The 1,153,433-nt window shown below is 37.8% G+C and overlaps 4 protein-coding genes, 2 long non-coding RNA genes and 2 pseudogenes across 27 annotated transcripts; 3 read left to right on the top strand and 5 right to left on the bottom strand.

Moving 5' to 3' along the window:
* Positions 1-421,696: 421,696 nt before the first annotated feature.
* On the bottom strand, positions 421,697-702,947 carry KCTD8 (potassium channel tetramerization domain containing 8). Of its 2 annotated transcripts, none has more exons than XM_002709409.5 (2): positions 701,844-702,947; positions 421,697-423,033 (listed from the first exon to the last, which is right to left on the bottom strand). In XM_002709409.5, the coding sequence occupies exons 1-2, from the start codon at positions 702,796-702,798 to the stop codon at positions 422,573-422,575; spliced, it is 1,416 nt and encodes a 471-aa protein (XP_002709455.1). In that variant the 5' UTR covers positions 702,799-702,947; the 3' UTR covers positions 421,697-422,572. The 2 variants fall into 2 exon arrangements, with proteins under 2 accessions (XP_002709455.1, XP_008246606.1); XM_008248384.4 differs by lacking the exon at positions 421,697-423,033 and adding an exon at positions 634,097-634,338.
* On the top strand, positions 701,540-793,634 carry LOC138848442 (uncharacterized). The gene is made up of 3 exons (XR_011386225.1): positions 701,540-701,979; positions 788,730-788,799; positions 793,221-793,634. It is a non-coding gene; the product is annotated as an uncharacterized lncRNA (long non-coding RNA).
* Positions 717,442-720,523, bottom strand: LOC103345114 (uncharacterized). Its single transcript, XR_001795788.3, has 3 exons — positions 720,401-720,523; positions 719,085-719,183; positions 717,442-717,579 (listed from the first exon to the last, which is right to left on the bottom strand). It is a non-coding gene; the product is annotated as an uncharacterized lncRNA (long non-coding RNA).
* Positions 757,023-878,071, bottom strand: YIPF7 (Yip1 domain family member 7). 9 transcript variants are annotated; one of them, XR_011386221.1, is made up of 10 exons: positions 877,935-878,071; positions 876,727-876,831; positions 868,812-868,975; positions 861,947-862,092; positions 855,622-855,803; positions 794,581-794,697; positions 791,510-791,657; positions 789,292-789,394; positions 761,004-761,228; positions 757,023-757,922 (listed from the first exon to the last, which is right to left on the bottom strand). XR_011386221.1 is itself a non-coding variant. In XM_070068178.1 (8 exons), the coding sequence occupies exons 2-8, from the start codon at positions 876,828-876,830 to the stop codon at positions 786,060-786,062; spliced, it is 822 nt and encodes a 273-aa protein (XP_069924279.1). In that variant the 5' UTR covers position 876,831; positions 877,935-878,071; the 3' UTR covers positions 786,043-786,059. The 9 variants fall into 9 exon arrangements, 5 of the variants coding, with proteins under 5 accessions (XP_069924279.1, XP_051698459.2, XP_051698465.2 ...); XR_011386223.1 differs by lacking the exon at positions 789,292-789,394; XR_011386222.1 differs by lacking the exons at positions 757,023-757,922; positions 761,004-761,228 and adding an exon at positions 782,944-786,071.
* Positions 878,072-879,747: 1,676 nt separating this feature from the next.
* LOC100355845 (EF-hand calcium-binding domain-containing protein 14 pseudogene) lies at positions 879,748-886,441 on the top strand (annotated as a pseudogene).
* Positions 886,442-894,016: 7,575 nt separating this feature from the next.
* Positions 894,017-901,267, bottom strand: LOC103346056 (glycosyltransferase 8 domain-containing protein 1 pseudogene; annotated as a pseudogene).
* Positions 901,083-921,242, top strand: GUF1 (GTP binding elongation factor GUF1). Of its 3 annotated transcripts, XM_002709411.5 has the most exons (17): positions 901,083-901,462; positions 903,325-903,436; positions 903,584-903,732; positions 904,008-904,088; positions 905,545-905,622; positions 905,904-905,987; positions 907,954-908,018; positions 908,498-908,701; positions 909,799-909,938; positions 912,076-912,199; positions 912,546-912,678; positions 913,522-913,665; positions 915,395-915,528; positions 917,666-917,767; positions 918,506-918,625; positions 920,128-920,164; positions 921,066-921,242. In XM_002709411.5, exons 1-17 carry the CDS (start codon positions 901,310-901,312, stop codon positions 921,201-921,203), a joined length of 1,998 nt encoding a protein of 665 aa, XP_002709457.2. In that variant the 5' UTR covers positions 901,083-901,309; the 3' UTR covers positions 921,204-921,242. The 3 variants fall into 3 exon arrangements, with proteins under 3 accessions (XP_002709457.2, XP_069924276.1, XP_051698449.2); XM_070068175.1 differs by lacking the exons at positions 901,083-901,462; positions 903,325-903,436; positions 903,584-903,732; positions 904,008-904,088 and adding an exon at positions 904,531-904,640; XM_051842489.2 differs by lacking the exons at positions 901,083-901,462; positions 903,325-903,436; positions 903,584-903,732; ... (3 more) ...; positions 907,954-908,018; positions 908,498-908,701 and adding an exon at positions 909,038-909,108.
* Positions 918,994-947,761, bottom strand: GNPDA2 (glucosamine-6-phosphate deaminase 2). Of its 11 annotated transcripts, none has more exons than XM_051842497.2 (7): positions 947,622-947,757; positions 943,800-943,961; positions 937,973-938,074; positions 936,729-936,911; positions 930,851-931,035; positions 928,249-928,423; positions 918,994-919,117 (listed from the first exon to the last, which is right to left on the bottom strand). In XM_051842497.2, exons 1-7 carry the CDS (start codon positions 947,632-947,634, stop codon positions 919,098-919,100), a joined length of 840 nt encoding a protein of 279 aa, XP_051698457.2. In that variant the 5' UTR covers positions 947,635-947,757; the 3' UTR covers positions 918,994-919,097. The 11 variants fall into 11 exon arrangements, with proteins under 11 accessions (XP_051698457.2, XP_051698456.2, XP_017192996.2 ...); XM_051842496.2 differs by lacking the exon at positions 918,994-919,117 and adding an exon at positions 923,998-925,301 and having other exon boundaries at positions 947,622-947,754; XM_017337507.3 differs by lacking the exons at positions 918,994-919,117; positions 947,622-947,757 and adding exons at positions 923,998-925,301; positions 947,274-947,426.
* Positions 947,762-1,153,433: the final 205,672 nt, after the last annotated feature.

Raw genomic sequence — 1,153,433 nt, forward strand, 5'->3', positions numbered from 1 at the left:
TGTATATATGACTGCCGACCTAAATGTGTCATTACTTCCTTTCCAGCTGAAGTAGTCAGTGACTTTTCCTAGTGCTTCCTTCAGCAAGCTATCATCGTACTATGTGACAACATTTCACTACTTTCACTTCAAGAGCAGGCCTCACAGTAGAACAAATCATTGCTTACACAGTGAACTCAACTCTATGGACAATGACCAATAATAAATACTCTAAAGAAATAAGTGCATCTATAATACTATCAACAGAATTTATATTTACATACATACACATAGAAATGCATGTATAGGGGCCAGAACTGTGGTGCAGCGGGTTAACGCCTTGGCCTGAAGCACCGCCGCCATCCCTTATGGGCGCTGGTTCAAGACCTAGTGCTCCACTTCTGATCCAGCAATCTGCTGTGGCCTGGGAGTGCAGTGGAGGATGGTCCAAGTGCTTGGGCCCTTGTACCCACGTGGGAGACACGGAAGAAGCTCCTGGCTCCTGGCTTTGGATCGGCGTAGCTCTGGCTGTTGTGGGCAGTTGGGGAGTGAACCAGCAGGTGGAGGACCTCTCTTTCTCTCTCTCTGCCTCTCCTCTCTCTGTGTAACTCTGACCTTCAAATAAATAAAAAATCTTAAAAAAAAAAAGAAATGTATGTATAGATCAATATCCTTCCACTGTAATTTTAAAAATGCGCTTAATTTGGCCAGTTTTCATATCTGAGGATAATAGATTTTTCTGCAGTTACTAGTAAATGTCTAACTGCTGTGTATGTTAAAATTTTGAAAATGTATAGGCAGATCAGTGTGTGTCATAGGATGCTGTAACATTCCTGGCTTATTTCCATTATTTGCCATTAGCATCCCTCTCTCAATTCACAACAATCAAAAATAGCCCCATACATTGTCAGAAATGGTGATGATCATGGCAGCACACTTGCCCTCAGGTGCAACCACCAAGATGGATAAAGATTCATTTATATCTACCCTGGCTTCTGATAATATTTGTAAACATAAACTTTTCACCTACATTTACAATGACAATTAATGTAAATAAATATGTAAGATCACCAATAATGCTTTTATAAAATTAATTTTTATCAAATTAATTAAGAAAAATTACAATGAAGAATACAATCTGAAAAATGCTTTTTAAAAAGATTTAATTGTTCACTTGAAAGGCAAAGTTACGCAGAGTGAGAGTGACAGACGGCAAGAGACAGAGAGAGAGCCCTTCTCATAGCTAATTCATTCCCCAAATGGATGCAAGGAGCAGGCTGGGCAAGGCTGAAGTCAGGAGCCACGAACTCCACCTGAGTATCCCATGTGGGTTCAGGGGCCCAAGCACTTGGAACATAAACACTGCTTTCCCAGGCGCATTAACAGGGAGCTGGATCAGAAGGGGAGTAAGTAGCTGGGACTCAATATAGCACTTATACAGGATCTTGATGTTGCAGGCTGTAGCTTAGCCTACTGTGCCACAATGCCAGCTCCTGGAAAATCTTAAAAGATGCTGAAAAACTGTGCACTTGTGGCTGCTCAGCTCTAAAGTGATTTTCTTATGTGTAGTTTAAACATAGATTTAAGACATGTAAACATAACCAAAACTAAACTTTTTTTTCAAATCTCTAAAATTTCCAGGAATTTTCTGCATTTTCTTAATATTTAAAATAGCCAAATATTATTTTAATCAATCATTTACATTTTCAACCATTAAACAATTTTATATTGATTTTATGTCATTTTTCCTTCCTTATTCCCTGCTGAATCGTGACAATCAGTAGCATGAGGCAAACAAATATGACTGACAAAAAGAGGAAGGAACCATGAGTAAGCATCTCGTATGTTCCAATCCGTGTTTAAAAAGCATCCGTTTTTCTAACCATCAATCTAGTCTACAGTTGTAAGAATATTTTTCTTAAGGCTTATTGACTGTATTATTGTTTCTCAAAATGCCCCAATCTGGTATTTTTATAGGCTGAACTTCATAACATTAAGGGGATTTTGTCCTATTTAAAAATGTACATTATCGAGAAGTGATTTTTTAAAAAAATGTTTTATTTGTTTGGAAGGCAGAGTTACAGAGAGAGGAGACACACACACACATGCACACACACACAGATATATATAGAGAGAAAGTGAGAGGGAGAGAATCTTCATATCCCACATGGGATGCTGGCATCACAAGTTGTGGTCCTACCTGCTATGTCACAATGCTGGCCCCTACTCTTTCTTTTTAAGAAGGTAGAAAAATGGGTAATACGTTAAAAAAAAAACTTCATTCCAAAGGGATGGAAAGGTTTTTGGAAATGGCAAGATTCCATTAAATATATAATTATCAATTATCTATTTATCTATCCATCCAATAGCAACATCAAACAAATGAAAACTATAGGAAACTAATTATATAATAATTAATGAGCCTTCCTGTAGTATGGCACATATTAAGTCTTTTATATAATCATCACAAAAATATAGTTGGAAAATACTGTCTCCGTTTTACAGATGAAGAGTCCAAGTCGTGTTTCTCGTACAAGATGCTTGTGCAATATATAACTTGTACAAGATCAGATAGTAATGAATGAGAGCCAATCCAACTATTTCTGTCTTCAAAACTTTATCCAGCTAGCTAATTAGCTGGATAGTTGTTCATCCCTCACAATCTTTCACTTTATACATCATTCTAAAATTATTTGAAAGTAGTAAATTCAATTAACATAGTATCCCTTTCAGTAATAGTAGACACATGCCTTGTACTATGTTTTTTACACTGAATGACACCAAAGACAAATGTCTACATATGTGACTATTTTGATAATATATGTAATAATTTCTATGTAGTATTGCTCATGTAATCATTTACAAATTTTCTAACATCTAATAATTAAAGTTTTTAAGGTCTTTTAATTACATGCTTAAATATTCATTGTAAAGCTTTCTTCACAATATTGGACAATAATTATTTGCCAGTTATGTTTAAGAAGGTGATGATGGAGTAATCCTGTGTAACAGAGACCATGAATGTGTTCTTCAAAATGCACATTTTTTTTTTTGACATACAATATGAAGTCTTGGCTTCCTCTTATTGGTTGTGTGAACATGTAAATGAGCTATGCTTACAAATATAAATTTTCATAATAAATAAATAATTCAGTGTATACCACTTATTTGGAAAAAAAGATATGTTAACTAATTTAGAGTGAAAATCAAATATGGGAAATAGGTTGCTTTTCTTAGCTGGTAAAGATTGTTTGGTTCATTTGTGTGTACTTAGTAGCTTACCTAGAAATTTAGTTTACTGCCTGCATCTGCTGATGAAAATTATCATAGTTCATTACCATTTGCTCATTAAAAAGTGGGATCACAGGCGCCGCGGCTCACTAGGCTAATCCTCCACCTGCAGCGCCGGCACACCGGGTTCTAGTCCCCATTGGGGCACTGGATTCTGCCCCGGTTGCCCCTCTTCCAGGCCAGCTCTCTACTGTGGCCTGGGATTGCAGTGGAGGATGGCCCAAGTGCTTGGGCCCTGCACCCCATGGGAGACCAGGAAAAGCACCTGGCTCCTGGCTTTAGATCAGCGCAGTGCGCTGGCCGCAGCATGCCAGCCAGAGCGGCCATTGGAGGGTGAACCAAAGGCAAAAAGGAAAACCTTTCTCTCTGTCTCTCTCTCTCACTGTCCACTCTGCCTGTCAAAAAATTTTTAAAAAAAAATTAAAAATTTTAAAAAAAGAAAGTGGGATCTATTTTCCCTTAAATTTAGTAGCCAAAGACTTCCTTTGACAAGTAGAATTTCTTGGAAGCGATTTTATGACAATCCAAATCCAGACTCAAAGAAGTCAGATAAATCTTCTGTGCTGGGAACCATGCAGTGTCCACACAAAGAAGCTAAGGCTAATTGGGTGAGGGATGATGCATGGAGGCAGGCACCAGTCACCATGGCTGTCACCACGTACCAGTGACCCCCGAAATGACTCACCCTCAATGCTATTCAATCAAGTCCGGGTGAACCTTGTGCAAATTGCCAGAAATGTAAGCTAAATAAATGTTGTTTTAAGAATCATCCTCTATGAATTAACACAAAGGATTGAGATTCAGGTGTTGTCTAGTGAAAATAAGAAGAAAAATGAGTCTTGGAAATGTTTATTATAAAATTAAATAAAGGAAATCCACAAGTCCAATAATAGCATGAAGAGAGTCTTGGGAGAGCAAACACAGAATTAAGGTATTAAGTTATAAAACCAAATGAGAAACTATTGGCAGAGTGAGGAGAGTAATTAAATAAGCTAAAAGATTTTAAGAACTAAGTAGATCAGCATTTGACCCATAAAAAATCATAGCTGTTATTTACTGATCAGTTACTGTGCACAGGCATATCAATATTTTGTGTGCTTTGATTTCTCATTTTAAATCCTCATATCTAACAAATCTTCAGAGATCTTTTTTCCATAACTCTCCACTACTAATTCTCTTTTAAAGATGATTAAACTGAGAGTTTAATAGTTAAGTTGCCCATTTTCACATAGTTAAGTGGGATGGATCTGAGATTCAAATGTGGGTGGGAACAATAAGTGTTCTGACTCTTGAATGCTTGTTTTGTAGTCACTCCCATTAAGAAAGGATAAATAAAGGAAAGTGCATGACAGGGATAGATTTAAACTGAAGAATAGATTCACTATTATTCTGAAAGAGCCATACATAGCTAAGTCAACTATTTTAACTGATTATAATTACAATCATCCTATTTGCCTAAACTCCTCATTATCCTCTCTAATTTTAACACATTTTACTCAAGGTTTACTTGTGTGTGTGTGCTTGTATGTGTGTGTGCAATGTGTGTGTTAATCAGTTTCTTCTTTGATGGATTTTTAAAAATTTTATAAAGGAAACATATTTCAAATATTTCATATATACAATTTTAAAGATAATGATATTTCCATCATCCCTTCCTTCCCTCTCATCTCCCTTGTCCTGCCTTTTTTTTTTTTTAATTTTTGAAATGACATAGCTTTTAACTTTATAACTTTATAATCACAGGCCTAATCTTCCACTAAATAAATACTTCAACAAGAATAAGTAGAAAGACCACTCTAATTCTCAGGAGTATAGACAGGGCTCCAGGCTGCCAACTACTCTCATATGAAAATTTAAAGCAGGGAATCAAATGCAGTGAGAGAAAAGAATGTTCTTTGGTATTCTATGTGATATTTTAAACACAATGAAATTGTAAATATATATACTCTAACAGTAAGTTACCAGTTCACCCTCAAAAACTATGGCCTTCTAAACAAAGGTTTCTTGTGAAATAGTAGTTTTATATCCATCTGTGTAAATTAAAGAGAGAAATTTATTAAATATAAGTGACAATCAAATATCACATTTGATGCATTACTACCACGACCATATTTAATTTACAAACATATTTCATGGCTGACTCTTGATGGAAAATCTGATACTATAATTTGACAGATCAATTATATTTTCCTAATTCCTTGTGGATGAACCTTTAGCTTTGTTTAAAAAATGTGTAATTTCATGACAGTCTTTAGAATATATTCAAACTGAAATTCAAGTACTTTCTAAATGCTTTTTATAATGTAAACCTCTGTAATATTGCATATTATAAGTCTTTAAATAAATACAGTTTTCTAGTGTAAAAGCAGTAGAAATAATGTCATTCTAAACACTGAAAATAATCAACACAGTTCCTTAATATAAAATTACAAGAGTAATACATGAAGTGAATTTATATAAACCTGTAGAAGTATTTTCAGCGGATTTTCTAAAGTGTATCAAATTACATTTGCATACAGATACAATTTAAGCATACACTTCATTCAATCTCTCTTTATCCTTAGTGAATTAAAAAATAGGATATTTTATTTTTCTCTCAGAAGAATTTGATTACCTAAGTGTGCTTAATTGAATTAATTTGGTTATAATATATAATTCACTACCATGTATACATGTGCTTTTAATGTACATACATTTTCAGCTGACATCTATATATAGCTTTTAAAAGGTATAATATATGTAGACAAAATTCAATTAATCCAATAATCACGATATAAAGCAATGATATTTGGAAGGGATCTACAACTCTGTTTATTTCAATACCCACTGTGTTTCAATCATTGAAAAGTTTAAAGTTACACATTTTTTAAACAAAGCTAAAGGTTCATCCACAAGGAATTAGGAAAATATAATTGATCTGTCAAATTATAGTATCAGATTTTCCATCAAGAGTCAGCCATGAAATATGTTTGTAAATTAAATATGGTCGTGGTAGTAATGCATCAAATGTGATATTTGATTGTCACTTATATTTAATAAATTTCTCTCTTTAATTTACACAGATGGATATAAAACTACTATTTCACAAGAAACCTTTGTTTAGAAGGCCATAGTTTTTGAGGGTGAACTGGTAACTTACTGTTAGAGTATATATATTTACAATTTCATTGTGTTTAAAATATCACATAGAATACCAAAGAACATTCTTTTCTCTCACTGCATTTGATTCCCTGCTTTAAATTTTCATATGAGAGTAGTTGGCAGCCTGGAGCCCTGTCTATACTCCTGAGAATTAGAGTGGTCTTTCTACTTATTCTTGTTGAAGTATTTATTTAGTGGAAGATTAGGCCTGTGATTATAAAGTTATAAAGTTAAAAGCTATGTCATTTCAAAAATTAAAAAAAAAAAAAGGCAGGACAAGGGAGATGAGAGGGAAGGAAGGGATGATGGAAATATCATTATCTTTAAAATTGTATATATGAAATATTTGAAATATGTTTCCTTTATAAAATTTTTAAAAATCCATCAAAGAAGAAACTGATTAACACACACATTGCACACACACATACAAGCACACACACACAAGTAAACCTTGAGTAAAATGTGTTAAAATTAGAGAGGATAATGAGGAGTTTAGGCAAATAGGATGATTGTAATTATAATCAGTTAAAATAGTTGACTTAGCTATGTATGGCTCTTTCAGAATAATAGTGAATCTATTTATTTGAAAGACAGAGTTACAGAGAGGCAGCGGAAGAAGAGAGGGGTCTTCCATTTATTAGTTTACTCCCCAAATGGCCTCCCGTGCAGGAGTGGGGGGCCCAAGGACTTGTGCCGTCTTCCACTGCTTTGCCAGGCCATAGCAGAGAGCTAGAGTGGAAGTGGAGCAGCCAGGACTCGAACCGGCGCCCACATGGAATGTTGGCACTACAGGTGGCAGCTTTACTTGCTATGCCACCACGCCCATCCTCTCATGTTTTAACTTATACTTTGAGAAGTCCATAATAAAAATAGTGTCTAATTCTCTTTGTTCTGTTTTTCAAGCTAATTATTTTTTAATTCCAGCAACATATATACTTATGTAAATGTGATTTCTCTCATGTTAAACAGCTCCATATATACAGTATTATTTTTTCTTTCTTTTTTTTAAATATTCATTTATTTTATTTGAATGGGAAAACAACAGAGAGAGAAGGAAATAAGGAGAGACAGGGAGATCCTCCATCTATTCATTCACTCCCCTAATGGCCACAACAGCCCGTGCTGGGCCAGGTTACAGAAGGTAGAAACTCCATCCTGCCTCCTACTATGGGTAGCAGGGGCCCACGCACTTGGGCCATCTTTGGCTGCCTTCTCAGGTGCATAAGCATGGAGCTGGATTGGAAGCAGAGCTACTGGGTCTCAAACTAACACTCTCACATGAGATGCTGGCATTGCAGGCAATAGCTTAATCTGCTGTTCCAAAATGCTGGCCCCCTGTACTTTAATGTAATTTTATTTTATTATTATTATTATTATTTTACAGGCAGAGTGGACAGTGAGAGAGAGAGAGACAGAGAGAAAGGTCTTCCTTTGCCATTGGTTCACCCTCCAATGGCCACTGTGGCAGGCGCACCGCGCTGATCCAAAGCCAGGAGCCAGGTGCTTCTCCTGGTCTCCCATGGGGTGCAGGGCCCAAGCACTTGGGCCATCCTCCACTGCACTCCCGGGCCACAGTAGAGAGCTGGCCTGGAAGAGGGGCAACCGGGACAGAATCCAGCGCCCCGACCGGGACTAGAACCCGGTGTGCCGGCGCCGCAGGTGGAGGATTAGCCTAGTGAGCCGCGGCGCCGGCTGTACTTTAATGTTTTAAAAACTTCATTTAAAATTTCACAACTATAGTTATACATTAACCGAGATAAAACCTCTTTGGAATATATTTGAACTATTCTCGTAATCTAGGTAATAAAAAAATTAGGTAGGTAGCTACTGAAGGTTCTTTCCTTCTTTTTTTCTCTTCTGTCTCTCTCTGCATCTGTCAGTCCTTTCTTCTTTTATGCCTCTCTTCTTCATTTTTCACTGTACTGTTCCATTCTTTCTTTGTCAATTTCATTATTTTACCTGTTGTTTTATTTGCAGGGATGGATTGGTAGTAACAGTTGTAAAACTCTGTGTACGAAACTTTTCAATCTTTCAGCAAGTATTTCTTGAATGCTATACTAGTTTTTTATTGTAGAGACAAATCAGCACAATCCGGTAGCTTAAGACACCACAGCTTCATTCTCTTACAACTTTATTCTCCTCTTTGGAGGACAGAGGTCTAGCTTGTTTGGCTTTTTAGGGAGTTTCTCCTGGAAGCGTAAGGGGGAATCTATTTTCTTACTTTTTCAGCATCTGGAGGCCACCTGCATTCTTTGTAATGGCTCTTTTTCTGCCATAATTTCCACCTCTTGTTTCATCAACAAGGCTCCTCCTAGTCCCTCTCATCACCCTGCCTCCCTCTTACAAGGCTCCTTTTGATTATGTCACACCACCCAGATAATCCAGGATAAATTCACATCTCAAAATCTTTACATAATCACAATTGCAAAATCTCTGTTCACTGAGTAAACTAATATTCACAGGTTCTGGGCTGTATGATGTGGGTATCTTTGAGAGCAGGACATTATTTAACCTAATACAAGTACCTGATATGGTCTTGCCATGATCAGGAAGCTGGAGAAATATATAGTCTTAAACAAATATTTGATTAACTATCCATGTGCATTATATTCTGAAGGATAAGAAGTATTATGCAGATGACATATAAAAACTTAAAATATGAGAGATATTCAAAAAGTGCATATTATGAAAACAAGAACTACGAATGAATTTCAAATTTTTTCTACACCAAAATAAAAGTATATTTTGATTTCACTTTTCCATGAAAATTTTGCAGTCCCCTCATAGATTTCTAAAGTACTGCTATGTGTAGGGAGCCTCTAACAAGGCCTGAATTATCTCCACCTCCTAGTATTTCTTCTTCCATGGAATTCCCACCAAGTGGGCTTCACCTTCAGAACCCTTCCTGGGAATGGGATAAGGCAGTAATGACAGAATGTCACTTTCTGGATCAGGTTACAAAAAGACTAGACTTCATCTTGCTCACTCACTTTCACACAGTCACTAACTTGCTCTGCCTTTCAAATAAATAAATGCATCTTTAAAACGAAAAAAGTTTATAATAAAAGAAATAAATTTTAAAGCAGGGGGAAATATTAGTCCAATTTAAATAATGTATATTTGATTTGAAACATGGAATTTCAGATGTCAGGGGGAATTTATGATAAGAGATCTGTGGGGAGCAACTCGTACTAGACTAAGTTACTGGAATTAAGACTTATTCTATGCATCTGCTCTCCCACAATATGGCACCGGGAGAGAAGTAAACAGCTTCTACACAGCTGCCTTTCACCAACTTGACAAGCTGCAGGAGCTGCTCCTGATTGGAGGAGAGCAGCGTGCTCGGCGTGTGGGTAGCAGAGTTGGGATTGGTGAAAGAGGACTATAAAGGAGGAGAGAGACAACATGCACCAGGAACATCTAAGGGGAACACCTGGAGGAACATCTGAGCAGCCCCTGAGGGAGCCGGCCGGGCCGGCGGTGTGCTGCTCCCCCGCGGAAGTGGGGAAAGTGGCAGGGGGCACCGCCCTTCCACGGAGGTGGAAGGGACGGTAGCCAACCCGGGAAGAACCAGCAGCAAACCCGGGAAGGGCCAAGCAGACAAAAGAACAGCGCAGGGTCCTTCGCTGTTCCTCCGCAAAGAGGGGGAGCGACAGAGATCAACTTATTTTATTGATTAATTATTTAACAATTATTCACCTGGTGCCAAAGATATGCCATCTCACAAGGGGCTGAGGAATGTAAATTAGAAAACCACCAGCATACTGATGGTGTATCTGTCGCGTGCACTGCCCCTATAAGCAACAGAATGCATGACACACAGTGGTTTAAATAGCAGGAGTTAATTTTCCTTTCATATCGACTGTTGTGAATGGAGAGCCATGCTAGCATTGATTTTGGGACTCAATAACGTCAGGAATCTGTTGATATCAGGATTAGACCTGCAACACTCTGACCTGAGAGCTCACACATTTCAACTTCTCCAGATCTCAGTGATTGAGTGAAGTTCATAGCAAATGTGTAACATAAATTGCCGTTATCATGATTATGTTAATGCATCTTTACAAAATTTGGACAACTTAATCATATCTAAAAATGCAGAAGACAACCAATAGATTTATGTGTACTAAGAACTCAGATCTTTTGGGTTTTGAAGCAGGTTTTAAATGAACAACAATAAAAAATAGGAATCAAACCAATAAATAAGAAGCAGTTTATAACTCATATAATATGATATCAATATTATATTATAATAAGAAATAAGTTTAAATATATTACATTGTCAGTTTATGGATCTTGAAGTTTATGTTGACTTTAAGACATTTTTATCAATACACAAAAGATGAACAACCAGAACCTAGTTTACCCATGCTGTAGTTCTGTGTCTTCAATTACCTCTTTCTTGCCTTGCTTCCACAGTACTAAATCACACTTTAAGCAAACCATATAGCTTGCAGGCCATTTCCAGTTTCAATAATGAAATTGGTATGAAACCATCAGTAATCACAGATGAGGATGAATAATTTATCCAAATGCCACTCCCCCTCTACATGCTACCATTTCTTTCAATCGTTTCTCAAATTGGACAGAAAAACAATTCAGCACTTGCTTTCCCAGACCAGGAGATCCCTTCTTTAACTCAAAAAATATTAAGTACTATTTGCATATACTCAGAATAGAACAGCCAACAAAACTGACAGGATCCCCGCCCTCCTGGCATTTATTACCTAATGGGTGCAAATAGTGTCAGATGGAGATAGTGCTTAGAGGAAAATCTAAAGTTGGGAAGAAGACTGATGTCAATATAAAGCTTTTTTGTGTGTTTATGGGAAAAGCATCCATTAATAACAGTTGTAGAAAAGATTTGCTGATGCATTTAGGCAGATATGGGGAAAAGAACGGTGTCAAGGATTATTTTAAGACATTTATTTTGTGACTTAAGCAATAGAATGAATGGTTGTGCTATTTGCTGTGATAAATAGCAGATTATGGAGGATATCAGTAGTTTTGTTCGAGATATGTAAGTTTGAGATGTATTTTGGATAACCAGATGGAATTATAAAGGTCCATATCATGCTGATGAAAACAAATTGCACTGAAAAATAAAAAAGACACTGTGTTTCAAGTATTACAGGAGAGTCACCTTACTTGTAAAACTTGTTTGATTTTAATAGGCATGAAGTAATTCAAAAGGAAATTTGTTGGTATTAATTTATTAAGATCAGATTTGCAATTATGCTGCTGTATTAAGTGCAGTCACCCTTGTAGTCATGTGCAATTGAATAATATAATGTGCTGTTGGCTAGGTCAACCAACTTAACAGGTTTATAACAGCTAATCTGATTAACAATCAAAAGAACCTTACAATAAATATACATTCAGGAAGAGAACAAATTTTAACTAGTAAAAAAAATGGAGATATTTTCTCAATGTTGCAACAAAATCTACCTTTTCTCTCCACATAAATAATTGAAAGTATGGAGCTCAACTTTGGGCATTAAATATAGTTTATCTATCTATCTATCTATCTAGCTATCCATCTATCTATCATCCACTCATTCATTATTTAATCTATTATTATCCAATTTCATCCAGTCAAAAAGATTTTTTTCTCATGATCAAAGTGAGGTGGGAGGAATGGGTTTAATTTTAATCCAGGTCTTTGCCGTTCACTTGAAAAGCATTTTAAGTACAGGCACACAGATGGTGCACAAAGTGATAAAGTTTATTTAAAATGTAAGAAAGCACACACACACAGGGGCATAGCTGAGGAGTGGAATGGGAGAAAATGGGTGGAGGAGGCTAGAAGTAGGGGAAGCTTAGCACCTCCTTTAGTGGATCCCCAACAGAACAGAGAACAAACACATCCCAGCACCACTTTTTATGAGGTACTGTGATCACCTGGGAAATTTATGATACATCCATAAAATTCCACATGGAGATTGATATACATGCTTACATGGCAACTTTTTCCCAGGTCCTGAATAAAAATAAGGCATCCTGGAAAATGTGGTGATTTGACAGACAAAAAAAGCAATGAATGACCTGGGGCGGGGCCTTGTGGTTTGTGACCTCCAGCTCAGCTAGCTACCTTATCCCATATCAATAGCAAATTTATCTTCTTGTGCATTTTTAAAAAAATTCCTGTCTTTGTATTATGGGGAAAACCTGAAGACAAAGGTGACCTTGGTTCCTGTCTCACACAGAAGAATTTAACTACAGACAGGACAGTGAGTGAGCAAAGCAAAATTTATTTGAATCAGAAACCTCCTGCCTCAGCATCAAGAGGAGGGCCCCAAAACAGGAAAGTCCAAGAAACTGCTCAAAGTGGGAAGGAATTGGTGTTTGAGGCAAGCATCTTGTCCACTCTTATAGTGACTTTCCCTTTCCACCTCCAACAGGGACCTGACCTACCTGCTTGTTAGTCCACCTCTTCACATTTGCTCTGATATACGCAAAATCAGTCACTGTTCAGGAGTCCTTCCCTCTTCATATTTTAAATTCTCTTCCTCCTCATTGATTTTTCACATACAATGAAGTATTTGTTTTGCTAACTTAAAAAAAAAAAAAAAAACCTTGTACAACAATTTGTTTCTTCTGCTATGAAATTCTAGCTAAACAGTCAATGTTTACTCTCTATTTCAAAATAGGAACTCTCACATTCGAGTTACTTCTTACTTTTCTGCCATCAAAAATCTACTTCTAATATTTTACTGAACCTGGTCACAAAAATTTACCAGTAAGGTCTGGTAAGTTACAAGAGATTGTTTTTGAATCTCCTTAACATTTAAGATGTTTTGATCATTCTCTTTGTTTTTTTTTATTCTTTGGAATCTAAGATCCCGATTTTTAGTTTAAAATTCAAATGATTTTTTTTCCCTTTTCTAAACATTATTGTTTGCTTTTGTGGCTATTTTGAAATTGAAGCAGGAGTGGGTCCTTCTTAGCTCTGAGATTCCTGTGAGCTGTGGCCTGACCAGTCACTCCATTTTGCCCCCAAGTGTCCTATTTTCTTCTAACCAGTCCCACAACTACTATCTACTCAAAAACTAATCTTGCAAGAATGCTATCTGTAAGGTTTATTTACATTAAGTGCTGGGAAACATTAGATGCCCCCAGAGATAAGTGTAACCTTGCTTGTCCTAGCTTCTGTAATAAATGCTTGGCTTTGTAATTAACTTCCAACAAGATGTGGTTTTTGCCCCTATAATCTTACCCCTGAGCTCAATCAGGGCTGCATGATTTGGAGAGCACACGCCCCCTCGCAGCCGCTGGCTCTCAGAAATAAAGACTCCATAATTCCACCCTGAGACTTTGGTGCATTCTGTTAATGCGCTGTTCCGAATATAAGAGCTCCTTGGATTTGCTGTCTCATGACAACAAAGTATGAAGGTAGGGAAAGCGGAGGGTGGGTGAAGCCAAGTTTAATGAAAAGAAATACATCTGTTAGACCGGGGGGCACCTCAGGAGAGAACTGAGAGTACAGTCTGCAGCCAGAGTGAGGTTTTCATGGATTTGGCATGGGTCCTCCATGCTGGGACCCACCAACCAGATTATTGAACAAGGAAGAGACGTGATGTGTAAATGCAGGTCTGCTCCTGAGGCTCACTTCTCAATGTCTTCCCTCACTGAAAAGCAGAGATGTTGCTGCAGGAAAAAACACCCTTTTCCTTTGGCCCCTCTTACGTACATAGGCTAACGTCTACCGAGCTATGCTCATATTGTCCTTTGATGGTTGATTTTCACCAAGATTCAATGTGCTAATTCTCCTCTGCTCACCTTTTCTTTTTCTGCTTTCCTCCTTACTCCTCTATTACTTTGCTTTTTACTTCCTATCAAAATGGCCAACTATCCCACAGATCACAACTTCTGCTGGTAACTACCCTATTTAAACTACTGTAATGGACTAGATGTTCCTTAAGGGAAGGTTCATTAATTATTCCACCTGCACACTACTACTACCTACACAATAGGAGATCAATAAATGTTTGTTAAACTACTACCTACACAATAGGAGATCAATAAATATTTGTTACATGAATTTTCCCCTAAACTCTGGACCCATATAGACAGGACTACTTCAAATGCTCATGGGAAGTAGAGTTAAAAGGCATGGTTATTTTCACCCAAATTTTTTTATAAGCCATGCACATGAAAGGTCTTCAAGAACTTCATAGAAAATTCATATTACCAAAAACCTGTGCATGGAATTCACAAACTTGCGCATCAAAAAATCTTACCTTTTAAATCCAGTTTTTTTCACGAACTTTTTGAGTTGTACTTCTCTATAAAGGTATAGAGGATAGATGTAATGGACAACCTCAAAATATTTGAAGAAAAGTGTAACACTGATGTGGAATAAAAAGGTAGGCAGCTTGTTAGGTCTGTGGAGCAGGAAGTAACAAGTCATTGCCCATCCCATGTGCTCTTTCACTTGTCAATCAAACTGCCTCCATTCCCATTATGCATCTGTTGCATCCAGGACCTGGGTGCATAGAAAACAAAAGGAGGTAGAAAACATGAGAGCACCCCCTTTTTTCCACCTTGGACCTTGCTTAGATGCAGTACGCCCATCTTCTCAGCACTCCAGTGGAGTTTCTCCAGCACGCTCCACATTGGACCTCACTCGCAGGTACTGAGCCCTCTTCTCAATGCTTTTCCACTCTTTCATCCTCCTGTTCTTAGACCTTCCCAATGACAGATATCATTTTCAATTTGTCTGCTCTCTCTAGTTTATAGGTTACTCTTTGTTCCACTCATTTTGTGTATTTCTTTGTGTAAAGTGGCCCACATTATTTATGAATGTATGTTTGTTTCCACACTGCCAGATAACTTTTGTCTCTATTTGTGTATATTATCAGCTTCTGCTTGATATTTCTGTATCAACAGGACACAAGAATCTGGATAAAAAATAATAAATTGCCCACATCAGCACTCCCTTCTCTCAGATAACTCACCCAGTTATATAAATTCTTTATCAGAGATATAACTTAGGAAGTCACAGTAGAACAAGTCCTTCACAGTCTACTCCCTTACACATCTCACCTAGCCCCTCCTTCTCTGCTTTCATCACTTGCTGTAGATTTTGTTGTCATCGTCTTTCACCAAGACTTGTGGGTACAACTAGTCTCTCTGTGAATGGTATCCACTCTTCCAATTCATCTTCTACATGCAGACAAAATCTCTATTTGAAATACAAGTCTAATTTCCTGTAGCAGAAATCCATTGTTACAAAAATGATAACATAATTATAATACACTGTGCACATAAATATTGCTAAGAGAATAGATTGTAAGTTTTCTCATCACAGAAAATTTATATGATATTAATTAATTAGCCTGATTTAACCATTACAAAATGTATGTGTATTTCTAAACATGTTGTATACAATAAAATATACATATGTATATGTTAATTTAAATACATAAATAAAATTACAGTGAACTGGTATAATAATATCAATAGCTTATTATTTTCTCATGTTTGAATATTTTCAAGACTGGATTTATGGGAAGATATTCAAGTACAATTGTCACCTAACTTGCTGTAAGAGAAACAATGAACTTTATACATAAAATATGCAAAACAATAATACCTAATATCAATTTTCTTTATAACACAATAACAATAAGTCATAACATCTCTAAGGTCAGCTCTTGAAGGTGTACAACCATAAAGTTCTTGAGAGTGTGCTTAGATTGCTGTCAACTTTCTTATTGTTTAGCACAAAAATAGAAGGTTAATATAGATCATGAGATATAGAAAGGCCCAAATTGAGCTTGATTTTTAATATTTGCCTTGACTGTTTCTTATTAGACAAACAACACAAAGAAGAAAATTCTCTGTGAATCACACAAAATATTATGTATAGAATTTTCTTTAGTTTAGGTACAGACTCAAGTTGAAGTTAAGATGACTCTTTTTCCTGAAGTTTATTTTGTGTTAAATCCTTATGATATTTTAGAGAGATCACTTTTGCCTCAACCAAAGACTATGTTTCTGCAATGGCTGTGTGATTTGAGTAGGAGGAAAAATTAAGAATAGTTTGAGTTTGAAAATTCATTCCACGTACAGAATAAAGGCAAGATAGGCTGATTTTAAGAGAAAAAAAATCTGTCATAAAGGGCAGCATCCAGAGTGATTCCAAAAGCTTTCCTTCAGACCAAACTTAAGGAGAATAAAAGTATATGCATGCAAATACACCCCTCACACAGGTACATACACAGACCTACATACAAGTTCAGAATTTCATTGAAAATTTGGAGAACAGAAACTAAGAATCTACATTAAAATTGTATTTCTGAAGATTCTCCAGAAAATGCCCATAAAATGTCATGTTAATTAGGTAGTAGGCCGGCGCAGCGGCTCAATAGGCTAATCCTCCGCCTTGCGGTGCCAGCACACCCGGTTCTAGTCCCGGTCGGGGCGCTGGATTCTGTCCCGGTTGCCCCTCTTCCAGGCTAGCTCTCTGCTGTGGCCAGGGAGTGCAGTGGAGGATGGCCCAAGTGCTTGGGCCCTGCACCCCATGGGAGACCAGGAGAAGCACCTGGCTCCTGCCTTTGGATCAGTGCAGTGCACTGGCCGCGGTGGCCATTGGAGGGTGAACCAACAGCAAAAGGAAGACCTTTCTCTCTGTCTCTCTCTCTCACTATCCACTCTGCCTGTCAAAAAAAAAAAAAAATAGTTAATTGGATTATCCTTCTAGCGAACCAAAATAAAATTTGATTATTTTTGAAGATCCCTCTTAATAGACAATGGGAGCTCACAAATAAATGCTGTTTTAAAGTTAATTTCAGATAATTCAACATCAGACATATTAAATAATTACTTGTTAAAATAGCTTTTACAATTGTCATCAGAGTTGCTTAGACTCTAAAGCTAGAAGGTCACAGTTCTCATGCAGTTAAAATTCAAAACTCATAATCTGCCAGCATGATTGTATTTACAACTTAGAAATTTATAATTGGAGGCAAACCAATTAAATCTCCTTTTTTCTCCAAAGTATAGCACACTACCTACAACAGTATATTCTTAGGTATGTAATCATTTTAGATATATAATTAATATTTAAAATCATCTTAATATTAATAATGAATATATCCATTAATGGCCATATTAATAAAATATTAATTGAATAATGAACAGATTCATTTGGTTAAATAAGGATGTGAAGAAGGGTGATGCACACTAAAATTTAAATACTGTTTAAATATTTGAAAATCTAAAATAAATATCATTTTCCATTGTCAGTTTGGGCGAACCATACCTTTGGAAAAATTAATTTACAATTCCAGTCAAAATATAATATATATATCACTCTATATCCAATGTATATTTATTGATTCTTCAAAGTCAATTAATGGATTAGAAAGACCAAAGTAATTTTCTAAACAATCAGAGTTTTTTTGAGGTCATTGGAGAAATAAAGTAGAAAATTTTGTTCTTTATTTTTCATATCATGTGACCTTTCAGGCAGAAATCTTTGTGGTAGAGGGATTTGTGTCAGCTGTCTGATTCTTGTAAGTGTTTAAATCACTTTAATTTTCATTTCAGATCTCCGTGTCTGCTCTATTCTTGTTATTGAACGAGGAAGAGAAGTTTTTTAAAAAGTGCAAAGCTCACATTGAATTCAGAGCTCCCTGTTATTTTCTTTGGTGTCCGTCAGTGCTGCTTTTAATGTTCCTCAATCTCTTTTTCTATCTCTGATTTTGCTCATCTTTATTCCCAGAACTCAACTGTGCAATTTCCCCACCACTGATTCTATCCAAAGAGGATCCCAAGGGAGATGTTTCTTCAGATCTTCCAATTTGTGGAGCCATTTCTTTTTTGTCAGTTTCCAACTTTCAGCTAAAGATCAATTCTCTTTCTGCTAGGTTTCCCATTGGCCCATAAAATTCTGTTTCTTGCCAAATAAAATCAACTGACCATCAGCCCAGGCTCATACCCAAGGCGGTTGAATTCATGGAAGGGTGAGAAGGCAGGTTACCCTTGAGCTTATCAGCAGTTCTTGTAGCACCCTTGTGAGACACCTGCTGGGGGGTGAGTGTCCTGCTCTCTTCCCCACAAGTTCTGGCTCCCTCTAGTGACTTTAGAATGACTCTTTCCAGGCTTTCCAGCTGGGCAGGCATTTGGCATCCACATTCCCAATATGATGATTTTTTGTGTTGTTTCTTTTAGTCTCCAGGCAGATTAAAATAACACAAAACTACCTTGTATATGGACCTCTTAGAAAACGCACATCCTCAGGTCTTAAATAACCAGTATTAAAATTTATGTGAAAAAATATGAATAGATATAATTTACTAACAAGCTCCCTAATTTAAAACTGCAATTGATTAACATTAGTCAGATGTTCATTTCATCAAGAGATATGCAACAAAAATTATCTGAATAATTAAGTTCATCTGAATGATGTTTACGGAATTTCAGGCTCTTCAAATGGTATATTTTAAAAATTATCTTAGATAAGCCTAAAAATGCCACTGGTAATACCTATAATTTGACAAGTTAATAGTGTCATAAATACAGGCTTTTGAATAACTGTATAGAAATGTAAAAACAAAAATTAAAGGACAAAGAGAAAGATATTCCTGGATTGGGGAGGAGCATGTGTGCTGCCCATTAATAACTAGAAATCTGTAACAGGACAACAAAATAACTGCTTTTATGTATACTTTTGCACCAACTTGGACATACAGATTATCAGATTTTAAAAGAAAGACACTATAAACAACTTCTCTTATTTGCTTTAAGAATAGTCATAGATTACATATATTTGTTGAAAACATTAATTTTTACTTTAAAGTGATTTGCCTTCCCATGGTTGGGGAGGAACAAAAAACTATTAGACAATTTCTTGACGCTCCAGTCAACATTAGTATAATAAGCTGTCACAGATTAAAAAATGGATTCTTATGTGTGGAGCTCTTGAATAATTCTAAAATGGCAGTAAAGATTATGAATTTTTAAATTAGGTGTATCAATCAATTAGTTGATTACCCCAGCTTTGATTTTTCAAATTTGTGATATAAAAAAAGGAATAAAGTTTTTTTTTTTTTAAGTAGCTTCCTTACACGCTGGGAAAAAATGGACTGAAAGATTCCATAAAATAGAAAAAAAAAGATTTATTTAAATATGTCTATATCATTAATTATATATCATTCTAGATTTTTTTCAGTAGGGAAAGAATTACCTCAGTCAAATTCCTGTGGTTTAGCTTTTAAACAGATATTTCCTCTTACGTTATAAAACCAAGATATTTTACTATAGAAAATTGATAAATATAGGAAACGAAAAATATCAAACTATAAGCCCTTTTACATTTTATTAGTAAGTTGGGTTGTTTCCAACTATACATACAAAAATAAGTATCACAGGAGGAAACTCAATTTTAAAAACTGGTAGCAGAGTGTGGTCAATGAAAATAATTCTCTTTATGAAAATCTCTTATTGGTCTGCGCTGGAGTCATGCTATTCACTGCAGATCCCATCTCCTGGATTCTATTGCTTTTGTGCTTTGCACATTTTGATAACTCTTGGTATTGTTCTTCTTTTGATGAAAGCCATTCTGACAGATGTGAGATAGTATCTCACTGGGGCCTTAATTTGCATTCCCTTAATGAGTAGCAACATTGAACATGTTTTCATATCTCTGTTGGCCTCTGGTATGCCTTCTTCTAAGAAATTCCTACTCAGATCCCTGAATATCTTTTAGCAGATTTTTGTTTTCTTTTTGTTGAGTTGTTCGAACTCTATGTGTTTTGGATATTAATCTCTCATCAGATATATGGCTTGCAAATATTTTCTCCCAAGCTCTATATTGTCTCTACACATTGTTAATTATTCCCTTTATTACGCAGATTAAATATTTTATACTATTATTTTAAAGGCTACAAAAGGATCCATTTGTTATAAGGTAAGATTATGAAATTGAGACCCCATGTAAATATAAAACGTTTGAGGGACAGTCATTGTGATGTAGCAGGTTAAGACACAGTTTACAATGCTGGCATTCACTATCAGAATTTTGGCTGCTCCAATTCCTACCTACTTCACTGTTAATGTGCTTGGATAGGGAATGGAAGGTGACCCAAGTAATGAGGAAACTGAAAATTTTTAAACATTTCATAGTTCTTTCAGATTCAGGTACTATGCATGGAGATAAAATTCCAATTATATTTTTATTACTTTTATGCTATTTTATATTCTAGAATAAACTGAGTGTTAGAGAGTGATTCTTCCTTAATTGGTTGGTAAGGTTAAAACTATTTTCATTATAATTCTAAGATGTTACATATGTAACATATATATCATCACAATACTATGTATTATGTAGCATCTTAGTATTATGTGTATGGAGTTATTGACACATCATTCCTGCTTCCTCATGACTCAAACACAAATGATTTAAAGCTTTCTCAGTTTTATTTTCTAATAAAATAAATATCAATGTTTGTATTCCACATTTGAAAAAAACTTTTGGAATTTTCAAAAAGGTTTAAGAAATTCTAGAAGCAATAAAGTATAAAAACTTCTGCCTTAATACCAAATGTACCCATTATATTTCTCTGTTCTTGCTCTTAGTATAGACTCAACCACTCATATTAATTATAAATTCTTATCAAAAGAACTGATTTCTGTATTCCTAAGAAACCTGGGAAGTGGAAAATTGAGAACTGGCCGTTATATTCAGGCAATTTTACAGACTGGCGGAGCTCATGAATAAATACAGCACAACTTTCTCTAGACATTCACATCCCTTTTCACAATGGCCAAATCAAAGATGCTCATTACCTCAACCCAAAGTAGCCAATCTGTCTTAGAGAAATAATAAATGTATGTAAACTTATGTTTAGTAATGAATGTTGCAGCAGATTTGCTTAGGTGGAAATTCCTTAAGGGTCCAATACGGGTTCCTTTATTCCATTTAAGATCTTATAATCTGTTTCCTAAAGCTGTTGAAAATTATCTTCAAGCTGACATGCTACAACACTGAAGACACACCACAATAATATAACTTCTGCTGAAATCAAGCACTTTGCAGAATAATGATTCAAAAAATCGTATTTTTCATAACAATAAAACTTACACTGGAGCAGTGTTAGCTTGTTTGATCTGTTAAGCTGAAGAAGTATTGGAAAAATAAACTCATAGAATAAAATGTGTACTGCATTGCTCTCAATGCTGATAAATCAGAAAAAAGACTTAACTGTTCCACCTCCCCCCACCCATTCCCTCTGTTTCACTACAGATTAATTTAATCCATATAATGCAATTTGGTGGATGACATGATTTAGAAATACAACCAAAGCTTCTCCCAAATGTTAATTACTAAAATACTGTATATCTCTTCTAACTGTAGATGCTAACTCTACTATATATTTTAATTCTAATAATAATTATGTAAGGTTTATATATTCTAAATTTTATTGAATACTTAGATCTGGTTCCAGATGATAAACTTCTTTTAGCATTTTTTCCATTTTGTTAATTAATTGTTAGCTAACATAAGTTGAATAGGGAAACAAAGAAAAATAGATACCAAAAGAGGAGAAAATGCACAAAATTCTGTACAAACATTTTTTAGAGAACAATTTGAAGCAAGACTGAATTACAAATATAGTAACTTAAGAACTATGGAGATTTTTTCTGTAGTGATTATGTTGTTCAGGTAAATTAAATATTGAAAAATCAATTTCTATCTAAGGATAAACTTATCGTAAATATGCTAAACACTGTATTCCACATCTATCCAAAGGACAAAAGGACTTGTCAAAGAAAAAAGAGCCAATATAAAAGCTACAGCTCATACAGTCACACAATCACTAAAGACTACTAGATTTTGTCTAAAATTTAAAATTTAGAATTTGAACAGAAAACATAATTACTCAATTCATTAATGTAACAAAGCTTCTATTTTACGCCAAGGTTTATATAAGTAGTTTGGAATAAGGAGATGTTAAGACAGAAGCATCTCTTTTCTCTCAACTTACATTCTGCGAAGAGGAGAGGGAATGCACAGGTTATGTCCAATGTACTAAATGTAACAGAGAAGAAATGCACAGAGCTCCAAAATGAAGTTGTAACATAGGTATTGGAAGAGTAAGACAAGAGATATGTAAGAAAAGTTAAGGAGTAGAGAGGAAGGGGAAGTTCAGGGTGGAGAGGTATGAGAAAATATATTTTGTGTAATATATACAAACTGGAACTTGATGTTTTTCTGCATCAGTATGTGAACTGCAGCAGGGTTCAGTATTTGTCTAGATTGTTCCCTGCTGAATCCCTAGTTGTAGAAGGCATTAGCATGTACTGGCTATTCAACAAGTGTATAAAATGAAAGACTGGATAGATAGTTGGGACAAATCAGTTGTATATTTTACCTACTCCTTATTATAAGTGGAACCATTACTTTCCCAAATGTTCTTAGAAGATGTACAAAATATCTTACACTAGTCGTTCCTGGTTCAATTAAATTTAGTGGGCTTTCAAAGTTCAGGTGAAGTACTTCCTCCTGCAGGGAAATTCTCCTGGGAGTTCCCCTGTCTAAGGCAATCAGCACCCAGATGGTCTCCTTTGGACTTCTGCATCCCTGACCCAAAACTTGGTGTCATCCTGCACTTCCCTATGCCATCGCACTTCACACACCTCTTTATGTTTGCCAATGGAGTTTATAAGGTAAGCTTGTGATTATAAAATAAACTGGATATGCCATTGTGTGAGGCGAACGTGATAACCACTACACTGCAGAAACGTGATGAAAGAATGCCATTGTAAAACTTAAAAGAGAAATAAGAAAGGAAGGAAGATGGAGGGTGGGAACATGAACGGAAGAGAGGGCAGCATGTATCTGTATCTATGAAATAGGTGAAATTTGTCCACCTCATGTAAATGTAAAATATTAAAAATATTCCTAATTATAGCTATTGGAAAACAGGAGAGACACTCATTTGTTTTGGAGTCTCAGAAATTTGCATTATGCCAGGGAAATAATAAAATTGAATTGAATAAAATTTTCCTGAGTGAATTAGTGATCGATAACTGTGTCTGAAGCCAACTTTTTATGTTTATTGTTGTTGAACTTCATCTAAGTTACATAAAGGAATAAAAATCCAGTTTTTCCTTATATATTTCAAAACCTTTCTGAGACTTCTGGTTCTCATCCACTCTACTTGTTATTGCAGACCTCCTTGATTTAAAAAAAAATGGATTTCTTCTTAAATTTTTTGTTCCTATCTTACTTTTTTTCTTTTAAAAAAATTTATTCATTTGTTTGGAAGGCAGAGTTACAAAGAGGCAGAGTTAGAGAGAGAGAGAGAGAGATCTTCCATCTGCTGGTTCACTCCCCGAATGGTCTCAATGATTGGAGCTGTGTTGATCTGAAGCCAGGAGCCAAGAGCTTCTTCCAGGTCTCCCACGTGAGTACAGGGTCCCAAGGACTTGGGCCATCTTCTACTGCTTTCCCAAGCCATAGCAGAGAGCTGGATCAGAAGTGGAGTAGCTGGGTCTTAAACCAGTGCCCATATGGGATGCTGGCACTGCATGCAGAGGCTTTACCCACTATACCACAGGGCTGGTCCCTCCTATCTTATTTGTTTAAAATATTTATTTATTTATTTGAAAGTCATTCACAGAGAGAAGCAGAGACAGGGACTTCAATTTGCTGGTTCACTCCCTAGATAACTGCAGCAGCCAGGGCAGGCCAGGCCAAAGCCAGGAGCCAGGGCTTCATACAGGTCTATCACATGGGTGGTAAGGACCCAAATACTTGGGCCATCTTTCATTGCTTTTCCCAGGCACATTAGCAGATAGCTGGATCCTCAGTGTTGCAGCTGAGACACAACTGGTACCCATATAGTATGCCAGAGCCACAGGCTGTGGGTTTACCCCTATGCCACAGTGTTGGCCCTTGTTTCTATCCTAAGTAATCAGCTCTACCCTAACTAAATAAAAAATAAAAAAGTCCTAACCTTTGAAATCTTTACACTAATGGGTAAAGTAAGATCTTTGCAGCATCAAAAAGGAATACTTGACCTCAGAGGGCACCATTTCATTGCTTTTTTTATTTGCTCACTCAATAATTTGCACCATGAAAGGGCTTTCTCTGCCTATATTACATCTTCTTACTTTCTTTACTGACCTTTTGCTGTGTCACTGCATTTATTCTTTATAGGTTCATACTCTTCTTGCTTGTGAAAGTTACCCTGTTTACTGTATTCAGTGGCAGGATATTATTTCCTGAAGTAATTTTTCTCCTGCCTTTACTAATAAAAGTTAAGTAAATCCTCTACTATCTGTTATTTTTTTGTTCCAGAATATATTAGATGAGTAAAACAGTAAAGTCAGTTATCAAGGTGCTTTGGTTATTAATCTTCTGCCCCTCTATTTTTCTTTTTTTGTTAAAAGCTAAAGTAACTTGTGCTTTGTATCAAAACTATTACAATTTATTGCTCAATGTTTCAATGGGTACTCTTATCTGGGAACAACAGAATAAGCCCCGATTTGCATAAGAAAATAAGATTGCATTAAAGGATCTTAGTTTGATTACAAAATTTCGGAAAGGACCTGGAGTTGGGCTTCCATTTTATACAACTAAAATCTCTACATGCATTTGGGGATGCTCTAGCAAGAACCACAAAAACTGTTCCTAATGGGCACCAACACCGTGGCTTATGCAGATTCTCCCTCCTGTACACTTGATGTTGGACCACAACGGCCATCTACACAGGTGAAGCGTGGTAGCTCATTTTCAGCTGTTTGAAGCTGCTTTCCCGAGCCATCACACCTGCTACACCAGGGATTCTTCACATATCCACTTGCTGTTCTCCTTTCAATTTGTGCAGACGCTTGTTTGTGCTGAATTTGCAAGAAAGGCCAAAAAAAGTAAATTTTCTTGTTTGTACCATGGAAAGGTAGCAAATATGGCTTAAGAAATGCCAAAAAGAAATAAGGAGGAGGGTGTCTAAAAATGGTGAGGGGCCACACGTGACCAAAGCAGCCACTCCTTGCCTTCCTAATATCATTATATAACTCCCATCATATTTAAACTCTCAATAATGCATCTTGGTCTATTAACAATAAACAATGTAGGAAAGTAAAAAAAAAATACCTCTACCAGCTTAGGGTTATTTCCCAAGTCTGAGTTAAATTGACTCAGCATATTAACAAAAAATACATATTTATATAAGTTTTATTGGCACAAGAGCCTTTATAAGGGAAAGAATGCTCAAAGAACAGGCAAAAACTGAACACTTTTATAGTAGGTTGAATAAGAGGAACTTTTGGAAAAGTAATTAAACTTTGTGGGGAGACTAAAGGAAGCATTATTTTAACAAAGCCTACCTATACAGAATTCTCTAAGCTATGCCTCTCCATCACAAAATGTTTTATTTTTCCCTAGGATGAGGATGGCATCTTTCACATAAGAGTTTTTATCTCTTATTTTGGGAAAGAAAAGAAGAGATTAGAACACCCTTCTTGAATTGACTGTTCATCAATTGCCTTTAGCTCAAATTTTTTTATGCCAAAATGGCATAATTTGGGGTGGCATATTCTGTCACTTTTCTGAAAATATCTTTTATTCAAAACATACATATCCTGTCCTTCCTGCACCAAGTAGCACAAATCAATGTCTCACCACTGACTGTAAAAAGTTCTGGATCTGATTTGGTTAATTCTACCACAGAGCTATCTTGATTTTGTAACTTATGGTATATATATATGTACCCTACTTAAATAGAGGAACACAATGGAAACCACAAAATCATTCGATGTTCATTGCATTTTCTTCTAGTATTTCATCCAGTCATGATGCTTTATATGGTGGAGCAATTGAATTTTTTTATTTTTAATTTTTTAAATTTTTTTATTTAACAGATAGAGTTAGACGGTGAGAGAGAGAGAGGCAGAGAGAAAGGTTTTCCTTCTGTTGGTTCACCCCAAAATGGCCGCCACGGCTGACACTGCGCAGATCCAAAGCCAGGAGTCAGGTTCTTCCTCCAGGTCTCCCATGCGGGTGCAGGGGCCCAAACATTTGGGTCATCCTCCACTGCACTCCCAGGCCACAGCAGAGAGCTGGACAGGAAGAGGAGCAACCGGGACTAGAACCTTGCGCCCATATGGGATGCCAGCGCTGCAGGTGGAGGATTAACCCAGTGAGCCACGGCACCAGCCCAAACAACTGAATTTTAATTGTAGAGAGATCTGAGTTCTGATGTCTCCACCAGAATAAAGTCATTAAATTAATCCATGTGCTTTAACCATTGGACATAACAATATGAACAAGTGCCAAAAAGAAGGCCCTAACTCCCTGATTTCTTCTTCCTTGTACCTAGAATAGACCATCAACCCCATAGTTAAAACAATGTGAAAAATAGTTTTGCAAATAGGGTGAAAGTCTTATAGTGAAAAGGGCCATTTGGACCTCCACCCCTGAGATTTTGCAATCAAGAATTTTGAAAATAATGGAACTACCTATAGTTGGCCGGTAGCCAAATAATTTAACAGATGCTATTCACAAGAGATGTCCATCAGCTGATGCACCCTTCAGCAAATATTTACATTGTAGTATAGGGCTAATTGTTCCTTGATGATGGGACATGTGAGGAAAGAAGTGATTCCGTGAGTAGAAGCTAAACGCCTTACTTTTTTTGTGAACAAATGACTTCTTTTATGAGAGTTGCATGCAAAGATTGTGAACATGGCAGTGTGACCTTTCTCAAATGGTAGACTATAATAGCCTATTTTATATGGGTAGCATAGGACTAAGTAATAGACCAAAAGATTGTAACTTCTGGCATCAGAGTGAGCTCTGTCTGTGAATAAAGAAACTCATAACTTCAATTTACTGAAGTTGATAATAATGGCAGCTAACAGTCAGTGGGATACATAATTGATATATTTCATTATATAAAAAATACTATGAAAAGAATACAGCTACAGATTCTGACTTACAGAATAGGGTGTCACTTTTCCAAGAACAACCACTTGAAAGAGGTGCATTCTTCATGCCAGAGCCTGTGCCATTAGCTGCAAGAAAAAATTAAAGACACCATGGTAATCTATCACATAATGCCTTGCCCTTCCACTGTGGTAGCATTTTCTGAAAAAAATTTCTATTTTTTCTTGAGAGTTAAATAAATTTTAATCTTTAGTTATAAAAAGTATAAAACTCTGGAAGGTAGTATTTTCAATTTTAGCTTGGATTTATATACAGGAATATTTACAAATGGCAACCTTCCTGGTCAGATATATATCTGACAATTATAGATAGATATAGATACAGATATGGATATGATATAATTGTATATGTATATATGAATATTATTATATGTTTCATGTAATGCATATCATGTGTTCTTGGGTCATAATGTGAGCCATTTGAAATCCTATTTATCAAAAAATATACAAGCTAAAATATCACATACCATTAGGATTCTTTCATAGAGTCTAAGGATCTAAGCAAACCAAATCTTAACTAGTTCTAAAGGAGAGCTCATTTCACTAAGGTGTGAAAGGAGACTCTGGGATGGACTGGCTTGACCCAGGTCACATTGTTCAGCTGAGTGAGCATGGGTGAGCTGCTTAAATGTCTATGGTTTACTTTCCTCACCTGCTCAGTGTAGACGAGAAAGCTATTCCCTCTTGCAGGGAATTTTGAGGCTAAATTAATATATTTAAAGCCCTTACTCTCTTTTTTACACATGCAATGTGTTTTTCCTTATCATTAACACAAATTATAAGCATTTTGGACATTTAAAAGGATTGCAATTATTTTATGATGTGTCCTTTTACTTCAAGTTATAAATATTTTACAAAGAAAATTCACTTGGGGCCAGCGCCATGGCTCATTTGGTTAATCCTCCACCTGTGGCTCCAGCATCCCATATGAGCACCAGTTCTAGTCCCGGTGCTCCTCTTCCAGTCCAGCTCTCTGCTGTGGCCCGGGAGGGCAGTGGAGGATGGCCCAAGTGCTTAGGCCCTTGCACCCGCGTGGGAGACCAGGAGGAAGCACCTGGCTCCTGGCTTCGGATCGGCATAGCTCTGTCCCTAGCAGCCATTTTGGGGGTGAACCAATGGAAGGAAGACCTTTCTCTCTGTCTCTCTCTCACTGTCTAACTCTGCCTGTCAAAAAAAAAAGCAACTTTTGTTACATTTATTAGGAAATATTTTTTAAAATGGAAAGTATTGTTAAAAATTAAACATCAACAGTTAATCATGTTGTCAATACAAACTGGAAATTTGACATTTTTCCTATAAAATGTTTTATTAATTTTGATTGCTTATCAAAGATAATGTAAAGTAATATCTAAACTGAAGACATAAATGCACTCTCACAATTTTAGATACATTGTACTTACATTTTCTTTGTGTACTTAAGAAATCATGTTGACTGAAGGGTCTAGGTAGATCAACTTAAAAAGGAGTATGTTTAAATATGGTTTTCAAAGTAAAATATAATATATAAAATTAATATCATTAAAGTTCACAAGCCCCATCCTGTTTATATTTAACATTTTTAAATGTATTTTATTATGTAATGTCGCTCCCCTTCTTCGTGGAGGAACGACACAGGACCCTGCGCTGTTCTTTCGTCTGCTCGGCCCTCCCCAGGTTTGCTGCTGGTTCTTCCCGGGTTGGCTACCGTCCCTTCCACCTCCGTGGAAGGGCGGTGCCCCCTGCCACATTCCCCACTTCCGCGGGGGAGCGGCACACCGCCGGCCGGCTCTCTCGGGGGCTGCACAGGTGTTCCTCTTAGATGTTCCCCTTAGATGTTCCTGGTGCATGCCGTCTCTCTCCTCCTTTATAGTCCTCTTCCACCAATCCCAACTCTGCTACCCACACGCCGAGTACGCTGCTCTCCTCCAATCAGGAGCAAGTCCCACAGTTTATTGGTTGAACTGGAGGCAGCTGTGTAGAAGCTGTTTCCCTTCTCAGCGCCATATTGTGGGAAAGCAGATGCATAGAATATCTTAATTCCAGTAACTTAGTCTAGTCCGAGTTGCTCCCAGTTGCTCCCCACAATGTAATATACATTGGAATAAAAACACTTGCATTGTATATGTACATATGTACATACTATGTATTTATTGCACCACACTTTACAACTAATGTGAACTGAGAACTGTTATTTTAATCACAATTACAGTCTCCCAGATCACTTACAAAATCAGCATTTTTCCCTGTGCTTTAATTTCCTTGCTGATTGTTTTCTCACTTAGGTGACAAATCAATCTTCTGCTTGCTTCAGGCTATAATTTTCACTGAATTTCCCCCTCACATTAAAAAAAAAACTGGCATTATAGTGAACAAAAATTTAATAATGTTAATACAGTCATTCAAAAGAGCTTTGTTTTCATAAGCAGACTTTCATTACCAGTAGTGGAATGCACCTGTGCATTCATTCATCCACAGAAACCATTCTTTCCCTTCCTTATTTACCCATTCATCCACTTACTCAAAACATACTTAATGTGATTTTTCTGAGAAGATAGCATATTAGTAGACATTGCATCTACATAAAGAATGGGGTTTGTGGCAGGAATAGCTGTGAATCCAGGTAGAATGGACAGTAAATACCCAGACAATGAGGCTGCAATTAGAAGTCATGCTTAAGGAAAGGTATAGAATGCAGCTTGCTGTCATGAATCATGAAACAGGGAAAAAATGATAGAGAGAGAGGTAGAGACAGAGAGAGAGGTCTTCCATCCGCTGGTTCACTCTCCAAATGGCCGCAAAAGCCAGAGATGTGCTGATTCAAAGCCAGGAGCCAGGAGCTTCTTCCAGGTCTCCCACGCGTGTTCAGATGCCCAAGGACTTGGGCCATCCTCCACTGCTTTCCAATGCCATAACAGAGAGCTGGATCAGAAGTGGAGCTACCAGGACATGAACTGGCACCCATGTGGGATGCCAGCACCGCAGGCAAAGCGTTAACCCGCTGCGCCACAGCACGGGCCCTCTGCCCTATATTTTTAAAGGACAGCTTTGAATTTTACATCATTTTGAAAATATATTGAAATATATTGAAAATACACTTTAGGATGCAAGAATAAAGGTGGACATATGTTGGGGATGGAATAGATGCATCTAGAATAGTAATGATCAGGAGACCAGGGAAACACAGGAAATGTGGAGTACAGTGTTTCTAACACAGGAACAAATTAAAGTGCAATTATTTTTTCTAGGCAAAAGACATAAACCCCAAAATAATAATTTTAACAACAAAAGCAAAGTTAAACAGTACTTCCTGCATAACAAGAAAAATTATGCATATTAACTTGCTTATCTCCATGGTTATTCAAATTCAAGGCTAAAGATGTAACCCTCCAGTCTCCTAGCCTGGTCAAAACCTCAAACCAACTGAAGTTGAAGGTCCCAGGACCACCCCCACTTCTGAGCAACTGGCTACAAATTTAGTTTCTCGTAATCACCCTCCTGTTCTATAATTCTCTGGAATAGTTCACAGAACTCAAGGAGGTGTTATACTTGTAAGTTACCGTTTATTGCAGCAAAAGGACACAAACTAAAACCATCCAGAAGAGATGTACTGTCTGGAATTCGGGACTAGAAGCCTTCCAAACATGGAAGTTTCACTTCCTAGGGAGTATGCTGCTTTCCTGTCATTGATGTCTGCCAAAATGTAGATGCAGTATTGTCAGCCCAGGAAGATCCCCCAAACTTCCATGTCCTAAAGATTTGTATGGACTCTCCATTGCCTAGACATGATCAATTGAATCACAGCACATGGATGAACTCCATCTCCAGTTTCCTTTCCTCTCCAGGATTCAAGCTAATTATCTCCTGGCCCAAAATTTCAACTCATGTAACATGGCTAATTTTTTCTCTATTGCCAGCACTCACTGTAGGACTATGTGATGTGACTGGGGCTAGCTCACATCAGCTCATTACTAGGAACCTTGAATAACAAAGACATTTTTCAAGTTTAGAGGTTATGCAACCAGAGTTAGCACAAAGGCCAGGTTTCTCTCACTGAAGAAGGTCAGTTCTTCACTACACTACTAATACCATCAACAGCAAAAATGATGGCATTAACAAATTCTTTAAAAGTACATACTGCGGGGCCAGTGCTGTGTTACAGTGGGCTAATCCTCCGCCTGCCATGCCAGCATCCCATATGGTTGCTGGTTAATGCTCTGGCTGCTGCTCTTAGGATTCAGCTTCTGCTTGTGGCCTGGGAAAGCAGTGGAAGGTGACATGAGGTCATGCAGTGGGGCTGGGAGTCCGTGGGCCCCCTCAGACAGAGGTAGACTAGACTGTCCTTCACAAGCAAGCTGACAGCTATGGCTGAAAAGCCTGTCTCCAGACCAACTGGCATCTCCCCAATAGCTTCTTGTGTTACATAGGTGACCTTGCTGCTTCAAATCACACCTTCAAGGTGGGTGCAATCTTTCACTCAGAGCTGGCAGGGCAAGGGGCTAAGCCCCTGGGGAGAGTCAGACTAGTTCCAGGAGATCCAGGACCTTGTGTGACCTTTGGGCTTTAATTACACCTCCAGGGTGGCTGTAATCTTTCACCCAGAGCTAGCAGAAGAGAGGGAGGCTGAGTTCCTAAAGAGATGGACAGACTCCAGGAGACCCCTGCTATTGCCATGAGCCGAAGCCAATCAACACATGCATGTGAAACCCCCTGGTCAATGGGTACCCCCAATAGGATGGCCCAATTAACAGATGGTAATGCCTTAAAAACCTAGGACAATTCCTCAAAGCCAGTGTCCTGCTGCAGCACTCCGCCTAGTCTCCTCTCAAACCAGACGTTTTATCTGTCTCTTGCCAATCAAATTAAAGTTTCTTTTCTGTTAAATAAAAGTTCCTTCCTCTTAGAAAATTGTTTCCTGGCTTTTTATTTCTATATTAAGCTGAAGAAAAGAACCCACAAGACTTATTCCTGCAACCGTCCTCCCCTCAGAGACCGGTGCTTGGACCCCTGCACCCAAGTGGGAGACCCGAAAGAAACTGTTGGTTCCTGGCTTCAGATCCGCTCAGCTCTAGCCATTGTTGCCATTTGGAGAGTGAACCAATGGATGGATAACTTTTCTCTTTGTCTCTCCCTCTCTCTGTCTATAACTCTGTTTCTCAAATAAATAAAATCTTAAAAATGTACTTACTGCATGCTAAAAAACTAGCATATAGGATCTTATTTATAGCCATCATATGAAGCTTTTATCTCTACATTATGGATGATGACACTGAGATGCAGGATTTTTTTTAATTCAAAATTTATTTTAATTTTCCTTTTTATTTTCATTTTATTTGAAGAGAGAGAGAGAAAGAGAGAAAGAGAGAGAGAGAGAGAGATTTCAATTTGTTGGTTCACTGCCCAGATACAATAGCCAGAGCAGGGTTAAATGAAAGCCAGGATCCTTGTTCTTCCATGTGAGTCTCCAATGTGGGTGGTAGAGAGCCAAGTATTTGAACGATCAACTGCAACTTCCCAGCATGTGCATTAACAAAAAGCTGGATCAGGAGCAGGGACAGGACTTGAACCAGCCACCCTCTTGTGGGATGTTGGTGCCCCAAATGTCTACTTAACCACTGCTCCACATGCCTGCTCCTGCTCACAGATGGACTAGCTTACATCATCAAAGATCATGTAGGATTAGAACACTAAGGAACATTCTTGAATTAATGCCTTTAATGGCAATGTGGAACAGCCAGGAATAACTGAAATTAAATACAGAAACAAGAGGTCAGCATTGCAAGGCAAGGCTAGCTAGGAAATAATGACAATGGTTTTAATGTTTTAAGATCTTGCACCTCTGATCAAAGTGTGAAAGCGGCTAAATACCTGATGATTAATTTCACTTGGAACCTTAACAATACCTTGAAGTGCTGCTATGTTTCTTCGGTCAACTTTCCCATACCTTCTTCTTTATTTTAAGTATTCTTTACATTCTTTTTAATGTACTCAAAATAGCAATCAAAGCTTTTCCTCCTGCTGTAAATTTGAAAGAACAAGATTCCAGGATCTTCAGATTTTTTAAACAATGTATTCTTGTGAAGAGAGCTTGGGATATCATATTGCTGGTTTCATGTAGACGAAATTTCTCAACTACCTAAAGGCAGAATGCGATTAATCTTTCTAGATTACCCTAAGACCTAAAGAACATCTTTAGTTGGTCAGCACTGCGGCTCGCTAGGCTAATCCTCCACCAGCGGTGCTGGCACCCTGGGTTCTAGTGCCGGTCGGGGCGCCGGATTCTGTCCCGGTTGCTCCTCTTCCAGTACAGCTCTCTACTGTGGCCCGGGAAGGCAGTGGAAGATGGCCCAAGAACTTGGGCCCTGCACCCGTCTGGGAGACCAGGAGGAAGCATCTGGCTCTGGCTTCGGATCAGCACAGCACGCCAACCATGACGGCCATTTGGGGGGTGAACCAACGGAAAGAAGACCTTTCTCTCTGTCTCTCTCTCACTGTCTAACTCTGCCTATCAAAAAAAAAAAAAAAAAAAAAAAAAAAAAAAAAAAAAAAAAAAAAAGAAGAACATCTTTAGCTGATGTAGAAATGGTTGAAAAGGAAGGGGTGATAGATATTTCCAAGCACTGATTCTGTTCTTCAGTGCTGACCATATGTTCTCTTCATCTTGCCATCTGTGCAGCCTCCTGGGGCCATCTCCTATATGATCTAGTTTTAAATTGCTACTTTAGTACTGAGAAACCAAAGTACTGCTATCTATGAGTTGATATTTGTCCTCCTATAGCAACTGGAATACAGTGTTCCTTATTTAAAATAAACAATTTCACGGAATACCAATATCAAACAAGGAGTGAGAGAAAAAAAAAGACTTTGGTAATCATGTTTGAGTGCAGACAAAAGACAGAACACTGAAAAACTACAGAAGAATAAAATATTCCCCTCTCAGTGCAAATAGGAGTGCCTGTTGTTGCTCTTCCAGCTGTAGGTGTAGCTCCATTTCATTCTTTCATCTTTTTGCATAAAAATTACTGGGATATTATTGTCATTTATATATGCTACTATGACTAAGTATCTGGAACTGAGTAGTTTATGAACAGAAATTTATGGCTTGACAGTTTTACAGGTTGGAAAGTTCAATATCAAGGCATCATAGATTTTGTGATTCTGATTCCAAGATGGTCTATCCTCCTGAGGGAAGGAGTGTTTTGTTTTGTTTTTATAAACCTCTTTTTGAGTTATCTAGTCTCAAGTATTATGTTTATTTTTCTTTTTTTAAAGATTTTATTTATTTTACTTGAAATAGTTACAGAGAGAGAGAAGGAGAGGAAGAGGGAGAGGGAGAGGCAGAGAGAGAGAGAGAGAGAGAGAGAGAGAGAGAGGAGTCATCCATCCGCTGGTTCACTCCCCAATTGGCCATAATGGCTGGAGCTGCACTGATCCAAAGCCAGGAGCCAGGAGCTTCTTCCAGGTCTCCCGTGTGGGTGCAGGGACCTGAGGGCTTGGGCAAACTTCCAATGCTTTCCCAGGCCACAGCAGAGAGCTGGATAGAAAGTGGAGAAGCTGGGACACAAACTGATACCCATATGGGATGCCGGTGCTGCAGGCTGCAGGCTTACCCACTACGCCACAGCGCTGGCCCCTGGAAGGAGTGGTTTGTCTTCATACAGTGAATGGTAGAAGGATAAAAAGACATAAGGGGGGAAAATGTCATTATGTAGTACCATTTTATAATGATACCAATCCACCCAACATGAGGGTGGAGCCCTTGTTGTCTAATCACCTTTCAAAGGTTCCACCTCTTAATACTGTTACAATGAAATATTAAATTTCAATGTGAGTTTTGGAGATGATAAACATTCAAATTACAGCAGCTTCTCTTTCATAGGATTGCTTTCTGAAAGCGTCCAGTCTAGCATATTTTCCTGGTGCTCTCTCCAAAATCTTTTTTTCATAAAGCCAACTACTCACCTGAGATGTTCCTACCATCCTTTCACTAAAACACCCCACAGTTCCCCATGATACAAGGATTTATGCACTTCAAGAAGTCAATGAACCTAACTGTATTTGAGCACAAGTATGTTCCTTGTGGTCTTTGACAGGTGGACATCGATAATCTATTAACTTCCTGGTATTTATCTCTAATTTCTCATCTGTGTGTGTGTGAAATCCAGAAACATGTATCAGTTGTGTGTTGCTCAGTTCCAAGCACTGTTTATTAGATTCCTCAAAGTTTGTGGATCCCAACAGAAACATACACACACGTGTCTGTGTATAATGGAGATGATAAACCATCTTTCATTTCCATTTATTTCTACATTGTTTATTTAATGCTTCTATTTTCCACTAAGTTTCTAAAGCTAGAAATATTGGAGTAGTTCCACGTAGAGGATACTGTCTACATGTTCTCAGGGAAGCACACTCCCCTGGAATAGGACATGGCTGCAGTCCTGTCTCTGCCTATGTAGGCTGGGCGAGGGCACACCCTCCCAATGGAATGCTGCAGCAGAAGGCAGCAGGGCGGACAATCTGTACTTGGAAATGAACTCTGGTTTCAGGAGCTGGAGACTATGATCAAAGCTCTGGATACCTGTGACACAGGTCAAAATGTACTGCCTGATATGGATCTCTTGTCACAGAACATAAAGCCTGGTTTTCTTTGTTCCTATAATGAACTTTTGTCAGTGTCTTATTATGCCTATGTGCTTGCCTGTGTGTACAGTTGTGTGTACCCCATAACAAAAAGGGCTAGCCAGGGACTGTCTGGCGGAGCTTTTCAGTGGAAGGCTCCCTTGTCCTGTCTCATCACTATCGACTCACCATAATTCCATACATTGGCATTGATAATTATGTGTCCCAGGAAACTGCCCAGTCCAAGGCAAACTGGTACACTTGATTATTCATATCAAACTACACTTCAAAACATCTCTACAACTTACGTGCCACTCTATTTTTGAGTGCTATCACCTGAGTAGAGATTTCATTGTATCCCATCTCTTAACACTTCATTATGCACTGTGATCAAGATAAAAATCAAACTTTATTTTTATTCTAGCACTGTTATACTGATATTGCCTCCAAGACAGTGTTGAAAAGGCATCTTCAGTCTCTGTAACGATAACAAGTATTGACAAAACGCAGCCAAATCTAACCAAGTAAATAAAGTTTTATTAGAATGCAACCATATCCATTCACGTACATATAAACTAAGATTGTTTTCAAAGTACAATGGCAAAGTTAGGTACTTGTAAAAGAAATGTTATAGCACACCAACCTCTTATTGGAAATATTTACTGATTCCTGTTTTATAAAATGTAGTCCACAAAGTCACATCGGTACATCAACTGTGATAAAATAAATACAAAATTTGAAAGGAAAGGTCTAGATAGTTTTATAATCATTTTATAAAGTAGATTTAATGTCTGTTAGATTTAATAACATAAAAATAGTATTAATTTGTTTTGATTTTTAGCATCTATTATTTTTCTTTTAGTTCATTGTTATTGCATTTGAACGTAACCAGTCCCTTACACATTTGTGTGTGCATGTGTGTGTTTGTGTATGTGTGTATGTGAGTATAGAGGGAGGAGGGATAGTCCTTCATGTCAAATATGTTTGAGAAACCAGGTTTTTGCTTTGTCAGTTTTATCTTTATTATCTTCCCTTTGCTTCTGTATTTAGCTCCTCTGAATATAATTTCTACAATGGACCATTCCCTTTTAATTTTAGACCCTGGAATGTGTCACTCACTCTCCCTGGAGCTCTAACTCTCCATCCACCCAAACTTTCCATCAGGCCGCATACTTCTCAATATCAACTGAAATACAGCTTCCTCATCAACAATTTTCTCTTTCCTACTGTTCCATCCAAATTAGGGAAGATTCATTTTGTGCACACATAAGCACCTTAGGCATATTTATAGTAACAATTAGTACTGCAGATATTATGATTACAAATTCCTAGATGAATTCTAGATTATAAATTCATCAAGGTCTCCCATATGGGTGACAGGAACCTAAGTACTTCAGCTATCACAGGCTACCTTCCCGGCATGTTAGGAAGAAGCTGGATCCAAAGAGGGGATGTAGGTATCTAAGTGTGGTTTAATCCACTGGGCCACAATTGGCATTCCTAATATCAAGCATCATAAAATTTAAAAATAATATATATTTTCTTTGGCAGAGAAAGAGATGAAAAACTAAAACAGAGAAAGTTCCCACCTGCTGGTACACTCCCAAAATGCCCTCAATGGCTGTGGCTGAGCCAGATCAAAACCAGGAACTGGAGATTTAATGCTGGTTAACCTGATTAATGTTGGTGGTAGAGATTCAACTACTTGAAACATCACTTGCTACCTTCCAAGGTCTGTATTGTCAGGAGGCTGGAATTGGGAGTCTAAGTAAGTAATTGAACCCAGGTATTCCCATGTGGAACAAGGCACCCTAACTGGTGTCCTCACCACTGTAACAAATGTCTGCACCAATATCAAATATTTCAAATAACAAGCATGATCAGCACACAACGTAGGTAACACAAACATTAAAATGTGTAAGAAACTAAAATTATTAAGAAAACTTCATTTTACAAACTCTTCATCTATCTGCTTGTTTATAATTGGTCACTTGTGGATATCCATGACTTGCTTTATCAAACACTTTGCAAAGAAAAGAGAAACAGAATGTGATGAATAACATAAAATCAATTATCTTATTCATATTCCATAGCCATAAGGAGAACATGATGATTCTTCATTTTGTTAGCAGTTTACAGCCTACACGCAGACTCACACTACCTTTAGAGAGAGAACTTGACAAGTAGTAGTGGCCCAACCTTAAAGACAAGAGTAGAGAGGCCCAGAGAAGAGATTGATCTTCATGCAGGGTACTATGTGACAAAGCCAAGGTATAAAGGAATGCTTTCTCATTGCTGACTCATTGATGTCTTGTGAAAGATTTCATTAATTAATCAGTAGTATACTGCGTACCTACCCCTCACTTTCTGTAAAGTGAAAACAAGGCAAAGCAGCCAGCCCAAAGGTCAGTGCCCAAGTTCCATTCCACCAAACATGCTGTCACCTTCTCCCCTAAAATTGTGAATAAAATTGAGAGTTCCAAGGTCCCTTTTCTCACAAAGCGGTTAAAAAAAAAAAGATATCAAGGCTGTGGAAATGTCTTATTCTTAAGCTTCCAGAGATATATTGCAAAAAGTCTCAGTGACTGTATCTGTGGTTTCTGAACTTTGCTGGGTATTTTGGCAATACAAAATTTTGTTTAAAAAAAAATAAAACTTGCCATTCCCTAGTGGTCCATATTCTAATTAAGATAAAACACGGAAAGCATAGAGGAATCAGCAATTTTTTCTTGTTGGTTTTTATTTTTTTAGAGATTCATAATGAAGTGAAGTTTGGGGATACTTCTTAGTGTCTGTCAAATTTCCCTCACCCTACTAATCACTTGGGAACTTTATTACACTCCTCATCATCCCTAACCCATCTCTTAGAAACCTTGATTCAGAATATCTGTGAGAATGCCTATGAATATATATTTTAGCTAGTACTGCCTAGTGACTTTTAGTTCACTGGAATTTGAGAAACATGGTTAAGGAGTGATTGGTGAGGAGGAAAACAGAAAGTGTCTCTGAATCATGGAGATAATAATACTCAGAAAAATAATGCTTTTAGGAAAAGCCCCCCCCCATTTATTTCCAGCCTACATGAAAGATGAGAGATGAGAGTATTCAGTGGGTGAAATAATAAATATCATTAAAAAATTAGCAGGAGAAAAATCCGTTAGGCTGAGTCCTTTTTGTTAGAAGACTAAGTTGGGTAAAAATAGCAAAACTGGGAGAAATTGAGCATACAAGAATTAGATACTGAGGCCCAGCTCAGTTCTAGTTACTAAGCTAAAGGAGCCAAATACATATTTCAGTTTCTCTATTTGCCAGCTCAGATCACCAAGATATAAAACCAAAATTTAGGTATCTATGATGAGAGACCTAGCCAGAAAATAACAGAGTATATGCAATGTAATGGTGTTTTCAGGAGTAGAGTTTCTCCGCAACTTGAAGACATAGAAATGATCTCTTTAAAAAAAATGATATATTTATTTGAAAGGCAGAACAACAGAGAGGGAGAGAGATTGGGGTCTTCTATTAGATGGCTCACATCTTAAATGCTCACAGCAGTAGGGAATAGTCCAGCCCAAAGCTAGGAGCCTGTAACTCCATACCAATTTTCCCACATGGGTGGCAGTGACACAAGTACTTGAGTCATTATCTACTGCCTTTCCATGTGCATTAGCAGAAGGTGGATTGGAAATGTAGTAGCCAGGACTCAAACTGGAATTCCAATATGAAATGAGGGCATCCCAATCTGTGTCTTGCCTGATGTATCACAATGCTGACCCTCAGAATAGAATTCTAACTAATAATTTGAGATCTGATTTTTTTTAAAACTTTATTTAGTAAATATAAATTTTCAAAGTACAGTTTATGGATTACAATGGCTTCCCCCCCATAACTTCCCTCTCACCTGCACCCTTCCCATCTCCCGTCCCTCTCCCATTCCATTCACATCAAGATTCATTTTCAATTATCTTTATATACAGAAGATTGATTTAGTATATATTAAGTAAAGATTTCATCAGTTTGCACCCACACAGAACATAAAGTGTAAAATATTGTTTGAGTACTAGTGATAGCATTACTTCACATTGAACAACACATTAAGGACAGAGAGCCCACATGAGGAGTAAGTACACAGTGACTCCTGTTGTTGACTTAACAATTTGACACTCTTGTTTATGGAGCCAGTAATCTCCCTAGGCTCTAGTCATGAGTTGCCAAGGCTATGGAAGCCTCTTGAGTTCGCTGACTTCGATCTTATTTAGACAAGGCCTTAGTCAAAGTAGAAGTTCTCTCCTCCCTTCAGAGAAAGATACCTCCTTTGATGACCCATTCTTTCCACTGGGATCTCACACTCAGAGATCTTTCATTTAGGGTTTTTTGCTTGCTTGTTTGGTTGGTTGGTTTTTTGCCAGAGTGTCTTGGCTTTCCATGCCTAGAATATTCTCATGGGCTCTTCAGCCAGATCCAAATGCCTTAAGGGCTGATTCTGAGGCCAGAGTGTTGTTTAGGACATCTGCCATTCATGAGTCTTCTGTGTATCCCACTTCCCATGTTGGATCGTTCTCTCCCTTTTTTGTTCTACGAGATAGTATTTGCAGACACTAGTCTTGTTTGTGTGATCCCTTTGACTCTTAGACCTATCAGTGTGATCAATTGTGAACTGAAATTGATCACTTGGACTAGTGAGATGGCATTGGTACATGCAATCTTGATGGGACTGTATTTGAATCTTTGGGCACATTTCTAACTCCACCATTTGGGGCAAGTCCAATTGAGCATGTCCCAAATTGTACATCTCCTCCCTCTCTTATTCCCACTCTTATATTTAACAGGGATCACTTTTAAATTAATTTCAACACCTAAGAATAACTGTGTGTTAATTACAGAGTTCAACCAATAATATTAACTAGAAAAATACTAAAATGGATAAAGTATTAAATTGTACATCAACAGTCAGGACAAGGGCTGAACAAGTCATTGTTTCTCATAGTGTCCATTTCACTTCAACAGGTTTCCTTTTTTGTGGTTGGTTAGTTTTCACCGATCAGGGAGAACACAGGATATTTGTCCCTTTGGGACTGGCTTAATTCACTCAGCATGATGTTTTCCAGATTCCACCATTTTGTTGCAAATGATGAGATTTCGTTGTTTTTGACTGCTGTGTAGTATTCTATAGAGTACATATCCCATAATTTCTTTATCCAGTCTACTGGCATTTGGGTTGATTCCAGGTCTTAGATATTGTGAATTGAGCTGCAATAAACACTAATGTGCAGACAGCTTTTGTTTGCCAATTTAATTTCCTTTGGGTAAATTCCAAGGAGTGGTATGGCTGGGTTGTATGGTAGGGTTATATTCAGGTTTCTGAGGAATCTCCAGACTGACTTCCATAGTGGCTTGACCAGTTTGCATTCCCACCAACAGTGGGTGAGTGTCCCTTTTTCCTGACATCCTCTACAGCATCTGTTGTTGGTAGATTTCTGTATGTGAGCCATTCTAACCAGGGTGAGGTGAAACTTCAATGTGGTTTTGATTTGCATTTTCCTGATTGGGAGTGATCTTGAACATTTTTTCATGTGCCTGTTGGCCATTTGGAATTCCTCTTTTAAAAAAATGTCTACTAAGGTCCTTGGCCCATCTCTCAAGTGGGTTGTTTGCTTTGTTGTTATAGAGTTTTTGATCTCAGTGTAGATTCTTGTTATTAATCCTTTATCAGTAGTATAATTTGCAAATATTTTTTCCCATTCTGTCAGTTGCCTCTTCACTTACCTGACTGTTTCTTTTGTAGTACAGAAACTTCTCAATTAGATGCAATCCCAATAGTTAATTTTGGCTTTGACTGCCTGTGCCTCCAGGGTCTTTTCCAGGAAGTGTTTGCCAGTGCCGATTTGCAGGGTTTCTCCAATGTTCTCTAATAATTTGATGGTGTCAGGTCGTAGATTTAAGTCTTCAATCCATGTTGAGTGAATTTTTGTTTAAGGTGAAAGGTAGGGGTCTTGCTTCATGCTTATGCACGTGGAAATTCAGTTTTCCCCGCACAATTTATTGAATAGACTGTCCTTGCTCCAGGAATTGGCTTTAGGTCCTTCATCAAATGTAAGTTGGCTGTAGATGTTTGGATTGATTTCTGGTGTTTCTATTCTGTTCCATTGGTCTATCCATCTGTTTCTGTACCAGTAACATGCTGTTTTGATAACAACTGCCCTGTAGTATGTTCTGAAATTTGGTATTGTGATGTCTCCAGCTTTGTTTTTGTGGTACAAGATTGCTTTAGCTATTTGAGGGCACTTGGGTCTCCATATGAATTTCAGCATCATTTTTTCCAGATCTGTGAAGAATGTCTTCGATATCTTTTTTGGTATTGCATTGAATCTATAAATTGCTTTTGGGAGAATGGACATTTTGATGATGTTGATTCTTCCAATCCATAAGCATGGAAGATTTTTCCGTTTTTTGTGTCCTCTTCTATTTCTTTCTTTCAGATTTTGTAATTCTCATTGTAGAGAACTTTAACATCCTTGGTTAAGTTTATTCCAAGGTATTTGATTGTTTTTTTAGCGATTGTGAATGGGATTGATCTTACCAGTTCTTTCTCAGCTGTGGCATTGACTGTGTCCACAAAGGCTGTTGATTTTTGTGCATCGATTTTATATCCCGCTACTTTGCCAACTCTTCTATGAGTTCCAAAAGTCTCTTTGTAGAGTTCTTTGGATCCCCTAAATAAAGAAACATATCATCTTCAAAGAGGGATATTTTGACTTCTTCCTTCCCAACTTCTATCCCTTTAATTTCTTTTTCTTGCCTGATGGCTATGGCTAAAACTTCCAGAACTATATTGAATAGCAGTGGTGAGAGTGGGCATCCCTGTCTGGTACCAGATCTCAGTGGAAATGCTTCCAACTTTTCCCCATTCAACAGGATGCTGGTCGTGGGTTTTTCATAAATTGCTTTGATTATATTGAGGAATGTTCCTTCTATACCCAGTTTGCTTAGGGTTTTCATCATGAAAGGGTGTTGAATTTTATCAGATGCTTTCTCTGCATCTATTGAGAATATCATATGGTTTTTCTTCTGCAGTCTGTTAATGTGGTGTATCACATTGATTGATTTGAGAACATTGAACCATCCTGGCATACCAGGGATAAATCCCACTTGGTCTGGGTGGATGATTTTTCTGATGTGTTGTTGTATTCTATTGGCGAGAATTTTATTTAGGATTTTTGTGTCTATGTTCATCAGGGATATTGTTCTGTAATTCTCTTTCAATGCTGCATCTTTCTCTGGCTTAGGGATTTAGGTGGTGCTGGCTTCATAGAAAGAATTTGGGAGGATTCCCTCTTTTTCAATTGTTGTGAATAGTTTGAGGAGAATTGGAGTTAGTTCTTCTTTAAATGTCTAGTAGAATTCATCAGTGAATTCATCTCGTCCTGGGCTTTGATGGGAGGGCCTGTATTACTGTTTCAATTTCTGTCTCAGTTATGGGTCTGTTTAGGTTTTCGATGTCTTCCTGGTTCAATTTTGGTAGGTTGCGTGTGTCCAGGAATCTATCCATTTCTGATAGATTTCCCTGTTTGCTGACATACAAGTCCTTGTAGTAATTTCTAATGATTCTTTTTATTTCTGTGGTGTCTGTTGTGACATTTCCTTTTTCATCTCTGATTTTGTTGATTTGGTTTTTTTCTCTTCTTTTTTTAGTTAGTTGGGCCAATAGGGTGTCAATTTTGTTTATTTTTCAAAAAACCAGCTCCTCATTTGGCTGATTTTTTGTAATGTTTTTTTTTTTATTCAATCCTGTTGATTCCTTCTCTGATTTTTTTTTAAACTTTTATTTAATGCATATAAATTTCCAAAGTACGACTTATGGATTACAATGGCTTTCCCCCCATACCGTCCCTCCCACCCACAACCCTCCCCTTTTCCACTCCCTCTCCCCTTCCATTCACATCAAGATTCATTTTCGATTATCTTAATATACAGAAGATCAGCTTAGTATACATTAAGTATGGATTTCAACAGTTTGCTCCCACACAGAAACATAAAGTGAAAAATAATAGATGATTTTTTAAAATGATGATGAAATCAGAGCAGACCTATTGTCATGTTTAATCCCAGTGAGAGTCAAGTTGGGAATTGATAATTTCTTTCTTTTTTTTTTTTTTTTTTTTTTTTTTTTTTTTTTTTTTAACAGAGGATCCGTTTAGTATGCATTAAGTAAGGATTTCAACAGTTTGCACCCCCATAGAAACACAAAGTGAAATATATTGTTTGAGTACTCGTTATAGCATTAAATCTCAATGTACAGCACATTAAGGATAGAGATCCTACATGAGGAGTAAGTGCACAGTGACTCCTGTTGTTGACTTTACCAATTGACACTCCTGTCTATGGCATCAGTAATCTCCCTATGCTCCAGTCATGAGTTTCCAAGGCTATGGAAGCCCTCTGAGTTCTCCGATTCTTATCTTGTTTAGACAAGCTCATAGTCAAAGTGGAGGTTCTCTCCTCCCTTCAGAGAAAGGTACCTCCTTCTTTGATGGCCTGTTCTTTCCACTGGGATCTCACTCGCAGAGATCTTTTGCCAGAGTGTCTTGGCTTTCCATGCCTGAAATACTCTCATGAGCTTTTCAGCCAGCTCCGAATGCCTTTAGGGCTGATTCTGAGGCCAGAGTGCTATTTAGGACATCTGCCATTCTATGAGTCTGCTGAGTATCTCACTTCCCATGTTGGATCACTCTCCCCTTTATTTACTCCATCAGTTAGCGTTAGCAGGTACTAGACTTGTCTATGTGCTCCCTTTGACTCCCAGTCCCTTCACCATGACCAACTGTGAACTGAAACTGATCACCTGGAACAGTGAGATGGCATTGGTACATGCCACCTCGATGGGATTGAATTGGAATCCCCTGGTATGCTTCCAACTCCACCACTTGGGGCAAGTCAGCCTGAGCATGTCCCAAATTATACATCTCTTCCCTCTCCCATTCCCACCACCATGTTCAACAGGGATCACATTTCAGTTAATTTTCAACACTTAAGAATAACTGTGCATCAATTACAGATCTAAACCAGTCATATTAAGTAGAACAGATAAAAAAAACTACTAAGAGGGATAATGTATTTAGTTGTTCATTAACAGTCAGGGCTATGCTGATCAAGCCACCATTTCCCATAGTGTCCACCTCACTCCAACAGGTTTCCCTCTTGGTGTTCAGTCAGTCGTCACCGATCAGGGAGAACATATGGTATTTGTCCCTTTGGGACTGGCTTATTTCACTCAGCATGATGTGTTCCAGATTCCTCCATTTTGTTGCAAATGACTGGATTTCGTTGTTTCTTACTGCGGTATAGTATTCTAAAGAGTACATATCCCATAATTTCTTTATCCAGTCTATCGTTGATGGGCATTTAGGTTGGTTCCAGGTCTTCGCTATTGTGAATTGAGCTGCAATAAACATTAGGGTGCAGACCTCTTTTTTGTTTGCCAATTTAAATTCCTTTGGGTAAATTCCAAGGAGTGGGATGGCTGGGTCGAACGGTAGGGTTATCTTCAGGTTTCTGAGGAATCTCCAGACTGACTTCCATAGTGGCTTGACCAGTTTGCATTCCCACCAACAGTGGGTTAGTGTCCCTTTTTCCCCACATCCTCGCCAGCATCTGTTGTTGGTAGATTTCTGAATGTGAGCCATTCTAACCGGGGTGAGGTGAAACCTCATTGTGGTTTTGATTTGCATTTCCCTGATTGCTAATGACCTTGAACATTTTTTCATGTGCCTGTTGGCCATTTGGATTTCCTCTTTTGAAAAATGTCTATTGAGGTCCTTGACCCATCTCTTAAGTGGGTTGTTGGTTTTGTTTTTGTGGAGTTTCTTGATCTCTTTGTAGATTCTGGTTATTAACCCTTTGTCTGTTGCATAGTTTGCAAATATTTTTTCCCATTCTGTCGGTTGTCTTTTCACTCTCCTGACTGTTTCTTTTGCAGTACAGAAACTTCTCAATTTGATGCAATCCCAATAGTTGATTTTGGCTTTGACTGCCTGTGCCTCCCGGGTCTTTTCCAGAAATTCTTTGCCTGTGCCAATATCTTGAAGGGTTTCTCCAATGTTCTCTAGTAACTTGATGGTGTCAGGTCGTAGATTTAGGTCTTTAATCCATGTGGAGTGGATTTTTGTGTAAGGTGTAAGGTAGGGGTCTTGCTTCATGCTTCTGCACGTGGAAATCCAATTTTCCCAGCACCATTTATTGAATAGACTGTCCTTGCTCCAGGAATTAGTTTTAGATCCTTGATCAAATATAAGTTGGCTGTAGATGTTTGGGTTGATTTCTGGTGTTTCAATTCTGTTCCATTGGTCTATCCATCTGTTTCTGTACCAGTACCATGCTGTTTTAATTACAACTGCCCTGTAGTATGTCCTGAAATCTGGTATTGTGATGCCTCCGGCTTTGTTTTTGTTGTACAAGATTGCTTTAGCTATTCGAGGTCTCTTGTGCCTCCATATAAATTTCAGCACCATTTTTTCCAGATCTGAGAAGAAGGTCTTCGGTATCTTGATTGGTATTGCATTGAATCTGTAAATTGCTTTTGGGAGAATGGACATTTTGATGATATTGATTCTTCCAATCCATGAGCATGGAAGATTTTTCCATTTCTTGGTATCCTCTTCTATTTCTTTCTTTAAGGTTTTGTAATTTTCATCGTAGAGATCTTTAACGTCTTTGGTTAAGTTTATTCCAAGGTATTTGATTGTTTTTGTAGCTATTGTGAATGGGATTGATCTTAGAAGTTCTTCCTCAGCCATGGCATTGTCTGTGTATACAAAGGCAGTTGATTTTTGTGCATTGATTTTATACCCTGCTACTTTGCCAAACTCTTCTATGAGTTCCAATAGTCTCTTAGTAGAGTTCTTTGGGTCCCCTAAATACAGAATCATGTCATCTGCAAAGAGGGATAGTTTGAGCTCTTCCTTCCCAATTTGTATCCCTTTAATTTCTTTTTCTTGCCTAATAGCTCTGGCTAGAACCTCCAGAACTATATTGAATAGCAGTGGTGAGAGTGGGCATCCCTGTCTGGTTCCAGATCTCAGTGGAAATGCTTCCAACTTTTCCCCATTCAATAGGATGTTGGCTGTGGGTTTTTCATAAATTGCTTTGATTGTATTGAGGAATGTTCCTTCCAAACCCAGTTTGCTTAGAGTTTTCATCATGAACGGGTGTTGTATTTTATCAAATGCTTTCTCAGCATCTATTGAGATAATCATATGGTTTTTCTTCTGCAGTCTGTTAATGTGGTGTATCACATTGATTGTCTTGCGCACATTAAACCATCCCTGCATACCAGGGATAAATCCCACTTGGTCTGGGTGGATGATCTTTCTGATGTGTTGTTGCATTCTATTGGCCAGAATTTTATTGAGGATTTTTGCATCTATGTTCATCAGGGATATTGGTCTGTAATTCTCTTTCAGTGCTGCATCTTTTTCCGGCTTAGGAATTAAGGTGATGCTGGCTTCATAGAAAGAATTTGGGAGGACTCCCTCTTCTTCGATTGTTCTGAATAGTTTGAGAAGAATTGGAGTTAGTTCTTCTTTAAATGTCTGGTAGAATTCAGCAGTGAATCCATCTGGTCCTGGGCTTTTCTTTGTTGGGAGGGCCTTTATTACTGTTTCAATTTCTGTCTCAGTTATGGGTCTGTTTAGGTTTTCGATGTCTTCCTGGTTCAATTTAGGCAGGTTGCATGTGTCCAGGAATCTATCCATTTCTGATAGGTTTCCCTGTTTGCTGACATACAAGTCCTTGTAGTAATTTATGATGATTCTTTTTATTTCTGTGGTGTCTGTTGTTACATTTCCTTTTTCATCTCTGATTTTATTGATTTGGGTCTTTTCTCTTCTTTTTTTAGTTAGTTGGGCCAATGGGGTGTCAATTTTGTTTATTTTTTCAAAAAACCAGCTCTTCGTTTGGCTGATTTTTTGTAATGTTTTTCTTGATTCAATCCTGTTGATTTCTTCTCTGATTTTAATTATTTCTCTTCTCCTACTAGATTTGGGTCTGATTTGCTGTAGGTTTTCTAGATCCTTGAGGTGAATTGAAAGCTCATCTATTTGGTGTCTTTCCAATTTCTTGATGTAGGCACCTATTGATATAAACTTTCCTCTTAACACTGCTTTTGCTGTGTCCCATAAGTTTTGGTATGTTGTGCTGTTATCCTCATTTACTTCCAGAAAGTTTTTGATTTCTCTTTTGATTTCTTCTATGACCCATTGTTCATTCAGGAGCATGTTGTTCAATCTCCATGTGTTTGCGTATGCTCTAGGGATTCCTGAGTTGGTAATTTCCAACTTCATTCCTTTATGGTCTGAGAAGCTGCATGGTATGATTCTAATTCTTTTGAATTTGCTGAGACTCGCTTTATGGCCTAGTATGTGGTCAATCCTAGAGAAGCTTCCATGTACTGCTGAGAAGAATGTAAAATCTTTAGCTGTAGGATTGAAAGTTCTGTATATATCTGTTAGATCCATTTGGGCTATAGTGTCGTTTAAATCTACTGTATCCTTGTTGATCTTCTGACCGGATGATCTGTCTATTTCTGAGAGTGGAGTATTGAAGTCCCCCAGTACTACTGTATTGGGGTCTAAGTCTCCCTTTAAGTCCGTTAATAAATCTTTTAGATAAACTGGTGCCCTGTAGTTAGGTGCATATACATTGATAATTGTTATATCTTCCTGTTGAATTGATCCCTTAATCATGATATAGTGTCCCTCTTTGTCTCTCTTAACAGTTTTTGTGGTAAAGTTTATGTTGTCCGATATTAAGATGGCTACGCCCGCTCTTTTTTCATTTCTGTTGGCATGGTATATCTTTTCCAGCCTTTCACTTTCAGTCTGTATGGATCTTTGTTGGAAAGATGTGTTTCTTGTAAGCAGCAAATAGATGGGTTTTGTTCCTTAACCCAATCAGCCAATCGGTGTCTTTTAACTGGACAGTTCAGGCCATTCACGTTCAAAGTGACTAATGATAAGTGGTAACTTTGCCCTGCCATTTGCCAAAGATAAGTTCTAATATATGCTTTGAATTCCCTGTGATCTTTTGCTGTGAGGTTTCCTTCCTTGGTTTCCTTCCTTTACCTTCTTTCATATTGATGACCGTGTTTCTGTGTTTCTGTGTGTAACACATCTTTAAGCATCTTTTGCAGGGCTGGACGAGTGGCAACAAATTCTTTCAATTTCTGTTTGCAATGAAAAGTCTTTATTTCACCTTCATTCACAAATGATAGCTTTGCAGGATATAATATTCTGGGCTGGCAGTTGTTCTCTCTTAGTACCTGGGCTATATCTCGCCATTCCCTCCTAGCTTTTAGAGTTTCTGATGAGAAGTCAGCTGTGAGTCTGATTGGAGATCCTCTGAGAGTAATCTGACGTTTCTCTCTTGCACATTTTAGCCAATCTGTGTCTCTTAACTGGACAGTTGAGGCCATTAACGTTCAAAGAGACTATTGATAAGTGGTAACTTTGCCCTGCCATTTTCCAAAGATATTTTCTTTTTATTTATTTATTTATTTTTTTGACAGGCAGAGTGGACAGTGAAAGAGAGAGACAGAGAGAAAGGTCTTCCTTTTGCCGTTGGTTCACCCTCCAATGGCCACTGCGGCCAGCACACTGCGGCAAGCGCGTCGCACTGATCCAAAGCCAGGAACCGGTGCTTCTACTGGTCTCCCATGCGGGTGCAGGGCCCAAGGACTTTGGCCATCCTCCACTGCACTCCTGGGCCATAGCAGAGAGCTGGCCTGGAAGAGAGGCAACCGGGACAGAATCCGGCGCCCCAACTGGAACTAGAACCTGGTGTGCCAGCACCACAGGTGGAGGATTAGCCTATTGAGCCATGGCACCATCCTAGAGTTGCTGTTTTTAACGAACTGTCACAGAATTGAATAAATTGATACTTTAATAACCCTCATCCTTAGCTCTCAGTAGGTCAGAAGTTCACCATACCATGGCTAGGGTCTGTGATCTGGTGTTACTAGCCGCAGGTGGAGGATTAGCCTATTGAGCCACTGCGCCAGCCAACCAAAGATATTTTCAAATATATGCTTTGAACTTCCTGTGATCTTTTGCTGTGAGGTTTCCTTCCTTTACCTTCTTTCATATTGATGATGGTGTTTCTGTGTTTCTGTGTGTAGCACATCTTTAAGCATTTTTTTTGCAGGGCTTGACGAGTGGCGACAAATTATTTCAATTTCTGTTTGCTATGAAAGATCTTTATTTCACCTTCATTCACAAATGAGAGCTTGGCAGGATATAATATTCTGGGCTGGCAGTTTTTCTCTCTTAGTACCCGGGCTATGTCTCGCCATTCCCTCCTGGTATGTAGGGTTTCTGATGAGAAGTCTGCTGTGAGTCTAACTGGAGATCCTCTGAGAGTAATCTGACATTTCTCTCTTGTACATTTTAGGATCTTTTCTTTCTGTTTCACTGTGGTGAGTTTAATTACAACGTGTCGTGGTGAGGATCTCTTTTGGTCATGCTTATTAGGGGTTCTATGAGCTTCCTGTACTAGGATGTCTCTGTCCTTCTCCAAACCTGGGAAGTTCTCTGCTAGTATCTCACTAGAAAGGCCTTCTAATCCTTTTTCTCTCTCCATGGCTTCAGGAACTCCTAGAACCCGAATGTTGGTTTTTTTAATAGTATCCTGTAGATTCCCAACAACATTTTTTAGATTTCTAATTTCCTCTTCTTTTCTTTGGTTTGACTGTATGCTTTCCCGTGCTCTGTCTTCTAAGTCCAATATTCTTTCTTCTGCTTTACTGACTCCGTTTTTAAGGCTCTCTAATGCATTTTTCATTTGATCTATTGAGTTCTTCATTTCATTTTTATTTCTCTTCATTATCACACTTTCCTGTTCTACTAGTTTCTGCGTTTCATTTTGATTCCTCCTTAAGATTTCATTTTCATGATAGAGATTTTCTATCCTGTCCAGTAAGGATTTTTGTAGCTCAAGCATTTGTTTTTGAAAACTTCTAAATGTTCTTATAAATTTTTGAAATCTGTATCTTGCTTTTCTTCCATCTCATCATCTTCATAATCTTGGCTTGGTGTGTCTTGTTCATTCAGGGGTGTCATAGTGTCTTCCTTGTTCTTGTTACCTTGGTTTCTTCATTCGTTGCTTGGCATTGTGGAGATATTCTTTGGATTCTTCTTCCCTTGCTGTGGTGTTTTTTTTTTCTTCTTGTTTTACTATGACTGTATTAAGTGGACTGTCTGCTTTTGATGGAGCCTTAGAGGCTTGAGATGGGTGTGGCCAGAGAGCTCTATTCAGTTCCTCAGGGTTAAGGGTGTGCCAAAGGTGATGCACCCAGGTTAGATGCAGTAAATCTCTCTCTCTCTCTCTCTCTCTCTCTCTCTCTCTCTTTGATTCAGAAGGGACGTAATTCCACACAGCTGAGTGGAATTGAATGTAGTTAGCTTCCGATCTCTGGCTCCTGTGGGTATAACATTCACCTACTCTTTTCCAAGGACCACATAGGGAATCTGTTCTGCCCTCAGTGTGGGCTCAAATTCTCCTGCAGTCTCTCACTGGGTTGCCAAGGTTACCGAATTGTAGCATCTCTGGACAGTACTCATGTGAACTCTATGAGTTCTCTCACCCACTGTCTCTTTTTTAACAGTCTCAGTTCATTAGCTTCACACATTCACTAGGTCCTAATCTCCTGTTATTTCACCCCCCAGAGTCAGGTTTTTCTGCTTGGCTGTGGGTGGGCACAGCCCTGAGGTTGCGCAGCTTTTACATATGACCAAAATGGCGCCTGCTGTTTGTCTTGCTCGCCTTTGAGAGGTGAGCGGAGAGAGAGAAACTCGTGTTTGTAGTGGTCCCTCTTTTTTTTTTTCTCTCTCTCTCTCCTCTAGTTAGCCTGGTGAACTTTCCCCCATGGGGCTTCAAGCCTTGTTCCCTCTAGGCTCCCCCTTCTGCTTTTCCGCCGGTGTCTTGGACTATTGAGGTTGGGCTCACCTCGCTTTCCAGTGCTGCTGTGTAGATTCCGCTGCTGGTGTCCTGAGCTGTGGGCTCCCATACCCTCCACACAGGTCCACCGTGAATCACTAGTTCCAAAAGAGTTTCCTCTGCTGTTTCTTCCCCAATTCTTCCTTGAACCTGCAGTATCTCCACTTTATTAAACTTTCTCTTCCTGGACTATTAGTGTTCCCCTTTCCTATTCTGCCATCTTGCCAGAAATTTGAGATCTGATGTTTTAAAACCTTTTTTACATCACGGAAAACACAAAGTTGTTGGGATATGTAAATTTTCATCAATTAGCATTTTACACATACTGAAATACCTTATAAGTATGTAACGTATTACTTAAATAATTATTTTTGTTTACTGTTTTGAATACAATTCACCACATTTAGAAATTAAAAGTAACATCTGCCATGTCTTTTTATAAAAGCATGTATTGGCACTTTGGGAACTCTGCATTTTCATTTTCATAAAAGAAAAAGCCTGACTTATACTCTGTTTATAATCTTCATTGAATCTGAAATAGTAGATATTCCCCAACAGACATTCTTTGTATAAAGTTTTTAAAATGTCAGTGAGATAGGAAATAAGAAAGAGCTAACATAGATTTCAACTAAAAAATAAATTACTCATTCAAATGCTTTTGCTTCTTTTTTCCCCCTTTTCAAAAGAGATTTTGTTCAGCATCAAAAGATTTCTGTTGGGAAAAGAAATATGGACCCTATCTACATCAGAGATTAGTTCTATATCGATAACAGTATCTAGGTATTTAAATAGATGGGGTATTACATGAGCAAACAAAGTCCTTGGTAAATAAAACTTACTGATATAATAAAAGTAAGATTTTATAATCCATGTATTCTAGACCAAATATCTTCTATAAATATCAACTTGATCCTCTATGAATAAATTTCTACATTTTCCAATTGCTTTCATGGATGTTAAGAAATATTTACTGTTCTTCCCATTATGTTCAGATTTCTGAGTCAGTTTCCTTTCCCAATGGGTAAAATCACAAATATTTGACAGAAGGAATATCTTTAGTTATAAAAGAATAAATCATTCTATGTGAATTGAGCATGAACACAGCTTACATTTGAAATATATGGAGACTTCTTAACTAGAGGAAATCAGATCAATTAATGCTGGATGCAGCAATTGATATCTATCTGGCTGAAGACAGGAAAGAAGGGAGAGGATGACAAAAGAAAAGCAATTAAATAAAGAAGAAAACAAAAGAAATGAAATATTAAAATATGCCTTCTCAAAATACCTAAATGTGTTTTATTCCACAAATATACCATTTGGAGTTTTAGGACATTTTATAGATGACCCCACTACCAATCAGAACGTAAGAGTTCATGGCCTATGAAGCCTCATACAGGGTCAATAATCAATGTGAGGTCTCAATAAAACCATCAATAGCACTTTGGCTATGCAGATGTAGCCAGTCTCCATATAGAACACTCTAGAAGATTTCTTTAACACTTTGAGCTCCTGTCCAGGATTATAAAGATAAACCATGGAAGATATCTATCCCCTGAATTCAGCATAATAAGGCTATGGTTTCCCCATTCCCTGGAGGAGTAAGAGGCATTTTTAAGATCCAGGACAGCTTGCAGTAAAGATATGGAGGAAAAAAGCAACTTTAGTTATTGGGGGCCAACACACAGAGTTTGAATACTTATAATATGGTATTTACAATTTTAAAAAGAGTACAATGGGAAAGGTATTTGGTATAGTGATTAAGACATTAGTTGGTAAACTCTAACACCATACTGGAGTGCCTTGATCTGAGTCTCAGCTCTCCCCTGATTCCAACTTCTTATTAATGTGCTCTCTGGAAGGCAGCAAGTGATGGCTCAAATACTTAATGTCCCTGCCACCCATTGGAGATCTGCTGAATTCCCAGCTCCTGGCTTCAGCCTGGCCCAGCTCCAGCTCTTGCTGGCATTTAAGGCGTGACCTAGTGGTTAGGACATCTCTCTCTCTCTCCCTCTCTTTCTCTCTCTCTCTCACACACACACATACATATATGTGTGTGTGTATATATATATATATATATATATCTGTATATATATATATATATATATATATCTGTATCTCAAATAAATAAATATGTTTAAAGAAAAATGTTTGTTAGTATTTCAATTAGGCACCATTCTAAGAACATTGCATGTCCAGACACCTAATGCATACTAATGATTTCTTTACTACTTTGGAAAGTGAGAAGTAAGCAAAATTCTCTAAAGTCATAGAGCTAGTAAGATTTTGAATCTAGATATGAATGGAGATAGGCTGGGTAAAAGATTTTACTGTTAGTCACTATACTCTACTTTTTCATGAGTGTTTTATGAACAACTAATGAACAATAAACTCAGGTAAAGTCTTCAAATACCAGGAAGTATAGCTGGAAAATTTGATACCTGCAGAAAACAGTGTAAAAAACTGTGTTTGTTTAGGATAGAAGTGATTGAATGGAAACCAAATAGGTAATCTAAAGCAAAACGATTCTTATTAGTATCGTGCTTATAATGTTAACAACCAATTCTACAGATCAAAAATATACACATATATATACATATTTGTTTGGAGTTCAAATGATGAACTGAAACACAGACATCTTCATCTGAAGAGCGCCATCAAAAAGCTCCAGTTGGCACTTTTTATTATTTAGACTAGGGTTCAACCACTAACGTAAACTTAGGAAGTTACAGCCAGACTAATCATTGTAAAAGAATATCAAGCAGGCATAAGCAAGGGAGGTGTCATGTGACACATTTATCATGGGAAGTAAAGGTTCAGGTTACTACTGGCAGTCATGCTGCTCTGGGCTCATCTTCTATGTCCTTGGAGTATGATAAGGAATTTTCCTGAAAGCAGTATCTAATAATAACCCAAACTTTTTGCTTACTGCAGCTGCATTCCACTTGGGAAGATATGCCTTAACAAGTCCTCTTTAGGCAGAAACAGGACCACAGCCATGTCCAATATTCAGGAAGCTATGGTCTCACTATGAATACTTAGGCATTATGCACTACATATCTATATGTAAATATACCCATATACATAAACAGCTTATTTTTAAAATGTTGCTAATGTAAATAGATGCACAGCAAGGCCAGCTCTGTGGCACAGTAGGTTAATCCTCTGCCTGCAGCACCAGAATCCTATATAGCTGCTGGTTCAAGTTCCAGTTTCTCCATTTCCAATCCATCTCTCTGCGATGGCCTGGGAAAGCATGGAAGATGAGCCAAGTGCTTGGGCCCTTGCACTCACATAGGAAACCCAGAAGAAGCTCCTGGATCCTGGCTTCGGATCCGCTCAGCTCCAGCCATTGCGGCCACGTTGGGGAGTGAACCAACAGATGGAAGACCTATCTCTCTGTCTCTGCCTCTCTCTCTTTGTAAATCTACATCTCAAATAAATAAAAGGAGAAAAAAAATGATGCATAGCTTGTGATTTTAAAGTAGTAGTAAATACACATTACTCTAATCTTCGGTTCTATATAGCCCATTGATTCTCAGAAAATGCTTTGGTTGATTTTGTTGAACTCATTTCTCTGTAGATAAATTATGATTGCAATTCAACTATGCTTTGACAAGTGGAATTTTTGTATCTCAATCTGCTAAGTCTTTTCTCAATAATTTAATTGTTATTATATATAATATACTAACCTATGACTGACTTTTCCATAAATTATATTCATTTCACTGAAAATACTTTCATCTCTACACCATGCATGTCACAGTTTCACTTACTTGGTAGTTGTGTGAATTATTGCTAAATCAGATAATAGTCTTCAAATATAGGAAAAAATATTTTCAGAGGGGTCGACGCCGTGGCTCACTTGGCTAATCCTCCACCTGCTCCACCGGCATCCCATATGGGTGCCGGGTTCTAGTCCCGGTTGCTCCTCTTCCAGTCCAGCTCTCTGCTGTGACCCTGGAGGGCAGTGGAGGATGGCCCAAGTCCTTGGGCCCCTGCACCCGCATGGGAGACCAGGAGGAAACACCTGGCTCCTGGCTTCAGATTGGCACAGCACACCAGCTGTAGCGGCCACTTGGGGGGTGAACCAACGGAAGGAGGGAAGACCTTTCTCTTTCTCTCTCTCTCTCTCTCACTGTCTAACTCTGCCTGTCAAAAAATATTTTCAGAAATTTTTGCATTATTTATAATGAAACAAAGAGGCAACACACTTTAAAATAAAATCTACATACTTAATATTTTCTCTATGACTTTGTTAAGTATAATCAACACAACCAATCAAGCCTTGACTAGTAGCTTTGGTTGATTTCTATTGTATAAATTCTCTTCTACCATGGCCAATTTCAAGCTACTAATGAAATGACACTGAACATAGAGTTGGGAAGAGACGAATGGTAACATTTCATCCCAGAGTATCCCAAAAAATGCATATTATAGATTTATATAATATTAAGAACAAAGCAATAGGAAAATGTTGTGAAATAATTAGGAAGTGATAAAGTGGGTATTTGTTAGTTTTACACTTAATGTAATAGATTGATCATAAGTTTATAAAGTTTAATTTTTAATAATTTCTGTGTTTAAAAGCTGGTTCCAAAAGTCCCATAAAGTTGACAATTGACTCCTGTGAGTTAGAAGGAACTGGACCCAGTATGAACCAGAAAGTCCAAAGCATAAGAGAAGCAAATAAGATGAGAACAAGAAACAATGTGCCAGAACCAAGGAAGAAATAAATGTCCACAAAGGGATATGATAAGGATGATTAGAATCCAAACCTTGATCTTGTACATAATAGATGACTGGTCCTTGGGTATTCTCTTCCAGGTTATATTTCTCCTACAGCACTATTTTAGCCCCCCACGTTGTCAAGAACAAAATCAAAACTGAAAACAAAAGACAAAGCCAACTCATACCTTCTGCATCAGAATGTTGCAATCTGTTACAGATGTGCTGTATTAAGTGGCCAAAGCAGTGGTAATTAAGTAGCAATAGTGGATAGGCAGAATGAAAGAAGGTGGATAATTGCCATTGTATTGATAGGCTCAGTTCCTGGCAGTTTCATGCTAGTATCTTATGGAATGAAACAAAACTGGATGGTATATGCCTTATATTTAGCGAAACAAGTATATTCTCTTACCCTCAAGATAAGCATTAGTAGATAAATACTTATTTACTTTGTTCACTGCTGTCTTCCCAGAGCCTACAAACCAAAGGGCACATGGAATTGATATATGAATGAGGGCAAAAATTTCTTGCTATGACCCTGCATCATTTTATAACAACATGCAAGGACTGGTCTTTATGTCTGCATGGTAGACTTTTCTATTGTAAAGTGTTGATGATGGTGGGAAAGTCTCTAGTCTTGAGTTAGACTAAAGCTGAGTTTAATTCCCAAATCTGTCACTTATCATAAATCATTAAACAGGGAAATTCAGTACTTTAAACCTCATGCTCCTCCTTTGTTAATTGGGAATTAAGTATTACTCTCATACTTGCAAGTATAAAAATTGTATTTATAACCATAAAATTATATATACACATTATATAAGGTGCCAAGAACTCTGTAAATGACAATTATTACTATTATTTATGAAACTGGCAACATATTATGTCAGTATGCATGTACCTGTTGTCTATGTAAATGCTTTTTGTTCTTGTTTTCTTATTTTAATATTTGAGCTTGAATATTTTACAGAACTCCAGTCAAACTGAAGTATATGGAACCTGTTACTTCTCTATGCTAGAAGTTCATACATCTAGATAAAATTATATTCTGGTATTCCTTTAGGCAAATATCACAAACACACATGGGATTACCAGTATTTAACTAGGTAACTCATCTTGGAGACCAGGAAATCTGCACCCTCTTGTTTGAGGGCTAGAGCCATGAGTGTATCTCCTTTTCCTTCTAAACTTGATGCTGGGTCCTATGTGCTCTTTGTAAGTTCACATTCTATATGTGTGTGTGTGTGTGTGTGTGTGTAATATCATTCATGCTCTTGATTTCATAATCACCTGTTGACCCAATCAAATCAAATATTATCTCCCTAAACTGCTAACCTGATCCACATAAGTAAAATAATAGCTGTCAGTGACTGAGTTATTTCCCTGCTAAGCACCTTGCCAGAAACTTTGTATATCTTTTTTAATTTTATAATTGCAAGGCTAACAAGCATATATTTATCTGCAAGCACCTCAATATTCTCGGTTTTTAATCTGAATTCTGATTATTCCTTACCAAACTTGATTTTGCCCAAGTGTCCCTGTGTCTGCCTCTTCTTTATCAAACTGGTTTAACATGAAACCCTGAAATCATCCTTGACCCCTAAATTGTCTTCATCCCTACTAATCAACAAATGTTAAGTTCTATTAACTCTATCTCCAAATATCTTCATATTATCTATTCTCTATCCCTAGTCCAGGACATCAAAATCTCTTGCCTGAACTATTTCTATGAATTCCTAATTATGTCTCTAAAAACAAATTTCTGCACACAGTTGGGAAAAATCTGAAAGACACACATTGTGCTCAGTGGGACTGGTAGCTACAGCTTATCTTTATTTTTGAAACACGTGTTATTTCACTACATTCATATGGTTGGCTTCAGCACCCAAACCCCAGCTGCTCAGAGCCTATTCCCAGCAGAAAAACTGAGACTCCACTTCCAAATCCATGTGTGACAACCCATCCTGTATGGGACAGGTAGGCTTGCCCAGAGGCAAAGCCAGCAGCCAGTCAATGGCCTTTGTGCTCCTCTGCCTGGCCTGGCAGCCATCAAACATTGGCACTGTTCCCCCAGAAAGCCTATCCCACAGCTGGCTTATGGTACTTGCCACAGCAAAGTCCAGAACAACAGCTGTCCATGCAACAGCTCCACCCTCCTGCTGAGCTTGCCACTCAGCCGTCGGATCCATACGGCTGGCCCAAGAGTTAGACAGCACTGCCTCTCATCAGAAAGCCCAGTACAAAGTCGCCAATGTTCACACCAACAATCAGCCAGGTGGCAGTCCTGTCCCCAGGAAAACAACACCATGCTTCCACAGTCACAAATTCCCGCATCCTGGGCCACTGTTGCAATCACAATCAACAATAACAAGGAATATAGCTGAAGAAACATCACAGAGACCACATTACTGGGTCCACCTGAAACATGAGCTAACATCACACTCAAGCACCACTCTAGTGTCCATTAACAGAACAGAGCTTCTCCCTATGTGTGTGTCTGGGGGCATGAGGATTACATACCATAAAATTGTAAATGGCAACTCTTGCACTAGATGTGCAGATTGTAGTGTAGGCACACAAAAAACAATAAAAATCAAGGAAATATGACACCCCAAGAGGCACAATACTTTTTCAATAACAGACATTAGAGTGTTTTTCACACACAAAAAGAATAAAATCTGTTGCTTTTGGCAACCTGGTGGAATTTGTGATCATTTTGTTAAGTGAAATAAGTCGGGCACAGAACAACAAATACTCATGTTCCCTCTCATATATGGTTGATTAAAAAAAGATAATTCCATAGAAGTAAAAAGTAAAATAATGATTTTCAGGAGCTGAGATGGATAGGGGAAGGAAAAGATGGAGAGAGGATGGTTAATGTGAAAAATGAGACTATTGGATTAGAGGACTGACATCTAATGTTCCACAGCACAATAGGGTAACTATGGTTGACATATGGTTAATTCCATATTTCAAAATAGCTAGTGAATATTTATGATGTTCCAAGTACAAATAAATAGTCAATATTTGATGTCATGAAAATATTAATTACTCTGATCTGAACATTATTACTCAAATATCATGCTGTATCCCTTAAATACCTATAATCATATATCAATTAAGATTTTAAAATGTTAAAAATGGCACAACTACTTTGAAAAACAATTTGATATTTTGTTAAAAAGTTAAACATACACCTAACATATAATTTAGCATTACTCCTCTATTTAATCGAAAGTAATGAAAACATGCTTACATAAAAGGCTGCAGGTGGAAGCTTATGGCACCTTTATTCATAACTGGATTTTCTTTAACTGCTGAGGGGAAACACAAAAAAGGCATATCCACATAAGTATAGTGCAATGCTATTTAGCAATGACACATACAACCTTAAATCATTATGTTAACTGAAAGAATCTAGGTTCAAAAAATCACATATTGTGTAATTCCATTACATGACTACCTGGAGGAACTAAAACTAAGGAGTCATGGAACAGGTTAGGGGTTGATGGCAACTGCTGGTGAGGGACTAATTGACTACCCAGGGCAACATGACGGAATGTTCCAGGTTGATAGAACACTTCTGAATCTGGATTAGGGTGAAGGTTACACAATTATATGCATTTGACAAAACTCATGGAATTTTACAACAAAGTAAATTCCAAAACCTTTTAAAATATAAATTCTTACAGCGCTTGTAAAATGAGGCCACACTAAGTGACCGACCTATATCACCTATATTTGTGAGAGTACACTCTATGATGTTTATACAATCTTGAAATAATCTAATGATGTACTTCTCAAGACATATACTTGTTGTTATGTAACATGGTTGTATGAACTTTTATAGGATACAATATTTCTCTTTTTTGATATTCCTAGCATTTGTAATTGCTGAATTAGCATCTTCCTTCCATTCTAGTCATAAATTCCTTGTTTGTGGATGCAATGTATCTGATATCCCAGTGTATCTCTAAGAGCCCACATCATCACATCTGTCAGAGAAGGAATTTGGTCAGTAGTGTGTGACTGGACAAGACATGTTCATCAGGCCCACAATTACTACTTACTCGTTCTCAGTTGCTGTACTAAAGTAACATTTTTAAACCTTTTTTATTTTCATTTCTTCATTTTCGCATTAGGAAAACTTTTAATCATAATATTAAATTCTCATGTTTGCTAGCACGTTTCTTTAATCTACAGATTTGCCATTGTATGACTGATACAGCAATTTGATGGAAACAGTATCTCTTCCAATATTCTCATGCTGTGCTTTCCGAAATCCTGAAATTCAAAAGGCTGGAAGGATAGGAATATGTATATCCCAGATCTCTAACAGCCTTTCAATATTAGTTAGACATTTGATTTAACATATGCCAATAAGGTGCATCTCTATATAAGTCCTGAAGAAAAGTAGCCTTCTAGGCATATATTACATAAATATGGATAACAGCAAAGGAGGCATGGAATCGGAGCAGTTAGCCAAAACCTGCTGAGTCTATAGCTTACTGGTGTGGCAGTAACAGCAGAGTCTTTCAAGATTCAGTCTATAATGTCACATGGAACTTCATTAAGCCAAGTCCAGAATCTGTTTGTTCAACTCTCCTAGAAATTCAGTATGTCTTCTATCATCTTCCTATAAAAAGTTTTCTGCTCTAATTAGCTAGAATAGATGCTGGGTTTGCAAATTCACATCGACCAAATTAAGAATTTTCACATCTTTCATGGTTCCTATTGAATCTTCCCTTACACACAGTCTTGAGTACTTGAGGCTTGTGAGCATAGTGTTTCGTAGGAAAATGACAGTATCTGACCATGACTATATGCAATTTTGTTCTCTAGGAAGTATAACTTGGAGGAAGGAACTCAAGTGCCAAAAAAAAAAAAGGTAATCAAAAATAATATATTAAGAAAACAAACAGAATGATAAATAGAATTAAAAGCATTTCAAGGGTCAAAAACATGAGGGTTATTTAATAAATCATCAAGTTGAAAGAATAAATCAGACACAATGCAGGTAGGTCAAAATATGTATTTTCAGAAATTTTACTTACATTGTATTTTTAATGTTCTATGAACTAGAAGCAGATAATTAGAGCTAAAGAGTATAATGGATTTCTTCATGAAAATGACTTCCTAAAGTATTTCTATGATGTTTTTTAATTCACCTAGACCTTGTCTTCATTCCCACCACAACTGCCTTCCTAGTCAGTTGCTGGAGGATCATATTGATCTCACTAGCCATGATCCTTTGCAATCTATTGCACTTCATCCAGTTGCCTCCCACAAATGTAGGACTTAAGCAAATATTTGATTAATCAGTGAACGTGACTTTTTTTTTTAACACTGTTTTTTTTCCTACCAGTATTGTACTGCCCCAAATTACATCATTTTCAAATCTGTTGTAACCCTTCAGTAGAAAAAAATAACATACAGTCTTATTTTCTACACATAAGAGTTCATGAATGGAAAGTTTGTTAAGAAAGGAAACAAAAATGGCCTTTTAAGTGTTGAATTACCATTGTTAATTGCTTTTTTTTTGTTTTCTTAAGATTTATTTATTTATTTGAAAAGTAGACTTACAGAAAGACAGAGGCAGAGAGAGGTAGGTCTTCCATCTGCTAGTTCACTCTCCAAATGGCATCAGTGGCCAGAGCTGGGCTGATCTGAAGCCAGGAGCCTGGAGCTTCCTCCAGGTCTCCCAGGTCGGTGCAGGGTCCCAATGACTTGGGCCATCTTCTACTGTTTTCCCAGGCCATAGCAGAGAGTTGGATTGGAAGTGGAGCAGATGGGACTTGAACCAGCGCCCATTTGGCTTTACCTGCTATGCCACAGTGCCAGCCCCTGTTAATTGTTTTTTAATCAATGAAAAATTACCCTGCAACTTTGATTAATGTCTTGCAACAATGTGGCTTTATATCTGTAAAGTGGAAGTTGTGTTTCCACAAAGCAGTTACTCAGCAACCTACTGTGCTCTGTGATTCTGCATTAAGTACTTGTACTTTGCATATAATGATTTGTCTGGGTATAACAACCTTAATTCACAGCTATTTCCCAGTTCAATTTCATTAAATTCAAAATTGATTTTTAATATTCTCTGTGAACGTACTAAAATTTTTTAAGCACTTTGGAAACTTCAGATGTAATATTCTAAAAAGCCTTTACAGAAGTGAAAGTATATGTCTTCTCATTATCCCTTATTGGTAATCTCACCAGGAAATATACTCTTTTAAAAGATTATTCATTCAGTATTGCTATTTTGTTTTTTAAGATTTATTTATTCATTTTACTTGAAAGGAAGAGTGACAGAGAGAGAGAGAGAAAGAGAGAGAGAGAGAGACAAAGAGATAGAGATCTTCCATCCCTTGTTCATTCTCCAAGTGGCCACAATAGCCAGGGCTGAGCAGAGCTGAAGCCAGGAGCCAGAAACTCCATCCAGATCTCCCACTAGTACCTGTGTCATCATCTGTTGCCTCACAGGTGCACTAGTGGGAAGCTGTATCAGAAGTGGTGATGGAAACAGATCCCAGACTCTCCAGCATGGGATGCAGGCATCACAAGGATACCTTGGCATGCTGTGCACAGTGCCCTTGCTGGTATTGTTATTTTCTTTCTGGTTATATCATGTAGCATATTGCCTACACTAAAAGTAAACTGACCAAAATATTTCTAGAGTGTCTTCTTTTAATAGTGTTTAGTGAAGAAGGCAGACAATTTCAATGGTTTGTGAAAACAATCTCCAACCAGTGCTCAGACAAAAACACCATAAATAACTCAGAAGGAATAGAAAGTGTATAAAAAGCTTGAAAGAAGGGTGACTGGGAGAGAATTTGTGTGATTATTTTTTCAAATAATTACAGTCTTGTTTTGAGTACACATACACATTCAAGGAAAATTGGTGGTGGACAACTTTCTTCCCTCAAAGCCACTGAAAACATCTTCCATGAGGGTGCTTAGATTTGGGCATGTAAGGAAAACACATTTTTTTCTTGTGTTCTAGACAAGAATCTTCCAGAGAGATTGCCACTTGGAGCAGTTTGTTTCCTGTCCATGAGAGCTTTGGGTTGGGACGACATCTAAAATGGAATCTAGATTAAGTTGAAGACTGGAAAAAGGGAGTGGCAGTGAAGGGAGTTGCAGCCAGAGGGAGCCCTTTGAGAAACTGGGAAGCTTTTAATGAAAGAGGCTGATTTCTACCTTAGATACACAAAGCATAAATCTTGCTTCTGATTCATCCAGTCAAGTAAGAGTTTTCTGTTGTTCTATTCTTATTTTCACCCAGTAACCGAGGAGAGGTGTGGTACGCAGCTATGCAGCTGAAGAGTGGGAAGGAAGAAAAGTGAGAAAGAAGAAACTAAACACTTCTTCCCTATGGCAACCACCTGATTTCTGTAGGCCACAGCTGGTGTCCAAGAAGGGAAGTAGAAAGGTTCCTAATTTTCAAATGGCAATTAATATATTAAACTGGATATTCTAACTGTTAATTTTTGATATGTTTTAAAATTGAAGGTGATCATAGAATTTTCTTTCAAGATTTACTTATTGCATTTTATTTGAAAGTTTAAGTAACGGGCCGGGGGTGGGGTGTAAGAAACAGAAAAAGGGAGAGAGGTCTCCCATTAGCTGGTTCACTCTCCACATGGCTGAAATAGCCAGGGATGAATGAGGCTGAAGCCAGGATCTAGATATTCATTTGGATTTCCTACACAGGGTGGCAGCGGCCCAAGAAATTGGGCTGTGATCTTTTGCTTTTCCTAGGCCAACAACAGGGAGCTAGATTGGAAGTGAAACAGTTGGGACATGAACTGGACGCCACATGGGATGCTAGCATCACAGGCAGAGGCTTTACCCACTATGTCAATGCTGGAACTCACAAAATTTTCTTTTACCTAAGTGTCGGCATAAATTCATGGAGTCCAATGAGATTCATCTGATGGCAAAAGAAAACTTCCCAACTGAAAATTTTTACTAGTTTTTAATAGATTTATTTATTTAATTAAAAGACAGGCTGACAGAATCAGAGAGAAAGAGAAGGAAGAGAAAGCTTTCATCAGTTGGTTCACTCCACAAAAAACCAGGGCTAGGCAAAGCCTAAGCCAGGCGCCAGGAACTCCATCTGGGTCTCCCTTGTGCCTGGCAGGAGCCCAAGCTCTTGTACCATCATCTGCTGCCTCCCACGTCCATTAGCAGGAAGCTGGATCAAAAGTCCATAGTAGCTGGGACTCAAATCAGCACTCTACTTTGGAAAGCGCTTGTCCCAAGAAGCAGTTTAACTCCCTGCACCACAATGCCCACCCTGCTATATAAATTTTAAAAGGAGAATTGGATACAAAAATATAGCTTCATTTTCACTCCTATATCACAAATAATTTACATTTTAAAATCAGGAAAGCTAGAAACATGTATTCCAAACAGTTGGTAGGAATTAGGGAGATGAGCACTAATGAAAATTTCTGCTTTCCACATGACATCAGTAGCATTTAGCTTTAGTACAGCTTTGCAATTAGAAAAGTAAGATTTTTTTTTAAAGGAAGACTATTTGAGTAACAGTGGAAATCAAGAGAAAAGCCATGTAGGAGATCTTCAAAAAGTTCATGGAAAACATGTGTTATGAAAAAATCATGAATGGATTTCAAACTATTTTGCACCCAAATAAACTTTTCTTTAAATTCCTTTTTCCTCTTTTTGAAGTACTCCTGTATTTAAGGGATATTTACTGGATTGCTACTTTTGTGTTGGCTCTTTGATTGATAGAACTCATTGATCATCCCCAAGAAACTCCAAATATGCTTGAACTTTTCCTTCACCTCACCCTGCCCGCCTGCATATACCATCAGTCACCGGTGCCTGATGATTTTGCCACTTAAATCTTTCTCCAAAGAGATTGTTTTCTCCTTATTTTTGGTACCTTGGATCCAGTTCAAGCTCAGACCTTCATTGTCTCCTACTTAGAATGTAAAACAAGCTTCTAACTGGTCCACCTGATTATTGCCCTTCTATCCCATAATCCATCCAAATGCAAAGTAGAGATCCATACAATGCAAATGCGACCTTGTCATTCCCCAGGTGAACCCTATCAGTGACTCAGCATGAAAAATCAGAATGCTGATAGTTTATGGCAATCCATTGCTGTATAATTGTTTGCTAAATAAATGAGCAAAGAAATCAATCGATGAGGGACTGTGTTAATCTCTGAGTTATTTGACCCGTATAAAGAAAACATATTTCTCTTCCAATCCTATATGAATTCTGGGAAGCTAAGCATTTTGTGCCTTAAGATGAAGGTGATCCTAATAATCCGTCTGTATGTGGCTCTTTCGTATTAAACAAGCAGAATTTGGTGTCCTTCTGAAGTTCACACACAGTAAATATTCATTATATGGCACAATATTAACAAAATTAAATATCAAATTTTATGATTATTCTGCCGAGGTTTAATCCATTGAATATTCATACTGTAGAATATTGTTTTCTGATTGGCTGATTCTCTAGAGCTACTGGTAAAAATCAAAAAGAAATTTTTCTAGCTAAGGTCATTTATTATCACAATTTAATTATGTTAAGTAGTAATCTTTGGGATAACCCTAGGGGCAGTTTCCCTCACATATTAAATATAGAATTACATTGGTAATTATGTCTTAATTTGTCTATCAAAATGTATCTTTATTCTTGCAATGTAGTTGAACAAAAAAGCTCTGTAAATGTTATACTCATCTCAGAATCATGGTATCTGAATGAAACTAGCTTCACAAATAATTTAAAGAATTGGATTTGTGAAAACTTTTTTAACATATAATGAGGTTCTATTTAATCTATTGAGTATAAACTGCTTATAAATAATAAAATTAAATAGTTTTCATTGCATACTGACCTGTGGAGATGTTTTCCCTTTAAAATATAATAAGCATGACATATTTCATATGCAATTTTAGTGGATTTTGTTCAGTGGAAAGGAACTACTTACATGCAAGAATCAAGGCACCACATTCTCCTCATCTCTGCTTGCTGATCTAGCAATGATCATGGATGAACTGAACATGATGTTATCCTAACCTTTTTAGATCTCATTCAAGAAATAATCAACCTAATTTCTTACTAGTATGCTGAAATTGCACGAATGCATTAAGAGGAAATTGTGTATTTGATTGATTGCAAGTAAATAATCAGCCATTATACATTGTTTAAATTTGTCATGTGTTCTTGGGATCTGTTTTTGGCCTGGGGTAGGAACTTCTAATTCTATTCTCCATGTGTTATTCTTTTTTGATTCTCAAATTTTATTTCCCTTTGTCTCTCTGTGCTGCCTTCTGTGTGATTTTCTTAAAATCTGTCACCCACTTTGCAGTATTTACTTTTTAAAAAATCAGATCTGTCTTATCTGTTTTTCATTTTTAGAAATAATATTTAACTTACCTTCAATTTTGCCTTGTCATTTTGATAGACTCTTTGTTCATATTTTCTTAGTGACATTTATTTTTCTCATGAATACCGAATAGGCTTATTTTAAATTGTTTTGTTGACTATATTATCTGTAGTCTTCACTCACCTGATTTTGCATTCAATTCATCCTGTTTATCCTTATATTTACACCTGTAGGGGCTTTTTTTAAATAAATATTTTAATTTTAACATTATTAGGAGCTTGTCATTTAGAAGTTTTAAATGAGAATTAATCTTTCCTTTTTATAAATGTATTTATTTGAAACAAAGACAGACAGAAATCTGTCATCATCTACTTCACTCCCCAAATGCCCACAACAGCTAGAGATAGGGCCAGGACATAGCCCAGAGCTGAAAATTCAATATAGGTCTTCATTGTGGGTGGCAGACACTCAACCATTTGAACTTACTGCTTCCCAGAGTATACCTTAGCAGGAAGCTGGAAACAGAAGGGGAGCCTGGGCTCAAGCCAAAGCACTTGGATGAGGAGGAGATGTCCCAAGGAGCACCAAACACTTGTACCACATGGGAATCCTTTAAGGATTGAATTTTCAAATCTTCCTTCACAGAACACTTTGGTTATTTCTCCAAGGCTCCTGAGAGTAACAATATTCAATAATTTTCAAATTTCATTGTGGCCACACAAATGATAGGAATTATGGCACCAAATCTTTCTTTCTTCTTTCTTTCTTTTTTTTTTAAGGTTCATTTATTTTACTTGAAAGTCAGAGTTACACTGAGAGAAGGAGAGACGGAGAGAGAAGTCTTCATCTGCTGATTCACTCGCTATTTGGCCCAACAGCTGGAGCTGTGCCGATCTGAAGCCAGGAGTCAAAGCTTCTTCCGGGTCTCCCATGTGAGTACAGGGGCCCATGGGCTTCGGCCATCTTCTACTGCTTTCCCAGGCCATCGCAGAGAGCTGGATCGGAAGAGGAGCAGCCAGGACTCGAACTGGTGCCCATATGGGATGCCAGCACTGTAGACAGCGGCTGTACCCACTGCACCACAGCGCCAGCCACCTCCCCCGCCCCGCGCCGGCAAATCTCTCTAAGTATAAGCTTCCCACTTGTTGAATCAGCAGTGATACTATTATGTATTTCAACCCTTAGTTATCAGAGAGGAATTGTTAATGTCAATTTACAATGACCAAGGCTTTGTGCAGAGGAGGGTTCCAATCCAATCTCTTACTTAACTCAGACTACTGACTCCATGAACATTTTTAAGTATTTATTTGAAAGTCAGAGTTAAAGAGAGAAAGAGAGAGAGAGAGAGAGAGAGAGAGAGAGAGAATTCCATCCCCTGGTTCATTCCACACATAGCCACAATGGCCTGGGCTGGGCCAGGAGCCAGAAGCTTCATCCAAGTCCCCCATATGGGTGGCAGGGACCTTGACACTAGGGACATGTTCTGCTGCTTTCACAGGTGTATTAGCAGGGAACTGGATCAGAAGTAGAGCATCCAGGACACAAACCAGCTCCCATGTGGGAGGCCGACATCGCAGGTGGCAGCTTTACTGCGAATTCGTGTGCTTGGATTAACATTTTTATTATTTTTTTATTGTCCAAGGAAAAAGGAAGTGCCCTTCACTTTGGGATGTGCTATTTGATAGGCCCCTGTAGCACAAAGGCACGTGTTAACTCGCAGATTTTTAAGTAATAAAGAAGATAACATAAAAGATGTTGATTTTTCTTGCCCTGTAAGACTTGAACCAATTTTGTTTCCTCCATAGCAACAAAATCTTGATCCAACTTTTTTAGACAGACCTGCAAATACCCTATTTCACAGTTCTCTAATTATATTCGATTTATAGCATTCATTTGCATTTGCGTGTCATGCTTTTATCCACTTCAAAATTGTATTTTGATACAAGAAAATCATATTTTCAATTTCATTATTCTGGTTTTGAAACATGCACAAGATCACTCATCAAGGAGAGAAAACATACACACATTGATGTAACACGACTTACTCATATTTAGTTTAGTGTAGCATTCTCTGGTAATATTTATTAATCTTATAATAGTTTATTCACTAACATTTTAAATTTTATTGTCTAACAAATAGCCCAGCTCATTACTTCTGCTTTCACTGAAGTGCAATGTTTTTTATTACCTAGGTAATCAGAATTAGAATTAGGTACATTGCACTGATTTTCTGATTTGCATTCAATCACACATGCATTATAAGAGCTTTAAAATCATGATTCTAGATGTAAAAAACTCAGAGGGTTAGCATGTTAAAATTCCAGTAGCCTTTTAATATTATCATTCTCTTCTGTGAAGTTTTATAGCTGCTATGGAGTATCAGCTCCCAATGTGAAGAGCAAAACAGCTAATTTTATTTGAGCAATGTTTGTGTCTTTAGTGGAAAATATTTCATACCATGTCCATTGTAACTGCTGTATATTGGTAGATGCTTTCTGGTTGATGCTTTGTGACATAAAAAAAATAAAATAAACTCCTGTGAGTCAGCTTTCTGTTCTACTAAATGCCAATGTTTTTGGATGTTGAAATGTTTATGACATAAATGGGGTATTTTTCTGCAACTGATGAGATCAATGCATCTGTTCCAAGTTTTCTATCATCCTTTTCATGACAGATTTATTGAATAGCTCAAGAAACTTGGCACAAGGACACTTGAATGGATAAATTCAACTGGAAAGTAAATATATATGTAGTGAGCCTTAATTTTGGTGGCATTTTACACAGAAGCAAATTAAAAATCAAGGGAAGAATAAAAATACATGGGAAGAATAAAACTTTGAAGCTTCTGTAAGCCACTGAATAAAGTTTGTTTTATTTAGGCAAATATAGATGCCATCTAGTCACCCACACAGATGTTACTTGTTAAGTGGTTTTACTTGATCTGTTTTTACATTTCTTTTTCTGTCCTTCATAAAGTTTGTCACATGAAATTTTTCTTATGGTCATTTGCCATTTCAATGCTTCCACATAAATGTTTATCATAGTTTATAAACTTAATTTTTTATTCTTCCAGTTCAACTTCAATTTCTTTATTTTACAAATATTTTTATTTAGTATAACAAATATTTCTGACTTAAGCCCTTCTGATTTCCTTAAATATCCAATTAAATGGCAAAATAGAAAGAAAAATCCGTGCTTATGGAGCTGTCTTATTTGAGCAAAGGAGACCAACTTCATGGGAATAAATGCTCTTCTTCAGAATTAGATGAAAGTGGACAGATGGTGATTACATATAAGTGTGTGATTCTGAAAGAAGCAGCACTTGATACTCACTTTTGGTTCATTATCAAGAAAACAGAGAGCACAGGCATAAACTACACGTGTTGAGAGCTATTTAATGGAACTCAAGTCAAAAAAGCTTTATGAGATTAGTTTCTTAATCATGAAAAGTTTTTTAAAATAGAGTAAAGAGCAGCACATGTGCAATAGCAGTGTAATTGCTATTTGGATTTTAATCTGAGAGAATTTGGAGTTCCTTCTCCACCTTCTTTGCATCATGCTCAGGTACCATAGAGTAATGATAAAAAGCCTGCTTGCAGTGAGCTGGAGGCCTTTCAGTTATGGCCCCACTAACTTCTTACGCAGGACATTGAGCAGATAACTTAATTTCTCTGCTTAGTTTCTTTATCCGTATAAAATAGTACAAATAGGATGACTATATGGCCCGGTGGTTAAGATGCTGCATCCTACATCGGGATACTCAAGTTGAGGACTTGTCCCCAGCTCCTGGCTCCAGCTTCCTCTGCTAACGAGGAAAGTGGCAGGCAGCAGTGAAGGCGCAAGCAATTGAGGTCCTGCCCCACACATGGCAGACTTGGATTGATTCTTGGGGCTCCCAGCTTTGATATTTGAAGAGTCATCAGCGATGACAGATCTCTGTGAGTCTTTCCCCCCAACACAATTTAAAAATTTAAACAATAAATTAAATTTAAAATGAAAATAATTCCATTAATGTGTGGGTTTAAGTGAGAATTAAGTATATATGTTTGGTAGTTATCAATGCTGGTTTTTTTTTTAAGTATTTCTGTTTCTACTAAAACATCTTATGATTGATGGTCTCATGATTATGTGGGGTTTTATGTAGCTTGAGAAACGATGTGCTCACCTCTGGGTCAGACCATTTATTCTATTGCACAAATCCCTCCACAGCTATCTTTTTGTCTGTCATAGCAACTGACAACATTTAAAATGGTTTTTGTCCTGTTATCTTATGTCCCTAAGTGACTATAACAATTGGAGCTCCCTGCCAACCCATAATGAACATGTGCCATAGAGGAATTAGGCTTCTGCTGAATTAAGCACCTAACTTTTTTCTTTCCCTCCTCCTTATTAGCAACATATAAACTTCTATTATGTCTGACACAAAGGTTGATAGTTAGACGCTTATGATGCCATTAAAAAATCCTGAGTATCTGGGGCCAGTGCTGTGGCACAGTGGGTAAAGCCGCCACCTACAGTGTTGGCATCCCATATGGGTGACAGTTTGAGTCCCAGCTGCTCCACTTCCAATCCAACTCTGCTATGGACTGGGACTTGGGCCCCTGCACCCACATGGGAGACCTGGAAGAAGCTCTTAGCTCCTGGCTTAGAATTGGCACAGCTACAGCCCTGGCAGCTACTTGAGGAATGAACCAGGGAATCGAAGACCTCTCTCTCTGTCTCTACCACTTGGTAACTCTTTCAAATAATTAAATAAATATTTAAAAAGAAAAAACCCTATATATGTGACATTAACTTAGGGACTGGTTGGTGGACAGTGAAGGCACTATTATCAACTTCTAGAAGCATGCGGGTGTCTTTTTGCTGTGCAGTAACTCTTAAAATTGTTTCTTGCATTAGGGCCAGTACTGCGGCACAGTGGGTTAAGCCACCATTTGGGACGTTAATATCCTTTATCAGAGTGCTTGATTCAACTCCTGGCTCTTCCATGCTTCAAATCCAACTTCTGTTAACATGCTTGGAAGGCAGCAGATGATAGTCTGAGTATTTGAGTTCCTGCGACCCACAAGAAACCCCCATGGAGTTCCTCACTCACTTCTAGCTCCAGCTTTGCCTAACCCTGCCTGTTGGTGGCATTTGGGGAGTAAACCAGTGGATGGATGATCTTTTTCTTTCTCTTTCCCTCTCCCCCGCCACCACCCCTGCCCCCTCTCACACTCCTCTGCTTTTCAAATAAATAAATAAATCTTTTTTAAAAAGTAGCTCTTGCAATAATATGGAAAGTAGACAACATCCCTAATAACAACATTGCTTTAGAAGAACTTAAGGGGCTGGTGCTGTGGCGCAGCAGGTTAACGCCCTGGCCTGAAGTGCTGGCATCCCATATGGGCGCCGGTTCGAGACCCCGCTGCTCCAATTCCGATCCGGCTCTCTGCTATGGCCTGAGAAAGCAGTAGAAAATGGCCCAAGTCCTTGGGCCCCTGCACCCGTGTGGGAGACCTGGAGGAAGCTCCTGGCTCCTGGCTTTGGATCGGCAAAACTCTGGCCGTTGCGGCCAATTGGGGAGTGAACCATCAGATGGAAGACCTCTCTCTCTCTCTCTCTCTCTCTCTCTCTCTCTCTGCCTCTCCTCTCTGTGTAACTCTGACTTTCAAATAAATCAATCTTAAAAAAGAACTTGAAAAAGACAAAGTTGATAGTATAAGTTAGATGCTATTGGCTACATTTGATAAGGTATTCCAAGAAAGATAAAAGCACAATTTGAAACAGGGACTAAGGAGAAGAAAGGCAGAAAACAGAAATGTGGGGACTTACAATGTTTGAACAGGCAAGACAGGCAACTCATTCTTATCTTCCATTTGTAACTGCAAATGGGGAATGCCTGTGAACAACAGAGACTGATTAGTTATCACCAGTGCTACAGGAATGAAACCCAGGTGTGACTAGTGCACTCATTGTTCAGACCTGTAAATAGATTAAAGCCCTGGCCAAAAAATCCCTCACTTAGACAACATGGCTGAGAGAACAGAAGAAGCTAGGCTCTGAATACCTGCAATTAAGTGGAAAATAACCACAAGCCTGGCTTTGGGCACGAGGACTAGAGTGAGATATATGATTCTTAGCATTTTTTTAGAAATCATGACTCTGGGTTAAAAACCGTTATTTCTCCAAGATGAAAAAATAGCCCTTAGGTTTCCAAATTTTAGGGAAGCAAGATTCAGAAAATTCCTTAGCCATTAAGAATTTAACATATTATTCAACATATAAGATGTGGTAATTAAGAACAGTAAAGGGAGAAACCAATGGGAAATAGGACATTTCCAAAGCCCATCAAAAGTAAAGGCTTGGGCTCTGTAAGTGAGATCCCAGCAGAAAGAACAGGCCATCAAAGAAGGAGGTACCTTTCTCTGAAGGGAGGAGAGAACTTCCACTTTGACTATGGCCTTGTCTAAATAAGATCAGAGTTGGCAAATTCAAGAGGCTTCCATGGCCCTGGCAGCTCATGACAAGAGCCTCGGGTGATTACTGACGTCATAAATAAGAGTGTCAATTGTTAAATCAACAACAGGAATCATTGTGCACTTACTCTCTATGTAGGATCTTTGTCCTTAATGTGTTGTACTATGTGAATTAACGGTATAACTAGTACTCAAACAGTACTCTATACTTCATGTTTCTGTGTGGGTGCAAACTGTTAAAATCTTTACTTAGTATATACTACATTGATCTTCTGTATATAAAGATAATTGAACATGAATCTTGATGAAGAATGGGATGGGAGAGGGAGTGGGAGATGGGATGGTTGTGGGTGGGAGGGAGGTTAGGGGGGGAAAAGCTGCTATAATCCAAAAGTTGTACTTTGGAAATTTATATTTATTAAATAAAAGTTAAAAAAATTAAAAAAAAAATAAAAAATCCTCCACCAAAAAAAAAAGTAAAGGATCGGAAGTATATCCTAGAAATAATATATAGGGTAATTAATGAACAACTGCCACTTAGAAATTCTTTTTTTTATCTTAAAATATCCATTTATTTGAGAGGCAGAGAGACACTGGATCCTCTGGATCACTCACAAAATGCCTTTAGTTTCTGGGACTGGGCTTAGCAGAAGCTGGGAGCCACATGGGTGGAATGGGTTCTACTACCTATGCCATCATCTCCTGTATCCTTGGGTCCACATTAACAGGAAGCTGGAGTCAGGAGCCAGAGCCAGATATTGACTCCAAGCACTCTGATATGGGATACCAGTTTGAAGATTTTGAGCCAAAGAACACGTTTAACGCATGCCCATGTTAAGTTTTCAGCAAATTTTTCACTCAGTAATAAATGTATAATACATATTTTAAGTATTGAGTGGGTAAAGTCAGATTTTTAAAACTTTTTTATTGTTGAAAGGCAGAGTGACAGAAAGGGAAGGGGAGAGAGGGGGTAAGAAAGAGAAATCCTTCATCTACTAGTTCACTCGCTACATAGCCTCAAGGTCTATGACTGAACCAGGCAGAAGCCAGGAACCAGGAACTTTATCTTGGAATCCCACATGGGTGGCAAAGGCTGAAGTCCTTGGGCCATTTCTGTTTCCCCAGGTATCTTAGCAGAGAGCCGGTTCAGAAGTGAAGAAACCAGGACTTGAGTTGGTGCTCATATGGAAGGCCAGCTTGAATCTCTTTCCTTCATTCTCTGTCACTCCTCCTTTCAAATTTTAAAGTTGTTGAGACTTATTTTGTGGCTTAGTATATGGTCTATTCTAGAGGAAGTTCCATGTGCTGATGTGAATTTTGTAATTATGGCTTGGAACATTCTGAAATGTATATTAGGTCCACATGGTCTACAATGCACATTAATTCTGTTTTGTTTCATTGATTTTTTTTGTCTTATTAATATTTTCATTGATGAAAGTCCAGTGTGAAGTTCTCCAGTATTACTGAATTGGAGTTTATGTCTCCCTTTAGAACTATTAATGTTTGTTTTATAAAACTGGGTGCTTTAGTATTAGGTGCAAATACATTGACAATGGTAATGTCTTCTTTTTGGATTGATCCCATGATCTTTACATAATAACTATCTTTGTCTCATTAAACAGTTGTCTTAAACTCAATTTTTACATATCTGTATAGCTATCCCTACCTGTTTTTGATTTGCATTTGCAAAGAATATCTTTTTTCTCCCCTTTCACTTTCTGTCTGTGAGTCTTTACTAGTGAAGTAGATTTCTTGTAGACAGCATATTGTTGGGTCTTCCTTTTATATTCAGTCAATATGTGTCTTCTAATTGAAGAATCTGGTCCATTTACTTCAAAGTTAATATTAATAAGTAATTATTATTAATAAGCGATGATTTGGTCCTGCCATTTTTCCTTTAAATTTCCTTTGTTTATTTTGAATATTTTTGTTCTTTTTGTAGTAGGTTTTATTCTTTCACACAAGTTGATGACAAAGGCTTCCTTTCTTTGTTTCCCTTAAGTATCATTTGTAAGGATGGTTGAGTGATAGTGGATAGCTTCAATTTTTGCTTATCTTTGGAAGGCTTTATTTTTCCTTTACTTATGAAAGACAGTCTCAGTCAATAAAACTTTCTGGAGTGGCAGTTTGCTTTTCTTTCAGAAAGTGGACTATGTTTTGTCACTCCTGCTCCCGCTGACCCTTGAGGAACAGAGTACTGGGTGTGTTAGGGTACTGGGGTCACCCTTGCTCTGTTTGCCCAGAGGCTCAGTCTTCTTCAGTAGAATGTAGGAATATTCATGGGGCTCTAGGGAGGACTTCTGTCTCCTACCACCATTTAGATTCCAATAGTCTCTCCATTCGCAAGATGGTGCCACGCTGTCTACTCTCATCAGGGTAGGGGTGAATTCATTCTCTGAAGCAAAGTGGCTGAGGCTTTTCAAGGAAGCTCTTCTATGAGCTGCTGGACTGTGGTGCCTGGATTACTCTCTAGCAAGTACTGTCCATGAAAGGGACTTGAGAAGATGGGACTCTGCTGAGGTTCTCCAGCTCACCCTTTTCCCTGCTCAGGGAGCCTCCTGGCTGTAGTGTCAGGTTTTCAGTTGCTGGTTGGCTTTTTCCTCTCTGTGTGCTGCTTTGCCCAGCCTGGGTGTCTGACCATGTTCCTACTCTTCCTTACTGATGTTCATGTCCTCTTCCTCTGGCACTGACCTTGAGATGTAGCTGCTCACTTGCTGCTTTGGGTCTTCTCAATGGAGGAGGTGGTAAATCCTGAACTTCTCTATTGACCCATCTGGAAAACCAAGCCCAAGACTTTTCTTAGTAATACACTCTCATCTGCCTCTCTTCCAATTCAATAACTCTTTCCCTCAATTTTCCAACTGTGACAACCTCCTGTTGATTCTTCATAGACGTATCCTAAATAAGCCTCTTGTGTACCTAATCTTATCTTGGTGTTAGCTTTTGAGAAGATTCGAACTGACGCATGTTACTGATGATTTTTTTTTTCATTTTCTTTCTTTGCCTTTAAACCTCCCATCTATTTGCTTGGCCATTCCCTCTTTCCCACTTATGACTAATTAATAAGTATTCTGTGTATAAAAGAAGTATTTCCTCCCTGTATTTGGAAGCTTTCTCCTGATAATGCATCTTATTCTTTTATGTATTGTGACCTCCAATTTTTACCTGATTGCACTTTTGTCCACCAACAAAATGAAACACAACACATTTTTTCAGCTCTCTTTATGTTAGATGTGGCCTTGGCACTATGTGCTAACTAAAAGAGTATTAGGTAGCTGTAACAGAAGAAGTGGTAATAGAAATTATCCTAAATATGACTCAAGAAAACAGTAATAGAAAGAAAATATTGTCATGTAGTGACAGCAATTTGAAATGAACATGGCGCTTTGCAAATTGAAAGGACAAAAATGCCATAATACTTAAAACAACATGTTTAGAATAAATGAAAATCAAAAAAGAAATACATATCTTATGACATGTGACATAGAAAACAAACATGAGAACAAAGGCCATCAAAATTCAGAGGAGTGGTAGATAGAAATTATGAGGTTGAGACGATAGCTATAATGTGGTATTTTTACTTAAAAATTATAAACATGTTCCTAAAGATGAAAAAATAACAACTAGAAAAAACTATTCTAAGTTTTCCAGTAGGATGTTTTGAGCTCAAATATTCAAATAGGAAGGGCTTGTTCATTCTAAAACCATTTAATAATATAACTATTGACTTCCTATCAATATTTTTGCAAATATATAAGAATAAATTGAATTATTTTCAAGATAAATACCAATGTCTGTAATGTCAGATGTTGCAGATGAATTTATATCTAAGTTATTATCATAATTCTAAAATTTGTAATATCAAAATCCATAAGGTATAAGCAGGAGAAAATGCAAGTTTCCTGTTACACCAAAATGTCATTAAATTGACCCTTTCTAATTTTGAGGAAGACATTTTTTGAAAACACTTTTGGAGATCTTAAAGATCAACTATAATTGACACTTTGACAAAATATTCCATTCATCTATTTCAACAAATAATACTAATATATATTTACTATGTTTGTAATAAATACCAAACAATATCTCCTTTCCACAAAGATAAATAAAAAATAATGTGCAACCTATACACCAAAAATATCACAGTTCAATGAAAAAAAAAACTGGCATAAACAACTAATTATAAAATGTCATGAATAAACAGAGTACTGAGGAACCACTGTCAAAGAGAGTAAATCCCTGTTTGAGGATGAGCAGGGGAATTGATTGCAGTGAATGAGATTTTGAAAATCCTTTACAAATAAATATTATTCTGACCAATCTAAGGCCAAGTAAGAAAACCGTTTTTTACATAAAAATACAACAGAAAGTGTAGAGAGAAGAAAGAGCATGATAAAGAAAAGGAAATGAGATTTCTGATGCTACATAGTAACAGTAGGAGTGACTGGCAATTAAAACGGGGAGTCTGCTCAGCAGACGCACTTGCATTCTCAGCCTTTAGTATGGCCCTTCTCACGGTAGAACATATTGTAATGGAAAAAGACATTTCACAAATTAAAACATGTTGCAAAGAACACAGCAAGCCTAGGAGAAGATGGCAGGAGCCTGCCTGATAACATCAATGTAGGAAAAACCATTCAAATACCCTAAAATGTCAAAATGGATTAAAAATAAAATCTGACTGCACACTGTATGCCAGTTATATCTAAAACAAAGCACTACAGATTTGGAAATAGTAAATGAATGGGTAAATAAACAAGGGACCCACAAGCCTGAGTGGCATTGTTTATTCGTGAATAGATAATAAATATAAATAACCTAAGAGGTAGGGAAGATAGAAAAACAAAATACTGAAAGAAAATCTTGATAATCAGTAACATATGAGGATTTAAAAGACAAACCAGTAAGTTATAGAGATGGAAAACAGAATAAGTCTAAAAATTGTATAGACCCCAAAACTATAATAAGAAATTTTCCTTAAATTATAATGATGAAAATAGAGGAAATCCATAGCTTATTTGTAGACAAGAATAAACACACACACATATATATGTCCATTTATCCATATTTGAGAATCAATTATAATTGTGTAATAAGAAATTTGAAAATTTGAATGAGCTGATTGAGTGAACGTTTGTGCTAGGAATCCTGAACTTTAGATTTTATATCTGAAATACTGACCTCACTTCTGAAAAATAAACCCACTTGTCCACTAAGTAATTCCATTTGTATTTCCAGAGGCAATTCATATCCCATTTGTTTACAACTTAGTTAATCAGCCTCTTCTCGCTGAAACCCTGTCCACAGTCCCCTCCCGAGCCTGGGAGGCCGGAAGACTGTTCCTCCTCCCTGTCACCCACGGCTCCTGAGCACACTTTGGTTTTCCCAGCAGGAATTGTGTCTGCCTCAGGACTTTCTCAACAGTAACTGACAAAGTTGATTGGTGCATCATGAAACAAATCTGTAAATTTTGTTCAAAAATGACAATTAAGGAATTTAAATTGGTAAAACTGAAAGGCAAACTGGCAGTAAGTAATATATCTTACATTACATATATCTTTTTTCTAGACTTACATCATAGTGTCTTTACATATAGAGATACAAAAAATGGAAAGATAGAATTTTTTTATGATATTTACTAGTGACAAAATAAGTTTTAACCTAATTGTGTAATATAATAAATTCACTAAATTAAAAATGCCTGATCTTTATATGAAATATTATGCTTCTATCAGGTATCACATATGACGCCTTGAGAAAGGTCCTTTTTATGTATTACTAAGTTAAATAAAAGATATACAGGGATGAGATCTATTTTCATGGTGCTTCTTTAAATTTAATTAACTTTCTAAAAAAATGTGAAGTTAACTTTAAGATGTGATGACTTTGTTTTTTTTTTTTTTTAACTTTTATTTAATGAATATAAATTTCCAAAGTACGACTTATGGATTACAATGGCTTCCCCCCCATAACGTCCCTCCCACCCACAACCCTCCCCTTTCCCACAAGATGTGATGACTTTGAATAGCCCTTGTCTCAAGTGTTGAGGAACAGTTGTGAGTGTGTGTGTGTGTGTGCAACTTGTTGAACTCTTTACTTAGTATAGAGTTGGTCTCCTGTGTATAAAATGGATCTTAGTAGAGAATGGGACTAGGCATGGGAGAGGGAGGAGGTGGAGGGGTGTGAGTGGGTGGGAGGGCGGGGATGGTGGGAAGAATCACTAAATTCCTAAAGTTCTCCTTATGAAATGCATGAAGTTTGTATTCCTTAAATAAAAGTTTTCTTTGGTTAAAAAAAAAAAAGGAAAAAGATATACAGGGGTGGCATTGCACTGCAGTGGTGAAGCAAACCCTTTGAATGCCTTCGTCTCATTATTCGAGTGCCTGGGATCATGTCCTGCCTCCACCTCCAATTCAGTACTTGCGTCCCTGCCACCACGTGGGAGACTCAGATGGAATTCCTGGTCCTGGCCTTGGCCTTGCCCAGCACTGGCTGTTTCAGGCTTTTGTAGATTGAACCAATGGATATATGCTGTCTCACTGTCTCTGCATTTGTATCTGTCTTTGTCTCTGTCTAAAGACAGTTTTCTGACTCTTTTTGTTTAAAATAACAATCTTTGTGATATTATTAGTGGAAGTGTTTATTTTTCCTTTTTTTTTTCTTTGCTAAGTTTCTTTTCTCCTTATTGTCTCCACTTTCCCATTTCTTTCCTCTTTGGCTCAAATTTGCTTTGATTAACCTAAGTAGTTGAAATTAATTAAGTTTCCTTGATTAATCTAGGCCTAAGTAGTAGAAGATACTAATAATTCTCTAGAACCAGGACATGGCAAGGATTTGCAGTTGGAACTTGGAACAATTATTGGGGCAGTGTGCTATTTCTTTGTAGCATGAAGCCTGCCTTCATATACTTACAAGTACAGGCTCCTCAAGTTAAAAATAAGAACATTGTTAGTGTTCCCAGGAAATTTCCCCACTGGGGAGACTTGCCCCATCTTTAACACCTGCAATATTTTAAGGAGAATATTTCCTTTGATGATAAGACTCTCCTTTAAATTAGTTGAAGTCTGCATGCCGCAAGATAAAAGCAGATTGATTCACCTGGTTTATAATGTAGTAGTTTAAATTTAGTCTCAAAAACTCTGTTGGAAACAGAATGTGTGACCCGCTTTCAGCAGCATTACTTAAAAGGCTTAGGTCTTTTCTGCTGGGGTCTTAGAGCTCTTGAAACCTTGGTGTGTGTGTGTCTCCATATTTCATATATACTATGCACCCATACACATGTATATCTAGCAGAATCCAAAAGTAATAATACACAGAAAAGCAGTGGAAAAACAATAGAGGGTAGAAAAATAAATTTATTATATAGAGGGTGGAAAAATAAAATTTCTGAGAATGGGGAAGAGAGACAACCATAGCATTATTATAAGAAAATGTTTAGTTCTGAAATCTGAATGTGGAATATCATGAATGCATATTTTAAATAATATTTTCTGTATTTTTTCAGGTCTTTAAGCCACATACATAACCTTTTATTATTTAATAAGTCATTGTATTTACTAACCTTTGTAAACCTCAATTTTCTCATCTGTAAAATTAGGATTATGTTGGCTGAACACATTATAAGATTTGTGTAAGGATCAATTTAAATATGTGAGGAAGCACCTTCAAAGCTGATGGAAATTCATCTTGGAATCAATGACAGAGAAGGCATTGTGCCAGGTCATGTTTATTGGATTATTTCCAGTCTGATTACCTCAATTTTCACATAAGGTTATTTCAGACATTTTATTACAATTTTGCTCCATAATGTCTTATATTTAAGTTGAATTTAATTCCATTGCCTCTGTGCTAGATGTGCAAACTATTCCTCATCCCTGTTTTGGGCTTTGTATTAATATGTAATGCTTGGGAGCTCAAACCTCTTAGTTATAGAAAGTGATGGGAATCTTTCATTTTATTCTAGACCTTGATGCCAGGGCTGTTTGCTAACCAGCTGTGACAATTATTTCTGCTTAGTTTCCTAATTTCAGTGAAGATCACTTAGCTTTCCACTGGAGTCTGTCAGTGTCAGAAGCCAAGGCAGTTCTTTATAGTCACTAACAGCTTATAATTATTGTTGTAATACTCTGAGGAAAGCAAAGGCCCCTCTGACCTCTTCAGCTATTCATACAGGTTTTCTTACAAATATATCAAAGCAAGAATCACATGGAGCCTGGAAGACTACTTGGCACATGGTAACTCCTAAAATTTTTGTCAACATTATCTAAGCATAAGTAAATAACTGAAAGTTAGTGTGTCTACACATATTATTTTTCCAAATGAGGACACTTTAAAAATCAAACCCAGTTTTTAATGAAAAAGGCTTAACAGGGTCTGTCCTCGGTGAAAAAGGATTTCTATTTATGCTCACAAGCACATACATGCTTTGGCGTATCAGACAGTTCCACTTTATGAAGCCTAAAATTTAGTAATATGAAACATACCCTTTAGTTACTTTGAAAATTGAAAAATCAATGTGTAAGATTATCAGATTTTCAAAGACAGCTCTCAATTTGTCTCTCTAGAGTAATGTGATCATCATTGTAACTGAGTCTCATTGAAAATTTGTTCAGTTGTAATTTAAAAACAATTTATGTGAAATTCAACTTCAAACCTTGAGATAGCATGTGCTTGAGAAGTGAGTTAAAGATGAATTTCTGAAGCCAACAAAAGTTGTTGTATATCCATGATTAGTTAATTCAATTTGAATATATTTTTCTAGGGGCTTTGTAATCAAATTATTTTGAGAAACAACTGCAGCAGATGAAAAGAAAATTTAATGTTCCAATACAGATGTTTCTTTTGGGATCTTTAGCTGTCAATAAATTTTGTTCCAAGAAAAATAACGAATTGCCATCCAGTGCTAATTTTTGTTTTCTTTTAAAATTATTATTCTCATTATAAAACTTACACATTTGGAAGCTAAGTTCTCAAGTGAATTTTGGAAGATTTTATTGATTTTATATTGAGTGGTTTGAGAAATGGACAGGTATGTTTTTGCCCATTTTGATAAACTGCAGTCCTTATATTGCCTAATTACAGAGCAGTCCATAACACTACTCTCTTGGGGGAAAATATGGCATTATATTCCTTTAAATGTAGAAGCTTTAAGTAAAATATTACTACCATTGAAATAGGTATTTGAAATTTCACCTCCTGCTACTTCGTAGTTACAATTTCAAATGATTCCCACATTTTGTTTATGAAAGATAAGCACAAGTAGAATTATCAGTAACATTTAAACTTTATTTTGTAGAATCAACTGTGGTCAGAGTTTGATGATACTTTTCTCTCACAGCAAATATCAGTTTTCTGAGTTTTGTTTCTCAATTCAACAAAATGTTTTCTGTGGTATGTATATTAGTCTTGCTGCTTAAAATTATTCCTTGAGGGACTGGTGCTGTGGCATAGCAGGTAAAGCTGCTGCCTGCAGTGCCAGCATCCCATATGAAAGCTAGTTCGAGTCCCGATCACTCCACTTCTGATCCAGCTCTCTGCTATGGCCTGGGAAAGCAGTAGAAGATGGCCCAAGTCCTTGGGACCCTGCACCTGTGTGGGAGACCTAGAAGAAGCTCCAGGCTCTTGGCTTCAGATCTACCCAGCTATGGTCATTGGGGCCAGTAGGGAGTGAACCAGCAGATGGAAGACTCCCCTTTCTCTCTCTGCCTCTGCTTTCTGTGACTCTGCCTTTCAAAATAAACAAATCAATCTGTAAAAAAATTCATTGAACACCATGTAACATTAAAATTTCTTAAAAAACAAGTTGTGCTCCTTTCCCCACTTTAATGCATTGATCACGCATTCCAGTCTTTTTGAGGGAGGCCTTTCAGTTAACTCATATCGCACTAGAAGAAGTGTCTCCACAAAACAATTCTTAGTAGCATGGCCTTCCATTGCACAGAAAGAAAAACTGAGTTACTCACATAACATTAACATTTCTTCCTGGGTGAATTATGAGTCAATTGAGTTGCTATTTTGATAACTCTAGAGAGCTCTATTCATTTTAAATTAAAATCAACCATAAACATACAGTGCAGTCCATCATAGTTAAAATGTAGCATTTATCCAGTAGTTCTGACTTATGGAGTCAGAAGACTACATTTGATAAACCAAATTTATCCCCACTGTTTGTTTCTGTAAATAAAGTTTTATTCAAACACAGCCACATCTAATAATTTTAATGCTTTCTATGGTTGCTTCATGTTACAAAGAAGAGTGGACTAGTTGCTACAGGGATTGCCTGGCCTATGCAGAATGAAATACTTAATTATTCAATCCTTACAGAAAAGAAAAATTTGAAAACTGTTTAATAAAATTTTTGTCTTAAAAACTGTATAGAATATTATAACAATCTCTTTTATTTTATTTTATTTTTTTTGACAGGCAGAGTGGACAGTGAGAGAGAGAGACAGAGAGAAAGGTCTTCCTTTGCCGTTGGTTCACCCTCCATTGGCCACCGCGGCCAGCGCGCTGAGGCCGGCGCACTGCGCTGATCCGATGGCATGAGCCAGGTACTTATCCTTGTCTCCCATGGGGTGCAGGGCCCAAGCACTTGGGCCATCCTCCACTGCACTCCCAGGCCACAGCAGAGAGCTGGCCTGGAAGAGGGGCAACCGGGACAGAATCCGGCGCCCCGACCAGGACTAGAACCCAGTGTGCCGGTGCCGCAAGGCAGAGGATTAGCCTAGTGAGCCGTGGCGCCAGCCATCTCTTTTATTTTTAAAATATATTTTATTTATTTCAAAACCAAAGTTACAGAGAGAAAGAAAGAAAGAGAGAGAGGAGTGAACCATCTGCTGGTTCACTCCTCAAATGGCCTCAAATGCTTGGACTGGGCCAGGCAAAACCAGGAGCCATGGTGTCCCATATAGGTGCAGGGGCCCAGGCACCTGAACCATTTTCTGCTGCTTTCCTTAGCACATTAGCAGGAAGCTGGATTGGAAGTGGAGCAGCTGGGACACAAGCTGGCACTGATATGGGATGCTGGCATCACAGGCAAAAGCTTTACGGGCTGTGTCACAATGGCATTCCCATAACCTTTGTTTTAAAAATGAAGAAAATGGAACATAGAGAGGGTAAATGTTACCCAAGTTCACACAAGGGCCTTTGCGAACTGGAATTACAAGATAATGTGTTTTTTCCATGAACTTTTTTGAAGCCCCATGTTTTTCCAGTAAATGGGAGACAGAGGATTGAATCAGGTAGCTGCTCCAGCCAGCCATGGTCTCCATTCTTAACCCTGCTGAGCTGCATCTCAAGTGAAGAAATGTTTGCTGCCAATGAAGGAGCAGTGATCTCAAAGGATATTAGTTTCTACTAACAAAAATTGGCTGGGTATTAATAATTTTTCCCAAAATCATAAAATCCTTTCTAATTGTAGACTAAGGTGCAGTCGAAGACTAACTCTCTGGCCACTTGCCATTACTTGCACAGAATTCAGATACCAAAATTCACTGCAATCCTACAAAAAGAAAAATCTTCTGAATTGTTTTCTGTAAATACTACTAAAAGGAAGAATTTTGTATGACTGATATACACATTATACCCTTAATGTATATGATTTAGTTGGCTTAGGACAAATAATAAATGATATTACAAAGGGATTCTGTGTCCTCAAACATTTCCTTGCATCCAAAGCAGTTACAGGAGACATTTAGAAAATGACAGCAGTTAGTGAAGAAAATAGATAACCCTGTCATCAGGATCAAATTTTTAGATAATGGCTGTTGCTTGTTTTGAGAGGCGTTATCACCATTTAAGCCATTCATCCATACCTAAGCCCTTTGGAAAATTAAAATTTTGCACTAATCAGAGCAGGTTTTCTGCAGCTGCCAGCACATGATGGACTTTCCAGTAACGGGCAGGACAAATGCTCTGTTTCACACTTGGAGCAAGGTTCCCATGGCAACCCTTGCTGTATGCATTCAAATGAAACTTCTCCTTTTCCCTTCAAGAACCCTTCCCTTTACTTCTCCCTAGCCTAACTTTTTTCATTAAAAATAAGCCCCTTAATCTTGAAAACTCTAAGACCTACTGGTGGAGTCCAGTTCAGAATTTTCTATAAGTAATGTTCAGAATAAAAGCACACAAACTCATACAAAGATGGATGATATATAAATAGGTAGACAAAAGATAGATAGACAATAGATAGAGATAGATAATAAAATGTTAGATGATAGATATACAGTTATAGAGATATATGTAGATAGAGACATATATGGATAAATTCACCGCATATTGACATTAATTTATTTTGTCATAGGCAGAACACTCATAACAATGTTTTTACCAAGGAAAGTATCCAAACTTAATTCAACATTAGGAGCCTAAGCTTTGCAAATATGGAACTACATATTAGGTTAATACTGGATTGTGCTGGGAACAGACCATTGGCACATTGGCAGCCTTTCAAAATAGTTTTATTTATTTATTTATTTAATTTATTTAAGAGGTATAGAGATGAACAGAGAGCTCCCATCAATAGGTTCACATTCAAATGCTTCCAGCAGCCAGGGCTGGGCCAGGCTGAAGCTAGGAAACTGGTACTCAATCTGGGTCTCCCACGTAGGTGGGAGGGAAGGAAGTACTTGAACCATCACTGGCTTCCTTCCAGGGTGTACATCAGCAGGCTGCTGGAATCGGGAGTAGAACTGGACCTTGAACTCAGGCACTCCTACACAGAATGTAGGTATCCCAGATAGAATCTTAACACTAGGCATAATGCCTACCCTTTTTAAGTTGTCATCTGGTAATTTTGATATTGAACAGGCACAGATTCTACTATCAGTGGATGGCTTTTGATAAAAGCATAATTTATTTCTAGTAAACAGCCTCTTGGGAAAAATCTGGCTTTGGGTGAATGTTTCAGAGGAGTTTTATTACAAAATATCCCATCAAGAGCAGAAAATATAAGGAAAAAAAGGACAGAAGCTAATTATGTGGTGCAGCAGGTTAAGCCAACGTGTTTGATGCAGCATTCCATATTGGAGCTCCAGTTCTGGTACCAACTGCTCTCCAATCTCTCTGCTCCTAGGAAGGCAGCAGGTGATGGCCCAAATACTTGGGTTCCTGCCACTCACATGGGAAACCAGGATGGGGTTACTGGCTCTTGAGTTTTGCCTGGCCCATTCCTGGTTGTCGCAGATGAAAAATTCTCTCCTCCCACCCCAACCTCGTGTTGCTCTACCTCTCAAAAATTAAACAAATATGAAAGAAATAAGAAAGACAGTACGGGTATGGGTAGCTGATATGCAAAGAAACTGCTACTTTCAAATATCCTCAAACAGAATTAGATGCTGCAATCCAGCACTTTTCCATGTGTGGTTGAAGGAGTGATGATGAAGTCACAGCTATTTACTTGTTCTCATCAAGAGAAGTTCAGTCTATATTAGTTACCAATGTACCTTTTTTTTTTTTTTGATTTATTTGAAAGTCAAGCTTACAGACAGAGGAGAGAGAAAGAGAGAGAGAGAGAGAGAGAGAGAATGTTTCATCTGCTGATTTACTCCCAAGGGGCCACAATGGCCAAAACTGAGCCAGGCTGAAGCTAGGAACCAGAAGCGTCATCCAGCCCAAGTACTTCACTTGGTCATCTTCCACTGCCCTTCCTAGACCATTAGCACGGAGCTGGATTAGAAATGGAGCAACAGGGACAAGGACTGGCGCCCATATGTGATGCCGAGTTCGAAGGCATCGGCTTTACATGCTATTCCACAATGCTGGCACAACTAATGCACACTTTCGATAAGTGTGTTCTGTTTGTTTGCATTATGTTTTCTTTATCATGATTACATTTGTTGAATTGTAATTATATATTTTAAGTCTAATAATAAAAATGAATATGTCAATTATCTCATATGACATATGGCATGTGAATATGTCAAATGAATAATACGAATGAATATGTCAATTAGCTTTGTTGAATCTTTCAATAGTGTATATATACATGAAAACATCACAGTGGGGGCTGCAATGTGATGCAGCAGGTTAGGGCAATACTTGTGAGGCCAACATCAATACTGGAATGTCAGTTTGAGTCCCAGCTGCTCAACTTCCAATCTAGTTCCCCCTTGATGTACCTGGGAAAGCAGTGGATGACAGCCCAAGTGTTTTGCCATATGCCACCTACATGGGAAACCTGGATGGAGTTCCAGGCTCCTGGCTTCAGTTTCACCCTGTCCAGGCCATTGCAGCCATTTAGGGAGTGAACCAGAGGATGGAAGATCTCCCTCTTTCTCTGTCACTTTGCCTTTCAAATAAAATAAATTTCAAAATGCCTATCCATCACCTTTAAAAATCGCAGTACATCCCATAAATTAGGGTGTCAATTAAAACAAATGTAGAAATAAAAAATGAATGAAAAAACAAAAATATTGGGCTTGAATCTTGTGCAGTTTTGAATGATAATTTTATTTTTCTAAGATTTCATGAATGTTGTATTAGCTGAAAATATTACTTCAATAGATGTCAATTAAGATATTCAAATACCATATCAGAGTGCTTGGGTTCCCTAATTAACTCCACTCCTCTCTCCATCTTTCTACAAATGCAGACCCTGGGAGGCAGCAGATGGTAGTTCAAGTAATTGAGTCCCTGCCACCCATGTTAGAAATCCAGATTAAGTTCCCAGCTCCCGGCTCTGGCTGGCACAATTCTAGCAGGCACTGGGGAATGAGCTAGTAGGTGGGAATGCCCTCTAAATCTCTATTTCCATTCCTTTCTCTCTCTCTCTCTCTCTCTATATATATATATATATATATATCCATCTCCATCTCCATCTCCATCTTCAGCTCCACCTCCATATAAATTTCAAAAAGCCTATCCACTATCCTATGGGCTATTCAGAGAAAGGATACCATAAGGCCCCAGACACATAGGTGGATAATCTAGCCACTGCCTGTCTGTAGTCTGGCAGGACTGAGGCCAAGAAAACAGCAAAATTGTCTTTCTAGTGAGAATAGGGAGCATATGGAAGAGGAACTCCCCAAGAAAATAAGCAGGGAGGGCACAGACTCTGCCAGAAATCACACCCCACAGCAGAGAGAAATCAAGGTAGAAATATGTCAAAATTTTCCTTTCCCATTTGTTCATGATTTGCCTGGGTTGGATGAACGTCAGACTATTAATAAAGCTCAAATTGTACATCAACAGTCAGGACAAGGGCTGATCAAGTCACTGTTTCTCATAGTGTCCATTTCACTTCAACAGGTTTCCCCTTATGTGCTCAGTTAGTTGTCGCCGATCAGGGAGAACATATGATATTTGTCCCTTTGGGACTGGCTTATTTCACTCAGCATAATGTGTTCCAGATTCCTCCATTTTGTTGCAAATGACCGGATTTCATTTTTTTTTTACTGATATATAGTATGCTATAGAGTACATATCCCATAATTTCTTTATCCAGTCTACTGTTGATGGGCATTTGGGTTGGTTCCAGGTCTTAGCTATTGTGAATTGAGCTGCAATAAACATTAAAGTGCAGACAGCTTTTTGTTTGCCAATTTAAATTCCTTTGGGTAAATTCCAAGGAGTGGGATGGCTGGGTCGAACGGTAGGGTTATCTTCAGGTTTCTGAGGAATCTCCAGACTGACTTCCATAGTGGCTTGACCAGTTTGCATTCCCACCAACAGTGGGTTAGTGTCCCTTTTTCCCCACATCCTCGCCAGCATCCATTGTTGGTAGATTTCTGAATGTGAGCCATTCTAACCGGGGTGAGGTGAAACCTCATTGTGGTTTTGATTTGCATTTCCCTGATTGCTAGTGATCTTGAACATTTTTTCATGTGCCTGTTTGCCATTTGGAATTCCTCATTTGAAAAAAGTCTATTGAGGTCCTTGGCCCATCTCTTGAGTGGGTTGTTTGTTTTGATATTGTGGAGTTTCTTGATCTCTTTGTAGATTCTGGTTATTAACCCTTTACCTGTTGCATAGTTTGCAAATATTTTTTCCCATTCTGTCGGTTGCCTCTTCACTCTCCTGACTGTTTCTTTTGCAGTACAGAAACTTCTCAATTTGATGCAATCCCAATAGTTAATTTTGGCTTTGACTGCCTGTGCCTCCAGGGTCTTTTCCAGGAAGTTTTTGCCGGTGCCAATATCTTGCAGGGTTTCTCCAATGTTCTCTAATAATTTGTGGTGTCGGGTCATAGATTTAGGTCTTTAATCCATGTTGAGTGGATTTTTGTGTAAGGTGTAAGGTAGGGGTCTTGCTTCATGGTTCTACACGTGGAAATCCAATTTTCCCAGCACCATTTATTGAATAGACTGGCCATGATCCAGGAATTGGTTTTAGATCATTGATCAAATGTAAGTTGGCTATAGATGTTTGGATTTATTTCTGGTGTTTCTATACTGTTCCATTGGTCTATCCATCTGTTGCTGTAGCAGTACCATGCTGTTTTGATAACAACTTCCCTGTAGTATGTCCTGAAATCTGGTATTATGATGCCTCCGGCTTTGTTTTTGTTGTACAAAATCACTTTAGCTATTCAATGGCTCTTGCTTCTCCATATGAATTTCAGCTTCATTTTTTCTAGATCCGAGAAGAATGTCTTTGGTATCTTGATTAGTATTGCATTGAATCTGTAAATTGCTTTTGGGAGAATGGACATTTTGATGATATTGAATCTTCCAATCCATGTTCATGGAAGATTTTTCCATTTTTTGGTATCCTCTTCTATTTCATTCTTTAAGATTTTGTAATTCTCATCATAGAGATCTTTAACGTCCTTGATTAAGTTTATTCCAAGGTATTTGATTGTTTTTGTAGCTATTGTGAATGGGATTGATCTTAGAAGTTCTTTCCCAGCTGTGGCATGGCCTGTGTCCACAAAGGCTGTTGATTTTTGTGCATTGATTTTATATCCTGCTACTTTTCCAAACTCTTCTATGAGTCAAAAATCTCTTAGTAGAGTTCTTTGGATCCCGTAAATAAAGAATTATATCATCTTTAAAGAGGGATAGTTTGACTTCTTCCTTCCCAATTTGTATCCCTTTAATTTCTTTTTCTTGCTTGATGGCTCTGGCTAACACTTCCAGAACTATGTTGAATAGCAGTGGTAGGAGTGGGCATCCCTGTCTGGTACCAGATCTCAGTGGAAATGCTTCCAATTTTTCACCATTTAATAGGATGCTGGCCGTGGGTTTTTCATAAATTGCTTTGATTGTATTGAGGAATGTTCCTTCCAAACCCAGTTTGCTTAGGGTTTTCATCATGAAAGGGTGTTGAATTTTATCAAATGCTTTCTCTGCATCTATTGAGATAATCATATGGTTTTTCTTCTGCAGTCTGTTAATGTGGTGTATCACATTGATTGTTTTGTGCACATTGAACCATCCCTGCCTACCAGGGATAAATCCCACTTGGGCTGGGTGGATGATTTTTCTGATGTGTTGTTGAATTCTATTGGCAAGAATTTTATTGAGGATTTTTGCATCTATGTTCATCAGGGATATTGGTCTGTAATTTTCTTTCAATGCTGCATCTTTCTCTGGTTTAGGGATTTAGGTTATGCTGGCTTCATAGAAAGAATTTGGGAGCATTCCATCTTTTTCTGTTGTTCTTAATAGTTTGAGAAGAAATGGAGTTAGTTCTTCTTTAAATGTCTGGTAGAATTCAGCAGTGAATCCATCTGGTGCTGGGCTTTTCTTTGTTGGGAGGGCCTTATTACTGTTTCAATTTATGTCTGAGTTATGGGTCTGTTTAGGCTTTCTATGTCTTCCTGGTTCAATTGAGGTAGATTGCATGTGTCCAGGAATCTATCCATTTCTGATAGGTTTCCCTGTTTGCTGGCATACAAGTCCTTGTAGTAATTTCTGATGATTCTTTTTATTTCTGTGGTGTCTGTTGTTACATTACCTTTTTCATCTTTGATTTTATTGATTTGGGTCTTTTCTCTTCTTTTTTAGTTAGTTGAGCCAATGGTGTGTCAATTTTATTCATTTTTTTTTTCAAAAAACCAGCTCTTTGTTTGGCTGATTTTTTGCAATTTTTTTTTTTGGATTCACTCCTGTTAATTTCTTCTCTGATTTTAATTATTTCTCTTCTCCTCTTAGATTTGGGTCTGGTTTGCTGCACTTTTTCTAGATCCTTAAGATGAAATGAAAGCTCATTTATTTGGTTCCTTTCCAATTTCTTGATGTATGCTATTGCTATAAACTTTCCTATCAACACTGCTTTTGCCGTATCCCATGAGTTTTGATATGTTGTGTTGTTATCCTCATTTACTTCTTGAAAGGTTTTGATTTCTCTTTTGATTTCTTCTAAAATCCAGTGTTCATTCAGGAGCATGTTGTTCAGTCTCCATGTGTTTTCATACTCTCTAAGGATTCCTGAGTTGCTAATTTCCAACTTCATTCCGCTGTGGTCTGTGAAGCTGCATGGTATGATTCTAATTCTTTTGAATTTGCTGAGACTTGCTTAATGGCCTAATATGTGGCCAATCCTAGAGAAGGTTCCATGCACTGCTGAGAAGAATGTAAAATCTTTAGATGTAGGATTGGAAGTTCTGTAGATATCTGTTAGATCCATTTGGGCAATAGTGTTGATTAAATCTGCTGTTTCCTTGTTGATCTTCTGTCCAGATTATCTGTCTATTTCTGAGAGTGGAGTGTTGAAGTCCCCCAGTACTATTGTATTGGAATCTAAGTCTCCCTTTAAGTCCCTTAACATATCTTTTAAATAAACTGGTGCCCTGTTAATAGATACATATACATTTATAATAGTTATATCTTCCTGTTGAATTGAACTCTTAATCATTATATAGTGTCCCTCTTTGTCTCTCTTAACAGCTTCTGTGTTAAAGTTTATTTTGTCTGATATTAATATGGCTACACCTGCTTTTTTTTTGGTTTCTGTTGGCATGGTATATCTTTTTCCAGCCTTTCACTTTCAGTCTGCATGCATCTTTGTTGGAAAGATGTGTTTCTTGTAGACAGCAAATAGATGGGGTTTTGTTCCTTAATCCATTCAGCCAGTCTGTGCCTTTTAACTGGAGAGTTAAGTCCTTTAATGTTCAATGTGACTATTGATAAGTAGTGACTTTGCCCTGCCATTTTCCCAAAGATATTTTCTAGTATATGCTTTGAGCTTCCTTTTACTGGTAGGTTTTCTTCCTTTACCTTCTTTCATATTGATGGCCATGTTTCTGTATTTCTGTGTGTAGCACATCTTTAAGCATCTTTTGCAGGGCTGGATGAGTGGCGACAAATTCTTTCAGTTTCTGTTTGCTATGAAAGATCTTTATTTCACCTTCATTCACAAATGAGAGCTTTGCAGGATATAATATTCTGGCTGGCAGTTTTTCTCTCTTAGTACCTGGGCTATATCTCACCATTCCCTCCTGGTCAGTAGGTTTTCTGATGAGAAGTCAACTGTGAGTCTGATTGGAGATCATCTGAGAGAAATATGACATTTCTCTCTTGCACATTTTAGGATCTTTTCTTTATGTTTCACTGTGGTGAGTTTAATTACAACGTGTCGTGGTGAGGATCTCTTTTGGTCATGTTTATTAGGGGTTCTATGAGCTTCCTGTACTAGGATGTCTCTGTCTTTCTCCAAACCTGGGAAATTTTCTGCTAGTATCTCACTAGAAAGGCCTTCTAATCCTTTCTCCCTCTCCATGCCTTCAGGAACTCCTAGAACCCGAATGTTGGGTTTTTTAATAGTATTCTGTAGATTCCCAACAATATTTTTTAGATTTCTAATTTCCTCTTCTTTTCTTTGGTTTGACCGTATACTTTCCTGTGGTCTGTCTTCTAAGTCCGAAATTCTCTCTTCTGCTTTACTGACTCTGTTTTTAAGGCTCTTTAATGTGTTTGTCATTTGATCTATTGAATTCTTCATTTCCTTATGATTTCTCGCCATTATCATAGTTTCATGTTCTACTAGTTGCTTCATTTCATTTTGGTTCCTCCTTAATATTTCATTTTCATGATAGAGATTTTCTATCCTGTCCAGTCAGGTTTTCTGTAGTTCAAGAATTTGTTTTTGAGAACTTCTTAATGTTCTTATCAATTTTTTGAGATCCGTTTCTTGCATTTCTTCTATCTCATCATCTTCATAATCTTGAATTGGGGTGTCTTTTTCATTTGGGGGCATCATAGTGTCTTCCTTGTTCTTGTTACCTCGGTTTCTGCATTTGTTGTTTGGCATATTGGAGATATTCTTTGGTTTCTTCGCTGTGGTGTTTTTTTCTCATTCTACTATGACTCTAGATTAAGTGGACTGTCTGCTTTTGATGGATCCTTAGAAGCTGTGATGGGTGTGGCCAGAGAGCTCTGTTTGGTTCTTCAGGGTTAAGGGTGTGCCAAAGGTGACTCACCCAGGTTGTTCTCTCTCTCGCTCACTCACTATCTCTCTCTCTCTCTCTTTTTTTTTTTTTATGACTCAGAAGGGAAGTAATTCCTCACAGTTCAGTGGAATTGAGGGTAGTTGATGTATGAAATCTGGCCCCTGTGTGTATTCATCTGCTCTACCCCAGGGACCACACAAAGGGTTTATGCAGCCCTCAGTGTGGTCTCAAATTTCTCTGCAGTCTCTCACCTGGTTGCCAAGGTTACCGAGTTGTGTACTCAGTGAATTCTCTCGCCCACCCTCAGATTTTCACAGTCTCAGTTCGTTAGCTCCACACTTTCACTAGGTCCTAACCTCCTGTTATTTCTCCCCACCAGAGTCAGGTTTTTCTGCTTGGCTGATGGTGGGCGCCGCTTTATGTATGTCCAAAATGGTGCCTGCTCTTTGTCTTGTTCAGCTTTGTAAGGTGTGTGGAGAGAGAGGCTAGTGTCTGTGCGGGTCACCCTTATTTGTTCGTTTTGTTTTTTTTTTTTCTCTCCTCCAGTCAGCCTGGTGAACTTTCCCCAGTGGGGCTTCAAGCCTCCTTCCCTCTAGGCTCTTTCTGCCATTTCCCCACCAATGTCTTGGGTTACGGAGCTTTTTGTCTTACCTCCCCTTCCAGCACTGTCGCGCAGACTCTGCAGCTGATCTTCCATGCCGTGGGCATCTTTACTCTCCCTGTAGGTCCTCCATGTCACATCCATATGAAAGAGTTTCCTCTGCAATTTTTTCCCCGAGCCTTTTCCTGAGACTACAGTAACTCCACTTTTATTGAATTATCTTTTCCCTCACTATTCCGCCATCTTGGCACCCCCCCCCCCCAATTTAAGAACATTATTAACAAGTGATGAGTTATTTGACATGGTCTGTTATTTAAAAAAAAAACAAAACTAGTTTTAAAAACTTTCAGAATAACAGAACAAAGCAAAATAGACTCATCAATTGATTTATTTTTATTCTGCCTTTCCACTGAAGCATATAAAATTATGATACTATCTCTGAATCCAGCTACTTGTAATTTAAATATCCTAAATTCATTCCCTTTAGGGGCCATGAAATCTTGCCTTCAATCATACGTTCTGAAACATGTAAAATATTCCTCTCAAAACAAGACAGAAAAAATACAAACATTTTATTGATACATCTAGCAGTTGTTTTTCTTTACTTGTGGCCTCTTTTTGTAGACAGTGATCTGTATGTATTATAAAAGAAAATCAGAATGGGAGAATCAATGAATGCTGCCAATCTTTCAGCCAAAAGAACATCTGCTAATAGCTAACATGCCTGAACCACTGAATTATACCCATGATAAGGTTCATTACTTTCTGAGAGCTGGGAACTCCCACTTCACCTGAATGGATCTATCTACATTATCAACCCAAGATGTACATACTGCATTTAAAGTTGGCAATCAAGACAAATAATTACAGTATCTCAAATAGTACAGAGATTATGCAGTTCTGAAGGTCATTTGGAAAGAAATTAGACTATTCATGCATCACTGGAGCCCCTTCCAGAGAATCACAAACTCTTCAAACTTTCCTGGAAGCCACCAGACATATTTACTTATAAGCAAGTGCATCACTGATGTTTAGCAGTTCTGGCAATAACTGGTATTTCTGCTCTCATATCCATTCTCTTCTTCTTTCCTTGGTTATAGAAACATTGCATTTAGCTGGACACTTAAATTCCCCAGAACATAACCTAGGCATTTCAGAGAAGTTTGTAGCCATAGATTATGTCTATGTAGATTCTCAGTAGTGAGATGTTGTGGGGAGCAACTCGGACTAGACTAAGTTACTGGAATTAAGACTTATTCTATGCATCTGCTCTCCCACAATATGGTGCTGGGAGAGGAGAAAACAGCTTCTACCCAGCTGCCTCTCACCAACTTGACAAACTGTAGGACCTGCTCCTGATTGGAGGAGAGCAGCGCGCTCGGCGTGTGGGCAGCCGAGTTGGGATTGGCGGAAGAGGACTATAAAGGAGGAGAGAGACAACATGCACCAAGAACATCTATCTGAAGGAACACCTGTGCAGCCCCCGAGAGAGCCGGCCGGTGGTGTGCCGCTCCCCCGCGGAAGTGGGGAAAGTGGCAGGGGGAACCGCCCTTCCACGGAGGTGGAAGGGTCGGTAGCCAACCCGGGAAGAACCAGCAGCAAACCCGGGGAGGGCCGAGCAGACAAAAGAACAGCGCAGGGTCCTGTGTCGTTCCTCCACGAAGAGGGGGAGGGACATAATGGTGCCGTGACTCGGATATGAAGCCTAGGCAGGGTTTAGTGTCGTTCCTCCACGAAGAGGGGGAGCGACAGATGTGAATAGAATTACTTCATGTACTTTCTCAGTCCTGTTTTGTTTTGTTATTTACTTGATTTCTTTGTTCTGAATTTGATAGTAAGCCACTTTAGGTAACATAAACAAGCATAACACATTAATGCCTAAAGAAACTAGGGTGTACTTGGGACATCATCATGTCTTCCTTGGGCCACGTAAATGCAAGCTATGAGATGAGAAGGGAAGAAATGTTCTCAGCATCCCTATTATTTGATGTCTTTAATATACGAGTAGAATCTTTACACTACTTGAAACAAGCTTTCATGATTCCAATTATTTACCTGAAATATTTATTTCCTCAGCACTCAGAAAGGGATTTCGCTTAAAAACTTCATCCCTGCTTAATCAATGATGCTGATTTTCTTGCAATTAAAGCATTGTGTGTCATAGACATCTCTTCAGTTATAAAAATAAAGAAATAATATAACTTAGTAGTTACAGATTGCCTACTAATATTAAGGCAAGGTACTAGTTACTTCAAATAGATAAAAATATGCAGTTCACATATCCATTCCTAGGTATAAAGCTATGATTATCCTCATTGCAAACATTTTAACCAAGATCACAAAGTTCTTCAGCATTTGAACCAACAGTCAAATCCAAGCAGTTGAAGTCTAGAGAGCTTGGTGTCTTGGTGCATATGATTTCTATCTTAATGACTTTAGTTTCTGAATTACACTTGTGTATTCCTTTGGAATTTAAAAGCATTAGTCATCTTATCAGAAGTCAATATATGCAGTTTAGATATTTGTTGACTGTGTTATATATGGAAAGTCTGACACCTAGCACATACTAAGAACTAATGGGTATTATTTCAGTGACTAGTTGAATGCTGGATTCATATCATACAGTCTCTGTAGGAGTCAGCTATTAATTTTTTCCCAACTAAGCATTCAATTTAGTGAAGCCAAGCTGCTCAGTTGAAATGCACCATGGTAGAATATTTGTGCTTCACAGTTTAACAGATACCACAATCAACGTTCTTTGCTTCCTATGGAGAGCCAACTGACCAGTATACTACTTGCTAGGAAAATAGATAAAATTACACAAAGATTTACACACAAAATATCATATTCTGGTTGGGGGTACAAGCATATAGTTCTAATGTGGAAAAGTATAGGAACATATTAAAAATTATGAGTAAAAAATTGACAGAACTAGTTTCAGTATGATAAAAGCAAAAAAAATCAATGAACAAAAACAATGCAACAGCTGAGACATGGCATATGAGTAGACGCCAGTCCACATTTGGATGGAAAATTAGTGTTAATTATTCTATGTGTTTGTCATAAAATGACAAACTATAAAGGGTGACTCCAATTGTTTGCCTTATTCGTATTTTGATACATATAACAGATGCAACTTTACACTTAGGAGAAGTTGATTATCTATACTATATAATAAAGGTATTCAAGAAGTGACATACCTAATAGATCTCTTGATAAGAATTTCCTTCTCATAAATGTCTTCATCATTTCCTGATAGTTCTAACATTAAAGATTGATTTTCTGGGGGTACTGAAGGTTTCTCTTATTAAAATGCAAATTTATATGGAAGTCATTTTCTTGTAGCATCTTATTAGATATTGGTTTTGAAGTTCTGGTTGATTAGTATTCCACATAACTGTTCTTGTTGACCCTGAACTATAAATTCAAGACAATCAGCACTTTGGAAATAATCATGCCCTTGGTTTAGTATACAAGGAGAAATTTCAATCAATACTTCAAATGTCTCACCTTATGGTTAACTTTTACATTATTCCAAATTTTTGACTCATTTATAGTCATTAATATGAGAACTTCAATAGTTCTAGAAATGTTTGTCTCTGTTAAACTTTACATAGAAGATTTTATAAACTCAAGATGAAGTAAATTCTAAAGTAACAATGTGTATTGTAGAATACATAATTTACCTGAGTCACAAGTTAGATTTTAGTGATGGCGCTCACTTCAGACATTTCTGAATATTTGCTTGCAATATGAGGGCACTTCAAAAAATTCATGGAAAAAGGAATTAAAAGATAAGTTTACTTCGGTGTGAAAATGTTTTGAAACCCATTGATATTTTTCATCTACACATTGCCATGAACTTTTTAAAGTATCCTCATACCTGCCTTGTAAGTTATTGTCCTATCTTGCTTTGTCTGATCTAGTTCTAATATTCTCAAGTTTCCTTATTCCCACAATTCCTCTGAATTAAACTCCCCCATTGACATCTACATCTGTGAGTTGGACTCTGTTTCTCAGATCTTTCAAAGTTAATTGGTAGCCTGCTGACCTGCAATTCTGTACAATGCCTACTCTTAGATTTGTCATTCTAGGTTTGATCATGCAACACACAGGCATAATCATTCTTGTTGGAATGTGCAAAGGTTAACTATCTTCTCAGTGTCCATAGTTATCAAGATCTCTGAAAAATTTCACCCACTCACTACCATGTCTTGAAGTCCTCCCATACCCCACACATAGTTCTATGGCTTGAAACTTGTACCTAAGTAGAAATATCAATTTCTGATTCGTAAAAGCCCTCTTGCTCTAGCTTTTCCCATTGCCTACTAAAATCTGAAATTAAAAGTTTAGTAGAACAACCAGAGCAAGTGACTGAAAAGATACAGGTATCAGAAAGTGAAAAAAGAAGATAAATCTTGAAAGAAGAGACTATTCCCTATTTCACATTTTTTTGTAGTCCCTCACCACACCAGGGTTACCTTAGAATAAAGTATGTCATATTCCTTTCTATATGTTGAATAGCTGCTTCTGACTAGTAAGATAGAGGGATGAAATGTTGAACAAACTTGAACAAATGCTTTTTTATAATGGAGTTGTACAGGTGTGAAATTGGCCACCTTGTATACATAGATTTCACAGGTATATACAACCTTTTTATTATTGAGCCTGCACAGACCAAAGGATGCCTAACTTAGAGTTCTTTGTCCAGTGGGTAACATAAATGTATTTAAGAAAACTCACCTAAATGTTTTGTATTTCAGATAAATTATCACAGCATTCAAATATATCTACTTTTTTACTGGCACAAAAAATCAATATGCACTGTTTCTAAATTTGTCTTTTGGTACAGCAGGTTAGCCATCAATATGAATTGAGCGCCTATGAAATCATTTTCAGATTCAATCAAAAAGTAAATTGCATAGCAATAGTATAAATTGCACCTTTGCAAATTTTCTTTTTGATACAGCCAGATATTGAACTTCAAAATATTGGAGGGTACGAGCCACAGTGAAAGGGAATGAAGTTATTTTAATGTTTTCTTTTTTATTTAAATTTAATGTGTCCTTTATGAAATTAAAATTATTTTAAGGAGTAGGCAATATTTTAAGCTCTAAGCAACTTTTAGGCAAAATACTAAATCATATTAATTGTCAAGATTTAAATTTATGTGTATATTTTTCATTCATTGAAAAGGAGACTAGGGGGAGGATTTTCCAACTCCCCAAATGCCTACAAGATCCAGGGCTGGGCTGGGCTTGAGCCAGGAGCCCAGCACTCTGTCTAAGTCTCTAACATGGGTAGCAGGGACCCACCCACTTAATCCTTCATTTTCTGCCTGTGAGGATGCACACTAGCAGGAAGCTCAAGGTAGAATCGGAGCTAGGACTTAAATCCAGGCATTTCAATACGTGATATGTGTGCCTCAAATGGCATTTTAACCATTGTACCAAATGCCTGCCTCAAGTGCTTTATGTTTGACTAATGTAAATAGCTTCCCCTTTGTTCTATTTAGTATTATAGGTATATTAAGCTTCACCCTTACATTTGCCTATTAATAGATGTCTAGATAGATCTAAATCTCAGCTATTGAATTGTCATGATGATGGATAGCTGTGGGGAGCAACTGGGAGCAACTTGGACTAGACTAAGTTACTGGAATTAAGACTTATTCTATGCATCTGCTCTCCCACAATATGGCGCTGGGAGAGGAGGAAACAGCTTCTACGCAGCTGCCTCTTGCCAACTTGAGTGATGACCTCCAGGAGCTGATCCTGCTCCTGATTGGAGGAGAGCAGCGTACTCGGCGTGTGGGCAGCCGAGTTGGGATTGGCGGAAGAGGACTATAAAGGAGAAGAGAGACAACATGCACCAGGAACATCTATCTGAAGGAACACCTGTGCAGCCCCCGAGAGAGCCGGCCGGCGGTGTGCCACTCTCCTGCAGAAGTGGGGAAAGTGGCAGGGGGAACCGCCCTTCCACGGAGGTGGAAGGGTCGGTAGCCAACCCGGGAAGAACCAGCAGCAAACTCGGGGAGGGCCGAGCAGACAAAAGAACAGCGCAGGGTCCTGTGTCGTTCCTCCACGAAGACGGGGAGCGACAGATAGCCCTGTATGAGTTCCCTCTATACCTATACTCCTATCTAAGAATGAGTTAGGTGGGTATTGAATACACACATACATTACTTGATTTTACTAAATACTACAAGTGATCATTTAATTTTGACTTCCTTCTATTTATACTTCTGCTAGAAGTGCATGAAAAGTTCTGTTTTCCCACACACATTCTCACCAATAATTGGTATTATCAACTTTAACAGTATTTATCTTTTTATCAATGTTATGGATAAAGAATTCTATCTAGCTACTATAGTTTTAGTTTCTCTACTTACTAATGAAACTGGTAATTTATGTGTCTCCTTTGATAAATTATGTTAGTTCATTTCTCTTTTATTTTATCTTTTTTGTGTGGTTGCTTGCTGATTTAAAATAGTTGCTTCTAGATCTTAACTGTTATTCCATTATTTATTTAAATATATAATTTCCCAATCTGTCAATCACCTACTATAAGTTCTACCTTCAGAAAATACTACTGCAGAGCTTTGCTTATGTCTGACCTAATCTACCAGGACACAGCAGTTAGGATGAATTTTGGTTGCAGAGAAGTAGAAACTACACAAAACATAGAAAGGGAGAAAGAGAAAGGAGATTTATCGATGAGCAGACTTACACACATGGAACTGTCATAAGAACAGGAAGCATAAATGAGTGACTACATGAGTGCCACACCCCCAGCGACCCTATGTTGGTCCTGTGCATCCGTACCTGATCATTGTGTGTGAATGCCCGTAACAGTTGTTATGCTTCTTTATTACTGCTAAACCATTCTGTTTTGATTGTGTTTTCCCTTTGTTTTATTGCATCATCAACTGAGGTAGCAAACACCTGTCTCTCTTTGTAATTTGAAAGAAGTAAAAAATTCTGCAGCCCAGAAATCTGTTGCCATCAGAACACATAAGGGGTTTTTTTATGTGGTATTGTGTACTAAGTTGTAACAAATTTTGGTAGAATTCAGAGCCAAAGAAAATTTAATTTTATTGGTTCAAAACAATGTGTTATCCAATACCATGATGTTTGTATGCTTCTCAGAATTTAATTATAATCATTAATAAGCCATATAACATCAGACCCAATTAAAATAGAAGATTTTGTTCTCCTCTTTGATATCGTGCTTGAATTTTCTGACAAACAATGCTAATTTTATATTCTTAAATTGAAGTGTTTTGACAAGCATAACAATAGTAAATATATAATTGCAACTGTTAGTTGGAGTCTGTCATGCATCATGGCCTCTCTTAGAAACATTGATTTTTAAAACACTTGACAAAGTAGAAGTTGAAGCATTTTTATATGATTTCTTAATTCATAATTTATCTTCCACTTGCTTTAAAATCTGATAACTATCTTGGAAAGAATTTATTTGTAGCACTAGAAATCACTTTATAAGGGCAGTCTCATTAGGACTATGTGCAGGAAGTTGTCTCAGACTTCCTAAAGTATCTTCTGAAATATCGGAAGTCACAAATTCAATATAAATAGAATTTAGTCATTGAACCAAAACAATTACAAGCAGGAAATAAGCCTTTCATTGTATGGAATATTTCAAGAAGAGTTTATGAATCAAATAAACAATTTGTCTCCTTTTAAATTAATTCTGAAAAGTCAATTGGCTGTACCCATGCTATTGACACAAAAATCTTAGATTCATGAAAATTACTAGCACATCATGAATATAAAATAGCAGCACAATCCAGGACCTGCCTCCACTTACTTATCTTCTTAATATCCTAATTAGTGAGAAGCTCTTTTTACAACTTAGCATTACCCAAGCTAATTGTCAGATGACCATTGATAATGTTACTACAAATGTATAAATTATATTAGTCCACTGAAAACTAATTGAAGTTAATCATATACAATTTCATTCATTCTCCCTCTGGATACTTGGATGAATCCAAGTTGTTTAATATGCTCTAGTGAGGTAACTGAATAATACAAAATGTAAAATATTAACTACTGCTTTTCCAAATTACTTTATTCATTCTTCTTTTATCCTTCTTACTAAGACACTCTTGCCCCATCAGAAAGACAATGGCATAGGATATCATGGTATATTCAAAATATACAATGCAATAGAAAAAAAACACATGATCCAATTTTTAAAATTGGCAAAGGATCTGAATAGACATTTCTCCAAAGAAGATATACAAATTCCAGTAGATATAAGCAGAGGTGCTCAATATTACCACACATCATGTAAATTCACAGTAAGAAAATACTTCACACCTGTTAGAATGGGCATTATCAAAAAACAAAAATAATAAGTATTTGAAAGAATGCAGAGATAAGAGAACCCTGAAATACTTTTTTGAGGAGTGTTAAGTCAGTGTAGCTATTACAGAAAATAGTGGAGGTTCCTCATGGAACTGAAGATGCAGCTGCCATGTAATCCAGAAACCCTATTGTTGAGTATTTGTCCAATGGACTGAAATGAGATTTTGAAAAGGTATCAGGGCTGGCGCCGTGGCTCACTTGGTTAATCCTCTGCCTGTGGTGCCAGCATCCCATATGGGTGCCGGGTTCTACTCCCAGTTGCTCCTCTTCCAGTCCAGCTCTAGGCTGTGGCCAGGGAAGGCAGTGGAGGATGGCCGAAGTGCTTGGGCCCTGTACCTACATGGGAGACCAGGAGGAAGCACCTGGCTCCTGGCTTCAGATTGGCATAGTTCCGGCCATAGCAGCCATTTGGGGGGTGAACCAATGGAAAGAAGCCCTTTATCTCTCTCTCTCTCACTGTCTAACTCTATCTGTCAAATAAATAAATGAATAAAAGTATCTGTATCCCTATGTTCATTGTATAATAGCAAAATAGATGAACAACTTACATGTTCATTGTTGAATGAATGAATGAAGAAAATATTGTCTATACATACAATATGATTTTATTCAGCATTATAAAACAAGGAAATCTTACCATTTGAGCAAGACGGATGGGCCAGAAGGATAATGTGCTAAGAGAAATAAGCCAAACATAGAAAGCAAATATTGTATGATTTCAATTATGTGTAGAAATTAAAATAGTAGGGAATTGTAAACTGGTTATCAGGGTTACAAAGAAAGGAAAACGAGGGAATGATCAAGGGGTACACATTTTCAGTTATGAAAGATGAATGGATTAGGATGATACAATGTACTTCACAGTGACTATAGACTACATTACTGTACTGTATAATTGCACTGGTAGGAGAGTAGACCCTAAGTATATTCACACACACACACACACACACAGTAACTATGTGATGTGATATATCTATCATATATATATATTTCATTATTGTGATTATTTCACAATGTAAACCTATGTCAAATCATTAAATTGCATATTGTAAGCACATATATAAATGAAGAAAAAAATTGGAACGTCATTGTAGGGCTGGATCTTGCTGATCAATGGTCTTCCTTTTGACTTATCTCTTATTCCTGGAGGACCTGGTGCCTTTGGATCCCCCAGGAATCTTCCCTATGCTGGGAAGCCTAGAGTTTCCCCTTTTTCCTAGAGATTCTTTTTATTTATTTGAAAGTCAGAGTTACACACAGAGAGAAGGAGAGACAGGGGAGGGGTGTATGTGTGTATATCTTCCATTCACTGGTTCACTCACCAATTGGCTGTAACAGTTGGAGCTGCACCGACCCAAAGCCAAGAGCCAGAAGCTTCTTCTGAATCTCCCATGTGGGTGCAGGGGCCCAAGGACTTGGGCCATCTTCCATTGCTTCCCAGGCCATATCAGAGAGATGGAGCGGAAGTAGAGCAGCCAGGACTCGGACAGGTGCCCATATGGAATGCCGGCATGGCAGGCTGCGGTTTTACCCGCTACCCCACAGCACCAGCCCCTAGATATTCTTTGAGTCCAGGAACCGCCTTGAACAGCAAGGGATTTTTACAGACTCCTGGTTTATGTATGTGTGCTGCTAACTAAGAAAATTATCTACATTCTTAATAAATGGACAAATGAGAATTTTGTTCATTAATATTTCTTCCTGGATATCTTAACTCCAGGGAACAAAAACAAATTATAACTTAAAAGAAGAAAATACATTTCTGAATTTTTTAGAAGATTTATTTACTTGAAGGGCAGAAAAAGAGAGGAGGAGAGAGAGAAAGTGATAGAGGAGAGGGAGAGAGGGGAGGGAGATAGTAAGAGTGAGAGCGAGAGAGAGAGCTCTCTTTTCTACTGGTTACTCACTAAATGACTGCAATAGCCAAGACTAGACAAAGCTGAAACCAGAATCCAGAAACTCATCCTAGTGTCCCACAGGGGTGCAGAGTCTAAGCACTTCTGGATCAGGAATATCTGCTTTTTCCTAATACGTACAGTGCTAACACTCTACTGTGAGAAGCCCCAACTATAGGAAATACCATTGGTGAGGAACAGCACAAGTTGGTGTTGGACTCCAATAACTTGCTGATATTTTTGACAGCCTTCATTTGCTGAAATGCCAATCTTAAAAAATGTCCTTTAGGAGGACTTTAGCTCTAAACTCCTATTCCTTAAAAAAATTATAGTGTTAAATAAACTCATTCCTTAAAAATTATAGTGTTAAAGTATCTAAACAATTTGAACTCTTATTTTCATATGGGACCCACAGTGTCTTTTTTTTAAATTTGTTTAAATATCCATACATTTATTTGAAAGACATAGTTAGAGAGAGAGTGAGAGAGAGAGAGAGAGATCCTCCATCTGCTGGTTCACTGTCCTAATGGACACAACAGCAACAGCCAGGTTTGGGCAAGACCAAACCCATGAGCCCAGAACTCCATCCAGGTTTCCCACCTGGGTCACAGGGGTTCATGTAGTGGGGCCATCTTCTGCTTCTGTCCCAAACGTATTAGAAGGGAGCTGTACAGGAAGTGGAGCAGCTGGGACTTGAACAAGTGCTCATTTGGGATGCCAGTGTCACAGGCAGCAGCTTAACCCACTATGCCACATCAGCCCTGTTAGGTAGGAAGTTAGATATGAGCTTATGTGTGTGTGTGACAGGACTAAAGAGAAGACATCTATGTCCAGCATATGCATCTTCATCTCAAAGTCATCACAATAATGTTTCAGGGGCAGCCCGGTATTTGCATTCTGCCCTGCCCTCTTCTACCTGATAACCTGCCAGGTGGAAGTCCCCGCCCACCCCTTCTGCCTTCAAATCTTCCACAATCTCCCAGATGCAGCCCCGTATCTGCATTTCAAACACCCTGCTCCAGATCCCCATTCTATAGGGGGTCTTGCTCACCCTTCCTCTATACCCAGGATGGCACCCGCTAGGCTTCCCCTGTCTCATACCTGCAAGGGAAAACTCAGATAGAGCTTCTTAATATTTACATCCATAAAATCCTTTGTTTCAGGAGGAGATGTGTGAGGACAAAGACCCACCTCCTTTAAAACCCCCAGCCTCAACTGGACTGCGCATTCAGCCCTCTGCCTCTATGCTGAGTCACCCGCCTGCCTGGCCAGGTGTAATCTCTCCACTCAAGCATGTAACCTTGCTCCCCCCTGCCACCATCCTAGCGACTGCATTCTCTCTCAGGTCCTGTCCGGAGAGGTGCCCATCCGTTCTTGCGGATGTCCCTACCCTAATAAACTTTGCTACTTCTACTTGCCACTACTCTGTCTCACACCTGAATTCTTTCTTGAACGAAGACAAGAACCCTGCCATTCTCCGGTAACAGCCCCATGTCATTGTCGTTGTCTCCTTCTCCTCCTCCTCCTCTTCCTTCTCCTATTCCTCCTCCTCTTCCTCCTTCTTTCTTTGGTAGGACATTTTAATGGATCGTCTTGCTGCCAGTTCACACAGACACACACACACACACACAATCAAAATTAGCAAATTTAGTCATTCAGAAGTAGGGACTATCATGTGGTACAGCAATTTAAGCTGCCTTGAAATGCAGGCATCCCATATCAGAATTCTGGTTTCAGCTACTTACTGATGTGTCTGAGAAGTCAGCACTTTTTTCCAGGCTTGCAGTTATTAGATTCCACTAAAATCCTCTGGGAATTTATTTAGTTATTTAATTATATTAAACTCCTCCTCTTAATGTTACTGGCATTTAAAAAGCAAAGGTCATTGTAAAAATTCTATTTCTCAATAACTCAGTAAGCTTTATACTAATTTTGATGTATTCAAGTTAAAAATAGCAGGCGTATAAAAAAATGTTAATGTAGTGTCAGTCAATGTGGGAACCCAGGATACAGAAAGCTAACAAATATCAACTTTGAAAGGCACATCTTTGCGCCGACTCTTATCACAATGCCTGCTTCATACAGACATGGAGAAAGTAAGGCCAAGAGAATAAAACTACTGAAGATAATCTAACTTGAAGAGGAATACATTCAAAATTTCTGTCAGTACAAACAGTGAGAGAAAATTTAACTTAAAGTTACATGTGTAATAACATAAATAATATTTGACACAATGAGCTGCCTTAAAAGTCTAATTTCTCTGAGAAAAGTTATGGATGAATAAAATACAGCCACGTAGCTATTTGGACATGGCTATGGTTCAACAGCACTCTAGTTTCAGGCCATGCAAGCTCAATATGCAGCCTGTTCTATTCAATATCTTGTCTCTTATCAGATATGACTGCTAGGAAAGCCTTGGGGATATCCTTGGATAACCTTGGGGATAATACAATCGGTTGCACAAACTGCTTGAAATCTGAAGATTTTGCTCTTTGTTGCTGTTTGATGTGGTTGTTGCTTTTATGGAGTGATTCACTGTTGTCTGACAGGACTCAGTTACTTTGGTGGTAACAACACTCCGTTGTACTACTGACTGTGACAACTATGTTCAAATCATTCTAGTTCATCAGGCTGCTCTTTCTGCACCACACATCCAATCGCTACGATACGTTCTAGAGTAATAAATAAGCAAGACTTCCTAAATTTTAATGCTACCTGAAAATTTAAGAAAAATCAATTTTTTAAGGTTTATTTATTTATTGGAAAGGCTGAGTTACAGACAGAGAGTTAGAGAGACAGAGAGCAAGCAAGATCTTCCATCCACAGGTTCACTCCCCAAAGGGCTGAGTCAGGCTAAGGCCAGGGGTCCGAAACTTCTTCCTGGTTTCCCATGTGGGTGGGTGTAGGGGCCCAAGCACTTGGACCATTTTCTACTGCTTTTCTAGTCACATTAACAGGGAGATGGATTGGAAGTGGAGCAGCCAGGACTTGAGCCAATGCCCATATGGGATTTACCCACTATAATGGCCTTACACACTGCACCATGGCACCCATCCCAAAGGTTTTTAATCAAGAACCAGAATGTGTAAAATACCTTTGTTCCTTCTCACTGGCTCCCAATGAGTATTAAGTGATCAGCCCTTTTGGGCTCCAGGTGTAGGTTTTGAGGAAGCAGGTTTCTGCCTGAGCTGTGCCTTGTAAATCCTCCTCTTGTGTCATCTAATGGTGCCCTTTTTTCAGATTATCACCCATGACCACTGCTTCCCCCACTTTTTATCTCTAACAGGAGAATTTCAACTTGTCATTAAAGGCAGTTCATATGTCTAAGATATTTATCCCACAGCAGATAATATAACAGAAATGGTACTTTATTGGTTAATTAATTTGGCAATAGAAAAACAATTTATTGACTTAATACTTATTATTGACTTAATATTGCAGGTAACAACACACATGATTACACCTTTGAAAAATGCAGAGCGATATATACTGACTTGGTTTTCTTTTCTGTTTCTCTGTATTCCATGAATGTGTTTCCTAATTGAAAAATATAGTTATGTTTTCCTTGTGTCACATGGATATTCTTAGTAAAACTTATAATTAAATATGTCTACAGCTACAAGGTGCTTGAAGCAACATATAGCAATGTATCCAATTTTCATTAAGTTGTCTTGCTCACAGCTTTTAACATAAACAGAGCAACATGTTTTGCTTAAGCGATCTGAATTAGTTTTCTTCAATTTACAAGTTCAAGAAGCGGTATAGAAACTCACATGTGACCTGTTTACCAGTCTACTGTTAATCCAGAGCTTTCTAAGGAATTTGGATATCATTTTACTTGACAATTAAATTTTATTTTAATATAAAATGGTGTTTGTGAGGCTGTTAGACTACTCTTCAAGAAAATATTGAATGCAAAAATTCATTAAGAACCTGCCATAGACTTTGTATCCAATTAAATTTGAAAAACTTTTAAAATTGTCAGTTTTTTCATAAAATAGAGTTCTAAGAAAATAAAATCTAAGGAAGAGCATACATTAAGGTTAAAAATGCATCCATGAATTATTTTAAAGCTATATGTTTAGATATAAATATTTTATTGTCATGTAAAATTGAAAGTTTACTTAACTATATTTTAAAAGCTCTTTGTTTTTTCTTTTTTCATTTGATAGGAAGAAAGACACACAGATCGAAAAAGAGGTATCTTCCATTCACTGGCTCACTCCTCAAAAGCGCACAGCATCTAGCGCTTGATGAGGCTGATCTTAGGAGCCTGGAACTCAGTTCAGGTCTTCCACATGGATGGCAAGACCTAGTATTTGAGACTTCATATACTGCATTAACCAGAAGCTGGAACAGAAGCAGAGGAGCCTGGACTTAAACCAGGCATTCAAAGATGGGATGTGGGTATCCTAAGCAACAGCTTAACCATTGCACAAAATGCTTACTCCTTCCTTACCTCTTACTTTTAACATCACTTGAAGAGGTGTCATCCCAGAGATTCTAAGATGATAGATTAGGGAACAACATATTGCACTAAGCTAGGGATAAACAGTGAAAGAAAGAAAAAGGGGGGGGGGAGAAAGGGAAGAAAGAGAGAGAGGAAGGAAGGAGGGAAGGGAGTAAGGGAGGGAGGGAATTGGAGAGAAAACTGCACTGGGAATCCTACAAGCAGAAGAGGATGTCGTGGACCTGGGGGCAGAGTCTAGAAATGCAGCACAAATAGGAACAAAATGTACAACTGCAGCAGCCGAGAGCTGGAGTGGGAAGCAACTTGGAGATGGAGGTGACTGTACTGCATCAACCGTGGTGATAGAGCTGAAGGGAGAGTGTGGTGTGATTCTGGACTGGAACCCTGGGGGCTAGCAGTTGCTAGTAGTTGCCTGCAGACCCAGTGGAAGTAGAGGGGGCATGTTTAACTCACCCCAACTTCCTCACAATAGCATCTGCTGCCTGGCTGAGAAAGGGCAGGCACCATTGTGGGTTTGGGCAGGAGCTGCGGAAGACTTTGTGCAGGCACTCAGCAACTGGCTGAGACAGAATGCCATGTTCTCGGCAGTACTGAAGGCAGTGGGGGGAGAGAGCAACATTCAGCTGGTGGCTCTTGTGTACACATGTGATCCAGAGATTCTAGGGAAGGAATGAGCTGTAGTCCCCACTGACTTTGAGGCTGGCTAGGAGGTGGTTGGGCAACTATGGAGGAAGGTGAGGTTCCCGCAGCCTCCCAGGATCAAGATGTCTAGGTGGAGCTGTCTTGGGGAACATCTGCCTCTCTGTTGACTGGAGAGGCTGGTAGGGTAGAGATAAACCTCTGCACTCAGCAACTGTGGGAGCCTTGTGTGCTGAGACTGTGGAGACTCAGTAGTTACATGAGAAAGTACAGGTGTAGCTGGGTCTTTGGGCAGTCACTGGGTGTGGTTCCTTATGCTCAGAGCTCCTTGGGAACCATGCTCACAGTGAGGACCATGCAGAACATTTGTGTGGTTCATAGGGTGGCTAGGAACACACTGGGGACACACCGGGGCATTGAGGTATACCTCTCCCAACTTGGGTGTTACCCTGGATACTCACCACATTCTGGTCGCTTACCAGAGCTCCCTGGCCACACCTACAACAAATCTCTTAGTATTCAAGGAAAGTGTAGACTTTCCACTAAGCGACAGAGGCATAGCTCAAAGATAAAAGCCATCAAAGAGGAAAAAAATCAACTCCAAAAACACCTATAAACAAGCACAGAAACTCAACAAACAAGAATAATGAACACACCATGACTTCCCATGCAAAAAGGAACACAACAAAATATTTTTTTTTTTTTTTTTGGACAGGCAGAGTTAGACAGTGAGAGAGAGAGAGAGACAAAAAGGAAAGGTCTTCCTTTTTCTGTTGGTTGACCCCCCCCAAGTGGCTGTTGTGGCTGGCATGCTGAGGCCGGCACGCTGTGCCGATCTGAAGGCAGGAGCCAGGTGCTTCCTCCTGGTCTCCCATGCGGGTGCAGGGCCCAAGCACTTGGGCCATCCTCCACTGCCTTTCCAGGCCACAGCAGAGAGCTGGACTGGAAGAGGAGCAACCAGGACAGAATCCAGTACCCAACTGGGACTAGAACCTAGGGTGCCAGCACTGCAGGTGGAGGATTAGTCAAGGGAGCTGCGGCGCTGGCCAACACAACAACGTTTCCATATTAGAATGTGAAGATGAAGAGATTGAAGAAATGCCAGAAATGGAATTGAAAAAATTAAACGATTACTCAAAAGCAATAAGAAGCAAATCCACAAACTAAAGAAAACCTTAAATGACATGAATGAAAATTTTTTCCTATGAAATTGAGATTTTAAAGAGAAATCAAAATGAAATATTAGAAATGAAGAATTTGATAGATCAAATAAAAGATGTGGTGGAAAGCCTTAACAGCAGATTTGATGAGACAGAAGAAAGAATATCCAAACTAGAAGACAAATTTCAGAAATATTGCAGTCAGAACAAAAAAAGAACAAATCAGAAAATTTAAAAACAGTGTTGGAGATTCCTAGGATACTATTTAACCACCCAACATATGGGTATCAGGAATTCCTGAAGGTGTGTAAATAGAGAAAGGACTAGAAGGCCTATTTAGTTAAATAATTGCAGAAAACTTCCCCAATTTGGAGAAGGAAAGGGACGTCCAAGTAGAAGAAGAACACAGAACTCCTAACAGGCATAATCAGAAAAGATCATCATTATGACACATTATAGTCAAACTTTCCACAGTAAAACATAAAGAAATGATTCTAAAATGTGCACGAAAGAAATGCCAGATTACTTTAAGAGGTTATCTAATTAGACTCAAAGCTAACTTCTCATCAGAAACCCCACAGCTAGAAGATACTGGCAAGATACAATCCAAGTCTTAAAAGAAAAAAAAAACTGTCAAACTCGCATATTGTACCCTGCAAAGCTCTTATTTATGAATAAAGGTGAAATAACGATCTTCCATAACAAACAGAAATTGAAAAACTTTGTTGTCACTCATCATGCCTTACAAAAGATGCTTAAGGAATTGCTACACACTGAAACACAGAACGATAGCCATCATTATGAAAGACTGTGAATGTAGAAAATCCCCCAGTAGATGTACAAAAGAAATCCAAAGTTAACAATAGGAATATTTATGGAAAAATGGCAGGGCCAAGTCATTACTTATCAATAGTCACCTTGAACGTAAATGGCCTCAACCCTCCAGTTAAAAGATACAGACTGGGGGCCTGCACTGTAACATGGTGTTACAGTGCCACCTGTAGTCCCGCATTCCATGTGGGCGCTGATTCCCAGCTGCTCCATTTATGATCCAGCTCTCTGCTATGGAATGGGAAAGCAGTGCAAGATGGCTCAGGTCCTTGGGTCCCTACAACCATGTGGGAGACCCGGAGAAGTTCCTTGCTCTTGGCTTCTGATCAGTGCAGCTCTGGCTGTTGTGACCATCTGGGGAGTGAACCGTCAGATGGAAGACCTCTCTCTCTCTACCTCTACCTCTACCTCTGCCTCTCTGTAACTCTGCCTTTCAAATAAATAAATGAATCTTTAAAAAAAATACAGACTGGCTGAATGTATTAAAAAATAAGACTCAGCTATTTGCTGCCTACAAGAAACACATATCACCACCAACGATACACTCAGATTGAAAGTGAAAGGATGAAAAAGATATTCCATGCTAACCTAAAGCAAAAAAAAAAAAAAAAAAAAAAAAAAAAATGGCAAGGGGGCCGGCACCGTGGCTCACTTGGTTAATCCTTCACCTGTAGCACCGACATCCCATATGAGCACCGGTTCTAGTCCAGGTTGCTCCTCTTCCAGTCCAGCTCTCTGCTGTGGCCCGGGAAGGCAGTGAAGGATGGCCCAAGTGCTTGGGCTCCTGCACCCGCATGGAAGACCAGGAGGAAGCACCTGGCTCTTGCTTTGGATCGGTGTAGCTCCAGCAGTAGCGGCCATTTGGGGGTTGAACCAACCGAAGTAAGACCTTTCTCTCTGTTTCTCTCTCTCACTCACTAACTCTATCTGTCAAATAAATTTAAAAAAATGACAAGTGTTGCCATTCTAATAACGACAAAAATAGACTTTAACATAAAAGCAGTTAAAAGAGACGAGGAAGGGCACTATGTAATGACTTGTTACCATAATAAACGTATATGCATCTAATTACAAGACACCTGACTATTTAAAAGGAAATGCTAATACATCGAAAGCGAGGCTTACACTTCAACAAATAGTAACTGGGGACTTCAACACCCCATTTTCATAAATGAACATACCAACTAGAAAGAAAATCAACAAAGAAACAACAGAGCTAAATTGATACTATGGACCAAATGAACCTAACTATTATCTACAGAACTTTTCACCCCACAGTTGCAGAATGCACATTTTTCTCATCAGTGCATGGAACTTTCTCTAGGATAGACCGTATGCTAGGCCATCAAGAAGTCTCAGCAAATTCAAAAAACTCGAAATCATACCACGCATTTTCTCTGACTAAAATGGAATAAAACTGAAAATCAACAACTCAAAAATCTCTAGATCATATGAAAACATATGGAGACTGAACATGTTCCTGAATAAACAGTCGTTCATAGTAAAAATCGAAAGAGAAATAAAATAATTTCCGGAAATAAATGAAGATAACAATACATCATATCAAAACTTATGGGATGCAGAAAAGCAATGCTAACAGGGATTTTTATAGCAATCAGTGCCTAAATGAAGAAATTAGAAAGGTACCACATAAGTGAATTTCAGTGTATCTCAAACAATTACAAACCAAAACCAAAATCAACAAGAGGAAATCCATAATTAAAATTGGAGAAGAAATAAACAAAAATGAAACAACAACAAAAAAAATCAGTGAAATGAAGAGCTGGTTTTTGAAAAAATAAATAAAATTGATACACCACTGACCCAGCTAACCAAAAAAAAAGGGGGGAGAAGATCCAAATCAATAAAATCAGAGACAAAAAAGGAAATGTAAAAAAGGTTCCACAGCAATAAAAAGAGTCATCAGGAATTACTACAAAGAGCTGTATATCAAAAAATTAGGAGATCTAGAAGAAATGGATAGATTCCTAGACACAATCTACCAAAATTGAGTCATGAAGACAAAGAAAACCTATACAGACAAATAACCAAAAGGGACATTGAATCTGCAATAAAGACCCTTTCAACAAAGAAAAGCCCAGGACTTTTCACTGCTGAACTCTACAAGACATTTAAAGAACTAATTCCAATTTTTTTCAAGCTATTCAAAATAATTGAAAGGAGAGAATCCTACCAAACTACTTCTAAGAAGCCTGCATCACCTTAATTCCTAAGCCAGAAAAAGATACAACAGAAAAAGAGAAATATAGACCATATCCTTGATGGGCATGAGGGAGGGTAGGAGGGGAAGTGTCACTATGTTCCTAAATCTGTATGCATGAAATACTTGAAATCTGTATAGCTTAAATGAAATTAAAAAAAAAAAAACACACACTTGAAATATTTACTGAATAACTTTAGAAATAACCTACTTTGCAAATCATAAAACTTAAAAATCTTACAAGTGTTCTTCTGATAGCTAATGAAAACTGGATGCTTTTTAACAAATTATTTATTTGAAAGGCAGATACAGAGAAAGAATTGGGGAGGGGAAGGAGAGAGAGAGATAGAGAAAGAGAAAGTGAATGAGAAAGAGAGAGAGAAAGAGAGGGAGAAGGAGAAAGAAAGAGAAAGAGAAAGAGAAAGAGAAAGAGAAAGAGAAAGAGAAAGAGAAAGAGAAAGAAAGAGAAAGAGAAAGAGAAAGAGAAAGAGAAAGAGAAAGAGAAAGAGAAAGAGAAAGAGAAAGAGAAAGAGAAAGAGAAAGAAAGATCTTCCTTCTGCTGGTTCACTCCCCAGATGGCTGCAATGGCCAGTGCTGTGCCAGGCTGAAGCCAAGAGCCAGGAGCTTCTTCCAGGTCTCCCATATGGGTGCAGGGCCCAAGCATGTGGATCATCTTTCATTGCTTTCCCAGGAACTTTAACAGGGAGTTGGATGGGAAGTGGAGCTTCTAAGACTTGAACCAGCACCTATATAGGATGCTGGCACTGCAGACAGACGCATAATCTTCTATGCCATAGTGCCAACAGAATTGGATTTTTTAAAACTTTTATTTGCTTTAAAGTGCAAAGCATTAGTGAGAATTGAAATTCAATTTGTAATACATTACTTACACAAGAAATGTTTAATAGTAAGCATTCTCTTTCGCAATAGATATATGGAGAGACAGACAGGTGGTAGAGATAGCTGGTTCAAAGTATTTTATAAATGTATAATTAAATGTTTTGGAAAATATGAAGATGCTATAAAATATAAATCTTATTTGAGTAAATATCCAGTAAATATTCCAGTACATGAAGTAGTTTTATAAATTGATCATCAATGTTTTCATTCTTTAATATTTTACTTTTCCTCAGTAAATTTGCTGCCAATTAAAGCTTGAGAAAAACAACTTCGGAGGATCTCATGTGATTGACATATGTTAATCTTTATTTACAGACTTTAGGAAAGTTCCTCCCTTATCTGTGGACTGATGTAAAAGTCTGGATAAGTTTGAAATCCCCACTGTACTGGTGAAGTTTTCATCATTCCAACAAAATACTTAAGCCAGCTAACTTTAGAAAGAACGAAAGGTTATTAGGTCACAGTTTTGGAGTTCAAGTCCAAGATCAGAGGCTTCATTGAGTTTGGCCTGTGATGTCTATGATGGAAGGCATTGGTAGAGTCTGCGCAGAATAAGGGTTCCATGGTGAACCAGGCAGCAGAGAGGTAGAGGCTGAGCCCCACTGGTGTTACTGCCATTAACATGATTTTGGACTTTAAATATCTGCACAAGTTTGGGAGCCAAATCATGTTCAAACTGTAATGCTCATGATATTACTTTTCTATTCAGCCAACTAAGAATTTTTCTGTTAGATGGCCCAAGTCCTTGGGCCCCTGCACCCGCTTGGACATCCAGAAGCAGCGCCTGGCTCCGCTCCTGGCTTCAGATAAGCACAGCTCTGTCCTTTGCGGCAATTTGGAGAGTGAACCAAAGGAAGGAAGACCTTTCTCTCTGTCTCTCTCTCACACTGTCTGTAACTCTACCTCTCAAATAAATAAATAAAATCTTTTAAAAAAAGAATTCTTCTGATAAAGTTACACACTTCCAGATGTTAGTCTACTTCATAAATATATAAAAATTTTATTCAATTAAAAACAATGTTCCTTGCTTATTATTGAGCATCAAGCGTATAATACACCTCGATGTCTTTTTCTTTTTTCTTTTTTTTTTTTTTGTAGTTAAAGCCTTAAAAGCACAAAAATGCTTAAAGCTATAAGGTTAAAATAGAATCTGAGACAATATAGACAGAGGGCCAATTTGGCATAATAATCTGATCCTCATGGTAAGGTTTCTTCTACTTATGAGTCAAGTTCTTTTCCTTTTTAATTTTCTTTAAATTGTGAAATCATATCAGAATGCAAAGTGGATTTATGAAATATTAAAATTATTATTCTTTAAAATCATCATAACATATTCTAAGTTTCTCTGTCTTAAATATGGCCTCTAAGAAAATTCAGTTTCCATAATTTCTAAGGACTGGTTATTTTATTGCCACCAACACTGGACCTTGAAATAATATTACAGTAACCCCTGTTTATCCACAGAGGATACATTCAAGATGTCTTATGTGTGCCTGAAACTAAAGATAGTACCCAACCCTACATATACTATGTTTCTCCTATATATACATTTCTATAAAAAGATTCCCTTATAAATTATGCACAATAAGTTATTAATAATAACTACAATAAAATAGAACATTTATAACAAAATAGTATAACAGACTTTATTTAAAGTGTATTAACTGCTTATTTCTGGAGTTTTTATTGAATACTTGGGGACTGCAGTTGACTAAGTAAATGAAATCACAGAAAGCAAAATTGCAGATCAGAGACAGTAGTAGCATTATTCTTTAAAAGTGCATCTGGTAAGCATCTATATCATGCTATGAATTTATGACTTACTGTGGTGTCACCATGAATTCCATCCCCCAAACAGTGAAAACTCTGGTGAGGAGGAGGCTGAGTGGGATTTTTCGGAGAGGAGCACATATGAAGGTACAAATGAATATGAGAACAGAAGATTGAAGTTCAGAGAAAGTACATGAAGTATCTTCAGCTTCCTCTCTCTCTTTTTCAAATTTAAACATAAAAAAAAAAAAAAAACTCCTCAAGCATCATCCACTCTTGCTTTTTAACCCCAGTGGGGAAGTTAGTTGCCACAAACTTATCTTTTTACTATTTCTTTAAAATTTAATTTTGACAGAAAGATTTCAGTGGTTAAAGATGTGAGGAAAAAATGTAAAACCTAAGGAGTCAAAGAATTTAAGAACTATATTTTACAAAGTACGCATTTTAATTAACATCATCCCACTCAACTTAGTTCTCTTCTGCTTATAAGAAGTAGTATGAATGTTGTTTTATTCTAAAAAATAAGAAACAGTTGGGAGTTGAATAAATATTAATCTGTCACATTTTACTTTTCATCTTTGGAACTGAGCTGCTTTTCAACTTTGTCACACGATGCATGCAAGTTATTCTTTGTAGTGGAGCTGAGAATGCCAAAAGATAACTAGACTGAGAGAAAACATGTGAAAAAGAACTTCAAGATACAAAGTTATTGCAGGAAAAATCACTTGGTTATTTCTTTTAAGGACAAGAAGAAATAAAATGAAATTATAAATTTAAATATAAGATTAATATAATCTTAAAGGTTTGTATAGATGAATAAAACACTAAGGTAGATTCTAAAGTCCCTTAGGTGTGTTTTTTTTCCAGAGTGAAAAAAAAAAAAGTCAGGCATCTATTTAAGCAATAATTTTTGGCCGAAGTGCAAGAAATAGACTAAATAACCTCTCAAGGTCATCTTGTTCCAATCTTTAAATAACTATTTAAATGAAACCAAGAATTAAATGCTTGCTTGCTATGACTTGCAAAATTTCAGTGTACTGACCTGGGCTTTGTTACATAATATCTGTGAGTACTAATCTACCTTAAGTAGAGGCGGACTGAAAAATGAATTGCAAAATATGTTAGATCAAATGATCGCAAAATACGTTGCATGCTCTGAGACCCAGAGGTCAAAATGTAAAAGAAGGAGAGACATAAAGGAGAAAAAAGGAGCAGTATTCTGAGTTTAGCCATTAAATGTAGAAACTGAGAATTGAGGGGCTGAACTTAATTTCATTTTACTGTATGTGTGATGAGAATATACTTTAGCTGGAAGCACTTTTGTCTTTGAGTCATTATAACTGAAAAAAAATTGCATTTCATCTGAATAATTTTATTCCCTCATTATAACCTAAAAGAAGCTATTTCAAATTATTGATACTAATCTTTTCAAAATAATAAGTACTTTAACTCCATTCCTTCACATTTAATTATCAAGTGCATTTTTATAAGGTAAATATTTCAAGATTATTCTCCTACCATCATCTATATTATATATGGATATAAAAGAAAAAGGGAATGGCCATCTTGTACAACAGTGAAACCACCACTTTGGACACCCACCTATTATATCAGAATGCCTGGGTTCAAGTCCCAGCTCCACTCTGGATCCAGCTTCCTGCTAAGGTGAACCCTGGGATGCAACAAGTGGCAACTCAGGTAGTTACATCCTTGCCACCCGTATGGAAGACAAGGATCATGGATAGAGTCCTGGGCTCCTGGATGCTGCAGGCATTTGGAGAGTCAGTCAGCAGATGGAAGATTTTTTTTCTCTCTCAAAATAAATAAATAAATAATATTTAAAAATTTAAAAAATGAATCTGTAATTCTACACATAAATCTGTAATAAACACATAATTAACTTGGAATTTCACATTAAAATAATGTTGGAAATACTTCATGACTTGATGCCTGCATTCATTTTCTTTAAATCGACTTAATTTCATTGTTTTTACTAAGTGGATATTTATTATGATACGTTATAACATTAAAAAAAAACCAGAACAATTGGAATTTGAGAAGTTGCAGCAAAGGACAGATTATCAAACCACTTGCTTACATCTTGTTCACTAAGCTCAGCTGGGTAGCTTCTGTGTGTGTGTGTGTGTGTGTGTGTGCAGGAACCGCAACCATTTGATCATTCAAAATTATTTCCATAGGATGTTATCTAACATGGCATGGGGTAATGTGTCCCTTAAATGGATTTTTCCCTGCCATCCAAGAACTCTATTTCCCTATAATATTTTTCTCTTTGCTTCCCAAGTTCCCAGGATCCCAAAACTACCTCATTCTACAATTAACTAGAGTCTGGACTCACCACAACTTCACTTCTTTCCTTCATTTCCTCTTGCACAAAAATATACTAGCAGCCGAACTGCAGTCCTCTACTTCTGTTTCATGTAGAAAGTGAATAACTGCTGTCATCAATCGATCACATTCTGTGCCAGACATGGCCTTAACCTTTATGTCTGAATACTTCAGCAATTGTCTTAAGCAGGTGAGTACTATTCTTTTTTAAGTTATACCTGAGAAAACTGAACTACAACAATCTATAGTAACTGGGCCAAGACTACATAGCTAGCAAGATGAGGAGGCAGAAATTTTTTAAAGATTTACTTATATATTTGAGAATTTGAGAGGCAGAATTAGAGAGAGAGAGAGAGAGAGAGAGACTCTTCCATCTGCTGGTTCACTCCCAAAAAGGCTGCATTGGCCAGGACTGGTCAAGGCTGAAGCCAGTAGCCAAAAGCTTCATCTGGGTATCTTATAACAGAGGCTCAAGGATTTGGCTATCCTCCGTGCTTCTTTCCCAGATGCATTGGCAGGGAGTTGGATTGAATATTGAGCAGCCCAGACTCGAAAAGGCACCCATATGGAATGCAGATGCTGCGGCCTTAACTCACTGCACCACGGTGCCAAACCACCACGGAGGTAGAATTTAAACCAAGGCAAAGTTTACTTTCTTGCTTCTACATGTTCCAATGCATTTTTATGAGAAACTGCCTCTTCTGAGGGCACTACAAATACACTTCAGTAGATAAATCTAAAATTCGAATTTAGTAAGTGGTGGGTCATAGTTTCCAGTTGAGAACTTGGAAGAAAATTAATTTCCTACATACAAATCAAAATTATTCCTCTGGTACCTTTAGCATAATGTTTCAGAAATTACACTTTATTATCTTCTTGTTACTCTAAACTCTCCTTTTATTTTGTACTATGTTACGTTCATTATACTATTTCCAATATTTCGCCTATTTTCTATCTACTCCCTAGAATACTTAATCCAATGAATTATTACTTAAAACTCTTGAGAAAAGTAAGGTGATTTTATTATGTGCTTTTAATTTATTTTTATGATTTTTTTTTTTTGCTAGGTCAGTGAGATCTGGAGATTAGAACATTAGGTTTAAAAGGAAAATTCAGGAATTTTAAAATTAAGTCTGCCAGAGTGTGGGGTAACATTAAGTTAATGACTTCTCTGTGACTTAAATGTCCATTTGTAAAGCACAGGCAATGCATAGCCTACTTCTGTTGCAAGTCTAAAATTCAGTAAAACATACAAAAAGCATACCTAGTATCTTTAAATTTTAGAGATTTTCATTGATTCTGTTATCCTAACATAAGTTATCTTTGCATGTGATTAGTTTGATATTAATCTATTTTAACCTTTGTCAAAATTCTACCATCTAGTGAAGGGTGTTTAGTGCAGTGGCTTAAGTTGCTGCTTGCAATGACGGCTTCTCATATTGCGGTGCCTAGTTCAGGTCTTGGCTACTCTGTTTCCAGTGCAGCTTTCTGCTAAAGTGCTTCCTGAGAGGCAGCAGATGATCGCTCAGGTACATGGGTTCCTATCACTCATGTGAGAGTCCTAGCTGGAGTTCCCGGCTCTTGGATTCAGCCTGGCCCAGCATTGGCTGTCACAGGCATTTGGGGTGTGAACCAACAGAAGGAAGATACCTTTCTGTCTCTGCCTCTCTCTCTCTCTCTCCCCCTTTCAGATAAAATGAAATGAAATCTTTTTTGAAAATATTTTATCTGAAAACAGGGGTTTTATGTATGTGCTACATAAGAATACCTAAAATAATTAAATGAAATATAAACATAAAATGTTTTCTGTTTGCTATTTCTTATAATGAAGGTATGATTATTAAGGCCCAGCTACGGGCTTTCTGCATGTATCTTTAACTTATCTAACTCTGATATCTTTAACTTGTCTAGGTGTGGTTTGGCTTAATGTTAGTTGTTTACTAGAAAGCTGTGGAAGAATTGAATTAGTTCAGGGATTTAGTTTGGTTCATGAAAATATGATATAAAGTTGCAAAATGCCAATGTTAAGTGACTTAGCAGACAAATGGTACAATCAGAACACTTTCAACTGTTTGTGCTATTCCAAATGGAACAATTAACTCTCACTCCTAACAGTTTTACAGGTATGTTTATTTATGGGTTATACGCCATCGCAGTTTAGTCACATTTCCTCAATATTCACTACCAATTATCCCTAGAAACACTGTACTTTGTAAACCAAATAAAACCATCTGTTATATGCATAAAAATTTGAAGTTTTTGAAATGTTTTCAACTCAGAAAAAAATGAATGTTCACATTTATTGAAAAATGTTGGTGATTTGCAACAGTCATTTAAAATCTGTTTCCATAAGGCTATAGTGCATATAGAGCTTATGAATTCAGTAGTGTGCTAACTGTTCTCTCAAATTATTTTCTCCAGTGCAAGAGTACTGGAGAACTCCTTAAACAAATTTCAAAGCCAAGATGTCAGTCCAAACAGTTTGGTTGCTAATGAAAGCATTACTATCATAAAATCTCACTGTACAGAGCCGGCGCCGTGGCTCACTAGGCTAATCCTCCACCTTGCGGCGCCGGCACACCGGGTTCTAGTCCCGGTTGGGGCGCCGGATTCTGTCCCGGTTGTCCCTCTTCCAGGCCAGCTCTCTGCTATGGCCAGGGAGTGCAGTGGAGGATGGCCCAGGTGCTTGGGCCCTGCACCCCATGGGAGACCAGGAAAAGCACCTGGATCCTGGCTCCTGCCATCGGATCAGCGCGGTGCACCGGCTGCAGCGGCGGCCATTGGAGGGTGAACCAATGGCAAAGGAAGACCTTTCTCTCTCTGTCTCTCTCTCTCACTGTCCACTCTGCCTGTCAAAAAAAAAAAAAATCTCACTGTACAAACTTAGTGAAGAAAGACATAAATGAACATGATACACTATAACTGTTGGTTGGGGCAGATACGAATGCCACGGGTTCACAGAAGATAATAGGGTTAGGTTTTGATTGGAATGATGAGATAGGAAGTCACTTTTTTGGAACAGACCCAGAAGAAAGCAGTCCAGCAGTTATGCAATGCAGCGAGGTTTACTGTGGAAGGAAAATTAATCCAGTTTAAAGGAGATCGAGCAGCATATTGACAGACAAACCAGGCTTTTACTTTTCTTAGGGTTGATATTCAATTAAGGAATCCGACATACGTCTGGTATATTGACGCTCCTCCTGTTTCAGGCCTTCCTGTATGTATAAAGATCTAATACTTTTGTTTTTTCTTTAGAGTGTGATAATTTCTTTCTTGTTTATCTTCTCAGTGTGCATCCTATCTTCCATAACTGATTTATATCCTCTTGAGCAAATTATTATCTTGACCTAGAAGTTCATTAATGAAAATCCATTCTGCACCACTTTAATCATCACTCATTGGATTCTCTGTTAGCAACAGCTCACCTATTTCCTTCCATCACCAAAAATGACAAAGTTTAAATAGATTCTTGTGGGAAAATAGTACTATTTGCTCTTTGTTCACTATTTTAATTTACTTATTTTATTCTCCATCTTTTTTCAAGTAGAGTTTTCTAAATCTCAAGTTGTCTCAATCTATCATTCATCTTTTTATGTCTTTATATTGTTGTTTGGTCTTGTGCATGAATGTGTGTGTGATGATTATTTACTCAAAGTAATTTTCAATCTGCACAGTTGATAAAATTGAGATCTATCAACCGAATTTAAGTATATCAATAATGTTTCTCAAATCATCAGTTTTACTATTTCTAAAAAATAAGATGTGAGCACAACTTGGTTGTCTTTCTCCTCATCTTTCCTTAAGTTTCTCTAACAATGCAGCCCTTTGTCTAATCTTACATATAATATGATTGCATGCTAACATTGCTAGTCCACTGGAAATACCACATTTTCCATCCACTATAAAATTTTTTTCAATTTCATAGAACTCAATATGCAATTAAAATATTAAACTTAAACTTTGAGAATCAAAAAAGGAGAGAACGGTTATGATTATTTTCATCTTTTCTTTTAGCAAAACAACTTTGACTTTTCTATGACAGATCTCATTGTTCACTGTACATATTCAATGCATAAAATTCATTACATTGCATTTTTGTGTTTTATTTCCTTCTCTACGCATTTACCTTTTCCACGAGACTGTACATACCTTGATCATAAATATTACATATCATCATGTAATTCCACACTGTAGTTCAGTGTGGAATATAAACAGAATTCTCAAAGTGTCAACTGATTCCATAAGCAAATGAGTTCATAAAAGCAAAAATCATCCAATGTTGAAGCCAAAAAGCTTTTATTTCCTGAAGCTTTCCTTAGTTCTGTTCGATTTACCTGAGATGGTAACAACCTGAGAAATGCATGTTAAGTCCTAGAAGGAAATCTCAGCAGCCAGATGTTGGACAAAGATTTTATTTCAAAAGATATACACTGTCTTGGGGCTGGCACTGAGGCGTAGCAGGTAAAGCCGCCACCTGCAGTGCCGGCATCCCATGTGGGCACCGGTTCTTGGGCCCCTGCACCCACGTGGGAGAGCCAGATGAAGCTCCTGGCTCCTGGCTTCCAACTGGCACAGCTCTGGCCGTTGTGGCCAACTGGGGAGTGAACCAGCAGATGGAGGATCTCTCTCTCATTTGTTTTCTCTCTCTCTCTCTCTCTGATACTTTTTCTCTCTGTGTATAACTCTCACTTTCAAATAAATAAATTTACAAAAAAAAAGATACACACAGTCTTAAATCTATCAAATAAACAAAAAGTTCTCACCAGATCTTTTTTTTAAAAAAAATCATTGAAATTAGAAATGAATGGCCCTCAAGTTTACAACACACCTTTGTTTTCTGACCCTAAATAAATTTTCCTGTCTGCTTCTTTCACATGCCTTTTTAGCAACTGCCTTGTTCTAGGCTTTGTTTTTCCTTCTTTGGGAACATTTGTGAACTATCAACTTGTAACATAATTCTTCCCTCAAAAATAACTGTTAAGCAAAAAGCATATGAGAATGCCCTAGTAACAGAAAGATGTGGAAAAGGAAAGTTGGTCACTAACATTAATCAATGTCCTTAACTTTGGAGGTAGATTGCAATAATCTTGGAATCTGTAAAATATCCATGACCATTTCATATCCTAGAACAATTAAATTGAAATATCAGGATGTATAATCCTGTGATCAGAATTTTAAAGCAACCAAGTTATTTTAATGTTTTGAATTTAATAATTCAGAGGTCAGCAAAGGATAAAAATTAACATCTTACGCCCAATATCTTATACCTGGGCATATATACTATGGGTTTCAATGCAAGCCTTGTCTAGCTTTGGGTATATTCTACCCCTTAACAGTAAAGGAAAGGGATATGGAAATAGCTGTAATATAAGATGGCAATAAACATTGTAAGACAGGAACATAAAAATGTTTGAATAGCTGTGCAAGTGCAATTATTTTAGCTGTTTCATGGATAGCTTTATGGCATAGTAAGATTTTATATTGAGAATTCAAAGAAAATCATGTTTCTTACACTCACAGCACTTCTGAGACCAAATGTGTGAGATTTTTCCACACCAAGCAATTCTCTACTTTTCTGCAAACTCTAACTGGGTGTCCTACAATTTAATTCAATTCTGATGCTACCTACCTATTAACATCAGATTCCACAAGCAAAGGGCTCAGTGCCACAACGCTACCCCTTTTCTGATGCTAAATCAGGTCTGAGCTTTGCTTCTGACTTCTGACTCACTGGCCATTAATCAATGTTTCCCATGGCCCCTTGCAGTTTTGATAATTTCCCAGAATATTCACCGAACTCAGGGAAACACTTGATTATCTTTACCAGTTTATAGAGGATACAATTCAGGGACAACCATAGAGAAGAGATGTGCAGGACGGCAGTGGAGGGTGGGGGAAGGTGTTGGATGTCATGGAACTTCCAGGTCATCTTGTAGGCTTGCCATCAGTGATTGAACTCAATCTCCCCTCCCTGCAAGTTGGGGTGGGCTTGGAAGTTCAGGCCTATAACGCTTGGTTTCTCTGGTAGCCATCACTCATCCTAAAGTTATCTAGTGATCCATGGAGAGCTACCTCACTAACATAAACTTAGGTATATTTGAAAGAGGCTTGTTATGAAAAAGAAAATATGCTCCTCTTAAATCTCTGAGGAAATTTCAAGGATTTTAGAAGCTCTTGCCCCAGGAACAGGAGAGCAAGGATCAAATACATATTTCTTGTTATGTTACAGTAAAATAATGGGGTGTGAAAGTAACAATGGTATAAAACAAATAAGGGAGATTGTATACAAATTAAGAAAAATGAAGTTAAATATTTGATGCTTAAAATAGACCAGTTATGGAGATTTGGAAGTTAGTTACAGAGATTAGAGCTTTCCAGTAGGCCAATATTATGGGTTGCAGCAAAGAGAGGTGTCACTTTTATAGAGGGATTGTTGTAACATGTAGAATATTGGATCTGCACTGTGGCATAGCTGGTTAAGCCCCTACCTACAGTGCTGGCATCCCATATGGGTACTGTTCCACTTCTGATCCCACTCTCTGCTATTGCACCTGGGAAAGCAATGAAAGACTGCCGAGGTGCTTGTGTCCTTGCACCCATGTGGGAGACCCAAAGGAAGCTTCTGGCTCCTGGCTTCAGCCTGGCCTACCCCCAGCCATTGAGGTCATCTGGGGAGTGAACCAGCAGCAATCAGCCCTCTATCTTTCTCTTCCTCTATCTTTCTCTATAACTCTGCCTTTAAAAATAAATTAAATAAAGCTTTAAAAAATGTGGAATAAGATAGCTTAAAAGATGAAAGCTTGATGAAAATAAAAGGAATTTGTTAATCAAATAAGAACAGTATAATCAAATCTAAGTGTCTGAGCAAGTGTTTAGCACTGCGGCTTAAGCCACCACTTAGGATGCCCACATCCCATATATTGAATGCCTGATGTAAGTTCTGACTGCTCTGCATCTAAATCAGCTTCCTTCTGGGAAGCAGCAGCAAATCTTTCAAGTAGTTGAGTCCCTGACACCCCTGAGGAGATGCACATGGATTTTCAGACTTTTGTCTTTGACCTGGCCCAGCAGTGTCTGTTGTGAAAATTTGAGGAGTTAACCAGTGGAGGAAAGATCGATCTCTGTCTTTTTTTTCTCTCTAACTTTCAAATAAAATAAAAATAAGCAAATGAGTTTTAAAAAAATCTAAGAGTCATGAATATTCCAAATAAAGGAGAAACTGAAAGTCTTGTGTTATATAAACTGTGACAAAGATGAGTGATTATAGGTTATTATTTGATTTGCTAAAAGGTAATTCCTGCTAATATTTTGAGATAATAGGAATATTGGACATAAGAACCTGAGTGAACATTGCTAATAATCATGAGAAATAATAAGACTTATTAAAAATAGACCATTCTTAACACAAAATTATTGTTAGGTGTTTAAATTTTAACTGAAAAGTGATCCCTGTTAAATATAAGAGTGAGAATAAGAGAGGGAGGAGATGTACAATTTGGGACATGTTCAAGCTGACTTGCCCCAAATGGTGGAGTTAGAAATGTGCCAGGGGATTCCAATACAATCCCATCAAGGTGGCATGTACCAATGCCATCTCACTAGTCCAAGTCATCAATTTCAGTTCACAATTTATCACACTGATAGGTCTAAGAGTCAAAGGGATCACACAAACAAGACTAGTGTCTGCTAATACCAACTGATAGAATCAAAAAGGGAGAGAACGATCCATCATGGGAAGCAGGATACACAGCAGACTCATAGAATGGCAGATGTCCTAAATAGCAATCTGGCCTCAGAATCAGCCCTAAAGGCATTTGGATCTGGCTGAAGAGCCCATGAGAGTATTTTAGGCATGGAAAGCCAAGACACTTTGGGAAAAAGAAGAAAAAAACATAAATGAAAGGTCTCTGCGAGTGAGATCCCAGTGGAAAGAATGGGGCCATCAAAGAAGGAGGTACCTTCCTCTGAAGGGAGGAGAGAACTTCCACTTTGACTATGACCTTGTCTGAATAAGATCGAAGTCAGCGAACTCAAGAGGCTTCCATAGCCTTGGAAACTCATGACTAGAGCCCAGGGAGATTACTGACGCCATAAACAAGAGTGTCAAATTGTTAAGTCAACAACAGGGTCACTGTGTACTTACTTCTCATGTGGGATCTGTCCTTAATGTGTTGTCCAATGTGAAGTAATGCTATAACTAGTACTGAAACTTATTTTATACTTTTTGTTTCTGTGTGGGTGCAAACTGATGAAATCTTTACTTAATATATACTAAATTGATCTTCTGTATATAAAGATAATTGAAAATGAATCTTGATGTGAATGGAATGGGAGAGGGAGCGGGAGATGGGAGGGGTGCGAGTGGGAGGGAAGTTATGGGGGGGAAGGCCATTGTAATCCATAAACTGTACTTTGGAAATTTATATTTACTAAATAAAAAAAGAAAATAGACCATTCTATAAAGAATATTCACTTTCAAAAAATATATAAGCAAGTAAACCAGAAAACAGTATGTTCATAGAATGGTGATTTTAGCCATTAAATAAATCATCTTCATCCTCATATAACTTTTCCCCAAATATAATTGTATTCATCTGTATGCACATACTATAACCATAACTTTCATTCTTGGTTTGTTCATGCTAACAGAAACTCTCATATTAACAGAGCACTTTGCATACACTGAAGTGATGGTCCTGTGTAATTATTTCCTGTGTTTATTCCAGATAAACATTTATGAGAATGATGGCAGAAAACAGGGAAACTGAGATGCTCAGGATTTGATTTTCCATTTAGATGTATAAAATTACTGTGATGACAACTTAGGAGAAGAATGTGGTGCTGATAGTAGTCAACATGCAAAATATTTCTACAAAATATTCATGATTTCTAACCTGCATTTCATTGTTCCCTAGACTATATTATAAATCTAAATTTGAAATTGATTTAGACACTGGAATTGTTGCATTATTTCTCAAGAGACTATGGTTTGTAACAAATAAAAAAAATTTAAATGATGATGAAAATTTTTCATAAACTCTTGAAAACTCCCTTAAAATGCAGACTAATATGATTCAGCATTGATTCCAGAAATAAGTAAATAAAGCACTGATACCTCCTCATGTTGACACAGTAACTTTATCAAGACAATGTAGTTCTGATTATACTAAATTGCTATTACATCCATGGCAAATACAGATATCACTGGGTAGAGACTGATTTAACCAGAAGAACTCACAACCTCCTACCAAATGACAATTTCTTAGATTGATGAAACAATATTGGAAATAAAGCAGCTGAGTCATCGCCATTCACCAACTGCTTCCTTCCATACATGAGAGAATGGATAATAAATGAATTGAGATAACTCCCTTAATATTAAGACTAGAACACTTGTGTGGTCCTTACATTTAAATGATGTTTCTAAGGCAGCAATTGATTCTATGTGGATGTATATTATGCATCCATGGTCCTTGGATAGGATGGACACTATTAATAGAAGTATTCACAAGGAGGAGAAGAATTACATTTAGAGATGAAAGCGATAGTCAACTTTGAAGACATTCTTCCGTGACTGCATGCAGACTGTGTCAGAACATGATAACTCGTTTCTGAGGGTTAATTGAAGAATTACCTTCAAAAGCAAACAAAAGATGAAGAGGTTATTTTTTGTGAGCTAGAGAAAACTGTCCTCATCTTTGTATGCTGCCACATAATTAATGTTCAACAAGTGCATCTATGGATGAATGAACAAATTTAAATTAAAATGTATAGAAAGCGAGTGTAAGTATTTGAACAAGGGAGAATTTGTAATGGCTGGACATGGGAGATTAAAGTCTCTCCCAACTACTTTAACTGCAGAGCATTCTAAAGTAAAGGACAAAGTAGCAAAGGACAAGTGAAAATGTTTGTGAAGATGAAGTTGGTCACAACATATTGATTATACACAGGAAAAAGAAAAGCAGAAAATCAAAGAGAAAGACAGCTTTACTAGTTACAGTAGGTCTCACATGTTACTTAAAAATAACGAGTTGCTCTAATTCGGAAGCAACCACTTACTAAGCTACTTTTTCAGACATAATGTCGTAAATCACAGCAGATATTATCCTATTTGCTGTAAAGTTATGCAGGGCATCTGTTTTCAGGTATCATTGGTTGATATTTTTAAAGTGCAGCTGCTATAATTTCTTCATCTTAGTATTCAAGTTCCCTTTTGTGTCCCCTGACTGTGTATAAAACCAAATTGAGTCAGTAGACTAGATAGATATTTTGTGTATGACTGACCAAGCTAATAATGAAACTTGAATCCAAAAGTGCTAATGACTTCTGAGTCATGCTCTTTCTGAAACTACTAAACTTCACGCTAATGGAATAAATTTTTGATACTTCTTATAATCACATACAGACATAATAAAATAAGAATCATTGTGTCCTCTTACATGTTCTATTAAGCATTTCTAATAAAAAAAAGTTTTCAAATATTACTAGCAGTAGAAATGAATGAATCCAGTTGCCAGGAACTCAGGATAGCATAGAGAAGAAATGTAAGACAATAAAGTGTTATTTTGTTTGTAAAACCTGTGCTCTCTCTCCTAAGATATGCTACATCTGTTATCAATAGGGATTTTGATGCTATGGCTCAGACATAGTTTGAGTGTGTTGCTCCCAAAGTCTCATTGTTGAAATTTAATACCCATTGTGGTCTATTAGGGAATGGAAACCTAATCTGAAGATTTTAGATGTGGCTTTTTGGGAGGTGATTAGGATTAGACAAAGTCAACAAGGTGGAGCCCCTATGTTTGAATATTTGTGGCTATATTAGAAAAAAGAGAGAGACACCATACACATACACACAAACACACACCCACACACCTGCTTCCTCTCTCTGACTATATGATGCCATCCAAAAATGTGAGCTAAGTAAACCACTTTCCTTCATCAAGTAGCCTGTCTGCAGGGTGGCACGGTGGCACAGTGGGTTGGACTGCTGTCTGCAGCTCAGCATCCCATACGAGTGCTGGTTCAAGTCCTGGCTGCTCCAGTTCCCATCCAGCTCCCTGCTATTATGCTTAGGAAAGCAGTGGAAGATGGTCCCCTGCAGCCATGTGGGGAACCCTGAAGAAGCTCCTGGTTCCTTGCTCTAGCTTGGTCCATCTATGGATGCTGTGGCCATTTGGGGAGTGAACTAGAGGATGGAGAATCAATTTCTCTCCTTTTCTCTCTATAACTCTCTCAAATAAATATATAAATCTGAAAAATAGTAAATTAGCCTGTCTCTAGTACTTCTTTATATTATCTAAAAACAGCAACTCAGATCCTAACATGAGTGAGTATAATTTTCATGATTCACCCTAATAAAGTCAACATTTGTATATTATGCATTCTGCCAGGCCACACTTGAATCTACTGTGTTGGGTTAGTACATGTAGAATAGAAAATACAGTTTTGAAGACTTTTCTCACTTTTCTATATTCTCCCCTCATGATACTTTGTGAATGTCTAAGAAGTAGTTAAGTGGCATCATGGAACAATGGATTAAGTCACCACTTACGGCACCCAGATTCCATATTGGAGCACCTGGAATCCAGTTCCATCTCCATTTCTAATTCAACTTCATGCTAATGTACACCCTGGGAGAGAGAAAATGATGGCCCAAGTACTTGGGTCCCTGTTACCAACCAGAGAGACACAGATGTAATTCTTGGCTCCTGGCTTTGGCCTGGCCCAGCCCCAGCTATTGTAGGCATTTGGAGGAGTGAGCCCCCAATGAAAAACACATCTCTCTCTCTCTCACCCTCTCTCTCTCTCTCTCTCCTTCTTTTTCTGTAACTGTTTCAAAAAAAAAAAAAAAAACATAGTTAACAAGTTAGAATAAGTCCTGGAAAGGAGAATTTCTCTGAATATACAGAGGCAATATATTTAACCAAGACAATAAAATTGTTTACATTTGGTTTGCTCAGTCCAGAGTTCAACTCTATGATTTCAACCATGTTACTGAGTCTCCATGATGTTCAATTTCCTCATCTATAAATTGTGGTGAATCTTGCTTCCTTAGATTCTCTGGATTTAGAACTAAATCTAGGGGCTAGTGCTGTGGCATAGCGGGTAAAGCTGCCGCCTGAAGTACCAGCATCCCACATGGGCACCTGTTTGATTCCCAGCCACTCCACTCCTGATCCAGCTCTCTGCTTTGGCCTGGGAAAGCAATGGAAGATGGCCCATGTCCTTGGGCCCCTGCACCCACGTTGGGAACCCAGAGGAAGCTCCTAGCTGACTTTGGATCAGCACAGCTCTGGCCGTTGCAGCCAATTGGGGAAATGAACCAGCGGATGGAAGACCTCTCTCTCTGCCTCTCCTCTCTCTGTGTAACTTTGACTTTCAAATAAATAAATAAATCTTTAAAAAATAAAAAAAAAGAATTAAATCTACCATTTACCACATATGTGATTTTGAGAAAGTTTCCTTATCCTTTTGTTATTGTTGTTAATTTTCCTCGTTTATCAAAAAGGAAATAACAGTCTACCTCCTTTGTTGGCTTGTGAGGATCTAATGTGAAAATGCTTGTAATGATTTTGAGATCTCAAGGTCTCAAAACTTGGAACATGTTCTAATTTTATAGCCAAATTCATTGTGGTGCTACATCCCCTCCATTGTATAACTTTGTCAGTTCTTGAGATTTTATCCTGATCAAAAGCAAACTAAAATTGATTTGGTTCATTCTTTCTGAACTAAAAGTCTTCAGGGGAAGGAAGTCTTAAATCTTCAGCAGTTGTCTTCTGTCTTGTGCTACAGGGTATGAATGTAACTATTTTCATGTTTTAAAATAGACTCCATTTTTTCTGCTGATATGAATGGAATCTTCACTGAGCCCCAATCCTCTCTGGTCCATTGAGCAAAAACTTGAAACCTGTTCAGGCTGCCTGACCTCCATCAGTTCTTGTATATTCATTCTTCTAATAACGCCAGGACAATTGTGGTTTGGAAACCTCATTGAACTATAGTTCTTCTTGATTTAATATCATGTGCAACTGATTGCCTCTCAAAGAATTTTTTAGTCCTTCCAGGTTATCAAACAGAAGTTGAAGTACAAGAAGACACCTTTGCTGCAGAATTTACACAAATTTATTCCACGTGGATCACACATGGGGTTCGTTGGCAGAGACACCTGTGCTTCACCCTACTACTCATGTCTCCATCTCTGGAATTTAAAAAGTCCCTCTTTTCAGGAAAAATTATCTTTAATTCATTGTCCCTTTTTGTTGAGTAAAAACAAAATCTAGCAGACATTCTTCTTCCAATCATATTTTAAGATTTATGTAAAATCTTGCCATGAGTAGGATGTCTACTCAGCCATTAAAAAAAAATGAAATCCTGTCTTTCACAACAAAATGGATGGGGACCTGTCTTCTTCACTTCTCAATAAATGGTTCCTTCAGTTTCCAGTTGTTTGAGCCAAGGGCTTTGGATTTGTCTTTTACTCTTTTCCACTGTTTTCCTTTTGTTTTCTTTCTGACGATATCCAAAATCTAACCAGTTCTCAGTTTTCCACTTCCAATATTGTTATCCAGCCCCTTTTTGTACCACTAAAATATTCTCTGAAGTATTACTGTTTCAACTCTTTCCTGTTTGGTCAATTGCCTATCCTGCAGTCCCAATAATCCATTTTAAAACTTAAGTCAGTGGCAATTGTTAAGATGGTACTTGTGACACCATCATCCTGTACTAGAATGCCAGTTCAAGTCCAAGTTATTCCACTTCTGATCCAGCTCCCTGCTAACATGCCTGGGAAGAAAACAGAAGATAGTCCAAGTACTTGAGCTCCTGCTACTCATGTAGAATACTAAGATGGAGTTCAGGGCTCCTGGCTCCAGCCTGACACAGCCCTAAAGGTTGTTGCTATTTGGGGACAGAACCAATATTTGGAAGATCTCTCTTTCTCTGTCCTCTGAAACAAATAAATCTTTAAAAAACAAACAAACAAACAAAAAACCCATAGGTCTTTCACACTGGCTTCATATTTTGCTATAAGTACCATTGTTTAACAACTCACTTTAAGAAAGTTCCCTTTAACAATTGTCTCTCCCTAGCTGCTTTTGCATCCTCCCTCCTTATTTAACTCTCAAAGGTTTTTTTTTTGCTCCTATTTAAACATGCAAAGCAGATTCCCTGCACTAACCTTCTGCACTTACTGCTGGAGAGTTGTCCCTCAATTATCGGCAAGTTTCTTAGATAAAATGCAAGCTTTTTAGAAAGGCAAAGAGTTTTCTCATATTTTCTTTGTAAAATAGAACTTTATTTTCATATTCCTCTTCATCCATGTATGTGGCTTTATTTGTCTTCATAGCACATATTACAGGATACACTGCTGCAGTCCCCCTTTACCATTGTCTTCTTTTCCACAGTTTCAATGTCCTGTGATCAACCATGATCTGAAAATATTAACTGGGAAATTCAAGAAGTAAACAATTCAAAAAGTTTAAACTGTGCCATTCTGAGTATTGTGATATAATCTTACATGGCCTCACTCTCTCCTGTCTTGTGTAAGAATCATCTATTTGTCCAGTAAATTCAAACTGTGTACATTTCCTATCCATTAGCCACTTTAGCTATCTCAGCTTTAAATCAGCTGCCATGGAGTCTCTGTTTTTGTGTTCAAGCAGCAAGGACATCATAGCCAAACACAAAGTCACAATACTTATGCCATTGTCTTCACTTCATCTCATCACAAAGACGCTGTATCACTTGACAACATCAAAACAAAGGTAAATCCATTAAGATATTTTTAGACAAGGGAAGCAAGGAAGGGAGGGAGGGAGGAAGGGAGGAAGAAAGGAGAAAAAGTCAGATTCACATAACTTATTACACGATATTGTTATAAGTATTCCATTTCATCATTATTGTTACTCTTATTGTATTTAATTAATAAATTACAGTTTATCATAGGTATATATACTATATATAGTGTTCAGTATTAGCCATAATTTCAGGCATCCACCAGGAATCCTGGAATGTGTCCCCTGTGGATAACAGGGGGCTACTATGTGTGATATGTCTTCTTGTTTATTTGTCATGCATCTTCCCTCATACCACTTCCCATAGAAAAGGATCTGTGTCTGTTTGCTGACTGCTGAATCAGTTCACAGAGAAAAGGTACACTGTTAGTTCTTAGGAAATATTTGTTGATGGAATAAAATATACCTTTCAGTCTTTCTTCTTGATTATCAGAACAATTTTTGTGAAACTGTAACCATCAAAACAACTTTTTTCTTATAAAAATGATCACTGAACTCTTTTAGAGTTCCAATTACTTTTATCTTTAGCGTGTATTGAAAGTTTTTACCCAACTTTCCATAACCTGGGCAATCTACTAACTCATTCACAAATGTCCTTTATGATCCCTTTCTTGGGGTGAACAAATGAATTTGAAGCTGGAAATACCCCTAGGTCATTTTGAGGAAGTGTGCAGGGCAGCATGAAAGAAACTGAAAATAAAAAACGTCTATATGCTGAGACAATTACACACACCAAGCAGACTGTTTCCCTATAAACCTGAGGGAATTCCGTTCCTGAGATCAGCTTTCCACTGCCAGAAAGACTGAGAAGTTACAGCTGCCTGGGAACCCAACTACCCAAAGTTGAAGGGGAATGGCTTCCCAACATGGTGGATTTTTGAGATAAAAATGTTTCCATGTGTGTTCTCCCTGAACACCCTCACACTGTATGAAGTTGTAACACCTTTAAGGATAATAACATATGTTTGTCCATGTGGAAGACTGTTAATGATTGGCTGAGAATCAGCATATATTAAACCATCAAAGTGTACCACTTAAAATCTCTAATCAGAAGAAACACTGGCGCTGTCATTTAACTCTCTAATTAACTAACTACTGGACATTTGTGTCTGCAATACATATACAGAGAAGCAACAATTAAATGAAAATATTCTGGGGTTCTGTTCAGCTAACATATCTCACCTTTTGCTTCAAATCCAGCTTGGTTTTATTTTTCGTCTTCTTTGTTAATAAACTGTGGTTGTACCTTGTAATAAATAAGCCCATAAACCATCTGGCAGTTGTCTCACGGCTCATTATTTTCTAGGGACCGCTCGGAGGAGCTGCATCAGGTGGCATTTAAACTGGTGCATGCAGAGAAAACCACTTTTTATTATGGAGATCCAAATGAAGAGAACTCTCTCCCTTCTTCATGTCAATTTATAGAATGAATGTGTTGTTAGAAAAGTAAAGATAATCCATAATTCTTGTTCTGAGTTCACAAATTACACTTCTCTAAATACATGTGTAGGTATATATGTGTGTGTGTGTGTGTGTGTGTTTATAAAAGCTAAGATCATGTGTACATAGAGTTGTTGAGACTTCTAGACTATTTGCTTTTTCTTAATTATTGATGATGTATTTCCATATTGCTACATTGTTTGGTAAAGTGCTGTGACTATTTCATGGGGCCCAGGAGCTGGGAGTCTACAATGGCTCTCTTCCTGAAATGAATTTGTTCCTCTAGAGACCTCATCAATATGGATGTGAGTATTATCACTTCCTTTCCAAGATATGCTACCATGTATTTCATTTTGGTTTCAGATTCTCCACATTTATACAGTGCTGCCTCCTGTGCACTACATTATATTTATTAGAAATAATAACTTCTTGGAAAAATTGCAGCTCGTGTTGTTAATGGTAATCTGCTGTTCTATTGTCAGTTAGTGATAATTTACTGTGGCTGGCATACTGTGTGTAAACAATGTCAAAGAATAAAACGTAAAAGGAAAAGACCACCATCTATCCAGGTTCACAGTGCACAAGTCAGACATTTCAAACTCCCAGTTCCATTCAAAGGCTATGTCATAGTTCTTCTACATAGCCATGAGATAGTCCCATAATCCTGGTAAATGAAAGAATAGAGGGTTCGATAGTACACTTGTATTTCTATAGATAGCTGGCTAACATTCCTTTGTATAATATTTGGTGAAAAAAACAAACAAACAAACAAACAAACAAACCAAAAACCCCTGGCTTAAAGTGCATAAAACTTACCCTGAGCTCTCTGTTCCTTCCTCTGTGGCCTTAGATAAATCAGCAGCCTATTGAGGACTCCACCGAATTCTCCTAATGATGATCGCAGTATACCTGCAGCAGAGGTAGTGATGTCAAACTTCTGGTGTGGTCAATTAAAATAGTTTAAGAGGGGGCCAGTGCTGTGGCACAGCAGGTTAAAGCCCTCTACTGAAATGCAGGCATCCCATATGGGCGTCAGTCCTAGTCCCGCCTGCTCCACTTCTGAACCAGCTCTCTGCTATGGCCTGGGAAAGCAGTAGAAGATGGCCCAAGTTCTTGGGCCCCTGCACCCGCATGGGAGACCCGGACAAAGCTCCTGGATCCTGGCTTTGGATCTGTGCAGCTCCGGCCATTGCGGCCATCTGGGGAGTGAACCAGCAGATGGAAGACCTCTGTCTCTACCTCTCTCTGTCACTCTGTCTTTTAAATAAATAAAATAAATCTTAAAAGAATAGTTTAAGAGGGCTTTCAAAAATGTAAAAAGCAATTTTTCAAAATAAAGCATGGGAATGTGGATCCTTTCATTTGATCCTGTTTCTGCCATTATTTAATCTCTTTTGCTTAATATAAAAAAATTATGTGTCTATAAGAATATGATTATACATTTATTACATTGTCAAGTTAATATTCTTCCCTACATGCAAATCTAAGCATGCCATCTCCACATTTTTCCATTTAAGACAAAATCCATATTAGTATGTTAACACCTTGTTGTTTTTTTAAAAGATTTATTCATTTATTTGAAAGTCAGATTTATGCAGAGAGAGAAGAAGAGGCAGAAAGAGAGAGAGACAGAGACAGAGAGGCCTTCCATCTGATGGTTCATTCCCCAATTGACCACAACGGAGGAGCTGCACCAGTCTGAAACCAGGAGCCAGGAGCTTCTTCCTGGACTCCCACATGGGTGCACAGGCCCAAGGACTTAGGCCATCTTCTACTGCTTTCTCAGGCGGTAGCAGAGAACTGGATCAGAAGCGGAGCAGCTGGGGCCCGAACCGGCATTTATATGGGATGCTGGCACTGCAGCCAGCGGCTTTACCGCTATGTCACAGCGCCAGCCCCAACACCTTGCTCTGGATTCTGTCTACTTTGATAATTTCTCTTGTCAAATTTGATGCTCTATTTACTTGCCTACTTGCTTTTCTTTTTTTTTCTTTTTTTTTCTGAAATTGTCCTTATTTATTTTTAATGTTTATTTATTTATTTTCAACTACTTGAAAGGCAAAGAGAGAGAGAGAGAGAGAGAGAGAGAGAGGGAGGGAGAGGGAGAGATCTTCATCCATTGATTCACTCTCCAAGAGTCCCCAACATTGGAGCTCAAAGCCAGGGGCCAATAACTGCATCAGCACCTGAGTGACCTATGTGAGTGGCAGAGGCCGCGTCAATTGAGGTGTCAAATGTTGCATCCGAGGATGCGTTAGCAGGAAGCTGCACATGAAGCAGTGATGCTCAGACTCCACCCAGCACTGCCCTGTGAGATGGAAGTGCTCCAAGCGTTGGCTTGACAGTCTGTGCCACAACACTGACCCCAGAACTATCTGCTTTACACTGAGATGGCACTCTGCCTTATCTTTGACCTTTTTAAATCTGTGTCCTTGCACAAAGCATTTGCCATTCCTTTTCATATATTTGTCTCCAATGCACTCTATATAATTCTACGTACTAATCACAATCCCAAGTCCCCAAGGTGTCCCTACTGTGTTCCCACAACACAGTAAGCTTAGCCCTGCTATTCGGTAGGTCAAACTATATTGTGATTACCTGTTTGCATTGTCTCTTTAACAGATTCCATGCTTATTTAAGGGGAAATGCATTAATTTTTATTTTTCTTATTTTTCCTTAAATACAATACCAAGAGTGGGCACACAAAGTGCTAAGAAGTTTTTATTCTCATTTTATCTACTCTCCAAAAACGTATTTTAAATATTATTTCCAAAATCTGGTGCTAAATTTGTACAGAAACTCCAGGAGTATGGCACTGCATTGAAGGTATCTTGTTTGCTTATTTGTTCTGATGAACTAAATGGGTATTGCATAATTCACCTTACCACGTCAGGGAGCGAGTGAGCATTAACACCAAGCAATGTAGAGTATGTGAAATGACTGGCTTGGTTTGCAGTTTTAGGTGAATGTTTTGTGTGGATTCTGAAACAGTTTTCTGTTACACTTGATATCACATCTTTTGTTGGTGGAGATTATCAGCTTTCCTGAGTCACAGATGGAGAGTCCTACCCTAACACAGCTGCTGCCAAGGAAGTCCTACAGAGAACAACATTTCAAACCAGTGATTTAGCGAGAGTTTATCAAGGATTGGAGGACACTTGGCTAAGGGTGCGTGGCAGTAAGTTATCAGGTTGCCTAAGTGTAGACCTGTTCATTTGCTTCAACACTATCGAGCAAGTACATTAGCTTACTAACACCTACTGATCCTGAAACATCCAATGGAACTAAGCCAAAGCTGCCTAAGTGAAGTCATCGAAAGTCTATTTCCTATTTAGATGTGAAGAGTCATAAATAAAGGCATTTATAAAAAAGAAATATTCATTTAGTAGCCAGGACATGATGAAAAAATACTGACAACTCTGGGAAGTGGAATGGGAGTCTTTAAGTAATTGCAATAGTAGCGTTGGAGAAATCATGTATCTGATAATTGGAGAATCATCTCCCAATGGAAGATACATTTTTCTCATTTATTTTTTAAAAATATTTGTTTTTTTTTTTTTTTTGAAAGGCAGAAAGACAGAGACAGAGATCTCCCATCCACTGGTTCCGTCTCCAAACGTCCGGCAACATCAAGGACAGGCAAGGCTGAGGCCAGGGTCCAGAAATTCAATCCAGGCCCAGGTACAAAGACTTTAGCTATTGCTTGCTGCTTCCCAGGACGCATATCAGCAGCAAGATGGAATAGGAAGTGAAGTGAGGTTTCAAATCCAGACACTCTGACATGGGATGTGGGCAAACCAAGTGGCATTTTAACGACTGCACTAAATGCTCTCCCCAATCTCTTTATCTTTACCAATTTTTAGTAAATACATAAGCTTATGTGAACAAAATGATTTAAGCATATATAACACATTTCATGAACACACACACAGAAGAAAGTTTTTCATTGGCCCAGGTAAATTTCCATTACAGTAGACATCTTAATGGTTCTTTCCCATCGGCCTCACACAGATGTTTAGAGCTATTATAAATCCTTATTCTCAGAATAAAAGCTAATTACTCTCATAGGTTAGGAATCAATTTCCTCCTTCCGTGCTGTAGTACCAGGGGACATTATATAATTAGCTACACAAAGGAGATGTTATGCTTTGTCACAAGTCATTTATTTCTGTCAACACTGAGAAGCAGTCACGTGTATTGCTGGTTGATTGTATTGTGATAGTTCTTGTATTGAGATCTCTGCACATTATCTATGCATTGAATCAATAAATATGACTGAAAATATTGGAAAGTAAAAAAAAAGATGAAAATATAAAATATCTCATAAAAGTGCTTTAATGGATAGATGGCACATACCTGGAAGAGGTCTAAAATGCACTTTTATTGAGAGCTTCTTCAATCTGTGACTCAATTGCTTATGTCAGTCTGCAAAATTCTAAGATAATATCTCCTTAAATATTGCTGCTACCTTATTCTTGTTCTCTGTTTCTTGTGCTTTAGAACAGACTATGTTTGATCTTTATGTTATTCATCATTCTAATATCTTCTCACTTTAATCCAGATATTTTCTACGGTCCTTCCAAATCAATAATTTTCTCTTAAGCTCTGTTTAAGGAACAGTTAAAACTATCTATCAAGTTCTTCATGTTTTAGTTCTATAATATTTATTTGAAACTATTTACAAATTCTATTGCTCTGATGAAAGTCATGATGTTGTTTTTGTTTACTTGAACATACAAATCGGAGTTAAGCTAATTTTCACATCTGAAAACTCCCATATCCAGATTATGGAAAGAGAAAGTAAATGCATCGTTCATCTGATTTTAAGCCATTTCTGTTCTAAAACTTGGCCACTGAAGTCTTGACTATGTTGGGCATTCCATGCTTCCTTTAGGCAATGGTTTGTTGTTGTTTTGCTTTTGTAAATCATTCATCATTTACAGTTATTGCTTTCAGAGAGAAATCGATCTGGTAAAATGCAGCTTGTTATGGAAGGAATAGAAGTTGTTCAGAAATGAAAGTAGTAAGGGATTCTTTAAATGATCCTAAATAAGGTTTTCTGGAAGAAATATAAACTGGAAAAATTGTAAATAAAAGAGAGCATAAGAAGTTGAAAGATGGCCAAGAGATTTTTGCAAGCAGAGAGAATGAGAATAAATGGAAGCTATTTTATGAAACAAACCAAATTGAGATTATTAGAAGCATGTTGCTTTGGAAAAATAAAAACAGCTAAACCATTAATACTTGTAAGGTATTTTGCAAGTCAGTCAAGTAAAACAGATAGATTTTTATCTGTAAATTGTTATTGACTGTGAAAATCAGCTGGTTTCTGTTGTTAGAAATCAGAACACAGTGCATTAGGCTGAGTAAATGTGCTGCCTAGTAAACTTGCATGGTGCTAAATTACATTCAGCTGGTGAGTAGTTTAATGATTTTCTTTTCTCCTAGGATGTCAACATGTGAGTATGTCTCAAATGGTCTGTTTTACTTGAATTTGTAGGCAAAGCACTTACAAGCCTCACAAAAAGATAAGAGAAGTCATAAAAGTGATGAGGCAAAGCTGATATTCAAATGGCAAAATGATATAATTTATCTATGAACATTTAACTGAAATTAATTATTAAATGATTGATCATGTTTTGTGACAGCAGCTGTAATTTCTTCTATGCATGAGTTAGAATCCTTCATTGTTTGGGGATTATAAAGATGATCAATGAGTTGGTTTTTTGACAAGTCAAATCACAAATATATTAAAATTCCTTGTGCCACTCATGAAATATCTATCCATGAACCCATTAGGCATCCAGAATTGTCAGTTATAATTCATATATTGATTTTAATTTAACTCCCTGGAATATTGTCAACTAATACTTATTAGGTGTCCTCTGCCTATGTGGCCAATTAGCAGTAAGAACAAGTGGAAAATGTACAAATCTGTCAGGGAAGCCTCCCTCCACTCTGGGAAAGAAAGCTGGTGATGTATATACAATCATTTACTGAATAAAATTGACTGTGCATATATAATGTCACTAGCTTTTGGTAGATACTGAGAATATAGATACTCTAATAAACTGCTCAACCGTACTCTCAGGTAGCATATAATATAGTTGGGATGGCAGATAAATAAATCAATATCAGAGGTAGTATGTGATAAAATTTATTAATTTATTTCTCTCAACTAATAATTTTAAAATAATCTTATGTGCAGGTTTAAGGAAATGATATTCAGGAAGTAAATTTAATAATTTATCAATATATAATATATTAAATATTGTGATAGACAATTATAAAAAAATCTCAGAGGACAGATATTTAAGACAAGTTGTGGAGTTAGAAGAGGGTTCTCTACTGGGGAGGAGGTGATGTGATAAAGTTGAGAAAACTGACCTCACCAAAATGATTAGAGAGTAAATAACAGAGTGGCGTGACTTTGTACTATGCCGATTTAGCCACATGGGAACCAAATTTTCCAAAGCCACCTTTCCTCATGGTTAGAGTAGGGCATAAGAAATACAAGTGATATTTGGAGTGTCCAGATATTACTTTACCTACAGAAGTTCAGTGTGAGACTCCATGCATGGCCAGCGTTAGGTTTGTTGCTAATCCACTGGCTTCTCTCACTGGTGTGCTCGAAGACCCATAAATCCTCCACCTCCCACCAGATCTCTTCTCTCTGTTTCTTCAAGTACTGTGCCAGGCACATGCAACTCTGGGGTGAAAGGCACTTTCTACAGATTGACTGCATCATTCAGTTTAGAAGCTAGTTTTGCTTTGTCCTTGTAGATATTTTCAAGGTTTCTAGCTTGGCCTTTTTCTGTTTTACTTGGAGCTGATCTTCCTGACTGCTGATCTAAGACTTAAGTTCACCAACAGATACGGAAGCAGCTGCTTCCACAGACTTCACCAGTTATCCTTAAGGGCCATGGCTTACGGCCCAGGACAAGCAGATTTGGAATCTGACAGGTCAGAGAACAACTCAGAGCTATTTGTGGGTTTTTATCTCCTTTACTCTAGTGGTGGTGAGAAATGCCCTTTGGTCAGATACATCTAGAATTCTTTGGTCTATGAGAACCCACAAAATGGATGTCACCTCATGAAAGACCCAAGTCATAGAGCGCATTTGAAAAGGTAAATCTCATGTGATGAAGAAAGTGACAAGGGCCTTCCGAAATATGCACAGGCCAGTTCTTTTTTTTTTTTTTTTTTTTTTTTTAAACTTTTATTTAATGCATATAATTTTCCAAAGTACGACTTATGGATTACAATGGCTTCCCCCCCATACCGTCCCTCCCACCCACAACCCTCCCCTTTCCCTCTCCCTCTCCCCTTCCATTCACATCAAGATTCATTTTCGATTATCTTAATATACAGAAGATCAGCTTAGTATACATTAAGTATGGATTTCAACAGTTTGCTCCCACACAGAAACATAAAGTGAAAAATAATAGATGATTTTTTTAAATGATGATGAAATCAGAGCAGACCTATTGTCATGTTTAATCCCAGTGAGAGTCAAGTTGGGAATTGATAATTTTTTTTTTTTTTTTTTTTTTTTACAGAGGATCAGTTTAGTATGCATTAAGTAAGGATTTCAACAGTTTGCACCCCCATAGAAACACAAAGTGAAATATATTGTTTGAGTACTCGTTATAGCATTAAATCTCAATGTACAGCACATTAAGGATAGAGATCCTACATGAGGAGTAAGTGCACAGTGACTCCTGTTGTTGACTTTACCAATTGACACTCCTGTCTATGGCATCAGTAATCTCCCTATGCTCCAGTCATGAGTTTCCAAGGCTATGGAAGCCCTCTGAGTTCTCCGACTCTTATCTTGTTTAGACAAGGTCATAGTCAAAGTGGAGGTTCTCTCCTCCCTTCAGAGAAAGGTACCTCCTTCTTTGATGACCTGTTCTTTCCACTGGGATCTCACTCGCAGAGATCTTTTGCCAGAGTGTCTTGGCTTTCCATGCCTGAAATACTCTCATGAGCTTTTCAGCCAGCTCCGAATGCCTTTAGGGCTGATTCTGAGGCCAGAGTGCTATTTAGGACATCTGCCATTCTATGAGTCTGCTGAGTATCTCACTTCCCATGTTGGATCACTCTCCCCTTTATTTACTCCATCGGTTAGCGTTAGCAGGTACTAGACTTGTCTATGTGTTCCCTTTGACTCCCAGTCCCTTCACCATGACCAACTGTGAACTGAAATTGATCACCTGGAACAGTGAGATGGCATTGGTACATGCCACCTCGATGGGATTGAATTGGAATCCCCTGGTCAGTTCTTAAGTCACGCCAAATGCAGGGCTTGGGATTTGGTCATGAGAAAATGAGAAGAACTGAATAGCTGTGAGCTGAGCTTGAAGAGATGATCAGACTGAACCACGTCTGACTAGTTAACCATGAAATAACAGAGTGGACAGCAGATAATCATTTGGAAACCTGCATCAGAGGTTCACCTAAGAGATGATCCCAGTTTGGGTACAATAAAGGAAGTGAAGGAGTTGGGTCCCCTGGACAGTAGTGATGTCCTCTGGGAAAGCAAACCTTGAGGTGGAATTAGCACTCCAAGAACTTATGCAAACGTGAAATGGGAAAGGAGTAATTAATTGTCCTGTTTACTCCTTGCAAAAACCTTACCCCTGAATTTCAGTTACAATTAGTATGTGACTGAACTGGGACATGAATTCAAGTGCTTCAGCCTTCCCGATACACTGTCACTACAACAGTAAGTAGCTTGTTCTTTCCCCTTACTGGTAAAGTAAACATCACAGCATCTGTTTCACCCGGCTCTTAAAAGCCCTTGTCTCTTTCATTGAGGAAGTGTTTTGTTTTTTTCTTTTCTTTTTTTCTTCACACTATTTGTTGAAATCTTTTACTTAGTGTGGGAATAACCATATGATTAAGCAAACTGAGAATACATCTTTGTAAAAATTCAGAATGGGAATGTGAGAGGGAGGAGGATGGGTTGAAGCATAGGTGTGTGGGGGCATAGGGGGAGAAGTGTCGCTATGTTCCTAAATCTGTGTGTATACATGAAACTTGCATAACTGAAATAAAATTTAAAAAGTGTTGATCTCAAATATAGGTGCCATAGTTTGGAGAAAAATATATAAGCAACCTGGAGTAGTGGTTATTCAGATATAGCTTAAGAAAATATAGCAGTAAGACAGGCACTGCAATAAAATTTTATCAATTAGTGAACTTAAGAACACTAATCATTAGATTTTTTGTACTTTTCTTTTCATGATTCTTACTTTCTCAGTTACAGGCCTTTCAGAATTACAATTATTGCAGAAGAAATAATAAGAGCAATAGAATCAACTGCTATTTATTACTTCCAAAATAATCTTTGAATCCAAAGTGTTAGGTAGTCATATTTGAGAACCAAAGTTTTTCATTTTATAAATGCTCTTTATTATTTACTAAAATATGGAGCAGTATATGCTATTTATAAAATGATGATAATAGAATCTGATAAGAGACAGGTTCCTCAGAATTGAATCACTCAACATTAAAGAAAGAAGAATGGATTTGGGCTTAGCCTTGAGGAAGTTTTCAAAGAACACCCAGTACCCAGGAATCTTAGTTATGGGTGAGGATAACATAAATTTGGCACAGAAAATGTTCAGGTTCTGGGGTACTCACAGTTCTCTGGCTAATTTTCCCACTTGAGATATATCTGTGGACCTAAACTTTGGCATTTGTTAGTAACCACAGTACTAACCCTGTCTACAGAAAATAAAGACATAAGATTGGTGGTGGACGTACTTTCCAAGAAAGATACCAAATTTTATATTAGACTTCTAAATGCAAATACATGAAAATTACAACTTATTTAAAGCATAACTTGTGAGCATTATTTTCTTTAATCATTGAACGACTTAAATTACCTATAGTTTCTATATTTTAACTCAATGAGGAAATCTACTACTAGTTTATCAAACCATTCCAAGATAGTTCATACATTTTAGGTACATTTTCCTCAGCATGTATACACTATCCATTAATTCAAATATATAAATGAAATAATTCTATGTAAATCTCTTCTTTCTACCAATAGGTGGCACTAAAATGTGTACATTTCAGTAATAAAGTACGTTCACCACTATGTTTATTTAAGGTGACTTCTTCCTATAATGCAATTTCAGCTGTGGTTTGAGTCAAGAATACCTTTCAACCATAAATTATACTGATAAGAACAAGAACAGTTTCGTTATGCAAATAGAATATAGAGTGATTATAGTGATAGACCATTACATCAAGAATAGTTAACTTCTCTGGTGTTAGAAACTTATGTGGTGATCATCTAAAACTTCACATTATTTAGTAAATTGAATACTGTATTTTTATTTATTATTGCACTATTATCTGGTAATATTTCCATTTCTATTTTAGCCTGAGATATTAACAAGGGATCTTAAAGAATTTTACAGAATCAGGAATCATTTGACTTTGCTTAGACTGTTTATAAATAGATGTTTTGTCTTGTAATGTTCAATAAAACTAACAGTGAATATCTTAGTATTTGTATTTGCATCAGTTTTGTTAATAGCATTCTTCATTTTAACCATGTGTATCTAGTTAAAAGTCTTTAACTTTCAGTACAAAAATATCTAATAGCTCATCCATTAAGAATTATTTTAAGGGCTGGCACTGTGGTGTAATGGGTTAAGCCTCTGCCTACAGCGTTGGCATCCCATATGGGCATAATGGGTATCCCACAAATCCTGGCCATTCCATTTCCCATCCAGCTCCCTGCTAATGCACTTGGGGAAGTAGCAGACAATGGCCTAAGTACTTGGGCTCCTGCACTCACATGGGAGATCAGAAAGAGGCTCCTGGCTCCTGGTTTTAGCCTGGCTCAGCCCTGGCTATTGCAGCCATTTGGGGAGTGAAACAGCAGATGAAAGATCTCTTTCTTTCTGTCTGTCTGTCTCTGTCTCTCTCTCCTTCTCTCTCTGTATCTCTGCCTTTCAAATAAATAAATATTTTTTAAAAAAACAATTCCTTTAAATCTAGTTTATACAAGACATTTACTTCAACAACTTATAGGGGAAAAAGAAAAACTTGTGCTATTCACTGTTGACTTTAGCATCAGGTTTATAAAAATGATTTATTACCATAAGGCCAATCCTAATGATATTTCTATTTTATAATTGTATTTTATTCTTGGCCTAGCTGGTTTGATTTATTTAGTTTTTCTAAGAAAGTCAGAAATACTGTGTATCTGTAGCTATTATACAGCAAATATGTTTTACATTGTAATAATAAACATGTATTTTTCATACTTGAACTTTCCAATAATCAGATATTCTTGAGTAATTTCAGTGCTTTTATTAGATCCCACTGAAGACTTATTATCTTGTACAATTTATCTAAACTATGCAATAATTCTACTTCCAGTGTTTCCTTTTTGATCAGAGATAGCTCAGTACGAAACCCTCTTATAAGTCCTCTTTGCTAGCAGGCTTTCCTTTCCGTTCAGCTTTATTCGGTGTCAGGGTTTCCAAATCACAAATCATGATGCTCTCCACCCCACATTCACAAGTCTTATTCTTTGGTCAGCCTGTTCTCTTCAAACCAGCACATTTAGAGCTTATGCTTTCAGAGTTGACGGGACAACTCAGGCAGAGGACTGACACTGGGCAGGAGGTTATACCACCACTTGTTATACCAGAGTCGTATATTTGGGCTCCTGTTCACATCCCTCTTGTTCTTCTGATCCAGCTTCTTGTTGATGTGCCTGGGGTGGAGTTCCTGGCTCCTGGCTTTATCCGGTTCCAGACCTAGCAGTTACCGCCATTTGAGGAGTGAAGCAGTGGAGAGATCTCTCTCTCTGCCTTTTGAATAAATAAATAAAATCATTTTTAAAGAGACAGTAAAATCATTAATATTTACAGGGTATTAAAAACTTAAAACATATTTGTTACTTTCACTTGAAACTATAGGAAATGATTCACTAGTATTCAATAATGGGTGGATACAGAACCTTAGAGAATCCAGGGTCGAACGTGGCACTCAATGATCCCTGCTTCATAAATTTCACAGTCGTGTAGTCCTCCCTCACCTTGTGCCAGAGTTGTTCTGTGTAGCCAACAGCATACTGAAAAAGTAATGGTATGTCCTTTTTGACATTGCATTATCGGACGTCTATGGCTTCTGTCTTAACACTCTGTTACTCATTGCGGCTCTCATTTTCTCTATGGAAAGTAAGATACTGTGTTAAGAAACTAACACACTGGAAATAAGGGCGATTTCTATTCAACAGACCATAGGGAATTAAAGCCTGCCAGAAAACCAACTGACCGTAGATGTAGATCTTCCAACCCTGGCTGAACCTCATGAGAGGACTTGAGATTGAAACACCAGCTGAACAAATGACAGTCTTCATCTGTTTATCATGTGGATTCTCTAGCAGGAGTTTTCAGATTACAAACCGATGCTCAAATCGGGCCTGCCACTGGATTTTGTAAATTTTTATTATTTTTTACTATACTTTTTGTAAAGCTTTATAGGAACTTGTCACATCAACTTGTTTACATTTTATCTATGACTGATCTTACATTACAAATACATAATGATCATGTGATCATTGTTCTCCTTAAATGTGAAGGAGATCTAGTCAAGCAGGTGAAATTGGTTGTCCATCAGAACAAGGAACGTTATTACTAGAACACGTTTATCTATATCTAACTGAACAAGGGAGCTAGGGATGTGGGGAGCTGAAAAGATTGAGGGATATACTCACATCAAAATGATATAGAACTACACTACAGAAAAAATAATAGCCATTATACTGAAACTGTCAAAGTAATAGGGATCTTTGAGTTCTGGAGATTTATGAGATTTATGATCCATATTTTGAAAGGCTGTCGATTTCCTTTCTTGATGAAGGAAGGCCTCAAATTCTCTGTTCTATTCCTGGAAAGGTGGTCATGATTCTCTCCTGTTCCTGTTCTTATCCTTCTCTTCCCAGGTGAGCTCTTCTGGCATTGCTCTAGAATAGGCTTCAACTCACTACAGGCTGTACAAATGTCATGTAGGTCACACATCAGTTTGGTAAACTTCAGTTACGCTTCCACCATATTATTAAATCATTGAATTCTACTATGATTTTACAGCCATATCTCAAATAAATTTCAGAGAAAAATTCCAAAGTATTTTAAGTATTGCTTATATTTCCATGAGAAGTGTTAAGTGTATTCTCAGAAATATCCAACCATTTATCTAACATCTGGTTCAATTTCTGGCATATAGTTTAGGTACATAGGTAAGTGAGCTCAAAATTTGGTAAAAAAATAAAAATCTCTAATAAATTAGGTAAAACATGAACTATGGAATTAGACCTAAACTGTTCCCTTTTTACTACCTGTTATACCGTAAGTTGATTAGCCTTCTGAATATAATTCTTCTCCTTTGTGAAAATTGGGTATAACATGGTTACTTCATGGAGATATTTAGAGAACACAAATCAAACTGCTTAGTACATAATAAATACAAAATAAACATCAGGTTCCTATAATCTCAATAGTATTGATCTAAATTTTAGCAACAAATGATAATGAATGTTACATTTCTGTATTAAAAGTAATATACAGCTAAGTTTCAGTATAAAAATATGCACCGACTAGAAAAGCATGTTGTTAAGGATTTGATGTGTTTTTTAATTATTCATTTGTTTATGTGAGAAGCAGAGATACAGAGAGAGAGAGTGAGTGAGAGAGACAGACAGAGAGAGAGAGATCCCATCCACTGATTCACTCCTCAAATTTCAAAAAAAGCCCTGGGCTGGGGCCAAAGCTGGAAGCCAGGAGCTTGAGTTTGAAACTAATTGTAGGTCTCCCACATAGATGGCAAGAAGCTAATTATTTGACCATTACCACTGCCTCCCAGGGCCTACATTGGCAAGAAGTTGAAATTAGAACCCCAAGCTGGGAATCAAATCCAGGTACTCTGATACTGGGATTCAAGAACCTTAGTAGCTAGTATAAATGGCCACTAAAGGATATGAGTATCTTATATTACTAGAGTTTTAGTAATTTGTGATTACTTTAAAACTTACGTATATGTGTGAAATGGGCATCTTTCCATTCAATTATTATTTATAACCATTGCCTATATTACCAAAAAACTAGGTGTCTTTTTGCTTTTTTGTTAAACTTTTTGTTTGGTGGCACATTAAGCCCTTGACTATAATGTAAATTTAAAAATATGTTATGTCAAGAAAGAGAGAAAGAGAAAGAAAAAGTGAGGGAGAAAGAGGGAAGGTGGGAAGGCGAGGATGGGGAGAAGAAAGGATGAAGAGAATATCATTACATATTTAGAATTGTATCTGTGAACTATATTGAATCTGTTGAAAATTTTTAAAAAAAAACTAAAAATATTCAGGTTTCTGAAGAATCTCCAGACTGACTTCCATAGTGGCTTAACCAGTTTGCATTCCCACCAACAGTGGGTTAGTGTCCCTTTTTCCCCACATCCTCTCCAGCATCTATTGTTGGTAGACTTCTGAATGTGAGCCATTCTAACCGGGGTGAGGTGAAACCTCATTGTGGTTTTGATTTGCATTTCCCTGATTGCTAGTGATCTTGAACATTTCTTCATGTGCCTGTTGGCCATTTGGATTCCCTCTTTTGAAAAATGTCTGTTGAGGTCCTTGGCCCATCTCTTAAGTGGGTTGTTTGTTTTGTTGTTGTGGAGTTTCTTGATCTCTTTGTAGATTCTGGTTATTAATCCTTTATTTGTAGCATAGTTTGCAAATATTTTTTCCCATTATGTTGGTTGCCTCTTCACTCGCCTGACTGTTTATTTTGCAGTGCAGAGACTTCTCAATTTGATGAAATCCCAATAGTTAATTTTGACTTTGACTGCCTGCGCCTCTAGGGTCTTTTCCAGGAAGTCTTTGCCGGTGCCAATATCTTGCAGGGTTTCTCCATTGTTCTCTAATAATTTGATAGTGTCGGGTCGTAGATTTAGGTCTTTAATCCATGCTGAGTGTTTCCTCAGAAACCTGAATATAACCCTACCATTCAACCCAGCCATTCCACTCCTTGGAATTTACCCAAAGGAAATTAAATGGGCAAACAAAAAAGTGGTCTGTACCTTAATGTTTGCTGCAGCTAAATTCACAATAGCTAAGACTTGGAATCAACCTAAATGCCCATCAACAGTAGACTGGATAAAGAAATTATGGGACATGTACTCTATCGAATACTATACAGCAGTCAAAAACAATGAAATCTGGTCATTTGCAACAAAATGGAGAAATCTGGAAAACATCATGCTGAGTGAAATAAGCCAGTCCCAAAGGGACAAATATCATATGTTCTCCCTGATTGGCAACAACTAACCGAGCACCAAAAAGGAAACCTGTTGAAGTGAAATGGACACTATGGGAAACAGTGACTTGACCAGCCCCTGCCCTGACTGTTGATGAACAACTTAATACTTTATCCCTCCTAGTGTTTTTTTCTGTTTGTTCTACTTAATACTATTGGTTGAATTCTGTAATTAATAAACAGTTATTCTTAAGTGTTGAAACAAAAAAATAAAGAAAAATGAAAAATATAAACATTATTGATTGCATTAATTGAACTCTGTTAGGTGTTCTTCACTGGATTAACTATAATCAGAATGTGAAGTTATCATTCATTAATTCATTGTGGATGTAATCATGATGTGTGTTGTATGCAGTGCAGACATAAAGTGGGTTAGTCACTTTACAGTTAATTGATTTCTATTTTCTTATTTTTAAAAGTGACTACAGTTAACAGTAGATTGATCTCTGCTAATTTATCCTTAATCAAAATTATCAGCTGTCTCTTAATTTATTACATTTTGTAATGGCATGCTGTATCATATGGAAGAGTGTACTTCATAGAAAAAAAAGAAAAAACAATTCTCTGGTGCCAATTATGTAGATTTAGAGACAAATTAGAAGAAATAAAACCACTAGCCCCAGTGTTCAAAACACTTCCTCCTTGGGGCCAGAGCCATGGCTCACTTGGTTAATCCTCCGCCTGCGGCACCAGTATACCATAAGGGTGCCGGATTCTGTCCTGGTTGCTCCTCTTCCAGTCCAGCTCTCTGCTGTGGCCCGGAAGGGCAGTGGAGGATGGCCCAAGTGCTTGGGTGCCTGCATCCGCATGGGAGACCAGGAAGAAGCACCTGGCTCCTGACTTTGGATCTGCGCAGCGCCGGCCATAGCAGCCATTTGGGGAGTGAACCAATGGAAGGAAGACCTTTCTCTCTATCTCTCTCTCTGTGTCTATAACTGTACCTGTTAAATAAATTAAAAAAAAAAAACTTCCCCCATTTTATTTTTATATAATCTTGCTTGTATGTTTGTTTTTTTATTTTTTATTTTTTTAATTTTTTGCCAGGCAGAGTGGACAGCGAGAGAGGGAGAGACAGAGAAAAAGTTCTTCCTTTTGCCATTGGTTCATGCTCCAATGGCTGCTGCGGCCCGTGCATTGCAGCCAGTGCACCGCGCTGATCCGAAACCAGGAGCCAGGTGCTTCTCCTGGTCTCCCATGCAGGTGCAGGGCCCAAGGACTTGGGCCATCCTCCACTGCACTCCCGGGCCACAGCAGAGAGCTGGCCTGGAAGAGGGGCAACCGGGACAGAATCCGGCGCCCTGACCGGGACTAGAACCCGGTGTGCCGGCGCTGCTAGGCGGAGGATTAGCCTAGTGAGCCACAGCGCCGGCCACCAGGTATACTTTCTACATAAACGTGATTTTACTTTTCCACTATCTTCAGCAACATTACTTTTCAAGAAGATTCTTGTATAGGAAGAGAAATGTTTCAAATGTTATTGTTCTTTCCAGGAAAATTCTGAAAGGCCCAGCAACTATTTAATAGAAAGGTAGAAGGTCAGTTTATATTTCAAAATTCTTCAATTCCTTTTTTCAATACCCTCACCTTTCTGTGTCCACAAATCATTAACTATTATATTATGTACCTTACCAAATCCTGTAGAATGCTTTATCCTTGGATTTAAAAATCACTTCTATTTCCTTATGAAATACCACCAAGACTACAGATCTGTTGACCACCCTTAGCACAGTAATAAATCAGCTCAAAGGTATCTTAACATGTTTTGGTGATATTTTGGTAATCCAGCATCCCACATATCTAAGAATAAGTGAATATTTCTCCTTTGAGAAATGCATGTTCTTTTTGTCACAACTTTATCAATGGAGTATTTTACTTCAGCTTTATATTAACTGACTTGTTTTATTGTTTTAAAACAGTGCACTGATTGATATGACTTTTGCAATTTATTTTATTTGAGAGAGAGAGAGAGAGAGAGAGGTTGGGAAAGGGAGAGAGAAGGAGATCTTCCATCCATTGGTTCACTCCCCAAATGACTCCAACAGCCACAGCTGGGTCAATGCAAAGCAAGGAACTTGGAACTCAACCTAAGTCTCCAAACTGGCTAGCAGGACCATTTAGTAATCAATTCTGCCTCTCTTGGTAAATATGGAAGCTGGAATCTGGAGCAAAGCCAGGACTCAAACCCAGAGATTCCATGCAGGGATGTGGGCATCCTAAGCAATGAGTTAACCATTGTACTAAATGTGTGATACATTTATGGATTAAGTGTTTTTTAATCTTAACTTCCTGTATTCTTTTTTGTTTTAGCTGTTTTAGTGATTTTTTAAACTAAATATTAAGTGTATTAAAGGAATGCTTTTTAAACTGAAATACTAGGCAAGAAAAATTAGTTATAATACATATAGAAAATGTAATATTTATTTTCCTAAAAGTTTCTCATCCAGAATTTAATATTAGGAATTGTTCTTCATTCACAGTATATTAAATAGAATTTTTCTTACCTCTTGCCAGGCATAAAACATAACTTTCTTGCTTTTTGTTTTATAAATGTTCTTACAATTTACTTTATAAGTTTGCTTATTTTGAAAAATAATTCTAAATTCCAGATCAATTTCTGCTAGAGTTTCTTTGTCTTAACCACTATTCAATTTAAAATTTACATAAGTTTTACCAACATTTAATTTAAAATGTAGACTACAATACAGTGTACTATTGTTTATATTGGAAACCGTATGTTTCACTACAGTATAATTATACTTAATAATTGCTATAAGATTCTATGCTGAGCATGAAATTAGCTTTTATCTCAAAGGTATAATTTAATAAATGTCTAATATCAAAAAGTCTGAAACCACAAAAAGGAATATACATTTCACACAGGTAATGAAGCAAAATATTTTTGTTTTGGAGAAATTTCTACCTAGAATTTGAATCCCAGTTGTACACTTACTTTAAATTCATAAAATTGCTCTAAATATGTATGAAACTATATTTTAAAAAGGAACAATCAGTATTTTTTTCTCACATCCCTTTTTCTGTCTTTGCATCTTAAACAACAGTATAGTACAATGACAAGTGACACCAGTGGTAGAAGTGAATAAGAATCCTCTCCCGTCCTAGTGTAATATTTTGTTGAGCTCAAACCAATTAATATGTCTGTACTTAATTTTCTTTATCTATAAAATTATGCAATTAGAGCTAATGATAGTTCTCTTCTATATCTAAATTATAACATAAACAGCTTAAAACTAGAAAGTTATCCTTAAAAAAGATGTTTCCAGACACCAATGCCATTCAAACAATGTAATTATTAGGAAAGGCACTTTTAGATCCCAGTCTTCTAAAACAAAAACTAATTTTAACAAACTAAAAATAAATAACAGGTCCAAGTCAGATACTATAAAATGTATATATCTTAAAGTGTTAAGAATGACAGAAGTGGAAAAGTGCATGCACATATACAGGCATCCGCTGACCATTTCCTTCATCCTAAAATATTTGCCAGAGTCCCCTCTCCCATAAGTCACTTTCTTTGTTCCGTACTTCAGAGGTTACCACTTTTTTAGCTATTCTGTTTCCTATTGCCATAAGTTAGTTTTGTCTGCTTATGAACTTCCCTTCCATGAAATCATACAGAATACGCATTTCCCTCTCTCTCCTTAGCTCAGCATAATGTTTCTGGAAATTCTTTTATGTTTATGTGTATCAGTGCATTGTTCTTAGTATTGTGAATGATAGTAAACCTAATTTATGAATATCACACAAATGATTAATCTTAACTACTTGTTGAGAGAGTTGGTTTGTTTCCAGATTTGGCCTATATAGCTGTCATATATATTTGCATATAGTCTTTTGGAAGATGCATGCATTCTTCCCTTGGCTATAGTATGTGATGTATATTTACTTTCAGTAGAAACTATCAAAGAATTTTTACATGGTGGGTAAACAATTTTATGCTCTCACTAGAAGTATATGAAAATTCTTGGGGCTCTATCACCTGACCAATTTTAAATTTTAGCCATTTTGATATTTTAACTTATATGTTTATAGTGACTAATGATATTATGTATCTTCTTATGTATTTTATGGCATTCAGCTATCTTTTTGTGAATTATTTAACTCTTTGTCAAGTTGATAAATTGCACAATTAAAGAAAACTTCTAATAATTAAAGGTGCAATTAAAGAAATGAAACGGCTAACTATTAAAACTGCTAACCATTAAAAATCAATGAAACATACATAACAATGTGTGTGTGTGTTTAAATTTTTATAGAAAAGTATTTGATGCCATGTAGTTAAGCTACCTCTTGGAACACCCACATACCATATTTGAGTGCTTGAGTTCATTTTGAAACTGCTTTCAATTCCAGCCTTCTGCCTATGTACATTCAGTTAGGCAGCAGGTAATGGCTCAAGAAGTTGAATTCCTACAACCCATATGGGAGAGCTAGCTTCAGCCTGGCCCAGCCTTGGTTGTTGTAGGCAGGTGGGAGGTGAACCAGAATTGAGAGCTCTCTGTTTCTAAGTCTCTCTCTCTCTCTCTCTCTTTCTCTCTCTTGAATAAATAAAAAAAAAGCAAATAAGTAAAAAATTAAAAACATACTTTTATCCAGAATATATATACATAAATAATTCATATAAATTCATAACGAAAAGATAAGAAACACAATTTTTAAAATGTGTATTTTCTAGTCTTTGAAAGCATAATTTTGAGAAGGCCTTCAAATGGAGAAAGTATTCAATGTTCCTGTTGATGTGGAGAGGCCAGAATTTTAGGCAGTTTATTAACGTGTGAAAAGATATACATCATCCTCTCTCCTGGGCTTGGCATGGATCTGAAGTCAGTCTCTATACCTTCATTTCCTCCACAGTATTCTTGACATGTTCCTCAAATATTTATTTATTTGAAACTCAGAGAGAGAGAAAGAAAGAGAGAGCTGAGCTCCCAACCGCTGGTTTACTCCTCAAAGCCCCACAAGAACTGGGGCTGGACCAGTATGAAGCTTGGAACTAGAAACAACCTGGTTCTCCACCATGGGTTGTGGGGATTGAAATGCTTGAGCCATTACATGCTTCCTTCCCAGGAATTAGCATTAGCAGGAAGCTAGAATAAAAAGCAGAGCCTGAATTTGAACCCTAGTCTGCTAGCCAGATTTTTGAATCAGAATGTTTATAATCATGTTAACCAACTTTGCTCTCAATGGCACTATTAAGCAATTTGCACGTTATATATCATGCTCATCATAAACTTGTTCATTCAGTCAGGTTTACCAATAATAGCAAACACTTTCATCAGTTTTCTAACAGTTAATGCTATATGGCTGTCTTTCTCTAATATAACTAGAAAGTGAACTGCTGGTTCATGAAGTAATTAATCTGTGTTAAAATTCAAATATCTTCATCATTTTCAATGCCCAGAAATATAGGACAGCCATTGAAATTTATGGAGAGAATTACACCAACACAGACCCAATTTCTAGATATTAATTAATATTGTCTCAGGGCCAGTAGTGCAATGGATAAGGCATCTGTCAACAGATATTAATTAACATTGTAATATGCTATTTTAAATTATACAAAGAAAAACTCAAATATATTTAAGAGAGGGAGAGGACAAGAAGTATCAACAATATACCTTCTTTGCAGACAACTGTACCTTAATATTTGTATGAATACTCAGCTCTTTTATTCTAGAATTCCTTAACCCTGGCAGCCTACTTTGCTCTTCTCAGTAGATCTCTAATTAACTTGCCAAATGTGAATCACTTACCACCATACACACACTGCACACATATAAACAGATGCACATTAAACTTGCAGCTTATAAATAGTTTACACATTGCTTAAAGTTGTCTTATATATTTATTGCAAATCTTTCCTAAAATATATTATTACTGAAGCTTTAGTTTTATTAATGAGATTAAAATTTAGAGGGAGTAGTTATATGCTAATTTGTAAGCAAATAAAATATTCAATTCTTTGCAGAGTTAATTTGTTTTACCTAATAGTTCCATCATGTAATGCTTGATGGAATAACCAGTGATGAATGTTAAGACTATGACACATTTTAATGAATGATACATTTGTAATTGAAGAATTGCAATATTGCAATAATGAAACTCAAGATTCATGATATTAGATTAATTCAGAGCCCATGTTGTAAATACAAAAGAATATTTTCTTATAATCAATTCATTTTCAAGGATATTTTTAGCTTAATTCTATTAAATGGCATGGATTAGTTGAGGCTTTAATTCAAAAGACTGCTTTGATTTTTCTTCATGGAAAACTCAAATGGTAGAACACAAGTGTCATTATTAAACATTTGCTCCAAAAATGAGATTCTCTTAGCACGTGCTTTGGTCACCAAGAGACATATCAAATTAAACATTTTATTATGAATAATCTACTTTATGTGACATCAGTTCAAAATTTCTGTCTTTAGCACCAGATGGGAAGCAAAGTTTTATTGGGGTACTGGTGATTTTTAAAAATTAAAGGTTCTTCTTAAAATTATAATTGTGCCTGCTAGTCAGCTTTCCACATGAGTACACCTGGAAGATTAGTTTTTCAAGTTGAGAAGATGAAGATTTGAGAGTGGCTGTAACTGAACACTTTTAAATTAACAAAAGTTATATTTGGGCAGTGGTTTCCGGGTTTGAGAACAGCTTTCACTATGTTCCCTTAAACTCCAGGGATTATTGTTAAAATGTTAAACCTAAACCAAATATGCAAGGAAAGTCCAATTATACTTTGTAAATTAATACAATGCATTGCTGAAAGTCCGAGATTGAAATCTACGGGAAGCAGAAAATTCAAAGATCAACTTCAGTGCTTTACAACTAATTAAAACAGAAGATATTAGGAAAATCAAACTAGTCTGTACAAAATTTTCCAGATTGTGCATTCACTGTATTTCCTTGAGTTCATTCTTTCATCCTTGACAATCATTATGAAATTATAATCAGCTAATATTTAATTATCTTTATAGAAAAGCTGATAAATTACAACTGTCTTCTTCTTCAAAACCCACTGAACACTTTCAGTCAGGTTTTCAATAATTCTAAAAACTTTCCTATGGAACATTGAAATGTCTGTCCTTGAGCCTAGTTCCATCATCTGAGACCTCAGAGATCAGGAATCCTGCTTTTGCCACAGCATCAATGTAAGACTTGCTGTGCTAAGGTCCTACCTTATATTTGTGTTCAACATGTGGCTGCATAAATCCTGGTACCAAGGAAAGTTGAGTGCTGATTTGGGTATAATATCTTCTATTGATATTAAGGAGAAAAAAATGAATGGTAGATTTTAGTAACAATGTCAGATTGTAAATGTTAAATTGAGTGAATCATTAGTCAGTAAGGCATTTCTGATTTTTTTAAAGAAATATGCTCTATTAAAATATTACTCAAGCGTCGGGCCAAGAATTCAGCCTAAAAGATCTCCCAGTTATATTTTATGAAAAATAGAGTCTTAAACAGTTACATCAGTAATAATTATTACCATAAAAACAAATTTATGTATTCTTCAAATTTTTAAATATTTTCATTTAAAGGTAGATGTTGTAAGAGATTATATACATATCCTAGGGAAATAAACCTCTTATAAACTTCAAAAAGGGAGATTTTATATGTGTTGATTTAGTTCATTATTAGGACAAAAGCTGGCCCATGCTGTGGCATAGCTGGTAAAGCTGCTGCCTGCAGTGCCGGCATCCTATATAGGCACTAGTTCAAGTCCTAGCTGCTCCACTTCTAATCCAGCTCCCTGCTATGGCCTGGGAAAGTAGTAAAAGATGGCCCAAGATGGCCATCTGGGGACTGAACCAGTTGGATGGATCCCTCTCTATCTGCCTCTGCCTCTCTGTAACTTGGTCTTTCAAATAAATAAATAAATCTTAAAAAAAAAAAAAAAAAAAAAGCGAAAGCTTACAGAGCATATTTCAGCTCTTTGTTATATATTCCTTAGTAGTTCATCCCTCAAATTTTCCTAATTTTATGAATATTAATATAATTTAATGTTCATCATTTACAATGCACCAGCATTCTCTCTCAAAGAATGCACTGTGAATGTTTTAAAAAAGAAAAAGAAAACAGAAGCGGTGGTTTCCATTCCCATTTGCTAAAGAACAAAAATCTTTTGTTTGTACTGCTGCTTCTGGCAGACTTTACAATCAATTCCCCAGCTACTTTTCCATCTCCACATTACCATCACAATGTCTTCTTGCACAGGCCATTGTCTCTTCCTGAAGCATACATCGTTCACACAAGAAGACCTTTATTTTAACAAGCACCTTAACCAGAAAGAAATATAATTGGGATTTCCTCTATGGGTTCACTTTTTATAGACCCACAGGCCAATGTTTAAAACACATGTCTCTCTCCCTCTCTCTCTCTCTCTCTCTCTCTCTCCTTTTCTCTCTCTTCCCCTCCCTCTCCTGCCACTCTCTAACAAGACATTATTAGGATAGTTATGTGCTTCTTTTGTTTATAGGGGTTGGAAAATCTAATTGATTTCTTTTTAAAATATATAACTACTTTATGGATCCTAAATCAAGTTTGGTTCTTCTTCTAAAGTCACCAGCAGAGCCTAATGCCTGTTAAAATGATTCTGCCCCAAATGAAGAAAGATTGAGCACTATGAAAAAAGTAGGCTGTAAACACCCATCAATCACAAATTCTCCTTCAAGCTGAAAATTTCACAGTATATAATTTCAATAGAGCAGTGTTACGGTGGCATGCAACTTTGTGATTTCTAAATTGAAAAACACATGAGACACTCAAAGCCGAAATATTTTCTGGAATAAATGAGCATTTCAAGAAAAAAAAAAACAAAACAGTGTTTCTTCTGTCATTCTTTAGCAATTTTCACAGCACACATTCAGTACATTTTGTTAAAGACTTCATATTTATTGCTTTATTGTTCTGTTAACATTCACATAACTTCTAGGCATTGTGAAGTCACTATATATGAATGTTAAAATACCTTAATTTAAAATATTTCATTTGCTACTTTTATCATAGCTCTGATAAATATTACTCAGTACTCTATAATTATTTAGTAAAATTCTGGATTACTGAAATTAAATAGCTTTATTGCACAATCATTTCCTCCAGTAAAGCTGATAGCTAAGTTACACAAACTAGGTCATGTCTTATCTCATTTTCAAAGAGCTTTGAGGGAGAATCTCAGTTTGTGCCTTTGCTTAATAGGTTTTATATACTTTTCTCCAAGGAAAACTACCTAATACTCCTCTCTAAGTTTTCTTATTTTTCCACATGGTAAAATCACATCTTCTTTACATAATCTCAAAAAAGAAATGTATCATGAAAGTAGAGTCTTTTTCAAAAACACATTTTCTCCACCCTCTTTCTATAAAGTACATAGTATTGCTTTCATACAGTATGAAAAATAAAATGAGTAAGGATGGAACTTAAATTAAATTTCAGAAATAATAAGGCTGAAAATCAGATTAGCATAGAAAATTGGAGTATTCATGGCTTGTGATTCTCAACAATTGCTAAAAGTAGATCAGAAATGTGTTCCATACTTCACAGATGCACATTAAGAAAACGTGACTTCATATTTTTCCAGCTTCCAGTTACTCTGGCAATCTTTATGGTATGTGCTAAACAGAAATCTAAAATAGTCTTCCAACTCTACCCTGTTTTACTCAAAGCCTCACCAACTCACTCAAACATTAATCTAGGCATTGCTGTAAAGAGATTTTTGACAATGTATCCAACTTCTAAACTGGTTAAGCCTAACATAGGTGATGATTTTGGTGGGCCTGAGCTAAACATGTGTGTAACTGTATTGAGTCTCAAGGTCAAAGACAGGGATTCAAAATGTGAGACAAAGCTGAGAGATTCTCTAGAGCCAGCTTTGAATGTAGAAGGAACCACATGACAAGGAATGTAGGCAACCAATAAGAGCTGAGAGTGTTCCCTGCCAGAGAATCAGCAAGGAAAAACAAATTTCACTCATACAACTAAAAAGGAATGAATTCTGCTAACAATCTAAGCTCAACAAAAACTCCACTAAGAGACTACTGAAACTCTTAAGAGAGTTTCATAATGTTGCAGGATATAAAATCAACACACAAAAATCTATAGTCTTTGTATACACAGACAATGCCATGGCTAAGAAAGAACTGGTAAGATCGGTACCATTGACAATTGCTATAAAAAATTTAAGTACCTGGGAATAAATTTAACCAAGGAATAAATTTAACTGAGGACTATAAAACATTAAATAAAGAAATAAAATGACATCGAAATTAGAAAAATCTTCCATGTTCATGAAATGGAAGAATTAATATCATCAAAATGCCCATATTAGTCAAAGCTATTTATAGATTTGATGTGATTTCAATAAAAAAAAGATATTCTTCTCAGATATAGAAAATACAAACCTAAAGTTCATATGGAAGCACAAGAGACATCAAACAGCTAAAGCAGTCTTAAACAACAAAAACAAAGCTAGAGGCATCACAATACCAGATTTCAAGACATAGTATAGGGCAGTTGTAATCAAAAAGGGCTGGTAGTGGCAAAAAATAGATGTGGACCAATGTAATAGAATAGAATCTCCAGAAATTAATCCATGCAGCTGTAACCAACTAATCTTTTACAAATGAGCTAAAAATATCCCTGAAGAAAGAACAGTTTCTTCAACATATGATGTTGGGAAAATTGGATGTCCACATAAAACGGTATGAAACAAGATCCTTACCATATACCTTATACAAAAATCAACACAAAATGGATCAAGAATCTAATTCTACCAACTGATAACACTAAAACACTAGGGGAAAACATCAGGGAAACTTTGCAAGACATTGGCATAGGCAAAGACTTCTTGATAAAGACCTTAGAAGCAAAGGCAATCAAACAGAAATAGACAAATGATATTATATCAAGCTGAGAAGCTTCGTCACTGCAAAGGAAACAGTCAACAAAGTGAACAAGCAACTGGCAGAATGTGAGAAAATATTTGCAAACAATGCAACTGATAGAGGATTATATCCAAGATCTATAAAGAACTCAGGAAACTCAGAAATAACGAAATGAACAATCCAGTTAAGAAATGGACAAAAGACGTACACAGGCCTTTTTCAAATGAAGTACAAATGGCTAACAGATACACAAAAAGATGTGCAAGATCACTAATCATTAACAAAATGCTACTAAAAACCTCAACGAGGTTTCACCTCATCCCCACTAGATGGGCTATCATCCAAAGATCAATAAATAATAAATGCTAGTGAGGATGTGGGGGAAAAAGTTACCCTATTCCACTATTGGGGAGAATGTAAACTAGTACAATCATTATGGAAGACAGTATGGAGATTCCTAAGAAATCTGAAAATAGATCTACCATATGATCTAGTCATCCCATTCCTGGGAATTTGCCCAAACTAAATTAAATCAGAATAAGGAAGAGTTATTTGTACTCCCATATCTATTGCATTTGAATTCATCATAGCTAATATGTGGAATGAACCCAGATGCACAACAGCTAATGATTGGATGAAAAAATGCGATATATATAAAATGTTACACACACATACACACACACGCACACACACACACTATGGGGTACTAAGTCATAAAAATAAAGAAATCCTGTCTTTTGGAACAAAATAGACAGAATTGAAAACTATTATGCTTAGTGAAATAAGCCAGTCCCCAAAAGACAAATATCATGTTTTTGAGACTTGTGGTAGCTTACGCAGAATACAAAAAACTGCGTAGGAACAAAACACACATCTTGTGATTTGCTTGTTGTTTTAGCCCTTGCTTATATTCCTGTGGAAGTGTGGTCTTTCTACTTTTTACTTGTTGAATATTATGGTTAGTGGTAGCCTGTAACTGTAGAATGGACTGAAATTATGTTTCTGAAAAAATTAAAGAAAAAAATAAATGAAGGAAGGAGGCAAAAAGATAGGGAGGGAAGTATGTTATCTTCTTAGAATTGTACCTATGAAATACATGAAATATGTTCCTTTGTATTAATAAAAATTTTTAAAATAGCCATATACCATGTGTCTTCAAATAAAAGTACAGATTTTAACTTAAAACATCCACATGTAAATTTGGCACAACAAACCTCTCTTTTCAGGCTAGTGACACCAGAGCACAGACCCTAGCCATGGTATGCTGAACTTCTGACCTACTGAGAGCTAAAGATGAGAGTTATTAAAGTATCAATTTATTAAATTCTGTGACAGTTCGTTAAAAACAGCAACTTTAGGCCAGTGCCACGGCTCAATAGGCTAATCCTCCACCTGCAGCACTGGCACACCAGGTTCTAGTCCTGGTCAGGGCACTGGATTCTGTCCCGGTTGCCCCTCTTCCAGGCCAGCTCTCTGCTGTGGCCAGGGAGTGCAGTGGAGGATGGCCCCAGTCCTTGGGCCCTGCACCCGCATGGGAGACCAGGAGAATCACCTGTCTCCTGCCTTCGGGTCAGTGTGGTACACCGGCCGCAGTGCGCTGGCCGTGGCGTCCATTGGAGGGTGAACCAATGGCAAAGGAAGACCTTTCTCTCTGTCTCTCTCTCTCTCACTGGCCACTCTGCCTGTCAAAACAAACAAACAAACAAACAAAAAATAGCAACTTTAAAAATATATTACACAACTCCACAACCCATATCCTTTAATCATATTTTAGTGTGCATACATAAAATGGTTTTGTAAAAATATGTATCATACCTACCTATGGTTTCCTTTGTCTCATTTGCTTTTCAAGTTGGACATATATTCTCCTTGGGTTCTCTAACTTTCAAAAGTCATGTAAACATAATTTTATATTTAAATAAAACCATAGAATATCTGCTGTGGTATACCCTCTGCCTCCCAACATTCAATCTAAAATGACCATCCATCTCTACTTTGTGGGGAGCAACCCAGACTAGACTAAGTTACTGGAATTAAGACTTATTCTATGCATCTGCTCTCCCACAATATGGCGCTGGGAGAGAAGAAAACAGCTTCTACGCAGCTGCCTCTTGCCAACTTGAGTGATGACCTCCAGGAGCTGATCCTGCTCCTGATTGGAGGAGAGCAGCGTACTCGGCGTGTGGGCAGCCGAGTTAGGATTGGCGGAGGAGGACTATAAAGGAGGAGAGAGACGGCATGCACCAGGAACATCTAAGGGGAACACCTGAGGAACACCTGTGCAGCCCCCGAGAGAGCCGGCCGGCGGTGTGCCGCTCCCCTGCGGAAGTGGGGAAAGTGGCCAGGGGGAACCGCCCTTCCACGAAGGTGGAAGGGACAGTAGCCAACCCAGGAAGAACCAGCAGCAAACCCGGGAAGGGCCGAGCAGACGAAAGAACAGCGCAGGGTCCTGTGTTGCTCCTCCATGAAGAGGGGGAGCGACATAATGGTGCCGTGACTCGGATATGAAGCCTAGGCAGGGTTTAGTGTCATTCCTCCATGAAGAGGGGGAGCGACATAATGGGGCTGTGACTCGGATAGGAAACCTAGGAGGGAAGAAACGGGAAGAAGTGGAAAATACCAGAGAGAGAGACTAGCAAACAGCCTAGGGAAAAGCCAGACGGAAAAGGTGCCGGAAGAAGCTATCAAAAGCCTAGGCATAGACTCAGATACAGACTACGGGGGGAAGCTGGGAGAAATCTCTAAGGTCGAAAGCGAAAGTGAAAGCTAGAACAAACAGACTCGGATACAGACTGTGGGGAGAAGCCAGGAGAAATGAGGGAGGAATATTGTTGGAAGAAAACTTAGGGAAACATACCGGGTAGAGAAAAATGTTAGGGAAATTGAAGCCGTGGGGGTCAGGCCGAGGCGGAGACGTAAGCCAGCTTGGAATTCTTTAAGTCAGCCCGGGGAGCAAAAGGTGAAAAGTTAAACCAGAGGCGGAAACATGGGCCAGGTTGGAATCCATCAGATTAGCCCGGGGAGCAAAAGACGGGAAGCCAAACCATAAGGCAGAGACACGTAAGCTAGGTTGAATTCGCCAGGTTAGCCCGGGGAACTTAGATTGAATACCGGTGGTGGCGGAAACGTAAGCTGTGCTGTGTGACTCGTGGAAGCCGCCGCGTGCAGAGAGAGCACGGGGCGTGAATAGATAGGGAACGTGGGGCTAGTGCGAGGCCATGGTGCAGGCACGCGAAGCCGGGAAGCCGCGCAGATGAGAGAAGCGCGGGCTGAAGCGGCTCAGAGCCGGGAAGCCGCCGAGAAGCAGCCTCAGGGCGGGCGCCGGGAAGCCGCAGGGATAAGAGAAACAGAAGTTTAGAAGTAAAATGAGAGAAATAGGAATGCTGGCAGATAGAAGTAAAATGGGAGAGATAGGAATGCCCGGAGATAGAGAAATAGAGAAAAATAAGGCCTCCCCTCAACATGGCAATGAGAGAGCTTGGATTCGGTCTGCCTGATTAGGGAGGTGGTGAGCACCTGCGGGCGGCTAGCAGCTTATGCGCTGCAGGTTACCGAAGACAGGCACGAATTAACATCAATAAGTCTCCCCACAATACAGCAATGAGAAGGCTTGGATTCGGTTTGCCTGATAGGGCTTGTAAGCACCTGCAGGCAGTTCTAGCAGAGCAGAGCATGCGCTGCAGGGCACCGAACTCAGGCACGCATCAGCACCTAAAAACCTCCTCACAACATGGCGAAGAGAGGACCCGGATTTGGTTTGCCTGATTGATAGGGCTTGTAAGCACCTGTGGGCAACTCTAGCAAGCAGAGCAGAGTGTGTGCCACGGGGCACCGAAGACAGGCGCGTATCAACGCCAAAAATAAAAAGAAAGGGGGATCTGTGGGGAGCAACCCGGACTAGACTAAGTTACTGGAATTAAGACTTATTCTATGCATCTGCTCTCCCACAATATGGCGCTGGGAGAGAAGAAAACAGCTTCTACGCAGCTGCCTCTTGCCAACTTGAGTGATGACCTCCAGGAGCTGATCCTGCTCCTGATTGGAGGAGAGCAGCGTACTCGGCGTGTGGGCAGCCGAGTTAGGATTGGCGGAGGAGGACTATAAAGGAGGAGAGAGATGGCATGCACCAGGAACATCTAAGGGGAACACCTGAGGAACACCTGTGCAGCCCCCGAGAGAGCCGGCCGGCGGTGTGCCGCTCCCCTGCGGAAGTGGGGAAAGTGGCCAGGGGGAACCGCCCTTCCACGAAGGTGGAAGGGACAGTAGCCAACCCAGGAAGAACCAGCAGCAAACCCGGGAAGGGCCGAGCAGACGAAAGAACAGCGCAGGGTCCTGTGTTGCTCCTCCACGAAGAGGGGGAGCGACATACTTCCTGGTACTCTTAAAGGTGTCCTCCAATTAGACCTAGCATATATTCACTAGCACCCAGACTATGTAATTTTGGAGTTTTCATATTCAAAAATCACTTCTGATAAACTATACTTTTACTCTAATTGGTTTATCTTGAACAAATTTAGCACACTTTTTTTCTCCCATCTGTTCTCTGTGCAGCAACCTTCAAGGATCTGCGTAGACAGAAAATTGTCCACCTGCAAACTTGACTTTCAGGATTATTCTGAGCGTGAGCATACAGCCAACCGATTAGGGAAGGGGGACATGAAACATGAGGACTATACCTCACTAATCCTCGTTATTGGTTGGTCAGACCTCAATCTCATGCCCATACATTACATGTACCATAATTGATTAGATTACTATGTGGTCAGGATGCTACAACTTTCCTCCAGGCTACCTATATTCTATGGAAAGCTTTATGAAACATTAAAGTTGTTGTATAAAATGAAGGGAAAAAAGAAAAGGAAATGCTGTGTATTTACAAGCACCTAAAAATCACACTTTAGACAAGTAGAAAAAAATATACTCTCTATATAGAAAGCATTGAGGATAAGCCAAATAATAGCCATGGAAAAATAAATATAATTGCAGTTATAATAAAGAAAATAACAACAACTATCTCTATCATGTGAATTTTGCTGGTTTATATATAATAATTCAATAAATGTCTGTATGGCAACTTTCACATTTTGATATTGAAAAGAGTAGTTATATTACTTAAAGTATATTACATAGCAATAATATCTCTGCATATTGATGCTTTATTGCCTCTTATCAGTAGTTGGGAAGTTGAACCACATAGTAGTTCATCTCTAATGATTCATCTAGATTCTACCAGAGGAGATATTAAAATGTTCTTTCTAAATTACCATACTACTGTGCCATCAGAGAATATTGGTTTTCTTCCTGAGTTTTAAAGTTTATGCCAAGTTTAAACAAACAAGAAAATTAAACACATATTTTTGCTGCTTGAATAACTCATCTTTAAGCATTTTAATTGATTATGAATTATTTGTTATCATGTTTATCACTGTGTAGAAGTAGACATTTTGCATCATAGAGTGATGATGCTTTAGGACAAGAGTTTGGGGGTCACTTTGCCAGAATAGAATTCCACATTCCCTAATAAAGAGCACTGGGGCACAGGGAAGCCATTTGATTTGCTCAAGACATTGCATTATTTTTCTACAGCAGCTATGAACGAAGCTCTATAAATGCTTTAAAAAAACAGAAATGATCATCTCAGCTGTAGAGTCTGAAAGTCTAAAACCAAGTTATTGGCAGGGCCATGTTCCCTGAAACACAGGGTAAAATTCTTCCTTGCTCCATCATGGCTTCTCTTGGAGGCTGTGAATCCTTAGTAGTCCTTGGTTTGCAGCTGTATCTGCCTTTGTTGTCCCAAGTCCTTCTTCTTGGATGTTTCCCTTTTCATAAAAAAATTTTCTTGCTACTAAGGACTCCAGACATACTGCGTTATTGCTCCCCTACTGGTATCTTCTTAACTTCCAAATGAGTTCAAATTCATTGATACCAGAAATTGCATTGTCAACACATAATTTGGGGGAACACAGTTTAACCTGTAATGGTCATATAACTAATAAAAAGCAAAGTGAGAACATTAACCAAAATAGTACAGCTCAAGTCCTTGTTCTTAATTATTTTGCATGCTAGAGTACCAGAAATGGATAGATTCCTGGACACATGAACCATGAAGACATAGAAAACCTAAATAGACCCATAACTGAGAAAGAAATTGAAACAGTAATAAAGGCCCTCCCAACAAAGAAAGTAGGTACCTTTCTCTGAAGGGAGGAGAGAACTTCCACTTTGACTATGACCTTGTCTAAATAAGATCAACTCAAAAGGCCTCCATAGCCTTGGCAACTCATGACAACAGCCTAGGGTGATTACTGACACCATAAACAGGAGTGTCAATTTGTTCAGTCAACAACAGGATTCACTGTGCACTTACTCCTCATGTAGTATCTATGTCCTTAACGTGTTGTACATTGTGAATTAATGCCATAACTAGTACTCAAACAGTATTTTTCACTTTGTGTTTCTGTGTGGGTGCAAACTGTTGAAATCTTTACTTAATGTATGCTAAACTGATCTTCTGTATATAAAGAGAATTGAAAATGAATCTTGATGTGAATGGAAGGGGAGAGGGAGTGGGAGAGGGGAGGGTTGCAGGTGAGAGGGACGTTATGGGGGGGGGGAAGCCATTGTAATCCATAAGCTGTACTTTGAAAATTTATATTCATTAAATAAAAGTTAAAAAAGGAGTATTTAAATATTCATAAAATAGCTCTTTGATTAACATATTTTAAATTGTTTAGAACACTGGTTTGTAAAGTCACCTGTTATTGAATATTAGCTACATAACAATTGCTATTTGTTTTCAATCTGTTAACAGTCTTATCTTTTTTTTCTAGTGTGTTTCAACTGAAAAATGCAAGTGGAAATAACACTGTAATAATTATATTCTTATCATTTATTGGTAAGTATATGAAATCAAAATTGTTTAGTTACCCTCAAAATAATATTCTGTTAAAAATCCATTGAAATTTTTGATGGGATTGAAACAAGATATCACTGCATACCTTTACAGTGGCTAAAGTCAAATACTGTCCACACAGATTGCTGATGAGGAAATGGAATAACAGGAGCTTTGTTCCTAGCTCGTGGGAATGGAACAATGGTACAGTTTGTCAGTTTCTTCCAAGAGTAAACACACTTTTATCATACAATAACTCCATGCTCTGGTATTTACCCAGAGGTGCTGAAAACTTAGATCCAGGCAACAATCTACACATGGATCTTCAGAAAAAGCTTTATTCGTAACTGCCTACACTTTGAAGCAGACAAGAGTTCCTTCATTAGATGATTAGATAAAAAAGAATGTCTGGTAAACCTAGATTGTGGAATATTACTCAGAGCTGAAAAGAAATGAGCTATCAAATCATGAATACAAATGGAAGAATTATAAGTGCATACTATCAAGTAAAGGAAGTAATCTAAAAGGATTCTGTATTGTAGGATTCCAATAATGAGCATTCTGGGAAAGATAAAGCTATGGAAATGGAGAAACCATTGGTGATTGTCACAGTCAGAGGAGCAGAAGGATGAATACTGGCACATCAGAGAATTTTAGGGCAGTGAAACTCTTTTTCATGACAACATTATGGTGCATGCATGTTATTTTATGTTTGTAAAAACACATAAAATGTACAACACCAAACTGAACCCTATTATAATCCATAGATTTGGAATCATAACAATGTGTCAGTGAGGGTTCACCAAATATTAACAAATGTACCACTTTAATGCAGGACTGGGGGGAGTTGTGTTTAGCAGGGAGAAGTTGTGTACGCAAACCTTGTATATCTCACTCAGTTTTACTGTGACCTCAAAACTGATCTCAAAATAGTTTAACCAAAAGTCTATTTCACTCTACTTAAAATTTTGATGGATATTCAAATACTCATATTAGTTATAGTGAAGATACTTATTTCTTCTCAATCATTTGATGACAATCTGAAGGAATCAATGTAGTTTGCAGTAAGTTCCAGGCCAGAACACATTGTATTTGTAATCATCAAATATAATTTTTTAAAAAATAAGTAAATATCTATTATTTCACTTTCTACTTTATTTTCTTTTTAATTTTATAGATATGAAAGCAAAGTGGTATTAGAAGAAGTTGTGACAAGAAAAGAATAATTGAATTGAAATAATTTTCTGGGATTAGCCCCTAATATCAAACAGCATTTCATCAAGTATATTAATGAGTGAGTATACTATAGCGTAATGAAATATTGCTCTCTTCTAATATTCAGGAAATATTAACATAGGAATCTCGTTTGTATGAATGAGTAATGCAGACACAACACATTTCAATGAGTCCTTAAGTTCAGAAAATTCTAATATGTTTTGCCTTTATACTCAATAACAATCCAGAGACACAAACATATATAAACCAGTGATTCTTCTTTTTATGTGTCCTGGTGAGGTACATTTTAGTGCATAATTCACATGCATGTCATTTCAGTCACGTTCTTAAGGGGCAATGAGTTCCACGCAGGGCTGGAGAATTTCCCTCACCACCCTTGTTCCACTGATTCTTATACTCATTGACTTACACAGTTAAGTCGATGAGACAGCCATTGATATTGTACTCTGAAAAATAACTCCTGGATGAAATTAATGTGTTTTGAAATGAAGCTCTGCTCTACTTCAAAACTCTGTAATATTATAATAGAACAAACATCTGTTGAACACTTTTGTCAGACATTTTTCAAATTACTTTGCATGTATTTTACAAACAAATCTTAGCAATAAACCCATAAGATAAATGTTATTATTTTATTCATTTTACAGATAGGGATAGGATTTGAGTAATTTGTTTGAGGTCACCCAGCTTGGGCCCCTGCACTCACCCATTTCTAGGTGTTGCAAATATATGTGACACATCACTTTAACAAACTTAAAAACAAAATCATATGGTTATCTCAATAAATGCAGAGAAAGCATTTGCTAAAACACAAGTTAATTTCATGAATGTATAAAAGGATGTATAGAAGGGATATTCCTCAACATACCAAGGCAATTTATGACAAACCATGGCCAGCATCCTATTGAATGTGGAAAAGCTGGAAGCAATCCCCTTAAGACCCAGAACCAGACAAAGATGCCCACTCTCAATATTGTTATTTAATATAGTCCTTGAAGTTTTAGCCAGAACCATCCTTGCATACCAGGAAAATCCCACCTGATCCAGGTGAGTGATCTTTCTGATGTGTTGTTGGATTTCATTAGCTAATATTTTGTTGAAGATTCTTTGCATGTATGTTCATCAAGGATATTGGTCTAGAGTTTTCTTTCTCTGTTGTATCTTTCTCTGGCTTAGGAATTAAGGGGATGCAGGCTTCATAGAAGGGGTTTAGGAGGATTCCTTCCCATTCTGTTGTGTTGAATAGTTTGAGAAGAATTGGAATTAGTTTTTCTTTAAATATTTGGTAGAATTCAGCAGTGAAGCCATCCAGTTTTGGGATTCTCTTTCTTGGAAGAGTCTTTACTGCTGATTCACTGCCTATCTTGCTTATTAGTCTTTTTATGTTTTCTATATCTTCATGACTCCATTGGTATATTGTATGTGTCTATGAATCTATCCATTTCTTCTAGGTTTCCTGATTTGCGACATATAGCTCTTTGTAGTAATTCTTGATAATTTCTTTTATTTCTGTGTTATATGTTACATTTCCCTTTTCCTCTCTGATTTTATGGATTTAGATTTTCTTCCTCTGTTTTTTGCTTAGTTGGACCAATGCTGTATCATTTTTTTTATTTTTCAAATAACCAGCTATTCATTTTGTTGATAATTTGTGGGTTTTGTTTGTTTCAGTTGTGTTTGTTTATTCTCTAATTTAAATATTTATTTCCTCTTAATAATTTGGGTTTTGGTTTGTTGTTGTTTTTCTAGGTCCTTGAGATACACTGGTAGCTCATTTATTTTGTACCCTTCCAATTTCTTCCTTTAGGCACTCATTGCTATAAGCTTCCTCTTAACACTGCTTTTGCTGTATACCATAAGTTTTGATATGATGTATTGTGATCTTCATTTGTTTCCAGAAATATTTTGATTTGACTTCTGCTATGACCTTTTGCTCACTCATGAATAAGTTTTTCAGTCTCCATATTTTTGCATATGATGTAGTGATTTTTGAATTGCTGATTTCTAGCTTCATCCCATTGTGGTCAGAGAAGATGCATGGTATGATTTCGATTTTTTTGAACTTGCTAAGACTTGCTTCATGGACTAGCATATGGTCTATCTTAGTGAAAGTGTCATGCACAGATGAGAAGAATGTGTATTCTGCAACTGTGGAGTGAAAAGTTCTGTATGTATCTGTCCGGTCTGTTTGGTCCATACTATCAATTAGGTCTATTTTCTCTTGGTAGATTTTCTTTCTAGTTTTCTTTCTAGTTTCTTTCTAGTTTATGTTTCTTCCATTGATGAAAGTGGGGCATTGATATACCCTGTTACTATTGTATTGGAGTATATGTCTCCCTTCTGATATATTAACATTTCTTTTAAATAGCCAGATGTCTTGTGATTTGGTGCATTTACATTTATTATAGGCACATCTTCTGGTTGAATTGATCCATTAATCATTACATAGTGGCCTTGTCTCTTTTAAAGCTTTTATGTTAAGGTCTATTTTTTTCTGATATTAGGATGGCATTATCTGCACTTTTTTGCTTTCTGTTAGCATAGAATATATTTTTCCATCCTTTCACTTTCAATCTGCATATATCTTTCTCAGTGAGATGTGTTTCTTGTGGGAAGCAAATAGATGATTTTGTTTTTTAATCCATTCAGCCAGTCTGTGTCTTTTAACTAGAGACTTGAGACCATTTATATTCAAGGCATCTATTGATAATGGCTTGGCACTGCCATTTTTCCATAAATATTCCTATTGTTTACTTTGGATTTCTTTTGTACTTTTACTGGACAGGTTGTTGCCTTCACATCTTTGCATAATAATGGTTATCTTAGGGACTAATACAGTTAGTAGAAAAAAAGAATGAGAAGAAAACACTAATGTTTGTAAGAAAGAACAGTGAATAGTAAGGCAATTTCATAATCCAGTTTGGAACTAAGATCAAGACTAATGTATTGGGTTAATATTATTCATAAAGCAAGCTAATGATGAAGAATATTACAATAATTTTCATGATATAAATCTACAAACTTAAACTATTATTCTTCCAGGGGCAGTTATCTGATTTTAATATCTTTTCCAAATATGTACAGAAATCCTGTAATTGTATAAATACCTCTCAAAACTGCCTGCCTATTTATGTGAGAAGAATGCGGGTGGGAGAGACGATATGGGGGGGAAGCCATTGTAATCCATAAGCCGTACTTTGGAAATTTATATTCATTAAATAAAAGTTAAAAAAAAGAAGAAGAATGCTTAAAATTTACTATATCCATTACACATGGGGAATTATGGATCATTACCATCTAGCAAATCTAGGCAATTGTTAATACTTGATTCCTTCTTATCTGTTTAGTGATGAGCCTACAACTAAATCAAAATTACCTTTTCCATAGCAAGTTCTTAAACTCCTCCATTGGTAGCAATTTATTGAACAAGCATGTTGCTACTTTACCTTCTACAAAAGTTTTATTTTAAGCAAGCAAGACTCATGGCAGTTTATATTTTGGTTTTATTGTAATGACAAAATTAATGTATATGGCAAAAATGGCAAGATAGCATCTCATCCAAATATTTTATTAATGGTTTAAATATTTTTGTCTGTATTTCAGTACTCTGAATAATACTACTCAATCATAACACCTTACTCCCTTTTTATTCATATAACAAGCACTAAAATCATACCCTTTTTGTCCTACACTGTTTTTTTTATTTCCATTATATATTTCTAATGTAGAAAATAGGATGAGGTATTTATTCATCTACTACTTGTGACATTTCCTAGCCCTTAATACAATTAATATCACACTCTTAAACTACTAATCTTCTATGCTTATTATGAGTATATAGAATTTCAGAAAGGTAAAGAATAGTCATGAGACCATGTCAGGAACAAATTGAAAGCCAATGATTTTATAATCACAAAAATAGCCCAAATTAATAAGAATATTACAAATATAGCTGTACCAAGGAGGTACAAGCAAATAGAAGAATCACTTCTTATACATTGTTTTAAAAAATGATACATATTTAATGTTCATTACAATTTAAAATTTCTTAGTTAAATTATTTCAAGAAATACTTTGATTGGCCTGTCTGTGATCTGATATCTGTTGACATCTCAACTTCATTCCTATCACCTTCTTTGTCTTCAGGACCAGAGATGTGGAAACTAAATTTTTATACTTTCTTCCAGAAAACCTCTATGCTTCATCATCAGAGGACTCAGGTGAGATACAGAAGGAAAACAGAACCCAGTCTTCAGGCAGCATCAAGCAATGAATGAACTCCAGCAGACATGAAGTTTGGTGGCTTTCCTGGGAAATCTCCTGGAAAAAAATCTGCTAGATACACTGGCAGCAGAGCCCTCCCAAATGACTAACATTTCCTGATTATTCAAAAGCTGAAAGCAAAGTTAAAGGCTAGCTAAATTTTTTGCCATTTCCCAATAATTTGTAAGTACTAATATCATTTTTAAACCCATTTCTTTTTTAACTGTCTCATGCTAATTATTTGTCATAACATTAACTGTTGTCAAATAATGTATTTTTTCTTTATATGCCTTCACTTTTTCAAATAAATGATTCATTGATTGGGTACCATCTTGTAACCAGGCTTCCTTTTATGGTCAAAAGATAATTTTTAGCTTTATTCATTTTCATTTATTTGAAAGTCGGGGTGACAGAGACATGGAAAGAGAGAGAGGCAGGACACACACACACACACACACACACACATACACAGAGTGGGAGAGAGATCTTCCATGTACAGGTTCATTCCCCGCAAATACCTGCAACAGCTGGGATGGGCCAGGTTGAACTCCATTCAAGTCTCCCGTGTGTGGCAGGAACACAGGCAGTTGAGTCATCATCTGCTATCTTCCAGGGTGTGCATTAAGGTCTCAGTAAAAATGTTTATTTGAAATTCTTTGTTCTTATTTCTCACTCAAAACCTAAGATGCTGGAAGTATGATACTAATTTCACATCTCTTACCCTAATGATCCAAAGCCCTTAATAGCTGGATGGTGTATAGCACCATGTCACACAATGTCTTTAGTAGATACATATGCACCATCCCGTGGAAAAAATAGCAATGACCTTGAATCTGTCCAATCTGCAACAAACTTTATGTGAAAATGTTTGTGAAAGATATCCAGGATCTCATCAACTGTTCTCAATGAGGTGCAGAGGTAACAATGAATCATCTTAATAGGTTCTAGATATATAGGTTCTGTCATAGAAAGTTGGAGTACCATTTGACTTACTGATCCTGAAAAACTAATGACTATAGATGGCTTTGTAACTTTCCTGAAGTTTATTTCACTGTAGTACAGAGAATAGAAGTCCCCAAACAACTTTTTAGGATATTCTCCTCTAAAAGAAAAAGGAGATATGAATCATTAAAACATCTTCCTTGTAAAAATTAGTTTCTTCTATTGATCTTTCTAAGTGTTTTCAACTAATAAGTGCAAAAAAGTTGAAAATGAGTTCTGGATAAATGTAGTACACCAACAAAAATGTCCCCAAACAGTCATTTCTGTAAAAATGAAACAAACATAACAACAAAAACCCAGCAGTATTAAAAATAAGAAATTTTCCAAATTTTATTCTTCCTGCCAAAGGAGTATATATAGTACTTGATCCATTTTAAAGTGTACTCATTTTCAAGTTCAAATTGTACCTTCCAAGTTAGTGTCTTTTCAATTTAATCACCAATTGAGCCCCATAATTGAGAAAATACTTTATAAAAAATATACTTGCTGCTGTTACCATTACTGCATTTGTTTCAATCTTCCTCTTAAAGTTCAAATTTTTATTATAGTTTTATAATAGCCAAAAGAACTTAAACAAAAAGTAAAGCTTGCTTTAGTTATAAAATTTCAGTTTATTCACTAAAATATCCCGTGGCTATTTGTTATAATGCCAGGTGACATTTCCTGAAACCTGCTGGGTCTTTCACATGGTTCATCTCACGCAATGTTCATGGTAAAATTCTGAAACATTTACAGGATAATGACAACTTCACAGAGAAGAAAATTAACATCTGCAAAAGTAAATTACCTGCTAGGAGTCACATATATTAGAAGAAGCAAGTACGGGAGTTCAACATGGAATCTTAACGAAAGACTCAGTTTTCAGCACTTCCCTATATTGCTCACTACTATAAAAGTCCGTGTTTTATTGATTGATGCTCTTCCCATTTGCAGTTAGTAAAATGGCAGAGGTAAAATGTACCACTATAATAAATATTTATTGAGCATCTACTAAATGCAGAACCATTTACCATTTACCAAAAGTTGATGATAAAATTCAGAAGTTTACAGCCCGATTATATTAAACAACTACATTAGAGGGCTTCTGGGAAGTTATGATTATAAATTCTATATTATGGACTCAGAAAATTTAAGCTTATTTCCTAGACAGATTTAATATTCTAGCCATTGCAGAATACATGTCCCAATCCAACCTGCATTACTTCTTCCTGGCTATATCTAATTGGTTCAGGGTCAGGAAAGCTTATACACTTTGACTAATGAGTGGTCTTAGCTAGCAATGCAAATTTGGAGTTAGTAATTCTCGTTCTTTACTTGAACAGGTTACATATGAACTCAAAAGCTTGGTGCCGGCCATTTTCTGCTATTATTCTAGGAAAGTGCTTGTTATATATGAAAAATGAAGCAGATCAGCAGTGAGAAGCAGATTTGAAAGATGGAGAGACTGTATGGCTTATTCCCAATTGTTTCTGAGACCCAGCTGCATATCTATTCTTGGGTGCTATGAAGCACCCTTGCATCCTATAAAAAATAAAAGATTTTCTTTCTGTTTATGTGAATTCAAGTAGGGCCTCTAGTTCTGTTTATTCAGAATTTCTAAATACAACTACAAAAAAGTTTATAGCATTTTAATATCTGCACAACTGAGAAGTATTTTCCTGGTATTTGTTTCTGGTAGGACATGTTGAAGATGTGAAACTACAGAGCATAACTTGCAAAATTTAAAAATATATTAGCATTACATTTAAGAAGCTAATGACTACTTCTTAGACTTGGCATTTTCTACAAAGCTCTGCAACCATGGAATTCAATCATTTTTCATTTCCTCCATTCTATCACATTCTTCATATCCAGATAAAATAATTTGGGCCAATCATAAGACATCAGTTCTCTCCACTGGGTTAATTAATATTCAGCTGTGCATTGTTGTGGTGATCTGATCAATACTCAGTCTGACTAGTCAGAGGTCATTCTTATCCGTCAGCATTTGTGTCATAATGTTGGATCAATATTTTACATGTCACTCTCAATTTTTTTCTTCAACTTTTTTTTTTTTTTTTTTTTTTTATTTTTGACAGGCAGAGTGGACAGTGAGAGAGAGACAGAGAGAAAGGTCTTCCTTTGCCGTTGGTTCACCCTCCAATGGCCGCCGCGGCCGGCGCACCGCGCTGATCCGATGGCAGGAGCCAGGAGCCAGGTGCTTCTCCTGGTCTCCCATGGGGTGCAGGGCCCAAGCACCTGGGCCATCCTCCACTGCACTCCCGGGCCACAGCAGAGAGCTGGCCTGGAAGAGGGGCAACCGGGACAGAATCCGGCGCCCCGACCGGGACTAGAACCCGGTGTGCCGGCGCCGCTAGGCGGAGGATTAGCCTAGTGAGCCGCGGCGCCGGCTCTTCAACTTTATATGCTGTTTCTCCAGGTGGCTAAGTGACGAGTTCTAATTCACTCATTAATTAATTTATTTAGCAAATATTAAGCTCCTAAAATGAAGGATGCAATATTAATGCATTTTGAAGACTAGTGCCTCACCTAAGTTTTTTTAAATTATTTTTTTTGACAGGCAGAGTGGACAGTGAGAGAGAGAGAGAGAGAGGTCTTCCTTTGCCGTTGGTTCACCCTCCAATGGCCACTGCGGCTGGCATGCTGCGGCCGGTGCACCGCGCTGATCCGATGGCAGGAGCCAGGTACTTATCCTGGTCTTCCATGGGGTGCAGGGCCCAAGCACTTGGGCCATGCTCCACTGCACTCCCTGGGCACAGCAGAGAGCTGGCCTGGAAGAGGGGCAACCAGGACAGATCCCGGTGCCCCGACCAGGACTAGAACCTCGTGTGCTGGCGCCGCAAGGTGGAGGATTAGCCTAGTGAGCCGCGGCGCCAGCCAGTTTTTTTAAATTATTAACTATAATTATACATATGTATCGTCTACATTAGTATATTTCATATGTGCATACAGGTACTGATCAAATCATATTTATCAAAATATTCCCTTTTTTGACAATACTTTATGACTGAAGGCTAGGAGTTCCCTTCTTCTATTTGTTAATAAATATATAGTATATTATTGTGACCTAGTCTCCCTACTATACTCTATAACACCATGAACATATTCCTTCTATCCAAAACTGATTTGGTATTCATTACCCAACTTTCTCTATCCCCCCACCCCTCTTGGCCTCTAGTAATCAGATTGATTTTGTTTTAGCTTCTACATAAAAGCTTTGTCTACATTTATGACTATGATCATATCTTTTTTAAAAATCCTGTCAATGTAACGAATGCAGTAATTGATTTCCACATATTCAACTAGTCTTGCTAGCTAAGTTCCACTTGGTTTTGTGTATAATGTATTTTTAATTAGTTAATATTTTTGAGAATTTTCATATCTATATTCATGAATTATTTTGGCCAAGGAGAGGCAGAGAGAGAGAAAGAGAGAGAGAGAGAGAGAGGTCTCCTATCCACTGATTCACTCCCCAGATGGCCTCAATGACTAGAGCTGCACCAATCTGAAGTCAGGAGCCAGGAGCTTCTTCTGGGTCTCCCACGTGGGTGCAGGGTCCCAAGGATATGAGCCATCTTCTACTGCTTTCCCAGGCCATAGCAGAGAACTGGATTAGAAGTGGAGCAGCAGGGACTTGAACCAGCACCCATATGGGATGCTGGCACTGCAGGTGGCGGCTTTGCCCTCTACGCCACAGTGCCAGCCCCTAAATATCCCATTATCTAGAAATATGATTGACTTACTTGTTACTTATCTCAGCTTTGGACAGTGGAGAAAAATTGGCTCCCTCTGTTCATTGAGGTTATCAAATACAAAGAAAAATAGTCACTAGAAATGATTAAGTTTGGGGTTCAGCTAATCATATAAATATGCCTGCATTACCCCATACATCTCAGATGAAGGTTTGGAGAAAGATGAAGATGGGGCCAGCCATTGTGGAACAGCAATATGCTGTTATCAGAGTGTGTGGTGTTGAGTTCCACCTCTACTTCAGATTCAGCTTTCTGTTCTTGCAATGGAAGGCAGTAGATGATGGTCCAAGTACTTGGATTCTTGCTATCTTTGTGGGAGATTCTGAAGTAGTTCATGGCTCTGGGCTTCTGCCTGGCCCAGCCATGACTATTGTGAGCAAATTAACCACTAGATGGAAGATTGCTGCCTTACTCTCTCTCATGATCTGTAGTTGAAAATAATTCCCCAAAAAGTTGGCATCTTCTAGCAAGATCGTTTTTAGTTTTTCCCATTTAGTACCTAATAAATCTCCAATATCAGGTCAAATTGGTTTATTATTAATCCAGAGGACAACCAATCTGGTTTGTGTTAAACACTTTTCTTGATCTTTTCTTGTTTTCATTCATCTAGACAATTTCTTTCAATTCTTCAATCCCCAAATTGGTGCAAATATGCTAATATGTCAAGTATCAAATCAATATTTGGAAATTACAGTGCGTTTTTGTTGTTGCTTATTTCTACCCGTCGTTCTACCTTCTTCCTTCCTCCTTCCCTCCCTCCCTTCCTTCCTTCCTTAGTTCCTTCCATGTGCTCTTTCGTTTGCATACTTGCTTGCTTTCTTTTTCTTTCTCTCTTTCTGTCATCTCTCTGTCTCCCTCTCTCTCTTATTTAATTAAAAACTAGAGTGACACAGAAAGGGACACACGCACACACACAGACAGAGATGGAAGATCTCTCCCTTAATCTCGCTCGCTTGCTGTCTGTCTCTGTGTGTATGTGTGTTTCTCCCTCTTTGTGCACACAACAAAAGAGAAGCAAAAGAGAAAGATTTCTAGTTTTTCTAATTTTTTTATTATGTTTAAAGTGTAATGCATTTAAAGCCATTTTTAAAAATAGAATCTAGGGATCAGCCTTATGAAGCAGCAGATTAAGCCACCGCCTGCGATGATGCTGGTATCGGTGCCAATTCAATTCCTGGCTGCTCCACTTCTATTCCACCCTGTTGCTAATGGCCTGGGAAAGCAGCAAAAGACGGCCCACATGTTTAGGCCCCTGCACCTATGCGGGAGTCCCAGAAGAAGCTCCTTGTTCCTGGCTTCAGGCAGGCCCAGCTGGGGCCATTGCAGCCATTTGGGGAGTGAACTAGCAAATAGAAGATCTTTCCCTCTGCGTCTCTTTCTCTCTCTCTGTAACTCAGCCTTTCAAATAAATAAATAGATAAATATTTTTAAAACAATTTAAATAAAAAAATAAAATCTGTAATATTCTTATAAATTTTCTTACAGGAAAAGAATGGACAGAATTGATGCATAGAGCCGGCGCCGTGGCTCAATAGGCTAATCCTCCACCTTGCGGCGCCGGCACACCGGGTTCTAGTCCCGGTCGGGGCGCCGAATTCTGTCCCGGTTGCCCCTCTTCCAGGCCAGCTCTCTGCTATGGCCAGGGAGTGCAGTGGAGGATGGCCCAGGTGCTTGGGCCCTGCACCCCATGGGAGACCAGGAAAAGCACCTGGCTCCTGGCTCCTGCCATCGGATCAGCGCGGTGCGACGGCTGCAGCGGCGGCCATTGGAGGGTGAACCAACGGCAAAGGAAGACCTTTCTCTCTCTGTCTCTCTCTCTCACTGTCCACTCTGCCTATCAAAAATAAAAAAAAAAAAAAAGAATTGATGCATAAAATTCAAATGGCTAATTAGCATAAAACAAAGGGTTAAGTGCCATGTCCAGGTTCTCTTCCAAATGTAGTAAACAAAAAGAAATTCCTGAGTCTACAGAGAAATTAAAAAGGTTTCAACTATGCAGCAAACATCTATTCTTCACATGGATCTAATGAATTGTATTCTGCTCCATATCACTTTCTATACATTTCCATAGTCAAAAAACATTTTCATTAAAATCTAAAATGCTCTATAATTTATACGCAAATCTTTGGTGTAATTAGCAAAAGCAAAGATCTTGGAATCACACTTTTAGGCTTTAAAGTAATGTTTTCTCTCATTTATTAGTTGTCTGATTATGGCAAAAAATATAAACTCCTTGTGACTTAGTGTCCTCAGAGGTAAAATGAGAATAATAATATTTAGCTAATTGAGTTATTGCTAGGATTATTAGACTATTCCAGAAGCATTGTAATTTTCAATTCATGTTATCAAATGTATAAATTCAATACACATTTTATTAAAGCTATTATAATAATTCTTTTTGGAAAGGAAATGTGTCAGGAAAATATAGTGTTAAACCTTTTGTGAAATACTGAGAAGGTGACTTTTGTAAGACTGGTAGATGAATTAATTCTGCTTCTGAATTCATTCTGCTGGAGGAGACAAAAAAATCATCACATAAAAGAAGGAGAAAAAAAGAAGCAAGCTCGAAATATGGTAACACTTAACACTCTAAGCTTCTACTCCTTGGGAGTACAGACAGTAAATTCCACTACTTAGATTATGATAGGAAATGCTATGCCTATAACCAAAGTAAAACCTAGAAACTCTACCATATATGTGTGTATATATATATATATATTATTTTTAAATTTCTAGAACAAAAGACAAACATGAGTGATCTTCAAAAAGGTCATGTATTATGAGACAACTATGCATGAATTTCAATTTTTGCAAAAAGTATTTGTTTTAAATCATTTTCCACATATTTCTAAATTTTCTTGTTTACCATACATAATTTATATCAAAGAGAAAACCAAATAATGAGTTTAAAATTCATACCAATTGTCGCTCCCCCTCATCACAGAGGAACGACACAGGACCCTGCGCTGTTCTTTTGTCTGCTCGGCCCTCCCCGGGTTTGCTGCTGGTTCTTCCCGGGTTGGCTACCGTCCTTCCACCTCCGTGGAAGGGCGGATCCCCCTGCCACTTTCCCCACTTCCGCGGGGGAGCGGCACACCGCCGGCCGGCTCTCTCAGGGGCTGCTCAAGTGTTCCCTTTAGATAGATGTTCCTGGTGCATGTTGTCTCTCTCCTCCTTTATAGTCCTCTTCCACCAATCCCAACTCTGCTACCTACACGCCGAGTACGCTGCTCTCCTCCAATCAGGAGCAGGATCAGCTCCTGCAGGTCATCACTCAAGTTGGCGAGAGGCAGCTGCGTAGAAGTTGTTACTCCCTTCTCAGTGCCATATTGTGGGAGAGCAGATGCATAGAATAGATCTTAATTCCAGTAACTTAGCCTTGTCTCAGTTGCTCCCCACAACCAATAAAAATCAAGACTACACATATTTGAAAGTCTAGTTTTAATTTATCTTTATGATATTTTCAAACTAATATGATTGAGATATATCCATCATATTTTTAAAGATTTATTTACTTATTTGAAAGTCAGAGTTACATAGAGAAAGGGAAAAAAAGAGAGAGACAGAGAGATATCTCCCATCCACTGGTTCATTATCTTGATGACTGCAACAGCCAAGCCTGGGCCAAGCCGAAGTCAGGAGCCAGGAGCGTCTTTTAGGTCTCACATGTGGGTTGCAACAGCCCATGTACTTAAGTCATTTTCCACTGCCTTTACCATGTACATTAACAGGAAGCTGGATTGGAAGTGGAGCAGTCAGGACTCAAACCTGTGGCCATATGAGATGCCAGCGTTGCAGGTGGGAGATTTACCTGCTATTCCCCAACAGAATGAATTCATTCCCCAACACAATTGTCGTTTTGAGCCAATAAAATTTTACTGAAGAATTTCTGTGTAAGAAACTTGACATTATTTGAAAAGTTAAATGCAAGTATATATGCTTCTTTTGGACCAGTGAAATAAAACACCCTCAAAAGTTGTGGCTTAAACTACTCTGAGATAATTATCCCTTGTATCACTGTGCCCTCACATGGCAGAAGGGAAGATGGGGCTCTTCTGAGTCTCTGATAAAGACACTAATCTTCTTAACGACTGAATTCATGACCTAATTGTTTAACAAAGATCACAGTTCTTAATACCTATCCTATGAGGGTTAGGCATACAATGTATGAATTTTGGAGGGTTACAAATACTCAATCTATACCAATTATATTTTGCTAGACCCAACATTTAAAAATTTTGAATGATAAATTTTCCAAGATTCTTGGCAGCTTAAAAATGTTGTTACATAAATTTTCTGTCTGTAGTAAACAGCAAGAGGAAGCCACAGTTCCTCCTTTGGAAATACATCAGGCAATCCTGGTGAGCAGCAGGGCAAGAAATGATTCAAACAGATGTTAATAGGAGTGAGATGCACATTTTGCAATGAACTGAGCACAGATGATTCCTCCCACACCAAGTTTTTTAAAAACAGATCAGAGATGCAGTATAGAGGAGGCTGCCTCCTATCAGGAGGAGTGAGTCATGTAATTTTTTTTAACTAATGTAAAAAATCATAAATAAGAGTTAGATCCTATACAAATGTCAGGTCATTTTTATTTATTAACAGCTGTTATTTATCCAAGTAAAAATTTCTGTAAGAAAATATATTTCCCTCTGTGGTTGATCTGAGAAAAAATTAACATGTGTGAAGGGGGAAGAATGAATTATATTTATCAACTTTATCCCATAAAAGCCAATCTTTTAACTCCTTGTCAGCAAAATTTTGGGGTAAACATTCCACTTGACATGTTTGTATTATAATCTAAATGAATAATAACAATACACAAAATCTAAGAGTAGAAAACAACTGGTGAAAAAAGTCAAACACACGAAAATAAATATAGAGCACTAGGTTTCAAATAATATACCATCAAGGGCCAGCATTGTGGTGTAGCAGGTAAAGCCACTGCCTGTAACACAGGCATTCCATGTGGGCACCAGTTCTTAACCCAGTTGCTCCACATCGGATCCAACTCTCTGCTAATTGTCTGGGAAAGCACCAGAAGATGGCCCAAGTGCTTGGGCCCCTGTCACCCAGGTGGGAGACCTAGACCATGAGCCTGGCTCCTGGCTTCTGCTTAGTTCAGCCCTGGCCTTTACGGCCATCCAGGGAGTGAACCAGCAGATGGAAGATAGCTTGCCCTGTCTTTCTCCCTTTATCTCTCTGTAAGTCTGCCCTTAAGATAAATAAAATAAATCTTTGAAATATATTAACTTCTTAAAGATGTACGGTTATCCAGGAGATTCCCATTAAAATGCAGAGTCACCAAGTGAAATAGCTGCACGTCCCAACCCTTTTGTCTCTCTCTCCAACCATTCCTTACTGCACTTCATGTTTTGAATTCCAGCACAGTTTCTGCCTATGGTTAGTAGTAGTGATTCTAGATATCCTAATCCCTATTCTTTGTATGTCCCATACAATAAAAGACTACCCTATTATTTAAATAGTCCCTTAATATTCATGGAGGATGCTAAGTAGAATGCTGATTTCAAAAGCTTATTAGGTCCTTACAGCCAAAACTCTTACATGAGCTTATATATGAAACTCCTGCAGAAACAGAAAGCTAAATTCATTTATGGTTGCTAATTAATTGGCGTAATGTCCTTAAGTATATTATTTATTTACTCCTAAAAATCTAGACATAGATTTACAAAGTCATAATCAGTATCCATTACATTCTAGAATTCACCCAAATTCTGATGATTCAATTCTGAAATTTCTCAAATCTAATAATTCTTTTCTGTCCTAATATGACTGCCTCCTCTCAGTCTTATTTACTTTTCCTCTACACTATTCATTAGTCTATTGCCTTGACAACCAGTCCTTAATAAAACTTTCATTCCCAAATTCCAGTTTAGTGTTCAGACATCTAAGTTATATGAATTTGTTTTAAAATTAACACAAGGACCCTTTTCAATTCCTTATAGCACATACGATAGAATATAAACTGCTTAGCTATGAGACTCTGCCATGCCTTGTTCATTTCTGTAGTTCCATTGCTGCTTCCATGCCTGGCACTGAGAAAATACCCAAACTATATTTGAGAAATAAAACAAATGATCCAAAAGTTATAAGAGATGCCTGCTTGTTGAGGAGGTTGACAGGATTGTAGTAGACTCCTAGATGCATTAATTTTCAGTGTTAGCTTCTAACTGAACCAGCAGTTTCACAGCTCATGAGCAGGTAAAGAAAGCAGATTCCTATTAATATTTCCATTTATGTGAAAAATCAGTACTGGTGGCAAAAGACATACAAGGAATTGCTTGACATTTTCTCAAATGTGAAATTGGGGAGGATCACATCTGTTACAGAATCAAGAAGCTAATGATCACAAAGTCCAAGCACGAGAAGTGACAAGGGTTTTCCCTATAGAAGATAGAGTAGTTCAATCCTTTGAAACTTACTCTTAGTTGGCAGAAAATTGGTCCAATAGACCATATACATTCTGTTGTCTCTTAATGTAACACTTCCCTAATCTTACCTTTTTTACTAATTTCTGAAAGTGTGGCTATTGGCAATAAAATATCAACTCCTATTAAATAGTCCTAAGTTGATGAGTTTTTCTATAAGCAGACAAGACAGACAATATTTTCTGAGGACTGCATTAAGAGTCCCAGGTGTAGGGACTCTTAATAGGTAAAATACCTACTATCATCAGTCATAGAAATGAGTTCAGTAAAATAAGGCTATTTTACAGTTTGACATCTTAGATCCTACAGTGTTTTCACAAAATGAGTGAGTTATGTAAGCCTCTATTTGTTTTCATTAGAGTAAAAGACAGTCAAAAATATAAAGATTACATACTATCCTCTGCTTTAGCTCTTTCCACTGGGTAACTCATGTTTGTATGATTTATCTTCCTATCTAAAACATCTTTTTCATGGCAGGTGAGACACCCACATCCCGTAACAGTGCCTGGATTCCACACCTGGCTCTTCTCCTGACTTCAGGTTCCTGCCAATGTGAACTTTGGGAGACGTGTCAAGTTACTGATATCCTGTCTCTGGTATGGGAGACCTGCATCGCATTCCCACTTTAGCTTTGGTCAGGCCTAGCCCCACTTCAGTCATTAGAGGCATTTGGGAATTTGGGAAATGAGCCACAAGGTAGGACCATTTCTCCCCTCTCTCTCTCTCTCTCTCTCTCTCTCTCTCTTTCTGTGTGTGTGTATGTGTGTATCTCCTTCTCAAAGAAATAAATATAAATTTGAAGTTCATTAATTGTGATAAATACATAATACCAACACGATATGTTAATAATAGGGACAGCAGGGTGTGGGCTATAAGGAAACCCTTTATACCACTACTTGATATTTTTGTATTGTACATTTAACACTGTTCTGAAATCAAATGCTGAAAGATAAATAAATAAGGCCAGCATTGTGGTGCAGTGGGTTAAGGCACCACCTGTAACACCAGTACCACATATAGGAGTGCTGCTGAATCCCTGCTGTTCAGTTTTCCCCTCCTAGTCAATGCTCCTTGGAAAGCAGCTCCTGATGGCCTGAGTACTTGGGCCCCTGCTCTGCAGGTAGAGTTGTGGGCTCCTGGCTTCAGCTGGGTCCTGCCCTAGCTGTTGTGGGCTGCTGGTAAATGAGCCAACAGATAGAAGATCTCTCTCACCCTCCATCACTCTCTCCATCATTTCTCTGTCACTCTGCCTTTAAAATAAATAATCTGGTAAGATGTAAATTTTAAAAAGTGAAAAAGTGTATCTTTTCTCTATGTAGGTAGCGAAAGTGCCTTGTGAAAAATTTGCAGCTCAGAGTGCCCATAAGGTTAAGAGATCATGAACTACATACCAGATAATTTAACTCCTTGTTAGAGAATAATTGAGGAAACACATTAAATGACTTGGATCCAATTCCACTAATTTGACTTTGTGTTCCTGGATAGAGAGAACAACAAAACATGCCCCAATATCCAGGTGTAGGGACTCTTAATAGACCCTTGAGAAACACAAATATAGTAGTAATTGAGTTAAAATTTGACCCCACAGCTGTCAATTTGTCCTGTTCCATAGCCAGGGCCTGACAGAGACTCCTCTGACTGAAAGGGCACATTTCAAACTAAGAAACCTGAAGTGTTTCAATGATTCAATCAGGGAAACAGGCAAACAAATCAAGGACATTTAACTGCAAAGAAACTAAAACTAACACTTCACCTTACAAATGATAAAGCTGCAGAATAAATGGCTGTCCCCTGACACCAGAGCAGCTTGCCTTTTTAATATTACTATGATTTGAATATTTGTGTCCCCTTCAAGTCATGCTAAACTTAATCATCAATGTTACAATAATAAGGGGTGGGTCTTTTAGGAGGATATTACATCATGATGAGGCCACCATCCTAGATGAGATTTGCACCCTTGTTAAAGGACTGGAGGGAATTAGCTAGGCCCCTTTTGCCCTTTGGTCCTTTCTCCTTCGATGTGAGGGCATGCCATTTGTTTCCCCGGAGGATACAGCAGCAAGGTGTCATCTGAGAAGTCAAGACCAAATCTGCACCAGACACCAAGACCGCCAGCACCTTGTTCTTAGATTTCCAGCTTCTGGAATTGTGAGAAATAAGTTTCCATTATTTATAAACTCCAAAATCTAAGATATTTGTATGATAGTGTGGACAGATTAAGACAAGTATATAATGATATCTTCCTTGACATTTAATTTTAAAACTTCTGAAAACATTAATTTGGAGAAAGATTCCATACAACTCAATTTTTGGTCCCTTAAAATATGAGAAAAATCTAAATAATTTTTAGTAGTTCTTTGAAGTGCTGAGATGAGAACAATTACAATATCTCACCAGTGAAAAGAATGTGAATGTGCAGCAGAGGCATCATTCCCATACTTCTCTTCCCAAGAGCTCTTGCACAGAGTTTCAGAGGAAACTCCTCAGGCTGCCAGACAGACATTTGAGCTAGGAATAGAAAATTAGGCCAATAATTATGGAGGAAGAGAAACTCTTAATTCATGTGCTTATTCATGGCATTAGCATTGTAATTTTAAATATATAAATTAGTATCCAATAGTATTCTGGACAAAAAAGATTCATTAATTCTTGGAACATATTTTATTTCCCCATTATGCTTAAAGGTCTCAGAAAAGCAGCGGTTCCTGACAACAAAGAATAAACAAGAGGCAGTAAAAGATGATTCAAATGCTTGGATCTTTCTACCCATGTGTGAGACCCACATATAGTTCTTTGTTCCTGACTTCAGCCTGTCCCAGCCTTGGCTGTTGCAAGAATTTGAGGAATGAAACAACGAATGGAAGATACTTTCTCTTTCTCTCTCTCTCTCTCTTTCTCTCTCTCTCTCTCCCCAAGCAAATGAAAATGAAAATTAAACATCAAAAGAAAGAGTAAGCTAGTAAGTCTGCCATCACAGAGCCTGAAATCTGGTAATCTGAAGACAAATTCAAACTCCAGTGAGCTGACATTAATGCCATTGTTTGGGGATGCATTTTTTCCATATTTTCCCTTGAGCTTATGCATAACCTTATATTTACCTGATATGGCAGTGTTAGCAGTTGGGAAAGAGAGCAAATATTTATTTTGCATATTCCTCAGGGATTTTGTTAGATGGCCTATAAAGCTGTCATCTTGAATTCTCTCAACTATCATTCTGTATGATGGGTATATTATCTCTATTTTCCTGATAAGGATTGTTATATGTCCCATGCAATAAATGGTTCACATCAGAAAGGAAGTCAAAAAAATCTAAATTTTCAATTTATGGTAAATAGAATTGTTTAGGGAGAAGGCATGAGGCATATCATTTGTATTGGTTATGAGGGGTATTTTCCCAAACTGTATTCCAGAGGATTTAATTCCTTTATTAGTTGTACATAAGAATTGGCAAAGTATCAATTCTTTTTTCAGTAAGAAATACCTTTTTGCTAAGCATGAAAAATGGAGTTTCCAATCTCTCTACCATGTATTTTGAACATTGTAGAAACAGACATTTTTTTTATTTAAATTGCATACACTAAAATAAGGTACATTAAAAAGCCAATATCTGTAAATGCAGCCATAGTATCTACTTCTCTCTTTCCCTCTCCCTCCTTCTCTCCCTCTCTCTGTAAAAAGCAAATAAAATGTGAATGCATACCTTGAAACCGTCTATCCTGACAGACTCTGATATTGTACAGAACACTAAAGCTGCAGCTGAGCTACGTACAGTTCGGGCTGGCAGCGATAATGAAGCTACATCTGACACAGGATTTAGTCTACCTCAGCTGCCAAATGGAAAGTGTCAGCATTCACTTTACCAACGGTCACCAACGAGGTCCAGGAGAGCAGGATGTAGTTTCATAGAGAGAGAAAACAATAAAATAAAATCAGTATCAGAAGCTGAACTCTATGTAAAAACTAAAAAGACCAAATTGATGATGTGACAATCAAAACAAACAATAAATAATGTAGAAATTATTGTGTATACTTAACATTGATTGGCAGAGAAGAAATAAACAAAAACACCACTGAGGACCTATCATTGCTCATGATGGCATCATTTCTTTTGTTTATAAACTCTAATACATTTGTATCCATTTTGAAAATATAGCTTAGAATGCAAATTCATTTCTTTACTAAAGAAATACACATGGAACAGGTGGAAATGCTCACATTTTATATCTTGTGGCACGTTGATTCTCATCCAGCTTCCTAGTAATGCGCCTGGGAGACAAATAATAGCTGAAGTACTTGGCTCCCTGATGCCCATGTGGGAGACCTGGAAGCAACTCTTGGTGTCTGGTTTTGGCCTGGTCTAGCCCTTGCTGTTATATGCATTTAGGGAGTGAACAAGCAGATGCAGGATGGATATCAATCTATCAGTTTATCTAACTATATCATCTATCTATTTCTCCATCTATGTCACTCTACTTTTCAAATGAAAATAAATCTTTTAACAATATTTTTTAAATTTTTAAAGATTTAAGAAAATGTTAAAATGTCTCAACACTATGAGAAACAGTGACTTGATCAGCCCTCACCCTGACTGTTGATGAGCAACTTAATATGTTATCCCTCTTAGTATTTTTTTTTTGTTTGTTGTACTTAATACTTTTGGTTGAATACTGTAATCAATACACAATTCTTCTTAAGTGCTGAAACTTAACTGAAAAGTGATCGCTGTTAAATATAAGAGTGGGAATTAGAGAGGGAAGAGATGTGCAATTCAAGACATGCTCAAGCTGACTTACCTCAAACAGTAGAGTTAGAAACATACCAGGGGATTCCAATTCAATCCCATCAAGGTGGCATGTACCAATGCCATCTCACTAGTCCTAGTGATCAATTTCTGTTCACAATTGATCCTAATGATAGGACTAAGAACCAAAGGGATCACATAAACAAGAATAGTGTCTGCAAATACTAGCTGATAGAATCAAAAAGGGAGAGAATGATCCAACATGGGAAGCGAGATACACAGCAGACCCATAGAATGGCAGATGTCCTAAACAGCACTCTGGCCTCAGAATCAGCCCTTAAGGCATGTGGATCCGGCTGAAAAGCCCATGAGAGTATTTCAGGCATGGAAAGCCAAGACACTCTGGGGAAAAAAAAAAAAAAAAAAAAAAAAAAAAACCTAAATGAAAGATCTCCGCGAATGAGATCCCAGTGGAAAGAACGGGTCATCAAAGAAGGAGGTACCTTTCTCTGAAGGGAGGAGAGAACTTCCACTTTGACCATGGCCTTGTCTAAATATGATCAGAGTTGGTGAACTCAGGGGGCTTCCATAGCCTTGGCAGCTCGTGACAAGAGCCTAGGGTGATTACTGATGCCATAAACAAGAGTGTCAATTTGTTAAGTCAACAACAGGAGTCACTGTGCACTTACTCCTCATGTAGGATCTCTGTCCTTAGTGTGCTGTACATTGAGATTTAATGCTATAACTAGTACTCAAACAGTATTTTTCACTTTATGTTTCTGTGTGGGAGCAAACTGTTGAAATCTTTACTTAATGTATGCTAAACTGATCTTCTGTATATAAAGAGAATTGAAAATGAATCTTGATGTGAATGGAAGGGGAGAGGGAGTGGGAAAGGGGAGGGTTGTGGGTGGGAGGGACGTTATGGGGGGGCAAGCCATTGCAATCCATAGCTGTACTTTGAAAATTTATATTCATTAAATAAAAGTTAAAAAATTAAAAAAAAAAGAAACCAAAAACAAAGTCTCATATTTACATGCTTTAAAATAGCAAACATCATTAGCAAAGGAACTATAGTTTTTATTTTATTTATTTATTTATTTATTTTTATTCTTGACAGGCAGAGTGGACAGTGAGAGAGAGAGACAGAAAGAAAGGTCTTCCTTTGCCGTTGGTTCACCCTCCAATGGCTGCCACGGCCGGCGCATGGTGGTGATCCGAAGGCAGGAGCCAGGTGCTTCTCCTGGTCTCCCATGCAGGTGCAGGGCCCAAGCACTTGGGCCATCCTCAACTGCACTCCCTGGCCACAGCATAGGGCTGGCCTGGAAGAGGGGCAACTGGGACAGAATCCGGCGCCCCGACCACGACTAGAACCCAGTGTGCTGGTGCCGCAAGGCAGAGGATTAGCCTATTGAGTCGCGGAGCTGGCCAACTTTTTAAAAACAGTTTTTAAATAAAAACTATCATTCCCAGGCTTGTGCTGCCAACTTTTTAAAAGCTATAGTTGTTAAATAAAAACTATAGTTCCCAGGCCGGCGCCACGGCTCAATAAGCTAATCCTCTGCCTTGCAGCGCCGGCACACTGGGTTCTATAAAAAAATATTATTCATTTCAAAAATAGAGTTACAGAGAAAGAGGTAGAGATAGAGAGTGAGATCCTCCAACCACTGGTTCATTCCTCAAATGACCATAACAGCCTAGGCTGTTCCAGGCCAATTCCAGGAGACTGAATCTTCTTCCGGGTCTCTCACATGAGTGGCAGTGGCCTAAGTAATTTGGCTGTCCTCTGCTACTTTCACAGAACACTTAGTTAACAGGGAGCTGGATGGGGAATGGAGCAGTCAGGACACTAAATGGCACCCATTTGGGATGCTGGCATTGGAGGCAGCAGCTTAACTACCTATGCCACAATGCTGGGCCCAGGTACACATTTTTTATATTTTTCCTTATTTCCAGTATCAACTCTTGATTCTTATTATGTGTCTGTTGATCATTTGAATATCCTTTTGAAAAATGCCTGTTCCTGTCTTTTGCCCATTTCTTTTTTTTTTCTTTTTAGATTTTAAAAATCAAGATTTATTAGTCAAAGACCTCCAGCCAGAGTGGCATGGAGGAGGGCTTCCAACAGAAGAAAAGACCCAAAGGACCCCATGGCACAGGGTTTTTAAGTACAATCTGACAATCAGATTGGTATTCAGTTACCAGGCATGGATAAAATCCATCAAAAGACCTGATTTACAATCCGTTACTCTATCTGGCTTACCCATGATAAAACAAAAAACCATCCAGAATGGTGGGATAGGTAACTTGCTTTCACAATAAACTGTGAACTCAGGAAGATGTAATCACCAATCCCTTGCTACTCTCATCATAAATTTGGAGATTCCTAAGGAATCTTGCTAAAGATTTTGTTCTTGTTAAGATAACCTTTTGAGGGGAAACAAGACCCCAAATTCCACTGGGGCCACACTGACTGCCTATTAACCATCTGAATCTTCAGATTCCCTCTCAACAAGAATGGACCCTAACATCTGTCTATATATATACATGTATAGATAAATAGATAGATGGATAGATAGATAGATAGATAGATAGATTATATATAGAGATAGATATAGATTGTAATCTATGTATATATCTATAGATATAAAGCCATTTGGGGGTAAACCAGTGGATGGAAGACCTCTGTCTCTTTCTCTCTCTGCCTCTCCTCTCTCTTTGTGTAACTCTGCCTTTCAAATAAATAAATAAATCTTTTTAAAAAATTCATTGGTAACAGTTTTAATTTTCTTTTATACTCAACACCATTATGTATTTTTCTTGGAAGTCTCTGTAATGAATATACAAAGGTACTCCATATAGATTTTTCATTTCTAGATTTTTAGGAGCTTACTATAAACTCTCTTTCTGTTCATGCCTTTTCTCAAAAGTATAGCAGGAAGATGATTTGTATGACTTTCCAAATACTATATAATCATTTAATATTAAGTAACAAAATACTTTTTAGAATCTAACATTATCCAAATATCATTGTGAATTGAAGGAATACAATAGTGACTAAAACTATCAAGATTTTCTACTTTCATAGAACTTACATTATCATGAAAAAAGATAATTATTTACTCAAAATATAGGAGAAAAAAAGAACTAGAAATCTAAATTTAGATAGAATATATTGTCAGTATATGCTGTTTGAAAGTTTGTTGTATTAACTATTATCTCTGTGATAGTGTTAATGATTTTATATTTAATTAGTTCATTGTTTCTGTGTACATTCAATTTAAGATTCACTTCTTTCTGATTTACTTAATTTCATTTTTTATATTATGTAGTTCAGGGGTGGGTGTTTGGCCCAGTGCTTGAGAGACCAGTTAAGATGTTGTGTTCCATGTCAGACGGCCTGGGTTTAATGCCTGGCTTTATTTCTGATTCCAACTTTCTTTTAAAGCAGTGATGGCTCAAGTAGTTGTGTTATTGCCACACACATGAGAGACCTGGATTGGATTCCTGACTCCCAACTTAACATTGGCCCTGTCCTTGCCATTGTGGACATTTGGGGTGAATCAATGAATTTGAGCTCACACTCTCTCTTCAAATGAGAAAAAAAAAAAATGTAGTTCACTTACATATTTGAAAGTAAAAAAAATAAGAAGGTGGAACTCAAATAAGTCTCTTATTGTAATTCTTCACCCTTTTCTCATCAACTCCCTATAGGTGTCATTTTCAAGTAATTCTGGTTTATTACTTCAATGTTTCTTTTTGAGGACAATAGAAAATCTTAAGTTGTATTCACAAAGGTGGCATGCATACACAGACACACACACATCACACATATAAATACATTGTACATCTTCTACATTGCTTTTTTTTTTTAATTTTTTTTTTTTTGACAGGCAGAGTGGACAGTGAGAGAGAGAGAGACAGAGAGAAAGGTCTTCCTTTACTGTCGGTTCACCCTCCAATGGCCGCTGCGGCCGGCGCGCTGTGGCCGGCGCACGGCACTCATCCGAAGCTGGGAGCCAGGTGCTTCTCCTGGTCTCCCATGCAGATGCAGGTCCCAAGCACTTGGGCCATCCTCAACTGCACTCCCTGGCCACAGCAGAGAGCTGGCCTGGAAGGGGGGCAACCGGGACAGAATCCAGTACCCCTACCGGGACTAGAACCCGGTGTGCCGGTGCCGCAAGGCAGAGGATTAGCCTATTGAGCCGCGGCGCCGGACAGACATTGCTTTTTACACTTAAAAACACATCCTGGAAATCAGTCAGTATGAACTGAGAGATCATTGCCATGCCTTCTCAAGCTATAAGGAACTCATTTATAAGAATCTACTTTCATATCCAGTCGTCCTTCTAGTAACCAGAGATAAATTTGCATTGTCTTTTAAGTTTGATTTACACAATTTCAAGTCTTCTTTTTCATAGCAAGACCTCAGAGAAATTTCAACGCTAACAAAGGTAGCTTTTTATATTTCTCCCTACATAAAGAGAAACATGCACATGTGTCCCCCACTCCAGCCCCCACATCTCATTTTCCTCCTTTCCTTGTGGATTCTAATTCTCGTAGTCATCTAACCTCTAATTTTCCTGGCTTCAAAGTAAGTCACTTTAGACTCTTTGCTGGCTCACTCTCTCTATCTCATATTAATGCATCTAAGTTCTGTTTGTTGGTATTTTTCATTGTTGTGAATTCTCCTGCATCTCTTTATATGGGCATTGTCTACTTAGGTTCCTTGCCATCTTTAATTATCGTACCTACAGGCAATGATGATGGATCACTTCTGATTATGACTTTCCAATCTGCTTTGCTTTCTGGTTTCTCTACTTTTCCTTTCAGTCTCCCATGAGAAAATCTGTTTCATCTGCTCATTTGCTTAGAATCCTTATCTGGGCTGGCGCCGCGGCTCAATAGGCTAATCCTCCACCTGTGGTGCCAGTGCACCAGGTTCTAGTCCTGGTCGGGGCACTGGATTCTGTCCCGGTTGCTCCTCTTCCCATCCAGCTCTCTGCTGTGGCCCGGGAGTGCAGTTGAGGATGGCCCAAGTCCTTGGGCCCTACAGCCGCATGGGAGACCAGGAGAAGCACCTGGCTCCTGGCTTCGGATCAGCACGGTGCACCAGCCGCAGCGGCCATTGGAGGGTGAACCAACGGCAAAGGAAGACCTTTCTTTCTGTCTCTCTCACTGTCCACTCTGCCTGTCAAAAAAAAAAAAAAAAAAAAAAGAATCCTTATCTGGATTTAAAAGTCCTCCACTCTTGTTTCTATTTATTTTTTCTAAATCTGCCTCCCAATACTTACCATCATCCTCCCTTTATTTCAGCAAGCCTGCTTTTCTCATTATTCAATATGCTGTCTTAAATCCTACTTCTAAGCCTAGGTTCACACCATTTCACCCTCTACTTTATTCTACTATAGTCATGCCATTTCATTTATTTCTCATTTTCAATTACAGTAGCATAAGACAATTTAAAGAACATTAAAATGAAATTCAGATCGCTGATCATTTTCAAGTCATGGTCAAATAATCCTTCCTAGATGATGACTTAAAATGTTCCTTTTGTTTAGAATATTTTTTTAGTCCCCAAAAGAAAATTTTAGTAGAGTCAAAGATGACTTATGCTTCTTAATAGTAACAAAATTCACATACATGTTACCTTACTAACCATTTCACAAATAATACAATATTGTAGAAATATTCATAATTCAAGATATTTTAAATTAAAGCATTGTTATATTCTATGTACCTGAATATGATTTGGAATACCCTGTGAATAGCAAAAAGAGAATAAAGGAATTAAGCACTAGGATTTGTAATTTTAATGAATTTTTGTGGGTAATATTCAATCTGCTATTTCAGTAGGAAACGGTTGCATATTTGAGAATGAGTATTAATATTCAAGTTTTTTCTATTTTTTAATTGGTTCAAAAATTTCTTCTCATCCACAACTTAAAAAGTAATATTTCACACGTATTCCACCTTAGTTGGAAGGCACACCTTTCTAAAAATCCTTCAGTAAATTGGAGGGATTATCTGCATGATGTGATCTATTACAAACCACCAAAAAATTAAAATAGAAAAATCTCATCTATCAGCAAACTAAACCTTTTCCAGACAATTTTAATAATCTCAATAATCTGTTCCTATGCAGAGAGTAATGAGACAGGTAGGGTCTTCAGTGAGATTCTTTAAAGATTATAAACTATTTTACAAGATTAGAGTTAGTGTTAATGTTGAGTTGAATGGAGACGTATTGATAATGAAGATTTTTTTAAGAGAAAAACTTTTATTGTAATATAAAATGCACCTATAAACAGCCACAAAAAGCATGTAACTCTTCACTGCTACAAACATAGAGTGTTCTTCACCACCTAGTGCCAGATAAAACATACTGTAAACAATGAGTGATACTCACTGGTTTTAGCAAACATTGGTGTAGAATAGTTAAGATAATATAATCACATCTATATTCTGGAGACTTCTGGCTTCCTTTGAAATTATTCTGGCTTGGCTATGCTGCTTGAGATGCACCACTTCTTTTGTAAGAAAGGTTTGTGAGTTTGTGATTCACAATTGCACTCTTCCTCTGGCATAAGACTCGCAGAGGGGAGCAGGTCCATCAACATTGACCTGGGATACAGACACCATGATCCTTTACTAAAGCCTGAAACAGACTGTCAATAGACTTATAGCATAAGAAAGAAACATGTTTTGCAAGATACTGAGATTCTAGAATTGTTTGTCATTACGACAGAAACTAGTCTATCCTGACTAAGCTCTGACTACAATAATATATCTTATTCTTTGAATGTATTTGAAAATATTTTATTAATGATAATGACAAATATTAAGGAGCTACAGTGTGACATTTCAATACATGCGTACAATGAATGTGATCAAACCAGAGTAATCAACATTTCCCTTTCTTTGACGCTACTTCATTATCGGAGACTGAGCGCTCCTTTCTTCTATTTGCTCATCAAATATATGACAGTCATTTCCAACTACAGGCACTCCACTATGCTGTGTGACACTGGGAACTTAATCCTTCAATCTATCTCTCATTTAGAACCTGTTATCCAAACATGCTCTAGTCTCCCTTAACTCTTGCAAACGCTAGTAATTGCTATTCTGTGTTAAAGCTGGGGATTTATTTAGTGAAATAGAACATGTGGTGTTTGTCTTTCCTTGTCTGGTTTATTTCATTTAACATGGTACTCTCCAGTCCTATCTATTTTGCTGTAATTGGCAGGATTTTATTTTTTTAACATTTATTTATTTTATTTGAAAGTCAGAGTTAAAAAGAGAGAGAAGGAGAGGTAGAGAGAGAAAGGAAAAGAGGTCTTCCATCCACTGGTTCACTCCCCAATTGGCTGCAACGGCTAGAGCTGCGCCCATCTGAAGCCAGGAGCCAGGAGCTTCTTCTGGGTGTCCCACGTGGGTGCGGGAGCCCAAGAACTTAAGCCATCCTCTACTGTTTGCCCGGGCTATAGCACAGAGCTGGATTGGAAGTGGAACAGCTGGGACTCGAACCTGCACCCATATGGGATGCCAGCACTGCAGCTGATAGCTTTACCCGCTACGCCACAGCACTGGCACCAGGATTTCGTTTTTATCATAGCTGATAGTATTCCATCATACAGATAGAAAGAGATATAAATATAGATATATTTCACGTTATATTTATTTCTCTATATATATAACATTTTATTTATCTGATAATGAACTTGTAAAACAATTAAAATGTACCATTTTATTGATTATACATATATAAATATTTACATTTGTTGCAGATACAAAAGTTAAATGATTCTGCATTTCTGATTTCACAGGTGCCTGGAACTCCTCATATGTCTCCCACATGGGTAACAGTATCCTTGAACTATCTGCTGCTGCTTCCATGGTGCACAATAGCAAGGAAATGGAGTCAGAGCCAAGGTGAACTTAAGCAATCCAGTTTGAGATGCGAACATCCTAAGTAGTGTCTTAACCACTATGCCACATTCTTGACCCCAATTCTTTTCAATATTTACAAAAAAGTTAGAACATTATAAAATTGTCCTAAACATGATTTTTTTTTTACTTGGAACATATCTTGGAGGACTTTCCATATATCTGCTCTTCACTTTACTTATACATCTTGTATCTATTATTTGGATACCATCATAACTTACTTACACCTCCCCTTTAGATGGACATTTAGGTGATTTTAGTATTTGGCTATCGTACATAATGCTACAATAAATAAACCTGTACATATTACAATTTGTAAATGTTCAACCACATGTATAAATTCCAAGAAGTAGAATTGTTTGTTCAAAAGTACGTGTGTTTAAACTTTTAATAGCTATTGCTAAATTTCTGATCACAGGAACTGTAGTCATTATACTCCCACCAGCAATGTACTAACATATCTGGCTCAGTAACTGCTTTGCTAAATAGAGCATGTTACCAAGCAGGGATTTTTACAAATCTCACAGGGAAAAAAATTTCATCTCAATGCAGCTTCAGTTTACATCATTCTTGCATAACAGAAGTTTCATTTAACTCCCAATGATGTAGTTAATTCTCTTTATTTGCTAGTTTCCTGGAACAGCTGCTTACAAGTCAGCCCTGAATCAGGTTCAGCATCAATCCTTTCTCCTTTCTTTCATTAGCTGTTATTCAGAGTACCTAGCACTGGCTCTAGTTTCTAATTTCCATATCCATCGTTTTCTCCTTTTTGTTGACTTATATGCTACTAATACCTTTACTGCAGAGCCTACTTTACAGTAAATCAGTTTTCAGAAATAAAGTGAATAAACCCATCGAGATGTTTTCTAGGAAGACTGCTGAAAGTGAAAAGCTGAAGGTAGCAGGCTTACACTTGAAGAAAGGGTAGAAAAGGCACCATGGAAAATATGCATGCTGGCCCTGAAAGAAATCATCGCTCAATAAAACTCACTGGCAAGATTGGCATTGTTTTGTATGCTGCTGCTGTCTTACTTACATATAAAATTTATTTGAAATCTTTCCCTGCCCAGAGCCCATCTTTATCCCTCCCCTCTTCCCTCCTTCCACATCTCCTTCTCTATCTCTCCCTACCCCTCTCCCTGTTTTTTCTCCTTCTCTTTCCCTCCTTCTAACTCACAAAACACCGTACCTCACAGTGAATTGGATGGATTGAGACATTCAGTTGAACATAGCCTCTCTAGGTAGCATATCTAGTGTAAACACAATAGAATAGGAAATAGTGCTAATAATCAACAGATTTAAAACTAATTTTTTTTTTCTTTTTTTTGTAGATTATACTAGGCTCCTTATCATGTACTTAGAGATCCTGGTTTCATATTTATTTGTGAACAACTTTAGCTGAAAGTCTTAGATTATATAACAAACTGGTTATTTCAATTGTCTCGAATTGTTGTTCAGCAATTTGAGGGGAACCCGAATTTTCTCTAAAGAAACACAACCCTACATTTTTTGCATAGTTTTCACATAGTCACTGCTTAGGCAACTGAAATCTCACTTGTGCAATCCTCTCTGTTTTCCACATTCTTCATTATCTATGCAAATATTTTACAATTTGTTTTCACTGATAGTTTTTCCAAATCAGTAGAAAATCAGAAGCATCTTATTTCCTTTTTTTGGTGTTAAAATGTGTCTAGATAGTAAATATATTATTTAGAGCAGGATATTTTGATGATTAAAATGAAAAGATAAGGCCATCTGCAAATAAAGCTATGTAAAAAACATTGTGTTTTTTGTACTTTTTATGGTTCATAGAATCAACATGAAATAATCAAGAAAAAGGAGGGAGTGTCATCTGAATAAATTACTCAAAATACAGGAATGTTTGTAGTAGATTTCTAAGAAGTTTCATTTTTTTAATTTTGAAATTTTCTCTGAAAATCTTTTTGAGAATCATCCCAATTTAAATGAAATTTAAATATTCTGTTACGGGGAAAAATGCTTCATCAGTTTAGTTTACACTTAATTGAAAATATTTCACTGAGTTGCTTAATTACACTATGATGCTGTGGCTGCTGCTCGTTTGTCAATTGAATTTAAGTGAGATGAATGATACCTAGATAGCAAGATTTATACCCAGGGATCTTAAAGCTGTAAAATTAGTGAATGCATACAGTTATACATTATGATAATTATACATTAACATATCTACTTTAAATAAAATTTAAACCATTTGTGTTTTGAAATAGATTTTTATTTTTCAGAGCACTTTCACATTTACAGCAAAATTGAGCAGACAGTACAGAGAGCTCTCAAAGGAGTTCTCATGCCTCTCAAATGTTTACCCCACACGAAGCTCCTCTCACTCTCCATGCCCCCACCAGAGTGACATCTTGGTTACATTGGATGAACCCACACCCACACATCATTATCACCCAAAGCCCACAGTTCAGAGTTCGGTTCTGATGTAAATTCTAGGAGTTCTGAAAATGTGTAATGGTGTGGATTCATCCTCGTAGTCTCATATGGAATAGCTTCACTGCCATAAAAACTCTCCTGTGCTCTATTCTGTCCCTCTTACCAAGCTCTGTCAAGCAATGATCCTTCAGCTTCCTCAGTAGTTGAGCCCTTTCCAGAAAGTCGCATGGAATCATATAGTATGTGACATTTTCAGAGTGACTTCTTTTATGTAGTAATATGCATTTTTGTTTCTTCCATGTCTTTTGAAGACATGAGAGCTCATTTATTTATAGCCCTGCATAATATCCAAGCAACTGGATATATTAGAGTCTATTTATCCATTCACCTACAAAGGATGCTTTCTAGATTAATTCTAAGTTTTGGTAACCATGAATACAACTCTCTTGTAAACCCTCTTAAGCTTTTTGTCTGGGGTGGAGGGTGGACTGGTGGAAAGATAATATGTCTTCAGTTTAGGATAAATTTCAAAGGATACCATCACTGGACCATGCCATGAGAAAATGTTCAGTTCTGTAAGAAACTACTGTCTTCCAAAGTAGCTGTATCCATTTAACTCCCCCCAGCAAAGAATGAGTTCCTTGTCGTGGATATCTTCAACAGAATTTGGTGTTGTCAGTGTTCTGTATTTTAACCACTCTTAAAATATGTAGTGATATCTCACTGTTTTATTTATACTTCCCTCTTGGTGTATGATGTGCAGCATGTTTCTATTGCTTATTTGCCATGTGTATTTTTTAGTGAAGTATCTTAAGGTTTTTGATTCATTTCTTATTTGGATTATTTGCTTTCTTTTTGTTGAATTTTGAAAGTTCTTTTTTTTTCCTATTTTGGACAATAGTCTTTCATCTGGTATGTATCTTGCAAATGTTTTCTTCTAGTTTGCAATGTGTTTTTTCATTCGCTGGATACTGTATTTACAGAGTATTTTTATTTTAATGATGTCTAATCTATACATTTTTTTTCTTGATAATAGTGACTTTAGTGTTATATTTAAAAGTCAATACTAAGGGCCAGCATTGTGATACAGGGTAAATTCGCAGCCTGAGATGCCTGTATTCCATAAGCTTGCTTGTTCATATTCCAGTTGCTCCATTTCTGATCCAGCTTCCTGCTAATGTGCCCAGTAAAGCAGCAGCTGATGGCCCAAGTGATTAGGCCCCTGCACCTATGTGAAAGACCTGGAAGAAGCTCCAGGTTCCTGCCTCCTGGCTCCTGTCTTCAGTCCAAGCCAGCCCCAGCTGTTATTGGAAGACTTCTCTCTCTCCTTTCTGTCTGTCTGTCTGTCTCTCTGTCTCTGTCTCTCTCTCTCTCTCTCTCACTCTACCTTTTAAATAAATTAATTAATCTTTTAAAAATATATAAAATCAATGCCAAACTCTAAGTCATCCATATATATTCTCATTTTTTTACTAGGAGTTAACATATTTTTACATTTTACATTTAGGTGTATGAACCATTTTCTGTTAATTTTAGTGAAGGGTATAAATCTGCATGGATTATTTTTTGTTAATGTGGTTATACAAATATTCTAGTAGCATTTGTTAAAGACTATCTTTTCTCTACATTATGGCTATGTTTCTTTGTCAAAGACCATTGTGTGGGCCTTTTAGATAATTTGATTTTTATTTAAATTGTTTATTTAAAGGCCTTATGTTTTTTGTCTCTTTCTTTTAGTTATAGAGGGAATATTTAGCCCTAGAGATTTTCTATGAATCACATTTCATGACCCATGTAAGAATTAACACCCTTGACCTTTAGGCCTATAATTATTTTATTCTTTTTCATTTTGTAATCTTAATACTTTTGATATACTGGCCGGCGCCGTGGCTCAATAGGCTAATCCTCCACCTTGCGGCGCCGGCACACCGGGTTCTAGTCCCGGTCGGGGCGCTGGATTCTGTCCCAGTTGCCCCTCTTCCAGGCCAGCTCTCTGCTGTGGCCAGGGAGTGCAGTGGAGGATGGCCCAAGTGCTTGGGCCCTGCACCCCATGGGAGACCAGGATAAATACCTGGCTCCTGCCATCAGATCAGTGCAGCGCGCTGACCACGGCGGCCATTGGAGGGTGAACCAACGGCAAAGGAAGACCTTTCTCTCTGTCTCTCTCTCTCACTGTCCACTCTGCCTGTAAAAAAAAAATATATATATATACTTTTGATATAAGCTTTATTTAGATTTTGCTGATCTATTAGTATCAGCTACATTTTATTAATTAAAATATGAAGGCCCCAAAAGCGGTGTCCTTTTGTGACGACCCCAGAAACACAGACTCCAGACCTGACGATGCAAAAAGCAGGAGGTAGTTTTATTTCATTTGTGCAAATGGGCCCTCTGCTGTTCACCGCAAGCAGCGGGGGAGAGAGGAGCCCCCGAACAATCATTTTACACAGTTTTTAAAGGGCAAAACCACAAAATTAACGTACTATAGGATGGCGTAAGTTCATTGGATAATTCTCAGCAATTGGCCTTATATGGCACTTTGAAGGCGGTAATGTCAGTGGAAAAGTACTAGGTCAAAGGGGTACACCAGGGGAGGGGGTCGTTGGGGAAGGGAAACGGGTTGCTACGTGCCTTACTTGCCTTGCGGTTTCTTTGTTAAGCTTCAGCAAGCACAGGGGAGGGGGCTTATCTACATAGCAGGATGTTCTGTTGCCCGTATCTCTGGTTAGTAGCTAACTGCTTTCTCTGTGAACCAATTTACTCCCCCATTTCCCAAGGCTGTTTCTGGAACTTTTTGTCTCTGTTTTTTATTTTATCAAGGCCATTTTTATGGTGGCTCTCGGTCGCTCCTTTCAAATATAATACATATTTAAAATTAGACTACAATATTTTGCCCAATGGCCAAAGATTTCTGGAGTGTCAATGGTTTACTGTTAGAGGTTTAGAATGAAGTTCTAATATAGTTAATTCAATAAAATCTCAAAGCAGAAGGAAGTACTGTCACAGGTCTCATTGGAACATAGCAACTATAGCCTAGTTGGTTCCTTAATAGTTGTCATTGTTCAGGCTTCTGCTGCTTTCCGATCATGGTAAGCAAATTTCAACTCTATCTCACTTTACTGTTGTTCAACAGTATCTGTGGTTTTTTTCTGGCTTTAGCCTTGAATTAATAATCATCCCCAAGACATCTACACTTCTACTTTAGTAGAAACGTCATATAGAAAGATGCCTGAAAAAGAGTCATACAGGTCCAATGGTCTACCCACGAATATTCCAGTCCCTCTGGAAACTGGCTTCACCTCAAACTTCTCCACTAATCCAAATCTAAATACGCCGATATCTACCAACACCCTTATGTTTACAGAGAGTCTCACATATACAACTTGTTTGCATTTATTCTGTCTGGTGGTTTGCCTTTTAATTAGAATGTTCAGTAATGTATTTTTTGTTGATATGAATGGTCTACTCTATTATTCTTTTTTTTTGTAATATTTTTGCTTTGTTCTTTGGATTTCCTTTTCCTGACAAGAATAAGCTGGATACATAGCTGACATTCAACTCTTCTTCATTCCTATTCAGCAAATGAATAATTCCTTCCAATAGTCTTTAACAGTTTTAAATTAGAGTTTTCTTGCCATCCTTGTTACCACTTTTTTGTTCATACAATTTCTAGTTCATTTTTGGTTTACATTAGCAGATTTTCTGCACCCATTTTTACCTGAATTCACTATTATATTGGAAACAGAATGATCTTTCTAAAATGTCAACTGAATGTGTCAGCTTCCTATGTAATCATTTGATGGCTATACTACATCAGTTTTGGAAATACTTGAATTACTTAATATCAAAACTCATCTTCTTCCCTAAATCTCCCAGTATCCTATGCAATAATGTTAAAAACACCATGTTATATCTCTGCTTTGAGTCTGCAAATGCCTTCATTTTCTCTATGTAAACAAAATAAAACAAAACTACTCTTATTTAATCTTCCCCAAATTCATTTCAAAAACAAACTTTCACTCCTTTCTTTGTTCAAAAGCCTTTCTTTCCATAGGTATCTAGTATACCCAATAATGTTGTCTCAAAAGAACTTGTCTCCTCTTTTTCTAAACAAAGGAATTCTTCAGGGTTTGGGAATGGATTTTATATGTGAAACACTCAAAATATAAGAAGGGTTATGTGCATGCTAATTGTTGTTATTTCCTGTCTATAACAAAAGCACAGAACCTAGCAGAGAGGAGGGGCCCGTTAACATGTAAAACAGGTGTTTCTGTGCATATTTGCATCAGTAAAGGAAATGTAAGAATGAATAAGCTAAAGCATGAAAATATGGGCTACAAAAAACTGTAATAGATGGTAATATTGTACCTCATTGTTTGGAATCTCAGAAGCTACCTCAATGTCAGAATGTACTCATGCAAATCTTACTTTTCATAGTTCATATTGGGAATGTCTTTTCTTTAGCCAGTATCCAGAGTTAGAAGGCAGCATAGAGCTCAAAATGGATGTAGGGAAAACAATAGTCATTATATTGACACAGCACTGAAGATTATTTTAGAACAAATAATAGTTGAATATAAAAAATGCACTTAACTCAGTTGAGTATATTAAAGAAACATTTTTGTTAGCAAAAATAGATAAAAGTGAAAATTCTAGCTTCTTACTCCTTTAATACATGCATACATGTACATATGTAGATGTACATAATTTACCTATCAACAGTTATTAGTATTTTGCTGGTTTTGGTTGACTTAATTTTATCTTCACAGATTCATGAACAGGTGGAAAATACATTCCATATTTTAAGACTCATTTATTGCAAGTGAGCATGGTTTAAAATCTGTAGAATAGCTAACCAGCCTTTAGCAGTCAGAAATCTTTACTAATTTGAGGTATTTGTCACTGACTTGACTTTACAAAGTCTATCTTTTCTCCAGTGGTCATATGTTCATGATTTTTCAATGTAGACCAATATATGTCTAAAATTCAATCTATCTTCCTCATTTTTATCTTGAATAATTTAATACACCTAGCATTGACTTAACTAGTAGCTTCTTATTTCCCAGGGTAAAATATTCATTGAAAGCCAAAGTTATAGTCACATTTATTTCTCCTTATACTTCAAGGAAATATTTTCTTGTTCAGTATCAAAAAATGTTACAAAGAGAAAAGTTCATACTGAAACAAAAACCTAACTAAGAAAAATCAGAGCAGCTAGACTCTCAAGTTCCCCAAAATACTTTAAATTCCATGTCTTACCTCTGACGCATAATAAATATGTTACAAAACGGAAATTACAAAGTTCTCTAAGCCTTGGCTTCCTTTCTTTGAAAGGCAGCACAACAGTACAGATTTGTTGAGCTACCTGTTTTATCTTGGACAACTGAGACTAGTAGTCTAGAACTAGAACCTCCACAAGATCAGAGATACTGCCTCTCTCACTTACTGCTCTGAATCCATTACTTAGCACAAAAATGCTGCTCAATAAATATTTAGTAATTTGAGGAATTGTAGGGAAAACTGACATGTAAATAACTAGAATATTTTAAGCATGTTAATACTAGTATACATTTTCCACTTAATTTGAATTGACCTGTAGACGAGAAAAAACAATACATTTTTCTCACCCATCATATATTCATGATTGAGAACTCTATAACACAAGACAGATTAACAGGAGAAAAGTATAAACACTTGTTTAACAAATGATTGACACGTAATGGTAACCTTCAGGAACAAAAGCTAAGTGTCAACTATTTGACTGGACTGACCTATTCCTGGAGCTGAGAAACCTGTTCAATCAGTTGTGGGACAATTCATAAAACCTGTTCCTGGACTGTGATGCTTTGGGGAGGAATTTCAGACCCAGGAACATCCTACTCGAAAATACGGCTCCTCAGAATCTGAGGAAACAGCAGACGCCAAGTTCATTCTCACCTTCCCATCTCCTTTCTACACTGAAACAGGCCAAAAGAATTCTCTCCACCTCCTCTAAGTCATAAGGCCATCACTCTAGAAAGAGCCACCAAGAAGAATCTGAACAAGCTTTGCTATGTTTCCCCCAGATTATTATCAGTAGATCATAATTTTTGTTTTTAAAACATACCTTTGCATAACTATTCATAAAACTACAGTTTTCCTTGGTTCTTTCCTGTTTCATTTCCGAAGACTCTCATGTCACATAAGAGTTCTATTAAATTAATTTATATTCTTTCTTTTAATATTCTTTTATTATATGTATCTAAGCCCAAATCTAGTTAGAGACATGTGGAAAAGAAGTCCATTTTGCCACCACAGCCTTCCTCCCATGTTTTTCACTTTTATCATTTTGTTATAAATCTTTTATTTCATTAGTGTGTTATCACTCCAAATTTGTTATCATATTTGGTCATTATTAATAATGTTAATGGATAAGCACATTAATTTATGTTTGAAATTTATTTTAAAGACGTTTATTTTTGCTGTATCTTAACCAATATAAAATGCAATACAGAAGGTAAAATGCATTCACAATAAAAGCACTTTTCATAGCTTTTCTTCAAAATAACTGGGTAGTGGTTCAATGGAAAGCTGCATTTATCATCTTCCGATTTCTGCATCCCATGGGAAGCTCACAGGCCTCCGGACAGATTATAGCTGTGTGTAAATGAAGAAAAGAAAATTAAGCTGAGAGTTTTCCCACCCCATGAGCAGCTCTCTTTAAAGAAAAAGAAAAAGCAAATGGCTTTCCTTACTTGCATGACAGAGAAACAGGTTTAAATCACTAAAGCTGTGTAATGTGAGACAGACTCAGAAATTCAGCAAAGCATGAAAAAAAGCCTTCAGTGGTGAGTAGCAGCATTTGATTGACACAGCTGTCCTTTTCAAGTGTCTAAATGCTGTGCTTACCTTACCATGCAGCTCCTATTACTCAAAAATTCCAAAAACACAGAAAGAAACTTGCTTTGACATCAGCCCACAAGAATTAGTTTTAGATTCAGTTCCTTTGTTTAACATGGTTATTTGCCCTCATTCTTGGTATCTCTCTATTCAAAGCTGTAACTTACTCACATGTGAAAGGAATGAACTTACATCATAATATTCCAGGATAGAAAAGGGCTTTTAAAAATGACTAACAGAGCAGGCATTTGACCAAATGGTTAAGACACCTGTCTTCCCCATTGGACTACCTGGGTTCAATTCTCAGATCCAGCTCTTGCTTCAGCTCTCACATGGAGACAGTTGTTGTGTTCCTGCAGCCCACCTGGGAGACCTAAATTCAGTTCTGATCTCCTGGATTTTACCTGTATTTCTAGTCCTGTATCCTCTGTCTGTTGCATACGTCATTGGGGGTGGGGGGGTGAACCAGCAGATGTGAGCGCTCTCTCTCTCTCTCTCTGTCCCTTAAAGCTTCTGTTTCCAAAAGGAAGATATTTAAAAGACTAACAGCAGTGCTCAAAAACCTGGGGTTTTGTTCCAATTCATTCTAATTATAATGATTCATTGTTTTAAGGATTTTAAATGTATAAGGAATATATTTGAAGAAAAAATTGAAGTTATATTGATTCAGACTCACTATGACACACTGATTAATATGGGTAAATTCTTGCTCAGAATCACAATCACAGGTACTGTAACATCCTCAGTCACTAAGGTTATACTTTAGTGTCCCATGCTTTCTATTTTTGTAGTTAGGGAGAACATAGTGAGAATTGAAATCACAGAAATGCTTGCATAATAGTCACTTTAACAATAAAACACCAAGAAAGTTGTATCAATTCTGAGTAACCCCAATGCTCATTTACACTTAAATCAAAAGGGGAAGGGAAAAATTAATGACTTATTTACCTTTGTCTGAAATTTACGTATCTTGGTAAACTATATCATTAGATTTTCAGTAGTAATGGACACTGGAATTGACATTTTTTGCCCTGAAAATTTAAGACCCACATTTTCAGAATGAGGAAGATTCAGCAGAGTGTTGCTTAGCTCCAACTCAGATAAATCACTTCTCTTCCTGACTGATGGTAACATCTCCTGACTTCCTAATCCTGTCCACCCTTCACTGTTGACTGCCACACCTACCACTAATTCCCAACTCCCTCTTCTATAAGATTAACATTGAGGTCCTGTCACAATCTGTTCAGCTCCAGGATGGGGCAAGCATCCAGGATAACACCCAAGTTGGGCGTGGTAGCTCTCCTCTGGTTAATTGGATGGAGAGGAGTGGTCACCTCTGTTGGTGTGAGCACCCTTTCTCCTCCAAGCTGAGGAATGCCCAGGTGTTGGCCCCCGGCGTGTTCAACACTCATCTGCACCGCCATATGAACCGCACGTATGATCTGTGCAGCTCTTCCTGTGAGCACGGTTCCCTATGCTGTGAGTGCTCTCAGCAGCCAAGGAGCTCTGACAGCCTGCAGCACCACTCTGTGATTGCCCAGGACCCAGCTACACCCTGCCTCCTCTCGGGTTTTCTTAGTCTCAGCTCCCAGGGCTCTCAGGGTCAAGAAGTGCCAGTGGCGCCACTGTCTGCAAGGAGACTGTAGTGTTCCCAGAGCCGCTGTCCGTGTGTGTTCCAGCCTGCTGGATCAAGTCAGATTTTATGTCGGGGGGGTCGGGGGGGGGGGTTTCGCTCTGGTAAGATTTCTGGATCACAGGTGTGCAAAATACCCACCAGCTGTAGCCCCACTCACTTCACAATTGTGCTGGGCGCATAGGCGGCACTTCCCTTCTGTAGGAATGGTGTCCCTCCCCTCCTGTTGCTGGGTGGGTGCATCTGGCCCAGTGGAGACCATCTATGTCAGCTGCTCTTGAACTCTTCTGGTTGCCGCTGCTGACTGGGTGGAGGGCGACCCCAATAATTACTGGGTGCGCACAGGAGTTGCAGCAGCCACTACCTGCTTATGTCCAAAAATGGTGCTAGCCTTCCCACCACTGGCTGCAGGTCGCTGTTGTAGCAGGGAGGAGAGAGATGTGCTGCACTTTCCCCCCACTCTGGGTGAGCAGTCACCAGCGCTGTCCTGAGGGATCCAGGCCGAACTCAGAAAGGTGCAGTTCACTAAACTCTGCCTCCTGCTGTATCAACAGTGGTGCAACGCTCTAAAGCGCAATCTCACCTGGTTTGCCAGGGCGGGCGCCTTCCTCTCTGGATCCCAGCTGCTGGGTCTTTTGCTGTCTGCTTGCAACTTGCTGCGTCTGCACTTTCTGCACAGGTCTGGGCCATTTCTACTGCTTTCCCAGATATCCCAGCACAGTTTCCCCTGCAGCTTTACCCTGAGAATGTACTTTCTCCATTTTTTTTAAATACTAATTTCATCCAGCCTAAATCAGACCACCCTGTCATTATTCTGCCTTGTTGGAATCTCACAACATGTATGAACTACATATTAGTCACAAACATTGTCTCAGGTGGTTCTTGATTTTACAGAACTAATATTAAATGGAAGTTAATAATTACGTTTATGAATTTTTGTTCGAATTAAACCAATGAATAGGAATACTCATAAATGTTTCTAATATTAAATCTTGATGAAAATATGTATCAATGTGATGCACTTGCTCTAACATCATGTATTCTAAATACAGACCTATATGGAATATAAGATTTTGATACAAATATGAAATTTACTACTAGTACTATTTTGTTCTTGCTTCATCACATTGTTTGATGTGCACAAAACCTTGCAGAACAAGCAGATTCTACCAAAATGCTGACTAATTTAGATAACCATTGACTTTCAGTCAGACTTAGAGTTTTAACTGAAAACACCACAAAATTGATAGCATGCAATCAATCAAGAATAGTGACTACAAAGATTTCTATTACATCTTTTACATATTTTCATTTTAAAAAGCATTTATTAATAGTTGTAGCAATCAATAGCCACACTTTTAGGTAACACTTTTGAAATGTATGGTTATACCCATCTTTTAGGAGAGAAATGAATCCAAAAGAACTTGTGGAAAGTTTAAATACAATGAAATTAATGATAAATGAGCCATGATTTTGAAAGATATAATTGCAAAATTTAGTCTCTTTCTAACTATATGACTTGTGTCTAACTTAGAGGAAATAGTTTTGGAGAAGTCAGAATCATTTTAAGCAAATATATACTATATATTATTATGATATATAGCTGTATCATAATTGTGTCTATGTATACATATGTATACATGTAAAAACTGAAGTCTCAGCACTATAACCTGCCTATCTTTTCTAAGCTGCCTTCAGTTTTGCAGACATGGTCATGAAAAGCCAAATTACAATGGGAAAATGGGTGGAAGAGATTAGACCAAAGGTGAAAAGAACTGAAAAATTTAACCTGGTTATGAATACAACCTAATTCCCTTGGGTTCTAAATTTACTAAGATAGATACACGGTCCAAACTGGAAAAGTGGTCCATGACCAGAGAGCTATGCATGCAGCTGTTTATTTCCATTTATAGAAATATCCTTGTAGGAAGTTCATTGTGTAAATAAAACCCACTCATTTCTTATTAGATGGATTTATAGCTATTTAATGATGTCTATTTTGTTTTATCACAAATGATACTATTAACACCATTATTCTACTACTGCTTCTCAGAAGAAAAAGCTTTGTTTTTTTCTGTTCATAGTTGTTTTATCTTTTCACCACTTGATTAATCTATTAATAATTCTAGCATTAGTTTCATTAATTTCCATTGACTTTCTGTAGCACTGCCTGAAATAATGATTATGTAAAAAATATCTAAAAGATTTATTTGTTTATTGCGAAGTCAGTTACAGAGATAGAGGGGGAGAGAGACAACTGTCTTTCACTGGCTGGTTCACTCCGCAGATGGCCGCCACAGCTGGGGCTAGGTCAGGTCGAATTCAGGAGTTTCTTCCAGGCCTCCCACATGGCCAGCAGGGGCTGCTTCTGGTCAGACACTGTTTTATATTCTGTCACATGGGTGCAATATTTTCTCCAGAACTGGGTGTGATCTGGGGAAGAAACTGCTGCTGCTCCCCACATATAAGGTTTTCCCTTTGGCCTCATTAGCATTCATCTTGGAAATAGGTTACCCAGAAGCAGAGCTGTGTTTCCCACACTCCTTGTTGTGAGTACGGCCAAATGATGATGCTGTGGGCAGTGAGAGGAGAGCACAAGCCATCATGTGGCAGATTCAGGACCTTTGTTCAGAGACATGCCATAAATTTTCTTATAATTCAATTCTTCCTCCATACTGTTGCCAGCCACTTGAATGCCTGGACTATAAATGTCACTCTCTTGACTTAAACAATTAAAGCATCATAAAGCAACGAGATGGAAGAAGTTAACTTTCTTGAGGCCTTGGAACATAAAGAGGATGTATACTTATTTTCTGACATATTTTACTTGGAGAATAATAATTTGACATTTTGTTAATTATTTTGTTTTAATTACAAATATATCAAGAAGAAATTCCTTGTATTCTTAAATTTTTTTTGTTTTTGGAAGATGGTACAGAATAAAAATGAATAAAATATATACCCATGGCCGACACTGTGGCTCAATAGGCTAATCTTCCACCTGCAGCCCTGGGTTCTAGTCCCAGTCAGGGTGCCGGATTCTGTCCCAGTTGCTCCTCTTCCAGTCCAGCTCTCTGCTGTGGCCTGAGAGTGCAGTAGAGGATGGCCCAAGTACTTGGGCCCTGCACCCGCATGGGAGACCAGGAGAAGCACCTGGCTCCTGGCTTCGGATCAGTGCCGTGCGCTGGCCACGGCGGCCATTGGAGGGTGAACCAATGGCAAAGGAAGACCTTTCTCTCTGTCTCTCTCTCACTGTCAACTCTGCCTGTCAATATATATATATATATATATATACCCATTATTATTAAACTAAAAAATTATTACAAAAGACTACAAATAAGGGGCTGGCATTGTGATGCACTGAGTTTAGCTGCTGCCTGCAACACCAGCACCCATATCAGAGCACTGGTTTGACTCCCAGCTACTGCAATTCTGATCCAGCTCCCTGTCAGGGTGCGAAGGAAAACTGGAAGATGATTCAAGTGCTGGGGCCTCTGACACCCATATAGGAGACCTGGATGCAGCTGTGGTTCCTGGTTTCAGCCTGAACCAGATCTGTGCTTGTGACCATTTGAGAAATGAAACAGTAGGTGAAACAACTCTCTCTCTCTCCCCTTTCTCTATTTCCCTGTCTTTCAAATAAATAAAAATAAATCATTTTTTAAAAAGACTCTAGATAAGAATCAATGCTGTCCTAGAATCTTATACAATAATATTTAAAAGTTGAGGGTGTCCTTCGGAAGTAAGCTGAGGAATGCTGTCGGTGCTCCATCACTTGGCAGCTCCTTGAACAGAACTTAGTAAAATGATCCTTAGTTAGACAGAATTTGTAATAGTTTGAAAGGAATTTAGCATTATCTGGGGAAAATGATTTTGCCCTAAAATTAATAATATAAACATAGTTAACAAATTTGAATGCGTCATTTTATATGTAAACAAAGATATTCTCATTTCCCTCATCTGCTAAAAGCAGGTCCCCAAACACCTAATTTAGCAATAGTTGTTTATGCTTGAGTTCCTGTGTGGCCTGGGAAAGAAGAATATTCTGCTTCTTATGAGATATCCCCTGATGAAAATGTTGTAATAGTTCAGAAAAGTTTCAGTTTAAACCAGACACAAGGACATAACAGAAAAATATGAGAAGTTTTAGCTACTGTTCAAGAAAAGGTTGGTACTATATATTAGGCCAGTTAAATACAAACTATCAGACTTCCAGCTCCACCCAGAGGGTACCTGCACTACAGAAATGGAGATGCTGGCCAACAGGGATGCCCTTAAGTTTGTGCTACACCTTCAGTTTTTAAACCCTCTTGTTAATATTATCAATAGAGAAAATTAAATTGACCTGTTTTCTATCAAAATAACAAATATATTTGCCCTTTGACTCAATAACTTTCCACTTTTAAGAATGCTTCCTTTAGAGGCCAGAGCGCTGGTGTAGTAGGCTAAGTTTCTGCTTGCAGTGTCAGCATCCCACATGGGAGCTGGTTCGTGTTCTAGCTGCTCCACTTCCCCTCCAGCTCTCTGCTATGGCCTGAGAAAGCAGTGGAAGATGGCTCAAGTGCTTGGGCCCCTGCACCCATGTGGGAGATCCAGAAGAAGCTCCTGGCTCCTGGCTCCGATCAGCCCAGCTCTGGCAGTTGCAGCCATTCATTTGGAGAGTGAACCAGCAGATAGAAGACCTTTCTGTTTCTCCCTCTCCGTAACTCTCTCTCAAATATAATAATAAAAATCTTTTTTTAAAAAAGAATGCTTTCTGTAAATATTATCACATATAACCAATGCATTTGAGAGTTTATATATTGATCCTTTCTTTTTCATAATCCCAAAAGATAACAGTTTTCATTAACTCAGAGAATGGCAGAGGACAGATTGAATAAACTGAAATATCCACACAATGGAATGAGCTGCAACTGCTGAAAACATAAAGAAATAAGAAAAGCTACATATTAACATTAATAGATCTCCAAGGTATTAGGTTGGACCATATGAAACTGGTGAGCTAAGTAAAATTAGAAGCAAACAGAAAAAGACATAGTGCATATGCTATGCTAATTTATGTGTAAGAAAGGAAAATATGATTAAGTAAAGCCACATTTCCTTGGAAACTGAAAATACTAATAAAATTAATTACTTATGGGGACAGAGTAGAAGAGGGTAAAACTCGGTGTTTTCATTGTAAAACTTGGTGTTTTTTTTTTTTTTTTAACCAAGTGACTGCATTCCTTATTTCTTTCAAAAGAAACACTTTATTTTTGTGTATACTATAAGTAATTAATTTTTACTGAGCCCCCTACATTTTTGGGAAAGAATTTGTGATAGGAATCCTAAATAAATAATGCAAAACAAGAACACAGATGTTAACTTGCTTCAAAGTTGTCCTTTAGCTAACCCATTATCCATTTTTACACTGTTTAAAATTACAGATTGTCATATCTTTCAATTGTCTCACTTAAAATGGCATGCTCTTAAAATCATTTTGTGGCTCAAAACTATGTACATGGAAGACAATTTTCGGTATTCATGGTTGAGAAAATAAAGCATTTTACTACAATTTTCATATTCTTTTTCGCAGTCTCATGAGTCTCTCCAGAAAAATACTTAGTGTTATATTTTTCTTTACAACATATATAGATATCATAAGGCGGTAAATGGTTATTAAGACCATGTGTAATGAGCACCTGCTATAAGTTTGGGTCAGTGTTTTTGATGAAAACTTTACCAGCTACTTATAATTATCATTATTAAGCCATTTAAAATACTGTTCTCATAAGAAAGAAAATATTTTCTTAACCCACTTTGTAAGTATTTATGATGCCTGCTGATTTTCAAGTGTGAAAGCATCATTTATTATATTCATACATTTTTATGAAGCAAGGGGTTAGATGAGATTTTTCACTTGCATTCTTTGCATTTGATTATTTCATTCTACACCATATTCATATGGAGAATTTTAATTCAATTGTTCAATTGATAAAAAACCCTCCTTGTATGTCTGTACACATTTTATAAGCCATCTAGGTGCCTAAATTCTTAAATTCAGATAGAAAATAAATGGAAGTAATGAAAAATAGTGTGCAAGGTTTGAAAGACAATGGCTAGTCATACCTGTTGTTTTAATGCCCTGAAAGTAAAACATGATACCATATACAACAACATCAAAATATATGAAATATTTAAGTATATAAAATCTGAAAAGTTGTGTCACTGAAAGCTACGATAAATTCTGGGAGAAGTCAAAGAAGAAATATGCTGCTGGCGTCACAGCTCACTAGGCTAATCCTCCGCCTGCGGCGCAGGTACTCAGGGTTCTAGTCCCACTTGGGGCACAGGTTCTGTCCTGGTTGCTCCTCTTCCAGTCTAGCTCTCTGCTGTGGCCCGGGAAGGCAGTAGAAGATGGCCCAGGAAGGCAGTAGAGGATGGCCCAAATACTTGGGCCCTGCACCCGCACAGGACACCAAGAGGAAGCACCTGGCTCCTGGCTTCAGATCGGCGCAGCACGCCGACTATAGCGGCCATTTGTGGGGGTGAACCAACAGAAGGAAGACTTTTCTCTCTGTCTCTCTCTCTCACTAACTCTGCCTGTCAAAAAAAAAAAATATACTTTGTTCATAAGTAACACTGGAATATTTTAAAATTCATGTCTAAATAGTCAGGGTCTGGAATAACTAAGAACTTTGAAAAAAATAAAGAAAATCAGAAGGAAAGCATTACTTAACTGCAAGATTTCTTATAAATCTGCAATGGTCCAAAGAATTTGGAATCGGGACATTAGTGTAAAAGTGGTCAAATGCATCAAAGAAACAGAATGACAAATCTAAAAAACAGACACAAGCATTTATGGAATACTAATTTTTAACAAAGAGCAAAGGCAAATTGTAGTAGAAATGGTAGCCTTTTTAACAAATGGCATTGAGTTAATTGTACAATTACAAACACAAAAATAAACCTACACACTCACAGTTCACATCAGTAGCAAAAATAACTCAATATATGCCATACACTTAAATACATGATTTCACTCATGTGTGGAATCTGAAAAAGCTGATCTATTAAAACTAGAAAACAGAGCAGTGGTTATCAGAGGCCAGGAAAATTAAGGGGCAGAGGAGGAGGAGGAGAGTTTGGTTAACAGGCACAAAGTCACAGCCATGTAGGAAGAGTAAGTGTTGTATTCCATTACACAGAAGATGATTATAGCTGACAATAATTGTACCTATAATCTAGAACAACTAGAAGAAAGGATTTTGAATGCTCTCATTAAGTAACATAAATGTTTGAGATGATGGATAAATTAGATATCCTGAGTTGATAAATGCATAATGTTTAAATGTACCAAAACATTACCCTATAATTTTTCAAGATGTATAATTATCATGTCAATTAAAATATTTAACCTTAAAACTGCAAAATTTATAGAAGAAATTAAAGTGCTAAAAGACTGACAAGATAAAGTGTACACTTTGTAAAAAAAATTTTGTACAACACATTTCTGAACTCATTTTTTTTTTCTTGTTTTTCTATTCATTGCTATAATACAAGTCTCCTATGGACCAGGATTTTATTTATACATTTTTTTAAAAAAGATTTATTTATTTATTTGAAAGACAGAGTTACAGAGAGGCAGAAGAAGAGAGAAAGAAAGAGAAGGAGAGGTTCAGTCCCCAGGTGGCCACAATGGCTGGAGCTGAGCCCATCTGAAGGCAGGAGCCAGGAGCTTCTTATGGGTCTCTCAGGTGGATGCAGGGGCCAAAGCACTTGGGCCATCTTCCACTGCTTTCCCAGGCCATAGCAGAGAGCTGGATTGGAAGTGGAGCAGCCAGGGCTCAAACTAGCACACATATGGGATGCCTGCACTGCAGGAAGCGGCTTCACCCACTAAGCCACAGCACCAGCCCGTTTATTTATACTTAATACTTTTAAAAGACTTACACTTTTAAGACTACAGTGCTTTGCACATAATAATAGGTACTCAACAAACATCTGTCCAATGAAGACATGATTAAATGATCTAACAAACTGAAAAATTAACATAGAGATAGAAAATGAGGTATAAAAGTCTTGAAAATACCAGAGAAAAAACATAGTATATTGCTTTTCAAACTTCGTGTGGAATCACTTTGGAATCCTGTTAAAATGCAGATTCTGATTAATTAGAGCTGTAATAGAACTTGAAGTTCTGGTTTTCTAGCAAGGTCCAAGTGTTAGCAAAACTTCTGCTCCTGGTAACACTTACTTATACAATGGCATAAAACATGACTCAACTAAAAACAAAAAGAGATAAAAGTGAATATCAAATTATAAATATGGCAATTGACACTGTCTCCATATGAAAGAATTGAAAGTTGCTTCATAAAATTACAAGTTAAGTCACCTGCTGAGGAATAGTATAGAGAGCTAGAGGAGTGTTCAGAGAAGGCCAAGCCAGAAGAGATTAAGAATTGCTTCAGGGCCGGTTCCGTGGCTCACTTGGCTAATCCCCGCCTACAGCACCAGAATCCCATATGGCCTGGGGTTCTAGTCCCAGTATTTCTTCTTCCAGTCCAGCTCTCTGCTATGGCCCAGGAAGGCAGTGGAGGATGGCCCAAGTGCTTGGGCACCTGTACCCGCAAGGGAGACCAGGAGGAAGCACCTGGCTCCTGTCTTCGGATTGGCATAGCTCCGGCCATAGCGGCCATTTGGGGGGTGAACCAACGGAAGGAAGACCTTTCTCTCTGTCTCTCCCTCTCACTGTCTGTAACTCTACCTGTCAAATAAATAAAATAAAAAGTATTTTAAAAAAAGAATTGTTTCAAAGAGAAGAACAGGAAAATAATTTCAATGAAAAGTTGGAACATCTATTAATAGGTGAGGTATGAAAACATGGACTCAATGCAGGGAACAGTCAATATGCAAATGAATTGACTTTAAAAATAATACCCACAAACTTGGTATTTTTATTTTGTTTCCCCCTTCGGTTTTGCACAATCAGATAAATGAAGAAGCTGTCAGATGCAAATTTATTAAGTAGGCCTGCTTGTTAACAACTCCAGGAAGGTTTTGCTACAGGAAGAAGGTTGGGATTTAATTGTTCATATGTGATTTGGGGATTTGATCTAGATGTTATTAATGTGCTATACCTACTCTCGGTTTCTATAGGGAATTCAAAGCTGAGAGTAATGAGCACATATCTGATGCCTGGGACCAAAAGATAAAAAAAAAAAAAATCAAAACTGTCACCAAGGCACACATTTTACACACTGTTAAATTTTATATAACCTACAACATATTCTATTGAAAAGGCAAAACATTTCACTGATGAGACCCTCCCACTCATACAATCAACTCATCATGTTGCTGAATTGCTCTGCCAGGTAGTGCTTGCTCATATTAAAATCAAAATCAGCCTCCATTCAATTGCTCTCTACCCATTCCTGAGTTCTATGGAACATAAACTCCAATTCCTCCTCCAGGTCCCAAATGCCTGAATGCCAAAATCATGCTGCCATTGCCTCTAAAGCTGAATTCTTCAGCACCTGCAAGCATTGTTCAATGACAAGAGTTACAAACACTTTATTATATTGTTTACCCTGCTTTTACTCTATCTTCATTGACTATGCTACACAAAAAATTCTGCCAACAGCAGTAAAATCATTCTCAGTACCTCAGAGCAAGAGAGTTCCTTGATCCAAACACTATGTGCTTTAATACTGTCCATTTTTACAATAATTTTCAAACAAAGAGGCAGCATGAAATGCAAGAATCTGTTTAAATCTGTTTAATACCCTACTTCTCATTCACTTAAATGAAAACTGGGATCACATCCCACATATTCTATCTCTCATTTAAGCCACATGTTATATTGATGGAAAGTGCCAATAAAACAATCAGTTACTGTACAAACTTGGCAAGCTGTGGAATCTGTTCTAGCTACAATTTCCCCATTATGCAAATGAAGTGCACATAGCACTGTTTGCCTGCCCACACATGCACAAAAATATCAAATACATGAAAGCAATTTGCAAGGAAATGTCACAACAGTAATGAAGTGTTTACTATTTATTTCAAGTTTTTAACAAAGTTTACTTATTGTAATTAAACCCACATGTTTTCAAATTAGGAAAATATGGATTTAAAATTTAGTTCTGCTATTTACTCTCTCTGACCCTGAGCAAGCTCCTTAACCTTCCTAATCATTAGCTTCATTACCTATAAATGCATTGCAAATACTTGTACCGTTTTTGAAAGATAATTTAGGCAATGGGTTTAGCATAGGTCATGATGCATAGTAGCCACTAAGAGATATACTTGATAATACATAATTTTTGCTCCTCATTAATGACCTAGTGAAGAATAAGTATTCATTATTTTATTACATATCCTACTTGACTCAGAAAGTATGTCATATATTTTACAAAAATTCCCACTTAATTATATTTTTAAAATTTAATCAAAAAATGCTTAATTATTTAAAAATTAAGCATATTAGCACATTTTTAAGAGCACCAGATCCTTCTATATACACTTTGTTTAAGAACACAAATCTCAAATACTTCACTAAAACCTTGCATTAAAATAATATGGAATTGTTATAGAATACTTTATTTGTGATTGGGACTGTATTGTGTAGCTCTGTGCTATATTAGAACATTAAAAAAATAGAAAAAAGTAAAATGTTATAAAAATGAGGGCCATTACATTTTGTTTTATCAAAAAATGATGACTATGGGTCCTATGCTGTGGGGTAGTAAGCTATGCCTCTGCCTGCAGTGCCAGAATCCCATATAGGTGCCGGTTAGTGTCCCAGCTTCTCCTCTTCCAATCTAGCTCTTTGCTATGGCCTGGGAAAACAGTGGAAGATGGCCCAAGTCCTTGGGCACCTACACCCAGCATAAAAGACCAGGAAGAAGCTCCTAGACCTTGACTTCAGATAGGCTCAGCTCTGGCCATTGCAACCATTTAGGGAGTAGCCAGTGGATGAAAGAACTTTATATTCATCTCTCTCTGTCTGTAGCTCTGCCAAATAAATAAATAAATGACTATGCATTCACTTCAGTGTCTAAAATTCACCCAAAAGGATAAATCAGGACATGGAGAAGCAAAAGGGAAATAATAATCTGTTATATTAAAAATAATGCTTTAATTCACTTTTTATATTAAAAATAATGCTTTAAGTCACTTATTCTTAGAGAATAAGAGCCTTGATACACAGGGACAACAAACAAAACCAATAAATAAGAGCTAAAAATTATGTGAAATTCTAATATGGACATAGCTGTCCAAAATAATCAAGTATAACTTCTGTGATTTCTTATCATACAGAAACCCAACAATATTTTTTTTAAGATTTATTTTATTTATTTGAAAGACAGAGTTACAGAGAGAGGTAGAGACAGAGAGAGAGGTCCTCCATCCTTTGGTTCACTCCCCAGATGGCCACAACGGCTGGAACTACACTGATCCAAAGCCAGGAGCCAGGAGCTTCCTCCAGGTCTCCCATGTGGGTGTAGGGGCTCAAGGACTAAGGCCATCTTCCACTGCTTTCCCAGGCCACAGCAGAGCACTGGATCTGAAGAGGAGCAGCCAGGACTAAAACCATCGCCCAGGGATGCAGGCGCTTCAGGCCAAGGCGTTAAACCGTCGTGCCACAACGCCAGCCCCCCAACGATATCCTTTTTTAGTTCAATACCACAAAAGTATCTTATGCCACAAATACAGGCTTTTTTTTTCCCCCAGATAAGTCATTCCTAAGAAGTACATATTCAAACTTAAGGTTGCTTAATTTCACAAAACAATTACTTAATAAAGTTTTTGTTTGTTTTTAATATTCCTTCTTTTAAAGTGATTGTTTTCACTATTTCTCTAGAATTTATGTAAACATAAGAGAATAATAAATTAAATAAGAATATTTGAATCCAAATATATCCTGGGTGTTTACAAAAATGTCAATGTTGTTGGCAACCAAAATTATGTTTCTGTTCAAAATTAATTTGAATTAAAATAGTAATCCCCTTTCACTGAAGCATAATTTTAACCAGCCTTTCCCTTGTATGTCATCCAAAATTCTTCTAAATGGTTGAATCATTGCTACTGATACACGTCGGTGTCAGTATCCCACAAAATTTAATTTAAAATGTGTAGCAACTTCTTTGCATTGATGATATCTTTCCAAGTCAGGAAATCATGTTTTTATCTCTCATTATATGAAAATTAATCACTTCAGGATTATTAAAATGTTACTTGGCAGGAAGCCAGGTCTATTTCAGGCTTCGAGTTTACCACAATGCTAACGAGAGATATTTGAATGCTTGTGCCATACAAAATCTGAGTTGAGTTTTATCTTAGTCATCTGAAGTTTTCATTTCTTGAGTTTTAATCCTGAAGTTTTATGTGGCACTTGTAATTTCAATAGTATATACACAGTTCTCTACAGAAACATGGATAGCACAGGTAGCATTTAGGGAAAGAAAGGATCTTGATCAAAGAATTTCTCTAAGGCCATAACACATTTCCTCTTGCCAGTTAATCAGTTTAGAGCCTTGCAATAATTTAGATATAATAATTTGAGTGCTTCAAATCAATAGTGACATTAATTTTGGTGAGAAAACAAGTTGTAGTTATTAGCAAGATTTTGTTTAGAGAGTTGTACCTTACATAAACTGCACAGAGATGAGAAATAGCAAAGTAAGAGTGTCCCTAACTGTAGCAAAAATATAATCATAAGTAGCACAATTGTCTCTTGCAAAAACATCAGCTCATATCAGAAGTAACTGATATTGAGTCTCTTGGTAGTATTCTTCCATGTTGCTGTTGAATTTTAAATCAAGTTAAAAACAAGAATCAAGTTAAGAACAAGAATTCAGTGTACTTTTGACTCAATAAATAATAGAGCCATAATTCACCAATGATTTCTTGTATTTTGATGGATAGTTGAGAACTTTTTTAAATGATTTCAAGTTAATAAAAAACACATAATGTGCTATTTCATTTAAAGTTTTTTTTTCCTCTCTTTCTCTCATGCAATATAGGATGCAGGTGTCTTGATCACCAGGCAAAATATCTCTGTCCATAATTTTTAAATTCCTGATAACTGCTTTTACAAAAATAGTATAAGACAGTGATTTAAAAACATATAGAATGAAGAGATTTGGGTAAGGAAAAGATTCACTTATTATTACTGAAATACAGAATACAATTAAAGATAAAATGATAAAATTAGTTGTAAAAACTAATTCAAGACAAAATTATGCAAGCTAAGTAAAAAAAAAAATGACAACTGAGTAAATATTTACATATATGTATATAAGATAAAGAGCTATCCCTAATCTAAAGAGGACTTTTTAAAATGCTAAGATAAGGTTAAAAGTACTACAGAAAAGGGAAAAATACATGAAAACTTACACAAAAAGACATAGCTACTTGAAAAATGTACACAAAACACATAATAATGGCTCTTAAGCTGTGATGTGCTTGTACTAAGTAAAAGAAAGTTAAATTTTAGAGAAGTATTACTTCTTATTTCTTAGAATGGTAAAAATTTTAAAAAATTACAATGCATTATATTGGTGAAATTATAAAAAATAAGCCATCTTACACATTGGTAGTGGAAACTGAAAATAGTCCAATACCCAACGGATGAACATTCATTTCCCCTTGAACCTGGCTCTTCCATTTTGGAGAATTTGCCCTGCTGTTTACCTCAGTTTTACATATGTGCAAATCCTCTATGTTCTTCATGGAAACAGTATCCATAACTGAAAAATATTGTCAGTTTCCTAGAGGACGTTTGAAATAATCTGACGCCTACACAAATACCAAATGCAACTTAGACTATGACGCAGATACACAATGGAGTATTATGCAACTATGAAATGATGGAGACTGTTTACAGGAAACATTAGCAAACTTTAAAAAAAAGTAAAGTTCATACTACTCAAACAGTGCTCTATACTTTCTATGTCTGTGTGGGTGCAGTCTGTTGAAATTTTTACTTAGTATATGCTAAGCTGATCTTCTGTATATAAAGATAACTGAAAATGAGTCTTGAAGAAGAATGGGATGGGAGAGGGAGTGGGAGATGGGATGGTTGCGGGAGGGAGGGAGGTTATGGGGGGAAAGCCGCTATAATTCAAAAGTTTTACTTTGGAAATTTATATTTATTAAAGTTTTAAATTTTTTTTAAAAAGTAAAGTTCAAAAGAGCCTTTTGTTGTCACTTGCATAAGAAAGAAAGAGAAACAAGAAGGCACAGTATATCTGCTAATCTTTGCAAAAGCAAGTGCAGAAATAATAAACCTGAAAATGATGAAACTGATTGCTGACAAAAGGTGAAGAAAATAGTTGTGAGAGGAGGAAGCATATTTTTTTTCTGAGAATATCTTTCATTCAGTTTGATTTAGAAGCAAGCTAATGTTATACATATACAAAAATAAAATAAAATCATGAAAGGTTAGGAAAGAGGAAAACACATAAAATGAAACAAGGTAATACAATTATGTTTCCTGAAGGAGAAATAAAATAAATTATTGAACAGCACTTAACCGTATACTAAGTACCTATATACTATGTACCATCTTGGATGGTAAAGGTATAGTGATAATTTAAAACAACTCCATTTTCTGCTTAATGAGAGCTAACTGCTGATTTTGTGACTAATTATGCTTTTACTTAAGTTGACAGACAAATAATACTTCAGAATTCCAGAGACTGACCTCAGAGAAATCATTAAGATTTCGGGCCAGAGATATGCAATGCGTTTAAATCCACCAGCTATAAGTAGCCAAGCCTGAAGACAAATGGATCACCACCTGGTTGGTTTCAGGATGACCATTAGAAATGATCATGGAAATCTACCCTAAAGCCACTCAATTCTCTTTGCCTCCTTTAAAAAAAGTCCTCCTGATAACTGAAAAGGGAGTGATGTCTTTGTGAAGAGAAAAGTCCCAGTGCATCAAGGTGCCAGCCTCTTGAATAAACCTGGTATCTTGTGTCAATGATTTTATTTCTCACACACTGGCTCTGGAGCAGGCATGGGTTTTTGGTTACAGAGGGAGAGAGATCTGCAAATCTCTCTTTTTTTTAGGTTTGCTTTCTGCAAATTTGAATATTTTGAGATAATATAATCTTTTGAGAACTTCAGAGTACCCTCAATTCTTTCTCTCTAGTGTTAAGTGTTCATTCTGAGATTATTTTGAGCTATAAGATTGTGCAAAATGTGTGTGTGTGTGTGTGTATGGCGTATACTTATGCATGTTTCAGAGGACTTTGAAATGGACAAAAAATGCATAAATGAGTGTCCTGCCTAATTTAGTTCTCCAAGCTATCCCCATCTTCTATCTTTGAAATATTTCACAAATCTCTAAGTTCTTGAAAATTGTTAGTAATGTGAATGATTCTTGTCCATAGAAATGCAAATATGTTATGTTCAGAGGAATACAATTTCTTATTTCTTTATTAATGGATTTATTTTTGCACACATTTGTAGAATGGAATGAAGTCCTTATTTCCTATACACCTATATGTCTCTCCTCTATGATTTATCTTCTGAACCAATGTCACATATTATTTGTTCCTCTATTAATTAAAAAATTGATAAAATCTTGACGTGTTCATTTGCTATTTGAAAGACATGAATATGCATTTTTTTTGACAGACAGAGTGGACAGTGAGAGAGAGAGAGACAGAGAAAGGTCTTCCTTTGCCGTTGGTTCACCCTCCAATGGCCGCCGTGGCCAGTGCGCTGCGGCCAGCGCGCCGCGCTGATCCGATGGCAGGAGCCAGGTACTTATCCTGGTCTGTCATGGGGTGCAGGGCCCAAGTACTTGGGCCATCCTCCACTGCACTCCCTGGCCACAGCAGAGAGCTGGCTTGGAAGAGGGGCAACCGAAATATGCATTTTTGAACAAAGACATTCTTTGGAGCTGGCGCCATGGCTCACTTGGTTAATCCTCCGCCTGTGGTGCCAGCATCCCATATGGGCACGGGGTTCTAGTCCCAGTTGCTCCTCTTCCAGTCCAGCTCTCTGCTCTGGCCCAGGAGGGCAGTGGAGGATGGCCCAAGTACTTGGGCCCCTGTACCTGCGTGGGAAACCAGGAGGAAGCACCTGGCTCCTGGCTTCTCATTGGCGTAGCGCCAGCCGTAGTGGCCATTTGAGGGGTGAACCAACAGAAGGAAGAACTTCCTCTCTGTCTCCCTCTCTCTCACTGTCTGTAACTCTACCTGTCAAATAATTATAAAAAAAGAGATTCTTATCAATGTGCACATTGTATATTTACGGTTTACATTAATATACATGTGTTTATTCCCTTATACTTTCTACTGAGAGGACCAATTCTTGCATTTCTAATGAACAAACTTAGAGCACAGATCTCCAGCTCCTATAGTATTTCCTACTATAAAGAACCAGGGCTTTTTGAAGAAATTTCAAATCTTTGGAAGACTAAGAATAAAAAAGACAGATACATAATACCATACATAATGCCATAAATAAAGGAAGTGCTCAAAAATGGTGGGCATATGTCACATGGATACAGAAAGGAGCTCCTACATCTAAACCAGGGACACCAGATTAAACACCAGAATCATTAAATAGTGAGTGAATCATAAGAAATTGGGAAAATAGGGTTCCATGAATTTATTGTGATAAGTAAATATTTCAATAGATGCAGGTACATGATGCAGATACTGATGACATATAATAAGGGAGAAATGAGACCTCTTGATTAGAGAAAGCCAAGTGAGCACTCTTTAACAAGAAAGGAATAGGATTAGGAAATTATCATTTTGTAATCAAAATATCAAAGATTCAGAAGAGTATTTTGGTGTAATAAATCAAGGGAGAAATTTTGTTAAGAGTGTTTACTGGCCGGCGCCGCGGCTCACTAGGCTAATCCTCCGCCTTGCGGCGCCGGCACACCGGGTTCTAGTCCCGGTCGGGGCGCCGGATTCTGTCCCGGTTGCCCCTCTTCCAGGCCAGCCCTCTGCTGTGGCCAGGGAGTGCAGTGGAGGATGGCCCAGGTGCTTGGGCCCTGCACCCCATGGGAGACCAGGAAAAGCACCTGGCTCCTGGCTCCTGCCATCAGATCAGCGCAGTGCGCCGGCCGCGGCGGCCATTGGAGGGTGAACCAACGGCAAAAGGAAGACCTTTCTCTCTGTCTCTCTCTCTCTCACTGTCCACTCTGCCTGTCAAAAAAAAAATTAAAAAAAAAAAAAAAAAAAAAAAAAAGAGTGTTTACTAACTGATTAGTAGTATCAAAGGAAAAAGCAGTGCTTTTGCATGGTGAAATCAACTAAAACACCTTGATCCATCAGCACCATCAATAAAGGGGTCTCCCACAAAGCCATAGATTTCTGTTATAAAATTTTGGCCAACAATGCATAACCTGAGTTTAATCATGACAAAATACCAGACAATCAAGAATGAGGAAGCAGGCTTCAATTAAAAGCAAATGAAATAATAAGAACTTAATTCTTCAAAAACGTCAATGTCATTAAAGACAAAAAAAGGCCAGGAAAATTTTTTATTACTAAAGGGATCAAAAAGCCATGATAACTATAGGGAACATTTGATCCTGTACTGGGTCATGCAAAAGATATCATTGAGTCAATTGACAGATAGTAATATAAATGGCAATTTAACATATTACCATCATGTTAAATATACTGACACTGATAGCTACAAGTGTATTTCTATATGCAGCACACTTCTGATTAGTTTGAGGGGGAAATCTTATATTTAAAGAGGTAAGAAATAAGAAAGTAAATAGTATATAATATTAAGTAGTGAATGTAGCTAAAGAGTATGTCAATATTTTATTCCTCCAACTTTTACATTTGAATTATTCCCAATAAAAGGCTTTAAAAAACAAATTTCCCTTGACAGAGGTATTATTATTTTATTGTTATTGTTTCCAATGAAAACATATTTCTATTCCAGTTTTCATATAATTAATCCCCTTGGAACCCCCCAACAGTGAGTATAAATATGTGTGGATTCAGTGATATGGCCAAAAGTAAATACAGGAGTTCCTTTTAAGAGTGATTGGATTTGGGGATATATTTCTGAAGTTTCTAATATACACTTACACTTAAATTCACATATCTTAATTACATTTAAAAATAAGAATTCTTTTATTAAATAGAATATTATTAGAAGAAAAATTTAAAACAATGATAAGAAAAGATATCCTCTAGAGGGAGGTGGAGTCATTTTTACAATGTGAATATATATATATATATTCTGGCAGACATTGTACATTTTAAGTACCTACTTAAGCATGCTGTGCTGAATTATAAAAAAGTGATTATATTATTTTATGTAGGAACCCAGAACTGAGTATTATTTCAAAAATAGGCTATTGTAAGTAGACATAATATCACAATTCACATTCACAAACTACTATACATTCCCTAGATCACCATAGTGCTTTACATTGTAGGAAGGTAAGGAAATTGCAAATCTCATGTAGGTATTCAATTGATTAGAGTATATTTAGATACTTACAAGTTGAATCATTTTTATATCCTTCATTAGTTTCTTGGGTTTTGTACTTTTTTATATATCCCATTTGTTCTGGGGTTTATTAAACAGCAATTTCTAAAGTAAAGGAGATATATTTGGAAACAATTTTATTTAGGAAGTAAGATGACTTAATCTTTTGGAAGTTAACAGTAACTCTAAACTTTTTCTTTAATATCTTGATGAAACCAAATGATAAAAGTACACAAAAGGAAGAAGAGAGGACAGATGATGAAGGAGGAGCTGGCCCTAAGTGACCAGCAAAAACAGAACTGCTCAGTATTGGTTGGGCTGCTCATGGATTTGGTAACTGTTTATTAAAAAGAAGAGAAAAAACGTAGCTATGTTACATGCTCCAGGATACCCAACCACCCAAGGAGCCAAAGAGTAGCTCCTGGTGATATCAGAATTTGGGGTGCCATACGATATCACCATATGCTTATTAATAAATCCCCAATATTAATAAGCCTGTGTGGGTTCTTGCCTAATATTCAGAGAAGAATTATGAATACCAGCATAAATGAAGGAAGCAGCATGGTACATTTTAAGCCTTTATTCAGTGCAAAAGATGCATAGGAGAGTAAAGGCTTTATCTACAGAAGAGAGGTAGATCTGGGTTCATACCAAGTACCAGGAACCAGCCATGTGGAAGAGCACCTAAGCCAGGAAGCATGTGGCAGGTGGCCCAAACACCATGCTCCCTGAAGGCCCAGGGCTGCAGCCAGCCCTGTACTGGCAAGAGGCCTGTCCCAGGCTTTTAATCCACTTCCAGAGGGGAGTGGTTAATTAACCTGAGTGGCCAGCGGGTGCTCAGGTGTGGCCAGATAGGGGCATGAGGTCACACGGGGCGTGGCGAAGGCGTGGTCTTCCAGCTTACACACCTAATAAATTTTAACCTGTATGCCTGCCAACTTCACTGGGATATCCCACTTCTTCCATGTAGTTCCTCCTGGTAATCCACCACCAAGCTTGGGGACTCAACAAGATTGTAAGCATGGTTGGTTAGGTTTTTGAGTACGACTTGCTGCAGTGTGGGTAGCTATGATCGATAAGTCAGCCGTACATGGCTACAAGTTACACCAAGACTATAACAGCATTTTTGCTTTCTGTGCAACAGAAAGCTTTGTAAATAAAATCTTAACATTATAAAAGTTAATACATGAAACAGTATTCATGGATTACCAAGGAGAAAATAAATGAAAATAAAATTTAAAAACATGATGTAGAGATAAAATTTAAGTATTATTGTGGTTTTCTAAGAATGTGACAAAGTATGGGAATGATGTTATTACCACAAAATTACTCTTTTCTAAAAGCACCTCCTCTATGTAAAACAGTACATTATTTACTTGGAATGAGTCATGGTGAAACTGATCTGCTCATCAATATTTCTCATATCGATAAGGATGCGGGCTCTTGCCACAAATTCAGAGAATTCTGAATACTGGCTCAAATAGACCAGGCAGCACGGCACATTTTTTAAGCTTTTTTATTTAGTGAGGGAAATGCACAGGAGAGTGAGGGCTCTATCTAAGGGAGAAAGGGAAGTCTGGAAATTAAGTTGGGGCCATACCAAGCAGAGAACAGGCAAGAAGCCACGTGCAGCAAGCACTGGGCTATGAGCAGCTACAAGCAGCTTAGCACAGGGAGTGAAGCAAAGGCAGAGAGCCACGCATCCTGAAGGCATGGGGCAACAAGGGCAAAGAAGAAGGGGAAAAAAGGGCCAGGCCCACTGTGCTTCAGGCCTTTTATCCACCTCCAAAGGGGTGTGGTTTCATAATCTGATGGGCAGACGGGCATACAGATGGGTCAGGTAGGAGGATGAGATCACACAGGAGGCATGGTGAAGATGTGGTCTTCAGCTCACAAATCTCATCAAATTTACCCTCTCAGCCTGCCTACATCAATGGTAAGTATATAGTTAATCCTAGGTCTTTTGCCTAGGATAATTCAGTATCTCCCAAAATGTGTACACATGTGACTAAGAGGCAAATATATTTCTCTAGTCCCAAAATGGATCTTCCCCATACTGCATACAATTCTACCTTACTAATGCTTCAGTTTGATCCATTAGAACCCATTAATATATGCAACTTAGTCCTGCAAAGCCACACTGTGGAGGAAGAGCAGGGTGGCGGTGTCCTTTTCCCACAAAGAGACACCAGGGACAGGCTTGGCTGAACATGTCTAGGTTTACTAACAGCTGCATAGGCTTTTAAAGAGCAGGTAGAAGGGGGTGTAACTAAATCGGGGGAACACTGACTAAAGGACAGAACCGATATTGGCATCAATATGCCTCTCCAATCACCTTGAAGGTCACGTCATTTTCCAGGTAGGCTTAATGGACCTGAGCCACACTGGGAGCAGTTTACCTGATTGGCAGAAGGCAGGGGTGGGGAGAAATGTGACTGGGGCTCCCGCTGCCTGCCAGCCAGTCATGCTGACTGTATGGACTAGGGCTAGGCAGGCAGCCTCACAAGATCACCCACCAATATAAATATGATGCAAAGAAAAATAACCATCTGCCAAAGTGCAGGCATTTGGTGTACTGGATTTGGGTGCCCCTTAGAATGCCTGCAACCCGTATAAGAGTGTCTACTTCAAATCCAGGGTGCTCACTTGAGATCCAGTTTCCTGTTCATGCACACACTGGGAGGCAGAAGACCTAAATTGGAGACCTAAATTGAGTTACAAGCCCCTGGCACAGCCCTAGTTGCTCTCGTAGATATCTAGGGAGTGAACCAGGAATAATATCTGTCTCTCTCTTGCTCTCTACCTCTCACAGAAAAAGAAAATAAATATGTATTTTTTAAAAGTAAATAAATTGAGAGAGTATATTCCAAAGTGAACCACAGAACCCAGTTTCTGTTTTCCATCATCATTTCTTTCCATTCTGTTTAACTTTTGTATAGAGAACAAACGACACTAACCATGATATCTGTACTCTTTTAGCCACAGGTTGGTCCACCATAGATGGCAATTCACCTCTTGTTATCCATCATCGGAATATTGACATAAGAAACAGTTTTGTTAAACACAGATATACTTGATCAACTTGATATTCTTTTTGTTTGTGTTTTAAAATGTTAATATTGTAACAAGTTTCCATGGTTGATAGCTCACTCTGAGACATTTTGATATAGAGCATCATTCTGTTTACAGATATTTTTAGTTAGCTGTTAACTTAATGCTGCTGTTAATTTCATAATTTTACCTGTATTATTTTTTAAGACATTTGAAAATTGTGTGCTAACACACTCCTGATTAAGAAAGCAAGCAATCAATTCATTTGAAGTCGGATCATCTGTTATACCTTCCTATTGCTTTATAAGTAAGCTTTATATCTTTTAAATTAACATCAAATGGTATGTGAGAAACTGGATTCCTGTTTCTAAAGGAAAAATATATTAGTCTTATAATCTACTTCAGGCCTGTTATGTATCTTCAAGCATAAGTGCTGACATCTATTTTCTATTCTTAGATGCCATGACATGTATTTTTAGACAGCTAAATTTAAAAATAGATATTTCAGGTTTCATTTAATCTGTTTGCCCTGCTCTATTTTCTACCCTTTTCTGTGCTCTCTGAAACTGACCTCCAGATATTCCGTCAGCTGGGTCACTTTGACTTCTGACCATGAAGTGGGGCCATTGTTTTCCCTGCTGTTTTAGTGCTGTGATGTAGGTGCTTGTGTTTTCTATCAAAGGGACAATGATATCCCAACCCCCATATGTGTTTTGTAATAAATCCCTGATATTGTTAAACTTGAAATGCTTCGACACCTTTCACTTCCGCTGTCACTCTACCTTTTAAATAAATAAATCTTTAAAAAAAAAAACCAGTAATTTCTTCCAAAGTTTTGTATCAGCCAAGATGCTTATTTATGAATACTTGCGAATTCTCTTAGTGACAATTTGCATGCACAACCTCAGAGCAGGATATTTTTATATCATCAAACCTTCTAGAATAATAATGTTTTAAATAGTGTGAATTTTTATGGATTCTTCAATTCAGAGCCTCAAATCCGAGATTTTGCATTCAAATGAGACTTTGAAAGTAGAGTCCTTTTTAGGTGTTAGGAAAAGAGGTGCAGAATAGAGAGGAGGTAGTGTATGAATTTACAGCCACATCAAATTTATTCAGAGAAAATAAATTCGTAGAGGTGAAGAACAACTGTGCATATGATGAAACAGGAGGCAGAAGGCACGGACTCCTAGAGCCCAGGCCTCTTTGTATTTTAGGAGGCCTGGGATGGGGATAGGGAGCAGCAGGTGGAGGGGAATTCCTGAAACTAGTCTTTCAGGTGTTCCAGTGGCCCTGGGGGGTGGGGTTTGAAAGCAATAGGGTGTGACCCCCTCATTGAGATTTAAGGGCAAAGAATAAATTCCAATGTTTATCTATCTTTTGGGCAATGAAGGAGAATGTCTGAGGCTTATGTCTTTGTTCCATCATTAGGTGTCAAAAGAACAATCAGAAATTGCTCACTAGGCTAATCCTCTAGTCCCGGTCGGGGCGCCGGATTCTGTCCCGGTTGCCCCTCTTCCAGTCCAGCTCTCTGCTGTGGCCAGGGAGTGCAGTGGAGGATGACCCAAGTACTTGGGCCCTGCACCCTATGGGAGACCAGGATAAGTACCTGGCTCCTGCCATCGGATCAGCGCGGTGCACTGGCTGCAGTGCGCTGGCCGCGGCGGCCATTGGAGGGTGAACCAACGGCAAAGGAAGACCTTTCTCTCTGTCTCTCTCTCTCGCTGTCCACTCTGCCTGTCAAAAAAAAAAAAAAAAAAAAAGAAATAAATTGCTTTTATATGCCATTTTAGAGTTCTGTCTGCTCACTGGGAAGCAAAATGTCAGAAAATAATAAATCAACATTACATACACTGAAGTTACAGCATGGGAAATAAGATTCAGATCCAAGGTCACTGAAGGACAAAACTTACAAACAAATGGTTTTTTTACATTGAAGAGTGCATTGCAGGCTCTTTGAATCCCTGTATACCACCACTGGAGCATGCTTATATCCTTTGTTTTTCCAATAGAAATTCTCCTATTTTAAGTAAAACTACTGATAAGTCCATGAGTACTGTGTATTTTTTTGGCTTTGAAGGTAATTAGTAGTAAACAAATCACCACAGACTTAGGTTGTTGAGTAATTAATTTTTTTAAAGATTTATTCATCTATTTGAGAAGCAGAGTCTCAGACAGAGAGAGGGAGACACAGAGAGAACTTTCATCAGCTGGTTCACTCCCAGAAAGGCCTCAGTGACTGGAACTGGACCAACCCACAAACCAGGAGCCAGGTTCGTCCAGGCTGCCTACATGGGTGCAGGGGCCCAAGCACTTGGGCCATCTTCTGCTGCTTTTGAAGTCAGCAGGTGTACAGGCTGGGAAAGCACAGGCACATTATCAGAGAATTTGATCTGAAGTGGAGCAGCCAGGACACAAACCAGCATCCAAATGGGATGCTGGCTCCGTAGACGGTAGCTTAACCTACTACCCAGCATGGGGAAGATAATTTATAATTCCTGGAGGTATAGGGGTAATATAAGCAAATTACTGAGTTCATATATTAGAAGATGGTCAAATTTGAAAGCTATGCCTTATAGCTTCTGTGACAAAAATGGTCAAGACATACAGAACACAAAATTTGAAGAATGTTGTTTGGAGCCAGCCCTGTGGCATAATAGGTTAAGCTTCCGCCTTCTGCTCCAGCATCCCAAATGGGCACCTGTTTGTGTCCCAGCTGTTCCTCTTCTGATCTAACTCTCTGCTACAGCCTGGGAAAGCAGTGGAAGATGGCTCAACTGCTTTGGCCCCTTCACCTGCATGGGAAACCCAAAAGAAGCCCTTGGCTCCTGGCTTCGGATAGGCCCAGCTCTGGCAATTGGGGTCATTTGGGGAATGAACCAGAGGATGGAAGACCTTTCTTTCTGTCTCTCCTTCTCTCTCTCTCTCTCTCTGTCTGTAACTCTACCTCTCAAATGAATAAATAAATAATAATAATAAACGAATGTAGTATCAATTTGACAGAGACCAGAATTAGCCAAGTGAGTTTATTAAGAATCAATTTAGGAGCCAGCACTTTGGTGCAGGGGGTTAGGTGCAGCCTGCAGCACTGGCATCCCATATGGGTGCCAGTTCAGGTCTTGATTGCTCCACTTCTGATCCAGCTCCCTGCTAGCTCCCTGCTAATGCAGCTGGGAAAGCAGTGGAGGATGGCGCACGTCCTTGTGCTACAGCAAGCTAGATTAGGGAAATTCCCTTAACAAACAGGCACCAGAGGCTGAGTGGAGGATCAAAAGTTTATTCAAGTCAATGGGCCCAGTGGAACTGCGTCCACAGACTGAGCATCTAATCTATGTTTTTAGAATATTTAGAGTGCATCAGCATCAAGCCTTAACTACTACCACATTGGTGGATTTGGTTGCAGCTTGCCTGACTCCAGACCACCCATGAGGAACTTGAGACCACACTCATGGAGAACTTGAACAGGGGTTTAAGAAAAAACCAAGATTAGGACGCCTATCCAGACATGTCAACACCCATGGGGAATCGGAACAGGGATTACAGAAAACAGAGATTAGGCTATCTGCCCTCCTTAAGGCTCTTATTCTTCCCTCTTTTCCCTGGTTGCAGCCTAAGTTCCTCTGCTTGGGCCCCTGTACCCACATCGGAGATCCTGAAAAGAATCCTGGTTCCTAGTTTAGGACTAGTCCAGCCCTAGCCATTGTGGCCATTTGGGGAGTGAACAAGTGGATGGAAGACCTCTCCCTCTGTCTCTCTTTCTCTGTCTCTCTGTAACTCTGCCTTTGAAATAAACAAAATAAATCTTTAAAAAAATTAGAGGCCAGCTTTGTGGAACTGTGGATTAAGTCACTGAATGCAATGCCAGCATCTCATATCGGAGTGCCAGTTCAAATCCAGGTTGCTTGTCTTCCAATCCAGCTTCCTGCTAATGTGCCCCGGGAAAGCAGCATAAGATGGTCCAAGTGCTTGTGCCCCTGTACCCATGTGAGAGACCCAGAAGAAGCTCCTGGCCTCAAGTTGGCCCAACGTGGTTGTTATGGGCATTTGGAGAGTGAACCAATAACGACCTCTCTATCCATAACTGTTTTTTTCAAATAAACGAAATATTTTTTTAAAAAAATCAATATTACCCAATTATTATTGGGCAAGACGGCATATTTCCATCTTTGTCTGCTTGTCTTTTTAAAAAAAGATTTATTTATTTATTTGAAAGAGTTAAAGAGAGCAGAGAGAGAGAGAGAAAGAGAGAGAGGAGTCTTCCATCCACTGGTTCACTCTGCAATGGTCAGAGCTGGACCGATCTGAAGCCAGGGGCCAGAAGCTTCTTCTAGGTCTCCCACATGGGTACAGGGGCCCAAAGACTTTGGCCATCTTTTACTGCTTTCCCAGGCCATAGCAGAGAGCTAGATCAGAAGCAGAGCAGCTGGTACTCAAACCAGTACCCATATGGGATGCTGGCACTGCAGACAGCAAGTTCACGTGCTATGCCACAGTGCCGGCCCCCTGTTTGCTTGCCTTTGAAGAGTAATTTTGGTAGTTGTATTTTATGACATAGACATAATTAGAAAAAAAATAACAGGAAAAGTTGTCATAGAAAAGTAATATTTATGGCCAATAGATATAAGCCCGTATTTTATTGCAATTTTTCAAAACCACGTGAACATTTAACAGATGACAAATCAACAGAATATAGAAGACAATTAAAATCTGCCTGAACCCCAGTACAGCTGGAATAATAATTAAAACTAATGTAGAGAAATAAGACAGAAATTAATACCATGTCATACGAGTAAGATAAAAATATAAAAGTAAAAGATGCATGCTATTGTGGTGTGATTAAAAACTTCTTGTGCAACTTTTATAGCCTGACCTACCAGATGTTAGTAAGAATGAAAGCTTATGTGTTATGGATTCATCATAATCTTGGTCTTGATAGGAGCTCTGTGGAAGTCAAAAGATCAAAAATAAATCCAATTTTTTTAAAAAATTCAAACCACTCTTTTAATTAATTTTTGGTTTAATTTTTATTTAATATTTTTGAAAACATATTAGACTAATTAAATAAGTGTGTGCTGAAATTAAAATAAATATACCATAATTAAAATTTTTTTCTCTGTTTATCTATGAATGTTATGTTGTCTGTTTTTATCATCCACATTTTAAATACGAAATGCAATGTCTGGCTATTTTCATGTTGTAACTCTAGTGAGTATGCCAACTATTCATGCATAACAAATTACTTCAGTACTTAGTAGCTTAAAGCAACAATTATTTATTACTTCCAGGACACAGAGGGCCAGAAATCCTGGAGGGACTTGGATGACTGGTCCTAGTCAAGAATGGCCCGTAAGGTTGTAGTCAATCTCTCAACTGTGTGACATCCCTGAAGACTCAACTGCAGTTTGATGTTCTGGTTTCAAGAAGAATCCCTCACATGGCTGTTGTCAGGCATCCTCAGTCACCTGCTGGATTTTGACTGAAAGTTCTTAACTCCTTACCATGTGAGTCTCTTCACAGGGATGCCTGATTGTCCGCAATTTATGGTAGCTGACGTCCCTCGGGAAAGCCATTGGAGACAGTATGAGAAAGAGAGAAATGCTGACTGGGTTTTATTGCCTATATAGGCCTCTGATAATAACCATCATATTTTAACTTCTATGAGATCATCTGTCTTTTAGACTCCACATTTTGTGAGATCACATGATACTTGTCTTTCTGTGCTTGGTCTAGTTCACTTAACGTACAGACCTCTTTACATTGCAAATCACATAATTTAATCCATATTCATGCTTGAGCAATATTGCATTGTGTACATGTACCATTCAATAAGTTCTTGTAATTCTGGAAAATGTAGATTATTCATTCTATTCTTCTGATCAATTGTTTTACTCCAAGACTCAAAGCAAGTTATTTGATTACAGTGGATTTATAAGAAGAGTGAATTCTTGTATTTAGATAAGTTCCTCCTTCATTGCTCTTTTTGAATTATTCTTAGCCTCTGATGTCTATTTTTCCTTATCCACTTTAAGATAATTTTATCAAAAAAATCCTAGTAATATGCCTTTAAGATTATACTTACACTGGGAACACATTCCTGTTAATTTAGGGAAATTGATGCTTTCGTTAGATGAAGTCTTCTTATTCATAACGAAATGTGGCTTTCTATTGTACAGATTACTTAAGATGTACAGCATACAGGTATGATTTAACTACATATAAAATATAAAATATATGAGAGAATACTCTTTAGGCTATATCCCATGGTGTGCATTAACTGGAAGCTGGACCAGAAGCAGAGTAGCTGGAACTCAACTCAGACACTTTGGTATGAGATGTAGTCAGCCAAAGTAGTGGCTTAATCATCGTAAAAAATGCCAACCCCAGAGAATAGTCTTTTTCATGAAGTTCTTGATCCAAGTAATATTTTCTAATTGTGTTAATATTTCTTAAGAATGCTACAGTTTTGTTGATATTCACATGTAATAGTATTTCACATTTCTATTATACTTATTTTTTAAAGATGTAAAAATTCTATTGATTTTTATCAATATTTATATTGATATTTCTATTGAATCTAACTACTAACTAGCCAAATATTAATTTGTAATGTTTGGTTTCTATTTCTTTCAGCATTCTTTTGTTCTTATAATCAGCTATGTATATATATATATATGCTTACATATATATAAAATTTATTTTTCTGGTATTTATACTAGGTATTTATTCTCAATGATAGAAAATAGTATTGTATTTTCTAAACTCTTATTATAAGCATTAAGTAATAATGACAAAGCCCTGCCAAGTGTGTCATTTTGTTTTCTATGGTTTTAGAGTTTTAATAAGTAATATATTATTTGTAATTACTTTGGCATAAATATTAATTACATTATTCAAGAAATGCTTATTACATACAACTTTTAGAGAAGTGATCATTAAATTTGTTTTATCTGAAAAGTATGTATAGATAATGTTTTCTAATTTGCTTCTATGAATTTTTATAGACTTCCTAATATTAAGCTACTTTTATTTCCTAGATTAAACCCTGGTTTTATCACAGCATTTTTTTTATATCTTATGAATTTCCCATGCTAATATTATAATTATGATTCTTGCATTTCCATTAAAAAGAAGCTCTGTTTATTGAATTTTGTTCTTTTAAAAACTACATGATTCAAATTTTCTATCCATCAGAAAAATCGAACATATTGGCACATTCATTCCATTTTTGATATATTTTGGTCAAATTTGGTTAATAAATTTCAGCATTTACATAAATTTTTGACTAGAATTATATATATATATAACATTAGAATCAATGACACTTTGGTATGAAATGATTTTTAATGGTAGGAGTTTAGCAGCTTTTCCACTGTTTTCAGAGACAGACTAATTAGTATTTTTATGCTTTTTCGTTATTTTTGTTAGTGGATTTCTTTAATTTCTTCTAGCATTCTTTCCTTCATTCAATTTTCTCACCAGAAAGTTGAACATAAAATTATTTTAAGTCTCATTTTGATTAATCACGCCAATATCTCTTCTTTAAAATCCTTTCCATTTCCAATTGTGGTTACAAGGGTTTTAAAGATTTCTATGCTACTCAGGCTTGTGTCTTTAAAAATTTTATTTGCCACTTTTAAAAATCCTTACTATAATTTATTGTGGCTCTCCACATCCTCATCAGCATTTGTTTTTTGTTGATTCTGTATGAAAACCATTCTAACTGGAGTGAAGTGAAATCTCATTGTGGTTTTGATTTGAATTTCCCTGATGGCTAGTGATCCTGACATTTTTTTCCTGTTTCTATTGGCCATTTAAATTTCCTCTTTTGAAAAATGTCTATTCAAATCCTTTACCCATTTCTTAACTGGATTGTTTGTTTTGTTTTTGTTGAGTTTTTGAGCTCTTTATAGTGAATGGAATTTCTTTATGATATACTACAAGTTGAACATAAAGCAAGATAGCAAATTCAAAAAAATTAATATCATACCATGCATCTTCTCTGACCACAATGGAAAGAAACGAAATCAACAGCTAAAAATCACTAGACTATATCCAAACATAAGGAGACTGAACAACACGCTCCTGAATGAACAGTGGGTCACAGAAGAAATCAAAAGAGAAATAAAAAAATCTGGAAATAAATGAAAATGACAATACAACATATGAAAACTTACGGGATAGGGGCTGGCACTGTGGTGTAGTGGGAAAAGCCACCACCTGCAGTGTTGGCATCCCATATGGGTGCCAGTTGGAGTCCTGGCTGCTCCACTTCCGATCCAGCACTCTACTGTGGACTAGGAAAACAGTGGAAGATGCCTCAAGTCCTTGGGCCCCTGTACCCTCATGGGAGATCCAGAAGAAGCTCCTGGCTCCTGACTTTGGATCAGCACAGTTCCGGCTGCTGTGGCCCTCTGGGGAGTGAACCAGCAAATAAAAGACCTCCATCTTTATCTCTCTCTTTGTCAATGCTTCTCGGTAACTCTGACTTTCAAATAAAATAAATAAATCTTAAAAAAAAAACCTTATGGGATGTAGCAAAAACAGTGTTAAGAGGGAAGTTTACTGCAATTTTTGCCTACATCAAGAAATTAGAAAGGCACCAAATAAATCAGCTATCAATGCATCTTAAGGATGTGGAAAAACAACAATAAACCAAATTCAAAATTAGTAGGAGAAAAGAAATCATCAAAATAAAAGAAGAAATAAACAAAATAAAATTGAAATAAAAAAGCAATGAAAAGGTCCATGAAACCAAGAGCTAGTTTTTTGAAAAAATAAACAAAATTGATACACCATTGGCCCATGTAACCAAAAAAAAAGGGTGGGGGGAGAAGACCCAAATCAATAAAACCAGAAATGAAAAAGGAAATGTAACAAATAGATACTACAGGCATAAAAAGAATCATCATAAATTACTACAAAGAGCTGTATGTCAACAAATTGGAAAATCTAGATTCCTGGATACATAGAACCTACCTAAATTGAGCTATGAAGACATAGAAAACCTAAACAGATCCATAACCAAGCCAGAAATTGCATCAGTAAAGCCCAGGACCACATGGCTTAGCTGCTGAATTCAAGGATACATTTAAAGGAGAATTAATTACAATTCTTCTCAAGCTATTCAAAACAAGTGAAAAGGAGGAAATACTCCCAAACTCCTTCTATGAAGCCAGCATCACCTTAATTCCTAAACCAGAAAAAGATATAATAGAGAAAGAGAATTATAGACCAGTTTCCTTGATGAACATAGAAGCAAAAATCTTCAACAAAATACCAGATAATTGAATCCAACAGCACATCAGACAGAACATTCCCTCGGAACAAGCAGGATTTATCTCTGGTATGCAGGGATGGTTCAACATTCACAAATCAATAAATGTAATGCATCACATTAACAAATTGAAGAACAAAAAACATATGAGTATCTCAATAATTGCAGAAAAAGCATTTGATAAAATACACCATCCTTTCATGATGAAAACCAATAGGCTATTTCACTTTCTTATCGTTTCTGTGCTCACTGGAGTAGCAATGTTAATTTGCTCTAAGAACTTCTCCTTTGCATTCACAATTTGCTGTTTTGCACAAGAGACCTATCTCAGCATGCAACATGCCTTTCTCACTGAGTTAATCATTTTTAGTTTTAAAACAAAATGAGTGACATGGGAATTTTTCCTTCTACTTGAACACATAGAGGTCATTGTAGGGTTCTTAACTAGCCTAATTCCAATATTTTTATGTCTCCTGGAATGAGGAGACCTAAGGAAAATGCAAAATAGAGAATGACAGTTCAGTGGAGCTGTTAGGACACACTCATTTATAGATTAATCTCACCATTTTATATGGGCATGGCCCATGGCACCCAAAACAAAACAATTTTAACAGTAATATCTAACATCCAAAGTCATGGATCACTGAATATTTGAAAATGTTTAAAATATTATGAGAATTACCAAAATGAGACACAGACACATGAAGTAAGCACATGGTGTTGCAAAGTGGCATCAATAGACTTGTACAAAGCATGGTAAATACCAACCTTCAATTTTCAAATAATGCAATATTTGTAGATCACAACAAAATGAAGCACAATGAAATGAAGCATGACTGTACAAGTCTCCTAAATCTTTTCTGTGAGAGTAGATAATGAAGCTCCCAGTTTTATCACTTACACTGACTCTGTTGCATCCACTCATCAGCTAAAATAGAGTATTACAAAAACCAGTGACAGTCACACATGAATTTTATTGAAAATGAGAAGCAAATGAGAGACAAATGAGGGGCAAGGCAACTAATCGGGACCAGCCACCAATTGGGACCGACACTCCTTACCAGAGTGTGGCCCCCAACAGCGGGTTACACAGTTTTTTATAGTATTCTGACTACTAGGGCTCACAATTTCAAACCGGGTCCCTGGTATGCAGTGAACAATAAAAAGAAAACCAGAATATGGTTGTAAGATAACAGTTGACAATAATAAACCCAGTAACAGATCCAAGATATGGTTGTAAGATAAAAGTGAAGCATCATTTCTGTCAAACTAGTTCCTGGGAATTTGAGCCCACATAGTTTCACAAGATACACTCTTAGCTGTTAGCAAGCAAAGCTAATGTACAGAAGCAAGAGATCTGCAATTAGCTTTTAGCCACACTCACCCCATTTTGATTCTGATTCTACAACTCCACATGTAAAGCCATGGGAAATGCCAAGCAATGTATTCACTTAATAATTTATATTTTATAATTATTGTAAAAATATCTTAACTGAAACCATTTAATAACATTATTACTTTCAACAATACCTTTCCCTACATCATATCTTCCATGATGTTAAGTATTTTTGGAGTGGCCAGGTACATTTTTGGCAATCAGCTTGGGAAAAATTAAGTTGGAAGTATACCTGTGCTTCTGGAAAATATCAATAGGTTTTGCAGTGCCATCTGTGATAGCTTGTGCTGGCCACATGGAAATGAGAATAGCTTCAAAGAATACCATCATGATCTATTTTCACTTCATTTTAAATTTATAATCTTGTTTTTATAATAAGGATACCACATGTTGTTTCAGGCCTTTAGAATCTGCCCAGTATTCTTCCCTCTACTCCATATTAAAAAATCATCAGTGAAATCTTTCTTCTTACCTGCATTTAAATCTAGTAAATAAGATGCTTAAAACAACCCTTTGGCCGGCACCATGGTTCACTTGGCTAATCCTCCGCCTGCGGCATCGGCACCCTGGGTTCTAGTCCCAGTCGGGGCACCAGATTCTGTCCCGGTTGCTCCTCTTCCAGTCCAGCTCTCTGCTGTGGCCCAGGAAGGCAGTGGAGGATGGCCCAAGTGCTTGGACCCTGCACCTGCATGGGAGACCAGGAGGAAGCACCTGGCTCCTGGCTTCGGATCGGCACAGTGCACCGGCCTTAGCAGCCATTTGGGGGGTGAACCAATGGAAGGAGGACCTTTCTCTTTGTCTCTCTCTCTCTAACTCTGCCTGTCAAAAACAAAACAACGCCTTAAAGATAATATGTTGAATAGTCCTATTTGTCCTTTATTGTGCTCCACACTCTGGCTACAAAGATGAATTTGACAGTGTTCCTGCTTTTAAGAAGGCAAATTTAACAGAAAAAAGATTCTTAAGCAAAATTGAAGGGTATAATGAGAGATGCTACAACAGCAGTATCAAATTTCCATAGGAGCAATATGGAATGAAGCAGCAGATCTGTCCCAGGAAGTCGTAGACAGTCAAAGTGAATGTCTCACATAAACTGAAGTGGAATGGAAGCAAAAGTCATTTAAGACAAAAAAACAATATGAACCAAAGATTATAAGAATTATAAGTACGTGTCCCAAGTGCTACATTTAGGGAAATGGCTGAAAGTTTACAAATTTTTTCATGAATTAGCTGGCTTATAATCATTTATGATATTCACTAGACCAGACATTGATTGATTTCTAAAATTACAATAAAATCTTTTACGATCAACAGGGCACCTTAGGTACTTGCATCTGTTTAAAAAAGAAATAACATCTACACAACAATACATAAGGGAAATGAGCTTGTTTTTCAGAACTGTTCCAGCTGAATAATTAAAGGCAATTTCAATAACTGTCTTTGGAGAATCAGCCTCTCTTGAAAAAAGGCTATTGTTTCCTGTAGCATAAAAAATAATTTGTGATGTACAGGAAGTTCATTTGAAATAACTGTGTAGATTCCATGCTTGACTTATTACGAATGGCATATTGAAAAAAGTCATGTATTTCTTTTATAACAAATCCACCTGATGTACTCTGCAAATGATATTATGATTTAATTTTTTTAAAATCACCCTAACTCCTAATAATGTATCTGTTACTTCATACATGGAACCAAACTAATGTTAATGACTATTTTTCAAATTAAGCATTTGAAAAGAAAAGTCCTTTGAAAATTATTTTAATTTTATTTTCATGATTGCATAAAATGATGTTTTACATCAATTATATAATTGTGAACAGATGATGTTTGTAAGTTTTATTTAAAACAGATCATCCTTTTTAGTGCTTAAATATTTGAAATAAAGAACTATCCTTCCAGTGTCTAGCTTACATGAGATTAGATTTCACCAATAGTGGTTATGAACACAGAAACTATTTCTTCTAAAGCATTATCTGAATTCAGATATACTGTAAGAAATAAACATCCAGAATTATATTTTTAGATATATTTATACTTTATGATGACTGTGGCTTTTTTTGCTAGAATTCATTTTATCTATAAAAACTTGAGTTCATACCATCATTAATGTGCAGCTTTTCACAGTAGTGTAGTTGTGATTATTGTATCTCTGTAGAAGTAGCTGCTTTGTAAGTGAGATGCTTGTTACAATAACTTTATTCTCTGACTCATGGATGAATTCATATAAATTCATTTTAAAATCCAAGATGCCAGTAGTTTTGTAATCCATTTTGTAGATATAATACATACAATGTTCTATAAAATTTTAAGAGAGTCAAGCTCTTCCTCTCCGAGAATTTTTTACAGCTGCACATAAACCAGATATTTTATTACTGCATTTATTGGTCCCCATTAATAAGGCAGGTATAATGCTCTATACTGAAATAGAAAGAGTCACTGTTTTGTGGATTCTCATCAGATAATGAATCCAGACATATTTATTTTTCTTGGTTGAATTTAATTTCGTTTTTTAAAATTTCCTTATATCACTGAACTTCTTTGAGTTCCTTTACACTAATAAAATTTCAGGATGGATTAAGAAAAAAAAAACCATTTTCCCCAAAATAGTTGTTAAGATAAAATTGCCTGTTAAAATAATTTCATTTCATTTCTATTCTCATCATCAAAGACTGCCTTTTATTAATCAAGTTATCAATTGTCTCTTGATGGTATTTCCAGAGGACTTAAAACTGGCTCAAAATCTTATCCTGGACCTGCTCCTTTAAAACCTAATACATAAGATGCACAATTAAACAGGAAGAACATGATGGAAATGGAAACATGGAAAATTATTTATGTAATATTGGATTTTTTCACACCTCTATAAATTTAGAAATTGTTTTCATGATTATGATAAAAGGGTTCTGATCAATGAAATCTATTCTGATTGGAGAATAAAGCATATGTACTTCATATTACTATACCCACTTCTGTTTATGTAAAATATTACCCAGAGGACAGTGATGGTGCTGAAACAGTAATCCTGTTCCTCTTGTTCCATTCAAAAATTTTTTCCATTACTTTTATGTATGGTGGGCAGCTCCTACCATAGGAAAAATGTGTGCCAAAGAAGCAAGGGCAAGGACCAAAGGTGGCATAAAGTGAGACAACCAGACTGAAAGACCCAGACACTCTTGGAAGAATTGCCTAAGGAAACGAGCAAGTAAACCTCATCAGGGGTACATTATGGAAGGTTGTAAATAACAGCCTCAAAGTGGAATTCTGAAGGCCAGCCTTCTAGTCTGTGTGAAGGGACTTCAAAAAGTTTGTAGAAAAACCGAATTCAAAGTTACGTTTATTTTGATGCAAAAATGAAATGCTTTGGGGAGATCTTTCATGAATTCCAAATCATATATCCAGTTATTGAGGATTTCTTCTTTTTTTAATTATTTATTTGAAAGTCAGATTTACATAAAGAAGGAAGGGCAGAGAGAGAGCCCTTCCATCTGCTGGTTCACTCCCCAACTGGCCACAATGGCTAGAGCTGCATCGATCCGAAGCCAAGAGCCAGGAGCTTCTTCTGGATTTCCCATGCGAGTGCAGGAGCCCAAGGATTTGGGCCATCTTCAACTGCTTTCCCAGGCCATAGCAGAGAGCTGGATTAGAAGTGGAGCAGCCAGGACTCGAACCTGGTGCCCATATGGGATGCCGGCACCGAAGGCAGCGGCTTTACCCACTACACCACAGCGCCAGCCCCAAGGCTAATTCTCAAAAACTATGTTTGTAGAAATGCTTGAATGTATATTATGTATGCTTATAAAGTGAAGTCAGTTTATATGTACACATATATAGTAGTCAGATGTGTTAGTATTGAATCAAATTAACATATCTATCATCTAACTATTATCTCATATGGAGTTTTATTATAATAAGAATATCCACAAATCCTTGATTTAATATAATTCTATTTATGATTTTCCATATGTTTTACATTAGACCTCTAAATTTATTCATTCTATATAATTGCTACTTTGTATCCTTTCATTGATTTGTTTACATTTAAGCCAATATAACATTGTTGAATAGAGGAGACTATAGGATTACAATAAGTCACCAAATACGTAGTATAAATCCTCCTGATAATATTTTGCAAGTTTGCTTTCTTGTCAATTCTTTCAAATTTCGCTCACACATAAAGTCTCTTGAAATTCTCTCCCCCAATAGAAAACGTATCTGAGTATTTCTCTTCCCTTCTCCTTGTGCAAAGACATACAGAATCATTCTTTTTTCACATTTAAATGGAGTTCAAATCAGAGTTAGCATCTTTGTCCATGTAAATATATAGGTAAGGAAATAATGTCTAGTCACAAGCATATTTCAACAGGTGATTCTGAAGTTACCAGCCCCAAGACTGAGATGAGGAGCGGAAAAACACAAGATTCTTCACTGGGGGTAGGCGCTGTGTTGCACCACATGAAGCCAACGTCACCTGCATCCGATATATGTGCACCGGTGAGTCCTAGCTACTCTGCTTCAGATTCAGATTCCTGCTAATGCATCCTGGAGGGTAGAACATTATAGTCCAAGTATTTTTGTTCCAGCCTCCCATGTGGGAGACTTGGATGGAGTTCCAAGCTCCTGGCTTCATTCCTGCCTAGCCTTTGATGTTGCAGGCATTTGGGATAGTGAGTCATAAGATGAAAGATAACTTTCTTGTTCCTCTTCTGACTTTCAATTAGATAATGTTAAAAAAAAAAATCAAGTATTTCTCTCTGATCTTCAGTCTAACCTTGATTAACCTTGATTTTGTGATGATCTTTTTTTTTTTTTTTTTTTGGTAAGAATCTTGCATAAGCAGTCTCTACTTTCTGCTCCACTAGTGATTAATAATGCAAGACAGTTGTCAGAGACATACGAGGAAAGAGAAGTAAATGGTACCATCAATCCTCTTTTTCCCAATCACTGGAGAATATTTTTTAAACTATAACATAGTTTTTGGAATCATATCATAACAAATTTAACCTAGAAAAGTGTAGAAAAACATTAAAAGCCATAAATGGGAAATAATGCTCACACAAATACTGTGTGATTTTAAATGTTTTGTGACTTCTTGCATAGTTTTATGATAGCATTAATTGAAAAATCTAAATCTACGGCCATACCACCCTGAATGTGCCCGATCTCATCTGATCTCGGAAGCTAAGCAGGGTCAGGCCTGGTTAGTACTTGGATGGGAGAAAAATCTAAATTTAGCGAATTTGTTTTCAGTAGAAAACAAAATGAACTCCTATTGAGACTATCTTAAGCTTTAGTATTTATTCATTTATTTGAAAATGCACAAATAGATTTGAGAATGGCTTTGCAATAGTAAGATGACTATGTTTGACAAATATTAAACTGGAGAATAAAGAATTGAATTTAGCTCAAATTTTCTCCTATTCCAAACAGCTTGATTTTCAATAAATAGAACATTGAACCTATAAAAAAACATTATCATCCATTTGGAATACAACAGGCTGGATCCATCAACAAAATAAAGACATACTTCAAAATCATAATATTGGCGTCATGAAAATTTCTGAATGCAGTACAAATCAGAAGAAATGAATATTCTGTAGCAATTATAGGCAATGTATATGAAGAGCCACCACTAAAGATGGAAGTATATAAAATAGAATGAAAGACAAATGTTTTCTGAGCTTCTAAAATGCTTAGATAGGTATGGTGATTTTTGCGTCTTTTGAATCAGAATGTTGTGTTCACAAAATGATCAAAATAATAGAATATCTTTGATAGAGTAATGTCAAAATTAAAGTAGATTGGAGACAGATAGGAATTCTGTAGATGGCCAGTCTCAAAGGGACAAATACCATGTTTTTTCTGACCTGTGAAAACTAACAGAGCATTTAAAGACAATCTGTAGAAGTGAAATTGACACTTTGAGAAGCAATGACTTGAACATCCCTTGTCTTGACTATTAAGGAACATTTTTTTCATACTATTTGTTGAACTCTTTACATTGAGTTAAACATATGTAAAAAATCAATTGAAAATAGATCTCACTAATAAGAGTAGGAATAAGAGAGGGAGGAGGAAGAGGGGTGAGAATATGGGTGGGTGTGGGGAGCAACTCGGACTAGACTGTTACTGGAATTAAGACTTATTCTATGCATCTGCTCTCCCACAATATGGTGCTGAGAAGGGAGTAACAACTTCTACGCAGCTGCCTCTCGCCAACTTGAGTGATGACCTGCAGGAGCTGATCCTACTCCTGATTGGAGGAGAGCAGCGTACTCGGCGTGTGGGTAGCAGAGTTGGGATTGGTGGAAGAGGACTATAAAGGAGGAGAGAGACAACATGCACCGGGAACATCTACCTGAGGAACATCTGAGCAGCCCCCGAGAGAGCCGGTCGGCGGTGTGCCGCTCCCCTGCGGAAGTGGGGAAAGTGGCAGGGGGAACCGCCCTTCCACGGAGGTGGAAGGGATGGTAGCCAACCCGGGAAGAACCAGCAGCAAACCCAGGGAGGGCCGAGCAGATAAAAGAACAGCACAGGGTCCTGTGTCGTTCCTCCGTGAAGAGGGGGAGCGACATAATGGTGTCGTGACTCGGATATGAAGCCTAGGCAGGGTTTAGTGTCATTCCTCCACGAAGAGGGGGAGCGACATAATGGTGCCGTGACTCAGATAGGAAACCTAGGAGGGAAGAGGAAGGAAGAAGCGGGAAAATATTGGAGAGAGAGACTAGCAAAGAGCCTAGGGAAAAGCCAGACGGAAAAGGTGCTGGAAGAAGCTATCAAAAGCCTAGGCATAGACTCGGATACGGACTACAGGGGGAAGCTGGGAGAAATCTCTAAGGTTGAAAGCGAAAGTGAAACCTAGAAGAAACTTAGACTTGGATACGGACTGTGGGGAGAAGCCAGGAGAAATGAGAGGGGAATATTGTTGGAAGAAAAGTTAGGAAACATACCGGGTAGAGAAAAATGTTAGGGAGGATGAAGCCGCGGGGGCAGGCTGAGGTGGAGACGTAAGCCAGGTTGGAATTCTTCAAGTCAGCCCGGGGAGCAAAAGGCGAAAAGCTAAAACCAGAGGCAGAGACGTGGGTCGCCAGGTTGGAATCCGTCAGATTAGCCTGGGGAGCAAAAGACGGGAAGCCAAATGGGGAGCGGAGACGTAAGCTATAGGTTGCATTTTGTCAGGTTAGCCTGGGGAACTTAGACTGAAAACTAAACCAACCGGTGGCGGAAACGTGAGCTAGGCTGTGTGATTCGCAGAAGCCGCCGCGTGCAGACAGAGCGTGCGGGGCGCAAGTAGATAGGGAACGCGGGGCTGGCGCGAAGGCCTTGGTGCGGGCGCAAAGGGCGCAGAGACTGCGGAGCGCGCAAAGCCGGGAAGCCGCGCAGAGCCGGGAAGCCGCGCAGAGCCGGGAAGCCGTGTACAGTTTAAAAACTTGCTGTGGAACCCCAAGTCCCCTTAAGTTTGGTAGTAAAAATACCATCTTAAGTGTTAAAATGATCATATGGACAGGATTAAATGTCTGGTAATAATATTAGATAGAATTAAAAATGAGTGAATGCTCCAACATGGGAAACAGTCTACACAGCAGACTCATAGAATGACAATTGCTTTAAGTAGCATTCTGACCTCAGAATCAGCACTTAAGGCATTCTGGTCTGGCTGAAAAGCCCATTAGAGCATTTCAGACATGGAAAGCCAAGACACTGTGGCAAAAAAAATGCCCTACATGAAGGACCTCAGTGGGTAAGACCCTAGTGGAAAGAGGTGGTCTTCAAAGGAGGTACTATTCTCTGAAAGGAGGAGAGAACTTCCATTTTGCTTATGGCATTGTCTAAATACTAGTGGAGTTCATGGATTCAAAAGGCTTCCATAGTCTAGGCAGCTCATGTCAAGAGCCTCAGGTGATCACTGACGTCATACATAAGAGTGTTAATTATAAAATTAACAGCAAGAGTCATTGTGCACTCAGTTCCCATGCAGGACTTCTGTCCTCAAAGAGTTGTGCTTGTAAAAGATGTATCATTCTTGAGTGCTTCTTTAAAGTTAATTAAGTTTCTAAAAATAAGTAAAATTAACTTCAAGCTGCAATGACTTTGAACAGCCCTTATCTCGAATGTTGAGGAACAGTTTTTTGTTTTTTTATTTTTTGGATTTTTTTGTGCAAATTGTTGAACTCTTTACTTAGAGTTTGTCTTCTGTGTATAAAGTTAATAAAAAATGGATCTAAGTGGAGAATGGAACTAAGAACGGGAGAGGGAAGAAGAGGAAGGGTGGGAGTGTGGGTGGGAAGAGCATTTGGTGGGAAAAATCACTTTATTCTTAAAGTTGTACTTATGAAATGCATGAAGTTTGTTTGCCTTAAATAAAAGTTTTCTTCAGAAAAAATTAAAAATAAAAAGTACTGAGACTAATTCTATATAATATGTTTAATACCCATCTTCTCCTCTTTTAAATCTATTTCTTTTATAGGTGCTATCAAATTCAATGATTGAAATCCACAAATGTGTCCTGGTTTACCTCATCCTTTTATAGAGGAACGAATAACTAGTAGCTTAGTGAAAAATGTAAGTAGAGGAAATGAAGCTTATTAGAACAAAAGATTATGCTTTGCTTATTATCTTTGCTCTTTCAAAATATTGATGACTTATATTGTCATAATAAATAGTAAGACTTAGAATGCATCTACTCCTGTGTTTTTCATTTGATTTTCACTGATGCATATGACCTAATGAGCTTGCCTCAGTACATGATAAAATATTCCTCCTGTTACTCATTTTCCGTGGTTTCAGTTACCCACAGTCAACAGTGGTCTGAAAATTTAAGTGGAAAATTTCAGAAAAGCCAATTCATAAGTTTTCAATATATTTATTAGAGTACATTGTTATGATTATTCTATTTCTTATTAGTAGTTTTCAAACTCTTTCTGTCTCTAATTTATAAATAAAATTATTATAGATAAGTGTGTGTAGGAAAGCAACAGTATTGTAGAGTTCAGTGCTACTGACAATTTCAGGCATCCATTGACAATCTTAGAATATATCCCCTGCAGATTAGGGAATACTATAACAATGCATACATTTATATAGCCCTAAAATGATGTACGTGTTTTGTTTAATCCTTTGCATGCATTATCTCAATTGATTTTTAACTGACAAAATTATAAAATATAGAAAGGATAGAGCATAAAGTTATGATTAAATCCCATTGTAGAGATAGTTATTTATTAGAGTTCTGTTTAATTTTGAGCAATTTACTTAAACTATTTTATTTTGTTTCCTTATTCATAAAATAAATATAAAATATTTAGCATGTTGCACCATTGTATAATTAAATGCAGTTTCACAAAAAGATTGTTTAGAATATGCCTGATATACAGTAGAACCTTTCAAAAGGTTAACTACAATTTTCAAGTTTTCACAACTTACTGGTCTGTGGAGACAAACCAATAATCAAAAATAGAGTCCACCTTGAATGCATCACCACCTCCCTTCATCAAGTTAAGCATCTAGAAGAATGTATTGGCACACTTCTTTATAGCAAAAGAAAACAAAACTCAGAAATTTCAAGATGCCTTCCAAAAAGGATGATAAGAATGTGAATCAAGTCTTTCATTAACTCCAGTTTTGGTTATTACACCATAGTTCTCTGTTTATTAAGGTTGCATGTTTCTTCTCTGTGATGCCTTTCATCCCTTTCAGTCATTTTTTTCTTTAAAAAATTAGAATTTCAAGTCTATTCATTTTTGTTGTATAAACATTACAGCCAAGAGATTCAAAATCAAATTAAAAAGTTTGTTTTTATCAAGGATAACACTACAGGAATAGATTTTGGTGTAGATCTTGGTCCTATCACTAAGTCAATTGGGTTAAACTGCACAGTTCTCTCCATCTCAATAACTTTATAAAATACTTCTTTCTAAAAATTTTACTTTAATTTTTAATTAGTTTTTAAAAGATTCACTGTTGCTTATAGATATAATTCTAAGAACATAGTAATTTTCTCTTCCTCCCACCCTCCCCCCTCTCTTTTTACCTTCTTTCCAGCTTTCTTTATTTCTGTATGAAACAGCTTTTAACTTCATCTTATTGACCTATAAGAACTAAATGTTAATGTTTGCAGTGTATTTAACATCACTAATAACTCATTGCAATCCCTCAGTAAGTGCTAGTTGACAGTATTATTGTTGTCCTTGTTATTTAAGCATATTCAAATTCAAAATGTTTAAGCATTGTCTTCTTACTAATAGAATTGTTGCCTTGATCACACTATATTTCAAAGTGCTACACAACCAAACAGAACATAAAAAGGACAATCAAATAATACCCTATTATATTCAAAGATATGAAAATAGGAAAATTGTATGTTTGTTTAATTTTCACATATTTTGATAGCCATAGAACTCATTATTCTCATCTGTAACATAAAAGTTATCTTCTAAAAGTGTTTAAAAATTCTAATAAAAATAATTTTAATGCCTTCCGATTTAAGAACCATATTACTACATTAAGACCTAAACAATAATGCAGATATTAGCAAATATGTATGGATTTAAAAATTTACCAGTGAGTGACTGTATTTTTAAAGAAAAAGATACTCCATTCATAAAGATGTAATAACACTGTGTAATAAATTTAAAGTAATTCTAAAAATTATAAAGGAAATTCAAAGAGAGCATTAAAATAACCACAAAATATAGGAAATTGATTAAATTGGATATATAGGATACCAGGACTTATTTTTATAATAAGCTCTCTCCATTATATTCTGATTAAAATGAAGAATCAATGTCCACTATTTTTAAAAACTATACAACAGAAGTATAGCCCCTGTAAATTTTAGATTGCCAAATGAAACTCCAACATTTTTCACTGAGATATGGGTACAAGGAAATAAAAGTGTAACAGAGTAACAATTTGTTAGCTAAATTGCAAAATATTTTTTATATTACTGCTTGTTCTGCAGCTGTGTAATCATCATACTTTCTATACCAATTAGAAAAGTAAGAACAAAATATATCATTGAATCGGTAAATGTCCCACAATTAAGGAAATCTCTGTGATATGAATGTAGCAAAGGATGTTGTAAAGGTATTAGGAGGTTAGCATGATTTCTGCAACACACACACACACACACACAGACATGAGTGCCTAATGTATCATAGTTTTGACAAAGTATTTGATGCCACATTTTTATAGCCCTGAAGAAAATAAATTAACCTTTGCTTCTGAGTCTTCCATGATAGAGGTTTGATGGTACTTTCTCCTTAAAGATTCATTTTGTGCCCACCAGAAACATGTGTCATAAAATGTTCACATAATATTCCAAAACAGGATCCATCTATGTGACTCAATGATACATTTGAAAAAAAATATATATATACACCCTGGGTAATCAGAATAAATGATAGGTATGAATTATTACAATTCTCATAAAAAATAAGTGCTGGCAGAAATACGTTTTCTCAATCCTGGATATAATATTGTTAAATCTTCTCATAATCACAAGGTTTGAAGGGATCTGTGACTGCCCAGCCTACCTAGGATTCCCTGTGCCACCCAGCACTGACAAAATTGCATATATAAACATATTTATCTCCTCACATATTCATGACTTATTGAACATTACACAGGGTATTCTTGTATGGAAAAATCACTTGGTACAAATTTTATACATCCGTTGAAAGTTAAAAAATGCAAATGATTATTACTAAGACCTGATTTATTCAGGGGAACTTATTTTACTGTGTGATAGTCCAGTTCAATGCTGCAAGGAAATGTCCTACAGTTAAGAAGAACCTTAATTAACATTTAAGGAAACACTTTGCTGTCACTTAATTATATGATGATATAAATCTGCAATGATTGATTACTTACTAGCTGTATCAACGTTAGATGCCAACCTTTTCAAAACAATAATGCATAACATTCATAAGAATGTAAATATGGCCCCATTAACTCTTACAAACAGCTAATGTATAACAGACAAAAGACTGACCACCTTTAAAATCCCTATAAGCATCGTTTATTGGTGATAAAATAATAGTTGAAACTCTCTTTTATTTCTTCATGAAATGTAGAAAAAAGCTGTACGATTAATACAATTATAAGCAAGGCTAGTGGTTTAACTGGCAGGTTGTTTATCCTAGAGGATTGAAGTGAACTATGAAACTATCACTGTCTACAGTTGGGACTTGTTGTCTTAGGTATTGTAGCTCATTAGTGTTTGATTAAGTGTACCATGAACAGAATTCGTTTATAATCTTTTCTTTGAGGAATTATGATCCAGAAGAGCACAGATTAATTTCTTAAGCTTTCAGGAGCAGGTTGCAAACTGTTCTTTATTCTCCTGTCTTTGGTGAGCACATGCATCCAGAAATTAGTTCCCCAATTTTTTGTAAAATATTTACAGCAAGTTTGCAACAATTTGATGTCAATCTTAGATTTTAATGAGAATAAAACTGCAAAAAGAAAAAAAAATGGGCAAGGACTAGTTAAATTAAGATGCAGCTTTCCATCTAATTTGTGATTCCTAGGGCTAGAGCTCAAGGGTATATCCAAACACAGGGTGTTTATAGTTGTACTAACAATCTTATTTTGAGGAAAGTTACTTATTTTTGCTCATTTTGAGTAGGAAAGGAAAGACATTTTATAGTAGTGGCTTACCATGATTGCTTCTGTATACTAAACTTTTCTCAGAACCAGCTCAATTATTAGATCTTTGCCTCTTTGCAAAGAATTGCATAGAACTGAACCTAGTGCATCCCACCTGGGGAGCAAGACCTCATTAGGAAGAGATATGTTTAAAGAAGGAGGCACGACCAGATTGGATCCAGTTCTGAGCTTTTGAAAATAATACGTAGCCATTCCAAGTGAACGGTTACAGTGGAAGGTCAAATTTTTCTGTTTAGCCACTTGGGTTTGTGTTAATTAATAAGAAATGTTCTGTAAATACACATTCTTAATTGCAAGTACATTAAATATTCATTTGTAACATTTGCTCTAAAAACATTGATTTCTTAATGAGTATGAAATGAATAGGTCATACTTGTGGTGCACACAGAATTCTTCATAATGCATTAGCAAAAGAGACAAACTGGAGATAGCAATATGGGAGCTTCAGGAGGATATAGGAAGTGCTTTCCATGAATATGATGGTTTTTTGATATTATCTTTTTAAGATACACATTTCTAAAATTCAAGGATTCATTGTTTACTCTTTAAACACTAAATATTGTAGATTTTTCACTTCATACACTGTATTCGATGGTTCAAACTTTCTATGTAATTGAGTTTTGTCTGTATCATGCACACCTATTTTTTATTTTATTAAAAGTGTTTATTTTTAGTATAGAAAATATAAATTTAAGATTATCTAATACTCATTTTTTTTTGACAGGCAGAGTTAGTGAGAGAGAGAGAGAGAGAGAGACAGAGAGAAAGGTCTTCCTTTTTCCGTTGGTTCACCCCGCAAGTGGCCACTATGGCCAGTGCCTTGAGGCCAGCAAGCTGCACCAATCTGAAGCCAGGAGCCAGGCTCCTCCTCCTGGTCTCCCATGCGAGTGCAGGGCCCAAGGACTTGGGCCATCCTCCACTGCACTCCCGGGCCACAGCAGAGAGCTGGACTGAAAGAGGGGAAACCAGGACAGAATCCAGCACCCCAACCAGGACTAGAACTTGGGGTGCTGGCGCCGCAGGCAGAGGATTAGCCTAATAAGCCATGGTGCAGGCCCTCATTTTTCAAATAAGATATCGAGACCTTGGAATTAGAGAGGAAAAAGATGAAAATGGGTGTGAAGGGGGGAAGGTAGTAATGATAATCCAGAAACAATTTGGTTCCATTTTCTTTGAAGTAGATTTTAAAATAAAATCAAGAATATGTCCATGAGAATTTTATATAAGAATAAAACTTCCATTTTGTTACAAAGATTAAGGCAGTCAAAGAATCTGAAAAATACTCATTCTGTTAGGAGCAAGCCTGACTACCATGCATTCTAAACTACAGGTTCCACTTTGTATTTTGATGCAGAGACATCACAATGTTATTATAAAGTCACATCTGATGCTCCATGAAAATTCTGGGTATAGGGAAGTCTTTTAAACTCAGAATCAAACAACTTAGAAGTTCTGTTCAGAACGTGGTCCTCTATATTGGACTATGGAAGAAGTCACTCTGCTCCTTTGACAGCTGTTGTGACAACTATATTGATCGATTCATGTACACCACCATTTAGAAGATGAGCAAAAAATGAATACTTGATAATATAAGCAATTATATTGAATTTTGCCCTTGATGGCATTAATAATGATATAAGTAAATATGATATTTGAGAGTGTTATTAATTTGACTCTCTTCTGCTATGTATTTCATTTGCAGGAAAAATTATTCAGGATTCCAGAATTAAAGAATCAAATCCCTTTGGTTGTTGGGTTTACTACCCACCATCAGCATTCTGAATAGATAAATGTGATGACTTGCAATTTTTTTCTGCATATGCATGTTGAATTCATGTGACAAAATGAAAACACCTGTGTCAACATGCGTATAACTGTCCATTCAAATAAACAAAAATGACATAGCACCTTGTATACTATCACCATGGGTTACTGGGCAACCAGTGTAACAGTCATTTGTAGAACATAAATTAGAGTTTTAAGCTAATATAATACACTCAGATGCCTTGAGAATCAGCCATAAAGTATAGAATGCATTAGATGTAACATTGCAGTAATATCTTTGAAAAGAAAACAAACATGATCAAGGTGCTAAATAGGATTCCATTTTCTTTTATGATCTACAAAGGCAGTTGCTGGTACTTAGGTTTTGATGATGATGATGAGATGCTGTGGACTACATCAGACTAGGGGAGTCCTTTTGCAGAAGCAGGACCGTATAGTTAACATAAGACCATGTTTCTTCTAAGATGTGATTCTGAGGCTTAAGCAGACATTAACTGTAAGTAAATATTCATTCTCACTTTTTAACCTCTTTGGATTTATATATTTTATTTGCAAGTGCCCCCTCTTTCATTTACTCTCCAAGTATCATTTGTACTTGAAAGGTACTTATTACTTCATTTAATCTGTGACTTATTAAAAGAAAGCAAACAAAATGAAGCATATCTATTGGCTAATTAATACTTGAAAATGGTTGAAACTACACTGCAATGCAATGACTTTCTCTGATGAGTAGGAGAAGATATGAATCTATGCAACCTGAAAAGATATTTTGAAAAGCATATTCAGAAAAACATGTAAGAAATGAATTAATAATGCATTTATATTGACAGACCTAAAAGAATTTCATCTAAAGTAATCAACAGAAAGAGGACATTCAAGAAATATTTGTCTCTCTGGTAATTTTTCATGCAAAAAGAATTTGCTGACTAAAGTTTCTGTGCAATTAATCTGCCAGTCCTCAGTGGAACATGAAATTTGTGATGTACAGAAAGTGTCAGACTCAACTAATTATACTGTTTACCTTATGAATAAAGTATTACTATTGATTTTCTGCTAGTCCAAGCTTTTTTCTCAGTGCTTATATAAGCTACGTGCACTGACATTTCTGTTACTTTCCAAAAAACACAAACTCACTCTAAGGAAGATTTTGAGCTGTGGTGATTTTCCGATAGTTTGCTTTATTTTATTTTTTAGATGGTTTATCTTATTTGAATTGAAAGGCAGAGTTGCAAATAGAGAAAAGGAGAGAGAGAGAGAGAGATCTTCCTTCCACTGATTCACTCCCCAAATGACCACAATGGCAGAAGCCAGGAACATAGAACTCTGTCCAGGTCTCCCACGTGGGTGCAGGGGCCCAAGCACTTGGGACATACTCCGATGCTTTCTCAGGCACATTAGTATGGATCTGGATCAGAAATGGACAGCCAGGACGTAACCAGTGGAAATATGGGATGCTGGTGTTGCAGGCGGCAGCTTAACCCGCTACACCACAACATAACTGCAGTTCACTTTATTTTAGATGAAGGATGTCCCATGGTCTATTTGGTCTTCTGTTAAGCATTACCTCTTTTCCAGATTTGTATGAAAGTAAAAGAGTTTGTAAATACTTTGCTCCTTGACTGAAGAGAGAGACCCTTATCTACATATGTGTATGCAAGGGCTATGATGAAAGCTTGCTGAATCCTTATAAAAATAGCTTATAAAATGTAGAAAATAAAAAAATAATAATGCTTGTATTGTAAACTGAGCTAAAAAATGAACTGAAATGTCAAAATACGTGTTTGAAAACCTATTCTCTTACTTGGGATAAAGATATGTTCTAAGTCTAGACTGTGGGAAGATACACACAACTTTTGCCAATTTCCTGAAAATCATTAAGTTGTATGCATAAAACATGTATTTAATAGCATGCAGATTATGCTTTGGTAACCTGTTTGGGAAAATCAGTTAATTTTTTAAAAAGACAAAAAAACCTACCTTAATATGACTTACATTCTTCTAGAGATAAGCACAGATATATAGTATAAAGTAATTTTGTTTGCAGAAAAATAAAGTTGGTTAGTGTATGGACAGTGAGGTGAGATGAGGAAAGGTGCCAATTTGAAATATATTTATAAAAGAGAGTTTTGAGCACACAAGCTATCTTGGTTGATAACCTCTAATTCTAAAAGAGGAAGTCTGAGGCCAGTCAAAATGAGGATAGTTGAGTAATAAATAATGAGGTAAGTGTGGGAGATAAATTCGGAGTGATAATCAGGGGCCATTTCATGTGACATAACAATTTTCAGATTTTAGAATATCTTCTTGCAGTGCATTTTGAAATGCCTTTCAATGGACTACAGGTCACCTTAATTCTTTTATCTCTTTATATAAATTCTATACAATAAGCTCATAAATATTTTTATATATTTTCAGAGAAATAACAGTGGTTTTAAAAATTCCCTTTCACATCTGACATCAAATTTGGAAAGGCTGTGGTTTATTTTAATGTTTTTATCTTGTTATCTATTACTCTTGACTGAATCCAAAATTGGATTTATATTGACCCAATTGAATTTACCTGTTCCTGGCAAGTTGTTTTTATGCTATAAGAAGATGGTGTGCAGATTCAATTGTGCAGGCATGTGTGATAATTTACCATCTTCTCAAAATACAGTGTCATAGTTCATTTGACTGTTTCTCTTAATGGGTTTCTCAGAATGAAATATATTATTCCAATTGTAGTCTTGGTAATAATTTAATCCAAAAGTTTTTAGTATGCATTGTCCCAAAAGAGTGCTTCATTCTTACTAACAGATTTGGTTCATTGTTATTGCAAGCTTAGTTTTTCCATGAAATCATTATGCTTACTTTAAATAGGTCTCTTTATATTTCTTGCTCTAATTGAACATTTAACAGAAGTGTTTGTTGTGTTGTAACATTCTATTTTTTTGGAGATTTTGATTAAGGACCCTAATTTGAAAATTCAGCCATGTTCATTTACTAAATTCTGTATCTCCTTAATATTACTGGTCTCATTAAGGATTCTAATGTCTCCTAATTCATATAGTAATCTTACTGAGTTTATAATCACTTTGTTTTCCAGATAACTAATAGAAATATCCTATAAGTTTTTACACTGATCTCTATAGGATTTCATATCATTACACAATGAGAAAAGCTGTGTTCTTTTTCTCCTTTGAATCTTACTATATAAATTCATATATATTCACATAATCACCAAAGATCATTAGAAACATTCCACCTTACCCTTAGGAATATCTGAGCAGTAAGCATTCAAGGACAACCTGTGAGACACAGAGCGCATGACCTTTGTGCCCAGGTGTTGGCAATTAGCTCTGCCTCAGAACAAATTCAGAATCATTCTTCAGACATAAATTTTATGTAGGTTTAAAACAGAAGTCTTCAGGGAAAGGAGACAGACTTACAACAAACAAGGATTAAAAGAGAAGAACATTTCCATACCATGGGCATGGGAAAGGAGAAGGTAATGGCATTATGACTCCAATAAGCCACCCCCTACACAGCAGGTGTGTGGTGGTGGGCAAGTCACTGGGAACGCAGGGTGGAGAAACTGAAGTCTGTTCCCACATGGACAGTTCTCTTAGGTCAGGGCATCTCAACCATGAAGTCACATTAGAACCATTTGGGAACTTCTAACAATACTGATGCCAGAATCCCAATCCTGGAGATTCTAATTTAAAATATGCTGCTGTGGTCACCAGGATTTTTAAAGCTCTCTCAGTGATCAAATTGTACAGGCAGGGTTAAGCATCACTTCTTTGAGTATAGGATGCAATATTACAGACTTAACACATTTTGCTCAAATTGCTTCAATCTAATAATTAACTTCATATTTTAATATAACTTATGGGATAACTACCAAAGCCAAAGATATTTCTCATTAATTCATTATGACTGTTTTTTTTAATATTCATTCATTTGAAAGTCAGAGTTACAGAGAGAAAGGGAAAGACGGAGAGAGAGAAAGAACTTCCATTCTCTGGTTCACCCCCAAGATGGCCACTATGGCCGAGGCTGTGCCAGGCCAAAGTTAAGAGACAGGAGCTTGTTCAACGTCTCCCACATGGGTCACAGGGGCCTAAATACTCCTGGAATATCTTTCACTGCTTTCCCAGGCTATTAGCAGGGAGCTGGATTGGAAGTAGAACATCCAGGACTCAACTGGGTGCCCAAATGTAATGCCAGAATCTCAGGTGGTGGCTTAATCCACGTCACAACACTGGCCCCTTGACTCATGTACTTAATAGTTACTTATTGATTTTTCAAAGCAAAAATAAGATCACATATGAGATTATATATCATAATTCTCATGAAATGCAAGGGAAATCACTCAACATGAAAATTAGTAAGAACAGGTATAAATTAATAATGCGATGTAGGGGGCAGCACTGTGGCATAGTGGGTAAAGCCACCACTTGCAGTTCTGGCATGCCTTATGGGCACCGGTTCGAGTCCCAGCTGCTCCACTTCCAATCCAACTCTCTACTATGGCCTGGGAAAGCAGTAGAAGATGGCCCAAGTCTTTGGGCCCCTGCACCTGTGTGGGAGACCCCAGTTCCTGGCTTCGGTTCGGCTCAGCTCTGGCTGTTGCGGCCATCTGGGGAGTTAACCAGCAAATGGTAGATATCTCTCTCTCTCTCTGCCTCTCCTCTCTCTGTGTAACTCTGACTTTCAAATAAATAAAATAAATCCTAAAAAAAATGCAGTGTAGATTTGAGCTACTGATAAAAATAGAAGATTGCACTCTTGGGATAACAGCAAGAAACTAGAGAAGTTGTAAACAAATTGATGAAAAGCATATTATAATAAAAATAATTGCTAAATTAAATGATCAAAACAAAGGGAAAATATGTTAAATAAATGCATTTTTATTTAAGTTTCAAGCTAGTTTTCATATTAACAGGTGTTTTAAACATATTCTCCATCAGAGTCCAAATAAAATCCCAATAAAGTAAAAAATGCACAAAAGTTAAATGAGCTAAATATATAAAACTGTTAGTATGGCTTCTGATAAACATCAAACACTCGCAAATGGTACATATTATTTTTGGTGTTATGATAAAAGAGAATCATTCATAACAGAACTAAAAAATGGAAGAGGTGACATTATTTTTTAGGATGTTGATGACTTTCTATAAGATAGAAAATGATGTCATCATATGATATCTGCTGCCCAAAGGCACAAAAAATGTGAAGTCAGCAGTAATTGTGGTGCCACTTTTTCACTGAGTAGGAATATGGCTCCTAATCTGGAGTAAGCAGGAACAGAAGCAGGAAAGGAATCGGGATAAAATTCAAGTCGGTGAACTAACAAACTGTCAACACACCTGCTGTTCAAGTTACACTACATGGTCCTGTGTCTTCCCTGAGCACAGAAGGAGCAGAGACTCCAGATAAACCCATGACAAACTCAAGCATGAAAGAGGAATTTCCAACATGGTAGAGAGAAACCACAAAAAATGTATCAGTAAACTGACTAGAAAGGCACTAGCCATAAAAGGAGTGATACATAAATTCAAACAAATTCACTTTAAGAATTTTCATGCATGGAAATAGTCATTAAGAGAGTAAAAAGGAAAACTACAGAGTGGGAGGAGACATATTTCAAAGACCTAAGCAACAAAGGACTAATACATGAAATATATCCATATTCTTAAATGCAAACTCTTATAAGACAATAATACTCATAATAATCCAATAAAAATGACAGAAAATCCAAAGAGCCAATTAATATGAAAAGGTGTTCTACTACATCAGTAAACAAGCAAGCAAAAAAAGCAATTAAAATCACAACAAAAACGAATGACAACACACCAGAATGACAAAAATATTTTCATTAAGTTTGTCACCATCAGCTTCTACCAAATATATGCAACAATCAAGAGTTTCATATATTTAGAGTGAGGTCTAAATATAATAAATTCAAAAAATAGAATATCTGCATCTATTTGGAGATATTACAGTGAAGACAAAATAAAGAGTCAAAAGAATTAAAAGTATTTGGTAATAATAGTGGTTTTTGAGTCAAAGAGGCAGTTGAAATTTGTCATTTTAAGCTTTCAGTGGTCCTATGACAAAACTCAAAACAAGACCATTATTTTAAGATTGTTGTTACTAGCAATTGGTTTACAACGTGAGTGGACCCTGAAGAATCCTCTTGAAAGGGCCGCCATTGTGGTGCAGCAGGTTAAAGCCGCCACCTGCAGTGCTGGCATCCCATATGGACACAAGTTTGAGTTCTAGCTCTTTCACTTTAGATCCAGCTCCTTGATAATGCACCTGGTAAAGCATCAGAGCATGGCCTAAGTCCTTGGGCCCCTGCAGCCATGTGGGAGATCCAGAAGAAAACCCTGGCTCCTAGCTTCAGCCTAGTCCAGTCCTGCAGGTGCAGCCATTTGGGGAGTGAACCAACAGATCGAAGATCTCGCTCTATTCCTGACTCACCTTCTCCCTCTCTGTAACCCTGCCTTTCATATAAATAAATTAATCTCTAACAAAAATCTTCTTCAAATGTAACTTTCTTAATTATTGAAAATACAAAATAAATTTTCTATAGTAAATTGTAGATTGATAATTTCTCAGAGACATACAAAGAAGAATTTCTGGAAAGTACAAAATGCAGCACCAAATTTCCAGACATGGGTGCATAGAAAGGCATAGAAGGCAGCCATTATCAGTGGTTTCCCTGAGAAAATGAGAGAATAAAACGCACTGAATGTGCCAGTGAAGACTGAAAGATCAACTGCTTTGGGAGTAAGGAGAACATGCAATTGTTAAGATCAGAATGATATATATATATATTTTTTTAATTCACAAGCTTTTTTTTAACTTTTATTTAATGAATATAAATTTCCAAAGTACAGTTTATGGATTACAATGGCTTCCCCCCCATAATGTCCCTCCCACCTGCAACCCTCCCCTTTCCCACTCCCTCTCCCCTTCCATTCACATCAAGATTCATTTTCGATTCTCTTTATATACAGAAGATCAGTTGAGCATACATTAAGTAAAGATTTCAACAGTTTGCTCCCACACAGAAACAGAAAGTGAAAAATACTGTTTGAGTACTAGTTATAGCATTAAATCTCAATGTACAGCACACTAAGGACAGAGATCCTACATGAGGAGTAAGTGCACAGTGACTCCTGTTGTTGACTTAACAAATTGACACTCTTGTTTATGGCATCAGTAATCACCCTAGGCTCTTGTCATGAGCTGCCAAGGCTATGGAAGCCCCCTGAGTTCACCGACTCTGATCATATTTAGACAAGGCCATGGTCAAAGTGGAAGTTCTCTCCTCCCTTCAGAGAAAGGTACCTCCTTCTTTGATGACCCATTCTTTCCACTGGGATCTTTCATTTAGGGTTTTTTTTTTTTTTTTTTTTTTCCCCAGAGTGTCTTGGCCTTCCATGCCTGAAACACTCTCATGGGCTTTTCAACTGATTCCGCATGCCTTAAGGGCTGATTCTGAGGCCAGAGTGCTGTTTAGGACATCTGCCATTCTATGGGTCTGCTGTGTATCTCACTTCCCATGTTGGATCATTCCCTCCCTTTTTTATTCTATTAGCTAGTATTTGCAGACACTATTTTTTTATGTGATCCCTTTGGTTCTTAGTCCTATCATTATGATCAATTGTGAACAGAAATTGATCACTAGGACTAGTGAGATGGCATTGGTACATGCCACCTTGATGGGATTGAATTGGAATCCCCTGGTATGTTTCTAACTCTACCGTTTGAGGTAAGTCAGCTTGAGCATGTCTTGAATTGCACATCTCTTCCCTCTCTAATTCCCACTCTTATATTTAACAGCAATCACTTTTCAGTTAAGTTTCAGCACTTACGAAGAATTGTGTATTGATTACAGTATTCAACCAAAAGTATTAAGTAGAACAAACAAAAAAAAAATACTAAGAGGGATAACATATCAAGTTGCTCATCAACAGTCAGGGTGAGGGCTGATCAAGTCACCGTTTCTCCTAGTGTTCATTTCACTTCAACAGGTTTCCTTTTTGGTGCTCAGTTAGTTGTCACCTATCAGGGAGAACAAGTGGTATTTGTCCCTTTGGGATTGGCTTATTTCACTCAGCATAATGTTTTCCAAATTCCTAATAGGGATCACTTTTCAGTTTAAATTTAAACACCTAAGAATAATTGTGTGTTAATTCAAGCTTTTATTGGGATTCTGCTCCTGGGCGAGGTTCCCCTGTCCCAACAGAACGGGGGGGGGGGGGGGGCAGAGAAGTCGCATGTTGAGATAGGGAGGGCTCCTTTTATAGATACAGGGCTTGGGGTTAAAGGTTGAGGCAGGTCTGTTCCTCATTTGTTGACCTTTAGACACCCACGGGGACCTTGACAAGGACTTCCCTAGAAGTTCGGTTAGGGACTCTCCATTCCCGGAAGTGTAGGCCTTCTCTCCTTGCGGATCCCAAAGCTACCATCCCGACCTTTTGATGTTAGGAAAGGGGGCGATGAGGAGTCTCTCTGGCTACTTCCTGCTCATTGGGGATGATGAGGTACTCTTCACTGGTATGGGGCAATGTCTCAAGCTGCTGTCTCCTGGGTTGGGAGCCAAATATATCCCTGTAGCAGCATTTGGTGCACCTGCTTGCTGAAGGCCTTGGTTCGTTCCATTATCATCTGCTATAAAAATTTAAACAGACACTGTAGTATACAAGTCAGGGTGAGAATAGCAACCAATGATCCTAAGAGTGACATTAACCAGGTAATGAAAGGATTTCATAGAGGAGAGGAAATGAGGGGGGTCTCTGGACCCTTGTGAGGATTTTTTGATGGATGTGGTTTAAATCTGATCCCAGCCAAAATTGGAAGAAAGGCCACTCAACTTTTGCAGGTAAAGGGGTTTGTCTGTAGAGAAATTTAGAATAATCATACAACATTAATTTGAGGAGAGGACCATCAATGCACACAGGTCGGGAGTAGAGCCATTGATGTTAGAGTAGAGGCTATGATTACAAAGGAATGAGGCCCAAGTGGGTTAGACAGGGTCTAGAACAAAGGACAGAGTCATTATTAGAGGATCCAAGAAAGGTGCGCTCTAAGCCACGAATAAGTTCTCCAACTGAGAGACAAATAGAAACTGACAGAAGGGGCTTGATAATAATCTGGTGGGCTTTAGGCCTTGTAAGTTAAGAGGCCCAGACCTGTCTATCTCTTCACATAGGGTACATCCCAAGGGAGGGGTGAACCTCCTTGGGAAGGCACCCTGTTGACTTCCATTACCTACCTGGCCTGGGAGGAGAGCTGCCCAGGTAAAGGCAGGTGGCAACTCTAACAGGAAATTCACAGTTCTGCCTGCAACATTGCTGACCCTACTAGGCTGTCCCCTCAGCTGCGTGGTCACTTTGGAAGCTGGGCTGAGTGAAAGGCTTTTCAGCTTAGAGCCAATAAGATCTGTGGCTCTGACCTGAAGTCCTTCGACTCTAGGGCAGTTCCATTTCCAGTGATCCAACTCCTGGCTGGCAGAGCTGCCAGGGCTCTTCACGAGCTGACTTCTGCTGACGCCCAGGCTTACCTCATTGAAAGCCACAGCAGTGGACTGGCCTGTTGGGTCTCCTTGAAGGCAGATCACTGTACAGAGCTGCCTTTAATAGGCCTGCCACCTATCTTTACATTGTCTCTGATGCCTAGCTTTCTCTTCTTCCTGGTTTTTGTTAAAGCAGACCAGAGGATGCAAGTCAAGGGGGTGCTCAAGTCCCATCTCTAATCTTTGTGGCCTAAACTAGAAGTCTGTAGTCACAGGCAGGTTCTGATAGTGGTTTTTCAGAGGTAGATAATGCCCATGAGGAAAGCTATGTCCTCGCTTTAAAACTTTCTTTACCTTTGGTCTGAAAGGGAGGTGTTGCCTGTTTACTGTGCCCATGGTGAAGTAAATCTAGCTGTGAAATGATAACTTAAGCTCTTATTTTGGCCATGCTATTACAGAAAAATGTTAGTCATCCCTTTTATAAGATCTAAAAATCAAATTGTGCATCTTGGAGAGTCCTTCAGAATAGAATTAGTTTCCTACCTTGAAGAGAGTAGAGAAATGAGAGAACAAGTCAGGCTTAGAATAGAGAAATAAGGGAGCAAAACTGGAACAAGAGAGGGAGGGACAAAAGACCAGCTGGAGGACAGGGGCTGGAGAGTGAACGCATGGAGACACTCATTCCCAAACTGATAAGACAGAAAGAGTAGACTTTGGACCAGGCCTGGTTCTAAGATAAAGTCCAAATTCCTGGGTGAGAGGGGGGGTATAGTGAGCTGAGATAGTGAAAAGTTGGGGCCGCGAATGTGGAAGGCAGAGGTTTTGGCTTAGGCACTTGACCCAGCAGACCGGAGGGGTGGAGTGAAGAAGGGAAAAAAGAGAGAGAAGAAGAGTGTGAGAGAGAGACAAGAGAGGAGAGGAGCTAGTGAGGAGAGAAGAGAGAAGAGAGAGTGAGCAGGAGAGAAGAGAGAAGAGAAAGGAGACCAGAGGAGGAGGCTAGAGAGCCACATGTTCAGGAACAGGTCCTTTTAAAACTTTGCTGGAGGGCAGGCAGGGAAGCAGGAGCAGGGTATTCCATTAGAATGGGGGTGGAGCTTGACACTGGTGGTTGGGCCACGTGGCTACCTGGCTTTCAGCAAAGGCAGCAGGGAGCCAGAGGGAGGGGCAGGACATGGCAGTGGGGTGGAAGAATGCGCCTATGGGAGCAGGAGCTTCCTGGCTAGCTGTGGGGTCCCCAGGAACTCAGGAGGGTCTGAAAAGGTGGAGGGTGGAGAGTTTGGCAGTAATACAGAAGAGGTGTCCTTAGGAGGTGGGGGTCAGATCTTGGCCAGCAAGACATGGGCTGTGGAGCAGGCAGAGAGGAAAGTAGGGGAGAAGGGCATAGGACGGGAGTGAGGTTCCAGAAAGCCTGGACATACAGGGCCTCTGACCATTTTCTCTCCCTGCAGCAGAAATTCTCAAGGTAATTAGGCCATGCCTGGGTGGAGTAGAAGATTAGGCATTTACGCCATAGGTCCTGGGCCAGTCCTAGTTGCTTCAAGTTTATTAGGAGGCAGGCCAGGGGGCATTTTGAGTCCCACCCTCGGGATTGGCCAGATCCCATGGTCTCTCCAGCAGCCCGGGATCTACTGGAATTCGGGCAAGTCATCCCCTGTCCTGGACTTCAGTAGAAAGATAAGAGGTCAGTCCTCTATGGGGCCAAGCCAGTGGTGGGAAGTCTCCACAGCCACTGGGAGGCTAATCAGCGGAGAACAGAGCCCACGTGTGCATGATTTAGAAGTCTCTGTCTGGATGGAGAGCTAGCCAGAGATCTCAGAGACTGGGCCAACCCAGAGGAGGGAGGGAAAGCAGGGGAGGAGTTACAGTTGGTCGAGTGTGGTCCGTAGTCAGCCTGGGGCACCAGACAGATTCAAGGAGTGAGGGGGCCTCGAACCGGAAAGGGTTCCCGGGTTTCAGCACCATCTGCAAGGTGTCCGGCATGTAACAAATCTTCCCAGGCAGACGAATCAATTAATTCACAAGCTTTTAATGGATTCCGCTCCCGGGTGAGGTTCCCCGGTCCCAACAGAGCGGGGGCTGGGGAAGTTGCTGAATGATATCTTTTAAAGCCATGTTGTTCATTAATTCTGACAAAGATACTAATAAAAGATATTAATAAGGGAAATGGGGTGAGGAGTATATGGGGACACCTTGTATTATTACCTTATATTTTTTGTTTCAGAAATTTAAACTATTCTGAAATAAAATGTTAAAATAGCTAATAATAAATCATTAATTATAAAAAGATATTATGAATATGTAATTAATAACATTTACTCACAAATTACTCACTCTTCTCTCTTCTCTCCTCACTAGCTCCTCTCCTCTCTTGTCTCTCTCTCACACTCTCCTTCTCTCTCTTTTTTCCCTTCTTCACTCCACCCCTCCGGTCTGCTGGGTTTTAGATCAAGTGCCTAAGCCAATTTTACTCACAAACAAATAAACAAATAAATAACATTTACTCCACCATTGCCTAGCATGCTGTAAAAGCCATGACAGAGAAGAGTCAATTGGAATAACAAAAGTATGAGACATCACTGCCTATCAGATCCAGGGAGCATCTCTGATGCCTTAGCTGGAAATAGAGAACTGCAAGAGTCAGGCCTGTGTGGGCATGCCATAGACAGCCATTCTATCTAGATTATGAAAGTAGTAGTACTCTCACATGTGCCTCCCAGGGTTTTCAAAACTTTGTATATCATTTATAAATGCATGATCCTTCCCACTTCAGAATACCGATAATAACCATGATTGTAGGTTAAATTTGGTATGTTCTTGTTTAATTTTATTATGTTGTGTGTGCTCTTTGATAAAAGTAGCATAATTTTAGCAACTTTTGCACAATTTAGAATTGGATTCAGTGTACATATTAACTTTGTCATATAGTGTTTTGCCTTTCAGAAGGGAATGTAATCGTTTTTAGAGTATGTAATAGGAGACAGTAAATTATGGGAGTTTGCTGCAATACCGTGACCTTTTCAGTATTCAGTAGTTTGAATATCTGGTCTTTCTATCACACTTGATTAAAGCCCCACTAATCATCAAGCAAGCTAATGCAAGATAAAACTTTTTTTTTAAATGGCACATTAATCCTTTCATATGGCAGAAGTTGGATTGGGATCTGTGAGACATTTGTAACAAATTTCAAGGTCTCTGCTGTAGTTGCAAATCTTTAGACAGAAGCCATTGACTTTGGATGATGAAATTTTGACCTGGTAAAGCCTGGACCCAGCACTTCTTCAAGTTATGGTATATTACAAATGTACTTTCGGTGTTCAGAGACTAGACATGACCTTGGAAAATTATATGAATGTCTCCTTTTCCTCTTGAATTTCACATATTAACTGTATCTCACGAGAGTTCTATTTATAAAGATATCTGGTGACATTAACTTCAGAACACCTTTCAGTAACCCATTGCAAATTATAAACATCAATGAGAGAAAGTTATTTACATTCAATGAATCTATAACTGACTGAAATCATTGCTGATCTGAAAGGTATATTTTATAAAACTATTCTGTAAATACTTATTTATTAAGAAACATCAAATTAATAACAAACTCTGTTTAATAGTTCAAATATAAGAGATTATCAGATATGAAAGTAAAACATCTTTGATTTGTCAGTTTTACAAAAGCTATTCAGTTAACTTTTTTTTCCAAAATAAGATATACGTTATGAGAGATCATAAAGTATTTTTCCTTCTGTGTCGTCTGATTTGTTTTACTTAGCATAATGTCATCCAAATTCATCATGTTGTGAACAGTAGGATTGCCATACTTAGAAATCAAAAGCAAAGAGGTTGCTAGATGTATTGGGAATTAGGGATGAAAAGATGTGTGAAAAAGTACACAAATTTGCAGTTATGTGAGATAAGAAATTATAGCATGAGTTAATGTATTGTATACTGGAAATTTAGTAAAAGAGTACATTTTTGATGCTTCTACCACATATATGCACATATAAACACATGCACACACATGATTACTGTAGGAATCATTTTACTACATATATGAATATCAAAAAAATATGTTGAATAGGTTAAATATGTACAATAAAATACATTAAAACAATTCAGAGTTAAAGTCATTTAATGTATAGTATACTTCAACACATTAGAGAACTTAGTAAATGGATATTATCTGCTTACTACAGAGTATAGTAAGCCTTTTATGATGAGCAACAATAAGTAATAATTATTGTTGTATTGTGATAAATACCAACCAATTATTTTGTTCACAGATGATCTTTCCAAATCTGACACAGTGTGGGTACTCAATAAATGCATGGACAAAAAGACACTGAGTGATGAATGAGAACATGAAGATAACTACGTGTGCTAACATTTACTTCACTGTTTTTATCACACTACCAGATTCTCATGAAATCACTTTAAATTGTGTTATAGATTTGGAAAACAGAATATACTACAAATCTATAGAAACCAAATGAGCACTCTACTGGCATAAAAACTGGCACATTGGCCAGTGCCACAGCTCACTTGGCTAATCCTCCACCTGTGACACTGGCACCCCAGGTTCTAGTCCCAGTTGGGGCACCAGATTCTGTCCCAGTTGCTCCTCTTCCAGTCCGGCTCTTTGCTGTGGTCCAGGAGGGCAGCGGAGGATGGCCCAAGTGCTTGGGCTCTGCACCTGCATGGGAGACCAGGAGGAAGCACCTGGCTCCTGGCTTCGGTTTGGCGTAGCACGCTGGCCATAGCGGCCATTTGGGGGGTGAACCAACGGAAGGAAGACCTTTCTCTCTCTCTCTCTCTCTGTCTAACTCTGCCTGTCAAAAAAAAAAAAAAAAAAAAAAAAAAAAAGTTAAGAAAACACTGACACATAAACCAATCAAATAAAGCAGAGAACCCAGAAATCCATCCATGTACTTAAAATCATGTGATTTTCAACAACAGTGCCAAGAACATACAATAGAGAAAGGACAGTCTCCTTAATAAATAATGGACAGTCTCCTTAATAAATAATGCTAAGAAGTACATATGCAGAATAGTAAAAATAGAAATTAGAAAAACTGTTACTATCAGATAATCTGAGTTGAGGACCTGTATATAGGATAAAGATGATATTTTTATAAGAAAAAACTGTGTTATTATAATGTTTTAAAAGATAAATTAAAAATATTCTTTCTTGGAATGCTAAAATCTCACCAAAAAAGTAAAGCCATGAATTCCAAATTTTAAAAGGCACTAAAATTATTTGACTATATGTCTGCATTAAATAAGTAAAACATAACATACTTAATTTACTTTACTTAAAACTTAAGATTATTTTATTTCTGTAATTTTCTATTCAATATTTTTGGACCATGGTTGACTGGTGAATTGAAACCATTTGTAAAACCCAGAAATTAATTAATACTTTTGTATGTGCCTAAGTAGATGTTATGACCAATAACCAAATGTTAACTACTTTACATTTCTTTTCCTTCTATTGATACTCCAACAGCAGTGATGCTCCCAATTTAACTAATTGAAATATGGATTTAAATAATAGAAAGTTGGTCTTTTATAGATATTCATAATGTAGGTCTAATAATTTGTTTACATTGTCTGGAAAATATGGCTGAAAATATTAAATTCTAATGAAATTGTACAAAATTGGTAGTTAGTAGCATTCATGAATCAAAAGACAAAAAATAGTCACAGTTTAAGGAAAATTCAAACTCCCCAAATTCTTCAAACAGAATCTTTTTTGTTTCAGATAGGAGTTGTAGATAAAGTAAGGTACTCTGAGATCCATTATGTCATAGATACTGCAAAAAGAGGAGAAGACATTCTTGGGCACTATCACTAATGTATTTGTGCAGAATTAAAAACTCACTACTGTTCCAGTAATGCTCCATCATAACCATTATGCATATCAACTCAGAGAGGAGCAACTAATTAAGCCAGAGATAAGGCTCTCATATTTCAAACACAAAATAATGAAATCCACATCATGCAATCATCCTCTTCTTAACAATATTCAAAGATCTCTTAGGTGTTTCCATTTAGGATCACATTTATGAAAGATGACAAAATTTAGAAAGCAATATTTCATAGCTAGTGACAGTAGAGGGAGGAAAAAGAAAACAAGCAGAATAGAGGAAAAGAGAGAAGAATTAATATCATCAAATATCCATGCCTAGTCAGAGCAATTTACATATTCAATGCAAAATCAATCAAAATACCAAAGAGGTTCTTCTAGATCTAGAAAAAAATTACCTACAAATCATATGGGATCACAGAAACCTGGAATAGCTAAAGCAATGTTAAACAATAAAAATTAAGCTGGAAGCATCACAATACCAGGTTTTAAGACATATCACACAGTAGTTATTATCCAAACAGCCTGATACTGGCACAAGAATAAACACAGGGACCAATGGAATGGATTGGACACCCCAGAAATAAATTCATGCATCTACCACCAACTAATTTTTGATAAGCAAGCTAAAATCATTCCTTGGAGAAAGGACAGTCTCTTCAACATCGGTGGTGGAAAAATTGGATCTCTGCATGCAGAAGTATGAAACAAAACCCCTACCTAACATCATACACAAAATCACAGTGAATCAAGGATCTAAACCTCAGGCCTGAAACCATCAAATAACTAAAGGAAAGCATAGGAGAAACACTGTAAAACATTTGCATAAGCAATAACTGGTTGGATAAGATCCCAGAAGCACAGGCAATAAAGACAAAAAATAGATAAATGGTGCTACTTCAAGCTAAGAAGCTTCTAGATAGAAAAGGAAACACTCAACTAGAAAAAGGTGACAGAATGGGAGAAAATATTTTTGAACTATATCTTTGATAAAGGATTAATATCCAGGATATATAAGAAGTCCAAGAAACTCAACAATAAGAAAACAAACAACCCAGTTAAGAAATGTGCGAAGAATATGAATAGGCATTTTTCAAATATGAAATACAAATGGTCAACATACACATGAAAAGATGCTTCAGAACACTATCCATCAGGGAAATGCAAATAAAAATCATAATGAGGTTTCACCTCACTCCAGTTAGAATGGCTCCCATACAAAAAACAGCAAACAACAAATGCTGACAAGGATGTGGGGGAAAAGTCCTCTAAGCCACTGTCGGTGGGAATATAAACTAGTACAACCATTATAGAAGGCAGTATGGAGATTCCTCAGAAACTTTAAAATAGACCTATCATATGACCCAGCCATTCCACTCCTGGAAATTTACCCAAGCTAAATGAAATCAGAAGATTAAAGAGTTATCTGAACCTCGATGTTTACTGCAGCTCAACTCACAGTAGCTAAATATGGAATCATATGGATAAAGAAATTGTGGTGTATATACGTGATAGACTACTACTCACCTATAATAAAAAGTGTGAAATCTTATCTTTTGCATCAAAATGGATGCAATTGGAGACCAATCTGCTTATAATCTCACTAGTCCCAATGATCAATTTCTGTTCACAATTGATCATAATGATAGGACTAAGAACCAAAGAGATCATATAAACAAGAATAGTGACTGCAAATACTAGCTGATAGAAAAAAAAAAGGGGGGAGAGAATGATCCAACATGGGAAGTGAGATACACAGCAGACCCATAGAATGGCAGATGTCCTAAACACAGCACTCTGGCCTCAGAATCAGCCCTTAAGGCATGCGGATCTGGCTGAAGAGCCCATGAGAGTATTTCAGGCATGGAAAGCCAAGACACTCTAGGGGGAAAAAAAAAAAAAAAAAAAAAAACCTAAATGAAAAATCTCTGCGAGTGAGATCCCACTGGAAAGAATGGGTCATCAAAGAAGGAGGTACCTTTCTCTGAAGGGAGGAGAGAACTTCCACTTTGACCATGGCCTTGTCTAAATATGATCAGAGTCGGTGAACTCATAGCCTTGGCAGCTCATGACAAGAGCCTAGGGTGATTACTGAGGCCCTAAACAAGAGTGTCAATTTGTTAAGTCAACAACAGGAGTCACTGTGCACTTACTCCTCATGTAGAATCTCTGTCCTTAGTGTGCTGTACATTGAGATTTAATGCTATAACTAGTACTCAAACAGTATTTTTCACTTTCTGTTTCTGTGTGGGAGCAAACTGTTGAAATCTTTACTTAATGTATGCTAAACTGATCTTCTGTATATAAAGAGAAACGAAAATGAATCTTGATGTGAATGGAAGGGGAGAGGGAGTGGAAAAGGGGAGGGTTGCGGGTGGGAGGGATGTTATGGGGGGGAAGCCATTGTAATCCATAAGCTGTACTTTGGAAATTTATGTTCATTAAATAAAAGTTATAAAAAAGATAATCCATTCACAAAAGACAAATATCATATGTTTTATTGATTTATGGTAACTAATATATATAGTATATATAGAGTACAAAAATGCAATGTATATGAGTGAAATTGATCTTCTGACATTTGATAATTGCTTCTCCACAGGAACAGTGGTTTTTCTACAGACTATTTTTCGAATTCTTTATTTAAAGGTGGGTGATGCTTGTGATTATAAAGTAAATTGGAATTATGTCATCACAAAAAATAAAAGAAAAATAAGGAAGGAGGAGAGGGTGTGGGAGCAAGGGAGGGAAGGAGAGTATGATGGGAAGTATCATTATGTTCTTAAAATGTATATATGAAATACAAGATATTTGTTCCCTTTGTATAAATAAAAATTTTTAAAACGTTCCTTTACATAAAATTAATTCATTATTATCTTACATGTTTATACATTGATCAAGATTGTCCTGACAATATAAAAGGACTTCAAATGTTCATGGAAGATGGCATTAAATCTATGTTTATTTTAGTGCAGAATAATTCGAAGTCCATACACATTTTTTAAGGATTTTATTTATTTATTTGAAAGTCAGTTACAGAAAGAGAGGGAAAGACAGTTTTTTTTTCAAAATATGTTTTTCATGAACTTTTTGAGACAACTTGTACAGTTATTTTCCTGGTTGAGGACTGAGCCCAAGTTACTGTTATTATTTAAAGTTAGAAAGACTGTCATTTAAAAGTTGAAAGGAATTTCTACTTATTAAGCATTAAAACTTGAATTTATCTTTGCACTGTTTCCCTTTGAGCAGTGAAATATAAATCTTGTGGTAGAACCTTGTGATTTAGGCAAGACCTAAATGCACGGAAGCAACTGAAAGGAAGAATTTATGGATTAAACATTTAAGTGTTGTATTTACTAACATAAATTTACTGTTTATTGTAGCAGATTTATATCCCTGCACAAGCTATACTTAGATTAATGCTTGTGTGTTTTTTCTGAAGACTTTAGATCGTCCTACATCTTTAAATCATGCCTCATTCATGCAGAATTTGGCATGATCTGATTGAAACAGTGGCTCCTGGGGGTCGGGAATGTAGATCCTGAAGAGAACAAGGGTTCCAACCTGATAGGTTCTTCATCTCCTCTCATACGATAGTCCCTGAAAACCACCAGGATAAGGGATAGGTTGGCAGAGCACAACCCTGCGTAGAATGACAAGAGAGTAAGCTCAGGGAACACTGGCAATTTACTGCTGACATAATTTTCTTAGATCTTGGGAAAATGTACTAATGTTGAACTATTTTTCTCCTGTGAAACTATGTCCAGGTTTTTATGCATAGTTTTACAACTTGTGCACCGCAAAAGAAGATGATGTCTGAGACAGAAAAAGTCTGAGATCCTGTCTGGCACAAGACTGGTTCACACCAGTAGGAGGAACATTTCTGTTTTTATTTAACTTTTAATATTTTTATGTGAAAGAAAAACAAAGACACATACACATACACACACACACAAACACACACACACACACACACAGAGAGAGAGAGAGAGAGAGAGAGAGATCCCATCCAATGATTCACTCCCAAAATGCCCACAATGGCAGAGGCTGGACCAGAGCCAGAAACTGGGAACAAAATCCATGGTTCCCACGTGGGTGGCAAGAACACAATTACTTGAAACATTACTGCTGCTTCCAAGACCCACATTATTAGGAAGCTGGAGTCAGGAGACAGTGCCAGGAATTGAACCCAGGAGCTAGGATGTGCGATGTAACCATCTTAATATCTGCTCCCCTTCCTTGACGTTTTTTGTTGTTTTTTGGTTTTGGGGTTTTTTGTTGTTCGTTTTTGTTTTTTTTTTTTAAGTGAAATCTACCCAACAAGCCATAAACCCTGTAGATCTGTTACTCTGTAGGAAGTATATTTCTGTCTGCCTAAAAGAGACTGGAGATAACTTTCAAATTCAACATGGAGTCTGAGTATGCTTGGAGAAGTCCCATCTGTAGCCATGTGTATTGGAGTTGAGATTTTCTTATAAGGATGAGATTTATGCATTACAAATTTTTCAGGAAACTACACAGGAAATAAAGACTTGGAAGACCCGGCTTTTGTTAGAATAAGGCATCTTTGTTTCCCCCTAAGTTTGGGGGTCCTTCCCCAACCTCTGCTTTCTAAGCCATGACTATATATAGAACTCTTCCCTCATGCCACTGGGTTGTGGTACAGGAGCAAGGCATGGAGGTGGTGCAATGAAAAGCTCTAAAGGCAGAAACTCTTCAGTAGTTATAAGCTACGTTTTACTTGCCATCTTAAATTCTAAACCTGTACAACATTTTTGCCAGTGACAATAAGAATTGACTGTTCTCTGGAAGATTAGCACAACATCCCATCCTTTCCTGAGACTACAGTTCGAAGGGAAGAAGAGTACTTCCTACCTCCTCCAAAAACTGTGGTGCATCTTCATTTATGGAAGGACAATATATGCAGAGGGAGTAGAACAAGGTCTGGCATGGCAAGAAAGTAGAAATAAATAAGAATAAGAATTCATCCTTGGGCCGGCGCCGCGGCTCACTAGGCTAATCCTCTGCCTTGCGGCGCTGGCACACCAGTTCTAGTCCCCGTCGGGGCGCCGGATTCTGTCCCAGTTGCCCCTCTTCCAGGCCAGCTCTCTGCTGTGGCCCGGCAAGGCAGTGGAGGATGGCCCAGGTCCTTGGGCCCTGCACCCCATGGGAGACCAGGATAAGTACCTGGCTCCTGCCATCGGATCAGCACGGTGCACCGGCCGCAGCGGCCATTTGGGGGGGTGAACCAATGGCAAAGGAAGACCTTTCTCTCTGTCTCTCTCTCTCACTGTCCACTCTACTTGTCAAAAAAAAAAAAAAAAAAAAAAAAAGAATTCATCCTTGCAACATGCAATAATTTTCCTAAAATACTATGGGAATAGTTGGGCCAGGTGGTTACTTTAAAAGTTATATTTCAAGAACAATAGAGTCAACTACTATATTAGTCACCATTTTATTACTAATATAGTTACCTGATGGAAACTAGCTTTATGAAGAAAAGAGGTTTATTAAGCTCAGTTCTGGAGATTTAAAGGAATGGCACTGACATTAGCTCACCCTGGTGAGGAACTCGTGGCAGATGACAATGATACGAACATATGTGGGGGCAAGAGACAACATACAAAACAGGAACCAGAGACTGGAGCCCCACAATCACTTACAAGCCCTCACCCAAATTGATCTAAGGACCTCGCACTAGTCCCCACTTCCTAAATTTCCCATAGCCGCACTGAGGGCCAAGCAAGCCTCCAACAAATGAAACTTCAGAGGACAAATCACATGGACAACAGAGCAACTACTCAGTGTAGTTATTTTTTATAATACTTATTCATTCGTTTGACAGGCAGAATGGGAGAGAGAAAGGGGGAGAGGGAGAGGGAAAGAGTGAGAGAGAGATATCCTCCAACCACTGGTTGACTCCCCAAATAGCCACAATGGCTAGGGCTTGGTCAGGCTGAAGACAGGAGCCCAGAACTCCATCCACGTCTCCCACAAGGGTGGCAGAGGCCCAAGCACTTGGGCCATCTTCTACTGCCTCCCAGGTGCATTAGCAGGAAACTGGATCAGAAAAGGAGTAGCCAGGACTTGAACCAGTGTTCTGCTATAGGAGTTCTAAGTGGCAGCTTAACCTGCTGCACCACAACGTTGGCCTCCATCATAGTTACTAATAAAGCTGTTCTTAAGATTGATTAATATTTATTGATTAAAATTGACTCTTACAGTAGTCTCTGTTGAATAAAAATATTTTATTCCTCTCTTTGAATTATAATGTATATGAGTCTGTTTTCCTTCGGAGATGTAGTTTGGAAAAGATCACCAAGAAAATCTCTGGTAACCCACCACAGGTACCAGAAGCTTTAGATAGAAATAACTGAACTTAGAGCTGATAAATTTTCAGAAATAATTTGAAAAATATTCTACATAAATTGTACATGTGCAAATAATGTATGGATATTAAAAAATAAGTTGTGCCTATGGTAACTATGGATTTTATCTGCCCATTATAAAAGCTTTCTCATTCTCTTAGTTCTCTTAAAAGCATTGTTCTCCTGGACACAAAGATGGGTTTGTAACTATCAGAGCTAGTTACAGTCAATCTGTCTCCCACAGTGATCAGTTCAGAGATACTCATGAACCCCAGCAGAAACCCTCAGAGACTTCGTATGATGCATGTGTCTGTATTCCTTGGTAAAAATGACAGCTACTGAGTAACTAAATTTGAATCTTGTAGATTAGGGTGTGCATGGGCAATATGTTCAAGTGACCTCTTATTTTCCTCTTTCAGTTCTAACAATCTTTCTTTTCATAAAATATTTTCACTGGACTAAATTTTGACAGATGCGGAGTGCTAAATTTGACAGACGAAATTAAAGAAGCAAACTATTTACTATTCCTATAGCACAGTTTTTTAGTTAGATAATTTAAGGAAGTGGTTTTGCTCTGTATGAATGCCGAAAAATTATTTGTGACTGCCAATTAAAAAAAATAGAGCTAAACAGCTTTTCCATTGTTTCGACAATTACTTGGCTACAATGAACAATAGAAAGAGATCTCCATGGGACTTAAATTCTAGTGGAATTTATACAATGAATTGGGAAGTAAGTGAATTAGACAATTTCAAACAAATACAACAAAGGAAGTTAACAAAGGTAATGGAGTTTTGTCACAGATAGGATACAGAGTGAATATGCTTAATTTATCTGAGTCAGTGGAGAAAATGTCTCTACAAAAGGGACATTGATATGAGACTTGAGTGCTTTAGGAAGGCAATGATGTGATGATCTTCGTAAAACATAGAAGAAGTACTTCAGGATTTTGAATGAAGAAAGTCTGCTAGACTCTGTTTAATTACAAGGATGAGAATTCATGGTTCCCTACATTGTAATATTCTGGCTTAATATATCTGAAGATATGAGAATAATTTATTCTTCATTTACATCCTCCTAATATTTTTGGTGGCTCTGCAAAGAGAAGACGAAAGAAAGATTTAAAATGAAGCCGTCTTTCTTATAACCAAGGAAGATCAGCTGAGGAATTCAGGAGGGGGCTATGAAAGCATTTAAAGGTAGACCCACCTTCATATTCCATCTATTCAAAATAAATAACTAAGGTCATAGGTGGAGTTGATCCCCTTAATTCATTCCAAAATAAATGTCACAGCCTTACTACTCTTCACATGTACCAGAGCACATAAAATATTTAGAAAATTCTATCTCAGCAAATTTGGAAAACACCGTCAATCTTAACTATGTTCCTTTACTTACAAAGATTTAGTGTGTTTTGAGAGAGAGCAAAAGCTATAACTATAATTCTAGATCAAGCTAAGACCATTAAAATGTCTGTTACTCTCATGATAAAAACAAAGATGACTATAAACTGTTTATGTAGCTGAGAAACTTTCAATAAGTAAATTGATGGTATTTTTAGATAACTGATATTTCAAAACTCAAAAAGTTTCCAAGAAAAAATATATATTTCCTTTTATAGAATCCAGGATACTTAGATTCTTCTTATAAAAATTTGAATCCTAACCAGTACAACAAACCCAGTAATGTAAATTTCACCAACATTTTGGAAAGTACGTTAACTGACTCATTTATTAAGACAGATATGAATAGTGTTTCTTTTGCATATTCCTTCTCTCAGTTTCCTATCACAATACAAATATAACTAATAGCAGTCACATGGACAGGTCCATGTTGGATCTAGACTATTAACAGGAACCAACCAAACTACAATGATTGAAGCCAGCTGAGTGAGCCAAGAACTTCATGGTGAGAGGACCAAGCATATAACTGAAGGTTGACCTCCACTCCTGACACTTCCAGAAACCAGTTGTCAAGAAGCCATGTGGGATGTGCATGTTGTCCCAGGGAGGGTTTCCTATCAGGAATTCAGGGGCTATTCTGCTATATGGAGTCAGTTGTTGATGGAAGAATACACATGTATTTATCTATGAAGATCCTATGTTTGCCATAAATTAAAAAGCCAAAAATCTAAGAATCATTTATTTAGTCTTCTAGACAAATGTATCCTAGGATTTCAAATGGCAAGCCCTTCCCATGGATACTTCCACTGTAAGAAGGCCAGTTTGCAATTAGCCTGCAACATAGAAAAACACTTACTAGGAAAGAAGATATAAAAATCTGAAATGAAATCACCTGGTTTAATTTTCTGAATAGGATGCCACCTTCACAAGAACCACATTCCAGAAAGGGATCCCGAAGCTAGGGTTCAATGCTTTGCAGTGACTGTCTTGAAATTCTTAGTGTAAGATCACTGAAAATCAAAAGGCAAAACACACTGAAGTGTCCCCAAAACGTTAGGCCTAAAAGACATGGAATATCTGATTCCAGCCACATACAAGTCAGAGCTTTTGACACCGTGCAGCTGGACATTAATTTACCAGCATATGTTGAGGTCCTGCCAGGTCTCTAATTCCTTATATCCCGTTACTTGTGTGCCAAGAGCAATAGTTTGCATTCAAGCAGGACATCCCCCCGCCATAGACAGCCACCAGGATTTTCTCACCCCTCAGACTTCTTCCCTTTCCCAGAGATTTCTTTGTCCGTATCACTTCCTAAGCTCCCTTACTGAGAGCTGCTTTATATGCATCATTAGTTACCCAATCCCTTATTCACTATGCCACTTTGCCTGAATCCATCTAAATTCTTGGCAAACAACTGATGTAATTCCCTACCCACTTACAGTCTATGCCTTTAAAATCTGTTTAAAATCCCTAAGACCTCAGAGCACAAACTCAAGATTGCTTGAGTTCTGTGTTCTCTGGGGCTGCAGCTCTAGACAATCTCAAGGGAAGTCTTTGTTTTGTAACTGACAGTGCCTGTTTCTCTAAGGGCCAATGTGATTGACTTTATTCTTGAGTTTGTGATGGAAGTGGAGTCCGATCAGGCATTAGAGTGTATGTGTGTTGGGTGCTTGTGTTCTGGGCTCAGCATATTCCGTCTTCCACCCAGACCCCACCCTTCTCTTCTGGATAAGTTCTCTGCCACCATTCCCATCTCCACCCAGCAGCTACTGCCACTCTCTGCTAGGTTCTACACACAGGCTTCAGGAGGGTAAGATTGGGCACATGCCCCATTCACAGAGTTGCATGCAGGACTCCATGCACCTGTAAGGGTTTGCACTCAATCCATGAATATCCTCATACCTGAAAGAGCATGTCATTAAATAGAAAATAAAAAAAAAACGTTATGAACATCAGAGACAGAGACTGTGGAAGAAATAAAGAAAATCTTTTTCTTGCTTTTTGATAAGTCCCCACATTGTTATTTTCCTCATGGCACCGCACCCGCGTGGTTGGTACTGATTCTGAGTCTACCATACCAGCTGTATGGTCCTGGAAAAATCAATTGTCACTTTAAATTTGTTTCCTTTATCTGGATATTGAGGGTTTCGTCTTCCATTACACAATGATAACAACTGAAAACACATATCTTGATAGGAACCACGTAGCAGGAGGGAGACATAATGGTTTGTGTTTGAACTGCTGTAGCCATTTTTACTTCTGGCTCTAAATCAGGTTAAACTTGCCAAAGTGTAGATCATCCACTGGAACCACCCTGGCAAAGGGGTGGGCATGTTTCTCAAATATCAGCTCAAAGTGTGACAACACATTCCACTGAACTAATTTCATGAGTCTTAGCCAGCTTCTATAATATCCTGCAGTCCCATAAACTATACAGGTTAAATAAGATTATGTTCCTTGGCTTAGAAAAATAATTATCACTTTTAACATTATCATGTTGTTATTACATTTTCATAGGGAAGCATTTTGTGTTTTACAACCTATGAAAATGAATTTTTGGTAGTCTAACCTGTTTGTATGCTTGAGGCAGCTTGACAGTATTGCATTTTTAGAGATTTTAGTAGTAGCTTCTAGGGATGTAAAAATGCAATAATACCTTCCTCCCTGTAGTCCACCACTGCCCCATACTTGTAATTAAAGATTCACTTGCTACAGAGTCAGATAGATGATAACTCTGAAGTCGTGCACTAAGACCTCTCTCTCTCTTTTCTGTCATTTATACTTGCATGTTTTTCTTAAGCATCTATTTCTCCACCAGCTAACACTGAAAATATACCGAAGAGAAACTAAATATTCATAGGAAAATATTGCAGACCTTTAGGCAGTTTTCCTTCCTTCCACGTTACTAAGGAACACAGTGCTTTAAATACTGTGAATTCAGGAAATATTTCACCCAAGATAAAGAAAAATTATCTTCTTATGTAAAGTCAAAAGTAAGTATATACTAGAATCATGTTTCTAAAGCCTAATTTCACCATGAAGGCAGTTATGAGGAGCACACCTTCCCTGCAAGTTGAATTTAAAATTTATAAATATACCAGATAGCTTGGAGTTTATGGCACAGTGGCAACAAATATATAATTTAGTATTGGGACTCATTCTTGTTGCTGTTTGTACATCAATTATCTTCCCTCCTAGCCTGCATATTGAGTTGACAGGTAGTATTTAAATTCAGGTCTGTGGACACTGTTCCACTCTCACATCACTTGGGGAACTGCAGATATGTCAAGTGCATCAGGAATATTAGAATCCAATTTCTAAGAATATTCTAAATGATGAGTTTTCAAATTCACTGAAGAATATATGCTGTTAACAAGAAAAGAAAAAATGTGTAATTATCTATTATGTGCTATATTACTTCAAGTGAAAAGTAATCAGTTTATATACAGCAAAATATAATTTTGAGATAATACACAAATGAACAAGAGAGCATGTGTTGAAAAGGAAGTAACTGATAAATCTCTTATGTATACTAAGAGAGCCTAAGAGTCTCTAAGGCTCTTAAGCCTTAAAGATAAGGAGATGAGAAGATAAGGAGATGCACATATTTCATTAGGATAAAAATAGACCTTATCTCTCCAATGAGGCTCCATGCTCAGATTCATGAGGTACTCATCTGATTTCAGTTCTTTCATGAAATTTTCCCTAGTCACACATTTCTATGTTCAAAAACACTATAAATCTTACATTTCGGATGACATAAATCAGATCTTTCAATATTCTAATCACTAAAGCTCTTATTTTTTACTCTAGAAACTCTCCAAACATTGTCACATTCAGATACATTTTGTCATAAATTTGCTGAATATCCCTTTTTTCAACTTTCCTTTTCTCTCCTGAATTATCTTTTGATAACTTTCAACTTTACCTAGTCCTTTATAATTAATTTTCATTTTGTGCCATCAAAAGTCCTTTACTACTTTTAAAAAAATTTTCATATTTATGTTAAACTTCATAAACTGAACTCACGGGAATACATGCCCTTAATATATATGCACACAGAATGACATAAAATCTTATTTTGAGTATACATTTCTGTATGCGCACATATACATTCACATTCTGTTTCAACTCTTGTAAAACTACTGGTTTCATATGGTGATTAAGCTTAAACTTTTACTATTGCTACATAATGACTACATAAAAAGCAATATATATATGATTTATATCAATACAGGATGATAGTCCTGAGACGAAGATGACCTTCTAAAATTAGTTCATAAATTTATTAAAGTGTAGAGCATTCAAAACAATATACATTAAAAGATTTTTCAGGTCTACTTACTTACTCTCAATTTAGTTTTAGAAATATTTCACTACCACTAGCCTTCTTTAAGAATAAATATCCAGCCGGTGCCGTGGCTCACTAGGCTAATCCTTCGCCTTGTGGCGCCGGCACACAGGGTTCTGTCCCTGTCGGGGCGCCGGATTCTGTCCCGGTTGCCCCTTTTCCAGGCCAGCTCTCTGCTGTGGCCAGGGAGTGCAGTGGAGGATGCCCCAGGTGCTTGGGCCCTGCACCCCATGGGAGACCAGGAGAAGTACCTGGCTCCTGCCATCGGATCAGTGCGGTGGGCTGGCCGCAGCGCGCTGGCCGCGGTGGCCATTGGAGGGTGAACCAATGGCAAGGAAGTCCTTTCTCTCATTCTCTCTTTCTCACTGTCCACTCTGCCTGTCAAAAAATAATAAAAAAAAAGAATAAATATCCATCAATTTCTTTTTTGTACTGGACATGATATACTGCTAGATAAGCATGTATCTTTTTATAAGATTTATTTACCTATTTGAAAGGCAGAGTTGCAAGGAGAGACAGATATCTTTATATTTTTAAGTTTTTTTTATTAATTTATTTGACAAGTAGAGAGGCCGAGAGAGAGAGAGAGAGAAACAGATAGGGAGAGGTCTTCCACCCACTAGTTCACGCCCCAAAGGCCTCAACCACCAGGGCTGGTCCAGGCTGCTGCCAGGATCCCAGACCTGCATCTGAGACCCCCATGGAGTTGACTGAGACCCGAGTACTTGGGACACCTTCTGCTGTCTTTCCAAGCACAGTACCAGAAGCTGGACAGTTAGCAGAGCAGTCAGATCTCAAATAAGCTCTCCAATATAGGATGCGGCTCCCTAAGTCGACGCTTCATCCACTACACCATAATGCTGGACCCAGCATGTACCCTCTGTCTTCTGTAACTTTATCAATTAAAAAAATTAGATATACCGGCCCTGTGGCATAGCAGGTAAAGCTGTCACCTCCAGCGCTGGCATCCCATATGGGCACTGGTTCCAGTCCCATCTGCTTTACTTCTGATCCTGCTCTCTGTTTTGGTCTGGAAAATCAGTAGAAAATGGTGGAAGTCCCTGGGCTCCTGCACCCACGTGGGATACTGGACATTCCAGGCTTGTGGCTTCAGATCTGTTGAGCTCCAGCCATAGAGGGCATTTGGGGAGTGAACCAGCGGATGGAAGATTTCTCTCTCTTTTCCTATGTCTCTCTGTAACTCTGCCTTTCAAATAAATAAACAAATCTTTAAAAAAACAGATATAGATAGATAGATATGAAGATATTTTAAAAAGCTCATAGAAATACATATAATAGAGTATTCATGGGATTCAAAAATTTTTACATCAAAGTAAACTTATCTTTCAATTTCATTTTCATGAACTTTTATAATTATCTTCACATACCTATTTATTTATTTTTTTTTTTTGACAGGCAGAATTATAGAAAGAGAGAGAAAGGGCTTCCTTCCACTGGTTCACCCCTCAAATGGCTGCTACAGCCGGCGTGCTACTCCTGTCTGAAGCCAGGAGCCAGGTGCTTCCTCCTGGTCTCCAATGCAGGTGCAGGGCCCAAGCACTTGGGCCATCCTCCACTGCCTTCCTGGGCCACAGCAGAGAGCTGGACTGGAAGAGGAGCAACTGGGACAGAATCTGGGCCCCCAACCAGGACTAGAACCCAGTGTGCCAGTGTCGCAGGCAGAGGATTAGCCAAGTGAGCCTCACATACCTATCTATACCGATATCTACTGCCATTTTACCTACATATGAAACCCAGCATGTTTTAGAAGGATAAAAATCACACAAATCACTTAAGACAAAAGTGACTACAGTGGATACAAGAAATTGCCATGAGCAAAACCCAAGTCAAAATAAAATCTAAAACTTTTCAAAACTACTAAGAAAGTGAATTTCAAGTATTCTCACCAAAAAACTTTATAAGTATAAATGGTAACAGGGCTAGTGCCGTGGCTCACTTGGTTAATCATCCGCCTGTGGTGCCCACATCCCATATGGGCGCCAGGTTCTAGTCCTGGTTGCTCCTCTTCCAGTCCAGCTCTCTGCTGTGGCCTGGGAAGGCAGTGGAGGATGGCCTGGGTGCTTGGGCCCCTGCACCCGCATGGGAGACCGAGGAAAGCACCTGGCTCCTGGCTTCGGATCAGCGCAGCGTCAGCCGTGGCGGCCATTTTGGGGGTGAACCAATGGAAGGAAGACCTTTCTCTGTGTCTCTCACTGTCTGTAACTCTACTTGTCAAATAAATAAATAAAAATCCTTTAAAAAAATAAGTGGCAATAGGTATATTCATAAACTTGATTTAATCATTCTACAATGCATACATGCAGCAAAAAATCACATTGTACTTTATAAATATGCACAATTATTATTTGTCAATTAAAATAAAATACATAAATTAAATTAATAAATTTGTTATATAATTAAGATATAAATTACATTAATAAATTAATAACCTTCTAAGAAAGCAATTTTGGTGATTATTGCCATTGTTTTGTTGCTTTCTGATAGAATTACACCTCAGCTAGTAGTGCTAGAAAATAGTTCAGGAAATAATAGCTGGTGGAGATGTCAGAGTGCTTTTGAAGATAACACACATAGGTCCCATCAAGGGAGAAAAATACTGAAGTCAGCATTCAGCATGTAATGAAAATGATAAACTTTTGCAGTATTTTCTCTTTCCATGTAGTGTTCTATGGACCTACAGCCACGTATATCTCTGTCTGTCATTTAAACCTCACAACTACTAAAGAAAAGTGTCCATGTTGTCATTGACTAGTTGAGAGAAGAGTAATGAGGTACAGACACATACGCACTGGGACTGTTCTCCCTAGCAAACTGAAAGCTAGGATTGGATGCATGGTTTTAAGTCAGAATCTCAATTATTAACAGCTATTGTTTAGAAGGCTATTAGATTCTCAAACACACTAAACATACACATACACATATCTGTGTTAATTAATTTGCAACTGCATGTGTTTGTCTTTTATTTCCTACCTCCCTGTGGGATTCTTCTGGACCTCCAGATTGATGATCATGTACAAGATGTAGATGCTCACTAATTTGGACTATCACTCAAATTAAATGAACAGAAAGCCTCTATCTCATTACCCAGGACCATATGTTACCTTTATGAAATGTCGTATAATTTGATGCTTGAAACTTTTGCTGTATAAAATTAATATATTAATCAGAAAAATGTTGATTGTAAGTGACAGAAATTGAGTTCAATCTACAATAAGAAATAAGGAGAATGCATTCATTGAGAGACTATGAGATGAAAGAACAAACAAATCCTAAAGGCAGAAAACAGCTGAGCTTCCTAAACAACCAGAAACAGAACAAGAATGCTAGTAGGACAGCCTCTTCTTCCCTCTCCTCGTGGATCCCCCTCTCCCGGCATCTCTCATCTCTACCACTCTGTTCAAAGTATGTCAAATTCATTTCTCAGAATTTGCTATGGCCCTAGTGATTGTGTCTGTCCCAAATTCACATGTTGAAATCCTGGAGTCCAAGGCAATAGAATCAGGAGGTGATTTGAGAGGTGTTTAGGTCATGGGGGCAGAGCTCTCATAAAAAAGACCCAAGAGCTAGCAAGCCCCGTGCACTCTGTGGAAGGATGTAGCACAACATACATCAAGATGCAGCATTGTATGAACCAGGAAATCGGACTGCACCAGACTAAACTAACCCAAAAGACTTTACATATTTTGTAAATGAAGCAATAAACACACTTTGTATTAAATAAGAAACCAAAGGCAAATTTAAAATACTCAGAAGTGTGAAGCCATCATTGTGGCACAGTGATTAAAGCCACTACCTGCAACACCTATGTGCCATATGGATGTTGGTTCAAGTTCCAGTAGCTATGCTTCCCAACCAGCTCCCTGCCAATGGCCTGGGTAAGGCAGCAGAGGATGTTCCAAGTCCTTGGGCCCCTGCTACCCACCTGGGAGTCCCAGAGGAAGCTCCTGGCTTTGGCCTGGCCCTTTGCTGGCCATTGTACCCATCTGGGGAGTGAACCAGCAGATGAAAAATCTCTCTCTCTCTCTCTCTCTCTCTGTAACTCTGATTTAAAATAAATAAATTAATTAAAAAACCCTCAGAAAAGTATACCAATGAAAATACTCAACTCTAACTTAGGTAGGATAATTTAAATAATAGTTAAAGCTATTTAAATCAGAAGCTGATTAAATAACCAAGAACTTAATATTCAACTTCAGAAAACAAAGAGGGCCAGGTGTTTGATGTAGTGGTAGGGATTAGTTAAGAGGCCCATATCCCAGGTTTGAGTGTCTGGGGTCAGATCAACTCTGGCCCCTGACTCCTTTCCACCTGGTGCAGACCCTGGGCGGCAGCAGTAATAGCTCAGGTGATTGGGTCCTACCACCCACAAGGGAGACTTGATTGAGTTCCTGATTCTTGGTTTCACCTCCAGTCTGAGGATATTGTGGGCATTTGAGAAATGAACCAGCAGATTCTCTCTCTCTCTCGCTCTCGTTCTCACTCTTTTAAAGATAAAAAGACAACAGACAGGAAGAAGGCAACAAAATAAGCCAGTGGAGTACAGAAGGAAGGAAATTATAAATGTGAACAAAAATTAAAGGTATTTTGTAAAGGAGGATAAAAAGTAAACCTTTAGGAATAGCAACACCATAGAACAATTTCTTTTAGGAATAAAAAATAAAAGGGAAGCTGACTATCAGGAAATAATACAGATAACTCAGATTGGATAAATTATGAAATAACATGGTAAAATTACACATCAGTAAATTTCAAACCCGGATGAAAGGAATACATTGCTTGCACATTGTGAAATGCAAAATTTGAAGGAGGGAAAATCTTTAATAGGCCAACATTAATCGGTAAAAAAAAGCTGAAAAGACCATGAAAAAAACTATATTTTATGAGAAAGCATACATATTTGAGAATATATGGTTTATATTTACTTATTTGACATATCAAAGTGTGTGCTTTTGGAGTGAGAAAACATAAGTAAAGATCATGGAGAAAATCAAAACAATGCAAGACAATGTAGAGTAACAGAAAAACAAATACAGCAGCAAAGCTTCTTTCGATAAACTGTTACTAACAATTTTCTAGTTTCTCAAGAAAAATAAAATGAGAAAGAAATGATGTAAGTTAAAAATGCATTTTAAATAGTTTTATATAACAGAGGGAGAGAGTGAACACCAACAGCTGTTTACCAACCCTAGGTACAGTATTCTAGGGATGGTAAATACAGATTCATTGCCCCGTACAGGGACAACAGCCTTAGATATAATGTCAGCATCACATCTCAATAAACAGGTAATTGCCAAAAGTGCATCATTAAGGATGCATTTTATGTCTAATTCATTCTAAAAGTCTTTCAATTTGATCACTTTGAGTTATGAAACCATCATACAGTCACTCATAAATGATATATAATCTCTGTGCATTTTCAGGAAGTAATTCAGAGGAAAAGATTTGCATTTATTCAGCTGCATGAGAAGATGAGTCCAGTTTCCTGCCGTGGATTTCTATGGTTAGATCAGGTACAGTTTCTGACTGCCTCCTTCACACTTATCATAAGCACACATGGCCAAAAATTGAGCCTTACCACCCTAAGCATAAGTCCATGTTTATGCATTTTCCATTATGTGTAAGGGGAATATTCCAAATAAAACAGATATTGTGTTGCAGCAGGGTAAGCCACCATTTGAGATGCCAGCATCCCATATTGAAGTGCCAGTTTGAGTCCCTGCTGCTCTGCTTCTGATCAAGCTCCCTTCTAATGTGCCTAGGAAAGCAGCAGATGATGACTCAAGAACTCTCACATGTGTGAGGTTCCTGGCTGGAGTGCCTGAAAGAATCCCAGCTTCAGCCTGACCTAGCCCTAGACATTTCGGGAGTGAACCACGAATAGATCTCTCCCCGACCCCCACTCCTTCCCTACCTCTCTGTCCCTTCTCTCACTCTGCCTTTGAAACAAATGTCTCAATAAAAGGCTTAATATTGTAAACAGAAGGGATTTCTACTTCACTTTAAGAACTGGGACAGACCTTTCACTCATATGTTTATTATGTTTTGAATTTTGTTCTACATCTGCAGATACAGTATGTAAAGATATCTGCTCTTCATGTTTTTTAGACTGATTTTGGAAGAAGCAAGGATTATACATAAAATGGGTGAATTCCTTGACTAGAAAGTGGAACACCACCTGTGCAATCTCAAAAAGGTCGCATTAAAAAGATGCATAAATGTGACTAAGTATCAGAAGGACCATGGGAATAATTGCTGTTGATTAATTAAAAAGATACTCCTGGGAACATCAGATAGACAACTTTGCACTTGAAATATTACAGAAATTATTCCTAAGTACTGATCTGCCCACCCCCATATTACCACTCACGATAGCTTCTAAAATTTCACTAAATTTCCCTCATCACTTTCCTTGACTCCTGTCCCTCTGTCATGTGCTGCCTATGCTCAGCAAAGCTCCCATCTGTGCTCATCCCTGAAGAGCCTTCATTGCCCTCAGTCCTCAGCTCCTGGTGGTTGGCAGCACTTCCCGTCTAGAGTAGCTCTAGGACCAGACAGCTCCATTCTCCCTCTCTCCTGTTTTTTCTGCTGCCATAAAAAAAGATACTATCAAAAATTAATGGGGAACAAAATTCTCAACCTCATTTTATCAATATGACAATAAAACCTAGCTAATTAAAAGTAAAAGCTTTTATGTGTACATTACTTTCATCTGTTCCCAAAACTCCACTAAAATAACAGTAAAAGGCTTTTTAAAGTTATAAACTCTTAAAATGAAGAGAACAAGAATAATTCAGCAACAATAGGATTTAGAAACAAAGGAAACTGATTGACATGACTGAAAAAGTTGAATTTCAAGTCAGTTTGATGGAAGTGAGAGGGAGAGAAAAATTTAAAAAGCAGCAGTCTCATTTCCAACTCAAAAACTAGCATATGGCTTAGGATTCCAGAAGAAAGATACTTCTGGAAATAGTGAGAAAGATCTAAATAGAGATTGGATTGATATTTGTTTAAGAAATTTTTTTAATCTTAATTTTTTTATTTTTTTTATTTAGTAAATGTAAATTTCCAAAGTAGAGTTTATGGATTACAATGGCCTTCCTTCCCCCCATAACTTCCCTCCCACTCGCAACCCTTCCATCTCCCGCTCCCTCTCCCATTCCATTCACATCAAGATTCATTTTCAATTATCTTTATGTGCAGAAGATTGATTGAGTATATATTAAGTAAAGATTTCATCACTTTGCACCCACACAGAAACACAAAGTGTAAAATACTGTTTCAGTACTAGTTATAGCATTAATTCACATTGGACAACACATTAAGGACAGGTCCCACATGAGAAGTAAGTACACAGTGACTCCTGTTGTTGACTTAACAATTTGACACTCTTGTTTATGGCATCAGTAATCTCCCTAGGCTCTAGTCATGAGTTGCCAAGGCTATGGAAGCCTTTTGAGTTGGCCGACATCGATCTTATTCAGACAGGGTCATAGTCAAAGTGGAAGTTCTCTCCTCCCTTCAGAGAAAGGTACCTCCTTCTTTGATGGCCCCGTTCTTTCCACTGGGATCTCACTCACAGAGATCTTTCATTTAGGTCTTTTTTTTCCCCCAGAGTGTCTTGGCTTTCCATGCCTGAAATACTTTCATGGGCTCTTCAGCCATATCCGAATGCCTTAAGGGCTGATTCTGAGGCCAGAGTGCTATTTAGGACATCTGCCATTCTATGAGTCTGCTGTGTATCCCGCTTCCCATGATGGATCATTCTCTCCCTTAAGAAATTGTTAAAGCCTCCTGCCCCTGACATCCAAAGAAGATGAAGAATAAATGGAAGTGAAAAACTTGACCCCAAGATGGCATTCCCCATTTGGCAAAGCAAGGTTATAGATATCTGTACTAGCACCCCTCTGAATGTTAGGAATGGGATCTTCAGAAGGGTTAATTTAATATCCTTCTTCAGAGTAAAGGCTGACTCCACTCCCAACCATGCAACATGAACTCCACCCCCAACTTTCCTCAGATACACTGGGTGCTGGTGGGAAAGCTTATTCTTACCTCAAGGTAGAAAACTGTAAATGTCTCAGTAACTAAAGAATCCGACAATACCACAGTAACACATAAATTAGCAGAAAAAAAGAGCTAACAACACTGCCAGAAGATTTCTCATTCAGGTGGCCCTAAATATCGACTCCCATAGTCAATAAACTTCATTTATGGACATAAAACTTATATTTTTCATCCAAATCTTCTAATAACCAGACAGCCAAGATATCATATTTAAAATATAAGCCTGCATTAAAAATAACTAACTATAGTACAAAGCATATAGAATGAGATTATTCAAGTTAAAAAAATCATAAAAACTATCCCATGGAAAGGAAGTCCTAATAACTTTTGTAGCTATACTCTTGTGATAACTTGGAGATTAACTCCCTATTTAATGTGTGGGCTGCCACACTGTACACAGTGGCATCCTTCCAGTTAGTACATTGTGGAAAGGGGGAAGAGCAGAATTCCCTGATGAAGAGTATCTCAAGCAAGTGATCAAGGTCAACACCAACAGTAACACATCAAATTGATAGCAGGTACCATTGACATATTAGGGTGAGAATAAAATATTACTTTTTTAATCCTCTTTCCCAAAACACATAACCCCAATGTAACTATGAGAAAAACCTCACACAGTCCCAAAAAAGAGAAACAGTCTAAAATATATCTAACCAGTACCTCAAAATTATCAAGGTCACCAAAAGCAAGGAAAATCTGAGAAACAAACATTCAGAGACAGAAGAGTAATGTCTTTGCTGCACCAAATACCCATTGCTGTTTCCTTATTTTTTTATTAAAAATATTTATTTATTTATTTGAAAGACAGAGTAACACAGAGAGAGAAGGAGCGGCAGAGAGAGAGAGGTCTTTCATCCACTGGTTCACTCCCCAGATGACCTCAATAGCTGGAGCTGAGGGATCCGAAGTCAGGAGCCAGGAGCTTCTTCTGGGTCTCCCATGTGGGTGCAAGGACTTGGGCCATCTTCTACTGCTTTCCCAGGCCATAGCAGAGAGCTGGATCAGAAGTAAAGCAGCTGGGGCCGGCGTCGCGGCTCACTAGGCTAATCCTCCGCCTAGCGGCGCCGGCACACCGGGTTCTAGTCCCGGTCGGGGCGCCGGATTCTGTCCTGGTTGCCCCTCTTCCAGGCCAGCTCTCTGCTGTGGCCAGGGAGTGCAGTGGAGGATGGCCCATGTGCTTGGGCCCTGCACCCCATGGGAGACCAGGAGAAGCACCTGGCTCCTGCCATCGGATCAGCGCGGTGCGCAGGCCGCAGCGCGCCGACCCCGGCAGCCATTGGAGGGTAATCCAATGGCAAAGGAAGACCTTTCTCTCTGTCTCTGTCTCTCACTGTCCACTCTGCCTGTCAAAAAAAAAAAAAAAAAAAAAGAAGTAAAGCAGCTGGGTCCCGAACTGGCACCCATATGGGATGCTGGCACTGCAGGCAGCAGCCCCAACTGCTATGCCACATTGCCAGTCCCTCCATTTTGTTTATGTCATATTTCTTTACTGTATCAATTCTTTTTACTATTTGACATTTTTAAAATATATATATTTTTATTTTCAATATTATACTAAGTAAAAACTGAAAGTGGACATTCTTATCTTACGCCAGATCGAGAAGTGCTTTTAAACTTTTTCCCCTTCAATCTGATTTTGACTGTGGGATCTGTATTATACATACATATAAATGTGTATGTATATATACATTTTTGCAAGAATATTCTGTCAAAATCTTTCAAACAATTCAACCATGTATAAAAGCATTGGCTTGAAATCTTTTCAGAGATTTGTTAAGTTTCAGAAACTCATAATGTGTGAAAAGTTTAAGTCACATTTAGAATTTCTACTATTATGTGTATTTAATAAATCATTACCCCTTCACTAATATTATGTACACTTTGTGAACATAATTTATCTCCATTGTCCTTTTCCTGGTCTGTTTTTGTTGATATATGACACATTCCAAACTGTTTGAAATAAGTTATTACACTGAGCAATCTTTATTTCCTCAGATTGAAGTTCAGATATGTCAAAGAACTTGAACACACAAATGACTACTTGATAGGAGGAACTGCTTAATAATTCATCTCTGCCATTTAAAAATGTATAAATAGGGGTTAACATTAATATCTGTGTAATAATTTTTATTTCTCATTTCTTTCTGATTTATTGAGAGCTCAATTACCATAGCCAGCATATCTTAGAAAAAATAAAGTACTGCTATGATAAATAGGAGTATTAAATGCTTTAGTTTTTCATATAAGAGAGAAGATGGTTAAACATCTTTCAGAAAAATGTATAATTTAACATACAGTAAATTAGCATATTGGGCTTGTCACTCATACTTCTAGATAGAGCTTTTGGCTAAGACACTTCTTTCCAATGTGCAAGGATTTCCATGAGCAGGCATTTGATGGATAGCTCAATTTTAATCATGTTGAAAATTTTTAAAATTAGAATTAATAACCCCTTACAATCTGGCCTAAGCAGAGAAATAATCATGCCCAGAAAATGAGTTAACATTGTTTCTCCTAAAGTAATACTGAAAGACAGTTTAGGATTTTAAATCAGTCGTGTTGCACTCAACCTTTTGATTCTGCCTCCCTTGGGATTCCTTGGGTGCTTTGTTCAACAGAAACTATTTCTTTAGAGATTGTTTTTGTAACATCACTGTCAAGAACTGGATAAATAATTTAACTATTATTTGTAAACTGAAAAACACTATAGAAATCGAGATTATTCTTCAATTTTAGTGAAAATATGCTAATTTTCTATGTATTTAACAGCTCATTTGCCAGAAAACACTTGGTGGAATAATAAACTGTCTAAAGAGAAATTAAAAGTCCAAAGCTCTTTTAGTACTAATTTACATTATTATGAAAATAATTTATTCAGTACAATGAAAGCATCAAAAAGTAAATCTCAAATAAACAGCTTGTGCCATAAGTATAATGGAATTGTAATAAATATTTAAATAGTGATAGTTGAGATTCAATTGACTTGGGAGCAATTCAAATTAATTCAATCAAAAAATATTTAATGCACTATGTTCAGTACTGAGGACTAGTCCTGAGGCTAGCAAACTTTATGCATCAAAAGATGACATTAAAAATATTTTAACTTAAGAATACTGAAAATAAGGGCCGGCACTGCTGCATAGCAGGTAAAGCCACCTGCAGTGCCAGCATCCCATATGGGCGCCATTTAAGACCCAGCTGGTCCACTTCCAATCCAGCTCTGCTATGGCCTGGGAAAGCAGTAAAGCAGTATGAGATGGCCCAAGTGCTTGGACCCCTGCACCCACATGGGAGACCCGCAAGAAACTCCTAGTGCCTGGCTTTAGATTGTCACAGCTCCGACCATTGCGACCATCTGGGGAGTGAGCCAGCAGATGGAAGACCTCTCTCTCTCTCTCCCTCTCTCTCTCTCTCTCTGTAGCTCTTACTTTCAAATAAATAAATATAATTTTAAAAAATACTATTTGTTGAACTCTTTTACTTAGTGTAAGATTAATTTTACAATCATTAAGTAAACTGAAAATAGATCTTTGTAAAAATTAAGAGTGGGAATGGGAGGGAGAAGAGGAAGAAGGGTTGGAGCCTGGGTCAGAGGGAGAATTAGGATGAGAAGTATCATTATGTTCCAAAATCTGTATATATGAAATATATGAAACGTGTATAACTATAATAAAATTTTAAAAATGAAATTCCAAAAAACCAAATATAGTAAATTTTTTCATTGCTTTTGAGCAATAGAATATGATAAAAATAAATGTTACCTTAAATATTAGAAAGATAGCATTTATTTCTTATCAGATATGTGATTTGTTACTATTTTATAAAAATTTAATTTGGTACTTGTTTCTGATGTTTTGTACTGTCACACTGAAAAAATAATTGTTTATTTTAAAATTTCTTCATCTGATCTGCCTCCCACAATGACTTCTTTGGAAAGAAAGAAGTATAATTGCGAGTTTTTTTTAAAAACATGACTTAGGTAGGAACTAACACGTAAATACGAGGATATGGATTATCAGACTGTATGGTGGACCACCAGCCTTCAAGAATAGATTTGTTTAAAAAAGAAAAGTGCCCCCAGTAGACAATCTTCAGCTGAACACCTTCAAGGAGTCACCTTGTACATATCCACTTCCTTCCAAGGGCGCGCCACATACTTTAGACTACTAGAAGTAGAGGTATAAATGCCTGGCCATTTCTCTCCAAACTCTTCATTTCAGCTTTCATGCACTCAACGTCTGTCATAGTTTCCTTTTTGCCACTTCCATTCACTGTGATCCCAAGAGCATTACCAAAAGAAATGAGAAAATTAAAAAAGAAACAAATAAAGAGGGAGGGGAGGTGGAAGGAAGAAAGGAAAGAGGGAAGGGAGGAAGAAAATGAGGGAGGGAGGGATGATGGAATGGAGGAAGGGAGGAAGGAGGAAAGCAGGAAAGGAAGAAGAAAGGAATAGAGGAAGAAAGAGGGAAGCAAGAAGGGGGGAGGGAGAGAGGGAGGGAGGGAGGACAGAAGAAGGGGGAAGGAGGAAGAAGGAAAGAAGGGAGGGAGATAGGAAGAAGGAAGAGCGGGAGGAAGGAAGAAAGGGAGGGAGGGAAGAATGATGAAAGAAGGGAAGGAAGGAGGGATGGCATGAGAGAAAGGAAAGAAGAAAACAAGCCACTAAACTCCCATAGTCAGATTCCCAGAGAAACTTACAGGCACCAGAGGTGAAGCTACTCTACACAATCCACTGTGGGGACTTTGGACATGAAAAAGGAAATTAAGGTCCCTGGGAAATGAAGCACAGAATAGGCTATGGGATCTTAAACTGAAAGAACCCAGAGGGAAACTCCACCCACTTGCAGCTGTCTCAGGGATCCTGGAGAGAGCAACAAGTAGGGGTCACTGAAAATGGTCATCAAGATTCCCTGTTGTCCTACTCCAAAGATAAAAACCATAAAATATGAACTGGATCACATTTTACCTTTAGACACTTTGTGTTGGATTTTAAACGTATAATAATTTCTCACAATTTACTTCTAACTTCTGTAAAATGAAAATAATTTCTTTTCTGGATGAACTGAAAGTTTTGAATTTTGTTACAATAAAATTGGTATTTGTGTGATGTGTGTAAGTTCAAGGTTATTAGGCCCCATTAGCCTGAGAACATAGGGTGCGTTGTAGTGACATCCAATTTTCTCTGTTTTCTGGTGATCCAGCACTAGATTTTGTTAGCAGAGCAGGCTGAGTGTGAAAGCATGAGAACTTATCATCACCGTAGGATCAATAAAACTCATGAATTATTGATGGAAGAACAATAGTATCATCCTCCCTTATTGAGAACAGCAAGTAATGCCCTCTGAACAGATCCATATTAATAGACTAAATTAAAATGACATTATGTACTTCTACTTTCTGTGTAACTTTGAACAAGCTGCTTACCTTCTCTGTTTCTCAGTTTTTTCAGCTAACAAGATAGACATGAAAATAAACCTCTTGTGTACTACTTGAAATTTTTTCTGGCCACCTTATACTCCTACACCACAGCTACATTAACGAGACTTTGACCTGCTTCTTGCCCATACTACCGAATAGCACCATGCCTTGGGTCCAAATTACATCTGTCTTTCTTCCTGCCTAGAGACCTCTCTGATTCAAAGGACAAAACATCAATGGAAGGATTTAAGTTTAATGTAATCTGATGTATATTTTTCAAACTATGTAGAAAATAGATTTGAGGATGTGGCAATGGGAGCCAGGAGGAGGGGAAGCAGTGAGATAAGTTGGGAGATGCTGCATTGGTCCTGGAAGACAAAATGTCACTTTGAACAGAGGAGCATTGATGTGAGAAGACAGCAGATTCTATATATATTCAAAGTATCATAGCAAGGCTTGCTGGTAGATTGGATTTAATTGTGAAGCAAAGAAGTATACATGAGCCTTGAATTTTAGTCTGAGAAACTATTGTAAAAGGTGAGTGTTGTGGCACAGCAGGTTAACACTGCTTAAGACACTCACATCCTGCATAAGTTCTGTCTCTACTTCTGATACAGATACATGCTGGATCAGAATATACTGATATCCTAATATGCATAGGAGACGGGGCTGGTGCTGTGGTGCAATGGGTTAATCCTCCGCCTGCAGCACCATCATCCCATATTGGCGCCGGTTCTAGTCCCGGCTGCTCCTCTTCCAATTCAGCCCTCTGCTGTGGCCTGAGAAAGCAGTAAAAGATGGCCCAAGTGCTTGGGCCCCTGTACCCATGTGGGCGACTGGGAAGAAGCGCCTGGCTCCTGGCTTCAGATCAACTCAGCTCCGGCCATTGTGGCCATTTGGGGAGTAAACCAACGGAAGGAAGACCTTTCTCTGTCTCTCCCTCTCACTGTCTTTAACTCTACATCTCAAAGAAATAAATAAAATATTAAAAAGAAATATGCTTAGGAGGCAGCAGGTGCTTGGATCCCTGCTACCCACATGGAAGACTTGGATAGAGTTCCTGATTCCTGGTTTTGGCCTGGGCCAGACCTGGCTATTTCAGGCATTTGGGGAATGAGCCAGGAGAAAAATTCTCACACGTGTGTTCTCTGTCTCTCTCCCAATCTTTGCTATTTTGCTTTCAAATAAATCAGTAAGTAAGCTTTTTTTTTTTTTAAAAGAAGATAGTGAAAACAGGAAGAAAGCTCACTTGAATAATCAAATTGAAGTTATTTTTCAAACACATTAAAATTAGTTACAGAGACACATCTAGAAGTCTAGAAGCAAGGGAGAGTATAGGTTAGTGATATTAATTTGATGCCTGGATAAAATTACCCAAAGAATGAATGGAGATTATGAGAAAACACAAGATAATAAAAAGTAAAAAATGACAGTAGTTAATTATCAGACAAAAGAGTAAGGAACAAGGGAAAGCAGTTTACAGGGTAGGAAGCAATAGAGATGTGATGGAGAATTCATAGATGAGCCTTGAGAAGCTGGCTCTACCACATGGAGTGTTAGGTGTACAGTGTTAATGTTGGAATATGATGTTTGTGATCTTCTGGCTAAAGATTGTAAAACTAGAGTCACATCGTGGATAAGGTATAAAGGGATTGACAGAAATATTGACAATGTAGACATTTAATTAGAACTACTTACATATGACAGTACTTCAAACATACCTTCAAATTTGTGCAAGTCCATATATGACTTATATCCCCAGAACCTGAACAGTATGTATGAAGGACTCTGTACTTCCATTAAAAACACTGGATTTTTTTCCCCTCTGGTCTTTGAGGAAAACTATTTTTTATGATATCAGAAGTCTCCATTTCTCAGAAGCAAATCAGGATGAACTAATCTTGTCTTTCTTGTAAACAATTCTATATAAAATTACGCTATGCCTTCTCTCAGCAGACAGTTGCAATTGTTGTCAGAGGAAATAAAGACAAACAAAATGTGGTTGCCTGTGCACTGAGGCTGCATGAGAGAATTCCCACAATAGCTGTTTGCTAAAGGCAAATGTTTTATAGTCTTAATTATAACACAACAGAAAATCATGGAAAGTATATACAAATTCATTTACTTCATTTGTTTTTCACCCTTAGGTGCAATATCGGAAACAACTGTATTTGAAATCAGAAACAGAGATTTATTTCACACCATTGTTTATTTATTCCTACTAACATGGACTTCCTTCAAGCAGTATGCTATCACATATAATACGCGGGCAAGCCAGAGTTTTGATTTCATTAAATGGCACCATCCTTTATGGCCCCAAATGCTTTTTTTGGTCACCATTTGTTGCTGAAGAACAGAGTAATAATTGAAAAATGTGAAGTCCTGATAACTGGGAAGGCATTTTGTTAAAGTAAGTACTTCACTAATTACCACCTCCATAAAAATTAATGCAAATGAACAGAAAACAATACACAGGAAAGCCATGACAATGCATGCTTTATCAAGTTTAGTCATCTTTCAGAAGTAGATATTCACTTATTTTGAGTGGAGAAAATAGAGTAAAGCATTTTGCAATGTATATAATTAAGTCCAACTAGAAAATCAGACAGATGGATATATTTATTCCATCTCTGATTTCTATCTCTCTTTGGAAATCTAAAGCAATGCTAGCATTACATATTAGATTTCTTATGTCCATATTTCAAGAGAAGAGATAATAGCAGCAAGGATACAAATGCGTTAGTGAAAGATTAGCTTTCAGGGAGCAGGACTGAAGTTTGCAGAGAGAGGATGATTCTTCCCCTAACCAACCTTCGAGCAAGAGGGATTGTTGCCGGTGCCGAGGCTCACTAGGCTAATCCTCTGCCTAGCGGCGCCAGCACACCAGGTTCTAGTCCCGGTCGGGGCGCCGGATTCTGTCCCGGTTGCCCCTCTTCCAGGCCAGCTCTCTGCTGTGGCCAGGGAGTGCAGTGGAGGATGGCCCAAGTACTTGGGCCCTGCACCCCATGGGAGACCAGGATAAGCACCTGGCTCCTGCCTTCGGATCAGCGCAGTGCGCTGGTCGCAGCGCGCTGGCTGCGGCGGCCATTGGAGGGTGAACCAACAGCAAAGGAAGACCTTTCTCTCTGTCTCTCTCTCTCTCACTGTCCACTCTGCCTGTCAAAAAAGAAAAAAAAAAAGGAGGTATTGTTCACTTCTCAATCCTTTCTATGCCTTGTATCTTTAAGGTGGTCAAAAACTCTTGGGAGTGATCTCAAAAAGGTATCCATCTTCGAATTGAGCTCATTAAACTTCACTGGATTTCATAATTCATTTGGAATATAGATGAAAAGGAAAATTATTATTTATCAATTAAAAAGAGAAACTGCATAAAGTCTCTGTAATTATTTTAAAATGCTTGGAAGGGTTGCATGTTATAGGAGATTTTAGGAATGGCTCTGAAAACCTCAGAAATGACCTGTCAAGGAAGCTACTACCACTGAAATCATCACTGAAACCATTGAGATGATGACCATACCACCACAGTTATATGTGAGATATCAAAAGGCCAGAGTCAGGAGGTCACTGCCATCTCAAATAGCTCTCAACACTCAGAGCTGTTCTCTGGATCCTTTCTACAAAGAGAAACTGGGAAATTGCTGCAGTATTTTTCATGTATTCATGACTTTTCCATCAACAAAAAACAGTCAAAAGGATAATAAGATACCTAGTTCTCACTTGGGTATTCTAAATCTCATTTGGGTGGATAATTCTGATGGGAATTGAGTAGCTTAACTATTAACAAATACTGAAAATGTAGCTTTTTTCAGTATTTGCATTAGAAAGGCCTGCTTGAAAATGTTGGGTACGGGGCCTGTGCTGTGACATAGTAGGCTGGGCCTCTGCCTGTGACACCAGCATCCCAATATGGGTGCCGATTCATGTCTCGGCTGCTCCTCTTCCAATCCAGCTCTTTGCTTATGGCCTGGAAGAGCAGTGGAGGATGGCTGGGGTGTTTAGCAGTGGGCAACCCAGAAGTTCCTGGCTCCTGGCTAGAGCTCCGGCCCCTGCAGCTATTTGGGGAGTGAACCAGCAGATGAACACCTCCGTGTCTCTCTCTCTCTCTCTCTCTTTCTCCCTTTGTTTGTTGCTCTGCCTCTCGAATAAATAGGTAGACTTTTTTAAAGAAATGGAGAGAATGGAGGAGGAGCCAAGCCACTTCCAAAGCCTACCACAAATGCAATTAAAAAACACAATAATATATCAAAAATCTCATAGAAATGGAATTTAAATGTTTTAGTGCAGAAAAATATAGTGAAATCCATGCATTTTTTCTTAATACCAATTTTCTAAGAACTTTTTGAAGGTTCTTTGAACGCATGGATTTCACAGTTTTTATGGGATAAAATGGCATGATACACTGTGTTTCTTTCAGTTCCTAAATCTTTGAAAAGTATTATGTATGCTACATTGGTGACATTATTTCACATTCCTAAGAAGCATAAGACAAGCCATTCAGTCATATGTATTCAAACTTCAATAGAGGGAACAATATAACCATGGAAATGGGCTTGTATTGTGAATTGATAAACATGTTTTTCTGTGGTATTTACAGTGACAACAATAAGCTTGATTTCCTACACAATAGGACATTGGCATAGTTAGGAAATTTATCTTCATCTCTAGTTGTTTTTTAAACTAATTTCTAGTGTTTTGTTTTGAAATCTATCAATATTAATTAATTATAACTTGAAATAATATTATGAATTGACATTTCAAATAACTTTGTTTACTTTTTTAACATCCTTAATTAAGTAAAAGGAATGAGGCTTTGAGTTTCATGAATATGATGTTGTGCTTTAAATAAAAAATTCATTTTAATTAAAATTACTAATTAATCATACAAGTTTAATTTTGACTATGACTCTAAGATATCATGATGCTTAAGTATGGACCTAGAGCTACTGGGAATAATTAAGACAGATAAATATACTATAGCTTCAAGGAAAGATGAAAGGAACTATTGGCTATTCATCTTTTTGTTTTGCTACTAGAAAAATGTGCATTTGATTAACAGAACATAATGTAACTTCTCTCACCTTCTCAGATCAAATTTTGACAGTCTAGGAGGAGTCTGGAACTGGTTTTAAGTATATACAGTACATATGTTGTAGGGTTTGGTTTGCTTTGGTTTGGTTTTACTTTTATTTCCTCTCCTTGCATTTTATATTTCCTTTGTGCCATTGTAAAAATCCATCCTGTGCTTCAACGTTTATATCTATTGGGAGTCTTCTCCCATGTGAGGTCAGATGCTTGCATGCTCAGAATTTGTTTTGTCTTCTGGCAAACAAAGTCACGGAAATGTGACCTGGGGAGACCATTCTCAAAGTACAGCACAGCTCTTTGAATGTGCATCCACCAAGGCAAGAATCAGGGTGGAAGGGCGGCAGTGACTGAAGAAGCCACAGCATGTGGGGGCCAGGGATCAGCGGCTGCAGGGCTGCTAGCATCAGATACGGTGCAAAATGGATCTGTAGTCTGCGCTGTTCTCTGCCTCTGACTGCCTAGACTAGAAATCCATACCTATCTGCTAAACTTCATCCTCAAATCTTAGCAGGGATTCTGTGAGTGGCCCACATCCCTCAATAAATTGTTGCCTTTTCGTAAATCAGAAAAAGCAGTTTGCAGTTTTTCGCTTGCAGCTAAGAATCCTGATTACAGAAGAAGATAAAAATCAGAATAGTGTACAAAACTCTGGCAAATAAAAGCAATCATAATTTTGATTACATTAGTTTCTTACAGTGATAAATTACCACGAATCTGACATACTAAAACAACAGAGATTTATTTCTTCACAGTTCTAAAGTTGGAAGTCTGAAAGCAAGGTGTCAGCAGGGCCATGCTCCCTATGAAGGCTCTGAGAGAGATTCTCTCTTTAAGTCTTCCAGCTTCTGGTGGTTCCTGATATGTCTTGGCTTCTGGCAGAGAAATTTCCCTCTCATCTGCACCTTCACATGCCCTCTGGCCTGACACGTCCTTTTCTGCCTCTCAATAAGGGCACTGTCATTGAATGTAAGGCTCACTCTAATCTGATATGATCTCATCCCTACGCTGATCTTAATTACATCTAATAGGTCCCACTTCCATATAAGTTCACATTTTGACTTTCCACATGGATATCAACTTTGGGGAGATACTATTCAACCAACTAAAAGAATCTTACTTAAATGGACAAAAATACAGTGAAAAATTCATTAGTAGGGAATAGTAGAAAAATTCATTAATAAGCATTCTATGGTACATGGTGATAAAACAGTTAATTAGATTATCTATGCAAAATGAAGGCAAGACTTCAGAGACTCAAATCATGAAGTGCACCAATAAGTCAATGACTGTGGATTTGGGCAGCTATCTTGTCAGCACTGAGTATCTTAAAGGAAGAAAATAACAATGTAAAATCCCCAAAATATAAGGGTTCTTCAAATACATTAATGGAAAAGTAAAATTGAAAAGTAGGGTCATTTGGTATAAAAAGATTCAAATTCACACATTTTTTTCATAATATACATTTTCCACGAACTTTATGAAGATACTGCATATCTGAAATTTTCTCTCAAGATACAGATGGGAGCCTGGAAAGTAAGATTACTTTGCGAGAATTGCCAAACTTTCAACATCACAGCAAGAGGATGACTCAAAACTGAAAAGCACACTCAGCTTTATCCTGCTGATTGACAAAGTATGACATACGAATTCACAGGATTATTTCAGGGTTGTTATATGAAGACTATTGCATTGATCAGAAAAAAGAAATCAAAATTAGAATGACATGTGCCATAAATTTCTTTAATACAGTTACTGCCTCAGCATCTACTTTGAGGCCTGACAAGTTGTTTGAAGCCCAGTCATGCCCTGTCCCTTTTGACCTAATTTAAACTTATTTTCCTCCTGTGGTTGTCTGTAATACAGCCTGCTTGCTCATTATTTATTGATCCCAAACCCCACCCACCCTACACACCCCACATACCTCGCAGCTAGGCAATAAAACCTAAGCAACACCACAATAAAACCTAGGTAACACAAATCAAATAAACATGTTCCCTCTTCATCTGTTTTCTTTACACCAGACAACCCTCAAACTCTACGGAAAAGCCTAAGCGATGGCAACTCTGGACCTTAATAAAGGCAAAGTCCCATTCTCCATTCTCTCTCTCTCTTCCTCTCTACTCCTTTGCCCAGTGATTGAGCTCCCTACCACCTCCTGGCTGCGCATCTTGTTGGTACTCCTAGCCCCTTGAAGACCTGTAAGTAATAACTTTCTTCTGTTTCATGCATTTTGATTTCACTTCTTCATTGTGCCTTTCCTGACTGACACTTTTCCTCTAGTCAAGGCTTTCCCAGAAAGTGATCATCTTCACTTATGACCTCTCTCAAGAAACAATTACAAGACTAAATCAGAAAAAAAATCACACGTAGTGACAAAAGAATCCCAACAACACATGAGGCAGAATTCAGAGACAGGAAACCCTGCACCCACAAACTCTATCAGCCAAAACAGCTCCACTAGAGGGCCCTGTTTTCATGTTCCTGCCACCTATGTAGGAGACCCAACTGGAGTTCCTGGTTCCTACTTGGCCAAGCCCTGGCTGCTGGGACAATTTGGGGAGTGAACCAACAGATAGAAGATCTCTCTCTCTCTCTCTCTCTTTCTCCAAAAAAATTACATTTTTAAATCATCCCTGGGAAGTGAAGAGGTGCAAATATTTTGAACTTTGTTAATTTATAGCCACAAAAATGTAGGTAAACATAAGTCACCTTTATTTAAGCTACTAGAAATAGAGGAGACTGAAATGTTAGATGAGGCTACAATTTTTTTACAGACCTCGGGATTGGTGTATAACGCTGAGCAGTTGAGAATGGTGCTACTAGATTTTTCCATTGGCTAAAAACTTTACTACCAAATACTCCTAGATAAATGGAGGAAGTGCCAGAGAGACAACTTGGTGTAATGTAAAAGAAATCCAAATGGTCTGTGAAACAGAAATGCTAGTGTAGATTTGTCAGTTATGTCCCCTCTCCCCCGATCTGTCTCCTAGCTGTTTCCCAGGAGACAAACCTTGTATTGAGGCCTTGGGAAATGGATCGTTCCTGGGAATACCCTTAAAACCACTTAGATAAAAATGCGATTTTGTTGAGCCAGGAAGCTAAAAGATGTTTTCATGCTGCTGTTGAAGTGAGCTCTCCAATTATGCACAGAAATGCACCAGATGGTTGAGTCAAAAGTGTAGCATAAATTCCTGGGAAAGATCTGCAGTGTTAACCATTTCAGGCAGCCACATAGCAGGACTATCATCATCATTAAATCCCCAATACCTTGTGACAAGGTCCTTAACCATTGAATTAGTACAGAATTTGTGTTGGGACCATAATTTATGCATTATATTTGTAAAGCTTTACATATAACACTGATGCAGCTGAAAAAAATTCCCACAATAATATGTGCAGATTCTCAAGTGAATTACTAGTAGGAAAAGTCATGAATTCTCACTGAATTTCCAGAACTAAATCCTTTACCAGAGATGGTACCCTTGAATTAAGATGAGATCTGGTACACTTGAGGAAAAAATTCTATAGTAAAATTATACATCAATGCTAAGAATGTACCTATTGGTCTTCTTCAAGGGATCTTGTCAAATATGCTATTGACACTCTTAATTGATCCTGATTAAAAACAAACAAAATTGCAATTTTGACCTATGTCCCCTCACAAAATACCCAATAGGACATAGAACTCATCTGATGTTTGACTTTCTCGCTTCCAGAGTGTAGTGTCCAGAAATAATATAAGCAGTTATCAGAAAGTTGAATAAGAATTTTTATAGAAGTAGGAACCAACCTACTCTAGTTTATCTTCTTAAGAAAATAGCAAGGGTCTGGCGCTGTGGCTTAGCAGGTAAAGCCATCACCTGAAGAGCTGGCATCCCATATGGGCCTCAGTTCAGGACCCGGCTGCTCCACTTCTCATCCAGCTCTCTGATATGGCCTGGGAAAGCAGTGGAAGATGGTCCAAATCCTTGGGCCCCTGCACCTGTGTGGGAGACCCGGAAGAAGCTCCTGGCTTCAGATCAATGCAACTCATTCTATTGCACCCAATTGGGGAGTGAACCACGGATGGAAGATCTCTCTTTCTCTCTCTCTACCTCTTCTCTCTTTGTAACTCTGACTTTTAAATAAATAATCTTAAAAAAAAATAGTGAATAAAAAGAAGTGTTGCATCACTAGAAAAATGAAAGAGATAAGAACCACCATCAAAGACTAATGATTCAGAGTAATGATTTATATGATAGCCCATATAACTTCCCAATTTGACCAGTTTCAAAGACAGATGGATCTTTGAGAATGAGTTATTGTAAGCTTAATTAGATGGGGTTTCTGATCACAGCTGTTGTTCCAGATGTGGAACTGTAGCAATCAATAGAGTAGAACAGAGGAGATAAAAGTTGATATTTTCTACCAGGATGGAATTTCAATGGTGTGTCTTTACAAGACAGAAGGATAACCTAAAATAAAGTATACATTAATTTCTTGTCAATAACTAGATTATCTGCAATTTTAGAATAATTAAATACTTCTTAGAATATATAAGAAGATGGGTAGCACAGGAATATGTCTAAAAAAAAACCCAAGTTTTATTTTCTACTTGGAAATGTCCTCTTTTACATGGAAGTTGACCAGAAAGTTATTATTGCAGGCTCTTGATTGTAACCAGTTGTTTGAATATCAATAGCTATAGGATAACTGCACAATCCATTATCTTAGTTTCCAGATCCTGATTATGCTATTATTGCAACAACCATAATCCATGCATGTCAGTGGCTCTGCTTTATAAGTTGAGAAATTGCAATAAGTCCTTTTTTTTTCTTTGAATTTATATGTGTAGTGGGTGTAGCAGAGTTGGAGTTAATTTTATCACCCTTGAAAAAAAAATAACTGAAATTCCCTCTGATACATGATTTTATTTATTTTTTTTCTGACAGGCAGAATTAGACAGTGAGAGAGAGAGACAGAGAGAAAGGTCTTCTTTCCGTTGGTTCACTCCCAAAATGGCCACTACGCTACAGCCGGTGCTGCGCTGATCTGAAGCTAGGAGCCAGGTGCTTTCTCCTGGTCTCCCATGTGGGTGCAGGGCCCAAGCACTTGGGCCATCCTCCACTGCCTTCCCGGGCCACAGCAGAGAGCTGGACTGGAAGAGGAGCAACCGGGACTAGAACCCGGAGTACCGGCGCTGCAGGTGGATTACCTAGTGAGCCGCTGTGCTGACACTGATACATGATTTTGAAGATGGATATGCATTTTCTACATCCTAAAACCCTAGTAAATGATAAAGAATGAATAAACTCATGAAAGCAAATAGAAAAAGTGAGACAAGTAAGGCAGATAATCAAATGGTAACTAATGTACCCGATCGGGTAAAATTGAAACCCAAGGAAGAAATAGAGGAACCAAGAAAGAGACTGATCTCCTTTAGAAATATTGAAAGTAGGAATAGAAGTAAGAATAAAATTATAGCCAAAATTGCATGTCTTTGTAGGGAATTATTGGCTTCCAGGATTCCCATTTTTGAGACATAAATCTGGAAGGAATGGATTTGGGGGACACTCAGTGCAGACGACAGCCGAAGGCACCATCTGGAAGGTCATCAGCATCCAGCCCTGTTTCCTCAGCCAAGTTTGAAAATGTTGGCAGCCAGGTATATACGAAATAGAACGATTTCATTTTCATGAAATCCTGTCCCAAGAGAAGAGTGTAACTATGAGTTCTATGAATCTCCATAGAAATTTTGGGTGTCTGTATTATACTGGTTTGCCAAAGGCAAAGCAAATAGAAACAGACAGAAACCAAACAAATAAAGCAAATAGAAACGGAATAATTGCTTTTGTGAAAAAAAAATTGGAGTCCACTCATAGTAATATGTTACTTCCACAAACTTTGTAAAGGCTCATCACTTCACATCAGCAAAATTGGCTTCTGAGTTCCTCCTTTTCCTATTTTCCTGGCCAAGCAGCACTTGCAAATGATGCAGTCTTCCTTTAGAGACGTTAACATATTAGTTATGTTTCAGCAAATCTTCCAGTTGAGCAAATCATTCTGCATTGAACAAGTGTAATTGTTTTTGCAAGTCTATGATGCAACCACTCTGTGTTGATTCTCATGCTTTCACTTGCTGATTTTATCCACTTACTCTCAAGTCTCTTATGGTGTATGTTTCCCTCATCTTCAAAATTGGAAACAATAGAGGAATCTGATTCAATTATGCCCTTACTTCTCATTACTACTTTTTCTCTAATAACCTTGTTTTGAACATATTAAAACTTGTTTAATGATCGGTACTCTTGAAAGGAATGTGCAATTAATTTCATTTTTATGTTTTCTCTCTCCAACTATGTTATGAGTAAGATGAGTGCAAGAACTTACCATCTGTATTTTTAGGGCGTTTTTACAATGTGCAAGCTCTCTTCACCATAGAATTTAATTTACAAAACATTTCTATGGTTGTTTTCTGAAAGCTTAATAAGTTAAATTCACAGCAAACAGTGCTAAATCATTTTGGAGTTCATTATCTATAAATAACTTTCGTTATATCAAAAAGAGTGTAAAGATTAATAGTTTATGAGCTCTGTTGAAATATAACACTTTAAGAACTAAATTGATTTTTTAAATAATGTGGATAAAAATTTGACCCTCGAGTTCAATTAATTCTTAAACTTATTCCAAGGGTAACAGACATAGCAGTGAAGATACAGGAAGACAGAGCACATTTCCTGCTAGATCAGGCAGTTCTGAAGATACTAACAGGAAGCTGCTTTCAGAAATCAATGATTTCCTCTCTTGTGGAGCTAGACACGCTGTATCTTTCTTCAGTGCTAATGCTCATTCTGTGGAACTCCTCCGCAATTGCTGACCAAGTCTATTATCAGTGGGTCTCTCTATGAGCAAACTTGAAGAAAACCATAAACAACACCCCTGTCCCACCTCGGCCACAATCTAGATATATAGTGTCAATGTTTTTATTGAGATATTAAGAGAGTTTTAAAGATACAAAACAGATATGTTTACTGGACAGAGATGATTTTTTTTAATTTTATTTAATAAATATAAATTTCCAAAGTACAGCTTTTGGAATACAGTGGCTTCCCCACCCCCCCCCCCATAACTTCCCTCCCACCCACTCACATCCCTCCTGTCTCCTGTTCCCTCTCCCATTCCAATCATGACAAGATTCATTTTCAATTATCTTTATATACAGAAGATTAATTTAGTATATATTAAGTAAAGATTTCAACAGTTTGCACCCACAAAGAAACACAAAGTGTAAAGTACTGTTTGAATACTAGTTATGGCATTAATTCACATTGTACAACCCATAAAGTACAGAGATCCTACATGGGGAGTAAGTGCGCAGTGACTCCTGTTGTTGACTTAACAATTAACACTCTTGTTTATGATTTTTTTTTATTTATTTATTTGACAGGTACAGTTATAGACAGTGAGAGAGACAGAGAGAAAGGTCTTCCTTCTGTTGATTCACCCCCTAAATGGCCGCTATGGCGGGCGCTGCACTGATCCAAAGCCAGGAGCCAGGTGCTTCTTCCTCGTCTTCCATGTGGGTGCAGGGGCCCATCCTCCACTGCCCTCCTGGGCCACAGCAGAGAGCTGGACTGGAAGAGGAGCAACCGGGATTAGAACCCGGCGTCCTTATGGAATGCCGGTGCCACAGGCAGAAGATTAACCAAGTGAGCCATCGTGCCGCACCCAGAGCTGATATTTTTAACAATATAAAACTCTCCCTCATGAGAAAATGGTATATTAAATATCCTTTTAATCAATAAACTTAAATATCCATGTAGTGTTTTATTATGCACATTTTGTTTTTGACTGGATGTGCTTTGGATTTTGTGATTATCTTACATCTCCCAAGGTAAACTGAGAAGGTCATATTTTATTTATTTAGATCAAACTGAATTTTAATTTAGTAGATAGAGGTAAAGATTTTTGTTGTGGTGGTTAATAAGCATTATCATAGAAATTCTGGACTACCTTTCAGTGATTGATTGGAAGAAATCAGAAGATAAAAGAAGCCATGGAAATTCTTCAAAAAATAAGAGCCATTAGATATCACCTAATGAAATCTTACCAAAAGGAGAAGTATTCTTGTAATATGATCTTCTAGCCTCCACATAATTAAGTTCAGGAAAAAGCCTCGAATTTATATGCATTTTTATCTAATTAAATCAGTTCTCTTCCTTAAATGGTGCCATAGCTTTCACGCCATGATGCTAGTGCCTCTTTCTGCCTTTCCAATATTTGAAGAATATAGTTAGGATCCTTGCAGGTATTATCTTCCACAGTATAAATAGTCTCAATTCTCATTTGTTTCCATATAAGCCTTAGTCTCTCAATCCCTTGCAAATGGAGTTTTGATTCTGGATGCATTTTCATGGCTGGAAGAGAATATACTAAAACTAAGACCTGACTCATGCATATCAATGATTTTCAATATGTAACGTACCCCTCCTCCAAGAAACATTTGGAACAGCTATTGTAATTCATTTGCCCAGACATTGGTATATCTGCACTTGAATCTCAGAATCTAAATATTTAAACATTCCACAGAATTCTGACATGAATTGTTGCAGACTACACGAAACCCAATCTACGTTCCTGTTGATAAACAAATCATATCACATTATTCCCTTGTCATTGGTTCTTATGAAGCTTTAAAATATATTCAATCTGGATTTTTTTAGCCAAATATCCTATGCTATATTTCTGTAATTGATCTTTTTGTCATAAATTTAGAATTTCAAAGATTATCGTTACAATTCTTATATGCGCCTGCAAGTTAAGATGACAGCAAAACTCTTGAATCTAGATGATCTCACCTAAAATATTAGTTTCCCTTGCCAATATTATATCACTTACAAATTTGATAAATGTCCTTTATCCAAGTGACAGATGAAAATTTATAAGACTAAATAGGAAATCTTATGACATGCCACAAAATACCTCTCTCCAAAGTGATAATCATTTATTAAACAATGTATTTGGGGGTAGTTGTGTATTTATTGAACTACTCTATGTCTTAACACACATTTCTCTATCTTATATACAACCCAAAAGAATCTACCAAATACTTTACTGGATTCTGATAAATTGCATCAATATTTCTCTGCTCTCACAGATCTGTCAGAGGTGGCTGTGGTGGGGAAAGCAATGGACATTTATTGAACATCTTAGCCCTCAAAATGCATAATCTTATTTATCACTATCTTCTGAGATATTTATGTTCCATATATAAGGACACAAAGGCATATGGAATTTATATAGGTATTTGATGTCACGAAACTAGAAGGCAAGAGGTGCCAGTGGTTTTTCATATCTCATCCCATATCAGTCCCTTGACATCACATAAGTCTTCGTATTACCTCTGCAAATCAAATAGCACTTGGGCCATCCTCCACTGCACTCCCGGGCCACAACGGAGAGCTGGACTGGAAGAGGAGCAACCGGGCCAGAATCTGGCGCCCCAACCAGGACTAGAAACCGGGGTGCTGGCATTGCAGGTGAAGGATTAGCCAGGTGAGCTGCGGCGCTGGCACAAATCAAATATTTTAAGATATGTACTCAGTTCTCAATAATCAGTTATATGTTAAATTCTGTCACCTAATTTGCAATAAACATAATAGAGAACAAGAATAAAAATACATTTAAAATAGAAATTTATCTGTCACTTAAAATTTCTGGATAGGCAATCAAAAGCTAGTATGGATGTTATGTTCCATACGGTCTCAATATCCTAGGTTGTTTCTGTCTTGGTTCATCATGTATGGCATCCAGTTTTGAGACCAACTTGTTCATGATGGATGCTCCAACTGCAATTTTGACATCTAGAGTTTTTTACATTCCAGGTATCAGAAAGGAGGAAAGATAAAGAAAGATGCACAGAGCAAATTTGTGTTAGGAAAAGATCCTGGCAAAGCTGCTGTGTGACATGTCCACTTAGATCTCACTGTCTAAAAGTTAGTTACATGGCTATATAATACTGCAAAGAAGAGAGAAAGTACACATTTTAAAATTCAGCTTATTCGTGTACTGAATTAACATTTGAGTATGCCATTATGATAGATGGGTGGATTTGGGGAGACAACTGTGAGTCTGCTACAAATATAAAACAAATATAAAAAGAAATGAGTTCATTTTCATGTATTAATTTTTAAAGAAATTCCATCAATCCTTCAAATGTTAACTTCTTATATTCTTAAAATGCATTCTATAAATATCTTAAGATCTAACATACTCAGTTATTAATTTATTCATTCAATCAATAGACTTTCATAAAATGTCCCAAAGATCATCACAAGCATTGGTGTATCAAGAATGAATACAAGCCATGGTTCCTATCCTTGAAGATTTCAAAGTATTATGAAAGGGAGAACTTTGAACAAATATAAGTTTGATACATAGAATTATATGCAGAATTATCCAGGAGAAGACTAACATTAAATTAAATAATTTGAGAAAGGTTCCAAAAGGACAATATTTTAAACTAAATATTGAAAAAAAAAGCAGTGAATTATCAGATGAAATAAGAAGTGAGAGAAGAGAATTTGTTCTAGCAGCAAAGGTGCCTTTTAGGACGTCTTTGTCTCAGGTGATGGTACGTGGGCTTGAGTTCCCATTCCAGCTCTGACAGTAGGAGCCTGTTAATACAGACCCTGGGAGGCTCCAGTGGTTGAGTCCCTGCCACCCACATGGGATACCTGGATTGAGTTCCCCGTTCCTGACTTTGGCCTGGCCCAGTTGCAGCCATTGCAGGCATTTTGGCAGTGAAATCAGCAAGTAGGAACACCTCTCTCCCTCTCCCCATCCCTTTCCCTCTCCCTCTCCATCAAATAAATAATAATAAGAAATAGTGGGAAAGGCATGCTGGGTAAGGATAACAATACATTAAAGTCCTTTCAAAAGTAGGTGAAAATGGAATTAGAAGATATTTATTATGGAATAAAATAATTTTAAAATCCACACATTTTTTTCAGAAGTATTTTCTATGAACTTTTTGAAGTCCCCTTGTATATATGGTTTCAAACATGCTTGAATCAAAACAAACTTACCTTTTAATTTCATTTTTATCAAATGTTTTGAAATACCCTCATGTTCTAGGACACAAAGAGGAAAAAAAACAAAACAAAAAAAAAATAAAATTACCATGCTGTTAGAGTAACAGTGCACAATGTCACATAACTCCGATGAATAACGGGAAGCAGAGTGGAGGGATAGCAGGCTGCAGTTGGTGAAGGGCCATGAATTAAATTTCAATACTCTAGGGGCACAATATTAAAGATTTAAATTAAGTGTTATATGATCTGTGGACACTTTCTTATCTAGTGCATGAATAGAATATTGAAATCAATAAGGGACTAGAGCCAGGTGGTTATTGCACCAATTAATAATTTCTGTGAGATACCTTGAGCCCCTAAATCAGATAAAGGCAGAAGGTCCCCAAAAGTTACTGAGTTCCTAATTAAGCTCTCATTTATTACTGACTTCAAAATCTTTGTTGTTCATTTTGTATTTTCATTTTTCTGTTTTAGTGTTGACATCACTGTTTGTCATGGTGAAAATAGAGACTAAATAGATGTTACAGAGTTTCTAATTTTCCTATCATTGCATACTCCACTTGCTCTAGAACACAACGTTGCCTTTCTCTCATTTTTATACTTAAAAAAACAATAGTTTCAACAACCAGAAGTTATCAACATAGACTACATTACCAGACAGTATTTCAACAGCCACATGTAGATTATTTCACTTTATCCTCTCTTTACCTATAAATACTTATCTCTATGATTGATACTATTATTAAGAGAGAAAAAATAATTTCTCCAAAGGCACCCAGTTTGAAAATAATGGAATTTAGATTCAAAAATCAGTCTATCCATCTATAAATAGTGGTATCTATAGCTAAAAATTTCTACTTTTTACATACTTCCTATGTGGATAGTTTCTTTATTTACTAACGAATAACAAACCAATGCCAGCACATTCCACTTGTGAATTTTCTTAACATGCTTATCCTTTTTTGCCTTACTCATATTATTGTGTGTGTGTTATTTCTGTTGTTTCAAATATCTCTTTTGTAACACTTCCTTGTATGTCACAAAGATGTAACAGAGAAAAATTCCATTTTTTTCCTTGACGATGAAAACCTATATGAAACAAGATATTAGCATAACTTACAAAGAGGACCGCTTACCTGTATGCAGGCATACAGCCTACTTGAACCAGGACATTTTTAATAACTATCACTTTCTGAATTTGGCAAGATTTGTGGACTTTCACTCACTTGTATCTCTCTGCTTCCTTAATCTTCCTCAAACCAGCTTTCACCTCCACCCTCAAAACATACTGTTTGTATTAACTAACAGATTTGAAGTTATTCTTAGTATCCTTCAACTTTGTTAAATGTAACTCATCTTGCTAAATAAAATAGGATTTTATAGAACATAATTGGATAACTATCAGAATATATAATGGTGTATTATGTATTTATAGCATATAATTCAATTACTAAATACTAACTATAATAGTTTTCACACATTGCTTCTCCAGTTTTCCAAATGGAACCAAGCACTTTACTTAATTTTGTTTTTCCTGATTACTTAAACATTTGATTGAAATACATTATACAAACCAAGAAGTGCACATAATTTGTGCAGATAAATGAAATTTTTGTCCTCAAAGCATACTCATAACCAACACTCAAATTAGGATCAAAACGTCACTAGTACCCAAGAGTCTTCACACTTCCCTGCCCCTCCATTTTTTTTAACATGGGAAAGAGAAGAGTAGAAGGTTTTTTTACATGTATGATTCAATGAAGCAATTTTTATAACTAAATACCAAAAGTTATGACATCCATAAAACTTTTATATTCTCTCTATATATTAATTTCCAGAAATAAGAGGAAACAGGTGATATTTATCATTCTCAAACTAATTTGTATCATTTTAAAGAATGATCTTCAGTTCCATCCATTTGTTATGTATGTTAGGATTTCATTCATTTTATGGTTGAGGAATATTCCATTGTATATATGTAATATATTTTCTTTATCCAACCATCAGTTGATGGACATGTAGGGTGATTTCATATCTTTGCTATTATGAATTGAGCTGCTACAAACATCATAGTGAAAGTATATTTTGTATGCTAATTTTATTTCCTTTGGGATAACTCAGACATATAATAGATCTATGTATCATTTTCTTAGTAATATCCATAGTTTTCATAATGATTGTACCAAATTGTGTTCCCATCAACAGTGTATTAGGGGGCCCAGCACTGTGGCATCCATCCATATGGATGCCAATTCAAGTCCTGGCTGCTCCACTTTAGATCCAGCTCTCTGCTATGGCCTGGGAAAGCAGTGGAAGTGCACCTGCATGGGAGACCAGGAAGATGCTCCTTCCTGGCTTCAGACCAGCTCAGCTCCGGCCATTGCTTCCTCTCTGTCTCTCCCTCTCTCTCTGTCTATAACTCTACCTCTCAAATGAATAAATAAAATATTTAAAAAGAAGAAGAGATGGGGGCTGGCGCTGTGGTGCAGTGGGTTAAAGCCCTGGCCTGAAGTGCTGGCATCCCATATGGGCACCGGTTTGGGACCTGCTTGCTCCTCTTCTAATCCAGCTCTCTGCTGTGGCCTGGGAAGGCAGTAGAAGATGGCACAATACAAGTTTTAATATGTTGTATTTTCATTTTCTTTGGTTTTAGGTTTTTTAATGTCTTCTATTAGCCTTTTTTTAGAAGTATGTTGCTCAGTCTTCATGTATTTGTGTATTTTCTACAGTTTCTTTTGCTGTTAATTTGCAGCTTCATTCCATTCTGATTATACAGAATATATGATATGACTTCCTTTTTTAATTTTATTGGGATTTGTTTTATGGCCTAGTATATGGTCTGTCCTAGAGAATGGTCCATGCAGTGATGAACAGAATGTACATTCTGCGGTTGTGGGATGGAGTGCTCTGTAGATGTCTATTGTATCCATTTGGTCTACAGTGCAGCTCCTTTGCTTGTTATTTCTCTGTGTGTGGTTATCTGTCCATTGATGAAAGTGGGTGTTGAATTTCCCCATTATTCTTGTATTGGAGCTTATGTCTCCCTTTGATTCCTTAACAATCGCTTTTATAAAACTGGGATCCTAGCACTGGGTACATATACATTTACAGTAGTCACATCTTCCTGTTCAATTGATCCCTTAAGCATTACACAATGATCTTCTTGGTCTCTATTAAAAGTTTTTGATTTAAATCTAGTTTGTTTGATATGAGTATAGCTACTCCTGCTAGATTTTCATTTCCGTTTGCGTGGTTCTTCCTAGAGGTATTAATTCTTCCAATCAATGAACATGGAAGATTCTCTCATTTTGTGTCTTCTTTATTACCGTAATTAGGAAACTAATTGAAGTGATTTAAACAATATTACACGATGCTTATGACACAGCAGAGATTAGATCCTACATCACCTAATTTTAGTTTAGCATTTATTTTATTTCATACCATTTCTACCTGAAGAAAAAAATTTAATTCCATTTAAAATCATTGTGGAAAATGTCTTACACCAAGTGGGAAAGGAAAGAATTAAAAGAAACCAGTATAGTAAAATATTCTTACTATATAAATCAAAAGCACTACCATGTTGATAAAAAGTGTTGGAATCTACTTAACTGTTCTAGGCCATGGAGCATAGCTTTCAGAAGGGGAAATGAGAACACGAGAAAAAAATTGATATAAAACAAATTGAACTCAAGCAAATCTACTTATCTCTACCTGATCCATGAAAATAGAAAAATATAAATTTAAAATAGAAAAATGAGGATATTAAAAATAACCTTTTCATGTTTGATGTTCACAGAAGCCACAGTAGACATAAAAAAGAAATAGAATCATTTTATATAACAAATAATTCTAAAGTTAACAATACTATCACGGATTACCCAAATATTATACATTAAATATTGTGTGAATAACTTGTTTGTGATCCAAAAGATAAATATTTTGATATCATTCAGTATGTTTAAACATTAAAAATGTGGCAAGGAATTTCATAAGTGGCAAGTCTAAATGCAAACACCCAGCTCTGAAGCCCATAATCATTTCATCACAAAGTTCTTACTGCAAAATCTAGAACAAATGCTTTCATCCCGATTCTTAACCTGTAAAAGAAAAGAGGAGCAATGTTACAATGTCACATTTGCTTTTTAATATTCACCATCTCTTTGTTGCCCAGAGACTCCCCTAATTTACCTGTCATTCATTCCAAGACAGTCATTGAACCAAGATAGGGACAGCACAGCATGACCAAAAAATAATACCACCACCTTCTTACATTTATACTGGAATGTCTCAATTTATATTAAAGATGAAAAGGGAGGGGCCAGTGCTGTGGTGTAGTTGATTAAGCCACTGCTTGCACTGATGAAATCCCACTTGTCGAGCAAACTGTTGAAATCTTTACTTAATGTATGCTAAACTGATCTTCTGTATATAAAGAGAAACGAAAATGAATCTTGATGTGAATGGAAGGGGAGAGGGAGTGGGAAAGGGGAGGGTTGTGGGTGGGAGGGACGTTATGGGGGGGAAGCCATTGTAATCCATAAGCTGTACTTTGGAAATTTATATTCATTAAATAAAAGTTAAAAAAAAATAAATCCCACTTGTCAAATAAATAAATCTAAAAAAAGGGGAGAATGAGGAGTTTTGCTGTTGTTGTTGGATTTTGTTTTGTTTTGTTTGTTTGCTTTTTTTTTTTTTCGGAAAGGTGGAGTTACAGACAGAAAGAAAAGGAGAGAGAGGGAGAGAGGGATCTTCCATCTACTGATTCATTCTTGAAATGATCGCAATGGCCAGGCTTGATTAGTCCAAAGCCAGGAAACAGTAGCTTCTTCTGGCCTTCCATGCGAGTGCAGAGGCCCAAGGACTTAGGCCATCTTCTGCTTCTCTCCCAGGTACATCAGTAGGGAGCTGGATCTGAAGTGGAGCAGCGGGGACTCACATTGGAGCTCATATGAGATTCAGGCAGCACAAGCAGTGGCTTAACTGATTGTGCTACAACACTGGACCCCAGAAGTACTGGTTTTACTACACTCATGCCCCCTACCTCATTCCCAGACAAAATAGGATTCTTTGAGAAGAAGAGGGATAAAGAAGTTGTGAGGCAGTTGCAAGAAATTTAAGTGTATAGTCCCAGTGATCAATTTCTGTTCACAATTGATCATAATGATAGGACTAAGAACCAAAGGGATCACATAAACAAGAATAGTGTCTGCAAATACTAGCTGATAGAATCAAAAAGGGAGAGAATGATCCAACATGGGAAGTGAGATACACAGCAGACCCATAGAATGGCAGATGTCCTAAACAGCACTCTGGCCTCTGAATCAGCCCTTAAGGCATTTGGATCCAGCTAAAAAGCCCATGAGAGTATTTCAGGCATGGAAAGCCAAGACACTCTGGGGGAAAAAAAAAAAAAAACCTAAATGAAAGATCTCTGCGAGTGAGATCCCACTGGAAAGAACGGGTCATCAAAGAAGGAGGTACCTTTCTCTGAAGGGAGGAGAGAACTTCCACTTTGACCATGGCCTTGTCTACATATGATCAGAGTCAGTGAACTCAGGGGGCTTCCATAGCCTTGGCAGCTCATGACAAGAGCCTAGGGTGATTAGTGATGCCCTAAACAAGGGTGTCAATTTGTTAAGTCAACAACAGAAGTCACTGTGCACTTACTTCTCATGTAGGATCTTTGTCCTTAGTGTGCTGTACATTGAGATTTAATGCTATAACTAGTACTCAAACAGTATTTTTCACTTTATGTTTCTGTGTGGGAGCAAACTGTTGAAATCTTTACTTAATGTATGCTAAACTGATCTTCTGTATATAAAGAGAAACGAAAATGAATCTTGATGTGAATGGAAGGGGAGAGGGAGTGGGAAAGGGGAGGGTTGTGGGTTGGAGGGACGTTATGGGGGGGAAGCCATTGTAATCCATAAGCTGTACTTTGGAAATTTATATTCATTAAATAAAAGTTTGAAAGCCAAAAAAAAGAAATTTAAGTGTAGTTGAGAGCCACACCCTCTCACTCCCATTCCCAAGTAAGACCTAATGTGAAACCCTTTGAAGTTTATGGATGCGCCTGAGAGAACAGTGTACCTTTGCCTAGTTTCCTGAGTTAAGGTCATGGAATATTCAAGATTTATATGAAGGTATTGAGATTGGTGTAGACTACACCCTAGAAAAAACTCCAGGGGTTAGCTACAATGGAATTGTACAGTGAAACCCTGACAGTACCCACAGTCTCATGCTATCCTAATTCTGACATCTGACCCTGAATGGGAAGAAAGAAGTCTATGTGAGATGTGAAAAGCTAAAGAAGGCTTAATAAAAGCTACAAGTTCCTTGAAGGTCCCAAATGAGTGGTATGAAGCAGGTAAAAATTTATCCTGTTTCCCTGGGTGTTCCAGATTTGACTTAGTTTAAACTGAAATGATTTTGAAAATCCAAAACTGACTTATGCAATTTGACATTTACTAGATTACTTTTTCTGCCAGCATGCAGAATGTGATCTTCAGGTATGGAAATGAAGGAAAGTATCCTTTCTTGGTATACATCGGTTTCCTACTTTGAAAATGCTTCTCAATAAATAATGAAATTAAAAACTAATATTTAATAAAATAACCTGATGGTGTTCTTGACTATAGAACTATTTAATTGGCCATTCTTTCTTGTTTTTAAAGGACTGAGTTATCTGCACACTGCAGGTTATCCATATTGAAGATAATATAAAAATTAAATCATATGGAAATTTATAGTATAAGGACCTGAAGGCTATTTGCTTTATGTGTGAAAGAATGAGTCCTTTTTACTAGTCTTTGTCATTATAATGCTTCAAATAATCATTAAACTGAAGTTCTTATTCCACCTCTAAAACAACTGATCGATATCCATTCTGTCCTCTGATGTTTGGAGTCAAGAAGAGATTATATCGTAAATGAGCACAGAAAAGGTATTAATCCTGTTGAATTGATACGTTTAAAGAAATTCCCTGAAGCTTCTAATTTCCTTAAGGGATGGCACAGCTAAAATTATCAACAAAATGGTCCATGTAGGTGAAAAAAAAAACATACTTTCACACTCTCTGTCCCAAGTAATATTATATTAACATTTGAAATAAAATACCAGGAAAAAAATTGTCATATGGAATTACTCTCTGCTACTTTCTCTGGAACTAATTACACTGAGGAAACTGCATTTTAAGTTGAGCAAGCACATGCTCTCTCTAATGAGCCAAATGAGATATTACCTCTGTTAGACTGGCCTGCTGATGGTTTCTGTGTTTTCACTTGCTCTGAAATAGATTTCTTATTACCAATGGCACATAATTACTGAAAAAGTATACATAGAGAGCTTGAGAGTTCTATGCTTAGAAAAAATGTACATAGAAGCTTGGTTATAATAGGATGACAGAAACAGCAATGGATCCTCCGCCTAGCGGCGCCGGCACACCGGGTTCTAGTCCCGGTCGGGGCACCGGATTCTGTCCCGGTTGCCCCTCTTCCAGGCCAGCCCTCTGCTGTGGCCAGGGAGTGCAGTGGAGGATGGCCCAGGTGCTTGGGCCCTGCACCCCATGGGAGACCAGGAAAAGCACCTGGCTCCTGGCTCCTGCCATCGGATCAGCGCGGTGCGCCGGCCGCAGCGCGCCGGCCGCGGCGGCCATTGGAGGGTAAACCAACGGCAAAGGAGGACCTTTCTCTCTGTCTCTCTCTCTCACTGTCCACTCTGCCTGTCAAAAAAAAAAAAAAAAAAAAAAAGAAACAGCAATGGAGAAAGAAAACCTAGATAAAATAGTGGCAAAATATTTTATTATATTTTTAAGACAATATTTTCAATTTACATTATAGTCAAAGTCTTAATGCTTCCACTAAATAAAGGGTCCAACAAATAACAAGTAAAAGGACCATAGTCCAGCAGGAAAATAGGCAAGGTCTATAAACAGTAATCAAATGCAAGATGTTCAAGTTCACTCAATAAAGTAAGTTTACAATAACCATGAAATCTTAAAAACTATAGTGGTATTTAATTTCTAACAATTTGTTTGACAGAGATTTAAAGCAAAGTTTTTTAAAACACTGTATTTGCAGCAAAACTGATTCACACAGGCATTTTTTGTTTTGTTTTGTTTGTTAATTTAGCACTCACATAGAAGAGAGAATGCACAGTGTTTGTCTTTCTCTGTCTGGCTTATTTTACTCAACATGCTGCCTGAGTTCCATCCATTTCTCTGTAAGTGATAGCATTTCATTCTTTTTGATGGTGGCAAGCAGCCACTTGCACATATTTGATTAAATTTGTACAACATATGTTATGTGATTATGTTACATAATATATATAGGAAACTGTACATATGTAATTTCAAGTAAAAAAAAAAAACACCTGAGCCTTTAAGGCATTACTGGCAACACTTTTTGTATTAAATACATGTTAGATAGTTTACACATCAGTGAAAAGAAAGTTGTAAAAGTTAATGAAGTTGCTCACCTTTTCCCAGCCCATATCAAATGGTGAGGCCCATCGTGGGATGAATCATCTTCCTCCATCCTTTCCACATTGAAATCTTAACCTCCAATATTTCTGAATGGGACTGTGTTTGGAGATGGGTCTTTACAGGGATAATTACATCAAAATAGGTCATTACAGGGGTCCCTAATCTAATAGAACTGGTAACCTTATAAGAAGAAAAGACTAGGACACACACAATACACAGCAATAAAATGATGTGAAGACACAGCCATCACACACCAAAAAGAAAGCCTCAGAGGATACAATTCTGACAATATTTTGGTCTTAGAACTCCAACCTAATGAAATGTGAGAAGGGCCCAGTGCTGTGGAATAGCAGGTAAGGCCTTCACCTGTGATGCCAGAATGCCATTTGGGTGCTGGTTCCTGTCCCTGCTGCTCCACTTCCAATCCAGTTCCCTGCTAATGCCCCTGAGAAAGCAGCAGAAGATGGCCCAAGTCCTTGAGCCCCTACCACACACATATGGGAGACCTGATAAAAGCTCTTGACCTCTGGTCTCGTTGCAGTCATTTGAGTAGTGAACCAGCGAATCGAAGATTTCACTTTCTCTGTCTCTGCCTCTCTCTCTAACTCTGCCTGTCAAGTAAATACACAAATAAACCTTAAAAAAAAGAAATATGAGAAAATAAATTTATAATGTACTTTGTTGTGGCAGCCCCAGCAAACAAATGCAGTCCCCATGAACTGTAAGCATTAAGTTGCTAATCTGTCCTGCATGACTCTCCCTTGCCATACTGGCAGTATTCCAGTATGACACAAACACTGCTGGCATCCAGCTGGTGGCTGCTGACTAATCAGCCCAGGAGAGTACAAGACAGGCCATAGTCCCAGTGACATGCAAAGGATACAGTACAAGCAAAAATAAGCCCCTTTTATTCAAGCCTCAGAGATTTGGAGGGTGTTTGCATACAGGATAATCTAATCTATTGTGACTGTTACCCATCTGCGTTCAGAAATTATTGAAAGAGCAGATATTCACAAAAAATACATAATTGTAGTTAAGGCAAGGCTATGGAGGAAAAGTATAGTCTTGTGTTTGCATTTAAAAATTTAAAAACACCTTTACATCCATTCTCTTATTTGGTCTAAGTACCAATCATTTGAGACCCAGATATGGTAAACATTTTCTAGGCTACTGAGATTAACTCTCAGAAAGTTTTTTTTAAATTTTTTTTATTTGTATGTTTCACATAAATACAACATTAGGAACATAGTGATACCTTCCCCTGCACCTGCCCTCTCTCCCCTCTTCTTCATCCCTCTTCTGTTTGGTCCAAGAAAGAAATAGAAATAGAAAGAAAGCAAAAAAAGAAAAAAAGGAGAATATATTTAAAAAATACTGGGAATTGTTCAACAGTCTAAACAAGGGCTGTTGTTTGTTATTGCTTCTTGAAGGTCATTTCACTTTTTTTTTCCCTTCCTCTTTTCCCTTCCTTCCTCCCCCTCCTTTTGTTTAAAAGATACGTTTTATTTATTTGAAAGACAGAGTTACAGAGCGGTAGAGACAGAGAGAGAATCTTCCATCCACTGGTTCACTCCCTAAATGGCTGCAATGGCTGGAGCTGAGAAGATCCAAAGTCAGGAGCAAGAAGCTTCATCTGGGTCTCCCACATGGGTGCAGGGGCCCAAGGACTTGGGCCATCTTCCGCTGCTTTCCCAGGTGCATTAGCACGGAGCTGAATCAGAAGTAGAGCCCGTATGGGATGCCGGCACTTCAGACCAGGACTTTAACCTGCTGTGCCATAGCAATGGCCCCAGCTTAATTGTCTTTAAAGAACCCAAGGATGATACATCTTTTTTGAGCTCAGAAAAGTTATTGACATAGCCAGGCTACTTCACTAAAAGAAAAACACATGCATCAGAATCCTTACTTTCAACCTCTTTTTAATACCTCTTTTACTAAATTCTCATGCCTCTTTAGGAAATCAGGTTCACAATGCAAGAGCTGTGCAAACTAAGCACGACAACCAAAGAAAATACGGTCTTGTATCACTATGAAAGTTTTCCTTTCCCAAAATCTATCAAATAGAATATATGTTTTAATTTTCTTTTTATAAATAGTGTGACATAGTAGTCAAAGTTGGCAACTATAAAACTTGAAAATACTTAAATATGTTTGTCATTGTTTAATCATTGCAAATACCATCTATCTAACCTTTCAAATATGTATCTATTTCTGTTTCTTTGTGATTTTCCCTAAGACTCACAGGGTTCCTAGTAGCATCTGACTGCTTCACTAAATTTTAATTAATTTGATAAACATTCACTAAGCCCCTAGATGTTCTATGTTCTGTATTACACCAGAGGATCCAAATGATGAAAACCAGGCTGGAGAAGATCAAACTTGTTAAGTTAAATTATAAAGCTCTTTGCACTTCTGAACATGAAGCATATATTTAATAAATGAGAATTCATTAATTATTTCCTTCACAGGAGATGTGTCAAACGGTGAAGATTTTAAGATATTCATAACAATGGAAATAATTATATTTCACACTTAAGAGTCACCAGTTTGGTTGAACATACAGTTTAAAATAGATAAAACTACAATGAAGATTTCAATAATGAAGTTCAGCCCATTTTGAAAGTGCTTAAAGATGAAAACTAACTATTGCTTTATCTAGGCTATACCCTGGGGGACTGACAGGATTGTTCTTTGCAATTTAATATCTTTGATTCTGTGCAGTCCAATTCCATGTGCTTCTGGCAGTAGGGTTTCCAGAATGTACCTTGCAAAATTGTCTTGACACAATTGACTTGCTATTAGCATATTATTGAGGTTCTTCAGGAAAACTTCCTTACTCTCTTAGTTAGATACCTGCAATAATTCCCAATTTAGAGTCACATTTTAAATTAAATAATGCTATTTTAAAAGGCTATGTTCTTTTATTAACAGTCAACAGAATAAAACATTACTAAGTGATGCACACACCATAGGTGCCATTTCCTAAATTTACCGACAATGCAGAGAGATTAGCTACAACAGATTGCCTCAATTCCATTGAATTAAGTTTTACTTGTCTTCAAGAAACAAGGAAGTCTCTAGTAGTTCTTTGGGTTATGCTTAAATCTGAATTAATTAAATAATTCCAATGGTGGTAGTTCAACTATTTAGGCCAGCGTTTGAAAATGGCAGTCATAGTTTATATCCACTCCCACATATATGTATGGTTTTCTATTGTTTCTTTTCTTATAACAACTTGGTAGCATTGAAAAGTGGGTGATTACATGGAATCTGGCTTTCTGACTTCCCTGAAAAAATTGAAAAAGAAAAGAGGCAGGAGTTATGATGCTGTGTATTCGGGTGCCACTCAGGACTCCCACAGCCCATATCTGAGTCCTAGTTTGTATCCAAGCTACTCCGCATCCAATACAGCTTCCGTCTGATGCACCTGGGAGGCAGAAGATGATAGCTTAAGTGTATGAGTCCTACCACCTATGTGGGAGACTCAGATGGAGTTTTTGGCACCTGGCTTCTACTTCTATTGTTCTGCCTTTCAAGTAGATAGAAATCATACAATGAAGATGTATGGGAGCAAGTGGGTGTTTGGTGTAGCAGTTAATACACTCTATTCCATTTCTGATTTAGCTCCCTACTCAACACCTGGAAAAGCAGGAAATGATGGTCCTTGGGCCCCTGCTAGCCACAAGGGGTGACCCAAATGGAGTTTCTGGCCCCTGAGTTCAGCCTGGCTCAGCCCCAGCCATTGAAGCAATTTGGAGAATGAATCAACAGATCAAAGATCTCTTCCCCTTCCTCTGTGTTACTCTGCTTTTCAAATATATATATAAATAAATAAATATTTTAAGATGATGTGGTATCTATCCCTAGTTTCCCTTCTAAGCATTGGCATTATTGGTTTGAGAAGTCCATATTGACCATATTTTTTTTCTTTTATCTTACACTTTCATAACACAATTCTGTTGATCTCATCTGGTGCAGCTTAAGAGTATTGATTACTGTCATTAATTTCTTATTAGCAGACTAGGGTTCTTATTTCTGGCTAAAAGACTAAATGTGCTATATAACTGTAAGTGACCAAATGTTTTATAGTAAAGTTTGTAACAAATATTTAATGAAAATTAATTCAACCACTCCCTTCCCATTAAATTCTCACTGTCAACACTGATACCACCCACTCATCTTCCATTCTGACAAATAATGAAAGTGCTTAGAATGCCTCTGGATCACTCTAATATATAAAATAGGGAGAGCATTGGGGCTATATTTTTCTGAAAACTGAGAGATATGATTTTATTTCTCAAAATACTAATCACATCAAAATATGTTCTCTATGGATGGAGAAAATAATCTACATGCTATGTTATTTTAATAACACATTTTGTATGGTAAACTTTACTTATGGTACACATATCTTGAAATATTTGAATGCAAAGTTTCGAGCAATAAGTCTAGCAAGTCTGATAAAGCAAATTGTAGTTAGGAAGAGAATAGGAAAAGTTTGTGTAGCTCCAGAACGGAAGGGTGCTACCCTGGAGAAAGCTAAGTGGAATAGCATCAATGTCTGTGACAGGACTAACAGGCCAACTGGCTTGGCTTTGCCTTTGATGCTGATTTGAGCATGTACTTTTTTCTATGCTGTTTTGATTCCTTATAGGGGATGATAGGGAACAAGTATCCCACTGTTTTCCTATCAAAATGCTAGCTTCAGACCACTTCCATTTTCAAGTTTGGCTCATTCTCCCATCCTTACTTCAAAGAGAACATATGAAATGCCATATGTAGTACTGTATTTGTAGACTCACAACTGTTCACTTCAACAGTAAGAAATATGGATACTCTGTTTCTAAATCCTTTAATGAGCTATTCATTGAAGTATGTTTCCTTAACTATGCATCTACTATCATAGAATAGGGCTAATGTCAAACAAATGTTTACAATTAGTATATGTCTCTCATATTGCTGTTAATTGCTCTCAAATTGCTGTTATATCAATTTAGAGAACAATATAAATATATTATTACCTGCTATATTTAATAGGTTAATATTAATAATTTCTTTTTAAATTTTTATTAGTATGAAGAGAATAGATTTTACACATTCCACAAGTACTATACCAAGAAGACAACCACACTTCCCTGACTCTCCTGATTCCCCCATCCCCCTACACTCCTTCCCATCTCATCATCAGTTTTGCAAAGACATAAATTTAATTCACTCTATATTCACAAGCTTAATTCATCCTAATTATAATATTCAACAAGTAAAAAGTAGAAAGATCACTGTTCCAAAGGAGTATAAACATGAGATAAAAATGAGAATCATATTCCAAAGTGACCATTTCCTTCTTATATATTTTTGTATTCTGAATATTAGCTGCCAAATATCGAATAAAACATATGATACTTGTCTTTTTGAGACTAGTTTATTACACTAAGAATAATGACTTCCAGTTGCACCCATTTTTTTCTTTTTTTTTGCAAAAGGCAGGATTTCATTTTTTATGACTGAATATTATATCTTAGTGTATGTATGCCACATTTCTTTTATTCATTCATTTGTTGATGGACATCTAGGTTGAGTCCGTATCTTAGCTATGTTTATTGAGCTGCAATAAACATAGGAGTACAGATAACTCCTTAATATGATGATTTCACTTCCTTTGGGAAAAGTCCAAGGACTGGAATCGACATTTTGAGCTATGATGATTGTTTTCATCTGTGAACATTTGTTTTTCTTCTTAATATTCGTTGAACTCTTTACTCAATGTAGTGTCACTCTTATGAGTATAAAGTAAGCTGAAAGTGGAGCATTGTAAAAATAATAGAGCGATTAGGAGAGTAAGGAGGAGGAAGAGTGGGAGCATGGGCAGGAAAGAAGGTAGGATGGGTAGCATCACTACATTCCTAAATTTGTATACACAAAATATGTGTAACTTGCATACTTTAAATAAAATTTTTAAAAAGATCTCTGCCCTACACCTTACATAAAAGTCAACTCAAAAAGTAATAGGGATCTAAATCTATGACCTGATACCATCAAATAAAGAAAAGCACTGGCAATTTACCCATATTTATCCCATAAATATTTCATATTTAACTATTATGAGTTGAGCTACAATAAACAAGCAGGGTTCCAATTACTTGTTCATCTGCTGATATCATTTTATTTGGGTAAATTTCCAGGAGTGGAATGGCTGGGTCATAATGTTTCGTCTCTTGTCAAGTTTCTGAGGAATTTCCATACTGTCTTCCTTTATGGTTGCACTAGTTTACACTCCCACCAAGAGTGGATTAGGTATCATATTCCCCACAGCCTTGTCAGCATTTGTTATTTTCTGATTTCTAGATGATAGTCATTCTAACTGAGGTAAGGTGAAACCCCATTGTGCTTTTTATTCACATTTCCCTGATGGCTAGTGATCCTAGTGCCTCTTTAATGTGTGTTGGCCATGTGAATTTCTTCTTTTATAAAATATCTGTTCATTGCCCTTGCCCATTTCTTGACTGGATTGTTTGTTTTGTTGTTGTTGAGTTTCTTATGTTCTTTATAGATTCTGGATATTAATCCTTTATCAGTTGCATAGTTTGCAAATATTTCCTCCATTTTGTTTGTTGCCTTTCTTTTTGTTGAGTGTTTCCATTGCAGTGCTGAAGATTCTTAGCTTGTGAAAAAATCTCATTTGCCTATTTTTTGCTTTAATTGTCTGTGCACACCTCTAGGGTTTTCACGGCAATGTCTTGTAGAGTTTCTCCAATGCTCTCCTCTAGTAATTTGATGGTATCAGGTCATTGGGGGATCATTTATGTGATCCATTTCCAATTTCTTGATGTAGGCACTAATTGCTATAAACTTCCCTCTTAACACTGCTTTTGCTGTATCCCATAAGTTTTGATGTGTTGTTAACCTCATTAGTTTCCTGGAATTTTTTTATTTCCCTTTTTATTTCTTCTGTGACCCTCTGTTGATTCAGGAGTATGTTTTTCAGTCTCCACCTGTTTGCATATTTTCTAGTGTTTCTTAAGTTGTTAATTTCCAACTTAAGATACATGGTATCATTTCAATTATTTTCTGAATTTGCTGAGACCTGCTTTATGGCCTAGCATATGATCTCTCCTATATTTTTTACAAAGAAGAAGGGGAGAAGGAGAAGAAAAATGCATTTTTTAATGTTTACTGAGTCCTTACTCTAAAGCAGGGACTCTTCTGGAAGATTCATTTATTAGCTCATACAGTCATCAAATCAACTGATTTTATAGATGGGAAAACTAAGACACAGAGAGTTTAAATAAATTCACAGGGTCATATTCATAATGAAGATTAGGTTGTATGTCATCTGCACTGAAACAGCTTGCCTGACCCCATCAATTTAGATGCAGCATCTGCTTATTTATTTTCATAGGCAAGTGTTTATTAGGATTCCAACTATCTTTCTAATTAAATTTTGAGTTTCTTGACAGGAAAGATCTATGTATTGATGCTAATATTTTCAACATCTAGCACATTTCTTGGCACATAACATGGATGTTCTCAAGAATATAAATTGAATTGAATTGAATTAAAATGCAATAACATGCAGCAAACAGGATTAAAAACATCAGAAAATGAAGCAAGACTTTCGTGTATAAGCCAGGTGAAGGAAACATGCATTAACTACTTCTGAAAAACTAATTAAATTTATGTTTGGAAAGAAAATATTTATTAGTTTCAGCTCATGAGAAGCGAGAATGTAAAACAGTAAGAGAAAGTGAGATGAAACCAGATGACAGAAAAAAAAAAAAAAAACTAGAGAGGATTTTGTTTTGTTTTAAAGGTGGAAGTCATAGCTTTCCCAAAAGGTATTATAGAATATGGTAAATAAACTGCTTGCTCTATAATTGCTCCCGAGTGTCTAGACTTGGATTCAATTGTTTTATACTAAGCATAAATAACATATGCCCTCAGGCATTTGAGGTTAATGATCTCCAATTTTTGGCTTTCTCAACTGTCAAGGAAGTACACTTTCAAAAACATCTGTGCAGGTATGTAATTAACATATTTTATTATTGAAATCAAGATATTTTGGTGACTTGATTTTTCAAATGTGTTTTAATTCTTGAAAGGTTATTTCCTCCCCAATTTTTTATTTGTTCTTGCATTTGTAAGGTAAATGATAAATTTTTAAATAAAAATGTCATTTTATATGCCTTTGTTAGCACACATGCACTATACTTCTTAAAAATAATGACACTCTATCCCAAAGAAGTATTTCTTTTCCCTTGTCCAAAATAACTTTATTTCACTTTTTCCAAGACTTGTATGTCTCAAAAATGAAAATCATCCTTAATACTCTGTTCTTTTCTACTTTCCCTCTCACTTTTACCTCCCCTACATTCCAGAAGTTTAATTAGAATTTACTAAGTCTAATTCTGCTAAATAAGAAAAATGGCATCAGAAGCTTAAAATATTTTGAGGAAGTGGAAGAATACTCAACTCTGGAGCATCTCCTTTCTTTATGTATTTACTCTTGTGAGCAAACCAGAATCTTTGAGAAATTGCAAAGTAACTCTGAATACTAGGTGTTTGACCATAAAGAAGATCATGGGACAGTGCAACATTGGAGATGGCTTTCCTTTATCCAGTGCTTTCTGGACCTGCATCTTCTCTTCATGAGCCTTTGCTATGAAGCAATACTGTGTTTTATCATATGCAAAGACTTTAAAGTTGATGGAAGGGGCTGGTGTTGTGGCTTAGCTTGGTTAATCCTCCACCTGCAACACTGGCATCCTATACGTGGCCAGGTTCATGTCCTAGCTGCTCCACCTCTGATCCAGCTCCCTGCTAATGCATCTTGGAAAGCAGCAGAAGATGGCCCAAGTGGTTGGGCTCCTACATTCGTGTGGAGACCTGGAAGAAGCTCTGGGCTCTTGTCTTTGGCTTGACCCAGCCCCATGTGTTGCAGCCATTTGGGGAGTGAGTGAACAAACAGATGGAAGATCTCTCTCTCTGTCTCTGTCTCTCTCTCTCTCTCTGACACTCCTTCTCCCTCTGTAACTCTGTCCTTCAAATAAATAAAAAGAGTAAATCTTTTTTAAAATGTTAATGCAAAAATATACCATCAAAAATCTATGCATATATTTCAAAAATTTTTCTACCAAAGAATTCTTATATTTCAATTCTGTTTTTCATAAGCTGCTTGAAATATCCTTGTATAATTCTGTATTGATACTCAAATACCACACAACATACTTTTATGGATCCTTTGTGGAACCCATTTGGAAAATTTAATTTTTCCAACTAACATCAGGTATCCCACTCATAACAATCATCTATGATTTCTGTTTGGGAGAAGAGTTCTTAGAAAAGGAAGATTATGATCTAGAGATGTGTTTTCTATAAGAACAAAGTTCTGTTCAGTGCTGAAGTAGATATACAAGGATTATGCATCTGTATCTATTGGCAAAAGTGTACATTACTTGCTTTTTTATAGGTTTTGCTTCCTTTAAAATATGAGATCTCAGGGAATATGAATGGAACATGATCAAAGAAGGCTTGACCAGTGACTCAGGAATAACTGGAAGAATGAGCCTAGAATCATGAGGACAGAGTTTTGAAATAAACCAGTGGATGGAAGACCTCTCTCACTCTCTTTTCTCTCTCTCTCTCTCTCTCTCTCTCTCTCTGCCTCTCCTCTCTCTCTGTGTAACTCTTTCAAATAAATGAATAGATCTTTAAAAAAAAGAAAGAAATATCCCCAAACTAAGCAATAATCTGAAGCCAAGCTCCATATAAGAATAATACAATTTATTAGGGCAACATCAGGATGGGGTCCCAGATCAGGAAAACACATCAAGGGCACAACAATGGCAAAGCTTATTCTGCACAGAAGAGTGGAAGAAGCAAGGCTTTATACTTTCACAAACCAAAGGGGATCTGGGGGTTGGAATTTGCAACATTCGTTTCCTATTCTTCAGGAATAGTCCCTTGATCTCTTTCCGGGCTGTCCCAACTTATTAGAAATCCATCTGAGTATTTAAACTTATGAGAGAAGTCCCAATTAGACAGATGGTCAGCTTTTTCCTGAGAGGTAGAGAAACACGGATACAAGACCCTAAAGCTGAAAATTGTGCTTTCTCTCTATTTAAAAAGTCTCCTTTTTTCCTCAAAGGTAACAAATATTACTGGAAATGAATAGTTGTCACTGCAACAAAGCCCAATTTTTATTTAGTTATTTAAATTTTCAAGTAATTGAGTGAAAGAATTTATGAGTAATAATTTGCAACAGGCAAAACAAAATTTTCTTAAAATATAAAGTTTTTTTTTTAATTTCCTGAAAAGATATAGTAGATTGCTGTTTCTGAAGGATAATTGTCTTTCAAATAGCAAATTCTCAAAGCAGCCTTAGGAATATTATTATGATGATGGCATGTATATTCACACATACACACACACACATACACACACACACATACACACTCACACACACACATTAGAACAATGTTAAAAAAAGACATAGGGGTGGTCACTGTGGTATAGATGGTAAAGCCATCACCTGCAGTGCTGGCATGCCATGTGGATGGCGTTTCCTGTCGCAGGTGTTCCACTTCCAATCCAGCTCTCTGCTCATGGCCTGGGAAAGCAGCAGAGGATGGCCCAAGCCCTTGGTACCTTACCATCCATGTAGGAGATGCAAATGAAGCTCCTGGCTCCTGGCTTCAGCCTGGACCAGCCCCAGCCTTTGAGGACAATCAGGGAGTGAACCAGCAGAGATCTCTGTCTGTGTCTCTCCCTCTCTCTTTGTAACTTTTTCAAATATTTTTAAAAAGACTTGGAAATTATTTATTTATAATTATACTTCAAATTCATTACAAACTTCCTTCAAAGTAAATGGCCTCCAACAAGCCAAGTCAACAATGTCTCATTTTTAAACATGTTTATTGTGATAGAAAGAAAATCATATATCATAAAATCACCATTAGAAATGCAAAATTCAACGATTTTTTTAGTATATTCAGAGTTGTGCAGCCATCCCTGCTGTCTAAGTTTAGAACCCACCAAAGAAACCCCCTAAATGTTATAGAACACCCCCGAAACTGAGGGATTTGCTCTAGGACACCCAAACTGGGTCTTCTGACCTGAAACATAGCAGGCCAATCACTGACATTGGAGTTGTGGAAAAAAGTGTTTATTGCAAAACACAAAACACAGGGTCCAGGTAAGTAATGCTCAACTTCTGAGCACAACAAGGGATAAAAGATAATTATAATTCAAAGTTGAGAAGAAGCAGTGCATGAGCAGCTTTTGTGGGGGCTACTGGTTGTTCCACAGTGCACATGACATTCTTTTCATTGGCCAGTGATGTTGGCCAGAGATGAGCTGCAGTCTGCCTGAGTCTATAGGTAGATTCAGAATTACTTCATTTGATCAGTGCTGTGATCGCCAGCAAACCTTTCCAAATAGGGGCTAACTTTGAGATGTTAATTTTAGGAGCAATTAGTCTCTATATGAACCAGGGTCTTGGGCTTGGCTTTACCTTTATGCCATTTCCTTAGTTTAATGAAGTAATACTTACAGAGAAACTGTAAGCCAAGTGATATTGGGGCTTGAAAAAGTTTACATCAAAGGCAATAGGGAAGTGACTCCTGTTGTTAATTTAACAATTAATCCTCTTATGTATGTTATCAGTCATCACCCGAGGCTCTTGACATGAGCTGCCTAGGCTATGGAAGCCTTTTGTGACCACAGACTCCATCAGTATTTGGACGAGGCCATAAGCAAAGTGGAAGTTCTCTCCTCCCTTCAGAGAAAAGTACATCCTTCTTTGATGACCCCTTATTTCCACTGGAGTTTCAAAGAGATCCTTCGTGTAGGATATTTTTTGCCAAAACGTCTTCCTGAAACACTCTCACAGGCCTTTCAGCCAGACCAGGAAGCCTTAAGGGTTGATTCTGTGGTCAGAGCGTTACTTACAGTAACAGCTGAGCCACATATCCTTACATTATTCCTACTGCCTAGCTTGCTCTGCTTCCTTCTGGTTTTGTTAATATAGAAGAAGGAGGTAGCCTTTAGGATGACAGCCAATGGGGTGCTTGGTGCCATTCCTCTTTTTAGAATCTTCCTTCTTCTATCACGGGTGGCATGAGGTAGAAATCTATAGTCATAGGTATGTTCTGACAATGTTTGATTTACTTATGAGTTAAGATGGTTCCAGTAAGAGAACTATTTCCTTCCAGGTAAGATCAAACACGGTGACCATCGTATACAAATTTTTTATAAGTTTCTGTGGTCATCAATAAAACTTTCCATTCTCCTTTAATTTGTTTTGAAAAAAGGACTTCTGTGCTCATAGTAGAATAAATCTGACTCCCATTTTCTTGTCATGCTTTTGTGTGCTCTATATTGTGACCAACCAGTATCACAGAAAAAGTTTAGAAATCACCCCCTTTTAAGGCCAGTGGATCAAACCTTATATTCCAGTAAAGTGTTGAGTGGTCTAGACAATTTCCCACCTGGAATAGAATGGAGGACAAAGAGGGCAAACTGTAAGTGAGAACTTCCTGATTGTGTCCCCACTTGGGAAAGAACCAGGGCCTTTTCCCCTGGGTTTTCAGACTTAACCAGTTTTCACCATGTAACCTGCCTTCATGGGCTTTTGCACTTACCAGTGCTCACTGCATAACGCAAACTCAGGTCTCCCAAGTGCATTTGGGACCTCTCTAGGTCTACCAAGTGCATTTCCCTCATGTTGTAGGGGAGAAGGGTCAGCTCTGGAACCTAATACAAAGGCAATAGTTGCTTCTTTTAAAGTACATCTTTAGGGCCGGCCCTGTGGCACAGTGAGTTAACGCCCTAGCCTGAAGCACTGGTATCCCATATGGGCGCTGGTTCTAGTCCTGGCTGCTCCTCTTCCGATCCAGCTCTCTGCTATGGTCTGGGAAAGCAGTACAAGATGGCCCAAGTCCTTGGGCCCCTGCACCTGTGTGGGAGACCCAGAAGAAGCTACTGGCTCCTGGCTTTGGATCGGCACAGCTCCGGCTGTTGTGGCTATCTGGGGAGTGAACCATCAGATGGAAGACCTCGCTCTCTCTGCCTCTCCTCTCTCTGTGTAACTCTTTCAAATAAATAAATAAATCTTTAAAAAAATAAAGTACATATTAAATTCTATGGGGTGATCACTTCTCAGCCTTTTGACTAAGATCAAGTGTGTAGATTCTATGGGTCAAATTGCATAGCTAAAGGCAAAGTAGCTAACGAGTTCTCACTGCACCCATTCTTTTCAGGCTGGCTCTCCAAAATATGTTACCAAAGATGATTTTATCAGAGGTTCTTGTGTTCACACATGAAAACAATTTCAGACATGGGACAGAGAACAGCTGAAATCATACTAGTTGGCCTTAATTAAAAGAATACACCTAAAACACCAGGTAGGTGTCTTCATAAAGAATTGAGATCCCAGTCTGCATTCTGACTGGAGTTTTTATAGATATGGGTCTACAACTTTTTTCTCCCCCTTTTCTTTCTGAGAAATTACAGGACAGAGGGCTTTCTGGTATGGAATTAATGAAATTTCTTCCAGGAATTTATCAGCTTTCTTGGTGCAGATCAACTAAAACAACTCTAAGAGTCTCTGGGAGAACTGGGACTCACCTAACATTATGGAACAAGGGGCAGACCTTTGGTGCACAAAAATTATGGTCTGTTTCCTAGTCTTGCTTCTACATTTCTTCCCTCATTCAACTGCACAGAAAGTCCCATTATTGTTCTACAGCCCCTTAACACACATAGGCGAGTGTCTACCTTGCTACCTAACATAATCACTGACAGTGGGGTATTCACATCACACTCAAATCTCTGAACCCAGTTTTGAACAGGCAGTAACGTACTGCTTCTATGGATTTACCAATACTAGCATTTACATATAAGGAAAATTATGTAAGATGACTTTAAAGATTTTAAGGAAACCTAAAATTAAACAACCTGTATTTTTTTGGATAAAAATTTGAAATCAGAGAATAAATCAACAGCATTGAATCCAAAAAAAAATTACAAAAAATCAGCCAAACAAGGACCTGTTTTTTTAAAAAAATAAACAAAATTGACACCCCATTGGCCCAACTAACTAAAAAAAGAAAAAACCCAAATCAATAAAATCAGAGATGAAAAAGGAAACATAACAACAGACACCACAGAAATAAAAAGAATCATCAGAAATTACTACAAGGACTTGCATGCCAGCAAACAAGGAAACCTATCAGAAATGGATAGATTCCTGGACACATGCAACCTACCTAAATTGAACCAGGAAGACATAGAAAACCGAAACAGACCCATAACTGAGACAGAAATTGAAACAGTAATAAAGGCCCTCCCAACAAAGAAAAGCCCAGGACCGGAAGGATTCACTGCTGAATTCTACCAGATATTTAAAGAAGAACTGAGTCCAATTCTTCTCAAACTATTCAGAACAATCGAAGAAGAGGGAATCCTCCCAAATTCTTTCTATGAAGCCAGCATAACCTTAATTCCTAAGCGGGAAAGAGATGCAGCATTGAAAGAGAATTACAGACCAATATCCCTGATGAACATAGATACAAAAATCCTCAATAAAATTCTGGCCGGTAGAATGCAACAACACATCAGAAAGATCATCCACCCAGACCAAGTGGGATTTATCCCTGGTATGCAGGGATGGTTCAACATGCACAAAACAATCAATGTGATACACCACATTAACAGACTGCAGAAGAAAAACCATATGATTATCTCAATAGATGCTGAGAAAGCATTTGATAAAATACAACACCCTTTCATGATGAAAACTCTAAGGAAACTGGGTTTGGAAGGAACATTCTTCAATAAAAACAAAGCAATTTATGAAAAACCCACGGCCAACATCCTATTGAATGGGGAAAAGTTAGAAGCATTTCCACTGAGTTCTGGTACCACACAGGGATGCCCACTCTCACCACTGCTATTCAATATAGTTCTGGAAGTTCTAGCCAGAGCTATTAGGCAAGAAAAAGAAATTAAAGGGATACAAATTGGGAAGGAAGAACTCAAACTATCCCTCTTTGCAGATGATATGATTCTTTATTTAGGGGACCCAAAGAACTCTACTAAGAGACTATTGAAACGCATAGAAGAGTTTGGCAAAGCAGCAGGATATAAAATCAATGCACAAAAATCAAAAGCCTTTGTATACACAGGCAACGGCATGGCTGAGGAAGAACTTCTAAGATCAATCCCATTCACAATAGCTACAAAAACAATCAAATACCTTGGAATAAACTTAACCAAGGACGTTCAAGATCTCTACGATGAAAATTACAAAACCTTAAAGAAAGAAATAGAAGAGGATTCCAAAAAATGGAAAAATCTTCCATGCTCATGGATTGGAAGAATCAATATCATCAAAATGTCCATTCTCCCAAAGCAATTTATAGATTCAATGCAATACCAATCAAGATACCAAGACATTCTTCTCAGACCTGGAAAAAAGGATGCTGAAATTCATATGGAGACACAGGAGACCTCGAATAGCTAAAGCAATCTTGTACAACAAAAACAAAGCCTGAGGCATCACAATACCAGATTTCAGGACATACTACAGGGCAGTTGTTATCAAAACAGCATGGTACTGGCACAGAAACAGATGGATAGACCAATGGAACAGAATAGAAACACCAGAAAGCAATCCAACCATCTACAGCCAACTTATATTTGATCAAGGATCCAAAACCAATCCCTGGAGTAAGGACAGTCTATTCAATAAATGGTGCTGGGAAAACTGGATTTCAACGTGCAGAATCATGAAGCAAGACCCTTACCTTTCACCTTACACAACAATTCACTCAACATGGAATAAAGACTTAAATCTACAACCTGACACCATCAAATTACTAGAGAGCATTGGAGAAACCCTGCAATATATAGGTACCGTCAAACACTCCCTAGAAAAGACCCTGGAGGCGCAGGCAGTCAAAGCCAAAATTAACTATTGGGATTGCATCAAATTGAGAAGTTTCTGTACTGCAAAAGAAACAGTCAGGAAAGTGAAGAGGCAACTGACAAAATGGAAAAAAATATTTGCAAACTACGCAACAGATAAAGGGTTGATAACCAAAATCTACAAAGAAATCATGAAACTCCACAACATCAAAACAAACAACCCGCTGAAGAGATGGGCCAAGGACCTCAATAGACATTTTCAAAAGAGGAAATCCAAATGGCCAACAGGCACATGAAAAAATGTTCAAGATCACTAGCAATCAGCGAAATGCAAATCAAAACCACAATGAGGTTTCACCTCACCCCAGTTAGAATGGCTTACATTCAGAAATCTACCAACAATAGATGCCAGAGAGGATGTGGGGAAAAAGGGACACTAACCCACTGTTGGTGGGAATGCAAACTGGTTAAGCCACTATGGAAGTCAGTCTGGAGATTCCTCAGAAACCTGAAGATAACCCTACCGTACAACCCAGCCATCCCACTCCTTGGAATTTACCCAAAGGAAATGAAATTGGCAAACAAAAAAGTGGTCTGCACATTAATGTTTATTGCAGCTCAATTCACAATAGCTAAGACCTGGAACCAACCCAAATGCCCATCAACAGTAGACTGGATAAAGAAATTATGGGACATGTACTCTATAGAATACTATACAGCAGTCAAATCCAATGAAACCCGGTCATTTGCAACAAGATGGAGGTATCTGGAAAACATCATGCTGAGTGAATTAAGCCAGTTCCAAAGGGACAAATGTCATATGTTCTCCCTGATTGGTGACAACTAACTGAGCACCAAAGAGGAAACCTGTTGAAGTGAAATGGACACTATGAGAAACAGTGACTTGATCAGCTCTTGTCCTGACTGTTGATGTACAATGTAATACTTTATGCATTTCAGTATTTTTCCTTTGTTTTCTTCTAGTACTATTGGTTGAACTCTGTAATTAACACACAATTATTCTTAAGTGTTTAAATTTTAACTGAAAAGTGATTTCTGTTAAATATTGGAGTGAGAATAAGAGAGGGAGGAGATGTACAATTTGGGACATGCTCAATCGGACTTGCCCCCAATGGTGGAGTTAGAAATGTGCCAGGGGATTCCAATTCAATCCCATCAAGGTGGCATGTACCAATGCAATCTCACTAGTCCAAGTGATCAATTTCAGTTCACAATTCATCACACTGATAGGTCTAAGAGTCAAAGGGATCACACAAACAAGACTAGTGTCTGCTAATACTAACTGATAGAATCAAAAAGGGAGAGAATGATCTAACATGGGAAGCAGGATACACAGCAGGCCCATAGAATGACAGATGTCCTAAACAGCACTCTGGCCTCAGAATCAGCCCTTAAGGCATTCAGATATGGCTGAAGAGCCCATGAGAGTATTTTAGGCATGGAAAGCCAAGACACCCTAAAAAAAAAAAAAAAAGAAGAAGAAGACCTAAATGAAAGATCTCTGCGAGTGAGATCCCAGTGGAAAGAATGGGGCCATCAAAGAAGGAGGTACCTTTCTCTGAAGGGAGGAGAGAACTTCCACTTTGACTATGACCCTGTCGGAATAAGATCGAAGTTGGTGAACTCAAGAGGCTTCCATAGCCTTGGCAACTCATGACTAGAGCCTAGGGAGATTACTAACGCCATAAACAAGAGTGTCAAATTGTTAAATCAACAACAGGAGTCACTGTTGTTACCGACTTCTCATGTGGGATCTGTCCTTAATGTGTTGTCCAATGTGAAGTAATGCTATAACTAGTACTGAAACAGTATTTTACACTTTGTGTTTCTGTGTGGGTGCAAACTGATGGTAAAGTAAATCTTTACTTAATATATACTATATTATAAACAGGAGTGTCAATTTGTAAAGTCAACAACAGGAGTCACTGTGCATTTACTCCTCATGTAGGATCTCTGTCCTTAATGTGCTGTACATTGAGACTTAATGCTATAATGAGTACTCAAACAGTATATTTCACTTTGTGTTTCTATGGGGGTGCAAACTGTTGAAATCTTTACTTAATGTATACTAAACTGATCCTCTGTAAAAAAAAAAAAAAAAAAGAAAGAAAAAGAAATTATCAACTCCCAACTTGACTTTCACTGGGATTAAACATGACAATAGGTCTGATCTGATTTCATCATCATTTAAAAAAAATCATCTATTATTTTTCACTTTATGTTTCTGTTTGGGAGCAAACTGTTGAAATCTTTACTTAATGTATGCTAAACTGATCTTCTGTATATAAAGAGAATCGAAAATGAATCCTCATGTGAATGGAAGGGGAGAGGGAGTGGGAAAAGGGAGGGTTGCGGGTGGGAGGGACGTTATGGGAGGGAAGCCATTGTAATCCATAAGCCGTACTTTGGAAATTTATATTCATTAAATAAAGGTTAAATATATATATATATATATATATACTATATTATATAGTATATTATATATAGTATATTATATATTATATATAATATAGTGTATATTATATATATATATTTATACCCTAAAGCCTTCCAGGAATAAACATACAATCATTTAACATAAAAGAAAATGAATACATATGGTTAAGAAATTATTGCCTGTAGCCCATACCCAAGGGAAAATGAAAGACAATTTTGAATGTTTTAACTTGTACACACCTTAAAAATCCAATTCATTGGATAATTCCTTCAAATCATTTCTTCCACATAATGCTCTGATAGAGGAGAAAACCATCTTTGCAATATATATTTCAGAACAATATGTGTTCATCATTTTTATCCTGGAGAACCAACTCACATTTTAGCATAAAAGAAGCCCACTACAGGAGTTTCAATGTACTCTGGAAATACAAATTAGTTTCATTTTGATAAAAGAGAGGGAATGAATACTTAAGCATAGCAACTTGCATGAGGCTAGGAATTAAAGGTTGAATAAGGCATAGTTCTGTCTTCACACCACTTTGCCAATAGATAGCCACTTAAAGTGGAAAGTTTAGTTTAAATGACAGCCCCCAGCAGGACACTGCAGAGGCAAGAGTCCAGAAGAGACTTCTGTGGTCTGCTTTTCCCTTTTAGCTCCTTACTCAACTGTTTCTTGCCATCAACTTTCTAAAGTCACTTTTCAGCCTGAAAATACATAAATCTATTTATGGAAGATGTTGTCTTTTAAATCCTGTCTATGGTGAACAGGATCAGTTTCAAGGCATAGCCTATCCCTGGAATCTAAAAAAGATGGAAGGTGGAAATATATATAAATACATACATATATATATATATATATATACACATACACACACATATATATGTAGCAAAGAATTGTTATTGCTTTCCATTCTCATAGTAAATGAAGATTCAGTTGAATCATTGAGTTCTAAAAGGTTATACTTTTTGAATATTCCCAAGTTAAAATAATTTTATTAAGCCCAAATTACAACTTTCTATGATGCTTTTTTTCTCATTCATCTCTGCATGTCTTTGGGTAAGTTATTTTCATTTTCTAGTTCTCAGTTACCCCAATTATAAATCGGGTGTAATAATAATATCTACCTCCTAAAGCAATTTCAAAGGTAATATTTGAATAATATGCACAAGAATATTATTGTACAGATTTCATCCTTTTTAGCCTCTATTTATATTCTTCTATTCACAGAAGTTATAATAGTAACTTCCTAAATGAGCTTCCCCATCATTTACTCTATACTCTGAAATTCCACAGATAGTCAGCTTCCTCTGGATTTCTTCCATTAAACTAGCAAAGATTCTGCAGTGACTCTGTCTTAGGCAGAGAATTTGAAGGAAATGATATACTCATTGTGAAACAAAGAAGCTGTTTGAGTTTCCCAGGAAAGCCATATTGAACTAAATGGAAGGAAACACTTTTTAGTGGGATTTGATGCAGAATGTGAGATGGAATATAAAAGAAACCTGAGACAAAATGCAAAGAAATTTACAAAGCTAGCATGGAAAACTTATATTCTTTTTTCTTATCATTTTAGTCAAAAGAGTAATCAAATTTTCAATAATTTCCCTGGTTTAATTTTCTTTTTTTTTATTTTGACTTCTTTCTAAGGTCGGCATCATACATCATAAAATGTTTTCTAATATAACAGATTAAGCTAAAGATTTCCTTCATTCAAATTTGTAGTCAAAGTTTTGTTTTCTTTACTGTCAAATAAAAGTTCTGAATTTCACTCTGATTGAAACAAGATGCACCAATTATTGTGGGCCCAGGTTTGTATTCTGGCACCTGGAACCCAGTACTGTGGCAGTAGGCACTGTGGTTGTGCCTACCGCTCACTCTCATCATTGTGTACCCATCGAGCTAGACATAGAGCTGATTAATTGCATGACTGCCACACAGGAAGAGACAAATGGATTCTCAGAACAACTCTGGGTTTTGCTCAAAGCAGAAAGAAGGAGAATATGGTTACTAAGGAGATAATTAACAAAAGACTGCTCTAGACTCAATAAAAAGTCACTTTTTTTAAATTCAGTTGGCATTTATGGATAATAGTCTGTTCAATTTTATAGGTAACTAGAAAGCAAATTGCAAATTAAAGCAATGAAATACTAACTCTTACCAACCACAGTGCTAAAAATTTTGACAATGACAATTTGTTGTCAAGGATGGGGGAAATTAGCATCGGATCTTATTTGTGGTCATATACACTCTAATTTCCACTTTGGAGAATAATTTTGCATTATTAGTAAAGTGAACATGAGCCCATATTATGACTCAGAATCTTCTAGAAATACAACAAATATACTATCAGTCCGGAGTGGAAAAAGTCACTTTTAGTGCAGCTATTTATTTTAGGAAGTACAAACACAGGATGAATATATATTGATTTTGTCATGTATTCTGTTACTAGTCATTTTCAAAATATCTTCTGTGACTCTTAAAATTTCTTAGCTATGACAGTGAGATTTTAGTTTCCTCATTTTACAGATCACACAATGTGGCTTAGGGAATTTGGGAGAATTTCTCCATGACCAAATTACAGATACAGCAATATAATTTACCAAGTTATTGGCCCAGAATTCAAGCTCAGTTGTTTGACTCCAAAGCTTGTCTACTCTTTCTATGACACTGCATGACTTCATCTCTAACTTGCAAAATCATTGCTACCAAAGAGATAACTTCAAGAGCAGTAAAAACATATTTAAGTGTCTTTGATGGAAGTAGAGATAGAAAGTAAACTGCAGTTTATGATGTAATGAACACCTATAAAATTAGTAGTTACATATTCATATAAATTTTTGGAAGGGAGCTTTCTCATGTATATTAAAAGTTAAATTATATGTTACTTTTTTAAATCTACCAGCTCCACTTTTGTAGAATAAACCCGAAAGACACAAAGGATATTCACAGCAGTAGTTTTTAGAATAAGATAGGAAATAACCAAAATGCCACCAAATTGAGAAATAATTAAATTATCTTGCATTAGTCGATATAAAGTCCTTAAAAGTCTGAAAGAATTATAAGTACCTACATATAAAGCTGGGTGTTATGTAAATGAAAAAAGAAATGTTTGTTAGATTTATAAAATATCACTTCTATATTTTCTTTAAAAACTGAGTACATATTCATTCACTTACCTATTATTATTGAGTATCATCTATGTGCTAAAGACTTCTGAGTGCTTGAGAGACAGCAGTGAGGAAAAACACACACAGATTCCAACTCTTGTGATTTTGCCTTCTGGTAGGAGAATTCAAATAATACGGAGAGGCAGGCAATCACCCAGTGATTAAGGAACTTGTGTCTCACATCAGACTACCTAAGCTTCTGGTCCAGACTCAGCAGTCTTCCTGTTTGGTGAGAGACCACAGTTGAAGTTGGCTAGATGGGCGTTCTCCTTTCCCCAGGTCAGTTAAGCTGTAATAATAACCCCTCAATTTCAGCACTAGTTAAATAGTTTCTCCTGGAGGAAATATTTGTTAAGAAGAAAAGCATGCTTTAATTTTTTGCAAAACAGTTCTTTCTCTTTCTATCAGATTCATGAGAAAATATTTTTCTCTGCTATTTACTATGCAAACCTACCTGATCTCCTGGGGGTAATTCTTACAAGATTGTAGGAGTTTCCAATTACTGAGTTCCTGGATGTTTCAACCCTGGTAGTTGTCCATACTGAGCCTTCTAAATGTGGACTGCTATAGTTCTGTTTTCTCTATCCTTACTTTGGTGCCTGGGGTGATTTCTAAAAGTGAGTCTATGCTCAAGTAAACCTTGACACCCTGATTCACATATTTGTCCTCCAATATTAAGGGCAATGGTGGGCCGGCCCTGTGACTTAGCAAGTGGAGCCACCACCTGCAGTACCAGCATCCCGTGTGGGTGTCAGTTCGAGACTCAGCTGCTTCACTGCTGTGGCTTGGGAAAGTAGTGGAAGATGGTCCGGGTGCTTCGGCTCCTGCATCCAAGTGGGAGACCAGGACGAAGCTCCCGGGCCCTGGCTTCAGATCAGCCCAACTCCAACCATTGCAGCCATTTGGGGAGTGAACCAGCAGATGGAAAATTTTCTCTCTCTCATTCTCCCTCTCTCTCTCTCTCTCTGACTCTGCATCTCTATAATTCTGCCTTTCAAATAAATAAATGTCTTCTGCTCTCATCTCCCTTTTGGATCCTAAGAGTTGTTAATTTTCTCTGTTTATCTTTCCATTTGTTGTTTGGATGGAGTGATGACTTGCAAGCTCCTTACATGAGGAAGTAGAAAGCAGACTCCACACAACATCAATGTATATGAGAGTGTGAGAACAAATAATCTAAGGATTAGGCATTTGAAATAGGAGAGAGATGGATGCTGCTGAGTTATGGATGCTAAGGAAGTACAGCTTTGAGAAGATGAATGCAATAGTTTATTGTATTTATGTATTTCTCTAAGAAAAGACTAATTATGATAAAAGTTGATAGAGATAAAGAGAGAACAATATTGAAAGATCATTTGTTCATTTTTTTTGAAATATGACCTGGAGGCCGGCTTTGTGGCCACCACCTGCTATTCTGGCATCCTATATGCATGTGAGTTTGTGTACTGGCTGCCCTACTTCTGATTTTGCTCCCTGCTAGTGGTAGAGGAAGATGGCCCAAGGGTTGGGCCCCTGCCACCCACATGGGAGTCCTGGATAAAACTCCTGGCTATTGGCTTCAACCTGGCTCGGAGCTGGCCATTGCAGCCATCTGGGGAATGTAACAGCAGTTAGAAGATCTCTATTTCTCCCTCTCTCTGTAACTCTTTCAATAAAAAGAAAGATGATAAAAATAGATGCACATTGTTTAGAGAGTTTGGAATTAAATAAGACTTTAATAACTCAGTTCACAATAATATCTCAGAGGTTTTGAAGAAGCATAACTGGCATAAAAAAGCAAGGATATGCCACCCCCCCAAAAAAAACTGTTATGTACTATAGGAAATACAATTCTCAAATAATTTAGATACTCAAAAAAGTTGTTTTATTCTTTGTGAGATTTTCTTTTCAAAACTAGATTAACTGCTCATATAAGCTATCCTGGGAAAAAGTAAGTATTACAGTTAATTAGCTTTTCTTTCTGCATAAAATCAATGTACTTATTTTCATCTCATTTTAAATTACAGAAATTTCACTGAAATGCAGAAAAATAAATTACTAATAGTGGGATATGGATTTCGTTTTCTAATTTTACTACAACCTATTTAGTGACTTTGAAAAAAGTTGGTTCTTAATTGCTTTAGGTAATTGTCTGTCCTGATTACATTACCAAATAATTTATTATGAAGCGAATTAAGTGGCTATTGATTATAGCTCTATGAATTTCCTAATTAATTTTGACTTAAAACTTTAAGCCTTAGCTAAGTTTGGATTTGCTTTTTTTTAATTCCTTCCAATTGCTTGCATAATAATATTCAGAGCAATAGTATTAATAATAGTCGAAGTAAAACAAGTTCTGTCAAGTGATCCAAGGGTAAAATGAAAGATAACACTGAGTGATATTTAAGACAACATGCACCCAAAGAGTTCCTGGGAGAAGGAAAGAAATTCAAGAGCCCTACAGAAATGGTAAGGGAAGCTTTGATGGTTAGACCCTATCTGCCTTCCAATGCACCAGACTACACCTGCCAGTACAAAACAGACAGACAAATGAGACAGAGAAAACAACCAAAGCTTATCACAACAGAAAACTTCCAAAACATAAAGATCAATAATGATGGAGGAAAAAAGAAATAAAAAATAAAACAATTAGTAAACAATTACAAAATGACATTTGTAGTTCTTAGCTATCAATGCTCACCTTGAATGTAAACAAATTAAGTTCCCCAAAGTATATATGTTAGCCAAATCGTTTAAATAACAAGATTCTACTTTATACTGCTTATAAGAACATCACTTACAGGTAAAAATGTACATAGGCTAGAAGTGAAAAGTTGAGAAAACACATTCCATGCAAATGGAAATGAAAAGTGAACATGAAGAGCCACACTCCTATCAGATAAAACAGATTTTAAAGCAAAAACTGTAAGAAGAGACAAATACTTTATATTTTGATCAAAAAACTGAATCAGAAATAAAATAAAAGAATTACAAATAAATATGCACCCTACACCAAACAACTCAAATATATAAAGCAAATATTATTAGATCTAAATGGAAAGATAGAGTTCAATACAATAAGGCAGGAGGAGACTTTTTCATCCCATTGTGATAGATGGCCAGATCATGCAGGCAGAGAATCGGCAAAGATACATAAGAGTTGAACCATACTATAAAGCAAATGGATGCTAACAAACATTTTTTTTTATTTTTTTTATTTTTTGACAGTCAGAGTTAGACAGTGAGAGAGAAACAGAGAGAAAGGTCTTCCTTCCATTGGTTCACTCCCCTAATGACCGCAATGGCTGGCGCTGCGCCGATCTGAAGCCAGGAGCCAGGGGCTTCCTCCTGGTCTCCCATTGGTGCAGGGGCCCAAGTACCTGGGCCATCCTCCACTGCCCTCCCAGGCCACAGAAGAAAGCTGGACTGGAAGAGGAGCATTTAGGACTAGTACCTGGCGCCCCAACCGGGACTAGAACCCCAGGGTGCCGACGCCACAGGTGGAGGATTAGCTAAGTGAGCCACCACTGGCCACTAACAGACATTTACACAACATTTCAATGGAACTACATATTACAATTCCTCCCATAAGCATGTGAGACATTTTCCAGGATATGTTAGGTCACGTGGATCTTCTTAAATGACAATGTAATAGAAGTAGAAATCAACAAAATATTCAAAACTTAACAATACATGAAAATTGAACAGCATGTTCCCAAATAACCTAAATGATCATTGAAGAAATTAAAAAGGAAATAAAATTTCTTGAAACAAACAAAAGGGGAAACGCAGCATATCTAGGGGATACAGCAAATGTTCTCATGACAAAGAAGCTTATAGCAACTTTATATGCATTTTAAATTTTTTTAAATTATTGAAAACTGTCTAATGATGTATCATAAGGACCCAGAAAAACTAGAACAAATCAATCCCCAAATTATCAGAACATAAGAAATAATAAAGACCAGAGCAGAAATAAATGAAATTGAAATAAAAAATACAAAAGATCAATAAAGTGGAAATCTGCTTTTCTGAAAAAACAAACAAAATTGAGAAACTTTTAGTCAGACTAAAAAAGAAAAAATAAAATATTCAAATAAACTAGACCTAAAAAGGAGACAACTAATAACACAAATGATCCTACGAGCTACTATGAAACTACTAAAAAAATTGGAAAATTTTGAAGAACTGTATAAATTCCTAGACACACAAATCTTACCAAGTTAAATCAAGATGGCATCCAACATCTAAACAGATGGATAACAAGCAATGAGAGTGAAGCACCGGGGCCAGCACTGTGGCGTAGCGGGTAAAGCTGCCGCCAGCAGTGCCAGCATCCCATATGGGTTTCGGTTCAAGTCCCGGCTTCTCCACTTCTGTTCCAGCTCTTTGCTGTGGCCCGGGAAAGTAGTAGAAGATGATCCAAGTCCTTGGGCTCCTGTATCCCTGTGGGAGACCCAGAAGAACCTCCTGGCTCCTGGTTTCAGATCTGCTCAGCTTCGGCAGTTGCAGCCATTGGGGAGTGAACCAGCAGATGGAAGATAGCTAGGCCTTTCAAATAAATAAATTGTTAAAAATAAAAAAAGAAAAAGAAAAAACTTTGTTTAGTGATGATAACAGTATTACTAATATTTAATAGTAAGTGCTTTTGTAGTTAATATGGTGTTCCTGGCACTGTTTTAAGTGATTTTCATATAGTTAGTTCATTTAATCCAGATCATGGGAGATTTAGTGTCATTGTTCCCATTTTATAGATGAGTAAACTAATAAAAAAAGTTAACAGATCATATCTCCAGTAAATTCTGGAGCTAAGTTTTGAACCGAGGTAGTGGGTTCATAGTCTGTGTGCCTACCGACTTGATCATTTTTTCCTTAAGTATTTGCACTTGCCAGAAACTTTGACAAATCCATCCATTTACCTTATAACATTAATGCTTGGGTAGAATCTGTATCTTAATTTCGTGAGTGAATATAGATACTTAATGATTTGAAAGAAAAGCTTCCAGTTGAGAGAGAAACATTTTTGCTGAAGACTCCATGTCCTGTGCTCTATTGCAAGAGTTTTCAGTATTTCAGAAATTAATATTATACTAGGGATATAGGGAGAAAGATATTGAACAAGAAGGCGCTGAGGTGTCCGGCCCTTTTCTGCCACCTCCCCTTCACAGAGCCCTCCCTGCACCACCCAACTCCCTTCTCCCTCCTTCAATAACAGAGAAAACTACACTCCCAAGCAGTGTCAGTGAAAAATACACTGTTGCCTTATAATAACATTACCACAGCGGACACACCTACTTCCATCAAATACCTGATGCTGTGACACCTCCAAGTTTTGAAAAAAGGGGAAAGGAAATGGATATCGTTCAAGCTCCACCCAAACATTCAGCCTTTATGAATATTCATTTAAACTCCTCCACAGACCACACCCCCTTAGCCTCTGGAGGGCAACTCGCAATTGGGCATCCCTGAACTCATTCCTGAGTGCATACTTTCACTTTGAATCCAAATAAACCTTGCTTCTCTGCTGACCTTTACCTGTCTGGTCCTCAAATTCCTTTCCTACCTCAGAGACAAAGACCTGGACCCAGTCAACCCACAATAATGAAAAACATTCCATTTTCTTCACTCAAGTTAATTAGCTTCACGGAATTGTAACTGGAAAGCAACTGAGGTGTAACACCAGCAGCAGTGTATAAACAACCAAATGAACTGTGATTGCAGCTGTAGGTTCTGATTTATAGTCGCTGAAATAGAATTGCACTATTTGAGAGATTGTCAGTTTTCAATTGTGTGGCATCTGGTTATTTCTGTATAATACATAAGTCAAACAATGGCTAATAAAAGATACTGATAACTGAGAACTCCAAATGGAAGCTATAAATTGTCAAGAATGGTAGGGGAAAAATAAAACTTACTGAGTCCACAGTCTTCTACTCTAAGGGTAAAATGTATCCCCCTATAAAGAGAAATGAGCATGAGGGTGTAACTCTAAAGGACTATGATTGATTTCCTTGGTGAATAGTAGTAATCCATCTCTTTTTTGAATTACACCACATATGTCACAACTCAAAGAGCCTTAATGCCAGCTAATGTCTGTACCCAGGAAGAACAAATAATTCAAGGATTGCCTTTCTTTCTACACTCCATTTAAGAAAGCTAATTGTTTAGGGAATAGATGTTCCTTGGCTCATTGGCTTAATAATACAGGAAACTCTTAGAATTTCACACTAGGCAGCCAAAGGCCTAAATGAACAATCTTCCCTTAACTCACACTTGTGACAAAAGCAGAGAGCTTTATTAAAATGTAAACAGATACTGAATGAGTTTACTCACTATTCTCCCCTCCTGGGTTGTTTAGCCCTTGGGTAGTGCAGCTCTAAACTATGCAGAAAGTAAATCCTCATTAATTGAAGCAAAAGGAGATCACAAATGAAACATTTGTTCACCAAAATCTATGTTCTAGCTCAAAGGACTTCTCCCATAGGATGTCAATACAACACTTGTGAGTTACGAAAATGGTGTTTTGTCATATTATATTTTTTATTAATTAGCATGGATTCCAAGTAGTCCTATAATAACATCACTCTCATCATTTGCTGTGTGCTATACAAATTCAGAGTAAAATAGAAGAGGATGAAGTCACAGATACTGTACTCAGAACTGCTTATATTCCTAAGTGTATCCAAAGAGATATCCCTCCTGTGTAAATATCATCAGTTATACATCTTCACAAATATAACACAATGGAAGCCACTGATTTAGTTGGTTAACCTTTTATGTCTGACTTAAAGAAACTTTCAGTTTTCATAGCCAAAAGTATATAAAGTGGAACCAAAGGTAAATTACACCCATCTTTTTCCTGAGCTTTTTATTGTGAAATGAGCAATGGTATCCCAGACTAATAAGTAATGCACTCATATATGACAAAGTAAAATACTGATAACATTAGCACTCTTAATTCCTGGAGATTTTTTAATATAAAACAGGCTATATTGGCTCCTATGTTCAGGATCTCATGTAGTCCTTGCAACAGCCGATGAGGATAATGTTATTATCCCACTTTTAGTGGAGATACATGAAGCTAGAGAAGTTAAATAACTTTTGTAACAAGCCAATAAATAGGGATGACAGGATTTAAACCTAGGGCTCACTGTAAATTATATGTTATGCTTTCCCCATACACCATTGAAATATGTCCATACAAACTATAAATCAAATTTATTTCAAATTTTTAGGCAAGGGAAAAGATGAATGAGACTGGGACAGAGAAATTGAAAGGATTGAGTTGAGTGTTGTGCCAGAATGCTAACACAATTTCGAGTGTTCCATTCCTGTGTAAAATTATCCCCTCTTGGGTGTGGTTGAGGTCTGTGAATACAAAGGAATACCTTACTTTATATGGGAAACGTCAAGAAAATTTTTCAAATATAATTAAAGTCTATAATTTGTTAACTTTGATCTAATCAGAAGTTTCTCTTGAACTCAGAAGGCGAGTTTCCAATAGAAAAATCCATGTTTCCCATATGTACCATGAAAGGGGGAAGGAAATTCTCACTGCCCCCAAGATGTTTCAAGTCTTTAAGTCTGCTGAAAAAAGCTGACAATGGACAGATCGGTGGGAGAAAAAGCATACAAATGTATTAATGTAAATATATGCCCACAAACCACGCAAAATGTGACCCCCAAGAAGGACCAGATGGTTGAGGCTTATACACATTCTTCATAAGGGAGAGGGAAGTAAGAGACTGCAGACAATTTTACAGGGGTATTAAATGATTTTAGGAGACATGAGTGGATACAAAGAACAGACTATGGTCATAGAAAAACTTCGGCCCTCCCGATGTGGTGTTTGATTTTCAGTCTCTTCTCCAGTGGTTACATATCCAGGTTAATAAGATTTCATAATTGCATTTCTTAGAAAAGGGAGATTTAAAGATAGCTTCCCCCAGTGTCTGGAGAGGAAGAGGATCAAAAGCATAGGGGGAAGGAGGCCAGGAGCACTTTGCAGGCTGTCATGTAGGCATGTCAAAGCTGTGAACTATAGGGGTACGGTTTTCTGAATTGAAACAATTATTTTTTAAATATTCGTTTACTATTTATTTGAAACACAGAGTGACAGAGAGAGAAGGACAGAGACAGAAAGAGACACACACACACAGAGAGAGAGAGAGAGAGAGAGAGAGAGATCTTCCATCCACTGTTTCACTCTCCAAATAGCCAGGCCTAAACCAGGAACCTGGAACTCCATCCAAGTCTCCCTCATGGGTGGCAGGGGCCCAAGCACTTGGGCCATCTTCTGGTGCCTTCCAAAGCCCGTTAGTAGGGAGCTGGATTGGAACCAGAGCAGCTAGGTCTCATACCTGTGTTCATATGGGGGCCGGTGTCACAGGCAGCAGCTTAAGCTGCTGTGCTAGAATGCCAACCCTGAGGAATTTTTTTTGACAAATATGGGCTGATATCAGACAGTAGTTATTTTTATTTTTTAAATGTATTTATTTGAAAGGAAGAGTTAGAGAAAGAGAGAAAGAGAGAGAGAGAGAGACATAAAAAGAGAAAGAAAGAGAGAATCTTCCATCTGCTGTTTCACTCTCCAAAAGACCACAGTGGCCAGAGCTATGCCAATCAGAAGCCAGGAGCCCAGAGCTTCTTCCGGGTCTCCCATGTGGGTGCAAGGCCCAAGGACCTGCATCATCTTCTGCTGCTTTCTCAGGCACATTAGCAGGGAGATGGATCAGAAGTGGGGTAGCCGGGACTCGAACTAACATCCATATGGGATGCTGGCACTGCAGGTTGCAGCTTTACCCACTATTCCACAGTGCCAGCCTCACCATGGATAATTACTAAGTAAAAAAACTTATTCTGACTGTTGTTAAAGTGATTAAAAAAACAACTTGTTTTCAGGAAGATTATTGTTATAAGAGAGAAAAACTAGACTCAACTCTGAATACAAGGATAACAGATTTATGCCAATGAGTACAAGAAAGGATGAGAGCATGAAAATTTCTAAGAGGAAACACAAAAGGCAAGGGGATTCCTGCTGAACTGATCTAGAAGTAATTTTAGTAAAGGTAAAACAGAGTCTAGTACCAATGATGGAGGATGAATACCTGATCTGGTATCAAGGGAGAAGGACTTTTGGTACCAAAACTTGACACAGAAGGACAGACATGGAAGCACAAATCAAGGCCTAGTCCAAGAGAGGGCTCAGAAGAGCCTGACAGTTTGGTCAAAGAGAAGTCAAGAGTCATTGTCAGCACAGAGACACTGCCCTGCAGCCTTGCAGAAGTAACGCTGATAGGTTAAGAGAAAATATGTAGGAGGCCTCAGAAAAGGACTTCTAGGCCAGCTCCAAGAGCTGAGAGTGGTCCATGGCCTAGAGCCAGCAACAGGACAAAACACACTCATGTGTTTCTAATCCTGCAGGGAAGTTTTCTAGAGAAAAGTAAAAAGTCTGGGCCGGCGCCGTGGCTCAATAGGCTAATCCTCCACCTTGCGGCGCTGGCACACTGGGTTCTAGTCCCGGTCGGGGCGCCGGATTCTGTCCCGGTTGTCTCTCTTCCAGGCCAGCTCTCTGCTGTGGCCCGGGAGTGCAGTGGAGGATGGCCCAAGTGCTTGGGCCCTGCACCCCATGGGAGACCAGGAGAAGCACCTGGCTCCTGGCTTCGGATCAGTCCGGTGCGCCGGCCGCGGCGGCCATTGGAGAGTGAACCAACGGCAAAAGGAAGACCTTTCTCTCTCTCTCTCTCTCTCTCTCTCTCTCTCTCTCACTGTCCACTCTACCTGGAAAAAAGAAGAAGAAAAGAGAAAAGTAAAAAGTCATCAGTAGGTACTGCTCTGAAATGTGGTAAATGGCAGGCTAGTTTTTAATAGTATTTGGAGAATGCTGCCTGGTAAGTGACACTGATATAATGCCTAAATGATAAAATCATGCTAACAAAGCAAAGAAACAAGTAAGCTTAATTAGTAAATAATAATGATAATAATAACTACAGGCAGGCATTGTGGCACACCTGGTTAGGCTTCCATTTAGGACACATCCGAGGACCTGGATCAAGTGTGTCTGTGCTTCCTTTTCGACCTCCTGCTCACGCATACCTATGAGGCAATAGTGCTCCAAATACATGGGTCCTGACCACCCTTGCAGGATACCAGATGAAGTTCCTGGCTCCTGACTTTGACGTGGCCCAGTCCAGGCTGTTGTGGCTTTTTGGCGATTGAACCAATATAGGGCAGAAGCCTTTTTCTCTCTCTTTCTCTCCTTCTGCCCTTCTCAGTTTCTCTGCCTTTTCAATAAGTAAAAATTCAAAAACACCTTTTTAAAGAAAAAAGAAAGTAGCAGTTAGCATATACAAGACTAAAGCATTCCTCATAGAAAGACTGAAAATATAGATGAAAATATGAAGAAGGTGGTTTGAAATCCACATCTAGCTATGTTCAATATTTTGTTACCTTGATTTCATTTGACATGACAAGTGTACAGAGATCTTGATGAGGCTCTCTTACAGAAAATAACAACTCATTGTGGCCAAAAAATTTACATATTAAAAGGTTATTTTAACTCTAGGCTGAAATGCAAAAACAGCACCTCTTGCTTACCTCCTGTGTATTCCTGAAGCTTCACAAGCTTTCCTTTTCTGATTTCTAGAGGCCTGATGAAGGTGCCCTGAGCAGCATCAAAACAAGATTCAATGGTGACTGTGACACCTGCATCGGCATTAAATTGTAGTGAGAAATAGAACAGCGCACTCAAGCCATGGTCATGGAAAATATACAGCAAGTAGATTCATTAAATGAAGACATTATGTGATGATGCTACATCCACAAAATAAAATATGAGGTAGCCACTACAATTTCACCTTCAACCTATCTGATGATTTCAGAAAACATTACTGATGTTAATCGGAAATCTAGGATCTTCGTTTTGCCTTTATTTATTTATGTATTTTGATTGCACAGATGTATACAAATTTTTAGCGAATTTTATTACTTTTAGAATCTGAAGAATAATCAAGCTGGAGAAATTGAGATTCACAGCAAAAAGAAAAAAGCATTAGCATTTAAATGGCCGAGGTGGTCTATATGAAATGAACAAATTGTAACCACTGCATCCTTCCCAGTCTCCAGATGCCCTGATTCTGAGTTCACGTAGGGACATGTGCAAAAGGGGAACATGCACTGGCATTTAGCCAGTGCCTATAGCTCACAACATGTCATAAATGAAACATTACTCCATTTCCTTAGCTATAAAAAGGAGTACCAAATCGGATGGGCATTATAAGCTTTTTAGCTGAAATGTTCTGTAATTCCATGTTCTGCAATTCACTGGTATTGAATTCTTGCAGATTTTCAGATTTTGATGGTTTATAAAATTCATTTTGTGAAAAAAAAAAAAAACAACACACAGAGGCTTAGGATCTATGACATCAAGAAGGAGCTGAGATGAAAGGAGAGAGAAGATTTTGTTCTATTTTGAGGAGGCCATGGGTACTGGGACAGCATCAGCAATGACTGAATCGTATCTACTGCTCCTTTCAGGTGTGCAACTTGGGGTAAATTACCTAACTGTGCTTCAGTTCCTTCATCTGGAAATAGTAATGATACTAAGTGCCAAATTCTTAGGGTTGGTGTGAAGATTAAATTAATTAATACATGTAGAGTATATAGAGTGTCTAGCACATGCTCAATAAATATTAGCTGTTAGTATTTTCCTGCCCTGTTAAAGCAGGAGGAATAAAATCAGTCAAATGAAAACCTTAGCTCATGGGGATTGAAGCAATTTATCCTGCATTAGAAAAGGGCAAGCCGGGACACCTAAAATGTCTCAGTCAAAGCAACCTTATTAACTTGCATGATTGCTTCCCCTCTAAAACCTGATATTTTACATTTACAAAAGTACAAAGGAAGAATTATGTAGGCATATTGCTAAAGATGGTAAAATGCCTCTGAGATTTTAGCTAGAAACTGGAAGGATTTTACACACAACTTGGCTGGCCAATTCAATTCTGTACCTTTCCTTCAAGACCACACTCAAATGTCATTTTCTCCATGAGTTTTTGTTGTTTGTTTGGCAAAAACAAAAGTGATCCAAATTTTGCTTCAAGTCCTTTGTGTGAGCACCCACAACAAATCTTAAAATCTCATTTCGTAAAAAGTGTAAATGTATTGTCCAGTAAAACATATTAATACTTTATTTAATGAGCACTCGTATATTCTTTACTATGCCTCAAGCTATATTCTGAGCACTTTATGAATATTATCTCATCTCATTAAATCCTCGTAAGATTGTGCAATATAGCCACAATGCTTCCCATCCTTGTTTGCACATCCCTCCTCCATCCATCCCAACCTGCACTGTGATTTATTTGAATAGTAGAATGGATCAGAAGTGACATCTTGTGGTCTTCTAGTTTCTGTTCTCATGCTCTTCTTGCCTAAGATTGTCATGTAAAGTAGCCTCCTCTGGAGGTTTTCTTTCTTGAAGAAAAGAGTCCATGTGGAAAGGCCAGCCAACAACTAGCACCACCTACCTCAAACAGAAATGAATATCTCTGATTATAAATTACCAGTGACATCATCAGACAAGGGTAGTTGCAAGAGAGACTCAACCAAGAGCAGCAGCAGGAATCACCAAAATTATTACAGCCAATAACTTAGGGAAGTTTGTTTTACAGTAAATATTAAATAGTATGTCTTCCATAATATTAATATGAACTGGATATAGCCCATTCCCATATTAAACACACAAAATGCCCCAAGTTACACTTGTAGCAAGATTGTTTGTACACCCATTATCTAATGTGCAGTTGCCAAGCTTTAGTTCAATGTGCACCCATCAGAATGCGTGGTATGTGATAAATGTTTAATAAATATCTGAGGGACCAGCATTGTTGGTTCAGTGGTTTAAGCTGCTGCTTGTGCAACCAGCAGACCATACATGAGCGCTACTTCAAGTCCCTGTTCCTCCACTCCCCATCCAGTTTCCTGCCTTTGCACCTGCGAAGGCAGCAGAAGCTTGGGCAAGTGCTTGGATGCATGTAGGAGACCAGGATGGAACTCCTGAGTTCTGGTTTCATCCTGGCCCGTATCTGTCTATTGTGGCCAGCTGGGGAATGAATCCGATGAAAGATCTTTCTCTGTGTCTCTCCCTTTCTGTCTCTGTAGCTCTGCCTTTCAAATAAATAAATCTTTTTAAATATAAATATTTATCGGAAATATATCCTTGAGGGCACATCGCTTAAAGTTTGTTTGATTTTACCATCCACTTTCTTTTGCAAATTATGTCATTCATGTTTCTTTATTAATTCCTCCATTGCAGATTCCATGTGTCATAAAATTTGACAAAGAACAGCCCTCATAGCCATTAGAAGAGCTGAAAAACTAGTGACACCTAAAGAGAAATGAATCTCTTTTTTGCTGTCTCCTTCACATTTTGATTCAATATCTAGGGACTTTGGTGACAACTATCTTAAAATGTGACAGCTTGTGAAAGGAGAAAATAGGCTGGTAAAAGGTGTATGGACAGAATAATAGGTCATAGATCCAGGGATAACAAGTTTTTGGCACAAATATGTGTCAGGAAAATGAAGGTCATATGATGGGTAACAACTAGGTAAAATCATGTATTTGGTCTCTACAGAGGAAAGTTAAGTGGTTTTTCACTACATTAATACATGCATATAAATATAGGGACACACACACACACATATATATATAAATGATTACATATGTACACATATTCGAGATTACTTGGAAAAGTTCAGAAGAAAATGGAGTTAAAAGATAAGTTTATTCTGGTGTAAAAATTTTTGAAATCCATGCATATGCAACTCTTCAAACAGTACATACAGACACATATTATGAAAAAACTAAGCATAGACTTCAAAATTTTTTGCAACAAATGCTAATCTTTTAATTCCATTCTCCCTGAACTTTTTAAAAAGTATTCTTTATCTCTTGAATAGCACTATGATAGCTATATTATTTAATTGTAGAGAGGAAACTATGAATTGCATGTTAATCCCAAGTGTTGATAAAAATCCAGAGACCTTTGATTTATAATTAAGTGAATAAATATCACAAATCCTTAGCAGACTAAACATCAGGACTCCTGACCTATTCAGATGCTAATGTCTCATTGAAGTCCTCTGTCCATTGCCTTAGGAAAATGAGGCTTGTGGAAGAGTCGAATGCCAGCCCCAGGAGGCTGAACTTTAAGAACCAATGCAAACACCAGGAAGGCAAGTTCTATTTAAGTAGAGAGGATGTACAGAATAGAAAATATAAATATAAATGTTCTGTTCTTGCTTCCTCCCCACTCTCCTCCCACAGCTATTTCTTTGGGGATGTTGGAACCAAAAAAAAGTTTTGTGGACTTAGCAAAATGAGTTCACTGTCAAACTTGAGCAAAGTGGAAAGCAGATTAACAGTTGTTTAAAATATTTTTAGTGGAAAAAGCCTTCACACCCCAAATAGGAACTGGGCTACTCTAGAGTAGCAAGCTTAATTTTAGATGTTTCATGCTACCTCAGGTACCTGTTCATTAATTTCCTTTATAGTCTCTTTTATGCTAGGAAACCGAGAAACCTAAGGGTAGAAGCAGGAAGGTGAGAATGCCAGAAACTCATGCCGTTACTGTGGAAGTTGGAAACAACAGATCGAAGAAGATAGAGGATGAGGTTCGTACTTTTAAATTATTACTTTCCTGTCTTTTTTCTTTTTCTCTTGGTATAGAAAGATCTTAAGGATGAAGATACTTAAATTCTAGTACCTGTAGTTAGAGTTGGAATTAGATTCAATACTGATACAATGAGTAAAAGTAATGTGCTATTACTGTATGAGGGTTCTTCAAAAAATTCATGAAAATGAAATTTAAAGATGAGTTTATTTTGGTGCAAAAATTTTTGAAATCCATACAGAAATTTTTCATATACACATTTGTATGAACATTTGAAGACCCCTTGTATATCCAACTAGAGGTATGAAATGATCTGAATCTAGATGGATGCTGTTAATTCTGAAAAGTATCATCTTGTCTTCTAACTTCTTACCTAGATGATAGTTTTGCTACTCACAAAATTTAAAGATTTATTTCAGATTTCAGGAATCTTACTTAAGATTTCCTTCTTTCCTAAGATTTTTGGAGGATATGTTTTAGTTATTTGTAAGGCAGTGTTACAGAGAGGTAGAGGGGTTGCAGGAAAGAGAGAGAGAGGGGAGAGAGAGAGAGAATTTTCCATATGCTGATTTACTCCCCAAATAACCCCAATGGCTGGAGCCAGGCACCAGGAACTCCACCCAAGTTTCCCATGTGGGTAGCAGGGGTCCAAGTGCTTGCGACATCTTGGGCTGCTTTCTCAGGCACAAAAGCAGGGAGCTGGATCAGAAGTGGAACAGCCGGAAAAAAAAAAATAAAAAAAAAATAAAAAAAAAAAAAAGGCCGGCGCCGTAGCTCAATAGGCTAATCCTCCACCTTGCGGCGCCGGCACACCGGGTTCTAGTCCCGGTCGGGGTGCCGGATTCTGTCCCGGTTGCCCCTCTTCCAGGCCAGCTCTCTGCTATGGCCAGGGAGTGCAGTGGAGGATGGCCCAGGTGCTTGGGCCCTGCACCCCATGGGAGACCAGGAAAAGCACCTGGATCCTGGCTCCTGCCATCGGATCAGCACGGTGCGCCGGCTGCAGCGGCGGCCATTGGAGGGTGAACCAACGGCAAAGGAAGACCTTTCTCTCTCTGTCTCTCTCTCTCACTGTCCACTCTGCCTGTCAAAAAAAAAAAAAAAAAAAAAAAAAAGAAGTGGAACAGCCGGGACTGGATTCAGCCCTCATATGCGATGCTGTCATCACAGGCAGCAGCTTAACCCACTGTAATATAATACCAGCCCCTTTCCCTAAGATTTTTAACACAACAAAAATAAACCTGAGAATTAAAGGGTAATATAAACTTTGTTACTCCCAAATACAATAAGAATGAAGTTTAAGCCTGGATCCAAAGTGGAATCACCTCTAACTTTCCTTCCTCAATCTCCAAAAAATGCCTCAAATCTAGATTCTGGTGTCTGTCTAGGGTAAAGGCTGTATTAGCAGAGCAAACCCTGAACATAAACATAGCTAGCTGCATGCAAGGTCAGGCCAATTTCACACTCCACGTGCATGTTATGAAACAAATGAAGAGAAAAGAGACAAAGCAGCATGACTTTTCAAGCAGCACTCACTTTTAGTTGTCCCATAGCACCAACAGGGTGCGAGACACCTTTTAATGTGACAAGGATTATTGGTGGAGAGGTCAAAAGGGGCTCCAACTACTTTAATACTGCTTCCTCTGAGGAGTGGAATGGAAGCCCCTTAGCAAATATGAGAGATGAGGCAAGAAAAATCTCACTTCTAATAAAGATGTAATAGGAATTCCTACTTCCTACTCAAGGCTGACAATCGGGGCTGGTGTCATGGCATAGCTGGTGAGGCCTCCACCTGCAGCACTGGCATCCCTTGTGGGTGCCATTTCAATTCCCAGCTGTTCCTCTTCCAGTCCAGCTCTCTCCTGTGGCCTGGGAGCCCCTGCACCCACATAGGAGACCTGGAAAAATTTCTTGGTTCCTGGCTTCGGATTGGCTCAGCTCTGGCCATTGCAACCATTTGGGGAGTGAACCACCGGAAATAAGACCGCTTTCTCTCTCTCTGCCTCTGCCTCTCTGTAGCTCTGCCTTTCAAATAAATAAATAAATCTTTCAAAAAACAAAAAAGCTGACAATGAGAATGGCCAATGAAGATTCATAAAAGCTGAGAACTTTATATTCAAGCCAATTACTTCTGTTTTTAAAGATGTATTTATTTATTAGGAAGACAGAGTTACACAAAGGAAGAGGATGAGAAAGGAAGAGATAAAGATCTCCCATTCACTGGTTTACTCCCCAAATGGGGCTGAACCAGGCTAAAGCTAGGAGCCAGAAACTTCATCCGGGTCTCCTACATGGGTGCACAGGCCCAAGCACTTTGGCCATCCTCTGATGTTTTGCCAGGTATATTAGCAGGGAGATGGATGGGAAGTGAAGCAGGCAGGACACAAACCAGCACACATATGGGATGATGACATTATAGGCACAGGTTTAACCCTCTGAGCCACAGCGCTGGTCTAATTACTTCTTTTATAGAACAGTTGTTGAGGTAGAACATTATCAGAATAGGAAAGAGAAAAGGGAGGAGGGAGAGAGGAACGTAAATGATGAAAAATCATGAATTATTATTTCATAATAGAAAAATAGGAATTTCAATGAATAGGTAGAAATCTATTTCATATATATAAGAATGAAATATTAATTTAGTATTAAAAAGAATTAGGGGCCAGCATTGTGGCATAGCAGGTACAAACACCACCTGCAATGTTGGCATCCCATATATATATTAGTTCAAGTCCAGCTGCTTCACTTCCCATCCATCTCCCTGCTAGTGCACCCGTGAAAGCAGCAGCAGATGACCCAATGCTTGGGTTCCTGCACCCAGGTGGGAGACTTGGAAGAAGCTCCTGGCTTCAGTCTGGCCCAGCCCTTGTCACTGGGGTCATTTGGGGAATACACCAGTGCTGAAAAACACTCTCTGTGTCTCTCTGTGTAACTCTGCTTTTCAAATAAATAAAATAAATCTTTAAAAAAATAGGACCATCTTTGTGGCACAGTGGGTTGTACCACTGGGTAGAATGCCAGCATCTCATATCAGAGTGCCAGTTCAAATCATGGCTGCTCCACTTCTGATACCACTTCCTAATGAACCTGGAAAGGCAGCAGAAGATGGTCTAAGTTCTTGGGCCCCTGCCACCATTGCAGGAACCCAGGATGAAATTCCTCCCTCCTGGCTTTGGCCTAGCCCACATTTAGTGGCTGTAGTCATTCGGGGAGTGAACCACTGGATCAAAGATTTCTCTCTCTCTCTCTCTCTCTCTCTCTTTCTCTCTCTCTCTGCCTTTCAAATAAATAAATAAATCTTTAAAAATTAGTAAGATAGTGTCAAAGCAAATATCATACCAGATAAAGTTAAACAGGCAGCAAAGATATTATTAAAGGTTATTGCAACAGAGGAGGAAGACTGTAACTCAATCTGCACTCAATTCCCTAGAAACAAAAAGCTGATCAAAGTTTTAAGACTTAAGCACAGGAGGAGAAAGGGATAGTGAGAGACAGAAGGAGGCCATATGCATTTGTTAATTGCCCCTACTTAGAGAAAGAAGAAACTTCTCTGCTTTAAGACCAGAGGTCTTTTTAGAACTTAAGAGAAATTCTCCCACAGAAGTTAAGCACCAAGCCTTTCACCCTGGGAGACAGGGTCACTATCTTCCTAGACAGTTAATTTTAAAGAGATCATTTGCAGGTCCTTGACAAGAAAGACACTACTGAGTTGAAAACCTACAACAGATTTTCCTCTTTTTCTTTTATTTTTTTTTAAAAATTTATTTATTTATTTGAAAGGCAGTACCACAGAGAGGTAGATGCCGAGAGAGCTGAGAGTCAGTGAACTCAGGGGGCTTCCATAGCCTTGGCAGCTCACGACAAGAGCCTAGGGTGATTACTGATGCCATAAACAAGAGTGTCAATTTGTTAAGTCAACAACAGGAGTCACTGTGCACTTACTCCTCACGTAGGATCTCTGTCCTTAATGTGCTGTACATTGAGATTTAATGCTATAACTAGTACTCAAACAGTATTTTTCACTTGATGTTTCTGTGTGGGAGCAAACTGTTGAAATCTTTACTTAATGTATGCTAAACTGATCTTCTGTATATAAAGAGAATTGAAAATGAATCTTGATGTGAATGGAAGGGGGGAGGGAGAGGGAAAGTGGAGAGTTTCGGGTGGGAGGGAAGTTATGGGGGAGGAAGCCATTGTAATCCATAAGCTGTACTTTGGAAATTTATATTCATTAAATAAAAGTTAAAAAAAAAAGTTCCCTAAAGCAAATGCTGAAGGAAAAAGGGTGGTCAGAGGCCTGGAGGCAGGAAGAGACCTGCCTAACCTTTAACTAACCTGGAAGAGAATGTTAAGGTCCATCTTTGTCAATTACAGAAACAAGACTCTTAGAAAACAGAGGACATTTAAAAAAAATCTGATTAAACAAATGTTACCAATCCAAATTAAGCATAAGAATGTGCTGGTTGGAGGGTAAATGTGGCTCAATGAGCTTTTCTGAAATACATGGGTTACAGAGAACACATGTATGAAGAAAGTGAGAGATTTCTAAGTCAAGACTCATCATTAAAAGGGTAATATCATAGAATAATGTCAAAGATAGGAAAACCAACAGTGTTCCAGTGATTCAGAGAGCCTTGGCTCAGCACTAACATTTTTGACAATCTACATTTATATAACAGTCAAAAGAAAACTCAAGAAATGTTTTTAGAAGGTATGCTATTGTAGTTTATTATATAAAAGAATGCAAGAGAGCAACTGTTGGAGTATTGTACTATTAGAAGAAATAAGGGAAATCCACCTGGCCTCAGAATCCTTAACTAAAGAGATAGATATTAAAACAAGAAATGCTAAAGCAAACATCATTAAGAAGAAATTAAGCCTCCATAAGAAAGATTATAGTCAGAGTGTTCAATCATTGCAAATGAACGTACGGCTCCAGGTCCACATCTCTAGCTGAGCTCTTTAAGCTCAGCTGTTCAAAACACTCAGGAGGACTGAAATCCTGCAGGTGGGGTTGCAAAAGCTGTGTTAATCTTTTGGAAACCATGAAAATAAGGGATATGTCAGAAGGTCAGAATTTTTTATTGTTGTTGTTGTTTTTTTGTTTTTTTGTTTTTTTTTTTGTTTTTTGTTTTTTGTTTTTTTTTTAGAGAGAGAGTACAAAAGGGAAAACTTTCTTTAAATACTGAAAGCCAAACACATATTTAGAGTACAGTTTTCATCTCTGGCTTTGACATTTATTTTAGGTGAGAGACGGAATGACTGCTGTTTACTCATGTTCAAAAAGAATCACCGTTGCTTTTGTTTTTTCAATTTAAGATTTCTAAGGTTGCTAACTGTAAAACTATTTGGAAAGGAGAGAGACGAGCCATACATTTAGCCTGACTGCTCATGGAAAATAAGAAAAAGGCTTATATGTGTGACCAGTCTTCAAAAAGTTCATTAAAGTAACATGTTAGGAAAAACTCTGCATAGATTTCAAAATGTTTTGCATATAAAATAAAATTATTGGGACTGGCCATGCGGCACTTTGGGTTAAGTGACATTTGTGATACCAGCATCTCAAAACAGAGTGCTGGTCCATTTCAGTTGCTCACTTTGCAATCCAGCTTCCTACTAATGCACTTGGAAAGGCAGCTGCAGATGGCCCATGGAGGTCAGTGCTGTGGTGTGGCAGGTAAAGCCACTGCTTGCAGTTCCGGGGCATCCCCTATGGGTGCCGGTTAAAGCCCTGGCTGCTCCAATTCTGATCCAGCTCTCTGCTATGGTCTGGGAAAGCAGTGGAAGATGGCTCAAGTGCTTGGGCTGGGCCCCTGCACACACATGGAAGATTCTGAAAAAGCTCCTGGCTCTGGCTCCTGGTTTCAGATTGGCCCAGCTCCAGCTCTTGTGGCCATTTGGGAAGTGAACCAGCAGATGGAAGACCTCTCTTTCTTTCTATCTCTCTCTCCCGCTCCCTCTGCCTCTCTGTAGCTCTGCCTTTCAAATAAATAAATAAATCTTAAAAAAAAGAAAAAAAAGATGAACCACTTAGTTGAACCCCTATCATCTGTGTGGGATACCGAGATGTAGTTTCAGTTTCAAGCTCCTAGCTTCAGCCTGGCTAACCTCCAGCTTAGCAGGCATTTGGGGAGTGAACCAGTGGATGGATGATCTCTTTCACTTTCTGTTTCTTTCTCTCTCTGTGTCATTCTGCATTTTGAATAAATAAATAAAACTGTTTAAAAAGAAGCAACACAAATAAAATTATCTTTTAATTCCATTTTCCATACTTTTTTGGAATATCTTTGTGTGTGTGTGCATGTATACATATAGGTACATTTTTGCATTTATTATATATTACTAAGTACTACTTTTTTTTTTTTTTTTTTTTTTTTTTTTTTTTGGACAGGCAGAGTGGACAGTGAGAGAGAGAGACAGAGAGAAAGGTCTTCCTTTGCCGTTGGTTCACCCTCCAATGGCTGCCGCGGCCGGCGCGCTGTGGCTGGTGCACTGCGCTGATCCGATGGCAGGAGCCAGGAGCCAGGTATTTATCCTGGTCTCCCATGGGGTGCAGGGCCCAAGTACTTGGGCCATCCTCCACTGCACTCCCGGGCCATAGCAGAGAGCTGGCCTGGAAGAGGGGCAACCGGGACAGAATCCGGCGCCCCGACCGGGACTAGAACCCGGGGTGCCGGCGCCGCAAGGCGGATGATTAGCCTAGTGAGCCACGGCGCCGGCACTAAGTACTACTAAACAGTCATTTCTTTGTGAGATTAAAAATATTATGATAAAATACAACTACATATCAAGTTTTACTTATCAAAATTCCTCTGGTTTTACATATAATACAAGATAAAAGAAAGCATACCCAAATATTTGCTGGCATCTTCGTATTGCTACTATATCTTACATTGCAATCAATCTTGAAATAGGGCTTAATGTCAATGACTTATTAATCATTTTAATTTCTCTCTCACAAACCACAATCTGGAGGTATTAGATAAATGAAGACTGACTTCCAAATCCCATTCTTTTTTTCCTTTTATTTTCCTATTTAAAATGGCAAAAAACCAGAATTTTTTAAATCTGGTAGCTTCTCTTTCATTATAAAAATGGAAGTACCTGTGGTATTATAAATTGACATTTGATCATAAATGTAATGTCTTATCTCCTCCAAAGTAACTGCACTTCAACAACTGATTAACTTACACTGTGTTCTTCAGGTTTTCCTTTCATTCTCTAAGACCATGGGGCAGATTACACATTGCAATACGAATTCTTAAGGTGTAAACTTATTTACTCATATGATTATCAAGTCAGTAGGCAATTCTTCCTAATGTTTGCACGTATCAAGGATTTCTCAAAAACTTTTGTTTCCAATACAATTCCATTCATCCAGCGTAAGAGCATCCCAGCATGATCCTCCTTCAATGTATATTTTCTTACTTTCTCTGTTAAATTAGTTTGCCTGTGATATTTTCATCATAATTTTTTTAGACTATGGTTGGAGTAACTACAAGGGCAGCAGTGCAGGCACAATGAAACCTGCTGTGCATTTTCTTAAATTATCAATTTGTTGTTGAAGTCTTACATTCTTGTAAAGACAAAAAAGCAAGCCTTCTGTGCCTTCTCTTTTTCATCCTGCTCTAATTTTCCATAAGGCTATGATTTGGCCATGCTCTCTAGATTCACTGAGATAACACTTCTTATTTCTCCTAGCTGCACATGATATACTGTCTTCATCCAAGTCAGCAGATTTTTATTCCAATCTATTCTGCTGGAATGAATTTACTCAGCTAGCCTTTAAAAGTATTTCACATAACTAGAAACAATAAGACACATATTCCAGGGGGATGGGTTTTCCAAATGTCCTAGAAAAACTTCGTTTTGGCACCCAGTTTGGTTATATTTTGGTGCACAGCAAAGGGAAAGGAAATCCATGATGTTTTCACAAATCCCTTCCCTTCACTCTTTGTGCAAGTAGTTAGTAAAGTCTCACCATTACTCACCTGTCCTACTGCCACTTCCACGCTTTTTTCCCCTACTCTGCTTGACCTCCATCTCCAGATCCTTTTTTTTCACCAGTACCTACCACCTTCTCCTTGCCTCACATCTTTCCTGAGAGGTTGCTGCCCTTCTCATCAGAAATCCACCAGTCACAAAAAAAAAAAAAAAAAAAAAAAAAAACAAAAAAACAAAAAAAACAGAACCCAGAACCCAAAGGCTATGGTCTTGACAGGAGAAGAGTAGAGGCAGTCAGAGGTAGGCATGGGTGTCCAGGAACCACAACCACCTTAACTAGAATCCCTTCCTTCAATGTTCACTCTACCTACATAATCTTCAGAAGTGATCACTTGGCTTACTTGCTTAAAATATTAAGAAGACTCTCTGTAACCCTTTGTGATTTGTGCTTTATCTCCTCGGGCTTCACCTCTCACCATTTGTGCACTTACACTATGGAAAGTAAATTAACTAAATAGTTTCCAGAACCTTTTTTTTTTTTTTTAACTTTTATTTAATGAATATACGTTTCCAAAGTACGAATAATGGATTACTATGGCTTCCCCCCCATACCGTCCCTCCCACCCACAACCCTCCCCTTTCCCACTCCCTCTCCCCTTCCATTCACATCAAGATTCATTTTCGATTATCTTAATATACAGAAGATCAGCTTAGTATACATTAAGTAAGGATTTCAACAGTTTGCTCCCACACAGAAACATAAAGTGAAAAATAATAGATGATTTTTTTTAATGATGATGAAATCAGATAAGACCTATTGTCATGTTTAATCCCAGTGAGAGTCAAGTTGGGAGTTGATAGTTTCTTTTCTTTTCTTTTCTTTCTTTTTTTTTTTTTTTTTTTTTTTTTTTTTTTTTTTTTTTTTTTACAGAGGATCAGTTTAGTATGCATTAAGTAAAGATTTCAACAGTTTGCACCCCCATAGAAACACAAAGTGAAATATATTATTTGAGTACTCGTTATAGCATTAAATCTCAATGCACAGCACATTAAGGACAGAGATCCTACATGAGGAGTAAGTGCACAGTGACTCCTGTTGTTGACTTTACCAATTGACACTCCTGTCTATGGCATCAGTAATCTCCCTATGCTCCAGTCATGAGTTTCCAAGGCTATGGAAGCCCCTTGAGTTCTCCGACTCTTATCTTGTTTAGACAAGGTCATAGTCAAAGTGGAGGTTCTCTCCTCCCTTCAGAGAAAGGTACCTCCTGCTTTGAAGACCTGTTCTTTCCACTGAGATCTCACTCACAGAGATCTTTTGCCAGAGTGTCTTGGCTTTCCATGCCTGAAATACTCTCATGGGCTTTTCAGCCAGATCTGAATGCCTTTAGGGCTGATTCTGAGGCCAGAGTGCTATTTAGGGCATCTGCCATTCTATGAGTCTGCTGAGTATCTCACTTCCCATGTTGGATCACTCTCCCCTTTATTTATTCTATCGGTTAGTGTTAGCAGGTACTAGACTTGCTTATGTGCTCCCTTTGACTCTTAGTCCTTTCATTATGATCAATTGCGAACTGAAATTGATCACTTGGACTAGTGAGATGGCATTGGTACATGCCACCTTGATGGGATTAAATTGGAGTCCCCTGGTATGTTTCTAACTCTACCATTTGGGGCAAGTCAGCTTGAGCATGTCCCAAATTCTATATCTCTTCCCTCTCTTATTCCTACTCTTATGTTTAACAGGGATCACATTTCAGTTAAATTTCAACACTTAAGAATAACTGTGTATTAATTACAGAATTAAATCAGTCATATTAAGTAGAACAGACAAAAAAACTACTAAGAGGGATAATGTATTAAGTTGTTCATTAACAGTCAGGGCTATGCTGATCAAGTCACCGTTTCCCATAGTGTCCCTTTCACTTCAACAAGTTTCCTTTTTGGTGTTCAGTCAGTTGTCACCGATCAGGGAGAACATAGGGTATTTGTCCCTTTGGGACTGGCTTATTTCACTCAGCATGATGTGTTCCAGATTCCTCCATTTTGTTGCAAATGACTGGATTTCGTTGTTTCTTACTGCAGTATAGTATTCTAAAGAGTACATATCCCATAATTTCTTTATCCAGTCTACCGTTGATGGGCATTTAGGTTGGTTCCAGGTCTTAGCTATTGTGAATTGTGCTGCAATAAACATTAGGCTGCAGACCGCTTTTTTGTTTGCCAATTTAAATTCCTTTGGGTAAATTCCAAGGAGTGGGATGGCTGGGTCGAATGGTAGGGTTATCTTCAGGTTTCTGAGGAATCTCCAGACTGATTTCCATAGTGGCTTGACCAGTTTGCATTCCCACCAACAGTGGGTTAGTGTCCCTTTTTCCCCACATCCTCGCCAGCATCTGTTGTTGGTAGATTTCTGAATGTGAGCCATTCTAACCGGGGTGAGGTGGAACCTCATTGTGGTTTTGATTTGCATTTCTCTGATTGCTAATGACCTTGAACATTTTTTCATGTGCCTGTTGGCCATTTGGATTTCCTCTTTTGAAAAATGTCTATTGAGGTCCTTGGCCCATCTCTTAATTGGGTTGTTGGTTTTGTTTTTGTGGAGTTTCTTGATCTCTTTGTAGATTCTGGTTATTAACCCTTTATCTGTTGCATAGTTTGCAAATATTTTTTCCATTTTGTCAGTTGCCTCTTCACTCTCCTGACTGTTTCTTTTGCAGTACAGAAACTTCTCAATTTGATGCAATCCCAATAGTTAATTTTGGCTTTGACTGCCTGTGCCTCCCGGGTCTTTTCCAGAAACTCTTTGCCTGTGCCAATATCTTGAAGGGTTTCTCCAATGTTCTCTAGTAACTTGATGGTGTCAGGTCGTAGATTTAGGTCTTTAATCCATGTTGAGTGGATTTTTGTGTAAGGTGTAAGGCAGGGGTCTTGCTTCATGATTCTGCACGTGGAAATCCAAATTTCCCAGCACCATTTATTGAATAGACTGTCCTTGCTCAAGGAATTAGTTTTAGATCCTTGATCAAATATAAGTTGGCTGTAGATGTTTGGGTTGATTTCTGGTATTTCAATTCTGTTCCATTGGTCTATCCTTCTGTTTCTGTACCAGTACCATGCTGTTTTGATTACAACTGCCCTGTAGTATGTCCTGAAATCTGGTATTGTGATGCCTCCGGCTTTGTTTTTGTTGTACAAGATTGCTTTAGCTATTCGAGGTCTCTTGTGCCTCCATATAAATTTCAGCACCAATTTTTCCAGATCTGAGAAGAAGGTCTTCGGTATCTTGATTGGTATTGCATTGAATCTATAAATTGCTTTTGGGAGAATGGACATTTTGATGATATTGATTCTTCCAATCCATGAGCATGGAAGATTTTTCCATTTCTTGGTATCCTCTTCTATTTCTTTCTTTAAGGTTTTGTAATTTTCATCGTAGAGATCTTGAACGTCCTTGGTTAAGTTTATTCCAAGGTATTTGATTGTTTTTGTAGCTATTGTGAATGGGATTGATCTTAGAATTTCTTCCTCAGCCATGGCATTGTCTGTGTATACAAAGGCTGTTGATTTTTGTGCATTGATTTTATACCCTGCTACTTTGCCAAACTCTTCTATGAGTTCCAATAGTCTCTTGGTAGAGTTCTTTGGGTCCCCTAAATAAAGAATCATGTCATCTGCAAAGAGGGATAGTTTGAGTTCTTCCTTCCCAATTTGTATCCCTTTAATTTCTTTTTCTTGCCTAATAGCTCTGGCTAGAACCTCCAGAACTATATTGAATAGCAGTGGTGAGAGTGGACATCCCTGTCTGGTCCCAGATCTCAGTGGAAATGCTTCCAACTTTTCCCCATTCAATAGGATGTTGGCTGTGGGTTTTTCATAGATTGCTTTGATTGTATTGAGGAATGTTCCTTCCAAACCCAGTTTGCTTAGAGTTTTCATCATGAACGGGTGTTGTATTTTATCAAATGCTTTCTCGGCATCTATTGAGAGAATCATATGGTTTTTCTTCTGCAGTCTGTTAATGTGATGTATCACATTGATTGTCTTGCGCACATTAAACCATCCCTGCATACCAGGGATAAATCCCACTTGGTCTGGGTGGATGATCTTTCTGATGTGTTGTTGCATTCTATTGGCGAGAATTTTATTGAGGATTTTTGCATCTATGTTCATCAGGGATATTGGTCTGTAATTCTCTTTCAGTGCTGCATCTTTTCCCGGCTTAGGAATTAAGGTGATGCTGGCTTCATAGAAAGAATTTGGGAGGATTCCCTCTTCTTCAATTGTTCTGAATAGTTTGAGAAGAATTGGAGTTAGTTCTTCTTTAAATGTCTGGTAGAATTCAGCAGTGAATCCATCTGGTCCTGGGCTTTTCTTTGTTGGGAGGGCCTTTATTACTGTTTGAATTTCTGTCTCAGTTATGGGTCTGTTTAGGTTTTCGATGTCTTCCTGGTTCAATTTAGGTAGGTTGCATGTGTCCAGGAATCTATCCATTTCTGATAGGTTTCCCTGTTTGCTGGCATACAAGTCCTTGTAGTAATTTCTGATGATTCTTTTTATTTCTGTGGTGTCTGTTGTTACATTTCCTTTTTCATCTCTGATTTTATTGATTTGGGTCTTTTCTCTTCTTTTTTTAGTTAGTTGGGCCAATGGGGTGTCAATTTTGTTTATTTTTTCAAAAAACCAGCTCCTCGTTTGGCTGATTTTTTGTAATGTTTTTCTTGATTCAATCCTGTTGATTTCTTCTCTGATTTTAATTATTTCTCTTCTCCTACTAGATTTGGGTCTGGTTTGCTGTAGGTTTTCTAGATCCTTGAGGTGAATAGAAAGCTCATCTATTTGGTGCCTTTCCAATTTCTTGATGTAGGCACCTATTGATATAAACTTTCCTCTTAACACTGCTTTTGCTGCGTCCCATAAGTTTTGGTATGTTGTGCTGTTATCCTCATTTACTTCCAGAAAGTTTTTGATTTCTCTTTTGATTTCTTCTATGACCCATTGTTCATTCAGGAGCATGTTGTTCAATCTCCATGTGTTTGCGTATGCTCTAGGGATTCCTGAGTTGTTCATTTCCAACTTCATTCCTTTATGGTCTGAGAAGCTGCATGGTATGATTCTAATTCTTTTGAATTTGCTGAGACTTGCTTTATGGCGTAGTATGTGGTCAATCCTAGAGAAGGTTCCATGTACTGCTGAGAAGAATGTTTAATCTTTAGCTGTAGGATTGAAAGTTCTGTATATATCTGTTAGATCCATTTGGGCTATAGTGTCGTTTAAATCTACTGTATCCTTGTTGATCTTCTGTCCTATTGATCTGTCTATTTCTGAGAGTGGAGTATTGAAGTCCCCCAGTACTATTGTATTGGGGTCTAAGTCTCCCTTTAAGTCCGTTAACAAATCTTTTAGATAAACCGGTGCCCTGTAGTTAGGTGCATATACATTGATAATTGTTATATCTTCCTGTTGAATTGATCCCTTAATCATTATGTAGTGTCCCTCTTTGTCTCTCTTAATGGTTTTTGTGGTAAAGTTTATGGTGTCTGATATTAAGATGGCTACGCCTGCTCTTTTTTCATTTCTGTTGGCATGGTATATCTTTTTCCAGCCTTTCACTTTCAGTCTGTATGGATCTTTGTTGGAAAGATGTGTTTCTTGTAAGCAGCAAATAGATGGGTTTTGTTTTTTAACCCAATCAGCCAAACGGTGTCTTTTAACTGGACAGTTCAGGCCATTCACGTTCAATGTGACTAATGATAAGTGGTAACTTTGCCCTGCCATTTGCCAAAGATAAGTTCTAATATATGCTTTGAATTCCCTGTGATCTTTTGCTGTGAGCTTTCCTTCCTTGGTTTCCTTCCTTTACCTTCTTTCATAATGATGACCGTGTTTCTTTGTTTCTGTGTGTAACACATCTTTAAGCATCTTTTGCAGGGCTGGACGAGTGGCAACAAATTCTTTCAATTTCTGTTTGTTATGAAAAGTCTTTATTTCACCTTCATTCACAAATGATAGCTTTGCAGGATATAATATTCTGGGCTGGCAGTTGTTCTCTCTTAGTACCTGGGCTATATCTCGCCATTCCCTCCTAGCTTGTAGAGTTTCTGATGAGAAGTCAGCTGTGAGTCTGATTGGAGATCCTCTGAGAGTAATCTGACGTTTCTCTCTTGCACATTTTAGGATCTTTTCTTTATGTTTCACTGTGGAGAGTTTAATTACAACGTGCCGTGGTGAGGGTCTCTTTTGGTCGTGTTTATTAGGGGTTCTGTGAGCTTCCTGTACTAGGATTTCTCTGTCCTTCTCCAAACCTGGGAAATTTTCTGCTAATATCTCACTAAAAAGGCCTTCTAATCCTTTCTCCCTCTCCATGCCTTCAGGAACTCCTAGAACCCGAATGTTGGGTTTTTTAATAGTATCCTGAAGATTCCCGACAATATGTTTTAGATTCCTAATTTCCTCTTCTTTTCTTTGGTCTGACTGTATCCTTTCCTGTTCTCTGTCTTCTAAGTCCGATATTCTCTCTTCTGCTTCTCCCATTCTGTTTGTAAGGCTCTCTATTGTGTTTTTCATTTGATCTATTGAATTCTTCACTTCAGTCACTATCCCAGTTTCCTGTTGTACTAGTTGTTTCGTTTCATTTTGATTCCTCCTTAATATTTCATTTTCACGAGAGAGATTTTCTATCTTGTCCATTAAGGATTTCTGTAGTTCAAGAATTTGTTTTTGAGAACTTCTTAATGTTCTTATCAATTTTTTGAGATCTGCTTCTTGCATTTCTTCTATGTCATCATCCTCATAATCTTGAATTGGGGTGTCTTTTTCATTTGAGGGCTTCATGGTGACTTCCTTGTTTTTATTACCTTGGTTTTTGCGTTTGTTATTTGTCATATTGGAGATATTTGGTTTCTTCACTGTGGTGCTTTTTCTTGTTATACTATGACTCTAGATTAAGTGGACTATCTGTTTTTGATGGAGCCTTAGGGCTTGAGATGGGTGTGGCCTGAGAGCTCTGTTTGGTGTGCCAAAGGTGACACTCCCAGGTTAGGCGTGGTAAACCTCTCTCTCTCTCTCTCTCTCTCTCTCTTTTTTTTTTTTTTGATTCAATAGGGAAGTTATTCTGCACAGCTGAACAAAGTTGGAGGTAGTTAGCAGGCAAATGATATACCCATAGGAGCCAGAGATCAGAAGCTCTTTCCCAAGGACCACACAGGGAATCTGTTCGGCCCTTAGAGTGGGCTCAAATTCTCCTTCAGTCTCCCACTGGGTTGCCAAAGTTACGGAATTGTAGCGTCTCTGGAGAGTGCTCACGTGAATTCCGTGAGTTCTCTCCCCCACCGTCTCTTTTTTCACAGTCTCAGTTCAGTAGCACCATAAATTTACTAAGTCCTAATCTCCTGTTAATTCGCCCCACCCAGAGTCAGGTTTTACTGCTAGGCTCAGGGCCGGTGCAGACCTGAGGTCGCTCTGCTTATGACGTATGTCCAAGATGGCGCCTGCTCTTTGTCTTGCTCGCCCTTGAGAGGTGAGCGGAGAGAGAGAAACCCATGTCCATACCAGTCACCTTTTTTTTTCCCCTCTCTCTCTCTTCCAGTTAGCTTGGTGAAGTCCCCCCCGCCCTGGGGGCCGTTCCCTCTAGTCTCCTCTCTCCGCTTGCCTGCCAGTGTCTCGGGTTATTGAGGTTCGGCTCACCTCGCGTTCCAGCACTGGTGTGTTGAGTCTGCCGCTGATGTCCCGAACTGTGGGCTCCCACACTCTCCACGCAGGTCTGCTCCCCTTCCAGCGCAGATGTGTGGACTCGGAGCCCTGGACTTCCCAAGTCTCCCCGCTGTTGCACTCCCCTTCGAGCACTTGCGTGCAGACCCTGCAGCTTGCGCAGCTCAGTCCTGCGGCTCGGCTTCCGCGGCTCAGTCCCGCGGCTCGGTCCTGCGGCTCGGCTTTCGCGCGCGGTGGGCGACCTTGTTCTCCCAGTAGGTCCTCCGATTCACGCCCACTGGATCCAGAAGAGTTTTGTCTGCAATATTTTCCTGGTTCTTTTTTCTGAGGCTACCGTAACTCCCCTTTTATTAAACTAAATTTTCCCGGACTATCGGTGCGCGCCCTCACTATTCCGCCATCTTGGCTCCGCCCCGTTTCCAGAACCTTATCACCATCCATGCCTCCTTGCCTTTGTTGTTCCTCCGCCTATTCTCACCCCTCTTCTCCTGGCTGATTCCTGGTGGTTCTTCAAGAATTAAGCTCAGATAATATCTCCCTGGGAAAGCTTTCATGGCCTGCTCACTTCTATGCTGGGCTGTGCTCCTGTACCAGCCTTTGAACAGCTCCATCAGAGCATTTCCACATAGAAAACAAATTTTGTCTATTTCTATGTCTCTTTCACTATGGTAGGAATCCCTTGAAGTTAAAGGCTGGGTTTTTATCTTTAGTGTATATACATTGCTCTCTATGTGTCATTAACATTTCATTGCATGAAATAATGTTAACATTGTATAATAGTTAGCATTTATATGCCTACAAATCAAATGCCCATTAAATGAATATTATTAACCTTGGATAAAAACCATTATTCCTTGGGACTGGCATTGTGCTGTGGTGAGCTAAACTGGCATCTATAACTCAGGCATCTCATATTGGAGTAACCGTTTGAGTTCCAGATATCCTGCTTCTGATCCAGCTCCATGGTACTGCACCTGGCAAAACAGCAGAGAATGATCCAAATACCTGGGCCCTGACACTCCTGTGGGAGACCCAGATGGTGGTCTGGGCTCCTGTATTCAGCCTAATCCAGCCCCAGCTGCTGAGGACATCTGGGAAATGAGTCAGAGGATGGAATATCTATCTACCTGACAGTCTCTCTCAATCTCTTTCTTTAAAATAAATAAAAAAAAATCTTAAAAAAATTATTCCACATCTCTAATGTGTAAAGAAATACTCAAATATTTGTTAAGTAAATGGAAGAATAAGTAAATGAATGAATTAATGAACAGATGAATGAACATTTTTGCCCTAAAATACATTATTATAATTCTCTTGTTGATTTCTAATAAATTATATGTGACTTAGTTGTTTTCTTTCAATTATCTCCAATTAGTACTTAACAAGTAATTATTTTAGACAATGTCAAAGTGACAACTTTTCAAATGATGGTGATTTCATTAATACAACTATATAAATTATGTTGACTTCATTGCCAGATAATTTTTTGGTTAATATAAGAGGTTTTCTGTTAACTTTAAAGCTTAGTCATATACTCACAATTTCAATGACATTCCTTTCAAATAACAGATACTGCATAACTTTAGAGCAGCCATTATTTAAGTATAGTCATTTCAGAAAACGTGACATATGCCAACATTTGTTTCTAGAAGTGTGATTGTAGTTGAAAAGGTATTATAACTTCAAATGTATTCATTCCTAAGATTGGTGAGTATGTATTGTTTTGGCAGTCGAACAGAGATAATGCATTATAAATTAGACTTTTATCAGTGTTTTAGAGTATCAAGACCTTCCTGATTGCATGAAAAATGTACCTTTTATGTGTATAAAAATAGTAGTTGGCTAGTAAGCAGAGAATTATTATTCTATATACCTTACCATAAAAATAAGAAGCTTAGGCATTTTCTGTTTTTTGAAAGAAAAGTGATTTCTATATATGAAAACTGTGGGTAGGCATAGACTAAATCTTCAGGTTTAGCAGGCAAATGACATGAATTTATACATTATCTGATTAATTAATACACATACACATATATGCTTGCCTTGGAAATATAAACTTTACATTTCCTTAATTGCTTTAGAACACAAGCTAAAAAATAATGACAGCTTCAATAAACAATTCTAACTGGCAGGCCAGCAAAAGTGTGATTTAAACTACATCATCCATACTCTACAACTCTGAAGATATTTTGCAATATTTTTCCCAATATCCCCTATACTTTAACCCTACTCACTCAATTCTGTCACATCTTACCACTTCCTTTCCCCAAGTATGCCATTGTCAATGCTGAGACCCCTAGAATGGAAGTGGATTACAATAAAAGATCATGGGATTCAGTAAGAAGATTGGTTCTATGTTTTACTATTTGTGTGATCATTGGACTAATAAGCTAGACTTTTAACTTTTCTGAGTCTCTTCCTTTACCTGTAACATGAGGATAAAAATAACATAATCTTAAAAATTTAGAAAAATTTAGTTACATCCAAATAACCAAACTTGCCTCACATGTTAGGTTGTCATAGGAAAATTTTGCAACTTTGTTCCTTGTTCTCAATATTTTAACACTGAAAGCTGGACCACAGCCCATAATCAAAGTACACCCATGTTGGCTTAGTGGTCCACTAATTAGACCTGGACCACTACCTTCCAGTTTCCTTATTACAAGACAGACAGAGATTGGTACTAGTCAGCTTTTCCCATAGAAACAGAACCAATAATATATACATGGGTACTTCAAAAGGTGTGTGGAAAGTAAAATTGAAAGCTAACTTTCATTTAGTACAAAATTAAAATCCATGTTTTTTACAATATGCACTTCCAGGCAGTTTTTGAAGATCTATCATATGTATGCATTTCAGAATTTTTTGCACTAAAATAAACTTAGCTTTTAATTCCAATTTCCTTTAACTTTTTAAGTACCATGTACATATAAGAGATTTATTATGAAAAATGTACACCCAGACAATGTCATGGCTGAGAAAGAACTTTTAAGATCAGTCCCATTCACAATAGCTCCAAGAAGAATCAAATACTCTGGAATAAATTTAACCAAAGAAGTCAAAGATCTCTATGATGAAAATTACAACATTAAAAAAAGATGACATTAAAAATGGAAAAATCTTCCATATTCATGGATTGGAAGAAATAACATCATCAAAATGTCCATACTACCAAAAAACAATTTACCAAATCAATGTGATCCCAATCAAAATACCAACAACATTCTTTGCAGAGCTAGAAAAAATGATGCTAAAATTCATATGGAAACACAAGAGACCCGGAATAGCTAAAGCAATCTTATACAACAAAAAACAAAGCTGGAGTCTTCACAATACCTGAATTCAAGACATACTACAAGGCAGTAATAATCAAAACAAATTTGTACTGTCATGAAAAACAGAATACAAAACTCCAGAAATCAGTCCATGCATCTACAACCAACTTATCTTTAACAAAGGAGTTAAAATCAATCCTTGGAGCAAGGACAGTCTCTTTAACAAATGGTGCAGGGGAAACTGGTTGTCCACATGCGAAAGTATGAAACTGAACCCCTACCTTACACTTTAACAAAACTCCACTCAAAATGGATTGAAGACCTAAATCTACAACCCAATACCATCAAATCTTAGAGAATGCTGGGGAAACTCTTAAAGACATGGGCATGGGCAAAGACTTCTTGAAAAAGACCCCAGAAGCACGGGCACTGAAAGCCAAAATCGACCAATGGGATTACATCAAGCTGAGAAGCTGCTGCACTGAAAATGAAACACTCAGCAAAGCGAAGAGACAACCAACAGAATGGAAGAAATTTTTCGCAAACTATGCAACTGATAAAGGGTTAACATCCAGAATCAATTAAGAACTCAAGAAATTCAACAACAACAAAACAAATAATCCAGTGCATAAATTGGCAAAAGACTTGAACAGGCATTTTTCAAGAGAGGAAATTCAAATGGCCAACAGACACTTGAAAAAATGTTCAGGATCTAAAGACTTAAATCTATGACCTGACACCATCAAATTATTAGAGAGCATTAGAAAAACCCTACAAGATATAGGTACCGGCAATGATTTCTTGGAAAACACCCTAGAAGCACAGGCAGTCAAAGCCAAAATTAACATTTGGGATTGCATCAAATTGAGAAGTTTCTGTACTGCAAAAGAAACAGTCAGGAAAGTGAAGAGACAACCGACAGAATGGGAAAATATATTTGCAAACTACGCAACAGATAAAGGGTTGATAACCAGAATCTACAAAGAAATCAAGAAACTCCACAACATCAAAACAAACAACCCACTTAAGAGATGGGCCAAGGACCTCAATAGACATTTTTCAAAAGAGGAAATCCAAATGGCCAACAGACACATGAAAAAATGTTCAAGATCACTAGCAATCAGGGAAATGCAAATCAAAACCACAATGAGGTTTCACCTCACCCCAGTTAGAATGGCTCACATTCAGAAATCTACCAACAATAGATGCTGGAGAGGATGTGGGGAAAAAGGGACACTAACCCACTGTTGGTGGGAATGCAAACTGGTTAAGCCACTATGGAAGTCAGTCTGGAGATTCCTCAGAAACCTGAAGATAACCCTACCATACAACCCAGCCATCCCACTCCTTGGAATTTACCCAGAGGAAATTAAATTGGCAAACAAACAAGCAGTCTGCACCTTAATGTTTATTTCAGCTCAAGTCACAATAGCTAAGACCTGGAACCAACCCAAATGCCCATCAACAGTAGACTGGATAAAGAAATTATGGGACATGTACTGTATAGAACACTATACAGCAGTCAAAAACAACGAAACCCGGTCATTTGCAACAAGATGGAGGAATTTGGAAAACATCATGCTGAGTGAATTAAGCCAGTCCCAAAGGGACAAATATCATATGTTCTCCCTGGTCAGTGACAACTAACTGAGCACCAAAAGGAAACCTTTTGAAGTGAAATGGACACTATGTGAGAAACAGTGACTTGATCAGCTCTTGTCCTGACGGTTGATGTACAATGTAATACTTTATGCATTTCAGTATTTTTTTTTGTTCTAGTATCATTGGTTGAACTCTGTAATTAACACACAATTATTCTTAGGTGTTTAAATTTTAACTGAAAAGTGATCCCTGTTAGGAATTTGGAAAACATTATGCTGAGTGAAATAAGCCAGTCCCAAAGGGACAAATATCATATGTTCTCCCTGGTCAGTGACAACTAACTGAGCACCAAAAAGGAAACCTGTTAAAGTGAAATGAACACTATGAGAAACGGTGACTTGATCAGCCCTTGCCCTGACTGTTGATGAACAACTTAATATGTTATCCCTCTTAGTATTTTTTGTTTGTTTGTTCTACTTAATACTTTTGGTTGAATACTGTAATCAATACACAATTATTCTTAAGTGCTGAAACTTAACTGAAAAGTGATTGCTGCTAAATATAAGAGTGGGAATAAGAGAGGGAAGAGATGTGCAATTTGGGACATGCTCAAGATGACTTACCTCAAACGTTAGAGTTAGAAACATACCAGGGGATTCCAATTCAATCCCATCAAGGTGGCATGTACCAATGCCATCTCACTCGTCCCAGTGATCAATTTCTGTTCACAATTGATCATAATGATAGGACTAAGAACCAAAGGGATCACATAAACAAGAATAGTGACTGCAAATACTAGCTGATAGAATAAAAAAGGGAGAGAACGATCTAACATGGGAAGCGAGACACACAGCAGACCCATAGAATGGCAGATGTCCTAAACAGCACTCTGGCCTCAGAATCAGCCCTTAAGGCATGTGGATCTGGTTGGAAAGCCCATGAGAGTATTTCAGGCATGGAAAGTCAAGACACTCTGGAAAAAAACAACAAAACCTAAATGAAAGATCTCCGCGAGTGAGATCCCAGTGGAAAGAACGGGTCATCAAAGAAGGAGGTACCTTTCTCTGAAGGGAGGAGAGAACTTCCACTTTGACCATGGCCTTGTCTAAATATGATCAGAGTCGCTGAACTCAGGAGGCTTCCATAACCTTGGCAGCTCATGACAAGAGCCTAGGGTGATTACTGATGCCATAAACAAGAGTGTCAATTTGTTAAGTCAACAACAGGAGTCACTGTGCACTTACTCCTCACGTAGGATCTCTGTCCTTAGTGTGCTGTACATTGAGATTTAATGCTATAACTAGTACTCAAACAGTATTTTTCACTTGATGTTTCTGTGTGGGAGCAAACTGTTGAAATCTTTACTTAATGTATGCTAAACTGATCTTCTGTATATAAAGAGAATCGAAAATGAATCTTGATGTGAATGGAAGGGGAGAGGGAGTGGGAAAGGGGAGGATTGCGGGTGGGAGGGACGTTATGGGGGCGAAGCCATTGTAATCCATAAGCTGTACTTTGGAAATTTATATTCATTAAATAAAAGTTTTTTTTTTTAAAAGAAAATGTTTATCAGGATCACAAGCCATCAGGAAAATGCAAACCCAAAGTACAATGAGGTTTCATCTCACTGCAGTTAGAATTACTCTCACATAGAAATCAATAAACAACAAATTTTGGTAAGAATGTGGGGAAAAAGGTAACCTGGTCCAATGTTGGTGGGAATGTAAACTGGTGCAGCCACTGTGAAAGACAGTATGGAGGTACCTCCAAAATCTGAATATAGACCTACCATATGATCCAGCCACCCAAGTCTTGGAAATTTACCTAAACCATAAGAAATCAGCATATGAACAAGTTATCTTACCCGCCATGTTCATTGAAGCACCATTCACAATAGCTAAGATATGGAATCAATGATTGAATAAAAAAATTGTGGTATATATATACACTATGGAATATTAATGAGCTGTAAAAAATATGAATCCTGTCTTTTGCAACAAGATGGATGCAACTGGAAACCATTATACTTAGTGAAATAAGCCAGTCCCAAAAAAGACAGATGTATGTTTTCTCTGTTCCATGGTAACTAATAGAGTACCTGAAATGTAAGGTATTGGAGTGAAATAGACATTTTGAGATTCAATGATTATTTATAGTACTTATCTCTTCCATTGAGGAACAGAGTTTTTTGCTTTTTTTTTTCTTTTTCTCTTCATACTGTCTGTTAAACTCTTTTACTTAGACTAGGGTTAACTATATGATCATTAAATACACTGAAAATAGATCTTTGTAAAAATTAGGAGAATCTGAGATGGAGGAAGAGTAAGGCTTGGAGCATGGGTGGAAGAGAGGGTCGAGAGGGAAGTGCCACTATGTCCCAAATCTGCATGTATGAAATATATGAAACATATAACTTAAATAAAATTATTAAAAGGGACATTTATTTTAACTAATTGACTGATGCAATTAGGGAGATTGAGAATCTGTTATCTGTATACTGGAGATCTAGGCATATAATTTGAGTCTGAGTGAATATTTGACAGCCAAGGAAGCATATGGTGTAAATCCCAGTCCAAAGACAGGAAAATAAAAATGTCTCAGTTCCACAGATAGGAAGAAAGCAAAAGAGAGAAATTATTTTTCTACCTTATGGTTCTATTCAGGTACTTTCAATGGCAATCTGTTGCCAAATCCACATATTCAAATTCTAATAATGTCTTCTAGAAACACTCTCACAGACAGAATCAGAAATAATATTTAATCTGGGCAACCCCCATGGTACAGTTAAATCGCGTAGTGAAATTCGGCTCTATTTTGTCAAATAAGTAAATTTTAACACTTGAAAGTCATCTTTATTCAAAAAAAATCATCTTAAGAGTCAGGCAGGCTTTTGGCCTAGAGGTTAGGACACTCAATTCCACACTGGAGTATTCTAGTTTGATTCCCAGCTCTGGCTCCTGATTCCTACTTCCTGCTAACTCAGAGTCTCGGAAGCACCAGTGATGACTCAAGTAACCAGGTTTCTGTCACCAAGTGGGTGACCTGGATTAAGTTCCTGGCTCCTGGCTCCAAGGCACATTGCATGGATCTGGGGCATGGAATAGTGAAAGGGAGCTCTCTCTCTCTCTCTCTCTCTCTCTGCCTCTCAATTAATATTTTAAATGTCACAGTCATCTACTTCCATTTCAATAGGCATTCCAATCTCAGAAAGTATGGTAAAGTCTGGGCTTTGGATATCCCGTTTCATATCAGAGTACCTGGATTCAGGTCCCAGCTCTACTCAATTCCAGTTCCTGCAAGTGCAGACCCTGGAAGGCAGTAGTTGATAGCTTCAGTACTTGGGTTCTACCACCCAAGTGGGAAAACTGGACTGCAGTCCCAGGTTCTGCCTTTGGCTTAGGCCAGCCTCAGCTGCAATAGGCATTTGAGACTAAACCAGCAGATGAAAAATCTCACTGCCAGTCTCTTTTTTTTTCTTCTTACTTCAAAGAAACAAAATTTTATAAAAAGGTAAAGTAATATAAATAATGTGAGCAACACAATGAGTCGTTGAAGGACAAGGAGCAGGGACAAGGAGCTAATGACTGCCAACACCCAAGCCATGTGTACCACCCAAATCCCATCATTTTCCATGTGGATTCAAAATGGATGAAGACTTGCCACAGCCATTCTTCATCCTGAAGCTAATTTTCCATTTTCCATTGTGCTCCAGATGTCACCTTAGAGTCCAGCATGTGTGCTGCAGCCCCAACCCAAATCCTGTATCCTCCAATCAGGCCCTCCCTTGGACAACATTCCTACCTTTAGATAGATGACTCCAGCCTGAGTAGAGGCAATTCTGGAGTATGTTGCCTACACTCATGTCTTCAGTGTATAGTGTTTTTTTCCTTTCAATAAATGTTGCTCTTCTGTTCACCCTATCCCTGTCTCACAGTTGTATTCTTATAGATAACCTGTATTAAATATAGCTGCATGAGGCCAGTGCCATGGCATAGTGGGTAAAAACTGCTGCCTGCAATGCTGGCATCCCTTATGGGTGCCAGTTCTAGTCCCAGCTGCTCCACTTCCAATCCAGATCTCTGCTATGGCCTAGGAAAGCAGTAGAAGATGGCCCAAGTGCTTGGGCTCCTGTACCTGCCTGAGAGACCTGGAAGAATCTCCTTGCTCCTGGCTTTGGATTGGCGCAGCTCTGGCTGTTGTGGCCAATTGGGGAGTGAACCAGTGGATGGAAGACCTCTCTTTCTTTCTACCTCTCCTTCTCTCAATGTGTTAACACTGACTTTCAAATAAATAAATAAATCTTAAAAAAAAAAAAAACCTAGCTGGAAGTCTCTCATAGCTAGGGTCCTTAATCTCCACATCATAATTTGGGGAGCCTCATCCCACAACATAATGGCACAAAATGTTAGACTATTAAGATTCAATATTTTCTAACATTTTTCTTTTTTCTTTTTAAAACATAATTATTTATTTATCTGAGAGGCAGAGTTACAGACAGTGAGAGGGTGAGATGGAGAGAAAGGTCTTCCATCTGCTGTTTCACTCCCCAAATGGCTGCAACGGCTGGAGCTGGGCCATTCCAAAGCCAGGAGCCAGGAGCTTCTTCTGAGTCTCCCATGCAGGTACAAGGGCCCAAGCACTTGGGCCATCTTCTACTGCTTTCCCAGGCTATAGCAGAGAGCTGGATCAGAAGTGGAGCAGCCAGGACTTATACCAGTGCCCATATGGGATGCCAGGTACGCCACAGCATGGGCCCCCCAGGTTTTTCTCAACATCATATCATTCAACTAACTAAAGAACACTTCTGTTTTTTCTATTTGCTAAATTATGTAAAAGATTGTTCCGCCATTAGTTTGACATTGTGCGAAGCATGTGACCCCAGATTTGCTTCTCAACAGACTATTATAGTGTAGCATCAAATTTGCATCAAATATATTTTCTATCAAAATATTATCCTTAAGTTTCAACTTATAAAGTAATATGATATTGAACAAAGTTATGGTTTTTTATATACTTTGTGAAAAAAATAAAAAATAAAACAAAGTGGTTATTTTTATAACTTTGGGTCAGAGCTCTTCTTAATTCACTGTACCTTGAGAGTGAAGCAATTGCATTACATTTCATTGTTCAGTGTGCTGAGGCCATCACAATTTCTTTTGGGGTAAATAATTGTCAGACTTACAGTTTGAACTCTCAGTTGCCTTTCTTTAATTCATTTGCTACAATAGTGCTAGAATTTTTATGTTTTTAATATTTAATAATAGGAAAGCTTCTTTTTTGCCCATTCTCTTCAGATGTCTGTGATACTTTAAGGGAAAAAAAGGGTAATTTAAGGAAACAATATAGTAATTGTGTAAATTGTTGGCTCATACCACCAAATGTATCCTTGAAGATATCAAGTGCATAAGGCATCTTGCAAAAATTTTTCTTTTAAAAGAAAATTGCTGGGGAACTCTGAAAGCTTAAAATGAGTCTCAGTAATGTTTAATACAATATCAATTCACATGATATCTTAGGACATACCCTCTCTTAAAGCAAAAATAAAGAAGCAATGTAAAATGCAAGTATGATTCTACAGCCTTCTTGAAAATTACTGCTCCCATTTAGAGTAACACTGAAAGCGAAACATCCACCTCAATAACAGTGGCCAAAATATTTAGAGAGATAAGGCAGAAGACACATTCTCCTTTACTTTAGAGGTTGATGTTGTTATTCATTTCAAAGTCTCAGAGCTAGTATCACCCCCACCCCACCCCACAGTGTGCAGGTAAAATATAATCTCAGTTAAGATGTGATATAAGAGGCCGGCGCCGCGGCTCACTAGGCTAATCCTCCGCCTTGCGGCGCCGGCACACCGGGTTCTAGTCCTGGTCGGGGCGCCGGATTCTGTCCCGGTTGCCCCTCTTCCAGGCCAGCTCTCTGCTGTGGCCCGGAAGTGCAGTGGAGGATGGCCCAGGTCCTTCGGTCCTGCACCCCATGGGAGACCAGAAGCACCCGGCTCCTGCCATTGGATCGGCGCGGTGCACCGGCCACGGCGGCCATTAGAGGGTGAACCAACGGCAAAAAGGAAGACCTTTCTCTCTGTCTCTCTCTCTCTCACTGTCCACTCTGCCTGTCCAAAAAAAAAAAAAAAAAAAAAAAAAAAAGATGTGATATAAGAAGTGGTAACGCTTTCAGCTTAATTAAGGTTTGAATTCTAGAATAAGACAAACTACCTTGGACAAACAGTCTAACTCTTCTGAGCTTTGATATTTATATCTATCAAATAGGAACAGTAACACATCCTATTTAATTTTTCTTTATTCAGAAGGAAAGGCAGAGAAACAATGAAAAAGACACAGACAGACAGCCTTTCAACTGTTGGCTCACTCCCCAAATGCCTACATCATCCAGGCTAGGCCAGGCTGAAGTCAGAATCTGAGAACTCAATACAGATATTCAGTGTTAGTGGCAGGGACTCAAATATGTGAGCTATCATCTACTGCTGCCCAGGGTGTGCATTTGCAGAAAGCTGGAATCAGAAGTGGAGGCAGGAATGGAACTTGGGCAGCCCAATGTGGGATGCAGGTGTCTCAAGTAACAGCTTAACTGCTCAAGACATCATATTATATCATCACATACATTGCAAGAACTAATTTTAAAACATTTTAAAGATTAATTATTTTATTTTACAGATTGAGTGACAGAAGAGAAATTATGGCAGGGGGTCAGTGATTGTTTTGGGGGAGTTCCTACTGGATCTAGTTGGTACATGAATCTAAGAAGATTGACAAGACCTCACACAAAGTTAGAAGAGAAGCCAAACTTTATTTGAGTAGAAGAATAGAACAATCCCAATTAAGTGTTTGTGTGTATTTGGGGGCGGGGGGCTGGTAGAGAAGGCAATCCTAGAGGGGCTTGTAGCCTAGGGTTGGTTATATGGGTTGGTTTTTACAAGCAGACAGTGCTGTGCTGGCTTTGGTTGCTGGTTAGGGGACCTATGACAAGGGTTGTGGAAGGGATGTTATCTCATTCAGTGGAATCTTCCTGTTTTTAGGCCAGTGGGTGCTGAGACTGTTAATTGCAAGTGAGGAGCCTTGAAATGGAGGATTTTAAACAGAGGCAAACTTGTAAGATTGAGTCCATTTTGTTTCATATTTTTAGGGTCTTGGGCCCCCCCTCAATTGTTCCTGTGCTAGTTCACTTCCCAAATGGTTGCAACACTCAGGTTTGGGCCAAACGAAGGAGCCAGGAACTGCATCCTGTTTTTCCACATGAGTAGCAGGGATGCAGACACTTGAGCCATCTTCCTCCACCTTCACAGGCACGTAGGCAGGAAGCTCCATCAGAAGCAGAGTGGTCAGGACTGGAACTGGTACTCTGATATGAGATGCCATGTTGCCAGTGGCAGCTTAATTGGCTTTGCAACAACTAATGTGTATCATTTTATTTAACTCCTGGTGCAATACCATAAAGTGTGCGTTATAGACAAGGAAACTGAGACCCAGAAAGCTCAAAGTCACACAAGTAGAAAGAAGTAAAACATAGGAGCCTAAGAGTTTCTAAATTCAAAATCTGTGAATTTATCTAAGGGATAGGGTTAAATAAAAGAATCCATATCAAATTTACAGTACAGTTAAGGTCATTGAATAAGTGTTATGTTGGATTTGATATGCCCAGGGCAAGTTCCTGAACTTGGAATTTCTTGGAGGTGGCAGGAAAAAAGAGGGAAGCCCATAGACAAGTCCTTCCTCCTGTAGTGATTCACACTAAAGTCACTCCCAGATAGTTACAGAACTTAGAGGCTCCCAGACAACTAACCAGGATGTGCAAGGGAGAGAAGAAATTAGACTTTACCAAAAATGAACACTGTCTAAGGGAAACATTGCCCTGGAGGCATGACCCAACATCGGGGCTTCAGAGGCGAGTACATGCTTATTTGATGACCACTTCTTTCCATTAAGGTCTCAACCAGAGATCCTTGATGGAGAGACACTTTTTGCATCAGGCTCCTGGATTCCCTTGCTTGAAATGCTCTCGTGAGCTTTTCAGCCAGACCATAATGCCTTATGGGCTGACTCTGCGGTCACTGAGTGTTGCTTAAAGCCAGCTGCCTTCCTATGAGGCTGCTCAATGGACTGTTTCCCACGTTGGAGTGTTCTCTCTTCTTCAGTCCTATCTATATTATCACCAAACACTTAAAATGCTACTTTTACTATCCAGCTCAAGGGGACTTGGAGTCCCACAGCAAGTTTTTGAAGTGTACCCTCCGAAGTAAGTCTGTAGGAATGTATGCAGACCTATACAGCTGAACAATCTCTTTGTAGGATCTGAGAAGATAAAAATAGACATAGTTCTCCATGAGCTATTATCCTTAAGCATGTGACTTGGATATATTGCATTAGCTATAATTTTGATACTTTACAGTCTCCTTTTGTACACAAAATGGAGTCCATTATTGTACCCAGCCGACTGAGGGGGCACCCAACATTTTTTTCTTTTCTTTTAACCATTTTAAAGTCAAAATATTATACCAAAATAAAAAGAAAAACACTGCTCAGTCTGAGAAATGTCATTCCAGACTGCCACACAACTCCTGGGGTACCAAACTCCAGGGAGGCCACAAATATTGGTGAGAAACCAGAAAAATAACAGACCAAAATGAAAAACCAGGAACCTAAGGGACCACTGGCATGAAGCCAAAAACATAACAGACCAAAATAAAAATAAAATTGGGAACCTAAGAGACCATTGGCATGTAACCAAAAAGACAACAGACTAAAATAAAAAACAACAGAAATAAAAAGTCACTTTGCTAACCAGGCATGTAGCATGTGGCCACCTTCGGGAGCTGCCATCTGGGTGTAGCATCTGTTGCCCATCTTTGGGTAAGGGCAGAGATCCCCACAGGGGTCGCCATCTTGGAAGCTGCCAAATTGGGGCAGAAGTTCCAGCCTCCCCAGAAAGAAGTGCCATGTTTGGAGTCTCACCTTCCTGACGCTATCATAGTTACTAGGCAGTGGGGCAAGCTCCCCCACCAGAAAGTAGAAATTGAAAAGTTATCTAGCTTGCCTGATATGAAAATCAAAAACTTGAGGCAAAGCGATTATTGGTAACCTTAAACCATCATGCAAACTTTAAGTTTTAACCTTAGCCAATATATTAGTTATTTGTAAAAACACATTACAAACAATTTGGAAACTTCTATATATTGACAAACACTCACAAACTGGCCTCTCTTATCCCCATCTTTCTGCCCAAATTCCATTAAAGCTAACAGCCTGTATTCGACTTAGCTTTCCAAAAGCTACCAACATCAGAAACACAAAAGACATTAACCTTTGCATTTTAGAAGACCTTCCCCAAAGCACTTGAGAGAAGAGAGGCTGGGGGACAGAGAAGCTTTCAAGATTTAGAAGCTGTGTGATGCTGAGACAGAAACTGTCTGAAGCTACTTACCATGCTGCTGCCTTTGAAAAAATTATCAAGTCCCTCTGTGGTCACCATTATGTTGTGGACTAGGTTAGCTTCAAAATTAACATTTTGGGTTCTTGCCTTTTACTTGGAGAAGAATTCTAAGCACAGGCTCAAACATGGCATACAGCATGGTAAAGTTTAGAATTTATTTAGAAAGTGAGACGAATGCACAGGAACATGAGGGCTTTATTAAGGGAAAGTGGGCCAAGAAGGGTAAATGGGGACCTTCATACCAGTCCTTGCAGGAGTCCAGGAGGAGAGAGAGCAGGCCAGAGAGCACAAGCCAGTGAGCAGGTGGGAGTGTAGGTGACTGAGGGCAGGTGAGCTAGTGAAATCGGAGATGATCCCCTAAAATATATATAAAAATGTGGCGCCTTAAAGTTCCCCAGAAGTGCTATCTGGGGTGCCACATGTGCTACCGGAATTTGGGGTGCCATACAATTTCACCATATGCTTATTAATAAATCTCCAATATTAATAAGCCCAAGAGGGTTCTTGCCTAATATTTAGAGAAGAATTCTAAATACCAGCACAGCATGGTACGTTTTAGGCTTTTATTTAGTGAAAAAGATGCACAGGAGAGTGAGCGCTTTATTTGAGAGAGAGGTAAATATGGGTTTATACCGAGCCCCAGGATCCAGCCACGTGGAGGAGCATCTAGGCCAGGAAGCCTGGGGCAGGTGGGTAGATACCAATGAGATTACTTGGGGGAAAGGTGGTGTGGTCTCCAGTTCATGAACATAACCTATCTCCCTGATCTGCCTCATATCACTAGTGCTAACATAGCAGTCTCACAGACTGGGTGGTTTAACAACAGAAACGTATTTCCTCACAGTTTTGAGTGCTGGAAGTCCAACACCAATAGGTCAGCCTCTCTCTAGCTAACAGTTACTGTCTTCTTGCTATGCCCAGATACATTCTTCCCTCTGTCACTGTGCATCCTATTTTCTTCTTATGAAAACATAAAATAATTTAATTATCTCCTTAAAGAATCTTCAAATCTATCTGTATCTTCAAATGTTACTTTCTTAGATAGTAGAAGTTGGAACTTCAACATGTGAATTTTTGAGCCACAATGCAGGGCCTTTATGCTGCATCTGGGCTCTGATTTCAGAACCAGTGCAAAAGACTTAGACTTGGGGCTGCCCCTCTACCTCTTTTTCTTACTTCCTTTGATCTAGGATTTAGGCAGCCCTCAATATGTCCCCAGGGAGATAGCAACATACCAGGGAAATATAGTGGGCTACTTATCTTATTCTCCTTGGGCTGGGAGCTCCTCATTTTTCAAATATTTGCAAGTGAATAGTATAATTGATGCAAACTAATAGTTTGCTTTATGTTATTAAGTTCCTTTGCCTGGACTTTAAAAGTCTTTGTTGATTCAGTGATATGTTTATAGATAAGCGAAAACTCGGAAAATCAGTGTGGGCCTCAGTGAAGCAGGTCTGTGATGAGCCACCACACATAAACTCATTCTCTGCAAACATCTGAGGGATTAAGATGAAAGAGGAAAACAGAAACTGCATCTCTATTTTCATGAGGTTTCCTCCCACCCTCTAGCCAGCCCTGCTGGCCCAAAGGGAACAGGCAGCTCTGTGGTTGGCTGTGACAGCTGGTTTGGCCAGCAGGCAGAAAGAGATTTGGACAAGCATCCCTTCTCATCTCAAGCCCCATGCTTTAATTCATAGAGAACTCAGGTGTCTGGGAGGCAGGATTTAACTTACATCCCTTTTGCAGAATAAACCTGGTGGTAGAAACAATGCCATTCCACCTGCACCATTCCCACAATCACACCAAAGAAGTCCATCTGGTTTCACGAGCACATTTTTTTTTTTCCCTGGCAAGTGTAAGTCTTTGATTTTTGGTTTGTGTGCTTAACTTCCTTACAAGTTTGGTGCTTAGTTGGAATGGCTGGGATTGTTTTCAGTGACTTTTTATTAAAAGTCTGTCCTGAGGCCTGGGGGATGGGTGCATTGTGTGAATTCAATAATAAACAAACAGATTTAGCAAAGAAGAAAATATCATTTTCTTCTTTTAAAGTACTCCTTGGGGCTCAATTCTGGGCACATTTGACAAATCAGCAGTCTTGGAAGAGCTTTTGTTAAAATAAATGAAAATCTCCAGTGTGAGCAAGCCTTCCTTGTGTTCCTCTCGGAGGCAACATCCAGAAAGAGCATTCGGCTTCTTATGGACTTACTTTGGATGCATGTCAACAGATTTTGCTTTTCTTTGTAAGTCAATGTCCTTGATTTAATTATTTTTCTTACCATTAGGCTTAGTATTTCATCCTACAGCACAGAAAGCAAATTTGCAGAGAGAATGGAACATTAATCACATTGATCCTAAGTCATTAGCAAGTGTTAATTACCTAACAGAAACCTTAAATGCATCTGAAAATTAATCATTAAATCTCTACAGCACTTTCTCTGACCATTTCAACCTTTCTGTCACTATATGAATGTGATATTGCATTTGTAATATAATTTAATCTCTGGGTCACTGCAAACCCCTCTCCTCTAAATAAATGGTTTCTACTTCTCCTGTAGATTATTTGTTCTCATGATTTCCTTTTGTGTTTGGCTATTAGTATCATAGAGGTTGCATATAGCTATTCCCTTACAAAACATTTCCATTTTGGTAGCACAGGTTTCACTCTATTGGAAAGATTTGATTAATCATTTAAAATCAGGCATGTATCTCTATTCAAAACATAAAATTATGGAACTGAAATAAATGTTAAACTCTTTGATTACTTCAAATGTTAACTTCTGGAGAAAATTTCAATAAAGTATATTTTTGTGCACTATAAAGATATACTGAACACTTAGCATTGACTCTGGAAAATACATACACATACTATATACACGCATGATATTCAGGCATTCTGATACAATCAGAAAGGATGAAAAAAAAATTGTTCTTTCCATAAACAGCATAATTTGATTATTTTGCATTTTTACATTTCCCCACACAATAATTTGAACTGTACAGAATTACTTGGCTTTGACACAATTCCAAATAGAAGGTATTGGCTATTACACCATCACTTCATTTGCATCACATTAAAACCTGCCTTGGACTTTGCCATTTCAGTATTTCATCTTCTTTTTCTCCTTCCGACTTTTTGTCTGTGCTTCCCACCATTTGTCCTTTCTGTTCATTATGTTTTTTCACTCTTTGCCCTTTTCTTTGTTTTTCACTTTTGTTCTCTTTATTAACCAATTCTCCTTTGCATTTACCCCTTTTCTTTGGTTTTCCCTGCACAGTGTGCTCCTCTGTACTGCTTTTCTCTAACATAATCTGCTGACTTCCTCTTTCATTCCCTTCTTTCTGATTCCCGTCCTGTGTAAAATGATACCATGACTTTCTTGCTCTCATCCATTGCAATGTCTTATTATTGCCCCGTACATCTCTCTTCTGGCTCTTAAATGATGATCGTTCTACTGAATTTTACAATTCATTGATGTATAATACAGAATTCTATTAAGCAGGGATAACATCATTAATAGTGTCTGTGTAATGTTCAGAATGTCATAAGGATACATTTTAAGCATTTTATCAAAGAAATTCCACACTGTCACTAATCAAAGCAAAGGATACACTTAATAGAAATATTTTTTCTAGGCTTCATTTTAGAATCCATATTAAGTTATGCCTCTTGGGACAGCATCTTTTAAAAGTCTTTTATTTTCAGATTTCTCTTTCCGCTGTTCTACAAAAAAATGCAAAAATAAAATGAAAACCACAAAGCAGCTTCTTACACCTCAGACACCAGGATTTATGGAAACAAGGAAGCCTGTTTTAGGGAAGGAAGGAAGAAGAGGGAGAAGGAAAGAAAGAAAAAATAAATCAGCGCCTGTGAGATAGTGAAGAATTTCTCTCTTTGCTAATATTCAAATGTTTATATTCTGAAGCTTTTTCTTTTTTGACAGGCAGAGTGGACAGTGAGAGAGAGAGAGAGAAAGGTCTTCCTTTGCCGTTGGTTCACCCTCCAATGGCTGCCCCGGCTGGCGCGCTGCTGCCAGGAGCCAGGTGCTTCTCCTGGTCTCCCATGCGGGTGCAGGGCCCAAGGACTTGGGCCATCCTCCACTGCACTCCCGGGCCACAGCAGAGAGCTGGCCTGGAAGAGGGGCAACCAGGACAGAATCCGGCGCCCCGACCGGGACTAGAACCTGGGGTGCCGGCGCCGCAAGGCGGAGGATTAGCCTAGTGAGCCGCGGCGCCAGCCTGTATTCTGAAACTTCTGAATTATTCAGACTGTTAGTGGAGATCATAGTGGGGTTCTTGTCTTCACACAGGAAAGAATTCAGGTGTGAGACAAAGAGCAGTGGTAAGCAAGACAGCATAGTTTATTGGGCTAGGCCATCCATAAGAATGGATGGGCGGATAGTGCCTAGTCACTCAGACTGGGGAAAGCAAGTCTTCCTGGTTAAGTGGAGAGAATACGCCTGTTAGGCCAGGCAGGCGGCTCAGCAGAGCTGAGTGCTGAGCATGCAGTCTTTGTTCAGACTGGGGCTTATGAGGGAAAGGGGTCCAATTCTTCCTACCTCCTCCTCCTTCGCACTAAGGGTCTGCTGGGTATAAATTAGGAAAAATTCCTCCCCAGGTTTTACTACTCAGCTCTGTCAGACTGGGTAGCCCACCTGGTGCCGGGCAGAGGCGCTTCCCCTGGGGTGCCTGCCCTAGGAAGGCTGTGAAGCTTCTATTGCTGCAGGCCAGGTAACCTATCTGGTGCTGAGAGGATTCTCCTGGGAGCCTTCCTTGCGGGAAGGGCTGAGCTCACCTCTAAAGTTATCAGGGTCTGGGCAGGACTTTGCAGTGTAAAATACTGGGCTGCTTCTGACACGGTTGCATTCCTCTACTCACACACCTAGGCTAACTACTAACTTCCAAACTACGAAAACAAGTTCTCAGGGCCAGCGTTGTGGCGTAGTAGGTAAAGCCGCTGCCTGCTAGTACCGGCTTCCCATATGGGCACTGGTGTGGGTCCCAGCTGCTCCACTTCTGATACAGCTCTCGGCTATGGCCTGGGAAAGCGGTAGAAGACATCCCAAGTGCTTGGGCCCCTGCACCCATGTGGGGCACTCAGAAGAAGCTCATGGCCTCTGGCTTTGGATGGGTCCAGCTCTGGCCATTGTGGCCATTTAGGAGTGACCCAGCTAATGGAATACTTTCTCTCTCTCCCTCTCTCTCTCTCCATCTCTCTCTCTCCTTCGTTCTCTTTCTCTCTCCCCCCCTGCCTCATGCCTCTCTGGAACTTTGCCTTTCAAATACATAAATAAATCTTTAAAAAAAAGGAGAAGAAAAGAAAACAAGTTCTCTTCTTATAAATATCTCTAAATGCTAGGTACATTGTGGCCAGCAAGAACCAGATGGGAGCAAAACAATGGTCCCTCCAGAAAAGTGAAGCCTGCATCCTTAGCATCTGTCTGACTCATACCTTAGTCTTCTTAGACAATGTAGATTTCTTTATTCACACCTGACATAAAATAGCAGAAGCCACCCAAGTGCCTGAATCACCCATACTGGACTATAGGTGCTGTGTAAACACACCTGTGACAGCCAGCCATGGCAGTGTAGCTCCACTAAGAAAGTTGTGAGGAGTTACGTGCTTGTGACACTGAGGTTTCTGGACATGCCTGGAAGATGCTGGCCGTTGCCTGTAAAAGGAGTGAAGTGTAATTTTCTTTTTGTACAAAAATTTCAGGGCCAGCCAAAATATGATGCTAAAAGGTTCCAAATACTCCCACATTCTAAGCATTTCAGGGCTTTCTGGGAATTACTGAAAGAAGGAAACTACTTCTCTTTCACTCCTATCCATTCAGTTACACAAAAGCATGGCTACAAGTGAGAGAAAAGCTTAGGTTTGGGAAAAAAAAAAGCACATCATAAAGTCAGCTTGTTTTCTTCCCTCTCTTTCTTGTCTCTAAAGTAAAAAATATGTGATAAGGATATGAATATAATTATAAATATCTGGAATGCTGGTGAGAGAGATCAGGACCAGTTACTTCGGCTCAATATTGAGCTGTTAAACCCATACTTTTCTTATACCTCTATTAAAACAGACTGTAAGGGGATAATTCTTGGAAAACTGATGTGGAAGCCAAGAGGAAAAGTTTGAAGGCATACTTGAAGGAAAGGACTTGTGCGATTCCTTATTAAGATTTTAAAGATAAGAAGCCTGACGGATCCTCATGGAGCTGCCCTTAAGTGCAGGGAAAACACAAGATTTGCTATCATCAGCCTGGAAGGAATATGAGAGCGATCTCAGACCACCACATTCGTAAGAAGTTGTATAGTGCGGAAGAGATTACCAGTGGTTTACTTTGACACATATGAAGCGACATATAGTTTCACGGAAGGATGGAAGCCATGGCACTGTTGTTCTGAGAGGGCAAACTATGAATGTGTAAGGGAGACACTGTGTAAGGGAGACACTATGTGCAGGATGCTGGGAATAAAGAAGAGAGAAAAGTCCAAGAGAAGCAAAAGGTATGGTGGGTAAGATGTAAGTTCTAGATAAGTGTTTGAAAGTTACTTAATTATGAAAATTTGTTTGTGCATATGTTGTATGATTTAGATTTGGAATACACAGTTCTGACATGTAACATTCCATCATTGGGTGTAGAATTATGTTAAATTATGTAGAATTATGTTAAAAATTATTGGGTATAGAATTATGTTAAAATTATTAAAGAGAAGTATCTTTCAATTTTCTCAAAGTTGAAAAGGATATAACATCCTCTGAAATAATCAAATAGATCTATTGATAGTAATATAACATGATATAATATCAAGAATTAATTCACATAAATAGAAACTTTAACAATGTCAGATACAATATATGAGAAATCTCTTGTTTGCGGAAGAAATTAAAATTTAACTTGATTAAAATACAGCCTTTTATTTCTGCCTTACATTTGATATGAAAAGAAAGTTTAGATATTTTGCATGGAAGATAAAACTCTTGAAATAAGGTCAGGTTGAAATAGAAAATCTGCATAAGCCTAAGGGAAAAGGATAGAGAAAGCTTGTGCTTATCAGCTGTCTGTAATTGAAGATTTTCTTCTCCAAGAGGGATTATGTATTTTTTTCTTTTTAAATTCACATACACTGGTCAGAAACATTTGCAATTTTCTTGACATTTCTAACATAATACAGATATTTTAGTAAGATCTTAAGTATAACAGCTCCCAATAGGAGTCTTTTTATTTTCAGTTTCCATATTCACTAAATTTAGTTTCAGGCATTAGTGATTGATGGATAAGCATTTTTTTTGAACTATTATTTAATGAATATAAATTTCCAAAGTATAGCTTATGGAACCCTTCCATTGGTTCACCCTCCAATGGCTGCTGCGGCCGGTGCGCTGTGGCCAGCGTACCGCGCTGATCTGAAGCCAGGAGCCAGGTGCCTCTCCTAGTCTCCCATGCAGGTGCAGGGCCCAAGCACTTGGGCCATCCTCCACTGCACTCCAGGGCCACAGCAGAGAGCTGGCCTGGAAGAGAAGCAACCGGGACAGAATCCGGCGCCCTGACTGGGACTAGAACCCGGGGTGCCGGCGCCGCAGGCGGAGGATTAGCCTAGTGAGCCGCAGCACTGGCCTCAGTGACTATAATTTTAATATTGCATGATGCCGCTGGAGTTCTACACCACCCACAGTATAGTAGTGTCAAAATCCATTCCCATTATGTGAAGAGTAGTTTGCTCTCTTCTCTGAGTGCAACTTTGGCTCTTTTCATAAAGTTTATCCTTTCTTTTTTTTTAACTTTTATTTAATGAATATAAATTTCCAAAGTACAGCTTATGGATTACAATGGCTTCCCCCCCATAACGTCCCTCCCACCCACTACCCTCCCCTTTCCCACTCCCTCTCCCCTTCCATTCACATCAAGATTCATTTTCGATTCTCTATATACAGAAGATCAGTTTAGCATACATTAAGTAAAGATTTCAACAGTTTGCTCCCACACAGAAACATAAAGTGAAAAATACTGTTTGAGTACTAGTTATAGCATTAACTCTCAATGTACAGCACACTAAGGACAGAGATCCTACATGAGGAGTAAGTGCACAGTGACTCCTGTTGTTGACCTCACAAATTGACACTCTTGTTTATGGCATCAGTAATCACCCTAGGCTCTTGTCATGAGCTGCCAAGGCTATGGGAGCCCCCTGAGTTCAGCGACTCTGATCATATTTAGACAAGGCCATGGTCAAAGTGGAAGTTCTCTCCTCCCTTCAGAGAAAGGTACCTCCTTCTTTGATGACCCGTTCTTTCCACAGGGATCTCACTCATGGAGATCTTTCATTTAGGTCCCCCCCCCCCCCCGAGTGTCTTGGCTTTCCATGCTTGAAATACTCTCATGGGCTTTTCAGCCAGATCCACATGCCTTAAGGGCTGATTCTGAGGCCAGAGTGCTGTTTAGGACATCTGCCATTCTATGGGTCTGCTGTGCATCTTACTTCCCATGTTGGATCATTCTCTCCCTTTTTTATTCTATCAGCTAGTACTTGCAGACACTATTCTTGTTTATGTGATCCCTTTGGCTCTTAGTCCTATCATTATGATCAATTGTGAACAGAAATTGATCACTGGGACTAGGGAGATGGCATTGGTACATGCCACCTTGATGGGATTGAATTGGAATCCCCTGGTATGTTTCTAACTCTACCGTTTGAGGTAAGTCAGCTTGAGCATGTCTTGAATTGCACATCTCTTCCCTCTCTTATTCCCACTCTTATATTTAACAGTGATCACTTTTCAGTTAAGTTTCAGCACTTAAGAAGAATTGTGTATTGATTACAGTATTCAACCAAATGTATTAAGTAGAACAAACAAACAAACAAAAAAAACTAAGAGGGATAACATATGAAGTTGCTCATCAACAGTCAGGGTGAGGGCTGATCAAGTCACCGTTTCTCATAGTGTTCATATCCTTTCTACATCATAATCTATAAAAGTTACTATAAAAATTAAGATCTCTTAGCTGTATACCAGAGAAAAGGAAGTATAGTACCAACAGTCTTAGAAATTTTAACTAATTTTTATTTATTTAAAGATATTCATTTATTTGAAAAGTGCAGAGAGAAAGAGAGCAAAAGACTGAAAAAGATCTTCAATCTGCTTTTTCACTCCCCAAATGCCTGAAACAGCCAAGGCTGGGCGAGTCCAAAGCCAAGAGCCAGCACTCCCTCCAGGTCTGCCTCACCTACTTGTACTTGAACGATCATCTGCCACCTCCCAGGGTGTGCATGAGCAGGAAGTGGAGGCCAGACTCAATGGTGGGCACTGCCTTATGGGATTTACGTGACCAAGCAGTGGCTTAACCACTGGCCCACAGTGCCTGCCCCTAGTTAAACAATTTTTTAGAAAAATAAAAGATAGTATAGGCACAATGCTGATTTTCTTAGGTAGTCATTCAAAGGACTTTTCTCTTACTTTGCTCATATGAAATGAAAAATAAGAAGTATTTGGTTGTTGTGGTATATGAGACCAAGCATGTGATGATGATAAATAGGATTTTATTTAAAATTACTCAGACACAAGAAAGGTGACAGGGCATGTGATATGGGAGGAAAGAATTTTGGACTGTGGGACATAGAGCACATAAGACAAATTAAAATAAAATCAAATGAAGAGTATAGTGATATACGATGTGATTGTCTACATTTATTTTTAAATATATACAAGAGATAAAATGGAATTACTACCTAAAATTAGTAATGCTATTAAAATTCTGAATATATTGCAGAACAGATATGTAAATATACAAATAATTACAACACAACTGATAAATGAGCACACAATCATAGTAAATCTGTCATAAAAGATATGGACATTACAAATGCCATATATTAGTATGTCATATATATGTGTATACAGTGCATCTCAGAAATTATATTTTCATCAGCTATTTATCTTCCTCTATCTTTTGAGCAGGTAGGGTGGAATAGTTAGGACAGAAATAATGGTACTCTGAGTGATCTCTACCTGTGCTAGGTAAACAAGCCTTCCATTTTAAAGAAATTGTTCACACGGAAATAGGCTTTTTGTCTAGCATCTCTGAGAAAAAGAAACAGCTTCCCCCATCCCACCACTTTATTGTTAAAATGATGGACAGAATTAAATGCTCATGTCACCAATTAGTTATGAAATGCATTAGTTCTTCATTTATATAGCAAGAATGAGCAAATTAAAATGTCATAGAATATATTTATCTTGAGTTAAAATCTAAAAGATTAGCCTTATCATATGTTGATAAGCAGTGAAAAACAGGTATCATTAGGCATAACTATAGAATGCCTAGAAGTTAGCTTCATATATTTAAATTTTTGTTTATATATTTTTGAGAGAGAGAGAGAGAATATTGAGAGATCTTCTTTCTACTATGTCACAAATACCTGCAATCTAAACTCAGGAGTCCGGAACTCAAGTTGGGTCTTTCACAATGATGGCAGGGACCCAAGTACTTGAATCATCACTGCTGTTTCCCAGGGTGCTCATTAGAAAAAAAAATGGGATTGGAAGAACTAGAATTTGACCCTAATACTCCAATATAAGAAGCATCATGTTAAACTCTGCACCAAATAACTGCCCTTATATATTAAAATTGCAATCATATATCCCTGTTGACAGGAAATCCAACCTTTGATCCCAAGAAATAGAATTTGAAAATATTCTCATATACACTCAAAATTTTTCTATCAGAGTATATGTAACAGAAAACTGAAGGCAGGTTTTTGTCTATCAATAATTTAAGATATATCAGAATTATAGAAAAAGAGCCATTAAGAAGACTAATTCACTCTTCATTTACTCACATGTAGCAAATTTCTTTTGAGTTGCAAAAAGAAGAAAGAAAAAAATCAAGTTGCAAATCAAGGATTATATGTTTTCAATTTAGCAAGCTATAATCATATATGTGTGTATTATGAATCTGAAGATATTTAAGTAAACACAAGAAAAGTTCAGAACTATGAACATACAGTAGGTACTCAATATTGCATTTTTGACTTAATATTTAAATTCCCTTACCCCTAGGTTTCTTCCAGACTTGAGCTAAGTTCTGATAATGTGAACCAAGTCTATGAGTAGCAGTGATTAGTAATTGCTGCTTTACGTTTCATATTTCATTTCTTTTTTTTTTAAGATTTATTTTATTTATTTGAAAGACAGAGTTACAGAGAGAAGTGGAGACAGAGAGAGAGGTCTTCCATCTGCTGGTTTACTCCCCAGATGGCTGCAATGGCCGGAGCTGCACCAATCCAAAGCCAGGAGCCAGGAGCTTCTTCCAGGTCTCCAATGTGGGTGCAGGGGACCAAGGACTTGGGCCATCTCCTACTGCTTTTCCAGGCCATAGCAGAGAGCTGGATTGAAAAAAGGAGCAGGTGGGACTATAACCGGCGCTCATATGGGATACCGGCACTTCAGGCCAGGGCTTTAACCCTCTGCGCCACAGCGCTGGCCCCAATATTTGACTTCTTAAAGTTCTACGTTTTCTCAATTCCATTCTGTTCATTCTGCAGTTAAATTTGTTAACTGTTTTGCTATGTAAAATAATTGTGTATAAGTTTGGATACTTGCAAAAAATGCGTAAGACAGGTATTAGCCTTTTAGAAGTGTTACATACCAGGAGAGATTGGTTAAGGTAAATACAGGAAAGAGTATAAATATAAAGCATTACAAATTTTTATTTACAGAGGTATAAATCCAGTTCTGACACATTCATATTATGGACAGATTAGGTCTCTTTTGCTTTGCATTTCAGAAGATGTTGTTTGAGAAAATTCTGAAGGAACAATTTTCTCTTCATGGATGAAAAATGCAACTCTATGTAAAATTGTGTAAAGCAAACCACTGGATGGTAAGTCTGGGTTTATTTATGAAATGATGATCAAGTCTTTTGATTGTGGCAAGAGGGCTATAAAGATGAAAGCATTGGAGATGAAAAAAAGATAAGGGACCAACCATATGGTGATGCAGAATTGCTAGAGGACAGCTTCAATCAGGAGGCCACAGGGAAGCCATTCCAGGACTTTTTGAAGGAGAACATGTGTTGCTTTACACTGGAGCTGTCCAAGCGATCCCTGAACACTGTTGGCTTGCCGATCTCAAAACTAGTGAAATGTCAGTGGTGTGATTCCACTAGACTAATGGCAATATAACATGCATATATAGAAACATTAATATGTAAAGCCCATAAGGTAGTGATTAATTCACTATCTGTAGCTATTTGGATCTGAATTTCTCCAAAGTGTGCAAAACTAGATAATTTCACAGAGATGCTGAAAAGGTCATTGGCTTTCTTTATGAATGATAATAAAACTCATAAGAGATAATTTGTGACAAAATTACTAATAACTTCCTAGAATAAAACTGTTTATAAACACTTAAAATATGAATTGTGAAATCATGTATTAATTGGGTGAAAATTTGAAAGAAACACAATAGAGATATTCATAGAAATGTGTAGTAATATACTTACCTAGCACACGATAATTGTTTAACACTCCTCACCCTCAAGGTGAGAGAAGACTTCTGCTCTTGACAAGGCCTCCAATGAATCATTTTAAATAAGGCACTAAATGACTGAATGGACCTTTCACTTATGCAAGGCACAGACATCAGTTTAAAAAGTCCCTTTATTTTCTGTTTTTGACAACATTAGGCAATGATCAAAAATCGCTGAACAGCTTTTCAGAACACTGTGAGGAGATTTTGTTTGAAGTAACAATATCCTAAGCAGATGATCAATATACAAGATCAAAGGACATGCCCTTCTCAGTGTTCTGTTCTTTTTGACTTGCTTCCTTCAGTTGTTTCTGAAATTAACCCTAGAATATCTAGTTACAGCTTTTCCTTTTTCATTTGGTGCATGAAGACGTGGGAATCTGTATTTACTATCAGAGGTACTACAGAGTTGCAAGCAAAGAACATGTTACCTTGATTGTGAAAGATGAAAACACTGAAGAAATGTTATGGTTCTCTTTTGTTCTCCATGCCACCCTTCCCCACTCACCCTAACAAATTATATAAATTAGTTTTTCTGGAAATGGAAAAACATAAGCATTATGGTCCCTTGCACTCATGGGGAGAGTCTGCTGAATCCAAGTGTTTATAGTTGAAGGAAACTGTCATGGCAAATGTCCAAGAAGTCCTTTCAACCTGCCCAGGTTGGATCACTTGAGGACCCTCTGGAACAATGATCCAAGCTATAAATATGCCTTGAATTGAAACAGCGCAATACAGAAGATGGTTGTCCTCAATTTTAGCATGAGAGGTTAACTGAAGAAGCTATTACATCCTCTCTGGTAGGTTGGAGCTAACACAAGAAAGACTGAAAAAAAGCTCAGGACCACCTCTGTTAATGGAGATTTATTTTTTCAAACTTTGAGTGGAGATGAAGGCCCCAGCAATTGTCATTGGGACCAAATGATAGCCCCATATTTCATAAAAGATGAGGTGGAATTGAAATTAGTCTGGCAGCAGAAAATACCATTGAGTTGGATCAAGTGCAATTTAGGGGCACCACAACACCTCTTTGTACATTTCTGCCTTCACCCACCAAAGCACATGTCCCTAACACTCTACCTGCTCCTTTCCTGTGAAACAGAAAACTGACTCAGGCCATTCCCATCCTAGTTTAATGCAGTTTAACTTCTTTTGTCTACCCTAGAGTTATTTATATGTTGAAAGAGAAGACTCTAACTGAAGAAAATGAAAATGATTTTCTCCTGGCCACATTTCAGGCACTGGCACCAAAATAGGAGCTTACTGAGATACTGTGGCTGTGAGATCCCCCACATAACCCTCAAACCATGCTATTTTCTGTTGATGTAACAGAATACCTGAGAGTGCATACCAGAGGTCTATTTAGCTCATCATTCTGGAGGCTGGAAAGTGCAAGTAGCATGGTGCCATGGTCTGGCAAGGGTTCCCTGTCTGTGTCACAACATGGTACATGGCATTGTATGGCAGGAGTGTTTTGGAAAGCACAGTGGTTATACAGAAGAAGCCAAACATGTGGGATGGCTTTGCCTGGTAACATCTTGCTCTCATGGTAACCAACACAGTTCTTCATGACATAACCTACTCCAAGGATTCAAGCATTAATTATTTCTCAGGGTCATGTCCACATGACCTGATTACTTCCTTCAAGGTCCCACTTCTTATAGGTTACAATCCCTCTAAATACTATTGTACTTGGGATCAAGCTTCTAGCACATGGACCTTGACCTTCTGGGGACAGGTCCTATCCAAAGCATGGTGCATCGTATAAAAACAAAACAAATGGAAAAAAGGCACTTTTGTTTTTCTCAGCTAACACTTTGAGGTTCATTGTGTGCTTATCACAAAGTGCAAAAATGATAATTATGTAATGGTTTTTGTGGAAACTATAACAACTATAGGAAAAATACATCAAATTAATTATATCTTTTGATATGCATTGGGGGGCACAAGTATGTTTAACTGACTATTCTTAGACTATTGACAGAGATCTATAAAAGTAGCTAAAAATATAAGTGGGTTAAAGCTGAAGCAGGTCCTTACTCATAAAAAAAATGTGTCAATCATATTCTACCACACTGAGAAGGCAGAGAACCAGATTCTTATGATTTCCTTAAAAGCCAAGCCATCACATTATGCAGAGAGCGGTCCTTAAATTTGTTCAGTTATTCAAAATCTCAGATTCCACAAAGACACAGGATAATGAAATGTTGGCATAATCTATGTCCCAAAATTCTTCTTATTTGTGCACATACTACAATATCAAGATTCAGCTTATTGAAAGCATATAAACACTTGTGGTTATCTGAAATTCTGTGGAAAGTTAATAGCCACAGTTACCTGGGAATCAAACGAAAATTCAGAGTGAAGAACAAAGGACAAGTCCAATCAGCACCATGGAGAGCAGATTCCAAGTATGGTGGTCCAGGAAGCTTGTCACCAATACCCAGGAACTCAAGAGCTCAGGAACAGCTCCCATGAGTTGCTTTTTGTGTTAAAGGGTGTTACACAAACATCACCAAGCATGGTGATGATATCACATACATGAAGAGCTTGAAATAAAAAGGAAAGCAAAAAGTACTGCCAGATGGACTAAAGGTGACCATGAATAATTCAGCAAACTCAAGCAGGGAAGAAAACACAAACACAGAGAAACCGTTTACAACAACAAACTCCGACGACTTTAACTGGCACATTTTTAGAATCAAACATATATCTGCCTCTAGCCTATGCTTTTTTTTTTAAATTTCAGAACAAAGCAAATGTACAAATCTTCCTCAAGAAAGCAAGCTTGGGGCAGTAAATAAAGAGTAGCCCTCAACGTACACACTTAAATACTATGCCATTTCTAAACATTCCTACATTGGAAAGCCATCCAACAGATTAATGACTGGAATCCAAAGATACACTACAATAGCTTCATCTTCTAAAACAATCAGATATTTATATGTGGCTACTTACAATTACTCTTGCAGAAAGAGTGATTTAAAAGACTCAAAGTCAATCCTTAATTATTTAAGTTATTTGCTAATTGAGAATTCAGACATGGAATCCTTGCAGGAAGTTACAGTAATTTAATACAGAAGGACTAGTAAATCTTTGCCATTATCAGATATACATCAATGTTTTCAATAAACAAAAATTATGATAGACGTGTGCATTAACTTTGGGACATTTGAGCCACTGGGAATCATTTTGCTAGCTCTGCAGATACATGATGTCAATCACGTACATGATATAGGTACAGCAGCTGGAGACTGCTAGATGAGTCTTCTGGTGGTCCTCAGGGAAACGGAGGGAGATGTGGTGATGGTCACACAATGTGTAAGAGATAGAGAGATGAGCATTGTAGTTGCATAGCCTCCAAACACTCTGTGGAGGCTCACAGGGTTTCAGAAGATGTTTGGTATGAGAAATAAATGAAATAACCAATAGCCTTTTCCATAGAATATGTAACCAAGTATTTAACTTCTCCTTCACAAGTATCTGTGTAAGAATAGTTTATTCTTCTTCCTAACAACTCTGTCTTCCTGTAGGTGCATAGTCAATGCTATTAACTTCTTTGACAATGTTATGCTAAGTTTTGTGATAATTCAATGTTTAATTTTAAAATACTTTGCATATGTGCTATATGCTAGATAGATATCAAGGATCTCTATGACAAGTTTTCAAAAAGTTCATGGAAAATGTGTATTATGAAAAATGTATGCATGGCTTTCAAAAATTTTTGTACCCAAAATAAATGTATGTTTTAATTCCATTTTCCATAAACTTTTAAAGCTACCCTCTTATAACTTAAGAGGATTCCCAAAAGTGATTTCCCAGTAGGTAGTAAGTAATTGATCTGCGCTTCCAATTGCATCCATTACCCTCTTTATTTACGATTTAATTCTTATTAGCAGCTTACCTAGAATAGTTTTAAAAACGTTTATAGAAGGGTTAAGCCCACCAGGTATCAGATATATGGGAATATATTAAGAAAAGAATATATTCCTAAGAGTGTTGGGTCTTTCCACTTATCTCACTTTTCTCCATACTCAGTGTTTATCACATTGTTTAAGTACATAATCTCTCCATCTGATTTACTGCATTTTAATTCCAGTTAGTCATACCTAAACTCACACCATCCCCTGCAACCAAAATGATAAGTCTAACAACTTTTTCTTTAGTATGCTCAAGTGTCTTAACTTTCACTGGGTCCTCATTGTCCTTAAAATAGTCCAATATTTTTGGCATGACATCAAATGTTCACCATTATCAGGTTTCCACTGATCTTTATAGCTTCATCTTTCTTCCTTCTGACATCTGAATTTCTTTATATTTCTCATTTGTGCAGACTTGTCTCTTGAATTTGAAACTACCATTCTCTCATTAGAAGTGTTCAGCCATCCCTTTCACTCCCTTGTCTAGAAAATTCCTTCTAATTATTCAGGTGTCTTTTTGGAGACCTTTCTTTTTTGTCCCAGGTCAAATGAAGGCCACACAGCCCCATAGTCAGATGTGGTTCTATTTTGTTAGCTTTATTTAGGTTGCAGAATATAAAATAATGCACTTATGGCTTACTTCATTTTCTTCATATCCCCATGTAGCAAGGAATAGCATTACCACTGAAAGAGTTATATATTATTTGGAAGATTCTGGTCTAAGATTGGGTCAATTTAAATGTGTTTTATTTATGGACAGTTTCAGAATTTTATGCTAAAATATTGTTAACACTTTTTCCAGGGGAATTCATATATTATGAAATGGTTGTTTTATTCCTGAATTCTTACTATCTTCAGTTCAAATAGGAAAAAGCATGAGATTGTTGAAGTAATGAATGAAAAGGAAGAAAATGGGCCTATAAAATATGCTGAAGATATGGTTGGATGATGAGAACTTTGCTGGGAGTGAAAACTAGGTAAGACTATTTGAAAAAAAAAAAAAAGCAGCACATAAAAAGACATGCCACAGTACTGCCCATGACAAGTCTGTTTAAGTGTAGGTCCCGCTCAAGGACACGCATAAACCAAAGTTTTGAAATATGTTCTTTCAGTGGTTACTGATATTTTTCCCTCAGTAGAACTTTCCAAGTTAAATAAACCTGGCACTAACAAATCTTTTGAAAAAGGCCATATTCTAAGCAGCAAACTTTTTCACTGAAGCTTGACTTAATCACGATTAAAATGTGAGCTCTTCTGAAGTGACAGGATTTATTACGTGGTGTTACAGCTATAAGTTTGGCCTGGATTATGCAAGCGCATGATTTCTAGGTACTGGGGTAAGAGATTATTACAATGTTTAGAAAAGTGAGAAATCTAGTAGAATGGAGGTAGTAATGAAAAACTTTTTCTGAGCACTATCATTGTTTTGTCCAGGAAAAGGAAATACAGATACAAGAGTGTTTTTAATATCATTATATCAGATCAATAGTATTTTCAGTTATGAGATGCAACTTTCAAAATATCACATATTCTTTGATTTATGTTATTCCACTGCAGTCCGATTTTGCATGGTGCATAATTCATCATAATCACAGGATGATAAAATCAAAGAGCAAAATAGAGGAAAATGATTGCTCCTGTGGTCTCTGTTCCATACAAGTAATTTTATGGATAATTTGAATTGGGACTTCTGAGAAGACAATGGAGGAAATAATTTAACCATGTAAGATTGTGTGCATTAAAAATATATAATTTTTTTAGTGAAGCAATTCCCCCAGAAAAGGACAAATATTAAAATTATGTCGATTTCAAAAGCACTGCTATGGCAGAAATGGATTAAAGCCCTCCAAAAATCATCTCCTCCTGTTATGTTGCCTTGACATGATTCTAAACAAATGCATGATTTGCTATGTGAAAGACATATGTTTTGCTATGATAACAAGATGACATATAATTCCCCTCCCTGTGAGATTGCAACATCGCACTGTATCAGACTACACAGGTGATTTATTGCTGTCAGCTATTAGACTTTATAACATATACAGGGACTCTCTCTGCCCTCATCCTTATCTGCAGGGGATACATTCCAAGACCCCAGTGGATGCCTGAAATAGTGGATAGCACCAAACTCTTTATACTTTTTTCCGCTCTACACTGCTGTCAGTTGGAACATGTTTTGTGTTCATATATTCCACCTGAAAACTTAATACCATTTCTATATTAATTAAACACATACATACTATGGTTATAACTGCTGCACTTGAAGGTGCAACAACAAAATTAGCATTTTTTCCTTTATAATTTCACAGATAGATGATTTGTTCTTCTATGCATCTTAGCAACCTTAGCATATGATTTTTTTCTTTATTAAGTAGAGAATTTTCAAATTTTCACTTAGAAGAAGTACTTTTTTGGTTTTTCTTTGGCATATTCAGATTGCCAGCATCACTACTCATGTGCTTTGAACTTTTGGGCTGCTATGGTTTGAAGATTTGAATGCTTGTTCTGCCTCCCACCCCAACTCCCAACCCCCAACTCATATAGGAGCTTAGTTCCTGAAGTCTTATGTTAATGGCACTAACTTAACTCTTTGGGAAGTCATTGGGTGGATTATGTCATGGAGGTAGAGCATCTTTGATTGAATCCTGGTGGTTTATAAGGAAGGGAGAAGAGAGAAAGAGGGAGAGGGAGAGAGAGAGAGGGAGGCAGGGAGTGGGAGGAGAGAGGGAGAGAGATGACGCAGACACACAAGTTCTTTGCTTCCTGCCTTGATGCTCTGCGCTGTCTCAGGACTCTGCCAGCTACAAGGTCACCATGCAATGAGGCCCTAGATCCTGCATCTTTAAAATTATGAGTCAAAATAAGCTTGTTTTCTATATAAAGTTAGACTGCTTCAGGTACTTCATAAAAATAATAAAAAACTAACTGAAATGGGACATTTCAGTCAGTTCTCTGTACCCACAAGTTCTGCATCCAGGCATTTAACCACCTGGTGACTAAAAATATAGTTAAACTATATTGTTTATATGCTACAATGGTAGCATCTCCATGAGTATGGACATTTTTCTTATCATAATTCCATAAACAACTGTGTACACAGCATTTACATTGTATTTGAAGGGACAAGGACATAAACCTAAGTCATTTTAGGTTTTTTGTTACCCCTGCCTTCTTTCAAGAGATCAGTTCCATCTCATATTGTTCCCCACACCTCCACCTTCTGCATTCTTCCTCAGGTTTGGAAGCCAAAGGGCCAAGCCTGAAGAACAAGATGGAGAAGCGCATCCCTACCTACTCCCCACTCCCTAAGACTGATTCTCCTACATCTAGGCCCTTGTCCTCCTCTGAGGTCAACTTTCCTCATTCCAAGCCCTCAGGCAGGAGAAAGACTTGGCCACCTCCGCTGTAACCCTTGGCATTCCCTTCTCTCACTCAGGGGTGCTACTGCCTCTAAAACATGACCCTTTACTCGCCCAACCCCCCTTTTCTGGCTCTTCCCTACCCCCAACTCAATGACAGCCCAAACTGCGTCTTTCCTCTCTTCCTGACGGCCTCCCCAGCTCTGCCACGCTCTCCCCTTGGGTGCAGAAAGATAGTGACAAGGCTCGCAGGTTGTTTGCTGCTCTGGAATTGCACCTGGGACATTCCAAACTGCTGAAACTCACCCAGAAGCCTTTCTCACATTTTCCTACCCACATCATCAGGGTCCCTGTGGTGCTCTGCTCTCCCCCAACAAGCACAAAATAGTTTCAGTTGTTAGTAAAGAGATTTGGCTGCCATTAGACAAGGCAGGGGAAAAGATAGAAGAAAGCTAGGCATGGAGTGTTCTTTGGAACAAAAGTTGCTTAGGACTTACCACTGTTCTGAAGTTTTTTCTTTGCTAGCCTTGCCAAATATATTACTGGAGATGGCTGGAACAGAGGTTAGCTCCGTGCAAAATATTGGCTACATTACGTTAGGTTTTAGGATTTTAGTGTTCGTGGAAGAAGAGGAGGTGGCTAGTTAAAGAAGACTTTATTTTAGGGAAGACAGAATGGGGGAGGGTAAAGAGGGAATAGAGGCTGAGCTCACCCAGACAGAGGGCAGGGGTAGGGGTGGAGGTGTTGAAGTCAGGCTTCATTACATTTGAACAGCAGAGTCCTTTGTCCTCCTCATTTCAGTCATCTTTTCCACCATGGAAAATGCCTCTAATATCTCCTTTTGTCCTCATAATCACAGCGCTCCTATTTCTACCATGTATAATTAACTTATTCCAAAGGTTCTTACAGAAACAAATGACTGCTGTCTCCCATGCCATCATCCAGGAACAACAGAAGACTGTTCTTCCATCAATCCGATCCACAGATCCACAGTATAAATACTCTACCCCACATCAACACTCCATATCAGCAGGAAGTAGCCAGAAAGAAACATGTGCCCCATCTCCTTATCTATACTGAGAGTCAGGATTGATGGAAAAAGGACATAAGCCTCAGCCATTTTAGGTTTGTTGTTACTCCTGCCTTCTCAAGAAGTCAGTTCCATCTCACACCCTATATTGTTGCCCACCCTACCCCCTGGTTCTTCCTGAGGTTTGGAGGGCCAAATGGGCCAAACCTGAAGAACCAGTGTGGATAGGCTCATCTCCTCCTACTGCCCCCACCACCCCTGGCCCACTTAGGATATAAAAGGGCCCAGCCTGCTGGAGTGAAGACCTCTGCCACATGTTTGGTCTATAAGCATGCTAGTAGTTGGTCAACCTCTGTAAATTTATTTTCTCCAAATAAAAAATTTGGTCTGGCTGTGATTTTGTATTTTGTCTCCTCTCTGTTCTGTGCCTCTTTTTCTAATAGTAATAGTTGGCAAAAGTAGTAGATTTCATCACACTACTCAGAATGGCACACAATTTAAGTCTTAGGAATTATTTATTGCTGGAATTATACATTTAATATTTAAAGACTGTGATTGAGCACAGGTAACGAAGACTGTCGAAAAGGAAAACTGCAAAGATGGTACTCCTACATAAGACTTTAAGACACAAGGAAAGCTTTGGCTGTGGCAAGGCTACCTTCTACCATGTCGCTCCCCCTCTTCGTGGAGGAGCGACACTAGACCCTGCGCTGTTCTTTTGTCTGCTCGGCCCTTCCCGGGTTTGCTGCTGGTTCTTCCCGGGTTGGCTACCGTCCCTTCCACCTCTGTGGAAGGGCGGTTCCCCCTGCCACTTTCCCCACTTCCGCGGGGGAGTGGCACACCGCCGGCCGGCTCTCTCGGGGGCTGCTCAGGTGTTCCTTCAGATAGATGTTCCTGGTGCATGTTGTCTCTCTCCTCCTTTATAGTCCTCTTCCACCAATCCCAACTCTGCTACCCACACGCCGAGTATGCTGCTCTCCTCCAATCAGGAGCAGGTCCTACAGTTTATTGGTTGAACTGGAGGCAGCTGTGTAGAAGCTGTTTCCTCCTCTCCCAGCGCCATATTGTGGGAGAGCAGATGCATAGAATAAGTCTTAATTCCAGTAACTTAGTCTAGTCCGAGTTGCTCCCAGTTGCTCCCCACATACCAGCCTCTGGGGTGTTCTCTGATGCCTTGGCTATCCCATACTGACAATTCATAAAAGTCAGAGAATGAGATATTCATAGCAGACATTGGGAAGCTCCAAAGTATTTATGGGAATTTGTCTAGAAATCCACATACATACGTAGGGACCAGGAAAAACCAGGGACCAGGAAAAACCTGAGAAGTCCTTAAGCTTTCACCACTGGCTGATATGTCATATTTACAAAACTCTTCTTACTGTTATTGGTAGTTCTGAATATTAGATATTTTCGCCATGGAGTCAAAAAAGTACCTATGTACAATGATTGCAAATGAAAAAATAGGAGACAAAAATCAAGTGTGTATTTGATTCCATTTTTCTTGTGTGAAATGTAAATATAAATGCAGAAACATAAAACATTAATGCAAATCAAAATGCTTCAGTAAACAAGTTTCAGTTGTCCAATTTTCCAATGAAATAATAATGAATAAACTTAAAGTTTTGTAGATAATGCCAGAATATGGATTTTTACAACAAATTTATTTTGAGGGCAATAAATAAATAAAGTGCTCAGTCATGATACAACATGGATAAACCTTGAAAACATTATGGTAAATGAGGGAAAATGAACATGTAAGACTATACATTGGGTTATTTTGTACAAAAGAACTCCCCAAATGAAGTAAATCTATAGACTCCAAAGTTAGAAGAGAAAGGGTGAGTTTTAATGGCACTGTGGGCTAAGCTACTGTTTGGGATGCCCATAAACCTTGTCAGAGCGATGGTCTGAGTCTTGGCTACTCTGTTTCTGATTCAGCTTCCTGATCATGTGTCTGGGAAGCAGTGGATGAGGCTCAAGTATTTGAATTCCTATCACCCATGTGGGAGACTCAGATGGAGTTCTTGGATACTGCTTAAGCCTTGCCTAACTCTAGCTATTGTGCACGTTTAGGGTCATTTGGGGACAGGATGGAAGATCATTCTCTCCATCAATCTTTCAAACATATCAGTAAATCTTTTTCTTTTTTAAAGTAGATTAGTAGTTGCCAAGAGTTTGTATTTGTTTTCTTCATAACTTGATAAAAATGCTCTGGATAGTGGTGATGGTTGTGTAACTTTGCAAATTTGCTAATGAATTGTATACTTTAAGATGATGAATTATATCTCAAATACAAAAACACTGATGATATTGTTTGCTAAAGAAGATGATAGAAGAAATTCACTTTGAATTTCAATTTTTGCATACATTCAAAATAATTAAATGACATATCATAGTATTTAAAAAAGCTTAGGGAAAATACTTTTGGTGTATTAGTACCCTAAAATGATCTTTTGCAGAATTGCAAAGTCTATTTGCATTCTGATAATTGTTCCCAGTATATTGATAGAGATACATCAGAATCTTAGGTTGTTAAAAAGAATATTTACATCAGTAAGCATCTAAAATATCCATATTTATTTGTGTTAGGATTTATTTTTTGAAATTTTCTTGGTGCATAGCTTAGCTATCTTGTTGATAGTTGTTTAAGATTACATATTTTCTTGAAAGTTGGTGCAGAAAATATACTTCACTAATGAATAAAAGCTAGGTATAATGAGGGAAAATATATATGCTTTGGTTTTCTGAAGCAGAGTAGTGGTGAATATTAATAGGAGGTCATATCTTGGGAGTCTCAGTGGTGAAGCCTGTGTGATAAATTAGCACAGAGCTGCAGTGGAACACACTGGGGATTTGAGATAATTCATTTCCCCTGAAATCTCACTGTGCAAATTTGTGTCATTTTGTTTAACATTTCACTCACTTATTCATTCACAATATATTTATTTGTTCACTCTCTTTGCTTAATTTAGGCTTGATATATGAATAATCATAAGAATCTGCTAGCAACTAATTGTCCAAAATTCTACTTAAATGTGATGAATACAAGGCTAGTAGAGGTTATAACTCTTTTAAATATAAAATTATAGAACAAATGTGGAAACATTGAGACACAGCAATTCTATATCTCTACTAAAGGAAATTAAATATGGAATATAATGGTAAGGAGGTATTTTCACAAGAAGTTGAAAATGTTTTTGAGTAATGTCAAACATTAGTGCCTGTCAAGGTATAAAAACAGCAACAATTTAGTTTACAAATCATATTGGCTTTACTTCTGGATCTAGGATTGGGCAACACTTCATTCCATTAAACACAATCCGTATTCTGTAAGCTGAGGAGGGGAGGTTGATTTTATAGAAAGCAGATTTGAAAAAAAAAAAAAAAAAAAAAAAAACAAGAAAGAAAGAACAAAAAGACGATTGGACGATTGTTGATTCCAAAGTCACTTTCCTTCTAAGGTGGAGACAGTGAGACAGAATAATAGAAAAATAAAGTTAGCATCAAGTTACTTCGGGTTTCTTCTTTTGTGTAAAGATTAAAATAATTTCCAACTGAAATTGGTGTGTTTGAGAAATTTGGCTTTTGTTTTCTCTCATCCTGATTTTTCAGAAGATCAGATAACAGCTTAGTTTTTAGTGTGGCTTTTAGAATGAATGACTCCATTTTGATGTTTAGCTGTTATATTACAGCCTAATAGAAGAATTTAGTCCAAAACAATGTATTTAATTGCTATAGTTGTATTAAATGCTTAGGAAAAGTATTGTTACTATCATCATAGTACGTATGGCACTCTGTGGAGTAGCTAAGATTTGAACCCAACTAGTTTTTGGTATTTTACACTTATTTAGGTTTTCGTGGGAGCATGAAAAAACATTAGAAGGAAGAGCAATTTCAAACTTGGAAAACAAAAACAGAAAAGGAGAAATGGGAAGAGGATGCATCTGACTGGAACTGAGGCTGAGAGGAATTAGCAACAGAGCAGGTGACATGAACAAGATATGGCTGATAGAGAGTTGAGAGGGGGCAGAATGAGAATTTGGATATAATATAGAAGGAAGTGGGGGGGGTAGAGAGAGAGAGAGAGAGAGAACGAGCTGTCTGAGAGCCTTGAGAAGGGAGTATAGGATAAAAGCAGTGCTCCATGAAAATTAATCTTGCTGGCATAGATTATTTGCTTGGGAGGACACAGAAGGAGTAAGGGGGCCAGTAGAGTAATTTCTCATGGAAAATGGCTAGAGTTATGTAAATCATATCCTTAACCCAGAAAGTTACAAAAGATAGTTTCAAGTGACTTTGCCCCTACTAGATTCCTTTTAAAACCCAAACTACTAAGATCACTTGAAAGAAGCCCCTTTTCTAATCTCAATTGCCATTCCTTCAAGATATTGCTTTGATCTTATGTTATTTCCAAGTTAGTATTCCTCCATTCCCTCAACCCCCAATCCTCCACCTCCTTCTTTGTTCACTTCATTTTAAAGAATACACCTGAGTTTAAAGATCTCTCATTTAACTAATACTCTGACTTGCCTCTCTGGATTTCATTACATTTCTCTGATAGATAAAAAAATGAATAGATTATAGTTTTCGTATCTATTCTCTGCGTTCCCACATATATCCTCACCTTCTAACTCCAGGGCTCTTGGGCTGCTCAGAAAATCAAACAATTAGATAAACTGAGATTACTGTAAATTCTTGTTCACCAACATAAAAATGCTCCCAGGTGTCTTAGCTTTGCCAAAAATCCTGGGATATTTCTTGTATTAACATTTCTCAAAGCACTCTTTAAAAAGTTTGCTTTTTAAATTTATGATTTCTTAAAACATATGCGGAAGTAGAAAGAAATCATAAGTATCAGTCACTTGCTTCCATAAGCATGACCAACTTGTTTATCTATTGAATACACTGCATGTTGTGTTATTTTAAATATTTATTTATTTGAAAGTCAGAGAGGGGGAGAGAGAGAGAGAAAATGGAGAGAGAGAGAGAGAGAGAGAGAGAGAGAGATATCTTACATTTGCTGGCTCACTCCCTAAATGGTTGCAATGGTCAGGGCTGGGTCAGGCTGAAACCAGGAGTCAGGAACTTCCTTTGGGTCTCCCGTGTGGGTGACAGGTGCTGAAACACATAGGCATTCTTCTGCTTCTTTTCTCAGGCCATTAGTAAGGAGCAGGATTGGAAGTGGAGTAGACAGGACACAATCAGGCAACCATATGAAATTCCAGCTTCATGGGTGGAGGCTTTACTCACTACGTCTCAGTGCCAGACGCTCCCCATGTATTATTTTAAAACTGGGACATCTTAGTATTTCATCCATCCGTACTTCAGAAAGTGCCTTTAAAATATATCCCCATAGACAACTTTTTCAACACATCCACAATACCATTGTTAAGAAATAAACGCCTTTCTAGTATAAGCAAACTCCGTGATGATGATGATGGTGGTGGTGGTGGTGGTGCTGAGTTCACAGTTGGTTAAGTTGAAACTGGAATACAAATGAGCTCCCCATTCAGCAAGTAGAGGATATGTCTTTGGATTATTCCTTCTATTTTTACCCTTGCCATTTCACTATTGAAGAAATCAGGTAATTCCTCATGTACAATCTCCTTTCTTCTGGAAACTACCAAATGTATCACTTTGTTGTTACTTAAAAAGTGTTTTTAATTCTATCTTTCCAGAAACATGGCAGTTTGGTCGAGACTCATAAGATCCAGTACTCTTTTGGGCAAGAATTAATCATAATACTATGAGCTTCCTGTTGCTTCACATCAAAAGGTAGTAATGGCTGGTTATCTCTCCATGTGTGATGTTAATATGTGGCCTGAGATTAGATACTATTAGCCTAATCTGTCCATGACTAAGTTTCCAACTATTCCTTTGTGTATTAAGTCATGGATGGCTCTTGCTTAGTGGCACTATTGTATTCTTGTTGCATATTCTGCCTAAAGACACAGCTGAGAAAGAGGAAATGGGTGGTAGGGATGAGGTGTATACTGTTTATTGAAATCTCAATCTCTAATTATTATGTATCGCAAAACAGATAAGGACTATCCCAGCAACCCTCATCTTCAGTAGGGTGAGGTAGAGGATGAAAACACACACATGTTAATGAGTTCTTCCTTGTCCTAATATATATTGTGGGGAGCAACTGAGACTAGCCTAAGTTACTGGAATTAAGACATTCTATGCATCTGCTCTCCCACAATATGGCGCTGGGAGAGGAGGAAACAGCTTCTACACAGCTGCCTCCAGTTCAACCAATAAACAGCAGGACCTGCTCCTGATTGGAGGAGAGCAGCGTACTCGGCGTGTGGGTAGCAGAGTTGGGATTGGTGGAAGAGGACTATAAAGGAGGAGAGAGACAACATGCACCAGGAACATCTATCTGAAGGAACACCTGAGCAGCCCCCGAGAGAGCCGGCCGGTGGTGTGCCGCTCCCCCGCGGAAGTGGGGAAAGTGGCAGGGGGAACCGCCCTTCCACGGAGGTGGAAAGGTCAGTAGCCAACCCGGGAAGAACCAGCAGCAAACCCGGGGAGGGCCGAGCAGACAAAAGAACAGCGCAGGGTCCTGTGTTGTTCCTCCACGAAGAGGGGGAGCGACATATATTACATTCATGAAATAAAAAGAATATGATGTTCTACTTTGGGAGGGTAAATAGTTAGAAATATCTGGAAAGGATACATGTATGTATGAAGTGTGATTATACACAGTTACACAGTGATAAAACTAGAGCAGAAAATTGAGAGCTTTCTGAGTTGTATAAAGTGCCTTGGAAGCTTTTTTATGTAATAGTGAGATGAAGAGTTTTAAACAGAATACTTGGAAAAAAAATCTACATTGTTTCTAACAGCAAGAAGCATGCTCTAAGAAGTAACCATCACCTTCATAGAAGGAACAGGATTGAAGGAAGAGATCATCATATTCCTTATTGCTGCAGCTGAGTTGCAACATGATGAAGGTACTGACTTGGAGCTGCAGTCAGAGCAGCCCTTTCATGTGGTGCTAACTTAGAACTTGTTAGATTATACTATTATAAAATCTACATTCTGGACTATCTTTTGCATTGAACTATAATGAATATCAAATACACATGATGTAATCAATTAGCCCTGTATACAAGAATAGGGGTAAATAATTTATTTAACTTTTTTATTATTGCCATACATTAGCTATTAGCTATACAACATCAATGTTAAAACGCTCTCCCTTCTAAAAACACTTTGTTGATCTAAGTCATAAATTCATGTTTTCTTTCTCTTTTTTAAAAGATTTATTTGAAAGTCAGAGTTACAGAGAGAGGGAGAGAGAGAGAGAGAGAGAGAGACTTTCTATTAGCTGGTTCACTCCGTAGATGTCCACAATGACCAGCACTGGGTTAGGCTGAAGCCAGGAGCCAGGAGTTTCATCTGGGTCTCCAACATGGATGGCAGGGCCCCAAACACTTGGGCCATCTTCTGTAGCTTTTCCAAGGCTATTATCAGGGAGCTGGTTTGGAAGTGGGACAGGTGGGACACAAATTGGTGCCCATATGTGATTCTGGAGTTGCAGGTGGCAGCTTTTCTCACTACATCACAGTACTGTCCCATGTTTTCTCTTTTCATTAGTCTTAAATGATCAATTTCTATTTAGTCTTCCTAAAAGCATTTTGAAGAAAATTTAATTTGCCTCTGCTTTAGTTCCATGCTGCTGCATCTGGAGACTGGAGCTTAAAGGAGAGTGGCTGGATGTAAATAAAAGAATGTACTCTTAAGAATATAATCACAAAGACTATTAGTAAAGTGGTCTTGATTAGTATATTCCTTAACCTGAGTGGTATATTCATAAAAACTTTGTAATAAGATACATTCAATAATATGCTGCATTTTTTTTCTGGAATACCTGCATCTATTATTGCTTTCTTATTTATATAAGCTCAAATATAGATCAGTGGTTTTTCCTTGTGCAGTCCGCTTTTCAACATCCTGTAGTACCTGGGTTCAAAATCCAAATTCTAAATCCAGCTTTCTGCCAGTGTACACTCTGGGAGGCAGATGGTGAGGGTTCAAATAGTTGGGTTCCTTCCCCTTACATGGGAGACCTAGATTAAGTTCCTGACGCCCAGCTGAGACCTGGCAGAGCCATGACCATTGCAGGCATTTGGAGAGTGAATTAGCAGAGGCAAACTCTATTTTTCTTTGTCTCTCAAAAAAATAAAAAATTCAAACTCCTTGTATCTACAAAGCCAAAGCCCTTTTCTTTCAAGTCCCAGCTCATACTTAACTTTCACCATAAAGCTGTTTTTCCTTTAAGTCTATGTTGCAGTATTTGGGCTTTCATTAAAGCAAGCCCCCCTGACTACACTGCATCATAGCCATTGTGCATACATCTTAAGGCTGAAATCAAATCTACAGGCTTTTAGGAATTTTTCTTCCTATCATATTTCTGATTTATCTGGAAAGTACCTGTTCATAAGTATGTACTTACAGTTTACTTTGAATCTCTTTATATAGAAAATGAGTATTATTTTTACAATTCTTTCAACTTTGCATTTGTGTATTCTTTTTTTTACCTCTGTATATTATGTGTCTCAGTGATTGCTTCTAGGACTATGGAATGGAATGACCAAGTACATTTTTTAATGATAAAATATTTGATAATAAACAGTTTATTTTGAAATAATTCCAGATTGCATCTTTTTCAAAATAAGCATAACTATTCTTTTGTAGTATTTGTTTAACCCAAATTAAAATAAATTTAAAAACTAACTAAAACTAAAAAGCACTAGTACACCATGTCACAAGTTACATTTACAAAAGGTAAGCACTGTGGGAGAGAAGAAATGATTTTCAGGCCTAATCACCTCAATCTGGAGATGCCAAAATTATACCCACCCAATCTGAGCTGAAATTTTTTTTTTTTTTTTTTTTTACAGGCAGAGTGGACAGTGAGAGAGAGAGACAGAGAGAAAGGTCTTCCTTTGCCGTTGGTTCACCCTCCAATGGCCGCCGCGGCCAGCGCACTGCGGCTGGCGCATTGCGCTGATCCGAAGGCAGAAGCCAGGTGCTTCTCCTGGTCTCCCATGGGGTGCAGGGCCCAAGCACTTGGGCCATCCTCCACTGCACTCCCGGGCCACAGCAGAGAGCTGGCCTGGAAGAGGGGCAACCGGGACAGAATCTGGCACCCCAACCGGGACTAGAACCCGGTGTGCCGGCGCCGCTAGGTGGAGGATTAGCCTATTGAGCCGCGGCGCCGGCCCTGAAATATTTTTAAAAATTTCATGTTAGTAATCTCCCTGTGAGGGATTAGCAATATAAAAATCACTAAGTGGGATTTGGCCTGGAAACCATCGTAAAATGGCTTTTAGCAAGTCCAACAAGACAGGGAGTATTTATGCAGGACTGTTGATCAAGTTCTTGCATTGAAAAATGTATTCATTATTTTGCAGAAGTCATTAACACCAGTTTACTCATTGCTTCTTCTGAAAGTAAGATCTTAACCTACATGAAACATCTCTAAATCTAATGGAAAAGATAATTACCTTTGTATATTATAAAACATAAGTGATAGATACAGCAAGGATGCTTTTAAAGTGTTCTGATGATGGCGTAATTGAAAGTGAAGGATTGGGGTTGGTGCTGTGGCGTAGTGGTTAAAGACGTCACCTGCAGTACCGGCATCCCATATGGGCACCAGTTCATGACCTGGCTGCTCCACTTCCGATCCAACTTTCTGCTATGGCCTAGGAAAGCAATGGAAGATGGGCCAAGTCCTTGGACCCCTGCATCCATGTGGGAGACCCAAAGGAAACTCCTGGCTCCTGGCTTCCTATCGGTCCAGCTCTGCCATTGAGGCAAGTTGGAGAGTGAACGAGTGGGTGGAAGACCTCTCCCTCTCTCTCTCTGCCTCTCCTTTTCTCTCTGTGTAAATAAATAAATAAATCTTTAAAAAAAAGGGAAGGATTGAGGAAAGCTTTGAAGACTATGTGTCAATTCAAAATATGTAGCTTGAGGAGATTTATGTGTTTGGTTTTTTGGGGGTGAGCTATTGCTAATTTTAGGGCTAATTTTAGAGAGTTGGAACAATCGTGACTAATGGGAATGCAAAAAAGTTTGCCTCCGGATGTGAATCTGGAAAGGATGGGCTAAATCTATGATAGGTTGCAATCATAAATTCTTTGTTGCTGTTCCCATAAAGAGATATAGCAGAATTCCATACTCCTTGAATTTGGGCAGACTTGCCTTGACCAACAGATACAGGAAAACTGATGCTGTATGGGTTTGGAGCTACACTTGTGGAGGCTTTGTAATCCCTAGTCTCATGCTTTTGAAACACTTCTGCCATGTGATTAAATCTGAGCAAGACTACTGGAAAAACTTCATGGAGAACTGAGGCACCCCAGTTGAAGCCTGTAAAACATGGAAGAAGAATTTTCTGGATTACTTAGCCCCTGACATATTACCTGTTGATTGGCCAGATGAGAACACATGAGATCACTGCCAAGAACTGTCCAGGTGATCTCAGATTTCAGGCCAAGTTGTGAATATACACATTTGCAGGCTGATAAATGGTTATTGCTTTAAGTTATTAAATTTGGGAAATCGTGTGTGGCCTAAGAAAAGTAAACTGATATAGACCCATTTTTTTAGGGCCAATAATGTGGTATTCAGGTCTCTGGATTTAATCTACAAAAACTGGGGAGTCTTAAAATACCTGACACAATTACGTGACCTTTCCACAACCTGTCATAGAAAAGGTATTATATAAAAATATTCAGCCTCGCTGCCCCTTTCCTGCTCTGCCAAGATAGAGCAGGCTTTTGTTGGGGCTTTCATCAGCACCTGTGGGAGTTTTTGGTTTCCAGCTTCCTTGGCTTTAATTCTGAGATACACAAAGCAAAAAGAAAATTCGGGCAGCCTATCATCATGTTTCTGGGGTCTCAGTATCCCTAACTTGCCTTACTTCTTATCTCAGCCAATCAGTCTTAATAAGTCTGTTTCATAATTTCTACAGTTTTCAGTTGTACTTAGTAGGAAGAATAAGAAAAAATATGTCTATTGCTTTTTTTTTCAGAATAATAAATCTCACACTTTTATTTCTTCTTCTCAATTTAGTAGTCAATATTTCCATAGAGGCTGGCGCTGTGGCTCAATAGGCTACTCCTCTGCTTGTGGCGCTGGCACACTGAGTTCTAGTCCCGGTTGGGGCGCCGGATTCTGCCCCAGTTGTTCCTCTTCCAGGCCAGCTCTCTGCTGTGGCCCAGGAGTGCAGTGGAGAATGTCCCAGGTCTTTGAGCCCTGCGCCCGCATGGGAGACCAGGAGAGGCATCTGGCTCCTGGCTTCGGATCAGCGCAGTGCGCCGGCCACAGCGGGCCGGCGGCAGCAGCCATTGGGGGATAAACCAATGGAAAAGGAGGGCCTTTCTCTCTGTCTCTCTCTCTCACTGTCCACTCTGCCTGTCCAAAGGAAAAACAATATTTCCATAGAATTAGCAACACAAGCAGTAACACATCAGGTCAGTTGAGTGTCTACTTTATATCCAACAGAAGGTAAACCATAAATACTTAACTTCAGTGCCTGCTTCCAGTCTTCTGACAATCTTTGATGATGATCTAATTGCAATACATATTCCCTAGAAAGGGAGTTTCAGATAGCAATTTTAGTTCAACTCATCTTTAAATTTTTGTGTCATCTTTTCCTTCAGGGAAGACAAGCCATTCTAGTTGCCTCCCTTAATCCCCAGGTTACCCTAAATGAGGCTACACACGTTCTAGCCTCTGGTAAAAGCAAAACATTTTGAAGGAATTAGACCATAAGCTTACTCCAAAGGGCAATAGCTGGTAATTTTGTTTCTTGAATATAAGCCAAATAACTGGTATATGGTAAGTGCTCAAGACACTGTTATTAACATGGATTACCTTCAATATCATGATTCAGAACATTTATCATAATTTAATAAGAATTGTAAAGATAAATAGTCTCACTGGTATTGCTTCTGTTAGTGTAGAGAAATGAAGATCTAAAATTTCTCTGTTACCAAATTCTTTCCACTGTGAATCTATTTGAAGTTCTGTGTTGAGAAAAATTAGAGCAGGGTGAAAAGTATTTCTCATATCTATTTCCTGATCTTTGCCTTCGAGCTTTGTATTACAAGAGGATTGCTTGTGTAATTTACTTGGCTAGGATCCTTTGCCAACTTGCCTCTACTTACACTAGGAAAATTACAAGTATTGATGGGAAATCACAATGCAGGAGGAAGTGGGAAGCTAAGGTAATCTTCCCCCTTCTCTCTTTGCTTTAAGATGCATCTATGCAAGTATCTGTGATCCCATAGGGATTACTGCTTTTAGTAGACATTTTGTACCTCTGTATATTAAATTTCCCATTTCTTACTGCTGACTCCTGGACTCTGGTAAGACAATCACCTTTCGCTTTTTCTCCAACTCCATAAGTAGTGGTTATGCTCTACTTCAATAACATCATTTAAATCTTCTCTATGATATTACTGTCTCTTTAAATATTTAATTATTCCAAAGATCACAAATAGTGATATAGGTAAGATTTGAAATCTGGCAACACAACCAACAAGTCCTATCCACTCATCAGCTTGTAGCCATATCAAGCCACATGGAGACTGCCAACTTCCCAAAATGAAATGCAGAACTCAAGAGGTGTTCTTTTCCTAAAGCTTGTATATAATTCAAAGTAAATCATATATCTTAGATTTCTTTAATATTAGATTATAGATGATGTTTTATATAATTGCACAGTGAGAAAGAAAATACATTAAAAAATGAACAGAGAATTTTTAAAATTTTGAATTGATAGTGTTTATGTTCTTGTATTATACCGAAACAACTGATACCACAAGTGCTGCTTCACTTCCATTTCGACTAACCATGGAGGAAATTGATTTCTATAATGCTTGAAGATATTTTTACCCTTTCTCAGCCTGTACTTTAGTGAAATTTCATGCTATGTTTTTCTTTTTCTTTTCTTGTTTTAAAGGATTTATTGATTGATTTGAAAGGCTGAATTGTAGAGAGAAAAGAAGGGATACAAACATCTTCCATCTCCTGGTTCACTCCCCAAATGGTCACAAGGACCAGGCCAAAGCCAGAAGCTTCACCCAGATCTCCCATATGGGTGCTTAAGTGCTTGGGTCATCCTCTGCTGCCTTTCCAGGTATGTTAGCACAAAGCTGGATTGGAAATAGAGCAGCCGGGACATGAACCGGCCCCCAGAGGGATGCTTTACCTGCTATACCACAATGACAGCCCCACGTATTTCTTCTGTGGAGATGGTGAATTGGAAAGGTGAAATTGTGTGGCATTTGAAAATAGAGCTCATTTCTACATATATGGCCAGGAAAAAGTCACTTTTCATAAAGGTTGATCTTTTAGCTTGCTATTGACATTTTTCTCACTTGATTTGTTAGAGGTACTTTCCCAACTATTTTTAGAGAGACTTTCAATCTGGTTGTCAGCAAAAATGAAATTGTGGGCTAAATATTTATTAATATCAGGGCTCTCTTGAATTGACTCTATCTCCACTGTGAATAACATTTAAATTTGTCAACATCACAACTGAACAGATCTCTCCACAGTGTTGGATTAAAGGAACATGCAAGATAATATAACAATTAAATCTTTTAAAAAAACAGTCAATAGAAATCAAGGAACTCTAATAGGGTTTTTCTTTTTTTTTAATAAATACATAAAGCTCTTTACCATTTCCCTTAATTATTTTGATTAACATGATAATAGAATCTTTCAGGATATCATTTTACCAATTTTCACAGCCTTCTGTAAAAGACTCATTTTACAGAAATAATCATGACTAGCATTAATAGATGAATGTTGGTGCCATAACACAACAATATAAGGCATATTTACACCATCTTTACACACAGAAACATCATACACATACACAAAAATCACAGACCCAGAACGAACAAAATTCAATCTCCTAGACAGCTTACATTTACAGGTTTTGTCTGAAACTTTTTTTTGCTTTATTTATTGTAATTTTTCTTTCCAAGCAACAAATAGGTCTTCCTATTTCTTGTGATTTATTTGTAACATTATGCTCATGCAAAAATGATACTTGTTTTATTGCATTAACATTTAAACAGTTTTAGAGTTGAGTTCTAAAACCATCATCTAAAATTTTACTTGATGTTACTTCATCCATATTGTCATTTTCATTGATGTGATATGATGATTTGATTTTGGTGAGTTAAAAAATGACAAACATGTCTAGTTGACCACAGTTCAAAAATCAAGATTCTAAGCTTCTTGATCATGCACATTTTACTTCCATTCTTGCAAAACGGGTTAAATTAGATACACCATTTTGATTCAATATTTATTGGTTTCATTTTTTAAATGTTTCTAAAAACAGCAACAACAAAAAGAATAGAAGAAAATACTGTCCCACATCCACTTTTCACAAAAAAGAAGAGCAGCAAGAATCACACTGACCATTGTTAGGCTATCAGTCAGGTGGTGATACAGTAATAAACACTGGATGCCATCTCAATACTGCAGGAATATGATCATTACTATAACCCGTACTTCTGCAACAGTTCAGACTGCCATTGGCGTTTGCGTTCTGGAAAATAATCTGGAATGTGGATCTTTTTAAAATCCTGAATGCACTTTTTCATTTCTTCTTCCACAGTTAGCTTCTCACAGACTTTCTTTTTGGACAGATTTGTTTCTCGGGACTTGCTGATGAGTGTCTGAAAGAGTTCACTGTTTCTGCGTTTGTCTGGTGGGGGCATCCACTGCACAGGTGCTTTCTTGGAGGGGCGATCCAATGTTAAAGTGTTAGGTTGGTGAGCTGCTGCCTGCTGGGCATTGGGCGGGTTGTCCTGGGGAGTGCTGGCCTCAGAGTGGCTGTCGCAGCTGGAAGTGGAAAGCTCATTACAGGAAGTCCCACTTTCACTTCCTTTATCTGTGACTTTGTCATTTTTCCTATCTTCATGTTCTTGTTTGGGTGACACTATTTTCTGAGGGGGTCCTAAGAAGAAAAAAAAAGTAAAACATAAGAAATGGGAGGGAGAAATGAAATGAATTTCATTTCTATTTTCTATTTTAAAGCAAGATTTGTTTAACTTAAGAAAATGCTGTTGCATTAGCCTATACCTGAGGGATAAATACAACACCTGGGGCCTTTATTGTACATTGAAATATGTAGCATGTTGATTATTTGTAATTATAAAATTGGAGAGTTTGATTATGAGTATTTCTGTAGCTTCACACTGAAAAGAAGGTTTTTGTTCATTTATTTTCGAGTTGCTGAAACTTGAAAATACCATATGTAAATATTTTGATAGGTTTATATCTGTTTGACACTTAGCTCACTTCTGTTTTGGCCATACTCTGTGTCCTTTGTGCATACATTGCCACTGTCAAAGCATGAAAGCAAGATTGCTCTGCGTTACAAAATAGCAGTATTCTCCAGGCCCAGAGGTGCTATGTCATCACTTATATTTCCAAATGGTAGGCTGGTTTAAATTTTATTCGCAATCTCTTAATCTCATTTCCTGTGTATTTCCATGGAAACAATTATGAATGTGCAAATAAGATTTTATATATTTTACACATATATATATATATATAAACACACACCTAATATTATGGTAAGAAAATATAGTTGAAATATAGTATTCTCCTAAAATACAAGGCTTACCATGGAAGTATATTACCTAGGAGGACAATTTTCAGAACATGATAGCTTGCCAAGATAATTATTTCAAATAAGCAAACACTTTATTTTCAGGCGAGAGCATATTTTATTCTCCTTGACTGTGCTGCAGAACTAGGATCTCCATTTAACATTTATTGAATGCCTCCATACACTCAGAGCTATAATAAAACCTCAATTAAATGGAGCCTGAACACTCAGAAGTCTAGGGGACTCAAATCTCATTTTTTTTTCTTGGAGTCCATTTTTGTGAACAAGCTGTATACATAATGGGGGTAAAGGCATCAGTGTCCTTTAAGCAACTGTTCAAGGGATTCTGTTGTGCAGCCAGAATGGAGAACAACCCATCTAATTCAGAGGGTCTCAATCAAGGCTGCTTACTGCAGTCACCTGGAAAGCTTGATTGTTGATGTCTTGGAATTAGTGTAGACATCTGATTTAATGGAGAGCCACCTGGACATTGGGCCATTTAATACATCCAGATGATTGTGATATGCAGTTAAGATTATGAGCCATTGCTCAGTATAATATGCAGGTCCCCAAAATTTCATGGGAAAATGGAACCAAAAGATAAGTTTACTTTGGTGCAAAAAATTAGAAATCTAGACTTTTTTTCAAAATTTGCAATTTCCCTGAACTTTGGGAAGACCTCTCATATAATTAACATAGTTTGAATTTCTCAGACAAATCAACAGAAATACTTTTCCTAAAAACACCTACTATTGCAACACACTACTCTTTGCTCTCACCAGTCTTCCTATTTAAAATCAGAAGAAACAAAAATTGATACCAAATATTAGTACATAAAAACTTAAGAAAGCTTGGAATGGACAACTGGTCTAATGGTTAACATGCTACTTGGGATGTGTGAATCCCATATCAGAGTGCCTGGTTTTTAATTACAGCTCTGCTCCTGATTCCAACTTTCAACTAATGTACATCCTGAAGGGCAATAGGTGATGGCTCAAACAATAGGGTCCCTGCCACCAAAAGGGATGGGAGATCTCTGTATCCCTCTGCCTGTCAAATATAATTAGTAACTAAAATGTTTAACAAATGAAAGTGCTTGAAAAATTCTTGTATAATGGAAATATTCTATATCTTGATTGTGGGTTTGGTTACAGGACTGTATGTCTTTGTGAAAATCGACAGAATTTCACACTTAGGATGAGTACATTTTCTGTACGTAATTGATACTGAAATTAACTGGAACCCTCTTCCCCAAAAAAGTAATAAAATCATATATGCACCTATTTGAGGAAAGGGCTTAATCAATATTTCAAACTTTGTCCACAATATGATAAAACTAGAACAATGCTGATGCATGTGACTGGTAGATTAGAAAGTGCAGTAATACATTCAGAAGTATTTATAGCCAGGGAGGTTTTTTTATTATTTTTTTTTATTTTTTGACAGGCAGAGTGCACAGTGAGAGACAGAGAGAAAGGTCTTCCTTTGCTGTTGGTTCACCCTCCAATGGCTGCCGCAGCCAGCGCGCTGTGGGCTGCGGCCGGCCCACCGCGCTGATCCGATGGCAGGAGCCAGGTACTTATCCTGGTCTCCCATGGGGTGCAGGGCCCAGGTACTTGAGCCATCCTCCACTGCACTCCCTGGCCACAGCAGAGAGCTGGCCTGGAAGAGGGGCAACCGGGACAGAATCCGGCACCCCCACAGGGACTAGAACCCAGTGTGCCAGTGCCGCAAGGTGGAGGATTAGCCTAGTGAGCCGCGGCGCCGGCCTAGCCAGGGAGTTTTTAAAACATGTTGGTTTTGCTATTGTTGATTCCCCTGCAGTTTTTATTTACTATAGAAAGAGTGGGAATGAAGTTCAGGAATGGGGTGGAAAGGAAGCACTGCTGATGCTGCTAGAGTTACTCAGATCCATTCTCTTCTCTCCCCAGTCTTGGTGGCTGCTGGGAACAGACTATGTCCTTAGGCTCCTTGCCTCTGGCTTCCAGCTGGAATCAGCCCGTGAAAAGGCCCTCACTCCCATTCTATCCCACTCCAGGATTGTCATGATCTGGTTGTGCTCCTGGACCAATCAAGAACCTCTTTGCATCTCCCTCTTTGTTGACTGACCCTCCTTCCTCCTCTACCACCTCTTTCCCATTCTCCATTAAATAGAGGGTCATACCTTCAGGTCTATAGGGTTTGACCATGTGCACTGTAATCTGCCATGGAGTACTGACCACACTGTTGTAAACTCGCATACCCCAGAGTACTCTCTCTTTCTTCTAGGCCCATTGACTGATGATCCTCACCAGTCATCAGCTGTCCTTTCCTTTGACCGCAGGAGTGTTGCCTGAAGGACCAGGTTTTAGTGGCAGTCAATTTTAGGGATAATAATATTGAAACATATTAGGTGTAGAGTCCCACTCTTTTGGATTCAAATTCTGCTCTTCAGCAAATACTAGGCTTGCAGCTTTGAGCAATCAGCTTCTCCACGTTTTAATTCATTCATCTATAAAACAGGTTAAACTATTTTCCTCAAGGAGCACCACGTAAAAAGGTTTAGTACAATGAATGTCAACAAGAAGAGTATATCAAGTTACATCTGTGGAAAATTTTTGATGTACATATGCTCATGCCTGTCTCTGGAGATTTTATTTCAGGGTGTTGAAGGTTTGTATGTATATAATTATGCATATGTGGGGGTGCTGGAGATGAAGCATTTACCTAATTATGTTTTTGCATGAATCTGATCCAAGCAAGCTTGCAACTCGCTGCTCTAATACAACAGAAGATATGCATTTTTACACAATCTTCTGCAATTACATTAACAAAAATTTCAATCAACTGAATCTATTGTTTTCTTTCCTGATGATGACTAAAGTATTAAATCGCAAGGACCTGAGCAAACCAATTACATCTCAGGATAGATGAGTGATGAGAAAAATAATTTCCTGTTAGTATGTAAGAGATTGAATGTTAGAGTTATTAAGGCAAGAAAGAAAGACCATCAAAGTAACACAGAAGAGGAAGAGAAAACTAGCTAATGCCAAAGCAAATTCTTCATTCTTTTTCTATTAATCAGAGAAACAAGCTTAATGGAAGACACCAGCAAGGATACAGAGTTCACATATAAAGTCCATATGTCAACAAGATAAGTTGTATTTAGATATTATACCTAATGCATCACAATTTACTGATAAGCAAAAGGTTCCCTCCCAGTGATGTGGGAAAGCTTAGATAGATAATTTTAAGTACATTTTCTGGAAGCCACACCTCCTTCCTCTGTGTTGCCATGTTCACCTACCTGTCAATCAGAGGACCCCTCACCAGGAAGTACTTCCTCTTACCTGGGACCTGGGGCTGGTACCACATAAATACTTCTGTTTTTCTGAGCTCATAAAATGCTAGAAAGAACAGAAGCTCTCTTTCTTGTGGGCTCAGGATGAACAGAGCAGGGAGTGATATTTCCCATTTTTGGCTCCACTTTCCTGAAATAAAGTCCTAATGGGCCTGTGTATTTTTCTCACACTGCATGCCATGCTTAGGTCTGTACTTAGAATTCATCTCTAAGTAAAAAAGCAAGAGTCTGAAAAATTAAGTTAGGCCCAACCTAGCTCACAACACCAATAAACTCAAAGATACTCTAGAATACAGAATATGTGTTGATGGAAACCAACTGCTCTTGTAGTGCAAAATAGATCAAGAAAGACTTCTTTGAAGAAGACACCCATGTGCTAGGATTGGGAGAAGACACATGAAGTATAGGTGAATTCCGTTCTGATGAAGTTCTCAGGATTACTCTGTCACAAAGTTGGTGATGACAAAAATGTGCAGAGAAAAAAGACTGCATATGCATGCCCAAGGATCCTTATCATTTTCTACTAAGATGAGTTGAGACACACTTCATATCATATGTCTTCTAACTGAATTCCTTATAATAGTGTTCCCCCCAATTCAGTCTCCATTTCCTTTGTCACTAATTTTATGATTTCCCTTTTTTTTCCCTTCCCACCACTGATGACAAATAAGATGAATCAGACTATGGTCAGAAAAATAGTCTGTTTAATGTTATTATTAATTATTTAAAATGCATGAGGAATTTTAGAATCTCTCTCAATATAGATGTTTTGATTTATGAAAAGTATGTTGGGGATTGCATTTACTATGATTTTAGGAACTTCTTAACAAAAACTTACAATAATTACACATTAATGAGAATGAATAATTGCATATAATTTTATATTTTACTATTCCTATTTAATAGTAAATCTTTAGGCAAGTTTGGCTCCTACTCAAAACAAAAAGATTTGGGGCCGGAGCCATGGCTCACTTGGTTAATCCCCCACCTGCGGCGCTGGCATCCCATATGGGTGCTGAGTTCTAGTCCTGGTTGCTCCTCTTCCAGTCCAGCTCTCTGCTGTGGCCTGGGAAGGCAATGGAGGATGGCCCAAGTGGTTGGGCTCCTGCACTGGCATGAGAGACCAGGAAGAAGCACCTGGCTCCTGGCTTCTGATCGGTGCAGCACTGGCCATAGTGGCCTTTTGGGGAGTGAACCAATGGAAGGAAGATCTTTCTCTCTCTCTCTCTCTCTCTCACTGTCTATAACTTTACCTGTCAAATAAAAAAAATTCTAAAAAAAAAACAACAAACAAACAGGTAAACAGGTTTATATTATGACTTAGGGGAGAATGCTTCACTTTATTTTGTCCACATTTTAAATGTAATGTATGACAGTTCTCTGGATAAATCATTAGAAATGACTAATAGTCTCCCTTTGATTTATGCAAGCATTCAAAATTGCTACTTGATTAAGCACACCTTAAATCAGGATTGATAAGTTAGTGGATTCAAATTGGAACTAAGATACAATCACTTAAGCTGATTTATGCCTTTTTTATGGTATGAAATTGAGAAAAATAGATCAATTGAGAAGAAATAATGATTTACTCTAGCTGCATAGTTTGCTTGTGGATGCCTGATAATTGTAGACTTGCAAGGATCATTTGCAACCTTAATTTTACATAATTCCACACAATAGTCCAAAGCCAGCTGAAATTCCTTAAGCACAAATGATACTTTAAGTATCTCTAAGTTTTACACATATGGAAACAAGCATGACTGTTGAAAATTCTATTTCTTTCAAATAGTAATAGAATCAAATATACACCTGAATGATCATTGTGAAAGCATTTTGCCCCAGGGCACCAGTGAAACCTAGGTTGAAGAAGGGAATGCAAATGTCCTGTGGTGTCTCATCAGCTAAATTTTTTCCAACATGTAAAGAAACTCATCACTAATTACTAAATTGTAAGCAACAAATCAGTGATTGAGCAAATCTCACATCCATGTAATATTTACTTTCTAAAAAAGAGTTAACTATTTTAAAGTATCCAATACATAGTTACAGATAGAAATTTCAACTATTGAGAAAATGAATAAAGTTTTCATTTGGTGATTTGCCATGAGAGAGTCTACCAACCCAAGAATATTCTATCCACTGAGTATTTTCCAGTGGGACAGACAGCCCTATTTAAGACCTATAAGCCAGCTACCTAGCTCTCCACAATTCCATCTGAAAGAACAGTCAGTACACACACATACACATACACACATGCACACAATTATACTCATTATGTTCGCATTTTCATCATTGTGAAAATTACTATGGAAGATCTGGGTTACAGTGTGGCTCTGAAATTCCAAGTAAGCAAATACTTTTTGTGCTGCTCCTAGAACTTCTCTGATATTTTGTCTTTGATGGTTAATATTTTAGGGATTACCCTTAAGTCTTTTTGTTGTTGTTGTTGTTGTTACAATACTAATTCTAAACGAGGATCTGCATAGGAAGGAATTTTCCAAGCTATAAAGTCCAAGATTTAAAGATTAAATATTAAATGTTTGAAAGTTACCATGAGTCAAAATAACCTCCTAGAATGGGGAAACAAAGTCAATTTTCATTAAAATACTCCAAAGAATTGCAGAGTTCAAGGATGACTTTCTATATACTTACTGACATGTTGTCCTAGAAGACAATATCAACTCATGCCTGTTTAGTGACAGCTATAAAACACCAGTTTTGAGAATAATTAAAGCAGCATAAATCAGACTGTGGATTTATGTCTCAGTTCAATAACTTTAGGTTTGTTTCCTTAGTCAAGTTACTTTCCTTGAGCCTTGGTTTCCTCATGTTTAAATGTCTAAGAATTGTTGACAGGATGGGATCAGCAAACATATATAAAGTACTCTGAATGAGTCTGGCATGTATACATGCTATTTAGCCTTGACATGGCAAATTTACTTACTTGTATATTGAGAGAACTGACTGAAGAATTCAAATACTCCCATTTTAATTATAGCTCTGCACATATTACCTATGCATATACAAGGGATATTCAAAGAGTTTATGGAAAGCACATATGAAAAAGCATAGATTAAAAATTTGCACCAAAATAAACATATTTTAATTTCATTTTCCACACAAATTTTTAATACTCTCATGTGAACTGTAGGCAAATATCTTAGTTTCTTTGGTTCTTCATTTTTTATAAATTAAAATCAGAATAGCAATTGAAATTGAAATCAGAATAGCAATATCTAGTCACATGGTTAGGGTAAGAATCAAATAAGATAATAAATGTGAAAGAACAGTGTAATCTGTAAAGTTTTACATACATAAACATATATTATCAGTTTTGGTCTATAATAATCTTTAGTTATGTTTTGTATATATATATGTGCATATATATATATACAATTTTGGTTTGAGAAGCTAAGTATTAGATTTTAATATCCAAAAATATATATTTAAGAAAATAAAACAAAAGCGTCTGTTATAGGTTACTCAAAATGTATGAACTAACAGCAAAAGTAAAAACATTAGGTAAAATAAAACAAATGGAAGGTACCACAATGGTTTAAATCTAGCAAAATTCAGCAAAACAATGATTTATGTTAATTTCATTGTAGACAGTGAGACAAAAGAAGGAAAATATAGCTTATATTGTGGTTTAGAAACTAAATGTCTGGCCAGCGCTGCGGCTTACTAGGCTAATCCTCTGCCTGCGGTGCTGGCACACTGGGTTCTAGTACTGGTCGGGGCGCCGGATTCTGTCCCAGTTGCCCCTCTTCCAGGCCAGCTCTCTGCTGTGGCCAGGCAGTGCAGTGGAGGATGGCCCAAGTGCTTGGGCCCTGCACCCCATGTGAGACCAGGAGAAGCACCTGGCTCTTTGCTTCAGATCAGCGCGGTGCGCCGGCCGCAGCGCGCCGGCCGCGGCGGCCATTGGAGGGTGAACCAACAGAAAAGGAAGACCTTTCTCTCTGTCTCTCTCTCTCACTGTCCACTTTGCCTGTAAAAACAAAAAAACAAAACAAAACAACAAAAAAAAAACAAACAAAAAAACCTAAATGTCAAAATTTTTTGTCTTTAAAAAGGCTACAATGAAATCTGTACTGTGGTGCAGTGGGTTAAAGCCCCTTACTGTAGTGCTGGCATCCCATATGGGTGCAGGTTCTAATCCCAGCTGCTCTACTTCCAATACAGCCCCTTGCTAATGCACCTGGGAAAGCAGCAGAGGTGACCCAAGTCCTTGGGCTCCTGCACCCACATGGGAGACCCAGATGAAGTTCCTATCTCCTGGCTTCCTATCGACTCAGATCCGACCATTGTAGCCATTTGGGGAGTGAACCAGTGGATGGAAGCCCTCTCTATCTGTGTCTCTACCTCTCTCAGTAATTCTTTCAAATAAATAAAATAAAATCTTTTAAAAAATAAACAAAGTAAGAAAACCACATGATTTCTGAGTAATTCTGTGTATGGGCATATTTATTAAAAGTTGTTATATTTTTCTTTGAATACACAAGCATTTCCAAATGAAATATATGTGTATAACTGCGTACTTGAAAAAACCCTTTATTTTAAAATCTTTATCTGCCTAGTAATGATAAAAAAAAAAAAAAACTCGGTATATAAAATGAGTATGCAACAAGCACAATTGCCAGAGGGAAAATTACTCTTTAATCACATTAAACTCAATGGTGTGTGAATGGGTATATGTAACTTCAACAGAATGAACCAGTCTACCTAAGTATTAGCACCACATATTTCTAAGTTTTAAGTAGCTGTATATCAGGGGGAGACCCTATATTTGGTTCCACGAATATCTGTTTAGTACCTACTGTGTACAAGGATTATTATTAATATTAATTACAAGGGGAGGGGCATATACACATGAGCAAGCATGTGTGTACACACACAAACAACACAAATACAGTCCTGATATCTAGTAGTTCAGGCCTGAGGTGACAAATGCAGATGTAATCAAAGTTTGAATAAGGCATGCAGGAGGAATGTAAAGTGTAATGTGACTGGAGTGAGATAAGGAATGGGAGCACTTTTTAACATCAATAGAATTCCTATACTACATTGAAACTCAGAGGTTACACAGGAGATGTGCTCATCTTAGAAACAGTAATTGAAAGCCGGCGCCGTGGCTCAATAGGCTAATCCTCCACCTTGCGGCGCCGGCATACTGGGTTCTAGTCCCGGTCGGGGCGCCGGATTCTGTCCCGGTTGCCCCTCTTCCAGGCCAGCTCTCTGCTGTGGCCAGGGAGTGCAGTGGAGGATGGCCCAGGTGCTTGGGCCCTGCACCCCATGGGAGACCAGGAAAAGCACCTGGCTCCTGGCTCCTGCCATCGGATCAGCGCGGTGCGCCGGCTGCAGTGGCGGCCATTGGAGGGTGAACCAACGGCAAAGGAAGACCTTTCTCTCTCTGTCTCTCTCTCTCACTGTCCACTCTGCCTATCAAAAATTAAAAAAAAAAAAAGAAACAGTAATTGAATGAATAAAGATTAAATCGTAAATGAAAAAAATGGAACTTATTTATTTATGTTGTCCAGACTTCACTGAAATTATTTATCTACTTTTATGAGTAATGGAAATTCAGTTTTATCACTGAATAAATAATATTAACAAAATTGTAAGTAAATGTAATGCAGCATTAAGAAAAAATGTGAGAAAAAATAATTGTTTACTGAAATATATACTGACGAGGTTTCAAAAATCAATTTTTTATAAAAGATCATTTTACTTATTTATTTGAAAGAGAGGAAGAAGAAGAAAGAAGAAAAAAATGAAGAGGAGGAGGAGGAGGAAGAAAATAAAGAAGGATGAGGAGGAGGAGGAGTAAGAGGAGGAAGAGGGGAGGAAGAAGAAGGGGAGGAGGAGGAAAAAGTGAGAGAGGAAGGTAGGGAGGCAGGGGAGGGGAGGAGAGGAGAGGAAAGAGCATCCAATCACTGTTCACTCCCCAACAGCTGGGCATAGCCAGTCTGAAGCCAGGAGCCAAGAACTCGATCCAGGTCTCCCACATAGAGGTAGTGGTCCAAACACTCAGGCCATCATCCACTGCCTTCCCAGTTGCATTAGCAGGGAGCTGAATTGGAAAAAGAGTAGCTGGGAGTGGAATCTGCATTTTAAGATGAGATGCTGGAGAAGCAATCTGCTGAACCATAATGCCACCTCCTCAAAATATCATCTCAATGCCTTCCTCTCAAAAATTCAAAGCCTGTTTCAAATGTTGCATTCAGCATACAACTTTTAATGCTTGTATTTAGATGTGATTTCTTGGGATTTCTTACTCTCCTAATAACCCATAGCAGTTCGTTTGAATCTATGTCAAAATACTGAGAAAATTTTGTCTTTAACTATCATCCTACTATTCTTATTTAAACATTTCCCCATGTGTTATCCCTGTAAAATACACACACACACACACACACACACACACTCATACATACCACTGTAGTCATGTATGGGGCACAGATTATTTTATATTTTTGAATTTCCTGAAGCATCACCCCATGGCAAGGTCTGTAAAAATTTAGTACCTGTCAAACTGAATTAAATGATATTAGCATCATCTTCAAAGCAATGTCTAAGCACACAGGAGATGTTTTATTTCTAAAGAGGCACTCGTCTTTGTGTGGTGTTTTAACTAGAAAAGATAAATCCCTGTAGAACTCGTGGCTGGCAGTTGGAACACCACTTGGCTTGCCTGTCTCCTGTATCTGAGTACCTCTGTTCATGTCCTCATTCTGCTCTCCATTCCAGCTTCCTGCTAACATACAGGAGGCAGAAAGTGAAGGCTCTGATGGTTGCATCTCTGCCACTGATGCAGGAGACCTGCATTGAGTTCTGGGCTGCTGGCTTTGGCCTGGCCCATCATCAGGTGGCTTGGGTTTGACCTAGGCACTCTGTTATGGGATGTGAGTGTCCCAAGCAGCAGATTAATTGGTGTACCACACACCTGCTCTGTCATTCCTTATTCCTGATGTTAGAGTTTTATTCACTTTCCTAGACATCCACCTTCTAATGACCTCCTTTTTCACAGGCACATAGTATATTAGAAAGGTGATTTATCTGGTTTTCAAACTTGTGGACATAAGCCCCTGCCTGGTTGTTCCATATCTATAAAACATGGATCATAACACCGGCAAGGTGCTTGGCAAGGATTAATGAAATGTTGTCTCTATAACATGCCTGATGGCTCTGGGAGGGAAAAAGAAAAGGTGCTTTGCAAACCTAGGCAGAGGGTTCACTTATGATGTTCTGTGTAAAACAAATTTATATGAACATAAAACATTGCTGGTGGTAAATTATTGTTGCCTGTTGTACACTAATAGCTGTACTAAGCCAGTGAAAACTTTGGTGATAACAGGGAAAGCAGAGGTTGTGAGGAGGCCAGCAAAACAAAACAGGGTAACTTAGGTTCCATAAGCAGAAGCAACTGAAGCAGCAAGTACCTAATTGAGAAGATTTTCCTTTATTGGATCTCTTTAGATGCTGAATGCTTGCTTGCCAATAAATGCTTACAAGTACTCCCAACAATGTGCAGCGAGATACTGCTCCTTGTAGCTGCCAAACCATTCATTGTGAATACTGTCTTTTTCTTCACTTTGAGACTGATAAGAGTGTCCTTTATAGGGGTAGCTCGGTGCAGAAATCACTATGATGAACGGAAAATGGAAGCATACACGTGCATCACAGGAGTTTAATTTCACTTTGTGGTACAATAAAAACAATGCTTAGCCTTTGGAAACACCGAAACTGTACTTGAAGTTCTGACACATACTAATAGGTGTCAAAATAAATCTTTGAGACTAATTATCCTATTCTGCTTATGAAGGAATTAAAAATATGTCTCTTTCCTCTTGGGGTGGTTAAGTCAAAATATGTATGAGAAAGCACTCTGTAGAAGGCTAAGACATGGCTCTAGAAAAGGTTGCAGGTCCTAATCCCTGGAATCTATAAATGCTAACTTAGACAACAAATATCTTCAAAGATGTGAATAGGGGTTTTGAGGTACACTGTCATTCTGCATTATCCAGAGGCATCCTAAGTTCCATCATAGGTATCCTTACAAGGGGGAGGCAGAGAAAGATCTGATGCACACAGAGAAGGAAGGAGCAAGATGACCACAGAGTCAGAGATGCGGCTGATGGAGCTGCAAATATATGGGTGCTGGCAGCCACCAGAACGTGGAAGAAGCAACAGATTTTCAGGAGCCTGTGTAGCCCTGCTGACGCCTCAATTTCAGCTCAGAGAAACTGATTCCAAACTTTGTGCCTCTGGAGCTCTAAAAGAATACACTTCTTCTTTTTTTAAAGTGAACAAGTTTAGGGTAATTTGTTATAACAGTCATTGGACACTGACCCAAGTCCATTCAATCTAAGGCATGGCCCTTGATAGATGTTGAAATGTTATCTTACATAAGTTAACATAATTAATTCTTAGTTTCTCCCTCAAAATAAAATCTTTTTCATGCTCTGCCTCCTGGACATCCTGTCACTGTTTCAGTTCTAATAAAAATATGCCCAGAACATTTTGTATTATAAATCATTCTGTGGTGGGGGTCTGGCCTAGCATTTAAGATACCAACTGGGATGACTCTGTCTCCAAATCAGAGTGCCTAGACTTGAATCCTGGCTTTCTCCTAATTTCAGCTTCCAGCTACTGTGCACCCTATGGGGCAGCAGGTGACAGCTCGAGCAGTTGGTATTCCCATGAGACACTTTGGTTGAGTTCAAAGCTCCTGGTTTTGGCTTGGCCCATCTTTGGCCATTGTGAGCATTTGGTGAGTGAACCTGTGGATGGGAACTTTCCCTTTCTGTTTCTCTAACAAACAAATAAATACAATTACATTTTAAAAATCTAAAAAATGTTATTCTACTTTGAGGTGTCACAATTGTCATAAAACTCCTGAATTCAGCCATAATTTGTTGTTTCAAATTATGTTATCCCCTGGTCCCCTTTTTATCTTCTGAGGCAACACAGAATGAATTGAGCCGCCTCTTTCAACTTAGAGCCCTTAACAATTTGGAAAACTGATTTAAGTTCTTGATTTCTCCCAATAATATAAGTTCAACTATTAGCTGAATGTTTGTAGTCTCATTGTCTCATCTCTGTTCTCACTGTTTTCTCTCTTTCAACAAATCCACAAACATAGCCATGGCTCTACCCATTCTAACACATGGGCGTGCGCGAGTGCACAAACATGCACACACACACACAATCACAGAGCTATCTTCTTATCAATAACTGACTCCACACTCATCTCTAGCACTTAATAATATTTTGAAGCTTCAGCCCCGTGGTTTTTATGGCTTCTGGACATCTCCTAAACTTTATAAAACACGTTTAGAAACTTCACAGAGAGAGGGAGAGACTGAAAGAGACAGAGAGACATCTTCTGTCAGCTGATTCAGTTCCCATTTGGCCACAATGGCTGGGGCTGGCCGAGATCTGGAACCTGGAGCCTGGAGCTCCATCTGTCTCCCATGTGGATGGCAGGGTCCCAAAGACTTTAGTTTTCTGCTGCTGCTTTCCCAGGTGCATTAGTGGGGAGCTGGATTAGAGGTGGGGCAGTCGGGACTCCAGACAACTGTCATTTGATATGCTGGGATCTGAGATGGCAGCTTAACCTGACCTGTCACATCCCTGGTCCCAACAAAACTGATTTTTGTTTGCTGATATTTGTATCTTGCAAATTTGCTGAATTTACTCATACATTCTAACCATTGTATTTTTCTGAGAACTTCAGGATTTTCTCTACTTAAGATCATGCTATGTGTGAACAGAGATAATTTTAAATATCCTTTTCCAATTTGTTTGTCTTTTTATTTTTAAAAATTGTTTTAGCTATGACTTCCAATACTATGTTGCATACAAGTGGTGACAACAGTTATCCTTGCATTTTCATGATCTTAGAAGAAAAGCTTTCAATTTTCATCATTGAGTATGATCCAAAACACCGAAAAGTTCTGTGCTTTAATGCATCCCAGGGGTTTCCTGCTACTGAATCACCCAGACTCTTTGCCTCTCGGCCTCATCCTTATCAGCAGTCATGGAACTGGCATGGTAATGATTAGCCTACTCTAGATTACAAATCTGGAACTGAAACTTGGGGGAGAGGGAGGTGGGGAGGGAGAGGAGGAGAGGGGGAGAGTGGGAGAGGAAGAGATACATCTTCTATCTACTACTTCACTACCTAAATACTCACAATATCCAGGGTTGATACAGGCCAAAGCCAGAAGCTTGGAGTACCAGAAACCTGGAGTCTCTCATGTGGGTGGTAAGGACCCAAGACTTGAGTTATTCTGTGCTGCTTTCCAGGGTGTGCATTAGCAGGAAGCTAGAATTGGGATCAGAGTTAGGACTCAAACACAGGCATTTTGATATGGAATGTGAATGTCATAGTGATGCTTAACCACCCCTGGCAAGCATTGTAGACCAAATAAAAAATAAAAATATTACAAGAAAAATTCCTTTTATAAACCTATTTAAATATCTTATTGGATGGAATATGAAATACAACTGAAACATCTTTTCCAAAGGCCAGTGGTATGATATGTTAGTTCTGTTTGCTGTTGGGGAACTCTAGTATTTAATGCTTATTAATAAATAAATAATATTTTATACTCACTTTAAGCTACTCATCAAAAACAGTTGGGGAAGTTGAAAGAATTATCTAGAAAAGATATAAGCCATTTGATTTAGGAGTGAATCATTGTGATTTTAATATATATATATTTTTTTATATAATTTAAAGATCCCCTACGGTTTATTATTATTCTACTAACAAGGTCAGATATTATTGGCCCTGTTGTTACTATGATTATTGGCTTGGATTGGATTCCTCATCCATTCCTGCATGCTGGGGGGAAAAGATATGTTTCAAGAGCAGGTAGAGGTGCAAGGTAAACACAAAGACATACTACATACTCATGCACGCACACAACCAATACATGCTTCGTTCTGCAAGTGTGGCTAACTACGGAAAGCATTATGTAAACTATAGTTTATAGTGAAATAAGTGTTTTACACCATCACATATTAAAATGTTACTATGTATCACCTTTTCCTATATAGCTACTAATTCAAAAGACATAATGAGCTGAAAGAAACACTTTCAGGAATGGAATCAATACATGTTATTTAGTCTATATTTCACCAGGTTGACAGTTGCAATATTTAACATTTATTGAGTGCTTGCTATGGTTCAGGCTTAGGGCACTATATATACAGCACGTCATTTATAGGTCACAGTTACCTAATAAAGCAGGTGCCTATTATGCCTATTTTACACAAGAGGGAACCAAGGCTTGCAGAGGTTATGAAACTTGACAGGGCACAACTGGAAGTGGCAGTTACAGCATTCTGATTCAGACCTATTTGACCTCAGAGCTTCTGCTGACTTAAACTCTGAGATATGCTGCCTCAAAAATCCTGAAAATTATATTACAATAAGCTCCCTTGAAATAATAAACGGAAACTACAGTTACTCACAATCCTCATAGGATTGAACTGAGATGCATATCTGAAAATTTAGGCATAAAAGGGCTTAACTGTACCTGAGTGTTATCATTTATTTAGATCATGTGCTATACTGTATGATTTCTCACCATATCTAGCTATTTTAACAAAAAGAAATTTAAAAGGCTATACACATGAAAATGTAGACTGTGCTTTCTAACTCAGTTTATTGTGATCATTACTAGATCAAATCACTTTAATCAAGCAATTTCTATTTAGCAAACTCATTTTTTGCCCATTTCAAAACAAATGCTAAGGTTGTAATATCCTCTGCAATGCATATTTTTATTTATTTAAATCAGAAAAAGTAAGGCTATATTACATTAATTAGAGGGGCCTGCCAAAAAAAAACTATAAATAAAAATGAAATTATTTACTGTGAAATTAGGAAAATAGGGATTGATGAAGGAATAATTTTAGAACTTGTGACCTGTCAGACACTTCTAATTTCTAGAATATCAGAGTTACATTTGGACAATGAGGATTCTCTAAACTTAAACCTTCCAACAGTGTGTACCCTCTTGATCAGTCAAGGTTCTGACTTAAAGCCAGACATGTCTACTCAAAACTTTCATAGCCTAATTAAATAATGAGTAGATTCTGTCAGTGGTGAGCTGCCTTGAACTTTTCATGTCACTTCATAGTGTACTTTATTGTAAGCCTAATATTTCAATAGCAGAAGTAATGTCAATCTTTCTGACATTAAAGTCTAATAAATTAAAAGACTGAGAAGTGCCACAAATTAAACCATTACAAGATAAAAAGCTGTAGTGGTAAAACCTATTTATATCAATGGAAATGGTTGTGTCAAGGAAGGACTTGCACTGAAAATACGTTTGGAAATGGTATTTAATTATACAACATGTTAGTGATTATTCATTAAAGCATGAAGATAGCACTGGTAACAGAATATGCCTTGGTATGAAAATACTGAAAAGTTTTCCATAAAGTGCTGATAACAAAGAGTTCACAGAAATGAATATTCTGCTTTGATTCCATGCAGTTCAATGAAAGTGGTCAGACGTGTTTTTTGTTCACCATAGCAATTACTTAAAGATTTATGAGCTTTGTGAATGAAAAAATAAAGTGTATATTTCTTGTGTAATGAAAATTTCTATTACAATAAAGTAAATTGCATGTATAATTACTTAACTACAAGGATTAATAATAAAGATTACTTATTAATTAGTAGTTATTATTTATAATTAAATTGATTTCAATACAATTGTGAAGGTATACTGCATCACAGAAGTGATACACACACACACACACATACTCACACTCACAAACACAGAAAACTTAAACCAAAGGTTAAGGAATCGTTCTTTGCTTCAATAGCTAGCTATAATCTATTTGTTTTTAATATGTTGTGAATGGTTTTCTAAGCAAAAGTTGCTGGGTCAAGGACAAAGACACTATAGAAGACTGAAAAGGTTCTGTTAGTAAAAATCAAAGAAAAAAATAAGAATTTTTAACAGTTGTTTTTATTGGTCTTTTTCTATGAATTTGTCCTTTTTGATTTCAATAGCAAAAATATACTTGTAACCAGGAAAAAAAAATCACAATTAAATCCTCAGTATCATGTATCCAAATCACTCTACCCTTTAGCTACCTTATTAATAATTAAAATTATTTCATAATGTAATCTTTAGTACATGTTTTCCCAAGATGCAGTTCTTTAGCATGGGACATTCTAGGGAAGTCAAAATAATTACAAGGATAAATGAATTAAAAACACACTGCTTTCATTATGAGTGTGTGTTTCTAGAATGTCATCAGGGATTAGGGCATCATGCTCTTGATGGTACCAAGACTACAGAACAAATGAATCTTGATGTGAATGGAAGGGAAGAGGGAGTGGGAAAGGGGAGGGTTGCAGGTGGGAGGGACGTTATGGGGGGGGGAAGCCATTGTAATCCATAAGCTGTACTTTGGAAATTTATATTCATTAAATAAAAGTTAAAAAAAAAAAAGACTACAGAACACATCCTTTCCTAGTGTAACACAGTATATAGGGCAGAGGAAAAAAAATGGAGGTGAGAAGCAAGGTGATGAACCATGTTTCCTATATTTCCTAATCTCTCACAAAATCCTTTAAAATGCTAAGGAAGGAGGAAGGAAAGTTAGAGAGAACAAAGGGAAAGAGGGATGTAAGTCAAGACATGTGAAGCCAGGGATGAGGTAGAGAATGAGACTGGATTTGTGTCTTGCAACAATCTTCCCCTGAGTGAGGAATGTCTTGGGAAGCAACAGATGCAGTTTGGACGTGAAGGGTGGCAGCAGATACAAGCCTGTCACTGTTTTCTAGGTGACAGATGATAAAACATTAGACTAAAATGCTGTTGTTACTGAACATGGAGAGGAATGAAAATACTAGAGCATTTTACAGTGTGCAAACCAACAGGATCTACTGATGACTTGGTTGTAGGCGAAGCAGAGGAACCTGTAAGGGAGATGAACACATCAGGGATGATGCTGAGATTTCTATCTTCACAATGGCTGCACTGTCATGTCATTCAGAAGCAGTAGATACTGGAAGAGAATGAGATTTATGATAAAAAATCATGAGTTAATTTGTTGCAAACCTATTGTATGTAGAAGGATTGCTATGTCTCAGTGGAAATTCATGTATGCTTCTGGACATAGACTTGCCTGGATCTTGAAAAGAAGTTGGTCTTTAAATCCAAGAAAGAAGATAGAAACTATAAGGGGAAATGTTTAAGAAAATAAGTGATTAAGGCCGGCGCCATGGCTCACTTGGCTAATCCACCACTTGCGGTGCTAGCACCCCGGGTTCTAGTCCCGGTTGGGGCACTGGATTCTGTCCCAGTTGCCCCTCTTCCAGGCCAGCTCTCTGCTGTGGCCTGGGAAGGCAGAGGAAGATGGCCCAAGTGCTTGGGCCCTGCACCCGCATGGGAGACCAGGAGAAGCACCTGGCTCCTGGTTTCGGATCAGTACAGCGTGCTGGCCGTAGCGGCCATTTTGGGGGTGAACCAACGGAAGGAAGACTTTTCTCTCTGTCTCTGTCTCACTAACTCTGCCTGTCAAAAAAAAAAAAAAAAAAAAGAATCCATATTGAATCTTGAAATTCAGAATTTTCTTTACTTGCAACAATACAAAATAGCAAATAAAAATACTATGGTATCTGCATACACATACACAAACAGTACGACAAGTTGAGAAGAAGACCCCAGAAAAGAGAGAAAAGCTTTATCTTGTAGTACATTTAGCAGCTCCTTTTTTCTTGCTTTTTCAGCAAGAAATTTCACATTTTCAGTTTGCTTTGGGCCATGGAAACTCTTTCAACAAAAGACCTTACCATTTTTTTTTTTTTTAAACGGAGACTAATGCAGCCAATGAATAGCAAAATCTCTAAGACATATCCAATATGGAAAATTATGTCCTTATAGAAAGAACATTGTAGTCTTAAACATATTTAATTGAAAATGAAAAAAAAAATAAATGAGCTAAGCATTTAACTAAGCATTCAAGGATTGCAAGACAACAAAACAACACAAAATAAGCAAGAGCTTACAGAAGAAAGACAGAAAATAACAAAGAAGGCAAAAAATTGGCATAAATAAAATACAGTGAAAATGTTGCTGAAAAGACAGACACCTTTGTGTTATGTCATAAAGAAGGAAGGCATCATTAAGAGCAAAAAAAGCAGGAATAATTAAGATATAAAAAGTATCAGAATGATAGAAATTCACTAGTAGTAAAATTATATCTACATTCCAAATTAATCATTCTCTAAAGCATATAAATTACCCTATTTTGACTGACTAAAAAATAAAAAACATGAAGAAATACAGTAAAAAAATAAATGGGAAATAATATTAACATCCCATCCTTAAAAGGAAGCATGACGGCTTTACAGAAACAAGTCTCTAGAAAAATAATAAGCTCTTTGTTATATAAACCCATTGAAAAGTTTTGAATCAGTTATGTAGGCATGAATATCACTGATATCAAACCCAAATAGACAGATAACAGTAATGTGGATCTATTGACTTTTTCAGCCTAGATATACATTTTTAAAAAATATTTATTTATTTAATTGAAAGGCAGAGTTAGAGAGAGAGATCAGGAGAGATAGAGAGAGTGAGAGAGACAGAGATAGATATTGAGATCTACTGTCTGCTGGCTCATTCCCCAAATGGTTGCAAAGGCCAAGGTTGGGCCAGGTCAAGGTCAGAAGCTTGGAATTTCATCCGGGTCTGCCATGTGGCTGTCAGGAGCCAAGGCACTAAGGCCATGTTCTGCTGTTTCCCCAGGCACATTAGCTGTATTGGAAGTGGGGAAGATGGGACTCACACCAGCACTCTGCTATGGGATTTTTTTTTAATGTTTACCTGCATTTTTATTTTTATATAGATATTTTTAATTTTATTAACATAAAGAGAACATGTATTTCACATATACAATTCTAAAAAGATAACCATACTTTCCTCCATCTACCCTCCTTCATATGGGATTAACCCACTGTGCCACAACATTGGCCAAAGATATCTTTCTCTGTCTCTCCTCACTTTATCTTTCAAATAAGTATTTAAAAAATCATGTTAAAATTTTACCATGATTATAACAATGTGGAAAATTATGTCAACCAGAATAAAATGGAAAGGGCAACAAACAAACCATGGGCCTATAGAAACCTGCTATTTCAGTTTGGTAGGAAAAAGGATGCACTATTTAATGAGTTGTGTCAAGACAATTAGCTATCCATTTGGAAAATACAGAACTATTTCTACCTCATAATATATTTTCTTGATAAATAAAACAGCCAAATATAAACAGTAAAATTAGAAATGTACTGGAAGAAAATCTGAAGTTCTTTAAAACAATTTTGTGCCATTGTAAAACTCAGAACAAGTGAAAGAATAACAGTTTTGATTTGTAAAGATATAAAATAAAATTACTATAGGAAATATTACCATTGCATTGTCAAAGATAAGTAACTAAGGAAACAACTCAACAAATAAAATCTATTCTGATCCAAAGCATTCAGGCTGATGGAGATCAAAATGTCACATTTGTTAGTGATAAAGTAATAAGAAGACCTGGATTAGGTAAAGATTAGAAAGAAATGATGCTGCTATCACTGTATAACCAATTAATCATATCTTTGGTAGAATTTGACAATTCCAGACCTCTACCTCCTTGGTAGTCTTCTCACTCTAAAGCTCATGACATCGAAGACAAAGGCAAAACAGATATTTTCTGGAGACAAGCAGATCCAGAAGTAAAGAGTAAAAGGTTGAAAGAAAGCTTATGGATCTGATAATGATGGTCTCTTTAGGGAAAGGCACCAGATATTAGGGACAGTGAAGAGGAACTTTATGTGTATTTCTTAATTTTAAAAAGAAATTAAATGTTTTTCTTATTTGGTGATTAAAAAATGCAGGCTCTAGACCCCTGGCTTCAGTCTGGTCCAGTTATGGCTGTAGCAGGCATTTGAGGAGTGAAGCAGTGAATACAAGACCTCTATCTGTCTCTCTGACTCTGCTTTCTGCCTTCCAAATAAAATGAAAATAAATAACTTTTTTATGATGCAGGCAGAGAGACATGACAAGAGGCTTGACTTGACATCCCAGTTCTGCTACTAAATAGGGGAACAATCTTCACGGAGAAACCCAAAAAAACAGTTTGGATCCTCAATCATTGCTGCTTCAGTGAGGGAAACAACAACTACAAGGAACCAAATGATCTCTCTGAGCTCTGAAAGTTTCAAACATCTCAGCAGAAAGTTAGAGAGATTTAGGGCCCAGTGTTTCCATGGGGAAGGCTGGTATCTCACCTCTTCTCAAAATAGCCTCCAGCTACAAACCTGCAGCAGGTTTACAAATGTTCACAGTTATTGGAATCAGACCTGCTTATGGCTCTTATGCTTTCTGGAAGCCAGAAGATTGATTCTCTCATTTAAACTCACATGAGTGTCTACTTTTCACCCACATAGCCTGGGACCTCCAATTGAACAGGAGTTGTATCTTGTGTAGTTGCTAGGAACACAATCTGGAACACAGGGCTGAGTTCAGGTTTCTATTTAGCCTCTTCTTGGCTGGAGGTAACTGTAGGAAAGTTATTAAAACACCTCCTGTAATCAAAGTGTTCTCACCATTGAAGAACTACTGTAAGGATTACATGAGACATGCTAAGTGGGGAAAATATTATTTACAGAATGGAATCACATTTTTTTCAAAGCTGGAAGAACTGTTCCTTTTAAGTTGGTAACTCAGTGTATTTGTGTCCAAGTACCAGATGATAAACCTTACACTTGGAGATGTTAGAGACCTTTGTTCTAGTATTTGGTGTGGCCTTGTACAAGTTACTTGAATTTTCATTATGTGGGATTCCTAACAAGTAAAAGAGAGATTAAAATAGGTCTTTGGGCATTGTGACTTGCTCTCACTGAGTTCTCAACGAATGTTTTAAAATAAACAAACCCTCAAAAGAAATGCAAATTATAATATATGAATGTTGCATCATAATTTATTTCATGTATTTGATCAGTATCTTCTCTGAGTTCTACTCTGATTACTCCATCTAAAACCATAATACATCTCTATTTATTCCTCTTTTATCCCTTCAAAATATAATGAAATTTGCTTTTTATGTCTTCTGTATTTCAACCTCTTCCCCATTAGAGTGTTAGTTCCAGCCCCTGTCTTATTCCATGTACCTGACATAGCATAGACACTTAATAATATTTATCAAATAAACAAATCAATGAATGAATAATTCATTGATAATAATCCTTCCCCTCTATCCTATATCTCTGTAATACAAAATTGGTTTTCACCAAATGTGTGTGTTAACACATAAAGTTGATACATTTAAACAAACATGTATCTCCTTAATTTCATAGCAGGGGAAAAAAACCCACAAGCATATAACACTCACGGCAACTGCTACACAAGCACTGAACATAATATAACAAAAACTTCTTTATAACAGGAAAACACACTGTTTTCTCTGCAGGAAGCCTAGAATAATGCTGAAAGATGAAATTGCTTTGCCTGAGGAGTTTTATTAGGTGCTGCAAGCCTGGGGAATGGCTTGCCGCTGAGTTGCTAGCAGTATCAACACAGGCAGAGGAAGCAGGGATGAGAATCAGAGGCATAAAGATAAGACTGAGATGATCACACTTGACCTGTTTGGTGATATCAGAACTTCTTCTGGAGCTCAAGAAACAGGTATTAAAGAAATCTCAGATTTTTGTGCTAGACTAAGCAATCCTATGTCCATCACAGAGTTTTCATCTTTGGGTATAAAAGGTTAACACAGCTTTTAAGAAGAGAATCCACTTAGCTTTTTTAGAAAACAAATCTCAATTTCCCCAGCAATTATTTCCACGTTTCTTTCTTCTGTTGATGCATAGTTTCTGACTATTATCATAATTGTAATACAATAATTGCATTCAGTGCTGAACCAAAGACATCATTATAATTATTTTTATAATAGTTTTACTGAGTCAATACCAAGCGGTGTCATCTCTCATGTTTGCCCCAAGTCTCCTGGCACGGTGAAGGACCGGCTAGCAGGGGAGGTAATTACCTGGGAGCCATAGCCACCAGGACCTTCACAGAATTGCAGTATCACCACAATGCATCTTAATGAGTAGCCTTTGAATCTTCACCTCCACCTCTTATCGCCACTTCCATAAAATGAAATCTTCCTAATTAGGATCATCACATCAGGCCACCAGATAGAATACAAATTATATATATATATATATATATATATATATATATATATATAAAACACAAAATAGCACCAAATAGGTATGGTATGCTCCAAAAGTACAATGTATGCAAATCTTTCATTCTAAAAGAAAATGATCTTGTCTGGGAGAGAACAGCTGGGCTGCAGATATTTCAATACTGTGCTTTCCATCCTTTTGCTGATGCACTGCCCTACCCCTTCATCCATAAAGCTCAACTGAAATCCAGTCTCCTTCCCCATCATAAATATTATAACTATTACATAAACAAAGGCTTCCTGATCATATCAGGAATTAAGAAATAGAAACTAGACGAGGGAAGACATGTTTGTTTCTATAGTATTTATCAATTCTGACTTGGTAAGTGGTGTCAAGACAGCACTATATGTCCATCTATAATCCAGTCTAAATCTCTTGGCAATGGGAGAAGAATGCCATTTGTTTATTATTAAGAAGTATTTAATTTCCTTGAATGTGGATTTTCTTGAGATCTTTTTATTTTAGGAATGACATGTGATTTCCTATTTAAGTGTCCTAATAGAAAAATTAAAATGAAAAGACTAAAATGTATTTGATCTAAAATCTTGGATTTTTGCCCCCCACAATCAATTACATTCAATGATCTGTTAAAATGTGTTTTCTAAAGGGCTTCTATTATGCGTACACAGCAGGGCTTGCTTTAGAATGGCTTTTGTTACAATGAGGGATAGAGAAAAGAGATGTGATGGGCTGAAGAGCACTTAATAAAAGAATATGAGATTCAGGATTTCTGTTCAAAGGCAAGATGCCCACTAGGGAATATCAGGTTCAAACATGATTTTCATCTCTTTGAGTTCACTCTTCAATCTAAGTAAACATTTTATTTCACAGACTTTAGGATAAAAAGTCTTCTTTCTCCCTTTTTTTGTAATATACTTAATTTGTTCTTTCTCTTGCTCTTTTCAATGCTACAGATGAAGACTAATTTACCTATCATCTATCCATCTAATCTCTATCAACATAGATTCAGATATACAGATAATGTAAGCATAGATACAGACACAGATGTGGATACAGACATACCCAAATTCACTGAGCTGCTTCCATTTGCCAAGCACTGTACTGGTTCCTTCTACAGATTTTCATTTTGCCTGTAATTACTCAGCTTATTTTGTGCTAAAACTGGATGTGAATGTTTTGAGGAATGGTAGGGCTTGAACTGAGAAAAATAAGCCAGTGGGGGGGAAAAAAACGCAGTAAAAATGTAAAGATGCGAATGAAAAGGAAAGGCAAAAATACAGGGACACAAACACACTAAGGAATCTGGACAGACTGAGGCAGTGAAAATGTAAAGTTGTGAGGGCTACAGAAGAGTTATGTTATTAAGAACATGGGAGGGGGCCTGAGCTGTGGCTCACTTGGTTAATCCTCCCCCTACGGCGCTGGCATCCCATATGGGCACCGGGTTCTAGTCCTGGTTGCTCCTCTTCTAGTCCAGTTCTCTGTTGTGGCCCGGGAAGGCAGTGGAGGATGGCCCAAGTGCTTGGGCCCCTGCACCCGCATGGGAGACCAGGAGGAGGCATCTGGCTCTTGGCTTCGGATTGGCGCAGTGCTGGCTGTGGTGGCCATTTGAGAGGTGAACCAGCAGAAGGAAGACCTTTCTCTCTGTCTCTCTCTCTCTCTCTGTCTAACTCTGTCAAATAAATAAATTTAAAAAAAAAAAAAAAGAAAGAAAGAACATGGGAGATTATGGAGTTCTGACTAAACAACTCCATGAGTTGAAAATTGCTGCTTTCTAGAAGGGAGCTATACTAGAGAGACCAGAAGGCAAATTAACCTCTATGAACTCAAGTTTGAGATATTCCTATCTGAATGCCCAATGTGTGCTTTTTTCTATGTGTGTAGATATTTCAGCAGTTAGCCTTATTTTTATCTCTTCACTGCTTTTTCTTTGCAATTCTCTCCCTAGAAGTGTTTGCTCCCTGTTTATGAAATGTTAAATTGTTTTCAATGAATCCATATTTCAAGAGTTTGGGAAGTTAGATAATTATAGCAATGAGCTCTCCCAATTATCTGTGTGTATCTATGGCAATGAAAAAAAATCTTAAAGTATTTTTCTTTTTCATATTATTTGGCACTCCATTGGTAATATTAATTATTGATTTTTTGAAAGCAAGAAGATACCTGGAAAATATTTTTATAAAATAAAAGAAGGATGACAAATCAAATGGTGTTAGCTATAAACAATTAGAAGATTTTAATTATAAACATGATTGGTTTACCTTTATCTCACAATTTTCATCTACTTCAAAGAACATTTATCCACTATGCATTCTGGTAACAACACAGAAAAAATGTTCATTAAAATGTCTTACAAAATGTCAGCTAAATTTTATAAATGAACACTGGAAGAACAATATTATATTTGACAATGAACTTTCCTTTTTACTAGTTTGGTTTACCTTTAAAATATCCTTATAATGAGGAAATTATTAAGCTCATTTATTTAAAAATATTGCTGTGTATAATTTCTTTTTTAAGATTTATTTATTTATTTTAAAGTTGGAGTTACACAGAGAGACAAGGAGAGGCAGAGAGAGAGAAAGAGGTCTTCCATCCGCTGGTTCACTCCCCAACTGGCCACCATGGCTGGAGTTGAGCTGATCCAAAGCCAGGAGCCTAGAGCTTCTTCTGGGTCTCCCACACAGGTGCAAGAGCCTAAGAACTTGGGCCATCTTCTACTGATTTCCCAGGCCATAGCAGAGAGCGGGACTGGAAGTGGAGCAGCTGGGACTTGAACCGGTGCCCATATTGGTTGTCAGCACTGCAGGCAGTGGCTTTACCCACTATGCCACAGCGCCAGCCCCTGTATATACTTTCATACATATAAAACTACAAGTAACATACGTTATGCAACAAAGCATAATATAGCAAATCATGGTGATTATGCCACCAAGAACTTGACCAGTTCTCTTAACGGAATGTGTGGTTTCTCTCTGATGTCAAACCTTTGCATATCCCATAAAGATCACTATCGTTCTTCTTTGTAGAAATTAGTTTTCCCTAGTTTTAAAACTGCTGTAATACACATGAACATGAACACACACACCCTCACACTCACACCCACACACATACACACAGTATAATATCTGGTTTGTGTCTTCTCATTTATGAAAAAGTTGCCATATGTGGATTTAAGAGTGGAATGGTGGTGCCAGCATTGTGGTGCAGCGGCTTACGCCATTGCAGAGTGCCAGTTTGAGTCCTGGCTGCTCTACTTTTGATCTGGCTCCTTGCTAGTGCACTTGGGGAAGCAGTGGATAATGACCAAAATGCTTGGGTCTCTGTCTTCCACACGGGAAATCTACGTGGAGTTCCTGGCTCCTGGGTTAGGCTTGGCGCTGACCTGGCTGTTGTGGCCGTTTGGAGATGAATTAGCAGATACAAGGTCTCTCTCTCTCTCTCTCTTTGTGTGCATATGTGTGTGTGTGTGTGTGTGCTGCACTTTCAAATACCTCTGATTCCCAGGTAACAGGACCTTTCAGTAAACTTTAACTGTGACCACGGAAACGTCTACTGTACCTTAAGGAGTGAGATTTTATATCTTAGGGCCACTACAGGAAGTGTGATTAAAGATCTCATTGTTTGCCTCTCCCTGCTTATAGACAACATTGTGTGGGAATGTAATATAACCCACTTTTATTTGCAATCAAATTCTTTAGCTTTCACTTAGGTATTTGGTTTTAGATGAGATATCCTTTGATTTTTCAATGTGATTGATAATCACACATAAATCTCTATTTTTAAACCTGATTCAATGTATGTACTCACCCGGAACATAACCAAACTAAGGCATCTGAAAGAGCCAACACAGAGAACTGACTGGTTGTTTCCAGGCTTAAATTCTCAGTTTGGTCAGCTGAATAAACTTCAACTTTGATTTTCCAACCAGACTCTGATTATTTGTCAACATATAATTTATTTCTCTGCTTCAGCTCAACATTATATTTCTAAGATTCAGCCTCATGGTTGTGAGTTGCTGAAGTTCATTTACTTTCACAGATGTGTGTTGTACTGTTATGTGATAATACTCTTTTCTCCCATTAGAGCATATTGAGGCAGTTTGTAGGTTTTTTTTTTGTTGTTGTTGTTATGAACAGTGCTTTTACTAACATTCTGACTACTGTTCCTTGGTACATATATATATTGAGTATATCATGGGCAGAAATCACTCAGCCTTATAAAAATGCCAAATAATTTTCTCAACTTACTATTTGTCTGTGTGACACATATAATTAAAAGCAGAAAAGAAGATCTCCTGTCCTGTTAATAAATGGTGGAATTCCCCATGTGTATTAATATACTCTCTGCTATTCGTTATTGCTACTTAATTTTAATTTTTATTATATTTCATTATATTGTTTTATAAATACAAATTTCTATAATTGTGCAGTGCTTCTCATATATATATTACTTTAAAAATCATTCATTATTTGAAATATATAATATTTTGAGATGGGGATAGGGTATCAAAAAGATAGCACAAAGAAAATCTGTGGTAACAGAACAATTTTGTTTCTTGACTTTGGTGATAGTTATACAAATCTACATACATGAGAAAACTTCAGTAAAGCAAATACACACGTTTCCTTTTCCCTTTTTTATTCACGAAATTTTAAATTATATTTTTATTCTTTTTTTCTTAAAAAATTACCTGAAAGGCAGAGTCTCACTCTCTCTCTCTCTCATACACACACACACATAAACACACACACACACACAACAGAGAGATCTTCTATATCTGTTGATTCACTCCCTATTTCAAATTGCCACAACAGCTAGTGTTGGGCCAGGCTGAAGCGAGGAGCCAGGAACTCCATCCTCGTCTTTCAGGTAGGTGGCAGGGTCCCAAATACTTAGACATCTTTTTCTGTCTTCCCAAGTATACTATTAGGAAGCCGGATTGGAAGTGGAACAGCCAGGACTCAAATTGGATCTCTGCTAGGGGATGCTATGGTTTCAAGTTTAACAGTTTAACCTGCTGTTTCTCAATCCTGGCCTCTGTATTTTTATATGTATCTCATATTTTTACTTAACTAATTTGAGATTATAAACTCTAATTTTTTAGTGGGTAGGTCAACATACCATGAATACGTAGTATCTTTTTATTTCAAACCTAAAGTTAATCAATACTTTGGCCACACATTTGAACAATATAAGGGACTATCATATTTGAATATAATTTGAATATTTGGGAGTATCATATTTGAATTCTCACCACCACCTTTTCTACTTAAATGTCATTAAATTGACACCCCTCCCTTTAACAGCCTTAGACCAGTGCAGTCTCGGATTGCCTCCACATTCTTGTGACAGTTGAGGCTTGGTTTTCTCAGCCAGTCTCAGGTATTTCAGCCCCCTCATTGGTATATGTCTCCAAACAAGCCTAGCCTATGTGTTTGCTTATACACACTATTCAAATTTGCTTCTCAATCTGCTAGTGTCCTCTTCTTCTTTAGGTATTTTCTTCAATAAAATGGAAGCCCAGGGCCCTTTAAATATTATATATAGTACTCGATTCACTTGTAGCACAATTATGCTTTAGGATATACCCTAGGCTTTACAGCTATTAAAATAAAGTCCTCTGCAATAAGCCAGAATTTTAAGCAATCTTTCAAAAAACAACAGAGGTAATAAATAGCATAGGTGGAAGACAGGACTAGCTCTGAAAAAGTCCCCTTTTATAAAGAAAAAATTAAAAAGGAAAATTTCATTAGTAAAGGTGTGTATAGCAGAAAGGGTGCTACTTCCAATTTTATCATTTAGAGATTTATTTATTTATTTTTTAGCCTAACAATACCAGCTTCCTCTACCACATAATCGCTCTCCCCATCTTTGCATAATTAGGCTGTACTACTCCAATAAATTGTAAGTTCCAATTCCTTTCTGTAACTCAGGATGATATATATATATATAAGCTTCAATCATCTGATTCTTCTTTCAGTCCCATTTGTTGTGCAACTCTGGTGTGTATGTGTGTAATTAAAATTATTTCCCGCATTTAATGTGTTTTTTATCAATTTAATTTGCAGTCCAGCCAAAAAATAGCAGACTAGAGTTAAGCCATTTATGCTTCCTTTGTACATATAAATGATGCAATTCCTGTTTTCATTGTTTTTTCTTCTCTTTTTGCTTTAGGCAATATCTCAAGCATACAAAAACACAAGTTCCTCTACATCAAAAACCTTCCCTATGCTGCTTAGAAAAAAAAAAAACAGATATATTTCAATGATCTGGACATATGGTAATAAGAGCAATAATATATAGCTTAGTATTTTAGCAGTACAAAGCTAAATAATGACAAACTCATCATTAAGTAAAATAATAAAACATCAACTTTCAAAGACAAAGTGTTTCCCTTTTATGCATTTTTTAACTTAAAAAATACAGAGAAGTGAAATGCAATGGTATTAATCATTCTTTCATATTGTTATAATTTTTTATAGGGAAGAAAACGCTTCCATCAGTTTTAATTGAAGGGTATGGCATTGAAAGATCACCTTTCTGTTTTCTAATTATGATATTTAATTAGGAGGTCTTAAGTAAGTTAAATCCTTAATTTGGAATTCTTCAGAGAATTAACAGGAGAAACTAAATGGACATGATCATGAATTTGGACTAAAGTCAGTTTGGAGATCTGGTTATCTTCCCAATTTTTAGTGCCTCATTAACCTTATATAGAGATTTAATGAATCCAGAATCACAAAAAAGGGGCTTTTGAAAGCTAGCAGACTGAAATTAACTTATCCGGTTCTCCTGAAAGGAAAGAACCTACAGAGAGAAAGGAGCAGGATGTCTGCCCAAATTGCTAAGTCTTTCTTAGATTATAAGACCAGAAACAGGTCCCCTGCGTCTTGTCCTGTCTTATTAGAAACTTAGAAAACACTTAACACCTAATAATATGATGAGGTGCAAAAAGAAGCAACTGCTGACATTCACTGAAGCCAAAAGGCACTTTCCATTTTTGTATCAAGACTTTGAATGAAAGCAAACAGTGCAGGACTGGAAATTAGTATTTGTGAAGACTCTTTGCTACCAAACTTTCCTGAGTAGAAATTCTGGAGTTTATGAAAATTTAGAAAATTAAATATCTTTAGTGACACTCAGTATATGTACCTTAAAATTTCACAACTGAGATTTCCTACTCCTATTAGCTAAAGAGCCTGCTTAATTCATAGAAATGAGTATGTTTGAATGTTGATTTTCCACCTTGTACCACTTCATGCTGTAAACATATATATTAAATCTCATATGAGGGTATTATCAGGCTTTACTGAGACTAAAAGATAGTCCACAATAACAGTCATAAGGTTACCTAAGATCCTATTTCCTGATACACTAAAGTAGAAGGCACCATTATCACAATTAAAGGAGAAATCCCATTTTTTCTGAATGAATCTGAGGTGAAGTACATGATGGTTTGTACAGGCTGTTGGAAGGATGGAAGAGGAAAACATCAGGATGATATAGCTTAAAATAATATTTTCCTCTATTATAAAGAAAATCTCTGAATCACAAACCAGGCCTGATAACATCTAATTTATAAAAAAATTCAGAAACAGAATTTGATAGTATACATTAAAGCTATCACTGGTTTCTAGCAATGATTTCAGCTGTTCTAATTTGTTAAAATTGTGTGAATATGTGTGCATTTGTAAATTTTATAGAGGCAGCATGGCTAGTAACTATACATACATAACTGGCTCAACAAAGATTGTAAGTTATTAATACTTTTCTTTCAAAAGAGTTTCACTCTACTGGTCTTAAGACCAAATCATCTTCCCACTTATCTAGAAATAAATGCCCCGTTTTCCTTTCACTGTGTGCGCCAAGGTACACAAAAGATACTGTGTCTCTCTTCATCATTTCAGGAAGCAAATGCAAAAAAAAAAAAAAAAAAAAATCAAGCCTTCATAACTGAACAAGTCAAAAAGGATTCAAAGAAAGCCAAGCTGGAGTCAAAGGTGACCCTCATATAGAGAAGGAAGTAAATTATCCTCACCAGGGATCTCATTTGTGGAAACCATACTGCGACAGATTTATTTAGTTCTCTGGTTGAAACTAGGAGAAACGTCACCACAGTAAAATACCAGGTCTCCCAGAGCATTATTTTCCCAAGAGTATCTATGAGACCTGGGAGAAAAATAAAAGCAGTCTCTTGGAATGATAGATCACAGGGATTATGATTCTTGATTCAAAATTCAAATGTGGAAACGAGGAATATAATGATAGTCAAATTGGTGTATAGGAAAAATTCACTGGCTAGAAGAGAACATTTGTTGGAGAAACAAAGAAAAAAGAGTAGCAAATCACATGGAAGTATCCAAAAGAAATGTGGAGTGTCATGATATCTGTGTTGGATTAGTGTTGCTGAATCAAAGGCTTTCATAAGCCTCCTTCCTCACCCCACCAGTAGAGTCAGGTGATACAACAATTACAGATACACAGCCTAAAGTGAGGTTCTTAGCTAAATCATTATGAAATCTTTCTATGCTTCATAAAACTGTAACCAAATTCCTTCGGCCACTGACTTATTTCCATAATGCCACCAGGCCTCTAAACAGTGCCTTGAATGCAGACGTTACATACCATCAGGACCCAGTCTCTTGCCAGCCCTTCTCTAGCTTTAAGTGCCCTTGTCCTGCCTTTTGATGACACTAAAATTAACTCACTCAATTGAAGGAGGAGTGCAGCCAGCTCTACAAGGTTCTAATTACCAGACTCATGGAGTCACTTGCTTCTCTGAGAGACAACACCTTGATAGCCAGTACTGTCTTAGCAGGTTTCATTTAGGGAATTCCGAGTCCAAGCAGAAGGGTTCCAGGTTGAGAACAGAGAGTACCAACTGCTTGAAGCCCTCAGACTGACTGAAGCCTATATGGCCATCATAAGCATTGCCTACCGAGCACGGCACTGTCAACCAATTAAAGGAAGGCCATGAGCACCGCAGACCAAGCAGGAACTTGAGCATGAGCTGACCATGTACCTCTCAGCTTCAACTTCAGTTTATCAGAACATTTACCCCTAACTTCCCGGGAAGCCTGCAAATTAATCCATAGCTGTAGGCTCTCTGTTCTGTGCTCTGCAATAAGCCTCCATTTTTCCATACCCAATGTCACAGCTTGACTTTCTGCCTACCTGGCAAGAGGACCCTGGTTTAGGAGTTCTAGAGCAGCTCCTTCAACCAGTTTTTGTTGTTGTTCTGTATTAATAGTATTGGAACTGTGTTTTCCTCAGTATTCCTAGACAAGCATTTTCAGCCTCTTCCATTCAGAACACTGTGGCTTTCACTTTGAAGAGCATTTCTTGATTCATCCTCCATCACCCCTCCCTGAGACCCTAACACATATTTCCTTTAGCCACTTCAAAAAGTATTAGAAAGCAGCCAAATCATAAACTATGCTTGATGAATATAAACATAGAAATTCCAAATTTATTTTGAATTTTATGACCAATCCATGATTTAAGCAATTTATTTATTTGAAGACACTGTCACAATGTTGTAAGTATAGTTTTGATCATGTTAAGGAACTAGAAATGACAGCATGAAGCAAAGAACCAACAAACACATTTTCACTTTTAGTTTTCTAATGTTTCTAATGTTGCTGATTGAGTTGTATACTGCCAAAAGATATTTCCAAATTCTAACTTTCTGTATCTATGGATGTGACCCTGACCTTATTTATTTGACAACAGAATCTTTACTAGTATAATCAAGTTAAGCTATGATAATACTATATGAAGGTGAGCCCTATTCCAATGATTAGTGTCACTAAAAGATGGGATAAATTGGGGGGAGGAGAAACAGAGGTACGAATGTATGGATATGGTTGCAAATGCTGGAATTATTCAGCTGTAAATGAAGGAATTCCAAAGACTGATAGTCACAAGCAGAACTGAGGAACAGTCTAGGCAGGATTCTACCCATAGTCTTGGATGGAGCATGGTCCCTAGATTTCAGACTACTAGCCTTCTGAGCTATGAGAGAACAAATCCTTGTTATTTTCATCCACCCACTTGCAATTTGTTATGATAATCCTAGAAAATTAATGCTGTTAAAATTAAATTAATGCTTGTTAGAATAGTGATTGTTCAATATGATTTTTGGTCTCTACATCTGCATAAAAGTACAACTGTTCCAAAAACTAATCTCTGTCATTTAAAATGAAAGTAGATAGACTAAACATTTTACCAAAGACAAATTTTCTATCAGTTTCAGACCACAACAATTTGTGATTTATTTAAAAATGTTATGTTTTTTATTTCCAGGAAGTGAAAACTACTGATGAACTGATTATGTAGCAAAAATTGATCAGCACAAAATTATATGAGAGTCACAAAAATTCTAAGACACGGTTTCTGCATTCACATTGAAGGAAAACAAAGCTTTTGCATACATAGATCAAAGCAGAACATCTGGTGCATAAAATGTTGCCATAAATGATTCCACTGACATTACTGCTCACATTTTTGATGTTGATCCTTGAACCTTTTGGACTGAAAATGCATTCCTAAGTTTATGCAACATCCATCTGAACTAAAGGATAAATTCTCAGTAGCTTACAGGGTTATTGCAAGAGTTTGAAAGAATGCAGAAAGCCAAAAACAAAAATGCCATGTATTGGTTGTACCTGATTCTCTAAGCCGAACAATGGATTTTCTTGTGGAATTAGATATTCTTTGTAAGGCATGATAAATACAAAAGAGTCTACATCTAGAATTATACTAGTTAAAGGAGTGACTACCTAAGAGCCACTGATAGAAAAAAAAAAAAAGCAGTGGCATCAAAGGGATGGATTTAAACAATTTGCCAACCCAAGGAAAGTGGTATTAAGAGATTGAATGCTCTCATAAATTCAATCAGTAGTGCTCATGACAAGACCTAGAAACTAGCATACCCATTCATTTTTAGGTATAATGGTGGCAATGTAAATAGTAAGACAGGAGAAAAAGGTTAAAAAAACCTTAAAGGAAGGCAGGGTCTCTCTTTTGTAGCTTAATTCCAAAACAGTGGTGTTAGGGGCTAGCATTGTAGTGTAGCAGGTAATGTAGTGTAGCCTACACTGCCAGCATCCCATTTGGGCACCATTCGTTTCCTGGCTGCTTCACTTTTGATTCAGGTCCCTGCTAATAAGCCTGGGAAAACACAGAAAGATGGCCAAGTCCTTGGGTCCCTGCCACCCATGTAAGAGACCTGGAAAAAGCTTGTGACCCCATGCTTTGGTTTGGCCCAGCTACAGCTGTTGCGGCCATTTGGGGAATGAATAAACAGATGAGAGCCTTCCTCTCTCTGTAACTCTACCTTTAAAATAAATAAATAAATAAATCTTTTAAAAAAAATTTAAAAACCCAAACTAATGGTGTTAAAAAGAGCTAACTATAAGGTAGGAACATATAGAAACAAAGGATAGTTTGGAATTCTTTAGAGAAGAAGATAAAGAGGTATTTCCCAATAGACAACAGATAAAGTGAAGATAAAAGATGTATTGGTTTCCTACAATTGGCCAGGGAAGCCTAGGAATGACATACTCAATGTTTCCATAGAACTCTGATGCAATAGTAATAATAAAACAGGTATTGCTAAAGCATCCAAAGGGAATAAAGATATCTAAGAAATATCTCTGGGGCGAAGACACAAGGTGGTGAATAGGGTAGAGCCACATTAACTCAGCTGCTCTGGGATATGAAAAGAACAAAGGAAGGACCATGTTTCCAGGGGACTAATTGATGGAAATTTTTGGCTATTAACCGAAAACAATGAAGTCTCCAAAGGACAAGAGAAAAGACAGAGACAATGCCTCAGTCAGCCATGTGGTACAGCCAGATGCTGGCTGTAAGCCGCCATCATATCACAACAAGGTAGAAAGAAATTCCCATGTGCCCTGCTGCTTCAGTTTTAGTAAGAGGAAATTCCACAGTCACCCACTGGCTTTTACTTTAGCCCATCCCTTGGACAATGGCTCTCAGTGAATGGCAGGGAGAAGCATCAAGAGGATGAGTAAGGCTGCAGCCGCTTGCATGCATATGACTAGAGAATTTTATCTGAAGGATAAATCCACGGTTTTCACTGACTTAGACTCTGGCCTGCAGAGTTGGCAGGGCGTCTTTGCCCACTTAAGCCTGTGAGTCACTCCCCTCCCTTTTATAGCAGTGGTGCCTGTACTCTAACTGCCAGGGTGTAACACTGACAGGAACTGGATCTGGGAATGCCTCAGCTCTCTCCATAGATGGATCCCCTGCTCCCTCTAACTGTGGGAGACTTATACAGTATGACTGTGGGAGTTCTGTGACTGCACCACAGGGCATGGTGTGTAGCTGGGTCTCTGGGCAATCACTGTGTCTGGTTTCAGAGGCTCAGAGTTCTGTAAGTGTCGGGATCAGGTCACTGAGACATTTTAGTGTTCATACTGAAGAAACATGGATACTTCATGTGGCTCTTGCAAATACATGGGTGGGGTATGTAGACACTGTGGGCTCATCCAGGGCATTGGTCAGTTTGACAGAGAGGAGGTGAAGCAGTGATCACACCTGCCAATGACAATAGAACAGATTTACCACGTTCAAGGTAGGTGTCACTCTGGACTCTTGCATCACTGTGGGGAGCAACCGGACTAGACTGAGTTACTGGAATTAAGACTTATTCTATGCATCTGCTCTCCCACAATATGGCGCTGGGAGAGAAGTAAACAGCTTCCGCACAGCTGCCTCCAGTTCAACCAATAAACTGTAGGACTTGCTCCTGATTGGAGGAGAGCAGCGTACTCGGCGTGTGGGCAGCCGAGTTAGGATTGGCGGAGGAGGACTATAAAGGAGGAGAGAGACGGCATGCACCAGGAACATCTAAGGGGAAGATCTAAGGGAACCTGTGCAGCCCCCGAGAGAGCCGGCCGGCAGTGTGCCGCTCCCCTGCGGAAGTGGGGAATGTGGCCAGGGGGAACTGCCCTTCCACGGAGGTGGAAGGGATAGTAGCCAACCCGGGAAGAACCAGCAGCAAACCCGGGGAGGGCCGAGCAGACGAAAGAACAGCGCAGGGTCCTGTGTCGTTCCTCCACGAAGAGGGGGAGCGACATAATGGTGCCGTGACTCGGATATGAAGCCTAGGCAGGGTTCAGTGTCGTTCCTCCACGAAGAGGGGGAGCGACACATCACCTCCTGAGCAATGACCTGAGCTCTCTGGCCCATCCAACACACACCTTTGAATAACCACTGAAGGAGCCACAGAAGCATATTTCAAAGATAAAAGGCATCAGAGGACAAAACCAATAGTATTTCCACAAATGCCTAAAAATAAATATAGAAACATGAACAAGGAAGACAACATGACTCCACAAAAGGAATACAACAACACTCCAATATTAGAATGTGAAGATGATGATGTGAATGGAAGGGGAGAGGGAGTGGGAGAGGGGAGTGTTGTGGGTGGGAGGGAAGTTATGGGGGGGAAGCTATTGTAATCCATAAGCTGTATGTAGGAAATTTATGTTCATTAAATAAAATATAAATGAAAAAAAGAATATGAAGATGAATAGACTGATGAAATGTCTGAAAAGGAATTCAAAAGAAGGATGATCATAAGATTACTCAGAAGCAATGAGAAGCAATTTCATGACTTAAAGAAATCTACACATGACATGGATGAAAAATTCTCCTGTGAGATAAAGATATTGAAGAGAAATCAAACAAATATTAGAAATGAAGAATTCATTATGTCAGATTAAAAATACTGTGGAAAGCCTTAACAGCAGATTTGGTAAGGCACAAGGAAAAACATCCAAGCTAGAAGAAAAAAATCTATAGAAGTATCTCAGTCAGACAAAAAAAAAAAAAAAGATAAAAATGAGAAAAATTGAAAATGGCATTTGAGATTTATGGAATACTATCAAACAACCTAACATATATATCTTAGGAGTTTCTGAAGGTGTGGAAAGAGAGAATGAATTAGAAGGCCTATTCAGTGAAATAATTACAGAAAAGTTTCCTAATTTGGAGAAAGAAAGGGACAATCAGAAAAGAGTTTCACCATGAGACATTATACTCAAATTTTCAACAGTTGAATATAAAGAAAATATTCTGAAATGTGCACTAGAGAAATGCCAGATTACCTTCAGGAGATCTTCAATTAGACTGACAGCTGATTTCTCATCAGAAACCCTATAGGCTTTCAGAGAATCAACAGACATAGTCCAAATCTTAAAAAAAAAAAAAACAAAAAACAAACAAAAAAAAAACTGTCAATTCAGAATAGTGTACCCTGAAAAGCTCTCACTTATGAAGTAAGGTGAAATACGCATCCTCCAAAATAAACAGAAATTGAAAGAATTTTTCACAACTCATTCAGCCTTACAAATGATGCTTAAGGATTTGCTACACACAGAAACACAAAAAGATAGTCGACATTGTGAAAGCAGAATATCTCCTTGCTAAAAGTACAAAGGAAATCTAAAATCCAAAGCAAACAATAGGAATATTTATGAAAAAAAAAATGGCAAGGTCAAGTCATTACTTATCAATAGTAACCTTGAATGTAAACAGCCTAAATTTTCCAATTAAAAGATAAATACTGGTTGAATGGATTAAAAAACAATACTCATCTATTTGCTATCTGCAAGAAACAAACCTCATCAACACAGATATATGCAGACTGAAAGTGAAAGGATGGAAAAGATATTCCATGCTAACAGGAAGCAAAACAGAGGAGTATCCATCCTAACATCAGACAAAACAGACTTTAACAAAAAAATTTGTTAAGAGACAAAGGAGGGCATTATGTAATGATGAAGGAATTAATTCAATGGGACGATATGGCTAAATTAAATGTACATGCACCCAAAGCCTGGGTGCCTGACTATTTAAAAGCACTCTTAATGGATATAAAGGGAGACACAGACTCCAATATGATAACAGTGGGGCTTTCAACACCTCACTTTCACCATTGTACATACCAGCTAGACAAAAAATCTACAAAGAAACAACAGTGCAAATCTACACTATGGAACAAATACACCTAACTGATATCTATTGAACCTTTCATTCCACACATTCTTTTCACCAGTACGTGAAAATTTCTCTAGGATAGACCATATGCGAAGCCATAAAATAGGTCTTAACAAATTCAGAAAAACTGAAATCATACCATGTATCTTTTCTGATCACAATGGAATGAAACTGGAAATTAAGAATGAAAAAATTCCAGAAAACATTCAAACACATGGAGACTGAACAACACGTTTCTGAATGAACAGTGGGTCACAGAAGAAACAAAAATGTTCTGGAAATAAATGAAAATGACAATACAACATATCAAAACCTATGGGATACAGCAAAAGCAGTGTTAAGAGGAAAACCTATAGCAATTAGTGCCTACATCAGGAAATTCTAAAGGTATCAAATAAATAACAATGCATCTCAAGGACCTAGAAAAACAACAACAAATTGGACCCAAAATTAGTGGGAGGAAAAATAATTAAAATTGGAGCAGAAATAAACAAATCAAGACAAAAATAAATATAAAAGATCGGTGATATGAAGAGAATTTTTTGAAAAATTAACAAGATGGATACAAAATTGGCCCAACAACCCCACCCCCAATAGGGAGAAGGCCCAAATCAATCAAATCAAAGATGTAAAAGGAGATGTAACAATGGATACCAACGAAATGAAAAGAATCATCTGGAACTAATACAAAAAGCTATATATAACCAAATTGGAAAATCCAGAAGAAATGGATAGACTTCTGGACACATACAATCTACCAAAATTGAGTCATGAAGATATAGAAAACTTAAATGGACCAATAACCAAGATGGAGATTAAATCAGTAACAAAGACCCTCCCAATGAGGAAAAGCTCAAGACTGGATAAATTGACTGCTGAATTCTACTAAACTTTTAAAGAAGAACTAATTCCAATTCTTTTCAAACTATTCAAAAACAATTGCAAGGGAAGAAATCCTCCAAACTCCTTCTATGAGGCCAGCATAACCTTAATTACAAAACCAGAAAAATATAAAAAGAAGAGCTATAAACCAATAGCACTGATGAATATAGATGCAAAAATCCTCAACAAAGTACTATCTAAACGAATCCAACAACACATCAGAAAGACTATTGACCCAGACCAATTGGGATTTATATCTGCTATGTAGAGATGGTTCAATATATGCAAATTAATAAAGGTAATACATCACATTAACAAACTGAGGAATAAAAACCATATGATTATCTCGACAGATGTACAGAAAGCATTTTATAAAATACAACATCCTTTTATGATAAAAGAAATCCTTAAGTAAATTGCATATAGCAGGAACATTCCTCAATCAAGGCAATACACAACAAACCCACAGCCAGCATCATGTTGAAGGGAGAAAAGTTGGAAGCATTTCCATTAAGATCCAGAACCAGACAAGGATGTCCACTTTCACCACTGCTATTCCATATAGATCTGGAAGTTTTAGCCAGAGTCATTAGGCAAGAAAAATAAATTAAAGGGATACAAATAGAAAAGGAGGAAATCAAATTATCCTTCCTTGCAAATGACAAAATTCCACATATAGGAAAACCAAAAGACTCCACTAAGAGACTATGGAATTCACAAGAGAGCTCAGTAGAGTGGTAGGATATAAAATCAACACACAAAAATCAATAGCCGTTGTATATACAGACAATGTCATGGCTGAGAAACAAATTATGAGATCAGTCCCATTCACAAGAGTTACAAAAAAATTTAAATACCTTGGAATAAATTTTGAAAAGGAACTGAAAGATCTCTACAATTAACATTACAAAACATTCAAGAAAGGAAAAAGGAGAAACAAAAGAAAATTAAGAATCCTCCATGTTTGTGGACTGGGAGAATTAATATCACGAAAATGTCCATACTACCGAAGGGACTTACAGATTCAGGGCAATCACAATCAAAATACCAATGACATTATCAGATTTAGAAAAAAATGATGCCAAAAATTCAGATGGGAACACATGAGACCCCAAATAGCTAAAGCAACCTTAAACAACAAAAACAAAGCTGAAGGCATCATGATACCAAATTTCAGGATATACTACTGGGCAGTTTTAATCAAAAAGCCTGGTATTGGCAGAAAATAAGATACACAGACAAATGAAATAGTATAGAAACACCAGAAATCAATTCACTTGTCTATAACCAATTAATATTTGATAAATAAGATAAAATCAATTCCTAGAGAAAGGACAAAATCTTCAACAAATAAGTTGGGAAAATCGGATATCCATGTACAGAAGTATGAAACAGGACACTTACCTTACACCTTATAAAAAAATCAACTCAAAATAGAACAAGTATTGAAATCTTTGACTTGATACAACCATCAAATTGTTAGAGAAAAATGGGGGGGATCTCTGCAAGACATTTTCAACGGCAAAAACTTCTTGGAAAAGTTCCCAGAAGCTTAACCGTAAAGAAAAACAGAAAATGGGATTTCATCAAGCCAAGAGGCTCTGCACTGCAAAGGAAACACTCAACAAGGAGGCAACCAACAGAATGGGAAAAAATATTTGTAAACTAAACAACTTATAAAAGATTAATATATAGGATCTTTAAGAGCTTAAGAAACTCAGCAGCCGGCACCACGGCTCTCTTGGCTAATCCTTCATCTGCGGTGCCAGCACTCTGGGTTCTAGTCCCAGTTGGGGTGCCGGATTCTGTTCCAGTTGCTCCTCTTCCAGTCCAGCTCTCTGCTGTGGCCCGGGAATTCAGTGGAAGATAGCCCAAGTGCTTGGGCCCTGTACCTGCATGGGAGACCAGGAAGAAGCACCTGGCTCCTGGCTTCGGATTGGCACAGTGCTCCGAAGCGGCCATTTGGGGGATGAACCAATGGAAAGGTTCATCTCTGTCTATCTCTCACTGTCTAACTCTGCCTATCAAAAGAAAGAAAGAAAGAAAGAAAGAAAGAAAGAAAGAAAGAAAGAAAGAAAGAAAGAAAGAAAGAAAGAAAATAAATAAAAGAAACTCAGCTACAACAAAACAAATGATCCAGTTAAGAAATGGGCAAAAGTCATGAAGTCATGAACAAGTCATGAACAGGCATTTCTTTCTTTCTTTTTTTTTTTTTTTCTTTTTTTTGACAGACAGAGTGGACAGTGAGAAAGAGAGATAGAAAGAAAGGTCTTCTGTTTCCATTGGTTCACCCCTAAGTGGCTGCTGCGGCTGGTGCACCACGCTGATCCAAAGCCAGGAGCCAGGTGCTTCTCCTGGTCTCCCATGCGGGTGCAGGGCCCAAGGACTTGGGCCAACCTCCACTGCACTCCCGGGCCACAGCAGAGAGCTGGACTGGAAGTGGAGCAACCGGGACAGAATCCAGCGCCCCGACTGGGACTAGAACCCAGTGTGCCAGTGCTGCAGGCGGAGGATTAGCCTATTGAGCAGCAGTGCTGGCTGGCATTTTTTTCAAAGGATGAAATGCAATGGCCAACAGACACATCAAAAAATGCTCAGGATCAGTACCATCAGGGAAATGCAAATCAAAAACGAATGAGATTTCAACTCACTCCTGTTGGAATGGCTATCATAAGAAATCAAAAAACAAATTCTGGTGAGGATGTGGGGAAAAGAGTACCATAATACACTGTTGGTGGGAATGTAAACTAGTACAAGCATTATGGAAGACAGAATGGAGATTCCTCAGAAATCTGAAAACAGATCTACTATATGATCTAGCCATCCAGCTCCTGTGAATTTACCAAAAGGAAATGAAATCAGTACATGAAACTGTTATCTGTACCCCCATGTTTATTGCAGCTCAATTCACAATAGCTAAGATATGGAATTAACCCACATGTCCATCAAATGATGACTGTATAGAGAAATACTACTCAGCATTTAAAAAAATGAATTCTTCTCTTTCAAACAAAATACATGCAACTGGAAACCATTATGTTTAGTGTAACATGCCAGTTCTGAAAAGACAAATATATTGTTTTTGCTGATTATTTACAGCTGCTGCTTAAACTTTTTTTTTTTTGACAGGAAGAGTGGACAGTGAGAGAGAGAGACAGAGAGAAAGGTCTTCCTTCCATTGGTTCACCCTCCAAATGGCCGCTACGGTGATTTTATCTTCTTACTATTTGTGGAATTCTTTACTTAGTGGATGGTTAATCTTATGATCATGAAATAAACTAAAACTATCATTATAAAAATTAATAGAATAGTGGGTAAATCTGCAGCATAGTGGGTAAATCTGCAGCATAGTGGGTAAATCTGCCTCCTATAGTGCTGGCATCTCATATGGGCACAGGTTCAAGTCTCGGATGCTCCACTTCCAATCCAGCTCTCTGCTATGGCCTGGGAAAGCACTGGAGGACAGCCCAAGTGCTTGGGCCCCTGAACCCACTTTGGAGACCTAGAAGAATCTCCTGGCTTCTGACTGGCACAGCTCTGGCTGTTGCAGCCATTTGGGGAGTGAACCAATGGATGGAAGACCTCTCTCTCTCTCTGCCTCCCCTTCTCTCTCTGTGTAACTCTGACTTTCAAGTAAATAAATAAATAAATCTTTTAAAAATTAAAAGAAAAGATAAGAAAGGGATGAGGAGGTAGGGTGGGAGCATGGGCAGCAGGAAGGTTAGGGTGGTAGTATCACTGTGCTCCTAAATCTGTATATGTGAAATTTGTTCACCCTACATAAATTTTTTAAAATATGTGAAGAAAAATATTTGAAGGTATACTGACATTTGAGTAGGGGACACCACGCTGTACCCATAATTCTTCTTCAAACATAATTTACTGCCAATGTTTTTATTTCTTTAATACAGACATGATCATTTGAAACTAAGTGTTATTAGATATTGTGCTTCTGACACTTATTAAGTAGCATTTTTCTTTTGACCTCTGTACTTCTCTCTCCACAAAGGGATACACCTTGTCACATTTAGTTTTTTTGGAGCTTCTTAATATTGAATAGAGATAAATTCTGTCATGAGGAGAACAGTTATAGGGAGCTGAGACCAAAGGCAGAAAACTTAGGGGTATCTGGCATTAAGAATTAACTACTTTGATATGTGAAGAAAATGAACTTAAGATTTTAAAAAAAATTTTAAGAGGAACTCTATACCTCCCTCCACAATGCTTGTATAATTAACTTCAGTTGAGGAGATTATTCTTTGACCAGGCTACCTTTTTTAGCCTAGACCACAACAGCCCTGGTTTACTAATTGCTATTTTTGAAAGACAAGTAATGGGTTTTAGACTCAAGAATCAGTGGCAGTTACATATTGGAATAAATCCATCATCTTGATGTGAGCCAGCAATGTTTGCCTTCATTACTGCTGAGTGCTGGACTCTAAACATATGAGGTTAAATGAGTGAAATACAATCAGTAGGAACTGTGTAGTCCTTGGAATGCTACTAGAACCAAAAAGGCTCTTTGGCAGCAATCAATTTATGGTCTTTCAGATCCAAATGCTTCCTTACACACCTTCTCTACTAATATAGGCTGGACACCAAGAATATTTCTCCTATGGCTGGCATTCTGGCAATAGTAGGTAAGGCATGGACTACTAAACTGGCATCCTACATGGGCACTGGTTGGTTAACTGGCTGTTCCACTTCTGATCCAGATCCTTGCTAATGGTCTCATAAAAGCAGCAGAAGATTGCCCAATTATCTGGGCCCTGCCACCCATGTGGGAGACACAGATGAAGCTCCTGGTTCCTGGCTTGGCTCAGCCATAGCTGTTGCAGTCACTTGGGGAGTGAATCAGAGGATGGAAGATAGCTCTCTCTCTCTCTGTCTCTCTCATATTTAAAAAAAGAAAAAAAGAAAAATAAAGAAAGAAAAGTATTGCTCCTTTATAACAAGCATTATATTAAGCTGTGATAGTACAAGGTGATGCTGGAATATTACGAGAGGAATTCCTGTTTTATTTTTCTTACTGAATGATCAATCAGAAGCGTGTTTGCTAGTGTGCGAAGAGGGACACCCAGTGGACAAACAAATTACTGCCCTCAGAGAGCTTGCTTTCTAGTGGGGCAGATATACAACACTAAAATTCATCTCTATTTTTTGACAAACACAATAATGGAAATAAATAAAATGAAAATTATCCACATTTTCACTAAAATCTAAGGGTTCACTTAGAGAGGCATAACTGCAGTGGAATTATAGAATAAGAAATTTATGATAGGTGTTTGTTGAATTATAGAATAAGAAATTTATGATAAGAGATAGTACTCAATATAGGAAAGTTTCCATAGCCTCCCACCTCTGTTTGTAGAGTTGAGCCTGGAACAGATAAAGGTCAACAAGACTGGCAATTGTGAAGGAAAGCTAGATGTAAACGAGAGCAAGAATAAACTGGGACCCAAAGGGACTCTTGAAAACAGCATCTGTTGTGGAAGAACACCAATCACGACCCTGTGTGTAACCTGCAGGTACATCTACTCCCTTCACAACAGCTGCACATGTATGCCTAGGAATCAGCAAAGCTGAGGAGGAAATTTGGGGATGGGGTGGGGCTGGAGAAGCTGTGGATCCGGGTGCTGCCAACTGCAAAACTTAAGCCACTGTATCTGTGAAAGACCTCAATATCTGTTGTATATCATCACTCAGAGAGTTAAAAATAAAAGTCAACTGGCATCCACCTTCTAATTCTCATGTAACTGTCCACAAAAGGAATTTTGGGAATAAGAGTCTATCACCCAAAGCATAAAAACACTACACCTGACTACCACGCAGAGAGAGGGGGAAACAAGCCAGACAAAAATGTAAGTGGTCTTCAAAAAGTCTGTGGAAAATTCATATTATAAAAACTATGCATAGCTTTCAAAATCTTCTGCATCAAAATGATTGTCTTTTAATTACATTTTCCATAAACCTTTTGAACTAATCTAATTTTAAGAAGCAAACAATTCTTGAGAATTCTTAGCAAATGATTTTTTTTTTTTTGGACAGGCAGAGTGGACAGTGAGAGAGAGAGACAGAGAGAAAGGTCTTCCTTTTGCTGTTGGTTCACCCTCCAATGGCTGCCGCGGCCAGCGTGCTGTGGCCAGCGCACCACGTTGATCTGATGGCAGGAGCCAGGTGCTTCTCCTGGTCTCCCATGGGGTGCAGGGCCCAAGCACTTGGGCCATCCTCCATTGCACTCCCTGGCCACAGCAGAGAGCTGGCCTGGAAGAGGGGCAACCGGAACAGAATCCGGTGCCCCAACCGGGACTAGAACCCGGTGTGCCAGCGCCACAACATGGAGGATTAGCCTAGTGAGCCGTGGCGCAGGTCCAGCAAATGATCTTAACACTAAACTAGAAATGCAGCTAAGAAACTAATCCTGGGTCATTCTATGTGGTTATGATATGGATTTTTAATTTATTCCAAATTCAACAAGAAATTATTGAACACTTTTATCAGATAAGTATCTGTCTTAATTATGTAGAAAATGTAAGGAGTGTATTGATATTGGATGCAGGGATACTTCGCAGTAATTAGATGAAGAATAATGGTGGTGAGAACAGATGAATTCTTTTAAAAAATCTTTATTTTCACTTTACTTGTAAGGTGGGTGGAGAGAGAAAGAAAAGAAAAAGGAGGTAGGAAGAAGAAGAAAGAGGAACAATGACTGTGAGGAGGATGTAGGGGAAGAGGAGGTGAAGAGAAGGAGAAAGAAAGGGAGAAGGAGGAGGAGGAAGAGAGGGCAGAAGAGAGGGAAATCTTCCATCCACTGATTTACTCCCCAAATGTTTTCAACAGCCAGATATAGCAGAAGCCAGAACACAATTCAGGTCCCCCATGTTGGGTTCAAGGACACAATTACTGGATACATCACTCGCTGCCTCCCAGGGTGTGCATTAGCAGGAACCCAGATCAGAAACTGGGACTTTAACCAGGCACTCCAATATGGAACACATCTTAACTGCTGAGGCAAATGCTTGCCCTAAATGGATAAATTTTTTTGAAAAATATAATTCAGAGGGGCTGGCGCTGTGGCACAGCAGGTTAACGCCCTGGCTTGAAGTGCTGGCATCCCATAGGGGTGCTGGTTCTGGTCCTGGCTGCTCCTCTTCCAGTCCAGCTCTCTGCTATGGCCTGCGATAGCAGTGGAAGATGGCCCAAGTCCTTGGGCCCCTGCACCCATGTGGGAGACCTGGAGGAAGCTCCTGGCTCCTGGCCATTGCGGCCATTTGGGGAGTGAACCAGCGGATGGAAGACCTCTCTCTCTCTGTCTCTCTCTCTCTAACTCTCTCTTTCAAATAAATAAAATAAATTTTTAAAAAGAAAAAGATATAATTCAGAGGTAGGGCCTACAAGAATGTGTCAAGATTTGCATTTACTCATAACATTCCAGAGTAAAACAAAAGAATGGCTCACAGGATTTCCAGTGACTGGACAGTTGGTAAAGACGTTGGTGAAGAGAGAACACTGGATTACCAGATTTGGGGGTGGAAGTGGAAGGGGAAACAAATGTAGCGTTTTATATCTACTACAGAGAGAAGCCTTTGGGAGAGCCAGGTGTGGAAGGGTTAGATAAATTGTTCAAACTTATGGACATTTCTAATAATGGCATGACTATTTCCCACTCACTCAAGCTTAATACACATTCTGCAACATTTTAGGTTTAGTTCTTTCTTACTTTTCATATCAAATCCACCAAAATATATGCAGTTGCTTAAACAAATATTTCACTGACTACTTTGTTCGCAATAAAAAAAATTAACACCACTAACATCTTTTACTTTACTGAAATGGCAGTGAAAAAGTATGGTGATTATTAAGATTCAAGATCAGAAGTGGGATACTAGCATAGCAAATTTTACTTGATTGATTTCCAAGTTTGTGTCACATGTTTTTCTTCCCTTCTCCCATAGTTGAAGTACTGTTACTATTTTATCTGGTTGGCAAAGCTCAAGACCAGGGTTGGACTACTGTTTTTGTAAACAGTTTGTTGAAGCATAGCCATGTCTATTCATTTACAAAAGATCTGACTACTCTGTTGCTATGGAGGCAGAGTTGGGCATAGACTATGGCCTACAACCCCTTATGGCCCTTAAAGAAGCTAGAATAGATATAATTTAAGATAAGATATTCCAATATCTTTTCGTGTAAGTTTCCTGCTTCCTCTTTTCAACCCAATCCTTCCCACACATCACTGATAGATTAATAACTCAAAAGCTGCTCTAAGCCTTTCTTCAATGAGAGCTGGTATACTTAAATAAGCATTAAAAATCATTCTATGAGTGCCTTTGAGTATCTGACACCCATGCTCATAATTTTTCAGCAGCTCTCTCCTGCCTTATGAAATAAACATGAATATCCCGTCTGGCATTCAAAAGCCTCCATTATGTGATCAAGATCTAATTGTTTAGGCTTATCTCCAATTACACCTCAGTAGAGTTGCTTCAGCAAATTGATCTTTCTTTTTAAGTGATTTTCCACTTCTGTGCCTATTCCATATGGCATCTTTGCCAGAAAGCTTTTCATTATGCCATGATCTTCGCAGATACCCATCTGCATTTTCAAGCTAGTATTAGCTTCTAAGACACAAATTCTAAAATTTCAACAACTTAATAGAATAAGATTGTGTTTCTTGTCTACCTAATAGTTCAATGCATGTGTTCTCAGTCAGTGGTGTGGAGTGCAGTAGTGAGTACAGGCAGTCTGCTTCACAAGGACATTCTCATCTTTAACACCAGTCTCTCAAGGTCAAAACGAGCATCTGTGTCCAGTCAGCAGGTAGGGAAGAGGGGACAGAGAAGGGTCACAGCTTCTTAATTTCCTCAATCAAGTAAATCACACATATTCCTTCTGCCAGCATTTGAGTCATGAAAACTAGTGATAACAGCATCACATTATTTCAAGGGAGTTTGAGAAATATGATCCCTAGCTAAAAACTACTCCTCAGTCACAAATCTACACTGTGAATAGAGAATAAATCTTTGGTGGGCAATTAGTAGTCTCTACTAAGACATCTTTCATGGTACATCTCCTAATTAGATTATTCCTAATCAGATAACCTTTGTCCCACATTCATCCCTTTTAACATTTTAAAAATACATTATTAAAATCTCACATAGTACATGAAGTATTTATTATTTTCTTTTTAAAAAGATTTTATTTATTTATTTGAGAGGTAGAGTTACAGATAGACAGAGAGAGAGAGACAGAGAGAAAGGCCTTTCTTCCACTGGTCCATCCCCAAATGGCCACAATGGCAGGAGCTGGGCTGATCCAAAATCAGTAGCTTCTTCCAGGTCTCCCGCACAGGTACAGAGCCCAAGCATTTGGGCCATCTTCACTGCTTTCCCAGGCCTTAAGCAGAGAGCTGGATTGGAAGAGAAACAGCTGGGACTAGAACCAGTACCCATATGGGATGCTTGCACTGCAGGCAGAGGCTTAGCCTACTAGACCATAGCACTGGCCCCTATTTTGTTCATTTTTTACTTGATTTCTCTTTTTACTTTTCCAACATCATTTACTGAGCTTCTGTTGCTCATTGTACCATTTTGTCTCCACTGTGGTGATTACCCAAAAACCCTTGTGCTTGAGTTCATTTTGAATTTGTTGTGTGGGAACTAATGTTTATGGGCAAAGATTACATATTTTTTTCCTGCCCCTACACTATCAAGACGGATATTTGTATGCTTTAGGGGATACACTTAGTGAATTTTTTAAAGAAGCTTTTATTTAATGAAATAAAATTTCATTAGGTAAAATTTTATAGGTACAGGTTTAGGATTATAATGGTTCTTCCCCCCATACCTGCCCTCCTATCCCCAGTCCCATCCCACCACCTACTCCCAATATCCCTGAAATGTAGATGATATTTAGAGATAGTCCCCATTACAAATATGTGGTGTCTTCAAAAATTTCATGGAAACTGTGCATTACTGAAAAACTATACTTGGATAATAAACAGAAAATCTTGCATCAAAAGAAGCTTATATTTGCATTTAATTTTCTTTATTTAAAAGATTTATTTATTGATTTGAAAGTCAGAGTTACACAGAGAGAGGAGAGGCAGAGAGAGAGAGAGAGAGAGAGAGAGAGAGAGAGGTCTTCCATCTGATGGTTCACTCCCCAATTGGCTGCAATGACTGGAGCTGCGCCAATCCAAAGCCAGGAGCCAGGAGCTTCTCCCAAGTCTTTTACATGGGTGCAGGGGCCCAAGGACTTGGGCCATCTTCCACTGCTATGGTGGTGATTTGTTTTCCTAAAAAGATCCATTGAGGAGCAGACATTTGGTGCAGAGATTAACACTCCATATCAGAGTGTTGGTTCCTAATGGAAGTTTCATTTTAGGAAAGAAAACAGACAATAAAAAAGCTGAGCTAGACTGGGATCAGGGAAGAGTGGGTGATGCTGGTGCTTCAGAAGTTAACTGTCCATAAAAGGCTCCTCTGAGAAGGTGGCAATGAGAATAGAAAGGAAAGAGGGAAGGAAGACCCACAAAAGAGCACAGGAAAGCAAGTGAACCCCTGAAGCAAGAACAAAGTTGGCTGTTTGTGCCATCAACAGGAAGTCACACTGTTCACATATTATTTACTAGGAATGTGATGGGCTAATCGTTGTCCATCCTCTTCAACCTAGTATGTTAAAGTCCTAATCCTCAGTACCTGAGGATATTACTGGATTTGGAGATAGAGCATTTAAAGAGGGAATTAAGGTAAAACAAGGGTAATTGTGGTGGATCTGAATCTGACTGGGCTGGTGTCTTTGTAAGAAAAGAAGTTTAGGACAAAGAGATTATAAGAAGACACCAAGAGAAGATGACCATCTACCAGCAAAGGACATTAGTCACAGGAGAAACTCACTGTGCTAACACCTTGAATTAGGAAAATTTAAAGAAAAAAAATTTCTAGTGTTTGAGCCTCCCAGCTGGTGGTACTTTGTGTGGAGCAGTCCTAGGACACTGGTACTGGAATAGTGGTGTGAAGTGGAGTTGGAAAACTGACATGGTCCAGAACATGACAGTGCTGTGGCAGGGATTCTGGATTTCATTTTAAGGAAAATAGGAAACAAATATCAAGTATTAAATATAGTAGAAACCTTGTATGATTTATGGTGTAGGAATATCTTTACTGGCCATTTTGTGAAAAAGTATTTGGGTAGACAAGAGTAGCAGCATTCTCCCTGTATGTTCACATGATCTTCCCACTGCAATTCTTTTTTTTTCTTTTACTTTAAGGTGTATTTTATTTATTTTTTTCTTTTTTTATTTAGTAAATATAAATTTCCAAAGTACAGTTTATGGATTACATTGGCTTCCCCCCCATAATTTCCCTCCCACTCGCAACCCTTCCATCTCCTGCTCCCTCTCCCATTCCATTCACATCAAGATTCATTTTTAACTATCTTTATATACAGAAGATCGATTCAGTATATATGAAGTAAAGATTTCATCAGTTTGCACCCACACAGAAACACAAAGTGTAAAATACCTTTTGAGTACTAGTTATAGCATTACTTCACACTGGACAACACATTAAGGACAGATCCCACATGAGAAGTAAGTACACAGTGACTCCTGTTGTTGATTTAACAATTTGACACTCTTGTTTATGGCGTCAGTAATGTCCCTAGGCTCTAGTCATGAGTTCCCAAGGCTATGGAAGCCTTTTGGGTTCGCAAACTTGGATCTTATTCCAACAGGGTCATGGTCAAAGTGGAAGTTCTCTCCTCCCTTCATAGAAAGGTACCTCCTTCTTTGATGGCCCCATTCTTTCCACTGGGATCTCACTCGCAGAGATCTTTCATTTAGCTGTTTTTTTTTTTTTTTTTTTTTTTTTTTTTTTTTGCCAGTGTCTTGGCTTTCCATGCCTAAAATACTCTTACGGGCTCTTCAGCCATATCCGGATGCCTTAAAGACTGATTGTGAGGCCAGAGTGCTATTTAGGACATCTGCCATTCTATGAGTCTGCTGTGTATCCTGCTGCCCATGTTGGATCTTTCTCTCCCTTTTTGATTCTATCAGTTAGTATTAGCAGACACTAGTCTTGTTTATGTGATCCCTTTGACTCTTACACCTATCAGTGTGATCAATTGTGAACTGAAGTTGATCACTTGGACTAGTGAGATGGCATTGGTACATGCCACCTTGATGGGATTGAATTGGAATCCCCTGGCACATTTCTAACTCCACCATTTGGGGCAAGTCTGATTGAACATGTCCCAAATTGTACATCTCCTCCCTCTCTTATTCCCACTCTAATATTTAACAGGGATCACTTTTCAGTTAAAATTTAAACACCTAAGAATAACTGTGTGTTAATTACAGAGTTCAACCAATAGTACTAGAACAAAAAAATACTAAAATGGATAAAGTATTACATTGTACATCAACAATCAGGACAAGAGCTAATCAAGTCACTGTTTCTCATAGTGTCCATTTCACTTCAACAGGTTTCCCCTTTGGTGCTCAGTTAGCTGTCGCTGATCAGGGAGAACATATGATATTTGTCCCTTTGGGACTGGCTTAATTCACTCAGCATAATGTTTTCCAGAGTCCTCCATCTTGTTGCAAATGACCGGGTTTCATTGTTTTTGACTGCTGTATAGAGTACATGTCCCATAATTTCTTTATCCAGTCTACTGTTGATGGGTTTTTGGGTTGGTTCCAGGTCTTAGCTATTGTGAATTGAGCTGCAATAAACATTAAGGCGCAGACTGCTTTTTTGTTTGCCAATTAAATTTCCTTTGGGTAAATTCCAAAGATTGGGATGGTTGGGTTGTATGGTATGGTTATCTTCAGGTTTCTGAGGAATCTCCAGATTGACTTCCATAGTGGCTTAACCAGTTTGCATTCCCACCAACAGTGCGTTAGTGTCCCTTTTTTTCCCACATCCTCTCCAGCATCCATTGTTGGTAGATTTCTGAATGTGAGCCATTCTAACCTGGGTGAGGTGAAACCTCATTGTGGTTTTGATTTGCATTTCCCTGATTGCTCCCACTGCAATTCTATCTCTATGTCTGAATTTCTCTTTTATAATGCCACCAGTCTTGTTTGATTAGGGAACACCCTAATGACTTTATTTTCATTTTATTACTTTGGTATCAATCCTATTTCCAAATAAGGTCACATTCTGAATTACAGGGGGTTAGTACATCAACCTATCTTTTGTTCTTTGAAAATTATTTATTTGCTTTAGCCTCTCCATGCATATTATATTGACTGAAAATCAAAGGGCTTCATTAAACAATTGGTGAATGAATATTTCTTTTACCTTCCAAAAATATCATCAAATATTGTCTAATAGCTAGTCATATTTTTGGATGTAAAATAAACAGACTCTGAGGCCTAGTTTCCAGGGCTTAAATCCCACCCTTGTCATTTGTAGCTCTAATTTATGTAAAGCTGAATAACCATGATGTTATTCAATTGCCACATCTGCAAAATGGGGGTAATATACTCACCTGTGGCACTGGCTTATTACAACTGAATGTGATATATCTGGAGTACTTAGAACTATACCCAGCACACATATGCATTATGTAAACACTTGATGTTAGTATTATTTAAGATGTATAAGATATAGTGTTGTTGCTATAGTTGATAAAAAGTGATGAAGATCTTATTTTTGGTCCTCAGGGAGTTTACTGTATAGCTGTAAATCAAGTTAATCACATAAATGTTGATTTATCTGTTAAAATGAAGTGATAAAAGTAAAAAAAAAAATGGAGTGATAATTACGAAGAACACAAAGATACTTAATGCTATTATATATCATATAGTTATTCTCAAGCAAATGCTATTGTCTAGTACTGATTTTACCATCTGCCACAAAGTCCTGTTCCAAGAAGTACTATTTATGAGGTACTTCCCTGGAGATCACAAGTTATCTCCTGAAATATTTCTAAAATATGTTCTTTAAGGATGTGAAGTAAGTGAATGACAGGCAAAAATCTACAGTAAAATATGAGATTTTTCTTGAATTCTTAGCTAAGTACTTAAAAATTTAGGACAAATAAGCATCTTACACCTTTGTGTTTTCTTACTTATGGAGGATTCTTGAGTTAAACTTTTAGTTCAGCTTTGCCATAAAATCTCTTTGTATTCAAAGCTTGTCTTCAGGATTTAGAGATCTTATCATAAATGTCATTTTGAACAGCTACTGACTGGGGAATATCCAAACCCTTAAGCATAACAGATGGAAAAGTATGCGATTTCTGAGCCCATTTGGTCATCTGTGCTCAACAGTACCAAGCAAATATTCTGAAAATTGATTTTGCTTGCAAATTTATAGATTTGATCCTAAACTCTTCACGTTTGCTTAGTGTTCTTTCACTGGGCAGCAGAGATGCTAAATGGTAATGACAAACTCAGATATGCTTAGTTAGCCAATTATTTTAGAGTCCAAACACCTGTGCCAACAGTAGGTTGCTGTTGAATAATCCTAGTTGTCCTCCAGATTCCATGTGACTTGTTTCATATGTGAACTATGCAAAGATCATATATCTTACCCCATTCTTTTCCACAAAGGCTCTATCTCTGATTTCCAGGTCTTTCTATAATTGCTTCCATCAATGTTATAACAAACTAAGTGGGCATTTAGGGATAATCTATTCAGAATACTATAATTAGCAAGCTCTGTAAATCTGGAGAGGTTAATGCAAAGCATTCAATTCCAGGAAGGGATTTACATATAAAAAATTTATATAAAATTTTCTTTTTTTTTTTTTGACAGGCAGAGTGGACAGTGAGAGACAGAGAGAAAGGTCTTCCTTTTCCGTTGGTTCACCCTCCAATGGCCACTGCGGCCAGCGCACTGTGCCGAATCGAAGCCTGGAGCCAGGTGCTTCTCCTGGTCTCCCATGGGGTGCAAGGCCCAAGCACTTGGGCCATCCTCCACTGCACTCCTGGGCAATAGCAGAGAGCTGGACTAGAAGAGGGGCAACCGGGAAGAATCCAGCACCCCGACAGGGACTAGAACCCAGTGTGCCGTCGCCGCAGGCGGAGGATTAGCCTATTGAGCCACAGCGCCGGCTATAAAATTTTCTATGACATTTACTAATACTGACTTGGTAGATGCTCATTCTTGGTCTTTAGTTAATTTATTTCAGATTGTATATATATATCACTGCCTTTATCTTATTTTCTGAAATAATTATGATGAATAATCACCGTTATACTTGATCAACATGGAATGTTGTCTTTTAATATGTAGCCTAAACATTTCAGCATTGTATTATGATCACTGAATGCAATTTCACATCACATTTGTGAAATAATTTTAATTCTTTTCATTTATCAGAAAGATATAACACAAAAAATTAACTACACTATTCTTTTAATTTCAACTTTTTATGAAGAAACTTCCCTGGGATTTATGCATCAAAGACATTTCTATCTCTCTCACTCTCTCTCTGTCTCCTCAACCTTTCCCTCCCTCACTCTTTTTTTTTCTCTCTTTCTAGTAATGACTTGTTACCAGTTCATACTGAGTCTAGGTAGTAATTCCAAAAATGAAATCAAAATGGTTGCTCTAAAAGTCAATGGCCAAATTAGAAACCTCGTCATGATATCATTAAGCATTTGTGATGAAATGTACATTTTTAAAATATTTATTTATTTATTTTAAAGGCAGAGTTATAGAGAAGCACAGAGAGAGAGATCGATCTTCCATCTGCTGGCCCACTCTCAAATGGCCACAACATCAGGAGCCGGGCCAATCCAAAGCCAGGAGCCAGGAGCATCCTATGGGTTCTTGACATGGGTGCAGGGGCCCAAGCACTTGGGCCATCTTCTATTGCTCTCTAAGGGCATAGCAGAGGGCTGAATTGGAAATGGAGCAGCTGGGTATCAAACTGGCTCCCATATGGGATGCTGGCACCACAGACAGCAGCTAAAGCCACCACGCCACGGCACTGGCCCCCATGGAATAAACATTTTTAAATTTGATACTACTGTCATTATCACTAGTCCACAAATTGTTTTCTTAGATTTATTTATTTACATGAAAGGCAGAATGATAGAAAGAAGAAGACACACACACACACACACACACACACAAACACACTGGGGGCAGAGGTGGAGAGAGAGACAGAGATTGAGAGAATGAATAAGAGAGAGAGATTGGTCTTACTTTTACTGGTTCACTCCCCAAATGCCTATGCAAGGCTGGTCTAGGCCAAATCCAGGAGCCAGGAATTCCATCCCAATCTCTCACATAGTTAGCAGTAGGATCCCAAGCATTTGGGTTATCTTTTGGTGCCTTCCCAAGCACATTAGCAGGAAACTGGGTTAGAAGCTAACTGGCACACGGCTATGGGATGCCAGCTTTGCAAGTGGAAATTTAACCTACTGTACCAGAAAGCTAGTTCTCAAGTTTTTTGTCTATCTATCTGAATCTTTTGGATAGTAGAGATCTTGTTAATATGAAAACTTCTAATCCCTCGCCAGAGAAATTCTAATTCAATGGATCTGAAGTAGGACCTATTTTTTGGAAATCTCCAGATAAGTCTTAAGTGATAGAGAAACAGCATTTTCAGCAATGATAATTTCTAGACTAAAAGGCTCTTTCACAGTGCTCAAACATTCCTACACTTCATTCTCATTGATATGTTTATTGAAATCCTGAGTTTATTCTTCCCTGGGCTTAATTCTCAGCCTCCTTTGTAAATAATAAAGTGGTTAAAGAAGCTGTCCAAAACTCTAGCTGCAGTGCTGAGTCAAAGCCACTCTTCTGCACTACTCCTTCTGTCACATCATGCTGCCCTTTACCGATACAATCTCCTTAGCTAGATAATTCACAAAGCCTAGCTAATAAGGCTTTTTTAATAGAAAGCTTTTAATGAATACAAATATCATAGGTACAGCTTTAAGAATATAGTGGTTCTAACCCCACAAACCTGCCCTCTCACCCCCACTCCTGTCCCTCCTCTACTACCTCTCCCATTCCATTCTTCATTAAGATTCATTTTTAATTAACTTTATATACAGAAGGCCAATTCTATACTAAGTAAAGATTTCAACAATTTGTACCCCCACACACACAAAATATAAAGTAGTATTTGTGAACAAGTTTTACAGTTAATTCTCGTATTACAACTCATTAAGGACAGAGGTCCTACATGGGGAGTACGTGTACACTGACTCTTGTTGCTAATTTAACAATTAACATTCCTATTTTTGATGTCAGTGATCACCCAAGGCTCTTGACATGAGCTGCCAAGCTATAAAGCCTCAACCAAGTTGCAAGGCAGCATCATAGCTAGAGAATGAAGTGTGCTATGACATTGCACTCAGTTTACAAAATGAAAGGGGATTGAACTGCACTTCAACTTCTATAAGAAGAATCAACTTTGTGCTCATTTTACTCCCAGAAATACAACGAAATAAATAAATTGAGATTACAATGCTAGACTAATAAAAATAATAAACTCAAAAAATGATTTGCTTTGGGGAAAGAACAATTCAATTTTAATAAATTTTACTGATAAATTTTACTTTTAAAGTTGAGATACAGTTTACAACATTATCATACCTATTTTTGATTAAATATTTAATTAAAATGATATTCAATGCTTATTGCCTAGCAATGTGCAATTAAGCAAACATGAAATATACAATGGATATACAGAACATGGTTGCCTCTGAGGAGCTGAAACTGGCTGTGGGAAAGCGAAGGAGATACAGAATAACTTGTTTTTTACTACAAAAATTACTAATTGATGTTTTAAATTATATAATGAACTAGCTGATTAATGTAAAATTTGAATACAAAAAATTAAGAATATTATTTTAGATAATAGTTTCATTTGCTTTTTTTGTTTGTGTTATTTGTCTGTTTTCAACAAGTGAGTTGATTAGTTTAGGTAATCACTTTATGGGCCCTTTTCCAAAGAATGAGTCAAAAATAATGTATTTTCTTTACTGTTCTTTTGAGTGGATTTTTACACTATTATTTCATCTAGGTTTTCTGAGTGCCTTTTGCCTTTTTGGTTCCTTCCAAATATTCAAGATATTATACTAAGGATAAATTATTTTATCATTTATACCTCCCATTTCAGCTTAGAGTGTTTCTATGATCTTAATAATCATAAATATAATTAGTACTTTTTCATGTAGCTTCCTAATTCATTTCAGTGCTGCTTTGCTTTCAAGTTCACCCAGGTTTTTTACCACTTCAATGACCTACACAACCTGTGAATCCCCCAGTCCTTGATTTCACTAAGATTAACTTGCTTCAATGTAACAAGTACAGTGGCTCTCCAGTTCAGATACAATGAACTGAGAACCGAAATCAAGTTACTGTCATATGGAACTGTCAGGTATGTTTTGTTGCTCTGTCCTTGTTTCACTTTTCAACATAATTTCTGTATCATGGGGGTTATCAAAGGCTGCCAAAATTGGATTTAGCATATAATTTATCACAAGAAATCTATTATTTTCAGAGAAAGGTAAAGAATATATTACATTCACAGTCTTTGGGAATCTTAACTATTCTTTCCTGATAGAATTTCTTTAAACTTGAGTATTTTTTTAAGATTTATTTTATTTATTTGAAAGACAGAGTAACAGAGAGAGGTAGAGATAGAGAGGTCCTCCATCTGCTGGTTCACTCCCTAGATGACTACAACGGCTGGAGCTGTGCTGATCTGAAGCCAGGAGCCTGGAGCTTCTTCCATGTCACCCACGTGGGTGCAGGGGCCCAAGGACTTGGGGCATCTTCCACTGCCTTCCCAGACCATAGCAGAGAGCTGGATTGGAAGAGAAGCAGCCAGGACTAGAACCGGCACCGATATGGGATGCTGGTGCCTCAGGCCAGGGCATTAACCTGCTGCGCCACAGCGCAGGCCCTGTAAACTCAATATGTTATTTATATAAGCACAGAACATTCCAATAAAGGAATAAACGGTCTATATATTATGGTTTTAAATAGTTTCCTATTCACTCACATACTGAATATTTCCTGTTAGATGGTTTCTTTTCTGTGCAATGAGACTTGTGATACTATCAACATTGTAAGATTTAATGAGCTAACACATATGTACCTCACTTACCATGTGCTCAGTGCTGTTTTCCATCTTTTGTGTATAATATTTAATTAATACTCAAATGTAGCCATGTATGAGTTACTGTTATCATTAGAAATGTATGGACTACAAAATTGCTGCTGATTCTTTTCTTCAATAGACATGGTTTCTACTCTTAACGGTGCTTATATAGAATAAAGATAAACAAGCAATTAAAATCAAGTAGCAATAGTGTCTGGATATGAGCACAAATGTACAAATGGGGTGCAATGGCAGGAGACCACAGGGAGGCTCTAATCTGCTCCACAGGGTAAAGGAAATTATCACAGAACAGATGAAGCAGTGAAAGTTGAGTTCCATGTGTTCTGATGATGACAACAAAGATGGTTCTGGTAGATGTGCTTTGGCAGACCAAAACAAAGTTGATTAAAGAAAGGCTTTTTGGGATGATTGGAGGAGCTAAAGCGTAAACGCTGCTTTTGCTCTCAACGTATTAATACATGATAATTGGACAGGGAAAAACAGCATAGAGGAGCCTAGCACTGGCCAAGGCCAAACTACTGGCTACAGCGAGGTCATGCAGCATCTCACTACTTGACTGTCAGCTAAAGAGCAGGAACAGAAAGTCATTCCCTTTTGTCTAACCTCCTGCTTCCTTTTAGTCAATGAACATCGAAAACATCACTCAATGTCAGGCCCTACAGGGAAACAGTGGTGAATATTACAGATAAGGTCTGGTCCTCAGGGTTTTTAAATTCCTATGTGAAATTAATGAAAGTCAAGACTTCACTTCTGGAAATATCACTTTTAGATAGGGGCAAAATATTTTTAAAGTAACAGTCCAGAAAATGTAGATCCAGGTTCAGTTAATTGACATCCCTTTAATAACAGGATTGGCAGATGAACATAGTCTTGAATCTTGGTTTAAAGAATTAATAAAATAAGGGCTGGCGCTGTGGTGCAGCAGGTTAAAGCCCTGGCCTGCACTGCTGGCATCCTGTATGGGCACCGCTCCACTTCCAATCCAGCTCTCTGCTATGGCTTGGGAAAGCAGAAGATAGCCCAAGTGCTTGGGCCCCTGCACCCACATGGGAGACCTGGAAGAAGCTCCTGGCTTTGGATCAGCTCAGTGCTGGCTGTTATGGCCATTTGGGGAGTGAACCAGTGGATGGAAGACCTCTCTCTCCCTCTGGCTCTACCTCTCTCTGTAATTCTTTGTTTCAAATAAATAAAATAAATCTTTTAAAATGAATAAAATATATTGAAAAATTACTTGACAGAGGGTGAAGTCCAATCTAACAATAAATAAAATCATTACAACAAAACATATCATTAACCTTTGCTGAGCAGTAATGATGATGATGATGATGATGATACACTAGTAATAAAAGCATAATTGCTCCTTATCTGTGGGAGATAGCTTCTAAGACTCCCAGTGGATGTCTGAAACCCTAGATATTACTGAACCACATAGACTAACTTTTTCCTATATAAACATATGATAAAATTTAATATAGAGAAATAAAATCATGCATATCTCAATTATATGACACTTGTCTGTATATCTGAAGAATGTTGACTTATTCCTTCTGAAAACATGCTGTCAGCACTTTGATTTTACACATGGCTTTCACCTTTATTACAATGATTCTCCCCATTTCATTCAAGGTTGCAGCAGGAAACAGGAAACCAAGAAAGATGTTGGTCGAGTAGAAGGCAACAAATGGACTGACAAAGGGTGAGTGGGGATGAAGGAAACCCACGGGAGATGCTGCAGCACCAGAGGGCTGGCAACACAGAGGCTCCTTCCTGAAGGTTCAGACCTGTAGGACAAGGGGACAGAGCATCCTCCAACAAGTGAAGGGAGGGTCACCCAGAAGGGGTTCCAGCCACAGCACCAGAAACTCAGCCACTGCCCAACTGCCACCCTGAAGATGGAGACAGATAGGAGAACAATCAGACTCCACCATTCTCCCAAGCCTCCATATCCTTCAGCGTCCCCACTACCTGGGCCTTAAGGGAAGTAAGAGGACAAGGGAGCATGGTCAGTGCAGCACAAGAAGGCCAGACTGCTGGAGTCAGGAGGGGGAATGTAGGAATAGGTTTCCAGGTTGGTTCCATTGCTTCTGGCCACTGACAGACTCAGAAAGAAACAGGAAAAAGAGAGAAGACGACTTTGGAACCACTTAAATTCCCTTACTAGTAATTCCATTTTGGGAGAAGTATTTATTTCCTCCCATCTCTTTTATGTTGTTTGATAACTGTGAACAGGTTGCATTCAATTTATGCCTATGTAAACAAATAAGTTTTGAAGCTATATATAGAAAAGGAAAGAAGCTATAACATTTTTCCACCTGTTATACTTTGTGAAATATGCAAGGATTTCAAAAAGCTCATTATTTTTAATTCCATTTTTCTGAACTTTTTGAATCCTGCTTTTATTTATCTGAAATGTACACATTGATACATATTGATATGTGTGTGTGTGCATTTATATAAAAGATCAGTAGGATGAACTCAAACTCCCCAAGAAATACTGAGAAAAAAAAATACAGCTAAAAAGCTATGGGGAGCATTTATTCACCACTGCCCTTGTTTCTAAGCATGGAAGAAATACCCACTGCACAGCTCAGAGGAGCAATGTGGGAGGAATCCATATGCTTCTTTTTCATACCTCTCACCCCTTTCCAGGAAGGAGTGACATCTGGCTGATGAGTAGTTCTAGATAGGCTCTCATTCTCCCTTTGACTCTTTGTTCCCATTTTCCTTTACAAGATACACAGAAATTCCTGCTCTTCTGGATCTTATTAAAACTGACTATGACCCTGTGGGCTGCTCCTGGGGAGGTGAGAGTAATTGGGATGGAGTGGTCTGTGGTTCTGTGTAAGTAAGATTATTCATTCAGGGTACAGTGACAGGATGCCAACTGTGTTCTAAAGTAATTGTAACCACTAGCTCGAGCACACCAGTTATAAAGTCAACATCTCCATCAGTGTATCTCACACATCACTTTAACTGGTTTACAAATGGGGAGGAGAAGGGAGAAGTGATCCTTCTTATTACCTACTCTGAAAAGATGCCCAGCAACAACTATCATGAAACATGAAATCATACAAGAAATCTCTCTTCAGATTCCCCATCTAACCCTGAGTATATACCTTTTTTTAAGGACTCTGCCCACTTGGCTTGCTCAAAGACACCCTAGAAGGACAAAGATGACTCACTGAATAAATCTCAGGTGATGGAGTGCAGAATTACTGCCAAGAAAATAAGTAGAAACCAGAGACAGCTGAAGTCCAAATTTCAGTTTCCACTCATGTGTACATAACACCCAAATCTCCTCCTGTGATTATTCCCTCCCCTAAACTCATATTAGAAACAAGAAGAAATAAAAACAAAAATAAACTTTCCAATATCTTTCACTGCTCTCAGGATGAAATTCTAAATCTCAAGCTTTTTCTTTCACTCTGGATTCATCTTGAGGCACACGATCCTGCACTCTCTCTGTTTGCCAATTCCTCAAACTTAATAGTCTCCCTCCTGTACGTGCTGTTCCTACCACATGGAATGTTTTCCCCACTCTTAGCCTAGTAAAATGCCACTCACGATTTTTATTTCAATATGAGCTTCTCTTCTTTATGGAAGCTTTTTTGACCCTTCAGTTTAAATGATGGATATTGAGGAATTAGCCTAGCATATAATACACTGGGTAAGGTGCCCAAATATCATGTCAGAGTACCTGGGATTGTTACTCTACACTGGCTCCTAACTCAGGTTTCTTATTAATTCAGACCCTGGGAGGAAGTGATGATGGCTCGGTTGTGTTTCTGTCACCCACATGGGAGACCTAGATTGAGTCCTCAACTCTGAGCTTTGGTCCAGCCCCATACTGCTTTGGGGGCATTTGGGAAGGGAACCAACAGACAAGAGTTCATTCTGTCTCTCAAATAAATAAAACTTAAAAAAAAAGGATAATGTGTATGCTAACATAGTTTCACTTCCTCTCTTTACTTCCTTTCTCTCCTTCTACTTGTGATATTTCATTTATTGATGAGATTATTTGGTTAATAACTACTTGAACCCAGACTACAGCTTCATGAAGGTAAAGACTATGTGTAATTCTGCCCACCTACTATTTACAGCAATTTAGCCATTACCTGTAAACAGTGAGTGCAAATTAATGAAAAATGTAGCTGCCTAATTGTTAACATTCATATGTGTATGCAAAAATGCTGACTAAATAGAGTATGGGTCTCAGAATATAGGATCTCAGAATCTCTTAAGAAAATACTACATATTGAAGCATAAGGTGACTTTTAAATTTTACTAGCTAGTTTTCTGTTTCTCAAATTTAAAAAATCATTTTAGTGGCCTCAAGTTAAAAAAAATCACCTCTGTTGAGAGACAATGAAGTTTTTTACTACTCGCTGATTATGTTTTAAATTTATTTAATTCAAACTATTAAGATACTCCAATGAATTTAAAAAATAAAAAAATTTTCTAAAACCATAAATTATTCCCTCCAGATGCTGCATATTCAACAGTCTCATATCAACTTTGCTTATTTTTTATTTTAAATTATTTTATTTGCAAATGGGGAGAGAGGGAAAGAGGGAGAGAAGGAGAAAGGGAGAGGGAGAGAGAGAGAGGAAAAGAAGGAGAGAGAGAGAAAGAGGGGGAGAGAAGGAGGAGAAGGAGAGGGAGAGGGAGACGGGGAGAGGGGGAAAGGGAGAGGGGGAGAGGGAGGGAGGGAGGGACGGAGGGAGAAAGAAAGAAAAAGAGAAAGAAAGAGAAAGAGAAAGAGAAAGAGAAAGAGAAAGAGGGAAAGAGAAAGAGAAAGAGGGAAAGAGAAAGAGAAAAAGAGAAAGTTTGTAAAACTCCAAGCATGATTTGGATCGAAGACAATCACAGTGTACTCCTATACCACAAAATCTCAGAGAGCCTGGATGTTGTTTTAGACTCAGAAGCTACAACATACTTTTCCAAACCAGGAAGTGTTGCAGCTAAGACATGGCTGCTTAAGCCAGAAAACTGGCTCCCATTCCAATATGCCCACTTACTGAGTGTGTGACCTCAGGAAAGTTACTTCACCTATGTTTGCCTCTGTTTCTTCAGCAGTAACATCAAGCTGATGATAGCACAAATCTCATATTATTTTCATATACATGAAATGAAGTAGCACATGGAAGGTCCAAAGAACAGAATAAGCATCAATTAAGTATTGGCAATCATTCATAGAAATGGCTCAGTGAAATAATTCATAGTCTGACATAGCACTTCCTTATATTGTATAGTATGGATGATGATAGTTTATTAAACTATTCATCACTGATTCTGTAGTCTTTTGGTGAGAAAACAAAAGAAGAAAACCTTTGTTCATTTTATACTTCCTAGACATTTTATCAAAGAGAATATAACTTGGCCAATTGTAATTTAATTGACAGATAGTCATTGTTTTGTACTTACTGGTCATCTGTATTGCCACTCTGTCTCACTTTCACTGTGGTCTTCTCTCTTCCTCCCATGAGATGTGTGCTTCCACAAGATGTGTGTTGGTTCTTCCAGTGAGCCTATTTCTTCACCATTCAGACTGGACCTCTGAATTTTCAAAGGTTGGACTTCTAACTTGAATATCTGGTTTCTCTTGGACTTAAGGTTACCTTAATTCAAGTTATGTCAAGCTGTCTTCTACATTTAATGTCAATTACATTACTATATGGATTCAGTAATAAAGAAATTGGAGAAAACTAATACTGACTCCTGCAGAAATGATCAGAAATTTTCATAATGCCATTTATCAGGACCCAGTGCCAGTCTCCATTATGGGAAGCAGCTTTACTTTGAACACTATTTGCATCAATTTGTAAAACCATTTGAGACAGTGGCAGATGATTTACTGATGTTAAGAAATAACTATTGCCTTCTTGGCAGCCACAAAGGTATTCTTGTGTCAAAACAGCAGTAGAATGAGGTTTTTTTTTGGGTTTGTTATTAAGAGAACCATGGACTTCATTGTTCAAATTGGTTTATTCTGTCTACACTGTAAACTCCTTTCCCTATTTTGTTTTTCTGTAGAGAATAAAGGGGGATTCGATTGCCAGCAGCTTGTTTGCAAATACCATACATACTTTCATCACCTTCTTGTATTTCTGCTGAGAGGTTCCTAATGTATGTTTATAACTCTACCCATAAATAAGAACTGTTATCAGCCTAGGATTTTATTCTTGCTTGTGTTCATGAATGATTTTATTGTGTGTATGAGTAACCAGTATCTTCAGGAGTATGCATTCAGGACCTCATAGCCAGTCCCATTTCTGCAACAATTCTTTCAATGCTTTTAAAACTGAAATTGTGACAATTCTAAAACCAGCTGTCCATTGCCAAAATGGTGTATTAAAGGATGTGTTGGGTCTATATAATACCTGTGGCAATTGTTCAATTCTATAAAAATGAACAGGTATTTCTGTTTTACCTAATTCATCAGGAAGCATCTCCATGAAGAGGTTTTCACCCTTTCTTCCCTGTACAGTCTCAGGCAGAACCCTGCTCTGTGTTGAGAACAAAACCCAGACTTCTTGCTTTTTTTTAAAAAATTATTTATTTGAAAGAGTTACAGAGAGAGAGAAGAAGATACACACACACACACACACACACACACACACCTTTCATTTGCTGGCTCACTCCCTAAATGGCTGCAACGACTGGGGCTGGGCTAGGCCAAAGCCAGGAGTCAGGGGCTTCTTCTGGATCTCTGACATGGGTTCAGGTGTCCAAGCATTTCGGTCATCTTCCCCTGCTTTCCCAGGTGCATTAGCAGGGAGCTGGATGGGAAGTGAAGCAGCTGGGTCTCGAACTCGAGACCATTTGGGATATCAGCAACCGAGGGGGAAGCTTAACCTGCTATTCCACAATGTCACCCCTCACACTTGTTTTTTCCACAGTTCTCAAGATACCTATTTTTCTACCCACTCTTCCAAAGCTCAGTGTTGCACTGCCCTCATTTTTTCCAAATACTAAATCCTTAATCTACACTTCAGTGACATTCCACCAAGCACTGGCTACCAAGCACTGGCTATGTGTTTTGCATGCACTTTCTCTTTTCATTCAAAAAAAAAAAAAAGAAAGAAAGAAAGAAAGAAAACTATGCATATCATATTTATAACACTGGTATAAATCATAAAGTTTGAAAATATATAGGGCTATAACATGGCTGAAAGAGGGTTTGTTTTGTGAATGTTGTAATTCTAAAAGAAAATCAGGAGACTTCTCCAGACCATAATACAATATAACTAAGATAGCAAACATATAACATTTTTTGATCACGTCTCTGAGACTAGGTAGTTTTCTAAGAGTACACATTTATACACACATGCATTTATACACTCATGTATGCACACACATACACATTCACAGACTTTAGCTAAATGTAGATTAATTAAATATATGTACATATAAAAGCAAACATATGCATGCTGCTCTAATTCTCAAAAAATCTTCTAAGATTATTCTCATTTCATAAACTGAGGAAATTATAACTTAGAACAATTAAGTAGCTGCCAAACATCAAAAGCCAAATAAATGGGAGAATCAGGTTTGGATTCAGGCAGTCTGCTTCAGAACGAATTCAACAAATACTTAAGGAATATATAATACTTTATGCACCGGGAATGAAACAAATACGGATATTATTTATGTGACCTTATTTCTAAAAAAAACTCATAAAACCAAATAACTATCTGGTATAATATTGAAATATTAGTTCTTTTTAGTAGACTGGAATCACGGATCATAGCTACCAAGTGTCATATCTTTGAATGGCAGGCAGAGTTAACTAGAACCCTGGTAAAATGCACCTAATCCTGAGAGAATAGGTCCGCAAAACCCAGTAACAACCAGTAATAAGGTGATGAACATTGATTCTCAGTTAAACAAAGTAGTGGGTACAAAAGATAAGCCTGCTCTTTATGCTTATAATGAAAGAACTTTAATGATCTTATAGATAGGCTTCTACCAAAGGGGTGTCATGGCACTTCTCTAAGTCAATGCCTTGACTGAAGCCCATGGGCCTTTCTGTTTATTTCAGTTGCTAATCAACACAACATGTCTGTGCAACGTGCAGAAAATGGGAAGCAAAGGGCTTATTTATTCATGAAGCAAACATTTTATTTGATACAACAAAGCCTTACCGTGGGCAAGATACTTTTTAAAAAATATTTTTTCATTTATTTGAAAGGCAGAGTTACAGAGAGGCAGTGACAGAGAAAGAAGGAAAGGTCTTCCATCTGCTAGTTCATGTCCCAAATGGCAGTGTTGGCTGGAGCTGGGCTGACCCAAAGCCAGGAGCCAGGAGCTTCTTCCAGGTCATATGGGATGCCGGCATTGAAGGTGGCAGCTTTACATGCTGAGCCATGGAGTGGGCCCCAAGATGCTATTTTAAATATTTGAAGTATATATTATTTAATTTTAACAACAATCTTATGTGTTAGGCATAATTTGCTTCCCATTTTTCATATAAAGATATCAAAGCAAAGAGAAGTAAAATAGCTTGTCAAATGACATAGGTAGAAATAACAAAAGCTGTTTGATGGTGCTGGGAAAACTGAATCTCCACATGCAGAAGTATGAAATGAGACCCCTACCTCATACCTTACAGAAAAATCCTCTCAAAATGGATCAAAGACCTAAATCTATGACCTGACACAATCAAATTACCACAAAACATTGGAGAAACCCTCCAAGACATTGGCATAGGCAAAGACTTCTTGAAAAAGACCCCATAAGCACAGGCAATCAAAGCTAATATTGACAAATGGGATTACATCAAGCTGAGAAGGTTCCACACTGCAAAAGAAACACTCAGCAAAGTGAAGAGGCAAATGATGGAATGGGAGAAAATGTTTGCAAACTAAGCAACTGATAAAGGGTTAATATCCAGAATATATAAACAGAATGAAATTTAATAACAAGAACACAAATAACAGTTAAGAAACGGGCAAATGGCTTGAACAGGCATTTTTCAAGATAGAAAATTTAAAAAGCCAACAGACATTTGAAAAAATCCCCAGGATCACTAGCCATCAGAGAAATGCAAATAAAAACCACAATGAGGTTTCATCTCGCCCAGTTATAATCGTTTTCATACAGAAATCAACAAACAACAAATGTTGGTGAGGACGTGGGTGAAAAATGTACCCTAATCTGTTTGTGAGAATGTAAACTGATGAAGCCACTGTGGAAGACAGTATGGAGATACCTCAGAAATCTGAATCTAGACCTACCTATGATACAGCCATCCCACACCTGGAAATTTACCCAAATCAAAATGAAATCAGCATATGAAAGAGTTATTTGTACCCCCATGTTCATTGCAGCTCAATTCACAATAGCTAAGATATGGAATAAACCCAGAAGTCCATCAACTGATGACTAGATAAAAAAAATTATGGTATATATACACTATGGAGTACTACTCAGCTGTTAAAAAATGAAATCTTTGCCGGCACCGCAGCTCAATAGGCTAATCCTCCACCTGCGGCACCAGCACCCGGGTTCTAGTCCCAGTCGAGGTGCTGGATTCTGTGCTGGTTGCTCCTCTTCCAGGCCAGCTCTCTGCTGTGGCCCGGGAGTGCAGTGGAGGATGTCCCAGGTCCTTGGGCCCTGCACCCGCATGGGAGACCAGGGGGAAGCACCTGGCTCCTGGCTTCAGATCTGCGTGGTGTGCCAGCCGCAGCATGCTGGCCACAGCGGCCACTGGGGGATGAACCAACGGCAAAAGGAAAACCTTTCTCTCTGTCTCTCTCTCACTGTCCACTTTGCCTGTCAAAAAAAGAAATCCTGTCTTTTACAACAAAATGTATGCAACTGGAAACCATTATACTTAGTGAAATAAGCCAATCCCCAAAAGACAAATACCACATGTTCTCTCTGATTTGTGGTAATTAATAGAGTACCTAAAATGTGATGTATTGGAAAGAAATGGGCATTTTGAGATTCAATGATTGTTTATAGCCCTTGTCTCTTCTGTTGAGGAACAGTTTTTTTCTTCATACTATTTGTTGAACTCTTAGTATAGGGTTAACCTTATGATCATTAAGTAAGCTGAAAATAACGTCTTTGTAAAAATTAAGAGTGGTAATGTGAGGAGGAAGTAGAAGAAGGGTTGGAATGTTGGCAGGAGGGAGGGTAGGGTGGGAAATATCACTATGTTCCTAAGTCAGTATAGATAAAATACATGAAGTTTGTATAACTTAAAGAAAATTAAACTGTTTAAGACACATACACACAGAGAATATGAACTTGGTTGAACCATGAAGACAGAGAACCCAGGGAAATGGAGAAACAAAATATAATGCAAAAGAAGTGACAATTTCAAAGTCAAGAGAAAGAACTTTCTTTGTAGGATCTCATAAAGTTAAAAATGTATGGATGCTAAAGTAACAGTTAAAAATTTGTGTTTTCATTTAATAAATTAAAACCCATGCATCCATGTGTTATGACAAGTTTATCCTGTTGATAGCTGAAGTATGGTAACAAATTTTATATTTAAAAGATAATTTCAGTATTAATACAAATCACATCTTATAGCATACTACAGAGTATAAATTTAATGTTGTATGATTAATATTTGCCATTAATACCTCTAATTTTGTGACTGTACAAATTCTCTTGGAGATACTTCCCAAAATGTTAATGTAGCTGTCTCCATAATGTGAAGTCTGAACAACTGGCACTTCTGGATTCCTAGGCATCAATCCTTTAACCTTGTATGGGAAAGACTTTGATCCAAGTCTTCCTAATAACCCTGTGATATTATAGCTGGGATAAGTATGATTCAGCAATGTTAATTACCCTAAGGACTATCAACTTGTGAGATCTGACACAGCTCCGATTCAAACCTAAATCTGTCCATTCAAAGGCCACACAGCTGCATGGTGTTTAGGCAGCAACAAAACAGGAAGAAGAGAGTGGCTGGTGTTAATAATGATTTTGTGTACTCTCTCCTTTTTATACTTCAGATTACCTTCCCATTAGGTTACTCTTCCTACAAAACAGCACCCTCAACTTCATCACAAACCTCACTACTTCATTTTTCTAACCCAAAGAAACACTGCTTTCACTGCTCTTATCACGCAAGAATATAACAGGCTTTGAAAGATGGCTTGTCTCCACTCATCTGTATTCTGACTATATTCAGGTAGGGATCCCAGATCAAACACAAGATTCCCAAACAAATTTTGACAAATGTAAATTACATATTATTCAAATATGACTGGAATTTCTGTAATTCTATCTGGTAAACATGACAATTCTATTACTAGAAGGTATTAACCTAATCAAAGCACCTTAAGCAGGCTCACTATACTATCCTTTATTTTTCCTTAGGCTACTTCTCCATATTCAAAACCAAGATACTTATAGAGTCTGATAGTTTAACTTTTTGTGATTCTGCTATTTGATTACAGCAAACTGTTTTACATGCCTACTCCATTAGAGTAAAATAAGCTTTCTCAACCTTTCTTTGCTTTAGCAGTTCCTTGGAATGATAAAACAAACACAGTAAAGTGCAAACATTTGGATCTGTGACTTTCAAAACCCTATAATATGTGTCAAAAAGCATTATGGTAAGTGTGGCAATGAAAACAGGGGACATTAAAGGCAAATTATTTTTTTCTGGAGAAGAGAATAGGAAGAATGTGAATGATTAAATAGTCCTCAGCATAAATTGCAATGTCTAAAATATTAATCCCAGTGCATTGAACCTGAAAAAAAAATGCTGGATATAGCATATTCTAAGGAGTCTAAGACTGGCAACTAACTATGTAAGTCACAGAAAATGATCTGACAATAAACAAACCAACCTCCTTTTTCTCAGCTAATAATATATGTAGTATCCAGGTTAACAGACATGTAGGCTCTTACACATGTTATGGCTTCAATAATAAGAACTAATGATGTGGGAATTTTTTCTTTAATTTTATCTGAAAAAAATCCTTTAAAATATAAGTAGAAAAAAAACATAAGATTCATTCATAATCCAATAAAATGATAAGAGACTATCAGGAAAAAAGATTAGGAATGCAGTCTAATCATTGTTAAATATCAATATTCCAACAACCATATGCCAGCAGTAAATTCAACTAAACTAGTAGTTTTCCCATATCAAGCAATAAATCAAGCAGAAGATTGATTTAAAAAGTCAGCTGACTCTTATAAAACATCCTAGAATTGGTTTCCTGAAACAAAGGTGCCTCTACATAGGTCATAAAGTGCTTGAAATAATTTGAAAAATTTAAGGACTTGGACCATAATATATATTATGGAACATAATATACCTTATATACTCCTCCCAACATTTTACACATATGTCGCTCCCCCACTCGCGAAGGAACGACACCGGACCGGATGCTGTTTTCTTTCCCCCGGCCCTTCCCAGATTTGCTGCCGCTCCCCCGCCTCCACGGAGGAGCAGCATCAATGAGCTCTCCAACCGACTCTCTCAGGGGGCTGGCATGTTGTCTCTCTCCCCTTTTATAGTCCTCTCCCACCAATCCGTGCTCTGCTGCCCACGTGCTGAGCACGCCGCTTTCTTCCAAACAGGGGTTGGGTCAGGAATCAGCTAATTAATGAAGCAGCTGTGTAAGATTTGTTTACTCTCTCTCAAAGCCATATGGTGGGAGATCAGATGCATAGAGTTAGTTTCAGTCCACAGTCTCAGTACTTATTTGTCTCCCGGGCGCCCCGCCATGTTGCGGGAGATGGACCCTGCTCCCCACACACATAGGATTCCAGTACTAAAGGTATTCATTGTTTCTTTAAATAGTGACATTAAACACTAAAACTAATCTGTAAAACCACATTTTCCTATTAGCATTATAAAGTAGAACATGATGACTAGCTCCCAAAATTGCTGAGTTAAAATTTTAAGGTTTTCTCAAATGCTTAAATTCCTTGCAAATGATTGTATGTCCTACTTAAGAAAAAACTAAAGGGGCTGGCACCGTGGCTCACTTGGTTAATCCTCTGCCTGCAGCGACAGCATCCCATATGGGTGCCAGGTTCTAATCCTGGTTGCTCCTCTTCCAGTCCAGCTCTCTGCTGTGGCCCAGGAAGGCAGTGGAGGATGGCCCAAGTGCTTGGGTACCTGCACCCACGTCAGAGACCAGGAAGAAGTACCTGGCTCCTGGCTTAGGATCAGTGTAGCTCTGGCTGTTGCGGCCATTTGGGGGGTGAACCAATGGAAGGAAGACCTTTCTCTCTGTCTCTCTCTCTATTTGTCTAACTCTATCTGTCAAATTTAAAAAAATAAATAAATGTCATCAAAATAAAAAAAAATAAAAATCTAAAATCATTGTATTTGAACTACAACAATCCAAACAATCAAACTCATCTATATTTTATCTATATTTTATCATATATTTTTCTCCTCCTCTCAGGATTGGGTATCTCTCTGCTTTTTTAAAGTTAGTCCTTCAACTTTTGATCTTTAAACTTGGTTTTCCATCTTTTTCAAAGAACATGCTCCATTAGTGATATTTAATCTATGGTAGATTTAAGTATTTATTTGAAAGGCAGAGTTACAGAGAGGCAAGGACAGAGAGAGAGAAAAGGAGAGAGAGAGAAAGAGAGAGAGAAAGAGAGAGAGAGGAGAGAGAGGTCTTCCAACTGATAGTTCACTCCCCAGATGGCCGCAATGGCTGGAGCTGTGCTGATCCAAAGTCAGGAGCCAGGAGCTTCCTCTGAGTCTCCAACTCGGGTGCAGGGGCCCAAGGACTTGGGCCAACCTCTACTGCTTTCCCAGGCCATAGCAGAGAGCTGGATCAGAAATGGAGCAGCCAGGACTTGAACCAGCGCCCATATGGGATGCCGGCACTGCAGGTGGCGCGGCCTTACGCACTATGACAGAGTGCTGGCCCCCTCTTGTAGATTTATATCTACAGCCAAACATCTTTTTTTTTTTTTTTAGAGCATGCAGGCTTAATTTTCTTCTTTTTTGAAAATCAAAATGGCTTGGATTCACCTTGTAGCTACTGTTTACTTTTTTCCCAAGTTTATGCTTCTTGGAAGAGCCATCAATCCTCAATGTTTGCAGTTTCTCACTGCACATTTTTTCTCAACTGTATTTTTTATCTTCTCACCTCCCACAGCAACACCTTTCCCTACAAAGGCTTGTAGTGAAATCAACAATAAAGACTGCTGCCAAATCCCAGTGGCCTTTGAGATGTGGAGCACATATTTAGCCTCACTGCCATCTTCTGCTCCTGTTTGTCCTCCTATTCACAGTTATTCCATTGTTGGAAAAGGTTTGTTTATTTATTTATTTGAAATTCACAGGAAGAGAGAGAGATGCACACAGAGAAAGAGATCTTCACTCCCCAAATAGCTGCAACAGCTAGGTCTGAGCCAGCCTAATGCCAGGGGCCAGCAACTCCAGCCTAGTCTCCTACTAGGAAGGGTGGCAGGGGTCCAGTATTTGGGCCACCTACTACTTGCCTTGTCAGGTGCATTAGCAGGAAGTTGGATTAATAGCTGAATGGCCAGAGCTCAAACTACACCTGGTATTTTTTTTTTTTTTTTTTTTGCCAGCATTGCAAGCAGAGGCTTAACCAATTGTGCCACAAGGCTATTCTATTTTCTACTGCTATTCTATTTTTTCTCAGCTGGATCTTCCTGCTCTGCCTACCCTTAAACAACTGCAGTCCACAGATTTGTGTCATTCACACCCCCCCTTTTTAACTTGACAACCCCCAATATATGTATTATTATTTGTAGAGTGAGCATTTTCAAATTACAGCCATCGTCTAGACATCTTACAGGGATTCCAAAACAAAACATGTCTGTCAACTTCTCATCATTGCTACCTGAATGGCTCACAAATCAGGTAACAATGTCCCCAAATTATCATCTTATGCCTACCCCAATGGCTCTATCCCTCACTTCCTTAAGCCTGTCATTTGTTTCTGCATTTTTTATCTGTTGATATCAACTGTTCCAAGTGGAGAAATAAATTAACTTGTATGTATTTTTAGTGATCTGAGCTTCTCCCCATGCAATTAATCACTTATTTCTATTAATTCTAGATTCTAATTTTTTCTTGATTATTTGCTTTTTAAATTTTTTTTATTTAAGGTATCAAACAATGCATTTCATATACACAAATTTAGGAACATAGTAACTTTTCCCACCCACTCTCCTATCCTTCTTCCTCCAGTATCTCCTATCCCCATTCTTATTTTTTACTAAGATCTGTTTTCAATTAACTTTATACACATAAGATTAACATTACACTAAGTATAGAGTTTAAGAAATAGTAGTATGAAAAAAGAACTGTTCCTCAACATTCGAGACAAAGGCTATTCAAAGTCATCACATCTCAAAGCGTCAATTTCACTTTCATAGATTACCTTTCAGGTACTCTAGTATTACCACAGATCAGGGAGAACATATGGTACTTTTCTTTTTGGGACTGGCTTATTTCACTAAGTATAATGTTTTCCAGTTGCATCCATATTCTTGCAAATGACAGGATTTCATTATTTTTTACCATTGTTTAGTATTCCATAATGTACATATCCCATAAAAAAAAAACTGGATAATTTCTTTATCCAGTCAACAGTTGATGAACATTTGGGTTGATTATGTACCTTATCTATTGTGAATTGAGCTGCAATGAACATGGGAGTACTGATAACTTTTTCATAAGCTAATTTCATTTTCTTTGGGTAAATTCCCAGGAGTGGGATAGCTGGGTCATATGGTAGGTCTAGATTCAGATTTCTGAGGTATCTCTAAACTGTCTTGCACAGTAGTTGCTCCAGTTTACACTCCCACCAACAGATTAGGGTATCTTTTTCCCCACATCCTTGCCTGCATTTGTTCTTTGTTGATTTCTAAATCAAAGCCATTCTAACTGGGATGAGGTGAAACCTCATTGTGTTTTTGATTTGCATAGCCCTGATGGCTAGTGATACTGGGGATTTTTTCAAGTGTCTGCTGGCAATTTATATTTCCTCTTTTGAAAAATGCCTGTTCAAGACCTTTGCCTATTTCTTAACTAGATTGTTTGTTTTGTTGTTACTGAGCTTTTTGAGTTGTTTATAGATTCTGTATATTAAATCTTTACCAGTTGCATAGTGCAAACATTTTCTCCCATTCTGTCGCTTGCCTCTTCACTTTGCTGAGTGTTTCTTTTGCAGTGTGGAACCTTCTCAGCTTGATGTAATCCCATTTGTCAATATTAGCTTTAATTGCCTGTGCTTCTGAGGTCTTTTCAATGAAGTCTTTGCCTATGCCAATGTCTTGCAGGGTTTCCCCAATGTTCTCTAATAATTTCACTTCCTGCTTTCCCTTTTGTATCCCTTTGGTTTCCTTTTTTCTTTTTGGTTTCCTTAAAAAAAAAAAAAAAAAAAAAAAAGCTCTGGAAAGAACTTCCACTGAATAACAATGGTGAAAGAGGGCATCCTTGTCTGGTTCTAGATCTTAGTGGAAATGCTTCCAACTTTTCTCCCTTTATGTGATGCTGGCTGTGGTATTATGGTATATTGCCTTGATTGAGAAATATGCCTTGTATACCCAATTTACTTAAGATTATTTTTTATCATGAAATGATGTTGTACTTTATCAAATGCTTTCTCTGCAATCTACAAACTTTCTCTGTTATCTATTAACATAGCATTTTTAACTTTCAATTTGTCAATGTGATGTATCACATTTATGTATTTGCATATATTGAACCATTGTGCATACCAGGGATAAATCCCACTTGGTTAGGGTGAAATATCTTTCTCATGTGTTGTTGGATTTGAATAGCTAGTATTGTGTTGAGGATTTTTGTGTCTATGTTCATCAGGGAAATTGGTCTGTAGTTCTATTTCTCTGTTGTACCTTTTTCAAGTTTAGGAATTAATGCTTGCTTCATAGAAGAAATTTGTAAGGATTCCCTCCTTTTTGCCTTTTTTTTTTTGAATAGCTTGAGAAGAACTGGAATTAGTTCTCCTTTAAATGTATGGTAGAATTCAGCAGTGCAGCCTTCCAGTCCTGGGCTCTTCTTTGTTGGGAGGGTCTTTATTATTGATTCAATTTCTGTCTTGGTTATTGGTCTGTTTAGGCTTTCTATATCTTCATGGCTCAATTTTGGTAGATTGTATGTGTCCAAGAATCTACCCATTTCTTCTAGGTTTCCTGATTTGTTGGCATACAGCTCTTTGTAGTAATTCCTGTTGATTCTTTTTATTTCTGTAGTATCTATTGTTATATTTCCTTTTTATCTCTAATTTTATTGATTTGGGTCTTTTTTGATTAGTTGGGTGAATGGTGTATCAATTTTGTTATTTTTTTTTAAAAAAGCTCTTTTGCTGATCTGATATAATTTTTTATTTCAATTTATTAAATTTTTTTAATTTCAATTATTTCTTTTCTCCTACTAATTTTGGGTTTGGTTTTCTGTTGTTTTTCTAAGTTCTTAAGGTCACTAATAGCTCATTTATTTGGTCCTGTTCTGATTTCTTGATGTAGGCACCAATTGCTATGAACCTTCCTCTTAACACTGTTTTTGCAGTATCCCATAGGTTTTAATGTGTTGTACTGTTGTTTTCATTTGTTTCCAGAAATTTTTTTATTTCTCTTTTGATTTCTCCTATGGCCCACTATTCATTCAGGAGTATGTTGTTCAGTTTCCATGTGTTTGCATATATGCTAAAGATTCCTGATCAACCCTCTTAACAAAATTTTAAGTGCACACTAGAGTTATCATTAAATATAGGCACAGATATCTCAAAGTTACTTTTTCAAAGATTTATTTTATTTATTTGAAAGACAGAGTTACAGAAAGAGATAGAGATAGCGAGAGAGAGAAAGAGAGAGCGAAAGTGAGAGAGAGAGAGAGAGAGAGGGAGAGAAACTTCCATCTGCTGGTTCACTCCCCAAATGGCCTCAAGGGCTGCTGCTGAGTTGAACCAGGAACCAGGTGCTTCTTCTTGGTCAATCACATGGTTGCAGGGGCCCAAGGACTTGCTGCTTTCTCAGATGCATTAGCAGGGAGCTGGATTGGAAGTGGAACAGTTGGGACTCGAACTGGTGTCCATATGGGATGCTGGTGCTGCAGTCTGGGACTTTAACCCACTGTACCACAGGGCCAGCTCCTCTCAAACTTACTCTTGTAAATATAACTTTATATGTGTTAAATGGCAATTCTATTTTCCCTTCTGCCCACCTCAGTTACCAATAATGTTCTCTCTGATTCTATGAGTTTGGATATTTTAGGCATCTGACATAGAATCAAGCAGTATTTCCTCTTTGATTGGTTCACTTCGTTTATTGTCATGTCCTCGATGTTAATACATGCTTTCAAACGAAGGCTGAATAACATTCTATTGTGTATTATGAATAAATTTCAAAAATCTCATGGAAATGCATATTTTTAAAACACTGCATGATTTCAAACATTTTTGCTCTAAAACAAATTCATCATTTAATTTCATTTTCCATGAAAATTACAAAATATTAAAGAAAGAAATAGAAGAAGACTTATAAAAGAAATAGAAAAATCTCCCATATTCGTGGATTGAAATAATTAGTGGTCTAATATGCTCCTCTGTCTTGCAACTTAAAACACTATACTTTCTGCTTATAACACCTTCTTCCTGTCTGTAATAGCTGTCTTATGGCTGCACAGCTAACTTGTATTTCTCAAAAAGAATTGCAGTTAGTTATGGCCATATGATCAAATGATCTCCAATAAAATGGGAGCATATGTACTATGTGTTATAATCCAGTCCTGTTTTGTAAAAGCTCCAGAGTGCCCGTCAACGTTCTCTGGGCCGGTAGCAGAGAGAAGGATCTTAAATTCACATATGCTTGATGATCAAGCTGCCATTAGCCTCAGTTCCTGATAAACTGCACAGAGGAGAGTCCCTCCACGTTCTTGGAGGAGCAGCCTCAGATTGCTTTGTGAGAAAATAAATCTACTGGGCTTGAGCTATTACTTTCAAGATCTAATTAGCCTAATTCACTATCCCTCCTCACATTCAGGTCTCAGCTAAATAAATATTATCTGTTATGAAAATATTGCCTATTATGTTGAATTGCTGAAGGAGGTGCAAAAAAAATGAAGGAGGCGGGATGATTCAGTAGATTAAGAGCTGCAGTGAGAAAACAGAACTACATTGAATTTTATTTGGGACATAGATTATAACATAAGAATACTATATTCTCATTATTTCTTTTTTTCCTCAGGACTACATACAGTTTTCTCTGGCTTTTACCTTTGAAGTAAATTAGAAGTTAATGAGTTACTGTTAACATGTCCTTGCATAAAAATCACTCAAAAATCAATTCTCGTTAACAGTTTTAATGCATACTCTTAAAATCATAAAAAAATTATGGGAAAACTGCACATTGTACAGCATGCCATTTGGAATGTTTTTTCTCTAAAGATTTCATTAAGAAACATTTTAGAATTATAGACCATAAATTCTCTGTCACAGTTATTCAATTCTGTCATTAAAACAGAAAAGTAGCCATGGATGACAAATAAACAAATATGTATGGTTGCTTTCTAATACAGCTTTATTTAAACAAACAGGTGGCAGACAGAATTGGGCCCACAGGATACAGTTTGACAAGCTCATGACCTCTGCACAAACACACAGTATTTGTATAAACACCACCAATTACACTAATTTTTTTATAGTCTCTTCCTCTGTCTCCTCCTCCTCCACATCTTCTTCCTTTTCCTCCTGTTTCTCTCCTCCCCCTCTCTCTCCCTTCCTCCCCTTCCTTTATTTCTCGAATAAATAAAATATTGCAGATATCGTCAAAGCCACACTTCCTACCGTGTCCTCAGAACATTCTCCCAAATTCATCCTTTCTTTCACTATTCTGAAGTTGGAATCTATCATTCCTAAACTTGTATTTAGGCTTCCTCTCCATGTATAAGTATTGATAAGTGATACAAAATTAACATTTTGCTTTTAAATTATCCAAAATGTATGGTATAATTTTTATGCATAATCTTCTGAAACCAGTTGTTTTTCACTCCGAAATGTACTTTATAAAAACTCAGTGTGTTCATCTTGGTGCACATGTACAAAATGCATATGTGTAAGAGCATACACCTACAAAGCGGTGTATAGTCTTAAGTCTCTGAGAAATGGAAATGCTCAGCACTTATGGCGTAAGTACCTTTAATTCTACTAATGCCAAATCACTTTGCATGTATGTGTTCAACAGACATACATTAGTTCCTGCTATATCTGTCTTGCCACACTTGGTGTTACTGAACTTAATAATTATTTTCTATTTTATGAAAGCACAATGAAATCTTGTTGTATTAAGTGGCTTAGGGCTATGGAGTGTTTTTATGTCGAACATGCATCTACACAGTTAGTATGTCCCAAGGTGAAAAATCATGTGAGGAAGGTTTAACTTCACCTCCATTTTACAGCTGAGAGAACAGACTAAGAGATGGAAAATAACTCTCACAGAAGTAGGCTGCTCAGGTTGTCAGGGACAGAACCAGAATGGGAACCCAAGTAATCTCAGCCTGAAGTCCACATTCTTCTTCTTCTTTTTTTTTTTTTTTTTTTTTGGACAGGCAGTTAGACAGTGAGAGAGAGAGACAGAGAGAGAGAAAGGTCTTCCTTTTTCTGTTGGTTCACCCCTCAAATGGCCGCCACGGCCGGCACGCTGCGCAGATCTGAAGCCAGGAGCCAGGTGCCTCCTCCTGGTCTCCCATGCAGGTGCTGGGCCCAAGCACTTGGGCCATCCTCCACTGCCTTCCTGGGCCACAGCAGAGAGCTGGACTGGAAAAGGAGCAACCAGGACAGAATCCAGCATCCCAACCAGAACTAGAACCCGGGGTGCTGGCGCCACAGGCAGAGGATTAGCCTAGTGAGCTGCAACGCTGGCCTTGAAGTCTACATTCTTTACACAAGAAATGAACAGTTCTTCCTCTTGCTTTGATTTTTGCTTTGCTCTGATTGTGAGCAAGTTCTATGGCCACTTTGTATACTGATCAAGCACTGAAACCCACTTTTGTGTATTTCCTGAATATCCTCTTGCTTGAGTCAAAGCTCATTATTATTTAATTGTGCTTTCTTTCCTCATTGGTTTGTAGAGATTTTTTTATATTTTCTGAGAAGTAAATAGTATTTAATTTAAACAAGTTGAAAATATTTTCTCCAACTCAAAAGCTTGGTTTTTTATTCTTTTAAGGTCTCATTCCACTTCAAGTTTTCACTTTTTCTTTATGGTTGTCTTTTAAAATTGTTAAATAAGAATTTCATTTTTTAAGGTTATGAAGATTTCTTTGTGATGTCCTTTTTACATTTCTTTTTTTTTTTTCCACATGGATAGCCAATTTTAACAACATATATGGGAAAATGTATCTTTCATTGTAATGCCAGTGTGGCACTTATTCTTCCTAGATGTGAAGATATTTTGAGGCCTTTTATTTATATCCACTGAGATATAAAATATTTAAATTGTCACGGTGCTTATGCCTTAGTGGAATGAATTTTCTCCTATAAGCATAAAAATATCAGGACTGTGCTCTTTTTATTTCTTTGTCCTTTCATGTACATTTAGGCTCGATCTGGCAAATTCAAACAAATAAAAACCAACAGGTAAACTAGGAATAATTTAAATATATAAATTAGATTATGGAGAACTGGCATCTTTATTTTGTGGAGGCTTTATAAACATGATCATGATAAATTTCTCAATCGATTTGTGTCGTCTGTATGTCTTTATTGGTGATTCAATATATTTTCCATGAAAGTTCTATCTAATATTTGTTAGGTTTATTCTTAGGTATCTTATTTTTTGTTATTATAAATAACGTTTTTAAAGCTACATTTTGTAGTTATCTATTGCTGACATTTATGACAGCTATAGATTTTTGAGACAGTAGTCTTTTTTTTTTTTTCTTTTGACAGGCAGAGTGGACAGTGAGAGAGAGAGACAGAGAGAAAGGTCTTCCTTTGCCATTGGTTCACCCTCCAATGGCCGCCGCGGCCTGCGCACTGCAGCCAGTGCACTGCGCTGATCCGATGGCAGGAGCCAGGAGCCAGGTGCTTTTCCTGGTCTCCCATGGGGTGCAGGGCCCAAGCACTCGGGCCATCCTCCACTGCACTCCCTGGCCACAGCAGAGGGCTGGCCTGGAAGAGGGGCAACCGGGACAGAATCCGGCACCCCGACCGGGACTAGAACCCAGTGTGCCGGCACCGCTAAGCGGAGGATTAGCATAGTGAGCCGCGGCGCCGGCCGACAGTAGTCTTTTTTAATTTGTTCCTCCTTTAAAGAAAATGCCTGTAACATTTCTCTATCATGGATATTGTATATTACAGTTTTTGGAAATAACTTTCTATGAATTAATTTCTACTACTCATTAACTATTCCTTCTTTTAAAACCATGATTATGTATAAAACTTTTCGTATGCTTTTAAAAAATGTGTTAAAAAGTTATTTCCTCCTTATAGTTTACTGTGGGGAATTTCTTAAAGATTTATTTATTAATTTGAAAGTCAGAGTTACACAGAGAGAGGAGAGGCAGAGAGAGAGAGAGAGAGGTCTTCCAGCCGATGGTTCACTCCCCATTTGGCTGCAATGGCCTGGAGCTGCACTGATCTGAAGCCAGGAGCCATGAGATTCTTCCTGCTCTCCTGCATGGGTGCAGGGGCCCAAGGACTTGGGCCATCTCGAACTACTTTCCCAGGCCATAGCAGAGAGCTGGATTGGAAGTAGAGCAGCCAGGTCTCAAACCGGTGCCCATATGGGATGCCGGCACTTCAGGCGAGGACATTAACCCGCTGAGCCACAGCGCCAGCCTCTGTGGGGAATTTCAATAGCAGATTTGTCTAATGTCAAATCACCTTTTCTTTTCTGAAATAACTTCTATCTTGTCTGAATGTGTTTCTTAGGTACACACTCCTGGATTTATATTCCTAATATTTTATTGAATATTCTTACAACACTGGACATAGATGAAATAAATAGGTTGTAGTCTTTCTTTTCACAAATGCTATCTAAAATTTTAACAAGTTGCATGCTAGAATTACAAAGTGAAAACAAGCTCTTTCTATGTTTATGCAATGACTCACATATCATAGGGAGTGACAGTTTGAACATTTATTATAACTTAACCTTTAAGAACCTCCTCAGCCTGTGTTTAGTTTTGTTTCTGAGAGAAGACTTTAATGTATTGATTCTGTTAATTTAATGGCTAAAGGTTGTTACATTTTTCTCCTTAAATCATACTGTCAGTTTCATATACACTGGAATAAAGCTATTCATTTCATGATTTTTAATATCCTTGTATTTTTAAGCAATGACTTTTCTTCTATGTTCTTGTTCAAACTCAGAAGGTTTATAGTTCACCTGACTGTCCCAGATAATGTTTTAGTCCTATTGCTATTCTCTAGTTTTGTTTAATAAAATTTACTAGTGAAATTATCTGGGACTGAGGATTCATTCATGGCAAGATTATTATCATGAAATTAATTTGTAATAGGTATTGACTATTCTGATTTTAATTTTTTCTGTCTTCAGTTTAGATAATTATGATTTTGAAATAATCTGTCCCTGATGGATTAAACATCACCTTAAGTTTCTGTTACTATGTCCATTGATGGTAGAATTTGTGTCTTTTTCTGTAAGACTGGGACGGATTTGGCAAACAGAATCCAGCAGAATATTATAGGAGTGGTGTCTTGGCAATTCTAAGCAGACTCCAAGATGGCTCACAGCTTCCACTTCTCTTATGTTTTTACTCTTGGAATCAGACAAATTATAAGGAAGTTATCTTCATGAAGAACTCCAATAGGTTTGGAGAAAAGTCCACAACTTTCTCCTTTGTTTCTTTCCAGTTCTCTGGACATACATGTGAGGGGAATCATCTTGGCTTTCTATGTCTGAAATGCCTTCTGATCACAGCCCCATGAGATACCCCAAGGAAGATTTGTGGAATAACTATTTGGTTAAACCACATGTTCATGACATACTATGATTGTTTATGTGTCTTGCCACTGAGTTTTGGACATTTTGTTATATAGCAACAAGTAAACAAATTCAGAAATTGGTTATGCAAGTGGGATATTACTGCATCAAACTGTAAAATGTGTGTATATACTAGGCAAAAACTAGAAGGTTTTTTGGGAAACAGTTCATGAACAGTGCAAGGGCAGTGTCAAAACATTACTGGAGCCAATACAAAAACCAACTTGTATTACATAGTGGTGAAAAATCAGGTAACACCATAACCTGTGGTAATATGACAAAATAGAAAAAAAAATTGGCTAATAGATGGATGCATAGTACAAGAGATACTAACTAGCTTCTTTAGTTGTGTATGATATATTATGGAGAGAGAGACAGACAGACACAAATAGATGATAGATATACAGATAAATAATGAATTCTTTAGTATGTTTTATTCACAAATTTGTTATCTTAATAGTTCTACTATATTAAATTGATTACTGCTACTTTTATAAAAATTTTAATTTCTTTTTTAAAAAATTTTTTGAGCAACAGAGCAAGAAAGAGGAGAAAGAGACAGACACAGAGAGATAACACTCCCATAATGGTTCACTTCTCAAATGTAAGCAACCATTAGTACTGAGTAAGACCAAGGTCAGGTACTAGGAACTCAATCAAGTTCTCCTCCTTGGGTGACAGTGTCCAAACTACTTGAGCCATCACAACTGCTTCCTATTTGTTGGCAAGAAGATACAGCCAGGAGTCAGAACCAAGAATTACAATTAGACCTCTGATATGGGATATGAATATCTTAACTCTGAGGCTTATTCCCCAGATATACCATTTAAATAACTTAAATATTTCATAAATCTTTTGTCACATAACAGAATATTACCCCCAACCCTTTCCATGTCCTTTTGTCAGTAATACAATCTCACTACTTAAGAGTTTTTATGCAAGAAAGCATGAATTTTGATCTAGAATTCTTCCCATTTAAAGGAAGTCAATTGGATATCTATATAGAAAAAAACAATAATCTTGTACCTCTGTCTAATACCATACATAAAATCCATTAAGCATGGATTATTGTTCTAACTGAAAGGAAAATAAATCTTTCAGTGGAAACATAACATTATCAACATTATCTTCAAGATAGTATAATAGATGATGATCTCCTAAACATGGCATACAAAACATTTCATCATAAACAGTAAAAATTAATAACTGATATTTAAGAATATTCAAATGAGAGCAGCTGTTCATCTAAAGAAAATAAGTGTGGGATGGTGCCATGGCTCACTTGGTTAATCCTCTGCCTGCGGCACTGGCATCCCATATGAGCACCAGGTTCTAGTCCCAGTGGCTCCTCTTCTAGTCCAGCTCTTTGCTGTGGCCTGGGAGGGAAGTGGAGGATGGCCCAAGTGCTTGGGCCCCTGAACCCGCATTGGAGACCAGGAGGAAGCACCTGGCTCCTGGCTTCAGATCAGCGTAGCTCATGCCATAGCAGCCATTTGGGGGGTGAACCAATGGAAGGGAGAACTTTCTCTGTCTCTCTCTCTCACTGTCTATAACTCTACCTTTCAAATAAATATAAAAAAGAAAAGAAAAGGAAGCCCATAAAATATATACTCTTGGGGCCGGTGCTGTGGTGCAGCTGGTTAATGCCCTGGCCTGAAGTGCTGGCATTGGGCGCTGGTTCTAGTCCTGGCTGCTCCTCTTCCGATCCAGCTCTCTGCTATGGCCTGAGAAAGCAGTAGAAGATGGCCAAAATCCTGGGGCTCCTACACCCACATGGGAGACCTGGAAGAAGCTCCTGGCTCCTGGCTTCAGAACGGTGCAGCTCTGGCTGTTGCAGCCATCTGGGGAGTGAACCAGCGGATGGAAGACCTCTCTCTCTATTTCTACCTCTCTCTGTAACTCTGTCTTTCAAATAAATAAAATAAATCTTTAAAAAATGTATATGTATATGGATATATAAACTCTTAATTCATACATGCAACAAAGTATTTTTCTTCATGGGTACAGAAGAAAAAGCATCAAACTGTCAAGATACAAGTCTTTTCCTTCTGGGAACAAAGATGGTGGCTAAGTAAGATGCTCCAAGTATCACTCCCACAGAGACAATGATTTTAACAGTTATTCATGCAACAAGTCAACTTCAGAAGAGCTACAGAAGACAGAAGACAGGATTTTGGATGATTCACCATAAAGAAATATTAAATGTTTAGAGATAAATATATTTGCCGTGACTTGACATTATATATTGTATATATTCATCAACATATCACATAGTATTCCATAAATACACATAATCTTATACATCTGTTAAAATTATTTTTAAAAATTAATAATAAAAATTATTGAACTATTGACCTGGATTCTTATTTTATAAGTGCCAAATACATAGACAGATGATGATTTCCATGGATAATCTTTAGATTTATAAAACTTAGGTGTATAAAAATATTGTATATATTTAACGTTGTCAAAATATCTCTAGAATCAATAAAATACAAAAGCTTGTAAATGGCACACAATTTGAACAGGTATTTCAGAGGAAAAGATATCAAAGTGAACAGTGAAAAATAAATGAGTTTTTTTTTTAACCCATTCAGCTACTCAGTGTCTTTTAACTTGGGAGTTGAGGCCATTTACATTCAAGATGACTATTGATAAGTAACAACTGTGCCCTACCATTTTTCCAAAAATATTCCTAATTTTTACTTTGAATTTCCTCTGAATTTTACTGAGAGACTTTCATCCTTTATTTTCTTTCATAGCGATTACCAAGTTTCTACATGCAGCACATGCTTAAGCATCTTTTGTAGGGCTTGATGGTTGGTGACAAATTCTTTCAATTTCTGTTTGTTATGGAGGGTCTTTATCTCAACTTCATTCATAAAAGTGAGCTTTTCAGGGTATTATAATCTGGGACGACAGTTTTTTTCTCCTAAGATTTGGACTATATCTCACCATTCTCTTCTAGCCTGTAGGGTTTCTGATGAGAACTCCACTGTGAGTCTAATTGGAGATCCTCTGAAAGTAATATGGCGTTTCTCTTGTGCACATTTTAGAATCTTCTCTTTATGTTTTACTGTGGTAAGTTTGATTACAATGTGTCATAGTGAGGATCTTTTCTGGTCATGCCTATCAGGAGTTCTATGTGCTTCCTGTACTTGGATGTCACGTTCTTTCTCCAAACTAGGAAGCTTCTGTTATTATTTCATTAAAAAGGTCTTCTAATCCTTTCTCTCTTTCCATGCCTTCAGGAACTCCTAGAACCTGTATATTGGGTCTTTTTATAGTATCCTGTAGATTCCCAACAGTGTTTTTTAGTTTTCTAATTTCCTCATCTTGTCTTTGGTTTGACTGTATAATTTCTTGTACTTTGTCTTCTAAATCCGATATTTTTCCTTTTGCTTCACTGATTTTGTTGTGAAGGCTCTCTATTGAATTTTTTATTTATACTATTGAATTCTTCATTGCCTTTTGGTTTCTCTTTAAGATTTCAATTTCATGGGAGAAATTTTCTTTTATGTCCTGTACGGATTTCAGTAGTTTGCGCATTTGCTTCTGATTATTTTCATGTTTATTTTTTTGCTCGGGCAGCTTTTATCTTTGTACTATGACTCTGTAGATAAGTGGAATGTCTGCTTTCAGTGAATATCTGGTGGGTTGTAGTGGGTGAGGCCACTATTCAAAAAACTCTATTAAGAGACTATTGGGGGGACTGGTGCTGTGGCACAGCAGGTAATGCTGCCGTCTGAGGTGCCGGCATCCCATGTGCCAGAATCCCATATCACGTCCTGGCTGCTCCACTTCTGATCCAGCTCTCTGCTATGGTCTGGGAAAGCAGTAGAAGATGGCCCAAATCCTTGGGTACCTGAACCTATGTAGGAGACCCAGAAGAAGCTCCTGGTTCCTGGCTTTAGATCCATGCAGCTCCAGCCATTGCAGCCATCTAGGGCATGAACCAGAGAATGGAAGACCTCTCACTCTCTCTCTCTCTCTCTCTCCCTCTCCCTCTCCCTCTCCCCCTCCCTTTTCTTCTCTCTCTGAGTAACTCAGACTTTCAGGTAAATAAATAAATCTTTAAAAAAAAAAGAGAGAGAGAAATATTGGAACTCATAGAAGAGTTTGGTAAAATAGCAGGATATAAAGTCAATACACAAAAATCAGCAGCCTTTGTATACACAGACAATGCCTTGCTAAGAAAGGACTTCTAAGATCAATCCCATTCACAATAGCCACAAAAAAAAAATGCTTTGCAATAAATTTAACCAAGGGTGTCAAAGATCACTACGATGAGAATTTAAAAAACATTAAAGAAAGAAATAGAAGATGCAAAAAATGGAAAACTCTTCTGTGATCACAGATTGGAAGAATCAATATCAAAATGTCCATTCTTCTTAAAGCAATTTACAGAATCAATGCAATCCCAATCAAAATATCAAAGACATTCTTCTCATATCTAGAAAAAATGAAATTCATATGGAGGCACAGGAGATTTCAAATAGCTAAAGCAATCTTATATAACAAAAAAAAAAGCGAGAGGCATCACAATACCATATTTGAAGACATGTTACAAGGCAGTTATAATCAAAACAGCTTGGTTCTGGCAAAAAAAAAAAAAAAAATAGGTGGGTAGACCAATGGAACTGAATAGAAACACCAGAAATCAATCCAAATATCTACAACCAGCTTATATTTTTTCAAGGAGCTAAAACCAATCCCTGGAGCAAGGACAGTCTCTTCAACATAGGGTGCTGGAGAGACTGGATTTTCACATGCAGAAGTACAAGCAAGACCCCTACCTTACAACATACACAAAAGTCCACTCAACACGGATTAAAGATCTAAATCTATGACCCAACACCATCAAATTATTAGAGAACATTGGAGAAATTAGAGACATTGTCACAGTCAAAGAGTTCTTGGCAAAGACCCCAGAGGCACAGGAAATCAAGCTAAAATTAACAAATGGGATTACTTCAAATTCAGAAGTTTCTGTATGGCAAGAGAAACTCTCAGGAAAGTGAAGAGGCAACTGACAGAATGGGAGAAATTATTTGCAAACTATGCAACTGATAAAGTATTAATAACCATAATCTACAAAGAGATCAAGAAACTCCACAACAACAAAACAACTCAGGTAAGAAATGGGCTAAGGACTTAAACAGACATTTTTCAAAAGAAGAAATCCAAATTCCCAACAGACTCATGAGAAAATGTTCAGGATCACTGTCAGCTGTAAGTGAAATGCAAATTAAAACCATAATGAGTTTTTAGTTCACCCTGGTTAGAATGGCTTTCATACAGAAATCAACTAACAACAGATGCTGGCAAGGATGTGCGGAACAAGGTTCCTTAATCCACTATTGGTGGGAATAAAACCACTATGGAAGACAGTTTGGAGAGACCTCAGAAATCTGAATATGGTCCTACCATACAACTCAGTCATCCCACTCTTTGAAATTTACCCAAGAGAAATGAAATCAGCAAATAAAAGTTATCTGCACCTCAATGATTATTGCAGCTCAATTCACAATAGCTAAACATGTAATCAACCTAAATGCCCATCAACCAAAGTCTGGATAAAGAAATTTTGTGATATGTACTCTATGGAATACTGCACAGCAGTGAAAAAAAAATGAAATCTGGTCATTTGCAACAAAATTTATGAATCTGGAAAACATTAAATTAGTGAAATAATGGGCCGGCGCTGCGGCTCACTAGGCTAATCCTCCGCCTAGCAGCGCTGGCACACCGGGTTCTAGTCCCGGTCGGGGTGCCGGATTCTGTCCCAGTTGCCCCTCTTCCAGGCCAGCTCTCTGCTGTGGCCAGGGAGTGCAGTGGAGGATGGCCCAGGTGCTTGGGCCCTGCACCCCATGGGAGACCAGGAAAAGCACCTGGCTCCTGGCTCCTGCCATTGGATCAGCGCGGTGCGCCGGCCACAGCGCACCGGCCGCGGCGGCCATTGGAGGGTGAACCAATGGCAAAGGAAGACCTTTCTCTCTGTCTCTCTCTCTCACTGTCCACTCTGCCTGTCAAAAAAAAAAATAGTGAAATAAGCCAGTCCCAAAGGGACAAATACCATATGTTCTCCCTGATCTGTGACCACTAACAGAGCACCTAAAATGAAACCTGTAGAAGTGAAATTGACACTTTGAGAAGCAATGACTTGAAGAGCCCTTGTCTTGACTGTCGAGGAAGAGTTTATTATCTTATTTTATTTTTATTATTTTATTTTTGTACTTAATATCATTAGTCAAACTCTTTACTTAACATAGAATTGTTTATAGGTGTATAAATCCAATTGAAAATAGATCCCAGAAAAAATAAAAGGGGGAATAAGAGAGGGAGGAGATGTACAGTTCAGCGCACATTCCCATGGATTCACCCTTAAGCACAAAGCTAAAAATTTGCCATGGGACTCCAAATCTCATTAAGCTGGGTAGTACTAACATCATTTTATGTGTTAAAGTGATCATATTAAGTGTGTAATTGATCATATAGATTGGAGTAAGTATCAAAGGGATCACATAAATAAGACCAAGTGTCTGGTAATATTAATAGATAGAATTAAAAAGGAGAGAATGTTCCAACATGGGAAGCAGTCCACACAGCAGATTCATAGAATGACAAACACCCTAAATAGCACTCTGATCTTGGAATCAGCCCTTAAGGCATTCAGATCTGGCCAAAAAGCCCATGAAAGCATTTCAGGCATGGAAAGCCAAGACACTGTGGCAAAAAATTATCGTAATGAAGGATCTCTGTGAATGAGATCCCAGTGGAAAGAAGGGACCATCAAAGAAGGAGGTACTTATCTCTGAAGGGAGAGAACTTCCACTTTGCTTATGGCCCTGTCTAAATACTGATGGAGTTTGTGAACTCAAAAGGCTTCCATAGCCTTGGCAGCTCATGTCAAGAGCCTTGTGTGATCACTGACATCATAAATAAGAGTGTCAACTGTTAATTCAACAACAAAAGTCACTGTGCACTTACTCCACATGTAGGACTGCTGTCCTTAATGAGTTGTACTATGAGAATTAACAGTAAAACTTATTTTCAAACAGTACTTTATACTTTGTGTGTCTGTGTGGCTGCAAATTGTGGAAATCTTCACAGTATAGAGTTGGTCTTCTGTATAGGTAATTAAAAATGAATCTTAATGAAGAATGGGATGGGAGAGGGAGTAGGAGGAGGGACAGGAGTTGGAGTGGGAGGGCAGGTATGGGGGGAAGAACTGCTATATTCCTAAATCTGTACCTATAAAATTTGTATTCACTAAATAAAAGGTTTCTTAAAAAAAACTGAGAACTATGGAAATAGAAGAAAATGAAAGATAACATTTGTCTAACCTAAAAAAAAAGTGAACATAAAAGTACAAACGGTGGATAACTTTATTAGTCTATCTACCACCAATTGATGAAGATGTGGAGGAAAGAACTTTCATATATTGCTGGTAAAAATGTAAACTGATTCAACTTCTTTGGAAACCTATCTGATAATATATCCTAAAGTTGAACACTGATATAGCCTGTGTAGTATGCAGAATAGGGTCTCCTGAATCTGCATCCTAAACCCTAGAACTTGTGAATATATTACCTCATCTAACAAAAATGATTTATGTTATTAAATTAAGTGTTTTGAAGGCCGGCGCCATGGCTCAATAGGCTAATCCTCTGCCTGCGGTGCCGGCACGCCAGGTTCTAGTCCCGGTCGGGGCTACGGATTCTGTCCTGGTTGCAGCTCTTCCAGGCCAGCTCTCTGCTGTGGCCTGGAAGTGCAGTGGAGGATGGCCCAAGTCCTTGGGCCCTGCACCCCATGGGAGACCAGGAGAAGCACCTGGCTCCTGCCTTCGGATCAGCACGGTACGCCAGCTGCAGCACGCTAGCTGAGGCGGCCTTTGGAGGGTGAACCAACAGCAAAGGAAGACCTTTCTCTCTGTCTCTCTCTCTCTCTCACTGTCCACTCTGCCCGTCCAAAAAAAAGAGTTTTGAGATTAGGTATTTATCCTATGAGGAACCTAATGAAATAAATTACAGAGGTCTTAGTAAGTGGTGGACAGCAGGGACAGTTAGAGAAAATGTGAAGATGGAAGCAGAGGTCAGGGGCAGGAAAATGCCATGACTCAAAGAATACAGATAGCCTCTATAAAAAGGAAAAGGCAAGAACCTTGAGAAGGATGGTATCCCTAAACTCACACTTTAGACTCTGACTTTAAAACTGTCAAGATGTTCAATTTTTATTGTTTTTTGAGACACTAAAACTGTACTAACTTGTTACAGGAGCAAAAGAAAATGACTATGTTATGTGAACCAACAGTTTCTTCAGTATATCCCAACAAAGTATATTCAGCAAAAGAAGTATGGTACCAGAATGTTTATAGCAGTAAAATACAGTGCTGTGAACTTGAAACCAATTGCCTACGGATAATAGAATAAATAAATAAATGGTAATATCTTCCAAAACAAAACTTCTCTTAATGAGAAGGAGACATCTACAAACACAGGCAGTAACAGGGATGGATGTCCATATATTGAAAGAAGAGGGTTTCTTATAAAAAATAAGGTCTATATGACATCATTTACATGAAATTCAAAACAAAATCTACAATTATAGGAAACTTTAATACGGTTACACATGGGGGCAGATCAGAGCCTGCAAAGGAACAAGACAGGGGGTTTCAGGTTCTGTTAATACCTATTACTTAACATGGTTTATGGTTACACAAAGGTGTTCCATTTGTGAAAATCCATCAGTGTTATATATTTTATACTTTAATAAAAAAGTGAAAAAATGAATTAAAAGATGACCCAGAAATTTCTTTTGATTTACTATAGGGAAAAATAAAATCTGCAAATTTTCAAACGTAAAAAAATGATTAAAAAGTCACTTTGGATAAATTCATCAGAAATATTAACCAAGGTCTTTTTGAGGTCTTATTTAAAAATTGAAACATTCTCTGAAGACCTGAGGGCATTGCCTGAGGCCAGAAATGTCCCTAGAGTACTGTCTTGAAACCATGCATATTTAATTGAATAATTAATTGAAATATGCATAGAAAAATATTCTCCCAAAGCTGATATAATGATAATGTTTTCCTCTCCAATTATTTTTTCCATGTGCCTATTGTGATTACAGCCTAAAAAGGGGCTATATTTTTAGCTATAGTCACTTCTAATTAGATATTTTTGTATTTCTGGTAAACTTTCTGTTACTACTGCTATCAGGTACACTGATGCAGTTAAGTGCCCAGAGAATAGAGGAAAGAAGATTCAAGGCAGCCATATGGTAGGTTTTAGAAATGCATTGGGGTTAAATCCAAAGGCCCCTACTTTCTGTCTACCTCTACAGAAAGAAAAAGTGTACCACTGACAAGGTATGAAAGTCTTGATCTAGTGACCTGATTTCCCATTTTGCAAGAATCATGAACCTACAAAGATTGATGATGCCTATGGATAACTTCATCTGGAACAGGAGGAAAGTTACAGCTTCCTAAATTCCTTCTATTCACTAATTCCTTTCAACCTTTATATTAAAGATATTTTCAGTTGCTCACTGTATATGATGTGCTTTTAGGAAACTGAGGGGTTAACAAGAAATGAAAAAGGAAGTCCCTATACTCCAGGAGACCAGATATCAATAGTAAAGGCAAGTCATTATTCATCGACATGAATTACTATGAAATTTCTTCAAACTATTTTGAGGTCTCCAGTTTAAAGAACTGTCTAAATAGTCACACTATGAGGGATCATAGAGGTCTGAGAATGTATTAAATTTAGAATATATATATCATCACATCCTTATCATTTACCATCCATAGTAAAGCAACCTTACATCCTCCATGCTAAATGTCAAAGGCAAGCAATCATCGAGTTGCAGTGTGAGAGAATCAAAGACATTATTCTATGTAGTTTGGTTTAAGAAAAATTTCTCAGTTTTAATTCTGAAACTGGATGTGTGTAAACACTTAATTCCCATTGTCTAGGTGATAAAATAAAGTAAAATAGTTATAACTGGCATTCTATACTTCCAGTTTTATGACTCCTTACTCTATTAAAGCTAGTAAACTTAAGTTCTCCACCATTCCCTTGTTAAGAAAAGTATTCACCTCAGTAGTTTATTCAAGGACCTACTAGGGTAGGCAATTCACAGAAGCCACAAAAGCACCTTAACTACATATTATTTGGCCAGAGAGTGGCCCTTAACCCACAGGGAGTCAATCTTAGAAACCTCCACGAGTCATGAGTGAGACAAAAATGTTTAAGAATTCGATTAGTATCAAAACTTGAATCAAAAGTACACAGAAGACAGGGCATGATGATATGGCAAGTCCATTAAAGACATAAATGGATAGAAGTTATTAAATTATGAGTAATCAGAAGTCAAGTCATTGGGATAAAGCAGCTTGAATGAAACAAAGATAGGCTGTAGCACATTAAAAGAAGGGTCCTACTCCACAATCATAGAGAATATTTTAAAACATGTATCTCATAGAAGACTTATACCTAAAGCATAAGAACTCAAAGGTATAATGCAAAATAACCTAAGAACAAAAACAGCAAAGGATGTCAATGTTTTTCCAAAGTTAATCAAAAGGCCAATAAGTACATGGGAAGAGACTCAACATCATTAGTTATTAGAGAAATACAAAGTAACAAGGAAATGTCCTTGCATATCCAATAGGAGATCTTTAATCAAAAGGTCAGATAATGGGGTGGCACAGAAGGTTAAACTGCTGCCTTGCAGTGCCCACATCAACTACTTCACTTCCAATCCAGCTTCCTGCTAATGCACCTGGGAAAGTAGCGAGGATGGCCCAAGTCCTTGGGAGACCTGTATAAAGCTCCTCCTGGCTTCAACCTGGCCCAGCCCTGACTGATGCGCCCATTTGGGGAGTGAAGCAGTGGATGGAAGATCTTTCTCAGTCTTTGTCTCTCCCTCTCTCTCTCTAGCTGTGCCTTTTGGTTAAAACAATAAATCTTGTTTTTTGTTTTTTAAAGGGGTCAGATAATAACAAGGGTTGGTAAGGATGTGGAGAAAGTACAACTATTACTCATTGCTGGTAGCAATGTAAAATGGTTCAGCCACTTTGAAAAACAGTTAAGTATTTCTTAACTGAAGATTTAGCAAATGACCCAGCAACTTCATCCCTAAGAAAATACTCAAGAGAAATGAAAAATACATCTATAAGAAATGTGTACATAAATGTTCACAGATTTATTCATGATTGCTAACAGTAGAAACCAGCTGAGTGTCCATCAACTGATGAATGCATATGCAAATGTGACATATGTCTCCATACCATGAAACAGCATTCTGACACGAAAAGAAATACTTGCATATGCTACAATCTGGATATACCTTGAAAAAATCAGGTCAAAAAACAGTATTGTCTTGAGATTTGAGAATAGGCAAATGTATAGCGATATAAAGATTAGTGATTACATAGGCTGGGAAGAGAGAGGATGAGTGATTGCCAATAGGTACAGAGATGATTTGGTGAGTGATCAAAACATTCTATACTTAGACTGTGGTGATGGCTGCACAACTCTGTTCATATGCCCAAACAAAAAGGAATCTTTAAATAGGTGAATTTTGTAATGTAGATTATATGAATATAAAGATCTTTTAAAAAAGAGTACTAGAAAATAAAATAATGAATACAAGAATCCAGGAGGAGGGGAGGAAAGGACATGCTGAACTAATCTCATTTCTTTAGCCAAGCTGAAACATTTGTGAGTAACCCTTATTTCTAGTTGTCTAGCTGTTCATATATTTACAGATTAGGGTGATTTTACTCTTTTAAGAAAAAACTTGTATAAGGTGGACAAATTTCATGTGTTTCATAAATACAGATTTAAAAGCATAATATTACTATCATATATGTGTATTATTTTTTAGGTTCATTAGCTAGCCTTTAATTGTCACAAAAATTGCATGCATTTATGGGGTATAGTGTGATATACTGATACATGCATGCAATGTATAACGATAAAAATCAAGGTAATTAGCATTTCCCTCTCTTTAAATATTTGGCATTTCTTTGTGTTGGGAAGCTTCATTTTCCTGCCTTCTAGTTCTTTATAAAATATATAATAGATCATTGTGAACTATAGTTATGTTATAAAACATTAACTTATGATTCCTATGTAAATTTATTTTGGTTTCCAACCTTCCTATATTTCCACTTGCCTCATAATTCATAGCCTGTAGACACCATTCTTTTACTCTCTACTAAACTTTAATCTGAGAATAAATGCATTCGTTAAAACCCAGAGAATATATTTAATACATTTCCCTGGATAACACTTCACTCCTTTCTCTATTACTGGTTCTATTTCCTTTAATCAAAATTGATTATGAGGAAAGTCACTTGGTACCTATATTGGCATATAAATCAAGTGGTTTAAAATGTGACTTCAGGCTGGTGCTGTGGCTCACTAGGCTAGTCCTCTGCCTGCAGCGCCAGCACCCTGGGTTCTAGTCCCGGTTGGGGCACCGGTTCTGTCCTGCTTGCTCCTCTTCCAGTCCGGCTCTCTGCTGTGGCCCAGGACAGCAGTGGAGGATGACTCAGGTCCTTGGGCTCTGCACCTGCATGGGAGACCAGGAGGAAGCACCTGGCTCCTGGCTTCGGATTGGCGCAGCACGGGCCGCAACGCACCGGCCATAGCGGCCACTTGGGGGGTGAGGCAATGGAAAAAGGAAGACCTTTCTCTCTCTCAAACTGTCTAACTCTGCCTGTCCCCCCTCCCCCCAAAAAAAAGTAAAAAAAAAATGTGACTTCACTTAAAAACTGCATGATCTTTAGCTCGCATTTATCCTCCCTGTGTTTCCGTTTCTTTGTAAAATGGGAATAATAATGACTCGACCTTTTAAAATTGGTGTGAAATATCTGATACGGAGTTAATACTGACAAATATCAACTCAATGTATCTTTTGGAGCCAAATTTCTATATATATGAAGGATCTTGATAAGTTCATTGAAAATGCCTTGGCTGGCACCGTTGCTCACTAGGCTAATCCTCCACCTTGCGGCGCTGGCACACCGGGTTCTAGTCCCGGTTGGGGCGCCGGATTCTGTCCCAGTTGCCCCTCTTCCAGGCCAGCTCTCTGCTGTGGCCCGGGAGTGCAGTGGAGGATGGCCCAAGTGCTTGGGCCCTGCACCCCATGGGAGACCAGGAGAAGCACCTGGCTCCTGCCTTCAGATCAGCGCGATGCGCCGGCTGCAGCGGCCATTGGAGGGTGAACCAACGGCAAAAGGAAGACCTTTCTCTCTGTCTCTCTCTCTCTCACTGTCCACTCTGCCTGTCAGAAAAAAAAAATGCCTTTAATGAGAAAACAATCCATGGATTTAAAAAAAGTACCAAAATAAACTTTTTTTTATTCTCATTTCCATGAACTTTAAAAAGTGCTCTATATATGGTTCCCATAAATAATGAACAGAGTTGGGAAGGTTTTGGGGAAGCAAAGTAGAATTTCCTAAGTCCTTAGATGACAGTAGTGGCCTTTAAACTTTCACAGAATACCCCATCCTGGGTCTGAAGTGGTGCTTGAGGAGTTTTTTGTTGTTGCTTGTTTGTTTATTTCAAAAGTAATTATTTGGTTTGTCTTTGTCTTTTTCTTTTCTATTTGCTGATTTTCATGAGTTTGTCCTTCAGACATACTTTGCACTCACATGCATGCAAAACAGATAGAGACATGATAATTACATGTTTCTTCTCTGCACCTTAAGGAAATAATGTATCCTTTAATTACCATCAGCAAGATCCCACTATAAATGAAGTAGGCAACTGCCTCTTTAACACTTTGAATCTGCCAAAAAGCTTATGCTTCCCCCTTTCAAGTAGAAATAGCTATGTGATTATAAAAGCAGAGATGCAAGAGAATAGGAAAAAGCTACAAGATTTATATTTTCATTCTCCTACTTCCAAATTGAAGAGTAGATCTACTTTTTTTTTTAAAAAAAGATTTATTTACTATTTTAAAGTCAGAGTAACACAGAGATTGAAGAGGTAAAGAGAGAGAGAGAGAGAGATCTTCCATCCGCTGGTTCACTCTCCAGTTGGCCACACCATTGCAGCGAGCTGGATCAGAAGTGGAGCAGCCAGGTCTCAAACTAGCGCCTATATGGCATACCAGCGCTTCAGGCCAGGGCGTTAACCCACTGCTCCACAGTGACGGCCCTGAGTATATCTACTTCTTAACATCTTGAAGGAGGAATGAATTTTCCCTGGGTAACTTGATCTAATTGCTTATAATCTATATAATCAAGTATTTCTTTAATAAAAAAAGATTTATTAATTTGAAAGGCAGAGTTAGAGAGAGAGAGAGGAGAGAGAGAGAGGAAGAGAATCTTCCATCCGCTGGTTAACTAACCAAATGGTCACAACTGCTGGGGTGGGGCCAGGCTGAAGCCAGAAACCAAGAGCTGGGAGCTTCTTCCAGATTTCCCACATGGGTGCAAGAGCCCATGTACTTGGGCCATCCTCCTCTGCTACTCTGCTGTGGGATGTAGGCATCTCAACTTCTAGGCTAATCATCCAGTCCCTAAAAAGTGGTTTAGACTGTGGTGTTTGTGGCAGGGATGAAAATTGGTCAAACTTCATCTTTTTACTGAAGGTTGGAGCTAATGGAATTCCTAATGGTTTCTGTAAAAAATTTACAAATAAAGAATGCCAGGACTTAAGAGAGATATGAAGATTTTTCACCTGGAACACAGGTGTACTAGAGGTGGTACTCACTAAGTTAGAGAACACAGGAGGAGGCAGAAGTTTGGCAGGAAAAATCAAGAATTTGACTTTGGACATACCATTTGAAATGCTGATGAGATTCCCATTGAAAATTCCAGGCAAAAGATGAATACACAAAGGTCTGTTTAAGTGTGAAGTCTGAGCTTGGAAATCAAACTTTGGCTGTCATCAGAGTCTAGATGTTATTAGAAACTATGAGAATGTATGAGATCACCTAAGAATGCCGTGTAAATAGAGAAGAGATTTTGGGGCTGGCATTGTGTAATGAGTTGTGCTGCCACTTGTGGTGGTGGCATTCTATATGGGCATGAGTTCAAGTCCTGGCTGCTCCAATTCTGATCCGGTTCCCTGTTAACGTACCTGGAAAAGCAACAGAGTGTGGTCCAAGTGCTTGGGTCCCTGCACCCATATGGGAGTCTTGGAGGAAGCTCCTGGCTTTGGCTTCTGTCTGGTCCATCCCTAGCCATTCTAACCATTTGGGGGTAAACTAGTGAATGGAAAATTTTCTTTCTTTCTATCTATCTATCTATCTATCTATCTATCTATCTATCTATCTATCTCTATACCTTACCCAACATTAACTCAGCCATTCAAATAAATAGTCTTTTTAAAAATGAGAGAGAGGGAAGATATTTCAAGAACTATTCTCTAAAAATTTCAGATAAACAATAAAGTATAATTAACTAAAGTCATCACACTGTATTTTAGATTCCCAGACCTTACTTTTCACAGTAGAAAAGCTGTATCCTTTGCAAGATCCTCATTTCCCACATCTTCAACCACTGGCAGATTCCATTCTACTCTCTGTTTCTATGAATTTGATGATATAGATTCCAAATTGTAAGTGACATCATATGCCAGTACTATTTGTCTTTATGTATCTGGCTCATTTCATTTAGGTCCTTTAGGTGTATCCATGTTGTGGTAGGATTTTCTTCTTTTTCTTCTTTTTCTTCTTTTTCTTCTTTTCTTTTTTTTAAGATTTATTTATTGATTTGAAAAGCAGAGTTAGAGAGAGGTTGTGGGGGCAGGAGGAGAGGGAGTCTTCCATCTGCTGGTCCACTCCCCAGATGCCCACAATGGCCAAAGCTGTGCTGATCTGAAGCCAGGAGCGAGGAGCTTCTTCCAGGTCCTTCCATGTGGTGCAGGGGCCCAAGGACTCGGGCCATCTTCTATTGCTTACCCAGGCTATAGCAGAGAGCTATATTGGAAGTGTAGCAGCCAGGACTAGGACCGGTGCCCATATGGGATGCTGGCACTGCAGGCAGTGGCTTTACCCACTATTCCACAGTGCTGTCCCCAGGATTTTCTTCTTTTATTGTTAGTACCAAATAATATTTCACTACCAAAATTGTAAACGGGCAATAATCTATGTGTTAAGTGATTTGATTATGATAATTATTAAACAATGCATGTGTAAATTAAATCATCACATTGTATACCTTGAATGTGCATAATTAATTGTCAGTTTTAAAAAATACAGTAAGAGGGGCTTGTGCTGTGGTATGTTGGGTAAAACTGCTGCCCACAACACCTGCATCCCAAATGAGCATCAATTGGTGTTCTTTCTGCTCCACTTCCAATCCATCTCCCTGCTGATATACCTGGGAAGGCAGCAGAGAATGCCCAGGTCCTTGGGCCAGGACACCCAGGGGGAAACTTCTTGTAATATGAAATTTTTGTGTAATTGTTTTCACTGTACCCATGACTTCTAAATTTCACTCTGACATGTTCTCTCTTCTGCCAACACAGCAATGAGAAGCATATGATATTTTTTCTTTTTGCTCTATATTTTGATAATCTTTATTTTGTGACATTTTAAGCATGACCCAGTTGAAAATTTACTTTCTTCTCTCTTCTAGTATATATGGATATTTGTGTTAAAAATATAAGTAAGTGCGGGAATGGAGCTCTTTTGCTTCTCAGAGAATACTAAGTCACAACCATATCTCTGGATTCTTTCCAAGAAAGCAAATGGAGCACCACTGTTGTCAATTTATGTAGTCAATACTTAACAAGACTGTCCCTGAAGAAAGTGCTGATGTTTTGGGTCCTAAAAATGGTTACTTGTTAATTATTTACCGTGGATTCAAGACTTTAAAAACCCAGAGAGAAACACACTGCATTTTATTGTCTACAGATGGATTGATATTGTACTGATACACAATTTATTACCTTACTTTGATGTTAGAACAGCGAGTAGTATGAATTGAAAGACAAAAACAAAAGGAAACGAAGGGAGGAGAGGAGAGGAGAGGAGAGGAAAGGAGAGGAGAGGAGAGGAGAGGAGAGGAGAGGAGAGGAGAGGAGAGGAGAGGAGAGGAGAGGAGATGAAATGAGAGTAAAAGGAAGGGTACGATAGCAGAAGGGAGGGGAAAAGTCAGGACAATATTCATATTGGGGGAAATGGTTTAAAATATGTGAAAATGTTATTAAGAACAGTAAAATTCATCCCTAGTTAACGGCACATCAAGTTGAACTTGTAACCAGAATAGGAAGTAGAAACATTCATTCACCAGCATGATGGCTCCCCAATCCAAATGCAGCTGTATTTTCCTTAGCAGACACCTCAAACATTCTAAAGATGTGTCCTCACAATCCTTGAAAGTATACAGTCAACTGGAATCCCTTTTCTTTGCAGGGAACTATCTCTAATCTCTCACTCTTCCCATGTGACTGGAATATGCTGCCACATTTTGACTGTGACCCAATAACTTAATAATTTAGAATAAGTTACTTATCTTCAATTGCCTAAATTTTCTCATCTGCATAATTTGCATAATTCAGCTTCAACCTCAAATAGTTATTATTGCAACTAAATTAATTTAAAAGGGGAAGGTGCTTTAAATTGTGTTGAGAACATTTTAAGGACTCACTAAATATTACTTATTATTAATGTTTTTTTTTTATTTGACAGGTAGAGTTATAGACAGTGAGAGAGAGACAGAGAGAGAGGTCTTCCTTCCATTGGTTCACTCCCCAAATGGCCGCTATGGCCAGTGCTGCACTGATCCGAAACCAGAAGCCAGGTGCCTCTTCCTGGTCTCCTATGTGAGTGCAGGGTCCAAGCACTTGGGCCAACTTCCACTGCCCTCCCGGACCACAGCAGAGAGCTGGACTGGAAGAGGAGCAACCGGGACTAGAATCCGGCGCCCATATGGAATGCCGGTGCCCCAGCCAGAGGACTAACCAAGTGAGCCATGGCGCCAGCCCCTACTTATCATTAATTTTATTATTAATTTAAAATGATGAAGAACTCTCTCTCTCTTCCACAATTGGTTTATTTGTATGGGAGAGAAGATGGAGGGAGACAGACACACTGACCAGTCTCATCTGTTGTTTCACTCTCCAAATGTCCACAATGTCCTGGGCCAAGTTAAAGCTGGGGGGAGAGAGGGAAAAAGGGAGAGACAGGGAAAGGGAGAAATCCCATCCAGAGATCCATTCTCCAAATGCCAGCAACAGTCAAAGCTGGGCCAAAGTGAAACAAGTAATCAGGAAATCAATCTGAGTCTCTTACATGTGTGGCAGGAGCCCAACCACTTAAATAATCATCTGCTTCCTTTCAGCGTGTGAGAGGAAGCTGTAATTGGAAGTGGAGCTGAAACTCAAATCTAGGCACTCCAAAATGGGATGTAGGTATCCCAAGAAGAGGCTTAACTACTGTGCCAAACACCTGCCCTATCTCTCTCAATCTTTAAAGTTCTTCATTGAAACTTACTGTGAATATTAACATTCTCTCTGACATTTTTTAAAATATTAGTTTGCCTTAATATTTGGATTGGAATTTTACTACTACTACTACTACATAACCACCATAACATTTAAGTCATTTTGAGTCAATCTTCTATGTTCTTACTTGCATCACATTAGGAGATTTGACAAGCCCCAGGATTCTGTCTGCATTATATTATAAAGTCTTAGCAGGTAATACTGTAGCTTTTGTTAGAAATTTCCATTGTATAAATAGTGTCAAAATAAGTTGAGTCTGACAAACTGGATAATTCTGTTGGTTCTAAGGAAATATAGGTGAATATTCCACAGAATGAGAAACTGCTAAGTCTAAATAGTAGTTGCCACCCATATTTTCATCTATATAAATTTACTTACAAATGTGTTTTATATATGTTGCTAATACTTATTTGTTCAATGTGACTTTCATGTCAAGATGATTAGAATTTTCTTTTCAAATATGTACCATCTTTGAGAGTTCTTTGACAAGCATTTATCTCAATATATCATTCCCTTCTCTCAGTGTGACTCAAATTTTTTTTTTTTTTATTTCATGGCTTTTTTTTTTGGACAGGCAGAGTTAGACAGTGAGAGAGAGAGACAGAGAGAAAGGTCTTCCTTTTTCTGTTGGTTCACCCCCCAAGTGGCCGCTACGGCTGGCACGTTGCGGCCAGCTCACTGTGCCAATCCAAAGCCAGGAGCCAGGTGCTTCCTCCTGGTCTCCCATGCGGGTGCAGGGCTCAAGCACTTGGGCCATCCTCCACTGCCATCCTGGGACACAGCAGAGAGCGAGACCGGAAGAGGAGCAACCGGGACAGAATCCGGCGCCCCAACCAGGACTAGAACCCAGGATGTCGGCACTGCAGGCAGAGGATTAACCTGGTGAGCTGCGACACCAGCCTTTGCCTATCTTTCTTTCAAATTGAAGAATATTAGAACAGTTATCCCACATGTTGATTATAGGAGTTATAAACAAATTGTTAAGAAGAAAAATTAAGGTACACTCCTCTCTGTGCATCACAAAAAGGCATGAATTTAGGCAGCAGATGAGGTTAAGATTCATAAATAAAGCAAAACTACTAACATGTTAGCCAATGACATGTTTGTACTTATATTATTAATTATATTATAACTGTTCCTATCTGTCAGAAGACATAATTCACTTCGAAATCCTTCCATTTAGGGTTTATGCTCAATCAATATTTATATAGAATGCCAGTCCGCTAGCAGGAATAATCAACCTAATGAATGGTAATCAGTCATAATAGAGATATGCTGGGCATGCCAGATAATTAATTTGGTAATAACTCTTTCATCGTGGGAGACAAAACAGAATAATGATTAAGAGTCTTCAGGCTTTTGACAGAATCTTCTAACACTCAAATATCAATACCATAGTTTACTGAGAGTGCAACCATTTTAATTCCTCTATAAATTAAGAGGATATGAGGACCTGTACTATGGGTTACTATTGTTAGTATGAGACGAGAAGACACATTAAGTACCAGATCATAGTAATGAACCATCAATCAATACCTGTAATATTACTTACATTGATATATACAGAGGGTTAGCTACAAGTAACTGCTATTGACAATGTCTGTCAAATATTGACAGCTTTACATGGGTCAATACAATAAATACACAGACTGAATCTGCATGGGCTCCAAATGATATCTCACAAAAATTAGCAATGGGAGCATTTTCCCATGTAGATCATTTGCAGAAGGACAAATGAGGAAAAACTAAGCTGAAATGAAAATATATTAATGGAGTTCCCAGAATGAAATAATTTGTCCAACTCTCATGCTCAATTCTAAAGTAATACATAAGGGCAGTCTGTTATGAGGCACTTATGAACTTGATAAACTGTAGAATATCATACTCTTAAAAATATGTTGGGGCAGGCATTTGGCACAGTGGTTTTAAGAGGCCACTTCAGGTGCCCACATCCTGTATCAGAAAGCCTGGGTTCCAGTCCTGACTCTGTTCGGTCCAGCTTCCTGTTAATGGGTATCCTGGGAGACAGCAAATGATAGCTCAAGAAACTGGGTCTCTGCCACTTAAATGGGAAACCTGGATGGAGTTCTGGGCTTCTCGCCTTGGCTGATCCAGCTTTGGTTGCTATCAGCATTTTGGGAGTGAACCAGCAGATAGAAGATCCCTCTCAGTCTGTCTCTTTCATCTCTCTTTGTCTATCTTTCAAGTAAAATGAAAAGAAATAAATAAAGCCAAGTGTAGAATGGAGTATTTAAGTTTTATGAAAGTGGTCATCTATACAGAATAATATTTTAGATCATCAGTGTGGAGCATTATTAATAGACTTGTATTACCATAAACTCACATCCTTACATGGAATTTGTGCATATTGATTGCATTAATGGTAACAGAGGCTACACTGTTGTGCACTTTTATTTATTAACACAAATCATTTATTATCATGTCAATTATGCATCAGTTACGGTGTCAGCTGCTAGCAAACATAATGGTGAGAGACAGGCAGTGTCTCTGTTCTCAAGTACAAACAGATCATTGGAACTTCTGAAATCTATTTAATACTACAATGCTCCCAAAACAAAGAACAGAAAATTCTTCAAATACAAAAATACAAACTCCTTTTCTCACTCTATGGAGCATTTATTAATGACAGAGTGGTTAATATTTCCCAAAAGATAATACAAATGGTTCTTATGCAGAAGATAATCCCTCTTCATTTATGAGTTATATAACATATGAAGAGGCACAAAATTTCTTATTTGACTTCAAGAGTTAGATAGCTAACAACAAAATTGGAAAGTGGAAGAATAATAGTCAAATCACAAATCTACTTAAAGAACTCTGAATGTTATATGACAGTTCATTTCTTTGGCAGCTTATTCCCTAAAAAGAAATGTTCCCCAATTTAAAAAAAAATCATGTTCATAAATATTCAGAAGGTGACATTCCTTCCATATGGCACATGTAATTCATTATTTTCCAAGCTAAAGATGAAAAAAAAGTATATTGAAAAGGGCCTGACTCTCCACTTTAATTTAAAAGCTTGCTCTTTTAGTAGTGAATTTATAGGCAAAAAAATATGTGTGTACATTTGTCATATGTAAAGTAACAGATCTCTACATAAATATTTTTCTGTGGGAAAACAACTAAGATATTTTCAATGTTAGCATTGTAAAACCTTAATGAATTTTTCATGACTGAAAAGGAGCAGAGGTTTTCAATACAGATTAGAAGTCTTACAAAAGGTTGAAAATGTCTCAGAAGGCAATCATTAAACAAAGGGTATGGGGAGAGAATGAAGTTGTCTTGGGAAAGTAGTCACTTTTCCTGAACTAAAAGAAAAATATCATAAGCTGAATCATCAGGATACTTCATGGACAGGCATTTCTTAGCTTTTTCCCATTGACAACCTAACAATTATTTAGAAAAGTATGTATTTTATAGGAGAACTTTTTTAAAACTATGACAGGAAGATTAATGTCAGTAGTTAAGCCAAATAATCTGGAGCTTTTTGAAAGGATAATAATACTAAATAATCCAAAAATGCTATAATGATAGTGTACTTTCTAATTATCTTATCAATATGACCAGATAATCAATTTGGGCTCTAAAGTTGTTTATTTAAAAACCATCCTAAGAACTGAGGAGAAAAACATAGATTATTATCCTCTAACAATTTCTGTTGTTTGGAATAAATCTTATTGTTGTTTGAAATCAGGTACTTAAAGTCTCATGATCTTAATTTTTTTATTTTATTTGACAGGTAGAGTTACAGACAGTGAGAGGGAGAGACAGAGAGAAAGGTCTTCCTTCCGTTGGTTCACTCCCCAAATGGCTGCTACGGCCAGTGCTGTGCCAGGAGCCAGGTGCTTCTTCTTGGTCTGCCAAGCAGGTATAGGGTCCAAGCACTTGGGCCAACCTCCACTGCCCTCCCGGGCCACATCAAAGAGCTGGACTGGAAGAGAAGCAGCCAGGACTGGAACCCGGTGCCCATATGGGATGCCAGCGCTGCAGATGGAGGATTAACCAAGTGAGCCTAGGCACCTGCCAATCTTGATTTTTCTAAACTCAAAATGACTATAGTAACCCACTTGATCTGTCAATGCCACCACTCCTTTGTACCCATTAAACTCAATCCCAGAGATTGTTTTAACAAAATTGAACATTCTGCCAAAATTTAGAGAAAGTATCAGAGATTTTACAATACTTAGCTTACAAAGAGATATCCTACCAGCTGAGCAAATCATTAAAAATCCTTACTTTGCTCTTGGAGTAACTGAGAGAGACCTCACCTTCTAGCTTTAGGAAAAACTAAGAATATGTAGTCATTTTTTTCTGAATGATTACAGGTGCTCCTCAAAGGTATCTACACAACTTATCTACATCAAATTCACTTATTATTTTCACTTTTTAATCTCCATAATCACTACCTAAAACTTCAGTTTCCTAGAATTGATACAATTTGAAGCTCCTCCACATCAGAATAATGCTGACCATCAGATTATACTGAAATCATGAATGAATTCTTGTAACTTTTCCACTGACACACCCTATTCCCATCCTATGAGGGGCTCTCAAAATGTTCATTGAAAATGAATACTGTTAAGAGCTATGCATGAGTTTTGTTTTTTTCTTATCAAAATAAACCTCTACTAACTTGTTATAGCAAGTCAGAGCAGGATCTGGTTTGATGTGAGAATTCCAAGAGTCATCTTAGTCACTGCACCAAACTTCCACTCCACGATTTATTTTAACATATAAAGAATCTACAGCAAAGAATCTCTTAATTTAGTTTATTCTTAGATTTCTCTTACCTAGGCCATGTGATCTTTTTTCAGGGGATACATGATCACTTTTCATAGGAAACAGATCCATAAAGTAAATCACTCACTCAACAACAGTTTACTAAGCAACAATCAAAGGAAAATAATTATGTCAGGATTTGGAAAATTCAGAGGAGAACAACAACTTTTGCCCCTAATAATTAATTAGTTAATAATTAGTATGGGACATTGAAAGCATTTACTTCCATGAATTGTCTTAAACATTTACATGCATTATTTCTTATGGTAAACTACGACTTTGATCTTATGCAGGAACCACTATACACTATTATAAAGATAATGAAGCAGAAGTTTATAATCATTCAACTAGTAAACTGTGGAATAGACTTTAGACTGATACGTTTCTGATTACAGAATCTAGGTTCTTACTATACCACTGTATCAGAAAATAAAGTTCCCTAAAGGAATTTACTTTCTGGAAATAGCAATAAGTTTATACAAAAGGTAAAATATTATTCTTCAAATTTTGTCTTGCTGCCTTGCCTTCCAGAAAGCTCAGAACAAAGAAAAGTGATTGGCTGTGATGCTTTGTTGTCAATACCACTGCGTTCTCCCTGTTATTTATTACTTTGGGTTTCCTCTTCTTAGTTTGAATGTTTGACTTTCACCACTGTTTTACAGTTATGAGTGTACTTTAAACAGTTTGTTAAAAATAGGCATAAATGGCAAGTTTATTTAGGGAAAATTTTTGAAATATATGTGTAGTTTTTTCACAATACATATTTTCCATAAACTTTATGAAGACCTCAAATATATCAATTAAGTAAAGTCCATTGAGAACACCAGAAAAAATCCAAATATGTAATAAATATCTGCATCTGCATGAATCACTCAAGAACACTATATGATTAGCCAGATCATTTCCCCATCAATACAATCCAATTAGACATCAGTTTCTTCTTTCCTACATTTTTCCTTTCCTAACTCTTCTGTCTCTCCCTTTTTGAGGCAGGACAAGAAAGATAGCTGCAAAGTGCTGGTAACAGGAAAATATTGCTTATTAAAACTCAGAATATTGACAAGTAGAAGAGTAATTTCTTTCATATTGACTAAAAGGTCAATGATGAAAAATGAAGCAAGGGGCACCTCAAAAAGGTAACGAGGAAACAGTTTAGAAACTGTACAAGAAACAGTGAATAGCCACGGGCTGGCTGGCCTCAAGCTGATACATTATCTAGACTTACTTTGAAATTCTCTTGAATTTGGAAAACATATCACACACTACATTGTTCAACTGTATTCAAGCTGAAACGAAAGGTGTCTGAAATAAGATATGAGAATCCCAGGGACCTGTTTCATAGGCAATCCACGACTCATCCCTGGGCTCATCCTTTCTGACCTCTCAGCCATAACTCATAGAGCAGCCCACTGTTTCTACTGTCCCTCAGCTGTGGAGGAAATGGAAGCCACTGGCTACCAAAACCTTCTGCAGGCCTTTCCCAATATTTTCTTTATTGATAGGCTAAAAGGACCAAAAAAGTAAGGGCCACACAAGTCAGTACACTGCAGGATCTTCATGGTGCAGATACATAACCCACCCTAAATAATTTGTTTTGTGCTTAATCCCCTCCCCCCAAACTTTGATATGGCTTGTATTTCTTAAAATAGATAGAACCACCAAATTAAATTACAATTTATGGGATTTGCAAAGTGATGGGCTGCTCTAGTTCCAATACAGTGCCCTGCTAATGATCTGGGAAAGAAGTGAAAGATGGCCCAAGTACTGGAGCACCCTGTCACTCATGTGGGAAACCAGGATGGAGTTCTTGGGTCTTGGCTTTAGCCTGGGCCAGCTCCTACAGTTGTAGGCATTTGAAGAGTGAACCAATGGATGGAAGATAGATCTCTCTCTCTCTCTCTTTCTCTCTGTTGCCTGCCTTTCAAACAAATAAATAAAGCAAACAAATCTTTTAAAATGCCTATTTCATTCCAGTCTTATTCCCAAAGTTATTAATTAAACTTAAATAAAACAACAATATTTACTTTATTATCAATTTCCTAATTTTTCATGATCAACATGTAGCCTAAACTTTTATCTCCTGCTTTAACCTCAGAATGACTGAGGTCTGGAAATTTTCAGTCACCCTGGAGAAGATGGTATAAAATTTATGCAATTACTACTCTAGAAAATTTCTAATAGAGAAGAACTGTTGGGTAAAAAGATTTCTCTTATCTTTCTGAGAAGTTAAGAATTTCAAAGAGTCTCCCAAGGCTGAAGCATACATAGATTAAACCCTATTAGCCATAGAGAAGCATCTGGATTTTCTCTTCCAAACTAATGATATGCAATAGCAAAGGGGTCCACTGGATTATAAATGACATATACTGCTACACTCTGGGCATTTTTTCACTTGACAGACTCAAGCTGCTACCTTTATCCCCAAATGGTTTTCTGTCACTGTGCGAGCAACAACGTCTCATCAGATTTACCACAATGTATCTACTTGAATTTCAGTGATACCAATGATCAATTCTACCATTAAGGATCAAGGAAATACATAAAATGTTCCAGAACGAAGATGGACTCAGTACCTGCATTGTATGCCCTTTCTCATGGCTACCACAGGGACTATAGTAGGGCATTAAATAATGGGAAGGGACGGCCAGATTTCATGTAGGTAGCTCTTCTACAGGCAGTCAGTATAATCAGAATACTCCTCTTTTTCACACTCTGAAAGTTTCTTTGTGATATATGCATTCCTTCCATTGTGTTCCCATAGCATCTACCAAAACTAAAACAAGTTTTCTGCTTGCTGCCAATGTGGTACCCTTGGTTGTCTGATTGAGTTCCTATAGTTTATGTACATCACTTCAGAATGAGATTCAATTGAGAGAGAAAGGAGGTATGGAGGTAATGTCGCATTAGAAGTAACATAGAAAGTAAGATGATATATATAGAGGTCGTTTAGAGCATGGATGAGAAGTTTTGATCTTATAAAGAAAATTTATTTTTATCAAGATGACAGCATGTTAGAGGTATGAAATTTGAAATTACCAAATCTAACTGACTTTAAAAACTAGTGAACTGAGGCTAAGAGTGGTTATGTAATTAGCCTCAAGAGAAACAGGTTAATCAAGGCCAGTGTAGAGTAGCATAACCGGAGGCCGGTCTGATGCTATTTCCACCATGCTACATGCCCTGTCTCCTTCAAAATTGTGCAATTCCAGTCAGTTTGTGAGTGTGCCCCTTGCTATCTGCACCAAAATTTAAAAATACTGATCACATTCATATGCTGGTTGTTGATTCACTTATTGACTGCATCAGAATTAAATCTGTGGATCACTTTTTCATATAGAATGCACCTCTATGATTTATACTTCATAAAGAGTGCATATTTTCTTACTTATATTTGGAAGGGACAGATGTCCTACTTTTTCCCTTGCACATATTAAAGTATAAATGGCTCAAGTGACAGAGATATTTGCTTCCCATAACTTTTTCCTGGACACTCTTTTGAATAAATTAATGTGTACACTGTTAAACACTGGGGTTTGACTGATAAGATTTCCCCTGGGCCTTCTGCCTAATGATATTAAGACAGAGTTCCCAATTTGTACTTGTGTGATTTACTGTTCTTTTTCTAAACATAATGATGGAAAATGCTTTTCCACTATCATTTAATTAGCCCAGAAATCCTGGTAGAAATTAGTCTTAAAAATGTACCAGCAGAAAAAAGATTGAGAGCAGCTATAAAGAATCTTGCACCACGACTGGACAACTTTAATAGCATAGCATTGGTATTAAGCACTATCAATAACAGGAGTAATCCTTTACCATGAAAGGATTAGACCCAGAGCTCTTCAGCCTTTGGAGGCTTACTCTCCCCATCTGTTTAACAAAGAAGTTGATCTAGCAATTAGAAATATTTCTAGTTCTATGACTCTATGCTTCATACTTCCAAAACGGCCTAACTGAAAAGTGGCCCTGAGAATGAATAGCATGTTGATATATACTAGAAAATGAAATCAGAATTAGACATTAGAATGAAAAGTTATTCTGAAACCATGAAACAAACTGGCTTCTTTATTGAGCTGGTCATACCACAGCTTAATTTCTTGAAGTCCTAGGTGTTCATCAAAGTGTCTAATCCCTTAACAAAAGCAAGAAAAGTGGAGATTGTATATTGCATTTCATACAGGAAATGTGAACTCATCTGGAATGGTAGAGAAGCTTGGCATTGATTTGCTATAATAATCAAACAATAATTAATATTTAAAGAATAAGAGTGGGATAAAATATCAAATATTGAAGCCACAGTAAAGAGACTCAGGTATATGCTTTAGAAATCATAATCATCTTGAGTAATATATATTTTTATAAAACTAAAAATGATAAGCTATGGTTCCTTGAGCTTTCCAGCTATGTAAGTGAAGAAGTCTCTAAGAAAGGAATAATTTCACAGGAATATAAAATAAGATTCGTGGTTTTTATCAGGGAGTCAAAATGTGTAGAATTCCTTTTCAGAAAAAAGAATACATTTCCTTTGCTTTTACAGTCTTTAGTTTTCTTTTCAGCAAAGGCAGAAATTAAAGATAAATACTGCAGATCACACTAATAAAAAAGTTGTACTCTGCTATTACATCTCTCCTCCTCAGGCATGTAAATGCAAAAATATTAATAATTTTTCAATGTCAAATTCGCATATTGCCTCCAGGTTTGATTTTTAACAAACCTGAAAGTCAAAATAGGAGAGATTCTTACAAAATAATGTAAAGTTATATAACTAAGAAGAAGTAGGAAATGTTTCTATCACATTGAAATAGAGGTTTTTATGTTTTTAATTTTTTATTATTTGAATATATGACTCAGGGAACCAAAAAAATCAAAGTGATTACTAATTATTTCTTTTCTTTATCCTTTTCTTTAATCTGCAATAGAAATTCTTTTATTGAAAAAACCTATGAAGATCTAGGAAAGAGTAAAATGTTTTTCTGACTGAACTCCACTTGTATACTGAGACAAATCAATTTTAAAATCTTTATTATAGGAAGAAGTGACCATTCTGCATATGTAGCAAAATAATAATGAAGCATGGTTAGAGATAAGAGTTCCAATGTACCTGTTCTCCCTGATCGGTGACAACTAACTGAACACCAAAAAGGAAACCTGTTAAAGTGAAATGGACACTATGAGTAACGGTGACTTGATCAGCCCTTGCCCTGACTGTTGATGAACAACTTAATACTTTATCCCTTTTAGTATTTTTTGGTTGTTCTACTTAATACTATTGGTTGAATTCTGTAATTAATACACAGTTATTCTTAATTGTTGAAACTTAACTGAAAAGTGATTGCTGTTAAATATAAGAGTGGGAATAAGAGAGGGAAGAGATGTACAATTTGGGACATGCTCAATCGGACTCACCCAAAATGGTAGAGTTAGAAACATACCAGGGGATTCGAATTCAATCCCATCAACGTGGCATATTCCAATACCATCTCACTAGTCCAAGTGATCAATTTCAGTTCACAATTGGTCACACTGATAGGTCTAAGAGTCAAAGGGATTACACAAACAAGAATAGTGTCTGAAAATACTAACCGATAGAATAAAAAAGGGGAGAGAATGATCCAATATGGGAAGTGGGATACACAACAGACTCACAGAATGGCAGATGTCCTAAATAGCACTCTGGCCTCAGAATCAGCCCTTAAGGCATTTGGATCTGGTGAAAAGCCCATGAGAGCATTTTAGGCATGGAAAGCCAAGACACTCTGGCAAAAAAAAAAAAAAAAATGACCTAAATGAAAGATTTCTGAGAGTGAGATCCCAGTGGAAAGAATGGGTCATCAAAGAAGGAGGTACCTTTCTCTAAAGAGAGGAGAGAACTTCCACTTTGACTATGACCTTGTCTAAATATGATAGAGTCAGTGAACTCAAAAGGCTTCCATAGCCTTGGCAGCTCATGACAAGAGCCTAGGGTGATTACTGATGCCATAAACAAGAGTGTCAATTTGTTAAGTCAACAACAGGAGTCACTGTGCACTTACTCCTCATGTAGGATCTCTGTCCTTAATGTGCTGTACATTGTGATTTAATGCTATAACTAGTACTCAAACAGTATTTTTCACTTTATGTTTCTGTGTGGGAGCAAACTGTTGAAATCTTTACTTAATGTATGCCCAACTGATCTCCTGTATATAAAGAGAATTGAAAATGAATCTTGATGTGAATGTAAGTGGAGAGGGTGTGGGAGAGGGGTGGGTTGTGGGTGGGAGAGAAGTTATGGGGGGGGGGGAAGCCATTGTAATCCATAAGCTGTACTTTGGAAATTTATTTTCATTAAATAAAAGTTAAAAAATGTAAAAAGGCTTAATACTTCACTGAATAAGAAGTTTAACAAGTAAAAAGTAAAAAGACACTAGCTTAGTGGGAATATAGACAATAGTTACAAGCAATCATTGAGTGAAAAATGACCATTTCACCCATATACAGTATATTTTAAAGTTTTCACAGATCATTAAAACTACAATAGTATAACATTCTTAATTATTGGTTTGACAAATATACAAATAAAGTTTGATTTCTAATTTTCTGCAAAACCTGAGGGGAAAATATCAGAAAGAACTTCTGTAGTCTGCATCTACCCAACGATGAGTATATGAGTCCACATTCTCTGCCTTTCTCTGAAGCAGTCACCCACACTGCTGGAAGTCCTTCTCTCAAATCCTATTCTTTCTCACAAACTTGGGAACCTCGCTGAAGTATGTTTCATTTCACTTCCATATTACCAACTCTGATTTCTACATATACAATTCAGTCCATAGAGAAACACAATATTTAACTTGACTCCATTTCCTACACCAGTCACAAATGGCATCATTTCTTTACCTGTGAAGCGAAATTCCTCAAAAGGGTGGGTGCTTAGCCTGGCAGCTAAGAAGCCAGTTAAGATGTCTGTGCATCATGTCAGAGTACCTGGGCTCCATATTTGGTTCCAATTGCTAACTCCAGCTTCCTTACTAACACAGACTTTGTGAGGTAACAGTGATGATTCCAACAGATGGGTTCTTTTCATCAACATGGTAAACCGATATTGAGTTCCTGGCTCCTGATTCACGTCAGTCCAGTACCAGATATTGTGGAGCAGTGGATGGAATGGGAGATCTCTCTCTGTGTCTCTGCCTGCCATATAATTTTCTTTTTCTTTTTTTTTCTAAAGAAATATGTTTATATTTACTGTCTCCACTTCTTCTCCAGCTATAATCTCTTAAATTCACTTAAGTTTTCACTTCAACCACTCCCTCAAAATTACTCTTATCAAATACTGAATGGTCAATTCTCAGTGTTCGTCTCATTTGCCCAGTTAGCACAGTTAATCTTGTCCATTTCTTGCTACGTGTTTCTTTTTCAGACTTTTTGAACCCCACACTTTACTGGGTTTTCTCCTACATCCCTGGTCACTTCTTCACTTTTGTAGATTCCTTCCCCCTTTCCAAAAATCTCTTGATATTCTAGTGTTCTTTAGCTCAATTCTTGCCCTTTTCTCATTTTTGTCCACATTCATTCTGCTGGTAAATACAAGTCTCATAATTTTAAATACCAAATATATTCCAACAACTAAGGTTAATATATCTGAATCTTATTTTTTTAAGATTTATTTATTCTGAAATTCAGAGTTACAGAGAGAGAAGGAGAGACAGAGAGAAAGATCTTCCATCCACTGGTTCATTTTACAGATGGCCACAGGGATGGGCCAAGATGAAGCCAGGAGTCAGAAGCTTAATCCAGGTCTCCCATGTTGGTAGCAAGGGCCCAAACACTTGGGGCATCTTTTTCTTTTAAGTTTTTATTTATTTATTTATTTTTTTGTTTTTTTTTTTAACTTTTATTTAATGAATATAAATTTCCAAAGTACAGAATATTGATTACAATGGCTTCCCCCCCATAACGTCCCTCCAACCCGCAACCCTCCCCTTATCCACTCCCTCTACCCTTCCATTCATATCAAGATTCATTTTCGATTCTCTTTATATACAGAAGATCAGTTGGGCATACATTAAGTAAAGATTTCAACAGTTTGCTCCCACACAGAAACATAAAGTGAAAAATACTGTTTGAGTACTAGTTATAGCATTAAATCACAATGTACAGCACATTAAGGACAGAGATCCTACATGAGGAGTAAGTGCACAGTGACTCCTGTTGTTGACTTAACAAATTGACACTCTTGTTTATGGCATCAGTAATCACCCTAGGCTCTTGTCATGATCTGCCAAGGCTATGGAAGCCCCCTGAGTTTACTGACTCTGATAATTTTTAGAGAAAGCCATGGTCAAAGTGGAAGTTCTCTCCTCCCTTCAGAGAAAGGTACCTCCTTCTTTGATGACCCATTCTTTCCACTGGGATCTCACTCGTGGAGATCTTTCATTTAGGTTTTTTTTTTTTTTCTTTTTTTTTTTTTTTCCCCAGAGTGTCTTGGCTTTCCATGCCTGAAATACTCTCATGGGCATTTCAGCCAGATTCGCATGCCTGAAGGGCTGATTATGAGGCCAGAGTGCTGTTAGGACATTTGCCATTCTATGGGTCTGCTGTGTATCTCACTTCCCATGTTGGATCATTCTCTCCCTTTTTGATTCTATCAGGTAGTATTTGCAGACACTATTCTTGTTTATGTGATCCCTTTGGTTCTTAATCCTATCATTACGATCAATTGTGAACAGAAATTGATCACTGGGACTAGTGAGATGGCATTGGCACATGTCACCTCGATGGGATTGAATTCGAATCCCCTGGTATATTTCTAACTCTACCGTTTGAGGTAAGTCAGCTTGAGCATGTTCCGAACTGCACATCTCTTCCCTCTCTTATTCCCACTCTTATATTTAACAGTGATCACTTTTCAGTTAAGTTTCAGCACTTAAGAAGAATTGTGTATTGATTACAGTATTCAACCAAAAGTATTAAGTAGAACAAACAAAAAAAATACTAAGAGGGATAACATATTAAGCTGCTCATCAACAGTCAGTGTGAGGGCTGATCAAGTCACCGTTTCTCATAGTGTTCATTTCACTTTTACAGGTTTCCTTTTTGGTGCTCAGTTAGTTGTCACCTATCAAGGAGAACAAGTGGTATTTGTCCCTTTGGGATTGGCTTATTTCACTCAACATGATGCTTTCCAAATTCCTAATAGGGATCACTTTTCAGTTAAAATTTAAACACCAAATGTCCATTCTCCCAAAAGCAATTTATAGATTCAATGCAATACCAATCAAGATACTGAAGACCTTCTCAGATCTGGAAAAAGTGGTGCTAAAATTTATATGGAGACACAGGAGACCTCGAATAGCTAAAGCAATCTTGTACAACAAAAACAAAGCTGGAGGCATCACAATACCAGATTTCAGGACATACTAAGGGCAGTTGTAATCAAAACAGCATGGTACTGGTACAGAAACAGATGGATAGACCAATGGAACAGAATTGAAACACCAGAAATCAATTCAAACATCTACAGCCAACTCATATTTGATCAAGGATCCAAAACCAATCCCTAGAGTAAGGACAGTCTATTCAATAAATGGTGCTGGGAAAATTGGATTTCCACGTGCAGAATCATGAAGCAAGACCCCTACCTTTCACCTTACACAAAAATCCACTCAACATGGATTAAAGAGTTAAATCTACGACCTGACACCATCAAATTATTAGAGAACATTGGAAAAACCCTGCAAGATATAGGTACCGGCAATGACTTCTTGGAAAACACCCCAGAAGCACAGGCAGTCAAAGCCAAAATTAACATTTGGGATTGCATCAAATTGAGAAGTTTCTGTACTGCAAAAGAAACAGTCAGGAAAGTGAAGAGACAACCGACAGAATGGGAAAATATATTTGCAAACTATGCAACTGATAAAGGGTTGATAACCAGAATCTACAAAGAAATCAAGAAACTCCACAAGATCAAAACAAACAACCCACTTAAGAGATGGGCCAAGGACCTCAACAGACATTTTTCAAAAGAGGAAATCCAAATGGCCAACAGACACATGAAAAAATGTTCAAGGTCACTAGCAATCAGGGAAATGCAAATCAAAACCACAATGAGGTTCCACCTCACCCCAGTTAGAATGGCTCACATTCAGAAATCTACCAACAATAGAAGCTGGAGAGGTTGTGGGGAAAAAGGGACACTAACCCACTGTTGGTGGGAATGCAAACTGGTCAAGCCACTATGGAAGTCAGCCTGGAGATTCCTCAGAAACCTGAATATAACCCTACCATTCACTTGGGGCATCTTCTACTACTTCTCCCATCACATCATCAGAGAGCTGGATTGGAAGCCAAGCAGCTGGAACACAAACTAGTGCCAATATGGATGTTGGTGTCCAAGTTGAAGGCTTTACTCGCTTTACCACAACACCAGCCCCTAAATATCTCTCAGGCATCTCAAATTAAATGTTCTCAAAATTGAATTCCATATCTTCTCTTCCTACTGTACTGCAAATTTAGCCTTTCCCATTTAATTAATGATGAGACCACCTTTCCAATTGCTTAAACCAAAATCTTTGTAGTCTTCTTAAAATTCTCTCAAAAATATATCTATCAGAAATTACTGTCAGCTCTTCTTACAAATGCATCCGTGATTTTTTTTACCATCTCCAATACTCATGTCACTATCTTGTTTTTCATTATAAAATTCAATAGTTTTCTAACTTATCAAAAGTCCAGTAGCTAGGCAAATGGATACAGGATAAAAAATGTGTTATCATAGAAAAAGGCCAGTGGAATATTCCTTTATATCTCTAAAGGTAAAAGTTAAAAGTCTTGGTTTTCATTGTACAGAAATAAGAAACTATTGGAGCGCTTTAAGTAGAGAAGTGACATGATCTGATCTGGGTATTGAAAAAGATAACTGCTGTTGGAAGGAGAATGAATAGTACAGGCATTAGAATAAAAACAGAGGGATCAAATAAGAGGCTCTGTAGTAGACAAGGGAAAGACAATGAGTGAATATGGAGGTCAGATTTCAAATTGAGGTACAGATCACAGGACGTGTTGATGTTAGCTAAGGGAAAGAGAAATGAATGGAACTAGTGTTCTTACCTTAAGCAACGTGGTAGACAGTGTTTTTTTTTTGTTTGTTTACTAATTTAGAAGAGATCCACTTACTACAATTTATTGGTATATACAAAGCTATAGAACAGAATATTCTCATTTATTTCAGAGATATATTTCATAGCTTATTCATAGATATAAACTGACATAAATTCATTAAAATAGAACATCTAACATCACTTTCATATACTCTATGATGCTTCTCTGCTTCAAAATTCATTTCTTAATCATATTTTGGTCATGTTGATAAATTCCAACAAGCTTATAGTCAGAAGTATCTAGAATGCTTAATATTTGGCTAATCTATGAGCTAAAAATGCCAGGAAAAGGAAACTTACCTACCACCGGAACTCTAGCCTCAGATTCAACTGTTTTTAATTAATGAATTACTTATTCATTTTTATTGAAAGGTAGAGTGAAAGACATAGACAGTCATACACACACACACACACACACACACACACAGAGTTTTCCAGCTACTGGGTACTGTTTCTCTACCCAAATGTCTTCAATATCTAGGGTTGGGCTAGGCTGAAGCCAAGGAGCCTGGAGCTTCATCTAAGTATCCCATGTGGGTGGCAGCAACCCAAGTATTTGAGCCACCAACTGCTACCTCCCATGTTACACATTAATAGGAACCTGGAATGGAAGCAGTGACAGAATTTGAAGCCAGGCATTAAGATTTGGGATTTGTTCATCCTAAACAGCACAATGCCCACCCCTTGAACTCAACTTTTAAACCTACTGAACAATTACAGCACATATCTTTATTTTGAATCAAAATCTACCTCTTGTATTTATTTATCTAATACTCTGTCTACCATATGCAGTAAATAAATAACATATAATCTAGGATGAACACTTATTTGTACTGCTTAATTCTGCAACACAGAGCAAACATCACTAACTAATCACTGTACCCTTTGCTGCTGATCCAGCCAGCCTTAGAATCATAGGCAACACACTCTTTCTGAGTAGACAGGAGATAAAACTAATCTCTTAAAATAAAAGTAATATTTAATGAGTCCTTAGTATATTTCTGAATTCAAAGAATTCACAATCTGGCTATATAATAAGAAAATTGCAAAACATTCTCATGGAAATGAGGATAAAAAGAAATACAGAATTCTGTAAAAACAGAGCAAAAGGGTACCTGACACAGATTAGACAGGAATAGGAACAGATATTTCTTGCTAACATCCCCTCAGTTAGATACATATTATATGTCCCAACTTTTTTTTTTTTTTACACTGAAGGCCTTAGGGTCAAAGATATTTTCTTAAAATTTCAGATGTCTTCTCTTTTTACGATAAAATATTGAAGTTCAACAATGCTTTCAGTTATCTGTTCTTACTTGTTACATTAAAGTAAAATTAAATCAGAATTTTCTATGTATATATGCAATCAATCCACTTTCAAAAATAATATCTTTCTCACTAGCCATTTAATTTCCCCTTTGATTTTCTAAAAATATATTGAGACTTCCATATGGAATATAGAGAAGACAAGAAAAGGTTATTGTTGGAGGTCATTGTTTGAGTCTTGTTAGAATTTTTCTCACAGGTCTGTGTAATGTTAATAAAAACAATAAATTCATTATATATTTTTAAAAGATAAAGTTTTAAAATCCATATTTGAATTTTATCCTTGTGTATTTTTTCTTATGTATCCAAGTAGATTCAGAATTCTCATCCGTGAAATAGTGAGACTATCTCTCAGAATTGTGTTTCAAATAAATAGATGTATATTAAATATCTCTAAACTACAAGGTTTTATATTCATATTATATAATATATAAATAGATAACATTAACATAATACATATTAATACAAACACTTTGAAATATCTACAAGGGGCATTCAGAAGGTTATTGAAAATATACTCTCCATGGATTTCGAAATTTTGGCAACAAAGTAAACTTATTTTTTAATTCCATTTTTCCATAAAACTTTTGAAGTAGCCTCATATAAGGACATTTAAATACAAAGCCAAATGCAATGCTGGAATAGCTGCTCTTAGAACAACAGCTATCAAATTTTTCCATCATTAAATACAATTAGTGGTGTATTTTTTTTCTTGTGACTAGTTACTAGAATTAGACATATTAAAGGGGAAAATGTTAAAAACTTCAAGTCAGACTTAACCATTAATAATTCTTCATCTTAAAAGGACTTAAATATTTTAATAGTTACAGAATTTCCTGTGGGAATGTTTTATCTCAGAAAGGACAATGCTTCCCCTCAAAAGTTTTTAAATTATAATTATTAATTCTGAAATGATTCGGTGTACTTTTGTATGTTTAGTAGGGGCTACAGGGAATAATTTTATCCATCTTTTGTAAACACATATCTAACTATTAAAGGCTTATGGCTAGCTATTAAAGATCATTAAGAGATATTGATAAGAGTGGGCAGCCTAACTGTTAAGATGCCTCCATCCCATGTAGTATTGCCTGGGTCCCAGTTCTGGCTCTCCTCCTGACTCCAGCTTCTTGCTTAATGTAGACTCTGGGAGGCAGCATTAATGACACAAGTGACTGGGTCCCTGCCACCCACAAGAGAGTCACAAGCTGCATTTTTAGTTTTGGGCTCTGGCCCTCATGGGCATCTGGGGAGTGAGTCAGCTGATGGGAGCTTTCTCTTACTGTCTATCCCTGTCTGTCTCTTCTCTTTTCCTTTGATTCTGTACCTTTCAAATAAATGAATGAATGAACAAATAAAAGATGTTGATAAAATATTCAAAATAAAATTTAGATAATCATTTTCTTATTTTAAAAAGGGATAGCTAGAATCTGAACAGATGGAAACCTTATATAAGCACAGGATTATGATGGAAACTAACACCTAAAATTTTTATTTGGTATTTTCCCATGCATCTAAAATACAGTTTTCTTCTGAAAACTACTTTAATAAGTTTTTCTTTACCAATTGATGACCCTTTTTCCTTTTCAAGGCAGTTATAAAATATAATCCACCAAATTACTGAGCTCAAATTATTTCAAAAACAAAATGTGTAACTTTCCCAAATTTAAAACCAGATTAATTTATCTCCAATTCTACTGGAAACTGTTAACCTTAACTGCTGCTAGGACTCTAAATTTAATTCCACATCTTGATTTATATTTGATCTTGCAGTGATCCTGAGTAGCTTATAGATTCATGCCTGGAAGTAGTAAAGGTATAACTAATAGAAGAAGCACAGAAGACATAAAGAAATCAGATTTATATAATAAAATGTCATGGAAAAGCAAATGATATTTACTATTTCATTTGCTAGGTTTCTGGCCTTTGATTCTCTACCAACACCCCAGGAATCCACTGAGATACATTAGTTGATAACACTTAATCAGTTGTTTGAGAAAGAAAATCCCCAAAGAAGCGTCTCTGACACTGACCAATAATGGAGCAAATTAAAAGAAATTTCAAAATTAATTTAGAATCTTCTAGTTAGGGTAGAAGATCTTACACGAAACCATTGTCAGACAGCCTGTGGAAAGCAAACCAAAAAAGAGAATTCTTTATCAGAAATATCAAAAGAGGGATATGAATTTGGCATAGTGGTTAAGATGCTCTTTGGGATGCCCACATCCCATACCAGAGTGTGTGGCTCCACTTCTGATTCTAGGTTCCTGCTAACGTGCACCATTCAAGATAGCCCATCACGGCTCAGGTGGCTGGGTCCCTGTCTCATGGCGGGGGTGGGGGGTGTTGGATTGGGTTCCAGGCTCCTGGTTATGGCCTGGCTTAGTCTGGATTACTGCAGGCATTTGGAGAATGAACCAGCAGATTGGGAGATCTCTCTTTGTCCTTCTATCTGTTTGTCTCTTTCTGCCTTTCAATAAGAAAAAATAAATAGAAGAAATATAAAAAAATTATTACATTGAGAATAAGTCCATTTTCTCATTTGTTCAATGATCTTCTTGAAAATTTTGTTAATTTTATGGTATGTCATACCCTTTTAAATTTTTTTTTTAAATTTAAGGTAAACATATGTCATGTATTTCATATATACAGATTTAGGAACATAGTGATACTTTCTACCCCACCTTCCCTCCAGCTCACACTCACCATCCTTCCTCCTTCCTATACTCTTGCTTAAAAACAGGATAGAAAAAGGATAGAGTTCATTGTTGTCAAAGTGTTAATGAAATTGATAATCACAAAACTATGAGTGATGGCACGTTGCTGTGGGGCTAAATCACAGAAATGATTTGACATATACAAGGTTTACATAAATATACAAAAAGGCAAATGAAGTTACATTTCTACCCTTAGGGAATTTCTCCTCTTAGCATGCCTGGGTAACTGGAGTACCATGGTATTGCAGGAGAAACAAGCTCATCTGACACAGAAGCTTAGCAGATTTCATGATTCTCACCTGCCCACTGGCACCAGAAATCTGAAGGCCAGTATATAAGAACACATTCCACCTAAATACCTTACAAAACCAGATATTCACATTGTAACTAGAGAAAACTGTCTCCTAAAAGAATACCTATTCTTTTTCTCATGTCATCAAGTTCAAAACCATTTCACCCTCTAGCACCACAGCAAATGCTGAGATGATCTGGTTTTGATTTATAAAAGCATTGGCTCACTTTGACATAGGGTGCTTATTCATGTATCCTGAAAAATTTCCTGATTTTCTTGGCAACTTGTCCCCTGAGGGCTCTCTTGGATTCTCATCAAAGACCGTCATCAGCAGAAGTGAAAATCATTGACTCTTTTTAACATCCTATATATCAACTTGCGCCTGGGTTTTTAAACTCACATTTCTAAAGGTGGAAGTTTCTTTCCTAAGTGACTCTTACGCAAAGCCCAGTAAAAAGAACAGATGAAAAGTGGAGCTGATTTGTTTAAAGCAGATTGAAAATCCAGTGCCCTCTGGCTTAAGGTCCATCTTTTCTCTGGTGAAGCACTGAGACAAGTTCCTTGGTTTCTAAGGACAGGAGCCCACAGAACCACAGTACGTGGGAGAGGTGACAAAATGTTCTCAGACAAAAGGCAATAAAAGGCTGTCAGAAACACAGAAACTGGAGGGTTACAAACCTGTCCCCTAGCGCAGCCTTCTAGAACTAAGATGCTGGCAATCTTCCTTTTGGCCCTAGGCTCAAGAGTTCCTGAATGCGAGGCCCAGGGGAGCCCCTACCTTCAGGACCTTAAATGCCAACTTCTGGGGAAGGATAGGAAAGCGGGGAGAAACTTAAAATCTTTAAATATCTCAGATAAACATATATTTTATTTGTAAGTGATATTATTTATGTTTCTTTAAATTTTGATGAAAATTTTACCTGTCATTTGTTTCGATATATGTCCTGGTCCAATTTTGCTGCCATAAGAGAATACACAAACCACAGACTATGAAATTTATAAAGAGCATAAATTTCTCACAAGCCTGGAGCCTGGGAAGCATAAGATCAAGGTGCTGGCATCTGATGAGGACTTTCTTGCTGCGTTCTCATATGGAGGCAGGCAGAAGGGGCTAATCCACTCTGCCAAGCTCTTTGTAGAATGCTGTGAATCCATGTGCGAGGGAGGAGTCCTCATGATCTAAACACCTCCCAACACCTCAGTCGGAGAATCAAGTTTCCAACATCTGGGTTTTGGGAGAGCAATTCATATCACAGCAATAGGAAATTAATACTAATAGTGAGTCACTAAAAAATTCAGTTTTAATATTTTGTCCTTTGTAAAATGGTTAGCTGAGTCATTTGGTAGATAAATTCAAAACTGTTTCAATATCTTGAAACTATTCTCAATTTTCTTAACTGCCAAGTCATAAGTAATGGTTTCTCTTAATTTAAATATTTCAAATTATCCAAGTGTGTTTGCTTACTTTTGAAGCAGAATGAAGAAAATGAATATTCTGTTATTTAATATAGTACAAATAGAAATCACAAATGCAGCTTTAGAAATTTAGATGCATACTATTTGAAAGGATTTAATTTTTTTTCTGTTGGGCAAGGAAGAGATAAACCCTCTCTATTTGTGATCTTAGAACTAAGATGAATTTCTCTCTTTCTTTGCATATGAAATACACTTAATTCCCTTCCAGTCACAATATCCCATACAAGAAAAATATAGGAAATTCAGTCTCCAAACAGAAGATCTGTGCTTAACCTTGTAAATGACTCTCCCATAAAACTAATAAGAAAATGAGTGTCAGTCTCAAAAGTATCATAACAGGACTGCATAAGTGAACTCATATTTGTGAGCAGGACTGGGATCCAACAATCATTTTTACTGCTATTCTAGTTTCAAATGAATACATTAATGGCTTGTGAAACAGTAAAATTTCTAAATCATTTTTATAAAAAATAAGAACTTTCTAGATGCCAATATAATCTGCAGAATACTTTTGCTAATCTAGTTCACAAGATTACTATATTCCTATGATAATGCAGAGACAAATGCTATCCTGTGGGTTCCAATAATATTTTTTTCCTGAATTCTCGTAAAGAGACACCAGAGAAGCTGGATGAGTATTTGCTTTATTTTTAAATCTTTCTGTGATTTTCCTGAAAATTTAAAAATATTTTTCTTAGTGACAATTTAAAGTCAAGGAAGATAAACTACTTCTAAAAAAATTCAAGAATGACAGCCCAAAGATGATTTTACTGTTGGTATTACAGAGTCCATGCTATACAAGGCAAAATCTGAAATACTCTATGATACAGAAGAATTGCCCCCTCTCAATTTTGCCTTACATAAACAAGACATATTAAAGTAAGTTCTCTCCATATTTTAAGGAGTACTATATTTAGTGTTACAGAAGCAGAGTACTTTCACATATATTTTTGGTATATCTATGTGCCAACCAGTGGGTTTATATAAAAACATAAATAACACATTCAATAATTAAGACATTAACACATATATAGTATGCTACAAATGCAAAGCACTAAGATAAAAAATTTAAAACAGGATATGAAAAAGGCATCCAACTAAAAGATAAACCAGTAAATGGAAGAAATGAAATAAAAAATACACATGAACAGAAATATTTCTAACAAAGTTAAATTTTAGATAGCTATTCAAAAACTTCATTTACTTTGGACAGTTCCATTTTGGACTGTTTTTCATGAAAATACTCACCCTTCTATAAAAACATAACATAAAATGTTTCTCTATTGGGCCAGCGCTGTGGCATAATGGGCTAAGCCTCTGCCTGTGACACTGGCATTCCATATGGACTCTAGTTTGTGTCCTGGCTGCTTCTCTTCTGATACAGTTCTCTGTTACGGTCTGGAAAACAGTGGAAGATAGCCCAAATGCTTTGGTCCTGGTACCGGCATGGGAGAACCAGAAGAAGCTCCTGGCTCCTAGCTTTGGATCAGACCAGCTCTGGTTGTTGCGGCCATTTGGGGGAGTGATCCTGTGGATGGAAGACTTTTCTCTCTGTCTCCTTCACTTTGTCTGTAACTCTACCTCTTAAATAAACAAATAAAATCTTTAAAAAGTGATTCTCTAAGATTTTCATTTTTATATAATTTCAAAATTAAATATAGACTAATTATATCTTCTTTGGTTAAGTATTCTTTTAAAAGTCTTACAATAAAATATGTATGCATGTTTTCTGTTTTAATGTAAAAATTGACTATTACCTTGTTCTTTAATATAAATCTGTGAAACACAATGTCTCTCCTATATGGCTACCTTAGAGGAACCTTGAGAAAAGACTGTGACTATTAATAATGTTTAAATAAAACATTGTATGCATTTATCTCAAGGCAAAGCTTTCTATGATCCTACATAGAGATATGGTATATCTTACACTGCTTATAATAGTTCAAAGGCATGTTTACCTTTTTATATAAAACATTATATATGTCTTGTTCTCCAAGTTTGAATTTGAAACTTCCTTGGAATACAACACTTGTGCTATGCCTAGCTAACATTTCTGAGTAATTTCTTATGGCAAAAGCTCTGGTTTTCCATGGAATTTTTTACCTCTTATAATTAGAGGTTAGTACTTTCTTCAAAGTGCATAGTAGATAAAACATCCTTTCACTGTACAAATTATAACTAATATATCCATCTCTGATCCTGCCACCAGGCTATGAACTTAGTGGAGTAAAAATCCAAAAGTAGTTATCACTCTGTCCTTCAAAAGAAGAACAAGATTTGATGCAGAGTGTGTCTGTACTCATGAAAACATGTATAGAATGTGAGTTATGATGGAAAATATATATCACAAGCAAATGGAACAGGAACAACAAAGAGATACTTTAATATTTCTTTTTTTTTTTTTTTTACTCTGTACTGATAGGGATTTACAGGTGTCTTCCCAAGCCAACTGAGGCTGAACACTCCTTCCCCAACAAATGGTCAAAGTTGCTTTTGTTTAGAATTATAAGACGATACGTTTCAATACACACATCACCTGAGATGGATCTGCATTCCTAGGGGGAGGTAGGCAAGTATTTGATTTTTCCTAAGAGAACTCGTTCACGCCAATGCCATACACTTTTTTTTTTTTTTTTGACAGGCAGAGTGGACAGTGAGAGAGAGAGAGACAGAGAGAGAAAGGTCTTCCTTTGCCGTTGGTTCACCCTCCAATGGCCGCTGCGGCCGGCGCACTGCGCTGATCCGATGGCAGGAGCCAGGTGCTTCTCCTGGTCTCCCATGGGGTGCAGGGCCCAAGTACTTGGGCCACCCTCCACTGCACTCCCTGGCCACAGCAGAGAGCTGGCCTGGAAGAGGAGCAACCGGGACAGAATCCGGCGCCCCGACTGGGACTAGAACCCGGTGTGCCGGCGCCGCAAGGCGGAGGATTAGCCTAGTGAGCCGCGGCGCCGGCCCCTTTCATTTTTTGAAAAGTAAAATTAATTAAGATGAATCACAGGGAAAGTAGAAAGAGGCACCAGCCCTATCACTGACTGCTCACATTTCCTGTTCTGGCATCAGTGAAGTATAAACATATTAAAGAGCTCATAGCTTCCAGCAGCAATGGAAAGATGCCCCTAAAATGTACTTCTTGATGGTCATCCTGACAGTCTCAACACAAAACACCCTCTTGGCTGGCTGAACTTCCTCTTAGGTATGGAAAATAGCTCTTCATTTAGAGTCACTCCAACTGGCTCTGTACCCAAGTGTCTAAAAGATATCACCATCATAAAGATACTCCGGTTGAAATAAATCTCACTGGATCCAGAAGAAGAGAACACAGTACAGAAGCTGGACATGAAATACAGATCAAACGAAAAAAACCATTTGTCTCATATAAATGAATAAACTGCAAAGGTGAAAATACCTACACAGTTAGTCTTCCAAATCTGCAGGCTCTGCATCCATGGATTAAATCAACTGTGCATCAAAAATATGCCAAAATGAAAAACCACGCATCTGCACCAAATAAGTATAAAGAATTTTTCTAATCATATTCCCAATAAAATAATTATTTACATAGTATTTACACTGTATGAGCCCTAATCAATACTCTAGAAATTATTTAAGCCTACAAGAAGATGTGTGTAGACTATATGCAGATTCTACAGCATTTTATATAAGGGACGGAAACATCATTGATTTTGTTATCCATGGAGGGGAGTGGGGTCCTAGAACCACTGCCCCTGGATATTGAGGGAAGGCTATGATTGTAAAAAAATTAAAATGTGGCCGGTGCTGTGGCACAGCAGGTTAAAGCCCTGGCCTGAAGTGCCGGCATCCCATATGGGCGCTAGTTCTAGTTCTGGATGCTCCTCTTCGGATCCAGCTCTCTGCTACGGCCTGGGAAAGCAGTAGAAGATGGCCCAAATCCTTGGGCTCCTTGCACCCACGTGGGAGACCCGGAGGAGACTCCTGGCTCCTGGCTTCAGATAGGTGCAGCTCCAGCCATTCCAGCCATCTGGGGAGTGAACCAGCAGATGGAAGATCTCTCTCTCTCTGTCTCTACCTCTCTCTCTGTAATTGTCTTTCAAATAAATAAAATAAATCTTTAAAAAATAATAATACGCATTCGGTGTTCTGTGGAGATCCGCCCACCTTTGTGAATTCATCTGTTAAGCCCTCTTCCTCTGAGAGAGCACCAGCGATGGTAGTTAACTCCCATTCATATTCTCTCTCTCTCTCTCTCTCTCTCTCTCTCTCTCTCTCTCATGCTGGTTATTCTTGAATTAAGCACAGACTCATAAGCTCAGTTGCTTTATCATGAATAATGTGTGTGACCCTGCAATTCTTCCACAGTTCAGCAAACAAGTTCTAGCTTCACTGACCAAAAATTACGGAAGGAAAACACAGTTTTTTTTAAACAGTCCATCTTTTAATGGCCGATACTGATGTGTCCATGGTGCTCTTCTTGCTGTGGGATTTCTGAAATCACACCCATTTCTGACTTAGTGTGAGATGCTCACAAGTACCCTTCCTGTTGTTCTGTTAGCATTGAAATCTATTTATTAGGGATCTATACAACAGTGTGGTTCCACTGTATTTCATTTGCAAATGCGGGGAACAGCCATCTCCACCTTTTGCAAATAATTGATACTCCATATTGGATTCTCAAAGACTTTGATATGGCGAACCTATCAAACCTAGAAGCCCTATTCCATCCTCTCATGACTGTGGCCTGAGCTCCCCAGCCCCTTCCGCCTCTCGTTAGATGAACCTTAGCACCCTTTCAGTGATTCAGCATTTCTGGAGTATGTGTCATTGAGACAATCTGAGCTCATGGCTGATGCAGTAACCAGTTTCATGCTGTGTCATCACACTCACTACTTACACTGCCATGGTGAACATGTGGAGGAAGAACAGTCTCTGTGTGTCTGGGAAGCATATACACTTGTACATTTTTTATACTCTGATTCTGTAACATTTCTTGAGTTTTGTTTTTGTTTTACAGAAAAAAAAAAAAAAAAAAAAAAAAAAAAAAAAAAAAAAAAAAAACAGTGATAAAGCAATCAGAAGACCAAGAGGTTTACTCTTGACGTCAGGGTCATCTGACGTTTTCTGGCCAATAGACCTATATGGCCAAATTAATTTACAGGAGTAATAATTTTTCAAAAGCCAATTTTTTTTCTGTATGAAACTGCCAATATCATGAATAGAAAGGGATAACCATAAAGGAGAAAGAACGTGACGTTCATTTGTGTTTGTGTTAACCTAAAGAAGCAGTGTGGAGACAGACGCCATCAGCTGAACCTAGGGACTTGGTGGCGCTGCTTCGGAGGCATCCATACTTGCATCTTGCATTCTTCATGTGTAATCATATTGCCAAAGACAAACTATTTCATCATTTATTGTAAATAACACTTTCCCCCAGACCTACCATAAAGTTTCTGTGATGTATTGTCTTCCAGTTGCAATAAAAATTACTGAGTTGCATCAGTTGAAGAGAAAAAAAAATAATAATTAGAAGTTTTCAGCTGTAATAATATTTAGTTTCCCTGATTATTCTAAATGTCTTTGGATAGAGCAGCCACTTTAAAAACAAATAGCACTAAAATTATTTTTTATTTTTATGTTAACTGATGCAAAAATTGTACATATTTCTGGAATAAATATTTATGTGATGTGTTGATACATGTATATATTGTATAATGTTCATGTCAGGGTAGGCATATCTCTCTCCTCATGTACTATTTAATACAGAACATTAGTTAGCCATCACTAATTCCCATTATAGATGTGAATATATGCTTGTGGAAGTGGATTATGGCTGTATTATCTGGATCCCAGTCACAAACATAAGAGACCCAGATGGAGTTCCTGGCTCTTTGCTTCAGCGTGTCCCAGCCCCGGCTGCAGCGGCCATTTGGAGAATGAACTAGTGGATGGGAGATCTCTCTGTGCCTATATATTACTCTGCCTTTCAAACAAATAAATCTCTAAGAAAACACAAAAGTAAGGTGATCACGAGAATCTCATTACTCAAAGATAATCACTGATAAAACACTTCTAACTTCTTATCTGACACCACAAGAAATGTTTGCAAGGGTTTTTTCTGCATCATTTTTCAAAAGATCACTCTTATTTCTCTCTCTTTAAAAGGAGGATCTGTCATAATCTTTGTTAGACATCAAGTCCTCTTTGTGTAGCAAATTCTCACATGATGAAACCTCAATATTTTCTCTAAAATTACAAAGAGACAGCAAATGGCTGTTTGTTTCTTCCTTCTTGCATAAAAACATGGTGCCTTGGATAATTTAAAAACATATCTGACACGTCTATTTTTCAAATGTAATAGAAATTCAGACTTGTTTAAAAAGACCTATCTGGGTATACAGTAACACACTGTTTTGCTGTAAAATAAAGTCTGTCCAGTTATGATTAAATTAGAATAGATTATAGTCCTCTGAAGGTCTGATGTTTATTAGCTATGTATTTCTGTTTCAGTTTTCTAATCATGATTTTCATTGCTAATAATATAATAATAAATTGAAAATATCTTCCACAGTGTATCTAATTCCGATTCATACATCTGTAAAAATATTATAATTACATATTTTGTGAGAAAATTATTCCAATATCAACTCTTTCTAAATGAAGGTTATTTGAAATATTCTATTAAATATTGCTGAAAAGAACTAACTTTGCCATCTGATTGAAACAAGGGAAAAGACTATCATATCAATAATATAATTCTTATGGTATGCTTTTTAAATGTTCATTTCAAACTAATTCTATGATATTAGGATTATCAACAAGGCTTAAAGAAATCAAGAATTTTTTAAATTAGGAAAGAGTTAGAGGAAAGACTATTGTTTTCCAACATCTCAGCTGCAGGATATATCCAAATTAAACTTTCAGATTAATAAATTAACATGTAAGAAGTTACACTGATAAAACTTTACATCACACTAAGCTTTGAGAGGACACATGATATCCATCCCACCGCCAACATTACCTTGTGTACTGAGGAACAGTTATATCACTTGAGACAATTAAATTTTGACTCTATTAATATCTCCAAATAACCATTTACATTCAGTTTTATAAGAATATACTTTTAGGACCATAGTATGCTCCTAAATCTGATATAAATAAATTTAAAAAATCATTTTTTCATTATTAAAGGCTTAAAAAAACATTAAGTCCAATACGAATAAAACAAAAACAAAGAAAGGTGAGTTATTGGTATATATCTCTTTCCAGGTGACACAAGAATTGACATGGATGACAAAATTACCTGTTGGTTAAATGAAAGCAATGTAACCAGGACCATAGTCACACAGATGTGGTGAAGTTAGAAGGTCTTCATTTAAAAAAAATAGTTTTTTAATCTTTCTACCATTTAAAGGACTGCTTTTGTCGATAAATTCCTTGTCTCAATCTCCTGAATGTACGGTATTGATTATTTGAAGCTCAATAATAAGTTAAGTGATAGTGGCCTAATCCAATCAGGAAATGAAAGGAACCTCAGTGAATAGGAGGTTCAACTGGAAGGGAAGGGAAGTCATTTGTTGGGACCTCAACTGGACCTTAGCTCATAACTGTCTTCCAAACCTTTCTTTATTTCATTTCCTCTTTAAAATGGTTGCTACAGTTAACAGTTAATGATGATAAATGGTTAACAATGATTTCTACACTTGCAAAAACTTCTGGACTCTACTTCCCTGAAAGTATTCAGACTCTTATTCAGAAGTTTCACATAAAATATACTCCCATGAAAGATAACAATACATCACAAAAAAGCATTATAATGTCATTAATACTCTTTGTTCTATTGTAGTAAATGACCTTAGATTAAAATTGTATAATATAGCTTTCCCACCATTATCTTGATAACCAAGGTAATAACAGAATGAAAAATATTAAATCTTTGCTAGGAAAACTTAAACAGGAATTGAAGCATATTCAGTGATCACGCTTTGTTTCTGATAACCCAAAGTGACACAGAGAAGCTTCTAAAAATGTGCATGAGAGAAACACCAGATCACTTTCAGAGGATCTCCAACCAGACTCACAGCTGAATTCTCATCAGAAACCCTACAGGCTAGGAAAGAATATGGAAACATCGACCAAGTCTTAAGAGGAAAACCCAGAATACTGTACTCCCCAAACTCTCATTTATGAATGAAAGTGAAATAATGACCTTCCACAGCAAAGAGAAGTTGGAAGTATTTGTTGCCACTCCTCCAGCCTTACAAAAGATGCTCAAGGATGTGCCACACAAAGAAATGCAGATACATGGTCATCACTATGAAAGAACGTGAAGGGGATCCAAAATGGCAGTGAAGAGTTAAAATTGTATATGTGCAGGTGTAAAAAGTTAAGCTTAAGCTTACAGGTTTAAACTTTCCTGGTGCAGCTGTGAAAATAAGACAGAGTGAAGTAGCACCTTGACAGTAGGGACTCCATTTTGGAGCACTTGAGACTCCATTCTGAGAAAGCACCCCCCCACCGTGAGACTCTGGTCTGAAACTATGATCTCAAATAGTCGGACAATAGCAGTGCACTACATCACCCTTGGCAGAGCACAAAAACCCCCTAGCATGATTGCTCAAGCTTAAAAGTGGAAAGGTTGCACCTGGGTTACCTGGGCTAATAATAAAGATGTGTCTGTGTCTTACATTAATGTCGTCCTAATTCTAATTGTAAGATTGTAACTGGTATTGTCAAGATTATGATAAATATTAATTTCACTTAGGTTTTAGGTTATGTTTACCCCAGTAACCTTATACTCTCTTTTGATTTTATGTACTCTCTTTTGATTTTAGCAACTGTGTATAGCAACCGTGCATAGCAACCATGAATTCCCCCTTCCCGGTTTTGCGGTTTTTGCCTTTATAAACCCTAACCTTTGGTTATTCGGGTCTGCTCTGCTCTTGTATGATCAGACAGCCCCGGCATGCTGGAGAATCAATAAATCTTTAACCCTTTGCTGGTTGCATGAGAGAAAAGTCTCTTGGAGTTGTTCCTCGGGCAGTGGGCTTTTTCAGACTCTAACAGCAGAATAGGCAGGGAGCTCACTGTACTCCAGAAAAAGAGTTTATTAAAAGTGGAGATACTGTAGTCTCAGGGAAGAGTTAGGGAAAAAAACTGCAGATAAAACGCCTCCAGAATTAGAGGGGCACAGTTGACCTCAATGGAGGTCATGGGAACCCACAGCTCAGGACCCCAGCTGCCGATTCTATGCACCAGCGCTGGAAAGGGAGGTGAGGCGAAACCACAGTATCCCAAGACACGGCAGAAAAGTGGCAGGAAGAGCCTAGAGGGAATGAGGCTTGAAGCCCCATGGGGAAAAGTGCACCAGCCTAACTAGAGGTGAGAAAAAAAAAATAAAAGGGATGGTAAGGACACAATTCTCTCTCTCTACTCACCTTACAGAGGCAAGCGAGGCAATAGAGCAGGCGCCATTTTGGACATATGTAACAGCTGTGCCAGCTTGCGGCTGGGCCCGCTCTCAGCCAAGCAGAAAAACCTGATTCTGGTGTGGAGAAATAATAGAAGACTAAAACCTAGTGAATGTGTGGATCTTATGAAACGGGACTATGAAAAAAAAAAAAAAAACTGAGGATGTGTGGAAGAACTCATGGTGTGGCTGAGATGTGAGTAGTCTTGGTGGGAAACACCACAAATTTGGGCTGCTTTGGCTACCCAGTGAGAGACACTGCAGGGGAATCTGAGTTCACACTGAGGACTGCACAGATACTTTGTGTAGTCCTTGGGACAGAGCAAACAATATTATACCCACTGTGGCTAGCACTCAGGCACTGACTGCCATCCGGGAGAAGAGCTCAGCTAAGTGGAATTACTTCCCTTCTGAATTAAAAAAATAAATAAATAAACAGAAGATTTACCACACCAAACCTGGATGTGTCACCATTGGCACACCCTTAACCCTGAAGAACTAAACAGAGCTCTCTGGCCACACCCACCACAATCCACCAAAAGCAGACAGTTCACTTAATCTAGAGTCATAGTATAACAAGAAAAGCCAGAACAGTGAGAAAAAAAAAAAAAAGAAAGAAAGAAACCAAAGAATATCTCCACAATGCCAAACAACAAATGCAGAAACTGAGGAAACAAAAACAAGGAAGAAATCATGATGCTCCCAAATGAACATGACACTCCAATACAGGATTATGAAGATGATGAGAAAGAAAAAATGCAAGATACAGATTTCAAAAAATTTATGATAAGAACATTTATTAGTTATCAGAAACAAATGCATGGCCAGTTCCATGGCTCACTAGGTTAATCCTCCACCTGCGGCGCCAGCACCCCGGGTTCTAATCCTGACTGGGGCACCAGGTACTAGTCCCAGTTGCTCCTCTTCCAGTCCAGCTCTCTGCTATGGCCCAGGAAGGCAGTGGAGGATGGCCCAAGTGCTTGGGTCCCTGCACCTGCATGGGAGACCGGGAGGAAGCACCTGGCTCCTGGCTTCTAATTGGCACAGTGCCAGCCATGGCAACAATTAGGGGAGTGAACCAATGGAAGGAAGACCTTTCTCTCTGTCTCTCTCTCTCTCACCATCTAACTCTGCCTGTCAAAACAAAACAAAACAAAACAAAAAACAAATGCATGAACTACAGAAATCCATACAGGACAGAAACTCTCTCTTGTGAAAATGAAAACTTAAGGAGAAATCAAAATGAAATGAGGAATTTAGTAGAACATGAAATTGAGATATTGAACAGAAATCAAAATGTAATGAAGAATTCAATAGATCAAATGACAAACAAATTTGAGAGCCTTAAAAACAGAATCAGTGATGCAGAAGAGAGATTATCACACTTAGAAGACAGAGCACAGGAAAGTAGACAGTCAAACCAAAGAAAATAAGAGGAAATTAGAAATGTAAAAAAATTGTTGGGCTGGCGCCGCGGCTCACTAGGCTAATCCTCTGCCTTGCGGTGCCGGCATACCAGGTTCTTCTAGTCCCGGTTGGGGTGCCGCATTCTGTCCTGGTTGCCCCTCTTCCAGGCCAGCTCTCTGCTGTGGCCAGGGAGTGAGTGGAGGATGGCCCAAGTATTTGGGCCCTGCACCCGATGGGAGACCAGGATAAGTACCTGGCTCCTGCCATCGGATCAGCGCGGTGCGCTGGCTGCAGCGCGCCAGCCGCAGTAGCCATTGGAGGGTGAAAAGGAAGACCTTTCTCTCTGTCTCTCTCTCTCTCACTGTCCACTCTGCCTGTCAAAAAAAAATTTAAAAACAAAAAAACAAAACCAACATTCAGGTTCTAGGAGTTCCTGAAGGCATGGAGAGAGAAAGGATTAAAAGGCCTTTTTAGTGAGATACTAGTAAAGGAAGACCTTTCTCTCTGTCTCTCTCTCTCTCACTGTCTAAATCTGCCTGTCAAAAAAAAAAAATACCACCTTTACTTTATGTAGCCTTAAATAATAATAATAAAAAAGAGAGATGGGCCAAGGACCTCAATAGACATTTTTCAAAAGTGGAAATCCAAATGGCCAACAGACACTTGTGGCATGTACCAATGCCATCTCACTAGTCCAAGTGATCAATTTCAGTTCATAATTGATCACAATGATAGGATTAAGCATCAAAGGGATCACATAAACAAGACTAGTGTCTGCTAATATTAACTGATAGAATTTAAAAGGAGAGAACAATCCAACGTGGGAAGCGGGATACACAGCAGACTCATAGAATGGCAGATGTCCTAAACAGCACTCTGGCCTCAGAATCAGCCCTTAAGACATTTGGATCCATCTAAAAAGCCCCTGAGAAATTCTCAGGCATGGAAAGCCAAGACACTGAGGCAAAAAAAAAGACCTAAATGAAAGATTTCTGAGAGTGAGATCCCAGTGGAAGGAATGGACCATCAAAAAAGGAGGTACCTTTCTCTGAAAGGAGGAGAGAACTTCCACTTTGAGTATGGCCTTGTCTAAAGAAGATCAGAGTTGACGAACTCAAGAGACTTCCATAGCCTTGGCAGCTCATGACAGGAGCCTCGGTTGATTACTGACATCATAAATAAGAGTATCAATTGTTAAATCAATAACTGGAGTCACTGTGCACTTACTCCCCATGTAGGATCTCTGTCCTTAATGTGTTGTACTATGTGAATTAATAGTATAACCAGTACTCAAACAGTACTTTGCACTTTGTGTTTCTTTGTGGGTGTAAAGTGGTGAAATCTTTACTTAGTATATACTAAATTGATCTTCTGTATATAAAGATAATTGAAAATGAATCTTGATGTGAATGGGATGGGAGATGGAGTGCAAAATGGGATGGTTGCGGGTGGGAGGGAGGTTATGGGGGGGAAAAGATGTAATAATCTAAAAGTTGTACTTTGGAGATTTAAATTTAAAAAAAAAAGTTAAAAAAATAAAAAAGAACTAATGTGAAGGCCAAAAATCTCCCAGTAATGTACAAAATAATACGAAGTAAACAATAGGGATATTTATGGAAAAATAGCAAGGCCATGGCATTACTTATCAACAGGAACCCTGAATGTAAATGGCTTAAACTCTCCAGTTAAAAGTTATAGACTGGCTGAATGGATTTAAAACAGGGCAAATGTATTTGCTTCCTACAAGAAATGTATCTCAGCAACAAAGATACACACAGATTGAAAGTGAAAAGATGGAAAAAGATATTCCATGCTAACAGAAACCAAAAAAGGAGCTGATGTAGCCATTCTAATTTCAGACAAAATAGACTTTAACATGAAAACTGTTAAAAGAGACAAAGAAGGTACTGTTAATGATTAAGGCATCAAATCAACAGGAAGTTGTGACTATAATAAAAGTATATGCACTCAATTACAAGGCACCTGGCTATTTAAAGGAAATGTTAATGGATCTAAAGGGATTCATAGATTCTAATTCAATAGTAATGGAGAATTTCAGCACCCCACTTCAAGCAATATCAACTTAACAGAAAATCAACAAAGAGGTAACAAAGCTAATTGACATTATGGACCAAATGGACCTAACTCATATCTATAGAACTTTTCATCCCACAGTTGCAGAATACATATTGTTTTCATCAGTGCATGGAACTTTCTCTAGGATAGACTACGAAGTAGGCAGTAAGGCAAATCTCAGCAAATTAAAAAAATAGAAGCCATACTGTGCATCTTCTCTGACCACAATGGAATGAAGCTGAAAACTAATAACTCAAGACTCTCTAGAACATACGCAAACACATGGAGACTGAAAAACATGCCCTGAATGAACTGTGGGTCATAGAAGAAATCAACAGAGAGATTAAAAATTCTAGAAATGAATGAAAATAGTTATCTATGAAATAAAAGGAAAAAGAAGTGACCCAATTAGCTGAGCTATTATCTGCTGCCTACTAGGGCACTCATTATCAGGAAGCTGAGGTAGAACTGGGACTCATATTCAGGTACTCTGCATATGGAATACTGGCATCCCCAGTAGTGACTTCACCACCTTGCCAAATGCCTGCTCCAGATGTAGCGACATTAATGTTAAACTTTAAAAGAAAATGTGACATCAGAGATAAAGAAAATTACTTCATTATTATTAAACAATCAAACTTACCAGGATGATATACTATTTCACTTCATATGTATCTAATAACATAGCATCAGAACATATAAAGAAAAACTTTCAACCGAACTAGAAATACATATATATATATATATATATATATACACTTTATTTATTATACTAGGTGATTTTTATGAATCTCTGAATAATAGAGCAAACAGACAAAATTTGAACAGAAATTGGCATTGTGCACAGTAATCAAGTCACTCTTTGGTATGCCCACACCACATATGTATCAGAATTTCTGGTGCAAGTTTCAGCTACTCCATTTCTAATCTAGCTTCCTGATAATGTGTACTCTGGAAGGTAGTTTATTTACTTGGTTTCTGCCATCCATGTGGGAGACCTGACTGGACTTCCTGGTTTTTGGCTTCTTCCTGGAAGCTTGTTCTTTATCTCTCTCTCTCTCTCTCTCTCTAACTTTCAAATGAAAGGAAAATAAATAAAATTAAAAATTCCAAATTTGTAAGCCTGGAGAAAAGCTGAATAATTTAAATAACATGGCTAATCTAATACATGTATGTAAATTTATAATTCTTTTTTTTTAAATTTTTTGACAGGCAGAGTGAACAGTGAGAGAGAGAGAGACAGAGAGAAAGGTCTTTGCCGTTGGTTCACCCTCCAATGGCCGCTGCGCCCAGCACACTGTGGCCGGCGCACCGCACTGATCCGATGGCAGGAGCCAGGTGCTTCTCCTGGTCTCCCATGGGGTGCAGGGCCCAAGGACTTGGACCATCCTCCGCTACACTCCCTGGCCACAGCAGAGAGCTGGCCTGGAAGGGGGGCAACCGGGACAGAATCCAGCGCCCCGACCGGGACTAGAACCCGGTGTGCCGGCACCACAAGGTGGAGGATTAGCCTAGTGAGTTGCGGCGCCAGCCTATAATTCCTTTTACTCTCAAATAAAAAATGTCATTTTTTTCAAGTATAAATTAGATAGTTATGAAAACTGACCATTTACTGGGTCATAAACAGAGTTCCAAAATTTCAAGATTTGCTACCACAATAATTCTATCACATTTTCTATAATGAAGCAATTTTTTTATTGATATAATGATGTAAATAATCTTCTATAGGTTAGAAATTTTAATAAATAAAAGTATTTCCAAATAAATAATTTGTTAGATACCTTTTGAACAACACTGCATGTCAAAAAAGTGTAGAGAGACTGATTTTTCTAATAAAATGCTTACATTAGAAAGAATGAAAAGCTAAAAATTAATGAGATGAGTACTCAACATAAGGAGTAGATAAAGAATCCAAGAATAAATCCAAAGACAGTAGAAGTAATAAAAATAAATGTAAAAACAGTAAATTATAAATAGAAAATCTGTCAGTTAAACAGAGGAAAAGGGATTGTTTGCTAATTCTCTAATATGATACTGGCACTGTGCTGTCAGCTTGTCATTATGACTTCATTAAATTTTTAAATCAGTCAAATACTATCATATTGCCACTTTCCTGCTAAATAACTTGCCAAGGTTTATAGGGTTAGTAAAGTGGACATTAAAATATTTGTCTCCTAGTTCTAAATCCTGTGACATTTTCCAATATACTTTAAACATCTTCACATATACTTAACAAAAAAAGTCACACTCAAATATCAATTCAAAGTTCATGCTTTGCCAGCTACATATTATCAAAATATCCAAAGAAAGCTATTAAAATAGCTCTGTTTTCACAAGCTAGAATATAGAGGACCAGAGCATAAAGTTATTAATATTACTACTTTTTTTGTGTAATTCATGAATCAGTATTACCTAGAAGGTTACTTATAAAGACTAATCACAAACCTAATCTGAACTTGTACTTTGGAATCTGCATTTTAACAAGATGATTAAGTAATTCATAGTCACATGAAAGTCTGAGAAATATTGCTCCCACCAGCCATCAAATCTGCATAAAGGTTCATGTGAAATACTCACATTTAATGCTCAGGGTATACAAACAGTGTTGGGAGAAATGAAGATTGGAGAATAGGATTATAATTCTCAAAGATCTCAGCAGGCTACAACCTGGCTTTACAACAATAAATACCTACTTTCGGTTAAATTCTTTACTATATGTTGCACACAGTGCTGGAATTTTTTCTCATAAACATTGATAATTACTATTAACCACATTCTGCAAATTATAATATTGGCGCATAAAGAATTTAAGAAATACCAGCTCTAATACTCAGATATATTTGACTCCAGAAGCTCTGTGTTCTCACCTATAATGTATCATTGTATTTTAGGTTCTTTATATCACACGCATATTTGAGAAGAGTAAGTTGAGTAGCAGTTCATGTATAAAAGGTACTCTGACCTCAGAATCAGTCCCTAAGGCCTGACTGAAAACACCATGAGAGCATTTCAGGCATGGAAAGCCAAAACATAGTTGCAAAAATCGTTCTTCATGAATGATCTCTGTGAGTGACACCCCAGTGGAAATAAGGGGCCATCAAAGATTGATGTACTTTTCTCTGAAAGGAGGAGAGAACTTCCACTTTGACTATGGCCCTGTCTAAATACTGATGGAGTTTGTGAACTCAAAAGGCTTCCATAGCCTTAGCAGCTCATGTAAGAGCCTCGGGTGATCACTGACATCATAAATAAGAGCGTCAGTTGTTAAATCAACCACTGTGCACTTACTCCCCATGTAGGACTGCTGTCCTTAATGAGTTGTACTATGAGAATTAATGGTAAAACTTGTCTTCAAACAGTACTTTTTACTTTGTGTTTCTGTGTGGGTACAAATCGTTGAAATCTCTCCTTAGCAAAGAGTTGGTCTTCTGTATATAAAGTCAATTAAAAACAAATCTTAATGGAAAATGGAATGGGAGAGGGAGTGGGAGGTGAGATGGGAGTGCAGGTGGGAGGGTGGGAATTGGGGAAGAAGCACTATATCCCTAAAAGCTGTACATATGGAAATTGGTATTCATTAAATAAAAACCTTCAAAAAAAGGCCTTATAATTCTAAAATACCATGAATTCAAACAGTGTAATATAGCACATAAAATCATATATGCACCCTTCAAAGTCCCATATCATATTTTGTCATGGTCATTAGATTGTGTCTTCATCATTCTAGAGCAATATTTAAAGTGCCCATTAGACATCTAATATGGCTATGAAAAAACAATTATAATGGTAGTGTACCAAATTTAATGAATTTTTTAACTCACATTCAGAGTATTTTAGACACAGGCAGTTCAAAAATGGTATGCCAGTTCTACTATATCATCTCAGGCCCACTGTGTTTTCATCATTCTGTTCAGCCATTCTTTGCAAATGCTTGTTGCCTCTTTTGACACATAATGAATGATCCATCTACTGCTTTTGAATTATAGGCAGAAAGATGGGAGTAAAAGGTAAGGTCCATCAATGTAATTCAATCACCTTGTAAAGATATTTCCAGAGAAAATGTATCAAAGATTTTCTGTTTTAATGTGATTGGATAAAAGCTCATCAATGGTCATCCTAGAGAGTTAAGAAATAAGAAACTTTATTGGATCTGTCTCCCATAAAATTGGCCTTCTGTCAGTAAAAAAGAAAATGCACTTAGTTCTCTCTGGCTTAGATCATTTTTAAATGGAAAGGGGGAAAAAAGGTGAAAAAGAAATTTCTAATTAACAAATTATATTATGTTCAGGGAAGACAAGCGGGAGAATGACAAAGGAGTCTTAAAAAGTCAAAAGAATGAACAATAGCTAAATGTTCAAGGGACATTTAAACTTGAGAGAGTGATGTGACAGCTGTCTTCATATATGAAAGGAATTACTTAATTATAGCAGCTGTAAAGGAAGATTAGCAATTAAGAGTTATGAAAGAACAGAACTGAACTGAATGCAAGGCAATATATGTCAGTAAGTGTTATTCAGTCTAAAAACTACTAAAATTTCCAAACTCCAAAAAATTTCATGACAGTCTGGTTGCATGTTTGTTATGGGTACTGTAGAAGGCTTGTTTATTTAGGGAAAAAATGAAATTGGGAGAAACTGAAGAGCTCTTCAAAGTCCATGCTCAGGTTTAGATAACAATCACTTGCTTTCTTTGCTTAATATGACAGGGATTAGTCAAATTTATAGAACCCAAATTAAGCTGCTATATATATATATATATATATATAGTGTCTAAAACTGGTATGTTATGGTCAATTTCCATTCCCATTTTATGAACTCATCCTACATATATGCATTAATAGTTTCAAGAGCAAGCCGGCGCCGTGGCTCAATAGGCTAATCCTCCACCTTGCGGCGCCGGCACACCGGGTTCTAGTCCCAGTTGGGGCGCCGGATTCTGTCCCGGTTGCCCCTCTTCCAGGCCAGCTCTCTGCTATGGCCAGGGAGTGCAGTGGAGGATGGCCCAGGTGCTTGGGCCCTGCACCCCATGGGAGACCAGGAAAAGCACCTGGCTCCTGGCTCCTGCCATCGGATCAGCGCGGTGCGCCGGCTGCAGCGGCGGCCATTGGAGGGTGAACCAACGGCAAAAGGAAGACCTTTCCCTCTCTGTCTCTCTCTCTGTCCACTCCGCCTGTCAAAAAAAAAAAAAATAGTTTCAAGAGCAACATAATTTCTAGAAAATAGTTTAGCACTAGATTCACACATTTTCAATAATTTTGCATTATAAAACAAAGATATTTATGGAAGTTCAATAGACTATGATGTTAGATTACAAGCAAAATATGCATTTTCATTTGAATAAAAGACCACTGGGGTCAAAACATGATTACACTATTATAATTTATTGTCCAAATAATTGCATAAGTAAATCTCAAACTCCCGAAGAAAACATTCTGATTCAAGATCCATATCATTTGATGGTTTTCATTATGTTAACTGACATGAGTGAAGTATAATTATCATGAAATAGGCCACAATATATACATACCTTTCATTCAAATCATGTGGCCTTATAGGTAACAAACTTATGTGCCTAAATAAAATCTCTAGTCACATACTCATGAGATGCATATAGCATATAGGTTCAGTGTATAATATCTTAAAGAGATCCAAGTAGAAGAGAGATTCTTCAACTATAAAATGACATAATTTAAGTAGCCTACAAACATAAGAATATGGCCCACCACTGCACCAAACTCTGCTTATTTCAATATACTAAACTACATTCTTTATCTGGTTCTCACATACTATATTTCTATTATATATAGGAACATTTCTTTCTCAATAATATATATGCACTCTTTTATATATAATCCAGAAATCTGCATTATAAATAATACAAAATATTTCATAAACCAAGATAAAAAAGAGAACCTATAATTACACATGATATCTCACAGCTAGATATGGCAACAGAACTTTCAAACTGATATCGTATATAATCAGTCAATCAATAAGCTCTCTTTAAGCTCCAAATCTATGTCTACAATAGAGACTAAATTACCATGAATCTTTTCCTTCTGTCAAAAAGAATACAAACTGTTTTATTTTCAGCTAGTATGATTATCTAAATCTCATTTTCCTCATATAATAGAGTGTTTCCTAAACATAAGCTAGCATTAAAAGTTATGTGTAAATAGGAAACAAGAAAGGAGGGGCAAACAGTACCTAATGTTTTCTATGTTCAAGGTCTATAACATTTTTGTATTTTAATATTTCATGTTTGTATTTTAGTGTGCTATAAATATACCTTTTTGGTAAGACTGGGATATTTACAATGAGAATACACTATTATGTTCACATCTATGCACACATTTTAATTAATGCTTAAAGAGTTCCCTCTTCCAAAGTACTCTAAAAGATTTTAAAAATGTAGATTTCCTATCAATAACAAAATGAAGATTTGCAAACAGAAATGTTCACTAGGACACTATCACAATTTCAAATGAAATATGAAGAAGTAAATACTGAATCACTAACATATAGCCTCCACACTACAGATATAAATCAGAAACTCCAGGAATTTGTTCCACAATAGCATATTAATTGAATGCTGAACAGGAATGTTGGATATTGGCATACAGGACTTAAAGGATATAACTATACTGAATAATGATCTTAATTATGGAATGCACATCAGGTAAAAACTGCATATTATTTTGATTCATCTCTAACAAATCAAACTGAAGTCTTTTAAGCCCAATATCTAAAAGCAGGTGTCTGAACTGTTAAATTAATATAAAAATTTCAAGACTATCTTAAATATAATAACTGAAAAATATTTTACAGAATTGAAAGACCCATTGGAAGACAGATATACCCTTTAAAAATTGTATATTATTCTGAGCCCCATTGATGTTATTGGAATTCAGTAAAAGCTTTTGGCTATATTTAATTCTATTACTCATAGCAAGTAATTTGGCAACTCACGCAATTGTAATTTTATAGCAGAGGTAAAATGGAGCTAATAACTAATTTCAAAAAGTTACATAATTGAGGCAGGCATTTGGCATAGTGATTAAGACTCTGCTCAGAATGCCTATATTTCATATTTGAGTTGCTAGATTCAGATATTAGCTCTGATTCTGACTCCAGCTTCTTGCTAATGTGGGGCAGCAGGTGATGGCCCAAGTACTTGGTGCTCGCCATCCACGTGTGGGGCCCAGATCGAGTTCCAGGATCCTGGCTTCAGCCTAGCATAGTCCTGGCTCTGGTGGGCATTTGGAGAGTGAACCAATGAATGGGAATCCTGACCCTGCCTCTCAAATTAAAAAAAAAAAAAGTAAATAATTTAATAAAAGTTATGTAATAAGTTTCATAAGACTAGTCTTATAATATTTTGTCAAATCTCAACATTTGATTAATTGAAAATACAGTTTAAATAGTTATATTTATTGGTATAACTTGAAGAACAGTTGTCTAACAGAGTAATGAAACTTTGAAGTCAATCTGATAATAGGATTTACATCATTTTTAGAATTCCAAGCCTTGAAAAGATTCTTCAAAAAGTAAAACAAACAAAATGTTTCATATTCTTTAAAACAGCTTGGTACTGTATTACTAATTTAGAATCAATTGACAGTAATACAGTCTTTTCAGTTCATATAAACCACTTGAATCTTATGGCATTTTTAGAAATCAATTTGGAATTTGGTTAAATGTAGCCTAGTGAGGCAGATATATTAATAGCATAGATGCTAATATCTGTGGCAATACTGGGTACTTTGTGGATAATGATTTTGAACACAGAAATAGCCCTAATTTATAATGTGTAGAGCAAGGCATGATAAGATAATGAAACGTTGTTGAATGCGGTGATTTTAGTGCTATAATAAAAAAGGCAACAGGGAGTTTTATGGAAAAAATATTAAAAATGAAAAGAAAAATTAGAGGTTTTAAGCACAGTTTTAGCAAACTAAGCTTATCTAGTGATACAATAAAATTGCTGTTTAATCATTTTTAAGAGTAAAAATTAACTAGTACTATACTATCATAGGTTTTCTATGTTAGTATAAAAGCTTAAACACTGAAATGTTTCAAAGTTACCAGTCTTGGAAACCTTTTTACACAACCATAGGGAATAGTGATCAGATTCATGAGTAAACCTCAGGGACACAACACAATTAGTTACCACCAATGTGAAGAGACATTGTAGATGCATTGAGAGATCTTTTAATTAAAATTATATTGTAATATCAAAAATATCTTCCTTAAACATTTCATTTATTTATTTTCATTTTATTTGAAATGGAGACATCTGAAGGGGGCGGGGGGAGATGCACAGAGATTTTGCTTTCGTTGGCTTATTTCTCACACATCTACAACAGCCAGGGTCGGGTGAGGTAGAAGTCAGGAGTCCGGAAATCAATCTGAGTACCAGCAGAAAGCTGGAATAAGAAGCACTGTAGGACTCGAACCAGGCATTCCAATATGGCTGAGGGCATCCAAGCTTCATCTTAACTGCTGTGCCAAATATCTGAAAATCTTATGATTTGATTAGCCTGGATGTTGACGGAATTTGTTATCTATGTGTGTGCAAGCCCTTGTGCAAGCATTACATATAAATCAACTCTTTTCCATATTGAATACAACAGATTAGACTTGCAGAACTCATTTCCTTCCCACTGACTGGAATGGTAAGTATAGATCACAATACCAGTTTTCCAATGCAGGTTTGCCCTATTCTAATCTTTCACATGTTTCTACATCTCTATTTTACACTCCTTTGTTATTTGCAAACAGTTCTGAATTTAGTTTTAAGGATTCCTGTTAAGAAAAATAATTTTTATATTGCTCTTTCAAAGACAGTTTAAGCCTTTAAATTATTCTGTAAATAACAGTCCAACAAATCTCTTGTTCCCAGAATCAGAGACAAGAACAGCCCTTAACTCTGATACTCTCATCACTTCTCTAAATTTTCAAAATCATTTTGTATCTACAATTCAAATGATAATAAAGGCAATATCTGCCATAAGCTCTCTTTTCCACCTTTATTTTTCTATTTCAAATGGTGTTGCCTTCATTCTCTACATTATTTTCTCTGATAGTAAGAACTTCAAAACCAGATGGTCTTCATGTCTATTCATTACCTAATTCAGTCAGATAAAAGTGAACATTGCTCATTCACCTCGCATATTTAAATACAGAAAGCGATACTTTCCACTTACATTATATTATTATTATATTATATATACTGTCTATTTTAGTCTTGTTACAGGAGAGATCTGTTTTAAAATTCCAGAGTTAGTACCAGATATCATGGCATATTTTCTGAGATGCTGGAAGGCCTGTCCTCTGTGGCTCTCAGATAGGAAGGCCATTATTACAATGCTGTTACCTAAGAGCAAATACGGGATTTAATATTTAATATAACATGACATTGTAAGACAAATGAGGAAGTTCTTTTATTTTTTCAAAATTAAGTACATAGAGTTTTGGGAGTTCTTCAAAGGTGAAGTAAACACTTTATTTGTCTTTGTCTCTCAAAGCACACTTAGGGCTCAACAGGTATTGGCAGTTGTGCACCAGGTAACTCACTTGAACGGACTATTAAACTGAACTGAACAGATTTCCTAATTGCATCTAAAAATTGAAAGGGCATTCAAGCCATGACCTGAATGTCTGGGAATCAATAATCTTTTATCTTTTTAGGATAACATGAAGACACAATTAACACTAATGTTGGTCTTTTATTATGTTTTCACCACCCAATTACTCACTTGGTTTCCAGAGCAAATATGACTGAAAAATGATTTAAGATATAAAACCAAAAAAAACCTATAAAGTGTAACTTCTGCATGCACACACAGATAACTTTGAACAGTAAAACAGATACCATGCACAGTAAAAAATTTTATGAAAAGTATGGAAAAAGAATTACTTATTATCTCTTCACTATCATGTTTAATAATTAAGTTTAATACATACCTTTCCATAATTTCTTTATGCATAAATGTTTTGACAGTCATATTCATAGAATGACAACTTATTTTGTCTCTTGTTATTTTATATAGGTATTATTCTTTGTGAGAAGACAAAGATTGAACAAACATTCAATTATTAATCAGGATACCTTTTGGAAACAATGAGATATCTTGGGCCAAGATTTTGCTTTTCTTCCAGCAAAGGGTGCTTTGCATGATCTTAACTTCTTCATCTGTCCATCTGGTGGGCAGTGGCATCCTTATCACTCACTCCCTTATTGGCTCATATGCTGGTTCAGACTAATTTTCCAACCCAACCCAAGATTGTTTTCTCTCATTTTAAAAATTTTATTTGAGGAGCAAAGAGATAGAGACAGAGGAAGCAGAGCATCCATCCACTAGTTCACTCCCCAAGTATCCACAGGGGCTCCAGGCCTAGAATCACATTCAGGAACCTGAAATTCAATCCAGGTGTCAACATGGGTGGCAGAGACTCTACCTGAGCCATCAACTCTGCTCTCCAGGATGCACACTAACAGGAAGGAGGATTCAGGAGTGAAGCCAGAACTTAAATATAGGAACTCAGATATGAGACATGGGTGTCTTAACCAGCATTTAAACCTTTAGGCTAGATGCCCACCTCTGGCCATTTTTAAGGTTACTATCACATTTTTCTCTCTTCAAAAGGGAAAAACAGAGTGGTAGGTTACTTTGCTGGAATAGTCCTTTGGAGTCACTCAGCTGTTTCCACTGCAATTTTCCCTACTATTTTTCTGTCCATTCTTCTGTGTGCTATCTGCTAATGATTACCAATCTAAATCATCAACTTCTACATCTTCTGGAATTCTAATCTAATAAATCCAGCTAGATGAATCTCTTATATGTCCCACAGATTCTCAAATACATACTTCCAAGACAGAATTCCTGGTCTCTCTGTTTTCTTTACAGGCCAAAGCAACTTATATCATTATTTTTCTTACTTTCATGAAAGAAATCTCCATAACAGGTGCCTATACTGGACCTTTGAGTTCCATTAAGCTTCCATTTTCAAAACCAACCACACATAATCAATCACTAAGTCCTTTCCATTTAACTTCCTGTAATGTCATGAATCTATCCAAAACGTTTCTTTCTTATACATCATTAGGTCAAAATGCATAAGCTTTTTTTTTTATTTTTTTTCATCATGAGACCACTGATTCGTCAGGATTCAAGCCAAGGAACTCTGACACGTGATGGGGTGTCACAACCCATCATCTTAACCACTGTGGCAAATGTCCACCCTTCAGGGACTCCTATCTCATCCTCTAAAACTCGCTAGAAACAGTGTTTGCATAGATTACTTTCTGTGTTTAGGGAGGAATACTTAGAATTTCTCTTGATGTCAAAACCTCCCAATTTCTAGATAGTTGCTTTATCACAGGAAAAGAAAAGGAACACACCTCTCTCACATATTCTAAATGTGCTTATTTCATAAACAATCTGGGTGATTCACAGCGGTGTTTGCATTCATTGACTCTGTACTTGGATTGTCTCTGAACTTCCTTGGAAAGATCGTTTATCTCTGTTGTCTTGCATTCTACCATCTGCAAAATCCCATGCAGTCTGCTTTCTATATTCCATCTATCATATAAAATTTTTAACCATTACTCAATTGTTTATTATCATCATAATGTATCTTTTGTTTTTATGAAAGTTCTGATACATGAAAATTTTGAAAGATTAAAGATGTGAGCTAGATTTTTGTGCTCAAGTTGTCATTTGGGACTTGAAACTCAAAAAAGAAAAAAAAGTTTTACAAGAAGGAATAATCAATATTGCTAAGTACTTCAGAGACATCAAGTGAGATGTCAGTGGAAAAAGTGGCTCTAAATATAGAAACAAGGATGTCATTTGTTACCTTGGAGATAGTGGATTAAGTGCAATAGTGGAGGAAGAGGGCAGGGAGCAGTAGCTTGGGGAATGACTGAGATTTAAAGAAACATACCAAGTATACACATACAATTTTTAAATACTTGTCTGTGAGGGAATGGAGAAAAATAGCCTGTACATGCCTGGAGATGTGTGAATAAAATCTAGGTTTCTATATACTTTTTTTTTTTTTTTACTGCTGTTGCTTGTTCATTTTAAGACAGGAGAGAATATATCAAATTTAAGAGTGGAAACAATTTGAGACGGGAGAATAAGTAAGAGTTAGCATGAGAGAATAATTTATGAAATCTATCATTGGTAAAACAGAAGAGAATAAACTTGGGACATTCATGGAAGAATTCATTAGAGTTAGATGACACACGGGAGGAGAGGAGGAAAGAATCATGTGGATCAGTGTAGAAATGTGGAAAGCTGTAAAGGTTTTCCTCTTACCGTTTTTGTTTGCTGTGTGAAGTTCAAGCTGAGAGAGACACGTTAGGTGTTAGCTAACGTAGGAAATTCAGAGAATGTTGGAATAACTGCCAAAGATAATGGAAGTCAGTGAGCTTGGATAAAACTGAAGAGTTGAGAGTCTAGTTTGGGGGCAGACATCATTCTTCTGCAGTGACATGGTTTCAGTTTATAATTTTTTTGGAATTGCTTTCCATAGCCTGAGTAAGAATGCAAAAGAGACTCACAGGCCGGCGCCGTGGTTCAATGGGCTAATCCTCTGCCTAGCGGCGCCGGCACTCCAGGTTCTAGTCCCAGTCGGGGCGCCGGATTCTGTCCCAGTTGCCCCTCTTCCAGGCCAGCTCTCTGCTGTGTCCCGGGAATCCAGTGGAGGATGGCCCAAGTACTTGGGCCCTGCACCCCATGGGAGACCAGGAGAAGCACCTGGCTCCTGCCTTCGGATCAGCGCGGTATGCCGGCCGTAGCGCGCCGGCCACGGCGGTCACTGGAGGGTGAACCAACGGCAAAAGGAAGACCTTTCTCTCTGTCTCTCTCACTGTCCACTCTGCCTGTCAAAAAAAAAAAAAAAAAAAAGAGAGAGAGAGAGAGAGAGAGAGACTCACAGCTGGGGTTTTAGCCAGGAGAGGACTGGGAGATTAGCAAGAGACTAACTGAAATGTGACCATGAGGTTTAAAATGAATAGGAAAGAAAGTACAAAGAAAAGAAAAAGTACAGGACTTAGGGACTGAGTTCTTTAGTGATAAATAAAATGCAAGGCAGTGCAAATCATGGAGCAAAAGAGTTTCAGGAAAACAAGCTGCAATGAGAGTAAAATGCTTAAGAACAGAATATATAGGGAGAATTTCTATGCCATGTTCTGTTCCTCATGTTGTTTTGCAAATAAGTTACCTAAATTCTCACATCACGTTGAAGAATGATTAAGGATTTGCTATAAGCGGTGAGAAAAGCATGTTTTAGAAAGGTAAATTCCAAAGTTACGCATGCCAAAATAAATAGAATTCAAAAAGGGTTTCTACAGCCAATACTAAGTTTCTCACATCCCCTCTCCCCACATCTCAATGATTTTTATAATGAGAAGGAAACTGGTAGAAAATGGTATTCTGGGCCTGGGTCCCTTGGGGCTTCAAATCCTGGAGCAAGTCTCTCCTACCCCTTCCTACATTGTCTATTCTTCCTTTCAGACGATTTCACATTAAAAAAAAACAATTCCTACCATGGAAAATTGTGTGCTCTCCACATAGCTAAGGAATTTCTTACTTTAACTAAGGCACTTGGAATTCACTTTAATAGAAATTTCACCGTAGATTCTGGTCTGCATTAAATGACAAGAATGCATGTTATGATTCAGATATATAACCATGCCTAGTCATTGGGACTATTTCCCTGTAAATACTGTGAAATAGGGCTTTATACATTTTGGTGGTTTAGACAAATCACTAAAAAAAAGGTCATCCAATAAAGCATTTTTATTTTGGAGGGCTCTGCTGGAATACATGCTTCAGGGAAGGTTTTGAAATAGAAAGACCAGGATGCACAATACCACAGGTAGTATAATAGAAACAACGTTAATGAATTATAATAAACCCCTATGCTACAGTGACTGGAAGAAATGTAGAGGGGAATGAAAAAATGAAATACCTTTATTCATAATTCTAAAAAAAAAAAAACAAACAGTTCAAAACCTACCAACAAACACATTCTCTTTGTTAATATACTTTGGTTTGTTTGAAGATATTTCAAGAGGCAAGCAAAGGACAAGATTAGAGTGACAGGATAAGCCTAATATTGAAACTACACAGACTCACAAGATAACATTCCCAGATACATTTGCACTTGTTGTTCTACATGCCTAGACTGTTCCATGCAATGCTCAAGTTCTTACTGCCATTGTTCATAGTGACTTTCATCAGTCACACTAAGTAAATGCTTCCTGCCATGTTTGTACTTAGCTCTCTATTCTGTTAATGTCCTGAAGCATATTTATCTTAATACTTGTCTTATTTTTCTTTGCTCTCACTTTGTGTTCTCTTTAATCCCCATTTTAACTACAAGTAACAATTTAAAAATCAAGGTAATTCTTTTTGGTTCACTATTGGCCACCTTGAACTTTGCACAAAATATGTTTCAGATCATTTGCTAACTGAATTAATTTGGCATATTCCTTAACTTTATAGCAACAATTTTGTAAAGCTGGACTGTAACAATTATGATACCAACTATATTTGGGTGCAAGTAACAGACCCTAAGAGTGGCTAATCCAAAGTATGCAATTTCTTTTTCATAAACTAGAGGCAAGTATTTCAGGAAAAAAATAACAACTCCACAATACTACCTCTGACCTGGAATCGTTTATAAATTTCAATTTTTTTTTAATTTTCATTTATCCCAGCCTTAGCATCCTCCATTACAGGCCAGAGCATGTAGTCTGATGCATTTGTTTAAACTAGGAGAATCACAAGATATCAAGAATATGCTAATTAGACAGAGGACAGATATCTCATACATATGCTAGGAGGCTCTAGGATGGATATATAACAATAACAAAGTCTTTATCACATGGTTGTATCACTCTATTAAGACTGGTCAACATAGAAACTAAAATTTTTAGCAGAAGGAGGTCCAGAGAGCACTGAGTTTTGGGAGACAGACAGACACACCACACACAAACACACACAGACACACACAGAGACAGACAGAGAATTAAATATCTAATGGCAGGATATGACACTAAGACTGATATGTATGTTCCCAATTTATGGAAAGCCTTTCCAACGAGATACTCAAAGTTTGTGCAGAAAAACATCCTCTCCACTAAACTAGATCTGAATTGTCAGTCAACCACTAATTCTGAGGTGCTCTCTTTTCTGTAGTTCATTTCCTTACTAACTCCTTTCTTACAGGCACATGCATTCTTTTTATATTTTAGTATGTTCAATTAGATTGGTATTAGCATTACAATTGTGGATGTTAATCTTTCTTTTTAAGGCTACTTTATATGTTCTACCTAGTCTATCACATGTTGACTTCATGGTTCAGAAAGCATTTCATTTTCATATTTTCTATGTTCTCCTGAAACAGTCCAGCAAAATCATTAAATAATAATAGGAATGTATCCAAAAAACTATACTCAGTTTGTGATCTTAAAGTTGACTGATAGATAAATATTTAACATAAAATTTCCTTCAAATTTTGTTTGATTACCTTTTCATTCAATTGTCCCTTAGGCTAGGGAATTGTTGCTAATAGTATTTTAGCAATAAAGATTCTCCTGATAATGTTTTTACATTTATATCAGGTGTCAAAAAGGAGGACAGCACCAAGAATGCAGCTGAGTAAGGAGCTTTGCAAATAAGTCTCCACAGAGCCACCAATGTGAACAGCTATACACACACAAGTCACTTTCCTAAGAGCTATCAAAGATGGACCAATGCTTGTGGACAGAGTCTCTGGAAAGCTAGATTGCTACAGGCTAGGGGGAAACAGTACCAAAAAAGTGGAAAAAAGCATTCTCAGGGGAGAATTGGAGCAAAAACTGCAACAGAAATTCTGTGGAAAAGGAGAGATGCTGTGGATCTGTGTGGAAGTTGCAGTCACACAGCAACAAGCACAGATACAACACATGACTCCAGCAACCCAGAGCTAGAGAAAGCACCAGCTTTGAAGATCAAGGTGAGACCAGAATGCAGCAGTCTGTGCCAAGGATGATATAGCCAAAGGAAGAGCCTAAAGGGCTACACTGTCCTTGAGTCTGGCATGAAGCCCTGAGGGTAACAGGGTGCCTGCTAACCCAGCAAAAAAATTGGCAAGTTTCTCTTTCTCCATCCAAACAATGATGCCTGACTACTGGCTGAGAGAGGGAGGATGCTTTTTGGATGTAAGTAGGTAGCAGCTGAGGCAGCTTCTGTGAATGTGCTGAGCAACTGGAGAGGACAAGATGCCATTTTGCCAGCAGTAGAAACCCCAGCAATTCGGTGTACATGCCCAGCAACAAGTGGGGAAAGAGCCATTCTGACGTCAGTATGAACTACAGAGACTTGTATGCCCCCAGCAACCGGTGGGGAGAAGGTGCGATTGCGAAATGAGTAGGGCGCTATTATGCACGTGTTATCCAGAGGGATAAATCCATGCTTCCAACTGACTTTGAGTCTGACTGGGAGGATTGAAAGGGACTGGGCACCCATGGAGGACTCTGGGATGCCACTAGTCTCTCAACATCACAGGCTCCGGCGCAGAAACCACGTAAGTGGAGCACTCACAGGCAGCTGGCTCTCAGAAGGTCTCAGCCTCTCTGTTGCTGGGACAGGATACCGGGGCAGAGAGGATCCACTGTACTCAGTGACTGTGGGAGTCCTGTGTGCTGAGACTGTGGGAACACTGTGACTGCATGACAGGGCAGAGTACAGCTTAGTCTTTGGGCAATCACTGTGTGGCTCAACGTGCTCACAGCTCCCTGATTGCCTGGGCTGGATCACTGCAGTGAGATAAGTGCTCAAAGTGAGGACTGCATGTAACCTTTGTGCAGTGCATATGGAAGCATGGATGAGTATCACACCCACTGATATCTAACACCCAGGTTTTTATCATCTTGGAAGAGAAGAGGTAAGGGTGTGATTATGCCAACAGAGGTGACCAAACCCCTCTTTAGTTAACAAGAGGAGATCTAAAATGTCCAACCTGGGTGTCACCCTGGATAGCTGCCCCACCCTGGAGCATCCACCAGAGCTCCATAGCCACACTCAGCACATACTTCTAGTATTCACTGAAAGAGCAAACATTCCACTAAGCCACAGAAGCACAAAGATAAAAGCCACCAGAAGAAAACAACAAATATCTAGACAAATACCTAAAAATAAATGCAGAAATTCAAGAATCAAGATTAAGAAGATTGGGGCAGGCACTGTGGCGTAGCGGATAAAGCTGCCGTATCCAGTGCTGACATCCCATATGGGCACCAGTTCGAGTACTGGCTGCTTCATTTCTGATCCAGCTCTCTGCTATGGACTGGGAAAGCATTAGAAGATAGCACAAGTCCTTGGGTCCCTGTTCCCACGTGGGAAGACCTGCAGGAAGCTACTGGCTCCTGGCTTAGGATCCGTGCAGCTCCAGCTGTTGCGGCCAGTTGGGGTGTGAACCAGTAGAAGGAAGACTTCTCTTTCTCTCTGCTCTCTCTTTCTCTCTCTTCAAACTCTGACTTTCAAATAAATAAATCTTTAAAAGAAAGACTAAGAAAGACAACATGACCTCCTTCAAAGGAACACAACACTTCAATATTAGAATGTGAAGTTGAAGAGACTGATGAAATGCCTGAAACAGAATTCAAAAGATTAATCATAGGATTACTCAGGAGCAATGAGAAGCAAATTCACAAATTTACTACATATTGTAGTCAGACTTTCAACAGTAAGACATAAAGAAAATATTCTAAAATATGCAAGAGAGAAACACCAAATTACTTTCAGAGGATCTCCAATTAGACTCACAGCGGAGTGCTCAAAAGAAATGCTACAGGCTAGGAGAAATGGAGAGAAATAGTCCAAGTTTTAAGAGGAAAAAACTCTCAACCCAGAATACTGTAACCTGCAAAACTCTCATTTATGAAATAAATAAATAAAGACTTTCCATAACAAGCAGAAAATCAAATTCATCACCACTTGTCCAGCCTCATAAAGGATGCTTAAGATACACATAAACACAGAAAAATAGTTATCAGAATGACAGAATGCTAAAGCAGAAAATCTCTTAGTAAAAGTACAAAGGAAACCAAAAGTAAATAATAGGAATATTTATTGAAAAATGGCAGAGTCAAGTTGTTACTTATCAATAGTAATCTTGGATAAATATGGCCTAAATTCTTCAATTAGAAGATACAGACTGACTGAATGGATTAAAAAACAAGATCCACCTATGCCGCCTACAAGAAACACACATCACCAACAATGATACATACAGAGTGCAAGTGAAAGGATAGAAAAAGATATTCCATGCCAACAGAAAGCAAAAAAGAGTAGGTGTAGCCATCCTAATGTCAGAAAAATTAGACTTTAACTTAAAACTAGACTTTAACTTAAAAACTGTTAAAAGAGACAAAGAGGGGCATTATGTAATGATTAACGGATCAGTTCAATGGAAACATGTGACTATCATAAATGCATATGCACCCAATCCCAGGGTGCCTATTTAAAACAAATGTCAATAGATCTAAAGGGAGACACAGACTCCAATACAATAATCATGGTAGACTTCAAGACCCCACTTTCATCAATGGACAGATGAGTTAGACAGAAAATCAACAAAAAACAACAGAGCTAATCAACACTATGGACCAAATGGATGCAAATGATATCTACAGAAGTTTTCATACCACAGTTGCAGAATACACATTCTGCTCATAAGTGCATGGAACTTTCTCTAGTGTAGTCCAAATGCTAAACCAGAATGCAAGTTTCAGCGAATCATAAAAACTGAAAATATAAATTGTATCTTCACTGACAACAGTGGAAAGAAGCTGGAAATTAAAAACTCAAGAATTTTTAGACATAAGCAAATACATGGAGACTAAACAACAAGGTCCTGAATGAATAGTGGATCATAGAGGAAATCAAAAAAGACATCAAAAAAATTCTGGAAACAAATGAAGACAATACACCATATCAAACTTATGGAATACAGCAAAGGTAATGTTAAGAGGGAATTTTATAGCAATTGGTGCTTACATCAAGAAATTGGAGGAGCTGGCACTGTGCTGCAGTGGGTTAATGCCCTGGCCTGAAGCACCAGTATCTGATATGGGCACTGTTTTGAGACCCGGCTACTCTACTTCTGATCCAGCTCTCTGCTATGGCCTGGGAAAACAGTACAAGATGGCCCAAGTCCTCAGGCCCCTGCACCCACGTTGGAGACCTGGAAGAAGTTCCTGGCGAATGGCTTTGGATCCCAAACTTTCAAACTACTAAAAGAAAGCACATGGAAAACACTTCTGGTCATTGGAGTGAGCAAGTATTTTCTATATCAGATCCCAAAAAAAGCACAGGAAATAAAAAGCAAAAACAAATAGGATTTTCTCGAACCAAAGAGCTTTTGTTCAGTAAAGGGAACAACCAACAGAGTGAGAACACACATACAGAAGGGGAAAAGATATTTGCAAGCTCTACATCGTACAGGGGATTAATATTAGGACTATAGAAAGAATTCAAACTACTTAATAGCAAAAATACAAACAATAAAACCTCCTACTTGACAAAGGATTAATATCCTGAATATATCAGCAACTTAAAAAACCCAACAACAATACAAAACCAACCAATCTAGTTGAGAAATAGGCAAAGGACTTCAATAAGACAGTTCTCAAAAGAATAAATATAGTTGGTGCTGCGGGTCACTTGGCTAATCCTCTGCCTGTGGCGCTGGTACCCTGGGTTCTAGTCCCGGTTGGGGTGCCGGATTCTGTCCCAGTTGCTCCTCTTCCAGTCCAGTTCTCTGCTGTGGCCCAGGAAGGCAGTGGAGGATGGTCCAAGTGCTTGGGCCCTGCACCTGCATGGGAGACCAGGAGGAAGCACCTGGCTCCTGGCTTCGGATCAGCACAGCACGCCAGCTGTAGTGGCCATTTAAGGGGTGAACCAATGGCAAAGGAAGACCTTTCTCTCTGTCTCTCTCTCTCTCACTGTCTAACTCTGCCTGTCCAAAAAAAAAAAAAAAAAATACAAATGGTCAACAAACATATGAAAAAAAATGCACAGCATCAATAGCCATCAGGGAAATGTAAATCAAAACTCAAAGCTGTACTTTGGAATTTTATATTCATTAAATAAAAGTTAAAAATACAAAAAAAGAAATTTTAAAAGTCCACTACAAAAAAAAAAAAAAAAAAACAAAAAAAAAACAATGAGATATAACCTCATCCCTGTCACAGTAGCTAAAATCCAAAAGACAGAGTTACAAATGCTCAAATGCTGGTGAGGATACGCACAAAGGGGAACACTTTTAATCAGTTGGTGGGAACGTAAATAGATTCAGCCACTGTGGAAAATAGTGTGCAGATTTCTTAAAGAACTAGAAAGACTTGCCATATGAACCAGCAATCCCACTACTGGGTATATACCCAAAAGACTTGAACACAACGTATCAAAGAGATACCTGAGCCACCATGTCTATAGCAGCAGTTCTCACAACAGCCAAAACTTGGAGTGAACCAAGGCACCCATCATCAGATGAATGGATAAAGAAAATGTGGCATATATATACACAATGGAATACTGTTCAACTATAAAAAAAATTGAAATTCTATCATTTGCCACAAAATGGTTACAACTGGGGGGACATCATGTTGAGTGAAATAAGCCAGATCCAGAACTACAAGTACTGCATGTTCTCCCTTATATGTGGGAGTTAAATTAAAAAACAAAAAAAAAAAAAAAAAAAAAAAAAAAAAAACAAAGAAGAAAGCAAAAGGAAAGAAAAAGAAATGTCTGTATATATCAATACTGTGACAAATATAGTTTCATAAAACTTTGTTTTACATTTTTTGTCAAACCAATGGTTAATAGTGTTATACTACTATAGTTTTAGTGCTGTGTTGATTACTTTGAACTTCACTGTATATGGGTAAAATGTTCATATTTTCATTCAACTATTGTTTATAGTTGTTGTCTAAATTCCTAATAAAATAGGGTCTTCTTGCTTTGTACTTGTTAAACTTCTTATTCGCTGAAGTATTAAGCCTTTTTACTTTAATATAATCTTAAAATATGCTATCAGAAAAACTAAAAGAAAAAGTGAAAGGGTGAAGGAAAAATGGAGGGAGTAAGAATTATATCTACAAATCATTGAATCTGTAAAAAACTAATTAAAAATTAAAATTTAAAATAAAAAAATGGGCAACAGATCTAAATAGACACTTCTCAAAGGAAGCCATACAAGTAGCCAATGAGTACTTGCAAAAATGCTCAATAACACTAATCATGGAAATGCAAATTAAAACCACAATGAGGTATCACCTTAACTTTAGTTACACTGATTGTTTTCATACAGCTCTCCTACCTGAGTACAGGGACCCAAACATGTGGGCCAGCCTCTGTTGCTTTCCCAGGTGCATCAGCAGGGAGTTGGATTTGAAATGGAACAGCCAGGATATGAACTGGTACCCATAAGGCAGATTCACTTGCTACACCACAACGTAGGCCCCTTTTTAAAATAAACAATTTTTGAAAGTAAAATACATAAAAATCAAAAAGACTTTGTTGAGTATATTGAATGAGTCTTTTACATACATACACACACACTCCTTTGTATTTTAGGTATTTTTTACCTTCATGAACATTGGCATGGCACCAGTGACATTATGATGGAAAATTACTGTGTGTGTACATCTGTGTTTCTATTTTGGCAGCTATCTCCCCTTTCTGGTTTAATTTTCACTTAAAACTAGGATTTCATTTTATACCATGTGTCTCTAACTTTTATGGTTTCAGAACTGTGACTAGAGCAGTTTGATGTAGTGGAAGTGACTAATTAAAAGAAATGGTATGCCAACATCCCTCAGATCTACTTCTGTATATTTTATTTACTTGCAGGGTTTCAGGTCTGAATTATCAAGATAACTAGTTTCACTCTTTATTGCATTTACCTAAGCATAAGCATCATTTTATTTTTCAGAATTTTGTTCCTCTTTTTGGTATAAACAAGTTACATTTTTTTCTGCATTCCACCCTACTTGTTTATCTAGTTAGCTTTTCCTCTCCTTCTGTTTTTCACTATGTATGTCCATGACTGAAAGTCCTGTCTTCCCAATATATAAACATTTGAAGGCATGATATTCTCCAAAAATGATCTCCATGCATGAGTAACAGGTATTCTCACAGTGAAATTAACCAGCTTCTATTCTTCATTCCTTTGTTCTTCCAAATGAGGAAGCTAATCTTGTTATGTAAGTCATTACTTCATCTACTCATCAGCTGTTTCTGACATGCTCCAGTTGGCTCTCAGTTTGGAAATAAAATTACACAAGGATGAAAATGAAGCCTGTTTCAGAACACTTTCAAGGAAGATTTGTTCCTCTAATGGCTCTTTGCTGAAAGATATGGTTTTTAATTTGTGAGAAAATAAAAATGCAGTTCAAACAAGTGAAGCGTACAAAGTCAGGGGTCAAAAGACTTTCTTATCTTTATAGTAAGAAAATTCAAACTCCATATGAAGTAAAATTGAAAACACATGTTTTTTTGCTGTGATCTAGTTCTAAGGGTTTAGACAATTCATGTAAAAACAAAATAAGTCAAGATTTCAAACGTGAGGTTTTTGTTCTTATTAGTCTCAGAATCCATATTTTCCAAGTAAGTATTAAATATGTTGACTTCATCCTCACCATCTCTACTTCCTTATCATCATAGTTCTGTTTTATAACTTCTAGTAAATAATGTATTTCTCAGATGACACATGGAGTAATATAGAATGTTTGCATAATGTTCATCATTTTAGTCCCAGATGCAAACCATTTTGTAAATATTGGAACTTACAGCAAGTCCTATGGTATATGGAAACAATCAAGGCTCAGAAAGAACCTAAGAGTCTAAGATAAATTACCATTAGTATTATTACTATTACTATTATCATTTTATTTAAATATTTGCAGACTATAAGGATACCTATTATCTGGAAATAAACTTCCTAAATTCACATTTCAGATTTCCTGCTAATCAGCTGTGGGATCTTGGGCAAGTAACTCAACTTTTCTATGCCTCCAGAGCATCATCTGTTGGTTGGCCAAAGGGAGGAAAGAAATTTTAAAAAGCAGCTCATAATTCATAGAATTATAAAGATTGAATGAGTCATTACAAAAAGCAATCATATTGAACACTTTGTGTCAGATATTTTTCTAAGCAATATGTAATAACAACAAATTGTAACTTTAATAAAGTTTTAAAATATTAATTTTCAAAGTACTCTGGGGATTCATATAGTTCTTCAGGGATATTTTATATGGTTTTTCATTAAGAACATGAACCTATTAACCATTCTGCACCAGCCAAGTCCAAGAGTCTGGTTGCTTAAATAATTAGTACTTCCTAGAGAGCTTCCTTTAAGCTTCAACAAATACAGATGAGGCTGAATTGCGCTGGGGAAATGGTCCAAGCTTTCACAGAGTAGAATCTTAACTGCTGGCAAGTTACTTTGGAAAATCCATTAATCATTAAAGAGCCCTGAGATTCCCTTCATTATTGGCTGTCAGTATAGACCGGTTTGCCCCTCGGTCCATGGCAGCTGAGGAGAGGAGCACAAATCAGAGAACTGTTACTCACTAAGGAGACATTGCTCAAGTCACTTCTCTAAGGGCTATTGTTTTTCCATCTATCTAATTCGCAAAATGACATTTCGCTCTTAAGATCTTGCAAAATTTTGAGGTCATTTTTAGGCATCCTAAAGAGCAGAGTACTCCTTTTGTAACATTACATCACAAAAGTAAATATTGCTTCATGATTTTGAAGACATAACAGTTTTCAGTATTTTGTGGATTAATTCTCTGGAGTTTTTTTAAATATGAAAAATTACCTTCTCCTAAAATCTATTCTATTTAAATGTGTTGAGATATCAATGATTTATCATTCACAAATCAATTGCATTTCTGGCAAAGATTAAGTTTCTTTGCCAGAATCCTGGAAACTTTCAAAAACAGAAAAATCCTGTCCCACTTTACATATTTATTAATAAGTTTGAATTACTTTCTCTCTAATTTCTTTCTAGAATGCCTTTTTGTTAAGTGTTACTTTCCATGATATCAAAATAAAGCATTAAAAGAATGAAGTTTAATAAACATGAAAGAGTTTATAAACTGTAAATTCTACATAGATGTAACACCTCCAGCATTCTTGTGATCTTATCCAATTAGAGATATGATTAACTCTTAGCTGGTTTTGTATAACCAGATTAAAAACATGAACTTCAAACCAAATCTTTGACCTGGATTACAAGCAATTAACACAGATTTATTGAATGAAAAGACTAGGTACAGAATATAAGCACCTGTTCTGGATGTAACATTAAAAATACTATATAATTTTAATGTTATTGAGACACAAGGGATTCAAATCACTAGGTTTTCTTTTTCAGCATCTTAAGACTAATATGAATAGGTGATGACAACCAAAGAAGGAAGGTTAAGTCTAAAATGTAATAAAAATCAACAATGTGTTTTGATCAGCTTACACAGGGAACATTTATGAAGTAGGAAACATTGAATAATAAGAAATAAACAGCATTACAAATACTTTGGGATAGGTTTTATGCATATATTTTAAATATTTGTAAACATTTTAAAATAATTTTTATTTATATAAAGTGAATAAATTTTATGTGTTTCATATATACAGATTTAGGAGCATAGTGATGCTGCCACCCTACCCTCCCTCCCTCCCATGTTTTCACCATACTTCCTCCTTCCTTTCTTACTCTTTCTTTTAATTTTTACAAAGACATACTTTCAGTTTAATTATAATCATAAGCTTAACCCGCCACTAAGTAAACAACTCACAAATAAGAAGAAGAAAAGGCCGGCGCCACGGCTCACTAGGCTAATCCTCCGCCTAGCGGCGCCGGCACACCGGGTTCTAGTCCCGGTTGGGGCGCCGGATTCTGTCCCGGTTGCCCCTCTTCCAGGCCAGCTCTCTGCTGTGGCAGGGAGTGCAGTGGAGGATGGCCCAGGTGCTTGGGCCCTGCACCCCATGGGAGACCAGGAAAAGCACCTGGCTCCTGGCTCCTGCCATCGGATCAGCGCGGTGCGCCAGCCGCAGCGTGCCGGCCGCGGCGGCCATTGGAGGGTGAACCAATGGCAAAGGAAGACCTTTCTCTCTGTCTCTCTCTCTCTCACTGTCCACTCTGCCTGTTAAAAATTTAAAAAAAAAAAAAAAGAAGAAGAAGAATAAAAAACACTGTTCCTCAACAGCAAGGGCTGTAAATAGTAAGCAAATCTCAAAATGTCAACTTTGTTCATATACATTACAATTTTTGGAGTCTATTAGTTACCACAGATTAGGGGGAAACATATGGTATTGTCTTTTTTGAATTGCCTTATTTTACTAAGCATAACAGCTTCCAGTTGTATCCACCTTGTTGCAAAACAGGATTTCATCCCTTTTAATGGCTGAGTAGTATGCCATAGTGTATATATACCACATTTTCTTTCTCCAGTCATCAGCTGATGGGAATCTGGGTTCATTCCATATCTTAGCTATTGTGAATTGAGCTGCAATAAACATGGGAGTACAGATAAGTCTTTCATATGCTAATATAATTTGCCTTGGGTAAATTCCCAGAATGGGATGATTGGGACATATGGTCAATCTGTATTTACATTTCTGAGGAATCACTATACTGTCTTCAACAATGTCTACACTAGTTTACATGCTCACCGACAGTATTTTAAGGTATCTTTATTCTCCAGCATTTATTGTTTTTTGATTTCTATAAGATAGCCATTCTAACTGGGGTGAGGTGAAACCTATGATTTTTATTTGCATTTCCCTGATAGCTAGTGATACTGAGCATTTTTTTTCATGTGTCTGCTTGCCATTTGAATTGCTTCTTTGGGAAAAATGCCTATTCATGTCCTTTATCCATTTCTTAACTGGATATTTTGTTTTGTTGTTGTTGAGCTTCTTGAACTCTTTATTGATGCTGGATACTACTCCTTTTTCAGTTGCATAGTTTGCAAATATTTTCTTCCATTCTGTTGATTGCCTCTTCACTTTGTTTAGTGTTTCTGTTGCAGGGCAGAAACTTCTTAGCTTTATGTAATCCCATTTATCTATTTTTGCTTTGATTGCCCATGCTTCTGGGCTTCTACAAGAAGTCTTTGCCTATGCCAATATCTTGAAGTTTCCCCAATGTTGAATTGATTTTTGTATAAGGTATAAAATAGGGGTCTTATTTCATACTTCTCCACACGTAGATCTGATTTTACCAGCACTGTTTGTTGAAGACACTGTCCTTTCTTCAGAGATTGATTTCAGTTCATTTGTCAAAAATTAACTGGTTATAGATGCGTGGAATGATTTGATTTCTAGGGTTTCCAATCTGCTCCATTGCTCTTCGTGTCTATTTTTGTGCCAATACCAGGCTGTTTTGATTATAACTGCCCTGGAAATATGTCTTGAAGTTTTGTATTGTGATACATCTGGCTCTGTTTCTGTTGTTTCAGATTGCTTTAGCTATTTGGGGTCTCGTGTGTTTCTGTATGAATTTTAGAATCTATATTTCTAGATTTGAGAAGAATGTCATTGGTATTTTGATTCGATCACATTGAATTTGTACACTGCTTTCCATAGTATGAACATTTTGATATTTGCCTCACTGGAGACAGATCAAGTGTAGTTGCCCACAGAATCTCCTATCTCCTGGAAATACATTAAAAGCCCTCAGGTCTCAGCACTGCGTAATCTGATCACTGCACTAGTATATGTTCTATTCAGAAAAGTCCTACCAATTTAAGAAAAAAACAAGTAGTAACCTTGTCAGGTTTTTCTATTATCATTTTGTTTTTCACCATAACTACATTTTCACATTTCATATGAAATACATCTGAATCATAGCACTTAGATCTTTCAGTTGGTGTTCAAGCCATTAGTAATATACAGTTAGAAATTCCTGAAAATTTACAAATGTGGGTCATACCTTCGGCAGTATCTCACAGAAATTACAGTCACACTATTTAGCTTCAAACCTCAGGCCAATGCCATCCTAACTTTTTATTAACACTGTCACTAGACAATTCTATTGTTTTATTTAGTTATGTTGATCTCAAATATATCAACTCATCTTCTAAATTCATGACTTCTTTGAAACTTCATATCTCTGGTTTAGTTTCCTATTCCAGTTTTCACTGGACCTTTGTCATTCATGAATGTTACCAGTATCTTAGGATGCTATCAATTTTGCAGAGGCTCCAGGCCAATTTTGTAGTCACTCTTAAAGGTAAAAGTAAAACAGTTAAATATATTATGAACTTGAGAAAAAACTAGAGTATAAAATTAGAGAGATCTGGATATAAATCATAATCTGACAGTTATCGGAGGTATGAACTTGACTAAATTCACCAAACTTACCTGATTTGTAGTGAATACATCTATAAATTATGCATTAAAATGGCTACCAAAAGGTTTCTGTGAAAATCAAATGAGGGACTATATGCAAAGCATAGGTATACAATTATGGTAGGGACTCGGTTTCCCTATGGAGTTGATTAAGATAAAACAGTGATGATGAAGAGTGTATCAGTGAGGCTGTTTCAGAGCTATCTGCTCTTTCTCAGTTTGGCAGTAGATCTTTGATGAAAAGAATAACTCTAATTTTCAGATTTTAAATAGATACTCTTTATTTTCTATCCTCTATTAACTGTCAGCACAAAATTAAAAGTTAGGGTATTAATCACATACTGACATACCCAGTGTTGAAGATCTTTCAGTTCAATGCTGTTAGGAATAAAATTAGTTCATAAACACTTTAACTATTTTAGTACTTTGAGAAAAATATGTCACTCCATGGAATATTTTTATTCTATTATAAAGCATTGAGGAAAGAATTTGAACTTAACAATGGGATATTTTTCTTGCTTTAATGACTGACACAATGTAAATTTAAATTAATCTGTAAACAAAACTCATTCTAATTTTGAGTAAAAATTCACTGCTAACTTTCCTTGCTACTTTTGAGATAATAACAGTTCTTAAGATGTGTATATCTTGATTGATATACTGCATATCCACATGCACACACACACACACACACACACACATACTGGGAGAAAGAGAAAAGCTACAAGGTCCATGTAAATGCCTATATTTTTTTGAAACTAATTTTCACAAATCTGAAATAAGGTGTAAATGATAAGAAATTATAAGCTACTTCATAGAAACTAATGCCATCAATTGAAATCCAGACCAAAGATCAGCATGCCTCTGACAGACATTAAGTTTAATGCAATATGCTGAAAGAAATATTCTAAGGCATCAGAAGATCTAAATTTCAGTGACTATTCAATTACTTTCTAACGATATCATCTTGAGTAAGTCAAGCAGTCTCTAAATTTCACTGTTCATAACTATTCAAGAAGGAATGGAAATATATCAGCTAGTGTTTTCCCTGAATTTTGTAGCAGTTAAATCCTCTTTTTAAAACATAATCTAATCTGAATTCCTCTAGGAATGGACTTTGAATGTTCACGGTTGGAATGTACATGAGAGGATACATAGTGTCAGACATTCAGTCTTATTTGTCACTCAAGGCTGTTATGTAAGACCCCTTAACTTACTATAGTAAGTCACCAGCAAACTAAGGGAAGACTTTCATTGGTAAAAATCTGGGTTACTCTCTTAAAGACATAAGTTAATAATGAAATACTGTGCTTTACTCATGCTTTTCCAAGTCTCAGTGAGCACAAACAGAATTTGAGCCTGAGCTGGGTAGAAAAAACTGAGGCCACGGCTCCCATGATTCCCTAGTAGCAGTATATTACTGAGGGTCCTTCCAGAAATATTGTGATTACTACTTGTGACTGACTACTTTTACTCAAACATTTCTTCACACAGTTAACTGATTGTTTTTATCTAGTACACATAACAGGCTAGAAAGTTAAGATGATACAGGAGCTAAGCTAAGGATCTGAAAGAGATTATATGAGAATAAATGAAGATGTATATTCTTTTGAAAAAAACGTTTAAAAGCATACAGAAAATCTGAAAGTAAAAAAGAATAACGACTATATTATTACCTGCCAAAGAAATTAGTGAAAAGAGGGTGGATCACTTAATATTCATAGAAAGGAGGCCGGCACTGTGGCTTATTTGACTAATCCTCCGCCTGTGGTGCCGGTATCCCATATGGGCACTGGGTATTAGTCCAGGTTGCTCCTTCTCCTGTCCAGCTATCTGCTGTAGCCTGCGAGGGCAGTGGAGGATGGCCCAGGTGCTTGGGCACCTGCACCTGCATGGGGCACCAGGAGGAAGCTCCTGGCTCCTGGCTTTGGATTGGCACAGCGCTGGCCATGGCAGCCATTTGGGAAGTGAATCAACGGAAGGAAGACCTTTCTCTCTGTCTCTCTCTCTCACTGTCTATAACTCTACCTGTAAAATAAAAATTCATAGAAAGATATCATATTCATTCTCCTTTATGCAGTATGAATGATCACCAAAATATATGAAGCAAATACTAAGTATTAAAAAACATGAACAAAATACAATTTTATTACCAAACTATTTCTAATTAAGAAAGATAAAAATTATATCTGTAGAGTATTTGAAGAATAGAATTAATAAAGTTAATATATAGTATATTGAACTCAGCACCCTATAGAGAGAACTATTATACCTCTTATTCCAATTTTTTTTAAAGTCACTTATTGAAAACTGCATGTCTAACTGCATGCTGAACATTCTTCTAGTTACTAAGTGGCAGCAAAGAACAGAATACAAAATTCTCTTCCTTAGCTAGTACACATTTTAGTGAACTAAGTCACCATAAACCCTCACGAAAACCCAAAGCAGAAATTTTTCAAAACATATTTATTAACCACAGCAATATAAAGGAAGAGATAAAATTACACATATTCCAAGAAAATATTCTATAATTTCTTTTACATATTTATCTTAATTTTATGAGGGGACTTAAAGAAAGCCACGTAAAATGGAAATGAAAAAATGTACATTCCCATGAACTTTTTGAAGGGCTCTTTGTTTATAGAGTACTAGTTCTGAGAATTAATTCTAGGACAATAACAAGATTGATCCCTTGGAAGAGATGAGGTGAAGCTGTGATAAGGTCAGCAGATGTGATCATAACCTTCCCACTGCTGACAACATAAGAGATATGCCATGGCCAATCTGGCTGTCACCTGGACTCTTATCAAGCTTTGATCACTGAACAGTGCTCCCTAGATATCCACTTAAGGAGCAGATATCCCACTAAGCCAGAGAGGCATAGTTCAAAGATAAAAGTGATCAGAGGAGATAGCCAATAAGTATTTCCCAAAATGCCTAGAAATTAATGTAGAAATATAAGAAACAAGAACCATGAAAACAACAGACAATATTGACTCTCCAAAAGGAATACAGCACTTCAAAATTAGAAGGTAAAGATGAACAGACTGATGAAATACTTGAAAATGAATTCAAAAGAATGATAAGATTACTCAGAAAAACAGAAATAAATTCATGAGATGAAGAAATCCAGACACAATATGGATGACAAATTTTGCCAGGAGATAGAGATATTGAATAGAAATCAAACTGAAATACTAGAACTGAAGAATTAAATAAGTGAAATAGAAAATACAGTGGAAGGCATCAAAAACAGACTTGGTAAGGAAGAAGAAAGAATACCTGAGCTAGAACACAGATCTTTAGAGATAACTCAATCTGGCAAAGAAAAAAAAAGTAGTAAAAAATAAGAAAAACTCAAAATACCATTAGAGATTTATGAAATACTATCAAATGACCAGACATATCTGTCATTGGAGTTCCTGAAGGTGTCAAAAGAGAGAATGGATTCAAGGCCTATTCTGAATAATAATAGCAGAAAACTCCCCTAATTTGGGAAAAGAAGGGGGCATCCAAATACAGGAAACACATAAAACTCCTATTAGACATGATCAGAAAATATTCTCACCACAACACATTACAAATCTTAAACATGAAAACATAAAGAAAATATTCTAAAATGAGCACAAAATATTTTAAAATTATCCTGCTTTCAGAGGATCTTCAATTAAAATAAGACCTGATTTCTCATCAGAAACCCTACAGGCTAAGAGAGAATGAAGAGACATGGTCCAAGACCTGAAAGAAACAACCCAGAACCATACCCAGCAAAGCTTTCATTTATAAATGAAGGTGAAATAAAGGCATTACAAAACAAATAGCAATTAAAAGAATTTGTCACTATTTGTCCAGCTTTACAAATGAGTCTTAATTATGTGCTACACACAGAAACAGAATGATAGTTATCATTATTAAAGAATGTGAAGGTAGGCCAGTGCCATGGCTCACTTGGCTAATCCTCCACCTGTGGTGCCAGCACCCCGGGTTCTTGTCCAGGTTGGGGTGCTGGATTCTGTCCCGGTTTTTCCTCTTCCAGCCCAGCTCTCTGCGGTGGCCCAGGAAGGCAGTGGAGGATGGCCCAAGTGCTTAGGCCCTGCACCCACATGGGAGACCAGGAGGAAGTACATGGCTCCTGGCTTCAGATTGGTGCAGCACACCAGCCACAGTGCACTGGCCAGAGTGGCCATTGGGGGGTTGAATCAATGGAAAAAAGGAAGATCTTTCTCTCTGTCTCTCTGTCACTGTCTAACTCTGCCTGTCAAAAAAAAAAAAAAAAAAAAAAAAAAAAAAAAAAAAGAATGTGAAGGCAGAACATCTAAGTAAAAGTACAAAGAAACTCCAAAGCAAACAATGGGAATATTAATCGAAAAATTATAGGATAAAGTTGTTATTTATCAATAATAACCTGCAATGTAATTGACCTAAATTCTCCAATTAAAAGATACCGAATGGCTGAATGGATTCAAAAACAAGACCCATCTATTTGCTGCCTATAAGAAACACACCTCACCACTAACAACTCACAGATACTGAAAGTGAAAGGATGGAAAAATATATTCCATGTTAATGGAAAGTAAAAATGAGCAGGTATAGCCATCCTAATATCAGATAAAACAGGCTTTCACACAAAAACTACTAAAAGAAACAAAGAAGTGCATTATGTATTGATTAAGGGATCAATTCAACAGAAAAATGTGACTATTGTAAATGTATATGCACCCAATTCCAGAGCACCTGGCTATTTAAAACAAATGTTAATGGATCTAAAGGGAGATGCAGGTTCCAATAGGATAATAATGTAGGACTTCAAACTCTACTTTAATCAATTAACATAACAATTAGACAAAAATTCAACAAAGAAACAACAGAATTAATCTAGACTACAGACCAAATGTACCTAATTGATATTTATAGAACATTTCATCCCACAGTCGCAGAATGCACATTCTTTTCATAAGTGCATGTAACTTTCTCTAGGATAGATTATATGAAAGGCAAGAAAACAACTCTCTGTAAATTAAAAAAATTAAAATCATACCATGTATCTTTTCTGAACACAATTGAATGAAGCTGGAAATTAACTGAAGAAACTCTCAAAAATATGCAAACTCACGGAGAGTAAAAACACACTCCTCACTTAACAGTAGGTCATAGAAATCAAAGAGGAAATAAAAAAAATTCTTGGAAACAAAGATGATAATACAACATATCAAAGTAATGGGAAACAGCAAAAGAAGTGTTGAGGGAAATTTATAACAATTACTGCCTATATCAAGAAATTGAAAGGCATCAAATATGTGATCTGTCAATGCATCTCAAGGACATAGAAAAACAACAACAAACAAAACCCAAAATTAGTAACAGGAAAGAGATAATTAAAATTAGAGAACAAATCAACCAAATCAAAACAAAAAGAGATACAAAAATTGAGCAAGATGAAGAGCTGTTTTGTTAAAAAAATACTGAATTATTGTACCATTAGACCAACTAAGCAAAAAAAGGGGGAGAAGACCCAAACCAATAAAATCAGAGATGAAAAAAAAAAAAAAAAGATGTAACAATGGATACCACAGAAGTAAAAAGAATCACCTGGAGTTGCTCACCCCAGTTAGAATGACTATCATACAAAAATAGAAAACAAGATAAACAATAAACAAATAAATCTTTGAGAGGATGTGGAGACAAAAGTACCTGAATACACTGTTGGTGGGACTATAAACTAGTACAACCATTATGGAAGACAACATGGGATTCCTCAAAACTCTAACATATGACACAGTCCTTCTATTCCTGGGAATTCAAATGAAATGAAATCAGCATATTAAAGAGTTATCTGTACTACCATTTTTATTGCAACTCAATTCACAATAGCTTATATAAAGTAGCAACCCAGATACCCATCAACTGATGAGTAGATAAAGAAATTATGTTATATAGACACTATTGAATATTACTCAGCCACTAAAAAAATGAAATCCTGTCTTTGGCATTGAAATGGATGCAACTGGAAACTATTACACTTAATGAAATAAGACAGTCTCAAAAAGGCAAATATCATGTTTTCTCTGTTATGTGGCTGTTAGTATAGAATACCAAAAAATGTATAAGAATGAAATGGTCATTTGAGAATAGGATTTGTCATTTTTAGCCCTTCTTAATATTCTGTGGAACAGTGGTCTTCCTATATTTTAGTTGTTGAATATTATAATTAGTGACAAATTAAGCCTATGAATATAGAGTGGATTAAAATTATATCTTTGAAAACTGATGAACAGAGGGGAGGCAGAGAGGGTATTGGGAAGAATAGTGGAGTGAGGGAAGTGTGACTGTCTTTGTGGAATTGTGCCAACAAAATTCATAAATCTGTTCTTTATATTAATAAAGAAATTTTAGAAAAAGAATCCAGTCAAAAAAAAAAAAAAAGAAAGTGAGAACTTTCAAAGAATCAACTGAAAAACTAATGATAAAAACCTCCTTTAAATGGCTGGAAATATGACAAAAGTTTAAAAAGTCAGTATCTTTTCTTATACCAGTAACAGTGATTTTAAGTAATTAAGTACATGAAAAAAATAATTATGTTCAAAATCATTTTAATTAAAATAATTCTATTATTTTAAGTAAAACCCAAAGTATACAGTTATTTTAATTTTCATAGAACATATATAACCATTAATTGGTGCTTCATGAAAAGCTTCAATAATGTGAAAAAGCATCCGCATTGTTGAGGGTAAAATTTTATTTTACTTTTTACTTTTCCTTTTTTCATTTGTAATTCTAAATTTACAGAACAATTTATTTTATTTTTTTAAGGATTCTTTTTTTAAAGATTTATTTATTTATTTGACAGAGTTACACAGAGAAAGAGAGGCAGAGAGAGAGAGAGAAGTCTTCCATTGGATGGTTCACACCCCAACTGGCTGCAATAGCCGGAGCTACGCCAATCCAAAGTCAGGAGCCAGGAGATTCCTTCGGATCTCCCGTGTGGGTGCAGGGGCCCAAGGACTTGGGCTATGATCTACTGCTTTCCTGGGCCATAGCAGAGAGCTGGATCAGAAGTGGAGGAGCCAGGACTTGAATTGCTGCCCATATGGGATGTGGGCACCACAGGTGGCAGCTTTACCTGTTACACCACAGTGCTGGCCACCAGAACAAAAATTTTAAGATACTATTACAAGTTGTTCCCATGTACTTCTCACTTAATTTCCCCCATTAGTGCCTCATCTTAATATATTTGGCAAAATAAGTAATACATACTCAGTTTGCTCTATTTCAGATAATACTCTCTTTTTATCCATTTGACTCCTCCCAGCCTCTGGTAATCCACATTCTGTGTTCAGATTGAGATTTTTTTGGTTTTCTTGTTTGTTCATTTTAATTTTAGCTCCAGAAACCCAGAAAGTGTCAAATCTTTAAAATCCTAACACTGCACAATGGCCTGAACTGAACTATTTAAAATTCTTTTCTATGGGAGGCATATTTTATTTCTACTTGACAATATCCTATATGTTGTCAATTTTTTGATTTATATGTATGCATTATTTATGATAAAATGAATTGGAATGCCTAGGAAAACAATGCACCATGTAGCCAATATAATTATATTATGTCAGATTATTCATGATATTAAATTATCATCCTAGTTAAATTGGGGAAAACAGATTTTATTTAGCATCACACTATCATCTCCTTTTTATAAATAGCACATAGGCACAAGGAAGAGTTGAAAATACCAATAAAATACTAATCACAGAAATACGATGGAATTAAAGATGATATATATATTTATTCTTTATTATACTCATCTAACCTCCAACATATTCCATAATAGGAATAAATTATTTTCATATTAAGAAAACTAGAAGTTATTTTCCAAATTAGCATTAACTAATAAACAAAGTGAAACTATAGCACTGTTGTATAAAATTTCTCTAACACAGAAAATAAAGATGCAAGAATGGCCTTGAAGTATGTCTGATAAAAATCTGTAAAAGGTCAAGTTTCCATCTAGGAAAATTTTTCAGTTAAGATCAGAGAATGGAACAAATCACTTGGAAGCAAGCTATTTGCCTTCTATATGAATATCTTGCTATGTAGTAACCATGTGCATTTTTGTCTGAAACATGTTCTCATGACATTGAGACTACCATGGATGGATGTGTCTGTGTGTATATGTGGTTTCAATTTATGATTTCTTACATATAATGTATAAAGATTTGTACAAATACTCATGGAAAAAGTTCGTGAAAACTGTGAATAGTAAGTAATTTCATAAATGAATGGTTCAATTGGTGAAATGGTTAAATGGCACTTTGTTATTAGATCTAATCAGAAGGGCTTTCCAAAAGTAGACAAATTTCAAATTGGAATTTTTAGAGGAACAAATGAGAGTGGAGACAGTGAGGAAAGTAAGATATACTTATAATTGAAAAACCTCACTTCATAAGCCCCTTCTATAGACTAGGAAATGAGTATACAAAAGAAAGGGCTAGGGCTTTTTTTGAACACAGAGACACATTCTGAATATTAAGAGAGAAAATTTTTTTTCTTATTTTTTAACAACCTTGCACAGCAGGGGAATTGAGATTCTGGAGACAAGAAGATAAAGCAGTTTAAAATCATCAGTCTGGGTGACACTGAGCCTCAATGACTTTATCTCCAAAATGGAAATATTAACTGCTTAATTTACATGCTAGGGTTGTTTTAAAAACAGATACATGGGGCTGGCGCTGTGGCACAGTAGGTTAAGCCTCCGCCTGTGGTGCTAGCATCCCATATCAGCACTGGTTTGAATCCTGGCTGCTCCACTTGCCATCCAGCTCCCTGCTAATGGCCAGGGAAAGCAGAAGATGGTCCAAGTCGTTGGGCTACTGCACCCACATGGAAGACCTGGAAAATGCTCTTGGCTCCTGGATTCAGATCCATCCAGCTCTGCGATGATTTGGGAAGTGAACCATTGGATGGAAGACCTCTCCGTCTCTGTCTCTTCCTCTCTCTGTCTGTAATTCTGCCTCTCAAATAAATAAATCTTTTAAAAAATATTAGAAATGGTATAGAAATTTTTTAAAGAGTTATTTTATCTATTTGAAAGTCAGAGTTACATTGAGAGTGGAGGAAAGGCAGAGAGAGAGAGTTCTTCCATCCGCTGGCTCACTCCCCAAATGGCCGCAACGGCCAGAGCTGTTGCTTTCCCAGGCCACAGCTGAGAGCTGGATCAGAAGTGGAGCAGCCAGGACTTGAACTGGTGCCCATATGGGATGCCAGCACTGCAGGCTGAGGCTTTACCTGGTAAGCCACAGCGCCAGCCCCAGAATTGATAGTTAACAAAGTGATTACTAGTTGCAGTATCATAAAATGACTCAAAATATTTTAACTACTCAGATAATTCATGTTTTCTTTATTGAGTAAAGAGGAAATTCAACCTAATGAGTCATTTATAGCTAAAAGTTTCAGCATTTCTGTTGCTATCCAGCAGAAAAATGCCTTAACTTACAAGGGGAAATTTTATTACAGAGTTGTTATAATCTCTAACAAAATATCTAGACATACCAAGAGTAAGAAAAAATAATGATTTAAGTATACTGTATTTCAACCAAGGGAAAAAGTTTTAAAAAACTGTATGTGTATTATCATTTTGTCCAAATTTATGGAAGGGGATAGAAGAAGTTAAATAGCTAAAGAATGAACGTAAGAAGAGGATTAATGCTTTGAGATTCCTTACATACATCTACCCCTTTTTATTTTGGTAGTTCTATCCCAAGTTTGTTTTCTTCTCTTTCCCACTTTCCTCACACAGTAGCAACTGTTAAGCCAACTCTTGATATAACAGAGAATAGAAAATTACTGGACAGTGTCTAAAAGACACAGGATCTCAATTAGGATTTCAAGCCCTAATAGATTAAAGAGGTAAAATCAATTATCAATCAGATGTTAGGTCCTCCGTGTGGGTCCTGACTGACAGAAATTTCCCAAATTCCTTGTGGAGGACAGAATAGTGTCACCCCAAGATGCCCAAGACCTAAACCTCAGATCCTGTGGCTGTTACTTGAATGACAACACGAGTCTTTGCAGATGTAATTAAAGTTAAGGTCTCGGAAAAGGGAAAATGATCCTAAATTATCGGAGTGGAATTAATCTAACACATGAGTCCTTAAGGTGGTAGTAGTGGAAGAAGAATGATTGGGCATGAGAAGAGATTGTAAACAGGCTGCAGGACTTAGAAAAGAGGGGCATATACCTCTGATTCTGACCTCTGGCACATGTTAAAGGCCAAAGAGCCAACCCTGAGGAATTTCTGTCTGATAAGGGGCATTTTCACAACTGACAGTCCTACCTGGACAGATACTCAAGCCTTAATGATCACCTTTCTGATCCCAGAAGAAAAATCAACTATGTCAGTAAGGGCTAAGTAGGAAGCTGACAAGCTGCCAATCAACCTGACACCCAGATGTGGAGGACAGCTGAGAAATCAGTTCCAGTGATTCAGTTCCAAATTGGGACCCCAGTATACAAAAAGACCTAAAGAGATTAGAGCATTATACCTTGCTGCTAAAAGATATCCTACAAATTGGAGTAAGCTAAGAGAGATATAGCAGAAACCAGAAGAAAATCCCTCTGCCCTCATACAGAGATTAGATAGGGTCTTACACTATACCTGAATTTTTACTGCAGCCCATTACATGAGGTCAGATGTGGAGATTTCCAGTTTGGCATCCTATAGGGACTAAAAGAATTTTAGATTTTGGACCATCTTAGACTTCAGGTTTTTGTAGTAGGATTGCTCAACCAATATCACCATAACTTCACTAAACTAGACAAATTTATAAAGATTGAAAGCATTAAACATGTGAAAGGATATAGAGAAACTGGTACTCACATACTTTGTTCATGGGAGTAAAAAATGGTACAGCTACTTTAGAAATCTGTTTTGTATGTCTATAATAATTAGGAACTTATCTTTTGATACCAACCTATTCCTAGATTTACCTGAGAGAAATAAAATCAGAGGTCCATATAAAGATTGTGCAAGAATGTCTTTATAATACACAAAAGTTAGATGCCACCTGAATGCCTATCTTAAAATCAGTGGATAAATAAATGATGACATATTCAAACAATGGAGTAATATTTAGCAATTAAAAGAGCTGAATTACTGAACTGCAACAAAATGGATGAATTTGTCAAGCAAAATAACATGAATACGTTAAAGCACACACAATAAGATTCCATTTATAAGAATTCCAAGATTTGGCAAAACTAATCTATAGTAACAACAATCAAAAGAGGGCTTTCCTTGCAGGGAGAATTATAGTGAAGAATGAATAGAAAGCACAGGTTAAAATTTGCTGGTGTGAGCAGCTGGCACTGTGGCGCAGAGGGTTAAATCCCTGGCCTGAAGCCCCAGCATCCCATATAGGCACCTGTTCTAGTCCCTGCTATTCCTCTTCCAATCCAGTTCTCTGCTGTGGCCTGGGAAGGCAGCAGAGGATGGCTCAGGTCGTTGGGTCCCTGCACCCATGTGGGAGACCTTGAAGAAGCTCCTGGCTTCAGATCAGCACAGCTCTGGTCATCCTGGCCATTGGGGAGTGAACCAGGGGATGGAAGACCTCTCTCTCTGTCTCTACGTCTCTCTTGTAACCCTTTCAAATAAAATAAAAACAAATCTTTAAAAAAATTGCTGATGTGATAATTTGTTCCAAATGCAAAGACTTCAAAATTAGTGGAAAATTACACTCTCTTAATTCCATTTTCCTATGAACTTTTTGAAGCTTCCTCATATTTTTATGGGGTAATATATTATATGAAATGGTTATCTGTCAGAATTCATTAAGCTGTATATATAAGCTCTATGAATTTTACTATATGTAAATAATACTTTAATAAAGTAAGATTTTAAATCTACAATGTGAAATTAAGTATAAAGCCAATAAGCTTTCAGGGTTTTAGTAACTAAAATTAAAACATAAAAATATAGTTTATATTATAAACTAATAAAGTATGATAATAGAAACATTAGTATAATGCAACAGCTTATATAATGCTGAACTAGAGGTTACTACCTGAAATTTAGCTGACCACTACATTAAAAGATCTTTTTAACATGCCTATATGTTGATTACTGAACATGTCCTATGTTTCTCTATTCAAACTTATTTTATAATGATTTACTTTACTTGAAAGGCAGTGTGACAGAGAGAGAAGTGGGGAGGGGCAGGGAGAGAGAGAAAGAGAGGGAGATCCATCTTCACTCTAATGGTTCACTCCTAAATGGTGGCAATGGTCCCAGACTGGGCCAGGCCAAAGCTAGGAACCTAGAATTCCATCAGGATCTCCCATGTGGATGGCAGAGCCCCAAGCACTTGGACCATTTTCTGCTGCTTTCCCATGTCCATTATGAGAAAGAGATCAGAAGTGGAGCAGCCAGGATTTGAACCAGCATTCTGGTATGGAATGCTGGCATTGCAGCATCCGATGGCAGGAGCCAGGTACTTCTCCTGGTCTCCCATGGGGTGCAGGGCCCAAGCACTTGGGCCATCCTCCACTGCACTCCCTGGCCACAGCAGAGAGCTGGCCTGGAAGAGGGGCAACCGGGACAGAATCCGGCGCCCTGACCGGGACTAGAACCCAGTGTGCCGGCGCCGCAAGGCGGAGGATTAGCCTAGTGAGCCGCAGCGCCGGCCTTATAGATATTTTAAATTCAACTTCCATGTCTCTTTATGGTACTGATTAAAGCAACACTTTCAACCAATCACAGACCTTCTCTGGAACTGAAGTCTAGCCACTAACTTATTTTAGTATCTTCCTTCTGATGGCTTGTCAAACAACCAGAACATCTATATCAAGTGGTAGAGGTAATTACTGAAAAATTGGCCAGAGAATGTTTGTGGTGAAGGACTTCAACTTCTAGAGACAGGATGAAACTGACTCAAACCAAAAATGTATGCAGATAAAAAGTGTCATCCACCTCTTGTCTCCATGAAAGAGGCTGGATACGGGATCAGAGATGACTCTTCATACTGGTACATAAAGAAACAATTCAGGCTGATCCTCCTTAGTTTTAAGCCAGCACAAAGTGACATTCTTTTGCAAAGCATGTGCTTTTCCTAAGAAAACACAGGTTTTTTAGTTAAAGGCAATATACCTGTTCATGTTTAAAGAGAGAAAGATTAGAATTGAAACACTGCTATTATGAACACTTGTACAAAAAATATGATATATTTGGAAGGAGAGGAGAAGACTAGTAGGGATGCACTGAATCTCTCACGAGTTCAGCAGTAAACAGAGAAGTCAGTCTGATGTACAGATGGCTTGCTGGTGTTCTTAGGATATAGATTCTCTAGACACATCATGTTGGGTGATATTATAGCAGATACTAACAGATATAGCCATGTCTTGGTTGAGGGCATCAAAGTGGAGTCTGCTGTCCCAAGGCTATGAAAAGGGATGTAATTGCAGCCCTTCTTAAAGTATGCAATATGCAAAATTTTGGAAATGAGCAATTGGTCACATTATTTTGAAGCTTTGAATATACCTTGTTAAACACAGCAATATCAGCAGTAGGTCTGTCTAATGAGGGAAAGGGTCTTTCAAGTTCTCTGGTCAAGGTCTGTGGGAATCAAAGATGGCTCACAGCCTTTGTTTTGTTTTGTTTTGTTTTGACAGGCAGAGTGGACAGTGAGAGAGAGAGAGAGAGAGAGAGAGAGACAGAGAGAAAGGTCTTCCTTTTGCCATTGGTTCACCCTCCAATGGCCGCCATGGCCAGCATGCTGCGGCCGGCGCACCGCACTGATTCGATGGCAGGAGCCAGGTACTTCTCCTGGTCTCCCATGGGGTGCAGGGCCCAAGCACTTGGGCCATCCTCCACTGCACTCCCGGGCCACAGCAGAGAGCTGGCCTGGAAGAGAGGCAACCGGGACAGAATCCGGCGCCCCGACCGGGACTAGAACCCAGTGTGCCGGCGCCGCAAGGCGGAGGATTAGCCTAGTTAGCCGCGGCGCCGGCCAGCTCACAGTCTTTGGACCAGGGCTGATGCTGCTCAGTTCTTTAACACAAGTAGTGGCTGCATAAAGCAAAAAGAATGGCAAATGACTCAGCTTTCAATGGCCACTACAGCACTAGGATCAGCATGCATTCTGGAAGACACCAGGAGCAGATGGCTACAGGTCTGCAGGGTGTTTCCAACCTCCATCCTTAACATTTGATCCACAGAGAGATCCTTCTGTTAGTCCCATTAGTTACATATTACTTACTTGGTATTCCTGAGTTTTTTCAACTAAACATGCTTAGTTGACACCGAAACCCAGCAAACTAATAACAAGTAAGATATTTTATGTCTACTAGATTTTTATCTTGTGTGCATATATATATGTATATATATCTTCAGTAGAAATAATGAGAAGATTGCACTAAATAAAAATATCAGCATTAAGAATATCTGGACAGTTAAGATCAGTAACAGAAGTTCATATAAAGCTTTTTAGCAAAAAGATTTTAAAATTAGTTTTAAATACTATTTATATATATATATGAGCCATTCAAATATGTATACATGTGTAAATATATATCATGATGATGCTAATGGTAATGTAGGCAGCCATATGTTTATATTCTTACAATTAAAGAAATACTTAGATCAATAATTTTGTACAAGAAAACAACTGCCATCATTATCCCTGTATGGCATAATCCTGGTCTTTTACTTGAAGTAAGTCAACAACTTACATTCATGATAAATAATGTAATGTTAACATCACAGTTGGAGGACAGTTCTCTGAATATACACAGCAGGTGCAGAAATTATAGCCCAATTTTACTTGAAAATGTACTATTCCTTCGTAATGATTATGTCTAGCTTCAAATAACACAGAAGGACAGGGGTAGGACCATAATTGAAATTACTGTATTACATAAAAAAGATCATGTAGCTTTGCACGATAAAAACTGTAGGTCAGCTATGCAAATCATTAAAGAAAATGGCACTATTAATTGGGTTGAATATTAGAAAAGTGAAGCATCATTAAAACCAATTTTTCTACTTCTTTCTTATCTCAGTTTTAAATAACTGAAATAAGGCAGATGGCATGTGTAACATCAACCTGAAATTCCCACTTGACTCTAGAAAATACAGATGTAAACCAATTTAAGGGACTATTATGTTTAGTCCATTTGTTTAAACAAGAGGAAAATCAGTGCAAACTAGCAAGAATCCCAAAGAAGAATGTAAGTTATTTTGAAGTTAAGTACATACACGCCTGCGTGTAGGTGTGTGGGTGTGTCTTTGGTTTCTAGTCTTTCAATTAATGTATTCATTCTAACAAGAGATAGCTGTGAATGTTCACTGTTGTCAGTAATCTCTATATTAATTCCTCATCAAAACTATGTATAAAGTTTTATCTATTGCTACGGAGGGTAAGTGACAACACCTCAGATGTTCTGATATCATTAAGTTCTAGACCTGTTATTCTAGGAAACTAATGACTCCTCTGAGTTTGCGAACAGTCATTTATGTTCAAATTTCTGACCAAAATTGTGGTTCAGAAATACACACTCATAAAGAACAACAACAGGTTTCAGCAGGTTAAGTTGTTACTTTTAATGCAGATGTCCCAAATCAGAGTGCTGGTTCCAATCTGAGTGCTCCGATTCCAATAGGAGTGGAACTAGGGCACAAATCCATGCACTCAGATATGGGATGTGGGCATCTTAACTGCTATGTCAAACTCTTATCACAAAATTCAAATTCTTTAAGTTGGCACACAGGGCCACACAGGGCTCACCAAAGTCTGGGCCCAATCTTTCTTTTATCTGAAAAATAGTAAAGTCATGTAAAAAAAGACACTGCAGAGCTAGAGATAAGCTTTATAATGCTGATTCTACCCATTACTTAAAATGTTGCAAGATTTTTCACTTTAATTTCATCACTAATAAAATAATATCTGAGTGGATTTTGTAAAGCTAAAATTTTAGGTCACAAAAAGCACTTAACACATATTAACTCCCTTCTACTATAATTTCTGTTCTGCATGTATACAATAAAATTTTAAAAATATAGTTATTTGAAAGTCAGAGAGAGAGAGAGAGACAGAGATCTTTCATCTGCTGGTTCACTCCCCAAATGGCTACAATAACCAGTTCTGGGCCAGGCCAAAGCAAGGTGACAGGAACTCCATTTGGGTCTCCTACACACATGGCAGGAGCCCAAGTTATTCGGCAATCCTCTTTTGCCTTCCCAGGCAGATTTGCAGGAAATTGGATCAGAAAACAAGTAGCCAAAAGTGTATAAACATGGGATGCTGGCATCACAGGCAGAGCTTAACTCACTTTGTCACAACACTGGCCCAAATCAGATAATTTTTATGTTGTGAATATGTCTCATTTTTTCTTGTGTTTTTACTCTTTTTTTTTTTTTTTTTTTTTTGACAGGCAGAGTGGACAGTGAGAGAGACAGAGAGAAAGGTCTTCCTTTGCGGTTGGTTCACCCTCCAATGGCCGCCACGCTGATCTGAAGGCAGGAGCCAGGTGCTTCTCCTGGTCTCCCATGGGGTGCAGGGCCCAAGCACTTGGGCCATCCTCCACTGCACTCCCTGGCCACAGCAGAGAGCTGGCCTGGAAGAGGGGCAACCGGGACAGAATCCAGTGCTCCGACCAGGACTAGAATCCGGTGTGCCAGCGCCGCAGGCAGAGGATTAGCCTATTGAGCTGCAGTGCCGGCCTACTCTATTTCTTTTAAATTTTCTTTTTCTGTACCATACTGATATCCAAACATTTTCTCAGAGATTAAAATGCTACCCATTGAGACAGGCATTTGTCATAGCAAATAAGACATCTCTTGGAATTCCTGTATCTGACATCAGAGAACCGGAGTTCTAGAATAAGTGGACAAAGAATTCAAGATCACCATATGCATGTGTGTGTATGTGTAAAATATATACATATATACATGTATATGTGTATAAACTATATCACAGCATTTGTCATAGCAAATCCTAAAAGAAATTTCTGAATAACATCATCTGACAATATGTGAACCAATAATTTCAAAAAATTATTGTTTGAAGGACATCTATTTATGTATGACAGCTTCACAAAAGATATACTTAGCAATGTGAATTTTAAAAACTTTCATTGCTTCGAAAAACATTTTATAACCGCACTTCTATGAAATGTCATTAATTTAAAATGGCATGATAATGAATCTGTAAAGCTAGACTATCTTTTCCATCATTTATTTAACAAATATTGATTTTCTGCCCCATTTCAGCTTAAGTCTTTGAAAGACCTGTCAATAGCTGCTCTCTTCCTCATTTCTTCTCTTTTTTTTTTTTTTTGAAGTTTTCACAAATTTACTAATTTCTTTTTTTTTTTTAAACTTTTATTTAATGCATATAAATTTCCAAAGTACGACTTATGGATTACAATGGTTTTCCCCCCATACCGTCCCTCCCACCCACAACCCTCCCCTTTCCCACTCCCTCTCCCCTTCCATTCACATCAAGATTCATTTTCGATTATCTTAATATACAGAAGATCAGCTTAGTATACATTAAGTATGGATTTCAACAGTTTGCTCCCACACAGAAACATAAAGTGAAAAATAATAGATGATTTTTTAAAATGATGATGAAATCAGAGCAAACCTATTGTCATGTTTAATCCCAGTGAGAGTCAAGTTGGGAATTGATAATTTCTTTTTCTTTTCTTTTTTTTTTTTTTACAGAGGATCAGTTTAGTATGCATTAAGTAAGGATTTCAACAGTTTGCACCCCCATAGAAACACAAAGTGAAATATATTGTTTGAGTACTCGTTATAGCATTAAATCTCAATGTACAGCACATTAAGGATAGAGATCCTACATGAGGAGTAAGTGCACAGTGACTCCTGTTGTTGACTTTACCAATTGACACTCCTGTCTATGGCATCAGTAATCTCCCTATGCTCCAGTCATGAGTTTCCAAGGCTATGGAAGCCCTCTGAGTTCTCCGATTCTTATCTTGTTTAGACAAGCTCATAGTCAAAGTGGAGGTTCTCTCCTCCCTTCAGAGAAAGGTACCTCCTTCTTTGATGGCCTGTTCTTTCCACTGGGATCTCACTCGCAGAGATCTTTTGCCAGAGTGTCTTGGCTTTCCATGCCTGAAATACTCTCATGAGCTTTTCAGCCAGCTCCGAATGCCTTTAGGGCTGATTCTGAGGCCAGAGTGCTATTTAGGACATCTGCCATTCTATGAGTCTGCTGAGATTCTCACTTCCCATGTTGGATCACTCTCCCCTTTATTTACTCCATCAGTTAGCGTTAGCAGGTACTAGACTTGTCTATGTGCTCCCTTTGACTCCCAGTCCCTTCACCATGACCAACTGTGAACTGAAACTGATCACCTGGAACAGTGAGATGGCATTGGTACATGCCACCTCGATGGGATTGAATTGGAATCCCCTGGTATGCTTTCAACTCCACCACTTGGGGCAAGTCAGCCTGAGCATGTCCCAAAGATGTATAATTTGGGACATTTCTTCTCTTATACACCTCACCAACTCCAATCAGACACCTGTCCCAGTCACCTGAAGGCAACCATTATTGCAAACACCAATGAATCAATGTTGGCTGCCTGGAACAATCTTAGGGAAAATTCTAATTCACTCAATATTTCAATTTCATTCAGATGCCTGTCCAAATATATATTCCCACTTCTATAACCCCCATCAAAAAATGAATTCCTCCCATTAATTCTATTCTTTGTCTGGTCATATCTGTAATTACATGACATTATTTACATAGCAATTTTTAAATTGATTGATTTTTGTCTTCTTCCCTAAGACACAAATTTAATGAGGACATGGACTTTTGTTTACTCACTGCTTTAGCAGCACCTAGAACACCTCTAGCTGTCAGGAAATGATTGTGGAATGCATGAATAAATGATGTGCTGAGGATAACATTATGGGTTAGACAATCTGACATTTTCACCACAGGACTAAAATTAGTTCAGCTTTTAATCATTCAAAGAATTTTATACATCAAAAGTAACCAAACAAACCCATTTGGTTGATACTGAAGCCAAGTTAGATTTCCCTATCATATTACCTACATTTAGTCCCACCAAAAAGGTATAGAATTAATTATATATTATATAATAACTATATACTGTTTATATGTTGTGTATAATGTATAATGCACAGTATCTGTGAGGTTTAACATTATAAACCTAAACCATTTACTTTAAGGTTACTATTCTTATCATTATTTGGTGTTCACAATTACTGTCATGCTTTAGTTTCAGTTGAAAAACGTGTTAGGCTCTGCTCACTGTTGTGCTTACAAACAGCATGATAATAAACCAGAGATAAATACACACAAGTGTTTCTCTGAAAATCCCTTTTCAGTTTCTTGCAGTATCAAGGGACCATTTTTTAAATTTTTATTTATTTTATTTTATTTTATTTTTTGACAGGCAGAGTTAAACAGTGAGAGAGAGAGAGAAAGAGACAGAGAGAAAGGTCTTCCTTTGCCGTTGGTTCACCCTCCAATGGCTGCCACGGCCAGAGCGATGCAGCTGGTGCGCTGCGCCAATCTGAAGCCAGGAGCCAGGTGCTTTCTCCTGGTCTCCCATGCAGGTGCAGGGCCCAAGCACTTGGGCCATCCTCCACTGAACTCCCGGGCCATAACAGAGAGCTGGACTGGAAGAGGAGCACCCGGGACAGAATCTGGCACCCCGACCAGGACTAGAACCTGGGGTGCCGGCGCCGCAGGTGGAGGATTAGCCTATGCGCCGCGGTGCCAGGCTTGAATTCCATTTTTAAGGTAATTTTTAAGTACCCTCATAATGTGAAAACAGTTGTAAGATCCTTTATATATTTTTAATAAAGTTTCTTGTCAGAGATATGTTTTGTAAACATTTTCTTCAAGACTATGTCTTGACTTTTAATATTTACATCTTTTATTTGTAAATTGATTATAAAAGATGATTAAGCACATTATAAATCATGGTTAAGTAACAGAAATGTCCACAATAAGCTTAAATATGATAAAGTGGAATAATATTAAATTCATCCAAATTAGGAACACAAAGAGAAATAAAATGAAAAAGTTATTGATTTCCATGAAATCAAATGTGTTAATTTTCTTCTTTTATATTTCATGATCTTTGAATTCTATAATAAATCTTTGCCAAATCTAATATAACTTAACTAAGATCTTTTCCAACTTCTAGAAATATATAATTTCTCTTTTATATTTAGGTTTATGATCCATTTGGAGTTAAGTTTTTTATGAAGTGTGAAATAGGGATTATGATTCAATTTTTCCATATGTCCTTCCAATTTTTTTCATACATAATTTTTCGATTATTTAAATACTAGTAAGTACCATGTTGCACTGCTTAACTTGCAGTTCCTAACAGTCTCATGGATATATTATAAATTCCATGAGGGAAAAACTTTGTAAAATATTTAGCAAAAATGTTGGAAACAATAGGCTTGATACTGCACATAATTGTTTCTGGTTCTGATGGGAGAAAAGTGAAAAAATAGTAGTCATGAAATGCTATTTTTTTAAGGTTGATATTACTGAGGGAAATGAATAATAGCACAAGAATCAGGAGGTAGGCCGTAAGTAACAAAATAACTTTCGTGCTCTCAACATTTTAGCTTGCATAACTATTGTATTAAAACTAAAATTTCTTTATTCAACAAAGCATTAATGCTTAAAATACTGATTATCAGTGAAGAAAGAATTCTCCAAACAATCTGTCTCTTAAAACAGAGAATGCCAAAATATACTTTGCCCTTCTCTTGGTAATATAGTCATTGGGAATATTGATTACTAAACTATACAGTGATAAGGTCATTCTCTCAGGAGTTACTGAGATCGATGAAGACATTTGCTTTATAGCTGAGCATGTTGCTTCTTTTGTCTTATACCTCATTAGAAATCTTGTTACAGTGTTTTAGTTTTTAGTAACTCTAATATACACTATTAACATTTGGTTATCTCAAAATTACTAAATTATCTAATTCAGTTTTACAATTACAAATATTCTCTACCATTATGAGTAGTTCTAATCTCATTAAAATTGTATACAGATTTTGCAATATGTTTGCCATGATGAAAGTATTCTTATTTATTTCTGAGTTAATTTGTTTTGATAGCTAAGGTTATCAGAATATGATTTCTGTCTAAACAGAGTACTTACACAGAATAAACTGCCATCCAGTGTCTTGACAAAAATTACTTGAACTCCATGTTGACAGTGTGGGCATGATTGAGAAATGCAGATACACTTACTTCTCCAATTGACAGCATCAATCTCAAACTATGAAGGTGATTGATTCATCTTTGCAATTCCATATGGTGCAGCATAATTGAACTGTTGAATGCACAAAGCTACTAAAAGAGTTAAGCACAATCATAAATACTTAAGAAACTGAATACTTTTACACATAGCAGTTAAGCAGTCACTCAATATGACTGAATCCCATACTGGAGTGCCTGGGTTCAAGTCCTGGCTCTGCTCCCAATTCCAGCTTTCTGCTAATGTACACTTGGGAGACAACCAGTGTTGACTCAAGTACTTGGGTCTATGCCACCCGTGGGTAAACCCTGGATTGAGTTCTGAGCTTATGGCTTTGGTGTGGCCCAGCCTCAGGCTGTTGAAGGCCTTTGGAAAGTGAAGTATCAGAAAGAAGCATATCTATGTCTCAGTCCTTCTGTTCTTTTATCTATCAAAAAAAATAATAACAAACAACATGAAAATATTTCCATAAAATATAGAAAATAATATATTCCTACAGCAAAAATTAAATCTAGTATTTTCATCAACAATCATTTGCAAAATGATCATTATCTAAATTAAGAATATGGTTGCACTGAAGCACATTCACACATACTCCATCTTAAATCTATATACACTGTAGTAATTTCTTCCAATTATGGATTTGCCCCTCAGATTTGCATTGTATATTCTTCATTAGTCTCTAATGTACTCTGAATCTTACATAATTTTCAGAATATGGTTAAGTTGAAAAGGATCTAACTTTTCATCAAGACTTCTGAAGTGCTTCTCAATTAACTATAGTCCTTTACATACTTTTACCAAAAGTTTAGTAAGAATTCTAAAGATCACAGTAGTTTAGTGTGAATTATGACTGATGTTGTCTCTATGTACATTTTTTTGAATCATTCTTTTACAGCAAAATATAAGTGAAAGGATATAATGAATATAGGTTCATTATTGGGAAATGGTAATTAATCCTATTAAAATGTGTTTATATTTTCATTTTCTATACCTTCTATAAGCTGCCCAGGAGATGGTATATCAAAGTCAAAGAACAGTTTACTACACTTCATGTCATCCACATTTCATTTTCACACTAGATATTTTTTGTTTATGTAACTTGTAATAAGAGGTTTAGCAAATGAGGACATTAACGTCCATCATGACTATGACATAAATTGTCTTGACTGAAATTATTCTGTGCTTACAACAGTATTTTTGAAAACTCTTAAATTGCTGTGAAATTATAGGAAATTACTTCTGTTGACTATTCTGTAGGATGTTATTCCATTGTTCAAAACACCCAATGGTAATGGCATTTATTTCAAAGAAAGTTATTTATGCAAAATAATAATAATCCAACACAATGATATGAAAATAGTTAACATATTTATTACATGAATTAAACCATACCTCTTTCTGTACCACAGCATTTAGTCCTCATTTTCAATATTGAGAAACTGAGAAGTGAAGATGTTAAGTCACTTGGCAAAGGCAGCACATCTAGAAAAGTGGTAGAATGTGTATAGCCTATCACACAGGGCTCTGGAGTGAGCTTGTGCCTTCTTTCATCAGTCTATGCTTCACTCCTTCTCTCCCTTCTCCAGAATTACCAAGCCAGTAATACAGATAAAGACAAGATGGATACCTGAATGTATGAATGAATAAATGGAGCACTGTTCTTATCTTGATGAAGGAACAGGTAATTCCATAAAATACTGATGCTGGCTCTCAAAAGAAAAGACAAAAACAGGTGAGGTGTGTTAGAAGACTAGTTCTGACCACCCTGGGGTCAGTTAGCATCTTTCCCAAAAGCCAATTCTCTGAAAAAAAATAGTTCATAAATATTAAGACAAAGCCCTTGGGGGAACTCTGCTTAAAAGAATCATCAGAATTGGAAATATTGTCCAGAGGATGTGAATGAGGATAGTACATATAATTACTGAACACCCTTCTGAAATTAATCTAAAATTTAAAAACAAAAAAGTCTACTGCTGTATATATTTATAAGCAAAGACTTTTGTTTTATACATTGTACTTTCTTTTTGAACAAATGTTCTGCTCTGGTATCATCAAAATTAAAGGAAATGTGAGAGTTAAGGAATAATTATATCTGGTATGATAGTTAAGTTCCTCTCTAAGCACATAAATATTCTTTAATTAGAAGTTCTGGATTTCATCTGTTCTGTTTGCTTTTTTATATCACAATGTAGCAAAAACAACATGTGAGGGGAAAGAAATACTGCCAGCAATATTTTTTATGGTAACCTTGAATGCTATTAAAGCATCTAAATATAGAAGATGAAACTGAGTTGGAAATTTCTACCAAATCCATATAGGAAGGACTTAACAAGGTCAGGATTCTTCTCTCCTCTTGAAGCTATATACTTCTTGTAATTTAATAAGAGCATAAACATGTTTCTTTAAATGTCAAGGACGGGGCATGGCTTAATTAGTAGTTTGAAAGTTATTTCACTCAAGCCCATAGTATAAAGAACTTACAGTAACCAAACAGGCTGGTGGAAAGTACACTAAGGCAGGAGCTAGCAACTTGAGTTGCAGCCTCATAATCACTACCCAGTGCCATTGATACATCACTCTCCTCTCTGATTCTCATTTTCTTTCTTGGTAAAATAAAGTGATTATATCAAGTGATCTGTAGGTGCCTTTCTGTATTATATTGAATTACTGTATTTTTTCTTGCTTGAGAAGAATATTTTTTCCAATCAGAAATACACTGATCATTGCTCCTCCAAAATTCCTAATATATTCAGCATATTATTAATGTCAGAGAACAGTAAGGAGGACTGCCACAACCAAAGCTTTCTTACTATATCATCTAGGAATTTTGTCACTACAATCTTCTCATTTCTGAAGTCTAAAATTTATTTTTCTGAGGATTTGATATAAAAGCTTGCTTTCCTGTGTGTTTCAAGTTACTACACAACTTTTTTAGTTCTGCTTTTCACATGAAAGAAAGAAGCATTTAAATTTCTGCAACATTCCCAACAGCATGCAAAGCCCTGTGGGAAACAAAGAAACATTCAAATAGCATTCCTTAGGTTTCCTTAAGTAAACCTATTTGTATTAGTGAGGGATGAATTATGGTTTACTAAGCAAGGTTCAAGAGCCAGACCACAGGGATTCAGTTCCTGATTCAACACCTGCTTATTAAGTGACCTCTAGAAAATTTCTTAATCTCTCTGTGCTACACTGTAATTTTGTAACAAATTGAGGATAATGAATGTCACCAGGTTTTTTTGATGATTAAACAAATTGGCGTTTGTAAAGAAATCAGAGAAATCACCTGTCACACAGTAAGCACTTCACAGTATATAGCAGCATTTATTACATTTTTTCAAATGACATCCAATTAAAAAAGAAATATTATCAATGAAAGAAACACAGAATAAGAGTTTATAATTGTGGGCAGAAAAAGCTGCCCTAATTGATAGGCAACCATAAACTATAAAAGGTTGACAGATCATTTTTAAAAATCTGTAAGACATATCCCTAAGTAAATATAAGGTAAATGTGACACTAGAATAATATGCGTAGGTATGTGCATTGTGGTGGAGTGTGGGGAATCCCACAGGAGTCCCAAAAATAGTCACAGATCACCACTTACCTGACGAGCAGAAGGAGGTGAACTGTGAAAATGCCACAGAAAAACCTAGAGTCAAAAACTACCACTAACCACAAAGTGAAAGTAAAGAAAAATGGAGTCACTCACGTCAAGCCAGAGACTAATGGCATCACTTAAGTCAAGCTCATGGCTTGCCAGAAAGATGTTCCTCATCAGACTGAACAGACATCCCCGGGAGGTCTGATAACATGTGTGCTATGGACGATAACCTTGAGTTACCTTCCTACTTGTATGATGATTGGACGCACCCCAAGAATGAGCTGGAGACACCCTGTCCTAGGCATTGGATTGGTGTCACCCTGGGAAACTCTGGGGAGGAGCACAACTGATTGCTGACACCCGGACCCCTACTGGAGACTCCCCCTTCAGAGTGACAAGGATAAAAGGAGAGCCTTTTCACTGCTCTCCACCCTCTCGAGCATCATGGCCTGGTGTGTGTGAACCTCTGGATCTCGATCTCCACACACCTGAAGCTGAAGGGGCAGCCCATTACTCTGCACGGAGCAGGTAGCAGCACAAGCCGACAATGAATAAAGGGTCCAGTGTGTGAACCTCTGGGTCTCCACACATTTGGAGCTAAAGAGCCAGCTCGCTAGCCCCCTTGCTAAGCAACACAAGGCGACTATAGGATCAAAACTCCAGCGGAGATGCTACCTCGCCTGGACCCCTTATCAGCCCGCTGCCAGACCTGATCACAGAGCTTGACCAGGCCTCTCAGTAGGGGACCTCTCCAGCTCCTCCCTGTCCAACTTGCAACTTCAAGCCCACTGCCCAGAGTGACAGCCTTCCCACAACTTCCTGCCTGTAAGTGACTGATCTGAGATCCGTCACTGTATACTGTGATCTGTGGTTTAATGAATATAATGGGTGAGTAGTAAGAAAATAGTATTATTGTTAAGATTTGATTCCAGTAGTTCTTTAGTCATTAAGGAAATAGTGTTATTATAATAGTTAAGTGTTATTGTAGTAAGTTAAGTAGTAGTTAAGCTATAGATTGGACTAAGTATATTGATAAGTATGGATTGATAAGTATATTGATACTGATAAGTGTATTGACCTTAATGAGCATGCTGATAAGTAGTATGACAAAAACCCCTGGTGTGTAAGCAATAAAATCTTCATTGTGAAGGCAGTCTTGTGTCCTTGTGTTCCTTCTTCCCTGTGCTCTGACACGTTGCCCTTAAGCCCTGTTGAGTTGCATGACAGCAGGCACTCGCGACATGGAGAGAAATGAGCTACCCCCTGGGGCGCCCTCATTCCATACTAGAGTACCTGGGTTCAAGTACCTGTTCTCTCTGTGCTTTTGATCCAACATCCTGCTAATAAACCGGGGAGACAGAAGATGACAGCCCAAGTACTTGGGTTTCCTCCATCCAAGTGCGAGACCCAGATGGAGTTCCTGGCTCCTGGTATCAGTCTGATCCAGCCTGGTTATTGCAGGTGTTTGGGAGAATGAACCAGCAGATAGAAGAGCTCTTATCCTCTCTCTGTCTCACTGTGTGTGTGTGTGTGTGTCATTTGGTCTTTCAAATAAATAAATCTTTAAAAAAAATTGCATCATGACAAACAATATATGAAAACCCTCATTTTAAAAGGGCTCCAGTGAGTCAATAAAGTAGTCAATTGAAAAAAAAGCAAAACCTATTCCCATGAAATTATCAAATAGTCACAAATAAACAACTTTATTAACCAAAGAAAGAGAAAGAAAATTAAAATTGGATGTTTCTCTCCACCAAGACAATGCAGTTATTGCTTAGCACTAGAGAGAATAAAAGGGAGCTAGAACCCCATCACAGTGCAATCCATATGTGGACATTTCACAATGTCATTAGAGATTAAGTAATACATAAAACTTAAATCACACATTTCATTTTGAACCTCATAATCTCAGTTCAAAAAGTCTGTTATAGAAATCTTCACATATATTTGCAAATAAGTTATTTGCAACATTATAATAACAAATAATCAAGGGGCATATATTCTCATTATAAAGGAAATGAATCTTCACATATATTTGCAAATAAGTTATTTGCAACATTATAATAACAAATAATCAAGGGGCATATATTCTCATTATAAAGGAAATGGAGCTATTAATTTTTTAAAACAGGCAACCCACAGGTTAAAGCAACTATTTTTTTTTTCAGAGGAGATAACAGTGATACCAATTTACATACTGCACAGGAAAATACATTGCTAAATAATTACATAGAGTGACATATTGCTTAACAATGTGGATACGTTTGGAAAAATGCACCAATAGGTGATGCAATTTTATCATGGTGCAAATATCATTTGCAAGATTTAATCAAGCACAAGTGAAAATGCAAACAAGATGTTAAACATCACATGCATGAGGCTGCTGCCGAGGTAACAGAGCATATTGTTTTGTAATGATCTATTTTTAGGAATACACTCTAAAATAATAAGCCGTTTAGTATGATAAATATATAAATCAAGAGCATAGTCATTTATTACCATAATCAAGTGTTATGTACTGTACATAATTGAATGTGCCATTGTTTCCTACAGCTGGAATCACAGTAGGTTTGTTCACACACTAGCATCATCACAAACATGTGGGTAATGTATTGTCTCTGACATTAGAATGACTGCGACCTCACCAGGCAATAGGGATTTTTAAGCTCTATTATCTTCTGTATATGTGCCACATATGTTATTGGTCACTGATGGAACATTGTTATGTGTGGTACATGACTGCATTCTGACCAGGTTCTTTTAAAGACAAAAGTTACAGGGACAAGATAAAGAAATATATCTTAATGACACAATCACAGGCCCAACTCAGTTTTCTTCTTCGTTCTATTGCTGTGTTAAAATTTCTCAAAAAGAACGTCTTTCTTATTTAGAGTTGATAATGTTTGTTACTGTGTGCATAAGAACTAAAATATGTGCACATGACCTCAAGTCATGCCTTATTGATAAGGAGATGATGCATATACTGACTTGGGCATTTTAAAAGCTCTTTCAATGCAGTTATGTCTTTCAATGCAGTTACATTATAAATTAGAGTCATGCTTTCTTTGCCTTTTGTGTAATCAAAAGGAGACTTGCTATTGCCAGTCCCATTAGAAACTTTTTACAATAGACACATAACATTTAAATGACAAAATGATATTCCTTTTTATTGAATCAGTGTCCAAAATAAAAATACCATTTCTATATCCATACTCTACTGACAGTACTGTTCTGAATTTCAGTAATAAAATTCATAAATATTGCACAAACACATTAAACAATACCATTCTCTTCTTTAAAGATATCCACACCTAAAACATTCATTTTAATGACAAAAAATATACAGCACCATTAGAAAGGGAAAAACATATACAAAACTTGATGAGGTCATGACAGCTGTCTTCAAACACCTGCAGTATGTTCAGGTAAAGAAAGCATAAACATCTTCTCTTGCTCCACATCTGATCATATGGAAATGGCACATAAATAGAAGAAACTTCTAAGGTTTCAGCTTTTTTTTTCACACAACTCTCTATTACTTACATGATTTTTTAAAGATGCATATTATTTGGAGAATGGAGAAAACCACACCCAGAAAAAAAAAAAAAGTAGACACAAAGTTAGTAAAGCCATGAACTCTTAAAGAATTGATATAGATCCAAGATGGCTGAACAGAGAGGCCCTGCAAAGGGAAGATCTAGAACAACAAGAGAAGAATTGCAGGAGATTGACTGAGGGAATTTTTTGGTAAAGAAGGAAGAGGAACTGTAAATAGCACAGACACCTGGACAGACAGCAAGAAGAGAGGAACAAAGCACACTGCAGCTACTCCCCTGGCATCCAACCACAGGTATGCCATCTTGCCAGAGAAAGGTGAGCTGAAAGCACCACATCCCAGACCAGTGAGACTATCACAGTTCTGTGCAGCTTTAAGGCCAATCTAGAAAATCGAGCGGGATCAGAGGAACAGCTTTGCTCCAAAAATGCAACCCACATTGCTTCTACCCCTCCATCCCGTATTAAGTGGCTGCACGCAGTCCCACTGCAACCAGATGCAACCCCATCTCTGGATCTGGAGCACTTGCCAGAGCTGATAGCAGGTCCCCCCTCTTTCTGTAGCTGCAGGATTGCTGGACACAAGCCCTGGAGCCATGTTTACTGACTCTACACCATCTGGGGAAGTTCCCCTCTTGTTCCTGAGGCCTGGCACCAGCAGTGGCTGATACACAAGCTCGGAGGACCAAACCTGGGGAAGTGTCCTTTTGCATCTCTGAGCACAAGGGGCTGTGGAGGTGGGACACAAGCCCAGGAGGACTCTCACATTGCCTGCGGAAAGTGACTTAGTGTGCTAGAATATCTGGAGTACCTCACATGCATCAGTGGTTCCTGAAAGAGACTGATCTGCATTACCCTGCTTCAGGGTGGTGTCTGTCAGTCCACAATTTCCAGAAAAACTGCACTTGCTCTGGTAGCTTAAGGAACCCACTATATTCTGCAGCTCTGAGACTATGAAGTTGGCTCTGTAAGTCCCAGAGACACTTGCACTCATGCATTGGGCCTGAGGAAGGCTTTATCCGCATCCTGCTCCTCCAGATCTGAAAGTATGAAATCGTAAAAGAAAATACAGAGGAAATATTTCAAGGCATTAGTGTAAGCATTTATTTTTGTTTTTTGGTTTTTTGGTTAACACATAATAAGTGTAGGCAACAACAGCAAATCTAGACAGATGGCATTATTTCAAACTCAGAAGCTGCTTCACAGCAAAGGAAAAACCAGATTTAAGAGACATCTGACCGAATGAGATAAAATATTTACAAGCTACTTATCCAACAAGGAATTAATATTCAGAATATATCAGGAACTCAAAAAATTAAACAATAACAATCAAAATCAACCAATCCAGTTCAGAAATGAGCAAAGAATCTAAATAGACAGTTCTCAAAAGAAGAAATGCAAATGGTCAACAAATGTATGAAAAGATTCTCAATATTGCTAGCAATCAGGAAAATGAAAATCAAACCTACAATAAGGTATCACCACATTTCTGTTAGAATGGCTATTATCAAAAACATAGAAAGTAATAGATGCTGGTTAGGATGTGAGGAAAGGGGAACTCTTATACACTGTTGGTGGCAATGTGAATTAGTATACCCATTATGGAAAAGAGTACAAAGATTTCTTTAAAATTTAGAAATAGAAGAGCTTTTTGGTCAAGTAATCCCACTACTGGGTATATATCCAAAAGACATGAAATAATTGCATTAAAGAGATAACTGCGCTACCATGTTTATTGCAGAACTTTCCATAATAGCCAAGATACAGAATCAACTAAAGTTTATGGCTAAAGAAACTGTGGGAAACACACACATACATACAAACACACACACAGTGGGAAATTATTCAGAGATAAACAAATATGAAATCATTTCATTTGCTGCAAAATGGATGGAATTGAAAGAAATCACGATAGGAGAATTAAGACAGAAAAGAAACTGCATGTTCTCTCATATGTGGGAGCTATAAATAAATAACATAACAACACAACAACAACAAAACCTAAGTCTCAACACAGAATGGTGATTGCCAGAGACTGGAAGGTGTAGGAGGAGATAGAGGGAGTTTGGAAAATGGGTATCAAATCAGAGTCATATTGAAGGAATAATTTCCTAAAATTATACAGCACAGTGGAGAGACTACAGTCTACAATAAACTAGTCTACATTATATGAACAAACAGAAGGAAGAAGCTCCAAACTTCCAATCATAAAGCAATGCCAAAGAAGCGGAAATGCTGATTACCCTGTTTTAGTAAATATTGCAATGTCACATTTTAGCACAAAAATACATATAATGCTTATTGATATAAATTTTAAAAATGACTTGATATGGAAAGCAGAGAAGGTTGTCTTAGAAAATATTACAACTCCAAACCCCTAAAAGCCCTTTAAATGGATGACCTGGCAATTATGTTCCAGGGATATACAAAGGGCTTCAAAAAGTTTGAGAAAAAAAATGGAATTAAAATATAATGTGCCTTTTCAATGAATTTTTGAAGCCCTCTCACATAGGTGAAATTCCCACATTAGGTAGATTTTGAACTTGGGTATTTTTCAGTTCTCTTTAAAGCTCAAGACTTGCACATCAGTATGATATTTAGTTCTGCATATATACAAATATTACCCTAAATATAATTAATCATATGCCTTACACACCAGAAAACACCTGTATAGCAAATTACTCTTTTTGTATGCAACATAGTTGAATTTGGAGCCATTTCAGGGGATAAGATAAAGGTAAAATACACCTAAAATGAACTTCATTGCTGCACAAGTAAAAACAAAAAAGGTCTACCATATTTTAACATATAGAGAAACTAACTTAAATGATAGGCTCCACTTAGTTCCCTTAATGCTGCAGATTTCTATGAAAAAAACAATTATATTGAGACTTAGTTTCCTAAATTCACTAAGCTTCTCTTCACTAAAGCATTTTTTTTTTTTTGACAGGCAGCGTAGACAGTGAGAGAGAGAGACAGAGAGAAAGGTCTTCCTTTGCCATTGGTTCACCCTCCAATGGCCGCCGCGGCCAGCGCACCACGCTGATCCGATGGCAGGAGCCAGGTACTTCTCCTGGTCTCCCATGGGGTGCAGGGCCCAAGGACTTGGGCCACCCTCCACTGCACTCCCTGGCCACAGCAGAGAGCTGGCCTGGAAGAGGGGAAACCTGGACAGAATCCGGCCCCCCAACCGGGACTAGAACCCGGTGTGCCGGCGCCGCAAGGCTGAGGATTAGCCTAGTGAGCCGTGGCGCCGGCCAAAGCATTTTTCTTGGAAATTACTATGTAGTGACAGTTTCAAATTCATAAGTTATAATGGTGGTATATATGTTATATACACATACACACACACACTGAGTAAAGAATGTGGTGGGTAACAAATCCCATTATAGTATTTTCTCACCTTTGGCAAAGCATTTACTATTAAACTCCATGAAGAATTCTCTGATGGGCACCAAACTCTCTTCTGTTATCTTTGTTTAAGGAGGAATGGTGATTTGTTGGTTCTGCTCTCCAACATCCAAATCTTTTTCTAAGCAATCTGGTTTTCTGTGGAGGAATGAGTCTCCTCTTTCCCATTGTGTTTCATTAGTAAGAAGATCATTTTAACTAATGGGTTTGACATTAGTTAAACATTAGTTTAACTAAAGGATTTGACATCCTCCTTAAAGACATCAAATGCAAACCCTTCATCGCCTAAGCAGGAATTATTGGGGATATAGGCCTTCCTATTGGAATCACAAAAAAGGGACATATCACTGACCTATTTCCACCCTACATATAGAATATGGACATGTGATACATGAATGCATTATAAAAAAATTAAGCTCTACCTACCACTAAAGAAGCCCAAAGGTCAAAATTTCCCATTGTTTATCTTGTAAGATAATATGGCCAGGTAAATGCTCTTTGTTGTGAGAGTCCAACTGAGGAAATGTAGCAAGTAGAAGCAAGCACAGTTACAGGTAAGACATCACAGAGGCACCATCCTTCCAAACTACCTAGTGCTTTGGGGCTGCTGTAATTTCTGCTTGTTTTCAAAGAAGGAAACTCAGAAACCTAGAAATCTTTGATCTCATCTATATCCTTCTTATAAATTCTCCCTTGAGAAGGTTTGCCAAAGTTTCTATTGCTGGCAACCAAAATCCATAGATTACCATAGGGCAATAACAAAATATATAATTACAATGCTGAGTTTGGATACATAGTGAAAATTACTAATCCTGATATAAAACTGTTTTAGATAGATTTATTTATTTTTTTAAACTTTTATTTAATGAATATAAATTTCCAAAGTACAGAATATGGATTACAATGGCTTCCCCCCCCCATAACATCCCTCCCACCCACAACCCTCCCCTTTCCTACTCCCTCTCCCCTTCCATTCACATCAAGATTCATTTTCGATTCTCTTTATATACAGAAGATCAGTTGAGCATACATTAAGTAAAGATTTCAACAGTTTGCTCCCACACAGAAACATAAAGTGAAAAATACTGTTTGAGTATTAGTTATAGCATTAAATCTCACTTCCACTTTGACCATGGCCTTGTCTAAAAATTATCAGAGTCAGTGAACTCAGGGGGCTTCCATAGCCTTGGCAGCTCATGACAAGAGCCTAGGTTGATTACTGATGCCATAAACAAGAGTGTCAATTTGTTAAGTCAACAACGAGTCACTGTGCACTTACTCCTCATGTAGGATCTTTGTTTTAGATAGATTTATAAGAATGCTGGGTATAATTTATAAAACTCAATTTTATATTTGAAAAATTTCTATGTACAACAGCAGGAAAAACAGATACCCAGCTTAAAACTCATGAAGACATGACAGATTTCTCTATAGAAAAAACAAACAAATAAAACTAAATCATTTAACTGAAAGAAATTAAAGGAGACCTAACAACTGAGATATGCATCACATTCATGGATTCTAAGACTAAAATTTTTCAAAGATGTTGATTTTTCACTAATTGCTCTAAGGATTGAATTGTATTCAAATAAAATCATAACTCTGTGTCTGTGTGCATGCACATGTAAATAAGCTGATACCAAAATGTGGAGCTGCAAAGACCCAAGAATGACAAAGATCCTACTAAAGAAAAACAAGATGAGACGACATGTTCAATGGAAATAAGGAGTTCTAACAATATAATTATTAAAACAAAGTAAATAAATACAATGCAGAGACCATTATTAGAGCATGCATATATTGGCAACTGATTTTTCTCAAGTTAGCACTTCATACAATACAGTAAGAATCTTTTTCAATAAATTATTCTAGGACAATTTAATATCCACAAAGAACAAAGTGAATCTTGACATATTTCTCACATCATATAAAAAAATCAATTCCAAGGGAACTGTGAATCTAAAGTTTAACAGGCAATATAATAAAACTATAATATAGTATTGGAAAGTATCTTTATGACAGGGTAGAGAAACATTTCTAAAACAGGACAAAATAAATAGAACTATGAAATACAGGATTGGTAATCTGGATTACATAAATTTAAGAATTTATGTTCCCAACCTACAGCATTAAGGGAGTGAAAAGTTAAGTCACACACTGGTAGAAAGCACATGTAACACACACAGTGAATACAGGATTTTTATACTCTGTATGTGTGTGTGTGTTTCAGTTATACCAAACTACAAAAAAAAAAAAAAAACACTTCACAAAAGAGCAAATGGAACTCAATCTAATTAGTCAGATAAGAAAATTAAGACCAGACCCAGATATCAAAAAACAGCAATCAGAATGGCTAGCATTTAAAAAACCTGACAAATAATTGGTAGGGAGTGAAACAATGGAAATACATCAGACTGGTAGGGCGTATATGGTTATAACCACTTTGTGAAACAGTTTGGCATGATCTACTAAAGCTGAAGATACACAGATCTAACAATTTCACACCTGCATGTATAGCCAACAGACAGAAATATAAAATAGAAACTATCAAATATCTATAAGCAATATAATGGAGTTAAAATTACAAAATATCCATAAATTAAATACCATAAAGCAAGGGAAACGATTAGAGTACAGCTGTGTCCAACAGCTAGCATAACCAGCATCATGTTTAGAGAAAGAAGCTAGGGAGGAAAGGATGCATAATGAATGTGTGATTCCATTTATTCAAAAAATGGTGACTCCAACGTGCTTAGCGATGGGCACATAGGATTTTAAACTATAAAGTAAACCAAGGGATTAGCAACATTATATTAGGAACATTGAAGTCAGTATAAAAATTGACAGGAGGCTGAGGAACAGATGGTAATTTAGAAAAGGAGTGTGGCTACCAGAGTCTTAGCACATCTATTTCCTGTCCTGGATGTGTTTGCAAAAGGGTTGGCTTTGCCATAAGTAATTAGGGTGTATAAATCTGTCCTCCAAACTGTTTTGGATAGTTTATATTGCATCAAAATAAAAATTGAAAATTAAAACCTGAAAAATAAAATGAGAAAATTGTACTCTCCAATTTGATGTTATTTCTGATTTCTTTTTTAAATGTTAAGTTATTTAATTTACTTGAATGGAAGAGACACACAGATGGAGATTTCTCATTCACTGGTTCACTCCCCAAATGCCCCAAATGCCCACAACTAAGCCAGGCTTCAGTGAGATTCTGGAAACACACCCAGGTTTCCCACAAGGGTGGTAGGGAATCAACTCCACCTGAGCCTCCCAGAATCTGCATTAGCAGACAGCTTGAACAAGGAGCACAGCTATGACCCCCACTCTGGTATGGCAATGCCAGCATCACAAATAACTTCTTCACCACTAGGCCAAATGCCTAACCTTCTAAATGTTTGCTTTAAAAACTGGAAGCCACAACATTAAATAACAGCACAGCACTGTAATTCTTCTGAATCTGATTTCCTTCCTGCCTAGATTCACATATTTAGCAAAACTGTCACATACCATTCCTTCAACTGACTTCCTAAAACATAATATTGTATGACATTTCTTAAATATATTTTATTGAGATTAATAACAGAAAAAAGTTTCTAACAGCAATAAAATGAATTAAATTTTGAGCACATTAATTATTTATAAAACTTATTGATCATCTAAGTCATCAGTTATTTGTAAATTAGGGAGTAAACATACTTCAGGGACATATGTAAATACATATGTAAGAAATGCCAAGGGGCCAGCACTGTGGCGTAGTGTTTTAAAGCTGTGGCCTGCAATTCTGGCATCCCTTATGGGCGCTGGTTCGTGTCCCAGTTGCTCTACTTCCAATCCAGCTCCTTGCTAGTGTGCCTGGGAGAGCACCAGATGATCCAAGAACTTGAGTTCCTGCACCCACATGGGTTACCAGGAAAGAGCTCCTGGCTTTGACCTGGCACAGTCTTGGTTGTTGTGGGCATTTGGAGAGTGAACCAGTGGATGGAAGATCTTTCTGTCTCTGTCTCTTCTCTCTCTGTAACTCTGCCTTTCAACTAAAATAAATCTAAAAAAAAAAAAAAAGAAAGAAAGAAATGACAAGAGTACCTGTTTTTATCTGTATTCTCTTATACTATATAATACAAAATTCAAAATACTAAATAGAATCGCCTCATTTTTTGCACACGTAATTTATTTCTGAGGTTATTTAACTATCTTCTTTTTGTTCTTGCTTGTTGTGGGACCTAATTCATGTAGATCATGAACTAAATCCATGTACAGCTGTTATCTTCTCTTGAGGCTTAGACAAAATTTCAAGTACCAAAGACTATTCTCAGTAAGCTTAAAATTAATCATGAGGGCAGATAAAAGATACACTATTAAAATTTGCATTGTAGCACTCTCCTAAACATTTTCAACAATACAACATGAAGAAATTATCATGGAGAGAAACATACAAATACCTTTCAGAATAAATAAACTTACCTTCATGAAATAGGAAACTGAGAATATTTGAGTGTTTGAATGTTTTTCCCACTAAATAGAAGTACACAATACACTTAAATATATTCCTTTATTTTAATAAAATATTTGAATCATAAAAAGGAATATATGGAACATATAAATTATAAATGTAATATAATACAAAATAGAATATCCAGATTGTTTTGTACACACCATCCAAATTCTCTAAGAAACTATAAAATTTTTATTTGCTTTACGTATTCCTGATCTCCAATAAAAGACAAACACACTGTGAAAAAGCACTGCTCCCTGTTGTGCTGTACACACTGTGTATGGCTTGCTTGCTATTAGTGTTATCGAAGTTGATAGTTATCTTTCATGAACATTATCATAAAACTGATGAAAACAGAAATGCAGTCAAAGAAAAGTAAAATTAAGGCTATCATAAGGAAAATATCACTAATAATGTTCCCTTGGACATTGTCTTCCAGTCAGAAATGGTTTAGGTAAAACATAACTGAAAACATTAAAAAATGCACTCAGGTTAAGACTCTTTTCTTGGTCATAGGTATAAATGAGATATTATACATTATTTGGATCTCTGTTCAACATCTTCTAAACAAAAGGCTATTCACCCAGTAATGCAATAGAACCATATATGTTGAAATGCATTTTGGTTAGAAATTAACTAAATGTTTTTAAAAATGAAGTATTGGGCCGGTGCAGTGGCATAGTAGATTAATCCTCAGCCTGCCGTGCCGGAATCCCATATGGGCACTGGTTATAGTCCCAGCTGCTCCTCTTCCAATCCAGCTCTCTGCAGTGGCCTGGGAAAGCAGTAGAAGGTGGCCCAAGTGCTTGGGCGCCTGCACCCTCATGGGAGACCAGGAAGAAGCACCTGGCTCCTGGCTTTGGGTCAGTACAGCTCCAGCCGTTGCAGCCTTTTGATGAGTGAACCAACAGAAGGAAGACCTTTCTCTCTGTCTCTCCCTCTCACTGTCTGTAACTTGACCTCTCAAAAAAATAAATAAAATCTTAAAAAAAAAAAATGAAGTATCATCTAATGATGAATCAGATTATTCCCTTAATGGGAAGTAGAACTGTCAAATTCTAATATGATAGGGAACATTTACTGTTAGCCAATTTGAAATACTTTTCTAGACAATAATAATTTTAAAATATCCAATTGATATGTACTCTACATTACTGAGATGGTCTAATATGTCCCCTGAGCCAATACAGAGAAAGCACAACTGTACCAAATTTTGACACTTTTAATGTTTTTGTGAGTATCTTCATATTTATATAAGATACTCTTGAAACAATAGGATAATTGTGAATATTAAAATATAAGTGACATTTTAGGTCATCAAATGGTTATAGAAAGCTTTCTTTGTGTCTGATATAATTCTAAGTGCATAAGCACACATTAGTGTAACACTGATCTTGCTTTTGAGTACTTTATGTTCTATTAAAGAAGATCTGCACACAGTTAACAATAATTCAAAGAAGTCACTGTTGAGTATCATAATAAAGTAAAAAAATCTCAGTACCCTACAAATGTCAGGAAGAAAAGAATCACTTTAGGCTTGATTACATTGAGGCAGGAATTTGGAGACAGCACGTTATATGAGTTTACTGGACTGCCAGCATTTCAACAAATGGCCATGTCAGAAGCAAGACATTATAAGCGGCAGAAGTACAAATAGAGATTGAGTACAAGATGGGGTAAGAGTCTGAATGGGCTTTGGCTGAAATTTTAGCCTCACGTTGGTGGGTCAATTTAAACGTTGAGAGGTTGTCTGAACCATAATTGTGACTGATTTTGGATGCAAAGTTAAGAATTTTGAACTTTATTCTTCAGGGAGATGAGAAACATGAGGGTGAAGAAGCACTATTTTCACTTAGGAGCCCAAATATTATGAGTTCACTGAGACATTTCATTGTAGAGAGATAGTAAAGAGTCTGTTCAAAAATCACATGGATAATGTATATTGGTCAGCTGTTCATTATTATAAAGAAAAAGAAATCCAGTCTTTTGCAATGAAATGGATACAACTGGAAACCATTAAACTTAGTGAAATAAGCCAGTTCCAAAAAGAAATATATCATATGTTTTCCCTGATCAGGGGTAACTAATAGAGTACCTAAAATGTAATGTATTGGCGTGAAATGGACATTTTGAGATTTGATGATTGTTTACAGTCCTTGTCTCTTCCGTTGAGGAACAGTGTTTTTTTTTTTTTTCATATTATTTGTTGAACTCTTTTATTTAGTGTAGGGTTAACTTTATGATCATTAAGTAAACTGAGAGTAGATCTCTGTAAAAATTAAGAGTGGGAATGGGAGAGGTAGAAGAGTTGGGGGGAAGGAAGTATCACTATATTCCTAAATCTGTATATGTTAAATACATGAAATGTGTAAGTTAAACACAATATTTTAAAAAAGCAAACAAAAGAAAAAGAGATTTATGTAACTCATAGTTTTGGACACTGAATGTCCCAATGGCATGATGCAGGCTCTAGCAAGGCCCCATGCTGGATGGTGGAAGCATGTGTGGGAGAAAAGGGTGCAACACAAGACAGGAAGTTTGAACCACTGGCATTCCACAGTCCTTCTCAGAACTAGCATCGCCAGTGACCTGAAGGCTGTCCTAGACTTGACTCCTTAAACAGTCTACACCATCTGCCAACAGCACCTCCTTTTCAACTAAGTTTCCAAACAGAAATCCTAGGAGGATACACTCAAACCACAGCAGACAGCTAGCAGTGCCTTTTCGACATCAAGACTCTTTCCACAAAACAAAACAGAATGACTACTACAGTAATATAAGCAAGATCCTGTTTGTGACTAATCGCATAATACTACAGAGTGTGGAGCAAAATACTGCAGAAAAAGTTACCTAAGGAGCATCATGAAGTTACTATGAAACAATCTAGTGAATAAAATGGAAACCAGGGGCAACTGCAGTGTGGGATGTGAGTATAATAGAAAACAAATAGTCAAACGGTACTATAAGGAATCTACACAGCTTCTTCACTCAACTGTAAAGGAAATATGAAGATAAATTCAGTGGACAGTTAGTCCCTCCTTATCAAAGTTCAATTTTGAGCATGGGCAGGAGGGAGGATGGGGGGGAAGTGTCACTATGTTCCTAAATCTGTATATATGAAATGCAAGAAACTTGTAAAACTTAAATAAAATTTTAAAAAGCTTATTAAAACTTTAACCCATTTAAATCTAAAAATTTTAAATATTAATTATGCATACACTATGAAACAACTCAGTAATTCCAAAGATAATTTCTAAATATCAAAAGTGTTACAAGATGTACTTATAATACTCAATCCATCTGCTTTACTCTTTCTTTTTATAACATGGGCTAAAACTATCCAATAAATTTAGGGAAAAAATAAGCATGTAGTTATATGGATGAAAATGATTCCTGAAATTGGTATTTTCAATTCACTTATTGTGGAAAATAGTTTATATGCAGGATGATAATTTAACCAAAAAGCTAGAAGAATTAAAATATATTTCTTTTTTTTAAATCAACTGAAAGCATCATTAATTCTAAATATTACCTTGATGCCTGTCACCATGGTATCATATCACAGAACTATTAGAAGAGAAACATTAAAAGGAACTGAAACTCTGATGTCTTTTGTATTCCATTGTAAGTTATATCAAAGCTTAGGAAGTGACAGAAATACTTCACATTCTTTATTCTAAGGTTAAAGTGGGAGACATTTAAAAAGATGTATCTTTGAAGTATTGCTGCCAATTGTAATACTGAGACTAGAACCACTCTCAAGGGTAAGGATCAGGAATGAGGGCACCTACCTGAAAACCTTCTGCTGCTAGCATCAAACACTAAATGAAGTTCACTGCAAACCAACAAAGCAAAGATAACAGATTTGATTAAAATGAGAATCTGTGAGAAAGACCAGGGCAGCTGCTAGAAATGCTACTTTCCTCTAGGCACACTGATAATTTTGCACTAACTTATGAATAGTCTTTTATGTGTTCAAAACATTATACTAGCTGCACTGAACCTGTAGAAGTGTCCCTGCCACTGATCTCATCCTAAATTAAAGACTCAGTAAAAATAAAAATCACTTTTATGGCTTCCATGTAAGCTACTCAGAGTAGCTAAATATTCGATTCTACACCTAAACCTATAGCCACATTTATGTCTTAATATCAGTAACACAGGGTGGTTGAAGGCTCCAATCATGGACAAAAACATGTGTCCTTGTACAAGTGGACATCCACGTGTCAAAAAAAAATCTAAAGACAGACTTACCACTTTAACAACAACAACAACAAATCAACTAAAAATGAACCATAGGTATAAATGTAAAAAACAAAACTATAAAATTTATAGAAGGCAACATAAAAAAAATTAGATGATCCACAATTTTTCAAAAACATTTTGGACACAATACCAAGAGCACGAACCATGAAAGAAGGAATTGATATTGGATTTCATTAATATTTTCACCACCCTCTGTGCAGAACATACAATTAAGAAAAAGAAATGGCAAACCACAAACTGGGAGAAAATTTTGTGGAAGTCACATTAGTAAAAGATGTGCATCCAAACTCAAAGAATACTTTAAGACTCAGCAACAAATAAACAACTTGATTTTTAAAAATGAAACAAATTGAGTGCACACTGTATTTATTAGCCACACAGATGGCAAATGAGCAGATGAACAGTAGCTCAACATGACATGTCATTAGGAAACTGAAAATTTAAATTACAATGAGACACCTCAACATACCTATTAGAATGGCTAGAATCCAAAACATTGGCAAAAACCTGTTGGCTAGATCAGGAGCAATAGAAACTCCCATTTATTTTTGCTGGGGATGCAAAATTATACAGTCATTTTGGAAGACAGTGTGACAGTTCCTAACATAGCTAACACAGTCTTTCTGTATGATCCAGGAACTGCACTTTATCTAAATGAGTTGAAAAATTTTGTCTAAAAAAACTTGAATATAAATGTTTATGCCAACATTGATAATTTCCAAAAACTGGAAGCAATTAAGATATCATTCAATAGGTAAACCAACAAACTATGGTTGGAAAGATTATTCAGCAGTAAGAAGAAATAAGCCATCAAAAAAAAAAAAAAAGACATGGAGGCTTAAATACATATTGCTAATTGAAAGAAGCCAATCTGAAAAGGCTACATACATATGTTTCCAACTAGATGACATTCTGGAAAAGGCAAACTATAAAGACAGTAAAACAATTTTATATTTGCCAAAGATTGGTGGGGGTGGAGCAGTGAGAAGAGACGACCAAGTGGTGCTCAGAGGATTTTTAAGAATGAAAACCTATCATGTTGAAACTATAACAACAGCTACTTGCCATTGTACATTCTCCAAAACCAATAGAGTTTGAAACGCTAAGTAAACCCTACCATAATCTATACACCACAGTAAATTTTAGAGTATCAATACTGGTTTACCAATAGTAACAAATGTTCCACACTAATGAAAAGAACTGGTAACAGAGGAAAATGTGTGGGAGGAGGGTGGAGGGGAAATGGGAACTTTAAACAATATTTCTGTAAACCCATAACTGTTCTAAAACATAAAACCTACTTGTTTTTTAAAATTAACAAAAATGTAAAGTGTTTAGTCTTGAAGAATAAGAGTTCTGTATAATAACACCAGGAAAAAAAAAACTTTGAAGTGTAAATTGCAGGGTTCCATCAAAATGCTTGCAATATTCCTGTTAAGAAAATTACTCTAAAGTCAGTAAAGAAAATATATGTAAATGTCTGAAATATGTGAAAAAATCTTTATTTTATATGTATTCCTAAAATTTGAATGCACCAAATTGTGAAGCCAAGACATTGAGAAAAATGACACTGAATTAAAAACAGAAGCCAAAGAAATAGCCTGTCAGAAAGACAAAAAATAACCATAATGAAAGAAAACTGTCCACTCTTGGCAAAAAATTAGGGTAAATAGGGAAGGGATTGCTATTATATTCTTAGAATTTGTATCTATGAACTACACTTAATCTATTCTGTGTGTATTAATGTTACATTAACATGAAAAAATAAAGTACCAGAAAACACTAAAAACAACAAAAAAATAGTTACATCACTTCAAAAGAAAGAACTTTAACTCCAAAACTAATAAAGATGAAATTGTTTCAAACTTTTTGGAAAGCAAAGTAATAAAAATAGATAGAAATTTTAAATGTGTATACCAATTGAACCAATAATTCCATGTAATGATTTATCCTAAGGGGATTATCAATTAAGGACAAAAAGATTTATGCATAAGGATATTCTTGTAAGTCTTATGCTTATATAATGGGGAGAAATTATAAGTAACACACATGTTCATCAAAATAGCAACTATTAAATAAATTATGGTCACTCCTCAAATTATAAAGAAAATACTTTGCTTAAAAATTGAGCTTGTAATGCAGGCTGTAAAATTATATTTATGGCATGATTTATATAAAATAACATATAGGTTGTCTGCATGTCCAAATCTAAATATGATTATCTGCTTGTGTCTGTACACAGAGAGAAGGGACTGAGGGTATCTGCTTTTATTTTTTATGTCTTACTTCTCAAGAATGTAGCTGTATTAAAAAATTAAAACAAATAGGCAAGCAAAAAACAAATAAGGCCAAACAAATAAGACTTCCCATGAGGGAGACATAACTGCATGGGTTGGCCTATCTCACTGAATTAACATCATCATCATCATCATCATCATCATCCTTCTCATCAATATTGTATCTATAGTTTCTGGCAGCAGGAGTTGGAATTACAAACCTGATTTACCAACTGCTGGAAATCACATTATCCAAGCCAATCTTCCTCTTACTACATTTCTGTCATTTGCCAAGTCCCAAAAATCCTGAATTAGACGGCAGGTGTACACTCTCCTCCCTCCAATTCTTTCTATACCCACAACCTGTGTTGGCTTTTTGAAGGAGGAACTGTATCATGTTGCATGTACTCCACCATCTTCCTGAAATCACCTACTTGCTGCTACAGTAAAGGCAACAAGTTTTACCACTCTGCATGAGTTGCTCTTAGCCACACTCTCCATCCTCACAGTGAGCCACCTTTTTATCTGCACTCCACTCACACCACTCTTCCTTTGGTCCTTCATTCTCCCTTGGCTCCCTCCTGTCACAGACTCTTCACAAGCTGCTGCTCCTTCTTCCCCTTTCCCTAGTTAACTCCTGCTTATCCTTCCATATTATTAACTCAAGCATCAAATTCTCAGAAGCACACTCCTTAGCCTTGCTAATTGAAATGTCCCATTATGTAACCACATTGCATTGTGTATCTCTTCCATTGTTGCACTTATCACAGTTAAAATTTGTGATACATTTTATTAATGTCTGTCTCTTTACCTCAATATAAGCTCCAAAAGTACAGGGAACATGTCTATTTTTACTTAATATTGCATTAGCACACAGTCTGATAAACTTAAGCAACTCAATAAATCATTCATTGAGTAAATATTGAATCATTCAATAAATCAATCACTCAAAACAGCTCAAAGCTAACAGAATATGTATGGATTTATTCTCCATTATTATATCAAGTTTTGTACACATGGCTGTGATGTTCATGCTGTATATTAAGTTTACAACAAGGGATCATGTATGGACAGACTATCACTGATCTTAGAAAGATATACTTTCAAATACTAGTAAAATGAGAACAAAGGGCATTTTCTCTCAGTATTCCCACTTTTTTGCCTAAGCATGCTTGAATTGAGAATCCTTGCTACCATGTATTCAAATGTGTCATTTATGAGAACTTCTGAGACAGTTATAGAAAAAAATAATGGTGATGTTTCTCTTTTCCATGAATTCAATAATCTGAGCGGACACTCTTTAAATATGTTTCCATACACTGAATATGTAAAATACAGCAAATAACACCAAATATACCACTATTCGTATGAATATATTTAGGATTTGATATAATTTTTTAAGATTTATTTTATTTATTTGAAAGGTAGAGTGATAGAGAAATAAAAAGGGAGAAAGACAGGGAAAGAGAGAAAGAGAGAGAGGAAGGAGACATGGGAGAGAGAAAGAGAGACAGGGAGAGAGAAAGATGAGAAAGAGACAGAGACAGAAAGAGAAAGAGATGGAGAAAGAGAGACAGAGACAGAGACAGAGACAGAGACAGAGAAAGAGAAAGAGAAAGAGAAAGAGAAAGAGAAAGAGAAAAAGAGAAAGTGACGTCCCATCTGCTGGCCACTACCTAAATGGCTATAAAACTCAGGTTAGGCCAGGTCAAAGTCAGGATCCTGGAACGTAATGCAGGTCTCCCACATGGGTGGCAGGCGGCCAAGTACTTGGACCATCTTCTGCTGCTTTCCCAGGCGCATCAGCAGGGAGTTGAATAAGAAGCCAAGCAGCTGGAACTCGAACTTGTAGTACTCTGATGCAGGATACCAGCATCACAGGCACCAGCTAAACCTGCTGCACTACAATGCCTCATACTAATTTTTAAACTATCATTGTAGGTTGCTATCTTAAACTTTATATGCATATACATATACATGCACACATCTATATATATATATATTTTTTGTTGTATCTTTTTTAATTTTTTAAACTTTTATTTAATGAATATAAATTTCCAAAGTACAGAATATGGATTACAATGGCTTCCCCCCCATAACGTCCCTCCAACCCGCAACCCTCCCCTTATCCACTTCCTTTCCCCTTCCATTCACATCAAGATTCATTTTCATTTCTCTTTATATACGGAAGATCAGTTTAGCATATATTAAGTAAAGATTTCAACAGTTTGCTCCCACACAGAAACATAAAGTGAAAAATACTGTTTGAGTACTAGTTATAGCATTAAATCTCAATGTACATACAGCACACTAAGGACAAAGATCCTACATGAGGAGTAAGTGCACAGTGACTCCTGTTGTTGACTTAACAAATTGACACTCTTGTTTATGGCATCAGTAATCACCCTAGGCTCTTGTCATGAGCTGCCAAGGCTATGGAAGCCCCCTGAGTTCACCGACTCTGATCATATTTAGACAAGGCCATGGTCAAAGTGGAAGTTCTCTCCTCCCTTCAGAGAAAGGTACCTCCTTCTTTGATGACCCATTCTCTCCACTGGGATCTCACTCGCAGAGATCTTTCATTTAGGTTTTTTTTTCTTCCCCCCTTGGCTTTCCATGCCTGAAATGCTTCTCATGGGCATTTCAGCCAGATCCGCACGCCTTAAGGGCTGATTATGAGGCCAGAGTGCTGTTAGGACATTTGCCATTCTATGGGTCTGCTGTGTATCTCACTTCCCATGTTGGATCATTCTCTCCCTTTTTGACTCTTATCAGCTAGTATTTGCAGACACTATTCTTGTTTATGTGATCTCTTTGGTTCTTAGTCCTATCATTACGATCAATTGTGAACAGAAATTGATCACTGGGACTAGTGAGATGGCATTGGTACATGCCACCTCAATGGGATTGAATTGGAATCCCCTGGTATGTTTCTAACTCTACCATTTGAGGTAAGTCAGCTTGAGCATGTCCCGAATTGCAGATCTCTTCCCTCTCTTATTCCCACTCTTATATTTAACAGCGATCACTTTTCAGTTAAGTTTCAGCACTTAAGAAGAATTGTGTATTGATTACAGTATTCAACCAAAAGTATTAAGTAGAATAAACAAAAAAAATACTAAGAGGGATAACATATCAAGTTACTCATCAACAGTCAGGGTGAGGGCTGATCAAGTCGCCGTTTCTCATAGTGTTCATTTCACTTTAACAGGTTTCCTTTTTGGTGCTCAGTTAGTTGTCACCTATCAAGGAGAACAAGTGGTATTTGTCCCTTTGGGATTGGCTTATTTCACTCAACATGATGTTTTCCAAATTCCTAACAGGGATCACTTTTCAGTTAAAATTTAAACACCTAAGAATAATTGTGTGTTAATTACAAAGTTCAACCAATGTTACTAGAACAAAAAAAAAATACTAAAATGGATAAAGTATTACATTGTACATCAACAGTCAGAAGAGAAAAGACTCCAGGAATTGGTTTTGGATCCTTGATCAAATATGAGTTGGCCTGTAGAATCAATTCAAACACATCTATATATATATATATATATATATATATATATATAATGAAAGAGAGAGAGAATACTTTTCTTTAGAAAATCTTCTAGTTTCTTTATCAAGACAGCCTGAGCTGAAGGCCTCTGATACAGGCCATCATGCTCAGCTGGTGAGATTAAGAATAAAACCAGGATTTCCACAGATATCATATAGAGCTTCCGGAACAGTGTCTTCAACTCCTGGCTTATACTCTTCTGAAAGGCAAATTGGATTCTGCATGAGACATACTCTGGAATTCAGCCAACTTCCACTGATACCCAGGGGCATGAATGCTTTTTGGTGAGATTACATGGAGGACCACATCCGAGTGTATGAAAGATCCCTTTAATTATGGGAAGAATAACTCAAGCTTTACATCTCCTGACCATTGTAATTATTCAGCAACAAAAAGATAGATGTGGATTTTGGCACTCAGAAGAGGAACAGGTTTTTTGAGCAGAAAGCTGTTATGTAAACTATAAGTTAAAGAAGTAAGCCCAGAAACAACAAGCCATAAATCTTGTTAGACTCATCTTTGTATAAGAGTATTTCCAAAATCACTTGCCTTGTAAAAAGCAATCTCAACCAAGGCTATAGTTAAATGTGAAGTACAATGGTGACATTTTGAGAAAGGATCAAAATTTCTAAAATCATCGGGAAAACACACTTTCTAGAAATCTTATAATCTGGCACACTTTGGGATGTGCACTGGGCTGCTTCTAACTTGATTTTACACCTGACTGGACTTCCGTGAATCATCAGTATAAACATTGCTCAGTTCTTTCTGTCCTTTTTTGCAACGCTGCATGCAAAAAAGATGGTTATCTAGGTTTTCTGCATCAACGACTCCAAGTTGTATGGGGATACACTTCAATGTAAGGAAGACATGGAATGAAAAGATGCATTTCTGGTTAAGGGAGGAGGGGGTCAGAGTATTTACCAGCATACAAGGACTCTACACTGGAATGAAAGTGGAAAAAAGAGGGAGAATTTCTTTAGCATAAATAGTCTCTGTAATTGTCTGTACACAGATTATTTAGACTATAGTAATTGTTACATTTATATTTCTAATTAAATCATATTTAGGGTTCTAGAAACAATCCCCAAAGGAAAGTTTTCTGGCTACTTTAAGGAAGAGCCAAATATAATTTCTAGTTCAGTATATGCTCCATAGTAAAACTCTGTAAGGGCAGTCCAAGAAACAAGCCCATTCTAATCTGCCTGCAGAATTCACACATTGATTATGAAGGCATCTGGAAACTGCAGAGTCCTTGAAGATGTGAGGTCCTGAGTTCTGGTGAACTTAGTTGATAATCACATTTGTTAAAAAAAAAAAGGGGATAAGAAAGTATCTGCTTCATTAAAGAAGTAAACAGAAGCAAAAAAAAAAAATAGAGAGAGAAAAAACTTCACTGGCTTTGAAATGAGTCTTCTTTTTAACTGTTAAATGAAGTTTTTATTTAAAGTAAGATTTGCTTTTGATTACCTTTGTGCATTTCCCAAACAAGCCTATATGAAGACACAATACCCTGCATAGAGTGGATGCTCTATAAATATTATCAACTATATTGAATGACTATTTATAAAGAAAAAAAATTGTTGCTACTTATATGATATTTACAAGATGCCAAAGAAATTTGATTTCTGAAAATGGTTTGCAAATTTCCAGGTCTTGAGAATAACACGTACAGTGATTTCATTGCAACAGTACTATGTTTAATATTGAAATGAAGGAATGCTGTACTAAAAAATAAGAAATCTGTTACTGAAATTTTAAAAATCTTCTTTTGGTTTAAGAAAATACATGGAAAGCTTTAAAAAAAAAAAAAGGAATAAGAGGGAGAGCATTTGGCCAAGAATTTAGGTACCAGTTAGGACACCCATGTGTCCCAGATCAGAGTGCCTAGATTGGAACTCCATCTACCTCTGAATCCATATTCCCATTAATGTGTACCATAGCAGGCAGCAGGTGATAGCTCATGTTGTTGCATCTCTGTCATCCATGTGGAAGACCTACATTGAGTTTTAGATTCCTAGATTTGGCTCCTTGTTTCAGATTGTTGCAGGTACTTTGGGAGTAAACAAGCTGGTTCAGTTTCTTTTTCCCTCTCCCTAAAAATAAACAAATAAAAAAAAATTTAAAGAGGGATCAGAAATTATTATAATAGATGAACACAACTGTCTTCACCTGAATTTCTTTTCTGAAACCTGGATGTTTTAAAAAATAAACAATATCATACCTATTTGCTAGAATTCTACCATAATTTATACAAATTCTTAAGCTCTTTTCTGTGTTATAAAATACCCAGACATTTCAGAATGAAGATGATATAAGTGGGGTGCAAACAAGTGTCTCATGACATTGACGTTCTTTCTGTTTCTGTCATCTTAAATATCAAGATTGTCCTTTCACCCATAGAGTTCACATAAACATTCTTTTTTTAAAAGGCTCATGAGTACCCACTACTGTTCCACTACTTCACTTTCAATCCTGTTTTTTCACAGCAAGAAGATGGAGACATTTTCTGAGCTTAACTATAACCTTTACTATCATTAAAAGAACATAGTTTGGGAAAGCATTCTATTCTAGTGGTTAAGAAACTACACAGGATCCCTGCTTCCCATGCTAGATAACCTGGATTCAATCCTTGGTCCTGGTTCCAGCTCTGATTCCACCTTCCTGCTCATGCAAACCATGAGAGGCAGCAGAAGATATCTCAAGTAGCTGGGTCCCTGCCATCCTTGTGGGAGGCTTGGATTGAGTTCCCAACTTCCAGCTGTCGGCCTCCCTAATCATTGCTGACATTTAGGAAGTGAAGCAGCAGATGGGAGGTCTCTATCTGTCTTTTTATACTCTCTTATTTTTTTTTAATTTTAAAAAGGGACACAATAAGTTGAAAATCTATAGCTACTAATTACCCACCATTTGAAATGACTGTTTCTATATATTTGAATATATGATATGTTTCAAACTTTCAAGATGTTAATATAGACAAATGTACCAAAAGTTATACCTTTACATCTAGGAATTATACACCTAGAAATTTAGTTTACAAGAATAATTAGAGATAGGCTCAAAACATTGCAGATGTAGTTTCCCATTATGACATGATGTTATAATTGAAAAAATAAAATCAACCTAAAGACAGTAAACTACCAAGTTGGCTAAATAATATATAATATTATGACTTTGTGCAGCTGTAAATAACAGGAAATCCTACTAATGGAGGTTTTAACTCATAAGAGTTTGTTTTTCTCAGATGAGAAGTCTACTCACAAGTAGTGGCTGGTACTGTTCTAGGTACTCAGTGATCCCTATTTGAACACAGGTTTTTTATACATTTCTGCTCTCACAGTCTTAGAATATTGCTTATGTTCTCAAAGGTGAAGCATGGCATACAACTCTGCATTTTCTTTTAAGTACCAAGAGTGGGATAATGATCAAACATCTCTATGCATCAGTCCATTTTGTTAAAGAAAGCAGAAACTTCAAAAATCTAGCATAAGACATGTATTAAATACTACTGGTCACAACTGAGTTACATTACCAATTCCAGCTGGAAGAGAAATGTAAAAAGTGAGTATTGCTTTTTCAGCCTCAAATCTTAGAAGTGAAAAGAGACGAGGTGAAAAGTGAATGTGGAGTTAGGCAATGCATGGAACTGACCATTATAGTAGTCAGAGTTCTAGAGAGAAACAGAACCAATAGACTACAGATAGATAAGAACAGATTTATTATGAGGCATTGACTCACATACTATGGAGTCCACAATCTGCTATCTGCAAGTTGAAGAGCCCGGAAAGCCACAGGTGAAGCTCAGTCTGAAAGCCTGAGAACCAAGGGAGCCATTTATGTAAGCACAGCCCAAGACTGATGGCCCATGAGCCAGGAGTGCAACTCTGGAAGGCCAGAGAATATGAATATTCCAGCTCACAAAGAGAGAGGGAAACTGTGCTTCCTTTGCATTTTTGTTCCATTCATGCCCTCGGTTGGATAACGACTGTCCACGTTGGTGAGAATCATCTTTACTCCATCTACCTTAAGAGCTAGTATCGTTCAGAAGCATTCTAACAGGCCCATCAAGAAATACTGTTTGAGGCCAGCGCCACGGCTCAATAGGCTAATCCTCCGCCTTGCGGCGCCGGCACACCGGGTTCTAGTCCCGGTCGGGGTGCCGGATTCTGTCCCGGTTGCCCCTCTTCTAGGCCAGCTCTCTGCTGTGGCCTGGGAAGGCAGTGGAGGATGGCCCAAGTGCTTGGGCCCTGCACCCCATGGGAGACCAGGAGAAGCACCTGGCTCCTGCCTTCAGATCAGCGCGATGCGCCGGCCGCGGCAGCCATTGGAGGGTGAACCAACGGCAAAATGAAGACCTTTCTGTCTCTCTCTCTCACTGTCTACTCTGCCTGTCAAAAAAAAAAAAAAAAAAAAAAAAAAAAAGAAAAAGAAAAAAAAAAGAAATACTGTTTGAGCTGCTATCTGGGCATCATGCTCAGTTAAGCTGACATCTAAAATAAACTACCACAGCTACATAAATTATATATTTGAGATAGATTTCATCAGAGCAGGGACTTTAACTGTTTTCTTTCATATTTCTGAGAGTAGGTTAGAGGTCACCACTTGACACAGTAAGTAATTGATGATAGATGAATGAAATATAGGCATTCACCCCACATATTTTCTTTTTCTTTCTTTCTTTTTTTTTTTTTTTTTTTTGACAGGCAGAGTTAGTGAGAGAGAGAGAGACAGAGAGAAAGGTCTTCCTTTTGCCGTTGGTTCACCTACCAAGTGGCCGCTACAGCCATTGCGCTGCAGCTGGCACGCTACACCGATCTGAAGCCAGGAGCCAGGTGCTTTCTTTTGGTCTCCCCTGCGGGTGCAGGGTCCAAGAACCTGGGCCATCCTCCACTGCACTCCCAGGCCACAGCGGAGAGCTGGACTGGAAGAGAAGCAACCGGGACAGAATCCAGTTCCCTGACCGGGACTAGAACCCGAGGTGCCGGTACCGCAGGTGGAGGATTAGCCTAGTGAGCCGCAGCGCTGGCCCACCGCACATACATTTTCAAAAGATATTAAGAGCTAAAGAGTTTCCTATAAAATATTAAACAAAGAAAGCAGAATGCAAATCTATTAATTCTGTAATTACAATTCTGAAACACAAATTTGCCAAGTAGGAAGATAAGATTGAGATTAAGAATGGTTCTCTCCAATTAGTTTTACTCCAAGTAACAACCATGCTGAACCTCAGTTTCATTGCAAAATGGATAACAGAAGCTGTAACTCAAAATTCGTTATGATCATGAAACAAATGTCTCAGTTGCTAGGTATCCTCAAGAATCTGTTTTCTTCCCTTCCTCATTTCTGATTAGCTTTTTAGCTAATAATTTTCTATCTGATCCAATGTTGTTTTCTAGCCAGATTCTCTACACATCTTCTCCAGACATCTTACATGAGACTTACAATTACCTTCTGCTGATCCTCTACTTGAGGCCAACCAAGAAATGGTAAAAATATACATATGTATATCTATATTTTGGGGGAGTACATTTGGATCTTCTAATTGAAACAATATTACTCCCTAATATAAAATATTTTAGTGGTATAAGTGATTCAGTCTTTTAACAACCACATTGTGTCATGTACTCTATTGTACTACATATAATATAGTTGCTATGTTCAAGGGGCACACATTCCAGAAAAAGACAGATGGACTACAAATTATAGGTAAAGGAGGCTGATGCAGGGGTAATACTAAAACCATACTGAGTGTTTGCAAGCATAGAGGGAGGTAACAGGGTCTAGCAAAGGCAGGAAGGATCAAGGCAGCTTTATGGAAGAGATGCTACAAATGCAGATTGATACCATGGGAACAGTTAGACTTCGAATGAGAGAAACAGGGGGTGAAGCATTTAAGAAGAAGACAAAGGGAACATCTTCTGAAGAATGATGCATTTCTACCCCAAGAAGCTTGCAACATATTTTCCTTTGTCACTTTACTCACAAAGCCACTTCAAAATCCAGCAGTTTTCTGATAAATGAAAATCCTCCATTCTTGCAGCAAGGAAAGGTCTTAAAACTGATAACAGGAATTCTTTCTGAGCTCAGATTTGTGTCTGTGTTTAAACTTCTACAAAATCTGGACAGATTTCAAACACTCTGCTTTAATTATTTTAAAAACCTAGGGCACTATTACAAGTTGTATCTTGGTGTATAGAAATAACTCCACATTATCTTTCACTGAAGTACAAGTATAATTAAAAGCCTTTGGAAATTCATATGTTAGACTTCAGCAGCTCATGTATAATATAGCAGGACACTTTTTTAGCCACTAAGAAAGAATGACACATCTGTTATAAACATCATTTCTCTTACATAAAATAAACGTATATGCAAAGTCTTTATGTGTACTAAAGGAGCTCACCTTTCCTTGAACTTCTTTGTCCCTCTCCTCCGCCTACCTAACCTGTACTTAAGCTTCAGCAGGAATAAATCCTTTCCTTATTCTGGAACCATGAGAGAGAAGTCTTAAGTTCCTGTGCCTTTCATCCTAACAACTGTCAAGTAATTGTCCATCTCCTTCACTACATTTATAATGCTCACAGACTATAAGCCCTCCTAAAAGGGTCAGTGCAACTGTAATTAAGACTCCAGACTCCAGACATGAGCTGCCTGGAGTGAAATTCTAGCTCTGCCACTCAGTGGCTCTGCCTCTGTGTTCCTCACCTACTTATCCTTTGGTTTCTTCATTTGTAATAGAGTCCTTAAGAGTACACAGTTCATGAAGTTGTTATGAAGAAAGTTATCTAGCACTTTTAAAACATTTATTCTGGAGCTTGATTCATAACAAGTAATATATGTTTAGCTATCTTAAAATTATTACTTAGTCATCAGTAAATGCACACAGTATGATTCTTGTCATTTAACAGATTATAAAAATGTGTTGACTAAATGGATGGAAGAAAATGATTTACCAAATTTCTTTTCTCCCATCCTGTTCTTCCCACTTTACTTGGGGCTCTTCCTCCTGCTTTCTTGGACCTCATTTGCTTCTCTTTTCTTATTTTTTTCTGACCTCTTCCATTCTCATTTCACAACATGGGTCAATACTCCAATTTATGAATTCATGGGTTAGACATTGTGAAATTCACATACCTCATTTATTACACTGAAAGGACTTAGTTAAACACATCTATTTCCCACAAGTACAATTCTTTAGAAATAACACAAAATAACTGAGATAGTTACATAAGTAAAGTATGTGAAGATAATAGTCTCTCGGGATAATTCTGGCAGTCTTCAAAACCAATCTGTGTAGGCAATGGTCAATATCCATTAGCCTAGGCTATCTGTAATTTTCTAGATAACTGCACAGGTTTTCACTATAAACTAGTGGGTAGGCCCGAATTTAAAGTGTAGACTAATGCAGAAAGGTCTATAGTTCTCACAGAGTAGTAAGGACAACTGAGAAGGAGAGGAGAGGAGTGCTGGAAAACTACAGAGAAAAGTCACAGAATGGGATTGGGGGATTAATTACTGAACCCCTAATATGTGCCAGATTTTATGGGTGATTACATTGTTATTTTATTTGTTCTAAGAAACCAATGCATTATTTATTTTTCCACCCTTTTCAACACTGAGGAAACTAAAGCTTAGTGAAATTAACTGATATTCTCAAAGACAAAAATGCTACTTTAAAATTGGATATGAAGACTGGTTGTTGTGACTTCAAAAGTCATATTTTCCCACTGTTATTCAGGATAAATAATGTAATAATAATAATTAAGAGAACTTAGAGCAAACCATATATGATAATGACTAACTCCCCAAATGATCCTTTTCTAATGATTCCAATTGAGAAATAAATGCCACTGGGCTTTGAAAAGTATTTAGTTTTTTAGTTAAATGTAAGCATCCATATTTATTAATGATAAATTAAAAATTATGTTTATTTATAGTTACCTTGGATAAAGCAACCAACATAAACGGGACTGACCTCTTATATCCCAAAATACCATTACGTGGCGGCATACCCTTCTACAGGAATAAATTTCAAGGGCAGGTCATGAACACAGTAAAAGGAGAAATGACCCTTGGCTATATGACACCGACACATTTTCACAGAGCCTGATTTCTAAGAATAATTATGGCAATTTTAGATTGTTTGTGGTGTTTGTGGCAGCTGTAACACAGGATTAATAAACAGTTATTTGATACCAGAATTGTGTTCTGTGTATAAGGAAAAATTATGCTCATAAATCCAATTTTTTTTTAAAAAAAGTAAATAATCTGTGCTTCTCACAGAAAATTATCTATGTCACTACCAATATATAAATATTATTATGATAAATTTTGGTGTTTTAAACAAGCAGAGATTGTCAAATTAGAAACATAGAATAGGGGCTGGCACTGTGGTATAATGGGTAAAGCCGCCGCCTGCAGTGCCAGCATCCCATATGGATGCTGGATCAAGTCCTGGCTGTTCCACTTTCAATACAGCTCTCCGCTATGGCCTAGGAAAACAGTAGAGGATGGCCCAAGTCCTTGGGCTTCTGCACCTATGTGGGAGACCCAGAAGAAGCTCCTGGACCCTGGCTTCAAATTGGCACAGCTCTGGATATCTGTGGCCATCTGCAGCTAGCAGATGGAAGAGCTCTCCCTTTTTCTGCCTCTGTGTCTCCATAACTCTGTCTTTTAAATAAGTAAATAAATCTTTAAAGAAACTTAAAAAAAAAAGAAACACAGAATAAGGTGTGGGTAAATCAGATATCCAATTGCTAAAAAATTACTTATGTTTTCTCAGCTTCTGATTTCCTTAATGTTACTAACATTAAAATAATTTTATTTGAAGAAAACTATATATGGAAATATATGTATCACTAGTAATCTTTAAAGAAGCACTGTTAGACAAAATAAAAATTAATAAATACTGTTTTGACCAGAAGTCTTTGGTGGAACTCATTCCTCTTTTTCAAATCTCTTCTAAGGAAATTTTGTTACTGAAACCTTCAGTCATATCTTAAATATGTTCTGTAAGTTATCATAGACAAATGTTCAAGAGTAAAGAAAATACGATAGACAGTGCAGGGAATCTGGGAACAAATAAAAGAGTTCACTGGCTCAGGTTAAATGAAGCAGACAATCAAAGGATAGAAATAATCTTTCAAAATGAGTTACAAGAGAAATGGCGAATTTTTTCAGGGCATGAATCCAGCAGTGAGCGCTGTATGCCACCTGATCCCTTATATTCTAAACAACTTTATACCTAACTTTCTTCCTACATGTTATCTGGATTCAAACATGATCTGGATCACTATATTGTGTAGCCCTTTTAAAATCACAGTGTTTCAGGTAGGACAAATATTGTCCTTATAATTTATTCATGTTACCACACTTGTTAGCTTACCTTCTTTTTGTTTTACATTATAAAATCTCAAATTGGGGATTTAAACATGTAAAATATATCCATCTAAGCAAAGGACATTGACAATAAAGGAGTCAGACAATGTCGTCAGCAGAGATGGGCAGATACAACCTGCTGGGAACATAGGGATGTATATTGGGAGTGTGAGGCAAGATACAGGAAATCCTGGGGTCCAGGGAGTTCTGGTGATATCTGAGGCCAGAAAGGGAAAAAAAAGTGTGAGGCAATTCTAAGCAAAAGTGACACAGACAGAAATCAGGTAGCCTAGGAAAGTACAGGCAGATGAAAAATGAACGAAGATCAACTAAATGATGTGGGTGATGGGAGGGCAGCCAAAGGTCAAATGACAGTCAATGAATTCAGGAAAGAAGTGAAATGTGTAGGCATTGGGAGGATGTTGTGAGATTTCTCTGTCCTTGGATACCCACTATGGTATTCAAAAGTTCCAAGGCTTCAACAACAGCAACCTAGATCTTAATTCTGTGCTAATTTGTTTAAGGTAACCTGTACAAAACAAAATCTCCCATTGCCAAATCCAACTGGAAGCTAGAAAGATTAGCACAGAACAGGTGGAAGCCAACTGGGAGGCAGAATATAGAGGGAGGCCCTAGCACACGGTTTCTCAATTTGGACAATAGGTTATTTGGAAAAACAAACAAACAAACAAACAAATACTCTAAGCTACCTATCCTTGGAGGTTGTACTTAATCCTTATGCTCTCATCTGCACACATGAGGGAACATGCTTTGTCTACCCAACTCAGCAAGTGTCACAGAGAGTATTTTGCATCTCTCTACTTTTCTCATTCTTTTTCTTTCCTATTCCCCTACACCTGCCTCAAAGGGTAAAACAGACAGATTAAACAGACTGATGCCACTGATTACAATTATTATTCTTCTCAAACACATACAAGGATACTTTAAAACATTTGTGAAAAAAATGAAATTAAAATGTTTGTGTTGGAGTCCAGTGTTGTGGTGCAGCAGGCTAAGCCCCTACTTGAGACATTGGCATCCCATATAAGTGCTGGCTTGAATATTGGCCGCTTCACTTCTGATGCAGCTAATGTACCTAGAAAAGCAGTGGAAGCTGGCCTACGTGTTTGGAGCCCCGTCATTCAAGTGGGAGAACAGAATGAAGTTCCATACTCCTGAATTCAGCCTAACTCAGTCTTGGATATTGCAGAAATTTGGGGACTGAACCAGCAGAGGGAAGATCTTGATCTTGAGCACTCTCTTGTGCTCGTCTCCCCTGCCTCTGTAATCCCATCAAATAAATAAATAATTTTTTTAAAAAAAGTTTATGTTGATGCAAAAAAGTGGTGAATCTGAGTGTAGTTTTATTCCTAAAAATTCCAAGAACTTTTTAGGTTCCTTCATATTCACCACCTAAAACTCCCTCACACACTGCCTGCTGGATACACCAGAGAACAAGGTCCATAATTTCTTATGTTTTCCATCCTACACAAAAGGCAACCTGAGCAGGCCCCAAACTTTCATTCCAAGGGTAAGACTGGAACTCTCCCTTCTTATGTTCTGTGCATTTGATCCCACCAGTTCATGGGTATGTGTGTTGGAGGCAGGGAGGGAGACACATTGTTCTTGCAGCCCAGTGGTAAGTACTTTCAGAGGATCTCCCTACAATGGGATCCAAGGCTGAGTTCTGGGAAAAAGTGGTAGGATTCCCCCAATCTCCTTACACCTGGTCACCCAGCTCTGCTTCAATTTCAAGACACAATCATGCTCTCAACACACTTTCACCAGAGAGACATGTACTTTGGGTTTATGGGGGCTTAATTTAAAAAAGTCACTTTTTAAACTTTAACTACCCATGCATCTAGTATAGAAGTTTTCTCAGGACCAAGAGGAGGAAGAAAACTAAGTGATACTCATCTCATACCACCAAACTATATGATAAGCACAGAGTGTGTTTTGTGTCATTAAAGATGGCTATGTGCTAGGCAATAGGAATACAAGTATAAAAAATCTGAACCTTTCCACCTTCTCGTCAGGGATATAAGAAATGGATTTGGACTAAAGGAAACAAAAGGAATGCACTGAGAAAATGCATAACTGACGGAAGGAAGTTAGCAATGACTTTTCTGTGTCTTGATAAACATGTGTCTGGAACGGAGAATGTATGCCAGGATTTTAGGTAAAATATTCTAGCTAAGAAATGGCATTCCTGAAAAAGGAGGTAACACAGGCTTAAGTGCCAAACAGCATGGAAGACTGGAAAACTGGTAAGTGACAAGAACATCTGGGGCATGTGAAATGCTCAGAAACAGAGGAAATGACGGTGACTCTACCATCTGCAGAACCAAGAGGACAAATATAAATGAAGCCCATATACTACCTGCCTGAGTATTTAAGATAGAAATCAAATTAGCATACTGCTAAACAAAATACATTAAAGATTTCTGTACTTACAAACAGTCTTAGCAACTTGGAAGCCAGACTGTAATGAGGTTTCATACCAGGATATATCATAATCCACACTCTGGTCTGCTCTTCCCACTACAGCTCCTTCCTTTGATGTGAGGGTTTCTCACACATATGCACAGGTACTGCACAGTGCACAATCAAGCTCCTCCTCCATTCTCCCTAGAAACTGCAACTACTGGGCTGTGTCTTAGGTTTATGGTAAAAGATAGGTGAATATTCCGCTCTTGCAAAGACAGACCTGTAAAAGAGGCAAGCTTTGGCCCTGAGACAGGCTTGGAGCCACTTTTTTGGGTGGAATTATGGAGTCCTGAATAACTCAAAGATCTAAAGCAAAGTACAGTTGCAGGGTAGTCAGCAGTCCTTGGTCCCATAGATTCCGGGCTCCTGGCTTTGGCCTGGCTCAGCTCTGGCTGTTACAGCCATTTGGGAAATGAATAAGCAATAGATGATTCATTCTCTCTCTCTTTCTCTCTCTCTCTCTCTCTCCACCCCCCCAAAAAATATTAATAAAGCTAAATAGTTAAGTCCCTTTTTTTTCCAGTTTGACCTTTAATAGTCATTCTCTAGGACACAGTATATTTACCAACAGTATTGGTGTGGTTTAAATTTCTTTACCTAATTTCACTGGCTTGTGAATAATTTATGCAGTTTTAGAAACTGTTTATACTAGTTTTCTTTGGAATATGTTATTTTTATAACCAAATATGGAATAAAGAATAGCCTTTGTTTTCCTCTCCTTCTACATCTTCTTTACTGAAAACTGATAGTTATTTTTACTGAAAATTGATACTTTTGAAGAGCAAATAGAGCTATAGTTTGAAATTAAATTGCTCTTAAAAACAACTCACTCATCTGAGGCCACAAAACTGTGTTCAGTACAATCAATGCTTAAATATGAAAGGAATACAATTCTGCTATATTTTCACAATCGTGGATCTTTCCCACACTTTTTGGTGCAATGATATCCAGTAGGAATCCGGTGTCAGCACTTTTCTTATGTTTTGGTGGCCATCAGTATTCATGCTTCATAGGCTGGAAAGAAAGTATTTCTTTGTCCATATCTGTTCTGACAATTTGATATATTTAGTTTTATCACATGAATATCATTTGGTGATATTTTTGGTATTCAGTAAAAATAGAAGCTTTTCAGCTGCACAGTTAGAGTTTATGATAAAATTTATGTTGAAATGTACAAGGTGGAGATCACGATGAAGCTACATTGTTCTTTGCATGTAAGCCAATTTCATCATTTTTATACTTTTCTTCATTTATCCTGGAAAGGAAGTTATACCCACCATCTGGGATTATCTCACCTGGCTATTCTTAGCTCCCAAAGTTTTTCATTATTAGCATGATCAAAAAACCTTATTTAGCATCTTTTTATTGGAGTGAGTCAGAGTAGCAGTGCCTCTAAGTTTTGGATGTTGATGAATATTCACAGGGGAAAATAAAGGTGATTTGGAGAAGTTCAAAGACTTCTCAAAGCACACCACATCTTTACTGTTTTGAGTAATGAGAATTAGTGATGGCTAACACAACCCACAAGATCAACCTGTGTTTTATTAGTACTCAAATGATCAGGTCAACAAATATGTTATTTAATAATTTTCTAATGCCTTGTTTTGCAGAAAGCAATGTCCATCACAGTGTAACAATTCCAAGACATGAGAACACTGGACATGGTATACTGATTCTGAGAACCAACACTGTCTCCTTCAGTAATCTTTAATGCCACTTTTCAGGAAGCAAAGTTTATCCAGTTTGTGAGACAGTAAAAACCTGCAGGCCCTGTTCTGTTAAAGAAATGAGCACAAGCCTAAACAATACCTATGTGTGGACTGAGGGATGCAAAAAGGGTCATATTAGCTAAAATGTTTTGTCTGTCTTGAAAAGTTTCTGATATTCTCACAATTGACATAAGGCTTTAAGAATCATCTTTTTAGACTTGTACTGAAGTTTGACATTGACCTAGAATTTTGGACCAAACTTGCTGTTTGGCTTTAGCTTCAGGTTCTGGTTTTAGAAGACTGATTTTCTGGTTGGTAACACAGTGTCATTTCTGGTGACTCTGAACTTGTGAGGACTCATCTGGATTAATATAATTTCTAATCAGTCTGACAGTAACACAAAACATCATTTGTATTGAATCTGAGAATATGAAAATTCATTATTTAAAAGATTTTTAATATTTTAATTTTAATATTTTAATTGTGGAAAAACACACATATAATTTACCATCTGAAAGATATATGGTTGATGGAGGAATACTGGAAGATATCTCATTTGATAGCCACTATGGCAGTTTTTTAATTCTCTCATTTGAGTCAATTTAGATACCTGTCAAAATTAAGGCATAAAACCAACCCAAGACAGTATCCAGCACAAGCTCCATTTTATACCTGATATCACTAGGAAGCAGGAAAGTAAACCTGTTCTATTTAGTGTAGTAATGTGAATTGACCCCTGCAGAATGAGTTCAGCATGTGAATAGCCAGGTATTGTATACCCAACATGGGAACAACTATTTACAGATGGGGGGAAAAACACATGTGGTTCTTGGAACACAGAGAAGCCCCAAATGATGGAAGCATTTGCTGATGAACAAGAGAACTATTATGTATAAGTTGAGGTGAGAAAGTAGGCCAAGACTAGTTCATGGAGATCCCTAGAATCCATGGACATTGAGCTTGGATTTACCATTAATTTGATATTCAATGAAAGAAAGGATCTGATGATAAATTCTTCAAGAATTATTTCATATACTTGGTGAACATGAGAAGTAAGGGCAACCAAGAAACCAAGCCTGACCACACTAAGGATAACCAAGATAAACTGCATTGCAGAAACCAATGGGAGGATAGCGTTTAGGATGGGTTAGAGGAGCTGATCAATGTTGCCAAACATTATAAGAGAAAATGGAGGTCATTTCATTGAGCCATTAGATGGTAATAGTTTCAGTAAAGTAGTGAAAAGGCAGAAATCACATTGTGAAGGAGCAAAAAATCATCAGTTCATGAAATAATTCAGACAACTAGGTTTAGGAAGTGAAGTAGAGAAACACTAGTATAGACCAACCCCTCAGATGGTAGTAATGCTGGAAAATATTGGGATGTGGAAATTTCAGTTTAGATGTAGGAAGGCTAAAAATGCCAACGGATCAAGGACAGATTGGTTGTGTAAGCAAGATTCCAGAAGAAGGAGAAGATGATTAGATCTCACTCAGAGGTAGAAGAGTTATCTGGGCAAAGATTCAATGAATAAAGAGACTAATAGCCCTTTTTAAAAGATTAGAAGAAGCTAGCTTGGTTTACAATTAATGATACTTCAGCAGGATAAAGGGTATCTACCAAAGCAATATAGAGTATATGGCTTGGGGTGTCAACCAGAAAGTAAAATTCAAAGAACATATTTCATTAAATATCACAAGAAGAAAAAGAACTGTCAGGTTACAGTAAGTCTAATGTTGGAGATCATAAATCATACAACAGAAGAGAAAGACTTGAATGTAAATAGGAATATATTTACTTTGCACCAACTGTGATGAGAATAAATCTTTTTCTGAATATATATTTTAGAAAGTATTGAGGTAAAATACAGTGTATTCTTTTCTAGATAAGACAATCTTTAGCACATTTTATGATGGACTCTAAAAGAATTTGCGATGCCCTCTATCATACTTTAACCCAGCATTTTTCTGCATTAAGAAAAGACCTCTAGTTAGAAAAAGAGTTTCTACTATTAAACCAGTGTAATCTATTATTAAATTCAATTATATAGTGTTCATGGTACACCTGCTCTTATTTAAAAAAAAAAAAGGTATTTTAAAAAAAATGTGTATTTGTTTGAAAAGCAGAGAAAAAGATACAGAGATAGGTCTTCAATCTTGTGATCTACTTCCCAAAAGCACACAACAAGTAGGGCTGGGCCAGGTTGAAACCAGGAACATAAAACGCAAGTCTCCCACATGAGTGGCAGGGACCTAAGTACTTGGGATACCACCTGTTCCCTCCTAGAGTGCCTGTTAGCAGGAAACCAGACAGGAAGCAGAGTTGACTCAAAACTATGATATGGTATGTGAGTATCTTAACCATTGCACCAAACACCTACACCTATGGTAGCTTTTCATATTGTGTAACTGGTATTGCAACTACTTATTTCTGTTCACATAAATCTGGATTATTTTACTACAAGAGAAAAAAAGCTCAAATGTTTGGAGTTGTTTTTGATTTCAGATTAGTTTTTTTTTTTTTAATTCTATAATACTGGCCTGTGTTGCCCATTCAACAGCAACTGTTGAGTAATGGGATTGGACATATAACATTTAAAAATATTTTTAATTTTTTGAAAATTTTTATTTATTTATTTTATGTATTATTTAAGATTATTTATCTGAAAGTCAGAATTACCGACACAGAAGGAGAGACAGAGAGAGAGAAAAGTGATCTTTCATCTGCTGGTTCACTACCCAGATGGCTACAATGCCCCAGGTTAGGCCAGGCAGAAGCCAAGAGCAAGAGCTTCTTCCAGGTCTCTGACATTGGTGGCAGGGGCCAAAGTACTTTGGCCATCTTCCACTAGTTTTTCCCAAGGCATTAGCAGGGAGCTGGATTGGAAGTGCAGCAGCAAGGTGGTGCCTATATGGTGCCTATATGGGATATCAGCAATGCTGGTGGCAGCTTTACCTGTTACACCATGATACCAGCCCCAATTTTTTTTCTTTATTTTAAGGAATTTATTAATACATTAAATTCTCAGGGTTACATCAAATGCATGAGAATTACTACAACAGAATTCTCATGTTAATGTGATATTAATAAAAAGAGAATAGAATATTCTAAGAATATAGTGATACTTCCCTTATACCCTCTCTTTACCCAATGTTTCATAAGACGGTAATGTCGGGTCAAAAATAGGAATATTCTTCTCTCCTAGTTTTCATGTATTCTAGCATGCTGTTACCATTTCAGAATGCAGAGAATGAAAAAAAGAAACAGACATCAAAAGTAGTTCTTTTGTAACTTCAATTATGCAAGCTCAACAAATCCCATGAAAATTCACTATGTGCAGGTTTTTAGTTCAATAGATACGTTTCATGTTTTTGTTTTTTTTTTTTTTTGGTTTAAGATTAGTTTGGAATAAGTAAATGTGGCAAGTTTATGGTACTGATGGTTTTCAAGCAGAACTTTGTAATACCTGCATTCTGTGTTTTTCCTCTGATCACCGTGTCAGAAAGCCCTGCATTCTTTAGAAGGCAATGGAATGACTAGAATTTTTATCAGTGTATGGTTTAGGGTTTTTCTCTGGTGTGCATCTTCTTACAGCAGTCACTGATTCAAGTCAAAGACAAAGGAGCAAAGGTTAACCCATGAGTTTGGAAGTCAGAAAGATCTGGGTTTCAGTACCTTTGTACAAGTCACTTAACTCTTCTGGGGTTGATCTCCTCTCTGCAAATAGAGATGAAAATACTACTTAGAGTTGTCTCAAAAAATAAAAAAGCTTATATATACAAAATATTTAACAAAGGAAGCTCTGAAATAATAGCAATGCTATACTATTTAGGTATCTCCTCTTATATCAAGTCCTTAATATTCTAAGTCTCACAAAACCTTCACTTCCTCAATTAGAAACTACAAGATTATTATGGTGTCGAATAAATAAATTATATTTTTTACATTGTCAAGAGCAACACAGCTTTCTCCTAAGTAATTTTATACAAAGGGGTCATGAAGTTCACAAACTGAAAGAAATTATGGAGCATACAATAGTTTAAAAATGATTCTCTTAGTTATTTCAAGATCCCACATTGTTTTTAAAATCTTAGAGTTTAAAATGAAAATTTGTATTCTGAAGCAAAACTTGAATTCACAAAGTAAGTCTAGCATTTGAATGATTTCATAGCCAAAAAGATAGATTGGTGAATAACGACAGAATAAAGGACAATTCAGAAAGCTACACATTTTCAGATGTCAGTAGTCGTGCTATTATTTGATTTTTCATTTTACTACCTGTAAGCCTTTCAACCTCAAATGTTTACTTTCTCTTTTAAGCACAGACCTTAGCTCAACAGCGCAATGTAAACAATAATCTAACAATGCAAATGTTCTAAGACTCTACTTTCTTTTGGCATTGCAAAATCCTTAATATCAATATTTAATTACTATATAATTGAAATTAATGGCTATATGACATTTACACATGAGGAGTAAAAAATGCAAAAATCCAATGCTTTCCTAAAGAAAAAGAAAACAACATGAGAAAGCAGTCTAGGGTAGTGTTCTCATTAACTCTAATGTGAATTTAGGCAAACGACTTGAGGCCCAGAAATCATCTTACCTGAATTTAAAAATGCTTAGGTTCAAGGATCCTTCCTAGATCCTAGGAAAGGTCCTGAAAATGTATCTATACTTATATTTTCCAAAAATCTACAAAAGATATTTTAACTGAAATGCATTATAATTGCTGTCACACCTCCCCTCAAATCAACTGGCACTGAAGTGGGAGTCTAAATATTGTAGGAATTTGGCTAATGGGAAGAAGAAAAAGAAATTCCTTTCAGGATATAATGAAATGATTTCTAGCAACCTCTATAATCTTAGCCAACCTACTGTAAAAATGGCTCCCAAGAATACTCCTACTGTCCAATAGTCCACATTAGCCTTGAAACAAAAGCTTGGAAAAACATTACATATAATAAACATGTGCCCTTTTGATATCTGGCACTGGAAGTATTCAGTCTATAGAAATAAGGCTGAAAATGAATGGAGCCAAAAATTTGCCCTTGGAAAATTCTTTCATTATCAAACATTCAGTGTGAAACTACAAATGGAAAATTCAACAACACACGGGCAAAACTGAAGATATCCTGTCACCAGTAACTTAATAATGTAGCATACTCAATTACAAAGCCTATTTTTGGGGGATTGGTGGTTGGATAATATAGAACTTACCATAATTGCTTTGCTAGTTAAAAATCTCTAGTAGTAGTATAAAAAGTGAGTGAGTATATGTGTGTGTGAAATTATACCTTATGGATCCCAATAATTTTAAAATATGTTTCAATCAATCATACCAGAGGAAAGACTAAATTATTTACTTTTTCTATAGCAAATATTATGAAAATATTTTAATATGTAGTTGGGAGAGGCATTATATTAATTTGTTAGGTTTGCCATCACAGAACACTGTTATTCCTCAAATCCATGGTGGATTGGGTGCAGAACCCCTGTAAAAACCCGAATCCATAGATTCTCAAGTCAGTTTTATAAAATATACAGAATCTGCATATAACCTATGCAAGCTTCCCATATACTTCACATCATCTCTAGATTACTTATAATAGCTAATGCAATGTAGATGCTCTGTAAAGATGTGTTGTATTATTTAGACAACAATTACCAAAAAGATCTGTACATGTTTGGTACTGGTAAGATTGTTTTTGATAAAATATTATCAATCTTTAGCTACCTGAATTCATGAATGTGGATAGATCCATAGATTTGTAGTGCCAACCATGTACCACAGATCAGGTGACTTAAATAACAAAAAATTATTTTTTCACAATTCTGGTGGTTAAAAGTCCAAGATTAAGGTGTCAGGAGATTTCTCCTGAGGCTCCATTCTTTGGCTTGTAGCTGGCCACTTCTTTGCTCTGTCTTCACATAATCTTCCTTCTGTAAGGGAATGGCCCTTGGTATTACTTCGTATTTCCAAATTTCGGCTGGTGCCACAGCTAATAGGCTAATCCTCCACCTGTGGTGCCGGTACTCCAGGTTCTAGTCCCGGTCAGGGTGCCAGTTCTGTCCCGGTTGCTCTTCTTCCAATCCAGCTCTCTGTTGCGACCCAGGAAGGCATGGAGGATGGCCCAAGTGCTTGGGCCCTGCACCTGCAAGGGAGACCAGTAGGGAGCACCTGGCTCCTGGCTTCGGATCGGCGTAGCACTGGCCATAGCAGCCATTTGGGGAACGAAACAACAAAAGGAAGACCTTTCTCTCTGTTTCTCTCTCTCACTGTCTAACTCTACCTGTCAAAAAATATATATATTTCCAAATTTCTCCTTTTTCTAAGAATACAGTCAGATTGTATTGGGTGCCATTCTGGAAGCTTCACTTTAGTTTAACTATCTCTTTAAAGACCCTTTCTCCAAACAGGCATCATATTCTCAGGCACTAAGGGTTTTCAACCAAAAAAATAAATAAATATATAAAAATAAAATAGTAAAAGAGGTACATTGACATGTTAGGCAATTAATTTTTCAAAGTATTATTCTATAGATTTTGTGATATTTCTAGAATTTTTAATATTTTTAAATGTGCAAATTGTTGAAATTTATTTTAAAATGTGAAATTACCTATTTACTTTTGTACCTTTTTGTTTATAATTCACTTCATATTCTTCAGTATCCACTAAACCAGTATTCAATCCTATCTCTTCACTTCAGTCTATATAATGTCACAGTTCAATTAACTAATCTCTGAAACCAAAACTCTTCTATTGACATGGAAAAATAAATATGTAGACTTCATTTCAATACAAGATACCTGCATTTTGAGTAGAAATGATCACCTCTGTAATGTCATATATTGAAATAGTTTCCTAGGACACACACACACAAGCTTGTTTTTGTTGTTGCTATTTCTCTTTTTTTTTTTTTTTTTTTTTTTTTTTTTTTTTTTTTTTTTGACAGGCAGAGTGGACAGTGAGAGAGAGAGACAGAGAGAAAGGTCTTCCTTTGCCGTTGGTTCACCCTCCAATGGCCGCCGCTGCAGCCGGCGCACCGCGCTGATCCGATGGCAGGAGCCAGGATCCAAGTGCTTTTCCTGGTCTCCCATGGGGTGCAGGGCTCAAGCACCTGGGCCATCCTCCACTGCACTCCCTGGCCATAGCAGAGAGCTGGCCTGGAAGAGGGGCAACCGGGACAGAATCCGGCGCCCCGACCGGGACTAGAACCCGGTGTGCCGGCGCCGCAAGGTGGAGGATTAGCCTATTGAGCCACGGCGCCGGCTTGTTGTTGCTATTTCTGATATTCAGTTGTCCTTCAAGTCCATTAAATATTAAATATTAGATATTAAATTCCTTGCTGTATTCTTATTCTATCATTTTTTACATCTCCTTTCTCTCTATGTGTATCAAGGTCATAAGCAGGAAGTTTTGAAAATACCAATAGGGAAAACTTAGTGACATAAATAATATGTAAATGAACCTGACCTTGACAATAGGACACCTAAGTATTTTGTGTTTCCATGTGAAAGTCTATATATTATTATTTAATGAGATATTCATTGTATAACCCAAATTTAGAGCTTTTCTGGAACCTCAGCATGCCCTTGGGTAACATCCAAGTTATGCCTCAGGATTAAGCAGATAGAATAGAGAAGGAAAAATTAGTTGAATGATCTAAAGAGCTGGCCTGTTTGACACATACTCTGCAGAATAATGAGTTAAAGAAAGTGGATGTTTAATTTATAAAAACCTCATGTTTTGCACCTCAAGAAATCTCCTTACTTACACTCATTCAGAATTCCATCATTTTATTTTTAATTTCATGTTTGAAGTCACATAAAAGTAATGAAGCTTGTCAAGCAATCTTACTTTGAACATTTACTGAAATGTTGAGAAGAATTCAGGTCAGACTTTCGGGTGCTAAATGCCGCTCTTGTTTCATAATAATCACAGTTCACCTTCACTCAGTTATGTTTGAAGTAAAGTACTCTGGGTTTCTTAGGACAAAGCTACTTTGAAAAGATTAAAGAAATTACAGTTCAAAGTAGATAACTGGAACTTTATTTTCCTAATTTTAAAATTCATGAGGCTTCTTAATTTAGATCTGGATTTTTCTACTTCGTGTGATCTAATATTCATGACCAATACATATCACCTTTCGTTCCAACCAAAACAACAACTCAAAAAGGATTGATAACATATGGTCTTAGGTTAAAAAAAAAGAACACTGGAAAATTATCCTTTCATTGAGTCAAATATATGATCGTTCAGGCCCTTAAAAATATGTAGAATTTATTTCAATACAAGATACCTGAATTTTATCTATAAAATATCATATATTAAAATGGTTTCCTAGAAAATCACATACCCCAAAACAGGTTGGTTTAGTTGGTGTTGTTTCTGATATTCAGTCCTTAACCTCCAGACATTAAAATCCTTGCTGTGTTAATTTATTATTTTTCATGTATCTCTCCATGTACATACAGGTCATAAGCAGCAAGTTTTGAAGATACCAACAAAGACAAAGAGTAGAGGAAGACATGGCCTCTGTGTCAGTCTTCTAATTTTCTCCAGTTTATCATCTCTGGAACTCTACTTAAACAGCTCCACATACCAAGAAAAAGGTTTCATCTACTTTTATCTTAATCTAATGTAACAACTAACATATATATTAATGGCACTCACTATTACTTTTGAATCAGTCATCCCTCTAGCTATGAGAGCTTTGAAGGGCTTGTCCTGTTGTCTCAGAGAATAGTCCTGTTTTTCCTACCTGAAACAAGCCTTTATACTCTAAACCTTCTAACATGTTTTGTTTGCAGGGAACTGAAAAATTGGAAGAAATGGGTGGCCATTCCTGAAGCCTGACATGACAGTTTGCTAGCCTGGCTTCCTTTGAGTTCAGTACTGAGAAAACTGTTGTATGTCTCTCTTAGATTGAGACACTTCTGGTTTTTTTCATATTAATTTGGATACCTTCCTCCTCTGCCTGCACTGAGACCACATTCAAATCAAAGAGGTAAATATACAGAGAGTATAATTTCTGAGCTTAGAGTAGAAGAGGAACAAGTTTCTGGTAGTTATGTGGCATCTAGAGCATGTTAACAGACTGCTTCCATGGCTTAAATACAGCTCAGACCATCATCGTCAGAGCATCACTTTATGTACTGAAAAATATGACACTTCTTCCCCGAGCTGAAACATGATCCATAAGCCAAGTCTTAAGAAAAGGATTTAGGAGCAGAAATATCTATGGGAACAACAGCCTTCATCAAAAAAAGAAAATGCTGAAGGAATTTTTTTGAAAAAAAAAATGTATTCATAATTCCAGTGAAGAAGATCCCATCTGTGCTTCTTGTCACATTATTTTTATCCTTAAATTTACATATTGTATTTACAAATGTTTCTGTTCTCAGGTTAATTTTAAGAGCTCAAGTTGGGCATTTAAATGTTTGAATAAAACATAACTAAATAAATATGAGAACACAAATCTTGGATGTCGAATGTATATAGATGACTAATTCTTCTAATTGTCAGCCAACACTTCAGTTCAGTTCCATCTGTCTAATAGCCCACTAGTCACGTCCAGATTACTGTCCAACCATCACCTCACAATTCTCTAAAACTTTTAGAGAATTTGCTTTTTCTTTCTCAAAAAAGTACTACTGTACAATGTTATTATTTTAATCACTATTACCAAAACTCTCCCTATTACTTTAAACACAGTTCAGCAACATCATTCTCTCATGCATCACTTTATTCCCTAACTAACTTCTAAAGACTCTGCCCTTAAAAACCTATTTTATTAACCTAGTCTAGGGTCTCAAGATTTATGTCCCAATTACTATATTAAGCTTCTAACTTTATATATCTGTAAATGCTACATTTAACTAGAATGCTTTATTAATGAAAGCAAAAACAAAATGACCTCAAGTGACATATACTCAAAATGTAAGACAAAAAAATTTAACATATGTAATAGTTGAGAAATGAGTGCTAAGAATTTGGAAGTCAGAGTCTCTGAATGGATAATTTATTACCATACTTTTAGCACTAGGATTCTTTTAGTAAAATGATTGACAAAGAAGAGAATGACAGCTTTATGTATCTAGAAGGAGGCCACAAACATCATCTGTGGCTATTTTTATACAGACATGCCATACAGAGCCCAGAGCTCTGCTAGGAGAGCTGTTCACATCCTCTAACAGTCAGGAAGACTAACTTCTAACTCTAGTGTTCCAGCCATGCCAGATATAGCGGTAGCTTGGTTGGCTTTTATTGAAGAAATTACAAAAAATTATGTTGGGGAAAGAAAAGACACTCAGAGACTAAGTAATAATAATTATGAAGTGCTAGTTTGGGAGAAGTCTTTGACTTATACAAAAACAATCATTTTAAAATACTATACCATGTTGTGATCATATAATTCAGCTATCCCCAAGACAGTTATGGAAAATTCTAAATTTTCTTTGATAAAATTTTTCCAACATCAAACGTACCCACCAGACGTTAGGTCTGGTTCAACAGGTTTTTCTCGGGACTTCTCAGAAATTATAATACTCATAAGAGGCACGAGGTCACCAGGAACAGCACATGAAAACGTAGAGTAACTCACAATATCCTACACTTATTTGATGACTCACTGTCATTTTTCTTTCTTGCATTCTTGGAATAAACTTAGAGAAAGACAAAAAAATAAAACAGCTATTTCCATATAATCATTAATGTGACATCCTTTTAAAAGCTGAAAATATAATGCCAAAACACAATTTACAGAAATTATCCTACTTTTTAAAAATCTGTGCCCCCAACCTCCAAAATAGTGAAATCCCAAATCTTAGGACTTTAGACTCTTCCCTTATATGAAAATAGGGCTGCTACAAATACAATTATTGAAGATAAAAATCCTAATAGGGTAGACTCTTGGGCCAAAATGGCTGGTGTCCTTGAAGAAATGAGAGTCATGGAAGAAAAATGCTGTACAACACCAGAGGGAGAGACCGAAGCAGTGCAGCCACAAGCCAAGAAGTGCCAACGTCTGACACCTGCTACCAGAAACCAGGAAGGCACAAGCAAGTATTCTACTCAAAGTGTCAGAGGGAACACAGTCCTGTAGAATGCTAGAGTTCTGAAGTATGAGGCAATAAATTTCTGTTGTTTTAAGCTGCCCAGTTTATGGTACTTGGTTGTGACAACCCTAGGAAACTGATAAACACTTAAGGAGGCAAAATTTTGATACATTAAGCCGGGGTTAAAATGTAAAAAAGTTTAGAGTGAAGCTGCTATGTAGTAACTGGGAAGGGTAATTTAGAAAGAGACTGGGAAGCAAATATCCATGAGTCAACTGAGAAGAAATCTTGTTTGTATTTGAAACAAGCTAATCTAGATAAATAATTTAACACCTCAATAAAACTCAATTTTATTTGTTATGGGGAGAGAGAGATCGATCTTCCATCCTCTGGTACACTCCTCAAATGGTCACAATGGCTGGAGCTGGGCCAGATCAAACCCAGGAGCCAGGAGCTTAATCTGGGTCTCCCACATGAGCACAGGGTCCCAAGCACTTGGGCCATCTTCTGCTACTTTCCCAGGTACATTAGCAGGTAGTCAGATCAAAAGTGGAGCAGCTAGGAACTGAACCAGGGTATATATGGGATGCCAGTGTTGCAGATGGCAGCTTTACCCGCTATGCCACAATGCCAGCCACAGAACTCAATTTTCTGAGCTGGAAAATAAGGCTGCCAGCTCCACTTTATAGGCTGACTATAATGATTACCTGACAAATATGGCACCCAGGAAGCAATCAAGAAATACCACACCATGTTGGCTCTTTTACACTGTCATTACTCTCCAGCCACGAACCTTTTGTTGTCTTTTTTAGCTACTTCAGAGAACTCCAAAGGCACTGCAAAAGTATTATTCTAGTGAAGAAAGAACAGGTCATTAGAATATGGTTTCCTCAGAGAAAACTTTCTCATTTGTGATAAACTTGATAGGCAAAAGTATTCAATTGGGGAGAATAAGCTCCAAAAATAATGGAATGAAAAAGAAAACACTACGATGACATTTAAAACACAATTTAAAATTAATTCTATCATTTTATAGTCATATTGTCAATGAGTTAAATTATTCAATATTATTAAGCTATTTGCCTAGGACTCTCTTTAGACTGTTTTAAACTAGTCAGAGTATTGCTCCAAAGCACAAAATAAAACACAGACTTCTTTTCTCTGAATCCTTTTATCCTTGCCTTGCCATGATCATGCGACCCTACTGCAATTTGTTTATTAATCCAGAACCTACAAGATGAATTTGCAATGTAATAAAATATTGCCTGTATGCTAACTGGAAGTCATCTTCAGGTAAAAATGCTTATTCTACCCTTCTATTTTTCTGTTTAATACTATAAATACTCTATTAACAAAACTTGTTATATTCCACTACATTGGTGCACACATGTTGTAACAATGTATGGAAAGCTCCAGGAAGGAAAATTTTTTGACTAATCTACCTAAACATCCCCTGAGAAGGATGAGTACATCTATATTAGGAGATGAATTACAGAATTTGCTAAAATTTAAGAAACATTTTTATATGCTATGATAATATCTAACAAGTTCATGGAAGTAAATCTTCAGGTATCTGAAACTTGGACCTTAAAAGATAAATTTTGAAAAAAGAAATTCTCACTCCTCTAGGTAGAAATATCTAAACTATGTGACCTATATCTTATGATCTATAGCTGTTATACAAGGAAATTATCTGAACTCCCACATAACAGCAGCCCCTAAGAGTTGCTCTACTAACTTTCACACTTGAGGGACAGGATGACCTATATATAGAAACTGGTTTAAAGGACCAGATTTCTTCCAAATTAATGCTTAAAGAGAAGTCTGACAATATAAGTATTGTTATATGTAAAAATATTACATATTAAATTGTTTACCATATCCAAAAATCATTACTTTGATGGCTATGGCAGGCAGAATAAGGGCCTCCTAAAAATTTTCACCTCCTAATCCCTGGATACTGTACATATTGACAAAAAAAGATTTCTAGATATGATTAAATTAAGTCAATTGTAGTGGTAAGCCGATCCTCTATCATACATGAAAACACAGTATAATCACAGGAGCCCTTACAAAGGGAAAGGGGTAAAGAATGTGATAAGAAATGGAGAGAGTGACAGGAAGAGCGAAGAAAAAGAGGGAGGGAAATACAGGGGGAGAATTGAAGATGTTATTCTACTGCCTTTGAAGATAGATGGGCCCAGGAGGTAAGGAATATGCTTAACTTCTAAAAGGCAAGGAATAGATTTTCCCCTGGAGCCTACAGAAGGAATATAACCCTGCTGACACCTGATTTTTATCCCAGTCACATTTCGGACTTTTGATCTTCCATAACTCTAAGACAATGAATATGTCTTGTTTTAAACCACTTAATTTGTTGACAGCAGCAAAGAGAAAGTAGTACACTGGTCTTTATGGAGTTCTGGAAAAGTACAGTAAAGGAACAAAAAGATTGAAGGAATTTAATCAGTACTGACCAAGGAAAGAAAATTTTCAAAGTTCTAAATATTAGAAAGGAGACCTGGATAATTAACTCCACAAAACAACCCCACTCCCTTTGATCTGTTTTTGTGCTCACCATGCATACTTTTAATGACCAAAGTGACTTCCAGGATATAAAATTAGGAGAATGTGCTCTGAGTAGTAAAATTAAGAGAAAATGTGCTCTAGTTATATTGTATCTGTAAGAATAGCACTGACTCTGTTACAAATGATTTTAAAACTAGGGAGCATAATCTGGTTTTGAATCCATTTAAAAAGATGCACACTGAGGTTGGAGTTTGCTCTAGTGTTTATAGTGGTTAAGATGTCCAAGTCCTAACAAGGCCTTAAAGCCCACCAGGTTGTTTTCAGGCCCCTTCTGTCAGATTCTACTTGCCTCTCAATTGGAAAACTTATTCATGTTTAGGCAACAGCTTTCTTAGGTTCTCCAATAATGAGTCTGTCCTTTGTTCTAGACCCTATCTAGACCACTTGGGGCCTCATTCCTTTGTAATCATAGCCTCTACTCTAACATCAATGGCTCTACTCTTAACCTGTGTGAATTGATGGTGCTCTCCCCCACTTAATGTTGTATGATTATTCAGAATTTCTCTACAGACAAACCCCTCTACCTGCAAAAGATGAGTGGCCTTTCTCCCAGTCTTGGTTAAGATCAGCTTTAAACAATGTCCATCAGAGTCATCACGAAGGTCCAGAGACACCCCCCACACACACCATTTCCTCTCCTCTATGCAATCCTCTCATTACCTGGTTAATGCCACTACTAGGACCATTGGTTGCTATTCTCACCCTGATTTATACTATTGTGTCTGTTTAAGTGTTTACAGGAATTGATAATGGAACGAACCAAGGCATTCACCAGCCAGGCAGTCAACCAATTGCTGCTACAGGGATATACTCGGCTCTCCCACTCAGGAGACAGTGGCTTGAGACATTGCCCCATGCCAGCAAGAGTACCTCATTACCCCATGTCAGCAGGAAGTAGCTCTAAAGACAGATCATTGACCCTCTACCCCTCCTGGACTTTTGAGGCTAATGTAATCCCATACAATTCTTGCTTTATGAAATAAAAGGCAGGGAGGGGAATGTTAGTAAACTGGTGCAGTCTTATCTATGGTGTGATCTACACTCTAGACACAATCCTAGGCTCTAGCCTCCACCCCCACTGCTGGAAGCCAGGTGACCACATGGCCCAACCACTGGTGTCAGCTCCACCCCCAACTCTAATGGGATTTGCTGCTCCTACTTCCCTGCCTGCTCCCCCCACCCAGAGAAGAGGACCTGTATCTGAACATGTCTTAAGTAGGACCTGTACCTGAACACGTGGCTCTCTCTCTTTCTCTCTCGATCTCTCTTTCTCCCTCTTTTCCTTCTTTGCCCCTTCCCTCCGGTCTGTCAGTTTCCCCCAATAAACGCTTTACCTAAAAAAAAGAAGTCCATGTCCCTCATCAGAATACCTGGATTCAATTCCCAACTCCAGATCCTGACTCCAACTTCCCACTAATACAGACAATGAGAGGCAGCAGTTGATGGCTCAAGTAGTTAGGACTTTGCCACCTACAGGGGAGATCATGACTGAGTTCCTGGCTCTAGCTTTGTCTTGGCCTGGCCCTATCTGAATGAAGCAGCAGATGGTAGCTCGCTTGCTCTCTGCATAACTTCTCTCTCCTACCCTACCACAACTTCCTCTCAAGTAGTCATAATTCCTTTTAATAACTGGTGCACCATCACACAGGTGAGGAAATGATGCTTAGAGTAGTAACCTGCATTAAGAAATACTAAACACACTCAGAAAATAATCATCTGAGTCAATAGTAAATAAGGTGCCAGAAATAGAATCCCTGTTTCTGAATTCAAAGCCCCAAACTCTCAACTGTAATTGCTGTAATACAGCAGTGTTGCTGGGGCTTTAAGTACTGCTGACTTTTCACCTTTACATAAAATAGCCAAAGTGGTAGGTTTTAGAAACTGCTGAAAGCCACTTTATGTGTTTTTCTGAGTCTAATTTACGTCTCCTACAGAAATTGGAATGCAAAGCTTATTAAATACTATGTTGAAATTATAGAACACAGGATATTTCCTCATTAGTAGAGCCCTTTATTTATAAATTGTATTTTGGGAAAACATCTTTGAAAATGACTTTAAAATAAAGAAATCGGGCCGGCGCCGCAGCTCACTAATCCTCCGCCTTGCGGCGCCAGCACACCAGGTTCTAGTCCCGGTGGGGGCGCCCGATTCTGTCTCGGTTGCCCCTCTTCCAGGCCAGCTCTCTGCTGTGGCCAGGGAGTGCAGTGGAGGATGGCCCAAGTGCTTGGGCCCTGTACCCCATGGGAGACCAGGATAAGTACCTGGCTCCTGCCATCGGATCAGCGCGGTGCAACGGCTGCAGCGCGGTGCGCCGGCTGCAGCGAGCTGGCCGCGGTGGCCATTGGAGGGTGAACCTACGGCAAAGGAAGACCTTTCTCTCTGTCTCTCTCACTGTCCACTCTGCCTGTCAAAAAAAAAGAAAAAAGAAAAAAAGAAAGGAAGGAAGGAAGGAAGGAAGGAAGGAAGGAAGGAAGGAAGGAAGGAAGGAAGGAAGGAAGGAAGAAAGAAATCATATCCTCTATTTTAGGAATTTACCAACTCAAAAAAATTTGTCATTATTTACTAATCTCAGTGATATGCTTTCCTGTTTAGATTATAAACTATTTGAGGGGGAAATGTGCATTACTTGGGTTTGTACATTTGACAGTTGTAGATCTTTGAAAAAATAAACCTCTTCATGAGGACTGAAAAACACATGACACCCACTGAAAGCAAGTTTCTTTTTGTGGGAAACTGCCAGAATTAGCCAACAGCATCTGCTATAACCATTGTCCAGGACAAGATATATCTGACAAAATGGAAAACTACATATTGCAATAAAGAAAGGAAATGCAGAATATCATTAGTTGTCCTAAAAAAGCCTTCATTTAAGAAATGACCCATGTCTGTTCCTCTATTTTAATTTTAAAATGTAGATAAATTTGTTCTTCAGTGTCTGAAATGGGGTTAAGAAAAATTATTTTTTGCTTCTTGCAAGTAAGATAGGCAGACAGAAATGTTCCACCTGCTGGTTCACTCCCTAATGTCAACAGCTGCCAGAGTTGGCTTGGGCTGGACTCAAGAACAGGGAACTCAGGCCAGCTATTCCACGTGGGTGGCCAAGTACTTGAGCCATCACCTGCTGCCCTCAGAGTGCCCATTAACAGGAAGCTGGAATGCAGGCAGAGCTGGAACTCAAACCCAGGAACTGTTATGGAAATCCAAGAGGCAACTTCACTACTGCACCACATGTCCACCACTAAAAATGATGTTTTGATATCATATGAAGATCCATCATTTCTTTTCTAAAAGGAAAATGTCAAAACTCTCTTCCCTTGAAACAGGAGCTCCTGGTGAATAACTGTCTATAAGGTAAGGCATCATCATTATCAATCTAGTCATTAAGAGCACAATACCAACTCAGAGCCCAAAACAAATCAGGAAACTGAAATATGTGGCCTTTAGGCAGAGGATGACAAATAGTTTAATTAACTCCTGAATATTGTTTAGGAATTTATTTATCACATATCAATGAATAATAAATCCATTCTGTCTAATTTATTTCTCAGACTGTCCTAAAATTTCTCTCCTTGTAATTTTAAAAGTTAAAGTAGATTCTTATTCAGTGATGTTTATCACTCCTGATTTTGGCATATTCTAGACTCATTAAAAGATGAAATTTACTAATCCTCCGCCTTATGGCGCCAACACACCAGGTTCTAGTCCTGGTCGGGGCGCCCGATTCTGTCCCGGATGCCCCTCTTCCAGGCCAGCTCTCTGCTGTGGCCAGGGAGTGCAGTGGAGGATGGCCCAAGTGCTTGGGCCCTGTACCCCATGGGAGACCAGGATAAGTACCTGGCTCCTGCCATCGGATCAGCGCGGTGCACTGGCCACAGCAAGCCGCAGCGGCAGCCACTGGAGGGTGAACCAACGGCAAAGGAAGACTTTTCTCTCTGTCTCTCTCTCTCACTGTCCACTCTGCCTGTCAAAAAAAAAAAAAAAGATGAAATTTACTAGCTTTCAAGACATATATCATTGAGGAGGAGGAGGAGCCAAGATAGCAGAATACAGATGGAACTTACTAATAGTCCGGAAGAAGACAGATTAATAAAAGTGAAGACAGTGTAGTCTCAGGGAAGAATTAGGGAAAAAACAGCAGAGGAAATTCTTCTTCAATTAGAGCGACATGGTAGACTCACATGGAGGGCATGAGCGCCCACAGCTCGGGACCCCAGCTGCCAAGAGGCTCTGCACCAACGCTGGAAAGACAGGTGAGACGAAACCGCAGTAGCCCGAGACACTGGCAGAAAAGCAGCAGGAAGAGCCTAGAGGGAACAAGGCTTGAAGTCCTGTGGGGGAAAGTACACCAGCCTAACTAGAGGAGAGAAAAAATAAAAGGGATGGTACGGACACAATTCTCTCTCTCCAATCATCCTACAAAAGCCTACAAGCTGATAGAGCAGGTGCCATTTTGTACACACGAAACAGCTGTGCCAGCTCAGATCTGCACCCGGCAACCAGCCAAATAGAAAAACCTGACTCTGGTGGGGAGTAATAATAGGAGAGTAAGACCTAGTGAATGTGTGGAGCTTATGAAATGGGATTGTGGAAAGAAAGAAAAAAAAAAAAACTGAGGGTGTGTGGGGGAATACACTGTGTGGCTGAGACTTGAGTAATTTTGATGAGAGATGCCAAAAGCTTGGGAGGCCCTGGCTACCCGGTGAGAGACACTGCAGGGGAATCTGAGCTTACACTGAGGATTGCACAGATCTTTTGTGTGGTCCTTGGGACAGAGCACACAAATACTATACCCACTGGGGCAAACACTCAGGCACTGATTGCCATCGAGGAGAAGAGCTTAGCTGAGCAGAATTATTTCCCTTCTGATTAAAAAAAGAGAAAGAGAGATTTACCACGCCAAACCTGGGTGTGTCACAATAGGCACACCCTTAACCCTGAAGAACTGAACAGAGCTCTTTGGACACACCCATAACAAGCTTCTAGAGAGTAACTGGAAGCAGACAGTCCAATTACAAATGCCAAACAACAAAACAACAACTGAGGAAACAAGAAGAAGGAAGACAACATGACACTCCCAAAAGAACATAACATTCCAATACAAGATTATGAAGACGATGAGATAGAAGAAATGCAAGAAATGGAACTCAAAAAATTTATCATAAGAATATTTAGAAGTATGCAAAACATATGCATGAACTACTGAAATCCATGCAGGACATGAAAGAAAATCTCTCTCATGAAAATGAAATCTTAAAGAGGAATCAAAATGAAATGAGGAATTTAATAGAACATGAAATTGAAATACTGAAGAGAAATCAAAATGAAATGAAGAACTTAATAGATCAAATGACAAACACATTTGAGAGCCTTAAAAACAGAATCAGTGACGCAGAAGAGAGAATATCACACTTAGAAGACAGAGCACAGGAAAGTAGACAAACCAAAGAAAATAAGAGGAAATTAGAAATCTTAAAAATATTGTTGGGAATCTACAGGATACTAATAAAAAACCCAACATTTGGGTTCTAGGAGTTCCTGAAGGCATGGAGAGAGAGAAAGGATTAGAAGGCCGTTTTAGTGAGATACTAGCAGAAAACTTCCCAGGTTTGGAGAAGGAAAGAGACATAAAAGTACAGGAAGCATATAGAACCCCCAATAAACATGACCAAAAGAGATCCTCACCACGACACGTTGTAATCAAACTCACCACAGGGAAACATTATAAAAAGATTCTAAAATATGCAAGACAGAAATGCCAGATTACTCTCAGAGGAACTCCAATTAGACTCACAGCAGACTTCTCTTCAGAAACCATACAGGCTAAGAGGGAATGGAGAGATATTGCCCAAGTACTAAGAGAAAAAAAAAAAAAAAAACCTGTCATCCCAGAATATTATATCCTGCAAACTTCTCATTTGTGAATGAAAGTGAAATAAAGACCTTTCATAGCAAACAGAAATTGAATTTGTCACCATTCATGAAGCCCTTCAAAAGATGCTTAAAGATGTGTTACACGCAGAAACACAGTCATCAATACTAAAGAAGGTAAAAAAAGAAAATCTCTCAGTAAAAGATCACAGGAAGTACAAAGTCTATAGAAATATATATTTAGAAATATATTTGGGGAAAAGGCAGGGCCAAGTCACTACTTAGAAATAGTCACATTGAATGTAAATGGCTTCAACTCTCCAGTCAAGACACAGACTAGCTGAATGGGTTAAAAAACAAAACCCATCTATTTGATGCTTACAAGAAACATATCTCTCCAACAAAGCTGCATGCAGACAGAAAGTGAAAGGTTGGAAAAAGATATTCTATGCCAACAGAAACCAAAAAAGAGCTGGCGTAGCCATCTTAATATCAGACAAAATAAACTTTAACACAAAAACTGCTTAGAGAGACAAAGAAGGACACTATAAAATGATAAAGGGATCAATTCACCAGGAAGATATAACTATTATAAACATATATGCACCTAATTACAGGGCACTGGATTATTTAAAAGATATGTTAATCAACTTAAAGAGAGACTTAGACATCAATACTATAGTACTGGAGGACTTAAATACTCCAGAAATAGACAGATCAACTGGACAGAAGATCAACAAGGAAACAGCTGATTTAATCGACACTACAGTCCAAATGGATCTAACAGATATCTACAGAACTATTCATCATACACTTGAAGAATTCACATTCTTCTCTAGAGGGCATGGTACTTACTCTAGGATTGAACACATACTAGGCCATAAAGAAAGTCTCAGCAAATTCAAAAGAATCAAAATCATACCATGCAGCTTCTCAGAACACACTGTAATGAAGCTGAAAACTAGCAAATCAGGAACCCCTAGAGCATATGCAAACACATGGAGACTAAACAACATTGCTCCTGAGTGAACAGTGGGTCTTACAAAAATCAAAAGAGAAATCAAAAACTTTCTGCAAATAAATGAGGAAAACAACACAACATATCAAAACTTATGGGATATAGCAAAAGCAGTGTTAAGAGGAAAGTTTATAACAATAGGTGCCTACATCAAGAAATTAGAAAGGCACCAAATAAATGAGCTTTCAATGCATCTCAAGGATCTAGAAAAACAACAGCAAACCAAACCCAAAACTAGTAGAAGAGAAATAATTAAAATTAGAGATGAAATCAACAGAATTGATCCAAAAGAACAAACATTACAAAAGATCAGCAGAATGAAGGACTGTTTTTTTGAAAAAATGAACAAAACAGACACACCATTGGCCCAACGAACTAAAAAAAGAAAAGACTCAAATCAATAAAATCAGAGATGAAAAATGGAATGTAACAACAGACACCACAGAAACAAAAAGAATCATCAGAAATTACTACAAAGAGCTGTATTCCAGCAAACTGGGAAATCTATCAGAAATGGATATATTCCTGGAGAAAAACAAGCCACGTAAAATTGAACCATGAAGACACAGAAAAATCTAAACAGACCCATAACTGAGTCAGAAATTGAATCAGTAATGAAGGCCCTCCCAACAAAGAAAAGCCCAAGACCAGATGGATTCACTGCTAAATTCTATCAGACATTTAAAGAAGAACTAACTCCAGGCCGGCGCCGTGGCTCACTAGGCTAATCCTCCACCTTGCGGCACTGGAACATTGGGTTCTAGTCCCGGTCGGGGCGCCGGATTCTGTCCCAGTTGCCCCTCTTCCAGGCCAGCTCTCTGCTGTGGCCAGGGAGTGCAGTGGAGGATGGCCCAAGTACTTGGGCCCTGAAACCCATGGGAGACCAGAATAAGTACCTGGCTCCTGCCATCGGATCAGCGGGGTGCACCAGCCACAGCGCGCCAGCCGCGGCGGCCATTGGAGTGTTAACCCCTACCTTATACCTTACACAAAAATCCACTCAACATGGATCAAAGACCTAAATCTACGACACTACACCATCAAATTATTAAAGAACATCGGAGAAACCCTGCAAGATATAGGCACAGGCAAAGACTTCTTGGTAAAGACCCCGGAGGCACAGGCAGTCAAACACAAAATTAACAATTGGGATTACATCAAATTGAGAAGTTTCAGTACTGCAAAAGAAACAGTCAGGAAAGTGAAGAGACAACCGACAGAATGGGAAAAAATATTTGCAAACTATGCAACAGATAAAGGGTTGATAACCAGAATCTACAAAGAGATCAAGAAACTCCACGACAATAAAAGAAACAACCCACTTTAAGAGAGCCAAGACCTCAATAGACATTTTTCAAAAGAGGAAATCCAAATGGCCAACAGGCACATGAAAAAATGTTCAAGATCACTAGCAATCAGGGAAATGCAAATCAAAACCACAATGAGGTTTCACCTCACCCCAGTTAGAATGGCTCACATTCAGAAATCTACCAACAATAGATGCTGGAGAGGATGTGGGGAAAAAGGGACACTAACCCACTGTTGGTGGGAATGCAAACTGGTCAAGCTACTATGGAAGACAATTTGGAGATTGCTCAGAAACCTGAATATAGCCCTACCACATGACCCAGCCATCCCACTCCCAAAGGAAATAAAATTGGCAAATGAAAGAGCTATCTGCACCTTAATGTTTATTGCAGCTCAATTCACAATAGCTAAGACCTGGAACCAACCCAAATGCCCATCAACAGTAGACTGGATAAAGAAATTATGGGATATGTACTCTATAGAATACTACACAGTGGTAAAAAAAAAAAAATGAGATCTGGTCATTTGCAACAAAATGGAGAAATCTGGAAAACATCATGCTGAGTGAATTAAGCCAGTTTCTGAGGGACAAATATCATATGTTCTCCCTGATCGGTGACAACTAACTGAGCACCTAAAAGGAATCCTGTTGAAGTGAAATGGACACTATGAGAAACCAGCCCTTGATCAGCCCTTGTCCTGACTGTTGAGGAACAACTTCCTATTTTATTACTTTTAATATTTTTTTGTTCTACTTAATACCATTGGTTGAACTCTTTAATTAACACACAATTTTTCTTAGGTTTTAAATTTAACTGAAAAGTGATCCCTATTAAATATAAGAGTGGGAATAAGAGAGGCACAAGATGTACAGTTTGGCACATGCTCAATCAGACTTGGCCCAAACAATAGAGTTAGAAATGTGCCAGGGGATTCCAAATCAATCCCATCAAGGTGGCATGTACCAATGCCATCTCATTAGTCAAAGTGATCTGTTTCAGTTCATAGTTGATCATAATGATACAATTAAGTGTCAAAGGGATCACATAAACAAGAATAGTATCTGCTAATACTGATAGAATTAAAAAGAAGAGAATGATCCAACATGGGAATACTCAGCAGACTCAGAGAACAGCAGATGCCGTAAATAGTACTCTGGCCTCAGAATCAGCCCTTAAGGCATTGGGATCTGGCTAAAAATCCCATGAGAGTTTCTCAGGCATGGAAAGCCTAGACACTGTGGCAAAAAATGGCCTACATGAAAGATCTCTGTGAGTGAAATCCCAGTGGAAAGAATGAGCCATCAAAGAATGAGGTTCCTTTTCTGAAGGAAGGAGAGAACTTCACTTTGATTATGGCCTTGTCTATTTGTGAACTCAAGAGGCTTCCATAGCCTTGGCAGCTCATGACAAGAGCCTCAGGTGATTACTGATGTCATAAATAAGAGTGTCACTTGTTAAATCAACAAAAGGAGTCACTGTACACTTTCTCTCCATGTAGAATCTCTGTCCTTAATGTGTTGTACTATGCTAATTAATGGTAAAACTACTACTCAAACAGTACTTTATACTTTGTGTATCTCTGTGGGTGCAAACTGTTGAAATCTTAGTATATACCAAGTTGATCTTCTGTATATAATGATAATTGAAAATGAATCTTGATAAAGAATGGGATGGGAGAGAGAGTGGGAGATGGGATGGTTGTGGGTGGGAGGGAGGTTATGGGGGGAAAAGCCACTAAAATCCAAAATTTGTACTTTCAAAATTTATATTTATTAAATAAAAGTTTCAAAAAAAAAAAAAAGGAAGAGGAAAAGATGCACACACCCTAGCCCGACATATCCAGAAGGCAGCTGTCTGCAAGGCAAAAAGAGCACCCTCAGCAGAACCTGAACATTCTGGCACCCTGCTCTTGGACTTCCAGAAATGTGAGAAATAACAATCTGTTGTGCAAGCTACCAATTCTGCAGTATTTGGCTATGGCAGCCCCAAATCCTTGGTCAGGCATCATCTCCTCTGGGGAGCCGGACCATTGCAGAGAGAATTAAATACTCTGCCTCACAATACCTTATGTACTCTTAGTGCTTATAAATTTCCCACCCATCTATACTATTTTAACCATTCTTTTTCATGAAGCAGTGGCAATGATGCTGTTTTTGAGTGGCACTAATGCTGTTCTATTTATGTTTACATCCCTAATATCTAGTATATAATAATTTAGCATTTGTTTACAACAAAAACACTTCTCAAATAAACATAAAAATTCTATAGTGATAAGAAAAGACATATCATTTGTGAAGCTGGCAAATGAATAATTGAATGGTGGGAATATACACAAGTGTCACTAAAGAAGTATGTGCAGGTACAGAAAAGAGAAGAAAATCAATTTAAATTTGGCTTTATAAATGCAGTGCTTAATTTCTCTTTTAAATCCAATTTATTTAAATGAATATAAACCACCAGACACAAGAATAGGAAAAGCTGATTATAAATGTTAATTAAAAATATTTAATTTTGCTGGGCAAGACGAACTACATTAAGAAATACTATTCATGCTTTGATAATTCTCAGAGAACTGCTATGAAAGATAAGAGGTTAATTTTGTGGAAAATATAGGTAAACAAAATGTTCTTTGCCTGTATAGTTTTGAATATATGTTATTGGACAACTAACAGAAAGAAAAACTAAGCATGTCAAGCATCTGTTTTCCAAGAAGCTAAAATAAGCCTTTAAAATAGAAATATAATTTCACTAAAACTAATTGGATTCACCTATCAAAACTGATTTAAGTTACTACCGTATTGCAGGCATTATAGAGGCTCTTGGGTTAGGAAAATGAGTAAGATATGTCCTATTCCTCAGCACATTCAGAGTCTAGAAGAGCAGACAGGTGCATAAATAACTCACTCAGCCACATTCTGGTGGATACTATGAAATGGATCCTTTGCAATGATGCTGTGGTGACCATTATAGAGCTATAATTATAATTAAGAATTGGAGGAAACTGTAGAAGGTGTCCTCCTCTGCTGCCTAAGCATTGTGTGACTTTAAAGGGCAAAGGGAGAGGGAACAATGCATGAGCAAATGGCAACACATGCAGACAGAGGTAAACTAAATGGCAAAACCAGAGAAAGTGAGCATGTTGATATGACTGGAACAAAGATCTGTATTGGGTAGCAAGTGCACACAAGGCAAAAAATAAGCAAGAACTAAGGTGCAATAGTTAAAATTTTCTTTTGTGGCAAATAAATGTGAATTGAAATACTGAAGATTGAAATATCAAGTTTTAACGATTAGAGCTTGCCATAGAGGTTTTTGATGTTTCTTGTTTTACATTTTTATTAACATAAAGAGACATATTTTATGCTTTCCATAGGTACAGTCTACAGAGAGTAGAAGCCTATCAACTACAAACAAGAAAAGTACACGTCCTCAATATATGTATTACTGAACTCGGTAGAAGACAGAAAAATGTAAAAAGTCTTCATACTACATGTACATGGAAATTTTATCATTTTCTTTTCTGCTCCCCAGTGGATTATTTAGTAAATTCCCTGACTTACGTTCATCTTATTTTTGTGACTAAAAGACCTTAAATTTTGAATGTTATGGAAGTTTTAAAGCAAATAAATATCACCCAGAAAATATTATTTAAAACACATATCTTTTGGTCTACCCACATAGATTCCGGTTGGACATATATATCTTTTAGTTAGACTCTTAGTGATAAAGAGACAAGTGGAAGCTTTTGTCCACAATTTTGAGATACACTGGCCTATGATATTCTTGCATTTCCTCATAACCTCAGGTTTTTATATTTACTGAGCATGACAGATAGCATCCATTTCCTTTCAAGGTTTGGAACAAATTCCTGAAGATTAGGCTTAGAAGAATCACAATTCATCTAGATTTACAAATGTTCAAACATAACAGATGCACAATATGTGTATTATGTCACTATCTATCCCCTACCTACCTTGTATAATAGATAAAGTCCTTGGAAATCACAGAGGAAAAACATGCAACATCTGTTTCTTATGTTCTAATGCTTTATGAAGTTACTACTGGGAGAGAATCCAGAACTATAGTTTAAAGAAAAAAAAACACAATGCCCTATTTATAACAATGTTTCGGTTTTCCAATATTAACTATGGAGCTCCTTTTCCTCTCTTATTTAAATTATCCTGCACTTAAAAAATCAATGATCTGATCTGAGCATAGATATCAATTAACTGTTCTACAATATGGGCCATTCATTCTTAGCCTTACTGATATCTTTCTGAAAATCTCCATTAAGGTAACCAACTGGCCTCTTTAACAACGAAGTAGGAATCTCAAACTTGACATTCATGTCTTCAGTGAGAATACTACCCTCTCTATGTTCACAGGTACCTACCTTCCATTTGGCTGCTGGACACACCCTCTCTCAAAGGAAACAAAAAGTTCTCAATTTAAATCTAACAAGCTCCATTATTACAAAGAACTTCTTGTAATTTGAGACTTGAGATACACTTAATAGGAGAATTTTCTTTTCTCCATGATAAGTTGTAGAAGTAAGTACTTTTGACATCCACTGATTCCTGTGATTTTCAAAATGAGTATGTGGAATGGAACTGGCAAGACAGAACAATACCTACAGCCAAGAAGAAACCTACTTAAAATTCCCTGAAAGACAGATGTAGTTTCAAGACGCTCCCTCCATTTTATATCATTTAAAATGACTTATTAATTAAAATGTGTAAAATTAAAATTATTAAAAGGTAACTCAGATTTGAAATGGAGCTAATAATATTATTAATATGAGTATAAAATTACACAGAAAATTAAAACAATATAATTTCATTGTTTTGAAACAGTGAAATGTACAGAAGGTTGGGTGAGAATATAATAGAATGAAATGGGAAGACTAGGACTTTGAGGGTGTATCTAGGTGGCTTAATCCCATCTGCATCACCTAGCAGATGTTTGGTTTAAAGTCTGAGCCTCACTTCCCAGGACAGCAGAATGCAAATAACAATCCTCTCTTCATAGGGCTATTGGGTAGCTTAAAATGAAGCAGCACAGAATGCTTCAGATAGCACATGGAAATTGGCTTATATCTCCCAAATACTCCTATTCATCCCCCTCAGGCTTAGGGGAGCAGTGATGGCTGCTGTTGCTGTTGCTGGTGTTATTTTTAAATAGGAAAGACACTCAACCTCTCAAAACATTATTTTACCAACCATAATTTTGCTTCAATTTCCAGGTAAATTTGAACACAGATCTAAGTTAGTGGTTCTCAACTTTGCTCCCCAGAGGGCACTGGACAGAATGTAGATGCGTTTTGTTGGGGGTGGGGGTGGGGCAAAAGAGTATGCACCAGCATCTGTTTGGCAAAGATCAAGGATGCCACCAAATGTTTTACACTGGCCACTCCTCCCATAACAAAGAACAACTGGACCCAAAGTATCAACAGTGCTAGATGGAGAAACTGAGATGAATTAGTAACGTTGACCCACTTACCTGAACATTCAGCTAGTGAACTCCCATTACACAAGACAGACCACATGCTTTTCCTTTGTAGAAATATTTGAAGAAAGCAACACCAACACTCTGGATGCAAAATAGCCCATTAGTATAACAGCTATGCTGTTAATCATTTTGTAAACTGTCAAGATATCAGTGAAACAAGTTTCTCTGCACTTCATTAACTGACACAGCTGATTCCAGAAAATATCTACCAGTCTGCTTAATAAAATTGACCCAATTCTTCTGTTCATTTAAGCTAGAAGTTATTGTTGATGGCTCACCAGAGACAATGAACTAAATCTCCCTTTAAAGGTGAACCCAGAATTCTAAAGTTAAATGGAGGGCAGAAAGTTAGCAAGGGAAAAAAGTAATGAATGTGCTATGATATGATTGTTTATTAGAATCAAAGTGATGAAACAATATAAATTTTTGAATCCCATTGATCTGTTTACAGGTGAGATGATTAAGACATAAAAAGAATATACTAATCAGCAGCTTCATGTACCTTCCATTCTAAAGTTTCTTCATGAAGCATAGCTTAATTCCTATAACAGGTATTTAATGAGAACTGTGAACTATCCTTGCAGCTTGATTTTATAGTAAAGTTCATTCAGAAAGGGCTTATGTATTTTCAGGTGCTAATAGTAAAATCATTTAAATGACATCATAATTTCATATTGGATGTGTAACTATTTCATAGACAGTGTCGATAAATTGTATCTAACACTATCCATCTTTAACCCAGTCAAATGAGCTCTAGTTTGATTTTAAATAGTAAACATTACCTACTCTTTAGGTTCATAGAGACACTGTTCCCCAAAATGGGATGGTCAACTGGTATATTTTGCCTAAGGAGACTCTCTGGGTCCCCTAGATACTTCCTTTGCTCAACAAACTGTCCGGCCTGTTAGCCATATTTGTCTTTACTTACAAAAGTACACATAAAACAATAGTTCTTATTCCCAAGGTACTTGATACTAAATGCCCCTGTTTTTCTATATGGTTAGATAGGTCTCCACATTTCATGATGTCAAATAATCATTCTCTTTGTCAATCAAACTCATCTCTATCATTATAGACAGAAATTGCTACAGTAAAACAAAGAAATTAACAATTTACAGCCTATTAGAGACACCTAAATGCTTTGGGAAATATCCGCTGAGAGCAATCCTGTTCAGTGTAATTAATGAGGCTTTTTCCTTCTAAAATCAGATTTGTCCATAAAAAAATAAACTTAGCAGATGCTTTAGACTTTAGTCTTTAAAAGCTGCATTTGCACATTTGCATGTGCAGGAACCACTCACTGGTGGTGCCTGAGCAATTAGGATCCATATGAGTTGAAGTGGTGGGCAGAGTCAAGAGACACAGGTGGCAGGAAGCACAAGGAGTTGGAGGAGGTACAGTGAACTCTTTGTTTTCTTTCCAGTCTTTCTGTGACCTCAATTCTGATGGGACCCAATGAGCAATTTTTCTATTCCATAACCAAACAACCAAGACCTGCTGGATAAGGTCACATAACAGAGTCAGTTACTTCTGCTGAAAATCCATGAATGCCAGCTTTAAATACATCTCAAATACATCTTAAATATGTCTTTAGCATGCCTGGAAATTCTCCTGGCCTTCTCTGGTAAATTTGTCTCATCGTCACAGTACATTTTTACCATAACTTTGTTTTTCTTTTTTTAAAACCTCCAGTTACTCACCTAATTATATCACTCTCAGCAAATGTTTTTGCCTCTTTTACAAATAGAAAGTCCTTATACTCTTTCATCTTCCTGCTGCCAGTCATGCAAACCTACCGACAAGTGAACCCACTTTGTCTACTTTTCCTTCTTTTACACTTGATCTTAGCCAAAAGGCTGAGAAGTAATTGCTTTTCCTTCTTTTAAATACGAGAATACTATTCTTCCCACCCTAGGACAGTTCTACTTTGTGCTCTGGGTTATACTCCCCACTATGTTCTTAATATCATTGCATTAGTAATTATTTTAACAGGGCTGTAAGATTTAGGCAAATCATAGGCACTGGAACTGGGGTGCAGAGAACCTGAAACAGTTAGAAATGTATTTCAGCGAACGTTCCAGGAAAGCTTAGCTAGCAACAACGTACTGAGCAGGGGCCAGACCACTACAAACTAGGAAAGCTGTGAGAGATGAGTCTGAGTCTCTCAATCAGATTTTTTTTTTTTATTTGACAGGTATAGTTAGACAGTGAGAGAGAGACAGACAGAGAGAAAGGACTTCCTTCTGTTGGTTCACCCCCCAAATGGCCGCCACAGCCTTCGTACTGCGCCGATCCAAAACCAGGAGCCAGGCGCCTCCTCCTGGTCTCCCATGCGGGTGCAGGAGCCCAAGCAATTGGGCCATCCTCCACTGCTTTCTCGGGCCACAGGAGAGAGCTGGACCGCAAGAGGAGCCACCGGGACTAGAACCTGGTGCCCATATGGGATGCCAGGGCCGCAGGCAGAGGATTAACCAAGTGAGCCACGGTGCCGGCCCCATCTGAATCAGATTTTTAACATACAGTGTCAGTGTAATTATTTACTGTATGTATGTTGCAAGAAGTAAAGGCCCTCTTACTGCCTCTTTCCTGCATCCTGGCACTTCTCTACCTCTTATAAAAATGTTGACAAACTACTTCTCCAGGAGGCAGTTTCTTCAGGGCACTGCACCTTTCTACTATTAGCTTTATCTGTCACAGAAAGCAAAGTTTTCCTCTGAGCATCTTTGCTTGAGGCTAATTCTTTGTTGGCACCTCAAGTGAGTGGACTCCTTGTGTCTACCATTATTTTTTAAATTTTTTTACACTTAACGTCTCTCTCTATCTTTCTATCATTCAGAGTTTCTTCAGTTCCTTCCACTACAATTAAATGTCCTCAAACTTACATCTTATCTTTAACCAACCTTCTACCCTAGCGCTGACCTTTCTGAATGTTGTATACTTTGATGTCACTGTTTTTCTTTTTTTTGCTTTATGCTCAGATCTCAGCACCTTTCCTCCTGGGTTTTTGTCCTCAGCACACCTCCTCAACAGCCCTTTCAAAGGTCTCTGACGTTTTCCATCAGTTCCATTAAATCTAGTAGACATCTTTCTTTCCTCATTTATTTTCTCCTCTTATCAACATTTGACAATGACGAGTTTATATGGAAACATACCTTTCTCCTTCTGTGCAGGGCTGTTACAAATGACTGTTCAGCTTGTGTCTCAAGGTGGGATAAAATGTCATGCATGTTCCTCCACCCAAGACTTTTATAAAAGGGTAGGCTGATGTCACACAGGGTCAGTTTTTTCTTTGCATTCTTCCAGAAGGGGGACTTTTAGTATCCTGGATTTTATGACAAAACACTGTGCTTATCTCTTTGGCACATCCTTAGTAACTTCATCATTTTTCCCCAGTATTTAAATCCTGGAGTTATTTTAGTCCTGTCTTTTTCTTTTTTGTCACCATTCCCATGTCACCAAGGGATCTAATCACCATGATGCAATGATCATGTTTATGCAGATGACTCTCAAATTTATGTCCACAGCATGATCTTCTTTCAATGTCACACCTACTGGTAAACCCAGATCAGTTTTTTCATGTAATATGTGAACAGTATGTCTGATTTATTATATCCAAATTAAATTCAAAATTTGTAATCTCCTTTCTCCCACCTTAAAACATCTGTTTCTATTTCAATGTTGTCTCTTTCAGTCAGTGACAATTCCACACATTCTGATAATATAAGCCAGAGCTTCAGCAACTAACCATAACACATCCTCTACTTGTTTTCCTTTTAGGGTTGAAAGGAATCACAGCTATTTTCTAGTTTATATGTGTTTAATCCAAGCTTCGGGGACCTCTTAGTAGCCTGTGAATACTCTTGACATTTGTGTCACACTTTTATGTGCATAACCATAGGAACACTTTTAGGAGAGAAAGAAGTTCCTACTATTCATGAAATTCTCAAAGGCATCTATAAAAATTGATAGAACTAATCAATGTTTTGATTAATTTCTTCCCTCATATACAAGGAAATTGAAAACCAAAAAGCTTAAATGACTGTAACAGTGCCATAACTCTGGCTGGGGACAAAGTAGGTACTGAAAGTACCTGAATAATTACTTTTTTCACCTGAAGGCATTCAGTGGCCCAAATCAAATTTTTTTCTATAGAGGCCACCACCTCTTGTCACAGATGAAACTGGGCTGATAACAGTGTCAGTCTTAAGATCCCTGTTCTTTGCTGTGCATAAGCACTTACAAATTCTGTTTATAATAAATTATTTAAAATTCAAAGAGCTTATGTTTATATGCACACTTTATAAAATGTTTTCATCAAATTTCAGTCATAGATAAAAATTTGATAGCATAAACTTCCTTTTAGCTTCTTTGTACAAATTAATCTGAATAATGTTTCAAGTGTCCTGATCTGTCTCTAGCTTATGATTCCATTATCACCCAACCCAATCCCCTAGGCCTATTTTACTTTTTGTTGTTAAAAGTTAGGCCTCTGCCACTATCCTAGGATGTTAAGAACAAAAAGGGTAACACTGTATGAGATATTTCTTTATTAACCTCATTGTCATGGATTCATAGTGATAAGTTGTTAACCATATGACATACTCTTTTGTAAGTTATAGTCACAGGTAGGATCCCACTTTATTTCTTCTATCTACTAAACAATTTATCTTGTTCCCCTTAATTTTGGTTATTATATTAGTCATCACTTTGTTTTGTGATATGATCTTAATATACATTAAATTATTTTTTAGACTTTGGAAAATCACTGAGTATTTTGTTCCAGTTGTTTCATTTTTGTTAATGCTGTACTATTTTTATTGCTGTGATTTTGTGAGTTTTTTTCTAAATTGATTCCTATTTTGTAGGTTTTATTTATTATTAAGTACGGTATCTTATGTCTGATTATGTTTTCTAACTGGTTATTGGGATCATTCTGGTATAGGGCAACATTCACAGTTTTCATAAAATTGTTTTGTTAGTTTTAACAATTTGTTAACATAATTAAATTGTTTTCCTTTATATAACTATGTGACAGTTTTATTCCTTTATTTCTGATATTTTCACTTTTCTTTTTCTTTCCAGGATTTATAGTGCTATCCAAAGTACATATAATCTTGAAGTTCTTGGAACTCTTAGAATTTTGTGATTCTTATGAATTTTAATAAATAATTTTGCATGAATTCCCATCTTAATTTTACTGTAAAAGAATGTGTCTAAAGTTTTCTCCTTCAATGTAGCTTTAAGCATATGTTTATATAAGATATATGGTTCATGACTATCACCAAGTTTGAGGTATTCCCTTTATTCCTAAATTTCTAGGAGTGGATTTCTTTTTCAATTATTAATAAGTTCTAAATTATGTAATTTATTTACTTCTATTTGTTGAAATAAGTATATGCCCTATCTTTATTTTTAGTCTGGGGCTGGTGCTGTGGCACAGTGGGTTAACACCCTGGCCTGAAGCACCAGCATCCCATATGGGCACCGGTTTTAGTCCCAGCTACTCCTCTTCCAATCCAGCTCTCTGCTATGGCTTGGAAAAGCAGTAGAGGATGGCCCAAGTCCATGGGCTCCTGCATCCATGTGGGAAATTAGGAAGAAGCTCCTGGCTCCTGGCTTTGGATTGGCACAGCTCCGGCCACTGCAGCCATCTGGGGAGTGAACCAGCAGTTGGAAGACCTCTCTCTCTCTGTCTCTACCTCTCTCTGTAACTCTTTCAAATAAATAAAATAATCTTTAAAAAAGAAAAGAATTAACCAGGGAATTTTAAGGCAAACAAGAATTTGCCTTTTCAATTTCTTTAATTCTTATATGTATGTTAAATTTTCTATTTCCTTTTTTACCAAGTTGATGACACTTTTTCAATAATTATCTTTTCTGGGATTTCAAATTTTGTAGCATATGTTTGTTCACAATGTTATTTTAACATTTTAAACATTTTGTGTCTAGAGTTATTTTTTCCTTCACATCTGTTTATTAATATTATTTTTGTCACCCTATCTCTGCTCACTCAACTTTCTTTTTAAACCTTATTCTCTACCCCCCTTTTTTGAGAAGCAGAGAGTGAGAACAAGAGCAAGAAAGAGTAAAAGAGAGCGAGAGAAAGAGAACGCACTCTCGTTTACTGATTCACTCCCTAAATGTCTGGAAGCTGCGAACAGAATCTGGGCTTTTCACTCTCCATTTGGGTGACAGGGACCCAACTACTCACCCACTGTCTTCTAGATTGTACATCAGTAGGAAAACAGAGCTGGAACTTGAAATAGGAACTCTCTATACGGGTTTGGGTATCCCAGCATGTGGCTTAACTTCTAATCTCTTAAAAGTTTAAAATGTATGTGTTTTCCGTTTTTTGGGGTGAGTTTATTCTCTAGAATTTTGCTAATTTCTTTTTTAATTTAAGGTACACAAATTTCATGTATTTCATATATACAGATTTAGGAATATAGTGATACTTCCAACCCTACCCTCCCTCCTGCTCATACTCCCACCCTTCCTCTTCCTTCCTCTCTTATTCCCTCTCTTAATTTTTACAATGATCTACTTTCAATTTACTTTATACTCATAAGATTAAACCTATGCTATATAAAGACTTCAACAAATAGCAACAAGAAAAAAAAAACACTTTTTCTCAACATTAGACAATAGGACTGTAAACAATCATCAAATCTCAAAATGTCTATTTCACTCCAATACATTACATTAATGGTACTCTATTAGTTACCACAAATGAGGGAAAACATATGGTATTTGTATTTTGGGACTGGGTTATTTCACTAAATATCATGGTTTCCAATTGCATCCGTTTCATTGCAAACGACAGGATTTCGTTCTTTTTTATGGATTAGTAGTATTCTATAGTGTATATATACCATAATTTCTTTATTCAGTCATCAGTTGATGGACATCTGGGTTGATTACATATCTTAGCCACTGTGAATTGAGCTGCAATAAACATGGGGACACAGATAACTCTGTCATATGCTGATTTCATTTCCCTTGGGTAAATTCCCCGGGGCAGGATTGCTGGGTCATATGGAATACCATTTTTTAGCTTTTTGAGATAGCTCCATACTGTCTCTACAATGGCTGTAATGGTTTACATTTCCACCAACAGTGGATCAGGGAACCTTTTCCCCCATATCTTCACCAGCATTTATTGTTTGTTGATTTCTGTATGGCAGCCATTCTAACAAGGGTGAGGTTTTGATTTGCATTTCTCTGATGGGTAATGATCCTGGCATTTTTTTCATGTGTCTGTTGGCCATTTGAATTTCCTCTTTTGAAAAATGTCTGTTCAAGTCCTTTGCCCATTTCTTAGATTGTTTTGTTGTTGAGTTTCTTGAGTTCTTTATAGATTCTGGATATTAATATCTTATCAGTTTGCAAATGTATTCTCCCATTCTGTCAGTTGCCTCTTCACTTTGCAGAATGTTTCCTTTGCTAGTATTTCTATTATTTTATCCTTCCTTGTTTTGCTGAGTTTTTCTGTTGCTCCTTTGTGACTCCTAAGTTCAATACAATGATTGGCTCACTAACCTTTACTCTTTATTGATAAATGTACTTGAAATCAATTTCCTTTTGAAAATGATACTTTATAATTGTCCTGTGCATGTTGATGTGTGTTATTGTTTATATTTTCTTATAATTTCTTCTCATTTTTAGTGCATACTAGTCACTTTGTCCTTGATTTCTAGACTTTTTTGCAGTTCTTCTTATTACTGATAATTTCCACAGCTTTTGGTCAGCTATCTTAGATAAAGAAAGGCTGTTATTGCTGGTTCCTGTCTATTAAAGGATGTGGAACAGAAAGGGGCTTTTCACAGACAATGTCCAGGAGAGAGTCCTTTCACAGAGTATCCTCTGATGCTGTGTCTGGCCATTCTCTGCCACAGATGTTATTGTCCTGAATCAGAGACGTCTCATAGTTTTGACAATCTAGCTAGAGCTGGGTCCTTAGATCTATGATTCTCACTATCTTGTGTTTAAGAGTGAATTATTTGTCTGCCATAATTTGACAAATTATCAGGAATAAGCAGAATCCACTAGTATTTTCTATTCATTGATTCTTTGAGCATTCATCAATTATTCCCTGAGCAACGACAATGCCCAGAATAATTCTAGGTGCAGAGGAAGAAATGACAAGAAAGCCCTAAATCCCTACTTAGTGAGCATTTGGCCTGGTAATACAATCATCAGGACTCTTGTATATCATGGTACATGGGTTCAATTGCTAGTTCTGGTTCATAGTTGCAGCTTTCTCCTGCGGTAGAAGTTTAGAGGCAGTAGGAATGGATCAAGTGATTTAGTCCCTGTCACCCACATGCAAAAGTTGCACTGAGTTCCTAGCTCCCTACTTGGTACAAACCAGTCCTAGAAGTTGCAGGCATTTAGAGGTGAACCAGGAGATCTCTCTAAGTCTCTGCCTCTAAAATAAGAACATAAATAGCCCCCAGCCTCTTGATAATTACACTTTTATTGTGTAAAATAAAATAATTAAGAAAATTATTTCCAGGGGCCACACCATGATGTAGCAGGTAAAGCTGCCACCTACAGTGCTGGTATCCCATATGGGCGCTGGTTCAAGACCTGGCTACTTCACTTCCGATCCCCCTCTCTGCTATGGCCTGGGAAAACAGTAGAAGATGGCCCAAGTGCTAGGGTCCCTGCACCCACGTGGAAGAACCGTTAGAAGCTATTGGTTCCTTGCTTCAGATCAGCACAGCCCTGGCTGTTGCAGCCACTGGGGAGTGAAACATCAGATGGAAGAATTTTCTCTCTCTCTGCCTATCTCTCTGTAACTCTGCCTTTCAAATAAATAAATAAATAAATCTTTAAAATAATTATTTTCCAAGCAAAAAAAAATACATCCTTGTCAAACTAACTGCTTTGTCAGACTTAATTTAATGTAAACATAGTTATGTGATATGGAATTTCAAGGAAAGCAGAAGTTTGGCTGAGTCCAGTATTTTCTCTGATATATTATGTTCTTTCAGATGTACACAGGACAAAATTAGTAAGTCACATTTAACTGTGGAATTAATGTTCAGTAAAGGGAATTGACCCACTCTCACTCTGCCTTCTCTGCCTCTCTTCCTCCCTGTCTTCTTTCTTTCTTCATAAAATCTGAATGTTTAGACTACGTGGATATGTTAGTGTGTTCTAACTGCCAAACTAAAGTACCACAGACTGGGTGCTTACACACAAATCTTTATTTTCTCACAATTCTGGGAGCTGACTACATGAGAGCAAAGTATGCACAAGGTTGGCTTCTTCTGAGGACTCTCTCTGTAGCTTGTGGATGTCTGCTTTCTTCTGATTTTTCCACATGGTTCTCCCTCTATATGTCTGTGTCCAAATCTCTTACAAAAATATTGGTCAAATAGGATTGGGACCCAAAACACTTCATTGAACCCTAATTGCCTCCCTCAAAACCCTGTATCCAAATATAGCCACATTCTGAGACATTAGGGGTTAAGACTTCAACATATGAATTCTGAGTTGCCACAATTCAGTCCATAACAATAAGAATTACATAACAATTAAATGTTTATTAGTGTTAACATAACAATTGTTCCTAATATTCTCTGTGATTAAGTAGGAAAAACAATAGGTGGATACTTAAGAATGTTCATGGAAAATGGGAAATTGGTGAAATTGGTACGAAATCCATGAATGTATTTTTCATGATTTTCATTTTCTCTGAATTTGTGAGGTCCCTTCATACATAATTTCCATATACATGGAGCTGATTTTCCATGTGAATAGACATGACAGTTACCTTAAAATTTTAAAAAAATGAAAAGACAGATTTTATATATATATATAGAGAGAGACAGACAGACATAGAGCTCCCGTCAATGCTTCACTCCTCAAATGCCCACCGAAACAGTCTATTTTGACTGTTTTGTGATTTCATATGAATTTTAAGATTTTTTGGTTCTAATTCTGTAAAGAATGTCATTAGTATTTTGACAGGGATTGTAGTGAATCTTGATTTCTTCAAGTACCATAGACATTTTAATGGCATTGATTCTTCTAATCCATAAGTAAGGAATATCTTTCTATTTTTTTTAACTTTTATTTAATGAATATAAATTTCCAAAGTACGATTTATGGATTACAATGGCTTCCCCCCCATATCGTCCCTCCCACCCACAACTCTCCCCTTTCCCACTCCCTCTCCCCTTCCATTCACATCAAGATTCATTTTCGATTATCTTAATATACAGAAGATCAGCTTAGTATACATTAAGTAAGGATTTCAACAGTTTGCTCCCACACAGAAACATAAAGTGAAAAATAATAGATGATTTTTTTAAATGATGATGAAATCAGATCAGACCTATTGTCATGTTTAATCCAGTGAGAGCCAAGTTGGGAGTTGATAATTTCTTTTTCTTTTTTTTTTTTTTTTACAGAGGATCAGTTTAGTATGCATTAAGTAAAGATTTCAACAGTTTGCACCCACATAGAAACACAAAGTGAAATATATTGTTTGAGTACTCGTTATAGCATTAAATCTCAATGCACAGCACATTAAGGACAGAGATCCTACATGAGGAGTAAGTGCACAGTGACTCATGTTGTTGACTTTACCAATTGACACTCCTGTCTATGGCATCAGTAATCTCCCTATGCTCCAGTCATGAGTTTCCAAGGCTATGGAAGCTCTCTGAGTTCTCCGATTCTTATCTTGTTTAGAAAAGGTCATAGTCAAAGTGGGGGTTCTCTCTTCCCTTCAGAGAAAGGTACCTCCTTCTTTGAAGACCTGTTCTTTCCACTGAGATCTCACTCACAGAGATCATTTTGCCAGAGTGTCTTGGCTTTCCATGCCTGAAATACTCTCATGGGCTTTTCAGCCAGATCCGAATGCCTTTAGGGCTGATTCTGAGGCCAGAGTGCTATTTAGGACATCTGCCATTCTATGAGTCTGCTGAGTATCTCACTTCCCATGTTGGATCACTCTCCCCTTTATTTATTCTATCGGTTAGTGTTAGCAGGTACTAGACTTGTTTATGTGCTCCCTTTGACTCTTAGTCCTTTCATTATGATCAATTGTGAGCTGAAATTGATCACTTGGAATAGTGAGATGGCATTGGTACATGCCACCTTGATGGGATTAAATTGGAGTCCCCTGGTATGTTTCTAACTCTATGATTTCGTATGTGTGGCTATTGTGAATGGGATCTTTATTGATTTCTCTTTCAGTAAATTCATCATTAGCATATTAAAAAAGCTACTATTGGGGCCTGCACTGTGGCACAGGAGGTTAATCCTCTGCCTTCGGTACCAGCATCCCATATGGGTGCCAATTCTAGTCCTGGCTGCTCCTTTTCTGATCCAACTCTCTACTGATGGCCTGGGAAGGCAGTAGAAGACAGCCCAAGTCCTTGGGCCCCTTCACCCATGTGGGAGACCAGGAAGAAGCTCCTGGCTCCTGGCTTTGGATCAGCTCAGCTCCAGCCATTGTTGCCATTTGGGGAGTGAACCAGCAGATGGAAGACCTTTCTCTCTGTCTCTCCCTTTCACCATCTGTAACTCTGTCAAATAAATAAAATAATTTTTTTAAAAAAGCTACTTTTTTATGTTTATATTGTAACCTGCAAATTTCCTGACTCAGTTTATCAATTCTAACAGAATTTGGGTGGTGTGTTTTGTTTTTTTTTCCATGCAAAACATCATGTCATCTTCAAACACAGATAATCTGGTTTCCTCTTTTCCAATTTTGGCATACTTTATTTCTTTCTCCTCCGTAATTGCTCTTGATAAAACTTGCCATACTATAGTGAATGAGTGGTGAAAGAAGACATCCTTGTCTTGTTCCAAATCTGAGGAGAAATACTTTCAGCTTTTCTCCATTCAACATGTATTGGCTATTGGTTTCTGACATATAGCCTTTATAATGTTCTATACCTAATTTGTGGAGAGTCCTTATCTTGAAAGGGTATTGAATCCTATCAAATGCTTTCTCTGCATGTGTTGTAATGACCATCCGGTTTTTGTTCTTCATTTTGTTGATATGACTTATTACATTGATTGATTTGGAAATGTTGAACCACCCTTGCATTCCTATGACAAATCCCACTTGATCATAATGTATGATCTTTTGATATAGTTTGGATTTGATTTGCTAGTATTTTGTTAAGAATCTTTGCACGTTCATTAAGGATATAGGTTTTAGTTTTATTTTTGTATTGTGTCTTGGCTCAGTTACAATAACTAAGTGATACTAGATTCACAAAAGAGTTTGGCAGCTATTCATCCTGTTCAATATTTTGGAATACTTTCAAAATTATTGAAGTTACTTCCTCTTTGAATGTTTTGTAGAATTCGGTAGTAAAGGCTGGCATCACAGCTCACTAGGCTAATCCTCCACCTGCAGCACCAGCACCCTGGGTTCTAGTCCCGGTTGGGGCGCTGGTTCTGTCTCGGTTGCTCCTCTTCCAGTCCAGCTCTGCTGTGGCCAGGGATTACAGTGGAGGATGGCCCAGGTCCTTGGGCCCTGAGCCCGCATGGGAGACCAGGAGGAAGCACCTGGCTCCTGATTAGTGTGATGCACCGGCCGCAGTGTGCTGGCCGCAGCAGCCACTGGAAGGTGAACCAACAGTAAAGGAAGATCTTTCTCCCTGTCTCTCTCTCTCACTGTCCACTCTGCCTGTCAAAAAAAAAAAAAAAAAAAAAAAAAAAAAAAAAAAAAACAAACGAAAAAGAAAAAGAAAAACAAGAACAAACCTCCACTGCACTCCGGGGCCACAGCAGAGAGCTGGATTGGAAGAGGGGCAACCGGGACAGAATCTGGTGCCCTGACCAGGACTAGAACCCAGTATGCCAGCGCCGCAGGTGGAGGATTAGCCCATTGAGCTGCGGTGCCGGCCTTGTTCTTGTTTTTCTAAGTCTTCAAGATGCATCATTACATCTTTGAGATATTCCTTTTTTAATGTAGCCATTTCATGCTATAAAAATTTTGCTTTTTCTGTATCTCACAAGCTTTGATATGTTGTGTTTTCATTTTCAATTATTTCAAAACACTTTTTGATTTGCTTTTCAATTTCTTCAATGATTCATTGATCATGTATTTATGAGTGTTCTATTCTTCCTGTTGTTTTTTCTAGTTTTATTCCTCTGTAGTCTGAGAAGATATATGGTATGATTTCTGTCTTTTTAAATTTGCTGAAACTTGATATGTGGCCTAATATGTAGTCTATCCTAGAAAATGTTCCATGTGCAAAGGAGAGAATGTGTATTTTGTAGCTATTGTGTGAAATGTTCGGTAAATGTCTGTTAGGTCCATTTGCTTGATAGTATCTTTCCACTCTGCTATATCTTCATTGATTTTCTGTCTGGATGATCTGTCATTGATGAGACCAGGTGCTGAAATCACCCACTATTATTGTATTGGAGTCTATCTCTCCCTTTAGGTCTTATAGTATTTGCTGTATATACCTGGGTGGACTTCGGTTGGGTGCATATATATTTATAATTATTATGTCTTCTTGATGAATTGAAACTTTTATTAAAATATAATACCCTTCTTTATCTCTCTTTACAGTTTTTGATTTAAAGCCTTCTTTACCTGATACCAGAATCGCTACTCCAGCTAATTTTTGGTTTCCATTTGCCTGGTATACCTTTTGGAGCCCTTTACTTTCAGTCTGTATATCTGTGTTTGTCAAGTTAATTTCTTGTAGGCAGCATATAGTGGGGGTCTTATTTTTATCCCATCAGCCAACCTAAATCTTCAGGCTGGAGTGTTTAATCCATTTACATTAAAGGTTAGTATTGATAGATAAAAAATTAAGACCTGTCATTTTGTTGATTTGATACTGATTTGACCTCTTCTGTTAGTTCATGTGTTTAGCATGATGTGTCATGTGTTTTCATGATGCTTACTTCTAATACAGGACACCCTTCAGAATTTCTTGAAGGCCCATTTCGTGGTAGTGAATTTTCTCAGTTTTTGCTTATCTGGAAAACACCCTTGCATCCTGTAACTGTGAGAGTTTTGAGACATTACCCACAGCTATGCTCATGCACTCTACATGAGACAAGGGGATTCACCTTAGCTTCTGGAGGCTAACAAAAGATGCAACCCATTAAAAAATCTGTACCCATCCTGGGAGATCTGGATAATGAACTCACTATAATCTCAAACACCAGAACTAGTGTTCTAAATTTCACAATGCCACTGGAATTTACCCTGTAGACATAGGGAAGAACCTACCTGCATCCCACCTCTCTGGACTCATACTCTCCTGCATAGATTTGTAGTCAGCCTGTAGGACTGGAGCAGGATTCAGTTCATGTCCCCTAGTCCCAGGAGACTAGCCACTGTACCAGCTGGACACTCTTAAAAGGACCTGAGGAAGGAACTATCTGCATCACACAGTCTTACAGCCACAGAATTGCTGTCGTAAGCCCCACCATCACTGGGATTTGCTAGCAGACAATGGGACAGTCACGTTTGTCTCCCTCAGCACCAAGAATAAGGCCCTGGCTATCACAATTACTAGAGAGATTGACACCAAACTCTCTGTGGACCAAAGATACACACCCAAGGAAACCCTTATTTATTTCAAAGCCATACTTCTATCCTACTGGATCACTTAGAGACACAACTGATACTCATTAAGACATAAGAAATCAGAGACTACACTCCTATATACACCTAAAACCAGAGGCAAAGTAATAAGCAAGTGATACTCTGCATTCCAGCTAAACCATAAACTCTTTTCCAATAAAACCCGCTCCATAAAGAAAGGATGATTATATCAGATGTACACATGTTAATCCTAGAAACTACATTATGTGAGATTTGGGTTGCTCTTGATTCACTCATTGAACTGAGTATGTATTGAAAGTACTACTGCTGTGGTTGAAATTTAAATAGGGGAAGAAGGTAAACAGATAAATGTAGTGGATCCTCCTGACTGCCTCATGAAAATTTTCCAATAATTTTCTAATTTATATAGACTAGAGAGCTAAAAGCTTTATTTCCATCATGAGCACTAAAAAAAATCTAAAATTTAAAATAACAAGATACCAATTTCACTTTTTATGCAACATTTTTTTAATGATTTATTTTATTTATTTGAAAGACAGAGTTAGAGAGAGAGATAGAGCCAGAGAGAGAAAGAGACTTTTTCTATCTGCTGGTTCACTCCCCAACAGTCTGCAACAGCCAGAGCTGAGCTGATTCAAAGCCAGGAGCCAGTATCTCCTTCTAGGCCTCCCAGGCAGGCAGAGGAGCCCAAAGACTTGGGCCATCTTCTACTGCTTTCCCAGGGCATAGAAGAGAGCTGGATCAGAAGTGGCGCAGTCAGGACTTGAACCGGTGCCCATGTGGGAGTGGGGCTGCAGGCTAGGGCTTCAACCCAATGCACCACATTATCAGCCCCATTATACAACAATTATAAAACAGTTTTGCCAAGTGTTAGAATAGAAGTGAGAGATAACAGAATTTCCATGCACTGCTGCTAGGAGGGTAGATTGGTGTATTCATTTGTAGAAGAATCTGACAGTATTGTCAAATGACAGATAAGCCTACTCAGAGGCCTCACAATTTTCCTCCTAGAATTATATGAGTTTTGAATGAGTATTTAAAAGAATTCTCACTCATGACTACAGTAGACTTGGCCACAATCATGTTGAAGGTATCTTGCATATGATCAGTGAGGCAGTTAGGTAAAAGAAGCACCAGGAAATCAAATGCACCAATAAGAATTAAATGATTAGGGTACATGATGGATGAAGAAGTCTTAAAAATAGTCTTTAATTACAGAGAAAACATAAGGGTAAATTTAAAATATAAGATGAAAAGTATATATATTTTCAGCACATCTAATTATTCACATTAAATGCAGTAGAGTGGCTACCTATCTAATATGATGTGGTGAAGATTAAATGTTAAGTTTTAAAATAATAATAAGGGGCAGCTCTTAGGCACCACAGTTAAGTTACAGTTTGGGATGCCCTGGGTGCAAACGCCAAGCCTGCTTCCAATTCAGCTTCCTCCTAATGTGCAACCTGGGAGGCAGCAAGTGACGGCTCAAGTACTTCGGTGCCTGCCACCAGCCAGGCTACTGGAAGCAATACACTTGCAAGTGAACCTATATATATATATATATATATATATATATATATCCCTCCCTCCCTTTCAAAACCATATTAAAATTATTAAGAATATTTCCCTTAAAAATACTAAATTTCCATAGACATATGACAATAATGTGTCATGAGAATTTTTTTTTTTTTTTTTTTTGCTGCTTTATTTCTAGAACTATACTTTCTGGACACTTTTGTGGCCTGGGTTCTTTAATGTGACTCAGATTCCATAACCAGATGACCTTGTGAATGGGGCATAAAGAGGTACAGGAAGTGTGCAGATGATCTTATGGTGACTGGCATGAATCATGGCATAGGTGGTATGGTTAGCTGCATGGCAGGTATCTTATCCTGAGCTTCTCAGGATAAGAAAAGCCCCTCAGATTCTTACCAGGCAGCGCCTCCCTTGCCAGTCGTATTCTGTAATGTTCTTGGGAATCATTCCTGGAAGCCCAGCCTTCCCATCCAGTATGTGAGCAATGTAGTACACTTAATAAATTTTTCCACAGTTTGCTAATGGCCTTGTCTAAATACTGATGGAGTTTGTGGATTCAAAAGGCTTCCATTGCCTAGGAAGTTCAAGTCAAGAGCCTTGAGTGGTCACTGACATCAAACATAAGAGTGTTAATTGTTAAATTAACAACAGGAGTCACTGTGCACTAACTCCCCATGCAGGACCTCTGTCCTCGGTGAGTTGTATTATAAGAGTTAAATGTGATACTTGTTCCCAAACAGTTTTATTGTGTGTGTGTGTGTGTGTGTGTGTGTGTGTGCAAATTGTTGAAATCTTTACTTAGTATAGAGTTGGTCTTCTGTGTACAAAGTTAATTGAAAATGAGTCTTAATGAAGAATGGGACTAGGAAGGGGAGAGGGAGAAGAAGGGGTCGGAGTGTGGGTGGGAGGGTGGGTATGGTGAAAAGAATAACTATATTCCTAAAGTTGTACATATGAGCTTTGTATTCCTTAAGAAATAAATTAATTAAAAAATATAGCCAATTAAGAGCATCAAAAATTTAATTTTGCAGATTAAATTAGTTGAAGGTATCTGTACCTAAAACCTATGAAAAATACAGGGCATTGAAAAACTACTGTCAATCTTTTCCCAGACATTTTACAAGCTAGAGTCTGAAACTACTATTGTAGTTTGCTAGTGCTGTCATAACAAAGTACCACAAACTCAACGGCTTTAACAATTCAAGTTTATTATGTGACAATTCTGAAGGCTGAAGTCCAAGTTCAAGGTGGCAGAAGGGTTTGATTCCTCCTGAGATCCATGAGAGAAATCTGTTCAATGCTTCCTCCTACCTTCTGTTGTTTTGCTGGCAATTTCTGGCATCCCTTGCCTTATAAAACATGCCTTTCTAACTGTCATCATTTCTCACGAGGCTCCCCCTATGTACATGTATGTCTATATTTCCCTGAATCCAAGTGTCCCCAGTCGTATGAGGACACTAGTCATATTGGATCAGGGCCCTCCCTAATGCCCTGACTTTACATCTATCGCCTCAATAAGGGCATTTGTGCAAACAATGTCACTCTTTGAAATACAGGGGTGGTGGAAGTGGCTGGTTAGGGCTTCAACACATATGCTGGGAGAATCGAATTCAACCCTTAACATGCTGCATATGATTTAGCAAAAATTACAGCCCATATTCCCTAGATTCAGTGATTATATTAAAATGGTGAAGTAAATCTTTTTTATTTTTAGGTTAACCAAATACTGGGTATTACTGAGTTTCACAGTACGAATGCTAAGTACCAAATTATAATGATGATAAATATGGCTTGATAGTGGCAACTATAAAACAGACAGCTGGAGAGAACTAAGTTTATTCTGCAATCTAAACATGCTAATACAGAAAGTAAAAACTGAAATATCACAAGAATCCTTGCATGCTTTAGAAACACATTTGTACAACAGAAGAAAATTGAACAATTATACCAAACTACAGCCACTTAGTGCTGGGCTTACTAATGTACTCCTGGTTCTGTTCACCATCAAAATTAACAATTACTAACAAGGTTCTTATCTTCTACTATACAGAAAATATAGAGGTTTTTACCACTGTCTCTGAAGCATGCTAAAGCAACTCATTACAAGTCCATTGACTTCTGAAAGGAATATTCATTACTCTTTCCAATCCTAAGTTAATCTTCAATATAGAATACTTATCAAAGGTAACCAAGAAAACTCTTCACTTTGATTTGATACTAGGATTTATGCATGAGAAACAGGTAGCATCTATAAGAAATACAGTAAAATCTGGATTTTTGAATTGATTTTTACATTTATTTATAAGGTAAAATACTCAGAAAAGGAGTCAGATGTAGTATAGAAACCAGAAAGACTATCACTTTCAAAGGACTGTTTTTTGGGGTGGGTGTTTGGGGCAGCAGTTAAGTCGCTGCTTGAGACTCCTGGTTCAAGACCTGGCTATTCCACTTCTAATCCAGCTTCCTGACAATGCACATCCTGAGAGTAATCATATGATGGCTCAAGTACTCCAAATGGAGACACAGATTGAGTTCCAGGTTGTAGGCTTCACTCTGGCCCAGCCCTGAGTATTGCGGGTATCTCTCGGTATCTCTCTCTCTCTCTCTCTCTCTCTCTCTCTCTCTCTTTCTCTTTCTCTTCAAATAAAATGAGCAGGCAATTTGCAACAGATTAATAATAAGCAGGCGATTTGTGCAACAGACTAATAATAATAATAGTGTCCCATTTCCTTATATAAACCACAGTTCAGAAGAAAAATGTTTTTAAGTGCTGGTCCTATCTATAGAGTCAAATTGACATCCTCCCAAAACATACTTGTCTGTGTGTGTATACACTGAACCATATCCACATCCACACTCACACTCATACAGTCATGCCTAGACTCTTTTGGCATTAAGTTAGTAAGAAATAAACGTGGTCTTTGGCCACAAGCACAGTCCTCTCACAGGATTGCAATTTGTGCATTTCACATATACTCCATGTGCCATTCACCTAACATGTGCTATCTAAAGTCAAGCAGTACACACAACCTTGCAGATCTGTATGTTCTGGCCCTGGTTCTGAAAAGGAGGGAATATGTTCACTACTGTCTACAACTGTACCTTCAGCATCTCACAGACTGGCTGGTCTGTATCATTGGTTAAAAAATGCATGAAAAAGTTTAAATGGACTAAATAAATATGATGTAGTAACTTAAAATTATCTAACTCTGATTTCTCTCAGTTTGGTCATTTTTATATATGCTGAATTTTAAAAAATTATTACATTATATAGTTCATGAAAAATGGCATCTTCAATAAATGTTTTATTAACAGCAATATACTAAACACATCCTTTGTAAGAAACGACAGTCTGACACACTAAAAGAAGAAATTATCTGCTTAATTAGGCACATATTACATGATACAAATTACTTACAACATTCCATAGAAGTAAATGGAAAAAGATCACTTTCTGCCATTTTTCACATAAAGAATTCAAGTGATAAAAAGGAAAGCAGCAAAAAACAACTAAAACTATGTAATGATGAAGGTTAAGACTACAGTAGTGCAAGGACCTCAATTATCATATCCCTCTTTATTTTGTTAAAAATTTGAACCAACATTAGGAGGACTCATTCCCTAAATCCTCTCATATATACATATATATACATATGTGTATATATATATAATGACACCTATAATTTGTAATCACTATGCCTGCTTCCTGTCATCACTAACTATAAAGTTGCCACTGTGGCAACTTTTCTTATCAAAAGCAGAAGTTGGAATTATACGCATGAATCTTTATCCTCCACCTGCAAAGAGACATGCTAGACTGTGCCTCCACCAAAGAGGTTAGAAAATTGGAAAGTTACCTCTGAATGGCTGCCAGCCTCAGATATCTTTGCTTTAAAAAAGTTGTATTCACAACATGCCAGGGCCATTTCAATGGAGTCTGATTGAGTTGACAGCTAACAGTTTCCCTAAAATTGTGAAGATATGTATTTGAATGCAAAATCTAGGCAAAATTTTGGCCAAATGCCTAAATTCTGTGTGATGCCTGAGCCCACCTGGCTCTGTAACAATTAGCCCTCTTACATAAAATTGCTTAAATTCAAAGTTAAAAGCTTTCATCAGAAATATAAAGAAAGAATATGATTAAGAGGTGATTTGACTAAATACATTCTATGGCTTGAGACAATTTCCATGGAACACTAGTATTTTTGTTCATTGTGTCAAAATCAGCCTCTGACCATCACTTGATCTGGAAGAGTACATTCTTTCCCCTAAGCAATGAAGAACCAACTAGAGTAAACTTCATTTAATATTATCTTTTAATTTGTTTTATACTTAACAGATCAGTAATTTTAAAAAGAAAAAAACTCAAAAAAGCAAGGCCTTTTGAGGGTGGTTTGGAATGAGCATAGCTTTCAATCTCTTCAAAAAGAAAAAAGAGAGGAAATCTGGTACTTGGAATTAATAATGTAGAGAAATTGAACTGACTATGTATTTTGAAGCTATTAAATTAATAAATGACAACTACACTGAGCATTTGTAAGTTGTCCCTGATAGAATTCTAAGTGGTTTGTATGGATTACTTCATTGAATCCTCATAACAAACCTACTAAATGAACACTCTGTCTCCCCCCCACCAACAACACTTTCCCTTCAGGAAAAAGATTATATTATTTTACCATGATTTTAAAGCTAGAGCCAGAATTTTCCAAGAATTGACTAACAATGTATTGGATCATTCATAATGTTCAAGCTTTGCTTCAATGGAGTGGAAGTCAAGAGATTTTGGCATTGTCTCTTCCTAAACACAGTAGTACTCTCCCGAGTCTATTTTGAACCAGATATTAGAAAATGCATCTGATGCAAAATGATGAATCTTATTCTCAAGGTTTTTGTTACTGCAACTGGTGAAAGAAATGGAGATAATACACATGGCTGGTTACCTCATTCTCAATTCTGATGACAAGAAGTTAGCACTGTATTTATTTAGTATATTACTTTGTTATACTTGTTATATTTTTCCTATATAAGTAGAGTATAACAAAAAGTTGGCTACAAAATGGTAAAAATAATATACTAAGTTAAATGTTGAGCACTCACTGACCCAACCTTAGCTAATGAACAAGCATAGAATTAATAAGCATTCCAGAAAGTATCTTGAAACTGTGTGATATTATCGCCAGGAAAGTTGGTTTATTTTCATTGACTACCTTGACACAAGGTACAAGAATATAGGTAAACCTGATATTTTAACACTGATCATTAAACAGTATTACCTGTTAAGCATATTTTAATACATCATTTGAAAACTGAGTACAGATTACAACAATTAGTTAACTAGACATTAGCCTTTGCAAATACTTGTCCATATAGCTAGATACTTCCAGAACTTCACTTATACAATAGGACCAGATCATATCTAGAGGCAGCAGTCATTCTGCTTCTAAGATTTTTTAGTTTGTTTTTAATTTTTAATGTGAAATAATTGCATCTTTTTATGGAATACAGTGCAATTGTTCAACACATATGCATAGCAGAAACTAATAATACCAGTCAACTAGCCTTTCCATTTCCTTGTCTTTTCTTTGTGTTTGGAGTCTATTAGCACCTTCTTCTAGTTCCCTACATAGAATATAATACTTTACTGTGAATTTTAGTCAACACACTGTTCTGTGGAACACCAGAACCAGTTACTTGCACTCAAATGTGTTTTAGTACCTGTCATCCAAATTACCCCTTCCACTCATGCTTTCCAGGCTCTGGTAATCACTATTTTAAATTTATATCTACTAATTTCCATATATGAAAGAGAAAATATGGGTTTTGGCTTATTTCATTTTAATATAATGATCTTTGGTTCCACCTACTTTACAGCAAATGTTAGGATTTCAATTTTTGTAACTCAATAATACTTCCTTGTATATATACATCACATTTTCTTTATCTATTCATCTATTACTAGATGGTCAGGCTGATTCCATAACTTGGCTATTACAAATAGTCCTGTGGTGAATATGGGAGTACAGGAATCTCTTTCATATGCAGCTTTTATTCCTTCAGATATATGCTAAGAAGTGGAACAGCTAAGTGCAATGGTAGATTGATTTTTAGTTTTTTTGAGAAACCTCCATAAACTTGTTTATAAAGGTATTACTAATGTGCATTCCCACCAATAGTGTATTAGGGTTCACTTTTCTCCACATCTTTGCCAGCATTCGTTATGTCTTTTTAACAATGACCACTTTAATTGGAGTGAGATGATACCTCATTGTAGCTATGATTTGCATTTTCCTGATTGCTAATGGCTCAAGTATTCAGGCCCCTAATACCCATGTTGAAGACTGGAATGGAGTTCCAGGCAATTGGCATCTGTCTGGCCCAGCCCTGGCTGTTGCAGCCACTTGGAAAATGAACTAGCAGATGAAAGATAACCTCTCCTCTGCCCTTTTAAGCAGAGCAAAATATAAAAAATTTCAAATATTTTTAAATTAACGTTAAAAAGGAGGTAAGTACTCAACATGGTAGTTGTGGGTAGGCTGAGGCACTGAGAATTTGTCCAGCATCTTTCATACGTTATACAAATCAAGTCAGAGATTTGCTCCCTTACACCTTCTATTCTTGTAATAACTGAAATGTAAAGAAATTCGAGAATGTGTCTGTGTCCATGTTTACAATTCTAACTACATTTGAATATAAAGAACATTATAACATTATTTTAATATGCCCCATACTTTAGTTAATAGTTTACTTAATTTCAATCTTCATGGTGCTTTTGTAGCAACTTACATAATTACCTCTGCCCCTTGCTACTATAGTAAGTAAACCCCCTTTAACATATAACACTATTACTTAAAGCTTACTATGATAACCTTAAACACAAGGTCTTTGTCTTATCTATACTTTTACATCTTATCTGTGCCATAGCCTGTTAATTTCTCAGTAACTGCACTTTAAGTGAAGTGCAACTAAGTCTCAAACTCAATAGCTATCTTAATATAACTTCCAATATTTTTAGTTCATTCTTTAGTTCATACTTGCATTCAGCAAATACATATTAAATTCTTAATGTAGCATTAGCCATTACATTGGGCACTGAGAATATGAAAGTAAGATTCACAACAAATTCTCAAAGAAACACCAAGCTAGTGCAGAAACTCAACATGAAAACAAATAATTGCATATTGTAAGACATGCAGTGTGATACCTACACCTAGTGTACTATGAAAAGACCCAGGATAGAGACTGAATGTAGGATTTCCCAGCAAGGGTTCACTCAGTATTACCTGCCTCTGATATGAGGGTGTACACTAAATAGCCAGTGGGTGACAAAATAAACATGAATGACAGTAACTCAGAACAGAATACTTCATCAACGTTTGTTTTTGGAAAATGCAAATAGAACTAAGTTTGTAATAATAAACTAATTAGGGACTTGGACGTTTAACAGGAACAATGAAAAGCACATGGAGGAGAGGCACAAGACATATATATATTCAACCTAATAACTAGAGCTTCTCCATTACACTAACAATCTACAGGGTAGTTAACTCACCTGTTGGAGTGACTCTGAAAGCCATTCAACCTCTAGGTAGGGCCTTACAAAACCTCTGCTGTTGTAGCTTCTCACTATCAAAAGAATGCACTTGAACAGAAAAGCCACCTTCTGGATTAGAGTTCAAATACCCTTACATTTGTTCTAGTGAAAGAATGACCCTATTTTTTAATAAGTGGTTAATAAAATTATTTTCCATAAAATGTTGCTCAGTGATAAAAAAAAAATTTTAGGATAGAATATGGCATACAGTTTCAAAGATAAGCATTGGTGTGGTTGTTTGGTGCAGCAGTTAGGCCAAATCCCAGAGCTCCCACATCCTACATACAAGTGCCTGGGTTCCAGGACTGGCTTTACTCTCCATTCCAGAGTCCTATTAACAGGCACCCTGGGGAGGTAGCAGGGGACACATCCAGTTGCATCCCTGCCATCCATATGGGAGGCCAGACTTGAGTTCCTGACTCCTGACTTTAGTCTGGTTCAGCCCTAGCTGTTGTGGGCATTAGGAGAATGAACTAGCAGATGGGAGATCTCTCTACAAACTATCACTCTCCTGCTCTCTCTCTGCTTTTCAAATAAATACAATAAAATATTTTTTAATTTCTTAAAAGTATGCATCTGAACAATATGACTTTTAAAATGTTTCTTAGAAAGCCCTTGATAGAAAGGCTTGCTTAAAATACAGCTCAATAGCTGTATTTTAAATATTATTTAAGCATTAAATATGTTTTCAACTTAACTAGTGTTCTTCAACCCAACACAGTGAAATCAGAATGAATCTGAAACAGTAGATACAAAATGCCATTAATACAAATTAGATTTTACAGCACAGCTCAATAATAGTATTAATTCCTGGGTTTGGCACTGTCATATATCACAACAACAACAACAAAAAATACACCAAACTTACTATTAAGTATAACCTAGAGAAATGTATACTTTCATAGACACATGGAGTTCAAATCTTGAAGTATTGCAAGAGAAGAATAGTAAATCAGTGCTACCTTTCCTGTAAACTCTGATTTTCAGCAATAAAGGAAATGCATGTTAGTTCTAACTATGGGAAATTTACATATTACATATGAAATACGTTTACTATCTATTGTCTATGCAAAACTATATGAATACAAAACACCCTTTTGCCTTTGAGATAGTTAAAAACAGCCATAACTACACTTCCCAGATGTTTCCAAAAACAGGGAGTACAATAATTCACTCTGCTTTCCCTAAAAAAGGACAATCCATCTTCAGTATTTGAAGAGTACTATGAAATTTAACAGTACTAGTACAAGAGGATTTCAAAAATTCTGTGGAAAACGCATTGTAAGTGAGTAAACACTTAATCTATCAGATAAACCCCCTGGGTCTCCTGTCGGGGTTCTTAGGCTCTCCTGAGTTCAGCTTCCTGTTAGGCATCCTGTGAAGCAACAGGTGATGGTTGGATGGATTGGGACTCTGCTACTCCTGTGGGACACCTGGATTGATCTCCCAACTCCTGGCTTCAGTCTATCCCAGCTCTGGTCATTGAGGACATCTGGGAAGTGAACTGACAGATTGGAAATCTCTGTATCTTTCTGCCTCTGAAATGTGTGTGTGTGTGTGTGTGTGCGTGTATAAAAATAGCAAATGTATATTATGAAAATATAATGCATAGATTTCAAAGTTTTTTTGCAAAGTATCTTTAAAGTCCATTTTCCACTAGTTTTTAAAGCACTCTGTGGACATTGTAGTGTACTAAAAAGCCTTGATTAATCATTAGTTCAGAGTGGCAGTACTTAAATGTGTCCATGTAGCCAAACAAAGGTGGTATAAATGTTTAATAGACTGGATATAACACTGAGTATAAGAGCCCAAACATGGACACAAGCACTTAGGGAGATATGAATCCAGCTCAGTATTTATCAGAAAATGTTGCCAAAGTTTCAAATCCTTGTAGAGAGTGCTAAAACACATCTTGGCCTTGAATCAGAAATGGCTTCTGATGGAGTCACTCCAGGAAAACTAACTGGAATATGATTGGCAAGCCTAAGTGAGTTAGCCTGAAGAATTCAAGTTCCAGGAAATAATTAAGTTAGGTAGTTGTTTCAAACCTGTGAAAATTTAGTATACTATCATCTAATTGCAAAGTAACTTTCTAATTAACTTTACAATTAAATTACTATACCTACTCTAAAAAATAAAATTTAATGTTCACAAGAATGATAAGGTCCACAGCATATTACTTATAATGGTAACAGCTTACGCTTCTAAAGATTTTACTATGGGTTAGGCCTAAATATAAGCACTTTACATGGATTCTCAAGTCCTACGAAATTGCTACTCTGATAAACTCCACAATTTGAGAAGAAAGTAAGATACAGAACAAGTCAGTAATTTAACCAAGATCACACATTTGGCAAATAGTAGCACCTGGGATTACTGAACCATTTGACTTAAACTATTTTCCACTTTCCCTTTCTACAGCAGACATTCAGAGGCAGTAGAGAAAATTAAAATTGGTGTTCAGGTGTATAAACTACAATTCCATAATTTTTAGAATAGTAGCAAACTACAAAATTCACAAATAACCTGAATTTTAAAAAAAAGTCAAAATAAGATTTATACACTTGATAAATGCAAGTTATACAATAAATATGTATTGAAAGAACCATGTCAAAGGGAGAAATAAAAGATATGAAGTCTCTTTTCTGTATCTAAAAAATAAGTAGTTAAACAGCATCTAGTAAGTTTGCTTTTGTGATTATCACTCAAAATCTTTTTTAAAAGGGACTGTACTCTATTATTTTAATTGAGTAGGATGGATATACAGAAATTTTACAAGATATTTTCATTCACCAAACAGTAAAAGGAATCCCACTAAAACTAACTTGTGAAAATGCAAATGTACAAAATATAAATATATATAAGTAGACAAGATTAATTTTATGTCCATAATTTAAAATGATAATTACATTTGATTGATCCATGACTGGATTTACCCTTTTAAAGTAACAATATTTCATTACCTTCCTTCCAAATTAGGATAATCAATGTGGTTGTGGGAGTCTCCCTTAGAATTATGGGACTACCATGACCGAATCTCAGAGCTCATTAGAAATGTAAGTACTCTGCAAGTGGTTATTAACAATCTGAATATTTTATTTTATTTAATACTTCATTAGGCCCAGAAGTGAAACAGATCCGGAATTCAAGCATCTCTCAAATTACCTTATTTTTAAAATGGCTTAGTTTCCGATCTCAGTAGAGCCTCTTAGAGGCATGTTTTCCTTAAGTAGAGACTAACTGTATTATCTTTTCATCACCTAAGTAATAAACATTCTCAATTCTACAACTTTCTTGTGGAAAAAGGAAGACCAAAACTTGAAGATTTTTGAACTTTCAGAAACTTAACTCCACAGAACACTGATTCTTAAATCTTCTCTGACAAGTCACTGGCTAGCAAGTCAAAAGTTCACTTCAATGCATCTTCTGAGATGACTGGATACATATCTGTTGAAATTATATATATGATTAAAAAGTTGTCGATAAAGGTCTTGTTGATAAAGAATACAATGTACAGAATACTAAAAGTAAATTACTTAATACCTATTAAAGAGATATCAATTTTATATGAACTATAAAATACTAGCTTCCCTTGATTAGCTTTTCTGACTACCAATCATCTTACTGTGTAACAAGTAACACTTTGATAAAAATCTTTCTTTAGTGGGCACTTCATTTAGTTCTCTGTTGAGCTGCTTTCTAGGTGGGATCCAGCTCTATTTAAAAGATAATGTAACACTAACAGTTCGTGAGCTGTGTTTCCTCACCCTACCTCCAAGAATACCAGAATATACAAACACTGCCACCTTCCCATCAAGCTTGCACCTGTGCCAGGAGAGGTCTCTTCCACTTCTCTAGCCAAAATAACGTTCAATCCGCAAATAGTGGGTGCATTTCTAGAACACATAGTCTGTTTCCATTATAGTCCTTCAATGCTGGGCTCCATTACACCACAGGTAAATTTTAAAGCTGCTTGTTTTTGTGCCAAAGGAAAAACGCTTGCCAAATCATGTTCCTGCCGGCATCCCAGCTGGCTCATCATTTGGCCAAGTTGCTCTCTGGTCGTTGTCCTCGGCCCTGCATAGACGTCACTGGGTATTGTGCTCAGCGCACCTCCCAGCCCAGGGCATGGCTGAGGTGTCTGGTGGAGTCCTTGACCTCCACAGGGCTCCCTCCCGCCGCGCACTACGAAGAGCATCCTGCCAAATACTTTCCCAGATCCTCAGTCTCAGAGGCAAAACCACCGCATTTATTCATTCACCTTGGAAAAGTGTATTCCAACCCCCTTTGGCATTCAGGTATGCAGAAAGGACTGCGAGCGCGAACACACACACACACACACACACACCCTTTCCTAATCTCCAACCCTGACGGTAACGCTCAGACATTCTAACTCCAGTTCCTTCCAAACTCCCCTGCCAAAACCCTGGGCGATTGCGCTGCAAGTGCTAAGTGGCTCGGGGAAAATGTGTTTTCCCAACCGTGCGTGGAAACCTTTCTCCACCAGGCGCCCCAAGACAGCGCACCGGCAGCACTTGCCCCCATGGCTTCGGAAACCACGCGTCACCAGACGCACGGGCGCCGGACCTGAACGGCTGCCAAGCAATCCTGGCCGCGCGCGCCGGTGCCTGGATGCCACCCTGCCCTCTGGAGGGACGCCGCGAACAGACACGCAAGTTGACCTACAGGAGCCCCGGGGAGGACGACGTCCGCGACCAGCCCCGTGTCCGTCTCCCTTCCGCTCGTCCTGGGCAGTAGAGAGCCCCGGACGGAGCAAAAGGTCAGTCAATCCCGACTGAGCGGTCCTGCGTGCAGCCGTGTTTCATCGCGTTGCGCCCACTGCACCAGGGAGCGCTGCCCGCAGAAATTGGGTAAGGATCTCCCGCCCAGGACACTCCTGCCCCGTCTGCAGCCTGGCCAGAACGCGCGGCAGGTGCGCGAGGGGCGGGGCAGAGCCAGACAATGCGGAAGCCGCGGACTTACGGAAGAAGATGTACTCGGTGTAGCTGCTCCAGATCTTGTCGTCGCGGTACTGGTTGACGAAGGCGGCCGTGCCCGACGAGTTACACGCCACCATGTGGAAGCCGGCCTCCGACAGGCGGTCGAACGCCTGCTCCAGGTAGGTGAACTTGAGGTAGAAGCGGGACGTGTACTTCTCGGGCTGCCGATCGGGGTCGCGGCTCTCGTTCAGCGTGTCCCCGAAGACCTCCTTGGCCAGCGCGATGCGCCCGCACACCATGATGCGCGCCACTCGCCGGAACTTGGCGTCCGCCTGGTTGTCGCGCACGGTCGTGTAGGAGCCGCGGTAGCCCAGCGTGAGGAAGCCGGAGCGCTTGTCCAGCGCGCCGCCGCCGCCGTGCGCTCCGGGGCCCGAGGGCGCGGCGGCCGCCGCCCCACGGAGCAGCAGCGCGTCGGTGCTGCCCTGCGAAACGTTGTCCTCTAGGTCGCTCTGGCAGCCTTCGTCGTTGAGCGAGTTCTGCTTGGTGACCTTGGGCGACAGCAGCTTGACCAGGTCGGTGAGCTGGAAGTACTCGGCCTCGCGCAGGAGCCGCTCTTTCTCGGGGAAGTGCTCGGGCAGCGCCAGCTGCTTGTCCCGCAGGTAGTCCAGCACGTACCTGAAGAGGAAGCCGTCTCGGTCGATGAAGAAGCGCGCCCGGCTGTCCCTGGGCAGCTCGCCCCGGCGCCGGGCGCCGCCCCGGGGACTCGAGGGCGAGAACATGCTGGCCAGAATGCTGTCCGGGACGCTGAGCAGCGTCGAGTGCTTGGTCACATAGACCTGGCCACCCACGTTCAGCTCCACCACCTCGGGGAAGGGCGAGGGCGCGCAGGGCCCCGGGGCAGCGGCGGCCGCCGGAGCGCCAGGCGAGCTGGATGAGGAGACCATCTCGCTAATGGGCAGGATGGTGCTGCCGCCGCTGCCCGTGTCCTTCAGAGCCATGGTCCCTTCGCCGCCGGCCAGGTGACCCGGGAGAGCAGCACTTTCTGGTTCCCGGAGCCCGCGGGCCCTCGGCGTGCGCCCGCCTTTGCCCTCCGCCGGGGCAGCCTGGCTCAGAGCTCAGGGCAGCGGCGGCGTCGGCGGCGCCCGAGCTCCATCGGGGGAGCGACGCGCGGATGTGGAGCTGGGCGGCGCGGCGCGGCGGCGGCTGAGATAGCGGTGTCGGTGGAGGCGCGCGCAGGAGCGGCTGCGCCTCCGGGGCGCCGACGGGGAAGTGTGCGAGCGACTTGTGAGAAGCTCTGGGGCCGCAGCTCGGCTCTCGGCGGGGGAGGGCGGGAGGAGGGGCTGCGCGAGGAAAACTCGCCGCCCAGGCAGCTGGCGAGCGCGCCGCGAGCCGGGAGGGCGGACGGTGGCGCTCACTACTCCTCGCAGCCCGGGAGGCGGGCTGTGACGTCAAGCCCCGGCCTGGGACCCGGGCCACGCTGTCATTTAAAGCGATAGGCTCGGGGGGTGGGCTGCGCGCTCCGACGCTAGGGGGCGGGCCGGGGGCTGATGCTGCTCCTGGAGAAGCGGGCGGCAAACGACCTGAGGAAAAGGACAGCGTCTCCAGCTGGAGCGGTCCATCCCTTCCTTCACTCTTTCCTCCCCTTCTTCACCCCCATCCTTAACGCCTCACCTCCAGCCCCGATGCTCGCCCGGTAAAACTAGTGTTTTTCGCTCGCCCTAAGGTGAGCGTGGGGAACGGCCGAGGGAGCGGAGGTTTTTGGTTCTGACCATCTAATGTGAAATCCCCGCAGCTGCTGGCATGCCGGCAGAGTGAAAGCTGTCGCCGCGGCTTGGTGGCACTTTTGGGAACGGAGGGCGGAAAGGCTGTGATTCCGCTGCAATCGGATTGTGTGCCTGCGTTCAGAACTGCATGGTCTACGTAGAGTTCAGGATGGACAACTCGAATCTGTTCGCACGTCACAGAATCAGTGAGGGGCTGTCATGGAGCTGTTTCTTCATTTGATCTTTGCAGAATTTGACTCAAGTGGGTGCTTGGTAGATGTGGAGGGAGGGGCTGAGGCGGGGAGAAAATTCACCCCATTTGTTCACAGTTTTGATCAGTCCCTCCATAAGTCTCTCCGTTGACCGTTCAACTCCATAGAGCTGGGTAAATGGAGTGTATTTGATTAGTCTTCTAACTCCCAAGAGTCAGGTCACAAATGGAAATTACATGAATTTAAGGTCACCTTTATTGCCACTTGCCTATGGCCCAGGTAGTACCTTTCTGTCTGAGGAAGAGTAAGGATGGAAATGTGGACAGGAGCTCTCTCTTCTGCTCTGTGTGGGAGAAGCCAACGTATTACCCATCCAGAGGCGTCCTTCTGCGTTCTGAAACACGAAGAATTCTTTATCTATAAAGCCCAAAAGTGAAAAGTCTATTGTGGTACAAAGTAGTGATATTGTAAGTGAACTTTATCTACTAATAGTAAAATGACATACAGATTGTACTATTTTTTAAGATATCTTAAATGCTTACTTAAAATCCCTTCCTCTCCACCAAAAAATGTTACCACCTTTAAGACACGATTGTTGCTTTAAATTTTAATGAACAATCAATACGTTATTCATTGTAAACTATATTTAATTAATTGATCCTTTTAAGCCACATCCACAGAAAATATTATGCTAATTTTTGAAATCTGATTACCTGCAGCAGAGAAAGCCTGCTGGGCCAATGAAAGAACACAATGTGTTTGCCAAAAGGCCAAGACTTAGGGCTGTATTTATTGTGTGTGTCTTCATGCAGTTCTTTTACTTAATCCTAATGCCTCCCCACATTTATAAAATGATTGATAAAATTAAGTAGAATTGATTTCATTCTTCTTCGTTTAAAACCTAAAACCAAGCATTGAAATTTCCTATTGGCATAATGGGAAAAATAGACTGTTTTCTATGTCATTTGAAGCACAGCAAACATTTGTAACTTAAAGTCATACACTGGAAAAAGGGATTAGTAGATTTATAACTTTCAAAGATGAATAAATAATAATGCCTCAAACCACTACTAATGAAATCCATTTATCATGAGGTAAATGTCTCTAATGATAAGTATGGTACAGATGATAGAATTGTAATGAAGTGGATAGACAATATATATAAATACATATATATGGATAGGAACACTTCAACATTATTAATCTGAAATCTGTAATTACATAAAGCATACTTATAAAATAATCTAAAATTTTTATTCTAAATGAATTGCCTTGTGTGATACATTGCTTTTTAAAAGCATGTCTTTTCAACGCTGATTGAACACTTCATCTGCTTCATCTCGCTGTTCCCTATACGCATCTTATTGCTTTCCTTTCCACACCTGCCAACCAAACTGGAAAGAGAACAAATCGCAGCTCCTGAATGTTTGTCTCTCTCTTTTCTGCTAGGAATGCCTTTCCTCTTCCACCACTCTCTAATCTCTTCCCTCTGATTACTCTGTCTTCCAGGTCTGACTTAAATACCACTTTCTCTGAAAATCGTAAATTTACATTTTTCACCCAACCTAATTAAGGGCCCTCCTAATATGTTCCCACAGGATCCAGTGCTTACATATAAACAAGGTTGATCACTCCAGTGTTTAGCTGTCTCCCACCAGATTTTAAGTATAGCATGAAATTGATGCTCTCCTCTGTTCTCCAGAGTGGTGCCTAGCCCTTAAGACACAGCCAGTTTCCATCCGTTTAATGCTGTCTGCGTAGAAATGTGCTCCTAGTGTAAATGGGTGACGATGTATCACATGGATGCTGGGCACAAAGCTAAGCATGAGATTGCAGAGACAAGTTCTTACTCAACATACTAAGAATTAAAATCAGGGAAAGTAAGAACAGAATCTGATCAAAAGAAACTCATATCTAAAGAGGGGAAAGTAGGGGCCGGCACTGTGGCATAGCGGGTTAAAGCCACGGCCTGCAGTGCTGGCATCCCATATGGGCACCGGTTCGAGTCCTGGCTGCTCCACTTCCAATCCAGCTCTCTGCTATGACCTGGGAAAGCAGCAGAAGATGGCCCAAGTCCTTGGGACCCTGCACCCGCGTGGGAGACCCAAAAGAAGCTCCCGGCTCTGGATCGGCGCAGCTCCGGCTGTTGCGGCCAATTCGGGAGTGAACCATCAGATGGAAGACCTCTCTCTTTCTCTCTGCCTCTCCTTTCTCTGTGTAACTCTGACTTTCAAATAAATAAATCTTTAAAAAATAAAATAAAGAGGGGAAAATAGACAGTTGAAGCAGTCCATTTGGTGAACGGAGCAATCCACACAAGCGACTGTAATCAACCATTTTGCGTTAAGCCACAGACACCAATAATCTTATCACAAACGCAAGTGCTTCCTAAAAGCTTCTGCTACTGTGCAAAGGCCAGCCATCAAATTTCTCTGACTAGAAACTACATTAGAATAGTTCCAGTTCCCAGTGTATTTTAAAATAGCCAAACCCTTAGCAAACAAATGGAAGACAATATATCAAGTCCAGATAATAATGCATAATTTACATTTTAAAATAACACATGAAATATTTGTTTAGGAGTCTGAGAGTGACTTAAAGACAGAAGCTGTATCTTATTTGATTGAGAGAAATAACATTTCAAAAGGTAGCAGTGTGATCTAGAGTAGTGTGGAACTAGATTAGAAACCTAGCTTTCTTTACTACCTTTGTGGTTTCAACTACTTACTTAACCCTCTGAACCTTGGTTTCCTCAGGTAAAGTGGAAGAAATAAAGATCACAAGCTTCTTGTTCAATGATGTTCCCACTAACAGGGCCATCTGAGTGTGATGAGGTCACTGTATTTATTACATGACTTCCACACCGTGGTTCTGTGGAAAGGAAACACAGCCATATCCTAACTCCACAGAGCTAAGATCCTGCTTTAGGATTGTAGTAGTTCCACCTACTTTCTTTCCAACTATTCAACTATTCACGTCTAAGACTGGGGGCTCATCCTGCAAGGCTTGCACCGTTGGGGAGAGCGGGATGACAGTGTTCTTCCACAAGAAGAACTGTCCCCACTGGGGACAGGCTTCGGTGAATATGTCCACTGTATTAAGGATCAGGGCAGGCAGAGGGGGCATAACTAATGCAGGGCAATACTGATTCTATAGGATGAAGCTGATATTGGTGCCGCTATGCTTCTCCAATCAGCTTGAAGGCCACAGAGCTAGGGTAGCTTTCCAGGTGGGCCTGGGCCACACCCAGGTGCAGTTTACCTGATTGGCAGGGGTAGGGGAAAATGTGCCCTGGGGCGGGGCTCCTGCTGCCTGCCAGCAGCCAGGCTGCAGAGTCCCGCCGGGGAGACGTGTCTCACCATTACCATGCCCTCTCAACATCCCGCTTGGACAGGGCAGGCAGCCTCACGGAATCACCCACACAAGACAGGGGTAACGGAACCCTACAGTTATGAAATCTCCACATCACTTTGTCCTTCGCTGGCTGTATCCACTGCAGTCTCCTTCTTGCACATTCTCATCCAAGACACCGACATAATTTCATTGATATAAATTTATCTTGTCCCAATTCTTTAAAAATATTTGTTTTGTAACTTCTGACTGTGGTCTAATTAGTTTATTTAAGCTCCATAAATCCAAAATATTATCATTTCAATGTATAATCAAGCAAATATATTAATGAAATAATTTACATTTTTTCCTATAGTCAGTCTTGAAAACACAATATGTATTGTACAATCATCACAATTCAGACTAGCCACTTTTCATGTGCTCAATAGTCACATGTAGCAAGTGGGTATTATATTACACAGCACAACTGTAGAGCATTTGTACCTCTAAAGCACCTACATGTTTTAAAGATTAAGTAGGAAAACATGACTTTCATAAGGTTTTATTACAGGGCTGTGATGGTTGGAGCCTGGAGCTGAGTGCTTGAGTAGAGTCATTTAACAAATACAATAGGGACTGCAAAACATCTATCAAGCACCAAAAGAGAAAACACTGTAAAGAGAAGAAACTAATTAACTACCAAAAATTTGGATTTGCCTGACACGAGCACCACACTCCCATAATGATGAAATTTGAACAAGTTTTGCAGCATATATCCCTCTTGAGTAAAACAGACAAGGCAATGATTGTCTTGTGGGCAAATGATGTCATGCAATGGAAGAAGTAAGTTTCCTGCCAGGGTAAAACAGCGGGTTAACCTGTATAGTGCAAGACAGAAGATGAAGTGAGAAGGACACCTACAAATTCAACAAGTTAGAAAGCAGAAACTCACATATCAGCTTTGAGAATATCAATGACTCTTTGAAAAGAAAAATGTATTCATGTAAATTATTTAGAAAATTCAGTGTCTATGCTTGATGCAGATGTTAGTATTTAACAGCAATTTTAATGAGTGTCTTAATATAATGTGATTTAGTTCTTGTATACGTAAAAATTTACAGAAGTACTATGAACATTAGGGTGATGCCATATAAAACTATGAAATTAAGGACTTAAAGAAATTTATGTAAGTTGTATAGATTATTGTTTAATATTGATAAGGAGTTAGTATAATGCCTGGCACATAAAAATGGTCAACGTGTTTGTGAAATAAAATAATATGCAAGCCACTTTCATATTAAATTATATGATGTACATATTAAGTTTCCAGAATTGTGGGGAGCAACTCGGACTAGACTGAGTTACTGGAATTAAGACTTATTCTATGCATCTGCTCTACCACAGTATGGCGCTGGGAGAGAAGAAAACAGCTTCTACACAGCTGCCTCCAGTTCAGCCAATAAACTGTAGGACTTGCTCCTGATTGGAGGAGAGCAGCGTACTCGGCGTGTGGGCAGCCGAGTTGGGATTGGCAGAGGAGGACTATAAAGGAGGAGAGAGACGGCATGCACCAGGAACATCTAAGGGGAACATCTAAGGGGAACACCTGTGCAGCCCCCGAGAGAGCCGGCCGGCAGTGTGCCGCTCCCCTGCGGAAGTGGGGAAAGTGGCCAGGGGGAACCGCCCTTCCACGGAGGTGGAAGGGACAGTAGCCAACCCGGGAAGAACCAGCAGCAAACCCGGGGAGGGCCGAGCAGATAAAAGAACAGTGCAGGGTCCTGTGTCGTTCCTCCATGAAGACGGGGAGCGACACAGAATTGGCTATTTCACTTAGTACAGTGTGTCTGTGCATGTGTGTGTGTGTGTTTCTGTGTGTTTGAGAGGTGGTTAACAACAGAGGATTTAGTATTTCATGTTGCCCAACTTTTTGCCTAGTTTATACGCAGCCGAGCTCCCCAAAGCCTGAGGAAAGGGGCAGTATAATTCCCCACAACCTTAGGAGAATTTTAATTAGACTGAACAAAAGGGATAATATTTTGATTCTAGATGGACTTTTCAGCTCTTTCATATAACATAAACCAGTAACCTAATACTAGTGGTACCATACAAGTATGCATAATATAAATCTTACAAATTTTGTGCTGCAACTGTTAATAAAACACCTATTGGAGGGCTCTAATATATAAGGTAAATTTAAAATGTTAATTTCTGACAGCCAATTTATATTAGAAAGGCCCCCATTTTATAAACCCTTTTTAAATTTTTTTTTGAAGACAGAGACAAAGATAGACAAACAAAATAAAAGGTATTCTGTCTACTTATTCACTTCTCAAATGCCCACAACAGCTAGGGTTAGGACAGGACAAAGTAAGGAGCAGGAACTCAATCAGGATCTCTCACATGGAGTGTTAGGGACCCAGCTACTTGAGCTATCATCTGCTGCCTCCCAGGGTGCACATTAACAGGTAGATGGAATTGGAAGCAGAGCCCAGACTCAAACCCATGCAATCCAATATGAATGCAGTTATCCTAAGCCGCATCTTACCCACTGTGTCAAAGCTGGCCCCAAGTCATTGGCTTTTATTTATTATTTTGAGCAGAGGAGATTATTAATTGATGAATTTTATCCCACTCCTAAAATCCTAATCCTAGCAACAATACAACCCTTCCCTATACCTTTTAACTCCTTGTCTTGCTTACTAGCTTTGTCAGGAACATTGTTTAGATAATTACAAAGCACCTCACTTCATTGAAGTAACTATGGAGGTTAAATAATATTATTATAAATATTATTATTCTCCTATTATACTTACCACCAATGAGAGTACAGTGTAAATTATATCTATAAAATTAGTTCTTCACCATAAGATTAGCAAATAGAAAAATGTTTGAAAATTATCTTAAATCAAAGAAGAAGCAATTAAAATTTTAAAATACATGTGCTCAGGTGATCCACTATTAAAATTATAATTGTAGAATGTAGATGAGAATGATGATAGTTTGATTAAGTAAAATGCAGTATGTATTATTTAACAGGTCAAATTGCTTCCCTTATCATTGGGATGTTTAAAAAGATGACTGATCATATATCAAATGATTGAGGTCCTTGGTTGCAATGAACTGCCTAGGCCTTGAACAGTATCTTTCCCTACTTGATATGTCATGTTAGGATGAACCATGTATAATAGACACTTTTGTAAAAACTCAAAAGTTGTCAGTTTCATATGGTTCAGTATAATAATTTTTAGCAAGGAGAGAATGAATGTAGTACCGTATCACTAAATGCTTAAGTATTTCAAAATGCATAATTCAGAACTTGAGTGTAAAAAAAAAAAATGAAATCCTGTCATTTGCAACAAGATAGACACAATTGGAAACCATTATACATAGTGAAATAAGCCAGTCCCAGAAAGACAGATGTCATATGTTTTCTCTGATCTGAGGTAACTAATAAATTACTTAAAATGTAATGTATTGGAGTAAAACAGATATTTTGAGATTCGATGTTTGTATACAGTGATTGTCTCTTCCATTGAGGAACAGTGGGGTTTTTTTTCCCCTCTTTTTTTTCTCTTTTTCTTCATACAATTTGTTGAACTCTTTTACTTAATGAAGGGTTAACTGTATGATCATTAAGTAAACTGGAAATAGATCTTTGTAAAAATTAAAAGTGGGAGGAAGAGGAAGGGCTGGAGTGGGAGAGAGGGCTGGGGGAGAAGTGTCACTACATTCCTGAATCTACATATGAAATATGGGAAACTTGCATAACTTAAAGAATTTTTTTAAAAAACTACACTTAGATGTGCTAAATATTTGTAATTTTTTTCTCAAGAAAGATAGTGTTTGCTGTTTATTTTTGGCCTCTCAACATCCAAACAGAACTTGTAATTACAATTTATTTTTCTTTGGCTTGTGTATGTGTTTGAAATTGGCATTCATATGTGAATTTTTCTACCTCTACCTAGATAACAAACTCTTTGAAGACAGAGGTTATTCAGTTGTTTTAATTTCAATTCAGTGCTCTGCATACAGAAAGCCTAAAATGAAGTTAGACAAATTATTTGTCTACAGTGCGACTAATTAGCAGTGAGACTGTTCACAGGAAGGAATTAGTGATGCTGTTTAATTTTCCTTTGCAATGCTAAATAGAAAAATATCAATATTTGTATATTTCTTATTTATACATTTCAAAATATGTCAGTCAAATCAGATTTTAAAAATATAATTAGAGATGGACATTGTGGTACGGCAGGATAAGCTGCCAATTGGGACATTTGCGTCCCATATCAGAATTTCTGGGACTGAATCCTGCCCCCACTTCTGACCCAGCTTCCTGCTAATATACACTGTGGGGACAGCAGGTAATGGGTCAAGTACTTGGGTTCTTGCCACCCACTTAGGAGACCCAAACTGAGTTCTGGACCTGGCTTTGCCTTGGCCCAGGCCTGACTGTTGTGGACATTTGCGAGTGAATCAGTGAATGGATGATGGATTCATTCTTTCTCTCTCTCTGTACCTTTCAAGTAGATGAAAATAAATAAACATTCAAAATTGCAATTAAAGCAAAAATGCTTTAATTTGGGAGGACATTGTAATGTAAGGTAAAAATTCACCTAATGAACACTATGATAGTATGCTGTGTTATTCAGATTCAATAAACAACCTTTTAAAATTACCCATTAAGCAGATTGTATAGTATTGCTTCAAGACAATAAATATTAGTATGTGTTTTGTCTTTAATTATAAAGAGTGTATCACAGGTTTGAACTAGAGAGGGTAACTTGGATTTTAATCCCCACTCCTAATAATTATATTGTTTTAATAAGTGACCCAGAGAAAGTATCTTTTCTGATAAGTTTACCAGCTTGTCACATGCACATATCCCCATTGCATCCAAGAAACACTGTTCTGATTATAGGTTATTGCACAACAAAACCTATCAAAACTTAATAGCTTAAACAAAAATAAACTGATAGTTATATTCTTGATTCTGAGCTCAGTTGGATGGTTCTTGTTTAAGGTCTCTCACAGGATTGAAAATACACGGTAGCTAAGGCTAGAATAATCTGCTGCCTGAGCTCTGACGACTCAAACAGATGAGGGCTGAAACACCTAGAGCTCTTTGGGCACTTGTCCCCTCTCTCTTCCTCTCATTCGTGTATATGACCTGTGCATATGGTCTTTCCATCATGGTGGCTCAGGGCTCCAAAGCTGCATAAAACAAGAGGAGAGAGCCAGGCAGAAGTGACATCATATTTTATAACATAGCCCCCAAAAAATCACAAAGTGTCACCTCTGTCATTTTTACTATTCATGGCAGACACAAGGCCCTCTCTGTTTTGAGAGGATGAAACAGACTCCACTGCTTGAAAGGAAAGGGGACACATTCTGGAAGAGCATGTGGAACCAAAAATATTATTGTGGCCATTTTTGGAAAGTACAATCTGCCACAAAAGCTGTGAGAATCAAGTACCGTTGTACCCTTTATTATATTTGTAAAGATAGAATTCTGTAGATAAACTCATGGTATTTATTTTGTAAGCTCTGCATAAATGAGTGTGATCTATGGGACACATATGCATAGATACACACACACACACACACATATACACACATGCACAGGTAGCTAATTCAGTAATGTAGCTGTCTGAAATCTTAAACCAATACTTAAAGATATGAAAAGACAGCCAGGTGTTTCCTTCATTTTTAATAAGACTCCATTTTTTTCATCTTGATCATTTATTCTGCTCTAATAAATTGCTTCAGCCAATTTGCCTTTGCTCTAGTTAATCCAGAACTCCCCTCTGCTTCATTCTTTTAGCATCCTTTACAACATCTGCAAGACTTAATTCTCCCTCAGTGAATCATTTTTTCATCTTTTAGATGCTGACCTAGTCAACACAAATATATCTGTGAAGACTTCTTAAAAATTTACTTGTTATTCAGTTTTCTAACAATTTTCTCTATTCTAATTATTATATAATGGAAGAAGCCACACTGCCTAAGTTTTTGTTTGTTTGTTTGTTTTTGAAAGGCAGAGATACAGAGAGAGACAGGGATAGACACAGAGAGAGTAGTCTTCTATCTGCTTGTTCACTTTCCAAATGACTGCAAGAGCAGGGACTGGGCCAGGCCAAAGCCAGGAGGTTTTTCCAGTTCTGCCATGTGGGTGCATGGGTCAACTACTTGGGCCATCCTCTGCTGCTTTTTCAGGTACATTAGCAGGGAACTGGATCAGAAGTGGAGCAGCCAGAATTTTAACCTGCACTCATAAGGGATGCCAGAACTGCAGGTGGCCGCTTAACCTGCTATGCCACAATGCCAACCCCTACTGCCTAGCTTTTGATCTTTGTGTTCCAGAGGGCAACACTTCTCTCCTTGCAGAGGCACTAACTTTATGTCAAACAGTACTTATAATACTCCTTTTTTGTTTTTTAAATTATGACCTATGTTATTCTAATTTAGTCCATATTATTCGTATTATTTATTGTTTCAGAGATGTGCAATATGGTGAATATACCTGTCTTGGTATGTGGCTGCCCATGAAACCAGAAATTTTGACATTTTCTGCATTATGTTGGACAAATTGATCAAATAAAATGAAGTAAGCAGTTACTTCAATCCAAATATCTGAGATAAGCAGTACTTATGTTTGGGTCATATATATAGTTTGGATATATTTTATGGTAGCTTCACAAACCAAGTTCATACCAAATTTGTTTAAAAGTCAACAAGTAGGGGCTGGAATTGTGGTGTAACAGGGTAAGCCACCACCTGTGACCCCAGCATCCCATATGGGTGCTGGCTCGTGTCTGGCTGCTCTTCTTCCCATCCAGCTCTCTGCTGATTGCCTGGAAAAGCAGTGGAAGATGGCCCAAGTGCTTGAGCCCCTGCACTCAAGTGGGAGACCCACAAGAAGTGCCTGGCTCCTGCCTTTGGATTGGCCCAGCTCCATCCATTTCAGCCATTTGGGGAGTGAACCAGAGGATGGAAGACCTTTCTCTTTGTTGCTTCTTCTCTGTAACTCTGCCTCTCAAATAAATAAAAATAAAATCTTAAAAAGAAAAAGAAAATTCCCAGATACTGGGAATTCAATTACAGAGAGGAGTATGGTGAATGTCATGATAGAGGAATACACAAAAAGATGTGAGGGCCAGTAGAGATAAAGAACCTCTGGTTGAAGGATTAGAAGATCCTAAAATAGATGAGTCATGGGTGTAACAGGTAGGTTCAATGCATAGACATAACTTTGGTGTACTTGGTGTGGCTCCCTTGCCCGCAAAGGAACGACACTGCTCCCAGCTGATCGGTCTTCAGTAGACTTTTATTTAAACAGGATGGAAAGAGAAACCCTTGAGCAAGGGGAGCTCCAAAAGAAAGGGGAAGCTCCCGTACTATATCACAAACAGCTTATATAGTATATCATTGCAGAAGTATGTAATGCAAGCTTAGTCCATGCTACAGTCCATGCGGCGGCGCTCCAATCGGGTGCCTGATCACGCACAGTCCATGCGCTCCTTGTCCAACCATAAAGGTGATCACGCGCCTTCATCCAATCAAGCTCCTGGTCATGTAGCAGGCGACTCGGGTGCTAACAACAAGCTTCCACCTGGTGTTTTCTCAGCCTTGGTCAGTAGGAAAAGAAGTACGGGAAGCCCCAAGGCCATAGTTGTTTTGACTCTAGCTTGGGGTTATGAAACGGTCCGATATCGCAGCTCAACAGAAACCATAAACATCCACACAGCAGTAACTATTGCCAATGGTCAGCAAGCTAAGCCTTAGCATGTGGACCCATGGCCGGCTCATGGGTCCCCACACTTGGATGACAGAGAATAGTGTTTGATATTGAAATTGTACAAACAAAACCAAGTTTAGCTATTAACAATGCTGTCTCACTGTTCTGTTTCTCCATTCACCTATTTATTTATCCATCCATCTGTTCAACTATTCTTCTACCAGTTCATGTTCATACTTATTTCAGAAAGATGGCTTACAGAAAATTATAAATAGATAATAATCAGTACAGGGAAAATATATATAATTGGAACTTGTGAAGGTGGTAGAACATATAATGACACAATTCATAGTTTCCTACTTTATTATGTCTGATCCGAATTGGGTTTATGTATCTTATAAGCATCCAAGACAAAGCAAAAAATAATCCAGAAGAAAAAAGAAGTCACCAATCAATTTGGGAAAGCAAATTGCTCAGTTAAATATTTATACATACATACGTACATACATATATACACACATACATATATGTATGGCAGTTGAAGTATAAAATAATTGACAGTATCTCAAAAGTATATCTGATATGCATTAATAATAAATTAATGATAGCAGATTTACCAATTCAGATTTACCAATTCAGATTTACCAGTTTACCAATTTTATCTAAATTTACTAATTTAGATAAAAAAATACATAAATTTACAACTGTTTGAAAGTAGTTCTATGGGGATGTTGATAACATTATTCCTGTTTTAGAAAATACATAATAAAAATACATAATAGAAATTAATGCATATTAAGATAATGCAGCTAATAATGATTAAACTTTGGATTTGGATTTGAATCCATGTTTCTATTACTTTGATGGGTAAATATATATTTGTAAGGGATAGAGACATGGTGAAGAGAAAGAGTAGAGGCAGCAGCCTTTCACAAAGTTTGGTTGTGACAAGAATAATTGAAAATACACTATTGGGGTTAAAATAAAGACATTGAGCACAGGAAACATAAGGCTTCTTGCATGGTGAGAGGAAGCAGCCTGGAAAGGCTCTTTAGTGGAACAAACCCTAAAGAAAGATGGGATCAAGACAATTGATGAGTTTACCCTTGACAAGGAAGAACTACTCTCCCTTGAACAGATTAAGACTAAAAAGAATATTGCCAAAGAGCCCAGTAAATTTATCCCAACTATCCTTCTGTAAGGTTTGGAGTCAAATGATCTCCTGTTTGTTTAGTTTTCTATATGAAATTCCTTCAAGTAAAGTATTACTGTTGAAATTTGACCCCTAAAGGGAAAAGCATTTAAAAGTAAAGGAATAAGATGAAATCAAGTACTATTTTTCTTATTGCACTACATTTCCTGCCCACATGAGATCAGTCACACCTGGAAATGTGTACTATAGTCTAGGTGTCAGAATAACTAGATTTCCCTTTTAGCCATGCACATGATATAAACCTAAGATACGTCTGGCATTTTGAAAAGTCAGTCCACCTTCTGGATTTTCCACTTTGTACTATTTAATGTGCTCAATGAGAGCTTCCATATCATCATGTAAAAAATAAAATTTAATATTCACATACTTGAATCCTATTGAGAATTAAATATGCCCACATTGAGGCCAGCACATATTACATGGTAAATAACTGTGAATTCTTTTCTTTCAGTATCTTAAATCCTCACACAGCACACATCAAGATCTGACAGCTAGATAAGGATCCTTAATAGAAGAGCAGTAAATGCCTTCTAGTCTGACATTTATTCATTATGTCATTTCCAATTCTTTCAATAAATATTTATGCATTGCTTTTATGTGACAAGCACCAAACTCACCTTAAAAACAATGCAGAACCTCAGGTTTGAGCAGCATTCCCCTGGCTGTCCTATTTATCTTGAACCTTGAGTCTACTCCCTGGTTTAAGTTCTTTTCCTTGATTGTTGTTATTTTTCTTGTATTGATATTTAAAATCCTGTATCTTAGTGAAAATCTTGATCCCCTTAAAATAAGATGCTGGTTTCTGCTTCCTGTGTCATATCTTTCCTGAGTTTATATCCTGCCTGTAGCTGATAATTTGTCTTATGTATGACATAACTTGGCCAGGATTAATGACATAACATATCAAATGTACTTTATACACTTTAGGGAAAATAATATGAGAAAGACAAACTGTAAATTGCATCTTTTATCAATGAAAGGAAAATATAGTAAAGTTCATAATGAATTAATTATTTTCTGTTCAATCCTTCCAACCTATATTTTCTCATTTAATCCTGTTTCTCAAGGAACACTATAGACATTGCATCAGACAGATCTAGGCAGGGAAATGATGGCCTATGCTCCTGCTGCATAATTGACAAGACTTGATGTGTATTAACCTTAAGAAATGCAACAGAATAAACACTTGGACTGTCCAGAGCAGAAGGTTATTGTCATGCTTCAGTCTGAAAGTCAAGGGGAGGAAGCAATTACTAAAACCTCAGAGTTAAAAATCATATGGAGAGAGCGCTTTGAAGGGGCTATAGCCTTTGGCAGGGGGAATTAATCCAAAGAAACCCGGCAAGAAAAGCCAAGGAAAAATAAATGCTTCAATCTTATTATCCTCCTATTTTACTCTATTTTATTTTATTTGCCATCACTTACTTAAACTCGAACCAAAACCAGAGAGCCAAGAAGCTCATTCTTTATTTCATGTGGATCAGCATTCTGGGCAGAAGGAGCAGCCTGAAAGCCGAGGAGTGCACCTGGAAAGGCAAACAGGAGACATCAGAGGAGACAAATAATCTATGAAGGCAGTGCTACAACAACAATGTAAACACAATGTGAAGCAAACAACAAGCCAAGAGAGAACTCTGGACAGAATCTGATGGCATGAGAGGCCAAGGTGGAAGACAAATGGAGGACTTTGGGCTGAAAATAATATTCCCATTGACAATTTACTAAGACAAAAAAAGTTCTTAGCATTCTTAGAAGAATTTTAATAAACTGATACAATTGGAATACAGAGAAGTGAACAGAAACTATGAGGCCAAATAGGAGGTGGAAAGCCAAGTTAAGTAGCTTTGTACTTATCAGGCAAACAGTGGAAAGCTAGAGTATTTTAAGGAAAAGAGTGATATAATCATACTATTGATAAGAAAAAAACTTGGTAGGGGAGGAAAGTGATAATGACACCATCTTTACTAGTAGTGTTCATATACCCAATGAAAAGCTAATTACAACTTATTCCGCATTGTAACTAACTGGATTATACTAAGGCATTTAATCTCCACTATAATATATAAAATAGGTATTTTATCTTCTCTACCATTATTTACGATTAAATTGAGACACAGTAAATTAGAGACAACTGCCTAAGTTCACACAACTAGCAAATGATAGAGGTGATATTCAAAAACAGCAAGTCTGGTTTTAGATTCATATCAGTAAATCTGATTTCTAGCTCCTATGACAGAGAGACAGGACTCATATAAAATTACAGAAACTTCTCTTTCAATTTACCAGTTTCCTTTTTGAACCTTCTCATGGATCAAACTCCTGGCATCTGTAACTTTACGCTCCAACAAGATGATTGTATTCCAGACTCAAATATATATGCTTAAAAGCTCACTGGTATTTCTAAAAGTATTCCTTTCGTTGAACTATGGAACCTCATGCTGCCTTATTCCACATTTTTCAACTACACACAAATTCTGTCACGGTGCTTTGCAGAAAAAATGAAGTGTAAGCCATGAAAGTTAGACAGGTGTGCACTTTTTTTTTATTTTACTTTTTTTTACAGGCAGAGTTAGATAGTGAGAGAGAGAGAGACAGAGAGTTATAGACAGTGAGAGAGAGAGACAGAGAGAAAGGTTTTCCTTCCATTGGTTCACTCCCTAATGACCACTACAGCCGGCGCTGCACTGATCCGAAGCCAGGCGCCGTGTGCTTCCTCCCCGTCTCCCATGTGGGTGCAGGAATCCAAGCACTTGGGCCATCCTCTACTGCCCTCCTGGGCCATAGCAGAGAGCTGGACTGGAAGAGGAGCAACTGGGACTAGTACCTGGCGCCCCAACTGGGACTAGAACCTGGGATGCCGGCACTGCAGGTGGAGGATTAGCCAAGTAAGCCACAGCGCCGGCCAGGTGTGCACTTTTAAATGTAGTGTTCTAGTAGTGATATTCAGCAACTAGAAAGAGGTCGCAAAATTCAGTCAGTCTAGATCACCCTCAACTTCTGCCACAGAGTCAAGTGTACGGATCCCTCTTACCTCTGATACCAGTTGCAAGTTCAAGTTCCAAAAGACCACCTTCAGCTTCAGTGATTGTTAAAAAGGCTTGGAACTCGCTGAAAATTGTTGTACTCTTGCCTAAGGCATATTACAATGAAAAGAAACAAATAAAAATCAGCAAGAGAAGGGAAACATGGGGCAGAATCCAGGATAGCTTAGTGTACAGAGCTTCCAGTTGTCCTATCCCAGGGGAGTCATGGAGAACACCAACTTGCCCCACAAAGGGCATGGTACCATGCACAGAATATCACCAAAGAGGGAATTCTTTCAATTTACTGTCCAGAATTCTTATTGGAACTTAGTCATATAGATACACTAGGTTGTCCCCAAGGCATATCTCCATCTCCAACCCTTCCCAAGTTTGACCTGACACCATTTGATTCAAAGTACTCATCATAAATAATATTAAAAGATCTGCCTCAGGGCCTAAGGGTTCTAGATAAACAAAGATAGTCTTATCAGGCATGATATGAAGAAGGTTTACAAATAATCTTCTAGGTGTTGAAGGCAAGGATCAAATGTCTCTTTAGTCAAGGTCAAACTCTGCATTATGCTGAAGCAGAATTAATTTTAATAATACAATTTATTTTGTGCAAGATAGCCAAAACATAATCATTTCAATATAAAATCAACATAAATATATATATATATAAGTGAGATATCTTACATATTTTCTGAATAAGTCTTTGAAATCCTGTGGGAATTTTACCCTTAAAACCAGTCTTAACTTAGACTAGCCACATTTCAAGTGCTTTATAGCCACATATGGCCAGTGACATATGGCAGGTAAAGCTCTATTCTCTCCTTGTCCTTGCTGAGTCTAACAAAGGTTTTTATATCTCTTCTGTAGGCAGCATAACTATCAGTGCTTTCTAATATTTTATTTATTATTATTAAAGTATATTCAATATTAGAAAAGTTTTACTATAACACTTATAGCTGATATTTAAAACATTTTTAAATCCTTATCAACAAATAATCTCTTTACCTTTCACTTGAAATCTAAATTGATATCTCTTTTCTATGTATTTTTCATTCCTCTGATATATTTTGCTTACTTTTAGATTTGTTTCCAACTTGTTCTTAAAGTTCTATTCAAAATAGTTTATGACATGGGAAGCAGGCAACACATCAGACTTACAGAATGACAAACGCCCTAAGCAGCACTCTGACCTCAGAATCAGCCCTTAAGGAATGCAGATCTGGCTGAAAAGCCCATGAGAGCATTACAGGCATGGAAAGCCAAGACACCGTGGCAAAAAATGATCTACATGAAAGATCTATGTGAGTGATACCTCAGTGGAAGGTAGGGGCAATCAAGGAAGAATGTACTTTTCTCAGGGCAGGCACTGTGGTGCAGCGGGTTAACACCCTGGCCTGAAGTGCTGGCATCCCAAAGGGGTGCTAGGTTCTTGTCCCGGCTGCTCCACTTCCAATCCAGCTCTCTGCTATGGCCTGGGAAAGCAGTAGAAGATGGCCCCAGTCCTTGGGCCCCTGCACCCTTGTGGGAGAACTGGAAGAAGCTCCTGGCTCCTGGGTTCGGATCGGCACAGCTCCAGCCATTGCGACCAATTGGGGAGTAAACCATGGGATGGAATACCTCTCTCTCTCTGTCTCACTTCCTCTCCTCTCTCTGTGTAACTCTGACTTTCAAATAAATAAATAAACCTTAAAAAAAAAAAAGAATATTTTTCTCTGAAGGGAGGAGAGAACTTCCACTTTGCTTATGGCCCTGTCTAAATACTGACAGTTTGTGGACTCAGAAGACTTGGCAGCTCATGACAAGAGACTCGGGTGATCACTGATGTCATAAATAAGAATGTCAATTGTTGAATCAGCAACAGGAGTCACTGTGCACTTACTCCCCATGTAGGTCTGCTGTCCTCAATGAGTTGTACTATTATGAGAATGAATGGTAAAACTTGTCTTCAAACAGTACTTTATACTTTGTGTGTCTGTATAGGTGCAAAATGTTGAAGTCATTACTTAGTATAGAGTTGGTCTTCTATATAAAGATAATTAAAAATGAATCTTAATGAAGAATAGGATGGGAGGTGGGAGTAGGAGCGGGGAGTGGGAAAGCTGGTATGGAGGGAAGAACCACTATATTTCTAAAGCTGTACCTATGAAATTTGTACTTATCAAATAAAAGATTTCTAAAAAACCAAAATGGTTTTTTATGTCACTACACGTCCATTTTCTACTCTTGGTGGGGCATGATTTTTTTTTTTTTTTGATCATTTGATGTCTTTTCTCTTTGGATAGCATCTTTGGCAATGCAACATAATAAGAGCAAGACTTCAATAAGAATCTCTAAATATGGCCAGTGCCAAGGCTCACTGGGCTAATCTTCCACCTGCGGTGCCGGCACCCCGGGTTCTAGTCCCAGTTGGGGCACTGGTTCTGTCCCGATAGTTCCTCTTCCAGTCTAGCTCTCTGCTGTGGCCCGGAAAGGCAGTGGAGGATGGCCCAGGTGCTTGGGCCCTGCACCTGCATGGGAGACCAGGAGGAAGCACCTGGCTCCTGGCTTCGGATGGACGCAGCGCACCAGCCGTAGCGGCCATTTTGGGGGGTGAACCAACAAAAGGAAGACCTTTCTTTCCGTCTCTCTCTCTCTCTCTCTCTCTCACTGTCTAACTCTGCCTGTGAAAAAATAAATTAAAAAAAATTTTTAAAAAAGAGAATCTCTAAATATGTACTTGTGTGTGCACAAACCCACCCCATACTAAAAGAAATGCTTGAAATAATTTATTTTTATCTTAATCTGAAAATAAGATGAGAACTTTCAAAAGACTTGAAAATACCAACAGCAAAACTGAACAAGAAGTACTATTAACTATTTGAGAAAATATTTTTCTAGCATTCTCTCTTGTAGTTACAGTTGTTCAATTGTAACTGTGTTTATATTACATTAAAAATGCTATGGATAGTACATGTTATTTACGTGGCTTGTTTCCTTGTGTATAAACTATTAGAAAGAACAAGTGTAAGGGTCACAGTTACCTACAAGGGCCTTCTTTTTTCATCTATTGTGTTACCTCCTATGGTTGTGGAGCACATTCTGAGCTGAGGGTTAGTAGAGATACATGTTAATTATTTTAGATTCGTTCTTCTTCATTAAAATTTTATATTACAGTTCTGATTTCTACCCCCGTTCTCTTCCTTCAACATTTCAAAGATATTAGAATCATACTGTGTTCCACTCTAAATAAATAATTTCTCTCTACTACAGATACCACTTAATATAAAGTCTTCTCAGTACATTTTCTCTTCTTGCTTTGATGCCCTTTTTGTATGTAATTTTGTGGTATGTGTTTATATTGCCTACATCTGTGAGATAGAAATGTCTTTTTGTAGTATTAATTTTTCTGAATTGAGATCATTCTTAATACCTAAACATGGAAAATGATTTTAATTTAACTTATTTATTTCTTAGTCTAGATGTTAGCTTAAAAATTTCCTTTCACCAAGGAAATTTTGACACTTTATTTTTGTTGGTCTGCATATTCTTGTGTGTGTGTGTGTGTGTACATGTATGTTTGTATTTGTCCATTGATATCCCAAGAATGTGGCATGACCTTTAAAAACCCTCCCCATTTTCATATCTGTTAAACAACAAATATGTTGCTTCTTAGGTCAGCTCTCTTAAGCCCTTTCTCCTCTTACAAGTTGAAAATGTTTTTATCTTCTTCTCTTTGTTTTTTGCATTTATGAACAGATAATTTATGTAACATTTATGAACAGATAATTAGTGCTGCTTAATATAGGTGGAATCTTGTTCTTTCCCACTAAAAAAGATGTTTTGTTCTCTTTTAAATGTTAAGATCATCCTTTCTTTTGAAGGTCATAATTGTGTCTTCCTTTAAAGCATTATATGATTTATTGAACTGGACTATCACTTCAAACAACTGTATTTTACTGTAGAAACAATGACCTCTCAATATACTTTACCACCAACCAAATCAGTATCTCCACCATACAAAAATGAAACATATCTAGATGAATGTGTAGCTTTCAAATATCTCCGGACATTTATAGAAAGGTAAAATAGAGAAGTATCTTTTTTTATTTATTTGACAGATAGAGTTAGACAGTGAGAGAGAGAGAAACATCTTCCTTCCGTTGGTTCACCCCCCAAATGGCCGCTATGGCCGGAGCTCTGCCGATCCAAAGCCAGGAGCCAGGTGCTTCCTCCTGGCCTCCCATGCAGGTCCAGGTCCCAAGCACTTGGGCCATCCTCCACTGCCTTCCCGGGCCACAGCAGAGAGCTGGACTGGAAGAGGAGCAACCGGGACTAGAACCTGGTACCCAAATGGGATGCTGGCGCCGCAGGCAGAGGATTAACCAAGTGAGCCACGGCGCCAGCCTCGAGAAGTATCTTTCTAGAAATTACACCTAATGTTATTATATATTCAAATAAAAAAGAATAATTTAAAACAATCATTTAGTAGTTAGAATTGAAATAAAAGCAGAAATTCCGTATTGGCAGCAATAGTAGTAGTATTGCTTTTGAATCTTCCTAATCACAGCTATGAATAATCTATGTATAAAACAAATCTATCCATAAAAATAAATATGACTAAAATCATAAAATAAGACCACCACAAATACCATTTATATACAAAAATAAATAAAATATTTGTTAGATAAAATGTAAGACATTTAGTTAAACTTAGGTAACTATGTAGTTTAGGTGTATAGCAAATATTACATGGTGCATGCTTACATTATATACTATAGGGGCAGGTGTTTGGTATAGTCGTTAAGATGGCCACTTGGGATACCTGCAATCCCCTATCAGAGTACCTGAGTTCAAATCCTGGCTCCTCTCCTGATTCCAACTTTTGACTAAAGAACACCCTGGGAGGCAGCAGATGATGGCTCACGTAGTTGAGTCCCCATCACCCATGTAGGAGACCTGAACTGAGATCCTGACTTCTCTTCAGGAAGGCCCAGATCTGCAGGTATTTGGCAAGTGAACCAGCAGTCAGCCCCCCTCCCACTCTCTCCCCTTCTCCCTCTCCCTTTCCCTCCCTTCCTATCCCCCTTTCTCCCTTCTCTCCCTTCTTCCATTTCAAATTATAGATTGTTCACTAAAATCCAAATTTAATTTAAAATTTTTTTTTTTTTCTGAATCTATCAACATTTAATGGGCTACAGCTGGTTATGGGGACAGAAATTGTGATACAGAGAATTAAGCTGCCACTTGATAACCTCACATCCCATATTAGAGTGCCAGTTCAAGTCTCAGCTGCTCCACTTCCCATATGCCTATTTGCTAATGTGTCTGGGAAGTAGCAGATAATGGCTCAAGTACTTGAATCCCTATCACCTATGGGGGAGATCAGGATGGAGCTCCTAAGTCCTGGATTGACCTGGCTATGGAGGGAATCTGGGGAATGAACCAGCAGATACATTTCTTTCTCTCTCCCTCTCTCTGCCACTCTGTCATTCAAATAAATAAATATTTAAAAAATAAAATAAAACTGGGGACAAGCTCTACTACTGCATAACCTGTGTAGAATCAACATTTGTGTTAGAGGGTGGTAATGGGACTTCTCACAGACTTGAGAATGTGAAAAACCCTGAAGCCTAACAGGTACTCCTTGGAAAGAGCAAGAAGCCACAGGAGAATAGCTGCAACCAGCAAGGTGTTCTAGGTTCTCCTGGCTACAGTAAGTGCAAGAGGCCTGCAGTGAGCTCTGAAGGGGCTGGGTTACTAACTAAATCCACTGGATCAAAGGAGGTTCATTTTGGAACAGAATCCAACATTAGAACAGAGGCAGTAAATATAAATACACAAAAAGGGCCACAAACTAGAATACCTCTAGGCCACATTTTTCAACTTCACAACACAATAGAAAAGGGAGTTCTAACGCCTGGAAGCTGGAAGATCCCTGGAAAAGGGATCTTGATCCATTTCTTCTTTCTAAATGTTCATTCTTTAGGGCCTGGTTGAATAAACAACAGCACATCCACACAACAGATTTAAGCTGTGGCTGTGCAAAGCAACGAAGAGTATCTTTATATGCAACTATGGAGAGAGCACCAGTATATACTGTTGCATGAAAACGCATAGAGTCATAAACCACATTAAGAATTATATTTTATGTTCAAATAAAATTTAAAGTTACACTGCAAGAATGATATATGTTATAAAATAAAACCAATATTGAGTAAATTTTGGGTTTGTTTCTTGACTTTCTTATAAGAATAAATAGTAGAGCTGATACATTCAAGGAGAACTCTTTTAAAAAGCTACATGGCAATCATGAATTAATAATGGCTTTGAACCTACAATAATGTTGAATCTGATAATTTTCACAGAGAAGTAAAATGAAAAGGGAGTGTAGTTTCAAATTTCAGTAATATCTATAAAAATTGCTTTCCAAACCATTCTTCATGGACAAGAATGATATAAATAATACCAAATTATATTTTAAAAGGCAATCAAGTCTTAGAAACCAGATGAATTATTCATAATAGGTTTTCTCTGATATTTTGAAATCCGGTATTTAAAAAATAAATTTTAAAAAACCAGCAACAACAAGAAACACCATGGAAATAATATTTTGGTAATGCAAGTTCTAGAAGTGCTCTTGTATTACACATAAATTTTCATACTAATGTAATAAAATTATTTCAAAACCTCCCAAATTTGCTTTAGTTAGACATTTTTTATTCCTTAACTGAGCCCACCACAAAACTTTTTTTTTTTTTTTTTTTTTTTTTTTTTTTTTTTTTTTTTTTGACAGGCAGAGTGGACAGTGAGAGAGAGAGACAGAGAGAAAGGTCTTCCTTTGCCGTTGGTTTACCCTCCAATGGCTGCCGCGGCCGGCGCGCTGCGGCCGGCGCACCGCGCTGATCCGATGGCAGGAGCCAGGAGCCAGGTGCTTTTCCTGGTCTCCCATGGGGTGCAGGGCCCAAGCACCTGGGCCATCCTCCACTGCACTCCCTGGCCACAGCAGAGGGCTGGCCTGGAAGAGGGGCAACCGGGACAGAATCCGGCGCCCCGACCGGGACTAGAACCCGGTGTGCCGGCGCCGCTAGGCGGAGGATTAGCCTAGTGAGCCGCGGCGCCGGCCCTCAAAACTTTTAAAACTCAAAAATATTTGTTCATTTATTAAATGATTATGACTATCATTCACTTAAATATTACCATATCGATATATGACTTCACATAAGAAATAATTTTATTTATATCTTTCGAAGTTGCTGCTGATGCTCATGGTGTTTATTGTTGCACCTTGATGAGGTAGCATTGTGAGATTTTTTTGACCAGCAAGAACTGAGTTGATCTTACTTCCCCGTTTACAGCAAAGCATCAATAGGTTTTAATTCACATATTTTAAGTGTATTATTATTTGTTTGTCTTCTCCATCTACTCCTTAAATGCTGGTGTGTATTTAGTGCATACCCTAGAGATCACATTGTATGCATTTATTTAATGCATATATGTAAATTAGTTTTGGTTTTCATATCTAATTTACTATTATATAAATAGCTTCTGCTGTTTTCTCATTTGACATTGTATCTCTTGTTACATGTTAAGCTAGGATTTGTTCTTCTGAATAAACTATGATATGCCTGACTACATGTTATTCACCCATTTATATATGTTAAATGTATATATAGAGAGAATCATTTATATATATGTTGCCTCCAATTTTTTATTCATATTTTACTACCAAAATAAAAATCTTCATAAGTATCTATATATTTGAGAGTTCATGAAATTTGAAAAGTTTATGGAAAATGTGTATTATGGAAAAATTATGCATGGATTTCAAAATCTTTACTTATCTTTTAATTTCATTTCCACAAATTTGTTGAAGTACCCTTGTATGTCTCAGAGTGACTAGGCATTTACTTAATTTTGCTAAAATAATTTGCTCTGTAAAATGCTTTCATTAATGCCCACTCTCAAATATCACAAGAACCCAATTTCTTGCCATTTTATTTATTTATTTATTTATTTTGACAGATAGAGTTAGACAGTGAGAGAGAGAAAGAAAGGTCTTCCTTCCGTTGGTTCACCCCCCAAATGGCCACTACAGCCGGAGCTACGCTGATCCAAAGCCAGGAGCCAGGTGCTTCTTCCTGGTCTCCCATGTGGGTGCAGGGCCCAAGCACTTGGGCCATCCTCCAGTGCCCTCCTGGGCCACAACAGAGAGCTGGACTGGAAGAGGAGCAACCGGGACTAGAACCCAGCACCCATATGGGCTGCCGCCGGTGCCACAGGCAGAGGATTAACCAAGTGAGCCATGGCGCCGGCCCTCTTGCCATTTTAAAGAACCATTGATACTTCCAATACAAATCATGTTACCAATTTATGGGATAAAGTGTTATTGATATGTTTTTATTTACACTTTTTTATGAATTAATTGAGAGTGTTATTAATACTTATTAGCTATTGGGTTTTTTTCCTTCTTTATATTTCCTGTTTTAAACTTTTACCCACTTTTTATATTGTGGGTATTAATTAAATATATTAATTAAATACATTTTAATTAATTTATTTATTTGAAAGTCAGAATTACACACAGAGAGAGGAGAGGCAGAGAGAGAGAGAGAGGTCTTCCATCCCATGGTTCACTCCCCCAATTGGCCGCAACAGGCCAGAGCTGCACCGATCCAAGCCAGGAGCCAGGAGCCGGGAGCTTCCTCTGGGTCTCCCACGTGGGTGCAAGGGCCCAAGGACTTGGACCACTTCTATTGCTATCTCAGGCCATAGCAGAGAGCCGGATCAGAAGAGAAGCAGCTGGCGCCCATATGGGATGCCGGTGCTTCAGGCCAGGTCATTCACCTGCTGTGCCACAGCAATGGGCCTGGTCCTCTATAATCTAAATTGTTAGACTTGCCAGTTAAAGATGTTTCAAATAGTACCAAAACCAAGGAATTGCCTAAAAATAGAACAATTTGAGAATGTCAAAGCAGTACAGGAGCAAACCAAAAGCTTTCAACAGCCCAAAGTGTAGTTATCCATGAGTATATACTAATATACCTAAATGATTGAAACATAAATGAACAGGGAAAATAGACAAATCTGTGCAAACTTTCAAATAATTTGTTTAAATACTGCCCCCTTCAGGAGATTAGTATAACACCAATCAACTCTTAAATCTGATCAGCCCATGATTGACTTTGAGTATAGTTTGGAAAGGTGTGTGTGGTGAGGGAGGCAGAAATTACTTTACAGTGTTAGAATCTGAAAAATGCTGTATCGGTAGGTAATCAGATTTAATATAAAGAGTGATAAGCCATGTGGATAAAATGTACCTGTGATGTCATCAGACTAGCACTTTGCTTCTGTGATCATCCCCTCTAAAAACCATAACCCCCAACTAATCATATGAACACATCAGCTAAGCCTATACTGAGGAACATTTTACAAATAACTGGTATTCAGCAAAACTTTTCAAGTTAGCAAAAATCTATCACAGACTCCAGCATCCTAAAGAGACATGATAACTAAATGTAAGAGGCTATCATGGATGAATCAGAAAAACAGCAGTAAATGAAAACCAAGGAAATATAAGTCAAGTTTAGAACTTAGTTAATAATATTATATCATATAGATTCATTAGTTATAGTAAATTAACTAGATGAATGTAAGATTTTGACAATAGGGAGAATTGAGCATATAGAAACTCTGTACTCTGCAAATTTTTGGTAAGTATAAAACTATTCAAAAGTTAAAAGTTTATTTTTATGCTGCTAATATTATCTCCCAACCTGTCAATTATCTATTAATTTTTTCCATAATTACTAGGTTGAGTAGAAATCTTAGATATGATGGTTGCTTCAACAGTGTTAGTAGTGGAAGTGAAGTGGATAGGTTTGGGAAGTATTTTAGAGGATGGTAAACTAGACGTTAAGATGAAAGAAGACAAGATATTGGGGAAAGATTCTAATAGTCTTTTCTTCAAGAATAGAGTAATTTCTAGTAGCTTCACAGTTTTCATTGTGATTGTAAATAGTAGCCTATTTGTTACTTCAATTTCTAAATGTTTAATGCTATTACAAAAAGTGCTATTGATTTTTGCATATAGATCTTGCTGCAATGGCTTAATAGTTCTAATAGTTTTTCTGCTGATTATATGGGATTTTTTGTAAATGATTAATTAATTACAAGCACTGAATGCTTATTTTTTTCGTCTTATCAACATTCTTGCTTTTCTTTTTGTATGTAATTGGATAGAATTTTCAGTGCTATTTTAAACAATACAAGTATATTAGAACATCTGCATAATTCTTAAGATTAAAAGGCTGCTTCCAAAATTTCTTCATTAAATATTGGTGTTTGTTATTTTGCTTATCTTGTAATTGGGAATAGGGCTGAGGAAAGATAATGTTTGTATGATTAATTCTTAGTTTTTAAAGACATTTTAAAAAATTTCAAATGGACATTATACATCACCATTCTGTGTATTTTTCTGATTATGTTGAGGTGATCACATGAGGTTTCCCCTACAAATTATTAGTGTGATAAATTGTTATTACATTATCTGATATTGACTGTCTTTCCATTCCTGAAATAAATCCTCTTTAATTCATGGTGTGTTTTAAAAACATGCCAATCATTTTGTTAGACAATTAGTAATTAGGAAATTTTAACCTATGTTCAAAGGAGAAATTGGTTTATATTTGTACATTCACTTGCCATTGTATTTTCATCTTGTTATGGTATTATACTGGATATTGTTTCATTTACCTTTCCAAATGTACTCTCTATTATTCTTCCTCCTGCTCTGTGTCTTGGCTGATGACTACATGGATTCCACTAAAGGGCTCCTTTGCCCTCTAGCCTCTGGTAAGTTTCAGTGATCTCCTTATGACCAGGGATTTAAGGACGGGAGATGAGTGAGGTCTGAATGTTGACTCCCTCCAATTCCCTTTCTGTTAGATTGTGGGGTTCAATGCATCCCTCTACCAGGGGTTTCAGCTGCACTCTGGATTTTGTCAATAATTTCCTCAAAGTGTCCTTTCAAGGGTGGGGAGCTTTTTATGTGCCAAGGGCCATTTGTATATTTATAACACAATTCGTGAGCCATAAAAAAATTTCAACTTAAAAATTAGCCTGCTATTAATTTACTGAATTTTGAGCCCAGCCTGCAGTTGCCTCGGCAGGGGCAGACCAAATGATTTTTGTGGGACTGATATGGCCCGTGGGCCTAATGTTTCCCATCCTTGAAAAAGACAGACGTTTGTTCTTCTGTTATAAACCTGGGAACAAAGCTTCCATTTTGATTTTATTAATGCCAACTCATACCACTGTGAAGAGTCCCTTCGTTAAAGTCTCCTACATCCCCCAGTGTGAAGGAGCTGGCTGCTTCTGACTGAAACTCTGACTAATCAGTTATCAACAGGTACACTCATTTTGAAAACTGACATGTAAATCCTGTTTTCTTGTCTGCTTTGAGAAATAAATTCTGTTGAATACACCAATATCCCTTGAAAGTTGTGTAGAACTCATCTATAAAAACCACATTTTTAGTAGGACGAATAAAGTAGTAATTATTCTGCACAGATTTTCCACTTCTATGTCCATTTTAGAGTATGCATATTGCAAAATATCAGGATTTCAACTTACTGGTATTTAACAGTTCCTTACATTTGTCTATAAATTTTGGATGTTTTTCATATCTTTGCTGATTTTCTATCTTGTCAAATATTTTACTTATTTTCATATTTTTAATTTTTTGGCAAATTTGTAAAAAGTTTGTCTTTCGCAATGTCTTTTCAAATAGCCAGCTTTTGCTTTTGAAAAAAAATTAACTTAAAGATTTTCTGGTTTTCTCTGTCATCGGTTTATCCATAGCTTCAAAAACTTATTTCCTTCACACATATGATAAAATGGATAAGTGAATTTAAATTACAAGTGTTTAGAATATCAAGAAAGGAGATAAATTTTATGTTTTGTTAGGGGAAACAGTTTTAAACTTCCTAAAATAATCAAAACATTTAATGCAGTATTGCATTATACATATTACAGAGAGATTAATTTTATCTTTTTTTTTTTTTTTTTTTTTGACAGAGTGGACAGTGAGAGAGAGAGAGAGACAGAGAGAAAGGTCTTCCTTTGCCATTGGTTCACCCTCCAATGGCCACCGCGGCCGGCGCACCGCGCTGATCCAATACCAGGGGCCAAGTACTTATCCTGGTCTCCCACTGGGTGCAGGGCCCAAGCACTTGGGCCATCCTCCACTGCCTTCCCGGGCCACAGCAGAGAGCTGGCCTGGAAGAGGGGCAACCGGGACAGAATCCGGTGGCCCGACTGGGACTAGAACCCGGTGTGCTGGCACTGCAAGGCGGAGGATTAGCCTAGTGAGCCGCAGGCGCCGGCCTCAATTTTATCTTAATGTTTTGTCACCATTGATTTTGGAATGTTTGAATTAACCAACAACATGTAAATGATAAAACATGTTTAATTAGCTAGAAAATCCATTACGAATATTGCTAAGACAACCTGCAAGGTATAAATGTAACCACCAATTCTGTAGTCACACCTGATGTGCCCCTTCAGAGTTTCTCAGTCTCATTTGCCTTCCTCACCTTGCTCTGCATGGGCTGAGTACCCAGGACTCAGCCAGCTGAGTGGAGCAGGCGTGGATCTGAAGTATCACTTCTAAATTTGGACAAAATACCCAACTACAAATGTTTTCCAGTGGCAACCAAAGCAATCAGATAAAACCATCAAAAAACAAAGCCCATTTATGTAGGAGGGGTAATTCCCTGTGCAGTGAAATGTGTCTAAGGTGACGAGGGCAGGGAGAGAGCCAGCAGATATGATTCTTTTGCTTACTTCTGAAAAAATGTCTGAGACATGATTTTCCTCAGCCTCTTCTGAGTCTTCATGGGATGGGGGCTACTGCATGTGAAGCGGGCTTCCTTGCTGTGATTTGGTAGCACAGTTATTTTCTACCTTGCTTTTGCTGCCCCACCTGCCCCCATCACTTCTCTCCTACTTCATTCTTACTTGCCTAAGACCACTTCTTACCTCAACTTTGTCATTTGAGCATTTTTTGACTCTCTTCTTTGGGGAAGACTGACAAGACAGATACTATATCAATCACACATCATCCAACAAGAAATTCAATGAGGATTAGGGCTTCCTTTCTGCCAGGGAAGGACAATTACTTACTTTCTACTGGGGGGGAAAAAAACTAGTTTTGGGGATTCCTGATTTTGAGCTCTTTTCCACTTTCTAGCATTGGCAGTGTAACAAGGGGAATAGCAACAAGGTTAGTCCAATCTGAACTTTGTGGTCATCTCAGTTACCTCACCTACAATAATAACCCTATGAGCAAAGGGTGGTACTCAGATCACTGGACAAGTCTGTAACTTCTGAACAATTCATCCATGATTGTTTCAGAGCTCTGTTATACCTTCTAGAAAAAGAAAAGCTTCTTCCCTACATTTTCATGGATATGCAATATTCTAGTTAAAATCACTCCCCTAACGGTAACTCTGCATATATCTGGATCTTCAAAAATCTCCTAAGACATAGCTTTTGCTATAGGTCATGCGAACCTTGAAGAAAATACAATGTCAAGAAGATGTTTTAAAATACAAATCCGTGAAAATCAGAGCCATAATCAGCCACAATACCACTTCACACTCACTAAAGTAAGTACAGTAATAAGTTTAAAAGAAAAAAGAAATGCCAAAACAGAACCCAAGTGTTGGTGAGGATGTCAAGAAGAAATTGGAATTCTTGTACATTGTTAGGAATGCAAATGTTGCAACCACTGTGAAAACCAGACTGATGGCTCTTCAATGAGGTAAACCTAGAATTAACATGCAGCCCAGCATTTCAACTCTTTTTTAAAATTTTATTTAGACCAGCGCCGCGGCTCACTAGGCTAATCCTCCACCTTGCAGCACCGGCACACTGGGTTCTAGTTCCAGTCGGGCCACCGGATTCTGTCCCGGTTGCCCCTCTTCCAGGCCAGCTCTCTGCTGTGGCCCGGGAAGGCAGTGGAGGATGGCCCAAGTGCTTGGGCCCTGCACCCAGTGGGAGACCAGGAGAAGCACCTGGCTCCTGGCTCCTGCCATCGGATCAGTGCGGTGCGCTGGCTGCGGTGCGCCGGCCACAGCGCGCTGGCCGCGGCGGCCATTGGATGGTGAACCAACGGCAAAGGAAGACCTTTCTCTCTGTCTCTCTCTCTCTCACTGTCCACTCTGCCTGTCTTATTTAAGGTATACACATTTGATATATTTCATATTATACAAATTTAGGGACATAGTGATTCTTCCCAATCTACCTTCCCTACCTACCTTCCCTCCCACCCATGCAACTCTTGGGTATATACTTGAACTAAAAACAGGTGGTCAAGCAAAAATCTGCAGAATGATACTCATAGTAGCAGTATTCATAATAGCCTAAAGATGGAAATGCTCAAATATTGATCACCTAATGTATGGATAAAGAAAATGTGGCACAATAGAAAAGTTTTCAGCCATACAAAGGAGTGAAGGACTCATACATGCTACAACATAGATGAACTTCAAAGCTTTATTCTAAGTGAAACAAAACAAGACACAGGACGCATGTATGCTTCCATTTACAAGAAAAATCCAGAATAGGCAAATCTATAGAGAAAGAAAGCAGAATTATTGGTTACTTTGAGCTGGGAGGAGAGAGAATTGGGGAGTGACAACCTCTAGTGTATATGATTTTCTTTTAAGGTAATGAAAATATTCTGAAATTAGGTAATGGTGATGGTTGTTGAACACTATGAATATATAAAATGCTAGCCTTGGTGAATATTATGTTAGATGTGGTTTACCACAAGAGAAAAATAAATAAAAATGAATGTATTTATCTGACTCTATCCCATATGAGCTTTAAAAATTCTTGCTCCTTTCCTATAATCTTTCCAAACTTGTTATTAAGAGTCCCTGGGGTGGGAGAATAGGGTGAAACCTATTAATTCTTGACAATTACTCAATGTTACTACTTTCTTCACCTTCAGCACTCACCAGCTGTGAGAATATGTCCTATGGCAACCAATGCTAAAACAACAGCTTTATCACAAGTGCCATGGAATATGCTAACTCAAATACTGATGCCACTTATATCCACATTGAGGCTTGGAGGCTGCCTTTTTTGTTGTCTATTTATAATCCAGCTCATTCCAAAAATGACTTTGAGCTAATGAGTGCTTCTATCAAGAACTCTTATGTCTGTACCCATCAGTGTTAGAACTCCTTAAGTAAGTGTGGTTGATACTTCGCAGAACAATTTCACAGATTTTAGTAAAACAACTATTTTAGTTGTTACTTGTTCTTTCATTGGAGATTATTGACCTACATCTCAGAATTGAAACCCTAAAATGTGTAGGGGATAGCTCTCTCCTGTTGGCATACTGGCTAGACTTTCAGTCAAGGCAACCAGTATGTGGCCCCTTGGCTCCTGGCCAGAATTATGTCCTAAGATTTTGTTCCAAGCCTGTCCTGCATGAAAACTACTCTACATCCCTTCTGTCCTTGTAATATCTCAGAAAACATGCAAGCAGTCAATAAAGGCAGATGGGGACATTCAGAAGAAACCTAATATTGATAGGGATGGAAAATCTGATTAAGACTTCTCCTACACCAAGACTATGAAAAAAAAAATCCCTCTGTGATAGCACCTTTAAAACAAACAGATTCTAGGATCTAGTATCCTTTGGGTGTGAGTCTGGACTAATAGAAATTTCAAGGTTTTATGGAAGTAGGGAAAATGTTTATTCTCCCAAAGGTCAGCAAATGGGTTCTTGTTTTCATACAAGAAAGAATGCAGATGTGAGACACAGAGTAGCAGTAAGCATGCTAGGCAAGATCATTGAAAAGAAGTATGGAGGAGAGTACCTAACAGACCAGGCAGGCATCTCGGTAAAGATCTGAGAGCACAGTCTGCATTCACACTGTGGCTTATAAGGTAGCGGCGTCCAGTTCTTCCCACCTTTTCTCCTTCCCCACTCCCTCTTCTCCTGGACAAAGGGTTCACTGGATGTGACTTCGGTAGAATTCTTCCCAAGGTGTTATTTCCCAGCATTAAATGACTGGATGAGGAGATTGCCCTAGGATGTCTTCCTTGGGAGAAGACTGTAAAGGTTTTATTTACCCAGTCTTAGCAGAGTAGCTCATCCCAGCCCGAGCAGAAAATAGTCTTTTGAGGAGCCTTGGGGTAAAGACTGGGACCACCTGTAAAGTTATCATGGTATGGGCAGGACTTTGTAGTATAAAATACCCAGTTGCTTCCAAGGTATGCTTCCTGGGCTGCTGGAGAGGCCTTTGTTTCTTTCTGCAGAAACTTTGTCTTCTATAGGCCTCTCACACACACATCAGCCAATATCTAACTTCCTACCTAATAATATGACACAAAGAGATATGCTGAAGTCATAACTAAAGCCTAAAAGGAAAAGTAGAACAACCAGCCCATGTTTAATGAAAGATAAATCGTAGACAAGACAAAAAAGAAAACTGAATGGATTTGGTGCTATGTGAATACCAAAAATTTAGTAGTTAAAAAGAAACTACTAAACTAATAATTGTAAGAGATATGATGCTAATTTATTCAACAATCATTTTTTGAAAAGCTGACACATGCTATGTTCTTCATCAAGTGTGGGGAAAGCAAAAGTGAAGACATAATTTTGCAAATGATTTTTCAGAATTCTAGGAATTGACATATATATGAAAGCATATGTCTGAAAAAAAAAACAATACAATATGATGGCTGCTTTTACACAGAGAAATGAACGAAGTGTTTTAGCAGAATTGAGGAGAGCATTATTGATTCTCTTGGATAGAGTTGCCAGAATCTTCAGTGAGAAGTTGTGGTTAAGGAAGATGGTAATATTCAGGAGCTATTGAGCAGGACAAGAGAAATGTTCATGCGTTACAGGCAATGCTGGGTGATGGTAGGTTAGAACATTTCAAACAAGAGATACAGAGACTGAAACAAAAACTAAGTATTTCAAAGCCGGATTCTTATCACTATCATCTTCACTGCATTCACAGTTAGCAATAAGCTGCCAAAGAAATGAAAAGTGCACAAGAGCTCCACAGCATGGCCTCTCAGTTTTATCCCCATAATTTCCTATATGAAGAATGTTTGTATACTTTAACACTGGCTATAGTACTCCCATTTCTCATCTTCTTCTTCCTGGTCTGGCTTAATTACAAAGTTGTCTTGTTCATTTTCTCTATTGCTTCATTGATTAATTGTTTCCAACTTCTATTGCAGTGTGTGAGTGAGTGAGTGAATGCGTGTGTTAGTTGGTTGTTTTCTGATCACTGAGTTAACAAAGAGACCAAGTTTGATTTAAGCAAAATTTGTCTCTTCATATGTCACTTTTTCTCTCTAGGTTAGTCTTTGTCGGCCCCTTGAATCTCCTTGCATAAAGATTTATTAATAATTTATGTTCAAAGCATTCTTCCTCCCAAGCAGTATTAACATCCTGATGGAAATTAGAATAAAAATGTGTCTATAATGGATGATAGAAAAAAACACTTGGGGGGAGGGTGAGTCTTTAGGATTCCATTCAGCACCATGTTGCAGACACTTATTCTCCCTTATTTAATGTGAACTTTATGAATATTTGCTTTTGAGAGACAGAGAGGGAGAGAAGGATGGAGGGAGCGAGGGAGGGAGAGAGAGAAATTGATCTGATCTTCCATCTCCTGATTCACTCCCTCAATGGCCACAACAGCCTGAGCTGGGCCAGGCCATATGCAGGAGCCATGAACTCCAACTTGTTCTGCCACATGAGTTGGAGGGACCTAAATACTTCCACCATCTTCTGCTGCCTTCTCAGATACATGTAATACCGATTTGAATACAAACTCTCTGTAATTTACAATTTTTTTTTTTTTTTTGGATAGGCAGAGTGGACAGTGAGAGAGGCAGAGAGAAAGGTTTTCCTTTTTGCCATTGGTTCACCCTCCAATGGCCACCATGGCCGGCGTGCTGCGGCCAGCGCACCGCGCTGATCCGATGGCAGGAGCCAGGTGCTTCTCCTGGTCTCTCATGGGGTGCAGGGCACAAGCACTTGGGCCATACTCCACTGCCTTCCCAGGCCACAGCAGAGAGCTGGCCTGAAAGAGGGGCAACCGGGAAAGAATCCAGTGCCCCGACTGGGACCAGAACCCGGTGTGCTGGTGCCGCTAGGTGGAGGATTAGCCTATTGAGCTGTGGCGCCGGCCTTTAATTTACAACTAAAGCTTTAATTCATACATCAATTTACTATCAAAATTAGTAATAACATTATCTTGTGCTGATCAAGAATTTTACTCTTATTAAGCATTTTACAAGCCTGATCTTAATTAATCCTTCATAATAGCCATTGATGTTGCATTTGTTATTATCCCTATTTTAGAGATGGGGCATCTGAAACTCAGTGAGAAATTAAGTGGCATGTTTCAGTGACAACAGCTAGTAAGTAGCAAATTCTTTACTTGTATTTAAGCATTTCATTGATCAGTTGATTGCTTTTTTTTCTCCACCCCTTTTATATTCTGTTCTTTGCTCCCCTCCATATTTTTCACCAACTAGTGCAGGGCCCATGATCAGAGATAATAACTCAGGATGTGTGGGTCCACATACTGACATGTGTAGACTACTAAGTCTTCAATGAAAAGTAATTATTACTGAAGGGAAGTACACTTGGTTATCATTCGTGGTAGTTTTATTCTATAAAGCCACTGTAAACAATGAGTTTGCAAATACTGAAACCATTATTCACAGAAAAAATACAGGGTTAGATTCCTAAGAGCTTTTTTTCACAATGTTTTTTCCAATTAATCAATTTGTAACTTTGTTTTATGTATGTTTGTGTTTAAAAGCACGTTATTTCATATATATTGCAAATTCATTAGGGACTGACTCATGGTCAATAGCTCTGTGGCTTATGCTTGAGGGAAGCTTATCTAACACATGTATTTTCTCTGTGAGGCACACCAAATCTTTCTCATACTGTAGAACTCTTAGGAAGCACTCCAGTAGTTCTCAACTGGTGAAATCACTACCCAAAGTTAAAAAGCACAAAAATGCAAAAAAACATGGTACTAAATTGACCATGAGAAAGATATTTGCTTACAGTATGAAACTGAAATCAGAGTTGTCACCTGTTTCAGCCTCAGCTGGGAACATGCATGTTGAGTGACTCACATCTATTGCTACTCTGCACATGTCTGTGAAGGACCACAAAAGCACATCAAGTATTGATCTATAAATGTTAGCAAGCAGGTGGATTTGTGATTAAGGAATCCAGGAATGATTAGGATTGACTAAGCGGAACTGTAGTGAAGGGCTTGGAATCTGTTAGCAGACACATTGGCTTCACTATTCACCATCTGTGTAGTCTTGGTTGAGTCACTTATCCTTTCTGTCTGTTTCCTCACCTGTGGAATCAAAATAGTAATAGCTCTTACCTTGTGGGTTTATTATGGGAGTTATATGAGAAGCAGCATGTATTTACGTGGAACATGATAAATAATAAAAGTATGTTACTAGTGCAAGGAATACTAAGTAAGGCAAAAAGAATTAACTCTAACACAAGCAGAATTTTCCTACTAATACCTCTTATGATGATGGAAGTGGAAAGATTTACCTGAATTAGTGACTGTTTCCTCTTATTTGTGTGTATGAGTGCAAAAAATTATTAACATATATAAACAATGTTATATTCGAACATAAAATTGTTTTGGTAAAGTATTATAAATCAGTAAAGTCGTTTTGAGAATCTAAAGTGTACAGATGCTTAGTTTTTAATAGGGTCTTATGCTAGAATTTCAATTACTGCAAATGGCATAGAAATTTAAATTATTAGTGCTACTTTTATTTGCCTAGATTAAGTCAGGAAAAATGAGCTCATGTCTCTAAGGATCTGATCTCAATGCTGAAAGGTAAAATGCACAGAAACATTGTTACATGACCTAAAGTTTCATCTCCTTTATATATGTTTTAAGTGGTTTCTATTTTTAATAAAGCTTAGCTTTTGCTGGAAATCCTAATATGGTATTTTATGAATTAACCACTCACCTGTATAGTATCTATAATACCAGAAGAGAAAAAGGGAAAAACAACACTATTAGTTATTAACCTATGAATTCCTCCTTAAGATCAATGTCTGCTTATTTCATTGAGATGATCCTTGAACTATGTCATATAAGAATCTACTAGAATGTAAACAGGTATAGCCATGGTGGAGGACAGTATGGAGATACCTCAGAAATCTGAATATAGACCTATCCACTCCAAGGAATTTACCCAAAGGAAATGAAATCAGTATATGAAAGAGTTATCTTCATATACTCTTTTGTTCATTGCAGCTCAGTTCACAATAGCTAAGATGTGGAATCAACCCAGTTGTCCATCAACTAATGTCTAGATAAAGAAATTATGGTATATATAAACTAAGGAATATTACTCAACAAAAAAATAAAAAAATAAATAAAAATACCACAGCAATCCTGTGTTTTGTAACAAAATGGATGCAACTGGATACCATAGTGAAATAAGCCAGTCCTCAAAAAACAGAAACCATGTTTTCCTTGATCGGTGGTAACTAATAGAGTACCTAAAATGTAATGTAAAGGAGTGAAATTAACAGTGAGATTCAATGATTATTTCAGCTCTTGTCTCTACTGTAGGGGAACAATTTTTTTCAAACTATTTCTTAAACTCTTTACTTAGTGTATGGTTAATCTTATGAGTATAAAGTAAACTGAAAATAGGTCTTTGTAAAAAGTTTTTTCCTCATGTGTCGCAGTTGGTTATACATTGCTAGTTAGAGGTGAAATGACATATACTTCAGATTGCATACTTCACTCAATTAAAAATGTTAACAATACTAGGGAAAAATATGTTCAATAATTGTGGTTCTCCACCATTTCTGATTGAGGAACTTAAAAATACAGGACAAACCAAATAAACAAACATAAATTAAAGAATGTTTATACTCCCTATCTATATTCCTGCTGAGTAGTGCTTTTTCTACTTTTCACTTGTTGAACTGTCTACTTAATGGAGCACTAAGCCTATGATTATAAAGTAAATTAAAAATAAATTTTTACAGGGGCCAGCACTGTGTGGTATAGGTTAAGTCTCTGTCTGTGGTGTAAACATCCTATATAGGCACCATTTTGAGTCCTGGCCGCTTCCACTTCCCATCCAGCTCCCTGCTGGTGACCTGGGAAAGCAGTGGAAGACGGACCAAGAGCTTGGGCCCCTGCACCCTTGTGGGATACAAAGAACAAACTCCTGGCTCTTGGCTTCAGGTCAGCCGTGCTCTGGCCATTGTGGCCATTGGGGAGTGAACCAGTAGATAGAAGACCTCTCACTCTGTCTCTCCCTCTTTCTGTCTGTAACTCTGCCTCTCAAACAATAAATAAATCTTTAAAAAATAAGTTATTAGAAATTTAAAAATGAAAGAAAGGAAGGAGGGAACTGTTATATTCTTAAAGTTGTATCTATGTACTACATGAAATCTGTTCTCTTTATATTAATGAAAATATAAATTAGTTGAAAAATACTTTCCACAGAAGTGTACAATAGGAATACAAAGTATTTCAATAAGTTTATGGAATATGTAATTTAAAAAGATAGGCTTGATTTTGTACAAAAAATTCAAATCTGTGCATACTGGAAGGAAGTTGTTAAAATTTTCGGGAAAAATGTTTGCTACTAAAAAAAAAAACCCTATGTATAAAGGATCTAAAAATGTTTTCCACCAAAATAAACTTATTTTTATTCCATTTTCCACAGATTTTATAATGTACCCTCATATAAATATGTATTCGACTTTCTTAAAATGTTTGAGGTTATAGTTTTTATTAATTTCAAGATTTACCTGTGAAAAACAAGTTATAGGCAATTTAAAAGTAACTTTTCGCTATCCCTTTACAGAAAAGATTATTAACTTGTGATTCATGGGTCTCTAGTACATATTTAAACTCATTAACATTGTTCTTGAAGTGTATGAGTGTACTTCAGAAAGTTCCTGGAAAAATGAAATTAAAGGTAAGGTTATTTTGGTGGAAACATTTTTTGAAATGCCTGCATAGTTTTTTCACAGTACACATTTTCTTTGAACAGTTTGAAGACCACTGCTATTTTTATAACTTCTTTACAACCTTATTCCCCCTACTGTCTTCCTTAGATATTAACTGAAAATGCTGCTTAGAAAAAAACAAAGCAACTTTATTTAGCCTTTTTTTTTTTTTTTTTGACAGGCAGAGTGGACAGTGAGAGAGAGAGACAGAAAGGTCTTCCTTTTGCCATTGGTTCACCCTCCAATGGCCGCCGCGGACGGCGCACAGCGCTGATCTGATGGCAGGAGCCAGGTGCTTCTCCTGGTCTCCCATGGGGTGCAGGGCCCAAGCACTTGGGCCATCCTCCACTGCACTCCCTGGCCACAGCAGAGAGCTGGCCTGGAAGAGGGGCAACCGGGACAGAATCCGGGGCCCTGACCGGGACAAGAACACGGTGTGCCGGCGCCGCAAGGTGGAGGATTAGCCTAGTGAGCCGCGGTGCCGGCCTATTTAGCCTTTTTTATACTGACACAATTTTGAGGATTTTCAGTAAACTGGTATATACACTGCAGAGATTTTTTTTTTTAACTTTTATTTAATGAATATAAATTTCCAAATTACGACTTATGGATTACAATGGCTTCCCCCCCATATCATCTCTCCCACCCGCATCCCTCCCCTTTCCCACTCCCTCTCCCCTTCCATTCACATGAGATTCATTTTCTATTTTCTTTATATACAGAAGATCAGCTTAGCGTACATTAAGTAAAGATTTCAACAGTTTGCTCCCACACAAACATAAAGTGAAAAATAATAGATGATTTTTAAAATGATGATGAAATCAGATCAGACCTATTGTCATGTTTAATCCCAGTGAGAGTCAAGTTGGGAATTGATAATTTCTTCTTCTTTTTTTTTTTTTTTTTACAGAAGATCAGTTTAGTATACATTAAGTAAAGCTTTCAACAGTTTGCACCCCCATAGAAACACAAAGCGAAATATACTGTTTAAGTACTCATTATAGCATTAAGTCTCAATGTACAGCACATTAAGGACAGAGATCCTTCATGAGGAGTAAGTGCACAGTGACTCCTGTTGTTGACTTTACAAATTGACACTCTTGTTTATGGCATCAGTAATCTCCCTATGCACCAGTCATGAGTTTCCAAGGCTATGGAAGCCCTCTGAGTTCACCGACTCTTATCTTGTTTAGACAAGGTCATACTCAAAGTGGAGGTTCTCTCCTCCCTTCAGAGAAAGGTACCTCCTTCTTTGAAGACCTGTTCTTTCCACTGGGATCTCACTCACAGAGATCTTTCATTTAGGTTTGTTTTTTTTTTTTTTTTTTTTTTTTTTTTTTTTTTTTTGCCAGAGTGTATTGGCTTTCCATGCCTGAAATACTCTCATGGGCTTTTCAGCCAGATCGAAATGCCTTTAGGGCTGATTCTGAGGCCAGAGTGCTGTTTAGGACATCCACCATTCTATGAGTCTGCTGAGTATCTCGCTTCCCATGTTGGATCACTCTCCCCTTTATTTATTCTATCGGTTAGTATTAGCAGGTACTAGACTTGTGTATGTGCTTCCTTTGACTCTTAGTCCTTCCATTATGATCAATTGTGAACTGAAATTGATCACTTGGACTGGTGAGATGGCATTGATACATGCCACCTTGATGGGATTAAATTGGAGTCCCCTGGTATGTTTCTAACTCTACCATTTGGGGCAAGTCAGCTTGAGCATGTCCCAAATTGTACATCTCTTCCCTCTCTTATTCCTACTCTTATGTTTAACAGGGATCACATTTCAGTTAAATTTCAACACTTAAGAATAACTGTGTATTAATTACAGAATTAAACCAGTCATATTAAGTAGAACAGACAAAAAAACTACTAAGAGGGATAATGTATTAAGTTGTTCATTAACAGTCAGGGCTATGCTGATCAAGTCACTATTTCTCATAGTGTCCATTTCACTTCAACAGGTTTCCTTTTTGGTGTTCAGTCAGTTGTCGCCGATCAGGGAGAACATATGGTATTTGTCCCTTTGGGACTGGCTTATTTCACTCAGCATGATGTGTTCCAGATTCCTCCATTTTGTTGCAAATGACTGGATTTCGTTGTTTCTTACTGCGGTATAGTATTCTAAAGAGTACATATCCCATAATTTCTTTATCCAGTCTACTGTTGATGGGCATTTGGGTTGGTTCCAGGTCTTAACTATTAGCTATTGTGAATTGAGCTGCAATAAACATTAAGGTGCAGACCACTTTTTTGTTTGCCAATTTAAATTCCTTTGGGTAAATTCCAAGGAGTGGGATGGCTGGGTCGAATGGTAGGGTTATCTTCAGGTTCCTGAGGAATCTCCAGACTGACTTCCATAGTGGCTTGAGCAGTTTGCATTCCCACCAACAGTGGGTTAGTGTCCCTTTTTCCCCACATCCTCTCCAGCATCTGTTGTTGGTAGATTTCTGCATGTGAGCCATTCTAACCGGGGTGAGGTGAAACCTCATTGTGGTTTTGATTTGCATTTCCCTGATTGCTAATGACCTTGAACATTTTTTCATGTGCCTGTTGGCCATTTGGATTTCCTCTTTTGAAAAATGTCTGTTGAGGTCCTTGGCCCATCTCTTAAGTGGGTTGTTTGTTTTGTTTTTGTGGAGTTTCTTGATCTCTTTGTAGATTCTGGTTATTAACCCTTTATCTGTTGCATAGTTTGCAAATATTTTTTCCCATTCTGTCGGTTGTCTCTTCACTCTCCTGACTGTTTCTTTGGCAGTACAGAAACTTCTCAATTTGATGCAATCCCAATAGTTGATTTTGGCTTTGACTGCCTGTGCCTCCTGGGTCTTTTCCAGAAATTCTTTGCCTGTGCCAATATCTTGAAGGGTTTCTCCAATGTTCTCTAGTAACCTGATGGTGTCAGGTCGTAGATTTAGGTCTTTAATCCATGTTGAGTGGATTTTTGTGTAAGGTGGAAGGTAGGGGTCTTGCTTCATGATTCTGCACGTGGAAATCCAGTTTTCCCAGCACCATTTATTGAATAGACTGTCCTTGCTCCAGGAATTAGTTTTAGATCCTTAATCAAATATAAGTTGGCTGTAGATGTTTGGGTTGATTTCTGGTGTTTCAATTCTGTTCCATTGGTCTATCCATCTGTTTCTGTACCAGTACCATGCTGTTTTGATTACAACTGCCCTGTAGCATGTCCTGAAATCTGGTATTGTGATGCCTCCGGCTTTGTTTTTGTTGTACAAGATTGCTTTAGCTATTCGAGGTCTCTTGTGCCTCCATATAAATTTCAGCACCATTTTTTCCAGATCTGAGAAGAAGGTCTTCGGTATCTTCATTGGTATTGCATTGAATATATAAATTGCTTTTGGGAGAATGGACATTTTGATGATATTGATTCTTCCAATCCATGAGCATGGAAGATTTTTCCATTTCTTGGTATCCTCTTCTATTTCTTTCTTTAAGGTTTTGTAATTTTCATCGTAGAGATCTTTAACATCTTTGGTTAAGTTTATTCCAAGGTATTTCATTGTTTTTGTAGCTATTGTGAATGGGATTGATCTTAGAAGTTCTTTCTCAGCCATGGCATTGTCTGTGTATACAAAGGCTGTTGATTTTTGTGCATTGATTTTATACCCTGCTACTTTGCCAAACTCTTCTATGAGTTCCAATAGTCTCTTAGTAGAGTTCTTTGGATCCCCTAAATAAAGAATCATGTCATCTGCAAAGAGGGATAGTTTGAGTTCTTCCTTCCCAATTTGTATCCCTTTAATTTCTTTTTCTTGCCTAATAGCTCTGGCTAGAACCTCCAGAACTATATTGAATAGCAGTGGTGAGAGTGGGCATCCCTGTCTGGTACCAGATCTCAATGGAAATGCTTCCAACTTTTCCCCATTCAATAGGATGTTGGCTGTGGGTTTTTCATAGATTGCTTTGATTGTATTGAGGAATGTTCCTTCCAAACCCAGTTTCCTTAGAGTTTTCATCATGAACGGGTGTTGTATTTTATCAAATGCTTTCTCGGCATCTATTGAGATAATCATATGGTTTTTCTTCTGCAGTCTGTTAATGTGGTGTATCACATTGATTGTCTTGCGCACATTAAACCATCCCTGCATACCAGGGATAAATCCCACTTGGTCTGGGTGGATGATCTTTCTGATGTGTTGATGCATTCTATTGGCGAGAATTTTATTGAGGATTTTTGCATCTATGTTCATCAGGGATATTGGTCTGTAATTCTCTTTCAGTGCTGCATCTTTTTCCAGCTTAGGAATTAAGGTGATGCTGGCTTCATGGAAAGAATTTGGGAGGATTCCCTCTTCTTCGATTGTTCTGAATAGTTTGAGAAGAATTGGAGTTAGTTCTTCTTTAAATGTCTGGTAGAATTCAGCAGTGAATCCATCTGGTCCTGGGCTTTTCTTTGTTGGGAGGGCCTTTATTACTGTTTCAATTTCTGTCTCAGTTATGTGTCTGTTTAGGTTTTTGATGTCTTCCTGGTTCAATTTAGGTAGGTTGCATGTGTCCAGGAATCTATCCATTTCTGATAGGTTTCCCTGTTTGCTGGCATACAAGTCCTTGTAGTAATTTCTGATGATTCTTTTTATTTCTGTGGTGTCTGTTGTTACATTTCCTTGTTCATCTCTGATTTTATTGATTTGGGTCTTTTCTCTTCTTTTTTTAGTTAGTTGGGCCAATGGGGTGTCAATTTTGTTTATTTTTTCAAAAAACCAGCTCCTCGTTTGGCTGATTTTTTGTAATGTTTTTCTTGATTCAATCCTGTTGATTTCTTCTCTGATTTTAATTATTTCTCTTCTCCTACTAGAGTTGGGTCTGGTTTGCTGTAGGTTTTCTATATCCTTGAGGTGAATTGAAAGCTCATCTATTTGGTGCCTTTCCAATTTCTTGATGTAGGCACCTATTGATATAAACTTTCCTCTTAACACTGCTTTTGCTGCGTCCTATAAGTTTTGGTATGTTGTGCTGTTATCCTCATTTACTTCCAGAAAATTTTTGATTTCTCTTTTAATTTCTTCTATGACCCATTGTTCATTCAGGAGCATGTTGTTCAATCTCTATGTGTTTGCATATCCTCTAGGGATTCCTGAGTTGCTAATTTCCAACTTCATTCCTTTATGGTCTGAGAAGCTGCATGGTATGATTCTAATTCTTTTGAATTTGCTGAGACTTGCTTTATGGCCTAGTATGTGGTCAATCCTAGAGAAGGTTCCATGTACTGCTGAGAAGAATGTAAAATCTTTAGCTGTAGGATTGAAAGTTCTGTATGTATCTGTTAGATCCATTTGGGCCATAGTGTCATTTAAATCTACTGTATCCTTGTTGATCTTCTGTCCTATTGATCTGTCTATTTCTGAGAGTGGAGTATTGAAATCCCCCAGTACTATTGTATTGGGGTCTAAGTCTCCCTTTAAGTCACTTAACAAATCTTTTAGATAAACTGGTGCCCTGTAGTTAGGTGCATATACATTGATAATTGTTATATCTTCTTGCTGTATTGATCCCTTAATCATGATATAGTGTCCCTCTTTGTCTCTCTTAACAGTTTTTGTGGTAAAGTTTATGTTGTCCGATATTAAGATGACTACTCCCGCTCTTCTTTCATTTCTGTTGGCATGGTATATCTTTTTCCAGCCTTTCACTTTCAGTCTGTATGGATCTTTGTTGGAAAGATGTGTTTCTTGTAAGCAGCAAATAGATGGGTTTTGTTCCTTAACCCAATCAGCCAATCTGTGTCTTTTAACTGGACAGTTCAGGCCATTAATGTTCAATGTGACTAATGAAAAGTGGTAACTTTGCCCTGCCATTTGCCAAAGGTAAGTTCTAATATATGCTTTGAATTCCCTGTGATCTTTTGCTGTGAGGTTTCCTTCCTTTATCTTCTTTCATATTGATGACCATGTTTCTGTGTTTCTGTGTGTAACACATCTTTAAGCATCTGTTGCAGGGCTGGACGAGTGGCGACAAATTCTTTCAATTTCTGTTTGCTATGAAAAGTCTTTATTTCACCTTCATTCACAAATGATAGCTTTGCAGGATATAATATTCTGGGCTGGCAGTTGTTCTCTCTTAGTACCTGGGCTATATCTCGCCATTCCCTCCTAGCTTGTAGAGTTTCTGATGAGAAGTCAGCTGTGAGTCTGATTGGAGATCCTCTGAGAGTAATCTGACGTTTCTCTCTTGCACATTTTAGGAGATTTTTTTCCAGTGGAAAGTCTCCACAACCCCTTGATTTCAATAAGGAAAGCAAAAGTTGGGTTAACTGTGAAGCAAAAATAACTTCAATATCAAGAAATAGAAAGACATCATAAGACATCATTACACACTGCTTTGTCTGATGGGTACTATTTGGAGGAATAATTTACTTCGTCCACAAGTCTATGGCCTGAAGCAAAGGAATAGCATAATCCGGGCCAACAAGTGTCTTACATTTCTACAACCTGTTTTTTGTTTTTTTTTTTTTTTTTTTTACATATTTCACAGTTCATTGTCCTCCACAGACATATCAAAGGAATTTATCTCAACCACATTACAAAAACATTCAAAATCTGGAAGTTATTCACTTTTCAAGATCCAGTGGTCACATCACACAGTTCTGCTAGAACTATAGTTGATAATGCCATCCAGTACGCCATGATCCAGAGTTTCAGTGCCACATGGCTTGGTGCTTACCTTTGGCACTGCCCAGAAGCTACATCCGATGCCAAGGTTGGTCTTGCAGAGAATGTAAATTAAAGAGCCATTTTCATTTATAACAAACAGATCCAGCTGGTGACACAGCTGTTAAGTGGGAAGCAGGGCAAAATTTCCAGCTACCTGGGAAGGTCTAATTATAAAACCACCTAGAAAAGCTTTCAAAATCCATAAGTGAACTAGCCTACCATCAATACTGGTTTAACCTAAAGAAGTAAAAAAAAAGAAAAGGTGAATTTATCTGAAACACCTATTGCTGAAGAAATCAGGAATATTAATAAAGTCTTAAAATCTATGTCTTTCTTGAAGCTGCCTTTGATATTGTCATACTTTCTCTATATGCAAACTTAAAAATCTCAGGTTTGGGATAATCCAGACAAAAAGAGTTGTGAAACGTAATCTTTTTACATTTCTATATCAGTGTTCTCTATTAAAAGAAAATGAGAAAAGATCAGCAAGTACAGTAAATGAAGACAAAATCTAGACATTTGAATATTATAGCAGTTTCCCTAAATAGTTAAAGTAGATGAATGTATTAATATATAAAGTCTCTTTGGCATTCCTTAACATTTTAGCAAGTTAAGATATAAAGCTTCATTATAATGTGGTATGTTCATGGCTACCCTTTTATTAGGAAAAAATTACATTGCAAAACAAAATAATCCTTGCTCTACATGTTGTACTCCAACAACTTAGCTTCCCAGTGTCTATTTAATGTGTGCCAAAGATTTCCCAATCCATCCATCTTGGAACCTACTGAGTGTAGAGAGTTTCTAGGTGAGGACAAATTCCCCTTATTTACTGTATCCTTTAAGTGGTCTTAATAACATTCGAAACACATCCAGTATTCACCAGTGAGAGGTACATTGTCAGTGTCTTAGTCTCTAAGTGCAGTATCTGTCCATCATAATAAACATGCATTTTTCACAGATACTACTTGGATTTAAGTTTAGACTCATTTCACTGTACAATTTATACCATTCTATAGCATCTATAAAGCTTCATCTATCCAATGACTAAACATAATGACTAAATTTGAGAAGCCAGTTTTTAAGAGTATCTACTTTTGAAGTTGTCATTTTTAATTTATAAAAGTATTACTTCTTTTTGTTTATCTAATTATTCTTTGCAGTAAAATAAAATCATATAACTAAACTCTCACAAGATTTGTAAAGTTTTAAAAATGGAAATATACATAATAAAATTTATCTTGAATTTTACCTAATATCTGAGAAATGATGTAATTCCAAGAAACAACAATATTAGAATAAGACTTACACAGTTCTGTATTTATATTTATACTTAGTGCCATCCCAATTGAGGTCTTACATTTGAACAACACTCCTTATTTTATAGTGGTAAATATGGATTGAATACTGCCTCAAAAATAGTACCAGTATGTTAGTAAATAAATATTTTCAAAAGACTCTAAAAGAATGAATATAAATGTTGTCTTTCCATGGCATTTTCTCAGGGAAGCAATGAATGAATAACTAAAAGGAGAAGGCATTGATGTTATTGATGGTTGGAATTTCTGAAGTGTTTATTAATTGTCTAGCACTGTTCTAACCTTTATTATATAAATTTTCCCTTGCAATCCTCACAGTGTTACCTTAGGAGGTCTTGTTTTTTATGTAAGGTAGTTGGTGGGCATTGACACTCTGGCAAAAAAAAAAAAAAATTGAGAATGACCTAAATGAAAGATCTCCACGAGTGAGATCCCAGTGGAAAGAATAGGTCATCAAAGAAGGAGGTACCTTTCTCTGAAGGGAGGAGAGAACTTCCACTTTGACTATGACCTTGTCTAAATATGATCAGAGTCGGTGAACTCAAAAGGCTTCCATAGCCTTGGCAACTCATGACAAGAGCCTAGGGTGATTACTGATGCCATAAACAAGAGTGTCAATTTGTTAAGTCAACAACAGGAGTCACTGTGCACTTACTCCTCATGTAGGATCTCTGTCCTTAATGTGCTGTACATTGTGATTTAATGCTATAACGAGTATTCAAACAGTATTTTTCACTCTGTGTTTCTATGTGGGTGCAAACTGTTGAAACCTTTACTTAATGTATGCTAAACTGATCTTCTGTATATAAAGAGAATTGAAAATGAATCTTGATGTGAATGGAAGGGGAGAGGGAGCGGGAAAGGGGAGGATTGCGGGTGGGAGGGAAGTTATGCCGGGGGGAAGCCATTGTAATCCATAAGCTGTACTTTGGAAATTTATATTCATTAAATAAAAGTTAAAAAAGAAGTTATCTATTAAATTTTTCTATTGCATTTACTGTTAGGATATTTCCCAAAAAGGCTTATCCTTGGGTTTTTGTGGTTGGATTTTATACTTGTTTGGGAAGAGGATTCTCTCAAATAGGGGCTATTAACTTCATAATTTTATGATGAAGAATATTCAGTATATTAATGAACTCAGCCCAGAGTGTTGTCCAACATAGTGTGAGTTCATATGTGGATTTTTCTCACTATAGCATCCAGAGTTTCATGAGATCTACAAGTGCTCTTAGCACTGTAACACTACCAACAACAGTGAAAACTTTAAGAACCAATTTTCTGAAAGTTGACATTAGTGAAAATGGTGGACAAAGGATGTTTCATGTGTGACCCTTCCATAAAGCCAAAAAATAACTGGCAAAAAAAATCATTATCAACTTTCCCAGAATTCTGGTAATTATACAAAAGCTTGTATCAATCCGACGAATGGGGAGCATTTAGTGAAGGAAAACAGCTAAATTAGTAGGAAAAGTGAGCTTTGTGGCATTTTCCACTTACCTTCCTTTCATCCCTCTCCCCCAATATCCAGCGTTGCAGCAGCCTTAGAACAACAGCCAAGGGGCCTGGTGCTGAGGCACAGCAGTTTAAGCCACCCTGTGACACTAGCATGCTACATTGGCATGCCAGTTCCAGTCCAGCTGCTCAGCTTTCCATCCAGGTCCCTGCTGATGTGCCTAGGAAACCAGCATAAGATTGCCAAAGTGCCTGGACCCCTGCCACCCATATATATGGGAGACCAGGATAAAGTTCTTGGCTCCTAGTTTCAGCAAGACCCAGCTCTGGTCTTTGTGCCATTTGAGGAGAGAACCGGTGGATGGAAGATCTCTGTCTCCCTATTTATTCCTTCTCCTTTCTCTCTCTCTCCCCCTACCCTCTCTCTCTCTCTCCCTACCCTCTCTCTCTCTCTCTCTCTCTGCCTTTCCCTTTCTGTTTATCATTCTTCTTTTCAAATAAATAAGTACACCTTAAAAAAATAAGTAACAGCTGGCATTCCTTGTACCAGAGGGAGCAGATCAGGGATGGAACAGTTTTAAAGCCTCATTCTCCAAAAGAAGTCATTATTTGCCCATCTGTTGGTTTCCCCGGAACACCCCACTGGGAAGGCTTATCTTTACTTGACCTCGGATGAACTTACCCTGTGCTAAAAATTTCTCCCTAGGGGATATTTTCAGATGTTTTAACATCACTGCTGCCTGAGGCAACAAATAATGGTTGCAGGAAACAATGCACTAAGAAAAAGTTGAAAAGGAAAAGTTGTGAAAGGAGATGTCCGTAGGGTCTTTGAAAAGTTCCAACACATTCCTGGGGATGTAAAAGGGCACACGTGTGTATTTTGTGCATGCTCATAACAGTGCTCTCGCCTCTGATTGATCTTCAGAATCTAACAAGAAGTGAAGGCTAAGGAAAAGAGGTAATTTGAATGAATTGTGTGTTTAAGACAGACCCCAACGAAATCATAGAACCCCTAGAAAAATTAATCAAACTTCATTAGTTCCACATATTTAACACTGTCCTATCATTAGCTGACTCTAAGGAAACCATTAGTTGACTCTGTTAAGCTGAGTAGAGACTTCAGGGGAACAATAAGGTATTGAATTTACAGAATTAGTGAGGAAAGATCAACAAACAAACAGCCACAAAAAACAGTAGCAATGACAACAACGTAGGGTTGGGGGGTGGGAGTTTCTTGATTGTCAAAGTTACCAAAATATATTCTTCGAAATGTCCAGTTTTCAATAATTACAAAATAGTCAAAGAAATAAGACCATAACACTTATGGGGGGGGGGGGGCGTGGACAATATAGAAACTCCCTGATGAATCCCAGACTTTGAAATTGTTTCACAAAGCTTTGTGTTTTCTAAAGAGTTATTTTGTTTATTTGAAAGGCAGAGTGATGGAGAGAGGGGCATAGACATAGAGAAAAAAGTTTATTTTATCTGTTGATTACACCACAAATGACTGCAACACCTGGGGCTGGACCAGGCTATAAAGTGAAACCAGGAACTCTATCCTGGGCTCCCACACAGGTCGCAGGGGCCAAATACTTGGACCGTCTTCTGTGGCTTTCCCACACACAATAGCAGGGAACTGGATCAGAAACAAAGCATTCAGGACTTGAACAAGTGCTTTAATATAGGATGCTGATGCCACAGGCAGAAGCATAACTCACAGAGCCACAACATTGGCCATAGGCCAAAGTTTTAGATAAACAATTTTAAATATATTCAAAGAGTTAAAGGAAATCATATATAAATAACTAAAAATGATAATTATGTCTATGTAAAGAATACTAATAAAGAGATAGGTTTATAAACAGGAACCAACTAAAAATTCTAGTATTGAAAAGTACAATAACTTAAATGAAAAATTCACAATGAGGATGAACAGCAGATTTGTTATAAAAAGAACTGAAATCTGAAGATATATAAATTGATATTACTCACTCTATGGAACAGAAAGAGAAGAATGTAGGGAAACACTTTCAGAGATGTGTGGGAAATGATTGAGTGTACCAAAGTATAAATATTCTGAGAATGAGAGGTATGAAAGGTAAGGTCAGAATGAATATTTGAAGAAATATTGGGTGAAAATTAACTAAATTTTATTTCAAAAATCATCCTACACTTCCGAGAAGCACAAGGTATGTTAAACACAAAGGAAGCTTCACATAGACATATCATAAACTTTTAGAGTCAAAGTCAACAAGAGAAATGAGTCATCATATATGAGGTTTCCTAAGCAAGGCAAACACTGATTTCTTATCAAACATCATACAGACCAGAAGGCAGTAGCATGACATATTCAAAGCAATGAAAGAAAAAACTGTGAACCAAAATAGCCTTTTAAAAAATGAAAAGGAAATTAAGATATTTCCCTATAAACAAAATTTAAGTAATTTGCTGCTATAATAACTGCCTTCCGTACAGGAAATACTAAAGGAAGTCTCTAACTTGAAATTGAAGGATAACTCATATTCACATGAAGAAGTAAAGAGTTCCAGTAAAGGAAACTACATAGATAAACATAAAAGACAACAACAAAAATCTTAAATTGACCTACAAAAATTGCTAGATCACAGGAAGTAAAAGAAATTAGTTGTTAGAAATACCTTGAAATGTTCAAAGAAATATGGAAAGCAGTCTTTTGTTTCAGCAACATACCCATTGAGTCAGCAGTCAACAAGCAGCACTGCTGATTCTTCGGCAATTCATGATCATTCACTGCCATTGATGTCTGCTGTGCAAGAGAACTCTGGGTTCTATATCCCAGTGACTTTCCAGATGTAGTCCTGAGCCAGTACCGTAAGTATCACCTAGAACTTATGAGAAAGGCAAATTTTAGAGCCCCTCCCGGCCTACTGATTCAGAAATTATCCTAAAATGCCCTCTAAGCAATTCTGATGCACTCTCAAGTTTGAGAACCATGGATTGCTAATAGTAGTATGTGGTGAATGACCAGAAAGGACTCAGACCAGTTTCTTAAGAACTCAGGATGCAAAATGTATGACAAGGAAGAAGTATGCCCAGTGAATTTTTATGGGAAAGTTAGGAAAAATTACGGTTCAAAGTGAGATACTGGATGAAGAAGTAACTATTTGTGTGTGTGTTATTGATGAAGTGAATGTCTGTACTAGAGAAAACAAATGCTGGAAGAATTCCTTCCTAGGCTGTGCCTTTCTAGAAACAAAGGAAAAGATGCTAGACAGAAATAACTTCTTGCAAGGAAGTCAGAAAGCAAAGAAAGTCAAAACTAGAGAACAGAAATAAAAACCAGAAATCGGGCTGGGGGTTGGCAGTTGGCATAGTTGTTAAGGTTCCACTTGGGTCATTTACATCCCATACATGAGTGCCTCTATTCAAGTCCCATTTCCTAGTCCAGTTCTAGTTTTCTACTAATGTGCACCCTGGGAAGAAGTAGGTGATGGCTCAAGCAGGTGGGTCGCTGCCACCCTTGCAGGAAACCTGAATTGATGACTGGGCTCTTGGTTTAATCCCGCCTCAGCTCTACCTGTTGTAGGTATTTGGGGAATGGACCAGTCAATGGACCATCTCTGTTTATCTGCCTCAGTCTCTCTCTGTTCCCTTACCTTCCAAATAAATACAAATAAATAAATAAAAATTACAAAAATATGGAATCAAGAGATTGAAAAATGAAACAATATGAGATTCAGGACAATATTAGCCAAATAGAATTTGTGACCTCTTACCAGACACTGTGAATCCATCCTTTCTAAGTCTACAACTTGTAAAACAAAAAAAGAGGATTCATACACTAAATACACTATATGTATACTTTTAGTAATCCTGAGAGGAAGACACGGGAAGCTAAGAGATATCCTCTTATCAGGTCTTAAGACATAGTTGAGAGTTTGAGATACTGCTTTCTGAATATGCTGAGAAACATATGGAAAGATGACACAAACTTAAGTCTCTTTATCATTCTCATTCTCTGTTTCTAATTCCTGAAAGATTATATAACCCAGAAAAAACACACATTAACTACTTCCTGTTGATATTGAAGTCCTTGATAAGATAGAGGATAGGTAATTTGGGAGTTTTTTTCCTCCTGTTTTCTATTGAGAATATTATGCTTTGAAGGAATGAAAAGAAAACTAAAAACAGCTTGTAAAAGGACAGTATTATTTTTTCATTTTGTTTTGGAATTAATATAAGAAGATTAAATGGCCAATGAGGCTATCATAAATGTTATGAAGATTGAAAATAACATTTTCATCTAGAGCATCATGATTTGTTCCAATGGATTCCAAACACAAGCAGGTAAGAATGTAAAATTTCTAAGCCAGCAAACAAAAAAGCCTGAAAAACAAATAGGTGTGGGAGTAGGAATTGAGCCTAATGGTTAAATCTCTATTTGAAACACCTGTGTCTCTCTTTGGAGTGCCTGGATTCTGGTTACTTGCTTCCAGCTCCTGACTCCATCTTCCTACTAAAGCAGATTCTAGTCTCAGCTATTGTGGCATTTAGAGAGAGAATCAGTGAATGGGAGCTCTTTCTGACTCCATCTCTCTGAATCTCTGCCTCTCAAGTAGTTTTAAAAGTATAAGTATGCAATTATACAAAAGAAAAAAAAAGCATTCATAGTGACTCAAAATCCTGAAAGGTAAAGAAGTCTTTACTGATAACTTTAACAAAAATATGCAGTTCTTATTGCCCATAAATCACCAGGTTATGGGACACATGATTGGGCTAGAGAAATGGAAATGTATGCCTATTTTAGAAAGATTCATTTATTTATTTGAAAAGTATAGTTGCACAGAGAGAGAGAGTAAGAGAGAGAGAGAGAGAGATCTTCTATCTTATAGTTAACTCCCCAAATGGCCACAACCTCCGGACAAGGGCAGAACCGAAGCCAGGAACCAGAAGCTTCTTCCAGGTCTCCCACGTGGGTGGAGGGGTCCAAGGACTTGAGCACCTCCACTGCTTTCTCAGGCAATTACAGAGAGCTGGATCATATGAGAAGCTGGCACAGCAGGCTGTGGCTTAACCTGCTGCACCACAGTGCAGGCCCAAAGATATGTCTATTTAAAAGCAGCAAAGTAGACAATGGAAATATGTGCCAAGGAGATACTTGTATAAAAATTCACATACACCAGACAGAACTAGATGAGGTTGGAATTGAGAGATATGACATCATTAAAGTAACACACTTGAGACTATTTAATCAGAGTCAGACAGTGTATGATGTTAGTTGCCTGTTACAAACAAATTTGAGCAGAAATTATTAGTGGTTGGGGACTTCAATTATCTGGGCATCTGCTGGATGTTTCATTCAGCTAAGGGCAAAACAGCTGACAAAATATTCCTAAAAAATAACCTCATTTCAGAGCAGAGTTATGTAGTTTTAGGTGTATAAAGGATTTTAATGAGAATTAAGTTCAATGTCTCCCCTAACATTTAAATCCAGGGGGCCGGCACCATGGCACACTAGGTTATTACTCTGCCTGCAGCACCAGCATTCCACATGGGCACCAGTTCTAGTCCCGGCTGCTCCTCTTCTAATCCAGCTCTCTGCTGTGGCCCGGGAGGGCAGTGGAGGATGGCCCAAGTGCTTGGGCCCCTGCACCCACGTGGGAGACCAGGAAGAGGCACCTGGCTCCTGGCTTTGGATCAGCGTAGCTCTGGCCATTGTGGCCATTTGGGGAGTGAGCCATCGGAAAGAAGACCTTTCTCTCTGTCTCTCTCTCTCTCTCTTTCTCACTGTCTGTAACTCTACCTGTCAAATAAATTTAGAAAAATTTTAAATCCAGGAAAATTTATTAGATCTAGATAGGTTACATTTTATTCAGTGTTACAAAGTAAATTATACTTGAGACAGGCATAAAATATCAGATTTCATTTCATTCATTCACATTTTGTCATAAACTTTGACCCTCCAAGATCATGTATAGCTCTTATCTGAATGTGTCTGCCAAGAGTTCATGCGCTGAAAATTAAATCCTCAATATGACAATGTTGGGAAGTTGGCTCTAGTGGTGGTGTTTGAGTCATAGAGTAATACCTTTCTAATAATGGGCTTACTATCACAGTAATTTGGCCCCTTTTTTTCTTTTTTCTACCCACATTCTCTTGCCCTTACACTTTCTGCAATGAGTTGAAGCAGCACAAGGCCCTCACCAGAAGCATAATAGATCCAGATACATGTTCTTGGACTTTCTAACCAAAAGAACCAGAATCTTGAATAAACCTCTTTCTTGTATAAATTACCAAGTATCAGACAATATCACAGCAACAGAAAACAAACTGAGACAAATATGTTGAAACTCTAAACTATAGTATAGTGGTATTTTTTTTTTTTTGACAGGCAGAGTGGACAGTGGGAGCAGAGAGAAAGGTCTTCCTTTACCGTTGGTTCACTCTCCAGTGGTATTTACAGGTACCTCTTTAGGGAAGTAATTAGGCCATGAGGGTGGAGCCCCAATGATGGGACTGGTGTCGTTATAAGAACAGACGTAGAGAGGTGATATCTACTGTATAAGAATAAATCAATATATTCCTCTGCAACCAGGAAGAGGAGCCTTACCAGGAAACATGAGGGGTGGCACCTTATCATTGACATTGTCACCTTCAGGATTATGAGAAATAAATGTTTTTCTAGGTTTTGTTTTGTTTTGCTGGTCAAATCTATTGAGACATTCTCTGAGCATTTGTAGAATCTGGATGTCAGACACTGTTCCAGGGACTTCAGTACATTAGCGCAAACACACATACATCTCTGTATTTAAGAAAAATATATTCATATATTCTAGATAGAGGAAAGAAAAAATGAATAACATAAAAATAAGTAAATGAATAAGGCTTATTAAAATGATAGTCACTCTCCACATATGTCTATCTAAATTTAAATAAAGTAAATTCATCCCTCAGTCACACTAGCCATTTATTAATTGATCAACATCCACATGCACCTGCGGCTATCTCATTGGGCAGAGTGAAATTACTATGTTAAAGTTAATAAGAATGATTTTATCCTTTTTCGGAATATTAACTCTCTGTTTTTATATGACAAATTACTCCCAAACTCAGCATCTTAAAATAATACACATTTGTTATCTCACAATGGTTTCAGAAGGTCAGAAATCTAGGAGTGGGAGTGGTTTTCCTGGATTCTGGCTCAGGTTAAACATCATGAGTTTGCAATCAAGTTGTCAGTCTTGGCTATAGTCACCTGAAGCTCACTCACATGGCTGTTGGCAGGAGGTTGAATTATTTAAGCCTCTTCATAGGATGCTGACAAAGTATCAGCTTGTATTACCTAGAGCAAAGGATCTGAGAGAGACAGAAAAGAGAGTTACAACCTTTTTTTTTTTTTTTTTTTACAGGAAGAGTAGACAGTGAGAGAGAGAGAGAGAAAGGTCTTCTTTTCCATTGGTTCACCCTTCCAATTGCCGCTGCAGCCGGCGCACTGCGCTGATCCGAAGCCAGGAGCCAGGTGCTTCTCCTGGTCTCGCAGGTGGGTGCAGGGCCCAAGCACTTGGCCCATCCTCCACTGCACTCTCGGGCTACAGCAGAGAGCTGGCCTGGAAGAGGAGCAACCGGGACAGAATCCAGCACCCCGACCAGGACTAGAACCTGAGGTGCTGGCGCCACAGGCGGAGGATTAGCCTAGTGAGCCGCGGTGCCAGACAGTTACAGCCTTTTTAATAACCTAATCCTGGGAGTGACATTCCATTATTTCTGTTGTTTTCTATTGACTGCAAAGGGACTCATTAAGTCCTGCTGCAAAGAGAAGAATGAAGCTCCTGGTTTTGAGGAGTGGAGCATTAAAGGGTGTGTGGATGCATCTGTAAGGGGATCCTGATTAGGTAAAGAGGATTGAGAATGCCAGTTTGCAGGGTTTGGGAAGGAGGAAGCAAGGTGCAATGTTAAACAGGGTGAGCAGAAATATCATTGAGATGTGAGAGGTGACCAAAGACTTGAAACATTGCAAGAGGGAAAGTAACATTCAGGGTTCTTCCAGTGGGCCCGGGCTGTGGTGCAGTAGGTTAATCCTCCACCTGTAGTGCTGGCATCCCATAAAGGTGCCAGTTCTAGTCCTGGCTGCTCCTCCTCCAATCCAGGCTCCTGCACCCACATGGGAGACTGAGAGGAAGCTCCTGGCTCCTGGCTTTGGGTTGGCACAGCCCCGGCCTTTGCAGCCATTTGGGGAGTGAACCAATGCAAAGCCTTTTTCTCTGCCTCTCCCTCTCACTGTCCGTAATTCTACCCCTGAAATAAATAAATAAAATCTTAAAAAATAGGTTCTTCTAGCTACTACCCATAATTCGGTGAGAAAATCACAATGATAGGCACTCAACACCACTTTTCCGTATGTAGAATAGATTCATTAGTAACAGATTGGGGAAAAGATAGCCTTGTAGGCTGTTTAGAGCCTACTGGACATAGAAATATGAATTGCAGGAAGTTCAAAAATACAGTGACCTCTTAGAGACTGTAAATCAGAATAACAGAGCAGATGTTAGATCTCAGGTTATTCTTTTTTGAAGTTCAGAAAATTTTCATTGTAAACATTAAAAATAATTGATGGCCTAAGATGGAGGCATAATTTTTCTTTAGCAAAGATTAATCTTCTGTTCTTCTAAGAAATATTTATTTATTTATTTATTTGAGAGAGATACCCCATTCACAGATTTGCTCCCCAAATGCCTATGGCAGATAGACCTTGGCTGAGGCTAGGCAGGGACCAGCCAGGAGCCAGGAGTACAATCCAGGCTTCCCACCTGGAAGGCAAGGATTCAACTACTTAAGCCTATACCACTGCCTCCCAGGGTGTATATTAGCAGGAACAGAAGGTAGGATTGGAACCAGGACTCAGATCTATACACTACCATCTGAGATGTGTGTCATGACTACAGTCATAATCATTAAGTGAAGTGCTAACTCTATTCCTTTGTTCTGAGTAAGAATTTTAGTGGTTTCTTATTATCAGGATTTGCTGAGGATAGTATCTGTGCAATGTTTTCAAAGAAGAATAAGTTCAGTAAAAACATTTCAATCAAAAAGTCTTTTGAACTGGGTATATTCACAGATGTATATCCCAGAAGATTTAGTCACATACAGTTACACATGAGGGTATTTTAAAAAGGTTTGTGCTACTGGGGCCTCAGAATCAGCCCTTAAGGCATTTGGATCTGGCTAAAAAGCCCATGAGAGTTTCTCAGGCATGGAAAGCCAAGACACTGTGGGAAAAAAAAAAAAAAAAAAACACACAACCTAAATGAAAGATCTCTGTCAGTGAGACCCCAGCGGAGAGAACAGGCCATCAAAGAAGGAGGTACCTTTCTCTGAAGGGAGGAGAGAACTTCCACTTTGATTATGGCCTTGTCTAAATAAGGTCGGAGTTTGTGAACTCAAGAGGCTTCCATAGCCTTGGCAGCTCAGGACAAGAGCCTCGGATCCGAAGCCAGGAGCCAGGTGCTTCCTCCTGGCCTGTGAGCTCTGAGGAAACAATCTTCCAGTACCAATTAAAATTTGTTCCTAGAGTTACAATTCATCACCTCTATGCTTTAAGGCATATGAGAAGCCTGTTTGAAAGAGTAGCTGCCTGCAATGTTTTTATTATAAACATTACTGAGAGCAAGCACTGTCTGAGATGCAAGGGGAACAGCAATGAATACAACAGACACAGGTTCTGCCTTTCCCAGTGGGGAAGACAGGAAGCAGTCAAATAAGCAAAATGACATGTAATATGGTGACTTAAAGCAACAAGTGTGGTATGAAAAGTGAAGTGTAGTAGGTCAGGAATAAAACAAATGGGAGCTATGGTGATATCATTTGAGAGGAAATCTGAAGAAAGTGATTCAGCAAGCTGTGTGGATATCACTAACAAAAGCATCCCATGCCAGCAGGAGAGCACTTCAGAGATCCTGAAAGAGGTGTATGTGTGGCATGTTCATAGGGCAGCACAGAAGCCCTGGAAAAAAAGGAGCAGAATGACAGTAGAGAGACTGGAGTGACAGCTGAGGGGTGAGATTATGCAGGGTCTTGGAAGCGGAAGTCTGGCCATTGGCATGTATTCTACATGTGAAGGAATGCCATTGGAGAGCTCAAGCAGGGGTAATAAGATCAGAGGTGCCTGTTGAAGATCCCAGGCTGCTGTATGGAGAATAGAGCCAAAAAGCCAAGATGAAGCAAAAGAGAACAGTTATTCTGTAAACGATCGGACCCATCCCACACCTCAGAAACAAAGGAGAAGGAAGAGAAGAGTCCCATCTTTGTGCTGAATTTTGATGGAGAAACTATGAAATAGGTAGTTGGGCTTTTCAGACAATTATATCAATCACATTAGAGCAGCAAGAAGAATAGGACAGAATGAAAGCACAAGGAGGGTCGGCGCTATGCATGGCTCACCTGGTTAATCCTCCTCCTGTGGCGCCGGCATCCCATATGGGTGCCGGGTTCTAGTCCCGGTTGCTCCTCTTCCAGTCCCGCTCTCTGCTGTGGCCAAGGAGGGCAGAGACCAGGAGGAAGCACCTGGCTCCTGGCTTCAGTTCTGTGAAGTGCCATTTGGGGGGTTGGGCATGAACCAACGGAAGGAAGACCTTTCTCTCTTTCTCTCACTGTCTATAACTTTACCTGTCAAAAAAAAAAAAAAAAGCACAAGGAGATTTATTATGGAACATGTGTGAAATGTTCAGAGATACTGAGAAGACATTTTGGGGAACACAAGTCAGGAAATCTGGTGTATGAAAGGGCTCAAATCATTGCAATTTGGGCGTAAAATAAATGATAACTTTGTAATCATAGGCTGATGTGTGGTTGAGGGAGATATAATGAAGGCTAAAGTAAGGGTGGGCATTTGGTACAGCATTTGGAACATTGGTTGGGATGCCTTAAGCCCATATCAGTGTACTTGGGTTCAAGTCTCAGGTCCTGTAATTTCAGCCTCCTCATGCATACCTGAGAGACATCAGAGATGGCTCAAGTGATTGGGTTCTTGCCACACACATGGGAAACCTGGATTCTGGATTTTGCCCAGTCATTGAGGGCATTTGATGGAGTGAACTAGCAGATAGGAGATCTCTCTGTCCCCTTTCTATCTCTCTCTGACTAACAAATAAATAAAATAAGTAGTAAAATATTTAAAGAGAATAAAGTAATGGAGAAAAAATACTTTCAGTAATCTATTTAGTAAGAAAATTGTTCACTGTAATGTATTTCCCCACAGGGCTACACAAGGATCTGATTATAAAGGATCATTTAAAAAGTGACATACAATAAGCAGAAGAAGTAAAATTGGTACCATAAGTATTAACAAATGAAGTGGAACAGATGATACAGTTAAGTAATTGCAAGACTATGTCTTAAGACTTAGAAGAGGTGGGTGTATCAAATATGTCAGTGTTGCCTGTACCCACATCTGCTATAGAGGCAGCAGGAACTGGGAGCCACATTCCTTGGGTACTACTAAAATTCCTTGTCTCAGGACTTTCTCTTATTACTAGAGTTTCTTGTACTTTCCTGCCTGTTGGTATCAGGGACAAAGTTTAAGATATTGAAGCACTGTAATTATTCCAAATTGTTTCAAAGTCTTAGCTTTGTGGATTAGCAATGAAATACAATGTGTTTGCTTAGTTTCTTTCTCCCATGGAACTCCTTCCATTCTACCCAAGCAAATTCTACAATGCATATACACCTGAATTTGCAATATAGGTTTATCTAACTCAGGCCTTCACTTACTAGGATCAGGGAGAGGAAACTGTGTTGAGCCTTGGTTTGCAGACAGGTGGAAGTTTGGTATTTGGCAACTGGTTCAGGAGAAAGAAATTCAAACCCAATGTTAAGACACAAAAGTTTGCCACCATATTTACAAAGTAGTAAGTAATTCACCTAGATTAGAACTTTATTCATATTTTTAGTGCTTCTGAGTTGAAATTAGAAAATGTCACATGTGAATCACATCTGATAGGCTGTGATTTTTGTCAGTGTGGCTTTTGTGTATTTATGGGCTTCACTCACCAGAAACATAAAGCTGCTAAAATTATGCTTTATGCAGAAAGAAGCATAATATCATTATTGTTGGAAAACTTACCTGCTGTGCTCATAATACTCTTGTTGTCTACCCCTGGGGGTTCATTATGATAAGTTGTTTAAGGTTGTGAACTCTTTGATACATAAATGAGAATCATTGCTGAATAAAGATATTCCTTACTTCCTCTCATAAGGAGGTGTCTTTGCCTATGCATTGATAACCCATGACTTGTACAAAGAAATTCTATTTTTCTTACTTTCTTTTGGGTTAAATTTGAAGGTCATTCCTTTCCTCAATTAACTTCTATAAAGTAAAAAGAAATTAAAAGATGTCTAACTACACTGATATCATGTGCAGTGTTCCTGGACTTACAGTAGGGTTACTTTTCAATAAACCCATCATAAAATGAAAATATCTGAGATAGAAATTGCATTGAATACAAATAACCCACCATACAGCACTGCTCAGTAACAGAGCACACCGTGGAGTATCACTTGTTTCCTCTTGTGTCTACAAGGCTGACTGAACGCCACGGCTCCTGCCACTGCTCAACATCTCAAGAGAGTATTGTACTGCATATTGCTAGCTTGGGGAAAGATCAGGTTTAAAAATCCAAAATAAGGTTTCTACCAACATAAAGAAGGGAGTGTAGATCATATTTCTCAAAGGACTCATTTAATACAGGTTTTTAGGGGGATTCTGGCTTGTTAACATTGAAAATAAAGATCCTTGTCATAGTTTAAAAATTATGTTAATTATAAGTGCTAAGTTGAAGGCCCATGGGCCTTGCTGGTTTGCTGATGTGTTTGGTTTCTTCAAATGTTTAAAAATGTCTAAATTTTAGAGAATTTTGAATTATCTGCTTACTTGGATCATGGGAGGATTAAATAGTACTGAGCTCAAATTCATCAGTTAGATTAAACCAAGGAGTAGTTCCCCAATGTTTCTAGCCACATACTTCCCCACTGTCTTCTGTTCAGCTCTCTTCACTACTTCGAGTTTCATTCCTGGCTCTTCTAGGCATTTGGCTTTGGTTTCTGATTTCTGTGTCTGGTACTTACTCTGAAAGTTTACTCTTTAACATTTTTATGATTTAAATCAGTCAAAATAAATATTATACCCTCATACTTTACAAGAAAAGAATCAGCAACTCATACATAAATCCTTCATAGACTTCCTGAATACCAGTGAGGATCTACACCGCTCTTTCTCTACACTGTTTTTACCTTGAGCTTTCCTCTGAGATTTTCTCCACATGGTGACGAGGAAACATTAGTACAAGTTTCCAAGAGGGAATACTTAACTTCTTGATTATATAAAGTTAAAAAGAGAACACATGTCATGTTTTACTGTATTTCATGATGTGGAGGAAAAATACTGTCCAATAAAAATCAACTTTTTTTCTTTCAATCTAAAAATAGAAAAAGATCATACAAAAATACCCCAATCTTCTCATTTTTTTCCTTTTTAAAAATTTCTTTCATTATAAAATTACTCTGGTATTAGCTGTTAAGCAGATCTTGTTAACTAGATATTAATTTGATGCTTGGTATTATCATTTACTTAAGGTTGCTAGACCTTCATTATATTTGGTTTTCATCAGTAAGATGGGACTGATCATATCTAAGCTGTAGCATTGCCATGAGGCCTCCAGAAAATATATGCAACAGCTGAGCACAGAGGAGGAAATAATCAGCACCATGTTATTATAATTTGAGCTAAATACCTGCACCTAATCTCTAACTTCTGTAGACAGAAACAGTTGCCAATTGATTTTGCAAGAATTTTACAACAGTTGATTTAGACATGTTGCAGTGTGGAAGGATGACTTCTGATTATTAACATCAACCTTATGTGCACCTAACCATCTGTTTCTTGTACACCTGCACCCACAAAGAAACATATCTAAGAAGAAAAATTAATCATGTAACTGGACAGATTTAATTATAAATATTGATTGCTGAATTAAATAGCCACTGAAAACTGTCTAGTGATCTTAATTATAGCTTTCTATTTGGTTTGTTCCATTTTCTGCAGAAGTTGTTTCCTAATTTCTCACTTTTTAAAATCCCCACCCTTGTTTTCCCTTTGATCACAGTAATTTCATGTCTTATACTTCATTGACAAAAGATAGTGTGTCAGAAACAGCTCAGATTCCCCTCCATGAATGTACAACATTCACATGCTTTCTAGCCCCTCTTTTGTTTCAGGGAAGGGGATTTCACTTTGCCAGCACAGGCTCATGGTGGCATGTCACATCCCAGTTCTCAGTTCTTGAGGACTTTGATTCTTAGATATTCTCTCTGTTGTCATCATCTCTCCCTTTCGTCTACATCTTTTATGCACACAAACAAATACCTTCCATCTTCTCTCTTGACCCCAGGTTCCCTTGCAGCTACTGTTTCTATCTTCTGTTCTCATCTCATTCCAAATTACACTTATATAATAAATCACTTGTATCCCATGTACACTCCTTTTGACAATTACTTAATTCAACTGGAATAGCCCTTTTCAATCTAGCTGAAGATCTTCATGTGTCTGGTTCAAATGAAATTTTTATGCTTTTTTCTCAAACTCAGCATGCATATGAAAATCTAGATCATTCAGAAATGCAGTTCAGACTCAGTAGACCTGAAATGGGGCCCAAGATTCTACTTTGCTCATAAGATACCAACTGATTCCAGTGCTGCCCATCTGTGGGCCAGTCTTTGAGTATCCAGGTTTTTCAGACATTGTGTTTTTGGTTTTGGGGTCTTTTGGATTGTTTCTGTCTTCTTGTTTTTCACTGGTTCCTGTTCTTCAAAAATTATTCTTTGTGTTTTGCATGCAGAACACTTTTTGTATCACCTACAAATTATTTTTCACGCCAAAATAAAGTTGCTGAATTACCCATCTAGAATGAATAATTGATAGATTTTTATCATAACATTATATTATACATTATTATCAGCCTTATTACTGTTTTGTTGCCTTCACCACTAGACTATGAACCACAGAGAATGGTTAACATGCTTTCATTATTCACCACTCTTTTCTAACATAAGGGTGACACAAAGTAGGAGATTAGTAAACATCAACTTAATGAATACTTGTGTGGATAATTCTACAAAATCATGCTCTTCAAGTTCAAATTGGAGCTAGAAAATCCTCTTAAGTATATTTGCTGACCTTAATTTGTTTTCACTCAAACACATTGCCGTGTTGGATATCCTGCTCTTATCTTCAAATATTTACATTTCATAATTCTTTCTGAAGTCTTACTGTCCACTTGCAGATAAAAATCAAATAATTGAGAAGTTCCAACTTTTCTTTGAAGGCTTTTCAATTAATTCATTCCAGTGGCTTCTTTGCATGATCCTTCCTTTCTAGAGTTTGTACCACTCGTGGAAATTACTACATAATACTTTGAATTGTTGGTTTTCTCCTTGTATTAATCCTCCCCTTCCCTAAGTGGATAATCCTCTTGAAATTCAAGGAACATGTCATAATCATAATAAAACATCATGATAATTTGTAAAATACCAATCTTTCCTGTAGGATCTTGGGTTCCACTTCAGGTCTCCTGAGTCCTAACTGCATTTATGAAAGATCCCCTTTTGAGAAAAAGGCATATAGCTTATATAACTCAGTCTTGCTATGACTTTTATGGTACCAGTTTCAAATATAAGGAATTGTGGTCCAAGATATTATTTGTCTAGGGTCACATGGCAAAAACCTGGGAGAGTGTGAGCGCAAAGCTGGTGCTATCCACTGTAATGCTTTTCCCTATTACGCTAAATTAACCTTTATCCTGCATAGTGTTGCTTGACACCTAATACAACTCTCTCACATTATTAGAGTGAAGCAACTATTAGTGAAAATTTGGCCTGTATCCTCTCTGGAGTGTAAATTTGAAAAGGATTAAAATAATGACATATTCCAATAACCTGCTCCTTTCCTCCAAAGGTATCTATGCTAAACTGCATGTGACATCAAGAACTCACTGATGTTCTTATCTCAATGTTTATAACCATGCATGTTAGAGAGCAAAAAATTATCATATCTCTCTTTTACAAAAAAAATTGCAGTGAAGTTGCTCACATGTTTTCTCATTTTTATGAGTTTTGGAGGGAATATTTATTCTGTGTGGTAAGATAGTAAAATCTTAGAGGAATTTAGGAATAAACATACAATAATCATTTTCTCCCTTAGAATTTCATAACTTTTGCCTTGGGGAATAAAAAGAAACACTCTGAAATAAGGACCATAATGAGAAAAAAAAGCAATTTCTTCTTAGACGAGCATGGAATCAATTTAGTCCCCCAAAAGGAAAGGGAGCTTGAAACAGGGTTCACTGTGCCTGTTAATCTCTTTGGAGTATTGTAAGGCTTTATTTAGTGAGGCAGCTAAATCCTCAAACTTCTCAGTAAACTCTGAAATTAAGCACACAGTTGGGAAGTATATTCCACCTAGCCATAAAAGGAGAACAGGCCTGTCTTAAAAGTCTACAGCTAAGCATAACCCAGGAAGAGATGTGGGAATTATTGCTAAAATCATACTAGATCAAGAGATAAAAAGTAAAAATAATAAACTCATGAAAACATCAAATTGATAAATCAGTACTCAGGCAGGTCCCCAAGCTAGAAGCTGTCTTCACAACTAGAACTAAAGAGGTATCAGTTCCTGGTCAATGGGGCTTCATTCCCCAAGCAGCTATGACAGGATAGAGAGGGAGTCAGAAGGGACTACCAAACAGCTTCATGTTTCTTTCAGATGCTGTATTTGCTTTTACAGGAGCAAGATTCCCAGACACAAATAACTCCAGGATTACTACTCAAGGGATTTTAACGTGTGTCTATGTTTCAGTTTGTGTTATATTTATTTTTCACTCTTCCTGAATTCAGCCCGCAGATTCCCATTGTCTAAAATGCCTCATAAAAAGAAGAGAGTTTTTTTTAGCAGTATTGACCATGAATATCATGGCCTAGATGGAAAGAGTACATTGTCCCATTAAATAACAGTCGAATACATAGAAGAAAGATAATAAGAAACATTGACTGTGCTCAATAAGATCCTATAAATCCATGATCTACATGACAATTGTAAAGGTTTTGTGCAGATGATCCAAAAGGACACAGTGCTTATTTCTAGTTCTATTTTTCTTCCTTAAGACTCTGACCAGATCTATTTTTTAATCTGTTTTCCCCTTTTTATACCAATCTTCTTCCAGAACCAATAAGAATGGGGGAAAGATTCATCTTAAAGGCAGTAGTGGTGCTTACAAAAGTGATACACAGAAGTATCTGGAAATGGAAGAGGTTGTCCTTTAACATGTCTCCACTTAGGTGACTAAAATGCATTATCAGGAACTAATTCCTAATGAACTGTTGACTGCTTAACTGGAGACTATCTTTAATTCATTCCAGTCATAAGGAGTTTCTAGGTTCTATCACATTGGGTTTTCTTGTAGATTACTAAAGACCCTGTGATGAGATTGAAGACATAAAGAGAGGGTAGAGGAGGTGACAGAAAGAAATCTGGGTGATGGAGGAGGTAATTGTTAGCTGATATTATTAAATCTGAGGTCAGAATGTCATAACAGGAATCTTGAGTCTGCTCCCTTTTTTTTTAAATCCTGACACCATAATTTAGGAATTATTTTATCATCTCACCACCCCTTCCTGTTACATCATCTGGAATAACCAGGGACCCCTCTTCCAAACCACACTGCCATGTTTCTGATGAAGCTGTGACTTCCTCTAGACTTTGTTTACAGAAATAAAGTACTGATATGTAACTTGCCAGCCACTCTTGGGATAAGTTGAGAAATAATGTCTCCATGGAGAGTGTTCAGTGGGCTGAGTGAAATCCTGGGAAATATTACACCAGTTAACTTTGCTATAAAAATAGCCAATGAAAACATTAAATTTCTTATGGGATTTCCATGTGCTAAACTTACCCAGAAGTTCTATATCCTTTTGGAATAAAAGGACATATGAAATACCTCTATAGGATTCTGGTTCTGTGGAAGTACGAATCATCACATCCTTTTACTGACTATAAATTCTGAAATAAAAAATGTTTTCCTGAGATACCTATGATTTTAACTACAAATAGTTGATGATGTTTTAATATCAAACTTTGAAGATTTGACTCACTTCTGCTTTGACAAATATTGAGATTCTTAGGTCTTAAGGAATCAGTGTTTTCTTATCGTGCTTAAGGTAATATTTAGAGAAGTTTTATGATAAACTTATTTTTGAGTAAGAAGGACTGGACTCTGCCTTATTTTCACAGATTTTATTTCTGATTATAATTTAAGTTCCTACTTTTTACCATTATGGCTAAAGTTGAAACCACTTACATTAACTCTCTGGGCTTGTAAAGTGTTTAATTTATATATTTATTTTTATTTTTATTTTTTTTTGACAGGCAGAGTGGACAGTGAGAGAGAGAGTGACAGAGAGAAAGGTCTTCATTTGCCATTGGTTCACCCGTCAGTGGTTGCCAAGGCCGGCGCGCTGCGGCCAGCGTACCGCGCTGATCCGATGGCAGGAGCCAGGTACTTATCCTGGTCTCCCATGGGGTGCAGGGCCCTTGTACTTGGGCCATCCTCCACTGCACTTCCTGGCCACAGCAGAGAGCTGGCCTGGAAGAGGGGCAACTGGGAAAGAATCCGGCACCCTGACTGGGACTAGAACCTGGTGTGCCGGTGCCGCAAGGCAGAGGATTAGCCTAGTGAGCCGCGGCGCCGGCCTAATTTATATATTTTAAATTGTATATCACAGTTCTTTGAATATCATGACTAAAGAGTTTCAAGGCTCAATAGGGGATCAAGAGAGAAGTGATCTCAAACTCATCATTTTAAGATCTTATTTTCATCAATGTGCACAGTATCTGAGACTAGGGAATACTAATTTAGGAAACATTGTAAAAATAATTCCTCTTTCCAAGAGAAACACACAAAGCCCAAGTAGTTTGATTTTATCCTGCCTCAGAAGTTGAGGTAATTGCTTACAAATGATTACCAAAAAATGAAAATAAACATTTTGTGGGTTAGGCTTAGCTTATCTGACAGAGTGGCTTGATTATGAGCATTCATCCCCTGGAGACCTTGGGTCAGGATATTACATGTGTCAGCGGAGCAAGAGAAAGTGCTCCTGTGCCTCTAGCAGGGGTTCAGCCCTTTGCAGAGTTCTGCATCTGTAAGAAGGTCACATCACAGCTGGAGAGGCAGAATCAGCACAGTTTGTCACAGGAATGACTAATGTCTGTTAGGAAGGAGTAATGCCTCACTGAAATCATCAGGCAATGGTCTTTCATATTTGATACTTTCTTTTGAAAAAATAAAGATAAGATAAAACTGCACAAACCCAGCAATAAAGAAACAGAATGGATGTTAGTGAAACTTTCTATCCACTAGTTGATTACCCCTCACCCCATGGATCCAAACCAAAGAACATAAAGCAAATAATAAATAAGACAGAGAAGCCAGCATCATTAATTATAATGTGGTGGTCAATTAAGGACATCTTATATTTTGGAGTTTAAAGAAAATTAGATTGAGTTCCTTGACCTGTGCCATATGGCCTCTCAAATATTCCTCTGAATTTGGAAAGGGGCTTTTATATATGCAGTCATACCAGGCTAAAATCCCATTATCAGTGGAAGTTTTGAACTACTTCTTGTCTCATCTTCTTGGAGATACTCACTTGTCTCTACTCTGTGTCACTCTCAAACAGAAAATCACCTCTTTTCCTTGATTTGTCCTCCAAAACAAGCATATGCCGTATTTACATTGTTAGCAGACTTCAGGAGAAGTTTGAAAATACAGAGCAGGAAAGGTTCTACAGTGAGGCAATGAATTTAAAATGTATTCATTCAACAAGTACATGGCCTATTCAGAGCCAAATGCTATTCTATGGACTAGAGCTATAGAACTAAATAAAAATTTAAAAATTGTTGCTCTCGTGTAGAGAAACAATATAAACTTATATGCATATGTAATATAATAAACATCACATAGAAAAGTGCTGCATCAGTATGTGGTTACTTAGGTCAGGAGTCAAAGTAGATCCCTCTGGTGATATTTGAGCTGGGCTCTGAAGGAAACCCAAGAAGAAGGGTCAGCACAAGGCAGGAACGTGCTTAGCATGTGCTAAGAACTAGCAGAAGGCTACAGATGCTGGACAGGAGAGGCCAAGTGAGAGCTGGAAGTCAGAGGATAGAGGGGTTAACAACATGCTAAGTTAGACTTTAGAATTGTACATATGGTGAACTGTTGTGTTTGAGCAGAGTCACATTGTTCTCTCTAGAGTGGCTCCTGAGTGCATGCTGTTTTCCTTTCTTCAGGGTTCTGCACATCTCACTTATCTCTTTAGTCCTCCATGTGGGTCCCATTCAGGCTTCGGAAAAGGCTCTTCCAGTGCAGGAGGCCAGCCAGGCTTCATTTGACTCACCATTCCTAGCCTCAGCAGATCTGCGCAGGCTGGCATTGGTTTTAAGAAAGCTGTAAATGCTTTATTAAGCTTAGCTCAGTGCCAAAACACAAAGGCACCTTTCAGCATTGCTCCAACTACCTAACTTTATAAGTCTGCATCTTTTGCAAGAAGTGTTTTTTGTCTTGATAGAGCATGTAGTTCAGATTTACTCTAGAAATAATAGGTCTGTATATCAGAATCAAAATGAACCTGGGGTATAGCAATCAAAATTGAGGTTTTCTTTCTTTTTTCTGAACAAAAGATTGTTGCCAATATATCCCTTTGAGACTGAATGGAAAATAGTTATCAGTGCACAAGTACTTTTTAATTTGAAGGGCAACTCTACATTATTTTTATTTAATAATTTCAACATTTTAAAGTTGTCATTTAAGATTCCTCAATTGACTTCTATGAAACATTTTTAAACTTGTAAAATTTAATGTACAGGCCGGCGCCGCAGCTCACTAGGCTAATCCTCAGCCTTGCGGTGCCGGCACACCAGGTTCTAGTCCCAGTCAGGGTGCCGGATTCTGTCCCGGTTGCCCCTCTTCCAGGCCAGCTCTCTGCTGTGGCCAGGGAGTGCAGTGGAGGATGGCCCAAGTACAAGGGCCCTGCACCCCATGGGAGACCAGGATAAGCACCTGGCTCCTGCCATCGGATCAGTGCAGTGCCTTGGCCGCAGCGCACTGGCCGCGGTGGCCATTGGAGGGTGAACCAATGGCAAAGGAAGACCTTTCTCTCTGTCTCTCTCTCACTGTCCACTCTGCCTGTCAAAAAAAAAATAGTTTTTAATGTACAGATTGAGCATATATGTGGAAGCATTATTCCTATGCTAGGATCTGAAGTGATATGAGTTTTTTGTTGTTGTTGTTTGTTTGTTTTTCTACCATAAAGGGCCATGTAATAGTCTAGTAGGTATCAGAAAACCAGGTGGAAGTGGAGTCAGGGTGAATCTTACCAAGGATGGTAGAGGTAGAGAAATTAGGTAGACCTACAAGATGGACAAATTTTCAGGGAAGTGCCAAAGAACAGAAATAGGACAAGGTGCATACTCATGCTTATAGTTGGAAAAGTGATTGGGGAAGAGTACGATGGCTGGAAAAGAACTGTAGAAAGAAACCTCCCTGAAAATCTGTCTACAAGGACAGCAATGTAATAGCAGGGCCTAGAGTTACATAGCACTCCACTTAATAAACAAACAAAAAAACACTAAAGAATACTAGAGAAATTTGAGTTAATGAATAAAGAATCAAAATGTGAATTCTGGCACTGTAAAAAAGATAAGTCTGAAATTGATCTTCGGTATATGAAGGTAACCGAAAATGAAACGTGATGAAGGGGGGAGAGGGGAGAGGAAGTGGGTGAGGGGAGGACCATGGGAGGGAGGGAGGTCGGGGGGAAGCCACAACAATGCAAAAGATGCATTTTATATTCTACTTAAAACTATTGGTTGAGCTATGTAATTAATACACAATTACTCTTAGGTGTTTAATTAATGCTATAACTAGTACTCAAATAGTATTTTACACTTTATGTTTCTGTGTGGGAGCAAAATGTGGTAATCTTTACTTAACATACGCTAAATTGATCTTCTGTATATAAAGATAATTGAAAATTAATTGTGATGTGAAGGGGAAGGGAAGAGGGAGTGGGAGAGGGGAGCATTGTGGATGGGAGGGAAGACACGGGCGGGGGGGGGGGGGAGGAGGCTATTGTGGTCCATAAGCTGTACTTTGGAAATTTATGCTCATTAAATAAATTAAAAAAAAAAAAAAGATAAGTCTGTTACTTGAACCAAGACACTGACAATTATATGTCTGACATTATGCAGGGAGTTATGGGTAGATCTATGAGGAATATGAAGTTTGCTTTTTTAAAAGTTTTGCTTTCAGTGAAAGACATTTAAAAATATACTTCTGTAAAATGATAATGTTATGGTAAAAAGAGACTGCAGGACATTTTAGTAATATTGACAAGGAAAATATTGTCTTTGCCTGGGGAAATTGGAAAAATCTTCTTGATAAATGTTAAAGTCTATATGTAAAGCTGCATGACAAATTATGAGGAAAGCATATATAATGCAGCCAGTTCTTCTATCAAAATTACCAACTATAAGAATTGTTGAGGACTATTAAGTATAGCTTGGGGGAAAATGACTTCTTTATAATGGAAAGCGTACAGACTAGAGCAACAAATAATCACCAAGCTGGTTATGAGCTGTTTGAGACCTAGAAGTTTGTGCATTTGTGGATTACATAGTATGGAGTTCCACCATATTCAGTAATTGGTATTTCCCATCTTCCAAATTGTTAGGAAATTGGAGTATTTTTTCATTCTTCTGTTTTATATTGATTATACATATATATATATGTATATATATATATATATATATAGTTGCAGGTACTAGGAAGATTTATTACAAATTTGAAACAATAGTCCTGAAAGTATAATAGTAGGACACCTATTTAATTATAATAACTCTCATTCCAGGAGCAGCAAAGAAATTTCTTAATTTATTACTTTAAAATATACGTTTTAGGTAAAGACTTTACACTTTGCAGAAGGAAGATACTTTTGCAAATCAATATATGTATTAGTTTTGTTACTGTAATAGCTAAACATTAATGTCTACTTCAGAGTTTTATTGGGAGGCCAAATACAAAAGAATAGTCAATTGGTTTCCAAATGAATACTGCTGAGCACTATAATGGTTTCTGGTTTATATAACATCTTTCAAAGAAATGGGGTAATATCCTAACGAGGAATAACCAAGAAATAGTGGGAACTCTCGCCCTCTAAAAATAAACATTTTACAGATTAAATGGCTCTGGTGGAGGAAATAAAGGTTCTGCTGAGGTATAACAGAGTTACCTGAACCTACTGCCTATGCCTAGTGTGCTCCTCAGAAATAAAACAAAGCTAAAACATAGAACACTGGGTTTTTTTTAATGACTCTATGATACTGAGAAGCCATAACACAGGAAAATTTCTCATGTTGGATGAATAAGAAAGCTATTGAGAACAACATTTTAAAAATTCCAGAGATCTTTGGATCCTGTGTTGTGGCTTAGTGGGTTAAGCCATCCTTTGCAGCATCAGCATCCTATATGGGCTCTAGTTTGACTCCCAGCTGCTCCACTTCCAATCGAACTCCCTGCTGATGTGCCTAAGAAAGCAGTGGAAGATGGCCCAAGTACTTGGGCCCCTCTACCCACATGGGAGATCCAGAAAAAGCTGCTGATTCCTGGCTTGGGATAAGCCCATCTTCAGCTGTTGTGGCCATTTGGGGAGTAAACCAGTGGATGGATGATTCTCTTTCTCTTTCTCTCTCTCTCTCTCTCTTTCAGCAATTCTGCCTTTCAAATTAATAAATTAATCTTTTAAAAAGCAATTCCAGAGATCTGTTCCTAAGCCACTAATATATGTCAGAAAATTTGTTGTGTGCCAGACACAATGGTGTGGATCACAGATTTTATGTTCCAGAAATCGCTGTAATGATTGCTTTCATATAAGTCCTTGAAATGTGACTTTGACATTCCAACCATAGAGAGGTGGGGGTCTATCTATCCTCTCTGAATCTGGAAAGTCTTATGACTATGGTGAAAATGAGGTGATAAAGCTTCTGCTTGAATTTCTTGTAAAACTTTCTCTTGTAATCAAGTAATCCCCTGGAGAGGCCCACATGGAGAGAGGCTACAGAAAGCCCTGACTTACCAGTCACATGCATGAGTCATCTTGAAGTATGTCTTTGAGTCTAGCCTAAGTCAGGTCATCCCAGTTGGCATCATATGGAGTAGAAGTAAACAATGCCTATCAAAACTGTCTACATTGGCCGGCGCCGCGGCTCACTAGGCTAACCCTCCGCCTAGCGGCGCCGGCACACCGGGTTCTAGTCCCGGTCGGGGCGCCGGATTCTGTCCCGGTTGCCCCTCTTCCAGGCCAGCCCTCTGCTGTGGCCAGGGAGTGCAGTGGAGGATGGCCCAGGTGCTTGGGCCCTGCACCCCATGGGAGACCAGGAAAAGCACCTGGCTCCTGGCTCCTGCCATCGGATCAGCACGGTGCGCCGGCCGCAGCGCGCCAGCCGCGGCGGCCATTGGAGGGTGAACCAACGGCAAAGGAAGACCTTTCTCTCTGTCTCTCTCTCTCACTGTCCACTCTGCCTGTCAAAAAAAAAAAAAAAAAAAAAAAAAACTGTCTACATTATAGATTTGGGAGCAAATTAAGTGATTGCTGTCATATTAAGACTGTTTTTTTTTTTTTCTTGATGGTTTGTTACACAGCAACAGCTAAGCAGACCAGGAGAAATATATCAAATTTGCTTTCTTCTGAAGTTTATAGAGAATATTGAATAAAATTAACTGGACTATCATGATGTATTGCAGAAATTGTTCTAATAATTAAATATATCAACGTGTATATTAGTGTGTGAGTATATTTGGGGACTAGACTGTAATGTTCAACAGTAATAGCTTCCCTGAGACATAAAAGTTAATGTGACACCAGAAGGAGGGGTGAGAAATGGAAGTTGCATATTTTAGAAAAAGAAAGACAGTGTATATTGCTAATCATCTTTATGGTTATGGGAGTGGGGAACATAGGAGAAAAAGAACATGGGTAGAAGAAATATACAAAAGCTAAATGAAATTATGTCAAGAAGTCTGGACTCGATCCAGAAAGAGACAGTGACTCTTTTAGTTAACTAAAACTCAGGTTTGCATTTTAGAAAGACTGAGGCTCAAAGCAAGGTAAATCTAGAGGTGTGTAGATTAGTTAGGTAGTAATAAGAATCCAACCCTTTTCTACCTGCAGAATTTCTCTTCTTGGTAATACAACTCTATTAACGTCATCATCCCTAGCTGTTCAGACCAAAATCCCTGGAAGCATCTTTAATTCTTTTTTTTGCATCCTCCAAACAGTCTATTTGCAAATCCTACTTTATCTACCTTTAAAGTATCTAAAATCTTACTTAAGGGAAAAAAAAAAGCCAAACCATTGATGTGGCTACCATTCTGGTCTAAACCATCATTTCTCACATGAATTGCTGTAAACATTTTCTAAAATATGCCCCTACTTTTACTTTTGCTCTACTTACTACATGCTTATTTTCAACACAGTGATCACGGTAAACATTCCAGAACCAAAATAAGGGGTGGACATTTGGCGTAACAGTTAAGATGCTGCTTGGGATGCCTGTATCCCATACTGGAGTGCTACAGTTTTAATCCTGACTTTACAACTGATTCCAGCTTCCTGCTAATGTGCAGTCTGAGAGGCAGTGGTGATGATTCAAGTAACTGAGTGTCTGCCATCCATGTAGGAGACCCAGACTGAGTTCCCAGTTCCCAGCTTAGACCTGGCCCAGCACTAGCAGCAGTAAGCATGTGAGACTGAACAACCAATTGGGAGATTCTCTCTGCCTGTCAAATAAAATTAAAACCTAAATAAGATCATCTCAATCCTCTGCTCACTAGCATGCAGTGCTTCCCGTTTTACTTAAAGTAAAAGGCGGAGTCCATGCAATGGCCCTAGAGGCTGCAGGTTTTCTGGTGCTCTTGTTTTCTCGCTGATACTGACTTCAATTCTTGTCCTCTTGATCTTTCTCTTTGAGCCTCACCAGAACCAATAACTGCACTAGAACTCCAGTCTTGGACTCTTGATTCATCCTGCAAGACCTTCTCACAGACATTTGCTTAGCTGACTTCCTTATCTCCTTTAAGTCTTCGATCAACTCTCATTTACCAAGAACTGCAATTAGCAGCCCTCTCATTTACCATACCTTAAATTCCCTTACCTTGCCATACTATCTTTTTTTCAAAGTAAATATATCACCTTCTAAAATACCATATAATATATTTGTTTACTATGCTTATTTTCTATCTTCTCTTATACCTCCCACATTTCTGATAGAATGTGATAAAGGACAATGAAAGCAGAAATTATTTTTTTTCATTGATGTAGATACTTTAAAGTATCTGGTATGTAGTGGACATCCAAGTATTTGTTGAATGAATGAATGATAGACATGGATGAACTCCCTCTATTTCTTCTACCACATATTTCAAAACTTAACATAACTTTTAACCTGTCCTTTTCTCTGCTGAAATTCTACCACTGTGTTGTTGGCATTCTCATTTCCTTTTTCCCCACTGTGACTGTCATTGGATTTCAATCACTATCAAAGTCATTTTGGTTTCTTGGTCAGACAAATACAAGATAGAGCATTTCAAATATTAATACTCATGCCACCCTAGAAAGAAAAATAGGAGTGGCCTATAGAAGGCATCAAAAATTTAAGTGGTTTATTCAAGGTCACTTTTTCAATCAATAGAGAGAATAACCCATACGGTAAAGGGCAGGATTTTAACTCAGGATATTTCAAAAAATAGATTGAATGAAGAGCACACTGAATGAAATTAAGTAAGAAAATGTATTGGGTTGAACAAAAACAATGCACATACAGAGTAAATGAAAATTTTTCTTTTTGCTGTTATATTATAACTCCCTGGATCCAACCAACCCATAAATCTGAACTCTGCTAGAGACTCCCTTTCTTGAATCTCTTTTGATGCTCGATTGTAAGGAACAACTCCCTCAGCTTCCTTCTGTATCAGATACAGTTAATAATCATCTCATAATTTAAATAATAATCTCTCTTGCATTTCTGTTGAATGTCTATTATATATGTGTTATACATGTGTGAGTCCCTAAGAATGTCCAATACAAAATACATATGAGTTGTTTGTTCAGGAAAGTTAGATCCAGTAGTTAATGCAAGCTACAGTAGTGAGCTAGAGGCCAGTTACTATATTTGGCAGTTACTATCCCCATGCTTGACAGATTCCAAGATCTGCCTCTTTCACCTTTTTCTAATTTTGGCTTCTAACAGACTAAAAGTAATTAGAGAATCCACAGCCATGTTTACTCATTTAAAATGAGAAGATTGTATTAATCTTATTATTTCTAGTATATTCAGTGTAATTTCTTGAGCTTTTGCCCTAGGTACTGTTCGGAGGGTTGAAATCAGTTGAGAACATGATACATATGGTTTCTGCCCTCATGAATGTTCCAAATTAATGGAAGTAGATGATACCCTGTCTCATGCCTGAATCAACAAATGAAACTTTCCACAAAAATTTGATAAGTTGTAATGGCTAAAAATTCTCTTTTTTTTGTTTTTTGGGGATTTTTTTTTCACTTTTACCTCCTCTGTGTACCATGACAAACTCCCCAGGATTGGGGACCAGGAGTGGTAAAAAAATTAAGTGTCAGATCTTCATTGGGGGCACCTCTGCTCCTCCCAAATCCATGGTGTACTACTGTCCCAACTTGTTTTGCTTTGAATATCACCAGCCACCTCAGGACTTCAAATACCTTAATACATTAGATCTAGTGTATATTCTTAATGCTCAGCCTGTGCAGTTAAAAATCCTAGGGCTTATAGATAGTATATTCTATAAAGAAAAGAGTCCACTACTGTATCACGTGGGCCACAAAGGTAAAATTGTGTCTGTGTTGTGTATTTGTGTGTGTGTGTGTGTGTGTGTGTGTAGTGTGTGTGGGGGGTGAGTATTCCAAGGCAAATAGCAGGGACAAAGACATAAAGGAGTCATTTTTAAAACAGAAATATATTCAAGGCTAAAACATACAGAGACTGCACAGTACTTATGCCCTTGAAGAAACCAGTTTCTCTGGCAGAGAAGCTGTACTTTCAGATAAGATGGATAAACAATTGACATGGGTTTCAGCCTGACCTCATGGCTTCCAGCTCATGCTTGTGGATTGCAGCTTGCCCTTGCTGCACCCAACCCTACCTGAAATCCACTTTTCCTCTTCAATTGCATAACCTGCAGACTTTAAGCTTCACCATTAGGCATGAAGAACAACAGATACTGCTTAACCTGACCCCCAATTTTACAAGGTAAAAATTCCTGAAATATGTCTTTTTCAAAAACACATGCTGATTCTGCCTCTCTAATTGAATCCTGACTGATACATTCACGATAGTAATAAATTTTTAGAAATATATGATTGTTTTTATATAAGCAAAATAATTTGATAAAATTGAACAACTTTTATGTTAAAATCTCTCAATAAATTAGGAACTAAAGAAAGTGTCTTCAACATGAAAAGACCTACAGCTAACCTAATTCTTACTGTGAAAGACTGAACACTCCCCCTAAGATCAAGAAAAAGACAAGATGTCAGCTTTTACTACTTCTATTTAACCTTGTGCTGGAAGTTCTAGTGAAGAAAGAAAAATGAGGAAAATTAAAAAAAAAAAGTAATTTGATTAGGAAGGAAGCATTAAAACGCTTTGTTATCCATTTATGAATAAAGAAAACCTGATGTAATCTACACAAATGCTACTGGAACTAGCAAATGAATTTTGTCAAGGTAACAATGTACAAAATCACTGTACTACAGTGAATTATGTTCTTGGATCCTAGCAGTAACTAAAAGCTGAAATTTTAAAAATACACTACTTAAAATAGAATAAAAATAAGAAAAACTTAGTGATGAAATATGACAGAATATGTGGAAGATTTCCACACTTACACCTACAAAATATTACTGAGAGGAATAGAAAATAAAAATAAATACAGAGTTACTGTTTTCATGGATTAGAATACCTAAAGTTGTCAAGATGTAATTTTTTCGCAAATGATCTATAGCCTTAATAAAGTCCCAATAAAATTATAGTAAGTTTGTTGTAGAAATCAATAAACTGCCAATAAAATATGTAAGGAAATGCAGAGGATATAGAATAGCCCAGGTTTGTAAACAAAAGCAAAATTTGAGAACTAATGCTACCTATCAAGGGTTTCTATAAAGCTAGGATAACTTAGAAAATGAGGTATTGGTTACTGGGACAAATATAAATAAACACATCAACACAGTAAAAGAGACTTAAGAAACATACCCACACATCTATAAGCAATTAATTTTCAATGATAGTATAAATGTAATTCAAAAAAATTGTTTAAACTGGATAGCCTAAAATAGAATGAACTTTATGCCATGTGTTAGAAAACCTGAAACCATATACTGGAAAAATATTATAGAGGAAAGCATTGTATCCTTTCTTAAATACAACAAATGTTTGATCCATTAAAAAAAATTGATATCTTGGACTTCATGGAAGTTAAGAGTTTCTGTTATTTGAAAGATACTGTTAAGAGAGTGACAATATGAAATATAGACCAGAAAAAATATTTGCAAATGTCATTATTTTTAATAAAATACAAAGAATATATATGATGACAATTTGCTACATGAAAAGATGCTCAACATCTTTTGCCATTACAGAGTTGCAAATTGAAACCATAATGCATTATTATTACATACTTTTTTACTCTATTGCATTATTACAATGGCTGACATAAAAGAGAATGGCCATATCAAAGATCAGCAAGATGAAGAAGAACTAGAACTCTCATACCTTGCTGGTGTGAAGGTGAAATGATAAAACCACTTCAGAAAACAGTTTCGTAAAATTCCAAACATGTATCTACTATATGATCTAGCTATTGCACAGAATAAAAATGAAAGCTGCTGTCTATATAAAGAAGTGTGGGAAAGAGGGAGGAGGGAGGAAGAAGGGTTGGAACATCGACAGGAGGAACTGTAGGGTGGAAAGTGTCACTATGTTCCTAAAATGAAATACAAGAAACTTGAATAACTTAAATAGCAGTTAAAAAAAGTATTATACACAAGTGCTCATAGCAGCTTTATTTGTATAAACCAAAAACTGGAAACAATCCATATGTTCATCAACAGGAGAATGAATAAATTATAATATATTTATTTAATTAGAAATTACCAAACATTAAAACAGAGTGAACTATGGATACATGGATAATACATGAGCAATCCCAAATAACTATGCTCAGAGAGATGAGACAAGAAGAATATCTAACCTGTTATTCTATTTATTTATTTAAAATCCTAGAAAGTGGAAACTGATTTATAGCCAAAAAACATACCAGTGGTTACCTGGGAATGGGGCTTCAGTGAGGACAAAGGATGTACTACAAAAGGAAACTTCTGGGGGCAATTGATATGTGCATTAGCTTCATCTTGGTGATGACTCTCTGGGCACATTCTTATGTAAATACGTTCAAGTTGTTTAAGTACATTGTATTCAATGTCAGAATACCTCAGTGTAAAGCAATTTAAAGTTAACATATTTATTTATAGGAATATAATTTTTTAGGATTTATTTTTATTTATTTGAAAGAGTTACAGAGAGAGGTAGAGACAAAAAGAGAGGTCTTCCATCTGCTGGTTCACTCCCCAGATGGCTGCAAAGGCCAGGGCTGCGCTGATCCGAAGCCAGGAACCAGGAGCTTCTTCAGTGTCTCCCATGCAGAGGCCCAAGGACATGGGCCATCCTCTACAGCTTTCCCAGGCCATAGCAGAGAGCTGGGTTAGAAGTGGAGCAGCTGGGACTAGAACTGGTGCCCATATGGGATGCTGGCACTTCAGGCCAGGGCTCTAACCTGCTGCGCCACAGCACCAGTCCCAGGAATATCATTTTTACCTTAGTTAGGATTTACTATATTGTAGAAATTTTGCCCTATGCATCACATATATTAATGTGAAATGTTTCAACAATCCCATGACGAAGACAATTAAAATCCCTATTTTCCAGATAACAAAATTGAAACACAGAAGTTGTTTCCCAAAGTCACACTTTAGTAAGTACTACACGAGATTTCATTCCACACTGTCCAGTTCCACAGTTTATGCACTTGTCCATGATGCTACATTGCTTCTTAAGGACTAAGTTTCTGCATTGCAATTAGGCTACCATGTCTAAAACAAATAAGGTTCTGATTCTTCTTGCATCTGTTTTCTGGGTACAGCAAGCCTGTACTACCATCTTTCCTATGTTGATTCAAATCTTCCTCTGCTTTCTCTGTTGACTATTTTATTTTTGCAATGCAACGTGACATTATTTTTATCTTGTCAGAAGTCAATATACTGTTAAGTGCACCACTGTTCTTTGTTAATTGATATGCAACAATTAGATAAAATGACAATCACAAACACTAAAATCACAACATTATTTATACTGTCTTCTGGATGCCCTAAGGCATGCTTTGTTAATATTTTTATTTTTATCAATAAGCTGATTTTTTATTATTATAATCAAACTGAAAAATTGGTTAACATAACTTAAGAACTTGCAAAGGAATATCTGCTAACATCCAAATACCAAGACACCCAGTTATAAAGACATTGAACTAGAAGAAGAAGGAGTGGAATGACTTTATTTTTAGCCATTCACCTTGTAATTTGGCATCCATGTACAGTTTTCCACACTTTCTGTTAAGTAATCCCATTTAGGCTTTCTGCCATGAAACCATGGATCATTTAATTTCAGTTGAGGTCTAGTTTCTTCATCTATTAAATTAAGATCATAGTATCTTGCTCTTGTCTGTTAAAAATATACTGTATATGTATGAAAATGTTTTTCACAAACTTTAAATGTTGTAGTATATTAAAGAGAATTTCTTTCTTTTTTCTAAAGATTTTATTTATTTATTTGACAGGTAAGAGTTACAGACAGTGAGAGAGAGAGACAGAGAGAAAGGTCTTCCTTCCGTTGGTTCACTCTCCAAATGGCCACAACTGCCAGAGCTGTGCTGATCCAAAGCCAGTAGCCAGGTGTTTCTTCCTGGTCTCCCATACGGGTGCAGGGGCCCAAGCACTTGAGCCACCTTCTACTGCTATCCCAGGCCACAGCAGAGAGCTGGATTAGAGGAGGAGCAGCCGGGACTAGAACTGGTGCCCATATGGGATGCCGGCGCAGCAGTCCGAGGATTAACCTACTGTGCCACAGCACCAGCCCCAAGAATTTCTTTCTTTTTTTTTTTAACTTTTATTTAATGAATATAAATGTCCAAAGTACAGAATATGGATTACAATGGCTTCCCCCCATAACGTCCCTCCAACCCGCAACCCTCCCCTTATCCACTCCCTCTCCCCTTCCATTCACATCAAGATTCATTTTCTATTCTCTTTATATACAGAAGATCAGTTTAGCATACATTAAGTAAAGATTTCAACAGTTTGCTCCCACACAGAAACATAAAGTGAAAGATACTGTTTGAGTACTAGTTATAGCATTAAATCTCAATGTACATACAGCACACTAAGGACAAAGATCCTACATGAGGAGTAAGTGCACAGTGACTCCTGTTGTTGACTTAACAAATTGACACTCTTGTTTATGGCATCAGTAATCACCCTAGGCTCTTGTCATGAGCTGCCAAGGCTATGGAAGCCCCCTGAGTTCACTGACTCTGATCATATGTAGACAAGGCCATGGTCAAAGTGGAAGTTCTCTCCTCCCTTCAGAGAAAGGTACCTCCTTCTTTGATGACCTGTTCTTTCCACTGGGATCTCACTCGCGGAGATCTTTCATTTAGGTTTTTTTTTCCCCCAGAGTGTCTTGGCTTTCCATGCCTGAAATACTCTCATGGGCATTTCAGCCGGATCTGCATGCCTTAAGGGCTGATTCTGAGGCCAGAGTGCTGTTAGGACATTTGCCATTCTATGAGTCTGCTGTGTATCTCACTTCCCATGTTGGATCATTCTCTCCCTTTTTGATTCTAGTATTTGCAGACACTATTCTTGTTTATGTGATCCCTTTGGTTCTTAGTCCTATCATTACGATCAAATGTGAACAGAAATTGATCACTGGGACTAGTGAGATGGCATTGGTACATGCCACCTTGATGGGATTGAATTGGAATCCCCTGGTATGTTTCTAACTCTACCGTTTGAGGTAAGTCAGCTTGAGCATGTCCCGAATTGCACATCTCTTCCCTCTTTATTCCCACTCTTATATTTAACAGCGATCACTTTTCAGTTAAGTTTCAGCACTTAAGAATAATTGTGTATTGATTACAGTATTCAACCAAAAGTGTTAAGTAGAACAAACAAAAAAAATACTAAGAGGGATAACATATTAAGCTGCTCATCAACAGTCAGGGTGAGGGCTGATCAAGTCACTGTTTCTCATAGTGTTCATTTCACTTTAACAGGTTTCCATTTTGGTGCTCAGTTAGTTGTCACCTATCAAGGAGAACAAGTGGTATTTGTCCCTTTGGGATTGGCTTATTTCACTCAACATAATGTTTTCCAAATTCCTAACAGATATCACTTTTCAGTTAAAATTTAAACACCTAAGAACAATTGTGTGTTAATTACAGAGTTCAACCAATGGTACTAGAACAAAAAAAAATACTAAAATGGATAAAGTATTACATTGTACATCAACCGTCAGGACAAGAGCTGATCAAGTCACTGTTTCTCACAGTGTCCATTTCACTTCAACAAGTTTCCCCTTTGGTGCTCAGTTAGTTGTCGCCAATCAGGGAGAACACATGATATTTGTCCCTTTGGGACTGGCTTAATTCACTCAGCATGATGTTTTCCAAATTCCTGCATCTTGCTGCAAATGACTGGGTTTCGTTGTTTTTGACTGTTGTATAGTATTCTATAGAGTACATGTCCCATAATTTCTTTATCCAGTCTACTGTTGATGGGCATTTGGGTTGGTTCCAGGTCTTAGCTATTGTGAATTGAGCTGCAATAAACATTAAGGTGCAGACTGCTTTTTTGTTTGCCAATTTAATTTCCTTTGGGTAAATTCCAAGGAGTGGGATGGCTGGGTTGAATGGTAGGGTTATATTCAGGTTTCTGAGGAATCTCCAGACTGACTTCCATAGTGGCTTAACCAGTTTGCATTCCCACCAACAGTGGGTTAGTGTCCCTTTTTCCCCACATCCTCTCCAGCATCTATTGTTGGTAGATTTCCTCACAGCAAAAGATCACAGGGAATTCAAAGCATATATTAGAACTTATCTTTGGCAAATGGCAGGGCAAAGTTACCACTTATCATTAGTCACATTGAACGTTAATGGCCTGAACTGTCCAGTTAAAAGACACAGATTGGCTGATTGGGTTAAGGAACAAAACCCATCTATTTGCTACTTACAAGAAACACATCTTTCCAACAAATATGCATACAGACTGAAAGTGAAAGGCTGGAAAAAGATATACCATGCCAACAGAAATGAAAAAAGAGCGGGCGTAGCCATCTTAATATTGGACAACATAAACTTTACCACAAAAACTGTTAAGAGAGACAAAGAGGGACACTATATAATGATTAAGGGATCAATACAACAAGAATATATAACAATTATCAATGTATATGCACCTAACTACAGGGCACCGTTTTGTCTAAAAGATTTGTTAAGGGACTTGAAGGGAGACTTAGACCCCAATACAATAGTACTGGGGGACTTCAATACTCCACTCTCAGAAATAGACAGATCAACAGGACAGAAGGTCAACAAGAATTTCTTTTTTAAACTGACTTTACTTTTGGTTACAATCCAATTTGTACTCTGCATTACCACCTCCACAACTAATTAGCTATATAATCTTGGGCAAGTCATTGAACTTCTCTTTACTTGGATTCCTCCTGTGTAAAATGGAAATAATAACAATGCATTCACAATAGTCTTAAGAGGATTCAGTGAGAGAGATCTTTGAAGCCTGGACATGTAAATATTCAGTAGATGTTACTCCCTAGGATGGTCAATATTTTAAAAGAAGACATTGTAGATATAGAATGTTTTCCCTTCTCTTACTTTTTTTCCCTAAATTTTGAGTAAGAATCACCTTTTCAGAAGAGGCATTTAGCCTAGCCACTGTTTCTTCAGTAAAAATACTCCGGCCTATGCTCAGCTCTGGTTTCTGACTCCAGCTTTCCAGTGCAAACCCGGGAGGCAGTGGTGATGGTTCAAGTAGTTGGATTTTTGCCACTCATGCAGGAAATCTGAATTGAATTTCTGGCTTGTAACTTCAACCTCTGGCCCAACCCCATCTGTAGTAAGCATTTGGGGAGTGAACCACCAATTGAGAACTCTATCTTTGTCCGTTACTCTCCCTCTGTCTTCATCTCTCTGCCTTTAAAATAAAGAAGTAAATAAATAAATGCTTAAAAAGTAATCAAACACAACAAATCATCATACTTCTTTAGCAACAGTTTACAGAAATGTGATCCAGTTATTTACAGTACATATTTGATTAATAAATGACTGCTACTAGTTAATATACTATACCTTTTATCATTATTTTAGAATTTATTCCTCTATTTAGAAGGAATGTTACTATAAAACTGTATGCCATACTATGCCAGCAGCTTCATATGTTTCATGTTTCCCTCACAATGTGATGGCATAAAGAGGCCTTCTTGAATGATTGATTTATAATCTGTATGTCTGTATTAGTGCATTCTATAAGTTTATACAATGTTGAAATCAACTAACAACACATTTCTCAGGACATGTCCTGGTCATCAAGTGACTAATGTTTATAGATGTACATGTCTGTGTACACATCTATAAATCAATAACTAAATTAACTAAATTAAAAATGAAAATTTCTTTTGTATCAACTAATTAAATATGAACAATTTCCTTTAGCTAATTATTTTTCTATTAGTTTTTCTGTAACGTTAATACCCTAAATATAAATGACCCTTTCAGATATTGTTGGAGGGAATCTGGATCTTTTGGGTAGACCTAAATCACATTTACAGTCATCCTGAAAGGGAAGATAAGTAGCCCTACATAGTGTAATACATTACATAAACATGTATTACATGTAATGTATGTTTTAGACAAGGATCAGAGCTACTTATCTTCCCTTTCATTTAAATAGCAACAAAAAATTAGATTTATTGGTTAATTTTTCCTATTTTTTCAAATCAACAATTGCTGTTAAACTATCTTGAAATATTTTGTTTTTGAAAAAAGAACAGTATCTAAAAAGTTAAGAACTTGGGGCCAGCGCTGTGGTACAGTGGGTTAACGCCCTGGCTTGAAGTGCTGGCATCCCATATGGGCACCGGTTCTAGTTCCAGCTGCTCCTCTTCCAATTCAGCTCTCTGTTATGGCCTGGTATAGCAGTAGAAGATGGCCCAAGTCCTTGGACCCCTGCACCCACATGGGAGACCCAGAAGAAGCTCCTAGCTCCTGGCTTTGGATCAGCGCAGCTCCGGCTGTTGCGGCCATCTGGGGAATGAACCAGCGGATGGAAGACCTTTCTTTTTGTCTCTATCTCTCTCTTTACCTGTCTTTCAAATAAACAAAATAATTGTTTAAAAAAAAAGTTGAGAACTTAATTTGTGCCACTTTCTTTTCTAATTACTTTTTGTCATTTTCTCATTTAATTCCTATACCAAACACTGAAGGAGATTTAGTTATTACTCCCATTTTACAGTCAGAGGAATTGAAACAGAGAGAGTTTAAGTAACTGATACAAGGTCATACCACTAGTAAGTGGACCAAAGATTTAAACCCCAAAGGTCTGACTTCAGAGATTTTGTTTCTAATCACAGTAATAGAAATAGTTGTCAGAATAAAAGCATTCAGAACTCTGGACTATATTCCTAATTTAAATTTTTCAAAAATCTTTGCAGAATTAGTTAAAGTTGGTCTGTATTTAGGAAACCAAAGTGAAAGTTCTGCCAGATTCTCAGAAAAAAAGAAATCAGACTAATCTATAAAAATTCCACCCATAAACACAAGAGTACTATGTGAGGCTAAATGTCTATAGAAGTTGTATTAAAACTGGTGTCCTCAGCTCACTGGCTAATCCTCTGCCTGCGGCGCCGGCACACCGGGTTCTAGTCCTGGAAGGGGTGCTGGATTCTGTCCCGGTTGCTCTTCTTCCAGTCAAGCTCTCTACTGTGGCCCAGGAAGGCAGTGGAGGATGGCCCAAGTGCTTGGGCCCTGCACCCGCATGGGGGACCAGGAGGAAGCACCTGGCTCCTGGCTTCAGGTCCGTGCAGCACGCTGGCCGTAGCGGCCATTTAGGGGGTGAACCAACGGAAGGAAGACCTTTCTCTCTGTCTCTCTTTCTGTCTAACTCTGCCTGTCCGGAAAAAAAAAAAAAAAAAAAAAAAAAAAAAAAAAAAAACAAAAAAAAAACAAAACTGGTGTCCTGTGGCTTATGATTGAAGCCCACTCTTTGATCATAAGGTCTTTTATAGGTTCTGAGAACCTAACAATAGACTGAGCATTTGAAAAACAATTCCATATTATCAGTATTATTTGTTTTTAAAGCTCTTAATGGAGTTATTAAGATGCTGATGATGTATTTATGTTCAATTTTCAATTAGTTCTGAAATCTCCTTTTTGCTTCCATAAATTTTATATTTTAACTCTCTCTGACATGCATTATATAAGAATCATGAAAATAGAAAATATAATAGAAAACATTTGTGTATCTTATTTTGTCCCAGTCCTAGTCTTATAAACTTCAAAAATTTTAACTAATTTAAAACACACGGTAGCACTATTAAGTAATTACTATTATTAACATTTTCTAGATAAAGATATTGTAGCATTGAAGTTAAGTATTCTCAAGGTCATTTACTAATGTAAGTGGTAGACCCAATAAGCAGGCCAAAGAGTTGGGATGAGGAAACCAAGTTCATAACCACTATTATACTATTACATTATCATGAGATGATCCAACTACTATAAATCACCATTAGGGTCACAATCAGAGTTATGGCTACATATTTGCTAAGCATTTACTCAGCCCTACTTTTCCTAGGTGCCATTCAAACTATGGGAATACAATGATGAATAAGGCTGTGGGACTTTTAAGGAGAAGAGGGACACATGTAAGTATCTGAATACAATCTAGTGGGCTAAGCGCCAACATAGAGAGTACAGAACAAGCTGCAGGACCATAAAAGTGACCATACTGGCTTGGAAGTCTTGGTTGTGAGGAGGAGAGGGGATGGAGGGATATTTGAAAAAAGAGAAAAATGTAGTGAACCCAAAGAAAGACAACAAAGCGAATTCTAAAACCAGAATGCATTATCTTTACCTGAAGGAAAAGATCGTTGGTTTAATGCTTGAAGAACTCTCAATGGCAGGGATAGTAGAAGAAATGTTGGGATTGCCAGCATCCAGAAGCTGTTACCCTATCTAAACTGAAGGGACAAAGAGATGTTGCTGTTCCTGGCAACTAAAAAGAGCTGTAATGGTGGGAGAGGACCTATCTCAATAAGAGCTGTGGCTCTAGGTAGAGGAAGAAAAAAAAAACACTGAAAAACCACAGTTCAAGGCTGGGTGAAATCATACTCTGTCCGTTTTCTCTTGGCACTCACCAGTCCCCTGCTGATGTTCTCACTAGCCAAAGGAAGGGCAAGCAAGTGCAGGCAGAAGTCAGTGTCCTGGCACAGAGCAGGACAGCAGGAGAGTGTACAGACCCTGAAGGACGGAGAGGACAACCAACACCTGGTTACTGTTCAAATGCAGTAGATGCTACCTCATTATCACCAAGGAAAATAACACGAGGAAACCAGCAAAATGAAGACTTTTCTAAAATAACTACACAATTGCTAAAATTGGTGACATACACATGGCAGTTGTAGTCATCTTGTGTAAAGCTTTTAAAATACAAAATTCACATAACTTTAAGTAAGTCCAATTATTTCCAGTAGTACTAAGTGCTTTTGAAATTTTCACCCTAAGGTGCTTTGTTTCCATTTACAGATCTCACTTTCATGGCTTGTCTTTTAAGGAAGATTTTTATTTTGTTCATTTGATCAACAATATTTTTAAAAATGTTTATTTTATTTATTTGAAAGGCAGAGTTATAGAGAGAAGGAAAAATAGAGAGATCTTCTGTCTACTGGTTCAATCTTCAAGGTCTGGGCCCGACCAGCAAATGTTAAGAATGCTGTCTCCCAACATCCTGTTCTCTATTTGTTCCTCTCTTTTGCCCCTGCCATATTCAGTTTGCGCTTTCACAGACCCAGGCTCCTACTGGGCCCTGATGACTGTAAACTTCTGTCACTCCAGTGACAGGTAGCTCTCTGCCAAGAACCCGACTGTGCTCCCCTAACACAACATGCAATAATTCGGATCATGGCACCAGTAATTTCACAAAGATTCTCACTGATGATGTTTTCCAATTTGCATGTAATTTGCAGTAATTTTAACTATGCAAAATTAGCACTTAATTACCATTCAGTCTTTTCTTTTTTGGTTTCTTTTAGTGAGACCCATTAATTAAGGTGAGAATTTTGATGAATCAGGTTATGCTGAATAAGGGAAATTGACTTTGATCTTTATGTAAAAAGTAGACATTCAAAGAGATCCATTAATCAATATTAATATTCTATCTGGTGGCATTTAGCTTCAGGTGTTTGGTATTGTTGCCTCTTCCTAAGTTTTTTCTACATTACTCTTAGAAATGACTTAAATGTTCAAAATTATTTGTTAATTTTTTTCTTTGGTGTTCAAAGAAGGGCAAGTGGTTCAAAGTATCAAGTGTAAAAGTATCTCCCCAAGATACTACAGAAAACAGGACTTGGAATACATTAAGGGAAAGAGGAAAAGGGAGAATGAAGAATGGGAAACAGAGAGTGGTAGCTGTAAAGTTCAACTCTTAATACTTAAAATGACTTTTTTACTTTTAGCTTGTCATATATTAAATGATTAACTCCTTTGCTGTGACACTCCTTGACTAATGGTATTGAGTTTTTACTATCTAACTGGTATTGAACTTAATCAACTCTGTTTATAAAACAATAGTAAATGTGTTCTCTATCTCCCCTGAGAATATCAGCACTACACATTCATCTAATACATATATACATAATGTTTATATGTACTAATTATATATTTATAATATATAGATGACCCCACTTCAAAATTGTTTGCCTTCAGATTTTTGAACTTTACAAAAGGTATATGCATTCAGTAGAAACCATGCTTCAGATTTTGAATTTTGATCTTTTTCTGGGTAAGCAGAATGCAGTATAGTACTCTCACATAATGATGGGCAGTAGCAGTAGCCACAGATTCCAGTCTGCCATAGGATCCTGAGGGGAAACAATGGACTCTTTACAATGTACTGTGCTGCTAAATTACATTGCTCAGGAGGTTAGTTGTATTAAATGCATTTTGACCTGCAATATTTAAATTTATGATTGGATTATATGGGCATAGGCTTATCAAGAGTCAAGAGTAATGTGTACTTTTACATATAATATATATAGGAATATGCACATATATATTTACTTATATAAGTATACATATACTTGTACATATAGACATAGTATATATAGTATTTATTCAGGTTCATTTTAGGAAATACAAAAAAACGAATGTCACATCCAACTGAAACAATGCTGAACTAAAGCTAAGAGTCTTGAAAAGTGTATCAAGTATTCTATCAACAAACATTTGAATGATTAATCTGCTCAGTCTTCTTCCATATCATCTTTTTTTAAAAAAAAAGATTTATTTATTTTATTTGAAAGGCAGAGTTACAGAGAGGCAAAGGCAGAGAGAGAGAGAGAGAGAGAGAGGTCTTACATCTGCTGGTTCACTCCCCAGATGGCCGCAACAGCTGGAGCTGGGCATATCCAAAACCAGGAGCCAGGGGCCAGGAGCCAGGAGTTTCTTCCAGGTCTCCCACATGGGTGCAGGGGTCCAAGGACTTGGGCCGTCTTCCACTGCTTTCCTAGGCCATAACAGAGAGCTGGTTCAGAAGTGGAGCAGCCGGGACGCGAATCAGCGTCCATGTGGGATGTTGGCACTGCAGGTGGCAGCTTTTACCCACTATATCACAGTACCAGCCCCATATGGTCTTAGAAGAACATAGAAATTCAAACTATGACTTCACTCTCCAAAAATTTTTAATAAAATTAAAACTCATTAAAAAACAGTAAATGCTATCATATGTCTATGATTAAACTGTTTTATTAAATATAATTACAGTAATTAAGAAATAGAAGAATAATACTAATTCGAATAGCCTTTATAAATGAATTGTTTTTGAAGCAGATGTGGGGAGTAGCCACAAATTCAGAAGACAGAAGAGACAAATGGGAAGAGGACGACAGCTAAGGCTTTGTACAAGTTTCATATGTTTTAGACTTAAGACTGGTCAAAGCAGAAAATAAACTAACATTTATAGAGCACTGTACATCAGGCATTCTGCCTGTATTTCCCAGCTGATATAGTAAATGAATGAGGTGATGTCATTGTTATAGTATGAGGACATGGTATAGAAAATTGACTGGAACATAATATAATGATGATGTATTATATATATATATATATTATTTAGTCTTGCCAAACTTCTATTTCTTCATCTGAAAATGGGGGAAATCATTAACATTGTTTGCTTTATTTGTGAAGTTTAAATGAGATAATACAAAGAAATTACTTCAGGTGGTGTTCAGTCTGGCTCCTGTCTAAATCCTAACCGTATTCTGGCAGAATTGGACACAGAAAGAAAGAAAATTCACATTCCCAAGGCAATGTTTCTCAAAGTTGTCTAAACTAGCTCCATTCTTATCATTTGATGACTTTTTAAAAATATTTATTCAACTGTACAACATGCCAACCACACATTTACCTTGTACTTTCTTTTTCACTCTCTCTAAAATGAATGAAAAAAGCAGGAAAAGGGCTTCTCTTCCAATAAACAATGACAATTATAGTGCAAGAACCTACTATCCAAAAAAGATCTGAACTGGTAGATGGTAAAGAAAAGCAGATAAACTTCTCAGATAGTCATAAGTCTTGACAGAGTCGCATAAGGAGCAAGTCTTCAGCAGGGAAGGGAGTCTGCTTTTCTGGAGAAGCTCAGAAACTTCAGTTTTAGTGGTGATTTGAAGTGAGATGTTAGTGTATTTGCAGCAGACTACCTGTGGTCATCTTTTTATGCCTCAGTAGAGGCTCCCTTTCCCAATTTCAAAGCCCCTCACTTTAAGCTGTCAAGCACTTTCTTTTCAGGAAATGACACTAAGTTTTTCTTTAAAGGTATTGGACAAATAACTTTGTAAGAGCCTTGGAGGAGAGCCCCTGGGTATGGTGGCATAGGGCAGATGAGAACTGAATCTTTGCTTCTCCCTTGCTTGTCAAACATTACAGCCTCCTTGCAGGAAAGACACTCATGGAAAGAAGGGCACAGTGCATCTACAAGAGGTCTTTTCTATTTTTTTTTAATCTAGAGAAGATTCCTTTTCTTATTTCATTTGTCGAGAAATGTTGCTTTTCTTCTTTTCTGTCCACCCAGAAAAGGTGACATTCTTCAAGTTTCAACAACGATACAGCTGTATGTTGGGATTGAAGACCAAAGACATCCATACATTGGCATCTAAAGGTCTCCTCCTTATCACTTTCTTCTCTGCTCACACAAAAGCAAGGCATGCTTTCAGTGAACTCAAAGCATTTCTCATTTACTCAGATCTCCGTGATCAAGAAAAGCAGATGACTTGCAACCAATATGTCCCTACATTGAATGAGCCTCTGATTGGGGTCACAAGCTGTCGTGCCAAGCCAAATCCCATCCACCATCTCTTTTTTGTGCATTCTATGAGCTTAAAATGTTTTTGTGCCTTTCTGTGCTCGAAGAGAATATTATTATTCCATCTGTGTAAATTATGTGATTCAAATTTCAGTATCCATAAAGTTTATAGGAACAACTCAATAGATGCATACTCATATTATTTAATTAAAACATTTATTTATTTATCTTAATTTATTTGAAAGACAGAGGGACAGATATTATATCCATTCGTCCACTCCAATGGATAGTTGCAGCTGGAGCTGAAGCTAGGACCCTAGAACTCAATCCAGATCTCCCATGTGGTGACAAGGACCCAAATACTTGAGTGAACACCTGCTGTATCCCAGGATCTGCATTAGCAGGAAATTGGAATTGGGATTGAACATGAGATTCAAACACAGGCACTCCAATGTGGGTGTATTAATCACTGCAGCAAACACCCACCCTGACATTCTCCTGTTATGGATGGCTACATTTCATCACAAAGGCAGAGCTTGGTGGTTGCGTTTGACCTGGAACATCTACAATATTTGCTATCTGGCCCTTGAGAGAACTATTTTTTTTCATTCCACTATATAATATTATTACAAAATTCTCCCTTTACTTGAAAGAAAAAAAATGGCTTGGGAGGTGGACATGTTTTTGTCTTTTTTTAAATGTTTTTACTTGCTTTATTATTTCTACTCTTGATTAAAAAACCATAAGTTGAACAGTATAAGCTAGATCCATTTCCATTTTCTTGTGTCAAATGGAAAATATGCAAAAGTCCAGCTGAATTTGGGCTATGCCTAAGGGAATAGGAGGTCAGACCAGAGCATCCCCTCTCCCTCTCCCTCTCCCCCTCCCCCTCCCCCTCCTCCTCCCCCTCCCTCTCCCTCGTGTGTGTGTGTGTGTGTGTGTGTGTGTATTTCAGAACACAAAGTTTCAAGGCCAGAGTTCTTCATTAACAGCTCCAGAGGAGTAGTGTTTAAGAACTGGTGGCTGTCTTTTTATAATAATCTTCCTTTGGTAGCCTGAACCTATGCAGTTATGCTTTTATTCATAATTTTTCTCTGTAAATAGGTTTAAAGTAAACTTCAAACACTACCTTATTCCATTTTCCCATAGAATGGCCTTCTGTAACTCTTATCCTTAATACCTATGCCTATGCCTGCAATCTTTTATGGGTCCAGGAACTCTGCCATCATGTCCTGAAGATGTGAATCTGAAGAAAGAAGAAAAATGTTAGAGAAATCCCTGGAGACAACATGGGGTTATCAAAAGGACAACTTCATTTTCAGTTCCTGATGTATTATTGTTCTGCCAGGAAAGAAGCGTCACAGGTCCTTGACACTCTGGGAGCTAGGCAGAATTTCTGCAGTGTTACAATGCTTGCAGCATATGCCCACGAAATGCCTGAAGTAATGTGAATTTTAATCTGGGGATTTAAGTGTTCTTTCAGACTATTTTGATGTGAGCACATGATGGAGCTATGGGCACCTACACATTGAAAGTGAAACCCAGAGAGGCAGAATGGAGACCAAATGGAGACAGGAATTGTCTGTGGATTTCTCACCCCAGAATTCCCCAATAAGTGCCCCTAGACTCTTCAGAAATGGGGTGAATTCAGTAGACTTTGGAGTTAGAGACAGAAGATCTCAGTCTACCGTTTCTGACTAGGGATCAGTTTATGCTTGCTTATGGCACAATTTTAAAGCCAAAAGAGAATGATCATTTAATTACCACATCTGTGCCACTTCCAAAGGTTGAATGTAATGCTGTTCTTTGAAAGGGTAACAATCTATTCTTTTTTATATAAAGATTTATTTATTTATTTGAAAGGCCAAGTTAACAGATAGGCAGAGAGAGGGAGAGAGAAAGAGAGAGAGAGAGAGAGGTCTTCCATCTGCTGGTTCACTCCCCAGGTGGCTGCAATGGCCAGAGCTATGCTGATCCAAAGCCAGGAGCCAGGAGTTTCTTCTTGGTCTCCCACGCAGATTCAGGGACCCAAGGACTTGGGCCATGTTCCACTGCTTTCCCAGGTCATAGCAGAGAGCTGGATGGGAAGTGGAGCAGCTGGGATCGAACTAGCACCCATACGGGATGCTGGCACTGCAGGCGGAGACTTTACCTGGCCCCACGGTCTGTTCTTACTCTGGACAAAGCGGGTAATGAAGAATCATGAGGAGAACATACTTCAAATGGTGATCCCTTGTCTCCTCAGCACTAGGAAGGCTGCCAGTTTATTTGCCTTCAAAAAGACAAAGTCAAAACTATGGAAAGAAAATTGGTCTTTGTAATGGGATCTATTAGCTAAACTCCAACAAAGAAGATAGCATAAATACTATGCAATGAATTCATAAAAAGATGTTGTGTCAAATTGAAGTTATTATAATTATAATCATTTATGTACAATTAGGAAGACATTCAATATGGCTGAGTCATATACTGGCTCCAGACAAAATTTAACATCAAAGTAGCATTGTGTTATATAGCAATTATGATAATAGACATTTAATTCACTATTAGATTCACAGCTGTAATGAAGTTATTCCATGAACTATTAATAAAGAATATTAATCCCCACAGCATATCAAATTTTTTACACTTTTCCTCAGAAATACTACTTTTAACTTTTAGCAGTATGAAAATATTTAGACTTTGTGGTATAAAAAATGTACATTATTTTAGCATATACTGTTAGAGAGGACACTACAAAAACAGGTTTGATATTCACTGTATATACCAACCAAAATTATACTACAATATATTTTATTGTGTATATTAGTCTTTCCAGATTGCCATAACAAGCTATCATAAACTTGGTGGCTTAAAAAACATACATTTACTTTCTCACAGTTCTGAAGGCGATATGTCCAAGATCAAGTTGTCAGAGGGTTGGTTCCTGTACTTTTCATGTCTTGTAAATGGCCTTTGTATGTCTCCTCACATAAGCAAGTACACACACATACACACACGCAGACAGAGAGAGAGAGAAAAAGAGAGAGAGAGACAAGGAAAGACACCAATTCTCAGTTCTATCTGATAAGGCCCCACCCTTATAACCTTGTTTACTTTAAATACCTCCTTAGAGACTTTATCTGCATTTATTGTGTATGAGTGAAGTTGATCATTTTTTCATTTGATTATTGTTTGTAGTTCTTGCCTGTATTCCTGCTGAATTATGATCTTTTTACTTGTATTTGTTGAACTCTATTGATTGGAACATTAAGCCTTTGACAAAAATGTAAATTTAAAAATACACTATCTCAAAGGTAATGAAATATTGAGTTAAAATAAAACAACAAAGACTCATGGCCAGCACTGTGGTACAATAGGTTAGTCCTCCACCTGCAGCGCTGGTACCCAATATGGGCTCCAGTTCTAGTCCAGGCTGTTTCTCTTCCTATCCGGCTCTCTTCTGTGGCCTGGGAAAGCAGTAGAGGATGGTCCAAGCACTTGGGACCCTGTACCTGCGTGGGAGACCTAGGAGAGGCTCCTGGCTTTGGATCGGCTCACCTCCAATTGTTCTGGCCATTTGGGGAATGAACCAAGGGATGGAGGGTCTTTCCCTCTGTCTCTCCCTCTCAGTCTCTGTAACTCTACCTCTCAAATAAATAAATAAAAATCTTAAAAAATAAAAAAAGCAACCAAAGTCTCCCCACCAAGAACGTCTCTCCAAATAGTGTTCAACTGGAGGTATGATTTCCACATATAAATTTAGAAGCAAGAAAATTTGGTTTATATTAACATGTATAGGCTGGCGCCGCAGCTCAATAGGCTAATCCTCCACCTGCGGCGCCAGCACCCCAGGTTCTAGTCCCGGCCAGGGTGCTGGATTCTGTCCCGGTTGCTCCTCTTCCTGTCCAGCTCTCTGCTGTGGCCTGGGAGTGCAGTGGAGGATGGCCCAAGTGCTTGGGCCCTGCACCCGCATGGGAGACCAGGATAAGCACCTGGCTCTTGCTTCGGATCAGCACGGTGCGCCGGCCGCAGTATGCTGGCTGCAGCGGCCATTGGGGGGTGAACCAACAAAAAGGAAGACCTTTCTCTCTGTCTCTCACTGTCCACTCTGCCTGTCAAAAAAGTAAATAAATAAAAGATGTGATGGTCCTTACTGTTTGGTGTGGGTGGCTGGGGTGTGGTTGTAAATTTTATATGTTGTCTTGACTGGGCAAGGAGGTACTCAAATATTTAGCCAAACATTACTCTGTGTTTCTGTGAGGGAATTTTTGGATGAGGTTGGTTGACATTTAAATTGGTACTAACTGGAAGAACAGTGACCCTCTCTTGAGTAACTGAGAATTCCTTCTGCTTGATTGTCTTCAAATTTTAGCATGAGCTTTATTATTGCGTTTGGACTTGAACTGCAATATCAGTTCTTCCTAATTGTCAACTTGTTGGCCTTTGGATGGAAACTACTTCTGTTCTTATGGACCTCCAGCCTTTGGATTTGGTTTAGATCTGAGCCATCAATTTTCTTGGATTTCCAATTTATCAACTAACTCTGATGATCTTGGGACTTGCCCAACTCCATAATCACAGGAATCAATTCCTTGCATTCAAGGTATTAATCCATGTATGCATACACACTGTTGGTTCTGTTTCTAGGGAGAACAATAATATGGGGAGTGCTTACTTCATAATCTTGTTGTTTTCTGCCGTGTGAAGAAAAGTTAATCTTAATTTTTCAAGAAGATAAGGGAGATTATTTTCCTAGGAAAAAGTCAGTGATTTATTTCTTGAGGGAAGAGAAAAAGATTTTTACAATGGAGAATTGAAAGTAAGAAAATTAGGCATGTATAACACAGTCCCTTCACTCTTCCTCACCTGCTCGCATATGTTCTCTTCTGCCATGTATTCAGAAGGAACTGAACGATCCTTTGCTCATGACAATTGTGTAAATAACTTCAATTATGCAGTTCATGTTAGAAAGTCCATGCACATTCTTCAGTATTTACTATTAATGATGGGTGTGCTAGTTTTGACTCAATCTACCATGATATTTTGACTCACTGTCATTTGATTCAAATTCAACTGGGAAAAAAGAGGATTGTTTGTTGTACAGCAACTTGAACCCCAAATAGATATGATACAGGGAAAGCAACTCATGAGAGAGATTAAATCTAACCTAGAGAGACAGGAAAGGCCTATTCAAGGGTATTCTGCTTGGGAACAAGTTGAATAATCAAAGGGATAGAGGGTAAGTCTGCAGCATGGTGAGACCTTCCCTTCCTGTGACTGGATGAGCCCTGCCTATGGCTCTTTGCTCTTCTAAGCTATATTGACGTACCTTTTTAAACATATCGTTCCATTTTTATTCTTCAAGGTCTTTAAACATGTTGAAATAGTCAGACTTCACCATGAGTTACATCTTCTCTTTTTGTTACAAGAAAGCTTTCAATAATCCATTTAAATTGTTATCCTTTTACAAGTAAATTTTTCATCATGTATTATTAATAATAATAGTCATCAATTATTGAACAGTTACTTTCTGCTCGGAACCATGCAAAGAATTTTATAAATATGATCTCATTTGTTACTTCTAAACTCTAATAGAGAAGGTATGACCATACCCACATTTAGCTGAGAAAATTGAGGCTTAGGAGGTTGAATGGCACGTCTGAAGATCACGTAGCTAATAAGTAGCAGACCTGGTTGAAACCAATTGCATTATTATAACCCAAATGTCTCTACTCCTAACAATTTACTTCCTTAAAAGCTAATGTTATTTTAAGTTTTGAATTATCTGTTTTCATCACAAATTATAACAAAACCGTATGAAGAAACTGATAGAGCACTAGCAAGGAAAAAACATGGCATCCCATTTAATGTCTTTCACTAGCCAACAACTCAAGTTCCAAGACCTTTTAATGCAGAGTAAAATGTGTGGTTTTTGTGTATGGAAATTATTGCATATTTCCTTATTTTTAATAATTATCTTTAAAAAAGAATTACATAATTTAGAAAATATATTCTCACATAGACTAACATAAAATTCAATGCTAAATCAATGTATTATTTGCTGAAATTTTATAATGAATGACTTCTGAAACTCAGACATGTATACTTGAATTATTTGCTGAACAAAAACAATATGCAAAGCATTGTGTCAGGAACAATGGAGAATACAAATTCTATCTTCAAGGATATCACAATGTCTTACATTGTGATTTCTTATTCTCATTTCTATTCACAGAAGTTATTTTATTATTTCCAAAGTGAGCTTCCTGTTTGCCTCTCACTATTTGTTTTGTTGCCCAATATAAATGAGAGATAGGTTGTTTCATAAACCATATTTTTATTGCTTTGCACCATTGAAAAGAGAAAAGACAGGTGAATAGATTTTTCTGCTTCTAACTAAAATTTTAATAGCACCTAGAACACCATCATCATAAAAAATAATTGATTGTGGTGTTGATGCCAGCATTTATTTCTCTGGTGCTTTATTTGATTGAAAGAGCATTACAGTGAATGAGAAGCTCTACCCATTCTAAATACCACAAATGGCTGATAAGTATCCCCCTATTTCTGAAACTTTTCTGAGACATGTGTAGTTAGTTATCTGCTCCAAGTTCAAAATGTCTGTGGCACTTGGTGTGCCACCTACTCCCCTAGGGCAGAGAGAACAGAAGAGAAGAGAGCGTCAGGAGGAACAAGAGCATGCTTAGGAAAATCCTTCCCAGCAGAAAGCAGGATTTGAGAAACGGTGTCTGCCCTCTGCCTATCTTTTTACAGTGGCAACTTTGGGGAAGCTTCTGGGATGCATACTGGAAGTTTTCCCTATACTTGTTGGCTCATCACATTGTAGTCAAAGTATATATCCTATAGAAGCTAAATGAAAATCACTTGGCACAGTGATTGATTCTGTGTGCCCTTATTGTGGCCTCAATCTTCCTCATCTCAATCTGCACTGATAAGAAGTTAATTTAAAGTGAAAACAACTCTTTTGAAGAGGATATGAGGAGAATGAAGAGTAGAAGGAGAATTAAGAAAGTCTTTTTACCAGTTGTGGGTCTAGATGGAGAAGAAAAAAATAAAGAATGACTTCTGTATCAGCTTGTCTTTCTGTAATTACAACAATCATTTTTAAGAACTGTCTGGATATTAAAGTGGTAAAACTAAAATCAATCTAATTATCCACAGTAAAGCTTTCTTCCATCAATTTCCATTACAGAGGAAACAAAATTGGCCATTACTTACTACTTCAATATTAATGCTGGCTGCAGCCCCAATGAGAGGTACTTAGATGCACACCATTTGTTGGAAATTTGAAAGTGATTCTTTTGACTATTAGTACATGCATAGCAAAAAAAGAACAGACAGAAAATATTAATTTATTTTTTCTTTCAACAAGCAGACACTAGGCTTAGCACTGTGACTATAAACCTGGATAAGATGCTGTTTCTTTATTCAAGGAACTCAGAATCTGGTAAGGAGAGGTGATCACATTAAATAGATCATAATGAAACAATGTGGTAAAAGCAGTGATAGAGAGAACACAGTACTGAGGAGGAATAACTAGCCAAGTCAGAATGCTTGTGAAAGGTGAGGCGAGAGATATTAGTCAGGGATACGGCTGATTTCCTTCTTGGGTAAAGTGACATGGAGGAAGAGAGCCTTTCCTCTGTAAGGAAAACCCCGAGCAAAAACATAGAGGCAAGAAATACTAGGAAGTGAATATGGAACTATAAGCAATTTACATTTTGTAGCATGTTAAATCAGGCAGAGGCTTCCAGGCAAAAGGGCAATGAGGAATAATTTCTCTCCATTTTAAAGAATAGAAAGTTTGCCTAATACCATATGGAGGAACCCAAATGTTTATAAGCATTATAGCTACTGTAAGATCTATGTGCTGGATTTTTCCACTGTCTTTCCATATCCGTTCTCCACCTCTCTCAATTCATCACTCCACCCTGAGAGACTGAACTATACACACTACATCAAGGACTCTCATGACTTCTGATTTCCAGTTGGTTTTGGCCAATGAGGATCTCAGTCAGGAGAACAGAAGGAGGGTGGGAGTGAGGGCAACGTGTTTACCTGTCTTCCTCTCTTGTGAGGGCACCTTGAGTTGATATATCCCTTGATTAGTCAGTGATCTATGTTTCTTTCCAAACAGCCAGCTCTACTCATGTAATTTTTTTTCTGTATTCTAGTAAGCCATCCCCTCACCTTTCTCCGTGGAGCTCAGGGGTAGTAACAGCTTGGTCAGATTATTACACCATCTGTTGTGATTGTCCTACACACAATCCCGTGGAAGTTGTCTCTGTGAATACGATTTCCTTGAATTATCCTAGCTTGAATGTGGGCAGTGTTTCTTACTGGGACCTGAGTTGATACCATGTACATTTATATTAACCAAACTGAGCACTATAAGGGGTGGGGAATTTAAAGAACAGAAAGGAAATGACTCAGCTAAGACATGGTGTGGGTCTAAACCGTATCAATGATCATTAACACAGAGAAGTGGGAAAAAAAAGAGAAATACTTGGAAGTGAAAACCAGTTGCATTCTTTAATTGATTGGCTGAGGAGAGAGGTGATGAAGAGAGGAAAAGGACTTTTTTTTTCTAGTTTTCTTTCAAGCTTTTAACTTCAATGACTAGGTGCCATTGTTGGTGCCATCAATTGATACCATAGATGAAGGAATCATCTATGGGTAAAATGATAAATTCACTTCAACACATGCCAGCTTTGAGGTGTCCCTTGAGCTAGAACACATAGAAGTTAAGTTTGCTTATGAAGCAGAATATAACATCAGAGAAGACTGCTGTCCTGGGAAATCACTTAATATATTTGTAACAGAATCTTGTGTGCCAATTTCCACAGTAAATTCCCAGCCATCCAATGGCCACTTCTCAACCAAAATACAAATCAGAAAAGGAGAAAACTGTGAGTCCATAATCAGGTGTTTAATGAAAATGGGCTGAGGAATGAAAGACCTTCCCAAAGTGAAACTGATGAGATTTGATGTCCACTGCTGTGGCCTTGGGAAGTCCCTGTCCTTGGAAAAGAGCACACTGGGAAGACTGTCATTTCCAAGCATGTTGTTTTCCACATGAACCTCAGAAGCAAGAAAATTCAACTCATAGAAAATGAGTGATGGGCAGGTATTGGTGACACTGTTATCTATCTGGTTCACCAAACTCATGCATATTGGAGATTTATCCTGATCTCTCAGAATACTACTACTGTGATTATGCCTCCTGACTGGTTATGAGAACGTCATGCTGAATTCAAGTAGATTTCATTTTTAACCATCAAATTCTGCATGTAACCATAATTATACAAAGTCATCTTTGATTCCTGAGCTTAATCAATATTTTGTCACCTTGGGATATATGAAAAAAAGATTCTGGTCTAATAATTATACCTTTGGAAGTTGTCAGCTTATCGGTAGGTTGTACTTAAATTGTGACTTTGTGATGGTGAACTGGTTATAGAAACCCTGGAAAGGGACAGTAATTAAGGAAAATGTTCTCAAATTTTGAACCACATAAATACCACCCCAAAACTATGTTAAAATATGCATCCTGGTCTACTGCTTCTGATTCAATAGGTAGAGTGATGAGTTTAGATATTTTTCATCCCAGACATAAGTACCAATTGATTTTGTTTATGTTGTTTGAAGATAATACTTAGAGAAATACTAATTTAAGGATGAAGAAGGAAAATATGCTCATAAATCAGAGAAAAATCTAGCATCCTTAATATATAGAGAACTCATAGAAGTCAACGACATAAAACAACCCAATTTAAAAATGAGTAAAGGGATTGAATAAACATTTTTCAAATCAGAAGACATATGAGTGGCCAGGCCAATGAGTAAATGAAAAGACGGTCAACATTAATAATTACAGAAGTTAAATCAAAGCCACAAGGAAATGCTATTTCTTACCCATCAGGTTGGCTAACAACAAAAGTGCAGAAAACAAGTATTGGAAAGGATGTGGAGAAACTGAAACATTTGTGCTCTGTTGATAGGAATGTAAAATCGTACTGCTATTGAAAATGGTATGGCAGTTCTGAAAAAAAATTATATGATCCAGAAATTCTGTTTCTGGGTAAATGCTCATAAGAATTGAAAGGCGTATCCCAAACAGATAGTTCATATTCATAGCAGCACTATTCACAATAAAAATATAGGAGATAGCCAAGTGTCCATCAACAGGTGAATGAATAACAAAAATTTGATATATATGATATTATTCATAGGTGCAATAGAATATTATTTAGTATCAAAAAGAAAGGAAATTCTAATATATACCAAAATATAGATGAACCTTGAGGACATTATATTAAAGTCAGTGACAAAATGACGAATACTGTATAATTACATTTTTATAAGATATGTTGGTAAGTCAAATTCATAGATTGAAATTAGAGTGGTACAACTGTGAGATGGCTGGACAAGCCCTAGAGTCATGCTTACTCACTCTGCATGATCTAAGGAAGTTCCCCTCTGCTTACTGGGGCTGTTTCTCAGTAGCTAATACACAAATCCAGAGGAACAAACGTGCAGAAGTGCCCGTCTGCATCTCTTTGCAAAGGATGCTGCCTGATCAGGGCACCAGGCCCAGAAATACCACTGGATGCCCTGTGGGAACTAAGAGCAGTCTCTTCAGTGTCCTGCAATCTGGGACTGTGGCTATTGGTACTATAATCCCTGGAGTAATTCTCACTCAGTGGGACTTGAAAGGTCTTAACTGCATTCCTCTGCTTCAGAATACCATTCCACAATCCCAGACATACAAGATGTTCATCCTGTGAGACCTGGGTAAGGATTTCATTGCATCGTACAGATCCTGGACAGTGACTGTGACTGTTGGTTCTGAAGGTCCCAGAGATACCTGCATTCCCCTGTAGAACCTGGGGAATGTCTATCTTGTTCCAGGTCTGCACCTAATAATGGACAGTCCCCAGGGTATAACCATCACCATGTGGGATCTGCATGACTTACTCTCTGAGTCCTACAGTCCTGGAACTGTGGCTGTTGGAGATGAATTCAACTAAGTCACCTAAGTTCACAATGTGGGACCTAGGGCAGATCTTGTATGTGTTCCTCTGCTCTAGACCCATGCCTGCCAGTGCACAGTTCCAGGATAACACCTCCCTGTGAAATGTGGGACCTGGCAATGGTTTCCATTGTATCCTGGGACTGCGACAATGGTTCTCTTTGTCCCTGGAACACTTGCACTTTCTCTGTGGAACTTACAGAAGGCCTATCTCCATTATACCAATGGAGGCCCACATCTTTGAATACACAACCATCAGCATAATGTACTACACCTTTTCTCTGAGACCCAGACAAGGCATCCCTTCCTGTTCTGCAACTCTGGGACTTTGACTGTTAATATTATACTCTTAGAGTTATCTGAACTCACCTGAGGTGCTTCAGGAACACTCTTCGCATATTCTACTGCTCCAGGAACATCCCCAGCACACGATATTGACAATCCCTAGCATAACCTGAATTTACCTTATGGACCCTAGGCAGGGTACCCTTCATATCCTCCAACTGGCACTGGGTTTTGATAATTTAAGGCCCACCATAACCCACCACACCAAACAGTACCTGGGGAAAGGCCCATCCATACCATAAAATTCAAGGGCCATGTTTATTGGTGTCACAAGACCCAGCATCACTGAGGCTCACCTGGCAGGATGAAGGGACCATCACTTCTGTGTGCTCAGCACTAGGGGTATATCTACTGATATCAAAAAATCCTCACTGTCATTAACACCTCTCTGTGGAGTCTGAAGACATACACCTTTTGAAGCTAAGGCCCACTTCAAAGTCCTACTACTATCTCCACAAACTGCTGAAGACTAATGATTGTGACAGTCATAGACCTTGCTGACATGACTGCAGCTAAAGAAAATACCCCAGAGGTTATATTTCTGGTTCTCCTAAAACCAAAGCTATAGCAACTGTCAAACTGACATCCCACATTCCCTCTGGACATAAAAAAAGTCACTTCCTCTTCATTAAGAAGAAGAAGCTTGTACCAGATGTGTAGGCATCAATGTGGGAACCAGGAATCATGAAAAAGCAAGGAACTATGACACCACCAAAAGACAACAATAGTTAGTTGGAAATAACCTGAATTGAAAGAAATCTGTGAAGTCAATGAAAAATAATTTAAAATAATGATGCTAAGGAAACTCAATGATCTCCAAGAGACTACAGGTAGACACTTCAAGGAAATGAGAGGAAATGCATGATATGAATGAGAAGCCCTACAAAGAAAAAAAGGATTGATCAGAAATTTTGGAGTTGTGAATTTTAATCTACAAAAGAGAAAACACAATTAGGAGCTTCAATAATACAATAGACCAAGTAGGAGAAAGAATTTCTGATGTTGAAAGCTATTGTTAAAATAACCCAGAGAAGCCGGCGCCATGGCTTAATAGGCTAATCCTCCACCTGGGGCGCTGGCACACCGGGTTCTAGTCCCGCTAGGGGCGCCGGATTCTGTCCCTGTTGCCCCTCTTCCAATCCAGTTCTCTGCTGTGGCCCAGGAGTGCAGTGGAGGATGGACCAAGTCCTTGGGCCCTGCACCCCATGGGAGACCAGGAGAAACTCCTGGCTTCTGGCTTCGGACCAGTATGGTGCACCAGCCGCAGCGGCCATTGGAGGGTGAACCAATGGTAAAGGAAGATCTTTCTCTCCGTCTCTCTCTCTCTCATTGTCCACTCTGCCTATCAAAAAATAAAAATAAAAATAAAAAAATAACCCAGAGAGACAAAAATAAAGAGGAAAAAAATAAAGAAATGAAAAAAACCTATGAGACTTAAGTGAAAAAAAAATGCTTGTAATATAGGGATACCTAAAGGAGAATAGAGAACCAATTTAATAAAAGAACTTTAAAAGTTCACAAATCTTGAAAGACATAAGAACATTCAGATATAGGAAGCTTTTCAAAGGACAACAACAAAAAATAACAAGATACTCAGATTATAGGGATATTATGATCAAATTGTTGAAAGTTGAAAACAAAAGATAATTCAAACTACAGTAAGAGAAAAATGTCAATTTACATATAAAGGAAAATCAGTTAAACTAAAAACAGAATTGTCAGCAGAAATCCTACATGCCAGAAGAATGCAATGATATAGTTAAGGTCTTGAAATTAAAAAAAAAAAAATCCATGAACTAAGAATATTATATGCAGCAAAGTGAAGGACAAATAAAGTTCTTCCCAGGCAAGCAAAATTTGAGGGAATTCACCACAACCAGACCAGCCCTGCAAGAAATCCTGAAGAGGGTCCTATATTAGGGGTAAAAGAATCACACCAATTATGAAAATGCATGACAGCTTATAAGATTTACTAAGAGAGCAGTTGCACAGAAGAGAAAGAAAAAAGATGACAACCTTATCATGGAATAAACTATCAAAACACAAGTATAAATAATAAGAGATAAAGGGGCTGGCACTGTGGCTCACTTGGCTAATCCTCTGCCTGTGGCACTGGCACCCCAGGTTCTAGTCCTGGTTGGGGCACCAGATTCTGTCCCGGTTGCTCCTCTTCCAGTCCAGCTCTCTGTTGTGGCCTGGGAGTGCAGTGGAGGATGGCCCAAGTGCTTGGACCCTGCACCCGAATGGCAGACCAGGAGGAAGCGCCTGGCTCCTGGCTTCAGATCAGCGCAGTGCGCTGGCTGCAGCACACCGGCCATAGTGGCCATTTGCGGGGTGAACCAACGAAGGAAGACCTTTCTCTCTGTTTCTCTCTCTCTCACTGTCTAACTCTGCCTGTCAAAAAAATAAAAATAAAAATAAAAAAAGAGGTAAAGGAACAGGAAACATAAAAGTCAGTAGTCAATCAGAAAAATATAAGGAATTATTTCTTACCTATCAATATTAACTTTGAATGTAAATAGATTAAGTTCCCCAGTCAAAAGACATAGGTTGGCCAAATGTATTTAAAAACAAAAAAAAAGACCCAACTATATTATGTCAACAAGAAATCCATTTCACAGGTAAAAATATGTATAGGCTGAAAATGAAGAGTTGGGAAAAAAAATGTATGCAAGTAGAAACCAAAATTTAGCAGAAGTAGCTATATTTATATCAGACAAAACAAATTTTAAATTAAAAACTGTGGAAAGAGGCAATGAATGACGTGCTATTTTAAAAGGGGGTTGATTGAGCAAGAAGATGTGAAAATTATAAATTTATATGCACCCTGAACAAGACCACCAAAATATATACAGCATATATTACTGGACCTAAAGGTAGAGATAAACTTCAATCAACACCTCACTGTCGTAATCTAAACAGAAAATCGACAAAGATACATTAGAAGTGAACCATAGTATACAGCAAATGAACCTAACAGACATTTGCAGAAAATTTAATGTAATAGTCACATGATACACATTCTTCTTATTAGCACATGAAAACATTTTTCAGGAATTAGATTTGAAAACTAATTAAAATAAAAGATAATTAAATTAAAATTATTGATGTATATTGTGACCATCTTAATTGCTGTGTCAAATGGCCACCCTCATAGGTGATTTGAACTTGTCTGATAGTCTATTAATACCTTGGAAGAACAAAACTTCTTGGAACATTATTAGGCCCAGCCACCTCAACTTAAGTGTTACCTAAAACCACCGATAGAACTTGCCGTTCTCAGAATCAGTTGGAAGTATAGAAATGAAAAAAGGCCCTTGAAACATTCACTTGTAAAACCAATTAGTACTTGATGTATTCACACATCCATTCTTCAAATGATAATTATCTGTCCTCTATACAGATTCATTTTTCCAATCCTCAAATATTTGAAAATGACTCATTCTTTGAAATTACATACATCTTGCCATCTTCATAACAAGATCACATGTAAAAAGCAAACTGAAAAATCTCGAGTTTTACATAAGAATAATGATGAGTTAACCAAAAGATTGGTTAAACCCATAAATTTTAGCTGGTTTTTAAGTTTTCAGAAAAACATACATTTATCTCCATAATTGTGCTTATCCTAGACTTAAAATAATGCTTACACTGGCTTCTCTTCCTAAAAATAAAGAACACTTTCTAACCCCACCATCTTTTTTACTTTCTTCACTATTTGTAAAGTTGCATTCTCTCATTGCTTACTTTGATCTGTTGCATTTTGCCTATTTTCAGTTTGTCTGTACTTCTTGAACTTACTCATTCACCACCTTTATGGCATGGATTCATATAATTGAAATCCTGTTCCTTAAAACAGCTTGTGGACTTTACTCTTCTATTCTGCTACCATTCCGATCTTGCTTCCAGGACTAATTGCTATAAATAATACATGCTGATTGGATGTACTGCAAACTTAAGCTATCTATAATTTTAGAGGCAGCATGGATAGTAGTTTAGTGGCTGTGCCATATATGTTGGTGCTTTAAGCAGTTCATGAAAAAAGAATTAAGTTTATTTTGTTGCAAACATCTTTTGAAATCTATGCATAGTTCTCTTATAATATGCATTCCCCAAAAACCCATCATGTGCATAGATTCCCAACATTTTTTACCTAGAAACGTTTTATTTAAGATATGCAAACGTCATACATTTCATATGTACAAATCCAGGAACATAATGATTCTTCCCATCCTACCCTTCCTCCTGCCCGCATTCTCACCCTTCTTCATTCTCTGTCTCCTATTCCCATTCTTATTTTTTACAAAGATCTAAATAGTATGAAAAAAAATATTCCTCAACAATTGAGACAAGAGTTGTTCAAAGTCATCGCATCTTAAAATGTCAATTTCACTTTTATAGATTTCCTTTTAGGTACTCTATTAGTTACCACATAGCAGGGAAACAATACGGTATTTGTGTTTTTGGAACTGATTTATTTCAGTAAGTATAATGGTTGGTTTCCTCATCTGAAAAACGGAGCAATTGTGTAAATCCAAGTCTTTCAGGCCATCCTCCAAGACTATAAAGATAATGTAACACACACACAAACCACACAAAGTTCATTCTTTCAATGTAACATATTTTGGATTAGCTGTAACTTAACAAAGTACAAACAAGATAGATAAAATAAAACCAGTTTCTGCATACACATTTCTAAAAATCTTGATGATGTGAGTTTTTGCAGAGGTAAGGAGCTCTACAAAATATTATGCTAAATATAGAACAAAAGATTAAAATGAAATCACCCCCCCCGAAAAGAGAAAGTTTTCCTGATAATAAGTCCTAGGGCAACAGAACATGAACCGCAGGAAATAGATTTCAAAATACACATATTTTCAGGAGTCATTCTTGCTTAGGAGATACTTCCTGGGGAGATAAGGCAAAAAAAGGAAGCGAGAGATATTCTGAAAATTGTGTGGTAAGAGATGAAAGACGTAGTAAGGGAAATTTTACAATGCCTCAAGACAAACCTTAGACAAAAAAGGAAGAAGAAACTGGAAAAATAAAAATAGAAACTTATGGGATACTATCAAATGATCAAAAACATGTATCTTAGGAATTTCTGAAGGTGTGAAAAGGAGAATATATTATAAGGCCTATTAAGTGGAGTAATAGCAAAAAGTTCCCTAATTTTGAGGAAGAAAGGGACATCCAAGTACAGGAAACACATAGCACTCCTAGTAGAGATGACCAGAAAAGATTTTCACCATGATAAATTTTAGTCAAACTTTCAACAGTAAAACATAAAGAAAATATTTTAAAATGTGCATGAGAGAAATGCTAAATTACCTTCAGAGGATCCCCAAAGAGACTAACAGATTTCTCATCAGAATCCCTACTGGCTATGAAAGAATGGAGAGACATAGCTCAAGACCTAAACAACAACAAAAACCTGTCAACTGAAAATACTGTATCCAGCAAAGCTCTCATTTATAAATTAAGGTGAAATAAAAATCTTCCAAAAGAAACAGAAATTGAAAGAATTTGTCACCACTTGTCCAGCCTTACAAATGATGCTTAAGGATGTGCTACACACAGAAACAGATGATTATATGGGGTTTGCACTATGGCATACTAAGTTAAGCATCCACCTGTGTGCCAGAATCCCACATAGGCATCAGTTTGAGTACCAGCTGCTCCTCTTCTGATCCAGCTCCTTGCTGATGGCCTGGGAAAGCAGTAGAAGAAGGGCTCAAGTGCTTGGGTCCCTGCACCCACATGGAAGAAGCTTCTGGTTTTGGTCTGGCTCAGTCCAGCCATTACATCTATTTGGGGAGTGAACCAGTGAATGGAAGACCTCTCTACCTGTCTCTCCCTCTCTCTATCTGTAACTCTGTCTCTTGAGTAAATTTAATAAATCTTAAAAGAAAGAAATAGAGGATTATAGTCATCATTATGACAAAATGTGAAGGCAGAAAATATCCTAGTAAAAGTACAAAGGAAATCAAAAGCAAACAATAGGAATATTTATTGAAAAATGGTAGGACCAAGTCATTATTTATCAATAATAACCTTTAATGTTTATTGTTGCAGTTGATTTCTCAACAATGTTGCAGTGGATTCGTTTCTGAGAGGAGGAACATGGTGGGGGCAAGAGGCGCGGAGTCACCACACAGACCCCGGGAATCGGGTGAAAGCGGGCTTGAGGCAAGCAGCCCGCAGACTCATTTATTTCAGTTGGTACAACATCTTATATAGCCAAGACCAGCCAGTCTGGACAAGGGGCGGTCTATGCCCCAACCAATCATAGCCTGTTGCCAGGCAGTTTCAAATCCATCCAATCACAGCCTGTTGCCAGACAATTTCCAAAGCCATCCAATCACAGCCTGTTGCCAGGCAGTCTCTGTTGCCAGGTGGGTTTCAAAGCCATTCCTGAGTAACTGATGCTGTCTTGCCAGTGGCCACCTTGGCATGGCCTTCTCATTCCACCACAGTTTGTGGCCTAAATTCTCCAATTAAAAGATACAGACTGGCTGAATAGATTAAAAAAAAGACCCATCTATTTGCTGCCTACAAGAAACATACCTCTCCAACAAAAAAACACAGACTGAAAATAAAGGTTTGAATATGATATTCATTGCTAATGGGAAACTAAAATTGGCAGGTGTAGCCATCCTAATATCAGACAAAATAGACTTTAACACAAAAACTGTTAAAAGAAACAAAAAAGTGCATTATGTAATGATTAACAGATCAATTTAACAGGCAGATGTGACTACAGTAAATGAACATGTACCCAATGCCATGGCACCTGACTATTTAAAACAAATGTTAATGGATCTAAAGGGAGACAAAGACTCCAATCCAATAATAATGGGGGACTTCAACATCCCACTTTCATTAAAGGACAGATAAACTGACAGAAAGTCAACGAAGAAACAACAGAACTAATCTACACTACGAATCAAATGGACTAATTTGTATCTACAAAACCTTTCATCCCACAGTTGCAGAATACACATTTTTTTATCATTGCATGGAACTTTCTCTAGGATAGACTAAATGCTAGACCATAAAACAAGTCTCAGTAAATTTTTAAAAAATTGAAATCATGTTTTGTATCTTTTTTGAAACACAATGGAATGAAACTGAAAATTGACAATTGAAGAAACTCTAAAAAATGCATAAACACTGGAGACTGAACAACATGCTCTTAAATGAACAGCAGCTCACAGAAGAAATCAAAAGGGAAATAAAAAAAATTCCTGGGAAAAATCAAAATGACAACACAACATATCAAAACTTATGGGCTACAGCAAAAGCAGGGTTAAGATGGAAGTTTATAGCAATTAATATCTATATCAAGAAATTGAAAGGCATCAAATAAATGATCTATCAATGCATCTCAGAGACTGAGAGAAACAGGAATAAACTAAACCCCAAATTAGTGGGGGGTATAAATAATTTAAATCAGAGAAGAAATAAAATTAAAACCAAAAACTTATACAAAATATTAGTAAAATGAAGAGTTGTTTTTGAAAAATAAACAAAATTGATACAGCTTTGATCCAACTAACAAAAAAAAAAAAGAGGGAGAAGACCCATATCAATAAAATCAGAGATGAAAAAAGGAGATGTAGCAGTGGATACCACAGAAATAAACAGAATCATCAGGAATTTCTACAAACAGCTGTATGCCAACAAATTGGAAAATCTTGAAGAAATAGATAGTTTTCCAGACATATACAATCTACCAAAATTAAGTCATGAAGACATAGCAAACCTAAACAGACCATAACCAAGATGGAGGCTAAATCAGTAATAAAGATTCTCCAAATAAAGACAAGCCAAGGATTGGATAGATTTTATTTGTGTTTCCCGGGGCTGGTGATCCTTAGCATCTTTTCCTGTGTCTGTTAGTCATTCGTTATTTCATCCTTTGAAAAATGTCTGTTCATATCCTTAGCTCATGTCTTTACTGGATTGTTTGTTTTGTTGTTTCTGAGTTCCTTGAGGTCCTCATATATTCTGGATATGAATCTTTTATCAGATGTATTGTTTGCAATATTTTCTACAATTCTGTCAGTTACCTCCTTACTTTGTTGAGTGTTTCCTTTGTGGTATAGAAGTTTCTTAGCTTGATGTAATCCCATTTGTCTAATTTTGCTTTAATTGCCTGTGCTTCTGGGGTCTTATCCAAGAAGTCCTTGCCTATGCCAATGTCTTACAGTGTTTCACTATGTCTTCCTGTACTAATTTGGTTGTTTAAGGTCTTACGTTTAGATCCCTGATCTATTTGGTGGCTGTCATTTTTTAATGATTTGAGAAATGATCCAAATGGATGAGAGCTGAGCCAATTGACTTAAAATCCTTTTCTGTGATGCTCTGGGATGGTATTTTAATAAAGTATGCATGTTGAAGGCTATTTCCTTATTCAGAATCTATTGCAGTTGTTAAACTAGGGAGGGGGCAAAGAATAAATAGGAAGTATAAGACCTGGCACCTTCAAAGAAAGAGCTGAGCTTGCTCCTGATAACACTGCCTAAAAGACAAAGTGCCTTTAAAGAAAACAGTTAAGGATGATTGGCAAGCCTTCTATTTAAAGAGGGATCATATCTTATACAAACACCATCACATTTAGAATGATGGAGACAGAATCTTTATCAAGATGAGACAGGAGAGATGGAGTAAATACAATCACAGCCAGAGATATCACATGTGCTTCCTGCTGAGATTGTTAAATTGTTCCGCACTGAGGAAGACGGACAGTTAAGGATGGATGATAATAGCTTCAGTGTTCTGTTAAGCAGTGTTGACTACAGTGCTTCCTTCTGGTTGCATAGAAGGGTATTGTCTTCTGTGGATATATCTGCCCCATACCCCTAGAATAATTATAACTCCTTGTATAGTTTAATAACATATTCATTGACAATTCTTTTTGATAACTTGATGTTTTATTTACTCATTCCTAGAGAATAGTTTTTTTCTGAAATTTACAAACTATCAAAATTTACTTTGCATCAGGAAAATTACATTGAGAACTCTAAATACTTAACACACTTGTTTCACACTCTAACACATAGTAATGGCTAAGCATAGTTTTCTTTGGTTTCAAAAGAACAAGACAGGGGAGTTAGAACTAATCAGCTTATATATCACAGGAGCCAATGTAGTGTTTTGTTCAACAGCTAAGAGGCCACTTGGTATGCCTGCATTCCATATTTGAGTGCTAGGATTACAGTCGGTGTTCTGCCCCTAATTCCAGCTTGCTGTTAATGTGACCCCTGGGAGGCAGTAAGTGAAGGCTCTGTATATGGGTCACTGCCACCCTTGTGAGAGACCTGGATTCCGTTCCTGACTCCTGGGGTAAGCTTGGACCAGCCCCCACTATAGTGGGTATTTGTGGAGTGAGCCAGCAGTAGGAGCTTACTCTTTCTGTCATTGTCTGCCTACCTGCCTGTCTCTTTTTCTCTCTTTTCCCACCTCTAAATAGGTAAAATGAATTTATTAAGAATTGAATTAGTAATTTCAAAAATAAACCAAAAGCAACCAATAATCATCTCTTCACCTCCTTTCTGTCCCTAGTGCTTTGTTATATAGCTGTGTAGATTGTTCACTGTAAAACAATACCTTGTTGAAGAGGTAAGTGGGGGCTGAAAACTAAGCCATGCTATATTTTTCAAGCTATGAGCTCTAGGATGAATATACAACTGCATTCACTGAGCATGTCCATCTCTTAAATTCTCACAGAGATATCCGATGAGTTCACAGCAGCTTTGCTGTCTGTTTCTATCAGGACATAGATACAAACATTTACCTATTGCTAGTAATGCTCTGTCTCATATGAGAAGAAAGATCTCTGGCAAACTACTGATGATTACTATACAACCCTTTTTTTATTCTTCATAAGAAAAGCCAGCATCGTTTATGATGACAATGCACTTCATTACAAGCACTCAGCTTGGGGCTGGCGTTGTGGCACAGCATGTAAACTTCTGCCTGCAATGCCAGCGTCCCATATGGGCACAGGTTAGTGTCCTGACAGTTCCACTTCCAATCGAGATCCTGATAATGGCCTGGGGAAAGCAGTAGATGATGGCCCAAGTACCTGGGCCCCTGCCACCCACATGGGAGCCTCAGATGAAGCTCCTGGCCCCTGGCTTCAGCCTTCCCAATATTGGCCATTGTGGCCATCTGCAGAGTGAACAAGAGGAAGGAAATGCGCGCGCGCTCTCTCTCCCTGTGTATGTGTGTGTGTGTATGTGTGTGTAACTATGACTTTCTTTTTTTATTTTTTTAACTTTTATTTAATGAATATAAATTTCCAAAGTACAGCTTATGGATTACAATGGCTTCCCCCCCATAACTTCCCTCCCACCCGCAACCCTCCCCTTTTCCTCTCCCTCCCCCCTTCCATTCACATCAAGATTCATTTTCAATTCTCTTTATATACAGAAGATCAGTTTAGTATATATTAAGTAAAGATTTCAACAGTTTGCACCCACATAGAAACACAAAGTGAAAAATACTGTTTGAGTACTAGTTATAGCATTAAATCACAATGTACAGCACACTAAGGACAGAGATCCTACATGAGGAGTAAGTGCACAGTGACTCCTGTTGTTGACTTAACAAATTGACACTCTTGTTTATGGCATCAGTAATACACTTGATGTTAGCCAAAAGGATAAGAAGCAATCAAAATAAATAAATAAGTCCTTTTTAAAAAGTGATTCTCTTCAGACTGCCATGCACCTAGGAGTATATGTGCTGGACGATTTTGACCATGGACATAAGCTGAAGCTTTCTAGGAATGCTTTGCTCTTTCTGGTGTAGCTGGCAGTCCTTCCTGCTTCCTTGCTTGACCTTCTTGTTTGCAAAGCTAACAGTATGCTGAGAATGCATCAGCCATTTTGTAAGTAGAGGACAGTATGAAGAAAAAACATCCTCTCTGTAAAGAAGGCACACCAGCAAGACACAAGATCCAGGACATCAACAGCATTATAAAAGAGACACGTCACACATACAAACTTCTCACCTCTGGACTCCTTGTCCCCTGCAAAAAAACAAACTTCCATTCTATGTACTAATTACCATCTTGGGTAGCAGAAATGCCTCCCCGCTGATGTGTCAGTCTTGCCCATAGCTTGAAAAAGATGTGTGGGAAAGCTTTTGTAGACCTCATGCCCAAAATATTCAGGGTATGTTATATTTACCCAGTTTTAAACTTTCATTATTCATCACCAAGGAGAACCTAACTTATTGATTCTACCTCACAGAATAACTTAGTCACAATTTAGTTAAACAGTATGGATATATTGTTAACAACAAATTATGGCTTTTCCCAAAGTCTTGGTAAAATTCCAAGCAAAGGGAAATAGAAGTTAATATTTAGCTGAATATTGCTGTTTTCTCTATTTAATATGCTCAAGACATAAATATTTTTAAACAGATCCTGGCACATGGTCAGTAAATATTGAATAATGATTACAATGATGGCAATATATCAAGGGCTTTAAACAATTTCCAAAAGAACAGTTTATACTATAGATAAAAATAGACAGGATAAATTATAGTTCCTGATGATATAGCTCCTCAAATAGAACATCCTTCTATTTCAGTGGCCAATGTTTCTTACTTTTTGCAAATTGGAAATTTTGCTGACTTTACTTATGTAAGTCTACTTGCAGTAAGTCTACATACAGTAATTATAGACTTTCACGTGCATTGTTTTAAAAGGACAATTCTAGAAAAGATGAACAAAGTAATATATTTATAACCTGAATCTGGTACTACATGTAAGAAATCACCTAGCAAACATGCTCTGTGTCTCATCTCTTCCTTAACATGTAAACTCCAGGAGACAGAGATTTTCACCGCAGGCAACTGCATTTCCTAGAATATTGCTATTCCCTGAGTGTTGAAGCTTCTCTTGTCTATTGTTGTTCAGACGTGATGCCATTGGAATTGAAAGGTGACTAAGGCTATATCTCTCCTAGAAGTAGTCATGTTACTGGAGTGGAAATAGATACACTTTTATACTAGAATGAAGAAAACTTAGGAACCAACATGGTTGAAATTACTTTGTAATTGAAATATATGAGTAACAACTGTGGGGCCAGCGTTGTGCTGTAGCAGCTTAAGCCTCCAACTGCCACACTGGCATCCCACATGGGTGCCACTTTGGTTCTGGTTCTGATCCAGATCCCTGCTAGTGTTCCTGGGAAGGCAGCAGAGGATGGCCCAAGTCCTTGGGCCCCTGCACCCACGTAGGAGACCTGCAAGATGTTAACTTCTTCCAGGGAGACCTGGAAGAAGCTCCTGGCTCCTGGTTTCACATCGGCACAGCTCCGGCCATTGCGACCAACTGGGGAGTCAATCAGCGGATGAAAGACCTTTCTCTCTCCCTCTGCCTCTCTTTGTGTAACTCTGACTTTCAAATAAATAAATAAATCTTTTAAAAAAAAAGAAAAAGAAACAAATAAAGCAAATATTCTTACCCTGGATCAATGGATAATTTTTCTGTTTTTGTAATATAGGAAACTTTGCTTTAAGTTAATGAAGAAACAGAAATTAATAAAAAGGCTGATTAATCAGTCAAAAATGTTTGAGAGAGAAAAGAGATTCGTCTCCATTTAATATAAAATGTTTTCAATGTATTTTTAATAGCAAAATTTAAAATTTTTAGATTTAGCTACCATGCATCATCATTTTCCTTTTGAAAAAGAATTAACAACAATATCAAAGGAAGCCAACCTGGTGGCATTGCGGGGTAGACCACTGCCAGCAACACTGACATCACATATGAGCACTGGTTGGTATTCTGGCTGCTACACTTTCATTCTTCTTTGCTAATGCACCGGGGGAAGCAGTGGAAGATGGCCCGAGTGCTTGGGCCACTGCCACCCAATGTGAGAAACTCAAATTGAATTCTGGACTCCTGACTTGGACCTGGCCCAGCCCTGGTTTTTGTAGCCATTTGGGGAGTGAACCAGCAGATGGAAGATTGCTCTCTCTCTTCCCCTCTCTTTCTCTCTATTTTTCCCTTTATCTCCCTTAAAAATAATAAAAAAGGAAATTTCTTTGTACCCTCAACAATATATATATATAATATAGAACTTATTTATTTATCATTAAAAGCAAGAGAATAAACCCTAGGAAGTGTAAGAGAAGAATTCAAATGACAAAACTAAACTAATAAATTTGAAGACTGCCGGCGCTGTGGCTCACTAGGCTAATCCTCCATCTGCGGCGCCGGCACACCGGGTTCTAGTCCCTGTCAGGGCACTGGATTCTGTCCCGGTTGCCCCTCTTCCAGTCCAGCTCTCTGCTATGGCCCGGGAGTGCAGTGGAGGATGGCCCAGGTGCTTGGGTCCTGCACCCCATGGGAGACCAGGAGAAGCACCTGGCTCCTGGCTTCGGATCAGCGGCGGCCATTGGAGGGTGAACCAACGGCAAAGGAAGACCTTTCTCTCTGTCTCTCTCTCTCTCTCACTGTCCACTCTGCCTGTCAAAAAAAAAAAAAAAAAAATTGAAGACTAAAAACAAACTTTTTGATGAAATGGTTTGGGGGAAGGGAAAAAGAGAAAATTTGAATATAGAAATGAGTGTTGACAGAATATATTTCAAATTTTAATGAATATGGAAAGATCAAGAGAGAAAAAGTATGATCTTATAAGTAGATACAAAAATGTATAGATAGTGGTTGAGCAACAACTTCTGATTTTAACAAAAATAAGAAAGAAGATATTCTCTTAAAATATTTTAGAAGGTATATTTTTAGTAAATAGCGTCTTTTTTAAGGTTTATAAGAGCAGAGTATCTACTAAAGTTAGGAATAAAACATGTCTTTCCCTTTCTATCAATATCATTTAATATTGTTCTGGGAAAACTATTCAAAGCAATTTTGAATTTCAGATCTCAACTCTGAATTTTTCTCTTCATTCAAATTTCTGTCACCATTCTCAGTAATATCATCATTCTCCTCTTGCAGAGTGACCTTTTTGTTCACTCCTCCAGAATTTTTGAGCCACCAGAAATGGAACCACTCCAAATCTCAACCACTTACACTGAACCCTCCAAACAATTCTTTTGAGTTTCCTCAACTTCTTGCTCAAGTATAACTATAGACTGACCAAACATTTTGGAAAACAGTAATACATTGAATTAATGAACTTAAAATTTTGTTTATTATTATAAATTGTAACTTGTTGTTCCTGTTTTCATCACTTTTACCCATCAATGCACCAGTAATCTCTTACATTACAACAGAAAGGATGAAGCATGCAAATTTAATAAACCTAAACATTAACATTCAAATGCTATTAAAACAATTTTGCTAAGAATTATAGGCTATTAATTTAATGTAAACTGAAATAAGTAACCAGGACAGTTTTTAAGTAAATCCACAAACCTTGAGAGCATTAATTTTCATTAAGAACATAATAAAGTTTCTTTGAAAATCATAATCAATCTTAAGAGTTCAGATTTGTAATACACATGCAAACAAATTCACTGTATTTATTTTTCTTTTCCAAATGTTAACTTGCCGATGAACTACCAGTGAGCCCAACAATACCCACTGTGAAATACTGCTGTAGATTTATATGGAAATACAGTCTATAATATGTAATTTCTTTAAAAATTATAAAGTACCATATTTATACTATAAATTACATCAGTTAATATTAGTGTATAATGTAACATGGCCATTGATGTAAAATTACATAATTATATAAATAAATTATGTGGACATATTATTAACACAGAAACCAAAACATGATGTTACCTAGATCTGGGAGAATGCTCACCAAAATATACCAGGAATGGTAAGGGATTCAGAGTAAGCCTCTCTCTGCATTTGCTATTTTACAAGAATCTTCAGTTCATGGGCTGACATTGTGGTGAAGTGGGTAAAGCCACTTCCTGTGATGCCAGTATCACATGTGGGCCCCTGCTCCACTTCCTGTTCAGCTCCCTGCTAATGGCCTGGGAAATTAGCAACAGAAGTTCCAAGTGCTTGGCCTCCTGCACTCACTGGGAGACCTGAATGAAGCTCCTGGCTCCTAACTTTGGCTTAACCCAGCTCTGGTCATTGAGGCTGTTTGGGGAATGAATCAGTGGATGGAAGACCTCCCTCTTTCCCTATGTCTCTGCCTCTCTTACTGTAACTCTGACTTGCAAACAAATAAACCTTTAAGAAAAAAAAAGAATTTTCAATTCAAAATAATCAGCATATCAACATGGCATATTTTTTGGAGTGGCATGTCTCAAACTTCACTAATTTTCCTCATGAGCCTTTTGGAATATTCACTTTTGGGATCTTCATTCCTGTGAAATAGTATGTTTGTGAGAATCCAAAACTACAAGAACCCGTGTGTGGCAGCTCTGGTCTTGAGCTCCTAGCTGAGAGTCAGCATGCCTTGTGAGAGCCATCCCGCATTATGGTCAGTCAAGTCTTCAGTCCTGTCATGTTAGAGACACTATGTGCGAACTGCCCAGCTGATCCCAGAATTGGGAGAAATGATGGTAACATTTTATTGTAATCCATATATTTTGGGTGCATTTTTATACTAAACTGAAAGATACTCTTATAAATCCAAAAAGTGACCTATTTCAAGGATTCTGGAAGGTACTTTCTGCTCAAGATTTTTCTCAGTGCCCTCAAATATGTGTGCTGAGATTCAATTTTTTTTGGCCTGGAATTTAACCTCTATTAGACAAAATAGCACATTAAACTCTCTTTATTATAGAGTAAATTGCTTTAGAGGACTTTAAGTGATGGTATTTTTCAAATTTTAATTAAAAGGACGGTAGGAGAGATAGTAGTATAAACCAAAAGTCATTCTGAGAAGGTCCAGGAATGAAAGTGCAGACGGACATTTACCCAACCTGTACCTGAGAAAGAGGAATGAGATTGGATGTGTGTATGTGTATGTGTGGGAAAAGGAAGAGCCCAAATTTAATTATCACAAAGATAACCGTTGATTTTTTTTTTTTTTTTTTTTTTTTGGACAGGCAGAGTGGACAGTGAGAGAGAGAGACAGAGAGAAAGGTCTTCTTTTTCTGTTGGTTCACCCCCCAATGGCCGCTGCGGCTGGCGCACCTTGCTGATCCAAAGCCAGGAGCCAGGTGCTTCTCCTGGTCTCCCACTCAGGTACAAGGCCCAAAGACTTGGGCCATCCTCCACTGCACTCCCAGGCCAAAGCAGAGAGCTGGACTGGAAGAGGAGCAACCGGGACAGTATCCAGTGCCCCGACCAGGACTAGAACCCGGGGTGCCAGCGCCTCAGGCAGAGGATTAGCCTATTGAGCTGTGGCACCGGCCAATAACCATTGATTTTCATACTCATCTTGGAGACTACAAATGTTTTCCATTATGGCCCCAATATATAAGTAGGAAATTTTCTGCTTTCTCCCACCTTTCAAGTATCCTCTATCATCCTGTATTTATTCATACTTTCATTTAATGGGTATTTATAAAATACCCATGTGGTTTAATGCAATAGGTGTGGCAGTGGGAATACAATGGTAAACAAGGTAGGCAACTGAAATGCCTGGTATATACATGAGGCAGCCCAAAGTTTGGTTTTAGAGGACTTAAATCAACAGTAGGAGAGTGAATGAAAGATTAAGGGATAGCCAGGACAATATACTTCAAAAGATCAACAGCTTGATCAACTGTATTTCTCCAAGCCTTGGTGCTGATTTGACCCTTTGGGGACAACTGGCTTCCTTCTCTGGCTCAGGAACTGTCTAAACCTCCCATCCGGCACACTCTACTCTTCTCAGTATCCCATCATCCTCCCTGTTCCCTTGTTTCTGACTTCTTCTTCCATTAACTCAAAGCTATACTCAACTGCTTTTTCTTTTAAAATAAAGACTATTAAAGATTTGCTACATGAAACAAACTCCAGATTCTATAAACATAATTTTTTTCTTTTCATTCAGTCCAGGTTGTTTGTGTATTTATGTAAGTAGTTACTTATTTGAAAGGCAGAGCAATAGATAAAGAGGGAGAGACAGAGAGATCTCTGCAGCTTTACTTTCCAAATGGCCACAACAGCCAGAGCTGGATCAGGTGGAAGCCAGGAGCCAGAAACTCCATCCGGGTCTGCCACACAGCAGGTAGAGGCCCACGCACTTGGACCATCATCCACTGCCTTCTCAGAGCCACCAGGTCTTGAATTGGAGCTGTGATAAGGTATTCCAGTGTTGCAGGTGGTGGCTTAACCCACCTGTGCCACAATGCCAACCGCAAATTTAATAATTGAGTTGAAACACTCTGAGTTAAAAATTCATTGCAAGACCCTTTAGTTTTTGCAAAACTCAAAGTTAAATAATTATAGAAGAGTAAAGCAATCACATAAAATTCTGAAAGAAGAATGCATAATAAAAGGTTCAAAACAGTCTTTCTTCTTTCGGAAGTAAATACAATTACTAATTCCCTTTGTGCACAACAATGGCTAGTCCACAGAGGAGGCAATGGGGGAATTATCATAATTTAGACAATAGAGTCGATAAAGATAACCTATTGTCACTGAAAACCTCTCAATCCATTTAATAAGGAAATAAAATGCTCAGAGCTTTTGTCTCTAGCTGCAGAGATAAATGAAGCTACCCAAAAGCCCACAGTTGGGTTGAGTGAGTGTTAAGTGGTTTAAGAAGAGAACAAATCTAATCTTAAAGATGAGAAACAATAAAAATGTACTAACTAATTTTTGCCTGCATATCTGCATATAGGAAGAAAAGAGGAAAGATATAGATCCAGGCATTTTTATACAGAATCATTCAGCGTAAATCTTTGTCACTGAAGACAGAAAGTCCCAATGATAATGTATTATAAAAAAAGAAGTTTACTTACTTATGTATTTTTATTAAGTCCAATGTACTTCCAAAATATTATAACAATCACACACCAAATGCTAATCAAAGGAAACTCTTATGGTAACAAAATATTTAAGTTATGGAACCTTAAGAAATAACATCTGAGGAATTAAGATAAATGATTATAAATAAAAGTCCTAGCCAACATTCTGATGAATTCTGATTTTTTAAGTACTGTGGAGGGTTTCTTCCTCCATAAAGTTACTCGAAGAAAATTATTTTATCTCTAAAGAGACCTACAGACACCTTTGAAGTTGTAAAGCTTCTAAGGGTCTATCCCCCATACACTGGCTACAAGAAAAAGAAAACAAAGAATAGAAGAGACAGAGCCTGGCAAAAGGCAAACAGGATAGAGAGATGTGTTGCTTTGGGCAAGCTTAGAAGGATGTAATACTTTTTGACATTTCTGGATCACTAGCATTATAAAAATATCCAAGTTATAGAATATGATTCAGTTTTCCTTTATTTTTCTCTCTATTAACCCTGTTGTAAGGAGTAAGTTCTACTTAACTTGCAAATGCATTTTTTTATTGTATCAAAGTGCATTTTCAAATTTTTGAAGACACAGTACCATCAAAAAGAGGGAAACGGGCCAGTGTTATGGTGTAGTAGGCTAAACCTCTACCTGTGGTGCCAGCATCCCATATGTGTGTTGATTTGTGTCCCTGCTGCTCCTCTTCTGATCCAGCTCCCTGCTTATGGCCTGGGAAGGAAGTGGAAGATGGCCCAAATGCCTGGGCCCCTGCATCCACGTGGGAGACCTGAAAGAAGCTCCTGGCTCCTGGCTTCGGATTAGCTCAGCTCTGACAGTTGTGACCATTTGGGGGAGTGAACCAGTAGATGGTAGACCTTTCTCTCTGTCTCTCCCTCTCTCTGTCTGTAACTCTACCTCTCAAATAAATAAATAAAGAGGGAAACATTGATAGCTTATTGAGCAACTGGTTTCTGTGTTCAGCTTCTAATTTTGCAAATGTGTCTATTTCCAAAAGACATTTTTACTTGCAGAAAGAGAGGCAATAGATTTAAAAAAAACACGCATGTTGATTTACGAATATTTCTAGGCCTTACAGTAAAGTGTGCTAAAGTATGTGTTAAAGTTTAGCTTTAAAAAAAAAAAAAAACACACACAAGACTACAAAAGTAACAACACACAAATGTGCTTTAAGAAGAAGAAAAGCTTAATAGCCAGGAATCTCAAACATTAGGTGATTATCTAAATAGATCATTCCAAACCATTGATATTAGACCAAGTCCAGGCTTCCAGTGTATAAGAAATGTCATGGCTTGAAAAAAACTTCCATGGACAGGCATTTAACTAGTAGTTAAGACTCAAGATGTCTGCATGCCATAATGGAGTACCTGGGTTTGATTCCCCACCCTGGCTCTTGATTCCAGCTTCCTACTAATGCAGACCATAGAGGGCACCCGATGAGATAGCTCAAGTGACTGGTCCCTGTCATCCATGTGAAAGTCCTGAGCTGAGTTCCTGGCTCCCAATTTTGACCCCAGCCAAACCCAACTGTGGGCTTTTGGGGAGTGAATGAGCAGATGAGAGTGCTGTCTCTGCCTCTCCGTCTGTCTATCACTCTCTTCCTTTCTCTCTCTCAATCATATAATTTAAAATAAAGAAAAGCCAAACTTCTAAAAATAAACAATTAATAGAGTTAAACATGATCAATAAATACTTTTCATTTTTAAACATTAGTAAACAATCATAGAAGCCACACTTCTTATCTGAGCTATTCATGAACAATAGCGTGCTTAGGACATGTACTAGTTCTTTTGAATCTGGAATATTTCTCCATCCTCTCATCCATGCTGTAGGCCCTACCACTTTCACCTCCATCATTTGCCTGAAAAACTGACTCTTCTTCAACTCTCAGCTCTAGCATAGCCTCCTGAGCAAGCCTCGCTGTATCCTAGCCCTTGGCCCTGGCAGGACTGAAAGGTGGTTAAAGTGACCATTTATTGCCTCATATCCCTAACATAGTACATTATTCTAGGTGCACCCAGGTGAGATGTGCTATCTTATTTATTTCTTAGTACTGTGTTTGACATTTACTAAGCCCTTAAATACGTTATCTTTCTTCTAAACTGAATGAAATTGAAGTTCTTCCTGGTCATTTTAACAATGCCTGAAACCTTATTAATAGGCAAAGAATGGGAAAGAGGGAGAGAGAGTAAAGATTGAACAAATTTTACAGAATGAAGTAAATGGTCTTAAACAAGAAATAATACAAAAGCAATTAAGGCTCTCATGTAAAGGATCAGTGTGCCCCACTTGCCCCTTCTCAGACCTGTGCGAGGGAGCACATCTGTCCCAGGTCTTGTCCAGATCTTCTGCTGTTTGAACGTACTCCCCCCTTTCTAAAAGTCTAATCTACCCACTGACCTTGTTCTTTTCTAAAATTGGCTCAAGTCAGGCTAATTACTTCTTGTTATAAAAACTTCTTATGTAAAACTCAGAGAATTTTCAGTTTCTTCTTCAATTGATTCAAACTAACTTCAGTGTAAAATCTTTCTTAATTACCTTCCTATAACTCTAACACAGATTTGTAGGCCACTAAATTTTCCATACATGCAATCCTTTTCCAATTCCACCTCTTCCAAGTATTCCTGAACAGCAACCTGAGAAAACTAGAGTAGTTTCTTTTTTTACTGCTAAAGATCACGCTGGTATTTGGTAGAAGAAAATAGTTCCTAAACTAAATGAAACGTCCCCCAATATTAGAAAGTAAAAAATCTGTTAGTACATACCATTGTAACAACCAAATGTCCCAGGCTTATAGTATCACTTGTGCTTTTCTATATTAGTATGAAATTCCCATTACCCACATAGTGTAAAAAACTCACTTTCAGTAAGTCACACAATTCTAATGTAATTTATTCTATATCGGGTTTTACTTTAATATGATAAATGTGAGTAAACTCACATTTTATGTCACCTATAAAAGGAGCTAGAACACATGATGCTCCCATGTTCTCCAAAATTTTTAAATACAAAGGCTTAAAACTCCAATTTTTTTAAATAGACAATAACAGCAGCACTTAAAATAGCAATTACTGTCCGCTTCCATCACAACTACTCATGTGGATATTTACAAGTTATTGCTTTCTATGCACTTAAAGCAATAGCTACAAGAGATTATATTCATTAAAAAGAAATGATATTCATGTTATCAGATTGTGAAAGATAAAGAGGAATAGAAAAATAGAAAAGTGTGTTTTATAAGAACATCACAAAATAAGCATTAAGGAGACAGTCTATAAGCAATTAAAATAAAAGAAAATTTAGAATTTTATAATGAGAATTGTAAAAAAAAGTTCATAATTAGAATAGGAAATAAGGAATTCTAATGCTAGGGGGAAAATATTAGCCAGGTTTGTGTTCCTCATTTAAAATGAAATCAAATCATGCATTCAATAAAAATAAATCCAACAGATTGAGTTTTTAAAAGCAAACCCATATGTAAATATGAAGAATATTAAGGAAATATAGCAATGAGCAGAAATGGAAAATCTGGTTTTTATAAAATTAGATTCAGAGTTTTCCTATTATAAACATAAAAGATACTTAGAGAAACTGTGATGATTACAAAAACGTCACTAAATAAAAACTCTGCATTTCAAAGAGAATTACATTTTTATGTTTTCATTTAAACTTTGTTTATTTGCATGTTTTTAATATCTGAGTTAATGCCAGAAATAAAGTGGGTGGCTTTTACCATTTGCTATTATTACTTAAGTATTTCCATGTTACTGATTGATTTGTAAGGAACTGAAACCCAATTAAAAGTAAATTAAACATTTTAGCCTATATGAATAAAAAGGTTACTGAAAAGGCCGGGGGTAAGCTTGTTGGGGCTCATGTGCTCAGATGAATTAATTGAAAATCCCTCATTATCCCCACCTCTTAGCAAAGATATTTCCTGTGTTGGCGTCACTCACAGTCCTTTCTTCCCACAACATGGCAAAAAGTCCCGAGAAGTTCCGGGGTTACCTCTCATTTAGAAACTATCATTTGAAGTTTCTGCCTTTTCACTAATTCTCTCTGTGAGTGGTCTCACTTGGGACTTTTACCTAGGGAGATATGGCATTGATTACTCAAGCCTGAATTACCTGGGATACTTAAGCATTGATGCAAAAGAAAAGAGTACAAAGAGTGACCCTTGGGTCTCAGTAGACTTGTAAGTACATAAGTGGTATAGGACAATTGTGATCAGTTTTCCTTCCCATAAATCCCACAGTCTCTGTAAATTGCCAGAAAGGCTATGCCCTGAAAAGTTCATGTATTCTAACATATTTCAAGTTTAGCCCCAAGATAATATTTATAAGAGGAAGTATTTCAATGGGTTAATACATCACGGGAAAATCAATGTCAGAGAATCCAATTAAAATAGTACTAAATGCATTAAACAAAGCCCATATTCCACTTTAAAGAAAGAATTCATTGCTCTGTATCTAATGATTGTAAAATCTTTCCTGGCCAAACAATGGAATCAGACAGCCTGCTCATCCTCAAAGTCAGGTTCAATAATATATGGAAAACCATGATATAAGACAAACTGTCACCTGTGATTAACGTATTTTTGCACTTGAGCTAAAGCTGCCACTTCTGAGGACATTGAATGTCTTTTGAAAATTTTATCAGCAAGATCAAACTGCACAAGACTAGAATTTTAAAGGTAGTGTATGCCTTAAAACAATTTGCAAAGAACTTGGTATGACAGAAAATAAAATATGAATAGCTTACTACTATGTTCAGCTCATGTTATAATGAATAATTTGCAATATTTTCTTTGGAAATTCTAAATAATTTAAGGTAACCTTCACTAAATTTTTTATATAAGTAAATCTAAATGTCTTTACTATTAGCTTGAGAACATGATGATGCATAATCTGTAAAATTATGGATCTAGAGGAATTCTTAATTATATGTTTACACACAAAATCATTGTCTACAGGATTAGCATTCCCAATCTTAAAGTCAAAATTTCAGTATGAAAGAAAACATGTTCTGAAGAATTCAAAGCAAACTAAATGACAACAATATTTACAGCCCCAGAAAGGACTGGAAAATAACTTCCACCTGTAATTTATAAAATTTTGCTTTGCAGGACATTTTTTTTTTTTTTTTTTTTTTGACAGGCAGAGTTAAGACAGTGAGAAAGAGAGAAAGGTTTTGCTTTTTCCATTGGTTCAACCCCCAAATGGCCTCTATAGCCAGCGCTGTGCCGATCCAAAGCCAGGAGGCAGGTACTTCCTCCTAGTCTCCCATGCGGGTGCAGGGCCCAAGCGCTTGGGCCATCCTCCACTGCCTTCCCTGGCCACAGCAGAGAGCTGGACTGGAAGAGGAGCAACCAGGACAGAATCCAGCGCTCCAACTTGGAGTGCCAGCGCCACAAGTGGAGGATTAGCCAAGTGAGCCGCAGCGCCGGCCTTGCAGGACATTTTTAAAAGATAACTTCTCTCGGGGCTAGCTCTGTGTCATAGCACCCTGCTAATGTGACTAGGAAAGCAGCGAAGGGTGGCCCAACTATTTGGCCCCTGCACCCACGTAGGGGACCAGGAGGAAACTCCTGGCTCCTGACTTCAGATTGGCCCAGCTCTGTCCTTTTCGGTCATGTGGGGAGTGAACCAGCAGATGGAAAATCTCTCTCTCTCTCTCTCTCTTTCTCTCTCTGTCTCTCCCTTTCCCTTTCACTGTAACTGTCTTTCAAGTAATAAGCAAAACCTTAAAAAAATCTTTTACTAACTATTTAAAAGTAATCCATAGTCTTAATGAAGTTCTAGGAAATTGTCACAATGTATTAAAAGGATAAAGTATATTTCTTGGTTAAAAATGCAAATTATTTCAGGCTCATTTGAAGAGAAATCTAACATGACAAGTCTTATGTATAGCATCAAGATTCCACTGGAGGTAGTGTTATGTATTTCTGTTAGGCCGTCACAAACACACCAAACACAGGAGTAAGGGAAAGGGTTTATTGGGGAAAATCCAGCAGACGGGAGGGAAGGGGCAAAGAGGGAGAAGGAGAGAGGAGAAAGAGGAGAGAGGAGAGGAGAGAGGGGAGTGAGAGAGGAGAGAAGGCTAGAGAGAGTGAGCAGGAGAGAAGAGAGAAGCCAAGAGAGACAAGAGGAGGAGAAGAGCCAAGAGAGCAGGAGGGAAGAGCCAAGAGAGCCACGTGTTCAGGAACAGGCCCTTTTAAAACTTTGCCAGAGGGCGGGCAGGGAAGCAGGAGCAGCAAATCCCATTAGGATGGGGGTGGAGCTTGACACTGGTGATTGGGCCATGTGGCTACCTGGCTTTCAGCAATGGCGGGGGTGGGGGGCAGAGCCAGGGCATAGGATGTAAATCAGGGTGTAGATCGCACCATAGATAAAACTGCACCAGTTTCCTAACAGGTAGTCTAAAGAACAAAAAGAACATTGATAGAATAGGACTGATCACATAATGCTAGAATGAAGACACCATTGCTTTTCTTAGCAAAAGCAAAATATAGGAAGAAGAGGTAGATAGATTCAACAAATGAAAATTTAAAACTAAAGTATGTCACAAAATACTGCTTATGTTTTAAAAGTAAATAATAAATTAAGCAAACTTTTTAAATTTGAAACTAAGTTATTGGCCGATGCCGCGGCTCACTAGGCTAATCCTCTGCCTGCAGCACCGGCACCCGGGGTTCTAGTCCCCGTTAGGGCACCAGATTCTGTCCCGGTTGCCCCTCTTCCAGTCCAACTCTCTGCTGTGGCCGGGAAGGCAGTGGAGAATGGCCCAAGTTCTTAGGCCCTGCACCCGCATGGGAGACCAGGAAGAAGTGCCTGGCTCCTGGCTTCGGATCGGCGCTGTGCACTGGCAGTGGCAGCTATTTGGGGAGTGAACCAATGGAAGGAAGACCTTTCTATCTGTCTCTCTCTCACTAACTCTGCCTGTAAAAAGAAAAAAAAAAAAGAAAAAAAAACTGTTATTTTCAATATCAATATTTAAAAATCAATAACATAAAAAAATCTTTCTAGAAAAGCAGACCAAGTATCACAGAAGGAATGTATTCACATACTACCTAAACCCTACATTGAATTTTATTCAGCTTATTATAGTCAACCGCGTAGAATGTATTAGAATATTAGAAAATAAAGGGGCTGGCATTGTGGCATGGTGGGTTAAGCCACTGCTGCGACACCAGCATCCCATATAGACACTGGTTCTAGTCCCAGCTGCTCCATTTCTGATCCAGCTCCCTGCTACCACAACTGGGAAAAGCAGTAGAAGATGGCCCAAGTCCATGGACCCCTGCACCTCTGTAGGAGACCCAGGCTTCTGACTTTGGCTTTGCCTTGTCCTGGCCTTTGTGGCCATTTGGAAGTTGAATCAGCAGTTGGAAAATTTCTCTCTTGTCTCTTCCTCTCTCTGTACCTCTCCCTTTCAAATAAATAAATATTTTGAAAAATATAGAAAATACATCAATACCAGTTTTATTTGATCAACTTAGGCTATATTAAAGCTTATTGGAATTAGAGCATGGGAAAGCAAATTGTATCATAACAGGTAGGGAGGGGTTAAAAATCCATTTGGAGACCATTTTGGAAATATTTGGGAAAGATCAGTTAATTTCTGGAAGTTGAGTCCTACTTGGACAGGGGGCGCTGTTGATACCCCCCAAAATAGAAGAAGAGTCGTTTTGCATCATTTCCAATGAAATATCATATCTAACTAAGCCAAACCCAATATCTATTATAGCTGCACACAAAAGGCCTTTATCTTTGAAATGCAGCTTATAAATTAAGAAAGCAGCTTCTTATGTACAAACTATTCATAGTCCACAGACAGGGAGATCTTGCCAATGGGGTCAGTAGGACACAGCAAATGTATATCTACTTTACCACACCCTCATAGACATTGACGTTTATCTTTAACTAGCAATTTTAGAGGTGAAAATAGTAGCAGTGTTGTTTTAATTTATGTAATTTAATTTATCTCTTTATCAATGAGTTGAAGGCCAGGTCCTTGGCTTCCTGCTTTCATATCATCTCCACACCTCTAAATGCTCCTGCTTCTTCATAAGAAGTCTACAAGAAACCTCCAAGAATTCATGCATTTCTTCAGTACCAGGTTACAGAAAGTTCTTACTTGTAATTGATATTTTAAAATTATTCAAAGAACTCATGAATTTATTGTTTGTGGGGTTCTTTCTTAGTTAACAACTTTTTTGCATATAATCGTGCAATAACTCCTGATTACCTTCAAAGCATGGACAAACTCCTTCCTACAGTATGTATGCTGTATGAGGTTGCTGGCCACCAATTCATTATCTTCCTTCTACTACCTCACACTTTATACCCAAGCAACACATGACTGCCTCGATGTTATCTAGACTCACAATGCTGCTCATTTCTTTTTTAGTTGAAGATCTTTCCTCTTTTGTATTTTATTTTTCCCACTTTTCCTCTTCCTGTTTTTTCTCAGTCTCACATCCTCTGGCAAGCTTCCATTTACATTTAGCATTATTTGACACAATTTTACTGTATGATTTTTTTTTAAATCTAAGCCAAGGTATCACCTCCTCTGTAACTACTGCAGGCTGGACTGGGTGACCTTACTATAGAACGAAGCTAGGAGCCAATATCTTCATCTGGGTCTCCTAAGTGGGTACAGGGGGCCAAAGCCTTGGACCATCTTCCTCTGCTTTCCCAGGTGGCTTAGCAGGGAGCTGAACTGGAGGTGGAGCAGTGGGGACTCGAATTGGTGCCCATATGGGATGCTGGCACTGCAGGTGGTGGCTTCACCTGCTATGCCACAGTGCTGGCCCCAAGACTTCATTTTATATTTCCAGGAACTAGCAGAGTGCTGGTGTTAACAACTGAGTATCAAATGTGAAATAAATATGTTTAAATGAATGTATGAATGACTGAATTAATTATTAACCTTGAACAGGAAATGTAGCATTTTGTAAAATGGGAAGGAAAGAAGAAATACTAGCTACATGTATCACTAAGGATTCTATCAGAACAAGAGAAATATCTCTATGCATTTGGTATAGGATGGAACTTAACACAAGGGATAAGAGCCCAAAAATACAAAAGTCAGGGATCAAGTATTCAGGTTTCAGGGGATCAAGTAGGAGAACCAGCCAAACTGGAAATAACAGTTTTATTTGCTATCTTCCATGGTGCAAGCAAGGGGCGGAAGGAGACACTGGCTCCCCAGTGTTCCTTTATCCCTTTTGAAAAAAGCAGTGGGTAAGTTCCAGGTCAGTGCAGTGCAGTTGGCAAGGATTGTGTCACTATTGGAGAGTCCACATGTAAAGGTCTCTGATTCTTTGAGGATCCATGAGCCAGAAAGAGGGATGGGAAAAGAACTAGGAGTGGAAAGATATTGAGTCACAGTAGTGAAAATTACCACAGTCAAGTCCTCTACTAAGGTCTCAGAGGAGATTTCCTGGGAAGTGCTAAGGTGACCCTGGGCCAGATAAAGAGGCCCCTGATACACATAAGAGCACAGAAGGCCCAGAGGAGGCTGACTCCTTGGCTGCAGCTCCCTACAGAAAACTACAGTGCATGATCTGTGCACCAAGTCTAAGGTAATGAGAGGTGGGAAGGGCATCTTCCTGGTCTTCAGACAACAAGTCAGTCTACTTGTATGCACTCTACTATTACTATAAAAACAACTGGATTCATCTTCTGTGAAGGAGAATATTTATTATAATTTTAGCCTGTAAGGACAAATACTATCAAAGCCTAATTCAATCTCCCTATTCACAAAGGGGTTTGGGAATTTATGGAATTAGGATAAATTGGGCACAAATAGATGCAAATAAACAATGGAACCTGACAGGTGCAGAGGAAAGGAGTAGGAAAAGTCCTTTGAGCACACATCATAACCAATCCTGCCTTTACATACATGGCAAGTTCAAAGATGATTGCTAGGAGGTGTGTCATTTAACATTATAGTGAACTTTAGGATAACTCTGGGCAGCGTGAGTCAATCTGCACAGACTCGAATTATAATGTTGTCTGCAACCAGGTCTCTCCAGTTTTATCAGAGACCCTAAAAATAGCTCAGCACATTTTTTTAGCAAAGGTAATTGTAAGACAGCAAGTTACTATGCAGCAGGTAGGCAAAATACTATATTGAGCTGTTAGTATGTTGGGCAGCTAACCTTTGGATTCATGGTTTTATCCCAAGAGGCCTTCTCTGTTCTCAACCTCTCATGGTTGCCTGTGGACCAGCTTGGAAGATCCCACACAGGATCTGGGCACCAAGTGGAACTTCTCACATTCAACCCTCTAATACTCAAGAGTTTAATGTATGTGGGGATTGTAGGAAAATGCAAGGAATATTTTGAACTGTCTATGACACCAAATTGGATAAAGGATAAGAGAAAACCCAGAAAGTAGAAATGCCTCATATTAGGCCTCTGAAAAAGACCATGTTTGGCCAGCACTGCTGTAGAGATTTCTGCTTCTTTTTGGCCTGTCACATTCCCACAAACATGCTCCAAAGGCCCATGCGCTGAAGGCTTGGTCCGCAGGATGGCACCACTGGGAGGAGTTGGAACTGAGGAGGTGGGGCCTAGTGGGAGGGCCTTACGTTATCAGGGGATGAGTGCAGAAGGTGGCTCTCCAGTGACGATTGTGTAATTTTTTTTACTCAGGATGGGGGTTGGGAGGAGAGAGAGAGAGAGAGGAGAGAGAGAGTTCCCATCTGCTAGTACTCTCCCCAATGCCTGAAGTAGCTGAGTGGGCCAGGTTGAAACTGGGAGCTGGGAACTCAATCCAAGCATCCCATGTGGGTGACAAAGGACCAGATACTTGAATCGTCACCTGTTGTTTCTCAGGGTCTGCACTGGCAGGAAGCTGAAATTGGGAACTACAGCAAGACACAAATCAGGAACTCTGATACGGATATAGATTTCTTAACCACTAGGCCGAGTGCTCACCCCTCATGTGGCATCTTGAGTTCTCATGGAAGAGTTGATACAAAAGCCTAAGACGGAGCCCGCAGAGCAGCTGCGGGGGGTGGGGGCACACACTCCCCACATGAGTATGCAGGTCTCTTGGGAGGATTCATGTTCCAGGAAAGAACAGGACACAGTAGAGCGTCTAAGTCCTCAGTGGTTGCAGAGGGGTGCCCAGGAGCAGGAGGTGCAAGAAAGAGGGTGTACCAAGTAGGCCTGAGCAAAATACAGGAGGTAACAAGAAGTGATGAGAATCATAGTACTACCTCCAAGCTGGTTCATTATTTAACTATAAAAAAAAACCTTTGATTTTTAATTATCATGACTCTTTAAAAATATGTGTTCAGTAACCCATTTTTCTTCAGTACCTTTATGATTACTTAGCTTCTGAAGGGGAAGAGGTTATATCATCAGTTAATTTACTTCCTAGCTATCATTACAGTGATTAATGACTGGCTGTGCAGAGAAGTCTGCTTTTAAATTTTTTTTCTCATTAAAATCATACAAGAAATGTTGACAGTACCAATTGCACTTTAACAAGCATTTCAGGTTCAACAATATTTGAGAACCATTCTGTGGATAGTTGCTCAAGTGAATAGATTTCACATTATGTTGAAATTGGTTTTATGTTAAAAGTACAAGTTTGTCCTAATTTTTTTTTTGTTAAATTGCTTAGAGACTTGGAGTTCCCTTTGGACAGAGCCAGCTAACCTCCTGGGTGAAGATAGAAGACAAGATTGCCATCACTGCCTTCTCTGGACAAAATAATTCTGTGAGATCATGGTACTCTAGCTTTCAAATGGAGGTGGGGATTTGGTGATGTCACTAAACATGGAAGTAGTTGTGGTGTCAGGGGAGGGGATAAGGAGAAATAGGACTTCTTTTTTTAAGATTTATTCATTTGAAAGGTAGAGTTGAGAGAGGGAGAGAGATCATCCATTCACTGGTTCACTCCCCACGTGGCTGCAACAGCCAGAGTTGGGCCCACCCAAATCCAGGAGCCCAGAGGTTCATATGTTTTTGTTTGTTTGTTTTGTTTTTCCCCCCAAAGAAACCTTTTATTTAAGGAATGCAGACTTACTGTATTTAATAAGTACAACTTTAGGAATATAGTGATTCTTCCCACCTTACCTTCCCTCCCACCCACACTACCACCTACCCTCCTTCTCTCTCTCCCATTCCCAGTTGCATTCTCCACTAGGATCCATTTTCCATTGACTTTATACACAGAAAACCAATCTATACTAAGTAAAGAGTTCAACAATTTGCACAGACACAAAGAAAAACACGAAAAAACAAAACAAAACAAAAACAAACAAAAATAACTGTTCCTCAACAGTCTAGAAGTTAATTTCACTTTGAAGTAAATTTCACTCCTTTTTTTTTTTTAGAAACTTGATTAACATTAAAGAAGTAAGAATGATATATGTTTTGCAAGCACTTAGACATAGTAAGAATACAACTCTTTGAGGACAGAGGTCCTGAGTGGGAAGTTAGTGCACAGTGATTCTTGTTGTTAATTTAACAACTGACACTCTTATGTATGACATCAGTGATCAAGTCTCTTGGCATGAGCTGCCTGGGCTATGGAAGTCTTTTGAATCCACAAACTCTGCCAGTATTTAGACAAGGCCATAAGCAAAATGGAAGTTCTCTCCTTGCTTCAGAGAAAAGTACCTCCTTCTTTGATGACCACTTCTTTCCACTGGGGTCTCACCCACCAAGATCCTTCATGTAGGACATTTTTTGCCTCAGCGGCTTGGCTTTCCATGCCTGAAATGCAGAGCTTCCTTTGGGTATCCCACACAGGTGCAGGGGCCCAAACACATAGACCATCTTCCACTGCTTTTCCAGGCCCATGGACAGTGGGCTGAATCTGAAGCAGAGCAGCCAGGACTCAAACCAGCCCCTATGTGGGATGCCAAAGCAGCAGGCAGCAGCTTTACCCAGTACACCATAGAGCCAGCCAGAGGGATAGGACTTCGGATTGGAATTTTCATCAGAATATTTTCATATTAGAAGCTATCTGTCTAGTATGTCTTTGTCATGGACATTTCTAGCACCTCAGGGCTTTTCCAGGCATCCTTGTATTCCAGTGGAGTAGCTTGAACTTCTTACACAGTGGCTCAAGGCTTTAAGAGCCTGAAAGCAGAAGCAGTCAGTTCTCTCAAAGGTTGCACTAATAACGAGTACAGTGTTGTTTTCTTTTTTAAAATGTATGTAAAGTTTATTATAACATAAGTCTAAAATCATTATTCTATAATGTTAATTAGGAAAATCAACACTACTGAGTATTTCTACTTTCACCTTCACTGATTATTATAAATTTTATTTTAATATATTATATTTTTATTTTATAATAGTATAATTCTGAACTATTCCATTTATTTTTTCCCAGAAGCCTTTTATTCAAGGTATACAAATGCCATGTATTTCATAAATATAACTTTAGGAACATAGCGTTTCTTCCCATCACACCCACACTCCCACCCTTCTTCCTCCTCCTTCTCCTATTCCTAGTCTTATATTTTACTAAGATATATATTCAATTAACTTTATTCACATACAATTAACTCTATACAAAATAAAGAGTTCAACAAATAGTATGAAAACAAAAACTGTTCCTCAACATTCGAGACAAGGGCTGTTCAAAATCATCACATGTCAAGTGTCAACTTCACTTCTATAGATTACATTTTAGGTGCTCTATTAATTATCAAAGATCTAGGAGAACTTATGATATTTTTCCTTTTGGGACTGCGTTATTTCACTAAGTATATTGTTTTCCAGTTGTATCCATTTTGTTGCAAATGACAAGATTCCATTTTGTTTTACCACTGTGTAGTATTCTATGGTGTACATCTCCCATAATTTCTTTTTCCCATATTCAGATAACAGACATTTGGGTTGATTCCCTATCTTTGCTATTGTGAATTGAGCTATGATAAACATAGGGGTACAGATAAATATTTTATATGCTGATTTCATTTCCCTCGGGTAAATTTACAGGAGTGGGATGGCTGCATCAGATTCAGATGGCTGGGTCTATATTCAGATTTCAGAAGTATCTCCAAACCATCTTCCACAGTGGCTGTACCAGTTTACATTCCCACCAACAGTGGATTAGGTGCCTTTTTCCCCACATCCTTGCCAGCATTTGTTGTTTGTTGATTTCTGTATGAAAGCCATTCTAACTTGGGTGATGTAAAAACCTCATTGTGGTTTTGATTTGCATTTCCCTGATATCTGGTGTCTCTGAGCATTTTTTCATGTGTCAGTTGGTCATTTGGACTTCATTTTTTGAAAAATGTTTAAGTCCTTCACCCATTTCTTAACTGGTTTGGTTGATTTGTTGTTGTTGACTTTCTTGAATTCTATAGATTCTGGATATGAAGCCTTTATCAGTTGCATAGTTTGCAAAGAATTTCTCTCATTCTCTCAGTTGCTCTTCATTTTGCTCAGTGTTTCTATTTGCAGTGCAGAAGCTTCTCAATTTAATGTAATCCTATTTGTCAATTTTGGCTTTGATTGTCTGTGCCTCTGGAGTCTTTTCCAAAAACTCTTTGCCTATGCCAGTGTATTGAAGAATTTCCCCAATGTTCTCTAATAATTTGATGGTATCAGGTCAGAGTTGTAGGTCTTTGATCCATTTTGAGTGGATTTTTGTGTAAGGTGTCAGGCAGGGGTCTTGCTTCATGTTTCTGCATGTGGAGATCCAAACTTCCCAGCACCAATTGTTGAAGAGACTGTTTTTGTTCCTGGGATTGACTTTAGCTCCTTGTCAAAGATAAGTTGATTGTAGATGTGTGGACTGATTTCTGGAATTTCTATTCTGTTCCATTGGCCTACCCATCTGTTTTAGTGCCAGTGCCAGGCTGTTTTGATGATAACTGTCCTGTACTATATCTTGGAAATCTGGACTTGTGATGTCTTTGGCCGTGTTTTTGTTGTATAAGATTGTGTTAGCTATTCAGGATCCTCTGTGGTTCCATATATATTTCAGCATCATTTTTTCTATATCTGAGAATGACCTTGGTAGTTTTGTATCACCTTGGATCTATAAATTGCTTTCAATAGTGTTGACATTTTGATGATATTGATTCTTCCAATCCATGAACATGGCAGACTTTTCCATTTTTTGGTGCATTCTTCTTTTTTTTTTCTTTAATGTTTTGTAATTCTCATCACTGAGATCTTTGATGACCTTTATTAAATTTATTCCCAGGTATTTAATTTTTTTGCAACTATTGTGAATGGGATTGATCTTAGAAGTTCTTTCTCTGCCATGGCATCAACTGTGTATACATATACAAAGGGTATTGATTTATGTATGCTGATTTTTTTTTTTTTTTTAAACTTTTATTTAATGCATATAAATTTCCAAAGTACGACTTATGGATTACAATGGCTTCCCCCCCATACCGTCCCTCCCACCCACAACCCTCCCCTTTCCCACTCTCTCTCCCCTTCCATTCACATCAAGATTCATTTTTGATTATCTTAATATACAGAAGATCAGCTTAGTATACATTAAGTATGGATTTCAACAGTTTGCTCCCACACAGAAACATAAAGTGAAAAATAATAGATTTTTTTTTAAATGATGATGAAATCAGAGCAGACCTATTGTCATGTTTAATCCCAGTGAGAGTCAAGTTGGGAATTGATAATTTCTTTTTTTTTTTTTTTTTTACAGAGGATCAGTTTAGTATGCATTAAGTAAGGATTTCAACAGTTTGCACCCCCATAGAAACACAAAGTGAAATATATTGTTTGAGTACTCGTTATAGCATTAAATCTCAATGTACAGCACATTAAGGATAGAGATCCTACATGAGGAGTAAGTGCACAGTGACTCCTGTTGTTGACTTTACCAATTGACACTCCTGTCTATGGCATCAGTAATCTCCCTATGCTCCAGTCATGAGTTTCCAAGGCTATGGAAGCCCTCTGAGTTCTCCGACTCTTATTTTGTTTAGACAAGGTCATAGTCAAAGTGGAGGTTCTCTCCTCCCTTCAGAGAAAGGTACCTCCTTCTTTGATGACCTGTTCTTTCCACTGGGATCTCACTCACAGAGATCTTTTGCCAGAGTGTCTTGGCTTTCCATGCCTGAAATACTCTCATGAGCTTTTCAGCCAGCTCCGAATGCCTTTAGGGCTGATTCTGAGGCCAGAGTGCTATTTAGGACATCTGCCATTCTATGAGTCTGCTGAGTATCTCACTTCCCATGTTGGATCACTCTCGCCTTTATTTACTCCATCGGTTAGCGTTAGCAGGTACTAGACTTGTCTATGTGCTCCCTTTGACTCCCAGTCCCTCCACCATGACCAACTGTGAACTGAAACTGATCACCTGGAACAGTGAGATGGCATTGGTACATGCCACCTCGATGGGATTGAATTGGAATCCCCTGGTATGCTTCCAACTCCACCACTTGGGGCAAGTCAGCCTGAGCATGTCCCAAATTATACATCTCTTCCCTCTCCCATTCCCACCACCATGTTCAACAGGGATCACATTTCAGTTAATTTTCAACACTTAAGAATAACTGCATCAATTACAGATCTAAACCAGTCATATTAAGTAGAACAGATAAAAAAACTACTAAGAGGGATAATGTACTAAGTTGTTCATTAACAGTCAGGGCTATGCTGATCAAGCCACCGTTTCCCATAGTGTCCACCTCACTCCAACAGGTTTCCCTCTTGGTGTTCAGTCAGTCGTCACCGATCAGGGAGAACATATGGTATTTGTCCCTTTGGGACTGGCTTATTTCACTCAGCATGATGTGTTCCAGATTCCTCCATTTTGTTGCAAATGACTGGATTTCGTTGTTTCTTACTGCGGTATAGTATTCTAAAGAGTACATATCCCATAATTTCTTTATCCAGTCTACCGTTGATGGGCATTTAGGTTGGTTCCAGGTCTTAGCTATTGTGAATTGAGCTGCAATAAACATTAGGGTGCAGACCTCTTTTTTGTTTGCCAATTTAAATTCCTTTGGGTAAATTCCAAGGAGTGGGATGGCTGGGTCGAACAGTAGGGTTATCTTCAGGTTTCTGAGGAATCTCCAGACTGACTTCCATAGTGGCTTGACCAGTTTGCATTCCCACCAACAGTGGGTTAGTGTCCCTTTTTCCCCACATCCTCGCCAGCATCTGTTGTTGGTAGATTTCTGCATGTGAGCCATTCTAACCGGGGTGAGGTGAAACCTCATTGTGGTTTTGATTTGCATTTCCCTGATTGCTAATGACCTTGAACATTTTTTCATGTGCCTGTTGGCCATTTGGATTTCCTCTTTTGAAAAATGTCTATTGAGGTCCTTGGCCCATCTCTTATGTATGCTGATTTTATATCCTGCCACTTTACCAAACTCTTTTATGAATTCCAATAGTCTCTTCCTGGAGTCTTTTTGATTCCCCTATATATAAAATCAAGTCATCTGCAAATAGGGATAGTTTGACTTTCTCCTTCACAATCTGTATCCTTTTGATTATTTTTCTTGCCTAATGGCTCTGGCTAAACCTTCCAGGACTATGTTGAATAGCAGTGGTGACAGTGGGCATTCTTCTCTGGATCTGAATCTTAGTGGGATACTTCCAACTTTTCCCCATTCAATGGGATGCTGGCCTTTGGTTTTTCATAAATTGCTTTCATTGTGTTGAGGAATATTCTTTCTATATCCAAGTTGTTTAAAATTTTCATCATTAAAGGGTATTTGTATTTTATAAAGTGCTTTCTTTTCATCTATTGATATATATGGTTTTTGTTCCTCAATTTGTTAATGTGATGTATCACATTGATTGATTTGCAGATGTTGAAATATCCTGAATACCAGAGTTAATTCCTCTTGGTTTGGGTGAATAATCTTTCTAATGTGTTGTTGGATTCAATTGGCTTGTATACAAAATACAAAATATTTCACCTTCATTCAAAAATGAGAGCTTAACAGAGTACAGTATTCTGGATTGGAGAATTTTTTCTCTTAAGACTTGGAATATATCTTGCCATTCTCTCTTCGCCCATGGAGAGTCTCATGAGAAGTCAGCTGTGAGTCTAATTGGAGATCCTCTGAACATAATCTGCATTTCTTCTGTGCTCATTTTAAAGCCTTTTCTTTATGTTTTACTATGGAGAGTTTGACTACAGTGTGTCATGGTTAAGATCTTTTCTGGTCACGTCTACTAGGAGTTCTGTGTGCTTCCTGTACCTGGACATTCCTTTCTTTCTCCATATTAGGAAAGTTTTCTATTATTATTTCACTAAATAGATCTTCTAATCAATTCCATCATTCCACAGAGCATGCCTTCAGGAACTCCTAAGACCTGCGTGTTGGGTCATTTGATAGTATCCCATAAATTTCTGACATTGTTCTTTAGTTTTCTAATTTCTTCTTCTTTTTTTTTTTTTGTCTGACTGTAAAACTTCCAGAGATTTGTCTTCTAATCAGATGTTATTTCTTCTGAATCACTGAGTCTTTTTTAAGACTTTCCATGACATTTTTAATTTATCAATTCAATTCTTCATTTTCAATATTTCATTTTTATTTCTCTTTAAAAATCTCTATTTCATGGGAAAATATTCATGGCATGTATAGATTTCTTTAATTAGTGGATTTGCTTTTGATTACTTCTAAATAATCGTATGATCAATTTTTTGAATTCTGTTTCCAGCATTTCTTCAATCTCTTCATCTTCGCATTCAATATGGAAGTTTTATTGTGTTCCTTTGGGGGCATCACGTTGTCTTCCTTATTTTTGTTTCTTGAATCTCTGTGGTTTTTTTTAGGCATTTGTGGAGATACTTGTTGATTTTCTTCTTTTTTTCTCCCGGTGATGGCTTTTTTCTTTAGACTATGCCTCTGTGGCTAGTGGAGTATCTGATCTTTCAATAAATACTCAGAGGTATGTGCCGGGTGTGGCCCAGAAGCTCTGTTCAGTGCTCGAAGGTGAGGGGAGTATCCACCGTGACACTCAGGTTAGGCAAGGTAAATCTCTCTCTCTCTTTTTTTTAATGAGAGGGGAAGGTTTGACCAGCTCTGTTGGAATAGTCTCATACTTACCTCCTGTCGCTCCCCCTCTTCATGGAGGAACGACACTAAACCCTGCCTAGGTTTCCTATCCGAGTCACGGCACCATTATGTCGCTCCCCGTCTTCGTGGAGGAACGACACAAAACCCTGCCTAGGCTTCATATCCGAGTCACGGCACCATTATGTCGCTCCCCCTCTTCGTGGAGGAACTACACAGGACCCTGCGCTGTTCTTTTGTCTGCTCGGCCCTCCCCGGGTTTGCTGCTGGTTCTTCCCGGGTTGGCTACCATCCCTTCCACCTCCGTGGAAGGGCAGTTCCCCCTGGCCACTTTCCCCACTTCCGCAGGGGAGCGGCACACCGCCGGCCGGCTCTCTCGGGGGCTGCACAGGTGTTCCCTCAGATGTTCCTGGTGCATGTTGTCTCTCTCCTCCTTTATAGTCCTCCTCCACCAATCCCAACTCGGCTGCCCACACGCGGAGTATGCTGCTCTCCTCCAATCAGGAGTAGGTCCTACAGTTTATTGGTTGAACTGGAGGCAGCTGTGTAGAAGCTGTTTACTCCTCTCCCAGCGCCATATTGTGGGAGAGCAGATGCATAGAATAAGTCTTAATTCCAGTAACTTAGTCTAGTCCAAGTTGCTCCCAGTTGCTCCTCACACCTCCTCTCCACCAAGGAGACCAATGCACGGGCACTAGCCCCAGTGGGTGCAATATTCATCTACATTGCTACAAGAACCACACAAAGGATCCATGCAGATCTCAGTGTAAGCAGGGATCTTGCAGCAATAACTCTCACCAGGCAGTCAGGGAGCCCTGAGTGTTTGGAACCACCCACAATAACTTTCCAGAGACCCAGCCATGCCCTGCACCCTCTCATGAAGCCACAGTCTGTTCACAGTCTATCCCAGTGCACAGGGCTCCCACAGTCACTAATGCCCATCCCCTGTCAATTCTCCCAGCCAGACTCAGGCATCTCCTCTCAACTGGTTGCTGGGTACATGGACACAAGCTGAAGCAACTGTTAAATGTGTCCAAAATCGCACCTGCTCTCTCAGCTAGTTACAGGACACCAGTGCTGGGTGGTTGGAGAGAGAGAAACGTGCCTAACCCCCTTTTTTCCCTCTAGGTTGGCAGGTACACTGTACCCCACTGGGCTCCAAACAGGACTCATATCAGGCTCTTCCCACAGCTTTATCACCAGTGGCTTGGGCTGCTGCAGTCTGGTCTCACCTCACTCTCCAACACGGGTGCTGAGGCCCTTGGCTGCTGGGGTACTGCATTGCACATGTCCAAACCCTCCATTTACATCCACCGTTTACTGTCCCACGCTCTCCACAGGAGATCTACAGTCCCACTAATTTGTGAGGAGTTTCCCCTGTAGTTTTCTCCCTAACTCTTCCCTGAGATACCACTCTCTCCACTTCTTTTTAACTATCTTCCCCTGCACTAGAGCAGTAAGCTCACTCCCTATTCAGCCATCTTTCAGTGTCTCCTCAGTGTCATTTTCACCTGCTTGTTGGTCAAAGCAGTTATGGCAGCTTAGGTACAGGAAGAATGATACTTGGTATGGAAAGGGAATTGATGGTGGTGGTCATATTTCATGAAAGGTCAGTGGGAGTGGGGTAGACATTGCTTCATTTAACATATGGGAAAAAATTGTTTGTAGCAGAATGAGAAAGAGATTAGAAAATTACTTGGATAAGCAAGTGATACATAGGAACAAGCATATAAACTTGATATCAGACTTCTTTTATGTAAGTTTTTTATTATTATTTGACAGGTAGAGTTACAGAGAGAAAGAGAGAGAGAGAGAGAGAGAGAGAGAGAGAGAGACAGAGAGAGAGGAGAGAGAGAGAAAGGTCTTTCTTCCGTTGGTTCACTCCCCAAATGGCCGCTACGGCCGGCACCATGCTGATCCGAAGCCAGGAGCCAGCTGCTTCTTCCTGGTCTCCCATGGGGTGCAGGGCCCAAGCACTTGGGCCATCCTCCACTGCCTTCCCGGGCCACAGCAGAGAGCTGGACTGGGAGAGGAGCAACCGGAACTAGAACCGACGCCCATATGGGATGCTGGTGCTGCAGGCGGAGGATTAACCAAGTGAGCCACGGTGCCCGCCCTGACATCAGTCTTCTTTCACTGGCTATCTACTACATATCATTTTCCATGCCTGATGATGAGGATATAAAAATGATTACACAAGGACAGCATTATGATCTGGATTGTGTGTCCTCTGACTCAGAATGTATAATTAACTCAGAATATGACTGACTGCATTTGGGCACAGGGTCTTCAAAGATGTAAATAATGTAATATGACATCAAATGGGTAGATTCTAATCCAATCTGACTGATATTCTTAAAAGAAGAGGAGATTGGGATACAGACACACAGACTGAGGAAAGACCATGTGAAGATTCAGTGAGAAGGTGGCCATCTGCAAGCTAAGGAGAAAGACTGCAGAAGAAACCAAACCCACTCACACCCACCCTGATCTTAGAATTTCATCCTCCAGAACTGTGAGGCAATGCATTGCTATTATTTAATTCCCCCATTCTGTGGTACTTTGTTGTGGCAGCCCTAGCAAACTGATACTGTCAGTACTTTGACTCTTAAATTCCACTGAAGTTGTTGCCAAATAAGTAGGGATTTCAATGCCATGTAGTAATACCTTGAACAGGATAGACAGGGTGCTAGGAGAGCATCCCAAAAAAGGCATTATGGTCTTAGTTTAAATTCCTCATTAGCTCAATGCCTCATTTTTAAAAAAATGTTTATTCTTTGAAAGTCAGAGAGAGAGAGAGAGAGAGAGAGAGAGAATCTCCTACCCTCTGTTTCACTCCCCAAATGCTTGCAACAGATAAGGCTGGGCAGAAAGGTCTGCCATGTGAGTGCCAATATACAATCACCTGCTGACTGGGTGCACATTAACAGGAAGCTGGCATCAGAAACAGGGATCAGCACTCAAACTCAAGCACTCTGATAAGGGATGTGGGTGTTCCCAATGGCATCTTAACTGACAAACCAAAGTCTACCCCGGACTGCTTTTTTTTTATGGTGAAATGAGATATTCTATATAAAGCACTAAAACAATGGATCCCCTCCATATACCCACTCTTTAAACCCTCCTTCATATCTATTATATAATATACATTATATTATAATATATATTATATTTCTCCCTCTACTCATGAAAGAAAATAAGAGTGGATGAATCTGAAAACAACAATAGCAACAACACACAACCACACTGGTCAAGAGGAATATATTCACATTGAGAGATAAAGGTGGAGGTCTGGCTTTGGCAGCTATGGGCCACATGGGAGCAGTGTTTTACAACCAAAGGGCTGCTGTTCTGAAGCTGTGTGTGTGACCCAGGATGGCTCTGATGCCAATGCTAAAATAGTCTGGATGAGTTCATTCTGCTCAAGTTAAGAGGAATTTTCCCGATTAGTTGAAGCTATGATTGAAATCAAAGATTAGTAAAGTAGAATTTCTCATTATTTAAAAATAATAATCCATGAAAATATAATGTTCAAGCAAATTCTAATGGCTATTTAAAGGGTCTATTTTATCCAAGTCCTTAAATGATGAGAGGTTTATTGAAAAGAGTTGGTGCTGGAGGGAATTAACTTGGGAAATCTTTCTGGAAGTGGGTTTCTAATAAGATCAAGTTAGCATTAATGCATATCATTCATCAGGGAGGAGTTGTTTAATTTCTGATTTATTATTTTAATTAAGCAATGTTTTGTAATAGCAGTCAGGATCCAGGGCAGAACGATGGGGTATAGGTTAAGGGGATGCAATACGTTACACCAGGCTCTATGATTTGTTGCAGACAAACAAGCCCAGGGTCATATCCAAATAGATATAAAATAAATGCATTTGTTTCCTGTGTTTACAAAAATAATGCCAGCAATAGAAATACTCTCGCTTATTCTATATGCTGTTTGGACTCATTCCAGCAAACATCCTAGGCAAATGAATAATATCAAATATAGAAACACTCAGTGGCATTCTCAGGTATCTACAAACACATTCTAAACATATCCTAGAGTTGTGAAAGCATTCTATGAAAGTTTCCCTAATAAACATTTGATAAGAGGATATCCTTGTTTATAATTGTTGTACTGGCTTCTCTCACCCCTGTCTGTTCAATAAATGACTCCTCCAATAGAAGTTCAGAATGGCTGTTAATCGACAAGGCTCACATGTTTTATTAAGTAAGAATGAATTCCTCATTTGCTATTTCAAAAGTCAAGGCAGATTGAATCACCTACAGATGATGATCTCCTTGCAGGCTGCGGCTGAGGTGTTGGGTGCCCTTTTGGCTCCATCAGTGGGAGGACCTTCAGATAGCTCTGCCATTGACTGGCATTCTTTGCCACTCTTTTCACGCTTGCCCTAGATTCTACCTCTCGGAAATATTCAACATTCTGTTTTTTGAATGCTGTTTTTCATGTAGTAGGAGTCATCTCTTTATACAACATTGTACACCATCAAATACAGCCTTCAGTTAGTCTCAGGAGTTTTGCTGCTGGGACAAATAAAACCCAAGTTCTTTAGCTATTATACTGTTTCAAGTATTGTTTTTCTTAATTTTTGTTTACTTCTTTGAAAGACAGGCAGAGCTCCCACTCAGTAGTTTACTCCTCAAATGCCTACGATAGCCAGGACTGGGCCAGCCTAACGCCAGAAGCAGTAAACTCAATCCCAGTCTTCCATGTAGGTGGCAGAAACTAATGGTTTGAGCCATCTGCTTCGGCCTCCCATGGTGTTCATTAGAGGAAACTGGAATCAGTAGCAGAGCTGGGGTTTGATTCCCAGGACTCCATTATTACAGATAGGAAACTCAGATCAATATATTAACCACTAGACCAAATGCCTTCTCCTCAAGTACTATTTTGTTGTGCTGTTCTGTTCAATAAAACCTCTACAATGAAAGTATAGGTACTAAATTTTCTGTATGTGAGTGCTGCATACACTGGTACGAAGCCCTGTACATCTGCTCAGCTTCTATCACTGCTAGAATATGGTTTTTGCTTTCACAATTATTTCTAACTGCCCCACTGCTTTTGGATCCATTTAACAAGAATTTCAAGGCCTGAACAACATAATCTTACTGGCTATTCCTAGTTCATGGGTCACTAGCTGCCAAGGATCAGAGAGAGGGTATCACTGTCTACTTTAGGATATGGTAAATAACTTCAACATAAGAAAGATGTTCAGATGCTTGGTGACTAAATAATGAAACTTCAAAAGAGGCCCTTCTTTTAAATTCATAAATTGGGTTAATATTTCTAGCAAAACTCTAAAAGAGTTTGGCTGGCCTTGACATGATCTTCTTCACCAATTGTACTACTATACCAAAATAATTGTCTTCCATTAAGTGTGTATTTCAATTAAAGTCATCATCTTTTACCCATAATTTATTCATGACATTATGGAAAAGTAAATAGCCTTCCCTAAAATCCCATTCCAGAGGATCTATTACAGCTGTGCTAAGTTCCCATTTACTGAGTAATTACTATATGCCAGGGCACTGGGCTGAGTAATTTATATGCAGCATGTTCTTTAGTCCTGTTAAGGTCCTTGCAAACTCTGAATCATTCAGTTCATTTTCTATGTGAAGAAAATGAGATTCAAAAAGCTATGTAAAAGGATCTCAATGTCACCCAGCTGTTTACATGCAAAGCAGTATCAGAACCTAGGATGGACTGATTTTTTCTCCTCTTTCTGTGTCAAAGTCTGGGTTCAAGATATTTTCAAGACTCTGCATGACACATCAACAGTATAGAAGCCCACAAATCTTACCTTTATGAAAACTATTATTTTCGTTATTTTATCTGAAAATATATATTTTGGTCAGCACCTTCATGAGTTGCTTGTGACTCAACCTGGTTGGTTTTCTTTTTGAAAAAAATTAATAATAATAATTCCAGATTTCAACTTAGAAATTAAAACTGATTTGAAAACTGTAGACCCTTGATTGTATCACAGAAATAGCATAGAACTACCATAGTCTTAAAAAAAAAAAAAAGGAGCAGGAGATTGTCAATGTGGTTTTACTGTTGGCGCTACTCATCTGGAGCCAGAATGAGTAGGAAAGCATCTGTCATCAATGTTGCAAAGGCCACTGCCCTAGTTAAATTGTTGTGAACTGGGGCACTTGAGTCTGAGCAATTCAGGACTTTTATTTTCAGCACATGTCCCCAATCATTCCTGTAGAAATGAAGGCCATCTCTTGACTCCAAATGTGCCATTTACCCTTAGCACATAATCTTTAACTTTCATCCACCCAGAAAAAGACAGAAAAGTGAAAAACAAAATGCTTTATTCCCATAAAAACAATTTTGAAAGCATTTTGAGGAAAAGGGAAAAGGAAAAAGTTTTCTGGGGTCTATTAAAGCAAAAAGATGTTTCTACACTGTATGTGTACACCATTGTGTTCCCATCCACTTTATCATTTACACTGTAACATAATCTACTGACCACACATTACACAATTTGCTTAAAATTTTGAAAAAAGCCCTCCATTTTATACAAATTATTGTAATGCTGAAACTTCTTGGAATGGGGAGAAATAACTATATTTTGTGAATTTTTTCTATCCAAGTGGTAACTAGATCTGAAACTGCATAATTTATTTCAACTAGAGTTCAGAAATGGACTCAGAAGATGTATAGGTACCACTTTAACCTGTTAGCATTCTGAATTCTATAATTTTACTGTTTTTTAAGCAGGTGAAGCCCATCAACCCTATATACTCTAAGCAGAATAAACAGTAGTCATGCTGTTATTTAGTACCAAACAGCATTAGGTACTGATTATTAGATCTGGAATCGAGCTTCCCTTATCCAAATCCTAGTTATTGACTGAATAATCCTGGGAAAGTGGTTGAGCTTCTCTATAACTCAGTAGCTGGGAAATGGAGATGATGCTAAGTGCTTTTCTTGAAATTTTTGTGAGGATTCAGTGAGTTAATATACACAAAAATCCTAGCCCAAACCATAGGAAGTCCTCAGTAAATATCAAAATGGCAAAAACTTAAACATGTTTTGTCTTATGTCATGATTCTTCCAAAATATGTTATAGTTGTCTAGCACTCAATCATCCAAATGAACTATTTATTTACCTCATTCCTAATTATTATGATTTTTAAATTGTTTCCAAGTTTTCACATGTATACATTTGCCTATCTTTCATATGTAATCTTTGACAGCCTCTGGGATGATGTAAATGATTTACATTTTTAAAAAATCACACAAGCTGCTGCATATAGAAAAGGCTGTTGGGAAGAAGATATGGAGGCAAGAAACCAGTTATGTAACTGCTTCAGTCAGGCAACAGAGGAGAGTGGCTTGGAGTAGCATTGGCAAAGAAGGGGTTCATGAGACATGGTCACATTTGGGAATATTTTGATGGTAGAGCCAAAATAATTGATTGACTAGATGTGGACTGTCAAAGTAAGAATAACAAAGACTTGCTACCAGCTTGTAGATGGAGTTACTGGGTGACTTGTGTTTTTCGTTAAAAAGATGAGGAAATTTGGAAGAGGCACAGAGGAGCAAGTGGGACAGTGTGGAAGGCAAGGGTTTAGTTTCAGAAAGCTATTTTAGCAACAATCATGAAATAAATAGAGATATTAAGTATAAATGAGATGTATATGTTAGAAGCTCATGGGAAAGTGTTACATGAAGATGAAAATATGGAGTTATAGATTTTTTTTTGACAGGCAGAGTTAGACAGTGAGAGAGAGAGAGACAGAAAGACAGGTCTTCCTTCCGTTGGTTCACCCCCCAAGTGGCCGCTACAGCTGGTGCTGCGCCGATCTGAAGCCAGGAGCCAGGTCTCCCATGCAGGTGCAGGGCCCAAGGACCTGGGCCATCCTCCACTGCCTTCCCGGGCCACAGTAGAGAGCTGGACTGGAAGAGGAGCAACCGGGACAGAATCCGATGCCCCAACCGGGACTAGAACCTGGGGTGCTGGCGTCACAGGTGGAGGATTAGCCTAGTGAGCTGCAGCACCGGCCAAAGTTATAGATTTTTAAAGCCATGTAATCAAGTGACCTCATTTAGTGATAAGTATTGCAGAAGAGATTGGATATTGAAAAAAGGAAAGAAGTCCAGCCAAACAGACTGAGAAAGAGCTATCAGTGAGGTAACAGAAACATCTGAGAGCTTGTGACACTCTAGAAATCAAATGAAGAAGTAAGTACCTCACTTACCTCCTGGCTAGCGGAGGCTAATGAAGAGGGTAATCAAATAAATACCTCTTAGAGTTCAAGTAAAATGAAACTGAGAATTAAACTGTGGATGTAGCAAGATGTGTTGTTGCTGCTTTGACCAAGGTGGCTTTGATCAACAGTGTGATGAAATATTGATGGACTGTAAGAAAGAGAGACTAGAAAGTGACAACATGGAAGCAGAGGCAACAAACAACTTTTTCAAGCATTTTTTTCGCTATAAGAGGAACATAGAAATGAGCCATAGCTGGAGAATGATGTTAAATTGAAATATTTTTAAGATAGGAGATATGGTAATATATTTATGTGCTTACATGGATAATAGGACTAGAGAAAATATCCATTATGTCAGTGGGGAGGTGACTATTGAGAAGGGAAAGGAGTGACAAGAGATAAGACAGAGTATGTATGTAGGTAAAGATGCAGGTAGGTTGGTAGATGGTGGGGAAATGAAATGAAGTACTTTTCTTCTAGATGTTTCTGGTTTTCTTTTTTTTTAAGATTTATTTATTTATTTGATAGTCAGAATTACACAGAGAAAGAGAGGCAGAGAGAGAGAGATCTTCCATTGGATGGTTCACTCCCCAGATGGCTGCAATGGTAGGAGCTGCGCTGAAGCCAGGTTCCAGGAGACTCTTCCAGGTCTCCCACGTGGGTGCAGGGGCTCAAGGACTTGGGCCATTTTCTACTGCTTTCCCAGGCCATAGCAGAGTGCTGGATCAGAAGTGGAGCAGCCAGGACTTGAAGCAGTGCCATTATGGGATGCTGGCACTACAGGAGGCAGCTTTAGCTGCTACACCACAATGGTTTTCAATAAAATAAGAATCCGTTAACACTGGGAAATGAAGAAGAAAAGAATGTTGAGGATTTGAGCAGTGAAGAACTAGTGTAATGTAGCCATATAAGACAATATGAAAGATAATTTAGTAAGAATATACAATTAGGGGCTGGTGTTGAGTGTAGGTTAAGCCACCGCTTGCAATGCTAGATCCTATATGGGCTGTAGTTCAAGTCTTTGGTGATCCATTTCTGATCCAGCTCCCTGCTAGTGTGCCTGGAAAATCAGCAGAAAATAGCTCAAGTCCTTCGGACTTTGTAATGACATGGGATACCTGGAGGAAGCTCCTGGCTCCAGGCTTTGGCCTGGACCAGCCTTGGCCATTGTGGCCATTTGGGGAGTGGACCAGTGGATGGAAGACACCTCTCTCTCTCTCTCTCTCTCTCTCTCTCTGTGTGTGTGTGTGTGTAACTGTACCTTTGAAATAAATGTCTTTTTAAAAAAGAATTTACAATTAGGATTTAAGTATAGTAATTAGAAGCTATTTAAGATATAGTAACATGAAGGGGGAGGCATTTAACCTACCCATTGAAAGACACCCATGTCACACGTGCAAATGCCTGAGTTTGGTTCCCAGCTCCAGCTTGTGACTCTAGCTTGTGACTCCAGCTTCCTGCCAACGCAGACTGTGGGTGGCAGTGGTGATTGAGTTCCTACCACCCATATGGGATACCTGAATTGTATCCTTGGCTCCCAACTGTTGAAGGCATTTGAGGGGTGAACCAGTAGATGGGGAGAGTTCTCTGTCCCCCTCCCTCAAGTAAATCAATCAACAAATATCAAGAACAAAAATACAGTAATACAATTCAAGGCAAACAGTGGGTTCTCTCTAGTAAGATGCATTTACTTGTGGAGAAAATGCTAAGGCTGTGGAAGATATATGCAAGGGAGAAATTATAGTAATGGATGATGGCATCTAGACCAAGTAAGTGGGGAAGTGGTGAGTCAGTGCATTATCCAAATGGAACCAAAGAGCAGTCACTAAAGTAAGTTAATCAAAATACAGGAGGTTCTTTGATTCTTTTGGTAAATAAAACCCCATAAATATACCTTTTTAACCCATGTACATACACCTTGAGCCATCATGAATATTTTTCAAAAGGCTTAGTATAGATTTAAACAACAAGCATATGGTTTTCTTTATTTCTAATTTCTCAGAAAGTAGTGTCCATTAGTACAGCAACTACATACTTTTTATTTGTAATTATTTTAAAAAGTTTTACTGCACTAAAATGAAAAACAAAACATCCTTCACACTGAACAGGCCATTAGAGCACCACCCTTAAGTGCTATTTTGTCTCTCTGCTTGTTCTCGCAATAGCAGATACAGAAACTCTATCACCAAATTTGAATGCTGATTCATTTCCAGGATAATCTGAACATTAAACAAATAGAAAATTTCAACACCTTTTCAACACTCTTCAGAAAACTGTTAGGAGAGCAAAAAGTCCATAAAGTAAGGCACAAGGGTAGGCAATGAGAAGCTGCTGTCCTTCCATATCTAAGGCCGAAATGAAGATCTTAGAGGCTGAAAGACTACACCAGCCAATGATGACCAATGCTGACACGGTTCCAAAGGTGCCCCTATAGCAAACACAAAAAAAGTGGTTGCCTTATATAGGTGAAAAGAAAGGAAATCATTGATTCAGAACTGCCTCTGAAATGTGCTTGGTACAATATTTATAACCATTTTGTCCATTTGTAAAATGAATCATATGAATTCAAAAGGCCACATCCAGTTAGAAATTTTTTGTGTCAAAACACCATAGAAGAGAAATATTGTAGACTCCAGTAAAACTAGGATTAGTAAAAACAGAAATAATCATGTGCATTCACTGTCCTCTGTCAATGTTCATATCCCGACTTCTGACATTCCTATCTGTACCCTAAGTAGGGCCTTCTCTTATAGTGAACAATTTCCTTTCCCCGACCTTCTTTATGAATGGACCCACAAAATAAGAAAAGACAGAGAAACCTATCACAGTGGCTAATCTCTGTTCCCAAGTCCACGTCCCAAGACTTTATCTGAGATGGGAAAGCCTAAAACTGCTCCAGTAGCTTGGAAAGCACATTTGTGTGTTTCTTCTCGTCTCATCCCTTCAGAGCCATTTTATGTGTTTTATGGTATATGTGTCTTGTGTTTTTTTTGTTTTCTTTGTTCTGTTTTTATTACAATGTTACAACAGATTTGTTCAGATCTGTTGTAGCTTCAGTAAGTAATATATGGAAGCAATCAGCTCTTTGAGAACCAAGTCAATGAGGTAGTTAAGTCTGGCCCCTTGGGGAAAAAAAGGGGCATATGAGTGATGAAGAATGCATTTCTTCTCATGTGTGTAAATTGCAGTGCATTATTCAGAAAAACAAGACATAAGAGCTAGAAGATGTCTCAGGAGATATCTAGCACCCAGCTTTACCACAGTGCTGTGACAACAAACTGCCTAGCAAAGTGGGTATCAGGTGAAGATCTCCCAAGCCCTGGACCATGGTTGTTTCCAACACCAACTGTGCTGTCTGACTCCATCATGGCTTGACTCTGAAGTTGAGAACTGTGTTTATTGTTTGTGAGAATGACACAAATATCTGCTGTTAACAACTGAACCAAAGCAAAAAAAAAATTCATACAATGTCTTACAATGTCTTAAATTGTAATAACCCCAAAATATTAAAAATATATTCACTGGTTTAATTAATTTCTATTAGGAATAATATAGAATTATTTATTTTCAACAAAATATAAAATTATATTTTAAATTATATTTAATTTGAATGATACAGTAACAAGTTAATGATCATAGAGGTCAGATAACTTATTCTCTTTTAATATAACTTAAAATATCTCTAAATATCCTTTCTAATTTCAGAATGAAAAAAGACAGTGAAAAATTTCAGATTTATGCTGATTCTTCAAATCCTAGAGTTTTAGTTGCTGTTTTCTTCACTAATATTATGAAGACACTTAAGATGCCACAGATGTCAACTTTATTGAAAATAATGTTTAACAATTAGAATTTTTAAACAATGGATCATGATAATAGTCTTCTGTGAAAGCATTTGACAAAGTAGACTCTGTGGTAATATGTCAGATTCTGTGCTAAACAACAGAGAAAATGGACCAGCTTGCTGTAGCATACAATATGAAGAATATAGAATTTTTCCATGGGAAAATACTATAAATATACTATAAATATAATTCAAATTATATTTATATATCCTGAGCATCCATTTCTTATCATGTTTTTCATTTTAAAATGTTGAGTACTTGCTAATAAAGAATTTAACTTAGAGTAACTCTAAGTTACTCTCCAAAATTCTACTTTAAAATATGAGGCCATATTAAAACAAAAAACTATTTCTAACTAAATCATTCTTAATTTTTTTTTTTCCGACAGGCAGAGTGGACAGTGAGAGAGAGAGACAGAGAGAAAGGTCTTCCTTTGCCGTTGGTTCACCCTCCAATGGCCGCCGCGGCTGGCGCGCTGCGGCCGGCGCACCGCGCTGATCCAATGGCAGGAGCCAGGTACTTCTCCTGGTCTCCCATGGGGTGCAGGGCCCAAGCACTTGGGCCATCCTCCACTGCACTCCCTGGCCACAGCAGAGAGCTGGCCTGGAAGAGGGGCAACCGGGACAGAATCCGGTGCCCCGACCATTTTTTAATATTTGACAGATAGAGCTAGACATTGAGAGAGAGAGACAGAGAGAAAGGTCTTCCCTCCACTGGCCCACTCCCGAAATGGCTGCCACGGCTGGAGCTATGCCAATCTGAAGCCAGGAGCCAGGTGCTTCCTCCCAGTCTCCCATGCGGGTGCAGGCACCCAAGCACTTGGGCCATCCTCCACTGCCCTCCAGGCCACAGCAGAGAGCTGGGCTGGAAGAGAAGCAACCGGGACCAGAACCCGGTGCCCATATGGGATGCCAGTGCCGCAGGTGGAGGATTAACCAAGTGAGCCACAGTGCTGGCCCCAACTAAACCATTCTTAATAATACTATGAAAAAATTATTTATAATTATATTAGACAAAAACAATAAAGGCTTTTCCACGATGTTTATCACTGGAATTGGTAAATTCTCTATATGATATCCTATTCAATGTAGCTTTAAAAACCTAAGACTTGGATCATCTGAGGAGAAAATGCTAAGGGTGACTCTATATTTAGAAGAATTTACACAGAAAGTAAATGTTTATTTCCAAGTGGGTTTAGAGAGCTGGCAGCTGACAGAGGACTATATATTTATTCAGTGTCCCTAACCAATGTGGTAGTGACACACATGCCCTGGGAAAGTGCCCAATGGAAACTTAAATCTGCTGTATCTTTAATGATTTCCAGTTATACATAGGAACTGCCTAAGTGAAGCAAAAAAAAATTTTTTTAAATCTGTATTGACTGAGGATATATGCTATAAAATTCTTGAGCATTCATATCCTCATCAGGATTCCTGGGAATTCTGTGCTGCAAGGAGCCCAGCTGAGAAAGAACAGTGGCTTCTAGCCTAGAAGGTAGAGTGCCTGGGAGCTGAAGCAATTTGTCAGTATTCAGCAGGCACTTACTCTTCCAAAATTAAATAAGTGAATTTTCTGTGGTTGTTATATTACCCATGATAATAGTTCACATTGAAGAATGTGACAACTTAAGAAGTGCCAGTTTTACAGATAACTTGCCTTAATTTATTTTTTAAATCATTGAAATAGGAAGAGCACCTGAGCCAGAACTGACCTACTTTTCTGAATCTGCGCAGCTTTTAATAGTAATGGTTTCCCCAGTTCCACTGCTGAAACGATCAGAAAAAGCTTAACTTTTGCACAGGTGTGGCAAGCCTTAGTGATGACTATGCACAGGGGGTCAATCAGCTCATGCACTTACTGCAACGAAAAGAAGATGGCACAGCTGGAAAGGATGACCATGGGCAGCAGACAGTAACCCAGCACACTCGCCACACAGCCATATGACACTCCTGAAGAGCTCATCAGGTTCAATAAGGCGTGAATCCCAAGGCAGCCAATGGCACTCATACCATATACGTAACCAAATTGAACTTTTCCTGCCTGAAACAATGTAAAGAAAACAGATTTAATGGACACCAAATATTGAAAAGACATCAGAATAACAAACAAACAGAGAACATTTTATAGTCTACTGAGTGCTGTTCCTTATGTTTGGACTATCATCATCAGAAAGCTGGGGGATCAGATCCTGAAAGCAAACACCCTTGACTATGTGATGGTACAAGCATGCCACAGAGAAGAGGAATTATTGCCAGGTTTATACTATTTAATCACAGATTGTCTATCAAGAGTACAAGGTATAAAGCAGACTGTATTTGGTGAATCACTGAATGAGTGAATGAAAGAATGACTCAAACTCCAAGTTAGTCAGAGATTTACAAAATATATTACTCAGATTAGTAAGCATCTATGAGATTTACTGTCAGGTCCTATTCTAATTGTCCTACATGTGCTCATTCAATCCACATAAAAACCCTATGAAATAGGTACCATTATTTTATCAGCTTCAAACATGAAGAAACTAAGGTGCAGAGGGGTAAAGTGACTTCCTCAAGATAATAAAATGCTAAGCAGTGGAGACTGGATTTCAATCCTGTCTCTCAAATTTAAGTCCTTAAACATGATAGGAGATAAAACAAGTCCTAAAATAATGAGACTTACTAAATTATATTTAACTCAGCATATCCCAAATTTATTTGGCTACAGAATTTTTTTTGATAATGCTTATTACCAAGTTAACTGATCATACTTTATGAAATGCTGGTTTTTGTAAACCACTTGGCAACGTAAAAAAAGCATAGCTAAAACTAGTGTTCAAGGTACACCACTAATCTTCCAAGGAGAATTTATAAAAATAGCCATTACCAACAAGGTATTTACTGGGTGATCATGAACCCTAATAAATTAGTCACATCCTGCTATTAATTCAACATGGGATACTTTAATATTTGCTGCCTGAGAATGCCAAAGTTCCAGCAAAGAATACATTTGTCTTTTATATTTACACAAAGATGACTAAAACTTAGAGACTGAATGGGCTGACTCTGGTTTCCAAGGGAATTGTGGGAAAACAATGAAGGATCTGATAAATTTAGAATGAGAGAGAGAGAAGGAGAAAGCCTTTTGTCTGTCATTTTTTTTTCCTTCTCCATGGCTGTTATCCATTTAAAAGAGATATTTATTCAGCAACCAATTAAGGATAATGAATGTCATGACCATGCTAACATTCAAAATTGTCCACCTACTTTGACTTCTTCTTGAGTTGGAGAGATTGGTCACTTCTAAGTCCTTTCACAAAATATTCCTGAGTTACCCCAGCAGGATTTTCTCTAGCATGAGTCATTGATTGGTTCTCATTGAATGTCACTTGCATTCTTTATTTTTAAAAGATTCAGTTTATTTATTGGAAAGGCAGAGTTGCAAAGAAAGAGAGAGACAGAGAGTTCTTTCATTTATGGCTCACTCCCCAAATGACTGCAACAGCCAGGGCTGGGCCAGACCAAAGTCAACATCCAGGAGCTTCTTCCAGGTCACCCACATGGATGCAGGGACCCAAGTACTTGGACCATCTTCCGCTTCCTTCTCAGGCACATTAGCGGGAAGCTGGATCAGAAGTGCAGCAGCAGGGACTTGAACCAGCACCCATATTGGATGCCAGCCTTGCAGGCAGCAGCTTTACCTGCTATACCAAAATGCTGGCCTCATCTTTTGCATCCTTATGTCCATTTTATGAAATAATGCTGAGCATGGATGTCATTATGCATTGTTCTATTGGGTGGGTTTGCTTCACTTGGAAAATACCAACGATTTCCAAACACTTTCATGTATTAGACATATTTTCTACTTAATATTTTACTTGGATGGGATAATTCTGAGGTAGGGCTAACTGTAATGTAAAGGGAAACTTATACCTAAAGGGCACATAACTGGATTTTCCTGGCCCTAAAAGGCAGTTTTATGAATGAGGTGGAGTAAATAGGGAGCCATGAAACTAATTTTGTAGTAAAATTATGCTTATCCCCATCAGTTATTGACCTGTTTCTTCATATCTTTCTGTTGTTAATTTGTCCAATTTAAGTTGCAATTTCATTTGCAGAAATCGCTACCATTTAGAAATTATTTTAAATTTGACTAAGGCTTATGATTGAAATAGAAAACAAATATTTCATTTTGTTAATCTTTGTATTTTTTAATATCCTCCCTATACCACCCTCATGGCCATATCTTGACTTAAAATAATTAGTATTTCTCTGATTATACTTTTATATTGCTATGTATGTTGCTTTTTCAGATCATAAGCATAGTCCTATCAGAAAAATTAAATGGAGTAATACCTTTAAACCACTTATATTCTTGGTGTTGGGGTTGAAAATAATTTTGGGGAAAAAATAAGTGAAACTAAATTGATGAGGGCTTATACCTGATTTTTCTGATTTGCCTCCTGAAGCCTGAAGAAAGTCCACTAAAATGCATTGTGTTTTATGTCAACCTAAATCATAAAGATGATGACTATGTGACTATGAATCTTACACCTCTGTAGATAATGAACAGATTAGATACAGGTTCTGAATTTTTACTTTCTCTAGTGAAATGCCTGTACCAGCCCATTAATCACCACTTACATTTTAATTGTAAACATCCAAGGCAGAATTAACCTATATTAAATGGATTCTGAGTTAAATGCTACTTCAATTAAAATCCAGTTGGAGATTTTGGAGGGTCTTTATTATGTTGTATTTATCAGAATGAATTCTGAAGTTACCACATCTAATGCTAAAATCCAAGTGATAATGTTTGCATATAAAACTTCACAAAATACATTTTTCTTTTATTTCTCAAAATTTTAGAACCAAAATAAAGCTTAAGAACTACTCAAAGAAATGCTTTTTGTTTTGAAAAAAAAAAAAAAAAGAAATTAAGGCATCAAAATACGAAGCCAAAGCAAGATCCCAGCTGGTGGCAGAGTTAGGGGAAGATCCAATTTTCTCACTTCTTTATTTATATTGTTTTGTACTTAAAATATCAGAGAGGATATTTCAATGGCTCCAACTAACACATCCAAGAGTGATCCTAATGGAATTAATGTATTTTTAAGGCACAGTAACAGTAATATTTTCTATGGAAAACCAAACAGCTGATGTATTACAAATGATTTGAAAAAGAAAGATGAGTTAATATATTAAATTGATTGTTTCTGACTACTTGATTAATTGACATGGCCTTACTTAGCAGCATAATCTAAGATTATCAAATTACTGTGACAAAGACAGAAGAAGGGAAGATAAAGACTAAATTAAAACTCTAGTAGATATTGTGTTTGATTTACAGAGTATTAGTATGTGCTGTAGAACAAAGACAAAAATGTTATCATTAGATGCCATTGTATTGGATAAAGATGATGTTATTACTGGTCATATTACCAAACAGAAACTATATTGCTATCAGTATTTTGATTGATGTTACATAATTAATCAATGAAAAGTGAAAAATTTTTTTTTTTTTACTTTTTTGTGGCTTGATCAGCATAGCCCTGACTGTTAATGAACAACTAAATACATTATCCCTCTTAGTAGTTTTTTTATCTGTTCTACTTAATATGACTGGTTTAGATCTGTAATTGATGCACAGTTATTCTTAAGTGTTGAAAATTAACTGAAATGTGATCCCTGTTGAACATGGTGGTGGGAATGGGAGAGGGAAGAGATGTATAATTTGGGACATGCTCAGGCTGACTTGCCCCAAGTGGTGGAGTTGGAAGCATACCAGGGGATTCCAATTCAATCCCATCGAGGTGGCATGTACCAATGCCATCTCACTGTTCCAGGTGATCAGTTTCAGTTCACAGTTGGTCATGGTGAAGGGACTGGGAGTCAAAGGGAGCACATAGACAAGTCTAGTACCTGCTAACGCTAACTGATGGAGTAAATAAAGGGGAGAGTGATCCAACATGGGAAGTGAGATGCTCAGCAGACTCATAGAATGGCAGATGTCCTAAATAGCACTCTGGCCTCAGAATCAGCCCTAAAGGCATTCGGAGCTGGCTGAAAAGCTCATGAGAGTATTTCAGGCATGGAAAGCCAAGACACTCTGGCAAAAGATCTCTGCGAGTGAGATCCCAGTGGAAAGAACAGGTCATCAAAGAAGGAGGTACCTTTCTCTGAAGGGAGGAGAGAACCTCCACTTTGACTATGACCTTGTCTAAACAAGATAAGAGTCGGAGAACTCAGAGGGCTTCCATAGCCTTGGAAACTCATGACTGGAGCATAGGGAGATTACTGATGCCATAGACAGGAGTGTCAATTGGTAAAGTCAACAACAGGAGTCACTGTGCACTTACTCCTCATGTAGGATCTCTATCCTTAATGTGCTGTACATTGAGATTTAATGCTATAACGAGTACTCAAACAATATATTTCACTTTGTGTTTCTATGTGGGTGCAAACTGTTGAAATCCTTACTTAATGCATACTAAACTGATCCTCTGTTAAAAAAAAAAAAAAAGAAATTATCAATTCCCAACTTGACTCTCACTGGGATTAAACATGACAATAGGTCTGCTCTGATTTCATCATCATTTAAAAAAATCATCTATTATTTTTCACTTTATGTTTCTGTGTGGGAGCAAACTGTTGAAATCCATACTTAATGTATACTAAGCTGATATTCTGTATATTAAGATAATCGAAAATGAATCTTGATGTGAATGGAAGGGGAGAGGGAGTGGGAAAGGGGAGAGTTGTGGGTGGGAGGGATGGTATGGTGGGGGAAGCCATTGTAATCCATAAGTCGTACTTTGGAAATTTATATGCATTAAATAAAAGTTTAAAAAAAAAAAGAAAAGTGAAAATTTATTTAGTTGCAAATACCATCTTAAACTACTTTTTAAAAACTGTGGTTATGTTGAAATAAATTGTTCTAATGAGAAAGAAGAGAAAACGGACTGAATAGGCATTTTAAGACCTTTTCGTAAAATCTGTAATTTCCTACATTATTTATCCTGCCAAGTTGATCTCATTGTAATTAATGAAACTGTACTTTTCAGGACAACTGGAACTTTTTCTCATCCTGTTTTTAGTGCATTGTCATCTCCTTCTTGTATATAAATCATAGACTTTTTTTCCATTTCTTCCTCCAAAACAATTAAAATGCTGCATTAAACCATGAGCTAGAAGGCATTCTTAATTTTATTTAGGTGGAAATATGTTTTCTTTACCATTTTGGTGACTTGATATTATAACTTCCAGATATAAAGAATGAAAGGGGCCTACACATGAGGCATATTGATAAAATCAGGGGAAAGCCTTCATTAAAAGCAGAAATATAAAAATATAAGAGAAAAAATATAGGTTGAGTAAATAAATCATTGTTGCAAAGAAATTTAATTCTTAGTAGCCTCTTCAGACACAAGGAGACCCAATTCATGCCTCACAAGATGTTAGAAATACTGTCAAGTAGTTCTTTCATCACAGACAGTGATGACCAAAGAGAAGTCAGGTGTCTAGTGCTACAAGGAACATTTAACAGAAAACAGGACATGACCTGTGGGTCTCATGTTTTCCTAACCCATTTTTTCCTTCAAATATTCCAGTCTGACAATCTTTTTATTTATGTATTCACTTGATAGTTAATTAACTTTTTATGTATTTAGAGGCAGAGAAAGATAGAGCTCCCATCTTCTGTTTCACTCTCCAAATGTCTGCAATCCAGATCTCTAATGTGGTTGGCAGGGACCTGAATGCCCTGAGCTTTTCCCTGCTATATTCCCTGTTGTGTACTGTGGGAAATGGGAGTGAAGAGGCAGTGTTCCAACCCAAGTACCACAGAGGATGTAGGCGCCCTTCTTGTCATCCTAACTGTAGGCCAAATGCTTGCCTCTGACAGACTTCTTAAAAACAAGAAACATATAAGTGATCCCTAGTTTTATTGAAAATTTTACTTAGTGGTTTGACTCTTGCAATTATGTTTAAATTTTTTTAATCTGGTGTAATACATAATAGTAGCTCTTTTTGTCCCTATGATTCAATTAAATATGTCTCACTGAAATAGATGGAGTCACAAACTTAAAATTTTTCTCTATATTCTTAAAAAGCAACATACTTTCTTCTGAGTTTGCAAAGACAGCTTCAAGTCTGACACTGGAAAGGCCAAGCATTAGCACTGAGTATTTGCTGTTAACACATTACCAGAAGCAGGGTGGCTCCCAGGGCTATGCAAAAAAGGATGGGCCCAGTGAGGTCTGTTTCGTTCATGATGCTGCCATCTGCTGGCTTCAGTGGGTTTAACACCGTCAAGGTTTTTTGCCAAATGTGATCAAAATTGATTCCAAGTTCTGCAAAAAGAAAAATAATTAAACAAATATAAAAAAGAGTTTATTCTTTAATAAAATATTAACTTATATTATGCATTTACTTAGTATTTTCATGTTTTATTACAACTTCATAAACTAAACTCCTACACTTGATCTTAGCCAAAAGGCCGAGAAGCGATTAAATTGCTAATATATTAAAACTTCTGGGGCCGACGCCATGGCTTACTTGGTTAATCCTCCAACTGCGGTGCGGCATCCCATATGGGTGCTGGGTTCTAGTCCCGGTTGCTCCTCTTCCAGTCCAGCTCTCTGCTGTGGCCCGGGAAGGCAGTGGAGGATGGCCCAAGTGCTTGGGCCCCTGCACTCGCATAGGAGACCAGGAAGAAACACCTGGCTCCTGGCTTCAGATCGGTGCAACGCCGGCCATAGCAGCCATTTGGGGAGTGAACCGATGGAAGGAAAACCTTTCTCTCTGTCTCTCTCTCTCTCACTGTCTATAACTCTACCTGTAAAATAAATTAAAAAAAAAAAAAACTTCTAAAAACAAACTAAAAAAGTTGTTTCCAAACAATAAGCTAAAAGTATTTTAAAGAAAGAATTTCAAAAAGGAAAATTTTTCCTAATTAATACTGCAAATACCTAGTTAAAAATTGGGAAGTTGACACTATGTAGTAAAAAATAAAATAGAAGTTAACAGATCAGAAGTCTCATCATGTTGCCATTGAGATGTTTCCTTTTCCTATATTTTCACTTATTAGCACTTCTAAAATGTGGTCACATCAAGAATGGCATCAGTTTTCAAATCGAAGTACTAGCTATACTAAAGAGATTGAGCTCAGGTCTGGGATTTAATTTCTACTTGCTTAATGAGAAGAGTGGTTTTGCACTAAGTGCCTGATACTCTGCAGAGGAGGAAGGAGAAGAGATTTTTCTGTAAGTAAAAGTAATCATGATGTGCAAGCACCTTTTCATAAGGTCAATGCACTATGAGGTTAAGTCAATGTATTCAAAGATTACGTTCTGGAGACAAGTTAACCTTGCCTTTTTGAGTGATAGTGTCAGAATAAAATATCCAAAATCAATAGGTCAGTGTTTATTAATCCAACCTCATCTATAAATTTTTATTATTTTCCAATGCTTACTTTCCAAAGAATTCTGGCTGCCTCCCCCCATACCCCTTTGCTAGATTCTGCTTCGCTTGTAACATTTTTATAGAGAAAAACATTGAGCCATATGACATCCACTGATCATAGAAACAAATATTGATATCACATCAGTTTCTTTTCTTGCCATTCCTATAAAGATAAACTGTCATGGTAGAAAAGGACAACATCTAAGGGAGATAGTGCAATTTGACTATTTAGGAACCAGCAATCAAACTAGTTACCTTGCCTCAACAATTTAAATAATTCAATAACAATGAAGAAGATGCTAGGAAGAACAGACACTAACCTGCTGTAAGTGCATACATTTCAACTAAAATGAACTACTCTTTACTGAGGTTTTACCGTGGACCTCACCAAATTTACAACCACTGATCTTAGTGACATTCAATGAAGATGGTACTATTATTTTATTTCCATTTTATGTATTAGATGGCTATGTTCTCAAGAGATTAACATGTCCAAAGTCACAGAGCCAATAATATAAAAATATAGGTTTCAACACTGAACAATCTGACTTGAGACCACATGTTTTTAACCTTGTAATTGTGGTGGGGGTCAATGTACACCTAATCTCATTATTATGTTTTGTTGTTGTTTTTATTTTGTTAAATAAAGTTTTTTATATAGATTTATTTATTTGAAAGTCACAGTTATCAGAGGAGAGGGAGGGATGGGGGAAGACAGGGGGATGGAGAGATCTGCTGGTTTCCTCCCCAATTGGTTGCAATGGCCAGGGTGGGCTAGGCCAAAGCCAGGGGCCAGGAGCTTCTTCCAGGTCTCCCACGTGGGAGGAGGAGCCCGAGCACTTGGGCCATCTTCTGCTGCTTTTCTCAAGTGCATTAGCCAGGAGCTGGATTTAAGTGGAGCAGATGTTGCTTGAACCAGCACCTAATGCTGCTGTCGCAGGTGGGGGCTAAATCCACTGCACCACAACTCCAGGCCCTATAGTTTTTTTGGTTGAGCCCAGTTCTCCCATGGGAAGGACTGTCTTCCTAAATTCATTTGTGTTTGGCATTCAACTTCCCTTCTCAGGATTTAGCAACCCTCTTTGGTCAGTTCAACTTCTTTTACAATGGCATGTACCACTAAAGTATCTTACAAAGCTGCCATTGCATATATAGAATACAAGGTGGACTTTTAATGATCTACATGACATGGAGGGACCTTTCTTGAACAATGTAGAAATTTCAGAGGGTCAACCAGATACTTCCTTAACTGGGAAAGAGTATTCTTTTACTTAATTAATGCTCAGGTTGGTATGTATTATTCTCAGCTTCAAAAGAATTTGATCAAATTAATAAAAGTAAGAGAATTACTTATATTTCAAATTCTCTATAACATCCATTGTACAAAGTGCATTTATATATGTCTTACTGGGCACACATTTGACAGCGTACTCAGTTTACTAAGCTTATAATGAGGTTAGATCATCTAATGTAATTTTTAAAAGAGGAACTTTAAAAATTGAGAAATGATGTGACTTACATCAATTTCACTGGAGGCTTATATTATTTTCAAACTTAAGGTTTTTTTGACAGGCAGAGTTAGACAGTGAGAGAGAGAGAGACAGAGAGAAAAGGTCTTCCTTTTTCCGTTGGTTCACCCCCAAAATGGCCACCACGGCTGGTGTGCTGCAGCTGGCGCACTGTGCCGAATCGAAGCCCGGAGCCAAGTGCTTCTCCTGCACCAAGCACTTGAGCCATCCTCCACTGCCTTCCCAGGCCACAGCAGAGAGCTGGACTGGAAGAGGGGCAACTGGGACAGAATCCAGAGTCCCAACCAAGACTTAACCCAGGGTGCCAGCGCTGCAGGCAGAGGATTAGCCAAGTGAGCCATGGCGCTGGCCCAGACTTAAATTTTGACGTCATAATCATATTGTATTCTCAATATTTTCCACAATAAAATAGTATTTCATTCCAAACACCTTTGTCTTAAAAAAATCATTTCTGAAAAAAACCCCAATGAAAAATTCTTTATGCAACACTATTAGTGATTTCACCCATTTGTTTGATGGCTTAATTAACTTCTGCACATGTTTCAACATTAAGTCATGAAATAGTGAACATAAAATCTAAATATTTTATAGGAACAAAAGATTTTATGTGCTTTATACAGAAGTATTTTGTATTCAAATTTATTATAAAGTATGTGAATGAGATTGTAAGTATTTGCTAATTGTAGATAGCCTAATATAACACCTTATTATGCAAATAAAAAAGATGAAACTGCAGTGAAATTTGCATGCAAAATTTATTGTTTTGCTGTCATCTAGTGGTAGTAAAGTATACGACACATATGCTATAAAAATGAGTTAAGAACTTTATTTTCTATCCAAATTGTGGCATTGGCCTTCTATATATAAACATCAAATTATGCTACAAATATAAGTAACTTTTTTCTGGTCTGACAGACTTGCTCTGACTTAACATAAAAATTGCACATTATCAAATAGCAAAAGTTATCAATCTTACATAAAACCAAACAAGAATTTTAGACTACAAAGCACTTAAGGAATAAATAAACACATTTTGTGAAAGGAATAATCCCTATTACATGATTTTGTGAAACAAATGATCCTTATTACAGCTTCATAATTGTGTAGGCCATTTTTGTGTGTGCTAATAAAAACTAACAAATGTCAATTATCATCTCTCTCAGAAATGATGCTTATTGCTTTTTTTTTATCTTTAGAAAAAACTTTATATTTGTAGTATGATCCAACTTTCATTTTTAACTACTCATAAATACATATACATTCGTTGAAAAATAGTATTTGATTTGATGTATGTATGTATAATCATAATATACACATTCATAGGAATAGAATAAAGCTAGAAAGAAATATATTAAATTATTAATGTTGGTCTTATCTTGGAGACAAGATTTGAAGTTATTTTTGTATCTATTTGTAGGTTTATATATTTTCTAAACTCTGTAACAAATAGTAGACAACTGATAGTGCTTTTTTTTTAAGCACAGATGCTGTTGGAGTCAAGGAAAAGGTTTAACAAAAATAGCTGGCAACTTTCAAATATTTGTTAATTAAATAGGCAATACAGAATGAACTGGTTAAACAAAACTGATCCAAAAATTTAGTCAAAATATCTACTATAAAATTTTCTTTACTCTCCTTAGTGGTTTCACATTTTTTTATATTTTTAAGGCAAAAGAAAAATAATGATTGGACTTTGAGTGGTTGTGTTCATATGAGGCAAACAAGGGTCTCTGATATAAGACTGGGAATTTCAACATATTCCTTTTCATTTGACTACATATAAAAGACTTGGAGCAATTACACTGAATATTTCTGCTTGGTCCTCAAATTTAAACTGACTTGCATTTTTGTTTTTGAACACCCATAGTTGTAGCTTAATGATGACATTGTTTAAGAGGAAAAGCAGCAGATACGGGGTATCTGGACACAGAAAAAAAAAATAATCTGAACATCTCTGAAATCCCCTAAGGAGACTCAACAGGAAGGATATCCCAGGTCTCCTTCATACCAGCAGTGTGATCTCCTAGAATGCTATTCTTCCTCTCCCAGTCATGCCATGCCAAGATGAGAGGGATCATATGAGCCAGGGGAGAGAAAAACTGGCTTATCTCCATGTCAACAACTCACAATATTAACCTGAAGAACTCTGTTCCCGGGCAGACATAGCAGAAAATAAATACACTGTTAGGAAGTTCTTCATTAACTGGGGTTGAAGGGGTGGTTGTTTTAAGAGAAACACTCTGCCAAAAGATGTCTTTGCTGTTGTCTAGAGATGCCAAGAGAATCTCAGTTTAAGATTAGTGAAGAACATCCGCCATTCTATGAGTCTGCTGAGTATCTCACTTCCCATGTTGGATCACTCTCCCCTTTATTTATTCTATCGGTTGGTGTTAGCAGATACTAGACTTGTTTATGTGCTCCCTTTGACTCTTAGTCCTTTCATTATGATCAATTGTGAACTGAAATTGATCACTTGGAGTAGTGAGATGGCATTGGCACATGCCACCTTGATGGGATTGAATTGGAATCCCCTGGTATGTTTCCAACTCTACCAATTGGGGCAAGTCAGCCCGAGCATGTCCCAAATTATACATCTCTTCCCTCTCTTATTCCCACTCTTATGTTTAACAGGGATCACATTTCGGTTAATTTTCAACACTTAAGAATAACTGTGTGATAATTACAGAATTAAACCAGTCATATTAAGTAGAACAGACAAAAAAAAATACTATGAGGGATAATGTATTAAGTTGTCCATTAGCAGTCAGAGCTATGCTGATCAAGTCACCATTTCTCATAGTGTCCATTTCACTTCAGGAGGTTTCCTTTTTGGTGTTGAGTCAGTTGTCACCGATCAGGGAGAACATATGGTATTTGTCCCTTTGGGACTGGCTTACTTCACTCAGCATGATGTGTTCCAGATTCCTCCATTTTGTTGCAAATGACTGGATTTCGTTATTTCTTACTGCGGCGGATGTCCTAAATAGCACTCTGGCCTCAGAATCAGCCCTAAAGGCACTCGGATCTGGCTGAAAAGCCCATGAGAGTATTTCAGGCATGGAAAGCCAAGACACTCTGGCAAAAAGATCTCTGTGAGTGAGATCCCAGTGGAAAGAACAGGTCTTCAAAGAGGGAGGTGCCTTTCTCTGAAGGGAGGAGAGAACCTCCACTTTGACTATGACCGTGTCTAAACAAGATAAGAGTCGGAGAACTCAAGGGGCTTCCATAGCCTTGGAAACTCATAACTGGTGCATAGGGAGATTACTGATGCCATAAACAGGAGTGTCAATTGGTAAAGTCAACAACAGGAGTCACTGTGCACTTACTCCTCATGTAGGATCTCGGTCCTTAACGTGCTGTACACTGAGGCTTAATGCTATAACGAGTACTCAAACAGTATATTTCACTTTGTGTTTCTATGGGGGTGCAAACGACTGAAATCTTTACTTAATGTACACTAAACTGATCTTCTGTAAAAAAAAAAAAAAAAAAGAAAGAAATTTTCAATTCCCAACTTGACTCTCACTGGGACTAAACATGACAATAGGTCTGATCTGATTTCATCATCATTTTAAAAAAAATCATCTATTATTTTTCACTTTATGTTTCTGTGTGGGAGCAAACTGTTGAAATACTTACTTAAGGTATACTAAGCTGATCTTCTGTATATTAAGATAATCGAAAATGAATCTTGATGTGAATGGAAGGGGAGAGGGAGTGGGAAAGGGGAGGGTTGTTGGTGGGAGGGACGGTATGGGGGGGGAAGCCATTGTAACCCATGAGTCGTACTTTGGAAATTTATATTCATTAAATAAAAGATAAAAAAAAAAAAAAGATTAGTGAAGAAACATTTAATGACTGCCACAGTGTCACAGCAGTGGCACACAAGTGCTTCCGACTTCCCCCACACCAACATACAAGAAACTTCCAGTGGTTTAAGAGTCTCGGTTTAGTATACTTGTTATACGTGGAACAATCATATATAAAACACAGACAGCAAGTTGGCAACACGCATTACACCCAATTATTGCTATTATTCTTTGAGCTGTGCACACATTAATAATACTTCCTTAACTTACCTTCTAGCAAAGGAGGCTCTTCATCAAAACTGTCGATGTAAGGAGACTGTGAATAGTAATCGCAGTTGGATGCTGGCTGAAAAAACTGCCCTGCATAACCTGATGGCATGAGCATCTCAGGGGGAACAAACGAGGCAGGCTGAGGTTGTTCACTCACTTGTTGGCTAGAAAAAGAAAAACACAGATATTTATGTATCTGTAAAAGGGATATCATAACAAATCAAGGAAGAAAATTATAATTTTCCTTATATGAATTCATCTATCTTTATGACTGTTTTCCCATGAAGATATAGCTTGTTTAAAAGTTTTCTGTCCAAAAAAGTAAAATAACTGGGCATGAAAAGACTTCTAGAAAAATGCTCAATATCAACAAGTAACAATTGAGCACATACAATGTGCTTCCCCACATATTTCCTCAGTTTAACCTCATAAGGTAAAAACTGTGTTTTTATTCCCATTTTACAGGAAAAGAAATACTGTCTCAATTATGTGCCCAGTACAAAAAATAACACTGCAGGTGCTGGAATTTGAATTGAAGTTTGCTCAGCAGTGACCTGCACCCTGCACAGTGCTCCTTTGTCACTTATCTTCAGGGTCAATCACCAACACGATGCCCCTACAGAATCTGTAGAACCCACAGGCAAAGATTATAATTGTAATAGCATAGTCAACTCACAGGAAAATAATACAAATCTGTAAACCAATGAGCATCCACCAAGAAATACACTTTGTAGTTCTGGCCATTCACAAATATTGCTGACTGAATTATCTTTAGGTACTTAGCTGTTATCTCCATCCCTCTTCTACTCCTCCATCCAGCAACACTGCTCCATCAGTAGTTTGTTCTTATTGTAATGGAGTGCAACATTAAAATTCTCCTACTACTTATTTTAGGAAGTAAATTTCTTTTTTTTATTTTTTTAAACTTTTATTTAATGCATATAAATTTCCAAAGTACAGCTTATGGATTACAATGGCTTCCCCGCCATAACGTCCCTCCCACCTGCAACCCTCACCTTTCCCACTCCCTCTCCCCTTTAGGAAGTAAATTTCTAAGATTTATTTAGTTGAAAGGCAAAGTGAAACACACACACACACACACACACAAAGAGAGAGAGAGACAGAAAAAGAGAGAAAGATCTTTCATCCACTTATTCAATCCCCAAATATCCATAATGCCACAGCTGGGCCAAGCAGGCACATTAGCAGGAAGCTGGATGGGAAGCAGAGGTGGGCTCCATCCCAGGCACTCCAGTTTAGGAAATGGGCATCCCAAGTGGTAGCTTAACCTGTTATGCCACAACACCCAACCAAAAAAAAAAGTTAAAATTTAAAATATCAAAGAAACTTCAAAATTCTTTGTAAAAACTAACATGTTCATCTTTGATAACTGTCCAGATTAAAGTTCTTTATCTTATAACTGTATACCTGACTATGTTTAATGTTATATTTCAATGAACAAAATCCAAGCAGTATTAAAATAATCATACTGATAGCCCACAGTCCCACACAGAACACTATAAATAACCCAGTTCTCATGTTTTATACATTTTCCCACCTAGCTTCTCATATTGTGAATCTACACTTAATAGCATGTCTTTTCTTCTCGTTTTTTACCATACGAAGCCAACTCTGGCTATGTAATAAGTTTACCTACAGTCTTAGTAACACCTTCTATGCAATACACTATATATTCACTAAAAACAAAATTCAGGGGTAAGGGACTGGGCATTTTACTACTTACTCTATTGAGCCTTAGCCCTGAATACTTAACCTATTAGTGCAATTACTGAGGCAGATTAATATACTCAATATTTAAGATGTTAAAATTATATCTATACTCCACACAGTCATGGGAGTTTTGTGGAGTATACCAAAAATATTCCTTTGTCTTGAATCATAAAGCATCTTAATTAGTTCTATGAAGAAGAAAATACTAAAATGTAATAATCTATAATTTGGAAAATTATTCCATATTAAATAGATGGTCAACTGAATTAGGCCTAAAAGTACTAAACTCTGGAAGGTGGCATATAAAGATTAGCTTTGTCAGTAAATGCTTCCTATTTCTGTAAAAATCATGTTAAGGAACTGTGAGGTGACTAAAAAGATTCCTTTAGAACAGTCAGCAAATCACTTCTTGGCCTTTTGGCTAAAATCAAATGCAGAAGAGTCAGCAGCATTCTTGATCATATTTCCCTTTCTTCATGCCCCAACACTGTATATGTACATCTCGGCCTTGAGTGTCTGTCCAGTGGTAGGATTTATCCTATTACAACATGACCTTTGGAATCAAATCCCTGTTCAAATCCCTGATATGTTATCTCAGGCACATTCCCTCATGTCCTGTGCCACCGTTTTCTCTTTTGTAAAATGAAGCTAATACTGTAACTCACAAGGTTGTTGTGAATTGCATAAAATAAGGACTTAGAATAGCACCATGAGAAGTGATCAAGACACATTTAGCTAAGTATTGCATACTTGCCACTTCGTGAGACTTAATAGTCATGCATTCTAAACATATTCTTTACATCTAAGAAATGCATCTTCTGTGTTTATAATAGTCATCTCCCACACTGTCTCTTACTGAAAGAAAATGAACATCAATGGGAAACTAAGAATTTGTGCCTTCTGTGTTGACTATATTTAGATTTTTTCTGTTTGTCTTGAATGCTTAAGTTGATTTCTGCAATATCTTAGCAGTCCTTAATCTCCACTATACCCATGCCAGGATTGCTGTCCCTAAGCGATGGCCACACACATGATTCATGTAAAAACTACTGTGTGTGTTCACTGATTCTTCAATATTACCCTTTCACCCTCCATACCTGGGTAATAAAGTTCCAACTAGCCTCCAGAGGCTTGTCTTTACTTACATGCTATTATGTTGAGATAAGTCATAGTCTGGGGAAATTTGTTACAGGTTTCTGAGTCAGTATAACTTAATATTTAAATGGTAATGAAAATATAGAAAATCAGAATACTTATGATAATTTCTATAGTTGGACATATATAGTCCATTCTGTACCCAATCATATAATCATTAGTACATGTTCTATTAGAGTTTGATTTTTTAAAAAGCTATAGGTTTAGACTTTCATCAAGTGGTGCTGCTTTCCTTTTGTAGTCTGACACTGGGAGAACACAGGCAGGAAATTCACTTCCAGTATAGTATTGAGAGTATTGTATGGACTGCAGTTCAGGTGGTGAGGTACATACCATAATATAAGTACAATTCATAGTAAGTCTGTCTCCACATTTGAACTCATATTCAAATGTGGGCACATTTTTTTAAGATTTATTTATTTGAAAGAGTTACAAAGATTTGGATCTGACTAAAAGGTCCATGAGAGTCTCACAGGCATGGAAAGCCATGACACGGTGGCAAAAACCAATCTAAATGAAGGATCCTGGTGAACAAGACCCCAGCAGAAGGAACAGGCCATCAAGGAAAGAGGCGCCTTTCTCTGAAGGGAGGAAGGAACCTCCACTGTGATACGGCCTTGCTAAACAAGTTCAGAGTCGGTGAACTCAAGGGGCTTCCATAGCCTAGACAGCTCATAGCAAGAGTCTCAGGTGACTGCTGACATCATAAATAAGAGTGCCAATTGTTAAATCAACAACAGGAGTCACTGGGTACATGGTCCCCACATAGGATCTCTGTCCTTAATGTGTTTAACTATGAAACTTAAAAACAACACTACTAGTCGAACAATACCCTATACCTGCCTGGTTCAGTTGTGTGAGTGCAGCCTGTTGAAATCCCTGCTTAGTATATACTAAGTTGATCCTCAGTATATGAAGGTAATTCAAAATGAAACGTGATGAAGGGCGGGATGGGAGAGGGAGTGGGAGAGGGGAGAGCCATGGGAGGGAGGGAGGTTGGGGCGGGGGGAGCCACAACAATACAAAAGCTGCATTTTATGTTTTACTTAAAACTATTGGTTGAACTCTGTAATTAATACACAATTACTCTTAGGTGTTTAATTAATGCTATAACTAGTACTCAAATAGTATTTTACACTTTGTGTTTCAGTGTGGGTGCAAAATGTGGAAATCTTTACTTAATATATGCAAAATTGATCTTCTGTATATAAAGATAATTGAAAATTAATCTTGATGTGAAGGGAAAGGGAGAGGAAGTGGGAGAGGGAAGCTTTGTGGGTAGGAGGGAAGTTATAGGGGGGGGGGGAAGCTATTGTAATCCATAAGCTGTAATTTGGAAATTTATGTTCATTAAATTAAAAAAAAATGTGTAGGCATCCACCACAAAAAAAAAAAAAAAAAAAAAAAAAAGTTACAGAGAAAGAGAGAGAGAGAGAGAGACAAAGAGATCTAGTGGATCACTCCCTGGATGGCCACAACAGCTGGGGCTGAATTAGGCCAAAGCCAGGCGCTCCTTCCAGGTCTCCCATGTGAGTGGCAGGGGCCCAAGCACTTGGACCGTATTATGCTGCTTTTCCAGGCACATTAGCAGGAGCTGGATGGGAAGTGGAGCAGCAGGGACACAAGAACCAGCGCCCTTATGGGATGCTGGCATCACATGCAGTGGCGTTATCCACGATGCCACAGCACCATCCCTTGTACATTTTTTTTTTTTAATCAGGAAACCTTATGCCTCTCCAGAAACATTAGGCTACAAAAGTTTTCAGGATTTACAACACATCACCTGAAACAAAATAAAACAAAAAACAACAAAATGCCCAGTTGGCTAAAAAGAAAAATGTTTAGTCTGGACTCCCGGAAAAATTTTATCTATGTTGATCTTAAGACAGTAAAACCAGTCATCTTAAGTGCCCTTTGCAAGACTGTATTGTATGGAATCAATTCAATGGTATTTGGGTTAGGGGATGGTGGCCAAGGTGGTTGACTTATACAAAATTTATGGGTCCAACTTGGTCCAACTGGGTGCCCAATGATGCCATTAACTGTTTGAAATACCAGGGTTGGTTTATACCAGGGGTCTAGGGATTCAGAAATGATGATGATTCCATGCTGGCTGTTAAAATTCTTTCAAAGCGTTCAAAAGGAATTTGCTGGTTGCTGTCACCTTTCAGCAGCAATATTTCTTTCTTTCTCCTTTTTCCAGGTAATATGAGTAGTTCCCTCATTTAAAAAAAAAAAAAAACTGGAAAATCTAATATATAAATACAGCCTAGCTATAGGTCTTTGGAAATCACTCCTAAATGAAGTACTGAATAGTTACTTTTTTTAAATGAGAAAGTTTCTCTTTGTTCATTCCAAAATTAGAAGCCTTTTGTTTAAATGCAAATATCTTCATCATCCTAGTAAGCATGGGCAACCAGGTTTCTGGTCAGTTTATCATTGATCCAAATAGGCTGTTTAAAACAGTCTCCCATATACTGTGGGAGAAAGGTTTAGGATAGAAAGAAAAGGGGTGTGTGTCTATGTGTGTATATGAGACAGACAGAGAGAGAGAGAGAGACATAGCAACTGATTGATTGTTCATAACTGTCCTCTGGATTCCTATATCTTTGCCATGGGGATCAGCAAATTGTACGCTGAGTTTAAGTATATTTTATTGAACTATTCATGATATGAATAAACTACAATTTTTTAAAGTTCCTTTCATGTATATCAGTAAATTACTGACCTGACTCCATGTTTAATGTACTTCTTAAAACTAGTCCAGCTTAGATGCTCTTCCCTAATTCCTGAGATTTGCAATGTGGATTAGAATTTAAATGTTACCTCATCCAAATCAGGACTTGGACTTGAATGCTAACCATCTGAAACAGGCAAGGCCATTAACCTGATGCATTATAATCATGAATTTCCTCATTTGTTTATACTAATTTCCATTTTTTATCATCTTGATTCCTAGGAAATGAAATCAAATAGACCAAAAAAAAAAAAAACCTGGGGTTTGGGAATGGGGGAAGAAAACTGTGTTCCATGAGCCATTGCCTAAGGAAAAAGCTTCATACTTCTCTTGTTGGACTTTTTAGTTTACTTCAGCCTACAAACATATATGCTACTCAAATGCCCATTCAATCTAGAAAAATAAGTGGAGAAAAGGAATGGGACATTCAGGGCAAATTGGTTCCTTTCTATCAAACAGGAGTACAGGGCTGAAATGGCCTATTAGATAGCGTTCACTGTAGACTGTATATTTTGAGGGACCATCTTGTAACATGTTAATGCTCAAATTATTCCTTTGCTTCAAATACTTTCTATTTCTTTTCTTCTCTTATTCAGAAGTGTAATCATAAAAGGTAGATTGACTGATTTAAACAAGATAGAATTGGAATGTGAATGACATCAAATTCCAGATATTTAACTTTCCAATTTTAAAAACATTAAACACCAATACCTTTCTCTAGTCTTTTGAGATGTAATTTAGAAACAGCATCCAGGAAGAAGCTTGTGAGAACAGCATATATTCACTTGTATTTGTAGGAGTGATCAGTCAGTGGGAACAATGGTCAATTTTCCTGTAAAGAGTTGGAACAGAAGACCTACCAATTGTCTGTTGCATTTATTCTGTCATTCCCCTTTCCATTTGGAGATGTTAAGGTACATTTTTGCGTTTAAGAAAAAAAAACTTTAAGAATTAATGTATTTGAAATATTTATTATGAGGTGTTTTGGCCTAGACATACAGGGTGGTAAATTCTGAAATGGTCCAGTTTATTCCTGTTGTCTCAGTGACATTATTAATAACAGTATTTTATGCTAATAAATATCTTTATTTACAATAAACCACATGCTCACCCTAGTTGTGGGCCTAATCAGCTTTGGGCTAAAATTGTAACCTCTTTTCTTAACTAAATGTGTGACTTGAGAAAGTTCCTTAATTTCCACGTGTGTCTGATGTCTCAAGTGCAAAGCAGAGATAACATTGTACCTGCTTCATAGGGTTGTTTGAAGATGCATTGAGTTGATTTATATACTCTTAAAGCTCAGAATGGCTCCAGACATATAGTAACTGCCAATAAACACTGTGAAAGTTGAAGAATCTGACCTTTCTCCAAGTCCATTAACCTAGACCCACAGAAGAAAGTAACATCACAAAACCAACTCTAGAACCAAGTAAAGTTTAAGTTATTTTAGGTAACAAAGTATTAATTGCTTTTCTACTAATGTTTACATGAGTAAATAATATTTCTGTAGTGATATATGTTTAATATATACTTTCCTACACATTAGAAGAATCATTTTTCATGACAACTTTGTAAAGTATTATCATTGTCCTTATTCCACAAATCAAGACAGAAAAGTTAAGTCTTCTCAGTGTCACAAAGACAGCAAACACTGGAGTCAGAACTTGAACCAAATTCTTGTCACTCTAAATTCCATAACTCAAGTTGGAATTTCAACTTAAATAAGTAATACATTTTAAAATATACTAATGTTCCTTCTTTCATGTACTTCTCACACTATAATTGCATAATTAATTGTTCAACTCCTTCAACACAAAATCTTAATTTTATAAAGAAACCAACTATGGATATAACCTCTGAGTTTCTGGTGAGTTTGTGGTGTCCTTATCTCTGAGTCTGTAGTGTCCTTAATTTCTGACACACAAGCAGACACTAAATAAATGTTATTAAATACATATAATCTATTTCTCAAGCAGTGCCCTTAAAAATGTTAGGTAAGAGAAGAATGTTTCCTGTTCACAGAGTGCCTGAATTTAGGCTCCTTGTTAAGTGCTATTTTGGAAACAGTAGACAAGACATACACCTGGCTTGGTCCTGACATGATCAAGGGAAATCATGGAGAACTGAATTCATTTCTGTGCCCTTTCCTGACATTTATTCTGAAGTGTTTTACCAAGATATGTGGAAGAAAACTTTGACTTCTACTTAGGAACCCTCCCTCCTTGGAAATCCTTACAATTAGATTAAGATTCCTTAAAATGAAAGCTTATTATCGCAATACAAAATACTTACTTTCTGAATCCATAGGTCTCAGAATCATTAGAGCTCTGCTCCTGGTTATCAATGGTATAATTAGATTGGTAAAAATCAGGGTCAAATTGTTCCAAGTTTGACATCCTGAAAAATAAGAGTGTTTTATACTAAGTTTGTGAGTCAATAAGACTTCTTTTGGGATATTTACAATGATTAATTAATGATGTGATAATGCTTTGATGCCCATTACAGAACAAAGTATTATTTGGAGGAGTAAATTAAGTACTGGGGGAAGGATATGGAAATATAGGACAGAAAGTCATTTACAAATGTGTTACCTTCAACTACTTTTTCTGAAGGCTTTACAGCTGCAGAATTATTTTGACTAAATTGATTTTTCAAAATATTTATTTATTTATTTGAGAGTCATGAGACACACACTCTTTATCTGTGGTTTTATTTCCTAAACTGCTGAAGTAGCAAGAGTTGGGCTAGACTGAAGTTAGGAACTACATTGGAGACTCCCACAAGGGTGCACAGACTGAAGCATTTGGTCCATCTCCTGCTGCCATCACAGCGCATTAGTAGGGAGCTGGATTGGAAGCAGGTAGCTGGGGTTTGCACCAGGCTCTGTTATGAATACTGATGTCATAAGCAACAGTTTACCCTAATGAACCATAACACTGGCCTCAAAAACTTTCTGTTTTAAAAGAGTGAGTTGAAAAATCACTGGGAGTAATCAATATAATTACAATAATCTATGAAAAACTACTCAATAAATTTCAAATAAAATTTCATAAAGTCTTAGCTCTAAGAGCCTCATTAATCAGAATATTCAAATAACAATTGTTAATTCTATCAAATTTGCTCAGTTCATTAAAAAGACAGAGTTTTTCTAAAATTAGATACAGCAATTCATATATCTGATTTAATGAATCAAGATTTTTCATTAGTAAAGTGTATAAAAGTAACTATGAATTATGTAAGCTAGAATCAAGAACTGATGATAAATCTTTTAATAATTTACAATTTAAAAAAACTTAAAAATCAATAGTATAACCTTTTCAGTTTATGAAAACATGTTACAATGCATTATCACAAAGAGTAAAGAATAATTTCACCTGAGAAGTCGCTAAGTTTTCATAACATGCAATGTCTTATGTAATACAACTATCAGTAAAGTCATTACATAACCCAGTTTTGTATTTTGTTTAAATGCTAAGTCTTTCAGAAGGACTAGCTCATACCTCTATGTATTTTACTTGATGAAATCCTCCGAGAAATGTAGCTTTACTGGAAAACTGCAAAGCAAATCAGTTGGTGAAAGATGACATGCTGGCTATATATAAATTTCTAAATTTGTACTCTGACACTCTGAACAGATGCCACAGCTGAAGAGGGGGAAAAAAGCCTACCAAAAGTCAAGCACAGCCTAATGATTTGTTATGGTTTACAAACAGTGAACAGTGTACACATAACTTGTAATGTGGAAAGATAGATTCAGTGTCCTTGTGAGCATGTCCACTAACTCTGAGATAAGATCATTTATTTGAGGCAAGCATTAGAAAGCAAGAGGCCTCAATGCTTTCCACTTCATAACCTAAAAAGAATATAGTCAACCAATACAAAATTTTTTGTTACTATCTGGTAACATTTAATATATGATGCATGATCTTAATATGAAGATCTTGGCACTGAAGTAAAAATGGCATCTTGTGTCAATTTTATCCAAATCTGAAATACTCAATTTACAGGAACAGTATTTAAAAAGACTAACTGCAGTCTGCCTCTACATTTTCCCCCACTGACTTTTTTAGTAGAACTAAGTGATCTACTGCTCCCCACTTGCCGGACATATTTTATCCCATTTTCATCCAACCCTGACCAACAGAAAGGGTCAAACCCATCTGCACCACATGAAGATGCCTGAGTTGGTTCTCTCTACATCACTGGGTTACTGCCAAGGGCCTGCTGTCTAGTTTGGGCCCAGCTAACATTAGTACTCACATTTCTAACTGGATCTGGTGTTTCTGTCCCTAATACTCACATCAAGGATGGAGATTTCCTTGTGGTTTGTTTTATGCTGATCATCCTTTCTCAGACTTGAAACTTCCCATATATCCAAACCTCACCAACTGCAATGTGCTGTTCGCAGGCAGATTGTTCGGCATTTAGGAGCCAAAGACAGAATGCCAGAGTAACTCCCCCTGTCCCCCAAGCATGTTATTTTGCAAGATTTGGAATTTGCATTTCTTTAATCAGAACCACTTTTTTATGGTCACTAAAAAAGTAACTGTGGACCACATATTTATTGAGGACCTAACACTGATTACCCACCTGTTCTAGATGTTGTGGTTGCAGAAATGGATGGACTAAACAGACTGGCACTTAAAGAGAGACATTTGGTTTTGATTATATTACATCTACAATAATGATGACTAGCTAGGCATTGTCCATGAATTTTATGTTTAAATCACTTATTTTTTATAACAACACTCTGAAGTTTTATTGTGCTGTTTCACAGAAGAAATAGAGACTCAATAATCTGTCCGAGGTCATCATCTAGTAGGTGAAGTCACTATGTAAAACCTGGCAGACTGAGGCTGGAGCTGTGGTGCAGTGGGTAAAGTTGCCACCTATTGTGTGCTAGCATCTCAAATGGGCACCAGTTTGAGTTCCTGCTGCTCCACTTCCAATCCAGCTCCCTGCTAATGTGCCTGGAAAGCAGCGGAAGATGGCCTAGAGTACTTGGGCCCCTGCACCTATGTGTGAGACTTGGAAGAAGCTCCTGGCTTTGGATTGGCCCTGCTTTGGCATTTGTGGCCTTTTGGGGAGTGAACTAGTGGATGGAAGATATTATCAAAGAAAAAAAACCTAGAAGACTGAGTTCAGAGCTCATTATTGTCCAAGAACATTTGGGAATTAACCAAGTAGAATTAAGATGGAGAGTGCCAAGGGAGAAAGAAAGAGAAGACCTCTTGAAAGGGTCATTGTGATTGATGAGCAAAAAGAATTCACTTGAAAGAACATGTGAAAAGCATTTCAAGCAAAGGCTTTAAGATGGCAATGAATTTCCTGGGTTGTGTTTTGAAAAGAAAGCCAGTATGGCTTGTGATTCTGATCCTGGGGAAAGTTGAAGAAAATGGGGTCATAGACATTGTCAAAGGCCAGATCATGAAGGTGTTTGTGGGCCACAGGAGGCTAGATGCTGTTATAATTCAAATGAGATGCCTTTGGTGGATTTTAAACAAGTGGACTATATGATCAATTTTTCACAGAAATGAAAAGTAAAAACTGATTAGGAGGAGGTTGTTGCAATAACACAGGCATGAGACGCAGGTAGTTTGGAATAGGGTAGAAGTAGATGTAGGAGAACTAGTACAAAATTATGTGAGAGCCAGGGGAAGGATGAATTGAAAAAGCAAACACTGGAGCAGTCAAAGAAAATGTAGGCAAGGAAAATGATGATGAATTATTCAAACTGAGGAAGGTCCAATGGTGATAGGCCTAGACAGGTAAAGAAGATTAATGGAAAGAATTTGTGTGCTGCAATTCCTGTTAGTTAGAAGGAAGGAGAAAAATGTAATTAACGAAGATGATTGCTAGAACACAGAAGGATGAATTACTGTGTAGTAGCCAAATTTAGATCACCATCCTGTTAGGTAGGAAGTCAGAAATTAGCTTACGTGTATATGACAGGGCCTAAGGAATTGACATCTGCAGCAGTCCAGCATCCATATCTCAAAATCACCCCATAACCTTCCAGGTGCAGCCTAGTATCTGTACTTCATGTAGAAATGAAATTAAACACTAAGTGGTTTATAATCCATGAAACACTGAATGTTAAATTACTTAAATTTCCTGAGAAATGCATTCATGGACCATTAGTACATACAACAGAGTATGTTAAAGGCGTTAAAGGCACTCTTACAAATCTAACACTGCACATGTATAAAACATATATTTAAATGTTTTTCTATTAATGAATAATCTGATTGTTCTGCTGTATGTTGAAAGACAGAGTTTAGATCAATATGATATATAGTTACAGTGTCATTAATTATTTTACTTTATTTATTTATTTGAATGCTTATTTCCAGGTTCTGAGTGATCAAAAAGACTACATAAGAATAAAGATCTTCACCATATCTAAAGTGCATTATATTTTTTAAGATTTATTTATTTATATGAAAGTCAGAGTTACAAACAGAGAAGGAGTGGCAGAGAGAGAGAGGTCTTTCATCTACTGGTTCACTCCCCAGTTTACCAGAATGGCCAGAGCTGTACTGATCTGAAGCCAGGAGCCAGGAGCTTCTTCTGGGTCTCCCATGTGGGTGCAGGTACCCAAGGACTTGGGCCATCTTCCACTGCTTTCCCAGGCCACAGCAGAGAGCTATATCAGAAGTGGAGCACCAGGACTCAAATAGGTGCCCATATGGGATGCTGGCACCCCCTATGTCACAGTGCCGGCCCCAAGAGCATTATATCCTACTCACAAACACTTTCTTTTCATTCATTTCCGGTTGCTGCTCTCTCCTTCCTTCCCTTCACTATGAACTCTCTCCTAAGGTGATCTTTCCTATTTCCCAGGCTTTATATAACATCAATATATAGACAATCCCAAAGTATATATATGTAGTCCTGACCTTACTTCTCAGCTCTAGACTGCCTATTTGGTTAACACCTCAAGATTGTCATAAAGGAAATGGAGGAATATTTACTTCTAATTTCTCCATTCCAACATTCTCTTCTTCATTTCAAGGAATGGCATCCATTTGTGGCAGGTGTTTGGTGTAGTGGTTAAGATGCAGCATGGGGCCGGCGCTGCGGCTCAATAGGCTAATCTTCCGCCTGCGGCGTCAACACACAGGGTTCTAGTCCCGGACACTCATGTCCTATACTGGAGTGCTAGGGATTTAGTCCTGTCTCTGCTTCTAATTCTGGCTTCCTGCTAATGTTGAGGACATTTAGGCAGTGAACCAGTGGTTTGGAGATATCTCTTTTTCCTTTTCAAATAAGATGAAAATAAATATTTTTTTAAAAAACCACTCATACAAATCAAAAATAATCTAATTTTTTAATGATTCCATCAATTATATATATAAAAACAGAATTCTTAGTATATCTGCAACCAAGTCCCTCCATCTCCACTGCTATCAGCCTCATTGAAGGCACCATGTTCACCCACTTACATATCTATCTGAAATTATTCAACAAAGTAAAATACCACTTGTAAAGTAACAGACTGGTAGGAAGTAATGAAGCTTATAAAGAAGACTGCAGAAATTGTACTTTTAATGGTACAGTGACTTGTCAAAATCAGGAAATATTTCTCTGCAGTAGCTAGCTGCAATCAAGGAGAAGCATTTCCATCCATAATTTCTTGATATCTCTTGGGTGATCTATCAAGTGTTGAAGAGACTGTGAGCTGCTCAACATCTGCACCTACACAAACTGTCCTGTGTTAAATAAAGGATGACTGGTTAGATGGATGGATGGATGGTCACTACTTGTTTTTTATTCTTTTTAAAAAATAACTTCATTTATATAAGATAAACAAATTTCATGTATTTCATAGATAGATAGATCTAGGAGCGCTCTAACCCTCCCTTCTCCTTCCTTTTTTATTCTTTCTTTTAATTTTTACAATGGCATCTGTTCAGCTTACTGATAATCATAAACCTAGCCCTCCACTCAGTAAAAAATTCAACAAATAGTAAGAGGGGGAAAAAATCAAAAAACACTGTTCTTCAACAGTATAGATAAGGGCTATAATGATCAAATCTCAAGATGTCAATTTCTTTCATATGTATTACATCTTTTTGTACTTAGTTACCACATATCAGAGAAAACATGATATTTATCTTTTTGGGACTGGCTTACTTCACTAAGTATTATGGTTTCCACTTGCATCCATTTTGTTGCAAAAGATAGGATTTCATTCTTTTTTACAGCTGAGTGTATATATAGCACATTTTAGTTATTCAGTCATTGGTTGATGGACATTTGGGTTGATTCCATAGCTTAGCTATTATGAATTGAACTGCAGTAAACATGGGGGTACAGATAACTTTCATATGCTGATTTCATTTCATTTTGATAAATTCTGCATACTCACAATCCAATATTTCAATTAATGTCTATCAACTTAATTAAAATAAAAATGGCATTCATCACTGCAATCTGCTTATGTAAACACAGAGTTTCTAAAAGGCTAAGTGCCTGTGCAAAGCGAAGCACCTAGCCTATGATAGGACCTAGTCTGGAACATCGGCTCTCTCACTGAAACCAGTTTCCTTCCATTACTGTTTTATTTATTTTTTCCTGAAGACTATATGTGGCTGTCAGAATTCTAGTAATGGCCAGCATTGTGGTGAAGCAGGCAAAGCCTTACACTCTGGCATCCCACATGCATGCTGGTTCATGTCCTGGCTGTTCCACTTCCGAGCCAGTTTCCTGCTCAAGCACCTGGAAAGCAGCAGATGATGACTCAAGTCTGTCAGGACCCTGCACTCACGTGGGAGACCCAGATGAAGCTCGTGGCTTCAGCCTGGCCTATTGCAGGCCATCGCAGCTGTATGGGAGTGAACCAGTAGGTGGAGGATCTCTCTCTCTCTCTCCCTAACTCTGACTTTAAAATAAATAAATACATCTTTTAGAAACAACTCTGGTGTCATCAATGTACTTGTTTGAAAACACTAACTGATAGTTATTTGCAATCTCCCAAAATATTTTTCAGCTGAATAGAGCTGCCAATGAACCTAGAGAAACATATGCTGTTATTATCCACCGGGGTTTATCAAGTAATTATTTTGGAAAATTACTGCAATTTAATGCACAATGATTCCATTTTATCTAAAAATTAGTATTCATACTAATGCAGAGAAAAACACAATGGCTTCTGTTTTCCATTATATTTAATGTATTTTGATCAGCATTCTGAACATGTTCTTCTTGTTAGTACCACATAAGATTTGTTTCTGATCATCTGTCCTTTAAAGATCATAATGCTTCTTTTTATAAGACAGAAAGTGCAGCGCTGAATATTATACTGTATGTTTGTGTATATATGTATATATATAATATATAGTCTCATAAAAACAGGCATAAAGTCCTGTTTTGATGCATAAATTTTAAGGAGCCCGATATACTCTATGGCAAGGAAAAAAAAGTAAACTAGAGGGTTTTGCATCACTAACACTATCATGACTATCTTTTTTTTTTTTTTTTGATAGGCAGAGTTAGACAGTGAAAGAGAGAGAGAGACAGAGAGAAAAGTCTTCCTTCCATTGTTCACCCCCAAAATGGCCGCTGCGGCCGGTGCGCTATGCCGATCCGAAGCCAGGAGCCAGGTGCTTTGTCCTGGTCTCCCAAGCAGGTGCAGGGCCCAAGCACTTGGGCCATCCTCCACTGCCTTCCTGGGCCACAGCAAAGAGCTGGACTGGAAGAGGAGCAACTGGGACAGAATCCGGCGCCCCAACTGGCACTAGAACCTGGGGTGCCGGCGCCACAGGCGAAGCTTTAGCCTAGTGAGCCATGGGGCCAGCCTATGACTATCTTTGACTTTTAATTTGGCTACTTCTTGTTAGATTCCACTTTTGTCTTCCTAGAAAAAAATTGGAATGTAGTAGATATTACTGAACTCTTAAATTTTTAGTTTGGTAATACATAATTTTTAGCAAAAACAAAACTTGCACCTGAAATTATGAAAATTGATATGAGCGCCGGCGCCACGTCTCAATAGGCTAATCCTCCGCCTGTGGTGCTGGCACCCCGGGTTCTAGTCCCGGTCAGGGCGCTGGATTCTGTCCCAGTTGCCCCTCTTCCAGTCCAGCTCTCTGCTGTGGCCCGGGAAGGCAGTGGAGGATGGCTGAAGTGCTTGGGCTCTGCAACCGCATGGGAGACCTGGAGAAGTACCTGGCTCCTGGCTTTGGATCAGTGCACTGCGCCAGCCACAGCGCGCCAGCCGCAGCGGCCATTGGAGGGTGAACCAATGGAAAAAGGAAGACCTTTTTTTCTGTTTCTCTGTCACTGTCCACTCTGTTGGTCAAAAAAAAAAAAAAAAAAAAAAAAAGAAAGAAAGAAAAAAGAAAGAAAATTGATATGAGCAATTCAGTTTTATATTCTTAGTAAGCATATTATTAAAGTGGGCATTAAAAATATAGTAACAGGGGTGGACATTTAGCCTAGTGGTTAAAACACTGGTTGTGAGGAACATCACAGAAATGAATAAACAGATTTCTCTGTTGACCTCTGCAGTAAACCACCTCAAAGCCAATGTTAAGTCAGCTGCAGACTTGATTAGCCTGCCTGCCACTGTGGAGGGACTTCAGAAGAGTGTAGCTTCCATTGGCAATGGTTTAAACAGTGTCCATCTTGCTGTGAATGAGCATAAGAAAATCAGGGAGCTACTGCAGAACGATATGAACCAACACTTCTCAGTGGAGACCAGTGGAAGCAACCAGATCATTCCATCACCTTCAGTTACATCAGAACTGGACAATAAGATCCACAGTGATGGCCGGCGCCATGCCTCTTTTGGCTAATCCTCCACCTGTGGCACCAGCACTCCGGGTTCTAGTTCCGGTTGGGGCGCCAGATTCTGTCCCGGTTGCTCCTCTTCCAGTCTAGCTCCAGTCCAGCTCTCTGCTGTGTCCTGGGAAGGCAGTGGAGGATGGCCCAAGTGCTTGGGCCCTGCACCTGCGTGGGAGACCACAGGGAGGGGGCGAGGCACCTGGCTCCTGGCTTCGTATTGGCGCAGCACGCCGGCTGTTGCGGACATTTGAGGGGTGAGCCAATGGAAAAAGAAGACCTTTCTCTCTGTCTTTCTCTCTCATTGTCTAACTCTGCCTGTCCAAAAAAAAAAAAAAAAAATATATATATATATATATATATATATATATATCTCCACAGTGAGAATCTGAACCAGGATATCCTGTACTTTCACAGTTCTTTAGAGGAGGTAAACAGTGCTCTGGTGGGATACCAAAGACAGAATGATCTTAAACTAGAGGGGATGAAAGAGACAGTCAGTAATCTTACCCAGAGAGTCAACCTGATAGAAAGCAATGTGGCCATGAGCAAGGCAGAAAAAGAGAGCAAACCTGTCCTTCACCATGATGGATGATAGAGCTGCCACTCTGAAAAGAGAATCTTTGGATCAAGTGACCAAGAGAACAGAACCATTAAAAACTCAGAGCGTAAAGAAAGCAGATAGTTCAAATTCTCAGCTATCCAAGCTAAGAGAAGCTGCAGCTCATCAGTGCCCCCACAAACAAACCTGAGAGCAACAGGCCTCCAGAGAACAGTGATAAAGAGCAAGTTCAGAGTTCTACATCAAAACCATCAGCATTGCCAAAATTTTCACAGTCTTTTGGTGACCAGCTTAAGAAAGCTACCCAACCAAGACCTATCTCCCTGCCAAGAATTTCTAACATTGAAGATCTTCAGGATTCATTCCACAAGACTGGCCAGGACATGGATGGGAAGGTGACCTTCCAGGAAATCCCACAGGCCTTAGGTTCTGCCATGCCAGAACCAGAGTGCTTGAGAACATTTGATTCCGATGGAGATGGGAGATACTCGCTTCTGGAGCTGAGAGTCACTGTAGATGTCTAGCTTCATCAGGCATGTTTCAGAAATGGAGATACACCCCCGACTTCCTAAAGTCTACTCACCTCACAAAATAACCCTTTTACTTACCCATCAGTCCTACAGACTACTGTAGCAGACACATTGCCTCTTTGTAACTTGAAGAAGCTATATCAAAATTATTTTTTTTTAAAAAAAAGATCATTTTACTTACACAAAGATGTTCAGAAATCTATGAATCTAAAGCCAGGTCTTACATTTTTGAATTTCCAAGAAAAAAGAAATAAAACCTTCATTTTTTTCTCTTTCCTTTTTTTAAGAGGAAGAAACTTTACTTTTTAAAACTGGGAAATGTGTATATAGATAAAATAAGCCACCTTTTATATTTCACATAAATTTGCCTTAAATTAGCTGCACTTTATAGAGACTCAGAAAAATGTCTTTCCTTTCAAAGATAGGCCTTTTCTGTTTGTAAATATTTACAACAAAAGAAAGAATTCTGCATATTTTGTGGAAAATAGGAAGAGTGGTTTTGAACAAGTGATTTGTTATTAAAAATTGCTTATCTGATCTGGGTAGGAGCTAAAAAAAAACACTAATTTTGATATCTACATACCATTTTGGAGATCCTGAGAGTCCTGGCCCTGCTCTGATTCTAGGTTCTTGCTAATGCTTATGCTTGGACGCAGAGGTTATGGCTCAAGTGATTAGACCATGACATTCAGATGCAAGACTTGGATTGATTTCCTAACTCCTGGTTTCAGCCTGACCTAACCCTGTTGGACACTGTGGGTGTAAGCCAGTGGATGGGAGCATTCTTTCTGCATCTCTTTCTGTCGGCCACTCACGTAAATAAATAAAAATGCAATAACAAATCAAATTTGCGTGCCTTTAGCAAACATAATTAATTTTATAGGACATCTTTTCTATAAATTATATAAATTCCTAAGTTATATACCCACATGGATACTTTTCTCCTATGTGGGTAAAAATGATTAGAGTTTATACCCATATTTTCTATACTGTTTAGTTCATCTTTACTTCATCTATTTAATTTTATTTTATGTATATTTCATAATATATCTTAATCATTAAACATTATGTATGCCTTGTTTTTATATGTGTATATCTCTGTGTCGCTCCCCCTCTTCGTGGAGGAACGACACAGGACCCTGCGCTGTTCTTTTGCTTTTGTCTGCTCGGCCCTTCCCGGGTTTGCTGCTGGTCCTTCCCAGGTTCGCTGGCAACTCCTCCACCTCCGTGGAGGGGCGGTTCCCCCTGCCACTTTCCCCACTTCCACGGGGGAGCGGCACACCGCCGGCGGGCTCTCTCGGGGGCTGCTCAGATGTTATCCGGATGTTCCCCTTAGATGTTCCTGGTGCATGTTGTCTCTCTCCTCCTTTATAGTCCTCTTCCACCAATCCCAAGTCTGCTACCCACATGCCGAGTGCGCTGCTCTCCTCCAATCAGGAGCAGGATCAGCTCCTGCAGGTTATTGGTCGAACTCGAGGCAGCTGTGTAGAAGTTGTTTACTCCTCTTCCAGCGCCATATTGTGGGAGAGCAGATGCATAAAATAAGTCTTAATTCCAGTAACTTAGTCTAGTCCGAGTTGCTCCCCAGACTCTGTACAAATAAACTTGTGTATGAAATGTAGACTAGACATGATTTTGCAAAACAACAGTTACTACATTGGTCAGCAAGTAGTTAAGTGCTCAATTCATGCTATGATTATATTTCTAGGTGTCATGATTACATATCTAGGTGCAAAATTAAGCTGGATCAATAGCTTCTGTATTTACTATCTATATTTACTCTTGCATCTATTATTAATCACCTATAACAATTTATTTTACTGAATTCTATTTTGAAATAAAACAAATAAACATGAAGAATACATTTCACTGAAAGAAAGTGGTGGTGGTATGTGGGGGTAATAGCGTTTGCAAATGCACTGTGTAATACACAGGTTGTATTTAGATTAAGTATTTCTTAAGCATTCACCTTTTTTCAAGCTTATTTAGTTTACTAATTTGAAAGGCAGAGGAAAAGGGGAACAAGAAGACAGAGAGGTCTCTCATCTGCTTGCTCATCCTTCCCACCCAAATGCACAAAAGCTGGATCTGGGTCCAGTCAAAGCAAGGTGGCAAGTCATTCCAGGTACCCATGTGGGTGGCAGGGATCCAGCTATCTGAGCCATCATCAGCCACCTCTCAGGGTGTCAATTAGAAGGAAGTTGGGAATCCATGGCACAGCCAGGACTTCAAACTAGGCACTCTGAAATGACATATGGGTGTCCCAAGTGGAATATTGAATGCTGCAACAAAGTTTTCCTCATCTCTTATAGTACAGAAATCAATTTTCTTTTTTTTTTTTTTTTTTGACAGGCAGAGTTAGACAGTGAGAGTAAGAGAGACAGAGAAAAAGGTCTTCTTTCCCTTGGTTCACCCTCCAAATGGCCGCTACAGCCAGCGTGCTGCGCCAATCCGAAGCCAGGAGCCAGGTGCTTCTTCCTGGTCTCCCATGCAGGTGCAGGGGCCAAGCTCTTGGGCCATCTTCTTCTGCTTTGCTGGGCACATTAGTAGGGAGCTTAACTGGAAGTGGAGCAGCAGGGACTCAAATTGGTGCCCATATCAAATGCCAGCACTACAGGCAGTCGATTAACCTACTGTGCCACAGTGCCAGGCTCCAGAATTGTCTTTTTATGACAGTATCACTGTTTCATGGTCTCTGGAATTGCACCATTATTAAGATTTGTTTTCAGGGCATCCCAATTTTAATTCGAATATTTTACTGTGATCAGTGGGTAAAAGTAGTTATGATGGTTTGAGGAAAATGACTAGATATTTTACAAATTTAAATATAATTATCATTATGCAAATTCAGTTTCATAAAACAACATCTCTATCATATAGGTCTTAGAAATTCAACTGCTTACCACTTAGCACTTTAACCTAATTTTGAACATTTACTAAACCATTGCTTTGATCTAGAGGAACTTTTTAAAGGCAAACTCTCTGCTTGCAGTATTTATATTTTCTTTCATAAACCTGAGACAAGAAAAGTAGTCTACATAGAAAAAAATTATAGGCCGGTGCCGCGGCTTAATAGGCTAATCCTCTGCCTGCGGCGCCGGCACACCGGGTTCTAGTCCCGGTCGGGGCGCTGGATTCTGTCCCGGTTGCCCCTCTTCCAGTCCAGCTCTCTGTTATGGCCCGGGAGTGCACTGGAAGATGGCCCAAGTCCTTGGGCCCTGCACCCGCATGGGAGACCAGGAGAAGCACCCCTGGCTCCTGGCTTCAGATCAGCACGATGCGCCGGCCGCGGCAGCCATTGGAGGGTGGACCAACGGCAAAAAAGGAAGACCTTTCTCTCTGTCTCTCTCTCTCTCACTGTCCACTCTGCCTGTCAAAAAAAAATTATAGTTTAAGGACAGTTAATTTTCTTCCTGGAACAATTTTGGGGTATGTTCTTTAAAATGTTACTAGATAAACAGTCATTTCACAGGTTCCAGAAAAACAGCCTGTGAGGGTTAAGAAAAATATGCTACAATGCAAAGAAGAAACTAATGCTGAGAGTCAACCTACTGCTGGAATCTTGGCAAAGCCATCTATGATAAGGTTCATGAGTCAATGTGAGAAAAATTATTTTTCCCTCATGCACAGAAATAGCCCACTCATATGAAGTGAAGAAGATTCCTGAAATATTCTGAGACTCAGTTTTCTACTAAGTTGAAGAGAAGCCATCGCTCCACTGTAATGATGTGATTTTCCCAGTCCCAGAGAAATAATCCTGCCACATGCGCTGATGTTCTGACGAATATTTAGAGAAAACCACTCTTAGGAGAAGGCAAGACTGGCCTCAGGGAATACAGTGGGGGAGGGAGGGAGATTATAGCTTTTTAGGACTGAAGTAGAGGTTCTTATTAATTGTTATGGACTAAATGTGTATGTACTCCTCAAACCCACACATTGACATCCAATCTGACTGTATTTGGAGACTGGGCTTGGGGATGTTACTAGGTAATGAGGGTGAAACACTCATGAATAGTATTCTTACATAAGAGGATACATTGAGAAGTCCAAGTACGCAATTGGAAGAGGGCCCTCACAAGAACATGCTTATGATGGCACCCTTATGTTGGACTTCCAACATGCACAACTGTGAGAAATAAATTTCCATTGTTGATAAGACATTTAGTCTATGATACTTTGTTATAGAAGCTTGAATATACAAAGACACTAATAATGGTTCTAAGTGTCCTAGAAACAGTCTGTCTACTACCCTATTGTTGGTAGAGTCAGACACAAGAGATACCTAGTAATTGAGGAAATACAGATTCTCATTTACCATGTGACTTTCACAGGACATCTGATGTGAAATCTGTGCAAAATGATCCAGAATAGGACTACTATTCCAAACCTGAGGTTTACTGTTATCTAATACTAGATTACACTGTAATCTTTCTACTTGTCTGGGTTCATCTGCAAGGTTAGTGTGGATTATGAGGAAGAGAGTCCAAGTCTGCCACTTGGAGAAATTGACAGTGGTGCTGCTTCTTCCTTTCCTTTTTAAAAGACCACAGAATATTGTAGTTTATGAGTGTCTAGGAGAGGGGGTTATGAGTTATATTTTTAACTTAAGCTTGCTCTAGCAGAATGCACACACAACAACAAAGTTGGAGTCAGAGAAAAAATAAATGCAAAGATAACTGACTCGAACAAAACATGAGAAAGAAATAAAGATAATATGGTCACATTAAAAGAAGGCATGATGTGGGTATTTGGCCTAGTCACTAAAGACACTGGTTAAAACATCTACATCCCACTGTGGAGTACCTGGGTTCAATAGCCAGCTCTGTGGTGAGGCCAAGGCAACTTCAGCTGGCTGACAAGGTCACAGCAGGTCTGTCTCAGCAAGGCCTGAAAATGACAGCTGCAGTCTTTTTGGTGGTTTTAGGTTTGTTGGGAACTATACTCTGCATAAGAAATCTGGAGCTTCCTGGTGGTCCCACTAATGATTGCTGTATTCCTAATTTTAGGGAAGTATGCTTAGTCTCATTATCCCCAAAATGTCCATTGCTTTATAAAATTCTAATCAAATCAAATGATGCTTTACTCAAGATTGAGCTGTTTGTGGAAAAGAATTAAAAGGCAACAGACTCCTTGGTATATACTTCCCACTAAACAAAGATAAATATTATTAAAGCTTTAATTCGATATATGCAACAAATACTACAATGGTTAGGATGTCAAAACTGTAGAATAGATCTAGTGAACCTTTAAATAAGTACAATAAAGAAATTAGAGTTACAGAAAGAACTGCAAAGAGGGGATACATTTCAAAAAGGGCCTGCTTTAAACATTGGAGCTTCTAGTAAAGATTAGATAGGTAATATTTTAGCTTATGTAGCCAATTTCTGCATAGCTCGACAGCACTCTAGGCCTTGGCTTGTGTGGGCAACCATTATCTCATGCCTGTCTATAATTGTAACACATGCTCTGAATATGCCCTTGAAAATCGTTGTCATGCACCTGTCTCTGATTGTAACCCATGCTCTGTGTATGCCCTTGAAAGTCAAAGAAATTGTAACTAGATGTAGACATACAGTCTAGAGATAGCATAAAATACAAGGTCAATGGTTCTAAGAAAATGAACAACAGACTTTTTATTGTAAGAAGAAAGAATCATTATGTGACTTATGATATAAAAATAAAGTCTGGTGCTCAAGAGCCAGAGTCATGCCATCAGCCTTGCTGTGAGTGCATCTCTCATTTCTTTGACTGCTGACACCTCACACACCTTGGGACTCCTGGATTAGCTGGAGCTGGTCTTCGGCAACTCTGGTTCCAGACTCCAGTGTTCTGTTAATGTGGATGCTGAAAGGTAGCTGGTGATGATTTAAATAATTTTGTTCCTGTCACCAACCAGGGAGATCTAGATTGTATTCCTGGCCCCTAGCTTTGGCCCCGACTCAGCCCCAGAGATTGGGGCAAATGATGAATGGACGAGAACTTTTGTTCCTTTTGTCTGTCTGTAATGTCCCTATATGTCTCTACTTCTAAAATAAAAATAAAAAGCAAAACAAATATCTATTTTCCTTGGCATTTGTGCACTTAGAAATACACTCTCCTGTTTATGAATCAATTACAGGATCCTTGTAATGGCTATTATTGCTACTCAACCTGTCTCCTTATTTCCTTTTGGTATCCAGTTTTTCTTTCATAGAATGTCCTGCTGACATTGTGAAAGCCTTGCAGCTTGGATCAGAAATGACCTCTGTAGTACTAGTAGTAGTAGATCCATTTAAATCCTCATCTCAAGGTTTGTATCCATTGACTGACAGAATAGATGCTTTCTCCCCATATTTGAATATGAAAGCACAGCATTTCAGTTATTCAGGATACCATTTAAAATTATTTATTAGTAGTAGTAGTAGTAGTAGTAGTAGTATTTGAAAGGTAGAAAGGAGAGGAGGAAGGAAAAGATAGGGAAAGGCAGATCTGCCATCTTCTGGTTCACTCTTTAAATCCCCCACAACAGCAGAGGCTGGGCCAAGCCAAAATCAAGAGCCCAGAACTCAATCCAGGTCTTGAGTGGCAGGAACCCAAGGACTTGAGACATTACCTGATGCCTCACAAGGTGCACATTAGCAGGTAGCTGGAGTGGACCCAGGACCTGTTGTGGGATGTGGGTGTCCCAAGGGTGTCTTAACCAATATGCCAAATGCTTGCTTCATTTTTAAGGACATCAATATGGGTTTAACCCAAGATATGGAAGAAGGCAGAGCCAAGAGATTACCAGAATAAATATCACATGTTGTATGGTCCTCCAGGTATCCAGCTCTTTCTCTTATCTTGACTGAGAAACACAGAGTGCCTCGACCACGCTGTGACCTGGCCAGCTACATTTCACCCTATAGACTTGAACTCGAGGCTTTAACATTACCAGGCAGTGGTAAAGGCATTTAAAATGTTGTCCCCCCCCCCCAAAAAAAAAAAGAGAAACCACCTCTGCTGCTGAGTAAAATTCCTTAAAGCTCCACATAAAATGGATGCAAACATACCCAGATAGAGCACCTTTCTCTTGCTGGCTACCCAAGGGAAAGCCGCAGCACTGTGCAAGTCATCTTGATCCTTAGAGATCCTTTCTCTGGTATCCCAACCCACTCCCATCTCAGGATAGTTTGTGGTTTGGAGTACTCCACTATGAAAACTTCATTGCCTATACTTTGGAGTCAGCACCAGCTGTGGATTGATCTGGGGCAGAATACATTGGCATTCATATTCAATTATTTGTATCCCTATAGCAAAATACAGCATTGAAGCCTAGCGACTGATAACTTCCCACACATACATATAGTCTTCTAAGATTACCTGAGAGATGCTTATAGTTTACATTCTTTTTACTTTGTGTTTTAGATCTCAGTATGTCTTCAGATTAGGCTGAATATGCCTGTTGAATCTGGAACATACCATTTTTCCCAAATATCAATGTATGGAGCAGTTCTTCCCCATGGCTTAACATGTCTATTCCAGTGGAGTATTTGGCAGCCTTTATAAACTGCGGTAAATATAGTTTTCCAGCCTGGAACCGAGGTGGTGGGCATTCCACATAGAGTCAATGGTGGGGTGCTGTTGATAAAACACCATAAGCAGAGGAGGTATTGTGATGCTGCCAGCCAGTGTTCTGCTGTATAATCCCTTTTCTGCATTGAGCCTCACCGATTTTTCCAGCTAGCTAGTTATATTTTGAATAAATGGCCTTCTTTGCACTGGGAACCAGAATTGGCAAAAGAGCTTGCAAAGGTTAAGGGTTTTATGGATTCCCTTGGTCAGGATCCTCCTTTACTTTCCCTTCCAAGAATGCAGTGTCAAAATTCACAATTTTGTATGTGATGCTTTTCAAGGAACCACTGTTGAGCCAGGACCAAAGATGGTCAGGAATGTTACTGAGCATAACAATGTAGAAAATCACATTAAAGGGAGTGTTCTGCTGAATGCTAGTTATGGCTGCGATGACCCCTCTAAGCCTGTCTTCAGATGCAGTAATGATCACAGGAATCTCCTCTTGTCTCTCATCTCCATCACTTTGGGCAGCATTAGAATTCCTTAATCTGAAACCTCATTCCTTAGGAAACTGTTCAGGCTAAGGAAGTTACAGTACAATACCAGTAAGAAGAAGACAATAGCCAGGACCAAGATGATGCTGTTTATAGATTGATATCTTTTTCCTCTGAATTACATAAATATTAATTATTAACGCTGCAGTGGGTGGAGGAGTGTAATGTATTTCTTGACTTGCTTGTGAATTATTGCAATACAACCTGGTCTACTTCAGTTTTGCATCTCCATAGCTTAATACAGTGTCTGACACACAGTAAACATTCATCAAATATTTGCTGATTAATAATGAATAGAATTCTGCCATTCTAAAATAAATATTTGTATTTTAGTTATTGTAGATACCCATTGCTGTAAAACAAACCATCTCAAAATGTACTGAATTTAAATAAGACTTTCTCCCCACAAATCTGTAATTTGAGCCATGCTGATGCAGAGAGCTCTTCCCTACTCTGTTTGATGAAGTCTGCGGTAGCATCAAAGCTGAGGACTGGAATCATCTCAAGACCTGATCACTCCATATATCTGGTGTCTGATGGTGGGGATTTAATTAAAGCCACTAGTCTATTGACTAAGATAGGGAGATGATCTGAGTGGCCTAATCTGATCAGTCTAATCACAAGAGCCTTTTAAAAGAAGACTGTTCTTTGACGGGTGGCAGAGGAAATCAAAGGTTTAAAGCACAAAGGGGACTTCATTTACTGTGGCTTCTTTGAAGATGGAAGACCATGTGCCAAGAAATGTTAAGTAGCCATTAAGAAATGAGAGTGACCCCCAGATGACAGCAAGAGACAGGAATCTCAGCCCCACACAGAGTGGAATTCTGCTAGCAAGTTGAATGAACTTAGAAGTAGATATTACTCTAGAGGCTCCAGGTAAAATCCCAGTTCTATAAGATCATGGATTTCAGTCTTATAAAATACTAAGCAGAGAAGACAACTAATTCATGATAGAATTTTACTCTACATTAACAGTGAACTAATAAATGTGTGGATTTTTTTTTAGAGGCTACAATTACAGTAATTAGTCATACAGAAATACAAAGGTAATACAATGTGGCTGGTGCTCAGGTTCTGGAAAGAGCATGTTAGACAAGAAATATTGCTGTGGTCACTTTAAAAAAAGAGCAATCTGCCACACAAATATTTATTCAGATTACTTGGGTTTATAATGTTTTTAAACTTAAATACTTTAAAAGTGGTTACTGAGAGCAAGCATTATGCCTAGCAGTTATGATGGCTGCTTCTCAAATCAGAGTACCTGAGTTTGATTCTAGCTTTTTGCTAATTCAGACCATGGAATGCAGCAGTGATGGCTCAAGTAACAAGGTTTCTGACACCTATGTGGCAGATTTGGATTGAGTTCCTGCCTCTGGGCTTTTTCACTGTAGCTCTAGCCTAGCATTGGCCACTGTGGGTGTCTGGGTAGGGAACCAGTGTCTGAGAGCTCTCTGTCTCTCTTAAATAGATATTTTAAAAAAACAAAAGTGGTTAATATTAAAACAGTCTTTGGATATGAAGGTTAATTAACTTTAAGGTAATTTTCACAGAGTTTCATAAATTATGATATGGATTCTCAGTTGAACCCATTTTTGAGTCTGAGGTAAAGGATGCCCACTCAGATTTTTAACTTGAATCAAGATTTACAACAAAAGCTATTAACCTTTAGTCTTGCTGGAAGTCAGTTCTTAGATGATGCTATGGATCCACTTATGTTTCTAAAAATGTCATATTGAAGTCTTAATTTTGAAGACCTTAGATGGTGAGCTTACAAGGAAATAGGGTCTTGATAGAGGTAACCATGTTAAAATGCAGGTCATTCTGATAGGCTGCAATCCAATTTCACTTCTGTTTTTATAAACAGGGAAACTTTGGACACAGGAATATATATACAGAAGGAAGATGAAGTTAAGAGAGACACAGGGAAAAACCTGCATGATGAAGGTAGAGACTGTAGCGATGCATCCACAAGCCAAGAAATATCAGACTGGCAAGAATCCGTTAGAAACTGATAGTGAGATGAAGGAATAAAGAAAACAGTAGATATACACAATGGAATATTATTCAGCTATAAAAAAGAATGAAATTATGCCATTTGCAGCAAAATGGGCACAAGTGGAAATTATCATGTTGAATGAAATAAGCTGGACCCAGAAAGCCAAATACTACACATTCTCCCTTAAAGTGAGAGCTAAAATTTATAAAACAAACAAAAAATACGAAAGGAAAAAAGAATGAAGTATCTGTGTCTATCAGTATTGCTGTGAATATAGTTTCATGAAACTTTGTTGTATACCTTTGTGAAATAAATGGTTAATAATATTATACTACTATAGTTTTAATGATCTGTGATTATTTTAAAATTTACTGTATATGGGTAAAATGGTCATTTTTTTCATTAAATTACTGTTTAGAGCCATGGTCTATATTCCCACTAACCTAGAGTATTTTTGCTGACTTGTTAAACTTCTTAATGGGCTAAGTATTAAGCCTTTTACTGTAATGTAAACTTAGAATGTTATCTCAAAAACAAAAATTAAAAAAAAGGAAAATGAAGGAGGGTTGGAGGGAGGGAGGAAGGTAATATCATTATGTTCTTAGAATTGTATCTACAGATGTTGGCACTGTGGCATAGTAGGTTAAACCTCTACCTGCAGTGCCAGCATCCTATATAGGTGCTGGTTGGGGTCCTGGCTGCTCCTCTTCTGATCCAGCTCTCTGCTTATGACCTGGGAAAGCAGTGGAGGATGGCCCAAGTCTCTGGGCCTCTGCACCTACGTGGGAGACTCTGAAGAAGCTCCTGGTTTCTGTCTTCAGATTTGCCCAGCTCTGGAAGTTGTGGCTATATGTGGAGTGATCCAGCAAATGGAAGACTTTTCTCTCTGTCTCTCCTTCTGTCTGTGATTCTCTCTCTCAAATAAATAATTTTTTTTTAAAAAAAAAGAATTGTACCTGTAAATCACATTGAGTCTCTTGAAAACTAATTAAAAATTAAAAGAATTTTTTTCTTAAAAAAATTAACTGGTAGTGAGGAATGGAACAGATCCCATTCTCTCACATGGGTAGCAGGAGCCCAGGTACTTGCTCCATCTTCCACTACTTTACCAGGCACATTTTCAGGGAGCTGGATCAGAAGCAGAATAGCTGGGACTCAAACAGGAACTAATATGGAATGCTGACATTGCAGAAGTCCGTTTTTTTTTTTTTTGCTGTGCCACAATGCTAGCCCATTATTACTTATTTATTTGAAAGGCAGAGTTACAGAGAGGCAGAGAGTGAGAGAGATCTTCCATCTGCTGGTTCACTCCCCAAATGGCCACAACAGTGGGAGCTGGGCCGGTCCAAAGTTAGGAGCCAGGAGCTTCTTCCGGGTCTCCCACACAGGTGCAGGAGCTCAAGTACTTGGGCGATCTTCTACTGCTTTCCCAGGCCATGGCAGAGAGTTGGATCAGAAGTGTTACAGCCAGGAATCGAACTGGCACCCATATGGGATGCTGGCACTGCAGGTGGCAGCTTTACCCACTATGCCACAGCACTGGCCCCCATTATTATATTTTAATAGATAATCTTTGAAACTCGACTCCTGAACCTCTCCAAGCTTCATTCATAACTGCCTACTGGATACTGAATATCATAGTTCCCCGCCGGTTAATGAGCAGTGCTATTTTTCCATTCTACTAAAGGTAGAAATTTTGGAGTTACACACTCCTTCCTTTTGCTGTATATTAAAATAACCCTAATTCTATTTCCCACACCACCCTTTCACCACTATTCTCTGCCACTGATTTATTCTGGAATCTACTGTGTGTCCCCAGATAACTAAAATAACTACTTCTCTCTCTCTCTCATCTCATTCATTTTATTTTCTAATACATTTTACACATAGTTATCAGAGTAAGTTTCTGAAAGCAAAAAGCCTATTGTGTTATTTTCACCCCACACAATGTCATTTTGCAGAGGATAATGGGTGAAATACCTACTAGAAAACCTCTTTTGAAGGCATCCTCAAGCTAGCTCAGACTATTCTTTCCATATATAACTTGTGCAAATTTTCTCCTTCTGTCATTGAGGTACTTTCTACTTTGTGATATTAAAAACATTTATAAAGCTCCAGTGTATGTTCAAAACTTGAAAAATATTAAAGTCTAAAAAAATCATAATAGGACTTTAAAAACTAGTTTAGAAAATGAATCTTAAGTTGTAGTTCACACTGTAGTCACCTGGTGGCATCATTTTAGCTGTCTAAGAGCAATGCTAGAGATTTTCTGGGTAACATAGCAAGAATATATTATAAAATTTTGCATATAATTTTAATGAATATTATGATGCTATTTTGTGAAATCTTTAATTTATTTACTTGAGAGATACAGATCTACAATATAAAGAGTGGGTGTCCAAGGGCACATTGCCATCTGCTAGATCACTCCCCAAATGCCCTGAACATCTGGAACTAGACTGGGTGAAGCCTGGAGCTGGGCTCAATCTTGTTAGTCCACATGGGTGACAAGAACCTAATTAGTTGAGCCACCACTGTTGCCTCCCAGGGTCTAGATTACTAGGAAGCTGGAGTCAGGAGCCAGAGTGGGCAATCAAACCCAGGTATGTTGTCATTTATTATTTCCTTTATTTATCATGGCTGAGTTGTGTCTTTAAACCACCCCCCCAACCAACACACACCTCACTCATATATTGAAACCCTCAGTTTCTCAGAATGTGACTGTATTTGGACACAAAGTCTTTAAAAAGATAATTAACTTAAACTTTTGGCTCAAGTACTTGGGTCCTTGTGACCCATCGGAGAGACTTGAATTGAATTCCTGGCTTCTGGCTTCAGCCTGGCCCAATCCCAGCTGTTGTGGGCATCTGCAGAGTGAAACATCAGGTGGGAGATCTCTGCCTTTCAAATACTTTTTTTTGATGCAAATCAAAAAAATACAAAACTACACAGACATTCAACACAAGTTTCTCTTCTTTCCCACAACACACATTTTTAACAATATGGAGATGGCTTTCAACAGCTAAAAGGCAGAATCTCTGAGGTCATGAGTCCATCGGCCATAAGTTGCTGTGTGAGGATATTCAAGGCTGCCGGAAGAATTTACTGTTTCTGGGCCCAGTGCCAACATCCCACCGCTCTGCCAGGGATCCAGCTCCTTGTTAATGCACCTGGGGAAGCAGTGTAAGATGGCCCAAGTACTTGGGCCCCTGCCACTCACCTGGGTGACCTGATGAAGTTCCAGGCTCCTGGCTTAGACTTGGTCCAGTCCTGGTAGTTGGTGCCATTTGGGAAGTGAACTAGTTGATGGAAAGTCTCTCTGTCATTCTGTCTTTCAAAGACGAATAAAATAAACCTTTTCTCAGCATCGGTGGGAAAGTAGTGGCCTAACTTTTATAAGGACCATTAAATGGGAAAGTAGTGGCCTAACTTTTATAAGGACCCATTAAAGAACTCAGCTGGGTTTCCCAAAGACCAACCTCCCACCCTTTGTATAAATCCACTCCCTCCCCGAGGTTGTTCTCCCTCTCTTAAAAAGACAGTCACCTCCACACACATCAAAGTCTAGTTTAATTCATGCTGTTCCTCATTACAATGATGTATCAATATTTAACATCTTTCTTTACCACTTTGGTGTCTGGCTTTATCTTTGGTAGGATATGGAGAGAAACTCCACGAATATGCAAATCAGGCAACACTGACATAAAAACTATTCTATTCACTGCATTTCAAGCTAGTTCATTCTCTAACAAATGTGACTTACTGTTGCATCGAGTATTGTTTTTAATTCATAATTTTTAGTTACAAGAGCTGATTTTATGACAACTTTTTATATTAAAAACTTCCAAAATGAAGAAACTTTTCAAAGGCTTTGAAAACAAGGCTAAGGATTCTGTTTTCAGCTACGATAGAGAGCTAAACACAGCTGTCCTCTCCCTTCCATTGCACCAAACTCGGGTATTCCATAAAAGCCCAAGCGGAATTAGGAGACAGGCACGGATACCATTAAGGTGTCTTTTTTATTCTTAGTTCTCACTTCCCAGAGCTCTGTGCTCTGCAAGGGAAACATCTGCTTCAGCGGTAACTTGAAGATGATGCAGTTATTAGGCATTTAGGATGGAACCTTGTTCCAACTTCTTGCCAAAACTATCCTGGATGCACTAACGCAATCCACGTTATGGCCCATTTCCTCTCAGACGCACTTCAATATTAGTGTTAATGACTGACGTGAAGAATACATTTTGCTTTTCAGATTTAAGAGTCCCATTGTCATTTTGAAATTCATTAGGAGGCTAAACCCTAACGTTGTGCTAATTATGGCATCCTTACGTCCCAGGACTTAAACCTGGACTCCTCTCCAAATCTCCCTTTAGGGTGTGGGAAAGGGACCGGCACTGCAGGTACGGAAATCGGTCCCCTTGGGATGCACACTCGGCTGCACCACATGCATAGCGCGTGCTCTCCGCCAAGTCGCTCCGTCTGGATTTCCTGAGGTGGCTTGGAGGAACTGACAGTACACACACCAGGAGCAGTAGTGTGAAGGGAAGCAGTACAAATCAGAGCGAAAAACACTCGAGACACGATAAAAATTAACCTCAAAGGCCGTGCAAAGCTCACACTCCGTATATAGGAAGTGTCGCAACGCTTCCGTTCACGTGACCCCCTCACTACCTCGCCGAAGACGCAGTGACGTCAGGTCGTCTTAAGACCTGCAGACGTCAACAAACGGCGCCGCGTCCCTGGTACCCCGGCTGCGCCGTGGGTCGGGTGCTGCGGTGTTGTGGCCCGCGGCGTCCGCTTCTAACATCGTTTTCGTCCTGGGCTTCTGGTGGAGGTGTCCTTGAGACAGTGACCGTTCGAGGCATGGCTTCATCGCGCCTGGAGATCGGCTCCTGACGCTTCCGCCGCCCGGAGCATGTGGACCCTCGTGGGTTGCAGAGGGTGGCGCGGACGCGTGCTGGTGTCGTGGGTCAGCGGGGTTGCGCGTCGACCCCGGCCCGCGCCGACTCGCAGCGCCGATGCGGAGTCCTGGGTTGCCAGCAGGCTGTACGGTTCTGCAGACGTGGAGGTGCCCGTCCCCTAACTTCCGATTAAAGCGTGGTGGGATTCTGCCTGTGATCTTGCAAGTGTGCAGGGCTTTCTGGGTGTAGATGTGGAGCCAGCTTGCGATTTCGTAAAGGGAAGCGGAGCAGGGAGCTGCGGGCCCCGTTTAGGTGTCTGAAGTGCGCCCAGGCCTCGCCAGTGCGACCTTGGACGAGTCACTTAACCTGGGTGTGCTGATCAGACGTATCAACTGCCAGGCGTTGGTCTAAGCTCTGCACGTATTGTTTAATTCCCCTAAAAGCTTACTGAGGAAGCTGATGGTGTAACCCCCATTTCCCTGAAATTTATTTGGTTTGTGACCTGAGCAGCGTAATGGACCTTTCGGTCCATTCCTCGTTTGTTGAAAGAGATACTAATCAAATATCCAGTGACTTTTTAAGGAGAGGTAACTTTTTAGTCCAATACCTGGTGCGTAAGAAGTGCTGGGCAAGTGTCTTAACGTCTGTCTTATTTATTTTTATATCAGAAAAAAATTGTGTAATTTTGACTGTTTTCTTGTTGGAAAGAATGGAATTTCAGCAGTTCTAAAAACAATCATAACTGTAGTGGTTTGGGCAGAAATGTGATTTACTGCAAGTTATGGATAAGTGGAAAACTAAGACTTTGTGTAATTAATCAACATCAGCTTTTTTGTAAAATGCTCGTGGTTTACATTGCAATTCACAGTTATTAAAATGGTGAAGTTCTGTATACCTTTTGATATGAATGGTAACAGGATCTACAGGGCAAACATTAGGGATAGTGCTTTTTTTTTTTGCAAAATTTTATTCACATATACGAGCCATGATTGTACTTTTATTTGAATTGTGTTCTATTGTCATTTCATTTTTCTATAAAATATAGATTTGATTGAAAAAATGACGTTTAAAGTCCAAAAAACTGTTGTGTTTTACTTGAATACCAATTTTCAGCAATTTGTGATGCATCTTGGTAAAAAATTATGTGCACTAAAACACAGGAGTTTTGTTGAAAAATATATAAAAGTTTAAAGTGCTAACTGAGCACCTTTAATTTGGGCTGTTATACACTTTTTTCTCTCTCTAGAAGTTACAAAGTAACAAAAGATCTAAATTAAAACTTGGAGGGGGCCAGCCGAGGTATAGTAGGTTAGTCCTTTGCCTGTGGCGCTGCCATCCTATAAAAGCACCGGTTCTAGTCCTGGCTCCCCTTCTTTGCTGTGGCCTGGGAAAGCAGCAGAACAAGGCCCAAATCCTTGGACCCCTGCCCTCACATGGGAAACCAGGAAGAAGCTCCTGGCTCCTGGCTCCTGGCTTCCTATCGGCGCAGCTCCGGCTGATGGAGAGTGAACCAATGGACAGAAGACCTTTCTCTCTGTCTCCCTCTCTCTGTCTGTAACTCTGCCTCTCAAATAAATAAACAAAATCTTTAAAAAAAAAAACAAAAACAACTTTGAATCTGTTAGGAGCCTTAAATATGTGATGAGAGTAGAGAATTCTTTTCATTCATTCAGTATTTTTATAGCCCCTTTATCTCAAGAAGTTTTGCTGGACAAAATATTTTCAATCTATCTAAATGTTGTAGGGATCGAGGTTTTCCATGAATGAAAATAAAGTCAGTTCCTGATGGTCCTGTAAATGATGGAAAGACTAAAGGAGGGATTTTTATGTAGCTGTGTGATCACCCTCAGCTGTGAAATTAGTAATGTGTTCCTTGTAACATGAGCTGTGCTATACATCTTACTGTCAGAAAAATAATCCAAATAACAAATGAAATGGTTCCAAGACTTAAAGAGTATTCTTTGAGTCCATATATTTGTCTCATGTTATTTTACATTACATTCCTAAATGTGTTCTATCCCCTTTATAGGAAAAGTTTGACATGTCTAGATTTCCTGTTGAAAATATTAGAAATTTCAGTATCATTGCACATGTGGATCATGGAAAAAGTACTTTAGCTGACAGGCTCCTGGAACTAACAGGTATTTTCATTTTATATTATATACATACTTGATGGCAGTGAAAAATTGGGGATTGCTTTACCATGCTTTCTTGGATTCTGGATTTTGTTTTATATGTTGTGTTATTTTGTAAAACGAAGAGAAGTATCATTGTCTTTCTGTTTATAGGGACAATTGATAAAACAAAAAATAATAAGCAGGTTCTTGATAAATTGCAAGTGGAACGAGAAAGAGGAATCACTGTTAAAGCACAGACAGCATCTCTTTTTTATGATTTTGAAGGAAAGCAGTACCTTTTAAATCTCATCGATACACCAGTAAGTTTAATACTACTTTTGCACGTATTGTTAAATTCAACCTGGTGTTAATAGTGCAAACAAACCTTTGTTTAATTTTTGAACTGACCATTAAACATAAAATTTTGCTGTTTTCTGAATATTTTTGTGTTAGTGTAAATTGTTTCACAAGTGCAAGCTAAAAAGGAAACCATGTATTTAATGTTTTATCTGGTAGAGTGAATACACTTATAATGGTCCTCCAATGACAAAAATCACATCTAATATTTACAAATATCAATATTTTTGTTCCTCAGGGCCATGTTGATTTTAATTATGAAGTATCCAGGTCTCTTTCTGCTTGCCAGGGTGTTTTACTGGTGGTTGATGCAAATGAGGTAAGTATTTCTTCATTTTTTTATGATGTGACATGTGCTGTGACATGCTTATTTGTCTGTCTCAAGAGGCTTTCCTTAAGATGTTATATTTTGGAGAAGAATTTTTGTGTTTGAATAAAAATGTTACTTATCTACAGTAAATTTATTGTATTTATGTGTTATCCAAAGTCATGTTATGTTTTTGCCATATTAATAATTAATACATTAAAGCATTTTATGGAATTAACTAACTCATCTTTTAATTTTTTTAAAGTAATCAAAGGAATTGTTTGCAAGATTTTTGTTGTGTTGAAGTATAGAGTGTTATCAGTACATCCTACCAAAAAAAGCAAAACAATTTTAGCAGTTCTTAGTCTTCTTAATCTGAAGTTTTCATGTCAGTTTTTTCTTTTCTTTTCTTTTTGGTTTTTTAAAGATTTATTTACTCATTTGAAAGAGTTGCAGAAAGAGAGGAAGAGACAGAGAGAGCAAGAGATCTTCCATCTGCTGGTTCACTACCCTGATGGCTGCAATGGTTGAGACTGAGCCACGAGCTTCTTCTGGGTCTCCCAAGTGGGTGGCAGGGGCCCAAGCCCTTGGGCCATCTTTTGCTGCTTCCCCAGGTCCATTAACAGGGAACTGGATTGAAGTGGAGAAGCTGGGACTCAAACTGGCACCCATATGGCATGCTGGCACTGCATGTGGAGGCTTTATCTGCTATGCCACAATTCTTACCCCTTTGTTTCAGATTTTAGTAATGCAGGAATATAAGTTTTTTGGTTTCCAGAGCATTTTAGGTGATTTTAGACATTAATTTGGAAAGTGTGCAGTTTAAAAAAATCTTATCACCAAGTTACTTTGTGGTATGAGCATAATCCATGAAACATAGGCAACAGATGACCATAGAAAGCTATGATATGCTAAAGTAAGCTTTTGAAATGTCTTGGTTTTTCACAAACCATTAAAAATCCAGAGATAGTGTTGTGCCAGGCCTTTACTGGTCCTATTAGGGAAGCTTACTGTCTCTCTCATAGTAGTGGGCTTTATAATCTGTGTTGCATGACCCTGACTTCAGTATGCTTCCACGTCCTTGTGTCTCTGATACATGATACAGTTTCTGGCAGAGTAGGGCCTCCAAAAATACTTCCAGCACTGAAAAGAATTATCACAGGGAATAAAGCAGAAGAATAGATACTCTAGTTTGTCCTCTATTTCCTTCAAGTCTCCCATCTCAGACTTAGTAGAGTGTCTGCTGGTTTTCCCCTTGGTGTGTTTATTGCTTTACCATCAGTGATCTTCATTTTGATTCCTAAGACACTAGCTGGAACAAAAAGTAGGAAAAGCAGCTATTTGATTTGGCACTTATTTAATTTTATCATTAGAATGGCACAAAACAACACTTTTGATGAAGATGTATGGAATAGTCTTGGATTACTTAGAATGATAATCTGAGTATCTTATATCTTTGTCTTTGCAGGGTATTCAAGCCCAAACTGTGGCAAACTTCTTTCTTGCTTTTGAAGCACAGCTGTCAATAATCCCGGTTATAAATAAGGTAATTAGAATGGCAAAATTATGTGTTTATTGTTACACCTTATACAAATATGTCCAGTATTAATGTTATGTGTACTGTTTTTCATTATGAGGGATCTTTAGCTATTTATTAAGTATATATTACAAATAAATCTATAGCTATTTATTAAATATATAAATATAAACTTTTTGAAAAAGGCATGGAGGGGTCAGGTATATCTCCAATTACTGTTAAGATATAGTACGTTTAATTTTGATTATACTAACACATGATGGATTTTCTTTTTTTTTTTTTTTTTAAAGATAGATCTGAAGAGTGCTGATCCTGAAAGAGTTGAAAAACAGATTGAAAAAGTGTTTGATATTCCAAGAAATGAATGTGTTAAGGTAAAATAAAATTTTTGGAAGACTATTAATTATATTTCTAAAAGTATTAGGTCACTGGCTTATGTGAACTCTTTATATTATAGTCCATCATTGTATAATGTTTTTATAGAGTTAAAAGATCTTTACTAGTATTTCATTTGATCTTCACCAGAAACCTATAGATTTCATCACTTGAATAAAAACAGGGTTTAGTTAGCCAGTGTTCCAGGACTAAAAACAGGCCTTCAGAAGCTCATTAAAGTGTTATTTCTAACCATTTTATCGCATTGAAAATACAGTCTTTGAAGAGCAGTTTCAAACTAATTCCAAGGTGTTTGGATATACCATTCTTGGAACTTGAAAGTATTTCATAAAATTGCTAGCTATAGTAATTGTAGGAGACAGTAAATTTCTTTAAAAAAGTTGGAAACATTTTAAATCTGAACTTTTATTTGTCTTTCAAATTGTTTATTTACTAAATGGCCATGGCCAAACTGCTGAAATACATAGTCGTGTAATAGTATCATGTTTTCCTCTCATCCAGTTTTGGAAAGAACAACTTTCAGGTGGTGATATTTTTGTTTCTTTAACCTAAACAAGATGATTATATACAACCTAGTAATAAGTGAATATATAATCACTTCTCAGCCTTTTGGCTAAGATCAAGGGACATGAATGTATAATATTTTTAACTTGGATAAATACATAGAATTTACTTTTTATTACAAAGAGGGATCCCATTATAAGAATATCATCTGGAGTTATGGTTTCAGAACAGAGGTGTAAGAAGGCAAGTCATCAACTGAGAGTGAACTGGCTAGAGTACAAAATATGTGGGTTGAAAAGGAAGGTGGTGAATAGCCTCCTTACTGAGAGGTATTGTTGCATTTACCAGTTGTCAGGTCCTGGGATTGTGAGGAATTGTTAGCTGTACATTGAGATCTTGTGATGAATATATAAGATATGAACTAGGCCAGTTATGATTTTTCTCTAATAATATTAAGCTGCTCCATATATATGTATAGAAAAGGCATATAACAGGATGCAGTCAAGGTTGAGGTTTTGCCAGCTGTCTATGATAGGGAGAGAGTAGAAAGTAGTTGTGCAGAGTGATTGTAAATAGTGGACCTTAGAGTCACAGAAGGGAAAGGATGGAAAAGGAGTTGGTATTGGGAGACAGGGGTGGTACACTAGGTAACAGAAAGAAAGTAGTACAATCACAGTACTAGAGTCTAGAGTTTGAGTTCTCAGTGGTGCTCTTACCACCACCACCTCATGCCAGGATATTAAACAGACAACACCTGGAGACAGTTGTTGTCACACATTAAGGAGAGTGTTGCTGGCACTTTGTGGGTAAATGAGATGTTCTGGTTGTTGTTAAACATCCTTTAATGCACAGGCTAGCCTTTCCAAAGAATTATCTGCCTCAAAATGTTGACAATGCTGAGGTAGAAAAATCCTGTTTGTAGGGTTAGAGATAGTATGCAGTGGAAATAGTCTTTAAAATCAGGAATTCAGACATTCATTTATTACTGATAGTTCAGTCATAATTACAGATGTAGTTTGTCTTTGTTTGCTTTTTTTTAGTGTGAGAACAATAAAGTAGTAATAAGCCTTTTATTGCATGCCATCCACATATATTGTATATTCTGTCTATAAAACAACATCTGAGATTTAGGCAGAATATCAATCATTTCCCAGATGAGGACATTGGAGCTTACGGACATAGGTATTGGTCGACTTACACAATACATGCAGAGATGTGATCCTTATTTTTTGAACTTCTGAGTTCATTGCACTTTCAGTACCATAAACAGAAAGAGGTATTTATCAATAGATTGTTGCCTTTATACTTTTCCTTTCCCTGTGTTCTTCAAGTTGATAACTATTAGAATTTACTTCTTTTAGATTATAAATCTTACGTCATCAGGATGAAAAGTATAGTCTCTAATTGCTTTGTTTTTTTTTTTCACGTGTATATTTTTAGATTTCTGCTAAACTTGGAACAAATGTTGAAAGTATTCTTCAGGCAGTTATTGAAAGAATACCTCCGTAAGTGTCTTGCTGTATTTATATTATTTATATTTAAGCATTCAAAGGCCATCTATTTGATCTGTTACTAATCTATATGGCAAATAATCTAGCAGTGAGAATATTTTATTTGTTTTTAGTTATTTGTCAAAGGCAAATATAGTACAGTAAAGGAAGCTGCAAGAATGATAGTGAGCTCATCTTGAAGTCAATAAACAGAATTCAGTACATTAGCAGTTAGTGTTTTTGGCTTTGTACTGAACAAATATATTCATAACTAATTTAAAATGCTCACTTTTCTAAAAGTGGAGGTTGAATTAAATCAAAAATATACTGAATTTATTAAATGGTCCTTTTATTTTGATTGATGGGTATCAACCTTTCTAAAAAGTAGAATAAGCTGAGCTTAATATCTAAGTTGGAAAATAGCCATTGTGTTATTTTAATTTAGTATGCTATTAAATTTATACTAAATTTAGTATATTATTTGTATTTAATAGCCCTAAAGTACATCGCAAAAATCCTCTGAGAGCTTTGGTATTTGATTCCACCTTTGACCGGTACAGAGGTGTGATAGCCAATATAGCATTATTTGATGGAGTGGTTTCCAAAGGAGACAAAATTGTGTCTGCACACAATCAAAAGACATATGAAGTTAATGAAGTAGGAGTTTTGAATCCTAATGAGCAGTCAACAAATAAATTGTGAGTAATCTACAATGGTAATTTAAAGTACATTTGTATGTGTTTCCATTTTTGCTGCTTTCTCAACTTGGTGTGCTTAGCATGATCCTAATTTGGTAACTAAAAACAAAAAATACTTGATTATCTAATGCAACTGAAAATCCTTTTTCAAAAGGAATCTCTTATGTGAAGAATGGAAATTTCTGTGGCTAAAATATATATAATAGGTATTTACCCTTCATGACTAGTTATAATTTTATGAACCAGCACAGATTGGGTCCTATATTGATGTATTTGATAAGACAATGAAAGAGTTTCCTCAACACTTTTATAACAGCTATTTTTGTTACTTGGTAGGTACTGATTAGATGATGTTGGGCATGTGGTTTGAGCTTTCTAAGTCCTGTTCCTCATCTATAAAAATTAAGGTATTGAACTAGATGACTATATTAACCACATTTGAGGGTGTAGTATATGTCTTAAAAGCAGCATTATGTTAACCTATTTTATTTGAGTCAAATTATTTTAATTTTACTTAACTATTGCTAAAGTTTGTTTATATTCTGCCATGTGTTATGAATATCACCACATATTTAAGGTTCGTGTACCTCATTCTAATAGTAAATTAGTTTGTTCTGTGTAAGGAAATTTTTTTGAAACAAAGCCAAAGCTGAAATCTTGGAATTTCCTCTTTTCCAACAAGTTGAATACCAGTAGGTACCAAGTTTGTTGAGAGTTCACATTTTTCTGCTTGATGACATGCTTACCTTTTTCTTCATTAATGTATGTACCATAATTGATGAGTAAAACAGACCTATGAATGGTGTGCTGTGCTGTGCTTATCAGTTTTACACTAGAAGATGTTTAATTTGCCAAAGTGAGCAGAATCAATAAGAAGGCCTTATGCTTATGGTGTAGAATTTTTTGGGTAATGGATTATAAGATGTGTGTTCTTTTATGGATAAGCCTTAGAGTTTGAGAACCCATGTGTAGCACTTACTTTTAGTCTGATGAGGTTTTGCTTCTAAAGTGTGATAGTTTCATGGAAAGGTAGTAATTATGAATTTGTACATGAAACATTAAAGCAGTAAATATTTGCATATAATAATTTTATTTAGATATGCAGGACAGGTGGGCTATCTGATTGCTGGGATGAAAAATATCACTGAAGCGCAAGTAGGAGATACATTATATTTACATAGACAACCAGTGGAGCCCTTGCCTGGGTTTAAATCAGCGAAACCAATGGTATTTGCAGGTGAGGAGCTCACAAATTCAAAGGTTGAGGGTGAAAATACTTTTAAATTAAAAGTCTGTCCCAATAATGAAACCAAAATTATTGGATGATAAATACACCTTCGTCTTTTTACTTTAATTGCCAATGCCACTGTACTGTTTGATTTAGTTGTTTTTTGTATGTGCTATGTATATCATATAGCAGTTTATAATTTCATATGAGAGATCATGTAACAGCCCTTAAGAAATAAGCTCTTTTTTTTTTAAGATTTACTTTTTATTCACTTGAAAGGGAGAGTTAGAAAGAGGGAGAGAAGACAGCGCAAGAGAGATCTTCCATCTGCTGGTTTACTCCCCAGTTGGCTACAGTGGCCATGCCAGGCTGAAGTCTGAAGCCCGGAGCTTCTTCCAGATCTCCTATATGGGTGGAGGGGGCCACGCACTTGGACCATCCTCCTCTGCTTTCTCAGGTGCATTAGCGGGGACCTGAATCAAAAGTGGAGCAGCTGGGTTTCAAACGGTACCCATATGAGATGCTGGAGTCATAGGGGGTGGCTTAACCCACTGCCACAACACTAGCCCCAAGAAATAAGCTGTTAAGATTGTTTCTTAAAAAACAGTCTCTGGGGCCGGCGCTGTCGCACAGAAGGTAAAGCCACCACTTGCAGTGCTGGCGTCCCATATTGGCACCGGTTTGAGTCCTGGCTGCCCCACTTCTGATCCAGCTCTCTGCTATGGCCTAGGAAAGCAATAGAAGATGGCCCAAGTCCTTGGGCCCCTGCACCTGCATGTGAGATCTGGAAGAAGTTCCTGGCTCCTGGCTTCAGATTGGCACAGCTCCAGCCATTATGGCCAGTTGGGGAGCGAACAGCGAATGGAAGACCCCTCTCTCTCTCTCTGCCTTTCTTTTCTCTGTGTAACTCTTTCAAATAAATAAATAAATATTTTAAAAAAGTCTCTGAAATATAGGTGAGCACAGTAATAAGAATTTCCTTCTTTCTCTAGGGAATTAGTCCATTATTATATTTGAAACATTTTCCTATTAGAATGTCTTTATTTACTCATTATCCTTAGACTTTGAGTACCTTCCTTGTAACTGAACTTTAATATTGTATTATAGATAGTTACAAAAAGAAGACCTAACTGAAGTTCACCAGGTTACTCTGTGCTGGATGGATATCAAGCCCTTGGTTTTCTCCCTGCAAGACAGTTTCATTGGGAATTAAGAATTTTGTTTACCACCATTTGCCAAAGTCAGTTATTTGAATTTAGAAGGACATGAGAAGTTCAGAGATAACAGATGAAAGAGAATCTGATGGATCAGTAGTAACTTATTTTATTCATTTACCTTTGAAGATTTATTTTATTTATTTGAAAGCCAGAGTTACAGAGAGAAAGAGCTACAGATGAAGAGATCTTCCATCCATTGATTCACTTCCCAAATGGCTGTAATAGCCGGGGAAGGGATATGCTGAAGCCAGAAGGTTCATCCAGGTCTCCCACATCGGTGCAGGGGCCCAAGGTGTTGGGCCATCTTCCTTTGCTTTTCCAGGTGCATCAGCAGAAAGGTGGATCAGAAGTTGAGCATCTGGGACTTGAACCTACTCCTATATGAGATGCTGGCCTTGCAGGCATCCATTATGCAACAGTGCTGGCCCCAAGTAATTCAATTTTATGTCAGTGAATTGCAATAAGTAAAATTTATTTTGGTTTTAATATATAGTCCACCCTAAAGAATTAAGAGTTAACTATAGTTTTCATTTCTGTTCCTGTTTTTTTATCTACTATGGTTTCATCTTTGATTGTAAAGTACTTGTGCTTTTGTTTCTTGAAATAAATACAATATAATTTCTTAATAGGCCTGGTTCCCTCGGTTGTTCTTGTTTATCTCTCCCCTATATTTTTGTAAAAGCATAGGAACTTTAATTAGAACATGAATCCAGTTGTATATTTGTTAAGGCTAATGGTTTGCATGATAATGGAAAATTTATTTAACATAATATTCATATTGTTTAGGCAAGCCCGTATTTTAGTCAACAAAATATAGGCAAGTAATTCAAAAGCTAGATGATTAATTTTGAACTTGGCAGTACTACGTTTTAGGTTTTTTCTGGAGGCAGCTTATCACATGTGATAATTAGAAATCATTGTGTTTGTAGGAATGTATCCTGTAGACCAATCTGAATATAATAACCTGAAGAGTGCAGTAGAAAAATTGACTTTGAATGACTCTAGTGTAACAGTTCATCGAGACAGTAGTCTTGCCCTGGGTGCGGGCTGGAGGTAAGATTCATTCATACTGTATAGTAACATTTTTATTGAAAAATAAAGTTTAAATGGTGAATTGCTCATGCATGTTTCTGTTACACATTCATATTACTGTAAAGTGAACTGAAGCACTTTATATTTGCCTTTTGCACTGTGGAATCACATTTTGTTTTCTAGTGTTTGGAAATAGATTTTCCATGGAAGATTTGAATCCAATTTAATAAAATTATGCTAGCATTTAATTAGGAAAATTCCCTCAGTGACTCTTGGTTTCACCACTCCCTCACAAAGTAACAATGTTTACCAAAGGAAATAGAGTCCCTGGGACTTAATCATTCTAGTGTTTGACTTTCTCTTCCAGGTTGGGCTTTCTTGGACTTTTACATATGGAAGTTTTCAACCAGCGACTAGAACAAGAATATAATGCTTCCGTTATTATGACAACCCCTACTGTTCCATATAAAGCTGTTCTTTCTTCAGCAAAATTGATAAAGGTATAATAATATTCAGTACTTTTTTACATCAGCATAAAATTCATAAAGGTACTATAATATTTAGTATTGTTTTACATCAGCATAAAAGGGAAAACTAAATAAATGTGTATGTATGGACTGTAGGGGAAACTTAGAATCACGGCAGCTGCCTACCTATGGAAGCTGATTATTGACTAATACTAATAAATGTTGAATTACTTTATGGCTAATGATGGAGAACCTATTTTAAAACTCATTTGTGAAAAATTTTTCTTAACCTGATGTAATTGCCACATTTCAGTACTATATTACTGGTAGTAAGAAGTTGAATTAGTGAAGAAAATATTGTTTTCTAAATCCAGCACAAAGATGAAAAGTTTAACTTTGCTCATCATTAATTTATCTTATAAAAAGTGAAGTATTTATTTCTGTGGCTGTAGGGAATTTTAGATTTCAAGTTAATGATAGAAACCATATTGCATGCCATCTAACTGGCAGTCTGTTTGCTTTAAACACTATTAACTCTGGCATTTTAAAATATTTTCCAGGAAGATTAAGCTACTAAACTAATCATAGTGCTTTAAAAGGGTCAGGTTAAATTGTGTAATTATGTCATACTTATCTAAATGGCCCAAGAAATGTGTTTAGTAAATGTTAATAAGCAGGATATATTATCCAGTAATGTTTGCTACTAATATTAAATGCTTACAGTGAGATTTTTAAAAATATAAACTGTGGAGATTCTTTTATGTTTTTATTCCAATGAATTAAATAACAATATATTCCACAATATACTGCACATTAACAGCAAATTTCAAAAAAACCATAAAGTTTCTTTTTAACTAGTGTTTCTCTACTTTTCAGGAATATAGAGAAAAAGAGATAACAATCATCAACCCTGCACAATTCCCTGACAAATCAAAAGTCACAGAATATTTGGAGCCAGTTGTTTTAGGTACTATCATCACACCAGATGAATACACTAGAGAAATAATGATGCTTTGCCAGGTAGAAATATAATGCAATTTAATATAATAGTAGTTTTATTCCTTTGAAACAGTGGTTCCCATCTCAGGTTTTGCTCTGCTAACCACAGTGAATTTTATGAGCTTTTTCTGTAAATCTTTTTAGGTCAATTATAGGAGTACTTCACAAATTTGTGAAAAGTGGGATTAAAAGGTGTTTATTTTCATGCAAAAATTTCAAAATCTTTGCATATTTTTTTAATAATATGCATTTTCATGAAGTTTTTGAAGACCCCTTGTCTGCATAGATTTCAAAATTTTTTGCACCAAAAATAAACTTTTAATTCCATTTCCCATAAACTTTTTGAACTACCTTCATAGATATCTGTGCTTTTTAAGTTAATTTGTCTTATTTAAAGATTTATATATTTCTTTGAAAGAGTGACAGGGAGAGACAGAGACAGAGGGGGAGACAGAGAATCTTCTATCTGCTGAATCACTCCCCAGATGGCTGCAACAGCCAAGGCTGGGCCAGGCCAAAGCAAGGAGACAAGAATTAGATCCATGTCTCCCACACAGGTGGTAGCATGTTATCAAAGAGCTGGATTGGAAACACAGTAGGCATGATTTTAATCAACAGTGTCACAGCACTGGCACTAAACTATATTTATTTTAAAAAAAGATATAATCAGTAGTTTTGGTCATCTGCTAATCTAATAAATTAATATAGCCTAAAGGAAAATTTATGCTTATTTACCTGAAGTAGGAAAAGGAACTGGTTTTTTTGTTTGTTTGGTTTTGGGTTTTGTTTGTTTTTAGCCCTTTTGAGTGCTTGAATATAGTTCTAAAGATAGTTATAATATTTGGGAATCTTAAGTTGTGAGGTAGTTGCTACTTTTCTTTAGTTCTTGCCACATTTCAGTAAATGATTTAATCTACAATGGCTTCTTACCATATTTCTCAAAAAATGCCTATTTGAAATACTCTGGGCCGGCGCTGCAGCTCACTAGGCTAATCCTCCGCCTTGCGGCGCCAGCACACTGGGTTCTAGTCCCGGTCAGGGTGCCGGATTCTGTCCCGGTTGCCCCTCTTCCAGGCCAGCTCTCTGCTGTGGCCAGGGAGTGCAGTGGAGGATGGCCCAAGTGCTTGGGCCCTGCACCCCATGGGAGACCAGAAGTACCTGGCTCCTGCCATCGGATCAGTGCGGTGCACTGGCCACAGTGCGCCAGCCGCGGTGGCCATTGGAGGGTGAACCAACGGCAAAGGAAGACCTTTCTCTCTCTGTCTCTCTCTCTCACTGTCCACTCTGCCTGTCAAAAAAAAAAAAAAAAAAAAAAAAAGAAATACTCTGACACATACTGGGAAGTATGTCAAATGATGACTAGCGAACTTCAGTTTTATTTCTTTTATTACAAACTTTATTTTGTTAATTTATTAATTTTTTTGGTCAGTTTCTCTGAACCTAATTTCTTTAGAAAAGTTTGAAAAAATTCTTTGAACTTGAACTTTATCTGTAGTTATATTTGACTTACTTTTAGATAAAATACTATAAATCAAAAAAGATAAAACATAACTACAGATTAAAGCTTTGATGGCAAGCATAATGTAATTGAAATACAAAATGGTTCTTGCTGTAGTATAGCTATTGCTCAAGTTTACTTTGTGTACTCCTTTAGGATTTATTACTTGGTAATATACATCTGTATAAATTACTTTGTAAATCAATATTTGAGTTGGTTATCTTTAAATACATTTTCCTTTTCTGTTTTTAGGCTCGAAGAGCGGTTCAGAAGAATATGATATTTATTGATCAAAATAGAGTTATGCTTAAATATCTCTTTCCTTTGAATGAAATTGTGGTTGATTTTTATGACTCTTTGAAGTCTCTGTCTTCTGGATATGCTAGGTAAGAAATTACATCAAGTATCAAGAAGGTACTATTCTCTTATTTAGTAATCTCAACCCTTTTGAAAGTAGTTGAGAATAACACTCTAAAGGCCTGGAACAACCTTATACTAGTAGTTTGCTTATAGGAGAAAAACATTGCTTCAGTTCATTATCAAATTATTATTTGCCTTTATTGAAAAACATGTAGTGTCCTTTTCATGAAAAGAGCTATATTCCTTCTTTCTGTCTGTAGGATCAAGAATTATACATAGAGCTAGGTGTTTAACCTAGCAGTTAAGAGATCCACATTTTATAACTAGGTGCAAGTCTGGGTGCAAGTCCTGGCTGTGCTCTGGGTTACAGTTTTTGACAGTGCATAACCTGGGAAGTAGCAGGTAGTGCTCAAGTAGTTAGGTCCCTGCCACTCACATGTGGAAGACCCAAATCTGGATTCAGTTTGGCTCAGCCCTCTGTGTGTAGGTATTTGACAAGTAGACCAGGGGATAGCTCTGTTTTTCTGCCTTTCAAATAAATAGTTTTCAAGAAAAGTTACATATAATTTTACATAACAGCAACTGTGACCTCAGTGGTAGTTTTATAATATGTTTGTATTATATGATCTCAGGAGCATCTATTTACACTTAAACAACAGAATTACATATTCAATCTGTAAAAAGTGCTAAGTGTGTTCCTGTACTCGTGAACTCTTTAATAACTTGGGTCTTCCTAGCAGTAAGTGGCCCATGTCATGAAAACCATTGTCTATATCAAAGGGGTACATGGAGAACAGCTAGATAAAAAGAAGAGTTTATATTAAACAGTAAATAAGGAACTCAGTGCATGGCCTTATGGGATGCCCTCAGTATTCCAAAGTCTTGTATTCCAGGATGTTGTATAGTGGAGTGGCAAAAAAATGTGAAATAAACTGGAGAATTAGAGGGAGACATGAACATTCACATCTGTCAAACACACACAGTGGCATACAGATTAAAAATAACATTCAAAGAAAAATTCTAGTGCTTAAGGAGCATACTATAGTGACCCAGAAGTTTAATTTTATGAAATGTACTTTTTGGTGAAGAAAGTTAGCACATAATAACTCTTCATACAAAAGAATCTTGGTTTATCTGTCTGAATTGAGAATTCCTTTCTCAGAACTTGTTACCCAATAACTTTCTTTCCTTTCATACAAGACATTGAGTTGAAACTAAGTGCTTCTATGTGCCAGGCTAGGCTGTTTTAATATTTAGCTTACTAGCTATTGGCTCAGAGTGCTTTACATATATTATTATTATTATTATTTTGACAGGCAGAGTGGACAGTGAGAGAGAGAGAGACAGAGAGAAAGGTCTTCCTTTTGCCATTGGTTCACCCTCCAATGGCCGCCGCGGCTGGCGCACTGTGCTGATCCGATGGCAGGAGCCAGGTACTTCTCCTGGTCTCCCGTGGGGTGCAGGGCCCAAGGACTTGGGCCATCCTCCACTGCACTCCCTGGCCACAGCAGAGAGCTGGCCTGGAAGGGGCAACCGGGACAGAATCCGGCGCCCCGACCGGGACTAGAACCCAGTATGCCGGCGCCGCAAGGCGGAGGATTAGCCTAGTGAGCCGCGGCACCGACCGCTTTACATATATTATTTACTTGTCATAGAAGTCCTGTGAAGGTTCAAACCGAAAAACAATACAGGTTATTCAGGTCTCACTAGTGGTGGCTGTCTATCAGTGATATAGCATTTATTTAAACATAGAAACTAAATAGAAACCCAACTTGTAAATCTGAGAATGCCCCTGTTAACACAGGACATCATCTGCAGCCCACCTGTGCTGGCAACATAGTGAAAGAGGGGCCCTTTGTCTTCAGTAATCCCTTTGCCTAGTCTTACCACTTTCTTTCCCTTCCCCCTTTAGATGCATTACCATTGCTTTTGCCCTTAATTTGATTAATCTAATAATGTAATAGGTTAAGGAAGTTAATTCCTTGTTGTGGATGTTTAGATCCATTCACATGAAACTGTGTCTGTCGTATTTTGATGAACACTTAGATCGTTTTTGGTGAGTGGTTTTGAAAGGAGTAGAAAGAAAACGTTTTGTAAAGCAAAAATGTAATCATCTGGGAAGTCTAATGTTTATTACATAGACTTTTTTTTCCCCATTGTTAGTTTCGATTATGAAGATGCTGGCTACCAGGCTGCAGAACTTGTCAAAATGGATATTCTATTGAATGGAAATATTGTGGAGGAGCTAGTAACGATTGTACACAAGTAAGCTGAATGCATGCTAATCATGGACTTTGAAACTAATCACTTTGATAGTCTCTCTGTAATTATGGGTTGTCCAATTTTATTTGAGTAGTTAGATTTTTAAAAATATATTTCATTCTACTAGTTTTTCTTTCTATTTCCTTCCCCACCCACACTTCTCTTTTCAGGGAGGATAGAATTATGGTATTCAGAAGGAACAGTGTCATGTAAAAAAAAGTGTTGCTCTTACCAGATAAAATAAGTATTCTAAGCTTTAAAATAACAGATTTAGAATTGAGAACAAAAATAATTTTTATGTTCATAAAAACTGATAACATCCACATATTCAAGAACTGGCAGGTTGTTAAGAAAAATTATGGGGCACCAATTATTATATTAAGTCATTAAAACTAGATTATGGACTAGTGACAAGAATATTTAAATATGAAGGTAAACTATCTGCATATTGATTTAACTAAAGAAAATTGTGAATGCAGAAAAATGACTAAAAAGATATACTTTTAAAAATTTTAAAATGTGTATTAACTGGTTTTAAATGGGTGCGGGCATGAAGAGTGGTTTTTATTTTCTTAATATATCTTTCTAAATTTTCTGTTATATAGAATATAATTTTTAGAATAGAAAAGCATTCATGATTCAGAGTATAAAATGTAAGTTCCATTTAAACCTCCTTAATAAGTCACTTTTACATTGATTATGTATGTGCATTAGAACATGAGAATTATTTTTCTGTCTCAGAGACAAAGCACACTCTGTTGGGAAAGCCATATGTGAACGTCTAAAGGATTCTCTTCCTAGGCAGCTGTTTGAAATAGCAGTTCAAGCTGCAATTGGAAGTAAAATCATTGCAAGAGAAACGTGAGTGGAAATTCATTTTTGTTCCTGGGCAAGTTTGAGAAATGATATACCTAGAATACTAGAGTACCAAAAGATTTAACTTAATATCAGCGTAAGCTTTTAATTTAACTTGTAGAAACAGTATGATAGAGCTGTCAATTCCATTGATTTAAGTAATGACAGTATTATATAATACCCCTAGGTGATGCTCATTATAGTTAATATAATGTATTTGAGTTGGAAGCAAAGCTTTTATTTCCCATTTTATCAAATGACTGAATTGAATTTCCTGAGTAAGGTATCTGTGTGGTTTTATCCCTTCAATTAGATAATAGCTAACAGAAACTGAAATGAAATGGTTTTATCTCCCAAAAGACAAAATTAAGATTTTTTTTTTTACCTGAAGTATTTGATATCACTTCCCCAGAGAAGGAGGCCTTCAATCAAACAGGAATGCTTATACCAATAGGCTTTGCATTCTAGCTTAGGGACCTCATAAAGATTCCAGTATACCTGGAAGGAAGACAGGCTAATTACTGTTACTATGTGAAATGTATAAATCAGAACACTAAATAAGGTGCTCTACTGTTAATAACAGCAAATGCAAGAAATATATTGCAGTGCTTATTTCCTTCATGATATTAAGGCATCTGGGAACTCAGTTATGAAAAGTTAGAAATTGCTATTAAATTCTAGCTTATTCAGTAGTGGTAAGATATGACCGGCATTTTTTATACAGATGAGATAAATCTAGGGCCATTAGTGGCAATAAATTTCATTTCTTAACACTTTGGTTATTTTGTATTTCATTAACACCCAGAGGTTAGGCAGAGTGTGCTGAAAACCAGAGAATATTCTAGAAAGTGCAATTTAAAACTTACCAAACAATTAAGTGTGATAATGTAGAGAATACGTTTAGGGGAAACATTTTTTTATATTAAAAAAAATTAAAACAGAGCTATTTTCAGAATTAGAAAAATTTAGAAATTAATTCAGATTTAGAGAGTGATTGGTTTCTAAGTGTTGAGATGGATATATTAAAATTAATTTACCCTGCAATTGATCTCATGAAAATCTAAGTCTCACAATATATTCTTTATCTATATTTTAGCCATTCTTCCCAAATTTGGTACTGAGTAATTAGATAATCATTTTTAATGTTTTTGAAGTAGTGGTAGTAGTTTTATTTTTAGGTTGAGCCTGAAAGAGGCTTATATAATTCTTATACTCAAGGTCACAACATACTCATTTTTGGCCTAATCAAGCCTTACTACTGCAAGTGTTGACTTTTTTCTTAACAAATATGTGCTGATAATATGTTGAATTGTTTTTTTATGCTAATCTAAGTACATAGAATAAATACAACATTTGAGCTATCTTAATTATTTGCTTACAGCAATTTTATATCAGTGAAGATACTGTAATTAAAATTCTTTAGTAAAAGGGAGATTCTTTTTGGACATACAGCACTTTTAAACAGCATAATGAAATTATTTACTTAAACAGAATTTCCTCTGTTACAGTGTGAAAGCCTATAGAAAAAACGTTTTGGCGAAATGTGTATGTATCAAGTTCTGTGTATTCTACCTTTTAGTATGTCTATTTTATGTGTAAAGATGTGTGTATTGGTTTATTTGAGAGGTAGAGTTAGAGACAGGGAGAGAGAAAGGTCTTCCATCCGCTGGTTCATTCCCTAGATGATCAAAACAGCTGGAGCTGAGCCGACCTGAAGTCAAGACCAGGAGCTTCTGGTGTCCCATGTGGGTGCAGGGGCCCAAACAGCTAGGCCATCTTTCACTGCTTTCCCAGGCCAAAGCAGAGAGCTGGATCAGAAGAGGAGCAGCTAGGATACGAACCGGTACCCTTATGGGATTCTGGCACTGCAGGCGGAGGCTTATCCCACTACGTCACATCGCCAGTGCAGTCTTAAATATTTTTATACTAGTTACTTCTATGATCTGGGTAACATGTTTTGTTAACATAATACATAAAGATTTTGAAAGATAAAAGGCTATGTCTTCTGTTTTGAAGAATATGTGAAATCTACTTCCTATGTTGCTTTGCCAAAGTTTGCTGCTTCAATTATGAAGTTATTCTTGACTCTGTTATTATGAGAATTGATAAATTTTTTCTAAATACTTAATGTGTGTAATTTGTGCCTCTGTGATTAAGAGTTTTCTCCATGAAAATGTAGCTTTATATCCAAAATTAAGCCTTGACTCAATGAGATTGGCAGTTCTTAACTGGATATGCATTTTGTAATACTATATTTCTTTGCAGATCTTCATTTCCACTCCCTAAAAAAATTACAGCCATTACCATTGAGAAAGTAGTGTAATTAGGATTAACAAGGAAAATTAGATAGTAACTTGGTAGATGCTATCTCATGTAGGTGGTTAGGATTGTGTAATTGTGTATTTTTGGAGTGATTTAGACTTTAATTTTTAAAAATATTTTTCAGTATGGTGGTGATATTACCCGAAAAATGAAACTTTTGAGGAGACAAGCAGAAGGAAAGAAGAAACTGAGGAAAATTGGCAACATTGAAGTTCCAAAAGATGCTTTTATAAAAGTTCTGAAAACACAACCTGATAAGTAATTGGTGGAAAAAAATAAAAGAATTTTCATAAATTAAAAACTTTACTTTTTATTGTAACTTATTTTGACAATAATAATGAAAACTGTAAAACTTTCTTGTTACTTTCAGAGTTCCCAGATTTAAATAACTTTAGTGCATTTCTTTGAAAGGGAATGGTGAGTGGATAAGAGCTAGGATCCTGAAGCCAAATTGTGTAGTCTCAAATTTGTGTTCATTAACTCACTAGTAAGGTGACCTTGGCCACATAACTCACTTTTGTTTCTTTAGTAAAATCAGGATTATACCACTGCTGCTTCCATAGGTTCTTAATGAAGGTTTGGTGAGACAACACATTTCAAATGATTCAGAAGGGTACATGACGCATATTAAGCACTCAGTGAATTATAACTTTTTGTCTTCATGTATTTTTTTATTACTGATACTGAAAGGTCTCATACTTAATTAGTCCATCTAGTTAAAGTGGTTGGTACTAGCAACACTGTAACTAAAGACAGCTTAGTTATATAAATTTCATAATGGAAAAGACTGAGCTTTTAGGTAAATAACCTACCAAGGATCACACAACCTATAAATGGCTCTATTAACTTCTAAGCTCTTAAATCCTATGTTTACTCAGTGCACAAACCAGAATACAGATTGTATTGTAACAAGATAAAATAATTTAGCTATTAATTTTTTTGGCTTCTACATTGCATCTTTTAGGATTAAGAATAGCAGTAACTGAATTATACTAAGATTGTTAAGAGATTTTAAAATGTTAAGACAGTGGGGATGTGCCTAAAATTATATGTAGAGGTTATTCTTTAATTTAGTCTAGTTGTGTAAGTTAATCAGCTCATGTACCTTCTTCCTTGTAGCTTAGAGAACACAAATATGGAACTCTATGACAATAGTATTTTAAATAATGGCAGTGTAATTCCCTAGGCAAAATTTCTGTCCAGGGAAAGTTTCAAGTTGGTACCTGTCACATAATATGGAATAGGTATATGGTACTTAGTCTTTGTATATTTTAAATTCAGACAAATTTTATCCTTTAGTCTGTGACTCTTTAGAAAAGTCTTATTTGTACCAATAGTACAAAAAAACCATTTTCCAGATCTTAGCATAAACTTAACTTTCCTCTCCAGGCCACTTTTCCAATCAGATGATTTCAGTTTAGAGTTGTGTGTCTTCTAAATGTTTTCCCCAGAAAACCTAATCATTAGTAAGATTTTAACAAACATGAAAATGTTTAGGGGCAGCCTTTTGGTCTAGTACATGTCTTAAGATGCCTGTGTCCCATGTTGAAATATCTGGGTCTGAAACTCTGCTCCATTCCAGACTCCAGCGTCTCGCTTATAGACCCTGGGAGGCATTTGGGTAGTGGCTTATGTGATTGAGTTACTGACACACACATGGGAAACAGGGACTGAGTTCCCAGTTCCCAGCTTCAGTCACCTCCCCTCCACCCATTTCAGGCAGTTGGGGAGTGAACCAGTGGGTGTGAGCTCTTTGTTTCTGCAACTCAAATTTCATTTTAAAAACAATACTCTTTTTGGGGATTGATTGATTGATTTGACACACAGTTACACAGAGAAGCAGAGAGAGAGTGAGATCTTCCACCCACTGGTTCACTCACTTCCCGATTGGCCTCAGCAGCCAGAGCTGCGTGGATCTGAAGCCTGGAGCTTCCTCGGGGTCTTTCCACATGGGTGCAAGGGCCCAAGGACATGCGCCATCTTCCACTGCTTTCCCAGGCCATAGCAGAGAGCTGGATCAGAAGTGGAGCAGCCGGAACTTGAACTGGTGCCTATATGGGATGCCAGCACTGCAGGTGGCGGCTCTTCCCGCTACATCACAGCTCTGGCTCCAAAACAATATATTTTTGAAAAAGCATTTAAAAATGTACCCACACATTTTTTAAAACATGTTTAAGCAATGATAAAGTAGCCACCAGAGCTACTGGCTTCCCTTATTTACTCTTAATAACTGAGGGGAAGATGACAAGACTGACTTACTGCGTAAGTTCACAGTTATTGACAGCTGGGATTCAAACAATAGCTTCTTTTTGGAAAATATGTATTTATTTGAAAGGCAGAGTTTACAGAGAGACCTTCTATCCACTGGTTCACTCCCCAAATGGCTCTAACAGTGGGAGCTTGGCCCAGGAGCTTCTTAAATTTCTCCCATGTGGGTGCAGGGTCCCAGGTACTTGGGCCATCTTCCACTGCTTCCCAAATACATTAGTATGGAGTGCGATCAAAGTGGAACAGCCAGGACTTGAACTGGTGCCTTTAAATCACAAAATAATTGGTGAACTATGCACTAAAACATGTATTTTTAACTTTTTCACTATTATGCCATACATATGACCTTCTAAGGTAGGGTAATTTGAGGTAACAATTTGTTACTATTACCAGAAGTGGGAGAGGAAGATGTTACCAATTCATTACTCATCTATTTTATCTTTATTTTATTTATATGAAAGGCAGACAGTCATTCTCCCATCTGCTGGTCCATTTCTCAATGCCCGTAATAGCTGAGATGGCGCCAGGCCAATCCAAGAGCTGAGAACTGAATTGGAGTCTCCCACATGGATAGCAGAGGCCCAACTAAGCCATACCTGCTGCACCAATGGTGCACGTTAATGGGAAGCTGGAATCCAAAGTCAAGTCTGGAACTGAACCCAGGCACTTGGATATGGGATGCAAGTGTCCAAATGGCTAAAGACCTGACACTCCTAAGGAATTTAAAATCTATTTATAAGGCTATTAAAATGTCATCATCTGGAATTAAAGCAGCATATTTACCCTTGTTTTATTTGTATTTCATTTTTTATTAATATTTTAAGCTTAACTGAAGTACATTATAATCACAATAAAGTATTTAGATTATATATAATGGTTCTTCTACCAGGCAGGCTTATAAATACAAAATAAAATAATACAAAGGCAAGAGTGCATTGCTTTTACTGGCCATGGAATTAACACTGACAAATGACAGGCAGAGATACTGTTCCTAATGGCAAACCACAAGTAAATGCAGGCTTACAGGTACTAATTTTTGAATTCTCTCAAATGCAAGTGTTAATTTCACTTCTGGAAATGAAATTTAGATAACTTATTTGTTTGCTATAAGCTTTATTTGAGATAAAGATAGAAAACAATAGAATTTTATTTGCACTTTCATTATGCAAGTTATGGCAATCTAAAATAGTTTACAATTTAATTTCATATTATTCTTTTAGGCATTTGATATATAAGAAATAAAGCTAATCATTTATGAAGTATAACAACAATCAGAAAATAGTCTTTTTAAAAGAGTTTTCTTACATATGTTGCTATCTAGATATAAAGCTCTTAACTGCCAAGATTCTTAAAGTAAGGGCATGAACCCAAGCCATTAAATAAAAATCACAGCGTATTTATAAAAAAGTGCTATAGAAGGTGGTGCACAAAAACATGCACTTACACATATATTCAAAAGGATGTAAACTGTACTTTTAGGCACTGTCATCTCTTCTTATTTCCTTTACAAATAACAGCAGGACGGTTGATGTCCAAATGCTACTGCAGGAAGATATGTAAGGCAACCACGTGCAGAAAAGCATGTATATAATGCACAGGAAATACAAGGATAGCATTCCAAAAGGAAAGGTTTGTGGTGATGGTTGATACTTGAAAGGCTTGGAGTGTAATCTTGTAATTAAAAATCTGTGATTGCCGCTGGAGTCCTGTCACAATTGGTATCTTATGTGCACATCTTTACCTTTAAAATGATTTTAAACAGGCAGAAATTTCATTTTTACGCTGTTTTATAGGTGGTGATGTGGCTTCTGTACTTCATAATTAATAGTCAATTGTGTAAGCCAACTACTCCTAAACCCTAGTGTAAAATAGACACTAATTCTAAATATGGAATGTTTAACATACGTGTTGGACTTATTTAAAAAGGCAATTTTCTGAATTCCCCATGCTTTATCATATTGCATAGCTGAAAATTCATCTACTACTTAAAGTGTTCTGTTCATTCAAGCAGACTTTTGCTTCAATCTCCTTCAATCTCCTCCTTTCATACTGTGTAGTGGATCCACAAGTTTATTGTGCACATGCATTAGACCTTAAAGAAAAGAAGCACAGTCCTAGTTGTGGTTTTGTTAATTTTGAACTACTTCATTTACTTTAAGATACAAGATGTATAAGATATAGTATATATATCTGGTTTCCATCTTAAAGAAATGGTTAAGTTTATTGAAAAAAATGCAAAGAGAAACATTTCAGAATGTTTAAACTACCTAGTAAATACTAATTCACAATTACTAGTATTGTAAATACTAATTTAAAGTTATTTACAAAACAGTGTAGATATAGAATTGTGCAGGTACAGAATTAGTAACAGTTATCCAGAGAGCTTCAGTATGAGGAGATAAATGTGATCACTGACTTGGTAAATGCATTCTAATTATATCTAAGAGTTTATGTTGATTTGATCTTCTGGGAGTTCCTCTACTACACTCCAGGGAGGGGCTCAAAATGGCTGTCATACTAGGGTAGCTTTAGTTCTCCAACGTAATCCTATCTGTTCACGTAGCAAATTGTTCTTCTGTTATTTTGGCACATGTGTACTGATGACAAAGGTTGATCAGATTAACCCATTCCACACTGAGGTTTACTAAAATACAAAATAATAATTTAGAGTAGAAATTTAAATTTAAGTAGATTTAAAATTTCATTTTATAATTACTATGTATGTTTTTGACTGCTTATTAAAGCTTCCTGAGAATTAACTTATTTTCTAGTTACTCATATCCTATATTTCTTTTGAAAATTTTTTGAAAATACTGTGACCTAATTAACAAATGAAAGAGCTTGTATTTTGGAGGTTAATGATATCTGTTTTGTCAGAAAATGGTATTATTAGACTGAGAATATACGAAACTTGTTAGAAGAGTAAATATTTCTTGTTAGGAAGGCTGCAAAAAAGCACTCAAAAATCAAGTCTGTGAGGGAGACCAACTTTAGGGGGTATGCAAAGAGCACTGATGTGTTCCCCAAAAGACAAACGCTGAGAAGCCTCTTCAAAGGAGGGAAGGGAGATAAGCACTCCATTCCTCTGGTAAAGGGAAATGAGAGAAGGCTACCTTCTCCATAGCATACTGTAGGGTCTAATCACAAAGGACAACAAAGATTAAACACAATTTCAGCCATGTTATTTTGAAGATATGTAATTTTCTAGGGAGTCACCCTATAAGGATAATTTTCATACTTAATATATTATGTGGGAGACCACGATGAAGTTCCTGGCTCCTAGCTTCAGCCTGACCCAGCCTCTGGCTGTTTCAGTCATGTGAAGAGTGAACCAGTGATGGAAGATCATGTTCTCTGTCTCTTCTTCCCTCTCCATCACTCTTTCAAATAAATAAATCTTAAATAATGTTAGTTCACTTAAAATGGAAGTAAAATAGTGCTCTCATTAAACTGTTGTTATAAGAATAAAGTAAATAAGTATGCATTAGAACAGTGCCTGGTCATAGAAGTACGGCTGTTATTAAATACTCATTATAATGTAAAAATTTTCTGATAACAAATTGTGGGGGTCAGTGCTTTGACTTAGCAGGTAAAGCCACTGCCTGCAGTGCTGGCATCCCATATGCATGCTGTGTCTCAGCTGCTCCACTACTGATCCAGCTCCCTACTAATGCACCTGGGAAAGCAGCAGAAGGTGGTCCAAGTCTTGGGCCCCTGCACCTACGTGGGAGACCCAGAAGAAGCTCCTGGCTTTGTATCAGCTTAGCTCTGGCCATTTCAGCCATTTGGGGAGTCGGCCAGTGGATGGAAGACCTCTTCTGGATCTCTCTCTCTCTACCTCTGCCTCTCTTTAACTCTGCCTTTCAAATAAATAAATCTTTAAAAAAACATTGGACAAAATCAGACTAATGCAGATATTTAGCATATTAATACTAGAAAAAGACCATGTTAGATCAATCTCCTTAAAACTGGCACTTTAATTTATGGATGAGGATTTTTTTTTATTAACTAAAAAGGAATCTAATATTTGTAATAAATCTGAAGGACTACCTGGAAATATATGAGTAAATCTCTATCCAGGAGCTCTGCCCTATTCATAACTCATCACTGAGGTGATTCTTATAAAGCACCAATTACATCAAGCATATTTAATTTTTTTATACTCAACCTGGTAAAGTAAGGCTGAGAATTACTGAACAAGACTACAGGAAAAGGTTAAAGGAAAATCAACATGTAAATGTCTGCAAACTCCTGTTTCCCTGTAGAGTTTATTCCATCCTATTTCAACATTTAGCCACTATCACTTTATTTATTTAAAAGGGAGAGAGAGAGACAGAAATGTCTTATCTGCTGGTTCACTCTCCAAAAATGCCTGCAACAGTTGGGCTAAGGCCAGGCTGAAGCCAGGAGCCAGGAGTTCCATGTGGGTCTCCCATGTAGATGTCAAGAATCCAAGCACTTGGTCCTTCATTTGTGTATAGCAGAAGTTGGATTGGAAATATGGAGCACCTGGGACTGGAATCAGGGAATATGATATGGGATGTGAGCTTCCCATGTTTCATAACCTGCTATACCCCAATACCTGCTCCCTTCATAATTTTAATATCTGGGAATACATTTGTTTGAAATTATGAAAATAAAACCTTTGATTAGGTTCTAAACATTGTGAGGAAGTGGGGTTGAGGGACTTCTGGTAAATATGAAAAGAAAATCAGAAAGGGTATAGATGCATTTCCTTTTTGGGTGATTTCTACATACAATATGAAAGTAAACTATTTAAAAAATTCTGAGTCTCAAAAAATGCCTTTACTGAAAATACAGACTGAAGATACTCTATTCTTGAAACAAAAGTAGGAAACTATCCTAGCAGCTACAGTTATCTGAGGTGAAAAGTTTCTATTTTTGAAAGACCTATCTATGGTCAGTACAATGGTTTTTAATAGGCAACAGTGTAGAATTTAACTCAACAGTCATACTAAGTTTTAACTGTCCTCTACAATAGAAAATCTCACAGTCTACTTCTGAAATTCAGTGCTCACCTTTAAAGTATTTCACAGTTTTAACTCTTAATTCTAATGTAGCATCTTCATCACATACAAAAATAGTTCGAGGGTGTTGCTGGAAAGCTGAAACAGTCCACATATGATTGACTCCCTCTTCTATTGCTTTGTACAGGGCAAATGCTTTGTGTGCGCCTGTTATGAGGATCATTACCTGCAAAATCATGAACATCATTTTTAATTAGTAGTTAAAAATGTGACAAATGAGTAAGAACTATTTGTTTAAAAGCAGATTTTTAACTGATATTCCTCTGATACAAAAATAAATAGCTCCCCAATTTCTTCATAGTTCAAACTCCTTATTTCTTCTTGTTAAGGTAACAGGTAAACACAAAGTGCTTCTCATTTAACAAGCAAAATAGTATCTTGCCTAGGGTTGTAAGTAAATATACTGTAACATCTATGATTATTAGTAAAATACATACTGATACATAAGAGACCTGGGCAAATATGAAAAAGACACAAAAGGGCTCATTTGAAAAAGCAGAATGACATGCCTTTAAAGAATTATATAACCTGGTCAAATCCATTAAAAGTAACAAATCATTTCAGAAAAACAAAAGAAAATGAAAACAAAAGATATTGAAAGAGCCGGCGCTGCGGCTCACTAGGCTCTCTCACTCTCCTTTTCTTTATTTTTAATTTTTTTTTTTTTTTTTTTTTTGACAGGCAGAGTGGACAGTGAGAGAGAGAGACAGAGAGAAAGGTCTTCCTTTTTGCCATTGGTTCACCCTCCAATGGCTGCCGTGGCCAGCGCACTGCTCTGGCACACCGCGCTGATCCGATGGCAGGAGCTAGGTACTTATCCTGGTCTCCCATGGGGTACAGGGCCAAAGCACTTGAGCAATCCTCCACTGCACTCCCTGGCCACAGCAGAGAGCTGGCCTGGAAAAGGGGCAACCGGGACAGAATCGGGCGCCCCGACCGGGACTAGAACTTGCTGTGCCGGCGCCGCAAGGCGGAGGATTAGCCTAGTGAGCCGCGGCGCCGGCCACTCTCCTTTTCAAATAAATAAAGTGATAGTTGCTAAATGTTGAAATAGGATGGAATAAACTCTACAGGGAAACAGGAGTTTGCACAGACATTTACATGTTGATTTTCCTTTAACCATTTCCTATAGTCTTGTTCAGTAATTCTCAGCCTTACTTTACCAGGTGAGTATAAAAAAATTAAATATGTTGGGGTGCCGGATTCTGTCCCGGTTGCTCCTCTTCTAGTCCAGCTCTCTGCTGTGGCCTGAGAGTGCAGTGGAGGATGGCCCAGGTCCTTGGGCCCTGCGCCCACATGGGAGACCAGAAGGAAGCACCTGGCTCCTGGTTTCAGATCGGCGCAGTGTGCCAGCTGCAACATGCTGGCCATAGCGGCCACTTGTTGGGTGAACCAACGGAAAAAAGGAAGACCTTTCTCTGTCTCTCTCTCTCTTACTGTCTAACTCTGCCTGTCAAAAAAAAAAAAAAATTAAAAAAAAGTAATCTAGAGAAATCTGAAGATTGTTTTATTGAACATATACTATCTAAAGTTGTCTTGGAACAAAAACTAGATTTAAAGGATTAGGCTTTTACTCAAAGGAGCGACAGTCTAACCCATATGTATACAAACTACAGAAAATCCAAGCTCTTGATCTCAAATCCATAACTGCCTATGAAATAATTCAAAGAACATATGAAAATATGGGTACATGTGTCAAAATGAATCATCATCTTTAGCAGTGAATTTGAATTTTACAATTCAACCAATACAAGTTATGTGATGTAAATTCTCAAATGTGATTTTTTTCCTTATAGTTGTTAAAAATAAATGTTAAAGTTATTATAGTTCTACAATGTAACTATATAGAAACTATTCCCAACAAGTACTAAATATCTACCCTGGGACAGGCCGTGTTGGGTGTTTGATATCATGATCCAAAATCTCATTTTTTCCTCTGAACCTGTTAAGTCCTGCTACTAGAAACAGTTTTGGGTTTCCATATAATTTAATCAATTATAGTCAAGACCTGATAGAATCTGTTGTTTTCAAGGAAGGAAACGGCAGCCCAATTAAAAACTTTAAAATTAGGCAGATTCTACTACTCAGAGCTCTTACATTTTCAAATATACCAAATTTGATCTAACTCTCAACAAGGTTCTTTTTTGCTAGAAACCAATTGGGTTATATTTCCTATATTTAGTCAAGAAGCACTTTATGGTAAATCATCCTGAGGATTCAAAAATAGGGTAGAATGACTAGCACTGAATCTTTGTCCCAATAGTCCTTTCACAAGACTTTGCAATAACACACACACACACACACACACACACACATATCTGATCAGTGAGATTTTAAAACCCCAAACTGTGAAGCAAGAATAGGCAAGTGAAGCAGTAACTAAAAAGATGTGGTACTTACGTCTTAAATTACAGTTCTGAAAAACTTAATTTATTTGGTTCCTAAATATGGTAATGTTACTAAACAAAAGTTACTAAACTAAAAACTAGGAAACAATTTATACTGCAAATACAACACAACTAAAATGTCACTTATTCCACTCCAAAATAGATAAACATCAAAGTGAAAAGATCAAAGAACATTTAATTCTTACTTCTCTAGCATCCATCACTGTCCCCACACCAACAGTTAGAGCCATAGTTGGCACTTTTGATAAATCTCCATCAAAATATTTAGCATTTGCCAAAATAGTGTCCATTGCTAAAGTCTTTAATCTTGTCCTTGATACTAAACTGGATCCTGGCTCATTGAAAGCAATATGACCATCTGGACCAATTCCTTTCAAAAGAAATACACAAACACACAAATGTACATATAAAGTAAACAGGGTTTCTCACAGATATAAAAGCATTTGCTCAAAGTCTTATGTGGTTCAACAGAAAGGAAAGAGTTATAAACACACTTACCTTGTTTCATTTTATAGCTAGATTCCTAATACTGCATTAAAATATTTGTCTCTATATTTGATTCAATAGATATTTCCATGTTTTCTGTAATGCTTAGCATTGAGCTACCATGATTCAAATGATAGCAGTAAAATTAAGCATTAGCTTATTTTAGTATACTTCAGAGCTTATAAAGCACTTTCACATGCATATTCACCAATTTTTTTAAGACAAAAGGAAACTTGGAAGCTTAAGGAAAACACGATACTTATTTAGGTTAAAATTTAGCAAATACTAAACTAAGACAGGAATCAAATCTAAGTCTGTGATTCCCAACTCAGTGGCCTTTAAATTCATATTTCACTCTAACTGCTGCTACTCCAGAAGCGGTAACTAAACAGTGAACCTATTTCTAGTTTCCTTACTTTCAAAAATGTATAGAGTAGATAAAATATTATCTATAGCAGCAATTTTTTCAAAATTTTGACTATTTTAATAACACTCAACACTCTAATCTGTTATTTACTGTACCTACAGATACACACAGATATATAAGAATTGCATGAACTCATACTTACCCTTAGAAGCCATTCAAGCTACTTTCTATTACATTCTGTTTCATTAACAAAACAAACAAAAAGGGAATTCTAGATGCAACAGACTACTGATGAAATAAACTGATAATGATGGGTGACAATCAGTTTCAAAAACACTGCTTTACAGAGACCTACTGCCAGCTCTAATGTTCTAACATTGCCTCTAAAATACAGATAAGAATGTAGTACCCCTTATTTGGAAGAAATGGGAAACAATTCTTTTCATGAAATCAACAATCTTTCCATGAAATAAATCAAGTTTTATGAACACATGCCATAGTAATTAGTCAGATTCTGGCAAACTCAATCAAAAACTAAACCTGCAAGTTCTCGAGTCATTAAAATATCTTTTACATTTATATTCTGTACATTTACTTTGATGCAAAGACAGGTATACACCTTACAGACACACACCATACAATATGTAACTCCAGCAAAATTTCCCAAAGCCCAGGTATATGACAGAGTAACCTGGTTTTGAAGAATGAAGGAATAAAATATTCTATAAAACAGATATAGTTTCCAAAAGTACAACAATCTAAGAACTTTTAATGTGGGCACATACATTTTGAATGTGAGGTCCTAGATGTGTTTACAACAGTAGATTACTTCTACTAATCTGTTTATAAATTATAATTATAGATGCATATTTCTCTCTACATTTGTAAGTGTTCTATTTCTCCTCTTAGGTATACATATGTACAAATATTTATATTTCTCTATATATGTGAAAAGAAAGGATGAAATCAGGAAAATAAAGCTCCAGAAAAAAATAAGTTTACTAAGATTAATACTCTCAGATGACTTGGGCCACGCAGATGTGTACAGGTAGGCTGAAATTATAAGCAAAGATTAATAAGGGAGAAGGTATACATTCACTTATTGCCATGGTTAATTAAAAACTGAGTTTCCTGCTAAAAATTATTTTTAATGCAGTAAATTCTTTAAAAAAATTATATACTCATTAATTTGAAAGGCACTGAGTGAGACAGTTTTCCTCCTCTGGTTTATTCCCAAAATATCTGCAATGGCCAGAGCCCAAGCAGACCAAAACCAGGAGCCAGGATTTCAATCTGTGTCTCCCAAATGGGTGGCAGGGACTTAGCCACTTAAGTCATCACCTACTGCACACCAGTGTGTGTATGAGCTGGAATTGAAAGTGGAGTCAGGACTTGAACCCAGGCACTCAAATATGGATGTGGGTGTCCCAAGCAGTGTCTTAAAGGCTAGGCCAAGTGGCGTCTCAAATGTGGCCAATTTGTATTTGGCCTCTAGGTCTACATTAAGACATTAGTACCACTATGAAACAGCTCCAAAGCTCAGCATATAAATTATATGTCTCCCCAGTATTCCCAACTCCTGCAGGCAGAATATAAATTTCATGAAAGTCAGGACTTCCTCTTCATTACTGTATCTTTACCATTTAAAATAACATATGCATGGGTGGCACTCAATAAATAATAATTGAATAAATGAATGATGGTTGCTATTCTTTGGTCTTGTAGTATAATCTCTCAATTTCTCTTCTGCTATGTTCTCACTACAGAAGCTAAACAATTACAGTTCTTACACAGAGTGTTTGTGTTCTAGATAAGCACTTGTCCCAAGTTGAACCAATCAGAATCTCTTTCCCAGTTAGAATTTTGACTATGGATCTAGAAAGAAGGCATCTAGAACTGAAGCACTGGACGATAGCACTGCAGGGACAAGGGTGATCAGAGCCTAATTCTAAGATCTCGGGTTCCAAAGAATTGGTTGTTTTAACTCTTCCTTCAGTTTTGTGCTACCCCAATATCATTCCAGTTCATTTACTTTCAGTCAACTGCAGTTACTGGCAAACCAAATAATCCAATTATGTAACAGAAGGTTAAAGATCTCCTCCACCTTTTTTTTTTCTTTTTTAAAAAACAAAGAAAAAAAATGGTATTTTAAAAGTTAATATATTTAGGTCTTATTTATAAAAGTCCAAGTTTTATCTTAATGTTGGGGCAGGCAGGAATTCAAGATTACTCTGTCTCTTAACACTTTTGCCATCAGAAAAAAATCTAAGAACTTTTAGAATATATATTTTCTCTTTAAACTTCTCTAACAAGGTGTTAGAACTCCTGCATTAATGCCCTGGAGTGAATAATAGCAGATTAACATTCTTGAGCTCTTTTCATTCTGTTTCCAATGCAGAGGAGTAGAAAACCCCATTGTGGCTTCAAGCCCAACCTGCAATCTCTATTCCAACTTTACCTTTAATAAAGCTGATATTTTGATCCCATTTGGCACAGTTCTTAGAGTTTTTATTAACCAAACCCTGGAACAAAAGAAGGGCAAGTGGTAAGACCCAGATACCAAGCCTCATCTTGAAAATCCAATGATAATTAACCCAGATCAATAAATGCAAAGAATCAAATGAGATTCTTTTAGGAGTACACATTCAATGAGTAAAAAAGTATCCCAAAGAGGAAAAAATTCAAAGAAAATGCAGTAAGCTAACCCTTCTCTTCTTATGGACAGAGTAATTGCATCCTTCAAATGGTACAGACCCTGGGCCATCACATGACTACAGTTGAATGTTAGAGACAAGGAAACACTCTTAAATTTTTTTTTTGAAGGGGGGGGCTGAGTTAAGGAGAGAGGTAGACTACTACTGGAAACCTAACTGGTTAAAATGGTTAAAAAAAAAGTTATTTTTAGTAAGAGTGATAGAAATAAATAATTATAATTTAGGCCCCATCTAGTTTAAAGAGAGAAAGGAGATGGTTTACAGTGAGAAAACATACCAAGAAAATTAGCAAACAAGAAATGATTTAAAGCTATGTGTAAAGGAGTGATTTCTACCACAAATATTGGATAAGAGTTGCTGCCTTAAACAACACATTAAGCTAAGAATGCTTCCTGGAAAGCAGGACAAAAGTACAAAACAGAGTTAAAACAGTTCTTATCAGATTTTTACCCTCAATAAATTCCATTTCCTTGTACTGAGTCTGCAAGGGATTTGTCACATGGATGCATGTGAGAGTTAATAAATAGGGGAAAAAAAGGCCACTAATTAAGACATTCTTCAGTCATTTTCAATGAACCTCTAACAACTAATATACTTTTAAGGCATAAAGCAAAAGAGTGAAAACATTCTTGATACAACTAAGATAAAGAGTTGAGGTATATTATATTACATTAATTCTATTTCATTTAGTATGGAGTTTACCAAATCTAAAGAGTGGGGATTCAGTACACTCTCAAACATTCTCACTGGATTTTGTGTTAGCCTTGATATTAGCAGGTACAAATGGTCATTACCTCAAAATTAAACCAAATGAAAAAATTTGGAATATGTATCAGTAATCTACAGAATTACTAATGTAATATTAGTAAATTTTATTCAAAACATAGATAATTTTCTATTTTAAAAATCAAAACTTGGACTTACTCAGATTAAAGAAAAAAAAAACATTACCAGTCTATTTACACACAAAATATATAGTACTGGCATTGGCTCTGTTATTTATATAGATATCTGGATGTCCACAAGTAATTTGGTTAAAAACCTCAAATTCTATAAACTGAGGCACAACTATGTCAGCATCTTCATTTCAGAGAAAAGAGAAGACTGTAGTAATAAAGAGTGCCAAATACACATCAATATATATGTGTGGTTTTAGACATGTAAAAGTGTGATTAACTCTCACAAATTTTATAATGGTTAATATTAATCCTGTTTTATAAGTGATTTAATTATACTGACAACCAACTACCTCAACCATACTTGGCCACTTCAGCCATAAATTATACTAAATACAGCTTTAGTTTATGTAATTTTGAGTAGTTTTCCAACAAATTACAAACATATATATACAATTTTGTTAATTTAGAACATTAGTATTTTTAGTTGAACATTAAAGAATCTGACAAAAAAATTTCTTAGTTGATATTGTACTATTCTGATGGCAGCTATCTAATCTGTTTCAGATGTTTCATACTGATAACAGAAAACCATGTTGTTACAAAGAAACTGTTCCTCCTATTGTAGATTCCGCCCACATGTGTGTGCGCGTGCATATGTGTGTGTACATATATATAATATTTCAAACAGTATTTGGTTATATATGTATATTACCTATATTTGGTATTTGGTTAATTAAACATTCATTTTCATTTTGGAATTTATTAAGCCAATTATGCAGCTTAACTCATTAACTAAAGGCTGATGATAAAGTCTTACAACATTCTTAAATGACTTTCTCAAGAGATGAAGCCATTTAAATGATCTGCCCACTTGTTCCTCATGTAAACTTATATTCAATTCTGTAATATAATAGTAGGTTTGACTGGACTTCTAAAGAAGTGCTAAAGAGAGAAACTTATCATTTAAGAAAAGGAACAGATCACTCCTCTCTTAAAATATGATAAACTGTTAACCTTAAAGAGGTAATTATAAGATTTTAACAGAGGTACCTTGAGAGGTACCAGCCTTTCAAGGAACAATTTAAGTAATTCTGATTGTTAACTCTTAGAATCTTCAGATAATTCTGATGAAAATAAATTAGAAACAACCAGCTGAATAGGTGGGTTCATACTGTCACTGGTGTTCATTTCATATTGCACAATGGTTAGGATGATTTTTTTTTTTTTTACAGGCAGAGTGGACAGTGAGAGAGAGAGACAAAGAGAAAGGTCTTCCTTTTTGCCGTTGGTTCACCCTCCAATGGCTGCCGCAGCCAGCGCACTGCAGCCGGTGCACTGTGCTGCTCCGATGGCAGGAGCCAGGTACTTATCCTGGTCTCCCATGGGGTGCAGAGAGCTGGCCTGGAAGAGGGGCAACCGGGACAGAATCCAGTGCCCCGACTGGGACTAGAACCCGGTGTGCCGGCGCCGCAAGGCGGAGGATTAGCTTAGTGAGCCGCGGCGCCGGCCAGGATGATTTTTATTTAAATTAAAATTGGAAGACACTGAATTAAAACATTAGTAGGTAAATGCTTATAGACAAGATATTTTCATATACCTCCGACAAAAAGATCTATTCCTCCAGCTTCTTTAATTTTCATTTCAAATGCATCACATTCTGCTTGTAAATCCGTAGCATTCCCATCAAGGATATGAGCATTCTTAGGATCAATATCAATATGCTTAAAAAAATTATTCCACATGTACGAATGGTAGCTTTCAGGATGGTTTCTTGGAAGTCCTAAATATGAAATTAATCAATAAAATTTAACTCATTCCAGAAATAAATCTAAACTTTCTTTTTCTGCAACAAATGCCACTTGAAATAGAACCTTTTTATGCCATATTCTATTTAATAGCACTTTCTGTGCAATATGTGCGTATTAAAGGCCCAGCATCTTATCACTTTACATATATGTATAATGCAATTAACTTATAAAACATCTATGGAAACACTATTATCATTCTCATATTATTGATAAATGAAACACAAAGAACTTTTCTCAAGTCACAGAGTCCTACAGAGAGGCCAGGATTCAAACACAAGAAGTCTAGTTCATGTACAAGTAACCACCTTACTCCACATCTCAAAAACACAAAATTTTAATCAATGGAACAGACTTTTTTTAAGCTCAAAATAAATTAATTAGCTAATTCAACTGAAATGTTAGCCATGTTCATCATCTATTTTTCTTACACACGTGCAAAGTATATTGAATCAGTTTTTTTGACTATCACATTACCATTAAAAACATTCCTATATTTATCTTTTAATACAGTTTCAAAATAATACAGAACTTTCCAGGTAAGTAAAAAAAAATGTTAAATACATTATAAAAGCTACACAGTTAAAATACAGTCTTTTATTTAAAAGTCTTTATTTTACTAATTATTTTTATATAAAATTACTTAAATTTTTCCCACAACAATGATTTTTAACTCTGCTTTAAGAATTAAAAAAAAAAAAGGTATCAAGAAATGAAAATGACTGGCTCAAAGTTACATGACAATCACTTCTTGGCCTTTTGGCTAAGATCAAGTGCAAAGTTACATGATGGATAACTGACAAGAGCCCAAGATGAATGATTTCTAGTCCCGGATTCTTCCCACTACACTGAGCAGTCATCACAAAAATACAGATTTTTACATAAACTCCCAATCTTATCACACAGTAGGACATTTTATTCTACAGATATACTCTTATATCCAAGATATAAATTAAAGTAACAATATTCTGAAAATATATTCATTTTACTGAAAAGCAAATATACTGCATATCCAATAGATTCAAATATAGCTTACCTACATATTCATCCATATTAAAGGTCTTCACATATTTAAAAGAAAGGTCTCCATTTTTGTGATATTCTATTAGCTTTTTATAGCATCCTAAAGGTGTACTCCCTAAAACAGATAAAGATTCCATTTTCTAACATCAAATAAAAATCATTTTAAAAACATTTATACTTACTTCATTTATTAAATAATCTATAACTTACTAGATAAATGTTAATTTAAATACATTTCAAATTACAAATAAACATTGAACCGATGTCTTTACAATAGTTTGAAACATTAGTCGACCAGAACTTGCCTAATTAAGCTGGAAATCTGTCAATAAAAATTAAAGTTTGGAAAATTATTCCTTTATTGTTGAGTTTTTGGAACTGCTATTACATTTTAAGACAAAACTTCTGGGAAGACACTTAAATTAAAATAAAAATAAACATCCCACTTTCTGAAAGAAATGTTCTAGCATAAATGATACATAAATAGGTCATATTAGGGCCGGCGCCGTGGCTCACTAGGCTAATCCTCCGCCTTGTGGTGCTGGCACACGGGGTTCTAGTCCCGGTCGGGGCGCCGGATTCTGTCCCGGTTGCCCCTCTTCCAGGCCAGCTCTCTGCTGTGGCCCGGGAGTGCAGTGGAGGATGGCCCAAGTGCTTGGGCCCTGCACCCCATGGGAGACCAGGAGAAGTACCTGGCTCCTGCCATCGGATTAGCGTGGTGTGCCGGCCGCGGCGGCCATTGGAGGGTGAACCAACGGCAAAGGAAGACCTTTCTCTCTGTCTCTCTCTCACTGTCCACTCTGCCTGTCAAAAAAAAAAAAAAAAAAAAAAAGAATATGCTTTTTTATTTTTGCTTTAATATTTATTTATTTACTTGAAAGGCAGAGTTTCAAAGAGGCAGATGCAGAGGCAGAGAGAGAAGAGAGAAAGAGAGAGACAGAGAGATCTTCTACCTGCTGGTTCACTCCCCAGATGTTGACAACAGCCAGAGATGAGCCAATCTGAAGCCTGGAGCTTCTTCCAGATCTCCCACTTGAGAGCAGGAGCCCAAGGCCTTGGGCCATTTCCTGCTGCTTTCCAAGGCACATTAGCAGGGAGCTCGATTGGAAGTGGAGCAGCTGGGTCCTGAACGGGTAGACAAAAGTGATGGTAGCACTGCAGGTGCCAACTATACCCACTAGACCACAGTGCTGGCTCCTAGAATGTGATTCTTTTAAAAGGTTGATATTTGAAAAAGATTTGCTGGTGCTTCATTAAGTGACACCACAGAAACAAATGAATTTAGTCACTTGAGAATGGCCTGTCCGTTTTCTAAATTTGCTGTAGTTGTTTTCAATTTTAATTCCAAACTGAAAGGCTACATTCTCTGTATTCTTACAAGTGACATGGCCCTAATAATCCTGGTTGGAGTACTGATTGCCAGTAATATCACAAACCAAGACAGAACAAATACAGAATAAAAAACTGCACACAGGGGCAGGTGTTACAGTACAGTTGGTTAAGCCACCACTTGAGATGCGCGCACATGATATTGTAGTGCCTGGGATCAAATCCTGCTTCTATTTCCAATCTAGCTTCCTGCTAATGCACCTGGGAGGCAGTAAAAGCCAGTCTAAATACTTGAGTTCCTGCCACCCACTTGGGAGAACTGGATGGAACTCCTGGCTCCTGGCTTCATGCTTGGCCCAGACTTGGGTATTGCAGCCATTTGGGTATTGAACTAGAAGTTGGAAGGTCTTTCCCAATGTCTTTCACATAAATAAATAATCTCAAAAAAAAAAAAAAAAAAGGAATGAAAAGGAAAAACCTGCACACAAAATATTTACTCTTGTAGAATAAAAGCAGTTGCTTCAAAAAGGTCATTAAAAATGGAAGTAAATGAATTCATTTTGGTGCAAAACCTTTTGAAATCCATGTATCATTTTTCACAGAACATATTATCCATGAAATTTAAGAATATCACTCCTATAAACCTGACAGAAATAGTCACTGGTAAAAGCACACTCTCTCTCTCTCTCTCTCTCTCTCACACACACACACACACACAAAGCCACAAATTTATATGAAGGAAAACTTTAAAAGATTACCTCTCATTTGAGAGGATGGACTAAAAGTAGCTATAAATAACATTCACCATATAAGTTCAGAGAACAGCATTGTAATAGATTTTCTTAAAGTGAAGCATATATAAATTGTTTTAAAATCATGACTAACCCTTTAAAAATTAATGTGATCAAATTTTATAACTCTTTTTCAAAGAACTATAGTCATCTAACAAGAAAATTGTTTTAAAAATGGATAAATACACAGGGCCGGCACTGCGGCTCACTAGGCTAATCCTAGTGCCAAGAGGAGAATTTTGGGATTTCCCTTACTTAAGTATATATGAATAAAACTGAGAAGCTGCTACAATCTGGAGTCATTTTCTATTTTTTAATCAATAAGGCTAAAGAAAAGAAAAAGAAAGATGGTTCACAATCAACAGGTTTAAAATATTTCATTTTAATATGTGCTATTTAATAAATCATTTTTTGGAGCCGGCATTGTGACGTAGGGGGTAGACCTGCAGCCTGCAAGATCAGCATCCCATATGGATACCGGTTCATGCCCCTGCTGCTATACTTCCAATCCAGCTCCCTGCCGATGGCCTGGAGAAAGCAGTGGAGGATGGCCCACATGTCTGGGCCCCTGCCACCCACATGGGAGATGCAGATGAAGCTGCTGGTTCAGCTTCCCCAAGAGTTGGCTGTTGCAGTCATCTGGGGAGTGAACCAGAAAGAGATGGAAGATCTCTTTCTTTCTCTCTCTCTGTAACTCTGACTTCCAAACAAATAAATAAAAAAATCTTAAAAAAAATAAGTCATTTACTAACACAACTAACATTTATCAAGTGCTCACTATGATACAAATAAAACAAAGGTTATTGATAATATTTCTCATCAATAGAAACTCACAGTAAAGGGATAAAATAACCATGACACAACAAAAAGCATTATTAATCTTTTAAAAGAATATATATATATATATATATATATATAGTGAACCAATAAAAAAAAGACTATATTCTTGCTTGTTAGAGGAAGGATCAGAGAAGATAGCACTTTAACTGAGTCTTGAAGTACTGCAATTCCAATGAAGACAAGTTGCAATTGAGAACAAAAAAAGACTGTGGGTGGTAGGAGAGAATTTAAAAATGACATGTATATGCCTACCATGTAACTAAGTGCTATGCTGCTGTTTTTATAATCACCTCATATGAATCTCAAAACCCTGAGAAACCTCTATTTCTCATTTTGAAGATGGAAGAACTGAGTTGAAACAAAGAATCTGCCAAATTATCAGTGAAGCCAGGGATTCAAATCTAGGTGTCTGGTTACAAAATTCACATAGATTTCATTCTATAATATGCTGGCAACATGAGCAAAAGCAAAGCAGCTTCTAAACTCAGTTTTTGAACTGCCAGCAGTCTGATTTGCCTCACTCAATTCAGTGCAGGCAAATGGAAGGCATAGGATTGGGAGGCAGGTCATGGTGATAGTATGCAAGCCCTTAAATGTGAAGCTCATTAAGGTCACTTCAGTAAATATGTTCCTATTGAACAAATGTTTCCTAGAAATTGTGCTTGACGGTAGAGTAATTGCAACACAGTATGTTACCTGCAATGTTACGGATGTTCAAGTTTCAAAAGCATTTGAGAGAAGAGGACATAATTAACATTGTCAATGGTCAATGAATGATAGTAGTAGGAAATGCCAACAAGGTTTTCCAGATACACTCTTGGTAGATACATTGCTAGGCAGTTATACTACTCAAAGTTGTAGCTGTAAATAAAAAAGCAGGCTTAGCACAGCTGGCATTTAGGACTCTTAAGCCTTTCTGTCCCTACACTCAACTCACTGCTTATTTCTATGTCATAATTAAGACAAAGTGATTAAGGCAGGGAGGCTGAATGTTTCCCAGGTAAAGCCTATGCAAACTAATAGAGAAGCAATGTTCAACCACCAAGGTTCACATAACAGAACTGAGAGTGATGATGGAGTATCTAAGTAAAACAAACAAACAAAAAACCCTCAAAATCTTCTTTTGCCACTCTTACCAAGATCTACAGCCCTGGGCCAAAAAAAAAAAATCAACAATTCACATGGAATTATATTATTTATGGAATCATCCAAGCAGAAAAGAAAATATGACTACCTTTCACACAGCTATTTTGGAATTTTGGAATGAATGGGGAGAAAAGCAGGAGAAAAAAGTCTCTTTATATAAACACGGGAAATTTAAATTTACACAGCATTTATAGTGTACAAGGGACTTACACACACCGTATCTTAATTGAGCCTCAAAACAGCATCTTAAGCTATTATAACCCTTACAGGCAAGGGTTCACAAATGTAGGGTCACATTTGTAGAATCAATGCTTTGCAATCACCCACCAAGTAGCAGCTCTGATTCTAGGTCTAACACTCATGGATGTCATGATTAACAATATTAAATAAAGTGCTGTAAGACCAAAGGACAGGGCCTGCACCGTGGTGCAGGTTAATCCTCCACCTGTGGCGTTGTTATCCCATATGGGCGCCAGTTCTAGTCCCAGCTGCTCCTCTTCCAATCCAGCTCTCTGGTATGGCCTGGGACAGCAGTAGAGGATGGCCCAAGTGCTTGGGCCCCTGCACCACGTGGGAGACCCGGAAGAAGCACCTGGCTCCTGGCTTCAGATCAGCGCTGCTCCAGCTGTTGCGGCCATTTGGAGAGTGAACCAGAGGAAGGAGGACCTTTCTCTCTGTCTCTCCCTCTCACTGTCTGTAACTCTACCTCTCAAATAAATAAATAAAATATTTAATAAAAAAAGACCAAATGACACTATGTGATAATTTTCTAAGAGAACTCTCAACAGAAAATTAAATCCAAATATATATATTTATATAATATATATTACATATATGTTACTTAAATATATATGTAATTAATGCTTAGGTTTATACCAATCTTCAAATTTTTCATTGTTATATTTCTGTAACAGGAAGAAAATAAACAGAGTGAAGGGCCAGTAAGAGAATATAAAACAGGTAAGGAGAAATTAAGAGACAATAGTAAAAATTGTAGGTACCATTTAATGATTAATTAGAAAAAAATCTAAAAAATTATATAATAGCGAAAGTAATGTCCCTTAAAACAAAGACCATTATTTTTTTTATTTTTTATTTTTTTGACAGGCAGAGTGGACAGTGAGAGAGAGAGACAGAGAGAAAGGTCTTCCTTTGCCGTTGGTTCACCCTCCAATGGCCGCCGCGGCCAGCGCGCTGCGGCCGGCGCACCACGCTGATCTGATGGCAGGAGCCAGGAGCCAGGTGCTTTTCCTGGTCTCCCATGGGGTGCAGGGCCCAAGCACCTGGGCCATCCTCCACTGCACTCCCTGGCCACAGCAGAGAGCTGGCCTGGAAGAGGGGCAACCGGGACAGAATCCGGCGCCCCGACCGGGACTAGAACCTGGTGTGCCCGCGCCGCTAGGCGGAGGATTAGCCTAGTAAGCCGCGGCGCCAGCCCAAAACAAAGACCATTAGAAAAAGGTACAAAATACTGTGACCATCACTTAAGATAGGATATTTCTTGCTTGGAATTAGTAGATAAAATAGAATTTTAACAAAATAAATTTTAATAAAATGTAGATTTTTCTATACCTGTGTACACACATATATATTCATATCTGGTTTCAAATACTGATATGTTTGATCAATGCTAAGGCCAGAAATGAATACAGAAAGTATTTTACTAAGAGAAACTTAATAATTCTATAACCTTAGATAAGATGAATTTCTAAAACAGAAAAAGTGGTCGATTACCTGTTGGTAAACCCAATGTAAAGTATCTGTCCTGCCCAGGTTTGAACTGAATGATCCGATTACAGATGTATTTGGCTGCCCATTCACTAGCCAAGTCATAATTTTCAAGAATTACAAGCCTCATGGTAGTGACACACAGCTTCCAGGACAAGAAATTCAAACCTGAGAAAATCACATTGGAAAACACTTTAGATACATTACAGACATTCCAACAGAAGTGTAACATAGCGATGATTTTAAAAAAGAACATTACTTTAAAAGGATACACACTTATAAAAATAAAAATGTAGTTTTAAAACAGTAATCATGGCTGTTCTCTTTTGAGCAGACACTGGCTGGGTTTTAGGCAATGGGTTATGTCATTTAAGTACATATATTAATCCTTACAACAGTCTTGTGAAATAAACCAAACACCTAATTTTAAAGGAAGAGATGAATTCACAATTTAAATTAGGTTTAACAAATAGTAAGTGAGAAAATAAAATTTATATTAAGGCACTGTTACTACAAAGACACCATAGCACACTACAATTTAATATCTACTCTTACTAAAGTATTATAAAAGAATCCTAAAGGGAAATGAAGTAATACTCATTTGTTGATTACCAAGTCTATGGTAATAACCAAATCTTTCTTCTATTAAACTAGAACTCCACTATTCAAAACTAATTCCAATCATTACTAAATATACATCACTCCAGATATCCATGCATGCATATAGTTGGCATGCACAGAAACAATTTTTAATACGGGGACCATACTATACATACTATTTTGAATAAAAAGTGAATTTAACAAAAGAAAAATAAAAGAAAAACTGCTAATCACTGTGGGAAGTTTTTCTTCATAAAAAGTAGCTTTAGTCCAGTGCCATGGCTCACTAGGCTAATCCTCCACCTGCGGCGCCAGCACCCCAGGTTCTAGTCCCGGTTGGGGCGCCGGATTCTGTCCCGGTTGCTCCTCTTTCAGTCCAGCTCTCTGCTGTGGCCCAGGAAGGCAGTGGAGGATGGCCCAGGTCCTTGAGCCCTGCACCCGCATGGGAGACCAGGAGGAAGCACCTGGCTCCGGGGTTCGGATCGGCACAGCGCCGGCCTTAGCGGCCATTTGGGGGGTGAGCCAATGGAAGGAAGGAAGACCTTTCTCTCTGTCTCTCTCTCTCATTGTCTACCTCTGCCTATAAAAAAAAAAAAAAAAAAAAAAGTAGCTTTAGCTCCTAAAACATTAAGGTTAAGACAAATTATACAAATATACAAATAGTAGGAATTCAGAGTTGTAGACTGATCTACTGTGAAAGATATAGACATTCACATTCTTTAAAATTTTTATTTATTTGAGAGTCAGAAAATGAGAGCGCCTATCTTTTTGTTCACATCCCAAATGCCCCCAGTGGTCAGGGGACTGAAGCCCCCTGAGAACTCATTCCAGATCTTCCATGTGGGTGGCAGAAACCCAACATCTCAGTCATCAGCACTGCGTCAAAAAAGATGCATTATCAGGAAGATGGAATCAGGAACCTACGCCAGCAAGCAGAGGCACTCCAACGTGGGACAATGGCATCCTAACCAGCATCTTAAACATCAGTTAAACATCATGCCAAACCACCCCAACATTAGCGTTCATGACACTAACATGCACCTCCTAATATAATATCTGTAAGGTGTTACTTTTTCATTCTGTCAAGATTTATAATACTTTAACTGAATTACACAACCAGAATTCTCAGATTTTCATTCTTAGCTTTATATTTAAATGGAGCAGTCACCACCCCAATATTTTTATGACATGGCTTCAGAATCTAAGTTCTGTACCCATACATTTTACATGGAGTAATAAGTTAAATTTGTGAATGGGGGTAGAAAGTCTTATTGTAATGAACACATGGAATCAAAATGATGTCCTTAAGAATGTAATGATTTCAATTCTGACATAATAGCGAACTAAAAAGAGATAAAGATCATTTAACAGATAATAAATTAAAGTCATAAATTCAATACAATGAACAGACTCATTTTCCATTTAAATATATCAATAACCTAATGTCAAAAACAATTTCAGAGTTACACCAAAGAATGAAAAATGATTCTTGGCTGTTATGACCATCAAAAGACACATTACTTATAAGAAGAATATTCAGAAAACTGACTAATAAAAACTGAGGAGAAAGGGCATTAGGTCTTTCCAAGTGTCTTGTCCATACTTTTTCCTTAGGTCTACATACTGCTATATATATGCTAAGTCCTAAGTCAGGTTCCTCAGAGACAAAAGTGATTAAGGATCCATTACGAAAGGACTTAGAATCACTTAGTATTCTCTGAAATTGTAATTTTCCTCCTTGTTTCTCAGATGCAAAAAATTCAATTTCTGAGAAGTTTACTGCTGAAGTTATAAAGCTATGAAGTGATGGAGGAAGCTGGGTTTAAAACTAAGTGTACCTGACTCAAAAAGACTCATGGTCCAAATAAATCCTTATCAGTTGACAATCACTTAGGATGCTTCTTAAAAATAGATTCTCAGGGCCCTCTCCTGGACATGATGTTTCAAAATATGGAGTCTGGAGAAACTGTAATCTAATAAATACCAGAGAGTCTTATAATTAGGTCAAATTCAGAAAAGAACACCATTGCAAAGAGATTCAAATAAATCTCTTAAGATCTAAGCAAATTTGTGTTTGCTCTCGTTTTAAACTTTGTAGGGCACACAGTTCACCTCCAAGAGCCCCAGATGGGTCTCTCCATCCAAACCAAAAAAAAAAAAAATAGTCTTCACCATAGATTTTTTTGGATTTGCCTTTTCCAGTTTTTGCCAATCCTCAGAGATACAACCTGCCTTGGCCCAATGCAACTGACTGGCATCATGACCATACAGCATTCAGTAACGCCGACACTGCCCCTGCCCGCCCTTCATCTTCCCTCGGTGCTGATTCATTTCGGACTTGGGGAAAGGGCTCCCGGGTACAAATCTCAAAACTTCCCACCTGGATGAACTTCCACACCACTTTGAGGTCACCTATAGGTATCTAGAGGGCAAGGAGCAAATGTAGACTCCCAGAATCTTCGCCCCCAGCTGTTCCCCACATCCCGGGACACCTGAGCTGCAAGTCTCTGAAGCTCGGACCCAACAAGGATGCCCCGGCGACGCGTGTGGGTGACCGATGCCGAGAGGGGAGAGAAGCAGCGGAAAGAGATGTGGTTCCCACCCGGAAGGCGGGCGCTGAAAACCAGGCATCTGGCAAACTATAGCGAAGGCAAACGAGGAGGAGTTTTGAGCAAGTGGGGGAGAGATGTCAGGAGAAAGCCGCCAGAGACGAGGGGCAGGGAAGCCTCCAATTCCGGGGACAAGATCAGGCAGGTGTAAGACATGCAAGGCCGGGGACCCTATTCCTCCCCTGGCCTTGCGTCCCCCACTCGGCACAAAGTCCCTAGATGGAGCAGGCGCCAAGTCTCCTTGGGCCTCCCCCGGAGCTCACCAGCGTACCCACAAGGCTCTTCCGACGCTGGAACAGCGAGAACAACCAACCTTCAGGAACCCGAAAACAACCCCGCCCGGCGCCTGGAGCGGGAAACACAAGGACCCGGATGCAGACCCAGGCGCAGCAAGGGTCTGCGGCGCGGTTGGTCGGCGCTGCGCGTGCGCACTGCGTCTGAGAGGCCGGGGGTGCTGAGATCCGCCGGAGTTCTCAGCCTCGGGGCGCAGTTGTGCCTCCGAGTCTCCAGTTCCCGGGTTGTCCGATTGCTCCTGCTGCTCCCTGCCCCATGTCTCTCAGAGGTGAATTGCAATAGGTTCTTTAGGCTTATGAAATTTTTTTAGGACTTTGGTACTCACAAATAAGTGTCATTTTAGTTATTGCTCATAGTGCAGCTGTAAGTTCATTTCTTTCCCCCTGGAGGTGTGCAATGTCTACTTCGCACATCACAGTGACCGCTAAGCGCTTTGTGTCAGCAGCGTTCCTCACAGTTAAGTTCACGAAGAGCGACCTCTGTACCGCGGGGACGCGGGAGGGTGTCAGAACCGAGAAGGCGGTAGCAGGGCACTGGCTCCAGGAGGGGGTGAGGGAGCGGGAGTCAGCTTTGGACCGGGTTTCACAGGGCTCTGGGGTGAGGGTGAGTTATTGTTAAGATGCAGAGGTTGTGTGTCCTCACCATGTCTCCTTAGAAGCACCGTTTAGGATTCTGTTAGAAACAATGCACATTGTCTGCCAGCCTGAGGTGAGGGCACACCCCATCCTGTTTCCCTGGAAACGACAAACAAGATCAACACGAATGGGATGTCCTCAGATACCTGCACCTGGGTTGTAAATCCAGGATGCTTCTTTAGACAAGAGTGGGATGCTCCTTTCTCCCTCATAGGGAGACGTTTTTCATACACTGATAGAAAACAAGGCGGGTTTTTTGCTTGGTTTTGTTTGTCTTAGCATGATTGCCTTTACTTTACAAAAGCAATTTTTGTCACCTTTTAAGGGCTAACATTTGTCACCTAACAAATGTGTATTGAATATCTACCCTGGACAAAAAGCTTTGCAAGTAATAATTTTTTAAAAAAGGTTGGTAAGGAATATTACTGAGCAAAGCAGGACATTTACAAAATGTATTCTTTCTCAGTAGTTTTACTTCTTCATATGTTACTAGAAAAGCAAGTTCTGCCCAGGGTGTGAGTACTGCACATGGTTACTTCTGCCTGGACTGCATTATATCATGTCCTGTCTATCCTTTTCTCGAGGTAGTGCTTCTAACCTCTTGCAGCCCAACTGCCATGTTCTTTGTAGCAGCGTTAAAATAAGAAGTTACTGCAGCCAAAATCAAAATCTTTAATACTAGTTAGAAAAATTATTTTTGACAGGATGGGAACATGTAAGTTGAGTCATTCATTCCTGCATTCAATATTATCAAAGAGAAGGTTGTTTATAAATATTGATTTATCCATATCTCTATGTATAAAGATATGTATCTTTATGTTTGGAGATGAAGTGAGCATAGAAAAAAAAAAACGCATGTCTTGTCCTCCCGATAAAGCCTCAAAAATGGAAATCATAACATAAATGACCCCTGACCTTTTGGCTGAAGTTTGTTTTAAAAAACAAAAAGAAAAAAGTTTTAACAGGGAAGTAACAGTTGATCCAGGGAAGTAACAGAACTGCAGTGGCATAGAAATAATAAGAATAAAGGTGTCTATTTGTGTGACAAGAGAGAAACATCAGTGAACAGTCATGTTCTGTTACTCTGAGAAGCTAACAAAGAGTCTACAGTTATCTGAAGTAGAGTCTGAAATGGTTGTTTAGTCAGTCTGCACCTGCTAATGGAGGCCACTGGACAAAAGATGCTTCATCAGATACTTGTGGGGTTATATATAGTGAAAACCAAAAACACACAGGATAAGATAGCTGTCCATTACAGTGGATGTCAGGAGAGAAAATCACTTCAGAACAGAAGCTGTGGAACTGTTTATACATTATGGTAGCCTTTCCACCTTACGTGCCCTCTTGAGCACTTGGAATTGATATCATGTAACTTCAAATGACTAACGAAACACTAAAAACAAATTAATCTGAAAATAAACTTGTTTTTTTCCTCCTTTTGTGGGCACTTGAAGGAAAGATTTAAGTGAAATTATATCAAGTTTTTATATATATGTATGTATATAGTTGATAGATTTATTAGAGAAAAGTAAGAAATGGCACAATAGCATTTATGACCCATTAAATTTTCATATGCTACAAAATGTTTTAACTTGGTATATCATGATTAGATTTGTATATAAAACAAAACTACCCTATAAGGTTGTATGGAATAGAGTAAGTTGAGTCAAAATTAAACTGTGTGTTGCCAGAAAGAGAATACAAAGAAGGGCTCTCAAAATCCAGCAAATAGATTGCACAGAGGTGTGCAGGTAGGAAAGTAAAGACATATACATGGAATTCTGAATCGTTCCTTTGTGCTAAGAGTAGAATGTAGTTTGAAAAGTCATAGAAGTTTAGTCTGGAAGTGAATAAGAAGTAGCTTATATGTTATGCATGGAAATTAGACTCTGTTTCATATTATAGGCATTTGTGGAGCCACTGTTACTTGTTGTTAACAATTGTTGGGAAATTATTTTGGCTTGATGGTCATGGAAGCTTTTATCTGTTGGCTTAATGGTTGGCTAATTATTGGAGAGAGATATTCTTAAATACTTGATTTTTTAAAAATCCCTCATTCTTTTCTGAGGGATTCTGTGGGGTGCGTGTGTGCGCGTGTGTGTTGGGACACACTTATAACCCTGAGCCAGGGAGTTTACAGTTCTACTTAAGCCCTCACATTCTGCTTGCCTAGAGCTTCAAGGTCACCCATAAGTGAGATCTTAAGGCATTCTTATGTTTTTCTGAAAATGTGCATAGTTATGTGTGTATGTGACTTCTAGCTTATGGATAAATGTTGGAGTTGTCCAAATCCCCAGTCAACATCCCATTCCTCAGCCTTTCCAATCTTTTAGTTAGCCTGTTATTTCCCCAACTTTTACTTATCAGCCCAGCCTGCAGCAGTGTATACATGCAATTGTATTTTACAAACATTTTCTTACTTAGTGGCTTTGCACTAGGTTAAGTTCTAAGTTGGCCAAAATAGGACAGATCTTCCAGTAGGTTCTTCCAGGAATCTTCTGCCTTAGACAAGTTAAGTCTTTTGGGAATGAGGCTTTGAAAAACTCTAACCCCATTATGTGCTTTAAAAGGTTATGGGAATGTGGGCTTTTTTGGTTTTGTGTGTATGTGTGTTTGGGATGGGTAGAAGAAGCTAAAACACATACACAATCATGGTTCCTACTGGTATCTAGCTACTTTTCTTAAAAAGTTGAATTTGATACAGTTTTCCAGTCTTTTTTCTTTCATCTGCTGGTTCTCTCCCCAGATGGCCACAACAGCCCAAACTGCGCATATCTGAAGCCAGGAGCTTCTTCTGTGTCTCCCACATGGATGCAGGGTCCCAAGGACTTGGGCCATCTTCCACTGCTTTCCCAGGCCATAACAGAGAGCTGGATTAGAAGTGGAGCAGCCGGTACTCGAACCTGCACCCATATGGGATGCCAGTACTGCAAGCAACGGCTTTACCCATTATGCCATAGTGCCGGCCCCTGATTTTTGTATATGATAAGAGATACAGATCTAATTTCTTTCTTCTACATATATACAACCAGTTTTATCAGCACCATTTGTTGAAGTATCTGTACTTACTCCATTATATGGTCTGAACACTTTTGTGAAAAATTAATTGGCTGTATGTACATAGATTAATTGCTGGGCTGTCTATTCTGTTCCATTGATTTATGTATCTATTTTTATGGTAATACCGAACTGTTTTAATTACTATAGCATTTTAATATGCTTTGAACTCAGGTATTGTGATACCCTCAGCTTGGTTTTTCTTGCTCAACATCACTTTGGCTATTTAGAGTCTTTTGTAATTCCATATGAATTTTAGGATTGCTTTTTCTAACTCTGTAAAGAATGCCATTGGTATTTTGATAGGGATTACATTGAATCTGTAAATTGCTTTAGGTAGTATAGATATTTTGATGATATTAGTCCTTCTGATCTTTGAGCAAGGAATATTTTTCCATTTTATTGTGTGTCCTTAATGATTTCTTTTTTTTTTAAGGTCCAGATTTCTCCTTCAATGTTCTGACACTTTGTGTATTTGTTTAGGCTTTCTTTCTTTCTTCTTTCTTTCTTTCTTTCTTTCTTTCTTTCTTTCTTTCTTTCTTTCTTTCTTTCTATTTATTTATTTGACAGGTAGAGTTACGGACAGTGAGAGAGAGAGAGAAAGAGAGAAAGGTCTTCCTGTGGGGAGCAACTCGCACTAGACTAAGTTACTGGAATTAAGACTTATTCTATGCATCTGCTCTCCCACAATATGGCACTGGGAGAGGAGGAAACGGCTTCTACACAGCCGCCTCCAGTTCAACCAATAAACTGCAGGACCTGCTCCTGATTGGAGGAGAGCAGCGTACTCGGCGTGTGGGTAGCAGAGTTGGGATTGGTGGAAGAGGACTATAAAGGAGGAGAGAGACAACATGCACCAGGAACATCTATCTGAAGGAACACCTGTGCAGCCCCCGAGAGAGCCGGCCGGCAGTGTGCCGCTCCCCCGCGGAAGTGGGGAAAGTGGCAGGGGGAACTGCCCTTCCACGGAGGTGGAAGGGTCGGTAGCCAACCCGGGAAGAACCAGCAGCAAACCCAGGAAGGGCCGAGCAGACGAAAGAACAGCGCAGGGTCCTGTGTCGTTCCTCCACGAAGAGGGGGAGCGACATAATGGTGCCGTGACTCGGATGTGAAGCCTAGGCAGGGTTTTGTGTCGTTCCTCCACGAAGAGGGGGAGCGACACTTCCTTCCATTGATTCACTCCCCAAATGGCCGCTACGGCCGGAACTGTGCTGGTCCGAAGCCAGGAGTCAGGTACTTCCTCCTGGTCTCCCATGCCGATACAGGGGCCCAAGTACTTGGGCCATCCTCCACTGCCTTCCTGGGCCACAGCTGAGAGCTGGACTGAAAGAGGAGAAGCCAGGACTAGAACCAGTGCCCATAAGGGATGCCGACGCCACAGGCACAGGATTAACCAAGTGAGCCACGGTGCTGGCCCTCCTTAATGATTTCTTGAACGTATGTTTGATAACTTTTCATTGTGGAGATATTTTACTTCTTTGGTTAAATTTATTACTCAATACTTCATTTTTTTTTTGGCTACTGTGAATGGGATTTCATTTTCTGTGTGTTCATTATTAGCATACATAAAACTACTCTTTGTATGTTTATTTTGTAGCCTGAAAGTTTATGGAGTTGGTTTATCAATTATAAAAGCTTTTTATTTATGTGTTTAGGTTTTTCCATGTATAACATCATAACATCAGCAAACATGGATAATTTTACTTCCTCTCTTCCAGTTTTGATACCCATATATTTTTTCTCCTCCCTAGTTTTTCTTGCTAAAACTTCTAGTACTGTAGTGAATAAGAGTGGTAAAGTGGATAGCCTTGTCTTGTTCCAGATCTGAGGGGAAACTGAACCCAAAACCACATAAAAAATATTTGCTGTTGAGAATCTTTGCATCTGTGTTCATTAAGGATATAGGTCTGTGGTTTTCTTTTCATGTTATGTCTTTGGTTTTCATATCAAAGTAATGCTGGGCTCATAAAAAGAATGTCAGAATTGTATCCTGTTCAATATTTTGGAATAATTTGAAGAGTATTGGAGTTACTTCCTTTTTGAATGTTTTCTAGAATTCAGCAGTAAAGCCATCAGTTGTCAGACTTTTTCTTGATGGAAGACTTTTTATTACTACTTCAATATCATTGCATGTTATGGGTCTGTTTAGATTGTCTGTATTTTCTTGATATAATCTTGATAGGTTGTGTGAATCCAGGAATTTATCCATTTCTTTGAGGTTTTCCAGTTTATTATCATATAGTTTCTCCTAATAGTTTCTTACACTCATTTTATATTACAGTGATGTCAGTTGTAAGGTCTCCTTTTTCATCTAAAATTTTCTTTATTTGAGTTTTTTTCTCTTTTGTTCTTTGTTAGTCTGGCTAGAAGTTTATCTATTTTGTTTATCTTCTCAAAACACCAGTTTTTGTTTTGTTGACCTTTTATATTTTTTTAAATTTCAGTTTCATATATTTATGCTCTAATCTTTATTATGTCTTGCCTCCTACTGATTTTGGATTTGTTTGTTCTTGTCTTTGTAAGTCTTCATGATTGTATCATTAGATCTTTAGTTTGAAACATTTCTCTTTTTTAAAATCTAAGTACTCAGTGTTATTAACTTCTCTCTTGATACTGCTTTTTCTGTATCCCACAGGTTCTGATATGTTGTATTTTTATTTTCATTTATTTCTGGAAAGTTTTTGATTTCCTTTTTAATTTCTATAATGACCCATTCATTGACTCATTCAATGACCCAGTGATCATTCATTAGCATGTTATTTAATTTCCAGTATTTCTGAATGTTCTATTGTTCTTCTTATTGATTTTAGTTTTACTCCTTTATAGTCTGAGAAGATACATGGTATGATTTCAATCTTTTTAAAACTTTCTTTTTTTTTAACTTTTATTTAATGAATATAAATTTCCAAAGTACAGCTTATGGATTACAACGGCTTCCCCCCCATAACGTCCCTCCCACCCGCAACCCTCACCTTTCCCACTCCCTCCCCCCTTCCATTCACATCAAGATTCATTTTCAATTCTCTTTATATACAGAAGATCAGTTTAGCATATATTAAGTAAAGATTTCAACAGTTTGCACCCACATAGAAACACAAAGTGAAAAATACTGTTTGAGTACTAGTTATAGCATTAAATCACAATGTACAGCACATTAAGGACAGAGATCCTACATGAGGAGTAAGTGCACAGTGACTCCTGTTGTTGACTTAACAAATTGACACTCTTGTTTATGGCATCAGTAATCACCCTAGGCTCTTGTCATGAGTTGCCAAGGCCATGGAAGCCTTTTGAGTTCACCAACTCTGATCATATTTAGACAAGGTCATAGTCAAAGTGGAAGTTCTCTCCTCCCCTCAGAGAAAGGTACCTCCTTCTTTGATGACCTGTTCTTTCCACTGGGATCTCACTCGCGGAAATCTTTCATTTAGGTTTTTTTTTGTTTTGCCAGAGTGTTTTGGCTTTCCATGCCTGAAATACTCTCATGGGCTTTTCAGCCAGATCCGCATGCCTGAAGGGCTGATTCTGAGGCCAGAGTGCTGATTAGGACATCTGCCATTCTATGGGTCTGCTGTCTATCTCGCTTCCAATGTTGGATCATTCTCTCCCTTTTTGATTCTATCAGCTAGTATTTGCAGACACTAGTCTTGTTTGTGTGCTCCCTTTGGCTCTTAGTCCTATAATTATGATCAATTGTGAACAGAAATTGATCACTTGGGCTAGTGAGATGGCATTGGTACATGCCACCTTGATGGGATTGAATTGGAATCCCCTGGTATGTTTCTAATTCTACCGTTTGAGGTAAGTCAGCTTGAGCATGTCCCGAATTGCACATCTCTTCCCTCTCTTATTCCCACTCTTATATTTAACAGTGATCACTTTTCAGTTAAGTTTCAACACTTGAGAATAACTGTGTGTTAATTACAGTATTCAACCAAAAGTATTAAGTAGAACAAACAAAAAAATACTAAGAAAGATAACATATTAAGTTGTTCATCAACAGTCAGGGCGAAGGCTGATCAAGTCACCGTTTCTCATAGTGTTCATTTCACTTTAACAGGTTTCCTTTTTGGTGCTCAGTTAGTTGTCACCAATCAGGGAGAACATATGGTATTTGTCCCTTTGGGACTGGCTTATTTCACTCAGCATAATGCTTTCCAAATTCCTAACAGGGATCACTTTTCAGTTAAAATTTAAACGCCTAAGAATAATTGTGTGTTAATTACAGAGTTCAACAAATAGTACTAGAACAAAAAAAATACTAAAATGGATAAAGTATTACATTGTACATCAACCGACAGGACAAGAGCTGATCAAGTCCCTGTTTCTCATAGTGTCCATTTCACCTCAACAAGTTTCCCCTTTGGTGCTCAGTTAGTTGTCGCCAATCAGGGAGAACATATGATATTTGTCCCTTTGGGACTGGCTTAATTCACTCAGCATGATGTTTTCCAGATTCCTCCATCTTGTTGCAAATGACTGGGTTTCATTATTTTTGACTGCTGTATAGTATTCTATAGAGTATGTGTCCCATAATTTCTTTATCCAGTCTACTGTTGATGGGCATTTGGGTTGGTTCCAGTTCTTAGCTATTGTGAATTGAGCTGCAATAAACATTAAGGTGCGACTGCTTGTTTGTTTGCCAATTTAATTTCCTTTGGGTAAATTCCAAGGAGTGGGATGGCTGGGTTGTATGGTAGGGTTATATTCAGGTTTCTGAGGAATCTCCAGACTGACTTCCATAGTGGCTTAACCAGTTTGCATTCCCACCAACAGTGGGTTAGTGTCCCTTTTTCCCCACATCCTCTCCAGCATCTATTGTTGGTAGATTTCTGAATGTGAGCCATTCTAACTGGGGTGAGGTGAAACCTCATTGTGGCTTTGATTTGCATTTCCCTGACTGCTAGTGATCTAGAACATTTATTCATGTGCCTGTTGGCCATATGGATTTCCTCTTTTGAAAAATGTCTATTGAGGTCTTTGGCCCATCTCTTAAGTGGGTTGTTTGTTTTGATGTTGTGGAGTTTCTTGATTTCTTTGTAGATTCTGGTTATCAACCCTTTATCTGTTGCATAGTTTGAAAATACTTTTTCCCATTCTGTTGGTTGCCTCTTCACTTTCCTGACTGTTTCTTTTGCAGTACAGAAACATCTCAATTTGATGCAATCCCAAATGTTAATTTTGGTTTTTCCAATGCTCTCTAGTAATTTGATGGTGTCGGGTCGTAGATTTAAGTCTTTAATCCATGTTGAGTGAATTTTTGTGTAAGGTGAAAGGTAGGGGTTTTGCTTCATGATTCTGCACGTGGAAATCCAGTTTTCCCAGCACCATTTAATGAATAGACTGTCCTTACTCCAGGGATTGGTTTTGGATCCTTGATGAAATATGAGTTGGCTGTAGATGTTTGGATTTCTTTCTGGTGTTTCAGTTCTGTTCCATTGGTCTATCCATCTGTTTCTGTACCAGTACCATGCTGTTTTGATAACAACTGCCCTGTAGTATGTCCTGAAATCTGGTATTGTGATGCCTCTGGCTTTGTTTTTGTTGTACAAGATTGCTTTAGCTATTTGAGGTCTCCTGTGTCTCCATATGAATTTCAGCATCATTTTTTCCAGATCTGAGAAGAATGTCTTTGGTATCTTGATTGGTATCGCATTGAATCTGTAAATTGCTTTTGTGTTAATGGACATTTTTATGATATTGATTCTTCCAATTCATGAGCATGGAAGATTTTTCCATTTTTTGAAATCTTCTTCTATTTCTTTCTTTAAGGTTTTGTAATTTTCATCGTAGATATCTTTAACGTCCTTGGTTGCGGTGATTGTTCCTTGCTACCGCCGGAGAATTAAGCAGGCTGCCCGCAGCTTGCCTTGACCGAGGAGCAGAAAGTGCGCCACCCACCACTCAGCCTTCCCCAAATGTCGCTCCCCCTGTTCGTGGAGGAACGACACAGGACCCTGCGCTGTTCTTTCGTCTGCTCGGCCCTCCCCGGGTTTGCTGCCGGTTCTTCCCGGGTTGGCTACTGTCCCTTCCACCTCCGTGGAAGGGCGGTTCCCCCTGCCACTTTCCCCACTTCCGCAGGGGAGCGGCACACCGCCGGCCGGCTCTCTCGGGGGCTGCACAGGTGTTCCCCTTAGATGTTCCTGGTGCATGCCGTCTCTCTCCTCCTTTATAGTCCTCCCCCGCCAATCCCAACTCGGCTGCCCACACGCCGAGCACGCGGCTCTCCTCCAATCAGGAGCAGGTCCTACAGTTTATTGGCTGAACTGGAGGCAGCTGTGTAGAAGCTGTTTTCTTCTCTCCCAGCGCCATATTGTGGGAGAGCAGATGCATAGAATAAGTCTTAATTCCAGTAACTTAGTCTAGTCCGAGTTGCTCCCCACAGATCCCCCTTTCTTTTTATTTTTTGGCGTTGATACGCGCCTGTCTTCGGTGTCCCGCGGCACACACTCTGCTCTACTTGCTAGAGTTGCCACAGGTTCTTACAAGTCCTATCAATCAGGCAAACCGAATCCGGGTCCTCTCTTCGCCATGTTGTGAGGAGGTTTTTAGGCGCTGATGCGTGCCTGTCTTCGGTGACCTGCGGCTGATATTCTGGTCGAGCCGCCTGCTGGTGTTTACCGCCTTACTAATCAGGCAGACCAAATCCAAGCCTTCTCATTGCCATATTGTGGGGAGGCCTATTGGTGTTGATTCGTGCCTATCTTCAGTGACCTGCAGCTCATACTCTGGTTGAGCCGCCTGTTGGTGCTTACCGCCCTAATCAGGCAGACCTAATCCAAGCCCTCTCATTGCGGTATTGTGGGGAGACTATTGATGTTAATAACGTGCCTGTCTTCGGTGACCTGCGGCGCATAAGCTGCTAGCCGCCCGCAGGTGCTCATCGCCTCACTAACCAGGCAGACCGAATCCAAGCCTTCTCCTTGCGGTATTGTGGGGAGGCCTTTCTCTATTTCTCTATTTCTCTATCTCCGGGCATTCCTATTTCTCCCATTTTGCTTCTATCTTCCAGCATTCCTATTTCTCTCATTTTACTTCTATCTTCCAGCATTCCTATTTCTCTCATTTTACTTCTAAACTTCTGTTTCTCTTATCCCCGCGGCTTCCCGGCACCCGCCCCGAGGCTGCTTCTCGGCGGCTTTCCGGCTCTGAGCCGCTTCAGCCCGCGCCTCTCTCATCTGCGCGGCTTCGCACTAGCCCAGCGTTCCCTATCTACTTGAGCCCCGCACGCTCTGTCTGCGCGCGGCAGCCTCCGCGAGTCACACAGCGTAGCTTACGTCTCCGCCACTAGCATTCAATCTAAGTTCCCCGGGCTAACCTGGCGAATTCAACCCAGCTCACGTCTCCGCCCCACGATTTGGCTTCCCGTCCTTTGCTCCCCGGGCTAATCAGACAGATCCCAATCTGGCTTACGTTTCCGCTTCTGGTTTCAACTTTTCGCCCCTTATTCCCGGGCTAACTTGAGAATCCCAAAGTGGCTTTCGTCTCCGCCTTGGCCTGCCCCCGCAGCTTCAATTTCCCTAACATTTTTCTCTACCCGGTATGTTTCCCCAAGCTTTCCTCCAACAATACTCCTCCCTCATTTCTCCTGGCCTCTCCCCACAGTCCGCATCCGAGTCTGTTTGTTCTAGCTTTCACTTTCGCTTTCGACCTTAGAGATTTCTCCCAGCTTCCCCCCGTAGTCCGTATCCGAGTCTATGCCTAGGCTTTCAATAGCTTCTTCCGGCACCTTTTTGTCCGGCTTTTCCCTAGGCTGTCTGCTAGTCTCTCTCTCCGATATTTTCCCACTTCTTCCCGTTTCTTCCCTCCTAAGTTTCCTATCCGTCCTAGGTTTCCTATCCGTCCTAAGTTTCCTATCCGTCCTAAGTTTCCTATCCGAGTCACGGCACCATTATGTCGCTCCCCCTGTTCGTGGAGGAACGACACAGGACCCTGCGCTGTTCTTTCGTCTGCTCGGCCCTCCCCGGGTTTGCTGCTGGTTCTTCCCGGGTTGACTACTGTCCCTTCCACCTCCGTGGAAGGGCGGTTCCCCCTGCCACATTCCCCACTTCCGCAGGGGAGCGGCACACCGCCGGCCGGCTCTCTCGGGGGCTGCACAGGTGTTCCCCTTAGATGTTCCTGGTGCATGCCGTCTCTCTCCTCCTTTATAGTCCTCCCCCGCCAATCCCAACTCGGCTGCCCACACGCCGAGCACGCGGCTCTCCTCCAATCAGGAGCAGGTCCTGCAGTTTATTGGCTGAACTGGAGGCAGCTGTGTAGAAGCTGTTTTCTTCTCTCCCAGCGCCATATTGTGGGAGAGCAGATGCATAGAATAAGTCTTAATTCCAGTAACTTAGTCTAGTCCGAGTTGCTCCCCACACCCAAACCCTGGGGACAATCAGGCGTGGTGTGGAGCCCAGTAGAAGCAGAGTTTCAGTTTATTGTAAAAGGGATGTGTATATATAGCTGAGGTACAGAGCAGATGGTAGGGAGAGGATGAGCTGATGAGAGGATGAGGGCAAGGGGTGGGGTGTTGTGATGCAAAAAGGTCCTAGCCACTCCTATTATAATACCTTAATGATCCTTAGGCAGAAGCGCCCTGGGGCTGGGGTGTTTGCTACCAGGGATTTGAAACTTAAAGTCAGCTTTTCAAATTCCAGGCAGGCTCAGGAAGTTCCTCTAGGCCTCTCCAGATTCAGTGGCCCCCACACTTGGTTAAGTTTATTCCAATGTATTTGATTGTTTTTGTAGCTATTGTGAATGGGATTGATCTTAGAAGTTCTTTCTCAGCTGTGGCATTGCCTGTGTATACAAAGGCTGTTGATTTTTGTGCATTGATTTTATATCCTGCTACTTTGCCAAACTCTTCAATGAGTTCCAATAGTCTCTTAGTAGAGTTCTTTGGGTCCCCTAAATAAAGAATCATATCATCTGCAAAGAGGGATAGTTTGACTTTTTCCTTCCCAATTTGTATCCCTTTAATTTCCTTTTCTTACCTAATAGCTCTGGCTAGAACTTCCAGAACTATATTAATAGCAGTGGTGAGAGTGAGCATCCCTGTCTGGTACCAGATCTCAGTGGAAATGCTTCCAACTTTTCCCCATTCAGTATGATATTGGCCGTGGGTTTTTCATAAATTGCTTTGATTGTATTGAGGAATGTTCCTTCCATACCCAGTTTGCTTAGAGTTTTCATCATCAAAGGGTGTTGTATTTTATCAAATGCTTTCTCTGCATCTATTGAGATAATCATATGTTATTTCTTCTGCAGTCTGTTAATGTGGTGTATCACATTGATTGATTTGCAAATGTTGAACCATCCCTGCATACCAGGGATAAATCCCACTTGGTCTGGGTGGATGATCTTTCTGATGTGTTGTTGTAGTCTATTGGCCAGAATTTTATTGAGGATTTTTGCGTCTATGTTCATCAGGGATATTGGTCTGTAATTCTCTTTCAGTGCTGCATCTTTCTCTGGCTTAGGTATTAAGGTGATGCTGGCTTCATAGAAAGAATTTGGGAGGACTCCCTCTTCTTCGATTGCTCTGAATAGTTTGAGAAGAATTGGAGTCAGTTCTTCTTTAAATGTCTGGTAGAATTCAGCAGTGAATCCATCTGGTCCAGGGCTTTTCTTTGTTGGGAGGGCCTTTATTACTGTTTCAATTTCTGTCTCAGTTATGGGTCTGTTTAGGTTTTCTATGTCTTCATGGTTCAATTTAGGTAGGTTGCATGTGTCCAGTAATCTATCCATTTCTGATAGATTTCCCTGTTTGCTGTCATACAAGTCCTTGTAGTAATTTCTGATGATTGTTTTTATTTCTGTGGTGTCTGTTGTTACGTTTCCTTTTTCATCTCTGATTTTATTGATTTGGGTCTTTTCTTTTTTTTAGTTAGTGGGCCAATGGGGTGTCAATTTTGTTTATATTTTCAAAAAACCAGCTCCTCGTTTGGCTGATTTTTTTGTAATTTTTTTTTTTTGGATTTAATCCTGTTGATTTCTTCTCTGATTTTAATTATTTCTCTTCTCCTACTAGATTTGGGTCTGGTTTGCTGCAGATTTTCTAGATCCTTGAGATGCAGTTAAAGCTCATTTATTTGGTGCCTTTCCAATTTCTTGATGTAGGCACCTATTGATATAAACTTTCCTCTTAACACTGCTTTTAAAACTTTCTGAAACTTGATTTTTGGCCTAATATATGGTCTATCCTACAAAATGTTTCATGTGTTGATGACAAGAATGTATGTTATATAGCTGCTGAGATGTCTCTTATACATGCTTGTTAGGTCCATTTGCTGGATAGTATGTTTCAACTCTGATATGTCTTTATTGATTTTCTGTCTGGATGATTTGTTCATTTGTGAGAGTGGAGTGTTGAAGTCACCCATTAATATTGTATTTGAGTCTATCCTTTCATCTCTAATAGTATTTTCTGTATATATCAAGGTGGTCTTATGTTGGGTGCATATATTTTTGATTGTTACTTCTTCTTGTTGAATTGAATATTTTATCAAAATATAATGTCCTTCCATATCTCTTTTTTTAAAGATTATTTATTTATTTTTTTAAAAGTGAGAAGGAGAGACAGAGAAAAAGGTCTTTCGTCTGCTGGTTCACTCCCCAGTTGACCACAACGGCCAGAGCTGTGCCCATCCATAGCCAGAAGCAAGAAGTTTCTTCTGGGTCTCCCATGTAGGCGCAGGGACCCAAGGACTTGGGCCATCTTCTACTGCTTTCCCAGGCCATAGCAGAGAGCTGGATTGGAAGAGGAGCAGCCAGGACTAGAACCAGCGCCCATTTGGGATGCCGGCACCGCAGGTGGATGATTAACCTACTGTGCCACAGTGCCGGGCCCCCCCTTCCTTATCTCTTTTTACAGTTTTTGATTTAAATTCTGTTTTACCTGACATCAGGATCACTTTTGTTTTCCATTTGGTATATCTATTTCCAACCTTTCACTTTCAATCTGTATGTTTTTTGTTTGTTTGTTTGTTTGTGAATTAAATTTCTTATAGACAGCATTTAGTGGGGTCCTATCTTTTCTGCTAATCTAAGTCTTTTGGTTGTTGAATTTAATCCATTTACATTCATGGTTAGTATTGAATAGTTTAGAACTAAGACCTGTCACTTTGTTGATTGGATAATGATTCTACCTGCTGTGTTAGGGAATTTGGTGGTGTCATGTGTTTTCATGTTTACTTATCATGTAGGATGCCCTTCAGAATTTCTTGCAGGACTCCTGTGGTAGCGGTGAATTCTGTCAGTTTTTGCTTATCTGGAAAATACTTTATTTCTCCTTTATTTTTAAAGGATAGCTTTGCTGGATATACTGTTCTTGTTTGGAAGTCTTTTTTCCTTTTAAGACTTTGAATATATAATCCCACTCTTTCTGGCCTGTGGAGTTTCTGCTGAGAAGTCTAATGTTAATCTCATTGGTTTTCCTTGATATGTAACTTGACACTTTTCTCTTACTATCTTTAGAAATTTCTCGTCTTTAACTTTTGACAATTTGATGATGATATTTCTCGGAGAAGAAATTATCTGGTTGAGTCTACTTGGAGTTCTTTAAGTTTCCTGTATCTGGATGTCCATGTCTCTTAAGATCTAGGGAATTTTCAACTATTATTTCATTTAGTAGGTTCTCAAAGCCATTTTCCTTGTCTTCTGCTTTAGGAATACCTGTAATATGAATATTTTGTAATATGAATATTTTGTTGTTTAACAGTATCCCATATTTCACATAGATTTTATTCATTCTATTTAATTCTTTCATTCTTTTTTCTTTATTTTTTTCTGATTGGGCTATTTCAAAATGTTTGCCATTGAGGTCAGAGAGTTTTCCCTCCACTTGGTTTATTCTGCTGTTAAAGCCCTCAGTTGTATTTTTTAATTTCACTTATTGAAGATTTCATCTCCAGAATTTCTATTTGGTTCTTCTTAATTAGTTCTATCTTAGTAATATTTTGATTCATGTTGCTCTTTGATTTCCTCATTTCTTCATTGTCTTCCAGAATTAGGATCCATCTCATTAAGTTTCCTTACAATAATCATTTAGAATTCTGTATATATCATGTGATAGATTTACTTCTGTTCAGGATCTAATTCTGAGGAGTATTTTATTCTTTTGGAGTTGTCATGCTACCTTTCTTCTTCACATCTGTGTCTCTATGTTGATATCAGCCCATCTGGTGTATTTGTCTGTTCTTTATGGGATAGGTTTGATTGCAAAAGAGTTTATGGTTTAGCTGGAATGCATGGTAACACTTAGCTTGTTGCTTTGGCTTAGGTTCTAGGTGAGCCTAGGAATCTGGTCTCTGAGTGATTTTTTTTGTCATCTGTCAGCTGTATCTATAAGTAACACAGTGGTCTAGTCTGCTGCAGTTGATAGAGATAAAAATACATTTTTGAGATGAATAAGGGTTTTCATGGGTATGTATCTTTGGTGCACATGAAGTAAGCAGGCATACCGGTTACAATCGATTAGGTTTGTGAGCTGGAAGACCATGCCTTCGCTACGCCCCTGTGTGACTTCCTGCCCTACCTAATACCTTCACCACACCCCAGTGTGACCTCATGCCCCTACCTGGCTACACTTGGGTGCCCACCAGCCAATCAGGTTAATTAACCACTCCCCTTTGAGAGTTCCACCCCTCTCTTATTTTCCCTGGCTTCTTGTCAGGAGGGGGCTGGCTGTAGCCCTGCACCTCCAGGGAGCATGTGGGCCACCCGCCCTAGGCTTCCTGGCCTACTCACCCTGGGCTTCCTGGCCTAGATGCTCTTCCACATGGCTGGTTCCTGGTGCTCAGTGTGAACCCAGATTCCTCTCTCTCTGTCTTCTTTTCCCTGTCCTCTTACCAGGAGAAGACTGGCTTTAGCCCTGCACCTCCAAGGTTCGTGGCCTTCAGGCCACCCGCCCTAGGCTTCCTGGCCTAGATGCTCCTCCATGTGGCTGGTTCCTGGTATGAACCCAGATTTATGCATCTTCCTCACACCCAGATTTATCCCTCTCTTAGATAAAGCTCTCACTCTCCTATGCATTTTTCTCATTAAATAAAAGCTGAAAATGTACCATGCTGCCTCATTTATTTATGCCGGTATTTAGAATTCTTCTCTAAATATTAGGCATGAACCCTTTCGGGCTTATTAATATTGGGGATTTATTAATAAGCATATGGTTATATTGTATGGCACCCCAAATTCCGGTAGCATATGTGGCATCCCAGATGGCACTTCTGGGGAACTTTAAGGGGCCACATTTTCATATATATTTTAGGGGGTCATTTCCGACATCACACAGAGTTCAGTATCAGTCTGCCTGCCACTGTTCTTGGTGCTCAGGAAGACAAAGGTGGCTGCCCCCTTGTTCTATTGGAAGGGATGAATGATACTTGGGTTTGTGGTACCAATTGCTATGGGTTTAGGCCTGTGTGTTATGGATTGACCCTTCCTCAGGTCCTGCTAGGAGAGTCCAACTGCTGCTGTGGCTTATAATACCAACAACCCTAGTCCTAGGACTAGGAAATGTGAACTGGACCCTTTCCCATTCCCACAGGGTGACTACAAGCTATATAGGAGTTTTTATTCTGGAAGGCACAAGTACAGAGTACAGAGTGCTCTGACTCTGACTGTCATGCTGGTAGGAGAAGGGAGGAGCACTGCACAACTTCCACAATGCCAGATCCCCTCCCAAACTTTTTCTTTACCCATTATTCTGTATAGTCCCTCATGCTATGACTTAAACTGACTAATGTTGTTTTCCCCTTTGTTTAATGTACTATTACTCCAATGTGTGACATTTTTCATCTCATATATTGCAGTTTTCCTCTCTATGAAGTTTATTTTAGTATATTTATATCACCTATCTTTCTACATAACATTTTTTTGGGGGAATTTACAGCCAGATTGAATTTATTCAGAGAAAATAAATTCATAGAGGTGGTTGACCAATTGCCTGCATGCACGTTGATGGAGCACGTAGCAGAAGGCCTGGACTCCCAGGGCCTGGGCCTTTTTATATTGTAGGAGGGCTAGGGCTGGGGATGAGGATAGGGGACAGCAGGCAGAGGTGAATTCCTGGAACTGGGCGGGGCCTTGGGAACCTGGGAAAAATGTAGGGTGGGGTATGAAGGCAATAGGGTGTAAGACCTAATTTAGGTTCTTGAGCAAGGAACACATTCCAATGTTTATCTATCTTTTGGGCAGTGAGTGAGAATGACTGAGGCTTATGTCTTTGTTCTATCAATCCTGACTCTGAGTAAAGATAAGGAGAAGGTTTTCTCTCTGGCTACTTCCTGCTGATATGGGGCATAGAAATGGAGCCAGGACTTGAAGGGGGGGGCTGTCTACATAACATCTTTAATCTTTCCTTTAGCTTCTTAGACCTATGAATAGAATTATAAGAATTATTACAATATATTTGTCTACCGACATTATCATTTGTGTATTTGCGTTACTTCTGATTCTTTTTCAATAATTTGTTTTATCCATTTTTTCTATACTTTCCTACTTCTTTGCATGCCACCAAATTTTTAATTTTTTTAAAAAACTACTTATTTATTTTCATTTTATTTGGATGGCGGGGGTGGGGGAGAGAAAGAGGGAGAGAGAGAGGGAAGGAAAGAGAATATGAATCAGAGAGACACAGAGAGAGCCCCATTGCCTGGTTCATTCCCCAAAAGTCCACAACAGCTGGGGATGGGCCAAGCCAAAGCTAGGAAGTTGGAATCCAATCATGGTCTCCCAGATGAATGACAGGGACCCAAACAGTTGAGTCATCTCGTGTTGCCTCCCAGGGTGCATATTATCAGGAAGTTGAACTGAAAGCAGATGAGCCAGCACTCAAACCAGGCATTCCAATAAGGGATGAAAGCATGTCAAGTGACAGCTTAACTGCTGTGGCAAATGTCTGCCCCATTTTTTGTTGGGTCTCCATATTGTGAATTTTACCTTTTTGAATGCTGGGTGTGAGTGTCCTTGCTATGCTTGATATGTTTTCTGTACATGGCTAAGTTACTTAAAGAGAGTTTGGTTCCTTGGAGTCTTGCTTTTATACCTTTTTGGGTAGGACTCGGGCAAGGCTTTTCCCAGGGTTAATTTTATCCCTGCTTAATGAAGCAAGAACTTGCGCAGTGTTTTGATCTTTACCTCATCAATTATGATCCTTTCTATTCTAGTTGTGGGAAGAAGTCCTGTCTCTCCCCATGTGAACCTTAGAAACTGTTTCCTCTGATTCTTTCAAGCAGTTCTCTCTTGAGACCCATATAGTTTCCACAAAGGCTTGTGCTAATCAATCAGCACTCAGCTGAATGCTCAGGGGGACACTTTTCATTTCCAGAAGAGTGTCGCCTTGGCAGTCTCTGTTTGTGTGTAACTCCTTTCTCTATATATTTTGCCTGTGATCGCAAGTCACCTTGGTTTTCCTGAACTCCCAATCCAACCTTTCAACACAGAGAGTTGAGTTCCTTATGTCTGTGCTACAACATTTAAGCTTTCTGGAGATGTTAAATCAAGACAAGGACTCGCTTTTCTGTTTCCTATCACTCATGAATGTCCTTCATTGCCCATGTCCAGGGTCTTGGAAGATGTTTTTTCAATTATTTTGTTCAATTTCTCATTTAAGTCTAAATGGTAAATCAGATCCATCGATATCCATCTCAACCAGACTTAAGGAGTGGCTGCATCTTTTAAATATAATTTAATAAAATCTTATTACCCAGATTCTAAGACTGAAAGGTGAGTTGCTATGGTCTGGTAAAAGTGATACATTTTGTTTTTCCACTTCTTATAACTTATTTATTCCCTAGAAATTGTGACTGCTAAATTTTCAGAGCGATTTTATTTAAAAAATCACTATTAGGATTAATTTTAATCATATGAAGCATAAAACTGGATTAAAGGATGTTTTATTCATTGTATCATGTTCAAATTTCTCAGCAAATAAAAATAACAGTTACGTGGAAACTTCATATACATCAAAATTTAATGTTTTTCTTAGCATTCTGTATTTCATTTTCTTGTTTGAATTATTCACTATGACTACATTAATTAATTTTTCAACTAGCCTTACAGAAACCCTCAAAACTCACCCATGTATATATGTCTCCGTGTACTAGATGTATATAGTCTTTTTCTTCCATTACATGAAACATTCATAAACCTTCAGTTGGGAAGTGTATATATAATCATGTAGTACTCTTATACTATAAGTAGCAACTGCAGATATGTGAATTGGCCTGAATGAGCTGGTGTACATTGCCAGGGACTACTCAGAAATTTTATATGTTTATGTGTTTGTGTTTTGGTTTTCCATGTTCAGATGTGGAGTAAGAGGAAAAATAAGGTCAGATTTGATTCATAAAGGAGTTAAAACTATCATTACTAGACATCGTGTGGCATAGTGATCGCAAAATGGCCTCACTTCTCTAGCTTCTTTTATTTGCTCCCTTTCAAATTTATCTGAGCTTTGGCGTGGCTTATTGCACACCATTCTTATAGAAAGTACTACCTAATCATCTGCTAAAATACATTGTAGAAGAAATGGGATCATTTGTTGTTTCCCTCAACCTTTGTACATGATAAGACTCAGAGATGTTGGTGTATATCTGCTAAGATAAGTTTCATGCTCCTATGGAAAGGTGATGCCTCAACCTATGTGTAATGCAGGATCACATATTTGTCAGACCAGGTTCCTTGGCTCGTGACTTGGATCTCCACGGGCAAGGGACACAATGTGGAGTGCCTAAATATGTATGACCTATACTGGCTATACAATTGTAATTTATGATAGGCAGAAAGTCTCTGTGTTTGGGATCATTTTTTTAAAAGGTTTATTTATTATTATTTGAAAGTCAGAGTTACACAGAGAGAAGATAGGCAGAGAGAGAAAGTCTTCTATCCCCAATTGACCGAGGTTAATCCTCTGCCTGCAGTGCTGGCATCCCATACGGGCTCTGGTTCATGTTCCAGCTGCCACTCTTCTGATCCAGCTATCTGCTAGGGCCTGGGAAAGCAATGGAAGATGGCCCAAGCACATGGGCCCCTGTACCCACATGGGAGACCAGGAGGAAGCTCCTTGCTCCTGGCTTCAGATCGGCCTAGCTCCAGCCATTGTGGCCATTTGGAGAGTGAACCAGCAGATGGAAGACCTTTCTTTCTGTCTCTCCATCTGTCTGTAACTCTGCCTCTCAAATAAGTAAATCATTTTTTTAAGAAACGAAAATATACAGTTAATGAAGGCAAATGCAGGCTTTTGGATTTTGAATGAAAGTGGGGTTTCAAGTCAGCCTTAGTTTTAAGGAGATATTGGGAAACTTGATTTAAAGAAACATTTGAAAAGTTTTATTTCTATTTTATTATTTTTTATTTATTTATATTTATAAAAATTATATTTTTTCAGGGAATTTGGGGTTTCATAAAGTTAAAGGAATGACTAAACTCAAAATTCATAGGCCTGACCTAACCAGTTACCTTCCTCTTCCCAAACAGTGAAGTAGAAGCAAGGCTTATCACAGTAAGAGGGCACTTGATTAAGTTAATAATGTTGTGCTCTTCATGCTTATGAATGAAGGAAAAGGCTCCTATACAGAGGTATAATGACTTAACTGTTAAAGGTGAAGCAGTTTTCTTTGTCTCATCTGTGTAATAAAAAGCTGGAATGGATAGTTATTACTTAAGTGTTTCATTACAATAAATTTTTATCAAATATGCCCAACCATAATTGACATCTTACATTTGCATTTATTATTAAAGGAAGTTTTTATCCTAGGCTACATAATATACTATCTACTTACAGCCATCATGATTCAGTCACTATATATCTTTAAATTAAAACAAGAACTTTTGTTCTTGAAAGCCATAAAAACCAGATAGTAAAATCTGAGAAATTTATATTATCACTGAGATTTTCAGAAGATTTCTTTATCCAAGAGTAATAAAGATGCAGATGGTAAGAATATATAATGAAATTCGGGGAATTTAAATTTTAGTAACAGAAAATAAAGCACTGTCTCTTGCCTATAATTTAATAGAGAAAGTTTTCCTGGGATCATAAACTATGAAATTATAGCCTTAGAGGCTTCTCAATGACAACAACAGTAAGATTAAATAAGATCTTTAGATGTAAGCATTCACAATATATTATATGGAAGAATTTGTCTTTGTAAGCCATAGCTATAAAACTAAATGTGGTAATTTAAATTTTTTACCACTAGAAACCATGAGGAATAGCTTAGAGGCAAACATGATCAATAATTTAAGTTTGTAAGCCAAATAAATTATTGGTGATATTTCCTTTTAGCTGACAAAACTGTACTATATAATGAAATGCTTAATCTTCATTCAGGGAGATTTTGAAATGGAATTTGAACTTCTAGAACAGTGAAAGTAAGTCCTAAATAGTCTTCAGGAAGATAGGGACCATGTAAATCTTGTCTATAGCTAATCCTTAGCACTTGCAATAGAGCCTGACACTTGGTGTATTTAGGTGTATTTATTTCAATTTAAAACGTGAGCTGCTGTGCTACATTTATACAGTAGAGGGCATAATTTAAATTAATAAAGATCCAGTTGGTTTTCTTACCAACTGTGAGGTTTGTTTTTCCAATCCTTCTTTATAGATAGCGAATAATTCTGAATGACCATCTTTTTTAAGATTTATTTATTTATTTGAAAGTCAGAGTTACACAGAGAGAGGAGTAGAGGGAGGGAGGGAGGGAGAGAGAGGTCTTCCATCTGTTGGTTCTTTCTTCAGATGGCCACAATGGCTGGAAACTGGGCATATCCAAAGCCAGGAGCCAGGAGCTTCTTCCCAATCTTCCACACAGGTGCAGGGATCCAAGGACTTGGGCATCCTCCAGTGCTTTCCCAGGCCATAGCAGAGAGCCGGATAGGAAGTGGATCAGCCAGGACTCGAACTGACACCCATTTAGGATGCTGGCCCTGCAGGTGGTGGCTTTACCCACTACGCCACAGTGCTGGCCCTGTGGATGACCATCTTTAGAACAGCAATAACAAATAGCAAAGACTGAAAAATCCATTAAGCTGAAGTTTACTGTAATATTAAACTATACATTTTCATTTGCTAGATTTAAAGGGCTGGAGCACTCAAAAAGAAAAACACAAAATAGAAATATGAAAAAAATTCAGGACTCTTTTCCTTAATATTAACTTTTCTGTATAGACGGGACTCCGACTCAGGTCATTAACACTGCTTTTCTCTGAACAATGCATGGAATTCTGCTTTTCTCTGAACAACATTCCCTTCCTTCCTTCCTTCCTTCCCTCCTTCCTTCCTTCCTTCCTTCCTTCCTTCCTTCCTTCCTTCCTTCCTTCCACAGGCAGAGTGGACAGTGAGAGAGAGAGAGATAGAGAGAAAGGTCTTCCTTTTACCATTGCGGTACTTCCTGATAATTGGAAATTAGAATTTTATAGCCATAACACTCCTATTCCCTTGTATTCTTCCCATTGGCTCACATTGCCTTCCTTCAAACATTAACAGAATAATAAATAACCAAATAATGGCAATGTTATCCACAACTGCCTTTCCAGATATTTCTCTTCGTTAGTAATGGTCACCACAGTGTATTTGTTGCTTAAATTGATAGGCACTCCCTCTCTTATTTGATATCTGGGAAGCATTTAATACCAAATATTGTCCTCTGCTGCTTTCTTTCTTGTGTTTTCCTTTATAGTCTTTTAAATGTACTTCACTTTCCAGGCTTCCTTTGAATCTTTTTGGTCACTTTATACATTCTCTGTACAAACACTTCTCCTATGTGACTTATATTATATTGTCCTACAGTTTAGACCTATAGTTTACAGCTAGTTCATCTCTCAATATTGAACTCTGTATTCTCATGAAATTTAACTCTGAGCTTTCCAAGTGGATATTCAGAAGTGTTCGAAGAAATCTCATCACTCTGTCTCCTAAAACCATTCCTCTTCCATTATATAGTCCAGTGAATGACAATACTAACTGGTCAATGCTCCAAGTCAGATGTAACAGTAGTTATTTTGATTTATTCTATTTTTTTTTCTAACACCATCTCATCAACTACTGTAGGAGACACTATTGCTTGTTTCTTCAACAATCAATCCCAGCCATTTCTCACTTACCTTTGAAACCTCCTACCAACTGTAAAGGCTAGAAGGGCCAGATTGGAATGTTCCAATTTTTCTTATGTTTAACATATGGACACTTAGCCCAGTTGTCATGAATGGAACATTAGGAGAGAGCTGCTAAAAAGTCTTCAACTCTGATTATAAGACAAAATGATACTTGTGCAAGAAGGCTTCTTCCTTTCCTCCCTATTATGGACATTGCTGTTTAAAGATGTGATGCTCAAGGCTACTACTTGAGACTGAAAGAGAGTAGCTACATGGTGAAGTCAGAGAGTTTTGATAAGGATGTAGCAAGTGTGCTTTGACAATTAATTGATAAATTTATTAAATTTATTTGAAAGGCAGAGGGGAAGGGACAGGAGAAAGGTAGGAGGGGGAGACATCTCCCATTCCCTGGGTCAGTTCTCAAATGCCTGCAACAGCCAGGGTTTGGCCAGCCTGCAGCTAGGGGCTGCTCCCTTGAGCCATCACCTGCTGCTTCCCAAGATGCACATTAGCAGGAAGCTGGAATCACATGCAGAGCTAGGACTCCACCCGAGGCACTATGATATGTGATGCAGTTGCCTCAGGTGGCATCTTAACCACTGCACCAAATGCTTGCTCCTGTGATGTCTAATTTTAAGTGTCAACTTGACTGTGTTTAGGACTGCCCAGACATTTCATAAAACAGTATTTCTGGGAGTGACTTTTAAGGTATTTGTAGAAGACATTAGCATTTGAATTAGTATCCTGATTAAGGAAGATGACCGTTATCAATGTGGTAGGCACCACTTAATCCTATGAGAGTGTGACTACAACAAAAGACAGATGTGAATTTTTTCTCCATCTGCTTGAACTGTGCTATCCATCTTCTACCTTTGAATATCAGTACTCCTTGTTTCCAGACCTCAGTCTCAGAATGGGACTTCTACCACTGGTTGCCCTAGTCCTCAAGCTTTGGTATTTGTACTAGAACTAAATAACTATCCTTCTCAGTTTCCAGCTGAAATGACTCTAAGACTACTAAGGGAAGATTATAGCACTCTTCAGTCTCAATTATCACATCAGCTAGTACTTCCTGATAAATCTTTCTGTAGATCTACGTATATCTCCACTCATTTTATATAAGAATATAACCTCACATTAATCTTACAATTGGAATTGTGTTGAAAATGAAGGCCAATTGATTTATCCCCTAAATATACCTGAACTCTGCTACCTTCATGTATTAGCAAATTTCCTTTGCTAATGTGTTTGCACTGGGTTCTATCATTTCTTGAATGGATTGGTGCAACAAAGATCTGACTGGTTTATCTACATCCGTCTCAGCTCTTCTCCTTCAGTTCAACTTTTTTTCTGGTATCAGAACTTATTTTTAAATTTCCAGAAAGAGTGTGTTCTGTTCTTCCTACAGAATTTTCAGTGAGTCCTATTAACTCCCAAGACAAAGTTCAACTTCCTTCAAAAAAAGAGTATAGAAGGCCCCTGCTGATATCCTGTCTGTAATGCTTTTATTCCCATCTCCTTCAGTCTTACTCTTGCACTATACGCAGTCTGTGCTTTGACTGTGTTTAGTTTCAGTGAGATAGTTTTTATTACCCTGAAAGTGAAATTGGTGACTCTGGCCGGCACCGTAGCTCAATAGGCTAATCCTCCGCCTAGCGGTGCCAGCACACAGGGTTCTAGTCCCGGTCGGGGCACCGGATTCTGTTCCGGTTGCCCCTCTTCCAGGCCAGCTCTCTGCTATGGCCTGGGAGTGCAGTGGAGGATGGCCCAAGTACTTGGGCCCTGCACCCCATGGGAGACCAGAAGAAGCACCTGGCTCCTGCCTTCGGATCAGTGCGGTGCCCCGGCCGCAGCGCGCAGGCCGTGGCGGCCATTGGAGGGTGAACCAACGGCAAAGGAAGACCTTTCTCTCTCTCTCTCTCTCACTGTCCACTCTGCCTGTAAAATAAATAAATAAAATAATTAAAAAAATAAAAAATAAAAGAAATTGGTGACTCTTTCTCTGACTCAGTTCACCTGTACCTCAATGGGATTATTTATTCTCAGATTTTTAAGAAGATTTATTTTTTTATTTATTTGAAATTCAGAGCTAGAGGGAGAGGAGGAGGAGAAGAAGGAGAAAAGAGAGAGAAAGATCTTCCATCAGCTGGTTCACTCCCCAAATAGCCACAATGGCAGGGGCTGGGCCAGGCCAAACCTGGAACCTGGATCTTCTTCCAGGTCTCCCATGTGGGTGCAGAGGCCCTAGCACTTGGGCCATCTTCCATTGCTGTCCCAGTAGTATCAGCAGGGAGCTGGTTCAGAAGTGGAGCAGCTAGATCTCAAACCAGTGGCCATGTGGGATGCAGGCTTTGCAGGCAGAGGCTTGACCTGCTATGCCACAATGCTACCCCCTCCCTTTTTTTTTTTTTTCAAGATTTACTTACTTATTTTAAAGGCAGAGTTACAGAGAGAAAAGGAGAAGCAGAGAGAGAAAGAGAGAGAGAGAGAGAGAATCTGTCCATTGGTTCACTCCCCAAATGTCCACAATGGCCAGGACTGGGCCAGACTGGAGCCAGAAGCTTCTCCCACATGGGTGCAGGAGCCTGAGTACTTGGACCATCTTCCACTGCTTTCCCAGGTGTGAGCTGATCTGAAGTGGAGCAACTGGGACTCAGACTTGTGTCTATTTGGGATGCCTGCATTGCAGGTGGCAGCCTAACCCACTATGCCCCAATGCTGTCCCCTCTCAGTTTAACATAAACAATAGTGATACTGAGAGAGAGAGATTGGGTTTGAGTCTCAAGCAGAAGTCTAGATACAAAGTGGTTTGGTTTCCTATATGTTTATGCTCTTCCTCACCTATATATAGTCTGTTATATCTGTCTGTCTCCTCCATTCTCTCTGTCTCCTCCCATCTCTTGCTTGTTAACTTCCTCTTTCTTTCAAGTTAGCATCAAATATTATGTTATTTATTAAATGGCCAAGCAGTCCCTAAACAGCAGCTACTACTCCTCCAAAGTTTGGCTGGTAAAGAAACAATGGGCCTAAGTGGATTTAGACAGGTTGCTAGTCTAAGACATTAGGCAGCATGTGCTTTGTGATGACAGTGTTGCCCTTGCCCTCCCTTTGTGTCCTATGATTGAAGCATACTGGGCCTTTGTGGACACTGCACGCACAATGGGTTTGTGTCACAGCTGAGTAACACTGTAATTAGAAAACCAATCTTATAAGGAGCTTTAAGCTGCAAGGCAATGTGTTAAATCTTTGCCCCCAACAGAGTCATTATCTTTTTATCTTGATCTGGAGACAAATCTGTTCTCTGACCTAGAGGGAGAGATACTCTTGTTTCTAAGGATATCTGCTAAATAAACATCTTTGAAAAGATAATCTGAGAAATGCAGAAATGGAACAGAGAGTTGGTCCCAGTAGTTAGGATCTGGGAATCAAATATACTGGAAATTGAATTCATGTGTTAGTGACTTTAAATTTATTTCTCTAGCCCAGATTCTTCCTTCAAACTTTTGTATGATATATTCAACTTCCTACTTGACATGTACACATGGATGTCTTATAGGAATAACAGACTTACTATGCCCAAATTTATGCTACTAATATTTCTCACCAAACCTCTTCCTCCCATAAACTAATGACAGCTTTACTTTCTAGTTTCCCAGGCTTTAAAACTTGCTGTATTTTCTCTTACACCCATGTTCAATCTATCTACAGATCTTGTTGACTCCATATTAAAATATATCGAGACTTTCATAATTTTCTTTCCTCTACTTTTAGTACACTTGTCCTCATTGTCATCTTTTGTTGTTGGATTATTGAAGAGGTTTACTAACCAGTCTCCCTGTTTCCTCTCTTCAGATTGTTCTCAGCATATTAAGCCCAACATGAACATTGCCCCTGAACTAAAACTCCATTTGCTTCTCAGGACCAAAGTCCAAAGACCTGACTGTCATCTACAAGGTCATATATGATCGGCACCTCCCTCCCTTACCATCTTTGATTACATCTTCTGTTCCTCCTTGCTTTTCTTTTCTTTTCTTTCTTTCTTTTTTTTTTTTTTTTGACAGGCAGAGTGGACAGTAAGAGAGAGAGACAAAGAGAAAGGTCTTCCTTTGCCGTTGGTTCACCCTCCAATGGCTGCCACGGCCTGCGCGCTGCGGCCGGCGCACCGCACTGATCCGAAGGCAGGCGCCAGGTGCTTCTTCTGGTCTCCCATGGGGTGCAGGGCCCAAGGACTTGGGCCATCCTCCACTGTACTCCCGGGGCACAGCAGAGAGCTGGCCTGGAAGAGGGGCAAACGGGACAGAATCTGGCACCCCGACCGGGACTAGAACCCTGTGTGCCGGTGCCGCAAGGTGGAGGATTAGCCTAGTGAGCGGCGCCGGCCCTCCTTGCTTTTCTCACTCAGCTTTAGTCACACCAACCTCTTACCTCTGAACCTTCTACTTGCTACTTATTCTACCTTAAATGGTTTCCCTTAAGAAGTTTATATCAATTACTATATTAGTATTATATTTAATTATTAATTTCCTGTTATTGTAAAAGTTAACTACAAACTTAATGGCATAAGACAAGTTTGTTATTTTGCAATTCTGGGATCAAAATCCGAATGAGATTTTTTGGGGTAAAACCAAGGTGTTTACAGGGCTCCATTGCCTTCCATAGGCTTTAAAGGAGAGTCTATTTTCTTACTCTTTACAGCTTTTAAGTTTTCTAAATCTTCAGAGCTTGCAAATCTTTCTCAATAATTCCATTCTCTGTTTTTGATTCTCTTGCCTCCCTCTTCCCATTTAAGGTACCCTTATGATTACATTGAACCCACCTGGATATCTAGGATAATATCCTTATTTTAACTTCAGCCAGCTAGCAACGTTAATTCCATCTGCAACCATAACTCTCTCTTGCCATATAATGCAACATATTCACATATCTGAATCTGAACAAATTGAATGATCCCCAGATGAATTGGATACTTCTAGGAAATAAGAATTGTGTTTGAACATTGGAATCTGAACAAATTTTGGGGGGGCATTATATTGCCTACCATAATGAATAAACAAAATTGGATTCTAGAATAGTGAATAATAGTTATGGTTGTACATTTATTTAGGTCTATTTTGACTTAATTTTATTTGGCCAAGGAAAACTTACATGTAGTATGGGAATCAAGGACCAGAAGCAAGTTCAGCTCAAAAGTGGAATCCTGATTATAAAAACAAATGATAGTCTAAAATTCTCCTTTGCACTGAGCCAATAATACATGTTGATTAACCATGACAATTTCTTTTACTTCCTTTCATCATACAATAGTGTGTCCTAGTTTGTGACAATGCATGCCTTCAGTCATTTCCCCTCTTGACAAAGACAGTTTTTCTGCAAAATCGCACATAGAATTTCCTATTCCAAGGAGGACCTTCAGCTTGATTTAAACATAGCAGAACATGGTGAATATAGAGCCAATTATATAGCATGCTTGACAATGGTTTCATTTTAGTGAATTCCCACAAAAAGATTGATTTGACAGATGTGAGACTGAACTTTATATAGCTTCAGATCTCAAAGGAAATCATGACTTATTTCCACACATTCTGGAAGTATTTGCTATGAAAGTTTAGTGGATTCTGCTGTTGCACCATAAGCTATACAGTCTTCAGTAAAAACTTTTCTTTTAAATTGAGCCTTACACTGAATATTCTGACACAGTTCTTCATGTACTGTTATGTCATTTGTATAAATTTATCTTCTAGACTACTGGAAGTATGCATGGAAATTTTATTCATTCTTCTGGGGAACACGAGTATAGGGGGCCTACTGGGCCTGTCTTTGTAAATGGTAACATAGTCCACCAAACTTTTCAGTCAAGAGACCACAGACTCATTATTGATGTTCTCTTATTTTTTATTCTTCTCAACAAGATTTTAAAAGATGTTGAAAATTTTCTATTCCTCCCCACCCCCGCATCCTTCTCAATTCAACTTTGCACTTTTTCTTATCAAGACACGGATCTGTTTCCCCTCTCCTTTGATTTGGGTGAAGCTTCGTGACATTTTATTTTTGAAAGGAACATAATAAATATGTAAATATAAATAAATTGAATGTGTATTTATTGCTGTTTCAAATATTTACACATTAAATAGTATCAAGTATCGTGGTCAATATAGTCAAATATAGCAACCATATTTGCAAATCACATTTCAAAGTCTTGAATAATCTAGCAACATCTTGTCTTTCCAACTTTAATTTTGTTCCAGTCAGCCATACTTCTTTACTTCTGCTGGCTTGGAAATGTCTCATTATTTTATTAAACTTCAGTCATTTCTGCTTTTTCCCCATCTTGAGAACAGTCTTTCACCTGCCAATCAAAATTCAAAATAAGATGTTCCTATTCTGGAAAATTTCCCTCAGTCATTTCAGCATGTATTCATTTTTCTTTCTATGGATTTCTTTCACATTTTGAAATCAAATGTGCTAATTTCCTTTCCCCAGATGAATTGGATACTTCTAGGAAATAAGAATTGTGTCTTAACATTTTCTGGCCCCTCCTCCTCAGCCACCCTGATCAGTGGGACACTTACTACTTCAAAATATTTGTGGGTTAAGTGGAACTACCACCATTAGGCAATATGTGACATGCTGGGAGACTTACCTCCATCTTGCCAAAATGGAAATAATTACTACACAACTGTTTTCAACAAGAAAATATTAAAGATATTTTGATAATATAAATTATCCAGCATACTACTTACTGGAAGCTGCTATTTTGATGAAGAATGAATTGATTTATTTCCACAATATTTGTTCTTCTTTCATATTCATTAAAACTTAAGGTGATAGGTATTATAGAAGGAAAACCTCCTTTTTTTTTTTTTAAGATTTATTTATGGAGCCGATGCTGTGGCGCAGTGGGTTAACATCCTGGCCTGAAGTGCCATCATTCAATATGGGCGCCAGTTCAAGACCTGGCTGCTCCACTTCTGATCTGGCTCTCTTCTATGGCCCATGTCCTTGGGTCCCTGCACCCACCTGGTAGACCCAGAAGAAGCTCCTGGCTCCTGGCTTTGGATCCTCACAACTCCGGCCGTTTCGGCCAATTGGGGAGTGAACCAGTGGATGGAAGACCTCTCTCTCTCTGCCTTTCCTCTCTCTGTGTAACTCTGACTTTCAAATAAATAAGTAATTTTTAAAAATCTTAAAAAAATAAAAAAGAATAAACATTTTAAAAAGATTTATTTATTTGAAAGGGTTACACAAAGAGAAAAGGAGAGGCAGAGAGAGAGAAAGGTCTTCCATCCTCTGGTTCACTCCCCAATTGGCCAAAATGGCTGGAGCTGTGCCGATCCAAAGCCAGGAGCTTCTTCTGGGTCTCCCATGCGGGTGCAGGAGCCCAAGGACTTGGGCCATCTTCCACTGCTTTCCCAGGCCGTAGCAGAGAGCTGGGTAGGAAGTGGAGCAGCCGAGACTTGAACTGGCCCCCATATGGGATGCTGGTACTGCAGGCAGTGGCTTTACCTGCTATGCCACAGCACTGAAACTAGAAAATCTCTTTCTATTTAACTATGGATTCTGAAAATAAATGTATTCAAGTACTAGAAGATTGATACAGCCCAGTTTATTAGCCATAATAAATACCATGATCTCTTTATTACAGTTTTCATTTGCCACCATGATGTAGATTAAAAGCCTAAGAAAATACCATAGGAGATGCTAAGGTAATATTTAGTGAGGCCATGAAGTATAGAAAGATAAAAGTATTAGAGGCCAGGGAACTAAATATCAGAGGTGGGAGACATTGCAAAATAACATAGAAAGGAAGATGAGAGATTCCTGTTTTATCAAACCATTTATTGCTTCATATATTCATATATTTTTAAATTGATGGGTATAACATTACTAACTTGGCATCTATATAAACCTTAAGCATTTCAGAACTTTATGCCTCTGCAAGTTCACTATGTTAGTTAATGGAAGATTTGACTGCTGTAACAAAGATGTAAGTAAATAGCTTAGAGAAAAAAATAAACTTTTCTCATGTGACAGTATAGGTTAGCATTCTAGGTTGTCACCCAGTTCTGCTGCATGATATCCACTAGAGAACCTGCTTCCTGCTGTTTTGTTTTTGGGTGATAACCTCGGGCATTGTCCTCACCCACCTTCTCTCTAAGTTTATGAAAAGGGAACATGCAAGCCTGGAAAGTGATCAGTGTCGTTACTGCTGACATTCCATTAGCAAGAACTCAATCACCAAGCTACACCTACATACAAGGAGCAATGAGAAATAAAGACCTGGTTAGGTAGTCATGCCAGCTACAATTCTGTTATATCAGAAAAGTACACCCAGGTTTGAAGCAAGTAGAGGTGTACTCCATAGTCAGCCAGACAGACTAAAACCCTCAGTTTACTACTGACAAAACTGAAGCTAGAGGGAGATACCATTTATCATCTATGGGATCTTAGACAAATAACTTCAACCACTTTCTACCACCACGGTAAATACCTTTACTATTATTGCCTCTTGAATAACTAGTTGCTTATCCTCTGTGTTACCTTGGACATATAAACTACCACTTAGTATCTTTCTAAGTTTGGGCATGTAACTGCTGCCATTTCCCATCCATCTGACCTTGGGGACCTAATTTCACCACTTACTACCCATGTCACCTTGAATGCCTTCCCTCTATCACTATCTGTGTGCTCTTATACAGTGACCTCTATCTCTGTCCCATAGTGCTTAACACTTATGTGATCTTGGCCACTTACATCTTTTTCTCATCTTCATTTCATATAATCTCCAGGGTGTTTATTAACCAATATATTACTACAAAGATGTTAGAGCAATGAGTAGTGCAGAGTGCTCAATAAATATCAGCTGCTGTTTCTATATCTGTGATTACTACTTTTGTTGCTGCCACTTTTGTTATCTAGAAAACAGAAATGTATATAAACATTATAATTAATATTTCATTAATCATATAGAGGAATGTTTCAGGGCCTGTAGGTACTAATATGAATTTTAGTTTTGCTAAGCATAGACATAGTCCTTAATTAAAAGTTATAGTCAATATTATGTCATCAAAATAAACATTTAATATACACACTTCAATACTTTGTAGTGGTTGTCTTAGCTTTAGTAGAATGGTAACATATTCATGTGTTCTGGTTATAGTTGTCTGTTACATAATCCTGTGACTTGCTTATTGAATGGTGGTTTTGTGGGTGTAACTAGAACATTAAAAAAGTGGGATAATTCATTCTGAATATATTCTTAGAGTTAAAATAATAGTGGTTAAATCAAACGTTAGTATATTTTAACTACTCTTTGTTATGTTAATATCCCAGGGAAACTGAGTGACCTTAATGATTATTATTACTCAATAATTAAATCATTTAGTTGGAAACAGAAGTCTAGAAATTAAAAACTCTGGGGCCAGTGCCGTGGCTCACTTGGCTAATCCTCCACCTGCAGTGCTGGCATCCCGTATGGGCACCGGGTTCTAGTCCCGGTTGCTCCTCTTTCAGTCTAGCTCTCTGCTGTGGCCCAGGAAGGCAGTGGAGGATGGCCCAAGTGCTTGGGCACCTGCACCCACGTGGGTGACCAGAAGGAAACACCTGGCTCCTGGCTTCGGATTGGCATAGCCCTGGCCATAGCGGCCATTTGGGGAGTGAACCAAGGGAAGGAAGACCTTTCTCTCTGTCTCTTTCTCACTGTCTAACTCTACCTGTCAATTAAAATAAAATAAAAAAAAAAGAATGATCCCCTCCCAAACCACTTAGACATCATTAAAAAAAAAACTCTAAGTAGTAGTTTTCCAAGATGAAATTCTATCTATTTATAAATAGGTTCAGCAAAATAACTCCAACAGTTGAAATGACCATTTCAACTAAACACAGTTAACAAAATACTATCAAGGTCATAATTAATTTTCTTATATCTAATTGACATCAAGAGCAAAATCTTAAGTAGTCATCTTCTATTGCTGTTGTAACTTGCTGTTTGTTTTTCTCTAAGTCAATCTCAAGTTTATATTTACAATACTATACTATATTTTCAAAACACGGTGATGGCATCTGTTAACTCACAGCAGAATTCACACTCATAACTGACCACCTACATAGTATGATTCCCAGGTAGTACCTGCCTATAAATATGCTCCTTTTGGAGTGTTTTTCAAATCCTATCAATGATTCAAAGAAATTTTCATCGAATATAGAAGATCCTTGATATTTATGTTATATGTTTGCATGTACATGAGCGTACACACACACACACACAAAGTTAGTGGAATTAGCAGTTTAAAAAATTTAGTTACTTTATTTGCTTGAAAGGCAGGGAGACAGATCTCACATCTGCTGTTTCCATCTCCAGATGCCAGCAACAGCCAGGGCTGGTCCAGGCTGAAGTAGGGAGCCAGGAGCTCACTCCAGATCTACCATTTGTGTAGCAAGGACCCTAGGACTTGAGTCATCATCTGTGGCTTCCCCGGGTGCATGATAGCAGGAAGCTGGATTCAGGAACAGAGCCAAGACTCCAACCCAGGCGCTGTGATATTGGAGATAGGTATCCCAAGTGGCATTTTAATGGCTTTGCCAAATACCTATCCCTTTAGCATTTTCTTTTTTATTAATAACTTATGTGATAGCAAGCTCCTTTATTTTGTTGGAAATAGACCTGTAAAAAATGACCTGTGATTGCTGGTGAAAGGGATAATGAGAAAGTAGTCTTACAAAATGATCTCTTAGAAAATGTAAACTTGGACTAAATTAAGAATAAGTATTCAAATTCAGCAGTGGATTGGTTGTGTGTCATAAGCAAGATCACCATATATTTAATATAAAATATGAAAATATGTGTCTTGAAATCATTTCAGTGAGTGCTCTAGGGAGACTTAATTTTTATCACTTATAAACACAAAAATTTAGAGATGTTTTATAAAATCAATAAAAGTGAAGTGACAATTTCAAATTTTTATTTGGTTATGGATTTTATGAAGAAAAGCACATACTATAACAATATTTAAGATTTTTGAGAAGTTTTAATAGCCTTGCCATATGTCTCCTGGAATGGTGATATTTATTGAGCAAAGAAATCCTTTCTTACTGGTTCTCTCATAAAATATATATGGGTCAATCTACAAACCTAGATATGTGGATTGTGTTCTGGATTTTGCTGGAGTCGTGTTAGCAAAAAAAATGTAGTTTAAGGTCAGTTATTTTTGCATTCTAGTTTATACTTATAAGTATGCTTTTTTCTTTTATAGATTTATTTTTATTAAAAATTTTACTGTCTGAAAACATAAATACAAATCAGGAAGCAGTAAAATTAGGACAATAGAATGTGGAGGGGGAAAAGAGAACAAGAAAACAAGAAAGATCTGTCTCCTGGAATATTCCCCAAACGCCTGCAGTAGCCAGCACTAAGCCAGGCCAAAGCCAGGAGCCCAGAACCTAATCCTGGTTCTCCCCTGTGGGTGGCAGGGACCCATGTACTTGAGCTGTCATCAGCTGTCTCCCTGGGTGTGCATTAGCAGGTAACTGGATTGGAAGCAGAGGAGCTGAGACAGGCAATCCAATGTGGGATGCAGGGGTCCTAAGTGGCTTCTTAACTGCCCTACAAGACATGCTCCAATTAATTTTTGAAATATAATGAAAGTGAAAAACAGTAACTGTAACTAAAATTAACCAATAGTACTTAATTTCACAACAGCAGACAATAGCATTCCACCTCTATTTAGACATATTTCATGGAAGTATATGATCATTACATCTCACTGTATTTCATTTTTTTATGCCTTACAGAGACTAACAGTTTTGCCACTAGGTGTCACTGTTTATCTATATTTAACAGCAACACCAACAAAACTGGCTAAAAGTGAAGGGATTTAACTAAATGATTTATATTGCATGTTTTCCAGTTTAAAGACACATGGCTGTAGGAAAAAACTAAATTTAAATAGAGATTCCCAGAGACTAAAATACCATATTTGTTAAATTATATGATTTCACAGAGCCAATGATTTTTCTAGAGATTTTGTTCATAGATAACTGAACAGTGATTATGTTCAAAATCACCATGTATGTATTTTAGGATTGTTAAAAATCCTTTATCAATTTAAAGCAGTTTATGGATTGGATGTTTTCCAAAGTCTCAGAGATTAATGGAAGCTCACAATGCAGTAAAAATGTACCTAGCATTGCAGAGGATGCAGTAAGGAGATCTGGGTCTGCTCCAGCTCCATCAGTCACTGGCTGGGGACTGGGTCCAGGCTGTTACTCTCCCCTGGTAAGATTCCCTTCATAAGATTAAGGTAGAAGTATGATATGGGTGGCAGGCTCCATGATTTCAGTAGTCCTCTCTAAGAGGTCCATCTTCCCAAGAGTCCCTGTTAGATTTTGAAGTTTTTTAATGAAAGGAATACAACTAGATTTTCTCTATCACCTCTGTGATGGACAAGTATCAGGTTTGAAGCAACTAAAGTATTCTTTTTTGCATCTAATATTTTATAATAGTAGGATGAAGTGCCTCCTACCATTTATTTAATTTGTACTAACTGATACATAAATATAAAGATTCCTCACTCAGAAGCTGCTGGCTTCTCTTCCATATCCAACTGTGGGCTGAGTAAGGTTTGCTATCAGAAACATTTTAGCCTTCATTCTGTAGGTCAGTGCTGTTTACTCTAGCACTGTGTCTAAACCTGGTGCTTCTGACATTGCACCCCAGGCCTGTCAATGAGAAAAAATAACTAGTGTTTGTATGTGGTACAGGGGAGTAAATATCAAGCAGAATGCCACACTTGTCGTAGTTTAAGCTTGAAACTGCCAACTAGCAGAAATTAAGGGAGGAAATACCATAAAAGAGAAAAGACTCAAAATCTGCATAACTTCTCTCATATCTTTGGATAAACATAAACTGTGAATCCACAGGGGACATTCCAAGAAATGATGGCAAAAACAAACAAACAAACGAACAACAAAATCCCACAGCTTGCAGGCTGAAAATGAAAAGGAAATATTTGAATTATTGCCCATCACAGGGGTGATAGGAATTGACATTTAAATGTTTTCTAATGAAAAGGGATTTTAATTGCAGAATCCAGAATGGATTGCCTTTAATTCCTTTAATTCCCTTTAATTCAGCTGCTGAATAGATGAGGAATCTCAGCAGAGAAATGAATGTCATTTTAAAAAGACAAAATGGAAATTCTACTTAAAAGTAAATATTTGAAGTACAAAATTCACGAATGGGTTTAAGGACCGATAAAAGCTGACAGATGATAAGGCTATAAACTTGAATATGAATCAATAGACATTCTACAACTTGTAGAACAGAGGGAAAATGTCTACAAATGAGTGGGAATCATAGCGGAGTTCCAAGACGACTGAACAGAAAAGCCCTGCACTCGCCTCTACCACGGAGAAGAACTGGAACAACCAAGGAAGGACAGCATTTTCAGGAGTCTGAGGACTTCATTAAAGAAACGGCAGGAACTCTACACAGCACAGACTCAGAAAGCCAGCGTACACAGAGGAGCAAAGTGCACCACAGCATCTGTCTGGGGGCACTCCACCTAAGCACTGAAAAGATAAGAGGAAACCTCAGGCCCTATCGTTGCTGCAGGCTAGCAATCCTAACTACATGAGAAGCCAAAGTCCACGTGGACTTCAAATTCAGTCTAGAAAGTTAACGTCTGAGTGGTTGATTTGCTCCAAAATGGAACCCACATTGCCTCCCTCCATTCCCAAAGCCACAGACCCCAGCTGCTCAGGCGTAGGTACTACCAAACTGTATTCTTTATTAGGGGGCAACAGGCAGCCATGTTGCTACCAGTAGCCCCCACTGCACCCAGGAGCCAGGGTGCATAACAGAGTGGAGAGCAGGCTCCTCTGTATCCTGCAGCTGTGAGACAGGTAGGTACAAGCCTTGGGACCATATTTGCTTATTCTTCAAGACCTAAGAAAGTTTTCCTAAGCTTCTTGGGACCCTGTGCCAAAACTAACAGATACACCAGCCCTGAGGAAGCTCTCTTTTGCATCTCTTAGGACTAGGTGCTGGTGGCCATGATACAGGCCCCAGCACCACCCTTGCATGATGTGGGAACTTGGGGAAGTCCCCCTTATGTCTTATAGCTCTGGGACTGTGGTTGTTGATGCTACAATTCCTGAAGTAACTTATACCTACCAGTGGGTCCTGGATGGCCCTATCTGCATTCCTGTGCTTTAGGCTGTTAACTGCCATTCTGTCCCCAATGTAACCTTCACTCACCTTGTGAGAACTGGGTAAGGACCCCATTGCAACTTTTTAAAAATTTTTTTAAAGATTTATTTTATTTATTTTAAAGAGTTAGAGAGAAAGGTAGAGACAGAGAGAAGGTCTTCCATCTACTGGTTCACTCCCCAGATGGCTGCAACAGTAGGAACTGCACTGATCTGAAGCCAGGAGCCAGGAGCTTCTTCTGGGTCTCCCATGTGGATGCAGGGGCCCAAGGACTTGGGCCATCTTCTACTGCTTTCCCAGGCCATAGCAGAGAGCTGGATCAGAACAGAAGCAGCTGGGACTAGAACAGACGCCCATATGGGATGCCGGCGCTTCAGGCCAGGGCTTTAACCTGCTGTGCCACAGCACTGGCTCCCCCATTGCATCTTATAGCTCTGAGTCTTCTGTGACTGTTGGTTTTAAAAGTCCTAGGAACAATTGCACTCCCCTGCAGGACATGCAGAAGGTCCTATATGCATTTTTGTGCTTCAGGCATGCACCTAACCATGCACAATCCCCAGTATAAACTGTAGTCACCATGTGAGACCCTACAGCTCTGGTACTGAGACTGATAGAGAAATACTTCACAAAGTCACCTGAGTTCACCTTGAAGGACCTGGGAAAGGGCCCCACTTCATCCTGTAACTGTGAATTTATGTCTAAGGGACACCCGTGCTCACACATGGAGTCTAGGAAAGCCTTATATGCATCCCATGATCTAGGCTTGTACAGGCTAGTGCTTAATCTTCTGTGATCAACCTGTGGGGCATCGGTAAGTTACTCTGTGAGTCTTCAGCTCTGGGACTGGGGATGTTGAAGCAGAATTCAACAGTCACTGGAGTTCATCCAGTGAGACCTGGGGAGGACCCTCTCTGCATTTCATTGCTGCAAACCCAAGCCTTCCAGGGCACAATCCCCAGCATAACTATGCATGAAAGATTGGATCTGGATAAGGTCTCCACGGCATCCTAAAGCTCTGAGACTGCAGCTGTTGACTTTGTAAGTCCTGGGAACACTGTGCTTACCTTGAGGGATCAGAGGAAGGCTCTGTCACTCACACTGCTGCAGGCCCAAGTGGCTGCCAGGGCACATCCCCTACAATTTTCTTGTGGGATCTGGAAAAGTTAACTTTTCTGCCCTGTAGCTAGTGACTGTGACTATTTGTGTTATATTTCACAGAGTCACCTAAATCCACTGTATGGGACCTGGGGAAGACCGTATTTGCATTCCATTGCTCTTGGTTTGTACCTCCCAGTGCACAATCCCCAGAGTAACTGGTATTCACCCCATGGGACCTGAACAAGATCTTCATATACCCAGTAATTGGACAGGGGCTTTTGATGCTCTAAGCCCCAACGTGACCGCTGTCCAACCATGAGGACCTGGGGAAGATGTCATCCACATCAATTTTATGGCCATAGCTATTTGTGCCACAAGTCACAGCATGATTCATTCTTCCATTTTGGATTGGGGACAGCCTCCTCTCTGTGCCAAAGCACCGGAGATATGACTGTTATCATCAGCCTCTTGTGACTGATAGCCAACTTTCTGGCTTCTAAAGACCCACACCTTTGGAAGCCCACGTCAACTTCAAAGTCATACTATTACCTCCACAAATAGGTGCAACTAGACAATGGTGGCTGCTGAAGAAATTGATCATAGCTAAACAAATCAGTCAGAAGTTACACTTCAGGGCTCAACTAGAACCAAAGCCAAAGAAACCAAAGCCAACTGAAACCCTACATTCCATATAAAGCAAAAAAAGTCTTATACTCCATAAAGAAGAAGGGATGATCATATCAGATTAACAGACAGCAAAATAGAGACTCAGAAAATATGAAGAAGCAAGGAAGTATTTTATTCCCCCAAAATATGAAATAAATCTATGAAATGGTCAAAAAACAATTGAAAATAATCATCCTAAGAAAACTATGAAAAATGCAAGAGAATACAGATAAATAAATGAAGAAAACAATACATTATATTCATGAGAAATTCAACAAAAATATAGAAATTAAAAAGAGCCAGAAATTCTGGAGCTGAAAATCCAATTAATGCACTAAAAAACAAATTGGGTTGGAAATTATTAAAAGTAATCTTGAAAGCAATCCCATTCACAATAGCTACAAAAAGCTAAATACTTGAAAATAAATTTAATCAAAGTGAAAGATATCTATAAGTAAAATCATAAAACACTGACAAAATAAATAAATAAAAAATGGAAAATACTTCTTGGTCATAGATTGGAAGAATTAATTTCATTAAAATGTCCATGATAACTAAAGCAATCTATAGACATAATGCAATCCCTATGAAAATACCAATGATATTACTTACAGAATTAGTAAAAACAATCCTAAAATTCATATGGAACCAGAAACACCCAAAATAGCAAAGTGATGCTGAGCAAAATAATGTTGATAATGATAGCAATAATAAAGCTGGAGACTTCACCAGACTTGATTTTGAAGCATACTACAAAACTATATTAATTAACACAGCATGATACTAGCATAAAAGCTGACACATAGGTCAATGGAACAGAAGTGCTAATGGAATAGGTCAAATGTTTACATAGCTGTTAATGATAAGTTTATGTTATAGTAATCTAAAAAAAAGTCTAATAAAACCAAAGTAAACTGAATAAAGAAGGCAGAAATAGAACCTTAATGAAGTCAAATCCTTTTCTTCAAAAGATTATAAAATATTTATATCACTTTAGCAAGATTGATCAAAAAACAGTTAATGGTAATGAAAAGATTGTCACTCCAAATTCTATTTACATTAAAAGAACAATGACATTTTAGGTACATAAATTTTTAAAAGAAATGGAAAGTTTTCTTGAAAGAAAAATTTTGGCACAAGAAGTATTAGTATTTTACTTAGTTTTAGTACTGAAGAGTAGAGAAAATTGACTATTCGCTAATGTTGCTGCCCAATTTGCATATCCGTGGGGGGTAATGAAATTTATTTCTTCTTTATACCGTACCCCAAGATTAATTCTATATATACTATAGATTTAAGTTTGACTGGCAAAAGCAGTAAAGCTTCTAGAAGAAATAAAGCCCCCCTGAAAAAATTCTGAGCACTCTTGAGACTAAGCTTTTCAGCAGTGGTCTGTTTGTCGGCTTGCGTGGTGGTACATTGATTGAGGGCAGAGCTGTGACAAGGAATCCTGCACAGGGATGCCTGTGCATGTAAAGGGGAACTAGGCTATCCTGAGAAAGAGATGGAGGAAGTTGTCTTTGCCAAGTTTAACAAGAACAGCTGCTAAGTTGTAGCTCTCTGCAAGAGACTCTGTTGTTTTTTGTACAGAGACATGGGTCCAACTTAATTTCAATGGTTAGGAAGAATTAAAACTTTTTGAATGTGGCCACTCAAAAATGGTGTGTTTAGCCTTTCTTTTGAAAAACTTGTTCTTTATTTTGAAGAAAAACTAGAGTTTCTAAAATTGTTGTAGAACACAAAGTGACTTATGTTTCACAGTTTTTAATGGGTGATCTATGAACTTCTGTTAACATTCATGACACTCACCCAGCACACTGACCTCTCCTCGAATGAAGCTTAGCATCATTGTGATATAAATGGAGTGGGAGACAAGGGTGATGTTATATATCAGGAAGCTGGGCTTATCCCTTACACTGTGCCTGCTAAACTGCATTCATTGTTAGTATTTGAATAGGAAATCCACATCATTACTAGTACCCCAAGTTGGGGTACTCATAGCATTTTGTTCTTAATTTGGGTGTTGGTTTTGACAGTGCTTGGAGGACAAAAAACTCCTTTGTCTATACACTTATGTGTATTTCTTGGCCTGTGCATGGTATTTCAACAAAATCTTTTTAATAGAGAAGCAAAATCCAGAGATAAAAGGACACATAAAATGTTTCTTAACATATTAAGGCTTTATACTATTGCTATTCTAAAGATAATTATAGATAATGTTTTTCTTACATTCTGTTTTCTTCTATTATGAGAAGACCAAAAAAAGAGGAACAGAATATATATTGAAATCTAAAGGAAACATGTTTTTGAAATTGGAAAAAAAGAAATCCACATTGACCTTCTACTACTGGAGAAGCCTTACAATTAAATTAATATAAAGAAAGCTTAGGAAAAATTCTTCAATACTGACACTCTCATGCTGAGCTTGGATGAAGCAGAAAGTGTAAAAACTCTAATGGCAGCCTGGTGTACCTTTCCTGTTGGTTTCCATTGTTTCATTGTTCTTTCTCTCAGTTCACTGCATGGCCTTTCCTTCTCATCCAAATCATCTTTCAAATTCAGTTTCCTGGAAGAAATTAAATAGTGTTTTATAAACCTAAGCATATGACAATAGCCTAGATCCAGAATATCTAATACCTAAGTAATACCTGTGTCAGCACAACTAATTGACTAGAAATAAGGATATTTTGTATTGCTTCATCTGCATATCAATGAAAGAGTTTGTCTCCTCGTTCCCTTACCCCCTCCTCTTTTTCCTTCTTCAATAAGTCAATAGCAAATCTTTATTGAGAGCCAGTCACTTCCTAGGTAATGAGAATGCAGAAGTGTTTGTCATTTTAATTGAAGGGTAGATAATAAGCATAAAAGTATTATATGTAACATAATAGTAAGCATTTGAAAGGAATTAAAACAAAGTAGAGACAGGGTGACTGGTGGGGATGCAGACAGGTGGTCCTATTTTATAGAGGCTTATCAGGAAATTACATTTGATCAATACCTGAAGGAACCAGTCATTGGACCACGCATATTCCATGAAGGAGAGAATTTCAAGCAGAAAATAGCATGTGCAAGTGTCATGATGTGTGGGGTTGCTGGTGCAGGGAGAGACTAGAACCATAACCACAGAGTTGGGTAAACCTTGAGGAGGTGAATGAGATAGAAGGGAGAGCAGGTAGGGAATAAGGCCTGAGAAAATACCATGGAGTTTAGATACTGGATTTAGGATTTTACTGTAAGGAAAATGGAAGTCAAGTGAAGATTTTATTATATGCAGTAAAATCTTCTAGATAGATTTTTGCTAAACTTTCTGAAATTTATAAAATTGATTTAGAGTTCTGGTTCTAGTTCTATTGGGCCTTGTATTCAAAAGTGGAGAGAATTAAACTTTTATGTATTAAACAAATATAGATAAACAATATTCTGAGGAGGTATGTGATTTCCCAGAAGGAAATGATAATAACATCTTAAATTGATAAATAATAGCAATATAGTCCTATTCCAGCTGTTCCAAACTACATATGGAAGCAATTGGCACACTATCAATTATTTCCAGGAGTTAGGGTACAACTTGAAATTTGTTTTTTAATATTTTCACTGATGAAAATCATTGTATATTTAAGCATGGACAAAGACTGCAGGAATAAATGGGATGTTTAGGATACTGAACTTGAAGACCAGGGTGAGTTTGAATCTTTGCTCTGCCACATACTAACTGTGTGACCTTGGGCAAATTCCTCCAGCAACTTCTAGTCTGTTTATTCACAGCATGACCATAATAGTCCCTAATTCATAGATAATATATGTTAAGCACTTACCCCAGTTTCTACCACATAGTAAGCATTTATAAATAATTATGGCTTTAATAATGATATTGGTTTTGTCTGTCCTAGTATTGTTACATATTGAACAGGCTAAAATAGGTTACACTATTTGCATAATGTTAACTATAGCAGACATTAATATTCATTAGTGCACTCAATTTTGGATATGCATAGGATCTAAAATTAATATGCACAAATAAAATAAGAAAAAGCAATAAATGCAGATAATTTGGAGTGACAGGTGTCACATCCTTTTAATTAAAAGTTAAAATTAGTATGAAATTTTAATTTTAGTATTATCAGGACTTATTTTTTATTCAAAGAATGCACGTTTCAGAATGCCTTATTTGTCCTTGACTTATCCTGGAATTTTGTCAATAATAACTGTTAAATAAATAGTTAACAGAAGATTTAAAAACTAAAATGTATTGGGGTTGGTGCTGTGGCTCAGTGGGTAATCTGCCACCTGCAGTGCTGGCATCCCATATGGGTGCTAGTTACAGTCCCAGCTGCTCCACTGCCAGTTGAGCTTTCTGCTATGGACTGGGAAAACGGTAGAAGATGGCCCAAGTCCTTGGGCCACTGCACCCACATGGGAGACCCAGAAGAAGCTCCTGGCTCCTGATTCCAATTGGCACAGCTCCGGTTGTTTGTGACCATCTGGGAAGTGAACCAGCAGATTGAGGATCTCTCTCTCTCTCTCTGCCTCTGCCTCTCTGTAACTCTGCCTTTCAAATAAATAAATAAATCTTTAAAAAAATGTGTTTTCATGAAATTAGGATCCCTGCGCATGGCTGGTAGGCATGAAAAATGGTATGGTGGGGCTGGTGCTGTGGCGCAGTGGGTTAATGCCCTGGCCTGCAGCGCCAGCATCTCATATGGGCACTGGTTTGAGACCTGGCTGCTCCATTTCTGATCCAGCTCCCTGATGTGGCCTGGGAAAGCAGTAGAAGATGGCCCAAGTCCTTGGGTCCCTGTGCCTGTGTGGAAGACCCGGAAGAAGCTCCTGGCTCCTGGCTTCGGATCGGCACAGCTCCAGCCATTTTGGCCAATTGGGGAGTGAAACAGAGGATGGAAGACTTCTCTCTCTTTCTCTCTCTCTCTCTGCCTCTCCTTCTCTCTCTGTGTATCTGTGTAACTCTGACTTTCAAATAAATAAAAAAAAAAAAAAGAAAGAAAAATGGTACGGTAACCATGGGCAATAAGATGGTGGTTCCTCAAATAGTTACAGAAAGAATTACCTTACATAATTCAACAACTTCATTTCTAGGTATATACCCAAAAGAATGTAAAGCAGGGATTAATTTTTTTAACTTTTATTTAATGAATATAAATTTCCAAAGTACAGCTTATAGATTACAATGGCTTCCCCCCCATAACGTCCCTCCCACCCGCAACCCTCCCTTTTCCCACTCCCTCTCCCCTTCCATTCACAAGATTCATTTTCGATCCTCTTTTTTTTTAATTTTTAAAAATTTATATCAAGGAAACACATTTAATGTATTTCATATACATGTTTTTAGGTCCATAATGGATGCAGCACCATAACTCTCAATGGCTGTAAGTAGAAACAGCCCAACTGATCACCAAAACTAACAAACAGAAATAAAAAACACAGGAATAAAAAAACCACAATGTATATACTGGCACATGCAGTGGGATACTATTCAGCCTTAAAAGGAAAGGAGTTCTACTATAACACAAACAAATCTTGTTTTTTTGTTGTTGTTGTTGTTGTTGTTGTTCTCATTTCTTGATATACTACAAGTAAAATGGTGCTGAGTATTCCTAGATTTAATTAACCTGAATTCTGTAATTCTGTTCCAAAACATTCAGAACACATAGTGTCTTTTCCCTCAAACCCTATTTAGTTTAGACAAGAGAATATCTACAGTAAAAAAGAGACAAGTCATTTTCAGCCTGAAACCATATCACCTTTGGTGGAGATGAAAAACAATATAATGATTGAAGTTTGATTCATATATAGTAATCTTTAAGAAACAACATTTACATATTTACATTCTGTTTTGTTTCTGTTGTTGTTTGTTTTAGTACTGTGAGCACACACAAGGCTCATTGTCATTTGTGAAGTGAGGTGATTTTAGATCCAAGGAGAAGTATTTAAGCAGGACTTAGAAGGTAAAATTGCTTGGTATAAATACATGCAAAGGAGGTTATAGTGCAAGAGCTACAAAAACAGGAATCTTAATGTTCCAAGTGTTAAGATTTCAAGGCTTTCAACCATTTTCATCAGTACAAACAGACTAAAAATATGGAGAACAAATTGACAAAAATTGTCATGTAAAGTAGTGCTTTCGTGAATCAGAAAAATTACATTCAAGGGGAAACAAAAGTTTTCACCAAAATAAACCAATTGAAGAGGAGTGATTGTGCACATAACACAGGAAAAGTGTCAAGGTGATGTGGAATCAGCCATTTGATTGAGATTTTAGAGAAATGTGGTTTCTCATTGCTCTTCCTGAGTATTTTGAGCAAACGTTCTATCCATGTGTTTTCATAGACAAAGAAGTCCAGGGTTCTGTACAGAAAACTGATTAAATCACCAAAGATTAGTCCTCTAGATGTATGGAAATAGGAGGAAAGTGTGATAATGAGTGGAAAAATCTTTGTTTCTTCAGAAGATGATTTAAAATTGTTCCTAAAAATTAGCCCTTTCAGCAGTACAACAAATGTGTGTGGTGGGAGTGGGCTCTATGAGACCTAAGAGTCTACTGAGACCTTCCTAATCAGAACTACCCGTGGTAGCACTATGTCTCATTTGTAACTTCTTTCCTACTGTATTTTCACACACACACACACACAAACTGCAAAGACACAACAATGGTACTAATTCTGAGATCTATTCAGTCAAAATCCAAATCTTATAAGCCATTGCTAATAAGTTTTATTTTTTTTTTATTTCCTCTGGTTCCTTTAAGGTGTTGTACATAGGGAACCATGTCCTTTCTTAAGTAGTAATAATTGTTTCATTGATAGAATTTGGAATTAAATGTTTATACTTCAGTATTTGTTTATGAGAATTCTATGTTCCTGTTAGTTTTTAAAAAATTGAGTTAATAACTATAATAATTTGGCAGTTAAGTTTGACCATTTTTTCACAGTCAAAAAGAAAATTACATGTCTAAAATCCCTCTTAGAGTGGAATTGTCAGTACAAAAGTATTTTCAAAAGTCTAAAGTACAGATGAGCCTTTTGGGCTTCAATTAAGACCAAGACATCTGGGGAAGATTGTGGGATTACTTGAGACTCCCTGAAAGAGGGAGAGAGAAGCTGAAAGGAGGGAGAGGGGTCAATATTACCAATAGATTCACCATTGTTTAGTTTTTCCCCTTTTATGTTATTTCTAAGAAATAAAGGAAAATATACACCCCGTTCCTTATTTTAAGAATTGTCAACTTATTTCTAAAAGAGCTTGTTATTTATATTACTATCAACATAAAATAAGTACAACCCGGTGTGCCAAATATCACTGTTAACGTCCGTATGCTATACAATTTTTAAGTGAATCTGGTAGAATTGTTCATGATGAGTATAGAGTGAGGAAAATAAAGGACTACCTGAACCGCTTTGAGGACAAAGAGAACAGGGTGGATATATGCTGACTATAATTATACTCATTATTTTTATTATATGTTAGAACACATTGCTGTTGTGTTAATGGTTAAGAATCACTCCATGTGGTTTCAGTGAGGGTTGCGATATTGCTATGTCATTTTCTCTTTTGTCATGGTTGGTTGGTTGATTGATGAGATCTTGACCCATTTGGATCACTGGGTCCATTAACTAGGAGTACTGGTGAATATTAGAGTCAATTTATACTTGATTCCAAACTTGTAATATGGAATACCTATGGGTTACTGGTTGTTTCATTACATAGACTGCAAAGGTAATGAAATTTCCTGTGGAAAGATCATACGAAAGGAAGATCTATAAAGAGGCAGACACAAAAGCTGGAGAAACTACTGATTGTAATGGAGTCATTGTTCCATTCCTTTCATGGTCTTTCAACCTTGAATTCTTTAATTTTTTTTTATAACTTAGTGCTCTTGCACATTTTTCTATCTATAAGGTGATCTACTTTGGATTTTCACCTGGGAAATCTCATTCTTTTCATAAATGAACTTTGCTCTAGGTTAAATATTTATTAACTGTCAGTTAATTCTGTCAGTCCCTTGCAATTATCTGTTAATTCACAGTGAGTTGTTAATACATGTTAATAACTTAATGTACTTTCACAAATATGATAAATCACAATTTTCCAGAAAGCATTATAATTTTCTGTTCCTTTGTTATACCCATTATTTCAGTGAACTTAAGAAGACCTTGATAAAGTCTGGAATGGCTCCTTTTTAATTTTCTGACTTTTAACTCTATTATTCTATCTATCTATCTATCTATCTATCTGCACTTACTGCCACTGTTTTCTGTGCTTCCTGGGTGTCTGCTTTTCCTCAGCTCCCTGTGTGTGGTCCATTTGGAGCTGAGGGGGCCTGTATTACAAACTAATAAGTAAATCCCATATTTGTTCAGAAGTAAACTCGCCTTGGACTGTTTGAACCTTTTTATGTACCATGATATAAAACAAACAAAAACCAGAAAACTAAAAAAAAATTCATAAAAGTATACTTCCCTTGACTACAGCTTCCTGGAGTTATAACCACCAAATTACATTGACATGCATATTCTGAGTCTCTTAGCACTCCTGTTTCACTGAGTGCAAATTTGCCAAGCAGAAACTTCCCTACTTTCTAGGGCTGCTGTAACAAATTATCATAAACTGATGGCCTAAATGTGTAGAAATTTGTTTTCTCACAATTTAGGAGGTCAGAAGTCCAAGGTAAAAGTATTGGCAGTGTTGGTTCTACTGGAGTCACTGAGATAGAATCTCTTTCAGGCCTGTCTCCTACTTTAAGGGATCCACAGCGATTTGAGGCTTTCCTCTGCCTCTGTCTTCACATAACCTTCACTCTGCCTCCATGTGTTCAGTCTCTTCTCTGTCTATTCTCCTACATGGACACTAAAAATAGGGGTTTTATGTCTACCTCGTCAAGGATGATCTCTTATTGAGAGCTTTGATTTAACTGTGTTTGCAAAGACTGTTTCTAAATAAATTGATATTATCTTAGATAAACTTAAAATATGGAAAACAGTTTCTAACCCAAGTGTGGAAAATTCTGACTTCTTCACAGAGAGATAAACCAGGATGCTATTGCACGAGTTAGGTGAGATAATTATGGCTCAAGGCAAATTAGGTCAAGGAGCTGTGATAACCTCTTTTGGGAACTTACAAGATTCATCTCCCATCATATTATTCATATTCCCAGATCCACTCATTCCCTTGAGGAATATGGGAAATAAAAGCTAAAAGAAAATAAAAGAGATATTTTATATTTTAAGAGTGGATGTATGCCTTGGCAGAGCAAATGTGCATTTTAAAATAAACCATACAAAGCTTTTCAGGGAAATGACTAGAATCAGAAAAATGAATTTCCAGTGATAGTCTCACTGCAGTTGACACAGATATACAAGGGCTAACTCTGTTTCTTTTTGCCAATTCTTTTCTGTGAGTGCTTGATACATAAAAGTTCACAAAACCATGGCAGCAATTCCTCTGAAGTATGTCTCTTGCTGGAAAATTATATGAGAAAAATGAAACTAAAGTCTTTGAAAGCCACATTCCAGGGAATTTACCATACTAAAATTAGGAAACTTCTAAATCCTTATATTATATTGCCCACCTGGCAATATTAAAAGGACTTGCCGATACAGAGCACTCTCTGAAGTCAGAGGAGGGGTCATATATATCACAATACTAATTCGAAATTGAGAAGTTTTTCAGGAATATTGAAGGATCTAAGATTTTTGTCCTATTTACTAACAACTTATTTTGTCACAGTATTATGGATACTGGCAGAAGACATGCCATTCCTAGGTCAAAAACAAAGGACTTTACTACCATTGGTATAGTAGGATGTGTGAGTTTCACACTCCATCTGATCTCTTTACCCAGCCTGCCCTCCCCCAACTAAGCTACACTGGGGCAGAATAGAAGTGGACCAAGGTGAATGTGGTACACAATGTGTGTGTGTATGGCAGCTGAGAAACCCTATGCTTAAGGAAATGTCAATCTCTCATAGACAGTATCCCTGTTTTCCATGATTGTTTGCTATTCAAACATTCTTCAAAAGAAAGTTCACAAAAATATCTGTCAGAAATGTTGCTCATAGACATACAGAAACATGAAAGACCCTTGGTGAATTTCATTCCAGTGGTGTTTATGAAGAAAGCCATGCAAATCATATTCAAATACAATTTTAACTGATAAATTAGTAATCATTGTAAAACAAATTTACCACTGTAAAATACTTGTAACTACCAATGCTTTGCAGCACACCTATACCACATTTACGTACCTGGGTTGAGGAGCTGTTTTTTACATGAAGTGGTTAACCTAAATTGGACTCTGTGAAATTGATCAACTAAGAGCAGGCAAGTGTTCTCTTTTAGGCCCACAAAGCTGTGCAAGTCCAGCTAACCTTCTTTGGGAGGATTCCATTCTCTCCCTTCTATCCACTTCTCATCTGTATAGCTTGTGGAGAACAGTGAGGGGGCTACAAATGGAGGACATATGGTTTGTTTAAAACTCCCATGATGTGTACTTTATACATTGTATGTGTGTGTGGGTGCAAACTGTTGAAATCTTTACTTAGTACACAGTTGATCTTCTGTATATAAAGTTAAACTAAAAATGAACCTTAATGAAGAATGGGATGGGAGAGAAAGTAGGAGATGGGATGGGAGTGGGGGTGGGAGGGTGGATATGGGTGTAAAAACCACTATATTACTAAAGTCTTACCTATGAAATTTGCTTTCATTAATTAAAAGCTTTAGAAAAATAAAAAATAAAATTCCCATGATGTATGATATTGAAAGAATTTACTGGGTACTTGGAAATGATAGCAGAAAACCAAAACAGCATGTCCTAAGTAGTAGAAATTTTTATCAACTGTATTCCATATTCTTTACACTGAACTTGGAAAAGACACCTAAATTGTTTGTAACTTACTGAGAAATACTATTAGCTAAGGATATCTGTATCTACAGGTCTCTTACTGTGATTCTCATTATTGTAACTGATAAACCAGATTTTTCAGAACTAATCATGCATTCAAATTTATCTCCATGGTCGCTTTTGGTATTTGTTCAGCTAGTTGGAACCATGTTTAATTTTGTGATTCTTTCTATCCATTGTTTAGCCCTGCTTTACATGAATTGTAATTATTTCTTTCATTTTACCTTCCTCTTCTTCTGACATGACCTTCAAGATAATGCGACACAGTTTAGATTTAGTTTTGATTAATTCAAATAAAAAAATTTCTGTAAATTAATGAAATGACAGCATGAAGAAATAAAGTTACTATATTTCTGAAGGCTTACTTGAAAACTTTGGAAATATGTGATAATGGAAGTCATTAAGAATTACTGTCAATTAGTACTGGTTGAATCAAATGTAAATGACATTTTTGTATATATTTTACTTGAACTTGAATTTGTCCTCTAATTTTATAGAAGTCTCTACTGGAAACTACGAATCTTTTATTTAATATGCAGCTTATTCATCAATAAGACATTAAACTATAAACACATATGTGTAAGGACAGATCCATTGTCATGTATTGCAAGACTAGTGCAATATATGTCTGTCTGTTTATCTATCTATAATTTTCTAATTCCCCATGTTAGTGAAATAAGTCACAAATCTCAGTTAGATGGGGACTTCTGTATTAGTCAGTTCCCATTGCTATAACACATATACCAGAGGCTGGGTAATGTGTAAAGAAAAGAGCTGGTTTTTGTTGTTTTTAACTCACAGTTTTCTAGGCTAAACATTCAAGCTGAGATAGCCCCATTTGTTCAGCTTCTGGCAAGTACCTCATGGTAGATGGCATCATGGCAGAAGCATATGAAGAACAGTTCACACGGTAAGCCAGGAAGCCAGAGAGATTCAGAGGTTAGGTTCACTCTTTTATAACAACTCACTCTTAAGGGAACTAACCAGGCAGCATGAGATCTACCTTAATCTTTCTGAAGGCAATGCCAGCTTGACCTAACCACCTCCCACTAGGCTCTACCTCTTAATGGTTTCAACACCACTTAGACAACCAGACAGGGGGCCAAACTGTCAATACATGAACCCTTGAGAAACAGATCACTTCTTCTAAGATGAAAAATGGAGACAAAAGCTGTCTATTGCCTTTTAAAGGCTTTTGCATATATATTTTATGATTCAATTTGTGGTGATTTTTTATTCATTTGAAAGGTAGGGTCAGGGAAACAGAGAGAGAGAGAGAGAAATAGGTGTCTTTCATTGTTTCACTTCCTAAATGTCTACACCAGCCAGGGCTATGCCAGGTTAAAAGCAGGAGCCTGAAACTCCACCTGGTTCTGTCTCATTGCTGGCAGGCACGCAAGTATTTGAGCCATCATGCTGCTTCCCTTGATGAGTATTAGCAGGAAACTGGATTGGAAGTAGAGGTGGTACCTGAACCCAGGCACTTTGATACGGTATGCAGGTGTTCCATGAGGTGACTTAATCCACTGTTATGCAGTGCCCACCCTGTGGTGATTGAAAGTGGAATCATGTAGCAGGCCTTTAGCCCACCAGTTAAGATGCTTGAATCCTACATCTGAGTTTCTAGATTTGATTACTGGCTCTGGCTCCCAACTCAGACTTTCTGTTAATGATGGCCCTGGAAGGCAAGAGTGATGGCCCAAGTAATTGAGTTCTCGGCACACTTCTGGGAAATCTGCAAGGCTTTTTATTAACCCATCCACAGTGGTTTGCATGCAGTCATTGGAGTACAAGCCAGTTCCTCCTGAATTTCCCAGCAGAACCAACTGGCTAAACTGTAGATGTAGCTTTTGCTTTGTGTCTGCTTGTGTTTTTCAAACAAAGTGACATATGAGCATTGAGTTTTAGAAAATTTGAGTTTTGTATTGCATGGCATTCTATCAAATATAGGCCCTTTTAAATTTATTTTAGTATCCAAATTTTGGCCATTTAGGTAACCAAAAATTTTTATATTACCAATATAAGTTTATATTGGTAATAATCATCCTGTGTTCACCGCAAATTTTTCTCTTTGGGTAAGTTACTAGAGGCATAGCTGCTATATCATAATATGACTAATTCTAGGGCTCTTGATATATGTAGCTTACCTAAACTATAGAAATTATACAAGTTAAATTTACTGTAGCTAATTTATTGCATCTGATTGAATAATAAATACTGACATTTTAACTTTCTTAGTCAAATTGTTAGGCAAAAAATAATATTGTCTTTCTGTAGTGTACATTTGGTTTTAAGAGGAACAATGTCCCCATATATTTCATTCTTCTCCATGTGAATTGCCTGAACCTTGTGTATTCTTCAGAAAGATATCAATTGTAGTTTGTCTTATTGACTACAGATGTTTTAGCCATCCTGTTGACTTTTAATTTTCTTTATGATGTTTTCAGGTGCACAACACATGAACAAAACTAGAAGTATGTGAAAATACTCTTTTAAATGTGAGAAACATTTAAATTGTCAAAGGGATTGATTATCACAGCAAATCAATCAATCTTTAATTACTTGGTTAAAGTTTATAAATTTTAAACCTTTGCATAAAAAGGGAAAAACAGTGCCTGAGTATGACTTTGTTATAGCAAGTTACTGCTTTTGTAGCATAAAATATTCCTCCTCTGAAAATAAAATCAAAACAGTAAATTTATTCATTTTGTCATTTAGACATTCAGGAAAACCCCAGAGATCAAAGTTATAGTAAATTGTTGGTATGGAGTTGTAGTACTTTTTTTTTTTTTTTGTGGGTTTCTGAATGGTAGGGTTCTTAGGGAATAACATACTTAAAATATTTTTCAAAACAATTTCGCTACTGCATTTCATACAAGGCAAAATGAAGTGCGATATCTATCTATCTATCTCTCTCTCTCTCTCTCTCTCTCTCTCTATCTATATATATTTGCCAATTATATCTAAAAGTAAACCTCAGCAGAAATTCAGTTACTTTCATCACAAGAAAAAGAGACATAAATATAGTGTTACACAGAACAAATCATAAATATTTTATTATACTGTAATGCTGAGGACATTTTAAGGCATAAACCATGGAAATTAACTTTATTGAAAAAGAGAGGAAAGAACCTGGAAAGGGAATTATAAAAAATCAGTTACTAAAATTTTAGCATATAAATTTTTCAAAGGGAGTTTAAAAAAGATGCTTTTCCTCCAGGACACTCTGTCAAAAAAAAAAAAAAAATGACCTAAATGAAGGATCTCCGCGTGTGAGATGCCAGTGGAAGGAACGGGTCATCAAAGAAGGAGGTACCTTTCTCTGAAGGAGGAGAGAACTTCCACTTTGACTATGACCTTGTCTAAATATGATCAGAATTGGTGAACTCAAAAGGCTTCCATAGCCTTGGCAACTCATGACAAGAGCCTAGGGTGATTACTGATGCCATAAACAGAGTGTCAAATTGTTAAGTCAACAACAGGAGTCACTGTGTACTTACTCCTCATGTAGGATCTCTGTCCTTAATGTGCTGTACATTGTGATTTAATGCTATAACGAGTACTCAAACAGTATTTTTCACTTTGTGTTTCTATGTGGGTACAAACTGTTAAAATCTTTACTCAATATATGCTAAACCGATCTTCTGTATATAAAGAGAATTGAAAATGAATCTTGATATGAATGGAAGGGGAGAGAGAGTGGGAAAGGGGAGGGTTGCGGGTGGGAGGGAAGTTGGGGGCGGGGGGAAGCCATTGTAATCCATAAGCTGTACTTTGGAAATTTATGTTCATTAAATAAATGTTAAAAAAAAAAAGATGCTTTTCCTTTACTCAAATGAAAACTCAAAAGAAGTTACAGGGAACCATAATTTGATTTCAAATGAGAAGCATTTTACAAATGCTTTTCTAGCAAACTTTTGAAGGTTTAGTTTTCTTTTCACAGAAGTTGCTGTTGTACAACTCTTGCATTCTCGTTCCATGCCCAGATGTTGTTTATGCGAATGCATGAACTTTCAGTTAAGGAGAATTTACTCTCATTTCTTACCTTTTGGAGTCATGCATTACTGGGCCTTATTCCAGTTCCCACAGTTTGGCATAAACAGTGGCCACAAACTGTCTGACACCTGGTTTAAGGTTTGAAAGCTTCTAGAGCAAGTACAGAACATTAGTGTGAGAAAAACAGATGGTCAGCCACCTTCTGGAAGTCCACTCTTTTGTGTTTGCACTGGAAAAATCATATTCAGGGGAGAAGGAGAGACAAAGGTCAGCCGACAACTGGAAAATTGATCATTGGGTGAATTTTCTTTGTACTTTTTAAAATATTGGGTTAAGATTTATGTAAGGTGAAATGTATAGACTTTAAGCATAGTGGTAAATGAAAACAAATGTTTATAGACATGTATTCTACCTACATTCCAATCAAAATATGGAAATTTTCATCATCCCAGAAGGTTATCTAATACCTATTGCTTACTCACTATCCATCCTTCCAGGAAGTCTTGTTGATTTTTATTGCCATCAATTAGTTTGTCTACTCTTAAACTATATATGAATAAAATATCCTGTGTAAGTTATCTTTATCCATTTTATTAACATAATATTTTGATATTTATTATATTATTGTGTTTATTTTTAATACTGAGTTGTACTCAACTATGAGTATCTCTAATTTAACCACTGGCTTGATTTCAACCAAATGAGTTTGATGATTGGGTTTCCAATTTCTGCAAAATAAGTCATTGAAGTTTTTGTAGGGATGACATTAAATCTAAAATTAGAGAGTAATGCTGAGTCTCCTGATCATGAATATTTAATATCTTTCCATTTGTTTAGCTATTCTTTTATTTTGCAACAATATTTCGTACTTTTCAGTGAATATATCTTGTATGTTTTTCCAGTTTAAATCTACATAGTTTATTTTATTCATTTTAAAGAGTTACAGAGAGATATAGAGGCAGAGAGAGAGAGAAAGAGAGAGAGAGATCTTTCATCTGATGGTTCACTCCCGAAATGGCCTCAACAGCTGGAGCTGAGCCTATTTGAAGCCAGGAGTCAGGAGCTTCTTCCAGGTCTCCCACCTGGGTGCAGGGGCCTAAGCACCACTGCTTTCCCAGGTGCATTAGAAGGGAGGTGGATTGGAAGTGCAGCAGCCAAGACTTGAACTGGCACCAGGATGCTGGTGCTGCAGGGTTTTAACCCCCTGCGCCACTGTGCCAAGCTCCATTTTATTCTTTTGATGCTCTGTAAATAGTATTTCTCTATTTTAACTTTCCAACTCTTTATTGCTACTCTATAGAAATATATTTGATTTTAGTGTATTAAAATTACACTTTGAGGGGCCAGTGCTGTGGTGCAGTGGGTTAAAGCCCCAGCCTGCAGCGCTGTCATTGCATTTGGGCCCTGGTTCAAGTTCCAGCTGCTCCACTTCTGATCCAGCTCCCTGTTAATGTTAAATGTGCCTGGGAAAGCAGTGGAAGATGGCCCCTGCACTCACCTGGAAGACCCAGAAGAAGCTCTTGGCTCCTGACTTCAGATTGGTTCAGTTCTGGCCATTGTGGCCAGTTCAGGAGTGAGTCAGCGGATGGAAGACCTCTCTGTCTCTACCTTTCTCTGTGACTGCCTTTCAAATAAATAAATCTTTTAAAAAATTGCACTTTGGAACCTTACTTATTTCTAATATACTTTGATAGATTCCTTATGATTATATATATATGTATATATATATGAAAGAATCATCTGTGAAACAGAGTTTCACTCCAACCTTTTAAATATGGATGATTTGACTTTTATTTCTTTTTCTTGCCTAATTTACGTGGGAAGAAACTTAAGCACAATGTTTAATAAATTATTAAAAGTAAAATATTTGTTTTGCTTCTGAATTTTTTGGGTAAACTTTTGGATTTTCAACATTATATATGATGCCAACTGTGCATTTTTCATAGATAAGCTAGCTTTATCTACTTAAGAGAGCCTCTTTCCCTTGTTACCTTGAAGAGTTGTTGAATTTTATCCAATGGTTTTTCTATATCTATTGAAATGGTCACATGCTGTTATTTTGTTGTTGTTGTTGTTAATGTGATATGTGACATCCATTTATTTTCACGTCTGTTTTAGTTCACCTTTGTTCTTGTATGATAGAATCACACAGACTGGATGATTTATAAAGAACAGAAATTTATTTTCTCACAGTTTCAGAGGCTTAGAAGTCCTAGATCAAGGTGCTGACATCTGGAGAGTGCTTTCTTATTGCATTCTTAGAAGAGAAGAAGCAGTGTGTCTTCACCTGACAGAAGGCAGAAGGGCAACACAATAAAAGATGACCTAATTCACCCTTTTGTGGTAGCATTAATCCCATCATGGCTATTCAGTTTATTTTTTTCCTTTATTGTTTCTCTCTTCTTGCATTGTTGCTTTCTTTTGTGTTATGTATCTTTCATTTGTACTATTTTAACTTTTGTATTGTTTCTTTTTAGGGCTTTTTCCTTATACCTTGCCTTGGGAATTGTGAGTTACGACAACATTGTTTATATTAATACAAAATTAATTTTAATAATACATAAATCTTTGCATATATATTTTTCCATATAGTTACCTTCATTCCTTCTGCTTTGTGTCATTTTATGCAAATAATTCTCTTGCATATTATAAGCAAAATTGACAATATTTTATAGTTTTTTAAATGAATTTGTCTTAAGTTAGAATTGAAGAGCTTCAAGCAAAAATTCGTTTATGCTGCCTTTTATATTTGTTTAGGTAGTTGCATTTACTGGTGATATTTATTTCTTTGTTTAGTTAAATTTAGTGTTTAAAGTACTTACATTTCAACCTTAAGTTTTTCCCTGTGAACTTCTTACAGATAGTCTACTGACAGATTCAGTGAAGTTTTCCCAGGTGTTCTTCCCTAAAGGTTTGGATACTTTTCTCAAAATACCCTCATAGTGAGGTGTCATCCTTATTTGGCCCTCCAAAAAGTCAACAAGCCAAATGACTCATGCATCCCCCAAAACTGTTGTCCTGACCTTTGCTGTTTATCAGTCTGCTTTTCCTTTGAGTGGATGGGCCACTTAAAGTGAGCCACTGCTTTGTGTTTTATCTTTAGTATCATACTGATAAAGTCATGTTTCCTCTTCTGTTATAATTATTGGAACAAATGTTTCAGGATCTTGATTATTCTTATTTAAAATTAATATTAAATTATCTAGTCTTGTCTTGGCACCCATCAAGTTTGGCACTCCTCAAGGAGAAAATTTGGTCAACTTTAACTTTTTAGTCAGAATTTGGTAAGCTGAACTGATTTAGCTGTTCAAGGTGTTTGATATTGTTTCTCTTGTTTGTGTCATTCCTCTTCAATTAGGATAAGAACAAGATTAACTTTTTCATGTAGATTGATGTTAGGAGCCTAACTGTGTGGGCTTCATCTCCAACATTGTCTTGTACCTTCTTATAATTGGACATTTCAAACTTTTCTTTGGGACATTATCCTCATAAACATTTTTTGTAAAGTGTGGTCAATTATTTTACTGTTCTTCCACTTAAGCTTCACCATTACTTTGATGTTTATCCTTGCTTCAATTTTAGCTCAGTTCATGTTGCTATGACAGAGGCTGTTTTTAAATCTATAGCTTATCCTTCTTTGTACGTTAAACTAGATTCTGTTCAGACATGCTGTAATTAATTACTATAAGTTTCTTTTGGTGCAAAAATAAATTTGAAATCCATGCATAGTTTTTTTTATCATATACATTTACCATTAATACTCACACTCATACACATACAAAGACATATCTACATCCGTGAAAAAAGAATAGGAGATTATGGGCCAGACTGTGGTAAAGTTATAGAAATGGTCACATAAAAGTGAATGAAATGTGATCTTTGTATTACACATAGTGTCCACCAAAGAACATCCATGCTGTAGTGACATTAAACAATCAAGTAGACAGAATGACCTATAACGTTGTCTACAAAAGGCTCTCTTGTCAACCAAACTAGCGATGGAAAAATAGCTTCATAGATGAAATGGCCATTGCGGTAGATGTAGAGACTGTGCCTAGGCCCCAGATCTGGAGGACTCCCACCCATTATAATGATCTATCTCTTGCTGACTCAAATGTCATACATGCTAGCAACAGAGGCTACATCTTAGCCCACAGTAGGAACCATTCCTTGAAGTTACTAACCTGTTTTTTGCTAATCCTCTAACCTGGAATGGCCAGTGATTTGTTCACACAAATATTTTGATTATTAATCTGTCTTTCCTGCCAGCAGAACTTTAACCAGCACTTTATCCAAAGGCTTACAGAATATTGGATATACTGGAATGTAGTCCCACCTAAAATTGTGTCAGATTAGGTGAACCAGTTTACAACAAAGGAGGTGTAGAAATGAACCTATGACTCAGGAATCCATTGGTAATATCACATGCCACATCACTCAGAAGTTGATCACCTGGGAGACAATAGCAACAGTCCATTGAAGGCATAGCTGGTGTACTAACTTGGAAGCAATATTCTATGTAGATGAGAGGCTATACTCCAAGATGCATCGTGCACTTTAAATAAAGGCTAACACTGTTGAGCTCCTTAGAATGAATGCATGAGTCCAGGAAGCATGAAACAGAAGGAGAAATGACCTCATGAGTTACTTTTAATGACTGAAAGATTTTGTGCTTCTTGTCCTCACTACTCTGATTCCTAAAAGGGGACATTTTCACCATCAGCAGAAAAATGGCATCATTGAACATTACCATGACTTCCAGTGCATGTTGAACTATGTTTCTACTAAAACCAGCAGGCAAGAACAGGATATCTTTGGAATTGCCATTTCACAGTGGAGACAGAGAACACATGTAAAACCAAGTGATCTACCTGAGGATCTGCTGTGATCTTGTATTAATACAAAAATTCATATGTTGAAACACTAGTCTCCAATATAATGGTATCTGGATAGAGGGTTGTTTTTGAGGGTAATTAGGTCATGGGGTTGGAGACTTTATAAGAAAAATCAGGAGAGAACATGCTTGCTTCCTTTCTCCTTGTTTTCAGCTCTGTGAGGTTATAACAAGATGGGTGATGCCTGCAAATGAAGAAGGAGGCCTTTATCAGCTAACATTTTATCTGACTTCCTAGCCTGCAGAACTTTGAGAAATAAATTTATTCTTTAAGCTACCAGATTTATGGTAGTTTTGTTATAGCAGCCAGACTAAGACATTGCTTATTGGTTCTTTCTTGCCTGACTGTGAGTATAAATAGATAGTTATAGCAAACCCAGCCTACAAGGGCACAGTGACCTTGTTTCAGGGAGTTTTTAGATGAATGTGTACTTCACGCCATTAGGAGAGCTTCCAAGGTCATAGGAGTTTGTAGTTGACAGTGAGAAAACTCAACAAAGGAGTGGAACAGCCAGGACTTGAACTGGCACCCACATGGGATGCTGTTGCTGCAGGCAGCAGCTTTACCTTCTATGCCAAAGCATCGGCTCCAAGATGTTGTCTTTTAAATGTTGATGGAAAGGTGGGTACGATTGGCACCAGGGGTGGATGTGGTAGACCAGAGGGATGACTCACTTGATACTTGGTCAGAAAGCTTGCTATGCAGCTGGTGGCATTACAGTCAGTAGGCAGCCTCCAACTCTCAAGTCCTCAAGACTTGCCTCAGTTGTCCAAAGCTGTTTTGTTCTAGGTCACATCCTTCCCACAAAATCCTACAACTAGTTACTAAACAAGTGGAGTTTCGAAGGTTCCCATTTTGGTCCAACATGGAACATTCAGATAGCTACTATTTTACTTAGAGATCTCTAGAGTTTGGCCAAGATTGTATCAGACCTGCATTTCAGTTAAAATTATTCCCCTGTGCCATCTTGCTTCCTATATTTTCATGGATGCATGGTTTTTTTTTTTGGAATGAGTTTTTTTTTAAAGATTTATTTTTTTATTTATTTGAAAGAGTTACAGAGAGAGGTAGAGGCAGAGAGGTCTTCCATCCACTGGTTCACTTCCAAGATGGCTGCAATGGCCAGAGCTGCGCCAATCTGAAGCCAAGAGCCAGGATCTTCTTCTGGGTCTCCCATGTGGGTGCTGGGGCCCAAGGATTTGGGCCATCTTCCACTGCTTTCCCAGGCCATAGCAGAGAGCTGGATCAGAAGAGGAGCAGCTGGGACTAGAATGGGCACCCATATGCCAGTGCTTCAGGCCATGGCTTTAACTCAACCTGCTGTGCCACAGCTCTGGCCCTGTAAAGAGTTTTTAATCAATCTGTTTTTATAGAAAAGAACCCTGAAAAAAAAAATCTTGGGATGAACCTATTCTTGGCAAGTCTTACTCTACACTCAAAATTTTTCTGGAGAATGCTGACATCTGATTCCTTTTCTCATGTCAGTAACCATCACTGCCCACTGATGGGGCAGTAGCAATCATTATTAATTTCTAGGAATGATCATCTATATGGAATGGAATAAGTATTACAAATAAAGAAACAATCTTGATTGTCATTGGTTTTGATCATTGATATCCTTTTGTTAACCCAAAGAGATGTGATTCACTTCTTGCATCCTGAGATCTTACTTTACTTACTTGGCAGGTACTTAGAACACCTAACATAAACCATAGGTGCAACACTGATTAGTGCCTTTTTGTGTTCATTTTCTAGGTAGCAATTAGTTGTATTTGTTTTTGTTCTCATATAGCTACCAAACTACTGCTCCGAGTCAGCTCAGTTTTGATGAAGAAGTTCGATTTCTTGGCAATATTTTCAATCCTGTACCCCATGCTGGTAACATCTATGTCAGCAAACATTCAGCATTGCCTTTGTGCTTGACAGTTATAGTTGTGGCCATGTTAATTACCATCCTGTCTGATGGCACAATGGGGACACTGTGCAGTACTGAGAGTGATTATAGTCCTGCCTTTGCCAAAGACTTTATTGGAAAGCATGAACAATTTGTAATTAAAAAAAAAAGAGTCCAGTTATCATTGGTGAATATTTCCATTCCAAACACAAAAATCTATTTCATTTTGTTTAGATCTTTCTCAAGTTAGGTGTTTATGAGATGGGCTCCTAAGATCTTTGACTCTGTAGCCTGCAACAGTTAAGATTTAAAAAATAACAACATTGCAGTTGCAGTGTGTCTTATATTTCCAAGGCTTTCAAATATAAAAGTAAAATATATCTAAGAACAACATAATTTATATTTTAATACTTAAATACTTTCTGTTTTGAAGTTGAATTTATAGCTCAGTAATGATAAAATACAAGATGAACAACTATGAAATCACTGTATAGATCAAGAAACATAATCACCAACACTACAAAAGTTCCCTTCATGTCCAGTACCAATCACTAAACACTGAATCACTATCCCACTCCAAAGTAACCACTCTTCATTTACAATATGTTTTCTTTTCTTTTATAATTAAACAATGATACCATGGTTTCATCTGTTATTAAACTTATAAAAATGAGATCACACAATAAATGTTTTATTTTGTTTGGTTTATTTTGCACATCTTATGTTAGTGAGACTGGTCCCTAATGATATACGTGACTAGAGTTTTCTTATCTTTATTGATGTGTAGTATTCTGTTTCATTATTTAACAGATTGTTTTCCATTTTAATGTTGATAGATATTTGGTATTTTCTCACTGTGGGCTGTGTATATTTAAAATGCTTATTTGTATATGTCTTTTGCTGCACATATTCCTATAATTTTTTGGATATATACACTGGAATGGATTTCTTATCATAGTGTATGCAAACATTACATTTTTGCAGGTTTCTCCAATTTTTTCTGAAGTGATTGTCCCATTTAAAACTTCACTTATGATAGCTTTTTTTGCTCTACATCCTTGTTAGCATTTGCTTGTGTCTTTTTTTTTTTTTTTTTGGACAGGCAGAATTAGACAGTGAGAGAGAGACAGAGAGAAAGGTCTTCCTTCTGTTGGTTCACCCCTCAAATGGCTGCTACGGCTGGTGCGCTGTGCCAATCCGAAGCCAGGAGCCAGGTGCTTCCTCCTGGTCTCCCATGAAGGTGCAGGGCCCAAGCATTTGGGCCCTCCTCCATTGCCTTCCTGGGCCACAGCAGAGAGCTGGACTGGAAGAGGAGCAACCGGGACTAGAACCCGGCGCCCTTATGGGATGCTGGCGCGCAGGCAGAGGATTAGCCTAGTGAGCCGCGGTGGCGTCCTGCTTGTGTCTTAATTACATCCACTTACGTGTTTCTAGAGGTACCTTGTTGGGATTTTCATTTTCATTTCAGTGATTGAAAACAGTTTCATGTATTTATTGAGTATTAGGTTTATCTTCTTTATAAATTCCCTGTTCTTTTGCTTGTATTTCCTCTTTTGAATTTCTTATTTTTTTATTCTGGAAGTTCTTAATTCCTATATGCGTTTTATCTTCAGTACATCTTTCATCTGATGTTAGGTTTTTAAACTTTATGTTCTTCAGGTTTAAAATATTTTTGATATTTAATGATTTTGTGTTCTATTTAAAAATTTTTATTTTACATCAAGTTCATGAGTTCCAATTCCAGCTCTGCCACGTTTGGGGAAGTCTTTGGGCAAGCTATTTAAACTTTCTCACTCTGCTATCTGCAAAATATGCCATAATAAAAAAAAAAACTATTTCATAGAGTTTTTTTAAAATTTTTTTAAAGATTTATTTGAAAGAGTTACAGAGAGAGGTAGAAACAGAGGAGAGGTCTTCCATTTGCTGGTTCATTCCCCAAATGGCTGCAATGGCCAGAGCTGCACCTATCCGAAGCCAGGAGCCAGGAGCTTCTTCCTGGTCTCCCACGTGGGTGCAGAGTCCCAAGTTCTTGGGCCATCTTCTACTGCTATCTTAGGCCATAACAGAGAGCTGGATCAGAAGAGGAGCAGCCAGGACTAGAACCGGTGCACATATGAAATGCCAGCCCTTCAGGCCAGGGTGTTAACCTGCTGCGCCAGAGTGCAGGCCCCTCATAGAAGTTTTATGAGGTTTAATTTGGTGCTTACCTGGGTGAGTTTCCTGACAAAGCTACTTAGGTAAAGATAGAAAAAAAGCATTTTATTTTAGAGTAGTTTTAATTTTTCAGAAAGACTGCCAAAATAGAAGAGTTCCCATATAACCTAACCCAATTTTGTTAATTATTAATATGTTTTATTAATATGGCACACTTTTCAAAATTAATGAATATATAGGAAGGGCCATTGCATTTTTGAAGTGCCCTCATCTATATACACATTTATGAGGAATTTGAATTAAATGGTAAGTTTATTTTTGTGTAAAATACACCAGAAATCCATGCATATGAGGGGTCTTCAAAAAGTTCATGGAAAACATATTATTAAAAACTATGCATAGATTTCAAGGTTTTTTTGCATCAAAATAAATTTTTCTTTTAGTTCCATTTTTCATGAACATCTTCATGCACCCTCCTGTGTATGTGTGTGTGTGTTTGTGCATATATGTGTGTGTATCCATAGTCCATATTCAAATTTTCTTCTAATATTCTTTATTTTCTATTCCAGGATTCCCTCCAAGAAAGTGCGTTAGATTCAGTTGTCATGTTACATTAGGGTACTCTAGGCTATGACAGTTTTTCATACATTGCTTGCTTTAGATGACCTTGACAATTTTTAGAACTGGTCAGGTGTTTTGTAGGCTGTGACTGCATTTGAATTTTTCTAGTCTTTTTCCTTATGCTTAGACTGGAATTATGGGTATCTGAGAGGAAGAGCACAGGAATCAAGTCTGTTCTCTTCATTATATCAAAGATATAGATAAATGATCAACATGCTTTAACAGTGTTGACACTAAAATTGAGCACCCGGCTAGATAATGTCAATTTCTTCACTGTAAGTTTTCTGTCCTGTGCCTCTCCTGTTCTTATCATACCGTATTCCTTGGAAAGAAAGCATTTTGTATATCCTATACCTCTGAAGTGAGGTGTTATGCTCCATCTCCTCGAGGACACAGTACCAAATAAATTCTTTTTTTTTAAAGATTTTTAAAAATTTATTTATTTGACAAGTAGAGTTACAGTGAGAGAGAGAGAGAGAGAGAGAGAGAAAGAAAGGTCTTCCTTCTGTTGGTTCACTCTCCAAATGGCTGCAACAGCCAGAGCTGCGCCAATCTGAAGCCAGGAGCCAGGTGCTTCTTCCTGGTCTCCCATATGGGTGCATGGGCCCAAGCACTTGGGCCATCTTCTACTGCTATTCCAGGCCACAGCAGAGAGCTGGACTGGAAGAGGAGCAACTGGACTAGAACCGGCGCCCCTATGGCGCTCACAGGCAGAGGATTAACCTAGTGCGCCATGGCACCGCCCCCCAAATAAATTCTTTAAAATCATTCTGCAAGACAACTTCCCTTTAATCCTAAGGTGTTTATTCAATCATTTATTTATTCTTGCACTAACCCACAGATATAATTTTCTTTTGGGGTATAATACAATAATTCTTTATTAATTCTGTGACTCAAATTGTTCCAGTTCTGGACACTGGGAATTCCTTTTGTCAGCTTCCATACCTCTTTGACAGATCACCATAATGTACATGGTTTATTCCTTTTGTTTTTGAGTCCTCATTTATAAGATGAAAAATTAAAATTTAGAGTCTCTAGAGTAGAGATGTCTTTGTTCTTTCAGGTTGTTATAACAAATTCCCATAAAACAGAAATTTGTTTCTGTTAGTTCTGTATTCCTAGAACTTTACATGTTGTATTATTTGATAAAAAAAAAATCAGCTTCCTCAGATTTTCTGTCCTCAGATGCTGGAGAATAATCTCTTGTTCTCATTCTGCTGTGTAGTTTTGTAAATCATCAAAAGCTAACTGAAAAAGTTCAGGAAGCGCAAAAGACATTAGTTATTTTTACAGAAAAAAATCAAATTATATCCAAACTCTATAGGCATAACTTTCTTGCTTCTCTGCTACTCTCCTTTATGAATGCTAATAATAAGCAGTGAGGTACAAAAAATAGGATGTAGAGCACAGCTTGTTCCAAATACGTCAATTGTGAAGTGTCCTTTTCTCTTCAGTTACCAAGAACATGCCACTAACTTTTATCATCTAATCTGCTGGTGCTGATAAACACGACTCAGGAGAGTGGTTCCATGAACTTTTGACTCATGTGTGATGATGTATGATGCTTGGAGACTCCAACTGGGACCAATCTATTTTCTCTGTTGTGGTGCTGACCTTGGATTATCACCTGTATTTGGGACAAGTAATGAGATTCTCAGGTGAAATCACACATTCTTTTTCACCTCAAATTCAAGAGATCTCAGAGACTAGTTATGTTATTACCAGGCAAAGCAGGGATCCTTGGTTTCCAGGCCTCCCTTGCTGTCCTGAAATCATAACCATTCCAGTATCTTATTTCTGATTGAATTCTAGAATGAATGCCTGGAAGTTTTTAGACTCTTGAACCATCTTGAAAACCTCCCAGAGGTTTTACTGGGAAAGAATCTTTAGCCTATATTTAATAAAGCTTCATTTAATCTGTATTTAGAGAGAAAAGTACTCACCTGCCTTTTAATGACCTCTTCCAAATACAATTTCTGTAAAGCTGGTGTGTTAGTTTTCCAGGGTTGTTATAACAAAGTACCACTTAGTCTTATGGCTTTAAACAACAGAATTTTTTTCTTTCAGTTTTGGAGTCAAGAAATACTAAATCAGTATTGGCAGTGCCATGCCTTTTGGGATGACTCTAGGGAAAAATTCTTGCTTTTTCCCAGTATAGGATGGCTCCTGACAGTCATTGTGTTTGTAGGTTTATAGGTTTGTCACTTCAATGTCTGCCTCTTTCTTTGTGTGTCTCTGTGTGTCCTCTTATCTTTTTATACAGTCACTAGCCACTGGATTTACAGTCCTTCTTAATAAAGTACAGTCTCTTCTTATATTAATTATACCTATAAAGACTATTTCCAAATAAAGTGGAATCCTGAATTTCCATGCCGACCTAATTTTTGAGGACATAATTGAACTCACTTCAGTTGGGTACTTCTTTTCTCAGGTCAAAGTAAATTAGGAGTAGAACCAAGGACAAGTTAAAGAAACTTCTGTGATTTCATATAGAAAACATTATGAAATGGGGGCTGAAGATCAGTGAAGGAAATGTTGAAAGCAATAAAACACACATAAGATATTGTGTGTAAAACAGAGCCCCCAGTTGCATATACATAATTACTATATTAAAACACATTTGTGTGTATTGTTCTATAATAGTTCTTATAGATAATTTTATAGATATCAACTTAGCTATTGTATTTTCAAGTGGGATAAGTAATGACATTTCTAATATGTAAAGTATCCATCAAGTAAATACAAATTTAATTTAGCAAATATATATATAGGTAAACATTCTAAATGTTATTAGCATGCAGTGTTTTTATTACATCACTACTGACAATATCATTCAAGAAGTCAGAACATATTACATATATATTTAAATATTTTTACATTTTATTTGAGAGGCAGAGTTACAGACAGAGGGAGAAACAGAGAGGAAGAGCTTTCATCTGTTGGTTCACCCCCGAGATGGCCTCAATGGCCAGAGCTGGGACCATCCGAAGCCAGGGGCCAGGAGCTTCTTCTGGGTCTTGCACTTGGGTGCAAGGGTCCAAGTACTTGGATTGTCTTCTTCTGCTTTCCCAGGCCATAAGCAGAGAGCTGGGTGGAAAACAGAGCAGCTGGGGCTTGAACCAGCTCCCAGAAGGGATGCAAAGGCTTAACCTATTACACCACAGTACTAGCTGCTATATTATATTGTTTTAAAAACATCCCCAGCCCAAATTATCAAATTGAACAAAGATAACACTGAATATATGAATAAATGATTGCTAATGATGTCAAATATTTTAAATTTCTAATATCTATTTTTGCTTCTTGTGATTATGTGTGATTGTGAGGGCTTTTATTTTCTTTTATGTTCACATAGAACTAACCCTTCAAAAATTAACGCTTTAAAAAGGGAATGCAACAATAGACACCACAGAAATAAAAATAATCATCAGAAATAACTACAAAGAGTTGTATGCCAGCAAACAGGGAAACCTATCAGAAATGGATAGATTCCTGGACACATGCAACCTACCTAAATTGAACCAGGAAGACATAGAAAATCTAAATAGACCCATAACTGAAACAGAAATTGAAACAGTAATAAAGGCCCTCCCAACAAAAAAAGCTCAGGACCAGATGGACTCACTGCTGAATTCTACCAGACATTTAAAGAAGAACTGACTCCAATTCTTCTCAAACTATTCAGAGCAATCGAAAAAGAGGGAATCCTCCCAAATTCTTTCAATGAAGCCATCATTACCTTAATACCTAAGCCGGAAAAAGATGCAGCATTGAAAGAGAATTACAGACAAATATCCCTGATGAACATAGATGCAAAAATCCTCAATAAAATTCTCACCAATAGAATGCAACAACACATCAGAAAGATCATCCATCCAGACCAAGTGGGATTTATCCCTGGTATGCAGGGATGGTTCAATGTTCGCAAATAAATCAGTGTGATACACCACATGAACAAACTGCAGAAGAATAACCATATGATTATCTCAATAGATGCAGAGAAAGCATTCAATAAAATACAACACCCTTTCATGATGAAAACTCTAAGCAAACTGGGATTGGAAGGAACATTCCTCAATACAATCAAAGCAATCTATGAAAAACCCATGGCCAGCATCCTATTGAATGAGGAAAAGTTGGAAGCATTTCCACTGAGATCTGGTAGAGACAGGGATGCCCACTCTCACCACTGCTATTAATATAGTTCTGGAAGTTTTAGCCAGAGCTATTAGGCAAGAAAAAGAAATTAAAGGGATACAAATTGGGAAGGAAGAACTCAAACTATCCCTCTTTGCAGATGATATGATTCTTTATTTAGGGGACCCAAAGAACTCTACTAAGAGACTATTGGAACTCATAGAATATTTTGGCAAAGTAGCAGGGTATAAAATCAATGCATAAAAATCAACAGCCTTTGTATACACAGGCAATGCCACAGCTGAGAAAGAATTTCTAAGATCAATCCCATTCACAATAGCCACAAAAACAATCAAATACCTTGGAATAAACTTAACCAAGGTCATTAAAGATATCAACGATGAGAATTACAAAACCTTAAAGAAAGAAAGAGAAGAGGACACCAAGAAATGGAAAAAGCTTCCATGCTCATGGATTGGAAGAATCAATATCATCAAAATGTCCATTCTCCCAAAAGCAATTTACAGATTCAATGTGACACCAATCAAAATACAAAAGACATTCTTCACAGGTCTAGAAAAAATGCTGCTGAAATTCATATGGAGACACAGGAGACCTCGAATAGCTAAAGCAATCTTGTACAACAAAAACAAAGCCAGAGGCATCAAAATACCAGATTTCAGACATACTACAGGGCAGTTGTAATCAAAACAGCATGGTACTGGTACAGAAACAGATGGATAGACCAATGGAACAGAATTGAAACACCAGAAATCAACCCAAACATCTACAGCCAACTTATATTTGATCAAGGATCCAAAACCAATCCCTGGAGTAAGGACATCCTATTCATTAAATGGTGCTGGGAAAATTGGAGTTCCACATGCAGACGCATGAAGCAAGACCCGTACCTTTCACCTTACACAAAAATCTACTCAACATGGATTAAAGACCTAAATCTATGAACCAACACCATCAAATTATTAGAAAATGTTGGAGAAACCCTGCAAGATATTGGCACCAGTAAAGACTTCTTGGAAAAGACCCGGAGGCACAGGCAGTCAAAGCCAAAATTAACATTTGGGATTGCATCAAAATGAGAAGTTTCTGTACTTCAAAAGAAGCAGTCAGGAAAGTGAAGAGGCAACCAACAGAATGGGAAAAAATATTTGCAATCTATGCAACAGATAAAGTGTTGATAACCAGAATCTACAAAGAAATCAAGAAACCCCACAACAACAAAACAAACAACCCACTTAAGAGATGGGCCAAAGACCTCAATAGACATTTTTCAAAAGAGGAAATCCAAATGGCCAGCAGGCACATGAAAAAATGTTCTAGATCACTAGCAATCAGGGAAATGCAAATCAAAGCCACAATGAAGTTTCACCTCACCCTGGTTAGAATGACTCACATTCAGATTCTACCAACAATAGATGCTGGAGAGGATGTGGGGAAAAAGGGACACTAACCCACTGTTGGTGGGAATGCAAACTGGTAAAGCCACTATGGAAGTCAGTCTGGAGATTCCTCAGAAACCTGAATATAACCCTACCATACAACCCAGCCATCCCACTCCTTGGAATTTACCCAAAGGAAATTAAATTGGCAAACAAACAAGCAGTCTGCACCTTAATGTTTATTGCAGCTCAATTCACAATAGCTAAGACCTGGAACCAACCCAAATGCCCATCAACAGTAGACTGGATAAAGAAATTATGGGACATGTACTCTATAGAATACTATACAGCAGTAAAAACAGTGAAATCTTGTCATTTGTAACAAGATGGACGAATCTGAAAAACATTATGCTGAGTGAAATAAGCCAGTTTCAGAGGGACAAATATCATATGTTCTCCCTGATTGGTGACAACTAACCGAGCACCAAGAAGGAAACCTGTTAAAGTGAAATGGACACTATGAGAAACGGTGACTTGATCAGCCCTTGCCCTGACTGTTGATGAACAACTTAATACTTTATCCCATTTAGTATTTTTTTTGTTCTACTTAATACTATTGGCTAAACTCTGTAATTAACACACAATTATTCTTAAGGGTTGAAATTTTACTGAAAAGTTATCCCTGTTAAACATAAGAGTGGGAATAAGAGAGTGAGGAGATGTACAATTTTGGACATGCTCAATTGGACTTGCCCCAAATGGTGGAGTTAGAAACGTGCGAGGAGATTCCAATTCAATCCCATCAAGGTGGCATGTACCAATGCCATCTCACTAGTCCAAGTGATCACTTTCAGTTCACAATTGATCATAATGATAGAATTAAGCATCAAAGGGATCACATAAACAAGACTAGTGTCTGCTAATATTACCTGACAGAATTAAAAAGGAGAGAACAATCCAACATGGGAATCAGGATATGCAGCAGACTTGTAGAATGGCAGATGTCCTAAATAGCACTCTGGCCTCAGAATCAGCCCTAAAGGCATTCAGATATGGCTGAAGAGCCCATGAGAGTATTTTTAGCATGGAAAGCCAAGACACTCTGGCAAAAAAAAAAAAAAATCATCTGTATGAATGATCTCTGTAAGATCTCTGTGAGTGAGATCCCATCAGAAAGAACAGGTCTTCAAAGAAGGAGGTACCTTTCTCAGAAGGGAGGAGAGAACTTCCACTTTGATTATGACCTTGTCTAAACAAGATCAGAGTCGGCAAACTCAAAAGGCCTCCATAGCCTTGGCAACTCATGACAAGAACCTGGGGTGATTACTGACACCTTAAAGAAGAATGCCAGTTTAAGTCAACAACAGGAGTCACTGTGCACTTACTTCTCATGTAGGATCTCTGTCCTTAATGTGTTGTACATTGTGATTTAATGCTATAACGAGTACTAAAACAGTATTTTTCACTTTGTGTTTCTGTGTGGATGCAAACTGTTGAAATCTTTACTTAATATATACTAAATCGATCTTCTGTATATAAAGATAATTGAAAATGAATCTTGATGTGAATGGAAGGGAAGAGTGCACAGGAGAGAGAAGGTTTGCGGGTGGGAGGGAAGTTATGGGGGGGGGGGAAGCCATTGTAATCCATAAGCTGTACTTTGGAAATTTATATTCCTTAAATAAAAGTTAAAAAAACTGTTATAAAGATTTTCTTTTGAATTGTTGAACAACAGATTAACTTCTATTTCCACGTGGAGGCTTTATTCCAGAGAAAGATGTAGTTCTTAAAATTCATTATAATAGAAGTTAAATTTTATTGAGTGATTTTTATGTTTATGTAGTTTTATGCAAACCATTTCATTGAAAACTAGCCATGACTAAGTAAGATAGGGCTATTATGAATTATACTTTTGAGATGAAATTAAATCAGAGAAAGATTAATTTATCTGATGTTGTATAAGTAACATATGTTAGAAAGGATGGTTTATTGAAAATCAGAGTCAAAATCATCATACAAGTATTGGCTTTCAAACTCAAGATGCAGAGGCTCAGTTATAGTTGCAATTCAATTAGGACAGAGTAGAAACATAAATGGTAAAGTAGCTAACCGTCTTTATCTCCATCACAGTGCAGCATCTACCTGTCTGTAGTTACTCTGCATTCTTTATTGCCTCTCTTATATTCCTTCCTTAATTTGCATTTGACTCCAAAAATATTAAAAATAAATATAGAAAAGAAAATGAATATTTAAAGTAAATTATACCTGAAAATCAGAGACAGAAAATGCAGTATTTTTTGGACAGGCAGAATGGACAGTGAGAGAGAGAGAGAGAGAGAAAGGTCTTCCTTTTTCTGTTGGTTCACCCGCAATGGCTGCTGCGGCTGGCGCACTTTGTCCAGCACACCACGCTGATCCGAATCCAGGAACCAAGTGCTTCTCCTGGTCTCCCATGTGGGTTCAGGGCCCAAGCACTTGGGCCATCCTCCTCTGCACTCCCGGGCCACAGCAGAGAGCTGAACAGGAAGAGGAGTGACCAGGATAGAATCCGCCACCCTAACCAGGACTAGAACCCAGTGTGCCCGTGCCGCAGGTGGAGGATTAGCCTATTGAGCCGTAGCACCAGCTGAAATGCAATGGTGATGTTATTCTATTTCGCATCCTTGAAAGATAACTTACTAACCTTAGCTCAGCTAAGAATGGCTCTCTCCACAATGTTACAGGAAGCTGCTAGTAATTACTTGGAATTGGATAACAAGATGAAGTTTTTTTTTCTGGCAGCAGCATCTGAATAATCAATTAGAAGATACATTCTATTACACCTGACTATTTGTAGATGGAACTAATAGTAACAGTATTTAAGGAAAAAATGGCCAGAAATGGACAGGAGTGTACCAATCATTAATTGCATTAGATAGCTAATTTCAAGATATGAATCTTTGTTTAAAGTTCTAGAAACTCTCTCTACACAGGTTTGAAAGCAAGTAGGTAACAAACTATACCAAATGATGAGTGTGGCATTGAATAGAGTGCAGATTTATGAATGTGAAATTAAACATTTAATTTTACAGAAACTGGAATTGTTTTTATGCACATGGGGTAACTTGGAGATTAAAGCATAAAATATGGCAACTTGGACAATGTAGGAAAGGAAAAAAGGACTTTAGGGGGAAGAGACAGAATTTAAGCTACAACAGTCTGTAGTAATTTGCTTCTGTAATGTGGATCCTCTCAGTCAATCACTTTTGAATGGGTTACAAATACATCATTAAATCAATCCATCCATCATGCTCTACAACCAGCTAATCTTTGTCAAAGGAGATAAAATTAATCACTAGAGAAGGGACAGTCTCTTCAACAAATGGTGTGGAGAAAATTGGATTCCCATGTGCAGAAGTATGAGATAATACTATGGTTTTTATTCTTTAGTTTGTTAATGTGATGTATCACTGATAGAATTCAACAGTGAATCCATCTGATCCTGTGTTTTTCTTTGTTGGGAGGGTCTTTATAACTGATTCAATCTCAACCTGCTTATAGATCTGCTTAGTTTTCTATGTTTTCTTCACTCAATTTTGTTAGATTGTATGTATCCAGGAATATATCCAGGAATATATCCATTTCTTCCAGATGTTTGTAGTAATTCCTGAAGACTTTTTATTTCTGTGGTGTCTATTGTTACAACTCCTTTTTCATCTTTGATTTTATTAATTCAAGTTTCCTCCCTTCTTTTTCTGTTTAGTTGGGCCAATGGTGTTTCAATTTGTTCATTTTTTCAGAAAGCCAGCTCTTCATTGTACTGATTTTTTATATTGTTTTTGTTTCAATTTGGTTTATTTCTTCTTTAATTTTAATAATTTCTTCCCTTCTCCTAATTTTGGTTTGTTTAGCTATTTTTCTGTGCCCTTGAGATGCATTCATAGCTATTTCTTTGATGCCTTTAGAATTTCTTGATATAGGCCCCAATTGCTATACCCTCTTTACATTGCATTTGTTTTGATATGTTATATTGTCATAGTCATTCATTTCCAGAAACTTTTGTTTTTCTTTTGATTTCTTCTATGGTCCACTGTTGATTCAGGAACATGTTTTTCAGCCTCTATATTTTGGCATATTTTCTAGAGATTCTTGAATTGTTAATTTCAAGCTTCAATCCATTGTGGTCGGAAAAGATGTATGGTATAGTTTCAGGTTTTTTTTTTTTTTTTTTTTTTTTCTTTGCTGAGACTTGCTTTATGGTCTAGCATATGGTCCATCATAGAGAAAGTTTCAAGCACTGATGGAAAGAATGTATACTCTACAACTGTGGGATGAAAGGATCTGTAGATACCAGTTAGGTCTGTTTGGTTCATAGTGTAGGTTATTTTGTTGTGTCTTTGTTGATTTTCTGTATGGTTGATCATCCATTGCTGAAAGTGGGGTATTGATGTTTCCCATTACTGTTGTATTGGACTCTATGTTTCCCTTTAGATCCACTTACATTTGCTTTAAAAAGCCAGGTTATTTGTAACTGGGTCTGTATACATTTATTATAGTCACATCTTCCTTTTCATTGGATCCTTTAATCATTAGATAATACTCCTGTTTGGTCCTTTTAACAATATTTCTGTTAAGATCTATTATGTCCGATATTACAATGGGTATATCTGCTCGTTTTTGCTTTCCGTTAGCGTGGAATATCTCTTTCCATCCATTCACTATCATTCTCTTTGTACCTTTGTGAGATGTGTTTTTTGTAGGCAGCAAACAGAGGGGTCTTGTTTTTTAATTCATTCAGCCAGTGTGTATCTTTTAATTGGAGAATTTAGGCCATTTACATTCAAGGTTATTGTAAGTAACTGCTTAACCCTGCCATTTTCCAAAATATTCCTATTGTTTACTTTGGATTTTCTTTGTACTTTTACTTGGAGATTTTTCTGCCTTTACATTCTTTCATAATGATGACTATCTTTCTGTGTTTCTGTGTGTAGTGCATCCTTAAGCATCAGTTGTAAGGCTGGCTGATGACAGATTCAATTTCTTTTTTTTTTTTTTTTTTTTTTTTTTTTTTTTGAGTATCTATTTCACCTTCACTCACAAATGAGAACTTTTCTGGGTACAGTATTTTGGGTTGACAATTTTTTCTTTTAAAACTTGGAATCCATCTCTTCATTCTCTCCTAGCCTATAGGGTTTCTGATGAAAAATCAGCTATCAGTGTAATTGGAAATACTCTGAATGTAATATGGCATTTCTCTGGTACACATTTTAGAATCTTTTCTTTATTTTTCACTGTTGAATGTTTGACTACAATGTGTTGTGGTGAAGATCTTTTTTTGATCTTGTCTATTAGTAGTTCTATGTGCCTTGGGTATGCAGATGCCACTTTCTTTCTCCAAATTAGGGAAGTTTTCTGTAATTATTTTACTGAATAGGCCTCCTAATCCTTTCTCTTTTTCTATACTCTTAGGAACTCCCATGAACCGCATGTTGGATTGATTGTATCCCTTAAATCTTGAATACTGTTTTTAATTTCTTTAATTCTTCTTCTCCTTCTTCCTTTTTGTCAGACAGATATTTCCAAAGATTTGTCTTCTAGCTCAGATAATCTTTCTTATGCCTTACCAAGTTTGTTGTTAAAGCTTTCCACTGTATTTTTTATTTGACATACTGAATTCTTCATTTCTAATATTTCAGTTTGATTTCTCTTCAAAATCTTAATTTCATGGGAAAATTATTCTGCTATTGACATTGGACATGACCCCCTAAAATTTACACCAAAATGTGGCCCTTTAGAGTTCCCCAGAAGTGCTATCTGGGATGCCACATGTGCTACCAGAATTTGAGGTGCCATATGATTTCACCATGGGCTTATTACTAAATCCCAAATATTAATAAGCCCAAGAGGGTTCTTGCCTAATATTTAGAGAATTCTAAATACCGGCACAGACAAACGAGGCAGTATAGTACATTTTAGGCTCTTATTTAGTGCGAGAGGTATCTAGGAAAATGAGGGCTTTAGTTGGAGAGAGAGGAAAGTCTGGAAACTAGGGTAGTGTCCATACCACTCAGAAAGCAGGCCAAAAGCCATATGCAGCAAGTGCCTTGAGCTGCTGTCCACCGCTTATCACTGGCAGCAAAGCAGATGCAGAGGGTTTTTTGGGATGCTCCCTGCCTTTTTATATATTTTCCACAGGGGAGTGGCTTGTGGGCAGGTGGGTGCTCAGGTATGGTCAGATAGAGCCTGATGTCACAAGGGGGCGTGGTGGGGTTATCAGGTAGGGTGTGAAGTCACACAGGGCGAAGGCGTGGTCTTCCAGCTAACAAATCTAATCAATTTTAGCCTGTATGCCTGCCTACTTCACTATGTCCTTTTCTTTAACTTATGTATTTCTTTAACTCATGAATTTGCTTCTCATTCCTTCTGAGTATCTCTATGATCAATTTTTTGAGTTCCTTTTCAGGCATTTCATCAATCTCTTTATCTTCACATTGTAATATTGAAGTGCTATATTCCTTTCTGAGACTTTTGTTGTCTTCCTTGTTCTTGTTTCTTGAAATTTTGCATTTACTTTTAGTTGTTTGTAGAAGTACTTGGTTTTCTCCTCTGATAGCTTTTATCTTTGGACTATGCCTTTGTGGCTTAGTGGAGTGTCTGCCCTTTCAATAAATACCCAGAAGTATGTACTGGGTGTGACCAGGGAGCTCTGGTCTGTGTTCTAGGGTGGGACAAGAATGCGGGGTCACACCCAAGTTGGGTGTGGTAGATCTCAGTTGTTAGCAGTGGGTGGGCCTGATCACTGCTGTTGGTGTAATCACACCCTCACCACCTCTCCTCCAAGGTGTTCACAGCCCACAGTTGGTGCAACACTCACGTGTACTCCTGTATGAACTGCACAAACATCGGTGTAGTCCTCAGTGTGAGCTCAGGTACTGCCACAGTGACCCACCCTAGGCATTCAGGGAGGTCTGAGCCTCTGGCACCGGACACGGTGATTACCCATAGTCTCAGCTACACTCTGTGCCATATTGTGCAGTCACAGAGTTCCCACAGTCTCTGGATACAAGGCTACCACAGACATGGAGTGCAGAGGGTCCGTTCCACTAGTGTTTCCTGTCCAGGAAGAAAACAGAGATTTTCCCAGAGCCAGCTGCCTGCAGGTGCTCTACACTGGCAGTTTGAGCCCTGGAGTCTGTGAAATATTGAGAAGCTGTGGGCACTTCATATTCTTACATTGGTGCCCATTCCCTGTTAACCCTCCTAGCAATGCAGATTTTTCCCTCTTGTAAAATCCCCAGCTAACCCAAGTGCACAAGGGTGTCAAAATTGCACCTTTTCCTCTCAGGATGCCAGCCACACTTGTCAGGGGATGGGAAGAAAGTAATGTGTTTATTTTTTGCTGGGTTAGGCAGATACCCTGCCTCCTGTTAGGGCTCCGGGCCAGATTTAAGACAATGTGGTCTGCAAGGCTCTCACTTCAGCAATATTACCAGTGGCACTGGCTGCTGCAGTCTGCTCCTACCTTGCTCTCCAAAGCAGGTGTATCCTCCGGCTCTTAGCTATGGGGATCTTGTGTTGTGTCCACACTTGTTGCTGCATATTTGCATCTTCCATGCTGATCCATGGCCTCCCTCTTCCTTCTGTAGAATTTCTGCTACAGATTTGTCTCCAACTCTTCCCTGGTAATGCACTTCTTCCCCCTTTTTTCTGCTGTATCCCCTCATCTAAAGCAGTATGTCTTTCCCCTGTTCAGTCATCTTGCAATTCTTAGATAACATATTCTTAATTTGCATTAAAGTCAATGGTTTGATAATACTCATTTTTAAAGATCTCCCTAATAAACATATTCCTTTTCTATAATGGGAACTCTTCCTAACAAAGTTTTGGTTTTCCTAATATCTTATTTTCTCATCTAAAATATAATTTCCTCAAGAATAAAAGATACAGATGTTATTCACAATTTCAATTTGTATAACTTCTCAATAATATTCATTATATGTAGCATGCTCCAATTTATTAGAAGAAGCTGTATCAAAATTCAAACTCTGGGAACAATCTGGATTTGAATCATGACTCAACCTTACTAGCTCTTCCTTAATTTCCCAATGTGTAAAATGAAAATATCTTAAAAGGTTGTTATAAGGATTATAATAGTTTGTGTTGTGTGTGTGTATCACATAGAACAAGTATAAATATGCTTGGTAATCAAAATTCTAAGGGTTTTGTTGGATTATGTCATATAGTGTTCATGGCTACTTTTTAAGTATTTTCTTCTCAACTTCATTTTATAAATGAGAAAAAAATGGTGTTAGCCTCCAAGGAGATAAATAATTTCTTGCAAATTATAAGAGTATAAATATGCTAACCCAGGTGATCTAGTTTTCAAAACATGCCCTTAATTATTAAATGATACTTATATCCAATTAGGAAATAGACCTAATTACTATATCCTTGTTAATTAATGAGTTCTGTTTTCTAATTCCTAGTTGTCTGACTTATTTATCAACTTCTGAAATGTGTGTTCCCTTTGCTTGCTGTATATCATTGTAGTAGTTTTCAGTTGTAGTATAATTAATTACTCTGTCACAGTTACATGAAACAATAATGGTTATTTATTATTTGTCACCATCACTGTCATTCAGGAATTGGGAACAGTCTGACTGAGTAGATTCTGGTTCTGGCCTTTTACAGGAATGCAGTATATGCTGGCTGGAGCATCTGTGACATGAAGCCTTCACTCGAAGTGAATGACTGGTTTCCAAAGTGGGTCATTCCTATTGCTAGCAATTTGGTGCTAACTGCTGAAGGGAGTTCTCAGGTTCATCATGACAAGTAGGGCCACTTGAGCATCCTAATGGCATAGCAGCTGGCTTTTTTCAGAATAAGAACTCAGAAGATTAATATAGCAGTTTCAATGACTTTTATGGCTTTGGCTTGAGAGTCCCAAATCAGTTTCATCTCCTTTGTATTCTCCTGGTGACAGAAACTAACCCTGATCAACACGCAGGAGATTATATGCCTTGGTCATTTGGTGCTTATATAAGAAAATACCATAAACTAGATGGCTTGTAAGCAATGGAAATTTATTTCTCATAGTTCTGGATGTTGGTGAATCGAAGATCAAGATACGAACAGATTCCATGCCTGGTGGGGATCCACTTTGTGATTCATAATTGCCACTTTCTTGTTGTGTTCTCACATGACAGAAGGGAAAAGTAGTTCTATGGGAAGTCTTTCATAAGGGTACTAATTCCTTTTATGAGGGCTCTGCCCTCATTGCCTGGTCACTTTGCACTGAGTCTGCCTTCAAATAGTATCCTATTGGAGATTAGGTTTCAACATATATATTTCATATGAGCCGAAATATCTAGAAAATAGAACTATGCAAATCATGTTTGAGAAGTAAATTTGAAGGCTGGATACCACAATCACACATGCAAATCCTGTTTCTCTCTCAGTACCTACAAATACGGGCTTGCTGTTGAGAGATGTGTTCATATGGATTTGTTAGTTAGCTTCTTAAACTCATGATTAAATTCTGCACATGTGAGAACCTTAATATGCCTTAGTGTTATCACACGCTGTAATTGTTCCATGAAAAGTCCTGAAAAATTCTTGTATTTGATGAATTTCTGACTGTTGAAAGCTTCCTACATACTGTACCATTATGTATGGGAATTTTTTTTTATGGTAAAAGCTTTCTTTTTTTTTAACTTTTATTTAATGAATATAGATTTCCAAAGTACAGCTTATGGATTACAACGGCTTTCGCCCCCATAACTTCCCTCCCACCCGCAACCCTCCCCTTTCCCACTTTCTCTCCCCTTCCATTCATACCAAGATTCATTTTCAATTCTCTTTATATACAGAAGATCAGTTTAGTATACATTAAGTAAAGGTTTCAACAGTTTGCACCCACATAGAAACACAAAGTGAAAAATACTGTTTGAGTACTCGTTATAGCATTAAATCACAATGTACAGCACATTAAGGACAGAGATCCTACAAGAGGAGTAAGTGCACAGTGACTCCTGTTGTTGACTTTACAAATTGACACTCCTGTTTATGGCATCAGTAATCTCCCTCTGCTCCAGTCATAAGTTTCCAAGGCTATGGAGGCCTTTTGAGTTCACCGACTTTGATCATATTTAGACAAGGCCATGGTCAAAGTGGAAGTTCTCTCCTCCCTTCAGAGAAAGGTACCTCCTTCTTTGAAGACCTGTTCTTTCCACTGGGATCTCACTCACAGAGATCTTTCATTTAGGTCATTTTTTTCTTTTTTGCCAGAGTGTCTTGGCTTTCCATGCCTGAAATACTCTCATGGGCTGTTTAGCCGGATCCGCATGCCTTAAGGGCTGATTCTGAGGCCAGAGTGCTGTTTGGGACATCCGCCATTCTATGAGTCTGCTGTGTATCTCACTTCCCATGTTGGATCGTTCTCTCCCTTTTTTATTCTATCAGTTAGTATTAGCCGACACTAGTCTTGTTTATGTGATCTCTTTGACTCTTAGTCCTATTATTATGATCAATTGTGAACAGAAATTGATCACTTGGACTAGTGAGATGGCATTGGTACATGCCACCTTGATGGGATTGAATTGGAATCCCCTGGTATGTTTCTAACTCTACTGTTTGGGGCAAGTCAGCTTGAGCATGCCCCATATTGTACATCTCTTCCCTCTCTTATTCCCACTCTTTTATTTAACAGGGATCACTATGGTAAAAGCTTTCTTTAATTTGAAGACACTTCAAAGATCTTGTCTTCTTGATTTTATTATAAACTGTGAACTTCAACTTCTAAAATATACTTTATCAGCTGGAAGTATATCTTATTAGTTTGTCTTCAGAATCTAATAGAAATAGACATTGTGTTCCCATCATTTTACAATGTGAAAAATAAGTTTAGAGGAAGAAGAGCTACAATTATGTGTGGGAAGGTAAAAGCAAGGATAATAGTTCCTAGCGGTTGTTAACTAAAGTCTGTGTGTGGGTGTTCAAGACGCTGTCAGCTGAAAGACAAAAGAATATTAACATGTCTCCTAAACATTTTCATCCAATTAATATGTTGAGGTCTTTTGTTGAAATGATTGGTTATTATCTATATCTGATATTCCATGTAAATATATTACATATAACATCGTAAACAGGATGTCATCAAACCAAAGGCAATTGGACACTGTTAATAGAAAAACATAGCTGCCTGGTGTCATTTGTTTGCAGTATGAGTTTTTGCCATAGGTATTAGTAGTCACCTGCAACACTTTTACAGACACAGGTATATATATAAAAACGTTTGTAGAAATGATCAATTTTGGCACTTAGTCGGGTGTTTGGCTGCTTAATGCGTGTAATGACTGTCTTCTGACTATTGACAGGATTTGTATGTGTGCAAGTTTGTGCAAATACATATTACCATACATACTTCAATACATTTGTAGGTTTGAAGATCTTTGTAACTTTGGGTGTGTCTTTGTTTTCTGTGTCTTCTAATGTGCTGTCTTTGTTATCATAATTTATCCATTTCATTCTATACTCACTAATTTCTACTTCTTCACAACTTTGGTTTTTTCTTTTTTTTTACTTCATCTTCGCAGTAGAAAGCTCACCATTTCAATGATGTAAATCTGTCATAGATTAAATGAGTATTTGAGATTTGAGAGTCCATTTCTTATCCTTCCATTTCTTCAAGGCTGTTTTTCTGTATTTTATAGAAATCTCTTCAGTATTGTGGTTGACTATATCCAAGACTCATTTTTCTTATTTGGGGAAGGAAAAGAGCAAAAAAGAGATAATTGTTATTTCCTAGAGAGAACCATAGGTCAGGGGCTGGCACCATGGCTCACTTGGCTAATCCTCCACCTGTGGCGCCGGCATCCCATATGGGCACTGGGTTCTAGTCCCAGTTGCTCCTCTTCCAGTCCAGCTCTCTGCTGTGGCCTGGGAAAGCAGTGGAGGATGGCCTGAGTGCTTGGCCCCCGCACCCACATGGGAGACCAGGAAGAAGCACCTGGCTCCTAGCTTCGGATCAGCGCAGCGCCAGCTGCAGCAGCCATTTGGGGAGTGAACCAACGGAAGTAAGAACTTTCTCTCTGTCTCTCTCACTGTCTATGATTCTACCTGTCAAATAAATTTTTAAAAAAAGGAACCTTAGGTCAAAGAGATATCTGGATGACATTTTTTTTGCATAATGATTTAAAATGAAACAAATCCAAATATTTATTTATACACTTAAAATTTACTGATTTTCTTTCCTGTGTAAGGTACTGTTACTTGACAATATTTAATAATGAGAAGAATGTTGGGCTCTTCATATTTTATGGAACATGTACTAAAATAAGAAAATTAGAGTAAGTTACTAACTTGCCCACTTGGAAGATACCTTTAGAGCTACTTATAGTTGCAGTAGAAAGAGAATGAATATCTTCATAGAAACCCTAGCCTTCCAAATACTGACTTCTCTGCACTATATCTTTATTTTGGACCAACATGATCATATTGTGTTCCTTGACTTTCAATGACTCAGTTATTCCTAGGATAAAGACAGGAGTCTTTAAATGGCTTACTGATCTTACAAGGTCCAGCTCCAACTTTAGCTATGTTCCCCTTGTGCTGTTTGCCATAGACTGGTGTCACTGCCACCTCTGAATTGCAGTTTTAACTACATTAATAGATTTTTGTGTTTAGTTTGTGTGGGGTTATCACTGACTTTAAATCATGCATTTTATTTCTCTTTCATGATTTATCAACTTTTAACTTCCTGTGAGGAAAATAGAGTTTAGATCATCACACTAACATCCAATTTCCCAAATTCCAGTACCCAATGTTTATTGTTTATATTATTATGATTTTTAGTATTATATTTAAGACTTTAAATAATACTACTCAATAAATGTTTTTTGATTTATGGAATTGAACACTATCTTTTTTCTTCATATTGTAAGTGTTAGGAAATTTGTGCAGGTGCATTTTTCTTTAATTTTCCTTGTCATTTCTATTTGCTAAATCTTGTCAGCCATGTCATTATTTTATATTGTAAGCTCAAGTTCTATACATTTTTTCATTTTATATTTTCTCCTGCATTTTCATTGAGGGCTGATTTTCATAAATAAAATCAGATCAATCTCATAGAACATTAGCCTTATGTAAATTTAGTTACTATTATGCATAAACAATACTAAGACATATAGTTGTGATTTCAGTCAAAGTATTAGAAGGAGACTCATTGACAAGGGGATATAATCCTTAATAATTGAAGCTGTATCAAATAAAGAGACTATTCCAAGTTGTTAATGTTCAAAATCTTATTATATTTTTGTGTGCTCACTATGTGATCTTTGGGATCCTTACACAGCTTTTTGTACTCTAGTTTCTGTGTCTTTGTTATTGCTGGCACCAAAATACTCCTTAAGTTTGGTAATATTTGTAATGGCTTCAAGATAGTAATCATACTGATTTTGAATAGAATCCATTTCCTCTTTAAGGACATTTTTATAGAGACTTTCTTGTTTTCATTTGTATTGATTACACAGGAATTTTATTGCATAAGTCCAACAAATGCAGTATGATTCTGTTTCTTGAATTTTTTTTTTTTTACCTCACAGGAATACAAATTCAGGTAACTATTTTTTGAAGGATGACTTCAAATAGATAATTCTTAATCTTGAGTATATGAAAATGTTTCTAATTTATCTTCAAATTTGATTGATATTTTGGTTGTGTATAGAATTCCAGGTTCAAACTAATTTTCCTCTGGAAATTCCAAGGAGATGCCAATTCATTGTCTCCCTGCTTTCATTGTAGTTAATTAGAAGTTTCATGCAATTCAGATTCTCCTTCCTTGGTTGGTAATCTATATTTATTCCCTGAAGATTTTAAGCATATATGTTTATTAGTTGTATTGAAAATCTACCAGGATATATATATGTGTGTATATGAGTTAAAATAATATTTTTTGCACCAAGTAGCATTTTCTTTGTTTCAGCAGTTCCATTTTCCTGTATCTCAAGAAAATAATTTAACAAAAATAATTTCTCATCCCCACATTTTCTTTATGTCTTCATTTCTAAAATACCTTAGATATTGTCTTTCTTTCATTAACTCTCTGTATCTCCTCACATTAATAATTTACATAATTCTTGTCTTTTTGCTTTATAACTCTTCATTAATTCATTAATATATGAACAAATATTTATTGAATATCTCCTAAATAAGAATTGAGCTCTAGGCTCTTCAAATTTAACATAGGAAGGCAATGTGCTTACCCTACTTAATAGGGGCTAATAAACCCTCTTTAAAAGTTTAGATATTTCCTTGGATTTGCTGAAAATGGATGATTTTTTCTTCATCTATGTTTATCTTATGTTTCCCTCCTACTTAATTTTGCATTTCAATTTTCATATTTTTAATTTTAAGATGTATTTTCCTTATATTTTTTCATTATGACTTTCTCTAGTTTTATGGCTGCAATATCTAGTTGAACATGCTGAGATTACTAATTATGTCTTTTCCTTATAAAAACTTTAATTTCAGAGACATTATATAAAACTTTCATAAGACAGCGGAAAAATAAGACAATGATGGATAAAAGTGAGTCCAACATATCGAAGGTTTTACTGTAGAGATTCAGTTCTTTGGGTGTGACAAGCTGTGGGACAGAAAGAAATGATAACTGATGATATTCTTCCTCACTCTTTCTATTGACAGAACCCACACACACAAAATTGCTCATTATATATCTCTTAGCGAATCAGTTCTTAAATAGTCAGTCCCCTTCACTGTCCTTCCTCCAACCTATTACTCATGTTTAAAGGCTTGATTGGAATACAATGGGGGTAAATTTATGATCAGGGGAGTCTTGTAATCAGCAGTGGTGTATATTGGCCAAGTCTCCATTAGGAATCCCAGAGGGACTTGGTTATTAATCCTAAACTAGAAGCCAGTGAGGATATCAACATATAAATAAATGCTATCTTTTTTAAAAAAAGATGGGAAGGGCAGGACAGTAAACCACAATACTATGATACACAATGTGGCAAGAGTAAGATTTCATTTCATAATTCATAGTGAGTGTCATATTACATAATATGGTTTGCTTCATTACAATTTCTGCTCTAGGAAGCCATTTACCATGAGCTTTGTAATCAGAATGACTGTAGTTTGTGAGGTTGGTGGGAACTGTACATAGGACTATGTTTATAGTTTGCTTGAAGTTCTGACATTTGTGCATTCAAAGTATTTTCAGATCTGAGGAAGGCAGTTGTGTGATTTTTTTTAAAAGGTGTGAAACAATGTAGCCTTGACACTAGATGTTGAGTCTGTATACTAATTTTTAGTAGGAAAGCACAATCTTCCTGACCCAGGATAATGTGTGTTAAGGATAGAGTATATAGGGGAAAGGAGTTCAGTTACAGCTGTGGGGTTTAGGAATAGAGAATGTGAGTTTAGACTTCTTACCTAGTTTGACAGAGACAATCTTTAAGCAGGAGATAAATCCAGAATACGTTCTTCACCAAAGATGTAGAAACTAAAGTAATAATAATAATAATAGTAAAATAGATCTTTGCACTCAGTAATGAGCTTGTGAATTCTGTCTAACAATTACTCATCAAAAATTTACCTGCTAATGATTGAGTGCTCCTGGACACAGTTGTTGGTCAACTTTTTCTTTCCAGTAATTTACTGTCTAGTGCAGAAGAATGACTGGTATGTTCTTATGCAATTTTTTTTCAATAACTGTAGGCTTCGGGTCTTCAAACACTGCTTTGGAGGCATGTTCCTTGCCACTCATCTCATTGATGGTGGTAAGGATTCACTTTTCTGTATAGCAGCAGTCATGATGGTTGACTAGCTGACATGTTCTAGGAAGTAGAACTCCTAGCATTCAATTGCTAATCTGAGCACTGGACTTCTGTAAAGGAGATGAATGTGTGTGTGTGCCATGGCTTAGGAGATGGAGGTAGGTAGAGCAGATGCATAGTCTTAGTTGCCATGCTAACAGGATAAAGTTTAAATAAGTAATTCCCTCTGAATTATTTTGAAAAATACTTTGTGTTATTGTGACTGCTCCTGTTGGTGTTTCTTTTTCAGCATAAATATATCTCCATGTCTCTAGTAACATTTAGCTGTTTGATCATATTTATGAATTGTGATTAAATTGGTTTACACAAGTAGCTTGTATACAGATTTCCTTAAGTTTACTGTAAATACATTCAGAAATAGAGAAGGACAACAAATGATGCAGCATATCTTTTTTTTTTTTTTTTGACAGGCAGAGTGGACAGTGAGAGAGAGAGACAGAGAGAAAGGTCTTTGCCGTTGGTTCACCCTCCAATGGCCGCCATGGCCAGCGTGCTGCAGCCGGCACACCACGCTGATCCGATGGCAGGAGCCAGGTACTTATCCTGGTCTCCCATGGGGTGCAGGGTCCAAGGACTAGGGCCATCCTCCACTGCACTTCCCTGGCCACAGCAGAGAGCTGGCCTGGAAGAGGGACAACCGGGACAGAATCCGGCGCCCCTACCAGGACTAGAACCCGGTGTGCCGGCGCCGCAAGGCGGAGGATTAGCCTAGTGAGCTGCGGCGCCGGCCGATGCAGCATATCTTAAACATAATAACCTTTTTTTTTTTTTTGACAGATAGAGATAGTGAGAGAGAGAGACAGAGAGAAAGGTCTTCCTTCTGTTGGTTCACCCCCCAAATGGCCGCTATGGCCAGCGCTGCGCCGATCTAAAACCAGGAGCCAGGTGCTTCTTCCTGGTTTCCCATGCTGGTGCAGGGGCCTAGCACTTGGGCCATCCTCCACTGCCTTCCTGGGTCACAGCAGAGAGCTGAACTGGAAGAGAAGCAACTGGGACTAGAACCCAGTGCCCATATGGGATGCCGGCGCCACAGGTGGAGGATTAGCCAAGTGAGCCATGGCGCTGCCCCCATAATAACCTTATTTAGAAAGCACCCTGATACCGAGGTAATTCACTGTTTTTGAATAATGACATTTTTCTCACAATCATTATCATTGATTAATATTTCCTTCTCTCTATTAGAGTTTTAATATACAGTGAACCCAAAGGTTTATAAAGTTTACATTGCTAAAATATATTTCATAAGATTTACAACCTAGTGTGTCTAATTATCTTTCTTAACTTTGGAAAGTGTATCAGCTTTCAAGTTTGGCATCAGTATAGAACCAATAACATATATTAAATTATTAAAATGGTTTATTTTAAAAATCCTAGGATTAACCATTTTGACTTCTTTTGCAAAGATTTTCAGATATACTTAGGAAAGTAACAAGGTAAATATAAACAGTTTTTTTATTTTATTTTGAACAGTTTCATCATTGCCATAACTATATGCTCCATTGTAGTCTTTCAAGTTCTGACATTAAAATTATGGGGTACCATATTTTATTTGTTCCTTTGTATACTGATGGAGACCTAATAATATCAAAGCAGTAAATACTACACAGAAGATACTGATGAAAACAACAGTGTAATAGAAAAATGTAACGCTTTCTGTTTATATGTGAATATTGAAAAAATCAAACAGAAGTGGGGTTCTGTGGGAAGGGATAATTGAAAAGAATGTGTCAATTAAATTTGTCTTTTATTCCCATTTTTAAAAGATGGCTGCTTCAATCATCATTCATGACACTTACAGAAGATAGTTTTAAAACACAAGCCAAGAGGCTAGTGCAAACACTGGGACCAATTCTGTAGAGGTAACCAAAGGTGATTCTCTTAAGTCACTGTTCCTCATTTCATTTAATATGCAAATAGCATCTGTGATTTTGTTCTCTCATAACTTCTCTTCAGTGCCTTCCACAGTGAACTTGAGGCATATATTATTATCAACAAACAGGAAAATATATTTTAATTGTTCATGAAATAGGATTTAGCTACATATCTAGCTGATACTATCACCTCTTCTATTTTTCTCAGTTCTTGTAATTGATATTTTTATTTTTTCACTTCGAATTCTATTTAAAGGAAAAGAACTAACTTTGTGCAGTCTGTCTTAAACATTTTTATCAGTGATCCTAAACTTGACTGATTGTGTTAATTTTGTGTTGGCAGAATTTTATGCTTTCTTTTACTTGTCATGAGGTCAAATCATCTTTAGCTAGTTGCACATTCACTGCTCTGATGTCTCTCAGTCACTGGAGACAGGGATGTTTCATTTGTCTCTTGGTGACACTCAAGGTATATATGATGGTAATATTCCTTTTTCTTTACCTTTGGTCATGGTTATAAACAGTGGAATGACTCATTAATAAATCATAAACACTGACAAGCCTTCTGCAACTTCAAAAAAATGGCTGTTAGGATTCCTAAGACAAGGACCCCTCGTTCTATGTCATTTTTATTTTTTCCAGAGTTGAATACAACTAAGTCTTGAGAAACTTTGACCTTTATGAAAAAAATCCCAAGTGTAAAATTTGTATTTCTCTCAAGACATAAATATCAAAAACTTCTGAGCAGAGAAAGAGGTAATATTTCTATTCCTTAGGAGGCTATGCTTTACTAAAAGTAGTTATAGTGTATTCCAAACAATGTAGTTGCATTCATTATTTTCTCTTTCCTCTCTCTCTCTTTCTCTCTTTGAAAGGTTGATTTTTTTATGACAGAAATAGCTTCCTTGGAGCCTTATGTAGTACTAAATGTCACCACTCCTTAATTGTAACCTCTTGTGCATGCAGATATTCAGTCTTATATTTTGTCAGTTTTCTGTCATGAGGATCAAAATAATTACCCCCATTCTGCTCATTGTTGCCCTGTAATGTGAATTTGAATAATGATATTCTAATTAACATTATTACTTTAGCCAACCAATTCTGGATCCTATTGAAATTTTATTTCTCTCATGACTGGCAGTGGTATATCTGCTCATCCATATGTCACTGCAGGGCCACTCTTGGTTTGCCCTATCCTTATCTGAACTTGCTATATGCAACAATAAATCAGAGATTATGCAATTAATACTCTTTGTAGGCACTTTCATTAATGAAAAATGATCATCAAGACAACAAGAGTATCATGATACTTTCCTGCATCTCATCAGTGTTTCACCTCTGAAATTAGTTTTCATGTTTTAATTGATGGCATCTTTGGTATGATAAAAAATGATAGTTTTATCTACCAGCACTCATTCACTCAAGACTCCTACACCAAATGTACAAAGACTGACTTGGGTCAGATATTTTAGAAATCTGCTTCCATACATTTGCAAAAGGGATGACAAATAAAAAAAAAAAAGGCTGTTTCTGAAATGAAGTATCAGATCATTATGGAGATTCTATAGATAATGGGGAAATTCTATCAACAGCTGTACTCTAACTGATAAAGCATTGATTAGATTCTTGATTATAAAAAATGTCTTCGTATTAAACAGTGATCAGACAAGGTTAATTTAAATGGAATCAACAAATTTTTTTAAAAATAAAATTAATCTTATGTAATGCCTGAAAATGTTATTGTGAATTGATGAATATTTGTAAAAGGGAAATTTTCCTGTTCTAATGAGAAAGTTTTAAAGCAGATTGTTGTGAATGGAACTTATTTTTTAATGGTTTTTTTTATTTAGTAAATATAAATTTCCAAAGTACAGTTTATGGATTACATTGGCTTTCCCCCCCATAATTTCCCTCCCACTCGCAACCCTCCCATCTCCCGCTCCCTCTCCCATTCCATTCACATCAAGATTCATTTTCAATTCTCTTCATATACAGAAGATCAATTCAGTATATATTAAGTAAAGATTTCATCAGTTTGCACCCACACAGAAACACAAAGTGTAAAAATACTGTTTCAGTACTAGTTATAGCATTACTTCACATTAAGGACAGATCCCACATGAGAAGTAAGTACACAGTGACTCTTGTTGTTGACTTAACAATTTGACACTCTTGTTTATGGCGTCAGTAATCTCCCTAGGCTCTAGTCATGAGTTGCCAAGGCTATGGAAGCCTTTTGGGTTCGCCGACTTCGATCTTATTCCAACGGGGTCATAGTCAAAATGGAAGTTCTCTCCTCCCTTCAGAGAAAGGTACCTCCTTCTTTGATGGCCCTGTTCTTTCAACTGTGATGTCACGCTCGCTCAGAGATCTTTCATTTAGGCCTTCTTTTTTTTTCCCCCAGAGTGTCTTGGCTGTCCATGCCTAAAATATTCTCATGGTCTCTTCAGCCAGATCCAAATGCCTTCAGGGCTGATTCTGAGGCCAGAGTGCCATTTAGGACATCTGCCATTCTATGAGTCTGCTGTGTATCCTGCTTCCCATGTTGGATCTTTCTCTCCCTTTTTTATTCTATCAGTTAGTATTAGCAGACACTAGTCTTGTTTGTGTGATCCTTTTGACTCTTAGACCTATCAGTGTGATCAATTGTGAACTGAAGTTGATCTCTTGGACTAGTGAGATGGCATTGGTACATGCCATCTTGATGGGATTGAATTGGAATCCCCTGGCACGATACTTACTCCACCATTTGGGGCAAGTCAGTTTGAGCATGTCCCAAATTGTACATCTCTTCCCTCTCTTATTCCCACTCTTATATTTAACAGGGATCACTTTTCAGTTAAAATTTAAACACCTAAGAATAATTGTGTGTTAATTACAAAGTTCAGCCAATAGTATTAAGTAGAACAAAAAAAATACTAAAATACATAAAGATTACATTGTACATCAACCGTCAGGACAAGAGCTGATCAAGTCACTGTTTCTCATAGTGTCCATTTCACTTCAACAGGTTTCCCCTTTGGTGCTCAGTTAGTTGTCGCCAATCAGGGAGAACATATGATATTTGTCCCTTAGGGACTGGCTTAATTCACTCAGCATGATGTTTTCCAGATTCCTCCATCTTGTTGGAAATGACCGGGTTTCATTGTTTTTGACTGCTGTATAGTATTCTATAGAGTACATGTCCCATAATTTCTTTATCCAGTCTACTGTTGATGGGCATTTGGGTTGGTTCCAGGTCTTAGCTATTGTGCATTGAGCTGCAATAAACATTAAGGTGCAGACTGCTTGTTTGTTTGCCAATTTAATTTCCTTTGGGTAAATTCCAAGGAGTGGGATGGCTAGGTTGTATGGTAGGGTTATATTCAGGTTTCTGAGGAATCTCCAGACTGACTTCCATAGTGGCTTTACCAGTTTGCATTCCCACCAACAGTGGGTTAATGTCCCTTTTTCCCCACATCCTCGCCAGCATCTATTGTTGGTAGATTCTGAATGTGAGTCATTCTAACCAGGGTGAGGTGAAACTTCATTGTGGCTTTGATTTGCATTTCCCTGATTGCTAGTGATCTTGAACATTTTTTCATGTGCCTGTTGGCCATTTGGAGTTCCTCTCTTGAAAAATGTCTATTGAGGTCTTTGGCCCATCTCTTAAGTGGGTTGTTTGTTTTGTTGTTGTGGGGTTTCTTGATTTCTTTGTAGATTCTGGTTATCAACACTTTATCTGTTGCATAGTTTGCAAATATTTTTTCCCATTCTGTTGATTGCCTCTTCACTTTCCTGACTGTATCTTTTGCAGTACAGAAACTTCTCAATTTGATGTAATACCAAATGTTAATTTTGGCTTTGACTGCCTGTGCCTCCGGGTCTTTTCCAAGAAGTCTTTACTGGTGCCAATATCTTGCAGGGTTTCTCCAACATTTTCTAATAATTTGATGGTGTTGGTTCATAGATTTAGGTCTTTAATCCATGTTGAGTAGATTTTTGTGTAAGGTGAAAGGTACCGGTCTTGCTTCATGCGTCTGCACGTGGAAATCCAATTTTCCCAGCACCATTTATTGAATAGAATGTCCTTACTCCAGGGATTGGTTTTGGATCCTTGATCAAATATAAGTTGGCTGTAGATGTTTGGGTTGATGTCTGTGTTTTTATTCTGTTCCATTGGTCTATCCATCTGTTTCTGTACCAGTACCATGCTGTTTTGATAACAACTGCCCTGTAGTATGTCCTGAAATCTGGTATTGTGATGCCTCCGGCTTTGTTTTTGTTGTACAGTATTGCTTTAGCTATTTGAGGTCTCCTGTGCCTCCATATGAATTTCAGCATCATTTTTTCTAGATCTGAGAAGAATGTCTTTTGTATTTTGATTGGTATCACATTGAATCTATAAATTGCTTTTGGGAGAATGGACATTTTGATTATATTGATTCTTCCAATCCATGAACATGGAAGATTTTTCCATTTTTTGGTATCCTCTTCTCTTTCTTTCTTTAAGGTATTGTAATTCTCATTGTAGAGATCTTTAACTTCCTTGCTAGTTTATGCCAAGGTATTTGATTGTTTTTGTAGCTATTGTGAATGGGATTGATCTTCGAAGTTCTTCCTCAGCCGTGGCATTGCCTGTGTATACAAAGGCTGTTGATTTTTGTGCGTTGATTTTATATCCTGCTACTTTGCCAAAATATTCTATGAGTTCCAATAGTCTCTTAGTAGAGTTCTTTGGGTCCCCTAAATAAAGAATCATGTCATCTGCAAAGAGGGATAGTTTGAGTTCTTCCTTCCCAATTTGTATCCCTTTAATTTCTTTTTCTTGCCTAATAGCTCTGGCTAAAACTTCCAGAACTATATTAATAGCAGTGGTGAGAGTGGGCATCCCTGTCTGGTACCAGATCTCAGTGGAAATGCTTCCAACTTTTCCCCATTCAGTATGATATTGGCCGTGGTTTTTCCTAAATTGCTTTGATTGTATTGAGGAATGTTCCTTCCATACCCAGTTTGCTTAGAGTTTTCATCATGAAAGGGTGTTGAATTTTATTGAATGCTTTCTTGGCATCTATTGAGATAATCATATACTTTTTCTTCTGCAGTCTGTTAATGTGGTGTATCACATTGATTGTTTTGTGAATGTTGAACCATCCCTGCATACCAGGGATAAATCCCACTTGGTCTGGGTGGATGATCTTTCTGATGTGTTGTTGCATTCTATTGGCCAGAATTTTATTGAGAATTTTTGCATCTATGTTCATCAGGGATATTTGTCTGTAATTCTCTTTCAATGCTGCATTTTTTTCCGGCTTAGGAATTAAGGTGATGCTGGCTTCATAGAAAGAATTTGGGAGGATTCCCTCTTTTTCAATTGTTCTGAATAGTTTGAGAAGAATTGGAGTCAGTTCTTCTTTAAATGTCTGGTAGAATTCAGCAGTGAATCCATCTGGTCCTGGGCTTTTCTTTGTTGGGAGGGCCTTTATTACTGTTTCAATTTCTGTCTCATTTATGGGTCTGTTTAGGTTTTCTATGTCTTCCTGGTTCAATTTAGGTAGGTTGCATGTGTCCAGGAATCTATCCATTTCTGATAGGTTTCCCTGTTTGCTGGCATACAAGTCCTTGTAGTAATTTCTGATGATTCTTTTTATTTCTGTGGTGTCTGTTGTTACATTTCCTTGTTCATGTCAGATGTTATTGATTTGGGTCTTTTCTTTTTTTAGTTAGTTGGGCCAATGGGGTGTCAATTTTGTTTATTTTTTCAAAAAACCAGCTCCTCGTTTGGCTGATTTTTTGTAATGTTTTTCTTGATTCAATCCTGTTGATTTCTTCTCTGATTTTAATTATTTCTCTTCTCCTACTAGATTTGGGTCTGGTTTGCTACAGGTTTTCTAGATCCTTGACATGCAGTGAAAGCTCATCTATTTGGTGCCTTTCCAATTTCTTGATGTAGACACCTATTGATATAAACTTTCCTCTTAACACTGCTTTTGCTGTATCCCATAAGTTTTGGTATGTTGTGCTGTTATCATCATTTACTTCCAGAAAATTTTTGATTTCTCTCTTAATTTCTTCTATGACCCATTGTTTATTCAGGAGCATGTTGTTCAATCTCTATGTGTTTGCATATCCTCTAGGGATTCCTGAGTTGTTAATTTCCAACTTCATTCCTTTATGGTCTGAGATGCTGCATCATATGATTCTAATTCTTTTAAATTTGCTGAGTCTTGCTTTATGGCCTAGTATGTGGTCAATCCTAGAGAAGGTTCCATGTACTGCTGAGAAGAATGTAAATGCTTTATGTGTAGGATGAAAAGTTCTGTAGATATCTGTTAGATCCATTTGGGCTATAGTGTCATTTAAATCTACTATCTCCTTGTTGATCTTCTGTCCTGTTGATCTATTTCTGAGAGTGGAGTATTGAAGTCCCCCAGTACTATTGTATTGGGGTCTAAGTCTCCCTTTAAGTCCATTAACAAATCTTTTAAATAAACCGGTGCCCTGTAATTAGGTGCATATACATTGATAATTGTTATATCTTCCTGTTGAATTGATCCCTTGATCATTATATAGTGCCCCTCTTTGTCTCTCCTAACAGTTTTTGTGGTGAAGTTTATGTTGTCTGAAATTAAGATGGCTACGCCCACTCTTTTTTCATTTCTGTTGGCATGGTATATCTTTTTCCAGCCTTTCACTTTCAGTCTGTATGTATCTTTGTTGGAAAGATGTGTTTTTTGTAAGCAGCAAATAGACGGGTTTTGTTCCTTAACCCAATCAGCCAATCGGTGTCTTTTAACTGTACATTTCAGGCCATTAATGTTCAATGTGACTATTGATAAATAGTAACTTTGCCCTGCCATTTGCCAAAGATATTTCCTAATATATGTTTGAACTTCCTGTGATCTTTTGCTGTGAGGGTTCATTCATTAATCTTCTTTCATATTGATGAGCATGTTTCTGTGTGTAACACATCTTTAAGCATCTTTTGCAGGGCTGGACGAGTGGCAACAAATTCTTTCAATTTCTGTTTGCTGTTAAAGGTCTTTATTTCACCTTCATTCTCAAATGAGAGCTTTGCAGGATATAATATTCTGGGCTGGCAGTTTTTCTCTCTTAGTACCTGGGCTATGTGTCACCATTCCCTTCTAGCTTGTAGGGTTTCTGATGAGAAGTCTGCTGTGAGTCTGATTGGAGATCCTCTGAGCGTAATCTGACGTTTCTCTCTTGCACATTTTAGGATCTTTGCTTTCTTTTTTTTATTTTTTGACAGGCAGAGTGGACAGTGAGAGAGAGAGACAGAGAGAAAGGTCTTCCTTTGCTGTTGGTTCACCCTCCAATGGCCGGCGCACCGCGCTGATCCGATGGCAGGAGCCAGGTACTTATCCTGGTCTCCCATGGGGTGCAGGGCCCAAGTACTTGGGCCATCCTCCACTGCACTCCCTGGCCACAGCAGAGAGCTGGCCTGGAAGAGGGGCAACCGGGACAGAATCCGGCGCCCCTACCGGGACTAGAACCCTGTGTGCCGGTGCCGCAAGGCGGAGGATTAGCCTAGTGAGCCGCAGTACCAGCCAGGATCTTTTCTTTATGTTTCACTGTGGAGAGTTTAATTACAATGTGTCGTGGTGAGGATCTCTTTTGGTCGTGTTTATTAGGGGTTCTATGAGCTTCCTGTACTAGGATGTCTCTGTCCTTCTCCAAACCTGGGAAATTTTCTGCTAGTATCTCACTAAAAAGGCCTTCTCCATGCCTTCAGGAACTCCTAGAACCCGAATGTTGGGTTTTTTAATAGTATCCTGTAGATTCCTGACAATATTTTTTAGATTTCTAATTTCCTCTTCTTTTCTTTGGTTTGACTGCATACTTTCCTGTTCTCTGTCTACTACGTCTGATATTCTCTCTTCTGCTTCACCCATTCTGTTTTTAAGGCTCTCTAATGTGTTTGTCATTTGATCTATTGAATTCTTCATTTCATTATGATTTCTTGTCACTATCACAGTTTCATGTTCTACTGGTTGTTTCATTTCATTTTGATTCCTCCTTAATGTGGGGAGCAACTGGCAGCAACTCGGACTAGACTAGGTTACTGGAATTAAGACTTATTCTATGCATCTGCTCTCCCACAATATGGCACTGGGAGAGGAGGAAACGGCTTCTACACAGCCGCCTCCAGTTCAACCAATAAACTGCAGGACCTGCTCCTGATTGGAGGAGAGCAGCGTACTCGGCGTGTGGGTAGCAGAGTTGGGATTGGTGGAAGAGGACTATAAAGGAGGAGAGAGACGGCATGCACCAGGGAACATCTATCTGAAGGAACACCTGTGCAGCCCCCGAGAGAGCCGGCCGGCGGTGTGCCGCTCCCCTGCGGAAGTGGGGAAAGTGGCCAGGGGGAACCGCCCTTCCACGGAGGTGGAAGGGACGGCAGCCAACCCGGGAAGAACCAGCAGCAAACCCGGGAAGGGCCGAGCAGACAAAAGAACAGCGCAGGGTCCTGTGTCGTTCCTCCACGAAGACGGGGAGCGACATAATGGTGCCGTGACTCGGATATGAAGCCTAGGCAGGGTTTAGTGTCGTTCCTCCACGAAGAGGGGGAGCGACACTTAATATTTCATTTTCACGCGAGAGATTTTCTATCTTGTCTATTAAGGATTTCTGTAGTTCAATAATTTGTTTTTGAGAACTTCTTAATGTTCTTATCAATTTTTTGAGATCTGCTGCTTGCATTTCTTCTATCTTATCATCTTCATAATCTTGAATTGGGGTGTCTAATTCATTTGGGGGCATCATAGTGTCTTCCTTGTTCTTATTACCTCAGTTTCTATGTTTGTTTGACATTGTGGAGATATTCTTTGGTTTCTTCACTGTGGTGCCTTTTCTCTTTATACTATGACTCTAGATTAAGTGGACTGTTTGCTTTTGATGGATCCTTAGAGGCTGTGATGGGTGTGGCCAGAGAGCTCTGTTTGGTTCTTCAGGGTTAAGGGTGTGCCAAAAGTGACTCACCCAGATTGTTCTCTCGCTCACTTGCTCTCTCTCTTTTTTTTTTTTTTTTTTTGACTCAGTTGGGAAGTAATTCTGCACAGCTGAGTGGAATTGAGGGTAATTGATGTATGAAATCTGGCCCCTGTGTGTATTCGTCTGCTCTACCCCTGGGACCACACAAAGAGCTTATGCAGCCCTCAGTATGGTCTCAAATTTCTCTGCAGTCTCTCACCGGGTTGCCAAGGTTACAGAGTTTGTATGCTCAGTGAGTTCTCTCACCCCCTCCTCAGATTTTCACAGTCTCAGTTCATTAGCTCCACACTTTCACTAGGTCCTAATCTCCTGTTATTTCTCCCCACCAGAGTCAGGTTTTTCTGCTTGGCTAATGGCAGGTGCCGCTTTACATACTTAAAATGGCACCTGCTCTTTGTCTTGCTCAGCTTTGTGAGTGGAGAGAGAGGCTAGTGTCCATGCTGGTTCCCCTTATTTATTCATTTTTTTCTCTCCTCCAGTCAGGCTCGTGAACTTTCCCCAGTGGGGCTTCAGGCCTCATTCCCTCTAGGCTCTTTCTGCCTTTCCCCGCCAATGTCTCAGGTTACCGAGGTTTTTGTCTCACCTCCCCTTCCAGCGCTGGCACGCAGACTCTGTGGCTGGGCTTCCATGCATTGGGCGACCTTGCTCTCCCCGTAGGTCCTCCATGTCACATCCACTAGATCCGGAAGAGTTTCCTCTGCAATTTTTTCCTGAGCCTTTTCCTGAGGCTACAGTAACTCCACTTTTATTAAACTGTCTTTTCCTGGACTATCGGTGCATGCCCTCACTATTCTGCCATCTTGGCTCCACCCCCGTGAATGGAACTTTAAAAGGCAGTAATGTGGCACATTGGTTAAGCCGCTATTGGGATGCTTGCATTTGCTATTGGAGTGCCAGTTCAAGTCTTGGCTACTGTGTCCCCCATCCAGCTTCCTATTAATGCATCTTGGGAGGCAGCAGATCATGGCTCAATTGTTTGGGACCCAGATCTTGACTGTTCTCTTTCTATCTCTCTGCCTTTTATATAAATAAATAAATTATATAAAGAAAATAAAAAACAATGACCAAAGCAATCTAATTATCTGCCATGATAAAAACTGAATAAGGGAAGAGATCTGGCTATCTTTTTAAACTCCTGCACAAATCCATTTTATGTTGAAAAGACTGAACAAAATAACTTCTAATAAAAAGGCTATTAAAAGGATGTTGTTCAGACCGTCTGACTCTTTTCAGTGGATGACCTTACAGTCCTGTTGGATGCCCAATTGCTGAGAGCTAAGTGAGCACAGGCTGTTTGTGTCCTGCCAGCATTTCGAAGTGGATAAGCTAAATCCACCTAAACCTCGATACACAGCATTCTGCAGAGTTAGCATCAACGATGGCTCTAGGTGATGATATTACCTACTAAATCATGCTGCACACATCATTCAAGACTGAACCATTTTTAAAAGGAGATATGTATCTTGGAGTTAATAGTCTTGATAAATCAAATCTCAGCTTGAAAACCAAGAGAGATTCAGTAAAACCATATGAAGCCAAGAGTTGGCTCAGAGAAGCTCTATATAGTAAAATTAAATTTGTTTCCAAATGTCACAGGTAAGCTTAAAAGCCCCACTTGTTTGGAATTTAATAATTTATGTACCCAAATTAGAAGATGAATAACACTGACAATTTAAATGACCTTGGACTCAGAGATTGGGTGCCTTTATATGTCATTGGGGACCAAGCCAAATAAATTAAGTGATTCTAGACTTGAAGGTAAAAAAATGACGTCTCCTCCTTTGAAATCTAACTCTAAATGAACAAGAACAATCAATACATGGTATCAGCTGTGGTGAATAAGGGACAGTACTCTCTGTTCTTCAAGGTGGAACTGTCAGCAGATAGCCTACAGCTGTTAACTCCCTAATCTGTAGAAGGTGCTTTACTTAGGGGATGGCTTTCCCAAGGCAGTCTGCATCGAATGATGTGTCAAGGTGAGGAATACAGGCAGGATGGGCTACATATGTGTACTCCAGAGCTCTGTGTGAGATTAACTGAGACTTTTTTGACAGTGCATTGCTATTCAAAAGTTGCCCCATTCAGCAACCTTTCTGTTGTGCATATATTTTCTCCTGCTTTTCTTTTCCTTCCTGTTTTCTCCTGCTCTAAATTCTATCCTGCATGCCAAGCCATTTCTCAGTCTCTGCCTCTGGAAAATGAACTTCCAATGGGGTATACAAAATTCTCTTTGCAAGAAAAATGTCCAGCCCAGGGCAGACATTGTGGTTCAATGGTGTAATTGACTGCTTGGGACACCTAATATCACATTCCATGTAATGGTGCAGGTTAAGCTCTGGGACCTCTACTTGTAGTCCACTTTTTTGCTAATGTGCTTGGGGAGCAGTGGATGATGACCCAAAGACTTGGGTTCCTGCTACCCCTTAAGGAGACCTGGATGGATTTCCTGGCTCCTGGTTTTGGTCTGGCCCAGCTTGTCTATTGCAGGTATTATGGAATGTATCCATAGATGGCAGATCTCTCCCTCCCTCTCTCCCTCCCTTTCTCTCTCTTCCTCTCCATCTCTCTCTCATTGTTTTTTGAATAAATAAAAAAATCTTAAAAAAGAAAAATGTCCAGCTCTATACTGTCTGTGTTACAACAGTGAAGCCTGCAAAGGATTTTTTTGGAGATTAAAAAGTGGCAGTCTGTAATATCTACTCCTGCTTGCCTCAGAATCAATATTCTCACTACCTTGCCATAAACACTGGTATGTTGTTTCCTGCTTTTCCAGAAAACTACTTATGAAAGTAGAATTACTGGATATTTTCTTGTTTTTACACACTATTTTAAAAATTACAATAAAAATAGCCTACCTCCAAGACAGAGAAGTCCAGCGGAGGGCAATATATATGTAGACTGTTGCAAAATGACCCTAGACTTAACTTATTTTTCACGTGCTTCCTAATCCTCCTGCTTATTTCCACTGAATTAAGCACTCTTCTATTCATGCACCAGAATGCTAAAGAGTCTTATTTATTGTGGGGAGCAACTCGGACTATACTGTTACTGGAATTAAGACTTATTCTATGCATCTGCTCTCCCACAATGTGGCGCTGGGAGAGGAGTGTACAGCATCTACCCAGCTGCCCCTTACCAACTTGATAAGCTGCAAGAGCCACTCCTGATTGGAGGAGAGCGGCACGCTTGGCGTGTGGGTAGCAGAGCATGGATTGGTGGAGAGGACTATATAGGAGGAGAGAGACGGCATGGAGGTGTGGGTTGGTTGGAAAATGCGTTGGAGAGTTCGCGGGGAAGTTCGTTACTTCGTTCTTTCTCATTTCTCTCTACTCATTCTTGCTTTGGGAGTTTGCTGTTTACTTATTCTTACTTTACTATAGAAAGGACTTGTAAAAAAAAGGGAACAACAAGCATCCGGTCCGGTGCGGCTCCTCCGCGTGCGGAGGAGCAGCATTTATTGAAACAAAAATGTAAAAATAGGAATCCTATTAATCTATCCCAGAGTCTTCTATTATTGACTGAAAGGAAGGTGATTTGCTCTGGGAAATTTTTTCATCTGAACACATGTGGTTGGCAATGAATATGATGTAACTTGGTTATATAGGCCCCTGTAGTGCTGTGTTTCATTCTCATTCTGATGAAGAAAATTAGGAGAGTTGAAGGTGAGTCTCAAGGTATGACACAAAGGTATATCAAAGGTATATCATTGCAACTTTCTTATGGGGGTTCTTTCAGCTAATTACATTTTCCTTTGTTCCTTCCTTTCCCTATCTCAGTACTGTCTATTAGACACAAAACTTCCTATGAATAGTTTCTTTCTCTTAGATAACTATCAGAAATGAAAATGGAGACTTACCTCTTAAACTTCCATTACTTTTAAGTCTTTGGCAGAGCAGTGACTATCTAATTTACTCAATGCCTTTGATTTTCTTAGTTTTGGACAATTATAAATATTGGGAACTCAACACACTACTTTTGCCAAATGTATTTAAAGGGGAAATGCATTTGTCACTGAACTCTGATTATGTAAATATAATTTCTTAATTTTCCTTGAAGATAAACAAAAGAAATTCTAGCAAATTACCATACATGGTTTACCATTTTGCCCTAAATCTGAATATTATCTATATAATCACTACTGAAAACTTATTCAAATATCCAGTGAATAACTCTTCCCGCCTTCTACCACAGATAGCCTTTCAATTACCCACTTGTGCTTTCTAAAGAGCTTGGTGTTGAAAACTAACAATATCACATGGAGATTATGCACCAAGACAAATCCTGGGAATACCTTCCGTATAACTGTACACAACCCCCCTTTTATTTCTGTTTGATTACTTGTAGCTTTGCCATTCTTTTTTTGTAAAATATTTATTTATTTATTTGAAAGTCAGAGTTACACAAAGAAAAGAGAGTCAGAGAGAGAGAGGTCTTCCACTTCCATCTGCTGGTTTACTCCTTGATTGGCCGCAACAGCTGGAGCTGCACTTTTCTGAAGCCAGGAGCCAGGAGCTTCCTCCAGGTCTCCTACATGGGTGCAGGGGCCCAAGGACTTGGTCCATCTTCTACTGCTTTTCCAGGCCATAGCAGAGAGCTGGAGCTGAACTGGAGCTGCCAGGACTCGAATCGGCTCCCATATGGGATGCCGGCACTGCAGGCAGAGACTTTACCCACTACACCACAGTGCTGATGCCAGCTTTGTCGTTCTTATCAACAATTCAAATTATCTGATGTCTTTAAATAAAATGTATTAGTGTATGTTTTATGTTTCCATAATTATAGATATCTGAGAAACTCAGATTTCAAATCTAACTGCCCACACCTGGTCATCAGATGAACTGTAATCAGAAGGATTCACAGCATTCAAATTCAATTTTTCCCTAATAATGAAGTTTAAAACCCAAGCTACAAAAATAATGAGAGACATTGCCAAATGTTAACTTAAATTTTTAAAAAACTGAAAACATGTCATTTGAAGAAATCAAGTCAAATTAAAAATAGAAATAGTTGTTGTAGTATAAAATAACAATGTATTCTATTTTAAACATAATTTATATTATAATCTGTTGTTTCTAAGTGCCTAAAACACTTCCTATAAATCACTATTTGAATAACAATACCACATTAATAATGATATTGAAGAGATTATCCTTACTTCAATGTATAGTCTGAGCACTTTTGTTGAAAATTAGTTAGCTGTATGTATATGGATTAATTTCTGGACTTTTTGTTCTGTTCCATTGATCTATATGTCAGTTGTTATGCCATTACAATTGCTGTTTTAATTGCTGTGACTTTATTGTTTTCTTTGAAGTCTGATATTGTGATGCCTCCAGCTTGATTGTTTTTTCGTTTAGGATTGCCTTGGCTATTCTTGGTCTTTTGTGAGTTGGTATGAATTTTATGATTTTTTTTCTAATGAATATCATTTGTATTTTGACAGGGATTGCATTGAATAGGTAGATTGCTGTAGGTAGTATGGACATTTTAATAATATTGATTCTTCTAATCCATGAGCAAGAAATATCTTTTCATTTGTTGTGTCCTGATGATTTCTTTCATCAATATTTAATAATTTTAATTGTAGACATCTCTCACATCTTTGGTTAATTCTATTCTTAAATATTTGATTTTTGGTTACTATTTTGAATGGGATTTCTTTCTTGATTTCTCTTTCATTGAATTCATTATTACCATGTAAAAATGTTGCTTTTTTGTATGTTTACTTTGAAACCTGCAACTTTACTGAGATATCAGATAATTTTCTATTAGCTTTTAGGTGGAGTGTTTAGGTTTTGCATGTACCACATTATATTATCTTCAAACACAGTTATTTTGACTTCCTCTTTTCTAGTTGGATGCCCTTTATTTCTTGGATGTAGACATTTAAAAGAGTGAAATTAGATGCAAAACTCTTACCATAACTCAAGACGGCTCAAAGACCTAAATCTGTGATCTAAGACTATGACGTCACTGGGAGAAAATGCAAGGAAAATACTCCAAGACACTGGTGTAGAGAATAACTTCTTGGACAAGAGTCCCCCCCCCCCCCCCCCGCTCCAAAGCACAGGAAATAAAAGCAGTTCTAAATAAATGAAATTATGTAAAACTTAAAAGCTTCTGCACAGCAAAGTAAATGATCAATAGAGTGAAGAGACAACAAAGACAGTGGTGGGGAAAAATATTTGTGAGCTACCTCTCTAACAAGGGATTAATATCCAGGATATATCTGCTCACTAGGCTAATCCTTTGCCTGCTGTGCTGGCACCCTGGGTTCTAGTCCCAGTTGGGGTGCCGGTTCTGTCCTGGTTGCTCCTCTTCCAGTCCAGCTCTCTGCTGTGGCCCCAGGAAGGCAGTGGAGAATGGCCCAAGTGCTTGGGCCCTGCACCCACATGGGAGACCAGGAGGAAGCACCTGGCTCCTGGCTTCGGATCGGTGCAGTGCGCCAGCCATAGTGGCCATCTGGGGGGTGAACCAACAGAAGGAAGACCTTTTTCTCTGTATCTCTCTCTCTAACTCTGCCTGTAAAAAAAAAAAAAAAAAAAAAAAACAAAAAAAAAAAAAAAAAAAAACCTCAACAACAGAGAAACAACCAATCCAGTTAGTAAATGAACAGAGGATCTCAATAGACATTTCCCAAAGAGAAAGAAATTGTAAGATTAGTACTATTCACATCAGCAATAAAAATTTACATACCTTGGGATGTATTAAGCTGAGGATATGAAAGACCTCTACAATAAAACTTACAAAACATTAAGGAAAGATACAGAAGATGATACAAAAAAAATGGAAAGATCTATGTTCATGGATAGGAAGAATTAATATCATCAAAATGTCCATAGTACCCAAACCAATTTACAGATTCATTGCAATCCCAATCAAATTGCCAAAGGTATTCTTCTTAGGACTGAAAAAAAATAACCCTAAAATTCATATGGAATCACAACAGACCCAGAATAGCTAAAGTAATCCTGAACAATACAAATATAGCTGGAGAAATCCCAATACCTTTTTTCAAGACATACTACAAGGCATTTATAATCAAAAGAGCTTTGTACTGACCCAAGAATAGAAATGTAGACCAACAGAATAAACAAGATACCCCTGAAATTAATCTGCACATCTGCAAACAACTAATGTTTGACAAATGAGACAAAATCACTCCCTCGAGAAAGGACAGTGTCTGCAACAAATGGTACTGGGAAAATTGGATCCCTGCATACAGAAGTATGAAACAAGACCCTATACAAAAATCAGCTTACAATGGACCAGGGATCTAAATCTAATACCTGAAACCATTAAACTACTAGAGGAAAACATAGGGAAAACACTGGACATTGGAATAGGCAAAGACCTGGATAAGAACCCAGAAGGACAGGCAATAAAGGCTGTGGAATAGACAAATGGGATCTCATAGAGATAAGAGGCTTCTGCACAACAAAGGAAACACTCAAGAAGATAAAGAGGCAACTGTCAAAATAGGAGAAAATATTTGAAAGTTATACATCTGATAAGGGATTGATTTCCAGAATATATAAGGAACTCAAGAAACTCAGCAACATTTAAGAAATGGGCTAAAGATATGAAGAAGCCTTTTTTAAAGGATGAGACACAAATGAAAACACACATGAAAAGATGCTGAGGATCACTAGGCATCAGGGAAATACAAATTAAAACTATAATGAGGCGCCGGCGCCGCGGCTCACTAGGCTAATCCTCCGCCTAGCGGCGCCGGCACACCGGGTTCTAGTCCCGGTTGGGGCACCGGATTCTGTCCCGGTTGCCCCTCTTCCAGGCCAGCTCTCTGCTGTGGCCAGGGAGTGCAGTGGAGGATGGCCCAGGTGCTTGGGCCCTGCACCCCATGGGAGACCAGGAAAAGCACCTGGCTCCTGGCTCCTGCCATCGGATCAGCGCGGTGCGCTGGCCGCAGCGCGCCAGCCGCGGCGGCCATTTGAGGGTGAACCAACGGCAAAGGAAGACCTTTCTCTCTGTCTCTCTCTCTCACTGTCCACTCTGCCTGTCAAAAAAAAAAAAACTATAATGAGGTTCCATCTTATCCCATTTAGAATGGCTATCACCCAAAAATAAAAATAACAAATGCTTGCAAGGATGTGGGGAAAATCCTAATGCACTGTTGGTGGGATAGCACAATCATTATGGAAGACAATATGGAGATTCCTCAGAAATATGACCCAGCTATTCTGTTCATGGAAATTTACCCAAAGGAAATAAGATTATCAAATGAAAGAGTTATCTGTTCCCTAATGTTTATAGCAACTCAATTCACAATAGCCGAGATATGGAATCAACCCAGATGTCTGTCAGCTGATCACTAGATAAAGAAATTGTGATATTTGTACACTGTGATGGAATACTACTCAACAATAAAAATGAATGAAATCCTGCCTTCAGCAGCAAAATGGATGCAACTGGAAACGATTATGCTTAGTGAAATAAGTCAGTCTCCAAAAGACAAATATCTCATGTTTTTGCTGATATGTGGTAGTTAATATATGAGTACTAAAAAATGTAATGTATATGAATGAAACTGACATTTTGAGATTTGATTATTGTTTATAGCCCTTTTTGTATACTCTTGAGGCACAGTGGTTTTTATAGTTACTGTTTGTTGAATTCTTTTTTTGATGGAAGATTAAGCTTGTGATTATAAAGAAAATTGAAAGAAAGTCATTGTAAAATTTAAAAGAAGAAAAAAGAAGAAATACAAATGGTCAACAAATATATAAAAAATGCTCAACATCACTAGCCATCAGGGAAATGCAAATAATGACATACCACCTCACACTGTCAAAATAGCCAGAATCCAAATGACAAAGAGTAACAAATGCTGGTGAGGGTGTGGACAAAGAGGAACACTCACACACTTTGGTAGGAATGTAAATTAGTACAACCACTGTGGAAAACTTTATCGAGATTTCTTAGAAAACTATAAATAGAATTGCCATGTAAGCCATCAATCCCACTACTGGGTATATACTCACAAGATATGAACATATTGGATCAAAGACATGCCTGCACCATGATATTTATAACAACACTGATCATAGTAGCCGAAATCTGGAACTAACCAAGGTGTCTATCATCAGATGAACTGAAACAGAAAATTTTCCATAAAAAAAGAAATTCTACAATTTTCCTCAAAATGTATTTAACTGGAAGACTTATCATGTGAGTTATTATGTACTGCCTTCTAGGATGCACATTAGCAGGAAGCTGGAATTCAGAGTAGAGCAAGAACTCAAACAAAGGTGCTCTGAGATGGGATATAGGCATCCCAAGTGGCATCTTAACTGCTCTGCCAAATGCCCCGCCTCTTGAATGTATATGATGCAGAATTTACTATGACCTGATTTCTCTCCTTCAGCTTACAGTTCCTCAAACTTAAATTCAGTGAGTACAAGTCAATTTCTTGCCAAAGATTAATTCATTAAATTAAGGGAGTAACACAATTGCCATTCTGGACCCAGAAGATCCTAGATCACAAGACTCAGATTTCAATGATCACATGTATATTAATATCTTCTATTCTGAGATGCTTCACAGGAACTTCTGGTCCTAATTATATAACAGAATCCACAGTCTAACTGCAGACTTCTGATAGGCCCTAGACTATTTTGTCATCATAGCATTTTTGAAAGAACACACCAACCTCCATTCATTGAACAATCAATGAAAGTCCATGAACACTAGACCAAAAAGAGTCCCACATATGAGTTTATTGTGTACTACTCAATCCCAATTTAGTTCTATAAGACTCACCACCCATCTTTAGTCCCTTAAGGAGTCTGGGAATTAAATCATAGCTACCCAAATCCTTGCTCTGCTTGTTGCAAATAAATCCCTACTTTCTTCCACCATTCTGATGTCAGGGATTGATTTTCTGTACATTAGGTGAATGGATCCATGTTTTGGGGGATTCAACAATAGTATAATCATCCTCATGTAATAAAAGTAGAACCCATGTGCCATATAGATTCATGTAGAAGTGTTTAAACTATGAAGTCAATAATGTATTAAAAGAATAGGCAGGCCTACTTGAACTAAGAGAGACTGAGACTGAAATTCTAGCATGCAAGAGGCAGCTGGTGAAGTTGTTCTGCAAGCAAGGTGGACACATACTCCAATACCCTCCTCAAAAGAGGCTTAGATTATTATAAAAAGAAAAATAACCCAGGGGATGTCTAGGATCTTTGGCAAATATGTTTTGTTCCTCTGTTCTATCTTGTCTCTTCACTCCAAGGGATTTTCTAAGGTCAACATTTGTTAAATCTTAGGAGAAAAGACTTTCTGATATGGTATCCTCAGGGCATTGACTGCCTACTTGGATTATATTTATATTTTTGTAACTAAAAAAACCCTAATGTATTTTATTCTAAACTGTAAATCTATCCAGAGAACATTTTTACCTATGACCATAGAAATTCTTCAGTTTGCAACTATTATGTAGTTGAAAAGTTCACTCCAGCAAGGTCAAGTTAGAAATCAAGAAAGTAGAAGTCTTTTTCTCCCCACTCTCCTCCAATGTGGTAGTTATTTATTCAATGCCAACAGTTGCACATTGCATCTAATATTATGCAAGACATTTCTATATTGAAATATGTGAGCAAGTGTTTACTTAGAAGTTTTCAACTACTTAATTTTTATTATTCTTCCATGCTACAGAGTATATTAAATTTTCTGTCATTTTACTATATAGATTGGGTTGTTGAAGCTCAATCCATAAGACCAAGTATTTCTATATTGTTTTAAATATCAAGCTACAGTTTAAAAGTGTTCTTTATTGATTTATTTGGTCAGGAAATTTAAAGGATTTAGTATGAAATATTCTCAGACAATGAATTTCTGTCTTTATTTTCCTTTTTTTTTTTTTTTTTTTTTTGACAGGCAGAGTGGACAGTGAGAGAGAGAGACAAAGAGAAAGGTCTTCCTTTGCTGTTGGTTCACCCTCCAATGGCCGCAGCGGCTGGCGCACCGCGCTGATCCGATGGGGTGCAGGGCCCAAGCACTTGGGCCATCCTCCACTGCACTCCCTGGCCACAGCAGAGAGCTGGCCTGGAAGAGGGGCAACCGGGACAGAATCCGGCGCCCCGACCGGGACTAGAACCCGGTGTGCCGGCGCCGCAAGGCGGAGGATTAGCCTAGTGAGCCGTGGCGCCAGCCTACTTTTTTTAAAATTTATTTGACAGGTAGAGTTATAGACAGGGAGAGAGACAGAGAGAAAGGTCTTCCTTCTGTTGGTTCACCCCCAAAATGGCTGCCACGGCCAGAACTGTGCCGATCCAAAGCCAGGAGCCAGGTGCCTTTTCCTGGTCTCCCATGTGGGTGCAGGGGCCCAAGCACCTGGGCCATCCTCCACTGCCTTCCGGGGCCACAGCAGAGAGTCAGACTGGAAGAGGAGCAGCTGGGACTAGAACCTGGTGCCCATATGGGATGCCAGTGCCACAGGTGGAGGGTTAACAGCGCCGGGCCCTTATTTTACTTTTAAAATAAATACTTCAAAGCTTATACATCAAAAATGTAGAGGAGGAATATAACAATGAAGAGTGTAGCAGTGGAAGGAAAATAGTTCAGTTTAACTTGGTGAGAGGAAAATGAAAATTATCTTAATCATTTAAAATGGTGAAATGTGGAGAGGGATTAGGTTTATTCTTTTAGCTTCAAATGTCAGAAGGGAAATGAGATGGGCATTAGACCTAGTGTTTCAGACAACAGTTGTGATGCACAGCATGTCACAGTGTCTGTGTGGGTTGGAGTCCCAGATGCACTTCCAATTCCAGCTTCCTGCTAATGGGCACCTTGGGAGGCAGCAGGTGATGGCTGAAGTAGTGGGGTCCCTGCTGCCCATGTGAGAAACCCAGATTGAGTTCCCAGATTCTGGTTTTGGCCTAACCCAGTCCTAGGCATTTGAGGAGTGAACCAGGTGATAGGAGTTCTGTCTTTCTGTCTCTCTGCCTCCCAAATAAATAATAAATAAAATGTTTAAAATCAAAGAAACAGTAAAACTTTAGAAAAGCACCAAGGGAAATGGACAGATATCTTAGATAGGTATATTTAATAGACTCAACCATGTATTTAAAAAAACACTGAATGATCATAGTGATAGATATTATAGATTCTGACATTGTGGGAGATTGGAAAATATGCATGTGAAAGTATTTTCCATACTAAATACTGTAAGACTTCACACATTTCATAAGTTGAGGAAGGGACGTACTTAATCCAGAAAGGTAAGCATTGCCCTAAATTCTTTAGAAACTCTCATTTTATTGAAATAGCCCTTAGTACTTATTTCTTTCTTACATGAGAAAATTATTTCTAGACAAAAACTTTCCTTCTTGATTTTCTTTCACGGTGTATTTCTTCAAACTACATTTTATCTTACTGCATTGCCCCTCTTTATGGTGTTGCACATGCATGTAGAGTACTTATGATGTCTTTGAGGCAACAGTCTGGATTGTCAGTTTCTGTGCTGGTGCTGGTTAGAGTAAGAATCTCTGGGGGAAAATAGTGTGAGGTAGACCCATATTAGAGTGGGAAGACTTCAGGAACTACATTTGAATACATATGGCATGGAGTGGGCATTTGGCCTGGTGGCTAAATGACCAGTTGTGACACCTATGTCTCTTATCAAAATACCTCCAGCTCCTGATTCCAGATTCCTGCTTAATGCAGATTGTGAGGCAGAAGATGATTGTTCAATTGTATTCCTTTCCAACCGCCACCCTTGACCTTTACTTCCTGGCAAACATTTAGGTAGTGAACTAGCAGGTATATGCTCCTGTCTCCCTCTCAAATAAATACATAAATAGATTTTAAAAAGAAAAAATTTGGCTTATGCTTGTGTGTGTGTTATTTAATATTGCCAGTATCATCAGGGACAATCCTGGGAATTTTGTACTCTTTAAATCCTAGGGTCACTATGATCTCTATTTTATGGCTAAAAAAATAGGAAGGAATGCATTCCTAATCATTCTAAATTGCAGCCAGGATAAAAAGCACCTTCACTACCAGAATATGTACCACAATTTTAAAAGTTTGTTTCACTGAACTTTTTCTGTGAAATCTCTTTGCTCACAGAATGTTTTTAAAATACAAATGTGAATTCTAGAATTGAAAATACGTAAGACCACATTTCTTTAGAATACATGAATTTGTTTCTTCTTTCAACGTACTTTTAAATAACTGAAAGCAGTGGCCTCATGTACTAGTGCACAAAGCCGTGCCATTTGGGGTAAGGGTACAAGAGAGACAATACCAGGAGGGTAGGACCCAATAGGTATAAACATAGTAAAGCCAAGGAGATCCTCAGCATCTGAGGAAGAAACAAAATAGAAGTGCTAACATGAGAATGTTTGTGAGGAGGGACACTGACAGAGATAATTGAAATCTCTAATCCTACTCTTGACCCTTCTGTAACTTCTAAATATACCCTCCATGAGAATTAGTAGCACAAAATGTGGCAATGAACCAAAGCAGTAGTCTTGTAATTATACCTTTAGACTATATCAATTTCTAATGACTGAAGAGAGTAAAAATGTTTCAGAAAATCTATATTCCAGAAAGCTATTTTCTAGTCAAGATATATTGTCTCATGTATTGATGTTAACATTAAATTACAAAGCATATTAATCTTCAAGTAAAGATCTTTCCTATGACATTTCTTTTTTTATTTGAAAGTCAGAGTTACACAGAAAGAGGAGAGGCAGAGAGAGAGAGAGAGAGAGAGAGAGAGAGAGAGAAAGATCCTCCACCCACTGGTTCACTCCCCAAGTGGCTGCAATGACCTAAGCTGTGCCAATGTTACCTCAAGAGACAATTGAATTAACCTCTGAGCTGGTATTATAAAATTTGAGTGTTAACTTTGTCCAGCTATCTGACCTTGGTAGAGTAATTTTTACCTGTGCCTCTGTTTTCTCAACTGAGAGATAAGATTGGAATCTGGCTATCTCAGTGGACTGCTATGAGAATTAAATTTGTAAATATCTGTAGAGTGTTTTAAAAAGGGCTGACACAGAGTGTTTAATAAATGATAAATGCTATGCATCAGCTTCTTCTATCCTGCTGGTCTTTCTTTTTTTAATTCAAAAATATTTATTTATTTGAAAGGTAAATTGACAGAGAACGGGAGAGATCTTCCATCCACTGGCTTACTCCCCAAATGACCACCACAGCTTAGCTGAAGCCAGAAGCCAGGAAATACATCCTTGTCTCCCACATGGGTGTCAAGGACATAAGCACTTTGATATCTTCTGCTGCCTTCCTAGGCACATTATCAGGGAGCTGGATCAGAAGCAGAACAGCCAGTCTTGTACCTGTACTCTGTCCAGTATGGGATGCTGGCTTTCTGGGTGGCAGCTTAGCCTCCTGCATCAAACCTCCCTCCCCTCCCAGTAGGTATTTCTGCGATTCCTCTATGTTCTTTTTTTTCCTGAAAGATACTACTCTATGTTCTTGAAATTATGTTCTTGTTGAAGGTAAGTATATTTTAAAAATATGAAAGAAGAGAAAAAACAAACTTTTATTTAATGAATATAGATTTCCAAAGTACAGCTTATGGATTATAATGGCTTCCCCCCAATAACGTCCCTCCCACCCGCAACCCTCCCCTTTCCCACTTTCTCTCCCCTTCCATTCATACCAAGATTCATTTTCAATTCTCTTTATATACAGAAGATCAGTTTAGCATACATTAAGTAAAGATTTCAACAGTTTGCTGCCACACAGAAACATAAAGTGAAAAATACTGTTTGAGTACTAGTTATAGTATTAAATCTCAATGTACAGCACACTAAGGACAAAGATCCTACATGAGGAGTAAGTGCACAGTGACTCCTGTTGTTGACTTAACAAATTGACACTCTTGTTTATGGCCTCAGTAATCACCCTAGGCTCTTGTCATGAGCTGCCAAGGCTATGGAAGCCCCCTGAGTTCACTGACTGATCATATTTAGACAAGGCCATGGTCAAAGTGGAAGTTCTCTCCTCCCTTCAGAGAAAGGTACCTGGAAGGGCTTTTTCTAAGGTAGTAGCCAGGAGAGTGAAAACAAGAGCTAATAAGATTCATTAACATTTATTGAGTATTTATAATGTGCTGGTCACTGTTTCAAGTGCTATCCCAAATTCATTGTTGCACAGATTTGTTTTATTGATACACCTAATAACAACTTAAGGATACCAGAGTTTTGTGAGGTTAAATAACTTGTCTTCTAATCAGTAACAACCTTGGAATTTTAAAATACAGGGCTATGAGCATCCCAAATCTATGCCCTTAACTACTATGTGTTACTTCTCTACAGGTAATATATGCATCAAGGCATTGGACCTGGGTGACTCCAGAAAGCCCAGACAATATGGCTTAAGTTATTTGAAAAATACTGTTAAAGATTGTATTTTGATTTTTTGGCTTATTGTTTCAACAATGAGAGTGAAGGCTTTCATCAGAACTTGCTTCCCTTTTGATCTCCAAACATCAGAGGAGTCTTATCAACAACAGACAACACCAACAGTAATAACGGAGGACTCATTAGCCTTATCTCTGTAGACGGGCAAAACCCTGAGCTATCTGGACCTGTCCCATAATATTTCATCTGGGCACAGCATGGCAAATAGCAAAACTGCCCTTTAAAAATAGCTCTTTTCCCATAACTCTTTTTTATCCTTGCTGCATCCTGATCACCAGTACCTGAGAAAATTAAATCAAGGCAGCCTGCCTTCATTCTGAAGGAGAAGCAATGACACATTCCTTTATAACTGCCCCTTCTTTTGCACAAAAGAAATGTCACTTCTTAACATAATTTACAGCAATTTCTACTATTTATTTTCTTAAATACACACATTAGTTAAATCAATTTTGGAATGCATACACAGGAGGCTTATGATAAACTAGAAATTTGGTTGATCCAATTTTTCTTGATTAAAAGTATTGGAAAGAGAAAGAGTTTGGGAAATAGATATCTCCAAATAGATTTTTATTTTATAGGTGCCATATAACATACTGGACTCAAAGGTTTAAGAGGAAAACCAAACACATATTTACACCTGCACATACAGAATATGTGTATATATGTATATGAAAATATGAATATTCACATCTTTTTGTATGTTCATTTTAATAGAATTTTCAAGCTTTGGATAAATTAAATAATTCGTAACATTTTGTAAAGTTGTGAAATCTTGTAAGGGAATTTTCTTTCCAGTTATCAACAACTTCAGTTATCAACACCCTTTAGTATAATGCATGTTGTTCTTTTCCCTATGGATTTGATAAATTTCCTCATGTTAAATGGCTCACTTCAGAGTATTCACCATTCAGACTGGTATATAACTTTGTTTCCAGAAATATATGCCAAGGGCTAACTTTGTTCACTCTTCTAGTAACTGTGGAAAACATGATGACAAAATAAGATCCCTGTGCCTATGGATATTGTATTCTATTGGGGAAGACAGATGGTAAACAAGTAAACAATGTCATGTTAATGAACCCTGTGTCAATGCAGCAGAGCAGTAGGGGTAAGAGCAATAAGGATGTTTGTTCTACATTAGGGTTCTCTGGTTGAGAAAGTCTTCCCTGAGAGGATAACACATCCATCTATGAAAGAAGTCTTACAGTGTAAGACGTCATCTTACCCAAAGGCTCTTCTCAAAGGAGGTGGTAACACAGTAAATCAGCACCCTTTTGGACTAGTCATTTACCTTCTCACTGGAATTTTCTTTACTTTACTTATTTTTTCCAGTTTGCTAATACCCAGATCCATGCAAATTAAAGACATTTATTCTACTCTACTGTGTACTTCCACAAATTGCCTGTCATTGAGTGAGAGTCTCTTCTATCTCTAAAGTATAATATATTGGCAAGAAGAGTTGTATAGGTACTCCTGTATTTTAATGACACAGTGTGTTGTATTTTAATGCTTCCTGAATAAATTTTTCTGTGATAGGAGTTTGTACTTACTGTTTTATTGTAGTGATTTATGTATTACATTCCTACCTCATATTTCTATAGTTTATTTCTTAAACTGCAGCAAGCCAATTTATGAGTGATTTTTATATAAAATGAAAAAAATATTCATAATATAGGACTGAACCAGAGAACTTGCCTTTGGGAGTGCTATATCCTGTATACAAGTGGTCAGATTGGAAATACATATGTATTCTATACTTTATATCTCATTGTGTAATATAGTGTTATTTTTAGGCTTCTTAAACTTCCTTTATGTTTCTAACCCCAGCTATAGTTGCCATATGGATCAGGCTCAAATTTATAGGTGCAGAGTCAGCACTGCCTGAGGCTCACATGGGCATGACGGTATGCTGCATAGGTTTTGCTGTAGCAAAAGACCTTGTTTCCTTGCTGCATATTATTAAGACGGATATTTGGAAAAGTCATTTCAATTGGAACATAAATGTTTCATTCCTGCTAACATGAACATGTACTTTTTTCTGATGTCTCCTTGCATGTTAGCATTGGTTTTAACTGGAAGACTTGTCATTCACAACCTCCAATGGGGAAAGTTGACTCCTATGCTGCCTAATGAGGAGGAACTCCAGTCATCTAGGGAATCAACAATTCTATTGCTTCATTATCTCTCATATTACCTTCTGAATCTTACTGTATTCAGAAAGTTATAGAAAGCCCTCTCTCAAAAGTTCTCAGGATTTTTTATGAACTTAATTACTGCAACAAGTTTCTTAGAAGTCTTATCTCAATGTGAAGTTACTAATGAATTAAGCATTGGAAAATACGATTACAATTCTGGTTCTACTTCAGTTTCACAACTTGAAGCAAGTAATTACTTTCATTTTCTTCCTCCCCCCTTTTAAGAAAATTATTTAAATTACATAAGTTTCATGTGTTTCACATATACAGCTTTAGGAATATGGTGATACTTCCCTCCCTCTCACCCTTGCTCCAACCCTTCTTCCTCCTCCTTCTCCCATTCTCACTCTTAATGTTTACAGAGATCTACTTTCAGTTGACTTAGTGATCATAAGGTTAACCCTACACTAAGTAAAAGAGTTCAAGAAATAGTATGAAGAAAAAAAAACCACTGTTCTCAACAGAAGAGACAATTTCCTCTCTTGAAAAATACTTGTTCAAGTTTTTGACCATTTTTTTTTACTTTTATTTAATGAATATAAATTTCCAAAGTACAGCTTATGGATTACAATGGCTTCCCCCCCACAATGACTTCCCTCCCCCCCACAACCCTCTCCTTTCCCGCTTTCTCTCCCCTTCCATTCATATCAAGATTCATTTTCAATTTTCTTTATATACAGAAGATCAGTTTAGTATACATTAAGTAAAGATTTCAACAGTTTGCACCCACATAGAAACACAAAGTGAAAAATACTGTTTGAGTACTCGTTATAGCATTAAATCACAATGTACAGCTCATTAAGGATAGAGATCCTACAAGAGGAAAGAGTGCACAGTGACTCCTGTTGTTGACTTTACAAATTGACACTCCTGTTTATGGCATCTGTAATCTCCCTGTGCTCCAGTCATGAGTTTCCAAGGCTATGGAAGCCTTTTGAGTTCACCGACTCTGATCATATTTAGACAAGGTCATAGTCAAAGTGGAGGTTCTCTCCTCCCTTCAGAGAAAGGTACCTCCTTCTTTGAAGACCTGTTCTTTCCACTGGGATCTCACTCACAGAGATCTTTCATTTATGTCTTTTTTTTTTTTTTTTGCCAGAGTGTCTTGGCTTTCCTTGCCTGAAATACTCTCATGGGCTTTTCAGCCAGATCCGCATGCCTTAATGGCTGATTCTGAGGCCAGAGTGCTATTTAGGACACCCGCCATTCTATGAGTCTGCTGTGTATCTCACTTCCCATGTTGGATCGTTCTCCCCTTTTTTATTCTATCAGTTAGTATTAGCAGACACTAGTCTTGTTTATGTGATCCCTTTGACTCTTAGTCCTTTCATTATGATCAATTGTGAACAGAAATTGATCACTTGGACTAGTGAGATGGCATTGGTACATGCCACCTTGATGGGATTGAATTGGAATCCCCTGGTATGTTTCTAACTCTACCATTTGGGGCAAGTCAGCTTGAGCATGTCCCAAATTGTACATCTATTCCCTCTCTTATTCTCACTCTTATATTTAACAGCTTTTGCCCATTTCTTAACTTGTGGGGAGCAAACCAGACTAGACTGAGTTACTGGAATTAAGACTTATTCTATGCATCTGCTCTCCCACAATATGGCGCTGGGAGAGAAGTAAACAGCTTCTGCACAGCTGCCTCCAGTTCAACCAATAAACTGTAGGACTTGCTACTGATTGGAGGAGAGCAGCGTACTCGGCGTGTGGGCAGCCGAGTTGGGATTGGCGGAGGAGGACTATAAAGGAGGAGAGAGACGGCATGCACCAGGAACATCTATGGGGAACATCTAAGGGAACCCATGCAGCCCCCGAGAGAGCCGGCCGGCGGTGTGCCGCTCCCCTGCGGAAGTGGGGAATGTGGCCAGGGGGAACTGCCCTTCCACGGAGGTGGAAGGGATAGTAGCCAACCCGGGAAGAACCAGCAGCAAACCCGGGGAGGGCCGAGCAGACGAAAGAACAGCGCAGGGTCCTGTGTTGCTCCTCCACGAAGAGGGGGAGCGACATAATGGTGCCGTGACTCGGATAGGAAACCTAGGACGGATAGGAAACTTAGGACGGATATGAAACTTAGGAGGGAAGAAACGGGAAGAACTAGGGAAAATATCGGAGAGAGAAACTAGCAAACAGCCTAGGGAAAATATCAGAGAGAGACTAGCAAACAGCCTAGGGAAAAGCCGGACGAAAAAGGAGCCGGAAGAAGCTATTGAAAGCCTAGGCATAGACTCAGATACGGACTACGGGGGGAAGCTGGGAGAAATCTCTAAGGTCGAAAGCGAAAGTGAAAGCTAGAACAAACAGACTCGGATGCGGACTGTGGGGAGAGGCCAGGAGAAATGAGGGAGGAGTATTGTTGGAGGAAAGCTTGGGGAAACATACCGGGTAGAGAAAAATGTTAGGGAAATTGAAGCCGCGGGGGGCAGGCCAAGGCGGACACGAAAGCCACTTTGGGGTTCTCAAGTTAGCCCGGGAATGGGGGGCGAAAAGTTGAAACCAGAAGCTGAAACGTAAGCCAGATTGGGATCCGTCTGATTAGCCCGGGGAGCAAAGGACGGGAAGCCAAACCGTGGGGCGGAGACGTATGCTGGGTTGAATTCGCCAGGCTAGCCCGGGGAACTTAGATTGAATGCTAGTGGCGGACACGTAAGCTACGCTGTGTTACTCGCGGAAGCCGCCGCGTGCAGATAGGGAACGGGGCTGGCGCGAGGCCGTGGTGCGGACGCGAAGGGCGTGGAGACCGCGGAGCGTGCGAAGCCAAGCCGCGCAAAGCCGGGAAGCCGCACAGATGAGAGAGGCGCGGGCTGAAGCGGCTCAGAGCCGGGAAGCAGCCTCGGGCGGGTGCCGGGAAGCAGCCTCGGGGCGGGCACCGGAAAGCTGCAGGGATAAGAGAAATAGAAGTTTAGAGGTAAAGTGAGAGAAATAGGAATGCTGGAAGATGGAAGTGGAATGGGAGAGATGGGAATGCCCGGAGATAGAGAAATAGAGAAATAGAAAGGCCTCCCCTCAGCATGGCAGTGAGAGAGCTTGGATTCGGTCTGCCTGATTAAGGCGGTAAGCACCAGCAAGCAGCTCGACCAGAGTATGAGCTGCAGGTCACCGAAGATAGGCACGAACCAACACTAATAAGTCTCCCCCACAATACGGCAATGAGAAAGCTTGGATTCGGTCTGCCTGATTAAGGCGGTAAGTGCCAGCAGGCGGTTCGACCAGAGTATGAGCCGCAGGTCACCGAACACAGGCACGCATCAGCGCCTAAAAACCTCCTCACAACATGGCGAAGAGAGGACCCGGATTCGGTTTGCCTGATTGATAGGACTTGTAAAAACCTGTGGCGACTCTAGCAAGTAGAGCAGAGCGTGTGCCGCGGGACACCGAAGACAGGCGCGTATCAACGCCAAAAATAAAAAGAAAGGGGGATCTGTGGGGAGCAAACCGGACTAGACTGAGTTACTGGAATTAAGACTTATTCTATGCATCTGCTCTCCCACAATATGGCGCTGGGAGAGAAGTAAACAGCTTCTGCACAGCTGCCTCCAGTTCAACCAATAAACTGTAGGACTTGCTACTGATTGGAGGAGAGCAGCGTACTCGGCGTGTGGGCAGCCGAGTTGGGATTGGCGGAGGAGGACTATAAAGGAGGAGAGAGACGGCATGCACCAGGAACATCTATGGGGAACATCTAAGGGAACCCATGCAGCCCCCGAGAAGAGCCGGCCGGCGGTGTGCCGCTCCCCTGCGGAAGTGGGGAATGTGGCCAGGGGGAACTGCCCTTCCACGGAGGTGGAAGGGATAGTAGCCAACCCGGGAAGAACCAGCAGCAAACCCGGGGAGGGCCGAGCAGACGAAAGAACAGCGCAGGGTCCTGTGTTGCTCCTCCACGAAGAGGGGGAGCGACATTAACTTGTTTTTTTTTTTGTTGTTGTTGTTGTTGTTGAGTTTCTTGAGCTCTTTATGGATTCTGGATATTAATCCTTTATTGGTTCCATAATTTGCAAATGTTTTCTCATTCTGTGAGTTGCTGCTTCACTTTACTGAGTGTTCCTTTTTAATACAGAAGCTTCTCAGCCTGATGTAATCGCATTTCCAATTTTGGCTTTGATTACCTGTGTTTCTAGGGTCTTTTCCAAAAAGTCTTTGCCTATGCCAATGTTTTGAAGAGTTTACCCAATGTCCTCTAGTAATTTGATGGTGTCATGTCATACATTTAGGTCTGTGTTCCATTTAGAATGGATTTTTGTGTAAGGTGTAAGGTAGTGGTCTAGTTTCATGCTTTTGCACATAAAGATCTAATTTTCCCAGCACCGTTTGTTGAAGAGACTGTCCTTGCCCCCGGGATTGATTGTAGCTCCTTTGTCAAAGATAAGTTGGTTGTAAATGTGTGGATTGATTTCTGGAGTTTCTATTCTATTCCATTTAATTACATGTCTGTTTTTGTGCCAGAACTAAGCTGTTTTGATTATAACTGTCGTGTAGTATGTCTTGAAATCAGGTATTATGATGCTTCCTGCTTTGTTTCTGTTGTATAAGATTGCTTCGGCCATTTGGGGTCTCTTGTGTTTCCATATGAATTTTAGCATAGTTTTTCCTAGATCTTAGAAGAATTTCATTGGTATTTTGATTGGGCTTGCACTGAATCTGTAAATTGCTTTTGGTAGTATGGATATTTTGATGATGATTTTTCCAATCCATGAACATGGAAGATTTTCCCATTTTTTTACTGTCTTCTATTTCTTTTTTTAATGTTTTGTAATTTTCATCGTGGAGTTCTTTGACATCCTTGGTTAAATTTATTGCAAGGTATTCAATTCTTTTTTAGCTAATGTCAATGGGATTGCTCTTAAAAGTTCTCTCTCAGTCATGGCATTGTCTGTGTATGCAAAGGCTATTGAATTTTGTGTGTTAAGTTTATATCCTGCTACTTTACCAAACTCTTTTGATGAGTTCCAATAGTCTCTCAGTTGAATCTTTTGGTTACCCTGTATATATAGAATCATGTCATCAGCAAATACGGATAGTTTGACTTCCTCCTTTCTAATTTGTATCCCTTTGATTTCTTTTACTTGCCTAAGGGCTTTGGCTAAAGCTTCTAGTACTATATTTAATAGCAATGGGGAGAGTGAGAATCCTTGTCTGGTTCTAGATATAAGGGGGAATGCTTCCAACTTTCTCCCCATTCAGTAAGATGCTGACTGTGGGCTTGCCTTACATTTCCTTGATTCTGATTTTCACTTACTTTCTACAGAATGAGTATAAAACTTTGATAATATTTCAATAAAAACTCATTTTTTCAATTATCATTTACAAGTGCCCAAAATAACCAAAGCCTTTAATTATTTCAAAGGTTTTTCCATTATTTTAACTTTGAGAAAGTGCAAATTCTTGTAAAATGTAGTTTTAAATCTGAGTTTAAATATGCACTGAAATTCTATTCAAAAGACTTTGTTAGAAACTTCAAGATGGGAATTTTAAAACAGAATTTTTTCTTCCAGGCAAATTAGAACTATCTTTATATTTGGCCCTTACTAGCAATATTTGTAAATAGTTACAAAACTACTAAATAAAAATTGAACATACTATAATTCTAAATTGGCAAGTATATATTTGTTTAGTCCTAGGTTTCTCAGCCTTGGCAATATTGGCATTTGGGTAAAAGACACTCCATTGGTATGGGAGACTGTTTTGTGCATTGTAGAATGTTTATCAATATCTCTTTCTTGGGCCGGCGCCGTGGCTAAATAGGCTAATCATCTGCCTTGCGGTGCCGGCACACCATGTTCTAGTCCCATTCGGGGCACCGGATTCTGTCCCGGTTGCCCCTCTTCCAGGCCAGCTCTCTGCTATGGCCCGGGAGTGCAGTGGAGGATGGCCCAAGTCCTTGGGCCCTGCACCCGCATGGGAGACCAGGAAAAGCACCTGGCTCCTGGCTTCGGATCAGCACAATGCGCCGGCCGCAGCGTGCCGGCCGTGGCGGCCATTGGAGGGTGAACCAACGGCAAAAAGGAAGACCTTTCTCTCTGTCTCTCTCTCTCTCACTGTCCACTCTGCCTGTAAAAAAAAAAAAAAAAAAAAAAAAAAAACCTCTATCTTTTGCTTGCTAGATGCAAATCTCTTTTAGTTGTGATAAACAAAATTGTCTTCATTCAGCATTAAACATCTCTGAGGTGCAAAATCACCTGATGTACTGTTGAAAACCATTGTTGTCAGAAAACAATGTTTTCTCTGACACAGATGCTTCAAGTTTCTAGTACAAGGTTCTGACAGGATATACACTATGGTAGGGAATTCCAGGGATTACCAGCAGCCTCATGTGAATAGTTGAACAGAACCAAGATTATTATTATTTTGGGCTGTGAAGTTTGGGGTAATCTACTATGTAACAAGAGACAAAGATTTGGGGATTTTGGTATTTGAAATGGTAGGTTGTCATGACAGTAACAAAATAAAGGGCAGTGGCTGTGGCTGTGGAAATTGAGGGGTCTGGGAAGTATTCAGAAGCTAGAATAACTTTGAGTGGAGTTTAAAAAGCTAGATAGTTTAATGCTGTTTGCAGAGCTCCCAATGGGTAGACTAGAGTCCAACCTCATACGTACAATACTATGAACTTTGGAAAACCAGCAAAAATTACCTACAGAACCTGCCCTTCAGGGACAAGCCCTAGATCCACTGCACCTGAACAGAAATAGCAAATAACATAACTGTTCCCATGGTAGCAGTGTTCAGGATTCCAGGATCTGTTTAGAGGAATGGTTCTGGTGTGATGTTATGGTCAAGTTGTCAATAAAGACTGAAGTCACTCAAAACTTTCACTGTTTCAGAAGGATTTATTCCTTTAGTCCCTTGCTGGCTATTGTAGGAGGTCTGCTTGGGCATGTTTGCAAATCTTTATGACATGGCAGCTGACTTCCTGTTGTGCTAATGATCCATGAGGCATCACAGTGGAAGCTGCTATGTCTTTTATGACATAATCTAGCCAGTCACACTCCATAATTTCTGACATATTCTGTTGGTTTCAAAGTCAGCCAAATTCTATTTAGGAAGGAACTCTACAAGGGTGACATAACATGAGGCAGGTATCATTGGGAACTATCTTGACAGTTAGCTACCAAAATATTTGAATTTGTTTCTATTGTTTTGTATTCTTTTGGGCTTTTTTTTTTTTTCACAATTGCTGTCTTTCTGTATGTCTATAATGTAATAGAATTATGAATTGTTTGTTTAAAGAGACTTTATGTTGAAGCTTCAAACAATATTATAATTCACCTGAAAGACTTGCCTTACTACTCTTGGAGTGGGTGAAGGCTAATCACCACCTTCCTCTAGGTAGGGGTTGGGTTGAGTCAGGACAGGATTTGCAAGTTTGTTGAGACTGTCTGTTTTTGAATTTATTTTCTTTTCGTGTGTCCTTTCTAGGATTTTTACTGACAATTTGATGAGTCACTATCTCTTCAGCCCTGAAAAATAGTAAAATTATTATGGTGAAAATTGAATTGTAGAAGTAGTGCCTATGACATTTCCAAATTGTGATAGCATGCATGACTGTTGAAATAGTCTCTGGCTTTTCTTTCCCTCTGCTAGAATACTGCTGTATGAATCTAGCCATCCTCAGCTAATCCCTAGAATTTGCAGATTTCTCCAAAGAATAGAGTCGCATGTATTTTATCTGGCCACATTACCTTAGAAGAAAACTTCCAGTAGCAAATTGCTCTCCTGGAGAGGCTCTTCCCTTTATATCATTCTGACGTTTCAGTTCATTGTGTCTCTTTTCTTCTATGGATGTCTAATGGCCAGGCATACTGACTGCATATTTACTTAGTAGTTACACTGGGAATATGGTCTGCCATGGATTCTACTGCTCTGTTACTAGTGTTATTATGTCCTAGTTGGAAGTAGAAGTCTCTGCAATGCATTATCTGAGGATAGGAAGGGGTTATGCGCTATGTAATTTTATAAAAAGGTTTTCTGTTTTTCTCATATGTATAACCTAATGGGTAGGGTTGGTGCACATATGCACCTGTGCCAGTGTTGTGTGGGTGGGTGTGTTTTTATGTTTACCGTCTTTCCATTGACTTTGGAGAACAAAGTCTTAAGCCTCCTTGTTGATGCTGTTTAAAACCCTGATCAAGAAATCTAAGACCTACCTCTTTTAAGGCTCATCTCTAGCACTTCCTAAAGCCCGTTTGCAAGTCATGTCTATCATAAGGAACAGATGGCTGTGTGACATGGGGCTGATGTGAACTCTTCCCCCCTTATTACAACCTAATGACAGATAAGATTATGCTACTGGGTTGTGATGAGACCTACCTCACTGTGCATGTGGCACACTGAATGTGTTTCCAGGTGGGGATCCAGTAACTGATAATAGCAACATAATCATAAAGAAGGTACTTTATTGTCTGCACATGAATTTATGATGTATTTTTCAAAAATTAATTATCATCTTACTAAATTTATTATTGAAACCTAAACTTGCTCATTAAGGCTGCAATGATGAAATATGTCTTGGAAATTAGTGGCAAACACTTGTCATAAATTCCCACAATTTCCAGCAATTATGCTAATAGAAGTCTCTTAAAGGTTTTGGTTTGGCTATTGAGGTTGAATAGCTATTTATTGTCAGAAATTAGAAACATATAAATCCATATAGGTCAGGAAATCCACACCTTCAGAATCAGGTGTTGCTCATTAATTATACACATTAAAGGCATTTTGTGTATTAGAAGACGCATAATTGTATTTCTCCTTTTGAGAGAACCACAGGAATTCTAGGGCTTACCTAGTACATACTGTGTTCACCAGCAAGCACTCACTTGTTTTACCACTGCAAATCCAAATTAGATCCATATTGTAGATGTCGACATCTTCCTCCCCTCAACACTGTGGTCTACTGCTGCAACCTACTCTATTACTCTAAAATCAGTCTCTTCTCTGGCTATCCTGTTTTCTTTTATCTCTGTCCACTATGATTTTTGAGAACTGATGTTTACCTCAACAAATTGCTTCATTTCTTGAAATACTTTCCCCATCTGTTGATATTAGCTGACCTTCAGCAACCCATTTTCTTGACAGTTTATACTTAAGGTGAACTTTAGAGCTTCATCTTATCTTTTCATTTATGTTACATATATGGAGCCCTTGATATTTGTTACTTTCTCTAATTAAGAGTCTTTTCTGCAAGCTAAGATACAAGAATACAGAGATTGTCATGTTGCAATCTACCTCTGCAAGTGTACGCCTTAGGTGGACATCTTCTACAGTGCTGGGAATATTGTGTGCATAATTGTTGAATTAGCTAGTGAGGTAATCATTGAATAAATCAATTAAAAATGTGTCCTGTAGTCACTGTTTATATTTTCTTGCATTTGTTTAGTCTAGAAATTTTACATAAAATTCCTGGTCCTTTCTTTTAATGGATTTCCAAAAGGTTAAAAATCACCTCAGACTACCAAAATTCTAAATTAAAGAGTAACTTTTCACAACTTGTCCTAAATATTTTTCTGATCTTTTGATTCACCTTTTTTTTAAAAAAAGAAATATTTTTTAAAATTTATTTGAAAGATGGAGTTGCAGAGAAAGGTAGAGACAGAGAGAGAGAGATCTTCCATCCGCTGGTTCACTCTCCAGATGACTGCAACAGCCAGAGCCGAGCCGATCCGAAGTCAGGAAACAGGAGCTTCTTCTGGGTCTCCCACACAGGTACAGGGTCCAAGTACTTGGACCATCTTCTACTGCTTTCCCAGGTCATAGCAGAGAACTGGATCAGAAGAGGAACAGGCCAGGACTTTAACCTGCTGTGCTACAGTGCCAGTCTCACCTTCTTTTTTTGGAATAATCATATCCTTCAAAGTAAAAAGATGCTCCTGTTATTACCTTTGTGTTGTTGTTGTTGACATTGGGATAAAGTAAATCCTAAAACTCCTATGAATGTATTTTATTCTTATATTCATGACTTATTCTAATATTAATTTGTATTATTTATAGTTATGTATATATTGCTATTTCCCTATTATACATTTACTGTATTTAATAATATTAGCTAATATTTCTAGAACATTGGCAGGTATTATTTTGAATGTTATATATAGAATAACTTAGTCCTTTTCACTATAAATAAGTTATATTCCCATAACCATTTCTCTTGAAATAGGATGAAACTGAGACCAAGAGAAATTAAATAAGTGTGAAAGTCATTTAGTTAGTAAATGGCGGAGTCAAAAGTTGAACACACATAATTTGACTTCAGCGTGTATGTTCCCTTTCACCATATAACAGCCTCTGACAGGATGACTGCATTTTATTTCTCTTTGTATCTTCAGTACCTAATGCAGTGCATGGGGAATGTTTGCCAGTTATTTTTTAATTTGATTGTATTTCTCTTATAAATTCCTGTATTTTACTTCTTTGGAAAGTGAGGGGCACATGGGTCTATACAAACAAAAACAAAGCAAAATTTAAGATCTTTGTGTTCCTTCTCTGAAGTGCTTTTCGTTTGCTCTAGAGCATTATAGGAGTATAGGACATTAGTTTTAGTAATAATAAGCATTGCTAGATGTTAGACTACTGACAAATCCTTATTTTGGTTCAATATTCATTTCTTACAAGTCCTATTTTAATTATAATTACATGCATCTTCCAGTTATAATGGGAACAGAAATTTGATTTCTGGTTATAGTCTGATCATTAACAAACTGATCTTCACCATATCTCTGTATTTCTGAGTCTGATGTCTTAAGTGTGTGAATTGTCTTTAAATTTTTTCTAACTGAAATCTTGTGTCTTAAATTTTTTTTTTATTTTTAGCAACCTGATTTCTTAATTGAGTCATTTGTTTAACAAACTTTGTTGAATATCCATTCTATACAATAAATTGTAAGTCATCTCCAAGGATATGAAGACAGAAGGAAAAAGCTAACATATCCTTTATATTATTGGGCTACAGGTACAAGCATTCGTATTTTTCAGAATGTTTCTTTATTCATTTAAACAAAATAGGGCCCCATTTTCTTTACCTCATTCCACCAGGATATCTGTGATTCCAGATTCTCCCTTGGCTTTAGATATTTATGACTTTAATTATTTTTCCAAATAGATTCATCTCTATACAGTTCAATTTGTTTTCTCTGATACAAATCTTTTTCATAAGTGTTCTGTTTATATGTGTCTTGGTATAACCCATTTGGTGTCATTTAGGCAATTGTTTAGCTTTATACTTAAAAATGAGCTGTAGGTGTTGCAGGGAGAAACCCAGTTCCAAGGAGTGGGCCACAGTGTATGTCTCAGAGTTGTAACCTTACCAATGCAATGAAGCTCTGGCAAATGGTGGCTCTGTTACCTGTTCTGTTCCTGTCAGTGTTGGTACTTGGTGACTTTTGTCATGTTCTCAAGCAACAACTTTATCTTTTACCTGCCCTTGAAACCTGACCTCATTTATGCATGTGTCATTCTTAATTTAGGTAATAATATTACTGTCTACTGAATATGTCAGTTTAACTCTATGCCAGTGTTAAGCAGCTTGCCTAAGTTCACATAGCTTACAGCAAAAAATAAAACAGTAATTTATATTCTAGTTTGGCAAACCTCAATCTACTATTAGCCTTAATTCCAACTACTGAACATCATGTTAGTGTCTAATTATATATTATTCCTTAACTCTTTCAATAAAAATCTTGTTTCATTTAAAGGAATTTGGAGTCTGTTCTTTGTCTATCATTGATGAAGATTTATGACACGGACAATAAAGACTGAAGTGGTGTGGTGAGCAAAGCAAGTGAAAGTAGACTTTATTGAGAAATAGAGACTCCTGAAGGCCAGGTGTGGTCCCCAAGGGAGAGGTCCATCCAAATCTGGGTTTTGGAAGCTTCTATAGGGACCATATATCAATTGATCAATTCTTCTATAATATTTCAATACATCAGATATTGGCTTTTTCTTTTTTTTTTTTTTTTTCCCTATGTCTCTTGTGTAGCATTCATGGTTCCTGACTAGTTAACAAATGTCACCATGTTGAGCACTTGGGAGATGTGACAGTTGAGAAATATTGCTGACCTGACCAATTAAAGCAGGTTATGCTTACATGATCAGTTGCTAAGCACTTGAGGCATGCTGCTTTGTGGTATGTTCTGGAATGATGTCAAAGCCTGGTTTCTCATATGGTTACCTTAGGCATGGGTCCATTGTGTTCCCTATCAATCTTTTCATTTTTGGGGGGCCATATCTTTTGTCTGATCAGTGGATGTCAGTTTCTGTACATACCCCTTATTCATTATCCCCACATGAGCGATTCCTATCAACCTTTCCAACTCTTCACATTTCCATCATTGATTAAAGGAAAGCCTCCATTTAAACTAACTGTGGCATAGCAAGTTAAGTTGCTGCCTGTGATGCTGGCATCCCTTATGGACACAAATTCGAGTCCTGTCTGCTTCACTTCTGATCCAGCTCCTTTGCTAATGCACCTTGGAAAGCAGCAGAAAATGGCCCAAGTGCTTGGGTCCTCACTACACACATGGGAGACCTGGATAAAACTCCTGGCTTTGGTGTGGCCCAGCCCTAGCCATTGTAGCCATCTGGGAAGTGAACTAGTGAACTGAAGATCTCTCTCTCTCTCTGTTTTTCTCTGCCCCTCTCTTTCTCTCTGTAACTCCAACTTTCAAATAACAAAATCTGAAAAAATAAACTAGCTTTGTGAAACTACATCTTACTTATTGAATAAAATATATATCTATAGTTAATTTTAAATATGAAATCTGAAAGTTGTTAAAGAAAGATATTAAAATGCATGAAAATATTTCAAAAAGTTTTGGAAAATGTTATTAAAAGATAACATTTATCTTAGTGAAAAAAACTTTTGAGATCTGTGCATAAGGTTTTTTTTGTAATACATATTTTCCATAAAACTTGTAGAGCTCCCTCAAATGCATGGATTTAAAAAAAACTGTGCTAAAATAAATCCCTGTTAAGCTCTATTTTCCATGAACTTTTGAAGTACTCTTGTCTGTGTCAGCATGTTATTTCATTCCACATTTTAGCATGGATGTCTGCATGGTTTATAGGAGGAATGCTGTCATTTTGCAAAACTGTTTTGTAACTAATTTTCTCATGGGGACACATTCTCTGTTTAGGAGTAGAAAGATAAAATGCTCTCATTTATGCAGATAATTACAGTATTCATGTAACATTTAGAAGCCTTTATTATTATTTTCTTTCCCCCTGAAGTTTCTGCATTTTCTGAATTTTATATCAGCCTTTCACAGGGAAATCTTCCAGTTTGCACTTAAACTAATTTGGGGGAGAAAGCAGCATAATTTATACTTTATACTGCATAGTATTTGTGAAACTGCATTTATTAAAGCTTTGCAGACAAATGCTTAAATGGCTTGTTGGCATTTTTCATGGCTTGGATCAATTATTCAGTTCTGATTTATGGCACACTTCCCTCTTCATATCTATAGATGTTTCTCTGTGAGTAATAAGGAGAATCCTGTAACTACAACATGCACTGTAGAAACAAAATTCCTTTTTCTTTCTTTTATATAACAAGTTTAGTGGTCTCTTTTCTTTTCATGCATTATCTATAAGAATAACTTGTAGCTTCTTATAGATCTTCTTTCTGTGTTCTTTCAATAAATATACAAAGCCTACAACATTTTTTTCCCTATTATCTTATGTAAATAATGTTCCATACTATCTCCCTTGGAACAAGGATATTTACATAAGGATAGTGGAATCAAAATATCTGAAAGTAGAATTTCAAATCTTATTTTTAGCATTATTGAACTGTATAATATCAGGACATGTTAATTAATGTCTCCAAGGCTCAATTTTAGGTTTTTCTATATATAGAATCATATCATCTGTAAATGGGAATAATTTGATTTACTCCCTTCCTTTTTGAGCATCTTTACGTTCTTTTACTTATCTAATTGCTCGAGGTAAAACTTCCAGTAATATATTGAATAAGAATGATGAAAGTTGTCTGGTTGCACATTTTAGAGGAAAATGTTTTCAGCTTTTTCCTATTCAATATGATAGTAACTTTGAGTTTGTCATAGACAGCCTGTGGAATGTAGAAGAGATTGGATAACAGGTGCCAAGAAAATGATAGAACTAATACTTCTACATGTTCTACAGCACAATGCGTTGACTTTCATTCACAATAATGTATTATATACTGCAGGAAGAACTGGAAGATTGGAGGTAGTAGACTCCAAACAAAAATAGGTTAAGATGTGGTGGACATTTTGCCTAGCTGTTAAGATACACATTAGGACATCCACATCCCATATCAGAATACCTGTGTTTGAGATCTGACTCTGCTCCCAATTCCAGTTTCCTGCTAATTTACACTCTTTTTTTGTTATTTGCATCCCTGCCAGCCATGTAGAATACATGGATTGAGTTCCTAGCTCCTGGTTACAGCTTGGTCCAACCCTGGTTGTTGAGGCATTTAAGAGGTGAATCATTAAATCTGAGCTTGTCTGTGTGTCTGCCTCTCAATAAAAAATTTTGAAAAAAAAAAAAAAAGAGAAACGCCAATGCTGTAGATAATGTGGAACAACATAAAGCCTCATTTATTGCAGATGGGACTGCAAAAATGGTATAGACACTTTAGGTGACAATTTTTAAAAGATAAAATAAGGAAATAGAAATGTGAATTGACTGATTGAATCACTTATGCTGTGGGGAGCAACTCGGACTAGACTAAGTTACTGGAATTAAGACTTATTCTATGCATCTGCTCTCCCACAATATGGCACTGAGAAGGGAGTAAACAACTTCTACGCAGCTGCCTCTCGCCAACTTGAGGAGCTGATCCTGCTCCTGATTGGAGGAGAGCAGCGTACTCGGCGTGTGGGTAGCAGAGTTGGGATTGGTGGAAGAGGACTATAAAGGAGGAGAGAGACAACATGCACCAGGAACATCTAAGGGGAACATCCGGATAACATCTGAGCAGCCCCTGAGAGAGCCAGCCAGCGGTGTGCCACTCCCCCGCAGAAGTGGGGAAAGTGGCAGGGGGAGCCGCCCTTCCACGGAGGTGGAAGAATCGGCAGCCAACCCGGGAAGGACCAGCAGCAAACCCGGGAAGGACCAAGCAGACAAAAGAACAGCGCAGGGTCCTGTGTCATTCCTCCATGAAGAGGGGGAGCGACATTATGCTGAATACATGTTTTGAGATATGACACTATACTCTGTAAGAGTATACATTTAATGAAAAAAAGTTTAAGTGAAAAATGTAAAAACATTGAAATAAATAAATTAAAATATATATTTGCAAGAGAAAAAAGCATCTATAGTGAATATATATACAGACATTTTTCCTGGTCATCATTTCCTAAACATTACTTTGTAATATCTATTTATATAGCATCTTTATATTTGATATTATAAGTAATCTAGAGATGATTTAAACTATTAGGGAGGATGTGCATAGGTTAAATGCAAATACTATACCACTCTATGTAAAGTAACTGAACATACTAGAATTTGCATGACTTAAGAAGTCCTAAAACCAATCCCCCATGGATACTGAGGATTAATTGCATTTCTAACTGTAAGATCTTTAAAAAATATAATTCTATAAATCTCCCAAATTAATTCAACCTGGTTGTTTATTCACAATAGGAGAACTAAGTTGCTACAGATAAACAAGGCATTTGTTTGGTGAATTCAGGAAATAAGCTCTTTTCAGTTTGTGGATTACCTCTTTAGAACATTCTTCATAAGGAAAATACATATCTTTTCTGTATAGTTTTTGTTAATATTCAGTAATGATGGGACAGTCATGATATAGCTATCATAAATTACAATTTATTTCCAAGAATATTATAGAACACTAAAAAGAAATTTGAATGAAAGGAATAATACATATTTTATTACAGTGGTTTTCAACTGGGAATAATTTTTCTCCAATAGGGCATTTATCAGTGTCAAGATATATATTCTTTTATTACAACCCTGGAAAGAAGGGGAGCTAATGGTGTCTAATAGGCAGAGATCTTGCAAAACTTTCTAGAATGCACAGAACAAACCTCATGAGAAATAATTACTTGACCCAAAATTTCAGCTTTGCTGAAGTTGTAAAATCCACTTATTCAAATACATCAATGCCTACAAAAGAGAAGGATGGGGAAAATCTACTTTAGGTACATTTTCAAAGACATCTACATTAATAGAATATTGTTTGAGATCTGAAGTATTGAAGAGTCAGCTTTCAGTGACAGTGGGAAGAGGATCTCAGACAGATGGAATTTCTTGTGCAATGGCCCTGAGGTGGGGGAGATGTGTTATGTTTGGGAAATGGGGAGACAGAGCCCAGATTGTTAGGGAACTTTCAACCCATGCCAAATATAAATAGATAAGAAAACTCTGAATTTTCTATTTTTAAATTTTGTATTACAATCAATTAATCTATTATTAATATAAAGAGAACAGATTTCATGCATACCATAGATACAGTTCCAAGAAGACAACCACAATTCCATCACTACCCTGTTTGCCCCAACTCAATTCCCTTCCCTCCATCCTTCCCTTAGCTTTTGTGAAGACATAATTTTAATCTATTCCATATTCACAGGCTTAATTTGCTACTAATCTAGTAGTCAACAAATAAGAAGACCACAGATCCACAGAAGTATAAACAAGTATAAACACAGAAGTATAAATAAGGGCTAAAAATGTTTTCAAACTTCACTCTATTTGCTTTGAGATCCACCAGAAAACTTTACAAAAGCCTAGAAGATAAATATTATTTGCTAATTTGTTTGTTGCTTTATTTAAAAAGAGACTTTTCATATTTTGTTTTACAGACATAAAAAATATTGTAATGATAGAAAAATATGTCAGGAACAAGTGATTGGCAAGAAACTATTCAGTAAGTCACATGACCAATTAATGGTAAACCCTTTATTGAACTTCAGTCTACATCTTCTAACCTGTTTTATGTTTCCCTACATTGTTACCTTTAAAGTCAAGAAGCAAAACATAAACAAAACATTCCTACAGTACCTGGAATTCCTGAAAAAGAGATCTCTTTGGGATTTCTTAATAGTTTTCCATCCTCTCTTGTAGGCACTGCTGGTTCTGTTCTTCCAGATCGCTAGGATGTTGGTCTCAACAAAAGAGGCCAGACAGGGGTCAAGTCCTTCTTTTCTACAGTTCTAAGTTCAAATCTGGTAAAGGGTAGGTGGGCACTCAACTTTGTGGGATCATCTGGTTTTGGAAACAGTTTGTGGGATTTGAATTCTACTTCATCATGGGTAAGAAGTGAAATCTCCCATTCTTTTTCAATCTTGTGACTAATTCACTTATGTTTCTCAAAGATATTCCATTTGAGTTTAAAGTCAGGATGGGAGAACAGCTCAAAAAGATAAATTCTGGCAGGAAAGCAAATCCTATTCTATAATGACAATGCAAAATAATAAATTTTTCTACCTCACCCATTAATTATGTAGTCTAATTAAATGAGTATCTTTCCTGAAAGTTTATATACCCATCATATGTTATGAGAAGAGAATACTATTTCACGTGCAGTGTATTATTTGTACAAAAAACAGTTCTGAAAGTTTCATCAAGGCATGTTTTAGGTTTATGCATAATGGATGCATGTGTTTTTTGCAATAGAAGTGCTATATGGAGAATTGTGTATTAGGACAGTTCTACCAGATTATCTGTAAGTTCGTGAATGAGAGTTTGCACTGAATTTGAAAAACACAATATTTTATCATTTTCTTAATTTATCAGGCAAATTTAGGCTATATTGTCTCAAAATTGGATGGACCAAATGTATTGTAAAGTATATTCATCTATGGACACATTTTGGCACCACCTTTTTTGTGGGTGGGGGGCACTTATTTGAAGCATATGGGTTTGAATTTTGCAAAATATTCAGTATGAATCCCTTCTAGAAAGCATTGCTTTCCTTTTTATGCAAGCTTATCTCTTTAAAGGGAGTTAACATTTCTACTTGTCACAAAAGTGTAAGAATTGAGATTTACAGAGCTTTTCACATTTCCTTAACTTTGTGTAGGAAGAAAAATCAGAGCAAGAGTTGAGACTTATGTATTGCAGAACTCAAAGACAAAATAATTCTACTAAGGTACTTGACTCAATGATTGCTCTAAATTCCTTAGTAAATGAATGAATGAAGTTTGATGCAGATGCAATGAGCTTCATATATTTCCAAGAATTGAGAGGCCATATTAATTGCATTATCTCCAGATTTTATTATGAGCTTATATACTATTATTATGTATATTAATGCAAATTGCCTACTTCTTAATAAGAATTCCTTACTTTACCTTCCCAAAGGGATCACTCCCTTTTTTGATAATCTTACTTGCTACTCTCTTGAATTGTAAGAGTGATCTGTTTAACTGATGATATTTCAAAAAGCCTAGGTTGCTCTACCCTTTCTTGGATTCTTTCCTTCTCCCTATCACTTTTCCTCAAATTCTCCCCTTTTATTTGATTCTACTCTTGTTTCTACTTCCTGTGCAAAACTTGGATCAGAGCACTCATAATACAGAATAATTGAAGTCTGCCAAATTTTCACCTTTTTTCTGCTTTCTGTTTTAGAATTTAGGCTCTTTGTATGTAGTGTGTTAAGAAGGCCATTATCGGGGCTGGCACTGTGGCGCAGCAGGTTAATGCCCTGGCCTGAAGTGCTGGTATCCCATATGGGTGCCGGTTCAAGACCCGGCTGCTCCACTTCCCATCCAACTCTCTGCTATGGCCTGGGAAAACAGTGAAAGATGGCCCAAGTCCTTGGGCCCCTGCACCCACGTGGGAGACCCAGAGGAAGCTCTTGGCTCCCGGCTTTGATTGCCACAGCTCCAATCGTTGCAGCCATCTGGGAGCGAACCAGTGGATGGAAGACCTCTCTCTCTCTCTCTGCCTCTCTCTGTGTGTAACTCTTTCAAATAAATAAGTAATTTTTTTAAAAAAAAACACCATTGTCTTGTGGGGACTGACTGGATAGACGTCTATGGAAGTTTTAAAGAATAGTTTTTGGTTCCAATTCCTAACCATATATTCCATACATCTTTACCAACAATAAATATAATATTTTAAGCTTTCAGTATTAAAGTAAAAGAGGTATGATAGAATGAAATTTTTTTTAGGTAATCATGGATTTACTAATTAAATCTATATCTCTAGCATCAGATTGATGTGCAACAAATATGCATGTATACAGGTACTTCAAATATTTTTGGAGAAATGGAATTTTTTTTTTTGACAGGCAGAGTGGACAGTGAGAGAGAGAGACAGAGAGAAAGATCTTCATTTGCCGTTGGTTCACCCTCCAATTGCCGCCACGGCCGGTGCACTGCGGCCCGCGCACCGCACTGATCTGATGGCAGGAGCCAGGTGCTTCTCCTGGTCTCCCATGGGGTGCAGGGCCCAAGCACTTGGGCCATCCTCCACTGCACTCCCGGGCCACAGCAGAGAGCTGGCCAGGAAGAGGGGCAACCGGGACATAATCCGGTGCCCCGACCAGAACTAGAACCCCGTGTGCTGGTGCCGCAAGGCGGAGGATTAGCCTAGTGAGCCACGGCACCGGCCTAGGAGAAATGGAATTAAAAGATAAGTTTCTTTTGGTTCAAAAGCTTTAAAATACATCCATAGTTTTTTCATACAATGCATTTCCATCAGCTTTTTGAAGAATCCTCAAATTAACTGTTAAATGTCAAAATTATTTCATGCAGTTTAGTGAGCATCTAGTTTGTCAAGCTCCCAAGTATCATTCAGTGTCCTAGTCATCATCACCCCTCCTTCAGAGTCATTCAGGTTATCCTCTATAAAATTATTAAAGGCCAATACCTGTACCTTCGTCCATCTGTGCTGCAATAAGAAAACACTACAGACTGGATAATTTCTAAAAAGCTGAAATTTATTTCTCATAGTTCTACAGGCTGGGAAATCTAAGAACAAAGTGCCAGCAGGCTTATTATATGGTGAGAGTTTATATGAGATTGAATTTCAAAGAAAAAATATAAAAATTTTATTGTGTGACAAAATATTTGAAATAGCTTGCAACAAATACATATAATTCATGTATAACATAAAATATAAATTTGAGTATCCTCCAAAGTAGAGTTAAATACAAAATATAGATTTATAGGTCTTTGGGGATATGCACTTGCTCAAAGTGGGCAATAAATTAAGTACTGACATTTCCAAAAGCCAAAGTTAAAAGTATCCTACATAAGAAGAAATAGAAAAAAATTACTAAATATTTTTATGTCTCAGTGAAGGATGACTTTTACAGCATACATTCAATAGAACAGGGTGGACATCTGGCCTAGCAATTAAGATTCCCAGTTCCCACTTGGAGTTCCTAGGTTTGATTGCCACCTTTATCTCCTGATTCTATCTTTCTATTAATATAGACCCTAGAAGGCTGTAGTGATGGATCAAGGAATTAGGTTCCTGCCTCCTGTGTGGGACACTGGATTGAGTTTCTGATTCCCAGCTTTGGCCCAGGACATTTGAAGCATTAGGAGAGTGAACCACTGGATAGGAACTCTCTGTTTTGTCTCTGTGTCTGTCTCTCATTGTCTTTCTATCTAATAACTGTTAGATAGAATGATAATGAAAAAGTGATAGATGTAAATACTGTTCATAAATTTCGAATTTATTTTATATCAAAAATAATACAAATATAACCTTTAAAGGAACCTGACAGTCTCAGAGAATTCTTTCTTTTTTTTTTTTTAAGATTTTGTTTTTTATTTATTCAAAAGTCAGAGGGTTACACAGAGAGAAGAAAGGCAGAGAGAGAGAGAGACAGAGAGGTCTTCCATCCGATGGTTCACTCCCCAATTGGCTGCAATGGCTGGAGCTGTGCCAGTCCAAAGCCAGGAGCCAGGAGCTTCTTCCAGGTCTCCCACATGGGTACAGGGGCTCAAGGACTTGGGCCACCTCCCACTGCTTTCCCAGGCCATAGCAGAGAGCTGGATTGGAAGAGGAGCAGGTGGGACTAGAACCGACGCCCGTATGGGATGCTGGCGCTTCAGGCCAGAGCATTAACCCGCTGCGCTACAGCGCCAGACCTTCAGAGAACTATTTCTAAAAAGTATGAAAAATGGCCGTGGCTGTGGCATAATGGGTAAAGCTGCCACCTGCAGTGCCGACATCCCATATGGGCGCTGGTTCTTATTCCAGCTGCTCCACTCTCAATCCAGCTCTCTCTCTCTACTGTGGCCTGGGAAAGCAGTAGAGGATGGCCCGAGTCCTTGTGCCCTTGCACCCATGTGGGAGACCTGGAGGAGGCTCCTGGCTCCTAGCTTCAGATTGGCACAGCTCCGGTCATTGCAGCCAACTGGGCATTTAACCATCGGATGGAAGACCTCTCTCTCTCTCTCTCTCTCTCTCTCTCTCTCTCTCTGCCTCTCTTGGTTTGGAAACTGGTTTGGAATAGAGCCACTGTGACTCAAACTGGTCCTCTGATATGGATGCTGTTGTTGCAAGCAATGGCTTAACCCACTGCACCACAACACCAGAACTAGAACTTTCCATTTTCTTGCAATTATTCTTTTATAGTTTCATTCAATTATAATTAGGAAGGATATCTGGCATGATTTCAATCCTACATTCATTATGACAGTGTGACCTAACATGATCTAGAGTGAAGAATATTCCATGTGCTCTGCTTGAGAATAATGTGTGTTCTGTGTTGAGTCAAGACATATTTTACAACTTATGAAAGCCACATTTTGATATTTTTACCTTAAGATAAATGAAATATTTCTCATAAGTTCATGTTAAATGAAAACAACTGCAAAAATAAAAAATAAAGGGGTTCTTGGGGCCAGTGCTGTGGCATAGTGTGTGAAGCTGCAGCCTGCAGTGCTGGCATCCCATATGGGTGTCAGTTTGAGTCCTAGCAGCTCTACTTTGGATCCAGCTCTCTGCTATAGCCTGGGAAAGCAGGGGAGGATGGTCCAAGTACTTGGGCCCCTGCATACATGTGGGAGACCTGGAAGAAGCTCCTGGCTTCTGGCTTCAGATCAGTTCAACTCCAGCCATTTGGGGAGTAAATGAGCAGATGGAAGACTCTCTCAGCATCTGCCTCTCTGTAAGTCTCTGCCTTTCAAATAAATAAATAAATCTTTAAAAAAAGAGAGATTCTGAAAAGGAATGAAAATAAACACGTAAAACACTATAGTCATCTCTAGTAGGCTAAGACTTGCAAACAAAACAAGATATTTTCTCGTTAATTTTTCTATATTGGCAAGGATTTGGAGAGAAGGATTTTTTTCATTCATGACTAGAGGTTCTATTAATTGGTTTGAATAATTGCAAGGTTTGTAGTTTTTACCTACCATATAGATCAAAAATGGTTTATTCTACATACCCACCCATTCACATATATACACACATACCCTACTTAGATTGTTCAACACTTATGCAAAGAAGAAAAAAATTACCTAATGTTTCTGCATCTGGGGATTGAGTTTGTTAAATAAATTCTAGTATCTGGTGGTGCATTCACCTCCCAGTCCCATATACATAGAAAAATCAGGTCTAGGTTTTATCTTACACTAGGCAATTCTTCCTATTCTCCCACACTTCCCACTTCTCTTCTTCATTCTATTCTGAATGCATTTTGTCTCTTTTACAGTTGATTAATCAAAGAATCCTCTGATTTCATGGTATGATTAATGGTTTTCACATAAATTATCCAGGAGAAGAGGTCTTTGGCAACTTACTTTATTTTTTCCAATTTTTCTCTGTGTATTTTTGTCCTAGCATGCATACAGCACTCAAGTTGTTTGCTTGACTTCTAGGTAATTTTAATTATTTGGACATTACAGTTACCCAACTTTTAGCCATAATTGAATGAACAATTGACTTATGCTAATTGGGATATTTTATTTAAGGTAAACAAATTTCGTGTATATCATATATACAAATTTAGGAAAACAGTGAATCTCCCCTCCCTACCCTCCCTCCTACCCATGCTCCCATACTTTCTTACTCCTTTCTCTCTTATTCCCTCTCTTAATTTTTAAAATGAACTACTTTCAGTTTACTTTATGCTCATAAAATTAATGCTACACAAAGTAAAGAGTTCAATAAATAGTGAGAAAAAAAAAAACAACACTGTTCCTTAACAACAGGGACAAGGCCTATAAACAATCATCAAATCTTAAAATGTCTATTTCACTCCTATACATTACATTTTTGGTACTCTATTAAATACTAAAGATCAGGGCTAACATGTTGTATTTGTCTGATTGGGACCAGTATATTTCACTGAATATAATGGTTTCTAGGTGCATCCACTTTTTTGCAAAAGACAGGAAGTCATTCTGATTTTATGGCTGAGTACTACTCCATAGTGTATATATACCATAATTTTTTTTAACTTTTATTTAATGAATATAAATTTCCAAAGTACGATTTATGGATTACAATGGCTTCCCCCACATACCGTCCCTCCCACCCACTACCCTCCCCTTTCCCACTCCCTCTCCCCTTCCATTCACATCAAGATTCATTTTCGATTATCTTAATATACAGAAGATCAGCTTAGTATACATTAAGTAAGGATTTCAACAGTTTGCTCTCACACAGAAACATAGAGTGAAAAATAATAGATGATTTTTTTTAAATGATGATGAAATCAGATCAGACCTATTGTCATGTTTAATCCCAGTGAGAGTCAAGTTGGGAGTTGATAATTTCTTTTTTTTTTTTTTTTTTTTTTTTTTACAGAGGATCAGTTTAGTATACATTAAGTAAAGATTTCAACAGTTTGCACCCCCATAGAAACACAAAGTGAAATATATTGTTTGAGTACTTGTTATAGCATTACATCTCAATACACAGCACATTAAGGACAGAGATCCTACATGAGGAGTAAGTGCGCAGTGACTCCTGTTGTTGACTTTACCAATTGACACTCCTGTCTATGGCATCAGTAGTCTCACTATGCTCCGGTCATGAGTTTCCAAGGCTATGGAAGCCCTCTGAGTTCTCCGATTCTTATCTTGTTTAGACAAGGTCATAGTCAAAGTGGAGGTTCTCTCCTCCCTTCAGAGAAAGGTACCTCCTTCTTTGAAGACCTGTTCTTTCCACTGGGATCTCACTCGCAGAGATATTTTGCCAGAGTGTCTTGGCTTTCCATGCTTGAAATACTCTCATGGGCTTTTCAGCCAGATCCAAATGCCTTTAGGGCTGATTCTGAGGCCAGAGTGCTATTTAGGACATCTGCCATTCTATGAGTCTGCTGAGTATCTCACTTCCCATGTTGGATCACTCTCCCCTTTATTTATTCCATCGGTTAGTGTTAGCAGGTACTAGACTTGTTTATGTGCTCCCTTTGACTCTTAGTCCTTTCATTATGATCAATTGTGAACTGAAATTGATCACTTGGAATAGTGAGATGGCATTGGTACATGCCACCTTGATGGGATTGAATTGGAATCCCCTGGTATGTTTTTAATTCTACCATTTGGGGCAAGTCAGCTTGAGCATGTCCCAAATTATACATCTCTTCCCTCTCTTATTCCCACTCTTATGTTTAACAGGGATCACATTTCAGTTAATTTTTAACACTTAAGAATAACTGTGTATTAATTACAGAATTAAACCAGTCATATTCAGTAGAACAGACAAAAAAACTACTAAGAGGGATAATGTATTAAGTTGTTCATTAACAGTCAGGGCTATGCTGATCAAGTCACCGTTTCCCATAGTGTCCATTTTGCTTCAGGAGGTTTCCTTTTTGGTGTTCAGTCAGTTGTCACCGATCAGGGAGAACATATGGTATTTGTCCCTTTGGGACTGGCTTATTTCACTCAGCATGATGTGTTCCAGATTCCTCCATTTTGTTGCAAATGACTGGATTTCGTTGTTTCTTACTGCGTTATAGTATTCTAAAGAGTACATATCCCATAATTTCTTTATCCAGTCTACCGTTGATGGGCATTTAGGTTGGTTCCAGGTCTTGGCTATTGTGAATTGAGCTGCAATAAACATTAGGGTGCAGACCGCTTTTTGTTTGCCAATTTTAATTCCTTTGGGTAAATTCCAAGGAGTGGGATGGCTGGGTCGAACGGTAGGGTTATCTTCAGGTTTCTGAGGAATCTCCAGACTGACTTCCATAGTGGCTTGACCAGTTTGCATTCCCACCAACAGTGGGTTAGTGTCCCTTTTTCCCCACATCCTTGCCAGCATCTGTTGTTGGTAGATTTCTGAATGTGAGCCATTCTAACTGGGGTGAGGTGAAACCTCATTGTGTTTTTGATTTGCATTTCCCTGATTACTAATGACCTTGAACATTTTTTCATGTGCCTGTTGGCCATTTGGATTTCCTCTTTTGTAAAATCTCTATTGAGGTCCTTGGCCCATCTCTTAATTGGGTTGTTGGTTTTGTTTTTGTGGAGTTTCTTGATCTCTTTGTAGATTCTGGTTATTAACCCTTTATCTGTTGCATAGTTTGCAAATATTTTTTCCCATTCTGTCGGTTGTCTCTTCACTCTCCTGACTGTTTCTTTTGCAGTAGAGAAACTTCTCAATTTGATGCAATCCCAATAGTTGATTTTGGCTTTGACTGCCTGTGCCTCCCAGGTCTTTTCCAGAAAGTCTTTGCCTGTGCCAATATCTTGAAGGGTTTCTCCAATGTTCTCTAGTAACTTGATGGTGTCAGGTCATAGACTTAGGTCTTTAATCCATGTTGAGTGGATTTTTTTGTAAGGCGTAAGGTAGGGGTCTTGCTTCATGCTTCTGCACGTGGAAATCCAGTTTCCCCAGAACCATTTATTGAATAGACTGTCCTTGCTCCAGGAATTGGTTTTAGATCCTTGATCAAATATAAGTTGGCTGTAGATGTTTGGGTTGATTTCTGGTGTTTCAATTCTGTTCCATTGGTCTATCCATCTGTTTCTGTACCAGTACCATGCTGTTTTGATTACAACTGCCCTGTAGTATGTCCTGAAATCTGGTATTGTGATGCCTCCGGCTTTGTTTTTGTTGTACAAGATTGCTTTAGCTATTCGAGGTCTCTTGTGCCTCCATATAAATTTCAGCACCAATTTTTCCAGATCTGAGAAGAAGATCTTCGGTATCTTGATTGGTATTGCATTGAATTTATAAATTGCTTTTGGGAGAGTGGACATTTTGATGATGTTGATTCTTCCAATCCATGAGCATGGAAGATTTTTCCATTTTTTGGTATCCTCTTCTATTTCTTTCTTTAAGGTTTTGTAATTCTCATCGTAGAGATCTTTAACGTCCTTGGTTAAGTTTATTCCAAGGTATTTGATTGTTTTTGTAGCTATTGTGAATGGGATTGATCTTAGAAGTTCTTCCTCAGCCATGGCATTGTCTGTGTATACAAAGGCTGTTGATTTTTGTGCATTGATTTTATACCCTGCTTCTTTGCCAAAATATTCTATGAGTTCCAATAGTCTCTTAGTAGAGTTCTTTGGGTCCCCTTAATAAAGAATCATGTCATCTGCAAAGAGGGATAGTTTGAGTTCTTCCTTCCCAATTTGTATCCCTTTAATTTCTTTTTCTTGCCTAATAGCTCTGGCTAGAACCTCCAGAACTATATTGAATAGCAGTGGTGAGAGTGGACATCCCTGTCTGGTACTAGATCTCAGTGGAAATGCTTCCAACTTTTCCCCATTCAATAGGATGTTGGCTGTGGGTTTTTCATAGATTGCTTTGATTGTATTGAGGAATGTTCCTTCCAATCCCAGTTTGCTTAGAGTTTTCATCATGAACGGGTGTTGTATTTTATCAAATGCTTTCTCTGCATCAATTGAGATAATCATATGGTTTTTCTTCTGCAGTCTGTTAATGTGGTGTATCACATTGATTGTCTTGCGCACATTAAACCATCCCTGCATACCAGGGATAAATCCCACTTGGTCTGGGTGGATGATCTTTCTGATGTGTTGTTGCATTCTATTGGCAAGAATTTTATTGAGAATTTTTGCATCTATGTTCACCAGGGAGATTGGTCTGTAATTCTCTTTCAATGCTGAATCTTTTCCGGCTTAGGAATTAAGGTGATGCTGGCTTCATAGAAAGAATTTGGGAGGATTCCCTCTTTTTCAATTGTTCTGAATAATTTGAGAAGAATTGGAGGTAGTTCTTCTTTAAATGTCTGGTAGAATTCAGCAGTGAATCCATCTGGTCCTGGGCTTTTCTTTGTTGGGAGGGCCTTTATTACTGTTTCAATTTCTGTCACAGTCATGGGTCTGTTTAGGTTTTCGATGTCTTCATGGTTCAATTTAGGTAGGTTGCATGTGTCCAGGAATCTATCCATTTCTGATAGGTTTCCCTGTTTGCTGGCATACAAGTCCTTGTAGTAATTTCTGATGATTCTTTTTATTTCTGTGGTGTCTGTTGTTACATTTCCTTCTTCATGTCGGATGTTATTGATTTGGGTCTTTTCTCTTCTTTGTTTAGTTAGTTGGGCCAATGGGGTGTCAATTTTGTTTATTTTTTCAAAAAATCAGTTCATCGATTGGCTGGTTTTTGTAATGTTTTTTTGGATTCAATCCTGTTGATTTCTTCTCTGATTTTAATTATTTCTCTTCTCCTACTAGATTTGGGTCTGGTTTGCTGTAGGTTTTCTAGATCCTTGAGGTGAATTGAAAGCTCATCTATTTGGTGCCTTTCCAATTTCTTGATGTAGGCACCTATTGATATAAACTTTCCTCTTAACACTGCTTTTGCTGTATCCCATAAGTTTTGGTATGTTGTGCAGTTATCCTCATTTACTTCCAGAAAAATTTTGATTTCTCTTTTAATTTCTTCTATGACCCATTGTTCTTTCAGGAGCATGTTGTTCAATCTCCATGTGTTTGCATATGCTCTAGGGATTCCTGAGTTGCTAATTTCCAACTTCATTCCTTTATGGTCTGAGAAGCTGCATGGTATGATTCTAATTCTTTTGAATTTGCTGAGACTTGCTTTATGGCCTAGTATGTGGTCAATCCTAGAGAAGGTTCCATGTACTGCTGAGAAGAATGTAAAATCTTTAGCTGTAGGATTGAAAGTTCTGTATATATCTGTTAGATCCATTTGGGCTATAGTGCCATTTAAATCTACTGTCTCCTTGTTGATCTTCTGTCCGGATGATCTGTCTATTTCTGAGAGTGGAGTATTGAAGTCCCCCAGTACTATTGTATTGGGGTCTAAGTCTCCCTTTAAGTCCATTAACAAATCTTTTAGATAAACCGGTGCCCTGTAGTTAGGTGCATATACATTGATAATTGTTATATCTTCCTGTTGAATTGATCCCTTAATCATTATGTAGTGTCCCTCTTTGTCTCTCTTAACAGTTTTTGTGGTAAAGTTTATGTTGTCTGATATTAAGATGGCTACGCCTGCTCTTTTTTCATTTCTGTTGGCATGGTATATCTTTTTCCAGCCTTTCACTTTCAGTCTGTATGAATCTTTGTTGGAAAGATGAGTTTCTTGTAAGCAGCAAATAGATGGGTTTTGTTCCTTAACCCAATCAGCCAATCGGTGTCTTTTAACTGTACATTTCAGGCCATTCACGTTCAATGTGACTAATGATAAGTGGTAACTTTGCCCTGCCATTTGCCAAAGATAAGTTCTAATATATGCTTTGAATTCCCTGTGATCTTTTGCTGTGAGCTTTCCTTCCTTGGTTTCCTTCTTTTATCTTCTTTCATATTGATGACCGTGTTTCTTTGTTTCTGTGTGTAACACATCTTTAAGCATCTTTTGCAGGGCTGGACGAGTGGCAACAAATTCTTTCAATTTCTGTTTGCTATAAAAAGTCTTTATTTCACCTTCATTCACAAATGAGAGCTTTGCAGGATATAATATTCTGGGCTGGCAGTTTTTCTCTCTTAGTACCTGGGCTCTATCTCGCCATTCCCTCCTAGCTTGTAGAGTTTCTGATGAGAAGTCAGCTGTGAGTCTATTTGGAGATCCTCTGAGAGTAATCTGACGTTTCTCTCTTGCACATTTTAGGATCTTTTCTTTATGTTTCACTGTGGAGAGTTTAATTACAATGTGTCGTGGTGAGGATCTCTTTTGGTCGTGTTTATTAGGGGTTCTGTGAGCTTCCTGTACTAGGATTTCTCTGTCCTTCTCCAAACCTGGGAAATTTTCTGCTAATATCTCACTAAAAAAGCCTTCTAATCCTTTCTCCCTCTCCATGCCTTCAGGAACTCCTAGAACCCGAATGTTGGGTTTTTTAATAGTATCCTGAAGATTCCCAACAATATATTTTAGATTCCTAATTTCCTCTTCTTTTCTTTGGTCTGACTGTATCCTTTCCTGTTCTCTGTCTTCTAAGTCCGATATTCTCTCTTCTGCTTCACCCATTCTGTTTGTAAGGCTCTCTATTGTGTTTTTCATTTGATCTATTGAATTCTTCACTTCAGTCACTATCCCAGTTTCCTGTTGTACTAGTTGTTTCGTTTCATTTTGATTCCTCCTTAATATTTCATTTTCACGAGAGAGATTTTCTATCTTGTCCATTAAGGATTTCTGTAGTTCAAGAATTTGTTTTTGAGAACTTCTTAATGTTCTTATCAATTTTTTGAGATCTGCTTCTTGCATTTCTTCTATATCATCATCCTCATAATCTTGAATTGGGGTGTCTTTTTCATTTGAGGGCTTCATGGTGACTTCCTTGTTTTTATTACCTTGGTTTTTGCGTTTGTTATTTGGCATATTGGAGATATTTGGTTTCTTCACTGTGGTGCTTTTTCTTGTTATACTATGACTCTAGATTAAGTGGACTATCTGTTTTTGATGGAGCCTTAGGGCTTGAGATGGGTGTGGCCTGAGAGCTCTGTTTGGTGTGCCAAAGGTGACACTCCCAGGTTAGGCGTGGTAAATCTCTCTCTCTCTCTCTTCTTCTTTTTTGATTCAAAAGGGAAGTAATTCCGCACAGCTGAACGAAGTTGGAGGTAGTTAGCAGGCAAATGATATACCCACAGGAGCCAGAGATCAGAAGCTCTTTTTTTATTTTTATTTTTTTATTTTTGACAGGCAGAGTGGACAGTGAGAGAGAGACAGAGAGAGACAGAGAGAAAGGTCTTCCTTTTTGCCATTGGTTCACCCTCCAATGGCCGCTGCAGCCGGTGTGCTGCAGCCAGCACATTGCGCGGATCCAAAGCCAGGAGCCAGGTGCTTTTCCTGGTCTCCCATGCGGGTACTGGGCCCAATCACTTGGGCCATCCTCCACTGTACTCCCGGGCCATAGCAGAGAGCTGGCCTGGAAGAGGGGCAACCAGGATAGAATCCGGCGCCCCGACTGGGACTAGAACCCGGTGTGCCGGCGCCGCAAGGTGGAGGATTAGCCTATTGAGCCATGGCGCTGGCCAACCATAATTTCTTTATCCAGTCATCAGTTATGGACATCTAGGTGATTCCATGTCTTTAGCTAATGTGAATTGAGCTGTAATAAACACAGAGGCACAGGTAACTCTTTCATATGCTGGTTTCATTTCCCTTGAGTAACTTCCCAGGAGTGGAATTGCTAGGTCATATGATATATCAATTTTCAGCTTCTGAGTTATAACCATACTGTGTTCTACAATTGACTATTCCAGTTTACATTCCCACCAACAGTGGATTAGGGTATCTTTTCCACAACATCCTCACAAGCATTTGTTGTTTGTTGATTTCTGTATGAGAGTCATTCTAACTGGGGTGATGGCTAGTGATCTTGAGCATGTGTCTGTTGGCCATTTGAATTCACTCTTTTAAAAAATGCCTGTTCAATGACTTTGCCCATTTCTTAATTGGATAGTTTGTCTTGTTGTCATTGATTTTCTTGACCTCTTTATAGATTCTGGATATTGATCTTTTAGCTTTTGCATAGTTTTCAAATATTTTATCCTGTTCTTTTGGTTGCCTCTTTCACTTTGCTGAGTAGTTCCTTCACATTCCAGAACCTTTTCAGCTTGATGTAATCCTATTTGTTTTGTCTTTGATTGCCTGTGGTGCTTTTGGGAATTTTTCCAAGAAGTCTTTGCCTACACCAATGTTTTACAGGATTTCCCTAACATTCTCCTCTAGTAATTTGATGGTATCAGCATATAGATTTAGATTCTTGATCCGCTTTGAGTTGATTTTTGTATAAAGTATAAGGTGGTGACCTAGTTTCATACTTCTCCATGCAGAGATCTAATTTTCTAAGCACCATTTATTGAAGAAATTGTCCTTTCTCCAGGGATTGATTTTAGTTGTCAAGCACTAGTTTGTTGTAGATGTGTGGATTGATTTATCTTAGAAGTTCCTTCTCATCCTTGGCAATATCTGTGTATACAAAGAATATAGATTTTTGTGTGTGTTAATTTTATTTATTTATTTATTTATTTTTACCTAGAAACCTTTTATTTAAGGTATACAAACTTCATGTATTTCATATATACAAATTTAGGAACATAGTGATTCTTTCTACCATCCACTCTCATAGTGATTCTTTCTACCATCCACTCTCTTGCCTGCACTTCAACACTTCTTCCTCCTCCTTCTCCTATTCCAATTCTTATTTTTTACAAATTCTATTTTCCATGAACTTTATGCTCATAAAATTAACCCTCCACGGTACCTTTCTCTGAAGGGAGGAGAGAGCTTCCACTTTGACTATGACCTTGTCTAAATATGATCAGAGTTGACAAACTCAAGAGGCTTCCATAGCCTTGGCAACCCATGACAAGAGCCTCAGGTGATTACTGATGCCATAAATAAGAGTGTCAACTGTTAAATCAACAACAGGAGTCACTGTGCACTTACTCCCCATGTAGGATCTCTGTCTTTAATGTGTTGTACTATGTGAATTAATGGTATAACTAGTACTCAAACAGTACTTTATACTTTGTGTTTCTGTGTGGGTGCAAAATGTTGAAATCTTTACTTAGAATATACTAAATTGATCTTCTGTATATAAAGATAATTGAAAATGAATCTTAATATGAATGGGATGGGAGAGGGAGTGGGAGATGGGATAGTTGCGGGTGGGAAGGAGCTTATGGGGGGAAAAACCACTATAATCCAAAAGTTGTACTTTGGAAATTTATATTTATTGAATAAAAGTTTAAAAAAAGATTAACCCTCAACTAAATAAAGAATTTAACAAATAGTACAAAAATAGCTCTGCCTCAGCAGTCAAGGGAAGGGCTATTCAAAATATTCAAAATCATCACAACATAAAGTGTCATTTCATTTCTTTAGATTACTTTTCAGGTACTCTATTAGTTACCACAGATCACGGAGAAATATGATATTTGTCTTTAGGGGACTGGCTTATTTCCCTAAGTATAATTGTTTCCAGTTGCATCCATTTTGTTGCAAATAATAGGATTTCATTTTTTGTTACAGCTAGGCAGTACTGCATTGTGTATATAAACCAATTTCCTTATCCAGTGTTTGGTTGTGGCTGATGGGCATTGGGGTTGATTCCATACCTTAGCTATTATGAATTGAACTGCAATACACATGAGTGTACAGATAACTCTTTCATATGCTACTTTCCTTTCTTTTGGAATTCTCAGGTCTGGGATTGCTGAGTCGTGTGGTAGATCTATATTCAGATTGCTGAGGTATCTCCATACTGTTTTCCACAGTGGCTACACCAGTTTACATTCCCACCAACAGTGGATTATGGTACTTTTCCCCAACATCCTCAGCAGCATTTGTTGTTTGTTGATTTATGTATGACAGTTATTCTAGTTGGAGTGAAGTGAAACCACATTGTGGTTTTGATTTGCATTTCCCTGATGGCTAGTTATCCTCAGCGTTTTCTCAAGTGTATTTTGGCCATTTGTATTTCCTTTCTTGAAAAATGCCTGTTCAAGTCCTTTGCCATTTCTAACTTGAGCATTTGCTTTGTTGTTGAATTTTTTGAGCTCTATATGGATTCTGGATGTTAACCCTTTATCAATTGCATAATTTGCAAATATTTTCTCCCATTCTGTCAGTTGCCTGTTCCCTTTGTTAATTGTTTTCTTGCAGTACAGAAACTTCTAATCTTGATGTAATTCCATCAATTTTGGCTTTGATTGCCTGTGCTTCCAGGATCTTTTCCAAGAACTCTTTGCCTATGCCAAGCTTCTCTAATGTTGTCTAGTAATTTGTTGGTATTGGGTGGTAGATTTATGTCTTTGTTCTATTTTGAGTGGATTTTTGTGTAAGGTATAAAGTAGGGGTCTAGTTTCATACCTCTGCACACAGAGATCCAATTTTCCCAGAACCACTTGTAGAAGAGACTGTCTTTGCTCCAGGGATTGATTTTAGCTGCTTTGTCAAAAACAAATTGGTGGCAGAACCATGGATTTATTTTTGGAGTTTCCAGTGTTTCATTGGTCTACACATCTGTTTTTGTGCCAGTACTGGTGTGTTTGATGATAACTGCTCTGTAGTATATCTTGAAATCTGATATTGTGATTCATCCAGTTTTGTTTTTGTTCTATAATATTGCTTTAGCTATTTAGGCATCTCTTGTGCTTCTGTATGATTTTTCACATCATTTTTTCTAGAACTGAGAAGAATGTCATTGGTATTTTGATTGGGATCTCATTGAATCTGTAAATTGCTGTTAGTTGTATGGACAATTTGATATATTGATTCTTCCAATCCATGAATATGGAAGATTTTTCCATTTATTAATGTCTTCTATTTATTTTTTAATGTTTTATAATTTTCTTCATGGAGCTCTTTGACATTTTTGGTTAAATTTAATCCAAGGTTCTTAATTCTTTTCTTAGCTATTGTGAATAAGATTGATCTTAAAAGTTCTGTATCAGCTATGACATTGTCTATTTATACAAAAGCTATTGATTTTATTGTGATAATTTTCTATCCTGTCACTTTACCAAACTCTTTGATGAGTTCCAATAGTCTCTTAGGGGAGTCTTTTGGATCATCGATATATTGAATCATGTCATCTGCGAATTGGAGTAGTTTGACCTCCTTCTTTCCAATTTGATATCTTTTTCATGCCTAATGACTCTGGCCTAAACCTCCAGGACAGTATTGAATGCCAATGGTTATCATTGGCATCCTTGTCTGGTTATGGATCTTAAGGAAATTCTTCCGGCTTTTCCCAATTCAATAAGATGCTGACCCTGGGTTTGTCCTAAATTATTTTGATTTTGTTGAGGAATATTCTTTTTATAATCAACTTGCTTAAATTTTTCATCATGAAAGTATGTTGTATTTTATCAAATATTTTATTTGCAACTATTGAGATATTCATAGATTTTTTGTTCTTCTGTTTGTTTTTGTGTTGTATCACATTTATTGATTTATGAATGTTGAATGATCCATGAATACCAGAGATAAATTCCATTTCATCTGTGTGAGTGATATTTCTGATGCATTGTTGAATTTGATTAGCTAATATTTTGTTCAGGGTTTTTGCATCTGTGTTCATCAGGGATATTTTTCTATTGATCTCTCTTTCTCTGTTGCATCTTTTTCTGATTTTGGAATTAAGATGATTCAGGCTTCATAAATGGAGTTTGGAATAATTCCCTCCTGTTGAATTGTTTTGAATAGCTTGAGAAGAATTGGAATTAGTCTCTTAAATGTCTGGTAGAATTCAGCAGTGAAACCATCTAGTCCTGGGCTTTTCTTTGTTGGGAGGATCTTTATTAGTGAATCAATCTCTGTCTTGCTTATTCATCTGTTTTGGTTTTCTATTTCTTCATGAATCAATTTTTTGTTCCAATTTTGCTTATTTTTTCTCTAATTTTTTTTTAACTTTTATTTAATGAATTTCCAAAGTACAGCTTATGGATTACAATGGCACCCCCCCCCAATAACTTCCCTCCCACCCGCAATCCTCCCCTTTCCCACTCCCTCTCCCCTTCCATTCACATCAAGATTTATTTTCAATGCTCTTTATATACAGAAGATCAGTTTAGCATATATTAAGTAAAGGTTTCTGCACCCACATAGAAACACAAAGTGAAAAATACTGTTTGAGTACTAGTTATAGCATTAAATCACAATGTACAGCAAATTAAGGACAGAGATCCTACATGAGGAGTAAGTGCACAGTGACTCCTGTTGTTGACTTAACAAATTGACACTCTTGTTTATGGCATCAGTAATCACCCTAGGCTCTTGTCATGAGTTGCCAAGGCTATGGAAGCCTTTTGTGTTCACCAACTCTTATCTTATTTAGACAAGGTCATAGTCAAAGTGGAAGTTCTCTCCTCCCTTCAGAGAAAAGTACCTCCCTCTTTGATGACCTGTTCTTTCCACTGGGATCTCACTCACGGAGATCTTTCATTTAGGTCATATTTTTTCTCTAATTTTAATTACTTATTCTCTCCTACTAACTTTGGGTTTGATTTGTTGTTGTTTTTCTAGGTCGTTGGAATGGATTATGAGCTCATTTATTTGATGCCTTTCCAATTTCTTGTTTTACAGACTAATTGCTATAAATTTCTCTCTTAACACTGCTTTTGCCATATCCCATAAGTTTTGATATTTTGTATTGTGATTTTTTTATCACATAAATTTTTGTATCTTTATTTTTAAAAATAAAATGAAGTGCTGGCACTGTGTCATAGTGGGCTAAGCCTCCGCCTGCAGCGCTGGCATCCCATAAGGGCAGTGGATCTATTCCCAGCTACTCCTCTTCTTTTTTTTTTTAACTTTTATTTAATGAATATAAATTTCCAAATACGGCTTATGGATTACAATGGCTTCCCCCCCATAACGTCCCTCCCACCCGCAACCCTCCCCTTTCCCACTCCCTCTCCCCTTCCATTCATATCAAGATTCATTTTCAATTTTCTTTATATACAGAAGATCAGTTTAGCATACATTAAGTAAAGATTTCAACAGTTTGCTCCCACACAGAAACATAAAGTGAAAAATAATAGATGATTTTTTAAATGATGATGAAATCAGATCAGACCTATTGTCATGTTTAATCCAGTGAGAGTCAAGTTGGGAATTGCTAATTTCTTCTTTTTTTTTTTAACAGAAGATCAGTTTAGTATACATTAAGTAAAGATTTCAACAGTTTACACCTCCATAGAAACACAAAGTGAAATATACTGTTTGAGTACTCGTTATAGCATTAAGCCTCAATACACAGCACGCTAAGGACAGAGATCCTACATGAGGAGTAAGTGCACAGTGACTCCTGTTGTTGACTTTACAAACTGACACTCCTGTTTATGGCATCAGTAATCTCCCTATGCACCAGTCATGAGTTTCCAAGGCTATGGAAGCCCCTTGAGTTCTCGGACTCTTATCTTGTTTAGACAAGGTCATAGTCAAAGTGGAGGTTCTCTCCTCCCTTCAGAGAAAGGTACCTCCTTCTTTGAAGACCTGTTCTTTCCACTGGGATCTCACTAACAGGGATCTTTCATTGTATTGTGATCTTTATTCATTTCCAGGAATTTTTAGATTTCTCTTTTGATTTCCTCTGTAAACCATTGTTAATTCTGGAACACGTTGTTCAGTCTCTGTTGTTTGCATATTTTCTAGGGATTGTTAGGTTGTTGATTTCCAGCTTCATTCCACTATAATTAGAGAAGATGCAAGGTATGATTTTGATTTTTTTTTGTATTTACTGAGACGTACTTTATGGCTTAGCATGTGGTCTGTCTTAGAGAACATTCCGTGTGCTGGTGAGACAAATGTGTATTCTGAAACTGTGGGCTAAAGTGTTCTGTAGATATTAGTTAGGTCCTTTTTGCCTAAAGAGTTGATTAACTCTGTAGGTTTTTTTATTTTATTTTCTGTATGGTTGATCTGTCCATTATTGAATTGTATCACCTTCATTTTATCCTTAAAAATATTTAGACCTGGTGAGTTCGAATCACATGCTACTAATCAAATTCAAAAAGCTGTGAAATAGTTTTAAAAAGTCAAAGCATAATTGTTCCTCAATTGATTATTCTGTTTCTTCTGACTTTATGTTAGAATATCATTATGATAATCATATCTGAAGTAAAGCTCTCTTAGATTTCAGCTAAGCCAGTTACAAATTATATGCCCATAAGCAAATTACATAACCACTCTCAGCCTCAATTTCCTTACCCATAAAATGGGATATAACATACTTTCTTTATAGGATGGTTATAAATGTTAAGTGATGTAAACCCAGTTGGAGCAGTCACAAAAGTAAGAAGATAGCACAGGAATCTAGAGAGGTCTAGTAGATATGAAGATATTCTATCTTTGATAGGATCAGAAAGCTACACTGAAGGCTTTGTTTGTGCTTCTGTGTTTTTTCCCCACAAATATTTAAAATAGTTTTCTTTTTGATAGCCAGAATCTATAATAAAGCCAGCTGTTCTTTAACAGATGGACTTCCAAACATTCCATGACACACAGATACTGCTGAATACTACTCAATGACCAAAGGAACTAATGTAGCAACTTGGTGACACCCTAGAGTACATTCTGAGTGAAATAATTCAGTTATAAAGTTATATTCTCTATTATTCCATTTATATAAATAAATATTTAATATATTTATTTGTATCTGCTTAAAAGGCAAGCAATGTGTGTGTGAGCATGTGTGTGTGTATGTATATGAGAAAGGGGGAGGAGAGAGAGAGCGAAATCTATCATTGACTGATTCACTCCCCAAATATTCACAATAATAAGGGTTCTGCCAGGTGGTAGCTAGGATCCAGGAAGTCCATGTGGGTCTCCCACAAGGGTATCAGGGACCCAAGCATGTTAGCCATCATCTGCTGCTCATAGGATAAATGAGCAGGAAGCTGGATAGGAAGTTGAACAGTCAGGATTTGAACCAGCACTTTGATAAGAGATACCATCATCCCAAGCAGCAGCTTGACCTAATTAACATTACACCCACCCCTATATAAAATGTTTGAAATTTTAAAAAATTTAAAGGGTTTAAAGATAGGGATGAAGCAGGCGAAGGGGGGGTGTGGGTGTGGTTCTCAAATGCATCATAAAGGAGCCTTGTGATGGATCTGCTTAATATCTTTTTTTTTTTTTTTTTTTTGACAGGCAGAGTGGACAGTGAGAGAGAGAGACAGAGAGAAAGGTCTTCCTTTGCCGTTGGTTCACCCTCCAATGGCCGCCGTGGCCGGCACGCTGTGACCGGCGCACCGCACTGATCCAATGGCAGGAGCCAGGAGCCAGGTGCTTTTCCTGGTCTCCCATGGGGTGCAGGGCCCAAGCACCTGGGCCATCCTCCACTGCACTCCCTGGCCACAGCAGAGAGCTGGCCTGGAAGAGGGGCAACTGGGACAGAATCCAGCACCCTGACTGGGACTAGAACCTGGTGTGCCAGCGCCACAGGCGGAGGATTAGCGTAGTGAGCCGCAGCGCCGGCCGGATCTGCTTAATATCTTTACTATGATACTGAATACACAAACCTTCAAATGTAATATTCTATAGAACTAAATATACACACATATGAGTACAAATAATGCTGGGGAGATTGAAATAGGATATGTGGATTGTAGCTCTCAATATCCTGGGTACACTTTTCAAAATGTTGTTATGCTATGCTGCATAGTGACCATGAGCTCACTATACTAGTTCTTACAAATGCATGTGAACTGTATTATAACTGCATGTAAATCTACAACTATTTTCATAAAAATTTCAATCAAAAAATTGTAAGGGAAGTGGGATCTGGCTTGGGATTTCAAAATATACAACAATAATCCTGTGTAGGGAATAGACAACTGAAAGTTGAAAGTGGACTATTATGTAGAATAAACTATATAAAATAGAATAGTATAAAATGAACCACTAATACAAAAAGTAGAAACACACTAGAGATGATTTCAGCTAGTGACCAGTCCAAGATGAAGATTTTTTTATTCTGTGGCAAACTGGGAAATATGACAAAAGCACATGCATATTAGTGTATGTGTATGTGTGTGTGTGTGTGTGTGTGTGTTTGTGTGTGATGATGATGATGATGAAGAGGAGAAGGATATAAGTTAGCTAACTGCCCTGTCAAGGAAGTAACCCTCTGCAGGTTCACTCCCCATATGCTCATTGTTAAATAAATGCATGCCACAGTTCTCATGAAAGGAACGGCCGAGAGCCAAGAGCCGCCATAAGAATGGCCTTAATAAAACAGTCCTGGGAAATGGGGAGTAAACTAAGTTCACAGAGAAGGCAGATAGCTACTACCCAGAGATAAGGGCTACTACCCAGAGATAAGGGCGACAGAACATCCTGGTACACACCTAAGCCCCCTCCCCTGTGCTTGTTCAAGCTTAACAAAGAAACCGCGAGGCACGTAGGGCACGTAGCCACCCCTTTCTGCTCTTCAAGGACCCCCTCCCCATATCCAAGCTTAGACACGTAGGGCACGTAGCCCCCTGTTTCTCCTCCTCCTCGACGACCGCCTCCCCTTGTAGTTGCCCAATAAACTTATGCCACCCTAGAGTATGTTAATTTTGTGGTTTTGCCCTTTAAAAACTGTGTAAAATGATTGTTCGGGGCTCCTCTCTCTTGCTCGCTGCTTGCGGCAGTAGAGGGCCCATTTGCGCAAATGAAATAAAATTGCCTCCTGCCTTTTGCATTGTCTGGTCTGGAGTCTGTTTCTGGGGTCGTCACAAAAGGACACCGCTTTTGGGGTCCTACACTCAGATTATATCCTACAACTCTTTGGATGTTATAGTTTTCTTTCTTTTATGAAATAGTAATTATAGTAGTTATTTTTAAAATAAAAAGTTGAGAAACTTAAAAATAAATGAATGGCATGAAGACACTGCCCTGCAAAAAAGGGATGGGTTAATCAAATGAAAGTGGCATTCACCAGAGGAAAATGCGTCTTCTAATTGAAAAATAAAAGTGATATTTAATATATAAAGATATGAAGTCTGTACACAAGAGACAGAGACAGGCGATCTCAGGGCAAGGTCAGGATGCAAAGGAAAAAAATGTGAGTTGTCGAAAGCTGGGAAAGGCATCATGGGAATGAAAAAACAGAAAGGAAGATGATGGAAAAACAGAAAGGAAGCGTGTAACCAAAGATTGACCACATCTGGAGAATTTCTCTTTAAGTGTTCTTTGAGCAGGCATTTGGCACTGTGGTTAAAGCACTGTTACCTTAATGAAGTGTCTGGGGTTAACTTCAGTTTTCATTGACAATTCCTTCGTCCTGCTAATGTGCGCCCTGGGAGGCAGCAGGTGGTGGTTCAAGCCCTGGAGTCCCTGGAGTCCCTGTGGCACACATCGCATGCTGATACTGAGTTCCTGGCTCCTGGCTTTGGTGTGGCCTAGCCAGGATTGTTGTAGGCATTTGGGAACTGAATTGGCAAATAAGATATGCCTCTCTTTCTCTTTGTTTCTTTCTCTCTATCTCTCTCCGACCCCCCTTTTCTGTAACTCTGACATTCAAATAACTAAATCATAGAAGGAAAAATCAATCGGGTTGAAATGGGTTAATGAATAAGGCTTCTATTTTGCTAGCTTAGTTGGGGAAAGCTATTTGCCTCCTTCCTTTCCTGAAATTTGAGACTGAGTGAGGAGAGGTAGCAAATAGGAAGGAGAGAGATAGTGAGTACAGATTTTAGTTCAGTACCTTAATGGGCTGTCAGAGTCCGGATCTGGTCAGGGAGCCCTTAGGCATCACCAGGGAGCTGCTCTGGCTACAAACCTTGAAGACCTTAATCCAGTTTCATGCACTTTTCATGAAAGGAAACTGAGGCAGAATAAGGCCAACCTTTCCAGTGCTGAAAAATGAAGGGAGATTAATCAGGTCTGCCCCCAAAAGCCTGCCCTCTGTGTCTTCAAGAATGTCAGCCAGGCTAACTGCTTTTAAGCTGCTGACAGTATTTTTAATTGACAGTGTACTATGGTGGGGAACAAGGATCTCCAAAAAAAAAAAAAAGAGAAAGAAACATAGGCAGTCCTTTCTTCCTCACCCTTCCAATGGTGCTGGATGAAATCCTAAGCAATGTTGCAGAAGTCTATGGTTACTACAGTTCTTTTTCTTTGTCAGATTCGTGTCTCACATCCATGAAGAATGAGGAGCAAGGACTAAGAAGAGTGTGTAAAACGGAAAGAAAGCAGAGAAACCAAAGTGAAAGAAAAAGCCCCCTGCAGGGCCTAGAGGGATTACTGAAGAAGGAAGCTGTTGAGTGCTGAATGTCCAGGGATTTTAATAGGCTGTAAAAGGGGAAGTTTTTGATTAGCCAGGAAGAGGGACGGTATTGATTTGTAAATTGGATGGAAGTTCCAATGGAGACTCAATAGACAACAGAAAATACATGAAACATTCACCCAAGATGTATAAAATTCTCTTTATCCAGATCAGTTGCAACAGCACAGAAAAACCTTGATTTCAAGGACTAGCACATGACATTAACATCCTTAACAGGATCAGGCTGCTGGGTATATGTTTCTTTAACCCTATGGTGGGATATCATCAACATGCCCTTTTTTGAGATTGATTCTTTTGATTTGCGGAATCTGCACACTGCTTGACAGATTACCATTCCTCCTCATCCAGGGCCTGCACACTTTTCCTGAGGGGATTATGGGGCTTGATGACAGCTGAGTAGAATCAAATATTAAAACTCTGCAGAGAACACAAGTCTTTTTCACTTGTTTCCAGCTTGCCTCCACTAAAACTTGCAGACTTGCTGGCCTCTTATAACCATGTGGCCCAGTGCCTTAAAACCAGTCTCCTACATAGACTCAGTTTCTCTGGAAGACTGAGTGACATAGTTGATATTAAGCATTTTATAATTGTGATTGCTGTGTCTTTTAAATACACAATAGAGACATTGAGTACACTGACTACTCCCCAGAACTGTGCCCTATGAATATTTAGTGAAAGAACCAATGAAAATTTGATCACACTTTCAATAGAACTTATAATACTTTTTATTTCATTAGTTTTCACTTATGGTTAAAAGACCTGAGAGTCAGCTTAGTTTTTCTAAATCAACATGAAGTCATTTATATGTTAATTTAAAATTCATACTTCATCTGTATTTTGAATGAGTAAAAGACTAGATACATAAGCTAGTCTGAAAAAAATATGATTTGCTCTAAAAACTGAAATTGAAAAATTTGAAAATGCAAGCAGGCTTCCCATTTTAAGTCCTAATCTACTCATTTATTAATATTCATGCTTATGAAAGGCTTGTACCCCAAATTTATATGTATAACCAGAGCCAGTAGGTTTGAATATTTAGCCATTGCATGGTATGTATTTTTGAACTTTCTTTTACATTCAAGTATGATGTAGTTATAATATTAACAAGATTTTTACTTATTTTTGTTAATACAGATGCATCGTCCCAAGCTAAATATTTATGGCTATTTCATGCATATAATTTTAATATTAGAATAGAAAGTGTTAGTTTTTGGAAGTCTTAGAATCTAAATTTTTAAGATTCTTGGGATAGGAGATAGCTGAAAACTAATTTAATTCTATGTTTGATCTTATTAACATCCATAGCTGAGAGTGAACAAATCATGACATATACCTTCTCTACTTCTTGCCTTCACCCATACCCCTTACATCTTCTGTAGTGTTCCCTCTGTACCTTTTATCCATTTATTTTAATGTCTTAGTAGAAGTCACGTAGGCAACAATGATTACTCTGAATTCAAAGCAAAATTGTCAAAACTTGAGTTTCTAGAATCCTAACCATCAAGAGTATATGGGAGATGGTAATCCTGTGGTTTCCAGATGCTGCCATTTCTGGGCTACCCTACATGGTTTCCCTCATCTACAACAATTCGTGCAAGGTAGCAGTACCACCTGTGTGTGTACAAAATGTGTTCTTTCCCCAAGATTGGCTAGTGCCTGAACTGTGCTCTCTGCAGGGTCATGTGCCCTCTCACTATTTTCCCCAAAAAGGTTTATTTATTGATTTGAAAGGCAGAGTGTGTGGGAGAGGGAGAGGGAGAGGGAGAGGGAGAGGGAGAGGGAGAGGGAGAGGGAGAGGGAGAGGGAGAGGGAGAGGGAGAGGGAGAGGGAGAGAGATTGAGAAAGAGAGAGCTGCCTCTTCCAGCTGTGTGTTCACTCCCTAAATGCCTGCAACAGCCAGAGCTAGGCCAGTATGAAGTCAGGAGCCAGGAACTCATGGTCTTCCAAGTGAGTGACAAGAACGCAGGTACTTAGGCCATCTTGGGCCATCATTGACTGCCTCCTAGGTACATTGCCAGGAAGCTGGATAAGTAGTGCAGAGTAGCCAGGACTCAATCCAGGCACCCTCACATAAGCAAGCGTTCCAGGTGGTAGTATAACCAGCCATGCCTCAATGCCTGCCCCACCCTCTTGATTTTTTTCCCTCACCTAATTGTCAGTTAGAAGACATTGCTTTTACACACACACACACACACACACAAGCTGCTCAGCTCATTCAGGCCCCTTACTCTGTGGTTTGATGGCACTTTATTCCTGTACTATCTTCACTCTGAGCACATAATGCAGTGGCTGTGCACACTGTCTCCTTACCTTGCTGTAAGTTCCATATCCACTATGTTCATCAAATTGCCAGTACCCAGCAAAGAGCCTGATACATCATAGATGCTAACTAATAAATAATTAACAACCAGAGATTTTCCTAGTAATTTTTATTCTGGTACAAGAAAAATCTTCTTTTGAAGAAAGATGTATCTAGTGACAAAAGTAAATGAAGTGACATTTATAGTTTTTTTTATTTTTATTTTTTATTTTTATTTTGGACAGGCAGAGTGGACAGTGAGAGAGAGAGACAGAGAAAAAGGTCTTCCTTTGCCGTTGGTTCACCCTCCAATGGCCGCCGCGGCTGGCGCGCTGTGGCCGGCCCGCCGTGGCCGGTGCACTGCGCTGATCCGATGGCAGGAGCCAGGTGCTTCTCCTGGTCTCCCATGGGGTGCAGGGCCCAAGCACTTGGGCCATCCTCCACTGCCTTCCCCGGGCCACAGCAGAGAGCTGGCCTGGAAGAGGGGCAACAGGGACAGAATCCGGCGCCCCGACGGGGACTAGAACCCGGTGTGCCAGCACCGCAGGCAGAGGATTAGCCTAGTGAGCCGCAGCGCCGGCCGACATTTATAGTTTTTTAAAAGTTTATTTATTATTTATTTTAAAGATAAATAGATAGACAGATAGGCAGATAGATATTCTTCCACCCACTGGTTCACTCTCCAGATGACTGAAGCCAGGAGCCAGAAGCCTCCATCTGGATGGCAGCTATCCAAGTACTTGTGCCATCATCTCCTGCCTCCCAGGGTGTCCATAAGCAGGAATCTGGATTGTTAGTGGAAGTGGGACTCAATCCCAGAAATTCCCAATATGAAATGCAGATATCCCAAGAAGTGTCTCTGTGTTTAACAAGGTGTTTGCCAATTGCTAATTCTCAATATATTTTTCAAAGCCTCACTCCTAATAATAACCTGAAGTCAATATATTATAATTCTATAACCAAGAGATAATAAAACAGTCAACTTTAATATGCTTATTGAGAGTAATGAAAGTGAAGACCCCACATTCTTTTGTATACTCTGAATTGTGGTATTATAATTTTTATGTTTGTTTCCATGTATGTTTATTTATATTTTAATTTGCAAGAAGTAAACTGCTTTAACATTTAAATGACAAGTGGAAAATAATTTTAAGATTTACCAAATATATGAGTATATCAGTGATATATGTATATCTTGCAGTTACTTATGTGTGTATCTATACATATATGTAAAACAGTACATATTCCATAGAGTTGTTATGAAAAATAAATATAAAATGCTCAAAAAGTTTTCTGGATCATAAAATCATTGTATAATTTTTATTAATATATTCAGGATTATCAAAAGATAAATATTTTGGGGGTTGTAATGCTCCTTCTTTTTCCATTCCTACATAAGATAAAAGCTAAGCTACCATTTTCTGCTCATCAAAGTTACTACAGTTTAGTGGCAATTTGAGCTTTGGGAGTTAATAGCCTCAAAGTGGCATCCACATCAGATCAAACTAAAAAGACCATGCCTGAGTGCTTGCAGTCAAAAAACCATCACCCTTCTATCACTTTTTAAAATCTAGACAGAGAATGGTTTTCTCTCTGGGCTCACACTTAAGAATGGGCTCTATCCCCACTGGCAATTTTTTGTCAGTTCCCCTAAGTTTCAGAATTTTTACTGTTTATCTAATGGAACTGAAATGCTTTTTGAAATGTTCATCCAAAATTCATTTTTTAGAAAACAACCCAGTTTTATTTCTTTTGATGTATTTCAATGTTTCTCTCTCCAAGAAATTGTGAACAGACCTCAGAATTAATAGGTATATTATTATTTTGGCTACACTTTATATACTATATACCTTCATTTCCTATATTCATCAAGACACTTTCAATTGTATTTCATTTAATGGGATTGATTGCTCAATTTAAGTATGGTTTAGAACAGTAGCATAACTGAAATGCACAATAAATGAAAATCTAATTGTCTAGTGTGACTGGCTTACTCCATGTATATGTGTTAAACTATTGCACTAAAATATCCTCCAAATGAATACATAGCTCATGTTAATCCAAAATCTTAAAAAAGTTAAAAATAATTTTTCATAAAAGATATTTAAGTAGAATAAATGTTTGAGCTCTTAATTTTTTAAAATTCGTTTTCATTTTATTTAAAAAGTTGACAGAGAAAGAGACAGACAAAGAGATCTTCCTTTCAGTGATCCACTCCCCAAACACCTTCAACATCAGGGCTGGGTCAGGCCAAAGCCAGGAGCCCAAAACTCAATCCAGGTATCCCATGTGTATAGTAGGTACCCATGTACTTTAGTTAACATTTGCTGCTTCCCATGGTGTGCATTAGTAGGAAAACAGAATCAAAAGTGGAGACAAAGTTAGAAACCAGACACTTTGATATTAAATGTGGGCATTGCACGTGATGACTTAACCCCTGCATCAAACACTTGCTGTGATATTTTATTTTAATACATTTTACAAAAATTAACTATTTTTCCTATTACCTTTTTCCCTCTGAGGAAAAAAATGTTTTTCAGAATATCTCCTGTCTGTTTTTTAAATTGTTGTCTCCTTTCTCAATTTTTATATTTCTAAAACACAGCTGGATTAAACTTACTATTTAATTAATTAATTAATTTTCCCATAGACCTTTTATTTAAGAACTACAAACTTCATGCATTTCATAAGTACAACTTTAGGAATATAATGATTCTTCCCACCATACCTACATACATACCTTCCCACCTACAATCCCAACCCTCCTCCTCCTCCCACTCCCATTCCCAATCCCATTCTCCACTAAGATCCATTTTCTTTTCTTTTCTTTTTTTTTAAAGATTTATTTATTTATTTGAAAGTCAGAGAGAGAGAGAGAGAGAGAGAGAGAGAAAGAGAGGTGTTCCATCCGATGGTTCACTCCCCAATTGGCTGCAACAGCTGGAGCTGTGCCGATCTGAAGCCAGGAGCCAGGTGCTTCTTCCTGGTCTCCCATATGGGTGCAGGAGCCCAAGGACTTGGGTCATCTTCCACTGCTTTCCCAGGCCATAGCAGAGAGCTCGTTAGGAAGTACAGCAGCCAGGACTAGAACTGGCGCTCATATGGGATACTAGCGCTTCAGTTCAGGGCGTTAACCCGCTGCGCCACAGCACTGGCCCCACTACGATCCATTTTCAATAACTTTATACACAGAAGACCAACTCTATACTAAGTAAAGAGTTCAACAATTTGCACACACACACACGCACACAAAACCTGTTCCTCAACAGTTGAGACAAGGGCTGTATAAAATCATTGCATCTCAAAGTTAAATTCAGTTCCATTTTTTTTCTTTTGAGAAACTTAGTTAACTTAAAAGAAGCACCCAAGAATGATATATCTTTTGCGAGCAGTTAAACATAACTATAAATTATAAGAATATCTTCCATTTAATAGATTAAAAGAAAATAAGTCCTTGAGAACAAGTTTTTTTATTTTTATTTTTTATTTTTTGACAGGCAGAGTGGACAGTGAGAGAGAGAGAGAGAGACAGAGAGAAAGGTCTTCTGTTTGCCATTGGTTCACCCTCCAATGGCCGCCACGGCCGGCGTGCTGCGGACGGTGCACCACACTGATCTGAAGCCAGGAGCCAGGTGCTTCTCCTGGTTTCCCATGGGGTGCAGGGCCCAAGCACTTGGGCCATCCTCCACTGCACTCCCCGGCCACAACAGAGAGCTGGCCTGGAAGAGGGGCAACAGGGACAGAATCCGGCACCCCGACCCGGACTAGAATCCAGTGTGCTGGTGCCGCAGGTGGAGGATTAGCCTATTGAGCTGCGGTGCCGGCTGAGAACAAGTTTTATCATTAATTAAGGAAGCACCCAAGAAAACAAGCAATGGACTTGGATACTTAGGCATAACTAAAACTTATGAGACATAAGAATATCCTCCACTTAATACACTAAAATGAAATAAATTTTTGAAAACAATTTTTACTGTTAACTCATAATACAACTTGAGAACATAGGTCCTGCGTGAGAAGTTAGTGCACAGTGACTCCTGTTGATAATTTAACAATTAACACTCTTATATATGGTGTCAGTGACCACCTGACATGAGCTTTTGACATGAGCTGCCTAGGCTATTGAAGCCTTTTGAATCCACAAACTATTTCATTATTCAGCCAAGTATTCAGTATTCTCTCCTCCCTTCAAAGAAAAGTACATCCTTTGATACACACTTCTTTCCATGGGAGCCTCACCCACAGAGATCCTTTATGTTGGACATTTTTTGCCACAATGTTTTGGCTTTGCATGCCTGAAATGCTCTCATGGGCTTTTCAGCCAAACCAGAATGCCTTAAGTGCTGTTTCTGAGGTCAGAGTGCTACTTAAAGAGATTGTTATTCTATGAGTCTGCTGTATGGACTGCTTCCCATTTGGAGCATTCACTCCTTTTTATTTCTATTATTATTATCAGACACTTAATCCTATCTATATGATCATGTTAACACTTAATCCTATCTATAAGTTCACTTTAATACTTAATCCTATCCATATGATAGATGTGCACAATGGAAAGTATCACCATATTCCTAAAGTTGTAATTATGAAATGTATGAAGTTTTAACTGTAAAGCTGTATAGTTCTGCATACATTCCTGTGGACTTAATTTTAAGAGTACAATTTAAAAACTTGCCATGGGATGCCAAATCCCTTTAAGCTGGGTGGTAAAAATAGCATTTTAAGTGTTAAAGTGATCATATGGGTAGGATTAAGTAACTTACTATTAATAATAAGTTATAGAGCAATTTACAGTTTTTAAAGTTCCTTTGTGCATTGATTTTACAAAGACCCTGTGAGATTATCATGTCAGGAAATAGTGTCCCCCCTCACCTGTTTTTCTAGAATTAAAATGAAACTAATTTCATGACTTTACAATATTAATCATTCTAGTAAATAGTTTGCTGTAATTCAGTCTAATATTGTTAGTCTCTCAAATATATCCATTGCATCATGCTAGCTCCAGTGCTGAAAAGGGCTTATTATAGAGAGATGATTTTGGTATAAATGTAACAATGTACAAAAATAATTTAAAGACATATATTACAATATTATCCCTCTGCTAGATTACCCCTCTGTGCTAAGAGGGGGAAATAGAGTTTCACATCCTCTCAACTTGCCCTCATGAGTTCTTCAAAGTCATAATCACTAACAATATTCAAAACAAGAAAAGAGGCCCATATTTTTCCAATGTAGTAAAAGATTGAAGAAAAATAGGAGAAAGAAGCATTTGAGTTGTCTGCTCACTTGATTTTCTCATTTTGCATTTTGACAGGAAATGGTTTAAGTGTTTTCCTTCAGGGTTTATATGGTTAGAAGTGCGCTGGTTATTTTGTCTACTTAACTTGTTTCTTTCTGTTCCTTCCTCTGCTTCCATCTCATCCTTTCCCAGGTCAAAAGAACCAATTGATCTTGACTGATCCAATCCCCCAGGATTTTTAGTACTCTAAAAATAACTTTTCCTGTTTTCTTCCAGGATTTACCCAAGGAAACAGAGTTCTATATTATCAGATAACTACTTTGTATTGCTTTAGAAAATATATTTCAGTAAAAACTATGAATTGTGTTATATTTGTGGTGATATATTGATGACCAGCTCAAGGGTTTATCCAAGATGTTTATTCAAAATCATATATTCAAAACTAAATTATATTTAGAATAATTATTTTTACTTTTAGTTATATATGTAACATTAATTGCATTGCCCTTGTTAGTAATTAAAACATGACAGATATATCTGCATCTCCTTTGTCATGGCTGCAATCTTGGTCCCTTTCATCCTTCTCCAGAGTAGCTATAGAAATAAAATAAATTTTCATATGTATCCCTCTGTTACCTTTTTCTTTTATTTGCCTTGAGTATTTAATTATAGAAAATACGAAATACTGTTTATGTTTATTTATTAACTTTTAATTTATTTGAAAGACAGAGTGACACAGAGAGATGGAGAGAGAGGGAGAGAAAGGGAGGGAAGGAGAAAGAGAGAGCACATAAGCACTCTTCCATCTTCTGGTTCACTTCCTAAATGCCTGCAATAGCCAGGAATGGACCAGGCTGGAGCCAGGAGCCAGGAACTCCATCTGCATCTCCCACATGGATGGTTGGGACCCTTCTACTTGACTCATCACCTGCCATCCACCAGGGTGCATATTAGCAGAAAGGTAGATTGGAAACAGAGGTTAGGCTTGAATTAGTCATTCAATATGGGATATAGATATCCAAGACACTGGCTTAAGCTCATACCACAATGCTTGTCCCTGTTGGTTTATTTAATTTATTTAATTTGTTTTATTCATAAAATGTGTTCATAAAAACATATATTATGTAGTTTGCTTCCCCTTACCCCAACAATATTCCTTAAAGATCTCTGGATGGTGGAAAATAAAATCTGCTTCATCTTTTTTATCTGCTATAGTCCATATGAGGCCCATTACTTTAGTAATGATCATTTGAATTATCTCCTGTTTTTCACTATCACAAATAAAGTCTCAGCAAGACTTCTTGAGCATGGCCTTGGCTCCTTAAGTTCAGGTGTTTCTCATGAATATAGATAGATAGATAGATAGATAGATAGATAGATAGATAAAGAAGTGACAATAAAGTATTTTGGAGGACAGCTAGTACCAATAGATACTGTTAATTTTCCCAAAAAGAGGCCATCTCAAATAATAATGTCTCATTTCCATAATCTAATAATATCTGGTATAAAACCTCAAATTTTTGCTTATTTGTTGGTTCAAAATGGTTTCAGATTTTCTTATTTTTTTTAGGGTAGGATAATTGCAATTGAAATCTCTAAAATAATGTTTTGTTATGGACTGAGCATAAAATAAATTGATTTTTCAAAATATTTTCTTTATTTAAGTCCTTATTTAAGACTTTGTCTTCTTCTTTACATCCCATTAAGACTGTTACTTGGTTTTGGAATCTGATTACCAATACAAACTGGATAATTGGTCAAAGCATTAGGCAATTTATTTCACTTTTAAATTTTTTTGTTTATAATTTCTCATGAAACTCAGGGATTGTCCATTCTTCTACAAACTAAGGTAAAGACAAATCCCAAGCAAACATAACTGACAACTTATTAAAGAAACCTTTCCTTACAGTTAGCTCCTCAGACTGGTTATTACAGAGAAGAGTCTGCGTCTGTGGGCTCTCACTGTACTTTGTATCGCACATAGTTATCAGCTTTCATGTAGAATAAAAGCTGGAGGTGAGCTTTAGGGCTTGTCATTTCTTACCACCATCTGGGCTTGAACAATCCAATCAAGTTATTTTTAACACTGAAGATATGTCCACAGCTTCAGTGACTGTGCTGTGATAGTGATAAGGAGGTCCTGTGGCCCTGAGACTCAAGCTTTTGAGTAATAATAAAAAGGGAAGCACCTATCTAAAGAAACGGTGGCAGGAAAAATGTGCTGAGCTCTTCATTACCCACAGTAGTGCCAATGCCAAAAAAGGTGAACTCTAAATGGTATTCATAGTATAAATTTCTACTTGGATGCTTTAGCATTTGTCATAGAGGCAAGTACTTTTCATTCAATTAATGAGTGAATGAATGAGTATAGCAGAACAGTTTACTTATTAAAACATACCGAAATTAACACAAAATTAGTAGATGAGCATGTTAGATTATATTCCCATATGATTTTGTGTGAGATTACTCTTGTTAAATTTATGTTTATGTATAGAATGGAGTTATTGATATGTTGTTGACAACTTTATAAGGCTGTTATGAAAGAACATATATAAATATCATGTTGGATAAAATGTAGTTATGAATTCATTAATTTTTAATCCATTCAATAGGTATTGACTTCTATATGTGTATGCACATACAACTACTTGTATATTCGTATCTATGTACATATACATATGCACACAAAAACTTCAAATGTTTGTGGAAAGTTAGAATAAACAGCAAGTTTATTCTTATCCAAAAAATTTGAAACACATGCATAGGTTATTTATAATGTGCATTTTTGTGAACTGTTGAAGGCACATAACTGTGTAAACTATAGTATACACACATATACATATATCAATTAACAATGAATGTGGAGAAATATGGGCTACCTATAACAAAGCTGGAGAGTAAAGACATGCTAACAGAACAGTCTGATGATCAAACCAAGGATAAAGAGCAAATTCAATCTACACAAGTGAAGGCTTTTTGAATTTAAGCAGGCAGAAGAGAAACACTTCATGTATGAGAAAAAGCATGTATAATGCTTTAGGCAAAAATTGTTTTCTTCAAGTTCCTTGAGTTTACTGCAGTTATTTTTAATGGTGAATTTCAACTTGTGTAGTAAAATGTGTAATATAATTCAGGATATTTCCATAAAAACCTTTATATTAGGGAAAAAACATTTTTAAAGGGCTAATTCTTCCATGAATTACTGTATTCCAATGGCTGATATAAAATGTCTTATTTTTTTCTTTATTTTCTTCTTTAATTTTATTTTGAGGAGGGTAGAGAATTTTTTTAGAAATTTTGATTTATTTTTAAATATTATGATTATTATGCAATGATTGTATATATTTATGGAAGACAGTGTGTTATTTCAACACAAGGATTTGGTGTGTGGCAATCAAACCAGGGTAAAAACATTTCCAATTTCTTAACATTTCTTTATATTTAGAGACTGAATCCTTTCTTCTAGTTCTTTGTAAAACATATAACAGATAATTGTTAACTATGGTCAATCATTCATGCTGTGGAGCACTAAAACTTATACTTTCTGTGTTCTGGTACTCTATCCAATCTCTCTTCATCCATCCTTCCATACCCTTCCCAACCTTTAATAATCACTATTCTCAAACATTTGATATGGGTTTTTATTTAGTTTTTATGTATGAGAAGAACATATAGTATTTGTCTTTCTGTGTCTGGCTTATTTCACTTAATATAATAACCTATAGTTACATTTTGCTGCAAAATGATGAAGAAAATGTAGTCTGTATAAATGATGGTATATTATTATAGTCCTTAATTTACATACTATTGTTGTTAAGAGTCTTTATGAATATTTGTGTATTTGTTCAGTTTTATTAAGCTACCAACAAAACACCCATTAGTAATTCAGTCAATTCACTAATTGCTATAGCTACAGTAGCCGTAATTGTCCTCTTTCCTAAGTAAAAATTTATATGCAGCATAACTTACTAGGCATATTGAGTTAAAATTCCGATTTAATCCTTTAACTAGTGTTACATTGCCCTTTTGACTTTAGATAACTCTCATTTAGTTAATATTTGTTTTCCTAAAAGACATTTTCTAAAAGACATTTAGGGTAGAAAGAGAAGTCTGGAAGCTAAGTCGGGTCCATACCAAGCAGAAAGCAGGCCAGGAGCAAGTCACATGGAGCAAGCATGCAGGCAGGAAAGCAGAGAGCAGGCAGCATGAAGGCCATGCAGTCGTGGGGTAACAAGAGCAACTAGGGGAACAAGGGGAACAAGGGAAGGGCCCACCTTGTTCCAGGCCTTTTATTCACTCCCAAAGGGGGATGGTTATGCAGTCTGATTGGCAGGTGGGTGTACAGATGGGGTCAGATAGGGCCATGAGATCACACAGGGGGCGTGGTCTTCCAACTCATAAACCTAATCAATTTTATCCTACTTGCCTGCCTACATGAGCTTAATCCACTGTGCCACAAAAGCAGCCTCATTATTTGTATTTTTCTGAGTATTAAAATAATATGGATGCTTTGGAAAATGGATAACATACAAAAAGGTTAATATGTTAAAGTAGACAAAGGAATTCATGAAAAAGTTAAGAAGAAATCATAGTACAATATCTCTGATCTGAAATTGCTGAAAAGGATTGTTAAGACTAAAATAATGAGGCTGGTGGCTTGGCTCACTAGGCTAATCCTCTGCCTGTGGTGCTGGCACCCCACGTTCTAGTCCCGGTGAACCAACAGAAAGGAAGACCTTTCTCTCTCTCTCTCTCTCTCTCTCTCTCTCTCTCTTACTGTGTAACTCTGTCTGTAAAAAACAAAAAGACTAAAATAATGAAAGAAATTAATAAAGGAAACAAATTAAGATCTTGTTACATTAAGGATTATAGAACCTATAATCTAATATCATTAAAAACTATTCCTAGGATGAAATTATTCACTTTAATTGTGAAAACATCACACTGGGGGTCAGAGTAGTGGCACAGTAAGCTCAGCAAATGCCTGTGATGCCTGTATTCCATATGAGTGCTGGTTCAAGTCTGGACTGTCTACTTCTGATCTAGCTCCCTTCTAGTGTGCCTAACAAAGCAACATAAGATGGCCCAAGTACTTGAGCCACTGCAGCCCACATGGGGGAATTCCAGGTTCCTCATTGTGGCCACTGTGGAATAAATCAGTGGGTGATCTCACTCTGCCTTTAAAATACATAAATAAATCTTTTACAAAAGACATCATCTGACTCCTAACGTCTTTAGCTGTTTTTTTGAATTACCATAAATCGATTAGAATTACTTCCTGTTCTTAGTAATTTGAATTAATCTAAGTTGGAACCTGTAATACATTATTGGCTTTATCTGCTTACAGAACTGTTCCAAAATATTGAATACAATAGAGTTCAGGGGAAAAGAGGTACTTTGGAACTTAAAAGTGAACACATTTAAACACAGAACCAGTAATGTTTTGACTTCATGAACAGTAAATCTGCTGTACAAAACTGTGGATGACAAAAGACTTTAAATAGCCATGTTTAAAGTTATAAACTCATTAACCAAGGTAGAGCAACCAACAAGAAGAGGCACTTGCTTACTCCACCCAGTATTTTATAAAACATCCCTTTTAGACCTCTGGGTCTTTCTCATTAAAATAGCCTGCTTCCCCCTGAAAGGTTGTCTTTATGCATAACAAAACATCCTCCCTCCTTCCTTAGGAATCTGCGTATTTACCATTTAGCAAGGTAGTGGTGTTCATACAGTTTATTGTGAAAGCAAGTTACCTTTCCCATCCTTCTGGGTGGTTTTTGTTCTATCTTGAGCAAGCCAGATAGGACAAAGGATTGTAAATCAGGTCTTTCCATGGGTTTTTGTCCCCTCCTGGTAACTGAATGTCAGTATGATTATCAAGTTTTTGTTTTTTTTTTCCTTCAAATCATACTTAAAAGCCCTAGTGCCACTGGGTCCTTTGGGTTTCCATTCTCTTACAGCCCCCTTCCATACCACTCTGGCTGGAGATTTTTGAATCTAATAATCTGGCTTTTAAACCCTAAAAAAAAAAAAAAAAATCATGCTAATGGGTAGAACTAAATACGAAGAATATTTAAAGGTTTAAGGGAAATATGTGTTATTTTTTAATTCCTTTTTTTTTTAGAAAATTTTGATTTACCCTCATAATATAAAGAAGGAGGCCAATTCTCCATAATTAATTACTATTTTAATCTGATATTCTAAAACACATATAATCATTTTAAAGCAAATATGATTAAAGTATAGATATAATTGAAATTTTTTAATATAATTACAATAATTCTATGGAGATAAATATGTATTTTGGTGTTTAAATAAAGATGTTGTCTTTCTACTTGGTCCGAGTTTACTTTGAGGAAGTCCTTCTTCTCTTGAGCCTCTCTGGTGCTGAGACCTCAGTGGAAATGCCTACACTGTTGCCCACACTAATATCACTTATGCTCAAATGACTGATGACTCTTTCCCCCAGTCTCTTTCTAAGCTTCCAGGGTGGTGTTTCTAACTCCTCTTAGAGAGCCATACCTGGCTATATCCGTAAATCAATCTGTCTGAAGCAGGGATCATTCATCTTTTCCAACTCATTCCTTGTCAGGCATCCTCTCTCTTTTAGTTAATGATGTCATGGATCACCTAGATTTCTCTTCTATGTCCTTGTGCCCTCTCCTGTATCTACCATTGCACAAATCTATTATTTCCCAACTAACATATAAGTTTCCACATTTGAAATCTTTCTAATTATCTTCTTTCTCTTCATTTTAATGTTTCTCTATGGTAGGCTCTCCTCACTGATTGTCTCACTCTTTCAAGAACTTACTAATTTGGCTCTTCATCTCATTTCTTCTCCTGGCTCCAAAACCAATTAGATGCTCCCTCCCCAAAAAAGCATGAAAAAAATCCCATCTTATATGTTCTGGAATATTTACAACTATGAAAAGAACTTTTAAAAATTATACTCTATACATTCCATTCAAACTGCTCTCTGTATTCTCCCCTACATACATGATTTTTTTTTTTTTTGCTGTTGTTAATTCTAGAAATTGAAAATGCTTTCCTAAGCAGAAGTCATGCCAAGTAAGATCTAGAGATAAATTAAAGGAGTGACTGGAAGCTCGCCAGTGATTGTGGGTGAAGGAATAGAAGAGAGGACTTGAAAGAGCAGTGCATTAGTATTCACTGCTATCCTTCACCTCAGGTTCAGCTTCCTCTGACCCCCTCTATCTCCTTCTGGGTCTTATTCTCAACTCTTTAGACCAAGGAGCATGCATGCATATTAGTGCACTGACAGAAGAGAGTCAGAAAAGTTGACATTTAACAAAAAACAGGTCAGATCCTGAAATGAATATTAAAACCAGGAAAGCCATTTTTAAAAAAGATTTATTTATTTACTTATTTATTTGAAAGCAGAGTTACAGAGAGGCAGAGAGAGAGAGAGAGAGACAGAGAGAGACAGAGAGAGAGAGAGGTCTTCTATCCTCTGGTTCACTTTCCAGTTGGCCACAATGACCAGAGCTGCACCAATCAGAAGCCAGGAGCCAGGAGCTTCTTCTAGGTCTCCCACACAGGTGCAGGGGCCCAAGGACTTGGACCATCTTATTGGTCAGGAGCTAAATTGGCATACCTCAACATTATATTTCTTTGAGAATCCGAACTATGGATCATTAAATAACAAGACACTTTCTATTAACTGATTTTTAAAGATTTATTTTATTTATTTGTAAGAGTTAGAGAGAGAGAGAGGAAGAGAGAAAGAAAAATATTCCATCTGATTTTTCACTTCCCAAATGGCCACAATCTCAGCTCCGCCCTGCCCAAAGTAGGAGCTTAGAACTCTTATCTGGGTCTTCCACCCTGTGCAGGAATCAAGTTCTTCAGCCATCTTATTGGGCAGGAGCTAAATTGGAAGTAAAACAGTTGGAACATGAACCAGGACTCATTATGGATGCTGACATTGCAGGAGGTAGTTTAGCCCATTGTATCACAACACCAGCCACTCTGTTAACTGTTATAAAGACAGAAGGTTCTTCTTACCTCTCCACAATAACTCATCATTAATGCTTTCTTGGAAGAAATAGATAGTAAAACAACAAATCTTCTCTTACTTTTATTTTTGAGTTTTATATGCTTATCACTATTGTAGCAGTTTGATTTCCTCTGAATCCTAAAATATAACAACAACAACAAAAAGACACCTTACTAAAGAAAATATAATCTTTCATCTATTCTTTTTCTCCTTTTTTTTCTTTTTCCTTTCAGCTGTCGTCAACAGCGTTGTGTTTGCAAACTGCCTTATACATCACTGGAGGCCAATGCAAATCCATGATGTAAAGTCATAATCAGTGCAGCAGCACACACAGAAATGTGAAGATTCATTCAGAATCCTGAGGGAAAGTTCCACACAAGAACCATAAAAAAGTATTTCTATAGACGTACAGAAGAAAATGTACAGAAATCACGAGTAACCACTACTGATTGAGTACTAGCCATGTGCCTAGCACCATGCTAAATGCTTTACATACAGCATCTTAATCCTCACCAGTGCACTTTCAGTGCACCATTAGAGAAAAACAGTGATTGTCTGGCAAATGCCAAAGCAACTAAGTCATTCATTAAAATGATTTATTGAACTACATTTGCAATCAAACAGTTTTTTTTTTTTTTTATCAAATACTTCCATGTATTAGATGCCAGGGCTAGAATAATCTGCTCTCCATTGGTTTTTGAAAGGAAATGACTTTAAAGAAAAACAAAGAAACTGGTCAATTCAATATAGGCAAGTAAGTTTCAGAACAGGCAAGGGATAAAAGCAAGTATGAGCAAAGCTGATAATGCCTTTTCACTTCATACTCTTGACTTTTCCCACTGCATCTCTCCATAGGGGTTCTCAGGCCTGCACCTTACTCACCCATTCTCTGCCCACTGAAGACCTCTTCTCTCCTTTTATCTTCTCCCTTCATGGTATCTTCAAGCACATCTGTACCTGTCCTCTATTATTAGAACAGGTTTATGTACCATTAATTGTGACAGTGAAATTATTGGATAAACTAATTGTCCCTTTTGTGTTAATCTGAAACAATGGTTTATGAAATATTTTTCTTTCAGGTATGTGTAACATTTTCATTGAATACCTCTTGAGGTAAAATATCAAAGTAGTTCCAGTAACTGAGGGAGGCTGGTAGAGGAGTGATGTGAGGCAAAGTTAAAACAGGCATTTAGTTACATTCAGAGCATGCACTGGCAAATTTGTTCCATTAGCACACATTTTTACTCTCATTCAATAGGTACAGCACCTCTCATATGCCAGGCCCCTGTAAGTGCTAAGGATATCAGGGTAAATAACAGCCTCATCCTCCTGCAGCCTCCACCCGAGTCTATGGCATATCACCTGCTTTTCTAGGGGATGTAAAGTCCTCAGAGGTGATTAAGATATGTAATGTATTCTCAAGGAATTTGAAGACTTAGAAGCCACAGATATGTTGAAGATGCTGTCTCATCTTCATCTATTATATGGAGTAATCATATGATAGGACTACAAAAATATGGAAAATGGAATTAAATAATAAAAATAAAAAATACAAATTTAAATTATCAAAATTCCATAAATTCAAGATGTGTTGGCAGGTATGATGCCAACCATTTATTACATCCATAAAGGACCAAAGGCTGTAAGAATATAATGGCAATGCACTCTTTTAAAAAAAATAATAAAGACAAATGAATTCCACTTAAAGATTCTTTTAAAGTAGGAAACAAAAATAAGATGAAACCAAATTAGGACAGGAAGATGGATGTCTAATGATTTTCCATCAAAACTCTCACAAAATTGTCCTTGTTTGGAGAAAGGAATGAACAGGTGTATTGCCATTTTGGAGAAGACTCTCTGGTGCAGTATTCTTACATTTTCTTTCATTAAAGCTTTGAGTAACTTTCTTAAAATACACCCCTAATGAGAAGATGTTATCATTATTTGGCCTTCCAGAAAGTCAAGAAGCATAATGCCTTGAGCATCCCAAAAGAATGCTTCCATGGCCTCTGCTTGCCGCTCTTTTCTCTCTTTCTTTCTTTTTCTTTCTTTCTTTCTTTCAGATTTATTTATTTGAAAGACAGAGTTACAGAGAGGCAGAGACAGAGAGAAAGCAAGGCCTTCCATCCACTGATTTACTCCTCAGATGGCCACAAAGGCTGGAGCTGCACTGATCTGAAGCCAGGAGCTAGGAGCTTCTTCCCCATCTCCCATGCTGGTGCAGTTAAACAGTCTTCTGTTGCTTTGACTGAATCACTAAGTGGTAGCCATTACTTTGATTTTTTTTTTTTTGTTCTCAATACATTGCTGGTGAATCCATGTCTCACCTCCTGCTGCAGCTGTTGGAGGACATACATCAGGATTTTCACCTCACTTGTTTAAAATTTCCATTGAAATTTCTGTTCTTGTCTTCAACTGATTGGGATGCAAACATTTTTCATAAGCTGAATCATTTGAGATATTTGCCTTCTGTTTCTACTGCTGCACATCATTCTCCAGTTATGGCATAAACAAGATTAATGTTTTCCTCACAATGATGTGGCCAGTCTGCATCTGTGGGCTTCATCTTCAACATCATCTCATTCCTTCTGGTTTCTTGGGAGCATTGTCTCCATTAACTTTTTGAGAAGTATCAATTACTTAACCATTCTTCCGTCCAAGCTTAAGCATAAATTTCATATTTATTCTTGCTACAATTTCAGCATAATCCATATTGCCTTGATAGTAGCCCTTTTCAAACTGATCTTATGTCCTTCTTAGTGCCTCAAATAGAGAATTAATATAGAGAATGTTTTGCAGATGAACATTGCTGAGAATACAATGAAAGTTTTTAGGAATTGTGTAACAATCAGAGGTGGATGCAGCATGCACAAAGTATACATATAACCTCCCTTCCGCACAGGGTTTTTCTGAAAGCACAAGGGGATTCCATAAGTATATATGCCAGAACAAACATGAATAGAGCCACTTCAGAACCATTGCTTTATGAGGACTTGAATGTGAGAGATGAGAGGTACCCTGGAATCTGGGGCTTCTAGAAGTGGCAGATATGCTAAGGGGAAAAAAGCCTGATGATAATAATCTTTCTGAATTCAAGGCAGATAGTAGCAGTGTTGAAAGAACAGCACATTTTGGAACTGAGACCTGAATGATGAGTAGAAACAGTCTTACTTCAACCTCAGAGAAGAAAGAGTGTTCCAGTAGAAAGAACAGCAGGTGCAATGGCTTGGAATTGTTGAGGAATATAGAAGGAAGAGTGAATGAAGAACTATGAATAAGAGAGATGGTAAATAAAATAGGCAATGGCTCTGGGGAGTGCATTTTGGGCTAAGCCTCTATTCTAAGTAATGAATTATCGTAAACCAGGAATCTTTTAAGAGTGAAAGTTTGTTCTGTTATTGGTTATTCTATGACAAGAGGAGTAATCTTGGTACCTCAACATGGTCACCTAAGTTTTGAAGCAGGTTAGGTGACTCTAAATTACTATAACTGAAGTCCTTATGTATATTGTCCACCTGGTGGCAGTATAGGACAAGGCAGGATATTTTCTTGGCTATCTGACCTGATAAGGACATTTTCGGGAAGTCTGATGTGTGCGTTCCCCAAACCGTCTGCAGTTTAATTGTACTCATGGAATGCATCCATGCATTTATTTTGTAGGATCTTTATAGAGACCAAAAAAACAACAACATCCACCATATGTACAGTCTTTTATTCAAAAGTTATAAACGTTTTTCAAAGCATTAGTCATAACTTCCTTAAAAAAAAGTCGTTTTGTTTTTTAACAAAATTATGAACAAGGTGCATACATTTAAAAATCAATTATGGGCTAAGAGCTGTCTCAGTTCTTTGGATCATGGCTGAGTCGGCCTAATGGCAAATTTAGGCCTGCCTGGAAGTTCAAAATTTCTATTGCTTTTTTGGCTCCATCTTAGAAATTTAATATCAGTCTTTCTTTAAATGTTAGTTGCTATACATTGTTAATGGCATTTATATGAACCAGCTTGGGAATCAGAGACAGCAGGGGGTTCTTGTTGGGAAGTGCAGACAGGTCAATTGTTGTCATCAAGGAAGTCCAGGGACAGCCAGGCAGACAGGTGTTTCTTTTGGCAGGTGAATGGAGCATGGCAGGAAAAGCATTTGGCAGCAAGTAATATAAAGCTCCAGGAAATCTGTCTGTGTCTGGGCAACGTGGTGTTGGAGAAGAGTCATAATCACATGAACAGGGGTTGCATCTTTGGATAAGGAACAGGAACAGCTATTTTTAATTGTATCTCCGTACCCAACAGGTATGGTCAGGGGTGAGGTTATTGAAATACTGATCAATTCTCTGTAATCGTCTCTGAGAGAGGCTCTGAATGGCCAGTATGGAGTTGGATACAGATTCTGAACAGATGGATGGAGTCTAGGAACAGACAAATGCTGACAGACCGTCACGATACAGCACTAATAACTCCAGCTTAAATAGCCGTGGGCTTTACTCTGGCACATTAACCTCCAAAGCTAGGATTCTCTTTTGTAGTACAGCAACCATCAGGATCCATTCTCTTGTTAGGTATTACACATTCTAAGAACCCTACCGGCAGATGCAATCCCAGTTCTTCAACTAGCACACTGAACTGACAATGGGTAAGTGACTAAAGTGCTCAGAAGTTAGAATTCCTGAGCAAACTCAAAGCCACCACTCCCAGATTACTCCTTTACATTAATCTCCATTTTACACAGCTAAGAGAAATACAAAATGCATTTTTGTAACATACTCAGTATTATCACATAGAAACCTCTGTGAAAAGTTGGCAAAAATGTTAACAAATATAAAAGCAGCTTTAATGAAATTTAGCCTTTTTGCTAGATTTCCTTTTGGCTCGCCTTTTCCCCTTGGCACTGTGCAGGTAGGCATGAAAATGCTCACAGCTGTGTGAAACATTGTTATTAATAGCAAATCTTTTCTTAATCCTTAACTAGAAACAATGTACTTCACTTCCAGAAACTCAGTAGTTAATTTTCTCTCTCCTTTACTGCCTAAGACTTTGGTCATTATGATGATTGTAATCATTATTAGCTACAAAAATAATCAGAGTACTTAAAAATGCAAAAAAAATTTCAAGGAGAGGAAGAGAGGATAAAAATAGTATGACTCCAAGCAATTGTGGCATATAAAGTTTATTTTGTTTCTTACAGAAAGAGATAGATTCATGAGGTTTGTTCTATTTTCATTCTCAGGTAAAAGGAATGTTGATTGCATAAATACATCTTTAGTGTTAGTCTTTTGAAGAGGAGAATATTTAGTCTTTGGGTATTGGGTTTGTGTTGACCTGTAATGAAAGCTTGTTATAAATGACACAGAGGTTTCAGGGAATGCTATAGTTAAATAATGTGCCCATTTATTAACTCACAGTGCATTCTTCTAGGAAGATCAAAATAGCCTTCAGAGAACTATCACAAAATGGTTGCTAATTCCTTTCATGACACAAAGAGTTTGATGACTAAACAGAAGAGAAAGCACACTGAGAACTCAAAGAGCAAGAGAAATGTAGAAAACCACAGAGCAAAGGCAAGCGTGAAAATTGTCTTTTAAAAGGAATTAGAATTTTTTTAGTTTTCTTTGCATATTTGAAAAGTTATACTTCTATGTAACAGTGAAGTGAATAATTGCATGTTACGTTACTGAATCATGACACTGCATTTGAAAGCAGTTCACCTTTCAACCAGCAAACCTGATAAGGGCAAAAAATACACAGTAAGTTCATAGTGACAATTTTAATACTGAGAAAAATTTTCTTGACAAGAAAAAAGTCAAGAAAGGGTAGTCATTTTGCCTCATTGCTTCAACCTCATTGCTAATGCATCTTTGGGATAGCAATTTTAGTAACTGATCTTCTCCTTTCAAGAAACACTTAAAGCTATGCTCCTGTAAGACAAGCTGAACTGGGGATAAGCATTTGGCTTAGTTGTTAAGACATCGGTTTGGACACCCATATGCCATGTTGGAGTGCCTGTGTTCTAGTCTCAGACTGTGTCTTGATTCCAGCTTCCTACCAATGTACAGCCCGAGATGCAGCAAATGATGGCTCAAAAGCTGGGTTCCTTCTGTTCAAGTGGGAGAGCAGTATGGAGTTCCTGGATCCTGGCTTCAGCCTGGTTCAGACTTTGCTCTGTGGGGAGTGAACCAGCTGATAAAAAAATCTATCACTCTGCCATTCAAATAAATAAATACTTATTTAAAAACAAAATAAAATGAAAATAAATTTTAAATAATGTAAAATTAGCTACATTGAATGATGCACACTTGGAAATCCTATGACCGTTTCATACTGGCTTATTCTAGTGTTAGCTTTGAAATTCACAAACCAGTAGCTTAATCTCCATGAACTGCTTTCTCTGGCCCTCAAAATATAGATAATATGGGTAGTTTTTTTGTTTAAGATTTATTTATTTATTTTGAAAGTCAGAGTTACTGAGAGCAAGGCAGAGACAGAGAGGGAGCAGTAGGTCTTCTGTCTGCTGGTTCACTCTCAATATGGCCACAATGACTGAGGCCAGACCAGAATGAAGTAAGGAGCCAGACGCCAGGAGCTATACCTGGGTCTCCCACATGGGTACCAGAGGTCCAAACACTTGGGCCATCTTCCACTGCTTTTCCTGGGCCAATAGCAAGGAGCACTATTGAAAGTGGAACTGCTGGGACAGGAACAAGTACTCATATGGTTTGCTGGAGTCTTGGTGGTTTTACTGGCTATGTCAAAATGTAAGCCCCTACTATGGGTATTTCTGAAAATCTTACTTGTTTCCAGCTGGCACCAGAATGAACTTGAAAAGAGGTTTTTGTTAGCCCAGGACCAGATGGATTCACTGCTGAATTCTACCAGACATTTAAAGAAGAACTGACTCCAATTCTTCTCAAACTGTTCAGAACAATCGAAAAAGAGGGAGTCCTCCCAAATTCTTTCTATGAAGCCAGCATCACCTTAATTCCTAAGCCAGAAAAAGATGCAGCATTGAAAGAGAATTACAGACCAATATCCCTGATGAACATAGATGCAAAAATTCTCAATAAAATTCTGGCCAATAGAATGCAACAACACATCAGAAAGATCATCCACCCAGACCAAGTGGGATTTATCCCTGGTATGCAGCGATGGTTTAATGTGCTCAAAACAATCAATGTGATACACCACATTAACAAACTGCAGAAGAATAACCATATGATTATCTCAATAGATGCCGAGAAATCATTTGATAAAATACAACACCCGTTCATGATGAAAACTCTAAGCAAACTGGGATTGGAAGGAACATTCCTCAATACAATCAAAGCAATCTATGCAATACCCACGGCCAACTTGAATGGGGAAAAGTTGGAAGCATTTCTACTGAGATCTGGTACCAGACAGGGATGCCCACTCTCACCACTGCTCTTCAATATAGTTCTGGAAGTTTTAGCCAGAGCTATTAGGCAAGAAAAAGAAATTAAAGGGATACAAATTGGGAAGGAAGAACTCAAACTATCCCTCTTTGCAGATGATATGATTCTTTATTTAGGGGACCCAAAGAACTCTACTAAGAGACTATTGGAACTCATAGAAGATTTTGGCAAAGTAGCAGGGTATAAAATCAATGCACAAAAATCAACAGCCTTTGTATACACAGACAATGCCATGGCTGAGGAAGAACTTCTAAGATCAATCCCATTCACAATAGCTACAAAAACAATCAAATAACTTGGAATAAACTTAACCAAGGATGTTAAAGATCTCTACGATGAAAATTACAAAACCAAAGGGGAAACTTGTTGAAGTGAAATGGACACTATGAGAAACAATGACTTGATCAGCTCTTGTCCTGACGGTTGATGTACAATGTAATACTTTATCCATTTTAGTATTTTTTTTTTTGTTCTAGTACCATTGGTTGAACTCTGTAGTTAACACACAATTATTCTTAGGTGTTTAAATTTTAACTGAAAAGTGATCCCTGTTAGGAATTTGGAAAACATTATGTTGAGTGAAATAAGCCAATCCCAAAAGGACAAATACCACGTGTTCTCCTTGATAGGTGACAACTAACTGAGCACAAAAAGGAAACCTGTTAAAGTGCAATGAACACTATGAGAAACGGTGACTTGATCAGCCCTCACTGTGACTGTTGATGAGCAGCTTGATAAGTTATCCCTCTTAGTATTTTTTTTTTGTTTGTTCTACTTAATACTTTTGGTTGAATACTGTGATCAATACACAATTCTTCTTAAGTGCTGAAACTTAACTGAAAAGTGATCGCTGTTAAATATAAGAGTGGGAATAAGAGAGGGAAGAGATGTGCAATTCGGGACATGCTCAAGCTGACTTACCTCAAACAGTAGAGTTAGAAACATACCAGGGGATTCCAATTCAATCCCATCAAGGTGGCATGTACCAATGCCATCTCACTAGTCCCAGTGATCAATTTCTGTTCACAATTGATCGTAATGATAGGACTAAGAACCAAAGGGATCACATAAACAAGAATAGTGTCTGCAAATACTAGCTGATAGAATCAAAAAGGGAGAGAATGATCCAACATGGGAAATGAGATACACAGCAGACGCCTAGAACGGCACATGTCCTAAACAGCACTCTGGCCTCAGAATCAGCCCTTAAGGCATGCTGATCCGGCTGAAATGCCCATGAGAGTATTTCAGGCATGGAAAGCCAAGACACTCTGGGGAAAAAAAAACCTAAATGAAAGATCTCCACGAGTGAGATCCCAGTGGAAAGAATGGGTCATCAAAGAAGGAGGTACCTTTCTCTGAAGGGAGGAGAGAACTTCCACTTTGACCATGGCCTTGTCTAAATATGATCAGAGTCGGTGAACTCAGGGGGCTTCCATAGCCTTGGCAGCTCATGACAAGAGCCTAGGGTGATTACTGATGCCATAAACAAGAGTGTCAATTTGTTAAGTCAACAACAGGAGTCACTGTGCACTTACTCCTCATGTAGGATCTTTGGCCTTAGTGTGCTGTACATTGAGATTTAATGCTATAACTAGTACTCAAATAGTATTTTTCACTTTATGTTTCTGTGTGGGAGCAAACTGTTGAAATCTTTACTTAATGTATGCTAAACTGATCCTCTGTATATAAAGAGAATCGAAAATGAATCTTGATGTGAATGGAAGGGGAGAGGGAGTAGATAAGGGGAGGGTTGCGGGTTGGAGGGACGTTATGGGGGGGAAGCAATTGTAATCCATATTCTGTACTTTGGAAATTTATATTCATTAAGTAAAAGTTAAAAAAAAGAAATTAAAAAAAAAAAAGTAAAGAGGTTTTTGTTTAGAACAGTGGTTTACCTCGGATCCCTCAGGCCTTATGCAACCTACAGACATAGGATGGTGCTTCAAAATGTTCATGGAAAATATAACTAAAGGATAACATTATTTGGATCAAATCTTTTTCCTAGAAACCTTATATTTAATGTATATAAATTCATGCAGTTCATAAATACAAATTTAGTAACATAGTGATTCTTCCCACCATACCCAACCTCCCATCCATGCTCCAACCCTTCTTCCTCCTCTCTCTCCTATCCCCATTCTTACTTTTTACTAAGATCTATTTTCAATTCACTTTGTACACATAAGATTAACTTTATACTAAGTAAAGAATTCAATAAATAGTATGAAAAAAGAAAAACTGTTCCTCAACAGTCGAGACAAAGCTGCTTAAAGTCATTGCATCTCAAAGTGTCAATTTCACTTCTATAAATTACCTTTTGCATGCTCCATTAGCTACCACAGATCAGTGAGAACATATGGTGTTTGTCCTTTTGGGACTGGTTTATTTCACTAAGTATAATGTTTTCCAGTTGCATTCATTTTGTTGCAAATGACAGGATTTTTTTTTTTTTTTGCTGCTATGTGGTATTCCATGGTATACATATCCCATAATTTCTTTATCCAATCTTCAGTTGAACATCTGGATAGATTCCATATCTTAGCTATTGCGAATTAGGCTGCAATAAACGTGGGGGTATAGATAGCTCTTTCATATGGTGATTTCATTTCCCTTGGGTAAATTCCCAGGGGTGGGATGACTGGGTCATATGGTAGGTCTATATGAAAATTTCTGAGGTATCTGCATACTGTCTTCCACAGTGGCTGTACCAGTTTGCATTCCCACCAACAGTGGATTAGGGTACCTTTTTATTTCTTTTTTTAAAAAGATTTATTTATTATTTATTTGAAAGTCAGAGTCACACAGAGAGAGGAGAGGCAGAGAGAAAGAGAGATCTTCCATTTGATGGTTCACTCCCCAATTGGCTGTGACGGCCAGAGCTGCGCCGATCCGATGCCAGGAGCCAGGAGCTTCTTCTGGGTCTCCCATGTGGGTGCAGGGGCCCAAGGACTTGGGCCATCCTCCACTGCCTTCCCAGGTCATAGCAGAGAGCTGGATCAGAAGAGGAGCAGGTGGGACTAGAACCGGCACCCATATGGGATGCCGGCACTTTAGGCCAGGGCATTAACTCACTGAGCCACAGTGCCGGCCCCATAGGGTACCTTTTTCCTCATATCCTTGCCAGCATTTCTAAATTTCATGCACATTTGGATTCACTTTGATCTCAGTGAATAAATATTAATCCAGTATTTTAAATTTAAGATATGCAAACTTTGGATTTTCAGGTTCTCTCAAATAACTTGATCAATGTGCCTACATGTCAAATACTTTTTGTGGTTAAATAAGAGCTGTCCCTTCTAGACCAGACATTCCTTTTACAGTTTTGCAATGGTTCAGTCAGAATCAGTTCCTGCTGTCTTCCTCACACTAAAGCAGGATGTCAGTTGCCATATTTCATTTGACTTGCATTGTTTTATTTTATGACATTCAGTTTACTTTTGTCATTCATAATATCCTCTCTTCTTAAGTATATGAATTTTCACCCTCTTCTAGTTTAGAAAAACGCCTTTACAAAAGATGATAGATATCTTGAGGGTAGGAAACAAAGCAAATAGATGCAGTTCATTTGAAAGAACAAAAAGAATTTGGTTTTTGTCCCTATGAAGGAAGGGGAGAAAGGTAAACAAATGTAAGGGAAGTGAGGAGACAGATAATTTTGAATGAATTTGTGTTCTAGGAGTACGATGTAGGGTGCTTTGGTTCAAGAAACTTCCCTGATGATAGAAAATCTTAGGTCATTTCAGCAGGTTACCTAATCATTTATGTCAAGGTTATGTTAGCTTACATGGGACAGCAGAAAAGTTCATTGGCTGAGCACCTCCCTCAACTCATAAAGCTAAACCTCAGAGGATATTCACATAATGTTAACCTCCATAAATTCAACAAAATTTTAGATTGAAGTTTCATGCACACCTCATTTATATTTCATATACCTAGCATAACCTTTTGACATGTTTCATGAATTATAAACACATTTGTATAGCATTAGAGTTTTAAGAGCTGTGAGAAGATGGTGCTGAAGAACTAGATTAATTAAAGACTTTCAAGGAAAAAAGTCATTTTATGCCAACCTTTCTTCTGTCTTTGAGAGTGAATTAGGGAAATGTGGTGGAATCCATGTATCTGGACATCAGCAAAGCTTTTGAGACTGATTAATATCAAATAACAGGCTGACAGCTATACTGGGGCAGTTAGTAATTATTTGAAAAATGATTGAAGTAGTTAATGCTTAGCAGGTATTTGTTGATTAAATATTCAGTCAATAGTTTCCAAATGAGGATTGTTTATATTGTGAGTTTTCTCAAGTAACATTATCTGCTGAATTGACAATTTTTATGAATTTATTTGATAAAGAGATTAAAAAATTCTTATCAAATTTTTACATTTCTTAAGGCCGAAAATGTAACAGAAACCTGTTGTATGGGAGCCATATTCAAATATCTCTATTTTTAAATACACATGAAACCAAGAACTTTCCTAGTAAGATAACACTTGCATAATGTTTTGAACTTACCAGTGTGTCTTCACATAAACATAGATGAAATAATGCTTAGACATCTAGTAGAAAGATAAACTCACCATGAGTTAATAGTTTTATGTGATTGCTGAAATGGCTATGTTTGCTTTCAAATGCATCAAGAGAAACATAGCATCTGTAACAGGTATGAAAAATTGATTTCATTTCACATGTCAACTCTGATTAGTAATAGGTTCTACTTAGATTGCAGTGTTGAGAGGAAATGTGAGGCTGCATCTAAGCTTTGCAGGAAAATATTGCCAAAATCTAATGACACCTGATACAGCCACAGCAGGATGAAATGGCACTTGTATGTACTTCTATCCTTGGTGGAGACTGGGGGAGGGAGGTAGGAGCAGAATAAGTGCCATTTTGCTATAAAATATTCATAGAGCGCTTGAGGATTTGATTTTCTTCTGTCAGCTTCCATTCTATTATTATTATTATTTTTTTTTTGACAGGCAGAGTGGATAGTGAGAGAGAGAGACAGAGAGAAAGGTCTTCCTTTTGCCGTTGGTTCACCCTCCAGTGGCCACCACAGCTGGCGCACTGCGGCCGGTGCACCATGCTGATCCAAAGGCAGGAGCCAGGTGCTTCTCCTGGTCTCCCATGGGGTGCAGGGCCAAGCACTTGGGCCATCCTCCACTGCCTTCCTGGGCCACAGCAGAGAGCTGGCCTGGAAGAGGGGCAACCGGGAAAGAATCCGGCGCCCCGACTAGGACTAGAACCCGGTGTGCCGGCGCCGCTAGGTGGAGGATTAGCCTATTGAGCCATGGCGCCGGCATCCATTTTATTTTTTTAATGATTTATTTATTTATTTGAAAGTCAATGTTACACAGAGAGAGGAGAGGCAGAGAGAGAGAGAGAGAGAGAGAGAGAGAGAGAGAGAGAGGTCTTCCATCTGCGGGTTCATTCCTCAACTGGCCACAACAGCCAGAGCTGTGCTGAACTGAAGTGAAGCCAGGAGCCAGGAGCTTCTTCCAGGTCTCTCATGTGGGTGCAGGGTCCCAAGGACGTGGGCCTTCTTCTACTGCTATCCCAGACCACAGCAGAGAGCTGGATCGGGAGTGGAGCAGCTGGGTCTTGAACTGGTGCTCATATGGGATGCCAGCACTGCAAGGCGGTGGCTTTACCTACTACACCACAGCACTGGCCCCAGCTTCCATTCTTAAAAATATTTTGAATTTTTGTCATTCTAAGATGGGGATGGGGTTAGCGGAAGAAAATGATACCTTGAAAATAGAGATAGTATCTTTCATTTAAAAATATTCACCTTTTTTGCCTTTTGGATACTTCTCAGTAGTACTTTTTTTAAAAAAAGTTTTATTTATTTATTTGAAACGTAGAATTTCAGAAAGAAAGGGAGACAGGGAAACAAAGAGAATTCTTTCATCTGCTTGTTCACTCTCCACATGGCCACAAGAGCTGGGGCTTGGCAAGGCTGAAGCCAGGAGCCAGGATCTTCATCCAAGTCTTCCACATATATGCAGGGTACCAAACACTTGGGCCATCTTCGACTTCTTTTCCCAAGACATTGGCAGGGAGATGGATTGGAAGTGGAGCAGCTAGAACACAAACCAGAGCCCAATAATGATTCTGGCTTCATAGGCAGTAATTTTAACTGCTGTATCACAATGCTGGCCCCTCATTTGTTACTTTGAACCTATTTTTTTTTCTTTGAAGCAGAGAAAGAAAGAGAGAAAGAAGGAGAGAGCTCTTTTTATCTGCTTGTTCACTGCCAAATATGGCCAACACTTGAGATTAGGTAAGGCCAAAACCAGGAGATGGGAACTCAATCTGGGTCTCCCACATAGGTGGCAGAGTCTCAGGTATTTGAGCTATCACCTGCTGCTTCTTTGGGAGTATATTATTAGGAAGCTGGGTTTGGAAGCAGAGCTGGCACCTGAACCCAGACCTGTGGATATAGAGTGAAGACCCAAGTAGGATCTCAACTACTGTGCCAAGTGCTCAGACTGACTTGTTACTTTTTTTGAGATTTTTGGCTACACAAAAGTTGTCCTTTTGTGTTACAATATTGATTTCTGCAATGTCTGCTCTTAGCTCAAAGCTTCTATTATGGTAATGTTTCTTCTATTATGTAACTATTTATGGTAATAAGAAAGAAAATTCCCTATCCTCATCCTTAAAGTGGTAGGTTTTGGTTTTTTTTTTTTTTTAATTTGAGAGGTAGAGTTACAGACAATGAGAGAGAGAGACAGAGAGAAAGGTCTTCCTTCTGTTGGTTCACTCTCCCCAAATGGCTGCTACAGCCAGCACTGCACCGAGCCAGGAGCCAGGTGCTTCTTCCCTGTCTCCCATGCCGGTGCAGGGGCCCAAGCACTTGGGCCATCCTCCACTGCTTTCCCAGGCTGTAGCAGAGAGCTAGATTGGAAGAGGAGCAGCCGAGGGATGCTGGCACTGCAGGTGGAGAATTAACCTACTGTTCCACAGCGCCGGCCCCCAAAGCAGTAGTTCTTAACTAGGGGATGTCTTTGACTTACAGGAGAATTAGCACTATATGGAAGCATTTTTGTCATCCCAACTGAGAGGTTATTGTTGGCACACAGAGGCCAGAGGACATGAATCTTGCTAAATCTCCTGGAATGCACAGAGATCTCCATAACAAAGCAGCTCCAGATATTAGTAGTTGCAAGGTCCAGAAATTTGCCTCAAAATAATATCCTTCTTTCTCATTCAGACATAGAATGGCCCCAATAAGTCACTCTTCTCCTTCCTTTAGATTCTATCTGGTTCTGAAGCTAAGATAAGCAGGCATAATTTGTTCTTTTATTAAAAACTGTTAGTCGCTGGCTTTTAAATAAATAAGTAAGTCATTAAAAAAAAAACAAAACAAAAACCTGTTACAGGAGCAGATGTTTAGCATAGCAGTTAAAATTCTGGTTAAGACACCTGCGTCCCATATTGGAGTTCAGAACCTTGCTCCAGCTCCAGAATCAGCTTCCTGCCAATGCAGACCATGGGGGTGGGGGCAGCAGTGGTGGCTCAAGTAACTGGATTTCTGCCACAGATGTGAGAGATCTGGGTTGCCATTTAAGTTTCTGGCTCTGGCTCTAGCCTTGGCCCTGTCCCATTGCAGGTGCTTGGAGAGTCAACTCTTGGTTTAATCTCTCTCTCTCTCTCTCTCTGACTAAATAAGTACAAATTAAAAAATAAAATCTACTTTTTGGATATTACACTCTCAATTATTTAGACAATTCTATTGTAAGAAACAGTACTGTATAAAAGACACTATAGTTCAAATATGCTTTTCCCCAAACATTAGTTCATTAGTTGTATTCTTTAGTTATCATCTTTGTAAAAGGATAACATCCTCATAAAATAAATAATAGTAAAAACAATACTTAACTCATATCACTTTTAAATAAATATACATGTGTGTGTACACATATGCATACACACACGAGTATACTTCAAAATGATCATGGATAAATGGAATGAAAAGGTTCATTAATTTTGATGTAAAAAAATTGAAACCTATTCTGAAGACAGCTTGAACTTGACCATATTAGTCTTAATTAGAATCAAGAGAAGCATAACATCTTCAATAAAAATGAAAAACAGGCTTCATTTAGAGTGTAGGTGCTGTGTTAATGTTATCATTCTCCACCTTGAAGTTCTTTTCTCCTTAGATTAAATAATTTCACTTATTTCAACTCACTAGCAAGGAACATGGTTTGCAGCCACTGTCATTGTGTCACTTATTTCAAGTCACATTCCATGTTGTCAGTGTCTGCCTGGGGTAGAAAAATCAAGATCATGAAATGGGCTCAAAGGTCAATCTGTTATAGCCACTCATTTACTAAACTTATCAAATAATTATCTGACAGGAGGAATCAACCTGAAGGCATTTCTCTTATTTTAAGTAAATTTGCACAGAATATGCTATAATTGATTAAAATTAACTATGAGAAGATAAGTAAGTTCAGAGGTGATGGGTTAATATTCATAAGAATAATGAATAAAATAAACTTATGACAGATAAGATTTACAACTTCAAGAAAATGAAAACAATGTTCTACAAAAATATTTTAATATATGTAATTTCTTACTGAGGGCATTAATAGCGTGAAGGATACATGTCAGTAGTCTTTACATGACATAGATTTTTGTCCTTTATAATTAAAAGAGAGAAATTCAACTTTACATTTGCAAGATACAGAAATTCATAGTTGAGTATATACTACCTTCATTCCCTATTAATACAAATAAAAGTAACTAATGTATGTTCAGCTTTTTCAAAATCACTTGTGTCAACCGCTTCTGAAAATTTTTCAGGAAAATTTCTCACTGAGTTGAAACAAGGGGTAGACATTTGGCACAGTGGTTGGAACACCTCCTGGGATGCCTGCATTCCATATCAGAATACACTGGGTTCAAGTCACAGCTCCACTTTTGATTTCTTGCTATTGTGTACCATGTAAAGTAGAGATGATGGTGCAATTGCTTGCATCCCTGCAACCCACATGGGAGACCCAAATTAAGATCCCAACTCTTGGCTTTGGCCTGGCACAGTCCTGGCTGTTGCAGGCATTTGGGGAATGAACTGGAAAATAGAATATCTCACGTGTTAATTTTAAAAAGCTTATAATTTAAATAAAAACTTTATAATTAAGAAAAATAAAAGAAAAGATCTGTCCTTTTGTAACTCTACCTTTTTTTAAGGATTTATTTATTCCTTTGAAAGGCAGAGTGACAGAGAGACAGGGACACATACACACATACACACACACACACAGAAAGAGATGGGGGGATTAGTTTCCATCTGCTAATTCACTCCTCAAATGACCATTTACTCCCCATATAGCCACAATGTCCAGGGATGGTCTATGACGAAGCCAGAGCCAGGAGCTTCATCTCTCACATGGGAGGCAGAGACCCCAGCCAATCTTCTGCTCCTTTCCCAGGTGCATTAGTAGGAAGCTGGATCGGAAGTAGAGCATCCGGGACATAAGCTGATGTCCATGTGAGATGGTAGTATCACAGATGGCAGCCAGCCATGCCAAAATGCTGGCCCCTACTGTTTTTCAAATACAAATAAGTAGATAAAAATGTGAAAAAAAATCAAAGAATGTATAAAAGACAACCATGTCTTGCGGCCTTTACTTCCAACTTTCTTTCTTTCATTTATTTTAAAGTTAGAGTTACAGAGAGAGAGGGAGTGATGAAGAGACAGAGATCTTCCAACCATAGATTCACTCCCCAGATGGCCGCAACAGCCAGGGCTGAACTATATTGAAGCCAGGATCCCAGAGCTTCATTCTGTGTGGGAAGTGTTTTCTACGTAGGTGGCAGAGATCCAAGCAGTTGGGCCATCTTCTACTGTTTTTCCCATGCTATTGGCAAGGAGCTGGATTTGAAGTGGAGCAGCTAAAACTTGAACTCATGCCCATATGGTTTGCCAGTGTTGCAGGTGGGGGCTTTACCTGCTGTGCCACAATACCAGCCCTGTACCAATTTTCTTTTTGTCAAAATGTAATAAACATAATTAAAACTTGTAATAATTAAGTTTGGCTTCCCACAAATGTAAATACAATTAAATAGTATACTAATAAGACAAAGTCAAAATTTACATCTTTTTTGATATAAATAAGCCACTTTTCTTGTTTGTCCCTTGTATATTGGATTATACTACTTTCAGTATTTTTTTAAAAGATTTATTTATTTATTTATTTGACAGGTAGAGTTACAGACAGTGAGGGAGAGAGACAGAGAGAAAGGTCTTCCTTGCATTGCTTCACCCCCCAAATGGCCACCACGGCTGGTGCTGTGCTGATCCGAAGCCAGGAGCCAGGTGCCTTCTCCTGGTCTCCCATGCAGGTGCAGGAGCCAAGCACTTGAGCCATCCTCCAATGCCTTCCCGGGCCACCGCAGAGAGCTGGACTGGAAGAGGAGCAGCCGGGACTAGAACCCGGCGCCCATCTGGGATGCTGGCACCACAGGCGGAGAATTAACCTAGTGAGCCACTGTGCCAGCCCCTACTTGCAGTATTTTTACTTGAGTGTATTTTGTGTCATACCTGAATGTTTCTTTTCTCTATGACACTGAAGTGTCATAGAGTTACTGAAGCCAGCAGCCTGCATTCTATCTCAGTCTTTAGCAAGTTCCTTAACTCACCTTTCCCTCTGGCTTCCAATATGAAGTATGGTGATAGTAATAATGCCTGCTTAAAAATTATTGATTTATCTGGGAAGCAGAGTGACAGGGATAGAAGGAAAAGGACATCTTCCATCTGCTGGTTCACTCCCCAAATTTCTGTAATAGTTGAATCTAGGCCAGGCTCAAGCTAGGAGCCAGGAACTCCATCCTGGCATTCCATATGGGAGGAAAGGGCCCAAGTACTTGGAACATCTTCTGCTTTTCCAGGTACACTATATGGAAGCTCGATTGGAAACAGAGTAGCTAGAACTCAATCTAGCACTTCAGTATGGGATACAAGTATTAAAGTGGAGTTCAAATCCTGTACTCCAATTTGGGATGCTAATTTTGCAAGTGGCAGCTTAATCCAGAGCACTACAATGCCAGTCCTAATAATGCCTCTCTCCCTCTCTTTCTCTCTCTCTTTAAAATAGGACTCTTGTCAGTATTAAATGCATTCATATATATAAAGACACATGAAATATTGACTGGCACATAGTGTTACCTGTCCACAATTTCAGAAAATTCTTATTCCTTGTAAACTCAAAACCAAACTTATTAACTTTTGTGCAAGAACAAAACATACAAATGACAGCAGCATTTTAAAAAAAGTAGAGCATTGGAGTGAATTTTCTTTATTTTGCTGAAGTCTCAAAACACTAGGCCAGAATGCATCTATCCCTTAGTGACTAGAAACCATACTTGCCAACTCTTCTCAAATATTCAGGTTAAAGAGAACTATAACATTGATTTGGTAAAATGAATAACTTATCAGCAGTCTGCTGATCTTGAGAATTACAAAGGCATTGTAGTAAGATGTTTACATTTGGGCCTGGCTTTGTGGCGTGGCATGCCAGCATCCCATATCACTGTGCTGGTTTGAGTCCTGGTAGCCACTCTTCTTCTTTTTAATGTAGATTTTTTTTTTATTTGACAGGCAGAGTGAGACAGTGAGAGCGAGAAACAGAGAGAAAGGTCTTCCTTCCGTTGGTTCATCCCCAAATGGCCACTAGGGCCGGAGCTGCGCCGATCCGAAGTCAGCAGCCAGGTGCTTCCTCCTGGTTTCCCATGAGGGTGCAGGGGCCCAAGCACCTGGGCCATCCTCCACTGCCCTTCTGGGCCACAGCAGAGAGCTGGACTGGAAGAGGACCAACCGGGACTAGAACCTGGTACATGTGTGGGATGCCGGTGCCGCAGATGGAGGATTAATTAAGTGAGCCACGACGCTGGCCCTATGTAGATTTTTAAAAAAGATTTATTTATTTATTTGAAAGTCAGAGTTACACAGAGATGAGAGGCAGAGAGAGAGAGGTCTTCCTTCTGATGGTTCACTCCCCAATTGGCCGCAACAGCCAGAGCTACGCTGATCTGAAGCCAGGAGCCAGGAGCCTCCTCTGGGTCTCCCACGTGGGTGCAGGGGCCCAAGGACTTGGGCCATCTTCTACTGCTATCCCAGTCCATAGCAGAGAGCTGGATTGGAAGTGGAGCAGCTGGGTCTTGAACCGGCGCCCATACGGGATGCCAGCACTTCAGGCCAGGGCATTAACCCTCTGCGCCACAGCACTGGCTCCAGCCCCTCTTCTGATCCAGCTCTCTGCTGATTCACCTGGGAAAGCATCAGAAAATGGCCCACGTATTTTGATGCTTGCCACCCACGTGGGAGACCCAGATGGAGTTCCACGTTCCTGGCTACAGTATCCCCAGCCCTCACTTCTGTGGCCTTGTGGGGAGTAAAGAGTGGATGAAAGACTCTCTCTCTCTCTCTCTCTCTCTCTCTCTCTCACACACACACATACACATGAACTACCCTACAAAGTTATTTCCCTTTCTTTCTTTCTTTTTTAATAACTTGTATTACTCATACACTGACTGCAAGTTATCTGGGGGATGATTGTAAAGGCATAATCCCCATGCTGGACTCCTTCAAGGTAAGCTCTAGATTGTGAGCTTCTCTGTGTCATTAGTATGCAACAGTCACAATATTTGGGATATTGATGGCACTAACCAATAAAGAATCTACTCTAAAAGAACAGAGCATGGTTTTCAAAGTAGCTAGACTTTTGTAGACATCTCTGTGATGAAAATATCAGCAAAGTGTTGTCTGAACACTACCTTTCAGTAATTAGATATTTATTAAATATTCAAGCCAAAACGTGCTAAGACTGACTGATTCTTTAGAAACAATAATACTGTAAATTTTTTTTAATATTCTTATATTTTCTAGAGCAGTATCTTTTAGAATGGTCTTGACATGGAAAGAACAAAATTATGAAACAGAAAATATTCATCCTGAGGGCAAGGGAACTGATTGATAGGGAGGAGTCTTTAATGATATTAATACCCTGAATATATGATTAACGGTTCAATCTCAGTACATGTCAATGAAATTAAGTATGTCTTAGATGTAATGACATTTTAATACTTTGATATGATTTTCCCCAAGTAGTCTCCTGAAGATAAAAAAAAATGTTTGGAAGAATAAATCAACATTTTCTCCTATGTTTTCTATTTTTGAAATTGCACCCATTTCTGAAATAAATTAAGTTAGTTTCTAGTATCCTTGTGTGTGCATCACTATGATTTTAGGTACTTTAATTTGATTGCCAAAATATAAGAAGTTCACTTACATAAAAAGTACATTATTACTTTCCCAGTAATATCCAAGATTTCCAGTAATATCCAAGCAAATAGGTCAAGATATTATAAATTAGACGAGGTCCCAGGCCTTGAAGAACTTTATAGAGTAGTGACGGGCCACATAAAGATGCAGTTCTTGGTATGCTCAGAAGAATGGGTCTATATAAAGCAGTTATCATTGAAGATTTAACAAAGAAGTTATTCTTGAATAGATTTGAGAGATGAGTGGGAATTAATGTGCATAAAAAGGAAAACAGAATATTGCAGAATACTGCCGACTGAGTGTGTGTCAAGCTTAAGACAGCTTTGAAGAGCTGTAAATACACCCTGTACACAAGACACAGAGTCTAACAGGATATAGGGGAATGACGAAAAGAATCATTGAACATTTTAAAGAGAGTATTAAAATTGTAATGTTTATGCTCTGTAAAGGTAAAATCAAAGTGAGGAATTATAAGAGAATGGAGGATTATGCTGTATGACCACTCTGGCTATATTGTAAATGCTGAAAATAGAGCTGGGGAAACTGGGTAGACAGTCACTAATATGATCTGAGCACTGACAGTGAGGACTCTGAATAAGGATGTCACTAGCTAGAAGTAGAAAAGTAGATTCAAGCAATGTAGGAAAATATAATTAATAGTGACTGAGGATCACATAGATGATGGGAATCACCCCATATATAATTTCTATCAATTATATCAAAGTAATTTTATTAGAATAAGCGTAGTCTTGTGAACTCAACTTAATTGTGAATGATGCTTGTAACAAAAGCTGTCTGTGAATTAAATACTTTGATTATAATGTGTATACATAGCCTACAATAAAGAGTCGCTTCTCTGGAGGCAGTCTTTTGAATGAAGTTTCATATAAATTAAACATTTCCTGTTGATGAGCAAAACACACTTCAAATTAAAACATGCAATAATATTAATTAAAGAGAAGAAAGTTGTAAATTGATGTTGGCATACATCTTCACCTTCATTTATCTTTATGAAACTGCATTTAATGTCCCATTTAAAATAAAACATTAAATAGCATGTTTTCATTAAAAACTATGAGTCTAGCCTGCTTTTATTAGTTATAGAACATGATTACACTGCTGTTCAAAGAACAAACTATGAGTTACAGGATGATTCTTATTCTGTCAGTCTCATGTATTTTAATTTTGTATTAGCATCAACTGTCACTCAGACAAAGGTGGTTTATAACATATTGCAATTTTCTTTATTTGAAAGTAAATAATCAAAAACCTAATTTCTTAAGTGATAACATATATTAAAGTGACTTTTTAAAGTAAAATCATGTCTTATGTCCATGTAAAATAAATATATGTCAAATTCATTAATTAGTGAATTAGTAGGTTAAAAATTTAAATAATGCTCACATATGTAGGCAACTGGAAATGATAAGTGCATTTATAAATAGGTAAAATCCATATACATAGGGAGATAAATCATTTGCCATCCAGTAGACATATTTGTATTATTGTTAGTTTTTAGCAGCTTACAGTTTTAGAATTATTCAAGGGCAATTAAAAGTAGGTTTTGTCCTTTTTACAGAGTTTCTGAAGGATGACGATAAGCACAATAATCTTAGACATATGCGATCAGGGGCCTGCGTTAAGGTGTAGTGGATAAAGCCTCTGCCTGAAACTCTGGCATTCCATAAGAGGGTCGGTCTGTGTCCCACCTGCTCCACTTCTGATCCAGCTCCCTGCCAATGGCCTGAGAAAAGCAGTGGAAAATGGTCCAAGTGCTTGCGCCCTTGCTACTCACGTGAGAGTCCTGGAAGACACTCTTGTCTCTTGGATTTGGCCTGGCCCATTGCTGGCCATTGTGGCCTCTGGGAAGTGAACCAGAAGATAAAGGATCTCTCTCCCTCCCTCTCTATCTCTCTCTCGCTCTCGCTCTCTGTCTCTACCCCTCTCTTTAACTCTGACTTTCAAATAAATAAATAAGTGTTACAAATAAAAAGATTTGATCGAAGAGGCTGCCTCTCCACATAGGCACCAATACTTTCAGCATTTTCTTTTCCTTGCTGAGAAGATTGTATTATATTTTAAGGCCAAGTCCAAGTTTGAGTAGGAGAATAAACACTTATCACACTGTAAACTTTGTCAAAATTATATTGAGGATTTAGTGTATGCTAGTTGCTGGGTAATTGTTTATCGGTGCTATCTCAGTGAAAAAATATAACACTTCTGCCTTTGTTGCATTTATATTCTGCGGAAACACAGATAAGTAGTCAGGCAAATCTGTTAGTGTGATAAAAGTAGGGTATGGACAGTGAGGCTTCTGAGAGGAAATAATGGGTGCTGTTTATCTGAATGGTGAGAGGGAATTATTCTGGTTACCAGGTTAAAGGAAAAAGAGGCATTACTGAAGGAATGTGTGATGGATAAAATGGGGTAGAAGAAAGCACCAACATTTAGAGGAACTTGAAAATTTTGTACATCCCAGAGCTCACTTTTTGCTTCATAGATTATATTGCCTGTTTCAGTCTTAGGATAACTTGAATTCAAAAGGCTAGAAGGAAATTTCAAATGCATTTTGCTGTTTTTGAGCATCTGAAATTCTAATTTTCTTCAACAATTTCTAAATTGTCAGAATTTTTATCATCTGTCTTGAAATGGTGGAACAAGATAGGGGAAATATTCCAGGCAATTAGAATTTAGTGCTAGTGAAATTCATATTAGTTTTTCCAGGGGTAGGGCTGTCTTTATCATCACACAATCTCTTTTCAGTGCTCCTACAAATCCCTTAGTCTCCACTCCATGACCAAAAACTGCTTTTAGAGAGAGAGATTTTTCTTTCATTCTGAGCAATGAATATTTTTGTATCCTTCTGTATTTTTAGGAAAGTAGTAATATATGGGGGTTTATTTATTCACATAGTTCACAAAACAATAAGAAAATAACTGGTTCAGGTTAATGTTGCAAGATAAGGAAATTTTGTAGCTGCAATTTCAACAACATAAGTAATGTGACATAATAAAACTCAGCTTTTCACAACAGAGAGCTGTGTACACTCCTCAATTTCTCACACTTTATTTTAACCATAGATTGAAAATTCTAATATCATTTTTGGTCTTCTTGATTGGCTTAGGCTTTTCAAACTATTTTCATATACTTGATGATATACTTATTTAGATGATATCTTATTGAAAGTTGAAGGTGATAAAACTCAGGTAAACAGTAAGTGAATTGGCAGAAATGATGGCACTTTGGGAAAGAGTGAGATAAAGCCACTATTCTAACACAAGGCAGTAACAAAGGCTCAAGTAATGTCCTGAATTCAAGGAAAGTTGATTTATTTTCAATGTCTTCCATTAATAATTAAAAAATAGATAATAAAATTAAGCTTTCACTTTGTTGGCAGTTAAATTGAGTATAACTTTAATTTGTAGTGGTGGTCCATCATATGTGAGCTAATAATATGAATCATGCTTTTAATAGCATACGAAAGCTTAGAAGCAATAAGAATAGTGGTTATCTAGAGGCCAGAAAGCATGAGAAGATGGCTAATTGGTACAAGGGTGCACTTTATAGAAGCAACAATTTCTAATGTTCTTAAGCATGGTAGGGTAAGTATGAATGACAAAAATAAATTGTATATTTCAAAATAGTGTGTAGAGAGGATTTTAATGCCTTTAAAACAAAAAAAGGATAAATGTTTGAAATGATGCATATGCCAATTGCCCTGCTCTGATCATGACACATTGTACCCATGTATTAAAATGTCACACTGTACTCTGTAAATATGTACAATTATTATGTATCAATTAAAAACAAAAAAGAAACCTTAATGTATTTGAAAAAAATATAAAATAGACTGCTTATTAAAAGGTGAAAAGTCATTAGGAGAAACAAAGGAGAGAATGCAAAATGACAACAAAGAGGCAAACTTCACAAATATGGAGAAGTATGCTGATGTATAGTGACAATAATTAAGGAGTTTTCCCCTCCCTCATACAGATTTGGAAAGTGTTAGTGATGTGGTTTGAAGAAGATCCAAATAAACAGCCAGCAAATGTGGCGGGAACTGTAGCTCTTCTGGCAATTGGCCACTGCAGCAGATTGCTTCATAACTGGGTGGCAGATTTCTTCTTGCTACAATGGTGGATATTTGTTGAAGAAGGCAAAAGTAAATGTATATATGTATGTGGTATGTACCCCCAGGGAACTCTATGACACAAAGCAGTAATAGGCACAGTTTTAGATAAAGGGAGGTAATAGGGCTATAAGCTCTGATTGCTAACAGTATACCTTTTAGGTGCTTGATAGATGCCATATTGTGTTTTCTGTGTATTAAATTTGAAACAAATCTGTGTGAAAATTGCTGGTATGATATTTCAGATACTCTACCAGAACAGAAACCACATACCCTACTGCTTTCTGGCTGCTGGGATCTTTCTTCTTTTAAATTTTATTTACTTGTATGTATTTGAAAGGCAGAGAAACAAACACACACACATACACACACACACACAGAGGGAAGGAAGGAGGGAGGGAGGGAGACAGAGAGAGGTGGGAAGACTCTTCCATTCATTGGAGCTAGGACCTCCATTTGGTTCATTGGAATCTCCCACATAGCTGGAAAATATCCAAATACATGAGCCATCATCGGCTGCCTCACAGCATGCACATTAACAGAAAGTTGGATAAGAAGTGGAGAAACCAGGAATTATGAGAGGCTCTGATATGGGATGCCAGCCTCCCAAACCTTCATTTTTCTTCCTAACCCTCTGTATTTCTTGATATGGTGGAGTAGGCAGTATGTCCTGGTCATGGCCCTCACAATCTGTGCATGTGTTATTTCACATGCCAAAGGGACTTTGCAGATGTAACTAAATTAATAACTTTGGGATGGATAAATTACCTTGGATCTTCCAAAACTGAAGACAGGAAATGCTCCTATGATAAAATGGTCAGAGAGGAGATTGTTGGCTTTGAAAATGGAGGAAGGAGTCCATAAACTAAGGAATGTGAGAAGTTTCTAGAAGCAGAAAAGTATAAGGAAACAGATAACTAGAGTTTCCAGTATGGAAGAAATTCCACTCTACCAACTCCTAGAGCTTAGTCCATGAGTCCTGTATTTACTTTTAATCTGTGCGAACTGTAACATACTAACATTGCATTTTTTTTATTTGACAGATAGAGTCATAGTGAGAGTGGGAGACAGAGAGAAAGATCTTCCTTCCATTGGTTCACTTCCCAAATGGCTGCCACGGCTGGCGCTGTGCCGATCTGAAGCCAGGAGCCAGGTGCTTCCTCCTGGTCTCCCATGTGGGTGCAGGAGCCCAAACACTTGGGCCATTCTCCACTGCCCTTCCGGGCCACAGCAGAGAGCTGGACCAGAAGAGGAGCAACCAGGACTAGAACCCGGTGCTCATATGGGATTCCGGTGCCGCAGGCGGAGGATTAACCAAGTGAGCCATGGCGCCAGCCCCCATTGCCTTGTTTTTAATTACTGAATTTGTGGTAATTTATTATATTAGTAATAGGAAAGTAATATGAATGGTGTGTGTGTGTGTATATATATATATAATATATATGTAGTTTTTATTGCCTGCTTCCTCCATCTTCCATGTATACATATTAGAATGTAACTCTCAAAATAAAATGGAGTATCAATTTTCTTAATTTCTTTATCCCTAGGAAATTTTAAGTGTAGCAGCTTCTCAGTATATGCTTATGGTATGAATAGATGATTGAATTCCAGGATACAATTTGAATAGAATTTATGACAATTTGTTCCAATATCTGCACTAAAATGTCAATATAAAGGGATGCATTCACATAATATTTTTGAATCACTTTACAATATTTTATTTGAGTTTCTAAACCATTTCCTAAATCACCATTTACATGGAAATCGATATACACATGCATTAAGGGACATTCTTGGGATTGTCAGTGTGGTGCAGAGGGTTAAGCCACCACTTGTGATGCTATATATAAAGAGACAGAGAAAGAGACAGAAAATTGGAGAGAAATAAAAGAGAGAATGATGAATGAATCAGAGTGTCAGTTTGAGCCCCACCTTCTCTATTTCCTATCCAGCTTCCTACTAATGTGCCAGAAAAGGAAGCAGATGATAGCCCAGGTGCTTGGGGCCCTGCCACCACAGTGGGAGACCTGGTTCCTGTTCTCAACCAGGCATAGCCATGCTGATGTGGCCATTTGGGGAGTGTACCAATGGATGGAAAAATATCTCTGTGCTTCTCCCTTTAACACTCTGCTTTTCAAATAAGTAAATAAATATATCTTTACAAAAAGGAAATTTGGGGGCTGGCATTGTGGTGCTTTGGGTTGAGCTAACACCTGAAATGATGTTATTCCACATGGACATATCCATATGGGAGACTTGGATGAAGCTCCTCGCTTCTGGATTCAGCCTGGGTCAACTCCTGCTGTTGTAGCCATTTGGGGAATGAACATGTGGGTGGAAGATTCTCTCTCTCTCTCTCTCTTTCTCACTATTCCTTCTCTCCCTCTCTCTCTGAAATTCTTTCTTTCAAGTAAATAAAGTAAATTTAAAAATATTAAATAAAAAATGAAATTTCATGTGTTCTTATTTATTTTATTAAAACTGACAATGACCTAACATTTCCAAAGTAACTTCCTCATACAGGATCCAGGCAAGTGTAGTATAATGTGATGATGTTAAGGAACTGAGAGATTTTTCAAGTGGAAGATAGCTAGCTTTGAGAGATGTTTCAGAATAATAGTGACTTTCAGTTGTTTCTGGGGCCAATGCTATGGCTTTGCCTTTAGAAATATATTTCACTGAACAATTAAATTAGTAAGAGATAAGAGACAATTTACAGTCATACATCTGTCCGTTCATTCATTGACTAATGTTACTAAGTGCCAGATATTAGTCTAGGTTCTCAGGATATCGCAAAACACAAAGTAGACAAACATTTCTGTATTCATGCAAACTGCATACCAGTGAGAGAAATAGACACCCAAAAAGGTAAAAGATGAGTTATAGAATGATTTGACCTAGGAGAAGAATATGACAGAGTTAGGTGAATCAGAAGAGAATATATTTGACTTCTTTCAGAAGTAAAATGTCCACAGAAATATTCAATAGGCATACAAAACTGTAAAAAGAATTGAGAGTTACTGTAGATACTAAGAGTTAGCTGCAAAATTCTGGGGGAAAGTAGTCCATGCAATAATGCAAAGCCTTGCAGCAGGGAATGCCTAGTATATTTGGGGACCTGTAAGACTATGACATGTTTACAGCACTTTTAATTAATTTATCTGCTTGTTTCTTTTTCTTTTTTTTTTTTTTTTTTTTTGACAGGCAGAGTTAGACAGTGAGAGAGAGAGAGACAGAGAGAAAGGTCTTCCTTTTTCCATTGGTTCACCCCACAAATGGCCACTAAGGCCAACGCGCTGCACTGATCCGAAGCCAGGAGCCAGGTGCTTCCTCCTGGTCTCCTATGCAGGTGCAGGACCCAAGGACCTGGGCCATCCTCCACTGCATTCCTGGGCCACAGGAGAGAGCGGGACTGGAAGAGGAGAAACCGGGACAGAATCTGGGGTGCCGGCGCCGCAGGCGGAGGATTATCCAAGTGAGCTGTGGCGCTGGCCTGCTTGTTTCTTTTAATATAAAAAAATTGAACTTTTAAATATTTTTGGTAGTCTTAGTAATTGTACATATATGTATGGGGTACGGTGAGATATTTCAATATACTTATAGAGTATACTGACAAAATCAGTATCATTAACATTCAATTTATAATTTCTTTATGTTTGGTACTTTTGAGCTCTTCTCTTTAAGTTCTTCACAAAATGCATAATGTGTTATTGTGAACTATTGTGAATTAAGGGTAACTTTTATCCAGATAGTGTGGCCTGAGGAAGTTCTTTCAAATTCAGTTATCAAGAAACTTCAGTTTTCCATAAGGGTTATGAAACTATTGTCCTAATCTATTTGGGCTACTGTAACAAAATACTCTAAATTAGGTGGATTATAACTATAGGAATTTGTTTCTTACAGTTCTGGAAAGTGTAAAGATTTAGGGTCTGGTTTGCGCACACTTTCTAAGTCATAATTGTCACCTTCTAGTTGTATATTCATATAGTGAAAGAGTTGACAGAGATCTCTGGGGCTCAATTATTAGGGCACAAATCCCATGAATGAGGGCTACCCTTTAACCCTCATCACATCCAAAGGGTCCCTCTTCCTCATACCATTGCATCAGAAATTAGAATTTCAATATAGGAATTTTGATGGGAGACACACTCAGTTAATGGCAACCATTTTCCAACTGTCAGCCAGACCTACTTCCACACTTACTGATGTACTGCCTGCTCCACCCAAACATGGTATCCATTATGTGAAGTGCCAACAGGAAGGCCACTAGTTATTTATCTTACGATGTCTTTATGATCAATAATAAAACACTTTCTCTAAGAATCTGTGCCAAGTGGCCTACATACACCCGCATTCCTTTGAGGTCTGATAATGTCAATTCTGAAATAAATGTAATCACCACTGGGCTCCGATCTTTGTTTTGACAGTTAATGGTCCAGTTCAAATGAGTATACAGAATGTGTCATCACTTTCTTATTTAGAGATATGAATCATTCAATTCTATCACTATCCCTATTATCAAACAATAATTTCAGTTGAACACAAAATGTTAAATCAAGTTCATAGAAGAAAAAAATTCCATGGTTTTCCACAATGATCTACTTACACAAGCTCTTTAAATTCCCTTTGTCATAGCTCTCCATTCTCAGACAGGTGCTGGTTTGGAAATCCTCTGCTTTGCTGAGGTGCATGAAATGGTCAAACTTCAGAAGCAGGTATACCTCCTCAGAGTTGGAGAGGACACTTTCTGAATTACTGAGTAGCTAAATGAAATAGAAATTAAATACCTTGTGATGGAAGGTAGGACTTTCCAAACCATAAATACCACATTAGCATGGGAGAATGGCTCATTAATTGAATGGTTCTTTAGTTAATATAGGATCAGGTCAACAGTAGATGATACATTAAAAGATACATTTTATCCAGGCCACGTAAGGCAAATATGTTCTCTCCTCAAAAGTATATTATATTTGTTAGTTTGTATGAGAAATATTTTTGAATGTCTATTTATATTTTATTTTTAATTAGTTTTTAACAGAATCAATGTGATATGTAAATACAATTCTAAGAACATAGTAATATTCCCTTCCTCCTTTCTTTCCCCCCACCCCTCTCTCCTTCCTACTCTACCCTCTGTGTTTTGTTATTTTTGAGATAACATATTTTAAATTTACATTACAAAAGGGATTAATACTTCACTGAATAAATTTAACAACTGGAAAGCAAAAAGACCCTAGTTTAGTGGGAATATACACAATGGCTATAAATAATAAATGAATGGACAAATAACCATATCATCCATGTGTAGTAAATTTTAAAGTAACCACAGATCATTAAAACTACAGAAGTATAACTTTCTTAATCATTGGTTTGACAAAGGAATAAAACAAAGTTTCACAAAACTATATTTTCTGAAATACTGATACACATAGACATTTCTCTTTTTTGTTGTTTGTTTTTTAAAATCTAGCTCCCAAATATAAGGAAGAACATGTGGTATTTGTCTTTCTTAATCCAGCTTATTTCACTCAATATGGTATCCTCCAGTTGGATCCATTTTGCTGCAAACAGTAGAATTTAATTTTTTATAGCTGAATAATATTCCATGGAGATATACATATATATATATATCACTTTTTTAAATCCATTTTTCTGTTGATGGACACCTGAGTTGAATCCAAATTTTGGATATTGTGAACAGTGCTGCTATAAACATGATTATGCAGGTGTTTCTTTCTCTTTATTTTTGTCTGATTGAGTTATTTCAAGATCCTTACTCCCAAGGTCAGAAATTCATGCCTCCAGTTGGTCTATTCTGCTGTTAAAGCTCTCAATTATATTTTTTGATTCACTGGTTGAATATCTTATCTCCAAAATTTCTATTTTGTTCTTCTTATGAATTCTATCTCTAGTAATATTTTCATTTTTGTCACTCATTGATTTCTTCATTTCTTTAATCTATCTGTATTCTCATGTGTCTTGTTGAGTTTCCTTGCAATCATTATTTTGTATACTATATGTATAATTTCCTAGATTCCCTTCAGTTCATGATATAGTTCTGGATGATTATTGTGTTCCTTTTAAGACATCAAGCTACCTTGTTTCTTTCTGTCTCCTGTGTCCCTATGTTGACAACTGCCCATGTGGTATACTCATCCCTTCTTTATGGATTAGGTTTTATTAGGAAAATGTTTATGGATTAGCTGGAATGCAAGGTATCACCTGGCTCATTGCTCCAGCTTTGGTTCTAGATGAGCTCAGGTGTGTAGCTTCTGAGTGAATTTCCTTTGTTTTAATCAATGTCAGCTGTGTCTAAATGACACAGTGGTCTAGTCTGCTGCAGTTCATAGGGATAGAAGTGTGGCTTTGAGATGAATAAGAGTTCTTGGGTGTGAATCTTTGGTCCACAGAGAGTATGGTGACAGTCTCCATGGTAAATGTGGTAGCCAGGGCCTTGTTCTTGGTGCTAAGGGAAACAGGTGTGGCTGCCCCCTTGTCCTACTGTCAATATGAAGTGATGCTGGGTCTTGTGGCACAAATTGCTATGATTCTAGGACTGTGTGATAGGGATGAACCCTTCCTCAGCAAGAGTTCAACTGGTGCTGTGGCTTATGATACCATCAGCTCCAGTCCTAGAACTAGGAAATGTGAATTGTTCTTGTTCCAGTCCTACAGGTTGACTATAAGGTGTATAGGAGGGTGTGAGTCCAAAGAGGTGGAATGCAAGCAGGTTCTTCCCTATGTCCTCCAGGTAGATTTAAGTGGCACTGAGAAATTGTTACAGTCCTGGTGTTGCAGGATATATTGGGGTCATTACCCAAATGTCCCAGGGTGGAAGTAGAGTTGTTTTAATAGCCTGCATCTTGTGTTAGCTCCTACAAGCTAAGTTGAATCCTCTGGCTCCCAAAGAGTGCATGAATGTAGATCTGGGGCCAAAGCCTGAGGAAACTCACAGTTGCAGAATGCAAGTGATCTTTCCTTTGCCCCACACATTGCCCTGCCTCTGACTATGATGCTGGTAGGAGCAAAACCAATGTGTGCTGCATGACTTTCCTGCTGAATATGGTACTCTGTGTGGGTAGGGGTGTGGGAGAAAGCAAAGTGGCTTCCATGCTTCAAGCCTGGCAGTTACTGAGACCCCAGGCAGCTCTCCAAGCTAAAGTAAAAGTCAGTGGGTAACTGGAACTCCCTCTCTGCTATGACTGATTGATGGGGCATATGGCAGTCTTTCCTATCTTGATATAGGAAAGGTGACTCACAGCTGGCAGCTGGCTGCGACAGTGTCTCTGACTTCTTTCCTCTTGTCTATTGGGGTCTTCGTTTTGTTTTCACTTCTTTCACTATACTTTCCATCAGACTCTAGAAACATAGCCCTTCATTTGTTCTTTTCATACCCAGAGCAGCTAAACTTATTGTGCCCACACCATATTCAACTATCTTAGAGCCTGCAACATCTATTTAATGGCAATGAAGAAAAGAGACATCAGTAGAACAAATGAAAAACACACTTGAGAGCCTTAAAAACAGAATCAGTGAGGTTGAAGAGAGAATATTAGACTTAGAAGACAGAGCACAGGAAAGTATACAGTCAAACCAAAGAAAAAAAGAGGAAATTAGAAATCTAAAAAATATTGTTGGAAATCTACAGGATACTATTAAAAACCCAATATTTGGGTTCTAGGAGTTCCTGAAGGCATGGAGAGAGAGAAAGGATTAAAAGGCCTTTTTAGTGAGATACTAGCAGAAAACTTCCCAGGTTTGGAGAAGGAAAGAGACATCCAAGTACAGGAAGAACATAGAATCCACAATAAACATGACCAAAAGAAATCCTCACCACGACACATTGTAATCAAACTTACCATAGTGAAACAGAAAGAAAAGATTCTAAAATGTGCAAGAGAGAAAGTCAGATTACTCTAAGAGGATCTCCAATCAGACTCACAGCAGACTTCTCATCAGAAATCCTACAGGCTAGAAGGGAATGGTGAGATATAGTTCAAGTACTAAGAGAAAAAAAACTGCCAGCCCAGAATATTATATCCTGCAAAGTTCACATTTGTGAATGAAGTTGAAATAAAGACCTTTCATAGCAAACAGAAATTGAAAGAATTTGTCACCACTCATCCAGTCCTGCAAAAGATGCTTAAAGATGTGCTACACACAAAACAAAGAAACACGGCCATCAATATGAAAGAAGGTAAAGGAAGAAAATCTCCCAAAAAAGATCACAGGAAGTTCAAAACATATATTAGAAATATCTTTGGCAAATGGCAGGACAAAGTCACTATGTATCAATAGTCACAGTAAATGTAAGTGGCCTCAACTCTCCAGTTAAAAGGCACAGACTGGCTGAATGGATTAAAAAACAAAACCCATCTATTTGCTGCTTACAAGAAACACATCTTTCCAACAAAGATGCATGCAGACTGAAAGTGAAAGGCTGGAAAAAGATATTCCATGCCATCAGAAACCAAAAAAGAGCTGGCATAGCCATCTTAATATCAGACAAAATGAACTTTAACACCAAAACTGTTAAGGGAGATGAAGAGGGGCACTATATTATGATTAGGGGATCAATTCAACAGGAAGATGTAACTATTATGAACGTATATGCACCTAACCACAGGGCACCAGTTTATGTAAAATATATGTTAAGGGCTTTAAAGGGAGACTTCGACTCCAATACATTAATATTGGGGAACTTCAATACTCCACTTTCAGCAATAACAGATCAACCAGACTGAAGATCAACAAGGAAACAGCAGATTTAATCGACACTATAGTCCAAATGGATCTAACAGATATCTACAGAACTTTTCATCCTACACTTAAAGAATACACATTCTTCTCAGCAGTACATGGAACCTACTCTAGGATTGACCACATACTAGGCCACAAAGCAAGTCTCAGCAAATGCAAAAGAATTAGAATCATACCATGCAACTTCTCAGACCACAGTGGAATGAAGCTGGAAATTAGCAACTCAGGAATCCCTAGAGGATATGCAAACACATGGAGACTGAATAACATGCTCCTGAATGAACACTGGGTCATAGAAGAAATCAATAGAGAAATCAAAAACTTTCTGGAAGTAAATGAGAATAACAGTACAACATACCAAAACTTTTGGGATACAGCAAAAAGCAGTGTTAAGAGGAAAGTTTATATCAATAGGTGTCTACATCAAGAAATTGGAAAGGTACCAAATAAAGGAGCTATCAGTGCATTTCAAGGATCTAGAAAACCTACAGCAAATCTGACCCAAAACTATTAGGAGAAGAGAAATAACTATAATTAGAGAAGAAATCAACGTAATTGAATCCAAAAAACATTACAAAAGATCAGCCAAACAAAGAGCTTTTTTTTGAAAAAAAATAAACAAAATTGAAACACCATTGGCCTAACTAACTAAAAAAATGAGAGAGAAGACCTAAATCAATAAAATCAGCAATGAAAAAGGGATTGTTACAGCAGACACTGCAGAAATAAAGAGTCATCAGAAATTACTACAAAGAGTTGTATGCCAGCAAACAGGGAATTCTATAAGACATGGATAGATTCCTGGATACATACAACCTAACTAAATTGAACCAGGAAGACATAGAACTTAAACAGACCCATAACTGAGACAGAAATTGAATCAGTAACAAAGGCCCTTCCAACAAAGAAAAGCCCAGGACCAGATGGATTCACTGCCTAATTTTAGCAGACATTTAAAGAAGAACTAACTCCTATTCTTCTCAAACTATTCAGAACAATCAAAAAAGAGAGAATCCTCCCAAATTCTTTCTATGAAGCCAGCATCACCTTAATACCTAAACCTGAAATAGATTTGCACCAGAGAAAGAGAATTACAGACCAGTTTCACTGATGAACATAGATGCAAAAATTCTCAATAAAATCCTGGCCAATAGAATGCAACAGCACATCAAAAAGATCATCCACCCATACTAAATGGGATTTACGTCTGGTATGCAAGGATGGTTCAACTTTCACAAATAAATCAGTGTTATCCACTACATTAACATACTGCAGAATAAAACCCATATGATTATCTCAATAGATGGGAGAAAGCATTTGATAAAACACAATACCCTTTCATGATGAAAATGCCTAGCAAATTGGGTATAGAAGGAACATTCCTCAATATAATCAAAGAAATTTATGAAAAACCCACGGCCAGCATCCTGTTGAATGGGGAAATGTTGGAAGCATTTCCACTGAGATCTGGTACCAGACAGGGATGCCCACTCTCACCACTGCTCTTCAATATAGTTCTGGAAGTTTTAGCCAGAGCTATTAGGCAAGAAAAAGAAATTAAAAGGATACAAATTGGGAAGGAAGAACTCAAACTATCCCTCTTTGCAGACGATATGATTATTTAGGAGATCCAAAGAACTCTACTAAGAGACTATTAGACTCATAGAAGAGTTTGGCAAAGTAGCAGGATATAAAATCAATGCACAAAAATCAAGAGCCTTTGTATACACAGACAATGCCATGGCTGAGAAAGAACTTCTAAGATCAATCCCATTCACAATAGCTACAAAAGCAATCAAATACATTGGAATAA

Source organism: Oryctolagus cuniculus, chromosome 2 (genome assembly GCF_964237555.1).
Source record: "Oryctolagus cuniculus chromosome 2, mOryCun1.1, whole genome shotgun sequence".
Taxonomy (NCBI): domain Eukaryota; kingdom Metazoa; phylum Chordata; class Mammalia; order Lagomorpha; family Leporidae; genus Oryctolagus; species Oryctolagus cuniculus.

Coding starts and splice junctions, on each gene's coding strand:
- KCTD8 (XM_002709409.5), bottom strand. CDS start 702,798: ATGGCTCTGAAGGACACGGGCAGCGGCGGCAGCACCATCCTGCCCATT. Junction 423,034..701,843: donor CACCGAGTACATCTTCTTCC/GTAAGTCCGCGG, acceptor TTTTCTTCTTAG/GACCCCCTCAGAAAATAGTG.
- GUF1 (XM_002709411.5), top strand. CDS start 901,310: ATGTGGACCCTCGTGGGTTGCAGAGGGTGGCGCGGACGCGTGCTGGTG. Junction 905,988..907,953: donor CAAGAAATGAATGTGTTAAG/GTAAAATAAAAT, acceptor GTATATTTTTAG/ATTTCTGCTAAACTTGGAAC. Junction 912,200..912,545: donor GCCCTGGGTGCGGGCTGGAG/GTAAGATTCATT, acceptor TTTCTCTTCCAG/GTTGGGCTTTCTTGGACTTT.
- GNPDA2 (XM_051842491.2), bottom strand. Junction 931,036..936,728: donor AATAGATCTTTTTGTCGGAG/GTATATGAAAAT, acceptor TTCTTTTGAAAG/GAATTGGTCCAGATGGTCAT. Junction 928,424..930,850: donor CAGTGATGGATGCTAGAGAA/GTAAGAATTAAA, acceptor ATGATTTTGCAG/GTAATGATCCTCATAACAGG.
- YIPF7 (XM_051842499.2), bottom strand. CDS start 876,830: ATGTCAAACTTGGAACAATTTGACCCTGATTTTTACCAATCTAATTAT. Junction 868,976..876,726: donor GAGACCTATGGATTCAGAAA/GTAAGTATTTTG, acceptor TTCTTTTTCTAG/CCAACAAGTGAGTGAACAAC. Junction 855,804..861,946: donor TGGGAGCCACCCTGCTTCTG/GTAATGTGTTAA, acceptor ACATTGTTTCAG/GCAGGAAAAGTTCAATTTGG.